At 38.3% G+C, this 1153433-nt stretch overlaps 1 protein-coding gene across 2 annotated transcripts; it reads right to left on the reverse strand.

The window, feature by feature from the left end:
- Positions 1 to 382208: 382208 nt before the first annotated feature.
- On the reverse strand, positions 382209 to 966440 carry UNC5D (unc-5 netrin receptor D). Of its 2 annotated transcripts, none has more exons than XM_010370595.2 (17): positions 644688 to 644888; positions 639938 to 640156; positions 613966 to 614109; positions 586847 to 586950; positions 503213 to 503393; positions 502191 to 502358; positions 500230 to 500394; positions 481228 to 481260; positions 464878 to 465063; positions 460723 to 461100; positions 452883 to 452967; positions 434740 to 434908; positions 432539 to 432766; positions 417346 to 417495; positions 409784 to 409948; positions 402367 to 402545; positions 382209 to 386516 (listed from the first exon to the last, which is right to left on the reverse strand). In XM_010370595.2, the coding sequence occupies exons 1-17, from the start codon at positions 644773 to 644775 to the stop codon at positions 386312 to 386314; spliced, it is 2847 nt and encodes a 948-aa protein (XP_010368897.1). In that variant the 5' UTR covers positions 644776 to 644888; the 3' UTR covers positions 382209 to 386311. The 2 variants fall into 2 exon arrangements, with proteins under 2 accessions (XP_010368897.1, XP_030793114.1); XM_030937254.1 differs by lacking the exon at positions 644688 to 644888 and adding an exon at positions 966012 to 966440 and having other exon boundaries at positions 385388 to 386516.
- Between the last annotated feature and the right edge of the window lie 186993 nt (positions 966441 to 1153433).

Raw genomic sequence — 1153433 nt, forward strand, 5'->3', positions numbered from 1 at the left:
CAAAGATAGTGACTCAGAACATTACTTTTTAATCACTTCATGCCTACTTCAGTGGTTTCCAAATGCCTTTGTGTAAATGGACTGCATCAGAATTGCCTGGGAAGTATATTAAAATTACAGATTCCCAGGCCCCAACCCAGTCATTCAGAAGAATCTCTAGAACTGACTCCCTTTAATCTGTGTTTTAAACAAGAACAAAGGCAATTCTTATTCCAGCCCCCAGTTTGGAAATTTATAAAAACACTATGACTAACATGCATCTACAGCCAGCAGTCACTATTTTCTGACTCAATGAATCAACGAATGGGTAACATTCTCAAACACGAAAAAGACAAAAAGGATACTTGTGAGCCTTCTAAAACCCTGACCCCAGACAGCTGAAAGACTACCACCTGTTTGAAAAACTAATGCAGCCTAGACTTCTGTACACAAGGAGAATGTGGTAGGTAATTACAAACCAATGTTTCTGCTGCAATAACCAGAAGAAGTCAGACAAATTATTAACAAAAAAAAAAAAAAAAACCAAAATATATTTTAGGCATCAAAGAGCTATGAAAGCAAGAAGAATTAGATGATCTACAGCTCGAGAGGAGAATATTTCCTAGCCTGACCTGATTATATCCAACCTTTTTGTTCATCTAGGAGCATTTGCCAATTCTGTGAATAAGCTAAGGATAGTGTTCACTGAGAAACTTTTGGAGAGAATGAGACATCAGTAAGCTTTTGTAGAGATTCTGTGGTGGTAGACTAACAGTTTAGAAATTTCAGGGAAGTGCAAATGCATTGCCAGTTTTCCCTATGAGAAACTTGATAAATTCCAGTGCTGAATAGATGACTAGGACAGTAGGCTGGAAGTTTCTCCAAGGCAGAGTAAAATTTCCTGCAGGTTCGTGGTGCTTAGGACCAAAGAAATTTGCAAGGGGGAGGCCTGTTTCAAACATATTGCCAATCTTTCCCTACAAATATTTGTCAAACTTTGAAGCTATATGGAAGTGGAGGTTGGGAAGCTGGGCTGGAAACTATGGAGAAAAAACTTTATCTCTGAACTCTTCCAGAGCTAAAATATGAATTGGGGGAGACTCTTAAAGAAAGCTTAGAATGGCCATACATTAAGTAAAGAGGTAAACCAGGCATAGCTTGATCTGATTAAAACTACAAACCAGTCCTGACTCAGATGTATTTCTGACCGGACTAAGATGTTTAGCTTCTCACACTGTCTTCCTAAGAGAAATGGGAGAAGGAAATAAAAGACTATTTGGAGTGTCCATAGTTTCATTACACACAATGGCTAGCATGTATTTATAAATTACTATACAGAGCCTGGACAACATGGCAAAACTCCATCTCTACAAAAAAATACAAAAATTAGTCGAGGTAGTGATGCACACCTATAGTCCCAGCTATTCGGGAGGCTGAGGTGGGAGGATAGCTTGAGCCTAGGAGGTTGAGGCTGCAGCAAGCTGTGATCGTGCCACTGCACTCCAGCCTGGGTGACAGAATGAGACCCTGTCTCAAAAAAAAAATTACTAAGCAGGTAAAGAGACAAGAAAATATGACAAATAATGAGAAAAGGGAAATCCACAGATGATCTAGATATTGAAATGAGAAGTCAGGTATCTTAAAGGAGCAATAACTAATATGTTGAAAAAATAGAGGACAATATGGACAAAATGTATAAAGACTGGATAATTTCAACAGAGAATGGTATCTGCTAAAGCAGAGTCAAAAGAATAGTCTGAAACTAAAAATGCAATATTTGTGATTCAATGCCTGGGTTTAGAACTAGAACATAGGATTAATGAACTAATCAGTAGTTAGTGAACAGGTCAATAAAAACACATAGATTGAAACAAAGATTTTAAAAGACTAGAAAAAAAGACAGAAATGAACGTAAGATACTTGAGAGATAGATTGAAAGAGGCTAATATATATAGTCTTGTAATTCTAGAAAGGAAATAGAATGAGACAGAACCATCTTCAAAGACCACAGTGTTGACAATTTTCTCAAAATGGATGAAAGATATCAACCTCAAAATTCAAGAGGATCAATGAACCCCAAGCAGAATGCACACACACACTCGTGTGCGCGCGCGCGCACACACACACACCTATCTATGTAAATTAAGGTAAATTTCCTGAAAATCACTGGCAAAGAGAAAATCGGGAAAGCAATGAGAGGACAGATAAAATCACACACTAGGCCGGGCGCGGTGGCTCAAGCCTGTAATCCCAGCACTTTGGGAGGCCGAGGCGGGTGGATCACGAGGTCAGGAGATCAAGACCATCCTGGCTAACATGGTGAAACCCCGTCTCTACTAAAAAAATACAAAAAACTAGCCGGGCGAGGTGGCGGGCGCCTGTAGTCCCAGCTACTCGGAGGCTGAGGCGGGAGAATGGCAAGAACCCAGGAGGCGGAGCTGCAGTGAGCCGAGATCGCGCCACTGCACTCCAGCCTGGGCGACACGGCGAGACTCCATCTCAAAAAAAAATAAAAAATAAATAAATAAATAAAATAAAATCACACACTACATTCAAAAGAACAATGAGTGACAGCTGATTTCTCAAAAGAAGTCATATAAACCAGAAGGCAATAAACTTTTATCAGACATTTTAAAAATCTGATCAAATATAGTCCAGCTAGAGTGTTATAACCAGTAAAAATCGTCTTTGAAAATGAGGGTAAAATTAAGAAGTTTTCAGACAAAGACTAAAATATTTGTGGCCAGAAAACCTGCCCCAACAGAAAAAGAACAAAGAGAATTCTTCAAGCAGAAGATCCCATCAGATTCCAGAGAAAAAAGTTAAAATGTAAGAAGAAATGAAGAGTATTTGGAATTATAAATATAAGTGAATATTGTTTTTATAAATAACAATTGTAATGTTTTGAGGAGTTAAAATTATATGTAGAACTAAAATAAATACATAGGAGCTGTTACATGGAATTTAAAGATTCTAAGGGTTTAATGGTATTAGTAATATGAGAAAAGTAATCACTTCTATTGGGCTGTAATAAGTAAAAGATACATGTTGTAAGCTCTAGAAAACTAGTAAAAGAACATATAACTAACACATTTATAAAAAAATATAATAAAAATATTTGATAATAAAAGAGAAAGCAGGAAACTATTTTTTAAAATAAAAGAAACATAAAAACAAATGGGCCCATAGAAAAATCACCAGTAAGAAGATAGCTATAAACCTAGTTTTATCAGTAGCTACATTAAATCTTAAAATCTCCAAATAGAAGACTAAATAAAATTGTCAGAGAAAAAGAAACTGCAACTGTGCAGTGTTTAAAAGTAAACAGTTTAACTGTAAGACAGATAAATCTTTGAAAAAATATATACCATAGTATCACATAAGCATTAACCAAAAGAAAGTTTCCAATGTCAGAAAAAACTAATTTTAAGTAAATAAATATTATTAACAAGAAAGAACCACAGAATATTCTGATAATCACTCAAAAGATTAAATATAGAGTGACCATATGACCCAGGAATTCTTAAGTATCGGGTCATGAGAAGTGAAAATGCATGTTCACTCAAAAACTTGTACAAGAAGGTTAAAAGTTGCGTTATTCGTGATAGCCAAAAAGTGAAAACAAGCCAAATGTCCACAACAGGCAAACAATATGCAATATGTTGTATACATATTAAATGGAATGCTATTTAGCAATAAAAAGGAATCAAGTACATACTAAAACACGGGTAGACTCAAAACATTTTGCAAAATGAAAAAAATGAGTTACAAAAGACAGCATATTATATGATCCTATTTATATAAAATCTTCAGTATAGGCAAACCTATAAAGACAAAAAGTATGTTAATGGTTGCCTCAGTCTATGAAGGTTAATGTGAAGTAATGGGGAGTGATAGCTATTAGATACAAGATGTCTTTGGGGATTGCTGAAAATATTCTAAGCATTTGTGGTGATAGTTACACAACTCTGTCAATATTCAAAGACACTGAATTGCATACTTTAAATGGATGAATTGTGTGGCATATGAATTAAATTTCTATACGGTTCTTAAAATAAATGAATAGGTACAGTTTCTAAAGTAAAAAATGTCAAACACAGAGCATCATAATCCTAATTTGTGTAAATCTTATGGTCCAGCTACAAACTTCATAAAACAGAAATTAACAAAACTATTATAGGAGGATAAATATACAAATCCTTAACTATTGTGAGAACTTTAGCACATGTCTTTCACTAACTGATAGGAAAAGCAGATAAAGAAAATGAAAGTCCATACAGAATGTCTGAATAGCATAATAAGCAAACAAACTAAACTGTCATATTTAGAATTCTGCACCCATAGACAACAGAAACATATGGAAACACATCCCATGCTCATAGATGGGTAGAATCAATGTTGTGAAAATGACCATATGGCCAAAACCAATCTACAAATTCAATGCAGTCCCCATCAAAATACCACCATCATTCCTCACAGAGTTAGAAAAAACAATTTAAAAATTCATATGGAACCAAAACAGAGAACACATAGCGAAAGCAAGACTAAGCAAAAAGAACAAATCTGGAGGTATCACACTACCTGATTTCAAACTATACTGTAAGGTCATAGTCACCAAAACAGTGTGGCACTGGTATATAAATAGGCACAAAGACCAATGGAACAGAATAGAGAACCCAGAAATAAACCCAATAATGATATTATTTTCAAGTATACTTAAAACACTTACTATTAGAACTGGGCTGTTTAAAAAAAAAAAAAAAAAAAGCCTCAACATAATTCAAAAGATTGTTATCCTTCACAGTGCATTCTTTGGCCAAAAAATATAACCCCTAAAACTCCACTTCGTGAAAATTAATGAACCCACATTATTTTTGAAAAACTGCAATGGCAAAATAAGAAATCAAAACATAAATTAGAAAATATTTTTAAATGAATGACAATGAAGATACAAAATATACAAACTTGCAAGTTGTAGCAAAAGCAATGATGAGAGAAAAATGTATAGCTTTAAAATGTGTATATTAAAAAATAATCCTTTCAGCTGGAGCTGAAGGAAAGATGAAAAAAAGTGAGATAAAAAGAAATGTTTAAAGAAAAAGATGAGAAAATAAAGTGAAATAGGCTCAAAATTGAATGATTTGAAGTTTCTGTTTAAGAATCTAGACCAAAAGGAAGATCAAATCAAACTAAAGAAAACTATGAAGAAAAGCATGACAAACATACTGGGAGAAATTAATGGCATAGAAAACAAGTGTACAATACAGAAAAACCAAAAAAGACAAAATTAAATTATTTAAAATAAATGTTACAATTGATAAACCTCTAAAATTACCTAATTAAGAAAAATGGGAGAAAACACAATTATCAATACTAGGAATTAAAGTGGATGTCACTTTAATAACAGATAGAAAATCAATAAACAGCTGACTTAGGCAACACTGCAGATCAAATTGGCCTAACAAACATATTCAGAATTTTCTACCCAAAAGCAGAATATATATATATATTTTTCAAGTGTTCACAGGGCATTCTCTAGGACTGATCATCAGTTAGGTCACAAAACAAATCAACAAATTTAAGAAGATTAAAATCATAGCATGTATCTTTTCTGAACACAATCAAATGCAATTAGAAATCAATAACAATAAGAAAATGAGATGCTGAGAGCAGCTCGGTCAGGGAGACCCTAACCAGCAGCACCAGAGGAATTAAAGACACACACAGAATTATAGAGGTGTGAAGTGGGAAATCAGGGGTCTCACAGCCTTTGGAGCTGGGAGCCCCGAACAGAGATTTACTCACATATTTATTAACAGCAAAATGTTCTGGAATGCAATCTTCCTAAACAAGTACACTCATTTTTTCTAACTGAGTCCAATCCTGTTTACAAATAAGATTTTGAGAGTGGTATGCCTCAATAATAGGAGAAGATTTATTATGGTAAATACTGAGATCAGAAAGCATGTGTAACTGTGTCAGAGTGATTACATGTAGGCATTATTGCCAGCCATGATTGATAAATATGCTCAATAAGTATAATTGTTCTCTGTGACAGCCCTTATTGAAGGAATACTCACGGCAGTAGTGGATATCTGCTATCATAGCCACCATTAAATTACTTGTTGTGACTGGTTGTCCTGCTTTCCTCAGATTTTCTTCTGTCATCTGTGACAGCTTCTTGATCTGTCCCCAGGTGGGTGGCTGTGTTCGATGGGTGTTGCTCGTGACAGTTGGGGTCCTTCTCAGTGTCAGTCTCAACATGGCTGTACCTGGGTGGTCCTTGGGATCTTCCCAGAGTCTCTTACTCAGCATCTGGCTCATGATAAAGTTTCAAGTGTCTTGATGGTATCAAAATTGGCTGTTGATTTTTGCCTGGAGAAATGCAAGCACAACCTCTACCCCAAGTTATTATTTTACCTATTTCCCAACCTTTTGTAATTGGATCTCTCCACCAAATCAGTTATTCTGCTTCTGCCTTTGCAGCTGGTTTCTGTAGATGCTGTTCAGCTGCTGATAACATCTGGCCTTTGGACAGGCTCAAAAAATTTAAAGTTAATAATGCTATATTCAGTTGCATTTGTGGGGTTCCCTATTCTCTTTCTCCCCCTTTCTGCTTCTGGAACTGCTGTTTTAGGGAGAGATTCATCCTTTCCACTATGGCTTGTCCTTGAGAATCGTATGGGATACCAGTAATGTGTTTAATATTTCACATAGAGAAAAATGTAGCTAGAGCTTGGCTAGTATAGCCTGGGGCATTATCTGTTTTAATAGAAGCTGGAATGCCCATCACCACAAAACACTGCAAAAGGTGATGTTTAACACAGGCAGAAGACTATCCTGATTGGCATGTAGCCCAGACAAAGTGAGGAAAGCTGTCCACACATACGTGTACATAAGCTAGTCTCCCAAACGAGGGAAGATGTGTGACATCCATTTGCCAAAGAGAGTTATGTTCCAATCCTCGAGGATTAATTTCTCCTGTAAAAGATGAGGAACGTACCATTTGGCAAGTTGGGCATTGCTGGATAATAGCTTTAGCTTCTTTCCAGGTAATGCTGTATCTGCATTTGAGACCAGAGGCATTAACATGGGTTAAATTGTGAAAGTGTCCAGCATTAGATATTGCAGTAGCAACTAGGTGATCAGCCATTTGATTCCCTTCAGTCAAAGGTCCTGGAGGAGGTGTATGAGCCCTAATGTAAGTGATGTAAAAAGGGTGCATTCTACTTCCAACTGCTATTTGCAGTTTGGTAAATAAAGTCATCAGTTGTTCATCTGCAGGAAATCGTAACTGAGAATTTTCAATTAACTGTGCAGAATGAACCACGTATGAAGAATCAGAAATCACATTAATAGGCATATCAAAAGCAGTCAATACCTCAATTACAGCTAAAAGCTCTGCTTTTTGAGTTGAAGTATAGGGCGTCTGGAAAACTTTACTTTTCGAACCAGAATAAGAAACTTTACCATTACTAGACCCATCTGTAAAAACATTCTCAGCACCTTCAACTGGTTTAAATTTAGTTATTTTAGGGAGAATCCAATTAGTTAATTTCAAAAACTGAAACAGCTTCATTTTAGGAAAATGATTATTGAGAATACCCAGAAAGTCAGCTAAATGGGTTTGCCAAGTAAAACTATTTACAAAAGCTTGCCTTATTTGTGCCTTCATGAGAGGGACAATACGTTTTCCAGGATCATATCCATGTAATTTAACAATCCGAGTTCTCCCAATTCCTATCATAGTAGCGATTTGATCTAAATAAGGAATTAGAGTCCGTGAATTAGTATGTGGAAGAAAAAGCCACTCTACTAAGTCCTGTTCTTGGACAGTAACACCAGTAGATGAATGCTGAGTTGAAAAAATTGTTAATTTAGAGTCTTCTCTGGAACTATTCTATTCATTTGAGCTTTATGGACTTGCTTCTCAATCATTTGTAACTCTGCCTCAGCCTCCTGCATTAACTGCCGAGGGCTAGTGAGACTAGGATTTCCTCTAAGGATAGAAAACAGATTACCCATGGCATAGTAGGAATGCCTAGAGCAGGTTGTATCCAATTAATGTCCTGTAGTAATTTTTGAAAGTCATTTAATGTTTTCAACTGATCCCTACATATGGTTACTTTCTGTGGCACAATGGTAGTGTCATTTACTAAGATCCCCAAGTAGCAGTAGGGAGTAGTAGTCTGAATTTTGTCAGGAGCTATAATTAAACCAGCACGAGAAATCGAATTTTGCAAGTGATCATAACATTGGAGTGGGGACAATGTTTCTCAAGTGGGGACAACACAAAGTATATCATCCATATAGCGAATAATATAACACTGTGAAAATTTTTTATGAGTAGGTTCAATTGCTTGCCCCACATACATCTGGCAAATCGTTGGACTGTTTAACATGCCCTGTGGCAACACTTTCCAAGGATAACGCTTAGCAGGCTGCAGGTTGTTTGCTGCAGGAATTGTAAATGTAAACTGTTCAGTCTTGCTCAGCTAAGGGGATAGTAAAGAAACAGTCTTTTAAATCTCTGACTATTAAAGGCCAATTTTTTGGAATTATAGCAGGAGAAGGCAATCCTGGCTGTGATGCTCCCACAGGTTGTATAACTGAATTGATGGCTCTTAAGTCAGTTAACATTCTTCATTTACTCGATCTTTTTCTTAATTATGAAAACTGGAGAATTCCAAGGGGAAAATGTTGGAGTTATGTGCTCATTTTCTAATTGTTCAGTAACTAATGTATCTAAAGCCTCCTGTTTCTCTTTACTTAGTGGCCACTGTTCTATCCAAAATGGCTTGTCTGTTAACCATTTTAAATGTGTAGGTTCTGGAGGCTTAACAGTGGCCGCCATCAAAAATTATTTCCTAATCTTTGGTGGGAACTTTGTTTTTCCACGTGAAGCAGTCCTTTCAAACCTTGCAAATTATTTTCTAATCCCGTACCAGGGACAGACCCCATTTCATGCATCATATGTTGATTTTGAGGGCTATAGAATTGTTCTGGAATTAGAACTTGTGCTCCCTATTGTTGTAACAAATCTCTCCCTCATAAATTTATAGGTACAGAAGTTATAATTGGTTGAACAGTGCCAGGTTGTCTGTCGGGCCCTTCACAATGCAAAATGTAACTACTTTGATATACTGCAGGGGCTTTACCAACTCCAACTATGTTAAATTGAGTGGGTTAAATTGGCCACACGGATGGCCAGTGCTGTAGAGAAATGATTGAAATGTCCGCTCCTGTATCTACCAAACCTTTAAATTTCTTTCCCTGAATAGTTATTTCACAGTTATGACATTTATCAGTAATTTGATTTACCCAACAAGCTGCTTTGCCTTCTTTATTTGTACTTTCAAATCCTCCTGTTTGTTTAATTTCACGTTTTCCCACTCCCAGATATGGCACAATCAGGAGCTGTGCTATGCGCCCTCCTGGCTCTGCTTTCCAGGGAACTGAAGTAGACATAACAATTTGAATTTCCCCATTGTAGTCTGAATCAATGACTCCTGTATGTATTTGTACCCCTTTTAAACTTAAACTAGGCCTTCTTAAAATTAATCCCATTGTCCCTGCTGGCAAGAGTCCACAGACTCCTGTTGGGACTTTTTGTGGGGCTTCCACAGGCAGAAGGCTCACAGCTTTTGTGCAGCATAAATCCACTGTGGCACTACCAGCTGTGGTGGGGGACAGACATTGTACAGGGGTGAGGGAATGGCCTGAGCTGGAAATGCCCCAGTTTAGAATGGGGCCTGCGACAGACCCCTCATAGCATTTCCCTAAATCAGGTTCCTTTCTTTATCAAACTTAGAATGACACTCGCTAGCCCAATGTTTTCCTTTTTCACATTTTGGACATATTTCAGGCTCAACAGTTTTCTTTTTCCCCTATCTGGCGGCCTGACTCACTTTTTCTACACTCTTTTTCAGTATGGCCATGCTTCCCACAGTTAAAACAAGTTCCAGGAAGTATTTCTTTTATTCACTCTCAGTCCTGCTATTGCCTGTGCCAACAAAGTAGCTTTATGCAGATTACCTCCAATATTATCACAGGCCTTGATATAATCAACTAAATGTGCTTTGCCCTCTGATAGGTTGCAGAGCAGCCTGGCAATCAGGATTAGCATTGTTGAAAGCTAATAGCTGCAACACTGTATCCTGAGCAGCCAAATTTGCAATCATCTTTTTAAGAGACTCCTGTAACCTAGCTATAAAATCAATGTATGGTTCTTTTGGTCTCTGTTTTATAGCACTAAAGGAAGGGTATTGTTCCCCACCTGAAGTGATTTTTTCCCAAGCTCTAATGCACACTGCTTTAAACTGTTCTATGGCATCACTCTGCATGACCAGTTGTGCATCTAAATCAGCCCAGCCATGAACCCCCAAAAGTTGGTCTGTAGTTATATTAATTTGAGGTTGGGCCTGGGCATTGTGAGCAGCCTGTATGGAAGCTTCATCTGCCCACCAAGTTTTAAATTGTAAGAACCAAGCAGGAGTCAGACAAGCTCGAGTAAGAGCATCCCAGTCAGTAGGTATCATTTGACTGGAAACAGCAGCATTCTTTAACAGTCCCATTACAAAAGGAGAACTTGGTCCATACTGATTTATAGCTTGTTTAAATTCTTTGAGTAATTTAAAAGGAAAAGGCTCAAATGTAGCTATAATGTTTCCTTGTTGATCTGGGGGGTGTATTCTAACAGGGAACTGCCAAGCCTGTAAATCACCCTCTCATCTAGTTTGCTGAATTCCTGCCTAATAGAACTAAGAGCGGTTGCTTGAGGCGCTGCTTGAACAGTCACTGGGGCAGCCACTTTTTGCCCGGTATCCTCCAGAAAAGAAAGATCTGAAAAGAATGATCTGGGGGGTCTTTTTCTTCAAAATAATAAGGAGGGGGTGCAGAAGGGTAGGGAAGAACCTCTCTCTCTTTTGCCACTTTAGCTTTAGCTGGCAAATAAACCTGGTCTCTAACCTCTTCTGTTACTTCATTATACTCTTGTTCCTCCTCATCATCAGTGTGAAAAAGTTCCAAGGTGAAATGAACCAGACCCCACACTTGTCCCATTGTTACCCTGATGCTTCCGAGCTCCCCTTCTTACTCACCATGGGGATTGCTTAAAGAGTACTCAGGTGTCCTCCAGCTAACTTTCCATTCCAACCATCTCTCCAGCAACCCTTCAACCTGGATTCGAGCCCCCACAAATAGGCACCACTTGCCGAGACCAGCTCAGTCAGGGAGACCCTAAACCAAAGGCACTAGAGAAATTAAAGACACACACAGAAATATAGAGGTGTGAAGTGAGAAATCAGGGGTCTCACAGCCTTCAGAGCTGAGAGGCCTGAACAGAAATTTACCCACATATTTATTAATAGCAAACCATTCATTAGCATTGTTTCTGTAGATATTATATTAACTAAAAGTATCCCTTATGGGAAACAAAGGCATGGGTCCGAATTAAAGGAATAGGTTGTGTTAGTTAACTGCAGCAGGAATATGCCCTTAAGACACAGATCACTCATGCTTTGTTTGTGGCTTAAGAATGCCTTTAAGCAGTTTTCCACCCTGGGTAGGTCAGGTGTTCCTTGCCCTCATTCCGGTAAACCCACAACCTTCCAGCATGGGCGTTAGGGCCATTATGAACATGTTACAGTGCTGCAGAGATTTTGTTTGTGGCCAGTTTTGGGGCCAGTTTATGGCCAGATTTTGGGGGGCCTGCTCCCAACGAGAAAATTCACAAATCATAAAAATTAAACAATCCACTCTTGCATAACCATTGTGTCAAAGAGGAAGCCAATGGCAATTTTAAAAAATATCTTGAGAGAAATGAAAATGGAAACACAACACACCAAATTTTATAAGATGCAGCAAAAATAATACTGAGAGAAGTTTACATTGATAACTGTCTACATTAGAAAAGAAAATACATGTCCAATAAACAAGGAACTATAAAAAAGATTAAAGTATAATATTAACAGAAGGAAGAAAATAAAAATTATAGTAGAAATAAGTGAAATAGAGAATATGAAAACAATATATGCTCTGCATGGGGGCTCATGCCTGCAATCAGAACTTTAGGAGACCAAAGCAGGAGGATCTCTTGTGCCCAGAAGTTCAAGGCCAGCCTGGGCAACATAGTAAAACCCCTGTCTCCACAAAAAAATATTTTTTAATGAGCTGGGCACTGTGGTGTGCACCTGTATTCTCAGCTACTTGGGAGGCTGAACTGGAAGGATTGCTTGAGCTTGGGAGCTCAAGGCTGTAGTGAGCCATGATTACTACTACTGCACTCCAGCCTGGGCAACAGAGTGAGACTATGTGTCAAATAATAACAATAATAAATAAAAACAGAAACAAAAGAAATATTAACAAATAGATAAAGATAATCCATATAGACAAGCCCTTAGCTTAACTAAGAAAAAAAGAGGAGACTTAAGTAAAATCCGAAATGAAAGATGAAACATGACAATCGAAGACTCAGAAATACAAAAGCTCTTAAGAGATGATTATGAACAATTACACACCAACAAATTAGATAACCAAAAAAAGGAATAAATTCCTAGACAAAGACTATCCACCATGACTGAATCTAAAATAAACAGAAAGCCCGAACAGACAGACAATGAGTAAGGAGATCAAATCAGTAATCCAAAACCTCTCAATAAGGAACAGCCCAGGACCAGATGCCTTCGCAGGTGAATTCTGCCAAACATTCAAAGAATAATACCAATCTTTTTAAAACTCTTCTTAAAAAATAGAAGAGGGAATACTTCAAAACTCATTTTATGAGAGAAGCATCACTGCGATACCAACTCCAGATAAACACACTAAAAGAAAAGAAAATGATAGACCAATATTCCTAATGAATGCAGATGAAGAAGCTTCAATAAAATATTACCAAACTGAATTCAACAGCATATTAAAAGTATCATGCACCATGAATAAGTGGGATTTTTCTCTAGAATACAACATACTAAAATCAATCAATGTGATGCACCATAGTAGCACAATGAAAGATAAGAACAATATAATTATCCCAAAAAATACAGAAAAAGTGTTTGACAAAATTCAATACCATTCGTGATTAAAAAAAAAAAAAAACTTTCAACAAAATAGGTATATAAGGAACTTACCTCAACACCATAAAGGCCATATATAAAAATGCTACAACTAATATCATAATCAATGGAGAAAAACTGAAACCTTTTTCTTTACTATCCACTAAAGAAACCTTCTCCCACCACTTATATTCAACATAGTACTGTAAGTTTCAGCTAGAGCAGTTAGACGAGAAGAAATAAAAGACATTTAAATTGGAAAGGAAGAAGTAAAATTATCTCTGTTTGCAAATGACACGATCATACATGTAGAAAACCTTAAATACTAAACAAAAAACTGTTAGAGGTAATAAATGAATTTAATAAAGTTGCAGGATACAAAATCAGCACACAAAAATCAGTAGAATTTTTATGCACTTACAAGAAACTATCTGAAAAAGAAATTAAGAACATTTCATTTACAATAACAACAAAAATAATTAAATACTTGGGAGTAAACTTATCCAGTGAAATAAAGTTTTATATACTGATGAACTATTTTTAAATTGATGAAACAAATAAGACAGACAGATACATGGAAAGATAGCCCATCTTTATGAATTGGAAGAATTAATACAATTAAAATATCTTTAATACCCAAAATTATCTATGAATTCTATGTAATAGCTATTAAAATCCCAATGATATTCTTTTCAGGAATAGAAAAAACAGTCCTAAAATTCACATGGAACACAAAAGACTCCAAATAGCCAAACAATCTTGAGCAAGAAGAACAAAGCTAAAGGCATAACATGCCCTGATTTCAAAATATACTACAAATCTACAGTAATCAAAAAAGTATGATGGTGGCATAAAATCAGACATATAGATCAATTAAACAGAATAGAGGGTCCAGAAATAAATCTGTACATTATAGGCAACTGATCTTTGACTAGGGTACCAAAAACACATAGTAGGGAAAGGATAGTCTCTTCAATAAACAGTGCTGGGAAAACTGGACATCCATATGCAAATGAGTGAAATCTGGACCTTTATCTCACATCGCATACAAATATCAACTCAAAATAAATTGAAGACTTAAACATAAGGCCTAAAGCCATAAAACCATTAGAAGAAAACATACAGAAAAAGCTTCTTGACATTGGTCTTAACAATGATTTTTGGGATATGTTGCTGAAAGCATAGGCAACAAAACTAAAAATAGACTAGTAGAATTGCTTCAAACTGAAAAACTTCTTCACAGCTAAGAAAACAACAGAGTGAAAGAAAACCTATAGAATGAAAAAAACTATTTGCAAATTATATATCTAATAAGGGGTTAATATTCAAAATATGCCTGTAGTCTCAGCATTTTGGGAGGCCGAGGCAGGCAGAACACTTGAACCCAGAAGCTTAAGACAACCCGAACGATATGGTGAAACCCATCTCTACAAAAAATACAAAAAAAAAAAAAAAAAAAAAAAGAAAATTAGCCAGGTATGGTGGTGCATGCCTGTGGTGCCAACTACTTAGAAGACTGAGGTGGGAGGATTGCTTGAGCCCAGTAAGTCAAGACTGCAGTGAGCCGAGATTTTGCCACTGCACTCAAGTCTGTGCTACAGAGCGAGACTCTGTTTCAAAAAAAGCAAAAACAAAAACAAAAAACTCAAAACATATAAAAAGGTCAAACAACTCAATAGTAAAACAGATAAGCCCCAAATAAAACCCAATTATAAAATGTGCAAAGTACCTGTATATACATTTATCCAAAGAAGGTATACAAATTGCCAAAGGTACATTAAAAGGTTGTCAACATCACTACTCATCAGGGAAATGCAAATCAAAGCCATAATGAGTCATCGCCTCACATCTGTTAGGATAGCTACTATCAAAAAAGACAAAAGATAACGTGTTGGCAAGGATGTGGAGAAAAGGGAACCCATATACACTGTTGGTAGGAATGTAAATTGGCACATTATGGAAGACAGTACAGAGGTTCCATAAAAACTCCAGCAATCCCTCTTCTATATCCAAAGGAACTGAAATCAGTATCTTTGAAGAGATAACCACACTTCCATGTTACCTGTAGCATGTTTCACAATAATGAAGATATAGGAACAACCTAAATGTCCATCAAAGTATCAATGGATATGAATAAAGAAAATCTGCTCTATCTATCTATCTATCTATCTATCTATCTATCTATCTATCTGTATAGTGACATATTATTCAGCTGTAAAAAGAAAAAAAGAACCATGTCAGATGTGACAACATGGATGAGCCTGAAGGGCATTATGCTGAGTGAAATAAGCCAGGCATGATCTCATTCATATGTGGGATCTGAAATAGTCAAATAAGTAGAAGCAGAGAGTAGAATGCTGGATTGCCAGGGTCTGAGGGATAAGGGAAGTAGGGAGATATTGGTCAATGAGGTGCAAATTTTAAGTTACGCAACATGAATAAGTTCTGGAACAACATGAATAAGTTCTGGAGCAACATGAATAAGTTCTGGAGATCTAATGTACAGCATGGTGACTATGCTTAACAATACTGTATTGCAAACTTGATGTGTGCTAAGAAAGTAAGTACATCTTAAGTCTTCTCACTACAAAGGAGGAGAATAAGAAGGGGGAGGAGGAGGAGGAGTGAAAGAGAAGAAGAAAATGATAATTTTGTGAGATGATGAATGTGTTAATTAGCTTAATTATGGCATTGTTATTCAGTTAATTAGCTCATACATTTGAAAATTTGAATGAAATGTGCAAATTCCTTGAGAAATACAAATTACAAAACCCGACAGAAGAAGAATTTAATATCTGAATAGTCTGGCATCTAATAATAAATTTGGAACACTTATTAAAACCTTCTCACAACAAAAACCCAGATGGCTGTCTTGGTGAAATCTTCTGAATATTTAAGGAATAAATTATACTACTTTTGTACAAATTCATCCAGAATAAATGAAAGAGTGAATATTCTGTCTGTATTTTTAGGCTAACATAAACTTGATTTTAAAACTTTTGAAAGAACACTCCAAGAAAGAAAAATTATTCACTAATCTCTCACATAATCATAGATGCAAAAATCCTTAACAAAAGATTAGCAAATCAAGTTCTATTTTATATATATATATATATAATAGATCATTATCATGTTAAGGTATTGCAGAGTATGTTGTATTAAAATTCAAAAATTAACCTACTGAATTTACTACATTAACAGAATAAAGAAAATAGTCATAGATAGGATCATCCAGATAAATGCAGAAAACATTAACAAGATTTAAATCCTGTCATGACTTTAAGGAATATTTTTAGCAAATTAAGACCAAAGAATATATTTTTAAAAACACTACAGGAAATATTATACTCAATAATGAAGCATGGAAAGCTTTCATCTACGATTGGAAATAAGACAAGGATCGCTTTAGATCACTCTGTTCAATGCTGTTGGTAAAGTCCTAAAAATACAATAAGGTAAGAAAAGAAACAAAAGGCAAATTGATTAGAAAGGAAAAGATAAAACTGTCACTGCTGGCAAGTTATATAATTATGTATACAAAATCTGCCAACACACAGAAACTCTTTCAAAAGAATATTACAATTAATAGGTGAAGTTAAGAAAAATTTAAGATGCTAGGTCAGTATTAAAAATTTATTCTATTTTTATATAGTAGTAAAAAATTAAAAATAGATTTTAAACATATCATTTATAATACCATCAAAAAATTGCCGGGTGTTGTGGCTCATGCCTGTAATCCCACTGCTTTTGGCAGCCTGAGGTGGGAAAATCCCTTGAGTCCAGGAGTTTGAGACCAGCTTGGTCACCATAGCAAGACCCTACCTGTACAAAAAATTTAAACAGTAGCTGAGCATGGTGCCATATGCCTGTGGTCGCAGCTACTGGAGAGGCTGAGGTGGGAGGATTGCTTGAGCCCATCACGTCAAAGCTGCAGTGAGCCAGGTTCACACCACTGTACTCCAGCCTGGGTGGCAGAGAAAGACCCTGTTTCAAGAGGGGAAAACAAAACAAAACAAAACAAAACATAAAATGCCTAGGAAAATATCTCATAAGAAAATATGAAGAAATTGTAAGCTGAGAGTTGCAAAATATTTTGGGGATAAATTTTAATGGACCCAATTAAATGGATGAATATATCACATTAATGGACAGGAAGACCCAGTATTGTAAACATATCCATTTTCCCCAAAATCAACCTCTAAAATCAATACAATTCCTCCTTTTTTTAAAAAAAGTATTTTTTTTGGTGGAACTTAAAAAGCGAATTTAAACATTCATATGGACATGCAAAGACTTGAGAATATCAAGACAATTCTAATAAAACCAAAATGCTGAATGACTTACTTTTGCCCGATATCAAGATTCATTATACATCTGTGCTGCAGGGATAGACAAACTGACCAATGGAAAAGAATAGGATCCAGTAATATAAGCACACCTGTATTCATCCATTCTCACACTTCTAATAAAGACAAACCTGAGACTGGGTAATTTATAAAGAAAAGAGGTTTACCTGACTCACAGTTCAGCAAGGCTGGGGAGGCCTCAGAAAACTTACAATCATGGCAAAAGGAGAAGCAAACACATCCGCCTTCAAATAGTGGCAGCAAGGAGAAGTGCCAAGCAAAGGGGGAAAAGCCCTTTATAAAAGCATCAGGTCATCTCATAAGAACTCACTCACTATCACAAGAACAGCATGAGGGTAACAAACCCCATGATTAAATCACCTCCCACCTGGCACTTCCCATGACACATGGGGATTATGGGAACTAACAATTCAAGATGACATTTGGGTGGGGACACAGCCAAACAATATCAATGTCCAATGACACAATTTACTTCTATCATACATCCCACAAAAATACAGATGCAGGCTAGGCACAGTGGCTCATGTCTGTAATCCCAGCACTTAGGGAGGCCAAGGTGGGCAGATCACTTGAGGTCGAGAGTTTGAGACCAGCTTGGCCAATGGGGCAAAACCCCGTCTCTACTAAAAATACACACAAAAAATTATCCTGATGTGGTGGAGTGCACCTGTAATCCCAACTACTCAGGAGACTGAGGCAGGAGAGTAACTCGAACCCAAGATGCAGAGGTTGCAGTGAGCCAAGATCAGGCCACTGCACTCAAGCCTGGGTGACAGAGCAAGACACTGTCTCAAAAAAAAATAAAAATAAAAAAAAATAAAAAAAGGTATATATATATATATACACACACACACACACACACATGTAGGTTCATATTTACTAGAATGTTCACAAGAGCGGTATTAGTAATTGTTCCAAACTGGAAATTACCAAAATTCTCATTAACAATTAAATCATTTAAAAAATTATTATAGTCACATGATTTAACACTATCTAGTATTGTGAATGCGAATGATTTACAGCAATAGCACCTACATGAAAAATTTTTAAAAACTTACTGTTGAACAAAAGAAGCCAATCAAACTAAATCTCTACTATAGAAGTCAGGACTGTGGCTATCCTTGGCAGGGACAAACAGGTAGTCTCTGGAAAAGAGAGAAAATAGCTTCTGTGGTGCTGGTAACACGGTATTTTAAATGTGTGCTCATCCTATAGTTGCACTCCGTTTGTGAAAAGTCATCAAGCTGAAAGCTGAATAATTGTAATATGAGCCTATCTCTGTAAATACATTTTATTTGAATAAAAACTTAAATTAATTAAATATCATATAAATAAATAATTCTAAAGCAGCCTAAATTATTAAAGAGTTCTAGAGTTAAAAGTTATTCAAAAGCACCATATATGTGCTTCCAGTGTGGGGATTAACTGTAAATGTTTAAATACTTACAGAAGAAATGAATGATGAACATATAATTCTATAGAAAATTAACCAAATTTATGGAAAACTTACTATACTAATGCTCTGATGGATGCCAAAATGAATTACCTACCACAATCCCTTTACTCAAGAAGTATACAATATATAAGCGATTACAAACCATAATAGTATTGTTGGAAGGTCTAATAAAATAAATGTCATAAGATAAATACAAATAAATCACTGAAAGACAACTTTGAATTGCAAGTGGGAAGAAAGAAAGTCTGTGGGAGAATGGTGTTGAAATTTACTCTGAAAGCCAGGTACAATCCCACCAGCCGAAGATGAAGCCAAGGCAGAGTGTATTCCCAGCCTGTTGTTTTCAATATCCATTTTTTATTTTCATTCAAAGAGATGATAGTTCATAAATTAACACAGTGCCTTTTAATTTAATTTTTCTGTTTGGTTAGGCAAATGCCACTCCCTTCCCCTATCTCATAGCATCTTTTTCTTTATAATACTTCCACTGTGGCTTCATACTTTTGTGGGTGCACAGTTCAGTGTTGTATTTTTCATGATCGAATTTCATCCTAGTATTTTCAACGTCGTTTTGAGTCTTTTTTTCCTCAGATTGTTAACACTTATCCACGTTTACATGAGGTCTATCCGATGGTATAAATTGACTATGGCATGATCAATTTCATATTTTTCACCCTCTTAGTGACTGGCTATGTAGCAATTGACTGAGTGGAAAGTATGAGGATTCAGCAAATTTTATCACTGTAATATCAAACTGGATCATATATCAAGGTTTATACATTTCGACTATCTAGCTCTAGTATCAGATTTTATTTTATCAACATAAAATAACTTAGAAAAACACATTTTGCTTTATCTGAGACAAAGTCCATTCTCTATGAATTTCTTATATAATGGGACTCCTCTTTATTAGATGACAGAGGACAGATATTTGTGCCAGTCTCTGGCCTGTTTGCCCTTAGATCCATTGTTCTGTCTGCTTGCTCTGCCCTGTACTGCAAATAATGTAGAAGGCTTGTTTCCAGCTGTATTTAGTCAGGAGGAGGTCCTGGTAGAAGACTGAAAGATGGAAAGAAGAGAATATCCAGTTATTTCTCTCCTTCCCTTTCTCTTCCAGAAAGCGTCTTTAGAGGCAACTGTATTTCCTTCATCATTCCAACTTCCAACTTACATCTCTATTATCGTTTTAAGCTTCTGCTGGGACCTCCTGATTCTTGGCTCTAATAATGCTGCCTCCTGTCTCTATTCTTTCTGACTTTCTTCCTTCTGAGTGACTTTACTTCCAGTTGTTGGTTTCTCAATTCCTCTATTCTATCATTCATATAACCCATTCCCTGCATTTAGGTCTTTCTGTTCTAAACACTCTGAATGCTGTTTGCTGAATAGATCCTGACTAATATAGCATTTCATGCTTAAAGTTATAAATTTCTAACCATCTTTTACGCATAGAAGCATGAGTTGATCATTTCATTCATGTTGCAGGGAATAGGAGCCCAGTACTTTTATTTGACACAATTGACAGATCATGACTAAAAATTACTCTTAAATTAGCCACAGAAGCTCAAGATTGCTTAGCATGCACTAGTATGTCACCACATATATCTACCAGATTCATAACAATATGGGGAAAAACATGCAGCATCACTTTCATTTTCATAGATGCAAAAATTGAGGGCAAGGTACCATATTCATAGACTGTTATGGTCTAAGAGATCTTAAAGAGATAATCTTGAACAGGCTTCTCAATTCATAGTAGTGTGTGGAGGATTTTTGTTGTTGTTTTTAATTTTTGTTTGTTTGTTTAGAGATGAGGTCTTGCTCTGTCACTAAGGCTGGAGTGAAGTGGTGTGATCATAGCTCATTGCAGCCTTAAACTCCACGCCTCAAGGAATCCTCCCACATCACCCTCCTGAGTAGCTAGGACTACAGGTGCACCCCACACCTGGATCATTTTTATATTTTTTGTGGAGACGTGGTTTCACCATGTTGCCCAGGCTAGTCTCGAACTCCTGGTCTCAAGCAATCTTCCTGCCTTGACCTGTCAAAGTGCTAGAATTCCAAGCATAAGCCACCACATCTGGCCAGGAGGCCGTTTTGGTATTTTCTTTTTAAAGAAACAAAAAAGTTGAGAATTCTCATCAAAATATTTTATAAGGGGATAAACTGAGACCCAAAAAGTGAGAAGGCTTGTCCATGGACAAAGTGTAAGCTCAAAACTTTATGTGTGATTCTTGGCTTCCAAAATGAAATTTCCATCAAAGTGAGAATTCAAAACTGCTCTTATAATTATAGTTCTTCAATATCCCTTTCTTATCCTGAGAACCAGATAGAATTAAGTAGCTGTTGTGATCATTCATACCAGATTTTAATTTACTAATGGCAAGAGCCATGTTTTATATGATTCATAATCTTTGCAAATCCTGGAAAAATGGTTTTAATTTCTATCAACACATGGTTATTAATTTTCTACTACATAAAAAAGACACCATGCTTTTTAATACTATGGCCAACCAGGCTTTAAATCAGATTTTCTGCTCTACACTGTATTCAGCTATATGAATGGATAAGTTGGACCAAAGATTAAACAGGTATAAGCATTTACTTCATCGTTTATTCATTTATTTAACAAATGTATTTTGAGCACCTTTAATGAAATACCAGTTTTGGATACTGAGGATATAGCAGTGCTAGAGTTTCTAAAATCATTGAAGAACAAGATATAAATGAGCAATAAATAATTTCAGCAGGCAATAAATGCTGTGGATGAAACAATGGACGCCGTGATAAAGGGTTAAGGGTTGCAGGAATGCTGTGTACAATCGTGCATGTTATGCACAACACAACCCTAGGAGGCGCCACTTATTTTATAGACATTGCAGATTTGTATATTTATTGCAAAAATATTCCGGCAGATGGCAGCAAAGTGTCTTGTTGAAACACATTGGTATACTAAAATTATTTTTTTCTGACAGATATAAGTAAAGACTCTTGAAGAAGCGCTGCTTTTTTTCCAATTTGCCGGAAGGCACCATGTGGGCTAATGAAAGTTCTGAAAAGGGGAGATAAACTTTAAAAAGAAAGTCAGATAAGACCGCTTTGATGAAGTGACATTTAAGCTACAGATAAATAAGAGTCAGTCATTTGGAGAACAGGAGTTAAGAACACTCCAGAAAGAGGGAAAAGTATATGCTTGACATTATCTACTCTTCTTTTGTTTTGCTTATTTTGACATGATATTCTTACAGTTAAAAATCATAAAGTTCTTTGTAGATGAATGCAATTTTCACCAGCAGAGTATCTGCTTTGGATAGTTTTTGTTTCCACTGGTGATGACCCAATCTCCTTTCTCCCTCATTTCCAGGAATTCTTGCTAAGGTTAAGGATTTAATATTTGGGCCCATAACCTAATGGAATGACCTCATTGGCAGGAGGTACTGAACAATTAACTTGACCTAATCAGTCCTCAAGGAAACTTTCGTTATTATATATTAGTCCTTTCCATCATCTTTCCTTTTTTTTTTTGAGACGGAGTCCTGCTCTGGCACCCAGGCTGGAGTACAGCGGCACAATCTTGGCCTCCTAGGTTCATGCCATTCTCCTGCCTCGGCCTCCCAAATAGATGGGTAGATGGGACTACAGGCACCCACCACCACACCCAGCTAATTTTTTTTTTTTTGTATTTTTAGTAGAGGCAGGGTTTCATTGTGTTAGCTAGGATGGTTTCGATCTCCTGACCTCGTGATCTGCCTGCCTCGGCCTCCCTAAGTGCTGGGATTACAGGTATGAACCACTGTGCCTAGCCCATCATCCTTCCTTCTACATAACAGGTACCATGCCTTTTAGCCATACAACAAAGTTAAAATATCTACATATTATATATCTTATTATGACAATAATAACTGCTAACACTTGCAGAGTATTTATTAAATGTCAAGTGCTATGCTAAAAATGTCACTAACTTAGCTCATGTAAAACTAACAACTATCTAGACATTTTATCTAATCTATAGAGGAATCTGAGACTTAGCACACCTAAGATGTGTTGTTTGAATTTGAACCCAAATATCCTGGTTCCAGATTCACGCTCTTAACTCGTAAGAAAGACTTCAATAAATATTAGTATTACTAGATGCCAAAAAGTGTAGTGATAATGAATACAAACTCAAAAAGTTGAGATGCTCAGCTCTTAGGTGACTTCTAATAACAACCCTAAGAGAAGGTATTACAACCTGTCTCAACTACCATGGGACTTCTCTTCACTTCGTGCTTTCCTATGGTTACTGGCTTTCTTGTTCTTAAAAAGAAATCATCTTCTTCAGTGTACTCCTTAGAGTGACGCACTCTTCATTCTCTCCTAGAAGTACCTGATTCCAAGGAGGAGCAGATATAGAGTATGCCTAAAATTTTCTCCATTCATCTAGGTTCTTCCTTCCAAGAGATTTCTACTAGAGTTCTCTAGCTGCCTGAAGCATACAGCAAAGAACTCCAATTAACAAGAAAAGACTTCTTGCCATGTCATATATTGCAAGAATACTGTTAAAATATTTAAAGTCTACATGGCAGACTTTTACAGAAGTTTGCAATTTTGAAGTACAAGGAAAACGTGCATGATGGTATTAATTTGATGAGAAGACAATTTGAAGCCAAGAGAGTGTTTAGACATATCATTTTATTAAACATCATAAACTCTGCTGTGTTATAGGCACAGTGGAACCAATAAACCATTAATGTGGCATCATGCAATAGCCAAGAGCAGAATACGAACCAGCTTTGATCAAGAGCAGGTGTGAGCACAAAGCAGAAAGTAAATTGTTCAATCAATTAATGGGAACGGAGTTAAATACTTTTGTTTATCGGTTGATTATAAATCATAGCATCCCAGTGGGAAGGGCTATAATAATTCCCTAACAAAGCTACATGATTCTAAAACACTACAGTAAATCTTTTATCAGCATCAGCCTGGCATTTCTGTTGGAAGAGCCAATCTGTACTTTGTGTGTTCAGCCCAAATGAGTGCCCAGAAAAGAAAATTTCAGTGGAAGGGACTCAGGAGCAAAACCCCAAATGTTCACGTTCCTTGTCTTGATAAATACCCACAAATTCAGTGGCTTATGTTAACTGTTAAAACATTCAAAGACAAACTAGAATATATGAGAATGGGCATTTGGAGTAGAACTAAGTAAGCACTCCAGAGAAGCCAGGGAAAATTAAGAGTCACTCAAGGAAATAGGCATCCAGACAACTTCAATTTTTTTAATTATTATTATTGGGAGATTTTTTCTTAGGCAAATATGTTCTCTAAGCCTCTAAAGAAGCCTCCCTAAAACTGGAAACTTCCCCCCTTATGTCAGCTAAACTCTGAAACAAGCAACCTGGAAGGCAGTAAGTCACACTTGAAAATCTGGAAATTAAAAAATAATAATCCAAACTGCAATCAACTTAGATCACTTAAGAACTTAGATCACTTAAGAAAGGGTTCCTTTCCCTTCCCTGGACTTTGTAATTTTCACCCGGCTCTTAATTATAACAATTATAACCTCAGTGTTGTTGCTGGTGCCCTGGGTTCTTGCAGTCTCCCATGATCAAAATCAAGAGAGCCTAACAAGTACAGCATCGAAGAGAAAGCTTATTTAGCTTATGCACAAGGGAGCCAGCACTGAAAAAGGAAAAGGAATGGGCTGCTCCCTGAGTATAATGTGTGGGTTAGTTTTATAGGGTCTTTCTGTGGGGAAGGGTTATGTCAGGGCATGTATAGAAGGGCTTTTTTAGTGCTTGCATAGTGGCTCAACATGCTTTTTCATATGTAGCATTAGCATTTTAAATCTCCAAGTGTAATTGTGCATGCAGGTCTCTGGCAAAGTCCATAGCCATCTGAAATAGAAATTGGCAGTTAAAAGCTCACTGGGTCTGTTTTTACTGATTGATTGAGAGTTAGACAAGATAGAGCTTGAGTAAGGGGCTTTTATCCTTTTCCTCCAGACCGCGCTAAAACAGGAAACCAACCAGCCTGCCTGTCTCAATATGATTACTTAAATCCTGCCAAAAGCGCCAGTTTCTAACCAGACTCTGAGATTAACCTTCACCCTAAATGAAGGACATATATGATGCTTAAGTGTGGCATTAACTCTCTAGTTCAACCTCAAGGGCAGTTTTTATATTGAGTCTTTTTGACCATAATAACAAGGTTCTCAATAACTGGATTCTTGACGTGCTTTCCAGTTATAATGATTAAGTTAGTACCTGGAACTAATGTACATCTGTGACTTGATTTTCTCTCTGAACCTGAATTTACTTGATACTTGTTCTAAGTCTCTACATATGCCCATATGCCTCCAACCTATTTGCTTGTATTCGTTTATTGTTCTGGATTACTTGATGTACATACATTTCCATTCTAACAGTAGCAAATTACTCAGCTTTAGTGTTAAGGATTTTTTGTTTTTGTTTTCGTTTGTTTGTTTTTGAAACAGGATCTCATTCCGTCACCCAACCTGGAGTGTAGTGGCACCATCTTGACTCACTGCAACCTCCGCCTCCTGGGCTCAAGCAATACTCCCACTTCAGCCTCCCAAGGAGCTGGAACTACAGGCATGTGTCACCAAGCCTGGTTAATTTTTTAATTTTTTTGGTGTGTGTGTAGAGATGGGGTTTCACCATGCTTCCCAGGCTGGTTTTGAACTCCTGTGCTCAAGCAATCTGCCTGTCTTGGCCTACTAAAGTGTTGGGACTACGGGCATGAACCACGATTCCCAGCCTACAGTTAAGTTCTTATTCTTTCCTTCCAAATATATGTTGAGTGCCGATTTGGAACTTGATCTAAAGAGAGAAAATGACAAAGTTCCTGACCTTAAGAGTAACTATGAGTGTCAACATTTGAATAAAATCAGGATTCAGTCCTGCTTAACCCTCAGAACTTTCTGACCTCCAGGCACTAGTCTACACCTATCTAGTCTAAGGAACTGAGGCTGAGATCTCAAAAGGACACTAAATAGATTTCTTTCTTTTTTTTTTTTTTTTTTTGAGACGGAGTCTCGCTCTGTCGCCCAGGCTGGAGTGCAGTGGCCAGATCTCAGCTCACTGCAAGCTCCGCCTCCCGGGTTTACGCCATTCTCCTGCCTCAGCCTCCCCAGTAGCTGGGACTACAGGCGCCCGCCACCTCGCCCGGCTAGTTTTTTGTATTTTTTAGTAGAGACGGGGTTTCACCGTGTTAGCCAGGATGGTCTCAATCTCCTGACCTCGTGATCCGCCCGTCTCGGCCTCCCAAAGTGCTGGGATTACAGGCTTGAGCCACCGCACCCGGCCATAGATTTCTTAAAGTTGATAAGCCTGAAGTATTCACTTATAGTCTTTCCCAAGTGATGTCCATATTGCTAACTGGTTTGGCTTGAATCAGTTTTCTTTTTGTCTATTTTGCCTAATTAAGTTGTACAATATTAGGGCTAACATTGATACTCCAGTTAATATCTGCATTAAGAAAAAATATTTAGTAATTTTTACATGTATAAACTTAATTCCTAGTAAGGATATTTTTAAAATTCCAATTAGAATATTTTGCCTTAGGTTGTGTCATGTTCACCATCAAATGAAAGTATAAAGTTTTCCACACAGGTATTTAAATGGTAGAGACCCACCCAGTAACTCACTCAACACCTTATAACTCTAGCACACATACATTTAAAGTTAAATTCAAAAAATGCATTTCTTCATAAACGAAAGATAAACATAATCCATTTCCTTATTTAAATTTTTTTTTTTTGGTGGGAATATTTGTCAACATTCCTCTAGGTGAGTGTAGAGTGTAGTCTAAAAGCCTAAGTTGTTGTGAGGAAAACTTTCCAACCAAAACTGATCCAGCATACTCATGATCTCTCATTTCACTCTCTCTTTACATACATACACACACACATACACACACACACGAATAAATGTGTTCTATTTTAAGCATAAGATGAAGTTGAAAAGCAGCAAAAATGAATAGGACAAGTCCTCTATTTTTGTACTTTTGGCATTGATGGAAGAGATACTCAGAATTGCAGATTTCAACACTGAGAACAAACATTATCAAGATACCAGAAAACTAAAAACACAGTTTAATGAGAAACAAATACTATGCATCAAATCGTTAACAGTTACCTTTGAGGATTATGGATTTTGCCAATTAGCAACTTCTTTACAAACACATTATTTATTCATGAAAATCGATCTGATTTTCTTTGTCTAACCATTAGCAGCCTCATTTAGTGACCTTAGAGATGATAAACCTGGGATTATTCTGAGCCCTGGGGTAGATTTATAAAATGTTTCGTATTTCTGGAAAGAAAAACTGATTTTTGATCAGAAGATATGGGCCTTACGCTTAGTCCCTCTACTCATTAATTTTATAATATTGGGCTAAATATTTAACCTCTCTGTGGCTTAGCATTTTCATCTATTTAGAAGTTAATGACAGTATTAATAAGAACTGCTCTTAATTTGACTAGGTTTTTGTAAATGTTTTTGATTCTTTTTCATTGTAGTTAAACACATATAACAAAATTCCCATTTTACACATTTTTAAGTGTACAGTACTGTGGCATTAAGTCTACTTATATTGCTGTGCAGCCATCATCACCATCTATCTCCAGAACTTTTTATCTTCCCAAACTGAAACTCTATATCCATTAAACACTAACTCCCCACTGCCCCTTCTTCCAGCCCTGAAAACCATCACTCTATTTTCTGTTTCTACAAATTTGGCTACTCTAGGAACCTGAGAAAAGAGGAAGTACACAAGATTTGCCCTTTTATGACTTCAAATATGTACTTTTATGTCCTTATTTCACTTAGTAGAATGTCGTCAAGATTCATCCATATTGTGGCATGTGTTGAAATTCCCTTCCTTAATTAAGACTGAAAAAATTCCATTGTAGGTGTGTACCACATTTTTTTTACTCATTCATCTGTCATGGTGATGGGTGCACAACAATGTGAATGTACTTAATGCCACTGAACTAAACATTTAAAAATGGTTACATGGTAAACTTTGATGAAGGCAGAGATGTATTTACTATAAACTCATGGAGCTTAAGCTGCATGGCCCTACACTTGTATAAGATCCTTCCAGGGTTCTGACAGGAGCCCAGGAAGTGTGTGCACAAGGTCATTTGTGTTTGAAAATTTGCAAAAGTTGACAAATGGCTCTTTCCATTGTGAGTTTCTCTCTGTCACACTTTCTGTTAGGATGGGTAGAATGAAGGAACTCTCTTACGATGATGGTGAACATTTTGTGGGGTGCTGCTAAGAAAAAGTTGAGTTGGGCATTCATTTAGTTTGGGTTGATTGGGATATACTGATGCTGTTTATAATCATTTCCCAGTGAAGTTAACTTACTGCCAGCCATTCTATTAAAAACAGCATCTGGGATTCTATCTCTGGATACTTTGCTAACTCAATCACTACAGTAGCACTATGATGCAAAAACATATAAATAATACAATACCTGGCACAGAAACTCTGTGATTCGTGGGGGAAAAACAAGGTTTACAAATATTAAGTCATAAACTTGTCTATGTAAAAATTCATTCAATCATTAGAAATGAAACGTTATAAGCAGATAACTCAGTTCTTATCAATGTCTAGTCGAAACAGAAATACACTCAATAACGCAACATACAAAATTATAAAACTACTATACATTTTTTGTATGGTAGTTATGTGAAATAGAATTTACTGAAATTCATATTACTGTAAAATACAAAACTATACGAATACTAAAAATAGCAATGAGTATGTTTGTAATGTCATAAATGAAAGAAACTTGATAGAGATTTATAAAAATTTGTCTATACTGCTAAAAAATTTATATTATATTACTGGTAATGAATTGTGAAGCAAAAAATAAAAAGAGAAACTTTCTAAACCCTTATTCATAAAAAGCAGATATTTACCAACCATGATAGATTTTAAAAATAATTTTTTGGTGGCTCATGCCCATAATCCCAGCACTTTGGGAGACCAAGACGGGCAGATCACTTGAGCTCGGGAGTTTGAGACCAGCCTGACCAACGTGGTGAAACCTTGTCTCTACTAAAACACAAAAAAATTAGCCAAGCATAGTGGCATGCGCCTGTAGTCCCAGCTACTCAGGAGGCTGAGGCAGGAGAATCTCTTGAACCCGAGAGGCAGAGGTTACAGTGAGCCAACATTGTGCCATTGTACTCCAGCCTGGCGACAGAGCAAGCAAGACTCTATCTCAAAAAAAAAAAAAAAAAAAAAAAAAAAAAATCTATTTTAAAATAAAAACATTTAGCAATTTTTTGCTTAAATATAAAAAGAAAACTTTACTTAAAAATTTACTTAAATTTCTGTATTTTTATATTTTATAATTTTATATTTACTTAACAATTAAAAATATATTTTTTTACCTCTCAGAGATACTCAAGACAACATCAGAAATTTGCTTAAAATGTCATCTTCACCAAATATTTGAAACTCTATTTAGACAAAGGTGCAGAAACACATGTTGTGAAGATATATTTCTACTTAGAATCTCTGATCTTGGCTTAAAAGTCTATGAGGTGAGGACTTCTGCATTGCGGTCTCCCGGCACACAGGCTCTCTGGTCTACTGACTTGGAAAGCAGAGAGAGAGAAGAAATGAGAGAGTGAGATTCAGGCATCCTCTGTAATTATTTCTCTGTCAGAATTACAGTATCTCAGAAAGCAATCTGTCATTTGTAAGAAACCCTGTGAATCAGCCAACATTTTCTATATTATCAAAGAAATGTGATGTGGTTTGGAAGAGAGGTGGAGAGAGTGAAAATGAAGATGCTATTATACTATGGCTTTCTATTCCAAGATAAACTTTCAGAGAAATTTGTCAAAATTAGCTACGATGTTCCTTCTAAGTAGTGCTCAGCTGTCACCTACTCTGGGAAAAGGAGAAGCATGAAGGATGGCTTTGTATTCTTCACCATGTCTCCTTGTGTCTGTTAATAAGGAGATGACTATGAATATGGAGGGTAGTCCCTATTGACATTTTTCAATCACGTCAAAAGAACTAGAGAACATTAATACTAATTATATCAGAAATTATAACAACTTTTTCTATTTAATTTTGCTATTGTGGCTTCCATCTCCATATTTCAAAGCTTATTATAATACTGTGACTCTTGCATTTATCCCCCACCCCAACCCCAATCAGTCAAGAGAGTTTTATGGATTTTCCTGAGTTTAATAGTGAAACGCCAAGAGCCATTGGATACAGTCATAAAGTGTTAGTTATGGCCAGGTGCGGTGGCTCATGCCTGTAATCCCAGCACTTTGGGAGGCTGAGGTGGGTGGATCACGAGGTCAGGAGATCGAGACCATCCTGGCTAACATGGTAAAACCCCATCTCTACCAAAAACACACAAAAAATAGCTGGGCATGGTGGCACACACCTGTAATCTCAGCTACTCTGGAGGCTGAGGCAGGAGAATGGTATGAACCGAGGAGGTGGAGCTTGCAGTGAGCCGAGATCACAGCACTGCACTCCAGCCTGGGCAACAGAGTGAGACTCCATCTCAAAAAAAAAAAAAAAGAGTGTTAGTTATTAGATGAATGTACTCCTCACTAAACACAGTTGTCTTAGGTAGGAAAGTTGTTTATGCCTGGGGGAAATAGAGTATGCTAAATAATTAATCTAATTGAATTAAAAGATAGTAATTTGATCAGCAAAAGTTTTTTATTAACGAAATTGGGAGAGGAGATGAAAAGGAGAAAGAGATAATAACCATACTCGTGGGAAGTTTTAGAGATATGTAAGATTATCATCACTTCCACTTCTCATAAGATAGAGTAGATGTAATTTCCCTATTCTTCCCACTAAGCACAATTTAAAAACTCTAGACATTATATATAAAACAAACATAAGAAGACTCTAAAAGATAGAGAGAAGAAGGCAGACTGGATAGGGATGTTAGCAAGGAACAACATGGTGGTGAGTTTCAGTAGGTTTTCTGTTTCCATCACATATCCCAAACTAACAGCTGAAAAGCCAGCCTCCCAGAAACAGTGTATGAGGACTGGAAAACCTCAACAAAAGCTTGTTCTCTCTAGCCAAAGGATCAGGAAGGGGCGACATAAAAATACAAAAAAAAAAACCCCAAAAAACTCTTAAACTATAAATTCTCTATTTCAACCAAACATCATAAAAATAAATACAGACAACTCCCCTCCCACATCATCAAAAACCAAGGACAAGCACAGAATCCCATGCTCATGACACTGTTGCAAGATGCCCCAGCAACTCTCCTAGCATGAGGCCCAAGAAAGCTAAGTAGGGATTTAGGACTTCCAGCACTGTTGGGCAATAACAAGATGTTCCCTGTGGTGTCACTGGAGACTACACAGGTTGCCTGGACTTCCACCCAACCGAAAATTAAAGAGAAGGCCCTTCTCCTACCTACTGATGTGGTATCAGAGGATATCTAGCAGAGAGTCAAGTTTTTCACAACTAGCCATTAGTATTAAGGTCATCCCTCTGTGATTTTAGTGGAGGCTACATGAGGAACAGTAATAAGTACTCCCCTCAGTCTGGGTGTTATCAGTAGAGGCCCAGAGGAAAGCCAGAACTCCTCCTCTACCTAACAGTTATGAGAAGCTCTCCCCTTCATTGGATTCAGTGGAGGCCAATGTAGAAACTGGGCTTCTCCTCCCACCTGACAGTAACAATTCAGCACTCCCAGGCTCTCACTCTTGAAGCAGTGTCCAAGGGAGCCAGTTAAAATAGAGGGTTTAAATAAGATTCAGAATTTCATAATATACTACCCCAAATTTACAGTTCTCAATTTTAAAAATCACTTATACCAAGAACCAGGAAAATATCAACTTACAAAAAAGGGACAATCAATAGATGCCACCACCTAGATAACAGAGATGTTAGAATTATCTGACAGAGATTTTAAATTAGTCATCATAAAAATGCTTCAACAAGCAACTACAAACATACTTGAAACAAAATAATAGAAAGTCTTGACAAGGAAATAGAAGATTACAACAAAGAAATATATATATAAATATATAAATTATATTACATATCATATATACATTATATTTATGTATATATACACATCATATATATATGAAAATTTTAGAACTGAAAAATACAACAAACAAAATTTTAAAAGCTCAATGGAAAGTGTCTTATTTAGCTCAAGCTGCCATAATAAAATACCACATGTCGAGTGACTTAAACAACAAAAAAGTATATTCTTATAATTCTGCAATCTGGAAGTTCAAGTTCTGGTGCCAGCATGGTTAGGTTTTGGTGAGTGCTGTCTTCCTGACTTGCAGATGGCCACCGCTCCCTGTGTGCTCACATGGCCTGTTCTCAGTTGCCTAACAGGGAGTGGGAAATCAATCTCACTTACTTTTCCTTTTCTTCTAAGGGTGTTAATCTCATCATGAAGGCCCCACCCCATGAAGTCATCCAAACTTAATTAACTCCCAAAGTCTTCAGCTGCAAATACTATAGCATTGGGGGTTAAAGCTGCAACGTATAAATTTGGGGTTGGAGGACACAATTCAGCCCATAGCAGAATGACTCCATAGCAGGATGGAGAGGACAGAAGAAAGAATTAGTAAACTTCAGTATAGAACAATAGAAATTACCCAGTTCAAACATCATAGAAAAATCACCCTGAAAGGAAAAAAAATGAATGGAACACCAGGAACGTGTACAACTATAACAAATATTTAATACTCATGTCATTAGAGTCTCAGAAGGAGAGGAAAATGAGGGCAAGGATGAAAAATTATGCAAATAAATACTAACTGAAAATTACCAAATTTGACAAAAGAGGTTGATCTAAGAGGCTGAGAAAACCCTGCACAGAATGTATCCCAAACAATCCTCAGGAAAACATCATAAGTACATTTCTGAAAACTAAAGACCAACAAAAAAAATTGCAAAAATAGCAAAGTAAAAAATAACACCTTATCCATATGGAGGGAAAAATTATCCAAATGACAAAAAATGTCTCACCAAAAATTATGAAGACAATGAGGAAGTGCCACAATGTTTTTCAAGTGCTTTAAGAATTGTAAATATAGAATTCTATATCCTGTGAAATATCCTTTATAAATGTAGGGGAAATTAAGCTTTCAAATGAAAGAAAAATTAAAATAATTTGTCACTAGCAGATGTGCCTTGAGAAATACCTGAAGATGATTCTCTAAACAGAATAATTTGATAAAACAAATCTTGTAATATCAGTAAGAAAGAACAATGAAAAGAGTAGTGCCATGCATAAAAAAACAGATTTTTTTTTCTCTTTTGAGTTTTCTAAGTTATGCTTCACAGCTGAAACAAAATTGTAACAGTATGTGATATGTATCTAAATGTCTGTGGAGGAAATATTTTTTCCAGCTTTATTGAGGGACAATTGACAAAAATTGTTTATATTTAAGGTGTACAAAATGCTTTGATATACGTATACACTGTAAAATGACTACTGTAATCAATGTAATTAACATATCCATCACTTCACAGTTACTTTTTTTTTAATGGTGAGAACAAAAGATTTATTCTCAGCCAATTTCAAGTGTGCAATACAGTATTGCTAATTATAGTCAGTATGTTTGTACATTAGAGCTCCAGAACTTATTCATCCTGCATAACAGAAATGTTGTACCCTTGGACTAGCAGGGTCTGATTCCTCCCATCCCCCAGAACCTGGAAACTATTAATACCATTTTACTCTCTGCCTTTACGAGTCTGACTTTTTAGATTCCACATATAAATAAGATTATGCACTATTTGTCTCTCTGTATCTGGCTTATTCTACTTAGCATACAATTTGCCAGGTTCATCTAAATTGTCACATATGGTATAAATTTCCTTCTTTATTAAGGCTGGATATTTTTTCATTGTGTGTGTGTGTATTCTTATTTTTAATCCATTTTTAATAATAAACTTCAAGCTGTTTTTAATAATGGCTGTACTAATTAATATCCCCACCAACAGTGTACCAGAATTTCCTTTTCTTCACATCCTCACTAATGCTTATCTTATTTTTTTTTTTAGTAATTGCCATTCCAGCAGGGCTGAGGTTGTATCTCATTGTTGTTTTAATGTGTTTCTCTGCTGATTAGTGATGTTGAGCAGTTCATCGTTTATCTGTTGGCCATTGTATGTCTTCTTTTAAGAAATGTCTACTCCGGTCCTCTGCCTATTTTTTTTTTTTTTTTTTTTTTTTTTCTGAGAGGGAGCCTTGCTCTGTCACCCAGGCTGAAGTGCAGTGGCATGATCTTGGCTCACTGCAACCTCCACCTCCCAGGTTCAAGCAATTCTCCTGCCTCAGTCTCCCAAGTAGCTGGGATTACAGACACCCACCACCATGCCCAGCTAATTTTTGTATTTTTAGTAGAGACAGGGTTTCACCATGTTGGTTAGGTTGGTTTCAAATTCCTGACTTCAGGTGATCCACCCACCTCAGCCTACCAAAATGCTGGGATTACACACGTGAGCCAACGCACCAGGACTCCATTTTTAAATCACATTATTTTTTTCTTGTTATTGAGTTGTCCTAGTTCCTTATATATTATGAATATTAACCTTTACCTGATGTTTGCTTTGCAGATATTTTCTCTCACTCTGTGGGTTGTCTCTCCACTCTGTTGATTGTTTCCTTTACTATTTAAAAGCTTTCTAGTTTGATGTAATCCTATTTGTCTATTTTTGCTTTTATTACCTATACTTTTTGTGTCAGAGCTAAAAAAATCAGTGTCCAGACCAATGTCACATGTTTACTTCTAGTAGTTTTATGGTTTGGGGTCTTATGTCATTACCTATTTTGGGTTGATTTTTTTTTTTGTATATGTTGTGAAATAAAAGTCCAGTTTCATTCATTTGCATATAGATACCCAGTTTTCCAAACACCATTTATTGAAGAGACTATCCTTTCCCTATTGTGTATTCTTGACACACTTTGTCCAAGATTAGTTGACCATAAAAGCATGGATTAATTTCTGGGTTCTTGATTCTGTTCCATTGATTTATATGTCTGTTTCTATGCAATTTTCGTTTTTTATTGTCTTGATTACTGTATCTGTGTAATACATTTGGAAATCAGAAGAGGCTGGGCCAAATGGCCGACTGGAAGCAGTGGCATTTGGAGGCTCCCATTGAAAAACAAACATAGTAAGCATGTGTATCCTTCACCGACAACCAAGATATCCAGGTTCTCTCATCAAAATTGACTAGAAGGCTGGCATGAGCCACAGAGAGAAGGAAGAGCAGTGTGGCGCTGCAGCCCACCTGAGCGCCACACGGGGAGGGGAACACCCTCCCCCCAGCCAAGGGAGGTGGTGAGTGAGCATGCAACCCAGCTGGGGAAACTGTGCTTTCCCCACAGAACCGTGCAACCCACGGATGGGAAGATTCCACTTGCAAACCCAAGCCAGCAGGGCCTAGCGACCCAACCATGGAACCTGCATTCTTATAGCCACTCAGTGGGAATCTGCTTAAGCCTACCAGGGGGACGGGTGAGAGTTGCCTGCTGTGTAAACCATTTGAGCTCCTTGGGGAGGGGCAGCAGCCAGCACTGGGACTGGCAACTGCCTAACATATTAAGCTCCCTGGCAGGGGAAGGGTGGCATCCATTTCTATTGCTCCAGGCTGCACTCCCTGCTGGAGCCAGGGAGGCTGGATGGCTTGGTCCCAAGACTTGTCTCCACAGCCCAACACACTCGTTGTGGCAGTCTGTGGCCAGAGGGCCTCTTCAGGTCTAAATCTGACCTATCCTTATTCAGTGGATGAGGCTTCCTTGCAGGATCTCCAATAACTCCAGCCAGAGGCTCAGGGACAGAATTTGGATCTCCCTGGGCCTGAGCCCCTAGGGGCAGGGGTGGCCGCAGTTACTGCAGACCAGCAGACTTAGCCTCTCCTCCTGGTAGTTCTGAGGAGTCTGGGCAACCCAGATGAGTGGGTTTCCCCCCAGCAAAACACGCCCTCTCCAAGGGACAAAGTGCTTCGTTAAATGGGTCCTGCTCCCCATGCCACCAAACTGGATAAGACCCTCCAACAGGGGTTGTCAGACACCCTATATAGAAGCAATCCTAGTGGCATCAAGTTGGTGCCCCTTGAGGTCAGACGTCCCAGAAGAAGGTGCAGGCACCCATCTTTGCCTCCTTGAGTGACATCTCCAGGTACAGGAAAGAATCAGATCAATAGAGCCTGAAGTGAACCCCCAGCAAACTGCAGCAGCCCTATAGAAGAGGGACCTGACTACTGAAAGAAAAACAAGCGGAAAGCAACAACAATGGCATCAACAACAACAATAACAACAAAAAGGTCCCCACAGAAACCCCATTCAAAAGTCAGCAGCCTGAAAGATCGAAACTAGACAACTAAGGGCCAGGTGCGGTGGCTCAAGCCTGTAATCCCAGCACTTTGGGAGGCCAAGACGGGCGGATCACAAGGTCAGGAGATCGAGACCATCCTGGCTAACACGGTGAAACCCCGTCTCTACTAAAAATACAAAAAATTAGCCAGGCGAGGTGGCAGGGCGCCTGTAGTCCCAGCTACTCGGGAGGCTGAGGCAGGAGAATGGCATGAACCCGGGAGGCGGAGGTTGCAGTGAGCTGAGATCCGGCCACTGCACTCCAGCCTGGGCGACAGAGCAAGACTCTGTATCAAAAAAAAAAAAAAAAAGAAACTAGACAACTACAAAAATGAGAAAGAATCATCAAAAAAATGCTGAAAACCCAAAAGGCCAGAGTACTTCTTGTCCTCCAAATGATTGTGACATCTCTCCATCAAGGGCACAGAACTGAACGGAAGATCAGATAGACGAATTGACAGAAGGAGGCTTCAGAAGATGGGTAACAAAAAACTACACTGAGCTAAAGGAACATGTTCTAACCCAATGCAAAGAAGCTAAGAACCTTGATAAAAGGTTAGAGGAATTGCTAACCAGAATAACCAATGTAGAGAGGAACATAAATGACCTGAAGGAGCTGAAAAACAAAGCACGAGAACTTCATGAAACATACACAAGTATCAACAGCCAAATGGACCAAGCGGAATAAAGGATATCATAGTTTGAAGACCACATTACTGAAATAAGACATGTAGGCAAGATTAGAGAAAAAGGAAAGAAAAGGAATGAATAAATCCTCCAAGAAATATGGGACTTCATAAACACACTGAACCTACAATTTATTGGAGTACCAGAAGGAGGTGGGGAGAATAAAAACAAGCTGGAAAACACACTTCAGGATATTATCCAGAAGAACTTTCCCAACATAACAACAGGGGCCAACATGCAAATTCAGGAAATACAGAGAACACCACTAAGACACTCCACGAGTAGATCAACTGCAAGACACATAATCATGAGTCTCCAAGGTTGAAATGAAGGAAAAACTGTTAAGGGCAGTCAGAGGGAAAGGTCAAGTTGCCTACAAACGGATGCCCATCAGACTAACAGTGGACCTCTCAGCAGAAACTCCACAAGCCAAAAGAGATTGAGAGGGAACAATATTCAACATTCTTAAAGAAAAGAATTTTCAACCCAGGATCTCATATCCAGCCAAACTAAGCTTCATAAGTGAAGGAGAAATAAAATCCTTTCCATACAAGCAAATGCTAAGGAATCTTGTTACCACCATGCCTGCCCTGCAAGAGCTCCTGAAAGGAGCACTAAATATAGAAAGGAAAAAATAGTACCAGTCAGTGCAAAAACACATGAAAATATATAGACCAATGACACTAGAAATAAACTGCATCAATTAGTGTGCAAAACAACCAAATAGCATCATGGTGATAGGATCAAATTCACACATAACCATACTAACCCTAAATGTAAATGGGCTAAATGCCCCAATTAAAAGATACAGAATGGCAAATTTGATAGGAAGTCAAGACCCATCAGTGTGCTGTATTCAGGAGACCCATCTTATGTGCAAAGAAGCATACAGGCTCAAAATAAAGGGATGGAGGAAAATTTACCAAGCAAATTAAAAGCAAAAAAAAAAAAAAAAAAAAAAAAAAAAAAAAAAAAAAAAAAAAAGCAGAGGTTGCAATCCTTGTCTGTGAGAAAACAGACATGAAACCAACAAAGATCAAAAAAGATAAAGAAGGGCATTACAAAATGGTAAAGGAAATAATTCAACAAAAGAGCTAACACTTCTAAATATATATGCACCCAATACAGGAGCACCCAGATTCATAAAACAAGTTCTTAGACACCTACAAAGAGACTTAGACTCCCACACAATAATAGTGGGAGACTTTAATACCCCGCTGTTAGTATTAGATCAACAAGTCAGAAAATTAAGAAGGATATTCAGGACCTGAACTCAGCTCTGAACCAAGCAGACCTAATAGACATCTACAGTTCTCTCTATCCCAAATCAACAGAATATACATTCTTCCAAGTGCCACAAGGCACTTATTCTAAAATCAACCACAGAACTGGAACTAAAACATACCTCAGTTCAAGGAACTGAAATCATAACAAACAATCTCTCAGACCATGGTGCAATCAAATTAGAACTCAGGATTAAGAAATTCACTCAAAACCACACACTTTCATGGAAATTGAACAACCTGCTCCCAAAAGACTCCTGGGTAAATGATAAAATTAAGGCAGAAATCAAGAAGTTCTTTGAAACCAGTGAGAACAAAGAGATAACGTACCAGAATCTCTGGGACACAGCTAATGCAGTGCTAAGAGGGAAATTTATAGCACTAAATGCTCAATCAGAAAGCTAGAAAGATCTCAAATTGACATCCTAATTTCACAATTAAAAGAGCTAGAGAGACAATACCAAACTAATCCAAAAGCTAGCAGAAGACAAGAAACAACTAAGATCAGAGAAGAATTGAAGGAGATACAGACACAACAAACCCTCCGAAAAAATCAACAAATCCAGGAGCAGTTTTTTGAAAAAAAATTAACAAAATTGATAGACCACCAGCTACACTACTAAAGAAAGAGAGCGAAGAATCAAATAGACACAATTAAAAATGATAAATGGGATATCACCACTGACCCCACAGAAATACAAACTACCATCAGAGAATACTATAAACACCTCTATGCAAATAAACCAGAAAATCTAGAAGAAATGGATAAATTCCTAGACACATACACCCTCCCAAGACTAAACCAGAAAGTTGAATCCCCAGATAGACCAATAACAAGCTCTGAAATTGAGGCAGTGATTAATAGCTTACCAACCAAAAAAAAAAAAAAAAAAAGAAAAGCCTAGGACCAGACAGATTCACAGCTGAATTCTACCAGAAATACAAAAAGGAGCTGGTACCATTCCTTCTAAAACTATTCCAAACAATTGAAAAGGAGGGACTCCTCCCTAACTCATTTTATGAAGCCAGCATCATCCTGATACCCAAACCGCAAAGAGACACAACAGAAAAATAAAACTTCAGGTCAATATCCCTGATGAACATCAGTGCTAAAATCTTCAATAAAATACTGGCAAACCTAATCCATCAGCACACCAAAAAACTTATCCACCACGATCAAGTCAGCTTTATCCGTGGGGTGCAAGGCTGGTTCAACATACACAAATCAATAAATGTAATCCATCACATAAACAGAAACAATGACAAAACCACATGATTATCTCAATAGATACAGAAAAGGCCTTTGATAAAATTCCACATCCCTTCATGTTAAAAACTCTCAATAAACTAGATATTGGTCAAAACATATCTCAAAATAATAAGAACTATTTATGAAAAACCCACAGCCAATAACACATTGAATGGGCAAAAGCTGGAAACATTCCCTTTGAAAACCAGCACAAGACAGGGATGCCCTCTCTCACCACTCCTATTCAAAATAGTATTGGAATTCTGTCCAGGGCAATCAGGCAAGAGAAAGAAATAAAGGGTATTCAAATAGGAAAAGAGGAAGTCAAGTTCTCTGTGTTTCCAGATGACATGATTTTGTATTTAGAAAACCCCATCATCTCAGCCCCCAAACTTCTTGAACTGATAAGCAACTTCAGGAAAGTCTCAGGATACAAAATTAATGTGCAAAAATCACAAGCATTTCTTTACACCAACAATAGGCAAGTGGAGAGCCAAACCATGAATGACCTCCCATTCACAATCACTGCAAAGAGAATAAAATACCAAGAAATACAGCTAGCAAGGTATGTGAAGGACCTCTTCAAGGAGAACTACAAACCACTGCTCAAAGAAGTAAGAGAAGGCACAAACAAATGGAAAAAAATCCATGTTCATGGATAGGAAGAATTAATATTGTGAAAAGGCCCATATTGCCCAAAGTAATTTATAAATTCAATGTTATTCTCATCAAACTACCATTGACATTCTTTACACAGTCAGAAAAAAAACTACTTTAAACTTCATACGGAATCAAAAAACAGTCCCTGTAGCCAAGATAATCCTAATCAAAAAGAATAAAGCTGGAGGCATCACACTACCTGACTTCAAACTATACTGCAAGGCTACATACAGTAACCAAAATATCATGGTACTGGTACTAAAACAGATATATAGATCAATGGGACAGAACAGAGGCCTCAGAAATACCACCACACATCTACAACCACCTGATCTTCGACAAACCTGAGAAAAACAAGCAATGGGGAAAGAATTCCCTGTTTAATAAATGGTGCTAGCCATATGCAGAAAACAGAAACTAGACCCCTACCTTACATCTTATACAAAAATTAACTCAAGATGGATTAAAGACTTAAATGTAAAACCTCAAATCATAAAAACCCTAGAAGAAAACCTAGGCAATCCCATTCAGGACACAGGAATGGGCTAAGACTTCATGACAAAAACTCCAAAAGTAGTTGCAACAAAAGCCAAAATTGACAAATGGCACCTAATTAAACTAAAGAGTTTCTGCACAGCAAAAGAAACTATCATCAGAGTGAACAGGCAACCTACAGAATGGGAGAAAATATTCACAATATCCCTATCTGATAAAGGTCTAATATCCAGAATTTACAAGAAACTTAAACACATTTACAAGAATAAAACAAACAACCCCATCAAAAAGTGGGCAAAGGATATGAACAGACAATTCTCAAAAGAAGACATTTATATGACCAACAAACACATTTATAAAGCTCCATATTACTGATCATCAGAGAATTGCAAATAAAAACCACAATGAGATAGCATCTCCCACCAGCCAGAATGACAATTATTAGAAAGTCAGGAAACAATTGAGGCTGTGGAGAAATAGGAAGGCTTTTACACTGTTGGTGGGAATGCAAATTAGTTCAACCATTGTGGAAGACAATGGAGATTCCTCAGGGATCTAGAACCAGAAACACCATTTGACCCAGCAATCCCATTACCAGGTATATACCCAAGAGAATGTAAATGATTCTACTAGAAAGAAACATGCATATACATGCTTGTTGCAGCACTATTTACAATAGTAAAGACATGGAACCAACCCAAATGCCCATCAGTGATAGACTGGATAAAGAGAATGTGGTACATATACACCATGGAATACTATGCTGCCTAAAAAGGAATAAGATAATGGCCTTTGCAGGCACATGGTTGAAGCTGGAAGCCATCATCCTCAGCAAACGATCACAGGAACAGAAAACCAAACACCACATGTTCTCACCCACAAGTGGGAGCTGAACATTGGGAAAACATAGACACAGAGAGGGGAAAAACACATACCAGGGCCTGCTGAGGGGTGGGGGGCTGAGGGGAGGGAACTTAGAAGACAGGTCAGTAGGTGCAGCAAACCACCATGGCACACACATACCTATGTAACAAACCTGCACGTTCTGCACATGTATCCCGTTTTGTTGTTACTGTTTTTGTTGTTGTTGTTTCTTAGAAATAAAGAAAATCAGGGCACGTGACACCTCCAACTTTGTTCTTCTTGTTCAAGATTGCCTTGGTTATTTGAGGTCTTTTGCAGTTTCACATGAATATCAATTGTTTTTTCTGGCCACTGACCTCGCAGGCTTAACTTCGGGAGGTTGCACTGCCCTGCCCGGACCTCGGATCCTATCACACAGGACAGTGTGCCCCTTAAGATCTTGAAGAAAAGACACAAAATATTCAAGCGATATTTAGAAATAATTTGTGAGGGTGCATCTGGGAAATCACGCAGCCGTTAGGACACAGTCTCCGGGAACCGAGCATCATCCTTTCCTGGCTGAAAATTGTAATTATGACTCCCTCATCCTCCTCCTCCGAGGTCGACTACGCCAACAGGGTCTGGCTCATCTGTGACGGCTGTGGCATGATCTGGGCCGTCATCAGGTGGCGTCTGGTCGTCCATGAAGACTTCCTGGTGACTTTGCAATGCTGCTGCCTTCCAAAGACTTCTGGTACTCTGTGATCAACCGGTCACCTTTAACTGCTTGACCGTGCTCGCCCTTTCCTCCCACCTGGGTTGCTCTCTGTGTCTGGTCTAGCGTGGCACACGGACCCGGTGGTGAATGGCCGTTCCTATAACCTCAGGGTTTCATTAACTCCTGGACACAAGCTTGTGGCATTTTCCTGTCCTAACTGGAGAAGAAACATTGCCTAAATAAGAGTGATATCATGATATATCAATGACAAATATTAACCCATGGGGCTGTTTATTCAAATGAAGAGATTATACTAGATACTTTCTAAAATCCCTTGTAGTTTAAATATTTTGTTTTTCCAAAGAAAGGACTGAAAGCTGGGAAGCCTGGGGTTCTAGATTTTACCACTTTACCAGTCTTTTGCTTGTTATTTGGCCATAAGCAACTAATTTAACTTATTTGGGCTAAAGGTTAGATGTTTTTCCTAAGTATTTTCTAGCTCTGTGGTTCCCTCATTATCATGTCTCAGCTAAGGTTTAAAGCAAAGGTTGTGTTCAACTAGCTGGTAAAAAGTAAAGGCTCAACCTGCCTGAAAAGCAGAGAGGAAGGATTCCATAAATAGCCATGTCATCAGGCAGGACTGATCCTTTGGAGGAAACAATGCAACCTGGGGCTTAGGTCCAGTGCACAGGACGTAGATTGATATAGGTGTGTGGAAACAAGAAAGGTGGATTTGGCCCATCTTTGGAGCAGATTTCCTTTAGACTGAGAATAAACACAGGCCAGACCTAGCACATGAACTGCTTTTAGTTCCTGATGTCTTGTAGGCCAGCAGATTCAGCTTGCACATTGGGTTTAAGGATGCTTCTGAGTTTTGAGACATCCTCCATTTAGGGAAAGGCATTAGGGCTGATGGTACAGAACCTCACAGATTAGCCATCCTTCACCTGCAGTTAGTGAGTTCCAGGCTCCCCACAGAGCTTGGAGGAGATGCCCAGTGGCTGCTGGTGGGCAAGGTCAGGCATTAGCTGTCAATAGATTTTAATTTGAAGAAAGTTCTTTCCACTGCTTTAAAACAATGTTTTTAAACCATAGTACAGGGACTCCTGATTTGTCAATTCAAAATCTACTGGGCTTCTGTTTATTTCTAAGCTATTTGTAGGGAAAGTACCCAGAAGTTAATGCTTTATTGCACACCTTTCTAATAAATAAGATTAGGATTTTTTTTAGAATAAGGTGACACTGATCAGCTCACAGGAAAAAAAAAAATTGTTTCTTCTATTTCTGAAAAAAATTGTTATTGGAATTTTAATCAATATTGCATAGAATCTGTGATTACCTTGGGTAATATGGACATTTTAACAATATTAGTTCTGTTATTACTTTGGGTAATATGGACATTTTAACAATATTAATTCTTAATATTTGACCTATAAAGAAAGGATACTTTTTAAATTTGTATCTTCAATTTCTTTCATCAATGTTTTATAGTTTTAGTGGTATCTATCTTTCACCTTGTTGGTTAAATTTATTACTAAGTATTCTATTCTTTTTATGCCATTGTAAATGGGATTATTGTCTTAATTTCTTTTGCAGGCCATTTGTTGTTAGTGTATAGAAACACAACTGATTTTTAATGCTGACTTTGTATCTTGTTACTTTACTAAATTCATTACTTAATTCTAACAATTTTTTGGTAGAATTTAGGGTGTACTATATATAAGATCGTGTTCTTTGCAACAAAGACAATTTATAATAACTTTTTCCTTTCCAATTTGGATGCTTTTTATTTATTTTTCCTGTCTAATTGCTCTGGCTAGGACTTCCAACATTATGTTAAATATCAGTGATGAAAGTCAGTGTTTCTGATCTTAGAAAAAAAGCTTTCACATTTTCACCATTGAGTGTGATGTTATGTGCTTGTCATATATGCACTTTATAATGAGGTACATTCCTTCTCTACCTAATTTGTTAAGGGTTTTTATAATGAAAGAATATTACATTTTATCAATTTATTTGCATTTATTGAGATTATCATATTTTTAACCTTTATTCTGTTAATGTGGTGTATCACATTTATTGATTTGCATATGTTAAGTCATCCTTGTGTCCCAAGGATAAATCTCATTTTTTCATGGTGTTTGATATTTTAGGCAATTATATTTAAATGGGGAAAGTCAAGGAACATAATAGAAGGTAAGATTTCTGCTTAGATTCAACCTGGTGAAACTTCAACCTGAGAAGATGGTGATAAGTCATGAATATATAATGTAATATCTAGAGCATCCTCTAAATATACAATACAAAAAGATACATTAAGACACTGTCAATTTTAAAATATATATATTTAATAAGCCCACAGGAAGCCACAAAAAAGGAAACACAGCAATGAAAAGCAGTGAGAAAAAAATTAGGTGGTTTGTTCTTTATCATGAAAGAATATTTTCACAAAAATGCAGGTGACTTAAACCTTAACATATCAATAATTGTATTAAATGTAAATTACCTAAATATACCAATTAAAAGACAGATTGTCACGTGGATTAAAATGTATGATTCAGCTATGTACTATCTAAGGAACTTACTTCATATATAATTATATAGGTAGGTTGTTAAGCATAAGGATGAATGTCATGCAAACATTAATCAATTAAAGCAGGAGTCGCAATATTAACATCATATGATGTATAGTTCTTAGCAAAGAAAGGTTTCTTGCCAGGAAGTGAGAAGGACATTATACAATGGTAAAAGACTTATTCCACCAAGAAAACATACCAATCCTAATGTGCATACACCAAACAACAGAGCTGCAAAATATGTGATGCAAAAACTCATAAAACTGAAAGAAAAAAACAAATTAACGATTATGTTTGGAGACCATCCTTCAGTAACTGACTAAAAAATTAGACAATGAACATATAGAAAAACTCAATAACCCCATCAACAATAGAATTTAGTCAAAATTTATGGAATACTCTGTCAAATAACTGCAGAATATACATTATTTTATGTACTCATCAAACATATAACAACATAGACCATATCCTGGAATATGAAATAAGCCTCAACCTCATAAAATAATTGAATTCATATAGAGTTTAATCTCTGAATACAGAGCTTAATCTCTGACCACAATGGACTCAAACTAAAATCAGTAACAGGTATATTACAGGAAAATATTAAAACACTTGGAAAGTAAACACACTTATAAGTAATCCATGGGTCAAAAGGAAAATTTCAAAGAAATTATTTCAATGCATTGAACTGAATGAAAACAAATATACAATATATCAAACTGTAGAACACAACTAAAGTAGTGCTAAAGGAGAAATTTATAGCACTAAATGCTGAAATTAGTAAAGAGGACCAGTCTCAAATCAATAATTTAAGTTTCTATCTCAATAACTTACAAAAATGATGTAAACATATATTAATATAAAAGTATAAAGATGAGGAAATAAGAAGTAGAAATTAATAAAATGAAAAACAGAAACATTTTAAAAATCAATGAAAGAAGCAGTTATTTATTTAAAAAAGAAAATAAAATTAAAGCAAGACTGGGGGGAAAAATAGAAAGACTACCCAAATAAGCAATATCAAGAATGAAACAGGAGTTATTACTACAACCCTACAGACATCAAAAGGATAACAGGTAGTAAATACAATCAATTTATATGCATAAATTTGACAACATAGACAAAATTGAATACTTCCTCCGAAAATGCAAACGACTTCATCCATTATGAAATGGACAATTTGAATTGTTCTATGATCATTAAGGAAAAAGTGGACTTTATTTTTTTAAATCCCCCCAAAAGAAGTATCTAGGCCCAAATAGCTTTACTGCAGAATTTTAGAAAAAGCTTTTCAGGCTTTCTACCCGTTCTAGTATTATAGATACTATGTATTTGTCTTCTAGAAAAGATAAAGGAAGAAAAAGTTTTCTACCTCAATTTATAAAGCTGGTATTATTCTGACAGTAAAATCAGACAAAAATTGTGTAGATAAATAAAACAGCAGACAAATATTCCATGTGAATATACATGCAAAGATTCATGACAAAATATTAGTAAATGGAAGTCAACAATATGTAAAAAGAATTATACACCATTACTACGTAGAGCTTATTCCAGAAATGCAAAGCTGGTTCAATATTTGAAAAGCTGTTAATGTAATTGACCATAGTAACACACTAAAGAAGAAAAATCATACTGCCATATAAACTGAATCATCTAATCATCTGACAAACTTAAATATCCATTAATGATCAATACACTTAGAAAAACAGCAGTAAAAGGAAACTTGTTCAACTTTGTAAAGAGTATGTACATGGGAGGTTGAGGTGGGAGGATCACTGGACTCCTGGAGTTCGAGGCTGCAGTGATCTATGATTGCATCATTGCACTTCAGCCTGCAGCCTGGGTGATCGAAGGAGACCCTGTTTCAAAAATAAAAAAAAAAAGAAAAAAGAAAAGAAAAGAAAAAAAAAAGAGGAGGACAAAATACTTACAGCTAACATATTAATGGTGAAACACTGAAGGCTTTCTCTTTTTTTTTTTTTTTTTTTTTTTTGAGACAGAGTCTCGCTCTGTCACCCAGGCTGGAGTGCTCTGCAAGCTCCGCCTCCCGGGTTCACGCCATTCTCCTGCCTCAGCCTCCCTGGTAACTGGGACTACAGGCGCCGCCACGTCGTCTGGCTAGTTTTTTGTAGTTTTTAGTACAGACAGGGTTTCACCGTGTTAGCCAGGATGGTCTCGATCTCCTGACCTCGTGATCCGCCTGTCTCGGCCTCCCAAAGTGCTGGGATTACAGGCTTGAGCCACCGCGCCCGGCCCTGAAGGCTTTCTCTTAAGATCAAAAACAAGACAACAATGTTCACTCTCACCACTGTTACTTAGCATAGCACTGTACTAGAAAGTTTTGCTACTTCAATAAGGAAAGAAAACAAAATAAAAGGCATACCTAGTGGAAATGAGGACATAAAATTGTCCCTACTTGCAAAACACATAACTGTCTACAAGGAAAATTTCAAGTAATCTACAACAATGTCCTAGAACAAATGAGTATGTTTAGCAACGTTGCAAAATACAAGATAAACATTTAAAAATCAATTGTATTTCTATACATTAGCAATGAACCTATGGAAACTAAAATTTAAAATATAACACTACTTATAATTGCTTTAAACAATGAAGTGCTTAGGTGTAAATCTGACAAAAGCAGGAGTTGTTATGTATGAAATTTTGCAATGCTAATGAAAGAAATCAAGGAAGAGCTAAATAAATATATATATATACACACACACTATTTATGGACTGGAAGATTTAATATAGTAAAATTTTACTTCTCCCCAAAATGATATACAATTTTATTGGAATTTTTATCAGAATGTTGGCACTTTTATTTGTAAACATAGGGATTATTGGCCGGGTGCGGTGGCTCAAGCCTGTAATCCCAGCACTTTGGGAGGCCGAGACGGGCGGATCACGAGGTCAGGAGATCGAGACCATCCTGGCTAACACGGTGAAACCCCGTCTCTACTAAAAATACAAAAACTAGCCGGGCGAGGTGGCAGGCGCCTGTAGTCCCAGCTACTCGGGAGGCTGAGGCAGGAGAATGGTGTAAACCCGGGAGGCGGAGCTTGCAGTGAGCTGAGATCTGGCCACTGCACTCCAGTCCAGGCGACAGAGCGAGACTCCACCTCAAAAAAAAAAAAAAAAAAAAAAAAAAAAACATAGGGATTATTGTAAATTGTACATGCAAAGATGTAAGAACCATAATAGGTGAACGAACTTTGTAAAAAAATAACAAAGTGGAAGTAACTGCCTATCTGATTTTAAGATTTCTTATATAACTAGAGTACCAAGACTGTGTTTTAATAGCAGAGGGATAGTCACATAGATAATGGAACACAATAAATAACCCAGAAATAGAGCCATACATATATGCCAAACTGATTTTTGATAAAAATGTCAAAGCAATTAAATGGAGCAAAAACAACCTTTCAACAAATTGTGCTGGACAAATTGGACATCCCAATACAAGAAAAAAGAAAGAACTTTAACCTAAGAATCACACCTCAAGCAAAAATTAAGTCAAAATGGGTCACCCCAGAATTAAATGTATAGCACTTTAAATTATAATTATATAATTTAAATATAAATTAAATGTATAACACTTTAAGTTATAATTTCACTTAAACTATAACACTTTAAATATACTTATATATGGAAGAAAGTCTCCAGGATTAAACATTAGGCAAAGAGTTCTTAGACTTTACATCAAAAAATTGAAATGAACAAATTTAGTTTTGTGAAAGAGTCTTTTAGGAAGATGAAACACCAAGCTACAGACTGGGAAAAAAATATTTTCCTACTGCTTCTCTGATAAAGAATTATTATCTAGAATATATAAAGAACAGTCAAAACTCAACAGTGAAAAAATAAATAATACATTTACAAAATGGGCAAAAGGCATGCATAGACATATTATTGAAGTGGATATATAGATGATAAACACATAAAAATATGTTCAACATTAAGAACATGTAAATTAAAGTGACAATTAAATATTACTAATATCTATTAGAATGAATAAAAAAACTAGTGATAATACGAAATGAAGATGCAGAGACAATGAATCGCACTCATATACTGCTGGTAGCAATAGAAAATGGCATGGCAACTCTGAAAAACAGTTTGGCAATTCCTTCTAAAAAACTAAATTTTCAACTACCATACAAATCAGTAATTGCAATTCTGGGCATTTATCCCAGAGAAATAAAAGTGTATCATCACACAAAAACTTGTACACAAATGTTTATAGCAGCTTTAATTGTAATAGTCTCAAATTGAAAAAAATGAAGATATCCTTCAATGAGTAAAGTTTAAACAAAGTGTGATATATCCATGCCAAGAAATACCATTTAGAAATAAAAAGAAACAAATTGTCATTACACACAACAACTTAGATGAATCTCCAGAGAATTATGCTGACTTTTAAAAAGACAATCTCAAAAGGTTATATACTATATGGCTCCATTACATAATCTTCCTAAAATGACAAAGGCAGAGAAATGGAGAACAGAGTAGCAGTTGGCAGTGCTCAAAAAAGGGGAGTAGGAATGGAAATGTTTTACATATTGATTGAATAAATGTTTGTATCTTGGTTGTAAGGTTGTAATATGGTTTTTAAATATGTTATTATTGGGGTGGGGGAACAAACTGAGTACACAATACATAAGAACTCTATTTCTTACAACTGCATGTGAATCTGTAATTATCTCAATATAACAAGTTAATAAAAACTACTAAAAAAATTCGCCATTCCTGTTATGTGTTAATTTCTAGGTATGAGGAATATCCAAGTGTTCATGGTTCAGGGAAATAAAAAATCACTGCCTAGGCTGTGGAATCAGAAACACGAATAGCAAGTTAGGAAAATAGAGATAAATCTGAGACAACACCAGCAAGTTTAGAACAAGGGGCACACTTGAGCCAAAGCAGTAAAGATACTAAGTGGTTATTTCAAATCAGTATGGTGGGTTTTCTCCTGCAAAAATTATTGCTATATTCACTTACTCAACAGATCTAAAGTAAAGTGGAAACAAAAAGCTATTTTTAATTTAATTTATCACTGAGATTTGAGAAATGAGATTTGGCATAGTTAAAAACATCCACAACCATCCTTTCCCTGTAAATGGAAAAACTTAATAAAGTGCTTTACTAAATCTTGAATCACAAGATTCAGCATGTGGTATAGCTAACAGTAAAAAATAAAGACTGACATAATTATAACTATTTTTTTCTGAAACTTCATTGAAAAATGGAACAAAAACTAAGTTTCTATTTTGGATTTCTGGAGTATGAATTTAGATCTCTGGTAGAAACCTCCACTTAAAGAGAAACAAACGAGACTGAAAAATGTACATCACAGCTTCATTTTTTTTTTTTTTTTTTTTTTCAGAAGGAAAGCAATTTGCTTCAAAATGCACATAAGTACTTCTCTGGAAACTCACACTACACATTTAAAACAGCTAATTTGTGCAACATATCTTTGCATTTACAACTATGACATGATAAGCAAAGTATTAAGTTCCACAGAGACATCTAAGGTATTCCATTGTGTCAACTTGGCTAGGCCATAGTACTCACATTATTAGTCATACATTATTCTAGAAGTTTCTTCAAAGGTATTTTTACATGAGATTAATATTTAAATCAGTAGACTTTTAGTAAATCAGATTACCCTCCATAACGTAGGTGGGACTCAACCAACCAGTTGAAGTCCTAAATAGGAAAAGATTCACCTCCCTCAAAAACGGGGAGAGCCTGCCAGCAGATTGCTTTTGGATTCAAGCAACACCCAGGAACTCTGGCTTGCTAGCCTACCCTGCAGATTTTAGAATTGTTAGCCTCCACAATGCTGTGCGTCAATTCTTTTTTTGAGACAGAGTTTTGCTCTTGTTGCCCAGGCTGGAGTGTAAAGGCACAATCTCGGCTCACTGCAACCTCCGCCTCCTGGGTTCAAGCGATTCTCCTGCCTCAGCCTCCCAAGTAGCTGGGATTACAGGCATGCACCACCATGCCAGGCTAATTTTGTATTTATTTATTTATTTATTTATTTATTTATTTATTTATTTATTAGTAGAGATGGGGTTTCTGCATGTTGGTCAGGCTGGTCTTGAACTCGCAACCTCAGGTAATCTGCCTGCCTCAGCCTCCCAAGAGTCAATTATTTAAAGTCTCTCTCTCTCTCTCTATCTCTCTGTCTCTCTCCCTCCCTCTTCTCTCTCTCTCTCACACACATACACACACCCTGTTTGTTCTGTTTCTCTGCAGAACCCTGATCAATACAGATTGGCCGAGAATGGTTCTAGAGGAAGTGAATCTGAAGAATGCATTTTCTGGGCCTGGCATGGTGGCTCACCCCTGTAATCCCAGCACTTTGGGAGGCTGAGGCAGGTGGATCACAAGGTCAGGATATCAAGACTATCCTGGCTAACACAGTGAAACCTCATCTCTACTAAAAATACAAAAAATTAGCCAGGTGTGGTGGCACATGCCTGTAGCCCCAGCTATTCAAGAGGCTGAAGCAGGAGAATCGCTTGAATCCAGGAGGCGGAGGTTGCAGTGAGCTGAGATTGCACCACTGCACTCCAGCTTGGGTGACAAGGTGAGACTCCATCTCAAAAAAAAAAAAAAAAAAAAAGAAAGAAAAGAAAAGAAGAATACATTTTCTGAATTGGTCCTGAAATTTCTAGAATCTGAATACAAATAGAATAAATTAGATTTAAAGGCACCAATGACTCTATTTCCATTAGTAAAGAAGGCACTGATAGTTCATGGCATGATGTAGCAATAGAGATACATAAAGTATCAACACTGGATACTCCTAATCAAATACTTATAAACAAGGTTTCGGGGTCTATGTATATGATAGCTTTGAATATTTTTGTTAGACTAATGTGTATAATGAGACTGGCTGGTTGCTCCTAATTTTACTAGAGAAAGTGAAGAAAAAAATGAGCTCTTGGTTTGAATTCTCAGCTCAAGAGGAGTGTGAATGACTTAAAATTCTAAGTCTAGTCCTTAAAAAGGCTCTTATCTTCTGTAGCCACAGACTTGAGACTAGTGAAAACTAAACCCAGAATCTCATCCTGCAAGTAGCTGAATTACAACACAAACTGAATTCCCAGCCTCTCAGTGTCTACTATTAAAGGCATTGGTTGGGAAGAAACAAGATTCTAAAAATTTGAATGGGGACATATAGGAAGATCCAGATGAGTCTGGAGACATTGAACTCCTAAATTCAGATATATCTTCTTTGTCAGTAGGAAGCAGATGCTCTACTCCTAAGGACATTAACCGTTCTTTGCCTGAGGAAAGTGTAATGGCCCCCACTGAGGTAGCTGCCTTCCAAAATTGCTGATTCTCTGTAGGAATCATCCCCATGTTTCTCCTCTTTTCTTCTAGACTTATAACTAAACTGAAGTCCCAACAAGGAAGCTCCTAAAGGTAAGGTACAAAGTGTGACTCACGAGAAATTGCATTACATTCCAAAAGAACTACATGATTTCTCCAATGTACACAAACAGAAGTACAAGGAATACGAAGTGGATATCAAGAATGTGGGATAACAGTAGAAGAAATGTAAAGTTAAGTAAGGGTGAATTTACTGATATGGCCCCATGAAGCAGAGATTATGGATTTAAGGCTGCAGCTCTAGGAGTTAGAAAGGGCTCTAACAATTTGGTTGGTTGGCTGAAATATGAAACAAAAGTAAATGCACTTAACATGTCATAACTGCCTTGGGATACTGTAGAGGAAGGAATTCAAAGGCTAAGGGAGATTAAAATGTTAGAATGCATTTGTCATTTAAGACGTGCTCACCCACATGAGGAGAGTTCAGAGAACATACCTTGCATTGTGACTGTGAGAAATTTGTGAAGGGAGCCCCAGCATCCTTGAAGGGCTCTGTGATACTCTGTGATAAATCGCTGTAGGTCAGAAATTATAGTAGAATCTGCAGTCACTGAATTGGGAAGCCTAAATGCAATGGAGGTGATTGAATTTTGAAGCTGCAGGAGTCAAGTGGCTTGACTCAATTGCCAAAGAGAAAGTGGGTGTTGTTACCATAATGGACAGCAGAATCAAAGAAGCAATCAGAATAGTGTGACACACAGAGACCTATGGAGTTGGCAAGTTGATCAAGGTATGTCCAGAAGTGAAATAGATGGGAAGCCTATTACATTCTTACTTAATCTACATACGCAGAAGGGTCATAGGTTAGTGAACAAAAGTATTACTTGAACCGTAAAAACAGGCAATCATATCCCCACGATTAATTCCCAGACTTGAGCTACTTTACAGACCCAGAACCCCTTAAATGAATGAGAGGACAGACCTCTTTAAGGAAGACCCCTGGTACATTACCAAAATTTAAACTCTTAATCTTTTCCTTAGCTTTTGCCAGAAAGACCTATGACTTTTGATAAGGGTAACTGTGCATTAGAAGAAAAGAAAATAAGCCTAGGCATGGTGGCTCACACTGTAATCCCAATACTTTGGGAGGCTGAGGCAGGGGGATCATTAGGTCAAGTGTTCGAGACCAGCCTGGGCAACATAGTGAAACCCCATCTCTACTAAAAATACAAAAAAATTGCTGGGCATGGTGGCGAGTGCCTGTAATCCCAGTTACTTGGGAGGCTGAGGCAGGAGAATCACTTGAACCTGGGAGGTGGAGGTTGCAGTGAGCTGAGATCGCAGCACTGCACTCCAGCCCAGGCAACAGTGCAAGACTCCATCTCAAAAAGAAAGAAAGAAAGGAGAACTACAAACCACTGCTCAGTGAAATAAAAGAGGACACAAACAAATGGAAGAACATACCATGCTCATGGATAGGAAGAATCAATATCGTGAAAATGGCCATACTGCCCAAGGTAATTTATAGATTCCATGCCATCCCCATCAAGCTATCAATGAGTTTCTTCATAGAATTGGAAAAAACTGCTTTAAAGTTCATATGGAACCAAAAAAGAGCCCGTATTGCCAAGACAATCCTAAGTCAAAAGAACAAAGCTGGAGGCATCATGCTACCTGACTTCAAACTATACAACAAGGCTACAGTAACCAAAATAGCATGGTACTGGTACCAAAACAGAGATATAAACCAATGGAACAGAACAGAGTACTCAGAAATAATACCACACATCTATAGCCATCTGATCTTTGACAAACCTGAGAAAAACAAGAAATGGGGAAAGGATTCCCTAATGAATAAAAGGTGCTGGGAAAATTGGCTAGCCATAAGTAGAAAGCTGAAACTGGATCCTTTCCTTACTCCTTATACGAAAATTAATTCAAGATGGATTAGAGACTTAAATGTTAGACCTAATACCATAAAAACCCTAGAAGAAAACCTAGGTAATACCATTCAGGACATAGGCATGGGCAAGGAATTCATGTCTAAAACACTAAAAGCAATGGCAACAAAAGCAAAAATTGACAAATGGGATCTAATTAAACTGAAGAGCTCCTGCACAGCAAAAGAAACTACCATCGGAGTGAACAGGCAACCTAAAGAATGGGAGAAAACTTTTGCAATCTACTCATCCGACAAAGGGCTAATACCAGAACCTACAAAGAACTCAAACAAATTTACAAGAAAAAACAACCCCATCAAAAAGTGGGCAAAGGATATGAACAGACATTTCTCAAAAGAAGACATTCATACAGCCAACAGACACATGAAAAAATGCTCATCATCACTGGCCATCAGAGAAATGCAAATCAAAACCACAACAAGATACCATCTCACACCAGTTAGAATGGCAATCATTAAAATGTCAGGAAACAACAGGTGCTGGAGAGGATGTGGAGAAATAGGAACACTTTTACACTCTTGGTGGGACTGTAAACTACTTCTACCATTATGGAAAACAGTATGGCGATTCCTCAAGGATCTAGAACCAGAAGTACCATATGACCCAGCCATCCCATTACTGGGTATATAGCCAAAGGATTATAAATCATGCTGCTATAAAGACACATGCACACATATGTTTATTGCGGCACTATTCACAATAGCAAAGACTTGGAATCAACCCAAATGTCCATCAGTGACAGACTGGATTAAGAAAATGTGGTACATATACACCATGGAATACTATGCAGCCATAAAAAAGGATGAGTTTGTATCCTTTGTAGGGATATGGATGCAGCTGGAAACCATCATTCTCAGCAAACTATCGCAAGAACAGAAGACCAAACACTGCATGTTCTCACTCATAGGTGGGAACTGAACAATGAGATCACTTGGACTCGGGAAGGGGAACATCACACACCGGGGCCTATCATGGGGAGGGGGGAGGGGGGAGGGATTGCATTGGGAGTTATACCTGATGTAAATGACAAGCTGATGGGTGCTGACAAGTTGATGGGTGCAGCACACCAACATGGCACAAGTATACATATGTAACAAACCTGCACGTTATGGACATGTACCCTAGAACTTAAAGTATAATAATAATAATAATAAAGAAACAAAGCAAGCAAATAATCAGAACTCTCAGGGACTACAAAACTCTGGCTCTACAGTGACACTAATTCAAAGAAACCTAAAACATCACTGTGTTCCATCTGTCAGAGCAGGGGCATAAGGAAGTCAATGTAATTTTACTATAAACCCATCTTGCAGTGGGCCCAGTGGGCCCCTGGACCCATGATGTGATGATTTTCTCAAATGTGGAAGGCATAATTGGATAGAGATACTCAGAAGTTGGCAGAATTGTCACATTGACTCCCTTGATCTATGGGTGAAAGCTGTTAAGTCTAGAAAGCCTCCAGAATTTTCTCTACCTAAGAAGAAAATAAAACAGAAGCAATACCACATTTCTGGAGTGATCACAGAAAATTAGCACTACCATTAAGAAGTTGTAGAATGTAGGGATGGTGACTCCCATCCCATCCCCATTCAACCCACCTATTTGGCCTGTGTAGAAGACATATGGATCTTGGAGAATGATAGTGAATTATTTTAAGCTTAACCAGGTGGTGACTCCAGTTGCAGCTTCTGTACTAGAATTGGTTTCATTGTTTGAGCAATTTACCACATCCCCTGGCACTTGGGATGCAGCTATTGGTCTGGCAAATGCATTTTTCTCTTTACCTGTTAGTAGAGAACACCAGAAGAAATTTGGTTTCAACTGGAAAAGCCGAAAGTACACCTTTACTACCCTTTCACAGGGGTGTATCAACTCTCCGGCTCTATTTCATAATTTAGGTAACTTGATCACCTTTCACTTCCACAAAACATCATACTGGTTCTTTACACTGCTGACATTTTGCTGATTGGACATAGTTAGCAAGAAGTAACAACTACTCTAAACTTATTGGTAAAATAACTGCATGTCGGAAGGTAGAAAATAAATCTGACAAAAATTCAGGGCTTCTAACTCAGTGAATTGTTTGAGGGTCAAGTGGGGTGGGACACATTGAGATATCCTTTCGAAGGTGAACAAGTTGTCACATACTCACCTCCTACAGCCAAAAAAGATGCACAATGCCTAGTGGGCCTCTTGGATTTTGGAGGCAATGTATTTTTAATTTGAGTATGCTGCTCCAACTCATTTACTGAGTAACTTGAAAAGCTGATAGTTTTGAGTGGAGCCTAAAACAACAGAAGGCTCTCTGACAGGTTCATGCTGCCATGCAAGCTGCCAGCCACTTGAATCACATGATCCATCAGCATCAATGAGTTTGAGTTGTCAATTGCAAGAACTGTTGTTTGGAGCCTTTTACAGCCTCTTACAAGTGAATCACAGTGCAATCCCTTAGAATTTTAAAGTGAAGCCCTGCTATCCTCTGTAGATAACTACTCTCTATTTGAGAAACAGCTTTATTCTACACCTGGGTCTTAGAGACTGAATGTTTAACATGGACCACCAAGTTGCAGCCTGAGCTGCCCAGCGTGAACAGGGCATTATCTGATCTATCAAGCCATGAAGTTTGGGCATTCGTAGTGGTACTTCCTTATCAAATGGAAGTTTTATGTATGAAATTGCCTCAAGTTGGCCCTGAAAGCAATATGTCTAAACCCTTATGGTTCACACTCCTGCTACACTACTTTCATTCTCCCAGCCTGCACCTATGGTTTCATGGGGAATTCCCTACAGCCAGTTCACAGAGGAAGAAGATAGGTTATCATGCAGCAGTGGAGAGCAAAATAAAAAGTATTTTCTGGCAAACAAACAAGATATTCACACACTTAGAAACCCCAAGTAAAATAACTTCTAAAAGGATCTATTTATTTAATAGGAAATAAAATGGAAACAGAAGAAAGCAAGGTGATACAAAAAATGGGTGTGAATAAAGAATTGGAAATATGTTGATAGAATTTAAATGAGGATTGGCTATTCACAATATTACTAATGATTTAGTTTGCTGTGTCTCAAAGTGAGAAAAATGTAAAATAGTAGAAGCAATAATATGGAAAATGAGAGTAAATCAGAGTTAAAATATTCAAAAATATCAACCATATGATAGAGACTGTGGCTAAATTTAGATTTTTACCTAAAGACTGTTAAACTTTTTTTTTCTTTTTGAGATAGAGTCTTGCTCTGTTGCCCAGGCTGGAGTGCAGTGGCACAATCTCAGCTCAGTGCAACCTCTACCTCCCAGGTTCAAGCAATAGCAATTCTCCTGACTCAGCCTCCTGAGCAGCTGAGATTACAGGTACCTGCCACCATGTCTAGCTAGTTTTTTTGTATTTTTAGTAGAGATGAGGTTTTGCCATGTTGGCCAGGCTGGTCTCAAACTCCTGACCTCAGGTGATCCACCCACATTGGCCTCCCAAAGTGCTGGGATTATAGGCATGAGCCACTGCACCTGGCCAAGATTATTAAACATTTTAAGAGTCAGCACTGAAAGAACAGAGACAAGTTATATCATTTCAAGAAGGACTCAGAAAAAAAGAGAAATAAGAATTTTAAAAGTTTATAAAGGCTGGGCACTGATGGCTTACTCTTGTAATCCCAGCACTTTGGGAGGCTGGGGCAGGCAGTTTACTTGAGACCAGGAGTTCAACAACAGCCTAGGTGACATAGATGAGACCCTCATCTCTAAAAAAAAAAAAAAAAAAAAAAATGCAAATATTAGCTAGGTGTGGTAGTGTGGCCCTGTAGTCCCAGCTACTCTGGAGGCTGAGGCAAGAGGATCACTTCAGCTCAGGAGGTTGAGGCTGCAGTGAGCTATGACTGTGCCAGTGCACTCCAGCCTGGGCAACAGAGTGAGACTCTGTCTTGGAAAGAAAAGAGAAAAAATGAACAGCATTAAAAGTTTAAAAAATAAAAAAATGATATGGCAGAGTTAAGTTTAAATATGATTGCAAGAAAGAGAAAAAGTAGGCTTTGAGATGCAGGAACTCATCTGACAATTGCAAGGCCACAGAGTGGACAGAAGTAGGCCTGGCACTAGAAGTCAGGCTATGTTTTTTTTCTTCTTGGACAGAAATAATCTCAAAGACCATCAATTTTAGACAAAGTCATTGTGAGGCCATCATAAAGTAAGACAAAACAAAACCACTGCAAAATATTACCTAAGCAGTCACTGTCACTTAGCAGACCACAAAATACCAAACACCTCCCTCTCCTAGCAAATATAAGTGAATGTTATTGTTTTCTAGACCAATCCTAGTTTTTGTATCACGCTAGCCCATATCCCTTTAGCTAAGATTTGTTAAGACGCCCAATTACAGAATTGTCTCCAGTTTCTAACAGCACTAAATCCAGCATAAACCTCTCTTTTCTTAGACTGTCCTCCAAATCACCCAACTAAAGCCCAAATTACCCAACTAAAGCCCAAAGTTGATCATCTGTCCTTTATAATATCCTCTTACCAAGGTGCCTTGTCAGTCTCCATCGTGTACAATCACCCACGATGTGATGAGTAATAAACTGAACTTGTTCAGCTCTAAGTGCACAGACAAGTGCACAGACATCTATAATCACAACAAAATTTAAATGGCATTTTAGTTCACTGCTCTCATCTATTTTTTCTTAGATAAATTTTTTAAAAGCCCTACTGATAGTCCCCAAACATCCCCAGAAAAAATCCGGTTGACATTTTTCATTCATTTATTTTTTATTTCTATTTATTTTTTGCTCTCTGAATTTCTACTTCTGTATTTTTCATTTATTTTAGGTACAGAATAGTGTAGTAAGAAATGATATCTTTCCAATACTGAGTTTTCCCTTCCAGAAATATGATTTATCTCTCCATTTATACACATCATGGCTTATGGGATTTTTTTGAAGTTTTATTCATATAGATAACGTATATGACTTGTCTGATTTATTTATAAGTAATATATAAGAACCTATTCCTTGATACATATGTAAGAAGATTTTTACATAGGCATCTATATATATACATATATATTTCTTTATGTAGTTTTTGTACTTTTACAAATCACTCCTATTTATTTATATATTTTGTGCTATTACATATCACTATTATACTTTTTGTTTTCTAATTCACTATTTTCTATTTTTAACTGTAAATTATCTGTTATATTTTCTTGATCTCTTTTGATAATTTAGAATAAAATGATTGGTTCATTTATTTTTAATAAGCATTTCTAAAATGCTTATTAAAAATGAATTTTCCTCTCAGCATAGATTTGACCATATGTCAATAAAGCTTTGTCACTTTAATTTTTTGTAATCAATCTACATTTTTAAAACAGTATGGTGAGAGAAACTTACTGTTAAAATAACTGAAAGTTTCTTTTTTCCCTCATCTCTTTTCATTTTAAATAATTTTCCATGAATGCTTAAAAGGCAATATATTGTCCAGAGATTATAAATATTTGTAGGTAAATCCTTTATACACATCCTTAATATACATGTATCTTTATGAATAAGCTTTTCCATATATATTACACTGTACAGTACACGTGCTATATTCATCCTTCTCACTATTGTGTCATTAGAGCCTGGCACAAGGCCAGGAGTACTCAAGAGATATTTACAGCTGAATAATTAGTCATTACTTCCATTTATTCTTTTCCCCTAAATGATCTGTCAAACAATAAGAGATGTCTTTAAAACTCCCCACTACTATTGTTCTGTCAAATTTTCCCTACATGTTTAAAAACATTCAGCTATATTTACATTCCATGTTACTTGTTACTTGGTGTATCAAGTTCATAACTGTTATATCATCATTGTGGATTTTTCTGTCAAAATAAAATAACCATTTCTGTCAATTTATTGGTTCCTGGAATTGATTTCTATTTTGATGCATGTGATAGCTCCAGTGTTCTTTTATATAGCCTGATACATATTTGTTCCATTTTTTACTTTTTTATTAAAATTCATTTACAGTTGTGTTTTTTGTAAAGGATATATAAATTCTGTTTGATAGTTTTAATTAATATGAGCCTATGCCCTCTAAATTGTGACATGTCATAAATATCTTTTATGCTTTCTTCTGTTTCTTTTACTATAGTGTTTTATAAATGTCCTCTATTTGTTTTTTTCCTATTTCCCATAATAAATTAAAATATATACATGGTGTCTTAATAGGATGCATTTGCAAATATTTAAAATCACAAATTTTCTCAATACATCAGTCTGTCAAAGGAAATAATACACTGCTTTCCACCTACATGAAATTAGCAAAAAAGCATGCCTTTCTTCTCTCTGCATCTTCAGTACCAATTCCCCATATACATTTTTTTTTATCTGAGACTATAGATCAGAATATAGGTACTAATATTGTACACATTATACATCTTCTTTGTTAGGAATTATTCTTGATGTTTCAATTGTATTTCATTTATATTTATAAGTCTCTAGTTTTACTTCCATATTTAACTAGTTTCATGGTTTACTTTAGCTTTTATACCAATAATTTTCCCATATTCTTTGGGAATATTTCTTTGTTTTCATTTATCTCTAAGTTATACAATAATACATATTTAAATATCTTTCTTTACAGGAAAATAAATATATTTAAGCAATGTACTGTCTGATCATGTTCTTATGACAGTTATTCCTCTTACTTTCAGGTGAACTGTAACTGATTTATCATCTGATGCTCAGGCTTTCAGAGTGATCATTGCTCCTTTATACTTACTCCCCCCGCCATGCCTGTATGAATGCAGAATTTTTATTTCTCTTGTCTAGAGAGAGGTCTAACTTGCTTTAGAACAGATTTGTCCAAAAGACTTTTCTACAATGACAGGAATGTCTTTTATCTGCACTGTCCAATACAGTAGTTATAGTAGCAACCAACCACATGTGGCAACTGAATGCTTGAAATGTGGCTACTATTAATTAATCTAATTTATTATTTAAATTACTACATATGGGTTACAAATTGGATAATACAGCTCTAGAATATTCCAGAATCGTGTGAGAGAAGTGGATTTCTGTTTTGTGTCTTCTTTCATTTCCAACCAACTCCTCCACTGCTTGAGAAATTGGATTTCCCTCCATTTCCTTTCTCTTGGAGTGCAGATCTGAAATCTTGTTGCTTTTGGTCTATAACTGCTTCCATCTCCTTGAATCACCAATGGAATTCCACTTTGGTTTCATTCTTTTATTTTTTTTATAGTATAGGACAATGTGATATATATTTTTCTTTTTTTCCTTTTTTTATTATACTTTTAAGTTCTGGGGCAAATGTGCTGAACATGCAGTTTTGTTACATAGGTATATTGTTACATAGGTATACACATGCCTTGGTGGTTTGCTGCACCCATTAACCCGTCGTCTACATTAGGTATTTCTCCTAATGTTATCCCTCCCCTAGACCCGCACCCTGCTGACAGGCTCCAGTGTGTGATGTTCCCTTCCCTGTGTCCATGTGTTCTCATTGTTCAGTTCCCACATATAAGTGAGAACATGTAGTGTTTGGTTTTCTGTTCTTGTGATAGTTTGCTGAGAATGATACCATCTCACACCAGTTAGAATGACGATCATTAAAAAGTCAGGAAACAACAGATGCTGAGAAATAGGAAAACTTTTACACTGTTGGTGGGAGTGTAAATTAGTTCAACCATTGTGAAAGACAGTGTGGCGATTCCTCAAAGATCTAGAACTAGAAATATCATTACTGGGTGTATACCCAAAGGATTATAAATCATTCCACTATAAAGACACATGCACATATATGTTTACTGTGGCACTATTCACAATAGCAAAGACTTGGAACCAACCCAAATATCCATCAATAATAAACTGGGTAAAGAAACTGTGGCACAGGCCTCATTCTTTTTTTGCTTCTCCTCTTTCCTAGCTGCCTCTCACACTGTAAGTCTAGAGCTATTATTTCCACCACCACTAGATTTCACTGCTGCCTGAGTGAAAGGAAAATATTTTAGTTTTGCTTCACTCAGGAGTTCTATTTGATGGAGGGATTGTCATATATATATATATATATAAATAAAATATATTTATTTATTTAAGACGAGATAAATTGGGCTTAGGAGGCTTACGTACAAAACTAGGAGAGAGTCTTCCTCTTTGTATGAGGATTCATTGGTTTATTTCCTAGGCTCTTCTCCTCTCTCCTGGGTGTTTTCAACCTTTCCAAAGAGACTGAGCTATGAGATCGCTGCAACTCACCTCCAGTGCTTGATTGTTCCGGTTCCTGCATTCTTCACTCTGCCAGCTTGAGTGTCTCACCATACCTTCTTCCCAATTTTGGCTACTCCAGCAGATGTTGCCATTTCTCTTGTTCCTTTTATAGCCACTTTTATACTTCCAGTGTTTCGAAGCCAAATCAGCACTTTCGCCCACAGCCTCAAGACAGTTTTCTTGTTTTTTGATTTTTGGTTTATTTTTGGCAAAATAGAGGCAGTTTGGCTGGACTGGGAGACACTAGAAAGTAAAGTCCTTTAGTTGTGTTCCAGACATCAGATTCACTTGAGTCAGGAGCGAGGTTGGAGGCCTTTATAGCAAGTCTAAAATTATCTAGAGGAATAATAGTTTGATGACTTCCAAGACCTATCTTTCCATCTATGATTCAGCTCTTCCTCTGCCTCTATATTTCCTAGCTTAATGGTACCTACTGATACAGGAGTTAATAAGAAATCACTTAGGCAGATAGTAAGGGTATGGGCGTCCTCAGCATGGTTTTTCTGGTTAATGAAAAGCAGCCCCAAATCATTTTCTAACAAAGAGGAGCCTGTAAAGTCAAGCTGCAGACAAGTAAGCAAGCTGGGAACTTGCACGGGTGAATGAAGCAGGAACTAGGGACTAGACATGTTCGAGATGGCATATCCATCTTCCCTTCTCTGCCAGCCATGTGTACAGTAAGGAGCAGACAATATGGCACTATCCAAGGAGCATTATTTGCATAATTAGATTATGGTGGGGCAATCAGCCTTCCCAGCGCTATGTAAAGCTGATTAAACCAATCTGTGAGCACTACGTAAATCAGACACCACCTCCTCAAGCTGGACTATAAAATCACGTGCATCTGCTGCCAGCCAGTCTTTGCTTCCGGGAAACCCCTCTCTCTACAGAGAGAGAACTGTTTCTCTTTCTCTTCTCTTCTGCATGTTAAACCTCTGCTCCTAAACTCGTGTGCATTTGTGTCCTGTATTTTCCTGGCGCAAGATTGCTAACCCCAGGTTATATACCCCAGACAAGGTAGCTGCTTCACTACTACCAAGTGAACTCTATCAAGGAATTCACTAATTCGAAGCTCCTTTCAGTTTCTGCTGCTCGGCTCATTGCAGAAACTGGGGCTAATGAATTGATCCGTAGGCCCTGGTGGGCCATCCCAATACTGGTTTGCATCGTGGGGAGCACAGTATCTGTGCTTGAAGCTTTCACCATGCCTGCAAGGTGGGAGGATCAATGCTGTCTGTGTTATCACCAGCACTCCCAGCTTTGTTTTATTATAATTCTGATTTGTCTCCGCCATAAACTCATCTTTCCTACATTTATTTCTGCTTAATTGACAACCAAACATTTTCAGTTACCTTTCTACTCTTTAAGGTTCAGGGCACTCAGTAGGGGCACCTAGGCCCTCAGATTCGCTGTGTGACTAAAGCCTTTCAGCCTCTCTGGATTCCTGGCTCAGAAGGTAAACACACCCCTCGGTGCAGAATCTTCTTCTTTCTTTGTTTTTTTGAGACAGAGTTTCACTCTTGTTGCCCAGGCTGGAGTGCAATGGCATAATCTTGGCTCACTGCAACCTCTGCCTCCCAGGTTCAAGTGATTCTCCTGCCTCAGCCTCCTAAGTAGCTGGGATTACAGGCACCTACCACCTTGTCCAGCTAATATTTTGTATTTTTAGTAGAGGTGGAGTTTCACCATGTTAGCCAGGCTGCTCTCAAACTCCTGACCTCAGATGATCCATCCGCCTCGGCCTCCCAAAGCACTGGGATTACAGGCCTGAGTCACCGGGCAGGTGCAGAGTCTTCTATGCTTTCTGAGGCGGTTGTCTCCCGTCCTCCAGCAGAGAACAGCAAGCAGTCAAGCACTTTGTAAATGACATCATCAAGTAAAGGACCTCATTGGCTCTGCACCTTCGCTGATTGGTTTACAAACCAAGAAGGGGAGGGAAACCAAGAAAAGGGAGGGGCTTTCAAATTCCAGGAAGTCTTTCCAAGTTAGGTCGTCCCCTTTGTTTCTCCTACTTTGCATCTTTCCTCTTCCTGTCTACCCCTTCCACCCTTCCTCCTCATTTCCTGAGTCCCCCTCAATACCTAAAGCTAAACCAGTATCCAGAAGGGTTCTTAGGGGTTAAAGACCGTGTTGATAGATTTAAAAAAAATGAAAAAAATGCGAAGGGGGAAAATGGGAGAATCTGGTGATAACAGCAGGCGAGCTTGTCTGGGAGGAAAAAAAAAAAAACTGGGAGTGGGGGTGGGAGGTGCTGATTGCCTTGGTCTTTTAAAGCTCAATACCTTTTACAAAGATACGTTTACCTGTGCATCTCATTTTGTTAATTTTGCTTGGTAGCGATTGTAGAGGATTTTACATTTTTTTCCCTGGAAAGGTTTGAGTAGAGTCTATAAAACAAACTCATAATGGATTAATAGGAAAAAAAAAAAGGCATTCAGATTTTATTAACATGCATACAGGCACAAGAGTCATGTAAACATGAAAAACTCAAAGAAATTGACAGATGGTTGATTTTTTTTTTTTTTTTCCTTCAGAGATGGAGTCTTGCTCTGTCATCCAGGCTGGAGTGCAGTGGCGTGATCTCGGCTCAGTGCAACCTCCGCCTCCCAGGTTCAAGTAATTCTTCTACCTCAGACTCCCGGGTACCTGGGATTACAGGCACATGCCACTGTGTCTGGCTAATTTTTGTATTTTTAGTAGAGACGAAGTTTCACCATGTTGGCCAGGCTGGTCTTGAGCTCCTGACCTCGTGATCCGCTCACCTTGGCCTCTCAAAGTGCTGGGATTACAGGTGTGAGCCACCGAGCCAGACCTGGTTGATGTTTTTATACCATCTTGAGATACAGAAAGAATGGGGACTTAGAGCTTGGCAAAAGAGGTTAAGGTGGCAAGACAGGTTATACGAGGCAGAGAAGATGAGAAAAGGCTTGCGGCAAAGGCTTCTGTGTTGGGCAGATAAAACCTCACAAGTAGTGCCCTCAGAAGAAATTGACTGTAGCCTGTGGTAAATGTTTCTCGGTCAGACCTTTAAAGGTGTCAGCCTCTCCGTTAATCTTTCCTAGATCCAGAGGTAGAGAAGCCTTGGAGAAAGCCTGTTTGCATCTGTTGTTGATTCCACTTTATTTCCTCTACAGATGCAAGTCTCCTGCACAAAAGACAGTTTTGCAGGGTTATTCTTGTTTTTTTTTCAGGCCCTTTGGCCACGTTGAAAGAAGTCAAAGAATTATATTTCGGGGTAAAATTTTGTTGGTTTCCTTAACTATTTTGATTTTCAGTTTTTTGTCTCTTTTGAACTTGAGAACATTGACTTTGATTATGCCTTTATTTTATTTCTTCTCTTTCATACATTCTGTTATCTCTTATTGAACGTCAGCTATCTTCATCTTTGATCTCCAATCTCTGTCTTCCATATATGCACTCTCTTACTATTTCTGTTCTCTCCGTATTCTGGAAAAATATCTTCAGTATGTCATTCACAATCTAATGTAACCCAGTGCTGATTCTGCTCTTTATTGCAATTAATATTAATTTAATTATCCTATTGTGTTTTTACTTAGGGTGCAGTCTTGCTTTATCTCTTTTAGTTCTTTTTTTATTTCTGCCTTTCACCTAGCATCTTTTAAATTTCAGTTTTCTGTTAAACTTTTTTTTTTTTAATCAATTCTCCTTTCTTATTTTAAAGTGTGGGTGCCATACAGGCTTTTGGCTTCCTAAGGTTTGCTGAAAAATTACTGACATGAGGCAGATTGATTAATAGGAGAAAAGGGCATACAAATTTATTTAATTTGTATACACTGGGGCCTTCAGAATGAAGACCCAACTCAAGAGTAAATTACAGAAGCTTATATACTACCTTGAGATTATAGAAAGAATGAGGACTCAGGGCATACCGGGAAGCAGGTTTTAGTGGCTAGACAAGTTATGGGAGGGAGAAAGGAAGGGACTTGGCTAGCAAAGGTGGCCTTCCTACATAGAGGAAGCCTCCTTTAAAGAGAATAGATGACAAATGTTTCTTTTTAGACTTTTAGAAATGTCAAACTCTCAAACTCTCCTGGATCCAGGAAACGTAGAGAAAGCCTGACTATACTAATGGAGATTCTCTACAAATGCAAATTTCTCCCTACAAAAGACAGCTTTGCAATGTCACTTCTCTGTTGGCTCTGTGGCAGTCATTTAAAAATATGTCAAATACGTATCTTTGGAGGTGAAATATTTTGATTTCCTTCAGAGATCTGTTTTTATGAATTTTCCAGAGAATATAAACCACATACTGTATGAAATTTACTTATGTATCCAGTTATAGATCGCATTTAGAAATACTTTAATCTTCTGCTGCTTTAGTTCTCATGTATATTCCAGAATATGTCTGTGGACTCCATCTGTTTTGCATTTCCTTCCTTCTTGCATTGTTTCTTTCCTTCTTTAGGAAAGCCATGCCCCTTCACCTAAATGAGGAAGTAGATTCTGGTTGATTCTCCTTATTGATTGCTTCCAGACTCCTCCTTTTATGATAGATCACTAGAAGGAGTGCTAAATAAGGTACTGTGAAAGGAAAAGAAATCTCAGGACCCCAAAACCACTAACCCAAGGGTAAAGTCAAGCTGGGAACTATGTCAGGCAAACCTGCCTCCCATTTTATTTCTAAATAAGATAGGTACAAAGATTAAAAAAGCAACATACCTCCCTGATAATTTTTCCACAAGGATGTTTCTTGTAAGCTTCAAGGCTTTTACCCTAAAGAAGTTCTGTTGAATTTCACCCTGGCAATGTAAACGGATCGTTTATCTTCACAGGTGCAAGACAGAAAGTCATCCCTCTGCTCACCTGAGACAAATGCATATCTGATTGCTTCATCTGCCCTATTGTTTATGTAAAAATGCAGAGTCACTGAGCCAAACTAAGTTGTGTATTCAGTGAAAGACAGACCAAGTACTCAAAAGAATGCATCCTCTTGTCTCTTATCTACCTATGACCTGGCAGCTGCCCCCCTCCTTTGAGTTATTCCACCTTTCTGGACGAACATCTTACAGAATATGTGTACATCTTACACATATTGATTGATGTCTCATATCTCCCTAAAATATATACAAGCAAACTGTACCCCAGCCACCTTGGGCACATGTCATCAGGACCTCCGGAGGCTGTCACAGGTGTGTCCTTAACCTTAGAAAAATAAACATTCTAAATTGACTGAGACCTGTCTCAGATATTTTGCGTTCATGGTACACACACTCAAACCCAATTTCCAGTGCATAATAGCCTTTTATTTAGAATGGCTGGCCTTTTCTGCTTCTTGGTTATCTTCCTATTAGAAGCAGAGTTTATTCTGTACAATTTGAAGCAGTCTGTGTTTCTCCCTTATCGCAATCAATAAGTGAAAAATATGACTCCCCAAGTGCAACTTTCCTGCAACCTTCAGCCCTTTCCCTTTAAAAACTTGTGACCTAACTTGCAAACCACTACCCTCTTTCCATTATAGCTGTCAATTATATTTCATATTTAAAAGTGTTTGATAGAATCATGTCAAAAGAGGGGAAAGAGGAGTGTTAAACTAACTGTTCAGTAGAAGTTAGTTTTCTTCCCTTTGAAAATTGAAGACCTCTCTCTCTGATCTTGTATATACAAGGATTTGAAGGATTCAACACCATATCAACTTTTCTCCATGTGGCCTTGTCATTCTGCCTCAGTACTTCGTGTGGGCTATGGCACATGGACATTCCTTATTAAATGTGGCACATCCTAGAGTCAAGAACTTAGACCATTATTTTATACTTCTGAAAATGTGCATATTTTGTTGTATTTTCTCAATAATAAGATGAGATTGGGTGGGAGGCAAATTAGACAATTATAACTTTGCCACACATAGTGGTCCAAGTCTGGTCAAGCAAATGCATATATTTGCACAGATTATCTTTGCGCTGTTAATACAGCTCTTCCCTCACAGGGAAGTGGGCCCATATTCACAATCATTAGTGATAATTGAGTGTTGCCTCAGCAACCCTCAGGAACTCAAAGAGGGTCTCATTGTTTAACTAAAGCCTTTTTTTTCTTCTAGGTGATTTATGTCATTTCATATCTTTTTTACCTCCCTAGTATTTCCCATGTCTGTTTGTAACATGACAGTGACAGAAATCTAACATGGTGGACTCCATCTTGCTGCTAACCTCACAAGCTAACTGCCTTTACTGTTTCCTGCACATAGGCCATGCTAACTCTGGAAGGAATTTAGTTTCTAGTTTCACTTAAAGCAAGGATGATAATAGTCCCTTCCCAAAACAAACCCCCAAAGAGATTAGGAGGGTGTATTCACAAATAACAATGTTATGCTAAAGATTTATGGAAGCATTGTGACCTGACCAAGGATAAAGAAATTCTGCCACCCAGTCCGACTCTTGGTAATGCCCAGAGATCTGTGGTCACCAGTTACTTCCTGACCGCTATCCCCTTTTTGTTCCCTCTTCCCCAAAATAAAAAGAAGTTTGAGATTCATGCCTTTAAGATGGTTCTTTAGAATGGTAGTCCCTTCTCAGTTTACTGGCTCTCTGAAATAAAGTCACTTTTCCTGCCACAACACAATAAGTCTGTCAACTCATTGGCTGTCATGCAGTGATCACTATGAGCTTAGGACTCAGCTATGGTAACAGCAATCATCCATTCATTTGGCCAGCAGATATTTTACTAGGCTCTGTGTTAGGCACTGGAGATATGATGATGAGTAATGCATAGTTTTTGTGCTCATAAAACAAAGTTTAATGAGAAGAAATCTAGTAAACAAGTAAACAAACACATAAATATTCATAAAAGTTGCATTACTCATTATGAAGAATAAACTGTGAGCTTTGGTAGCAAATACAGAGGGGATTAATTGAAATAAGGCAGCTACAGACTCTTCTGTTTTAATTGAGAAGCCAGTTTTACAACATGGTGTGAGGATGATAGTTGGTGTCCTAGGCAGAATTGCAAGTGGAAAGCCTCTGGGATAGGAATCAGGAGAGCAATTGGAGCACCGTTGGAAGGGAGTCTGAGCATGAGGCTTGGAGAGGTAGGCATAGAACAAAACATGCAGATTTTAAAGGTAAGGAAAATGGAATAAATTCTAAATATGGTGGGAAGCCATTGCAGAATTTTTAATAAGGAATAACAGGACATTTTAAATAGGGAATAATATATCTCAAATATGTGATTCTGCAATGGGGAATTAAGAAAAAGTGGAAACAGGAAGGCCATTAAGTTATTACACAATACCTACACCAAAACTGGACGCATTTGAAATGTATTTCACAGGTAGGATTGATAGAACTTTCACTGGTTTGGATGTAGGATATACAGTATAAGAAGCAATCAGGGGTACGTTTAGCATTCTTGCTGGAGCAACTGAGTGAGTGACAATACTTTGTACTAAACTGTGGAAGACTGAGAGAGCAACATTTTTGTTTGTTTTTGTGAGGTGAGGTTTCACTATGTCTCCCAGGCTGGAGTGCAGTGGCTATTCACAGGCACTAACTTAGCACACTGCAGCCTCAAACTCTTGGACTGAAGTGATTCCCCCACCTCAGCTTCATGAGTAGCTGGAACTACAGGCATATACCCAGCTAGAGAGGAACAGTTTTTCAGGAGAAAGAGAAATCAAGAGTTTGTGTTTGGACATGACGATATGGACAGGAGGCAGGGAAATACTGGGTAGAAGGGGGTGGGGTACCTGGCAATGACTCCACTCTCAGGCCAGGACCCACAGCCCTAAATGAGAACATGCATTCCTGTTTTCCCTCCCAAATGTTGCCTTTTCCAAAACCACACTGACCCAGCATGCACCCCACCCTGTACCCATAAAAATCCCAAGCTCCACTGGCAGAAGAGCAGAGTGGCATGGCAGAGAATAAGAGAAGAGAAGAAGTGTCTGAATGTCAAGAGGAGAAGAGATAGCTGGATATTGGAGACTATAGTCGGAGAGGAGTTCAGCCAGGAAAGGTCAGAGAGGAGTTTGGTCAGGGACAGCTGAACTCCAGGGGAAGATTATCTTGCCATTCCCTCCCCTTTCCAGCTCCCTATCACATTGAGAGCCACTTCTACCACTCAATAAAATATGCATTCGCTATCCTTGAAGTCCATGTGGCCTCATTGCTCTTGGACACTGGAAAAGAATTTGGGATGCATTGGGTGCGAGAACCCAAAGAGGCTGTCACACTGACTTTCAACTGTGCTGGTTAACACTTAGGCATCCATGGATGGCAAATAAAAGAGCATTGTTTGTAACACACACTCTAGGGATCCAGAGGTTGCAGGCAATGCCTAGACACTGCTGATATGGGGTTTGTTCCTGCTGGCACCCAAAGGCACTCACTTAGCTCCTGTACCCACTCACCTGCATGCTCCCCCTCCTGAAAGGGGTTTGAGTAAACAAGCCACACCCCTTTTGCAAGTCCCTTGAAGGGGTCAAGGAAACTCTCCCATCTCAGTGATGGTTTTAGTAAGTCTTTGAGTCAAACCTGTAGTTGAATATATGTGCCTGGAATTTTTCTAAACAGCTGAACTCCTAGAGATGAAACTTTTGCAGTCATAGCATATACATGAAGTTTAAAGACATATGAGTAAAACATATTATCTAAGAAGAGATGGCAAATAAAGCCCTTGACAACTCCAACATTTAGAAATTGGGTGGAAGAGGAGGACCCTGCAAGGGAGACTAAAAAGGAGAGGACAATGAGGTAAAAGGAAAACTAGTGCTCTGAGTTATATGAAAGCCAAGAGAAGAAAGGAAGAGAAAAGATTAAGGGAGACTTTTTTTTTAAAATTGGGAGATTCTGGAGCATGCTTATCTACTAATCATAGTGATCTAGGATAGGTAAAAGAGACTAATGCTGCAATACCAAGACAGGTTATCTGTAAGCATGATATTCCTGAGAAGTTTGAAACCAGACCAATTGTCCCATAGAACTGAAGTTTACAGGACTTTTTTTTTTTTTTTTTTTTTGTAAAATAAACATAGAAATTAACCCTCTCTGCTCTTCAAACTTGAAACTTACTTCTAAATTTCTTCCTCAGGAAACCAGCCCTTAGGCAAGGACCTGAAACTCATTAGATCACTCCATCCAAACAGTGAGCTACCAGCCCCCTCATTTGTCATGATCACTTTTTAAGCCCTTCCTAATTTCTATGTTGTATCCCTACCCCCATCTGGAAGCTACGTTCCTTCCCTGCTATATAAACCACTAATTTTAGTCAATTAGGAGAGAGGAATTTGAGATTTGGCTTCCATCTTTCTGGCTTATGTCACCTGAATAAAAATTCTTCTTCCCTGGCAATACTCATTGTTTCAGTGATTGGCTTTCTGTATGGTGAGCAACGGAACCTAGACCAAACCCTTGGTATTTTGGTAACAAGTTGAGAAAGAATGGGATCCAGAACACAAAGAAGGAATTGGGTTGTGATAACTGGAAGGAACCTTTAGCTACTGTAGTAGGAAGAACGAAGAGAAAGAGTAGATACAGGTGGCCAAGTGTTGTGGCTCATACTTGTAATCCCAACAGTTTGGGAGGCTGATGTGGGTGGATTGCTTGAGTCTAGGAGTTTGAGATCAGCCTAGGCAACATGGAAAAACCTTGTCTCCATTAAAACTACAAAAAATTAGTGGGTTGTCGTGGTATGTGCCTGGAGTTCCAGCTATTCCCGAGGCTGAGGTGGGAAGACTGCCTGAGCCTGGGAGGTGGAGGTTGCAGTGAGCTGAGATTGTACCACTGTACTCCAGCCTGGGCAACAGAGTGAGACCCTGCCTCAAAAAAAAAAAAAAATATATATGCAGGTAAGTTTATAGTCTTAGAGAACAATTTAGGATTTTACCAACCCCTCCTTATCTGTTAGCAATTAGAATAAAGACTCCGTCACGTACTCAGATCAGTCATCAGAAGGGCAACCATATCCTACTTAGGTAAAAATGAAATTAACAAAGTCAAACAAAGACTAAATCAGCCAGATTTCTCCTTGTTACCTGATTAGCCATAGATTCTAACTTCTAACTTGTTTTGCTGCTTTCTGGAAGTCAGCTGCCAGACTTTGGATAACAGTGCAGCTGTGGTAATAAAGGTAGCTTCAGTTCAGCATTTGAAATAGCCTTGCCTGTATTTATCCATATACGGTATGTCCGTTGCTTTGAATCTTTTCTTATCAGTGTTATAAAAACTCATTTAGTTTTAGTGATAAGAATTTAAAGTTGTCACTCTTGTTTCAAAACTCTAAAAACAGAGAAGTTCACATATAGACTGGGAGAGGAATACACAATGTCTTTTGAAAACTGAGCCACTGCACTGCAATGCTGAAGAATAAAACAAAAGCATTTTTCATATACTTAATTTATTTTTACATTATCTTCAATGCAAGGCCCTGGGATTTTGAGCCTGACTGGTCTAGCTCACTGACACTGACATATTCCCTTATAGATACATCTGACAACACACAGCCCACTAGTCACCAGCTTACAGTAATATTTATGGACACCTTTGAACACAATCACACAGACATACAGAAGAAGGAAAGGCAATGACAACTATTAAATAACGCTTGCCTTATTTTTTCATATTTCTTAGACATGAAGTCAAGGGTTAAATGAACACATTAAGAGGGAGAAGTGCCTATTCTTAGGAAAAAGTGAATTGTGTTATAAAGAAAATTTCAAGAAATATCACCTAGTGGAGGATTTTCTCTTCCCAAAATGAAGCGTCACTTTAGGTTTCCACCTACATATGTCAATTTAATTATAAAACAGATTTTATAAATCAGAAGTAATAATGGGGTGCTGGGTGAGAGGGTGTGGGTGTGTGTGTGCATGTGTGTGTAACTTTTAAATATTCGATGTGCACATTTTGCACTCCAGAGAATTAATCAAACTAAGTCCAGGACAAAAAACTGAAAAGCACACACAGTGGTATGTCATGGTAACTTAGCAACCAGAGCTGAAGAGGTTAAGACAGAAATTGCTGTCATTTCCTTATATTTAAGAATTTCTACCTTGTACTTTCCCTGTTCCCTTCACCTGTCACACACATTCTGATTCTTCCAGGTGGTAGTTTACTGAATCGTATCTTTTATATATTTTAATAATCTTGTGTATGACAATTTCTATTTGTGGAGGATAATAGGAATCACCTACTGAGTACTGAATTTCAGAACATCTGTGAATGTGTTATGGATTAAGACTCTAAGTCTTTTGTACATAGCACAGGTGTTACCAACTGGACTCAATTTCCCATCAGATCATGAAACACGTAGGTGATGAGCAACTGCTATTTATAAATCCAGCACCAGGGTGGCGTAACTGGTTCCGTGGAAGATCTGTTCTGGTACTAAAGGTCAGTTGCTTCTGTCACAATTACTACAGGGCCTATATGTGGCAAAGTTAGTCTTCTAAGTCAAATAAATTCTAGCTTAAAATATATAAAGGAAATCTATAAAGGAGCTCTTTATTTTGAGGCTTGAGCAAAGAGCAAAAATAAGGTATTTATTAAAAACAGTATTAGGGTACACAACATGCTGATATATTCAACAATGTGCATAATGCCCTCAAGGGCCTTGAACTAGTAAGAATCAGAAATGCGTATCCCATCCCCTCCAATCTCGTCAGTGTTGGCCTGTCACACTGCGCATTTTGCACTAGGTTTATTTGAGGGTAGCAATGGGCAAAGGTGAAGTGGCCCCAACTGCCTAATCTCCCTTATTCCATGCTGACCCTAGGACAGGTTGCTTATAAGATTATGTGTTTCCTTTAAGATACATGTGGCTGGTGACCCATTCAAGACTACAAATCCCTCGTAACGGTAATATGATTGAACCAGATTTTGTGTGAGACCTTTAACAACAACAACAACAAATAAAAGGTCAGAAACTCAAGGTACTATGTGAAAAAGAAAAATGTGATTTTGCCACCCACAAATAGCCTCATCTTTTGACTAAGTCTCAGTTATCTTCACATTCCTGGTCCAAAATAGTGCCAGCCTCACTGGCCCATCTTCTCTAAGACTGTTAAACTTGAAAGCAGACAAATGGTTCCACAAAACTGTTGTTTATGGTTTCTTTGAATAAACATAAAAGCTTACTTCCCTAGTCATAAAACTTAATATAATTTTCAATTGCCTTATCTGAGTTCCTTTCTCAGAAATCTGACCATCAGGCCTCCCAGATAGTATCAAAGAACTGAAACTTACCAGATCACCGTATCTGCACAATGAGAAGCAGACGCCTCACCCATCACAGTTGCCTAATGAACTACCTGCTTATTGTTGACCAGCTCCACTCCTTAGTTCCTATTTTCTAACATGTAATTACATTTCTTTCCTGCTATATAAATCTCTAAATCTAACCAGTTGAAAAGATGGATTTGAGACTGATCTCCTATCTCCTCAGCTGTAGCACCCAAAAGAGCCTTCTTCCCTGGCAATACTTGTTGTCTCCATGATTGGCTTTCTATGCTACAAGCAATGAGACCTAGATCTTATCTTCTATTATTGAATTACCTTCCATAATCCAGGAGCATGTACCTCCTGGATTATGGAAGAGAATCCTCTGGAGCATAGAAAAAAATATTAAAACTTCTCTTAATTTTTTTTTATTCAGGGAAAGGAACAAAATTGTATGTGGAATCCCATTAGCACATTCTCCTGTTTTTCCCACTTTCAGGGCATCACATGTCATGCATGGTAGTATGATGGTACTATGTGAGGTGCCTAGAAGAAAAAACACCAGTTTTGCCACACAGATAGATTAACAGTGGCATCCTTGTTTGCTTTTAGGGTGCTGCTATAGTGTGCAATTTATACTTGCTCAGTTAAGTGGATCAACTCTTTTGTCCAGATTTAACTAAACTGGCCCTCAAAGATGTACATATAGCTTCCTGAATAAAAATACCACTGATTGAAGATAATAATGCAAGTATAAGGGAACAAAAACAACTTGATAGGGATGACAATCTGCCTTTCCAGCATATTCTCTTGGTAAATTTTACTAGGGAAAAAAGGCAATGGAGTGAGACTTACAAGAAGTTATCAGAATTTAAAAAAATTATCAAGGAGGTCTTTTGGAATGTGGTTTTATATTCAGCATCAATGAATGTCACTTGGTTGCACTCCACAATGAACTCGAGCCTAAGTAAATGTTGTTCCTTGTTATATAATCTAATGCCAGTATTATATGTATATAAGTTGTAAATAAATATTTATGCATTTATTGGGGTACATGCTCAAGAAAATTTGATGACATAGATTAGATATGCTTAGCATTCTGTTTACTTCTTTTACCAGAACAAATTATGTATCAAATCCTGAGGAAAGTCTCTTGGTTTTAATGAGAAAAAATACCTCACTAATGTCTCATAAGTTGCTCTCTCCTGGTAAATTTTGAATATACATTTTCTGTATGGCCTTTTTTTATTTTCACTTCAAAAGACTGTCAGCCCTTTCTTCCCCACTGCTGTGACCACCAAAAATTTATCCAAATATTGCCAAATATATTGGAGGAGGCAAAATCACTCTAGGGGTAGAACCACTGTTTTAAGGACTAAACAGTAAAATAACAGGTTGCTATAATAGAGAATATTGGGCAAAGAGGAAGATTTAGATAGGGCTGTTTGAGAAAGCCACTCTAAAGAGCAGACATGTGAGCTGATGCGTGAGGAATGACAAGAAGCCAGCTCACCATTGTGGGTGGGGAAGAATCTTGTAGGTTGCAGGAATACTGTAGCAGGCTGGAAGGCCCTGGGTTTTGAGCTTGATGGACTCTGGGAATTGAAATAAGGCCAGAGTTGCTGGAGTACCATGGAAAGGTATAAGATACATGATATAGGCAAAGGCCATATTACACAGGACCTTGTAAAACACCAGGTGGATCAGTACAAATCCTAATCTTGTGTTGGAACTCAGGAAACAATAACAAAAATGAAGCCTTCAAAGCAGCCTCAGAAGAAAAAGTTTCTCTCTGACCTTCACCTTCTCTCCTGTCTCTCAGTCCCGTTCTTCTACCCAGAAGCTAGCCATAGAAACTAGAACCCTTTCTTATCCAAGATGGGACATAGAAGTCAGAATGCATTTTCCCCAATGCTAGTTATAAAAGCTAAAGCTATTACTTGAACTTCCTTTCACCCCTTGTCTTTCTGTGTAAAAACTGGCCATGAAGAAATGATCTTACCTACCTTGTTTGACTGTAGATCATAAGAACCCCCATTCCAGAGAGGGTCCTGCTTCAAACTCAGTAGGAAATAATGCTGTACATAGAGGCTAAGAACAATCTTGCTGGGAGTCCCCACTCAGTCTATTAGGATTGGGTCATACCCATTTGGTCCAATCATATTTCTACATGACTGACTATACTTTGTTGAACCTAAGCATAAAAATGGACAATTTCCCCTGTATCTTTAGTTCTTCATTCTGAAAGCTCCAGTGTGCATGAGAATAATTTTGTATGCCTTTTCTCCCATTGATCTGCCCTGTGTGAGTTGATTTTTCATTGCAACTTCAGAGACCAAAGGGGAAATTTTTCCTTGGCCCTGACACTTGTAACCATTCTGTGGATCTGGAAGAAAACTACAGTGTATAGTATTGTATAACTTTTTATGATAATATTAGAAGGTGAGTCCTATATAAGTTATTTCTACTACTAATTCAAGAATTTCAGCTTTGTAAGGGGAGGGACTAGTGAGAAACACCATATAATTATGTGTAAAATTGACTTCATGGGGCAGAGTATTGGTTTCTGCAGTAAACAGATTGTAGTTAATTTAGAATTAGTTGTTGATATCTCAAGGAATATTCAGGCATTGTTGCTAGAAAGGAAAAGCTGGTGAGGGGAAAATTTTTATTTATTCATTTATTTTTAAGTTTAATTTTAGGTTCAGGGTACATGTGTAGGTTTGTTAGATGGGTAAATTTCTCATGCGTGTTTGTTGCACAGATTATTTCATCACCTAGGTATTAAGTCTGGTACCCATTAGTTATTTTTACTAATCTCCCTCCTCTCACCCTCCCCCCTCCAATAGGCCCCAATTTTGTTGGTCCTCTTTATGTGTCCATGTGTTCACATCATTTAACACTCACTCATAAGTAAGAACATGCAGAATTTGTTTTTCTGTTCTTGTGTTAGTCTGCTAAGAATGATGGCCTCCAATTCCATCCATATTCCTGCAAAGGACATGATCTTTTTCTTTTTTAGCTGCATAGTGTTCCATGGTATATATGTATCACGTTTTATTTATTCATTCTACTATTGATGGGCATTTAGTTTTATTCTATGTCTTTGCTATTGTCAACAGTGTTGCAATGAACGTACAAGTGCATATGTCTTTGTAACAGAATGATTTATATTCCTTTGGGTATATATCTAGTAATGGGATTTCTGGGTCTAACAATATTTCTGTTTTAAGTCTTTGAGGAATTGTCACACTGCTTTCTACAATAGTTGAACAAATGTACACTCCTACCAACAGTGTATAAGTGTTCCTTTTTCTCTTCAACGTTGCTGGCATCTGCTATTTCTTGACTTTTTCATAACAGCTATTCTGGCTGGTATGAGATGGTATCACACTATGGTTTTAATTTGTAGTTCTGTAATGATCAATGATATAGATCTTTTTTTGTATGCTTATTGGCCGCATGTGTGTCTTCTTTTGAAAAGTGTCTGTTCATGTACTTTGCCCATTTTTAATGGGGTTATTTTTATCTTGTAAATTTCTTGAAGTCACTTATAGATGCTGGATATTAGATTTTTGTCTGATGCATAATTTGCAAATATTTTCTCCCTTTCTGTAGGTTGTCTGTTCACTCTTCTGAGTCTGCTTTGCTGCACAGAAGCTCTTTGGTCAGATCCCATTTGTCAATTTTTGTGCTTTTTTTTGCAATTGCTTTTGGCATCTTTGTCATGAAATCTTTGCTTATTCCTATATCCAGAATTTTATTGCCTCGTTTGTCTTCCAGGACTCTATAGGTTTGGGTTGTACATTTAAGTCTTTAATCCATGTTGAGTTAATTTTTGTATATGGTGTAAGGAAGGGGTCCAGTTTCAATCTTCTGCGTATGGCTAGCCAGTTATCCCAGTACCATTTATTAAAGAGAGAGTTCTTTTGCCATTGCTTGTTTTGTCAACTTTGTCAAAGTTCAGATAGTTGTAGGTATTCAGCCTTACTTCTGGGCTCTCTATTTTGTTCCATTTGTCTGTGTGTCTGTTTATGTACCAGTATTATGCTGTTTTGGTTAATGTAGCACTGTAGAATAGTTTGAAGTCGGGTAGCATGAGGCCTCCTGCTTTGTTCCTTTTACTTATGATTGCCTTGGCTATTCTGGATCTTTTTGGTTCCATGTGTATTTTTAAATAGTTTTTTCTAGATCTGTGAAGAATGTCATTGCTAGTTTAATAGGAGTAGCACTGGATCTATCAATTGCTTTGGGCAGTAAGGTCATTTTTACGATATTATTTCTAACTACCCATGATCATGGAATGTTTTTCCATTTGTGCGTGTCTTCTCTGACTTCTTTGAGCAGTGTTTTGTAGTTCTTCTTGTAGAGGTCTTTTCACCTCTCTGGTTAGCATATTCCTAGGTATTTTATTCTTTTTGTGGCAATTGTTAATGGGACTACATTGATGATTTGGCTGTAGGCTTGACTGTTTTTGGAGTATAGGAATGCTGGTAATTTTTGTATGTTGATTTTGTATCCTGAGACTTTGCTGAAGTTCTTTATCGGCTTAGGAAGCTTTTGGGTTGAGACTGTGGAGTTTTCTAGATATAGAATCATGTCATTTGCACAGAGGGGTAGTTTGACTTCCTCTCTTCCTATTTGGATGCCTTCTGTTTATTTTCCTTGCCTGATTGCTCTGCCCATGACTTCCGGTACTATGTTGAAGAGGGGTGGTGAAACAGGACATCCTTATCTTGTGCCAGTTTTCTAGTGGAGTGCTTCCAGCTTTTGCCCATTCAATATGATGTTGGCTGTGAGTTTGTTATAGACAGCTCTTGTTATTTTAAGTTATTTTCCTTCAATATCTAGTTTATTGGTAGTTTTTAACATGAAGGGTGTTGAAATTTTATTGAAAGCCTTTTTGGCATCTATTGAGATAATCATGTGGTTTTTGACTTTAGTTCCGTTTATGTGACGAATCACATTTATTGATTTGCGTATGTTAAACCAGTCTTGCATTTTAGGGATAAAGCCTACTTGATCATGGTGGATAAGCTTTTTGATCTACTGCTGGAATTGGTTTACCATGATTTTGTTAAGGATTTTTGCATTGGTGTTTATCCAGGATATTGGCCTGAAGTTTTCTTTTTTTGTTGTGTCTCTGCCAAGTTTGGTACCAAGATGATGCTGGCCTCATAGAATGAGGCCAATTTTTTGGAGTAGTTTCAGTAGTAATGGTACCTGATCTTCTTTGTATATGTGGTAGAATTTGGCTGTGAACTCATTTGGTCCTGAGCTTGTTTGGTTGGTAGCCTATTTATAACTGATTCAATTTCAGAGCTCATTATTGGCCTGTTTATGGATTCAATTTCTTCCTGGCTTGGTCTTGGGAGGGTTTATGTATCTAGGATTTTATCTGTTTATTCCAGATTTTCTGGGCTATGTGCATAGGGATGTTCATAATATTCCCTGATGGTTATTTGTATTTCTGTGGGATCAGTGGTAATATCCCTTTTGTTGTTTTTAATTGTGTTTATCTGTATCTTCTCCTTTTCATTAGTCTAGCTACTTGTCTATGTATTTTATTCATTTTTTCTAAAAAACAACTCCTGGAATCATTGACTTTTGAATGACTTTTCATGTCTTAATCTCCTTCAGTTCAACTCTGATTTGGGTTACTCTTTCTCTTTTGCTAGCTTTGGGGTTGGTTTTCTCTTGGTTCTCCAGTTCTTTTAGTTGTGATGTTGGGTTGTTACCTTGAGCTCTAACATTTTGACGTGGGCATTCAGTGCTGTGAATTTTCCTCTCAACACAGCCTTAGCTGTGTTCCCCAATATCTTCTGGCTTGTAGAGTTTCTGCTAAGAGATCCTCTATTTGTCTTATAGGTTTCCCTTTGTAGGTGACCTACAATTTTTCTCTAGATGCTTTTAACATTTTTTTCTTTTATTTCAACCTGGGTAATCAAATGATTATGTGTCTTGGGGATGAACTTCTTGTGAAGTATCTTAATGGGATTCTCTGCATTTCCTGAGCTTGACTGTTTGCCTCCCTATGTGGATTGGGAAAGTTCTCATGGATGATATCCTGAAATATGTTTTATAGGTTGCCTACACTCTCCATCTCTTTCAGGGACACCAATGAATTGTAGATTTCATCTCTCTACATAATCCCATATTTCTCAGAGGTTTTGTTTGCTTCTTTTTATTCCTTTTTCTCTATTCTTGTATGGCTGATTTATTTCAGAAAGCCAGTCTTCAGGCTGTGAGGTTCTTTCCTTCAGTTGGTCTATTCTGCTATTGACACTCATAATTGCATTATGAAATTCTTGTAGTATGTTTTTCAGCTCTATCGGGTCAGTTATATTCTTTTCTATACTGGCTATTTTATATTTCATCTCCTGTATTGTTTTATTGTTATTTTAACTTCCTTGGATTGGGTTTCAATATACTTCTACATCTCCATGATCTTTCTTTCTATCCTTATTCTGAATTCTATTTCTGTCATGTCAGCTGGTTCAGAACCAGCTGAGAGGTGGTGTGATTGTTAGGGAAAGAAGGTACACTGGCTTTCTGAGTGGCCAGGGTTCATGTGTTGGTTCTTCTTCACCTTTGTGGGTTGATGTTTCTTTGATCTTTGAAGTTGTTGACCTTTGGATGTTTTGTTTTTTTCTTTTATCCTTTATGATGACCTTGAGTGTCTGGTTGTGGTATCAAGTGGATTCAGCTGACTGGGTTTATTTCTGGAAAATTTTATGGGGCCACTCCTCAGCTCCGAACTCCTGGACTGTGTGCTGTAACTCTGGGGGTATCGTATTGCCCACCAACTTTGTTCTCTTACTCCTTGAAGTCCAGAATTCACTCTACTTGTGATGCTGATGTGCTCCTAGACTGCTGGTTACTACACTCCAATGGGTGGTGTCAGCTAAAGTGTTTCATAGTGCAATAGCAGCATAAACTGTCCTTTTTCACATATGCCAGCAGCAGCGAATGTGGCAGCCTGGTGGGGTGCATCCTTTTCAGCTATGGCAGGGTGCTAGTAGGTGCCAGGGTGCCTGCCTCAGTGCAGGAGTTCACCACAGTGGCAGAGGCAGCTGGCTTAGGAGGGTCTGGAGGACCCTTGGTGGCAACTGTGCACATACTCGTGTTGGCAGTGGTGTTGGCACAGGGGTGGGGTACAGGTCTCTGTGCACTCTTGTGTGACATGGACAGGCATGATTGCTCAAGGCAGACACTGTTCTCTGTGCCAAGTTTCACTCCCTTGGCAGTGTTGGCTCAAGGTCATGGTACTGGCAGGGGCGAGACTGGCTGGCTCTGTGCCTGCCAAGACTTCAACTGTAATGGTGGTCCCACGGGGGTGAGAGTGTACACTGTACTCCTGCCAGTGCTGGTAAGGCAGGGTTCACACACACACACACACATACACACACACACATACTGGTGGGCAAGGAAGGCAAAACCTGCCAATGCACACACATGCCAGCAAAGCAATGTAGCTGGTTGCCTTGGGCCTGGGGGAAGGTGCAGTGTGGGGAGGGAGCAAGCAAGCTGGTGCATTGCCATGTGGAGCCAGAGCTCTCCGCTGGTCAAGCATGGCCTGCCAGCATGAAGGGGAGAAAATTTAGATGCTATCGCTACAACTTAGAAAAGACATTTGCCAATTTCTCTAAGAAATAGTTGAGAAAGTAAGTTGCTGTGTTCCTGTTTGCATAGTGAACTTTGGCCAACTCCAGAGCTCTATATTTGTCTGCTTTTTTTGCTGTGTATTTGCTGTGCAGCTTCAATTATTAGAGCCTCAATTTCTTAATCTATAAAATGCTAGGGTCTTAAGATCTATTCATTATCTTAAATGGTGTAATTCTCTGTTTATATTTTCCTCCCTCAAAGTAAATATAATTTACTTTTTAGTGAAATCTTCATAACTATGTAAAATAATTGGGGGAAAATTTTTCTCATTCATCCCCTGTTGTGTGATTACTTGCATTTGCATCTGAGATAATACACCATACCACCTTTTCTTTCATAGCTCAATTTCTTTATCAAAACCTAACGGTAAAGCTGACTTTGGTCCAAAATCCAGCCAAAGATATATCCAGGAGCAATTTGCTGAAAAGAAAAAAAACCTTTCTTTTGCCAAACTTCCTTGTGCCTGCTGCTCTTGAAAGTTATTTTGGCAGGAAAAAAAAAATCTATAAACACAGATATAAAAAGCTACTGCTGCCTCTGTTCAAATTCCCATCACATATGACCTGATTTTCTTATCTTCTGTGATGTCTGGACCCTTATTTCCCAGAGAGAGCAAAGGCGAATTGCTTTCAGGAGTCTCTATCTCTGTCTGCAAACCAAACCCAGTTTGCCCATTAGGCAGACATCTGGTGTGGAGACCATGGCAAAACTTCCTCGTGGAGCCTCAATCTGAGTGGAAGGCCAAGCTGTACTTGGTCAGAATTCATCTGGAGATCAAGGGGTCAGTGTCAAGGTAGATAAATGGGGTTGTTTTTGACCCTAGGACTAAACAGAAAATATTTTGGAGACAATGAGTGGCCTGAGGCTGATGCTGTTTCCTGGAGAAGAGGGGCAAAGAGTACAGTTGTCTGATGACTGCCCTTAAAAAAGTTGTTGCAAGGAGAAAGCGTGACTCCGTGTGTGTATGTGTGCTTGTGTGTTTGTGTGTGTGTGTGAGAGAGAAAAAATATGAGTATGTTATTACTAAAATCTATAGACTATCACCAAATCATTCTACAGTAATTCCACTACTCCTTTAAATCCTTTCTAAAGTCCTTCTTAAGAGAGATATTTTTTTCCAAGATACAACCTGGACTTCCAGTCTTTTTTGTTATCATTTGTAAATTTTTTCCAAGATACAACCTAGACTTCCAGTCTTTTTTGTTATAATTTGTACCTACTCTTTGCTGTAGTGTTTATTGAAGGTACTTTCTGGCATTTTGGACAAAATCAATGCTTTCAGAGCCAAATTATAAAGTTTGAGTAAGGATGCTTCTGTCCTTGAGTAAGAAAAGAAAATTCTGCAAATATCTCTTGTGGATTTCAGGAAATTATGAAACCTAGGGTTGTTTAAGCTTAAGGCAAGATCCTTGAGAGTTTAAACACTGTAATATAAATACTATTTAAATCAGTTCATTATTGCCACATAATTGATGATCGCAGAACTTAGTGGTTAAGATAACATTCATTTATTTAGTTCCTATTTCTGTGGGTGGGCGGTTTAGGCTGGTTTTCTCTTGTAGTTCTTCTGGCGTTGGCCAGTCACCCAATGCAGTCAAATGTATGTAAGCAAGGCAAGTCAGCTACCAGGGGATGTCTGGCTATTGGATGGAGTGATGGTGAGACTGGGCTTCATTTCTCTCAGCTTCCAGCATCATAGCCCAAGTATAGTCACATGTGGTCAGAAGAGTTCAAGAAAGCAAGAAATGACCTTTACTGGAAACTGGTGTAATATCTATTAGCCCAAAGCAAGTAAAAGCCCAAAGCAAGTAAAAAGCCTCAATTCACCAACTGGAAGGTGAGAGAAAGCTCAATTTACGAGGTAAATTACGAGAATTACTGCCAGGGTTTGGTGGGAGAGGCTGCAAAGTGCCTTGCAAAGGCTGTGATACAAAGAAGGGCCATATTTGCAATCTACCTCACTACTCATTTGTACAAAGGATGCTAGGTAACTTTTGTATATTTTCATCAATGTTTAGAACAACTCAGAAAGTTTCCCTTTTAAAGGTGAAAAAAACAGAAAAGCGAAGTAACTTGTCCAGGATCATAAATAACAAGCAAATAATCTCTATCTTGGACCAGGATTTATGTGGCCCCAAATCTTTACTTTTTCTAAATAGTAATCTATACCATGGATTTATTACATATCAAAAACATTTCTTGACTATTATCCAATCTTCATCAATACACTAGATAGAGACTGGTGGGGGGTGGCGGGAAGGGAGGCATCCAAAACACAGGCAGATATAACTAGGAAATGATAACAAAGGGTGATGCATGTTCTAGAACAGACATGTAGTTTTAGTGGTCCCCTGTATCTTGACTCTCTACTGAGAGGGAAGATCCTCCAAGATGAGTGCTCTGCACATGGTAGAATGCAAAGAACCATGTCATAGAAGTCATAATATTTGCATCCCGAGGCCCCTTGCATGACTAACTAGTTGCTTGTGGTTGGTACGTCACCTGATTTATCTAGACCTCAGCTTTTCCACTTATGAACTGAGGATATTAGAGCTGTAAGCACCATGGATACAAAATAATCCAACCTTCTAATTCACTGTACAAGGACATCTGGAGGAGGGAGCGTATAAGACTGAAATTTAACCAGCCTGCTGTGCTGGGCTCTGCCTGCTAGAACAAAGTGCTATCTTGTTCAGTTTTCAAAGAGCCAGCTTTCAATAAGAATATGAACATCCCATGTGCCTACCAAAAGGAATACCTTTTAAAATTATCTTAAGTTGCCATGTAGCTACCCTCGGTATTGCCCTTAATGTTCTCTGCTCATTGTCTCTAGTAAATTGGGAGACCTGCACAAGTTTTATGTTCTCCTCTTGAGCTGTGGATTAACATAATTACCATTTTCTTCTAATTGAGTACAAGCACATGGTGACAGCAGCAATGCCTCATCCTCATAAAAACATCACCTAATGTTCACTAATTGTCAGTGACATTCTCCCACCTTATACCTGATGTCTGAGATAAACTTCTTCTTGGAAAGAACAAGTCAAAGGAAGGCTTGGGGAAACGTTTAAGGGAGCATCGGTCAGGCAAGCTCTTCTTTGGGTTTCTGGAGAAAGGTTATTTGCCTTGGTTTGTCTTTCCTTTCTTTTTCTTTTCTTCTTCTTTTTTTTTTTTTTTTTTTTTTTGTGAGACGGAGTCTCGCTCTGTCGCCCGGGCTGGAGTGCAGTGGCCGGATCTCAGCTCACTGCAAGCTCCGCCTTCCGGGTTTACGCCATTCTCCTGCCTCAGCCTCCCGAGTAGCTGGGACTACAGGCGCCCGCCACCTCGCCTGGCTAGTTTTTTGTATTTTTTAGTAGAGACGGGGTTTCACAGTGTTAGCCAGGATGGTCTCGATCTCCTGACCTCGTGATCCGCCCGTCTCGGCCTCCCAAAGTGCTGGGATTACAGGCTTGAGCCACCGCGCCCGGCCTTTTTTTTTTTTTTTTTTTTTTTGAGACAGAGTCTTGCTCTGTTGCCCAAGCTGGAGTGCAGCAGCATAATCTCAGCTTACCGCACCCTCCACCCATTGGGTTCAAGCAATTCTCCAGCCTCAGCCTCCTGAGGACCTGGGATTACAGGCACACACCACCACACCTGGCTAATTTTTGTATTTTTAGTAGAGACAGGGTTTCACCATGTTGACCAGGCTGGTCTTGAACTCCTGACCTCAGGTAATCCGCCCACCTTGGCCAACCAAACTGCTGGGATTACAGACATGAGTCACCACACCCAGCTGGTTTGTCTTTTCATGCTGCTCTCATTATCAGAGGAATAAGACATTAGTCTTTCAGATGCAGATATATGCTAGAGGTTAAGAGCATGAAGAGGTCTGTTTTTTCTGGGGCATCACAGAATAGCAAGACATAAAGAGCCTTTCCACCCAACAGATGTCCAGCGAGGTACTTCGGGATTGGCGTTTCCCCTGGTGCTTGGGACCAGAAAATTAGCTTTTAATCAGAATATTCATTTGCTGGCTTTGTGCCCCGTACAGTTCTCACTCAGGAATCTGACTTTAGCAGCCACCTAGATGTTCACAGTGTCAGATTCTGGTCAGTTTGGGCTAAAGTAATATAAATAAACTTTCAGAGTGCATTACCTGTGTAAATTCTGCTTGGATAATTTCTTACTATGCTGATCTCTACTAATGCTGAACTTTGCCACATCTGTGGCCTAAGCATTGCCTTTATAAATAAAAAAATTGCTTTTACCATCTCTACTTACTCTTTCACTAACGACTTTTGGCTGTGTTAAAAACCACAATTACTTTTGCACCAACCTAATAGAAAATCAATAAAGATTTAATATTTTGTTCTGAGTTTTGTAATAATGTTTTTCACGATCAAATGCTTTCTTTTTAATAATAATGATAATAATAGCAGTGATTCTATTAGTTTGTTAGCGTTGCCATTAGAGAAAACACAGGCTGGGTGGCTGAAACAAGAGAAATTTACCTCCTACAGTTCTGGAAGCAAGAAGTTCAGGATCAAGGTGTCAACAGGTTTGATTTTTTCTGAAGCCTGTCCTCATGGCTTGCTGTGTCCTCAGACAGGCTTTGTGCATAAGGACCCCGGTGTCTCTATCTGTGTCCTAGTCTCCTCTTATTAGGACACCACTCGTATGGGATTAGGGTTGATGCTAACGACCCCCTTTTAACTTAATTATCCCTTTAAAGACCTCATCGTCAAACACAGTTGCCTTGTAAAATTCTAGGGACCAGGGCTTCAATCTATGGATTTTGGGGGACACAATTCCACCCATAACACTTATTATTCTTATTTCTGTCAGGCATGATTCTAATCACTTTGTATAAATTAAGTTCAGAGTTTCTCAAACAACACTGTTGACATTTGAACCAGATAATTCTTTGTTGGGGTTGCGGAGCCTGTCCTGTGTATTATCGGATGTTTAGGGTCATCCCTGGCTTCTACCCGTTAGAGGCTTGTAACACTTCTTTCCCAGGCAGTGACAACCAAAATGTCTCTAGACATTGTCACGTGGCCCCGGGAGGCGAATTTTCCCCAAATGAGAACCAGAGACAGGGTCACACTCTGTTGCCCAGGATGTAGTAGAGGGGCATGATCATAGCTCACTGCAGCCTCTCTCAAATTCCTCAGCTCAAGCAATCCTCCCACCTCAGACTTCTGAGTAGCTGTAACTACAGTTGTACACCACTGCTCCTGGCTAATTTTTTATTTTACTTTTTGTAGAGACAGTCTTGCTATGTTGCCTAGGCTGGTCTGACTCCTCTGGCTTCAAGCAATCCTCCTGCCACAGCCTCCCAAATTGCTGGCATTACAGATGTGAGTCACTGTACCTGGCCAAGTCTAATCTTTAACTCAACATTGCAAGATAACTTTTAATATCCCTGCTTTGTAGAGGAAGACACTGAGATTAAGAGAGGTTGAATGACTGGCCAAGATCACATACAGATTGAGTGGCAGGGCCAGGATTTGAACCCTTGTGATATTTTCCATGACATTACACTGCTCATTTGTGGCTACGCTATACCTCTTCAACATTCACCACTGTCTCTAAACCAGGTAAAGCAAACTCTGAAATGTTGACCTAAAAATAACTAGTAATTACCATGTGATAATACTTTGTTTTATCTCTTTACGAAAATCAAACTATAAATTCATTGTCTTTCCGCAACCACTGACCAAAGGTTATTGCAGATTGTCAACCTGACATTACGCTAACTCTCCTCTTTAACAATGATCATTCATGATTGAAAACTAGACAGAAGGATACACTTTAAGAACAACAGATTATAAATCTTTGCTTAATCTAACCATCCATCTATCCCTAAAATGTACAACACCCCAATGTTAAAGATAAAGAAGTCAGAGCAGGTGAGTTGAAATACTGCTTTTGATTACACAAAGAATTAGGCATAAAATTAAGACATGCTCTGCCTTGTGAAACATTATTTAAAAATGAAAAATGCCTGAGACAATGCACCCCCCCCCCCCAAAATGTGACAACTTCAGAAAGCTTTTCATTTTTTCTTAGGAGCCCTCATGTTCATTAAATATTACCTGAACTTCTAATAACCTCCAGAGAGAAGAGAACACTAAATGATAAGACAAGTGTGTATTTTGCAGTGTTTGGAGGAAGATCTCTTCCCAACTCTTGAGAGGTAATCTTTGCTTCCCCACCATGAAGCTCAAGACTTGATTAACTTTATCTTAGCATACCAATAAATGTTGTATTGGCCATAAAAACTGTCAGCCCTAGCGTAAATCCAACTCCAGTATTTAATTCCTTGACCTTCCATGTCAGAGATTCCCAGAAGCAAACTACATGCCCTGTGAAGTGTCTCCTTTTTATTGGCTCTAAATTTACTGCCTGATCACTTCGTAGCCCCTACGCTCATCTTGCCATGAGACAACATAAAAAAGAACTGTTACAGAGACCTTCGTATTTTGGAACATCTTTATCTATTTATCTCAGACTATTCCCTCTGCCTCAACTCCTCCATATAGTAATGCATCTCCAGGGAGGGTACATTTTTTTTTTATTCAGAGTTGAAGCAAATGAGAGGAAATCATCATTTCAGTTGAGAATGATATCAAGCTAAATCCTCTAGAATACTGGTTCTGCTTTATCTATTACTTTATTAGAAATATAATAGCTTACCTTGAAAGCTTTCTAATACCAATTATTCATGCCACAATCCTTTAAGGGTGCTCTCCCAAAGAATGAATTTTGGAGGTAAATCTTTAAAAAAAATTCTGCATAGGAACTGCTAATAGAGACATTGTTTATTTTTAGGAGGACATATTTTAAACCATATGAGAAGACTACTTATCCTTGAGGAGACTTCTTTTATTGTTTTGAAATTTTTATTACTATTTTTATCACACTGGGGCTTTCTGTTTTTCTTTTTGTTTTTTGAGGTAAGTCTCCCTTTGTCACCCAGGCTGGAGTACAATGGTGCGATCATGGCTCACTGGGCCTCAACCTCCTGGGCTCAAGTCATCCTCCTGCCTTGGCCTCCCAAACTGCTGGGATTACAGGTGTCAGCCACCGCTCTCAGATATTTTTTAATTATAAGTTTAGCAGTGAAAGGTAAAACATAATGATCACCCTTTTGGGAGTGTCTGTGCCTATGATTCTTAACCACTGGTCACCAAAGTCACCCCTGAGGACTTTTCTAAACTATACTCCGTGATGCTTCCTCCTGCAGAGAAGCAGATACACTCTGATCTGATGCAGATCACAGAGCTACTGTTAACAGCTACAGCACATCTATCTCTCATGTGTATCTGGGCTATAAAGTAGTATTGAGAACCACTGGTCTGTATTAAATAAAATGTAATTTGTTAAGTGGGATTTGTTAGAAGACAGAGTTTTAGGTTTCCCTCCTGGGTACTTTATTCTAATAGATAACCCTACACATGCTCTTCCCTCTTCATGTATATTTTTTCTGCTTTTATATTATTATCATTTTTTGAGACAGGGTCTCTCTCTATTACCCAAGCTGGAGTACAACAGTGCAATCACAGCTCACTGCAGCATTGACCTCCTGGGCTCAAGTAATCCTCTCATCTCAGCCTGTGGAGTAGCTGGGACTACAGCTATGCACCACCATACCCAGCAAAAGTGTTTTGAGAGATGTGGGGGGTTCACTGTGTTTCCCAAGCTGGTCTCAAACCCCTGGGCTCGAGTGATTATCCTGCCTCAGCCTCCCAGTGTTGGGATTGCAGGTATGAGCCACTGCGCCCTGCCTGCTTTTCCTATTTATCATTAAATGCCTGGCTCAGCTGTTTCTACTCTGGGTTGCCTACACCCAGCTCACAGGGAGAGTTAGTTGTCCTGGCCTCTGTGCTTTCCGGCACCTTAATGTCTACTCTCGACCCTTTCATATAATTGTTTTGGAGTCTGCCCTTCCTCTTGCTAGACTTTCAGGTTTTCACAGGTAGGGATGATACTTGATCATCTTTATATCTCTAGGACAAAGAAACACATCTAACATATAGTGGAGGCTCAAAAACTGATTTAAATGAATGGAAATGGGCACTTTAGGGAGAGGATAGGCAGAATTTGAGGGAATTGAGAAATGGGTTGTAGGGAGAACTATGAACAACTCAAAGACAACTGTTGGCCTGTAACATGGCTGAGGAAGTGGCTTTAGGAAGAAATCCAAAGACAACTGTTGGCCTGTAACATGGCTGAGGAAGTGGCTTTAGGAAGAAATCCAAAGACAAATTTTGCCTGCTTCACGAATTTGTCTCTAGCCCATTAGAAAAGGACAATGGGCAAGAAAGAAATTTTCACTTTAAACTTTGGGTTAAAAACTGATTATTTAACCCTCAGTGCCCAGAAAGCTAGTGGGAAGGCTATTTTTTGCCGAGAGAGTTATGGGAAACTTGCACCCCACTTGGAAGTACTGACACTCTGTTTTTGTTCCAACCTCCCCATCACAATCTAGCAGCAACCCATTCAACATAATAGAGGTGTTCTGAAAATTTGATGAAAGCTTCACAGTAAATGTTATTTTAACATCAGAGGCTGCAGCAACAAGAAAACTAATTCCTAGAACTTATGAAAAAAATAACAAAAAGGATTTGAGATTGTTGTTTCTAGTAATAATAATAAAAGTAATAATATTGCCATTTCAATCTGTCAAAAGCAAAACAGCCTGACAGAGCCATAAAAAGCGAACTCCCAAGAGCAGACAGAGATTCTCTTTGCTTTGCATGGGGTGACAGAGGGAAATGTTCTCTCCCCTTTAACCTTTATAACAGGGAATAAATGCCAGAGCAAGACTCAGGACTCTGCAGCAGAAAAGAAAAGGCCAAGATCCTTAAACCTGGGATCTGACTCTGCGATAATCACTTGCCCAGGTGCCCAAGGCTAGTGAAAATTAAAATGGCCCTAGCCTGATAAGGACAAGATGTTTCATCCTAAAAATTATGTGTAATATATAGGTGAACTTCTCCCCTCTGGCTTGAAATTCTACTTCTCATCTGCATATTCTACTTTCATTCTTTGAATCCAAGAGCTCTTTAAAAGCCAGAGAAGGGAAACACGAAGTTGGCCAAGTCACAAATTAGGAAAGTTCTGTTTAGGAGCCTTGGGTAAAATTACACACACCTGCATGAGACCTGCTACTGGAAACCAGATGAGAAAGTCTGGGGAGGAAGCACTGCAGCTTTGGGGGCCATCAGGAAGTGTGGAAGCCCAGGAAAAGGGAGAAACATGGTAAGGAGATTTCTGGGACTGCATTTGTGGGTTCCCTGAACATCCCTAGCGGGAAGGGTTTACTGAACCCCCTGGAAGGGGTTGAAATGGCAAGAAGGGGGTTTTTGTTCTGTTCAACTGTAGACATCCTATCTACAAATCACAGGACTGGGCAAAATACCTGCTAGAATTTGTGTTAAATCATTATCACAAAACTTAACAGAGTAATGACAAACTCGTGGCATTGAAGTGTTCCTGTCAGCATTCAAATTCTCAGATATGGTCAAAACTCATTTTGCTTCTCTGTTGTCTGTTTCTTAAATCCTCTTGAGAGAAACTGTGACTTATAGAATGGCTTGGTGGATGGTGAAATAAATGGAATTTATGAATATGCCCTCTCTTCTAGGTATGTTTCCTTTGCTGAGGAATTGTAAAAAAATCTAAAATTGGAACTAGGAATGACTACCAGCAAAAGTAAAGTAGTCTGATGTAAATAACACAAACTAGGGGCATGTCCTGTGATCTGTTACTGATTATGGCAGAGATGGCTATATGCTTGACAAAACTGGTCTCATTTTCCTCCTGGGCACAAGCTAGACTGCATATGCCAACCTCCTATGCTGTTCAGCATGGCCAAGGTACTGAGGGCTGGCCAGTGAAATGTGGGTGGAAGTGACGTTTGCCATTGCCGTGCCTGGCCCATAAAAATAGCTGTATTTCTCCCTATATACTGATGGAATGAAGAAGGCATTGTGGAGATTACCTACAGGAGGAGGCAGCCACAAGATGGCAGGATGCTGGATCCCTGAATGTCCTAATAGAATGCCTCCCCTAGTTGCAAACATATACATTGGACTCTGCATGAGTGTGAAATTTTTATTTGTTAAGCTATTTGAATTTAGGAGCTTGTTAGACCAGGTCGCTTTACATACCCTAACCAATTTGAGTACCTGGGATAAGTTGAACCTCATAACTTCGGTTTTTTCATCTGTAAAATGGGGTACTATCTGCCTGTCTTTCTCTTTAGCACAATTTTGGAAGCTCTTAAATGAAGGAATATACATAATCAATATTGTGAAGCAAAGTATGATATAAGGCATGATTGCTCTTATATTTGATGCCCCTTAGCACAATCACCTAATATCCAAAACTATTACTATCTCATTTGCCATCCAACTGTGCCCCCGTCCAGACCTTTTCTTGGCAATGGGTGTGATTGATTCTCTAACACAGCTAGGAATTTCTCCCTAGCCTTTCTTTGGTAAGCATAGTAACACTTAGTAGTGAATTACCTTGCCAGATTCCTTCCTGATGGCTGGGTTTTGTTTGGTTTGATTTGGATTTTTTAGAAGGAGAAGGAAAGAAAGCACATTGGTCCTTATAGATAACATGGGCACGAATGTTGACCAAAAAAACATTTCTGAGACAGTTTCTCCAGGGATGAGAGTAGGCAGTCACCTCCTGGTAAGTGTCTGGCTGCTGCTAGGACTCTGAAATAGGTTAGACAAAGGCTCCCACCACCTGATCTTCACCAAGAGCAGCAGGAGTAGAGCCAGTGTCAGTAAGAGGACTAAGTGGAAACATCTTTGTTTCAATTTGAAGAAGGTAAACAAGTCTACCTGTCTTCTAAAATGTTTCTTTTGTTGGCACCAAAACCAATGCTTTGTCTAACACACATGGGGTTTTGGTTCCGTGAGTCTCTTGTTGAAATGGATAAGCTACCTTTGGGTATAATCAAACTCTAACCTATTCTTTTATTATTGAGGCTGGAGTATCTTAGAAGCTATCTAGTTCCCTATTCCTTCATTTTGAATATTTGGCTCAAGATGAAAAATAATTTACATGATGTGAGACAGTCAGCACCTGAATTTAGATCTCTTGATTTCTCATCCAGAATTATTTTCATCTTAGCACACTATCTTCTGTCCAGTGATAAGTATTATAATATTCTGAAAAGGATAAAACACAATTTTTTTTTTTTTATCATTAACCTTGAAGATGGCATTTCTGGGCCTACAAATAGCAACATCACGTATGTCCTTGAATGTAGCATATGACATTATATATAGTTGTTCCTCTCTTTGAGGATTGGGGTGGGATAGAGGTAAGGGACAAAAGCTGACAAATATTCTCTTCTATGTTCAGTACATATTAACATTATAGAGAATGCACTTACTGCTATGTTTGGATATAGTGTGACCAAAACTAGTGTTGAAATTTTATCCTCAATGTGGTGGTATTGGGAGGTGGAGGCTAATGGGAAGTATCTGGGTTGGAGTAGGGAATGAATCCCTCGTGAATGGCTTACAGCTGTTCTAGCAGTAGAGCATTCACCCTCTGGCAAGATGGGATTAGTGCTTGAGACAATGGAATTAGTTCCCTGAAGAGTGGGTTGTGGGCCAGGTGCAGTGGCTCACACCTGTAATCCCAGTACTTTGGGAGACCAAGGTGGGTAGATCATCTGAGGTCAGGAGTTCAAGACCAGCCTGGCCAGCATGGTGAACTCCAATGTCTACTAAAAATACAAAAATTAGCTGGATGTGGTGGTGAGTGCCTGTAATCACAGCTACTCAGGAGGCTGAGGCAAGAGAATCACTTGAACCCAGAGGCAGAGGGTGAAGTGAGCTGAGATTGTATCACTGCTCCAGCCTGGGCAACAGAGCAAAACTCTTTCTCAAAAAAAAAAAAAAAAAAGTGGGCTGTTATAAAGCCAGGATGCCCCTTGAGTTTTTTCTCTTCTCACGCTTCCCACTTTCACCTTCTCCACCATGTTGTGACACACAGTGTAAGCTCTCACCAGAAGTCAGAGCCCTGCTTTTGAACTTTCCAGCCTGCAGAACCATTAGCTAAATAAGTCTATTTTCTTTATAAATTTCCTGGCCTCAAGTATTCTATCGCAGCAACACAAAAGAGACTAAGACACTTACATATATGAAAAAAGTAAGAAGTTTACAAGTTCTTAGTAAGAATTACATCTTAAAAAATACCCAGGTATAAACATCAGATTTGACAACAATTAACCTTTTAAGTCATCCAGAGAGAAGCAGTTGGAATAAACTTTAAGTTATACCATTGGTGGGTAGATGGATCTTTGAGATATAATGACATACAACATAATAACTAATATTGTCACTTGGCATTGGTTACTGCATGCTATCTGAAGTTCCATAGAACTGGCTACCTCACTACAGGTGCGTTGTATTACAGAAGGCCATATGTATGCTCAAAGTTAAAAATGTACTATACTGAACATCTTATCTTCCTTCCCAACTTCCTCCACCTAGATCATCCTTATCTTGGTTAAAGGCAAAAAAAAAATGCTCAAAAAATCTTTTATTTATTTTTATTTTTATTTTTGAGACGGAGTCTCTCTCTGTCGCCCAGGCTGGAGTGCAGTGGCATGATCTCAGCTCACTGCAAGCTCCGCCTCCTGGGTTCACATCATTCTCCTGCCTCAGCCTCCTGAGTAGCTGAGACTACAGGCGCCTGCCACCATGTCCCAGCTATTTTTTTGTATTTTTAGTAGAGACAGGGTTTCACCATGTTAGCCAGGATGGTCTCGATCTCCTGACCTCGTGATCTGCCCACCTCGGCCTCCCAAAGTGCTGGGATTACAGGCGTGAGCCACTGTGCCCAGCCAAAAAATCTTAAAAAGCTTAGCACTGTCCTTGAGTCCTCTTCTTTTCTTATGCTACACAGAGTCTATTAACAAATCCTCTCAGCTCTACCCTCAAAATATGCTCCAATATGACTAGAGTTCTTATTATCGCCACCACAATCCAAACTAGTCATCTCTTGCTTGGATTATTTTAATAGCTTTCTTGTTAGTTTGTCTGCCACTACTCTTGTCCCCATCATTTTGCTATCCCATGCCAGCATAATCCTGTTTAAAACATAGGTCAGATCTCATCACCTCTACTCAAAACCTTCCATGGCTTCCCATCTCTCTTGAGCCAAAAGCCAAAGTACTGCCAACAACGCACAAAACCACACATGGTCTGGTCTCCTCCTCGCTCTCTAACTTGCTCTTTTGCTTCTCCACTCCTCAGTCAGCTTTTATTACACTAGACTTCATCCTACTGCTCAAACATGACACACTCCTGCCTTCAAACACTGTACACTGTCCATTCCCTTCACTGGTACACCTTTTCTGGAATAGTCTCATAGCTTTTCCTCACTTCTGGGCTTTTTTCCACAGACGTCTTCTCCATGTGGTCTTCTTTGATCACTATATTTAAGATGAAAAGCTCTCCTACATTACTTCCCTCACATTCCCTCTCAATCCTTCTGTGTTTTATTTTTCACCATCCTTCTAATCAACACCTAGTGTACTATATTATTTATGTTGTTAATTGTGTGTCTTGTATCTTTAACATGTAACTACTGTGAGGGCAAAAATTTCTGTCTGTTTTGTATATGGTAGTCTCTCCAGCAGTTTAGAATAGTGCTTGGCCTACAGTAGATGTTCAAAAAATATATTTATTGAATGAATAAGAAATTGTCGAACAGAGGGAGAAGTTAGTGTACTTTGGGTTGTTAGTAAGTCCTTATTTTCTGCTATTCTTAGAAATTCGCCTTAGGGTAATAAGTTATTCAGAGACAGCCTCCAGATAGAAAAGATCAGTACAACTACTTTCATTTCTCCAGTACTGTTTTTGTTATTTTCACTGGACTTGAATACTTTCAGGCAGATCATGGATGTTACTATTCACTACTCTTCTTATCCTCATGTCTTACACTTGGCTGAATGACACATTTACCTTATTTTCTTGACTTTAGAAGGCATTTGAGTTTGTGACCCTGATAATATCATTTTAAAGACTTCTCTGTAGAGCAGTTTTACAGAGGCCAAGAGTCATTGATTCATTCATTGATTTCATTTATTCATTGATTGTGAATTGAGCATTTTTTATAAACTATGCTAATGCCAGGGAATCAAAATGAAGGAGACCCTTTCTCAAAAATGAGAAATGTATTGAGGTTGTCACAGAAAGTCCAAATCCCATTTCTAGTAAATCAGTTTAATGCAAATAACTCTTATTTCTTCCCAAGAAAGGCACATCTCAGAGATGCCATCAGACTGTAATCATCTGCCACATTCTTCTTACCCACTGCACAGAAAGCCAATTCACTGAGACAGTGGTATTGCAGTAGAGAAAGAGTTTATGAAATGCAGATTTCAACTTAGCCTCTCCAAGAATTTGGAAGCTGAGGTTTTTCAAGGACACTTTGGTGGGCAGGGGACTAGGCAATGGAGAATGGTCATTGGTTGGGTTGGGGGTGAAATCGTTAGGGTGTTAGAGCTGTCTTCTTGTACTGAGTCAGTTTCTAGGTAGGGGGTTTACCATACCAGGTGGCACCAGTTGGCTCACATAGAATGCAAGGTCTGAAAACTATCTCAATTACCAGTCTTAGGTTTTACAATAGCAATATTATTCATAGGGGCAGTTGGGGAAGTTTTAAATTGTGTGGTCATTGGCTACATGACTCATGATTAGTAAGTGGTTTTAATAAAGCAAGTTACCAAACAATGACTGGTTAGAGTTTACGCCTACATCCTAGCAGAAGAGACAATGGCTGGATAGAGTTTAACTATGTCTACATCTTAGCAGAATTTAGGCCCCTATTACAATTTTAACCTTGTGACTTTTTTTTTTTTTTTTATTCTACAAAGACAGTTTCGGTCTGTAAACAAGAAGGAGGTTAGTTCAGGAAGGAACTTGTATTAGTCCATTCTCGCATTCCCTAGACTGGGTAATTTATACAAAGAAAACAGGTTTAGGTGGCTCATTGTTCCACAAGCTGTACCAGAAGCATGGCAGCATCTACTTGGCTTCTGGGGAGGCCTCAGAAAACTTACAATCACAGCAGAAGGCAAAGTGGGAGCCAACATGTCACATGGCTGGAGCAGGAGGAAGAGACAGAGAGGAGAGAGGTGCTACGCACTTTTAAACAACCACATCTCATGAGAACTTACTCATTATACAGTACCACGGGGAGATGGTGCTACCCCATTCATGAGAACTCTGCCCCCCATAATCCAGTCACTTTCCACCAGGCCCCTCCTCTAGCACTGGGGGTTACAATTCGACATGAGATTTGCCTGGGGACACAGATCCAAATGACAGCAGGGCTGTTATCATCTTTGTTTTAGAATTAAACTATAAACTAAATTCTTCCCATAGTTGGATTGGGATGAGCAAAGATGGTTAGCCTGTGAGGTTAGAAAAAAAGTGTAGTCAATTATGCCAGATTTCTCTTTCTATCATAATATTTGCAAAGGCAGTCTCAATGCCAACATATTATTAGATGTTTCCTTCCTTTCTTCATGCTCTCCTGTCTCAGGTTTTTCTCAGAATATTTCTCCTACTTTCCCATCTTAACTGAACAGTAGGTTTATCGTTAAGGATTTCTGCTCGAGGCCAAAATCTGTGATTTTTCAAACCCAACCAGGCTTTGTCTGTTAGCCTCATAGAGAGAAGCTGCACTCCCTAGTCCAGACTAGTTGCACAGTCAGTGTATTAAAGTTTTCTAGAGAGATTTATAGTCAAGGACATCATCCCCTGCCCACACACACAACCACCCCCTTCCCCTGCCCAGACATGCTCACGTGCAATATCTGCATTCCTAGTCCAGGGGCCTCCATTTTGAGGGATCTTTCTAGGGGACCTTGGGCTAAGGCACTTTTCTTCACTTTGACTCAGCATCCATCACTCCAAGACTTTCTACCTTTCTCTTGCCCAAACCCATGGGTCCGTAACATGGCAGACCTTTTGTTTGAGGATTCTCTGTGGTGAGATGATTTTCCTTATCTGTGCTGCGTCAACCTACCTCTTGGCCTGGTGCTGTTCTGTGGGAAAAAGGGAACATTGGGAAGCTGGTGGCTCTTGTTTCTACTTTTGCAGTAAATGAATCAGACTTCGTTGTGACTTTTAGTTTGGCTCATTGTCCTAATTAACCACTGTGATACCTAACTGATGGCTCAACACTTTATCAAAGATGGTTGTGGGGGAATAACACGGACTCTTAATTCTCCTATGTCTCCCCACCTCTTCCCATTTCGCCTCAATATCATGGAACAAGCAGAAGATACCACGTTCTGTTAGCTTTTCTCTGTCATTTTGAGACTATGACTTTTCACTTTTGTTTAATAATCCTTGCCATTTTGAAGTTAATTGCATCCACTGGAAGCTACTAATGGCTTCCAATTGTACCTAGGATGACATTTAAATTCCTTCTCATGGACAGTAATGCCTCAGATATCTGACCCTCCCTTTTTTTCTGACTTTATTCATTACATTTTGGCCACTCTGGCTTGCTTCTTTCTTAAATACTCAAACGTTGCCTGTCTTGGACATTTTGTACATATTTTACCTCTGCGTAGAATGTTTTCCCTCGATCTCAGCATGGCCAGCTTATTCTCATACCTAAGCTCGAATGTCACCTCCTTAAGGAGATGTTCCTTTTCCAGTGGGACCCTCATTCAGTCATTCTTTATTACTGTGCTTAAGTTTTATAGTAATTGTCACTGTCTTAAAATATGGTATTTGAATATTCACTTGTTTATGACTGCAATCAATGTAAGCTATCATTTATCATATTCCACTTATTAACATAGTACCGGAGATATATATATAAATAATAAATGTACTTTCTTCTTATCCCCCTAGCGGACATTCACCAACTTCCAGGTTACTATTTGTGTTCTTAATGCTCTAAATGCATGTCTAGGTCACATTAGTGGCCTATTCAATACCCTATTGTAGAGTTTTAAAAATTCTTCTTAAATATATTTCATCATTCTCTACCTCAATAAGCCATTCTCAGAGCCATAATTCGTCATCATCTTGAACTTCTAAAATCCACCTCCCTTAGACCACAATTACCTATCACACTCTTTTTTTTTGTTTTAATTTATTTTGTTTTTATTATACTTTAAGTTCTAGGGTACATGTGCATAATGTGCAGGTTTGTTACATATGTATACTTGTGCCATGTTGGTGTGCTGCACCCATCAACTCGTCAGCACCCATCAACTTGTCATTTACATCAGGTATAACTCCCAATGCAATCCCTCCCCCCTCCCCAATCCCCGTAATAGGCCCCAGTGTGTGATGTTCCCCTTCGTGAGTCCAAGTGATCTCCTTGTTCAGTTCCGACCTATGAGTGAGAACATGCGGTGTTTGGTTTTCTGTTCTTGCGATAGTTTGCTGAGAATGATGGTTTCCAGCTGCATCCATGTCCCTACAAAGGACACAAACTCATCCTTTTTTATGGCTGCATAGTATTCCATGGTGTATATGTGCCACATTTTCTTAATCCAGTCTGTCACAGATGGACATTTGGGTTGACTCCAAGTCTTTGCTATTGTGAATAGTGCTGCAATAAACATATGTGTGCATGTATCATTATAGCAGCATGACTTATAATCCTTTGGATATGTACCCAGTAATGGGATGGCTGGGTCATATGGTACTTCTAGTTCTAGATCCTTGAGGAATCGCCATACTGTTTTCCATAATGGTAGAACTAGTTTACAGTCCCACCAAGAGTGTAAAAGTGTTTCTATTTCTCCACATCCTCTCCAGCACCTGTTGTTTCCTGACATTTTAATGATTGCCATTCTAACTGGTGTGAGATGGTATCTTGTTGTGGTTTTGATTTGCATTTCTCTGATGGCCAGTGATGATGAGCATTTTTTCATGTGTCTGTTGGCTATATGAGTGTCTTCTTTTGAGAAATGTCTGTTCATATCCTTTGCCCACGTTTTGATGGGGTTGTTTGTTTTTTTCTTGTAAATTTGTTTGAGTTCACCTATCACACTCTTTTCTTAGTTTCTACTGAATCTTCCCTTGAAGCTCGTATTGATTTACAGATCCTTGAATCCCTTTTCTTCTATTTCATAATTAACCCCTAGATTTTATTTTCTCTTCCATCTTCTCCTGAACTAAATGGCTAACAGATGACTAAACAGTTCAGTGTACTCTCCCAAGCTCTTAAAACAATTCCTTAGGCACATGACTGTATATTGGACTTTGGCAACATATTTGGACTTACAATATCAACGGAACTTTGTAAGGACAATGTTCTTTTCCTCTTGTTTTGTTCCAGAGTTGGGAGCAGAGCAGAATCTTTGCTCTGTTTGGTCATCTTTAAGTCACCCCTGATGCCTAAGATGTTCTTTCTCATCTTCAAAACAGATTCTTCTATTTTTTTAAACCTTCAACTATATCCCATCACCCTCATTCTCAACATAAAACCACATATTTTCTATTAAACAAAACAATAAAATAGATTCTGTCATATATGGGTTCTTTTAATTTCCTACCTCTTAACACTTTTTGTCCTTGTTTCTTCTGATCTATCTCAGAGTATGTATAATGTACTTATTTATTTTCAGTATCTAGTACACTTTTCAATGGGCTTTGTTGTATGTTGATTGAATAAATGACACAGGCGATGGGCAGTTCAAAACTTTATTAGAAGAAATTGAGATGTTTTAATATTCTGAAGACTAATACAGATGTGCTCAGATAGAGGGCAAGTGGACATATAAACAAATAAGAACTTTACTTTTTGTTTTTCTCAAATATGATGCTGCATGTTCATGAGACTGTGTCCCTCCTTCCTGTGGGGATAATCTGTGATAACCCATTCTTGCCCACTTTTCCTTGTGGAGAGAAAGGCAGGTGACAGCACTCATATCTAGATGCTCAAAGCAGAATTTTATCCCACTAAAACTGGCTTTCCTAGATGGGAATGGAGCTTACCATCTTGATCTCACAAAATGCCCTGAATCAACAAATACAGTTAGGGTAGTGCCCTAACACACCTTTTTTCTTCCATCACCAAGGTGCCTGATATTCTTCATCTTATTATACAAAGAGATGATTAACTTGTATCTTTGAATAAAGAATGCATTGCACAACGTGCACACATGCATACACACATAAAGTAAATAATAATTTAAGGATAACTGCTTTCTCACTGACTTTGTCACTGAGTTCATTACCAGCCTTACAACTACACAGAAACACATAATATACTTGAGGTGAGGGGAAATATAGTTCTCTTTATTTGTATTTTCTTGGTCCCAGCAGAGCTTGTAATAGCATAGGCAGCACTCTACATATATTTCTCTTGGCTTAATATGAGGCATCAGAATAGTCTAAGTAACAGAAAGAAATATAAAATGTAACAAATGTTACAAATTATGAAAACCTTGGTTTTGAGTCTGATGGAGGAGAGTACCAATTAATACTCTCAGAGAATAGAGGACAAGGACTTGCCCTCTATCAAGTGGGCTGTGCCATTATTGGTTACTGAGAATGAAGAATTTCTTAGAAGCAGGTGGTATAAAGTAAATGACTCATACCACAGAGGAAAGTCAGGTGGATGCTAAATATATGGTTTTATTTTTTAATGATGGAAAGCCACTTTCAGTTGCATTGAGCTTTTATTTACTAGTGGACATGGAATGTATGGCATTCTGCAAATAATGCAGCTCCTATTTTTGCAATACAAATGGTCAAATTTAGACAGACATGAAGCCAGGTAGTTTCATGTACTTACAAAATTCACTTCAGTGAATACTATATGGATTGATCACAACTGTGGTCAACTTTGGATGGCTAAAAGTGGTAAAAAGCAAAACAGATGCTGATTTTCTTTTTAAAGGCAATTCAATCACCCTTTATCTTTCCCCTTAACATCACTAAAAAATGATATAGATTGGATTTATCCATTGTTTACTTGAAGGAAGTTTTGCATCACCGTATTCCTATCAAATATCCATGAGCCATGTATTTTTAAGCACCTGTAAAATTACCCAATCCAGCTCCTTCAGTCCCACGGTATATGAAGTACCAAATAAAAACAAAAACAACCTTCAGTTTCTTCTTTTGCCTAACAAGCAGGAAAACCTATTTTAATACCTGAATATTCAGTTGTAATATGTGTAATTTTGTAATCCTGCTGTAAAGAATATTTTTCCTGCTTGTACAAAGACATAACAGATGAAATTAGAGGATATTATATTATCATATGTATCAGAGGAATAGAGTTGATATTAAATCTTCCACATGGCACTCAGACACTAAGGCATCAGAAAAGGAAATGGCATTCCTCAAAATCTCTTTTCACCTTTCAACCCCAGGGGACCTCATTATATCTGAAGGAAGGTATTTGCAGAAGTCAAATGCAGAATGGGCTATAAATTGTCCTGGGGAGTTGTGGGAAAGGAGGGACTCTTACCTTGTCCAAAGCAGCGCCCTCTCAAGGAGCACATAAAGTGCTGATTTCATATGCTTGGTTGATCCTCGAGTACTGTGACCGTAGGAAGGGGAGGTTTGATTGATGAGAGACCATTTAAGATTGCAGACAATGGCAGGCGATGGTTCTGAATAACAATGGCTAGAGAAGAGCTCATATACCATCACTTGCAAATTCTGATTACAGACAAGACACCTGCAAATGATTCTGAGATTGGAGGTACCACAATCTATGTTTTATCAGCAACTCAGAGCAGTCTCTGTAGGGTCATCAACTGTCAGTCTTCATTGTATTAATATTCTAGGTTTTATATTCATTCAGATGAAAAAGTAATGAAACTTCGAAACAATGTAATCATATTACAATATGACTAAACTTACCTTCTAAGACACCCCCTGTGCTTTGGATGATGCTTGGTGTCATTCAATAAGACATGTTTATTTATGCTGGATTAGATTTATTTTTTAAGCCAGAGAGAAATACTCATGCCTATGGAATTTTCTCATGATGGTTTCTCAAGTCCTATACTCTTCTTGCATGCATTTTTAAAAAAAGTTATTATTAATTGGAAGAGAAACTGTTGTGGCTCAGAAGATAATACCCTAAAATAAAGGCCTCAGAAGCAAGTTTCTCCCTGACCTTCTCCTATCCTCCTGTCTCTCAGTCTCATTCTCCCATGAGGCTAGCCATGGAAACTAGAAGCCCTCTTCCTGGATCATAGAAACCGGAACCCCTTTCCTCCAAAGCCAGCTATAAAACATAAAAATATTACACTAACATTCCCTCTGCCTTTCTGTGTAAGAACTGTCCATCAAGAAATGATCTGACCTTCCTTGTTTGACTACAGGTCATAAGACCATCTTTACAGAGAAGGTCCTGCCCCGCATCCAGAAGGAAGGAATAAGTGCCGAGAATGTTGGCCAAGAAGAATCTACACAGTCAGGCCCTGCTGGATTTCCCTACTCAGCCTATTTGCATTAGTTCTCACCCCTTTGTCATGGGGAGTTGTGGGAAGGGAGGGACTGTCATTTTGTCTGAAGCAAGACTTTCTCGTCCAATCATATTTCCACATGCTGCCCATGCTTTATTAAACCTAAGCATAAAAATGGACAATTTCCTCTGTATCTTTTGGTCTTCATTCTGAAGGCTCCTGGGTATACACATTAAATAAATGTGTGTGCCTTTTCTCCTATTAATCTGCCTTTTGTGAGTTGATTTTTCAGCAAATCTTCAGAGGGCAAAGAAGAAGTTTTCCCTTGGGCCCTACAAAGCTGATTTGAAAGGAAATTCGCAGTTTTTCCTCACTTTGAACTTGTACATATTCCAAAATGTATTTTTAAATTTATGTAGCATGTATTACAACCCACATATTTTTATACATGTTATTTATTCGTTTAACAAATATCTGTTAAGTGCCAGACACTGTCCAAAGAACTAATGATATAGCAGTAAACAAAGCAGATAAGGTTACTTCTTCATGGAACTTGTCTTCTATTCATGGGTGGCCACAAATAAACATGTAAGCAAATAAGTAAATAAAGGTAAAAACAGATTGTAATACATGCTATAACAGAAACAAACGGAATATATCATGTGCAAAATAGGATAGTACTTACTTTCAGAACACTAAAATGAACACAAAACAAAGTTCTTGCCCTCAAGTAGCTTACAGAATTATAAGAAAACATTAATATTCAATCACTTTGTTCGTGTTAAAGTATTATGCATATTATTGATTATGTGGTTTTATCTCTGAATTCAATTCGCTAATAATCTCTTCCACAAAATGTTCCTACCTGACAGTGCCATAATAAATAATGGTTACATTTTAGGAGAGTTATGAGCAAATCTGAACTGAAATCCAGGAAGGGAATTAACTCTTTAAGGAAATTCATAGAAAATGTCATAAATAATAATTTTGTAATGCCATCCTACCTTGGGTGGGGCAATAATGTAAATTTCTCACTTTTTAAAAAGTTCGATATGTTGCTTAACATTCAAAACTAATAATTGGCCTGATGCATTGTTTGTTTGTTTCTGTTTTTGTTATTGTTTTAGACAGGGTCTTGCTCTGTGGCCTAGGCTGGAGTACAGTTGCATATCATGACTCACTGCAGCCTCAACCTCCTAGGTTCAGGTGATCTTCCTGCCTCAGCCTCCCAAGTAGCTGGGATCACAGGTACATGCCACCACACCAGGCTAATTTTAAAATTATTTTGTAGAAATGGGGTTTTGCCATGTTACCCAGGCTGATCTCAAACTCCTGGGCTCAAGTGATCCTCTCACCTCAGCCTCCCAAAGTGCTGAGATTACAGGCATTAGCTATCATGCCCAGCCTGGCCTGATTTTTTGAAAAAGGAACAGAGGTTAAGTAGGTCATGTGGAATGGGCGAGGGGACATTACAGACAGATGGAATACCATGTATTATGTAGGTATATCTCCTACTGGTTCTGCTTCTCTAGTTGAAACCTGACTGGTACAGTGTCTAGAACATAGCTACTATGAAGTTAACTTATCTGTTAACTTCACTTGAATATTTTAAAGGCAACACAAATGCATCATGGTCTGTACATTTTTATTATTCACTCATACTTAGTCATCTCAGTTAATGACACTACCATTCATCCTGTTACATAACCTAAAAAGCCAAAAGCCTTTCTTGAGAATTTCTTTTCCTCAATCCTTTATATGTAAACCATCACTGAATCTTATAAACTATACCTACTAATTATCTCTCAAATATCTAACACTCTCTGCCTCCACTATCAATAACTTGGCTTAAACTACTCTTATCCCTTGAGGGGATGACCCCAGAGCCACCTAACTCTTCTACCTGCATAATGTGTGCTTACTACTCAATCAGTTCTCCATTTTGCAACAGAGTCATGTTTTCTAAAAACAGCTATGATCATATTGACCTCCTGCTTCAAACACTTTGGTACCTTCCTGTTGGCCTTAAAAGAAAGACCAACATGTTTAACCCATTTAACAGAGCCCTATCTGGGCTTCCTCTTACACAGTCTCAAAACTACAGATTCATGTTGTTTTACTCTTTCCCTTTCTTTTCAATTTTTTGATTTTGAGTGTTACATACTTCCCAAACCACCCCAGGCCATTATATGTGTGTGTGTATATTTATAAATATATATACACACACATATGTATGTATTTGTTACATGGAATTGGCTTACAAAATAATTTGGGAAGCCTATTAAATCAAATCTCTATAAGAACCTTGTCTCTGAGTCTGATTCAGGAGCTTGGAGCCCAGGGTGCGGTGCCAGGTTCTCTGCCTGTGGATTTCATTTCTGTCTTTTATTCTTCTTTCTTTGGAGGCAGAAATTGGGCATAAGATGATTTGAGGGGAGGTCTCCTCCCTTAATAGGACAGACATTCAGGAAAGGAAGATCACAAGCAGGCTGGAACTGAAACCAGCCCAACTGTCCCATGGAACTGATGTTTATAGTTTCTTTTGAATAAATATAGAAATTGACCTGTCCAGTCTTAAAACTTGAGAAACTTAAATTTGTCTTATCTGAACTCCTTTGTCAGGAAACCAACCATCAAGTCTCCCAGAGAATAATGATACCCCAGACCTCTCACCTGGCACGATTGCGTAACTGACCACCTGATGCCTGCTGCTGACCAACTCCTCTTCCAGAGCCCTCTCTAATTACCGTTTGCCCACATGTAGTTGCAGTTTTTCCCTGGTATATTAGCCCCTAAATTTAGCCTATTGAGGAGATAGATTTGAGAATGACCTTGCATCTCCTTGGCTGTAGTACCTAAAAAAGGCTTCTTCTCTGGCAATACTACTGCCTCAGTGACTGGCTTTCTATGGAATGAGCAATGAGACTTAAACCAAACACCTAGTATTTTGGCAACAGAACCCCTTAAGAACAAAACGTAAACTTCTCTGTTTTGGGATCTCCGACTTTGGTAATGACGGTATCTTACAGAAGCTGGGACCCTTCATGAAGTGAATATTCTCCCCATCACTGCCCTCCCACCACACACCTGACCTAGCAGACAAAGAAACTGAAGGAGGGCAAGAGGAAGGCAGAACAACTGCAGGCCCAGCTGCTGCTTCATGATAGAGGTGAGTCAGCAGTTGAGTCACATTTATGAGCCACAAAATGGCAGCTGCCTGCCTTCCACCTTCCAAACTTCTCAAGGATCTCCTTGTTGCCCACCCTAACAGGACATATACACGAAAGAAAAATTCTGGAAAATGCAGGTCAGCCTAGAGAGGATGACACATCACAAGGCCAGCATAGAAACTGTGCCATTTTGGAGGAGTACTATAAAGATTAAGACCACATTCTCTGACTTTCCATAACTACTAATTTTAAAATCATATGGTAGGTTTAAATGGAAAAGCATATATAGGTGCCCTGGGAGCCTTGAGAGGCTTTTATCTTTGGGAGTTCAAAGAAAACTTTCTAAATGAGTTAAGTCTTAGACAATATGTGTGAAATAAAGAGACAAAGAATAATAGGAATGCAGTTGCAGACAAAGAAAGCATCAAAGCAAAGACGCAAAGAGGGTGTATAAATCAGCTTTCGCTAGATTATCCTGGAGCAAATTCCAGAATCTCAACATAGGTTTGTTCTCTGTTTGTTTGTTTTGCTTACATTACTGTCTGTTGCATTTGGCTGGATCTCCTTCCAATCTTCTTCATTGCAAGCCCCAGGCTGAAAAAGCAGTACCCACCTAAGACATACTTGTCTCAAGGGAGAGGTAAAGAGAAAATAGCCAAATGACCCAGTGGCTCCCTGAAGCTGCTCAGGAATTCATTTCCTGTCATATCTTGTTGGCCAAAGAAAGTCATATGTACAAGCCTGATTTCAATGAGGCAAGGAAGTATAGGCATCCTATAAGTTGTAATAGCAAATATTTCAAACAAATAAAATGCAGGTATCTAGGTCACAAATATTCTTATCCCTCCATTGTGCATGCTAAGTCTGCCCCCTCTCCCAGAAGTCTCATCCAGGCTCAAAATCTGGGATCTCTTGGTAGTTTTTGTATCGAATCTGGATGTGACTCTTTTCAATCCAGTGACCTGTGAACTAAAAAGATTAATTGTATTTCCTCATATATTCTGTATGTAATAGTGAAACAGGAAGATTACGCTCTCCCATTTGGAAAGGGGAAAACAGGAGACATTCATCAGCCACTGTCAATAGCATTCAGAAAATTCATGGGGCAGATGTTACAATAGGTCCCTATGCTGGAGATCTAAAAGGTTTCTTGATGGGGCCCGAGTTCTACAGCCTAAGAGTTGCTCTCCAGTTCATTATCCTCTGTGACCTTTGGCTTCACTCTTTGGGAGGCCCATTCTCTTTCTTTTATCATCACTGGCTACGTTGAAATATGGCACTGGAGAATGTGCCCTTCTTAAAGACTCAACAGCATTCTATATCTGCTTCCTTATTAAAAGCTTTGGGGCCCAAGATTAACTGCATTCTCCAAATCAATTCAGAAATGTAACAGGAACGTTGTTTGCCACACCCTTCATTCAGACCATATCATCAGGCTGAATTTTGGTTGGTCCTTGGCATTTACCAACCTAAATTTGTATCTCTCTAGTTGAAAATGGCAATGAAATGTATCTTCAAACTCTGCACATAACAGAATTTCTGGATTTTCTATACTCCTTTTAATTCTGTGCAAATTCTGGTCTTTTCTGAGCTCATCCGTTCTCTATGGTACTTTGACAAATGCAGACAATAATACCCATGTTACCAACAGTCTTTTTCCCTCTTCATTTTCCTAGAGCCACACATTCATTAGATATATTTCTTCGGACTTCCCAGTTATTATGGGTGACTGTTTTATAGAATGGAGTCTGGCAGTATAGTGACAAAACACATTTCCTCAGTTAGTCAACACCCACACATGACCCAGAATCCAAAGCCACATATTTTAGGTTTTCTCATGGAAGCATCAATTTTTGTATTAGATTTGCTAGACTGTGCTACAATAACCCTCAATCTTTAATGGATTACAACAACAAAAGTGTATTTCTCACATCAATGTTTGTTTTTTGGCTGCAGCTGTGCTCCACATCCTCTTTATTTTGGCACCCAAACTGAAAGAGCAGCCTCTAATTTGGGACACTCAGCCTCACAACAAAGGGGAAAAACAAAATGGTTAAATGGTTCAGTGGTACTTAATAGTCTGACATGTCAATAGACACTTTTGCCCACATTTTATTGGCTAAAGTCAGATAGCCAAGCTAACATAATGAATTAGGGAAGTATTTTGCTTTCACAAGTATGAGCCATAAATATTTTGCAAACATACTGCAAACTGCCACAGAATTAAAGCTGGAGGGTGAGGTTCACTAACAGAGATTATAGGACTGGTAGAGTACTAGAAGAGATGTATTTAGAGGGCCCTATATGCTCTCATGTACTTTTTGTTTTATAAGCAAAGGAGAATTATTGCAGATCTTTAAGAAGCAACACAGTGGTATTTTCAGTTTATATGCAGTGTTCTGGCAATGGCAAATAGTGGAGACCAGTTAAGAGTTAATTTCCTCAAACTCAGTGGGTGCTAATGAGGGTTAGAAGTAGAGCTATGGTAATAGATCAGGATGGGGCATGAGGTGTATTCTTATTTAGCAGATAAAATATTCATAGGAAGAAGGTAAAGATTAAGAAGGGAAGGAAGATTGTATTGAAGATAAAGAGGATAATTAATGATCTTAGAGGACATGGCAGTCAATGCATGGATGTAGTTAAGGACACATTTTGTAGATGGTAGAAGGATCAGGCTGTTTGTGAATGCTTCAACTTTCTGTGTAAAATAGAGGATGTTTGCTTACATTAAAGGATATGGGAGCTAGGTAGGAAATTTGAATAGAATGCCAACGATGTGGCATCCATGAGGGGAGTAAGAGAGACAACAAATAGAAGTTAAAGCTTTCAGGTAATTAAGAGGCTTGCCTACAATGAGTTTTTAATGACTCTAAGGGATACATTTAGTTGATTTCTCCACCAATGCTATGCAGTCTTAGAGGTAAAGTGGAAATTCTGGGGTTCAAAGTAATTGAGAATGTTGGTGAGAGAGTGACTGAAATAATGAACCAGGTGGTCTAGGCTGGTTAGGGAAGTGAGAGAGCCAAGAGGTGGCTGAGAATCTGGAAGACAATGGAGAAGCCATGGGGCCCTTGCCTCTCTGTATTTAGTCTGTACTGACTGTGTGGTTGGAGTGAGGACATGAAGAACATGATGGATAAGAGTTTGAGGTTATAAAGTGGGATATTTGCATTTAGCATTTCTGATTTGGTACAGTTGATGATGAGGATTAAGACAAGAAAAGGGTGCAGCTTGAATGATGTTCAAGGGAAGTCTTTAGAGTTGGATAAATAAAAGAAATGTGAAGATAATATGTTGAAGTCTTTGTGGAAATGGACATTGAAGTCATTCTTGATGATGTGGAGGGTAGAAATAATTGTTATATGTGCTTTGGGAAGAGGAAATTGTTGCAAGGATGGCTGGGAAAAAATAGGAGAATTATTGAATCTCTTGATTCCTCCCTGTGGTTGGCAGAATTCTCAAATGACCCCCTGTGGTCCACACCCTTGTAGAATTCATGCTTGTAGTTCAAGGTGTGTGGACCACAGGGGGTCATTTGAGAATTCCCTTGAATGTGGATAGTATTAGTAACTTGCTTCTTACCAATAGGATATACAGAAAAGACAGGATCATATTCCCATGATTATGTTATATTTCATGACGTAGATGAGGGATTTTGCATATATAATCAAGGCCCCTAATCAGTTAACTTTAAGTTAATAAGGAGATTATTCTGGGTAAACTTGACCTTGTCTGATGAGCCATGAAAAGAGGGTCTCAAGGTCAGAGATGGAAGAAAGTCAGAGAAATACTATCCTGTATCCTGCTCACCTTAAGAAACCAACAGCCATGTTGCAAATTTCCAAGAGACCAGGGTGGCATAGGAGCTGAGAGCTCCACTCCTCTAACCACATGAGCTTGGAAGAGAACCCCTAGACCACAATAAGACCCCATCCCTGGCTGACACCTTGGTTGCAGACTTGTGAGATCCTGAGAAGAGGACCCAGCTGAGCCACACCCAGACTCCTGACCCATGGAAACTGTGTGATAATAATGTAAATTTTTATGTAGCAAGGGAGCACTAATAGACTACATTAAATATACCACCTTGTGTTAAGACACTAAAGTGTTTTCAGATATCTTGTTTACCATTCTTTTTAAAATGTTTTCAAAAAAATGTTTGCCTTCAACTTTTATTCACAGAGACAAATATGAGATGGTTTCTAAATTAAGAATGTAGATTACAGCATGAGAAGCAAGCTGTGCAGTAGATGGATATAGAACAATGGGACGGATCTCAGTCATAATTCTCATCACTCCTACTTCTCTTTAGTCAACTTGTCTGCATGGAGCAGAAACAAAAGGAACAGGTGTGTCCAGTCTGGGGGACTGGATCTGCTGACAATCATACCTCAGGCAAGGATGCTGGGCTAGGAGAGAGGTAAAAGAAGATGTGAAGTTTGCTGAATTGCTAAGACTGAGAATGGAATAGAAGGTGGGAGGAAGGGAAACAGAGATAAAGGAAGGAGAAGAGAGAATCAACTGAGCAGCTGCTTTAATAGACACACATGATTTCTTGATGGCTACTGACATTTACCCTCCTTCCTAGAATAGTTGTCTTTCCAACTACTATGGGAGAACTTGCATAGCCAGTCAGTAATGGCAGTGCCATGTTCTTAATAGTCTGAATTCTACCCCCACAAGGTTATTAATGGGAACACTCAAACATTCGAGGATACCAGATAGGTTCATATACAAGTTTCTTCTATTTTCTTCTTTCGTATCTATAGACTTCATTATGAGTGAGCAGGAAGGCGCTTCGTATCTGTTGGCTGCCACAAAAATTAGTGGCCATGAGGAGGGAAGAAAGCCTTAACTATTAAATGGAAAGAAGTATAAAAACGTTTAGGTTTTTACATACATATCACTTCCACTTACAGAAAACACATTTTACATTTCAGTTTTGTTCTCAGTTCTCTTTGGAGCCAGAATGCAAAACTTTATGAAATTGCTAAATGTTTCAGACTAAATGATGAGTAATACTTTGGGACATGGTTAAAGATTTGTTAAACACACCACAGAAGAGTTTAAAGTGTGCAATGATTCAATAGGATACAGAAGATATAGCGGGAGCCTTTAATTCATTATTTGTGGAATCATACTTGAGCTACTGCTATTGAGTGATTTTTAATTGGTAGGCAAATATCCTTGACTATTTTGCCTCATGGTTATGGGAAGAGGGAAGGTGGAGTTGATTACCCATTCAAGGTGAAAACAAGTGTATTTATTGAACTCCGGTGACCCTCTGAGAAAAGGCAGAAATCGGCACAATAGCCAAAATGAACTTTTACCAGTATATGTGATTTGAGGGTAATTCATATTTCAAAAACACTATTTTCAAAAGAGTTCATTCACTCAACAAATATATATATCTGCCCCAGACAGGCAGATAGATAGATAGATGCCCTTTATTCAGAATAATCTTGACACATCTTTCATTCAAAGAGAAATTAATCTCTTCCCTTCCCAGTTTATAAAAGTTATTGGACTAATTACATTATATAATTGTGTTGTCAAAAGACCTTTACCTAGATGAGAATTCCATCATGTGGGGTAGGCAGAATTAATTACTAATACTTTTACAGTCTGTGTATCTATCTCCATGGAAAGAGAAGTCAGAAAGGAAATTCAGTGAACCAGCAAGTTAATGGTATTTCTTTTGCTAGTTTGCAGTAGGTAAAATGAAGGAGGATGGTGTTCCCAAATGTATGGTTTGACTGAACAAGGGTAGATATTCAGAATTTCACAGCATCATACTTCATAAAGCTATATCAAGTATTTTATACCTAATATATTAAGTAGATGAAAAATCAGAAGAAAAAAATATATATGCTTCCGCAGACAGGATTAGAAAAAAAAATTGTCACAGTCAGTAAGCCTCTGGTAGGAAACAGGAGTAAATATCTAGGGGAAATTGCACCAAGACTGAAATAAGACCAAAAGTTAATTGTGGAGATAACCCAGTGATTGTCAGTCCAGATTCTGAAACCAGTGATTTTTAAAGAACAATAAGGGGAAAAGGGAATCATTATCACCCTCAGTGGCTTTTTTCTGCATACGAAAACTTCAAACCAGAGAAAACATCTTCCTTGTGCCCTCTCTAAAATATATATACATAAATATGTTAATATCTATATATTAACATATACTATATATTATCTAATTTTATATGTTAGATTATATATATGTGTATATATAATGTACTACCTCTAAATATGACTTTTCAATCTAGCTTTATAATACTTGGTCATGGAAAAGCAGATAATTTTTAAAGAACTTTCCAGCTCCTATCTTCCTCAGAATTAAAAGTCCCAATCCTTTTATATTTTTCTGGGAACAATTACTTTTCCTACCCTTTACTTATTGCTCTTGTTTTCCTCTCTGGACTCCATCCAATCTCCCGACTCTTTTTTTGTTTGTTTGTTTTTAAACTGAAGTTAAAACTGTTACAATGTTATGTTAAGATCTTGGCCAAGTTTTAATAGCATCTATGTTTCTGCATCTTATTAAAACCCCAGAATCATTGGAAGTGGGTCTTTTTGTGCTCAAGGTCACTGTAGCCTGGCTGGGCCCTCTTAAAACTAGGATATTGCAAGAAAGAACTGTAATCTGTGTTCACTGACCAAAAGAAGTTGCTGTGGATTCTTAGCGTGGCTTTAGCTCTCTGTAGACATCACTGACATTGTTAGCTCATAGGCAAAACACTTTAAGCAGTGTTTATTTATAGGTGTTCCTTCAATGAAGTGACATGTGGCTCCCAAAAGCTGTTCAAATCACTACATGATGAACTGCACATTAGATGATCTTCTGGCACTTCTGATGTTAACTCCGAGGAATCACTTTAGACATGTGTATTTCTTTTCTCCAAACTGTGGATAAATCAAATAACAGTTGTTTGACTTCACAAGATTTAGAGCTGATCTACAATGTGATTTTGTGCCTTATAGATAATCAGCTGGAATTTTCTCAGGCAAAGTAATTAAGCTGCACAGAAATACTGCAGTTGCAGTCTACAGGGGAAAAGAGATCCCAGTTACTTAGGCCTTTTACATTTATTTTTACTAATCCCTAATGGTCATCTGCATGCATTGTGTATTGCTATATTAAAAAAAAAATCACAAATTGTTTACATTCCTTTAAGATGTTCTGATAATGGAATTGGAAAGTATCCCTGATTTAAATATTGCACAAGTATTAACTGTTTTAGAGCGGTGATTACAGATGGGATTTGTAGCCAAGCCATTTTCCCCAAACAAGTTCTCAGCTGCAGGCCATTTAAGTGCAGTTAATTCATTAGAACAAGAAGAACTTGAGTTAAATACATTAGCAATGAACTGTTCATCTGTAATAAGGCTGACTCATGCTGGTAATTTCTTGCATGGTTATTATTCAACATGTACTCTAGCGTCCTGGCTGAAGGAGAGGAAAACAATGGGAAATGCAGTGTGTCTTTTAGTACCAGGGTTTGAGAATATTTTTTCCATGGCACTGGCCCAGTTTGAGCATCCCAGTGTTGCACTTCAAAGACAGGTCACACTTAGAACAGGCCAAGCACATTTCTATGACACCTTCTACAATGGCAAAAACTGCAATTACTTTTTACCAACCTAATATCAGAGAAGGCTGGAGACCCAGGAAATGCAGGGAACAATATCAGAGGAGGAGTAGGGTTACTCCCAAAGGCTCATGTCTTCAGCTCTGGACCTTGAAATTACTTGTTTACAACAAAGCAAACCCTCCTTAGAACCAGTGACTCACCAGTGTCCCTCATTCCCTAAGCAAATGAATTAACTTGATAGTTGCTATTCCTCTTCCCAGAGCAGCCATGTGCTCTTATTGCCTAATTCCTCCTTCCCGGTTTGGAATGAAATAACTTCATATCACTTCCCATAGTAAGTCAAAGCATGTATCAGCACCCAGTGGCCTTTCACAGATGTTCTGACTTGTCCTTCTCACCTCCTTTGTCCCTACTCCCTGCCTGCCATGCTCATCACCAGATTCAAGTCCGTCTTCTCTCACCCCATGCCCTACCTAAAAATTTAGTGTTTCCAAGATCAGGCCTCATTATTTCTTCTTAGGTATTGTCCCTATAAAGTCAAAATTTCAAAGTAATAACAAGCCAGTAGAGATCCCTTTATGAAAACCTTGTGATTATTCCTTTAAAATTAGTGATTTCCTTGCTAGTAAGCGTATAAGGCTCTTTTAAGTCTCTCTCCAATACCAATCTGATGTTTAGAAATGTGTGCATTGCACTACCCAGGGTTAATCTGTAATTTTTTTTTTTTTTTTTTTTTTTTTTTTTTGTGAGACAGAGTCTCGCTCTGTTGCCCAGGCTGGAGTGCAGTGGCCGGATCTCAGCTCACTGCAAGCTCCGCCTCCCGGGTTCACGCCATTCTCCTGCCTCAGCCTCCCCAGTAGCTGGGACTACAGGCACCTGCCACCTCGCCCGGCTAGTTTTTTGTATTTTTTAGTAGAGACGGGGTTTCACCGGGTTAGCCAGGATAGTCTCGATCTCCTGACCTCGTGATCCGCCCGTCTCGGCCTCCCAAAGTGCTGGGATTACAGGCTTGAGCCACCGTGCGCGGCCTTAATCTGTAATTTTAAGAGAATCTTACCATTTCTCTTGAAATTTAATTTTAAGAAAACACTATGTAAGGAGTATTTAAGTATACTAGGACCTAAATGGCATACCTACATTGAATTTAAACATTTTCAGGTATCAGCTTTCTTAAGTGCAGGGGAGTCAAACCAAGACTAAGTATCAAAATGTCACCTGGAATTTCTTGTTAAAAATGTAGATTTTGTAGCCCAACCCCCTGACCCGCAAAAGCATCATCTTTGGGACTAACACCTAGGAATCTTTGTTTTTAGGGCCCTCAACTAACAATTTTATTTGTTGTCTCCACCTTTCAGGCTATAGGCTGCAAGAGGACAGGGATTTTTATCTGTTTTCTTCACTGCTGAATCCTTAGTGCCTAGATCAGTGACTGCTATTGGTTGTTCAATATTTACTAGTTGAATGAATAAACTCTCATCTGAAGTCAGGTTTGGAAAGTATTGGTTTAATGATGGATCATTAGAGCCAGATAGTTCTTAGTTTGAATCCCAGCTCTGGCATTTATTAACTCTATGACCATCGGCCATTCCAAGGTCTTTTTGAGCTTCTGTTTCCTCATTTTAAAACTGGGGATCCTAAATCCTAAAATAAATATGTGTTGATTCAGTAAGGAAACTATTGGGTCAATGTAAGGATTGGTGATGACATATGGTAGAAACGGTGCCCCACTCAATAAATGGCATCCACTGTTCCTATTTGGATATAGAAGTAGAAGACTGGCCAGCCAGGGATCATTTTTATGAGGACCGGGGGAAGTACATGGAAGACAAACTGGACATAATGAGGCTAATGGCTGGTCCTAAGAAAGAGCTGATTGGTGCTCAATTCACATCATCTAAAATAAACAAATGCCCAGGTTATTTCTAATGATAGAATTTTAAATGTAAAGCCATGTGAGAAGTAAGAAAAAGGGGAAATCAGTCTCATCCATAGTGCCATAAAACCTCATAAAGAATTGACACTTGCAGACAGGGTGAAGCCCATCTCCCCACAGAGCTCTCACTTTCCATTTTCCCCTTAACTCTACTCCCTGCTCTGCTTCTACTCTGCAGGTGCCAAAGGTTCTTCTGCATAATCCACTGTTCTTTTGACTGTTTCTTAATCTGTGCCTTTCTCTAGCATTCTTACCTTACTGTGTGTCAGAATTGACTGATAAAACTAGATCCTGCCTTAGAAAGTTTATACAATATAGACCATCCATGTGAGTAGGCTTTTCATGCCAAGCCAGCTCACAGACTCCTGGGCAGCCCCTATAGATGACTGTGACTGAATTTTGACCCATAACATAACCCTTGGCAGTAATGATGGCAAAGTCAAATGCCCCAAAATTTGGCAACATTTGTGTAAGAAGTAACTTTTGTTCATTTTTCTCAGGAAAATTAAAGGGTTGTCATTTTTATCATATTGCTTGGTTTGTACCACAGAGATATCCATGAAACGCTGAGTGACTATTTTCCCATTGGTCCCTTCAGGACATTTTATATGGAGAAACAGCATTTGATATCATTATAAATAAATGTATGACAATGCTAAACTTTACCCTATGAAGACGTTATGTGGTAAGATATTTTAGATCATATCAATCAAATAACATCTATGTCTTAAGTTCTTAAACTTTAAAAAACGATCTTTACCATTCTGGTTTTAACTACACAGGCATTAAGCTTGGAGATAAGATGGATTACATGGAAAGAGGGGATATGGAGGCCCCTGATATGAACAGTGGCTGGCAGGCAGAGGGCAGAGAGGATGCTGAGTGCTTCAGGGTGTGTTGTCTCTCAGATTGCCCTCCACCTGGCCTTGGCTTTCGGGAACTAAGTATGTCAGCTTCCTAGGAAAGAAGGGGCTTAAACCTAAAGCAGGCAAATAAAAAGGTGTCAATCTTAGAGGCCTGGCTGGAAAATAAATATGTAAAAAACAAAGTTCTCTTCTGTGGCTTTAATGACAGAATGCAGCACATTCTGGAGGAGGAGCAGCCTTTCTCCAGCTCGGCGGGATGAGTGTTGGCACAAGATAAAAGAATATCGCTATGCCAGTGGCAGATGATGGGAGAGAATGAAGCCTCCCATGACCAGAAGAGGAAAGCCAAATGGAAGCATGAGGGATAATGTCATTCACGAGCCCTGGATTCTGCCCCAGTCCCCTCCTACACAGGCACACACCCCTCCCACTAATCTCTTAAACCAGATAGGAGAATTTAGGGGCTAGGGTTCCAGTGGTTCTTATGGAGGGTGAGGAGCCTTGTATTGATTATGTCTTGCTGCACAATAATTTGCCCCAAAACTTTGTAACATAAAACAACAAACGTTTATTATCCCATTGTTTCTGCAGGTCATGAATTTTAATGGTTTCTGGCTCAGTGTTTCTCATCAAGTGGCAATAAAGTGTCAGTTGAGGCTTCAGCGGCCTGAAGCCTTGACTAGAGCTGGATGATCTGCTTCCAAACTCAGTGGTATTTGGCTGGAGGCCTCAGTCATCAGTACATCCTATGCCTCTCCATAGAACTGCTTGAGTGTTCCTATGACATGGCAGCCGGCTTTCCCCAGGCAAGCGATCCAAGCAAGAAAAAAGAGGAAGCTATGATGCCTTGCATGTTCTGGTCCCTGAAATCACATCCTGTCACTTCCACTATACTCTATTTATTAGAAATGAGTCACAAAGTTCAGCTCACATTCAAGGGAGGAGTATTAAGCTCTACTTCCTAAAGAGAGCAGTAGCAAAGAAAGCCATAGACATATTGAAAGTTCACAATTTATACTTTGGATGCATCTTATTTATATTTCTCCCACATGCAAAATATATTCACACCACTTCCCACAAGAATCTCAATACACTACTAGCTTGAAGTCCGGATGTGGTCACATAAACAAGATTGAGGTGCGAACAAAGCTTCTCAGATGTATTTTCTCTTGATCTGAAGACGAGTGAACTAAAGAGAAAAGCTCTTGCTCCCTCCTCATACCCTATTTTCAGTGGTGGGATAGGCACAAGATAACTGCTGTAGGCACTCCTGTTCAAATAAGTGAAAATGGAAAATAAACAGGAGTTGCTGGTTTATACCAATTCTGACATCAGATCTGGGATGAGTTGTCTCTTGAGTGGAATACAAAAGGACAGGGAATAATTATCTGTGGCTCCTGGTTCCACTCTTCTTTCTGCTTTCTGAGTCTTCCTTTCATTTTCATGAAAGGTATCATGTGTTTGTAGCTGAGTAGTTTTCTGAGCCTACTTCCTGTCAGTAGAATTTGGGAGAATCCGAAGGACTCTTTTTATTTAGTGCTGTTTCTATCCCCTTCCATTCAAGCTGGCAGTGTTTCTGCTGACAAAATTATTTTAAAAACATGTAGGTCTCCTGTGAATATTATTAGGCTCCAATTCATTACAGAAAGCTAATTCTACAAATCAAGATAAGCTCTTCTGTATCTAAGTCTTTTGCTGAGGGACAGTATCCTTAAGCTTCTTAGAAGCCATAATGTTTGATTGAGGGGAGTTCTGAGACATTCAAATCTTTTAAAGGCCTTTTTTCCCCTGACAAAATGACATTCTGAGACATTTCCATTGATCTTTCTGATGTCTTAATGAGAGATTTTATGGCTGCACCTTCATCATTGTTAGATCTGGTGGAGCCCTTGATTTAATATTTTCCCTGAAGGTGTTTCCTAATTTTAATATTTTTTGCCTCCTTTAGAGGCTGAGAATTTTTAAAACCAGAGATATTAGCTTCTTTTTACTTAGTGAACTTTCTATAATCTCTCTCTCCTCTCAAATTTTACTATAAGCAGAAAGAAGAAATTAGGCAGCAAAATCAGCATTCTATGTAGAAAATTCTTTAGCTAATCCATTTAGTTTATTAGATACATTTTATGCTTTCCATATTATTACAGGTGACAATGTTGCTAAAGTGTCTGCCACCATATAACAAGGACCCTTTTCCTCCAGGGTCCAAGAAGAAATTTCTCACTTTCCTTGGAGCCTTGTTGACAGTCTTCTTAAAAGTCCTGACTTCTACTAATAGTCTCGTCAGGGTACATTAGCTTTCACTCTCCTCAAATTCTTTCTAGCTCCTGCACATTAGTTAGTCTCATGCCAATCCACATTTTTAGATATTTGCTATGACAGTACCCCATTTCCAGGCACCAAAATCTGTATTAGTTATCTATTTCCACAATAACAAGTTATCCCAAAACTGGGTGTCTCAAAACAGTAAAGATTCATTCTCTGTTTCTGTAGGTCATAAATTTGGGAATGGCTTATCTAGGTGGTTCTGATGTCTTTCTCATGAGGTTGCAGTCAATTCTAGGAGAAAGTCACAATTTTTTTTATGTCCTGTTGGGCATCAGATGCTTTCACTTTGGTCACATGTGACAGGAGAAAGTTATGAAGGCCAGCTCCCACTCAAAAGGAAAATGTATTAATGTCCCCCTTCTGAAGGTGAGTGTACCAAAAAATTGGTCATCAGACTTTTAAATCACCAGAAGCCTGAAACTTTTATTATTGAAATTATTTTTTTTTTTTTTTTTTTTTTTTTTTTTTTTTTTTTTTTTTTTTAATTTTTTTTTATTTTTTATTTTTTTTTTTTTGGGTACAGCAACTTTCTTTTTTTTTTTTTTTTTTTTTTTTTTTTTTTTTTTTTATTATACTTTAAGTTCTAGGGTACATGTGCATAACGTGCAGGTTTGTTACATATGTATACTTATGCCATGTTGGTGTGCTGCACCCATCAACTCGTCAGCACCCATCAATTCATCATTTATATCATGTATAACTCCCCAATGCAATCCCTCCCTCCTCCCCCCTCCCCCCTCCCCATGATAGACCCCAGTGTGTGATGTTCCCCTTCCCGAGTCCAAGTGATCTCATTGTTCAGTTCCCACCTATGAGTGAGAACATGCGGTGTTTGGTTTTCTCTTCTTGTGATAGTTTGCTAAGAATGATGGTTTCCAGCTGCATCCATGTCCCTACAAAGGACGCAAACTCATCCTCTTTTATGGCTGCATAGTATTCCATGGTGTATATGTGCCACATTTTCTTAATCCAGTCTGTCACAGATGGACATTTGGGTTGATTCCAAGTCTTTGCTATTGTGAATAGTGCCGCAATAAACATACGTGTACATGTGTCTTTGTAGTAGAATAATTTATAATCCTTTGGGTATATACCCAGTAGTGGGATGGCTGGGTCATATGGTACATCTAGTTCTAGATCCTTGAGGAATTGCCATACTGTTTTCCATAATGGTTGAACTAGTTTACAATCCCACCAACAGTGTAAAAGTGTTCCTATTTCTCCACATCCTCTCCAACACCTGTTGTTTCCTGACTTCTTAATGATTGCCATTCTAACTGGTGTGAGATGGTATCTCATTGTGGTTTTGATTTGCATTTCTCTGATGGCCAGTGATGATGAGCATTTTTTCATGTGTCTGTTGGCTGTATGAATATCTTCTTTTGAGAAATGTCTGTTCATATCCTTTCCCCACTTTTTGATGGGGTTGTTTGTTTTTTTCTCGTATATTTGTTTGAGTTCTTTGTAGATTCTGGATATTAGCCCTTTGTCAGATGAGTAGGTTGCAAAAATTTTCTCCCATTCTGTAGGTTGCCTGTTCACTCTGATGGTAGTTTCTTTTTGCTGTGCAAAAGCTCTTTAGTTTAATTAGATCCCATTTGTCAATTATGGCTTTTGCTGCCGTTGCTTTTGGTGTTTTAGACATGAAGTCCTTGCCCATGCCTATGTCCTGAATGGTACTACCTAGATTTTCTTCTAGGGTTTTTATGGTATTAGGTCTAACATTTAAGTCTCTAATCCATCTTGAATTAATCTTCGTATAAGGGGTAAGGAAAGGATCCAGTTTCAGCTTTCTACTTATGGCTAGCCAATTTTCCCAGCACCATTTATTAAATAGGGAATCCTTTCCCCATTTCTTGTTTCTCTCAGGTTTGTCAAAGATCAGATGGCTGTAGATGTGCGGTATTATTTCTGAGGACTCTGTTCTGTTCCATTGGTCTATATCTCTGTTTTGGTACCAGTACCATGCTGTTTTGGTTACTGTAGCCTTGTAGTATAGTTTGAAGTCAGGTAGCGTGACGCCTCCAGCTTTGTCCTTTTGACTTAGGATTGTCTTGGCAATGCGGGCTCTTTTTTGGTTCCATATGAACTTTAAAGCAGTTTTTTCCAATTCCGTGAAGAAAGTCATTGGTAGCTTGATGGGGATGGCATTGAATCTATAAATAACCTTGGGGAGTATGGCCATTTTCACGATATTGATTCTTCCTATCCATGAGCATGGTATGTTCTTCCATTTGTTTGTGTCCTCTTTGATTTCACTGAGCAGTGGTTTGTAGTTCTCCTTGAAGAGGTCCTTTACATCCCTTGTAAGCTGGATTCCTAGGTATTTTATTCTCTTTGAAGCAATTGTGAATGGAAGTTCATTCCTGATTTGGCTCTCTGCTTGTCTGTTGCTGGTGTATAAGAATGCTTGTGATTTTTGCACATTAATTTTGTATCCTGAGACTTTGCTGAAGTTGCTTATCAGCTTAAGGAGATTTTGGGCTGAGACGATGGGGTTTTCTAAATATACAATCATGTCATCTGCAAACAGGGACAATTTGACTTCTTCTTTTCCTAACTGGATACCCTTGATTTCTTTCTCTTGCCTGATTGCCCTAGCCAGAACTTCCAACACTATGTTGAATAGGAGTGGTGAGAGAGGGCATCCCTGTCTTGTGCCAGTTTTCAAAGGGAATTTTTCCAGTTTTTGCCCATTCAGTATGATATTAGCTGTGGGTTTGTCATAAATAGCTCTTATTATTTTGAGGTACGTTCCATCAATACCGAATTTATTGAGCGTTTTTAGCATGAAGGGCTGTTGAATTTTGTCAAAAGCCTTTTCTGCATCTATTGAGACAATCATGTGGTTCTTGTCTTTGGTTCTGTTTATATGCTGGATTACGTTTATTGATTTGCGAATGTTGAACCAGCCTTGCATCCCAGGGATGAAGCCCACTTGATCATGGTGGATAAGCTTTTTGATGTGCTGCTGAATCCGGTTTGCCAGTATTTTATTGAGGATTTTTGCATCAATGTTCATCAGGGATATTGGTCTAAAATTCTCTTTTTTTGTTGTGTCTCTGCCAGGCTTTGGTATCAGGATGATGTTGGCCTCATAAAATGAGTTAGGGAGGATTCCCTCTTTTTCTATTGATTGGAATAGTTTCAGAAGGAATGGTACCAGCTCCTCCTTGTACCTCTGGTAGAATTCAGCTGTGAATCCATCTGGTCCTGGACTTTTTTTGGTGGGTAGGCTATTAATTGTTGCCTCAATTTCAGAGCCTGCTATTGGTCTATTCAGGGATTCAACTTCTTCCTGGTTTAGCCTTGGGAGAGTGTAAGTGTCCAGGAAATTATCCATTTCTTCTAGATTTTCTAGTTGATTTGCGTAGAGGCGTTTATAGTATTCTCTGATGGTAGTTTGTATTTCTGTGGGGTCAGTGGTGATATCCCCTTTATCATTTTTTATTGCATCTATTTGATTCCTCTCTCTTTTTTTCTTTATTAGCCTTGCTAGCGGTCTGTCAATTTTGTTGATCTTTTCAAAAAACCAACTCCTGGATTCATTGATTTTTTGGAGGGTTTTTTGTGTCTCTATCTCCTTCAGTTCTGCTCTGATCTTAGTTATTTCTTGCCTTCTGCTAGCTTTTGAATGTGATTGCTCTTGCCTCTCTAGTTCTTTTAATTGTGATGTTAGAGTGTCAATTTTAGATCTTTCCTGCTTTCTCTTGTGGGCATTTAGTGCTATAAATTTCCCTCTACACACTGCTTTAAATGTGTCCCAGAGATTCTGGTATGTTGTATCTTTGTTCTCATTGGTTTCAAAGAACATCTTTATTTCCGCTTTCATTTCGTTATGTACCCAGTAGTCATTCAGGAGCAGGTTGTTCAGTTTCCATGTAGTTGAGCGGTTTTGATTGAGTTTCTTAGTCCTGAGTTCTAGTTTGATTGCACTGTGGTCTGAGAGACAGTTTGTTATAATTTCTGTTCTTTTACATTTGCTGAGGAGTACTTTACTTCCAATTATGTGGTCAATTTTGGAATAAGTGCGATGTGGTGCTGAGAAGAATGTATATTCTGTTGATTTGGGGTGGAGAGTTCTATAGATGTCTATTAGGTCCGCTTGGTGCAGAGATGAGTTCAATTCCTGGATATCCTTGTTAACTTTCTGTCTTGTTGATCTGTCTAATGTTGACAGCGGAGTGTTGAAGTCCCCCATTATTATTGTATGGGAGTCTAAGTCTCTTTGTAAGTCTCTAAGGACTTGCTTGATGAATCTGGGTGCTCCTGTATTGGGTGCATATATATTTAGGAGAGTTAGCTCTTCCTGTTGAATTGATCCCTTTACCATTATGTAATGGCCTTCTTTGTCTCTTTTGATCTTTGATGGTTTAAAGTCTGTTTTATCAGAGACTAGGATTGCAACCCCTGCTTTTTTTTGTTCTCCATTTGCTTGGTAGATCTTCCTCCATCCCTTTATTTTGAGCCTATGTATGTCTCTGCATGTGAGATGGGTCTCCTGAATACAGCAGACTGATGGGTCTTGACTCTTTATCCAGTTTGCCAGTCTGTGTCTTTTAATTGGAGCATTTAGTCCATTAACATTTAAGGTTAATATTGTTATGTGTGAACTTGATCCTGCCATTATGATATTAACTGGTTATTTTGCTCGTTAGTTGATGCAGTTTCTTCCTAGCCTCGATGGTCTTTACATTTTGCCAAGTTTTTGCGATGGCTGGTACCGGTTGTTCCTTTCCATGTTTAGGGCTTCCTTCAGGGTCTCTTGTAAGGCAGGCCTGGTGGTGACAAAATCTCTAAGCATTTGCTTATCTGTAAAGGATTTTATTTCTCCTTCACTTATGAAACTTAGTTTGGCTGGATATGAAATTCTGGGTTGAAAATTCTTTTCTTTAAGAACGTTGAATATTGGCCCCCACTCTCTTCTGGCTTGTAGAGTTTCTGCCGAGAGATCTGCTGTTAGTCTGATGGGCTTCCCTTTGTGGGTGACCCGACCTTTCTCTCTGGCTGCCCTTAAGATTTTTTCCTTCATTTCAACTTTGGTGAATCTGGCAATTATGTGTCTTGGAGTTGCTCTTCTGGAGGAGTATCTTTGTGGCGTTCTCTGTATTTCCTGAATTTGAATGTTGGCCTGCCCTACTAGGTTGGGGAAGTTCTCCTGGATGATATCCTGAAGAGTGTTTTCCAACTTGGTTCCATTTTCCCCCTCACTTTCAGGCACCCCAATCAGACGTAGATTTGGTCTTTTTACGTAATCCCATACTTCTTGCAGGCTTTGCTCATTTCTTTTTCTTCTTTTTTCTTTTGGTTTCTCTTCTCGCTTCATTTCATTCATTTGATCTTCAATCGCTGATACTCTTTCTTCCAGTTGATCGAGTCGGTTACTGAAGCTTGTGCATTTGTCACGTATTTCTCGTGTCATGGTTTTCATCTCTGTCATTTCGTTTATGATCTTCTCTGCATTAATGAGTCTAGCTGTCAATTCTTCCACTCTTTTCTCAAGATTTTTAGTTTCTTTGCGCTGGGTACGTAATTCCTCCTTTAGCTCTGATAAGTTTGATGGACTGAAGCCTTCTTCTCTCCTCTCGTCCAAGTCATTCTCTGACCAGCTTTGATCCGTTGCTGGTGATGGGCTGCGCTCCTTTGCAGGGGGAGATGCGCTCTTATTTTTTGAATTTCCAGCTTTTCTGCCCTGCTTCTTCCCCATCTTTGTGGTTTTATCTGTCTCTGGTCTTTGATGGTGGTGACGAACTGATGGGGTTTTGGTATAGGTGTCCTTCCTGTTTGATAGTTTTCCTTCTGACAGTCAGAAGGACTCTCTGTTGGTCTGTTGGAGATTGCTTGAGGTCCACTCCAGACCCTGTTTGCCTGGGTATCAGCAGCAGAGGTTGCCGAAGATAGAATATTGCTGAACAGCGAGTGTACCTGTCTGATTCTTCCTTTGGAAGTGTCCTCTCAGGGGTGTACTCCACCCTGTGAGGTGTGGGGGTGTCAGACTGCCCCTAGTGGGGGATTTCTCCCAGCTAGGCTACTCAGGGGTCAGGGACACACCTGAGCAGGCAGTCTGTCCGTTCTCAGATCTCAACCTCCGCGTTGGGAGATCCGCGGCTCTCCCCAAAGCTGTCAGACAGAGTCGTTCGCGTCTGCACCGGCTCCCGCTACTTCCCCTGTTGGTCTTCAGCTGTGCGCTGTCCCCAGAGGTGGAGACTACAGAGACAGGCAGGCTTCCTTGAGCTGCTGTGAGCTCCACCCAGTTCGAGCTTCCCAGCGGCTTTGTTTACCTACTTAAGCCTCAGCAATGGCGGGCGCCCCTCCCCCAGCCTCGCTGCTGCCTTGCGGATAGATCGCGGCAGACTGCTGTGTTAGCAGTGAGGGAGGCTTCGTGGGCGTGGGACCCTCCCGGCCAGGTGTGGGATATATTCTCCTGGAATGCCTGTATGCTTACAGCGCAGTATTGGGGTGGGAGTTACCCGATTTTCCAGGTGTTGTGTGTCTCAGTTCCCCTGGCTAGGAAAACGGATCCCCTTCCCCCTTGCGCTTCCAGGTGAGGCGATGCCTCGCCCTGCTTCAGCTCTCGCTGGTCAGGCTGCAGCAGCTGACCAGCACCGATTGTCCGGCACTCCCTAGTGAGATGACCCCAGTACCTCAGTTGAAAATGCAGAAATCACCGGTCTTCTGTGTCGCTCGCGCTGGGAGTTGGAGACTGGAGTTGTTCCTATTCGGCCATCTTGCTCCGCCCCTCCTGAAATTATTAACAGAACCATATTCTACCCCCAGGCAGATATGGCATAGGAAAATGATGACTACATTTATGTAATCAGAACTTGCCAAGTCTTTCAGCTACCATAAGCTCAACATAACTAAATATAATGAAACATTCTCAAGTCCCAACTTAACCTTTCAGTAACATTGGACATAATGTCTTTTTTTCCTTGAAGTAATTTTTTCACTGGGCTTCCAGAGCACTGAATCCTCCTGGCTTTTCTCCTGCCTATAACTAGCTGCTTACTTTCAATCGCATATGCCATTTTCCCCTAACCTCTTTAACCCCAAAGCATTGGGGGGTCCTAGAGTTTGTGACTTGAACTTTTATTTTATCTATACTCAATCTTTGGTGATCTTATGTAATTCCAGGTCTTTAAATACAATGTGTACGTATAGCTGGCATATTTATATCTCCCTCATGTAACTTTCCTCAGTTGTAGACTCGTATCCAATCACATCTCCACTTGAATGTCTACAGGCATCACCAACTTAAGATGCCCCTAACTAGGTGTTTTATGTTCAATGCAAACTTGTTCTTCCTGCAGTCTTCCTCATTTTGGGTCATGGCAACTCCATCTTTCCAGTTGCTTGGAATTCATTTGTATTCATCTTCTCTCTTCTTCTCTCCTGTATTCTCTTTGTTTCTTTCTCTCCCTCTTCTCTCCCCACATTTTTAATCTATCAGCAAATTCTGTTAGTTTTACCTGCAAAATAATAGATTCATTGACCACTTTTCAGAAGCTCCACAACAACTACCACTGACATCAAAGCCACCAGCTTGTATCTCATGGGTTATTGCAGTAACTTTCTCATTTGCCACCTATGTTCCCCCTTCCAATTTCACCCCATGCAGTCTATTCTCAGCACATCATTCAGAGTGATCCTATTAAACATAAACCAGTTCATGTTACTCCTCTGTTTTACCTCTGCAATGCCTCCCTCTGTCATGCAGAGTAAACATATAAGTCCTTAAAATGACCCAGATAATCTAACACTGTCTGGCTTTTGTCATTTTTTGGTCTCATCTCCTGCAATTCTCCCTTTTACTCACCTTGCTTCAGCTCATTTTCCTGCCCATTCTTGTTCAAACATCGGGCATGATTACGCTGCAGGGCCTGATCGTTATGCCTGAACACTCTGCTCTTACATCTCCATGTGATCTTACACCAGTGTCATATTCTGAGTGAGTCTTACCCTAATTAGTTTATTTAAAGTTGCTCCCCCACCCGATGGTCCCAAATCATCTTTTCTGCTTTATTTTCTCCATAGCACTTATCATCATCTTAAAAAACTATTCATTTTGGTCAGGTGCAGTGGGTCATGCCCATAATACCAGCAAATTGGGAGGCCAAGGTAGGAAAACCACTTAAGACATGGAGACCAGCCTGGGCAACCTAGCAAGACCCTATGTCTACAATTCTTTTGTAATTAGCTGGGCATGCGGATGCATTTCTATATGCCAGCTTCTCAGGAGGCTGAGGCCGGAAAAACACTTGAGCCCAGGTGTTTTAAGTCAAGTGAATTATGATTGTGCCACTATACTCTAGCCTGGGCAACAGTGCAAGACCCCATCTCTAAAAAACAAAAAACAAAAAGACAAAAACAACAGCAACAAAAAACTATTCATTTTACTTATTTTCACAGAATGCAAACTATGAGGGAAGGAGATTTTGTTTGTTTTACTCAGCGATATTTTGTTAGCTCCTGGAAGATTTTTGACACAAAGGCATTATTCAATTCATGTCCATTCGTTTTTTCATTCTCATCTGCCTGGAAGGCTCTTCTTTCTCTCCTGTGAACGCCACAGCCTGACCACTCCAGACCTGCTCTTCAGCAGCCTTTCCTCACTAACTGAGCTTCCATTGATCTGCCCCACCTTCGCTTTCCTCAGCACTCAAGGCCACAGCCCAGGTTACATTGTTATATACTTGTTTGTGTGCTTCATTTTTCTCCATCCTGCTGTTATATTCGTGTCTTGCTTGTCTAAACAGGTCTTTGAGAAACCATATTCACTTCCATTTTTGGGGATCCCTCTTTTGCCCCTTGGCAATTATGCAATATGCACTTTATAAATTCATGTTTTATAAACAACTGTTAACCCCCTGAAGTGAACTTCCTAACCCCACACCTCTGAATGAAGATGCTACTTCGAGACAACACAATGTTTTTGTAAAATGCATACAGTCATTTTTGATTTGTACAGTAATAAGTTTCAGGAAAATCCAGCTGAGCTACACAAGCAACTCTGTTCTAATAGTCACACAGTTATTATATTCTTTTATCCACTTTTCCACATGGGCTAGAAATTCTAAGATGTTAAAAATATGTTTTTTAAGTTCCACTTAGATTTCGCTTCTTGCCATGATACTCTCTAAATGATTTCAGTAAGGCATTATAAAACACTGTAATTTATGTGATCCTGAGCAAGTACGTAAGTGTTTGCCAATTTGTTCATTTCTGAACCTGCTCCTGATATCCCTGAAGGTAAGTGAGAAAACTCCCTTCATATGCAACCTAAATATAAGACAATATCAAGATCAGTTATGTCAGCTAAGTATTGCTGTAAGAATGGCTCAATTTTTTCTGTTATTTTGCTCATCAAATGATTATACAAAGAATTATACACATAGATTTTTTTCCTTCTGTGAATATAGCATAATCCTCTGCTTTTTTGTAGATTAATCTCCTTATTATATCATGATTTAGACTTTGCTTAGTGATGTTATAGATTGAAACTGGCTCAATTAGCTCATCTTTTTCTTATCTCACCTTTGATACCATGCATGTCTGTTTTGGTTCCAATCAATCGTTTTAGGTTATTAAAGACACATTTGCACACACAAATCCTAAACACAGAAGCAGGACTATTAAAGCGCTAACACTTCTTGAAGCATTAGTATTAGAAAAAGAAAAAAAAAAAAAAACAACTCACAAGGTGTTCTCAAATATATTCACATTTTGAATTAAGACTGTCATCTAATAAGATCTGACTCCAGTCTAGAGATCTTTTAATTCATAAATAAATATAAATCGATGTACCTTCTTGTTTCTCATGAAGAAATCTCATTAACCTGTCTGTTTATGCTGATACCTTTATTAATTTAATGTTTTAAATAATTTTGCAGAATATATATGACTATATAAAAAATACTGACCCTGTATATCAATTTCACTTCATTAGACTGTAAGTTCCTGGTATTATCTCACAGATATAATTGGAATGTGTTGCTCTTGTTTTTGTTAGAGCCTTTCGTGAAGCCTCACCCCAAAGGCTAACTATGAAGATGGGAATTTATCACATGTGGCTACAAAATATACATCATGTATGTGTATATGATCTCAGAGCGAGAAGGACCTCAGAGCTTTTCTAATCATGGATTTTTGAGCTTGCTTTCATCCCAGCAAACCCGAGAAACAGACCAGTCGTTAAGAGATATTCACCATAGTAGTGGATTCCTATTTCCTATTGCCACTATAAAAATTATTGAAGATTTAGTGACTTAACACAAACCTATTATTGTACAGATCTATAGGTCAGAAGTCTGCAGTTAGTCTCATGAGGCTAAAATCAAGGTGTCCACAGTAGTCATTATTCTGCCAACCAGAGGTAATGTTCTCAAGTGATGGAGGAGAATATAGAAGCACATGTGATTTGAAAAATATGCAATACTGCATTATGATTTTGACCATGGACTCTGGTAACAGATAAACTCCCTGTGCCTTAGTTTTATAATCTGTAAAACTAGGAATGATAATATCAGTGATTACCTCATGTAGTTGTTTTAAAGACTTGATACATTTATACATGTAAAAGTACTTGGGATAATTTTTAACCCATAATGTTTGAGATGATTTAGATCTGTGTCACTACCCAAATCTCATGTGGAATTATAATCCTCAGTGTTGGAGGTGGGGTCTGATGGGAGGTGATTGGCTCATGGAGATGTAACCTTCATGAATAGTTTAGCAACATTCCTTTGGTGCACTTCTTGTGATAGTGAGTGAGTTCTCATGAGATCTTGGCATTTTGAAGTGTGTATCGCATCCCCCACTCACTCTCTTCCTCCTCCTCCTCTGGGTATGTGAGTAAGTACTGGCTCCCCCTTTGCCTTCTACCATGATTGTAAGTTCCTTGAGGCTCCACCAGATGCCAAGGAGATGACAGCATCCCTCCTGTACAAGCTGAAAAACGATGAGCTGATTAAATGTCTTTTCTTTATAAATTACCCACTATCAAATATTTCTTTTTATATTATTATTATACTTTAAGTTCTGGGGTACACGTACAGAGCGTGCAGGTTTTTTACATAGGTATATACATGCCTTGGTGGTTTGCTGCACCTATCAACTAACTGATCATCCATCATCTACATTAGGTGTCTATCTTAATGCTATCTCTCCCTGTGTCCATGTGTTCTTATTGTTCAAACCCCACTTACGAGAGAGAACATGTACTCGTTTGGTTTTCTGTTCTTGTGTTAATTTGCTGAGAATGATGGTTTCCAGCTTCATCCATGTCCCTGAAAAGGACATTAACTCATCCTTTTTATGGCTGCATAGTATTTCATGGTGTGTATGTACCACATTTTCTATATCCAGTCTGTCATTGATGGGCATTTGGGTTGGTTCCAAGTCTTTGCTATTGTGAACAGTGGTGCAATAAACATATGTGCGCATGTGTCTTTATAATAGAATGATTTATAAATCTTTGGGTATATACCCAGTAATGGGATTGCTGGGTCAAATGGTATTTCTAGTTCTAGATCCTTGAGGAATAGCCAAACTGTCTTCCACAATGGTTGAACTAATTTACATTCCCACCAACAGTGTAAAAGCATTCCTATTTCTCAGCATCCTCTCCATCATCTGTTGTTTCTTGACTTTAATGATTGCCATTCTAACTGATGTGAGATGATATTTAATTGTGGTTTTGATATACATTTCTCTAATGACCAGCAATGATGAGCTTTTTTTCATGTTTGTTGTCAACATAAATATCTTCTTTTGAGAAGTGTCTGTTCATATCCTTCACCCACTTTTTGATGAAGTTTTCTCTTTTCTTGTAAATTTGTTTAAGTTCTTTGTAGATTCTAGATATTAGCCCTTTGTCGGATGAATATATTTCAATTTTTTTTTTTTTTTTTTTACTGTGCAGAAACTCTTTAGTTTAATTAGATCCCATTTTTCTATTTTGGCTTTCATTGCCATTACTTTTGGTGTTTTAGTCATGAAGACTGTGCCCATGCCTATGTCCTGAGGTGTATTGCCTAGGTTTTTTTCTAGGGTTTTTATGGTTTTAGGTCTTATGTTTAAGACTTTAATCCATCTTGAGTTAATTTTTATACAAGGTGCAAGGAAGGGATCCAGTTTCAGCTTTCTGCATATGGCTAGCCAGTTTTCCCAACACCATTTATTAAATAGGTGTTTATTTCATTTTTTTTTTTTTTTTTTTGCTTTCCTTATTGCTTGTTTTTGTCAAAGATCAGATGGTTGTAGATGTGTGGTGTTATTTCTGAGGCCTCTGTCCTGTTGCACTGGTCTATATATATATTTTCTACCAGTACCATGCTGTTTTGGTTACTGTACCCTTGTAGTATAGTTTGAAGTTAGGTAGAATGATGCCTCAAACTTTGTTCTTTTCGCTTAGGATTGGCAATGCAGGCTCTTTTATGGTTCCATATGAAATTTAAAGTAGTCTTTTCCAATTCTGTGAAGAAAGTCAATGGTAGCTTGATGGGGATAGCATTGATTCTATAAATTACTTTGGGCAGTGTGACCCTTTTCACGATATTGATTCTTCCTACCTGTGAGCATGGAATGTTCTTCCATTTGTTTCTGTCCTCTTTTACTTCCTGTAATAGAGGTTTACAGTTCTCCTCGAAGAGGTCCTTCACATTCCTTGTAAGTTGGATTCCTAGGTATTTTATTCTCTTTGTAGCAATTGTGAAAGTGAGTTCACTCATGTTTGGCTCTCTGTCATTGATGTATAGGAATGCTTGTGATTTTTGCACATTCATTTTGTATCCTGAGACTTTGCTCAAGTTGCTTATCAGCTTAAGGAGATTTTGGGCTGAGACAATGGGGTTTTCTAAATATACGATCATGTCATCTGCAAACAGGGACAATTTGACTTCCTCTTTTCCTAATTGAATACCCTTTATTTCTTTCTCTTGCCTGAGTGTCCTGGCCAGAACTTCCAATACTATGTTGAATAGGACTGGTGAGAGAGGGCATCCTTGTGCTGGTTTTCAAAAGGAATTCTTCCAGTTTTTGTCCATTCAGGATGATATTGGCTGTGGCTTTGTCATAAATAGCTCTTATTATTTTGAGATATGTTCCATCAATACCTACTTTATTGGGAATTTTTAGCATGAAGGGGTGTTGAATTTTGTCAAAGGCCTTTTCTGTATGTATTGAGATAATCATGTGAGTTTTGTCATTGGTTCTGTTGATGTGATGGATTACATTTATTGATTTGTGTATTTTGAACCAGCCTTGCATCCCTGGTATGAAGTTGACTTGATCGTGATGAATAAACTTTTTAATGTGCTGCTGGATTTCATTTGCCAGTATTTTATTGAGGATTTTTGTATTTATGGTTATCAGTGATACTGTCCTGAAAATTGCTTTTATTTGTAGTGTCTCTGCCAGGTTTTAGTATCAGGATGATGCTGACCTCATAAAATGAATTACAGAATATTCCCTCTTTTTCTATTGTTTGGAATAGTTTCAGAAGGAGTGCTAACAGCTCCCCTTCGTAACTCTGGTAGAATTTGGCTGAGGATCTGTCTGGTCCAGGACTTTTTTTGGTTGGTAGGCTATTAATTACTGCCTCAATTTCAGAACGTGTTATTGGTCTACTCAGGGATTCTGTTTCTTCCATGTTTAGGCTTGGAAAGGTGTATGTGTCCAGGAATTTATCAATTTCTTCTAGATTTTCTAGTTTATTTGTGTAGAGGTGTTCATAGTATTTTCTGATAGTAGTTTGTATTTCTGTGGGATCAGTGGTGATATCCTCTTTATCACTTTTTATTGCATCTATTTGATTCTTTTCTCTTTTCTTCTTTATTAGTCTAGCTAGCAGTCTATCTATTTTGTTGATCTTTTCAAAAAACCAGCTCCTGGATTCACTGATTTTTTTGAGGGCTTTTTGTGTCTCTGTCTCCTTCAGTTCTGCTTTGGTCTTAGTTATTTCTTGTCTTCTGCTAGCTTTTGAATTTTCCTGCTCTTGATTCTCTAGTTCTTTTAATTGTGATGTTAAGTTGTCGATTTTAGATCTTTCCTGCTTCTTTTGTGAGCATTTAACGCTATACATTTCTCTGTACACACTGCTGTAAATGTGTCCCAGAGATTCTGGTACATTGTGTCTTTGTTTTCATTGGTTTCAAATAACCTATTCATTTGTGCCTTAATTTTGTTATTTACCCAGTAGTCTTTTAGGAGCAGGTTGTTCAGTTTTCATTTAGTTGTGTGACTTTGAGTGAGTTTCTTAGTTGTAAGTTTTAATTTGATTGCACTGTGGTCTGAGAGACTGTTTGTTATGATTTCCATTCTTTTGCGTTTGCTGAGGAGTGTTTTACTTCCAATTATGTGGTCAGTTTTAGAATCAGTGTGATGTAGTGCTGAGAAGAATGTATGCTCTGTTGATGTGGGGTGGAGAGTTATCTAGATGTCTGTTAGGTCGGCTTGGTCCAGAGCTGAGTTCAAGTCCTGGATATCCTTGTTAATTTTCTGTCTCATTGATCTGTCTAATTTTGACAGTGGAGTGACACTATTATTATGTGGGAGTCTAAGCCTCCTTGTAGATCTCTAAGAACTTGCTTTATGAATCTGGGTGCTCCTGTATTGGATGCATATATATTTAGGACAGTTAGCTCTTCCTGTTGCCTTGATCCTTTTACCATTATGTAATACCCTTCTTTGTCTCTTTTGATCTTTGTTGGTTTAAAGTCTGTTTTATTAGAGACTAGGATTGTAACCCCTGCTTTTTATTTTTTCTTTTTTTTCTTTCTTTCTTTCTTTCTTTCTTTCTTTCTTTCTTTCTTTTTTTTTTTTTTTTTTTTTTTTTTTTTTGCTTTCCATTTGCTTGGTAAATCTCCCCCCATCCCTTTATTTTGAGCCTATGTGCATCTTTGCATGTGAGATGGGTCTCCTGAATACAGCACACTGATGGGTCTTGACTCTATCCAGTTTGCCAGTCTGTGTCTTTTAATTGGGGCATTTAGCCCATAAGGTTAATACTGTTATGTGTGAATTTGATCCTGTCAATATGATGCTAGCTGGTTATTTTGCCCATTCGTTGATGCAGTTTCTTCATAGTGTCAATGGTCTTTACAATTTGGTATGTTTTTGCGGTGGCTGGTACTGGTTATTCCTTTCCACGTTTAGGAAGCTTCTTCCAGAAGCTCTGTAAGGCAGGCCTGGTGGTGACAAAATCTCTCAGCCTTTGCTTGTCTGTAAAGGATTTTATTTCTCCTTCACTTATGAAGCTTAATTTGGCTGGACATGAAATTCTGGGTTGAAAATTCTTCCCTTTAAGGATGTTGAATATTGGCTCCCACTGTCTTCTGGCTTGTAGGGTTTCTGCAGAGAGATCCACTGTTAGTCTAATGGGTTTCCCTTTGTGGGTAACCTGACCTTTCTCTCTGGCTGCCCTTGACATTTTTTTCCTTTATTTCAACCTTGGTGAATCTGATGATTATGTGTGTCTTGGGTTTGATACTTCTCAAGGAGTATCACTGTGGTGTTCTCTGTATTTCCTGAATTTGAATGTTGGCCTACTTTGCTAGGTTGGGGAAGTTCTACTGGATAATATCCTGAAGAGTGTTTTCAACTTGGTTCCATTCTCCCCGTCACTTTCAGGTACACCAATCAACTGTAGATTTGGTCTTTTCACAAGTCCCATATTTCTTGGAGGCTTTCTTTGTTTTTATTCACTGTTTTTTCTATAATCGTGTCTTCTCGCTTTATTTCATTGAGTTGATTTTCAATCTTTGATATCCTTTGTTAGGCTAGATCGATTCAGCTCTTGATACTTGTGTATGCTTCATGAAATTCTCATTCTGTGTTTTTCAGCTCCATCAGGTCATTTATGTTCTTCTCTAAACTGGCTATTCTAGTTAGCAATTCGTCTAACCTTTTTTCAAGGTTCTTAGCTTCCTTGCATTGGGTGAGAACATGCTCCTTTAGCTCAGAGGAATTTGTTTTTACCCACTTTCTGAAGCCTACTTCTGTCAATTCTTCAAACTTATTCTCTGTCCAGTTTTGTTCCATTGCTGGCAAGGAGTTTTGATCCTTTGGAGGAGAAGAGGCATTCTGGTTTTTACAATTTTCAGTCTTTTTGCACTGGTTTTTCCCCATCTTTGTGGGTTCATCTACCTTTGGTCTTTGATTTTGGTGACCTTTGGATGGGGTCTGTCAGTGGACACTCTTTTTGTTGATGTTGGTACTATTCCTTTCTGTTTGTTAGTTTTCCTTCTAACAGTCAGGACCCTCTGCTGCAGGTCTGCTGGAGTTTGCTGGAGGTCCACTCCAGACTCTGTTTGCCTGGGTAGCACTAGCAGAGGCTGTAGAACAGCAAAGATTGCTGCCTGTTCTTTCCTCTGGAAGCTTTGTCCCAGAGAGGCGTCCTCCAGGTGCCAGCCAGAGCTCTCCTGTATGAGGTGTCTGTCGGCCCCTACTGGGAGGTGTTTCCTAGTCAGAATACCTTGAGGTCAGGGACCCACTTAAGGAGGCAGTCTGTCCATTATCAGAGCTCAAACACTGTGCTGGGAGATCTGCTGCTCTCTTCAGAGGGTCAGGCAGGGACATTGAAGTCTGCTGAAGCTGCGCCCACAGTGGTCTTTCCCCCAGGTACTCTGTCCCAGGGATATGGGGGTTTTTATCTATAAGGCCCTGACTGGGGCTACTGCCTTTTTTTTTCAGAGATGCCCTACCCAGAGAGGAGGAATCTAGAGAGGCAGTCTAGCCACTGTGGCCTTGCTGAGCTGCAGTGGATTCCACCCAGTTTAAAATTTCCAGAGGCTTTGTTTACACCGTGAGGGTAAAACCACCTACTCAAGCCTCAGCAATGGCAGACGACCCTCCCCCTACCAAGCTCAAGCATCCCATGTCGACCTCAGACTGCTGTGCTTCCAGTGAGAATTTCAAACCAGTAGATATTAGCTTGCTGAGCTACATAGGGGTGGGACCTACCCAGTCAGACCACATGCTCCCTGGCTTCAGCCCCCTTTCCAGGGAAGTGAACGGTTCTGTCTCACTGGCATTCCAGGTGCCACTGGGGTATGAAAAAAACAAGTTCCTGCAGCTAGCTCTGTGTCTGCCCAAACAGCCACCCAGTTTTGAGCTTGAAACCCAGGGTCCTGGTGGCATAGGCACTAGCGGAAATCTCCTGGTCTGACAGTTGTGAAGACCATGGGAAAAGCATAGTATCTGGGTTGGAGTGCACTCTTCCTCCCGGTACAGTCTCACATGGCTTCCCTTGGCTAGGGGAGGGAAATCCTCTGATCTCTTGCACTTCCCGGTTGAAGCGATGCCCCACCCTGCTTTGGCTCTCCTTCTGTGGGCTTCATCCACTGTCCAACCAGTCCCAGTGAGATGAACCGGGTATCTCATTTGGAGATGCAGAAATCACCCGCTTCTGTGTTGATCTTGCTGGGAGCGGCAGACTGGAGCTGTTACTATTCTGCCATCTTGCCAGCCTGACCAACTGAAATATTTCTTTATAGCAATGTGAGAAGAGACTAATACAAAGGTATTTATAACTATTCAAAGGTATTTATAATTATTATGCGTCATTGTCTGAGAATGATCAATTCAGTCTAAACTTCTATTAAAGATGAAGAAATAGAGTCCCAGATAACTTAAATAATTTATACAAAACAATGTACTGGCATTAGATTATAAAATTTGTCACATTAAGATTATTTTGTATTGTTGAACCAGTGTGCAACAAATCTGTTTTCATTGGTGACAGAATTTTAAAAATACCTGTTTTCTTGTTACTAGTTATTCTTAATTAATTGATGATATCAGCAAAACACTTTACTCTTGCTTTAGTAATGAGAACTCTATGAACATATTTTATTTCTTTCTCAATTTCCTATAACTTGAAATTGAGAAATTGATACGGTTATATTGTATTTTGTAAAGGATGAGATATTTTGCCAGTGTGGCATGAATCTGAGAAGACCCAAGTCCTAGCACTTCACAGAATGAACTTATCCTTGACTTTTTTATCTAATAATAGTGTGTATTGCCATTAAAATAAGTAGATGACTTTAAGCCTCCATTCAAAATGTGCCCCAAATTTACTTACATTTATAGATTTGATTTAGTGTATTGATTAATTCTGTAACACAATCAACTGCTTCTCACACCAAACTGACCATTAGAATAACCAAATTAAACAGACCATTCAAGGTGGCAAATTTTGGTGATTTTGATTATACAGGAAATCTCATTGGTTCTTAATTTTTTAGTTTGCTTAAGAATCTTTCCAATCTAGGATTAGGATTCTGAGAGTGCTTGTTATAGTTTCTGTGCTTATGAACCTTCCATATCCATCTGGCCTGAAATGAATTTTTTGAAATCTTTTCTTGCTGATGTGTTAAGCATGAACTATAAAGAGAAAAAATAATCTTATATGAAGGTTTACTAAGTCAAGGACACATAACATTATGTTTCTGATGAAACAGAAATTTTCCACCAAAAGTTCAATTCCCTCCCTACCCTCCTTAACTAAAACATTTAATAGAATCCTGAAATTTAAGAACTGGAAAAGAGCATAGAGATTATTTGGTCCCAAGCCCTCATTTTGTAGCTGTCTTCGGATATAGGAGAAAAAAATAAAAATGAGCAAGTTAATTTTAGGGACCTGAAAATAATTTAATCACCAGATTTTTTTGGTTTGAATCTAGTCCCAAAACATTTCATTTGATTGTGACTAAGACACATTTTCTTTTCACTGCTCTATTCTTCAGGCAGAGGCAACTAAGTATTAATTATGATATAGTCCTTGATAGTTACTGTATCCTTTTTCCAAATGACTTTTACTGTTGTTTGACTGCCAGCTAAAGATGGCCTTGTGATCTTAACATATTTCCAATGACTATTCTACAAGATATATTTATATATTCCTAAACTACTGTGCTTATTCAGCTGTCAAACCTCAGCTTTGTATTCTTCTCCTTTTAATGTTATTCTCTTTTTAAAAAAAAAAAATCAGTTCTGAAAGACAAAAAAAGGAAGCCCTTCCTAGATACTGCAACTATTCCTGCTGGTTTTTTCCCTGTGTGTCCTTGATTAAGTCAGTTAAACACTTTGACTTTTGTCATCAGTAAAATGAGGACAATAGCATATACAAAATGGGATAATTATAAAATGGAGTCAGGCTTTCTAAATATCTGTTAGTTGTCATTACTATTATTTCTTATTGTCAATTAGAAATGTTTTCTTTGAGGCAGGGTACAGTGGCTCATGCCTGTAATCCCAATACTTTGGGAGGCCGGGGCGGGCAGATCACTGAGGTCAGGAGTTTGATATCAGCCGAGCCAACATGGTGAAATCTTGTCTCTACTAAAAATACAAAAATTAGCCTGGCATGGTGATGCATGCCTGTAATTCCAGCTACTCCAGAGGCTGAGGCATGAGAATCACTTGAACTTGGGACGTAGATGTTGCAGTAAGCTGAGATCACGCCACTGGACTCCAGCCTGGGTGACAGAGCTAGACTCTATCTCAAAAAAAAAAAAGTAAAATAAATGTTTCTTTTTGGGCTGGCACCCCTGCATGCCTAGACCCCATCCGGTTTTTCTCCCCTACTGACTACCTGAATGCTACATGCTCTGCCACCCTCCAGGAAGTGATTGCCCATGAAATCACAAATTCTCCCTTCACTTTTTCTGTCCCTCTCTTTCATTTGTAGGTCTCCTAATTTTGAGCTGGTTTACTTTATCATTTCTTCTTTCACACAAGCCCAACCAGACTGACTTCACCCAACACGTGTTCAACTTTGTTGAGTACCTGCTTTGTGCTAGGTGATTTCACATATAATATCTCCAATAACCCTCAAGGAAATCGGCAAAAGTGATGCTCTTGTATTTCATAAATGATGACCAAGCCTCAGAGATATTAACTGACTTGCCTGAGGTAACTCAGATGCAAGTGTCAGGGTCAGCATTTGAAGCTAGCTCACCACCAGGTCCCTCAGAGTTGTAAGGAAGTTGTTGGTTTGTTGGTCCAACAGGGTCAATGTGTTAAACAACCTTTGACCCTGGTGATATCCCCTTTATCATTTTTTATTGCGTCTATTTGATTCCTCTCTCTTTTCTTCTTTATTAGTCTTGCTAGCGGTCTGTCAATTTTGTTGATCTTTTCAAAAAACCAACTCCTGGATTCATTGATTTTTTGGAGGGTTTTTTGTGTCTCTAGCTCCTTCAGTTCTGCTCTGATCTTAGTTATTTCTTGCCTTCTGCTAGCTTTTGAATGTGTTTGCTCTTGCCTCTCTAGTTCTTTTAATTGTGATGTTAGAGTGTCAATTTTAGATCTTTCCTGCTTTCTCTTGTGGGCATTTAGTGCTATAAATTTCCCTCTACACACTGCTTTAAATGTATCCCAGAGATTCTGGTATGTTGTATCTTTGTTCTCATTGGTTTCAAAGAACATCTTTATTTCTGCCTTCATTTCGTTATGTACCCAGTAATCATTCAGGAGCAGGTTGTTCAGTTTCCATGTAGTTGAGCGGTTTTGATTGAGTTTCTTAGTCCTGAGTTCTAGTTTGATTGCACTGTGGTCTGAGTAGGGACATGGATGCAGCTGGAAACCATCATTCTTAGCAAACTATCACAAGAACAGAAAACCAAACACCGCATGTTCTCACTCATAGGTGGGAACTGAACAATGAGATCACTTGGACTCGGGAAGGGGAGCATCACACACTGGGGCCTATCATGGGGAGGGGGGAGGGGGGAGGGATTGCATTGGGAGTTATACATGATATAAATGATGAATTGATGGGTGCTGATGAGTTGATGGGTGCAGCACACCAACATGGCACAAGTATACATATGTAACAAACCTGCACGTTATGCACATGTACCCTAGAACTTAAAGTATAATAATAAAAAAAAAAAACAACCTTTGACCCTTTTTTAACAGCTGTAAGCTAACATACGCCTCTGTAATAAGCTGAAAATTTATCTTTAACCAAAGAAAAGTTAGTTCTTATACCTCCTTCTCACTTTAAGATAAAATCAGACAGATTACATGCTTTGTCTATGCAAGAAACATCTGAAAACATAATACCTGAAATTTATAGAAAAGTACATTAACACAGATGATGATCACACAAAGCAATTTAAGAAGAATTAGCTAGAATGAGAATTTAAGCCCGTTCCACTGTTGTGTGATGTCACCAGTCAGTACTGAGAGAAGTTTACATTTAGGACCCAATGTCCTCATAATGGCTTTCTTCATTCCTCAAACAAAAAGGTAATCTAATTTATAAAAGTGGTGTTTTCCAGTCAACACAGGGTAAACGGTATATGTTCAGTAATTCTCTGGAAAATCATTTTATTGTATTCATAGAAATACATATTTTATTTCGTATTAAGTAAAACCTCTTGGCTAGCTTCAATACCTTCATCCATAGAACTCAAAAGGGAGCAACCAGGGTGAGAGCTCAGCTGCTGATATCCCCAAGTCCATTGTTAGGAGTCAAGTGGGAATTTCATGGATTCAAGTGATGCCACTCCTCTTTCATCACTGAGGTTTCTATCAGCAGAAATCAAGAAGTAGCCTGTGCACTTGATGTGAGACTGTGTCATTGCCAACTGGCTAAGATGAAAGGAATCACATACATTCAAAATTAGACCAAAGTGTTGTCAGGACCTCCGGTCACTTCCCAAGCTTTTCTCTTACTTCTTTGGTTACTACTCAATCCTCTTTGCTGGTTTTCTTCTCTTCTCCCTGTTATTAAGATGTTCAGTTCTCTGTCCTTGCACCTTTTCACTTTTTAATGTTAGTCACTCTTTTGGGTACATCATCCTGTAAGATGGCTATACGTACAGTCTTTACACTAGTAACTCCCAAATTAATATCACCAGCCCCATTCTGTTTCCTGAACTTCATACTTAGTCTATTACTTACTCAATATTTTCACTTGGATTGATCTGAGGCATCTCAGACTTAACAAATCCTAATCTAGATTCCTGCCCTCCTTGCTCTGTGAAAGGATTGAATATACAAAATGACCCCCAAATGCCGAAGGAGTTGAAAAACCAAAGAACAAGACAGCCATGTCCAGTTTGTTGGTAATGGATGTTTTACTGGGGAACTTACAGAAGCATGATCTTGGGCAGCTGCAGGACAGATAGGGATCTGCACTCGTTATCCCCAGACCCAGGGCTTATGTACCATATGGAAAAAGTATATGTGCTCCAGGAAGATAATGAAAGGCAACTCTCCAGGATAGGCAAGACTGCTATTAATACATGTGTCATAGCCTGTAATGTGTGTGGTAACATTAAGGTTGACACGTTGTTACAGTAAAGACAGGAAATGAGTAATCAGGAATGGGGCTAATCAGAAGTCAACATGGCAGATTAGCATCCAAGATGGACTCACTTTTCTCTCCACACCCCTCTGCTCCAAACCTAGAGTTTCACGGTGTCCCTCCCACCCATCCTTCAGATAATGATGCCTTCATTCTGTAAGACATCAGGGCTACATTGGTGAGGAAAAAGAGAGACTTCTGTTTTCGTGGAAGTTATAAAACACAGAGATAGACATTAATCAGATAACCCTAAGAAAATTATATAATTACGATTGTGCTAAGTGTTTTGGAGGAAAGAAGGCAGCTTGAGAGAACACTTAAACCTGACATAGACTTGAAGTCAGCAAAACAATGAAAGAAATGTAATTTGAGCTGTGATCAGAAGGATGAATTGTGAGGAAGATTTTCAGATGCAGGAAACAGTACATCCAAAGGCTCTGTGGGAGGAAGAGGATGGAATTTAAGGGGACCTGCATAGCTCAAGTCGCATGCAGAAGGTGGGAGGAAGAACAGTGAAGTAATAGAGCAGAGAGGTTTGAAGGTGTCTTTTCCATGTTAAGGGTTTGGGCAATGGGCAAATTGATTCTGAGTAGTGTTACTGAGATTTGTAGGAGATCTGAAGTCATGTTATTCAAATACCTTCCAACAAACTATTCAAACACTGTTTTCTAGTGTTTGAATATTTGCCATGGGCTATAGTTCAATGTAAACACTTTAACCAAGGAAATGCAAAGAGAGGAAGATGTTTTTGTGGAGCACCAACATGAAATAAGAAACTGATTTGAAATCTGAATTAGCAAAAGCAATATGTATTTCATGGCAAAACCAAAATCAGGACAAGTAGACAGAATACTTTCATTGATGAAAAGGAAAATAAGCATATATGAAGCAATATGTACCTTAATGACAAGTTTGAAATGCTTCTGGATGAATTCTTAAAAATTTGACCACAAATGAACAAGGTAAGAAATTTTTTTACATGTACAATATTTGACATGAAAGAAAGGTCAAGACGGTTACAAGAAAGGACAATTAGTACTGTGTGTGTTTTTAAATTTCAGAATAACTCAACTATTAAATGCTTATGGTTTCATTTTTCCATTTTCAAATTATTTTTACTTGATATTTATTTTCTGTTGATGTTCCCCTTATTTAATGTTTTCTGCTCCCAAATGCCTTTTTCAGGCAGAGGTCACTTGTACACGCTATTAAAATATAGACTCTTCTCACAATATTTGATTCATGACAATAATAAAGTAACCATTTATTATTATACCTTTATATGATACCTCTGAAACAGTATATTCCTATCACAGAAAAATAATGCACTATTTATTATTATGGGTACTCATTATTATTAAATATATGTACATATTGTTACAAAGTATTATTACCACCTCTCCCTAAAAAAAACACATAAATAAACTGTTGTACAGAATAACTTATGATTTTAGGATTTCTAAAGAATTCTCCGGAATTCTGATTTCTCATTCTCAAATCATGAAAATTACTCTCTATGAGGAACTTGGAAACACTAACAGAAGTACAAGAAAGGAATGGTAGTATCCTGAACAATAGTGGTAGCAATGGAGATGGAGAGAAATAGACAAATTAAAGAAATATCCAGGAAATAAAATTCTTAGGAGTGGTAGAATAACTAGATATGGAGAATGAGCTACAGAAGAGTATCAAGAATAACTTCTGGTTGCTGTTATTGTGATGGTGAATGCCATTCATTAAGATAGAGACCATTGAAAGAGGAGCAATGTATCAGTGAGGATAGACTGAGCTGTGCCTAAAAAACAAGCATCCCCCAATTACTGCTGATGGAAACAATAGAGGTTCAGAGACAGAAAGTAGAGCAGTGGTTCCTAGAGCTGGAGCTGAGGTTAGGGGAAAGACAAAAGGGAAATGAATGCCGACGTATATAGTTTCTTTGTGGGGAGGGGGTCGGTATTTAAAATGTTCTAAAATTAAATTGTGGTGATAGTGGCATAACCTTGATTACTAAAAACCACTGAATTAATTTTATGGCATGTGAAATATATTTTAATAAAGCTTTGGTTCACTTCTCATTCATACTATATGTTGATTTCAGGCAAGACCGGGGCTCTGCTCAATGGTATATTCACTTGGGAACTAGGCTTATGGTTTTTGGATCATCTGAAATATTGATTTGTTTGGGGCAGAGTGCATGAAGAGAACATGACAAAATTCACAGAAGCTTTTAAACGCTTATACTTGGAAGTAATTAATGTCATTTCTGCTCATATCATATTGGCCAAAGCAAGTCATGTGACAAACTTCAAGGTCAAAGAGAAGCACAATCTTACCAAAAAGCAGAGATCCAGAAACACACTAATGGCTACTAGCACCAGGATTGGGTAGAGGGAGAGATCAAGAGTTCCACTGTAGACCTACTGAACTTGAGGTGACTTTAAAATACCCAAAGAAATATATAAACTAGGCAGCTGGTTTGTGAGACTAGGAGCTTAGAGGAGGGGTCTGGGCGAAAGAAATGGATGAGGTGGTCATTGATATATAGGTGGTTATTTAAAGTCATGCGCATGGAAGAAATTGCAAAAGTAAATGTCATCTATAGATATCCTATAAGGCACACATTTCTTTATACACAGATACACACACACATTACATTCTATCATGACTTCTCTCCTGAGCCATCTGGAATTATAACTGCTAAGAGCAATAGGGAGGATGTCATACTCTCTTTGGAATCTTAGAAATATTGAAAGTGACTAGAAGGCAATTGGTATTTTATGTCTGTCAATTTTTATTCAAAAGGCTACCTGTTCAATGAAACCCCTTACATGACATATGCTCTCTTTGCCTTTCAAATTCCGTAACACTTTATTTAGCTCTCTTTTATAATATACTTCATACTCTCCTTCATCATTCAATGTGTTTATATGCTTGTTTTATTCCTCGTACTAAACAATAGGTCTCTTGTTGAGGTCTGTGTTTTAATCTTTTTTATAGCCATCATAACACCTACCACCATACCTTCTACAGGGTAGTACAAAAGAAAGAGTATATTTTATAAAGATGTTTTCCCAAATAAACTATAAGCTCTGTAAGTACAGATGATGTGCCCTTTATATCTTTGTGTTTTGATTTCTGCCTAGCATAGTGGTTTCCATATGGTTGGTGTTTGATAAATGTATTGATTGATGGATTAATTCAGAGAGATATTAGAAGCCTTCGGCACATTGTTTTAAGAGATTATTTGGGTTGCTTCCAGGTGAAAATATATGTACAAAAATGTTTGGTATATGCCCTTCACTTCAGTGCAAACATACATAGTCAAAGCTATTAGCTACTACTAAGCACAGAACCAAAAATAAACCTGGGCACTATGGCTCATGCCAGTAATCCCAGCTATTCAAGGAGGCTAAGATGGGAGAATCATTTAAGGCCAGGAGTTCAAGACCAGTCTGGGCAATATAGTGAGATTTCATCTCTACAAAAAAATTTTCAAAATGAGTCAGGTGCAGTGGTGTGCACCTGCAGTCCCAGCTACTTGGGAGGCCAAGATGGGAGGATTCCTTGTGCCCAGGAGTCTGAGGCTGTGAGAAGATATGATCATGTCACTGCACTCCAGCCTGGGTTACAGAGTGAGACCCTGTCTCTAAAATAAATAAAAAATTTTAAAATAATTTTGCCTTCTCTGTCTACGATGTCTCAGACAAATAAGTTATTGTTTTGTAAGGTATTTTATTCTTTACAAGGTATTCTATGTCTATAGAATCCCACGTTCAAAATGTCATAGCAATTCTCAAATCACTTATTCTCACAGGTTAATTTTTTTCAAAGTAAATACTGAATATATTCATATATCTGTTATATGCACATGTACATATATGGTCCTCTGTATTTTATTTAAAGGATCACTAGGGACTTAATAATTTACTAACATTAAAAAAACTAAAATATTATGATCATACAGACCCCATATAACAATATATGTAATTTAATAATGTAGCACATGTATAATTATAATCGATAGTAATAATCAAGTCAAGAATACAGCAACATGAGAAGATGCATTTTAAGGTAAAACAACTTTCCTTATAAGCATTATTATAAAAATGGCATCAATTTAATCATGATACAAAAATGATATGAAACAATGGTATAAAAATAAAGACAACAAATCTCTTAGAAAAATAATAGATTAAGTAGTATCTAAGCCAAATGGTTAAGAAAACTAGGGGGGTCTAAGTTTTATTTGTATACTGTACAAAATTTACAGACCCAAAGTCTAGAGACCCAATGGTATGGTCTTAAAGACATAAAAATAATTCAGCTAGTTAGGAATTGTTGCATAATATTCCAGGCCAACTAATAAGTCAGAAATTAATTCCCACCACAAGTGATCCTTCCAGGACAGACTTTTTCTTTGATTTGTACTGCTTCCTTTATTGCTTTTTAAATCCCATATAAATTACTACATATGAATTAATATGTAAGTTTATATTTATATAAATAAAACGTATTTAAAATATGTGAATATGTAAATATATATAACATATAATACAAATAAATATGTATAAGTAACTATAGCTACCAAGACCAAGCTTACCATTGCAAATTCAGCAGCCTTGTAGATCCCAAATAGCAGGGAGGTGGGAATTGAAGTGGACAGTGTTTAAACAAATTCACGAAACACAATTCTTAACAATGTTGAATTTTGCTTTGGCTTTCTTTTTGAAATCATGCTTCAGTGAACTACTAAAAATCTTAATCAAGCACTTACTATGAAGCAGTTACTGGTCTATGTTACAAAAATGAAAACAATACAGCTCTTGCTTTCAAGGAATTTAGACCCTTAGTGTTGGGTCTTCACTTTCACTAAAACTTCAAAATTTTAGTTCTTACTTCCTTACAAAATACCAGCCCCACACCCCCAGAGACAGTGAGTTGACTTGGCAAAATGGATAAATGCTGACTCATTTGGGAAGAAGACAGTCTGAGGTGAGGTTGTCATCCTTGAACATGCAGTAATAACCAATGGCTATACCGATCCCAGCAACAGATTAGCTCTGCCACGTTTAATTACCACAGCTTTAACACAATGGAAAAAAAAAAAAGTGCCTTCCCTTTTTTCACACATAAGCCCATCCACGCTGATACGTCCTGAATGCCTTAGCAGGGCCCTCCAACCCCCACCAAGACATCCAGTCACATATGATAAACTATAATGAAACTAGTTGCTAAACTAAGCATGATAATCCCAGCCCTTGAAATTTATTTATGCGGGTGAGGCATGGACTAATTCCCAATCAGATTCTAGCTCAGCATTTGCTGCTGAAAAAAAATCATTTCCAATTACCAACAATGTCTAAAGAGAATCATACACCTCTTTACATCCACATATATACACAGAGTAGACAGAACATACATGTGCACAGATGTTATTCCTGAATTGAAGCAGAGATCTATTGACTGAACAGGTCAATAAATGCCATGAAAGTGAATCTTGACAATGGATGTTTACACAAAATTAGAAGGCAGAATTAAGGCTGACACCTTAAGGCTCAAATACATTCATTTTCTTTGGCAAATGCACCTTCCCAACGTCCCCTGTCTTGCCCTTTCTGAGACAAATGCTGGTCTTCTTTCTATCATGATAAATTTGTTTTCATTTTCTAGGATTTTATATAGATTCATAGTACGTATACTCTTTTTTCCCCAGCTTCTTTCACTCAGTATATTTTAAGATCCATCTATGTTGTTGTGTGTATCTGTAATTCATTTCTTGTTTTGTTGAGTAGTATTCCATTGTATGTAGATCTCACAGTATATTCACATGTTATTCACATGTTGGGCATTGGGTTGTTTCTAGTTTTTGTCTTTACAAATAAAGCTGCTATAAACATATAGGTCTCATTTTTGTAGGGAAAAAATCAAAGAATGGCTGGTAGTAATGCAGGTGTATGCTTCACTTTTTCAAGAAAATTCTTAACTTTTCCAAAGTAGTTATACTGTTTTACATTTCCACTGGCAGTGTATAAGTTCTATTACCTCCATGTCATTACTAACATTTAATATGATCAGTCCATAATTTTAGTCATTCTAATAGATAGCTAGTGCTATCTCATTGTGTTGTTAGTTTGCACTTCTCAAAAGACTAATGGCATTTCATGTGCTTATTTGCTAGCTCCGTATTAGCTTTGGGTGTGGATCTGTTCATATCTTTTACCTATCTTGTAATTGAGCTTATTGAGCTTTTGCTTATTATAAAGTATTAAAAGTTCTTTCTCTATTGTGAATGCAAATCCATCAAATATATGATTTTCAAATATTCATTAGACATTTTTTTCCCAATGTGTGGTTTGGCTTTCCATTCTGTTAACAGTGTCTTTTGCTGAGTAAAGTATTTAATTTTGATAAAATCTTATATGTAAACCTTTATTTTATATGTCATGCTTTTGGTATTATAGCTAAAAAAAAAAAAAAAAAAAAAAAAAATCTTTGCTAACCGAAGGTCACAAAAGTTCTCTTCTATGCTTTCCTTTAGAAATTTTATAGTTTTAGATCTTACATCTTAATTTAGGATCTTTTGTTTTGTTTTGTTTTGTTATGCTTTTTTTAAAGACAGAATCTTGCTCTGTCTCCCAGGCTGGAAGGCAATGTGCTATCTTGGCTAACTGCAACTTCCAGTTCCTGGGTTCCGACAATTCTCCTGCCTTAGCCTCCTGAGTAGCTGGGATTACAGGCAACTGCCACCATGCCCAGCTAATTTTTGTATTTTCAGTAGAGACAGGATTTTGCCATATTGGCCAGGCTGGTCTTGGACTCCTGACCTCAGGTGATCTGCCTGCCTCAGCCTCCCAAAGTGTTGGGATTACAGGCATGAGCTGCCACACCCAGCCTAGAATCCATTTTTAATTACTTTTTTGTATGTGGTGTGCAATATACATAGGCATTCTTTATTTTTACTTTTTAAAATATTTTACATTATTGTTTATACATGAATATCCAGCTCTTTCAACATTAAGTGTAGAAGATCTTTTCTTTATTGAATTATGTTTGTACCTTTATTGAAAATTAGTTATCAATATATGTGTGGGTCTATTTCTCAACTCTATATTCTGTTTTGTTGATGTATGTGTCTGTTGTTACACCAGTTCAACTTTGTTTTGATTACTGTAGCTTTATAATAACACTTAAAATCAGGCAGTGTTAGTCATCTGTCTTTGTTTTTCTTTCTCAAAACTGTCTTGGCAACTCTAAATCCTTTGCAGTTTCAAATTATTTTTACAGTGTAGACATTGCATCTGTGATTGATTTGTAATTTAATTTCATTGTGGTTAGAGAGCATACTTTGCATGGCCTCAGTTATTTTAAATTTGTTAGATTTGTTTTGTTAGATAGAGTTTTGTTTTAAGACTAGACAATGATCTACATTGATAAATGTTTTCTATCTACAGGAAAATATATGTGTTATTCTGAGTGAAGTGTTCTATAAATATCAATTAGATAAAGTTACATATGGGGCTGTCCAAATATACATTTGTAGTTAATTATTTGTCTACTTGTTTATAAATTATCAAGTAACAGGTACTAAAATCTCCCACTATAACTGTGATTTTTTTTTTACGTTTCTCCCTGTAGTTGTATCAGTTTTTGCTTCACTTGTTTTGTAGCTCAGCTTCTAGATTTATAAACATTTAGTAATATTATGTCATCTTAATGAATTGACTCTTTCAACATTATGAAATACATTCTTTGTTCCTGGTAATATTCTGGGATCCAATATCTGCTTTGCTTGATATTAATATGGCCACTCCACTTTAGTTAGTGTTAGGATAGTATATATTTCTGTATCCTTTACTTTTATGCTATTTATATTTTTATATTTAAATTGCATTTCTCCTAGACAGAAAATAATTCGGTCTTGCTTTTTTTTGTTTTTGTTTTTTTTTTTTTTTTTTCCATCCACACTAACATTCTTTGCCTTTTAATTTGGGTATTTAGACCATTTATATTTAATGTGATGTAGGCCATTTATATTTAATGTGATTAATTATATAGATGAGTTAAATCTGATATCTTGCTATTTGTTTTCTATTTATCTCATCTGTTTTTTGCTCCCTTTTCCTGCTTTTGTCTACTTTTAGATTAATTGGATTTAAAATTTTTATTTTATCTCTATTGTTGGCTTAGAAGCTATCTACATAATATTTATTATTTTAGTGGAATTTGTAGGGTTTCTACATTGTTAATGTGTTATGTTCCTCCTACAAGTGATATTACAACATTTTACCTACGGTATAAGAACCACACAGCTGCATACTTTCATTTCTCCTCTGTTGACTTTTGCAATATTATAGCTGTATATCTTAATTCTACATAAATTATAAACTACACATTATATCGTTATTTTGTTTAAATGGTTTAAGTTATCTTTTAAAGGTATTTAGATAATAATACAATATTTTATATTAATTCACATACTTAGCATTTCCACCATTCTTCATTCCTCTGTATAAATTTCATATTTCTGTTGCCTATCATTTTCCTTATGCCTACTATACACACACACACACACACACACACATAAAATATTGCAAAAGTCAAAAGGGAGAAATGGAAGTGTGTAGTTTTTAGATTCTTATACTATAGATAAAGTGTTGTAATATCACTTGAAAGAAGAGTAATACAGTAACAATCTAGAAATCCTATAAATTCCACTTTCAAAAAAAATTTCACAGTAGTAGTCTGCTTGTGGTGACTTCTTTCAGCTTCGGTATGTCTAAAAATATTTTTTCCCATTGTTTTTGAAAGAAAACAAAATTATTCTGGGCATAGAATTCTAGGTTGAAGAGTTTCTTTCTATACTTTAAAGAACATTGTTTCACTATCATCTCACACTATTTCCAATAAGAAATTTGCAATAACATTTATGTTTGTTACTCTGTATGTAACATCTTTTTCCCCACACTGAATCCTTTTAAATTTCTCTCGTTTTTTTTTCTTTGACATGGAGTCTCACTCTGTCGTCAAGGCTGGAGTGCAGTGGTGCAATCTCAGCTCACTGCAACCTCCGCCTCCCAGATTTAAGCAATTCTTGTGTCTCAGCCTCCTGAGTAGCTGGGATTACAGCTGCGCACCACCATGCCTGTCTAATTTTTTATTTTTTAATTTCTTTAGTAGAGACATGGTTTCACCATTTTGGCCAGGCTGGTCTCCAAGTTCTGACCTCAAGTGATCTACTCACCTTGGCCTCCCAAAGTGTTGGGGTTACAGGCGTGAGCCACCACACCCGGCCAATTTTCTTTTTGTCATTGGTTTTGTGTTACTTGAATATGATCTGTCTGGTGTGGTTTTATTCATATTTCTTGTGCTTGACATTCATTGTGCCTCTTGGATTTGTGGGTCTATAATCTTCAAAAGAATTTAAACACTTGCATTTTTTTTTTTTTTAATTTTTTGCTTGCCTATTTACCCACTTGTTCTCTCCTTGGGAGATTTCTGTTATAGTTATATTAGGCGACTTGAAATTGTCTTCAGCTAACTGATTCTCTGTGTTTTTTGTTTCTAATTATTATTCTCTTTTCCCTTCATGTTTCAATTTTGATAATTTCTATTTCTGTGTTTTTGTTTACTAATATTTTCTTCTCCAATGTCAAATCAGCTATGAATCCCATTTTGTCTATTTTTCATTTCATATATTAATATTTTCAATCTAGAAATTTGATATGGGTGTTTATTGTGACTTCCATAACTCTACTTAACTTTTTGTACATATGAGACACAATTATCATAACTGTTTTAATATTATTTTCTAAGTCTAACACTTGTGTCTGTTCTGGGTTGGTTTTGACTTTTTTTTCTCTCAACCTGGTTTATACTTTTCTGCTTCTTTTCAAGCCTGACAATTTAAAAAATATATGTATTTTAAGATGTGAGATTCATGTGCAGAACGTGCAGGTTTGTTACATAGGCATACACGTGCCATGTGGTTTGCTGCACACATCAACCCATCATCTACATTAGGTATTGCTACTAATGCTATCCCTTCCCCAGCTCCCCAACCCCCAACAGGCCCTGGCATGTGATGTTCCCCACCCTGTGTCCTTAAGTTCTCATCATTCAACTCCCACTTATGAGTGAGAACAGGCAGTGTTTGGTTTTCTGTTCTTGTGTTAGTTTGCTGAGAATGATGGTTTCCAGCTTCATCCATATCCCTGAAAAGGACATAAACTCCTCCTTTTTATGGCTGTGTAGTATTCCTGGCATATATGTGCCACATTTCTTTATCCAGTCTATCATTGGTGGGCATTCGGGTTGGTTCCAAGTCTTTGCTCTTGTGAACAGTGGCGCAATAAACATATGTGTGCATGTGTCTTTTTAACAGCATGATTTATAAATCTTTGGGTATATACCCAGTAATGGGATTGCTGGGTCAAATGGTAGTTCTGGTTCTAGATCCTTGAGGAATCGCCACACTGTCTTCTAAAATGGTTGAACTAATTTACACTCCCACCAACAGTGTAAAAGCATTCCTATTTCTCCAAATCCTCTCCAGCATCTGTTGCTTCCTAACTTTTTAATGATCGCCATTTTAACTGGTGTGAGATGGTATCTCATTGTGGTTCTGATTTGCAATTCTCTAATGGCCAGTGATGATGAGCTTTTTTTCATATGTTTGTTGGCTGCATAAATGTCTTCTTCTGAGAAGTGTCTGTTCATATCCTTCACCGACTTTTTGATGTTTTTTTCTTGTAAATTTGTTTAAGGTCCTTGTAGATTCTGGATATTAGCGCTTTGTCAGATGGATAGATTGCAAAAAATTTCTCCCATTCTGTAGGTTGCCTGTTCATTCTGATGATAGTTTCTTTTGCTGTGCAGAAGCTCTTTAGTTTAATTAGATCCCATGTGTCTTTTTTTTTTTTTTTTTTCCTCAGGATTGTCTTGGCTATGTGGGCTCTTTTTTGATTCCACCTGAAATTTAAAGTAGATTTTTTCTTATTCTGTGAAGAAAGTCAATGGTTGTTTGATGGGGATAGCATCGAGTCTATAAATTACTTTGGGCAGTATTACCATTTTCACAATATCGATTCTTCTTATCCATGAGCATGAAATTTTTTCCATTTGTTTATGTCCTCTTTTATTTCCTTGGGCAGTGATTTGTAGTTCTTCTTGAAGAGGTCCTTCACATCTCTTGTAAGTTGTATTCCTAAGTATTTTATTCACGTTGTAGCAATTGTGAATGGGGGTTCTCTCATGATTTGGCTCTCTGTTTGTCTGTTATTGGTGTATAGAAATGCTTGTGATTTTTGCACATTGATTTTGTATCCTGAGACTTTGCTGAAGTTGCTTATGGGCTTAAGAAGATTTTTGGCTGAGAAGATGGGGATTTATAAATATACAATCACGTTATCTGCAAACAGAGACAATTTGTCTTTCTCTCTTCCTATTTGAATACCCTTTATTTCTTTCTCTTGCCTGATTGCCCTGGCCAGAACTTCCAATACTATGTTGAATAGGAGTGGTAAGAGAGGGCATCCTTGTCTTGTGCTGGTTTTCGAAGGGAATGCCTCCAGTTTTTGCCCATTCAGTATGATATTGACTATGGGTTTGTCATAAACAGCTCTTATTATTTTGAGATACATTCCATCAATACCTACTTTATTGGGAGTTTTCTTAGCATGGAGGGCTGTTGAATTTTGTCGAAGACCTTTTCTACATCTATTGAGATAATCATATGGTTTTTGTCATTGGTTCTTTTTATGTGATGGATTACATTTATTTATTTGTATATGTTGTACCAGCCTTGCATCCCAGGGATGAAGCCAAATTGATTGTGGTAGATAAGCTTTTTGATGCGCTGCTGGATTCAGTTTGCCAGTATTTTATTGAGGATTTTCACATCAATGTTCATCACGGATATTGTCCCCCAATTTTTTTTTTTTTTTTTGTAGTGTCTGCCAGGTTTGGGTATGGAGGAGTCTCTCTTTTTCTATTGTTTGAAATCATTTCCGAAGGAATGGTACCAGCTCCTTTTTGTACCTCTGGTAGACTTTGGCTGTGAATTCCTATGGTCCTGGACTTTTTCTGGTTGGTAGGCTATTAATTACTGCCTCAATTTCAAAACTTGTTATCATCCTATTCGGGGATTCAACATCTTCCTGGTTTAGACTCGGTAGGGCGTTTTTGTCCAGGAATTAATCCATGTATTCTAGATTTTCTAGTTTATTTGCATTGAGGTGTTTATAGTATTCTCTGATGGTAGTTTGTATTTCTGTGGGATCAGTGGTGATATCCCCTTTATCACTTTGTGTTGAGTCTATTTTATTCTTCTCTCTTTTCTTCTTTATTAGTCTACTAGCAGTCTATCTATTTTGTTGACCTTTTCAAAAATCTGTCTCCTGGATTCATTGATTTTTTGAAATATTTTTCATATCTCTAACTCTTTCAGTTCAGCTCTGATCTTAGTTATTTCTTGTCTTCTGCTAGCTTTTGAATTTGTTTGCTCTTACTTCTCTAGTTCTTTTAATTGTGATGTTAGGATGTTGATTTTAGATTTTTCCTGCTTTCTCTTGTGGGCATTTAGTGCTATAAAGTTACCTATAATAACTGCTTTAGCTGTGTCCCAGAGATTCTGGTACATTGTTTCTTTGTTCTCATTGGTTTCAAATAACTTATTCATTCCTGCCTTAATTTTGTTATTTACCCAGTAGTCATTCAGGAGCAGATTGTTCAGTTTCCATGTAATTGTTTGGTTTTGAGTGAGTTTCTTAATTCTAAGTTTTAATTTGATTGCACTGTGGTCTGACAGACTGTTAGATTTCCATTCATTTGCATTTGTTGAGGAGTGTTTTACTTCCAATTATATGGTCAATTTTAGACTAAGTGTGATGTGATGCTGAGAAGCATGTATATTCTGTTGATTTGGGGTGGAGAGTTCTCTAGATGCCTATTAGGTCCGCTTGGTCCAGAGGTGAGTTTAAATCTCGAATATCCTTGTTAATTTTCTGTCTTGATCTGTCTAATATTGAGAGCAGGGTGTTTAAGTCTCCCACTATTATTGTGTGGTAGTCTAAGTCTCTTTATAGGTCTCTAAGAACTTGCTTTATGAATCTGGGTGCTCCTGTATTGGGTGCATATATATTTAGGATAGTTAGTTCTTCTTGTTGCCTTGATCCCTTTACCATTATGTAATGCCCTTGTCTCTTTTGATCTTTGTTGGTTTAAAGTCTGTTTTTGCAGAGACTAGGATTGCCATCACTGCTTTTTTTTTTTTTTTTTTTTTTTTTTTTTTGCCTTCTATTTGCTTGGTAAATATTCCTCCATCCCTTTATTTTGAGCTTTTGTGCGTCTTTGCACGTGAGATGGGGCTCCTGAATACAGCATGCTGATGGGTCTTTGCTCTTTATCCAGTTTACCAGTCTGTGTCTTTTAACTGGGGCATTTAGCCCATTTATATTAAAGGTTAATATTATTATGTGTGAATTTGATCCTGTCAATATGATGCGAGCTGTTTATTTTGCCCATTCATTGATGCAGTTTCTTCATAGTGTCAATGGTCTCTACATTTTGGTATGCTTTTGCAGTGGCTGGTACTGGTTGTTCCTTTCCACGTTTAGGAAGCTTCTTTCAGAAGCTCTTATAAGGTAGGCCTGGTGGTGACAAAATCTCTCAGCCTTTGCTTGTCTGTAAAGGATTTTTTTTCTCCTTCACTTATGAAGCTTAATTTGGCTGGACATGAAATTCTGGGTTGAAAATTCTTCTCTTTAAGGATGTTGAATATTGGCCCCCACTGTCTTCTGGCTTGTAGGGTTTCTGCAGAGAGATCCACTGTTAGTCTAATGGGTTTCCCTTTGTGGGTAACCTGACCTTTCTCTCTGGCTGCCCTTAACATTTTTTTCCTTCATTTCAACCTTGGTGAATCTGATGATTATGTGTCTTGGGTTTGCCCTTCTTGAAGGATGTTCTCTTGTGGCATTCTCTGTATTTCCTGAATTCGAATGTTGGTCTATCTTGCTAGGTTGGGGAAGTTCTACTGGATAATATCCTGAAGAGTGTTTTCCAACTTGGATCCATTCTCCCCATCACTTTCAGTTACACCAGCCAAATATAGGTTTGGTCTTTTCACAAGTCCCATATTTCTTGGAGGCTTTGTTCTTCCTTTTCATTCCTTTTTCTCTAATCTTGTCTTCATGCTTTATTTCATTAAGTTGATCTTCAATCTCTGATATCCTTTCTTCCACTTGATCAATTCGGCTATTGATACTTGTGTATGCTTCACGAAGTTCTCATGCTGTTTTTCAGCTCCATCAGTTCATTTATGCTCTTCCCTAAACTGGTTATTCTAGTTAGTAATTCATCTAACCTTTCTTCAAGGTTCTTAGCTTCCTTGCATTGGGTTAGAACATGCTCCTTTATTTCAGAGGAGTTTATTATTACCTTCTTTCCGAAGCCTACTTCTGTCAATTCATCAAACTCATTCTCCATCCAGTTTTGTTCTCTTGCTGGCAAGGAGTTGTGGTCCTTTGGAGGAGAAGAGATATTATAGTTTTTGCAATTTTCAACCCATTTGTGCTGGTCTCTCTCCATCTTCATGGATTTATCTACCTTTGGTCTTTGATGCTGGTGACCTTCAGATGGGGTTTTAGTGTGGACGTCCTTTTGTTTGATGTTGTTACTATTCCTTTCGGTTTGTTAGTTTTCCTTGTAACAGTCAGGCCCCTCTGCTGCAGGTCTGCTGGAGTTTGCTGGAGGTCCACTGCCTGGGTTTCACCAGTGGAGGCTGCAGAACAACAAAGATTGCTGCCTGTTCTTTCCTCTGGAAGCTTTGTCCCAGAAGGGCATCTGCCAATTGCCAGCCGGAGCTCTCCTGTATGAGGTATCTACTGACCCCTGCTGTGAGATGTCTCCCAGTCAGGAGGTACAGGGGTCAGGGACTCACTTAAGGAGGTAGTCTGTCCCTTAGCAGAGTTCGAGCACTGCGCTGGGAGATCCACTACTCTCTTAAGAGCTGGCAGGCAGGAACGCTTAAGTCTGTGGAAGCTGTGCCCACAGCTGCCCCTTCCCCCAGGTTCTCTGTCCCAGGGAGATGGGAGTTTTATCTATAATCCCCTGACTGGGGCTGCTGACTTTCTTTCAGAGATGCTCTGCCCAGAGAGGAGGAATCTAGAGAGGCAGTCTGGCTACAGCGGCTTTGCAAAGCTGTGTGGGCTCTGCCCAATTTGAACTTCCCGGTGGCTTTGTTTATGCTATGAGGGGAAAACACTTACTCAAGCCTCAGTAACAGTGAACACCCCTCACCACACCAAGCTGGAGCATCCCAGGTCAACTTCATATTGCCATGTTCACAGCAAGAATTTCAAGCCAGCGGATCTTAACTTGCTGGACTCCATGGGAGTGGTATCCACTGAGCTAGACCACTTGGCTCCCTGGCTTCAGCCCCCTTTCAGGGGAATGAATGGTTCTGTCTCACTGGTGTTCCAGGTGCCACTGGGGTATGACAAGAAACTGCTGCAGCTAGCTCAGTGTCTACCCAAATGGTCACCCAGTTTTGTGCCTAAAACCCAGGGTCCTGGTGGCATAGGCACCAGAGGGTATCTCCTGGTCTGTGGGTTGTGGAAACTATGGGAAAATCATAGTATCTGGGCTAGAATGCACCATTTCTCATGGCACAGTCCCTCACGGTTTCCCTTGGCTAGGGGAGGGAGTTCCTCAACCCCTTATGCTTCCTGGGTGAGGTGACACCCCACCCTGCTTCTGTTCAGCCTCGTGGGCTGCACCCACTGTCCAATCAGTCCCAGTAAGATGAGCCAGGTACCTCAGTTGGAAATGCAGAAATCACCCACCTTCTGTGTTGATCTTACTGGGAGCTGCAGACCAGAGTTGTTCCTTTTCGACCATCCTGCCGACTGCCTCCAGGCCTGTCAATTTCTTATTGGAATTCAGATATTGCATATTTAATGTCCTAAATATATTTGTATTCCTACAAATATTCTTACACTTCACTCTAAAATGCATTCACTTTACTTGGAATCAGTGTGATGCTTTCTTTGTTGATTTTAAAACTGATAAGACTAGATGACAGCAATGTTCGACTCTATTAGTCCATTTTCATACTGCTCTGAAGACATACCTGAGACTGGGTAACTTATAAAGAAAAAGAAGTTTAATGGATTCACAGTTCCACATGGCTGGGGAGGCTTCATAGTCATGGCAGACAGTGAAAGAGGAGCAAAGGCATGTCTTACATGGTGGCAGGCAAGAGAGCATGTGCAGGGGAACTGCCCTTTATAAAACCATCAGATTTCATGAGACTTAGTCACTATCACAAGAACAGCCCAAGAAAAACTGACCCCTATGATTCAATTACCTCCCACTGGGTCCCTCCCATGACACATGGGGATTATGGGGGCTACAATTCAAGATGAGATTTGGGTGGGGACACAGTCAAACTGTATCAACAACAGGTTAATCATGCTCCAGCGCTGAATGTAGACCCTTTTGTGTATTCTTAACACCTTGTGAATTATGAGGTTTTCCAATCTGGCTGTTGAAACAGGCAACAGGAACTACTGCAAGCTCTTTGTGAATGCCAGTAACTGTTATTTCTGATCATTTTATGTAGGTCTTTCCTCAGACTTCAGTAGTTAACTGTAAAACCTGTTTTTATTAGTACTATACTAATTATTACTATACCAAATACTTAGGAATCCTCTTTAGTTCTCTGGGATTTTGTGTCTATGTAATTTTCTCCTGCCCCGTCCTCTGTTCTTTGGACTCTAGTTTCTTTGGTTGTGCCAGACTTGCAGATCTGTCTTTGCAATTCAGGAATTCTCCCAGGCACTATCTGGATTTTCCCTCTAGTACCTTGGCCTGGAAACTTTTCCAGTGGGAAATTGTCGTTTCATATATTTTCGTTCTTTCTTTGTTGTTTAAGGCATGAGGGTAATCCTGGTTCTTATCACTTGTTCTTGACTAGAAACATAAATTTTTGGCATGTAACTGATTTAGTAATATTCATTTATTTTATTCATCATAGCCAAAAAACTGAGAGCAGACAGGGGAGCTGAGGGTTTCATCTACTGTGTACAGTAACTGAAATTTTTGTTCATGGCTTGACTTTCCCAGAGTTCTGACTTCCTATATTCTCTTACATACTAAGCCAATAATTTAGAAAATGTAGGCATTCTGCCTCAGTCAATCTTCAAGTAACTGTATCATAGTTACTGAGCATATTTATTTAGTCAGGCGTCACTGTGAAAATGTCATTAATTTTTAAGACGTTTTATTTTCTATTTCTTATACAGAAAGAATACATTTGGAATCAGCCTAGTTTTATGGAAAGGGAGCTAGGTCTTGGAGAGCACTTGGTAATCATTCTCCTGCCTCTTTTCAGTCACAGAAGCTTGTCCTGGCAAGAATCTTATCTGTAATCTCCACAGAACTAGCATTTCCTCAATTTCCATCTGCCCAGATGCTAACAGCAGAACACATCAAGTAGGTGGAACACACAGGGAACTGACCTTGACTTAAAGCAAGCATGGCAATCTAAGATCTCTGCCATGACATGACTATAGATTATGAACCATTTACAAAGGTAGTAATATCACATTATTCATTCTTTGTATACCATGTGCCCCAGATAGTAAAGCCAATTGATGCATGCATTCTTTCACTGAATCCTCATTTTGGCCATTCATTACTAATGTCCTTTTTCTTATTTTGTCCCCTGAAGGAGTCAATAGTCACAACCATTTTAGAAGATTTACATGTAATTATTTGGGTGGCTTTTGTCGAGTTATAATGTTATTCTTTGCAGCTAAAGAAAAGCTATTATTTATGAGAAATGTGTAAGTTGAAATTAGACAATTTGACTAATTTTATGAGGCAAGAATAAGTCATTATTTTGTTGAGAAAATTAATCCTGGGTATACTGAACATAGTAAGGTTTTCACAGAACCTACACAGAATCTTACCAGAACTTGATGTTAGCTGTTTTCCTGGGAATTGGTTATGGTCAATATGACACTATAGATTCAGGAAACGTTTATTAAGTGATTTCAATATTCATAGTACCTTTTCATATGTTCCTTTAACATTAAAAAGAATTCTGGTCCTATTTCCTCAATTTACATATGAAGAAAGTGAAACATAGAAAAGTCAAGCAACTACCACAATGGCATATAATTGGAGTGGCCGTATCAGGGTTTGATTCTCAAAGTTCAATCTGACTTCAAATTTCTTGATCTCTCCCTTGCAACATGCTGCCTCCAAGGATAATAGTCTCCACTCAGATCAGATCTTTTACTCTTTTATATATATCATTTGGGATAGGCATGAAAATTTCATCCAGCACCTATGTTTTATACTGAATAATGAAAAATTTTCTTACTATGATTGGTTAAAGCTCATAAATCACCTTGATAGTGATTTTTTAAAAATTTGCTTGACTGTTCATTGTGCCTAGTGAAAGTTATGAAAAAAGACTGTGATGATTTTAGTTTCAACCTATTATCTTAAAACATGCTGTTTAAGAAACCACTAGAATTGCAGTATTGATGTGCATAGAAATCCCAGCAATAGAAAAAGCAAAGTCCTGAGGGACTTCATTTGTATAATATCCATTTTGGTGCTAAGGAGAAGGATATATTCAGCAATCTCACAAGTTAATTAAGTGTCAAATCTGGGTAAAGTCAGAAAAAAGAAATTTTTAATATGACATCATAAGAGGATTTCATAAATAAACAGAGCATTATGTGGTGGGTTTTTTTTTTTTTTTTTTTTTTTTTTGAGACAGAATTTCACTCTTGTTGCCCAGGTTGGAGTTCAATTGTACAATCTTGGCTAGCTGAAACCTCTGCCTCCTGGATTCAAGTGATTCTCCTGCCTCAGCCTCCCGAGTAGCTGGGATTACAGGCATGTGCCACCACGCCCAGCTAATTTTGTATTTTTAGTAGAGATGGGGTTTCTCCATGTTGGTCAGGCTGGTCTGAAACTCCCGACCTCAGGTGATCCACCCACCTCAGCCTCCCAAAGTGCTGGGATTACAGGCGTGAGCCACCACCCTTGGCCTTATGTGTTTTTTTAAAGTCTGTTCTCTTTCTGAAAGCAGACCAGAAAATGTAGATGAAAAGAAAATCTAAAAATCCATAGTTAATTCTGACCCTGCTTTTAAGCAGATGTATGACTTTGGACAAATCACCTCATCTGGTTGAATTTCTTCCTATTAATGAGGAGGATAGGAATCAGAGGTTAAAAAAGTATCTTCCAACATTATTATTCTGGGCTTTTATGGTAAAATAAAAATCTCTTGATCCATAAGTTTAAGAAATCAAACTTGATGACATCACATTTTCAAATGAGTGCCAAAGTAAGTTGTAAGTCTTTTAAGTAGGTAACTTATTTGGTTGTAATATGAGGAAACTTTTCAATTGTCTTGCAATATGGAAATTTTTCTTTTTCTTTTTAGAGACAGGGTCTTCTGTTGTCCAGGATGAAGTGCAGTGGCATGATCATAGTTCACTGCAGCCTTGAACTCCTGGGATTAAGCAATCCTCCTGCCTCAGTCTCCCAAGTAGCTGTGACTACAGGCAGATGCCATTACACCCCAATTTTTTTTATTTTAATTCTTGTATAGATGGGATCTTGCTATGTTGCTCAGGCTGGTCTCAAACTCCTGGCTTCAAGCCATCCTCCCACCTTCACCTCCCAAAGTGCTGAGATTTCAGGCATGAGGCACCATACCTGACCTAGAAGTTTATTTACTTCACATTTTGTGGTCAGGTTATCTATTTGAGAGCATCTGCGCAACATAATCAGAAGATGCTTTGGTCAGTAACAACAAAACACAGAAACCAAGCAGGTCACTAACCATGTATGATTTAACTACTGAAAAAAAAAATCACTCTAGATTTATTCTACTCTAAGTCACTGGAGTATTCTGATACATTCCTACACCATTTCTTATCTTTCTTACCCCTTCCACTACACTGATGTTCTCAATTGCCATGGAAAAAAAGGATGCACATAAGTTGTATAATCTTTATTCTTAGACAAAATACACACTGTATAAACACCAGACATACATATGGCAGACACATGGTGAAATTCTCTATCTTCAAAAGTCTCTCTGCCAAACATTGACTAATCTCTCTAATCTCTGTTCTCACTCATTAAATTAGCAGGAAGCTAGAAAAACAAGCAAACAAACAAAGAGGGGGGGCTGTCTGGAAAAAAAAAAAAAACAGCAAGGAAACAAATTCCAAAAATAGTGTATTATTACTAAAAGCTAAAGTTTAAAAGTATGGCATCCATGTGATCTCTTCCAAGAAGGGCAAATCACTTCTAATTCTTGCTCATAGACATCCTTCTTTTGCCCTAATTAAGCCTGTATTGAGTAGCTACTGCAAAGAAGATACTATGCTGTTACAGGAAACAAACCATTGTTTGTGTTCCAAAGCAACTTACCATGTAAAAGAAAAGACACACATTTACATGTATTATAAGTAAAAACAGCACATGATGGGGGGAAATGACAAAAGGTACATCTAGTGTATGGTTATCTTATGGGGATGATAAAAAAAGTTGAGCCAGGTTTATGCAATATTTATTGAATAAATCAGTGGTTTGAAACTATAGCAATACAATAGAATTACCTGAAGAGCTCTTTAAAAATATCAGTGCCTAATAATTCAAGTTCTGATTCAGTTAGACTGGAGTGAGGCACTGGTATTTCATGCAGACTTTACTGAGCATGGTAACAGTCAGGCAGAGTTGAGGACAAAGGCATTAGGGGTGAGGACCAATGCATTAAACATTCTGTTGGTCCCTGCCAAAAATCAGATGCTCCTTATTCCCAAAACCTGGAAAAAATAAATAAGTTCTGATCTCTGATTTAAAGGTAATCAGTCTAATGGAGATTATTCTTCAGTTATTTGAATTTGTAACCAATTGAATGATTGGACCATTATGATCTTGAAGACAGAATTCTCAGGGAGTAACACAAAGCTCTGTCTTCTACAATGACTTTATTTAAAAAGTTCCCATTCATCACATCTGTGGATCATCTGTGACTGACAGGAAAATTGCATATTTGGAACAATTTGTGTCAAAATTCAAGTGTATTTGAATGTAAGAGAAAAAGTGATAAATCTAAAAAAGATTAACTAGGTCTAAGATCAACAGGGTAATAGTCTACCTATGGATCCTAGTAGTCAACTGGGTAATTGTAAGACTGATAAGTTGTATCTTAGCAAATACTAGAGAATCAATGGTGAATTTATTTTCAGTCAAATAAGGATTAAAAAAAAATTGAACTGAAAAAAACTGTAACAACATAATATGAATAGAACTATGAAATCTAAAATGAACAATGACATAATCTCACTCTCTCTGTGTTGTCAGTTTGGACTTGGATCAAGGCCATCTGTTCATGCCCTCATTCTTAAAAGAGTTTTAGATGACTTATAAAAACCAAATGTAAATTAACCAAGGCTGTGAAAAGTTTTGCACACAATTTATGTGTAGAATATTGAAGGAACTGTGGTAGAAATGTTAGGACTCTTTTGGCTGACTGTAAGAAAATCCCTAACTAAAAGTGGATTGAAGAGTCGTAATGGACTGAATGTTTCCCCCCAAATTTATATGTTGAAACTCTAACCCTGAATGTGATGGTATTTGGGGCTGGGGTCTTTGGCAGGTAATTAGGTCTAATGAGATCATAAAAGTAGGGTCTCCATGTTAGGATTACTGTCTTTTTGAGAAGAGAAAGAGACTAGAGCTCTATGTCTCTTCACCTGGTGGACACAGTTATTAATAGAGGGCTACAAGCCAGGAAAAGCATCCTTGCCAGAACCTGGCATGATGACATCCTGATCTTGGACTCCCAGCCTCCAGAACTGTGAGAAAATGAATAATAATAAATTAATTAGGCAACCTCATCTATGGCATTTTCTTATGGCCACCCAAACTTGTTCTATAAGGACTTGGGTTCTTATAGAACCCAAATTTGTTCTATTATTCTCTATATTATCCTAACTTTTCGCCTTTCGTGCTGTGGCTTGGTCACCCGTGGATGCAAGATGGCTGCTCTATTATTACTTCACACACCCATGACCAAATCAAGATGGTAACTTTCTCTTTCTGTGCCTTTATTATTTTTTTAATGGTGAGAAAAATGGCATAATATCCAATATGTGCCATTGTCTGATCTGACCACACACTTATCCTAGAATAATCTATGATGCAGGGAATAAAGCTACCATGACCAATTTGGAACAATCATAATACATTTTCAGGAACTGTGAAATTCTTGGATGCAATCACATATCTATGATACTATAGAGAGGAAGAACTTCTCAGTAGCAGTCTTCCAACATTTTGCTGAAATCTGATGTGAAATATGAGTGAGTGTATTCAAATATGAGTGGGCTTGCCCACTAAAAAATGGGCAAGGGACATGAACAGACACTTCTCAATAGAAGACATATGTGTGAGCACAAAGTATATTAAAAAAACACTTACTATCATTAATCATTAGGAAAACACTAATCAAAACCCAAGTTTTTTCAAATTTCTGGAAAGTCTTTCAAAGAAGAATGACTACAAATAAGCCCAGACAGTGAAGACTACAATTACTACCTAGCTCTTCAATGTCCAGACTCTAAAGAATATCTACTAGCATCAGCACTATCCAGGAAAACATGATCTAAACAAATGAACTAAATAAGGCACAAGGGACCAAATCTGGAGAAAAAGAGATATGTGACCTGTCAGATACAATTCAAAATAGCTGTGTTGAGGAAACTCAAATAAATTCAATATAACACAGAGAAAAAATCCAGAATTCTATCAGATCAATTTAACAAAGATATCGAAACAACTAAAAATCAAGCAGAAATTCTGGAGCTTAAAAATGCAATACACATTGGCTAGCTAGTTATCCCAACGCCATTTACTAAATAGAGAATCCTTTCCCCATTGTTTGTTTTTCTCAGGTTTGTCAAAGATCAGATGGTTGTAGATGTGTGGCATTATTTCTGAGGCCTCTGTTCAGTTCCATCGATCTATATATCTGTTTTGGTGCTATACTGTTTTGGTTACTGTAGCCTTGTAGTATAGTTTCAAGTCAGGTAGCATGATGCCTCCAGCTTTGTTCTTTTTGCTTAGGATTATCTTGGCTATACAGGCTCTTTTTTGGTTCCATATGAAATTTAAAGTAGTTTTTTTCTAATTCTGAGAAGAAAGTCAGTGGTAGCTTGATGGAGATAGCATTGAATCTATAAATCACTTTGGGCAGTATGGCCATTTTCACAATATTGATTCTTCCTATCCATGAGCATGGGATATTTTTCCATTTGTTTGCATCCTCTCTCATTTCCTTGAGGAGTGGTTAGTAGTTCTCCTTGAAGAGGTCCTTCACATCCCTTGTAAGTGGTATTCCTAAATATTTTATTCTCTTTGTAGCAATTGTGAATGAGGGTTCACTAATGATTTGGCTCTCTTTTTGTCTTTTATTGGTGTGTAGGAATGTTTGTGATTTTTGCACATTGATTTTGTATCCTGAGACTTTGCTCAAGTTGCTTATCAGCTTAAGGAGATTTTGAGCTGAGACAATGGGGTTTTCTAAATATATAATCATGTAATTTGCAAACAGAGACAATTTGACTTCCTCTTTTCTGAACTGAATACCCTTTATTTCTTTCTCTTGCCTGATTGCCCTGGCCAGAACTTCCAATACTATGTTGAATAAAGTGGTGAGAGAGGGCATCTCTGTCTTGTGCCAGTTTTCAAAGGGAATGCTTCCAGTTTTTGCCCATTCATTATAATATTGGCTGTGGGTTTGTCATAAATAGCTCTTATTATTTTCAGATACATTCCATCAATACCTAGTTCACTGAGAGTTTTTAGCATAAAGCAGTGTTGAATTTTATCAAAGGCCTTTTCTGCATCTATTGAGATAATCATGTGGTTTTTGTCATTGGTTCTGTTTATGTGATGGATTATGTTTATTGATTTGCATATGTTGAACCAGCCTTGCATCCCAGGGATGAAGCCAACTTGATTGTGGTGGATAAGCTTTTTGATATGCTGCTAGATTCGGTTTGCCAGTATTTTATTGAGGATTTTCACATCTAAGTTCATCAGGGTTATTGGCCTGAAAATTTATTTAGTTTTTGCAGTGTCTCTGCCAGGTTTTGGTGTCAGGATGATGCTGGCATCATAAAATGAGTAGGGAGGAATCCCTCTATTTCTGTCATTTGGAATAGTTTCTGAAGAAATGGTACCAGCTCCTCTTTGTACCTATGGTAGAATTCGGCTGGGCTTAGCTCAAGATGGATTACAAACTTAAATGTAAGGCCTGAAACCATAAAAATCCTAGAAGAAAACCTAGGCAATACCATTCAGGACATAGGCACAGGGTAAGACTTCATAACTAAAACACCAAAAGCAATGCAAACAAAAGTTAAAATTGACAAATGGTATCTAATTGAACTAAAGAGCTTCTGCACAGCAAAAGAAACTATCAACAGAGTGAACAGGCAGACTACAGAATGGGAGAAAAATTTTGCAATCTACCCATTTGTCAAGGACTAATATCCAGAATTTACAAGGAACTTAAACAAATTAAAAAAAAAAAAAAAAAAAAAAAAAAAAAAAAAAAAAAAAAACCTCAAAAAGTGGGCGAAGGATATGAACAGATACTTCTCAAAAAAAGGCATGGGGCCAAAAAAAAATCATGTAAAAAAAGCTCATCATCACTGATCATTAGAGAAATGCAAATCAAAACCACAGTGAGATACTATCTCATGCCAGTTAGAATGGCGATCATTACAAAGTCAGGAAACAACAGATGCTGGAGAGGATGTGGAGAAGTAGAAGGCTTTTATACTGTTGGTGAAAATGTAAATTAATTCAACCACTGTGGAAGACAGTGTGGCAATTCTTCAAGGATCTAGAACCAGAAATACCATTTGATCCAGCAATCCCATTACTGGATATATACTCAAAGGATTATAAATCATTCTACTATACAGACACACGCACACATATGTTTATTGCAGCACTGTTCACAATAACAAAGAGTTAAAATAAACCCAAATGCCCATCAATGATAGACTGGATAAAGAAAATGTAGCACATATACACCATGGAATACTGTGCAACCATAAAAAAGACGAGTTCATGTCCTTTGCAGGGACATGGAGGAATCTGGAAACCATCACTCTCAGCAAACTAACACAAGAACAGAAAACCAAACACCGCATGTTTTCACTCATAAGTGGGAGTTGAACAATGATAACACATGGATTCAGGGAAGGGAACATCACACACTGGGGCCTGTAAGGGGGTGGGAGGCTAGGGGAGGGATAGTATTAGGGGAAATACCTAATGTAGATGACGGGTTGATAGCTGCAGCAAACCACCATGGCTTGTGTATACCTATGTAACAAACGTGCACGTTCTGCACATGTATCCCAGAACTTAAAGCATAATTTTAAAAACATTCACTACACATACTGAAGAATGTATCAGAGTTCTTTAATAGCGGAATGGATCAAGCAGAGGAAAAAATTAGTGAGTTTGAAGACATGCTATTTGAAATAGAGGAGACAAAAGAAAAAAGAATAAAAAAAATGAAGCATGCTACAAGATCTAGAAAACAGCCTCAGAAGGGCAAATCTAAGAGCTAATGGCCTTAAAGAGGAGGTAGGGAAGGAAATAGGGTAGAAAGTTTATGCAAAGGGAAAATAACAGAGAACTTCACAAATCTAGAGAAAGGTATTAATATCCAAGCACAAGAAGGTTATAGAACACCAAGCAGATTTAACCCAAAGAAGACTACCTCATGAAATTTAATAATCAAACTCCCAAAGTCAGGAATAAAGAAAGGATCATGAAAGCCGCAAAATAAACAAATAACATTCAATGGGGTTCCAATACATCTGGAAACAGACTTTTCAGTGGAATCTTTATAGGCCAGGAGAGAATGGCATGACATATTTAAAGTGCTGAAACAACAACAACAACAACAACAACAAAACTTTTACACTAGAATAGTATATCTGACAAGAATATCCATCAAACACGAAAGAGAAATAAAGATTTTTCCCAGACAAACAAAGCTGAGGGATTTCATAAATACTAAAGGGAGTGCTTCAATCAGAAAGAAAAGAACATTAATGAGCAATAAATAATTACCTGAAGGTACAAAATGCACTGGTAATAGTAAGTAGACAGTAAAACACAAAATATTATTTTAACTCCATAACTGTAGTGTGTAAACTACTCTTACACTAAGAAAAAAGACTAAACAATGAACCAATCAAAAATACCTACAACTATTCATGACATAGTACAATAAGATACAAATTAAAACAACAAAAAATCAAAAAGTGGGGGGATAAAGTTAAGGTGAGTTTTTATAAGTTTTCTTTTGCTTGTTTGTTTATGAAAATAGTGTTAAGTTGTGGCCAGGTTAAAATAATGGGTTTTAAGGTAGTATTTGAAAGCCTCATGGTAACCTCAAACCAAAAAACATACAATCAATACCCAAAAAATAAAAAGCGAGAAACTAAATCATATCACCAGGGAAAATCACCTTCACTAGAGAAAGACAGAAACAAAGAAGGATGAGAAGGCCACGAAATAACAAGAAACAAAATGACAAAATGGCAGAAGTAAGTCCTTACTTATCAATAATAACATTGAATGTAAATACATTAAACTCTTCACTCAAAATACATAGTCTGGATGTATGGATGAAAAAAACAAGACTCATTGGTCTGTTGCCTACAAGAATTACACTTTACCTATAAAGAACACATAGACTTGAAATAAAGGGATGGAAAAAGATACTCCATGCCAATGGAAACCAATCAAGAGCAGAGTACTATACTTAACGTCAGACAAAATAGATTTCAAGGCAAAAACTATAAGAAGAAACAAAAAGGTCACTCTATAATGATAAAGAGATTAATTCAATAAAAGGATATAACAATTTAAAAAATATATGTACCCAACACTGGAATACCCAGATACTTAAAGAAAATATTATTAGAGTTAAAGAGAGATATAGGCCCCAATACAATAATAGTTGGAGACTTTAACACCCCACTTTCATCATTGGACAGGTCTTCCTGACAGAACATCAACAAAGAAACATCAGACTTAATCTACACTATTGACCAAATCAATCTAATAGATATTTCCAGAACATTTCATCCAAGAACTGTGGAATAAACCTTCTTTTCTTCAGCACATGGCTCATTCTTAAGTACATACCTTATGTTAGGCACAAAAAGTCTTAAAACATTTAAAAAATTAAAATAATATCAAGCATCTTCTCTGACCACAATGGGATAAAACTAGAAATTAATAACAAGAGAAATTTTGGAAACTATACAAACACATAGAAATTAAACAATATGTTCCTGAATGACCAGTGGACCAATGAAGAAATTAAGAAAGAAATTGAAAATTTTTTTGAAACAAATTTTATTGGAAACAGTATACCAAAACCTAGGATACAGCAGAAGAAGTGCCCAGAGGGAAGTGATTCAGATGAACAATCTAAGGATGCATCTTAAAGTGGAAAATCAAGAGCAAGCCAAACCCCAAATTAGTAGAAGAAAACAAATAATAAAGAGCAGAGCAAAAATGAGTGAAATTGACATGAAAAAACAATACAAAAAAATCACTGAAACAAAGGTGTTTTTTGAAAAGTTAAACAAAATTGACAACCTTTAGCCAGATTAAGAAAAGAGAAGATTCAAATAAAATCAGAAATGAAAAAGGAGATATTAAAAATGATATTTCAGAAATGCAAAAGAGCATGAGTGGCTACACTGAGAGACTATATGCCAATAAACTGGAAAATATAGAAAAAATGGACAAATTCCTAGATACATACAACCTACTAATATTGAACCCAAAAGAAATCCAAAACCTGAACAGGATCAATAACAATTAACAAGATCAAAGCTGTAATAAAAAGTCTTCCAGTAAAGAAAAACCTGGAACCTAATGGCTTCACTGCTGAATTCTACCAAATGTTTAAAGAAGAATCAATACCAATCCTACATAAACTATTTCAAAAAATAGAGGAGGAGAGAGTACTTCCAAACTCATTCTACAAGGCCGTTATTATCCTGATATCAAAACCATTAACACATCAAAGAAAGAAAACTGTAGGCCAATGTCTCTGATTAATATTGATGCAAAAATCCTCAATAAAATACTAGCAAACCAGATTCAACAATACATTAGAAAGATCATTCATCATGACCCAGTGGGATTTACCCCTGGGATGCAAGGATGGTTCAACATAAGCAAATCAATCAGATACATCATATCAACAGAATGAAGGATACAAACCATATGATTGTGTTTTTATTGATGCTGAAAAAGCATTTGATAAATTTAATACCCCTTCATGATAAAAACTCTCCAAAAACCAGGGATAGAAGGAACATACCTCAACATAATAAAAGCCATATATGACAGACTCACAGCTAGTATCATACTGAATGGGGAAAAACTCAAAGCCTTTCTTCTAAGATCTGAAATATGACAAGGATACTCAGTCATCACTGTTTTTCAACATAGTACTGACAGTCCTACCTAGAGCAATCAGACAAGAGAAAGATATAAAAGGGATCCAAATTGGAAAGAGGTCAGATTGTCCTTGTTTTCAGATTATATGATCTTATATTTGGATAAACCTAACGACTCCACAAGAAAATTATTAAAACAGATAAGCAAATTCAGTAAAGTTGCAGTATACAAAATCAACATGCAAAAATCAGTAGTATTTCTATATGCCAACAGTGAACAATGTAAAAAAGAAATAAAAAGGTAATCCAATTTACTATAGCAAACCTAAAATTCAATACCTAGGAATTAACCAAAGAAGTGAAACATCTCTGTAATGAAAACTGGAAAATAGTAATGAAAGAAATTGAAAGGAAATTCCAAGATGCCTGAATAGGAACAGCTCCAGTCTATAGCTTCCAGCGTGAGCAACGCAGAAGACAGGTGATTTCTGCATTTCCAACTGAGGTACCAGGTTCATGTCACTGGGGCTTGTTGGACAGTGCGTGCAGCCAAAGTAGTGTGAGCCAAAGTAGGGCGGGACATCACCTCACCCAGGAAGCGCAAGGGGTCGGGGAACTCCCTTTCCCAGTCAGGGGAAGCTGTTACAGATGGTACCTAGAAAATTGGGACACTCCCACCCTAATACTGCACTTTTCCAATGGTCTTAGCAAATGACACACCAGGAGATTATATCCCATGCCTGGCTCAGAGGTTCCCATGCCCATGGAGCTTTGCTCATTGCTAGCCCAGCAGTCTGAGATCAAGCTGCGAAGTGGCAGTGAGACTAGGGGAGGGGCGTCCACCATTGCTGAGGTTTGAGTAGGTAAGCAAAGCGTCCAGGAAACTCGAACTGGGTATAGCCCACAGCAGCTCAAGGAGGCCTGCCTGCCTCTGTAGACTCCACCTCTGGGGGCAGGACATAGTTAAACAAAAGGCAGCAGAAACTTCTGCAGACTTAAATGTCCCTGTCTGACAGCTTTGAAGAGAGTAGTGGTTCTCCCAGCAGAGAGTTTGAGATCTGAGAATGGACAGACTGCCTCCTCAAGTAGGCCCCTGACCCCTGAGTAGCCTAACTTGGAGACACCTCCCAGTAACGGCTGACTGACACCTCATACGGCCAGGTACCCCTCTGACATGAAGCTTCCAGAGGAAGAATCAGGCAGCAACATTTGCTGTTCTGAAATATTTGCTGTTCTGCAGCCTCTGCTGCTGACACCCAGGCAAACAGGGTATGGAGTGGACCTCCAGTAAACTCCAACAGACCTGTAGCTGAGGGTCCTGATTGTTAGAAGGAACACTAACAAACAGAAAGGACATCCACACCAAAACCCCATCTGTACGTCACCATCATCAAAGACCAAAGGCAGATAAAACCACAAAGATGGGGAAAACCCAGAGCAGAAAAGCTGAAAATTCTAAAAATCAGAGAGCCTCTTCTCCAAAAGAACGCAGCTCCTCGACAGCAATGGAACAAAGCTGGACAGAGAATGACTTTGACAAGTTGAGAGAAGAAGATTTTAGACAATCGGTAATAACAAAATTCTCCAAGCTAAAGGAGGATATTCGAACGCACAGCAAAGAAACTAAAAACCTTGAAAAAAGATTAGATGAATGGCTAAGTAGAAAAAACAGCATAGAGAAGACCTTAAATTACCTGATGGAGCTGAAAACCATGGTACAAGAACTACGTGATGCATGCACAAGCGTCAGTAGCTGATTCGATCAAGTGGAAGAAAGGATATCAGAAATTGAAGATCAAATTAATGAAATGAAGCAAGAAGAGAAGTTTAGAGAAAAAAGAATAAGAAGAAACAAACAAAGACTCAAAGAAATATGGGAATATGTGAAAAGACCAAATCTACATCTGATTGGTGTACCTGAGTGTGACAGGGAGAATGGAACCAAGTTGGAAAACACTCTTCAGGATATTATCCAGGAAAATTTCCCCAACCTAACAAGGCATGCCAACATTCAAATTCAGGAAATACAGAGAACACCATACAGATACTCCTTGAGAGAGAGCAACTCCAGGGCACATAATTGTCAGATTCACCAAAGTTGAAATGAAGGAAAAAATGTTAAGGGCAGCCAGAGAGAAATGTCGGGTTACCCACAAAGGGAAGCCCATCAGACTAACAGTGGATCTCTCAGTGGAAACTCTACAAGTCAGAAGAGAGTGGGGGCCAATATTCAACATTCTTAAAGAAGAGAATTTTCAACCCAGAATTTCATATCCAGCCAAACTAAGCTTCATAAGTGAAGGAGAAATAAAATCCTTTACAAACAAATGCTAAGAGATTTTGTCACCACCAGGCCTGCCTTACAAGAGCTTCTGAAGGAAGCACTAAACGTGGAAAGGAACAACCAGTACCAGCCACTGCAAAAACATGCCAAATCGTAAAGTTCATCAAGGCTAGGAAGAAACTGCATCAACTAATGAGCAAAATAAGCAGCTAATATCATAATGTCAGGATCAAATTCACATATAAGAATATTAACTTTAAATGTAAATGGGTCAAATGCTCCAATTAAAAGACACAGACTGGAAAATTAGATAGAGTCAGGACCCATCAGTGTGCTGTATTCAGGAGACACATCTCAAGTGCAGAGGAGACACACATGCACTCAAAATAAAGGGATGGAGGAAGATCTACCAAGCAAATGAAAAAAAAAAAAAAAAAAAGCAGGAGTTGCAATTCTAGTCTCTGATAAAACAGACTTTAAACCAACAAAGACCAAAAGAGACAAAGAAGGTCATTACTTAATGGTAAAGGGATCAATTCAACAAGAAGAGCTAACTATCCTAAATATATACACACCCAATACAGGAGCACTCAGAGTCATAAAGCAAGTCCTTAAAGACCTACAAAGAGACTTAGACTCCCACACAATAATAATGGGAGACTCTAACACCCCACTGTCAACATTAGACAGATCAATGAGACAGAAAGTTAACAGCGATATCCAGGAATTGAACTCAACTCTGCACCAAGCAGACCTAATAGACATCTACAGAACTCTTCACCCCAAAGCAACAGAATATACATTCTTTTCAGCACCACATCGCACTTATTCCAAAATTGACCACATAGTTGGAAGTAAAGCACTCCTCAGCAAATGTAAAAGAACAGAAATTATAACAAACTATCTCTCAGACCACAGTGCAATCAAACTAGAACTCAGGATCAAGAAACTTACTCAAAACCTCTCAACTACATGGAAACTGAACAACCTGCTCCTGAATGACTTCTGAGTACATAACAAAATGAAGGCAGAAATAAAGATGTTCTTTAAAATTAGTAAGAACAAAGACACAACATACCAGAATCTCTGGGACGCATTTAAAGCAGTATGTAGAGGGAAATTTATAGCACTAAATGCCCACAAGAGAAAGCAGGAAAGATCTAAAATTGACACCCTAACATCACAATTTAAAGAACTAGAGAAGCAAGAGGAAACACATTCAAAAGCTAGCAGAAGGCAAGAAATAACTAAGATCAGAGCAGAACTGAAGGAGATAGAGATACGAAAAACCCTTTAAAGAATCAATGAATCCAGGAGTCGGATTTTTGAGATCAACAAAATGGATAGACCACTAGCAAGACTAATGAAGAAGAAAAGAGAGAAGAATCTATTAGATGCAATAAAAAATGATAAAGGGATATCGCCACTGATCCCACAGAAATACAAACTATCATCAGAGAATACTATAAGCACGTCTATGCAAATAAACTAAAAAATCTAGAAGAAATGGATAAATTTCTGGACACATACACTCTCCCAAGACTAAACCAAGAAGTTTGATCCCTGAATAGACCAATAACAGGCTCTGAAATTGAGGCAATAATTAATAACCTACCAACCAAAAAAGTCCAGGACCAGACGGATTCATAGCCGTATTCTACCAGAGGTACAACGAGGAGTTGGTGCCATTCCTTCTGAAACTATTCCAATCAATAGAAAAAGAGGGAATCCTCTCTAACTCATTTTATGAGGCCAGCATTATCTTGATACCAAAGTCTGGCAGAGACACACACACAAAAAAGAGAATTTTAGACCAATATCCTTGATGAACATCGATGCAAAAATTCTCAATAAAATACTGGCAAACCAAATCCAGCAGCACATCAAAATCCTTATCCACCATAATCAAGTTGGCTTCATCCCTGGGATGCAAGGCTGGTACAACATACACAAATCAATAAACGTAATCTACCATATAAAAAGAACCAAAGACAAAAACCACATGATTATCTCAATAGCTACAGAAAAGGCCTTCAACAAAATTCAACAGCCCTTCATGCAAAATCTCTCAATGAACTAGGTATTGATGGGACATATCTCAAAATAATAAGAGCTCTTTATGATAAACCAACAGCCAATATCATAATGAATGGGCAAAAACTGGAAGCATTCCCTTTGAAAACTGGCACAAGACAGGGATGCCCTCTCTCACCCTTCCTGTTCAACATAGTGTTGGAAGTTCTGGCCAGGGCAATCAGGCAGGAGAAAGAAATAAAGGGTATTCAGTTTGGAAAAGAGGAAGTCAAATTGCCCCTGTTTGCAGATGACATGATTGTATATTTAGAAAACCCCATCATCTCAGCCCAAAATCTCCTTAAGCGGATAAGCAACTTCAGCAAAGTCTCAGGATACAAAATCAATGTGCAAAAATCACAAGCATTCCTATACACCAATAACAGACAAACAGAGAGCCAAATCAAGAGTGAACTCCCATTCACAATGGCTTCAAGGGAAAAAAAATATCTCGGAATCCAACTTACAAGGGATGTGAAGGACCTCTTCAAAGAGAACTACAAACAGCTGCTCAACAAAATAAAAGAGGACACAAACAAAGGGAAGAACATTCCATGCTCATGGATAGGAAGAATCAATATTGTGAAAATGGCCATACTGCCCAAGGTAATTTGTAGATTCAATGCTATCCCCATCAAGCTACCAATGACTTTCTTCACAGAATTGGAAAAAACTACTTTAAAGTTCATATGGAACCAAAAAAGAGCCTGCATTGCCAAGACAATCCTAAGCCAAAAGAGCAAAGCTGGAGGCATCATGCTACCTGACTTCAAGCTATACTACAAGGTTACAGTAAACAAAATAACATGGTACTGGTACCAAAACAGAGATATAGACCAATGGAACAGAACAGAGCCCTCAGAAATAATCACACATCTACAGCCATCTGATCTTTGACAAACCTGAGGAAAACAAGCAATGGGGAAAAGATTCCCTTTTCAATAAATGGTGCTGGGAAAACTGGCTAGCCATATGTAGAAAGCTGAAACTGGATCCCTTCCTTACACCTTATACAAAAATTCAAAAATTAATTCAAGATGGATCAAAGACTTAAATGTTAGACCTAAAACCATAAAAACCCTAGAAGAAAACCTAGGCAATACCATTCAAGACATAGGCATGGGCAAGGACTTCACGACTAAAACACCAAAATCAATGGCAACAGAAGACAAAATAGACAAATTGGATCTAATTAAACTAAAGAGCTTCTGCACAGCAAAAGAAACTACCATCAGAGTGAAAAGGCAACCTATAGAATGGGAGAACATTTTTACAATGTACCTATCTGACAAAGGACTAATATCCAGAATCTACAAAGAACCTAAACAAATTTACAAGAAAAAAACAAACAACCCCATCAAAAAGTGGGCAAAGGATATGAACAGACATTTCTCAAAAGAAGACATTCATACAGCCAACAGACACATGAAAAAATGCTCATCACTGGCCATCAGTGAAATTCAAATCAAGGATACCATCTCACACCAGTTAAAATGGTGATCATTAAAAAGTCAGGAAACAACAGGTGCTGGACAGGTTGTGGAGAAATAGGAACACTTTTACACTGTTGGTGGGACTGTAAACTAGTCCGATCATTGTGGAAGACAGTGTGATGATTCCTCAAGGATCTAGAACCAGAAATACCGTTCGACCCAGCCATCCCATTACTGGATATATACCCAAAGGATTATAAATCATGCTGTTATAAAGACACAGGCACACGTATGCTTAATGCAGCACTATTCACAATAGCAAAGACTTGGAACCAACCCAAGTGTCCATCAATGATAGACTGGATTAAGAAAATGTGGTACATATACATCATGGGATACTATGCAGCCATAAAAAAGGATGAGTTCATGTCCTTTATAGGGATATGGATGAAGCTGGAAACCATCATTCTGAGCAAACTACCGCAAGGACAGAAAGCCAAACACCGCATGTTCTCACTCATAGGTGGGAACTGAACAACGAGAACATTTGGACACAGGGTGGGGAACATTACACACCAGGGCCTGTCATTGGGTGAGGGGAAGGGGGAGATATACCTAATGTAAATGATGAGTTAATGGGTGCAGCACATCAACATGGCACATGTATACATATGTAACAAATCTGCATGTTGTGCACATGTACCCTACAACTTAAAATATAATTTTAAAAAATTAATAAAAGAAAGAAATTGAAGAAGACACAAAAAGCGGAAAAATATTGCATGGTCATTGATTGGAATAATCAATATTTTTAAAATGCCCCTACTATCCAAGCAATCTACAGATTTAATGCAATCCCTATCAAAATACCAGTGACATTCTTTACAGAGATAGAAAAAAAAATCCCAATGTTTTTTTGATTCCATGTGTGAAACCTCAAAAGACTCAAAATAGTCAAAGCTATTCTAAGCAAAATGAACAATACTGGAGGAATCACATTACCTGATTTCAAATTATATGACGGGACTATAGTAATAGTAGCCCAAACAGCATGGTACTGACATAAAAGCAGACACAGAGACCAATGGAACAGAATAAAGAATGCAGGAACAAATCCACACACGTATAGTGAACTCATTTTTGACAAAGGTGCCAAGAACATACACAGGGGAATAGACAGTCTCTTCAATAAACGGTGCTTGGAAAACTGGATATCTGTATGTAGAAGAGTGAAATTAGACCCCTATCTCTCACCATATACAAAAATCATATCAAAATGGATTAAAGACTTAAATCTAATACCTCAAACTATGAAACTACTACAAGAAAACAGTGGGAAAATTTCCAGGACATTGGTCTGGGCAAAGATTTCTTGAGCAATACCCCACAAGTAAAGGCAACCAAAACAAACATGGACAAACGGGATCACATCAAGTTAAAAAGCCTCTGCACAGTAAAGGATACAATGAACACAGTGAAAAGACAATCCAGAGATGAGAGAAAATATTTGCAAACTACCCATCTGACAAGGGATTAATAACCAGAATATATAAGGAGCTCAAACAACTTTATAGGAAATAATCTAATAATCTAATCAAAAAATGGGCAAGAGATTTGCATAGGCATTTCTCATAAGAAGACAAACAAATGGCAAACAGGCATATGAAAGGTGCTCAACATCACTGGTCGTCAGAGAAATCCAAATCGAAATTACAATGAGATACAATCTCACCCCAGTTAACATGGCTTTTATCCAAAAAACAGGCAATACCAATGATGTGAGGATGTGGAGAAAAGGGAAGTCCTGTACACTGTTAGTGGGAATGTAAATTAGTACAACCACTATGGAGAACAGTTTGAAAGTCCCTCAAAAAACTAAAAGTTTAGCTACCATGTGATCTAGCAATCCCATTGCTGAGTATATAACCCAAAAGAGGGGTTATCCATATAGGAAAAGGAAATCAGTATATTGGAGAGATATATTCACTCCTGTGTCTGTTGCAGCACTGTTTACAATAGCTAAGATTTGGAAGCAACTTATGTTTCTATTAACAGATGAATGGATAAGAAGAATGGTACGTATACATAATGGAGTATTATTCAGCCATGAATAAATGAAATCCAGTCATTTGCAACAATATAAATGGAACTGAAGACCATTATGTTAAGTGAAATAAGCCAGACATAGAAGGACAGACATCATATGTTCTCACTTATTTGTAGGATCTAAAAGTCAAAGCAATTTAATTCATGGACATAGAGAGTAGAAGGACAGTTACCAAATGCTGGGAATGGTAGTGGAGAGCTGGATAGCGGGGAGGTGGGGATGGTTAATGGGTATGAAACAGAAATAATGAATAAGACCTACTATTTGATAGCACAAGAGAGTGACTATAGTCAATAACTCAATTGTATGCTTTAAAATGATGTAAACAGTGTAATTGGACTGTTTGTAACTCAAAGGGTAAATGCTTGAGGGGATGGATACCACATTCTCCATGATGTGCCTATTTCACATTGCAAGCTTATATCAAAACATCTCATGTACCCTATAAATACACCTACTATGTACCCACAAGTTTTTTCATTTAAAACAATGAGCTGGGCTCGGTGGCTCACACCTGTAATCCCAGCACTTTGGGAGGCCAAGGCAGGCAGATCACGAGGTCAGGAGATTGAGACCATCCTGGCTAACACAGTGAAACCCCATCTCTACTAAAAATACAAAAATACCAAAAAAAAAAAAAAAAAAAAAAAATAGCCAGACGTGGTGGCAGGCACCTGTAGTCCCAGACAAGATCGTGCCACTGCACTCCAGCCTGGCTGACACAGCAAGAGTCCGTCTTAAAAAAAAAAAAAAAAAAGAAAGAAAGAAAGTAAAGTACTTTCAGATAAACAAAAAGCATTGCAAACATACAGAAACAGGAATATTATAATGAATATCCATCTAACCATCACCAACCTTTGTTAAATACTATATTATGTAATATATTTCCGTTTGGTATTTTTGAAATAACTAGAACAATACAATAGAAGCACATGTGTACTCTTCCCTCAATTCCAGCCTCATCTGGGGAACTGTAGAAAATATTCTTTATAGGCCGGACGCGGTGGCTCAAGCCTGTAATCCCAGCACTTTGGGAGGCCGAGACGGGCAGATCACGAGGTCAGGAGATAGAGACCATCCTGGCTAACACAGTGAAACCCCGTCTCTACTGAAAAATACAAAAAACTAGCCGGGCGAGGTGGCGGGCGCCTGTAGTCCCAGCTACTTGGGAGGCTGAGGCAGGAGAATGGCGTGAACCCGGGAGGCGGAGCTTGCAGTGAGCTGAGATCCGGCCACTGCACTCCAGCCTGGGCGACAGAGCGAGACTCTGTCTCACAAAAAAAAAGAAAAAGAAAAAGAAAATATTCTTTATAGGCCAGGCAAAGTGGCTTATGCCTATCATCCCAGCACTTTAGGAGGCTGAGGCAGGATGATCACTTCAGACCAGGAGTTCAAGGCTGCAGTGAGCTATCATCTAACCACTGCACTCCAGACTGTACAACAGAGCCAAATCCTGCCTCTAAAAAATTAAAATTAAAATTAAATATGATAAAGAAAATATTCTTGATAGATTTTAGTGCTCCCAAACTGTATATAAGTTTGTCTTTCTTAAATGACAACAAAATCAATGCATAGTTTCTTTTTATGTCTAGTGTGTCTCTCAATCTTTTTCATAAAAAAAAATTGTGCATGTTGGTTTAATCAGATTCCACTAAAAAAACTGAATATCCTTTGAACATTCTATCATATATGCTGAGGGGAAAGTGCAAAACTAATCTTGAAGGCCTCTCAGAAGTGATCTGATTGGCTACCTGCACTGATCTTTTAAAAATCTCTTTTACCACTTAATACTCAACATACATTGGTAAGATTGACAGCCCTTCTTGGTCATGCCACGTGAGTCTCTGTCCATGAAGTACACAATACTTGTTCAACACGCATAAAAAGATCAGCCATGAGTATTAAGGGAAAGCACTCACAAGGCTCTGAAAAAAGTAAAGAAGTTGGACTTTAACTGATTATATTCAGAATAGAGGTGTTTAAATACAAATGTGCTTGCACAAGTACAGTCATGTCACTTAATAACAGGGATATGTTCTGCAAAATGCATTGTTAGGAAATTTTTGTCTCGCAAACATCATAGAGTCCACTTACACAAACCAAGATGGTAGAGCCTACTTACACACTTACTTTCTGTAGCATAGCCTATTGATCTCAGGCTATAAACCTGTACAGCATGTTACAGTACTGAATGCTGTAGGTAAATGAGCAAATGGTAAATATCTGTGTATCTAAACCTATCTAAACATAGAAAAGGTATAGTACAAATATGTTATTATAATCTTATGGGACCACCTTCCTATAAGCAATCTATCCTTCACCAAAACACCATTATGCAGTGCATGACTGCAAAGCAGCAGAAGTAGAGGCAGAAGTTTTTTAAAAATAAAGGTTTATTGGAATGTCAGAAACATCTACCTCTAGGGAAGGAATATTTCAAATATTCTTTCCAGTCTCTAATTTTGATTAAAGTTCACATCATTGTCTTCTATCTCTGAGTAAGTAGCCATTTCATCCTAAATTATTCTGTCAGTCTTCAAAATTTAGTGAAGGATACAAAGTTTCTTCTAGTAATGAGTGAAAAATAGAAGTTCCTGGTGAAGGATATTCTACTTGGAGTTTTAAAGCCTGTAAACGTTTGCTTGGCATTTGAAGTTTACAAACTTCAATTTCTTTTTCAAAACTGTCCTTGTCAAGGAACCCCTGCATTTCAATTGTGATAAAAAGAATTTCAGAGGCCAGAGGTAAGAAAATTGGCTTTTGAAGAATAGAAAGACAAAGTGGAATATTTGATTACTTGTGTTTTAATATCCACTTTTTAACTAGATTTGGAAAAAATGGTGATAGCTGCTTCTGGTGCAAAACACCATTTATTTCCACTAATACAATTTGAAAACTGCTGAACTAGTTATCACCAAACTTTTCAGTGTAATTTGTCACCAGCCCTGGAGCAAAAATGATTGTAGCCTTCACACTCTTGTTATTGTAGATGTGGGTGTGTTTCAATGCATACAATTCTAATAGAATTATACACTGGCATATGTAGAAAAGCTTTCATTTGGCAAGTAATTTGATATATGTCCAGACTTCATGTTTGGGTGATTCAATCTTTAGAATAAATGGTCATAAGTAAGGACCTGAGAACGAAGTTTTGCAAAATCTCGAATATAATCATCCGACTCTCCAAATACCATATTTTACTTTTCCAGCTTATTACCTCTGGTTCGCTAACTCCAACAATCAATTGAAATCATTTGAATCTACAATTCACCACCCTCCTTGTCCTCGCATTCCCTTTTTCCATCTCACCTATCTAAATCTCATGCTCTCTCATAGCTGCCTCATTCTCTCCAGTGTCATCTTTTCGCTGCACTGCACCACCCAGATCCCCACTTCCGGACAGAGGCATTCATTGTATGATGCTAAGTCTATTGTTCCTGGCCCACAACTGAGTGTCATCCCCAGGAATTTCCCTCCACCAAAGACAGCTAACTTGCCCAAGCCTACCCCTCCTCTCCAGGAGAAGCTTACATCCAATGACTGGTTGATGTTGGCATACAAAGCCCAGTACTTTTTTGCCTCCATTAAGGACATTTCTGAAGGGCCATCTCAGCTCTCTTCTCCCAATATCAGCTAAGAGCTGTATTCTGTTGCAACCATGTGGCATCCAGCCTCTCCCTGTGCCTAATCCTACCCTCTTTACTCCCATGCCGATCTCTTGCCCCGATTGCTGCATACAAATCTCCACCTCCAAGCCTGTTCAACAGGGAATGAGACTTAAACAGTTAGTATGAAGAGTGGTGCTAGAGAGCAGATTCTAAAGCCCAGTTTTGGAAAGTGATCATCTGTCACCAAGCTGGCAAAAAGGACAACATCACTGGTGGGAAGTGGATTTATGACAACTCCTGGAATGCTGCAGTACTGTGATTATTAAAACTACCATTGGTGGCTAGCTGAGATGGGATATCCGTGGTAAAATACTCTGGGAGGTACTAAGTCTCAAGCATTTGAGAGATTTAGGAAATACTAATTATACAGAACTATATAGAATTGGATGGCTGTTGCTGGGGGTTATTAAAGCATGGTAGAAAGATAATGAAAGGCCAACAGTAGTTAATCTCCAATTTAAGGTGAACAGTGAAAGCTTCCTCAGCAACATGCAGAATCTTTCATCTTCTGCAACTGGAGAACAGACAAACCTGAAGGTGAGGCCCAGGGCTTACTTGGTGGTAGAGTGCTATATACAGTTGAATTCTAAAACCTGAAAAGTCTACTACACCAAGACTAGGACTCTGAGTGAGAAGTAATGTAACTCTGGGTCTTGAGATGGGAACATGTAGATATTTGAAATTTTTGAGTGACTAGATTTCTTGAACATAGATCTATAGAGCTATAGATCTGGTCCAGTCCTTTCTACTAAAAGCCAGTGTTCTCCCCTTGACTAAAGAAGAATCAGCTTCCAAGCTCACTAAGGTGGGTGGCAGAATTTATTTTCTTGTAAATGTGGGACTGAGAGCTTCAGATTGTTTTTGCTTATCAGCCAAAGGCTTCACTCAGCTACTACATGCCATCCACAGAGCTCCCTGGCATGTGTCCGTAGATGGCTCACAATATACAAGTTTGGATTATCAAGACTAGCAGAAGAGCAGTAGAGGTCTAATAGCAACACAGAGCCTTATATACTACAATGTAATCACGGGAGTGACATCCCATCACCTTTGCCATATCCTGCTAATTAAAAGTACCACATACGGCCGGGCACAATGGCTCATGTCTGTAATCCCAGCACTTGGGGAGGCCAAGGTGGCAGATCACTTGAGGCCAGTAGTCTGAGACCAGCCTGACCAACATGGCGAAACCCCATCTCTACTACAAACACAAAAATTAGCTGGATGTGGTGGCACATGTCTGTAATCCCAGCTACTTGGGAGGCTGAGGCACGAGAATCCCTTGAACCCAGTATGCGGAGGTTGCAGTAAGCCGACATTGCACTGCTGCACTCCAGCCTGGGTGACAGAGTGAGAATCTGTCTCCCAAATAAAAAAGTACATCATAGGTGCCACCCACATTGTGGGGGAGGAGATGTCACAAGGGCACAAACATCAGAAGGTAGCAATCATGGGGATCACCTTAGGGTCTGTTTTATTATTCTCTTAATAACTTTTCATACTATGTCAACAAATGGAGTAGTCATGGCTCATGAGGGGCATGGTGACCAGAGGTTCAGACTCCCAATGGATTAGGGTTTGAATACCTCCCAAGTTAGCTGTCTAGACTAACAGAAGTGCTAGTCAAGGATAGCACTAAAGGGTAGCACTCATAATCTATAATGGGTAGTAGGGAATGATGTATCAGTTGTGGCCCCAAGACCAACTAAATTTTAGCAACAGAGACTGTAGTTCACCCTACCAAACTCCCTCTTATACATTTCCCCAGGAAAATAGACCATCTGAAATCCTGGGGTAGCTGTCTTCAGATAGTGATAATTTATCATATGAGGCAAGTGGGTTTCAGTTGCACAAGGGGTGAGCTATAATGAATGCTGTGGTATGCCTCCCAGATCCTCTTTTTAGTACTAAAGCAATTATTTTCCCAGTTACCAGAAGTGCTGCCTGCTGATGACTCACAGCTGACTCCTTCCCAGCATTGTCCTCAGCCAGAGGGAACTACCCTATCCAAAGTGACCCTCCATCCCTAGGGGCAGCCCACATCTCATGACCGGTTAAAATTGGGATACAAAGGCACTCAGCCCCCCTTCCTCAATTGATGCCATCTTTCAAGGATCATTCCAGTTTCAGAGTCCTGACTATCTCTGAAGGCAATACCAGAAATCAGTTCTACTCTCTCCTCTGCAAATCTGCTACCCTTATTGTCTTAGAAATATTTTTCACAAGAATACTCCCTGCAAAACCACCTGCATGAAAATGTCTGCTTCTAAGTCTGTTTCCTAGGGAAGATAACCTGTGACGCTTGGCTAAATCACTGCCTGGTTAAACACATTTCCTTTCTCATTCCATGTTTACTTTCATGCAGTTGTTGACGGCTGAGGAAAACACACAGCAATGCTTACTGGCATCACTTCAAACTCAGGATCACTAACTTCAACGATTTGAAGTTGAACCCTTAATGCTTCTCAGAAATCTTACTAAATTTACTTTGGGCATATCTTCACTTCACACTCTTTTAGACTACTATTTCACTTCATTTTTTCTTTTCTCAAGTCTCCAACACCTCCTTTCTATTCTCACTTCCAACTGACATTTTTGCTTTTTACTTTAATGAGAACATACAAGCATCAGAATAGAACTTCCACATACTCCCACATCCTCATCTACTTACCTGCCTGCACTATGCCTGTTACTCTTTATAACATGCATGTTCCTGGCAAGGGTCACTTCCTACACAAGTAAAAATTTATTCCAGCACTTCTTTCCTCAAGGACATTGCTCCAGAAATTCCCAGTTCATTCCCATGCATAATACTGTTTTGCCTTTCTATTAGATATTACCCATCTGCACACAAACAGAATGCTGTGTTTTCCTCTTAACAACATTTTATTGTCCAATCTTCTTTTAAGCAAAGACCTTCAAAAGAGTAGTCTATATTATTTCTTTGACTCATCCTTTCGTGTTCCTTTTTGAACCTATTCCAGTATGGCTTTTACCATCTTCATTCCATAGAAACTATTGTTTGGAAGGTCACCAGTGGCCACCATGTTACTAAATCCACCTGACAATTCCTTTTTTTATGTTTTTTTGAGATGGAGTCTCGCTCTGTTGCCCAGGCCAGAGTGCAGTGGCGCAATCTCAGCTCACTGCAACCTCTGCCTCCAGGGTTCAAGAGATTTTCCTGCCTCAGCCTCCTGAGTTGCTGGGATTACAGGCGCATGCCACCACACACAGCTAATTTTTTGTATTTTTAGTAGAGATGGGGTTTCGCCATATTAGTTAGGATGGTCTCGATCTCCTGACCTTTTGATCTGCCCGCCTCAGCCTCCCAAAGTGCTGGCATTGCAGGCTTGAGCCACTGCACCTGGCAATCCACCAGACAATTCTAAATCCTCATCTTGTTCAGGATCATTTAATATAGTTAATCACCCCCTCTTTCGTGAAACACTGTATTCACTTAACTTCTAGGATTAAATACTGTCCTGGGTATCCTTCGACCTCATTGGACACTCTTTCTTGGTCTTCTCTACCAACACTCACCTCATCATCATGATGGCTTATTGTTGGAGCACCCTAGGATCAGTCCTCTGCTCTGTTGAGGCTTCCCTCCCTTGATAAATTCATGCAGGCTTATGCTCATAACAACAATGTAAAAGCTAATAGCTACCATGTTTACATTTTTTGCCCAGAGCTTTCCTCTGAACTCCAGACATATATATTTTTTGTGACATCTATACTGGAATGTCTAAAAGACATCTCAGACTTATTATGTTCAAACCTAAAATCCAGTCCTTCATCCCGAACATTCTCCTTCTAAGAAAGTCCTTCCTATCTCAGTTAGTGTCCACTTTATCTTTCCATTTTCTCAATCTATAAGCCCTGGAGTTATTCAAGAATGTAGTCATTCACATACTACATCCAATCCCTCAGTACATCTCTCAGGTGCTTTTTTCCAAGGTGTATCCAAAAGCTGGCCATGTGTCATCCCCTCTGCCACCTTCCTGCTCTAGGCCACCGTTTCTCTTCACTTGGTTATTGCAGTGGCCTACTAATAATTCTCCCTGAGATAGTTCCACTTTTTTACATTCTGTTCTTAATACAACATCCAGGGTAATCCTGCCAAAACAGAAGCTTCCTCATGTTACTCATCTGCTGGGTACCTTCCAATGTCTCCCTGACCCACTTAGGATAGAAGTCAAAGACCATATAATGGCCTATCTGTCCTATACATCCTATATCCCGTCAGCTCTCTGAACTCATTCCCCAGAACTCACCTCGTCTCATTTCATTCTAACCATACTGTCCTCAAGCATCCACACACTTCCCTGCCTTCAGGCCTTTGCAGTTGCTATTTCCTCAGCCTGTAGTGCTTCTTCTGGAGAGCTGCTTTTTGCTCTCATCTCCTACAGATTGTTATCCAAATGTCGCTTTCTCAGTGGGACCTTCCCTAACGACACTGTGCCCCTTCCTTCACTCATGCTTCCTGTCCCTCTTTCCCTCTTTCTTCTACCTTCACAGCACTTTCCTTCTTCTAACATACTATAGTGTAACTACTTGTTTTGTGTTATCTGTCTTCCCTAACTATACCTAAGTTCCATAAGGGCAGAGATTTCTTGTTTGTTCAGCGTTTGTATTCCTAAGGCCCAGAATAGCACATAGCACATAGTAGATTTCAACATTTTCTGAATAAATGAATCAATACAGGACTGAATGAATGAGTAAATGAATGAATGAATGAATAAAGCTGAAATCTTCTGAATCAATCAGGGCCTCAAGCAGGAATTAAATGGAAAAAATCAAATGGGGAAACAGGTAAGTTTGAAATAGGGGCTATTTATAAATATGTGTAGGATTGAATGTGCCAGTCAGGGTGGTGCAATACCCAGGGCCAGGCACAGTGGGAATTGTTATTCTTATACCTAAAAGAGCAAGGGAAGGAATCAGATGCCAGAATGTGAAAAGAGTCACTATAAAATCAAGCTGCCGAACAGAAGTTGTAGCCTTCAGTAGAAATGTGCAGTCAATCAAAGGTGACCAGTAGGGAAGTAGGGAAAGAGCCTGGTCCAGTGGGGAAGGAGCCAGACTTCAGCCTCCTCTTGACCCCATCTGTCCTGCAAATCCTTCCCTTTAGCCAAGCCCAACTGTAAGCTGGAAGATAAGAAACCTCCCAGTAGAGTCCCTAGTAGCCAGAGCTCAACTACAAATAGGGTAGGAAATGTTGGAGGGTGAGTTTGGAGAGGAAGAGGGAAAAAAATTGTATATTTGCATTTATTCTTTTTTTATTTATAATTTCTTACTTGGATGGGATAAAACAAAAGCATTATTTAAAAATTAGCATACATTTGTTGTAGAATATAAATTTCATTTATACTAAAAAGTATTTTCACATTGCTTATGTATCACTTATTTCTTTCTTTATAAAAGAAAAATATTTAATCCTTAGAAAGTTTGGATTTTTTTAACTTTAAATCATTACAGTTCAGATTGTTTTCTCAAAATCAAACACTAACCTTTAAGAGAATGTCTAAAGGCTACATTCTTTGGCCTGTTCTATTTGGGTGACTAGAAGAAATAGCACTGGAATTTGCTAAAGGCATCCTTGGAAATTTTTTGAAATAAGTCTTATTTTTTTAAACAAATGGAAGCAAAGTGTAATGAAAGGAACTGAAACAACAGCCATGCTGGAGAAAGATAAAACTCAGCCAAGGCTAAAAATAGCATCCATAACTGCTGATGAGAAAAAGGCACATCTGGTAGAAAGAATGCATTTATCAGGTGGCACTTTTGATAAGGTGCCTGCAGCATTCAGGACATTGTAACCACTATGATGATACCCTCAAGAAGCTGGAGTAGAAAATAAACCAAGAACATTATTCATAATGTTTAGGATATAATGTAATTGTGTTAGATTTCTGTCTTCTAGAAACAGGGCTATTTGTGAAAGAGGCTGCCCCTACCTTCATTGAGCCTTTACTTTTAAAAAGCTTTTTAAAAAGTAAAAAAAGAAAAACACGCATCTAAAAAAATGTGTAACTGATGACTCAACAAGGAGGTTAGGTAAGTGGTACTAGTTATTGGAAGGACTTTGGCTCAATTCTGAAGGCTCAAATGTGAGTTCTGCAGACCTAGAGGGTGATGGCATAATACAGGGTTGGGTCTTAATTCCAGATAATTTTATAGTGATTCACTTTGGAGAGTCCTCAATGTGGTGCTGTTGCTTGTGTGCCCTGATGAGCATTCATTTGCTATGGAAATGCTGAGGGGGTAGTGTGAAGATTAATACTGAGTATCAACTAGATTGTACTGAAGGATGCAAAGTATTGTTCCTGGTTGTGTCTATGAGGGTGTTGCCAAAGGAGATTAACATTTGAGTCAGTGGACTGGAAAAGGCAGACTCACCCTTAATCTGGGTGGGCATGATCAAATCATCTGCCAGCGTGGCCAGAATAAAAGCAGGCAGAAGAACTTGGAAACACTAGACTGGCTTAGCCTCCCAGCCTACACCGTTTTCCTATGCTGGATGCTTCCTGCCCTCAAACATTGGACTTCAAGTTCTTCAGCTTTGGGACTCAGACTGGCTTCCTTGCTCCTCAGCTTGCAGACAGCCTGTTGTGGCACCTTGTGACTGTGTGAGTAAAAACTCCTTAATAAACTGCCCTTTATATATACATCTATCCTATTAGTTCTGTCCGTCTAGAAAACCATGACTAATACAGGTAGTTCTGTTTTCCTTCTGAATTTTGCTGCTGAACAATGTATCTTTCTCTTCTTTAAACTTTTAGTTCTTGGAATTTGTGATCTATTTGTTTCCTTCCATTTCTCTTATAGACTCAAACATGCTACCTTTGGCCCTCTCTTTTTGTATCTTATTTCCTCTTTACCATAGTTTATTAGCAAAGAACTTGTGCTCAGGGTGATAGTTACTATTCATCCAGTCAATGTTTGCTGATTTCCAGTATATCCTATAGCCTAATAACTTGGTCACCTTTTATTCTTTCTATGAATTCCTGGCATCTCTGAATCAATTGTTCTTTTCCAGCTCAGTAAATCTTAACTGTAAGTTACAAATAAATGTGCCTTTTTCTGTTCTCTTTAGCCTCAAGACTGACTCAAAACTTTATTTTCTTCCTCCGCATGCAACTCAGATTCAGGCTTATGGTGGTCTAGGTTTTAATTCAGCCTCATCTAACTACCTCAAACTCTACTCCATCTACAGTCTCTAGACTGTACCAGATTATTTTCTTTGCATTCGCTACAGAATTGAGTAATAAATAACATAAGATAACCCTAGGGCAGCTTAGTTTGGGGAGCTATTAATTTGGACATCACTGCTTGTGTGCCCATATTGACATGCATTTGCTTATGGAAATAAGTATCTATGCCAGGGTCCCACTCCATTAATTATCACATCTGACCCTTATAACAACTCTGCAAAGTAGGCATAGTTCTTTCTATACCACAGAATAAAATTCTAAGACTTAAATAAGTAATTGGTCAGGAGCATCCTCTTGATAAGTGGAAGAGATATAAAATGAAACTACTTATCTAAATTAGTGCTTCTCAACCCTTATTGCTCATTGGAATCACCCATATCAGTGTTTGTTAATATTTCCTGCATACGGCACTATTCACAATAGCAAAGACTTGGAATCAACCCAAATGTCCATCAGTGACAGACTGGATTAAGAAAATGTGGCACATGTACACCATGGAATACTATGCAGCCATAAAAATGGATGAGTTTGTATCCTTTGTAGGGACATGGATGCAGCTAGAAACCATCATTATCAGCAAACTATCGCAAGAACAGAAAATCAAACACCGCATGTTCTCACTCAGGTGGGAACTGAACAATGAGATCACTTGGACTCGGGAAGGGGAACATCACACACCAGGGCCTATCATGGGGAGGGATTGCATTGGGAGTTATACCTGATGTAAATGATGAGTTGATGGGTGCTGACGAGTTGATGGGTGCAGCACACCAACATGGCACAAGTATACACATGTAACAAACCTGCACGTTATGCACATGTACCCTAGAACTTAAAGTATAATAATAATGATAATAATAATAAAATATTTCCTGCATACATATTTCACTGAGAATCTTGGTGAAATGCAGATTTATGATCTAGGGTAGGGCCCCAAATTCTGCATTTCTAAAAAAGTCATCGGTGATGCCAGTGCTGCTGGTGGTTACAGGACATATTTTGAGGAGCAAAGGCCTTGAGTACTTTTAAGAAAATATTTGTGCCTGACCCCACTAAACTATTTCAGTCTTTAAAGATGGGCACAAAGCACAGAGATTTGTTCATTGTTGCCTAGGAGACTAATACCTAGGCATAATTGAAAACTACTAGTCTGACTTCAAAGTTTGCATGTATTCCACTATAAACAATGTCTTCTAATAAGAATTTATTTTACTGAAGTCTATCTATCTAAGTAGTACCTTACATGCTACTTGTCAATGTATCGCATAGTTAAGAGAGGAAAGGGAGATACGTATTAGTTTTCTGTGGCTATTAATAAAACAATTTATAATCTAGGTGGCTTAAAACAACAGAAATTTCTTCTCTCAAAGTCCAGAGGACAGAGGTCCAAAATTAGTAGTACTGGGCTGAAACTAAGGTTTGACAGGGCTATACTCTCTTTCATAGGCAAGGAATAATCTGTTCTTTGCCTTTCCAGCTTTTGACAAATGCTGGCATTCCTTGGTTTGTGACCATATCACTCCTATCTCTGCCAGTGTCTTCATATGGCCTTCTCTGTATGTCAAATCCCCCTCTTCTTCCTTCTTATAAAAGTATGTGGCAGGGTGCAGTGGCTCACGCCTGTAATCCCAGCACTTTGGGAGGCCTAGGAGGGTGGATCGTGAGGTCAAGAGATCGAGACCAACCTGGTTAACATGGTGAAACCCCATCCCTAGTCAAAAATACAAAAAATTAGCTGAGCATGGTGGCACATGCCTGTAGTCCCAGCTACTCGGGAGGCTGAGGCAGGAGAATGGTGTGAACTCAGGAGGCAGAGCTTGCAGTGAGCCAAGACTGCACCACTGCACTCCAGCCTGGGTGACAGGGCAAGACTCCATCTCAAAAAAAAAAAAAAAAAAAGTAAGTGATCGAATTAGAATAAGTGATGGAATTAGAGTCCACCTGGGGACTCTGGAATCATCCTCCCATCTCAAAATCCCAAATTTAATCACAAAGACCCTTTTTCTAAATAAGGTAAAATTTACAGGCTCCAGATGTTAGGATGTGAATATCTTTGGGGGCTAACATTCGGCCTACAAAGGATGAAATGGGATTTATAATATCTCAATCAATCTTGAATAACAAAACAAAAACACAGGACTCACACCACTTGGCTTGAAGACTTATTATGAAACTACAATAGTCAAAATGGTATAATGGTGGCTTAAGAATCAACTGATAAGTCAGTGGAAGAGAACACAGCCCAGCAACAGATCCATCTATGAAGGACTATTTGATTTTTCACAGAGGAGCCAAAGCAATCTAACAGAAAAAGGAAAGCCTTTTCAACAAATGATGCTTCAAAAACTGGATAGTCACATGGAAAAAAGTGACTCACTATTCATACCATCCACTATAACCAATTTGAGAAAGATCCCAGACCTAAACATAAAGGCTAAAACTATAAAGCTTCTAGAAGAAAATATAGGCAAATATCTTTACAACTTGAAGAAATCAAAGGTTTCTTAGAACACAGAAAGCAATGACCATAAAAGAAAAAAATGACAAATAAGAGTTTATCAAAATGTAAAATCTTTTATTGATGGACATAATTTAGAAAATGAATAAGTACCCCACAGACTGGGAGAAGATAGTCACAAAACATATATCTGACAGATATTCAATATCCAGGACATATAAAGAACTCCTGCAATTCAATAACCAAAACATAAACCACATATTTAAAAATGGGTAAAATATTTGAATAAATACTTGACAAAGGATGCTATGAAAGTGGCCAAGAAGCACATGAACAAAGTCCTCAACATCGTTAGTCATCAGAGAAATGCAGATTGAAACCACAATGAGACAGCACTACACACCCACCAAAAAAGCTAAAATTAAAGAGACTGAAAACACCAAATGTTAGTAAAGATGCAGAAAGAAACAACTTTTATACATCATTGGTGATACTTTGAAATGGCAACACAATTACTTTGGGAAAAGATCTGGCAATTTCTTATAAAACTAAACATCCACCCACCCAATGACTCAATCATTTCACTCCTAGGTATTTACTCAAGAAAAATGAAAACATGTATTCACAAAAACACTTGAAGAAGAATGTTGAAAAGAGGTTAATTTATAGTAACCAGCAATGGAAAAGCCCAGTTGTCTGTGAATAGAAGAATGGATAAACTGTAGTATATTGATAGTGGAATGTGACAACTCTGCACGTAGACCAGGTACCCACTCCACATCATGTTCTCCCCACACTCCACATAAAATACTGACACATTCAAGCTAGTTATTTTTCAAGATTGCACCACTGAAAAGTAGAAGAAGCATAAAATAAATGCATTTATCTTATTTAGTGCTTATAAGCTTGCTCAGTAAAAAGAAACCATTGATACAAACACCAACATGGCTGCATTTCAAAAACATGAAAGTGTAAAAAGCCTGCAGATCAGAATACATACTGTGTGATCCATTTGTGTGAAGTTCTAGAGCTGGTGAAGTCAGTTTCCGGAGGGAAAATCAGAACAGATGTTGACTGGAGGGGATGTTGAGAGTGAGGACAGCCTGGGAAAGAGAAGGTGGAAATTTTCTGTGTGATGGTGATGTTCTTGTGAAGGGGCTGGGCTACAGAGGTTTATGCATTAGTGAAAACTTATCAAATAGGACACTTAAATTTGGGCATTTCACTTCATATATAGTTTTTCTAAATAAAACAAAGCAAATATGAAACTGTAGTTCATACTGAAAGGAAAGGACATGCTGAAAATAAAAGGTAGCAATACCTACAACTCACTTATAAATGCATCAAAAATAAGATGGATCAATAGATGAATATGTGGATATTAAAGCAAATATAGCAAAATATAAATTTTAGAATGTAAGTGCTGAATGTTTGACTTACAATCTAAAATACTGTACATTTAAAATTTTGTTCACAAAAAATTTGGAAAAAATGGATTGGAAGGCAATGTTTTTGGGGCTCTGAAACCCTTCTTCACCCTCAGAATGCACCAACCATCCCACTTCTCTTCTTTAATTTTTAAATAGGCAAATAATAATTGTACCTATTCATGGGGTACATAGTGATGTTTAAATATATACAACGTATAGTGATCAGATCAGGGAAATTGACATATTCATCATCTCATACATTTATTTATTTGTGTTGGAAGCATTCACAATCCTCCATCTTCTAGCAATTTGAAACTATATATCATATATTCTTTTTAATATAGTCATCCTATGATGCTATATAACAGGGGTCCCCAGCACCTGGGCCACAGACCGGTAGTGGCCTTTTAGGAACCAGGCTGCACAGCAGGTGAGCAGGGGACAAGCGAGGATTATCATCTGAGCTCTCCCTCCTGTCAGATCACTGGGGGCATTAGATTCTCATAGGAACATGAACTCTATTGTGAACTGTGCATGTGAGGGATCTAGGTTGTACACTTCTTATGGGAATCTAACTATTGCTTGATGATCTGAGATGGAACAATTTGATCACAAAACCATACCCCCTTCCCCGCCGTGGAAAAATTGTCTTCCCCTAACCAGCCCCTGGTGACAAAAAGGTTGAGGACTGCTGTTCTACAACACTAGAAACTTTTCCTCCTATCTAGCTGTAATTTTGTAGCCTTTAACAAATCTCTATCTCTCTCTTCACCCTACTCTTCCCAGCCTCCAGCATTCTCTGTCCTACTTTTTACTTCTAAGAGCAACTTTTTTTTTAACTTCCACATATAACTGAGAACATATAGTGGTTAACTTTCTGTTCCTGGCTTGTTTCACTTAACGTAATGTCTTCCAGTTCCATACATGTTACCATGAATGACAAGATTTTATTCTTTTTCATGGCTGAATAGTATTCTATTATTTATGTATACCACATTTTCCTTATGTATTCATTTGCTGTTGGACACTAAAGCTTCATCTGTATCTTAGTTACTGTGAAGAGTGCTGTAATAAACATGGGGATGGAGAAACTCCTCCCCTTCACAATAAAGAGCCTATCTGTGACATCTTCAAATAATTTTTATTTTATTTTCACTATGAAGTTACTCCTACTTTTTTTTTCTGATGGGGACAGTTCAAATCTCTGAGATGATTCAGTATATTGCAGAGAATGAAATATAGAGTCGGCTAAACATACCAAGACTTAAATTTTAAATTCACTCTATCTTATACTTATTAGCATGTAATTTCAGCCAAGTTATTTTGCTGATTTTGGCTTCAAAAATTTAATTTGGTAATAATTATGATGATATAATACTACTAATAATACTTCTTTCATAAAACCAGTGTGGCAAATTAACACACTTTAAGATACGTGTTCTGTCTATAAACTTTTTTAAGACACTGAATCCTATCACATAGTCTTTGCTGCCCCAAACAGCTATGTTTTATACTACGTGGCTTATTACTAAACTACTATCACCTTCCTCAGCACACTCGTACAGAGGCACAACTGATTTGGCAAACTGTAAACCAGTAACCAGTAACACTGACTAGCCAGTGACATGTAGTTTGTGACCTAGTTCTAAAGAGCTACTAGAATTATTAATATTTCTCTCAATAACATAAATCAAGAGACTCAGAGAGAAGTGGTAGTTGGTAAGGTTCAGAGCTGGAAGATCAAACCAAGGCTGGGATTGTCTCCATTGGGACATATGTATAATGACTCAGTATATAACATTTATTGAGGGAGAAAGAAAAAGTCATGAGTAAGCAGAGAGGTGCAGAGATGTGAGAGGCTATGCAGCTCCTAGGACATTAATAAAATAGCCCTAGTTTCTGATTGTTTACCTTCCTGTTCTAGGGAAACCTAACTGTTCCTGGTTCTAATTTAGGATGTGCCTAAGATTCCTTGTTGAATATTTTCATGACCCTCCCCTTACTTTAAACTAGGTTGCAAAATCTCTATAAGTCAGAGCTAGAGTATGCTGTGGTAACACACACAAGAAAATCTCAATGTTTTATAGTCACAAAAACTTCTATTTATCTCTCATGCTGCATGCCCAGCCCACATTGGTTGGGACTCTGTTTAACAGTGTCTGGGGTCAACAAAAGACCTTCTTGAAACCCATCAATCATCAGTTACATGGCAAACCACCATGAGCTAGTTTATGGATCTACTATGTAGAAGTCACACTTGTCACTTTTGCTCTCATTTCATTGGTAGAAGGAGCCCCATGACTGTATCTGACTTCAACAGAAGGGAATATATACCCTCAGGGAGGAGCATTAAATATTGGTGAATGCTAAGCCAATCCATCACAAGAGCTTTGTTTTTTAAAAGTTTTTCCATAAAAATAGGACTGAGTGAGAGATAATGTATAGAAAATAGCTGGTACCTAATAAATCATAAATCAGAATGGCATTTGTCCCTGTGAAGATCTTTGCCTATTGAAAGCCTTTCCCAAAGTTTTAGAATGTTCTTATTCCTTCATTCTTCGGATATGCAGAGTGCTCCTATATGCAAGGTAGGGTGCTAAATGCAGAACAAAATGAAGAACGAGATAGACAGGGATTCTACACACATTGTCCTTATAGAATAATGGATAACTAAAATCAACAAATAGACAATTACAATGCCTATTATGATGCCTATGATAAAACAAGTACTGGGTACCTGAAAACATAGGAGATGAATCTAATTTAGATCTGTGATACACACACACACTATATACATATACACACACACACATATATACACACATATATATATGTGTGTGTGTGTGTGTATGTATCTATAAACACATATAGTGCTAGAAACCACCCTGGGCAACATAGCAAGGCACTATATATATGTGTGTGTGTGTGTGTGTGTGTGTATATATATATATATATATATATAGTGATGGACTCAAGTGATCCTCCCACCTCGGCCTCTCAAGCAAACTACTTCTTAGAGGGAGTAGCAACAACTGAATCCATATGAATGAGAAGAAATTTGGGCAAAGGGCAAGAAGGAAGGAGAGTTTTATAGGTAGAGGGGGGATAGCATGCAGATCCAGTGATGAAGAAGGCATGAAATATTCAATGAACAATAAAAAGAGAAAAGAGGTGGGCAAGCGGTTGTGAGCTATACAACAGAAGTTGGACTTTATCCTAGGCAATGAGGAACCATTGAAGGGTTTTAAATAGAAAAGGAACTGTATCAAATTGGTGTCTTAGAGAGACCACTAACGACATAGATGGAGCAAGTTTCTAGGGACTTTGGTCTACTGGTAAAGCCGTGTTTCTATTGGCCAATCCTTACTTCCTGTCCACACACTCGTCTTATTAAACAGAAAAGAATGGACTCATGTTTCAACTAAACTATGTATTTTCTCCATTTCTCATTATAACTATTTTGTACGTGGTGTGCATTTGTACAGTGTGCTGAAGTAGGGGCAAAAGCAATAAAATGGAAACCAGACAACCAAGCACTAGTCTCAACTTTATTACTTCCTCAAAATGTGATTTTGGGCAAATTACTTAACTACTGTGAAACATGGTGATAACAGGTTAGGGGCTTTGAAAAAAAATAAATCTATTTAACATGTGTAGCATTACTGGGAGGTTTTGAATACCATTAATCTAAGCAAGGAAAAGAAAACATCTGTGAAATATTTTCATTGTGAAGCAAACTGTATTCGTGTAGCATAATTTGCTTGTGTCATGTGGATAGATCTTATCAGTAACCTCTGTCAAATAAGATATTCAAGTAGCACTCTTCAGATATTGCTCACATGAATTAATTGAAAGTTTTCTTTATTTTTGTGGGTGATAGTTTATAGTAAAACAAGAGCCTTTGGGAGATTTGATTGGCCTAACCTGTGAGACATTTCTGAATACTGAACTTAGTCAATCTACACGAATTGTCCTTTCCTAGTTTGGATTGGACTTTCCGATTTGCATTTGAAATTCAAAATGTCAGGCCTAATACTCCTGCTGCATCTCTGAGGGCATGACATGGCCTTTATAACTAAATGTTAAAACATAACTCGATGCCTGATACTTGCAATTCCATTTTCCAATCCTTGGTGCTGTCAAAGGCACTATGTAATGTGCTGTCAAGCTGGGTTGGTCAAGCTATGCAGAATACAGTCTCTTTCCTGAATGCTATTCTTAGAATAAGGAGTATCTTGTAACCACTTTCTTGTCTTACAGCATACCAGCAATATCTAGCATTCATTTTATCTCATTTCAAGTCACCAGAGAAACTCTCTCGAGGATCTAGAGAGGCAAACACCATAGAAATGGCTAAAATTGATTTTTTATTTTTCCTATTGAGCAATTTATTTGTTTTTCAGTTGTTTCAGCTGCACTATGGAAAACTGTTCTGCCAGTAGGCAAATTTAGGTATTTGTCAGAAATGGCCTTCCATCCTCTGCAATGATATGCTTGGGTGGGAACAAAATATAGCTAGAGTAGTCCAGGAGAAAGGTACCTTAGAGACAAGAGAAACAGAAATAGCTATCAAATGACTTTTCATAAGAGATATCCATGTAAAAGCTAGAATCAACATTATTATTCAGTTCAAGGAAATATTTCACTGTGGATATTATCAAAAAGCTGCCTACTAAGGGGCCTTATAAAGTCTGACAAACATTTTTTCCAACAGATTAATAAATGATAAATCCTGATGAAACAAACAAAGCACAGTAGAAATTCTGACTCCTCTTAAAGGAAATAACACAAAGTGGAAAATGAAAGGTAAGATAAAAATGCACATGATTCTGACCTGTCAGTGAAGCTTAAATAAATATGGAAATTTAGAAAAATGAAAATAAAGTAATGATGGATTTTTCCTTCTGGTAATGGAAGAGTTGGTTACAAACTCTTGAAGGTTTGAGACACCAGTGAGAAGACTATTGAGTGTTTTTCCCCTCAAGGCATTTGTCAAGTATCCAGGACAAAAGAGAACCCAAGGGGAAATCAGTGGATAAGAGGTTAGGAAACTTAGTAGACTTTTAGCAGTCTCATGGGAATGGAGTAACAAAAATATACTTCAGGACCCACAAGTTGGAGAGTTCTTGGTGAACACCTCAGACTACTAGTTTAGACCAAGGAGGACTATATTTTAGGAATAAGAACAATCAAAACTAGGTCTAGTGTCACAAAACTCTAAAATCCAAACTGGAATTCAGACCTAAACTCTAATTGCCTGTTCCCAGAAAAAAGTAAATCTTCTCTTGAGAATGGCAACAGATCCTAAAAATATCTATATGCTTCTTTATAATGATGTCTGGCATTCAGTCAAAAATTATTAGATATGCCAGGAGAAAGTACCAAACGACAGCAAACAAGCTCAGAAAATACCCAATACAGATTATTCAATTATCCAGATGTTATAGTTAGCAAGTACAAAATATAAAATAACTATTAATAATATGTTCAAGATAATAACAGACAAGATGGAAAATTTCATCAGAAACTGGTATCTATAAGAAGCCAAATGAAAGTTCTACCTCTGATAAAAAAAATAAAAAATTTACAACTTAATAGATGGATTTAAAATAGATTGGACGTAACAGGAGAAAAAATGAGTAAACTCAAGACAGAACAAGAGAAGCACCAGAGAAAAAAGCAAGGATATAAGAGACATAGAATACTGTGAAAAGCTATGATATACAGGTGATTGGAGGAAAAAGGAGGGAGAAAAGTAGTATATTGATCAAGATATTTATGAAACTGATATTTTAAAAAATCAGACCACCAAAGCACAAAGCTCTCTATATTCCCAAGCAGATCAATTACAAGGAAAGTCACAATAGCCAAAATTCAGGAAAGCCTGAATAGCCAAAGCAATCCTAACCAAAGAGAACAAAGCCAGAGGAATCATATTACCCAACTTCAAATTATACTACAAGGCTACAGTAACCAAAACAGCATGGTACTACTACAAAGATGGACAAAGACCAATAGAACAGAATAGAGAAGAACCCAGAAATAAGACTGCATACCTGCAACTATCTGATCTTTCATTAATTCAACAAAAATAAGAACTGGGGAAAGGATTATTTCCATAAATTTCCATAATGGTACTGGGATAGCTGGCTAGTCATATATAGAAGAAGGAAACTGGACCCCTACCTTTTACCATATGTAAAGATGAACTCAAGATAGATTAAAGATTTAATGTAAGACCTCAAACTATAAAAATCCTAGAAGAAAACCTAAGAAATATCCTTTTCAGCATTGTCTTTAGCAAAGAATTTATGGCTAAGTCCCCAAAAGCAATTGCAACAAAAACAAAAATTGACAAGTGGTACCCAATCAAACTAAAGAGCTTCTGCACAGCAAAAGAAATGATCAAAAGAGTAGAACAGGTCACCTGTAGAATGGGACAAAATATTCACAAACTATATCCAACAAAAGTCTAATATCCAGAATCTATGTGAAACTTAACTAGCAAAATATAAATAATTCAATTAAAAATGCCCAAAGAATATGAACAGATACTTCTCAAATGAAGGTGTACAAGTGTGAAGAAATGCTCAACATCACTATTGATCAGATAAATGCAAATCAAAACAATATGAGATACCATCTCATACCAGTCAGAATGGCTATTATTTAAAAGTCAAAAAATAACAGACACTGGAGAGGCTGTGGAAAAAAAGGAAGTGCTTATACACTGTTGGTGGGAATGTAAATTAGTTCAGCTACTGTGGAAATAAGTTTGGAGATTTCTCAAAAAACTTAAAAGAGAACTATTGTTCAACCCAGCAATCTTGTTCCTGGGTATATATTCAAAGGAAAATGTATTATTCCACCGTAAAGACACATGCACTCACATGTTCCTCACAACACTATTCACAACAGCAAAGACATGGACTCAACATAGATGCCCATCAATGGTGGACTGGATAAAGAAAATGTGGTACCATGGAATACTACACAGTCATAAAAAAGAACAAAATATTGTCCTTTGCAGCAACGTGGATGCAGATGGAGGCCATTATTCTAAGTGAATTAATGTAGGAGCAGAAAACCAAATACTTCATGTTCTCACTTATAAGTGGAAGGTAAAAACTGAATTCACATGGACATAAAGATGAGAACAAGAGACACTGAGGACTACTACAGAGAGAAGAGAGGGAGGGGGGGCATGGACTGAAAAACTACCTATTGGGTATTTTGCTCACTACCTAGGTGACAGGACTATCCATGCCCCAAACTTCAGCCTCACACAATATATCATGTAACAAATCTGCACATATACCTGCTGAATCCTAAATGAATGAATGAATGAATGGTGTATAACACAGAAAAAGAAGAAGTCATGAGGGAGGAATGTTTGAGTCAGTGCTCTCAGGAACACTTCTGAGCACTGGATTCCAGCGAATTCACCCACTGAGTCAAGTCAGAGTGGTTCAGTCAATAAATAATGTTCTTATACACATACAAAATCAGAAATACTGATTCCATTAAATTAGTTTTTTGAGTCAGAATAAAAGTGAAATACAAAATAACACAAAAGGTAAGCAGAGTAAAGGGAACTGTGTTCTTAGGTCCTTGGTGTGTCTGTAAAGTGGTGAACATTTCCATTTATAGCAGACTTCAACAAGCCATGGATTCATTTTATTATCTGTAGAATAACAAGAAATGAAAAATAAAAAAATGTATAACTTGCAAACTAATAGACTGGGAAATTTGAGTAATGATTAGAAAAATACCAACTGATTCAAAAATGGTGAGAAGGGGAAGAAAGAGAATACAATAGGTGAAATAAAAAGAAAATAAATATCAAGATAGTATGATTAAAACCAAATACATAAGTAATTACATTAAATTTAAATAGAATAAATATTCCAATTAAAAACTAGATTACCAGACTGATTTTAGAATATATTCAGTTATATGCTACTTATAAGAGATATACCTTAAATTATTCCTTTAAAAATACATACAGATTGTAGCACTCACAGAAAGATAACAGGAGCAGATCAGTAGCATAAAAAGTAGACTTTAAAGCAAGAACATTACTATATGTGATGAAATTAATGATAAAAGTGGCAATTCATCCAGAGGATGGATTCTTTATGGAGACAGAATAGACTAAGCTTTGAGCTCCCATCAAGTCATTCTAAAACCTATTCCCAAAGCTCTAATTTATTAAACATTTATTTCCATAATTATCAGTTTATGATTTGTTTCCCTGGTCATATTATAAATTCACTGTGTAGAAATCGTATTCATTATTATATACCAAAGATCTAGTACAGGACCAAGCACAGAGAAGGAAATCAATAAATAATTTTTAATTGAATAAATAGGTGGATTAATGGATGGGCAGATGGTAGGTCTGGGCTTCAGAAAAGCAGTCAGTTTTGTTTACATGGTAAATAAGATTATATTGTTTCTGAAAACAATTACATAACTTGTAGTTTTTAACAATAATAATTACAAGTGCTTTACTAATGAAAATGCCATGTTAGAAACTTTCTCAAACCTGATCACACTTTCTCCCTTTACTTTCATTGATCACATTTGCTGGTAGTTCTTTGCAGTGAATGAGATGTTTATGAGAAGAAGCCTTGTTATAGATGCAGGTGTGCACATTCCTGCATCCTTTAGCCAAATGTCATCAATTTTCCACAACTTCCTCTAACAATTACTTTAGCTAAACTCACTAGTTCTATGTTTTTAATTTTTTTCTCTTAAAGCTGCTTCCATCTTCCTTATTGTATTGTAGCAGGATGAGCCACAGACAAAACCCCTCAGATACTGGGTTAAAGAAGGAAGAGACTTTATTCAGCCAGGAGCATCAGCAGACTCATGTCTCAAGAACTGAGCTCCCCAAAGAGAGAGTTCCTGGCCCTTTGAAGGGCTTACAACCCTAAGGGATCCATGTGACAAGGTCATGATAGATTGAGCAAGCATGGGGTATGTGACTGTGTCCACATACATTAGTGGTAGGGGTAAGCAAGGCAAGTATTTCTCCGTACCATTGTCTGCGATCTATAGATAGCACAAGTGGTTAGGGTGGGGGTTAATCTTTAACCTACAGGCCTGGCCAGTGGCACCGATCAGTCTGTTGTTTTTCAACTTTTACTTCCTCCTTCTCTTTGGAGACAGGGGATAGTGAGAGAAATGGCCTCTTTCCTCATTCCCCCCTTTAAGAACCTCACTCACTAGTTGGTGTTCTCACTCTCATCCTCACTATCTGGATCTTACTCTGAGACAGATTGATCGTGATTCATGTAATACACTTGTGCTGAGGTCTTTTGATGAACCAAGGTAGTAACAAAACCCTTTAGCAACTGGAGAAATATGAGTAACATACAGGGGAGTAACATGCAGCTTCCTAACACTATTATTATTCCTATTATAAGAGTTTTAAATCCTTCTAGAGCCAGAAACCATTTTCCAAACAGGGATCCATGGTCAAACCCATGCCAAACCTGTATGGGCACATATGCCAGCTTTGTCATGTCTCTACATTTTTGACTACATGTCCTTAATCATCTATTTACAGACAGCAATTGGTCAAGTTGAATTTTTCACAGACTTCTCCTTCGGCTGCCAGGAAATAGTCTAAGGCCAATCTATTCTGATAGATGGCATTTCTCATTTGGGTTTCCTGCCAGGCCAAAAGAGTCAAAGCTCTGCCAGTTTCGCTAGTGATTATTTCTAAGATGGCCTGTAACCATCTGATCCAGTTGAGCATGTAGATGGGGGTTTTGTATCCCCTGAGCCGTCTTGTGCCCATGTGGCAGGCCTATAGTACTGTATGATCCTTTCAGGGGCCACTCATCATCTTTCCAATTTCCTATAGCTATGCTTCTCTTTTCTCAGGAGGCATAGACAGGGAAACCTAGGAGCTCACCTGTTTTCACAGGCAATAAGAAAAGGATGACTTAATGGTGCCAATGACACAGCTACCTGCCCATTGGTCAGGTAATTTGGTGTAGGCTCTATGCCCACATATCCAGTATAGTCCAGTGGGAGCTGTCCAGTCTCGATGAGATTCTGGATGGGCCCAAACAATCTGTATCTTGGGAAATTTACTGAATGGATTCTTTTCAGTGCAGTTGAGACCCCACCAGGTGACTGTCCGTGTCCTGCTGTTATGCAGCTTTTGTCCTAGGCAACTGAGCCTTCCTACAGGGATGGTGAAGTCCTTTCCCTCTTTACCTATACAGTATTGTCCAATAATCGAGGTTTTCAAGACCCAGAAGTTGCTAGTTTGGGCCTTCTGGACTGGAATTATGTCAGGAACTGGATCAGTAGGCACCTATTCTCGGGCTTCCCAAGGCCATCAGTCTCCTACAGTGGTTCCCCCACATACATAACAGGGAGTAACATTGAGGGAATGAGCTACATTTTCTGCTAACTGGAGAGTCAAGTTCTTTGTCTCTTTTTTCTTTTTGGAAGCTCTGGTGCTAGCAGATTCAACTCATCATAAAAGGTCTGAAACACTGTTTTGGGAGAGCACCTGTGAACATCCCCTTGGACTAAAATATTTATTTGGGGATCCAGCACAGTTCCATTGATTCCTAGAGTTATATATAGTCTCCTGTTTTCCAACGGGGATCAAGGGGATTGGTAATTAGTAGTTCTAATGGATTACAGTGACCACTAGTGCAGGAAGAGTTACTCTTTCCTTTTTGAAGGTGGACAGCATCCTTCTCATCTTTTTTTCAGGTGGTCTAAATGACACAGGACAAGTAACTACATTCATCACTACACAGTCCTTATTTATGACAAACATATTTATTTTCTACTATATAGCCCCTTTCCCCATCTAGACAGCCACATCTTATTCTATTTCCATGTGGGTAACTGTTGATTGCTGCACAAGTATCAAATTTTAAGACAATTTGTTTGGGGACTCCTTTTTCTTCTCTTCTAGTTATGACTTTACTCGTATTGACTTTTCCCCATTTGCCAGTCCTCAACCTTATTTCAAATGCTGTGGCCATGGGGGGCTCAGATGGGTTATAACAAACACTAAGTTGTCCATCTTCCGGACTGCATACCTTGTACTGGGTGTCATTGTATAAACAAGTTCCTTTTAGGGTTCCTGTGTATTCATAACTATAAAACAGAAAGACTGTTTTAACCTTTTGCCCTGCCTCAGTAACTTGATGTATACACTGGGAACAGTCCTCAGTCTGAGGAAGGTCAGTTGAAGTCCTTACTGTACAAGTCCAAAATTTAAGAAAAATGAGTCCCATGATGAGTTTCCTCATGCTTCGGCCATGCATGGACCAGTCAGCTTTTGGGTGTGACTGGAGCAAGGGCTTGTCGTCTTTCTTAAGGTCACTTTGCAGAGAGTTGTCTGGGCTTGGTCTCCCAGGTCTCAGGGTGCTGCAGGTTTTACCTGTCTGTGGTGGATCCAAGCTGGGATTCCCTCTACCTTTACAGCTGTGGGAGTGGTCGAGATGATGGTCTGGGGTCTTTCCCACTGTGGCCACAAGGGGGCTACGGTCCAATCCTTGATACACACCTGATCACCTGGGGAGAAGGGGTGAACAGGGGAGAATAAGCTGACAGGGAGAATAGGCTACCCAGGCTGAAATTGTGTAATTTTCCCTAAAGTCTGTGGCTGTCGCTGTAACTTAATTTCACCTAGCTCTCAAGGAGTGCCTGGGAGTCCCCATAGTATGGGAGGGGGCCTATGAAATAACATTTCATAAGGGGAATATCCTGTTTTTTTAGAAGGGGTACATCTAATGTTAAACAAGGGACAGCTTGTACCCACTTTAATCCTGTTTCTTGACACATTTTCCTTAAACTAATTTTGATAGTCTGATTCATCCACTCCACCTTTCCAGAACTTAGTAGTCGGTGGCGGTATGTAGTTTCCATGTGATTCCCCAATACCTTTGCTGTCTTCTGTACCAAGTCAGCCACAGATACTGGCCCGTTGTTTGAGCCAGTTCATAAGGGCAGTCGAAACCTAGGAATGAGATCTTGGAGAAGCACACGGGTTACTTCATGAGCTTTCTCGGTCTGTATTGGATAGGCCTCCGCCCACCCAGAGTATGTACACACTAGAACTAGCAAATACTTGTCACCTCCACATTTGGGCATCTCAGTGAAGTCTACTTGGAGATCTTCAAAGGGGGCTGCTCCGTAAGCTTGTATGCTGGACACGATAGTTGGACCTTGCCTAGCATTGTGCTGCCGGTAGGTAGGTGACATACTGCCGCGCCACTGTTTTGGCAGGGGCTGACTCCCTCTGTCTGGAGAAAGTCCTTCTCTTCTTTAGAATGAGTAGGCACAAGGTCAGGTGACTGAGGGAGCCAGGGGGCTGTGACTGACACCTGGTAGGGGGTAGATGCTGCTTTTCAAGCCTTTGCGTCAGCTCAGGAGTTTCCCAAGGCAAACGAGGGGGAAGCTCGCTGGCGTCCTCTTCAGTACATGACTGCCACCTTTTGGGGCTTCCACACTGCCTCTAATAATTGCAAGAACTCTTGCTGATACTTTATGTCTTTTCCCCCAGAGTTCAACAGGCCTTTTTCCTGGTGTAATGCCCCATGCGCTTGCAAGGTTAAAAAGGCATACTGAGAGTCAGCGTGAATGTTTACGACTGTCTTACCTTCACTTAGCTCATAAAGCAATGAGTTCAGCCTTCTGGGCTGAAGTGCCCTGGGGCAATACTTTGGCTTCAATGACAACGTCCAGGGTTACCACTGCATATCCTGCACACCTCTCTTCTTGTGGGCTGATGAAGCTGCTCCCATCCACGTACAGCTCCCAACTGTGTACCTCTACACAGTTATTTTCAACTGGGCTCTCTGATACCGGGAACGAGGTGGCGGGGTTCAGGGTGTTGCATACTTCAATGGTTATGTGGGGATTCTCACAGAGCAAACTTTGGTATCTAGTTATTGTAGCATTTGTTAGCCAATGATGTCCTTTCGTATTCATTAAAGTCACCACAGCATGGGGGGGGCCTTTATGTTTAGGTTTTTTTTTTTTTTTTTTTTATACTTTAAGTTCTAGGGTACATGTGCATAACGTGCAGGTTTGTTACATATGTATACTTATGCCATGTTGGTGTGCTGCACCCATCAACTCGTCAGCACCCATCAAGAGTTAGCTTATCCACTTCTTGTGCTAGCAGGGCTTTTGCTGCCAAGGCCCTCAAAATTGGGGGCCAATCTTTAGAAACCCTGTCTAGTTGTTTAGAAAGGTAGGCCACTGGCATCAGCCAGGGCCCCACAGTCTGGGTCAAAACTCCAACTGCCACTTTTTCTCTCTCTGACACATATAGCGTAAAAGGTTTTGTCAGGTCAGGTAGTCCCAGGACTGGGGCCGACATGAGTTTTCCTTTTAACTCATGAAAAGCTTGTTGCTGTTGGGACCCACATTTGAAAGGTTCCTTGTCTCCCCACTTTGTGACTCCATACAGGGACTTAGCTGATGCTACAAAGTTTGGGATCCACAACCTGCAGAACCCTACAGTTCCTAAGAGTTTTCTCACCTGCTTTCTGGTCTTAGGCTCTGGCAGGTCGCAGATGACTTGCTTTCTTTTTGATCCCAGGCTGCACTCTCCCTGGTCAGATAGTAAATCCCTGGTAACATACCTGCTATCTGAAGATCTGAACTTTCTTTTTGGACACTTTATACCCACAGTCCTCCAGGTGCCAGAGCAGGGTATCCATTTCCTTGGCACACCCGACTGCTGTGGGGTGTCCCAGCAGGAGGTCGTTGATGTACTGGAGCAGCACACAGCCTAGGTATCTGGCGGGAAACTTCTGGAGGTCTTGAGCCAGTGCCTCTCCAAAGATGGTGGGGGAGTTCTTTGTAGGGGGAGCCAGGTCCAAGTGTACTGAGTGGTGACACCTGACCCTGGATCCTCCCACTGAAAGGCAAACAGTTTTTGGCTCTCAGGAGCTAGTCTGATGCTAAAGAAAGCATCTTTTAGGTCCAATCAGGTGAACCAGCTGTCTTCAGCTGGCAGCAACCCCAACAATGTGTACAGGTTAGGTACCATTGGATGCAAAATCACTGCAGCTTAATTGACCATGCGCAAATCCTACACTGGCCTGTAGTCCTTGGTCCCCTGCTTGGGAACAGGTAGGAGGGGAGTGTTCCATGGAGACTGACAAGGGACTACAATTCCAAAGGCCCTCAGGTGCTTGAGATGGACCTGGATGCCCTCAAGAGCTTCTCTGGGGACCGGGTACTATTTTTGCCTAACTGGCTGGGCCCCAGGCTTCACTTCTATGAGTATGGGGCCTTGGTTGACTGCCAATCCTGGAGGGTTGTCTTCTGTCAACACTTTTGTCCACCACTTAGCCAGGGCTGGTCCTATCTCTTGGCCAGACTTCGTTAAGAAGAGTCTCCATTCCTCTTCCCGAGGAACCATAAGGGCATGATGACTCCCGTTCCAGGTAACTTTAGCTGTAAAGAGACATGCTTTGTAAAAGAGACAGTGGTTCTCAGCTTGCTAAGTAGGTCCCTTCCCAGTAAAGGAAAGGGGCAGTCAGACACGTACAGGAACTGGTGAATTACCTCATGCTCTCCACAGTGCAGGTCTGGGGCAAACAGAAAGCTTGCTTTGCTGAAACCCCTGTGGCTCTGATTATATAAATAATCTTTTTGGATAAGGGGATGATCAGGGTGGTTACTACTGAATGTTCAGCACCAGTATTGACAAGAAACTCAATGTCCTTGCCCCCGACTGTTATCCAGACCACGGGCTCTTTGGGGGCACATAAACCCGGTCCCCCTCAGTCCAGTAACCCATCTGCCAGATTGAACAAGGCCCCTTTTTCATTATCTGAGGCCTCCTGCTCAGAGTCACCTTGTTTTCCTTTCAACTGGGGGCACTTGTCCTTCCAATGTCCTGTTTACTTATAGTAAGCACACTGGTTATGCTGCAAGCATGGACGGCCAGACTGGGTATTTTTCCTGGACCCCCCTTCTCTTGCCCCTTTGGAGGGACCCCTCTAATAGCTGCAGCTAATAGGTCAGTGTTTCACTGGGCTTGGCATTCGCTCTCTCTGTGGTTCTCTCTGTGGCTTACCACATCCCTATTCACAAATACCTGGTTGGCTATCTCCAAAAACTGTGAAGTATTCATGCCTGCAAATGAGGCTGTTTCTGCAGTTTTCTTCTAATATCTTCTGTACTTTGACTAACTAAAGTCATGTTAATCATGCGCTGATTTTCAGGGCTTTCGGGATCAAAGGGGGTATACATATGATAGGCCTCACATAGTCTCTCGTAAAATTGTGCTGGACTCTCTTCCTCTCTTTGAATACCCTCAGAGACTTTATCAAAATTTGTGGCCTTCTAAACTCCCTTCTTTAACCCTTCCAGGAGGGTTTCCCTGTACCGGGTTAGCCTTTGCATATCCAGTCTTTCACTTGGGTCCCACTGGGGGTCTGTTCCTGGTAATTGGCTCCTCACATACTGTTAGGGATTTGATTTTGGTAATCAGCCAGAACATGTTCCTCTAGCTACTTAGTTGCTGCTTGGAGCACCCTTCGCCTTTCATCTGTGTTAAAGAGGTATATGAGGAGCAACTGGTGGCAATTAGCCCAAATAGGGTTGTGGGTCTGGATAATAGTTTGGAGAAAATCAGTTATAGCTTGAGGCTTTTTGGTATATGATGGGGTACTGTTTTTCCAATTGAGGAGATCAGCAGAGGTGAAGGGTTGGTACACAAAGGCATGCCTTACACCATATGCCCATCCTCATCTACCCCAGTATACTGTTGTTCTCTCAGGGGCATTTGTATCCCAGTTTTAGGACTTAAATGGGTTGCCAAGAGAGGGGTTTCTCCCAAGGTCTCGCATCCTTTCTTTTCTACTCTGGGTGGTCTAGGGGCATGTAGGCCTTGTGGAAGCTTGGGCGCAGTGGGATCAGGAGTGGGAGGGCTTCCTTCTTGGTGAAAGTGTTGGTGGGGGAGGAAGGGCACTGCTGGTACTGTTTCTTGCCATGAATCCTCTGATGTTGGGTCAGACAGGACTTAAGGAGCCAACTTCCCTCAGCAGGTAGAGTGGGATTCTTCCTTGGCTGTCTGTCCCTTTGCCACTACTACTGCTGCTGCCTGTCCTCTTAACCACTGTGGGGAGTCTAAAACCAGCAGTAACCAAGTATCTATGTATGGAAAGTGGTCTGGGTATCCTGGCTTACCAGTTACCTTGTGCCACACCTTTGAAACAAGGGACCTGTCTAGGCTTCCTTCTGACGGCCAAACCACTCCTAATGCTGGCCATTCTATTTCACACAAAGTTCTAAGTTTCCCTGGTGTCATAGTAACTCCATAGTCTCCGTTAAAACCTTTTTAGAAATTATTTAAAATAGTCTAATGGACTGGGCTTACTCTGCTTTTTACCTACCTCCTTCCCAAGACAAGAAAAGAAAGAAGGAAAGAACAACACTCACGCCACAAGAGGAGATTCATGTCAATCACAAGTATTCACTCATTTTCACTCTCATTTCTTCAAACAAGCCAAGCCAAATCAAAATAAAATCAAAACTGAGATGAAAGTGCCAATAAGGACACACCGTGGGTGATCAGGCCACACTTCCACTCAAATGGAGTGGGCAAGTTCCCAGGACCAGTCCTACCATATTCCAGATGTCTGCACTCCAAGTGCCATTTCCTTCTGGGTGTTCAGCCATGGAATTGATCCTCTGCAGGGGTCTGCTGTGTACTGCTCTGATGACGTGTTCCATTGGGGCCAATGCCTCCCCTGGAGTAGTCTTAGTATCCACATCACTCAAGCTAGCCAGAATCCCCCACAGGAATGCTCTGCAGGGCAGGCCTAAGCTCCTTAAGGGTTGCCTCGACCGTCCATCAGTCACCTCGCTTCCAGGTCAGGGAACCAAGAAATGTAGCAGGAGAAGCCTCAGATAAAACCCCTCAGACACAGGTTAAAGAAGGAAGAGGCTTTATTCGGCTAGGAGTGTCAGCAGACTTGCATCTCAAGAACAGAGCTCCTCAAAGAAAGAGTTTCTGGCCCTTTTAAAGGCTTACAACCCTAAGGGGTCCATATGACAGGGTCATGATAGATTGAGCAAGCATGGGGTACGTGACTATGTCCACATATGTTAGTGGTGGGGGTAAGCAATGCAAATATTTCTCCACACCATTATCTGTGATCTATAGATAGCACAAGTGGTTAAGATGGGGGTTAATCATTTTTTGTTTTGTTTTTTGTTTTTTTGAGATGGAGTCTCTCTCTGTCACCCAGGTTGGAGTGCACTGGCATGATCTCAGCTCACTGTAAGCTCTGCCTCCCAGGTTCATGCCATTCTCCTGCCTCAGCTTACTGAGTAGCTGGGATTACAGGCACCTGTCAGCACACCTGGCCATTTTTTTCTATTTTTAGGAGAGACAGGGTTTCACTGTGTTAGCCAAGATGGTCTCAATCTCCTGATCTTGTGATGGGTGGGGGTTAATCTCTAACCTACAGGCCTGGCCAGTGGTGCTGATCAGTCTGTTGTTTTGCAGTTTTTACTTCCTCCTTCTCCTTGGAGATGGGGGATGGTGAGAGAAATGGCCTCTCTTCTCAGTATTATTTAGTCCTTGGGTTTTAGATAAGGTAGCCAAACACAAATGGTATAGAATTATGGCTCTGTTTCAATGCAACCCACAGGCTCCTAATTCAGTCATTTCCTGTGGTTTTATTGCTGATCATGTTCCTCATTATCTCTTCTTAATCTATCACATTCACTGTCCATGTTCCCAAACCAAGTTGTTATGAAGAAAGAAAATCAAGAGATTCTTTAAGGAAAACTATGTAGATAACAGTGTGTTCTATAGAACATTTAAAATCTTTAAGCATCTGTTCAGTTTTAGTTTTTGCACAGAAAACTACCTGATTCACAGTCATAAATACACTGCACCTTCCTGCAGACCTATAATTGAGTTAGTTTGGTTTCCCTGGCAACCACCACGATTAATTAGAATACTTGAGCATGGTAAGTTTATAGATGCAAAAAATATTTCATGTATAAATAGTGCAATCTGTTTATGCTCAAAGGAATTTTTCCCCTCAGTTGAGAAATGGGTTTTTTTTTTTTCCTTTTTGTGTGGATTAATCACATTTTCTTCCTCATAAACTCTATAAGTAATATTTAAGGATTAATGTGGATTGAACCCCTTCAGCAAAATATGCCAGCACTGACATCCTCTGGGTGGTTTCTAGCCTGAGTCCTGGGCCCCTGCTGGGAGACATGATTGCACCCTCACTGTATTTAGTAACAAAGCTTATGAAAGCATCCTCTGGGTCTCATGAATCCCCATTCTTTTCCTAAATTACCTTGTAATAAAAACAGTTGTGAGTCAGGCGTGGTGACTCATGTCTGTAAGCCCAGCACTTTGGGAGGCAGAGGCAGGTAGATCACAAGGCCAAGAGATTGAGACCATCCTCGCCAACATGGTGGAACCCCATCTCTACTAAAAATACCAAAAAAAAAAAAAAAAAAAAAAATAGCCGGGTGTGGTGGTGCATGCACCGGTAATCTTAGCTACTCAGGAAGCCAATGTAGGAGAATCACTTGAATCTGGGAGCCAGAGGTTGCAGTGAGCCAAGATCATGCCACTGCACTCCAGCCTGGTGACAGAATGAGATGCTCCATCTCAAAAAAAAAAAAAAAAAAAAGGGTTGTGTGTAAGAACATTCATGTGAAAACTGGTGTCTCCCTAACATAAATTTTTCACAAAACCGAAGGAGCAGATTAACTATATATAAAAAAAAAAGAACTTGAAGCAACCAATAGTAATTATTAATTAACAATACTGTTTCATATTGAAAAAAGATATGAGAGCTATCATTTATTGAATGTCTACTCAATACATAATTTATTTCAGTGTTTCACATATGCTATTCCATCTTCACAACATTTCTGTAAGACTGGGACTATGACTCTCGTTTTAGAGATATCCAAGCTGAGACCTTGGTAACTTAAGCAAATTGCTCAGATTCACTAAGTTGGGAGTTGCAACATAGGAAAGTTTATCTATATCAAAAGCGTATACATTCATACATCTGCCTGAGCTGTCGTAATGTGTCTGGAATTGGTGGGTTCTTGGTCTCCCTGACTTCAAGAATGAAGCCGTGGACCCTCGCAGTGAGTGTTACATTTCTTAAAGATGGTGTGTCCAGAGTTTGTTCCTTCAGATGTTCATCCTTCAGATGTTCAGATGTGTCCGCAGTTTCTTCCTTCTGGTGGGTTCGTGGTCTTGCTGGCTTCAGGAGTGAAGTTGCAGACCTTCTCAGTGAATGTTACAGCTCATAAAGGCGGCATGGACACAAAGAGTGAGCAGCAGCAAGATTTATTGTAAAGAGCAAAAGAACAAAGCTTCCACACCATGAAAGGAGACCTGAGTGAGTTGCTTCTGGCTGGTTCAGGCAACCTGCTTTTATTCTCTTATGTGTCCCCACCCACATCCTGCTGATTGATCCATTTTACAGAGAGCTGATTGGTCCATTTTACAGAGCACTGATTGGTCCATTTTGACAGAGTGCTGATTGGTGCATTTACAATCCTTTAGCTAGACACATAGGGCTAGACAGAAAAGTTCTCCAAGTCCCCACTAGGTTAGCTAGATACAGAGTACTCATTGGTGTATTTACAAACCCTGAGCTAGACACAGGGTGCTGATTGGTATATTTACAATCCCTTAGCTAGACATAAAGTTTCTCAAAGTCCCTGCTAGACCCAGGAGCCCAGCTGGCTTCACCTAGTGGATCCCGCACCAGGGCTGCAGGCAGAGCTGCCTGCCAGTCCCGCTCCATTCACCTGCACTCCTCAGCCCTTGGGCAGTAAATGGGACCTAGAGCCGCAGGCAGGGCCCAGCGCTCCTCCAGGAGGCTAGGGCCATGCAGGAGCCCAAGGCCAGGCGGGGGAGGCTTGGGCATGGCAGGCTGCAGGTCCCGAGCCCTGCCCCTCGGGGAGGCAACTGAGGCCTGGTGAGAATTTGAGCATGGCCAGCGGGCACTGCTGGGGGACCCAGCGTACCCTCTACAGCTGCTGGCCTGGGTGTTAAGCCCCTCACTGCCTGGGCCAGTGGCGTGAGGCTGGGGGTGGGGCGGCAGCTCTGAGTGCGGTCCACTGAGCCCACACCCACCACCCAGAACTCACGCTGGCCTGCCCCCTCCATGTGCAGCCCCGGTTCCCGCCCCCGCCTCTCCCTCCACACCTTCCGGGCAAGCAGAGGGAGCTGGCTCTGGCCTCGGCCAGCCCAGAGAGGGGCTCCCACAGTGCTGTGGTGGGCTGAAGGGCTCCATAAGCACAGCCAGAGTGGACGCCAAGGCTGAGGAGGCTCCCAGAGTGAGGGCGCCAAGAGTGAGGAGGCCCCTAGAGTGAGGGCCATGGAAGAAGGAATGAGAGATTCTAACTTTATATCAAAACAGGACGCTTTTAATCTCTTGATCTGTAAAGAATCTATCTCCATTCTTCCTTGTGAAACAAATAAAATGGGATATATATGTGATATATCAAAACTTCCTTTTACTTAGACATACTTGGCCACCAAATGACTTTTGCAGCCAGCTATAATTGAATTTTAAGCTAATTCTCAAGAAGCAATTATGTATAAGTAAGTCTTGTGCACCCCGATTGGGAGTGGGAGGCAACAAAGTGAAATGCAAAAGGCATTGAACTGGTGCTAAGGAGTTTTTTCACTAAGAAGCTATGTATACTAGGGAAGTGAATTTCTTCAGTGCTAACATAGGTTAGTATCACATAGTACCACTTAGAGGTTTGGAGCTGGTAGAGGCTGTAGGAATTACTCATTGAAATAACAATATAAATTCCTCTCCATTCAGTCTTCTGGAAAATACTCTCTAGGATACTTATCCTTTCAAAGGATAAGTATAATTTAAACTACAGAAATTCACTTTCTTCCTGTATTGGACAAATTACTAGAGCCATGGGAAACAGTGGGAACTTTTAGCTATTGTCTTAAAAATTTGTATATTGGAACTAGTTCAAAGCTCTTAGAAATGGTTAATCAACTGTCCTAACTAAGACTACTTGCCAATTTCACCATTCTCCTCTTGTGTTAATAACAATTATTTCTATTTAATTCTATTTTATTTCTATTAAATATTGCTAATAATGATATTTTCTATTTTAAACACTAGGATATTTAGGGTTTAAAAATCTCTTTCAATTTTATTAAATTCTAATGTACATTGTCCTGAGACATCCTGGAAATCAAGCAGATTCGGCATATTTACTAGTTTTTTACCAAAAATTGGGCAGAAATTCCTTTTTGTATGCTATTCTGAGCTGTAAATATATATTTCCTGCTAGCATATTTTAAACTAGGAAATGCATTCATAACATTTTAGACACTAATTTAACTGTATCAATATTTTTGGTATTTCTTGGTCATGACATTAGATTACTTTTTTAATATAGACAGATACTCAATTTTAGAGTGTTCATATAAATTGACTTTTGCTTAAAAACCTAGAGCATTCTGAAGGTTATTCTCATTAAATATGACTAGCCAACACCCAGAATATGTACAGGGTATAGAATATCTAGCTTGTTTGCCTTTTTCTTGTCTCCTTCCCTCCCTCCTTCCATCTGTCCTTCCTTCCTTTTTTCTGTTTTGAAAGGAAACTACTTCTGTTATTCTCTTCCCTTCCCGGCATCTCAAACTCCCCCTACCCTGCCCTACTTGAGACAGGAAGCTCAAATGATACACTTTAAGCAGCATCTATAGCAATTCGGGCCCTATGACTAGAAAGTCCTCCTAAAATAATGGTGAAAACATTTCTCAAAGAGTAAATCAAAGTTGGAGGCAGGGCATTTAATAAATTTGTCTCTAGAATCTGTAATGTCAACTTCATATTTCTAGATCTCTTGAGAGAAAATTAGAAAACTCAATGAGGAAATAAAGACAGTTCTGAATATTTTCTTTCGATTCAAAGACTATAAGCAGGGTCTCATCCTATTCAGCTCTAAATTTTAGTACTAGCATAGGCCCGGAAGATATTAAGGAATCAATAAATGTTTGTTGGATTGAAGTTCAACATTTTTCAATATACTAAACATGTTTACTTCTGGAAAATGTAGAATCATATTTGAGGAATTAACCAGTTGAATTAATGTAGCCAATATGCTTTTGCCCAACTATAGGGCTTTAGTTTGTTGCAAGACTCATAAAAGTTCATTCTTTTGCCATTTGAAAGAGTATGATCAAGTTCATGAATTATTAAAATAGTGCTAAAAAAAAAAACTAAAACAATTGTAAACATTAACTCTGATTCTTTCTATGGTTTATGCAACCAAGATGTTTCTAAGGCAATGGCACCAGACACACAGACACAACGTGGAGAGAAAATGGTTGTTGTCCCTGGCATCAACTCATAAGTTGTGGATATCCCCAGATCATAACCCTCTGCACTAACTCCTTACCTCAAAACATTTAAAATATATTTATTTATTTATTTATTTATTTATTTATTTATTTATTTATTGAGTTGGAGTCTCACTCTGTCACCCAGGCTGGAGTACAGTGGTGCAATCTCTGCTCATTGCCAGCTCCGCCTCCCAGGTTCATGCCATTCTCCTGCCTCAGCCTCCCAAGTAGCTGGGACTATAGGCACCCACCCCAATGTCCGGCTAATTTTTTGCATTTTTAGTACAGAAGGGGTTTCACCATGTTAGCCAGGATGGTCTCAATCTGACCACGGAATCCGTCTGCCTCAGCCTCCCAAAGTGCTGGGATTAAAGGCGTGAGCCACCGCACCCAGCCTTGAAATATATTTTCAACACTCCAAATAATAATAATACTAATAATGGCTGAAGGCTCTATGAAAAGTTTAACAAGTTATGTATTACTTTCTATGTTGAGATACTAATGAAGTGCATACTATTTTCTGTTACATGTCTTTGTTTTAACTTTTCAATGAAGCTTCATAATTCTTTTAGCCTATGCTTTCATAAACACATCTAATTATACACTTTGCTTTTTTATAGATATGTTATTATATCACCTTTTGCTTTGTCTTTATATACTTGAGACTCTTCACCATTTATCTCCCTTCACATGGTAGCCCCTGAACCTATAATCTCTCAATCATTTCAGATTCTCTTACCAAATGTATTCCATATCATGAATCTATAGGCTTTCACCCCAGAAACGAAACAATGTTTGGCCTATGGTTCAAAGAATTAGTCTTGTCAAAGTGCTTATCAGCAGACCCAACCCAATTAATGTCCAAAGCAGGCTTGAGGTAGATGAAAATGGGTGCTGATAATCTAAATGCCTATCTAATGAGCAGCAGGATTCACCAGACAACAACAATCTGTCTTCATCAAATAGGTGGTAGAATTGTGGCTTTAGGTGCAAGTTAAGTTCTCTTGGCCCAGTGGCATCAAAATAGCATGACATTTACCCTCTTCAGTTTTCCCAGTGGTTTCCTAACTGGTACCACACACATGCCCAAAAACCAATCATTTCGCTGCAAACACCACATGGCATACATCCTCTTCTACATTGGTCTCACTTGTTATATTCCATGAAGTCTCCCCTGCCCCACTGCTCAAAGTGACCATCAGGAGACTGCAATATCTGAGACAAGGGTACAGTCTCGATTGGTCCATAAAGCTGCCATTTCTCAGGGAACCAAAGCAGAGTTGAGTCCTGCGTAGAAGCAGAGAGAGCAGCTTTCTTGCAAACGCTGTGTCATATTTTGTTGCCTGCCAAAAGAGCTTTGCTCAAGAATAGAGACCCACAAATTTTTCTCATAAAGAGTTTCACAATTAAGGGAACTCGTCACTCAATCACAGAGCTCCCTATCCAGTTCAGTGGACCAAAAAGAGAACTGGAGTTGTGTCCATTTTCCTTCTCGTCCTTCAGCTTACATTAATAAGCCTCTCCCAAAAGAACATGATCTCCCCCAGATACCAATTTTCTGCCTCTGCTTTGGGATCAGAATTCTTAATCATAACTATCTTAGCAAAGTCTTTGTTTGGGAGAACAGTTATGCAGAAAATAAAAATTCAAACCTCCACATTTGAAGAAGCAGAACATTCTCTACCAGCTTTTCAACAACACATTTTTCAGTGCTTACTCATTGTAAATCTAAGGGGAAAAAAAAGAATCCAAAACAAGACCATCTTATTAAATAGAGAAATTTTAAAATGAAGCTGGGCCCCAGTTGAGCTGAAGGCACTGTTAGCTGTGTCTATCCTCTGCAGAGAGGGAGAGGACTCAAGTCACAGAACTGGGCTAGGCTGCCACCCCTCAAAGGGGCCAGTGAACAGACCAGAAGCCAGGACAGAAATGAGGCATGGAGACTGGACTCTCTCCACAGGATTAGAGGGACGAGCCATTCCTGGGAAGACTTACCCAGGCAGCAGATTAATCAGACCCTATTGGAACAGGATGGCAGTCTCAGCAATTATTGACTCATGCTCAAGACAGCAGATTTTTGATCCTGCTGACAGCTGGTCCTCAGGCAAGGACTGACACTCCAGCTGTGTCATATCTTCCTTGACACATAGCAACCAGAATGGAGCTCCTTAATGCAGGTGCAGAAAAGCCCTCCCCACACCCAAATAGTTTGGTATAAAGACAGCAATATGTGTTTTTTGTTTTCAGCATCACTTGTGGTTGGATTGCACCTAGAGGCTTGTAAATCAATGCCTTTATTCTAAAGTCATTTGTTGTGTCACATCTTGGAGTGACCTCAGCTGGGGGTCTGATACTGCTTTTCAGAGATTACAAGGTCATGATTTGAATTTCAATGCTAATAATATGAAAAACAGTCATAAAAGTCAGCTTTTATTGGGTCCCAATTTTGTGCTGGTCAGGCTTGGTGCTTTGCAAGTAGGAGGAGCATGGGCCAGAGAACATCAAGGCCAAGCAGGCACTGTACATGCTCCCGACCAGGAAATGTTCCTCTTTAGCACTCTTTCTGCAAGCATCACTTACACCTGAGTCAACTTCCTATCTGTCATTTATCTGTACTCCTCACACCTAATGCATAATGACTACCTTGCAAAGCGTAATCCACTTTACAAAGTCCATAGTCACATATTCTCTTTCTTGATGCAATAACCCTGGAAAGTACATAAGAACATTTTTTCTAGTTTCCTCCCACTACACTCACTTTTTATCAATACTAACAGACCGTTACTTCTCTTTCCCTTTTAAAAATCACATCATTTGGGGTCAGAAATAAACTCTTTTGTGGCGCGTGTTTGTGTTTTATGCTTTGGTTTTTGATCCTGCACCCAGAGGGGGACAAGCAAAGGGTGCGCCTTATACATTTGCTTGACACACACTAGCAAGCTGTAGAGATGCAAAGTTTGTGAGATGGATCTAATTTCAAGGGAACATCCTTGGAGGAGCTGCCGGGTTCCTGTGTGCCAGCTTTCTGTGTTATTTGTTTGCATTATTTGGCTAAAATTACCCAAGTATCCCTGCACCCATTCCCATTTTTTTGTTACTATTGTTACATGTTTATTCATCATAGCTGTTATCAAAGCACAGAGCATAAATAAACTACTTAGTAAATACTTTCTGAACAAAACACGGCAAATTGTTCAGCAGTGCAGAAACAGATGCTCATTTACTCACTGAAAGCTTCTGAAAATAAGGTTTCCGTGTACCATCATAGAGAAATAGGGAGTGAAGTGGCAGTTACATGCTTATTTGGTATGAGTACCACCAACAGGTAATCAAGATATTCCCACCTTCCTGGCCACAGGACAGGTGATGGTTTTCTTATTCTCTCTGCAGATGCCTGGAATGATAGGAGACTGAATTGCTGCCCACACTCACAGCCACGCAGGTGGCGACTCAGCAGCTTCTCAGAGAGAAGCAGCAACTTGGAACCTCCCACACTATGAATAAGACACCTTTTCGCCAGGCCATTTGGGATCACCTGCACACATACAGACATCCCCAGTGCACACATGTTCCTATATGCATAATCACACACACACACACACACATGCACGCACGCTTGCAGAAACATCCTTGACAGAAATCTTCAACTTGTGGCTAACACAGTCCTAAAACAGATTAGAGAGAGAAATTTCATGCCTGAAATCCGACATATCTTCCTTCAGCTTACATCTTGAAAAGATGCCTTTAAAGGATTTTGTAAGCCACACAGAGTTGTTTGGTGTGGAACGGGTGGCAGAAGCAGGTCATGTTCAATGTTCCCTGTCCACTGACTCATCAGGCATGGAGCCTCTGAGCATCTGTCAAGAGAGAAAAAATCAAGATACAGCAACTATAAAGATTCTCCAGCACAAGCCAGTGAATAAGAGAGTTATATTTCCATAATCACTGATAAAGAGGAAATCTTATATTACAGTTCCTTCCCAGTGCTTAATGCTATTGCCTGTGAAATATTCTACAATTTGATTTAGCTATTTAATACCACCTCAGTATAAATTGAGCTGAATTCTTGACATTTGTTAGCATACAAAAATCCATTTATCTCTGTCTCTTTTTTTGCTTCAGGAACCAACCTTGCATTGCAAAAACAAAAACAAAAACAAAAATGTACACAGAGCCCATAAAGACCCACTGATAGAGTGATAGATCTTTTTTAAACACTGGGGCATTACAGGAGTTTATGGAGCAGTAAAATTTTCTCCAGGCATAAGAAGTGCAGACTGACAGAGACCATTTTATCTATAAGGCATTAAAGTATAAGTGCCACATTGGACAAGCATAATGGAAGAGAAAAAGAATAATAATTTCAGAAAAGGCGGTCAACTCCTCAAGCAAAAAGGATCAGACCAGGAGATACCTAACGATCATCAAAAAACCTAGAAGGGGCTAGTCTACGCGGCATCTGAGTTTTCATTCAGAGGAATATTGGCTGCTGCTCTGCCCTCCGTGTCATTGCAAAAGGCAGCAGAAATTTGAAGTAATTCCAATAAGACTTTTCTGAAGTAAAGAGAGAATCCTCTATTCTCATTCTATCTTACTTCATTTCCCTCATCATTTTAGCCAAGACATGTGTGGTGCTGTTTTCCATAAGTATTCAGTGAGCATCTACTATGTACAAAACAAGGCGTTATATGTTGGGGAGGTAATAGCCAGACCCCTGCACTCAGACTCATGCCTTCTTATTGGGGAAGAAGCACTATACTAGTGGGAAAACAAAACAAAACAAAAAAAAACTACAAATTATCTATAATAACAGTGAAAGAAGTGCATGAGGATGTTATGATACATCAGCCAGAGGAATAAGGGGGAGAAAATTTTAGATTATGTGATCTGATAAAAGGTTGTAAGAAATAACTATACTGTGGGCTTTACTGAATGCCTTTGTTCCTTAGTCTCCTAGGATTCCATTTCTTCAAGAAAGCTCCAAACAGTCATTCCTTCATTCATTCATTTTCTCTGTCTTTAGACAGCATGATTCATAAACTATTCCAGTTAGAGGAATATCTATCCTATTTTAAAGGAAGTAGATTTCTAATTTTTTTAAGAACATTCTAGGGTTCTAATCTACTGTAATGACACATCTACTTTGATCCAACTTCCTACATTATTTGATTTAAGCATCTATCCTCTTTTTCCAGTTTTAGTAGAGAACCTAAAAAACTATTATCTCATCAGCAAGCCTTTTCTTCTGATAGATATGTTTATTTTCTTTAGTTAACCTTTAAACATAGATACTATTTTTATACTTTGATTTTCCCAAAGTGACCTCTTCTGGGACATCTCAAATATTCTTGCTCTATAAAAGAGCCCTGTTTGGACAAAATAAAAACATACAGTTCTTGATTTAAACTCTTGGTTCATGGCTCAGCAACCTAGAGATGAACTCAAATGACTACCTCATGTAAGGATAAAATCATGTCCAAGACTGCCTCTAACAGAGTTATTCCCCATACTTCATTTAATCTGTGTGCTTCTTTTGATATGAAACTGACAGAGTTAAGCTTGAGTTGGGGAAGATTCCTTAAAATTGGTTTATCATTTTACTTAATTATTTAGAAATGTCCAGTGACCTCTCATTGTCTAAGCTATTATGTTCCCCAGACACCCAAAGAGCCATAAGGGGATTCTTCATTACAAAGGTTTCTTTAGGCTGTCTCCACGTAGACTATTCATTTCTCTCACTTTCTCTTATCCTCTCTATCATTTCTCTTCCACAAAGTCATTCTTGTTTGTTTTGGACCATATTAATCTCCTTTTTTTCCTGAACTATTATTGCAATCATTGTCCAAATGTCCCTTTCAGCATACTTCATACATAGCTGCACAGATTCTGCAATATAACTGAGGACTAGACACCTGGGCAATGCATAAACACCCTCCATACAGAATTTAAGTAGCTACATATGAAATACACCAGGTTCATATAATAACATAATTATATTGTATATATTATTTTATGCATTATATATTAGATGTTGCATAGTATGTGTTACGATATTGTCCTCAATACATTCCTTGGCATGTAGTAAATATTCACCAAATACCCATTGAATGACAAAGCTCTTCAGCATTATACCTTATTTTAAAACCTTTGTGGTGTTGGGTTTAAACAAATCGGGTACAAATGTCACAGATTTTTTCTGCTTGGAAATTGTAAATTAATCTGTACGGTTATTGAAGAAAAACATAATTGTTTACATGTTTATTGGAATGGGTATTACACGATATCTACACATTCTGAAAAATATCCAGGAACTATGGTACCGGAAGCACAGCCTACTCTGACCACAACACTCATTTGATAAGTGTCCATGGATGGTAGCCAGTGGTCACCATATTAAATAAATAACCTTCACCCGCCCTAGACTCTGCCTAAACATTTAAAAGTGACTCATTCTCTGAGCAGACCAGCACATGAGTTAGGATATTCCCAGTCAGTTTGAGTGTGACATTTGCCCCATCCCAACCAAAGGACTCTCACTTATCCTAGTACTGGTTGATGGAGAACAATGTTGCTGCCCTGCTCAAGCATAAACTTTTATTTTTTTCTAGGACTTTTGCTGCTCCTCATATGATTTAACTGTTGTGTTCATCATCCTATAGTCAAACACACCAGGGAATTCTAAATGGTGTGTAAAGTGAACATCTGTCCTCTGCAGGATGAGCACATCTGTACCCATTAATTTTTCATCATTTCCCCCAATCAGGGGTCAGATGTTCACAATGTGCTAATGTCCTGGCATCCCTCTCCCATGGATTTCATGCCTCTGAAGCAGATCTTGCAATTACAAGAAAACAGGGTAGCTTTGGCAGAGAACGTGGAGAATCTACCTCCCACTCTCAGAGGAAAAAAGGAAAACAACTATTTTAAAAGATCGCATCTTCAAAGAAAATGGAAACAAAAAACCAGCTTGCTGCTTATTAAACATGAGATAATCATCTTTGCTATTTCCTATATGCTTGTTTAGAATAAAATGGGAATGATTTACTTGCTGGAGAGCTCCCTCTTTTGTGTTCTGTTTCTACATGTAATGGCTCATAACATTATCTTATTTTTCTTTCACCTTTTATCAGCACAGCTTACCAACTATTATCTCGTTTTTGCTTATGTATTTCTCACTCTTTTATGCTCTTCATCTTTTTTTTTTTGTTCCACAAGAGAATATTTTCAAAAGTGCAATGATTTGGTGCTGCCTAACACCTGCTCTTAGCCAGTCCACTTGCTTAGGTTTTCCAGTCCTTTCTGTTTCATTTTGACACATTGGACTGGACACAAGGTAGGGATGCAATTTACAGCAAGACAAATAATGACAAACTTGGTACGTGGCTGGCTGGTATTAAAGTCTGCAATGATCTAACAAACATTTTCTTAGAGAAGGGAAGCACCTTCATGCAAATGTTACCATCATATTCTATAGAAACTAACTATTCTCAGAAGCATTGCCTTGGTTAATTACCAATCTCATGGTGTGTTGAATATCTAAAAATAACTATTGATTGTCCTTCTTTGCAGAGAGTTGAAATCACAGCAGGAGGGCCATGAAGAGAGATGTTTTTAAAACTTGGATGGTTTCCCAGGAATTTTTTTTTTTTTTCATTTCTTTCTTTTTTTTTATTTTTTATTTTTTCTTTTTCTTTGGCTTCCCACTTTCCAAAAATACAAGGTAACATCAGAGGTTTCCCAAGCTGTCATAAGGTTTGAAGAGAGCATGTTGGCATGTTCATTGCCCCTTAGGAAACAAGGCTATCTGTTTTTCTTCCCAGCTTTGCAGTCCCTGTGAGCATTTTGTTAACAGCAGGTCAGCTGTTTCAAATTCAGTCACTATCAACATAGACTTTGTTATCAAGGGAAAGAAAATGCTTTTTCTGCGAGCCTGGTTTTCTTCAAGTCTCCCTTTTGTTAGAATCTGTGGCCATTACTGCTTTTGTGAATATATTTCATCCAACAATCTTCCTTCCTTAAATAAAATTGCCTGGCTCCATTCCAGGTTTTTCACAATGACTCCAAACCACTGCAAACAGCAGGCACTAGCAAACACCGTAATTATCCAGTGGACATAGTTAGCCCAGGATTTTTCTTTTCTTTCTTTCTTTTTCTTTCTTTCTTTTTTTTTTTTTTTTTTTGGCAGTCTCACTCCATCACTCAGGCTGGAGTGCGGTGGTGCGATCTCGGCTCACAGCAACCTCCGCCTCCCAGGTTGTGATCTGCCTGCCCCAGCCTCCCAAAATGCTCATATTACAGGCATGAGATACCATGCCTGGGTGGCTTTTCTTTTTATAAAATATAGTAGTTTGGCATTCTGGCATTAAAGTTTTGAGAACTTCCTGTATTTACTCTTTATCGATCAACCACTACAGACTTTCTGCTTGTTTCTTGAGGAGATACTTTTTATCCAGGTGTTCCAGGGTGCGAAAGGAAAGATAACAATAGTGTTTTAGATATAGCTAGCACTCTACATTTTACAAAACGTTTGCAGAGATGTCAGATTTTCCTTCCAACTACAGATTGGGAAAGTATAAGATATAGTAACAATCTAGTTTTAGAAGACAAGACTTACACATGTTCACTTGATTTTTTAATCAGGAAGAGAGATATTTACCTAACATTGTACCAAGCATTGTGGAAAAATTTTACATATCTCATTTAATCCTCATAATTACTGTGTCTGGAGTTGGTTCCTTCCAGTGGGTTCTTGGTCTCACTGACTTCAAGAATGAAGCCACAGATCCATGCAGTGAGTGTTACAGCTCTTAAAGGCGTCACAGACCCAAAGAGTGAGGAGCAGCAAGATTTATTGCAAAGAGTAAAAGAACAAAGCTTCCACAGCATGGAAGGGGACGCAAGTGGGTTGCTGCTGCTGGCTGGGGTGGCCAGCTTTTATTCTCTTATTCATCCCCACCCATGTCCTGCTGACTGGTCCATTTTACAGAGTGCTTATTGGTTCATTTTACAGAGTGCTGATTGGTGCATTTACAATCCTTTAGCTAGACACAGAGTGCTGATTGGTGTGTTTTTACAGAGTGCTGATTGGTACATTTACAATCCTTTAGCTAGGCACAGAGCACTGATTGGTGCATTTTTACAGAGTGATGATTGGTACATTTACAATCCTTTAGCTAGACACAGAGTGCTGATTGGTGTGTTTAAAATCCTCTAGGTAGACAGAAAAGTTCTCCAGGTCCCCACTCGACCAGCTGGCTTCACCTCTCAATCCTCCCTCTAAACAGGACACCCCAACAGCTCTTGGGAATTGGGTGATGACCACTCTAGCTGCTTACTGCTGGATAGGGGTGAAGAAGGGGCCCTGCAGTGATACTGTCCTCCAGAGAGGAACTCTCTAGGGTTGGTCCAGGAGTCCTTGGTCGAAGTTGTTAGTTGACCTCATTCAGGGTTCCATTTGTAAGACCAACTGTAACTTGATGGCCTCAATCCTGGAGGAAACAAATTTGACAAGGAGGTGAAAAATACAGGGCCTGGGGGTGAGTAATAGCAAGATGGCTGTCACAGGACCTACAAGAGGGGAGAAGCCATGTCACTCAACTCCAGAGGTCATTGTAAGAGTTTGAAAGGTGTTGTCTGATTTCAGAAGCCTTTACCTGTAAACACTGAGTGGCGTCTCATACTATCCGTGACTGGTTAGTGTAAAAACAACACTCTTCCCCTAAGGTGTAGGGTGTAGAGTCCACCTTTCTCAGCAGCAAGGAGGTCTAGGCCTCGGTGGTTTTGGAGAGTCATTGTTGCCAAAGAGTCTATCTGGGATTGTAGAGTAAGGATAGATTTCGTTATTTCTTGCAAACTGTCTGAGAAATCATTTAAGAGTGTGTGGTAGTAGGATAATGAAGTAGATAAACCTGCTATTCCAGTTCCTGTAGCAGTGGCCATTCCTAACTCTATAAGTAGGGGTATTAGTTGTATGGCCTTCTGCTGACACACTTGAGCTTTGAGGGGCACTGATAGGGCCTGACTTCCACAAGACTAGAAGTTAGGATAATACATGTTACACTATTAACTTTTAGCAAACTTTATTTTTGTTGTAAACCTTGTAAGTTTGGGATTTTAATTATTCTTTGCTATTAATAAGACCTCGTTCAGCCCATATTAACTTAGAATTGGTATAGATGGCTCCTTCCTGATTCTGTAAGTACTTTAAGGTTTGGTTGAGTGCAAACAGCCCGCACTTTTGAGCAGACCAATTATTAGGTAATTTTAATACCCATTGTGTCTTATTCCCCTTAATCGGCTAGGAGGAACCATCTATCATCCTGTCCTGAAGGGAATTCCTCCTAGGTCTGGTTGGACCTTTGTATGGTAATTAATTAAGATTTAGATCCCCTGTTAGGAAACCTGCTGGGTGAAGGATTTTTGATAGGAGGGCTGTGGGTTGTCAGTGGCCTCAGTGCTTTTGGTCTATGCCCTTGTTTACACTGAGAACAAGGTGGTATTGGAGTATTATAGGGTCATGGAGAAAACCTTTGATTATCAATTATAGGTTTTAAATTTACCCTGGCTTTTAAAGGAATAGGGTACACTATTTTTTCTTTACCACTTCTCTCTCTCTTTCTTTGACTTTCTTTCTCTCTCTTTCTCTCTCTCTTTGACTCCCTTTTTGGTTCTCTGTCTCTTCCTCTCTCTCTCTCTTTCCTTCTCTCTTTGACTTTCTGTCTCTTTCTCTCTCTGCTGGTCTTTCCCTGCCTCTGCCAGCCACTTTTTTATGGCTTTGGCAGTATCTGCCACCTCCTTAGGTTTTTGCACTGTGTGCAATAACTCCATGATTTCTTTGTGGTAGTTAATGGGGATTTTCCCAGAGGTTAGGAACTCCCTTTCTTTCCATATTGCAGCATGGGCATGTAGGATTAGATAAGTATACTTACTATCTGTATACACATTTTTTCTTTTTCCCTATCCCAGTTCTAAGGCTCAGGTAAGAGCCACTAGTTCTGCTAACTGGGTGCTGGTTCCTGGGGGAAGATGATTACTTTTAAGTATTGTTAGATCACTATGGCATAACCTGCCTTTTGTATCCCCTTTTCCCCAAATGAACTTCCTTCAGTATATAGGTTAAGGTCAGGATTAGCTAAGGGGATTTTTAACTGATCCTCTTGGGTGGCATAAGTCTAGACTATAATTTGTTTGTAGTCATGCTCGATTGGTTCCCTATCCTCTGGGAGAAAAGTGGTGGGGTTGAAGGCTGCACATGTGCATATTCAAAGCACCAGTCCCTCAAGGAGTAGTGCCTGGTATCTAAGTAGGCAGTTGTCTGATAGTCATAAACTTCCTTTGACACCTAGTATGCCATTTACATCATGAGTAGTCCAGACAGTGAGATCCTTTCCTTGTATTATTTTGATAGCCTCTGATACTAAGATTGTCACTGTTGCAACTACCCATAAATAGTGAGGCCAGCCTTTTGCTACTATATCAATTTCCTTACTTAGGTATGCTACTGGTTGTGGGGTTGTCCCATGAGTCTGAGTAAGGACTCCAAGAGCTGTTCCTGCTCTGTCTGTGATGTATAAAGAGAAGTTTTGTCCTTAGGAAGGCTTAAGGCTGGAGCTTGTACTGGGGCCTACTTTAAGGTTTTGAAGGCTTTTTCTGCCTCTGGTTCACATTCTACTAGATGACTATTTTCCCTCTGGGTCTCCTTGATTAGAGTATAGAGGTGCCTGGCTATCTCACTGTATCTGGGGATCCATAGTTGGTAAAAGCTGCTGATTCCAAGGAACCCCTGCAACTGTTTTAATGTCTTAGGGCGAAGATAAGTCAGTATAGGCTGTTTTCGTTTCTTGCTGAAGGCCCTGGTTCTTCTGGCTAAGATTAGGCCTAGGTATTTGATTTGTTGTAGGCAGAGCTGGGCCTTCAATTTAGATGCCTTATACCCTTGATAAGCTAGAAAGTTCAAGAAATCTAGAGTATTTGGCATGAGGCTTCTGAACTGGTAGCCAAAAGTAAATCACCCACATATTGAAATACTAGAGTGCCTGGACTTGAGAAGTGACCTAGATCTTGGGCCACTGCCTGACCAAATGGATGAGGGCTATCCCTAAACCCTTGGGTCAAGATCGCCCATGTAAGTTGGGATGTGTCATCTGTGGGATCCTCAAAGGCAAAGAGAAATGGGAGTCAGAGTGCAGGGGAATACAGAAGAAGGCATCCTTGAGGTCCAGAACCATGAACCATTTGGTTTCCTCTGGTATTCGAGAGAGCAGGGTATAAGGGTTGGGTACAACTGGATATAGAGGAATTACTGCCTCATTGATGAGTCTAAGATCTTGCACTAGTCTCCACTGACCATTCAGTTTTTCTACTCCTAGAATTGGGGTGTTGCAGGGACTGCTGTATTTTCCTACTAAGCTTTGAGCTTTTAAATGTCTAACAATATCCTGTAATCCTTTATGAGCTTCAGGCCTTATGGGATATTGCCTTTGATAAGGAAAAGTGGTGGGGTCTTTTAGCCTGATTTGGACCAGGTGGACATTTTTTTGCCCTTCCAAATTGTCCTTCCAATGCCCAGACTGTCAGGGTTGATTCCCTCCTCAAGCAGGGGACAAGAAATGGGTAACTTGTTCCCCATGTTCATGTAGATAATGGCTCCAGCTTTGACTAATATATCCCTCCCTAATAAAGGTGTGGGACTTTCAGGCATAACACGAAAGGCATGTGAACAGAGCAAAGTCTCCCAATTACAACTGAGGAGGTGAAAGAAATACTTTGTTACAGGTTGTCCCAGGATTCCTCAGATGGTAACAGACCTTGAGGACAGCTCTCTGGGACAAGAGATTAACACTGAGAAGGCTGCGCCAGTGTCCAGGAGGAAGTCAATTTCCTGGCCTCAATGGTTAAATGTACCCGGGGCTCAGTGAGGGTGATGACATGAGCTGGTCCTTGCCCCAGGCACTTTCAGTCCTGTTGTTGGATCATCTGATTAGGGGCTTCTGGCCCAGAGAACCTTTGTCCTCTGGGGCAGTGCACCTTCCAGTGATTGCCTCTGCATTGTGTACATGGGCCAGGGGGCAGCTTGTTTCTCATTGGACAGTCTTTTTTAAAGTGTACTTGCAAACCACACTGATAAGCCCTACCAGGTGATTGGCCTGCTCCATTTTCTGTCCTCTCTGAACCACCAAGGTTGGTTTGTCTAAAGGCCATGACTAAGGCTGCAACCTTTCTCTGATCTCAGTTTTCCTTTTTGACCTGTTCCTCTGTGTCCCTATTATAGAACACTGAGGTTTCCAGGTTTAATAATGCCTCCAGATTTTGTACAAGGCCCAGGGCTCACTTTTGGAGCTTTCTCCTGATATCTGTGGCGGATTGGGTAATAAACTTATATTTTAGGATCAATCGACCCTCTAGTGAGTCAGGTGACAGGGGAGAATATTTTCTTAAGGCCTCCCATAGCTGCTCGAGGAAGGCAGAAGGATTTTCTTCCTTTCCCTGAGTTATAGTGGACATCATTGAATAATTCATGGGCTTTTTCCTAATTCTTATTAGTTCTTCTAGAACACAGGTCAACAGATGTTTGCAACTCCAGTCACCATGATCTGAGTCAAGGTCCCAGTGGGCATCCATGCTGAGGACGGCTTGCTGACTGGTAGGTAATTTGTCCCTTTCTTTCACTGTCATTCTATCATTTACTTAACTAAGATACCAGGTATCTTCAAACTCTTGTGATGCAGCTAAAGTTGCATTCTTGTCATTAAAGGTCAGGGTTTGATCTAACAGTAGCATGAATCTCTCCAAATGAGGTCAAAGCTGTGCCCTAGACCCTGTAGGACATCTATATACTCATCAGGATCATCTGAAAACTTCCCCAGGTCTACTTTGATCTGCTTTAAATCACAGAGGGAGAGGGGGACATGTACCTGGGTTGGGCCAAATTCCCCTCCCCCTACAGCTTGAAGGGGACACAACTGATAGCCCAGGGCTTTTTGTGGTCCCTTGGAGATTTCTTTGCTTGTATCCTTCTGGGTGGGAGTGATTAGAGGACACTTATCATTAATAGGAAGGGGAGCTATAGGGAGGCTGGGATATGGGGGTAAGCTGAGAGGTGCTCTTGTGGGATGTAAATTACAAGCTTTGCATAGCTGTGGATTATCCTTCAATGAAAAGAAAGCTGAGACATAAGGTATTACACTCCATTTGCCTTCCTTCTTACAGAAAAGGTCAAGCTGCAGGACAGTATTGCAATTTATACTTCCCTCAGGTGGCCATTTTTCCCCATTAGAGAGAGAATATTGGGGCCAGGCTATAGTGCAGAAAAAAAAAAAAAAAATGAGTCACCTCTTTTTCAGGGTTTGTGGGTTAAACTGGTCCCAATGGCTTAAGATGCATTTCAAGGGTGAGCCTGTTGATGCCTGAGTGTTTCCCATCTGAAAGAAAAAACAGCCCATGGTTTTGGTTTGCTTCCCCCACTGCCACCCAGGAACCCACAATGGTCCCTGGACCCTGCTGATAGGAATAGTTTTGCCCACCAATGCAGCAGCAGATCTCCCTCTTGCCCAAGAACCTGCAATGGTCCCTGGACCTTGCTGATCAGAATAGTTGCACTCACTGATGTAGCAGAAGAAACACTAGTTTTCCTCCTAGTTCACAAAGAGGACCAAGAATGGTCGGATTTAATGGCCTGTACCAATGCATTCCCAAAAACCTGCACCCTTGCCTTTCCTCTTAGACCACAAAGAGGATCAATAAAAATCGGATTTAGTTGTCCTTACTGACTCATTCTCAAAAACCTGTTAGAGTCCTAAATGTTTTCTCCTGTTGGTATTAGGAACTTACCCTTGTCCTAAAAAGATGATATGCCTCAAAAAAGGAGTGGAGGGCCATACCCTGAGGTGGGTAAGGGATCTCCAAGGTTGGAAGAATGACTCCTTTTGTCCTCACCTCTCATCATATGAATAGGAATGTATAACTTCTGAGGCTCTCCATATGCTAGCTTCAGGAATAGCCTTTGTTAGGCCTGCTAGTCTGAGGAGGGATCCTAAAATTCCAGATAGTACCCCCCAACAACAGGGCTTTGGGCAAAAATTATGTCTTTCTGATTGGTGAGCCAGGGTGCCTGAAGAAAGGAACAGAGTCTTGAAATTTATACTAGAAATCATTCTTACAGGAGAAACTAGAAAAGCACCAGAGACAGGGAGTGGTATTTAGAAGCAGGACTAGCTTCAGAGAAGAGAGGTGGGAGGAAGTTTGATAGGCATTAGGACCCAGGAGGCAAGGGTCAGAATAGATAAGATAGATGGGTGAGTCTCCCTTTGACCACATGACATTGAGAGTTCCACTCATGGCTACAGAGTCAACCAACTTTTTGTCAGGACCCTGGAACTGAATGGCTTTCCTCTCTGTTGACCCTCAGCTCAGCTCAGAAGTACAGGAAAAGCAGAAGCTGGTCCCAGGCAAACGAACGCTCCCAACTCCTAAGAACTGGGCTCTCTAGAGCCCTTTCCCAGAAAGCCTGACACTCGTGTCTTTAATCCAGTGGCTGCGCTAGTTGCTTTTAACTGGCTGACAGGTGCCCAATGTTTAGCCCCCAAATTCTAAGGAAAAATAGGACAGAATAGCAAGTGAAAGAGGTCTGATGGTACTCACCGCCTGGCATTAGTCCCTTTGTGGTCACCAAGATGTGTCTGGAGTTGGTTCTTTCCAGTGGGTACTTGGTCTTGCTGACTTCAAGAATGAAACCACAGACCTTTGCTATGAGTGTTACAGCTCTTAAAGGTGGCATGGACACAAAGAGTGAGCAGCAACAAGATTTATTATCAAGTGCAAAAGAACAAAGGTTCCACAGAGTGGAAGGGGACCGAAACGAGTTGCCTCTACTGGCTGAGGTGGTCAGCTTTTATTCCCTTATTTGTCCCTACCCATGTCCTGCTGATTGGTCCATTTTACAGAGCGCTGATTGGTCCATTTTACAGAGTGCTGATTGGTACATTTACAATACTTTAGTTCAATACAGAACGCTGATTGGTGAATATTTACAGAGTGCTGATTAGTGCATTTACAATCCTTTAGCTAGACACAGAGTGCTGATTGATGCATTTACAATCCTCTGGCTAGACACAAATGTTCTCTAGGTCCTCACTCGACCCAGGAAGTCCAACTGGCTTCACCACTCATCACCTTTCAAGATAAATGTTACTGCCCAAATCAGCCTCAGAGAAATGACTTGTACAAAGACACATATTTGAAACCAACTCCCATACCTAATGTTGGGAGAAAAGCTGAGGTTGGGAGGAGCTGAGGTAGGGTTTACATGTCTGACATAATGTAAAAGAGTCTTAGAATATGTCCGGGGTCCAGGGTCTAAAACCCCTTGTGACCTTTGGAACATCAAGCTCTGTGCTAAGGGTGGAAGGCTACACTGACGCACCATAATCTAAGCCCAGGGCATACAACCCCTCATGGCTTGGATAGAATCCAGGGCTCATGGCTCTGGAATGTGCCTAGACTTGCTGGCTCCTTGTTACTTGCTCTCCCAGGATCGATTGTATCTTGAGTTAAAAGAACCTGCTCTCCATTATCTCACGTAGCAGAGCTTTCTGTCACAGCTGTAACAGAATGCTAAACCATCACAGCTGTAAATCATGTGCTTAGTGCAATACTCCCTTTCCAACTCCACATTCTCACCACCTGTTTCTTTGTTTGATCACCAATAAATAGTCTGGGTTTCCAGAACTCAGGGACTTTGCAGCCTCCATACTTAGCGATGGCACCCTGGACCCATTTTCTCTCTCAAACTGTCTTTTTCTCATTCCTTTGACTCCACCAGACTTCGTTGCCCCCATGAACTGGTGTTGGGTCTGATCACCCCAACACCTAGGCTTCTTCCACTAAATTACACAGACTGCTATTTGCAACCCAGTATTTTCTACAGGAACAAAAACTCAGATGACTGCTGAAGAATCCCCAGGTATAAGGGTTTAAAGGTTAGTGAGGTCAGCAATAGGGATGGCCAGGTAGGATTTCATGGACTTTGGGCATCTGCTGGGCTGTTAACTCTGATTCTGATTCTTGGACTCATTATATGACTGAGTGCAAATGAAATTCCTGTCTTGATGTCTGTGACCAGCTTCCTGGGCTATGGGAATGCATTCAAGTTCCATGAGACTGGACAGTTTGAGTTCAATAACAACCTAGATAACTTGAAGAAGATTCTGTTTGGTATGTCTAGAACTATGTGTTGAATAACAGATAGTCCTGCACGTGAATCATTTATTTTGTCTTTGATTCACTAACACTAATTCCTGGAGCCAAATGCTGTCCAATTAGGAATGAATTGGTTCTGCTCTGCCTCCTAATTTATCCCAAAAGAAATTATAAAGGTTACAAAGTGAGTTTAACTCATCTAGGCATAAAATGATACACAAATACAATTAGCTTTCCAATTGCCAGAAAATAAGTATACACTTATATCTCTAGTGGGTTTCTAAATATTAAAATCTATTGAAGGCCAGCTTTACAATACATGCCCAAAGCCCTACCAAGTTCATACCATTTTCTCCAGGAATATTGTCTCTAAAAATATATTCAACAAAGCTGAGTGCTGTAAAAATAGATTTATGAATTCAGTTAATCATCACATATCAACACATTATTTCATTCCAAATTAAATGAATTTTAATTTATGTTTCTACCCATGAAACAATCAGAAAAATCAAGATACTGAGCATTTCCATTACTTTCAAAAGTTATCTCATGGTCCTTTGGAATCCACCCTTCCTTCCACCCTTGCCCAAAGGTAACCACTGCCACTGCATTTTGCATTCTATGGAATTATATGTCAATGAAATCATGTAGCACATGTTATTTTGTGTGTGGATTCTTTCAGTCTGTGATTTTGAGAGCATCTATGAAGTCTGTGTCTGTAGTTTGTTCCTTTTTATTGCTGAGTAATACTGCATTGTAAAATATAGTAAATTTTATTTGTTCACCTGCTGATAGACATTTGGGTCATTTGCAGCTTGGGGTATTACAAATAAATCTTCTATGAATATACAAGATTTTGTATGGGAAGATGTCTCCTTTTTTTTTTTTTGGTAAATATCTAAGCAGAAGAATGGCCATGCCATGTGGTAGGTATATGTTTAATTCATTAAATTAAAAATTTTAAACTACCTAAACAAATAACAATAAGTCAAATACGCTCCCTCCAAATGGAACCGCCATGCAGTAATTTCTAATTTAAAAAATATGATTCTGAGAGGAATTTTATGAACATGAGAAAATGTTCTTAATATATTGTTATGTAAAAATAGGAAAAAAAACAGGCTCTCAAACGATGTGTATGATCTTTAGAAAAAAGACTTGAAGAATATACAATAATTTCAATGATGGTTAGTTGCAAAGGTAATTTTCATTTTTTCTAGTTACAGAGACAGAAATGTGTTATCAAAAAAGTAGCAATATGTAGTTTATGTAGTTTATGGGCAAGGGTGGAAGGAAGAGTGGATTCCAAACGGCCATGAGATAACTTTTGAAAGTAATGGAAATGCTCAGTATCTGGATTTTTCTGATTGTTTCATGGGTAGAAACATAAATTAAAATTCATTTATTTTGGAATGAAATAATGTGTTGATATGTGATGATTAACTGAATTCATATATATATATATATATATATATATATATATAGTTCGTATATAGTTTTGTCTTTCTAAAGGCATATCTGCACTCCAAAGGCAGGAGTTTTCTGGTGTGGGAACTCTGAGGAGGGAAAGTATAGTCAGAACAAATGTTTAAAGATAGTATTTTGAGTTGTTTCACTCCCACCCAAAAGGCGATGACCAGCTACTAATAGAAGTATAAATAATAGGTCTTCACTTCTTTCTGGAGCAAGACTTAGGGTGCATAAGTAAATAAATTTTTTAATTTGTCTACCATTTTATTGTTAACCAAGTTATTTTCATGTATAACAACTCTGGTTAATCCTTACAGTCGCCCTATAAGTGGTCCCATAGGAGTTTATTGCTATAATAAAACTGTAAATTGTGAGTTTAAACGTTGCTAGCAGATGAAGCTCCCTCATCAAGTGCTTTATTCAAAAATATAAACCTTAAAAAAATTATTTTATTACCGGCTTACTTTGCACATCCCATGTGTACAAGTGCTTGAGGAGAAAGCCATCATGTCATATGCTAGTGAAAGAATTATTCTGAGATACCTTTGTGTTGCTATAAGCAACCACAGAGATGTAAGCAGCAATCTAATGTTTGGGTCTTTCTTAATTTTAAGCACAGAAGATCCAACATAAGAAAATAAAGAATGCTTTTCTTTTCTTTTCTTTTTCTTTTTCTTTTTCTTTTCTTTTTTCTTTTTTTTTTTTTTTTTTTGAGATGGAGTCTTGCTCTGTTGCCCAGGCTGGAGTGCAGTGGCATGGTCTTGGCTCACTGCAACCTCCGCCTCCCGGGTTCAAGCAATTCTCCTGCCTCAGCCTCCTAAGTAGCTGGAATTACAGGTGCACGCCACCATGCCCAGTGAATTTCTGTATTTTTAGTAGAGACTAGGTTTCATGTTGTCTGGTCTTGAACTTCTGATCTTGTGATCCACCTGCCGCCTCAGCCTCCCAAAGTGCTGGGATTACAGGCATGAGCCACTGCGCCCGACCAAAAATGGTTTTCTCTACATAGCTCCTCTTTTCCTTAAATCCACCATCGTGTGCTCTCTCCTTGTCTCCAGTAATATTTTCCTCAGTGAAAGATCAGTGATCCCAACTCTGAAACCTAAGGTGGGTAAATCTAGGTCAGTGGCACAAAGCCTTGGTGATGTCTGATAGATCCTGTAATTAATGTTCTGTCAGGTCCCTGCTCTGGTCTTCTTTAAGGAACAGTTCAGTCACTAAATTTCCATTAGAAACTTGCAGACTAACTAGAATATGGAACTCATTTATCTAAAGCTATGGTAAAACAAAGCAAATTCTCCTACCTTCCTTCCCCTTCCTCCAGGATTTCTAATCCCTGATTTTTTCACCCCTTAATATTGCATTTATACAATTTATTTCACTTACTTTATTCAAATAAGCATCATGATTTTATGCAATTTTTTCCAACCAAATTATCAGTTGTTCCATTTCTCATTTTATTCATCTCTGTATCACCTGCAGAACTCAATATAGTGGCTTTGTGCCTACTAGGTGTTCAATATGTTAGCTGACTTGAATTAATTTCATTGATTCATAGTCCATTTTATGAGACAGTATCAGATTAATGTACCTAACAAACTGCTTTCATCGCACTTTTTCTGACATAAGGATCTTCACAAGATCCCTATTGTCACCTAACGTTGGTCTTTTAGTGCCAGCCTGATATAGACAGTGGACTTCCTATTTTCCTTATGGATTTACTCTACATTGCCCCAAAAGCTTCTTTTACTCCAACTCCAGAAAGAGATAAGGTCTCAGCAGCTTACACAGTCTTTAGTGTGAGCAGTGTTATTTGTAGTATAGGCATGTAACTGCCCTGAACAATATCAAGAACTGTGAAATTTTTCTCTGCTTGCAACCTAACAAGTGAGACTGCCACAGTTTCATGGATGCTGATAAAAAAAACACAAGACTCCTATGTCAGACACACAAAAACTACTCACAGCAACAGCAAGTGTCAGAGTATTAGCATATGCGCTGATTCCCCAATCTAGCAACAGAGGACCATATCAAACCATCACATGCAGAACACATTACTCACAGGAATAGCGTGTGTCAGAGTATTAGCATTTATGCTGATTCCCCAATCTAGCAACACAAAGAGGGCCATATCAAACCATCACATGCAGTAGGTTCCATTCCAAGAAAGGAACCCTAAGCTTGTGGAACTGGAATCTTCTGTAACGGTCAGAAAGCATGCTTGCCCTTTGCTCCAGAGGAAGATAGTACCTCTACCTTTCCAGACTGTAGGCATATCTGCCCTTTGCTGTGGAGGGAAACACTATCTCTCCCTTCTAAGGATATTTGCTATGCAAATCTGGAACAAAAATGGTGGGCAATTTCTTGCTTCACAAGTTGTGCAGAAATGCAAGATACCACGGGAAACTGGCCCCCACCACTCATCTCTATGTCATTCTGTTTCTGGCAAGTTTTCCCACGAGTATGCCAATCCAATGCTTACTCTGATTAATCTGAGCAACAGAGGCTAGGACCAAATCCATTCAATTAGTCTCATGCAGCATTTAATAAAGGCTACACCAGTAGGACTCCAAGCCCCAGGAAGCAACTAACCTGCAGTAGTAACCTGATCATCCATCCCTGGTTCCCTGATCCAGCTGAACAAACCACATATATCATCAGGATCTACTTCAGAAAGCAGAAAGTCAAGTGTCTTTCTCTAGGTTTCTGTGTTGACTTCCCCACTTCACCTGAGACATTAATCCAGATACAATAGGATATATTAGCATTTACACAGACTCTGTGCCTTTTCCAATAAGGAGGATGTCTAGGGCAATATTTTCATCCACAACAACCCTTTCCAGTGAACTGGGGTTAAATAGATTGCCTTCTAGGGCAAAGTTGGTGTCAATGTCAGGGTCAAAATTTTTACCAACTTTTCTATTAAATGACACTGTCATTTAAAATTTATGGACACATCTGTCCATTATATCTGTAACCGTCTTTGGGGTGAGCATAAATAGTGAGTCAGTTATCTCTCCAGGAAGTTCCCACAAATATCCAAGGATGGCCTTATTTGGAATGATCCTCCAGCCATCTGAGGGCTACATGATATACTATTGCCTTTTCTTTAAGCACTTGAAGGTCTCTTACAATTACCTTCAAGATACAAGTCACCCTATTTTTGGAAAAACTACCATCCCCTTACCACAGCTCCCAGGTCCTAAAGTATTGCCTCCCCAGCTGCTGAGATGGTTGTTTTTATCCCATTGCACAAAATGTGGCCTGTCTCTTAAACACCCTCAGAACTTTTATCTAGGAGAGCCCAGTGCAAGAGGGAAAATAGAATTTGTATAAACCATTCAGAGATCCATTGTGGCTTCCAACTTTGTACCACAAGGGCCTCTACAGGAGGTCTGCAAGCAGTATATCCAACCAAGACATTATTTTTATGATCTTGGACTCTGTCGATCAAACAACAGAACTCAAGGGCCTGAACTTGAGCTTTGACTCTCTTATGTCCCCTTTTGGCTGAAATATCATTCAGAGGGAATGTCAGCTGGGTTGGTGTGGGGTTGTCTTCAGGGAAAGGAAAAAAACATCACATTCAAGCATGGTGGGGGAGGAATCCCAATATTTCAAAATACATTTTTATAAAACCCTACTCCTTTCATCCTGATCATTACTCAGAAAGCAGCTGAGAAAAGATGATTCCTCTCTGGGTAGAGCTGCATTTAATGACCAAACTGCCTTACTAGGGTATGGAGCAGGTAAGAGAGAGTCAGAAATCTTCTTGAGTTGGTTTTTGAAGAGGCCATTCCAAGCTCAATGATACCAGATGCCTGCAGATGATAAGGAACATGAAGGCTTATCAAATATGTTGACTCTCAGCCTGTTGTTGAATGATTGTTGTAGTAAAAAGTAAACCTCTGTATCACATTTTAAGTCTGAAAATGATCTGGAAAGCTGAAAACATCATTTGTTTCTAAGGCCATAATGGTGTAGCCAGCATCAACTAGCTGGGCTGGCATCAGCAACATAGAGTCCTTTATGCCCCGTCTATGATAGTTGATGTCTGGCCAAGTCCAGTGTGATGATGGACCCAGGCAGCCATGTGCCAGTCTCTGTAGTGCATGTTCCACTAACAGCTTCATTACAGTCAGTCTCATCACAGAACAGGCCCTTCCCATGAACATCTGCCTCAGTGACATGGATTGTTCAAACAGCAATCCTGAACACTATTTTAATATTCTCCAAAGAGTATCTTTAATCTGTCAGTCTCTGGTTTTCCAGGGAGCAGCCTGAACCACTGGAAATAGCTCAAAAGTCAATAAGAATATTACAAAGTTCATGAAGGTGGATATTGGCTAGAGCTGTAATCACAACCTTTTATTCTGCCCACTGAGTCGAGACAGTAGACATCATCAGGTTTCAGCATCACTAAATCATCAATTAATCAGGCTCAACCATTTAGGAGAACCTCTGTGAACTGAGGGCCCTATTGAGCCAGTGGTTTTCCTGTAGGCAGTGGAATAGGGGAAGGTGAAGTTTCCTCCAAATGAAACAACTGTCACTTTTCCATGTAAAAATGCTGGGGCTGATCCCTCTACATTCTTGAATATAATATTTTCAATGGAAAAGAAAATCTTGCACCCCTCTTACCTTGTCACTCAGTGAGTGGAAATTGATTCACCCCAAGTAGAAATATCAGTCTATAGAATATCAAAACCTCCATAAAAGTTAAGGGTTCAGTTTCTACAAGAGCCCCATAGCAAGCTCATAGCTGCTTTTCAAAAGGTAGTCAATGAGTCCAAACTCCCAAGACGCCCCCCCAGACTGAAGCTGGCTCCCTTTGCCAGAGGCTCCAATTGGCAAAATCATAAGTCACAGAGACTTATAGTTTAAGTAGACTTTAGAGTTAAGGGACCCCAAAGGCACCAGTACCTCTCTATACATGTAACTCTTCCTGATTGGAATAATCCCCTCTGGCTTTATAGGACAGAGAAGTAAGGGCACATAAGATATCAATTTCTCCCACATATCCAGGTGTAGAAACAATAACAGCATTACATTGAATTGGCTCAAAAGGCTTTACCAACGAGGTCATGTTAGTTTTTCTTTCCCACCAACCTTGCTCAAAACCTACAAGTTGAATTCAGGTCCCCTCTCCCTTCACAGGATTTGGTAAAGCGGTGACTTGCATGCTTGTATTCAACGGAACCATACAAGTTTAAGTCCTTCCCTGTCTGGAAGTTCCCCAGCATTCTCAGACTGGTGAGTATACAGCCTGTGGTACTCCCTGGGGACAGGGAGACCTCAGCCCTACTGCAAATCATCCTTTTTCTTAAAGAAGCTGAGGTTGGAAAAAAGGGGCAGGGAGGGATCCAGTGGCACCAACAGCAAGGATGTTTGGTTTCAGTTTTTAGCAATATGGTGGCTGGTTATCGCTCATCCAAATGAAATTCCAGTGTGTCTTCATCCATCCAAAGCCTATTTTAGCTGTGGGAACCCTTTGACTCAGCAGGAAATTGTACGTTTGGGGTCCCCCACAGTACTTTCTAGCTAGAACACTCAGAATTGTCATGTTTGGGTGACCTTGAACTTGACTTGCACATTAGCATGTTTTTATCATAGATAAGATATACAGATTTATTAAACAATGTTATTATCTATGAGTACCACATAACTCTCTACTTCTCACATAGATATAATTGTCCTTCTGTAAGTTTTATTGAGATATAATTAACACGCAATATAATTGATCTTCTAAAGTCTACAATCCTTTTTCATATATTCAGAGTTGTGCAACCATCACCACAATCAATTTTAAGACATTTTTTCACCCCTCAAACAAATCTTCATATACATTATCAGTCACTACCCATTCATCCACACCCCTTACCAATACCCAGCCCCTGGTAATCACTAATCTACTTTCTGTCTCTATGGATTTGCCTATGCTGGACATTTCATATAAACAGATGTACACTATATATGGCATTTTGAGTCTGGTTTCTTTCACTTAGCATAATGATTTCAAGGTTTATCCACGTATTTTTTGTAATTTTTATTGTCAAGCTATAATTCACACAACATAAAATCTGCCATTTCAAAGTGTACGACTCAGTGGTTTTTAGTGTGTTCACAATGTTGTACATTCATCACTACTATCAAATTCCAGAACATTTCCATCGCCCCAAAGAGAAACCATGTACTTGTTATCAGTAACTCCCAATTCTTCACTCCCTGCCATCCCCTGGCAAGATTCATGTATGTTGTATCACATTTCAGTACTTCATTCCTTTTTATGGCCAAATGTTCTGTTATATGAATACCATATTTTGTTTACCCATTCATCAGATGATGGACATTTTGGTTGTTCCTAGTTTTTAGCTATTAGGAATCACGCTGCTATAAACATTCAGGTATATGTTTTTGTGTGGACGTGTGTTTTCAGTTCTCTTGGGTATTGCTATAATCTGAATGTTCCATAAAATTCATATGTTGAGACTTAATTGCCAATGTGATAGTATTAAACAGTGAGGTCTTTAGGAGGTAATTAAATGATAGAAGTGGAACCTTTATAAGTGGGACTAAGGCCAAGAGACTTCACACAGCATCCAGCCCCTTTTTGCCCTTTTGTCTCTTCCACCAGGTGAGGACACAGCGTTTGGCCCTTTTTGCTCTTCTGTTTTTCCCACCATGTGAGGATACGCCCCGTCCCACTTGCCCCTTCTGGCTGTGTAAGAACACAGCAACAAAGTACCATCTTGGACGCGGAGAGAACAGCCCTCACCACACACCAAAACGCCGGTGCCTTAATCTTGGACTTCCCAGATTCCAGAACTGTGAGAAATAGATTTATATTCTTTATAAATTACTCACCCTGTAGCATTTCATTATAGCAGCATGAACAAACTAAGATAGGCATACAGCTAGGTGTGAAATTGCTATATCATATGATAACTTAATGCTTTGCTTTGCTCCTAAACTGTTTGCCAAATATGCTGCATGATTTTACATTCCTAGCAGCAATGTATGAAAGTTCTAATTTCTCCATGTCCTCATCAATCTTGTTATTATCTGTTATTTTTGTTACAGCAGTCCTAGAGGTTATGAAGTGGTATCTCATTGTGGTTTTGATTTGGATTTTTTGAGTATTAATATTGAGCATCATTTCATGTGCCTATTGTGCTTACATATCTTCTTTGGAGATATGTCTATCTATATCCTTTGCCCAATTTTTAATTGGAGTGTTGGTCTTTTATTATTATTTATGTATTCTAGGTACAATTTCTTTACCTGATATATGATTTGCAAATATTTTATCCCTTCATTTGAGTTATCTTTTCACTTTCTTGATGGTCTCCTTTGAAGCACAAAATATTTTAATTTTGATGAAATCCCATTTATCTTTTTTTCTGCTTTTGATTTAGATATCATTATCTAGGATGCCAAACCCAAAGTCACAAAGATTTACTACAATGATTTCTTTTTAAGAGTTTCAAAATTCTAGCTCTTACATTTCAATCGATAAACCATTTTGAGTTAATTTTTCTTAATGTGTAAGGAAAGAGCCCAACTCCATTTTTTTGCAGGTGGGTACCAGTTGTCCCAGGACCTGTCGAAAGGGCCATTCTTTCCTTCCGTGAATTGTCTTGGTATCTGTGTTGAATATCAACTGACCATAAATGTAAGGCTTTATTTCTGGGCTTCTGGTTCTGTTCTGTTGATCGATGGTGTCTGTTCTTTTGTTCAGTTGCACCTTGTTTTGAAGGAGTTCACCTTAATCCTAAGCATTTGCTCTCCATTGTCATGGTAAAACCTCATACATTCTTGCCTGCTTCCAAGATAAGGAATAAAAGAATTTTCCAGGAATTTATATATAAATTTGTTTGAGATAGTTTATCATTCTCCAGTGGGTCATTTCATCAGCACTGAAACTCATTCTGCATACTCAGTACATTATCTCTGGTTTCCCATGGGATTTTCTCTCTCTCAAGGAAATCTACCCAAAGAGACTAAACTACCTTATAGCTGCCAAATCCCACAGCCAAATACTCTGAGATCTTTAGTAATCTTCAAATGGATCTAAGGTTTGCATAAGGCTGCAGGAAGGGATAAGCGATAAGATGACCCAGCTGCCATCTTTGTTCCTTCACACACATAACATGCCCTGCCCTTTCTCTCTCAAGTAATCAGCTAATGTTCTGACAATTTGCCTGGATTCTGACCATAGTGGCTGTGAATTTCACTGCATTCATGATTGTGTGGATGCACATCTCTCTAACTGTGAAAGGTCTGAAATTTTGCTTTACTTATAAGCTAAAAAGGTAGCTTGCTGCATTTTCATGGATGCTGGCAAAAGGTATGGGACCACCAAATTAGAGACAAAAGACAGCATGTTACAGCAATAGCCCTAGTCAGGGTTCAGAGTAACAATATTTGTTCTAGTTCCCTTAGTAGCCTTAGTAGTCTTAATTGCTACCTGGTGATATGAAAAGAAACAGATGATATCTTCTCGTGCAATGGATTATCTTCCAGGACAGACACCTGGCGCTTTGGGAACCCAATCTTTTATAATGGTAATAAGTGTATTTACCCTTTGCTATGGAAGGACACACTCTTTACCTTCCAAGGCTTTGATCAAAACTGCCTTTTGCTCCAGAGGGAGATACTATATTTTCTTTTCTTTACTTTTCTTTTTTTTTTTTTTTTTTTTTTTGAGATGGAGTCTCACTCTGTTGCCTGGGCTGGAGTGCAGTGGCACAATCTCGGCTCACCGCAACCTCTGCCTCCCAGGTTCAAGCAATTCTCCTGCCTCAACCTCCCAAGTAGCTGGGATTACAGGTGCCCATCACTATGCCCAGCTAATTTTTTGTATTTCTAGTAGAGACAGGGTTTCACCATGTTGGCCAAGCTGGTCTTGAACTTCTGACCTTGTGATTTGCCCACCTCAGCCTCCCAAAATGCTGAGATTACAGGTGTGAGTCACCGCACCTAGCCAGGAGACACTATATTTTCTTTTTTTCTTTTTTCTTTCTTTTTTTTTTTTTTTTGAGACAGAGTCTTGCTCTATAGCCCACGTTGGAGTGCAGTGGCACGATCTGAGCTCACTGCAAGCTCTGCCTTCCGAGTTCATGCCATTCTCCTGCCTCAGCCTCCCAAGTAGCTGCAAGTATAGGTGTCCACCACCATGCCTGACTAATTTTTTGTATTTTTAGTAGAGAATGAGTTTCACTGTGTTAGCCAGGACAGTCTCAATCTCCTGTCCCTGTGATCCACCCGCCTCAGCCTCCCAAAGTGCTGAAATTACAGGCATGAGCCACGGTGCCCGGCCAGAGACACTATATTTTCTAAGGTGTTTGCTACATAAACATCCTTAAAAAGATAGTTTGAACAAAGGCCAGTCAATATGTCACTTTGTAAGATGTGCAGAAATGCAAGAGACACATGAAATATTGTCTCTCAACAATGAGCGACTACCCAAGTTCAGACTGTTTTTCTCCTGCTTGTGAAACCCTTCTTCACACTTACTATAAATACATCAATCGTAGCTCTCTGCCGAATGGCAATAAGATATGGGGCCATCACAGTACCAGATCCCTATTGACTTCAATAGGGATGGCAACATGCTTGAAAGGCCAAAGAGACCTGAAGGCAGTGAAGGAAACAGAATTTATTGAGGGAACTTCCATACAGAGAGGATCAGTGAATGCAGGCTGGATAGGAGAAGCACTACCATTTGTAAAAAGCATGCAGTTTATATAGCATTTTCACTTGGCACCTCACCCCTAGAAACCTTCACCTGACAAACTTAATTTAACCCCAAACAAATGACCTCAATCCCTTGTATGGCCTGCATTCCACAAGGTGGGCTAGGGGTTCCGCTGTTCCTCATAGAGAAGGAATGATTCTCCAGGTTGGCCACTGCCAGTTTCCTTAGCTCAGAACTCTAATCAGACATTCTTCTTAGACCACAGGGTCATTCTCAAGGTATGCTTACATTAATTGCTGTTAGGTGCATCTTCCATACAGCCATGCATCCTATTTTGTTGACATTTTTGCTCATGTAAGTTTCCCAACAAAGACTACTTCATGCCTAAACCATGTGATAAGAAAGGTTTGCCTTAGTCTACCAATCCCCATTTTGCTCACATTTTTCCTTCCTTTCTTCCCCAATAACCTTTCTTCCCCTCTCCCTCTATGGATTCTTTCTCTTCCAAAGCTTATAACTACTGATACTATCTATTTTAGCTATTTCAGCAATTTCAGATACCTTCACAAAGCCTTTTCAGATAATTTCAACTATATCATCTCTCACTTCTCAAATTCTTTGGCTCTTATTTTCTATACTGGACACCTGACCATTTTTTATAAATTATCTCACTGTGTTTTGTTGATTAATTTCTGCCTCCCAACCAGAAAACAAGATTGTAAAGACAATATGGGTAAGGTGTTAGTATTTTCTATCTCAGTAATGCTTAGTACAGCTCCAAGAATATAGTCACCATTTAATAAATAGCGAGCCTCTTACTATTGGTAAATAATGCAGGCCCAATTTTAGTTAGGAAAGGAGAAGAACCTCTGAAGCAAAACAAAGCCATCAAGTCAACATGACCTCACCCTTGAGCTATGTCAGACATGTGGCCCAAAGAAGCTGGACAGGAGGACAAATGTTCTGCAAAAGCTTTAATAGGTAAAGATAACGAACAGGAGGAAGAAAATTACTTATCCACAATGCTCTGCTCATACCATTTTCTAGTGTAATTGCTACTGGAAAATGGAAAGGTGAGATGCTAGCTCTTATGCTCAAAGATAAGCAGACAAGTCCAGCTTGACTGATCATCATAACCTACCTGATTCTAACCTTGATGGATATATAGATTAAGGAGCTGGCCAAGTAGAAAAAGCCAGGATTTTGAAGTTAGCCAACCCTGGATCCAACCACTATCTTCACTACTTTATTAGAAAGCAAGTTATTAGATGCAATTTGTACACTCTCTGACCTTGTCCTCTGATCTGTAAAAGAAGAGATAATAATAATGATCTTGTGATTTTTGTGAGGACTAAAGGAAAGGGAGACAACAGAACATTTGGTGGAGTTCCTGAGTTTGAATCTCTGACTTTGGGTAAGTTATTTGACCTCTCCTGCTTTAGCTCTTCATCTCTAAGATAGGGATGTTAATATTACTTACCTCAAAAGTGTTGGGAAGGTTAAATGGATTAATACATGTACAGCCACTTAGAGCAGTGCTAAGCACTTAACAAGACCTCAATAAGTTTTAGTTTCAACTGTGATGAGGTATCTAAAGCAGTGTCTAATACCTATAAGCACCCATTAAATGGCAGCTACCTGCTGGGCATGGTGGCTCAGGCCTATAATCCTAGCACCTTGGGAGGCCAAGGCATGTGGATCACTTGAGATTAGAAATTTGAGACCAGCCTGGCCAACATGGCGAAACCCCATCTCTACAAAAATACAAAAATTAGCCAGGCGTAGTGGCATGTGCCTGTAGTCCCAGCTACTCAGGGTGCTGAGGCAAGAGAATTTCTTGAACCTGGGAAGCAGAGATTGCAATGACCCGAATTTGTGCCACTGCACTCCAGCCTGGGTGACAGAGCAAGACTCCATCCAAAAAATGAAATAAAAAATTATTTATTAATAATCATTTGCTAATAAGATTATTGTCCTTGAATTATTTAGGGAGCAGCAATTCTTCCTTTCCCTTCTTCTAAGCATTGGAAAGGATTCAGAACTGGGGATCAGGGGGCTGTGATTCTAAAATCTGCACAGTGTTTAACCATGACCTTGTCAATTATTTCAACTCTCTGCGTCTCAGACTACTTTTGCTGTAAAATTAAGTGTTTAGAAGATGATCCCAAAAGGTTACTTGCAAGCTGAAGACCTCTATGTTTCTAAGTAGAATGTGTATATGCCCACTTGTACCTCATAGAACAGATCTGAGTTACTAAGGACTAGAACGGTGATTCTTAAAGAATCAGTAGGATCAACATCATCTGGAAACTTGTTAGATATGCAAATTGTGAGGCTGTGGCTCAACAACTGTATTTAACATATCTGCCTGGTGATTCTGATGTGCCCTAATGTCTGAGAAACACTGAGCTAAAAGATTAGAAGAGACTCAATGAAGAGGACTTTGGAGACCAACTAGATTCTATCTTGAACCATGATTCCCTACCTGGTCTGTACACCAGATTTACCTAGGAAAAGATATATTAAGTACCAAATTCTGGCTTTGGCTTTAGAAATTTAGATTTGTTTGAGATAGGATGGAGCCCAGGAATCAGCATCTTTAAAGAATTCTCATGTGATTCCCACTGAGCCCCACAGATTGTTAAATAATCTAATTATGCAAATGAAGGGTGCCCATAGAAATTAAATGGTTTATGAAGGTCACAGAGCTAATTTGGACTTTAACCCAGGTGTTCTAATACTTAAGCCAGTCTTAAATCATGTGTATTTCATGGTATTGTATTAGTCGTTTTTCAATCATCCCTTTTTGGAAAAAAAAATCACAGAATAAAAATGTTGCAACTATTTAGTTGTCTAATATGATTGCCCAAGGAGTATCCAAGTCCTTTGAGATCAGAAGGCTATTAATGTTTTCCTTTTCCATTCTATCAATGGTTGTTCAAATATTTCCTTACACACACCTACCACCCAGAGTTCCGGTTTTTCATATACACATGGATATGTGGGTTTATTCACAAAGATTATCAAATATATGCTCTTCTTAGTTAACATTAAACAGGACTACAGAGATGGACTATTGAAAACAGTAATGTCCATGCTGGCAAATTTCCAAGAAGCATGTCTCAAAGGGAAATATGATAGAACCTATGACTATTGTTTATTGGCATCTAGTAGAAACAATCATTGATGGCTTCTAGAGTCACTTACCTAAGTGGATAATATTTACAAGTGAGTTAATAGCTCTAAAACACTATACAATGAAAGGAACTATAGGAAGACAATTTTTTATATGACAAGGAAACTAAACCAGTACAACCTCTGCTTCACAGAAACTTACTAACTGAAATAGCCAGTGACTTTCAAACTATATGTATGCTTCAAAGGTGTTTTACAGGCTCCAAGAACTATTCTAATCTCATCTTTTACTTCATTTCAAACTATTTTAAAACCTGAATTCAAAATAAAATATGTACATTCAAATGTGTTATAGGAACGTCACATTGAAGATGACCAATATATTAACTTGACTGCTTACTGATTAGCTTTATGTTATGAATTTGAATTTATATAATATTTTAAATATGAAATAATGAATGAAATATGCTTTTATTCGCTTTGTATATATGGAGTTCATGTAGCATTTTATTATAAAATATGTCTAAAAATTTTAAAAATCACTGGACTAGAGAAAGATAAATAGGAGTACTTAAAAAGTGTTAGAATTACTGACCACTATCTAAATAAAATAGCTACATGGAAAGAAAATATTTTTAGGTGTCTGAGGCATGCTACTGATATCTACTTCTTTATTAGTATGGATTCCTGGATTAACTTTACATATATATGTCAGCTTCATGTTATATATGATTTATAAAACTTAGCCAAAAATAGATCTTTATTCATCCTTACCATAATCAAATTATGTAGATTCTTTTCTCTCTTCCTTTTCATAGAATCCTAAGTTGATGACATTTTTCCCCTTAGAATTATGAGTGAAAAATCAATTAAACTTGGTTAGGAGAAAAAGATTCCTTTACAAAACTTTTTTTAAAAGTTTCACCAGGTATAATCTATATCCAGACTGAAAAGAGAAAAAATGTTCATGAATAGTAAATCCATAATGGCTAAGTTATGAATATTTAAGAAATGATTCTATTCTCTTCTTTATTATATCACAGATTTCAACTGATATGATCTTCCAGACTATTAGCAGCATAGCTTATGCTTAGATGAATCAAGGTTTGCTTTCATAGGACTGGGCCCCATGACAGAGGTAAATTAATCATAGCTGATGTCTTCTCTCCATTCTTCTGTTTTCCACTGGCTCAGTCAGGACCACATTCTGAGGTCTGTAATTTTCACCTTTTTTTTTTCCAGCAAACCCTGGGTTTCCACAATTGTGCCAAAAGTACAGCGGAATGGTCCCTAATACAAAAGCCCGTTTGGTATCCTTTATTAGCCATAACAGATAATGGACAAAAGAAATTATTCCAAAGAACAAATTTTGGGGTGGCCAGGTTACCTCATCAAAGACTCTGCATTTTTCCTAGAAAGCAGGATGCTGTGATTTGAATGTAACGCCTCTAAAATTCAGGTGTTACCAATATGATGGGTGCCAATAATGATGGCCTTTAAGAAGTGATTAGGCCTAAATGAGGGTTTCTCCTTTGTGAATGGGATTAAGGCTCTTATGAAAGAGGCTTCTTGCAGCACAGCCCTTCTACCATGTGGGGATACAGGGTTCCTTCCCTCCAGAGTATGCAGCCCTCATCAGACAGTTGAATCTGCCAGGCCTTCATCTTGGACTCTCCAACCTCCGGAGCTGTGAGAAAGTAAATTTCTGTTTTTATAAATTATCTAGTCTCAGATATTCTATTGCAGCAGCACAAACAGACTAAACCACAGGATATGGTACTAGATGTTGCTTTCCACACTCCCTTTTTCTACACCGGAGTTCTTAATGTGACAATTCTACTTTTTCCATATCTTGTAAATTGGGAGGAGGAAAAGTTGTGCAATTTTAGCACAAAGGTTGCAAAATCATAAGGAATACACATAGATGGCTATCCGGCTCCCAACACATCCCTAGTGGCTGTTTCCATGACTCTTCTCTCTCCTTAAGTTTATAGACCATACCTCCTGACCACCATTGGTGTAATGATGAGCACATGAACCAAACCAATGCTTTAAGTGTCCTGCTCCCATATTTTTCAAGCAAGAACTGGTGGGAAAGAGGCATTTCAGGGTCTAGAGCTATGAAGATATGGACTCAAAACTACATTCTTATTATTTACATACTACTTTGGGGCATCTACACTTGGTATTCCCTCTGGAATTCTCTTCCCTTTTTGCATAGCTCACTGCAGCTCATCATTCAGTACTCAGCTCAGATATCACCTCCTCAGAGACTTTTTAAATTATGTAAATTTCATGCTGTCTGCCTTACTGCCCAACCCTATATCTTTACCACTCGTTTAATTATGTAACCTTCTTTTATTTTCTTCATGGCCTTTATCACTCTTTTGAAATATGTACTTGTCTCAGTCTCTACTTCTCTTCTTTGTCTCTGTATGTCTGATTTCTCAAACTTTTAGCTGTGATAGCACCTCATCACACTCATGGCCTTATAGCCATGACTCTACCTCTAGTTACTATTTTGGCTTCCTTTCTTCTTTTTATTTAATTAATTTATTATTATTATTATTATCATTATTATTTAAGTTCTGGGATACATGTGCAGAATGTGGAGGTTTGTTACACAGGTATACATGTGCCATGGTGGTTTGCTGCACCTATCAACCTGTCCTCTAGGTTTTAAGCCCTGCATGTATTAGGCATTTGCTCTCCTAATGCTCTCCCTCCCCTTGACCCCTGCCCACCGACAGGTCCTGGTGTGTGATGTTCCCCTCCCTGTGTCCATGTGTTCTCATTGTTCAACTCCCACTTATGAGTGAGAATATGTGGTGTTTGGTTTTCTGTTCCTGTGTTAGTTAGCTGAGAATGATGGCTTCCAGCTTTATTCATGGCCCTGCAAAGGACATGAACTCATTCTTTTTTATGGCTACAGCGTCATCTCTTCTTACCACAATGTCATAGTTTTAAGTTTCTAAGGTAATTTCATTAGACATATTTTTTTCTAAAGCCAGTTCAGAAGGAGGCAATCGGCTTAAGCCTCACCTATCTTTCTTAGGTCAGATGCAAAGCCCTGTGTAACAGGAAATAATCCTTTCCTCTTGTTTTACTTTTCCAAGTGGCTGGTTTTGTACCAAACAAGTGGTTTTCAATGTGTGGTTCCAAGAACGGCAGAATCAAATATCACCGAAGACCTTGTTAGAAGTGCAAATTCCTCAGGCCCAACCCAGACCTACTGACTCAGAAACTCTAGGAGTGTTTTAATAACCAGTATTTCAACCTGTTTGGACAAACCCTCTAGAACTTCCAGGTTCCTGAGAATGATGGGGATGCCTATCTTTCTATCTCCTAACATTTCCTCCAGAAAACAATACGAAATACTGAAAAACAAAAAAAGTCTCCACAAGTCATGCCCTCAGCATAACTTTAAAAGAATGCCCAAACTTCAAAATAACTGTAAATAAAAAATGAAAAATGACCAAATCTCAGTCCACTATTTCTCAGACTCCCGCTCCACCCCTGCTCCATGGCAGGGTTTTGGGCATGCAAAGAAAAACTAAGAAAGACTTCAGGGAAGGCAGAAAACGAAAACCAGAAAAGGAAACGTGGTTCAATCTAAATATACCATGAGACTGTCTACTTTCAGTACGAAATTACTAAGAAATTATCCAGGTAGATCAGAGCACAGACTACAGGGGGAAGAACTTAAAAGTATGTGCAATTTGAAGGTTCAGTCTTCAAACTTATAGATTACAGGTGAGAAAAAGAAGAAACAAGTATCCTTTGATATTAGAAAAAAGCAAAGAAGAAAAACTGAGTTCTGTAACTCAAAAGGTAAACACACAGACACTTCATAATCCCTCTTTTACCACAAAACATACAAAATCCATCAAAGTATCTGATAGAAGAGGAATTATTAAGCCAGGACTCTTATAAAACACCCAATACCACAACAAATTAATTAAAATTAACACTAACATTCATACAGAGATATTATGAAAAGTCAGACAAGAAATGTCAATGTACATACTAAGTGAAATTCCCCTTCCTCCTCATAAAAATTGACCACAAAACAGAAGAAAACTGTAAAACAATAGTCCAAATGGAGTTAAATATACTCAAACAAGTACTTAATGACATGAAACAGTTGATGACATAGAAGAACTTGAGGAATTCTGCATGAATGTAGTCTACAAAGGATGAGGTTTACCCAACCAGAAGATGACTAAGAAAACTTCAGCGAAAGGTCTGATGGTAAGCTTTTTACAAAATAGAATACAGGTTAGGGTTTCTTAACTTTGGGCCTATTGATATTTTAGGAGGATAATTCTGTTTTGTTTTTGGAGCTGTTTATAAATCATAAGATGTTTAGCAGTATTCCTAGCCTTTATTCACTAGATGCCTTTATTCACTAGATGTCAGTAATGCTACCCACATCCACCCCACTCCCATAAAAATAAAATCTCTCCCCTTCATAATAGAAATAATAGAAGGTAATTGATCGATATTTAGACAATAGGTAGGACTTAAAAATATCAATAAAAACTGATAAACCAGATAATAAAATGTTAAATAGTAAAACAATAGGCTAAGTGCATTAAAATATAAGACTAGGACAAAAATACAAGCATTACTAAACATATTTTTTTTAGAAAAATTAAAGGCAAAGGACACAAATATTGTGGAGGAAAAAATACTGGAAATACAATAAATATATACGACTTCAAAATCTAAAATCAAACTATGAGATCAATAAAAGTGAACAGGCTTAACCTACTTATTAACTTTAAAAGAGTCCCAAATTGGCTCATAAAAGAAATTCCAAATGTATTTTTGATACAAGAACCAAACCTAAAAAAATTAAGCTGAAAAATAAGAGGTAAACAAAGCTATAAAGGAAAATGGAAAGAAAAAGAAATGAGGAAAATAGTCCTGATGTCAAAATAGAATTCGAGCCAAAACGAATGACAAGGGCATTTTTTAATACTAAATTGACAATTTACAAACATCTCAAATTTGTGAATAATTGTGCACCAAATAACACAGCAACTGTTTTCATTAAGCAAAAAATACAGTAGATGCAAGGAGAAATAGATGGAAACCCACTAAAAATAGTAGACTCAAATATAGCATTCACAGGACAAGTCAAATCAAATGAACAAAAAGCACAAGACATAAGCAACATAACCAGCAAGGTATATCTTACAGGTCTGTGTCAATTTCTACAGGTGATAATAGAGAATGTACCTTATGAAGTGTTCATGGAACATTTATAAGAATTAACCACATATTAGATTTTTTAAAATCACTGTTTCGTACACTACAAATATTTCAAACAGCACTCTCTGATTACAGTATGAGAAAGTTAGAGATTACTGACAACATGACAGCCCTTAAGTCTAGAAATTTTAAACACTTCTATTAAATAACTCTTCAATCATGCAAACTAAAATTATAGAATTTTAATAATATAAAATGAAAACACTACTGATATGGTTTGGCTGTGTCCCCACCCAAACCTTGAATTGTAGCTCCCATAAATCCCATGTCACTGGGCGCGGTGGCTCACGCCTGTAATCCCAACACTTTGGGGGGCCGAGGCGGGTGAATCATGAGGTCAGGAGATCGAGACCATCCTGGCTAACACGGCGAAACCCCGTCTCTACTAAAAATACAAAAAAAATTAGCCAGGTGTGGTGGCACGCGCCTGTAGTCCAGCTACTCGGGAGGCTAAGGCAGGAGAATCACTTGAACCTGGGAGGCAGAGATTGCAGTGAGCCGAGGTTGTGCCACTGCACTCCAGCCCGGGTGACAGAGTGAGACTTTGTCTCAAAAAAAAAAAAAAAAAAAAAAAAAATCCCGCATGTCTTGGGAGGGACCCAGTGGGAGGTAACTGAATCATGAGGGTAGGCCTTTCCTGTGCTGTTCTTGTGATAGTAAGTCTCACAAGATCTGATGATCTTACAAAGGGGAGTTCCCCTGAACATGCTTTTTCTTCTTCCTTGTAGCCGTGTACAATGTGACTTTGCTTTTCCTTTGCCTTCTGCCATGATTGTGAGGCCTCCCCAGTCTGTGGAACTGTGAGTCCACTAAATCTCTTTCCTTTATAAATTACCCAGTCTCAGGTATGTCTTTATTAGCAGCGTGAGAACAGACTAATATAACTACATACCAAAAAATCTATGGAACACATTTAAAGCCATGATCAGAGTAAACTTTATAGCACTGAACATTTCTAACAAATGCTACAGTGAAGTAAAATAATGAAAATATTTAAATAAAGATGAAAAAAAATTTAAAAGATATAATAAAACAAAAGAAAGAACCAAGGAAGAAATAAAAGTATACATCAATGAGGTAGAAAATGATGAAACCATAGACCTAATCAACAAATCAAATCTATGCTTTAAAAAAATATAATAGACAAGCCACTAGTCTACCTGAGAAGAGAAAAGGGGGAGAAATCATAATATGTAAAATAAGAAATGGAGATACAACCACATAAATTTAAAAATAAAATAAGATACTACATTGCAGACAGCTATGCGAATACATTTCAAAACCTAGGTGAAATCGATTTTTTATTTTTTTAGGGAAGTACACATTGCCAAATTTGAACCTGTTGGACTTAGAAGGACTCCAGCCAAGATTTCTTGGGGAGATGCTGTCATCCCAACTGGGCCTAGAGGGCAGGGCATTAAGCCAAAGATGATTGTTTCTTGAGCTTTAAGATCTAATGGAATATGCTTTACTAAGTTTTGGATTTGCTTGGGATCTGTTATGTCTTTTTTTTTCCCCATTTCTCCCTTTTAGAATGTGAATGTTTTTTCTATGCCTGCTTATCACCATATTTTAGAACATAACTTGTCTAGTTTTACAGATTCACAGCTGGAGAAGAATTTTGCCTCTAGTCTAATTCATATCTGATTTAATGAAATTTTGGACTTTAGACATTAGAATTGATGCTGGAATTAGTTAAGACTCTGAGGGCTGTTAGGATGGAATAAAAGTATTGTATATGTGAGAAGGACATGAATTTGCAGGGAACTGGGGCAGAATGTTATGGACTGAATTATGTCACCACAAATGTATATGTTGAATGAAGTCTTAATTCTCAGTATGACTGTATTGAGAGACAGGCTTTTAGGAAGTTATTAGGTTAAATGAGGTCGTAAGATAGGGTCTCTGATAGGATTGGTACCCTCAAAGGACAAGCCAGAGATCAAAGCAGTCTCTCTCTCTGCCATGTAAAGACACAGTAATAAAGCAGCAACCACAAGACAGGAAGGGAAATGTTACCAGGAACTGAATCCGCCAGCACCTTGATCTTGGACTGCTCAGATTCCTGAATTGTGAGAAATAAATTTCTTTTGTTTAACCATCCACTCTATGATATTTTGTTATGGCAGCCTGAGCTGACTAATATATTGCATCGATGTTAGTTTTCTATTGTTGGTAACTGTACTCGGCTTAGGAAAAGCTGAATGCAGAGTATATGGGAAATATTTTTGCAACTTTTCTATGAATTTAAAATCCTTTCAAAATAAAAAGTTATAAAAATAAATTCTCAGAGCAATCTCTCCTGCTGATTCTGATGCATGCTAAAGTTAGAGAATGACTACACTGGACTAATAGTCCTTGCCTCTTCCCCTCTTGTTATTTTTCCCCATAGAGGTGACATTCATTTGTCTATATTTCTCAAGTGGGACAAGCACCAGATTACTGTTCCATTGGCTTCTCTCTTTACCCCATATCTGTGCTTTACAAAATCAAAGTGTCACTCAGGTTGGCTTTTACAAGGTCTTCACTTAGGGCAGGAGTGAGAGAAAAATGGTAGAAAGCTGCTTTGGCCAAAGTTCTAGAACTATATTTTCCAGTTCTTTATCAGTAATAAAGCTAACATCTGCCTTTTCCTGCTTCTGACTTTCCAGTAGTTTTAAGTGTATAAGGTGGAGTCCTCCCTAAAACCCCCACACCTTAGTCCAATCAGTTGTGATGGAGAAATATGAGGTCACACGATTTGTACAGGGCTTCTATTTCCATGCAGGTGGTGGGGAGGGCAGTTTTTCTTAAGTAATTCATGAGCGGGTAGGAAAGTACATCTACCGAGGGATTTTAACTCATTTAAAATAGGGAACTATATCTAAGACCATAGAGACATGTTCCTAAAATTTTATGCAAAAACATGACACAAAATTATATCCAACATGCCAAGACAAGTCAATGGGCAAAGAATAGTCTTCTTAATAAATGTTCTGGGACAACTGGATATCCACACACAAGAGAATAAAGCTTGGCCCTTTCCTTATATAATGCACAGAAATTAACTCAAAATGGATAACAGACCTAAAACATGTTAGAGCTAAAGGTGAAATTTTCAGAAGAAAACATAGGAATGATCTTGGGTTAGGCAAAGCTGTCTTAGATGCGACACCAAAAACACAAATGACCAAGAAAAGATAAACAGGACATCATCAGAATTTAAAAAAAACATTGTGCTTCAAAGGAAGTGAAGACAACTATCAAGAAAATGAAAACCCACAGAATGGGATAAAATGTTTTCAAATCATGTATCTGATAAGGGAATTGTATCCAGAATATATAAAGAATTTCTACAAATCAGTTATAAAAGGATAAGTAAACTAATTTGAAAAGGGGCAAAGGATCTGAATGGACATTTCTCCAAAGATGATAAATAGATCATCAAAAAGCACATGAAATGATGCTCAACATTATTAGCCACTTGGGAAATGCAAATCAAAATCACAGTGAGATACCACTTCACACCTACTAAGATGGCTATTATCAAAAGTCAGATAATAACAAGTGTTCACAAGGATGTAGAGAAATTAGAACCCTCATATTTTGCTGCTGGGAATGTAAAATGGTGCAGCTGCTTTAGAAAATATTCTGGCAGCTCCTCAAAAAGTGAAGCAAAGTAGCTATTTGCTGTAAGAATTCTACTCTTAGGTATATACTCCAGATAACAGAAAACACATTCTCACAAAAACTTGTACACAAATATTTAAAGTAGCATTATTCATAATAGTCAAGAAATAAAAGTCGATGGATGAATGGATAAATAATATGTGGTATATCCACACATCAGAGTATTTTTCATCAAAAAGTAATGAAGTATTGGCCAGGCGCAGTGGCTTATGCCTGTAATACCAGCACTTTGGGAGGCCGAGGATGGCAGATCGCGTGAGGCCAAGAGTTTGAAACCAACCTCGCCAACTTGGTGAAACTAAAAATACAAAAATTAACCAGGCATAGTGGTGTATGCCTGTAATCCCAGTTACTCAGGAGGCTGAGGTGGTAGAACTGCCTGAACCAGGGGAGTGGAGGTTGCAGTGAGCCAAGATCACACCACTACACTCCAGCCTGGGCAACACAGTGAGACTCTGTCTCAAAAAAAAAAAAGGTAATGAAGTACTGCTATATGTTAAAACATGGATGAACCTTGAGAATTATGCTAAGTAAAAGAAGCCAGCCACAAAAGAACATGTATGATTCTATTTTTTTTTTATATTTTTTGAGACAGCATCTCACTCTGTCACACAGGCTGGAGTGCAGTGGCGTGATCTCAGCTCACTGCAACCTCTGCCTCCCGGGTTCAACTGATTTGCCTCAGCCTCCTGAGTAGCTGGGATTATAGGTGCCCACCACCACACCCGGCTACTTTTTCTTCCTTTGGTAGAGATGAGGTTTTGCCATGTTGGCCAGGCTGGTCTGTCTCAAATGCCTGACCTCAGGTGATGGCCCCACCTCTGCCTCCCAAAATTCTGTGATTACAGGCATTAGCCACTGCACTCAGTCATATCATTCTATTTACACGAAACATCCAGAATAGGCAAATCCATAGAGACAGAAAGTAGTACATTAGCAGCTTCCCAGGGCTGGAGGAATGTTTGGGAGGTGTGGAGTAGAGTGACTGCTAAGGTTATGTGTAAGGAACATGGCTGTGCTTCAGTCAAGGATAGGCTGAGGTAGGATGTTTACATTTTCATGACTCAGCGAGTTCAGAGTGCAGCCTGTATAACTCCACTTGTTATCACAGCCATGTAGCCATAACATGGGAAGGCCATCCCTTGGCTCTACGCCACTATTGTCTGTAAAAGGTATAATTGCCCTCACACATAGCCTTAGCAGTCATTCCCCTCCACACCTCCCAAACATTCTTCCAGCCCTGGGAAGTTGCTAATGTACTACTTTCTGTCTCTGTGGATTTGCCTATTCTGGATGTTTCATGTATATAGAATCATATGCCTGGGTGTGGTGGCTAATGCCTGACACTGTGCAGGCACAGGCACCCTGAGAAAGAGAGAGAGAGTCAGAGCTGTCCGTCTTTGCAGGTGGACAGAGGGGAGCTAGGACACAGCTCAGCTGGCTCATGCTCAAAGAGAGAAAGAGTTAAGCTGCTGACCCTGAAGCTAAGGGAGAGCCAGCCATACAGCTGCAGGAGTGGGGGTGGCAGGAGCCACAGAGCCAGAGCAGGCGCCAAGATAAAGGCGAGCAGTGTAGAGAACTAGTGTAAGAAAGCTGTTGATGAGAGCTGCTGCTGAATAAAATCATCTTTCACCTGCCTACAGCCCCTCAGTGTTCTTCCTGCTCATCTACCCACTCCTTTCGGACCTCAACATGATATTTGGTGTCGTTGTGAACCTGACAGTATGTGGCTTGTTTTGGCTAACAAAAATATTTTAATTGGTTGTGGTAATGCTTTCACAATTCTGTGAGTACATGAGAAGTCACTGAATTGTACACGTTAGATGGGTGAATTGTATGGTATATGAATTATATATTCAGTGAATCTATGCATCAATACCTGCTTTTTTTTAAAGAGTACTGAGGGAAAAAAATAAAAACCCTATACAACTATATTAAACAAAAACTTAACCACAAAATCTTTAAAATATTCACTGTGATTATTTCTAGGTGATAAAATTAAAGGTTATTACTTTCCCCTTACACTGCTACTATATTTTCAACATGCGCAAATACTATTTTTAAAGAGAAAAAAATAAACTTTCATTTTAAGTGATTAAAATGGAGAAAACAGTGGTTAATATAACAAACTTCTCAGCATGCCAAATAGAGCTATTTGCAGTGAAAAACATCAATATAAAAGACATATTTATCAAATTCTGGGATGGCAATGTCTGGGGGCTGGAGTACATCTGACCCACGTGTTGGTTAGCCATGAATGATTGACACACCTGCTGGGCCACTGTTGAGAAAGGTCTTCTTTCTAAATACCACTTTGATTGGCATCAAGAAGCCTGGAATTGGAGTCAAAGCATATGGAGCCCCTTACTATGCTGAGACTTCAGTTTCCTCATCTGTAAAATGTGGAGAGAAAATAAATAAGGTGCAATTGGATCCAACTGAACTACATCAGTAGTTCTCAGCCCTGCAGAATCAGCCTCCTCTGTGAACTTAATAGAAATGTAAATTCTCAGACTCCACCTGAAACCTACTGAATCAGAAACTCTAGGAATGGAGGGCAGCAACTGGTGTTTAAGCAAACCCTCCTTGTGACTCTGATGCATGATAGATTTGAAAACTACTAATCACTATTTCTTAAGGGGTTGATGACAAAAGTCACCATTCAGTACATTCAGTACACCATTCTTAAGGGGTTGATGACAAAAATCACCATTCAGTACACCATTCAGGTACATTCAGTACCTGGGGAATATTTTCAAATTACATATCTCCAAATCACAGGCATTTTGAAATGCCCCTTTAAGGTCTTCTATATTCTCTTCCAAACATATACACACATGCACACAGATACACACACACACACACACACACACACACACACTTCAATTGCTGCCATAATTAGCCACCATCATGCATAACCATGTCTCTCTCTCAGGTGTCAAGGAATAGTCAAAACCATTTAAAACCTTCATACAGATTTCCTGTAATTTCTTTCAATTCCAAAATCCTGTGGTCTAGCAGAGTGAAAGGAACCACCCCACCGAGCTGGCATAGCTAACACTGTAATTTCTGGCAAAAGCCAGTAGACATCTTTTCAGTTGGGAAGGCATTTTAACACTTTGGAATTTATACCCCCTTCTTTTTGGAGATGCCTCCTGTTGCAAATGCTTATTCCTACCTTTACTGTATCTATGTCTTGTTCATAACACTTTTCATCTCTTACATTTAACTCCAGACATCTTCAAAAACTTCCTGCTGACAGATTAAAAGATTCCTACCTCCTGTCTTCTTCCTCACCCAGTTCTACTTTTCTTAATGTCTGTTGTAGCATTTTAGGGCAAAAAGCTAGCTGTGATTTTGAGGAAGTGGGATGTCATTTAAAATTAACTGTACACCTCAGCTGCAGGGGGTAAGGTAGGAGTTAATTCCTTCACGTAACATTCAATTAAAATACACAATGTACACACACTTAAAGAGAAAGGTGATATAAAAGCAGAAATTCTAAACATTACTTTGCCTATCTGAAGGAATCTAAATTTATGTTTTGTCTGCTAATTTGTTTGCTTGTCACCACTGATCTTTTCTAAGAGACCCAATTTCTTTGCCCAGCACTTTTTTTTTTTTTTTTTGCAATGCCCAGGAATTTTCATAAGTGCCCTGATCTGAAAACTACACAGAAAATGTTTGCAGGCTGAGCAAGGAAGGAAGAGAAGATGGACCTCAAGTAGAATATCTTTTCTCACCTTTAGAATACAGCAAAAATAAGGAGACGCAATTTGTTATACTCACATTGTTGAAAAGATTACCAGGAGTAATCTCCCTTAGCTACAGGCAAAGACACCAACAAAGAGCTTGCTTCATCTGCCAACTGTTCTATGTCTTAAGGGAATGTGTTGATTCACTGAATGACTGAACTAAGCCATTTTGCAGGATATATGAATATTGCCTCTAATCCACGTGCTAAATGTGTATGTTGCGGGACTGTGTTCTCTGTCAAACGCGATCTGTAACATGATAACAGCACTATCTCTTTTCCTCCCTTCTCTACTTATTTTTCTGTAGCTGAAGAGAAAGATTCTGTCACCTATCAGTAATATTTGGACCTTTTACGTAGTTTTTGCAATTCAGCCTACAATACATTGGTGGACCTCATGATTTTGTCAGTTTGGGTTATAATTTCTCATGCCCAAAGAATTTTAACATCATAATAAGATGATATTTTTGTATTTATTCATTCCTGTCAAACCAGAGATCTGGAAGATTGTGTCCATAACACATATTAAATCAACTGGGAAAGGCAGACCATTCAAACACACTTGTTTTGCTTTCTAAAATAATCTGGTAGCCCATTTTACCAAGGACAAATGTGAAGTTAATTTGTCTTTGAAGTCCTTTTGTTTCCACTTCCTCCTTAGCTCTTCTTCTACTAAAAATATTTGGTGCCTCAACTCTATTCTAATTCTTTGCTTTCTTCTGAACAGATTTAATATACCCCAGGGATATTTTTAATTCCTCTCTGTCCCCAAAACTTTATCAAACTAAAGGACTGTATTAGTCGGATTTATGTTGCTATAAAGGAATACCTGACACTGGGTCATTTATAAAGAAGAGGTGTATTTTGTCTTATGGTTCTGCAGACTGTACCACAAGCATGACACCCACATCTGCTCGGTTTCTGGCGAGGCCTCAGGAGGCTTTTACTCATGGTGGAAGGCAAACAAGAAGCAGGCAGTCACATGGTGAGAGAGGGAGCTAAAGAAATGCCAATATCTTTTAAACAACCAGCTCTCACATGAACCAATAAGGCAAAAACTTACTACCACGCAGAAAGCACTGAGGCATCTTGAGGAATCCTCCCCCATGACCCTAATAGATCCCACCAGGTCCCACCTCCAGCATTGGGAATCACATTTCAACATGCTATTTGGAAGGGACAAATATCTAAACTATATAAAGGACTAAAAAAATAATAGTAGAACCATACTGGGTTTGAAATCCTACCTTATGCCTACAACTTACCCAATAGTAATCTGTTGCCTCAAAAGATGGGTCTAAGCACCTCTTCCCTTCAATTATTTAGTCATCTTTTTGTCTGTCTTGTAGAATCCTGAACAGATGCACTGTAGCTTTGGTGGTTTCATAGGATGTCAAGGAATGTTTATCCCCTAGGTCTCTTCCTATCCTCCTCATATTTGCTACAGAACATATCCTTACTTTTCACTCCATCCTCGATTACAGTAGCAATGGAGATGCTGAGATGGGTATTACCAAAGGGGTGCTGGGCGATCAGATGCTCACCTACTACAGTGTAATGGATGACACCTTGGCTTCACGTCTTAGCTCTGCCACACATAGGCTACATGAGCCTGTCTAAGCCTTAGTTTCTTCTTATCTGTCAGATACTGTGTTAGTCCATTCTTAAAGAACTGCTCAAGGCTAGGTAATTTATAAAAGAAAAAGATTTCATTGACTCACAGTTCAGCATAGCTGGGGAGGCCTCAGAAAACAATCATGGCAGAAGGTGAAGGGGAAGCAAGGCACCTTTTTCACAAGGTGGCAGGAAAGAGAATGAATGCAGGAGGAACTACCAAATGCCTACAAAAGCATCAGATCTCATGAGAACTCACTATCATGAGAACAGCATGGAGGAACTGCGCCCATGATTCAATTACCTCCACCTGGCCTCTCCCTGGACACATGAGGATTATGGGGATTACAGTTCAAGTTGATATTTTGGGTGGGGACACAGCCAAATCATATCACATACTAATAACAATTCTAAGATAATGCTATGAGAATTCACTTGTTTTCAAAGTGCCAGGAAGCATATTCAGTATTAGTTCTTTCCTTTTTTGTCCTCCCCCAATTTCTATCATTGGTAAATATAGTTAAGAATTGGCATATTAACCATCATAACAGAATCCCTGACCTCAAGGACACTACCAATGGCATAAAACTAAGCTTCTTCTAGTGGTAGAATTTTTTTTAAAAAAATATAGCTTAAGAAAAAAAAATTATTTCCCTTTCCTTACCTATGTTTCCCAGAAAGAACAACTAATTGCTAAAATAATGACTTCTACTCATTGCCACTCTCTGTTACCTGGCTTAAGCTTTTCAATATCACTAAACTTGTTTTTCCTTTATCTGGGAAAGTACTAACTAGAATACTGAAAACCTTCAGAAACCGTATTTTGCATTTTCACTATTAGTGTGGAAATCAAAATACTTGTGCTATAAATGTGAATGCTATTAAAACTGCAAATAAATTTTAAAACCCATAAAATGCAAAGATTGGACTCCATAAGCATAGATATTCCCTAGATTTTTACATATTACAGGCTGAAATATTTTTCACTATTTAATCTGAAGACCAGACATTTTCTCTATCTGCTTGGCTACATTTATATATATACAGCCAATCAAGATAAACATAATCTTGAGGACATGGTGCAATTGTCAGAGTTAATGACCTTCAACATTACCAACTCACATATCTTTGGCATTTATTTACCTGGAATAAGTATAATGCAGAAGACCAATTAAGAATGTATTTCTCTAGATCCCGGAGCAGCTACTATTTGCTGCGTTAAAAAATGAAACTGGAGCTCTCAGAGGTTATCAAACCTACTGATTTGGTGTTTTCAAATTATTGTCATATTGCACTATCTTTTTGTCTCACACTTAAATTAGTGAGGTCATATGAAACTAAAACTCTGGCAGTTCTCTTGGGGCCCTGGGAATGATTGGAGAAACTTCCACTTCTAAATAATTACCTTCTGTATATAACAGAGAAAAGGTATAAAAAGGGGACACAGGGTACCATTTCTAACTTGTACCAATTATCCTCCTTCACAACCATTAGCCACAACAGACATAATTTGTTGATTTTCAGGAATCCTGAAAAGCAATATAAAACACAAAGCAACATACACTGTTGACTTGGTTCAATTCTCATTTCTCAAATGTTGAAAATGTCAACTCACATCCATAGAGTTGAGGCTTATTTTCAAGTCTATGAGTCCAATAGATTGATTTTCTCAGTGATTTCTTTTTCTAAAATATGACTTTTTATATATAGCATCAGAACAATGTCAAGATAGATACAATTATATTTGTGATTAAAATCCAAACAATGGCCAGTTCTTCTAAGTAGCCATTTCTGATCACCGTGCAAGTCCCCTATCTGTCACCTTCCTTCAAAAGGAAGCTGTATACATGAGAAATAGGAAGCATGAAATTGTTTACCTGATAGGAAAGCCTAGTGTGTAATGAAAAGTTACAACTTGTCATTGGAAGGAAGGAAGAAAGGTAGGACACAAAGAAAGAGGGGAAGAAAAGGAAAGATGGACAGACAGAAAGAAGGAAGAAAGGAAAGGAGGAAGGAAGTAAGGGAGGAAAAAGAGGAAAGAATAAGAATAGAATAGAATAGAATAGAATAGAATAGAATAGAATAGAATAGAATAATTTCATTCTGTTTATATTTCACTAGGTTTTCCAGTGTCATAACTGACAAACCCTGTGCAACATTGAACTCAACGTTCTTAAAGTGTTAGACTTGGCCGGGCGCAGCAGCTCACGCCCGTAATCCCAGCACTTTGCGAGGCTGAGGCAAATGGATCACAAGGTCAGGAGTTCAAGACCAGTCTGGCCAATATGGGGAAACCCCATCCCTACTAATAATATAAAAATTAGCTGGGCATGGTGGCATGCACCTGTAGTCCCAGCTACTCAGGAGGCTGAGGCAGGGGAATTGTTTGGACCCGGGAGGCGGAGGTTTCAGTGAGCCGAGATCCTGCCACTGCACTCCAGCCTGGGTGACAGAGTGAGACTCCATCAGAAAAAAAAAAAAAAAAAAGTGTTAGAGTTACACTGATGAGACAAAAGCTCTATAATCCATCCTAGGAATATATGAATCTCTAGTGCCAAGTTCACCAGCATTATTAAGAAGAACATTAAGGTCTTAGAAGCTACACCTATGAGCATTTCTTTAATTAGTGACTGAAAGATGACAATTTTTCTTTTGTTACCCAAGTTGAAAGAATTACTCAAATTATAAATGCAGAAATATAACTTAGATTTTAACTAAATGCTAATGTTTTGTCTATAAGGTGGTTCCAAAGTGGTAATGTTAATGAGCATTCTATTTCCTAATATGATCAAGGAATGGCTCTCTAAATCTCTCCAGAGACCTGGTAACATTTTATACCTGCTTCACCACCTTTCATCAATATTCATAGACACATTTATAATTTTCAAAACATGAATAGAGCCCTATTGGTGATACAGAGAAAAACACCAAAACTAGTTCTTGTAAGGGCAGTATTATGAAGGAAATATGCCCTTAGGGACCCTCTGTTCCTGCTCCATCCCATCCCTGATCAGTGTCTCTTCCCCCAGATGAATAGTGCCTTCCTCCTGCCCACTGTTACCCAGAGCCCTCAATAACTCTTGATGTTCTGCTTCCCTTCCTCTCTATTTCCAAAACATCTTGCTACAATGCTAAAATGATTGTAATAATCTAATTTGCGTGCACACATTAATGGTTTATATGAGTTGCATGTGTTCTCCCTCCCAGGCAACATGTTTACATACTTGCATTTTTGCTTGAGTTTCCAGGGCTTTCATCTAAAGGAGCAACTTCACAATTTCAAAATGGTATTTGCTGACTTTAATAGAGCTCGGGGCTAATTCACAGACAATCTCATACGCAATCACTGGCAGGAAGAGCAACTTCACTCCACCTCTTTTTGCCTGAAAGATGAAAAATAAATAACCAGTTTCTCAAAATGATTCTGCAATGGTGAGTCCACCCTGAACAGCAGAAGCACTCTGTTTGGGTGACAGCCTTTGGAAAAACACGCCAGCCCCTGGTAGCACATGTGGCAAAAGTCTAGATGTATTTGTCACTCTGACAGCACTGCCAAGCAAGTGTCCCTCTGTCACTACACAGGATGAAAGGTGTGGACAGCCAGTCCAAACATGGAAGAACACCTTCAGTAGTTATTGATTCCAGGAGAGAAGGTCTCAGAAGAGGGTGCACCCTCCCAGTGCCCTAAACTGAACATTGCTAGGGCCGGGGATAGAAATACCTCTGGGGGTCCATTTGCCACTCCCCACTCTGCAAACCTTTGGGCATCCTCCATTTTACTCCTCATTGTCTATCCTGTTAAACAGCAGTGTGAAAGTAGGACTCATTTCAAAGGGATCTAAGAAAATTATCCTCTTGTCATGCAGAGCTTAAGGTTAAAGAATAAGACTTTGCAGTGCTAATTGTTTTTCAAAGAAATAATCTGTAACTACTTGCAAGATTTTTTTTTTCTCTAAGTCCCTTCACTTCAGACATCTATTATATAGAATTGTTTGGTGGCACAGTTTTGTACAGAAGACACTGTTTTATCAATATTTTTCCCTTCTTAAGTAACTGTGGAACCATCTGGCATACAGTACACAGGCTTATGCATTAACTGACTGCACTCAGGAAACCTTGCAGTTAGCAATTAATTTTATTCCTGAATAATGCAGTAGAAATGATAATCGATGGGACAAAAATGGACAGTATTGGAAAAGAGCTTGGAAAACATCATATGTCCACAGATGTAGGGGTTCCTAGGCATTCGCTCAGATCAGAAATCAAATCAATGATAGAGTATCTTGTATTTTATGGATCCTTGTTGGTTGCATAAATGGCAGCCCACCGATCATAAATTCCATGCAGTCTTCCTTTAATGACCTTAATGGGTTGCCATTATTTTACTGTGCTATCATTCAAAAAAAGCCCATCTGGTATTCATAAATAGATGCAGGGGAGTGTGGACTTTGACAGATATAAATGCAACTGAAGAATATCTTCAGATCAGGTAGAATCAGGAGCTTCTCTGACAAAACACCCTCAATGGGTTTCCATGATTCTTTTGGTAAATGAATCAACCTAAATGTCCACCATTAGGGACTGGTTAAGCAAATCATGGTTCTTTTACATGATGGATTATTATTTTTAAATATTTATTTAAATTCAAGTATTTTGAAAAATATTTAAATGGCAAAAGCATGATACAAACTGCATGTGTACTATAATCTCTACCACATAACCAAATCGCACAGAATTATCAGCAAATGACTTTCACTCTTCCAGTCTCAGTTTCTTCTCCTCTCTAATGAGAAGTGTCCCAGTTGGAGTTCCCCCAGAGTATACCCACCCTGATCAAGTGTTTGAGTGCAGGTTGTTTATTAGGGCAATGACTGAGGAGCCCGGTGAAGAGTGAGTGGGGAAGTGAAATCGAGAAAAGAAAAAAGGGTGCTGATCAATGTGTTAATTCTGAAACACTAAAGACAAATCCTGCAGGAGCTCCTCTGAGATGATCACTACTCAGAATTTCCCACTGTAGTATTCGTTCATTAGCACTCATTCCTTATTCCTTGCCATTTGTTCCTTGGGCACTTAGGCCTGTACCATTTGGACCAGGCAGCTTCCGCAGCCAGAGGACACCCACAGGCAGAGAGCTGCAGGAAATCTTCCAAGCATGGAACTATCTCCAGGTTGGGCCACCAGGATGTAGGCAGAGTCAGACAGAATCTGCTGGAAGGTGATTGGATTAGATGACTTCTAACATGCCTTCAATCCCTGAAAGCTTATTTAACAGAGAGGGGTGGGGTTGAACGCTATAGTACTACATCTTTAGAATTTTTGGCAAAAAGCTTTAGAAGCCTGTGACCACAGTTGTAAACTAGCCCTCAATCCCATCAGGAAGTCTGAAAGACAGTGTAGGTTATACCCCTGGAATATGCTGAATAAACAGAATTGAGGTTTTTATCCACTAATGACCATCAGTTATGTCTTGAAGACTCTTCCAAGTAGAGCATCAGCTCCCCAGCATTTGTGGCTGATGCCACAGGTAGGCAGAGCTGACTTGGGTGGCCAGAAAGTACCCTTAAGCAAAGAGCTGTGGTGCTTGGTGTTCAAAGTCAGCCAGCTTGCATGGAAGTTGTGCTGACAAAGGTATATATGGTGCACTGAGAACATCTGCTCTAAAGGAGATCAATTTGTTAGGCCCCAATGGTTTATGCAGATTTGAGAACTCTGTGATGTATTGTGTACATAGTCTGTAGATTATTCTAGATTGTTCTACCTACAGAGGCCACTGGGGGAAAAAACCCAAATGTGAACACTTGCAAACAAATTCAAGCTTATTGCCTCCATCAAGCATCTCCTAATCAGCACAGCCAAGCTTATTCATTTTCTTCAAACTGTTTTTTATGAAGTTTTTGTCTCTACCACCCATTCAGAACTTACTGCATTCTTTTTTTGTTTTACAAGAAAATGGATGACTTATCTTCCTAACTATATTGTAAGTTTCTGCAGAAAAGAGTCTCTGTCTTACTATTCTATGCCACTCTCAGTGCCTAGCACACAGCAATGGTCTACAAATACTTGTTGCCTTGAATAAACTGTAAAAAGTAAGTTTAGAAAATACTAAAAAGAAATATGTTTGAAAATGGTATCTATGGCTAGTGGAATTATTTTCTGTCTTTTCCTTTGCTTTCTTTTATTTTTAACTTTTTTTCGGAAAAGCAATATGTGCTCTTGTAGAGAATTTGGAAAGTATGGAAAGAGTAATGAAAATAACTGCTTGTCTAATAATGAAAAAAGCAAAGAAACTGGCTACTTCTTAAAATCAAATTTAGTCCCATATTCAGCACTACATCTATCTAATATCAGAAGCTTCAATATTCAAATAACTTAGAAATTGGTTACAGAAGTGATCATTATTTTTATCTGCCCATCTAAAATAATAGTGCCATATTTCATCATAGAAAAGAAATGGTAAGATTAAATAAATGACATAAATAACCTATCCATGTTCATTTCCATCCTGTCCAACTTTCTTTACTCATTGCTTTTGGTCCTCTCTATATCATATAGAATACTTCTAGGTACAAAGCTTGCCTTATTTAATTTAGAAACCAAAATATACTTTAGTGTAGTGCTAAGTTTGAGAATGAGCTTCTTTGAACTGTGATGATCCTTCTTAATTTCAATGTATCATTATAACTACTAATTTAATTTTTCATGTTTTAGTGACACCTGGGTTTCAATATGCACATTATTAACAATTAATGGTCAGATTTAGGATGGGATACTCTAATTTTAATAAAAGGCTTCACAGGAAAGGTCAGTGAACTCTACAGAATCAATCATTTATAAGCAGCCTTTGGTTTTCACTGAAATATTTATGAATGATAAAATTATTTTGACAAGGCAAAGTTCAACATGGAGGCCATTTCTGACAACATGACATGGTTTCATAAAAATTCCCAGGAATAATTAAAATAAGGCAAAAAACTACCAGAGGAAATAGATTTTTCCATTTTAAATTCTCCAAGCAATGACAGACATTGATGTGAACATACAGATGATTATATATGTAACATCTTTTCGGGGTAAGTCCAAAAGAGGCAGCCAAGAATAAAGTCTGAGATAAATACACATATAAGAAAATAAAACTATTCTCCAATGTCTTAGCAAGCAGATGTTTGTGTGTTTCTACATTATAAGAATAATAGTCAAAAAGCTGGCTATACACATTAAGAATCAGGTCAACTTTTTTTTTTTTTTTTAAGATAGTATTACCTACCCCTCCTGCAACCAAATTGACATAACAGAAACTTACTGTGTCATGTTATTTAACACAACTCTAGCAGAAATATAGATGGTTACATTAAGAATATTCACACGATGGGCATAGTGAATTAGGGCCACCGTCTTGGGGATCACAGGAAGAAAGAGCTGCCTATCAAACTCTTTTCTACAACATATGTATAAAATTAGCCCTTATACCTTGGCAATACTGCCAAGCATAAAGGTGGGCTTCTTTTTCCATATAGTCTCAGTCAGACAGCTTTTGATGTTTGTTTTAACATAATTTCACATGCATGCAAACGGGAACCAGGAGGAAGCCATTCATAAATGGAGTGGGCTCAGTCTGATTTGCTGCTGATCTTAAACAGCCCAAACCTGCTTAGGCCCCACCATGGTATGTCAAATTGACAAGGCCTTAGTGTTCTACAGGAACTACATTCTGTTTGGAGAGTAGAAATAGGCATGGTGAAATGAATTTAACAACCTGAAAGATCAACAGCTTGGTATACTTTCTTTGCATATCCTCCCGTAATAGAAAACATGTTTCGGTCTCTTCAATAAATGGTGCTGGGAAAACTGGATATCCATATGCAGAAGAATGAAACTAGACCCCTACCTCTCACCATACACAAAAATCAATTCAAAATGAATGAAAATCTTAAATATAAGACCTGAGGCCAGGCACGGTGGCTCGCGCCTGTAATCTCAGCACTTTGGGAGGCAGAGGCGGGTGGATCAAGAGGTCAGGAGATCGAGACTATCCTGGTTAACATGGTGAAACCCCGTCTCTACTAAAAATACAAAAAATTAGCCGGGCGCGGTGGCAGGCGCCTGTAGTCCCAGATACTCGGCAGGCTGAAGCAGGAGAATGGCGTGAACTCGGGAGGCGGAGCTTGCAGTGAGCCGAGATTGCGCCACTGCACTCCAACCTGGGCGACAGAGCAAGACTCTTACTCAAACAAACAAACACAACATGGGCAAATGAGTTGAATACACATTGCTCAAAAAGAAAAAAATACAAATGGCTGATAGGTATATGAAAAGATTCTCAACATCACCAACCATCAGGGAAATGCAAATCAAAACCACAATGAGATAGCATCTTATTCCAGTTAGAATGGCTCTTATCAAAATGACAAAGATAATAAATGCTGACAAGGATGAGGATAAAAGGGAACTCTCACATACTCGTGGTAGGAAAGTAAATTAGTACAGCCGACAGGGAAAATAATATGAAAGTTCCAAAAACAACAACAACAAACAAACAAACCTAAAAAGAGAGCTACCATATGACCCAGCAATCCTACTGCTGGATATTTACCCAAAGGAAAGAGAATCAGTAAGCCAAGGATGTATCTGTATTCCCATGCTTATTGCAGCACAGGTCATAATAGCCAAGATATAGATTCACCCTAAATGCCTACCAACAGATGAATGGATAAAGAAAATGTGGTGTATATAAACAATAGAATATTATTCAGCAATTAAAATGAATGAAATCCTGTCATTTGTGGTGACACGGATGAGCTTGGAGGACATTATGTTAAGTGAAATAAGGCAGGCAAAGAAAGACAAGTAGTGCACATTCTCACTCATATGGGGAGCTAAGAAAGTTGATCTCACAGAACCAGAATAGAATAGTGTATACTAAGGGCTGGCAGAGGGGAGAGAACCAGAGTTTGGTTAATGAATACAAAATTATGGCTAGAAGGAGAGATAAGTTCTATTGTTCTGTAGCTCTGTAAGGTGATTATAATTAACAATAATTTATTGCATATTTTCAAATATCTGGTGGAGTGGATTTTAAATGTTCCCAACACAAAAAAAATGGTTAATGTTTGAGGTGATGGCTATGCTAATTACCCTGATTTGATCATTGCACATTGTATACATGTGTGGAAATATCACACTGTATTCCATAAACATATATAATTTTGTGTCAATTAAAATTTTTTAAATTAAAAATAATCAAATTCTAAAACTAAAATGGCTATAAAATTTGGAGTATTTCAAAACTTTCTGGAGCTAGTCTGAAGTTCTTTCAATTTGTTTATTTTGTTTAAACACATGACTCCTGAGTTTGGAAAAATAAAAATATGGATTTGATATATCGATTTGCAGGGTCAGTAATCTCACATTAAGTTAGAATAATTAGGCAAAAGTAAAATATTCAGAATATAGAAATGTTAACATTATTTTGAGCACATATATAATGTGTTATATAATTAAACTATTTTCAACAGAAGGCTGTGAAATGCTCTATTTGTAATATTAATGAGACCTTTATATTTTTAACATTAATCATATGCTAGCGACTGTTGTTCAAGTAGTTTCAGAATACATGAAAACAATTAATTTCCTTGCGATTTTGAGGACAATGTCTGGTCTGCCCAAGGAATAATTATTTTCTACAGATGGTTTAGAATTTCTAACTAATAGATTCTATTCAAGTGATCACAGCTTTCAAATTCGTGAAACTAGCATTTATTATTTATTCCATCTCAAAGATTTGTTTCTGGAGGATTAGTGTTCAAATTCCATCAAGGACATAATGAATATAAGAGTTAACTTCTGTGTTTGAAAATGTGGGTACTCACAATGCCAGTGGTGGCTGGGCACAGTGACTCACACCTATAATCCCAGCACTTTGGGAGGCCGAGGCAGGCAGATCACTTGAAGTCAGGAGTTTGAGACCAGCCCAGCCAACATAGTGAAACCTCACCCCTACTCAAAAAAAAAAAATAGAAAAATTAGCCAGGCACGGTGGCAGGCGCTTGTAATCCTAGCTACTTGGGAGGCTGAGGCAGGAGAGTCACTTGAACTCTGTAGGTGGAGGTTGCAGTTAGCTGAGATCGCACCACTGCACTCCAGCCTGGGCGACAGAGTGAGACTCTCTCAACAAACAACAACACAATGCCCATGGTGTTTTTAGTAACCTGGAATGAGCTCTGCCCACATTTCCAATCTGTGTCCCTCCTTCTCCCAAGTGTTGTTCCTATCTTCTCATCTCTAGCACATTCGAGAGTTCTCATTCAGAGTCTTTTCAAAAGCATCTGTTTCTGTTTTGTTTTGTTTTGTTTTGTTTTGGAGACAAAGTCTCAGTCTGTGACCCAGGCTGGAGTGCAATGGCACAATCATAGCTTACTGTGGTCTCAAACTCCTGAGCTCAACCAAACATCCTGAGTATCTAGGACTACAAGTATACACAACCACGCCAAGCTAATTTTTTAATTTCTTTGTAGATATGGGGTCTCGCTATGTTACCCAGGGTGGTCTTGAACTCCTGGCCTCCAGGGATCTTCCTTCCTCAGCCTCCCAAAGCTCTGGTACTACAGGCTTGATCCATTGTGCCTGGCCTCATCCTTTATTTTTCAACCAGTACCCCTTTCTAGTGCAGTCTCTTCTTCCTCTCAGGGATCACGCTCAACTCCTTCAAATCATTCTGGGTATCCCCTGCCAAACACAGCTCTGATCCTGATATTTCTCTATTCAGACATCTTCTGTGTTTCCCCATTGCCTGAGGTATAAAGTTCAAATTCCTGAACAGAAAGTGAATGCAGGCTGAGTTACACAGTTACGCATTTGTATTAGTCAAGTGGGGAAAAAAATTACTCTTGTTTCTGTGAGGCTTCTCTACGTTAATATTTTCATCTGTTGAAATGGGCGACCTGGCCGGGCGTGGTGGCTCATGCCTGTAATTCCAGCACTTTGGGAGGCCAAGGCAGGTGGATCACGAGGTCAGGAGTTCGAGACCATCCTAGCTAATGCAGTGAAACCCCGTCTCTGCTAAAAATACAAAAAATTAGTTGGACGTGGTGGCACACGGCTGTAGCCCCAGCTACTTGGGAGACGGAGGCAGGAGAATCGCTTGAACCCAGCAGGCAGAGGCAGAGGTTGCAGTGAGCCACGTTTGCACCACTGCACTCCTGCCTGGAGACAGATCAAGATGCCATCTCAAAAGAAAAAAAAAAGAGAGAAAAGAAAGAAAGAAATGGGACATTACCCATGTTTCAAAATAATTGGGAATATTAATTTAAAATGTAAAAGTGAAAATGCTATGAAAGTTATAATTATTTCTGTTGGCTTCTTTGCTCAGCAAAGTTCTGGTAGCACCAGCATATTTTAGGCTTTCAGATATAACATAGGGTGATACACTTCCTTCATTGGCCCTTAATTTCTGCCCTGCCACAGAGGTAAATAAGCTAAAGTCAGACACACTTAGCTCCTTGCTGTGAAAACCATTATTATTCTTTTGTATAATTATTGCACTTACAGATTTTGTAATTCTTCCTTTGCATTTGACATTTAACTTGGTACTCCATATCCAATTTTTGTATAAATCAATTCAATTTAATCTCACCATCAGCCTCTTGAAACAACAGTTTCAAAATACCAGGCTTCAAAGTCTCTTTCTCTCACTGCCTTCTCTGACTCTTCACTTGGTATTTCCAACATTCATATGGTTTCTTTGGAGATCGCCGCATGAAAGAAAAGATGCAAAAGGCCATAAGGAAACATTTCAAGATGCTTGTAAACCTAATTTTCTGGGTCCTTACTGAGAGTCACATTTATAAAATGCATACTGGCAAAAGCTCAGTTACCTATTATAGTGCATTAAACTTAATCCTCTGTGAACTTTTCTATTAGACCCAACTCCTATTGGATTAGGCATAGGCCATCCTGAGACACTAACGCTGTCTAAAATGGACACACACACACACACACACACACATTTAGCTGTTTCAAAACCTTGTAGGGGGAATTCTGCCAAAGATTTCTTAAGGTTTGAACTTGGCAGTTTTCACCTCCTGAATTGATACAGATTCCCATGCAGATAATTTTGTTATGTTTTATTTTTTTCCATCCAAGGAAAAAGATGGGAGGAAAGTAGAGAGGAAAAGAGAGAGAAAAGAAGACCAAATGAAACAAGAAACAATAAAGGAAAGAAAATGGCCCATGTGTAATTGCCAACTCCAAAGCATCTCTTTCCACATGCAGAAAAAAAAAAAAAAAAAAAAAAAATGGCTTATGTTGTCATTCATTTCCTGAGTTCACTCCAGTTTTCATCTTCAATGAGAAAGAGGTTCTGTCTTCACAGCTGAGCAAAAAGTAAAATAGTCATGAGATAGTGTTGTTAATACTTGTATATGCGAATTAGCATGGGCCAATTCTGCTTTTTGCATTAAGGCTCAGCATAGCTCAACCAGGTTTAAAACTTACTGAAAGGCAAATACTTAACCTTTGCTTCCTTCCATTTCCTATGTACAGTTGTTTGGTAATTAGGTCAGGAACATCAACTTAATATATAACTGGAGTCTCTAATGCTCACTTTCTCTGGTTGCTGTTGGCATTTTACATTACATTATAAAGTAATGACAAAATATGAGTTTCATTAAGAGCCTTGACAGAGGACATGAAGTATAATTTTCAAAGGAAAAAAAGAAGACCTTCTTTACTCTTTCAAAACTGCCTTGGTAAGTCTATTTAAAAATATATATTAATTAATTTTATATACTAAATTTTTGTGTGTCTTTGCATTTGGATGAAGCATTTAAAGGAAGATGCAATGGTAAACAGTTATCATTAAGTTAAATTATAGTTTCTTCCATAAAAGAGTATTGAAAGATATTCTAGTTTATTACTCACCTGAATGACATGATGAACAAAGAAACTGGAATCAGCAAACAAAGAAAGGAAAGAGAAAGCTGACTGCGTTGCATTATAAAACATAATCTACATCACAACAGGAGAACGTTAATTTTGAAGAAAATTAGCAAGTTTCTGTTAACAGAATAATGAATAGTTTCAAAGGTTTACCATATCAAAAAGCTCTAATTGTGTTCATTAATTCCCAGTCCAACATTATTGTGGGAAAACTAAGTGTGAACAAAGCAATAATCTACCTCATATTCTCAGAAACCTGTGCAAACGCTTTCTATTCATTACGTTTACTTCGGAAGGCCCCACCTTAATTACTGTGGCAATATAATGAATACAACAGCCTCTGAAGATGAGGAAATGCATTGATTTCAAATATGACTTTCAAGGGTCGTATGAGGAGAAGTTGAGAAGAACACACGTGACCTTGCAGGTCACGATAGAGTGACAGAGGAAACACACAAGATAGTGTAATTGAAGAATTTACACTACATAGTATAGATTTAAATCTGTCATACCCCAAATATGAACAAGAATCTAGGTTCTCAGAGAAGAACTAAATTTATAAAATTCAGTGGGAAAACAAAGTCAGTCAAATTGGTAATGTGAGATCATGTAGACAAAATGTCCACATGAGTGACTGGTTATTTAGGCAACATTAGACTCAAAATTGATGCCTGTGTTCTAGGGGAAATAAGTTTCTCTGTTGCAATTTTTCATTTTTAATAATATTAGTTCAAATTTCTCCAGTGCCTTTTATTCCATTAGCTCAAAGCACTTTTCAAACCACTAATGAATTACACTTCCTAACATCCCAGCAAGGCAGAAAGCCTCCCATCCATTTTCATAGCAAAATGCTTTACCTCTAGCAGCACAAGCCATTAGAGAGTAGCCATGATTTTTTAAAAAATATTTTATCATTTTTTTGCTTCCCATTTTATCTGCTGCTTCATAGGTAAATCTGAGGCACTAAGAGGCTTAATGAGATCATTTTAAAAGGGAACAGGCAGACCCTCAAACCCCACTAATTTTGTCTGTCCTATATCTGAAATTAGTTGCAGGAAATTGATCCACCCAGAATTTTCAAAACTCTCTCAGTGGAAGGACAAAGAACCAAAGGGAGATGCCCGCAAATTCAGTGTCTTCTCAGTAGGCATCTCCATTATTCATGTGTGTTCCAGCCCGAAAGCACTGAAAAGGACAGGTTAGGTGACACAAGTTATTTCCCAAAGCTGAGTGAATCATTGACAACATCATCCATTATACTGTGAAAAAGAAAGCAATTGTCAAAGAGAACAACATTAATTTCAGGTCCATTTAAGTAACAAGTCACTTCTTTATAAAATTTTATCCTGAGTGAGTCCTTTAGGATTTATAATTACTTCTTTATAAAAATCTACCCTGAGTGAATCCTTTTGGGTTTATGAACAAAGATGAGATGGAGAGCCACTGAATGAGTCCATTCATTCCCACTTTAAACAATTGAATATAACTTCTACAGTTAACATTTCTGAAGTTTTTATTTTGAAAACTTTTCGCCAAAGATAAAGGAAGACTTTTATCTGTTCTATGCCTATTGAATTGAATATATTAAATTCTGTAAAAAATCATTATATTGTCACTTGTAATTGACCTTCTACATTACTGCATTTAGGTCATTAATTGCATGTTTTCATCACTAGAATTAGAGACTTCTTTTTTGTTGAGTCCATAGTCCTTCCTTTTTCCCTTAAGGCCAAAAAGAGTCATCAGGATGGGCCTGTGTCTCACGTGACATGATTATAGCTCCATGAACATGAGAGGGGTGGGGTTCCATGGGCGAGAATGTGGTAGAAGGACTTTGTATTAATCTCAGAGGTCATGCTGTTTCTGCTTGGTATGAACTGAAGCAGAAGACAAGAGCTGAGCGAGAGGACTCGGTAGGGAACTGGAACAACTTAGTAGAGTCTTCTGAGCCAGAACTTTGTACCGCATTGTAGAAATATGTTATAAAATCTTAACTTATCAGACATATCCACTGTCAAATGATACTTCAAACATATTCTGAAGTATAAATCCTATAAAAATTACACATGACGTAATAACACCGCCACCAAAAATGTACCATAACCACTCCCAGTCTGCGGAGATGAAGAAGAGTTGTCATGTAGCCTGTCTGGAGGTGTCTAGTGAGTGTTTTGAAACAAACACTGGAGAGCAGAATGAAGGAGAAACACGTTTCCTAAACTTCCACATAAACACGTAGTTACTCTCCACCGACACCAGATGGCCTTCCACAGCCAATTGTTCACTTCTCCACCTTAAGAAACAGTGATGAATATTCAGAGTGTTGCAAAAAATACTAGGTACAAGTGTGTCATAAGCATTTCTAGATGAGCACATTAGCCAAACTTACAGCTATGGAAAGTAGAGACCACCTGTATATGCTTTTTCTAAGGAATTCAGCATATTCGTTTATCGATGTAATTCTCTTACAACATTGATAATCAGAACAACTTCCTTTGAAAATAGATATATGAATATTACTCTTTCTACTTAATAATGGAGATCAATGAGACACATAGAAATTAAGTTTGTGGCTAGAAAATGTCGGTGAAAGGATAGCAAGGATAGCATTTGAAGGAATAAGAATTACTTGGACCTTGTAAACCTAAGCAAAAATTGGATAACATGATGAAAAAATGCGTATAAAAATAAAGTCACCAATATGTCATTTCTTATCTTCTTTGTGAAATAACCTTTCAAAGAAAGATCAATGTCAGCCCCCAAGCAAAGTATGTTAAGATCCCAGAATAAAACACACCTTATACTTTTGATTCTTATACTCTTCTGTCTTCCCTTTGCTTTTTGTTCTTTAGATGTTACTAACTCCAGAGAATATGCACTTATAACACTTCACTCAAGAGTTGGGGAGCACAGGTGCCGGGCGCGGTGGCTCATGCCTGTAATTCCAGCACTTTGGGAGGCCGAGGTGGGTGGATCATGAGGTCAGGAGATCGAGGCCATCCTGGCTAACACGGTGAAACCCCATCTCTACTAAAAATACAAAAAATTAGCCAGGCATGGTGGTGGGTGCCTGTAGTCTCAGCTACTCGGGAGGGTGAGGCAGAAGAATGAGGTGAACCTATGAAGCGGAGCTTGCAGTAAGCAAAGATCCCGCCACTGTACTCCAGCCTGGACGACAGAGCAAGACTCTGTCTCAAAAAATAAATAAATAAATAAATAAATAAATAAATAAATAAATAAATAAATAAATAAAGAGTTGGGGAGCACAAGTAACAGACATTTCTGTAGATGTGTCACTCAGTGTCAACATGCATAATTAGAGCGTGTTACGATGGGAACTAGATGAATTTCCCTTGAGGTTTCCATCTATGCTACCAAAGAAGTAAAATGCTTCCCAAATATCCCACTCCTTGTTAAAAGGAGATACGTTAGACTTCCTTGGTACATTCTCTGAATATCAAACAGTTAAAATGATGTTGCTAACAGCTTTCTGTCACTGACAATGGTTATTGCTTTTAGTTTGGTTGTTGTATGTTATTTGAAAGATAAATCAATTGCCCAAGAGAAAAAAAAGAACTTGATAGCATGTGTACATTTTGTATCTTCACTAAAGTTGCCTTTCAGCTTACAAAGATCTTCATTTCTGGCCGGGCGCGGTGGCTCAAGCCTGTAATCCCAGCGCTTTGGGAGGCCGAGACGGGCGGATCACGAGGTCAGAAGATCGAGACCATCCTGGCTAACATGGTGAAACCCCGTCTCTACTAAAAAATACAAAAAACTAGCCGGGTGAGGTGGCGGGCGCCTGTAGTCCCAGCTACTCGGGAGGCTGAGGCAGGAGAATGGCGTAAACCCGGGAGGCGGAGCTTGCAGTGAGCTGAGATCCGGCCACTGCACTCCAGCCCGGGCGACAGAGCAAGACTCCGTCTCAAAAAAAAAAAAAAAAAAAAAGATCTTCATTTCCTGTGTTCATCTGCTAATGTAGGACCACAATGCCATAGTCGCCTTCTCCTCTGAGTGCCTCTGAGGGTCAGGGACCATATCATTCCCATCTCTATATTGCCCACAAGACCTAGACAGTGTTTTGAAACAGTTGGGACCTGCCAATGAACAAATTTGGTGTGTTAGATAAACATGTTGACTTTTTGCATTTAACCAAGAAAAAAAGTTGTGTGTGTGTGTTTTTTTTCCTCCCAGGTATTTGAAACAATTGTGGATAAGATTTAACCAATTGACAAAGACAGAAACCACCCCCTTTCTCTGGAACCCAGGGGCCCTGGGTTCCAGCCTAAAGTTAGAGTACAATGGCCAAATCAAAGCTTTGCTGTGATCACACAACATGTCAAGTGCATATAGGACCTAGAAGAAGCTAACAGACCTGGTAGAAAACAACCCAAAAGTCACAGACACACAGGCATAAGTGAAGAAGATTATATGTATTTGTACATGTATATCTTTATATATACCTATCTTTAAACTCAGGAAGCTCTTCATGGACCTATCTTTTCCACCTCAGTAAATATTCCCACTTTCTGAAGATAAGCTACTCAGCTTAACAATGATGAATTCTTCCTGTGTTTCTGCTCTACCTGGAGAAGCACAGAAGGTGATGGAATGAAAGCAGGAATCAGAGAAAGGGGTGGTAGTACTGAACCATCTGCTCTGTTATTTTCCTTATTTTTACAGGCAAAAATAGTGCCTTAAAGGAGGAGTAGGACTGGTAATGTCTAAGAACTATTACTTTGGCAAACAACAAACAGGAATCTTTTTGCTTTTTGGGGAGGGAAAGGGGGCTAGGTTTTAATGGGTTATGGCTAATTTTCTCTTTAACATATGCTTTTGGCCTATAGCTCAAAAGAAGAGAGGCTGCATAGACTTGTCTGTTTTACTTGGGAACCATGGACCTACATTTGAGTTCTAGCTGTATCATTTATAAATTCTGTAATCCTAGGTTTTACTTTTTCTAAGTGTCAGTTTTTGTAAAATGAGGATAATTTTTTACAGAGTTTAGTTTTAGTGTGATATTTGGGGTTATCTTATGTGGTGATTACCTGAGATTTTTATATGACAAGTGTTTTATATCATGCATAGAACATAGTAAATACTAAATAATGCTGTGGTTTTTTTTTTTTTTTTTTTTTTTCATTAAAATCCAAGATGAATGAATGTGGCTCCATCTATTCTTTCCCACATTTGGACAATGTTGGTTTATCAGGCCACAGCATCTAATAGATTGGTGCAAAAATAGTTGCATTTTTTTCCCATTAAAAGTAACGTAATAATTTCAGAAACAAGCTTCTTTATCCCAGTTAGTATCTCATAAAAAGTAAATGGAATTATCTGACTTGCAGAGTTTCAAAATCCAAACATTTTTCAGTTTCTTCAAGAAGAAACTCATTTTCTTCTTTCTCTTTCTCTTTCTAGAAAAGGCTCCATTTACTCATTCCCTAATTCTCTATCACCCTGCAGCTGCTCCAGCTGTTCCAGTGTCTTTTTCATTAAAACAATAACAACAAAACTCTCTTTTACATTCTTTAAAGTGAAACTTTCTTTAAAGTGAATGTATGTGCATAAATTTGTCAATTTCGAGTGGAAATACCAAGTCACTGAATATATATGTATCTTCAACTTTTCTAGTTAATGCCAAATTGTTTCTCAACTGGGTTTTGACAGTTTTTACTCCAACCAGCAGTGTAGCAGAGTTCCTGTTTTTCTTGGTTCAGGGAACCCAGGAAGGCATTTTTGGATTTGTTAATTTTTGCATGTCTGGTGGGTGTATAATGGTATATATCTACTGGTGGGTGTATAATGGTACATATCTAATAGTTTAATTTGCATTTCCTTGATCATAAAGGAATTTGAACTCCTTTTTGAATATTCATTAACATTGGATTCCCTCTTTCTTAAAGTGCTAATTCAAGTCTCTTGGCCATTTTTCTACAGGACTATAGGAGTTCTGTTATTATTCTTGCTGTAAGTCTCGTAGAAGTCATGTATGTGGCAAATATCTTTTCCTATTCAGTGACAGTGACTTGTCTTTCTATTCTGCTTGTGAAGTCTTTTTTATGAGTAGGAGTTCTTAATCTTAACATAGTCATTTTATTAATCATTTCCATTATGGTTAGTGATTTTCACTTCTTTTAAAAGAAATTCTACCCTACTCTGATTTTATCAGTTCCATTCTCCTTCCCCACTGTTTTCTGAGAAGATTGAGTTTACCAGGCTCTTGAAAGCTGCTGATTCAGCCTTGATTGAACAATGCTAAACCATACTTAGAACAATAGTTTTCTATTAAATGGAAACTGCTTCAGTGACAGAAATCATATTTTGTCCTTTTATTGATATGACAGCGTTGTAAAATGTTCTCATTGCTTGTAGACCTGTGGATTTGCTGGTTTAAAGCAAAACCCTTCCTAGGAGATCATCAGTAAAAGATACATTACTACTGGCAGCTTGATGCTCAAGAAAAGGCTACCAAAATATTGATTCTTCACTGGATGAAGTGGTAAAAGGCAGGAGAAATGGTAAGATCATTAAAATATCATTAAGCATGCATCAGTTTTACTCAGGAAGTGAAATTTTCCTTTTTGGTAACAAATAAATTTTAAAAACAATTGGTACAATCTCACCTCTAAAGAGGTTTAAAAAATAAAAAAGAATAGGATAGCAAAATGTCATAATATTAATTAGCCTGCACCTACCTGGTCTATATCACCAAAGAAGAATAGTATTTGTGGGCCAAGCACGGTGGCTCACGCCTATAATCCCAGCACTTTGGGAGGCTGAGGTGGGTAGACCACGAGTTCAGAAGATCAAGACCATCCTGGCTGACATGGTGAAATCCTGTCTCACCAAAATTAGCCAGGAATGGTGGCGGGTGCCTGTAGTCCCATCTACTCAGGAGGCTGAGGTAGGAGAATGGCATGAACCCAGGAGGTGGAGCTTGCAGTGAGCCAAGATTGTGCACTGCACCCCAGCCTGGGCAACAGAGCGAGACTCTGTCTCAAAAAAAAAAAAAAAAAAAGTATTTGTGTTCATTGGTTTTGCATTGCTGTAAAGGAACACCTGAGACTAGGTAATTTATAAAGAAAAGAGGTTTATTTGGCTAACAGTTCTGCAGGCTGTATAGGAAGCAAGGCACCAATACTTTCTTGGGTTCTGGTGAAGCCTCAGGAAGCTTCCACTTATGGCAGAAGGTGAAGTTGGAACATGTCATATAGCATGTCACATGGTAAGAGAAAGAGCAAGAGAGAGTCCAGGCTCTTTTCAATAAGCAGGTCTTACAGTAACTAATAAAGTGAGAACTCACTCATTACAGTGGGTAGGGCACCAACCCATTCATGAGGGATCCACACTCCTGACCCAAACACCTTCTACTAGGCAACGCTTCCAACTCTGGGGATCACATTTCGACATGAAATTTGGAGGGGACAAACATCCAAACTATATCTGTATTGTTTATTCTATGGCTTTCAGTTTTAATAAACATGGTGAAGACATTCCTGTTAAAGAAAAATACCCTCCACTTACTTACTGAGGGGAATGTTCTATGCCCCCCTTACAAGAACACCATCCTTGTACCATGATTAATGTTTACCCCTGGGCTCAAAATGCCCATTCAAACTGCCAAGGCTTATAGGCACAAATCAAGAAAATATAGCTACAAATCATTCTCCTCAAATAAAAAGGTCAACTGGTATTAAATTAGTTCATTTACAGAACTCATTGAAATTAGCAGCATGTTCTTAAATTGCTTCTTGATTGAGGACATTTGCCTCATTAATTTTAAACAACCTGAGAAGACTATTAAAGTCTTACAGAAAAAAAAAAATGACCAAAGGACATGATACACAATACACATTACTATCGGGGTGAATGTAAAATCCTAGAAAATATATACCCAGAGTGAGAAATCCAAGATGAGAGGGTTTAACTTTCACATTCTCCCATGGAAGTCCCTGTCTTTTTTTTTTTTTTTTTTTGGTTTTGGCCATTTTTTGTGTTGCCATTTTTCCAGTGAAAAACTTTCTATACCACTAACCCACAGTCATATAGTTCTCTGCTTTAGTGATTCCTCTTTCCTTTTGAATAAAACTAGAATACTTTTGAGGATCTAGCTCTGGCTCCTCCTCCACATGTCCATTTAGTCCCCACCATACCTGACCCTTTCTGTTCCCTGAGTTTGCCATGTTCTTTTAACCATAATAGGTTTGTTCCTGATGCATGTGGCAAGTCAACATGCTAAGACACCAAGTTGCATCAGAGAAAGAGATTTAATTTGAGGTCTGCCAAATGAGGAGATGAGAGGAAATCTCAAATCCATGTCCCCAAGGAGTTTGGGCCTAGGGTTTTAAAGGATTTTGGAGTGGGCTGAAGTGTGGAGATTGTTAATTGGTCAAAGAATTCAGGGCAAAGTCATGGGACAGGGAGATGAAGACACTGCATTCTCATGCTGATTTGGTTCCTTTGGGGGTGGGGAGGGTCAAACTGGTTGGTGTCACCTGCTTTACTGGAATTCAGGATCCAGGATCTGCTTAAGCGTGTCTTAAACAAAAGCCTTATGATTCTAATGTCAAAGATCCTATCTATAGAAACCATAAAGATGCATATGCTCTGTATCTAGTGTTACATGACTTCCAGTTACAAGGAAGTGGGTTAAAGTACAGCCTAATTAGTGCTTAGTTATAATGATTTCTGGCTAGAATTCTTGTTAACTTTCTGGGATGGCTTCACTCTGACACACCTTTGGAGATTTTTATGTGCTTTCTTTCCTCTTCTTTAGCCTAGGCCGATTTCTACCCATCTTTTAGAACTCAACTCAAGTATCCCTTCTTCTGGGAAGCCTTCTATAGACACAACACTATCCTAGGTGCTCCTTGTTCAGGAGTTATATTTACCATAATATTTACCACACTAACATAATTGCCTGTTAATTTTTCTGTATCAGCTATGAAAAGTCCTGTGAAGACAGACACTGTGCGTTATATACCATTTTATTTCTAGCTCTGGCCTTAGTAGGTGCTTGGTGGGTATTCTTGAGTGAATGAACAGATGAATGAATCAATTAGCTCAACATTTATTGAGCATTTTTTCTGCACAATGCCATGTTCTTGTGGAGGACACAATCACGTCCTTGTACTCAGTATGAGCACTCAGTATTTCACTGCAGAAAATTCGTGCACACCAATTTCTACAGTGTGAGTTACCAAAAGATTCTAATAATAAGAGTTCTGAGGAAGGAGTAACTATTTTTCCTTGGAAACATCAGGGAATTCTTCTGGTGTGGGAGAAGGTGGACAACATAGTACATTTTATTTCGATATCAACAGTTGATATGTAAGATTTGTATTAAAAAAAGATAAGGCAGGGAAGAGGATTCTGATTATAGGGAAGGAACAATATGAGCAAAGATCCAAAGAAAGAACGTTATTCATAAATTTATTTATTCATTCATTCATTTACGTATTAATCAGTGATCAAAAATTTATTGATCACCTTCCTACTATGTGTCAGGAACTGTAGTAGACACTAGATATTCAGTAGTGAGGTAAACAACTTCAGTACCTGATCCATAACACTTTTATTAAGAGGAAAGAAAAACATTCAATAACTAGTTCATAATTATCTACTTATTGTAAAAGTACTATATTAATTATATTTAAGAAGAAGGTCATACTTATCAGGAGAATGAGATTGAGGAAGTGTATTTTTTATTATAACTTTTATTCTAGGTTCAGGGGTAGAGAAGGTTTGTTTTCTAGGTAAACTGTATGTCATGGGGGTTTGGTGTACAAATTATTTTGTCACTCAGGTACTAAGCCTAGTATTCACTAGTGTTTGGTTTTCTATTCCTGAGTTAGTATGCTAAGGAAATTGGCCTCCAGCTCTATCCATGTTGCTGCAAAGGAATGATCTCATTCCTTTTTATGGCTGTGTAATGTTCCATGGTGTATATGTACCACATTTTCTTTATCCAGTCTAACACTAATAGGGTTTTATAATGAGTGAAATTTGAACACGTTCTAATCCTGATAGCAGTAATATGGAAGATAAGGTTAAGATAAAACTGAAAGAGCAGATATCCAAGGAATGATATTTCATAAAATGCAAAAAGGATAGCCTCCGGACAACATGACCTTAGATTTTAAAAATCAGAAGCAAGAGGAAATGGGTCTGTGTATAGGGTTAGGTGATTTAGAAGTGGTAAGTTGAGGTTGCACCTGTGGTTCTCTTTCTCTGAGAAATTGGAGGCCAGATAATTTCCTTATGGTTTAAAAAATGTAGAGAAACAAAATGCTGTTAGAGGTTGAAGCAAATGAAAATGGGCATTTATAAAAAGAAAAATCCAGTTCAGTTTGATTTAGGGTTTGAGTGGTGGAAATTTTCAGAAATGAGGTTGGGAGTGGAAATTGGGGGCAAATTGTAGGCAGTTTTGGCTCACAAAGCTCAGCGTGCCTGTCCTTACACTTCTGGCTGACTTATTGGAGAAGTGGGAAAAAAGGAACCTGTAGCTTAAAGTTACTTTATTTTTCAACTTAAATAGAAGAGACTCTTTTTTTATAAAACATCTTTGTTCTTCCCGGTTGTGCTAGGGGAGAGGAAGAGGTCTTCCAGTTTTTGTGGCTGCTTGTGGACTGATGTGAATAAATTCTTGGAAGAAAGGAAGTCATGGAACAACTGTTTCTTAAAAAGAACATACACCACCTAACAACCTGTGCGTTATCAGTAGACAAAATTGGCTCTTATCAACGTTCCCTCACAGATAATGAGATGGCACAATCAACAATAGACAGCCGGAACAGAGCTTCGAGATCATTTCTTTCATCTATCTCATCTCACAGTTCATGAGAGCACTGCTGGGTAGTGAAAAAGCCCTGCAGCGTGCATCACAAGACCAGAGCTCTAGTTCAGCTTCTGTCTGACATTCAAAAGATCACTTAAATCCTGTCTTCTTCCATTTGTACAAAGAAATCCTTTGATTTGTCCAATGTATGAGTATTTTAAATTGCAAATATTGCTAGATCATTACTTCTATCCCCAGTGTAGCCTCTGATCAATTGTGTTTTAACCATGGCTTCCCATACTATATAGGTTAAGGAATTTTAGTTGGCCATTTTATGCCAACCTCTTAATCCTTCTAATCAATTTTGTGTCCTTCTGTTGATCTTATCAAGAGGTTATAACTAATTTGAGGCATAATCAAGCACAGCATACTGGAAGGGCAAACATGGTTTAGGAGAAAGGTAGGATTATATTTTCTATTTTCATTCTCATCTATCTCTAATGCCAAGGACTGTGATAACCTTTCAGTCTACAGAATAGCTGTAGGCTAGTGTCTTCAGAGACCAATCTATACTGTCTCCCAGGTATCTGTTTTTACTTATTTGCTGTTGTTCTTTGACATTTTTCCCCTCTGGGAGTGCTGCCTTAAACATGCCCACCCAGAAAATACAAATAAATAGTCCACTGTATTTTTAAGTAGACTTTGGGAAATTATCTCAATGTCCCTGGCCCTGAAATGCAAAGAAATAAAGGAAGAGCACAGGCATGGTCCCAGTCAGCATCTTGCTCTGCTCCTGAGCTTTTCCAAGACACTAGCTGATATTGACCCTGGACAGGTCATGAGGAGGGTAACTGTAGGTATCTGTCTGCACATATAATTATGTGCAAGATCACTATTGATCCCTAAGACTATATACAGAAACACACATTCTATAGATCAAAATCTGAAAGCATATTCTATGGAAAGTTTGAATAATGGATGCACCACAACCTCTTTCTATTTGCCTTGCCCAAAAGGTGATACTTTGCAATGGAACAGTCTTGAACTTTGTTTTTCCTGTCATATCTAGAGATTCTTTTATGTAAAACTACATAGTTTCAACCCTTGAGGAGTCTTACTGTGAAATTGCTTGTGCTCAGGTTGAGTTATTAATTTAGCCCCAAATTTCAATTTCAGACAGCCTGAGGCTGGCCTCCCTAGTTACCAATGTTCTCATCATCCTAAAGCCCTTTGCCCCTCCCTGCATAACCTTTGGCTACCTCGTTACCTCTTTTGCATAAATCTGAGCATCAAGTAATGAGTTTGAGAGAAAAATGGAGTAAAGCAATGCATGAGACAGCATGAAGGAAGCTCTCTATTCTGCTACCCCCAACTTGGTAACAAACCGGTCAGCCTAACGTGAGTGCCAAGATAATTAGTGGGAATGCTCTTTATGGCTGCATAATTTCAAGCACATCTTAACAAAATATCTCCACCTGACACTGTGTTCCAGGGTTACTTTTTTTTTTAATGAGCTGGTATGTGTCAAATATTAATCCTGACATAAAAATGGAACCACAATCCACAGGAAAGCCTAGTGTGGATTTTCAGATCTCATTTTTATTATTTTTAACTCTTGGTTTTATGTGCTTATTATGTGGACTGGGGACATAAAGAATGCCAGCCGACTCCAAAATTACAAATTCAAAATGTTCAGACCAATTGACTGAGTTGCATTTCACGGTTTCATCACAGCAGGATTTTATGCAGCCACTGATTGAGAATCTAAAAATCCCATTCTTTTTAGAGAACAACATCTTTTGCTACACCTAATTTATACACTTATCTTCTCAAATAAGTAGGGATATGTTTTTGTTAATATGAAAGAGTCCTCTCTGCAACTGATGAATTTTCTTCTTTGCATGACCCAAGCATGATATTCCATCAAAGTGCTAATTGTCAAAGACAATTGAAAGGGAATGCAGAAGAAAAAAGAGACTATTAAGCACTCTTTGAAATTTATTGATCTAATTTTAGCTTATGAGGATATGTCAGTTAGGAATGCTTCTTGCTGTACATCATAGACTGTATGTCTAAGAGTGGAATAAATGATACATGTACGTGTATTGTCTCCCTTAAGTGGACCAGTGGCAGATATTCCTGGGCTGATCAGTAGTGCAGAAACGTCACTGGGACCGTTTTCCCCATTTTGGCTGCTCATCCTCATGCTTGTTGGTCTCTTGATTGTAATATGGCTGCCAAACTCCTTCCACAATGAAGTCAAGGAAGTAGGAATTGGGAACAAGTAGGAATGAAAGGAAAGACAGAGTGCATCTTTTTTTTTTTTTTTTTTTTTTTTTAAACGGAGTCTCGCTCTATCACCCAGGCTGGAGTACAGCGGCACAAGCTCGGCTCGCTGCAAGCTCTGCCTCCCAGGTTCATGTCATTCTCCTGCCTCAGCCTCCCAAGTGGCTAGGACTACAGGCACCCATCACCACGCCTGGCTATTTTTCTGTATTTTTTAGTAGAGACGGGGTTTCCCACCGTGTTAGCCAGGATGGTCTCGATCTCCTAACCTCGTGATCCACCTTCCTCCGCCTCCCAAAGTGCTGGGATTACAGGCGTGAGCCACCGAGCCCGGCCCAGAGTGCATCTTTTAAATCTCCAAGTCATGTCCCTCACCCCCCACCCCGCTCCATCTCCCACACCTGGATTTATGTCTTATGGCCAGAATGGGAGCAGGACCCCACTTCTAGGATGATCACTGGCAGAGGAAAATGGGATCACCATTTTTGGCTAGAACCATGTATGGAATCATTGCCCGGCCTGGATGCAGGGCCAGCTTCCACTGAGATGGAGGGTCTCTTTCTACCTAAAAGTCAGGGGTCTGTTACCAGAAAATGAGAGAAGGTGGCTCCTGGGTAAGCAATTAATCATGTCAGCCACACAGAGTGGACAGTGTACCTTCAACACCTTCGATTGTTAGAGTTCTTTCTTCCATTGACAACCAGTTTGCTTCTATATGTCTCCACTCATTAACTTCAGTTCCCAGTTCACTGCTTGCAGACCTTGGGTTTTCAAGACCAGGGCCATGATTTCTGAGTTGAGTGTACCTCCCAGCTTAGACTGCAGTATCAACCATGATTTCACAGTGTGCAGGAATACTCCAAAACAGCATTGGTAGAACATCCAGAAAATGATACTTTAAGGCCATATAAACTTTACTGAGTTCTTCATAAGTATTATTTTGCCAGTAAAAGACATTACAATCATATCTTAGTACACCTGGAAGACTGGTTCCAGGACTCCATGTGTACACCAAAATCCATGCATACTCAAGTCCCAAAGTTGGCCCTGCTCAGCCCTGCTTGGCCCTGCCCAGCCCTCCACATACTAGGGTTTCCCATCCGGTGAATGTTGTATTTTTGATCAACATTCAGTTGAAAACAATCTGAATAAGTGGACTCATGCAGTTCAAACCCATGTTGTTCAAGGATTAATTGTAATTGCAATTTTGGCACAGCCTAGATGAAACTCAGGGGAGGAAATTGGCTTGCTTGTTCTGTGTATTTTGCTGCAGAGCAATAGCTTAACCAGAGATCTGTGACCCAAATTTCATGCCTTTTTCTCTGCTACTATGGAGGCTGAGCGGCCTGTGATTATTACCACTATGGTGGCTGTATCTACTGCTAGAGCTCTTGCTGACTGTTCTAGCTGCCACTTCTAGCCACTGTGGTGGGTTCCATACCTACATTATCTTGATATAATCCTTTCAACTGCCTTTTAGGATAATTATAATTACCTTCATTTTTCAGATGAAGGCAATGAGGAAAAGGAAGAGCTTAATCGACTTGACCAAGGTTAGAGTCAATGTCATCACGGGGGATTAAAACCCAAGCCTGTAGCACTTCAAATTTCACACTCTTCCTAACACACCGCCTCTCAATCACTTTTTCCCCAAGTGAAGGGACAAAGGTTATAGAGAGAAAATGAGGCTTAAAATGATATTTTCCTCTTGTAATATTAATGTAAATTCTCAAAAAGCAACTGATCCAATCTGCCTGTCATCTTTAGGTTGGAAGATGGGACAAATGATGATCTGAGAGTTAATAGCAAATAGGCTGACCTTATAAAGTGTATTATCCTAATTGGAAAATTCCTGCAAGTGGAAGAAGACTCTATTTAAAATTACGTCATGACAACAGGTATAAACAAGGGTTATCCTAGAAAAATTAGGGCATATGGTTGACTAAACTATAAACCATAAAATAAGAGCTTACAAAAAACAAAACCTAGGGGGAATAAAATCAAGCAACATCCAATTTAAGGTTCTGGCATGGATGTTCACTTCCTGTGCTCCAATTTTATCTCTAGGAAACTATTTCCACTCTGTTCCATGGACAAAGTGCATCTGAATTGCTTTTATAAAGTGTAACTCCCCTTATAAGATTTAAGTCAGGGATATTTTGGCTTTTTTTGTTACAGCAAATCTTGTTTATCTGCCTTTCTCGTCTCCCCAACCTCATTCTCCAGGCCAAGCTTTTAGGGAGGGGAGGTTCCAAGAGAGCCATATGATGAAAAGAGCTTTAGCAGCTAAAACTGCAGGGAGCAGAGCATCATGGATCTGCAAGAGATTTGAAGAGTTGTGTTTGTGCTGGTTTTCCTTCAATGCCCTCTAGGGAAAACTCTCTGGGAAGAAAATTGGTACTTGAGCCTGACAGGATAGTAGGAAGATCTTTGTTCAACTTTACAGACTGTATTGAACTATTCTGGGGACTTTAAGGAAATTCAGCTGGAAGAGAGTGGGCCAGAAGCCCCTATCAGTAGATGCAGGTGTGATTCTGAGGAGGAAGATAAAACTTTTTTTTTTTTTTTTTTTTTTTTCATTTCTTGCTGATTGTGTGAACAAAGTGAGTTTTCAACCATCTGGTTCCTAGGAAAATGAGGAGGGGTGAAAGAGAACGCTGTCCCACTTAGTCTAACCTCCTGGGAATATTGGAGGAAATCAAAGCTTGCGGTGCCACAGGCAACCCTGAATTAGAATTTCTAGGCTGGAAATTGCCTATGGAGACAACCCACAGAATGGGATTAAATATTTGCAAATTATGCATCTGACGAAGTACTAATATCCAGAATCTACAAGGAACTCAAACAAATTAGCAAGAAAAAAAAAAAAAAAGCCCATTAAAAAGTGGGCAAAAGATACACATAGCTATTTCTCAAAAGAAAATATACAAATGGCCACCAAACATATGAAAACATGCTCCACATCTCTAATCATCAGGGAAAGGCAAATTAAAACCATAAAATGATACCACCTTGCCCCAGCTGGAATGGCCATTACTAAAAAGTTAAAAAACAATGGATGTTGGTGTGAATGTGGTGCAAAGGGGATGCATAGACACTGCTGGTGGGAATGTAGGTGAGTACAACCTCTATGGAAAACAGGCTGGAGATTTCTCAAAGAATTAAATCTACCATTTGATCCAGGAATCACATACTGGGCTTCTACCCAAAGAAAAATAAATTGCTCTATCCAAAAGATACCTGCACACATGTGTTTATCGCAGCACAATTCACAATTGCAACAATTTTATATGGAGTCAACCTAAGTGCCCATCAACTGATGAGTGGGTAAGGAAAATGTGGTGTATATATCGTGGGATAGTACTCAGCCATAAAAAAAGAATGAGATAATGTCTTTTGCAGCAACTTGGATGGGCCTGGAGGCCATTATTCTGAAGGAAGTAACTCAGGAAAATAAACAGATACTTAGTTCATACTTACAAGTGGGAGCTAAGCTATGCGCACACAAAGGCATACAAAGTGGTATAATAGACATTGGAGACTCAGAAAGGGGAGGATGGAAGGGCGATGAGGGCTGAAAATTTACCTATTGGGTACAATGTACACTACTTGGGTGGTGGGTACACTAAAATCCTAGACTTCACCACTGTACAATACATCCATGTAACCACTTGCCCCCTAAAGCTGCTGAAATTTTTAAAAAAATGAAATACATAAAAAAGATTTAAAAGAAAAGAAAAGAAAAGAAATTGCCTATTGAGGGAAGGTAGATGCCCCAAAGGTGGAGGAATGACTAGTTTCCCCAGTCATTTTCGCCCTTGCAACTGCAGTGGCATCTTGCGTTCACACTAGCCCTGACCACAGAGATAGGATGTGTTGATTGGAACGGTCTGAGTCGTTCGGTGATTCGGCAGGGATGGAAAAACAAACTTCAGGGCTCTGATCAAGCCTGCCTGACTCTCCATATGCTGCTTCCCTGCTACTCAGCTCCTGATTGATGAGAAAAGGTGGTTAGACGGGAGAGGGAGGTGGCGGGGAGCGCTTCAGGTGCTCCAAATTAGGGATAATTCAGCCTATTAGCCTAATGAAGTCAAAAAGTTAATTTGTAGCTGCCAGCTGTTGAAAGAAAAGTTATAAAGCTCCACAGACCTACACAGCCCAGTGGGGGGAACCCTGATGCAGAGCGATACACGCGGAGGACTTTGAATAAACACAATCAATAGTGTCAGCTGAGAAAAGCTTGGCAGTGGCCAGGTGGCCTCATGGAAGAAGAGATAATGGAAATAATGACGGTAGGTGTCCAGGGCGCCAGTGGGGAGAGAAAGGAATATTTCTTTGCTCTGGCACTGGATCTAATCCCTGCTTACAGCACGCTGCCGTCAGCTGGTGCCAAGCTTAGAGGCCTCCCTCACTACATGAATATAACGCAGTTAGCGTCAGTTCTTTCTTTCCAGCCTCCCCTGGCAATTTATATTCAGCTCCTCATTCTTCCTCTACCTTTTTTTTTTTTTTTTTTTTTAAACCACCAAGTAGACACTTTTTTTAACCAGTTCATCTCCTGCACTGACTCAGGAAGCGTACATTCAAAGACAAAAGCAAACTTGCCATTGTCACGCTGAAAGGAGAGTGAGTCCTTTCCTAGCTTAGCGTTAGGTCCAGGGTACTATGCACTCTTGAACTTATCACTGCTCCTTCAAATGTAAACCTTCCTGGGAATCAGCTTGGATTCCACCTTGAGGTAATTATCTAACTTTTGACTCTACAGAAAATGCAAGTGAACTGAGAAAGCAGTAAGTCCACTATGCTTCCAAAAGTGTACCGGTGAAAAAATTGAAAAAGCAAAAGAAAGCCTGCTTGATCTGCAAAGACTTATTTTAAATCCATCGATAGAACTCTCAACCCCTCCGCAGCATTTGGCAGATGTCAGGAATACATCATGTCTTATATTGCCTTGTGTCCATGTATCGATGCATGATTTTCTCTAGTATGTTACCATCTACTCTTCAAGAGAAGTGCTTAGAAGAAAAAAAATAGGTCTGGATAAATATCTATTGAATGAAATAAAAGCTGCTCTTTAAATAGGAGCCATGTCAATCAGCCCTAGTTCTTTTATTACTGTCATCAGATATGGAAAGCTGTCCACAGCATGTTTGAACATTTAATCATCCACAAAAGTTTCTTAATTACCTCATATCCTCCTCTGCCTTGAACACCATTCCTTAAGAGTGTTGCACGTAATTTGAATGCATATTAAAGTAGCCTGCTGTCTCTGGACTGAGTTTGGGTCTTAACCTTGAAAAAGAAAAATGCTTCTGTTAGATCAGGGACTGTTCATATGCAAAAAAGATTATCCCCTTGTTTGCTGAAAAGTTATGCAAGGTTGTGGTTGTAAAATTAGGTCTTAATATCTAGCTGGTGATTAAGTCTATAATCACCCACTCTGCGGAGTGATTTAGGAACTCAGTAAACGAACTGTTGATGCTATTGAGGCTTTTTCCCTGGGGCTAGAGGCTCCACCAGCTGTACTGTTTATATTGGAACTGAAAGGTAACACTTGGACCTGTCCAGACACTTGGCGTGGATTCATTAAGTCCTCCCCACAACTCTGCAATGTTGATCTTCACATGAGAGGCATGAGGATAATAATCATTTTACAAATAAGAAAAATGAGGTTCAGAAAGGTTAGGTAAACTGCCCGTTTGCATAGCTTATCGAGTTGTGAAACTACCATTTGAGCTCAAGACTACCTAGATTCTAAAACCCATCATGTCTGTGTTTTCCCATCTGGGACACAGAACTCCCATTCCTCAAGCCAGTGAGGTCTCCAGCAAAGTTAGATAATCTGCCTAGTTATAGCAGTAATCTACCAGTAAAAGATAAGCACCTTCATCAGCACTGTGGCCAACTTCCAATGAAATGTAACCATGTAATAATTACATAACTTGAAAGTCCAAGTTTATATTTATGAGCAGATTCCTTCTGAGTCATAACAAAATAATGCCACAGGACACCTGACAAACTGGTGTTTTACTTTGCTTTAAATAGGGAAAAGGAGTAAGAAGTGGAGCCATCCCATGTCCTGCAATATCATACAACTAAAGCTGCACCAGAGTTGCCAGGGCCTTTGGCAGATTGCCAGGCAATATCCTGCAAAGATGCCCATCTCTGTGTATGCTGGCGAAGTGACAGTAAGGTAGTGATAACAATGAAATGCCAATTATTTCTATTTGTAATCCTGGTAAAAATTGACCATTTGAAAGTAGACTTCAATAATGCCACAATGCTAAGATTGCTAGTATCTTTAATTGAATGAGACAATTTTATAGAATGAAGCTTCGTTAAAATTTGTAATCATGAATTGATTGGTGAAAGTTTTGATTAAGCATGTGGTCTAACTTGAACTAGCTGACAATGCCTTAAAAGTATTAATTTTAATTGGTAAAACACAATTACAAATTCACATTTTCTGTATTAATACTGAGAGAGATTAACTATAGGACCAAAGTTGAGGCTATTTCATTTAATCATTAAACTAAACATTATAAACGTAGTTTTATCAAAATAGCATCATGCATTATATTATGTTAATATTAATTTGAATCTTACTGATTTTTGCAGTGTTGCTTTTATATTTAATTTATAAACTTGCTTTGAGTTTACATAAGAGCTATAAACAAAAAAATGTTGAGTTACATGTTGATATACACTAAGTAATATTCCAACAAAATAACTACAATCAGTGCTCAGGATTTAGAATAATTTTATTTTTACTTTAAAATGGTCCATAGATGATATTCAAGTTTGAAAGAGATTACACAAACTGCTTCCTTTAGGTAAAAACAAATATTGGAATTTCAACCTAAAAATAAAGAGAACTACAGAAAATTATGGATAAAATGTTATATACCAGGTTAATATTCTGTTTAGAAAAGCTGTATTCATATGTATTTTTTAAATAGATCCAATGACCTGTCATAAATATATTTTACAGTTCTTTTTCTGTTTAAAAAAATAGACATATATACAAATACAGATGCCTAAAGGGAAGCAAATACAGATGATAATCAAAATGCTAATGGTGGTCTTTCAGGTGGTAAAATTTTAATTTTGCTCATTTTCTTTTTCTTATGTTATTCACCATTCAGTTGTTTTATAATAAATGTGTATGTGTAATCAGGGAGAAAAGCCATTTTCATTGTGGAAAAAATAAGCCAAAAGTACAAAAGTACAAAGTACTTTTGTACAAAGTACTCTTTGTACAAGGGTACAAAGAGTACCCTTGTTATGTTTATAAGATTGTATCTGCATACGAACAATCATTGGAAAGGAATACTGAATATTGACATCAGTTTGAGAGGTTGAAAAGGTGAGAATAACTTTTTAAAAAAATTTAGATTTCTATTAATTTCCCTGTGCAATTATAAAATCACTTATTTCAAGGGCTGTTGGAAGAAGAAAGGGAACCACATTGGAGGGAAGAAAGGAATAATGGAAAACACGAAGCAGAACCTTGATTTCAGACCAGGTTTCCCAATTCGAAGTCTAGCACTTTTCATAAATAACCAGTGTCCATTCAGTAAGCGTGTACTTTGTGCCTGTGCTTGTCACAGGGATTGGACACTAAAAGTTCATCAATGTACAAATGAGATTAAAATCCCTGCCCTAGTGAAGTGTAACATGTAGTAGGGAAAGAGACAAAAAGCAGGAAGTAAATTATATAGCCCGTTAGAGTATAGTAAGCATTATATCAAACAAAACTAAGCTAAGAAAGTAGACTTAGAAATGAAAGAGGAGTGAGGACATAAAATGTTAAATGGGTTGCTGCAAATGCCATCAATTCGTTCATTTTTATGGTCAAGTAGTATTCCATCACATACATATATACCACAGTCTCTTTATCCACTCATTGATTGATGGGCATTCGGGCTGGGTCCACATTTTTGTGATTGTGAATTGTGCTGATGTAAACATGAGTGTGCAAGTATCTTTTTCCTATAACGACTTCTTTTCTTCTGGGTAGAGGGGATTGGAGACTATTCTAAGTGAAGTAACTCAGGAATGGAAAACCAAACATTGTATGCTCTCACTCATAAGTGAGAGCTAAACTATGAGGTTGCAAAGGCATAAGGATGATACAATGGACTTTGGGGATTGGGGTGTGGGGGGGAAGAGTGGGAAGGGGGTGAGGGATAAAAGACTACAAATTGAGTGCAGTGTATACTGCTGGGGTAATGGGTGCACTAAAATCTCACAAATCACCACTAAAGAACGTATGTAACCAAATACCACCTGCTCCCCAAAAACCTATGGAAATAAAAAAATTTAAAAATAAAAAATGTTAAATGGGGCAGCCAGAGGAAGACTCATTTGACTTTCGGACCAAGTTGAGGGAAGAAGCAAAGTGGTGTGAGGAAGCCCTCTGGCTATTGAGAGACCCTGTCCAGGAGGAAGAACAGCTAGTGCCAGGCCCCTGAGGCAGGAACAAGCCCGAGGCACTCCCATGACTGAGGGATGGCATAAGGGAAGAATCGAAAATCAAGAAATGCAGACACCCTGGGCTGTGGGGGGCAGAAAGTGCAGAGCCCTCCTGTTACCAGAAGGAAGGCCCTGAGAATGAGCTGTCCAGGTCCTTGGCGTTTTGAACCAAAAATTAAACAAAATGCGCCAACAACACAGGAATGAAACACAGGAAGGAAGCAGAGAAAGCAGGGATTTATTAAAGCAAGAAAGCACTCCGCAGGGCAGGAGTGGGCCCCAGCAAGTGGCTCAAAGGCCCAGTTATAACGTTTTCTGGCTTTTAAGTACTCATTTTGAGGTTCCTATCGGCTACCCCCTTACCTGGATGAAGGATTTGCCCTGTGGCTAATTAAAGGCTGAGGTGAATTGGTGCCATCTGCAGATGAAGGGATGGCCCGTGCTTGGCCCAAGGCCAATCCGAGGCACTCTTCCTTCCATCTGAGACGTGGTGGAAGCGGGAGGGTGGTAGGGAGAGTAGCCTTGGATCCTTTGTTTCTCAGTATGGGGAGATGGGGTTTTTCCTTTTGGTTTCACTTTAGAAAGTTTGTGTTAATTGGCTTTAGGGTCCCTGCACCCCCGGAACCCAGGTGTTTTTTATTTAACTTTAGGAAATTATCACAAATTGGCCTCAGATTCCTTAACCCCAGAACTTGGTGTTTTCCTTTGATTCAGCTTTAGGAAATCAATATGAATTGTCCTTAAGTTCTCTTCCTCTAGACTCTATTCTCTTGCCTCACTTCCAGGCCATGTCAGAACTTTGCCCTTCGCTCTGAGGGAAACTGAGGGGCCACTGAAGTATGGAGCAGATGAAGGACATGACCTGGAGTTACTGGTTTTAGCAGGATCATTCTATCTGTTAGAGTGGTGCCAAAACAGGCTGGGCATGGTGGTTCACACCTATAACCCCAGCATTTTGGGAGGCTGAGGCAGACAGATCACTTGAGGTCAGGAGTTCGGGATCAGCCTGCCCAATATAGTGAAACCCTGTTGCTACTAAAAATGCAAAAATTATCTGGGTGTGGGTGTGTACACCTGTAGTCCCAGCTACTCAGGAGGCTGAGGCAGGAGAATTGCTTGAACCCAGAAGGTGGAGGTTGCAGTGAGCTGAGATAGCATCACTGCACTCCAGCCAGGGCAACAGAGTGAGACTGTCTCAAAAATAAATAAATAAAAAGAAGATAAATGCTTGAGGGATGAGTAACACAATTACCTGGATTTGATCATTATACACTGTATACATTAAAATATCACATTACCTCCAAAATTTGTACAACTGTGATATATCAATAAAAATACACACACACACACACACACAGACTGGGTGAGAGAGAGAGAGATTAGGTTTAGGACTATTACTACGTGTATTAGTCAGAATTCCAGAACCAGCACTGATACACTGCACTGGGTAATCTGAAGAACAGTTTAGTAAAGGGTCTATTGCATCATAAAGCTGTGACCAGGATGTCAGGAAACCAATGGAACAGAGCAGGTACTATAACCACCTTTAGGCCTGAATGAAGGAGCAAGAAGGAACCAGGGACAGAGAGTGCTGGGTGGAGAGGGCCCCCTGATGGGAGCTGAGAACTTTGGTTGAGGTGTGGTACAACCAAGCTGTGACACCTGCCCAATTGTCCCAGAGAACTGATATATATGGTCTCTTTTATATAAAGATAGAAATTAGCCCTCCCAGTCTTACAACTTGAGGAAGTTACACTTGTCCTGTTTGAGTTCCTTTCTCAGGAAACCAACCATCAAGCCCCCCAGATAGTATTAAGAAAAGGAATTGAAACTTACCAGATCTCTTGTGTCTGGACAATGAGATCCCAGACCCCTCACCAACTGTGACTGCCTAACCAACCACCTGCTGCCTGTTGACCAACTCCTCTTCACTACCCCTCCCTAATTCCTGTTTTTCTGTAAGTTACATTTATTCCCTGCTATATTAACCTCTAATTGTAGTTGGTCAAGGAGATTGATTTAGACTGATCTCCCATTTCCTCAGGTGCAGCACCTGATTAAAACCTTCTTTCCTGGAAATACTCATTGTCTCAGTGATTGGATTTCTGTGCAGAGAACAGCAGGACCTACATCAAATCCCTGGTGTTTCAGTAACAGCTGCAGGAACCCTGCAAGTGCCTGTGAAATAAACACACCAACATTCTCTTCTCTCCTCCTTTTATATCTTGCTAATATACCCTATTGACCAGACCAGTGGAATCCCAGTGGAATGCAAGGGAAATCCTTGATGTCATCTAACTGTAGGTACATGATGTCATCTAACTGTAGGTACATGACCTACTGCCTGATTCAGTAAAGAGAGCTTTACTGGAATATAGTCTTGCTCTTCATTTTCTTTTCATCTACAGCTGTTTTAACACCACAATGGCTGGGCTGAATTGCTACAATAGAGACCATTTGACCAGCAAAACCTTAAATATTTACTATCTAGCCCTCTACAGAAATTTTTTTGACCCCTGAGGTAGCTCCCACCAGTTTGCCTCCAGGACACAAGATAAAAAGTATGGTGGGCAGTGAGCAGCTAAGGAGGGGCAAATGGCAGCTATCTATCACACCAGAAAAGAGATAACAGGGGTTGGGATATGTTTTATGTCTCTGTCTATGGCCTATCTTGGTAAATGTTCCAGGAGCAATTGAAAAGCTTGTGTACTCTTCTGTTGTTTGATGAAGTATTCTATAAATGTCAACTATGTCAAGCTGATTTTTAGCGGAGGAGATGGAAGTGACAGGATTCTGGAATTCTTTTGAAGTTAGACCCCAAAGGATTACAAATGACTTGGATTTGGAGCTTGAGAGAAAAAGAGGAGTCAAGGATGTCTCCAGAGATTCTGGCCTGAGGAATGAGGAGGGTACGTTCGCCTAGGAGGACGGCTATAAGAGAAGGTTGATGAGGGAGTGGAGATAAATAACTCAGTTTGGGATATGTTAAACTTTAGATGCATGTTAGACATCACAGAGGAGATTTCTAGTACACAGTTTGGTATACAAGTCTGGAGTTGAGGGAGGAATTTAGCTCGATATATAAATTGGGGGTCATCAGTGTACAGATGGTATTTGAAGTCCGGAGATCATATAAGACCACCAAGGGAGTGCATATTATTAGAGGAGAGGACTAAATTCTGTATCCTTAGCTATCTTAAATAGTTCACACATAATTAAGCCACACAACAATCCCATGACATAACAAAACTATTGTCCCTACTTTGTAGATGAGACAAACAGTGCTCAGAAGTCAACTTCGTTATCAAATGCCACACCTCTGTAATTACTTAAATCAGGATTTGAACTGAACTCTGGACTTCAGAGCACATCTTTTTAATATTCCAAAATTAAGGCTCCATGCCACTGCCCCATAAGCATCCCCCTGTGTTGCAGCTTCAGGCAGGACTCTCAGAGCTGCCACTGCAGAGCTCTATTCCCAAGGTTCTTCTCGGGTCACTTGGCTTTCATTCTACTTCAGTCCACACCTTTTGAGAAACTATTAAGCTATTGGCTGAAGAACTAAAAGGAAGAAGAATTTGCTAAAAGAAGCAAGGAGAGGGGGCGAAATATAATACAAATATTTGGTTAATATAGGATGCTGCTGTAGTTTGTATATTTGATCTTGCCAGATCTCATGTTGAAATTTGATCCTCTATGTTAGAATGGAGCCTGGTAGGAAGCATTTGAGTCATGAAGGCAGATGCCTCATGAATGTCATGGTGCCCTCCTCTAGGTAATGAGTGAGTTCTTACTCTATTAGTTCTTTTTTTTTTTTTTTTTTTTTGGGAGACAGATTCTTACTTCATCACCCAGGCTGGAGTGCAGTGGCATGATCTCGGATCACTGCAACCTTGATCTCCTGGGCTTAAGCAAAAAGAAGCAAAAATTTTTGCATTTTTGGTAGAGACAGGGTTTTACCATGTTTTCCAGACTAGTCTTGAACTCCTGAGCTCAACCAGTCCACCTGCCTTGGCCTCCCAAAGTGCTGAGATTATAGGCATAAGCCACAGTGCCCAGCCCTTACTCTATTAATTCTTATGAGAGCTAGTTGTTCGAAAAAGAGCCTGGTGCCTGTTCCCTCTTTCTCTTGCTTTCTCTCTTGCTATGTGGTCTGCCCACGCCAGCTCTCCTTCACCTTCTGCCTTGAGTGGAAGTAGCCAGAGGTCCTCACCAGAAGCAGAGGATGGGCCATGCTTCTTGTACAGCCTGCAGAACTGTGAACCAAAGAAACACCTCTTTCCTTCATAAAGGAATACCAGCCTCAAGGATTCCTTTATAGCATCACAAATGGACTAAGACAGATTCTGTCTGTCTTATACTAATAATGCTGATGTTTATAATATTACTATTAAAACATCTGTGAAGAGCAGTTTGAAATGTATTGGCATGATTATTGGATGGGTGGGTAAACTTTAAAATTAAGCTATTTCAAAAGCAAAATGTATTTGCTTGTATATGCATATATGTGTATGTACATGTTATACACACATATATATATACTGATACCACACCCCAAAAAGCACTGAAAGATGATAAAAGTCCTCCATTATACATCAATATGTAGAATTGCTGTGGCCCAATTGGTAAATTTTTAAACATGTGGCATTATAATCCATTTGAACACTTTGGAGTTGCTCTACTGTTCAAATTAAAAGTATAAGGCCACACCATGACACTAGGAAGTGAGGCCAAGTGTCTAGCATTAATAAGAAGACAAGTCAAGAAAAGCAAAAGACTTACTGTTCAAAAGCAGTAGTACCACATGGTGTTTGTAAGATACTATGATGGGAAGAAAACAGATTGTCAAAACACAATCTTGAGGCTCAGGCACTTGTAAAGCCATGATGTAGCTCTGAACGTGCTTTAAACTTCCTCAAAGATACCTGTGAAAATATCTAAGGAAGCCATTGTATATTTATCAATTCTGATGAGCTTTTCATTCGGCCTCTTATTAACAAAAAGTTTAAAGCTATTGTAATGGAATATCAATAAAAGCAAACAGCAAGCACAAAAGAACAGTGATGATTTTATAGTGGTTCAAATGATCCTTTGTCATATACAAAATTCTATGATTGTTTATGATGCATCCTTATCTAATCAATTTACACAAAAGGTTTATTATACATATTTATGGGTGTATGTGTATATATATGTGGTTTGATAACAGTGCTTAGAAATTTGGCCCCCAGCCCCTTAGCTAGAGTGAATAAATTCAAGGCTAGTCTCACACTATATTAGAGTTTCCACGGGAAAAACAAGTTGACTGATCACCCCTCTGCCAGGAATGTAAATTACTGTGTGTGTAGGGTCTCCCCTCATGTTGTTTTGCACCAGGATTCTCAATAAACATAGGCCTGTTGCCATAAAGGAAAGTCAGCCAGTCAAATCCTGCCACCTCCGCTACAAAGATATATGAAGACTTCGTCTTCCCGATCATCAATTCACACTCACCAAGCATGTAAGACAATGTCCAAGGCTCTCACTCCGGAGTCTGGGTAGGAGAAAATGATTGTTGTGCATTCATCTGTGCCCCACCAGCCCAACTGCATGGGGAGAAGTCAGCAGAATAGCTCTGGGTCCAGCTGCTTGGGCTCGTATTGAAAAATGTTGAATAATCAAATAGCCCATTTCTGCTCAATTGCTCTAATTTATTATCCCAGGCATTCTGAATGCTAATGAAAACCACCTATCATACCAGTCCATGTCACTCTACTTTATGATCTTATTAAAATCTCTGCATTTCTTAGCCCTGTGACAACAAATAGAGAGTGGGACAGCTGTCCTCCTGCCTCTAGTGTGGTTCAGACACCCGCCCTACCACTGCTAACAGCTGAATGATTTAGGCCAAATGAGCAGTCTTGGAGTGATATTTTTATACCCCTGACAGGATTATATAACTTAGAAAAAGGCCATTAGTGAATACAAAGGAATAAGCAGGATGGGGAAGCAGGTGAAAAACGGGCAAGTAAATCTCTGGGTCTGACTCTTCATAATAAAATGCCCTTCACATTTAGATTTAATGAGCTGGTTATCTCACCAAAAGGCAAGGGGGAAGCTGTCACCCAAGCTTCCCAGCTTTTCTCAAGATGCACTCAGTTACAAAGGGAGACCAGGCAGATGTGGCAGGCGATGGACTCCCGGCTCTTAGGGGTGCTCGGTGGCAGAGGAGCCAGAAAGCTGTCCAGTGGGAGCAATTAGCAGCCCTCAGATCTCCAAGGCTATGGCTGGGAAGGGAACCACGGAGTTCAAATTTGTGGCCCAGATATGAGTAAAGCTAATGAATCTACAGCAATTTAGGCTTTTAGCATATTTATCAGTTTTTGTACCCTCTTCCTTGAAATGGAAATAACACAATTTTGCTAGCATCATGGTGAGAACTATTTGACAGAGAAGCCTAAAGCCATGTCCCCTGGGGCAGGGAGGGGTGGAACATCACTATTCTTCATTGCAATGTTGTTATTTAGTAATAACTATGAAACCCATATGATATGAAAGCCTCCAGAGAAAAAGTATTACTACCATTCTTCATTCAAGAAATACATGCATTTAGTTCCCTTTTGGACATGATTCATTTGAAAAAGAAAAAATATATTTGATATTTATGTGCATATAGTAATTACCATTTCTCAAATTTCTATGCTTTTTAGTTTCAGAACAAATGTTAGCTTTTGTTATCGATTAGGCTCATATAAATTTATGTAGTTATAAGTTACATATATGCAGTATATATTTGTATATATAAACACATGTACATATAAATATACATATAAATATACAAAACCCTTAATGCTCTCTCACCTTATCCACTTATAGATGCTAAGTTGAATTCCTATAGGTCAGACCCTGTATTTGCGGTATTGATAACTTCCTTTTGCTGAATGGCAGGAGCTCATTGTCTTGCTCCAGGTACTCCCAAGAGAGTTGTAAACAGGAGATGGAATTTGTTTTACATTTATTTTGGGCTCTGAACTACCCCTGTGCTTCCCTGCCAGCCCACTAGGCATTAATGCTTGACTCAGTTGATGGAATTTACATCTGCTCAAAAAGAGTGCTGCCAACTCTCTTTTAACTTCCAACCTTCTCACCTCCATCCCCACCCCACCCGCCCCCACAAACACACACAAGTCACAGACTTCTGTGCTCACTTCTTTCATGTTTAGAATTCTCAGCTTTTCTCTCCAGATGTCTGATGTTCATCTCTCTCTGGCTTGTAAAGAAATTCCTGCCTCTCTCTTCTCTGGGATGATTATTTTTTACTGAGGGCATGGGGAGCTGGTTATAGCAGTAGGGTATCTTCCAGCACTGGTATTTGCACCACCCCCAAAAATACAGTTATTGAATGTTTAATACACCTCTCCTCCCAAGGAAGCTGAGTCACTCTCAGTGAGCTAAGATGGGATGCATTTAAACACTGCCTCAGCATACTTAGAAATACTCTTCCCTCTGATTTAGCCACTATTATTAAGCCAGCTCCTTCCTTCCTTCTGGTGATGTTTTTCATCAAAGCCATATCATTCCTTCCTGCAATCTGGTTTCTATCAGGGTCTATTCAATTCCTCATAAATATCTGTACTTCTCTGAAGCCCAGTTGTGGTCAGCTTTTATATTCTTATCCACTGGCTTCTTGCTCCCAGGCAAATTATGGAATGTGGTTATTCTTAGTAGTGGGAGTTAAAAAAAAATGTTTGTTTTCTTAAATGCACATTCTTGCAGATCTTTGATTGAGCTATACTCATTTGGAAGCATAACCAGATGGGCAGAGGGATTCGAGGAATAGCAAATAAAAGAGAGCAAGTGAGTCTGGAACTAGCTAGCCCTGAGATTAATTTATCTGTGCATTCACTAAATAGTATGTTAAGATCCAAGCCAAACAAGGAGAAACATTGTAAACAATAGCCTTGTGATGTTAAACCTTAGCCTAATGATCATGTCAATATTGACCATGGAGATATTGCATTGTCAAATTTGTTAAACGATTAACCAAAAACTGAGACCAAGGGATATCAGGTTGTCTATTCTATGCATCGCTTGCCATTCAGACTTTGTTTTGTATGTCTGAAGGTGTGCAGTTGAATGCCAGGAAAGCAAAATTGTTTTAATATTAGTTTCTCTCAGCTTTGTTCTACTCACTACTGGAAATAGCAGAAAGAGAAAGACAGGATACTGCATTACTCAGCAGGCCAAAAGCAAGCCCCTCTTGGCCTATTTCAACTCTCCTTTAGCTGCATCTCTGTGTATAGATATACGTTTGCATGTTCATAGAAGAGAGAGAGAGAGAGTGTGTGTGTGTGTGTGATCATTGCCATTCACCTGTGGTCGGGGGAAGTCTTCAAAGACAAACTAGACTGATAGTAGTAGCCTTTAAGGCAAGACTCATTTATTGTGCATTCCAGGGGATGAAAAGCTATAAATGTTACCTGTCTCAAATCTGACTAATGCTGTCTCCTTTGCTTGGTGCTTCAAAAAGTATATAGAGAACACACTGGTTGAGCTATGCAGAGTGAATCTGTAAAATAAGAGCTGGCTTCATCACTGTTACTGCCTACCCATTCTCTTTTCTTCACCACTCCCTCCCTTAGCCACAGAAGAAGAGATGTGTGAGACCCACACACATGACCAGGTGGGTGACTCAACATGTTCTTCCTGTTAAGTATGCACACATTTTCAGAGATGGTCGTCAGGAGAACCTCATGACTAATACAAGGAAATGAAGTGTCGAAAGTAAAAATCCAAGGCTGAGCATGGTGGCCCACACCTGTAATCCTAACACTTCTGGAGGTCACGATGAGAGGATCTCTTGAGCCCAGAAATCCAAGACCAGCCTGGGCAACATAGCAAGACCCCATCTCCACAAAAAGCAAAATTAAAATGAGCAGACATAGTTGTATATGCCCATAGTCCTAGCTACTTGGTAGGCTGAGGCAGGAGGAGCCCAGGAGTTCAAGGCTAGAAATAGCAGAAGAAGAAAGACAGGATGCTGCATGAGATCTTACTCAGCAGGCCAAAATTAAGCCTCTCTTGGCCTATTTCAACTCTCCTTGAGCCCAAGAGTTCAAGGCTGCAGTGAACTTTGATTGTACCACTACTCCAGCCTGGGTGACAATGAGACCCTGTCTCTAAAAACAAAAAAAGTCAAGAAAGAAAAACACAAAATATCAATATAGACAATGGCATAGATGTTTAAAGAATAGGGAGAAGAGACACATTGCCATTCTTCTGACAGCATTGAGACACTACATAGAAAAAATGGAGCTGATAGACGCTGAGTTTGACCATATTGAGATCCGTTTTCCAGTACTGTTAAATAATTTAGAAATAAATTGGTGACATATATTTTAAAACCAAAACTACACAAAGGAAAATGTTGAGGCAACTATTAACTCTAGAGAAGACCAAAAGTGATAAAAGAAGACAATGTGATCTGCCCTGCTTGGCTCAGCTGTAAAACTGAATATTTAATGAATGAATATATTGGAAGGATAGAGGTGTTGGTAGAAGTTATGTGGAAGTTGTAACAGTTAAATCATCTTTCATCAAAGAAAGTTTAAAAATGTCTAAAACTTAAAACTTAAGAAATAGCAATGTTGTTATATTTAGAAACATGGAGGCAAACAGAAGAAAACTAAGACTTCAAAACAGCTCCCTCTGCTGAATAAATTGAATGGAAATGGGTGAGTCAAAGAGTTGTTTATCATTAGAATAAGTCCTGTAGATCACTTGATTCTGTTCAAGTATGCACATGTATTTTGATAAAAATAAAAACTAAATTCAAAGTTTTCTAAAAGTCTCAAGACGGGAAAAGTGAAGGTTCTCTAGCTTGCAAGATATGCTATAGTTCAGGAATCCAGACTAGGGGAAGGAATAAAAGGGATTCTTCTTCCCCTTACATCTCTCTTAGGAGTAAAGAGCCCTCTCTGAGAAAGCCTTAAGCAGGTCTCTTCTCATACCCTACTGTCTAGAAATGGGTCAGATTACCCACGTTTAAACCAATTGCTGGAAAGGAAATGGAACACTATGATTAACTTAGACTAATCAGAATGTAATTCCAAGTCATGGAGGATGGTGAAACAATACCCAAACACAATAGAAATAGGAAGAACAAAATCAGTTGAATAGTCAACCAAAAGTGTCTCCCACCACATAAAATAATTATTCTAAGACCCACCCTTTATTGTCTTTTGTTTTAAATCAGTGGAGGAATGCAGAAAATCTATAGGAGTAAGACCCACTTGGGACCTTATTGTGAGCACATTCAGGATTTGTTGTTTATGAGCTTTAGGCCTGTACTCATGATAAAGGAAGTGTCATGTACTTCATGCCAATGGAACAATGTGTTATTGCCTTGCATTTAGTTTGTACAAAGGGCATCTGTTCTTTTGTTGTATGTTCATTGTCAGCATGCATAGGTTACAGTCCTATGGTTCTGACAACTAATATTATTTCACCAACTGCCTGAGATGTTTAAAGAATTTGTAAACTACACATCTGTGATATCTACCAAGAAAGGACATGGACTCTTGGAAACCACATACTTCTTGTGAATGCCTTCCAGAAGCCATACTTCACAAAAGACTGGGTCTACTTAGGGGAATTGTGCGTGTAGTAGTAAATTGCATGACTTTGGAGCATCATACACTGCCTGATCCATGCACTAGACAACCTATGTGACTGTGTTCAGCAGCCTGTGTTAAGGCCATCTTTTAGAAACTCAAGCATAGCCAGTGAATGCTAACTTGAAGACATGTCTGACAGCTAACTGATGCAAGGAAGAATTTTGATAACAGGCTCAAGGTTGGGTAGTTACAATCTTGGGCAATCAATACATATTCCCGTATCTTAGCCCCATCACTCAATAGCTATTGAATAAGTCATTTAGATACTCTAAAACCCAGTTTCTCATTTGTAAAATGAGAGAAGAAATATTAGTCATCCAACATTTATAGAACTGTTAATACATTTGCATCACAATTTCTAGCATATAATTATCATCCAATAAATGCTTACCATTTATTATTCGTATGTCAGTATTGCTTTCAATACTGTGCATGAAATAATGCATGCACAGTGTTGAACAAACTGCCTGGAAAAGAGTAGCAGTGCCGCTGCTGAATTATCCAGGAAAGCTTTATTGGCAACTAAAGTGATGTGAAAGGTGCTGTTTGGAATTAGGCACCTGGAACCCCACACAGGAATATTTAATAACTGCTAGATATTATTATTGCTATTGATAATGTCCCATCCATCTTCTCAAAGATCAGTTGTACGATCTGCTCCTACTCCTTATGCAGATACTTCTTGGGCTACATATTACTACTAAGTCTTTCAAGGAGTCTTTGGTGCTTTATTTTAAATCAAGTTCATGGTAGAATAGAGAAGAAGACCCCTGATAGAATTTACTGTTGAGACTCCTATCCTAGGGAAAATTATAAATTTCAGTTTCACAAAGGACAGATTGATAGGCTGAATTGTCCTCAAATATAAAACTTTAAGTGGAAGAGAACCAATGAATTCAACTCATTGTAGCTCTCATTTAATATCATTTGATGCCAATATTATTAATCTGGAAGATCCCTGACTAGATGCACTACAGAACACAGCTGCAAACAGGAGGATAAACAAAGCAGCCACACAGCTGAGAGCTATATACTGCCCATTTTTCTCAAGTGCCATCTGCTGAATTGCAGTCCAAACTACAACACCAAAAAACACTTTGCTGTTCTCCCCGCTGTAAAACCAAGGGAAGGATTCAACAAAAAATCCTGTACAGAACCTTAGCCCTCTGAAAACTTCCAGAAATGAAGTTAAATGAATATACTCAATTTACACCAACCGTCCCAGATGAGAAAGAATCAGTGCAAGATGACTCCTTTACCTCCAGATGAGCCCAACAGCTCATCAGGAATAGTTCTTAACCAGTCTGAAATGTCTGAAATGATAGACATGAAATTAAGAGTCCTGATGGCAAGGAAGCTCATCAAGTTTGAAAAGAAAGTTGAAATTCAATCTAAGGAAACCCAGAGGCCAGTAAAATGATTCAGGAGCTGAAAGAAGAAATAACCATTTTAAGAAAGACCCAAAATGAACTTCTTGAGCTGAAAAATTTACTATAGGAATCTCATAATACAATTGAAAATATTAACAGCAGAATAGACCAAGCTGAGGAAAGAATCTTGAAGTTTGAAGAGTGATTCTTTTAATCAATTCAGTCATATAAAAATAAAGAAAAATGAATTAAGAGAAATGAACAAAACCTCTGAGAATTGTGGGATTATGTAAAGAGACCAAATCTGCAACTCATTGGCATTCCTAAGCAGGAGAAAGAATGAGCAACTCAGAAAATATATTTGAGGATATAGGCCACAAAAATTTTTCTAATCTTCATAGAGAGGGTGACATACAAATCCAAGAATTACAAAGAATCTCAGCCAGAAACAATTCAAAATGACCATCCACAATACACATAGTCATCAGATCCACCAAGATTAATGCAAAACAAAAATCCTTAAGGCAACTAGAGAGAAGGGACAGGTCACTTACAGAGGGAACCTGAAGAGGTTAGCAGCAGACCTCTCAGCATAAACCTTACAAACCAGAAAAAATTAGAGGCCTATTTTTAGCATATTTAAAGAAAAGAAATTATAACCAAGAATTTCATATTCTGTCAAACTAAGCTTCAAAAGTGAAAGATAAATTCTTCTCAGACAAGCAAATGCTGAGGGAATACATTTTAACTAGATCAGCCTTACAAGAGATTCTTAAGGGAGTGATAAACATGGAATTGAAAGAATGACAGCTGCTACCACAAAAATACACTTAAGCACATAGCCCATGACACTATAAGGCAACTATTCAATCAAGTCTACATAAAAACCAGTTAACAACACAATGACAGGATCAAAATAAGTTGTATCAATACTAACCTTGAGTGTACGTGTGCTAAACATCCCACTTGAAAGATGGAGTGGATAAAAAGGCAAGATATAACTAGTCTGGATAAAAAGACAAGACTTAATCAACTGATGTCTTCAAGAGACCCATCTCACATGTAATGACACCCATGAGCTCAAAGTAAAAGGATGGAGAAAAATCTCCCATGCAAATGAAAAAAAGATCAGGAGTCACTATCCTTTCATCAGACCATATATATATATATATATATATATATTCTTTTTCACACACACACACACGTCTTTGAATTCTGGCCTGTATTTTTTTACTTACAGCATGTCTTAATTTGGATCAGTTACATTTTTATTTTATTTTACTTCATTCCATAAGTTATTGGGGTACAGGTGGTATTTGATTACATGAGTAAGTTCTTTAGTGGTGATTTGTGAGATCCTGGTGCACCCATCACCCAAGAGGTATACACTGCACCATATTTATAGTCTTTTATCCCTTGCCTCCCTCCCACTCTTCTCCCTAAGTCCCCAAATACCATTGTATCATTCTTGTGCCTTTGTGTTCTCATAGCTTAGCTCCCACATATCAGTGAGAACACATGATGTTTCGTATTCCGTTCCTGAGTTACATCACTCAGAAAAATAGTCTCCAATCTCATCAGGTCACTGCAAATGCAGTTAATTCATTCATTTTTATGACTGTGTTGTATTCCATTGTATGTATATACCACAGTTTCTTTATCCACTCATTGATTGATGGGAATTTGGGTTGGTTCCACGATTTTGCAATTGTGAATTGTGCTGCTTTAAACGTGTGTGCAAGTATCTTTTTTGAATAATGAATTCTTTTCCTCTGGGTAGATACCAAGTAGTGGAATTGCTGGATCAAATGGTAGTTCTACTTCTAGTTCTTTAAGGAATCTCCACACTGTTTTCCATAGTGGCTGTACTAGTTTACATTCCCACCAGCAGTGTAGAAGTGTTCCCTGTTTGCCACATTCATGCCAAAGTCTAACCGTTTTTTGATTTTTTTTTTATTATGGCCATTCTTGCGAGAGTAAGGTAGTATTGCATTGTGGTTTTGATTTGCATTTCTCTGATCGTTAGTGATATTGGGCATTTTTTCATACATTTGTTGGCCATTTGTATATCTTCTTTTGAGAATTGTATATTTGTGTCCTTAGCCCACTTTTTGATGGTGTGGTTTGTTTTTTTCTTACTGATTTGTTTGAGTTCGTTGTAGATTATGGATATCAGTCTTTGTCAGATGTATAGATAGTGAAGATTATCTCCCACTCTGTGGGTTTCCTGTTTACTCTGCTGACTGTTCCTTTTGCCATGCAAAACTCTTTAGTTTAATTAGGTCCCAGCTATTTATCTTTGTTTTTATTGCATTTGCTTTTGGGTTCTTGGTCATGAAATTCTTGTCTATGCCAATGTATAGAAGGGTTTATCCAATGTTCTCTTCTAGAATTGTTATAGTTTCAGGTCTTAGGTTTAAGTTCTTAATCCATCTTGAGTTGATTTTTGTATAAGGTAAGAGATGAAGATCGTTTCATTCTCCTACATGTGGCTATCCCAGCACCATTTGCTGGAAAGGGTGCCCTTTCCCCACTTTATGTTTTGTTTGCTTTGTCAAAGATCAATTGGGTATAAGTATTTGGGTTTATTTCTGGGTTTTCTATTCTGTTCCATTGGTCTATGTGCCTATTTTTGTACCAGTACTATGCTATTTTGGTGACTACAGCCTTATAGTATAGTTTGAAATCAAGGTGGTATGATGCCTCTAGATTTGTTCCTTTTGCTTAGTCTTGCTTTAGCTATGTGGGCTCTTTTTTATTTCCATATGAATTTTATAGAATTGTTTTTTCTAATTCTGTGAAGAATGATCGTGGTATTCTGATAGGCATTGCATTGAATTTGTAGATTGTTTTTGGCGGTATAGTCATTTTCACAATATTGATTCTGCCATTCCATGAGCATGGGATGTGTTTCCATTTGTTTCATCTATGATTTCTTTCAGCAGTGTTTTGTAGTTTTTCTCGGAGAGACTTTTTTACTCCTTTGTTAGGTATATTCCTAAGTTTGTTTTTTTGTTTGTTTTTTGGCAGGTATTATGAAAGGGGTTGAGTTCTTGATTTCATTCTCTTCTTGGTCCCTGTTGGTGTATAGAAAAGCTACTGATTTGTGTACAGTAATCTTATATCTGGAAACTTTACTGAATTCTTTTATCCACTCTAGGAGCTTTTTGGAGGTGTCCTTAGGGTTTTCAAAAAAACAGTTATATCATCAGCAAACAGTGACAGTTTAACTTCCTCTTAACTGATTTGGATGCCCTTTATTTTTTTTCTTTTGTCTGATTGCTCTGGCTAGGACTTCCAGTACTCTGTTGAAGAGGAGTGGTGAGAGTGGACATCCTTGTCTTGTTCCAGTTCTCAGAGGAATGCTTTTATCTTTTCCCCATTCAGTATTATGTTGGCTATGGGTTTGTCATAGATGGCTTTTATTACATTAAGGTATGTCCCCTGTATGCCGATTTTGCTGAGAGTTTTAATCATAAAAGGATGCTGGATTTTGTCAAGTGCTTTTTCTGCATCTATTGAGATGATCATGTGATTTTTGTTTTTAATTATATTTATGTGGTATATCACATTTATTGACTTGCATATGTTAAACCATCCCTGCATCCCTGGTATGAAACCCTTGATCATGGTGGCTTATATTATTGATATGTTTTTTAGATTCAGTTAGCTAGTATTTTGTTAAGGATTTTAGCATCAATCTTCATTAAGGGTGTCAGTCTAGTTTTCTTTTCTGGTTATGTCCTTTCCTGGTTTAGGTATTAGGGTGATGCTGGCTTCGTAGAATGAATTAGGGAGAGTTTCTTCTTTCTCTCTAGTAGACTAGTGTCAAAATAATTGATACCTATTCTTCTTTGAATGTCTGGTAGAATTCTGCTGTGAATCCTTATGGCCCTGGATGTTTTTGTTGGTAATTTTCTAATTACCATTTCAATCTCATTGCTTGTTATTGGTCTGTTCAGGGTATCTAATTCTCCCTGATTTAAGCTAGGAAGGCTGTATTTTTCCAGGAATTTATCAGTCTCTTTTAGGTTTCCTAGTTTATATGTGTAAAGGTGTTCATAGTAGCCTTGAATGATCTTTTGTATTTCAGTGGAGTCAGTTGTTTCATTTCTTAATTAGGTTGTTTGGATTTTCTCTCTTCTTTTCTTGTACAATTTTGCTAATGGTATATAAATTTTATTTTTCTTTTCAAAGAAACAGCTTTTTGTTTATCTTTTATAGTGTTTTGGTTTCAATTTCATTTAGTTCTATTCTGAGCTTGGTTATATCCTTTCCTCTGCTGGGTTTGGGTATGGTTTGTTTTTATTTCTCTAGTTCCTTGAGGTGTGACCTTAGACTGTGCTTTTTCAGACTTTTTGATATAGGCATTCAGGGCTATGAACTTTCCTCTTAGCTCTGCCTTTGCTATATCCCAGAGGTTTTGATAGGTTGTGTCATTATTGTCATTCAGTTAGAAGAATTTTTAAATTTCTATCTTGATTTCATTTTTGACCCAATGCTCATTTAGGAGCAGGTTATTTAATTTCCATGTATTTGCATGGTTTTGAAGGTTCCTTTTGGAGTTGATTTCCAGTTATACTCCACTGTGGTCTAAGAAAGTGCTTGATATAATTTCAATGTTCTTAATTTCATTGAGGCTCGTTTTATGGCATATCATATGGTCTATCTTGGAGAAAGTTCCATGCACTGTTGAATAGAATGTGTGTTATGAGTTTGTTGGATGAAATGCTCTGTCTATATCTGTTAAGTCCGTTTATTCCAACGTATAGTTTAAATCCATTGTTTGTTTGTTGACTTTCTGTCTTGATGACCTGTCTGGTGCTGTCAGTGGAGTATTGAAGTCCCCTACTATTATTGTGTTGCTGTCTATCTCATTTTTTAGGTCTATTAGTAATTGTTTTATAAATTTGGGAGCTCCAGTGTTAGGTGCATATATGTTTAGGATTGTGATATTTTCCTGTTGGACAAGGCCTTTTACCATTATATCCTGTCTCTCTTTGTCTCTTTTAACCACTGATGCTTTAGGGTTTTTCTTTTGTCTGATATGAGAATAGCTACCCCTGCTCACTTTTGGTGTTCATTTGCATGAAATGCCTTTTTCCACCCCTTTAACTTTATGTGAGTCTCTATGTGTTAAGTGAGTCTCCTGAAAGCAGCAGATAGATGGCTGGTGAGTTCTTATCCATTGTGAGGTTCTGTATTTTTTAAGTGGAGCATTTAGGCCATTTATATTTGATGTTAGTATTGAAATATGAGATACCATTGCTTTCGTCGTGCTCTTTGTTGCTTGTGTACTTTGGTTTTTTGTTTCTGGTTTTTAACTTGTATTTTTGTTTATAAGTCCTATGTGATTTGGCTTTAAAGAGGTTCTGTTTTGATGTGTTTCCAGGATTTGTTTCCAGATTTAGAGCTCCTTTTAGCAGTTCTTGTAGAGGTGGTTTGGTAATGGTGAGATCTCTCAGCATTTGTTTGTCTGAAAATGACTGTATCTTTCCTTCATATATGATGCTTAGTTTCACTGGATACAAAATTCTTGGCTGATAATTGTTTTGTTTGAGATGGCTGAAGATAGGTCCCCAATACCTTCTACCTTGTAGGGTTTCTGCTGAGAAATCTTCTGTTAATCTAATAGGTTTTCCTTCATAGGTTACCTGTGCTTCTGTCTCACAGCTCTCAAGATTCTTTCCTTCATCTTAACTTTGGATAACCTGATGACAATGTGCCCAGGCAAAGATCTTTTTGCAATGAATTTCCCAAGCGTACTTTGTACTTCTTGTATTTGAATGTTTAGGTCTCTCACAAGAACAGGGAAGTTTTCCTCAATTATTTCCCCAAATATGTTTTCCAGGCTTTTACAATTCTCTTCTTCAGGAACACCGAGTATTCTTAGGTTTGGTGGTTTAACATAATCCCAGACTTACTGGAGCCTTTGTTCATATTTTCTTATTTTTTTTTTTCTTTGTCTTTGTTGGATTGTGTTAATTCAGAGACCTTGTCTTCAAGCTCTGAATTTCTTTCTTCTATGTGTTCAATTCCATTGCTGAGAATTTCCAGAGCATTTTGCAATTCTAAAAGTGTGTCCAAAGTTTCCTGAAATTTTTATTGTTTTTTATTTAAGCTATCTATTTCCATGAGTATTTCTCCCTTCACTTCTTGTATCATTTTTTGGATTTCCTTGCATTGGGCTTTGCCTTTCTCTGGTCCCTCCCTGATTAACTTAGTAACTAACCTCCTGAATTCTTTTTAAGGTAAATCAGGGATTTCTTCTTGTTTTGGATCCATTGCTGGTGAATTTGGGGGTGTCAAAGAGACTTGTTTTGTTATATTACCAGGGTTGTTTTTCTGGTTCCTTCTCATTTGGGTAGGCTCTGTCAGAGGAAAGTCTATGGCTGAAGGCTGCTATTCAGATTCTTTTGTCCCATGGGGCATTCCCTTAATGTAGCACATACCCCCCTTTCCTTTGGATGTGGCTTCCTGTGAGCCAAACTGCCATGATTGTTGTCTCTCGTCTGGGTTTAGCCCCCAAACAAGTCCACCTAGTTCTGGGCTGATACTGGGGGTTGTCTCCACAGAGTCCTGTGATGTAAATTCTCTATGAGTCTCTCAGCTGTGGATACCAGCACCTGTTCTGGTAGAGGTGGCAGAGGGTACAGTGGACTCCATGAGGGTCCTTAGCTTGGGTGGTTTATTGCTCTATTTTTGTGCTAATTGGCCTCCTGCCAGAAGGTGGCATTTTCCAGAAAGCATCAGTGTGGAGAGGGACTGGTGGTGGGTGGGGTCATAGAACTCTCAAGATTATATGCCCTTTGTCTTCTACTACCAGGGTGGATAGGGAAGGACTATCAGGTGGGGGCAGAGTTAGGCATGTCTGAGGTCAGACTCTCCTTGGGCAGGTCTCGCTGTGGCTGCTGTCGGGGTAGGGGTGGGATTCCCAGTTCACTGGAATTGTGTACCTAGGAGGATTATGACTGCCTCTATGGAGTCATGCAGGTTATCAGGAAAGAGGGGAAAACCAGCAATCACAGGCCTCACCCAGCTCCCATGCAAACTGAAGGGCTGGTCTCACTCCCACCATGCCCACTCCCAGCCTCGCTAACAGCCCTGAGCCTGCCAGCTGGAGGGTGACATGGGCTTGAAAATTTGCCTAAGGCTATCTGCCTCCCAGCTGCAAAAGAAAAGGCTTTAGTTCTTCCACTGCCTGTGAATTCTGGATGTCTAATTCGCACACTTTCCAGAGTTCTGGCTAGGAGGCTTCTCACCCTCTTCAAATTGTTACAAAGATCAGCTAGAGATTGCCTTCTTCCTGTGGAGTTTTGCCCCTGTTCCTCTGGCCACTCTTCCAATGGATCCCTGTGGTGCCAGGCAGGAATGGGTTGCTGGGGGCCCAGCGAGCTCCTAGGGCCTGTTTGCTACTTCTCCAGCCCTGTATTTCGCTCAGCTCTCTAATTTGACTCAGCTCCAGGTAAAGTTGGAAACTTCTCCCGCACACAAACCTTCATCTTGTCCAATGGGGGTGCATATTTGGGAGAGGAGAGTCTCCCTTTCCCAGTTCCCCAGTTTGGGCATTCACAGTATTTGGGGTGTCTCCTGGGTGCTGCAGGAGCAGACGGCTTCCTTCTTTCCTTCTCGGGAGCTAGTTTGTTCTTGCAGTTGATCTGGAGATAAAATTCACAATGCAAGCCTCCACATGCTTCTCTGTCTGGAGCTGCAATCTAGTCCCGCCTCCCATCTGCCATGATTCCCCTAATCCACATTCTGGATCATTTACATTTCAAATGCTAAATTGCCATATGAAAGTAGTGGCTACTGAATTAAACAGTGCCGGTCTAGAGGCCACAAAATGTATTTTAAATCAATAAAATTAAGAAGGACAATGAAGGGTAATAATAAAGGGTACAATCCAACAAGAAGCCTTAACTATTCTAAATATATGTGTACCTAAAGTTGGAGCACCCAGATTCATAAAACAAGTTTTTCTTAGCCTATGAAAATACTTAACCACACAATGACGGTGGGAGACTTCAACACTCCACTGATAGTGTTAAATCATCAAGGCAGAAAACTAGCAAAGAGGCTGGGCACAGTGGCTCACGCCTGTAATCCCAGCACTTTGGGAGGCTGAGGCGGGCGGATCACAAGGTTAGGAGATCAAGACCATCCTGGCTAACACGGTGAAACCCCGTCTCTACTAAAAATACAAAAATTAGCTGGGCTTGGTGGTGGGTGCCTGTAGTCTCAGCTACTTGGGAGGCTGAGGCAGGAGAATGGCGTGAACCCGGGAGGCAGAGCTTGCAATGAACTGAGATGCGCCACTGCACTCCAGCCTGGGGAACAGAACAAGACTGTCTCAAAAAAAAAAAAAAAAAAAACAACTAGAAAAGAAATTCTGGACTTAAACGCGATACTCGACAAATTAAACTTAATAAACATCTACAGAATGCTCAACCCCAAAAGCAAAGAATATATGTTATTTTCATCTGCACATACAATGTAAGATTGACCACATTCTTAGTCATAAAGCAAATATCAATAAATTTTTTAAAAAGTGAAGCCATACCAAGCACATACTCAGACCACGGTGCAATAAAAATAGATATTGATATCAAGAAGATCTCAACTATACAAATACATAGAAATTAAACAATTTACTCCTGAATAACTCCTGGGTGAACATCAAAATTAAGTCAGAAACCAAAAAAGTTTTTGAAAGCAGTGAAAATAGGAACACAGTTTACCAAAAATATCTCAGATGCAGCCAAAACAGTGTTAAAAGGAGAGTTTATATCCCCAAACACCTTCATCAAGAAATTAGAAAGATCTCAAATTAGCAATCTAATTTTTTACCTTAAAGGAACTAAAAAAAAAGAAATCCCAAAGCTAACAAAAGAAAAAACAGTAACTGAAATTAGAGAAGAATGTATTGAAATTGAGATGCAAAAATTCATACAGAAGATCAATAAAACCAAGAGTTTGTTTTGTTAAAAAACAAGTAAGACTGATAGACTGCTGGCAAGATTAACAAAGAAAAAGGAAAAGAAGATCCAAATAAGCATGATCAGAAATGACAAAGGCAATATTACAACTGATCCCACAAAAATACAAAAGATTCTCAGACTAGTATGAACAACTCTATGCAAACAAGTTAGAAAATCTAGAGGAAATGGATAAATTCTGGATGCATACCATCTCCCAAGATTAAATCAGGAAGAGATTGAAACTCTGACTAGACCAATATAAATTTCTGAAATTGAATAAATAATAAAGAACCAACCAACTGAAATAAGCCCTGAATCATGTAGATTCACCACTGAATTTTACCAGACATACAAAGAAGAATTGATACCAGTCCTACTGAAATTATTCCAAAAAAAAAAAAAAAAAAAAAAAAAAAAAAACAGTGAGGAGAACCTCCCCCCTAACTCATTCTATGAAGCAACATCAGCCTGATACCAAAATCTGTAGAGACACAACAATAAAAGAAGACATCAGACCACTCCCCCTGGTAAACATAGATGTAAAAATCTTCAACGAAATACTAGCAAACTGAATCCAGCAGTACATCAAAAAGTTAATACATTACAATAAAGTAGAATTTATTTCTGGGATGCAAGGCTGGTTCAACATACACAAAACAATAAATGTGATTCACCATGTAAACATAATTGAAATAAAAAACTACATGATATTCTCAATAGAGAAAAGGCTTTGGATAAAATCCAATATTGCTTCATAATAAAAACTCTCAACAAACTAGGTATCAAAGGATTGTACCTCAAAATAATGAGAGCCATCTATGACAAATCCCCACCCAACATCATACTGAATAGGCAAAAGCTGGAACAGTTCCACTTGAGAACTGGAATAAGACAAAGATGTCCACTCTGACTACTATTCAGCATAATACTGGATGTTTTAGTCAGAGCAATCAGGCAAGAGAAAGAAAGAAGAGGCATCCAAATAAAAAAAGCCAAACGATCTCTCTTCATTACTAATATAATTCTATACTTAGAAAACTCTAGCAACTCCACCAGAAGATTACTTAGAACTGATAAACAATTTTAGTAAGGTTTATACATTAATGCAAAATCAGTACAAAGCTCAGGAGCATTTCCATATGCCAATAATATCCAGGCTGTGAGAATCAAATCAAGAACACAATTCTATTTATAATAACCTCAAAAAATAAAATACCTAGCACTATAACTAACCAAGGAGGTAAAATATATCTACAGGAGAAACTATAAAACACTGCTGAAATAAATCAGAGATGGCATTAATAAGTGGAAAAACATTCCACATTCATGGATAGGAAGAATCAATATCAATGAAATAGCCATACTTCCCAAAGCAATTTACAGATTCAACACTATTCTCATTAAAATACCAACATCATTCTTTACAAAATAGGAAAATACTATTCTAAAATTCATATGGTATCCAAAAGAGCCCAAATCACCAAAGCAATCCTAAGCAAAAAGATCAAAGCTTTGGGCATCACACTACCAGATTTCAAATCATACTACAAAACAACAATAAACCAAACAGTATGGTAATGGTACGAAAATAGACACATAGGCAAACTGAACAGAATAGAAAACTCTGAAATAAAGCCTCACATCTACAACCACCTGATCCTCAACAAGGCTGACAAAAGCAATGGGCAAAGGACAAAGGACTCTCTATTCAATAAATGGTTCTGGGATTACTGGCTAGCCATATACAAAAGACGGAATCTGGACCCTTACCTTTAAATTAACCCAAAATGGATCAAAGATTTAAAGGTAAGACCTCAAACTATAAAATTTTCTTAGAAGACAACCTAGGAAATACTCTTCTCAACACTGACTTTGGCAAATGATTTTTGGCTGACACCTCAAAAGCAACAAAACAGATATAAACAAGTAAGACCTAAATAGAGAGCTTTTGAACAGCAAGGGAAACCATCAACAGAGTAAACAGACAACCTATATGTTAGAGAAGATATTTGCAAACTATGCACCCAACAAAATCCTAATATCCAGAATCTGTAATTTAAAAATGAACAAGCAAAAAGCAACCCCATTAAAACACAGGCAAAGGATATGAACAGACACTTCTTGAAAAAGAAGACATACATGCAGTTGACGAACATGAAAAAATACTCAGCATTATGAATTGTCAGATAAATGCAAATCAAAATCACAGTGAGATATCATCTCACACCACTCAGAATGGTTATTATTAAAAAGTCAAAAAATAACAGATGCTGGCCAGGCTGCAGGGCTGCAGAGAATAGGACACGTTTATACACTGGTGGTAGGCATGTAAATTAGTTCAGCCAGCCACTGTGGAAAGCAGTCTGGAAATTTCTCAAGGAACTTGAAATAAAACTATCATTTGACCCAGCAATCCCATTACTGAGTATACAATCAAAGGAAAATAAATCATTCCATCAAAAAGACACATGCACTCATATTTTCATCGTTGTACTATTCACAATAGCAAAAACATGGAATCAACTCAGGTGTCCATCAGTGGTAGATTGGATAAAGAAAATGTGGTATGTACATACCATTGGATACTATGCAGTCATAAAAAATAATGAAATTGTATCCTTTGCAACAACACAAATGGAGCTGGAGGCCATAATCCTAAGGAAATTAACACAGGAAAAAAAAATACTGTATGTTCTCACTTGTAAGTGAAAGCTAAACATTTAGCCCATGTGGACATAAATATGGAAACAGTAAGCAGCATAGACCATTGAGGGGATGGAAGGGAGGGAGGGAGAATTGGGTTGAAAAACTACCTACTGGGTCCTATGCTCACTACCTGGATGATGGGATTCATACCTCAAACCTCAGCATCACACAATATTCTGATGTAGCAAATCTACATGTGTACTCCATGTATCTGACATGAAAGTTGAAATTAAATAATAATCTGGATAATGTCCTACTTAGGAAATCAGATTTTAGGCAACATCAACTATGTATAACAGAATAACATTTTTTGGTTTTGATTGGAGAAGAATCCAAAAAAACTCTAAAATCAACGTGCTGTGTAAATGTTCTGTTATAAGAGGTCAGTTGGATTTCTCTTTCTATTATCAGTTATTACATATAATGCATTCTTTTTAAAAAAATCTTACATATTTTACTTTCTGGTATTGGCAGTTTTCTTATTTGTTGAGAAGCTGTAATTTCTTACAGAACAGTAATGATAAAAGGGGATCTGCGTAGCTTGCTACAGTTTAAAACACCACATACAGGCTTAGACAATTTAGACTCTAAAGAGCTGTGCAGGGTGTCATTGCTAAGAAACTGTGTTTGAATTCTGAAGCCCAATTGACTTGAAATCCTGAAAACTGAATCATCTACTCTACCTATTTGCACCATTATTCTGAGAGTCATGTGAGCTCAATGATTTTAGTGCCCCTTATTGAATAAAAGCAATGCCATACATTTGCACAGCACTTTATGATTTATAGGAGGCTTTGCCTCACTTTTGGGTGTACTGATTTGGAAGAGATGATATTTCATCTTAGAGGTGCTGTTCGCAGGATTTTTTGTTCTTTTTGAACATAAACAAACATGAATGGTTGCTTAGAAGTAAAAATGTAAGAATGTAAGAATAAAATGATTACTGTACTATTTATCCATTAAACTCTGTAGGTCACATTTACTCATCACATTCTTTTAATTATCTTTTAAGATGGAAAAATAATGTAGGACATCATTCATGTTAAACATACCAAATCATAAGAAAAAGTATGTACTAAAAAATAAAATACTCTATCATGTTTGAATACTCAATTTGCCTCCACAGAAACAACTATAATTAAAAGTTCCTTAGCACGTATTTTTCCTTTATTAACTTATTTGTAATTGACAAATCATAACTGTATATTTATGGTGTACAATTTGATACATTGAAATATGTATACATTGTGGAACGGTTAAATCAGGTTGATTAACATATGCATAATCCCACATATTTACCATTCTTTTGTGTTGAAAACATTTAAAATCTACTCTCTTAGCATTTTCAAGTATACAATACATTGCTACTAACTATACCCACTTTGGTGTACAGTGGGTCATTGAACATATACTTTCTGCCTAATTGAAATGTTTTGTCTTTTGACCAACATCTCCCTAAGCCAGGTCTCTCTCCAACCCCCTCCCCCAGCTCCTGTTACCACCATTCTACTGTCTGCTTCTTTGAGTTTGACTTTCTTAGATTCCACATCTAAGTGAGACTGTGCATATTTCTTTCCGTTCCTGGCTTATTTCACTTAACATCCTGCAGGTTCGTCCATAGTGTCACAAACACCAAGATTTCTATCATTTTTTAAGGCTGATTGGTATTCTATTGTATATATATTACATACCACAGTTTTTTTTTTTTTCCATTCATCTGCTGATAGGCACTCAGATATTCCAATCTCAGATATTGTGAATAATCTTGCAGTGAACATGGGAGTGTAGATAGCTCTACAATAACCCCTTCATTTCACTTAGATATATACTCAGTAATAGGATTGCTAGATTATATAGTAGTTCTATTTTTAGCTTCTTGAGAAAACTCAGTACTGTTTTCTGTAACAGCTATACTAATTCACATCCACACCAATGTTTTGCAGGTGTTCCCTCCTCTCCAAATCCTCACTAACACTTGCTATCTTTCATCTTTTTGATAATATCCTTTCTAACAGGTGTGAGGTGACATTTTGTTGTGGTTTTAATTTGTATTTTCCTGATGATTTGTTGTATTGGCATTTTTTTTCATTTACATTTTGGCCATTTGTATATCTTCTTTTGAGAAATGTGTGTTCCAGCCCTTTGCCTAGTTTTAAAATCAGGTTATTTGTTTTATTGCTGTTAAATTGAGTTCCTCATATGTTTGGGATATTAATCACTTTTCAGATGTATAGTCTGCAAATCTTTTCTCTCATTGTGTGGTTCTCAGAGTGAAGTCAGTTGCTTCCTTTGCTGTGCAGAATCTTAACAATGAGACAAGCTCATTTGTCAATTTTTCCTTCTGTTTCCTATGATTTTGAAGTCATATCCCCCCAAAAAAATCATTGCCTAGACCTCTGTCATGTAGCTTTCCCTCTGTTTTCTTCTAGTGATGTTACAGTGGCAGGTCTTAATAAGCCTTTAATCTATTTTGAATTGATTTTCATATGTGGTGTGAGAAAAGGGTCCAATTTCATTCTTCTAGATGTAGATATCATTGTCTCAACACCATTTATTAAAGAGGTTGTCCTGTCCCAATTGTGTGTTGTCAGCGTCTTTGTAAAAAATCAATTGACTCTAAATGTATATATGTATTTCTGATGTCTCTATTCCATTCCATTCATCTGTGTCTATCTTTATGCCAGTACCAATCTGTTTTGATTACTGTAACTTTATAGTATATTCTAAAACCAGGTCATGTGATGCCTCCACTTTTTAAAAATATTTTTAATTTTTATGGGTATATAGTAGGTATTTATGGACTACGTGAGGTATTTTGATACAGGCATACAATGTATAACAATCACATCACGGTAAATGGGATGTCCATCACCTCAAGCATTTATGCTTTCTTTGTGTTACAAACAATTCAATTATACTCTTTTAATTATTTTAAAATGTACAACAAATTATCATTAACTCTAGTCACTCTTTTGTGAGTAGAGTCGTATTGACCAAATCTTATTCATTTCATCTAACTATAGTTTTGTATACTTTAACCATCCCCGCACCCCTCCACCAACCTCTTACTACCCTTTCTAGATTCTAGTAATCATCATTCTACTCTATATCTCTATGGGTTCAGTCATATCTTTGTTCTATTGTTCAAGATTGCTTTAGCTATTTCAGGTTTTTTGTGATTCCATACTACATTTTGAATCATTTTTCCTATTTCTGTGAACAATGTCATTGGAATTTTAATAGAGACCACAATGAATCTGTATATAGTTCTGGGTAGTATAGATATTTTAATAATATTAATTCTTCCAATTCATGAGCACAGTATATGTTTCCCTGTATTTGTGTTTTCTTCTATTTTTTTAATCAGTATGTTTTAGTTTTCAGTATACAGATCTTTCATCTCCTTGGTTAAATGCATTCCTAAGTATTTTTTGGTAGATACTGTAAATAAAATTTTTTTCATGATTTCTTTTTCAGAGAGTTTATTATTACTATATAGAAATGCTACTGATTTTTGTATGTTGATTTTGAATCAGCAACTTTACTGAATGTATTTGTTTAAATACTTTTTTTGGTGGAGTCTCTAGAGTTTTCTATACTATGTAAAGTTATGTAATCTGCAAACAGAGACGGTTTAACGTCTTGCTTTCTGACTAGATGCCTTTTATTTATTTCTCTTACCTAATTGTTGTGGCAAGGACTTCCAGTACTATGGTGCATGTAAGTGGCAAAAATGAGCATTTTTGTCTTGTACCTGATCTTAACAGAAAAGCTTTTAACTTTTCACCATGGAATATAATGTTAGCTATGGGTTTGTCATATATGGTCTTTATCGTATAGAGGTAATCCTTTAATACTTAAGTTGTTGAGTTTTTTAATCATAAAAGGACATTAAATGTTGTCAAATGCTTTTTCGGTGTCTGTTGAAATTTTCATTTTCTTCATTCTGTTAGTGCAGTATAACACATTTATTGATTTGCATAGGCTAAATAATCCTTGCATCCCCCAAATAAATCCCACTTGCTTATGGTGAATAATCCTTTTACGATTATCCCACTTGCCTGTGGCTACTGATCCTTTAAATGTTGAATTTGGTTTGCTAGTATTTTGTTGAGGTTTTTTACATCTGCGTACATCAGAATATTGGTTTAAAATTTTCTTATTATGTTCTTGTCTCACTTTGATGTCAGGGTAATGCTGGCTTTGTAAAATGAGTTTAGAAGGATTCCTTCCTTTTCAACATTTTGGAAGAGTTTGAGAAAAACAGACATTAGTTCTTTAAATGTTTATAGAATTCAACAGTGAAGACATAAGATCCTGGGCTTTCTTTTTTTGATGGTACTCTGTATTACTGAGTCAATTTGTTTACTTATGCTGGTCTGTTCAGATTTTCTATTTTTTCAGGATTCAGTCTTGGTAGATTATATGTTTCTAGCGATTTATTTCTTCTAGATTATTCAATTTGTTGGCATATGACTGTTCATAGTAATTTCTTATGATCTGTTATGTTTTCACACTATTATTTGTAATGTTTCCTCTTTCGTTTCTTATTTGATTTTTATAAGTCTTATCTCTTTTTTCGTTTGTTAGCCTAGCTAAAGTTTTGTCAATTTTGTTTATCTTTTCAAAAATCTAACTAGTTTCATTGAAGTTTAGTGCATTGAAACTAATTTCATTGAAATTTTCTATTATTTTTCTAGTCTCTATGTTATGTATTTCTTCTCTGACCTTTATTATTTCCTTTCCTCTACTAATATTGGGCTTAGCTCGTTCTTTTTCAGAATCCTATGGTTGTAATGTTACATTGTTTATTTGAGATTTTTTTTTTTTTTTGACATAGGCATTTCTTGCTATAAACTTTCCTCTTGAACCGCTTTTGCTGCATTCTATATGCTTTGGTATGGTGTATTTCCATTTTCATTCATCTCAAAATATTTTTTAATTTTCCTTTTAACTTTTTTTTGACTTGTATGTTTGGAAGCATGCTCTTTAATTTCCATATATTTGTGAATTTTCTGATTTTTCTCTTGTTGTTGATTTTTAGTCTCATATCATTTTGGTCAGAATACATACTTGATATGAATCTAGTCTTCTTAAATTTGTTAAGACATGATATGATCTATCATGGAGAATATCCCATGTGTGCTTGAAAAAAATGTGTATTTTTCTACTGTTGGATGGAATGTTTTTTATGTGTCGATTAGGCCATTTTGTCCATAATGTAGTGCAAATTCAAAGTTTCCTTATTAATTTTCTTTCTAGATTATATATCCATTACTGGAAGTTTTGTGGTGATGCTACCTGTTATTAATGTATTGCAGTCTCTCAAATGTATTAATATTTGTCTTGTATATTCAGATGGCCTGATGTTTGTGTATATATATTTATAATTGTTATATCTTCTCAACGAATTTACCCTTTATCATTAGATAATGACCTTCTTTATCTGTTTTACAGTTTTAAAGTCTCTTTTCATCCAATATAAGCATATAAGAGACCTGTGCTCTCTTTTGGTTACCATTAGCATGGAATATCTTTTTCATCCCTTTACTTTCAGCCTATAATGTCCTTAAAGTGAGTCACTTATAGGCAATAGATAGTGGGAATTTTTTTTTAGCCACTCTGTGTTTTGATTGTATAATTTAATCCATTTACATTGAAAGTAATTATTGATAACCAAAGAATTACTACTACCATTTTGTTGATTGCATTTTGGTTATTTTAAATAACAAAAATTTTCCATTTGCTGTTTTCTGACTGTTCTGTAGTTCCTTTGTTCTATTTTTCCATTCTTGCTATCTTTCTTTGTGGTATGATAATTTTTTGAATAAATAATTTCCTTTGTTCCATTTTTCATTCTTGCTGTCTTTGTGATATGATAATTGTATTAGTTTGTTGTCACACTAATATAAAGACATACCTGAGATTAGGTAATTTATAAAGAAAAGAGGATTAATCGGCTCATAGTTCTGTGGGTTGCACAGGCTTCTGATTCTGGGGAGGCCTCAGGAAAATTACAATAATGGCAGAAGGGGAAGCAGGCACATCTTCACATGGCCAGCAGGAGAGAGAGTGAGCAAAGAGATAAGTACTACACACTTTCTTTTTTTTTTTTTTTTTTTTTTTTTGAGACAGACTCTTGCTCTGTCACCCAGGCTGGAGTGCAGTGGCCAGATCTCAGCTCACTGCAAGCTCTACCTCCCAGGTTTACGCCATTCTCCTGCCTCAGCCTCCTGAGTAGCTGGGACTACAGGTGCCCGCCACCTTGCTCGGCTAGTTTTTTTGTATTTTTTTTTTTTAGTAGAGACAGGGTTTCACTGTGTTAGCCAGGATGGTCTCGATCTCCTGACCTCGTGATCCACCCGTCTCAGCCTCCCAAAGTGCTGGGATTACAGGCTTGAGCCACCGTGCCCAGCAGTACTACACACTCTCAAAAAACCAGATCTTGTGAGAACTCACTCAGTATCATGGGAACAGCAAGGGGGAAATCTGTCCCCATGATCCAATCACCTCCCACCAGGCTCCTCCTCCAACACTGGGGATTACAGTTCAATATGAGATTTGAGTGGGGACACAGAGCCAAACCATATTAGGCATACTTTGATTCCTGTGTCTTTATTTTTTGTGTATCTATTATAGGTATCTTTTTTTTGGGGGGGGGGGTTAATGTGAGGGTCATATATCCTATGGTTATAACAAACCACTTTAAACTTATAGCAGCTTAACTTTGATTGCATAAAAAAACTCCACAGTTTTACTCCATATACCTCCATATTTTATATTTTTGATGTCATAGTTTATATCTTTTCATATTGTATAGTCTTTAACGATTATTATAGTCATTAATATTTTCAATAGTTTTGTCTTTTAACCTTCATACTAAAGATATGCATGATTGCTCTCACTCATAAGTGGGAGTAGAACAATGAGAACATGTGGACACAGAGAGAGGAACAACACACTCGGCCCTTTGGGGGAATAGGGAGCAAGGTGAAGGGAGTGCATTAGGACAAATACCTAAGGCATATGGGGCTTAAAACCTAGATGATGAGTTGATAGGTTCAGCAAACTACAATGGCACATAAATGCCTATGTAACAAACTTGCACACTCTGCACGTGTATCCTGGAACTTAAAATTTTTAAAAACTTCAAAAAAGATGTACATGATTTACACACCACCATAATAATATTATAGTGTTCTGAATTTCACTAGATAATAATCTTTACCAGTGAGTTTTATACTTTTATATGTTTTCATGTTATTAAGTAGTGTCCTTTTATTTCAGCTTTAGGAATGTCCTTCAGCATTTCTTATACTGCAGGTCTTGTAATCCATGTAATGGTTATGACCTCCCACAGCTTTTGTCTGTGAAAGCCCTTATCTTTCCTTCATTTCTGAAGGACAATCTTTCCAGGCATAGTATTATTATTATTATTATTATTATTATTATTATTAGCACTTTAAGTGTATTATCCCATCTCCTGGACTGCAAAGTTTCTGCTGAGAAACCTGCTAATAGTAATAGAGATTTCCTTGTACATAATGAGTTGCTTTTCTCTTGATGGTTTCAATAGTCTCTCTTTGTCCTTGATTTTTGATAATTGAATTATAATGTGCATCATTGAAGATCTCTTTATATTTATTCTATTTGGGGTTCTTTGAGATTCATGGATCTGGGTATTTATGTCCCTCTCCAGATTTGGAAAGTTTTCTCTCATCATTTCTTTGAATAAGTTTTTTTGCCCTTTCTCTGCTTCTTCTGGAATTTCTATATTACATACATTAGTTCACTTTATGGTGTCCCATAGTTTCTGTAGACTTTCTTCACTTTTTTCATTCTCATTTATTTTTTTTTTAAGGGACAAGGTCTTGACCTATCACCCAGGCTGGAGTATAGTGTCATGATCCTAGCTAGCTTACTGTAGCCTCAAACTCCTGGGCTCAAGCAATCCTCCCACCATAGCTTTTAGTAGTGACAGAGTTTCTCTTTGTTCCCCCAGCTGGTCTCGAAGTCCTGACATCAAGTGATCCTCCTGCCTTGACCTTCCAAAGTGATGAGATTAGAGGTGTGAGCCACTACACTCAGCCTCTTTTTCCTTTTTGTTCATCTGATGGGGCAATTTCAAATGATCTGTCTTTGAGACCATTGAGATTTCTGCTTGACGGATTCTTCTCTTAAAGCTTTCTATGGGAATTGGTTCAGTAATTGTGTTCTTCAATTCCAGAATATTCATTTAGCTCATTTTTATACTTTTTAACTTTTTGTTAAACTTCTCCTTTTGTTGATATATTATTTTCCTGATATCAGTTGTCTGCTTTTCTTCTAGCTCACAGAGCTTCTTTAAGACAATTATTTTTAATTCTTTGTCAGTCAGTTCATAAATCTCTCTTTAGGTTCAGCTACTTGTGATTTATTTTGTTCTTTTGGTGGTGTCTTGCATCCCTAATTATTTGTGATCCTGTGCCTATGCATTAGTGTTTGCATATTTGAAAACATAGGCATTTATTTCAGTCTTTACAGATTGGCTGTGGCAGGAAAAGCCCTTCATCAGACAGCCTTTTCAGACATTCTAGGAAGGCCATATAGCATGTGCCACAGGTAGACTTGCTGCTGGTGTCCTTGTGTAGCCTAAAATGAAGCCTCAGTCAACAGTTGGGCACATCTGGTGCCTGGGTTTGCGGGCTTGGGCCTTCAGCCTGGGTCCACTGGAGCAGTGTTGAAGCATGCATCTGCTGTGGTGGTCTCTATCCTGGGTCCACGAGGGCCAGTCAGGTGCTGGGATGGGCCTGACACCCAGGTTAATGGGTTTAACTCTGGAGTGTGAGTCTGTGGGGGTTAGTCTGGCACTGAGGTGGGCCTAGATCCTGAATCTGCAGAGGTGGGCCAGGGTTCTGGACTTGCTGGAGCACCGCACTATGAGAACCTGCCTGGAACTTGAGGCTAGTCTGGTTCTGGAGCAGGCTTGGAGCCTGGGTCCATGGGGGCCAGTCTGAAGGTTTGGTGTATACATGCTGGCCTGAAGCCTGGGGCTGTATCAGCTGGTTTGGCTCAGGAGTGGGCCTGGAGGTGGGTCTGTTGCTATGGGAGCTGCCTGAAACCTTGGTCTGCAGGGGTAGTCCTGGAGTCTGCAGTCATATTTACCAACCTGGCACTGAAGTCAACTGGGATAGACCTGGACCCTGGGGCCATGGGGTCTCACTTGGAGTAGACATTTCTTTTAATAAAGAGGAATTAACTTACTTGTATATGTTACATGGCTGTGTATGTAAGTTAAATATATTTCTTAAACCAGTTTCATTTTTTTTCTTTGGCCAGAAATATTAAATAGTTTTTATCCAAAGACTAAATTCTAGTGAGTAGAGGTGGCTCCCCAAGACATTGTATTGAAAAGACTTCTAAGGCCCATTATAAATGTTCTGATTGGTACCCAATGGATAGGGCTCTTTGTTTGCTAAATATGGTACAATGATTACTCTCCATTGAAGAACTAGATCAAGGTGTGATAGGTTGTTAGTATTAACATCCTTATTTAGACTACATTTTGCTGTTTAAAAATATTTAATTACATATAAAATAACATTATATAAAAACATTACCAAATTCTTCATTGTGTTTGGACTCCTTGTATCAGTCCCTTTCTAGGCAAATTGATGGGAATATATAAGTCCCTCACCAAATACTTTAATAATAACAATTGCTTCTTAATAGAAAAGCCTGTCCTCTAAATATCCAAATATAATATGGAACTAAGCAGTTAAATGTGTGTTATAATAGAGAACTAGGATATCAAACATTGTTTAGGAAATTTAAAATAAAATAGTGTGAGGAAAGCTAGTGTAGACAGGAACTGAAATCGTTGATGGAGTAAGAAAAGTATCTGGATTTTCTGTCTTTATATTTGTTAGAGTGTAAAGATGCCAGGCCGGCTGTTGAGAGGGCTGACTTCTAAGTTTGATAGAAATAGTATTTGCAGGCCATGTGCAGTGGCTCACGTCTGTAATCACAGCGCTTTGGGAGGCCAAGTGGGAGGATTGCCTAAACCCAGGAATTTGAGAGCAGCCTGGTCAACATAGTGAGATCCCTGTCTCTACAAAAAGTAAAAAATAAAACAATTAGCTGGGTGTAGTCATGCAAGCTTATAATCCTAGCTACTTGGAAGGTCAAGGCAGGAGAATCGCTTGAGCGTAGGTGTTTGATGCTGCAGGGAGCCATAATTGCACCACAGCACTCCATCCTGGGTAATAGAATGAGATCCTGTCTCTAAAAAGAAAAGAAAGAAAGGAAAAAAAAAAATAACATCTGCTGCAAATTCCATAGGCTTTTCCAGAAAGATGGGTCATGTAGAAATTCATTTATTCACTTATTTATTGATTGAGTCTGTAAATATTTGTTAAGTAAATACAACATCTAGGACAAAACTGCAGGATGGACACTTAAAACATTGATTCCTTTGGTGCTTTATGTCGTTGTTGTCAGTTATCTTCTGCTGGAAGCGATTCATAATGACTTCAATTTGTAGCTCTACCTCAATGATAACAGTAATAGTAATAATAATATTAACAACACTAATATGACAGGCACCAGGATGTTTCATATACATGTAATCTAAATACTATGTCTGTCTTCTTCTATACCTTTAAAATGGTAACTGTGCCAATTTTCCCACTAAATTATCTTTGGAAGGCGGTGATGTCATATAGTCATTATTACGATACCTTTCTGGCCTATATCTGTATCAGGAACTGTTTTAAGCACTTTTACATGTATTAACTGAACCCCAGAAAGCCTTGGATTATTACTATCTTCATTTAAAATATGATAAATTCAAGGCATAGTGAGGTTAAGAAACTAGTCCAAGGTTCCAGAGCTAGTAAGCGTTAGTGCAAAGTTGTTAATCCATGTAGGCTGGCTTCAGAGTTCATACTTATATATTCTAGACCAGGCACCGTGGCTAATGCCTGTAATCCCAGCACTTTGGGAGGCTGAGACAGGTGGATCACGAGGTCACGGGATCGAGACCATCCTGGCCAATATGGTGAAACCCTGTCTCTACTAAAAATATACAAAATTAGCTGGGTGTGGTGGCACATGTTTGTAGTCCCAGCTACTTGGGAGACTGAGACAGGAGAATTGCTTAAATCCAGGAGGCAGAGTTTTCAGTGAGCCGAGATTACACCACTGCACTCCAGCCTGGTGACAGAGTGAGACTCTGTCTCAAAAAAAAAACACAAAAAAGAAAAACTGTATTTTATTTATTGGGGCCCTTCTTAAATCCTCTTTTAGTTTTCTAAAAGGGAAAGAACATTCATCATTGTTCCATCAATGATGATCATCATACCAATGATGTATCTATTTAAAAATGTTTTAAGACTGTCTAATATATAGTAGATGTTCCATAAAGGTTAATATTTTTTGTGTAACCGTCATAGTACTTGCTGTTCTCTGGCCATTTAGAGATACATTGTTGATGTTAAATCCTTCAAACCGCCCATAGGCAGTGTAGAATTCTTGATACTCACATTATGATGATGCAACCGTTGAGGTACCAGGACAATAAGCTGATTTCACTGGATTGTGTGGATGATAGGGTTCATGGGTTGATAAGAATCCAGGCTCTTTGTCCTTTAGCCACAAAACTGTGCTGGGAACAATTAAGTTTGCATACGACAAAAGTCTTAGTATTGGCCGGGCACGGTGGCTCAAGCCTGTAATCCCAGCACTTCGGGAGGCCGAGACGGGCGGATCACGACGTCAGGAGATCAAGACCAATCTGGCTAACACGGTGAAACCCCGTCTCTACTAAAAAAAATACAAAAATCTAGCCGGGTGAGGTGGCGGGTGCCTGTAGTCCCAGCTACTTGGGAGGCTGAGGCGGGAGAATGGTGTAAACCCGGGAGGCGGAGCTTGCAGTGAGCTCAGATCCATCCGGCCACTGCACTCCAGCCTGGGCGACAGAGCCAGACTCCGTCTCAAAAAAAAAAAAAAAAAAAAAAAAAAAAAAAAAAAAAAAAAGTCTTAGTATTAGTTCCCAGTGTTAGTCCTTCCTTCACCCCAAAATGATACCTTCTTCTACATCATTAGAAATATAATTGTTAGGAAGCTCTGCCTGTACTTCCTAGATATAAAAATTTCTTTGAATTTTACTTAGGAAGCCACTAAGAAGCACAAAGACATCTGTGATGTAATTCCTGGGTATATTCTAGGCCTACTAATAACAAGTATAACAACAGCTAACATTTATTGAACATTTGTTATATGCCACTAATTGTGTTAGGCACCTTTTATACATTTGCTTATTTAGTCTTTAAACAAAACAAACTTTCAAGGAGGTGTGTACTTTTATTTTGCCCAAATTACAGAAGAGAATTATGAGTTTTAGATATGTTAAGTAACGTGCTTAAGCTCATACATCTTAATAAGTGGGATGGAATGGAACTTAGATCCAATGCCAAATTCTATAATTTTTCCAATTCCAAAACCCAGGGTCTTGTAACAAATAATTCTAGTTACCCCTACCCATTTCCATGAGCAACCTCCCCACTAGAAATGCTGTTTAGGCCTAAAAATCTCCACTGAACTTTCTGAGTTAGTCTTGATTCCCTAGTTTGTTCATTCCTTCCTGTAATGTTCATGGGACTTCTCATCAGACTTGCTCTACAAAACCAAAAAAACACAATTTAGGTGTGCTCAGTTGATCATCTACCTCCAAACCCACGCTCTAGAATCTCAATACTATTTTCTGTTCTTTAACTGACTAAACCGTATGTGTGTGTGTGTGTGTGTGTGTGTGTATACACATATATGTGTATATATATTAAAAATGTGTGTATAATATATATTATATATAATGTAATATACATGTATATATTAAAAATTACATATACACATATATATACACACACACGTGTATATATATATAATTTTTTTTTTTAGATGGAGTCTCCCTCTGTCGCCCAGGCTGGAGGGCAGTGGGACAATCGGGTCACGGCAACCTCCACCTCCCGGGTTCAAGTGATTCTCCTGCCTCAGCCTCACAAGTAACTGGAATTACAGGCATGTGCCACCATGCCCAGTTAATTTTTGTATTTTTAGTAGAGACAGGGTTTCACCATGTTGGCCAGGCTGGTCTTGAACTCCTGACGTAAAGTGATCCACCCACCTCGGCCTCCCAAAGTGTTGGGATTACAGACGTGAGTCACCGCACCCAGCCAATGTTTTAATATACATTGTGGAAGGGATAAGTCAAGCTAATATATACACTGCCCCACATACCTAAACTTTTGTTTTTGTGGTGAAAACTCTTAAAATCTACTCTTAGCAATTTTCAAGAATACAATACATTGTTATTAATTATAGTCACCATGGGATACAATAAATCTCCTAAACTTATTCCCTCTGTCTAAATGAAATTTTGTATCCTTTGACTGACTAATATCTCCCCATCTCTCCCTTTTCTTAGACCCCATTAACTACCATTCTACTCTCTGCTTCTATGAATTCCTCATTTTTAGATTCCACATATAAGTGAAATCATGTAGTATTTGTCTTTTTGTGCCTGGCTTATTTCACTTAACATAATGTCCTCTATGTTAATCAGTGTCACAAGTGAAAGTATTTCCTTCTTTTTAAGGCTGAAGAGTATGCTATTGTGTATTTATACCACATTTTGTTTATCCATTCATCAATTTGATGGACACTTAGGCTGATTGTTTATCTTGGTTATTCTGAATAATGCTGCAATGAAAGTAGAAGTATAGTTACAACTTCCACACAGTGCTTTCATTTCATTTGGATGTATACCCAGTAATAGTATTGCTGGATCATATGGTAAATTATGATCAAATGGTAACTTTTTGAAAAACCGCTCCCTCTTTTCCTTTCTCCGCCATCGTGGTGTGTTCTTGCCTCCACTTCTCGCCATGTCTTCTCACAAGACTTTCAGGATTAAGCGATTCCTGGCCAAGAAACAAAAGCAAAATCGTCCCATTCCCCAGTGGATTCGGATGAAAACTGGAAATAAAATAAGGAACGTCGAGTTTCTCTGTGTCCTGCCTGATGGTGGGACCTGCTTGTGAAGAATGAAAGAAGTATATATAAGCCAGGCACAGTGCCTCATACCTATAATCCGAGCACTTTGGGAGAGGCCAAGGCAGGAGGATTGCTTGAGGCCAGGAATTTGAGACCAGCCTGGGCAACATAGGGAGACACCCCCCACCCCCATCTCTACCAAAAAAAAATAATTAGCTGGACTTGGTGGCACATGCTTGTAATCCTAACTATTTGGGAGGCTGAAGTGAGAGGATCACTTGAGCTCAGGAGTTCACAGGCTGCAGTGAGCTGTGATCCGGCCACTGCATTGCAGCCTGGACAACAGTGTGACCCTGTCTCAAAAAAAGAAAAATGTATGTAAAACTCAATGCCTAGTTCAATAAATAACTTGCTATTAAAAAAAAAAAAAAAAAAAAAGAAAAACCTCCGTACTGTTTCCCGTAATTGTTGTACTAATTTACATTCCCACCAACAGTATACCAGTGTTATCTTCTTTCCACACTTGCACCAACACTTTTTATCTCTTGTTTTTTTTGTTTTTTTGTTTTTTTCTCCATAGTAGCCATCCTAATAGACATACAACAATATCTCATTCTGGTTTTAATTTGTGTTTCTCTCGTGATTAGTGATGTTGAACATGTTTTTTAAATACCTATTGGCCGTTCATAGAAATGTCTGTTCAGGTTCTTTGCCCATTTTTTAATCAGGTTGTTTTCTTGATCTTGAATTGTTTGAGATTCTTGTATAGTCAGCATACTAGTTTTTTTGTCAGATATATGGTTTGCAAATATTTTCTCCCAATCCATAGTTTCTCTCTTCATTCTGAGTATTTTTATTGTTGTTCAGAAACTTTTCATTTTCATATGATCCCATTTATCTGTTTTCATTTTTGTTGCCCGTGGTTTTGGGGTCTTATGAAAATATCATTGCCCAGACCAATATTATGAGGCTCTTTCTGTATGTTTTCTTCTAGTGGTGTTACAGTATCAGTTCTTAACATATGTCTTTAATTTATACTTACTTGATTTTTGTATATGGGGTAAAATAAGGGACCAATTTCGTTTTTCTGCAGGAGGATATCCAGTTTTGCTAACAATTTATTGAAGAGACTGTCCTTTGCCCATTTTGTATTTTTGGCATCTTTGTCCAAATGAGTTAACTACAGCGTAGATTTATTTCTGGGATCTTTATTCTGCTGATTGATCTTAGTGTCTGTCTTATGCCAGTACCCATTTGTTTTGATTACTATAGCTTTGTAGTATATTCTGAAATCAGGTAATGTGATGCCTCTACTTTTGTTCTTTTTGCTCCAGATTGATTTGGCTATCTGGGGCCTTTGTATTTCCAAACAAATTTTAGGATTTTTTTCTATTTCTGTGAAAATGCCATTGGAATTTTGATTGGGATTACATTGAATCTGTAGTTTTTTTGAGTATGGTATAGTATAGAATCTTATACTATAGTACAGACATGTAATAATATTTTTCCAGTCAATGAACACAGAATATCTTTCCATATATTTATATTTTCTTCAATTTCCTTGATCAATGTTTTGTAGTTTTCAGTGCACAGACCTTTCACTTCCTTGATTAAATTTATTCCTACTTTTTTTGAAACTTTAAAAAAAATTCTTTTGTTTTTGGGGTGGAGCAAGATGGCCGAATAGGAACAGCTCCAGTCTCCAACTCCCAGCGCGAGTGACACAGAAGACCGGTGATTTCTGCATTTTCAACTGAGGTACTGGGGTCATCTCACTAGGGAGTGCCGGACAATCGGTGCTGGTCAGCTGCTGCAGCCTGACCAGCGAGAGCTGAAGCAGGGCGAGGCATCGCCTCACCTGGAAGCCAAGGGGGAAGGGAATCCGTTTTCCTAGCCAGGGGAACTGAGAAACACAACACCTGGAAAATCGGGTAACTCCCACCCCAATACTGCACTTTAAGCAGACAGGCACACCAGGAGCAGACTCCCACACCTGGCCGGGAGGGTCCCACGCCCACGGAGCCTCCCTCACTGCTAACACAGCAGTCTGCGGGGATCTATCCGCAAGGCAGCAGCGAGGCTGGGGGAGGGGCGCCCGCCATTGCTGAGGCTTAAGTAGGTAAACAAAGCCGCTGGGAAGCTCGAACTGGGTGGAGCTCACAGCAGCTCAAGGAAGCCTGCCTGTCTCTGTAGTCTCCACCTCTGGGGACAGCACACAGCTGAAGACCAACAGGGGAAGCAGCGGGGGCTGGTGCAGACACGAACGACTCTGTCTGACAGCTTTGGGGAGAGCCCTGGATCTCCCAACGCGGAGGTGGAGATCTGAGAACAGACAGACTGCCTGCTCAGGTGGGTCCCTGACCCCTGAGTAGCCTAGCTGGGAGACATCCCCCACTAGGGGCAGTCTGACACCCCACACCTCACAGGGTGGAGTACACCCCTGAGAGGAAACTTCCAAAGGAAGAATCAGACAGGTACACTCGCTGTTCAGCAATATTCTATCTTCGGCAACCTCTGCTGCTGATACCCAGGCAAACAGGGTCTGGAGTGGACCTCAAGCAATCTCCAACAGACCAACAGACAGTCCTTCTGACAGTCAGAAGGAAAACTATCAAACAGGAAGGACACCTATACCAAAACCCCATCAGTACGTCACCATCATCAAAGACCAGAGACAGATAAAACCACAAAGATGGGGAAGAAGCAGGGCAGAAAAGCTGGAAATTCAAAAAATAAGAGCGCATCTCCCCCTGCAAAGGAGCGCAGCCCATCGCCAGCAACGGATCAAAGCTGGTCAGAGAATGACTTTGACGAGATGAGAGAAGAAGGCTTCAGTCCATCAAACTTCTCAGAGCTAAAGGAGGAATTACGTACCCAGCGCAAAGAAACTAAAAATCTTGAAAAAAGAGTGGAAGAATTGACAGCTAGACTAATTAATGCAGAGAAGATCATAAACGAAATGACAGAGATGAAAACCATGACACGAGAAATACGTGACAAATGCACAAGCTTCAGTAACCGACTCGATCAACTGGAAGAAAGAGTATCAGCGATTGAGGATCAAATGAATGAAATGAAGCGAGAAGAGAAACCAAAAGAAAAAAGAAGAAAAAGAAATGAACAAAGCCTACAAGAAGTATGGGATTATGTAAAAAGACCAAATCTACGTCTGATTGGGGTGCCTGAAAGTGAGGGGGAAAATGGAACCAAGTTGGAAAACACTCTTCAGGATATCATCCAGGAGAACTTCCCTAACCTAGTAGGGCAGGACAACATTCAAATTCAGGAAATACAGAGAATGCCACAAAGATACTCCTCCAGAAGAGCAACTCCAAGACACATAATTGCCAGATTCACCAAAGTTGAAATGAAGGAAAAAATCTTAAGGGCAGCCAGAGAGAAAGGTCGGGTTACCCACAAAGGGAAGCCCATCAGACTAACAGCAGATCTCTCGGCAGAAACTCTACAAGCCAGAAGAGAGTGGGGGCCAATATTCAACGTTCTTAAAGAAAAGAATTTTCAACCCAGAATTTCATATCCAGCCAAACTAAGTTTCATCAGTGAAGGAGAAATAAAATCCTTTACAGATCAGCAAATGCTTAGAGATTTTGTCACCACCAGGCCTGCCTTACAAGAGACCCTGAAGGAAGCCCTAAACATGGAAAGGAACAACCGGTACCAGCCATTGCAAAAACATGCCAAAATGTAAAGACCATTCAGGCTAGGAAGAAACTGCATCAACTAACGAGCAAAATAACCAGTTAATATCATAATGACAGGATCAAGTTCACACATAACAATATTAACCTTAAATGTAAATGGACTAAATGCTCCAATTAAAAGACACAGACTGGCAAACTGGATAAAGAGTCAAGACCCATCAGTCTGCTGTATTCAGGAGACCCATCTCACATGCAGAGACATACATAGGCTCAAAATAAAGGGATGGAGGAAGATCTACCAAGCAAATGGAGAACAAAAAAAAGCAGGGGTTGCAATCCTAGTCTCTGATAAAACAGACTTTAAACCATCAAAGATCAAAAGAGACAAAGAAGGCCATTACATAATGGTAAAGGGATCAATTCAACAGGAAGAGCTAACCCTCCTAAATATATATGCACCCAATACGGGAGCACCCAGATTCATAAAGCAAGTCCTTAGAGACTTACAAAGAGACATAGACTCCCATACAATAATAATGGGAGACTTCAACACTCCACTGTCAACATTAGACAGATCAATGAGACAGAAAGTTAACAAGGATATCCAGGAATTGAACTCATCTCTGCACCAAGCGGACCTAATAGACATCTATAGAACTCTCCACCCCAAATCAACAGAATATACATTCTTCTCAGCACCACATCGCACTTATTCCAAAATTGACCACATAATTGGAAGTAAAGCACTCCTCAGCAAATGTAAAAGAACAGAAATTATAACAAACTATTTCTCAGACCACAGTGCAATCAAACTAGAACTCAGGACTAAGAAACTCAATCAAAACCGCTCAACTACATGGAAACTGAACAACCTGCTTCTGAATGACTACTGTGTACATAACGAAATGAAAGCAGAAATAAAGATGTTCTTTGAAACCAATGAGAACAAAGATACAACATACCAGAATCTCTGGGACACATTTAAAGCAGTGTGTAGAGGGAAATTTATAGCACTAAATGCCCACAAGAGAAAGCAGGAAAGATCTAAAATTGACACTCTAACATCACAATTAAAAGAACTAGAGAGGCAAGAGAAAACACATTCAAAAGCTAGCAGAAGGCAAGAAATAACTAAGATCAGAGCAGAACTGAAGGAGATAGAGACACAAAAAACCCTCCAAAAAATCAATGAATCCAGGAGTTGGTTTTTTGAAAAGATCAACAAAATTGACAGACCGCTAGCAAGACTAATAAAGAAGAAAAGAGAGAGGAATCAAATAGACGCAATAAAAAATGATAAAGGGTATATCACCACCGACCCCACAGAAATACAAACAACCATCAGAGAATACTATAAACGCCTCTACGCAAATCAACTAGAAAATCTAGAAGAAATGGATAATTTCCTGGACACTTACACTCTCCCAAGACTAAACCAGGAAGAAGTGGAATCCCTGAATAGACCAATAGCAGGCTCTGAAATTGAGGCAACAATTAATAGCCTACCCACCAAAAAAAGTCCAGGACCAGATGGATTCACAGCTGAATTCTACCAGAGGTACAAGGAGGAGCTGGTACCATTCCTTCTGAAACTATTCCAATCAATAGAAAAAGAGGGAATCCTCCCTAACTCATTTTATGAGGCCAACATCATCCTGATACCAAAGCCTGGCAGAGACACAACAAAAAAAGAGAATTTTAGACCAATATCCCTGATGAACATCGATGCAAAAATCCTCAATAAAATACTGGCAAACCGGATTCAGCAGCACATCAAAAAGCTTATCCACCATGATCAAGTGGGCTTCATCCCTGGGATGCAAGGCTGGTTCAATATTCGCAAATCAATAAACGTAATCCAGCATATAAACAGAACCAAAGACAAGAACCACATGATTATCTCAATAGATGGAGAAAAGGCTTTTGACAAAATTCAACGGCCCTTCATGCTAAAAACGCTCAATAAATTCGGTATTGATGGAACGTACCTCAAAATAATAAGAGCTATTTATGACAAACCCACAGCTAATATCATTCCGAATGGGAAAAACTGGAAAAATTCCCTTTGAAAACTGGCACAAGACAGGGATGCCCTCTCTCACCACTCCTATTCAACATAGTGTTGGAAGTTCTGGCTAGGGCAATCAGGCAAGAGAAAGAAATCAAGGGTATCCAGTTAGGAAAAGAAGAAGTCAAATTGTCCCTGTTTGCAGATGACATGATTGTATATTTAGAAAACCCCATTGTCTCAGCCCAAAATCTCCTTAAGCTGATAAGCAACTTCAGCAAAGTCTCAGGATACAAAATTAATGTGCAAAAATCACAAGCATTCTTATACACCAGTAACAGACAAGCAGAGAGCCAAATCAGGAATGAACTTCCATTCACAATTGCTTCAAAGAGAATAAAATACCTAGGAATCCAGCTTACAAGGGATGTAAAGGACCTCTTCAAGGAGAACTACAAACCACTGCTCAGTGAAATCAAAGAGGACACAAACAAATGGAAGAACATACCATGCTCATGGATAGGAAGAATCAATATCGTGAAAATGGCCATACTGCCCAAGGTTATTTATAGATTCAATGCCATCCCCATCAAGCTACCAATGAGTTTCTTCACAGAATTGGAAAAAACGGCTTTAAAGTTCATATGGAACCAAAAAAGGGCCCGCATTGCCAAGACAATCCTAAGTCAAAAGGACAAAGCTGGAGGTGTCACACTACCTGACTTCAAACTATACTACAAGGCTACAGTAACCAAAACAGCATGGTACTGGTACCAAAACAGAGATATAGACCAATGGAACAGAACAGAGTCCTCAGAAATAATACCACACATCTACAGCCATCTGATCTTTGACAAACCTGAGAGAAACAAGAAATGGGGAAAGGATTCCCTATTTAATAAATGGTGCTGGGAAAATTGGCTAGCCATAAGTAGAAAGCTGAAACTGGATCCTTTCCTTACTCCTTATACGAAGATTGATTCAAGATGGATTAGAGACTTAAATGTTAGACCTAATACCATAAAAACCCTAGAAGAAAATCTAGGTAGTACCATTCAGGACATAGGCATGGGCAAGGACTTCATGTCTAAAACACCAAAAGCAACGGCAACACAAGCCCAAATTGACAAATGGGATCTAATTAAACTAAAGAGCTTTTGCACAGCAAAAGAAACTACCATCAGAGTGAACAGGCAACCTACAGAATGGGAGAAAATTTTTGCAACCTACTCATCTGACAAAGGGCTAATATCCAGAATCTACAAAGAACTCAAACAAATATACAAGAAAAAAACAAACAACCCCATCAAAAAGTGGGCAAAGGATATGAACAGACATTTCTCAAAAGAAGACATTCATACAGCCAACAGACACATGAAAAAATGCTCATCATCACTCGCCATCAGAGAAATGCAAATCAAAACCACAATGAGATACCATCTCACACCAGTTCGAATGGCAATCATTAAAAAGCAGGAAACAACAGTTGTTGGAGAGGATGTGGAGAAATAGGAACACTTTTACACTGTTGGTGGGATTGTAAACTAGTTCAACCATTATGGAAAACAGTATGGCAATTCCTCAAGGATCTGGAACTAGATGTACCATATGACCCAGCCATCCCACTACTGGGTATATACCCAAAGGATTATAAATTATTCTACTACAAAGACACATGCACACATATGTTTATTGCGGCACTATTCACAATAGCAAAGACTTGGAATCAACCCAAATGTCCATCTGTGACAGACTGGATTAAGAAAATGTGGCACATATACACCATGGAATACTATGCAGACATAAAAAAGGATGAGTTTGCGTCCTTTGTAGGGACATGGATGCAGCTGGAAACCATCATTCTTAGCAAACTATCACAAGAACAGAAAACCAAACACCGCATGTTCTCACTCATAGGTGGGAACTGAACAATGAGATCACATGGACTCGGGAAGGGGAACATCACGCACTGGGGCCTATCATGGGGAGGGGGGAGGAGGGAGGGATTGCACTGGGGAGTTATACATGATATAAATTATGAATTGATGGGTGCTGACGAGTTGATGGGTGCAGCACACCAACATGGCATAAGTATACATATGTAACAAACCTGCACGTTATGCACATGTACCCTAGAACTTAAAGTATAATAAAAAAATAAAATTAAATTAAAAAAAATTCTTTTGTTTTTATGGATAGTAGGTGAATATATTTATAGGTAAATGAAATATTTTGATACAGGCATGCAGTGAGTAATAATCACATGGAGAATGGGCTATCCATCCTCTCAGGCATTTATCCTTTGTGTTACAAACAATCCAATAATACTTTTTTAGTTATTTTTAAATGTATGATTAAGGTATTATCAACTGTAGTTATCCTGTTGTAATATCAAATAGTAGGTCTTATTCTATTTTTGTACCCCTATTTTTTTCTGTAGCTATCATATATGAGATTTTTTTTGTTAATTTCTATTTCAGAGAGTTAATTGTTAGAGTATAGAAATGCTCCTGGGTTTTGTATGTTGGTTTTGTATCCTGCAATTTTACTGAATGCATTTATTAGCTCTAATCCTGCAACTTTGCTGAATTCATTTTTCAGGTACACCTTGGAGATATTTCAGATTTGGTTCCAAGGCACCACTAAAACACAAATAACACAATGAAGTGAGTCACACAAATAGCTTTATTTCCTGATACATAGAAAAATTATGTTTATACTATACAGTAGTCTATTCAGTGAGCAATAGCATGGTGTTTTTAAAAGCCACATATGCCATCATTTAAAAATACATTTTTTTTAAATGTTAATGATTATCTGATCCTTCAGTGAGTCACAATCTTTTGCTGGTGGAGGCTCTTGCCACAATGTTGATGGCTGCTGACTGAGCAGAGTGGTGGTCATTGAAAGTTGTGGTGGCTGTGGAAATTTCTTTTCTTTCTTTCTTTCTTTTTTTTTTTTTCCCAGATGGACTCTCACTCTTTTGCCCAGACTGGAGTGCAATGGTGTGATCTCGGGTCACTGCAACCTCCACTTCCTGGATTCAAGTGATTCCCCTATCTCAGCCTCCTGTGCAGTTGGGATTACAGGCAAGCGCCACCACACTCGGCTAATTTTTGTGTTTTTAGTAGAGACGAGGGTTTCACCATATTGGTCAGGCTGGTCTCAAACACCTGACCTTGTGATCCACCCGCCTCAACCTCCCAAAGTGCTGGGATTACAGGCATGAGCCACCACACCTGGGTGGAAATTTCTTGAAATAAGATAATAGTGAAGTTTTTCACGTTGATTGAGTCATCTTTTCATGAAAGATATCTTTGTAGCATATGAAGCTATTTGATAGCATTTTACCCAGAGTAGAACTTTATTAAAAATTGGAGTCAGTCCTTTAAAACTCTGCAGCCACTTCATCAAATAAGTTTATGCAATATTCTAAATCATTTGTTGTCTTTTTAACAATGTTCACAGGAATAGATTCCAGCTTAAGAAACCACTGTTTTTGCTCATCCATAAAAAGCATTTCTTCAGTTATTCAAATTTTATGATGCGATTGCAGTGATTCAGTCACCTCTTCAGGCTTCACTTGTAGTTCCAGTTCTCTTGCTATTTTACCACATCTGCAGCTACTTCCTCCACTGAAGTCTTGAAGCCCTCTGAGTCACCACCAGGATTAGAATCAACTTCTTCCAAACCTCTGTTACTTTTGATATTTTGAGCTCCTCCCAAGAATCACAAATGTTCTTTATGGCATCTAGAATGGTGAATCCTTTCCAGATGTCTTCAATTTACTTTGGCCAGATCCACCAGAGGAATCACTATCTATGGCAGCTATAGCACTACAAAAAATATATATTTTTTAAATAAGAAGACTTGAAAATCAAAATTACTCCTTTATCCATGGGCTACAAATGGATGTTTTGTTAGCTGGCATAAAAACTATCAGAGTTCTTGGTGCATTGTCAATGATTAGTAATGTTTTGAAAGGAATCTATTTTTTCTGAACAGTAGTTCTCAACAGTGGGCTTTAAATATTCAGTTAACTACACTGTAAACAGATGTGCTATCAGTGAGGCATTGCTGTTCCATTTATAAGGTACAAACCAGTGAGTCAACCTATCCTATGAAACTTTGAAACCAGACATTGACTTCTCTCTAGTTTGAAAGTTATAGATGACATCTTCTTCCAAAAGAAGACTTTTTGATCTGCACTAAAAATCTGTTGTTAGTGTAGCCCCTTCCATTAATGATCTCTGCTAATCTTCTGGATAATTTGCTGCAGCTTCTACATCAGTACTTGCTGCTTCACCTTGCATTTTTTTAATGTTATGAAGATGGCTTCTCTTCTTAAACTTCATGAATCAACCTCTTCTAGCTTTAAACTTGTATTCTGTGCTTACTGACCTCTCTCAGCCTTCACAGAATTGAAGAGAGTTAGGACTTTGCTTTCAGGTTGGGCTTTGGCTCAAGGGAATGTTGTGGCTGGTTTTATCTCCTATGCAGATCACTAAGATTTTCTCCATATCAGCAATAAAGACTTTTGTGTTTTTAGCTTTTGTGGGTTTACTGGAGTAGTACTTTTAATCTCCTTTAAGAACTTTTCTTTTGCATTCACAACTTGGCTAATTGTCTAGCAAAAGAGGTCTCTCTTGGTTTTCAACATGGCTTCCTCAGTAAGCTTAATCATCTCTACCTTTTGATTTAAAGTGAGAGATGTACAACTCTTACTGTCACTTGAAACTTAGACGCTACTGTATGGTTATTAATTGGCCTGATTTCAATATTGTATTTCACGAAATACGGAGTCCCAAAGAGAGGGACGGAGGTGAGGAAATGACTGATTAGTGGAAAATTCAGAACACACACCTTTATCAAATAAGCTCACCATCTTGTATTAGTATGGTTCATGATGCCCCAAGCAATAATAGTAAAATCAAAGATCACAGATCACTATAACAGACACAGTAATAATGAAAAGGTTTGAAATATTGTGAAAATTACCAAAATGGGACACAGAGATATGAAGTGAGCACATGCTGTTGGAAAAAAATGGTACCATTATACGCTCAATATAGGGTTGCCACAAACCTTCAATTTGTCAACAAACAAAAACAGCAGCAACAACAAAAATTATTTGTGACATTTGATAAAGTGAAGTACAGTAAAATGAAGTAGATCTGTATTAGTTCTAATACTTCTTCATTTACATTGACTTTACCCTGCTCTGGTCTAGTCCTGTTAAGCTGTCATTAAGGTGGAAATGAGGATCTGTTTACTTTATCCTTCCTGTTGGGAATTTTGTCAGTAAATTATCTTCCTTGGCTTAATGCTGCCCTCCTCTGATGGTCACTCTTGCTCAGATAGTTTGTATTGCTGAATTTTGCCTACTATGGATCAGACACTGCTAACATCTATAGAAATACCTTGTTTCCATGCTGTTTCATCATCATTTTGGAACCTCAAAATTTAATGATTAAAACAATAATCATCTAATCATAAGAATTCCAGTAATAGAAGGTTCACATTTAAAGAAACTGCTTGTCTGCAATCTCCCCTCTTCAGTAGGAGTTCTAACCTGAATCTTACTAATATCTAATGCCCCTGCATGTACCTTATACTGGTCAGTAAACCTAAATAGGCCTTGAAGGGTTATGTGTAGACTATGTGTACTAACTTTGCCTCAGCAAGGGTACAGGAAAAAGTCCACCCCCTGAAAGACAGTTTGAGGGGGTCAAAATAAAAGAACAACAACAAATTCTAGGCAAGTGCTCCAAATATCCAAGATATGTTTATCCAGTTGAATAAGGAAGAGAGAATGTGGATGCCTCACTCCAGTGGTAATTCTTTCTAGCCAATAGAAGAGCTACATGAATCCATTCTGTTTGTCACTTGACTAATTGTCACTTGACTAATCTTTGCAAATATCTTATAAAAGTGGGCATGACTGGGCAGAAATGTGAGTCTACATTTAGTGGGAACCTCTTTTTAACTAAGATAGATGGTTTAAACTGCAGCATATAGATCAAAGAACATGTGGACTGAAATGGGCTAAGGAAAGGATAAATCCTTCTTTATTCACATTCTTTGATTAACTTGAGGTAAAAACTACCCATTATTTACGTCTGTGGATATCCATGATTTCTTCCAGCTATCCCCAAAGGTGAGCAGTGGGAATCTGGGGAATTCCGTAATGGCCCTTTGGCACCTACCACTGTCTTGAAGATCTAGCTTCTACGGAATAGTTTCCAGAAGGCCATGGAGGAAGTAGCCGTGCAGGCTAATGAAAATACCTAGGACTTGAAGAATAGAAATTCCCAACTCATGGTTGTTTCCCCCTATTTTGTTTAAAAGTATTGATCAGGCTCTTTCAAATGTGTTCTTCTCTTTTGGACCCTCAACTTTTTGCTAGATGAGCCATTCAACAGTGTATTCAAGGGTATATTTACAAAGGGCAATAATTGTACTAGGCAGATGACTTTGACAATTTTTTGAAACTCACTTTTACAACAATAAATGTACAAGTAAGAAAATATTGACAAATATTTTTACTATGTGACAGCTGGTGGATATTAGGTAATTAATATGGACATTGCCTCCCATGGGGAAAAAAAAAAAAAAAAAACTCAAAGAAAGGAAATACACCCAGAATCTATAGTAACTTGATAAGAAATATGACATACTCAATTCTGCCCACTTCCTTGATTTTCGCACCTCCTAGCCCAAATACAATGTGATTGCTTTCAACTCAAGAGTCTAAAGTACAAATAGTTCACAGTTCTTCCAGTAACCTGCCCAAATTCCTACCATTCCTCAGGGCCTCATTAAAGGCCACTTTCTGAATAAATCCTTGTATTCCTAATTCCTTTGTTCTGAGCTTGGTGTCTTACAAGTTTGCGCTTTCTTTTTTTAAAGATGCGGTCTTGCTCTGTTGCCCAGGCTGGAGTATAATGGCGTGGTCATGGCTCACTGCAGCCTCAAACACCTGGGCATAAGTGATCCTCCCACCTCAGCCTCCCAAGTAACTGGGACTTCAGGCATGTGCCACCATGTCTTGCTAATTTTTTTTTATTTTTAGAGACAGGATCTTGCTATGTTGCCCACGGTGCTCTCAAACCCTCCTGGTCTCAGATGATCCTACTGCCTCAAGTTTTCCTTTAATTTTGGATATCCATTATTCATTATAAGAGTGTCCAAATCCTGTAAGTTTATTCTATGCTAATTATGTCTCCGAAACTAGATTGCATGCTCCTTGAAATCAGAAACCATATCTTCTATTCTCTTTGTGTTTCATACAGAACCTAGCACAGTGCAAAAACATAGGTGATTTTGTTGAATTATCTAATTCTTTGCATAGCTTCTGTCTCTTAATCAGGCCATCCTGAACATTCACCTTCTGGCGCCTGAAACACATTTTTTTAAAGATTCAGAACAGAGAAATGTTTGATATATGATGAGAGGCTTGGTTGTTTGTGTTTCTGCTTTACAGCTTCTTGTGATTTGGGGTAATTTATCTTTCTTACTGCTATTCCATTTCTGACCTGTCTCAACTCCCATAGACTGAAGTAATGTCACATCATTGATCTGACTTGGATTGTATCTTCCATGTGTCAGAAAAAGTCATCTACTCATAGTTGTTTTTCAATCAGGCTTAATACATCCAACAATCCCTAAGTCCACCATGTAGGTTAAGGAGAATTATAATTTTAATTGCATCTGTAACAGCATTCAACTTGGTGGGAGAACCATGTAAAACCTCAGAGCAAAGATAATCATGCACTTAACCTTTGGCCTCCTGCTGGTTTTTGCTTCAGGCAGTTGGGATTGTTAAATGTATTGACATTTATGATTGGTGAAGTTTCTCTTTTTTCCATTCTCCAGTTTTAGTGAACAAATAGGTGGTGGGGGCATTCTACTTCAATTAGGTACTTATTCTTTCCTGTACTATGAATTGCCCTTGCCAAATAAATCCTTTTCTTTTTATGAATAGGTCTCATTGTCTACTTGTAGATTAGCTCCTTTTCTTTTTTCTTCCTTTCTTTATTGCTGTAAAGTACAAATACAAATTTTAAAAAGTTAAATGGTACTTCCAAACTTATACTGAAAAATAGCAATTTTCTTCTCCATCCTATTCACTCTCAATTCTTCTCCCCCTGAGGAAATGCCTTTCAACTTTTTTAGCTATTCTTTTATTTTTACTTCTGTATTTGTAGATACTGTTTTTATACTTTTTCTTGAAAATTTTTAGCTTTACATATTTCCCATTGAATGCCTACTAGAGAGGTTAAGATTTCAGTTCTTTTGAGTACTTAACAACACACCCACCCAACCACCCACACATAAACAAATGCAGGCATGCATGCATAACACAACCTCATTCACTCATAATACACTATTTTTTCAATATAATTATTCTTTTCTTTCCATATAGTTATATCACATCTTTTGTTAGTTCAATATTACGTGTTTATATTACTAATGTCAGGTCTCTGAACCCAAGCCTGCACATATACATCCAGATGGCCTGAGGCAACTGAAGAACCACAAAAGAAGTGAAAATGGCCAGTTCCTGCCTAAACTGATGGCAGTACCTTGTGACATTCCTTTTCCTGGACAATAAGTCTCCAGAGCTCCCCACTCAGCACCTTGTGACCCCCGCCCCTGCCCGCAAGAGAACAACTCCCTTTAACAGAAATTTTCCACTACCTACCCAAATCCTATAAAACTGCCCTACCCCTAACTCCCTTTGCTGACTCCTTTTTCAGTCTCAGCCCGCTTGCACCCAGATGATTAAAAAGCTTTATTGCTCACACAAAGCCTGTTTGGTGGGCTCTCTTCACATGGATGTGCATGACAACTAGGATTTTGAACAATCATACTCAGCTGAGCCATGTAATATAACATAATCACATCTTATTTCCGGTACAATATTAAGTCCTGAGGTCTCTTATTACCTCATTTTAATTTTGCTTAGTTATCTCTATATTAATCACAAATATGTCTCCAGATTCTCTAATAGTTTTGATGATACCCCCTGAATATATTCAAATACACTGGGTATTATATCTGTTTTATTTTCTTGGCAGAAATACAATTTCTGGAATCCAGAGACTTCTGGCTCCAATTTTGATTCATTGCTCTCTAAATTTGAAAGTGCACCAGACATCCTGAAACTATCTTTCTCTAAAATCCTGGAAATCCCTTTTGCTTCTCATTTGTTTTGGATTCTTATTTTTAGTATTCTATTTTTCCATTTCTGGTTTTCTCTTTTGTTTTCGTAAGCATATCTTCCAGGAGTTTCCTAGGAAAATAAAATTTTGAGACATTTCCTGTCTGAAAATATTTTTATTCTATCCTCCCAACTTAGTGATAGCTTGGTCAGGTATGGAATTCCAGGTTCTAAATCATTCTCCTTCGAACAGAGAATTTCAGTGATGTCCTTTCTCTGAAACCATATAGTAACTTCCATTTTAGGGGTTTGAAATTCTGAAATTTCAAAGTATAGGTTTAATTGTAGATCTTTAATATTTTTTATTCAGGATTTCAGAAGTGTTGTCTTTAATTTATGTCATCCCTGACATTGTAGATTAAAAACAATTTTTTTGGCAATTTCTTCTATCCCTCACATCCTTCACTTTATCTGTTCTATCTGGGAGTATACATTTCCAAGCTTGATTCCTTAATTTTCTTATATTTCCTCACCAATTTTTGTATCTTTTGTTCTACTTTTTGGGAGTTTTTCTCAACCATTAAGTTGATTGTATAAATATATCTATGGAATTACCTTAAATTTTTATGTAGTATTTTTAGTTTCTTAGAGCACTTGTTTGTTCTCTGACACTTTTATATGGAATCATTTTCTTGTTTTAGGGACATATTTCTTACAGCATCTTTCAATGGATATTAATTATAGATTCTTTTATTTTCTTGTTTTTGCATTTTAATTTTAGTCTTAACTTTCTTCATCCTCTTGTATCTTTTTCCTCACTTTTTTTGTATTCTCTTTTTCAATTTTGGTATCCTCTTTTTACATTAGAAGTTTTTATCAAATGTCTGATCACCATTGACTTTCCTTTCATACTTAAAAATGAGGCACCAAGAAAACAACAAACAAACAAAAAGCCCTATTCAAACGCTCTCTGAAGACAAGTAGTGCCTGGTCTCATTCATACGTAAGAGCTGCAAAAGCGCATCTCATGAACGTAAAAGAATTGTGGTTACCAGAGGCCAGGAAGGGGCAGAAGAGAGTGGAGTGGGGGATGAAGGCAAAAAAACTTTAATGTAAAAGCACAATCAGGTTGATAATTTCATTAATTTATTCTAGCAAGAAAAATTGTCCTTCTCTTTTGTAATAAGCCCATAATGATTTTTTTTAATTGAACCTGAAGAAATTGTTGTTAACCAAGTGTGATTACAGCTTTGAGAAAAGGACCTGTAAAAGTCTTATAACAATAAACTTTACATGTTGGCCATTAAAATATGCAAGGAATTTCATCAGACAGCTGAATTACTAGTATTTGTTTCAAAAAAGATTTCAGCTACAAATATGTTCTAAAATATAGACAACCTGTCTCTTTGGGCTTTTCTCCTAACACCTGAGTATTCAAATAATTAGCTTTAGAAAAAAAAAAATGGGTATTTTATCTATCAAAAAAGAAAAAAGAAAAACTCTCTGAATGGTTGGGACTTGTCAACTGGTGAGCTTCATGGTTGGGCAATAAAGTTGACTCTGCCTGCCTGGTTTAAGGATCTCTAAATGTCAATATCCAAACTTGTTTTCTCTGGGGCTTGTCCATTTCCTCAGGTAAGAATGTAGCAATTTTCTGGGAGGGGGATAGAAACCTGACAGGTAGCACTGCAGGAGATAAGCCTGGAGTAGGGGTGGAGGGGTTGTACTGCACTCTCACTATTCAGCATATTCATCATCACTCTCCCTGCTCTAAGTATGGGACACACTCTTCTATAACTGTATCTCTATTCTTTCTGGAGTTCTGCTGCTATCATGGAAAGGAGACAGGACTTGGAAACAATGCTGTGGGTCTATTTCTCTCTGTATTAAATACACCATAGGGTTTTTCTTTTTTAAATTATTAATCAGGCAATCAAACCAAAAGGAAGCAGACAATTTAAGTAAGTAACCTAGGTGTGGGGGACACAAAGCAGCCACCCGGTGTGATGAAGAACGTGCCTGGGAGTCTCCCTGCAACTCTTAAAGCCTTTCAGCCAGTCCTGGGAGCTCACCGACTGACTCTGTTCCCCACGTTCACTGTGTGTTCACTGAATAATCCCACTTTTAGAACAGTGCTTGGCACCTATTAGGTGCTCAATAAATATTTGTCGAACTAATGAATACATGACTTCATAACTTTCTCCTTTGACGGCTGAGCATTTTTAATTCCCTTGCAGACCGCTGCCCTGTAGGTCTGGCATTCAGCGTTCTCAGGTGTCCTACTTCAGCTGCCGCTCTTCTACTCGGATCAATTTCTCTTCACTACACTTGGATCCTTTCCTGTTCTGGATATCTATGTGGCTCATGGACTGTTTATTTTTTTCTGTCATTTTTGTGGACATTGGCAATGGGAGAGATACAGGTTAATGTATATTTAGTCTGCCACATAACGACATGAGATTTTCTGCCTTAATTTTGTTATATATATAAAATACTTCAAGTAGCAAACTATAGAAGATAAAAAATATATATTTCCATATCTTTTAGAAAAATCTTATTTTAGTCAATTTTATCAGATCTCTCTCTCTTTCATTTTTAAGGAACCCAAATGTCACAGATGGATAGTTAAAGCCTCTTTTAACTTACTTCAATTACATTCCTTTCCCTCATTCCTCAGAGGTAATTACTATAAGTTCATTTGGTATGTTTCATATCCATCCATGTTTATTTCTCTTTCTTTCTTTTTTTGAGGGGCTGAGACAGAGTCTCACTCTGTTACCCAGGCTGGAGTTCAGTGGCACGATCTCGGCTCACTGCAGCCTCCGCCTCCCGGGTTCAAGCCATTCTCCTGCCTCAGCTCCAGAGTAGCTGGGACTACAGGTGCACACCGCCATGCCCGGCTAATTTTGTTTTGTATTTTTTAGTAGAGACAGGGTTTCACCATGTTGCCCAGGCTAATCTCAAACTCCTGAGCTCAGAAGATCTGCCCGCCTCAGCCTCCCAAATTGCTAGGATTACAGGCGTGAGCTACCATGCCCAGCCCCTTGTTTATTTCTTAATGTACATGTATGTAGCCCCATATAATTTATTTTGTTTCTATTGTTAAAATTCTATGTAAATAGCGTCAAATTGTACATATTATTCTGCCACTTTTTTCACTCAGCACATTTTTGTTACGTACACGACACGTTGATGCATTCATTTTACAGCTTAAGGCGTTCTATGCATATATTCTTTGTCCTTGACTTTTGTCTATCTTAGATTAAAAGCTATCATGGAACACAAATGGGGTCCTTAAAGCTCATTACATATCACCATTACAAAGAAGCAGCATAGTTTTAAGAGTCTGGACCCTTGTGTCAGGTAGGTCTGAATTCAAACCTAGACTCTTTCATTTACTAGTTATATAATTTAGGGTGAGTTACTTCATTTCTTAGCCCTTGATATCATTATTTATGAAATTTGTATACTAATTATATAAACCTTATTGATGTTGTGTGGATTAATTAAGTATGTAGACCTTAGTGCAGTATTTGACAATAGTAAATAGTCAAATAATGGAGCTGCTATCATTATGCTGTTATATAATGGCCAACAATTCAAGACTCACAGAATCTTGTAACTGGTAGTTTAACTATTGTAGAATGTTTGAATTCTCTTTGGAAATTTCCCTTCAAATAGTAATCTGGGGTCTGCCTGAATACCTTAAGTGACTTGAAATTCTAAGAGAGTCATCCCAGTTTTGGACAACTCTGTGAAAAATATGTTCACTATAAGGGGAAAAAAAATGTTTCCCTATAGTTTCTGCAGAATTGGTCTTAGTTCTACCACTTGGGACCAGGCAGAAAAGTCTAATCCCTCTTCCATGTGACAGACTTTCAAATATTTGAAGACAAATATCAAGTCCCCCTGAGTCTAATTATATTGAAAACAGAAAGAAGAAGAAGGGAATTGGTGCATGTCAGTGATGGATAAAGCCTCACGTATTGAAACAAATAGGTAAAAGCAGAAATAAGTACCTTAGAACTTCCACTTTTACCAGTTCCTCCAAAATGAAAAGCTGTCACCAGAACCTCCCTTTGAAGAAATCTTGTAAGTGCCATTGAAATTTTTTCTTACTACCTTTTGGGGACCTGCTTTGATGGTATTAACATAAGTGCTACCAAATGGACTGGGAAATAATCTTTAAACATATTTTATAAAGAGAGTCTTTATTATAATCTGTTACACGTTAAGCCTGAAATGGATAATAATAGAAGGGGATGCTCTGGTTTTACAAGGCAATAATGTGGTATCTGAGCAGTCAAACTTTATGGAGAGGCAGGCTGCAGAGTAGATTTTCCCCAGAGAAACTCTGACTACTGTAGAACTGCTACCAATTCAGAGGTGTGACCAGTCTCAGGAAGACTTTGATTAACAAAAATAGTTCTTCTTCCTTATTTTAATATTTAACTAACTTTTACTCTAGGTACTGTGTTCAAAACTTAGGCAATATGCACTTATCGTATCTTCCACTGAAGGTCTTATTTTTTTTTTTCCTTGAGACGGAGTCTCACTCTGTCGCCCAGGCTGGAGTGCAATGGTGCCATCTCAGCTCACTGCAGGTTCTGCCTCCCGGGTTCACACCATTCTCCTGCCTCAGCCTCCAGAGTAGCTGGGACTAGAGACACCTGTCACCACGCCTGGCTCATTTTTTTTTTTGTGTGTGTGTATATATATATATATATATTTTGTTTGTTTGTTTGTTTGTTTGTTTTTTAGTAGAGCTGGGATTTCAGCATGTTATCCAGGATGGTCTCGATCTCCTGACCTTACGTGCCTTGGCCTCCCAAAGTGCTGGGATTACAGGCGTCCTTTCAAAAATTGCCTACTTAGATAAAAGCATTAAAATGTAAAGACATCTGATTGAACACCTTTCCCCTGAAATCACAGCAGATTCTCAGCCTGCAGAGTTTCCTTTGAGACGTCAACAAATCTTATAGTATCATTTTTTTAATTTAATTTAATTAATTTATTTTTTGAGACAGACTCTCATTCTGTTGCCCAGACTGGAGTGCAATGACACAATCTCGGCTCACTGAAACCTCTGCCTTCAGGGTTCAAGCGATTCTCCTGCCTCAACCTCCCAAGTAGTGGGATTACAGTTGCAAACCACCATGCTCAACTAATTTGTTTGTATTTTTTAGTAAAGATGGGTTTTCACCATGTTGGCCAGGCTGGTCTCATCTCCTGGCCTCAAGTGATCTGCCCACCTCGGCCCCTCAAAGTGCTGGGACTACAGGTGTGAGCCACCATGCCCAGCCAACAAATCTTACAGTATAGTTTGGACAGGTTGTTCCTCCTTACAGTCTATAATGAGTGGCTAGGGCAGAGCTGGGAAAACTGTAGCGCTCATGCCAAATCTAGCCAACTACCTGTTTAGGTATGACTCATGAGCTAAGAATAATTTTTACATTTTTTTTTTTTTAGTGACTTGAAAAATTTTTAATTATTTTTCATGATTCTTTTGGTCAGGAATTCAGACACGACACAGTGGGGAATCTTTTCTCTGCTCCCCACACGCTGTCCATTGGGCTGGAATGGGCAGCATGACTTCTTCACGTATACATCTGGTTCTACAACCAGGCATTGGTGCCTGCAGCCCTGTTTGGTTGTGGTTTGTCTAAGTGGACAGACTGAGGAGAGGAATAAAGGAAGCAAAGAGTCACATATCTGGCTCTGCTGAGGCCCTTCCAATGTTTCTTGCTGTGCTCAGGAGTCCATGTGCAGGCTTATTATATAGGTAAACGTGTCATGGGGGTTTGTTGTACAGGTAATTTCATCACCCAGGTACTAAGTTTAGTACCTGATAGCTATTTTTCCTGATCCTCTCCCTCCTGTCACCCTCCATCCTCAAATAGGACTCAGTGTCTGTTGTTTCCTTCTATGTGTCCATGTGTTCTCATCATTTCGCTCCCACTTATAAGGGAGAAAACACAGTATTTAGTTTCCTATTTCTATGTTAATTTCCTAAGAATAATAGTCTCCAGCTCTATCTATGTTTCTACAAAGGACATGATCTAGTTGTTTTTAATGGCTGCATAGTATTCCATGGAGGATACGTATTACATTTTCTTTATCCAGTCTACTATTGATGGGCGTTTAGGTTGATTTCATGTCTTTGCTATCGTGAATAGTGCTGTAATGAACATGCACATGTGTGTGTCTTTATAATAGAATGATTTATATTCCTTTGGGTATATGCTCAGTAATGGGATTGCTGGGTTGAATGGTATTTCTGTCTTTAGATATTTGAGGAACCACCACACTGTCTTCCACAATGGAAACTACTTTACACTCCCACAACACCACAACAGTGTATCAGCATTCCTTTTTCTTCACAGTCTCACCAGCATCTGTTATTTGTTGACTTTTTAGTAATAGCCATTCTGACTGATGTGAGATGATATCTCATTGTGGTTTTGATTTGCATTTCTCTAATGATCAGTGATGTTGAGCTTTTTTTTTTTTATTTTTTAATTTTAATTTTACTTTAAGTTCTGGGATACATGTGGAGAATGTGAACGTTTGTTAAATAGGTTTATGCGTACCATCGTGGTTTGCTGCACCTATCAACCAGTGGTCTAGGTTTTCAGCCCTCCATGCATTAGCTACTTGTCCTAATGCTCTCTCTCCCCTACCCCCATCAGGCCCCAGTGTGTGTGGTTCCCCTCCCTGTGCCCATGTGTCCTCATTGTTCAACTCCTACTTATGAGGAGTGAGAACATTTGGTGTTTGGTTTTCTGTTCCTGTGTTGGTTCGCTGATGATGATGGCTTCCAGCTTCATCCATGTCCCTGCAAAGGACATGATCTCATTCATTTTAATGGCTACATAGTATTCCATGGTGTATGTGCCACATTTTCTTTATCCTGTCTATTATTGATGGGCATTTGGGTTGGTTCCATGTCTTTGCTATTGTAAATAGTGCTGCAATAAACATACATGTGCATGTATCTTTATAATAGAATTATTTATATCCCTTTGGATATATATCCAGTAATGGGATTGCTGGGTCAAATGGTATTATTGGTTCTAGACCCTTGTGGAATCACCACACTGTCTTCCACAATGGTTAAACTAATTTGCATTCCTACCAACAGTGTAAAAGTGTCCCTATCTCTCCACAGCCTCACCAGCATCGTTGTTTCCTGACTTTTTAATAATCATCATTGTGACTGGTGCGAGATGGTATCTCATTGTGGTTTTGATTTGAATTTCTCTAATGATCAGTATTGTTGAGATTTTTTTCATATGTTTGTTGGCCACACAAATGTCTTCTTTTGAGAAGTGTCTGTCATATCCTTTGCCTCCTTTTTGATGGGGTTCTTTGCTTTTTCTTGTAAATTTGTTTAAATTCTTTGTAGATTCTGGAAGTTAGACTTTTGTCACATGGGTAGATTGCAAAAATATTCTAGCATTCTGTAGGTTGCCTGTTCACTCTGATGCTAGTTTCTTTGGCTGTGCAGGAAGCTCTTTAGTTTAATTAGATCCTGTTTGTAAATTTTGGCTTTTCGGGTAATTGCTTTTGGCATTTTCATCATGAAATTTTTGCTCATGCCTATCTCGTGAATAGTATTGCCTAGGTTTTATTCTGGGGTTTTTATGATTTTGAGTTTTACATTTAAGTCTTTAATCAATCTTGAGTTAATTTTTGTATAAGGTATAAAGTAGTGGTCCAGCTTCAGTTTTCTGCATATGGCTAGCCAGTTTACCCAACACCATTTATGAAACAGAGAATCCTTTCCCCATTGCTTGTTTTTGTCAGGTTTGTCAAAGATAAGATGGTTGTAGATGTGTGCTATTATTTCTGAGGTCTCTGTTCTGTTCCATTGGTCTATATGTTGTGGTTACTGTAGCCTTATAGTATAGTTTGAAGTTAGGTAGCGTGATGTCTCCAGCTTTATTCTTTTTGCTTAGGATTGTCTTAGCTATATGGGCTGTCTTTTGACTCCATATGAAATTTAAAGTAGTTTTTTCTAATTCTGTGAAGAAAGTCAATGGTAGCTTGATAGGAACAGCATTAAATCTATAAATTATTTTGGGGGCAGTATGGCCGTTTTCATGATACTGATTCTTTCTATCCATGAGGATAAAATATTTTTCCATTTGTCTGTGTCCTCTCTTGTTTCCTTGAGCAGTGGTTTGTAGTTTTCCTTGAAGAGGTCCTTCACATGTCTTGTAAGTTGTATTCCTTAGTATTTTATTCTCTTTGTAACAATTGCTAATGGGAGTTCACTTATGATTTGGCTCTCTGCTTGTCTATTGTTGGTGTATAGAAATGCTTGTGATTTTTGCACACACATGTTGTATCCTGAGACTTTGCTGAAGTTGCTTATCGGCTTAAGGGGTTTTGGGGCTGAAACAATGGCGTTTTCTAAATACAGAATCTTGTTGTATGCAGAGACAATTTGAGATCCTCTTTTCCTATTCAAATTCCCTTTATGTCTTTCTCTTGATTGATTGCCAGAATTTCCAATACTATGTTGAAGAGGAGTGGTGAAAGAGAGCATTCTTGTCTTGTGCTGGTTTTCAAAAGTAATGCTTCCAGCTTTTGCCCATTCAGTTTGATATTGACTATCGGTTTCTCATAAATAGCTCTTATTATTTTGAGATAGGTTCCATCAATACCTAGCTTATTGAGAGTTTTTAATAGGAAGGGATGTTGAATTTTATTGAAGGCTTTTTCTGCATCTATTGAGATAATCATGTAGTTTTTGTCATTGGTTCTATGTATGTGATGGATTACGTTTATCGATTTGCTATTTTGAAGCAGCCTTGCATCCCAGGAAAGAAGCTGACTTGATCATGGTGAATAAGCTTTTTGATATGTTGCTGGATTTTGTTTGTCAGTATTTTATTGAAGATTTTTGCTTTAATATGCATTAGGGATATTGGCCTGAAGTTCTCTTTTTTTTTGTTGTGCCTTTGCCAGGTTTTGGTATCAGGATGATGCCAGCTTCATAAAATGAGTTAGGGAGTAGTCCCTCCTTTTCAATTGTTTGGAACTGTTTCAGAAAGAATGGTACCAGCTCCTTTAGTACTTCTGGTAGAATTTGGCTGTGAATCTGTCTGTCATGGGCTTTTTTTTGGTTGGTAGGCTATTACTGCCACAATTTCAGAATTTGTTATTGTTCTATTCAGGGATTCGACTTCTTCCTGGGTTAGCCTTGGGATGGTGTATGTGTCCATGAAATTATCCATTTCTTCTAAAGTTTTTAGTTTATTTGTTTAGAGGTGTTGATGGTATTATCTGATGGTAGTTTATATTTCTGTGAGGTCGTGGTGCTATCCCTTTATTATTTTTTATTGTGTCTGTTTGACTTCTTTCTTTTCTTTATTAGTCTAGCTAGTGGTCTATCTATTTTGTTAATTTTTTTTTTTTTAAACAGCTGAATTCATTGACTTTATGAAGAGTTTTCTTGTGTCTCTGTCTCCTTCAGTTCTGCTCTGATCTTAGTTATTTGTTGTCTTCTGCTGGCTTTTGGATTTGTTTGCTCTTGTTTCTCTAGTTCTTTTAACTGTGATATTAGAGTGTCGATTTGAGATCTTTCTAGCTTTCTGATGTGAGCATTTAGTGCTATAAATTTCTGTTTTAACACTGCTTTAGCTGTGTCTCATACATTCTGGTATGTTGTCTCTTTGTTCTCATTGGTTTCAAATAACTTTTTGATTTCTGCCTTAATTTCCTTATTTACCCAGGAGTCTTTCAGGAGCAGATTGTTCAATTTATGTTTATATAATGTGGTTTTGAATGTCTCAATCCTGCGTTCTAATTTGATTGCACTGTGGTCTGAGAGATAGAGGGGTGTTTTACTTCCAATTATGTGGTCAATTTTAGAATAAGTGCCATGTTGGCACTGAGAAGAATGTTTATTCTGTTTATTTGAGAGTTCTGTGGGTATCTATTAGGTCCACTTGATCCAGACCTGAGTTCGAGTCCTGAATATCCTTGTTAATTTTCTGTCTCGTTGATCTGTCTAATATTGACAGTGGAATGTTAAAGTCTCTCACTATTATTATGTAGGAGTCTAAGTCTCTTCGTAAGTCTCTAAGAACTTGTTTTATGAATCTGGGGGCTCCTGTATTGGAAGTATATAGATTTGAGATAGTTAGCTCCTCTTGTTGAATTGATCCCTTTACTATTGTGCAATGTTCTCCTTTGTTTTTTTTGATCTTTGTTGGTTTAAAGTCTGTTTTGCCAGAGACTAGGATAGCAACCCCTGTTTTTTTTTGTTTAGTTTTGTTTGCTTTCCCTTTGGTTGGTAAATTTTCCTTCATCCCTTTATTTTGAGTCTATGTGTGTCTTTGCACATGAGAAGGGTTTCTTGAATATAGCACACTGATGGGTCTTGACTGTATCCAATTTGCCAGTCTGTGTCTTTTAATTGGGGCATTTAACCCACTTACATTTAAGGTTAATATTGTTCTGTGTGAGTTTGGTCCTGTCATTATGATGCTAGCTGGTTATTTTGCACATAGTTGATACACTTTCTTCATGGTGTCATTGCTCTTTATATTTCAGTGGGTTTTTGCAATGGCTGGTACCAGTTTTTCCTTTCCATATTTAGGGTTTCCTTTAGGAGCTCTTGCAAGGCAGGCCTGGTGGTGACAAAATCCATCAGCGTTCGCTTGTCTGAAAAAAAATATTTTATTTCTCCTTTGTTTATGAAACTTAGTTTGGCTGAATATGAAATTCTGGGTTGAAAATTCTTCAATAATGTTGAATGAATATTGGCTGCCAATCTCTTCTGGCTTCTAGGGTTTCTGCTGAGGAGTCTGCTGTTAGTCTGATGGGCTTCCCTTTGTAGGTGAACTGCCTTTCTCTTTGGCTTCCCTTAACATTTTTCCTTCATTTTGACCTTGGAGAATCTGATGATTTTGTGTCTTGGGGTTGATCTTCTCATGGAGTATCTTAGTGGTGGTCTCCTGTATTTCCTGAATTTGAATGTTAGCCGGTCTTGCTAGGTTGGAGAAGTTCTCCTGGATAATATTCTGAAGTGCGTTTTCCAACTTGGTTCCATTCTCCCTCTTTCAGGTACTCCAATCAATCATAGGTTTGGTCTTCTTACATAGGCCCATATTTCTTGGAGGTTTTGTTCATTCCTTTTCGTTCCTTTTTTCTCTAATCTTGTCTGCCTGCCTTATTTCAGCAAGATGGTCTTCAATCTCTGATATTCTTTCTTCTGTTTGACCAATTCAGCTATTGACACTTGAGTATGATTCACCAAGTTCTCATGCTGTGTTTTTCAGCTCTAGCAGATCATTTATATTCCTCTCTAAACTGCTTATTCTAGTTAGCAGCTCCTGTAACCTTTTATCAAGGTTCTTAGCTTCTTTGCATTAGGTTAGAACATGTTCCTTTACCTCAGCCGAGTTTGTTATTACCCACTTTCTGAAGCCTACTTCTGTCAGTTCGTCCATCTCATTCTCCATCCAGTTCTGCGCCCTTGCTGGAGAGATGTTGCAATCATCTGGAGAAGAGGCACTCTGGCCTTTTGGGTTTTCAGCTTTTTTTCATTGATTCTTTCTCGTCTTCATGAGTTTGTCTAGTTTCGATCTTTGAGGCTGCTGACCCTCGGATAAGGTTTTTTGGGGGGCTTTTCTGTTGATGCTTCTGCTGTTGTTTTCTGTTTGTTTTTCTTTCAATGATTACGTCCTTTTTGTGTAGTGCTGCTGCAGTTTGCTGGGGGTTCACTTCCAACACTACTCTTCTGGTTCACTCCTGTGCCTGGAGATGTCACTCCAGAAGTTTGAAGAATAGCTAAGATGGGTGCCTGCTCTTTCCTCTGGGATCTCTGACCTTGAGGGGCACTGACCTGATGCCAGTAGGAAAGCTCCTGTATAGGGTGTCTGACAACCCCTGTTGGAGGGTCTTATCCAGTTAGGTGGCATGGGACATAGGATCCATTTAACAAAGAACTTTGGCTGTCCCTTGGTGGTGGGGGTGTGCCTCACTGGGGGGAAATCAACTTGTCTGGACTGCCCAGATTCCTCAGAATTAGCAGGAGGAAAGACTAAGTCTACTGGTCCGTGGAGACTATGGCCACCCTTCCCCTAGGGGCTCAGGCCCAAGGAGATCAGAGTTCTGTCCCCAAGCCCATAGCTGGAGTTGTTGGAGTTCCTGCAGGGAGGCCCTGCCCAGTGAGGAGGGATGGGTTAGGGTCAGGCCTGAAGAGGCACCCTGGCTGAAGGCTGCCGCAACCTGTGTGTTAGGCTGTGCAGAATACCTCTTGGGACCAAGCGGTCCAGCCTGTCTGGCTCCAGCAGGGTAAAAGTGTCTGTTCACGCCCTTGTCCACTTTATAATGGTTTTTATTTTCTTGTAAATTTAAGGTTTTTTTTGTTTTGTTTTGTTTTTGTTTTTTTGTTTGTTTGTTTGTTTAAATAGATGCTGGACATTAGACCTTTGCCTGGAGTTGTAGAGATGGCTGCTGCCCTTCCTCCAGCCTTAGAGTTTAGTGTGTTAGGCAGCTAGCAGTCTCAGTGCGGGATGCCACCCCTCCCCCAAGGAGCTCAGACAGCTTAGACAGCAGACAGCTGCAGTTGTGCTGATGCCACCTCCCCCTGTGCCTCCCCTGTCCCCCCGGAACTTCACAGGCTTAGACAGATTCTAGCTGAGTGTCTGTTGAGAATCTGTGTGGCTCCATGGTTGGGACCCTAGGCCCCAGTGGCATGAGCTCATGAGTGGGATCTTCTGATCCATAGGTTGCACAGTTCCTTGGAAAAAGCAGTTTCCCAGGCTGGGTAGCAGGCTCACTCACCACCTCCATTGGCTGGGGGGTAGGTGCCCCCCTGCCCTGTGAGGCTCTCAGGGAGACCACTGCACCACAGTGCTCCCCCTTCCTCTCCATGGGTCACACTACCCACCTAGTTAGTCCTGATGATAGAACCTGGATACCTCAGTTGCTGTTGGGGGATTCGCATGCTGTTCTGGTTCTGTTCAATGGGAGTGTCCTATTGCCACAGCTTCTAGTCAGCCATCTTGGCCCTGCCCCTATCATCATTATTCAAGCTTTTCTTAAAATATGCTTGCTGGCCACATGAGCATCTTTTTTTGAAAATTTTCTGTTCATATCCTTGCCCACTTTTTAATGAGGTTCTTTTTTCTTGTAAATTTAAGTTCCTTATAGATGCTGAATATTACACCTTTGTTGGATGCATAGTTTGCAAAAATTTTCTCCTACAGACACTATAGGTTGTCTCTTCACTCAGTTGATAGTTTCTTTTGCTGTGCAGAAACTTTTTAGTTTAATTAGATCCCAGTTGTCAATATTTGCTTTTGATGCAATTGCTTTTTGTGTCTTCATCATGGAATCTTTACTCATTCCTATGTCCACAATGGTATTGCCTATGTTATCTTCCAGGGTTTCTATAGTTTTGGGTTTTCCATTTAAACCTTTAATCTATCTTGAGTTAACTTTTTTATATTGTAGAAGGAAGGGATTCAGTTTCAATCTTCTGCACATGGCTGGCTAGTTATTTCAGTTATTAAATATGGAATCCTTCCTCCATTTGTATTAGTCAGGGTTCTCTAGAGGGACAGGACTAATAGGGTAGATGTATATATGAAAGGAAGCTTATTAAGGAGTATTGACTCACAGGATCACAAGGTCAAGTCCCACAATAGGCCATCTGCAAACTGAGGAGCAAGGAAGCCAGTCCGAGTCCCAAAACCTCAAATTTAAGAAAGCCAACCGTGCAGCCTTCAGTCTATGGCCAAAGGCCCGAGAGCCCCTGGAAAACCACTGGTGTAAGTTCAAGAATCCAAAAGCTGAAGAACTTGGAGTCTGATGTTCAATGACAGGAAGCATCCAGCATGGGAGAAAGATGAAGGCCAGAAGACTCAGTCAATTTAGTCTTTCCACGTTTCTCTGCTTGTGTTTATCCTAGCCACACTGGCAGCTGATTAGATGGTGTCCACCCAGATTGAGGGTGGGTCCACCTCTCCCAGTCCACTGACTCAAATGTTAATCTCCTTTGGCAACACCCTCACAGACACAGCCAGGAATAATATTTTACATTCTTTAATCCAATCAATTTGACACTCAATATTAACTGTGGCACCCATTGCACCCATTGTTTGTATCTGTCAGGTTTGTCAAAAATCAGATAGTTGTAGTTGTGTGGCCTTATTTCTGAGTTCTCTACTCTGTTACATTGGTCTATTTTTCTGTTTTTGTACTAGTACCATGCTGTTTGGGTTACTGTAGCACTGTATTATACTTTGAAGTGAGATGGCGTAATGCCTCCAGCTTTTCACCTTTTGCTTAGGATTGCCTTGGCTATTTGGGCTGTTTTTTGGTTCTATATGAATGTAAAACTAGTTTTTTCTAGTTCTGTAAAGACTCTCAATTGTATTAGTTTTTGTTTTTTGAGATGGAATTTTGCTCTGTCACCCAGACTGGAGCGCAGTGCAATTTCTGCTCACTGCAGCCTCTGCCTCCCATGTTTAAGTGATTCTCCTCCTCAGATTCTTGAGTAGCTGGATTGTAGGTGCCTGTCACCAGGCCTAGCTAGTTTTTGTATTTTTTAGTAGAGACAGGGTTTCACCATGTTGGCCAGGCCAGTCTCAAGCTCCTGACCTCAGGTGATCCACCCTCCCTGGCCTCCTAAGGTGCTGGTTATTACAGGCATGAGCCACTTTGCCTAGCCTCTCAATTGTATTTTAATAGGAATAGCATTGAATTAAATTGCTTTGGGCAATATGGCCGTTTTAATCATATTGATTTTTCCCATCCATGAGCATGAAATGTTTTTCCGTTTGTGTCATCTCTGATTTCTTTGAGCAGTGTTTTGTAGTTCTCTTTGTAGAGATCTTTCATGTTCCTGGTTAGCTGTATTCCTAGGAGTGTGTGTGTGTGTGGCAATTGTGAATGGGATTGCATTGCTGATTTGGCTCTTGGCTTGACTGTTGTATACGAATGTTAGTGATTTTCGTACATTGATGTTACATACTGAAACTTTGCTGAAGTTATTTATCAGCTTAAGGAGCTTTTGGGCTGAGACTATGAAGTTTTCTAGATAAAGGATTATGTCATCAGCAGACAGGGATAGTTTGACTTCCTCTCTTCTTATTTGGATGCCTTTTATTTATTTCTCTTGCCTGATAGCCCTTGCCAGGGCTTTCAATACTGTGTTGAATAGGAGTGGTGAGAGAGGGCACTCTTGTCTTTTGCCAGTTTTCAAGGTGAATGCTTCTAACTTTTGACCATTCAGTATGATGTTGGTTGTCGGTTTGCCATAAATGGCTCTTATTATTTTGAGGTATGTTCTTTCAACACCAATTTATTGAGAGTTTTTAATGTGAAGGGATGTTGAATTGTATTGAAAGCCCTTTCTGTATCTATTGAGATAATTATGTGGTGTTTTGTCTTTAGTTCTGTTTATGTGATGAATCACATTTTTTGATTAGGGTATGTCGAACCAGCCTTGCATCCTGAGGATAAAGCCTACTTGATCATGGTAGATAAGATTTTTAATGTGCTGCTGAATTTGGTTTGTTAGCATTTTGTTGAGGATTTTTGCATCAATGTTCGTCAAGGATGTTGGCCTGAAGTTTTCTAGTGTCTCTGTCAGGTTTTGGTATCAGGATGATGCTGGCCTCATAGGATGAGTTAGGGAGGAGTCCCTCCTTCTCAATTTTTGGAATAGTTTCAGCAGGAATGGTACCAACTCTTTATACATCTGGTAGAACTCAGCTTTGAATCCATCTGGTACTGGGCTTTTTTGGTTGTTAAACTATTTATTACTGACTCAATTTCAGAGCTTGTTACTTATCTGTTCAGGGATTCAGTTTCTGCCTGGTTGAGTCTTGGAAGGGTGTATTTGTCCATGAAATTATCAATTTCTTCTACATTTTCTAGTTTATATGCACAGAAGTGTTCATAATATTCTCTGATGGTTATTTGTATTTCTGTGGGGTCAGTGGTAATATCTCACTTGTCATTTTTGATTGTTTATTTGAATCTTCTCTCTTTTCTTCTTTATTAGTCTAGCTAGCAATCTATCTAATTTTTTCAAAAAGTAGCTCCTGAATTTGTTGATGTTTTGAATTTTTTTGGGTGTTTCAGTCTCCTTCAGTTCAGCTCTGTTTTGGTTATTTATTGTCTTTTGCTAGCTTTTTGATTGTTTGCTCCTGGTTCCCTAGTTCTTTTAGTTGTGATGTTAGGTTGTTAACTTGAGATCTTTCTAACTTTTTGATGTGAACATTTGGTGCTATAAATTTCCCTATTAACACTGCCATAGCTGTGTCCCAGATATTCTGGTGTGTTGTATTTTCATTCTCATTAGTTTCTAAGAACTTCTTGATTTCTGCCTTTATTTCATTATTTACCCAAAAGTCATTTGGAAACAGGTTATTCAATCTCCATGTAATTGTATGGTTTTGAGTGAATTTCTTAGTTGTGATTCCTAATTTAATTGCACTATGGTCTGAGAGATTGTTATGATTTCAGTTCTTTTGCATTTGCCAAGGAATGTTTTACTTCCTATTATGTGATTGATTTTAGAGTACATGCCATGTGGTGATGAGAAGAATGTATACGCTGTTGTTTGTGGAGAGTTCCGTAGATGTCAATCAGCTCCATTTGATCCAGGGCTGAATATCTTTAATTTTCTGTCTTCGTGCTCTAACATTGTCAGTGAGGTGCTGAAGTCTCCCACTACTATTGTGCGGGAGTCTAAGTCTCTTGGAAGGGCTCTAAGAACTTGCTTTATGAATCTGGGTACTCCTGTGTTTGGTACATGTATATTCAGGATAGTTAGATCTTTTTGTTGAATTGAACCCTTTGCCATGATGTAAATGTCTTTGTCTTTTTTGATTTTTGTTGGTTTAAAGTCTGTTTTGTCTGAAACTAGGATTGCAACCCCTGCTTTTTTCTGTTTTCCATTTGCTTGGTAGATTTTTTCCATCCTTTTATTTTGAACCTTTGAGTGTCATTATGTGTGAGATGGGTCCCTCGAAGACAACATATTAATGGGCTCTTTCTCCTTCTCCTTCTCCTTCTCTTTCTCTTTCTCTTTCTCTTTCTCTTTCTCCTTCTCCTCCTCCTCCTCCTTTTCTTCCTCCTTCTTTTTTTCTTCTTTCTTCTTTCTTCCTTCTTCTTTCTTTCTTTTCTTTCTTCTTTTTTCTTCTTCTTCCTTCTTCCTTCTTCCTTCTTTCTTCTTTCTTCTTCTTTTCTTCGAAATAAGGTCTCACTCTAGTTGCCCAGGCTGGAGTGCAGTGGCATGATCTCAGCTCACTGCAAACTCGACCTCCTAAACTCAGGTGATTCTCCAAACTAAGCCTCCCAAGTACCTGGGACTACAGGCATGAGCCACCACATCTGGCAAGTTTTTTTTTTGTTTTTTTTTTTGTTTTTTTTTTTTTTTGTAATTTTAGTAGGGTTGGGCTTTCACTATGTTGCCCAGGCTAGTCTTGAACTCCTGTTCTCAAGCAATCCATTTGCCTCCACCTCCCAAAGTATTGGGATTACAGGAATGAACCATTGCTCCTAGACAGGTCTTGGTTCTTTATCCAGCTAACCACTCTGTGTCTTTTAATTAGGGCATTTAGCCCATTTATACTCAAGGTTAGTATTGACATGTATAGATTTGATCCTGTCATCATGATGTTAGCTGTTCATTTTGTAGATTTGTTTATGTGATTGCTTTACAGTGTCACTGGTCTGTGTACTTAGGTCTGTTTTTATAGTGGCTGGTAATGGTCTTCCCATATTTAGTGCTTCCTTTAGGAGCTTTTGTAAGGCATGTCTGGTAGTAACAAATTTCCTCAGCTTTTGTCTTCTCTGAAAAGTATCTTATTCCTGTCTTTGCTTACAAAGCTTACTTTGGCTGGATATAAAATTCTTGGTTGCAATTTCTTTTCTTTAATAATGTTGAATATTATCCCCCAGTCTCTTCTGTCTCATAGGGTTTCTCCTGAGAGATCTGCTGTTTGTCTGATGGGCTTCCCTTTGTAGATGACCTGACCTTTCTCTTTAGCTGCCTTGAACTTATTTATTTATTTATTTATTTTTTTCCTGACCTGGGAGAATGTGATGATTGTATGTTTTCAGGAGGACTTCTTGTGAAGTGTCTTACTGGGGTTCTCTGCATTTCCTGAATTTGAATGTTGGCCTCTCTAGCTAGGTTGGGGAAGTTCTCAGGAATGTTATCCTGAAATATGTTTTCCAAGTTGCTTATATTCTCCTAATCTCTTTTAGGGACACCAATGAGTCATAGATTTCATCTCTTTACATAATAACATATTTCTTGTCAGTTTTGTTCATTCCTTTTCTTTTTCGCTTTCTTTTTTTTTTTCTCTATTCTTGTCTGACTGGTCTATTTCAGAAAGCCATTCTTCGTGCTCTGAGATTCTTTCCTCTGCTTGGTCTATTCTATTAACACTTGGGATTGCAATATGAGATTATAGTGTATTTTTTTAGCTCCATCAGGTCGTTTACATTCTTTTCCATACTGGCTATTTTGTCTGTCTGCTCCTGCAATGTTTTGTCTTGATTTCTAGCTTCCTTGGATTGGGTTTTGATGATCCTCATTCCTATCCATATTCTGATTGCTATTTCTGTTATTTCAGCTATCTCAGCCTGGTTCAGAACCCTTGCTAGAGAGGTGCTGTGGTTGTTTGGAGGAAAGAAGGCACTATGGCTTTTTGAGTTGTCAGAGTTCTTGCGCTGATTCTTTCTGATCTTTGTGTGCTTTTCTACCTTCAATCTTTGAGGTTTCTGATCTTTGGAGTTTTGTTTTTTGTTTGTTTGTTTTGTTTTCTTTTGTTTTATCCTATTTGATGACCTTGTGGGTTTGATTGTAGTATAAGGTAGATTCGGCTGACTTGGCTTTGTTTTTGGAAGATTTCAGGGAGAAATACTCAGCTTCAAACTCCTGGACTCTGTGCTCTAACTCTGGGGGACTTGTTTTTGGCCCTGACTTTGTTGTCTGTCTCCTTAAGGTTAGAAATTCACTGTGTCGGGAGGCCAGGTTGCAGCAGCTACAGCAGAGTGCTAACAGGTGCCAGGATGCCTGCCTCCTTGTGGATATTCACCATGGTGGCAGAGGGAACACAGCTAGAGGGTGTGGGGGGCCCTGCTGATGACTATGTGCATGGTCATGCTGAAGGTGGAGTTGGCTTGGGGGCAGGGTGCTGTGGGTACAGATTTGGTAGCATTCTCTGCACCCTGAAAGTAGGAGTGGCCACTCAGAACATGGGAGGATCTGCTGTTCTCTGCACAGTGTTAGCACAAGGGTGGGACACTGGCAGGAGTAGGTCTGGCTGGCTCTGTGCCTACTGAGGCTCCATCTGCAATGGCAGTTGTTGGGGATAGGAGATGTGGACTGCACTCCCACCCACTGGTGGGGCAAGGAAAGCAAAACCTGCCAGTGCAGACACATGCCAGCAAAGTGATGTGGGGCAGTAGCCATGGGTCCTAGGGTAGCTGCAGTATGGGAAGGGAGCATGTGGGCTGGTTGGTGGCTATAGGGGACACCCTGCTGGAACTCTCTACCAGTCAGACATGGTTCACTAGTGCAGAAGCTCTGGTTCAGGGCCCCCAATTCTGCCATGTTAGCAGTTGTGTCCAGGCTGGAGCCCTGGGATATGCCAGCAGACCAAGCGGTGCTCAGATTGGACCAGTCCTTTCTAATGGGCAAGACTGCCCTGCAGATTTTGGGTCTGACAGTTTCCCTAGGGTTAAAGTCTCCTATGGAAGCAAGTCAAGCCTAGGGGGATAGCCATTCCAGGCCATGGTCCACTGCAGACAATCTTGCAGTAAACTGTCTGGGCTGCACCTTAGTTGGCTTGCTGCCCCTACCACTTCTTTCAGCAGCTTTCCCTGCCAGTGGAGTGTCCCTGGTGGTGGTTAAGGGGCACCCCTGCTGGGGTTTCAGAGGTCTGTGGCAAGAGTGGGTTGCTACTTGCCAGTTCAACTCATGTGTTCCCCCTGAGTTTCAGGGACCCAAGAATGAGTCCTAGTTCATGGTAGCCTTGTGCTGGGTACCCAGCTTTCTCTCCCTTCAGTCCAGCTTCTGTGTCTTCCCTCCATCCCCTCTTAGTGCTTTACTTCCAAAGATCTGTTAGGAGCATGCAAGTTATCTTGGTCCCTCCCTGGGAGCTGTTGCCCCAGGCTGTGTCTAGTCAGCCGTCTTGCCCTCCCTCCTTACATTTTTAAATGGTTGAAAAAAAACCAAAAGAAGGGTGATATTACAAATTCATAACATTATAAGAAAATCAAATTTCAATGTCCATAAAGTTTTTCTGCAACACAGCCACACTTACTTACATATGCTCTACGACTACTTTTATGTTATAATAGTAGAGTTTAAAGTTTCAGCAAGGACCTTGTGGTCTGTAAGGCACCTAATATGTTTACTCTCTGGCCTTCCAAAACAGTTTGCTCAATCTTGGGTTAGGGAATGAAAATCTATTAAGTGGGAGGGACCAAAGTCTCATTTTGAAGGAAAAGAGGAAAACTGATGAGGGTTTGGGAAGAAAGGATTAATCAAAAACTGGAAAGAATGTCAACAAAGAGAGCTTGGAACTATTTGCATTTCAATGAATGCCATGGATCATAACTATGAGAAGCTTTTAAGATTCCTTAAAAGCTCATCCTAGTTTTGGACAGCTCTGTAAAAATTATACTCACTATAAAAGAAATAAAAGACTCTTGTAGTTTCTGCAGAATTGGTCTTAGTTCTATTAGTTGGGACTAGACAGAACAGGTTTAATTTGTCTTTCATGTGACAGACTTTCAAATATTTGAAGACAAATATCAAGTCCTCCTGAGTTTAATTATATGAAAAGAAAAAAATATATAGGAAAGAAAGAAAAATAGGGTAATTGGTACATGTCAGTGATGAATGAAGCCTCACGCATTGAACAGACTTCTTTTATACCCCTACAGGCTAACCTCATTACAAAGACTGTGAAAAACAATTCTCAAACAAGTTCAGGATTGGCAATTGCTTAGATTTAGAGACAAGGATGGAGAGCAAGAGAGGCCATATGACCTCTATCTTCCCTTAGTCATTACAGATGTTAAGTTACTGATGTTGGTAGCAAATGAAAACCAAAAATAAAATTATAAGCCCTTCAACCATCTGAATGGACCCATCCTCTCAGCAAAAGCATTCCAAAGTTAACCTGAAAAATTAGTTCAGGCTATGATGGGAAGGGGGAGCTGGACATGCCTCATTATACTCCCCTCTCTTTTGAAATTACTGATTAAACAGACTCTCTAAGTCTGATAAGAAACATTTACAATCTACTCTCTCTAAAGCCTGCTACCTGGAGGCTTCATCTGCATGATAAAACTTTGGTCTTCACAACCTGTTATCTTAACCCAGATATTCTTTTCTATTGATGATAACTCTTTCACCCAATTGCCAATCAGAAAACCTTTAAATCTACCTATAACCTAGTAGCCCTGCTCTGAGTTATCCTGACTTTCTGAACTGAACCAGTGTACATCTTACATGTATTTGTTAAATTATTATGTCTCCCTAAAATGTGTAAAGTCAAGCTATACACCAGCCATCTTGGGTACATGTCGTCACAACCTCCTGAGGCTGTACCACGGGCAAGTCCTTAACCTTAGCAAAATACACTCTCTCAATCTGATTGGAACCTGTCTCAGATACTTTTTGTTTACACACAAAAAAAGAAAAGGCCTGCCAATTCTTGGGGTAAAAGAAGGGGGGAAAAACCCATAGAAGTTACTTGGAAAGTTATTGAGAGATGATACACAAATAAAAGACTCCCAGCAAATTTCCAAGACACACAACATTGTCAAGAAAAAGTTGCTGAAGACTTGAACATGCACAAAAAAAAGTGGAGTATTGGGTGTGCCTAGCTGACCTTTTAGGATTATCTAGTTCCATGGGGTATACTTCTTTGACCTCTATTGACTTGGTTACATTATTAGTTCTGCAGGGGTAGAAGTTAAATGATGAAAATCTGAAGTCTTGCAAATGTCTCTTCTCCATAGAAATGCAAAGGAATTTTGTTCAGATACAATTAATTTCCACTCTGGTAGGAAAGATAACCCGATCTTTATTGCCCTATTAGGTATTCACATGTAGATTGATATTCCCTGTAGACAATTTTGTATTTATTATTACTGTATACGATACAAGATCTTAAACAGTTTTGCCTGTATTAACAAATTCACTTCAGAATTCTCATTTACATATACATGTATGTACATAGTGTGTATGCACACATGTATCTGTTCAAATTCTTCTTTGAACTGATTTTTAACATCAACTTCTTCATAGTGAATGAGGTAAATAAATTTTTGTCATTTGTTTATATTTGCATGTGTGCCATGTTTTTAACCATTTGAAAACATTTATTTTAGTATAAAGATTTATATAAATGTATTCACTACAAAAATATTTTAGACATAAGGGTAGTTTTCTTTGCAAAGTGTTGTGAACCCATAAGTATCTGAGACAGGTCTCAATTTATTTTGCCAACTTTAAGAACATGCTGGTTACACAGCCTCAGGAGGTCCTGACTAAAGGATTTTGTGTTGATGTTAATGCTGGAGGGTATAATGAGGCGTGCCTGATCCCCTCCACCGCCACTGCCTGAACTAGATTTTCAGGTTGACTCTGGAATGCCTTTGGCTGAGAGGAGGGGTCCAATGAAATCATCAGGTCATTTTATTTTTGGTTTACACACTCTTTTTTATGCATTCATTTCTTCTGATTGCATCAGGAAGGAAGTCTGGAGAAGACGCTGATGTGTCTCAACCAACTGTAGTGTCTTCTAATGGTTCCCTGGTGAGTTGCACAGCTTAGACTTGCATAGCGCCGAAAAGCTACAGCATGTATAACTCTTTCATTGTATACCTTGGTTGTCTATCCTTTAGTAGTCCTAAATGCTGCTTCTGAATTAGGAAGACTTTCTGAACTACATACCTTATGGCTGAAGAGACATCCAGGCAATGTATTTTTAAGAACAGTAGCACTCCGTAAGTAGACCTAATTTAAACCCTGCCACTAACTAGTTTTGTAATCTTTGCCTAAGCCCTTCATTTCTCTATTTTATTTTGTTAAATAAGCTCATTACTACCTACATCACTATGATTTAAGGAAAATTTATAGGCATAAACCAAGTAAATGTTGAAATGTATAAATAAGCGCATAAACCAAGTGAAATTTTATTCAATTCATTCGTTAATTTATTCCATTTTAGTGCCTACTATTATAGTGTTCTTTATCCCTGCCAAGGTACATCTCTAAAGGATGCCCTTTTTTCCAGGACATCCTTATCTCTTGTACTATACTCCTCGCAAGTGTCTGTGCATCTGACCCATCTCCCAGTCTTCCCAAATTTCGAAGTCCTTTTCCAGTACCTTCAGTCATCAGCAAAATTCTTTATATCCTCATAAATTTCCGTTGCCTTCTTTTTTGCTCTTACCGAAACCCAGCTCTTCCTTAAAACTACTGTAGCCTTTTTAGGGGTTGCTATTTTCGCTCCTATATTTTCTCTACCCCTGGAGGTGGGGTAGGAGTTCTTTCTCCTTCTCGTTGCCATTTCCAGATCACTTTCCCACTTCTCTCCCTAATATTTTCCATTTTTGATGCTCCTATTTTGAGGTAATGCTACCCACTATCTCTCCTGGTTGCGATCATCTGATGCCTAAGTCAGTTCCCCTTGTTCACAGAAGAATTAACTCTGGCTCAGTGTCATTCTATTCAGCATGCTTCTTTTCTAATTTTTGGAGATTTTGATAAACATATAGATGATTTTTCTACCTCCTTATTCTTTCAATCACTTGAATTTTGATTCTCCAATGACTTTATTTTTTACCTTGTCTCAGCTATTTACCATCATTGTTATAGACCAGTGGTTCTCAACTGCAGGCAATTTTGCTTCCAAGGGAACATATGGGAATGTCTGGAGATGTTTTTGATTGTCCTAGCCAGTAGGTGCTACTGGAATTTAGTGGGTACAGGATAGGGAAGCTGCTAAATAGCCTATAAAGCACATAACAGTCCCTTACAACAAAGAATTTTCCAGCCCCAGATGTCAATGGGGCCAAGATTGAAAACCCTCCTTTACAGACCTTGTTTACAATGAATACTCACCTCCACAATCACAGTTTCAAGAATCGCACTTTGACTTCCTTTACAAAAGAAACAAAAGATCTCTCTTCCCATTACAGCAAAGCTCCTCAAAAGGATGGATTATATGTGCTTGCTCCTTTTTTCTCTTCTCATTTTTTTTTTGCTTGAATCTACTTTAAAATAGGCTTTCCAACACCATACTCCACCTAAACTGATCTTGCCATGATCATAAAGAATGTCCACATTGCTAAATCCAAAGGCCACTTACTAATCCCCATCATACTTGACCTATCAGCAGCATCTGAGACAGCCGATTATGCCCACTGTTTTTTTGTTTTTGTTTTTGTTTTTGGGACGGAGTCTCTCTCTGTCACCCAGGCTGGAGTGGTGCAATCTTAGCTTCGCTGCAACCTCCTCCACCTCTTGGGTTCAAGCGATTCTCCTGCCTCGAGCCTTTTGAGTAGCTGAGATTACAGGTGTGCACCAACATGCCTGGCTAATTTTTGTATTTTAATAGAGATGGGGTTTCGTCATGTTGGCCAGGCTGGTCTCAAACTCCTGACCTCAGGTGATCTGCCCATCTTGGCCTCCCAAAGTGCTGGGATTACAGGCATGAACCACCATGCCCAGCCCATGCCCATTTCTTGGTTGCCCATTCTTCCCTTCCTCTGACATCACTCTCCTGATTTCCCTTTTACCTCACATGCTGCTCTTTCCCAGTCTCTACAGATTTCTTCTCATCTCCTGAAGGTCTTAATTTTTGAGTGTCTCAAGGCTTGGTGGAGTCTCATGATTTAAAATACATGTATATGGACATGTGTATCATTCTTCAATTCTTCTTTGAACTGATTTATAACATCTTATCAACTTCTTCATTAGTGAATGAAGTAAATAAAACTCTTGTCCTATCTTTTTTATATTTCCCTGCATGTGAGGTTTTAAAGTCTTTGAAAACATTTTTCTGTTAATAATATAAAGACTTGTATCAATGTATTATCACTACAAAATTCTTTTAGACATAAGAGTTGGTTTCTTTTCAAAGCACTTGTGAATTCACAAGTAACTAAGACAGGTCTCAATCAATTTAGATAGTTTATTTTGCCAAGGTTAAGAAGGCACCTATGATACAGCCTCAGGGGGTCCTGACAACATGTGCCCAAGGTGGTCACAGTACAGCTTGCTTGTATATGTTTTAGGGAGACATGAGAATTGTTTGTATTTTGGCAACTACCAAGCGTATACCTCTCCCTTGAGCTTCAAACTGATAAGCACAGATGTATAATCCAAATGTTCACTTGTGTATCTCATAGGTGCTGTGAACCTCAAACACACAAAATAGAGCTTCTGGTCTCCACTTTCCTCAAAACCTGTCTCCATAAGACTCCATCCCAGTTAGTGGCATCTCCATGTTTTTGGTTGCTTAGACCAAAACCCTGGAGTCATCATGGATTTCTTCCTTTCACAAGATGCATCTGTTACATCAGCAAATTCTGCCAGCTCTGCCTTGAGAATATATCTATGATTCAGACATCTCTGATCAACTTTACTGCAATTGCCCTACACCAACTCACAGTCGTCTCCTGTGAATTACTACAGCAGTAATCTCCCTGCTTCCCTCCTTCTTCCCCAACATGTTCTCTAGTTGCTAGTGTGATTCTGCTGACACGGCTCAAATTCCTCTGATAGCTCCCCATTTCACATGGAGTATAAGCTAGAGCCTGGTAAGTCATCTATGATCTACCCCTTCGCTTCTCTGAACTCACCTCCTCCTATTCTCTCGCTCACACTGACCACCTTGCTGCTCCCTGAATAGGTGCAGCACGCTTCCAACTCAAAGCCTTTACAGCTGCTGGTTCCTTGATTTTGAATCCTCTCCTTCCAAGGATCTTCCTGATTCACTCTCTCATCTCCTTCAGGTATTTAGTCAAAAGTCACTTTCTCAATGAGGCCTTGTCTGACAATTCTATTTAAAAATACAAACCAATGGCCGAGTGCAGTAGCTCCTGCCTGTATTCCCAACTATTTGGGAGGCCAAGGCAGGAAGATGGCTTGAGGCCAGAAGTTTGAGACCAGCCTAGCATCATAGCAAGATTCTCTCTCTACCAAAAAATTTTTAAAATTTAGTTGGATGTGGTGGCATGTGTCTGTAGTGCTAGCTACTCAGGAGGCTGAGGCAGGAGGATCACTTGAGCTCAGAATTTGGAGAGTTGGATGCTGCCCTGAACTATGATGGTGCCACTGCACTCCAGCCTGGGCAACAGAGTGACACCCTGTTTCTAAAAACGACAACAACAAAACACGAACCAAATCACACCCCCAGATACCCTATTCCTCTTTTCTGCATCTAACTTACTCTGTATTTCACTTATTTAGCCTTTACCCTGTCTTTCCCCACAAGAGTGAAATCTCTGTGAGAATGGGATATTTTTTGTTTACTACTGAATTTCCATTGTGTACTACAGTGCTTCCTTTATAGTTACACACAGTAAATGTTATTTTAAAAAATAAGCTCACTGTAAAGCAGTGAGACAATAGAAGGCACAATTAAATGTGAATTGTGTTTTCTTGTTTGCCTAGATTTTAAAGGACAGTAAAAAGAAATGATAGTTTGGGCCCATAAAAGCCTAGAGTAAGAAGTGTTAACTTTTATCTCTTTCAGTGATAAAAACAAATATGTAGTTGACTTTAGGATTTTGTATAATTTTTCACTTAGGACATGGCTAACCACAAACACATACTGATAATCTTTTTCAGTCTTTGAATTTTTAAAGATATGATACTAGAAGAAGAGACTACTTGTTTCTCTGGCTATTCTAGCTAAATTATTCAGCCTAGGAATTGGAGATGAAGGAACAAGTCATGGTCATTTAAAATTTTTATGTGTATTTCTAACAAATTGCTCTAAAATAATTAATTTCTAGTCTTTTGTTTAGTCTTTGACAGTCAGTAGACGATTCCCATTCTGTTAAAACACGTACCTGCATAGCACTTACTAGAATACAAAGCTTTTTTCCCCTTTACATGTGGTATTTCATTTAACCCCTGCTGTAGCCAAATATGGGAAATGTGGCAGGATATTCATAATGCTGATTTTACAGAGGTGAAAACCGAGATTCAAAAAATGAAATGAATTGTCTGTGACTCCACTGGTAGGCATGAGAGCTGAGATTAGAACACATGCCTTCTCATCCTATTTCAGGATTTTCTCACTTAGCTGCAGAGCATCTTACCACTGGCTGGACACCGAACATTCCTTTGAAAGAAATGACACATTGAATTTTACTCTGAGCTTACAGCAAAATTGCAATGACTTGACACAAGTTACTTAATTGATTATAAACATGCCTCCAACTTTTTAAAGAAGTAGTTGTTATAAGTTTTAGCAAAAATATAACTAATTCTTACAGTTTTAAGGATGTATTTCTTATGAGTTATAGAGAAACATGGTTAAATCAAGCATTCACAGGCAAGAATTATAATGTTAAAAAGGTTGCTATGGGCTTATATGTTTAAAACTATGAAATTTTATTAATTGCAGAGAGATGGGTGGATAGATGAGAAAACAGAAATGTAAGAAAATCTGGACTAAATTAATTCAGCATGGAGCACACACTTTATCTCATATATCTTTAGAGAAAATATATACCAAAATGTGAACTTTGAGATGTTACTACAGCTCATTAAGTAAGAGTTAGGCAATGATAAATACTTGGAAAATGCTACAAATATTTGCTCTGAGGCTTAGAGCAAAATTGCAATGACTGCAGTGGAGTGATTAAAATATGCTGATTTCAAAATATTAAATTAAAATCGTGATTAAAATAGCTGCAGTGGAGTGATTAAAAATGCACATTAACTTCTCTTTTCCTCAGTTTCTCCATTTACAAAATATGAGCAATAATTGTACTGCCTTCATATGATTGCTAGGGGATTAAAATAAGTGAATGCATATAAAGTGTCTAGCATATTGACTGCACTGAAAATAACTACCATTATTGTGTTAAAACCTTTGAGAGATTGCACAATAAATAAACCTCTGTAAAAGAAATTAACTCATCCTTTTCTAAGTATGGCTAATCATGGGATCAGAATCCAATAACATAGAAGAGAAGTTTGGGGAGTGCTACTGTAGAAGACTCAGGGTTTTAAGGACTAGAGACATAACAATAGTCTGGCTGCCTCTCTTAAATAAAACCCTTATTAATTGCCATTGCTAATCTTTCTCTTTGAATGTTCTTCCTTTTTTATTTTTTGTCTGACAAATTCCTACTCATCTCTGATGGAGAAATTGAAACCATGGTCCCAGATCTCCATCCCTTCATGTATCCACACCCTTTACAGTGTGATTTTGCAGCAATTCTCATCTAGAAGTGGATTATATTTCCTTATCCCTTGAGTGGGCAGGTCTTGTGGGTTATGTTAGCCATTAGAATATTGCAAAAAAGAAATGATGATATTCCAAGTGTAGGCTTCACAAGAGACTTCACACATCTCTTTTTCTGCCTTTACCATGAGAACACATCCAGCCTAACCTATTGGACCATGAGGCACAAGGAGCAGAGTGTAGTCCATCCTATTGTCCTAAGCAAGGCCCCAAATGTGGAAGGAGGCTAAACTGGAAGAACTAGGCCAGCTCAATCTTTCAATTAATTGTAGATACATGCCTGAATCCAGCTGAGGTCAACCGTGCCAGGTTTAGCTCCCCGCTGAGCCATACATTTATGTGAATAATATATGGGTGTCATTTTAAGCCACAAATTCTAGGGTTTGTTATACACTGTTATTCTAGAAGTCACTTTATTAATAGACCACCTTTAGGTCTTAGCTCAATGGCAGCTTCCCCATGGAACTTGCCCTCACACAACACAATCGTGTTTCAGTGTTCCTCCTTTGTTTTATCTTAACAGTGGTGCTTTCCTTTTTCCTAACACTTTCTGTTGGATGGTATAATAGTCTCTTGAGTTGGAGATAGTGAGCTTCTTAAAAGCTGGGTTAATGCCCTAATTGTGAATGTCTGATAGTAGCAGAGAGATCTAGCACACAGCAGATGATAGTGCTTGCATAACTCTTTAGTGTTTAATTTGTGCAAAAACTCATGGTTTTAAGGCCCTGGTGTTATCTGAAAACCAGAGAATGGATCGCCTCATTGGTGGAGCACTTACTTTATTCAGGAACACTAACATTTAGACAAAAGGCGATTTGTCTTAGATATCCCTTAAACATGCATTTGCCTCATGATCAACTCTAAGTTCTTTCCTAAAATCATCCTATGTGGTATGAAAATACGGGACTTTACTAGGGTATTTTTAACTCACTTTATGAAGCATTAACCTTTATATCAGAAAATAAGTTGCATTTCACTTAATTCAGGGTCAGTAAGACATGTTTTTTTCTTTCTTAAGTAAATTTTAGGTATCAGAAAGATACTAACATTGAGTACACTATTGGTCCTGCTGTAACCTCACTATGTGTATATAACGAATACTCCAGGATGTATTGTTGTTCAGAAGCAAAACTAGCCAGAAACAGTTGTAGATGTGTTTATGGTTAAAACAGTTCTTGAACATTTACTTTATGCCCTGTGAGCTGGATATGATTGTCATTTTTCAGAGATAGTCTCTTGGCCAAGGTCACAAATCCAAAGTGGGGACTCAGGATTCCCATCCAAGCCTATCTGCTTGCAAGCTCATTCTGCTAACTACTATGCATACCACCTCTCTAAAATAAGATGAAAGGAAACCCTCACTGACTGTTTACTAAGGACCATGGAGTATGCTAATGGCTTTACATGAACCCTTTCACGTAATGTTTAGACTTTGGGGAAAATATACAATTCTCTTCTTATCCGTATATTATAAATGAAGCAGAAATCATTTTGCCTGACATCAAGTGCAAAATGATTGAGTCAAGACTTGAACCCAGACTCTGCTATCATGGAGAAAATGCTAAATAACTATTTTTTGAGTGAATGAGTTAACCCCTGTCAGAATAAAATCAAATTCTAACAAATGTTCACTATATAAAAAAAGCATAAATTCATCCAAACTAACTTAATCCATTCAGAATTAGTTCCTAACTCAATAACGCAGCTTTTAAATGAAGATACAATTTTTTTGAATAGTTTATTACAGGTTCAAGCCAATCTGTTACATTTTCATCCAGATGAACTAGTTACATCCAGATCTTTATGCTTGTCACATCATTCTTCTAGTTAAAATCTATTTTGAGGAACTCAAATTGGGTTTACTTGCTCTAACTATTCAAATAATTCTGAGATTTGGGGTCTGGTTTTGCATAACTATAACTGAGTTACCTCGTTTAAGTTAATTTCAACTAATTTTCATTAGGCCAGTAGATTAAATATATTTTAATTAGCATGAAAGCTCTGCCTAAAGTGGTCAGAAAGAACTGCTGGAACCAAACGCAGCCTCTTTGTAAATATTCTTATCTGTCCCTAGCAGTCCCATAAGAAAAAGAATTACATGGTCAACAGGGCTTAGGAAGTGCTGCATAGACTCCCCTCCTTCAGATCTATCATATACATAAATGTTTTCTTTTCTGAGACGGAGTCTCACTCTGTCACTCAGGCTGCAGTGCAGTGGCGTGATCTTGCCTCACTGCAACCTCTGCCTCCTGGGTCGGGCAATTCTCCTGCTTCAGCCTCCCAAGTAGCTGGGATTATAGGCATGTGCCACCACAGCCAGCTAATTTTTGTGTTTTTTTTTAGTAGAGATGAGGCTTCACCATATTGGCCAGGTTGGTCTTGAACTCTTGACCTCAAGTGATCTACCCATCTTGGCCTCCCAAAGTGCTGGGATTACAGGCATGCGCCATGGCACCTGGCTATCATATACATAAAGATTTTCAAAAACCTAGTGTAGAGAATATTTCATTTTACTTCATAGTTTTTAAAACTTAATTTGAAAAAAGAAATGTTGTCTTTATATGGAAATGGTATTTTTTAAAAAGCTGGTTTAAGTCAACTATTGACCTTTTTAAAAAATTATAACCAACGAAACAGACCAGAAGCCATCGTTGGGTGGATCATTCTGGTTCAACTGGCTCTGATCTGTTCTCTAAGTTTGAAAAAATTATAACCAACTAGTTTAAATAGACCAGAAGCCATCTTTGGGTGGAACATTCTGGTTCAACTGGCTCTGGCCTAAATAGTTATGAGTAAATTTGGGGGAGCTCTCAGCATTTTAAAACCACTTAAAACAGGTTTAATCAGCCACATGTATTTGCAATGTACAACAATGTACCTATTAACATCTTCCCACAGAAGGGCAGAAAATGTTCTATACAGTCTGAAAAAACAGCCCAAGCATTTTGAGGAACAAAGTGATTGGTATTCCAGTATTCCAGTTATGGTATGCCTATGATGACCTTGGATTCTATAAAACTATATCCTAAGGAAGTGTGTGTGTATGTATATGTACTGGGGTGGGGATGTTAGAAGACAATTTTCTTGCTTCCAGTAGTCTCACAACACTGCCTCGCTCTCAAGGCTTGAGGAAGAAATTTTGTTCCATATGTTAACAGGTATTTGGAAATTGTCCTTTCAGAGAGCATTCCAACTCCTGCTAGGACATTGGCAGGAGGTATACAAATCTCATCCTCATCGAGATTTCAAAGTGCCACTCATGTAGTATCCTAAAATGTCAATAAAAGACTTTTTATTCATAAATAACTGATATGCAGTAATTTACGTCTGTACATTTATCTTGAAAAGTCTGTAACCATCCAGTTTTTTTTTTTTTTTTTTTTTTGCAAACTCTACATAAAACATCCAAACCATCCATTTTGTTCAATACAATATAACACAGCTGTTTGGCATTACCAAATATATATGTATATATATTTATAGATATGTACATGTGCTGAAAAAGAAGCCAGTGCAGCCTTTTCTAAGAAGTCCATCCAAGTATTTACTGTACAACATTCAGAATTTACATTGATAATACAAGGCACAAAAAGTGTGGTATGAAGCCAAGGCTATGCTTCATTCAACCTCTCTCCTCTGGCTTGCTCACTCCTTCAGCTTCATGTCAAATTAAGTGTTCAGCCCTGCTTTATTTTATTTTATTTTTTGGCTTTGAACACATCAAATAAAAGTTGAGAGTGGTATGGGTTTGAGATGTGAATCACTTGAAAGAACACCCCCACGCACCTTCCCAAAATAAACGGAACAAAATGAAATCTGTTTTAACATCTTCCATGCAGAAATGGAGGTATGCAAGTACTCATATGTTTTGAGTTTGGGTCAGAAGATGAGCCAGTTTTCCTCTAAATGCTTAGGTTGGCAGCGTTTCTAGGTTGAGACTTCCTGGGTTGCATGTACCAATCAGATATCATTATGAAGAATGGGTAATTCTGAGTCTTTATTCCAATTTGGAAAAGGAGAACATTGTTTTTCCAACCAGAAAATTCACAGATTCTGAGTGCTTTCCCACCTTTGTATAGAAAAGTTTTGAATGGGAGTGACCTACATAATCTAGCATAAACCTCCGAGGGTGTTTCTGATTGAAAGTTTTCAGTTACCCTCTGCTGAGGCTTATATTCCTGACACCTGGCACAGGGTGCTCTGTCTCTCAGCATCATTGGAACTAGCTAATGGAGGGATATTGGAATTATTAGGTCTATTTCTGATTGTAATGTCTGTGTTTCAGTAATGGGGTCATAAGGCATGATATTCTGCTGACAAACTCCCCTCAAATATTGTCTCTCCTTTCTTTTTCTTTTTTTCTTTCTTTCTTTTTTTTTTTTTTTTTTTTTTTTTGAGACGGAGTCTCGCTCTGTCGCCCAGGCTGGAGTGCAGTGGCCAGATCTCAGCTCACTGCAAGCTCCGCCTCCCGGGTTTACGCCATTCTCCTGCCTCAGCCTCCCAAGTAGCTGGGACTACAGGCGCCCGCTAACTCGCCCGGCTAGTTTTTTGTATTTTTTAGTACAGACGGGGTTTCGCCGTGTTAGCTAGGTTGGTCTCGATCTCCTGACCTCGCGATCCACCCGTCTCGGCCTCCCAAAGTGCTGGGATTACAGGCTTGAGCCACCGCGCCCGGCCTGTCTCTCCTTTCTATGATTCACCAGAACCATAGTTAAATCTCCACCTACATATATGAAAATTTAAGAGAATTACATAATTTGGCCAATGTTGGGATTTGAGTGTAAATAATGCTTGAAATTAGTTAAATACTTTTTAGGGTTAGCAAAACTGGAGGCAAAAGGGCATTTCCATTGTAATCATGCCTTTTGTGAAAGTATTTTGACACACATTCCCATTCATGCAAAGAACTACCTTACCAAATTTAGTAATATAGTCTATAATTCAAAGCTATAACTTTTTTGAAAAATAAATAAGATGGAGCCCTGCTAAACTCAATATTAGTAGTGGGGAAGGGAATTTTTAAGCTTAGGCGTAACCATGAAGCTTTCTGCCTTTTTTATCTTTGGGTCGGATGGAGGGCGGGTGCTAGGACATGAAGTTTAAATGTTACTGCCTTAGGTCCACCCAATGAGGACATTCCCAATCCATGATCTTCACAGCAAAAGGAAAAAACAATGAGTAGCTGCTTCAAAAACCACAATTATTCTATGTGAGTTAAATTTCCTACTTCAGATCACGGTACTACACACTAGTGACTAACGGCCAGGTCTGATTTCCATCCCCTGTTACTTTTCGAAGAATTACAGTGTACAAGTTGCCATTTTGATGTCGTGAATGACCCTGGAGTGGGGATGTGAGGAGTTCATGGTAGACACTGGCTCTCCTAGAATTGCTTTTGCAAAAACACCACATGCTGTCAATACAGCCAAACAGCTTTGTAACGGCAGCTTTTGAAAGAGTTTGGAACGTAAAAACACAAAATATGCAACACGTCTAAGATTAGTAACATTTTCACTTCTGTGACATTGGACAAAATACATTTTTGCTTGTAGTTCAGGAAAATTCTATGTAGACAAAACAGTGGAAACTACGGAAACGGTGGCCATTCAGCTTTTGGCTAAAGCATCGATTTTCAAATACAGCGCTATGGCAACTAACACCAAAGGCGAATACAATTGTGTCATTCTCTGTAGGCCAACATTTTGCTCTCCCATTTGCTGTGGCCATCACCTCTAGTCCAGTCAATGAGAGTTACTGAGGATTCAAACTCTGCAATGTTTCATGAGGAAACAATGACAATGGGCCAGACAGTGGGCCGGAGAGGAAGATTTCTCAGCTCCTTCAGGATTCCTGTAACCTTTACAGAGCTGGACAAAGACCTCTGCTAGAACTTTGCCTTCAACACGTCTGATAGCTATATCACTCAACACATGTACAGAGGGCAGAGGGACTAAGAAATTGAAGAGAAAATGGCTCAAAGGAAAAACAAAAGCATATCAAGAGATTTTAAAACATTTTGAAATTCACAGGTAAATTTGCCAGAAGTTTGGCAAGTAGAAAATACTATCTAAAACCAATTATCCTATTTTAATCATCTACATTTGTTTATCAATTCTGATGCCTTGAGAAAGTTCTGATACCTTGAGAATGTTTCTCAAGGTAAATAGTTGCAATAAATCCGGAACTTTTAATCCAAAGAGAACCCTGTTTTAGTGATTTGACTTAATATGCCCTCCCAAAGACAATTGAAAGAAAAATATAGAGACCTCGGCAAAAGACACCACCTGCAGTTGGAGATAAAACTAATAATAAAAAAGTTCTTCTCTTTAAAGAGAACTGTGTCAATTCTTTTTCATCTCTTACAAAAAGGCCAATACAATTTTTGTGGGCGTACATCTGAGTTTTATGAGACTTCCTGCACTAGTAAATGAAGTCTGCATTTAAATCTATAGAGCAAGCTTCCTTTTGGCTTAAAGGATTTTAATGTAAACCAGTAAGAATGTACAAGCAATGTTGTAAAAACTGTAAATTAACTTTATGATGCTACAGTCTGGTGAAGTTGTGAAGTGCACCATTTTGGTGGCATAATTTAAAGCCATATTTAAAGCATGACTATTAGACTTAAATATCTTTGAGGACAGAAAGACTTGGCATTGAGTGCAATATTTTTGTAAAAATTTTAAGTAACTCACCAAGTACTCAAGGCCACTTTTAATTTTGTTTCATTTTGCAATAGGACAGTAAAATTTCCAAATTAAGTCCTTGGATAGATGAGTAAATCTCTTTTAAGAGGGGCATTTGTGTTGTGATGGGCACATATTATAATAGGACTAAATTTAGGTCACAGTGAATAACTGAGTTCAAGTGTAAGCTAACTTTTTATCTGATCTGCAATTCCACCTCCTCCCCCACACCTTGGTCTGTAAATCTCACAAACATGGGTTCTCTTTGAAATTGTATTGTAACATACTGTGCAATCCTGGCATGCAGTGACCACAGAATTTCATACATTTTTATAGAAATCCTATGTAGGATCCTAGCAGAAATAAGTAAAAGAGAAACATAAAGAAGAAACAAAATGGGCTGAAGGATGAATTTGATTGAACTGTAGGGTGAAGTCTGAGGTGAATTGTGTTAACTTCTTCCTTTGTTATACTATATGATATGATGTTCAAGTGTGTTTATAAAACCTAGGCCAAAGGAAAAAAAAAAAATCCATGGGAGGGAACTCCAGACTTTCAGGGATTGACAACAATCTCGTCTCATCCTAAAGTAATCTAGATAGATTTGAGGGAAAATCATTTAGAATTTTCATCTATTTAAAAATACTTAAAATGTATTAAACATCTTAAAAAAAAAAAAAAAAAAGACCTGTGTAGATTCACAGAATAGATGAAACAATTATAACTCCAATTAGAAGGGAAGAGGGAAAATGCTTAGGATGGTTTAAAACAAAAATCCTCCAAGATGGATTCTAACATAAGCTCTATAATGTGTTTTCTACAAGTTTTTACTCAACAGTGAATGCAGATTTCCTCTGCAAACCACCCCATGCCAACCAACTTGTGACTGGTTGACCATCTACTCTCTCTTTCAGATATTCTATCAGTGATGTCAGATGATTTACATTTTCATGCTGTTTATCTATTGTTTCCTACAAGAAATAAATGAGTTAAGCACACTAGCAAAAGGGTGTTTTCCTGATCTTGACATGGTATTGTGAAAAATATGCTTGACAGTTCTAAGATGATTTCTTTGTTCTATATCATAAGCCTTTGGTTCCTGAGAAAAGCGAGATGCTTTTGAATTACATGTAGCAAAGTCTTCTATCTAATATAGGGGACCATATATACCACACATTCAAGAGTTCTTCCATACCTTACTCATGGTACCATAAGTTCAACTCATCTTTAGGCCTTTTTCACGTGGCATGGAGATTCACAACATTATTATCATTTTTTTACAAGGGATCTACAAAAAAGTTGTTTAAAAAAAATGGATCATATCCCAACTGCCAAGTACTCCCCACCTCCCCCATTCCCTGATTACTTTTTATTTGAATGTAACCAACCTCTAAGTAGCTGACTAGCTGCCTTGTGGTTTGTCTGGGTCCTTGACTTTGGTTGTCCTGATTGTGAACAACAAAGTAAAATATCCACCAGAAGATGAGCAAGAGCAAATCTGTTCATCTTTAGTCTACCAGGACATCTTGTCAAAAATGATTTAATAGGATAAAAAGATGGAGCAAAGTGATAAGATGAGGGTCATGAATTATCTGTGGATTTCCATCCTCCACAATATCACTGCCCCCTAATATAAAAAAAAAAAATCATAGAGCAATAGACATAGGTTAATGGTTCTATAGAGAAAGCATATTCAAGGAGACTGAATAGTCATAGCGTGAAGGCTCCCTGAACAATGCATGTGGTTTCAGGGACACTGTATACAGGTATTCCTCAAGTCTATTTACTCAGATATCATTTAGAGGAAAGACTATCTGCTAATTTCCCAGGAGGCAAAATGAGGATCACATATAGCCTTACTGAGAGATTCTGTGATGACATAGTACCAACATGTTAGACAATTTCAAGAATCTGGATTGAAAAATATAGTCGAACTCATTTTCTTGTAACAACAATGTTAGAGAACTAGATCAACACATGCCTCCTGGAATTGTAGCTGATTTGAGGCCTATGACATCTGTAGTTCATGTGTTTTTGAATCTGCTTTAATCTCTCCTGTCTCCATATCCATGTAATAAGCTGTGTTCTAATAGCACTCAGCAATTTGAGTGGCTTAGATGGGAATAGAGATGGTCCCGCTTTGTTGCATTAGAAAAAACAACTTTCCATATTGACAAGTTTAATTATGCTCCTTGATACCTCTCTACTGCAAGAGGTAAGGAAGAGGAAGAAAGAATAAGGGTAGATTTGTCTCAGGAAAAAAGTAAAAGGTGGCGTACACTATAAGAACTAGTTTGTGGTCTGTCTTGCCTCTCCATTTTGTCTCCATTAAGTGGCTAGAAGAGACAGGGAGCTGGTGCTGGTGTGATGTGCTCAGATTCTAAATTCAATGCCCTCTTTGACATTGTTGAAGTCATACAAATGGGTTGGCAACCCTGTTTCACATCTATAAGCCAGTTTTACAATGATTTCTGATATCACAGATGCCAGTTGGTAGAAAACTCTGACAATCTAGTACCAAAATCAGCTGGCCTTTTGGGGCACATCATTAAAAACCTGTTTCAAAACATGCACTTAATCAATCTCTGCCTTCCCAGCATTATTGTAGCTCATCTTTTCCCACAGCTACTTCTGCTCTCACTTTCATCCTTGCCACTACAAATCTGAGGAGTTAACCCAAACGTGGATTCCAAGGAGATCATAGAGCCCTCTTATATGTAAGAGAGCTTGTACTTTTCCCTATTAACATGTTTTAACTATATAAAATTTAGTTTCTTCCACAGGGGAATCTCACTGATTGTAAATGAAGGCTGAATTCCCCCAATGCCATTGGGCAGAAAGCGGCCTCTTTCTTTCCCATTTAAAGCAAATGTCCCCAAGCTGGCCATCACTCTGTCTCATGGGAGGAAGTGGACTAGAGTCCATTTTGCCTGCTGTAGTTGAAGTCGGCTTCATCAAGCTGGGATTCTGAAATGTTTGAGAGTTTCGTGTGTGTCCTCCCAATCTCTTCAAGGGCACAGGCCAGGGAGTCAAGATCACCATCATGCTGATGACGAGCTTCCCACAGGTTCAAAATGACAGCAGATGGGCTACTTTGTGTAGCGAAATAAGATAAATTCCTAGATGGAGAGAGTTAAACAAAAAAGAACAAAACAAAACATGAAAATAAAGGAATAAACACCAATCATCATAAGAGAATTAAAAATGAATTTTAATAGATATTTTTACAGAAGGGATAAAAAGCTTATAGTAAGGCAGGTCTGGGGCAGTCTAATTTGTATCTCAACACTCAATTGAAACTGTGTTGTGGAATGTTACCAATAACCTTATCATCTCCCGAGTCTTGTTTTGCCTTCCTTGTTTGTTTTGTCTTCCTTGTTTTGTCTTCCTTGTTTGTTTTACAGACAGGGTCTTGCTCTGTCACCCAGGCTGGAGTGCAATGACACAATCATAGCTCACTGCAGCCTTGACCTCCTGAGCTTAAGTGATCCTCCTGCCTCAGCCTCCCAAAATGTTGGGATTATAAGCATGAGGCACCACATTTGGACCCAAGTCTTTTGGGTCCTCACTTTCCTTGAACTGTGTGTGTGTGTGTGTTTTCCTCTTGACCATCCCCTTGACATGCTGTATTTCATTAATTTATGTCATACTTTCACTCATTCCTATTTTTTCAAAATATTTGACCCCTGTCTACGCTGGCAAACATAAGGGCTTTCAAGGTTTCATCTTTGATTACTTCTTGTTCTTTGTCAGTGGGCTTATATACTAAATGGAGTAGCTATCAACGTAGATAGTATTCTAAATCTATACCTCCAATCTTTAAGTTAACGTGAGCTAATTACAGATCTCTAAATGGCCTTGGGATTGTTCCAATTATAGATGCCTCTACCTCCACAAACGCAATGCATCAGAAACTGGTATCTCCGTGCCTCCAAGGTTGTCCTCCTTCTAACTAGAACAAGTATCCCAGTATTTATAACCATCTTTCTAATCTCTCACACTAGACCATTTGTTTTTGATTCTTCCTTTTATATTTTTTTCTTTTTAACATGCTTATCAGCTTCTCCATGTTTACTACCTATACCTAATTTATACTCTTTCACTTTATGGTCTAAATCACAGCAAAATCTTTAGTTTTTCCAAACTCAAATATACCCTGCATTCTATTTCCTCAGTCATGAAATATCTACTCTAGTTGTTTTCAATGACTTCTTTGGTCTGGCCTTATATGGATATATAAATATCCATAGCTAGACATGGATATCCCTAATATATATATATACACACACACATATCTATGTATATGTGTGTATATATGTGTATCTATACATATATTTATGTATATGTGTGTGTGTGTGTGTATATATATATATATATATATATATATATAGTCTTTTCTCCCACTCAGTCTTATTTTGCTCTTTGAACCACTGACCATGACTTAGGTAACACTTTGCTTCTTGCTTTAATTTAATCCATTCTGTTCACTAGGAAGGTCCACTTCCTCCCTTTATCCTGTTTATCAAGATCATACGCACCCACAAATGGACAAGTTTAATTATGCTCATTGATACCTCTCTACTGCAAGGGGCAATGAAGAGGAAGAAAGAACAAGGGTACATTTTTCTCAGCAAAAAATGGTTCCGTTTTTTGTGTGTGTCTCAATGGTTCGAAATCCCAGTGGTGTTTGGCTGTGTCCAATGGTTCAATGCTCATCTCCTCTTTTCCCAAAATGATTTATGTCTTCTCTGAACTCTTTTTATGCTTGTACTTAACTTTCATGTGAAAAAAATGCTTATATATTTCGTGTGTGTGTGTGTGTGTGTGTGTGTGTGTGTGTGTTTGTATATGTGTTTTAGTTCTGCCTTCCCAATTTGACCACAAACACCTGAAGGGTAAGGATGATATCTATTGATTTTCTGAATCTGCTACAGCACTTATGATAATACTACGACAGGTGTTTATTCCACATTCTTCAGCCAAGTAATTGATTCCTACAATGCTTTTTAAGATGACATGGTATCTTCAGTAAAAGCATGGTAATCTTTAGGACAATAACTTTTCTATGATGAAGAAAAAACACAAAAGATTAAAGGTCGCTGTTTTTCACAGGGACTTTTACAGTAAGGATAGAAATGTCATCTCTGGTAAATTCTGATGAGTTGAAAAGATTTTCCAGAGCCAGCCAAGTATTTCCTATTTTGAGGATGGTATTACTTTCCCTCACCACACCCAGCTTATGGTCACAAAGAGGACTGATGTAGAGTGGAGCACTCGGACGACAGATAAGCTTTTAAGGACGAGTTGCCATTTACAAGAGCCACAGATGCATACACACACACACAGCAATTCTGAGTGAATAAAGTGCTATTTTATTCAAAGGTCTTAAGATCCTGTTTACAGTCAGTTGGTTGCCAAATAGCACTATAAGTATGTTCCACTAATAGACATCTTTAATTGTGAAATAGAAAAGGCCAGCTTAAAAATATTCTCTTTAGTTTTTCTTTCGTCTTTTCTTTCCTTCCTCCTTTTCTTTTTTCTTTAATCGTTATTCATTTCTATACTAATAGAAATGGCAAAGCAAATCTTGGTCAAGTAGTTGAAGGGATCTGAGTTCCTCTTCTTTAAGAAATTTGTTTTGGCTGAGTGTGGTGGCTCAAGCCTATAATGTCAGCATTTGGGGAGACCCAGGTGGGAGAATCACTTGAGGCCAGGAGTTCAAGACCAGACTGGAAAATATAGCAAGACCTCTGTCTCCACAAAAATAAAATAAATTAGCCAGGGTGCAGTGGTGCACACCTGTAGTCCCAGCTACTCAGAAAGCTCCGGTAGGAGGATCACGTAAGCCCATGAGTTCAAAGCTGCAGTGGGCTATGATTGTACCACTGCATTCCAGGCTGGGCAGCAGTGAGACCCTGTCTCAAAAAAAAGACAAACAAAACCGAACAACTTTGAGTATAGGCACTTGTTCCTTGTCATGTAGAGATGTTTGTAAGAAAAGTTGCAATATACTCCTACAAACACTGTCACCAAAACCCAGGTAGAAGGCAAACTGAAGGAATAGCTAGGAGAGAGGCAAACTGGGAGACAAGGCCTGAGTGGGCTCTGGGTCGCCTGTGTGACAATCTTCTTTTATATTCATCATGAGAATGATGACCATGGACATTCTTTTGTTTCTAGCATGGGTAAATGATTCTTTATGATCTCTATTGTTGTTTCAAAAACAACAGCTACAACGACAGAACAGCAGTACTTTCTCCTTATTAAGGATTTATATTTACATTTTGTATTTGCTATTGAACAACAATGAACTTTTGCCCTATGGGAATTACTAGAATCTTTGTGATCTTACTACCTTAAAAGTTAACACTTTATTCTATACCGGGGTTGACAAACTTTCTCTGTAAATGACCAGATAGTCAATGTTTTTGGTTTTGGGGACCACATATGCTCAGTGTTGCTGCTACTCTACTCTGCCTTGGTATTGCAAAGACAGACAGAAACAATATGTTAAGTGAATGAGCGTGGCTGTGTGCCAATAAAACTTCATGTGGCACACTGATACTTGATTGTCACACAGATTTCATGTGTGGCACAATATTACTCTTTTGACTTTTTTTCAGACCATTTAAAAATGCGAAAACCATCCTTAGCTCATGGGCCGTATACAAGCAGGTGGTAGGCCAGATGTGGCCTGCAGGCCACCATGCTGACCTCGCTCCTCTGCTGTCTTATAACCTAAAGTAGGTTTCCATAGCTAGTAGTGATTTGAAAGAATATCAGGCTGAACTTCCTGCATTTGAAATAAGCAAGTAGATGGCCAAACTTGCTGAATCTCTAGCTCTATGTCCTGCCTCAGGCACTCTGAGAACTTTATCCTAGGTAAATGTTTGGGGATCTTTGACATTTCAAGACATGACAGGAACACCAGGGCATAAAAATGCAATAACAGAACTGTTAGAGAGGCATAAAAAGTAGGTTTTGAGGCTTCTAATGAATCACTGTCTCAACACAATATTAAAAATATTGGTGAGTACACCTGCCTCAAGGAAGAGAAGGACCGGAGAATGACTCCTGCCAGTCACATGGTTCTGAAAAGTCCCACAAATGTCCTGATTTGTGGAATAGGCACCCACAGCTAAAGGAAGCTAAATGATCAAAAGAGGCAGAAATATAACTCTCTTGGCGCAGGTCTCTGAACATATTGTAGCAAGTGAAATGTGCTCCCCAAAGCAAATTTTAAATTTATACTTTGAATTTACACAAGCACATTCAGCACAACATAAATCTCAAATTCCACTAAATTTTAATACATACACAGAAGAATGTATTGGTCTTATTAAAAATAGTAGAATCAACTTTGCAGTTAACAGATATCCTATTGTGAGAAAACATTTAAATGGCATTTTAAATGCCATTTTCAAGACATTATAAATCTAAGCACTATGAATGTAACAAACCACACAGCTCATGTACCTAGAAGGTCGCCATAAGTGAACAGAATGTAGAGGAGGGATCAGTCCATAAGAGGGAAGAAAGTTTCATTATTGGGAAATCAAAACTTAAGCGGGGAATGTGACAGGGTATAACCTTATAAGGAGGATAATGAAACTTAGGTGACATCCAGGAAGATTGTTCCCATAGTACTCGAGCAATGAGGAACTGGAGGAGGGACTTGTGTGCTAGGAGATAAATTACCTTCTGTAGCTGCCCCAGGTATGCCTGTCTACCAGACACCTGATCTTGCAAGACCGCTATTAAAAAGTCTCACTTTCTCTGTTCTTTGTGCCTCTGAGTCTATTCTTTGGATGTGGACGGGTAAGTGTGTTTCTCTCGCTATTAAACTACATCTATCTGTTTACAATAGAATAATATATAGGCTTAGCGTGGTGTCTCATGCCTGTAATCCCAGCACTTTGGGAGGCCAAGGTGGGCAGATCACCTGAGGTCAGGAGTCCGAGACCAGCCTGACCAAAGCCCCGTCTCTACTAAAAATATAAAAATTAGCTGGGATGGTGGCAGTTGCCTGTAGTCCCAGCTACTTGGGAGGCTGAAGCACAAGAATTGCTTTTTAACCCAGGAGCAGAGGTTGCAGTGAGCCAAGATTGCACCACTGCATTCCAACCTGGGCGACAGAGCAAGACTTCGTCTCAAAAATATATACATACACATATACCTAAAATCTCAATGCAACAGGCTACTTCTCAAAGATAGTTGAATTATTTTGCAGCTTACATGTGTGCAAATGCATTATGATTTTATGAAATTGGTATGCAATGTATCTATCTCATCTCCTTGTGAAATTATTTGGATCCTAATCTATGTGACCTATTTCTCCTCATAATGCTGGTGCATGTGGGCACCAGCAGGTAAATGTACACACCATTCAGGGAACATTGTTAATACAGTACTACAAAACAGAATTCACAGCAATAGTTGATTTTAAGCAATTTCCTGAGTGCTTGATTTTTTTTTTTTTTTTTGAAATGGAACCAGAACATCAGCAAAAATAGTAATCCTGAATATTCAGATAGATGCCTGAAAATGAAACTTTATTTTTTTCTTTGACAAATTTTTAATGAAGTGAACTACCCTCATCTTAGATGCTTCAGATTGTTAACTTTTTTATGCATTGATTCCAGGGAATCTTTTGATATAGCTTTTTCAAATTCTGATCAATGGAGGTAATTCTGAAAACTAAGATTTATTTTTTGCAGTGTTATTAAGATGTTATATAACATGCAGATGTAAATGAGCTACTCTCTATTTTTTTATTAATTATTTTAGTTTTGAGACAGAGTCTCATTCTGTCTCCCAGGCTGGAGTGCAGTGGTGTGATCTCAGTTCACTGTAACCTCCACCTCCCAGGTTTCAGCAATTCTTATGCTTCAGCCTCCCGAATAGCTGGGATTACAGGCATGTGCCACCATGTCCAGCTAATTTTTGTATTTTTAGTAGATATGGGGGTTTGCCATGTTGCACAGGCTGGTCTTGAACTCCTGGCCTCCAGTAATCAGCCCATCTTTGCCTCACAAAGTGCTGAGATTACAGGTCTCAGCTGTTGCGCCTGGCCTAAACAATCTAATCTCTAAATTTTAGGAATTTACTTTCGCATCATTTTGTCTTCAATTCATTTCCCTAAGCCCTATAGACTCAATGACTTTATCTTTTCCTTTGGAACTCTGAGTGAGCACAGATAAACTGTAAAATACAGAGACAAGCAGATTAAAGCTTAGGCGAAGACAGCTGAATACATTCATCTATGTAAGTTCATTGAGTACTAATGGTTTATTAAATTTAATTTTGTTTTCTTGAGCTGAATGCTTTCTATACACCTGAGTTCCAGGGGATTTGTTTTATTACCATGATTAATTTTATCTTTCAGATACTTCTCCATCTCCATCCCTTGGCTTCAATTAAAAGCCCATGGTTTATGTAGAAGCCAGGACAGAACTGGAAACTTCTGAATCTTGACCTTACCAATTTCACCTGCTAGACATAGACCAACTTACAATGGTGGATATGAGTTAAAACCCAAATTTTTACATAGAATCTTAATTTTCAGAATATATCTTTAAACTAATAACCTTGTTAAAATAATAAAATCTTAGATTTGAGGATTTTTGGAAATAGTTATTGAGCCTTCTGTTTTCTTTTTTGGAGATATAAAGGTGGGGTAGAGAATTGAGGAACCATGATAGAATTCTGCCTTATAGGTCTGTATAAATTATTGCAACACAGGGCTAATTTTATGAAAAGGAAAAGTGGCTAGAGATACCACCCTTTCTTTAGGACTGTGAAAGCTTTCAGATCTTCCCAAATCCCTGAGTATTCAAATGCAAATGTTTTAGGGACTAGCACATCTAAATCCTCCACCATCAGTTAACAAAGAGATTAGATAACAGGAATGGAGAGGAAGGCACAGGCTCAGGCTCTGTCTTAGCCCTGGGGAGGTACACTGAAGAGCTACCAAGGGCACCTTGTACTTTCAGCTGGAGTCAGCCCAGCTCAGCGTTCTGAGTCTGTAAGGGCCTCGCTTTCATTCAAAATTCCAGATAGCAAAGCTTTTATTTCAGTTATTCAGAACCATGGTACCAGGAAGAAAATCTACCTATTTGCAAGCTGTAAGCTCTTCCCATGACTGCTTGTGAGAATGAATTTCATATTGAAATATACCAGTTGTATATTTGAGTTGTAGCCCTACATCCTTAGCAGAGAAGTCACCTCAACCCAGGTACATGAAATAATTTCCTTCAGAATTTGGGCTTTTGCCCAACACTGTCAAATATAAGGGAGCAGTTGTATCTGTGACATGAGGGCAGCAAGTTTAACTGTTTAGAAATTGTTGCTACTTACGTATGACTCTTTTTTTTTTTTTTTTCCCAAGATAGGGTCTCACTCTATCGCCCAGGCTGGAGTGCAGTGGTGCGATCATAGCTCACTGCAGCTGTGACCTCTCAGGTTCAAGTGATCCTCCCGTCTCAGCCTCTCAAGTAGCTAGGACCACAGGTGAGCATCACCATGCCCAGCTAAATTTTTTTTTTAAATTATTTTTGGTAGAGATGGGGTCTTACTATGTTGCCAGGGCTCACCTTGAGCTCCCTGAGATCAAGTGATTGTCCCATCTTGGCTTCTCAAAGCGCCAGGACTATAGATGTGAACCACCAAGCCTGGCCACTGTTTTTAATTTAGCTATTAAAAAGCATATTTTTAAAAGATCTTCTGGGCCAGGCACAGTGGCTCACGCTTGTAATCCCAGCACTTTGGGAAGCTAAGGAAGGCAGATCACGAGGTCAGGAGTTCAAGACCAGCCTGGCCAACATGGTGAAACCCCATCTCTACTAAAAATACAAAAAATTAGTCGGCCGTGGTGGCAGGGGCCTGTAATCCCAGCTACTTGGGAGGCTGAGGCAGGAGAATCGCTTGAACCCGGGAGGTGGGGGTTTCAGTGAGCCTAGATGGCATCATTGCACTCCAGCCTGGGTGGCAGGGTGAGGCTCCGTCTCAAAAAAAAAAAAAAAAAAAAAAAAAAAAAAAATCTTTTTGAGTAGTCTGTCAGTACAAAAAGTAAAAACAAAGTTAAACTGCCTGTAATAAATTGGAAAACATCATTACAAAAACAGTTTATAATCCTACTATATACCTCCAGATAGGGAATTGAAACACAGTCATAATGGAAAAATATTAATATCTCTGCTATCGTTTTGTCTAATTTAATGAAAGCCTCTTATGTGACCAAAACCAACCCTCCATATGCTTCTTTAAATGCAAATAGAAGAGAAAAGCCATTTATCCTCAAGAGCAGTAGTTGAATACACCATAAGCATTTGCCCCATTCATCAAGCTTTCATCCCCAAACTTCAACTTCACTGGGTAGTCAACAAGCAGCAAAGCAGCCTGCAGGATAAAGCCAGCCAGTGTTGCAGTTTTAAAGACTAAGCAAGAGATGAGCGCTGTATAGTTCCTGCTGTCCCCCCGGGATCTTCCAGTGAGAGGAAGCTGGCATGGAAAACCCGAAAGGGAAGGACATGGGCACCTGAAAACATGCTGAGTTCCAGTCTGCCTTGTTCTAAAAGTGGTGCATTAATTATTTCAGGCCAATTAATTTGGCAATAAAATTTCCCTCATCATTATCCTTTTACTTATTTCATTATCTGGTTCTTGGAAAAAAGCAAGAATTCTTTTTTTGGAAATGTATGAGAGCCCTGGATCCTTGAGGACTGTCTGTTGCCAAATGAGAACAGAGTCGGTTGTAGTCCCTGTTTTCAATTCTCCAGTTTCATTCCTGACAGGATAAGCCTATGACAGTTTCTCAATTTGGGAATTGAAAAGACGATAAAACCTCACAAATAATTGAAAAGAAACAGTTAATCACTTAAAGGACACTAATAAATTAGATACAATCATTCCTAGGATTTTACAGTCTCAAATTATGTAAACATCCTTATTCAGATGTACTGACATTGTTAACTTTTTTCAGTACTATTTGAAACAGCATTTGTGAAGGGGACTATTGAGGCTATAAAGGGATTTTGGCATGCCTGTCTTTTCTGAAAACATTAGTTTATAGGAAGGAAACCTTTTCCTTCAAAGCCTAGCATGCGCACACACACACACACACACACCCACACTGCCTAGAAGAAATGTGACACTCCTTGTCAGCATTCCCTGGAGCGCACAGTGGGAGCATAACTTTAGTTCTCTTGGAGAAACATAAAAAGTTTATTTTCCACATTGTCTTTAGGATGGGCACCTGCCACTTAGAAACCATATACAGCTTGTTCATGGCTAAATGTGTCCCAGAGCTGTCTGTGTTCAGCTTCATATTAGTGGGCAGTTTCATGAGTCATTGGCTTTGACAAAATGAAGCCCAAATCTCTACCACTTTGCTGTGTTGGGTCCCTCTGGCTTCACTGCAAGGGCTTTTTAAATTTTGGGCCCTGCATAAGTCCACACTGGACCAGAACCAAAAAAATCTGATTTGGGCTTCATTGTATTTTTGACTACAAGGACCTATGTATAATAAAACTTGACAAGTAAATAAAAGGAAATAGTTAATCACTTAAAATATTTTCTCATAAATTTGATAAATCATTCATAGGATTTTACTTTCTCAAATGATAAAACATCCTTACTCAGACATACTGACATTGTCAGCTTTCTCAGTACTACTTAAGACATGAAGGCTGATGTTTTTGGGAATGGCAGCCTCACACCCATTATTTGAAGGTTAGAATGTGTTTTCTAACCTGCAGAACCAAGAAAGCTTAGTTTAGTGTGATCATAGTAAATCCCCAAACACAAGAATGAAAATACCTAGAGCCCACGGTCACCAAGTAACCACACTTAGTGATCTGCCTGTGAAGCCGGTGCTCTGTCTGCATCTTGTACTCATCTTCTTCTCTTTTTTCCTCCCTTCTTCCTTCACTTTAAAGAAACCTGGCTCTAGGATTCTCCTACCTCAGGTGAGTTCTCAACAGTTATTCAGAAACAGATTGCTAAGCTGCCTTGGGGCCTTCCTCCATCCTTTCCCTCGACCTTCTGGCCATCTCACTGTTCCTTTGCATTCAGTGAATAGAATGGACAGAGGAAATGAAAAGATAGCACCTCAATGAGAGAAGATTCTGTTTCTCATTAAAGGCCCTGTTAAAATATTTCATGGGAAACAAATTATAGCACAGCATGTCAGCCATGAGATATGAGGAATTTCACGTATACAGTTTTTACACCATAACCCATTAACTCTCAAATCGGAAGTGTGTTTGAAACATTTTAACTAGCAGACCAATAAGAAATATGTTTTCCCAGGGAAGTGCTTATACATGTTCAAACAAATATACTATTGAGGAGGGCACTGGGAAAACTGTTAATAAGATATCATTTATCTGCTGCTTTCCATTTCGGAATCCTTTTTTCCAATGTGGCAGCCTCCCCTCTACTCATCTGCCCATATCTCATGGATCTCTTCCCATCTCATGAATCTGTTCCCATAGCAACTTGGTCAAGCTGGCTGTGTTTTCACAAGGGTTTCTGGAATATGAAAATTAGGAGGCATCACAGAAGAATGATCTAATAGTAGAATTTCAGGTACTGTTAAGATCTGAGGGAAAAGACACGAATCTTCCAAAATATCAGCCAGGTAGCCTGTTTTAAGACTCACTTTCAAGATCCCTTGATGCTTGTTCATATCAATTCTGTTTATTAGGAAGCAGGTTTTTAGGGTCAAGAACACTCTCCTGGCTAGGCGTGGTGGCACATACCTGTAATGTTAGCACTTTTGGGAGGCCGAGGCAGGCAGATTACTTGAGACCAGGAGTTCGAGAGGAGCCTGGCCCACATGGTGAAACCCTATCTCTGCAAAAATACAAAAATTAGCCAGGCGTGCTGGCTCGTGCTTGGAATCCCAGCTACTCTGGAGGCTGAGGCAGGAGAATCGCTTGAACCCAGGAAGTGGGGGTTGCAGTAAGCTGAGATTGTGGCACTGCACTCCAGTGTGGACAACAGAGAAAGACTCCATCTCAAAACAAAGAAAAGCCACTCTCCTGTGAAAGAGTTCATATCATTCATTAGAAAAAATATTTATTGAATAACCCCCAAGTAGATAGTCCTCTCTCCGTATGTTTAACTGTAATTAAAAAATAAAAAGTATCTAAAAAATACAAAGCACTGTGGAAGTTTAGATATGGTGGAACACTTCTATGTAAAGTAGTTAGTTTCCAACATTTAATTTGTTAAGTCCTCTGCATTGCTCCCTACCACCTACTCCGTACATGACCAATTCCTTATTTCACATCTACCAATCACAGGTGGCCGAGTGTTGAAATGGAGTTATTACAGCTGAATTTTCAGAATAAATGTGCAATCTCAGCTTTGAAATGCAGCAAGTATGAACTCTGAGTAATAGTCAAAGTTTGCTCACAGAATCTATAACTGCAACTGTTATCTATGACATTCTTTGCTAGGCTGTGTAGCTTATTTAGTGTGATCCATATGCCAGGCGAGCGGCAAGGCCACCTGTGTTGCCAGCCGTACAGCACACACTCCTGACATTTCTTGCGTTCTCATCGACTGCTAAGCTTTTCACTTTACATTCCCAGTCTTTTCCTTCCTATTCAGATCTAAGTAGCAACATGATTGGCAAAAAGGCATATTATCATCGGCGACATTTGCATTTACCAACTAGGGTAAGAAAACATTTTCACTGGCAATAAAGTAAAAGCAAATGTTTTCTTCCACTTGTTTTAAAGTCTTCCTTAATGATTTGAGGGCAGTAATTTTACTAGCTTTTAAACGCTTTTTGGAATTGAATGGAGGGGAAGAGTCAGGCGAAAGTGTTGTCACAAGATTAAGGTAGGTGAACTGCCTGAAGAGAATGACTATGTACTCTGTGATCACCTTTTTGTGATCTCAGGGTTGATGAAATCCTAAGCCAATCATAGCTTTCTTACTCAATAATATTGGCAGAGAGACAATTTTAGATTTCTATGTATTAAAACATATACTATTAGTTCTAGATTATATTATTTGGAATCATAAGAGAGCAAAGACAATGGTTTGGGGTTTTTACAATGGGAAGTTGTGACAGATTACATCCAAAAAAATCACTGTTGTCTTTGGGACAGTACTAAAAACAGAAAGGGAACTTAACAACTTCTGCAAAATAGAATTAGCTAACAGAGTGCAAGATGGCTGTGAGTAATTTTCTCCTATTCTTCTCCAAGTATTTTGGTGGCCAGCTCTGCTGTAACCACACCAGCCTGAAGACAGAGCTGAATGAGAAGGCCCTGTTAAAAGATTTCATTTTACTTTCTCAAATGATAAAAACATCCTTACTCAGACATACTGACATTGTCAGCTTTCTCAGTACTACTTAAGACATGAAGGCTGATGTTTTTGGAAATGGCAGCCTCACACCCATTATTTGAAGGCTAAAATGTGTTTTCTAATCTGCAGAACGAAGGAAGCTAGTTTAGTGTAATCATAGTAAATCTCCAAACACAAGAATGAAAATGCCTAGAGCCCATGGTCACCAAGTAACCACAGTTAGTGGTCTGCCTGTGAAGCTGGTGCTCTGTCTGCATCGTGTACACATCTTCCCTCTTTCTTTTCCTCCCTTCTTCTTTCACTTGAAGAGAGACCCAATAACATCCTATGGAAGTTTTACTAAATCAAGGCAAATTCACTTAAATCAGGGGTCAGCAAACTACGGACTGTAGGCCAAATATGGGTCGTTGTCTATTTTTGTGAATACAGCATACTGGCCCACAGTCATGTCTATTTGTTTACAGACTCTCTCTGGCTGCTTTCCTGTTACAGCATCAGAGTTGAATAGTTGCCGAGTAGTTGCGACAGATCCCATATGGCCTAAACTCTTTCCTGTCTGGTCCTTAACAGAAAAAATAAGTTTGCTGGCTCTTAGTTTAAATCATTTTTACTCCATAATTCAACTACTTTTTGAGAGTAAAGCTAGAAATTAAAGAAAAATGTAGGGAATGACACTCAGTGAAATTGACATGTTAACTGTATAATGTTTTCATTTATTTAATATTGCTTTGAATCAGGGTCTTGCTCTGTCACCTAGGCTGGAGTGCAGTGGCACAATCATAGCTCACTGTAGCCTCAAACTCCTGGGCTCAAGCAATCCTCCTGCCTCAGCCTTCCAAATAGCTGGGGCAAGAGGCATACACCACCATGCCTGGCTAATTTGTTGAGATGGAGTCTCTCTCTGTTGTCCCGGCTAGAGTGCAGTGGCACGATCTTGGCTCACTGCAACCTCTGCCTCCTGGGTTCAAGCTATTCTCCTGCCACAGCCTCCAGAGTAGACAGGATTACAGGTGCCTGCCACCATGCCCGGCTAATTTTTGTATTTTTAGTAGAGACAGGGTTTCACCATGTTGGTCAGGCTGGTCTCGAACTCCTGACCTTGTGATCCGCCCACCTTGGCCTCCCAAAGTGCTGGGATTACAGGCATGAGTCACTGCACCTGGCTAATTTGTTAATTCTTTGTAGATACAGGGTTCTCCCTAAGTGCAGGCTGGCCTTGGACTTGTGGCCTCAAGCGACACTTCCACCTTGGATTACAGGTGTGAGGCAGGCTATATAAGATTTAAAGATAGAAGAAGATTCCATATATTCATGCTATTCTAATTTGCTATGGATTGTGAAAATGTCAAGGGGGAAAAACTAGCATTTATTAAGAATCTATATATTCTGGGTACTGTGTTAGAAATTTTCCATGAAATAGGTTATATGAATTATGTCAACAAAATTTTCCTGGAGATGGGATCTTAGAGAAAAACAAGTAAACCAACAGGCATATGGGCACTCAGGTTTTATGGATGGCCCCAGACACAGAAGGGGGCAGTTGGCTCCAGGGTAGTCACTGACTGCTCATAAGTGCCCAGATATAAAAGGTTGTTAAACTTAAGTCTCCCAGTTTGAAATGCATTTTCCCTACTGTGCAAGGTCAGAAACTGATGATTTTGGAGGTACGCCCTGTAGCTCTCTTATGTGTACTATAAATGGAGAATAAAATGTAATAAGGTAGGAACATGTACATGCTCATTCGGCAAATTAATGATAGCATCTATGGGCACACAGGTATTTTGAGACAATTATTTTTTCTAAATGGTGACTTAAAAAATCATAAACTTTTATAGCCAGCATGAATTAGACTTAACATAGTTCAGATTCAATTGCATTTCTAGAAAAAGAAACACAGGGATAGTAAGTGACTCATTTAGGCAGACTGGTATTGGTAACAGAACTAAGGCTCTCATGCAGATCTTCTGAGTCCCTGTTCACTGTTCTTTTTTAACCATGTTATGTTTTCTGGGTTCATTTTTCATTTTTGGATCCATGTTGATCAGAAAGGGAAATTGACACAGTCATGGTGTTCACTGATTATAGACAAGACATCTCATCTTTTGTCAGAGTTGCTGGGAAATAGTCAATCTAATTTTTTCCCCTGTACACTCATACATTTTTGTTTCTTTCATTTTCAATATATGCCTTTTCAAACATGTGTCTATTCTTTTCGGGCTTGCCTGTCTCTTGCAGTTTTCTCTTGCAGCAATGCCTCCGTCTTGACTTTCCTCTCTGAGCCTGACTGATTTCTAGTTGCGCCCTTCATTCTTGGCTTCTGGATCCCTTTTGAAACAGAGAGCAGCACTCCATCCCTTCTTGGCAGACATCTACCCTCCCTTTCAGAGAAGAAAGAGTCAGGTAGGATGTCTGTGAAAATAAAGAACAAAAAGTGAAAATGACAGAGCAAACCAAACAGTAAGAAAATAAGGCTTTGCCTCAAAGGAAAAAAAAAAAAAAAATAGTACCAAAGGAAAGAGAAATAAAATGGTTCTGGCAAAATATGTTCTCTTTTCTATTCATTTTGGGGCATTCAGAGGACTTATAGGGAGAGGAGATGTCATTTTTCAATGCAGGGATGCTGCGTATCCCTCAAGCTGAGCCCAGACCTGCCTGGCCATCAGTGTTGCCCTGGAGAGCATCACCCCTGCCTGTCTCATCTAAAGTAATAAAGCCCATTATGGATCTCTCTATTCTACTCTCAACTAGAAATGTTAGTGCAGTAATGAGCAGTGTCAGTTTTAGCAGCATGTTCATTCATGGTGCCTAGGCAAGCTTTTGCTTATTTTACATCCTCTAGCTTCAGACCCAAAAGTTATCCTCAAACTTCTTTTATTCCTATTTAGGCAATTGATTTTGTAGGTTGAGTGTGTCCTCATTTAAGGGTTAAAGAATGCTTAGGGTTACCCGATAGTAGAGGGGAGATGTGAGAAATTTGCTTGTTTGTTTCTGCATCACTGGCTTAAGAAAGTGCTCTGTTCGCTCACAATCTCCAAGATAACATAGTCTAAGTGCCCATTTGGGTGACCCAATTAGCAAACCTAGAGATGGTACCAAGAACCAAAGTAGGGATTTTCTATAATGTTGCAAAAGGCAGAATGGGGTAGCAGGAAATGTCACACAGGGTGTCTTTCTTTTTTTTTTTTTTTTTTTGGAGACGGAGTCTTACTCTGGTGCCCATGCTGGAGTGCAGTGGTGCAATCTTGGCTCTCTGCAGCCTTGACCTCCCAGGTTCAAGTGATCCTCCCACCTCAGCCTCCCAGGCAGCTGGGATTACTGTCATGCACCACCACGCCCAGCTATTTATTTATATTTTTTTGTGGAGATGGGGTCTCGCCATGTTGCCCAGGCTGGTCTCAAACTTCTAGGCTCAAGTCATTTGCCTGCCTCAGTCTCCCAAAGTGTTGGGATTTCAGGCGTGAGCCACCACGTTTGGCCTACTGTTACATTCTTGCTCTTTCTCCGCTTAGTGGGAACACACATGAAATATGGCCGGAGGAACTCATAAAAATATTGGGGCTCAGAAACTACATGGTTTCACTTAGCCCACTTTATATTTCCAAGTTCTCTTGGTAACATCTTCTTCCAGAAGGTGTCCCCAATTACCTGTTGATGCTGTTTTTCTGTGCTAACATCTGCCAGTCCTTGCCTTTGGCATTGGGGGTATCAAATGTAGCACAAATCCGCTGTCTGATGGAGTAGGGAATTTTGAAGGCTTTGGGACCAGTCTGTGCAGGGAAACTGCTATCCTCTTGTGCGAAGAAAGTGATGGTTTCTCGTTCACTCTATAAACAAAATAAGGAATGCATGATCAGATCCATCTGAAAGCAGTCCTGATCAACACTTTTAGTTTTTTAAGAAAACCTGGGTTAACACACATGCACAAAATGCTTGCCTGTTGTGATGGACTCTATAAAATACATTGATAAGTTCCCCTTTCTTCTAAGATAGTAAAGAACTTCTCTAGTAGCCTAATAAATTGTGTACTGGAAATTTACAACAGCCTCTTCCACTCAGGGGAGTCACAATCACCAGCTTCAAGCATTAAAAGAGCTGTCAGAGGCTGGGCACAGTGGCTCATGCTTGTAATCCAGCACCTTGGGAAGACAAGGTGGGTGGATCACCTGAGGTCATGAGTTCGAGACCAGACTCGCCAACATGGTGAAACCCCATCTGTACTAAAAATACAAAGAATTAGCTGGGCGTAGTGGTAGGCGCCTGTAATCGCAGCTACTTGAGAGGCTGAGGCAGGAGAATCTCTTAAAACTGGGAGGTGGAAGTTGCAGTAAGTTGAGATCCCACCATTGCACTCCAACCTGGGCAATAAGAGCAAAACTTCGCCTCAAACAAAAAACAAAACAAAACAAAACAACAAAAAACTGTCAGGTGAGAGCAGAATTAGACTCTTTTTCTGTTTGTTTTGGCTCTCAGGCATAGCTCTAGAATCAGCAGGAAGAAGCTACCAAATGACAGATTTCAGTTCAGAGTGAAGAATGACCCTCTGCTAGTCATAACTGACTAATGGTGAAGGGGTCGATCAAAGGAGCTGACTAGGAAATGCTTTGTAGGAAAGCTACAAGGAAATGATTGCATGTTGATTACCTTTAATTTTGTTTTTTTTCCCAAGTCCTAAAGTTGTATGATTTTATATTGTCTTTATTATAAAACTGTTTCACAATTAAATTGCTTTAGTATAACAGCGCCAGCCTTGAGTCAGAGTAACATATAGACCAGCCTGTATAGTGGTACAATCAGGAAGGCTCCTGCCTACCTGCTTCTGGTTTCAAACTGTCCAATAAGAATTTGTCATTTCAGTATTAATCCTTATATCCAACATGAAATCCCACAGAAATGTGCCAGACTGCAGTGGCTGCTAATAAATTAAGTGGACTAATAGAATTCTAAGGGCTGAAAACTATCTGATTGAATTCCTTTGGTGATTATAAGACAAAAGAGACTCTGCTGATGTAATTAATATCCCTAATCAGTTGACTCAATCAATTAAGAGATTTTTCTGGGTGGGCCTGACCTAATCAGGTGGTCCTCAAATGAGAGGAGATAGCTCTTGTCTGGAGGCACCTTTTCTCCTGGCCTAGAGGAAAGCAAACAGCCAGTCTATGAGCTTCCTATAGAGGGGGTCATGTATCTGGGACCTGTGGATGGCTTCTGGGAGCTGAGAGTGACCTCTGGCCAACAGCTAGCAAGAAAATTGAGACCTTAGTCCTAAAGCAATAAGGAACCAAATGGTGTCAACAACCCGAATAAACTTAGGAAAGGACTCTGAGCTCCAGAGAACACGCCCTGGCCAACACTTTGGTTTCAGTCTTGTGACATAATAAATAAGTGTTGTTTTATGCTTTTAAATTAGTGGTAGTTTGTTATGTAGTAGAAGAAAACTAATCCAAGGGATAAGTAAAGCATCAGATCTGGGATTGAGTTAAGGTACTAGTTAGAACTGTTTAAACTCCAAGAAGCTGTCCTTTGCCTTAGAAACTTACCTGTTGTGCCCTCCAAGTTCACATATGCCCTTCCTTCCCTCCCTGAAATCCTGCCCTGATGCCTCTTCCAACTGTTAAATGTCTTCCTAATGTGGGCACACAACCATGATGGTCTTTTTCAGCTAGCAGCTGGGCTCACATAAGTATAAACTATCAGGCTTGGTAGGTTGAAAATAGAGTTCTTAAATCTGTTAATTGAGAAAACTGGTTGATACAGAAATTTCATTAATGATTGATAATGATTTTTGTCTTTCTGTAACTATTTAACACAGTTGCATTTTGAGGGCTCTGCTTTTGGAAACACGATGCCTTAATCCACCAGTTCTAAAAGGATATCTCAGAAGAGATTCCAAGAAATGGCAGTTTCATGGTCACACACATATGAGAAATGCTGCATATCACACGCTCTTCTTGGAACCTCAAAGTACATGTTATTAGATTAAACAGATTCTACTTGCTGGTTTTAGTTATGTTCCTGGACTATTACAAAACAGTACTCATCAAAATTATTCTAGTATTTGAGGTTATCATAGTATAACAGAAAAGAGCATGGTTTTTAGAAGCAGAAAGACCTCACTTTGGAGTAAAACTCAACACTTCCTAGTTCAGTGACCTTGGATGCTACCTTATCTATCTCAGCCCCAACTTCCTAATCAGTTATTTTGCATTTGTATAGACTCCACAGAGGTTATGAAACCTGGAAAAATTCACCCAGGTAGTTTATGACATAGGTGAAACTAGAATTCTGACATCCTAACAACTATACAAGTACTTATTTCACTATAGCACCCGGTTTCGAGACAAGTGCCAAGAAATCTACAGTGCTGGGTGGCTAAGGAAAACGTTCTCTGAGTACCGTGGGAAAGACTTCATGGAGGAAGCATTTGAGTTGGCCTGTGAGATAGGTAGGCATTGACAGAGTAGAAATTAGGTGGGTGGATAGGTGGTTATTCCAGGCAGAGTGGACAATTCTGTTCTGATATATTGAATGGTTACAAAATGAACCTACTCAGCTTCTTTCTGCTTAAACTAGGTTACAAGATACATCATTTTTATCATGGTTTGTAAAATTTGTTGTAGTCTCTAAAAATGCAAATCAAGTAGGAATAGTATCCTTGCATATTTTCTGACTGATAGGAACTAGAAGCAGATTTTTAAAAAATTCTATACAAGTTAACATGGTAGCTGTCATTGTCAATGCCAAAGACGTGGCTTATCAATGAAACTGAAAACACTGGATGTGTCTGTGCTAAAGGATCCCAAGGGACAGAATTGGCTTCTGAAAGGCATCTATAAATTGTTGACCGAGCTCTCTTTTCACTGGGGGCAGAAGAAAAACCATCTTGATGCATGATATCTTCAGAGAAAGCTAAACAAGGTGGTCTTATTTGAAGGGGAATAAAGTATTATATGAGATAGAGTCTAAAAATAAGTAATTTTCCAATTTATTACACATTAATAAGTGGGTCCCCATTTTCCTCTTAAAGTTCTCAAATTTAAATATTTTCCAGGCATAAGGATTACACTTTATGTAACATTTATGACGCATTCTAAAAGACATCTGGGCCAAGTAATAAGAATCCTGTAGATACATCACATTTTCTGATTGTTTAAATTAAATATGCAGAGGAACAGTAGATTTTCATGCTCTGCACATCTGAGATAAGCAGCTGCTACCTGGTAAGCTAAGGGAGTTGTAAATCAATGAGAAATTCCAACTATTCTGTCTGTTGTAACAGACAAATTATCCCCCAACTTCCAACACTTTTGGAGGAAAGATAAGAGAACTGCTTGAATAGAAAATTGTAACATGCAAGATTCCTTTAAGTTGTTTATATTGAAGAAAAGATTCTTTAATAACGTTACATTAATAAGGAATGATGAAATAAATTACTTGGGAATTTTTCCTTTCTTTTCAATATTTGCAAAATTGTTTTATTCCAGTCTACAATTATAGACTGTTGATACTGTTGCTCTATAGAGTATTGATTGGCAATAATCATTAGGTAATTCAATAGGGTTAAATTTAAAGGTAACAACTTGTTTCCAAAGACTGATACAATAATGACCTCTCTAAAGAGTAAAAAAGATATATTATCTTGGTCACAAAAATAACTCTTAAGTGTGAAGGTGATATATGAAGGACTGGGTTTATTTGAAAAATCACTTAGAGGCATGAAGGGATACGTCAGGGATGAGGCTGAACATGAAGGATCAAATGCCTTCAATGAGGATAATTACTGCATTGACTTAAACATTTAAAGCAGTATTTAAGATAGATATCTTATTAATATTTAAAAATCAATATTTAGATAAAGTATTTTACATATCTTAAATCTTGATCCTATATATAAAAATGTTAATTATATAAATATAACTTACTAACGCATTAAACCACCTAAATGTAGTCTTTTTCTGCTTAGGGAACATGAAGCATGATGCACTTTAAAAATCGATCTAGTACTCCTAATTCACCGATAGAGACCTGGGTCTAGAATGTATCCTACACTTCCCCAGGTCATCCCAATTTCTTATCCCAATTTCTTAGCACTTTCTGTGTCTTCACTTTTGCTGGAACCATTTACCAAAAAATTAAGCCATTTTAGGGAAAAGAGGACAGTTTTCTTTTTTTGTGAAGAGTCTCTCTCTGTCACCCAGGCTGGACTGCAGTGGCGTGATCTTGGCTCACTGCAACCTCTGCCTCCTGGGTTCAAGCAATTCTCCTGCTTCAGCCTCCCGAGTAGCTGGGACTACAGGCATGTGCCACCACACCCATCTAATTTTTTGTATTTTTAGTAGAGACAGGGTTTCACTGTGTTAGCCAGGATGGTCTCGATCTCCTGACCTTGTGATTCGCCTGCCTTGGCCTCCCAAAGTGCTGGGATTACAGGCATGAGCCACCACGCCCAGTCAAGAGGACAGTTTTTATTCATTATATGTATCACCAGATGCGTATCTTTCCTGGGACTCAGATAATCCCAGGATTAAATGGGTTTGAGCAATCATTCAACAAAGACATCCATTTGTAGGCAGAGCTACATGTAGGATCTCCATTATAGAATGAACAATTCTAGTCCATCACACAGATGGTTACATCCCATCCTTTCTTCTTTTGAAGAAAGAACTTCTCAATTTTCATATACTTTCAGGTACTTGAAGACAAAATTTCTGGTGCTATGATGTTTGCCACTAGTACCTGAGCCCCTGAAGAGAAGCCATACTATGAAGAAGGCCCACAGTTAAGGCTAATCCATTAGATGGCCTTGACTGGGATCCAGAAATAGTGTAGTGGAGTAGTCAGACTTTGATCTTGAAGTCAGGTCTCTGAGTTGGGTACTGTGGTTCCACTCCCTTAAGAGTTCCATGATCTTTGATCTTAGACAAGAAAGTTGATGCCTTTGAGACTTTTATAGCATGTAAAATTGTGATAGTAGTACTAATACTTAATCCACAGAGTTTTGATGGTTGTATGACAAATATGAAAGCAAATGAAATGATACCTGAAATATAGTGGCTTACAAAAGTTATTAGTCGTCTTCTGACACAGAAAATGAGAGCAAATTAGACTTGTCCAAAAAAATACAGTTTATCACAAAGTGAAGATGACAACCTGGGCCAAATTCTGCAGGAATGCTTGAAGCAATTAATAAAGTGATCCTTGAAAGGATCAAAGGGTTAATAAAGCCTCTAAAATGCAGCAGCCCTCAAATTAGATGACTATAGCCTAACAATAAATATTGAAATATTATTCTGATACTTGCCTCTCATTATCAAGAGATATTCAATGTTATCTTCTACAAGGCATTTCTAAGTGACTGTAAACTTGTGAAACATTAGAAAAGAAATTGGGGAGTAAACAACAAGGTTGTGTTTATTATTAGCTAACTTTCCTTTCAAGCACTTTAAGAATTTGAGGCAAGGAGCAAAAATACCTATCACATTCCTCTTACATAAATATCCTGTAATAGCACAAGTCGATCACCAATATCTGGATGCCTTTACAAACAATAACCTTTAAACCTGAATTCTTTCATTGGCCTGTTAATGGACATCTAGGGCAATTTGGATGAGAGGGATGTTTTATGTTATGCCTTTTCATGCTTCCTTCTGAATACCAGCTCTTCTTAGATTTTTTGTTTTTATTTTTAAACCCTTCCTATAATTTTTATTTTACTTTGCAATGCATCATATGAAATATAGTATCACTGTTCAAGAAAGAGCCCCTAAAAATATCCTACCCCAGGTTTCCAGATCTACTTTCTCCGTGAAAACTACTTGAGCACATAATGCTAATTGGCAATAATGAATGCAAATACCGCATAAACATGTCAGTTAAGACAGCTATCAATTTTAAGGCACAATCCTTTGGAAAGCCATCCACTCTTCAGAAAAACTATTTGGGGAATTAGCAATGCTCATTTTGCATAAACAATGATTTCAAATGAGAATAGAAGGAATAATGCTATACAGCTATAAATTTTCCAGGAAAAAACCCTGAAATTGAATTGTATGTATATAAATGTGTTCAATCTTCTGCCAAGCTTAAATTTATAAATATATATTTATATATTAATAAATGCATATATAGGTATATATTTATTTTATAAGTGAAAAGCAAAATACGTATTTCTTTTACACTAATCTCTAATGACCTGGAAACTGCCAAACAAAAGCATCACAATCCCTCTGCTAATCTCCCCCTCTATCCCATTCAGGAAGGATGGCTATTGTCTACTTTATAAGCTCATGTTCAAAGTCATGAAGTCACTTGGTTTAGGACAAATAGGAGCCATGACGGAAATCAGATGCCTTTTTGCAAAAGTTCTCAAGTGAATCCTCCCTTGACTGCTACTTTAACTCTACCTTCCAATACTGATTTGACCTGGACCAAGTCCTTTCTCACTTTGCACTTCCATTTCCTTACCTTATAGAATGAGGTCCTTCTTATATTATTGTATTGTCCTGTCCTCCTTATATTATTGTATTGGAAGGGAATAACGGAAATGTGGATGTACAGAATTCTGAGCCTGGGGAGCATGAGAAACAGTAAGACAGGGAGTCTCATCCCTGGAGATAAAATAACACATATAGGGCAACTGACTTCTGGAAAACTAGTCAAAACCAGCAGAAAAACAGTCTGAGGGTGGCTTTGTGCCTCTTTGTGGCATGTGTCTAAACTGTACCATCTGGCTTCAGTCTATAAAGAATCTCAGCTGGTAATCCAAGTCTACTGTGGAATGAGACTTCTTGTGATTTTGTGTATCAAAAGCTTGGTACCAGTTCCTTCCCCAGAGGGACCTTCACAGTCTAAGCTCTCTGATGGGCTGAGCTTCCTTGCCCAGGGGGAAGTTTAGTTCAATCCTTGGTGTGAGACAATGTTTATTTTCCCTTATCAGTAATGAAGATGAAGAGTTTGTGCATTCTGAAACTCTTTCAGAACCTGAATAGCACGGCTGGTAGGTATAGCTTTATTATTCTTATTGTCCTTCAGAAAGGGTCAAATGACCTGTAGATCAAGGACTCACCTCTAGGATTGATGTCTGCACTTGGAGGATCTGTTCATGGCCTTTGAGCTGCCGAATGCAGATTTTGCAGGACAGCTGGGTGGTGGTGGGCGTGTAACGCTCCAGGGAGAAGGCACAGTGCAGGGGCTGCCGGTTACTGCACCACACGCGGGAGAACGGGACTTCCTGTAGGGGAGATGGAGAGAAGGGATGGTTTGCAGAGCCCAGCTGAGATGAACTAGAACAGGAGAGACTTAATAGCGATGATGATGATGATGACGACGACGAAGACAATCACAGCAGAGATAATTGCCTAGGCAGCTTTAGTGGAATTGTTGTAAAAATAATGTTCCAGCAAATGCCAAGCAGCACAAAAGTAATTAATGTCAATTCCAATTGATAACATTTGTATTCCAAAACCACACTGCAAGAGCTCAGATTTCACTTGGTGACACACAATTAGGAAGAATACCATCAAAAATTATCATTTTCATTCCCTGCTTATAAAATATTTTCCTTTGGAAGACTCCTGTGAGCCGTGCTTCTACTTTGGTCTGGGATAGGACGTTATCTTTTTACCTACGTAAAAATTATGCTAAGGAACTGATTGGCCAGAACTTAACTCCATACCACAAATTCATGCAGAATTGTGAGAACACAATATTGCTAATGTATCCAACATAAAAATACCTAGTGCAAAATCACACACATATACACACAGACAGGGAGAAAAAGAGGGAGGAAGGAGGGGAGAGAGACAGACACACATACAGGGCCACCCCAGAGTGATCTAGTTTGTCAATTCTTCATTTGCTCAATTTGTCCATTCAACTATAATGTATAAAGTGCCTGCTAATGACCAGATACTGTACTAGGTAAACAATAAGAAACAATAACAGATTCAGTCCCCCACTCTCAGGGGACATATGGACAACTGAGAGGCAAAAATACCTTTTAGTAAATGAGGAGGGAGATTATAAAATCTATAGATTACTCATTTTTCCTAGTATTAGCCATTGCTTGCTACCAGACTGTGTCTAACAATGTGAAGTAGAAGTTAGTCATTGAAATTTTTTCATGTACTAAAAAGTCTCTCTCCTTTCTAATCAAATGTGGCTTGGCCCTTGGCAATGACCTTATATGCCTCTAGTAATCCTCACGCTCACTTTTTTCTCTATTTCTCACTTTATTAGTTTGCTCCTTTACCTATTGCTAAAAATACAATTTTCTGCAATACTAGAACAGAAAGGTGGCAAGACATGTATCAAATCTGGAAGTTTGGAACCCTGAACTATGACTGGTGATGAAGCCAGGATGTGTCATGAGACTAAAGAGCATGACTGAAATGATCTTTTCCCTTTGAGAAGCTATGCATTACCTAGTTATTCCCAAGCCCTTATGTGCACACTTGTTTGGATACCTTGCTTCCTAATTTTCTCTATAGAAAGCCCCACAGATTTTTATTTTGGATGTTTACTGGTAGACTCAGGAAGAAGGGATGGATGGACTTTAGATTGTTGTGAACTTGAAGAGAGGAGAGCCAGCTTTATGGGAGTATGAAATAACAAAATCAAATATTCTACCATGCATCTTAGCAATAAATTCTGGGTCATTTTGTTTGTTATTAATCCAGAACCAAAAGAAAAGTGGAGTTTCAAGAAGGATGTAGAGAAAGTCTACAGATGGGAAACTATCTGGCATTTCACAGACTTCATTCCTGTGCAAGAAGTGGGCTGTTAGAATGGAACTCCATCTTTGCCATTCTCTGTTCTTCTCCATGTGGAAGGGGCTTGAAGCCTAAAAACTACATTTTAAAACTCCCCCGCTGGCAGTTTACATTTCCATTCTGCCCACAAGAGGCACTCATGCTAGATTTGGAAGGGAGAGGAAGTGCAGAAGCCATCACTGCCCGTCTAACATCAGCAGGCAGACCTGAAGGCTTCAACTGACAGCCCAAGAAAGGTGTGCAGGGGCTTCTGGACATCCCCTGGAGAATCCGCTGCTTTAGTGCTGGTGCACTTTCCTGAAATTCCTGACCTGGCTGGTTTTCTAATACTACTAGTAGCTTTCTCTGACCTTGGCTCTCCACAGAGGTTTCATAATCATATAAATCCCTTGATTAAATTTCCCCTCGGTTGAAATGTCTTGAGTGCCTTCTATTTTCTTGACTAAAACAATTCTTGATTTGAAGAAGTTATCTTAGAAACTGATGTGAGTTGGGCAACCCTGAAAGGGGCTACTACTGAGTTCCAGAGGGAGGCTATTGTCTGGGGAAAATGCTGGAAGAGGCACCAAGCTAATGATCACTAAGGAAGCTTTTCGCTGGAGGACAACTTGCTTGTACCATCAGCTGACAACACATGTCCATTTAATGGTATCGCTTTCCCACTTTCTTCTAATACAAAAAATTTTGCTTATGATCTCTTCTCTTTTCTTCCTGTGGTAGATCCTGCAGCAGAGGGCATTTCTGGTTGGTGGGGCCTCCTGGCAATGCCTACAGGAAGTGATTTTCTCTAAAATACTCCAAATGACTTTTCACTTGTATCATCATGTGCACTTACAAGTTCTGCCATTTCTCCTTGTTATCTAATGTGATTCTTTTCCTAATTCTCCTGAGTTTTGTTCCACTTTGTAAACCATGGGCAGCCCTTCCTCCACATCTCAGCCTCCTACATTTCTCTCTCTGCCTTCTGTACTGTTCAAGATTCCATTTGTTCACACATGCCCCAACTGCCATCTCTCTGAGGAGGACTACAAAAACATCATCTCTGGCATTTATCTCTTTATCTTCAATCCCTGGTATTATACCCCTAAGCGCTACAATAATCTTGTTTGGTCTTTACTTCTCTGGTAAATTCAACTTTTGGAAACTGATTGCTATCATATCTCTCCCATTGTTCTTCTCCTCTAATATTCTGGTTTCCATTATGCTTCTATTATGGCTAACTCTGGTCACCTACTCCCAGTCTTCCTGCCTTCAAGCTCTACTACATAGAGCAAATGAGGGGGTTAGGGCTTAATGGGAGAGGCAAATAGCTCAGGAAAGCAGAAAGCAGTTGATTGGGATTATTCAGGGAATAGCATTATGGTCTCTTTTTTACCTCTAATGACTGGGCAGGCATTGATGTGACCAGGCCACCTAGGAACTCTAAATTTATTACATGAGTCCTTGGCTTGGGGGGGGCCACAATGGAGCTTTGATGCCTGCTGTCTCCTGCCTGGCCTTCAAAGGCTTCCACCATCTCTTGCCCTATACTTGTTCTCTCCGTTCTTATTTTTATTAGCCCTCAAATAAACTCTCTTCCCCAAACCAGTGAATTTTTGTAGAGTTGCTTTGCACCATGCACTTCAATGAAAGTAACCATAACACAGCACTCTGGAGTTCACAGGTACTTTTGCCTAAGGTGGTTTTGCCCAGCTAAGCTAAGTAGGAGATGCTTCCTAAAATTGAAATTTGAGTTATTACAGTGTAATGCAAGCACTTGGACTTCAGGGCTAGACAAAGAACTGTGCTCAAGGTCCAGCTCTTAAGCAAATGTACGCTTTCTGCAATTTGATTTGAATCGTTGGTAATGCTTGCCTTTCAAAAAAAAAAAAAAAAAAAAAGGCCCTGACCACTCATTTAAAAATGTCTTCTCTGGTACCATTTGCTAAATTCCCTGTATTTTCTCCTAAAAACACTGGAAGAAATATAAAAGAGTAATGCCTACTGCAGAGATAATTTTTCCTTGCAGAAAGACATGAGAATTAGCACCAAAAAACAATAAAACAAAAACCCTCTTTTTTCTTTTCCATTCCATTGAACACAATCCAAACATTTTAAAAATCTGATTTTAAGATAGTATCAAGGGAATGCTTTTTATTGTTGACTTGAGTAGCAGCTGCCAATAGCATTCAACAAAACATTTAAAAATAATAGAATTAGAAGCGCCATGATTAGTGTGTTTTCACGGCAATCATCCTCACTTTCATTTATTCAAAAAACAAAAACAAAAAACACCAACAAGCTCGCTGGGCTGAGAGGAATTATGTGGAAAGTAATATGGGAGGAGAAAGTATAGCAAAGTTATGGGTGTTTAAAGAATTCCGGAAATGTTTTCATTTTGACTCCTATTATAATTAGGTTCTTAGCAGATGGAGAGAATGTAAATCATATCTTAGCAGGAGACAGACACTGGGTTCTCCAAAATACATAGCATGCTGGAAAGACAGCTGCTTTTACCCTAGGGAGGTGACAACTTGACTTTGTGTTTTGTTGGCTTTTAAAAATAATAATTTATTGTATTATGTTTATTACAGCTCCCCTACCCCACAGCCAGCAAGTAATAAAGGAAAGTGATTTAGGAGCTCCCAGGTCCCAGCAAGGAATAAAAGAAACTGATTTAGATGCTCTCAGGTCCCAGTAACCTATTGAAAGTAGAATTATTTACCTCCCAGAGGAGGTTTGCTAATTCTGCAGAGGGGGACAATCATATATTCCTAATTGTGGTAGAGTCTTAGGGACTGACGGAAAATGGGAAATAATGAATTGTTTACTTGGGGAGACTAGCATCGTGGACCTCAGGTTTTCTTTGAACCAATGTCAGTGGCTGCTACCATGAGATCTCAGAAGAGCTGACATAGCCTTTCCAACTTCTCATTCAATATACCTGGCTTCATAAGCAATGACATCTATAAAGTGTAATCCTCCAGAACCTAAACCAACAAGATTTAAGATCTAGTTGGTCCTTCAATATACAGGCTCTCATCGCATATTTCTGGGCCCAACCTTGAACTCACACCATTCTAAAAACATTTCTCATGCAGTTTGTTGGTGTCTGATAGGAAAAACATTGTATGTACTGGGTACCTCCCCAGCCTGTACCTTTCTGGGAAATTTCTACCTTTCCCAGAAGAAAACAGGAAAGTTTCCTAGTAGAGTAAGGTTTGGGTACCAATTGTAATATGTCGGCCCCCAGACTCCTGATTTGAAGTTAGAGAAAGGGAGATTCACCAATTGAAGGAGAGACCTATAAATGATGTCAGGAATAGTGTGATTTTCTCTCTCCACAATAGCTCTCTGGGATAACAAGAAATAGGCCCTGTTAGTTCCTAACCACTAAGCCCTAATGAAAAGCCATTCTCTATTATCCACGCCAAGTTTGTCAGTGCACATGATGTTCTACATGAGGTTCAAGCAGGCTGAACACAAACCCTCCCCTAAGTGCTTACATCTAATGCCCAGAGCAAACACAGCATGGTCATTAAGCCAAGCACAATATGCATTCACACAAGCTGAGGATATCAGTGATGAGAGGGGCAAGGAAATTGGTGGTAGGGGTGATGAAGAGAAAGGAGGAATAGAGCGGAAAGCCATTTGGGGTAAGAAAAATGAAGTGGAAATGAAAACTCAGTGGCAAGCCTCCTGATGCAGAGAAAATTAAATTGTTTCTCAGCCTTCCAAGACTCTTTCAAATTATGCTCAATTACAAAAGGCAAATATTTATACATGTTCACAACTTCCATGTAATCCAGCTCATCCCAGCAGTAAAGCTTGCTGGGTTTCCTTGAAAGTCAATGTCCTCTGGCTTTGGCTGGTCCTGTTGTACCCTCTGGGGTCAGTAAACACTTAGCCCCCTAAGTCTCTTCTTCCTGGGGCTCTCTTGTTTATTGTTTAAGTGATGCTGCAAGGTAATGGTTCTTTCATCTGATTTTTTATCTCCAAGCATTAAACTTAATAGTTCACTTTGGACTGAGTCACTTGCATCAGATCCAGTGAAATGAGGCCCTTATAACCTATAAAGATTAATACGGAGGAATTTGCATGACTATCAGGACTTGTTTTAACAATACTCCGAAGTTCAATTTGGATTAGAAACTTTGAATACTGCTTACCGGAAAGCAAAGAGACCTACACCTTGAATGTCATAAACTATTTATTCATAGAAAACTTCTCTCCATGGAAAAAAATGTGGTGAATGTGTCCCTGGCCCTCCCAGAAAAAAAAAAAAAAATGTTCAGGGCAATGAGAGATGGTTGTGCCGCTTTGAATGCACTAAAACTGTACAGACAGGCAATTCCTCAGGTAGTGAGTCTGAAAAGTCAATAGAAAAATGCAGCCCTGTCCAGTTTAAAAATCCTGAATTTTAGAAGTTGGATGGCTGGTGGTACAACGTTTTTCTAACCATCATGATGCAGTCAAGGTTTTTTCTTTGTGACTAGGCTTGTTCCCATTCTGACAAGCTGGTATACCTGTGTATAGTTTAAAAAAAAAAAAAAATGCTGCAAGGATGGAAGGTTACAAAACCCAGAGGACTCTACACATTACGCTGATGGGCAAAACAAAGAAGTCTGAAAGTATTCTGTGATTCCAGGTCAATGTGAGTCCACCAGAAGCTTTTCCAGAGTGAAGGAAATATCCTGTCCTTAGGCACTTGAAGTAAGACGACTGGCTTTAGAAACTATGGAGGCTAGCGAGCTGCTTACTGTAATATGTAATATGTATCACTGGGAATTTTCGTAGACTTGTTTGTAAGAGATCTTTTAAGGCTAAACATGTACTTGAAATAACTAAATAGTATCCAAAGAGATTCTGAGTCTCCCTGAAACGTTTTCTTTGTTTGTTTGCTTTTTGTTTTTGAAATCTCTAATAGAAGACATGTGGACAATAAGTACCTTTAGATATTTATAAAAGGACTCTTAAGAAGTGTTCTGACCAGGCGCAGTGGCTCACGCCTGTAATACTAGCACTTTGGGAGGCCGAGGTGGGCAGATCACCTGAGGTCCGGAGTTCAAGATCAGTCTGGCCAACATGGTGAAACCCCATCTCTACTAAAAAATACAAAAATTAGCTGGGCATGGTGGCGGGCACCTGTAATCCCCAGTTGCTCAGGAGGCTGAGGCAGGAGAAGCGCTTGGACTCGGAAGGCAGAGGTTGCAGTGAGGCAAGATCACGCCACTGTACTACAGCCTGGGCAACAGAGAGACAGACTCCATCTCAAAAAAAAAAAAAAAAAAAAAAAAAAAAAAAAAAAAAAAAGGAAAAGGAAAAAGAAAAGAGAAAGAAAGGCATGTTCTCTCTCCTTCCCATCTTGCCTGATTCATTTGGCAGCAAGTGCACTTCATATATGAAAGAAAAAAATCTCTTGGTTTTCCCCTGGCTAGCCAGAGCTCTCTACAACTCAAAATCATCACCCTTAAGAAGTTCCTCACTGACATTGAGTTTATTCACTGCTGAATATGATAAAGATGTTGTCTCATAATGAGCTGATTTTTAATAAAAACAAACCAACCCACAAACCTGGCTCTATGTTGTTAAATTGGCATCTTCAACCTATATTGAGCAATGATTCCAACAGGAGAGAAGAGAAATGCCATCTCACCTAACGTGCAAGCACCTTTCTTCCTACCCGTTAGAATGCTGTGAATTTATGACAATATATTTCACTCCCTGTGTGTAGCCCAAACTGTTACATTTCTGTGACAGTTTTGAGGCAAAATCCATCCTTTAAAGGAGGAAAATCAAGCGGACGCTCGCCAGGATCTGTGACATACTTGCTGGTTAAAGCAAAGCCATTTCTGTTAGAAACCCATTTGGCCAGTACCTGGCAGGCAGTGAATGGTTTAATTCTCCAGAGGAATGGGGGAATATCAAGGACAGAGATCTGAAGACTAAAGGTATTCCCTTTGAAATGCAGCAACTTTGGTTCTTCCAGGAGCTGTCCACCTTGATGCCTTTCATCTGAAACCACTTCCTATAGGAGAAGAAAAAGAAAAGGGGATCAATAATGAAATATCCTGCTTATATATTTCCTATCTATGGATATGCACGCTCACTACCATGTATCTTCCACAAACGGACAGACAGCATAGGAGAAACATACTTCTTTACATCCCCATAGCCCATAAAGTTCAAGACTAAGGATTAACAACTGCTGAGTGACAAGTATTTGGTTAGAAAGAGACAATATTTTTGTTATTTGTGTTGCTTAGGGCTTTAAACTACACTGTGCCTTTATTTAAACCTCAAAGACCTCCCCTGCCCCTAAGCAAATCATAATACTTCTGGGTTTCCACAACTGTAGAAATTTCACTCTGTAACCATAATCAAGGGATGCATTCATGCTCAACCTGACACATCATCATATTTCACACTAACTAGAAACAGCCCCCTCCACTCTGGTTCAATTTTTCTTCACTAATGCAGGCATTACATGATATTTATTGTTTTGGCCTAAAACAAATGTTCCAGTGTGCATGTATCATGTTTATTTGTAGTAATGTTTGTAAAAAAGTTATTATACCAAAAGGCCAAGAAAAAATAAGTTGTTTATCAAAGTAGCTGTAGCTCAGGAAAACAGAAATCAAATTCCTGAAGAAACACTCCTGTAGCTTTCACTGAAAAATCTTTATGTAATACAATCTAATACAAACTCAATTCACATATATTCTGTTGAGTAAACCATTTCATTGGTTCCAAATTTGTGGTGTTAGAATCATATTGGAGAGATTATATAACAAATGGAGTAACAAAACAAATACATATCCAGTGAAGTGCTAAATGATTGTGCGGGATTTAGGCTTTCAGTGTTACTGAAGATAAAGAGATCTCCCTAAGTCCATTTTAAAAATCATCATTAATTGACATATTATTTCCTTGCAGAGCTAGGAGAAATTAAAAACTGAAATCCTTTATGTCCTATAATCTCAGATTCTAAAAAAAAAGACTGTTAGAAAACAAATAGGTTTATAAACACAATCAAACTTACATTTCAATTATCAATGAGTAAAAACACCTTTACTTGTTATCTTATATCCATCTCTTGTCCATAAGTAGAATGACAGTAACAAAAATATTTTTGACTAAAAAGTCATCCAAGTTTTATCCTTCACATACACATAAACTGTTAATAGGTTGCTAGTATCTTTTTCCAGGACTGAATCAGTGGCATTTTCTCCAGCTCTTTAGTGTTGCTTGTGGGAAGAGTGTTTCTTGGGGCCCAAGGGTCAGTGATAAACTAGATGTGATGATAGAAATATTCTATCTCTGTGTGGTCCATTATGGTACCCACTAGCTACAGTGGCTATTAAGCACCTGAAATGTGGCTACAGTGATGAAGGAGCTGAATTTTTAATTAAAGTTAAATATCCACATGTGATTAGCAATGACCATACTGGACAGTACAGTGCTAGGTAATTCACAATCTTGTGGATTTCAGAGTTGAACATGATAACATGGTAGCCAATGTCTGGTGGGGGCTACAAGAAATGGAAGAAAAGAGGCACTATGGGGAGGATAGGAAATTAATTCTAAATGCCTGCTTGGTTGAGACATTATGCGGTCTCTGGTCACTGATTCCGTCTTTTGAGATTTACTAAATTTCCATGAGAGCTATGTTAGAGCTGGACACTGGGTGTGCAGAAATGAAACAGTCTCTGCCACCAAGAAACTTACAATATTGTGGAAAGGGTCAGGACACTAGGCATTGATTCTAATATAGTATATATTACCATACATGTATTCCTAGGAGGTTAAGGAAAACAGAAGGTGCCCCTGACCCAGATGGGAGGACAGACCAGGAAAGGAGTCTGGGCATTACTAGGTGAGGTAGCATTTGAGCTAAACTTTGAAATAAAGGGAGGAGCTGGCCACTTGACAAGGAAGGAGAGGACATTCCAGATGCTGAGCAGGGCATTCACAAGCATGGTGGCTAGACAGAGCTGGGATGGAAGGTTGAGGTGCAAAGTGTGTGATTGGAGATGATGAAAATGTGGGCAGAAACCAAATAACAAATTCTTGCTTGCTACGCTGGGGACTTTGTATTTTATTTTTGAGTACTGTTGCTCTGGTTTTAAGGTGCATTAAAACTCTTTTGGTGTCTTCATGTACTCAAACGAATACTAGTCTTGTAAATTGAAGATAGCTGCATAAAATTCTAATCACATTTCTGTGTGGTTTTGGGCAAATTATTTTCTTTAGACCTCAGTTCCCTACCTGGGTTTATTTATAGCCAAGCAAAATAATTAATATATTAACCTCTTTTTGCAATTCTGGTGCAAGATTAGAAACAAGTACAAATAAGAAATGTGCTTATTAAGACCATATTAAAGCCATAGTATAACAGCAACTCTTCTAAGTGTACTTGAACTAGGCTTTCTCAAGTATACCCTTTTCTTTAAATTTAACTTTCCTTAATGGACATGAAGTAGTCGACACCAGGAAATGAAGTGACTTCTTCAAGGTCATGTGTTACTTATTGTAGTGCTAGACTATTTTGTTATTTAGACACTACACACAATAGTTGTATTAGAAGGGAACTTAAGATTTAGAGCACCAAGTGCCTTATTTACACATGAAAACATGGAAGTCCCCTGAAGAAAGTTATTTGCCTAAAACCACATGGCTAATGGGAGAGCTGAGACTAGACCAGGGCAACTTGATCATGGTCCAGTGTTTTTTCTCTTAGATTTCTCTGCCTTTTCTTACTACTATTTTTTTTTTTAAGAGTCATGTGAAGGTCATTCTATGATTAACTCTATCTCATAAATAATTTTTCATTGGTGCAGGATATATGTATAAGATGACGTAAGTCAATCTGTATTTGCCCTAGAGTTATATGTACTGTCTACACAGTCCATGAAACTCAGAATGGATAATATTACAAATTTCAAAAATAGATATCTGCTTATAATTATCATGGAAGAAAATAGTACCTTTTTAAAAGTTCTGCTCTAGGGCCTCAAATTTAAATACATGATTAATTTTTTGCTCTTTTCACTTACTCCTTAAATCTGCACATATTGAGCCAACATAGAAGTAACAGTGTCTTGTAATCTTGTACAAAATATTAAGCAATTACAGTTATTCTATAATAAAACAATTATTAAAATGAAAAAGCCCAGTAATGAACTAATAACTGTATTTACAAATTTGTAAAGGCACAATTGGCTTCAAAGTTAAATAAATAGACTCCTAAGTATGAACTTTAAAATACTCTCCAAATACAGTGGATTGCATTTAACACAGGGTTCCCTGAGCCTACTGTATTACTCTAGGAGGCTAGGTCTGGGTATTTATAAACATTTCTTGGATGCTTCTGATGACCAGTCAGGCTTGGACAACTCTGCTTAGCTAGTTCTAAATCACTCATGGATGAATTATACCAAAAGTGAGGCTTGATAGTAATTTGATTTTTCCAATCTGCCTTCTATGTGACAAGGACCTCCTGTTAAATACCTCATTCCATTGTTAAACTCATAATCTGAGTAAATGGAACTAGGAAATAGGGTCTGGCCAGTTTTTTATATATAAAATGCACCTGAAGGCTCTATATGGTGGTTTTTCTCAGCATTCTGTTTCATCATTTTACATTGGGGTTGCAAGTCATCCAGTTCTAGGAGCTGCGGCCAGGAAAAACTTGTGCTTTGTGCCTCACTGAGCTCTGTATGTTGATTTAATCAGACAGGCAGCAATATTCAGGTGTGCTTCAGGGATAGTAAAACAGGCAGGCTGAATTTACATATTTATGAGACAAAACTGTTTGAACTTAAACACACACACATACACACAAATTATGTCACTATGGTGTTTTCCTTTAAATGCTTTACGTGAACAATATTCCCAAGATTGCATTATTGAGAAACACAAGAACTACATCTAGAGGAAATCCTTTGAAATTAGATTCTAAATCCACCTTAATGCCAAGTAAGTAATGAGTACCAAGAGTACTGTATAGGAGTGCTGGGAGCAATGGCAACAACAAAACAAAACAAAACAAAACAAAAAACCCTAGTTGTTTTTTTTCTATTTTCTTTCTTAGATAAGATAGGGAACTGCTTAATTCCTTGCTTTCCTATGTCCTATGTCAAGGTTTGTTTGAGCTGTGCATGCGTGTGTGTTTTTGTGTGTAATAAAAGACAATAATCAAAAAACCAGGTCTTAAAATGTTACTGCTTCGAAGATATATCACCATTTCTCAACCTTTGGTTTGAATTTATCAGAGGAAGCGATATCAAACATACAAGCATAAAATGGCAGCCCTAATTATTACAAAAGCACAAAAGCAAGGACAAGAAGTCATTTACTCATTGTCTTCTTATTCTTTTCTCACCTACCTACAGGCAGATGACATTGTTATTTTTTAAAAATATAGCAGATTTAATTTTTCATAGAGACAAATTTAGGTGTGTTTATCAGAACAGATCTTCAGAAATCTGAAACTAAATTATGTCTTAGCCAGGGACACAAAGTATTCTGTTTTTGTCAAGGAAATTGCTACTATTACTCAGATAAGCTACCCCCAGAGCAAATGAGACTCAAATAGAGTAGACCTGTAGGGGGTACAGGGAAAGGAAGATAGGACTAAAAATAGAGAATGTCCCTATTTAGATACTGAAATTCTCTCAAGGAATATTCTACAGTGGGCCCATTATATTGCCTGGTCCCCATCTAGTTCTGAGAGGACAGGTGGAGTTGAGTCTCTACACGTTCGTTCTTACAAGGTCTTCCGGGGAGAAGGTAGGCATTTCAGTGTTTTATGGGATACAATCTCCGAGTGAGACATGAATGAAATGAAAGATGCAACCATGCACTTAACCTCAGCTTCCTTTTGGTTAAGAGCACAGAATTGGGCCCTTATCTGTTATCATTCTTTGAGATATGAAAGATGCACTGCAATAAATACAGCAGCTGTCACAACCATGCTCACATTGATTTCCTAATCACAACAAACGTATCATCATAAGGATAGTTGAAGCACATTCCAGGGTGGGCAATTTCTGCAGAAATGCTCCATGAAAAATTGCTTACTGATTTTTTTTTTTTTTTTTTTATGTATGTATTTATTTATTTATTTATTTATTTTTATTTTTTTTTTTTTTTTTTTTATCAATTCATCATTTATATCATGTATAACTCCCCAATGCAATCCCTCCCTCCTCCCCCCTCCCCCCTCCCCATGATAGGCCCCAGTGCGTGACGTTCCCCTTCCCGAGTTTATTTATTTTTATTTTTATTTTTTTGAGACGGAGTCTTGCTCTGTCACTCAGGCTAGAGTGCGGTGGCCGGATCTCAGCTCACTGCAAGCTCCGCCTCCCGGGTTCACGCCATTCTCCTGCCTCAGCCTCCCGAGAAGCTGGGACCACAGGCGCCCGCCACCTCGCCCGGCTAGTTTTTTTTTTTTTTTTTTTTTTTTTTTTTTTTAATTATACTTTAAGTTCTAGGGTACATGTGCATAACGTGCAGGTTTGTTACATATGTATACTTATGCCATGTTGGTGTGCTGCACCCATCAACTCGTCAGCACCCATCAATTCATCATTTATATCATGTATAACTCCCCAATGCAATCCCTCCCTCCTCCCCCCTCCCCATGATAGACCCCAGTGTGTGATGTTCCCCTTCCCGAGTCCAAGTGATCTCATTGTTCAGTTCCCACCTATGAGTGAGAACATGCGGTGTTTGGTTTTCTCTTCTTGTGATAGTTTGCTAAGAATGATGGTTTCCAGCTGCATCCATGTCCCTACAAAGGACGCAAACTCATCCTTTTTTATGGCTGCATAGTATTCCATGGTGTATATGTGCCACATTTTCTTAATCCAGTCTGTCACAGATGGACATTTGGGTTGATTCCAAGTCTTTGCTATTGTGAATAGTGCCGCAATAAACATACGTGTGCATGTGTCTTTGTAGTAGACTAATTTATAATCCTTTGGGTATATACCCAGTAGTGGGATGGCTGGGTCATATGGTACATCTAGTTCTAGATCCTTGAGGAATTGCCATACTGTTTTCCATAATGGTTGAACTAGTTTACAATCCCACCAACAGTGTAAAAGTGTTCCTATTTCTCCACATCCTCTCCAACACCTGTTGTTTCCTGACTTCTTAATGATTGCCATTCTAACTGGTGTGAGATGGTATCTCATTGTGGTTTTGATTTGCATTTCTCTGATGGCCAGTGATGATGAGCATTTTTTCATGTGTCTGTTGGCTGTATGAATGTCTTCTTTTGAGAAATGTCTGTTCATATCCTTTCCCCACTTTTTGATGGGGTTGTTTGTTTTTTTCTCGTATATTTGTTTGAGTTCTTTGTAGATTCTGGATATTAGCCCTTTGTCAGATGAGTAGGTTGCAAAAATTTTCTCCCATTCTGTAGGTTGCCTGTTCACTCTGATGGTAGTTTCTTTTGCTGTGCAAAAGCTCTTTAGTTTAATTAGATCCCATTTGTCAATTTTGGCTTTTGCTGCCGTTGCTTTTGGTGTTTTAGACATGAAGTCCTTGCCCATGCCTATGTCCTGAATGGTACTACCTAGATTTTCTTCTAGGGTTTTTATGGTATTAGGTCTAACATTTAAGTCTCTAATCCATCTTGAATTAATCTTCGTATAAGGGGTAAGGAAAGGATCCAGTTTCAGCTTTCTACTTATGGCTAGCCAATTTTCCCAGCACCATTTATTAAATAGGGAATCCTTTCCCCATTTCTTGTTTCTCTCAGGTTTGTCAAAGATCAGATGGCTGTAGATGTGTGGTATTATTTCTGAGGACTCTGTTCTGTTCCATTGGTCTATATCTCTGTTTTGGTACCAGTACCATGCTGTTTTGGTTACTGTAGCCTTGTAGTATAGTTTGAAGTCAGGTAGTGTGACACCTCCAGCTTTGTCCTTTTGACTTAGGATTGTCTTGGCAATGCGGGCTCTTTTTTGGTTCCATATGAACTTTAAAGCAGTTTTTTCCAATTCTGTGAAGAAAGTCATTGGTAGCTTGATGGGGATGGCATTGAATCTATAAATAACCTTGGGGAGTATGGCCATTTTCACGATATTGATTCTTCCTATCCATGAGCATGGTATGTTCTTCCATTTGTTTGTGTCCTCTTTGATTTCACTGAGCAGTGGTTTGTAGTTCTCCTTGAAGAGGTCCTTTACATCCCTTGTAAGCTGGATTCCTAGGTATTTTATTCTCTTTGAGGCAATTGTGAATGGAAGTTCATTCCTGATTTGGCTCTCTGCTTGTCTGTTGCTGGTGTATAAGAATGCTTGTGATTTTTGCACATTAATTTTGTATCCTGAGACTTTGCTGAAGTTGCTTATCAGCTTAAGGAGATTTTGGGCTGAGACGATGGGGTTTTCTAAATATACAATCATGTCATCTGCAAACAGGGACAATTTGACTTCTTCTTTTCCTAACTGGATACCCTTGATTTCTTTCTCTTGCCTGATTGCCCTAGCCAGAACTTCCAACACTATGTTGAATAGGAGTGGTGAGAGAGGGCATCCCTGTCTTGTGCCAGTTTTCAAAGGGAATTTTTCCAGTTTTTGCCCATTCAGTATGATATTAGCTGTGGGTTTGTCATAAATAGCTCTTATTATTTTGAGGTACGTTCCATCAATACCGAATTTATTGAGCGTTTTTAGCATGAAGGGCTGTTGAATTTTGTCAAAAGCCTTTTCTGCATCTATTGAGACAATCATGTGGTTCTTGTCTTTGGTTCTGTTTATATGCTGGATTACGTTTATTGATTTGCGAATGTTGAACCAGCCTTGCATCCCAGGGATGAAGCCCACTTGATCATGGTGGATAAGCTTTTTGATGTGCTGCTGAATCCGGTTTGCCAATATTTTATTGAGGATTTTTGCATCAATGTTCATCAGGGATATTGGTCTAAAATTCTCTTTTTTTGTTGTGTCTCTGCCAGGCTTTGGTATCAGGATGATGTTGGCCTCATAAAATGAGTTAGGGAGGATTCCCTCTTTTTCTATTGATTGGAATAGTTTCAGAAGGAATGGTACCAGCTCCTCCTTGTACCTCTGGTAGAATTCAGCTGTGAATCCATCTGGTCCTGGACTTTTTTTGGTGGGTAGGCTATTAATTGTTGCCTCAATTTCAGAGCCTGCTATTGGTCTATTCAGGGATTCAACTTCTTCCTGGTTTAGCCTTGGGAGAGTGTAAGTGTCCAGGAAATTATCCATTTCTTCTAGATTTTCTAGTTGATTTGCGTAGAGGCGTTTATAGTATTCTCTGATGGTAGTTTGTATTTCTGTGGGGTCAGTGGTGATATCCCCTTTATCATTTTTTATTGCATCTATTTGATTCCTCTCTCTTTTTTTCTTTATTAGCCTTGCTAGCGGTCTGTCAATTTTGTTGATCTTTTCAAAAAACCAACTCCTGGATTCATTGATTTTTTGGAGGGTTTTTTGTGTCTCTATCTCCTTCAGTTCTGCTCTGATCTTAGTTATTTCTTGCCTTCTGCTAGCTTTTGAATGTGATTGCTCTTGCCTCTCTAGTTCTTTTAATTGTGATGTTAGAGTGTCAATTTTAGATCTTTCCTGCTTTCTCTTGTGGGCATTTAGTGCTATAAATTTCCCTCTACACACTGCTTTAAATGTGTCCCAGAGATTCTGGTATGTTGTATCTTTGTTCTCATTGGTTTCAAAGAACATCTTTATTTCCGCTTTCATTTCGTTATGTACCCAGTAGTCATTCAGGAGCAGGTTGTTCAGTTTCCAAGTAGTTGAGCGGTTTTGATTGAGTTTCTTAGTCCTGAGTTCTAGTTTGATTGCACTGTGGTCTGAGAGACAGTTTGTTATAATTTCTGTTCTTTTACATTTGCTGAGGAGTACTTTACTTCCAATTATGTGGTCAATTTTGGAATAAGTGCGATGTGGTGCTGAGAAGAATGTATATTCTGTTGATTTGGGGTGGAGAGTTCTATAGATGTCTATTAGGTCCGCTTGGTGCAGAGATGAGTTCAATTCCTGGATATCCTTGTTAACTTTCTGTCTCGTTGATCTGTCTAATGTTGACAGCGGAGTGTTGAAGTCTCCCATTATTATTGTATGGGAGTCTAAGTCTCTTTGTAAGTCTCTAAGGACTTGCTTTATGAATCTGGGTGCTCCTGTATTGGGTGCATATATATTTAGGAGAGTTAGCTCTTCCTGTTGAATTGATCCCTTTACCATTATGTAATGGCCTTCTTTGTCTCTTTTGATCTTTGATGGTTTAAAGTCTGTTTTATCAGAGACTAGGATTGCAACCCCTGCTTTTTTTTGTTCTCCATTTGCTTGGTAGATCTTCCTCCATCCCTTTATTTTGAGCCTATGTATGTCTCTGCATGTGAGATGGGTCTCCTGAATACAGCAGACTGATGGGTCTTGACTCTTTATCCAGTTTGCCAGTCTGTGTCTTTTAATTGGAGCATTTAGTCCATTAACATTTAAGGTTAATATTGTTATGTGTGAACTTGATCCTGCCATTATGATATTAACTGGTTATTTTGCTCGTTAGTTGATGCAGTTTCTTCCTAGCCTCGATGGTCTTTACATTTTGCCAAGTTTTTGCGATGGCTGGTACCGGTTGTTCCTTTCCATGTTTAGGGCTTCCTTCAGGGTCTCTTGTAAGGCAGGCCTGGTGGTGACAAAATCTCTAAGCATTTGCTTATCTGTAAAGGATTTTATTTCTCCTTCACTTATGAAACTTAGTTTGGCTGGATATGAAATTCTGGGTTGAAAATTCTTTTCTTTAAGAACGTTGAATATTGGCCCCCACTCTCTTCTGGCTTGTAGAGTTTCTGCCGAGAGATCTGCTGTTAGTCTGATGGGCTTCCCTTTGTGGGTGACCCGACCTTTCTCTCTGGCTGCCCTTAAGATTTTTTCCTTCATTTCAACTTTGGTGAATCTGGCAATTATGTGTCTTGGAGTTGCTCTTCTGGAGGAGTATCTTTGTGGCGTTCTCTGTATTTCCTGAATTTGAATGTTGGCCTGCCCTACTAGGTTGGGGAAGTTCTCCTGGATGATATCCTGAAGAGTGTTTTCCAACTTGGTTCCATTTTCCCCCTCACTTTCAGGCACCCCAATCAGACGTAGATTTGGTCTTTTTACGTAATCCCATACTTCTTGCAGGCTTTGCTCATTTCTTTTTCTTCTTTTTTCTTTTGGTTTCTCTTCTCGCTTCATTTCATTCATTTGATCTTCAATCGCTGATACTCTTTCTTCCAGTTGATCGAGTCGGTTACTGAAGCTTGTGCATTTGTCACGTATTTCTCGTGTCATGGTTTTCATCTCTGTCATTTCGTTTATGATCTTCTCTGCATTAATGAGTCTAGCTGTCAATTCTTCCACTCTTTTTTCAAGATTTTTAGTTTCTTTGCGCTGGGTACGTAATTCCTCCTTTAGCTCTGATAAGTTTGATGGACTGAAGCCTTCTTCTCTCCTCTCGTCCAAGTCATTCTCTGACCAGCTTTGATCCGTTGCTGGTGATGGGCTGCGCTCCTTTGCAGGGGGAGATGCGCTCTTATTTTTTGAATTTCCAGCTTTTCTGCCCTGCTTCTTCCCCATCTTTGTGGTTTTATCTGTCTCTGGTCTTTGATGGTGGTGACGAACTGATGGGGTTTTGGTATAGGTGTCCTTCCTGTTTGATAGTTTTCCTTCTGACAGTCAGAAGGACTCTCTGTTGGTCTGTTGGAGATTGCTTAAGGTCCACTCCAGACCCTGTTTGCCTGGGTATCAGCAGCAGAGGTTGCCGAAGATAGAATATTGCTGAACAGCGAGTGTACCTGTCTGATTCTTCCTTTGGAAGTGTCCTCTCAGGGGTGTACTCCACCCTGTGAGGTGTGGGGTGTCAGACTGCCCCTAGTGGGGGATTTCTCCCAGCTAGGCTACTCAGGGGTCAGGGACACACCTGAGCAGGCAGTCTGTCCGTTCTCAGATCTCAACCTCCGCGTTGGGAGATCCACGGCTCTCCCCAAAGCTGTCAGACAGAGTCGTTCGCGTCTGCACCGGCTCCCGCTACTTCCCCTGTTGGTCTTCAGCTGTGCGCTGTCCCCAGAGGTGGAGACTACAGAGACAGGCAGGCTTCCTTGAGCTGCTGTGAGCTCCACCCAGTTCGAGCTTCCCAGCGGCTTTGTTTACCTACTTAAGCCTCAGCAATGGCGGGCGCCCCTCCCCCAGCCTCGCTGCTGCCTTGCGGATAGATCGCGGCAGACTGCTGTGTTAGCAATGAGGGAGGCTCCGTGGGCGTGGGACCCTCCCGGCCAGGTGTGGGATATATTCTCCTGGAATGCCTGTATGCTTACAGCGCAGTATTGGGGTGGGAGTTACCCGATTTTCCAGGTGTTGTGTGTCTCAGTTCCCCTGGCTAGGAAAACGGATCCCCTTCCCCCTTGCGCTTCCAGGTGAGGCGATGCCTCGCCCTGCTTCAGCTCTCGCTGGTCAGGCTGCAGCAGCTGACCAGCACCGATTGTCCGGCACTCCCTAGTGAGATGACCCCAGTACCTCAGTTGAAAATGCAGAAATCACCGGTCTTCTGTGTCGCTCGCGCTGGGAGTTGGAGACTGGAGTTGTTCCTATTCGGCCATCTTGCTCTGCCCCCTCGCTTACTGATTTTGATTAAGAAGTCAGGGTTCTTTGAGGGTTGCAGAAAATATTATCACTGTATACTATATTTTCAGCTTATGCCACAGAAATTGGGAGAGCTAAATACCAATTTATGAGGTCATTTAGGGGTTCAAAAAGGGAACTGTCGTTAAGGCTTTCCTAAAATAGAACTGTTTTAATGGGTGAGTAACTAATTTCCTCCTCCAATGCAATATCATATATGAAGCCATCACAATATGAAATGATTTGGGATATGCAGGTGATCCAAATAAATCTCTGTAAAAGGCCCTGAACACATTCACTCAGCAAAGTAAAAATCCAGAAAGCAAGACAGTTTCAGAAACAAAACCCAGAAACTAAGACTGAGGAGTAAATGGCTGTTTCCTGTACTAGAAGTCTCAGTTCAGAAAAGCTACAAGTTTCATTTTAATCCATATGTGGGCCAGAAAAGTTATTCAAGCAAGGTTGATGATCTTTCAAAACCCCAAGGGGGACACATGGCCTTTCTGCTCATGACAGCTGTCACATACATCCTGTCAATAACAAGTACAACCAAATGGAGCTTTATTTGCCATTATAGGAGAGAGAAAGAATCACTGGAGGTAAAAAGATTAGGACAAATGGGGTCAAAGGTATTTCTACCAAAAAATATTACTCTAAAGCAAAATTAAAGAAATACCTCTCAGTTGAGCGCAGTGGCTCATGCCTGTAATGCCAGCACTTTGGGAGGCTGAGGCGGGTGGATCGAGACCATCCTGGCTAACATGGTGAAACATCGTCTCTACTAAAAATAAAAAAAAAATTAAAAAAAAAAAAAAAAAAAAAAAAAAAAAGCCAGGCGTGGTGGCGGGTGCCTGTAGTCCCAGCTACTCAGGAGGCAGAGGCAGGAGAATCGTGTGAACCTGGTAGGCGGAGGTTGCAGTGAGCTGAGATCATACCACTGCACTCCAGCCTGGGGGACAGAGCAAGATTCCATCTCAAAAAACAAACAAACAAAAAGAAATACCTCTCAATGATGAAATACACTTGAATTCAATTAGAGGGAGAATAACATTCTCCCTAGTACTGTCTAAAAAGATTCTATTACCAACCAAAAATGGATAGTGGTTTGAAAACGATGGTTAGGGTGTTTTCATGATGTCCACAATAATTTGTATTCATCTGTGAACACTGGAGCCATGGTAGAATATGGTAGAGATGAAAATAGATGATCTGAAAGTCACTGAGAACAAGCCTTTTAAGTATATGTCTATGTCACTGCTATATACATCAGCTGGGAGGGCCTTATTCAAAGAAAACTCCAAACTGGTTATGAGGGCTGACTTCCAAGACAATTGTGTGAACAGCTCCACACAGTCACAGTAGTCAGCAGTGGGTTATCTACAACAGCCAGGAGATTGGAAATCTTCCATGATGCTCCATGGTTACTCCAGTTTACTCAGCCTTTAAAATCTGGCTGAGTTACTAAACATCCAACTTGAGTCATGGTGCATTTTACAACTGGTTAGTAGTAGTAGTGACCCCAAGATGAACCCTCTATTTAAGACATTTATTCTTTATTTTTGCTTCCTGAATATCTGTTATATATTTTCTCTTGGAGCAATCCTCTTATTGTGGGGTGGGGAGTGCAGAGGAAGAGTATTAAATGACAATGGTGGGAGGAGGTTTAACTATTTACACTGAAGTTTCTTATTCCACAAAATGGCACACCTCTGAAGGAAGCCCCTTTTGTGAGCAGCCAAAGAAAAAGTGTGCCCTTCACAATGACCTGTGCTACTTAAGAGATACTCAGGGGCAGTTCGGGAACACAGGCTGGCACTGTGTCACCTTTACTGGCTTATGTTCAGGAGTGAGGTCATGATATTGTTTTCTACTGGTAAACACGAGTTTTCCAGCTCAGTGTCTTAAAATCTAGTTACTGAGAAAATTCTCTGCATAATGGACTTAATGGCCCAAAACTGGAATAGCAGGGATCTGGAATGAGGTGTGTCAGGAGAGCTATGCTATTTATATATGGGCAGAGCTTACACAGGCAGTTCTGCATCATCCTTGCTGCTATTAATAAACTTGCAGTCTTCCTGAGTAGCTAAATTAAAATGAATCTTACATGATTAAAAGTACCAAAAATGGAAAGAAACCTTGAACCATCTCTGCCCTAGTAGCCCTGATAATTAATAGACTATATGCCCAGGATAGAAAATGACTACCTCGTGATAGGTATGATTTATAATTGTGGCTCCCTAACTACAACCTTCAGTTGATTCAAGCAATTTTCTCACTGCCCTCTACACATCAAATAACTCTTTTTGTTCCTGTGGTTCATGCTATTTTTTTTTCTCTTGATGTGGTGTTCCTTTCTGTTTTGTTCCTAAATCTCATCCATCTATGGAAATTTGTAAAAGAGTTCTCAAAAACTCTTCTCCATTTGTGTCTATGCTGAATTCTGACTACACTTCTGGTCAGTTGCATAATTTAGTACACAATGTTCTGCACATGCGTTAGTTTAGCCCTTCTCTCTTCTTGAATTTCAAGTACCCCAACCCCTCTTACATTGCTGACCACACAGTAACACAGCTCTTGCTTCAAGGTAGGTATCCCAGTCAAACCAGTGGTGAAACTACCATTGCAAAATTATAACAGTGAAAGCCATCTGACCTAACCAACTTCCTCTTGCTGCCAACCTCCAAGCTGTCCTTGTTCCTTCTTGTGTATAGGCCAAACTAACTTTGCCAGGAACTAAGCTTATATTATAGTTTAACTTTGAAACAAAGTAACAGCGCTTTCCCAAAACAAATCCCCTTCCTGCCTGGAGACTAGATTGCCTTTGTAGGACTAACAAATCAGCCACAAGATTAGAAATGATGGTTTGTGAGTCATGCAGCTGGAGGCTACAAGATTCTGACACTCTCCAAATTGCTCCTGGGGATAACATTGCTATTGTAAATCCTAAAATCAGTGCTTGAGATATTTTGCAGACCCTGCACATGGATCAGTAGGCACCACCTGATGAATAAACTGGCTCATCTATCTTGTGGCCCTGACCCAGGAACTGACTCAGTGCAAGAAGACAGCTTAGATTCCCCATGACTTCATCTCTGAAGCAAATAGCACTCCCAACTCACTAGCCCCTACCCACCAAATTATCCTTCAAAACAATGATTCTTGAATTCTTGGGGAGAATGATTTGAGTAATAATAAAACTCTGGTATCCCGCTCAGCCGGCTATGCCTAAATAACTCTTGCAATTCCTCTGTCTTAATAAATCGGCTTTGTCTAGGGAGTGGGCAAGGTGAACCCATTGGGCAGTTACAGTGGCGTGGGTTCATTTTCCAGACCCTCAATAATAAAATTTTCAATTGATACTGATCTTTTGGAAAACCCACACTTTCATGACAACAAAAGAAAATTATTAAAACAAAGGCTGACCTGAAATGCACAAGGGGTATTGTCCACACAGTAAACTCTCAAGTTGTAATCCAGTGAGTTACAGGACATGCAGCCAAAAACTGCCACCTTCAGTTGCTTCACGGCACAGTCTGTGATTGGCTCTCCAGTGAGTGCATAGGTCCCAAAGCTGTCTAGGAGCACATGACATGCAAAGGGGTCCAAAAGGCAGTAACAGGATGTGGATTCATCTTCCACTGACATCACTTCCTGTTGGGAAAGGTGTGTTTATTCTCTCACTTGGAAATAAGATGTGATCTAACCATTATATTGCCAGGACACAAATAAATGAACACACAAATATAATTTTTTTTTTTTTCAGAATAGTCCTATGACCAGTTATCCTGATGTTAACTGTTCCTCTTCTATCAAAATAACTGCTGACATCAAGAACTCAAGAAATGGGCTGGGTGTCGTGGCTCATGCCTGTAATCCCAGCACTTTGGGAGGCTGAGGCAGGCAGATCACCTGAGGTCAGGAGTTCAAGACTAGCCTGGTCAACATGATGAAACCCCATCTCTACTAACAAAAATTAGCCAGGTGTGGTGGCACACGCCTGTAATCCCAGCTACTCGGGGGGGTCTGAGGCAGAAGAATCACTTCAAACTGTGAGGCAGAGTTTGCGGTAGGCTGAGATCGCTCCACTGCACTCCAGCCTGGGCAATAAAGCAAGACTCTGTTTCAAAAGAAAAAAAAAAAAAAAAAAACTCAAGAAATGGTTATGTTCAGTGTGCTAGAATTTCTACTTCATTGGTTATAATAACAAAAATCACTTTGAAAATTCTATTTCTGGCTAATTTGTTCAATGTTGAGTTTTAGAAATCTTAAACCTTATCAATAAGCAACATTTTTTTTTTTTTTTTTTACAAACACCTGTTTCTGACAACTCTTTAAATATCCTTAAGGTAATGTTTATTTTCTCTCAAACATTTTATCCTCTTTCATCCCACTGAAATAATTTACAAGGGACCACTAAATAAATGAATTAGATAACATGTCCTAGAATATTTCACCCTCCCTGTTAAGAACTTTAGTATATGTGACTGGTTTGATAGAGCATAAATATAACACCATCTGTGTATAAGAGATTGTGAGGAAGTGCTGGGAAGAAAAATTAAAGTGACAAAAATCAAAGCAAAGCCAAACATAATGGGAAGAGGACGAAAACATGGCCCTTTAGGAAACCCATGGAACTTCATGCCCCAGGAAATCTGTTGATGGTTGCACTAAAACACACTAAATAGCAGAATGCATTCCAGAATCAAGAAAATAGTTTCAAGACACTAGTGGGCAGGGTAAAGGTAATCCATTGCAGCAACTGGGAATTTTCTTCTCCTAAAGAAACATGATTTTCCTTTTACTTCTTTGGCCTTAAGTGCCTTCTGGGAGGAAGACCCTAGGGCTGGCTGGAACATGTCATTGTGTTCCAACAAAGATAATTCTCCCAGTTTCATGCAAGCTGACTGTAGATGGACATAAAGGAAGCCCTATCAGGCAGATAAATCAGAGCTTTCACTTAAAATAGTAATTCAGCTGCAATCTGTCTTTGCTGTGACTGTCTCCCCTGTTGTTAATGTCTTATTGTGTATCCTCATTCTCTTTCCTTGTCTCCTACTGTATCCCTTTTGTATGCACTCATACACACAGGAAACAGACACTGATAATAATTCTCAATGCATTCGTTAACTAAAAAACATATATTAAGCAGCAAACGTGTTCCTGATTAAACATAGTTACCTTAGAATCCCCAGGATGGAAAAAAAATAGACATAGTTATTTTCCTTCTGAACACAGACTGCCTGCCCTGAACCTCCTCCCTAACTCCACAGAGGCCACAGAATAATATCCATGAAGACAGGGACGAGGCCAAGGAGGAAGTGAAGGGGATCAATGAGCAGGTATGTAGGTGTAGATGAATATGTGGGTAATTACAACTGTATTCTAAAACCAAACAAGAAAGCTCTGGATTATCCCTTGCTTCTCTTTTCTATTATAATGGGAAAAAGAAAAAAAAAAAAAAAAACAAAAAACTAGCCAATATGTTTAGGCTTTTATAAAATACTTGACACCAACCCTTTGCTAACAAAGAAATGCTGATTTGTGGTGTTAGATGTTAAGGTTAAATCTATCCCATAGGTGGAACCCAAATTCCATTGTTTAAAAAAGGAAGTAAACGGTCTCACCTCCCATTTGCCCTGCTGTGTCCTCTTCTTTAAATGGATATTCCAGTGCTCAGAACTGACATCTGCACAGTGTGGGATGGTCAATGCAAAGGGAGTGGTGACGATCATGTCTGGAGGACCACAGGTGACTTCAGGACTCAGGAGCACCTCAGAGCCATCTGACTGGAGGCTTCACAGTTGAAAAAAGGATAAAAGAGAGGAGTATGTAGAGGAGGGGCCATATTTGAATGAGAATTTGGTTAACAGACTGGGGCTTTCTTCAGGCTTATGAATATTCCTTTCCAGGATTTTCTTTTACAAAGGACTGGTCTGGAGAACAAGCATTTTTCATGAAGTTCTCAGACACACGGAGGGAGTTTAAGCCTAGATTTCAAATCTAGGTTTTGATAAACCCACCAACAAAATGACAAATGCTTCTTTAGAAATACAGGGCAGAATTGGAGAATGCAAAGACCCGGCTGGTGGGTCATGCACCAGTTATTGAATCCTTATTATTGTTGATGCCATTATCAATGAGCAAATAAAAGCTTCATAGAAATGACTGATCTCGTCATCTCGTTACCATCAAATTCCTTTCTCACGAAAACAATCTAAAATATTCTTAATGCTGGAAAATGAAAAAGCAAATTATTATGAAGCAAGATAGTATTTTGAAGATACAGACTGAGTGTGTTTATTCTGGCTTTGAAAACATTTATTTTTTGCCAATGAACAAATACACAGCTTATATAGCAATAGCACAGTAGACAGCTACAAATGTGCATAATATCATACATAAATGTATATCTTTCAACTCTTTTCTATTTTAGATCTAAATTTAAAATCATTCAATCCAAACCTGGTGTTCAGCTTTTCTGAATTGTGAATTATTTACAGTAAGAATGCAGAGTCATGGAACAGATCAAGGAAAGTGAAAGTTAGCTAAAATGGAATCATACCTCATTGAATGCCTCCCTCTTTCATGTCTTTGGCTTTTGTTTTTAATCTGCACCCCCAAACAGTAAGGAGGAGTAGTTTACAGAACAGTAATCAGTGAGAAGAACCCAGATGTCTGCTTATTTTTCCTCTAATGGCATATGTGTCCTTTAACAACCTGTTTGATCCTTTGTTTGCTGGATTTTCACTTGTAAGAAAAATAATAATATTGAATACAGAGCAATGCTATGGGAGAGCTGGAATTGGTATTATTACCAAAGCTTTTACTTATACTACCTAGGAAGGACATTGAAATATGTCATCCTTGACTAAAAAAGCAATTCCTTGGGCAAAATAAAGATAAAATTTAGTGCTAAAAGATACCATCTTTCCCATGATCTTCTATAAACAAAGAGTTTTTCTCTGAGTTCATCCAATGTGCTATTCATTTCTGAATTGCTTATGTTGACATCTATTCTCTCAAGTTAGTAATGGTTATACTTGAGTTCCTTGTCTATCACTTGCTGCTGCAATAAAGCCAGGCCATATAATTGAGGCGCATTTTATGTCTACTCCGTCTAAAACCGTACATGTAACATTATCACATTGTCTCCTCCCCTCTCCAAGAAGCCCTGGAGATGCCTTTAAAAAGTTGAGTCTCCCACAAAGGTAACCACAGTCCAAAATAGACAATTCTTCCCATACGAGCAAAACACAGGTTAAGATGGTCATGTCTTCATTTACCCTTAAGTAGGGGAGGCGAGGAGAGGGGACTGGAAAGCAGTGTATTAGCAACATCAAATGCTCTGTGGAAAGCCTAGAATAATATACTCAAGGTTTGAAAAAAAAAAAAAAAAACATAAAATTCAAATGTGCAGCCTGTATGTGGGTGCCTGCCAGCGGCCATCAGAGAGGGTGAAGCTCTTTCCATGTAATTACTGCCTGCATTCATCATGGACAGGAATAGCAGGGATGCTTATGAGTGACCGATGACAAGCTCTCCTAAAAGAACTATTTAATTGCTTTCAGAGAATTATCCTCCTTGTTGAACATATTGTTCAAACATATGGGAATTTGGGGAATTATTTAATGCCAAATGAACTGAAATCAGCTAATTAGATGAACTCTCACACTCGTGAATAGCAAGACTCCTTTCACAGTGAACAGCTTTAGGAGTCAGAGGCAGTGCGTATTGAATACGAGCCAGGGCATGGAATAGGAGTTTTGTATTAAATAGGCATTAGGCATTTCCTTAAGTGCAAAGTAAGTAAATCAAGATTTATATTTAATCCTCCCACTGTGAAAACAGTGTCCATGGGTATAGGTCTCTCTCTGGCGAAGGAACAAAACTTCACCAGAAGTTAACCAGAACTTCACAAAAATCTCCCAATATTTTTTCTCCCCACGATTAATAACAATTTGTCCTTTTCTGCTACCTTCTATCTGTAACAATCAGGGAGATTTACAAATATTAATTAAAGCTCTTCGCACACCTATAGAGGCAGGTGTTAACAGCATAAGGTCACAGAGGAGTCAATCAAGGTGATGGCAGAAAAATAACCCAAAATTTCTCACTCACAGGCTCTCGCTCTCTGTGACCAGATTGTACTTTTCTACTCTGTTACCATTAGGAGATTTCTGGCCAAATTGCTGGATCTTATGACATCTCAAGGAAAGATCAGGGAAGGGGGTTGCAATATAGTCCAAGGGTAATCATGGATACAGATTCAGGACATTTGAGGACAGAGGGCTGGGGAGGGAAGCCGTTAATTGGATGTGGACAAAAAAATGAGCCTTCTTAAGGAAATCATAGATGGCGTTTAAGCTTTCCAGCATTGCATAATCCACAACAAGGCAGTATACATGTCCCTGCTGGGGTGGGGGGTGGGGGGGTCGCATAAAAAGGTAACACATTTTTCTAAAATTGCTGTGAGCTAATAATAACTGTGAACTAATAAAAGCAGTGATTTCAGGATAAAGATATGAACCACCTCAATGTATCACATACCCTAGTGTGGTCTGTAGACTGAAAACCCTTTTTGGGTAGAACTTTTGCTACTTAATGTTTTTCATTGTTCTCTATCTATACATACATATGCACATATACATACATGCATATATATTTGTAATTTAAATGCTGTGTATAGATAGAAAAAGTTTAACAATTTTAGCCCGGTCTTATTTCTATAGGAACTCTGCTTTCTGAGATGATTAATTCATGCAATTTTCATACATTGTCATTGCATCAATGTACGCTTTGACTTAAATTCTCAATGCCTTAGGAATGTGCATGATGGACATTTAAGGCTCCTTGGAAATGATGCTGGTCTCCTTGCTTTTATTCTTGCCTTTCACAGTCTGTCCTCCATGCAGCCACCTCAGTCATCCTACCAAAAATGCCAGTGTTTTCTCACCTCATGGAATTGCTACAATTCGTACTCCTCTGGAGTGCTGGGTGCTGCCCGGAAGAGCTTTCCCCTAGACATCCACATGATTTGCCCCCCTTGTGCCTGTCAGGTTCTTGCTTAACTGACATACTAATGAGGTTTTCTCTGACCAGGCCTTGGTAATTGCAGCATTCCCAATACTAAAAGTGGATCTTTGTTTGGCTTTTTCTCTTCAACACTTAATTCCCTCTAGTGTACCATACCATTTGCCTATTTATTGTTATTTTTTCTGTCCCACTAACTAGAATGTAGGCTCCTTGAGGCCAGGGAATTTTTTTTTTTTTTTTTTTTAGACACAGTTTTGCTCTTGTCGCCCAGGCTGAAGTGCAGTGGCACCATCTTGGGCTCACTACGACCTCCGTCTCCTAGGTTCAAGTGATTCTACAGCCTCAGCCTCCCGAGTAGCAGGGATTACAGGCACGTACTACCATGCCCAGCTAATTTTTGTATTTTTAGTAGAGATGGGGCTTCACCATGTTGGTGAGGCTGGTCTCAAACTCCTGACCTCAGGTGATCCAGCCACCTCGGCCTCTCAATGTGCTGGGATTACAGACGTAAGCTACCACGCCTAGCCCAGGGATTATTTTTTTTTCTGCTTAGCTCATCATTGCATCCCCAGTGCTTCATATATGCCAGCTGTAAGCACTCAAAAATACTTGTTGAAAAGGACATAGAAGTCAGCTTGAAGAGATTCTCACTGATCAAATCTGGAACCTTTTGAGCATCAGAGTAAATCATGGCAGTAAAGAATTATAACCCATTGAGTCATACTATAAGAATCCACAAAATAAAAATCCACATAAGAATGAATCAATGAGAAGGGAAAACTCTTCCACATAAGAGAAAACCAACAAATAAATGTAGAAAACCATCAATTAGCAATCAGCTACATTAACACTTGGTTGAGAATCATAAATGGATGTTAACCTATTGGGTGAAAGTTTAAACAATAATAAATAACTATTTACACATTCCCAAAGTATCTTCCCACCAGGTACTTAACTGTTTACCAAAGGTAAAAGAATACTTCACAGCAGACAACACCTAACATGAATGACCAAGTTAACATTCCCTGGAATGGATGGATCCACAGAATATACCTCTTGACAGGACACAGTGAAGAGAACCTAGCATCACTTCTGTGACATTCCGGCTAAAATTCCACAGCCTGAATCTCCTCATAAGGAACCATTAGACAAGCTCAGAGGAAAGCATATTCTGCAAAATAACTTATCTGCACTCTTCAAAGCTGTCAATGTCATGAAATACAAAGATTCAGGAATGGTTCCAGATGAAAGCAGACCAAAGGCACAGTACAACAGCATGCAATGAAGTGACTTGGACTTTAATTTGCTCTCAAGGACATTATTCAGACAAGTGAAATATAAATAAAGTGTGTAGTGTACTAAGAGTATTTTTTCAATGTTAATTTCCTGATTTTGTTAATTGTGCCATGTTTATAGAAGATAATTTCTTGGTTGGGGGATATATACATGAAAGTATCTAGGGATAAAGGGTCATCTTGTTCACAGTGGTTAGAAAGTATATATATGCACATAAATATATATTTTATTCATTTTTATATGTATATGAAGGAGAGAGGAAAGAGACAAATACAGAAAATTTAGTAAAATATTAACATTTGTGAATCTGAGTGTAGGACACACAGGAATTCTTGATATTATCGTTGCAACTTTCCCTTGAGTTTGCGATTTTGTCAAGATTATTATTATTACTTTTTTTAAATGAATGCGGCTGGGCATGGTGGCTCACGTCTGTAATCCCAGCACTTTGGGAGGCTGAGGTGGGGGGATCACTTGAGGTCAGGAGTTCAAGACCAGCCTGGCCAACATGGTGAGACCCCCGTCTCTACTGAAAAAAAAAAAAAAAAAAAAAATTAGCCAGGCGTGGTGGTGCATGCCTGTAGTCCCAGCTACTCAGGAAGCTGAGGCAAGAGAATTGGTTGAACCTGGGAGGCGGATGTTGCAGTGAGCCGAGATCGCCCCACTGTGCTCCAGTCTGGGCAAAAGAGTGAGACTGTCTCAAAAAAATAAATAATAAAAAATGAATGCATGAAAATAGAAGGCCTAGGGAGAATTTTTCCAGAATTCTTACAAAGAAATCAGCAGGTAGACTGCTCTGTAAATATCCATTAAGTCCATTTTGTTCTAGGCTATAATTTAAGTCCATTCTTTGTTGACACTCTTGATGACCTGACTAGTCCTGTCAGTGACTGGGTACAGTATACACCGCTCAGGTGATGGGTGCACCAAAATCTCAGAAATCACCACTAAATAACGTATTCATGTAACCAAACACTACCTGTTTCCTAAAAACTATTAAAATAATAATTTTAAAAAATCAGTGGGGCCATTGATTAACATATGAAACACACAGTGGAGGATGATGAAGGTGCTGTAGTTGGTGGTGACAGGGTGATGGTCCAGACCTCACCACGTAGTACCTAACATCCTACAGCATCCATCTGCACATGAGTGCCAACCAGAGGTCATGCTGAAGGTCAGCTACAAGGCAGCAACTGCTAATAACCATGGTAGGATGGGAGGTACATCCTGGACATTTTGCCTCTGTGCTCAATACTCCTTGACCTGCTGCTAGACTTGTAACACTTCACTTTCTTTAAGGAAAACGACCAGTTCCAAGTTCCAATATGAGATTTTTACTGTAGCTGTTGTCTTCCATGCTGTGCTTGGTAATTATCGTTCCCTCCTTTCCTCCTTATGGTCTATATTCTAGATTAATGTAGGTTTGATCACCTTTACCCAGAGTATCACTCAGGAATCCAGGAAGGAGAGTAATGATAGTTTTACTATGTCAGACCCTGGGTCGATACATAATTAAATCATATTTGAATGGAAAAGACATCAAGGCTGATAGATGGAAGCTGTACTCAGTCTTAAAAGCTCAGAAAGCAAGGTAACTCCAGCCTCCTAGAGTTTTCTACCCACAAGACATACAGTTTTAATTATTATTATTCATTTTTCATTAAGATCCTCAGATTTTGACCTGGGGTGCTAAAATTGCTGTGGATAAAAACAAGGTTTTAAGGTTTATTATTTTTCTCTCTCTCTTTTTTTGGAGTCAGCTCTCTCTCTCTCACTCAATTGATCTGACCAGAGATTTCAGATCGGCCCTAGGGAAATGACATCACTGAATCTCCTAGAGAGATGGACCCTTTAAAGCCAGCTTTTCCCATCAGTCAACCCCAACACTGTGGCTATGTCCTCTACCTCTTGTAATCACTATGTGTGATTTAAGAAAACAGATTCCTGGAGAGGGGAACAGGAAGTGAGAAGCAGAATGGAGGACAAAAGTGGGCAGCAACATTTTCTCTTTATTATAGCAGACTCCTGTTTTCATCGTCAAGTGGTTCTAAAACTGTAATGTTTTTCAAAATTGCTTAGGAAGCTTGTTTAAAATTATACTCCTGGATGCCACCAAGGAAGCTTTTGATTTGGTGTTTCTGGGATAGGGCCCACGAACCTGCATTTTCTACATGCAAGGTGGTGCTGGCACTAACATTTGAGAAAAGTTGTGTAGTTCTTAAAAAAAAAAATCCAAAGCAACATCTCATGCACTGGGGCCTTGGTGCTCCATCAAATATAGGACGGTCCATTCTGAAGTGGAATTTAGATGATGGTCAAGTTTAAATGCTCAGTATTAAGGCCCTGGCTGATACTACAATGATGGAAAATCCAACTACACAGGAACTGTTCCTACATCCCACTTCTCTAAGTAACATGTGTATTAATAAGCAAAGATGTCAGGTTGGGGCGCTGATTAGCAGTAACTGGAAATAATGTTATAGGTCATCAAGCCATTATAGTCCATCCATTGGGGCAGGAAAAGGAGCACTTAGAACAGTGGATTAGTACAAGCAACAAGTTCAATTCACTGAGGATAGAAACATATGGATGTTCTATTAAAGGGCTTAAAGATCTGGGTCACCCACACGCTATTATCTGAAATAGGATCACAGAAAGAGAGATGGCATATGGGGTTGGGGTGGGAGAGGAATTATATACACACTGGAATGAGTATCTGAATTTGCTGAAATTTGAGCAACACCACACAGAGAGATTACCCTGTTTGCATATGTTAAACGGCTTTAGTTTACACACACTTTCATAGGGTGTTTACCAATTAATATACGAAAGGAATCACAAATCGTGTAAATCACCAGTTCCTAGACACAATTTAAGCCTAGTCTTTCATGCAGTGTCAGGCTTGCATTTAGCTTGTCTTTTTAGAAGAAGTGAGATAGTGAGATGATGGCTCATTGAAAGTGCCTTAAAAATGAATGAGAGTGAGGAGGATGGGAGAAGAGTGGGACTATGTATCACGCTGCTGGGGCATTTTTTATATCCACTATGTTGTTTATCCACTTACATTTTGAACAGAGAAAACAGCCTTTCTGGGGTAATCTGAAACCTATTTCACAGAATCCTTTTATTTTAGGCTGGGGAGGGGTTCAGGAGTTATGAGGCCAACACTTTCTTTGTTCAGATGCATGGCATGGGGTCAGTGACCCAACCAAAGTCATATCTCAACTTTGTGGCAGAGCTGGAACCACAGTCTACTGCTCTGTTAGTCGTGGTTGGGATAGGTAGGCAGTGGAAGGAAGAAGGAATGTGTTCCCTGGGATATATTCTCCAAACCCGGAGTTTAAATTAAAATGTTGGCATGGGAATGAAGACCGGACTCACAGACACTAAACAAAACCTGAGGAATGCAGGGCCCTGAGGTACAGAGCGGGGTCAAAATAGAAGCTTGTATTAGTTTCCCATTACTGTCACAGCACAGACTTACTGGCTTAAAACACAAATTATCCCACAGTTCTCTAGGTCAGAAGTCTAACTGAGCTAATATGAAGGCTGTCAGGAGGCTTGTGCTCCTTCTGAAGGTTCCAGGAGAATCTAGTTTCTAGAGGCTGTCTGCATTCCTTGGCTCAAGGTCCCTTCTTCCATCTTCAAGCGATACCTTCAAATCTGTCTTTCCCTCTGATATTCCTACCTTCCTCTCCTAAGGACCCTTATGTTAGGTCTATTTGGAGAGTCCAGGATAATTTCTCCTTCTCAAGGTCTTTGATCTTAATTACATCTGCAAATTCCCCTTTGTATGCTTGTAAATTCACAGGTTCTAGGAACTAGGACATCTCTAGGGAGCCAGCTTTCTGCCTTCTGCCAGAATTTTCATCCCTTGAGATCCCCCTGGGGCTGTCTCCTGATCCGCCGTTGTCTCTCAGACACCACACAATCCAACAAAGGTATCTGTTCACTTTAGGGCTATCTTCATTGTTTCAGTTTCCAGAACCCCACTGTAATTTGCAGAGCGAAGCTCCATATTTGTATATAACTTTATGGAGTCCTGGGAAGTTGTTATGGTTTAAAGATTATAACTGCAGGGAATAGGAGGTTGATTGTCCAGGTTTTCAGAGGGCTCTGTGGATTGTCTTAGAAAGTGTGGGGGCTGTCTCCATGTGGGCTGGTGTCTTTGGGTATTTTTATTAGGCTGTAACAAAGTGAAGTGGAAAGGATGATATATATTAAATATCTTAATAGGACAGGTTATTTCTACTTCCAGCATGGGCAATAAAAGAGATGGCACATACAAATAAAAATAATTACAGTATGTGGTGCTCCTTTACAATGTGCAATCAAACTCATGGACCAATGACTTTCCTCTTATTGAATTAAGGTACACCTTCCATTCAGATCTATTAACAACATTCACAAACCATTGTTATCTTGTCAATGGCATCTTTAATTAAAGACTCCTCTGGGCCACTCTAATCATTTCACATTGTGAGTGTCCATGGTCTTCAAATGCACTCTGATTAAGATGATGGCAATTTTTATTTACATGTGTTTACTTGTGGACCAAGGGGTTGTGAGGTCAGGAGGAATAGCACGGAGAAATGCTTCCTTCCAAAAAGAGCAGGTCTTGAAATGACAATGCCATTTTTAAAAATTTTGTTCCGCTCCCTCTTTTTCTATCTCTTCTTCTGCTCATTTTTTTTTTTTTTTTTTTTTTTTGGTGGGGGGGTGGTGGTGGGTTAATGGCATTATATTCTAACCTCAATGACTCTGTGAAGAAATCATCATGATTTCACTGGGGAACAGAGTACAATCTTCAGTTAAAGGTGCATTATCCCTTCTAGGCCACTAAGATACCATTTGATAAACTGCCCTTTTTGTTACACTGCATGGCACTGGTAGCCTGAAAGAATTAACGTATTTCCCAAATGGCAGCAATTTACTCCCCCTTGCACTAACACAAAAAGCCCCCTTTGTTACCTGGGAAGCATCTTTCCTCAGTGATTCTCTCTATGCCTGGTATAGAGTTCATTAATGCCAAATCTCTTGGAAAAAATAGGTATATACTGTCAACTGGATTCTTCCAAGACAAAAGACAGATTTCTAAGTCTCACAGCAACAAAACATATTCAAATCCCTAATTGACCATTTAATGCAAATGATGACAGGGACGATTTATGCATTTTCATCCATCACTAGCAAGAAAAGCCTGACAAAATGGACAGGGAGAAAACTTGTTTAAGGCAGCATAAGGTTGACTGACCTGCCCTGCTTGACTGGTCACTGATTTCCTAATCTTAACACCAGCCCACGTCGAGTCTACTGTTTAGACTCATACGATATACCTTTAAAGTATAAATCACATGCCAGAGCGTTGTGAGAAATAGAGATAGACTCAAAGGAATTGATGCAGGGAGTTATTTGTATCTTCATGAGGCCCTTGGTTTTAAAGCCAACTATTAATATGTTTGCTGTAATTGAATTAATCTTTCCTCTGAAAGTCTAGGACTGTGTTAGCAACAAAAAGAGTCTAGGACTGTGTTAGCAACAAAAGGAGATGAACTCTACATCACTGGGACAGAGCTAAAGCAAATTCCATGCACTTCAGAGAATTTCTGTCTTCTGTGTAATAAAAAAAAAGTAAGACCAGGTATAAGAGGATGATTTCCAAATGTAGCTTTTAAACAGTACTTCATAGTTTGCACCAGACTTCTCAGCTATCAGGTCTATAGGTCTATAGGTCTATGTCTATCAGACATTTATCATCCTCACCAAAATCTGAAAGCAAAGTTACTAATATATAAAATTGGTAGATGATAAAACTGAGGCCTAGAGAAAGAGAATGATTTGTTCAAGGTTATACACACAGGCTGTTGCTGAGGGGAGACTGGAACCCAAGACTTCTGAATTCCTGTGTCCTCTCCACTCAACCATGCTATATCATTTCTGATAATTTTTTTTTCTTTTTGAGATAGAGTTTCACTCTTGTTGCCCAGGCTGGAGTGCAATGGCTTGATCTTGGCTCACTACAACTTCCGCCTCCCAGGTTCAAGCGATTCTTCTGCTTCAGTCTCCCTAGTAGTTGGGATTACAGGCACGCACCACCACGCCCGGTTAATTTTGTATTTTTAGTAGAGATGGGGTTTCTCCACATTGGTCAGGCTGGTCTTGAACTCCCAACCTCAGGTGATCCACCCACCTCAGCCTCCCAAAGTGCTGGGATTACAGACATGAGCCACCAAGCCCAGCTGAGATTTTTTATCTCTTATGCGGTGTCAATGCTGAAGCCTGCATTATTTTCCTGACAAATTATTTCTGTCATCAGTTCACTTCAATGAGTTCCAGGACCAGCATATTCTTACTTCGGAAGGCAAAGAAAACAAAGAAACGCAGATTTTGCCTTGAATGAAGCAGGTAGGCATAATTATGCCAAATATCATGACATCTTACTAGTTAAATGAGATTATGGCCACATGCTCTGGCAAAAGCTGATGTGGGATTTCGATTCAACAGTCATTTTTTTGTTCAGATTATAAATATTCTTTTTTCCTTCTTTATTAATTCTTCAGTCATTCTTTTTCCCTACCCTTTTTCTTGTAAGTCAAAGAGCTATGTTTATTCCCTGGAAAGAAATCCAAAGTTGCTCCCAGAGCAACTATTATCACAAACTCTCAAGTGACCTTCAGTCAGCAAATCTCTCTCTTCTAATTAATCATCAGTTTCCGAGCCAGAATTCTGGGAATTATCTTCAATTCCTTCATCGCACATTAAAACACACACACACAGACACACACACAGAGCAGATCTTGCCAAGTTTCTCCCCAAGTCTATCTCAAAACTCCCTGCTGAGAGCAAAGTGGGGATTAGAGAATAGATGTAGCAACATTAAAAACTAGAGACAAGGGCACTCAAAAGTAGAGTGACTATAAATTATTGACCAAATTGAGATACTTTTGAAGAGGAAAAGAAACACTATTAATAATTGTGCCAAGGAAAATAAAACATAGTTTCACTGTGCTCTCAAGGAGGGTGCTTATCTGGTAAAGATTTGAAATTGGGCAGTATCAGTGGAGATGAAACAGCATCTATCTAAAATATAAGCATGACCAAAATGTAAGCCTCATTCACCCCTACCCACCAGATAAATTGGATATTCTCTGGATGGCAAACTTGCTACATGATCTAGTCCTTATTTTATCAGCCTCATTTCCTGTCACTCTTCCTTCCTTTTTTCTTTTTCTTTTCTTTCTTTTTTTTTTTTTTTTTTGAGACGGAGTTTTGCTCTTGTTGGCCAGGCTGGAGTGCAATGGCACCATCTCAGCTCACTGCAACCTCCGCCTCCCAGGTTCAAGGGATTCTCCTGCTTCAGCCTCCCTAGTAGCTCGGATTACAGGCATGTGCCACCACGCCCAGCTAATTTTGTATTTTTAGTAGAGATGGGGTTTTTCCATGTTGGTCAGACTGGTCTCAAACTCCCCACCTCAGGTAATCTGCCCACCTTGGCCTCCCAAAGTGCTGGGATTACAGGCGTGAGCCACTGCGCCCGGCCCTACACTCTTCCTTTCACATTTTGCTCTGCTTTGCTTAGTTTCCAAAATATGTGATGCTATTTATACCTCTGTGCCTTTGAACACACCACTCCCTTGGAAAGGAACCCCTTTAACTCTTTTAGTTTATAAGACAACTGTTACTTCTCTGAAACTTTCCCTGAGGCTTTAAACAGGGTCCATCCTTTCGCTCTGGTCACCGTATATACCATACTGCAATATGATCATTCATTTAAATAACTGGGTTTGCTGATGGGGCTTAACCTATTATGGTATGAAATATATCAGCTATGGTTTTGGTTTTCCTAGTAATTGTTAACAAATATGCTTGGTGAAACCATCCATAGTAGCAGGGTCCCTTGAAGACATTTCATTTTTCTTATATAACTGTTCAGTAACGTCTAGTTATTAAAATAGTGTAATTTGGTTTTTAAGACTCCTTTTTCTTTCATTGTCGTTTGAGACGGGGTCTCGCTCTATAGCCCAGGCTGGAGTGAAATGGTGCAATCTTGGCTCATGGCAGCCTTCATCTCCCATTCTCAAGCCATCCTCCCACCCCAGCCTCCTGAGTAGCTGAGACTACATGCCCGACTAATTTTGTTTCATTTTATTTTTATTTTCTATACAGACAAGGTCTCACTTGTTGCCCAGGCTGGTCTCAAACTCCTGGGCTTGGCAGCAGGAGAGGGTGTGTTACCTTCTGAAAAATCAAGGCCCTCAAAGGTGCCAGGAAAAGCATACACAGTCTCATATTTTACTGAGATGGGCAGTTTAGAATGGCCATGAATGTCTGCTATAACATAAAGAATAGTTCACTATGAACAGATTAATATCATAAAAACTCCATTCTTATTAAGAGAATGACCAGCTGGCCCATCTTTTAATCTCATTAATAAAAGATATATACCTGCTTTCTTTTTACTCTTTTGGAGATGAGGTCCTCTCAAATAGTCCAAGGACATTTCTGAATGCTTAGGTCCGCATGATATATGAGGAGGTGTGTGTATGTGTGTTTACAATTTTGTTTTTGTGTGTGTGGTTTTTGCTACTGGGGAAGAAAAATCACAGTGATCTCCACAGTAATGGCTTATACTGCAGTGTTTGTGAGCCCATTACTGGGAATGAAATTCTATCCTTTCTTCTCCATTTTCCAGAGCTAGATTCTTTTTGCCTTTCTAGCCTTGTATTTGCTCTTATTTCAAGGCTTGCTATTAAAGCCATGGTACCATCTAAGTACCGTAAAAAAGATAATGTTTTCTATTACCACCATCTCTACCTTCTCAATCCTTACCCCAAAATGTGTCTACTGGGCAGATCATACCATCTAACAGAAGTGGTTGAAATGTCCCATCTGGGCTGAGCCCAAATTTAAAAATATGTGTTCTTTTGTAAATTCTTCAATAAGATGACTTACAACATTTCCAATTTTAGTCTAAGCATTTGGTCAGGAGTATCCACATGACAGTGTAATTGGAAAAATAAATGAATGTTTGCCTTTGGTTTCATTTTATTGCTTTTCAGAAGAAAGCCCCATATAATAATTTTCAGGTCCAGTTCTCTCCTCTCCAACCATGGGGTCAGGGGTGGGGTGCAAAAGGAGAGCGGGGAGGGGAGAGGAGAGGGGAGTGGAGAGGAGAGGGGTAGTGGGAACTCCCTGCTTTGTCTGTATCATTCTCTTATTGTAATGTCAGTGAAAAGAACCTCTGAAATGAGATTGATTTTTTAATCCCGTTTGAATGCCTTAATTTTATAAAAATGATCTAAAGGCTGGGCACACGGTGGTTTATGCCTGTAATCCCAGCACTTTGGGAGGCCAAGGCGGGTGGATCACCCGAGGTCAGGAGTTTGAGACCAGCCTGGCCAATATGCCCTCTACTAAAAATACAAAAATCAGCTGGGTGTGATGGCGGGTGCCTGTAATCCCAGCTACTCGGGAGGCTGAGGCAGAGAGAATCACTTGAACCTGGGAGGCAGAGGTTGCAGTGAGCCGAGATGGCACCACTGCACTCCAACCTGGGCAACAGAGACTCTATCTCAAAAAAAAAAAACAAAACAAAAAAGATCTAAAGTGCGTAGAATAAAATTTCCCCTCCCTCAAAAACATTCCCAATAAAATGTAAAAAAAGAAAAAAGAAATACCCCGACTGGGCCGGTGGCTCACGCCTATAATCCCAGCACCTGGGGAGGCTGAGGCAGGTGGATCACCTGAGGTCAGGAGTTTGAGACCAGCTTGACCAACATGGAGAAACCCCATCTCTACTAAAAATGTAAAATTAGCCAGGCATGGTAGCACATGCCTTTAATCCCAGCTACTAGGTAGGCTGAGGCAGGAGAACCGCTTGGACCCAGAAGGTGGAGGTTGTGGTGAGCTGAGATCACGCCATTGCACTCTAGCCTGGACAACAAGAGCAAAACTGTCGAAAGAAAGAAAGAAAAGAAAGAAAAAAAAGAAAGAAAAGAAAGAAAGGAAAGGAAGGAAGGAAGGAAAGGAAGGAAGGAAGGAAAGGAAGGAAAGGAAGGAAGTAAAGGAAGGAAAGGAAGGAAGGAAAGAAGGAAGGAAGGACAAGAAGGAAGGAAGGAAGGGAAGAAAGGAAGGAAGGAAAGGAAGGAAAGAAAGACAAGAAGGAGGGAGGGAAATGCCCCAAATCTTTCAAATTAAAGTTTTTTTTGAGAGTCCTTACTGCTGTTTTCCTCCCCTGCAGAGGGAGTAAAGCCCTGTGGAGGGGAGGAGGCCACATCTAGCATGGATGGCTTACATACCCTTGATCCAGGAGGAGCCCCAGGGCTTCTCACCAGTAGGCTAATTCTGACAGCTCCAATTTCATGCCATGGCCTTTGTGTCAGGCCACTCCAGTACCTGTTCCTACAATGTAGCTAAATATCCTCTATGTTATAAATGGGATAATGCATTAAACCAACTCTTTGCCTGTGGCAAGGCCTGGGCTACCATTGGAAGGATGGTATTGAATGCAATGTTCTGGCATCAGGGTGACTTTAAAGGAGGAAAAAAATCACTGGGTTTAGACCCCTCTACCCTTCAAACCTCTATAGAAAACTATGGGAAAATGCATTGTGGAGGAAGGGAATCATTGAGTTATAGACCTTACTGCTTTGTCTGGCTAATTCCTATTCATCTTTTAAGACTCAGTTCAATGACATCTCCAGGAAGCCATCCTCACCCCTCTACACCTCTTTAACCCAATTTTTAGAATGGATTAAAGGCCCTGATTAAACATACCAGTCCCACTTCAATTACATCACTACCCTGCTATATTGGGGCTGTAACTCAGACATGGGCAACAGAAATGTATAGTCAATAGGAAAAATGGAGCAGAATTTAATTTCAATACAGCATAAAGATGTGGTTTGGAAGATCCTACTGTGCTCTGTGTGTGTGGAGGTGATGGAGAGTTCATAAATCCAGTTCTCAGGATGAACTAAGAGGGAGGGAACCACGGTGGCTCTAGAGATAAAGATGAAAGGAACTGAGCAGTGCATTCCAGCTCCACAAACTTTGAGGAAAATGGGCCTTGTTCTCAGCACAAGTTCAGGATGGCAGACATACAGCCCGAAATGAAAATGGATTTTCAAGTGATATTACAAAGAAAAGATGACACACTGGCCTTTTCCTGATTAATCACAAGATTAAAAGCTGAAAAACCAGACCCAAGCAGCCTCCTTACATAGATGAAATAATACACTCCAGCTTAAAAAGAAGTAGTAGAAGGGTATTTGCTATTTTCAGTGTTTTTCTAAGTAGTTGTGAGCTATCAAAAGGGAGTGAGGCTTGTCAAGGAAGGTAAATGGCCTTTAGCCCAGTGACAGGTCATTTCCTTAGAGATAACATCTGGGAAGGTTTCAGCTCCCTGAAAAGGAATATGCAGCTTCCTCTAATTTTGTTTTTTTCATAGTTTAGTAGAGAGAAAAATTCATACCTTACAGATCTAAAGTGTTAGATAAGGTTCTTCTGTTTCTGTCCACCTTCCTCGACAGCAGTAGACACAGAAGGATAAACCAAACTGGTTACCATGGAGCTTACAAAGCTTTCAAGGGGTGACCACAGGAGGCCAACCTGTATTTTGAGATCTTTGGGCTCTTGCGAGTTCTAGGTATTCCTCACTCTTACTTTAAAATTGCAGGTAAGTTGTAAATGAGGTGCCTTGGAAAATGCGAAATTGCTGTAAGTTGGTTCTCATGTAATGAAGTGGATGACGCTGGGGATGGATTTGAGAGGAATAAGCTCAACACAGGCTCAGTGGATCAATTACAACCAAGGGATGGGGATGCAGAGCTAGGAGTGTATAGGAAGCTGTGATTCAGGGAAGGCGGACTGGATTATACCTCACGCTTAATTTTTGCAGCATGATATGTTTTAAAGCATATGTGTAATGGGCCATAACCACAAATTCAAACAAATATGGTTTCTTAAGTAAATCAACCCAATGGGTAAAAAAGGGGTGACTTCCATCCAGGGAACTCCATTTTTAGGTCTGCTTAAGTGACTAACCTAAGATTTTGGGTAAACTCTTCAAACTTTCTGAGCCTCTTTACCCCCCCAAGTGCCAAGTGGAGATACTTAGACATCAGCACTTTTTCAGATATACAAGTGAAGAATCTAGCTTTAGACAGCAGGGGAAATAATGTGGGATCCCAACATAGCACAACCTGCACACAAATCCCCTAAGAGCCAGCCTCACAACCAAATGGCAGAACCTTTTCTTCCATGCCTCTCGAGCCCTGTACAGCAAGAAGTTAAAACTACTGGGCACCAATAAATCCTTTAATAGAAATAGCTATCAAAATCTGTTTAAACCATCTGTTTCTCTGGCTATTTTTCCTCCCAGTGTTTTTCTTTCATGTGTTCTTTGCTAACAACAACCAAAAGATCTATTCTAAAATAACCAAGATGTTATGACTAAAAATGCTAGAGGTATATATCTAGTTTGTGAGAGAAATTGCTTTCTGAAGAGGAGTTAGGTTTATCTTGTATGGAGGAAGACAACATTTCCAAAAATACTATACTTGCACTAAGAAAATAACCAACTACTTTCATTAAAAGGGAATGCAACAAGATTTGTATTTGTTCCTGTAATTGAATTTAATGCCGCTGAAATTTGTCAGGCCTGAAAGCAGTTGAAGTTTCAGATCATATTTTTACATTGGCGAAAATTGCCTAAGAAATTGTCTCTCAGGCAGTACAGAGTAGGTCTTCTGCTAAACTTAAAAGGATCACGAATCAATCATTGTATGTACTTGCCTAAGGCTTAGCACCTGTGAGTGCCTCTGGGGATATTTTCTTTGGAGAGGAAGACTCTGTGAGACGCTCACTGTTTATGGAGTAGCCCTACTTCTGACCTGTCTAACAATTCACTCTTTTCCATTTGGTGTCTCTTGTGTAGAGACTGGTGACCATAAAAATGTGGAGTCATGTATAGTTTCATTTCAGCCAATAGTTTTGCAACTGTTTTTTCCTTTCTAGAGTCAAGGAGTTTATGATCTCATCTATACACCTCTAAGTCTCATTCTCTTAATAGTTTCAGATTTTCTACAGAAGTTCCATTCCATATTTAAAATGTCTTTTTTGTTGTTGTTGTTGAGATGGAATCTCACTGTCGCCTAGGCTGAAGTGCAGTGGCACGATCTTGGCTCACCGCATCCTCTGCCTTCCAGGTTCAAGTGATTCTTTAGCCTCAGCCTCCTGAGTAGCTGGGATTACAGGCATGCATCACCATGCCTGGCTACTTTTTTTGTAACCTAAGTAGAGACAGGCTTTCGCCATGTTGGCCAGGCTGGTCTCGAACTCCTGACCTCAAGTGATCTGCCTGCCTCAGCCTCCCAAAGTACTGGGATTAGAGGCATGAGCCACTGTCTTTAATATGCCATTCTCTGTCTCTCACCTGGGTTCACCTTGGTTGATGGACATATAAATCTCCCAAGAATTCTCCTCTGGGATGGCACCGTGTGGTATGAGTAAGCTCACCCCTAAAATGGAAAAAGCCAACAGGTTATTCATAGAGTTTTCCAATTATCTTGAAGTTCCTCACTCAAGCATCTTACAGATACCTGGAAAACAAGCTACTTTCTCATGGCAATTTATGAAATCTCAATCCTTGGAAAGTTTAAGGTTCAAGATTATAACAGGAAAAACATTGTTTTATAACAGTGACATAAAAAAGGGCATATTATTCAACTGAGTACTCAAATTACTTTTTTTAAATTTTAAGTCATCCCAGCATTAATTATTTTAAAAGATTGAGTGTTCTAAGACCAGGCAGTATTAAACATATCTGAGAATGTAAGAGTTTATCCACGCGTCAATTAATCTGCTCCAAAATTTAAAAAAGATATTTCTCTATTTCCTGCAAACCTACATGAAATGATGGGGAGGAAGCTGTCTTACCAATGGTGCATCTGGAAGCAAGTTGAAGGTGGTACTCAGTGGGGTGTGGCATTTTGTCAAGAAAAACAGAAAGTGAAAGTATCTGATGTGCTCACGAGCCTTATAGGTTATTGCGCAACCAGTATGACCCTTTCTAGCATATTTGCTAGAAAGGTTACTTAACCAGAGTCATGTCAATGTCAGATTGAAAAAACTAGCAGCCTTCCTTACATAAAATCATACAATGCAGGAAGGGAAGGCACAGGAAGCCACATCTCACTGCCTCTTAAACGTCCTCTCTTTCCTCTTAAACGCTATGAAGAAAATACTGCACCTTGGCCAAGAGAGAAGAGTCTAAGGAGGGCAGGGATTCTCTTTAATGTAGCTTTACATTAAATGAAGAACAGAAATTATAACAAACTGTCTCTCAGACCACAGTGCAATCAAACTAGAACTCAAAACTAAGAAACTCAATCAAAACCGCTCAACTACATGGAAACTGAACAACCTGCTCCTAAACAACTACTGGGTACATAACAAAATGAAGGCAGAAATAAAGATGTTCTTTGAAACCAATGAGAACCAACATACAATATACCAGAATCTCTGGGACACATTTAAAGCAGTGTGTAGAGGGGAATTTATAGCACTAAATGCCCACAAGAGAAAGCTGGAAAGATCTAAAATTGACACCCTAACATCACAATTAAAAGAACTAGAGAAGCAAGAGCAAACACATTCAAAAGGTAGCAGAAGGCAAGAAACAACTAAGATCAGAGCAGAACTGAAGGAGATAGAGACACAAAAAACATTCCAAAAAATCAATGAATCCAGTTGCTGGTTTATTGAAAAGATCAACAAAATTGATAGACCGTTAGCAAGACTAATAAAGAAGAAAAGAGAGAAGAATCAAATAGACACAATAAAAAATGATAAAGGGGATATCACCACCGACCCCACAGAAATACAAACTGCCATCAGAGAATACTATAAACACCTCTACACAAATAAACTAGAAAATCTAGAAGAAATGGATAATTTCCTGGACACTTACACTCTCCCAAGACTAAACCAGGAAGAAGTTGAATCCCTGAATAGACCAATAGCAGGCTCTGAAATTGAGGCAATAATTAATTGCCTACCAAAAAAAAGTCCAGGACCAGATGGATTCACAGCCGAATTCTATCAGAGGTAAAAGGAGGAGTTGGCACCATTCCTTCTGAAATTATTCCAATCAATAGAAAAAGAGGGAATCCTCCCTAACTCATTTTAAGAGGCCAACATCATCCTGACACCAAAGCCTGACAGAGATTCAGCAAAAAAAAAGAGAATTTTAGACCAATATCCTTGATGAACATCGACTGCAAAAATCCTCAATAAAATACTGGCAAACAGAATCCAGCAGCACATCAAAAAGCTTATCCACCATGAACAAGTGGGCCTCATCCCTGGGATGCAAGGCTGGTTCAACATACGCAAATCAATAAACGTAATCCAGCATATAAACAGAACCAAAGACAAAAACCACGATTATCTCAATAGATGCAGAAAAGGCCTTTGACAAAATTCAATAGCGCTTTATGCTACAAACTCTCAATAAATTCGGTATTGATGGAATGTATCTCAAAATACTAAGACCTTTTTTATGACAAACCCACAGCCAATATCATACTGAATGGGCAAAAACTGGAAGCATTCCCTTTGAAAACTGGCACAAGACAGGGATGCCCTCTCTCACCACTCCTATTCAACATAATGTTGGAAGTTCTGGCTAGGGAAATCAGGCAAGAGAAAGAAATAAAGGGTATTCAGTTAGGAAAAGAAGAAGTCAAATTGTCCCTGCTTGCAGATGACATGATTGTATATTTAGAAAACCCCATTGTCTCAGCCCAAAATCTCCTTAAGCTGATAAGCAACTTCAGCAGTCTCAGGATACAAAATCAATGTGCAAAAATCACAAGGATTCTTATACACCAGTAAGAGACAAACAGAGAGCCAAATCATGAATGAACTCCTGTTCACAATAGCTTCAAAGAGAATAAAATACCTAGGAATCCAACTTACAAGGGATGTAAAGGACCTCTTCAAGGAGAACTACAAACCACTGCTCAGTGAAATAAAAGAGGACATAAACAAATGGAAGAACATACCATGCTCTTGCATAGGAAGAATCAATATTGTGAAAATGTCCATACTGCCCAAGGTAATTTATAGATTCAATGCCATCCCCATTAAGCTACCAATGACTTTCCTCACAGAATTGGAAAAAACTGCTTTAAAGTTCATATGGAAACAAAAAAGACCCTGCATTGCCAAGACAATCCTAAGCCAAAAGAACAAAGCTGGAGGCATCACGCTACCTGACTTCAAACTATACTACAAGGCTACAGTAACCAAAACAGCATAGTACTGGTACCAAAACAGAGATATAGACCAATGAAACAGAACAGAGCCCTCAGAAATAATACCGCACATCTACAGCCATCTGATCTTTGACAAACCTGACAAAAACAAGAAATGGGGAAAGGATTCCCTATTTAATAAATGGTGCTGGGAAAATTGGCTAGCCATAAGTAGAAAGCTGAAACTGGATCCTTTCCTTACTCTTCATACAAAAATTAATTCAAGATGGATTAGAGACTTAAATGTTAGACCTAAAGCCATAAAAACCCTAGAAGAAAACCTAGGTAATACCATTCAGGACATAGGCATGGGCAAGGACTTCATGTCTAAAACACCAAAAGCAACGGCAATAAAAGCCAAAATTGACAAATGGGATCTAATTAAACTAAAGAGCTTCTGCACAGCAAAAGAAACTACCATCAGAGTGAATAGGCAACCTTCAGAATGGGAAAAAATTTTTGCAATCTACTCATCTGACAAAGGGCTGATATCCAGAACCTATAAAGAACTCAATCAAATTTACAAGAAAAAAACAACCCTATCAAAAAGTGGGCAAAGGACATGAACAGACACTTTTCAAAGGAAGACATTCATATAGCCAACAGACACATGAGAAAATGCTCATCATCACTCACCATCAGAGAAATGCAAATCAAAACCATAATGAGATACCATCTCACACCAGTTAGAATGGCAATCATTAAAAAATCAGGAAACAACAGGTGCTGGAGAGGATGTGGAGAAATAGGAACACTTTTACACTGTTGGTGGGACTGTAAATTAGTTCAACCATTGTGGAAAACAGTGTGGCAATTCCTCAAGGATCTAGAACTAGAAATATCATTTGACCCAGTCATCCCATTACTGGGGATATCCCCAAAGGATTATAAGTCATGCTGCTATAAAGACACACGCACACGTATGTTTATTGCGGCACTATTCACAATCGCAAAGACTTGGAATCAACCCAAATGTCCACCGATGATAGACTGGATTAAGAAAATGTGGCACATATACACCATGGAATATTATGCAGCCATAAAAACAGATGAGTTCATGTCCTTTGTAGTGACACAGATGCAGCTGGAAACCATCATTCCCAGCAAACTATCGCAGGAACAGAAAACCAAATACCACATGTTCTCACTCATAGGTGGGAATTGAACAATGAGATCACTTGGATACAGGAAGGGGAACATCACACACTGGGTCCTATTGTGGGGAGGGAGGAGGGATAGCATTAGGAGATATACCTAACGTAAATGACGAGTTAATGGGTGCAGCACACCAACATGGCACATGTATACATATGTAACAAACCTGCACATTGTGAACATGTACCCTAGAACATAAAGTATTAAAACAAAAAAAAGAAATGAAATAGAGAAACAGTAAGATCCTTACAAAATAAAATCTTAAGGCACCCTCCTATTCTTTGAGTAAGGCAGCTCTCGCCTTCTTTTCCTTTCATTAGAGCTAATGCAATCGCTCAGAAAACTTTCAGGTTGCTTATGATAATTTAAATCTAGAGATGGCAGGCTTTCCTGATCTCCTTCTATGTGCCTGTTAGCAGCTATAAAAACAAAAAATGTAAACCTCATTACAAAACAAGTTATTTATGATTCACATTATAAGCATTATTCAGTAATATGCTAGTTATCAGTATCTTTCACCAGCACTAAGAATAAGGCACATTTGAATCTTGGTTACAGCTTTGTAGCATGGAGATCCATTTATGTTCTGGACCTTAATGTCAACAGAACTATAAATGCCACACTTAGAGAGGCTCTTCCCTCTATTGTCTATTCTTCCTTAAATGTAGTTGCCAAATGAAGGGGCCTCCATTATAACCCTCCCTGCTGCTAACCACAAGTTGCAATACACAGGACATCCAGTGTGCTTGGAAGTCAACCCGAATACATGCCCTCGACATTCTGTCTTCTTTTAGTTTGACTTAAAACTTCCTCTCTGCTGCTGCTCTTTCAGGCTGTCTAGGTCATTATGATGACAGAGACATGCAATCAGAATTCTTCCAAATTAGAAGTACAGGAAACTATCATCAAGCAATAATAATAATATTAAATCAATTACACTTATCACAATGCCACTCATGGAGCAGGAAGCCAATAAACACATCATGAAGATATAAATGAAACAGGATTCAAAATTCTTAGTAAAAATGCCAGGTTTCGAGACATGTTAGCTTCTGTAGATCATCATAGCCTGATGGCCAACTCTCAACAAAACAGAAGATGTATGTGTGAGGACCATTGAGGAAGAGCTGTCTGTGCAGATCACACCTTATTCCTTTCAAGTCAGCTTAATTCTCTGTCTTTAGATTGAGACATTATTCAGAATACTCCTAAATTCAACCTGAATCTATAGGATCACTGGAGCTTTAAATGATTTTTCTCTCTTCAATCAGAAATGGTGTTATCTTTCAAACATACTTCTCCTGCTCCTCCTGCCCGAACATGCAAATACTACGTGGAGTCTGAAATAGTCATACACAAAGGCACATGGGGAGTGGCAAATTACAGATCATGAAGAATGAGAGATACTCTGGGACAGCTTTATGCCTATGATCCCCTAAAGTAGAATTCATTTCAATATGTCATTCTCCAGTTATCTCTGATTAAAGAAAAATATAATACCCCCATACTCCACCTGCTACCCTGACAGCCTTTTATTTGATATGACCACAGAAGCACCAGTCTGAGCTTCCTGTTTTATATTTGGAATAATAAATAATTTCTAGAGTGTGGAGACCACCCTAACCTTTTGGAGAAATCACTGCCAGGCACCATACAACAATTTAGGATGGATGGCATTAGAGCAATCTAATCTCAGTGCCTTGCTTTCTTTATACTTTTGCTCCCTAGGGCGTATTTTGTATTTATTTCCTGCAAATAACGTAGCATATGTTTTATTTCTCCACAGTTATTTTACATCAAACTCATTCCTAGTGAACAGCTTCAATCTTGTCCAACACTTCTTGTCAGGAGCTTTGAAAATGCCCCATTTCAGGGAGAAACTGTTTGGGAATCACTGACAATGCTGTCAGAACTTTTAGTTTTCAGTATGAGTGCTGCTCAAGTCAGAGGTGAAGATAAATCTCTGGTTCATCATGATTTCATCTCGCTGTCTTTGATAAACAACAAACACCACCAATGAACAGGTTGGTCATGGCACTCCCTCTACACATGGATAAACAGATGTGCGCACACACACACATACACTAAGAAAGGAGGATGCAAAGAGAGAGAAGGAGTAATGGGCAGTTTATCAACTAATAACCACTGAGAGCCTTGTAAGTGCCAAGCACGAGCTAGAAAGAGATAAGATAAATGCACAACTTAATGCACGGCTTTATATGATTCTGTATTTTTGTTTTTATGTCATTTTTTTTAGAGACAGCAACTTGCTATGTTGCCCTCGCTGGTCTCGAATTCCTAGACTCAAGTGATTTCCCCACTTCAGCCTCCTGAGTAGCTGGGACTACAGGTGTGTGCCACCACACCCTGCCAAACTTTGTATAATTCTGATACGTCCTATTCTTTTTGAGAGGGCAAGGGTGGTATTCTTTTTCTTTCCTCAGGACTCACATGTCTAGTTTATAGATTCTTACAGAAAAGTTAATTGGTAAACATGGCTGATTGACTCATTATCCATCAAGTCTCCTATTTGCCAGTTACCAACTGGAAGAATTAAATCATGCATAGGCATTCACACATTGACACGCATACACATTTGAACCAAGATCCTTACCACGTCCTAAAACACTGACCAAAGAAGATTTAGAGAATTAGAAATTTAAAAAACAAAACCTTTCAATTATGGCTGCCATTGAAGGCTATTTTGATGAAGTAAAACACGTTTTGAAATGAAGATTTTAAGGAAGTAATTGCTCTAGGGGAGAACAAGACAACATTCCTCAACTAGAAATGAATTTCAGTCTCCAGTCTCTAAGCTACTAGAGGGGTCAGTTAGCTAGAATGGTAGAATCAGACTAGTCCTATTACAGATTTTATTTATGGGATGAAATGCTTGATTTGAGAGGTTGGTTAGTTCCACCCTCCACAGATATAGAGACATCTGTCTAAACTATAATGTCCCTGACTCAATGCTGACCTGTTGTTTGATAAACACAGATCCAACAGATTCTCTTCCTTCTTAGCAGCCAACAGATCACTACCTGCTTCAGTGCACTACGTAATTCTCATTGCTTAGAAATCCGAGCAGAAATTGACCTTGTCTACTATCCACTTAGGTCTTAGGCAGCAACTCTGAAAACTAATCCATAGAAAGGATATCATTTGGGCTGGATACCTTAAGTATCATGTCAAAACATCATGAAAATCTCCTCTCTTCCAGCCAAAAGGAGGAAAAAACATGTGAGAATTCATTATACTGACACAGCCCTGGAACTGAAGTTTGAATTCAAAAGAGCAACTCCACAATGACCCCACATGATTGCTCATCAGAGAGTAACACTATAGCAAGGGCTATGGAGTGTTCATTAGGTCAGTCACTGATGAGATGCCATTTCACTAAATTATCAAACTCATACATAAACCATGCTTACATGTAAATATGGGGCCTTGGTCTGTCATGCCAGAGAATTTTTTCAGTGCTTTCTGATCATGCCTAGGAAATACACTCCAAAGGGGCTTAAAGCCTGGGGACTACCCAAACCTTTCAGGCAAATATAGTTGTCAGCTCTAATAGGGAATCAAAGGGAGCATTCAGTCCATGCTGAGATGAAGACTGCAAAATCTAATCTCAGCGCTGGTTCTGGTTTGCTGTGTAAATCAAGTGGACTAGTGGAGCTGCAGTGTTTGCAGGTCTGATGAGGGGATGGTAAACATCATAAAATGAATCTGATGGGAAGTAACATGTGTAAAAATGAAACATTTATACGTTGGAAAACACACAAACACACACTGACCACCCACCTGTATTTGGCATTACTAAGCGCCCCCCTAAATGGCCAAAGACACCAGTTGTCCTCAGTTCTGTCCTTGTGGGGAGTGATGACAGATTTTGGATGTAGGGTGTTTTGTTTCTGGGATGCATTGTACTAAAGCTGTGGTTGTTTCCATGGGGAAAAGTCCTGGAATGATTCTTGCCATGGTACTCAGCTCTCTCAGACACTCCCAGGGAAACCATGAATGAGCTCTGGACTTTGACTTTGATGTCCGACAAAGGGTTAAAGAGTGAGGACTCTGTCATGAGCTCCTTGTCCAGAGGGTCCTGCAGACAGATGGGTCCACTGTATGTCCGGCTCACTGTCAGATCTGGCTGCATGGCAGAATTCAGGAGCAGGGAGTTACCTGGTAAAAGAAAATTGATCTGTCACTCAGAAACTAACAGGCTTCTCAGTTACCCCTGTACTTCTGCCTCTACAAACTGTACAACAGCCTGCATGGGTGCCAGCAGTTCCAATCCAAGCTAGCTCTTCAGGCCCACCCTGCCAGGTTGGATGCTAGTGACCAGAACTTTTGAATCAAGAGCCCTGGCTTCCACAGTCCATTCTCTAAATGGCACTGACCCAAAACTTTCACTTTCCAGAGATCTTTCCTTGCTCTTTTCAAAACAAGTATTTCTGGCATTCTCTCTGGCAACGAACTCAGGTATTATTGTTTATGTGATTATTTCAACTGGCAAAGAGAAGCTAAAATAACAACAACAAAAAAAAAAAAAGTGGGGGGAGGGTGGAGAAAGATGTTTTGCAGTTGAGTTTTGAGCAAAAATAACATCTGTTCATTTTAAATGGCAAGAGATGACACAGCGCGGTGACTAGGTAGTGCTGTTTATAACAGAAGCTACTTTGGTTCCAGTGCATTTCCTATGGAATTCTGCAGAGATTCTGGAGCTGGGAGGAAATGATTTGTCCTCAGAGCAAAAGGGTCAGGGCACCTCATGAATCGCACCACATCTGAGTAGCCAATTTGCTCTAATAACCCATATGTCACTCTGTGAGGGAAAGAATGCACCAACCAGAGACAGTGAGAAGCTTAGATTCCACATAGGGAGCAGCTTAGCATGGTTTCCTTTCTGGCTCAAAGGGAAAAAAATATATATAGCATCTTTGCAAAAACATGAGAAATTGGGCTTTGTCATCTGCTGGGGCTCACCAATTTTTTCCAAGCCAAATATTAAAAAGAAATGCTGTGATATTTTCTTGTGATGAAGTAATCTCATTTATTAGTAAATAACAAAATAACCCTCAGTCCCAAGCTTCCCACCCATATCAGTCTGTCAATGTGACATCTCAAATTGAAAGCCAAACCATATTAAACAATTTTCCTTTGGGGCCTGACAAAAATGTTTAAAGTATGATCTTTTTGAAAATGCTGCAATTCTGAGCCATATTGTATTAGCCTCTATTGTTTTTCCATTTTCATAATTTGCAGCAACGCCAGCAGGGAATCTATCACCCTGACTTTTCCCACCCCTTGTTCTGATGCTCTAAGAATCCAGAGTAATAGAGGAAAATACACAAATTGGATGAAGTAAATAATGCTATAAAGCTAAAGGATCCTTGATGATGCGTTTTTGTTTGTTTGTTTTTCATGCATGGGCATGTTGTATCAAGACCCAGGCACCATCAGGGAGCAGGGAGTTGTGCTTTCTAGCAGGTCTGCACTGAGTTCTACAGGTGACCACTTTGCTCCTGTTTATGGTCTTCCCAGGCAAGAAGCAGGACCAAAACCCATCTTAGATTAGAAAAGAGTTTAGAACAAGAGATTCCACGGAGACTTCAAAAGCCCATATGCCTCAGTCACCTGGCTCTTTTATCTCAAGCCCTGGCCTCTGAAGTTTAATTTTTGACTACGCTTAGAAGATCTGCCTAGCCTAAGTGACACACGGAAGCAAAAATATTTCCTAGAGTGAGATAGCACTTGAGTGGGAAATGCCTGATTTTGGATATATGTACATATGATAGCATCCAGGGTCAGAGAAAATCGGCTGCCAGCTTGACTGAAGTCTGACCAGCGCCAGTTACCCACCTCTGGTCATCCCAATCTTCTCTTTGGAAATCCTTTTACAAGTCCCTGGTCTGTTCTGTGTATGGCATTCTATTTAAAAGGCCCAGTATTCAACTTGCTGGGGCACTTGATGTATTGCTCAAAAACGGATCTCTCTAAGACAGTGGAGGTGAAAACCACATGATATCAGCATGAGGCAGATCACCATAATAAATACACAGAGAGTGACGTTTGTCAAAATACTTTGCTTGTATCATTAGTTCTGTGATATTCTTGGGCAAAAACAAAAATAAAACAAAATGGCCAGATAAGTTTGGTAAGACTAATATAGTCTTAGAGATTCACAATACACATAAGTTGTGTTTAAGTGTAGGCAAGTCAGCACTCCCCAGACATGTGTAGGCCAGGGATCCACCCCTCTCACCTGCTGCCTAGTGCTCCATGGAAGACGCTGGCATCCTGTGCTAGGGTAAGAGGAAACAACCAGCTTCTAGAACTCTATTCACCGCATTTGTGAGCACCCATATGCCAAGGGCTTACCCATGTTGTTCCAGGTAATCTATCATCCTCACAAAACACTTTGAGGTCAATGTTACTAACCCCATTTTATAGCTCTAAAACTTGAGACTAAGAGGATAACAGACTAACTGATAGCAGTTTTAGACTAAAATCTAACTTCAAAGCCTATGGTCTTATGCACAAAACTGTCTCTCACACTAATATTGCTCCCTCTATTTTCAAGTGTTATGGTCTAAGATGTTTTATTATTTGATGAAAATATGTTTCTAGTTTTTTTTATGTAGCATAAAAATCAATTCCTGACCCAGTATCTCATTCTTATAATCCCAGCACTTTCAGAGGCTAAGGTGGGAGGATCGTTGAGGTCACAAGTTCAAGACCAGCCTGAGCAACACAGTGAGACCCTGTCTCTAGAAAAAATGGAAATAAAACAAAAACTTAGCTTGGTGCAGCGACATGTGCCTGCAGTCCCAGCTGCTGAGGTGGAAGGATCACTTAAGCCCATGGGTAGGAGGCTACAGTGAGCTACGATTACACCACTGCACTCCAGCTTGGGTAATACCACTTAAAAAATCAGTTCTATATTTGGATTTATTTCCAATTCTCTACATATACTAAACTATATGTCCAGATGTAGGGGATGCGTCCCTTTTGAGGCCTAACTCTGAGGTGCCCAGAAGTGAATGGCAAGAGGGAAGGTACTCATCTCTCTGGCCATCTCTCAATTTTTTCCAGCATGGCTGTGTTTCCACTTCAGAAGCCTGTCTAGTCAATCACTGCCTTGCACTGAGACTTCCGGTTCCACGCTGTAGGCATCACTGATGCACAATAAACAGAAATAAAGGTGACGATATTGATGATGAGGGTCAAGGTAGAAAACTTCATCCTCTGAAAAGAGACAGTTTCATTTTTTTCTAAAATGAAAGCCGTGTATGTTTCATCCCCACCTTGCAATAAGGAATAGATTTGGTTCCTATAAGAGAATTAAATGACTCTGTTTTGAAAATGAGTATTGCTACATGATAGATTTTCCTTCCCCCACAACTAAAGATTGCTTGGACTTGGCAACAGCTGAGAGTCATTTAGGCTGGAATTTCATTTTTTTCCCCCTGGCTAGCTGACCCATCATCTATTCTCTAAAATTTGTTTACTTATTTAAAATAGAAATAACAAAATTACTCCACTTCATAAATAGGGTAATAAATATACCTGGGAGGTTGTGATATAGGTGTTAGTCCTTGGTCTTGAATAATCAATACTCGGGTTAACTAAATTAAATATACATTCTCAAAAGGACATTTTTAAAAATAAGTATAATTGGAAATAAAATAACTCATTAGGCTGACTGTACATCAAAAATGGAAATGCCTCATTGAAAATGTTGCTGATAATAAACCAAGATCCTCTTGTCCTTGTGGCAGACAAGGAGATAAGCAGACCACTTCACTCAGCCTGGTCTGTTCATGTGTGAAGACAATTTGGCAGCGGCTCCCAGTGCCAAGAGCTACCTTCACACGGGGCCCAGGAGAAGGCTGGGGTCCAGTGTGAGCGTAGTCTATGGTACTGAGGACGAGGTGTGGAGGGACCTACGCCGCTGACCTTGACGGACTGTTTTGAAGTTGAAGGTCTGGAAGCCACCTGTCAATGCAGAAGAGTCAATGACGTCCACGCCATAGTCACTCTGGCTCCGTCTATAAAGGGTGACACCAATGACCAGGACTGCAACAGCCACGACGGCAGCACCCAAGCCCGAGTACAAAGCAATGTCGCTGGCATTCTCTATGCCTGAAAGACACAAGAGAAATCGTAAGTGACCAGCATGAGCACAAAACCAAAGAACCACTCAGGGATACAAAAGGAAATGCTATTGGATTTTTGGAGCTACTGCTCAGAGAAAATGACAGATGTACAGTGAACACAAGTTGTACTCATTTTCACACAATAATCGTGTTTCTAAAATGCCTTGTATAAATCAAAGGGATGCTAGGTAAACATCTTAACTGCATTAAGGTAGCTTAGCATGTAATAGACTCTTGAAGATAATCAATTTTGCAAAGAAAATAGTATTTTTTTCTAGTAAGAGCAGACACCTCCTTAGTTTAGGATGTCATGTTTACCTACAAAACACTTTTTAAATTTTCCTTTTACCAGAGCGAGGGCAGACCCACACACAGTGATAAAATATGGGTGATCTGCTCTGCTTATGTGAAACCTGGGGCACATGCATTTGCAGAGAGCGGTCTAGGGCAAGGAGATAACACAAAGTCTATGAGTCGAGAAAAAGACCAGAGTTCACAAACATGAATTTTAGCGTTGGCACAAATCATTAAGAGTACACTGACAACATCAGTTTAGGGCATATAGTCATTATGAGAGAATTTTATTGTGGGATATGAAGGTCGTGGTCCCAGGTGCTGTTATGTCCATGGTAGATGTTTTCTGACACCAATTAAATGCTAGACTCTAATAATTTATTGTGGAAGAGGACGGGTCGCTAAGACGGCACATGCTGTTTCTCCCATACCTCTCCTACTCCATCCTATTGGATGCATGGGCAAAGCAAAAATAAAAGCGTTAGTTTGGATTTAGAATGTGGGTGCCTCCCCACCCCACGAGATGTGCTGTAGCTGCTTTTCACCCTTTTTCTAGAGGTGCGTTGGGTGTGGTTATTCCTGTAGCAGATCCATGATGGTTCCTGCAATACAGCACACGAGATTTATCTGAGATAACATAAGCCTCAAAGAGGTGTAATCTTAGAAGGTGTGTGAAAATGGAAGATGGCAAATGCTAACTACATAGTTAATCTTCCTACAGATTATGTGGTAAGTACACTTAATGGGTCCAAAAGTAATTACTCTGTCACCCCTGTGTTGGGCTTAGAGGATAAAATAAACCTATCATATGTTTACCTTGTAATTGTGCAGCACTTACTATGCATTCACCACACCCTAATATGGTACTTATGTTATCAAATGAGTAATACTAACCACACAAGGAAAGTGAATTTATTTTCAACAAAGTTAGTGGAGTGTAAAATAAGGTGCTACCAAATTAAAGAGTGAATGAGGAAATCAAGCAGAACTGGTTCAGTAATAGGGCAATAAACACATAAAAATAATTCTCAAGTGAGAACACAACCATCAAAAACAAAACACACAAACAAAAAAACAAAAACAAAAACAGCATCTGAAAGGTCAGAGGTTTATCAAATACCTTTAATCGCCAGAACAGCATTATGGCTGCTCAGAAACAGGGTGTGATTTAGACTTCCATTCCAGCTTCATGATGATTCAAAGGTGAGAGAGACAGGAATGGAGCCTGCTTCTCCAACCACTCATAACCATGGCTGAGATGATAAACGTCGACCTCAGTTTCCACATGTGCCTCTGTCATGTGGGGGAAGAAGGAGGGCAGCTATCGTTCTTAAGCTCCCACCTTCCCTCTACTCAATTAAGTGCCTTGGAGGGAATAATTATTCCCAGAGCAGACAGAGAACACGGAACACAGCAGAGGCATCATGCCAGTGTATGGGAAGCTGTGAGGGAACTTTGGGAACTTTGGATTGAAACCAACTAGCATTTTCCCTCCCTTTCCTCCAGTTCCTTGGGCACTGCTGACTGATGACACTCTCACCTTAAAAAGTGTATCTGGGGAGAACACACCTGGTCAGCAAATGAGCACATACAGAGAAGCAACCTGGCAGTGTGCAGAATGCAACTCCTTTGCTGCTGAGTTGACAAAGTAGAGACAAAGGCATCCTCAGTTTTCCAGGTACTAAAATAGGAAGGACCAGAAGCCAGGAGGATGACCAGGGCAAGACGCCTGGGCTGGAAATGGATTTTGGTGGCAGTGAACATCCTAAGACAAAACCAAGCAGCAGGAACAAGTTTTCTTTGTTCCTCTGGATCGACGTTTTGTCTTTTATGTTTCTACTCCCTCCCTACCAGGTAACCAGAATTCTCATCCTCCCTCCAGATATAGATCTTGCTTTTAGGAATAACCCTATGTATGCCTGCAGACCAAAGTATCAATGTTTGATACGGCTCAGTGTGTTTCCTCTCCCAGGAACATCTGTAGAATCCATTTGACTTAATTCAAAGGAATAAAATACTAAATTACAGAATTTTAAAAATGAGTAGAGGAACTTCAGGGACAGGGTAGGGAAAGAAAGGACAGAGACCTGCATGGCGAGTACTGGCTCCCCTAAGGCTCACCCTGACACTGGGACAGCTTGATCTACAAGCTAAGCGGCAGAGGAAAGGGATGCCTATAGAGAGATAAGCAAAGCAGTAATTATTTTACAGAACAGTTTATCCTGGGAATTACAAAACTCAGCTTACAATAATTTCACTAACTCAACAAATATTTATTGAGGGGCAGCAATGAAGATGCATGGATGAATTAACATGTGGCTCATATTCTGTCATTTCTTGTCTAAAGTTGGTAAGGACAAGGTAGTGATGAGATCTGGGTATTTCAAGTGCAGTCACAGAGGTATACACAAGTCCTCAAAGTCACATTTTACACCTCAGGAGACAGAACCAGACTTTACCCACAGCTCACATTCTTCTACAGGTGAGTCACTGTGCTTCTTTCTTCTTCCTTTTCTTTTTACCCTTCTCTTTTTGATCTACCTGGTTGTACTTCATCTCATTCTTTTTCCTCTTCCCACCCACACCCCCATCCTGCTGTTTTCTGATCTTTCTTTCCAAGAGCACACAGTGGCTTTCTTTGTAAAGATTTCTGTGTGTTTACAAAAGTTGAAGTGATTCTCTTTCATGTGTTCAATATTGGCCCAAAGGTTTAGTTCTAGATTTTTTATTCTGGCTTCATGAGAGAAGGGAGAAAGTCTTGTGTGTGTGTGTATAAGTACATGTGCACTTAAGCATTGCTCCTGAAGAATCATCACATACACACATGTGCATACATGCACACAAGCACATGACTCTCCTAAAGAACCTTGGAGGCCTCTGCCCCTCATTCCTGGGAGAATTACTGTAGCAACAGGACCACAAGGTGCAGTCACTTCCCAGGGACTGGCAACTTTTCCCATAACCATTCCTGTGCTCAGCCTTTCAGCCCTTTATTGCATTGTCATTCATCCCAAGTGCAACTGTAATTGATATCTCTGCTAGATGGACACCTGCTAACAAAAGGCCATATGTAGTGGTCAGTGTAATATATACGCCCCCCCCACCCCAACTCCACTAGGCATCTAGACCCTAGCCCTCTCCATCTACCCATCAGTCAGGGTACCCAGTGCAAGGTCCTCCTCTCCCATGAAGGTGATTCTGTCTTGGCCAATCCAGTCAGCGCTGCCGCCCTGTGGTCTTCTGAACAACTTGTATCACTTGTACTTCCTAGATTTCAATTTGGGTTGTACTTTTTATTGTTAATTTTCCAAATGCCAGTGAGTTGCTTTGTTTTCCCTAACTGCTTTAAACTCTTCAAAAGCTACAATATCTCTATAACTTCCCAGGGAAACTTGCCAATCATCACCAACAGCTCTTTATTGATTGCTTGCCTGGCCTCCAACTGTGAGAAGAGAAATATCAAAGAAACCACAGTCTTAGGTTGATTTTAGAACCCCTGCTGCCAGGACTCTCTTTTCATTTACATTTACACATATGTTTATACCTATCCGGTCTCTCAAGTACAGTGTGGCTGGTTTGTTTGCTCAAAGTGATTTTGAACAAAAGCCCTGACTGAGCAGGCTATTCTATCTCCTTGTGGGCACAGGATACTTTCCGCTGACTTTCCGTTTCATAAACGAAGCTTTACATACCAATGTGTTACAAACGTCTTTCCTGTTTTCTTCATCCCTATTTTCCTCTTTCCTAGAGTCACAAAAGCTTCAGGCAAAGCTTGGGAGGACTCACCAGGTGGTAGAGAAAATTACTGTCTACAATCTACAGGTATTAAAAAAGCCCCAAACCCCACAAACAATGTAGAGCACTGGCTGCGAAATCTCTTGTATTCCAAATTAGTCAGAAACTACTGAGGAATGTACTCATGGCTGGAACAGACACAAAGCATCTGCAGAGAAGGCTGAAAAGATTAATCGAGATCTGGAAACTAGGACCCTGGAGAGGAAATGTTTATGGGTTCATTTGTCCTGAAGAAAAGGGTGCTGGTAAAGTGACTTCCTGGTGATCTTGAATACATAAAGTGTTGTTATAAGAAGAGAAGAGGCCTACCATCTGGGTAGGTGCTCAGTGACCATTCATTTATGATGAAGCTAGTAACCAACTCTTCACCATCTTTAACAAGAACTGCAAAAGAGGACTTGACCTTTTATTATAGCAATTGGGACTCTGGTTAGATATTACAATGACCTTTTCTACAATGAGGGTTGTTAAAAACCTGAATTGTATTTCTGTGAGAGATTGTGAAATCTCCTTTCAGAAAGTCTCTAAAAAACCGCACGACTTTACAGTACTCTCCAGTTTTTTATTTTAGTTTTGTGGCCAAAGCTGGGGAGAAGGACTAAATGACCTTTCAAAGACCCTTTGAACTTCACAGTTCAGGGAATGGGTATTAACAAGGTTGATGGCTTTATGCATGATAATCATATCCAGTCATTTACTGTCACCAATGTGCCCAAAGGACTCTATAGAAGGGCTTTTTAGTTGGTTTTCCTCCTTCTCTTTACATAACTCCCCTCTAAAAGATGTATTAATGTCAGCCACTTACTAATGGAAATTTAACTCAGTGCTCATGTTACGACCTTAACTATATACCAGATTAGAATCTATTTTGCAGGATTCAGATAAGTGACTGAGAATTAACATAGGAACATAGCGAGTACCTTTCCAAACATACGATATTCTGTTTTATCTCCTATTGGATATTGCAGAATGCCATTGCTCCCATTTCAGAAAAACAAACATACTTGAATTGGTATACATAAGAAGAAGTGAATTACTAAGGAATCCATATGATAAGTATAGCACATCCTGAGAAGGGTAAGACAAGCAGAAAACGAGGCAGCCAGCCATGGAGATGGAATCCCATAGAAGGCCAGGTAACAGGCGCCCCAGGAAGCACCCTCAGCACAGGAGGTGGTGTTGATACAAAGTTCCCTGCCAAAATATTTAATTGCATGCTGAAATATGATGAAACAGAAATTATTGTTAAAGTTCTTTATATGTGCTGTCAACAAGAAGGAAACTTTTTTTTTCCTTAATTTAATGCATCAGAAAATAGCTTTTAAATGGTTAGCCATGGCCAACCATGCTAAGCAATTTCAATTATATTTGCAATTTTTAGAATCTTGTAACATTTCTGCCTTTCCAATTTCCCAAACTCAAAAATCTCATTTTGCTATTGTAGTTGTTGTTTTACTGTTGTAATGACAATAGCAGCTATATCTTAAAAAGCACTTAGAAGGCACTGCTCTAGGACTTTACATTTATTAACTCATTTTAATCTTCCAACAACGTTCTAAAAATATCTTCACTGTAATATCTTCAGTGAAAATATTCAATCACAAAAAAAAATCACAAAAAGATATCTTCAGTGTAAACTGAGGCGAGAGAATTACTTGCCTTTCTCAAAGCCTCATGATTGATAAGTAGCAGAAGTGGGACTCAATCCCATGCAATCTGGCTCCAGAATCAATGCTTTTGATCACTCTCTATCCAGTTGTTGACCTCTGTCTTCCAGATCACACTGTGTGACTATCTCTCAGGAACCACAGTAACTCAGTAACTGAGCACTAACCTTATGCTGACTTCTCTTTCTCTAAGAACTACCCAGATGATCACATTTTCATCCTCATAAATAAAATCTATGAGGTAGGTATTATATATTAACATCTTATTTTACTGATGATGACACAGTGTCAAGCAAGTTAATAACTTGGAAAATGGCAAAGTGAAGCTTTGAACACATGTCCATCTTCACTCCCAAACTGCTTAACCATGATGCAGTGTCTCTTTCTTGTGTCTCCTCTCTGCTCTCTCCATACCGGCACCCGAGTTAACTTGCCCTGCTGGAGGAAGTCACTATAGCACTGGCATCATCGAAAGGATGCTATGCAACCTCACCCAGGCTTTTCTTGCAACTCAATAATTATTTTATTCACATTCTATGGCCAAATAGTGCTTTCCTCACAACAGCTGCTCTGAACTTTGTCCCTTTCCTTCCCTACTCCTTACTTGCCCTCTTTCTTGTTGAAAACATGGAGACTATCCTATGTGAGTTCACTCCCTTGCAACTCAAAATTCCTCTATTCCTTCATCCAATTTTCTGTTTTTTCTGTTCCCTGAAGAGCTGCCCCATGAGGACCTGGCCTCATGCATTATTCTCTTTTGGTCTTGCATCTTCAAATTTTTCCTCCACAGCTGGGCCTTGCCCCCTGCCTACAAACACAGTCCAGTCTCTCTAATCACCTCTCCCCAAATCCTTCCCTCAACTTATTCCCTCACAAACTTCTCAAACATGTCACCTTTTTACATCTACTGATTTCTTAGCCCTTTGTCTATAAGAACATTAAGCATTTTTTAACATTAAATATTTCTTAATGCTTATTCCATGATCTTCCCAGTTAACACCTTACTGTTAACATAAAAATGAACAAATAGAAGTAATACATATATAAGATTAGAAAATGTTCTAGGAAGTATAAAAAGGTACATATACTATGCAAAAAGCAAGCTTGCCTTCTTCCAAGTACCACTTCTCCAAAAGTAATCACTCTTGATAGTATCTAGTGTGCCATTTAAGAAAAAAAAATATGTAAATGTCCTCCATTTGTTTTTATTTTCCTTTCTCTACCCTAAAGGTTCTATATTATACTTCCTTTACTATACTTTCCTTTAAGAAAATGTATGCTCTCTTGTCAATGACTTGTCAGAATATAATATGCCTACTTCATTCCTTTTTTTTTTTTTTTTTTTTTTTTGGTTTTTTTGAGGCAGAGTTTTGCTCTTGTTGCCCAGAGTAGAGTGCAATGGCACGATCTCGGCTGCCTCCCGGGTTCAAGTGATTCTCCTGCCTCAGCCTCCAGAGTAGCTGGAATTACAGGCATGTGCTACCACTCTCAGCTAATTTTGTATTTTTAGTAGAGACTGGGTTTCTCCATGTTGGTCAGGCTGGTCTCAAACTCCCAACCTCAGGTGATCTGCTGGCCTCAGCCTCCCAAAGTGCTGGGATTATGGGTGTGAGCCACTGCGCCAGGCCGGCTTCATTCCTTTTTAATTTGCCTAGTCCATGCTCAGGCTGCATGATCATTTATTTAACTACTCCCCTACTGCTACATCATTTGATTGTTTCCATACCCTGTAAAGTCTGTGTTTGCCCAAACCACGGTTCTCTTGAAGGTCGTTTGCAACTGCATCAACTGTAACGTTCTTCGTCTTTACCACTGCTCTGCAGCAATAGACAAGAATAGCAAACTTCCTTTTGGAAAAAAACTGCCCCGTAAATTTGATTCTCTTGAAGTTTGACTTGTTCTTTACTGATTGTTTAGTAACTACCCTTCATTCTCCTAGTTCTAAATAGGCAGGCTTTAAAGTTCAGTTCTTGGCCCTTTTTCCTTTCTCTGTTCTCATCTAATTGGATAATCACTCACATACAGACAGTGCCAATGATTTCCTTGATCCTGAACAGTCTCAAATTAACATCTCCTGCCTCATCTTCTCTCTGAAGATCTGATGACATATTTCCTTCCTGCTCGCTGGGCAAAACCACCAGCATCTTGTGCTCATATCTCACATTTGTCATCTGATTTACAGATTCATCATCATCATTCATTCTTACCTCTTCAAATATGTTCTTCTCTTGAATTCTCCTATTTCTGGTAATGACACCACCAGGGACATAGCTTGAGATCAAAGACTCATCTCTGAATCTGTTTCCATTCACTCCCTCCTCAAACCACTCACATATCTGAGTGATTGCATCTCTAGTGCCTCTCCCATCTCAATTTCTAAAGAAGACATCCCAGTGGACACCCACATGGGACAGTCCCCTCTACCCATACCCCCAGTCTTTGATTACTTGGAACCATTTTACCTGTGGATGACTTCCCAAACCCTGTTCTAGTATGGCCACCCCCACACGACACCTTTCATGACTCTGCAGGATGGACTGGGTCCACTCCTGGTGGACTTCTTTCACTGCTCAAGACATTTCATGCTCTGCTCACACTACAGTTCAATGCCCACTTCTCATCTACATGAACCCTATTCTCTGGTCAAACCTGACTACTCATTTCTTCAAGTAGACCGTGTACTTTCGCAGACTTACTTTTGGCTCCAAATTTTCACCCTCAATGAGAGGCTCTCTCCTCCAATATCTGCTTCAATTCTAACCATCCTTACAAGGTTGGCAACAAAGGTCATCTATTTCATAAAATATTTTTGATAGTTCCCATTCAGACATGTTTACAGCTCCTTTTAGTAAGCTTGCCAGATTGAACAAATAAAAGTTTGACACACAGTGAACTCTAAATTTCAGATAAAAAATGAGTAGCTTTACCACAAGTATTTCCCATGTAATATTTGGGGCATATTTATCCTAAACATTTATTTGATGTTTCTTTGAAATTTGAATGTAATGGAGGGTCCTGTATTGTATCTGGTAATTTCATCTTTGAACTATAAAAGAACTGTGCTTTTGCCCATCAGATGGGGAGACAAAATTGAAACAGAAGACAGAGTCAAAAAGAGCAGAATTTGAACTCCAGCTCTTGAAAAAACGACTTCACTTTATGTCTTATTTTGAAAACTGAAGATATAAACTCTACAAATGTTTAGTTACTGAGAGGTAGAGAGATTTGGCTTGTAAATTCACATTTTTAATGAGCACCCAAGTTATTGTAGTGCTAAAGAACATACTATTAATAGTTCATCACTTACTTGTGTCTGTGCTTAGGTCTGAGGTATTTAATTAACAAAATCCCATCATGTCCATTAAGGGCAGAGTCAGCAAAATCATTGAAAATGGTAGTAAGAAAAGACATATACTTATGCTGGAATAAACATTAGATCATAAAAAATAGAAACTAGTTTAAAAAAAATTACAAATGTTGCACATATATATGGGTTGAATTGGTTCACAGTAGGAATGATTCTGAAGGATGAAGCAAGTCAGGCAATTTTCAGAAAGTGCTATATTTATGTAATTGAAAATAATCAGCAGCAGATGAGGAAAAATGGACAAAATTGGAAAAAAAAAAAAAAAACAGTTTGAGAGAGTGGTTAGAGCATCAGCATCAATGCCAGTAGCCTAATGCTAGCTTAGGAGAGCCTAGAAATCTTTTGAGAACTGAAAGGTATGGCCAAAGGCACAGATGGTTCTGTGGGTTCAAGATCCTAATTAAGTCTCCATAGCCTAAAAGGACATGCCAAGTTGCCAGTGCAGCCCCCACATTCTCTGAGGAATTCTGTACCCGGTGAAGATCATAAAGAATATGGATCAACATGATCTCACTCTGAATGAACCTAGTGCACTTTGGGGAAAGGTGCAGAATGGAATTTTCTTCAGTGAGAAGAGCACACCTACTTTTCAGACTTTAAGGATGCATTCAGGCCATTGTTTGGTGGAAATAATTTCAAGATGCATGCATTTTGGGCTTTAACCTAGTGTCTGGCACAGAGTAGATGATTATTACAAATAGTTTCCTTACTTTTCCCAAATCACTTATCTTCTTTCTGTTTTGTATTAAAATTGTAGGGAAGATATATTTCTTGTTTCAAGAAGCCAAGATTATTTGTATATGACAATTGTACAATAAATGTCCTCTACATGAATGAATAAAATTGACTATATTGAAGCAAAATCTTGATTTTCTCTTTCTTTTTGAAATGGAGTCTCACTCTATCATCCAGGCTGGAGTGCAGTGGTGCAATCTTGACTCACTGTAACCTCTGCCTCCCGGGTTCAAGCGATTCTTCTGCCTCAGCCTCCTGAGTAGCTGGGACGGCAGGCACCTGCCACCACACCCGGCTAATTTTTGTACTTATAGTAGAGATGGGGTTTCACCATATTGGCCAGGTTGGTCTCAAACTCCTGACCTCGTGATCCACCCACCCTGGCCTCCCAAAGTGCTAGTATTACAGGCATGGCCAATTTTCCTTTACTTTAACACTAAAAGGTCCAGTGAGGAGTTAGCAGGAAAAATGAAAACCACAGCACAACAAATATTTATTGAATATCTACATGCTAGACTCTGTGGTAAATTCAACAGATGTAATGATGAATAAAACTCTATACTGTATGTCAGATGGCAGGGACTATGTCTATCAGATGGGGAATCCAGACCAGAACAAAGGCAATGAAAATATAGAACAAAAATAGGAGACATTTTGATACTGAGGCAACTTATAAGAGCAACTAACTCAAACTTAGGGTGGCAAGGTGAAGGCCTTGCAGACATGAAATCTAAGCTGAAAACCGAAGGAAGAATAAGTTAAGCAGGTTAAGTGTTAGGTTGAGGGAAAGAGACTTAGTCAGAAGTAACAGAACACACAAGGGAAACTATAGGCCAAGACGGGCACCAGGCATTCAAACTGACCGGCTTTGTTTTGCTGAGGAATACAGCAGTGGTGAGAGGATAGGAAGGAAAATACCTAACGGTGATGAAGAAAAGAAGCTGGGGCTCAGCGCGGTGGCTCATGCCTGTAATCCCAGTACTTTGGGAGGTCGAGGCAGGCGGATCACCTGAGGTCAGGAGTTTGAGACGGGCCTGGCCAATGTGGTGAAACTCTATCTTTACTAAAAATAAAAAATTAGCCAGGCATGGTGGCAGGCACCTGTAATCTCAGCTACTTGGGAGGTTAAGGCAGGAGAATCGCTTGAACCCAGGAGGCAGAGGTTACCGTGAGCCAAGATCGCACCACTGCACTTCAGCCCGGGTGACAGGGCAAGACTTGGTCTCAAAAAAAAAAAAAAAAAAAAAAAAAATAGAAAGCTGAGACCAGATCATATATATGTTAAGTGCTCTAGACTTCCTCTTAAGAATAACACTGAGCTACTGAAGAGGCTTAAACAGGAGTGTAATGTGATCAGGATTTGTTTTAGATAGATCAGATAAACTGATGCAGGACAAGACTGGCTACAAAGAGGCAACTCTAGAAATCCTGGTATGGGAATGAAGATGGCATGAATTTTTAGACTTTTCTTCTGGACACCATTTTCCTTTCATTTGGTTTTTCTCTTACTCTTTGGGCTGTTACTTTTCTTTCTTCCTTGTAGTGACTCCTGACCTCCTCTGCATCTAAATGTTAATGTGCGTCAGGGTTCCATCCTCAGGTCTTTTCTCTTCTCTCTTCAACCATTATCTAGTGATCTCATCCAACCTAAGGGCTTTAAATATCATCCAGACACTGACAAGCCCCAAATTTATGGTACCAGCCCACACAGTTCTCTGACATCTAGACTCTCTGGCCAACGTCAACTGTCTACTGAACCTCTCCATTTAGATATTTAATAGGTATCTCAAACTTAGCATTTACAACACTGAACTCCTGATTCTCCCTCTAGTTTTGCTATGCCAAGTTTTCCTCATACCAGTAATGGCCAACTCCATTCTTCCAGTTGCATAGCCAAAATTTTGGAATTATCCATAATGTTTTTCTTTCTCTTGTACTCTACACCCAAAACATCAGAAAATCCTTTTGACTCTGCTGTCAAAAGACATCCAGAATGTGACCCGTTTTTACAATTCCTCTTGCTACATAGCTGGCTCAAGCCACAATCATCTTAAAGCTAGGTTAAGAGCCTAGGTATTGTAACAGATTATTGTTACAATAGGTCATTGTGACAGATCTCCTTGCTTCTGCCCTGGTTCCCTATAGGTTTACACCAACATAGCAGTTAAGAGTTTATCCTTGGATATATTAGGTCATGTCACTCTGAATAAAAACCCAAATGGTTTCCCAACTTCCTCAGAGTGAAAGTCAAAGTCCTTACAGTAGCCTATAACAAACTCAAACTATAACAAAACAAAGTTTTCTTCCCTCATCTCGCTTCTCTGACCTTAGCTATTACTGTTCTCCACTTCTCATTCTGTTGCCGACATCCTGGTCTCCTTGCTGGCCCTTAGAGACTCCAAACAAACTCCCACCTCATAGCATTTGTGTCCTGCTGTTTCCTTTGCCTTGATTGCTCCTACCCCATCTACCCAGGGTGTTTGTTTCCTTGTTTTTCTCCCCTCAGGTCTATTCTCAAACATTTTTTATTTTGTTTTGTTTTATTTTTGAGACAGAGTCTTGCTCTGTCGCCCAAGCTGGAGTGCAGTGGCACAATCTCAGCTCACTGCAACCTCCACCTCCCGGGTTCAAGTGATTCTCTTGCCTCAGCCTCCCGAGTAGTTGGGATTACAGGTGCACACCATCACACCTGGCTAAATTGTGTATTTTGAGTAGAGATGAGGTTTCATCACGTTGACCAGGCTGGTCTCCAACTCCTCACCTCAAGTGACCTACCTGTCGAAGCCTCCCAAAATGCTGGGATTACAGGAGTGAATCACCATGTCCGGCTACATAACTTGATTATAGAAACCCCTGAACACTTAACATCAAAAAGCATCACTCACTCTAACCCTGTCAGTGCCCCCGACCCTGCTCTGCTTCTCTTCATAACACTTACCACCACTCAGCACTATGCGTTTTCTGGTTTGTTTATTCCTGTCTTTCCTCACTAACATGTGAGCTTGATAGAAGGAGAAACTGTATGTGTTCTGCTCAGTGTTGATTCTCCAACACCCAGAACACCTCCTAGCACAAGGTCAGCGCTCAGTAAGTTGCTGAAGGAAGGAAGGGATGGGTTTGAGCAGAGTGAAGATAGAGATCAGCAGATGAACTTGAGATCTAGTAGGTGGCAGAATAGTCAGATTGTGATGAATTGTTGGGTATTAAGCAGGAAAAGGGAGATGAAGGAAATAAGAGGACTCTAGGAGGCTCTTCAAGTTTCTGCCCTACATACAGAGTTGATGGTATACTGTTCACTGAAATAGAGAAGATGGGAAAAGGATTTGATTAAGGACGGGGACAGAAAAGGATAATTTCAACTTTGAGGAAGTTGAGATTAAGGTTATTAGGACATATTCAACTGAAGATATCCTGGAGGCAGCTGGCTCTAGAACTATTAACTGAGTTTGTGCTGAGCACTCATCTCTGTTAGGTACAAAACTGCATGGAAAGGAGATGAAGAGAGACTGCATAGTATAGAGTTATCTTCCAGGGAAAAGCTAAATCCTTTTCACTCCTTCAGGTGAACTTACCAAACCAGCTGCTACTCAGAAGCTCACAGCCTTTCAGAAAAAGGCATTCTCTAAGACTCCAAAGAGTCTTATTGTCTCAATGCAACCATTTTTCAGTTTGACTCTGGGGGTGCATGTTTGCCATTCAGAACCTACCATATTTTACTGCACCTCCTGACATTGTTACACAACATTTATTGAAAGCACATTTGATGGTAATGAAGTTTCTATTAACTATGATTAAATCTCATAAAGCACCTGAAGATAATTTAAGATGTGCAGAAGCAGAAAATGAAACATTCAGTTTAGTACATTAGGAAACGTAATTGATTAAATTATCTCATTTACAATAAGTGCTTTCATGAGCTATGCAGTGCACATATTTTCCCCAGTTTGTCATTATGATTTGCCAACAGATATCTTAAGACTCCACTTTCTTTTTACACCTCCCTGCAACTCTGAGCTTGTGCCTCTGCCCGTCTGCTCATGGAGCACTCTGTGCAGAGCTCTGAGTGATGTTTCCTATCTGCCAGGCCTTATGGAAGATCATGTGTATGGCTATATATAGGCACAGGTTGTTTCTCAATTAGCTTCATAATTGACTTTGATTTTGCATCAGTGATGATTCATGTAGTCTCACACTAAGCCTCTCTTTCACTGAACAACTGCAGCCTGAATTTCTATAATGTACTCCTAACCATGCAGCTTACAGAACCCTGATCAGATTCCTCTGGGAGCCTTTTGCAATCACATTGATTCTCTAAGGTCTTATTTGTAGAGAAATCACAAATTAAAACAGTTTAAGCGATTCCATTGCAGTATCCAGCAATTAAGCATGGTGCTCAGGAGCGAGAACCCCAAGCAAAAACTAATTCTGAAGTCCCTAAGGACTGGAAATAGCTTCTGTGGGGTTTATGGCTGGAAGTACAGATGTAACCAAATTAGAATGGCACAGTACTCACAAACTAAGCGTGAAATTAATTTTAAAAATACATACATGCATTTCTAAGTAACTCTCACATTGGCCACCCCATGGATACCTATGATCTTTTTTGTACTATACAACAGAAACGGTGAACAGCATGCATCATGTGGCCGGGAGGAAGGTAACAGTCCATTTACTCCACCTGTCATCCTGAGGGTCCTGACACAAGCACAGGCCAAATATTCAGTGATCTGTTTCTTTCTCTTTTCCTCAATTCCCATACACATGAACACACATATGCACAGCCAGGTGCCCCCAAACTCAGTCTTCCCATAAATTCAAAATCAAACATGCATGATGTCAGAGGACCAATACTTAAGTAGTAATGATTTTTTTTTTAATGGGCAGCAGACAGCAGGGAAATAAGTGTAAATGTTTATTTTTGCTGTTTTCCCAAATTCTCAGACTTTGCAAGTAATGATATCTTTGTATTTCCAGTCTTCCTGAAGCAACATAAGGAAATAGGAAAAGAATGGCTTTACTGGATTTTTCCCTCATGTCTTGTGACCCCTGTCCCAAGGTACCTATTTCTGTCTATCCTCACAGGGTCTTAATTCTCTCAAAGAAGTTAGCTCATAATAGCTATTAACTCTTCGAAGCTCTTTGAATTTTAATACCCTGGGATTTAAAAGATCAAGAGTCATTCAGTTGATACTAGAATGAGAGATGCTAGACAGGGACATCTTTCACAAGCTTTACAAACCAAACCAGCCAGGCAGTTGTCTAATCTCCTATTAATGACAGCTGTATTAATGTTGCCCCAGTATCTTGAAGTTTCCCTAGTGTCCTTTACATATTTCTGATGTATGAGAATGACTTGGGGAACATATTAACACATAGATTCTCAGGAGCTCCTCAACCGGGAATTCAAATTTATTTGTTCTGTTCTGAGGTGGTGCATATTTAATTTAACAAGCTCCGGCCACACTCTGAGATTCTGATGCATGTGGATTCTGATCTACCTTTTGAGAAACATTTTTCTAAGACCATGGTTCTCAGCCCCACCTGCACCTTGGAGTCACTTGAGGAGTTTTGAAAAATAGAGATTCCTGGGTCCTGAAAACTCTCCACCTTAAATTCTGATAGCCTTGATACAGCCTGGAAACTGGGAATTTTAAAAGGTGTCCAGATGATACTAAAGAGCATAAGGTCAAATGCCATACTGCTAGCCATTCCAGCCATCTCCTCTCTCCAACTCTACAGGAAGCATAAAGTGAAGACAATGCAAAGGCCTCTCCCATAAGCAAGCCTGGGTACAAGGAGCCTAAGCCAGTACCAACACCCCAGTCCTCAGATCATAATTATTTCACCATGGAGTTCTGGGTCCTAACCTGCCCAGCTGCCTTGGATTCCACAGGAGGTAAGATGCTAGGTGGAGAGACTTGTATGTAGTCAGGCTTTTGCCTGCTCTCTCAAGGCTGCTCTCAAGAAAGCATGTACTGACAAATATTTATTAATTTTAATGTGATAAATCTCTTCAGAAATAAGAATCCTAGATGACATTTGCAGAGAAATGGACTTATAGGCAGAAAGAATCAAGAGGAGAGATTTACTTTTACTGGGGGGGAGGAGAGGGGTGTGCATATTTCTTTTGGATTTAAACCGCTGATACGTGACTCTGAACTCAATGAGGAGAGGCCTTGAAAGCCCTGGATCTTTCATAGGAACTTCAATTCTGCTGAGCTCCTAAACAAATACAACAGCAAGGCAGCAAATGTGAAAATAAATTATATTCACAAGAGGAAAAATAACTTACTTTGGGGTTTTATTTCATGAAGAGGTTTTTTATCTAAAAGAAAGAAAGAGAAAAAGAAAGTTGCATTTAATAAATTTACATGGAGCAGATATATTTCCTGTATCACTTTATATCTACCTCTATAAATAAAACATTTTCTCCATTTTTACGGACAACAGGAATGGCATTGTCCATAGTTTTCTTTTCCATTCTATTTTTTAAAATTTTTTCTCTTTTGAAATATAAAAAATAATTGTAGAATGATTATCATTTCATCATTTCAAAATTTATTTTGTTGTGGGTTTACTAGCATTTCTCTCTGTTGAGTTTACTAGATTCTTATCAGGATGAGAAGAGCAGTGAGCTTTCAGCCTGTCGCTCTATTATATACAGCCAGAAGCCTGCTCAGGTAAAGGATGCGGTTTCACTGTAGATGACAGAAAAATGAACCAGCGAATAAATATTTAAAGGGATCCTGCCCTGGTATGCAGTGACCACAGCCTGGATAAAAAGTCCCCAACTCTGCCTGTTTATCCACTCTTATCAGGTATGGGTGTGGCACGGTGAACATGTTAGTTTTGTTTTTACAAAACTACTCTTTTTTTTGTTTCGCATCTCCACTATCTGCTAAAATCTGTTCCATCTCTCTTGATGGAAAAGTTGCCATTTTATAATCACAGTATTTAGCAGTGCACCCATCAGATAAGGTGGATTAAGAGAAAGGCATTCAGCATGGCCACAGGAGTCAGAACTCAGCTGAGGAATTTTCTCAATGCCCCCAGTGTCCCCCATCCATTGTCTCCTGTCCTGAGACTGGGCCTCTGTGGCTTATTTTGTGTCATACCACAGTCCCTCTTCTCCCCATTCTGCCTGCCCTGGTCCATCTCAGGCTCACGCAACTCCTCCACAATGCAGGAACCCAAGGTGACTACCCTTCAGAGTCTATGCCAAGATTCTAGAAGATCTGCATGGTGCTTCCTCCTTCTCATTAGTCCTTTCTTAGGGTTTAGATGAGGCATTGTCTGACTACAGGGATCCAGGCTGTTGCTAATCGTTCACAGAATCACACAATGGTAGGGGAACCCTACGCAGTCCCCTTCTCTGTTTGCCCGAAGGCGAGCCACATGGGGTGAAACTGTCATTTTGGATTATGTTTTTAACTGAAGCAAATCTGGTACAGTACACATTTCAGAACTTAAATATTATCTGACTGACTGTACCATCACCCTTCCCAGGCAGATCAACACAGCTCTATTCTGAGTTCTCCATAGAGTCTGTCTCACCCTAACACGCTCCTGCATTTAACATGGTTTCTACGGAATGCTCTTGCATCACGTGAATGCAGTGTGCTATAAATGCAGCTCTAGTGTGTTTTGCCATCTGATTTGTTGTGGAAGTAACTTTCACAAGGTGTGTGTAAATCACACTCTTGCAAATGGGCCACTCTTTTTTAAAATAGAAAGGCAAAGTGAGATGGTAAAGAGTAATTTCTGGCAAATCTTTCTTTAAAAAGAAAAATCCTTATAAAAGATAATAATTTGTTGATGTTGATAAGATCATAGTCAGATTTTTTTTTTACATAGTCAGGTTTCTTAAAACAGAGAACAATTGCATTTCCCTTACTGAACAGATGTGACGGTACTAATTTTCCTGAGAGCAGGTGGTCCCTACCGAAGTCCAGATGCTAATGCATTCAAGAATCAGAATAAAATGACTTTGGTAGTTTTAAGCTAACCTCAGTTTTTGCTTATTGCATGGTATCTGAAAGCATTTGGCATGGGGCACAGCGAGGCTGGCAGGCCAAGGCTGGGATGTCTGAAAGTGATACATTGCTACAACTACACAAGGAGACATGTAGAACATCTGTTTAGAACTCTGACTGAGCTTAACAGTATTTTCTTCCTTCTAAACCACAGGAACGAAGATTACACTGGGTGGCAAAATGAAACTCCATTAAAAATACGTGAGATATATAACTGTGCTCCAGAAAAATAAATCTAATACAGCCAGGCTACGAAAAAATGGGAGTAGTAGAGTTCTATCAGGTATAGCTCTGAAAGAATGAATGAACGAATGTGGCTGAAAAACCCAGGCCCGTGGACTTGAGACAGAGAAATCAGGCAATAAGAGCACGCAGGGCATGAGTGCGGCACTTCCCCCTCTCACCTAGCTCTACAGCCACTTTTATTGGCATTGTGGCTTTAGTAGACCAGGATCAGACTGGATTTAAACCTTCAGTTGTCTGCATTCTGTGTGACCTCAGTATTCTCACAGTAAAATGGGAATAAAAATTTCCATTAAAGGTTGCCACTGATGATTCAGCATGATAACTGGCATAGAGCTAGCACGTTTGGTATCAATAAATGTAACAATCGACAGCTAATGACACAATTTCAACTTGTTATGATTATCATGATCATCGTCAGTAAAAAAAAAAAAAAAAAAAAAAAAAAAAAAAAAAAAAAAATGCCTATTTGTGCTGCTGCTAAGGGAGAAGTCACAACTCCAAATCAGAAATTCTAGTGGATTTTGGGGATTCCTGAATGCACATTAAAACTTGTATCTAATTCTGGCCTCTGCTGTTATGAGACCAATGCAAATCAAAACTTCAGTTTCCTGATATGTTAAAAATTAGGGCAGGGGCCAGAATGCAGGCTCCCTTGCCTTCACCCACTGTAAATCTGCAGACCAGCAACCAAAGACATTATACAGAGTAAAAATTATTCAAACGGCCGCTTCTCTACAGTGGGACTTGTTATGCTAGGGTCCAGCATGTCTTGTGCATCAGTGTGTATCCTCCTATGGAAATGACTGGAAATCTGTGGTGCCCAAGAGGGTTTTAGTCCCCTGGCATCAGAATCAAAATTGGATTCTGCTATGTTTTGTGAAATAACGGTACCTTGACAGGAATCTGCTAACATAGAGCATTTTCCCAAAAAGAAATACCTGTTTGAGATTGTTCTACAATGAGCACAAGAGAGGGCTACCCACTGACTTCACTAACTTTGCAAGAAGTACCCACTCTATGATCTTTTATTCTGTTTGCATAATTATTTTCTCACAAGGCTCAGGGCCATGGAACAACTTGGCCTTGATCAACTACGTTCTCTGCTTTAATTTTACCTCTCTCCAAAGGCCAAGTTCAAATGACCCTTAGTAAATTAATCCATTAGAGCCATGGTTCTTGGTGGTAGTGTTGGCTTAGTGGTGTTGGCTGCATATTAGAATCACCTAGGGAGCTTCTTAAACAAATACTCATACCTGGGCCCCACTCCAAGAGATCTTGATTATTTGAGGTTTGGGTTTTTGTGATCACGATCACTTTTGGGCAACACATCTGGGATCTGTGTGGTCAATTTTAGTTAGTCTCTGCCTCCCTAAGAGGTCTTGAGGTAGCTATGGTAAATAAATGGTCCCAGAAGGGTCTCTCCTATATCTTGCAGGTGAGAGATGTTGCAATTTTGAGCCAATGGAAGCTGAGCTGTAGTTTAGGAGAAAATCATAGCAGTTTTCCCAGGGTCTAACATATACTGATTGGTACCTTCTGAGTAAATTGGAAATTGATGATAAATTATTATAACTCAGTCTTATAATCTTTTTGTGTATTTATAAGTTAAAAATGCAAACATTTTTAAGTGTTTTAAATTGTCACATTTTATTTCACTTTTTTCATTTATTTCATTTTTATACTTACGCAGTTACTTAGTTGTGCATCCAAAATAATGTATATATAAATAATATATATATATATGTGTGTGTGTATATATAGAGATAGATAATCACAAAGGGAAGAAAGCATAATTCCAGCACCAAAGGATAACCACTGTTAAGTTATATATACAAGCCTAGGTCTTTATCCCCTATGATTTTATAGATATGAAACCATATAAAATTGCCAGTGATTTATCATTTTTACCTATACAAATGCAGAATTGTCTTTTATGTATTGTTCTGCAATCTGCTTTTGCCACTTAGTACTGTAAGGCAGCTATTGCTTGTGTCTGCCTGTGTGTGTATGAGGGGGGAGGTACATATCTATATGATGGAGAAAGAGAACAATCTACCTTTTATTTTTGGTGATGATTCATTTCTTTTTCTCCTTTAATTTCTTGCTTCCTTTTTTATATTCCATGCTCCTGAACCATTTCCATGGTATCCATTGTTCTTAGCAGCTATTTATAACATCATCCCTACACATCCAGCCTCTACTAGAGAACAAATGTGGTCAGCTGCATGCAGCCCACCTCTCTGGGACTACAGACAGCAGGCCCTGGGGGGAGATGGCACATGTGGACAGAAGGGTTCATCTCCAACCATAGAGTGAGGGCTGCAGACAGAGGGCTGCTCCTCAAAAGCTGTAGCTGGTGATTACTTGAAATCTGCTCCCAATGGTTTTGAATACTGCATAGATATGTTCGATACCAGGGCATATGTCATTTTAAGATTCAGTTAGTAGGGTTGCTTAAATGTAGACTAAACACCCAATGGGGCAGCAACTCCCTTCCCAGCAGCAATTCAAATACATCATTAGAGTCAATGTTTACCATTCTTTCATTTCACTAGATTAGTCGTATCCTGTATTTTTACCTCCAAAGACCACTTTAATTATTTTGTTTGTCATGAATCATATGCTTTGAAACCTTTTCCACCCCCAAACAGGTATGTGTTAACTGTTTTGTATTTGAATTTACCCTCACATTCTTTGTAATCTTAAATGATTTAGGAGTTGATTCTGAAGTCTGTGGAATAGTCTGCCTTCTCTCTCTATTCTCTGGCTTATTTCCTTATTTGTTGCAATAATTCTCAGCATTAGTGTGAAAGAATCTGCCATGACTCCACATTGCCTCGGAGTCATGGTCAACTGCTCTGCCTACCTTTGTGGTCTTGCATTACTGGTCCCACCGTGCCAGATACGAATTGGTTTCTGGAGCACCTCAGTACAAATCCATGTACTAGTCTGATATATCTATTAACTCTCTCCAAGGTCAACTCAAAGCTTTAGTCCAGGCTGTTGCCTCACCTTGGGAAGACCTTCCCTCTTCAAGGCTCTCACAGAAAAGTTTCCTGACTCCATGGCACAGATGGATTTCTGATTATTTCCTGAAATCTCTGGTGATTACTCCATTTGCAGGGATTGCTTCCTTCTCTCGACAATTTGTCTAACTTATAGTCACTAAAACACAATGTACTCTTTTCCAAAAAGTAATAACATCACAAATGTTCATTTGATATATTTTATACTTTAAAAATCACTGTCAGTTATGGGTCTCTAACATGTAAATCATATTTAAATGCTTATATGTATGACACTGCAACCACAGAGTCACAGCAAGAAAAAGATGGGGGGAATGAAATTAAGAGCTATTTGCTTGATTATTTGCTGACTGGTGGAAAAGAGATTGAGGTTATTGATTATCAGTGTATTGCATGTATTCACGCTTTCCCTCTTCCCCCCCATAACGAGAAATAATTAAGAGCTGGTGTTATGCCCTCTGAATGCTATCCAAGGCTGCAGGAAATCCCAGGGCCTGGCAGATAGGCCTTGTATTAGCAGTGAAGGATAATTAGACAAACATGAGGTCTGCTTTGCATTGGCAACAACACTATGCTGGAATATGTCAGGGAGACAATGACAAGTGGGGATTCTGTTCTCCTCCGAGGTTGTAGAACATGCAAGAAAACAACCTCCAGCTCTTGTATACATCCTAAAACTATTTCAGTGATTAAAAATGCAGAAATAGTAAAAGAGATTAAAATATAACCCATCTCTAGATTTGACTCTTTTTAGTTTCCTTATTGCATTTTTCTTTTCAGTTCATTTTTAAAGATCTTGGTCAGCAGTGACCCTTCAGAGACCATATTTATCCCACTTAGTACTGGGTTAGTTCAGTTCTTGCTTTCTCACTCCAACTCTACTCCCCCCAGCTTCCCAGGCTGTATAGACATCACAAGATCTATTACCCCTTTTAAAATGCAATCTGAGCATCCTCATGGAGGACAAGCACAGAGAATAGGAAGTTTTTAGAGATTCCTCCTGGAGTTTTCCAATTGGTGATGTCGGTGAGAGAAATCACTGGTTTCCCCAGAGAAATCTGAGAATTGGTGGAATTCCACGGCTGAATGGCAAAAACACCCACCTAAATAACAACTTCTATGAGTTGAGATGCACATTAGTAAATGAGAAACAGTTCTATTGAGATCTTCTAACTATGCATTGTTCAAGATCCCATCATGTTAATTAGATGAAGTCAGAAGGGTACCTAAACAGATGGCTCAAGGATGTCACTTCTGATGACAATGACCTTCCTGAATTGCCCTTAGTCAAAGCACATAATTAGTGTGCATTCAGGATATGCAGTCTTCCCCCTTTTTTCTTTCAAACTGGGGGGCCTGGACAAATAAGTATCCTTAATGACCGTGCTTACAGGTGGCATTTACATATTTTTGAGCTCAATCGTTGAAACATCTAGATTGATACCAACTTCATTGTAATGTCTATCCATTCCTACTGATTCCATGTGTATTAGTTTTTGTGATGAATATGCAGAGTAAAATATGCTCTTGGGCCACTGCAAACACTTTTTTTTTTTTTTTTTTTTTGAGACGGAGTCTTGCTCTGCCGCCCAGGCTGGAGTGCAGTGGCCGGATCTCAGCTCACTGCAAGCTCCGCCTCCCGGGTTCACGCCATTCTCCTGCCTCAGCCTCCCGAGTAGCTGGGACCACAGGTGCCTGCCTTGTCGCCCGGCTGGTTTTTTGTATTGTTTAGTAGAGACGGGGTTTCACCGTATTAGCCAGGATGGTCTCGATCTCCTGACCTCGTGATCCGCCCGTCTCGGCCTCCCAAAGTGCTGGGATTACAGGCTTGAGCCACCGCGCCCGGCCGGGCCACTGCAAACACTTTTAAGCCCATATCTATAAGACTTTCTTATCAGTAATTAGCCTTTGTGATAAAATGCAATGTCTCCAACTCTGCTCCAAGGGAAGATGCATAATAAAGTCCTTTTTCTAACCTATGAATTCTTTTGCTTTGATTCCCTACCTTCCAGTCACAATAGAAATATATACTATATATATTCAAAATGGAACAAAAAGTTCAGATTCTATAATTCAAGCTTAAGATAATCATGGATTGGTTAATGTCATGATAATCACTGACTTTGAGGCAAGAGTGATATTCAAATATTTAAAAATCATTTAAAAATATCTTATCAAAATGAAATTAATATATTGAAGAGATATCCACTTTCCCATGTTTATTGTCACTGTGATTTACAATAGTAAAGATATGAAAACAACCTAAATTCCTGTTGACAAATGAATGCATAAAGAAAATGTAGTATATACAAACAATGAAGTATTATTCACCCTTAAAAGAGAAGGACATCCTGCTACTTTCAATAACATAGATGAACCTGGAGAATATACTAAGTAAAGCAAGCCAGATGCAGAAAGATAAATCTGTTTGATCTCACTTATATGAGAAATGTAAAAATACCAAATTCATAGAGACAGAGTAGAATGGTGGTTGCCGAGGGCATGGGCTGGGATGGAGGACATGGAGAGATAATGGTCAAGGGGTATAAAGTTTAATTAGGCAAGATAAAGAAGTCCTAGAAATCTAATGTGAAATAATGTGACTACTGTTAACAATATTGTACTGTATACTTGAAATCTGCTAAAAGGGCAAGGCTTAAATGTTCTCACCACACATGCACTGAAAAAAAAAAAAAAGGAGCTATGTGAGGTGATGGATATGCTAATTAGCTTGATGTGGCAACTATTGCACAAGTGCACACATATCAAATCATCAAGCTGTGCAACTGAAATATATACAATTTTTAACTGTCAGGTATACCTCAACAAAGTTGTAAAAAAGGAATCCTATTTGTAAGTGCCAGCCTTGCCATAGGGTCACAGTGGCTTCCTGCTGTGTTAAGGGATGTTCCTTAAATTGCTCAGGAGGGAGGTAGGGAGGTTTGGGGAGGGAAGATGGTGGGGGTTGAGATTTGGGAGGTGTTTGTTATGACGACTAAGAAAATACTTCACTGATATGAGGCTATCAGTCCTGACTCATTAGAAAATGCTTAAAGGGAAATTGTAAATTGAGGACCCTTGACTTACAAATTGTTTTTCAGCTTCATTAGTTCTCATGCTAGTCCAAACATTTATCTAACATTACAGACCAAATTACCTGTACATAGGGTCTACATCGGTCTTGTTTACCTATTTCCAGTACCTAGAACAGTAAATAGAATATAGTAGGTACTCAGTAAATATCTGTCAAATGAATCGGTGCTGCTAAGTCTTATACAGTGTACATAATTTCAATCACAAATATTACAAAGTCAAGGTTCATCAATTTCCTATGTTCTACATGAATTCATAGGATGTTGTGGCTTCTTGATGAGGAGTTTGGAGTACAATGCTAAAGAGTTTGAATTTGATAAGTCAGTCCCTAAGTGAGGCCAGCAACTTGTTTTGTTGGGTTAGGGCAATTTGTTTTTGTTTCATATCTAAAAGATGCCCAAGTCACTTTATGTAACCATCACTCAAATGGCTGATTTTAGGTGTGAATGAGAATAAACTTCTCTTCAAAACTCATTAAAAAACACATAATCTGAAGTCACTGACATGTCAGTGGTGTTATTTTCATACTATATAATGTATTTTATATATATGTGTATATATGTTTAATATGTGTGTGCATATATATCTGGAAGCTGGTAAATATATAGCTGCAATGTATGTTCATATTTTACATGTATATATATGTATATCTATTTTAATGTGCTTATGTTGTGTGTGTATGTGTGTGTATATATATGTATAGGTGTGTGTATCTATCTCATTTTTAAGCTAAAATGAAACTTAACGATCTTCTTGCTCAATTTCCTCATTTTACAGTTACAGGCGCAAGATTGTGAGGTTTGCCCAAGGTAACGCACTAGCTAATGAAAGATCTGAACTGGGACCTAGGACTCCTGACTCTTTGTTTAGAGCTCTTTTTACTACCCTATGATATGTTTCTAAATGATCATGGCAATTTTCCATTCCACCGAACACTAACACTGTCCTGTACTAAACACACATAAGAAGGCCAGGTCTTTTCTTATTCACAGTACTGACACTCTGGCGAATGAGGAAGGACAGCGTTCATGGAATTAATGATAACGTCTATTGATGATGTTAGTATCATCTTTATTTTATTTATCACCTTTCGTAATGATTTTGAAGAGATGTGTATTTAATTTGTAATTTAAAGAGAATAGGTAGAATCAAAACAAAGAGGTTTCCTTTATCTCTATTAATTTGCTTTGTTCAGCACACCCCAGAGGCCACTGAGTTTTTCACAATAGTAGATCACTCAGTTTTAAATCACTGCCCTGATTGGGTTCTTGCCACTTCTTTTATAGCCAAACCACGCTATGATCTCAGACATTAAATCTTTCTCTAGTCCAGACTAATATTTTCTTACCCAGGGTTTTGTGCTATTGAATCCTGATTAATTACACTGCAAATGTAAAATTTGTAATTTACAGAACTAATAAAATAAGGATAGTTTTGTTTATATGACAGAAAGCCTAAACTTTGGAAACATCCTGACTAGAAGAGACCTTGGATATCCATCATTACTGACAGCAAAAAATATTTTAAATATTGAAAATAAATATGGCAAGATTGGTAATTTTGGAATCTGGGAATGTGGAATAAGAGAAGTACCAGGCATGCATCATTGTTCTAGAACTGGTTCACAACAGAACGGTAATCCTGGAATCTATAAATTGCTATACAGTCTAGTACAGTCTAGTAATGCATACGTTGTTGGATTTTGTTTCTCCCCGCTCTACTGAGAAAGAATTTTTGAATTTGTGTTGACAAATTAGGATTTGCTTTATAAAAAATATTTTCTACCACCTGTAATCCCAGCACTTTGGGAAGCCAAGGTGGGTGGATCACGTGAGGTCGGGAGTTTGAGACAAGCTTGGCCAACACGGCGAAACCCCATCTCTACTAAAAATACAAACATTAGCCGGGCATGGTGGCACATGCCTGTAATCCCAGCTACTAGGGAGACTGAGACAGGATAATCGCTTGAACCCGGGAGGCAGAGGTTGCAGTGAGCCGAAATTGTGTCACTGCATTCCAATCTGGGCGACAGAGTAAGACTCCATCTCAAATAAATAAATAAATAAATAAATAAATAAGTAAGTAAGTAAGTAAGTAAGTAAGTAATATAAAAAATATTTTCTGCCCAGCTTGTCAGAATACATGTATTTCTTATGAATGAAAGACGCTTGTATATCCTACTCACTATGGTGAGGACTGATTTTCTCACCTGTGGTTCAAGTGTTCTTCCTTCCCTCTCCTGAGCCTTTCTCTTGAGGGTTTATTTTATTTTATTTTATTTTATTTTATTTTATTTTATTTTATTTAAGAGACAGAGTCTTGCTATGTTGCCCAGGTTGAAGTGCAGTGGCTATTTACAAGCACAGTCATGGTGCTCTATAGCCTTGAACTTGATCCTCCTGCCTCAGCCTCCAGAATAGGTGGGACTATATAGGTGTGAACAACCATGTATGACTTTGAGTTGTTTTTAACTGTTGGTTAGAATCATAAAATTTTAGAACTTCTTGGGACCTTATAGATCCCCTGGTCTGTCACCTTCTCAGGATCAAATCCTACCAGCTAAGCAGAGGAAGGACAGAAAATGGAGAGTAGTTCATTCAGCTACTTATCAGAAGTTCTAGGAAAGGATATTGATTCTTTTGTCTGACAGAAAGTTTAAGAGTCCTTGTGAACTGTTAGGGTTCCCCCAAACTCTTTTTGATAACTGACAGTATTTCTCAAATTACTGCTCAAAACTAGTTTGTATAAAGGATGTAATGAATGTATAAATAATGTCTTCTACAGATTTTAATGACAAGTACATTTTATTTTATTAGACACTATCTTAACTAGATATATTAGGAAAAGTTTTAATGAAATATATAAAGTATTGCACTGTTGATACTCCTGCAGAACATGGAAAACTTTTTTTTCTGCTGCAAGAATTCCTTTATTAGAAAACTGGGCATGGTGGCTTATACCTGTAATCCTAGCACTTTGGGACCCTGAGGTGGGAGTATCACTTGAACCCAGGAGTTTGAGGCTGCAGTAAGCTATGATTGTGCCATTGAACTCCAGTTTGGGCAACAGAGTGAGATACTGTCTCAAACAAAACAAAACACCACACACATACACACACACACACACACTATCGTTATTGCTATTTTGTATAATAGAGTGCTTACTATGGAGGGAAAATGCTTTACTCAGATTAGTTTATCTTCTCACAAAGAACCCTTTGTAATTGATACTGTTATAATTTTTGTTTTATAGATGAGCAAATTTAAGCTTAGAGAAATTAAGACACTTGTTCAAAGTGTTCCTGCCCATAGTATTATAATCGGAATTCAAACTCAAACTGTCTCACTACAGAGCCCTGAGGCTCAACCTATCCTTCATTTAAGGGATGAATATTCACACCCAACAGGCTCAATTCATTCTTTTCTTCCAATTGTAGTTTCCTGTCTGTCCATTTTGAGTGGAGAACAGCTGGTTTCAACTCAGTCACAAAGGAGCTTTGAAGGCTATTTAGCCTGTGTTCTTAATGCCAGATAAATCCATGCCCAACATGGGCCAGTCTCACTGAAGCTCAACCTCTGTACCTTCCAACAGTCCCCAGTTCAGTGTTTCTCGGGAATATCATCTATAAAATTGTCTTTGTTATGGATTTGCACTCTCACTGATGATCGGGTTCTAAGGTTATAATTTAAGAAATGTTTTTAAGCTTTCTAATGGGTTTGTCTCCAGTTTACATCATCACAGGGACTCATACTTATGTGTTTGTTTAGTTTTCTTGGGGTTGTGTTATGTTTTACTTTGTTTTGCTTTCGTTTTTTCCCTCGCTAAGTAATATGATCTGGAGGTACATGCATCCTGCTCTCCAGCTGCCCAAATTCAGTTTTAGCACCCTTATTTACAGTGGAGGTGTTTTATTTTGATTTCTCTCATAAAATGAACAAAGTTAACAAGATGTGCTTGAGAGAAATCAACTTCCAGAGACTATGTTTCTGAAGTGCTACATAGGACTTCCTGTCTAATTTTGCCAAAAGAATGCAAGCATAGTGGAAAAATACATATTGAAATATGTTGTAGGAAAAAGTGGGTAGCAATGGGAAAATGTAGGTAGAAGGAGAGTTAAAGAGAGACAAGCAGAATAACTTCCTTCATTTCTATTAGCTGAGAAAGCAGTTCTTACCTAGGCTCTTCTGTCCTGGCTCTGTACCTGTGGCACAGATCCATGAGGAAATAGAAGATGATGGCAATAGAAAAAGTTTCCTGGATGACAAAAGGCATCTTAAGTATTTCAGACCTGGTTGGTAAGAAAGGTCACAGATTTTTAATAGCTTATGAAATACGCATCCATCATAAACCAATGGATGAATGCCAGTCTTCAATGAGAAGGGAGATCATGTTCAAAAAAAAAAAAAAAAAACAATAAATGTCTTTTTCTTTTCATTAACACAGCATGAAAATAGAAAAGTCAATAGTGGGTGGGTAACAAAGGGAGAAGTGTTATGGTAATTTGTTGCGTGCATTTTATTCTTGATCTTGTTTATGTCCAATCCACTCAGGATATGGCACTTGAGTGCAAGTGCCCATCAAGAGGCACAGAAATGACGGTTTTAGCTTTGTAAAAAAATTGTTTTTAAAGCCTTCACCAAGACACATGAATATTGCACTATCTCTGCTTTATTTTCTTTTTAATTAAGCGCAACGGAAACGTCAGTCTGAGCCACTCCACTTGGTCTTGTTAAAGCTTGTTCCTCACTGGTCTTCATATTGGTGCCCATAATGGGAAAGTGTTTATTGGGGCATGGGGGAGAGATTGTTGCTAAGCTGCTAATGACACCATATGTGCCCAAATCTACATTCTAAGGACTCCTGTGGGTCTGCGATATTATGTTCACATTTGCTACGCAGTATATATGAAGGCAAATTCTGAATTAATCAATTGTTATGCAGAAAGCCAAGCTATTGAGTATCTCTAGGAAAAAGTCTTTATGTGAAAAGGAGCACCTACTATGTCCTATAAATTAAAAGTACTTGGGAGAATTAGCAAGCAGTAGGTTGCTTTGTGGCCACATAAAAATATACTGTGTTGGTATGTTATCTTGCTAATGCCATTTTCATTTCTTGACTTTAGAGAGTTTATGCTATAATTAAGCAATTGTGCTGTGTGGCTGGTTCAGCTGATTCTGAAATATGAACTTGTCTAACAAAAAGTCTAGATTGAATCAAGTATGATTTCTGACTCTGACCAAAGAAAGGAATTGATAGGTTTTGTTTTGGTAAAGGGACACTCATCCGTTATAATCCTATAAACAAAAGAGGTATTCCATAAAACCACTAGTACAGAAATAAGTTGTTTTAGATGCTAAGAGCTATCTCCAGGATGAAATTTCTCTGATTCAGTGCCCTAGGAAATACAGGGAAGGAACTCAGGTAATTACTGTAATGGATAACAATGAGGTTTAGAATGGTCCAAGAGAAAATGCTTAACAAAGCAAACATGTCTTTCCTGTGATTACAGGTTCACCTTTTCAGGTGCTTCCTCTAGGTCATTTAAGTAGATCATTCAACAGACAATGTGGTTAGATTATTAGATGTAGCTCCGGGATGTTTATTTGAACCTGCTATTGTGTAGATGTCTTTATCCTTGTTGGGGTTTCCTAACCATCAACTCAAACTTTTCTTATCACTGCAGCCATGAGAAGTGAAAACAAACCACTGTTTTACTGATATTTCCGTTTTTGAACTGCCAGTGTTGAACTGACCTATGTTATACCTTGACAAGAGGAATGGCTTAGCTATCAGGTAGCTAAGCCTTGGAGACTTCCTCTGTCTTTCAGGCCCGTGTGGCATTTCTCTAGCTTTGGTCTCACTACACATCTAGGTGCTAATCCCTTCTGAAGCAAACCCATTTAATTTTCTCAAGCCAATGCCCTTAGTTTTATATCTCCTGGGGTAAAGAGAGAGGAAGCTGACTTCTGCTATTCCTCAGGATCAAACTAAACACCCTGTTATTTTCACCTTTCTCTTCCTGTCAATGAGGCACGCACAGCTTTTTTCTCTCTGGCTGTGATCTGAGAGCACAAAAGCAGCTATGTACATTAAGGAGAAAGACCAATGGTCAGGAAACCACCTGATTCTGGTGTTCTGATGGAACTACAAGTTCTTGTTTCTTGACAGTCATACCACATCATTACCTTTTTCCTCTAGAAAAGCAATACTCTAGTATAAAGGCACTGCATGTTTATGCTTGTAATTTAGATTTGTGGATTCACTGTTATTGCCAAAAAATTCTTAATCTGCTTTTTACCAGTCTTGGGGGATTTACTTACTTTTTGATTTTTAAGCGACAGGGTCTCCCTTTGTCACCCAGGATGGAGTGCAGTAGAGCAATCATAGCTCACTGCAGCCTCGATCTCCTGGGCTCAAGTGATCCTTCTGCCTCAGCCTCCCGAATAGCTGGGACTACAGGTATGTACCACCACACTTGGCTCGTTTTTCATTTTTCTTTTGTAGAGACCAGGGTCTTGCTATGTTACCCAGGATAGTCTTGAACTCCTAGCCTCAAGTGATCTTCCCGGTCCCCCAAATGCTAGGATAACAGGCATAAGCCACTGTGCCAGCCGTATTTATTTTCTTGTTGAGAGCATCTAGGTATGGCCATCTGGGACAGGTAACATTAAGGTTCTGTGTTCTAGTCACAACTGACCAAGCAACAATAATACCCAAATATTAAAGTGATCATTCAGAGCTGGCAGCTTCATCTCTAGGAGAAATGCAACCCTCAGATACAACAAAGAAAAACCAGGTGTTTTGCTGAAGGCTAAATAAAATCAAAGACATGTAGGTCATCTAAGAGCCAAGAAATGCCATTGTGAATCCTCCACGAGAAGGCGGAAATTGAGGAATTGCTTTAGGGTCATGTTGAGTATCAAGGAAGAAAATCAGGATGAAGAAAATTCCCAAATTGTAATATGACCTAGATTCTTCAATAAAGCTACTGCTCCATAAAGCTGTTGCCAAAATGTATTTTAATCAAAGCCAGCCTTCATTGGAGCTCTATCCTCAGAGCACAGCTATTTTCACCAAGAGCACTCTAACAGAGTACCAGTGAGAACCTCAGAGTGATGTTGGCATCATTTAATTGGATTACTGTTCATTGCTTCCTAAAGAGATAGTGAAGTGTTATTTTTATTTATTTATTCTTTGAGACAGGATCTAACTGTGTTGCCTCAGCTGGGCTGCAATTGCACGATCATGGCTCACGGCAGCTTCATCCTCACACCTCAGCTTCCAGAGAAGCTGGGACTACAGGCATAAGCCACCATGTCTGGCTTATATTTTTTTAATTTTTATTTTTTGTAGAGACGGGGTCTCACTATGTTGCCCAGGCTGATCTTGAACTCTTGGACTCAAGTGATCCTCCTGCCCTGGCCTCCCAAAATGTTGGGATTACAGGTGTGAGCCACCATGTCTGGTGTTACTCATTTTTGTTATATAGGTAGCCATTTTCTACTTAAAAGGACAGAAAACATCCTGGTGTTGTGCTCTTATGAACATACCCGTTTCCCACTGATATGAAAATATATCTCAATTACATCAATAATCTCATAGACTTCACGCTTTCTCCTTCAAAAATCTTCATCACTATAGCCATCAAAAGCCTCTGATCATATTTGACAAATACACTAATATGCATACAATGAAGGCTAGAAAAAACATGCTGAAGTGAAAAAGGAAATGGAAGAATTTAATAGATTACATAGAAAGAAAAGGCTTATGTAGCATTTTCAACTCATGGGGGTATTTAACAGAGATCTTTTTACACATCCCAAGCCTATCTTCCTAGCTATGTTATTTCCACTATAGGAAAGGATTGAGCTGTTTTAATTCCATAAAAGTACGTATGCATCCGTGATGCATTTAATTTTATGTGCCAACTTGACTGGGCCATGGGTTGCCCAGATATCAAGTCATATATTATTCTAGATGGTTCTGTGAGGGTGTTTTTGGATGAGATTAACATTTAGATTCACAGACTGAAAAAAAGCAGATGGCCCTCCATAATGTGGGTGAGCTTCATCCAATCAGTTGAAGACCTAAATAGAACAAAAGACTGACCCTCCCGTGGGTAAGAGAGAATGCTCCTTCCTGATAGCCTTCCAACTAAAACACTGGCTCTTCCTACCTGACAGCCTTCTAACTGGGCCATCAGATGTTCCTGGTTCCACAGCAGCCTACCAACTTTTGGGCCTGAACTGGGACATGGGCTTTGCAGATTTTGGACTTGCCGGGCTTCAGAATCACATGAACCAATTTTCACAGTAAATATATTTAAATATCTCTGCATTGCACTCTTTCTCTATGTGTGTGCATATCCTATTGGTTCTGTTTCTCTGGAGAACCCTGTCTAACATAGCATCTCAGATTTCAGAGTTAGGATCGAGGCTTGCCAGTACACTCTCAGTGCTGATAAGTCTTTCAGCCTTAAACAGAACTCTTATTCAATTGATAAATGACAAGCTATTACAATGCAAATGCAAAAAAAATAATATTTGTGTGTTGGATAACAATTCTTTCTTCTATTAAGAGCTAACCATTATCTGTCTCCCATCAGTAATTCTCAGATTAAGTCTTAGTCAATTAAGATTGAAGCCTGATACCCACTGCTTTACCCCAAGTGCAAGTACAACCTGTGGTTGTTAGTGAAGGTTATTATTATGAATATAAAAATGTCAACCAGTAGCCAAATAGTTATATTGTCATGGTTCTTTAGAAGACATGAAATTCACCACCTAACTGTACTAATTTATAATCCTGGCCAAATATCTGGACATCCCATGGTTCAGTCCGGTTGACACATAAAATTGACCAGGTGTATATGTGCTTGTAAAATTCAAAAAACTTAGTTCTGTCCTTGAAGCCACTCATGGCCGTAGTTCAGGTAGTTGCTTTAAGCAGTTTATTGGCTTACTAAATGAACTCTTCCTATGGACATTGGCCATGTGTAGTTTTAGTGACACATGAGTGGTTTTCTAAGTGTTCTCCTTGTTCTCCTGTAGTGGAAATAAAAACAGTCACACCTCAAATGTGTGTATTAGAAAAACCTGGTGGTATTCAAAGAGAGGTGATAAGCACATTTCTTTAAATATCCTTCTACTGAGCTTGTGTTCAGATTCCTTACATTTAGGAAGGGGGAAGACTTTTTGAAGGTAGCAAATAGTTGGTATGCATTTATTACAGCGCATACTCAAACTACAACTGGTGGGTAGGTGGTCTTCCATTACAGCCCCCTGCATTGTATCTGATGCATGCAGGGTAATCAGTGCTTGTACTAACAAATAAAGGCTATCAGGAAGTGCTCAATGTACTAATCATTTTAACCGATGTATGAACCATACAGAATTAGTCTGAAAATACAACAGGTAGCAGGTGCCTGCCTTCAAGGGTATTCAGTCATACTACGGCAGAAAAATAAAACCAACTTAGATATTTCCTCCATACTGTCATTTTCCCAAAGAAAATGTGATGCATCTCTCCGAGAAGATCACAAACTAGTAAGCTATGTGTGTGTATATACACACATACACACACACACACACACACACACACACACACACACATATATATATATATATATATATATTTTGCTAGATACTTTCCAAAGATATTTCCAAGAAGGCAACCAGTTCTAGAGAAATAAGTGCTGAGTCTTGTGTTTTTTAAATACCCCAGCAAAATCAATACACTTTGGTTCATCTGAGTGGGTGACTGGAGAAGAGATTCATACCAAGTGTGTACCTACTCTGTGCCATACAACATTCAAATATGTTATTTTATCATTTAGCCTTGACAATACTAAAAAAGTGGGTATCATATTTGGTAATTATAGTCAGAGAAGTTAAGAGATTAAGCAACTTGCCCAAAGAACACGAAGTAAATAAGGAAGAGCACCAAATGAAAACCTATTTCTCTTGAACTCTAGTTGACCCTCCCATGTCTTCTAACCCAGGCAGACAGTCCCTTGGTGATGGTAATAATGTAATCTCAGGAGTAAAGCAAAGACTTGGGAATTTTGAAACAAATGTTCTACTTGCTACTCCACCAGACCACTGTGATACAAAGCCACCCATTTCCTCAGGTATCACTCTCCTTTCCCCGTAATTTTTTTTTTTTTTTTTTTTTTTTTTTTGAGACGGAGTCTCACTCTGTTGCCCAGGCTGGAGTGCAGTGGTGCAATCTCGGCTTGCTGCAAGCTCTGTCTCCCGGGTTCATGCCATTCTCCCGCCTCAGCCTCCCGAGTAGCTGGGACTACAGGTGCCCACCACCAAGCCCGGCTAATTTTTTATAGTTTTAATAGAGACGGGGTTTCACCACCAGGATGGTCTCGATCTCCTGACCTTGCGATCCGCCCACCTTGGCCTCCCAAAGTGCTGGGATTACAGGCGTGAGCCACCGCGCCCAGTCTATTTTTAAGATAACAGTCACAACACATGTTCCTTGCCACAGAATCCATGGTCTCTAAAGATGATTAAATGCTTTACTGTGCTTGCAAAATTCCTGGGGGGAAATATAACCACAGTGATCAGTATCCAAATTTCACCAAAATTAAAAATGGAAGCCTCTAAAAGTCTAAAATATTTTAACTTTTTTTCTACTCTTAAAATGTTATCAATTTAATAAATATACACCTAAACAGAATGCACAGTGATACAATATATGCATTTATACCATCTCTATTAAAAATGCATTTGTCTGCTTTTCTGCACTTTTTACCTAATTTATTTTTGCCGTTAGCAACTTGGCTTTCTGCTAACTTATTTAACCACATTAATGGCTGTAGCTTACTTTGAGTTGCATAAATAGTATTATGAACAAACACTGAAGATGTTAAACTGAAGGTGTTACCTAGGATGCAGAGACCATCTGTGCAGTTTTCAGATTCCTGGCTTAGACCTTCACAGAATTTGCCCCCATTTCTCGGGGGTGGTGCTGTGCACTCCCGGATCCGCAAATGTTCACACTCTGGGCTGCAGACGGACCATTCGCTCCACACTTCCCAGCTCCCATCCACTTCAAAGGCAAACAAAAGAAACCATTGTTAGAATGAATCAAGTAGCTGTCAGGAGACTCACCCCAGGACTGCTGTTGTTCTAGAGCTGGATTTTAAGGAAATAACCACCAAACAGAAACAAAAGAGCATACATATCCACTTATCTTCTCTCCATGGTTTCTTTCCTGAAGAGACAGGCTCACAAAAGCAGTGGTATAATACTCTTGCTATTTCAGGATGAGACCAATTACCAAATTGAGGCAAGCATTCATATTTCTAGCACCATTGGGTTGGCTAAAAATTTGTCATGACCTATTCTTTCCCAGTCTTTCATACCCAAGTGCATCTTAGGTGGACAGATAAACTGTGTGCAGTAACCACTGATAATCAGCCACTTTCTTAGGGGTTGACAGTTTAGAACAGAGTAGAATGAACTATCTTTAAGCCCTAGAAGCCCCTAAACAATATAAAGTTAAACCCAAATATATTGATAGTATTAAACTAAAACGGGTCAGTCAAACCCCAAGACACCAGGACTTATATAAATAGAATTTCTTGGGTCATGGACTGCTGCTGTATGTAGAAATGAACAAACTGAATTTAATTCCACTAAAAAGCAACCCTAGAGATCATGGCAGATGTCTGAGGCAATTGCCCTTTACCTCCTAGGAATAGTTCAACCATGCTTATGTAGGTTATTTAAGATACTGCAATTTTAAATCTAAAGCAATTAGTCAAGAATAGGGTAATATAAACAAATACTGAACTTGAAGCAAAATGTCTGAGCCCTTGTCTTGGATCTGCCAACTTATCTGCTGAGCAACCCTGGGCAAGTTACTTAGCCTCATTTTACCATGTCTGCCAACTGGGGATAGTAAAACTCACAACACAGGAGTAAATGACATTATGTATGTAAAAGCATCCTGCACAGTACCTGGCACATAGTAAGCACTCAATAAATGCTTATTGAACATAAGTCCAAAATGAAACTCCAAGAATATGCTTCTGGGAAGAGCCCTACCTTAAATTCGATTGCAACTAAATTTGCAATTTTATTATAAAGACATGAGGCTCTAGTTCAGTGTCCTTGGAGTTAATGTTCTGTAGTGCATGTGAGACCCAGGTCAATTTATTTCTCAGTGGGAGGATATGCGTTTCCTAAAGAAAGTCATCTTCCATCTCATCTATTTCTTGTTGTATAAATTGGGTTACAGCCAGTAAGAGACAAAGGAATTTATGAAAGCCATACTTGGTAAATGAAGTATCTCTTTTTACAGAAAGAAAGGCAAGCATAGACAAAATGTAAAATATAGACTGCTGTGACAGTGTACAGTCTCTATCAATTGTCTTATAAATAAATACAAAGCTAGAACTGATAAAGTTATTTGACTGATAACTAATGATAAAGAGTTAAACATCTGGTACCGTTCTTTTGTGCTTTAAGACAATTTATCTAATCCCTGCTAACTATTATACAAATACAGGCCACAAGATGGGAGAACCCAAGGAGAGAAGGGGATGGCTTAGCCCAACCAAACGCTGGCAGTATAACCAGACTTCATAGCAATTGGCTTATTGATGACAAATGTTCAGTATCATCTGAGTATTAAAAAATATGCCCCAAAACATCGCACCGTGGCATTTTACCCACGTTGCTGCCATGACAATGAGCTCTACATTAGCACCTTGGATAAAGGTTCTATTCTAAGAACTTGGGAGAGGGTGACTTTGGAAAAGAAGGTAACATTGATTGCTTCACACCAGCTTAATAGTGTTGGTGGATCAGAAGGGAAAAGGGAATCTGCATATATCTCACCAGGACAAAGAGAAGTGCAGGTTATTTTCTGCACTGACATTCCCTCACAAAAGGCCCCACCATTGAGAGGAGCTGGGTTGGTGCAGGTCCGGGAACGTTTCTGCCATCCTCTACCACAGCGAACATTGCAGGCTGACCACTCTGTCCAGGAAGACCAGCCTCCATTCACTGAGAGAGAAAAATGGGGAGGGGAGAAAAAAAGGAGAGAGGTTTTTACTGATTGCCTACTATGTGCAAGCCACTGTGCCAGGTGCTGTGAGTCAGGCATCCAGGGACCGAGAGACTGTGCAGCCCCCACTGGCTGCTCCATCATGAGACAACAGTGGGGTCACCTCATCCAGTCCTCAGCCTATTCATCTGAAATAGGAGGGACACAGAATTTGCCTTGCAAGGAAATTATAAGAAATAGAAAGAACTCATCAATAAATCTCTAAAGCACTTGAAAATCCAGAGTATAAGAAGAAAATATCAGCATTTGAATTTCTGACTTTAAGTGCTTCAAAAATCAATCCCAGGGCTCTTCTATTGTGGAAGGGAATGCCTTTACTTATATAGCTGGGAACTTCTTTTATATAATACCTGAGATATTCAGCAAATAGTATTGTTTGTTTTTGGAGAATTTTACATACCAGGGGAGAGATTACTTGACAGCAGGTCTAGGAAAAACTGGGGTGAGTGTTGGGTTTGAGAGGCATGGGAAGCAGAAGTTGCCCATCTCAATTCTTTTCAAATATAAACATAATGGAATAAAATAAACAGCTTTTTATTATTTTTAAAAGAGAGATTGGAAATGTCACTGACTATCACATGGAAGTGCAATATTGGAAGGAACAGCAAACACATTAATAGAAATAGTGATGTTTTTCGCCTGCCAGGTGGGGGAGGCAGGCTAGAGTGCTTCAGTGAATGAACCCCAAGGTCTTTGCAGCTCTCGACATTAAAAGTTTTAATAAAACATACATCCCTCTGCCTCTCTGCTTTCTGCCCTCCCTATCCATTTCTGGCCTTTGGGCTGGTCTTACCATAAACTACCACAGTGGCTGACAGGCTTCTCCTCTTAGCCACGATGTTGGCTGCCATGCAGGTGTAATTTCCTGAGTCCGAAAGCCGTGCCTGCCTGATGATCAGGTTATGGTCAGCCCTGGTGTCAATGTTCTCATCTTGTTCAGAGTCAATGGGCTCCTCATTTTTCAGCCATTCCACCTACAGGAAGAAAGGAATGTTTACGAGTCACTAAAAAAATCAGAACTCTTTTCTGGAATTGAAAGGTGAGCAGATTCGGGTGTGGGAGAGAGATGTATCTAAAATATAGAGCAACAGCAATGATTGGTTTCTTTATTCCATATCCTGTCCCTTTTGTTTGGTAAATTTGGTTATATTCAGGAAATGGATACTCAAGCTAATAAGCTGGGAGCAGGAAAAGAACACAAATATCCTACATTGACTTTGACCCATTTTCTAAAAATGCACTGGAGGAGAGAAAAGAGGTGACTGCAATTAGGCCATTTCATTTCATTACAACGTTCATGATGATGATGATATTTCAATAACTGGTCCAAAGTGGAGCTCAGAAAATCAACATATAAATGTAGAACTTGTATTTTGTGTTGAGAGGATATTACATTATTAGACAAGGTTTTAAGTCAAGATGCCTGAATTTAAACAAGTTTTGATAAAGGTTTGAGACTGTACTAAGGCTAAAGTAATACAGTTTTGAGCAATAATAAGCAGATTTAAATTTAAAGCTCAGTGTTCTGTAGATTTTGAGATAAGTTTCTTTGGTGATCATTTATGTTACTCCTCCAGTGATTGAACAGACATTTAGCACTTGGGTTAGGTAGCTGACACAGTTGAGGCCCAGCCCCTCTTCTGGAGAAGCTCACCTTCCCCATCCTCTGAACACAGACTACTCCCATTTCTGATGTGTTTTATCCTAGATGCTAAAGAACCTATTTTCTTCTTCCCAGTTTTATCTTGGTCCTGTCCTTGGTCTAAACTTCTCTTTCCTTGAACACAAAAGGAAGACACAGATGGAAGCCTTCTGCTCCCGGGATCCTCAATTTACTTCAAATGAAGATACACCACCCTGAGCACCTCTATTTCATCACATGCCACTTTCCTCTGATCTGTTATTTCCTTATTCACTCTCTACTTCCATATCTAAGCAACATCTCTACTCTCTAGTGCCCCTTGGTAGCACTAGACACATCTCTTGTTTGACAACCACCATTCAGTTCTAGTTATCAGCATAGGTAAAACACAGTAATTTAATGGACACATAAAAACTGACATTTATTACAGAAAGCAATGGCCATGATGACATCAAAGAGAAGTCACACAGGAGCATACACATCAGGGGCATTTCATCATACTCTGCGCAGCTAATTGAAAGCTGGTTTTAAAATAAGATATCTCATTTCATTTCTTAAGTCTAAAGAATTTTAATTTATCAACAATAAAGTGTCATCTGGGCCGGGCGTGGCAGCTCATGCCTGTAATCCCAGAACTTTGGGAGGCCGAGGTGGGCAGATCACGAGGTCAGGAGTTGTAGACCAGCTGACCAACACAGTGAAACGCTGTCTTTACTAAAATTATTAAAATTAGCCAGGTTGGTGGCATGTGCCTGTAATCCCAGATACTCAGGAGGCTGAGGCAGGAGAATCGCTTGAAACAGGGAGGCAGAGGTTGCAGTGAGCTGAGAATGCACCACTGCACACCAGCCTGGGCAACAGAGCAAGACTCCTTCTCAAAACAAACGAACTAAAAAAAGTGTCATCTCTTCTATAATCATTTGGTTTAATAACGATTTGTCTTTGTAAAAAGGGATTTACCAGGGGAAGACATATAAGGATCCTTCCATACTTACCCCAAGTACCACCCCATGAATGAGAGCTTAAATACCCCAAATCATCACCATCCAAAACTTACTTTAGAAGAGGTTAATTTGAAGGAAAATGATACCAACTAGCACAAAGAAGAGATCTGAGAATTACAGTAAACGTAAAGAAAAGCTGTAGAGCCGAGTGGTAACAGACAATGAAGTAAAAATGCAAACCTCACTACCAAGTCCTGGGGTTTCTGATGGCACCAGCCTGGAAGGTACTAATGATGATCAGAGACAAAAAGTGTTGCTCTGTTTAACAAAGTAGGGCAATGGAACCAATTTTATAACACAGCTGTGTTATGACTACCAGCCTGTGACAAAATGTCTTCCATTCACTACTACCATTGCCTATTTCAGAGCCATCCATTTGTTCCTCTGACAAATATCTAAACATTTCTTGAGTATCAGAGATTGTACTGAGAGCTAGGTAAAACTAGGTGAACAAAACCAAGATGGTCTCTTCTTTCACTGGATCTTACAATGAGTGGGTAAAATAGAAATAAGTAAACGGGTAAGTAAATCTACATTCTCACCAAAATATAAAAGTTGAGAGTCATATTGTCTCAATACAATGACTATAATAAATAAATTCCTTTTCCTTGAAAATTACCCAGGCTTGGGTATTTTGTTATGAGCAACAAGAAATGGATTAAGACCTCACCCTGCCATGATCTTCTTTCTGGGATTTTTGCAGTGGCTTCTTAACTAACTGGTCTGTCTGTGGCTTCTATTCTTGCCTTTACAGTTGATGTTAGGATGTAACCCTTACTGTAACGCCAACAGAATTAGGTCTTTTAAATTGCCATCAGTCCTGTATCACTGCAAGGAAGAAGTTGACCAGCTTAAAGCAGGTCTGGGAACTTTTTTGCTCTACCTCCACTCTCCTCCTAGGTCAGAAATTCAGGGGCAAATTGCCTGCTTTCTGATTAATTCCTTACATTTGCTATTTGTAGCATCTAGCAAGCACTTCTCCTATGTCCTCAGCTCAGCTGTCCTCTTCTTTCATACCTCTCCTCAAACAGTTGGTCAGGAAGTAGAGAAAGTATGGCATTGACCCATAAATAAATTATTCATAGAGAGTAGATAGCCAGAGAGAGCCCTGTGGGCAGTGCTCCTGAAGACTGTAACTAAAGGAGTCCTAGCACCTGGAAATCAAGAAAAGCTATCCTAAAGGAATCTTGGCTCAGAGGAAAATTAAAGGTACAACCGTCAAGTAGAAACTTGCTTCAAATTGAAAACTTAAAGAAAAATAAAATCATGCACAAAAGAACGAGGCCAACAAACTAGGAAATTTTTTGCCATAAATTTGATAGATAAAGGTTAATAATATGAATGGTATGAGTACAAATAATATGAATGCTCAAACTTTCATTTAAGTTGATGACAAAAACCTATTCCAGTAAATCTGGCATCAAGATGAGTATGTAATACATGAAAAAAATATCCACAAAACACATAACAATTAAACAATTGAATATTATGTAGCACTAAGAATAAAGTCTAATAATTAATAAGTTAGAAGTTAGAGCAGTATGTTTCCTATCAAAGTAGTCAAGATTAAAATCTCTCTCTCAAACACACATGGAGTTTTTATTTTAGTGATTTGTTTGTTTTTTGTTGAGAGTGCAGACCAGAGAACATTTCACCTACTGTTTCATACCATGCTATGGACAACATATTGAATATTTGTCTCCTCCAAACAGCTTCAATATTTGTCTCCTCCAAAATTTATGTTGACATTTACTTCCAATGTGACAGGATTGAAAGGTGGGGCCTTTCAGAGGTGATTAGATCATGAGGACTCTCCCCTCATGAATGAATTAATGAATTAATTAATGAATTAATGGTTTATCATGGAAGGGAAACTGGTGGCTTCACAACAAGATGAGAGACCTGACCTGGAACATTTACCTGCTCAGCCCCTTTGCCAAGTGATGCCATATCTTGTGCCACCTCTGGACTCTGCAGAGTCCCCACCAGCAAGAAGGCTCTCACCAGACATAGCTCCTCAACCTTGGATTTCTCAGCCTCCAGAACCGTAAGAAATAAATTTCTTTCCCTTGAAAATTACCCAGTTTCAGGTATTTTGTTATGAGCAACAAGGAATGAACTAAGACACTGTACTACCATGATCTTCTTTCTGGGACTTTGGCAGTGGTTTCTTCACAAACTGGTCTGTCAGTGGCTTCTCTTCTGACCTCTACAGTTGATGTTCTACAAAGGGATGAGACCATGCCACTTTCTAGCTTGAGATCCTTCGGTGGCTTTGAATCTTAGAATGAAACCTCTAGGCTAACAAAATATCCTTATGTGGGGTCTAGCACCCTCTGTGAGTTAGCCATCTCAGAGCCTCAAGCTCACTCCACTTTAGCCCTGCTGTACTCCTTCCTGCCCTTTGAACTTTCTAAAGTTCAAAGCAAGTTGTAACCTCTCAGAGCCTTCATACCTACTGATTCCTCTGCCCGGAAGAACTCTCCCATAGGTGGTACCATGGCTCAATCCCACTTTGCATTTAAATCTTTCAGGTCAAATGCTATTTCCTCACAGAGGCCTTACTTAACAACCCTTTCAAAACCCCTTTCTGCTTTGATTTTCTTCCTAACGCTTACCTCCATTTGCTAGTCTTTTCTCCTTTTTTATTTTATTTTATTTTTTGAGACAATGTCTCAAAAGACTACTGCTGGAGCACAGTAGTGTGATCATAACTCACTGACCTTCCAGGCTCAAGCAATCCTCCCACCTCAGCCTCCTGACTAGCTGGGACTACAGGCACACCACCACACCGGGTTATTTTTATTTTTATTTTTTGTAGAGACAGGGTTTCACTATGTCGCTCAGGCTGGTCCCGAACTTCTGGGCTCAAGCAATCCACCTCGGCCTCTTAAAGTGCTGGGATTACTGGCATGAATCACAGTGCCTGGTTCTATCTGATAGTCTTAAAGATAATTATATCATTTGCACTTGTCATTACGGGCTTAAGAATTTACCGAAAGAAAATATTAAGGGTGTAAGTTTAACAACAATAAATTATGTTTGACAGAAGAAAGAGAGAAAGAGAGAAAAAAGAGAGAGAAAAGAACAAAAAAGAGGAAAAAAGAAAGGATGCAAGGAGGAAAGAGAAAAAGCATGCCAAAGCTACATGACAAATAATGAAGCTTTAAAAAAATAAATTGGGACTCAACAATTGATTTAGTATTGAGTAGACGTTAAAAGTCTGGTATCAACTAGTAAAAACATAAAAAAGGGTCATAATACATGAAAGAGTGAATATATAAAATTATGTTTAGTGTTATCATAAATTTATAAAACAAAAACAATGATAAACATATGTATGCTTAACATAAACATTGGAAGAGAATACAGTGTTTAGAGAAGTCTTAACTGGGGTAATTATTCTTTTTTTCTGGTAGTTAATTATGGCAAATTCAAGGTAAAATCTTTCATAATCTAAAAACAAATTACTTTAGCTTAAAAAATCTCTTTTACTTATCATGTAGCACAGTGATTTTCAAATTTATATTTAGCTGCAGAATATTTCTTTAATTCAAAGCTTATCTGAAACCCAAAATGAAAAAGAGGATTAAAAAAGGGAAGATATTATGACTGATGCAGAAGCGAGGTATCTGAACTGCAGATGTGAGGGACCCTAACATGCATAAACTTGGTCATGCCAGGCCCACTGCACAACTCCAGAAGAGATGATTCACATCCTCCCTTGTCAATGTAAATGATGTGTGCTCAAGATGCTTGGTGCACAACCTGTGCTATCATACGAGCTGGTCCTGCTGTACGGTCTACCCCCAATCACTCACAGGCACTATGGACATATACTGTGGTCTGCTTCTAGGCCTTCCGAAATTATAGTTTGAAAAATATCGATAAGGTAAATAAAGTGTCCTAGGTATGAGTGTGTATCTGTCTATACACACACACACACATATGCACACACATATACATACACACACACACACATATATATATATATATATACATACACACACACCCCCTATGAAAACCTGCTCTCATGGCTTTCTCATGGAAATGATAGGTAAGCATCAAATAACTTTTTACATATGTACAGATCCCAGCATATTAGCGCATATATATATATATATATATATATATATATATATATATACACACACACACATATATATATACTGGTATACTTGATGTTTATGGTGTTATGACTGGGGTCCCTCAATCCAATTATGTCTATAAACAGTCAACATGGTAGACACTTAACTGTGGAACTGGTTTTTTATTCGTAACCTAATAGTTTATCCATTTAACTGATGGCAGGATCTTTATGAGGAAATCAGTTTGGTATTTTCTGGGCTTATAAAAGTGACAAATTGCGCTTTAATTTATGCTTTTGTCACTTAGAGAAACTTTAAAACATTTGTGATGAGCTAAGTGCTCCTAATGTAGAACAGTTTAATAAATAAAATAGGAAAAAAAATTCTCTACACCAGCAGTTGCAAACTGTAATGTTCCTGGGGGCCAGGGAGGTAACATAAATCAGTGAAGTGGTGCTGGGTACGAGACCTCCACGTGCACTGCTTACATATTAAAGACAAGGGACTGTTCTTCGTTTCCACAGAGGAATGAGCTCACACTCATTTTTAAAAATGTGGCATTTTCTGTCTTTTTAGACAAAGGCATGGGTATTTTTAAAAAATGATAGTGCAATGAAAAATGACAATGAACTCATTTTTGCTTAATAATCTCTTTTGCTTTTCATGTGTCACGGTGGTCTTTAATTTACAGAGTATGTATCTTTAGCATCAGAAATTATAGGAAAGTGATGACCGTGGCAAAATGTAGACTGCAAGACCCGTGTAAATGTGTGGCCACTAGTTAGGGTCAGACTATCATTACCATGAGAGAATACAGGCACAGTGTGGCCAGATCTCACATTTTTCATGAAAAGCCAGAGATGCTTATTTCAATGTAATATTTTTTGATTCTTATATGATGACCCATATATTATAAAATATATTATGAGGACCAAAAAAAGAAACATATTCATAAGCGAAATGCAGATTTGTCCCCCCTTCTCCACAAAAACCATGATACACCAGACTTCCGAACCCTGGTGAATGTTATCACAAGGAGGAGCTCAATACTCTACACTGGATTTAATTTCCTTTCACTAAATCATTTTCCCCAACCATCCATGAATGTTATGGTGCATGTGTTACTGCCCACTCTCATGGCTTTCTCATGGAAATGACTGGCAAGCACATAACTTTTGAACCTATATCCAATATTCTGCTGGTATGATAAGGGTTTGCATGTATGCTGAGTTCAGATATTATTTAACAATAAATTGCCTACACTGTAAATCCCTAATTAAGCTCTTAACAAAAACAATACAGATTTTCAAATTAGCATTATGGGATCAATAAATTGACCACCTTGTGGCTAACAGACATTTGTATCACTTATACATGTGACCTGCTGCCAAGAGTTGATCTTTTTGACAGAGAGGCTTAACATGCCTGAAGGTTGTTGGAGGCATTCACCCCTCGGATGAACCATTCTTTATCTGGTTTCTACTTATTTGGTTCAGATAGATAATCCCAGTTCAGAACATGCAAAGAAACTAGTTACTTAGAGGTAATGAGCTTATGGATTTTCAGAATGCCAGCATTCATTAGCATAGTGTTATGTACAGATGGTCTGCGATTTGTGGATTTTTTTCCAGTTTATAAACAAATCTGGAAAAGCAGAACATCAAAGACAATTAGATTTCATGCCAGACAGCAGGTTCCTGATCAGTCATTCTGGTTAGCTGGGGACAGAAGGTATGCAACTGATGAGCTTCTAGTTTTCTCACCAATAGGCAGCATGATGTAATCAGATTGGAGAGGGAGCCTTCACTGGAAGGGGAACAGAATGATGCATTGTGGGAAATTATCTTACCTGAGACCTGGCTTACATATGAATATGTCTGCATGAGTCATAATATGTCACTTACTCTGACCTTTTATTAAGAACATCTAGTGTGTATATACATAGACCTTACACCTAAATGTTTATTTCCACCAGACAATGTGAGAATTTTCATGCTCCTATTCTTGTTCTTAATGTTCTATAAAAGAATGAGGAGAGTGGTGGTGTTAATCCTTTAGAAATGGAAAAAAAAAAAAAAAAAAAAAAAAAAAAACCCAAAGACTAGTCTAGAAAGAAGAGAAAGCTGCTTTAAAATACAACTTTCCTCACATGCAGGACCTGAAGCCCCTTGACCTTTGAATTCTAGACTGGACCAACCCAAAAATCTACCCTCATATCCCATGGAAAATGCAAATCAGGCCCATTAATTGGTATGATCTACCATGTGCTCCTACACTTCATTCCCAGCCCTCTCTCTTGGGATTTGGTAGACTCAGTATCAAATGGAGTTGTTCATACATATTATAGATGCAACCTCAGCTTTATGACTTCTAAAGTGTCTCAATTCATCTCATTGCCTGTGATCATTTTCTTTCTGCTCTACTTGTCAGCAAGCTCCTTAAGAACATGAACAATATCTCAAATATCTCCCATCTAAGGTTGTTCAATGATACCCGCTGAATAAATGTGCTAACCCAAATTGCTGTCCATGCAGATTTAGAGGTTGGTGCAGTATACATACATGTACACATAGGAGAAAATTTCAAACTGTATTTTATGGATGGGGTAAGTGAGGGGTCCATTATTCTTTGCTTTAGTTCCCAGAGTTGAGCACATAGAAATGACCTAGAAGAGTGTGACTGCTCAGAGAGCTGTCCTTCAATATATTCTGGGAGCCACTAATATTTCATAATGGCTACACATTTTTCATACTGAATTTCACATATTCACTTAAGATTTATGAATTATATTAGAGTAATAAATATGTTTTCACACTATAATAAAAAATGTCTTGGGAAGACAACCATATCTAGGGGACAGGGTAGAGAGACAGGTCTATTAGAGATGTATAAGTGGTAGAGCCAGGAAAAAGCTGGAAGGCCACAGAAGTTCACAAGGTGATCACTCCCTACATAAGCTCAAAGCTTTTGTCAAGTTAGCATCTTACAAAAAGCAAGACTGATTGTGTTTTTGTGAGAAAATGGGGAGAAGGATGAGGTCTGCATTCCAGCTGCTGAGTAGCTGAACTGAGACGGCACCCGAGGACATGAGGTGGGGACAGGCTCCACCAGGCAGAGGTGAAGATGGGATTCCAGGAACCACGAGGAAGCCTCTGGATTCGCACATGCCAGGACGCTGGTCTAATCAATACATTTCTCATTTGCTTTAGGTTATAGTGCAAGTTTTGATCAAATGGATTATTTCCCAGCCTAATAATGATATCTAGCATTTCATGAACACTTACCATGTGCCAAATACTCTTTTAGGCACTATACATGTGTTAGTTAATTTAATCCTAAAAGAATCTCTGTGAGGAAAATACCATTTTTATCACCCCCATTTTACAGACAAACACAGATGTTAAGTACCTTGCCTAAACCACATATACACACACATATACAAAACACACACACTCACACACATATATACACATAAACACACATAGAGAGACATAATTTCATTCCAAGTTTAAGTCTTGCTTTTATCCATTAAGCTCAGTTATCCTATCATTTGCTAGATTTGGGTGGAACGACCATTGGATCTTTGCAAAATTACACTGAAATACAGAAACTCATCACTATTAAAGAAAATTTGGAAAACATATTTTGGATTTTTATGATCATTCCTAAGGAAGAATTGAAAACAATTTTCTTGGGAATGGCAACATCGTTAGAATAAGGGTATTGTCTCCCAGGTGGGTGATTTAAAGGACAGCTCTCAGTTGAATCCACACACTCCAGTTATATCATTACTGTCAAATGTTCAGAATGTGACCTGAATTATTTTGACATCAAAAACATACTCAAGCTCAGTATCTGTCCGCGGATAGGTCATGAGAAGTCAAGCTAGCCCCCTGAACATTATCTGGGGTCTCATTTTGCTTTTGGTGCTGCATAGATATGAGTGCAGCATGTACCCATGAAGTCCTGCTGTGGCGATACATCCCTAATGTGCTAAAATTGTTTAAGAAGCTGACTGGATCTAAGTCAACTGGGGAACTTATAGGAAAGCATTTGCTTTTCTGAGAAAAGGGACTGGTATTTCTGTTCTTGTGACTTTATTGGACATGAATGTTATTCTAACAATATGGCAGCCATCTTGTGATCATGAGGAAAAGGCAAAGAAAACCACAGTGCTGTCGACTATTGTCTTTATACTTGCATGTGAACATGTTGTCATTCAATACATCATCTTATTTGATCCTCACAGCAACCCCAAGAAAGGCAAAGAAAATCTTATGCTTCCCATTTTATCCATTATATGATTTGCCTAAGGCTATATGCTTGGGAAATGGTAGAACTAGAACTAGTAGCCCTCAATTTTTTTTTTTTCTACCACAAGGCATTGGTCATGTTCTTAGGCTTCTTACTGACTACATTAAAGGATGCTACTTAATATTTGCCTAATTTGACTTGACATTGTCTAATAAGTCTCCACTGGGACTGAACCGTTACAGAGTGATGCTTCTCTGCTCACAATGGGGCATATTCTTGCCTAATGTTAGTTTAGGCCATTACTTGCTTTGCCACTTTCAGATTAGATGTCACCTGTCCTCTCCTCTCTCCTTGATAATACTTCTTTCAAGTTATTTATAACAGTACTATCATGTTTCCCCTTTTGTCTTGCTTTTCTTTCCAGGCTCTACAGATTGATTTTAAAGCCACCTACACTGCAGTTTCTTCAATTTAGCTCCAGTTATCTGATTATGCATCACAAAAGGAAGCAGAAATTCGGCTTAATTGTGAAGCCATTGCAGCAGAACCAAGCACATGACAGAAAACCTCATGATCACAGACAGAATCACACTCACTGCTGCTGAATGAAATGACAGACATCCGTACCTTTACAGAAGCCTGAATACTGATTATGGAACTTTATGTTCTGACATTGTGTGTCTCTTGTCAGACAGTGTTGTCTTTACTTTCCCCGCTTCAGTTGTGAAAGTCAGGTGCAGTCTCATACTATTTTTTTTTTATTCATTATGACAAGTAAATGGTCTCTGGGAAAGTGAACACCCTCATCCACTGTTTACTGAAACTGTAACACTGTCATGAGTAAAGAATGAAACATATTTACTTTAATGTAAAGAGTTTGCAGAATGATGATCAGTGGAAAAGAACATTAAACAGAAGAAACATAAATATAAGCATGGGGAGAGAGATGTAATCCAAAGACGGCTTGTAAGGGAGATTACATGCTGCCATTTGCTTTTCAGCTGTGTTTTCCATAGTGGGACAGATCTTGCTCTTTGTTACTTCTACTTTTGCTTTTTCCACCTGCAAAGGGGGAAACAATCTGCTTTTGAATCTCTGGTGAAGCACCACCTAGAAGATGCTGCCAAAGCTTGATATCTGAAACATAGTGTGATGTGCCCTTTCATCTTAAAGGATTATTTTTGGCTGGGCAGACCTCTCTAAGATAGATTATAAGGAGCTGGCTTTTAGAGGCACTGAAAACTGCTTCTGTATTCACATTTACCCCCTCCCTCCATTATCTGAGGTATGTAAATAATGTTTTAAAGTGATGATGTGAGAATATTAAGTTTTCATTTCCTGTTCTTGTTACCATGTAATATATCTTCAAGTGCTGAGGAAATATCTTACTAAACCATTAAAGATTCCAAATGTTGATATATAAACAGGTGTTAAAAGCTGATGCCTGAGTTACATACAATTAATGATACACAGACATATATCACACATACATGTACATGTACCACTGGAGAAATCAAATCTACAAAGAATAAAAATATTTCTGTCAGTGAGTAAAAGGCTAATAATGTAATGATCTCCAAAGGAAATGCAGGGACACATATGGATGAGCTTGGATTCCATATATTGGGTGGCTAAGAATGAATTAGCATAATTATAAATTTGTTCCAATTACAGAAGGTAATTATCGGAGACCCGCTTACAGGATTATCAAAATTAAAACAGCACAGTGCATCTATATTCCAGGTAGATGCCATTGAGTTAATCGTCCTGAAAAAAACCCAAAAAGACTCTATACCTATTCATCTTCTGTTCCTTTGATTACCAGACACTCTATCTAAATTTCCCCTCAGCTGAGGGACACAAAGTCACCATGAAGGAAGAAAAACATTTTGAAAATCATGCTTAATATAATAAAACAAGTGCAAAACAACCAAATTCAAACTCTAAAGTCTTGTATGGATTATTTATCCAGATCAGTGGTTCCGATAGTGCTTTTAAATTTTAGACAGGAATTCACATTGCCTCTTGTGCTCTCTCCAAAATACTAATTAGTAATAAAGTTGTGACTAAACTTGTCATTACCTGCTCCAAACAAAAGTTCTTTATGCAGAAATCAAGGGCTATTTTATTACAATACAAAGTAGACACACTGCTGTTCATATTATTTGTTTTCTTTTGGCTTCCCATTATAAATGTAACCTGTTGCTTTGTTAACCATGGCCAACCTGGAAAGAATAAAGTCAAGTCAACATATTTTGAAAAGGAGTCAACAGATTTGGTCTTCAAATTGTAGAACTGAAAATGCAATTCCATTTAATGAGCTGAGATGATACATTTATGTTAGAATATGCCTAGCAATTAAGGAAACAAATATAACAGCGACACTCAGGAGATCACAGATTAATAAGACAGACAAAAATGCATTTCCACTGTAACTAAGCACAATGGTTTTACTATTATGAAGGATGGCCAACTCAGTGGATGTGGGGCAAGGAAAAGGGGAGGAGAAGAAAAGGGACAGAAGCGAGACTCACATTTTATACATATTGATGGTCCAATATGTATTAGATGTGTTACAGAATATTCTAGGTTTTTTCTCATCTTGAACCACTTGGTGAGGTAGACATCAGTAACTATGTTTTTATCATCTAAAAATAACTGAACATCAAAGAACTTAAATATGCCAACATATTCAAAATTCTGCCATCTATTATTTTATTTTAAGTTCCGGGATACATATGCAGAATGTGCAGCTTTGTCACATAGGTATACATGTGCCATGGTGATTTGCTACACCTATCAACCTGTCATCAAGGTTTTAAGCCCTGCATGCATTAGGTATTTGTCCTAATGCTCTCCCTCCCCTTGCCCTCACATCCCCCAACAAGCCCCAGTATGTGTTGATCCCCTCCCTGTGTCCATGTGTTCTCATTGTTCAACTCCGACTTGTAAGTGAGAACAGCGGTGTTTGGTTTTCTGTTCCTGTGTTAGTTTGCTGAGGATAATGTCTTCCAGCTCCATCCACATCCCTGCAAAGGACATGATCTCATTCCTTTTTATGGCTGCATATTCCATGGTATATATGCCCTACATTCCCTTTATGCAGTCTATCACTGATGGGCATTTGGGTTCCCTTCATGGCCAATCTATGTTAAATTATTTACCAAATATTCACCCCTTATCATCATATCCATTCTATCAAATCACTGCAATGGGTCTTGCTAAGGTCATTAAGGATTTTCAAGCTATTACATTCAGTGCGCATTGATCTGTATTCTTATTTGACTGTTAACGGTAACAATGGCTATTCTTGAATTCGTTCTTTCACCTGTTTTTATAATACCATATATTCTTTCCTCCTCCCACTCTGGCCACTCTTTCTCTATTGAAACATTCAGTGTTGTATTTCTTCAAGTCTCAGGTTTAGGCCCTGTTCCACATCTCACTGTAAAACACCTCCCCACATGATCATATCCAGACTCCTGTCATTCATGGTCATACACTGAACATTTCCAGATTGACATCTTCAGTTCATTCACCCACTTGGGCTGCAGACTCTGGTATTCAGAGACTTACTACTCAGTGTCTACTTCTGTGTGCCTCAAACGTACTTTCAGCTCAACATGTCAAACTGGACTTGGATTTTTTTTTTCTGCATAAATAAGAGAGGGAGAGATGATTTCCTTACCTGTTTGACATTAAAATATTTGAAACTTATCATATGAGAAATAGAGATTCACTGAAAACATTTAAAGAGCTGGTGATAATATTACATTTAAAAGATCACTTTTGACGTAATGTATAGAACACATGGAATGGGGAGGGGTAGGCACAGCTCGCAAAAGAGAGGTCATTGCGACACTGTAACAATGGCAGGGAGAAATTATAGTGGCTTGAATGGAAGGTTTATAATGTGTATAAATAATCTTGTTAAGGAATTAGGGGGAAAAATAGGATGGATAGAAATTTGCAATCTACTTGCTATTAGATTTAAGGAGACGGGCATCAAAATTTGGCAACCATATTTCCAACTTAGACAAGTGATATAGGGAACACCAGGTAAAAATATCATTATTGCATGCTGTACTGGTAGGTACTGACTATCAGCTTGGTCCCTAATACACAAAGAGCACCCTGAAAATCAATAGAGTGAAATGAAGAAAGAGAAAAGGAGAGAACAAGAGAGATTAAAGTAAACATGGCCATAGAAAAATAGGCTAAGGATGTGAATAATTAATTCAATGAAGGATATAGTTAAGTTTAAAATGCACATAAGGCATTGAAATAAATCTCTTCAACACAGATAAGTCATGAGCTCCAGACCTACTCAACTATTTTTTCAACATATTTATTCAAGCCTTCAGCATACATTCTATCAGAAACTGTAGACAGATTGAAATCATGCAGAAAGTGTAAAATGGAAAGAAGTGGGAGTGGAGAGGGTGTGGGTTAGGACACAACCCTGAAGAAAAGAAGCACCTTAAGATCAAGAAAGGGAAGAGAAGGATGCAGAAATATGCTGATCGTAAGGTAAGAGACAAATCAGAAATTCATGAATCATGAAAACCAAGAAAAAAATAAAACAAGCAACATTTTAAGTACTGAAAATTAGCACTGGAGTTAAAAGTGAGAAGTGAGTCTGGGTAAGGTGCCAGGCTCCATTTCAACAAGAAGCTCCTTCCACAGTATGTTAATTAAAATCAGTTTAAAGGATTCCACTCATCTTCGTTATTTTTAATGCAAATAATTATAACAATAAACTACACTTTCCCACTCTAAGTTTTCTCAGTATTCACTAAAACTTCTCCAGAGTCAACTGTCCTCTTGAAAAATAAAGTGGCATCTCTAACTCACTCACAACTGCAAAATAAACCCCAGACACATAAAATATTAAAATGTAATAAGTGCAACCACAAAAGTACCATAAGAAAGCATTGATAAATATTCTCGTAATATTAGGATGAGGAAGGATTTACTGCATGATATAAAAACGAGAAGCCATAAAGACTGACTATTACAATTTAAAAGTTCTGTATAGAAAAAACTGTAAATATGGAAAAAAAGTTTAAAAAATGTTTTCAGCATGACAAAGTGTTGTTATAACAACATAAAGGATGATATTAAAGATATTTTGCATTCAACAAGAACAATAATGGTCAGTATGTTGAACCAGTATGTACTGCCTGGTCTGTAATATATAAAAAGCACCCAAAAATCAATAGGAAATAAAATTCCAACAAAGATGATCTAAGTACTTGAATAGATTATGTAAAGGAGGAAAAATACAAATGAAGATCTTACCTATGAAAAGTCATTCATCCTTACCTATGAAAATGAGATATTACTCTCATGGCAAATTTTGAATCTAAGGTTTGCCAAAGTGTAGAAACAGAAGTTTCTATTCACTTTTGTTGAATCTAAATTAGTACATTCCTTGTGTAGGACAATCTTATAACTTTTATCAAAACTGAAAATGTTTCTATCATTTAATGTAAAATTCCACTGACTCCAGTGGAATAATCGTTAGTAAAAGATCCAGAAATATGTGCTAAGAATAACTTTAATCATAACTTTGTTTATAGTAGTGAAGAAATTAGAAACAAACCAAATGTTCTTCACTCGATTAAATCAATTATGGCACATTTACTCAAAGGAAATACTATGCAACCACCAAAAAAATATGCCTTTCTATCATAATAGAATTGGAAATATCTCCATGGAACATTCTTGAGCACAAAAAGCAGATCAACAAACTATCCTGTTATTATTTCTACATTCAAAGATACAGATTAGTACCTGGAAGGTAGGTCAACAAATGTTATTTAAAATTTTTGGTGATTGATATTTTCTTCTTATAGGTTCCTAGATTGCTATAATTTTCTGTACGAGCTATTTATCAAGTATTTCTGGCTCTCTGTTTTACAGGTAGATTGCATTTGCTGGCCCCTTTGTAGTTTGGCAGGATTACGTGTCTAGTTCTGGCCAGTTAGTAGTCAGTAGAAGAAACTTGTTAGTTCCAGGACAAATAAGTCAGTTTCCTGTATTGAGATCCTCCAGACTTTTCTCTTTCTCTCTCTGCCACAACAGCTAGCTAACAATGTTTTAGAAAATGGCTACTCCATCAGCCTTGAAACTATAGTAAGAGTGTCATGAAACACACAGCATCCAGCTGACTGTGATGGCCCTATAGCATGAGAGAAAAATAAATCTTTCTTGTGTTAAGCCGCTGAGATTTTTAAGTTGTTTGCTACTTTATCATAATTTAGACCATCCTATTTTCTGCAATCTATATCATGTTTATAAGCACGGGAAAAAAGCTATTTTCATTAAACAAATACATGTTCGAAGTTTGAAAAAAAAAAAAAAAAAGTCTAAAGCTCTGGGTCTCTAAGAAGTAAACAAATTCCCTTATATTGTTTTTGTTTTTTAGTTATATAAACTAATGCATTAACTAGAAACCAATCTATTTCTAGATGCCTAGCAGGCTAAGTCTCATACTACATTTTGCCTTCCCAGCTGTCTTCCCCTAGTTGTTTTAGACAACAACTTTATTTTTGCATCATCTTACACAGGGTGGATCATGGATAACGAACCACTGTGTCAAAACTCTAGGCTCTAAATCCACAGAGGGAAATTTAAATGAAATTACATTGGCTTTACATGTCATGGGTACTTCAGTTGACCATGCAATTTCACTAACCAAATTGAGTTTTCATTTCTGTTTCTATTTTTTAAATAACACAGGTAGTTTCATGAGTTACAGACATTCCAAGAAGAATCCAAAAACAAGTCGCTTTGCATATCTAACATTTTCTCCTTTGGGGAGGGTGTTTACGTTTCTCATCTTAATCAGCCTGGTCAATTAAATTGGATGGTTTTCTATTTGTTTCTATCCAGTTTATCCTCCTCCTCTTTGCATTCTGGTTTTTATGAACTAGCTCAGAGCTGTGGTTTAGGCTTCACAACACTACAGGGAATGTTTAAAAAATAAACTAAATTGCCTTTGTGACTTTTTTTTATTAAACTTGCTGAAAATGAGATTTTTAACAGCTTCCATTCCACAGCCCCCTCCTTCGTTTTTAATTTAAATTTTGGTACTAAAATGAGTTTACAATATTCTATTAATATCGCTAGGGAAGACACTTCTTTCCAATGCAGTGTACGGATTAGTCCACAATTCTCCTCACTCCGATCCTTCATTGTTATTTGACTTTAGTGTTGCCTACATAGATAAAATATTTAGCAATTTATTTGCCTTTAAAAATCCACCTTTCCGTATTACTTATTTCTTTGTAGACACACATTTACAAAAAAAAGTTAAATTCCCATGCAACCCTCATTCCACCATAAAATATTGCTTGAAAGAGGAAGTGGTCATAGATTTATAAGTAGGGGAAAAAAGCTATTTTCATTAAACAAATACACTGAAACTTTGAAAAAGTTCCAACTTTGAAAAACTTGGAACACCCTGAGATGAGGGCACTTTCACAGTCAATCCCTAGTAATCCATTCAAGAAGGAAAACCATGATCAAAATTGTCAAAAAATATATATAAACAAGTTTGGAATTAAGTATTTGATTATTTTGTGAAAAATAAATGCATAAATGTACATATGAAAGGGATATACAGTTCATAATTAACCAAATACAGGGTAAAAAGCAGTAATATGCTAGAACATAAATGTATACATTATATATCCTCACAGATAATTCATAAATCCAATAATTTACATCAACATTATTTAGAGTTACTTCTGTTTAATACTTACGTATTCAGTCCCTGTGAGATCAAAGCCCTATTCTTCCTCTGCAAAATGAAAAAAAAAAAAAAAATATATATATATATATATATATGGCACCTTCTCTCCCCTACCTCATGGGCTTTTGGGAGGTTGAAAGTGAAACTGGAGGATGAAATGAAACTGGACAATGAAACGGGAGGATGAAAAGCTTTTTGTAAAAGTAGAAAGCAATAAGTTAAAATAATCTGGTAGCAGATATCCAAAACCCATGGTCTCATTTGGGTGTAACATCAACAGTTCAAAGAGATTGAGACCAGAACAGCAGGAGCTCGTACAGGATCCTGCATGCCACTCAAGGGGCTTACATTCAACCTTGAAGGCATTCATGAGCCATTCAAAGGAGGAACCAAAGGAGTTCTGCTTAAGAAAACTCATTCTGACAGCAAGGCAGACAGTCACAGGTGACACTGGGGGTCTGAGATGCCAGAAAGGAAGTGGTAACTCCTTTAAGGGGAATAAAGGATGAGAGCTTGAATAGTACAATGTGGTTAAGTTGGAGAAGATAGAACACATAAAATAGCATTGATAACTAGTGATAATTTAGAATGAGAGAAAAGGCTGGACACAGTGGCTCACATCTGTAATCCCAGTACTTTGGGAGGCCAAGGCGGGAGGATGGTTTGAGGTCTGGAGTTTAAGACCAGCTGGGGCAACAAAGCAAGACTCTGTCTCTATGAAAACTTAACAAATTAGCTGGGCATGGCGGTGAACATCTGTAGTCCTGCCTATTTGGGAAGCTGCAGTGGGAGGATCACTTCAGCCCAGGAGTTTGAGTTATGATCAAACCACTGCACTCCAGCCTGGATGACAGAGGAAAACCCATCTCTAAATAAATAAAAAATAAAATAAAATAAATTGAGAGAAGAGATGAAAGAACCCTAAAAATGACTCAAAAGTTTCTAGCTTTGGCAACTTGATTAATGGGTCCAGATCTTCAAGGTCAAATGCCTTTTCGTACATGTCATTGTTGAGGTAGTATGGGACACTTTTAAGAACCAATCATTGGGCCAGGTGTGGTGGCTCACGTCTGTAATCTCAGCACTTTAGGAGGCTGAGGCAGGTGGATCCCCTGAGGTTAGGAGTTCAAGACCAGCCTGGCCAACTTGGTGAAACCCCGTCTCTACGAAAAATACAAAAATTAACTGGGTGTGGTGGCATGTGGCTGTAATCCCAGCTACTTGGGAGGCTGAGGCAGGATAATTGCTTGAATCCAGAAGCTGGAGGTTGCAGTAAGCTGTGATTGCGCCACTGCATTCTAGCCTGTGCAACAGAGTGAGAAAGGCTCCATCTCAAACAAACAAACAAGAACCAATCATTGACTTAGGCAATTGGACTCAACCCAATTAAAACAAACATCCAAGCAACATGAGGCAAACTGTTTCTGATTTGAGAATAAAGCCCATTTTACCCCAGCATCTGTAGAATCATCATCAATGAAAACAGTGCTTCTTTGTGGGCTTTTGGTTGGTGGTGACAATTTTACAGGTAAAACTACAAAATAACTGCAGTTCTTGAGTTAAGATGAAACTATTCTCTCCTTTAAATATATCTGACTTTCGACTGTGTTCAGTAAGTGGAGTACACAAACATCAGCAAGTATCACATCCGGAATGTCAGCACCCCTTGAAGAGGGCAATCAATGATTTTCTGGATGCAAGACAGGAGTGTAACCAGTTTTTAATAAACAAAAGTTCAACATCTGGCTGGTGGTCACAACTCATTTGCTAATAGCCTATTCTTTTCAGTTTATAAACCACACTTTTTAAAAATAAAAGTTTGTAGGAGACTCTTTACCTCATATTTTCAAATCAACCATCTCTCATCTGCAACTTTCTACTACTGTGCGTAGGGCATATCAAAATAAACAACCATTCCATACTTCCTTTAATCATTTTACAAAGTGCACAGGACCTAGCATAGATATGGTGGCATTTTGTGGGGAATAATTGCCATCAAAATCTTTCTCCCATTTTATAAATCATTCTCTCTTTTTCTGTCTTTATCTCTTTCTCTCCCACATTTACATGTATACACCGTAACCACTACATACAGACATCACTGCTGCATTTGCTACATACATATGTCACCATTGCTTACACCTCTTACCACCACCAGCACCAGAGCATGCCAGACAGACTTTCAGACATGGTTACCGAAAAAGAATACCTTCTTTATTTTCCTGCAGAGTTTTAGCTGGACATGAACACTCACATGCCACCTTTAAGCCAGAAGGCTCAAACTGTCAAATCCCACAGTTGCTATTGCAATCAATGGTGTCACTCTGCTCAGTGTTTAAGACCAGCAGAAATGTGAGCTGTTAGAATGATTTTCTAGAGTACCCTGAATTGGAATAAGGACAGAAAGGAAACTTAGCCAAGAAGGACTAAAAAGATCAGCTAATCATTTTCTACTAGACTTTTAGCCACTTAAAGAACAGGAATGTGTTGACTGTTTGTCCTCTGCTCTCAGCAGTACATCTGGTGTGCATCAGTAACTTCTCAAGTGAATCCATTCATTGGTGTATCTGTACACACTAGCTGGTAATAAGGAACCCCCTTTCATGATGCTCTAAAGCAGCGGTCCTCAACGTTTTTGGCACCATGGACTGGTTTTGTGGAAGAGAATTTTTCCACGGACCTGGGGTGGGGGAGGTGGGGGATGGTTTCAGGATGAAACTGTTCTACCTCAGATCATCAGGCATTAGACAGATTCTCATAAGGAGTGTGCTACCCAGATCCCTCACATACGCAGTTCACAAGAGTTTGCGCTCCCCTGAGAATCTAATGTTGCTTCTGATCTCACAGGAGGCGGAACTCAGGTGGTAATGCTCCCTCGCCTGCTGCTCACCTCCTGCTGTGGGGCCCAGTTCCTAACTGGCCACCTACTGATACTGGCCCATGTAGGGACTGGGGACCCCTGTTCTAAAGCAGCTAAGTGGTAAAAGTCTCACCTCTCTAACAAACTTGTGACTGCAGAGTGCCCATTTATAACTTTCCATTTTAGAGCTGTGAGCTACTCATTTTTAGCCCAGATTTGCTCACGGAAAAATGTTAGTGGGGTGCAATACATTTATGCAGGGAGGACTTAGTGTTACCTGCTCCAGGCTGTGCATCTTCCTGTCCCCATCATGACCCTGCAACTATGCAACCCTTTCCCTGACAGTGTTTATTTTGCTTTAAACCAAGGCTCATCTCTTAAAGCTCATGTATATATATATATATATACACACAAATCACAGCTAAACACAGTTGTTCACTTTTTCATCCACACATTTGCAGTCTCTATCAACCTTGGCAGTAAAGCAATATCACCTGAGGGCATCATCTGCTTTACAAACTACTGCAACTTCAATAAAGCACAGGTCTGGCTTTACGATACTGGTCTAGGCTGTGAGTATAACCACAGATGGGGCTGCCAGACCACCTCTTATCATAGAACCAGATTTCACTTAAATCAGTCTAAACCACTATGCACAGTTCTTTTCATTTTTTTTTTTCTTTTTTTTTTTTTTTTGAAAGCTTTTGTTTAGCTCTTTTTGGACTCTACTAAATATAGGAGATACAAAGGAGTTTACTCCCTAGGCATTTCATAGAGAAAATGCTGGAATGGATACACATTTATGAGAGTAATCAGTCCTGGCATCAGAAAACGTATTTTGCAACCCATTGCTATTTTTTCCTGTGAGAAGATAATGTTGGCAAAATGATGCTAGTTCTTTAGCCCCAGCATGTGGAGTGGCAGGAGGATAAGCACCGTGAATCAGCCAATAAGTGGAATGTACCCTCTTGGTCAGGACAGTCCCAGGTTTCATTGATGGAGCCCACCAGGAATCCCAGAAAGGAAGTCTGTGGAGTGAGAACATCTTTAACTAAATAGATACATTTCTTAGTTTGATTATTTATCAAATGACACATAGTTCACCTGTAACTGAGGAGGGTTACCAAAAGTGGTAAAATGCTATAAGGCAGGAAAGATAACTAGATAGAAGCTTTTCTCCAAGTTGACAGGAAGTCCCGTGTGCTGTGCATGATGAACAGGCTGGCCCAGGGTTCTTTAGCTTTCCCAGTAATGCAGGGGGTTGGCTCTAGAATCTGGCATAAGGATCAACATAGAAAAGGTGGCTAAGGAAACTGGCATTAAGCCTAAAGCAGGATAAGGCCAGGAAGAAAAGCGAATCATTGCAGATATCAATCTTAAAGTAGTAGATTTCTCTTGTGTCATGGTTTCTTTCTACGGAACCCTCCTGACTGGGGCGATTCCCCACAAATCTCTCTCAAGGATACCAACCTAAAAGGAAACCAGGAACAAAGAGGACATTAGAACCAACCTGCCTACTCCAAGACATGGAGCCAAGATCATGCTATTTTCTCTCTTCTCAGCAAAGCATGTCTCATTATTTCAACCATTAGAAATGGGCAATGCATCCAGTATAACAGTCCCTTTCCAATAAACGCCTCTCTACATCTGCATCAATGAATCCCATAGACATTTCTTGTTTGAGGCAACTCTGTGTATACACTGTTCTTGCAGCATTTAATCTGAAATAATTGCCAGAGGAATTTACAAGTCTTTATTATTATTATAATTATTATTATTATTTTTTATTTTTATTTATTTTTTTTAACCTTATAGGGTCTCACTTATAGGTAGCATGATCATAGCTCACTGCAGGCTTTAACTCCTGGGCTCAAGCTATCCTCCCACTTCAGCCTCCCAAGTAGCTGGAACTCTAGGCACAAGCCACCATGCCCGGCTAGTTTTTTAAATAAATTTTTTTGTAGAGAAGGGGTCTCACTATGTTACCCAGGCTGGTCTCAATCTCCTGACTCCTGGCAATCCTCCCAGCTAGGCCTCCCAAAGTGCTGTGATTATAGGTGCGAGCCACCATGACTGGCATAGAAGTCATTTTTAAATTGTCCACATTTATCTAGGGCCCTCAGCTAGTGATTGAAACTTCTAAAGACACATCTTAGGTCTGGGGATTTGCAGGGAGATGGAGTACAGCGGCTTGTTCTAAGCTGGTTTTATGGAATAAAAGCAATTAGAATCCAGTAGAGTTGGGCATCGGGCAGCAGGTGGTTGTCAGCCAGACTTTGCTGTAAATAGCCCCAAGGGGAAGGACTCTACTTATTTCCACTCCTCCTCCCTAGTGGACCAGTCCCATAGCATTATTTTATCTAGATGGATTACATATAGGTGCAACTCTGCTCCTCTCTGGTTCTCTTCTTTCCCGTTTCCCTTGTTTTACAACATAAGCTAACTCCCAGCGGAATCAGAGTGATGAAGGGGTGCCTTTGGTTCTGCATACATTACAGGGATCAAAACTAAATGCTGGGTGATAAACACCACCAGAGAGCACAGAATGCTCCAGGAGAAAATGATCTTTAATGGAGTCGTTCTTAAAAGTATCTGCATGTGGCAACATTAAATACCATGAAGTCATGGTTACAGATCACAGACCTCAAATGCATGAATATTAAAGAAGAAAATAGCTGTGAAGCAACTAACAGTGAGAGGAAGAAGTTACTAACAGAAAACCACATTCATCCAGTTTACTTCCTTTTATACGACCAGCTCTAGGCAAAACCATAATAGATAAAACCTTTTCTCCTAGATTCATGTTTCACCCTTTCCCTGTTCTCCCTGTGCTCCTTAATCTTTCCATTTCTATCATGTTCTGCCTACAGAGGTAGGATCCGAAAATAATTAGGAGAGTACATAAATGACACAGTCCCCGGGTATTTGCATTTTAATTGGGACAAAATGTTTAATGTAAGGAATAACTTTCCAATAGTGAAATTTCAAGCAAAAATGGGAAAATGAAGGCTAGGTGGAAATGGATGGAAGTTTTGGGAAGTGAACTCTTCCTTAAATCATATCCCTTAAATGGTTTTCTTCATTCAGGCCAGTTCTTGTCCTTGGAGCTGACTGCTGCTCTATTCTTTTCCTTCCCAAGAATGGGTAGTGGTGGCCTGGGGAAGGGGGTTCCTTATAGCTTGGGTATATCAAGCTTTTCAGGGCTTGACTCCGCAAAAGTGTGATTACTATTCATGCTTTTCATAACACTTTCTCCATTGTTCCAGCAATTACATCAGCAATACAGAGGCACCAATTAGAAGCCATTCTCATGGAACCCGCACTTGCTGTGGAGACAAGACCCATTTAAATCACCATCACCTTCAAGATGCCACATAAGCTCATATCTCCACATAGATGGACGTGTGTGGGTGTGCATGTGCACATACATATGTGTGCTTGCACAAATGAACCTTAAAGATTCAAGTCAAACAATAAGTAGAGGAACAGAACTGAATTGCTGTGAGAAGACAGCAGTCATCATAAAATGTAACAACAGGTGATTAACGTAAACAAACCTCTACCATACCCACAACACATCACTTGGTTTACTAGTTCTACTTTGTTCATATTTGTTTCCATGATCATATTGTTATGTCATGGTAATAACCAAAGACATAAGTCTTCATTTCACAGAATTGATCTCAAACCTAAGAGAAGAGGAGGTCACTTTACCTGCTATATTGTCTAAACAAATCCAGAGAGGGATCTTGAGACGTTTAATCACGGGGCTGTCATTTGGTTTGAGTAAGCATATTTTCCCTTCATTAGATTTAATATATGATCTCATTATAGAAATCTGACACTCCATATTGACTCTCAACTCATAAATCAGCTTCTACTTCTGTTCCTACAGCCCAAGAAGGGGGAAAAAACTATAGCAAAGTGTGATAAAAATGCATAGCACTACATTGTCTCAGCCACTCAGAAATGCCACTCCACTTCCCATTCTCATTGTTGATGTATCCTACTTCCACTGCCACGTGAACTATCACACCGACTTCCATTTTTCTATGCAATCACACATTTAAAAACTAAGTCACCCATGAATTCTTCCCTTTAAGGTCACTTCCTAACTTTTCTCCACCTGATCACATCAGCTATTCTTTATTTTTTATCATCATGCAACATCTATCATTTATTATGTGTAACATCATTATGCAGCATCTGGGTACTTGCAGACTACCAGCCTATTTGTAGAGCACCTGCCCTACAACATGTCTTGTACTTTGTCCAGTCTTAAGTGGGATGGAAGAGACTAGCAGACATATCCCCTGGCTTCAAAGATGGTGCAATATACGTAGGAAATAAATACCATAATTTTTTTTTTTTTTTTTTTTTTTTTTTTTTTTTTTTTTGAGACGGAGTCTTGCTCTATCACCCAGGCTGGAGTGCAGTGGCTTGATCTCGGCTCACTGCAAGCTCCGCCTCCAGGTTCACACCATTCTCCTGCCTCAGCCTCCCGAGTAGCTGGGACTACAGGCGCCTGCCACCACGTCTGGCTAATTTTTTTTTATATTTTTAGTAGAAACGGGGTTTCACCATGTTAGCTGGGATAGTCTCGATCTCCTGACCTCGTGATCCACCCATTTTGGCTTCCCAAAGTGCTGGGATTACAGGCGTGAGCCACCGCACCCAACCAAAAATACCATAATTTTAATCCCAACTGAAGAGGTTTTCTTAATGTTGGATGTACATGTTGACATATCTATAATAAATAGACATCACTCATGAAATATCTGTTTACTGACACAATATATTTCCACTTAAAATTTTAAAAGATTGTAAATGAAAAATTTCTTACATAGACAAAAATAAGCTGTTTCTCTGTTTCGGAACATTTTTATCTTTCCAGGATCATTAGTCTATTGAGGTCATATAATAAGAGTTTCAATCTTAAAGAGGCACAAAACTTAGGAAAATATGAATTATATTAGGGATTAGATATTAAAAATACATGTTAGCTTACTGGTAATATTATTAGCTTCCTGTGTAACATGTATGTAGTCATTATGTTTTTGGTGGTAATATGTATAGAGCACATTCTTTAAAAACTTTCTATTCCTACTTGTCTTTTTCCAAGCTTCATTTAAATTTAAATCTTACTTAGGAAGTTATAATAGTGTACATGGTTAGTCCAATAATTCTGTAGACTAAAAATTCCCCTCTCTAAATGTCAAATTTATAGATATTTGCTAGTATTACATTGCTATGAAAATAATCACAATATTGACTAGGCATGGTGACTCATGCCTACAGTCCCAGCACTTTGGGAGCCCAAGGTAGGAGGATCACTTAAGGCCATAAGTTTGAGGCCAGCTTGGGCAATATAACAAGATTTTGTTTCTACAACCCAAATTTAAAAATTAGCCAGGCATGGTGGCACATGTTTGCACTCTCAGCTACTCAGGAAGCTGAGGTGGGAGAATCATTTGAGCCCAGGTGTTCGAGGTTACAGTGAGCTATGATCCTGCCACTGTACTCCAGCTGAGAGACAGAGCAAGACCCTACCTCTAAAAAAATAAAAAATAATGATCACAATATTATATCAGGCAAAATACTGGTAATACCTAAGAATCATAATTTATAGCTGGAAATTAGCCCTTCAAATTTCTTGGCCATAAGGATCATAAAGCTTCATATTACCCCCTTTCTGCAAATGGAAATTAGTGTAAATATACACTGTACCTAAGAACATGATTTGGCCCAAAGTGCAACAAACAAATAAACAACAATAGCAACAAGAAAATCTCTAGCAATTTCAAACTTTTAACCAGGACTCTGTGTAGACAGAATGGTCATCAAAAAACAACTGGTTCATTCATGTATATACACATATATATATATGTATGTGTATGTATGTGTGTGTGTATATATATACACAATATATATAATTCAAGTGTTTGCTTTCTATGCTAGAATTCTCTTTTCATTAACTGTCAACTTCTCAGAAACCTGATATACCATATGGCATTGTCTGGTTACAGTGGGATGGAATAAAGGTTGGAGGCAAACAAAGTATGTCCTATTGAACACACACCCTTTGCACTGAAGTTGCTTGGAGGCAATAAAGTAAAGTGTGTTTTGTTGAACACACTTTACATACACATACATATATATAAGCTCGATGCGGTGCATCATTAATCCTAGCACTTTGGGAGGCCGATGTTTGAGGCTAGGAATTTAAGACCAGCCTGGGTAACAAAGCAAGATCTCGTCTCTACAAAAAAATTAAGAAATTAGCTGGGTATGGTGTCATATGCCTGTAGTCTCAGCTACTCAGGAAGCTGAGGCAGGAAAATTGCTTCAGCCCAGAAGTTGGAGGCTGCAATGAGCTATGATCTTACCACTGCACTCCAGCCTGGGCAGCATAGCAAGAACACATCTCTAAAAACAAATAAACAAACAGGCAATTTATTATGGCAAAGTGCTAAATATTGCTCTAGACTACTTTATGTGAAAATTAACACTTGTTTTGGGAGAGGTGTGTGTATGTGTATACATATGTACATTATTAAAAATCTGCTGAGAGACAAAAAGACTAAGAAGGCATATGTGAACTTTACACTTTTATAAAGATTGACACACTATAGCGCCAAATTCTTCCTGAACTGTGCTGCTAAAGCTCCCTGTGTGTGGTGTAGATACTTTACACATTGAGAAACGTCCTGCTATTGGTATTTATGTCCCTGGGATTGAAAGAATAAGGGGAGAGACACAGATTCTAGATCAGATCCAAATGCTACGGTGACAGGTGCAGCTTCCCAAAGAGGGTTAAGGTTTGCATGATGGAGGTTCAATGGAAATGACTCTCTCTATGTGCTGATTTGAGAATTAGGGAGGAAGAAGAACAGGAAAGACAGAAAGTGCAGCATGTTCATTAGGAGAGATACTGTGAAGTGTTTAACTCTTAATGCTTTTCCCTTGGATGATGGGGAAAATAATATTTAATCTACAGAATTCAAGTGTTTGCTTTCTATGCTAGAAATCTCTTTTCATTAACTGTCAAATTCTCAGAAAAACCTGATATACCATATGGCATTGTCTGGTTATACTGTGATGGAATAAAGGTTGGAGTCAATAAACAAAGTGTGTCCTATTGAACACACGCCCTTTGAACTTAAGTTGCTTGGAGGTTATAAAATAAAGTGTGTTTTGTTGAACACATACCCTTGCACTAAAGTTATTGTGGAAATCTCAGGAGGCCAGGAGCCAAGTAAGCAGTGATTTGTGCAAGAGATGCCTGGTACTTCCCTATCAGCAGAGAGGCAGATGACTCAGGAGTGGATGTGAGACAGATCCTATCTCTCCCAAATAAAGAAGAAAAGGGTGACTCTTGAGGGAGGGAAGCTCAAGCTTGGATTACATAAGCATTATTAAAAACGACCATGTTCCTTCTGCTGAACAAAGAAAGATTTAATATTAATAGTGCCCAAGTTAAGTATTATTCCCATGCAAGTTCAGATAGGTTTTTACATAAGTATGTGACTAACATTTGGCCCAGCTTTGCACTGCTTAAATTTAGACTATAAAGTTACATCTAGCACAACTGGCCAATTCTAGACAAAACCCTACACATTGTGGCTGTTTATTATAATTTGGCTGTGGGCATCTCTCTCTCTCTTGCCCACACCATGCTGTCTGAAAGGACTGCCCTTTTTATAATGATTCCTCTCCATCTGGCTATTCTACCATCCTCCTCAAAATTTCTAAAACATTTACTGTCTATACCACACATCTAGGACTTAGTATCTTCAATCTTATATTAGTAACTACTTTTTCATAAGTCCTGTCTCCTGAATTAAATTGGAAAGTTATTGAAGGAATGAAATCTATCTTTGGGAATCTCTGATATCTAACTAGGTTTATTATGAAACATTTATTATTAAGATGATGACCAGATTGCTTTTCCTTATGAATAAATGCAGAAAGGATCAATATCATTCTAATAGAGCAGCTGAAATACAAAAAGAGTTAGAGAGCTGGTTATAAAGCCCATTATCCCTATGTATGACTCCTTAGATACCAATTAAATACCCTAAAGCAATGGGCATCCACCTAGCAACACCAGTTGAGAAGACCATGTGTGTAAATACTCGTTATGCAACTAGAAGACTTTCATATCAATAAGAGAAGATGACAATATTTTTTTTACTAATAGCCATGCGGTAATTGCCTAAAACCAGATGACTATGAAAAACTTAATTACAGAGAGAATGATAGCTTGGGCATGTTTAGGATGCATGTAAAACAATTTATAATCCAATAAACCCATAAAATTCTCCTACACAAAGCAGGTTGGAAGAAAATTCTATAACATTATTACTTTTTTTTCATATTAGAGAAAAGAAACACTGAACGGCTGAATTTCATGAACAAATGTATTGTCCAAGGTCACTTATTTCTGTTCAATGTCCTAGTACGTTCTGTAGTTTCATCTGTCTTCCACTTTACAAACTAGATTCGGTGTATCATTTTTACCACCCTCAAGTCACACGACTTCAGAGAAGGGACTCCATATAGCTCAGTCCCCTTGCTTTAGATCTGAGAAAACCAGGGGCAGAAGAATGATACAAGTTACTTGAAATTAATTTGTAATTTCTGACCTAGTGTATTATCTGAAGTTAGCCACTCAAATCGTGGAAAGTATGTCAAAATCCCCCCATCCCTCCCAAAAGAAAGAAAGAAATTGCTAAGAATTTTGGTTCTGAAAACATGATATAATAGATGTGCAAAGAAATCTTAGTAGTACAGAATAACTAAAAATGTTAGATAAAGCATGTCATAAAACAAACAAACAAAAAAAACTTTGAAAAGCATCGCCAGGCTGGTGATAAAATAGACAATTTAAAGCCAGTCTTCTCTGGGAGTGATCTGGGTGAGAGAGTCTGAGAACTGGTGCTTTCCACTGCCATGCGCTCCAAACCCCAGGGTAGTGAGTCATGCATATAGACAGGGAACAAAGCCTGATACTCAGGTAGAGTGGAAGATCAGATCAGAGAGCCCTGCATGAAGCAGGTATCAACAAAGAGCAATAACTCACAGAGCATGAAGTAGAAAAAACCCTGTCCACAAAAAACTTAGCTTTTCTTGGTGTTGAAAGTGGAGCCGGGAAAACCAAATGTCTCTCTCAAGAGTTCTTCACCCAAAGTCTATTTTCCAAAAAGTAAAGTCAGAATTCATTGATAGGTGCACTAAAATCTCAGAATTTAGCATTACAGAATTTATCCATGTAACCAATACTCACTTATACCCCCAAAGCTATTAACATAAAAAAAAAGAAAAAAATTCATATAAGAAAAGTATCAGGGAAAATTTAAAGTGGTTATCAAATAAGGAGTATCCATAAGTACCTGGCAGAAACAATTTACAAATTCTCTCCAGAAAAACACATTCTAAGCATAGGCCACAAATAACTCCTGCAGATGAATTTCAGTTAAGCCTGAGCTTATTATTAAAAAAAAACAAGTACACGAGGAAACAAGTCTTATGAATAAAAATGTGCAGAGACAACAAAGCATCATATTTGCAAAGACTGATATTATAATTAGCAAATGCAGAGTATAAAAGTTTCAGTATATTTAAATAAAAGAATGAAGGTATAACACATTAAAAGTAGTCTATTAAAAATGGCTGGGAAAGACTGAAATAGAATTTACAGAAATGAAAAGCAATGAAATTTAGAACTCAAATGTACATTCAGTAGTTTAATCTACCTCCCACTTTAGAACTACAATATTTGACACAGTTTGTGAACTGACACATAAATATCAAGAAATTACATGCAAAGTAGTGCTGAGAGAGAAAGAAACAAAAGATCATGCACAGGAGCAACTGGCTAGGAGGCATATGAAAATAGAATGAGAAGGTCTAACAGTATGGTGATCCACAAATTAACAGCATTAGCATCAGCATTTTCTCAGGACTGAAACATGAACCTACTATGCTGTAGAAATTTGTGCTATAGGAAGCCCTTTAGATGACTTTTTGGTAGCCCAGGGTTTGAGAAGCATGGCTCAAATAGATCTCTAATCTGAGTTTTCATACAGGACATATAAAATATTGGAGTAGTATCATTGAAAAATAGTTGAAATGTACTGTAATTCATGACACCAATCTTCAGAATGAAGAAGGTCAATGAATCCCAAGTGGATAAATAAAAAGATATCCTCAGCCATGCACGGTGGCTCATGCCTGTAATCCCAGAACTTTGGGAGGCCGAGGAGGGAGGATCATGAGGTCAAGAGATCAAGACCATCCTGGCCAACATGGTGAAACCCCATCTTTACTGAAAATACAAAAACTAGCCAGGCATGGTGGCATGTGCCTGTAGTCCCAGCTACTCAGGAGACTGAGTCAGGAGAATTGCTTGAAACCGGGAGGTGGAAGTTGCAGTGAGCCAAGATCACGCCACTGCACTCCAGCCTGCCTGGCAACAGAGTGAAACTCTGTCTCCAAAAAAAAAAAAAAAAAAAAAAAAAATTCTCACTTGTAATGAAAATGAAGAATACCAAAGACAACAAGAGGATCTTAAAAGTTGGAGAAGTAGTAGCTCAGGTCACAGTCATATGAGATCAAGAGAATACAGGCTCCCCAGAGAGAGAGAGAGAAGTCCACATAATAGCAGATGAGAAAGCCAGAGGCAAGATTTCTTCAAGATGACAACATGCACTCAATACTTAATATCTAATATGCTTAAATGTATAAAGAGAAGATTTTCACACCTGGCAAAAATTTTAGGGGTTGAGTGATAACCACTCAACCCCTAAAGAAAATTAAAAAGAAACACATAATAATTACTCTCTGAGGAAAACAAAATATTATGTAATAAAAGTAATCATGCTATGCTTTACTAATCTGTGAACAGCTTTCATATACTCATGCTAATATAAACTATCATATAATGACCTAACAGAAATTCCCTATAACTGTATTGGGAACACGGGAGGCTAGGAAGTACATGCATATGAAATGAGAGTAGGTAAATCCTCATTTTCTATGAGTAATATGGTAAGTAATGTCTCAGTTTGCAAAATCAAGACATAGCACTTGAGGCATGGATGGAAATATTTTAAAAATTCCTAAAATAAGTAGATGACTTTGAAAAGCAATTAATGTTTTTATCTTTTTTTCTTAAGCCAGTTTCCTTGAACTAGTCGACTCTTTAAATTCAAGTTTAACCATCATAAAATAACATTTTGCCCTCTGGCTCACTGTCAAAAAGTCGGAAGTTTGAAAATAAACACATTGCTGTGTGTGCAAGGCTATAAGGATCAGTCACAGCTGGTGAGCTCTCATATAACCACTTCTATAAGAGCAACTTGGCATGGCAAGGCAAGGAAGGGTATGCCCGAACTCTGAGATTTGGCTTATTCTTTAGTGTGTAACCTAGAGAATCACCTATACATTGGCACCAGGATGGGTGCACAAGAAAGGAAAGATCAGCACCATTTGTACATCTCTGAAATCTGGATACAAACCAAAGTTTCTTAAGTAGCAGAATGACTTCATATGCTGTGATCTAGTCACAGAGCAAAACAGTAAACAGCAGTGAGCATGAATGAACTAGAATTATACACATTAACTTAAATGAATCTCAAACATACAAAATTGCATGAAATAAGCAAGACACAGAAGAGTGCAGTTTCACCTATACAAAATTCAAAACAAGACAAAACTAAATGGGGATATATTATACACAGTGAAAGGTTAAAAACGTACTACAGAGAAGTGAAGGAATCATTTAAAAACTGAGGTTCTATTGGGGGAAGAGAGAGGTTGCAGGAGCAGGAATTCACACAGCAGGGTTTTATTTCTTAAACTGGTGAATTTTCTTATTCTTTTTAAAGCTGAAAATATAAATTACATATACTCTTTTGTATTTGCGATTAAAGTACAATCTGGCTCAGGCCACCCGTTCAGAATCTATGATGTTCCAAACTGTCTGATCTCGGCCTCTCTCACTTTGCTCCTAGCTCTGTTCTCTCAACTGTGTTCACCTCTTTTTAAAATTCATTTACTCCTTATGCCATTCCCTTCATCCTTTTATCTTTTATAGTGACTCTTAGCTTCTCACCTTGGTTCCCTTGAACCACTCTTTTTCTTCTTTTCCTTTAGTTCCCTATATTTACATACAACCTTTCAGTCTGGACTGGCCCCAGGGAATTCCCGCTGTATTCACACATACTGCTTTCAAGGAACATGTCCCATCCTGATTGGTCTAGTTAATAATATACAGATACCAGAAAAATAAATGCTGCCTGTCTTTATTCTCCACCCAGGGCTGTTTCCTTTAAACAACACCAACTCAGTTATGTCATGCAATACAATGGGTGGCCAGACCCCATGAATATCCCATCATCCCTGATAGAAAAGGAACATTCTATAAGCTGAGCCTGTTACACGACCACAGATCCAAACATCTGTCAGGTTAAGGAGAGACTATCAGACTTTGAAAAGACATAATGGGACAGATAAGACATGCCTATTTCTTAACAACGTATCTCATTCTCATTGAAAACCATTAGGATTTGCAAAGATGCTCCTGAGTAACAGTAATGTAAATTCTCAGTCCCTGCCTTCTCTGTTGTAACCGCTGACCTGGTTCTGTATCAAAAAGACAGCAGTTCTTGGCTGGGCATGGTGACTCACGCCTATAATCCCAGCATTTTGGGAGGCTGAGGTCAGAAGTTTGAGACCAGCCTGGCCAACGTAGCGAAACCCCGTCTCTATTAAAAATACAAAAAAAAAAAAAAAAAAAAAAAAAAAAAATTAGCTGGGGATGGCGGCGCATGCCTGTAATCCCAGCTACTCAGGAGGCTGAAGCAGGGGAAACGCTTGAACTCAGGAGGCAAAGGTTGCACTGAGCCAAGATTGCACCATTGCACTCCAGTCTGGGTGACAAGAGTGAAACTCAAAAAACAAAAATAAAAACAAAAACAAAAAGACAGTAGTTCCTTTCTGCAATGTTTCCCCACTTTGTAGTCCACGGTAGTGATCATTAAGAAAGAGTAAAATACTCCCACTCGGTGCAGTCTGTCATATTACAAACTGCTTATCAGGGCTATGGGAGGCTCCTGACACCCACAGTATATGACCTCAGAGAGGAAGAAATAAGAATAGGAGGAAGACGACATCCACAAGGCTCACAACAAGTCAATGACGGAGCAGGCCAGAGCCTCGGTCGTCACCCATTCTCTATTCTATATTCCTGGAGCTGTGGAATTATTTTTCTGATACAGGTTAAGTGGCTGCAGGGTGTTGTTTGTTTGTTTTATTTTGTTTTTGCAGTTTCAATACACGTTTTTATTTTGGAATAAAATTGGATTTCCTGAAGAGTTTCAAAGGCAATACACTACCCTCATATACCAATCCAGTTTCCACTGATGTTAATATATTACATTAATATCTGACCCATGATTATTAAACAAACTGCAGGCTTCATTCATATTTCACCATTTGTAACACCAATGTCTTTTTTCTGTTCCAGGATGGACACCAGAATACTATGGTAGATTCAGTCATCGGGTTTCCCCAGGCTCTTCTGCTTTATGTCTGTTTCTAAGTATTTCCTAGTTTTTTCATAACCTTGGCAGGCTTGAGGAGCATTGGTCAGGTACTTTCTAGAAAATCTCTAAAGTTGAATTTGTCTGATGTTTCTCCATGGCTAGACTAAGTTTATAAATATGTAGAAGAATGTCTCATATCATCATGTCCTATTGTATGAGGGAGTTCATGTAATTAACATGATACCAGTGGTGATGTTAACCTTGGTCACTTGGTTCAGGTGATATTTTCCATGTTCTTCCACTGTCAAGTTATGTTTCCATCTTCATGGTGTTTTCTTTCTTTTTTTTTTTTTTTTGAGACGGAGTCTCACTCTGTTGCCCAGGCTGGAGTGCGGTGGTGCAATCTCGGCTCACTGCAAGCTCCACCTCCTGGGTTCACGCCATTCTCCTGCCTCAGTCTCCCCAGTAGCAGGGACTACAGGTGCCCACCACCATGCCCAGCTAATGTTTTTGTATTTTTAGTAGAGACGGGGTTTCACTGTTAGCCAGGATGATCTCGATGTCCTGACCTCGTGATCCACCCACCTCAGCCTCCCAAAGTGCCGGGATTACAGGTGTGAGCCACCGTGCCCAGCCCCATCTTCATAGTGTTGATTGGAAAGGAGCTAGTAAGTTCAGCCCAATCACAGGCAATCATTCAAATTAATCTTTAGAGTCCAGACTTCTATAGAAGGTCCAGTAAAATTCTCACTGGATAATCTTCAAGGTCTTCAATATGAACATACTCTCTGTCCAGTGCTGGCTGCAGCCAGGCCACCTCACAGTCCAGTGTACTGGCCAGAGTCCAAGCTTTATTCAGGACTCGGGATCAAGTCCATCAGGACAGGGCAACTGAGTAGGACTCCAGATGCCAACTGATGCCATCTCTTAGTGCCACTCCTACTTTTCTTAATCTCAGTCTTCACGGTCTGAGTTGCAGATATTCAATTTCCCTTGCCTAGTCCATATAATTGTTCCTATATATTGAAAAATTTCCTCCATTTCAGAAATATTCTCCTTCAATGATTCTAGAAATCTGATGTTACAAATGTGATCAGGGAAATGAGACAGTAATCTTCTATTTTTTTTTTCTTTTTCTAAGAACATAATCTCAAAGATCAGCTAAATCTTAGTATGTAACAAAAGTGAAGTACCATCTCCTTCTAATTATTTTTGTTCTTGACATTGTATTGCCTTACTGGACCCTATATAGGTGCTTATACTTTTTGAGGATGCCTAAATCACTGTTAGGTATTTCAGATTATAATCTATTAGCTCTACAGTATTTACCTTGTCCAAGAACTTCCTTGACACAATATCATACCCTGGTGTAATGAATGCCATTTGTCAATCATATGACTGCATTATCAGATCCCCAACTTGTACATTGCTAAGAGTAGCCACTTTAAATTTTGTTCCTTGAAAACTCTCTATTGACTTCTTTAGAAAGGGATCTTTAATTTCTTTTTTTTTTTTCAAGATGGAGTCTCACTCTGTTGCCCAGGCTGGAGTTCAGTGGCACGCTCTGAGCTCACTGCAACCTCTGCTTTCCAAGTTCAAGCCATTCTTCAGCCTCAGCCTCTCGAGTAGCTGGGATTGTAGGTGCCCACAACCACACCAGGCTAATTTTTGTATTTTTAGTAGAGACAGTGTTTTACCATGTTGGCCAGGCTGGTCACAAACTCCTGACCTCAGGTGATCTGCCCACCTCGGCCACCTCTGGCCAGTACACTGTGCTGGGATTACAGGCATGAACCACCACGTACTGCCAGAGATAGTGCTTTAATTTCTTTAAGCATTCAGGCCTGTGAGGATATTGTGGGAGCAGGTACCCCGTCCCACGTTTTAATGATGTTAACAATCATAAAACGAACACTATTGCAAGGTAAACGGTTGTTTCTAGATTCAGGCCACATAATTACATAGTAATTTTGTACTTGAAAGATGAGTATAATGGGACATGAAAGATCACGTTCTGTAGAGATGAACTGCGTATTTGGCTTTTTTATTTCCGGTTTTATTTGGAACACCCACTCACGTTTTCCTTCCTGCAGGTGCTGCATTATGATTCACTGTTTGTAGAGGACTCCAGATTGTTCTACAGGTATATGTGGTGCACTGTTAAGTGATGTGCAGCATAGCCATCAGTTGACTTCAATTGTTTTCTAGGAAGAAATAAATGACCTGACTATTGCCGAAACTCTAGATCCCTTGACTATAGTTCATGGGAATGAGAACAGCAAATTATCTGAGTTGTCTTTGGAATACTACTTTATCTTGCTAACCTGGGGAGTAAAAATGTAGAGGAATACCCAGGCTTGCTTTCTACCATGCTTCTGTAAGCAAATTTCTTGAATCTAGATTAAAAGATAAAAAAAGCCCAAAACCACTCCGTATAATTATTTCTAGTTTGTCTTCATTTATAATTAACCAGGAAGTGCCTTCACATTGCCAATAGATAAACTGTACAAAGGACCATTGTAGACAAGAATACTGGTGATTGTGTTTTTGTGTACTATGCTAAGAGAGCATTTGTCTCTATAGCAATCATTTCAGAGATTAGAATCTACGCAATATTCATAGAAAACTAATGCTATAAACCAGTAAACTCCTCCTTGCATAGCTCCTATTCCCTAAGATGAAGACTATGAATTAAAAAGACTGAGTGAAGAAATAAACGTAATGCTGGTATAATTCTGGGTGTTCCTAAAGACACATAATTGTACACAACCACATAAGCATCATAAACACACACACACACACACACACAGATACACAGGAGCTCAAAATCAGAATTTTTTAAATAACAAAGCATCTTGATAAATGTACCATCGCCTAAAGAAATAAATTGTTTTCCACTGCTGGTTTGTGTGGTCCTTATTCTTGATTACAGCAGCAAGTTGAATAGCTCTGCACTATGTGTAAAAGTAATGGAGACTAGATGTGATCATGTTCAGAGTTACAGCTAACCAGGAAGGCTCAGACATAAGACATTTTCTCTTGATAAACAGTTTCTTTCAAAGAATACATTTGTTTTGTTTTGTTTATAAGATGCAGGTGAAGTCAAACAGATAGAAACATCATTAATGTCTGCTAATGAATCATCCTCCTATTTGCACTGGGAATAAGTGTTTGAAGTCAATGCTGTATCTGTGTTTGAGGAAATACAATTGCTGGTTAACAAATGTGTTACATTTAGGTGGTAAGGCTCGGTGAATACTAACCACAAGCAAGTAATCATTGAGTCTGTTAGGCTAGAAAAATACAGTACATCAATGGCGACATCCCATTTTCACCTAAGCAAATGCACATTAAATATATTCAGTCAGTTATTCTTTTACAATTCTTTAAAAAATTAATACTGCTCTTTTTCACTGGAAACACATTTATGATTAAAAGGCACAAAATAAAGACAAATAATAATCATCAATGATCCCACTGTTTAGGGATAATCACTGTTATAATTTTGGAATCTATTTTTTATTACAGATACACGTTTATATATACCTATGTCTGGAGCACAGGGAGAGGTATTACGAAGTATTAAGCTTTAACTATTATAAATCATCTGTCATTTAAATTGTTTTTTATTTCCTAGACCATTGCAGACAAATATCAAACATGACACAGGAGCCCATGTTTCTATAATCCTAGGTATTTCAGGACTGGGTTGAGGCGGTGTACTGGTAATGATGTCCAAACTAAAGATGAAATCAGAAAGAAATAGGGACAGGCAAAAATGAGCTGATTTTAATCAGCTCCTGACTGCCTTCCAATGTTCTTGAATGTTCTCCCTGTGCTTTACTCCATAAACATCTTTCTTGAGTTAAACAACTTCTGACATCTCACCGCTTTCATGAAGAATGTTTTAATGTCATAGAAAAAAAGTGTAGTGTGTTTCTCCTTTGATTCCACCTCATCTATCACGTAATAATCTGCAAGCTGAAAGCAGAGATTATGTTTTCTCTGGCTTTCCCCAACCTAGCAAACTGACAACACAATAAGTGCTCAGAAAGTGTTAAATCTACTAAATTGCATGCCAATGAGCTACATTATATAAAAACATTGCTTAATTGATACTATTCTGATCCTTTTTTTTTGGTTGATTATTTTCGCATCATTTACATCACTTCCTGGGTTGACAGTCTCTGCTGAACTCAACAGATAGAAGTATTAGTTCAATGTGGGAATCCTTTGCATAATCTTTTGAGTAAAAGGGTGTGTGTGTGTGTGTGTGTGTAATTTAAGGAACACACGGAAACTTCACTCTTACCAAGGACCAGAGGACTCAAGAGAAAGGGTGCAAGTTTAGGTCTTACCATTCTTTGGCATATATGTCTCATCCATCTGGACCTTGACCAACAAGTGTCTAGAATGGCAGGAAAGAGAATACCCTCAAGATAATAGCATAATTCCTTTGCCCCGCAATTTTGTATTCTCTGAAAAACACCTATATCTACTTGAAAGCAGCCTAGTTCAAAGACCTTTGCATAATGCTACAGCAGGGAAGTGAGGCTCCGAATTTTCCACCCAGGAAAAACACTTCCCTTAGATTACATATGCTGGGAAGAAGGGTGGGAGTACTAGAAACAAGCGAGAATTCACATATATACACACACATACACACACGTACATATGTATATATACACACACATATGTATATATTTCATATATGTATATATACACAGGTATATATTTCGTATATATGTATATATACACATATATGTATATATATTTATCTATGTGTATATATACACACATATATGTATATATATTTCATCTGTATGTACATATATACTTATATGTATATACACACACATATACATACATACATATAGAGAAATGCTGCAAGTGGGTTCAAGTAATCGTATTATTTGTATGCATTTTTTTCTTTAGCTTTCTTGCATTATTTTGCTAAAAGATTTTCCAGAGGCTAAAACTGCAAGATGGGCAGTTTGCCTGTATCTTTCTAATAGGACACAATGCATGCCCAATGGATTCAATACTTAATTAATTAGAGCAACCAGGCTGCTGCTTCAGCTTCCTCCGAAACAGTAAATAATGCCCAAATTAGGGTTCTGTCACCCATTTGAAGGTAATTTCCCTGTGCATCTAGTTCAGGGAAGCTTGTCTGAGGTTTTCAAGGTACCTGAAAGAGACACATATGAAGACAGTTAAATCAGACCACTGCAGAAAGATGAAGTGGGTAGATGGACACATTGCAGTCTGTGTTTGTGAACTCTCATTGTGCCAGAAGTAGGAAGCATTAAGCACAGCTAGGGGACATTGCAACTGCCCTGCCCAAAAGTCACTATGATTGTCTGGATTGTTAGATTGCTCAAATCAGATCAGTGGTATACAAAGACGAAGACCTTTATTTAGAGTCGCTAGACATGATTATATCAGCTATATTGTAAAAGAATCAGTATCAGAATTCTACCATTGTCTGAGTACTCCAAGTCTCACTTTTTGATATGTGTCTAAGTCAATGAAAATCCTAGACATAAACATCTAACTCTTTTAGTGATTTCATGTGGTCTCCCTACTCACTGGGCAAAAAGGTGATGAGCTAAAACCCTTTAAGATGACCAGAAAATAACTTTCACATGAAAGGAGAAAATGTTATACATTTTAAAACTATAATCCGAGAGGTTCTTTATCAATGAAAGCAAGACAGGCTTGTGAGCTGCAGACAACCTGCATGAGGGTTACAGAGTGAGCATTCTGAGTGTCCCCTCAGTTGTTTTCAGTCTGATGTAATCAGCCCAGATATCTTTAAAACTGCTCAAAATGGTGCTAGATTGTGGATCCAGGAACTGAGGGTGATGAGAAGCTTTTCATTCTGGGACTATGATGAACTTTAATTCTCAGGGTCTTTTAAATAACTGGAGGAAAGGAGGACAGGGAAAATGTTGAATCAGCAGAAATCAACTAAGCTACAGCAAAGTCAAACATCTTGGTCCCCTGTGTATAGACTTGTGACATCAGCTGTGTTAATAAGAAATAAGGGCTTTCTTTAAATGCTAAAAGCATGGCCACCAACAGGTATACAGTTGTCCTATAGGATTCCTGCTACCCATTTCTCTGTTAACCACCTCTGTCTCAACCCTCCCTTCCCACTCTTAGTGAAAAAGGATCAGGAGATCAAAAACAGTAACTCTAAATAAGCCTTAATTTTAACCCAGTGGAGCCTGGACTTTTGACTATTAATATTTGTTAGCAATTACAAATGTCCACAATACATGATGATTTAGAATGTTGTAGAAGGACAAATGTGAAATACGCATAGTGAAGCTGTGGGCAGGAGTGAAGAATTCAGCTGGTGAGAAACACAGCCGATGGCTGAATATCTCCAACAGCTTTATTCTCTACTCGTTTTGTGTAGGTATAAATATTATGGGGAAAATGGGGGACTTATCTCAGCTTGGAGGATAATGAAGCTCTCAGGCCCTGAGACTGATGAAGAGCAGGGATTTATTTTTAAATCATACCTCTAGTTTTGTTGATAGAGCTTAATTAAAATGGTAAAACAATGTCTCCAGATTTCATTCCCTACTCCATTCTCCTTTCTCAACCATTAGCATCCTAAAACATTTTTAGACATTTAGAAGTCACTAAGTGACTCTGAAGTCATGCAAGGACTGATTTGATTCTTAAATCTCAACTGCAGCCCAGGCCACTGGCTCATGCCTGTAATCCCAGCACTTTGGGAGGCCGAGGTGGATCATTTAAGGTCAAGAGTTTGAGATCAGCCTAACTAATACGGTGAAACCCTGTCTCTGCTAAAAATACAATATAAACCCTGTCTCTACTAAAAATACTAATATGGCGAAACCCCATCTCTACTAAAAACACAAAAACTAGCCAGGCGTGGTGGTATGCGCATGTAGTCCCAGCTACTCAGGAGGCTAAAACAGGAGAAATGCTTGAACCCAGGAGGCAGAGGTTGCAGTGAACAGAGATCGCAAAAAAAAAATAAAAAACTCAATTGCAGAGCTTTTAAAACAGAGATGCGCTGCAAAAAGAGGCGAGATGAGGACAGAATTAGGGTGGCGGTTCTCAGCCAAGGGCGATTTTTTCCTCCAGGGCACATCTGGCAAGTCTGAAGACATATTTGGCTGTCACAGTTGGAAAGCAGTACTAAGTGGCACCTATTGGGTAGAGGCCAGGGATCCCACTAAACATCTACCATGCACAGGACAGTCCCCTACAACAAAGACTTCTCTGGACCAAAATGCCAACAGTGCCGAGGCTGAGAAGCCATGAATCAGGAAGAATAACTCTGACTTCTCCTGTAGACAAGAAACAGTAGTGTGACCAGAGGCTGGCCTGTCCCATTTGCTAAGGATGTCTTCCTAGCATGTTTCTAAGCCTGCTCCGTGGGCATATACACTGTCCAACAAAAGACCTGTGTGCTTTACTCCACCTGGGGTGGGTTGGGGAGAAGGGAAAAACAATCTTGTAACTAAAAAGAGGGGAAAATATATTTTGTAATTATCACAAAATTGCATCTTACTGTGTGCTTAGGACATCATTAAAATGTCTTCTAGGAGCTTAAAGTCTCATCAAAATCAAATCTGTACTGAGCCACAAAACAATACTTCCTAGTAATCTTTGCAGTATGTGCTAATTAAATTTCGCAAAAGCCTTAAGATTAGCCAGGAACCCAGCTAGGAAAGCAATCTGCTGATCTGCCCCCTCTCCAGATTGATTTGATGGGTAGGCTGCACTGATTTGGATTTCATAGGCTTCAGAAGAACACCCATGGGCAGTGCAACTCGTTTTATCAGAGAAAAAATAAACCTCCTACTTAAAGCTTGAGTGTAAACCTAGATATATGACTATGGTTTGTCTAAGTGTTCAGACTTGGATAAAAGAGAGGACAGAAAAACCTCTAAAAAAAATTGTATCATGTTGTTACTATTTGTTTGTAATCAGAGTCCTGAAAAATTCAAGAATATGATACCAGATACACTGTTAGTAATATATGGGCAAAGAAAAAAGGGACTGTAAAAGAGGAAAAATCTCTTCTTGATCCCAGGGCCTAGGACTGAGCCACTGCTTTCATTAACACCCATGTCCCACAGATAATGTGGCTAATTTCACAGCTATAAAATGAGGTGACAGGCAGCAGCACCCCAGTTAATTTTGATCATATGAATGTGAGAATACTGGATTAAGATTTGCTGCTTTCACAGATCAGCAAGTGTAAGATAAACTCTAGGCGGAGGTGCAGAATCTTATGCAGGGGAGAGGCAGGGGGAGGTTCTAAGTCTCACACTAGAAGTATCAACTGACTAATGGCAATGCACTTTAAGAGAGATTTTAGCTCCCTGTTCTTAACCACATATCCTGGAGTGTTTAAGAGAATTTTCAGGGTAATCAATAGTGAGATGATACCACCATCCATACCTAAGCAAGAACCTGGAGAAATAAGGAACTATAATTACGCCAGCCCTTTTTATTTAGGATGATAAAAATCTTAAGACAGCACTTGCAATTGGGATCTTTGAACCTGGAGTCTGAAATAGATATATTGTTTTCAAGGTCAATCTATTAACATATTCTACACTCCTATTTTCCCAAGCTACTTGGAAATAGCAGTATTTTTGCCCAGGTGCTGAGAATACAGCCCAATAATTTGAGGCTCAGTTTGCCCTTTACTTTCTGTCCATGAGATGATACAGAACATTTATTATATCATATTTTATGACGATGGCTAACATAGTCATATTTGATGACTTTCATAAAATATTACAAATTGTAGAATATGACTCAGTCTCTAATGAAGGCTAAATGAAGGCTATATGTGTTCTCACCAAGAAAAAGATAATTATGTCCCTGCAGGCCATCCACTTAAACAGTTGGCAAAGATCTGATCAGACACTCCATCCCAGTGACCTACAAGTTCTCAAATGTTGTAGATGCTATTTTATTGTTTTGTTTTGTTTGGTTTGGTTTTTGTTTTGGTCTTTTCTTTTTTTTTCTTGTTTGGCAGTGAGATATATCACAGAGCAACAATCCTGCTACCCTAAAATTGAAAAGAGATTGAATGATCAGAAGCTTTTGGCAACTGTAAAATACTGCTTAGTAGACTTTGCCTTTGTATCAAATGAGGAGATAAAAATCAACACAGGAAAAAATTCTGCTCATTAGTCATATTCATATATACACAGCTTCCAGAAATGTGCGATCCTTGTGCCTTTGAGAAATTTCTTAACCCTAATCTATGTTTTGTGAATGTCTCTATTAAACAACTTACAGTTCTAGGCTTTGATTGGGCCCAAATCTAATTGAATTTCTTATCTCAAAGCTGTCTTATAAACAGAAAGAAAAGAAGAGAAGGGATGTGCTCTAATGGGCTAACGTTACATTTCAGAGAACTATTAGAAAGACAGAGAGAAGAGGAGGAAGAAAAGGACAAAGTTATGTGTAAATGACTGAAGAAAACTAACAAAAATTTTCTAAAAAATCAATTTCAAAGAAAACGTTATTTCCTTTAGTATAGCTGGACTTGGCCATATTTTAAAAATCATTGACACTGTAAATAGATCAGAATTTAAAAGACGACACTTAAAATTGCAACTGTGAAAAACATCTCTGCGTTTTCAGGGAATTTAGATTTTGAAAAATATAATTATGATTTGAAATCAGAGCATAATTTTTATCTTAATCTTCCGCTGCATCATCCTGCTAGATTACCTTTCTCAAGGCACGACTGTAATAATGGGAGATGTCTGTGATTCTTAGCATCAGATCTTCTTGCTCGTGTGGAGTTACTCCAGACAGCTTTATATCATCCCTTCAAACTCCAGAATCTGACTGTAAGATACCCGGTCTATGTAACATCATATCAAGAAAGCAAAAAGTAGGCCGGGCGCGGTGGCTCACGCCTATAATCCCAGCACTTTGGGAGGTCGAGGCGGGCGGATCACGAGGTCAGGAGATCGAGAGACCATCCTGGCTAACACAGTGAAACCCCGTCTGTACTTAAAAAAAAAAAAAAAAAAAAAAAAAAAAAAAAAAAAATTAGCCGGGTTTGGTGGCGGGCGCCTGTAGACCCAGCTACTCATGAGACTGAGGCAGGAGAATGGCACGAACCCGGGAGGCAGAGCTTGCAGTGAGCCGAGATCGTGCCACTGCATGCCAGCCTGGGCGACAGAGCAAGACTCTGTCTCAAAAAAAAAAAAAAAAAAAAAAAAGGAAAGCAAAAAGTAGTTTTGACCACAAGCTACATTATTTTGGGTTACATTATTCTGAGTTCATTATTATGGGTACATGATTTCTTGAAGGGCTGTTTACTTTCACGCCACAATCTTGAGTGGATGAATCACAATCTGATCAGGATACAAAAAGTTCAAGGACAGGGCATGAACGAACCCTTCATTTTGTGCAACCAAGAACCTCTGAGAAAAGGAAAATATTTGGCCTCGCTTGGGTTTAACCTTATTACATACAAAGTAGGAATTAAAGTGTGAGCAGAAACTGGGGTTTTGCAATTAGTAGAAATCACTCTTTTTTCTTTCATTAAAAAAATTAAAATTTTATGAAGACCAATAGGAAGCATCTTAAATATTTTTCAAACAAACAGAATGGACCATGTGCTTGTACATTATTTAAAAAGTGAAATAGGCCAGGCACAGTGGTTCATGGCTGTAATCCCAATACTTTGCGGGGGCCAAGGCAGGACAATTGCTTGAGGGCAGGAGTTTAAGACCAGACTGGGCAATAAAGTGAGACCTCATCACTACAAAAATTTAGATAGCCAGGCATGGGGGTGCATGCCTGTAGTCCCAGCTACTCAGGAGGCTGAGGTAGAAGGAAGCTTGAGCCCAAAAGGCAGAGGTTGCAATGAGCTGAGATTACACCACTGCTCTTTAGCCTGGGTGATACAGAAAGACCTTGTCTTAAAAAAAGCAAAAAGAAGTCAAAATATTTTATGTCACCTCTAATGAAAATAAGTAGTTCTTTTCTCCCACTGTTCCCTACTCTTGAGTTTTATCTTCCAGAATTTACATCAATATTTTAAAATAAAGGTAATATGTGTTTATAGTTATTAATTGGTTTTCAGATATTAGTAACTATGTTTCCCATATTAAGGATTGAGATTTAATATTACAACACCCCTCAGAAACATATTTTCTATAATCATCCTGCCAATGTAATAAATATATTACATGTTTGATTAAATTCACCATATTATGACTATTTGCCATTGTTTGCTTTCAAATGTTGAAAACAATATGCTATGATTACTATTCTAGCTTGACAACTTTTTTCCTTATAGTTAATAATTGAATTAATTTTTGGTGAAGGCAATTTTTATACTAAATCTCCCAAAGAACTTTATGAGAAAATGAATCAGGTAACCTGTCAGTTCCACTCTCTTTTTGAGATGTCCTTTCCTGGTCTCCCTGCCCCTTAGTTCCGTAGATGGCTACCTGCCTCTTGTGCCGTTGCACAGACCTTTGAGTGGACATGGTTCTGGGATCTCATTCACTATCATTCTTGGGTTTCCATTTATTTCTCTCCTACGTGGAATCCAATAATATCTGAACAATATTAATTTTCCCTTACTGTTGAGGTTTACTTTGGGTACAGAATTCAGTGTGGGAAAGAAATACTTAACTATGGTATCTGTAGCATCTTTCCTGAATCTGGCTTACAGAAGACTTAACAAATGTCAAAAGAATGAAATGAACCAACGTAGGTATAACTTATTTGGCGTCAGTTGCTTTTACCAAAGTCTTAACTAAGTTTCAATATGAATAAAGAGTTTATTTTAGTTCTTTTCATCTACTCTTCATACTGAGACTAGTCTCAGGATAATTTATGTTACTTTTTTTTTTTTTTTTTTTTTAAAGAGACAAGGTGTTACTTTATCACCCAGGCTAGAGTGCAGTGTCAGGCAGGATCACGACTCACTGTCACCTCCAACATCTGGGCTTGAACAATCCTCCCAGCTCAGCTCAGCTTCCTGAGTAGCCAGGACTGTAGGTGCAGGCCATCATGCCCCCTAATTTTTTAAATGTTTTTATAGAAACTAGGTCTCAGTATGTTGCCCAGGCTGGCTCAAATTCCTGGCCTCAAGCATTCCTCCCTCCCTAGCCTCCTAAGGCACTAGGATTACAGGTGTGAGCCACCAAGCCTTGCCAAATTATGTTAAACCTTAATCCTTATCTTGTTAGAGGACAAACAGCTACACATAAAAAAAGTAATAATAAAAATTGAAAAATATAGATGATACAGTCCACTCTTCTAGTTGTCTTTCATTTAGGAAAGTGAATATTCATTTGTGCCAGATACTTTTGTAGGCATTAAGTTCTCATTCAGGAAATTCCTACTGTATTTAAACAAGTCTTCACCTGCCAAACACAGCTCCAATTTTAGTTGATTCCCATTACTATCCTTCTGAAAGCATAGTATTTAGGTTACTATGGATAATGATTTCATCACTATGAGACAAGTGTTTGTTCTCAAAAAAATATGTACAGGAAGCATAGGTGACATGTCTTCTTTCACTATTATGAATTTACAAAGCAAATAATTGTCTTTACTTAAGGATGAAAAAAATATGAAAATCTCTAATCGGCACATATGTATCTTTTGAAATAAAATGTACGAAGAAAAGGTTCCATAAAAGAACACACCACAGGCTTTTTCAGTTTTCCCTTGTCATCCTTCTTAAGATACACAGGGCCAAGAGTGACAGCTGGTCCAGAATCAGAAACATAATAGACTGACCTGGTCTATCATGTTGTACTTTGGCCGGCACATAGGGACCGAAGAGCAAGGTCAGCAAAACTCACAGTTCAAAAAACAGCTGTTGAATAATATCAGAGGCTGAGTGTCTCTTGAAAGCATCCTCACTATCATTCAAGAATGGAGAAGTCCTCTCTTTGGAAATGGAGCACCCCATTTTATTTTTCCTTTTGATTTAAACATGTGGAAAATTCCCATTACTACCAAGAGATGGCAATGCAAACAGAGCAGGCTGAATCCTCCTGTTACGATATGATGCCCTGTGTTTAATTCTCCAGTTAATATGATGGCCATGTGCTCATTTCACCAATTTACTATATGGATACCTCCCTGCTCAAGACTACACTCATACCCGTTAGAGAGGCCTCATGAAAACGTGAACTCTAATCCCATCTTTCACATCCATCCCTAAAATGGGCTCATTATCACTGGCTTTCTCTCCATTTTACAGGTGTATTATAAAGATAAAAGGGCTACTCCACAAGTACTTTGGAGATTTTAGATGAGAGGTGAAGTAAAACTACATATAAATGAATGTAACCTATGCACCTGAGAAGCTTAGCTTCCACATAAAACATAAATTAATATTTTTGATCGGTATGGCAATTGATCCTAGTTGTGCTAGAGTCTCTTTGTGACCCTATCACAAAGGAAAAGTGTGATTAGTTTTTTAAAAAGACAAAAACAGAAAAACAAGAAGAAAAAGGTAAATTCCTCAGAGTACAAACCTGTTTATGGGCTTTACACAGAAACAATGTGTGCTAATAATTAGGAACCACTTTAGGAAACTAATGATTGCACCTCTACTTGGAAAACTAATAGCAATGAATTGTACTATGTGCTTGGGCATGGTCATAAAGAAATTCAGCTTTCTATGCTGCAAACATTTCATCTTCATTGGAAGTGAGAAATGAGAAAGGGTTTATTAGAGTTATTTGACAGGCAGTCAGAATGTCTGCAGGAACCGACTTCAGGCAGACCCGAAGGCCTGGTCTCACTAGGCAACAGCCTGTAAAACTGACTTTTGACTTACCCACTGCCAGAGCAAACACACAGGAACATTGCTGGGATTATTTTGAATGTTACTGGGGTTACTCGTATCCGCTGAGTTAGCAGAAATGCATCCAGATTCTTGAAAATGTTTGGATGGGCAGGATATACAACCACCTTGTGAGAACAGAAAGGAAGGATATTCCTCTGGAGGCCTGATGGGGGAGTCTCCCCTACCCCACCCTCCAGCACTTTTTGTGAGTAATGGATCCCTCACTGGGGAAGACAGAGCCAGGAGGGATCTCTGGAGCTTCCTGCTCTGTGAGGCAGTCTGTGTACAGCCAAGTTCTTAGACTCTTTACCTAAATCAGTAATTATACTGGGGGCAATGGTGTCCCTATGTTGGGGGAACGTTTGGCAATGTCTGGAGAGACTTCAGTTTGGCACAACTAAAGGGGCATCAGGGAGTTCTACTGGCACCCAGTGGGTACAGCTCAGGGATGCTGCCAAACACCCACAATTCACAGGATAACCTCCGGGACAAAGGATTACCAGGCCCCAAATGCCAAGGTTGAGAAAACCTGACCTAAGTTAAAAGAAAATATCCTTTCCTTGTTTAATTTTAGGCCACTGACCATCTCCTTTATGACAGATGCTTAGTTACTAGAAACTATTACCGGTAGGTACAAAACCCATCATTTGACCCCGTTTGCTTTTTTTCCTTGTTCTATGAAATTGATTTATACAAATGAATGCAGAAGAAAATCAATACCTCCTGCATAATCACAAGCATGTGCAATATAGAATTCGGCAGCAGGTAGTCAGAACTCTTAGTGATGAGCAAAAATAATCACTCTGAGGTTGTGCTATTGTATGGCCTTCCTTCTATACTGCCTCTCAGCCAAAAATAAGATCTCCTAAGATTTCTGCTTCCTTCTTCCTAGAGTTTCCTTCCCTGTGTCCACCATAATTTTACTTATTTGGCTTCCGTGAGGGATGAAGTTCATGCTCCTTTTCAGTACACCTCAGTGAGTCTGAGAGAGGGAAGGCTGAAAACAATCTTCTCCTATTGCCTTGATGAGGAAGGAAAATCTACACACATAACTCTTTTCCCTTTTCCTTTCCATACAATTTTTGATCTTTAGTTTCTACATACATAACAACCTTATTGTATATGTGTCTTTTATTGTTAGCCTGCTCAAGTCCTTTTGTGAAAGCCGGCAGGGAATAAATTACAAATAAATAAATGCCACACCGAAGAACGCTTTACTACATGCAGCATGTGCTATTTATAGCAGGTTTCACATAGCCTTCATCAATGAACTGCCAGCAGTCAGCGTTGTTAAAATGATTTCTTACAACGAAGGAACATTATCATGTTTTCCAAGCAGGCAAGGCAATGAGTTATTATAACTTCTGCTCAACTTCTTATTAAGAGCTGAATTGCTTCAAAGCCAGAGCTGGTTTCCTGGGTAGGTGTGTAGACCTTGGACAAGTGACAGGAAAAGCAGATGACAAACACTTAATGGGTTAAGACAAAACGTGCATCCCTTTCAAAGTCAAAAGATTGTGTCATCTATGAATATACTGGGTGATATTGAGTGAGAGCAAGAGAGGTATCAATACATAGGAGTGTCCTTGTATCCCAAAGAAGATGCTTTGGTGCAAATACTCAGAATGAGATACCTGACATGGAGGAGGAAAGGAAAAGTCAGGGAAAGAAGAGAATAGGGGAGACAGTCTCCCCAAAACATGATGTATATTATGGTCCTGAAGGATAGAGAGAGAGAAAAAATAGTGCACTCTTCTAAGAAGTCAGTGTCTAATTTGTGTAACTTTTTAGAAAAATCCAAGCTAGGCACAGTGGCTCACACCTGTAACCCCGGCACTTTGGGAGGCTGAGGCAGGTGGATCGCCTGAGGTCAGGAGTTTGAGACCAGCCTGACCAACATGGAGAAACCCCATCTCTACTAAAAATACAAAAAAAAAAAAAAAAAAAAAATTACTAGCTGGGCATGGTGGCGCATGCCTGTAATCCCAGCTACTCGGGAGGCTGAGGCAGGAGAATCACTTGAACCTGGGAGGCAGAGGTTGCCGTGAGCCAAGATCCCACCATTGTACTCCAGCCCGGGGAACAAGAATGAAACTCCATCTCAAAAAAAAATAGAAAGAAAAGAAAAATCCAGAGATCCAGAGGGAGAAAAACAACTATAAGAACTGTTTCCTTATTTACCTTATAATTGCACAAAAAGCACTTGAAAATCAATATGTGCCACCCCATCATCTTTTTCCCCTGCATCAGTATTTGTAACCTTTCAAAACTAAATAACTTGTCTCTCTGTACCCTGGAATTCAGTATGCTTCTTCTAAATGCTCCTAATTCTATCAAATAGATCCATTTAGGTCACTGTCAGCCCAGGAAATGAATTCACAAAGCTCTAACAGGAGCTATCTAGTTGGAACCAGAGGACCTTGGGATGCAAATGGTTCTCATTTTAGCACTCCCATTAGTATGGATGTGTTTTGCTATAGTGTTTCTATTCTGCAACCTTTGCTACTCCTTTGTGCATTGCCTTGTTTAGTTTACAGTTTAACACAGAAGTAAAAATGTGCAAGCCACCTGGTTCTCAGGGAAAATGCGTGCACCCTGCTTACTTGCCTTGATTGAATGGAAATTCTGTGTGATTCTGGAAAAATGCTTAAGAGTGCAATGCAAACAAAATGCCTAAGGTTTTCATCTCACTTTGGAGTTTACAAACCATTTTCCAAATAATCCTGATTTTAAATGTTAACAACACCCCAGGGAGATAGATATTATCTGGACTAACATATGGAAACCTAAATATCACACAGGTTAATGGGTGATAAAGTTAAAATCAAATGCCAGTGTTTTATATTTGGTTTGGTTTTACAAAGCTTGTGTTCTCTGAAAATTCTAATGGATGATTGGTTTCGACTAATGACTGGGCTTTGATTCGGCTTCTTGTCAAGATTATATCTTTTGCATTCCTTTCTTAGCTCTACAGATCATGACTCTTGGGTAAGTGACTTTCCACCTTATTCCTGGCGCAGGCTCTGTGATACCACATCCCTGCCTGGGCCCACTCCCTCAGTCTCCATGATTCTGGAAGTTCGTATTGGGTCCTAGAAACTGCAGACCTGGTCATTCTGACCAGGAATATTATAAGCTGTATCTGCGATCTAAGCTGGTGTACAGTCACAGCTCACTGTACCCTCATACTCCCAGACTCAAGCAATCATCTTGCCTCAGCCTCTTAAATAGCTAGGATTATAGGCATGTGCCACCATGTATCACTCTGTTGCCCAGGTTGGTCTTGAACTTCTGGTCTCGAGAGATCCTCCTGCCTTGACCTCCTAAAGTGTTGGAATTACAGGTGTGAGCCACCCTGCCCTGTACAAAAAAAAAAAAAAAAAAAAAGATTTTGTTTTTAATCTCACATACAAAAAGAGGCTAAAAGAAATTGCTCAACATTAGACTGGAAGCTATATGTGGTTATAAAATTATTGGCTGTGGTTTAGAAAAGGTCATTGTAAATTAGAAAAAGATGAGGCACAGGGGAACACCTCCAAGGGAGTATTTAAACTGTAACCTGGCAGCAAGTGAACAAGCACGTAGAGGTACGCTACTGATTTACTTAAGCCTTGTAGAGTTGTGTTTCCAACCTTTTACTCAAGAAGTCCTATCCTAAGGGAACACAGGATGTCAAGGAGCCCTGAAATATTACAGGTGGCAAGACTGCAGGCTATACACTGTCAGGGGTGCTACTGGGGAAGCAGAGAGCCTTACAGAAGGGACTCTATGCACCTGACATGGAGGAAATTACCTGGGACATAGACTATTGGAGCTGCAAGTTGGTCCCTGACAACCAACTTCTCTTCTGTAGAAGGGAGCTGATTGCTAAACCTAAAACCCAAAGGAGGTGATAACCTGTGGGCAGGTTATTTGCAGAAACAAGGGAGGTGAAGAGTAGTTTCGGACCAGGAAAGGGGCTCCAAAGAAACTGTAGTCAATAGCTGAGAAGCTGAGAAAAAGAGACGGCTGACTGGAACAGATTAGACCACACACCCTCGTGGGCCAGCCTAGACTCCTCTCCTTGTCTGAGTCCCTCTGGCCTGTAAAGTGGTAACATCTGAGAAGAGTATAATGTCCGCAAGTGTGGGCACACGGGAGGTGGAAGTATGCCATTGGACTGACCATGTGCACTATTCTGCAGTGGACAAGACAGAGAAAAGAAAGGTAAGCCCTGGTTTTAGGGATGTACTCTTCAGAGGAAAATCCAATTTCTCCTCTTACCTCTGCATGCAGCAGCAACAGCACAGGGATGAGGCCCCAGCTGGTTGAATGTTCTTTTATTCCTTTGGAAAAGAAGTGACCTGTATCAGAGAACAATCAGGTAGGCTTGAGGTCAAATGACACTCAAGCTCCAGAAGTGCCCAGGCCCTCTTGCTCAGCCTCCATAACTATAGTGATCATTGTGATTACAAATAAGAGATTTCCATTTCATCCCACTGGACACACAAAATAAATAGCTAGACTTGCAGTTCCAGGTTATGCAGGGCATCAATGCTGTGTTAAAAGATGCATATTCTAAGTAATGCAGGCTTTCCTCATTCATGTCTCAACAAGTAAGCATGAGTTGCAAAGATGCCTAAATTTCACTCCAAATAGAAGAAATAGAAACTTTTCTTCCCAAAATGAATGCATATCCAGTGACAGCAGAGCTACAGATTTGACACTGGTTTTGTCTCTTCTTGGTCTTAGGTGCAAGAAGGCTCGGATTGCTCCATTGAAATGCAATAGATTTCTGTGCTTGAGCTGGGGGAGAACAGCAAGGCTTTGTGATGAAGCTGTCGGACAATGGACAATGTCAGATGCATGCAGGGGGCGAATGCTTTCATGTGCCCCAGTGAGAAACCCATCTGATCATTTGGGTATTGGATAAATGATGCATAACACTTAATTGTTCGGGCTAATATAAAACCATACTAAATAATAAGACAAGTAAGTCAAGGTAATGTTAAAACAGGCTTTGAAGAAAGGGAAAAAACAAATCTCTTCAGATTCCAAATCTCTCTAACTACTCTCAGTAATCCCTGTATTGTAATCCTATAAAACAGACCACCTAAGGATTCTCATGGTCAATATTCTTATATTACGGGTGAAGAAACTGAGTCCCAGGGAGCAAAATATATGATAGAAGAGTTGGCAGTAAGATCAGAATAAGTTCCTTACTCATCTACTCTGTTCGGACTACTTGCTGGAGAAGTGAGCAACTTCGGCCCTTTTCTGCTTCAATAAACTCTGATTTCCCAAGTCCATACATAGACTGCAGTGACAAAGACAAATGAGGCTTGACAGCCACTGATTTGAGAGAATTGGGTCAACAGCTTCCTAACAAAGGACAACTGATGCTGCCCAGCAGTGCATGGTACAGTTGAAGGGACATTTGACCAGGAGTCTGAAGAGCTATGTCAAGCTGTGTGACTCTGGGTGAATCATCAGGCCTCTCTGAGTCTCATTTCATACCTTCTATAAAACAAAGCAGTCAAGTCAAATGACTTTTCTTTTCTTTTTTTTTTTGAGACAGGTTCTCACTCTGTTGCCCAGGCTAGAGTGCAGTGGCATGATCTCGGCTCACTGCAACCTCCACCTCCTGGGTTGAAGCGATTCTCCTGCCTCAGTCTCCCTAGTAGCTGGGACTGCAAGGCACACGCGACTACGCCTGGCTAATTATTTGCATTTTGGTAGAAATGGGGTTTCACCACGTTGCCCAGGCTGGACTCGAACTCCTGAGCTCAGGCAATCTGCCTGATTTGGCCTCCCAAAGTGCTAGGATTACAGGTGCGAACCACTGTGCCCAGCACAGGCCAAGTGATCTTTAAGACTCCTTTCAGCTCAAACCTTCTGTGTTTCCACAAAGGAGAAACCCTAGTCCCAATGTCTAGAGAAACTACTTTCATATCCAAATGATGATCACTGTGCCCAGAGACATCCAAGTGCTATCTTGAATCCTTGGGGTCCCAAAATTGTGCCCTTGGGAGAAGCATGGCTTAAATTAGGGATGAAGTTTGCAAACTTCTGGCCTATTTCCCCCTCACCCCCGTACATTTTTCTGACTCTGAATTAATAACTTTGGTAGCATTGTAACCAGTTAACCGAAGTAGATGTGGGGAGATTTAAGTAGCCTTTCCCCCCGCACCCCACTTAGGAATCACTAAATGAGCAAGGTAAATTTGATAAGAGGGTATGTATGGTCCTAAAATTCTTGAGAAAATCATGGGAATTTACCCAAGGCAAGAATTTGCAATGTGGCCCCTAGTGAAAGCCAGAACAAGGTCAAACACACTTCATTGTCACAATATCTTTCCCTTGAAATCACGGAGAGAGAGAAAAGGACACCACTACTTCTGAGGTGTCAACCAGCTTTAGCTTTGCATTTTCCTCTACAGCAGGTATAGCCAGTCTGGACAACTCAGGCAATGTTAGAGGAACAGTAAGCTATCCATGAATTAAGACTTATTTTCTGAGATCAGGGCTGCTTAGAATTCAAATGAGTGGCGAATAATCCTTGATAATACACTAATCATAAAAAGCAATTGAAAGCAGGAAAAAAAGTTGTAGTTCATTGGATAAAAGAGTATTTGTATATGGTCCAAGTTGCTGAAATATAACCTTTGCCAACAAAATTCCACTACCATCATAACATTTCTTAAAAGAAGTAGATAAAGTTCAGTATAACAAAAGCCAGAGTTCATCTATTGTGGAAGAAGCAATTTATTGAACTTATTTCACTGTATTAAGCAATTTCAGTTCAGACAATAAAAGACTTGCAAAACAAAGTCTTTTTCACATGTAAATATCAATGAAATAATTATTTTATTAAGGTAAAATAAGATTGGCAGGTAAGAAATAATACTAAATGAATAATTCAATATAAAGGGGAAATGCAAAAGCAGGGGAAACAAAATCTTAGGGTTACACCTAAGTTACAATACAACTTTGGGTCTAGGCCTCATGCTATTAACTCATTTATAATGATCTCAATACTTTTATGACCTGGGGTGAGGGGATAACTTAAGATTGTGATAAATAGACAATACATTATAATACAGAGGCTATAGATGTGTTTTAGAAATTGTATTTGTGAAACTAAGAGATATTTCTGATTAGAGAATGACTTAGGAATTCATCTGTGTTTTTTAAATTACAGATTTGGGGGATCCATGTACATGCTTATTACATGGGTATATTGTGTAATGGTGGGGACTGGGCTTTTAATCTACCCATCACTCAAACATTGAACACTGTACTGAATTGAGCATTTTTCAACACTCCCTCTTCTCCTCTACCCCCATTTTGGAGTCCTAGTGTCTATTACTTCCATCTTTATGTCCATGAATACCCTATGTTTAACTCCTACTTATAAGGGACCACAGTGAGAAAATTCAGTAGTTGATTTTCTTTTGCTGAATTTGTTCACTTAAGATGCGACTCAACAAGAAAACAAACAAACAAACAAAAAAACATTAAAATCTGGGCAAAGGATACGAACAGATATTTCTCAAAAGAAGAAATACAGTCAACAAAGACATGAAAAAATGCTCAACATCACTACTCATCAGAGAAATGCAAATTAAAACCACACTGAGATATCATCTTATTCCAGTCAGGATGGCTATTGTGAACAATTTAAAATATAATAAAGTGTCTGTGTTTAAGTAGCTTTCTACTCTTAGACTTCAAGCACAAAACATTGCTGCCATTATTTAGGTGGGGAGAAACACGTTTGCTACGGAAACAGTACTGGGAGTTTGAGAGAATAATGGCAAACCAGAAAGGCAAAGAATTAGAAACTCTGCATATAAAACTGTTCCATGAGCCCCTCCCCTCCTCTGCATCAAAGATACCCACAGAGAAAAGAGCACAAGAGAGGAATTTGACTGTTTTCATTTTGAGATTGATTTTGCTCATCTATATAATCAGGGGGTTGGATAAGCCTATATAATTATTATAATTTTATCCAGATTTGACAATCACTAATTCTATGAGATAACACAGAAATTTTCTAGAAGGGGCCACACTGTTGGAAATCTCTAATTAGTGTATCACTGAGAGTAAGTCTCATACCATGATAGGCATTAAGCTAACTCCTCAGAGTGTCTATGCCAACAAGCTTTTCTTTATACCCTTCAGAAGTCTGCCTTCTTTCTGAACCTATAAAGCTTATCTTGTGTTTTGTGGTACCTAGTAATTTAATACCTAACTCATTTCTGAAAACACTTATTTCAGACTAGTTGCAAAGTTTTAAGGTCCAATACTAAGCAAAGGAAGGAAGAAGAGCCAGTGAAGAAGAGTAGAAACAATACGTGTTTCTCTGGTTCTGAAAAATCCTTGCACACTTTGCATATGAACATCTTTAAAACGAGGATGTGTTTTTAGTTGATGACATCTCAACATTAAAAAGGCCTTTCTAGGCCAGGCACGGTGGCTCACACCTGTAATCCCAGCACTTTCGGAGGCCAAGGTGGGGTGGATCAAGAGGTCAGGAGATGAAGACCATCCTGGTCAATATGGTGAAACCCTGTCTCTACTAAAAATACAAAAATTAGCTGCGCGTGGTAGTGCACACCTGTAATCCCACTTACTCGAGACGCTGAGGCAGAAGAATCATTTGAACTCAGGAGATAGAGGTTTCAGTGAGCCGAGATCATGCCACTGCATTCCAGCCTGGCAACAGAGCGAGACTCCATCTTAAAACAAACAAACAAAAACAAAAACAAAAACAAAAAACGGTGAGGGGGCTTTCTGGCCAGGCATGGTGGCTCACACCTATAATCCCAGCACTTTGGGAGGGAGGCCAAGGTGGGTAGATCGCCTGAGGTAAGGAGGTCAAGACAAGCCTGGCCAACATGGTGAAACCTCATCTTCAATAAAAATACAAAACTTAGCTGGGTGTGGTGGCAGGCACCTGTAACCCAGCTACTTGGGAAGCAGAGACATGAGAACTGCTTGAACCTGGGAGGTGGAGGTTACAGTGAGCTGACATCATGCACCGCACTCCAGCCCGGGCAACAGAGTGTGACTCAGTCTCAAAAAAAAAAAAAAAAACAACAACAACAAACAAACAAAAGTAAATAAATGTGTATATAAAATAACAGTTATTTTTACAATTGATTAAATATATTAAACATGTATTCTCTATCACATACAGACTAATGCTTCCTTCCCCAAACCACCCCGACAACAAAACAAACAAACAAACAAACAAACAAAAACACCCAACAGATGAATAAATACAACAGAAGAATTTTCTTCTTCTTTGAGACAGTCTCACTTTGACACCCAGGTGGTACTGCAGTGGCACAACCACAGCTCAATGCAGCGTCAACGTCCTGGGCTCAAGAGATCCTCCTGCCTCAGCCTTCCAAGTAGCTGGGACCATAGGTGTGTGTCACCATGCCTGGCTAATTTTTCTATTTTTTTTTTTTTGAGAGACAGTGGTTTACTATGTTGCTCAGGCTGGTCTCAAGCCCCCGGTCTCAAGTGAATCTTCCTCCTCAGCCTCCCAAAGTGCTTGGATTACAGATGTGAGCCACTGCACCCAGCCAAGTTTTATTCTTTTAAAATACACTACTATCAATTGGGGAATGGCATTTGAAATTTCTTTTAATGATGAATATTTAAAAGTCTAGGGTCATTTTCTGTGGAAACCGAAAGACTGGATTTTGTTAAGTAAAGATGGCTGCATTCTCAGACAGAAGAAGACCAACATACTATAAATTATTTACCAGGGCAAAAGGCTGCATGACTGCTATGAGAGGAATGGTGACAAATTAATATAATAAAGATGCCCTGAGTGTGCTAAGAATCTGCAGCTCCCCTGCTCCTCTGTCATTGCAGGCTGATGAATCAAATTAGGTCAGAAATTACGAGATTAATTAAGTCAGGTGATTATGTCTGAACGTTATTGTTCGGAACTTGGAACTCTACCTTAAAGGTCATTGGATTTTACTCTAGAGGGTGTGTCTCAAGCTGATAAGAAGAATTAGGGAAGAAGAGGCTAATGTAATGGCAACTATGAAAAGCTTCTTCTTACTTGTCCCTTTTTTAAGTTTAAAATCCCTGAATACATTTTGTTCACATTTGTGCTTAATTTAGCAAAATTAATGAAATTATTGCTTCTTTAACCATTTCTTAGTAGATGGGTGTTGGTGGAATTGGTTTCTATGAATAAAGAGTCAGCATTTACTAGGTTATCCGTACTGAATATTCACCAAAGTGCTAGTTAAAGAAACTATTCTGCTTTGGGGCAGCAGCTACTTCTCACATTGACAATAGTATTAGCCATTCTACAGATTTTTAGTAAGTGAGTATATCTCTAGTACCAACAAAGCCAGCTATCTGGGAGGAAGCAAAAACAATATCAGCAAAGTGTTTTCATATATAGACTAGGCCCTACATGTACATGTAGGTTTGCTTGATAGTATTATCCAGAAAATGTTTGAACTCATACAAAGACATAATGAAATATCTCTTTTACAAGAGCACGCGGATGCCTGGATGATACACATTCCCAGCCTGTGCTCTAGGGAAAGTAATAGCGACACGGAAAGTGGAAATTGTACCTTGCTAGCTCTGCTTTAATCATTTTCAAGCACTCATATCTTGCAGACAGCTTTGAACCCAAATGAGCTGAAGGCTACATGTGCCCTGCTATAAACGCAACACCTTACAGAATCTAATTAATCATTTTCATTCATTTCTAGCCTAGGAGCATGGTTTCCGTGGTTTACCCAGCACCATAATCTCATATATGCATATAGCTAATCAGAGAGTTAAATTCCAAAGGGAGGCTATATTTTAATCTTTTGGTTATAATTACAATTTGAAACTAAGTCATATACAAAATACATATGGATATTTTTATGGGTTTCCAGGATATTTTGACTATGATTTTAGCATTCGTAAGATACACTAAGAATAATATATAGGGTTTACATATTGAGGTTTCCCTAGATGCTGATTTCCTTTCCTTACATTTAAAAACAGGAAAAAAAAAAAAAAGTCTGAGTGGCCCCAGGGAGAGAAATCCACGTGGTATTTTGCAGACACAATGGAACATGAGGTCAGCTGCCCCTTTACAGCATACAGCTCCCATTAGCATTAATGAGAATGCTACACATACATCAAGAGGGAAAAAAGACCCCACGGGTTCTAAACCAAAGCTGAAAGACAGCCCTGCTATCTGCCAAGGAGCAATTTAATTAAACTCTTATTTATTGCTTCTTACTCCAGCTTCATGGGTTTCAGTGAGCAGCAGCAGCAGCAGCAGAATGTTTGCTTATTGCAAAACCAGACTTGCTGACTTTCAACAGGGTTTTTAGATCAATAATCATTGAGACATATATTGCACACTCTGACTTGAGAACTGAAGCCAGTAAGTCTTCAATGAAAAATGAAGCACACTTATTGTATTTGTAAGTAATGTTCCGTAAAAGTAAAGCAAATATTGATATTCTAGGCACACATAAAAACCAAGATCTATAACTAAGTGTGTAAAATGCACACTGCACGCATTTAATAATCATACTCCATTTTCAGTAACGGGAAACAAGGTACAATGACTGCAATAATTCACCATCCTCTTTTTTTCTTCAGCAAGCAGCACATTGTTTTATTACAATATAGCTATCCTGCCACATTACATTTTACAGTATGTGTACAAAAACCATAAATACACTAGTCCATCTAAAATATGCAGCAATGGCTCTCCCAGCTTTAGTGATACTTGCAACTTTGCGTTTTATGTGAATTTCACATTTTGTTGATGTGTTTGCAATGAAATCAGTACTGCCCAGAAGAGAAATTATTTTACATTTCCATTAAAAGCTACAGTAGTAAATAAACCATCAGAGTTTATGTAGATATCCACCAGAACATCGAGGGGGAACCCATTAAAGTGCCAAACCCTGTGTTAAACATTTGATAAAAGAGCACCTATAAGGCACATTTCTAACCTTTTTTTTTCAAGTGATAGAGTTTTAAAGATATTTTATAATACTGTGCCAACCTCTGCAGAACACTCAAAAATCAAGGGAAGTTTATGTTTGTCAATAAAGCAGCTGTACAGCTCATCACAATGGAATGTCCTGTCAGGGCTGAAAATGAAATGGTGATATCAGAAAACAGATGAAAGACTACCAGGTCACTGAAGTTCATAGACCACTGGGCTCCGATTCATACACACATATGAACACGCATATGCACATTCAAAATAAGTATGAAGTAAATTGCAATAATTAAGGGGTGATTAATAATAATTAACATTCCCGTAATTGAAAAGGCCCTTTTTAAAAGAATTAACAAGGAGGTTTATGTAGTCACATATACACGTGAAATGTGACTCACTGCAGCTGGCTGACTGTGGAGAGGCAAGAAGCACTGCAATTTGTTAATTTAGAGAGATGCTGTGGATGGTTGTAAGACACCCCCGGTTAAGTTTCCCCTTAAAAAATGAAACTCTAGTTAAGTGGAAAGGAGTATGAAAAGGTGTCTGTATCCCTTAATATGATATGTCAAGTAGTATGCCAGTCATTCTTAAAGACCTATCATTTAAATCTTAGGACAAGCCAGAGGTATGGACATTATTATTTAATTTCTGTAAATGAGTATATCAGCTTGTAAGGCAGAACTTGTAAGGATTGTCAGAAGTAGAGCTTATATTCTTTTCTGTTGATTCCAAAGCTCAAGACTTTTGTGCATGAATGTGCAAGATGAATACAGGACTATTATAAAATAATCATCAGAGGTCATGCATGTTGGGAATGAAGGATAAACAACATCAATTTTAAACACCGATCATCTTTACCTGTGCAACACTAGTGTTTATCACTGCAAACACACTAACTGTGCAGAAAGGTATTCCTAAAAATTAGAAGATTGCATAGGTATTGATTAAAGAACGAAAGAGATTGTGGCTTTCACTATACACACCATACAGCACTCTTCTTATCTGCAATCCATTAGTGTTACCTGAGTGAAGATGACTAATCTTTAAAATCAATGCCATACATCATTCATTCACAACATGAGTGATCTGTGATGACTTTTTTTTTTAGCTTTATAGCGAAATAGGAAAAACAAGACTAATTTTTTTTTTTTTTTTTTTTTTTTTTTTGAGACCGAGTCTTGCTGGTCTTGCTGTGTCGCCCAGGCTGGAGTGCAGTGGTGCGATCTTGGCTCACTGCAAGCTCCGCCTCCCGGGTTCATGCCATTCTCCTGCCTCATCCCCCCGAGTAGCTGGGACTATAGGCGCCCGGCACCACGCCTGGCTAATTTTTGTACTTTTAGTAGAGACGGGGTTTCACCGTGTTAGCCAGGCTGGTCTCTATCTCCTGACCTCATGATCCGCCCACCTCGGCCTCCCAAACTGCTGGGATTACAGGCCTGAGCCACCGCGCCCAGCCATGAAATTTTTATGAAATTAAATTTATGTAAAAACGTGTAAATCAGATGCCATGTTGTTAAATGTTTGCTTCTAAATGAAATAATGGTTATAAAAAATAGCTGTTATTCTATATTAAAATGCTTCCCTGAAAAAAATATTAAAAGTTGGCAACACTTGTCTAAACCTTTCTCTTAGGGAAGGGGAAGAGGGGACTTTTTACTGGCTCGTGAAACCCAGGAATCTGGGAGCCACTCGAGGCTCCGAGGAAGAGAGGCCATGCAATGGCAAGGCCGGCTTCTGTGCGGCTGCAATAAATAAGCAGAGATGCCAGAAAAGAGGATGCCGAAGAGAGAGGAAGGGAGAAAAACAATTTTGGCAAAAACTTTGGCAACAGGGAATAATGAAGTCATCACAAAAAATAATAAAAATAAAATAAAATGTATGCCTCGGGTGTTCATAGCACATTCTCCGTTCCTGAGCCCAAAGTAATAGAGATTTTACTCAGCCAAAGAAAGTAATAAGGAGAACAAACAAACATAAAAATGACTCAAAGCTTGACACACCGGATGTATTGACCAGGCTTGGCATGGGAATGGTCTGATAGCCGTGTCAGAGAATGCCAAGATGGCTATCAGATCGGACAGGGAGAAGAAATTACCATCCGAGAGACAGAGAGGCAGTGATAATTTATCCTTTTTGCTGACTCTATCACTAGAAGCTGGGATCCATTAGTCATATTGATTCTAGACGTTCCACCTTGACTGGTACAGAGCACTTCCAATGACAAAATCAAGTTGTTCACATTCTTCATTGTTTTACAATGAAAGTAAATGGCTTTGTCACTGAGAAAACATGAGTCCAACAGTGGTACATCCCTAAAACTGAGAGAGATCATGATCATTCAGAAAGAATGCATTATCCCTGACTGGAATAGGATAAGCTATTACAGGCTAAGTAGGGCAGGTATAAAGTTCAACCAAATTATTGTAGAAAGAGAGAAGAATAAGTGAAAATTTCACGAGTTGATGGTTGCTGACGAGTTGATGGGTGCAGCACACCAACATGGCACAAGTATACATATGTAACAAACCAGCACGTTATGCACATGTACCCTAGAACTTAAAGTATAATAATAAAAAAAAAAAAGAATAAGTGAAAATTTCAACATGACCTCACTTCAACAACATATTACAAGGTAAGAATAAACACAGAAGCAGAACTATTTTTCCACACATGTGAGTGGAATGCTGTGGACAAAACAATAACATAAAAAAAAACAGTCTTATTAGATTTTATTGTCTAGCTAATAGTACTAACAGCAAACATTTAATGTGCCAAGAACCAAAGTATATGTTAAAAATACATTATCTTATTTAATCTCCAAAGCATCCTTAAAGGCATTTTATTCCATTTTTCCATATGAAGACCCTTATGTTCAGAGAAGTTACAGAATTAGCCTAACACACAGCTAATAAGAGGAGGAGCTTAGATTGCACCCCTCCCCTTCCTGACTCATGGTTTCAAGATCCATGCTCTTGAACAATACACTTATAATAAATAATGCCTCCCTCTCAGGATTTTTTTTTTTTTTTTTTTTTTGAGACAGTTTCCCTCTCTGTTGCCAGGCTGGAGTGCAGTGGTGCGATCTTGGCTCACTGCAACCTCCGCCTTCCGGGTTCACGCCATTCTCCTGCCTCAGCCTCCCGAGTAGCTGGGACTACAGGTGCCCACCATCACGCCCAGCTAATTTTTGTATTTTTAGTAGAGATGGGGTTTCACCATGTTGGCCAAGATGGTCTCGGTCTCTTGACTTCATGATCTACCCGCCTTGGCCTCCCAAAGTGCTGGGATTTCAGGTGTGAGCCACCAGGCCTGGCCCCCTCTCAGGATTTTAAGCAGCCCTCACACAACTACCCTGTTGCCTTTCAGGTAGGAACAATAATATCTCCAGTTAAGAAAACAAGAGATTTAAGCTTTCCTTGCTCTGAGATAAAGGAGGGAGTCTAGAACACAGGTCTCTTGTCTTTGACATTTCCTCTTCAGCCACATTAAGTGGAGCCAAGGGTGTGTTCATATTGAGTTTTGAAGAAACCACCCTACTGAAGGCTCAGGCACATGCTCCAGGAATATGCTTACCTTCTGGGATCTGATATGCTTCAGCAGGCTCTCTACTGAGGTGAGTTCCTTTGCAGGGTAGTGGCCTGATGGTATTCACCTATGGTGTGAATTTTTGACCAACCAGTTCAAAGCTCTGCAATTATTTTTATTTTTATTTTTATTTTTTTAATGAGAAGCCAATGGCAGAGTGTAGACAATGACCACGGTGCAGGTTCTACAACTTAAGCCTTCATCATGCTTCCTTCACTGACTTCCTCTTTATTTATCTCTTCTTATATGGATCCACTTCATCCCTTGAATTCTAGCTCGCAATGACCCAATACATGCAACTCCTTGACTAACCAGCAAACCTAACATAATCATTCCATTTAAGTTTTTTGGCTAGTCTTTTCAATTAGGCATTCCTTCAACATATATTTTCTGAGTGCCTATTACATGCTAGGTACTCTGCTATGGAATGGTTATAGAGAGAGATGAGGCATGATACTCACTCCTTACACTGTGATCTCAGGCTAACAGGCACACGTTAACAACTACCTGTTGATGCTGGACTCAATTCAAACAAAACTTATTAAGCACCTGCTATATGACAGCCAGTGTATGAGGCACTGTGGAGAGCATCTTAAGGAGATTCTAAGCTCCCTGAGAGGAAGACAGAGTCTCAGAGATTCTCAGCCAGGAATAACATTTGGCAATGCCTGATGACATTTTTGGTTGTCACAACTGGACGTGGCCAGTGGGGGAAGGGAGGGTCTACTAGCGTCAAATGGGTAGAGGCCAAGGATGTTGGTAAACATCATACTATGAACAGGAAAGCTCCCCACAATAAAGGAGCATCTGACCCCAAACGTCAACAGTGTTAAGGCTGAGAATCCTTGCTCTATCTTATACTTCTCCAAGTCTGAGTGAGTCTTCAGTGTATAATGACTGGTGACTGGAATGTAGAAAGAAGACTGTCTTTGATAGAAGCTGCCCTTAATTGCCTTAGGAATCCACAATTGCTTTTGGGAGCCAGGAAGACAACAGAAACTAGGAAACTCAGGGATGAAAGCCCAATAACATAATTAGGCTTAAGTACATAAGTAAATTAGAGCTAACTTTGAGATTTTAAAGCAGGCAAATGAAAGAAATAATGGTCTCAGCACTTAAAATGGTCCCAGCACTTTAAATGCAGGAGATAAGGTAAACCATAATTGCCTGAGTGAGACTTGGCTGAATAAGCCCAACTGCACAGAGGGTAAAAGCAGATGTAAAGGGTAATCGGAACAGTGGGGGTAAGGGTCTGATGTGAGGAGAAACTCACTTCACATGATGAGTCGCAGAGGTGATCCAAGAGAACGCAAAAGCCCCTTCTACTACAGGACCAAAGAACCTTTGATAGGCTATCTACAGTCTATGGATGAAAAGATCCTGGTCCTGCCTCATGGAGACAATGATGACAACACTCCACTGTCCTTTGTCTGCCCTTAACACAGGCTTTAGTGAAATACCGTAACAACTCGGTACAGCCCGAGAAGCCGGAGTTTCCTATCTGCCTCCAATGGGATCAAAGTCACTGGTAAATGGAAGGATCTCAGCATGTTTCAGGGAGAATGTGGATCAAGTACAAAGGAGGTAAAGGAAATCTTCAAAGACTTTGTCAAATCATTCTGGAAGTCCATGTTGAATACAGAGGTGAAGGGATGGTGCAGGGACATCTAATGACATGAAGATCTTTGACCCCCTCTTTAGTTGCTTCTTTTATTCTGAATGAGGGAAGGGCAAAGACACCCATTAGAGGAGCTGTGCTGAGTGAATGGAGCTGAGTTGAGGCAGTCATGCTTACAGGCTGCAGAGCAAGGCTGGGGCTGGGCCACACTGCTCCACAACAGGAATACAAAGCATCTATTCCCTCTACACTGCCTCTCATAAGCTCCATGCAACAGGTGCAGTAGAAAGAACAAGAGAGCTTGAAAAGACAGACTTGGACTTGCTGAAGATAAGGAATCCAGGGACAGTGGTCACAGCACCTGATAGAGCAATTCTAAAAAGAGGTGTCTGCTAAGAGTTACTGATTCTTAAGATTGTATACACGTCTGAAATCATTTACAAACAGTTTGTAAAAAGTTAGTTCCAACAATGATGTAAAGACAAATCACACCTATTTGCAACTTCCAACCAGCTTCCCAGTTGTAATTGGATTATCAGGTCCTTGAAATAACAAACAATATGGACACTGAAACAGACAGACACATAAAGCTTGAGAAGCAAGTCCCTCAATGGCTCCCCACCACCTGTGAGTGAAAAGTCCTGTTTTTTTTCAGGATGGAAGACAAGACACTCTGTGATCCAATGCCTATTTTCTAGAGTCTCTGCTTCAGTGATTCCCCCACTTCTGCCTTAGACGCTCTCAAAATGAAACTAACTGTACTTCCTGGGCAACCATGCCATTTTACACCTGTGTGCTTTTGACCATACCGATCTTGCTTCTTGAGTGTTCTGTATAAACTCTCACCACAATGAGCTCATTCATACTTCAGAACCCTATATGGGAATTATATTCTGCAATGTTTTGTTTGACCACTCTGGCCAACAGAAGTTATCACGTCCCTTCTATTTTTATTGCTGTTATTATTATTACAGGTAACACACTCTATTTTAGATGCTTATTTACATATTTATTTCATTTGTTGGATGCTTGAGCTTGTCAGGAACAGAGACCATGTCTCGTTTATTACCGTATCCTCTGAAGCAAAGAAACCATTTATTAAATAAATTGAAATCTGTAGTAAGAGATTAAAGCTGTAGCAGACCAAGCAAGATGCTGTCCATGAATTGTCTTTGAACCATGCTCTGATTTCAAGTACAATAAAGTTGACCCAGCACCGATGTGGGTGTGGAGGGGCAGGGAGTAATGTGATACAATAGACAGGAAAGACACAGCTCAGCTATAATATCTATTTCCTTACTCAGTAACTTCATAACATGCAGTAATTAACAAAAAGTGTCAGGTAGTGGCAAGATTTAGGCTTTGAAACCAAAGAGAACTGGACTCTTACCATCTGACAAACTTTGGGGAAGTTACTTAACCTAAGCTTCAATAACCACATCTGTACAATGAAAAACAATAAAGTACCTAACTGAGCTGAAAGAATACAATAGAATCACATAGTTAAATACCTAGAAGAGAGCCTGGCATGTGGGTCCTCAATGTATGGTAACTAACAATGATCATCAGTAATGAGGATTCTGTCATTTTGGTAGTTCACACAATTCAATGAAATGTCATACAAATAAAATCTAGTATTTGTCAGCTTCCATCTCTACTTTGAAGTCTTTTCTCTCTCCATTTAGCTTTTATTTATTCCTTTTTAAAAATCTATCATTACCATCACCAATCTACAGCACCAATTCACATTGCCTATTAGTCTAATGAGTTAATTAAAACTGAGAATAGAAGCTCTAAGAAGCCAGACTTTCCAAGACCAATGTACCATGTGCATTATCATTTAGTAATCCTTCCAAAAATATCCCGATACTGTAACTATGGCATTTCCAGTGGTACCTAGATGAGAGTGTTGAAAAAAAAGATTAAACTGATCGCTTAAGCCCACAGATGACTGATGCACTAGAGTGACTGCTCTTGTCAAGTTCTGGTGGTATTATGCAGATCTGTTTTTTGTTTCCACGCAGCAGCATGCCAGAGCCGCCTCTAGAAGGTGATCTCCAAATGATGCTGTTGAGCCAGTATATGAATCGTCAGCCTGACACTTCCTGCACACAGAAATTAAGGTCTAAGCCATCACTTGTAACTCACAAGGGTCAGTGCTGGCAGCCCATGGAGGATGAGAAATATTGCACATGATTAATAAATACATCTATAGAGAGAATCTGTTGAGAGGATTGACAGCCAGATCTGGAAGCCAATACTGAATCAACAATTAAAAGAACAGTTCCAAATCAGTTAAGCCAGAGCCAAGAGAGACTCAGTTATATTTAAATCAAAATTCACCACAGCAGGGGATTCTCAGCTGTTCAGTTCTGAATGTTGGATGTTTTTCTTGGAAGCTTAGCTGATAGAACCAAGTGAATCCGAGTTACACGCGACGGGAACAGTGCAGCTGCTAAGCTGGGGCGGTGTGCCTGTAATCTGTGCCGTGGAAGCCACTGCAATTTGCACAAATCAAAGCTCTGGGAGTTTCAATAAGTCACTCATTCACTCTATGTACTCACTGTGCTGAATCTAAGGTAGCTCTGAGGGAAAAATCACAGCTCCTTATGATTTTACAGGGTGGAGAGGCTTAAGAGCTGGGCAATGCAATGAAAGAGGCCATCTAGGATTCTTTTAGCAGTCACAGATTCTAGAACTAAAGCTTGGCTGCAGTAAGATCAGCTGGGTGTATCTCAATAGTACCTGTAGGCAGGTGCTTATTCTGCAGGTCTCTAAACTACCTGTGACGAAAAAATGAGAATGCTCTATTTTACTAGCAGTTATGCAGAAAACTCTCCAGGATGGGGGCAAGTGCACCTTCTAGTCACCCAAATTAGCTAAAAATGAAAGGCATCACAGAAGGTGGCATTTCTTCCTAAACAGATGATATACAGAGCAGTTAGGATGTGGGGATCATGGCAAAGGATCACCAGCAGAAGCTGTGGCTGTAGTGGTTGTGGCAGTTGTTTATCTGTTTTAATAAGCTCAGCCTAAGAAACAAAGTCAGTCTACATTTGCTAAGTGAATCAGGGTGGTGTGTGGTGCGCTTCATGGAAACACTAAAATCCGTGCTGCCTCAGCAGGATTGGGATGAGTTCTTGATTCATGCCCATGGAACATTACTGCTGAATTACAGATCTGCAGCTCCTTATGTGGCGGCATCCCAGACTGCTTTTACTTCTGCATAATTCAAGATATAAAGACTGTTTATTGCCGCTAAACTGTATAAGAAGGCATAGGACAGAGAAATAGCTCTAAGCCTTCATTATGTTAATTTAGAAATCATACATTTCCTTTTCTTATATGAGGTTTCTTTAAAAATGCTTACTACCAACTGACTGCTGGTCTTCGGATCTTTCCTCCAAATCGCCTTCCCCCTGATCCATTTGCTGCTTCTCTCAATCCAAGAAACTTTAAGCACAACGTGCAAATTTGATATTTTTGAAAAACCCTATGTTGGTACAGGATGAAGGATGTAGTTTCCTGCAAGGGGAAAAAATTGGAGAGGAGACGGAGGAGAATAAAGACAGGTTTTGTCAACAGTGTTTCTCCCATCCCATCAAAGCCTGCTCAAAGTTGTCACCAGCACTAAGCAACCCTGCCAAACCATCTCTAGAAGCTGAAAGTAGTGCACAGTCTAATGCCATCAAACTGGGTGAGTTAACTGCAATTGGCGAGCAGTCAAGCTCAGGTCTGGAATCACAGACATGCCCAGCAAAATGGAGGAGAAGCAGGAGGCTTGTATGTGCTTATGCACACACACACATTCATAAGTGCCATTCTCTTCCCTTCTGCTTAGCTTTGTATGCAAGGAAATCAGATGGTGAACTAAAGACAGGCATGCTATCTGACTCTGCTGGTGCTCAGCACACAATATCTGACACATAAAGCAGCTTTATCAGGTAAAGTTTAACAGAACAGGCTCTGGAATCAGGCTGTTTGGTGCAAATATTGGCACAGATCACCCATTATCTATCTATGCACTTGAGTAAGCCGCTTGACCTCTCTGAGCCTCAGTTTGCTTATTTATAAAACTGGCATCTAGGTGCTTCAGAGGGTTGGGAAGATTCAGTGAACAGTGGCTGCCACTGAGTGCACATGTACTAATGTTAGCGAGATAGCAGTTTCTCAATGAATGTATGTATTAAATGAGTCTATCAAGGATAGCAATATTAGGGATATTGGTATATTTATCAACAAATGGTAGCTTTAAGGATCAGATAAGTCCATGTATGTGAGAATCTGTAAAGTGATATTCAACTTTAAGAGTTTACTACTACGTACAGCCCACAGTGGTTGTGCAAATATTCATCCTCTAAGTCATGTATGCTCCCCAGATATCTACTATAGTTTTAGATGCCTTTATGTTATCTACTGAGGGTGATGGGAGATGATACTGAAAAGTACACTGTGCATTTCCTATCCTGAAGGGAATTAGAAAGTATGACACACAAGCATGAAACATTAAATATAAGAGAAAAATTTTAAAAAGCAATATGCTATAAAAGCTTTTAGGAAGGGAAAAATATGCTGTCCTTACTTGAGCAGTTCACGCCAGTTAAATTAGGATTTACAGAAAAGAGCCGAGACCATGCCACTGCACTCCAGCCTGGGCAACAGAGCAAGACTCTGTCTCAAAAAATAAATGTAAAAAATAAAATAAAATAAAGAAAAGAGAGATCAGTATCACCTGGGATGCGCAGGGAAGAACTCAGAGACTGGCTGGGTTACAGCAGATCCTCCTAGGCTGTGTAAAACACAGACGGATGGATGAGGGCAAGGACATTCCAAGGAAGGAGAAATAACGAGGACAGAGGGATAGGTCTGGAAATAACATTGTCAGAGAGTCATTCTTAGAAAGAAAGAAGGCTGGTTACGTAGAGCTGACAGGCACAAAGAAAGAGGAGGCAAAGTCAAGCACCTAGGAAAGCTTTATAATGTATCTCTGGCCCCAGGCTGGAGTGCAGTGGAATAATCACGCCTCAGGGCAGCCTCAACCTCCTGGGTTCAAGCAGTCCTCTTGCCTCAGCCTCCCAAGTAGCTGGGACTACATATGTGTGCCACTATGCCAGTTAATTTTATTTTTTTTAGTTTTGGGGAGATGGGGGGGGGGGTCTCACTATGTTGACCAGGCTGGTCTTGAACTCCTAGACTCAAAGAATCCTCTTGCTTTGGCCTCTCAAAGCACTGGGATTACAGGCATGAGCCATCACACCCAGCTGAAAAGTGTAATTCTAACTTCCAGAATACAGAACAAGAGGGAAAAGGAAAATAAACACCAATTAGGAGCTTTAGATATCTTCTTTACTTTTCTTCTTCAGTAAGGAACTACAGCTTCCCAGCTAAAGATGTGGCAAAAGTCAGTCCATCAACAGGACTTATTTCATGATCAGTATTAATGATGAGGGTATTTGGGCTGTAGACATGCACTTTTTAAATAACTTATATTAACCTCATTTTCTTATCTCTTTTACCATAGCAAATTTTTTTTATGGAAATGTTTTCAGAGAAGTCATTTACTGGTCCTTAATTACTAGTGTGTAACCAGTAATACTTACTTTTTTTTTTTTTTAGAGTATATTAGTTTTCTGTTATAATATACATTCTAATCAAATGTAGCTTTCTGCAAAGGTCCTCATTGTCAGTCTCCTCAAAGCAAAGTTTATCTGGACTATTAGACATTCTCTCTGCTTTGGCTGCACCAAATTAGATTAATTATTTATACATGAGGCCCACTGCTTCAGAACATGGGCACCCCACTTAACATTTCTCTAGTGAATTATTAAGAGTCTTACTTTTAAAATAAAATCCTCATTTCATAGTCTGTTTGATTGAGGTTAAACACAATAGTCTAGTGATTCCTGTATTAAACAGTCCAATGTCATAAGACTGTCTCCTGGGTTTTATGCCAATGAGCACATTTGAAACAAATGAACCTTTCATTAAAAACACCCTCACAGGGGAGAAGGGTAAAGAGCTTCTTGCTTGAAAACTGTCTGGCACCAGTCTGGGCAGAATTATTAAAACAGCAGGCAAGTCAAAGACAGTGTGCAGATTCTACTGTTAATACATCAGAAATAATTAGAAATAAGAGATATAAAAGGAACTTTGGGGTCCTCCCTCTTCATTCTACAAAGAAAGATGAACACCCCACACCTAGTCTTTAGCTCACAGTGTCTTGCTTTGTTCCAATGGACACTTTCAAATATTTGTCAAAGACATTCTGAAAGTAATAAGAGATGGCATAGGAACTAAAATGTGCAGTTTTTTTTTTTTTTTGTTTGTTTGTTTTTGTTTTTGAGACAGTTTTGCTCTGTTGCCCAGACTGGAGTGCAGTGGCACCATCTTGGCTCACTGCAACCTTCACCTCCAAGGTTCAAGGGATTCTCGTGCCTCAGCCACTCAGGTAGCTGGGATTACCAGCATGTACCACCATGCCCGGCTAATATTTGTATTTTTAGTACAGATGAGGTTCTGCCATTTTGCCCAGGCTGGTCTTGAACTCCTGGCCTCAAGTGACCCACCCACCCAAAGTGCTGAGATTACAGGCGTGAGCCACCATGCCTGCCCAGGTTTCTTCATTGCAAACAACAAACTCTGCTCTGGCTTATTTATGTGACAAAGAAATTTATTAAAGAGTATTAGTAGTGCTCCAAACCTCCAAGTGGGCCAAAGAGCCAGGTGAGGCTGCTAATTGGCGAGAAATAATGTTGAGACACGCCACGGGGAAAGGTACACTCAACAACACTCCTGCAGTGCAAAAAATATGGGGCCAGGAGCAGTAGCTCAGGTCTGTAATCCCAGCACTTGGGGAGGCCAGGGTGGGCAGATCACTTAAGACCAGATGTTTGAGACCAGCCTGGGCAACATGACAAAACCTCACCTCTATAAAAAGTACAAAAATTAGCTGGGCGTGATGGCATGTAGTAGTCCTAGCCACCCAGGGGGTTGAAGCAGGAAAATTGCTTAAGCCTGGCAGGCAGAGGTTGCAGTGAACTGTGATCGTGCCATTGCATTCCAGCCTGGGAGACAGAGTGAGATTCTGTCTTAAGAAAATACAGAGCTCACAACCGTGAGACATGGGCAAGATGCTGGTTCTTCTACCTGCCCTGGAGAGTGGGGTACCTCTGCCACCATCCTCTGCAGAGGGTTTCCACAAACTCACAGCATTTACCTCCCTATCCCATCTTGTACGAGACCACCTGACTGCAGGGATCTAACTGCAAAGATAACTAGAAAAGGTATTTGTTGGGCTTCTGTTTTAGGTAAGTGAAACTTAAAAAGAAATTCCCCAAACATTGGAAAACATGACAGATATCCACGTGTCCCAAGATTAACAGGCCTTCTCAAAACATCCTTCATTTCCAGACAGGCATCTGGAAGTGAAAGAAGGAAAATGGTCTCCTTTCCCTAATTGCCCACTCCACCCTGTCACCCCCAAATTTTGTTCCTAACACTTGTATGACTTTAGCACTCTTTATCAAACAAAAAATACATTCTTTCATTCTGCTCCTAGTGATCAGCCAATGACAAAGCTGATTTGGGGCTGAGCAAGAAGCAGAGAACCTTCTCCTTATCTGTACTGAACTGACAAAAGCCCTTGACCTTCCCAAGTTTTCTAATTCCAGTATTATCTTGACTCCTTGGTGAGATTAAAAACAAGAACAGTGCCTGGCATGCAATGCCTCAAGGCTAGAATCTGTCTGTTTCTTAGGCCTGAATTCTCAAAGACATTGAATTATTTTGAGTAGGCTGTTTACCTTGATGTGAGCAGAATTAGCCTTAGACACTAAGCCTTTATGGCAAATTTTATCGTCCAAGGCAAATATAACCTGTTAAGATTTACAGGCTTTATTAACAGCAATAACCATTTTACAGCCAACATCAGTAAATCAGGGTTTATTGAGAACTCTACAATTTTAATCTGTGGAAAACCATTAAAATGTCAGATTTTCATTGGACATAATTTCTAACTTTTATGAAAGATAGATTTTCCATTTAATTAGGGAGTATAAAAAAGTGCAGTGTGGGATAATGAATTGTTTTGAAAAGAGCAAATTGGTTTTAGCTAAACAACAAGGGTCAAACATTAGAGTTGCTATCTTTAGTTAGAACTGCCCCCAAAGTTAAGGCTAAAAATAATTGCAGTGATAAATATGTTCTAATACATCCAGCTATTAGGATGGGCTCATGAAGTTTAGAAACATTTGAGTTGTCATTAATTCACATTTCAGGTATTTTGTAAAACAATGTGTGTGACCTATTTTGTAAAAAATTCATGTGACCTATTACATATTATCTAAACCAGTGTCTAAGTAAGTGTAATGAGAACCTTCCAGTTCATGTAACATTTTCATAAAGTGTTTTAATAACAATAATATCATTCATAAGATACTTCAATGGTGGTAAGGTGAACAAACATTGGTGGTCACCTGCCTTCATCAGTAATTATTTAATTCCTCCATGTGATGGATTACAAGAGAGGGGGCCAGGAAGCTTTTTGATAAGTGGCTTTGTCTTTGATGACCCTGAAGGACAAGAAGAGAGGGCAATGTTTGGGAGAGCTGGAGCTCGAGGGAGCGGGCTGGTCTTAGCAGCTCACTACTTCTTCAAAGGGTTAAAAACATGTTAGACATTATACGAATTTTCTGTTTTAATCTGGTTCCCCAAACATAATAGGGCTTCACATCTTTTGGGGGGAATCAAAAGTTCTTAAAGCTTTAAGAATGAAAGAAGAAAGAACAACAGAAATCAAAATAATATTTACCATTTATTTAATATTAGAAACTGCTAAATGTTTTGCACATTTGTTGTTGTTGTTGTTTTGTTTGTCTCACAGAAATTCCACAAAGAAAACATTTTTCTCATTTCCAGAGGAGGAAACTGAGGGTCAGAGTGGCTAATTGCATTACAAAGTTAGTAGCCAGAGTCTGTTGGTTTCAAAGTTCATACTTTTCCCATTGTGCAAACCTGACAATCTTTGGTTCTGTTTCTATTATTTCCCTACCCCACTGATGTATACTAGGTGAAATGACACTGCTGTGATACAGACACAAGTATGTATTTATCAGCGTAAATTTGGGTCCTGTTTTGACAATGTGATCTGTCAGGGCCATGGCCAAATGTAGAGAAAGTTGTAATGAGGGTAGAGATTGCACTTGGTTCCCTCACTTTTCTTTTTATATGTTCCTTTTTCTTCTACGTGGCCTCTTCTATATAACTCTAGGCATCCTATCTCCTAGGATAGCATCAAACCTGGGCTCCTTGCCCTTCAAAGGACAGAGTGATGTCCTGTCCCAGGCTCCTTGTCCCCCTCGGCCTCCAAAACTTCCACATTCTCAGTGCTCTTAGTTTTATTATCTGATGACATATTTCAAATAAAGAGGCACAGAATATATAGCAAATTTGAGATTAGAATATTCACTAGAAGATAATTTAATCCAAAAACCTTTCATTCTAAGGGTGGGATGATGGCAATACAGTGGGCAGATAGACTATCATTGGCCTGGCGGCTCCCAACCTTCAAGAAGCTTGGTCCAATTAAAAACAAACAAAACCAAAAACGATTAGAGAAAGGAGAGATCGAGCTTTAAAGTTGGCTCTTGGTGCTTCCTAGTGACTTGAGAGCTTAGACAAGTTGCTGTAGAATAGACATGAAAACTCATATACCTTTTCAGCATCTCATAGCACATTTTTTTTTGTTTTTGCAAATTAATTGAAATAACAGAAGATAAACCACCTACCATAGTACCTGGTACACAAGAACATTTCAAAAATGGCAGCTCTTTCTATTTGTATTATTCATAACACTTTTCTTGTTGGATAAATGAGTTAGTGGCCAAGAAAGTTCTGTCTTGCAGAGAAAAGTCTATTGTATATGTCTTGTGATAACAGAATTTGGACATGCCCCCCAAGGTGACTTTCAATGAATGTGTCAAGTAGGAAACCACCTATTCCACTGACAGACAAAGCCAGCTGATGTACTGGGGGTCCCGCCAGCTACATCCCTTTCCAGTGGTGATCCCATGGGCCCCACAGGAGGTGAGCAGAAAGGGAACCAAGTGGTGGCATGGAGAGGGTGGAACATGGCCTGCACAATGAAGATGACTTTGACTGATAGCATTTCACAGTAACGATTACATGACTGACCAATTTCTAAACACAGTTACCAATTTCTGCCATACTGGAGAGTCATTACCTTAGTATACTCAAATCACTATTAAGTTAATAGGCAGAATGATACACGCTCAATGATCTGACCACATAACAGACATTGGTAGACATCTCCACACTAAGGGACACCATGACTGTGGAAAGGTATGAACATTTTCATTTTCCTTCTCCATCTTTATCATTTCTCAGCTTTCTTCTTTCATTTTGCCTTGTTTTCAGCAAAAACACAGATGTTGATAGCAATGACTTACTGCATAAGCTACTGCTGAAAGTAAAAGAGCTATAGATATTGGTGCACAGATAATGGTAGTATCCAAATCATGGAGAAAAGAAATTCCAAAATAATGCAAGTGTTTGAGACTAGGATACTGTCCCACATTAAGATGATGTTATACATATACAACCTCATTAAAGAGTTGGGCAAAGGATATGAATATACATATTTCAAAAGAAGACATAGAAATGGCCAAGAAACATGAAAAAAAATGTTCAACATCACTAATCATCAACGAATATAAATTAAAGCTACTATAAGATACCACAGTGTTATACCAGTCATAATGGCTATTACTGAAAAGTCAAAAAAAAAAAAAAAAAAAAAAAAAAAAAAAAAACAGAAAAACAAACCCAAAAACTGGATGTTGACAAGGATGTGGAGAAAAGGCAACTTTTATTCACTGTTGGTGGGAATGTATATTAGTACAAACTCTATGAAAAATAGGTTGGATATTTCTTGAATAACTAAAAACAGAATTATCATTAGATCCTGCAATCTCACTACTATCTACCTGCCAAAAAAGAAATGAAATAAATACATGTACTCACATATTTACTGCACTACTATGTACAATAGCAAACATATGAAACAAATATAAGTGTCCGTCAATGAATGTGGGTAAAGAAAATGTATATATATACAATGAAATACCAGTCAGCTATAAAAAGAATGAAATGTCTTTTGAAACAACATGAATGGAACCAGAGACGTTATATTAATGAAATGACTCAGACAAAGAAAGACAAATACCATGTGTTCTCGCATGTAAGTTGGAGCTAAACATGAACTTAGAGTTTGAAATGACAGACAGTGGAGATGAGGCAGGGTGAGGGGGACATAGAGTGTAGAATAATAGACAGTGAAAACCAGGAAGAGGAGGCGATGGATGATGAGAAATTACTTGTTATTTGGGTGATGGATACATTAAAAGCCCCGTCTTTACCATTATGCAACCTATGCGTGTAACAAAATTACACTTGTACTCCATACATTTATACAGATCAGATTTTAAAAAACAAATGTTTGCTACGGCATCGATAGTCTATTTAACCCTTAATGTAGCTGAAATACTTTCCATATTCATCTATAATACAACATTTATAAAACAAAGTTTTTGCCCCTTCTCAGCTGAGAATTTCTGTTTTAAACTACCCTAAAGCCCCAGCTGCTCCTTGGAATTAGTTTATATTTAATTTCAGCTGGTCTGGGTCTGAAATTTATTCCTAAAAGATACACATTATTAAAATAAAAAAGTGATCTGATGCCAGAGGTAGAATGGGAAGTGTACTGGGCTGAATAGCAGTCCCCCAACATTCACATTGATTTAGAACATGAGAACCTGACCTTATTTGGAAATTGGGTCTTTGTAGATGTTTTGTGATGCAGAATATAAAGTATGAGGCCACATGGGATTACAGTCAGTCATAATCTAATGGCTGGTGTCCTTATAAAAAGAAATTCAGAGACACAGGGGAATGCCATGTGAAGCTGCAATCGATGGAGGCAGAGACTGAGTGATGTATCTATTTATTAATCCATTTTCATACTGCTAGGGTTAGGGTTAGGGGTTAGGGGTTAGGGTTAGGGTTAATTTATAAAGGAAAGAAGTTTAACTGACTCACAGTTCCGCATGGCTGGGAACGGAAGAAGGGGAAGCAAGGTACCTCTTCACAAGACGGCAGGAAGGAGAAGTGCCCATTAAAGAGGAAAAAAGCTCCTTATAAAACCATTAAATCTCATGAGAACTCACTCGCTATCATGGGACCAGCATGGGGGAAACTGTCCACATGATTCAATGATCTCCACCTGGGCTCTCCCTTGACGTATGGGGATTATAGGTGATTACAATTCAAGATGAGATTTGGATGAGGACACAAAGCATAATCATATCAGTGTGCAAGCCAAGGGACACCAAAGATTGCCAGTAACTACCAGCATCTAGGAGAGAAGCATGGAACGGTTTCTTTCAGAGCCCTCAGAAGGAATTAATGCTGTTGGATTTCAGCTCCTGCCCCAGAACTGTTGGAAAATAAACTTCTGCTGTTTCAAGCCTCCTCAGTGGTGGTAATTTATAACAGCAGCCCTAGGAAACCAATACAGGAAGTGAATAACTACAATTTGGAAATGTGTCAGAAAGGTACATACCAGAAAAGAAAGCGTACTTTCTGATGCATCTATATTGTGTTCCCTTGTTCCACAGCTCTCCCAAATATTTTTTTCACTGACATTGGACTGTGCTGCCACTGAAAGTTTTTCATATCTTGCTCTCCTCCTTGTGGTTACAGCTGAAAAGCACCCTCAGAAGCAAATGAAGAAAGGGGCTGAGCCAGTCTACAAAGCTCACTTGCCTTCAAGTGTAGGGCGCTGGGGCAAGAAAGAGGGAGGGATGTGGAAAGAGCTGCTTCCAAGCATTCACCAGAGTTCAGCCTCTAAATAACTGAACATATGGGCACGCTGCTCACCTCCTAGAAGCCACTCTGTCCTCTCATAGGAATCCTCTACCAATCTCAGTCCTGAACAGTCACAGAGTTCTTATAATTCATAAGTCCCCTACATTCTCTCAAAAGATGCTTCAGTGTGGGTGAGTGGGTATGCACGCTCATGTGTGCATTTATGAACCAAAATGTATTTTTGCTTTTGGCTGCTGTCTTACCAGACTGCACATCTTTTATTCTTCTTTTGTTCTTTCTTTTTTAAATTTATGTCTTCAACAAGCAGTGGGGGCGGTAAGTGGGAGCTAAACACTGAGAACACATGGACACAAAGAAAGGAACAACAGACATTGGGGTCTACTTGAGGGGAGAGGGTGGGAGGAGGAAGAGGATCAAGAAGTTACCCGTGGAGTACTATGTTTATCACCTGAGTGATGAATTAATCTGTACACCAAACTCTCGTGACATGCAATTTACCTATATAATAAACCTGCACATGTACTCCTGAACCTGAAATGAAATTTTAAAAAAGCCATAGACAACAGCACAGAGTGAACCTTAATGCAAACTCTAGACTCTCCTTAATAAGAATGTATCAATATTGGTTCGGTCATTGTACGGGAGGTAGCACACTCATGTAAGATGTAAATTACAAAAAAGAAAACTGGGTCGGGTGTGGTGGCTCATGCCTGTAATTCCGGCACTTTGGGAGGCCAGTGTGGGCAGATCACGAGGTCAGGAGTTAGAGACCAGTCTGGCCAACATGGTGAAACTCTATCTCTACTAAAAATGCAAAAATCAGCAGGGCATGGTGGCGGGTGCCTGTAATTCCAGCTACTCAGGAGGCTGAGGCAAGAGAATCATCTGAACCCAGGAGGCAGAGGGTGCAGTGAACCGAGTGCAGCATTGCACTCCAGCCTGGGTGGCAGAATGAGACTCTGTCTCAAAAAAAAAATAAAAATAAAAATAAAAAAAACAAGAAACTGAGGGGGAAGGTACATGAGAACTTTCTGTAGTACTTCAAATTTATATAAATTCAAAATAGTTTCACCTAATGTCTAGTAATTTAAAAATGTGGCAACACTCTTAGGAAAAGCTCCATTTTAGTTAATGTTTAACAATCAGCCAAAATGTCTAAATATTGCATTGAGGTGTTCTTTACTGTCAAAAGTGAATCAAACTTGAAGTGAAAATATATCTTTATTTCTTTAGTTGTAGGACTAGCGATTGAGTTAATAAATTTATATTTACATATATGAAAAAAAGTAGGTAGGAATGTTTTCTTCACCTGTTAGTACCCAATCATGAGAGAAAGACAAAACAAAACAAAGCCAAAATGTTGTCTAATGCATTTTACATTTTGTCTAGGGCTAATCCTGGGATAACCTTAAATATTCATCAACATCATTAGCAGACTAATTTCCCTTCATATTCAACAAGTACTTATTGAACACCTGGATATAAGAAGCATGTTTTTTAAATTTATTTTTTGTGCTAACAAATTGCATATATTTTTCATGTATAACATGTTTTGAAATATGTATATACTGTGGAATGGCTAAATAAGGCTAAATAATGTATGTATTACATCACAAACTTATTGTTCTTTTTGTGATGCAAGCACTTAAAATCTACTCTTAGCATTTTTAAAGAATACAATACACTGTTATTAACTATAGTCACCATATTGTACCACAGACCAATAAACATATTCCTCTCTAACCGAAATATTGTACCCTTTGACCAATGTCTCCCCAACCTCTCCCCATCTCCTCAACATGTGGTGACCACCATTCTACTCTAGTTCTGTGACTTCAGCTTTTTTTTTTTTTTTTTTTTTTTTTTTGAGACAGAGTCTTGCTCACTTGCCTAGGCTGGAGTGTAGTGGCACGATCCTGGCTCACTGCAACCTCCACCTCCCAGGTTCAAACTGTTCTCCTGCTTTAGCTTCCCAAGTAGCTGGGACTACAGATGCGTGCCACCACACCCGGCTAATTATTGTATTTTTAGTAGAGATGGGGTTTCATAATGTTAGGCAGGCTGGTCTCGAACTCCTGACCTCAGGTGATCTGCCTGCCTTGGCCTCCCAATGTGCTGGGATTACAGGCATGAGCCACCACACCCGGTTGACTTCAGCTTTTTTAGGTTCTGCATAGAGGTGAGATCCTGTGGTATTTTTCTTACTGTACCTGGCTTACTGCACTTGACATACAGCCTGCTTGGTTAATCCATGATGTCACAAATGACAACATTTCCTTCTTAAAGGCTGAGTAGTATTCCATTGTGTATGCATACCACATTTTTAAAATTCATTTGTCCATTGATGGACACTTAGGTTGATGCCCTATCTTACCCATGCAGCTATTGTGAACAGTGCTGCAATAAACATGGGAGTGCAAGTATCTCTTCTACATCCTGATTTCATTTGCTTTGGATATATACTTAGTATATACCTATCTGAAGAATTGCTGGATCAAATGGTAGCTCTACTTTTAACATTCTGAAAGAATGTCCATACTGTTTTCCATAATAGCTATACTAATTTCCATACCCACCAACAGTGTGCAGGGGTTTCCTTTTCTCCACATCCTCGCCAACACTTGTGAAAAATCTTTCACCTTTCTGAATATAGCCATGAGTAGCACTGTTTCATGTTCTGAGGACACAGCAATGAAGAGGAGAAAGCACAAATTTCCCTCATTAAACTTAAGTTTCAGTGGGGTAGAGAGGAATAAGCAAAGTAAATACAGTATGCTTGTGATAACAGGTAAAAAGAAAGTATATACCTAGTAGGATAAATTGCTGGGATAAAGCAGGGAAAAGGTGAAGTGGGGGAAGCAAATATTTGCAACATTTGCAGAGTGTACAGAGCAGGCCTTACTGAGCAAGTGATATCTGAGTAAACCCTGAAGAAAGATGGGACGAAGCAGTGTGACAGCTGGGGAAGAGCCCTCCAGCAGAGAGGGCAGCACATGCAAAGGCCCTAATGTAGGAGCATGGCTGGTGCATCCGAGAGAGATTGAGGGGGCCAGGGTGGCTGTAGCGCGGTCAAATGCAGAGTCAAATAAAATATATAAGGTCACACCAGGCCAGATTATGTTTAATCTTGTAAAGCACTAAAAGAACATAGACTTTTACCTGGAGTGCTTTGGAGTACCTTTGCAGGATTTTGAACAGAGCCCTTAAATGGCTGCATGACCTTTGGTTGGTCACTGATATAAGCATCAGTTTTCCTGCTTTTAAAATGCAAAGGTTATGCCAGGTAAATATCTAAGTTATCTTCCATCTGAAAAAAAAGTAGGTTAATAGAGATCTAGAGTATGCTAAGTTCCTATAGGCTGATGGCTAATAAAAACATTAGCATCCCTCTCTGCTGCTGCCAAAGTCAATGGCAGTGACCTGGCACAGAACCAGAAGGAAACATGGGTGTACCAGGGGACACTCACACTGCTGGCACTACAGAGCCTAGACATTTTTATGCATAAAATAGTTGTAAACTGGGGTTTTTTGAAAGATGGGCGTTGAATGTAGAGAACTGCTGATACCTCTGTTAGGCTCCCAGGAACACACGTGATGTCCTAAATGGGAGGGACACAGTCCCTTGCCTGACACTTAACGCCCTGCTCAGGAAAGGAGGGTGTGCTGTTGGTAGAAAACAATAGGGCAGCAAAAGGAGATCAATATCTTTTTTGTTCTACATTCAATAAAATTTTTAAATAAGCATTTTCCTTTCTGATCATTTTACATCATGCATGGAGTGTTCAGTTTAATTTTCAAGTCCGTTTACTTCATTTCTGTGAGCCATTTGAGCCCTGAATAGTGTCCACCTAGCACGCTTTCTAAATATGCAAGTATGTGTGTTTTTTCATTCCCCTTTATTTTATCTCCTTTTTTGTCCTTCCAATTACAAACTCCCAATTTTACTAAAATATGAGGCATAGGCTCCTGGTTTTTTCTTTTTCTTTGTATATCTGCTTCTCAGTGAATAAACAATAGCTGCAAACACCGTTTCCTAGCTTCTCAAAGAAGAGTCAAACCTGGACCACGTGCTGCTGAACTCAGGCCTGTGAAAGGAAAATAAATCTTGGGGCCCCCAAATCACTAAGCTAAAGGAAAAAGTCAAGCTGGGAACTCCTTAGGGCAAACCTGCCTCCCATTCAATTCAAAGTCACCCCTCTGCTCACTGAGATAAATGCATATCTGATTGCCTCCTTTGAGAGGCTAATCAGAAACTCAAAAGAATGCAACCATTTGTCCTTTATCTACCTGTGACCTGGAAGCCCCATCCCTGCTTCCAGGGGAGTTATCCCACCTTTGCTTCCAGTTGTCCAGCTTTTCCGGGACCTGAACCAATGTTCATCTTACATATGTTGATTGACGTCTCACGTCTCCCTAAAATGTATAAAATGAAACTGTGCTCTGATTGGGCACATGTCGTCAGGACCTCCTGAGGCTGTGTCATGGGCGCACGTCCTCAACCTTGGCAAAATAAACTTTTTAAGTTAACTGAGACCTCTCTCAGATTTTTGGGGTTCATGGGCCTATGTTTATAAACTTTTCATTATATTAAGCATATCTTATACTTCTTAGTGTTTTTCCTCCAATAATAGCTATATTACTAGTCTATCAGGGGCCATCTTCTCATTGTGAATAAAAGATTTAGAAAGTCTTTCCTATGACCAGAGTGCATTACCAGGGACAAGTAGAACTTCTAGAAAACATTCAAGAAGCAAAAAACATTGTGACTCTGAATTCTAGGCACCTCGCTGTGAAGGAAGGATAACATATCAGAGGCCAGTGGCTTCATGATGTTTTATATCCCTAAGGCCTGCACAGTGCAGAAAACATAACAAACACTCAATAAATGAATGCTTGTTCCACAAAAAAGTGAAGGATGAACACACACCAGTGACACTGGGACTGGGTCTTCTGACCTTTCCTATGGGCTTTTTCATGCGTGTTTGCCTGTTAACAGCTCAGATTTGCTCCATAAGCCAATATGCATATCAGAAGAAGATCTTGACAGAGGACAAAAAGAATAACATCTTTATGATTCAAGGTCCCCAGAACCAAGAAGACAGATCAAATCCTACCCAGGCTGCCTACCAAGGGCCTTGTGCAAACACAGAAGTAGATGGGAGACAAGTTCCTTTCTAGCTTATTTCCTAGACAATTTCTTCATCATCTATAGCAATTGAGCCCAGGCAACGAGAATCCCAGACATGGGCTCCTTGACTTCCCTTCCAGCCACACAGGACTCTGCCCTCCCTCTTGGGAACAGGCCTGGTTCCTCCCGGTGACTGGTCCCAGGATCCTGTCTTACCTCGGCAGCAGGGACTCCCTCTGGTGGGCGGCAGTGCAGCACAATCATGCCTTCAATGGGAACCTCCCTTCCTTGTGGGTCTTGTTCAAAGTTTTTCCGTAAATCTGCAGAGAAGCATGAGATAGATGACACTTTGCTCCAAGTCTAGTGTTAATCAATTTTGGTTCAAGTACAAAAAAAGTGAGCTTAATGTCACAACCTAGACACACACACACACACACAAATAAGTCACTTGCTCCAGGAATTCTAGAACAAGAGAATCATTTTTCCAAATATTCATAAATGCATGTGAAATAACCTGGACAAAACAGTTTCTGATGTCCTATATTGATGTGAAGGACGAAATAAATAACTAGGAAAGTAGAAAAAAAACACACAGAATACCCCATTGTTTCATGAGTATTTGCCAGCATTATCTGCTGAGCATCTGATAAAACACTTGGCCTAATAAATTGCCATCCACAGCTATTATGCAGTTGAGATGTACATGATTTTTTTCTATCAACTGAAGAATGCATTATTAATCTGTAACCTCTGCCATTCCCTTAACCCTCTAGGGGGCTCTAGAAGATGCTAATAGAGTGAGATTACCTATTAGTCTTTTTATTTGTAACCAGGGAGAAGGGGCAACATTCAACCACAACAAAATCTATAACCTATCCAACCAAACATGTAATTATAAAACACAACGCCCTCCAGTCAAACAGCAATGCTGGATATTTGGGTAGTGCCCTTCATGGAAGGCTCCAGGCACTTTGCAAACAAGCTGTACTATTAACCTTTTACACATGGAAGGATGACACTTGCAGAGGTTAATTGGCTTGCCAGTGGTCACAGAGAGCATCAGTGCCAGTGATGGGGAACAATGCACTAAGCTTCCTGACACCCAGGCTGAGTGCTAACCAGCAAAGCCTTCTCAGGGAAAAGGACATAGATGGACAGTGCAGAAGAGTTTCATTTGCATTGCTTTCCACTTGAGCACACGCTTCATTAAAAAAAGGTGGGGAGTTGGCCTTTACTTCTCTGGAGGTGTCATGACAACTCTTTGATAATCTTGCAGCAGGAGGGTAATTCCTGCTGCCACTTGAAAGCACAGGATAGTAGGGTAAAGACAGGTCGCTTACAAGTCTTCCACAATGTAAAAGATTTTGCCCTCCCTCCTTGACAATGCATTTTTCTTCAAATTGAGTGTCTCAAATTACAGGCTGTTAATTTATTGATTTAATTTTCTTCAGTGCTTACAATAACATGAAATATGTTCCCTGTAAAGAGGAGAGCTCCAGAATCAGTTACATCTTTATAAATTGTATAAATACATTAAACTTGCTTTTAGCAAGTCAAAAACACTCAATGAATAATAAGCACAGCAAGCCATGTATTCACTTTCCTCTGAATTTTACTCTTAATGCTTTCCCTCCCAGAGGCAACCAATGTCTTTTGTTAGTAGCAGTGCTACATATTTGGAGGTCTTCATGAGTATATATAAGGCAAAAGATCTTAAAACAACTCGAACTGCAGGTGGGTGACAAGATCCATTCTCTCATTTCTCTGCTGTCCCCTGAGTTTCAAAGCCAGCTTCCCTCTATCTGGTAACTGTAAATTGCCACAGCCCGTTTGACTCAGGACTTCTGACTCCAAGTATGATGAAGGTCACATATCTGACAACAAAACTGTGAAGGTACTGTGAATAAACCCAGAATAAAAAGTCTCACGTTTCCCACACAATTCTCCTCTGCTGTCTCACAAGAGATCTTTGGGTCAAAAATACCTCCTCCATATGAATTGGTTATTTATCAGAACTATATAAAAATTAGTCTATCATAGAGTGAGAGTGACTTTAACATATGAGATGTCAGTTTGCTGATGAAGGAGCTGTTTTTGTTTTGTTTTGGAGATAAGGTCTCGCTCCATCGCCCAGGCTGGAGTGCAATGGTGTAAACATAGCTCACTGCAACCTCAACATTCCCAGGCTCAAGCTATCCTCCCACCTCAGCTTCCCAAGTAGCTAGGGCTACAGGTGTGTGACTTCACACAGGGATAAGTTTTAAAACATTTTCTGTAGAAATGGGCAGAGTGTCACTTCTTGCTCTGTTGCCCAGTCTGGTCTCCAACGCCTGGGCTCAAGTGAACCTCCAACCTTGACCTCCCAAAGTGCTTGGATTACAGGCATGAGCCACTGTGTCTGGCTTTTGTTTGGTTTGTTTGCTATGGTTTTTGTTTTTGTTTTTTTTTAATTTTCCTTTTCCTTCATTGCTTTGTTTTCTAAAGGAAGCTTTGCTCAGTGCTGCTAAATGATCATCCCAATTTTGACACCACCAATTAATTTGTTTTCAGCCAGATAAAGTATAGAAAACCAATAGCGTAAATTTCTATTTACATTCTACTTTTGTGTCCTTTCTTAGATCAACAGAAATAGAAAAGGTAAAAATTACTTAGTTTATGGCTATCTACACACTACTACATTAATACGTTATCAGGTGAAAAGACAACTGGTGAAATGTCATTTTTTTCTCCCTATTCCAGCCTCTCAGTAAAATAGGTAAGTAAATACATACATACATATTTACACACGTTTATATAATTTACATATTTATATGTGTGTATGTATGTGTGTAAACTGTATTGACAGTGGGACCTAGGAAACGGTATTACTAGAAACTTCGAGGAACTTCTAACAGATCTCACATAGGCAAGATTAGGTAGAAGAAAAGGCCAATCTAACCTGCTGCTCTTTCCAAATGACATTTGAAATGACTGGAAGAGTCCTAGCAAGACGCATATTTCCCTCCCAAAGGTGTACATAAAAAGAACGAAGATTAAAGGCAATGACTGGGGGCCAGGGAAAAACTAGGGCACTATATATATCTGGATCCAACACTGGTAACAGCCCGTCGACCTGTTAGGGAGCTTTAATGATCAGACATCATTACACCAAGTGAGAAACACAAGTATCACAGAGTCCTAGTTCTGGCTTGTATCTGATACTGGTGCCAGGACACTGACTACTAAGGAGGGCAAACTTTTGAATCCTAAGGAAGGTAAACTTACCAACAAATTCCAGTCAGCTACTAAATATAGTAGACGTGATGGAAATAAACTCTTTAGATACAGAGGTATAGCTGTGATTCTCACCATAGGGCACCCAGTCTAATTTGTTTCTGAATAGGCAATCTGAACACTTTAATCGCCTATATGAGCTCCAAGGCTTGAAAGAAACAGACAGGAACCAATCCAATTTTTAATAGTGGGGAAAACATCCTTAGCCATAGAACAAGAATTATACTATAAGATAAGGAAACAAACCATAGAACTGAAAATAGATTTCTTCCTCTAAAAAGACATGAAGCAAGAGGCATATTTTTAGATAATTTCTAATTTTAGTTCTTTAAAGTCAAAAGGAAATAGCAACTGAGAATCTAGAGTAGAGAGTTATAAATAGGATAACATCTGAGATCAAGAAATCGCCACTATGAAAAAAGAAAAAACATAACTGCTGATTTAGAAATATATAAATAAATATGGAGACAGTAAATAGCATATTGAATATTATAGAAAACTGAACCAGAAGACAGGCAGTATCAGTCAGGATGCATCAGAAAAACAGCAAGTATACCAGTTGGTTTAACAGAAAATATTAATATAATGAAATTGAAGGACTAAGTAGGCAAAGGGGAAACCGCAGGAACATTACAAGGAGCCTGGGCTTGGCAAAGGAGCTCCATATCCTTCTGCTCAATTTATAGATAGACCAGTTGGTATAGACATGTAAGACTGCTGTGTTGGCAATAGTGTAAGGAATGTCCTCTAGTAGGGTGCTTATGGTGACTTGTTCTACATCTGTTTTCCTTGCTCGATCATCGGTTCTATGAAAGCAGGCTCTATGTCCTAGACTTTCATTCCTCTATCACCAGTACCTATTGTAATATCTGACACAGGGCAGGTTCTTAATAAATACCTGGTGAGTAAATGAGGTAAGGGGAAAGTGATAAAGTGACAATGAGATTGTCAGAAGAAGGATGAAATGAATGACAAAGTGGAGAAAGAGGAATACAACATTACATATAACAGGAATTTCAAAAGGACAAAACAAGCTGAAAAAAAAGAAACAAAAATCAATTTAATAATAATAACAATAGTTCTCTAAGCTAAAAAGGTACTTGAGTTTGCAAAATGGCTCATTGGATATGAGGCAAACTAGCTTTAAAAAGAAACAACCCTAGATAGATCTTAGTTGAAACTGTTAATTTTAACAAAATTAATAAAATGCAAAAATAAATTTACAAGTATTTTTGCAGAAAACAAGCAACAAGAATAATGGAATAAGAATATGGAATTTATTTCCTATATAGTTTGTATATCAGAGTATACTTAATCAAATTCTTTATTTTTGCTTTTTTTTTTTTTTTGAAAAAGCATTGATGCTAATTTATTATTTGCAAACAAGTTAGTATCCATGAGTAACCTAACAACAATGTAGTGTCAGACATGATAAGACCATGAGATTGTAAGCAGCCACATACTATTCCTGAAAACATTACCTTGTAAAATAAACTAACCAATGAAAAACACCTCAATGCAATAATTTCAGTATTTAGAAGTTGTGATTTTTAAAAACGTGGCAATGGGCAATGAAAACACTTAAAAGTTTTAAACCTAAATACTTTTTATAATATAACTAAAAATATTCACATAAATATCCAAGGATCAGGGAAGAAAGATGCATAATGTATCATAAATATGCATAACTAATGGTATGAACTTAAAACTGCTGGATCACAGATCTCAGGACCCCACCAGGCAGGAGTGGTCACTGGTGAGGAAGGTGGGGGCTAGAGCCTATATTTTTGTTTGAATTTTGGGACCACCACTTACTCGCACCTTGACTCAGTAAGTCCTCAATCTCTCTGCTCAGCTTCCTCACTGGTGATATGAGGATAATAATTCACACACATTTTGTTAAGACTAAATGCTAATATATGTAAAGTCCATTTAAGAGCACTGGTTGCTTCATAGAGGTCATGTATGTTACTGGATCCTATTTTAAAGCTTTGATGATTAAAATGGGGTAGCTTTGTCATAAATCAGACAAATTAACTATAAACCAGAGAATTTTTCAGAGACACTCAAATAAAAAGAATAATAGAGTATATGATAAAAGTGATACATAAATTAATTGGGCAAAGGTATTAAGATGACTAATTGCCCTTTTGGAGAAAAAAATAAAACTAGATTGATGTCTTTTAATACCAAAATAAATCCTATATTAATAAGAAATGTTTTTACAGGAAACTATAGCAGTAATAAAATAAAATATTCCTTGGATCTTAGGAAGAGGAAGGCTTTTCCAGACTTGAAATTCAAGACCCCTTAAGGGATTGATTGATAGATAGTGTTTTGCCAAAATTGAAAAATTTTTTAATCTAAAACATTATAAGCAACATCAAGGGCAGAGGGTTAACAACCTTAACATATAAGAGCTCTTATGAAACAAAATAAAAACAGTATCCTCAAATAAAATGGCAAAGTGACATGAAACAAAATTTACACAAGAAGAGATACAAGTGGCTAACAAAAATATCTAAAAAGACCAAATCACTAATTATTAAAGAAATGTCAATTTTGAAACCATCACTATATCTCCCCTTCCTCTCTCAAGAGGCTCAGTTTTGTGTAAGGAATAGTGCCCAAGGTTAGCAAGCATATAAGAAATAGTAATATTAAACATTGCTACTAGTGAAAATGGGCATACATGAAGAGTGAGCTGTAATGTGTGCCAAAGTTACTTCAAAAGTTCCTATACGAACAGTATGGCATTCTTTTTATCAATAAAAAGGAAAGAAGTATTGATGCATGTTACAACATGGATGAATCTTAAAAATGCTATGCTAGGTGAAAGAAGCCATTCACAAAAGGCCATATATTGTATGATTCATTTACATGAAACATACAGAAGAGGTAAATCCATAGAGACAAAAAAATAGATGAGTGGTTACCTAGGGCTGGAGTTGAGCAAGGAGTATGGGGAAGGACAGCAAAGAGAAATAGTTTTGGTGGGTTTTTACGGTGTGATAGAAATACTCTATAATTGACCCTGGTGATGGTTACACAACTCTGTGAGTATACTAAAAACTACCAAATTGTGCAATTTACCTATTTAAAGTGTATGGTATGTGGATTATATCTCAATACAGTTGTTATTAAAAAGAATTCATTCATATGATTCAATAATTCCACTTCTAAAGTTTTCTAAAAAAATGACTAGAGAGTTCCACAGAAAAATGGATGCATAGTGGTATTGCTCAAATAATTATTTATAATGAACACTTGCTAATAACCTAAATATTAATATAGGGTTGGTTAATTTTTTGGTGCATTCATACAATGAAACATTATGCAACCATTAAAAATCATAAGCTCAAAATATTTAAGATTATAGGTAAATATTCAGATTAAGTGCTAAATAAAATAGAGTGGAGTACATGATCTCTATCATGTGCATGTTTGTAACAAAAATCATTCTCTCCCAAACGTAGTAACTGTATTATTATTAAATACATCTACTTCCAAATAAAAGTAAGTATACCTGCATTAAACACCTGTTTTGTTGGTTAATCCTTTTTGTTTTTTTCTTTGAGACAGAGTCTCACTCTTGTTGCCTAGGCTGGAGTGCAATGGCACAATCTCAGCTCACTACAACCTCTGCCTCCCAGATTCAAGTGATTCTCCTGCCTCAACCTCCTGAGTAGCTGGGATTACAGGCATGTGTCACCACGTCTGGATAAATTTTTTGTATTTTTAGTAGAGATGGGGTTTTGCCTTGTTGGCCATGCTGGTCTTGAACTCCTGACCTTATGTGAGCCACCTGCCTCGGCCTCCCAAAGTGCTGGGATTACAGTCGTGAGCCACTGCACCCAGCTGGTAGGTAATCCTTCTTAATTTGCCTGCAGGTGTTGTATAGAAGTGCAATAGCCTTCTTCACTCACTCCCACTGTTGACCGTGGGCTGGACACTGTGCTGGGCAGTGGGATACCTGACTGAACATGCCAGACTGCCTTGGACTTCCCAGAGCATATGCTCTAGCACGGTGACTAGCTATTAAACAAGCAGTTAAGAGGTATACGTCTGAGTGACGAGACGGAGAAGTAGGAAGTACCCTGTAAATGTAGCACAGTGGGGCCCACCCAAATCTAGTGATTGCAGAAAAGTTTCTCGGAGAGTTATATCTAAACTGAGGCAGAGAATCTCACAGGCCTAAAAACACACACCAGACGCCATTTATAGTCTCAATCCAACTTGTACTGGCTTAAAGCGTAACCACCATATCCCTTTCCTTTTAAACATATATACATATGCTCTCTCACTTTTTTCTTGCAAGTCTCTGCAAAATACTTGCCTAGCTACCTCTCTTTCCTAAGTTTTCATATCACATGAGGACACTCTTTTATTAGACTTGTCTTCTATTCATGTATATTGAGAGGGTGGAGCATAAATAGATTTCCACCCTCTGATCTCACTCATAATCGTGTGCACATGGTCTATGGGAAGAAGAAAAGCAGTCATTGTCACATTGTTCTGTATATGGGAACTGAACCAAATTGCATACATAACGCATAAAGATAGATTTTTAAATGTGGTTTAAAAATACAAAACCTTACCATCTGAAAATAGCAACTGGTATGGGATTAGTATATCTATATTATTATAGTTATAGGAAAAACCCTAAAAAGAAATTACTAAACATTTTGAAGGTTTTCCACTGGATGAAATTTGGTATATTAATTATCTCCTTTATCTGTTTCTGCATTTTCCAAAATTTCTGTAATGAATATGGATTACTTTCATAGCCACCAAAAATCACGTCCAAAAAAAGATCCCTTTCTTCTAAGAGTTGTCAAGTATCTCTGTACTAGACCAAACTGTATCAGAAGCCAGGAGAGAAGTACATCTTGTTTCATTTTATTGTACCAAGTTTCACTCCTACGATGTCTATCAAAGAAGGAAGCAAGGAAGATCATATCCTTCAAACTTTTCAGAATTGCAAATTCTGAAATACCCTTTTCTAATTTTATTTTAAGTCATGGGAATCTGCACACGATGGCAAAACTTTTCATTGCTTCTGTTTATTGCCATATCTCTGGCAGCTGGACGATAGTGACTTAATACATATTTGTTGAATGAATGAGTGAATGAATGAATGAATGAATGAATGAGCAAATGTGATTTCCCACTTCAACTCATCTGAATGATGACTATGAACTAATATACAACGAAGTCTCTGGCTGTTAAGATGACTAGGGAAAGCAAAATCATGAACGGATATGTGCAATAGGCACTGCAATGATGCTAAAATAACACACTCATTCAGTGTCATCTTTACACACACATTGTGTGTGTGTGTGTGTGTTGGAATGGTACAATCATCAACACAGATCAATTTGGAGCAACACTCTGTCTAGTTCTGTTCCTTCTTCACCCCGTCACCCTGTTTAGTTCCACAGCAGAATGCCAACAAGGCCCACAATGCCTGGAATCAGACAGCAGAAGCGAAGAGGAGGGAGAGATGATGAAGCCAGGTACTTGGCTAACCTGTAAATCATATAACCAGCAACAGGATCATCCAGAGTCGGCAGTACCTGCCAATAAGTAGTACATCTGGGGCTAGACCTTGGGAAGCAGCAGCCTCCCCTTCCTCACCCCATGCCCTATTTGGCCTTTTTCTCATTTTCCTTTCATGCTACTATGTTAGAAAAGTCATTGTAGCACAAGAAAATCAATAAAAATTCAATTCCAAATAATAGTTCTTTGCAGCTCAGCAACACCAGGGAGTTATCGGCTCATTCAATGTTCTGGCAGTTAATGCAATGAAATAAAAATAATTTACTCATTCAAACCAAATCAGCCAGTGAAAAATCATAGTCATTTTTTTTAATAGTCATAGTCAAAGCCATTTGTTAAGATTCCGGGAGGATGGTCTGATGTCCCATTAGTTGTTCAACTACACTGGTATTCAAATCAGCTTTGAATCTTTCCCACCCATATTTCTCTGAAGGAACAACAAACCTCATTTGTCATACATAAAAGAAAATTGTAACTTACCCAAAGAGAGATAATTTATTGTAATAAAAGGGCTGGTTCACATGCAGGACGGATGCATGCTAGCAAGCCAGAAGTCAAGGCCTGGTGCTTCCATGTGGTTCTGCCTCAGTTCTCCAGTCCTGAGTTCTTATAACCTAAGAAGTTAGTTACTGACTCCAGTTCCCGAGGGAAGACACACAAAAGACTTTGTTAGGTCAGTTTCTTCCTTATTGTGATACTCTTTGGTATTTGGCACGTTATCTGCACTCCTCCTGCAAGCCTGGCTTAAACTCTCTACCTTGCTTAGATCTATGGATTATGCACATTTCTTTCTTTTTTTTTTTTTTTTGGAGTCTCACTTTGTCACCTAGGCTGGAGTGCAGTGGTGCAATATCGGCTCACTGCAACCTCTGTTTCCCAGGTTCAAGTGATTGTCCTGTCTCAGTCTCTGGAGTAGCTGGGATTACAGGCATGTGCCACCATGCCTGGCTAATTTTTGTATTTTTAGTAGAGATGGGGGTTTTGCCATGTTGGCCAGGGTGGTCTCAAACTCCTGACCTCAAATGATCCACCCGCCTCGACCTCCCAAAGTGCTGGGATTACAGGTGTGAGCCACTGTGCCCAACTGATTCTGCACATTTCTTGACCGGCAGACCCATATTGATATTAGGCTGTTCCCTCCTTTCATTTCATGTCTTTGTGTTGGATCTTCCAGTTCTTATTTCAGCTGTGCTTCCTTGAGTGATAACTGGCATTAAAGGACAATGCCACATGTAGATTCCTATACATCTGGAACATATATATATATATATATATGAATATAATATATATACTCCCCTTAACATTATATATTATATTCATTTTATTGTACCAAGTTTCACTGCTACAATGTCCATCAAAGAAGGAAGCAACAAAGATCATATCCTTCAAAGTTTAGTGAATGATAAATTCTAAAATATTCTTCTTTAATTGTATTTTAGTCATAGGAATCTGCACATAGCACAAAACTTTTCATTGGTTCTGTTTACTGCCATATTTCTGGAATGAATATATATATATACACACACACATACACACACGCACATGTTATGGTTGCAATAATATACTACATCTCCCTGAAATTCCTGAATATTGCAACCATAACTCCTGATCAGTAAATCTTTCAACAATAATGAAGAAGGGCCACCTTTGGATGCCATTGAATCACCCTACAACTCTCCATGCACTCTCTTCTCTTGATGCCAGGCACTGAGCATACTCTGCTTACTGGGAAAGCAGGATGTTTGGCTGATGCAAAAGGTCCTGTCATGCTGACGCTCCTCAAGGCTGTTTCTAGGACCATAAAATAACTTCGGGCCTTTGTGAGATCCCTTGTGCTCTGTAATCCCCCTGCTGGTAAATTGCTATTATCAATAAAGCATTTTATAACTAGCACTGTGCATCATTATCCTGTGTTCACAAGTAGTGTAGCTTGTCAGGTAACAGTGGGGTTGCCAAGGGAATAGATATAGTTGTGCCTGCAGTAGGGACATATGCTGAGTAGAGACAGTTGTAGTTTTCCAAAATGCTTTAAGAACTAATTTAACCTATTCTCTATTGAGCTACTCCCAACACAATAAGATCTATCATGTTCAGCCTCTTTTGTTTATAAAAATAAAAAGCATTCATATTTCAACTAGAAATTGAGAATTTATTGAAAATTAAGAAGATAAAAATCTTAACGATGAGTTTAGGACTGACTGGAAACCAAGACAGACCAGGCTTGAAGAATAAGAAACACAATACAACTGTGACTTTAAGAGGCTATAACATAGCCAAACGAGGAGATAAAGAGATCCAGTTAGGGTCACGCACAGTGTCTCTTGCCTGTAATTCCAGGATTTTGGGAGGCCAAAGTGGGAGGATCTCTTCAGGCCAGGAGTTTGATACCAGCTTGGGCAAGACAGAGACCCTCGTCTCTCAAAACAAACAAACCAACAAACAAAAAACAAACAAAACAAAACAAACAAAAAGGAAAACAACAACAACAAGAAAATAGGCTTGGTGGTGCATGCCTGTAGTCCCAGCTACTTGGGAGGCTGAGGCAGGAGTCAGAAGCCACAGTGAGCTATAATCGTGACACTTCACTACAGTCTGAAAGATGGAGTGACATTCTGTCTCTTAAAAAAAAAAAAAAAAAAAAGGCCGGCCCAGTATAATTCTATCCTCTGAGTTATTTCATGATCCTCTTAGCACACACATGGCCATGTCATTTCTACCCTTCCTAACCACCAATTCCCTCTCGCTATTGCCCTAATGGTCTTAACTTTTCAGTCAATTGCATTCACTCATGGGTGCTGATGTCTCAGGGCCACTGCCACCTGTTTCTGTTTTTGTGCCTTCTACCTTCAGTTGTCACTACTAACTGCTGATTCTCTTTCAGGATGAGGTTATACTCAGAAGAGCAAAAATCTACAAGACCATAATCACTTAAATTCTTCTCAAGTGAATCTATCATACTGAGTCAATTCATGTCTCTCTCTTGCCTGGGGGTAGATTCTTGGCCCGAAGGACACAACAGTGGGCACATGTGGCATCAGAATGATCACCCTTGCCTACGAAGCCACTCAGCACCACTTCTCTTGGCAAGAAGTTCTACATAAGGGTAGAACTTCCTTATGTTCTACCCCACATAAGGAAACCATGCCTGTAGAAAGAAGGATTGCTGTTTGCTTTGTCTCCAAGTTCCATAGAAGGCACTTTCTGCATATTGACTGCATTTATTTGGTTGTGTTAATACATAAAGGACAGTTGAAGTTTAACCTAAATAGGAGATATTAACAATCTTCAACAGGAAAAGCCATTAACTGAAAATATAGAAATTCTCTGCTGCCTTGTTTTTAAGGCATTAAACCAAGGGAAAATACTCTGATAACTCACATTTTGTATGTTTACATCATGTTCCACCAAAAGCTATAGGGACCAAATATCTGCAAGTTCCACTTTCTGTACATTTGAGAGTACTGTTGTTCTACTTGCTGGGCTAATGAGAAAATTGAGTCCTAGGTAAGTACAGAAATAGCCACCAAATCAAAGTGTTTTTGATGGAAAACAAAACCAAAAAGAACAGTGCCTGGAAGCACTGACTATACCTAGGCTGCTCAGTTCCCAAGCAGGATATGAAAAGACTATGCTGCTCACACACACACACACACACACACACATTTTAGAGACTGGGTCTCACTCTGTCACCCAGGTTGGAGTGCAGTGGTGCGATCATAGCTAACTGCAGCTTAACATTTCTGAGCTCAGGCAACCCCACTGCCTCGGCCTCCCAAGTAGCTAGAACTACAGGCACATGCCATCAAGCCTGGCTAATTTTTAAATTTTTTTGTAGAGATGGGGTCTCACTATGTTGCCCAGGCTGGTCTCCAACTCCTGACCTCAAGTGATCTTCTTGCCTTAGCCTCCCAAAATGGTGAGATCATAGGCATGAGCCACTGCACCCAGCCTGTGCTGTTCATCCTGTTATCAAGTATCCCTTTTCTGAGACAGCTTAATTTCTACATCTCCTACAAGCATTAATAGAGCTTATCTGTAGCTGAGCATCCAGCTGGGCACTTGAATGCAAAATGAACTCCATGGTTGAAGAGACAAAGTTTTAAAAACCACATGGATGTAGAGAATCATTCCTGACTTTCCTGAGTGACCTTTGAGTCTTCTACAGGAAATTAGGGGATTAGGGGGATGTGAACTAGCAACAAGTTTAAGAAGAAATGACCTAAAAATAACCTTAAGCTTTCAATACTCACCACCTCATTATAATTCACTACCAGTCCTGGAGAGGGATGAAAGGAAAACAAAGGGATAGAAACGAGTCAAAAAGAAGAGCCAACCCAGCAGCAACAAAGAACAATTTAACCACATTATTAGTTTTTTGGTTCTTCCCTCATTCCACATCTCCATGAGGCCATGTCCCTCATTGGGACAAGATGTGGTCAGTGTCATGAGCATATAAACACTGGATATGCCACCAAACATCTAGCACCTCCTTCTGCCAGCATGGCCCCACAGAATAACTGAGTGAAAGGAAGAAGGCTGCATTTTGTTTTCCTTAGGCCAATCTTGCCAGAACCGGGAAGATGTAAGGAACCACTTTGGCTCAAAGTTGTTCACTTTTTGGGTAGCCAAATCCGTATTTTTTTTTAAATAAAATGACCCAGCAGAATGCAGATGAAACTATGCAGAACCGACAAGAAAGAGGCAACCACTGCATGAGGAGGATGCTTTCCAGGAAAAGTGAATGATCAACGACTGTGAAATAGGAACTATCATGGGGATCTGAGAAAGAAAATAAATCACTGTGACTGCAACAGCCACAATGATTGGTGACCAGAAGCACTGTGTAGTCAGGGAAGGAAGAAAGACATGGGGGTTCATGCCTATGGGGCCAAAAGTTCAAAGTTTGGGAAGTCATGCTGTTCAACCATGGGAATAGCATGATCTGATTTGCATTTTTCTTCAAGAGTAATCATTCTTGTTTCTGTGTGGAGAATGCATTTCAAGGCAGCAAGAGCAGAAGCAGCAAAGAGATTATCACAGGAGATAAATAATGTTTGTATCAGGTGGAGAGAAGAGGACAAAATCAGTATATAGTTTGGAGGCAGAGGTGGCTGGACTTTCTGGTGAATAGGATGTGACTGAAGGAAAGAGAAGTCCAGGATGATCCCTGGGTCTTGTCAGGAGCCCCTATGGTCCCTTTACTGAAACAGAAAACACTGGGAAATAAACACAAATTTATAGCAATTATTTTTTCTTTTGTTTTTGAATTGTTTTTGTTTTTAATTATTATGGGTATATAAGAGGTACACATGTTTATGGAGTACATGTGATGTTTTGATACATGCTTACAATGTGTAATAATCCCATCAGCTAATTGGGATACCCATCACCTCAAGCATTTATTATTTCTTTGTGTTAAGAACATTCCAATTCCATTCTTTTAGTTCTTTTAAAATATACAATAAAGTCGTGTTCACCATAGTTCACCTTGTTATGCTATCGAATACTAGATCTTATTCATTCTTTAACTACATTTTTGTACCCATTAACTATCCCCACTTCCTCCACCATCACCCTGCAGCAGTACTGATGGAGTGAAAACCAGAAAAGTACTTTTTGGGACATGGCCAGTTTCAGACACCTACTAGATATCCAAGTGAATGTGTCAGGTAGGCAGTAGATGAAGAATTTGGGAGACAAGGTGCCATGTTAAGGTTGAGCATGATCAGAATATAGCCAGCGAACAAAGCCCTGGAGTGAAAGACTCCACCGAAAGAGAGACTCTGGATTATGGAGGGAAGAGGCCTCAAGATGGAGATCTAGAATACCACAATACTTAGAGGTGGGAAGAGAAGGAATCTAGACAGAAAATTCAACTGTGGTCAGTGAGAAGAAGGAAAACCAGAAGACAGTAAAATCAAGCCCTCCTTCCAGAGATTAGGATTCTAAAGGTCTTGAGTGAGACCCAGGAATCTTAATTTTTAGAAGTTCCCCATGTGATTCTCATGTGTAGCTGGTATCAGGAGTCACTCTGAAGGTGCACAAAACTGGATAGTTGGTCCCAGAACTCAAACCCAGCTCTTCTGACCTCTATTTCCTCCCTCGGTAACTCCTATTCTCCCTGTACACTTTTTAAAAATACAAGCCATTTCATCTTCATGCTGATATTAAATTCCCATCTATGCCTCAAATCATTAACTCTAGCTATAGATCCCACTGTTCTCCCGTTAGTCAAATTTTGGGAAGGAGTTGTCTACATCATCTCTGCTTTCTCCTCTCCTACAGATTCCTACATCCACACTAATCTCCTATCACCCTGGCTCATTACATTGTTTTGTCCAACTCAATGGAACCCTTCACATCAAACGTAACAAAACTTCTCACTTCTTACTCCAATTGGCAGATCACATTGACACCACTGACCATTTCTTCCTTCATAAATCTTTCCCTACTCCCTTCGTGGGTCTCCTAGTGCCTATTCTACCTTTTATTTTTATTTTTTTACTTTTCTCTCAGTCCTATTCATGGGATCCTTCTGTGTTCACCCCTTGATCATTTACAGATTTTCACTCATGTTCTGCTGTGTTTTTTTTTTTTTTTTTTTTTTCCTTTCCTCATCAGCAATTTGAGAGCTGAGGACTAAGGTGGAGATTGTGTAGTACAGAAAAAAATGCAGCTAGTTCTCATAACAGCCTGCTCCTTCTATCTTCCTGACAGAGTTCTACTCACCTAACTACCACTTACTTGCCAGTGACTCTCAATCCTGTATTTTTGATTCTGCTCTTACATCCTTGAGGTTCAGTTCATAAATACAACAGCATGATGAAAGCAGTCCATTGAATACTCCATGGGTAGATCACGCATGACATGATCAAAAACTAAAACCAGTATCTCATTCTTCAAGCTGGTTTATTTTACTCTATTCATAACCTACTTAATGGAATCATTTGAGCCAGAAACCTAGCAAGTTCAAAACTTGGAGGAGTCCCCAAACTCCTCTCTTACTTCTCCTTAGTTCCACTTCTAAGCAGCCATAAACTCTAGCTAATTTTTCGTTTCTGAATCCTCACACTTCTACCTTCCTCTTCAACCTGTGCTATGCCTGCAGAAGTTCAGACCCCATCAACACTCTCAAAGATTGGTGCGAAGCTTCCTTGCCTTGACTCTTGCTCCCCTTAAATCTCTGACAGCAGTGAATGGGAGGGTTGAGAGTTTGGAACATATGATTGCATCACTGCCTTGCCTATGACATTTCAATGGCCCCAAACTACATTCTGGACAAATCTAAACACTTGGCAGAGAATTTGAACACCCTCCATAATGTGGCCTGTCCACTTCTCTTTGGTAGCCCCATCTTCTGCCATCTTGCGATTGACTCACTACAAGTACTGTGTTACTTGCTTTCCCACATAGGTCATGTGATATTCCACCCTGTGCTTGGACTCAAACGCTTTCCTTTACTTGGAATGCACACTCTCTAAATTGTTACTCCTCCTTCTTCCTCAGGATTTAGCTCAGACATTGACTCAGGAAGTGTATTTTAGGCCTCAAGGATCAGTAAATTGTCACTGTTGGTGGCTTCTAAAATATACTGTGCCTACCACCAACCAGGTCCCATGAAAACATTTGTTTATATCTCCCTTATTAGATTATAAACTCTTCAAAGAAAGGGACAATATTTTATTAATTGTCATGCTGCCTAGAACATGCTAGATAATTATTCATGGATGCCTGATACTGTTACACCTTAGTTAGTATTCTTTTACCACTTGGCAAGTTTCTAGAATGCACCTTCTCATCCTTACTTAGCTGGTGGAAGGATGTGAAATAATCTAAGATGACATTCTCAGGCTCAAAGAATCCCTAAAGATTAACTAAGGTAAGATTTTTGTTTGTTTTGCTTATCAGCTCTTTGTATTATCTGTCAGAAGATTCCTTTAGTGGAGAAAATGAGAGTTGAATTGAAATAAAATCTATATCCTCTCCCCTGATAAACTTTTACTGAGGTTTTTATGGAAATGGCCATCTTCCAGGAACTTTTATGGTGAATTTCACAATCAGAATAGCAGACTGAATTAAGCTGCGATTTCCTTCAAAGGTGGTAGCTTTATTTCTGCAAATTCTTCTTGGTAAAATAATGGTTGGCAATAAATAGCATGAAGGAATACTATTTGGGGAAACTGTCTTTTTCACTATCCACAGTAAGATGTGGTGGAATACGCTTCTGCCTTCGTGGTTCCCGTCTTGGTGCTCTTCACTGTGCATGTGTTAATTAAGCAAAAGTAGCACAACTTATATTAATTACACACAAGTCATTCTCTGTTCCTAGAACCAGAGTCTCTTACAATTCAGTGTTGCTCACACTGCCTATTAAAATGCTTCTACTAAAAAAGGAGAAAATTGATTAACCCCATGCCATCTACGGATGGAACCTAAAAAGATGTGGCAGGCACAAAGTAACTTTGAAGTTTCAAATTAAATCTTCAAAATTCATGCAAGTTTTTGCATTTCACTCCATACTGTATCCATGTTCTGTTTTCACAGATCTAAAGGGGAATATAATTGATGCTTCAGAAAGATGTGCCATGTCTATCTGGTGGCTTCTTATATTCCCGGAACACCAAGCAGTATCCCACATGTAGACAGCATTTTGAGAAACACAGTTAAATGAACCATTACTTTAAAAGTTCCTCAACACAGGTTTGTGTAATGCCTTCCTATGGTTAAACACAGATTAGACATTTTTCTTTTTTCTTTTCGTTTTTTGTTTGTTTTGTTGTTTTTTTTTTTTTTTTTGAGACAGAGTTTCACTCTTGTGCCACAGGCTGTAGTGCAATGGCACAATTTCTGCTCACTGCAACCTGAACCTTCCAGGTTCAAGTGATTCTCCTGCCTCAGCCTCCTGAGTAGCTGGGATTACAGGCAGGTACCACCACACCTGGCTAATTTTTGTATGTTTAGTAGAGATGGGGTTTCACCATGTTGGCTAGGCTGGTCTCCAACTCCTGACCTCAAGTGATCCATCCACCTCAGCCTCCCAAAGTGCTGGGATTACAGGCATGAGCTACTGCGCCAGGTCACATTTTTCTAAGGATATCATTGAAGTGATATAGTCTCCTGGGCGTATCACATCAGGAGACACACACTGTTGATTTGACCCATTTTTGGTGATGTTAACATTGATTATTTGATCAAAGTGGTGTATTATAGGATTTTCCTTTGCAATGCTATTATCTAGTTGCCCCTTTATAATTAGTAAGTATCTTGTGAAGTGATACATCCAGATTATATAAATATCCAGTTTTCCTGAAACTTTCACCCATTAGTTTTAGCCTCCACACTGATGCTTGTGTGCATCAATTCATATTTTACAGATGTCTTTACAATAAGAAAGAGCTCTCCCTTGCGCCATTTACTTATATGTTCATTCATTCATTCATTCATTCATTCATCTTTTAAAATGTCAGTGTAGATCCACAGATTCTTATTTCATGAGCTACAATCTTTGTTATCAATTATTTTGATGCTCAAGTTGTCCCAGATTTGGCGAGGGGGAGCCCCTTCAGGGGTGCTGTTTCCTTTTCACATGTTCAAATTGAGGGGCAGTAAATAGAACAATGAACCTTCACTTTCCAAAAACTCAGCATCATCAAAGACAAAGGAAGACCAGGGACCCATCCGGATTAAAGAATGCTAAACTGACTTCACAACTGAATGTAACACATGATCTAGGAATTTGTTATTAAAGGACATTATTGCACAACTGATAAACTACGATAAGCTCCCTAGAATAGATAATAGTATTTTGTCAAATTATTGGTAATGATACTAGTTATGTCAGAAAATGTCCTTGATTTAAAAACATACACCATGAAGTATTTACAAACAAGGGGTATACTACCTGCACCTTAATCTAAAACAGTTCTGAAAAAAATTTAATTTTCTCTATATAAATAAACATATAGATAATAAACATAGAAAGAGATCACACTAATGTAGTAAAATGTTAACGTTTGAAGATTCTCAGTGAAGGGCTTAAGGGAATTCTTTGTATATATTGTAACTTTTCTGAAAGTCTGAAATTATGTTAAACGTTTTAAAACTCTGTTAGTCACCGGGTGCGGTGGCTCACGCCTGTAATCCCAGCACTTTAGAAGGCTGAGGCAGGCGGATCAGGAGGTCAGGAGATCGAGACCATCCTGGCTAACACAGTGAAAGCCCGTCTCTACTAAAAATACAAAAAAATTAGCCGGACATGGTGGTGGGCACCTGTAGTCCCAGCTACTCAGGAGGCTGAGGCAAGAGAATGGCATGAACCTGGGAGGCGGAGCGTGCAGTGAGCTGAGATTGCACAACTGCACTCCAGCCTGGGCGAAACAGCGAGACTCCATCTCAAAAAAAAAAAAAAAAAAAAAAAAAAAAAAAAAAAAAAAAAAAAACTCTGTTAGTCCATACATCACCTCCTTATTGAATGCAGGATTCCTTCCCCAGTATCACTGTTAGACATGTATTCCTTGCCTGTCAATGTACAGTTTATAGGGAGCTGTGGCCATAGGAAGACTCTCTCATCAACGGGCATTTCTAGTTGTTAGCTCAACCCCAAATGTGCCACCTTAAAACTCAGTTCATGTGATGCTGCCTCTGGCATTCAATCAAACAGAATAATCCTGTCCCAATTCTACCTCAGACAGTTTGAATTCATACCTACCTTTCCTAGGCCAATTATTTGCTTTTAATGTAACGACTGCATATTTGAAATGATTTCTTGAACCATCACCATTACTGTCACTCAGAGCCAACTTCATGGGTGTGTGACCCATGCAGTTGCACAGAGTTCTACGCTTGATTTAATGCTCTTGCTGTTGATTGCTCAAAACTCTTAATAATGTTTGAACAAAGGGCTCCATATTTTCATTTTGCACTGGGTCCCGCAAATTATGTACATGGTACTGCTGCAAAAAGTCTATGTGGTAACTTTGTGTAAATTGGACACCCATAGGCACAAGGCCTGGTGAGAAAACAGTACCTATGTGCCCGGAAAAACTAGCCTCCCTTCCTTCAGGTGGATGAAATCATATTCTAGAGTGATTGGCATCTTGGCTAGTGAATGCATAGTCCGGAATGTGATTGCATCCACCTGAAGGAGAGGAGCTGTATTTCAACATTCATCTTTTTACTTGGCTAGATGCTATTACTTGGCTAGATGTACAACTTTATTTGGAGGTCCAGACTTTTTCATCCCCTGCAATAGTATTCCTATACATTAATTTCAGTCCAAAGAAAAGGACTGAGCATTCACAAAGTAGAATAATATTGTCTCTTGGCTTTGGACACTTTTTTTCCATGGGAGAGGAAGGAGAGTTTCAAGCTTCTGTCTGATTTATACCAAGTGTTGAGCATTGGTCTTAATATTGTGTTCCATGCCATGCGAATATATCCACATTCTGAACAGAAAGGAAGGGAGTAGTGAAGGTATTATTGGCAGTTTAGGACTCTTCCAGAGCTGTATACTGAACAACACAGAGTTACTGATTCTCATGCTTCCTAACTTCCATTCTCATTTTAGGATGGCTTCATTGTAGTACTGTTAGTAGTGCACAAACAAGAAAGGACAAGATGACCCTTCTCTGTCAATGTAAGCTATGAATTCACTAAGAAGCCAGATGCCATGTTAGCTCCATGGTGCAATCATGACCTACAGCTAACAAACCTCTTTTCCTAGAGCCATATCCTACACTGGTAGGGTTGCTTTTCAAGCCAAACATATTTACAAAACACAGGTAATATGTAAGATTGTGTACTAGGCTAGGGAGTCAAGAAAAAGAGGGTAATGCAGGTTGAATCCTCAAGCAGTTTATGAACTAACTAGGGACGTAAATCCACAAATACCTTCAAAATAACTATCATTCGGGGTATTTTAAGTAGTGTGGTAGAAGTACTAAATAGATGCTTTGAAAACTCAGGGTTAGACCCTTAGAATTTATGAAATTTTGAAGCTGGGGATGCTAGAGAGCATTCCTTTTAATGACTTAGTTGGTATGTGAAGCTGCTGAGATCAACAAGTGATAGGGGATTTGCTAAAGTAGGTTTTGTGAAGGAAACAGCATGCAAGATGGCCCTTGGATTTAGGGAGAGATAGGAGTATGAGATGGGCCACAGAATATGTTCCAAGGAGGAAAAAATAGATAAGCAAGTCAAAGAGGGGGAAAGTGAGTCCCGCATCCCAGACTCTAAGCATCAAGGTCATGCCATTCAAGGGGACAAAGAACACTTGTAGGGATATCTTTGGAGATAAGAATGGAAATGTACAGGAAGGCTGCATCTGTAAGCCAGGAAGATGTGCCTAGATGTATTTATTTACATATTTAAATTTGTGGGTAGCAGAGGGCTATTAACAGTTATTAGTAAGTAAAATTATTTATCAGCCATGAAGCCAAGATCCATAATTGAGGTTTCATTTGATGTCTCTGTTCCATCATTTTCAAAAAATGTTTACCCTTCAAAAAGCAAATGAAAATAATACTGCTTTGACTATGGGAGTTTCAAAGCTTTTGAATGAAATTCTCTTTAATTTCTTTACTCCTTCTTGGCACAATTGCATAGATATTTTAGGGGTGTCTTAAATCAGCAGCATATTTAAATTATATTCAGGATGTATCACATTTTATACATTAAAAAACAAACAAACAAAATAGTGGTTTTCTGCTGTGTTTTCTTTCAAGTGGCTAACTTGCTATAACAGGCTTGACTAAAACAGGCAAACATTCCCTTTCTTCTCCAATCCCAACAATCATATGGGAGAAAAGGCCCAAGTGTTAAGAAAAGTTTGCCCGGCCATGGGTTAGTGGTACAGGTCCAACATTTTATAAGGAGATGGAGAAGAAGGAGAAAAACAGGGAAGAAAATAAAGGGCTAGGCAGCCAAATGTTCACACATGAAATAAACAACTACAAATAATTGAATATTCCTAGTTTTGACAACCGTCCAGCAGCAGAAGTAACAGATGCCATGGCGTGCCCGTCTATCTCTGGCTCTATTGAACCACACAAATGAGAGGAGGCCCGTGGGAGTCATTCCCTAGAGACAGACTTCTGCCAATTTTGTGGGGTAAATGTAGGTTGGTTTTATTTATTTATTTTTACCTTTATAAAATCACTTTTGAAATTAGACCTCCGCAATTTCCAGCCCCAGGCAGTTGGACAGCAGCCAACATCTTCCTGACACAGTGTGGAATTATTAAGGAAAAAAACAATAGTTTAAGATAACAGGCACTTTGGCTCCTTAAACAAAATGTGTGTGTGCATGCATGTGTACACACACACACACAACTGGACCATGAGGAGGAATACAATTTACTCTTAAACAGAGTAAGAAAGGAAAGCTATTACAGCTTTCCTCAAGGAAACACTCAAATGTACATGAACTTTTTTCATTATGTTTTTTAAACTCCCATTTAACAGAAAAGGATCAACATACCTTAGTGCCAACAGCACTCAGGGTGAGAGTTTAAAAGATTCAGGACCTGGTTCCATGTTTGCTATCAGCTGGGTGACCTTTGGTCATCTAACTTTTTTTTCTTTTCTTTTTCTTTCCTAAGAGATGGGTTCTTGCTGTGTGCCCCAGGCTGGAGGGCAGGGGCTATTCACAGGTGTGATCATAGCACACAACAGCCCCAAGCTCCTGGGCTCAACTGATCCTCCTGCCTCAGCCTCCTGAGTAGCCATGACTACAGGGATACACCAACATATCCAGCTCACCTAACCTTTTGCCTTTTGAAACATCACTTTCCCAGCTGTTAAATGAGGAATTTGGGGGAATGGTTAAATCAACACTCTCCAAATCGTGCTTCAGAAACATATTCTAGGGTCTTGTTACTAAAACTATGGTCCACAGACCAACTGGCAGCATCCGTACGTATCCAGGGAGTTCATTAGAAATATAAAATTGCAGGCCTCATACCACCATACTGAATCATTTTAACTGAATCATCAGCATTTTAATAGGATCCTAGTTGATTTGCATGCATATTAAGGTTTGAGAAACACTGCTTCTGGGCAAGACATCTCAAAGGTGATCATAGAATCACTTGGATACAACTTGATACAAACACACCTTTCTAGGTCCTTTCTCCAGTCTCAACCTGAAAGCCTGGGGTGAAAGCTAGGACTCTGTATATTTAACTTAATATCCCATGGAAACCCACTTCAGTGAATATATGCATTATTTAAATTATATTTTGTTTATATTATTTCCCTTTAAAATCAAATGATCTCTAAGTGGTATAATTCCAATGAGCTTCCTAGTGTTTTTGTAAACAATAGCTAAGGTGATCATGTCAAGACCCTATGGGTCAACGGATCCCTCAGGGGAACTGTCCCAGATGCCATAGAGGTTTAGCCCATGCAGTTTTTCACAGTTTTTTGTTTGTGGGGTGTGTGTTTTTTTTTTTTTTTTTTTTTTATAGACAGAGTCTCACTCAGGCTGGAGTGCAGTGGCACGACCTCAGCTCACTACAACCTCCACCTCCCAGGCTCAAATGATCCTCTCACCTCAGCCTCCCAAGTAGCTGGGACCACAGGCACATGCCACTGCGCCTGCCTAATTTTTGTAACTTTTTGTAAAGACGGGGTTTCAACATGTTGACTAGGCTGGTCTCGAACTCCTAGGCTCAAGCAATCCACCTGCCTCGGCCTCCTAAAGTGTTGGGATTATAGGCGTGAGCCACTGCACCCGGCCCATGGCAGTTTTAAAATTGGTAATTCTTGCTGGATAATTGGTTAAATGCAGGAAACATAAGGAGCTCTGATGGTGAACTCGAACAATTTAATGAACAATATTAAAATGATACTAATTTTGCAAAGCCCCCTCAAGATGATTGTCATCAGATTCACAAGCTATATTCATCTATCAAATCCTCATTTAGCACATTAAGATGTCTCTAGTACTTCAAAAACCAATCTTAAAAAAAAGAAACATAGTGAATTATATCCAATTTAGCTTTTCATTTATTGGGAATAAAGACTATCCTCATGCACAGTGTGTCACTTGCAGGAAAGTGCTTACAAATAGCAGCCAGAAATCTCTCTCATCCCCGTATAACATGAAAGACATTTTTTTCTAAAGTGCATTTTTTCTTTTCCCTGCAAGCAAATCAAAAAAATTCTAAGCAAGATCCTAAAGGCAATTCCCCCACCCCCCTGACTTTTGATGCCATTACACTAGCTAAATTTCAATTTACATTTTAATGTACACTGGTCCCCAAGTCAAATGCAATATTTAATGACAAATCATGTCTTGACTTGCATAAATAATTTTAAATAAATTAAAAAGCCTCTCACTTGCTACATGAGAAGAAACTAAATATGTGTTGCAAATATTAGAGATTATATTAAGTACACTGGATAATATAGGCTCCAATAATATTCAGACATATTTTTATTCAACTTGGGAGCTTATTACCACAAAAATATTTTATGATTCTAAAAAGGTGGGAAGTGATAGAAAAGTGTTTTCTGGGGCCAGGCTCAGTGGTTCATGCCTGTAATCCTAGCACTTTGGGAGGCTGAGGAGAAAAAACTACTTGAGGCCAGGAATTCAAGCAACCTGGACAACATAGCAAATCCTCTCTCTCTCTGTATATATATACACACACACATATATATATATATATATATATATATATATATTTTTTTTTTTTAAGTGTGGTTTTTTTTTTTTTTTTTTGAGATGGAGTTTTGCTCTTGTTGCCCAGGCTGGACTGCAATGGCGTGATCTCAGCTCACTGCAACCTCTGCCTCCTGGGTTCAAGTGATTCTCCTACCTCAGCCTCCCATGTAGCTGGGATTACAGGCATACGCCACCATATCCAGCTAATTTTTTTATTTGTATTTTTAAATTTTTAATTTTTTTTTTTTTTTTTTTTTTTTTTTTTTAGTAGAGATGGGGTTTCTCCATGTTGGTCAGGTTGATCTTGAACTCCCAACCTCAGGTGATCCACCCACCTCAGCATCCCAAAGTGCTTGGATTACAGGCATGAGCCACCACACCCAGCCTGTGTTTTCTATTTTTACCATTGTTTATTCTCTCATACCTGAGAGAGTTGGGGACGTAGGACTGACCCAGAATAAATTTTTATAGAATCCATATATCTATAATCTATAGAAAAATTACCAGGTTACTAAAATTTTAATTCGATTTGTTTCAGTCAGGATTAACACACCTGCAAGTGAGAGATGGTGGTGGAGAATCAAATATAAAGTAATAGCTGATGATTGATAAATGCTCATATGTGCCAGGCACATTTTTAGATATAGTTTACCTCTAACTATCAAAATAATTCTATGAACTAGGCACCCTTTTATCAATGAAAACATTAAGACACATAAATGAAATAATTTTCCTACCATCACTAAACTAAGTACTGGAACAGACTTAGTCCTGTTGGAAACCAACAGGACTCTAGAGTCTGGGTTCCTCCCCATGCGACGCATGTATGAAAGTAGAAACTGTAGGAGCAAAGGCACACGTCAAATATGTGAGGGTGACATGCAGAAGAGCAAAGTGTTTAGAAGGACAGAAAATACTGTACACCACGAATGGCAACGGGAAACTAACAAACGTGTATTTGAGCCATTCTTTGCAACATTTTGAAAGCAAAAACAAGGTTTTTCCCTGGACAAAACTCCTGCAAGTTTCTAGCGGGCCACTGGTAATGAAGAATTAAGTGAGCAAGAAGGATGGAGATGGGAAGGACGGGCATGTGCAGAGAACAGGGAGATGCTATTTACAGTAGTTCAGAGTATAGGTCATGTGGGCCTCAGAGAAGTAAAGAACAAGAAAGGAAAAAGTGAGGGTGAGCAGAAAAAAATTGAGGGGACGTATGTTGAAATCCCCTCTGCTGTTTTGCAGATAGAGCCTTGAAATTACCTATTTTATCTTGACTCAAGTCAGATGCCCTGGCAGGTCTGACTGACACCATGCTGGGAGCATAGACATGAACTTGTTAAGAGGAGATTAAATGCAAACATATTCCCTCTCTCAGCTGGCCTGCTACTTTAAAGTCATAAAATAATTGTTGGCTAAAATTAATTAACTAAATAACTATGGGAAAATATTTCCCATGGCTCTCACATCAAGAGCCTGGCTTATGAGGTGACCTCTTCTCCCTGGCCTATCAGAACTCAGTCAACACCCAGGAGAGGGCCTCCCCAAATCGCCAGAATGAAGGTGACATGCGTATTTTAAGAGGAAGATTTCATTTCCCAGGAAACATAAATGTCTCTGCAAATAGCAATTCACTTCTATTCTTAATCCCTAAACCATCAACATCTGCTATGAAGAATTACTTGAGTCCTCAAGTAAATCTTTCTCGCCCTGTATTCTTCATGATGCTCTTAAAAGGCGGTATTTGAATAAAACAACAATAACCATCTCTTTCCCCATCTCCCAATTTCTTTCTGGAGGTGATTTTGCAGTCCCAGGCACACAAAAGAGGTTTTATGGGGATCCATAGAGGTGGAATAATGTAAGTGGGGAGAGTTGAGGATATTTTCAAGGAGGAGACAAAAAGTTTGTGTATTTATGAAACTTTTTTAAAATTATAAAAACACTGATGCTGAAATATGATAAAGAAATCTTGGACTCTTCTGAGAAGCAATTTTCTTTCTTTCATACTTTTTTCCAAGTGTGTATTTTTTTTTTCTTTTTTTAGTCCTACTTGAGTCAAACTAATGCAGTTTTTAAACCCATTTCTGTGTTTTAAGATTCAGAGAGAAGAGATTCAACAGTAGGCTATAAAAATGCCATAATATCTTTAATGTAGTACTTTTGCAGATTTGCTGGAAAGTAAACAGTCATTGCTCAACTTTTCCCATAAGTGTCCCTTGAACTTTGTCATTGATGGTGAACAGCAGAATCCATTTGGGTGAATTTCATTCTCTCAGGAACAGGTTTTCCCTGGCTTTGTTGAGCCACCTGCACTCTGACCATCTAGGCAGACTCTCTTAGCCAAACTGATTTGCTGAATGTACTCTGAAGGAAATTATCAAACTTATTTATTTTTTTGAGATACAGTCTCTCTCATTCTGTCACCCAGGTGGGAGTACAGTGGCATGATCTCAGTTCCCTGCAACCTCCACCTCCTGGGTTCAAGCGATTCTCCTGCCCCAGGCTCTCAAGTAGCTGGGATGACAGACACACACCACCACACCTGGCTAATTTTGTATTATTAGTAGAGACGGGGTTTTGCCATGTTGTCCAGGCTCGTCTCGAACTCCTGATCTCAAGTGATCCTCCCACCTTGGCCTCCCAAAGTGCTGGGATTACAGGTGTGAGCCACTGTGCCACACCTGGTTGGAAATTATCAAACATTTTAAAACACCATTTTAAAAGAGTAAATTTAAGTCCTCTCATTGACATTCTGTAGAAGCATCTGACATCTGTAAAGCCTCTCTTCAGCTCTATTTAACTCTTATTTGTGACAAGGTCACTCAGAATGTACTTACAGGCTATGCGCACAGAGGCCTTCCTGCTCTTGGAGGTACCCAGGTGGCTCCATGCCACACACTGGCACCAATAGTCCTCCGGCCCGTGGAAGTCCTCCACCTGTTGCCTGGTAACATTGATGAACACTTCGCGGACCTTCAAGCCTGACGGTGGGAGAGATAAGAGACAAATCAGCTGAGGCTGTTGTATTTCTCAAACAGAAAGTTAAGGTTAGCCAAACCTTTTCTTTTTAATTAAACAATCCTGTTTTTAATCAAGGCAAGGTTTTAATTACTTTGAGAATAATATATTACTGCTAATTAAATTTCCAGAGCTGAGTCGGTTGGAAAGCACACGTGTAAAGTATCATCAACCAACTGTGGCTCCCATGCAATAGAATAGTTCTCACAGTACCTTGACTTAGCGCTGTTTGTCTTTCTTTGGTACTACATTCCTCATAGATGTTACGCAATGTTAATTGCTGAGATTCTAGAAGCCAAAGAGGCCTCCACAAACCAATGTCAGGGACACAGTTCCAAGTTGTTCTAAGCGCCCCTATGTCTGGGTGTGGCAGCTGGGTTGGGTCATTGTAACAGTCTGTCTTAGAAGAAAAAGGAGTCAGTGAACATTTGCAGATGGGGTGACCAGGCTGAAAATCTGAGGAAGGACCAAGGCATCGGCATCAAAGGCTCAGGACAATGAAGCCAATGGGACCGAAAGAAGGAATGAGCACAAAGAGAAGACAAGGTGAAATAAGTTTTGTTTTTTTTTTTTTTTTTTTTTTTTTTTAGCAATGGGGGTCTCACTATGTTGACCAGGCTGGTCTCAAATTTCTGGCCTCAAGTAATCCTTACATCTTGGCCTCCCCAAATGCTGGGATTAGAGGTGTGAGTCACTTTGCCCAGCCACATGTGGTATTTTGATACATGTACACAATGATATTTTGATACATGTACACAGTATGTAATGATCAGATCAGAGTAACTGGGATATCCATCACTTAAAATATTTTTGCTTTTCTGTATTTTTTAATTGATATATCATAGCAGTACACATAAACCAAGTTAGTCTTAAAGCCCTGAGAAGAGAACCCAGGGAGGTCCCCATAGCAAAGGTATGAGGAGGTGAAGAAAGAGGGGTTTTTATAGACAGAGTGGCTAAGGGCACAGCAGTGAACTGAGATGCAGCTATAAGACCACAACCTTTTAATGGTTTTTTGTTGTTGTTGTTGTTGTTACTTTACATCCTCCTTCGAAAATTAAACAAATTGTTTTGTGCTTCTAACTGGAGAGCGTGAGCTTCTTCTCCACCTTTGACCAAGGACTATCAACCTTTCTTTCTTTGGGATGAACAGTCGCCCTGTACCAACGATGCAAGGGGCACCTCACTTGCCTCACCAGTTAACTCATCACAAACAGGGAAGCAGCCTTCACAGCCAGCCATGTCCTCTCCATCCAACACACATTCTCTGAGGTTGTGCCTTTCTCTAGGGTAGGCAGGTTGGGAGAAAAGAAGGGGATGCTTATTGAATTCCACCTAACTGCCTCGTGTCATGATAAGCCTTGAACCTATGTGCTCTTTCCATTTTCACGGTACTCTGTGGTGGTGCATGCTATGGTGTCCCTACATTGCAGAGGAAAGAACTATGACTCAGAGAGGCTACGTCATTTGTCCACAGTCAGAGTTTGTAAATGAAGGGTCCGGTGTGTGAGCCTGGTGGTCTTACACTAAAACCAGCACTATGTTCAGGTGCCTTTGAATAATTCAATTCTGTCCCTTTATTTTAGTACTTACACTTAATTGTGGCAATAAGGTTAATACACGGAACTATTTTTTAAATTAAGTAACTAACTATGCTTTTTTCTCTAAGTCCAGAAGAAATTCAGGGGATAGAAGCATCACTATAATCAAAATGAGTCCAGAAGTCCCGATGGAGGAGGTAGATCATGATTATATCTTGGTTTCAGGATTTAAAAAACAAGAATGGAGGTGTAGGATTAGTCAGGTTGGGGAAATGTTCCCTTCCACCCAATCAATAGCGTGTTATTTATAGTGCCTGATGAGAGGTGGTCATGGCCACATAAGTCACCATGTGCAGTTTGAGGTATACTTTCTAAATTTGTAGGAGGAACCCACATAACAGAAAATCATCTTGATGATAGTTGGTAACTCACGTTTCCCCTGTTTGTGAAAGTACAAAAGCACTGAGTTTTCCCTGTCAGAGACTATTAGTCCAGAAAGCCAACTCCTAAATCAAATAGGAGAAAAGAAGCCTTAAAGGTGATGATGATGTTGTTCCTGCTGCTTTGTTTTTTCTTTCTTCACACTTTAATGAAAGAGGAAATATGAATGGGTGGACAAAGACCAGGAAAAGGCAGAGTTGGCAGGCAAAGGCAAGAGGGAAGAATGTCACAGAAAGTGGAAATAAAGGTTTTAAAAAAGTTTCTTAGAAGCAGACAAAAACATATACTGGGGAAAGGACACCCTAATTCAATAAATGGTGCTGGGTAACTGGATCGCCAAATGCAGACGAATGAAATTGGATACCTCTCACCACATACAACTATTAACTCAAAATGGATTAGAGACTTGAATGTAGGACCTTAACTTGTAAAAATTCTAGAAGAAAACCTAGAAAAATTCTTCTAGACATTGGCCTAGGCAAAGAATTTATGACTAAGAACCAAAAGCAAATACAATAAAAACAAAAATAAACGAGACAAACTGAAAAGCTTTGCACAACAAAAGAAATAACAGAGTAAATAGCCAACCTATAGAATAGGAGAAAATATTTGCAAACTATACATCTCACAAAGAATAATATCCAGAATCTACAAGGGACTCCAGCAAATCAGCAAGAAAAGACAAATAATCCCAGTAAAAAGCAGGCAAACAACACGAACAGATGGTTTTCAGAAGAAGATATGTAAATATCCAACAAAAATAGAAAAAAGTGCTCAACATTACTAATTATAAAGAAATGCAAATTAAAACCACCATAAGCTACTACCTTACACTAATCAAAATGACCGTTATTAAAAAGTCAAAAAATAATAGATGTTGGCATGGATGTGGTGAAAAGGGAATACTTACACACTGTTGATGGAAGCGTAAATCAGTAAAACCTCTGTTGAAAACAGTATGGAGATTTCTCAAAGGACTAAAAGTAGATCTACCACTTGATCCAGTAATCCCACTACTGGGTATCTACCCAAAGAAGAAGAAGTCATTATATCAAGAAGATACCTGAATTCGTATGTTTATCACACCACAATTCATAATTGCAAAGATATGGAATCAAGCTAAGGGCCCATCAACCAATAAATGCACAAAGAAAATGTATTATATCTATATCATGGAGTGCCACTCAACCATAAAAAAAGAATGAAATCATGTATTTTGCAGTATATTGGATGGAACTGGAGACCATTTTCCTAAATGAAGTAACTCAGGAATGGGAAACCAAACACTGCATGTTTTCACATATAATTGGGAGCCAAGCCATGGGTATACAGGGCATACAGGGTGGTATAATGGACACTGGATTCTCAGAAGTGGGGAGGACTGGATAGGATGAAGGATATAAAACTACTTATAGGCTACAATGTACACTATTTGAGTGACAGGTACATTAAAAGCCCAGACTTCACACTATACAATTCATCCTTGTAACCAAAAACCACTTGTACCTCTAAAGCCATTAATTTATTTTGTTTGTTAGGACAGAAAGCAGGCTGGAGTGGAGCATGTATATTATAAAGTAAAGTTGAGCAGGTTAAAGGGAGGCATTAGACTCTGGAGAAGAAGACTTGCTTTATGTTTTCCTCTCTGGGCAAATGGTTGATGAGCTCCTTTAAAGAGGAAAAGGCGGGAGAGAGAACATCCATCAAGTGCACACAGGTAGGAGCAGGTAGAGTGACTTTAATATTTCAGAGCTCCTATACTGCAGAACAGGGAGACCTATTAAAGCAGAATACACCTACACTCTGAGAAGTGGAGTCTCACCAAAGAAGCATTCAATAACCTTTAAGGTCAGAAATGTGTTTAAGCATTTTACCCAACTGCTACAAGAAGACACATTCATCTCTTCAGCACACAAATTATTCTCCAGAATGGACCATAAGGTAGGCCACAAAATGAGTCTCAAAAAATTCAAAAATATAAATTGAAGAGGAGAGAATACTTCCAAACTCATTCCATGACAGCAGCATTACCCTGATACCAAAACCAGACAAAGACACAACAACAACAAAAACAAAACTACACGCCCATATACTTGATGAACACAGATGCAAAGATCCTCAATGAAATACTAGCAAACCAAATTCAATAACACATTCAAAGGATCATTCACCATAATCAACCAGGATTGATTTCAGAGAGGTGAGGAAATTTCGACATATGCAAATCAATAAACATGACACATTAACAGAACCAAAAATAACAAGAAAACATGATCATTTAAATAGATGCTGAAAAAGCATTTGACAAAATTCAACATCCCTTCATGATAAAAACCTCAAAAAACTATACATAGAAGGAACATACCTCAAACAATAAAGGCCATATATGACAAACCTACAGCCAACAACCTACTGAATGAGAAACACTGAAAGTCTTTCCCCTTAATCTGAAACACAACAAGGATGTTCACTTTTATATTTTTATTCATCGTAGTATTCGAAGTCCTAACTAGAGCAATCAGGGAAGAGAAACAAATAAAAAGCATCCATTTGGAGAGGAAGAAGTCAAATTAGCCTTGTTTGTAGATAACTTGATCTTATATTTAGAAAAATGTAAAGATTCCACCAAGAAACATTGGAACTGATAACTGAATTCTGTATAGTTGCAGAATACAGAATCTATGTACAAATATCAGTAGCAATTAAATATGTTAGTGGTGAGTAATCTGAAAAAGAAATCAAGAAAGCAATCTCATTTACAATAGCCCCTGACCGCACCCCGCCCCTCCAAAAAAAAATAAAAATAAAAAAAATACCTGGGAATAAACTTAACCAAAGACATGGAAGATCTCTACAAAGAAAATGATAAAACTCTGGTGAAGGAAATTGAAGAGGACATACACAAAAGTAAAGATATTCCATGTTCATGGATTGCAAGAATTAATGTTATTAAAATGTCAATACTACACAAAGCAATGTACAGATTCAAGACACTCCCTATTAAAATACCAATGACATCTTTCCCAAACATAGGAAAAGCAATCCTAAAATTTGTATGGACCCATAAAAAACTCTGAATAGCCAAGGCCAAAGGTATCAAGAACACTGAGGAAAGGATAATATCTTCAATAAATGGTTCTGGGAAAACTTGACATCCATATACAGAACATTGAAATTAGACCCTTATCTCTCACCATATACAAAAGTCAGATCAAAATAAAAACAAATCTAAGATATGAAACTATGAAATCACTCAAAGAAAACACTGAAGAAACTCTCCAGGACACTGGTTGAGGCAAAAATGTATTTAATAAGTCCTTAAAAGCACAGGTAACCAATGTCAAAATAGACAAATAGGATTACATCAAGCTAAAAAGCTTATGCACTACAAAGGAAATAAACAACTAAGAGACAACCCACAGAAAATGAGAAAACATTTGCCAACTATCTATCTGACAAGGGATTAATAACCAGAATATATGAGAAGTTCAAACAACGCAATAGCAAAAAACAGAACAAAAGATTTAAAAATGGGCAAAAGATCAAGACCTGAATAGACATTTATCAAAAGAGGATATACAAATGGCCAAAAAATATATTCTAAAATAGCCAACATCACTAATCATCAGGGAAATGCAAATCAAAACCACAACTCACCCCAGTTAAAATGCTTTTTGTCAAAAAGACAAAAAAAGATAGGTGCTAGAGAGGATGCAGAGACAGAGAACCCTCATACACCATTTTTGGGGATGTAAATTAATACAGTCACTATAGAAGACAGTATAAAGGTTCCTTGAAAAACTAAAAATATATCTTCCATACGATTCAGCCATCCCACTACTAGGCATATATATCCTCTCAAAAAGGAAATCAATATATCAAAGAGATATCTGCAACCCCATGTTTATTAGACTATCCACAACAGTCAAAATATGGAATCAACCAAGTATCCGTCAATAAAGGAATGAAGAAAATGCTATATGTATATATATTTATATATACACACACACATACACACACACACACACACACCCCATGAAATATTATTCAACCATATAAAGGAATAAAATCTTGTCATTTGTAGCAACATGAATGAAACTGGAGGTCATAAGTGCAATAAGCCAAGCACAGACGCAAATATCACACGTTCTTACTCATATGTGGGAACCGAAAATGTAGATGTCATGAAAATAGAGAGTAGACTGGTGGTTACTAAAGGTCAAGAAGGGGAATGAGGAGAGAAGACAGGTTGAAGAATGGGTAATAAAACACAGTTAAGTAGAAGGACTAAAATCCAGTGTTTGACAGTCTAGTAGAGTGACAATAGTTAACAATAATCTATTGCATATTTCAAAATTTCTAGAAAAGAAGAATTTGAACATTCCCAGCAGAAACATAAATGCTTGAGATGATGGATATTCCTATTATCCTGATTTGATGATTAGCCATTATATGAAGGTATCAAAATATCACTTGTGCCCAAAAATATGTTAATTATGTATTAATCAAAAAGAAGAAATAGGTTCAAGCTAATGGGAAGAACTTTCATTTTTTCACTTTCCTCATCTTATAAGAATATCAAAGCTATAGATTTTTTTCAGCTTGAAGACAAGGACCAGCACCATCTCAAAATGATTCCAGGTTATCATGTTTATAAAGTAGGGAATGTCCAAATCCAAACCACAAAACTTGCTGTGATTTAATCTCGGCACCATGGTATTTTAAGAATACCCAGGATTTTTTTCAATAAAGTGTTTTAACAGATTTATACATGGAAGTGACTTTTATGAAGGAAGAAGTTGACACTCACAGGTCCCGAGAGACAGGAGGCACAGCAAGCCATGTAGAGCCACATAGGTAAGCCTGAGGGTCTTTCAGGAGGCAGAAGGGGTGGGGGAACATGTGGCCAAGGGCTTTTCCATTGTGGTTTGCATGGGAAGAAACAATATACTGGGATTGGCTAGCTTGCATAATATCAGTGGCTCTGGGGCATCCTGGGGCTATCCTAGTCCTGGGGTTAGGGCAGGGGAACAGCAGGGGAACAGTGGTCTGGAGTGTAAGAGCTCCATAGAAATGGTAGTTAGGGGTGTGGCCTCTGGATCCCTTGGTTTGTGTATGAAAGGCAAACTCACAGGCAAGTTGTTTGATCTCTTTAAAAATTAGCCAGCCCTGGGCAGAGCGGTCCCTACAGGGTCAGCAAGGTCCCAACTAGAAAACGTGGTCACATAGACAAAGAACAGCACACTGTGCTTTGGAAAGCATAAACAAGGGACCAGAGCACCCCACTATGAAGATTGTATCTGGTCTTACCCCATTCTTGTCAGGAGGTTTTGCAACCCCTCATTCAGGCTAACCACACAGTTGGAAGGAAAATGCTGAAGTGAAGGTTTCAACATTAGGATGGCTCAGTTACCAGCAGAGGTTCCCCATGTGATCAGCAGAGCAAAGTGCACATAAAACAACTGCTCCCAAACACAGTATTTTCTCAACCGGTGGCATCAGAGTGGCAGGCTTCTTTACAAGGCCACAAGTGACATGACCATCCCACAAAAGGTATATTATCTCTCTAGATTAGGCCTTCTTCTAACATGAGGTCTTCAGTTTTATCAAACCATCCCCTCTAAAAGAAGCCTTGGCAAATCATGAATTCTTTGTATCTATTAAATGTTCCCCCTACCATAACAAGAAATAACTGTTGAATAAGATGTTTTAAATACATACTTTCTCAAATCCTCACTGATCAAATGATACACATACAAATACACATTTACATATGCAGTTTACATGTACACATACCCATATACACACATGTAATAGTATATGTGTATATATATATACACACATACATATACATGATATATTCACACATGAGAAATATCCAAGGAATGCGACTTCAAGAAAAATGCTCTTCCCTACCTCTTCCTCCACTGAATTTCATCTAACAGTGTTCATGCAGAAATGGCTATCTACTTCTATATCTCCAGAGATGGCAGCTAACTTGTTCACAGGAAATGCTACAAGGGAGTGGAAGTTCCAGGCAAATAAAACATAGCATGTCATAAATAAGAGTAGCATTGTACCTGATAACTGGAGTAACTCTAATAAGCATAGAAAAGTCCAACCCTTTAAATTATTGTGCAAATTATAACCATCAGCCTTTGTTATGGAGAGTCTTAGAGAATATACAAATATGACTATGATACTGATATGCTAATAAGCCTTCTAGACCGTTGGATGGTTTAGTTGTAGATAGACTAATGCTGGCAGCCGATGAATAATTGCTCTGCATGTACTAAACATAACAGAGCAGCACAGAACTTCATCATTTGTCAGCTTTATTTGTTTAACTGAGAAAAATGCTGACAGCAGTTATTGCTATAATCCCCTTATTTATCAGACAGAAAACACTAGTTACTCTTAGCAGGTCTAATTCTGTTGGGAGACTAAAAGTTAAAGGATTTTCAAACTAATTGAAGGTATATACTTCACTGTGCAAGGAAGAGAAATGTAAAAGAGAGGAGGGAAGAAATGGAGAGGGGAAAATAAAACGCTCTATTTCTGGTCAACTTTTAATAAAAGGGTGACAGTCATAGTCTAAGATCCTAACTTGTTCTGAACAAAATAGAGAATTCTGGAATAGTATTTAACATTCAGCACCATGCCAACCCCAGCCCGGTGCCTACCAACAGCTGGCCCTGAGCTTTTTATCCACTGCTCGTTATTGCACTGACAAAGCCTGTCAGCAGCATCCTGCTGTGGTTACCCTTTCCAGCCAGTTCTCAAACACACCTGGTGATGGGTACTTGGGGAGGAATTTGATACAGTTCTCAAATGCTTGCCTCCCCATTCAGCCTTACTGCTTCAATCATTTGGAAGTTCTCTGTAGTAGGATGCTCGGCTTACCAACTGGAATCAATAGATTCAAGAAGGAAGTGAGAATCCCTCCCTCTAAGATGTTTATCATATCCCCAACCATAACGAAGCAGTAAATGACCAGCTAACTAGGTTTTGGTAGAATCATTTTCTCATCCCAGTCTCGGTGCCTGCTTTCTGGGACTTTTTCAGTTCAATGTTTCACTTTCTTTGTACCTCATTGTTCACATTATAGCACTTCATGATCGGGGCTGAGAAAATGAGTATTCTATTCTTTGTAGACAAAGTGCCAAAGAATTATTCCAATACAACTTCATGAGTAATGCAAGGCCTTGCTCAGTTCTCTGGGAGAGAAACAAAGCAATCCAACTCCCTTGAAAAGCAATAGACCTTTTTTTTTTTTTTTTTTTTTTTTTTTTTTCCCCTAGAGACAGAGTCTTGCTCTGTCGCCCAAACTGGAGTTCTACTCTGTGATCTCGGCTCACTGCAAACTCCACCTTTCAGTTCAAGCAATACTTGTGCCTCAGCCTCCCAGGTAGCTGGGATCACAGGAATGCACCATCACACCCACCTAATTTTTGTGTTTTTAGTAGAGATGGGGTTTTGCCTTGTTGACCAGGCTGGTCTGGAACTCCAGGCCTCAAGTGACCCACCCACGTCGGCCTCCAAAACTGCTTGGATTACAGGCATGAGCCACTGTGCCTGGCCTGAAAAGCAATATTCTCCTATATTCAAGAGTTTTCTTGAAAGAACCACGAACTTCCAAAGTTTCTCAACCCCTCTGATGCCTGGATTTGGCTGAGGTATCCTCTCTTACTCTGATGTCTCCTGAGCAGACAGAAAGCCATTTCAATTGGAAAAAGTGAGTCTTCCACTTACATAAGGGAATGTTTGCCACTTGTCTATTACTGCTTCAGGATCAGAGCATCGAAAACTATACTTCAATAATGAGATACTCCCTCATATTTTGAATAACACATTGTTATTATCATTATTAGTTATATAGTATTTGCATGGCCCTTTACTTTTATTAATACCATCACAGGCATTTTGGTCTTTCATCTTAACATTGTGTTACTATTATTTCTATTTTTTAGTATTATTATTTTGCCACGGGTCCCCTACCATAAGCAACAGATCAAAGATTTCATAAGGTTTATGACATATTTCGCTGGAAAGACAATTATTGAGCACCCTGTATGTGCCTGTCACTGTTTCTCTCTTGTCACCCAGGCTGGAGTGCAGTGGCACGATCTTGGCTCACTGCAACTCCCACCTCCCAGGTTCAGGTGACTCTCCTGACTCAGCCTCACAAGTAGGTGGGATTACAGGGGCCCACCACCATGCCTGGCTAATTTATATATACATATATATATATTTTTTTAAATAGATTTTATTCTTAAATCTACAGGAGGCAAAGTGAAAAGATCACTCACTATTTAAATATTATTTGTAAAATAAAGCCACTCTAAAAGTTAAATTTTGTGATGAAGGTAAAAAAATACATTTTTTTTTATTATACTTTAAGTTCTAGGGTACATGTGCATAACGTACAGGTTTGTTACATATGTATATTTGTGCCATGTTGGTGTGCTGCACCCATCAACTCGTCAGCACCCATCAATTCATCATTTATATCATGTATAACTCCCAATGCAATCCCTTCCCCCTCCCCCCTCCCCATGATAGGCCCCGGTGTGTGATGTTCCCCTTCCCGAGTCCAAGTGATCTCATTGTTCAGTTCCCACCTATGAGTGAGAACATGCGGTGTTTGGTTTTCTGTTCTTGTGATAGTTTGCTAAGAATGATGGTTTCCAGCTGCATCCATGTCCCTACAAAGGACGCAAACTCATCCTTTTTTATGGCTGCATAGTATTCCACGGTGTATATGTGCCACATTTTCTTAATCCAGTCTGTCACAGATGGACATTTGGGTTGATTCCAAGTCTTTGCTATTGTGAATAGTGCTGCAATAAACATACGTGTGCATGTGTCTTTGTAGTAGAATAATTTATAATCCTTTGGGTATATACCCAGTAGTGGGATGGCTGGGTCATATAGTACATCTAGTTCTAGATCCTTGAGGAATTGCCATACTGTTTTCCATAATGGTTGAACTAGTTTACAATCCCACCAACAGTGTAAAAGTGCTCCTATTTCTCCACATCCTCTCCAACAACTGTTGTTTCCTGATTTTTTAATGATTGCCATTCTAGCTGGGGTGAGATGGTATCTCATTGTGGTTTTGATTTGCATTTCTCTGATGGCGAGTGATGATGAGCATTTTTTCATGTGTCTGTTGGCTGTATGAATGTCTTCTTTTGAGTAATGTCTGTTCATATCCTTTCCCCACTTTTTGATGGGGTTGTTTGTTTTTTTCTTGTATATTTGTTTGAGTTCTTTGTAGATTCTGGATATTAGCCCTTTGTCAGATGAGAAGATTGCAAAAATTTTCTCCCATTCTGTAGGTGGCCTGTTCACTCTGATGGTAGTTTCTTTTGGTGTGCAGAAGCTCTTTAGTTTAATTAGATCCCATTTGTCAATTTTGGCTTTTGCTGCCGTTGCTTTTGGTGTTTTAGACATGAAGTCCTTGCCCATGCCTATGTCCTGAATGGTACTATCTAGATTTTCTTCTAGGGTTTTTATGGTATTAGGTCTAACATTTAAGTCTCTAATCCATCTTGAATTAATCTTCGTATAAGGAGTAAGGAAAGGATCCAGTTTCAGCTTTCTACTTATGGCTAGCCAATTTTCCCAGCACCATTTATTAAATAGGGAATCCTTTCCCCATTTCTTGTTTCTCTCAGGTTTGTCAAAGATCAGATGGCTGTAGATGTGTGGTATTATTTCTGAGGACTCTGTTCTGTTCCATTGGTCTATAGCTCTGTTTTGGTACCAGTACCATGCTGTTTTGGTTACTGTAGCCTTGTAGTATAGGTTGAAGTCAGGTAGCGTGACGCCTCCAGCTTTGTCCTTTTGACTTAGGATTGTCTTGGCAATGCGGGCTCTTTTTTGGTTCCATATGAACTTTAAAGCAGTTTTTTCCAATTCTGTGAAGAAACTCATTGGTAGCTTCATGGGGATGGCATTGAATCTATAAATAACCTTGGGCAGTATGGCCATTTTCACGATATTGATTCTTCCTATCCATGAGCATGGTATGTTCTTCCATTTGTTTGTGTCCTCTTTGATTTCACTGAGCAGTGCTTTGTAGTTCTTCTTGAAGAGGTCCTTTACATCCCTTGTAAGTTGGATTCCTAGGTATTTTATTCTCTTTGAAGCAATTGTGAATGGAAGTTCATTCCTGACTTGGCTCTCTGCTTGTATGTTACTGGTGTATAAAAATGCTTGTGATTTTTGCACATTAATTTTGTATCCTGAGACTTTGCTGAAGTTGCTTATCAGCTTAAGGAGATTTCAGATTCATAAAGCAAGTCCTTAGAGACTTACAAAGAGACTTAGACTCCCATACAATAATAATGGGAGACTTCAACACTCCACTGTCAACATTAGACAGATCAACGAGACAGAAAGTTAACAAGGATATCCAGGAATTGAACTCATTTCTGCACCAAGCGGACCTAATAGACATCTATAGAACTCTCCACCCCAAATCAACAGAGTATACATTCTTCTCAGCACCACATCGCACTTATTCCAAAATTGACCACATAATTGGAAGTAAAGCACTCCTCAGCAAATGTACAAGAACAGAAATGATAACAAACTGTCTCTCAGACCACAGTGCAATCAAACTAGAACTCAGGACTAAGAAACTCAATCAAAACCGCTCAACTACATGGAAACTGAACAACCTGCTCCTGAATGACTACTGGGTACATAACAAAATGAAGGCAGAAATAAAGATGTTCTTTGAAACCAATGAGAACAAAGATACAACATACCAGAATCTCTGGGACACATTTAAAGCAGTGTGTAGAGGGAAATTTCTAGCACTAAATGCCCACAAGAGAAAGCAGGAAAGATCTAAAATTGACACTCTAACATCACAATTAAAAGAACTAGAGAGGCAAGAGCAAACACATTCAAAAGCTAGCAGAAGGCAAGAAATAACTAAGATCAGAGCAGAACTGAAGGAGATAGAGACACAAAAAACCCTCCAAAAAATCAATGAGTCCAGGAGTTGGTTTTTTGAAAAGATCAACAAAATTGACAGACTGCTAGCAAGACTAATAAAGAAGAAAAGAGAGAGGAATCAAATAGATGCAATAAAAAATGATAAAGGGGATATCACCACCGACCCCACAGAAATACAAACTACCATCAGAGAATACTATAAACACCTCTACGCAAATCAACTAGAAAATCTAGAAGAAATGGATAATTTCCTGGACACTTACACTCTCCCAAGACTAAACCAGGAAGAAGTTGAATCCCTGAATAGACCAATAGCAGGCTCTGAAATTGAGGCAACAATTAATAGCCTACCCACCAAAAAAAGTCCAGGACCAGATGGATTCACAGCTGAATTCTACCAGAGGTACAAGGAGGAGCTGGTACCATTCCTTCTGAAACTATTCCAATCAATAGAAAAACAGGGAATCCTCCCATACTCATTTTATGAGGCCAACATCATCCTGATACCAAAGCCTGGCAGAGACACAACAAAAAAAGAGAATTTTAGACCAATATCCCTGATGAACATCAATGCAAAAATCCTCAATAAAATACTGGCAAACCGGATTCAGCAGCACATCAAAAAGCTTATCCACCATGATCAAGTGGGCTTCATCCCTGGGATGCAAGGCTGGTTCAACATTCACAAATCAATAAACATAATCGAGCATATAAACAGATCCAAAGTCAAGAACCACATGATTATCTCAATAGACGCAGAAAAGGCTTTTGACAAAATTCAACAGCCCTTCATGCTAAAAATGCTCAATAAATTCGGTATTGATGGAACGTACCTCACAATAATAAGAGCTATTTATGACAAACCCACAGCTAATATCATACTGAATGGGCAAAAACTGGAAAAATTCCCTTTGAAAACTGGTACAAGACAGGGATGCCCTCTCTCACCACTCCTATTCAACATAGTGTTGGAAGTTCTGGCTAGGGCAATCAGGCAAGAGAAAGAAATCAAGGGTATTCAGTTAGGAAAAGAAGAAGTCAAATTGTCCCTGTTTGCAGATGACATGATTGTATATTTAGAAAACCCCATCGTCTCAGCCCAAAATTTTTATATATTTAGTAGAGACAGGGTTTCACCATGTTGACCAGGCTGGTCTTGAACTTCTGACCTCAGGTGATCCACCCACCTTGGCCTCCCAAAGTGCTGGGATTACAGGGGTGAGCCACTGTGCCCAGCCCTGGAGGGGGAGACATTTTAACATGCTCCAACAATGCCCAATGTGACAACAATCATGACAGCAGAGGCACAGGCTGCTACGAGATCACACAGGAGACTGAGTGCCATTCTACCTACGACTTGAAGACGCTGTCCTTATTCAATATATAGCCTGGCTTCTAGACCACAGCTCTGGGGACTCTGGTAAGGACACATATATCTCACACACATTTGAAGTTTCAAAACTGACAGATAGGAAGAAATGTCATGGAACTGTACCTCCATATCTTGAGAGAGCTTAGATGTCTTTAGGCCAACATAGTACTGAAAGTAGTAAATTAAATACAAAAATGAAAAGGCAGAATAATGTTTCATTTTACTGGCAGATAATTAATTAGGGCTAAATGTCTTTTATCACTTCATCCTAGCAACAAGAAAAAAATGTATTTTGACCAAAAATAAAATAGTTATCCTTTGAATGTGCATGTGTGCTATGCCTAATGAATAGTCTTTTGTTTTCCCAGGATAATAACCACTCCACGTATTCCTCAGAAGCACCGCGAGTTCAGTCTTAAGTACAGAAACAAAGAATACACCCAAGCTCTCCAGTTTCTTCCACACCAGAGATTAGAATTAATCAGCTCAGAGGTGTCTGGTAAAGGAAAGCAAATTAACTTGATAGCATTGTCTAACAACAGCAAGAAGAGAAACTTAAGAGGCAGAAGTGGACACGGAAGGGCTGTTTAGAAAACGCATCCCATGAATGACTCACTCCCATATCATACTCACAACATTGTGGGCAACACGGTCATGATTTCCAATCCTGTTGCTTCAATCAATGACTTTCCATTCCTGCAGTCACTGAAATCATCTCCTGCTAGTAGCTTATGACCTGAAGTCAGGACATATATTGTACCTCTTGTATCAACCACAGTCCTACTGTCAGAGGCATTCCAACCAGAACAACTCCATTTTAAGTGATGGCTAGGAAAATGAGGCTGGAACTTGCCAGGCTGCGTTCCCACAGAGTTATGCATTCCTTTTCTCTAGATGTTGATGGTTTGGGGAACAAATTAATAATGTTTACTAAACAAATCCAGATTGGGAGTGTCCAGATATCCTGATATCTGGAGAACAAAGGCATTCCTAATTTTGCTTTAAAGATAGAAATATAGATTCTTGCAAAATATAGTAATTAAGAAAATTAATCGGAATCCAGCTTACAAGGGATGTAAAGGACCTCTTCAAGGAGAACTACAAACCACTGCTCAGTGAAATCAAAGAGGACACAAACAAATGGAAGAACATACCATGCTCATGGATAGGAAGAATCAATATCGTGAAAATGGCCATACTCCCCAAGGTTATTTATAGATTCAATGCCATCCCCATCAAGCTACCAATGAGTTTCTTCACAGAATTGGAAAAAAATGCTTTAAAGTTCATATGGAACCAAAAAAGAGCCCGCATTGCCAAGACAATCCTAAGTCAAAAGGACAAAGCTGGAGGCGTCACGCTACCTGACTTCAAACTATACTACAAGGCTACAGTCACCAAAACAGCATGGTACTGGTACCAAAACAGAGATATAGATCAATGGAACAGAACAGAGTCCTCAGAAATAATACCACACATCTACAGCCATCTGATCTTTGACAAACCTGAGAAAAACAAGAAATGGGGAAAGGATTCCCTATTTAATAAATGGTGCTGGGAAAATTGGCTAGCCATAAGTAGAAAGCTGAAACTGGATCCTTTCCTTACCCCTTATACGAAGATTAATTCAAGATGGATTAGAGACTTAAATGTTAGACCTAATACCATAAAAACCCTAGAAGAAAATATAGGTAGTACCATTCAGGACATAGGCATGGGTAAGGACTTCATGTCTAAAACACCAAAAGCAACGGCAGCAAAAGCAAAAATTGACAAATGGGATCTAATTAAACTAAAGAGCTTTTGCACAGCAAAAGAAACTACCATCGGAGTGAACAGGCAACCTACAGAATGGGAGAAAATTTTTGCAACCTACTCATCTGACAAAGGGCTAATATCCAGAATCTACAAAGAACTCAAACAAATATACGAGAAAAAAACAAACAACCCCATCAAAAAGTGGGGAAAGGATATGAACAGACATTTCTCAAAAGAAGATATTCATACAGCCAACAGACACATGAAAAAATGCTCATCATCACTCGCCATCAGAGAAATGCAAATCAAAACCACAATGAGATACCATCTCACACCAGTTAGAATGGCAATCATTAAGAAGTCAGGAAACAACAGGTGTTGGAGAGGATGTGGAGAAATAGGAACACTTTTACACTGTTGGTGGGATTGTAAACTAGTTCAACCATTATGGAAAACAGTATGGCAATTCCTCAAGGATCTAGAACTAGATGTACCATATGACCCAGCCATCCCACTACTGGGTATATACCCAAAGGATTATAAATTATTCTACTACAAAGACACATGTACACGTATGTTTATTGCGGCACTATTCACAATAGCAAAGACTTGGAATCAACCCAAATGTCCATCTGTGACAGACTGGATTAAGAAAATGTGGCACATATACACCGTGGAATACTATGCAGCCATAAAAAAGGATGAGTTTGCGTCCTTTGTAGGGACATGGATGCAGCTGGAAACCATCATTCTTAGCAAACTATCACAAGAACAGAAAACCAAACACCGCATGTTCTCACTCATAGGTGGGAACTGAACAATGAGATCACTTGGACTCGGGAAGGGGAACATCACGCACAGGGGCCTATCATGGGGACGGGGGAGGGGGGAGGGGGGAGGGCTTGCATTGGGGAGTTATACAAGATATAAATGATGAATTGATGGGTGCTGACGAGTTGATGGGTGCAGCACACCAACATGGCATAAGTATACATATGTAACAAACCTGCACGTTATGCACATGTACCCTAGAACTTAAAGTATAATAAAAAATAAAATAAAAAATAAAAAATAAAAAAAAAAAAAAGAAAATTAATCATTTATCACAAACCCTTATAGCAGAACACATCTACCCACATATACAAGCATTGTACCTAGAGTGGATACATTCCTCCTCTTACTTTCAGGAAGGTCCTATTCTGTCTATGGAGTAGCTGTACTTTCAGCACTTTACTTTCTTAATAAACTTGCTTTTACTTTGCACTGCACACTTTCCCTGAATTCTTTCTTGCGCAAGATCCAATAATCCTCTCTTGGGGTCTGGATCTGGAGCCCTTTTCTGTAACACTGCCATGGACTCTGAGGGTAACATACAGACACAATGTGACCTGAATGATTGAATCACATGCAAGTAAGGCAATGTTACTCTAGGAAGGGCAAATATTTACCTGCCAATAATATTAGCCCTGTTATCTTCTTGGAATGCAAAATTCTACAATTATATATTTGTTTTTTGAATCTTAATCGCCAGACACTTGTCTCATTCAAAAAGAAGAATAAAATAGCTACTTTATATTCATCATTTTGAAGGCTAGTCTTGACTGAGCATTTGCTGTACACTAGCCCCTGGGCTAAGCATGTCACGTGTATTAGGTGCTATGTGACGGTGGATACAATTATCACTGCCATTTAATACACGCAGGAACCAAGGAGAAAGGAAGCTCAATTCCACATCTATCTGAAAAAGTAGGTAAATGGAGAGCCTGATTTCAAACATTGCTTCCTCTACACCAAAACCCATGTTCTTAACCATTAGGCTAACCTCAGGTTTCGTTCTCTCTCTCTCTCCGTGTGTGTATGTTTTGTTTTTTATAGATCTTTATAATTATTCATTTTTGTTTTTCATATTTTTTTGAGGCAGAGTCTTGCTCTGTTTCCAGGCTGGAGTGCAGCGGCATGATCTCAACTCACTGCAACTCTACCTTTCGGGTTCAAGTGATTCTCCTACCTCAGCCTCCCAAGTAGCTGGGACTACAGGTGTGCATCACCACAGCCAGCTTATTTTTGTATTTTTAGTAGAGATGGGGTTTCACCATGTTGGCCAGGCTGGTCTCGATCTCTTGACCTTGTGATCTGCCCACCTTGGCCTCCCAAAGTGCTGGGATTACAGGCATGAGCAACCGTGCCCAGCCTGTCATTCATATTTTAAATCAATGTACACACTTCTTAATGTGTGAACTGAAGAGACTGGTCAAGAATTTAGACTTTGAGACAAATGTGTGGTTGATATCAGAAATTATTAAATTATGTAAAGTGATTAGCTGATTTCTATCACTGCTAAGGATGGATGAAAGTAAATAATCTCCTTATTTCTGTTTTGTAGGAAAAGTTAAATTAGCTATAGGAAACAAGGCCGTCATACTCTGCCAGTTTATGTAGGGAATGTATAATATTTTCCTGAAAACCTTTTACGAATATGTCAGTCTTCTCTGAGAAGTAGAGTGATGAGCACTATGAAATCTAAGGTGGGGAGGGAGAAGGCTTCCGTAAAAGTGAGTTTTAAACCCACAAACTGTCAATGAAACACTTGAGAGATTATTTCTGTGTTATGTGGCCTAAAATATATGCTTCCCAAATGTACTTTAGTAACTTGTGAATCATTGAAGATACTTTCAAATTAATGGTTTTCAGGAAGATACTATATTCAAATCCCCATCACCAGCATAGCAACATTCTAAGATATAAACTTTTAAGATTTAATACAGTTTTATTTCTATTTTTCTCCCTTTTCTCAATACAATCCATTAACCTTTTTTCCCCAGAGAGTGACTCCAGTTGTTTAAAAAGGAAATCACACACAATGAGGTCCCTGAAATGAAATTCTTTAAAAGAAAAATATTAGTTTACTGGAGTTGAGACTTTTCCCATAACACATTGGAATACACATTATTTCACTCATTAGAATTCGATATCTCTGAGGTGGAATAAGATAAGAGCCACGGCGTGTTGTTAAGAGAATTCCTATTTTTATTGAACAGTAAAGAAGTGGTTTAGCTTATTGATAATTCCAGCTCCCCACAGCCCACATAATCTTGATTGCCAAGATATGTTTGGTTTGTGGTTGTTTACTATTGTGTGTATGATATACATGTGCCTGCCTGTTTAGATTAAAGCTCTAATTTCTGCATTACTGCATACTCCATCGTTTTCACAGGGGCATGATTCCTGGGTTGAGATTACTTCTCAACTCTGAGCTTCCAGATGTTAACAGAAGAACAACACAAGGAAGACGAGTTCCCATATTTCCAAATGAAATGAGGCAGAACAAATGAAAGAGGATCCTTTGGCTAGTGCAGAGAACTGCAAGTGTACGTTACTAAGAGGTATAGCTTTGTCTGTGCAAACACAGTAACTCATGTCAAATAAATTGTACTTTTTGCAGGAAAGAACTCTAGCTCGGGTTTTCCAAGCTAAATTGCATGAAAACATACAATCCTTTTTCTTCTTATTTGAACTGTTAGATGACAGGGCCAAATTACCAGAAAGACCAAAGGCAGTTTGCAGCCTTTAACAACTGAAAGGACTTATTGCTTCCAATTTAGGAACACAAAAGATTCTGTGTCTACTCCAAACACTCCCAGGTCCTATGCATTTCCCATTAGTTCTGTAAAGACAGAATGCCTGTAAGTAAAAAGAATTACCGCAAATTTCTCTAGAATTTCAGAAATGGAGAATATGTTGTGCAAACAGACATAAGGAGTCACTTTCGACAGGACTTAAAACAACAGGGACAGTTCTCTCTGTCTCTCTGGTCAAATGTGGTCCCATTGTCTTTGACTTCTCAGTGTCATTCACTCCTATTAGGCTGGCAGGAATTATTTTACAGATCCAGTCAAAAGCCATTAAGTCTATAAAGGTAGTCAAGTCCTGTTTCCCATCTCTGCCTTGGAGAACCCAAGGGAGGTAATGCATCTATTTTTCCATACCTGAGGCCATTTTGTTTCCAACCTAAACTGCACTTAGGTATTGTTTTGGGGTATAATATCTCCACTCATCTTGTTCTTGTTTCCACAATTCTACTATTAATACAGAGCTTAGGAAACGTAATTGCAGTGTGTGGTGGTAGATAGTGATTTTCATCAACTACACTGAAGAAAACTGTTTAGGGAGAGACATTTCTTTTGCATTGATTCAATCAAAATGACTTGGAAGAAAAGGTTGTGCTTATTAAGTTCTTTACAAAAAGGTAACTGCTAAAATTTAAATTCTTTCTTTACAGCATATTTTTAAAAATCGGTATATAATCTCCTCAGATTTTGTCATTTATGAATATTTTTGTTCTGCTCAGTTTCTTTGAAATATGTCTATTGGCTTTTTTTTTTTTTTTTTTTTTTTTTTTTTAATGAAATAGGAGGAAATTTCTACGCGGAGGTAGAGAATGTAATCAAGAAAGCTATCCACATGACATGGAGTTGCCTAGCAATGCTAGGGGAATTAAAAGGGGAAAGCAATAACAAAATAGAATGTAGTGAAATTAGAAGAGGGTGCACTGTTGAATTGGCTTGCAATACTTAAAGAGGTCTTTATATGAGAAGGGATATAAGATTTTTCTAGCAGTGGTAAAAGAAATGGCTGATCATTTTACAATGTTCTTTCTCTCTTTCATTTGGAAGAGTTTGCCCAATGGGATTCAGCTATTTTGAGTTCATTGCTGGGCAAAATCTAGGACAGAGACATCTGATGATAAAACATACAGCCCCAGTGAGCCACTGGTATTTGAGTCCTTTTTAATTGTACTAATTGAGCAAAAGACACATAAACCTGTCATATTCTGCTATTGTTTTGTAGGCTTTTGCTTATATGGTAGATGTCATTCCCTTGGTTGCCCTCTCCCAAACACCAGTGTCTTCTTTTGAATTTTTAACGTCAACATAAGTGAGACTGCTGTTGTCTCTGACTCAACCTCTCCCAGCACCAGGCCTATCCATCTAGGTCTCTCCTGGGTCCCCGTCTTGGGAGCACAAGATCAGAGACATTTCTGAAACCAAGATTCAATTTGTTCTTTACTTTCCCCATCAAAATGCCAAATCCTTCCTTCATAATGAAAACTACCAACAATCCTGGAAATGTCTGTCATTGCTTGCTATAAACTTTTGTCTAACAGTGCCAGAAACATGACCCAAATTAAGGGGTTGGATTTTATGAAGATAGAAGAAATGGTCAAGAATAAAGAAATTCTAATGATATTTGCATAGGATGATACACATGGGTGATGGAAACCCTAAACAGATTCATAATGGAAAGTGATGAGCCATGTACTTCAATCCATCCTTATGCTAGCAAGAAAACCTGTCAATATTTTGATCTGGGAAAAAAGTATAGAAATCTATAGGCAAAGGTGGCTTATGATGTTGAAGAAATTCATCTGAAGGAGAAATCAGGAAATCTGGGTTCTTGAAACTGCTATGCCATGAACTCATTGTATCTCTTGAATCTTAACATTTTTAATGTGCAAAATAGGGCTGTTAGATGATCATTTAAGCTCTCTCCCAGTTCTTACATTTAGATTCTAGGATTCTAAGCATGCTTTGGTCTGAAGAACAACATCTCTAAAAGGGGCACTTTTTTTTTCTTCCTCCTACTAATTCTAATTTGGAATGAATAGGGAATTATCATAGGATTTTAGGTGTTTCTCTACTTTTTGGAGTTTTGAATTTACACTGCAATCCTATAGTAGTTCAGAACTGTGTAAGGATTAGCACTCTTCCTTTACATGTAAATAAAATGTTTAGTTCTTGGCCCTTTTCTTTATTGATAGAGTTTTACCTACAGATCTTTTTGAGATAATGTTTTCGTTTTGCTTTGAAACACAGCATCCCCTGGTTACTTCTATTTTTGTCTTTTCTTTTCTTTTCTTTTCTTTTTTTTTTTTTTTGAGACAGAGTCTTGCTCTGTTGCCCAGCTGGAGTGCAATGGCATGATCTTGGCTCTCTGCAACCTCCGCAGTTGAAGCGATTTTCCTGCCTTAGCCTCCTGAGTAGCTGGGACTACAGGCACCCACCACCACCCCTGGCTAATTTTTGTATTATTGTTAGTGACGGGGGTTTCACCATATTGGCCAGGCTGGTCTCGAACCCCTGATCTTGTGGTCCACCCACTTCAGCCTCCCAAAGTGCTGGGATTACAGGAGTCACCGTGCCTGGCTCCCCTGGTTACTTCTTTGCTGAAGGCTGATACGCCTGTCTGTGTCTTCTGAAGAGGCATATCTCTAGGTCTACTTCCTTTTCACATTGACCCTTCCCCTCTAACAACTCTTCCACCCACATGGCTTCATTCTTTCCTAATGATTCTCAAATCTATTCTTCTACCACCTAATTCTATGAAGTTCCAAATCTAAATCTCTTCATTATATACCATAAGCACTTCAAATTTAGATTGTCAAACTATGATCTCAGATTTTTCTCCTTGTTAATGCAATTACTTATATTCTGGTTGTTATTTCTGTGCCCTCCCCACTCTCAAACCAGTTCTTACCTTCTCCCACCTGAATTATCCATGTCTCCTAGCTCCCTTGTTCTGGTTTCTGCTTACCAACGTTTCTTCCAGATTCATTCTTTAAAGCAGAGCTCCAGCCACTGCATACCCATCTATCAATATGATCGATCACCACAACCAAAATACCCATAAAACTAAGTAAAGGACTCCACACTCTTATTTGAGGCCTTTCATACCATTGATTAAACTGAATTTTCTAGCCACTGGCTGCTATTCTTGTACATAAATTTTATATTTCAACAAAACCAACCATTTTGCTGAACATAATACTAAGCTTTCTTCATTTACTAATGTCTGTGACCTTCAGGCCACTAAAACTCCTCTCCCCCCTAAAGAGTGTGACAGCAATTATGTCCATCTTAGTTACATATTCATCAATGTCCCTTTCTACTGCTATCAAGTTTACAATGCCTTTCCTGATAGTCCTCGTTAGATGTTATTTAAGAAACAAATCTTCCGTAGAAACATATTCTTCTCTTCAGATATTTATCCTAACTTCATCTGCACTGCATTTATGGGTATATTTGTCTTATCCCTGTCATTACCTGTAAAACCTACCTATATGGGCTATTATCTTATCTATCTCTGAATACTCTGTAATACTCTGAATACCTTGTTATATAGAATATCATTGCTATATAGTTAATAAATTAGGCTGATTTGAAACTTCAGAGTTATACTGATGTTTTCTGACTTATTCAAAAATCTGATATCTAGTGAATTGACCAAGTCAAGTAGTTGATCATCTAAAAAATTCAACAATCTAATGTGTGACCTGTTATGGGAAGTCAGGGACCCCGAATGAGGAACTGGCTGGAGCCGTGGCAGAGGAACATAAAATGTGAAGATTTCATCGTAATATGGACATTTATCAGTTCTCAAATAATACTTTTATAATTTCTTATGCCTGTCTTTAATCTCTTAATCCTGTTATATTCGTAAGCTGAAGATGTACGTCACCACAGGACCACAGTGATAATTGTATTAACTGTAAAACTTGATTGTAAAACGTGTGTTTGAACACTATGAAATCAGTGCACCTTGAAAAAGAACAGAATAACAGTGATTTTTAGGGAACAAGGGAAGACAACCATAAGGTCTGACTGCCTGTGGGGTTGGGCAAAAAGAGTCATATTTCTCTTCTTGCAGAGATCCTATAAATGGACATGCAAGTAGGAAACATATCACTAAATTCTTTTCCTAGCAAGACATATTAATATTAATACCCTAAGAAAAGATTGTGTTCCTGTGGGGAGGTCTATAAATGGCCACTATGGGAATGTTTGTCTTATGCAGTTGAGATAAGGACTGAGATATGCTCTGGTCTCCTGCAGAACCCTCAGGCTTAATGAGTTCCTGCAGAAAACTCAGGGTTTGGAAAACTCAGCCATGGTAAATTTGTGGTCAGACTGGTTCTCTGCTCTCAAATCCTGTTTTCTGAAGTTTAAGATGTTTATCAAGACAATACATGCACCACTGAATGTAGACCCTTATCAGTGGTTCTGCTTTTGCCCTTTGCCCTGTGATCTTTGTTGGACCCTTATCAGTGGTCCTGCTTTTGCCCTTTGCCCTGTTCCTGCAGAAGCACATGATCTTTGTTAGACCCTTATCAGTAGTTCTGCTTTTTACTCTTTGAAGTATGCGATCTTTGTACCTACTCTCTGTTCTTACACTGCCTCCCCTTTCGAAACCCTTAATAAAAACTTGCAGGTCTGAGACTTGGGCAGGCATCATGGTCCTACCGATATGTGATGTCACCCCTGGTGGGCCAGCTGTAAAATTCCTCTCTTTATACTGTCTTTATTTCTCAGCCAGCCGACACTTATGGAAAATAGAAAGAACCTACGTTGAAATATTGGGGGTAGATTCTCCCAATAGTGACCAGATTGGATCTTGTCTGAGAAAGCGAAGTTCAAAAGCATATATTGTTTCTGTCAACATTAAAATATAAAAAGGTATACATTTTGAAGGCTTTGAGTCAAATTATCTCACTTTGACATCCAGGGCAAGCACTTTACTTAATCTCTTTGAGCCTTAGTTTCCTTGTCTGTAAGAAGGTAATAATAGCATTATCTACTGCAGGGGACTGTTGAAGAAAACTGAACAAGATAATAATGCCTGTCAAATGCTTAAAGTCTGATATATAGTGAGTACTCAATATGCATTGGCTAGTATAATCATAATTTCCATCATCACCACTTATCAGCCAAATTCACGAATAATTTACTAATAATATAAAGATGGTCCCACAATTCTTTCATATTGGAGATCCTGCAAGAATATGGTAACCTAATTTGGGATCTGCCACTACACCATAGTCAAAAAAAAAAAAAAAAAAAAAAAAAAGAGGACTCAGAAACCAACTGTGGAGAATAAAGTGCAAAGAATAAAATCTAGGAAAGATTAAAGAAACTCAAATCATGCTGCTTAACAAGGGGTTTGATGCAAGATTTAATATTTGTCCTAAAAAATATTCAGAATTCTGCAAACAAAAACAGTGACTCCTTGGTTTTATTTCCAGTGATATTAACTTCTATTAACTTCCCAATTTTTTTATTTTTTATTTTTTATTTTATTTATTTATTTATTTATTTTTGAGACGGAGTCTCGCTCTGTCACCCAGGCTGGAGTGCTGTGGCCGGATCTCAGCTCACTACAAGCTCCGCCTCCCGGGTTCACGCCATTCTCCTGCCTCAGCCTCCCGGGTAGCTGGGACTACAGGTGCCACCACCTCGCCCGGCTAGTTTTTTGTAGTTTTTTTTAGTAGAGACGGGGTTTCACCATGTTAGCCAGGATGGTCTCGATCTCCTGACCTCGTGATCCGCCCGTCTTGGCCTCCCAAAGTGCTGGGATTACAGGCTTGAGCCACCGCGCCCGGCCAACTTCCAAATTTTTAAACACGAAAATTTGGTGTTTAAAGTTATATACAGCAAGAAAAAAAAAATGCCTCTGCATCATATTAGAAGAGACTACCAAGGCAGCTGTGGGGTCATTTGAAGAAAATAATTGTATCTTATATGCTGGGAGTGATGTAACTATGACCTCATTCACACGAGGCGATGGCGGGGGTGATTTCCAGTCTTTCCCAGATACATAACCACAGGAGAACCTGAAGAGTCACCATGGCTGCTTCTGACTGCTGCACGTTCCTACCTGAGCTCTCATCCAGACTCTCTTCAGAGACATGCTCGTTCTGATGGACCCACTCGCCGTTGCATTTGAAGAATATCTGCATGGCTGGCCTCGCTTTGCACCTGAGTGCAATAGGGTTGCTCTTGATAATATAAGCATCATCTGGCTCCTCTATGAAATGAGGCAGTGTCCCGGGAGCTGATGGGATGGACTCAGGAAGGGCTTCGCCATTGTCAGTTCCTGTGAAATCAAAGAAGACATCAGAACACAGCCTACACTGATAGCACATACAACAGGACACAAGGCAAACCCACACCAGCTCTAAGATTCTGTGCTGGAGAAGTTTCCCCTGTATTAATAAAGCATGCTTTTAGAACTGGTGTAGATGAATTATCTTCTAGAAGGTGAACTAAGAGGATACGGTGCCTCCAGCTAGCCATGGCTTCAGTGTTATTGGATGAAGCATAAAAATGAATAGGACACCCCTCAAATTTCTGTTTTTAATCTGAGCATCTTTTCAGAAACAACTGAGATAAACATCTGTGAGGTGAGAGGCTCTGGTGAATGGTTACCTGAAAGGGCTAAGCACAACCTCAAGCTGCTTCAAAACTGAAAAAATGGTGAGAATAGATGTTGTTCTCCCACACATGTATGTGGATGACAGGAATGATGACAGAGGATACTCAGCCATAAAATATAGTCAAAAGATTCCAAATAGTCTGCTTTCTTTACCTATGTAACTGTGGAGATTGTCTGGCAATCTGTCTTGGATCTTGGATAACTCACCAGCTCACCGCCCCTTCAAAGGGAATGTGATTCCATTCTGCTTGCCTTTGGCCCACCCTCTGCCCCCAGCAACCTTCCACCATATATGATGGACTGAACTACCGAGGGTGAGAACTAACAGAACTAACAGAAATCACTAATAGTTCTGAGCTTATAGCCAGTAGCTATAATTACATTTGTTCAAGTGAAAGGAATAAACTGGACTCTCCCCAACCTTAGGAAATGAAGGAAGCATATAAAAAGGTAAGTGCAGGAGGGAAAACTATACTTCCCTGTTTCTTCATAGAGTGAGCAAAGACTTAAGTCCCAGGAAACTGCCACAAAATCAAAGGCAGGAGGATGTGATTGCTGAGCACAGTGAATAGGACAAGGAAGAGTGGCATCTTGTACCCTCAAAAGGCCCACCCTCAATCTGGGTGGGTAGCATCTAATCAGCTGCCAGTGTGGCCAGAATAACAGCAGGTAGAAGAACGTGAAAAGACTAGACTGGTTGAATCTTCTGGCCTATATCTTTCTCCCATGTTGGATGCTTCCTGCCTTTGAACATCAGACTCCAAGTTCTTCAATTTTGGGACCTGAACTGGCTTCCTTGCTCCTCAGCTTGCAGATGGCCTAGTGTGGGACCTCACCTTGTGATCCTTAGTCAATACTCCTTAAGCAACTCCCCTTTATATATACATCTATCCTATTAGTTCTGTCCCTCTCGAGAACCCTGCCTAATGCACTCACCCATCAGATCCAACTCTCTGAAAAGACTCTGGGAAAGGGGTGCATCTTGTGGCCTCACCTGGTTTTCTGCATGCCATCCCTGCGGTTGTGACCAGAGCCTCTTACTATTCATGCTTAAGTTAAGAACCCAAATCAGAAAGCGCTGTCAATGGTAAACCTAATTCATTAAAAACAGGAGTATTGCTCTGACTGGGCATGGTGGCTCACGCCTGTAATCCCAACACTTTGAGAAGCCTAGGCAGGCAGATCACTTGAGGTCAGGAGTTTGAGACCAGCCTGGCCAACATGGCAAAACCCTGTCTCTACTGAAAATAAAAATAGTATCCAGGCATGGTGGCATGTGTCTGTAATCTCAGCTACTTGAGAGACTGAGGCAGGAGAATCACTTGAACCTGGGAGGCAGAGGTTGAAGTGAGCCAAGATCCTGCCACTGCACTCCAGCCTGGGCGACAGAGTGAGACTCTGTCTAAATTAAAAAAAAAAAAAAAAAAAAAAAAAAGAGTAATGTTCTGTTTCAGAACTACAGGAGGATTTCTTAAAAGTAAAAACAGGTACAAAGGCTCAGACTTCAAGAGGTATTTTGTATAAGCAAGAAAATAAAAGACACTGAGGCAGTAAATGGCTCCTAATGACTGGGAACACACATGCACAGTTTGCCACTGGAAAAAATTAAACATAACTGTAACTTGATTTTTCCAAATAAGATTTTTTTTCCCATTAAATACATCAGCTTAAGAGGAGGAAAAACAGCCGCACATAACAAAGAGTTTAAGAGACTATAAGCCTTGAAATGTATTTGCAATGGAAAAGCTAACTCACATTCAAGTAATTGTCAGCATCAAAAAATCGTGAAGCAAATACTCTAAAAAGTAAGGGCAAACAGTTTATGTCAAAAGTATAACAAAGTCAGAAAATAAAATGTGTATATGTCACAGGTAGTAAGAGGGGTTTCGGGGTAGAATCTCAGATGTAGTTTTTTAAAAAGTATTTTAATTGTATTTAAAATGGATTTCATAAAATAAATCACATATTGTTTTGTTACTGAATGCTTATGCAAATTTCTGTCTTCAACAAATACCAAGTCCCCGCAGGCTTTTGTAAATCCATACGTTAGAGGAAATGACAAAAGTATTAAAAGATTTTATATGAACATCAACTGCTTACACTCCCATTAGAGGCTTTAGTTCTGTCCAATTCATTGTTCAATTCATAAAAGGGCCACTTGATAAACAATACATACCCAAACCTACAGTGGTAGGCTGAGTAGACAGGCACAGACGTGCAATCTGAATGAAGCATTTTTGCTTTACTAGTAACGATGCATAAATATGTCTATTTATCTGGCATAAATAAATGCCGAATAAGTAAAGGCACTAGATCATGTAATAGATCAAGTTTTAACCATTCAACTCACAAAACACAGAGAGATCTAAAGGCAATTAGGTTCCCCTTCTCCCATTTTAATATATGTCCTTTAGATAAAGCAGCATGTTCAGCCTGCATCTGAAAGACAGAGCAGGACAGTGGAATGGACAAGCCTGAGGGTAACTGTCCTAGCTACCCAAGGATCCCCCTTAAGGATCAATCTTAAGCCAGGCACAACTCATGCCTGTAATCCCAGCACTTTGGGAAGCAAAGGTGAGAGGACCACTTGAGCCCAGCAGTTTGAGAACTGCCTGGACAACATAGTGAGACCCTCTTCTCTACACAAAAATTTAAAAATAAAAAAATTAGCTGGGTGCATGCCCGTAGTCCCAGCTACTCGGGAGGCTGAAGTTGGGGGCGGGGGAGCGCTCACTTGACCTCAGAAGGTCGAGGCTGCAGTGAGTCAAGATCACACCATTGGCATTCCAGCCTGGGGGACAGAGACAGAGAGAGACCCTGTTTCAGAAATAAATAGAATAAAAAAAAAAAGAATCAGTTAGCATTCAGAGGATGACAAAAAGGTAGAATGTAACATTACATTTTTATTCTTAAATACAAAAAGGGCTGAGATCCATGAAAATAAGAAACAAAGGAAAAGGATTTATTAGAGTGGCAGTGGGAAGGTGAGGGATTGTAGGTATATATTTATATAGGTAAATATCACTATTTATTTGTATCCGTCTAACAAATGAGGTAGGTGAAAAGAAGAATCTTTTTTTTTTTTTTTTGCTTTGTACAGTGAAGTGCTGGGAGTGGTTACTACCTATCCCTGTACCTTGCCCCGCCTTCTCACACCCCAAGTTCCACACTGGGTCAGGCTTTCATTCCTGGTGCAGCAAAGCCCTGCCCAGCAGGGGGCTTCCCTCCAGCAAGAGGGCTTAATCCCCTCAGCAGGCCGCCTCTCCAGGAGGACACCCCTTCTTCATCCCACAGGGCAATGAGTCACCTCTCTCTCCCCTTCTTCAACCCACACTTGCCAACCATGCTCAGCCCTGCCCAGTAGTTTTGAACTGAATTCTTCAGGAAATCGTCAATTCTTTCAGTAAAAGGGAAGGCTAGGAAAGAAAGAAGAACAGGAACTGAAGTGGAAACTTTTAAGGGGCTTATAAATTGCTGACAGATTCTATTCTTTGGGACAGGGTGACAAGAGGTCACTTACTTTAATAGTTTTATGCAAGACTGCATGAATGCTTTTTTTCCTTCAAGATAAATTTATTCATAATCTCAACACATATGCCACAACTCCACTTTATAATTCAGAGAAAAGTTTTAAATTCTGGTAGGACAAATGGCTGGTGACTGATCCAGCCATCTGCCTCCTTCCACACCACATTCACAGCAGAGGCTGGAAAAATAACAGACACAGATGACCTACTTGCAGGTCAGCATGGTCAGGTGACACTGGTTTAGCACATGAGTCATAAATAGAAGCTTCTGTGAAAGCTTGTATTTCCCTGATATCAAGAATAGGTTTGACCAGGTGTGGTGGCTCATGCCTGCAATCCCAGCACTTTGGGAGGAGGAGGTGGGGGGGATCACCTGAGGTCAGGAGTTTCAGACCAGCCTGGCCAACATAGTGAAACCCTGTCTCTACTAAAAATACAAAAATAAGCCAGGTGTGGTGGCGCATGCCTGTAATCCCAGCTACTCAGGAGGCTGAGGAAGGAGAATCACTTGAACTCTGAAGGCGGAGGTTGCAGTTAGCCGAGATCACACCGTTGCATACTAGCCTGAGTGAAAGAGAGAGACTCTGTCTTAAAAAAGAAAAAAAAAAAAAAAAAAGAATAGGTGTGGTTGGTATTGTCCTTTCTCCTGTTTGTTCCTGACTTACCTGGGGAAGTTTGGGAGGAAAAGTCCAACAGGAACCCAGAAGTCCCAGCACAGACATCACTGAGAGCTGTAACTAACAGCAGGATCATCCACCCTTAGATAATATATTGCAGCTTTTTTTTTTTTTTTTTTTTTTTTTTACAATCCCTACTTATTTAAAGCTACTGATAGATTGTCTGTTGTGACAGAAAACGTTCCTCACTGATCCAGCTGCATCTTCCTTCTTACACAAAGCCAGCACTCCAAGCTTCACTTAATTAAATCCTAATGCCGTCAGCTGTTCAGGAAAGAACCTTGGTAGGCTAAGGAATGTGGAAACTCTGTTAGCAGAAAGACAAAATAAGAGCTGCCATTTACCAAGTGACTACAGATTGTGGTAATAAGTCTTCTACATGGATTTGATCATTTAAGAGACACAGAAACTCTCCGAGGTGGGTGTCATCGTGCAACTGAGAAGATGCTTTAATTATATGCCTTGTCTAAGGCTGCACTGACAGTAATTGCTGGGCTCAGAACTTGAATGCAGGTCTCTGACTCCAGCCACCTCAGAATTCCATTTTGTTTCAGAGGAATAGACTCTTACAAGTCTGATACTCTAATTTAGTGAATGCCTGTCGTAGGGTAATAGGGTGCAGTTCATAAAACCGAAAGATGATACAAAAACACACATTATCTGTGAGTCACTGCTTCACTTACAATAAGTGTGATATTTACCTTAAAGATCATTTGGTTAATCTGTCAGCTGGACTGTGATTCCAGGTCAGGATGGGTGTGTTAGGAACCCCTCCCAGAGAAGGCCTTGAGAAAATAAATATTTTTGAGAACTAGCGTTCTACTAACTATATTTAACTGACTAGACATGCTCACCAATGTCAGGAATAAAGAAGTCAAAGAATAATTGTTTGAGAATAAAATAATAAGAATTTTTCTGTGTTTCATTTAGAAACAAATGTTTCTTTTAAAGCAGGAATATTTAACAACTAAAATTCCAATTAAAATATAAGGATGTGGTGAACATTAGCAAGAAAAACAACTCGGCCAAAGGCAGTGCCATTCTATTAGGGTTAACCATAATAAACTGCCAATATTTGATCATTTAGATGTGTTGTATTTGTAATGCAATTGGGCACAACGGGGCCCACAGTCATCCAAAATTGGGATTCATAAAATCCTGATCCATTGGATTATTAAGTGAAGTTGAGCATCAAGAGGTTTTGAGACATTCTAAATTATTTGTATACTTTTTTCTTAAGAGGATATTACTTTGAAATACATATCACTTTTTTTCTCCCTTTCTGTCTCCAAAGTGTGCTTGTTTTTTCACTATACAGGTGTTTGTTTCAAAGTGTAAACAGGGACCACACCAAAAAGCAAAGACTGAATCTGCTAAAACTAAAGAAGTTTACATGAGAATCAAATAACCTGATAAAGTGTGCGTTAACTCTGTGACCTTGGGTAAGTAACTTAACCCTGATGTTCCATTTTTCTCATCCACAAAAATGGATGACTAAAATCTGTTGATGTTTTGTGATGTTAAAATATATGTAAAAATAGAGTAAGTGGTTAAACATTACATACATATTATGCGGCACCATGACCACCACCTTCAGCATCATCACTGTGTGGACAAAGAATAGCATAAAAAGGAAACAATTACAATTATCATCCCTATGATTTCCATCCCCAAATTTATCCTAACATTTATATTTTGATTTTCTGATTGCTATTGTCATTTTCATCTCAGAGTCTTAGTGATATGGACCCTTGCTTATAACACTTCTTTATCATTTGCTCCCTGTAGCTACATTAGTAAAATTCTGTTAGGTAAAAAGTTCTGAACACATGCTGTGAAGCACTTATTCAATAAACATACAGTGAAATGGTTACACTGTACACCAGGCACATGGCTATCTTACAAAGCAGGCTAATACACAGTGGGTTTCCTGTTGGCCAGGTCCCAAAACTATTGGCTTTAATATACGAGTAGTTAATAAGCATAGGAGATTTCATAATATTCCAGAGTCCCTCTCACTGCAATATGTAAATAGAGTAAGGCTCCTTAGAATTAGCTCTTTAACTTCCATTCATTTACTGTGAGTGTATTGGTCCACGGCAATGTGCAAGTCAGAGCAGAAAGCCATGGCAGGAAAACCAAGTTACATAATCTAAAAGAGAATACAATAGAGCCAGGCTCTCTGCCTTTGTTTATGTAAATGTGACTTGTCTCCATATGGTTACTTAATTAGATAGGGGATGCATTTCGCCCATTTAATGCAGAACAGCACCCGGAATTTTACATACCAAATATTTAACGCAATTTATGAAATACAGACTCTTTCCCTAGGCCCCAGTAAAAGTTTTTTATTTTTAACTTAAAAACTATTCTTTCTTCCTAACCTGTAATCAAAATGGAAATGTTTTATATCATTGCGTTTGCATCATTTACCTCACCTGTGCAAATCTTGTATATGACTAAGATATTATTTTATTGAGCAGATCTTAAACCCTGCAGAATGAAAGATGGGAAACAGCACTTAAGACACATTCAAAGAAATCAAACAGCCATTCTTAGTTCCTTAAAGAACTTCAAATTTCAGTATACCCTACAAAAGCACATTCATTATTCTCCAATTTATCAGTTTAATACGTTCAATGTATTTAACACGTTTTTTTTTTTTTCAATAGATGTGTATGCATGCCTGCTAAGATTATACAATGTTCCAGGTACTAGGGATTCAAAGATGACTAAGACATAGTTACTTTCTGCCAGGAGCTCACAAACTAAAAATAGAGATAAATAGTAACAAATCTATGACAAGAATGCCTACAGTAAATTGGAAGTATATGCAAAGTGTCATCAGGTACAGAGGAGAGAGCCTAACTGTCCCTGGGAAGGTTTATGGCAGGCATCACAGGGAAGATTACCCCTCATCACAGCCTGGATCAACGTGCTGACCAAGTGAGCAAGTTGGAGAAGGTATTCCAATAGTGCAGACATTAAAAGGTAAGAGAGAAATTTTAGGGAGTGTGGGATGGCTGAAATATTACATGCCACGAGTACATGGAAAGGAACTTGAAAAGTTAGGTAGAGCTAAATATCATCTTCATTAGAATGCACATTTTAAAGAGTTTGAGATTTTATTAAACCATTGGTCTTATGTGGGTCTGTTAAATTCAGTTGAGACTAAAGCTGCCTCCTGACATATTTTAAATTATGCCTAAAGTCAACGGTTCACATCGTGTTCACATAAGATAAACACTGAGCTGTAACTGATCTGGCTGTTTCTGAACTTCACTTCCGTTTTCTAAACATCACTTTCCTTTTCTGTCCATAAATCTTCTTTGACCACGTGGCAGCGTGGAGTCTCTCTAAACCTATTTTGGTTCAAGGACTGCTTGATTCGTGAACAGTTCTTTGTTCAATTCAACTCGGTTAAATTTAATTTGTTTAAAGTTTTTCTGTTAGCAATTCTAACATCTCTCCTTTCTGCGTGCCTTGAACTAGGAACTTTCAGAGATGCAGACACAGAGTAACCACCAGATTATAGAAAGAAAGCTGTCTTGGTTTACAGCACGGGCCCTAAGACCAGTTCAGCTGTGCATACTTTGAATGCCGGAAAACCCATGCTGGTCCTAATATACAGGACAGTTATTCTTTCAGCCACATTAACACAGGTGACTTATTTCCCAAGAGGGCCACAAGGGAAAGTTTTGTTTTTCTTTGATTGTTAACTTGTAACCATCATTTTAGCTTTTACTTCAGTCATCACCAAAACTGGCCTCTCAAATTAGATCTAAGCCAGAGATTCTACACCAGTTATGATGGCAGGTACAGTTTTGTCCCCTAATGGAAACATACAGTGATTTAACCGGAGACACCTGTTCCCATAACAGTTTATTCAAAGAGACTGAAGTAAGATGTCAAATTGAGTCCAGGTGTTTTTCTCTGGGTCTTGCAATGTTAGTAATTTAAGTTTGTGTTAAGTTTTTTGTTTTTTCTCTATTTTTAGGTTTCTAGAATAAACACATAACCAGGAAACACACACACACACACACCTGCTTTAGTGAAAGAATATAAAAGGCTTCATAAATTATGGCAATTCTAGCTTTCACTTCATGGTCTCTAACTTTAGTGTATTAAAATCCACGTATCAGGGAAAAACAAAATATAAATGTATTTAGGAAAAAATGAAAAAGAATAAGATTATAAGATTTATAACAATTATTCATTTTAAGATGTAGAAAGGAATATTTTGCTGAGAATATGGAGACGGAGTTTGTAAATTGTTTAATTCCTCCCCCAACAATGGATACATTTGTGTATGAATATGTACCACTGACAAATTTTCAAATTCATCTGAAAACCTAGTGGGATCTGGGAAAGGTTTTGCTTTCAAAATGTTACTGCTTTTCATTTGTAACTGACAGTTTTCAAGAGTGAGGCCATTCATAGTTATGGGAAAATGGTTGTTTTAATGCAACATTGAATGGCAGAAAACCAAACAATCAAACACCATTCTCATATTTTTCACTCCTGGAAAATTACCTTTCAGGAAGAGCTTTATGTTTTATGTTCTGCACACTAATACAGCAAGGATTTTCAATCTTTTTATGACAAAAAGAAGAAACAAAAGAGGGAAAACAAAACTGTTAAGGAACAAACATTAAATTCTCTTTGAAAGAAGTACACTCCTATTAGATGTCAGGTCACATAAAATCTCAGACTGTGGCCATTTAGCTGCATATCTCATTTAGCAGTTTTGACTGGAACATGGTTTGATGTAAACTTTGGTATGTGATGTGAACACAGGCAAAGTAGGGTGGAAGATCACCTTAGAGAAAATTCAAACCAACTCTCCTATCTTAGAAGCCATCCAGGCTCTCAGAGGCTAAACAACTTGTCAACAAGTTCTAAGTCACAGGCACAGGATAAAAACCTCTTTGCACTGACATCCAGAACAGCATTTTTTGTCATGATGCCGATTTAGTTTTGGTGGAACACGAAATATTAAATTGACAACTAAATTTTGATTTATTATCTGTTGAGAAATTTTACCCTCCAAAATCTTGGAAAGTATCTTTTATGGTGATCTTGTAACTTGTAAACATTCTATAGTCCAATATAGTAAAATTGAAAACATAGTTAACATTTTATGATATATTATAGAAAATTATGGTTTATACTAAATTATAGAAAAATACAAATACATGTTAAAAATATTCTTACCCATTGTCACCAAATTCCCAAAGACCAATACTATTAATAATTCGATATGATTCATTCTAGTATCTGTTTCAGATGTATACTTAATAGGTTGGTTTTGTATACATAGAACACACATATATTTGTAATATGTTATCTCATTTTTTTTCATGGTATTACCTCCTCATAAAACTGATTCTAATGACTGCAGGTGTGTCAGTGTTGATCTATTTCTTTACTATTTAATATTTAGTTATATCTAAATTTTAGTATTATATTGATACTATAATCCTCCACATATCTATATCATACCCAAATTTATGTCTTCAGTAGAGTTGTCTCTCTGAAGCTTCAATTCTACACACAAAATTGCCTCTAAATATATTTACTTAAATGTCCTGAAGACCCCTCAAACTTTTATGCCTCAAACAGACTTATTGCTTGGCCCCAATACTATTTTTTGGCCTACATCCCATAAAGCTCGTAATGGCTCTAGGATTCACTGGGTTCCCTAAGCTAGATCTTGGGTATCACCTACTTTTCTCCCATTCATCCCCTATATCGAATTCATCACTAAACCCCATTGATTCCCTCTCCTAAATATCCTTCAAATTCAGCAATTGCTCTTCATCTTCATTCTTCCTATGCTTGTCTGAGTCACCACCATCATTCCCCTACATGACTACAATGGATCCTTTCTGTCTTCTGCCTCCCCTCCTTCAATCCCTCCTACATACTGCAAAGCAGAATGCTCTTTCCAAAATGCAAATTCAAATATGTCATTCTGTCTTGAAGTTCTTAATCCTTTGGATAAAATTCCTGTCTTTTGAATAAAATTCTTATACATATACGTGTGTGTGTGTGTGTGTGTATATATATATGTATGTATTTATCATGACTGATGAGGCCTTTCATGATGCGGTCCCTGTATTTATCACCAGCTTCGATTTCTAATCACTTCACCATCTGGAAGCTATAGGGACTGCTACTCATTTCTTTTAGGTATCTAAGTGCTCTTCACCTGGAGCTCACACGCATGCTTTTCCTTCTCCCCCATGATACAAATGTCCCCCCTCTTTTGCTTATAGCTGATTCTCCTCCTTTGGATTCAGCTTAGTTGACACATCTTATGTAAGGCTAACAGAGTTCCCCAAATCCTAGGTTGGTTACATTCCTCTTCTTTGCCCTTCCATAATACTTCATATGACTAAGCAACTATTCATGTATACCAATGCCCAATTATTCATGTATGTAACTATTCATGTATATTATGTATATCTAGACTATAGTTTCCATGAAAGCAAAGGATGTGTGACCCTTCATTATTTATATCACCAATGGTTAAATAGCTCTGAGACTCTACTTATGTTGAATAAACTTTTTTGAAAATAAATATATATAAATAAATCTGTGAAAAAACACTATGGACCATGATCTTTGCAATAAAATATACTGAGTGCAAATGATGCACTAGTAGATATCTTTTTAAATTTTTATTATTTTAATTTTTATTTATTTACTTATTTTGAGACAAGATCTTCTCCAGGCTGGAGTGCAGTAGTGCCATCATAGTTCACTGCAGCCTCGAATTCCAGGGTCAAGTGGGCCTCCCATCCCAGCCTCCTTAGTACCTGGTACTACAGATGTGTGACACCACGCCCAGCTAATTATTTTCACTTTTTATGGAGACATGTTTTCTCTCTGTTGCCCAGGATGGTCTTGAACTCCTGGTGTCAAGTGATCCTCTCACCTCGGTCTCCCAAAATGTTAAAATTATAGGCATGAGTCACCGTATCCTGCCCTAAATTTATTTTCAAAAGGAGTATTCAAATTGATATGGGCACCAGCATTATAGCAGCTTACCAGTTTTCCTCATCTTCACCAGCTTTGAACATAATCTTTGAGATATTTGTTAGTTAAATAAAAATAATATTAATGGATAAAAATAATATTAATTGCTCAATATATACTTTCTGATTACTAGCAAAATATTAAACCATATTTTTCCACTATTTTTGTTTACCTTCTTAATTCTTTCTTTATATTTTTGTCATTTAAATTTTATGTTTTATACAGTTTTAAGGAGAATGTGGCTCTATAATATCTAAAAAGAAGTAAAACATAATTTGAATATATATATTTCATTGTCTTAGCATCAAGATCTTAAATGATATCAATAACACCTTGTTTTTGTTTGTTTGTTTTGTTTTTGAGACAGAGTCTCACTCTGTTGCCCAGCCTGGACTACAGTGGCATGATCTCAGCTCACTGCAACCTTCGCCTCCCAGGTTCAAGCGATTCTCCTGCCTCAGCCTCCCAAGTAGCTGAGACTACAGGTGAACGCCACCACACCTGGCTAATTTTTGTATTTTTATTAGAGACAGGGTTTCACCATAGTGGCCAGACTGATCTCTAACTCCTCACTTCATGATCAGCCCACCTTGGCCTCCCAAAGTGCTAGAATTACAGGCAGGAGCCACCGTGCCCAGTCACACCTTGCTTTTTATGTTATTTCTTCCAATTCATTAATTCATTCGTGATCATATTTTTAAAATAATTTTGGATTGCAGCAATCAAGAGATGAGTTTAACTATTCCAAATGCAACAGAATTTTGACCAGAATGGGTATCTCTAGACAAAAGCAGGTCTTGTGCAGGGAAGAACATACATCTTTAAAAAATAAAAATAGAAATTAATGCTTTATGTGGAGGATTCATAAAGAAAAGGAAAAGAAATGGGATTTGTTTTCAGTTTCTTAATGAGATGACCTTCTTTTCACAACAAATTCCTTCTTCTGGAAATCACCTAAGACATTGATATGAGGATGAAGTTTTGAAGCTCATATGAAATCCTTTAATTCCTTTGTAATTTTTCCTTATACACAGATTTAGTTGAGCCTGCTGGGATGTGGTATTTAGTCAAGATTGACAATACACCACATGGTACCAGTGTCCAGTAATAGAAGCTGTGCCCTGATTTGATTTGACAGTTATCTGATTGGGATGTGAAACTTGTACAACAGAGGGGGCTTAATTTCCTTATCCTCCTTGGAGAAAATGCTAGACACAGTCAGAAACAGATTTATACCAAGTTGTATTTGAAGCACAAAATATTGTTCCTCCTGATATTTTTTATCAAGAGGCAACCTGCTGCACGGAAACAAATGTGGGCTTTGGAGTTAAGACAGAGCTAGATTCAAATCCAAGCTTTCTTATTATTTAGCTGTGTGATCTTAGACAAGATATCTAATTTACCTTACCTTCTATATTCTTCCAGGTAGAAAGAGAATATCAAACCACAAGGTTATTGTGTGCATTCAATAGCTACATGAAAATAAACTTGGATAATGTATGGCATATAATAGGCACTCAGTCTATAATATGATATTGTATAGCATATTATTATTAAGGAAAAATTAAGGGATGGGTGGAGAAGGATGAAGCAGAGCTAGAGTCGCATCCTGTAGATTATTATGACTTTTTTATTTGTGAGGGAGAAACTGCTAGAGCAAGAGCCCAGTCTACTCAATGGTACTCCAGGAAAAGCCTGAATATTTTACATATTTTTTCCTTACAAAGCAATATCTAACATTACAACCCAGTAGCCAATTCTAGAGACCTGGATGCTCTTGAAGGGTGAAGGCTACTTGCCTTTGCCATAATGTGTTTGGTAAAGAGCTTTATGTACATCACTGGAAGACCTGCTGTTGTACCTCAAGATTTTGGCATTTGACTTACGGAGCTTAAAAACAAAACAAAAGCAAACAAACAAAAAAACAAAACCAATAAAAGAAAAACACAAAAAACAGCAACAGCAACAACAAAATGTCTATTACATATCTGAGCTGCTTAGTATTACCTAATCAGCTTAGTTGCACTGTGGTGAAGCCTGGTATGCATACTGTCAGCAAGAAGAATGGGGGGAGAAGAGCACTCTAACAGAGTAAGTTTAATTGCATTATGTGATTTAATTATGTAGTTATCTCAGCACCCTACCTCCATGTACAAATAAATAGGAATCAGACAATCACGTGCATATTGCTAGGCCATTATAGTTTGCTATTTATCATCAATAGGTTGATAGCTTGCAGGTATCCATGGCTTATAGCAAGCACTTAATTTTGTTGGCACCCAGGGTCTGGGTCAGGAGATCGTTAATGGCCTGTATTACTACTGTACAGGTTTTGAAATTAAAAGAAACAACCAACATTACTTGGTACTTTGGGGGAAGATATTAAACCATCAATCAAATGGGTCAGTGTGCCCTAAGAGGAATGAGGCATTCGGTAACATTTAGAGGTAACTTCCAGAGCAAATATGTGGGAGTTCAGAGAGTTTCAAAATTTTTGTGTTAGGTAAGTAGGCATAGAAAGGGAAAGAAAAAAATGGATGTTGATATCATTGCACTATATATGTATATATTTTCTTCTATCTCTCAATCTTTTTTTGTAGCCCAAATATATATTAAAACACATTTGACTACAGGGGCTTTCCTGATCAAATGTAGTATCTTTGAGCATTTCAAAAATTAGCGAAAGGACACTGTATATCCCAGGAAGGACCTATTTTGTGGTACCTTTACTCAAAAATGGCCCTGAATACTTTTTGGATGCTATTTTATATAAATGAGTAAACATAGTTATTTTGAATTGATCTTGAAGTAAATCTAGAATCATCAACCCAAAATTTCTCCAGCAGAAGACCAGAGTAAACGTAACTTATTTTGAATTGATCTTTAAGTACATCTAGAACTATCAACACAAGGTTTCTCAAACAGGATACCAGTGATGGTGTTTATAGTTGATGTCACATTAGTGTTAGAATTTAACATCATAACTGAATATTAGAAATAAGCACACTTAGTACTCACATATGAAGACAATGTCATTAAAAGACATTAAAATCCGTGTTTAGACAGTGTTTAAAGTTGACAGTATGATGGAAACAATGGCATAACAGTGTCAGAGAAAGCTGACAAACACCATTATGAGTTGCTCATCAAAAAAACTCTAGATATATGCTACATTACCATTTCCTCCTTATAATATTATATAATTCCTGTGATATAAAACCACAAAAGAAAACTGAGGCCTACAAATTACTTTTTTGCATTGACAAATGATTAATATTAAATCAACTATAAAAATAACCAGTTGTTTCTAGAATTCATGATAAACTTAACTGGGCATTGTCAATGATTAAATATTGTATCCTCCCCCTTCCCACTGCCAAATTAAAATGTTGAAAATCTGATGCCCCGGGGGCGGAGCAAGATGGCCTAATAGGAACAGCTCCAGTCTCCAACTCCCAGCGCGAGCGACACAGAAGACCGGTGATTTCTGCGTTTTCAACTGAGGTACTGGGGACATCTCACTAGGCAGTGCCAGACAATTGGTGCTGGTCAGCTGCTGCAGCCTGACCAGCGAGAGCTGAAGCAGGGCGAGGCATCGCCTCACCTGGGAAGTGCAAGGGGGAAGGGAATCCCTTTTCCTAGCCAGGGGAACTGAGACACACAACACCTGGAAAATCGGGTAACTCCCACCCCAATACTGCGCTTTAAGCAACGGGCACACCAGAAGAATATATCCCTCACCTGGCCGGGAGGGTCCCACGCCCACAGAGCCTCCCTCATTGTTAACACAGCAGTCTGCGGCGATCTAACCTCAAGGCAGCAGCGAGGCTGGGGGAGGGGTGCCCGCCATTGCTGAGCCTTAAGTAGGTAAACAAAGCCGCTGGGAAGCTCGACCTGGGTGGAGCTCACAGCAGCTCAAGGAAACCTGCCTGTCTCTATAGACTCCACCTCTGGGGGCAGGGCTCAGCTAAAAAACAACAGGGGAAACAGCAGAGGCCTGAGCAGACGCGAACGACTCTGTTTGACAGCTTGAAGAGAGCAGTGGATCTCCCAACACGGAGGCTGAGATCTGAGAACGGACAGACTGCCTGCTCAAGTGGGTCACTGACCACTGAGTAGCCTAACTGGGAGACATCCCCCACTAGGGGCAGTCTGACACCCCACACCTCACAGGGTGGAGTACACCCCTGAGAGGAAGCTTCCAAAGGAAGAATCAGACAGGTACACTCGCTGTTCAGCAATATTCTATCTTCTGCAACCTCTGCTGCTGATACCCAGGCAAACAGGGTCTGGAGTGGACCTCAAGCAATCTCCAACAGACCTATAGCTGAGGGTCCTGACTGTCAGAAGGAAAACTATCAAACAGGAAGGACACCTATACCAAATCCCCATCAGTACGTCACCATCATCAAAGACCAGAGACAGATAAAACCACAAAGATGGAGAAGAAGCAGGGCAGAAAAGCTGGAAATTCAAAAAATAAGAGCACATCTCCCCCTGCGAAGGAGCGCAGCCCATCACCAGCAATGGATCGAAGCTGGTCAGAGAATGACTTGGACGAGATGAGAGAAGAAGGCTTCAGTCCATCAAACTTCTCAGAGCTGAAGGAGGAATTACGTACCCAGCGCAAAGAAACTAAAAATCTTGAAAAAAGAGTGGAAGAATTGACAGCTAGACTAATTAATGCAGAGAAGGTCTTAAACGAAATGACAGAGATGAAAACCATGACACAAGAAATACGTGACAAATGCACAAGCTTCAGTAACCGACTCGATCAACTGGAAGAAAGAGTATCAGCGATTGAGGATCAAGTGAATGAAATGAAGCAAGAAGAGAAACCAAAAGAAAAAAGAAGAAAAAGAAATGAACAAAGGCTACAAGAAGTATGGGATTATGTAAAAAGACCAAATCTACATCTGATTGGGGTGCCTGAAAGTGAGGGGGAAAATGGAACCAAGTTGGAAAACACTCTTCAGGATATCATCCAGGAGAACTTCCCCAACCTAGTAGGGCAGGCCAACATTCAAAGTCAGGAAATACAGAGAACACCACAAAGATACTCCTCGAGAAGAGCAACTCCAAGACACATAATTGCCAGATTCACCAAAGTTGAAATGAAGGAAAAAATCTTAAGGGCAGCCAGAGAGAAAGGTCGGGTTACCCACAAAGGGAAGCCCATCAGACTAACAGCAGATCTCTCGGCAGAAACTCTACAAGCCAGAAGAGAGTGGGGGCCAATATTCAACGTTCTTAAAGAAAAGAATTTTAAACCCAGAATTTCATATCCAGCCAAACTAAGTTTCATCAGTGAAGGAGAAATAAAATCCTTTACAGATAAGCAAATGCTTAGAGATTTTGTCACCACCAGGCCTGCCTTACAAGAGACCCTGAAGGAAGCCCTAAACATGGAAAGGAACAACCGGTATCAGCCATTGCAAAAACATGCCAAAATTTAAAGACCATCGAGGCTAGGAAGAAACTGCATCAACTAACGAGCAAAATAACCAGTTAATATCATAATGGCAGGATCAAGTTCACACATAACAATATTAACCTTAAATGTTAATGGACTAAATGCTCCAATTAAAAGACACAGACTGGCAAACTGGATAAAGAGGCAAGACCCATCAGTCTGCTGTATTCAGGAGACCCATCTCACATGCAGAGACATACATAGACTCAAAATAAAGGGATGGAGGAAGATCTACCAAGCAAATGGAGAACAAAAAAAAAGCAGGGGTTGCAATCCTAGTCTCTGATAAAACAGACTTTAAACCATCAAAGATCAAAAGAGACAAAGAAGGCCATTACATAATGGTAAAGGGATCAATTCAACAGGAAGAGCTAACTCTCCTAAATGTATATGCACCCAATACAGGAGCACCCAGATTCATAAAGCAAGTCCTTAGAGACTTACAAAGAGACTTAGACTCCCATACAATAATAATGGGAGACTTCAACACTCCACTGTCAACATTAGACAGATCAACGAGACAGAAAGTTAACAAGGATATCCAGGAATTGAACTCATCTCTGCACCAAGCGGACCTAATAGACACCTACAGAACTCTCCACCCCAAATCAACAGAATATACATTCTTCTCAGCACCACATCGCACTTATTCCAAAATTGACCACATAATTGGAAGTAAAGCACTCCTCAGCAAATGTACAAGAACAGAAATTATAACAAACTGTCTCTCAGACCACAGTGCAATCAAACTAGAACTCAGGACTAAGAAACACAATCAAAACCACTCAACTACATGGAAACTGAACAACCTGCTCCTGAATGACTACTGGGTACATAACGAAATGAAGGCAGAAATAAAGATGTTCTTTGAAACCAATAAGAACAAAGATACTACATACCAGAATCTCTGGGACACATTTAAAGCAGTGTGTAGAGGGAAATTTCTAGCACTAAATGCCCACAAGAGAAAGCAGGAAAGATCTAAAATTGACACTCTAACATCACAATTAAAAGAACTAGAGAGGCAAGAGCAAACACATTCAAAGGCTAGCAGAAGGCAAGAAATAACTAAGATCAGTGCAGAACTGAAAGAGATAGAGACACAAAAAACCCTCCAATAAATCAATGAATCTAGGAGTTAGTTTTTTGAAAAGATCAACAAAATTGACAGACCGCTAGCAAGACTAATAAAGAAGAAAAGAGAGAGGAATCAAATAGATGCAATAAAAAATGATAAAGGGGATATCACCACCGACCCCACAGAAATACAAACTACCATCAGAGAATACTATAAACACCTCTACACAAATCAACTAGAAAATCTAGAAGAAATGGATAATTTCCTGGACACTTACACTCTCCCAAGACTAAACCAGGAAGAAGTTGAATCCCTGAATAGACCAATAGCAGGCTCTGAAATTGAGGCAACAATTAATAGCCTACCAACCAAAAAAAGTCCAGGACCAGATGGATTCACAGCTGAATTCTACCAGAGGTACAAGGAGGAGCTGGTACCATTCCTTCTGAAACAATTCCAATCAATAGAAAAAGAGGGAATCCTCCCGTACTCATTTTATGAGGCCAACATCATCCTGATACCAAAGCCTGGCAGAGACACAACAAAAAAAGAAAATTTTAGACCAATATCCCTGATGAACATCGATGCAAAAATCCTCAGTAAAATACTGGCAAACCGGATTCAGCAGCACATCAAAAAGCTTATCCACTATGATCAAGTGGGCTTCATCCCTGGGATGCAAGGCTGGTTCAACATTCGCAAATCAATAAACATAATCCAGCATATAAACAGAACCAAAGTCAAGAACCACATGATTATCTCAATAGACGCAGAAAAGGCCTTTGAAAAAATTCAACAGCCTTCATGCTAAAAACGCTCAATAAATTCGGTATTGATGGAACGTACCTCACAATAATAAGAGCTATTTATGACAAACCCACAGCTAATATCATACAGAATGGGCAAAAACTGGAAAAATTCCCTTTGAAAACTGGTACAAGACAGGGATGCCCTCTCTCACCACTCCTATTCAACATAGTGTTGGAAGTTCTGGCTAGGGCAATCAGGCAAGAGAAAGAAATCAAGGGTATTCAGTTAGGAAAAGAAGAAGTCAAATTGTCCCTGTTTGCAGATGACATGATTGTATATTTAGAAAACCCCATCATCTCAGCCCAAAATCTCCTTAAGCTGATAAGCAACTTCAGCAAAGTCTCAGGATACAAAATTAATGTGCAAAAATCACAAGCATTCTTATACACCAGTAACAGACAAGCAGAGAGCCAAATCAGGAATGAACTTCCATTCACAATTACTTCAAAGAGAGTCAAATACCTAGGAATCCAACTTACAAGGAATGTAAAGGACCTCTTCAAGGAGAACTACAAACCACTGCTCAGTGAAATCAAAGAGGACACAAACAAATGGAAGAACATACCATGCTCATGGATAGGAAGAATCAATATCGTGAAAATGGCCATACTGCCCAAGGTTATTTATAGATTCAATGCCATCCCCATCAAGCTACCAATGAGTTTCTTCACAGAATTGGAAAAAACTGCTTTAAAGATCATATGGAACCAAAAAAGAGCCTGCATTGCCAAGACAATCCTAAGTCAAAAGGACAAAGCTGGAGGCATCACACTACCTGACTTCAAACTATACTACAAGGCTACAGTAACCAAAACAGCATGGTACTGGTACCAAAACAGAGCTATAGACCAATGGAACAGAACAGAGTCCTCAGAAATAATACCACACATCTACAGCCATCTGATCTTTGACAACCCTGAGAGAAACAAGAAATGGGGAAATGATTCCCTATTTAATAAATGGTGCTGGGAAAATTGGCTAGCCATAAGTAGAAAGCTGAAACTGGATCCTTTCCTTACCCCTTATACGAAGATTAATTCAAGATGGATTAGAGACTTAAATGTTAGACCTAATACCATAAAAACCCTAGAAGAAAATCTAGGTAGTACCATTCAGGACATAGGCATGGGCAAGGACTTCATGTCTAAAACACCAAAAGCAATGGCAACAAAAGCCAAAATTGACAAATGGGATCTAATTAAACTAAAGAGCTTCTGCACAGCAAAAGAAACTACCATCAGAGTGAACAGGCAACCCACAGAATGGGAGAAAATTTTTGCAATCTACTCATCTCACAAAGGGCTAATATCCAGAATCTACAAAGAACTCAAACAAATATACAAGAAAAAAACAAACAACCCCATCAAAAAGTGGGGAAAGGATATGAACAGACATTTCTCAAAAGAAGACATTCATACAGCCAACAGACACATGAAAAAATGCTCATCATCACTCGCCATCAGAGAAATGCAAATCAAAACCACAATGAGATACCATCTCACACCAGTTAGAATGGCAATCATTAAAAAATCAGGAAACAACAGTTGTTGGAGAGGATGTGGAGAAATAGGAACACTTTTACACTGTTGGTGGGATTGTAAACTAGTTCAACCATTATGGAAAACAGTATGGCAATTCCTCAAGGATCTAGAACTAGATGTACCATATGACCCAGCCATCCCACTACTGGATATATACCCAAAGGATTATAAATTATTCTACTACAAAGACACATGCACACGTATGTTTATTGCAGCACTATTCACAATAGCAAAGACTTGGAATCAACCCAAATGTCCATCTGTGACAGACTGGATGAAGAAAATGTGGCACATATACACCATGGAATACTATGCAGCCATAAAAAAGGATGAGTTTGTGTCTCTTGTAGGGACATGGATGCAGCTGGAAACCATCATTCTTAGCAAACTATCACAAGAAGAGAAAACCAAACACCGTATGTTCTCACTCATAGGTGGGAACTGAACAATGAGATCACTTGGACTCAGGAAGGGGAACATCACACACTGGGGCCTATCATGGGGAGGGGGGAGGGGGGAGGGATTGCATTGGGGAGTTATACATGATATACATGATGAATTGATGGGTGCTGACGAGTTGATGGGTGCAGCACACCAACATGGCACAAATATACATATGTAACAAACCTGCACGTTATGCACATGTACCCTAGAACTTAAAGTATAAAAAAAAAAAAAAAAATCTGATGCCCAATTCACTGGTGTTAGGAGGTGGGGCCCTTATTAATTAATTAGGTCATGAGAGTAGTGACCATATGAACAGGATTATAGTACCCTTAGAAGAAACAGGAAAGGCCAGGAGTGGAGGCTCATGCCTGTATTCCCAGCACATTTAGAGGCTGAGGTGAGCAGATCACCTGAGGTCAGCACTTTGAGACCAGTCTGGCCAATATGGTGAAACCTTGTCTCTACTAACAATATAAAAATTAGCTCGGTGTGGTGGCATGTGCCTGTGGTCCCAGATATTCAGGAGGCTGAGGCAGGAGAATCGCTTGAACCCAGCAAGCAGAGGTTGCAGTGAGTCGAGATCATGCCACTGCACTCCAGCCTGGGTGACAGAGTGAGAGTCAAAAAGAAAAAAAAAAAAAAAAAAAAAAAAAAAAAAGAAAACAGGAGAAACAGGAGAGCTTTTCATTCTGCTCTCCCTTATGTGAGAGCACAAAGAAGAAACAGCCATCTGCTAACAAGGAAGTTGGCCCTCACCAGACAGGGAATCTTCCAGTACCTTTATCTTAGACTTAGCCCCAAGAACTTCGAGCAATGAGTTTCTCTTGTTTAAGCCACCCAGTCTACAGAATTGTTGTTATAGTGGTCTGAACTGACTGTAACAGATGCCCATCTTTCAGGAAGGAGCTCTGGAATACGATGATTATCACACACAAATAATTCAGATAAAAACAATCCCTACTGGATCACCTGCTATATACAGCACTGGCCAGAAAAGGAAATCAATCTGGAAGTACTTGAAGGTAAAGGGATTAGGGAAAATCATAAACGTCTCAATTTGGAACAAGGAGAAGAAAACAAAAACAAAAATAAAAACAAAAACAAACAAACAAACAAAAAACGTAACCAAAAAGCCAGCCTACAATTTTTACCATTTGATGTATCGGAGTACAAGCGATAGGTGTCATTTTTTAAAAATCTTTTTTTCTAAGTGACATTCCATTACGTAGAGAACCCCATTATAAAATGTGACGAGAGCAGAAATAAAGGCACAGAAACTTTTGACCCATGATGGATACAAATAGTCATTTACGCTTTCATTATAGACAGGGTCAAGGAGGAAGACTGTGTGCCTGCAGCAGATGGAGTCAGGAGGGTACCCAAAGATCAGATATATCAAAGGATGCAATTACTGAAGCACACTGGGCATTTATATGCCATTTTCTTAAATCGGGGGAGGTATTTGAATACTCAGGGGAAACTAGTGTATATGAGGTAAGCATGTATCCCTCCTGGTTAATTAATCTCTTTTCTTAGATGGCAGAAAATAGAAAGATTTTCTTCAGATGGGGAAAACAATGAACTATTTATCTCTCAATATTTAAAGTGCTTGGAAATAATTCTGGAGAGATTAAAATGTTAGCATTGCAAAAACAAAACAAAAAAGAAAAACAGAAAAAAAAGAAACAATTTACTGGTCTACCATTTTACCCTGTGAATGTAGTCCCTACCTCTACTCCACACAAATCCCAGCTCAAACGATTATGACAACTACAGCTCAGGTGGAAGAGGCCAGTGATCTAGGAATCTGCTTGGCTTTTAAGGTACTAAATGCTTTTGAGGCAGTGACTATATGCAGAACAGGCAAGATGGATGAGGTCAGTTCCCACTATTATTACAGCTGCAGTGTCCAAGGACTCAGGGAGCCACTTTCTGCAAGCCTTCAAAATAAATGTGGACCCTGGGTTTGGTGGACAGTCTGGGTTTGGTGGACAGTCTAGGTTTGGTGGACAGTCTGGGCCTGTCGCAAATGCAGATTACTAGTTTTCTATGAGAAAGTAGAAAACAGCAGACTTCAGTGAGATTAATTATACATCAAGGCAACGTTCTCAATTGGTAACCATAGACTTAAAGGTAAAACTACTAGAACAAAATCGTGCTTTTTCCCTTTGTATCACAGAGAGTGATTTCACTGCTGGGCCAGTGTCACACTGCAGTGAATCACAGAAAAATGTAATGCTTAATGAGCCAAATATGAAGATAGTTATGCCGGTTATATTTGGGACACACACAAAATAAGGGACCATATTTGTAGACTCTTCATGAACACTCCAGGGCAGGGAGAGAAAAGAAGATTTTCTTTTTAAATAGCTAAACTGGATTTTACTATGACTAAATACCTTTGAAGTAACACATTGCTTTTCTGCACAATTAAAACAAAAAAGTTAGTTAAAAGAGCACATACCTAATTTCAGAGACTACAAATGGACTTTTAGGTTGCTCTGACACTTTAACTCGATTTTATCCTCATGACCTTCAAGGGAATAATCAGGTCTGTCATTTCTTGAAAATTATCTACTTATACCAGGATGTCTTTGCATAGTTGCTTTTTAAAATTGTGAATTAATGTTGCAGATTAACTAATACAACAAGCCAGTCATGGTGGCTCATGCCTGTAATTCCAGCACTTTGGGAGGCTGAGGTAGGAAGATTGTTTGTGTCCAGGAATTCGAGATCAGCCTGGCCAACATAGTAAGACCCCCGTCCCTGCAAAATATAAAAAGTTAGGTAGATGTTGTGGTGTGTGCCCCTAGTTCTAGCCATTTGGGAGGCTGAGTTAAGAGGATTGCTTCGGTCCTGGATATTGAGGCTGCAGTGAGCCATGAGTGCACCACTGCACTCAGCCTAAGCCACAGAACAAGACTCAGTCTCAAAAAAACAAAAAACAAAACACAAAAATCTATATATAATACAATGGTACCATTGCAATTATTAAAAAAAAAAAAAAAAAAAAAAAGGAGTTCCAGGGCCGGGCGCGGTGGCTCATGCCTATAATCCCAGCACTTTGGAAGGCCGAGGCGGGTGGCTCACGAGCTTAGGAAATCCAGACCATCCTGGCTAACACGGTTAAACCCCGTCTCTACTAAAATTATAAAAAATTAGCCGGGCGTGGTGGCAGGTGCCTGTGGTCCCAGCTACTCCTGCGGCTGAGGCAGGAGAATGGCGTGAACCCGGGAGGCGGAAGTTGCAGTGAGCCGAGATCACACCACTGCACACCAGCTTGGGCGACATAGCGAGACTCCGTCTCAAAAAAAAAAAAGTGGTTCCTAAATCACAAAAACAGTTGAAGAAAGAAATACATCTAGATCCACGTAATAGGCTTTATTGTATTATTGGATATCAAAGATAATCATTGATTGGCAAATGCTGTTAATCAGGCTTATTCAAGCAAGTTTTCAGAGCAAGGGTACAAATCATATTATGTTGTGGGTTGAAGAAAACAGTACTTAAGAAAAAATCTCTAGATGAATGTTAGGGATGTCTTCATTACAGAGAAAGAAGAAAGGAAGAGAGTGGTCCAAATCTACTTTTGGAATTATTATATATTCAGGCTTAGAAGAGACAGTAGAGGTCATCCAGTTTCACGTTTTATAAACAAGATGAGTATCTTCTTAGATACAGTAATTTGTCTAGGTTCACTGAAGTAGTTAATAGTACAATTGAGGTTAGGGTTCTAGAAACACAGCTCTTAAGAGTTCTTTCTACCATACAGCAGAGATTCCAGTGAAAAATATCTGACATTTAAACCCAAAGTTGCCTTAAATGATTTCTTTTCTTCTAGACGAGACTTCCTCTCTTTGCAAAAACAGTTCACAGGGTAAAAATATCCCCAAGGCATTTCAGCAATTGATTGAAATCACAAGCTCATTGTAATCATCTTCATAAACCCTTGGAGTTCTGTGAGGGCTCCTCTGATCAGAAAAAGGGCAAATGAAATATTTATCTTTGAGGGAATTTAGATTTTGGCTTCACATGAGAGCTCATCAAAGACTAGAACTGACTTTAGATCAGATTACTGCTAAGTGGGTGCACAACTGATTAGAAAAGTGATTCCCCAAATCAGATTTTAGACATCCAAGGATGACACCAGTTATCTAAAGCATTGAAACAGAATTTATCCCCGAAATACTCCCAGAGTAAAATTTTTTTAAAAAATGTTAATTTTAGAATCACTAGATATTTTATGAAGATAGTAGGATGAGCAGGGGGTGTTGTGCATCATGTTTGCTGATGGGGAGCATGGTGTTATGAAATCTAAGACTTTAGATGCACAAACAACCATGTGGTTTGGGCTGTTCCTCCAGGGATCTTAAGTTCAGTATCTGAGGGAGGCACATAAAGCCTGATAGCTGATCATTGCTCTAATTTATAAAAACGTTCTGATTACGGCTGGGCTATAGAGAATGTGTTCATTAAGGTGCTAATGCTGATGAGAACCAATTTAGCTAAGCCCATAACAACCTTAGAGCAGATACTTAAAATATCATGTAACCTTTTAACAATTTTGAAAAGTGGGTATCTAAAAACAGAAATGCAAATAAAAGAGGTCACTAGGAACACTTTGGATGGGAGAATAATCTTCTAACCCAGGGTCATATGATCTTTTAAGATTCAGTTGAAATTCTCACCAAACAATCCATCATAGGGCTGGAAATTCCAGCATTAGAATCAACTAACTGCTTGTAACTTCAACAGGGTGCTTACGAGGCAGAAGCCTAGAGGTCTCAGAATTTTGGGGACTCCGTTTTGTTTTTGTTTAATTTATGCACTTCTACATTAGTTAATCAGTTATCTTTTTCTGTTATTTGAGACACTGTTTCTCTGTCACACGTCAACCACTCTTAAAACATGGTCCTTTTCATGATTTCCTAAAAATAAAAAAAAAAAATGTCCTGACTTACTTATTACACAAAGTGTTTGTTGAATAGCAGGATTAATTTAACATCCTTAGTACTGGAAGCCATTTAAGTGGTAGGAAAACATCTTTTACATTGAATATCAGATATTAATTTTCATAAAAGTAATATGCCCACTCGTTTTCTTCTTTGTTATTTTCTCTCACATCTCGTGCTCATCTATTCCTCCTCTGCCTCCTCCCTTTCAAAAAAGTTTTCTAAAACTTTACATTTTTTGAAAAGAAAATGCATTCCCTCTTTTTTCTAATCCAAAATATTTCATATGTGTACAACAAAGACTCATTAATGTACTAGTCTAAGAAAGCAATGAGCAATCTCTTCATGATGTCACCCTTTGTCTCTCCCTAGCAGTCTCTTGAGTGAAAAAGGAACAATATAAACATACACTGTTCCACTAATGTCAATTGCTCTATCTCCTTCAAAAAAAGAGAAGGCTGTATTGAATTTCATTATGAAGTATTTTATACAAACAAATCTTTTGGTAGTAAGCATTTATTAAAATTAGATATGAATTGTAAATATCAGAAACAAAGCAGGACAACAAATCCATCACTCAGTCTAAGAAAATGGGATTTTCTTTCCCAGCATGATAACTCTGTAACAAACCTCATGTGAAACTCAATGGTAATGACCATCACTTTGAGTTGGATTTTTTTTTCTTTCTTTTTCAGGTCTCTCCCTCATTTATATGTTCATGGTTTTATCACATGGGTATACATACTATCCTAGACAACATACTGTTTAGCCTATTGGTTTTGAACTTTATAAAACCTGCAGCAGAATACATACATTCTTCTGATTGCATCTTATAAAAACATCTGATATATAACCCACATACCATATAATTCACCAATTTAAAGTGTACAATTCAATGGCTATAATCTAGTCACAGAGCTGTACAACTATCACCACAATCTAAATTTAGAACATTTTCATTGCCCCCAAAAGAAATCCTGAACCCATTAACAGTTGTTCCCCACTCTTCCTTATTCCATAGCCCTTGGCAACCGTCCATCTATTTTCTGTCTTAACGGATTTGCCCACTTTGGGTATTTCATATAAATGGAATCATATAAAATGTGACCATTTGTGACTGGTCTCTTTCACTTAGCACAGTATTTTCAAGGTTCATCCATGTTGTAGCATATGTTGATGCTTCATTTCTTTACATTGATAAATAATATTCCTTGTCTGGCTATATACTGTTTTTCCATTCATCAGGTGATAGGCATTTGGGACATTTTTATCTATTAGGGATAATTCTGCTATGATTCTTCATGAATGAGATTTTATGTGAACATGTGTTTTCATTTTTCTTGGGTAGAGTATAACCCAGGTGTAAAATCTTGTGGGGAGTCATATGGCAGCTCTACGCTTAACTTTGAAGAAGAACCAAAGTCTCTTCCAAAGGGCCTGTACCATTCTACGTTTCTGTCAGCAATGTATGAGGGTTTAATTTTCTCCACATCCCTGCAAACACTTGTTATTATCTTTCTTTTTGATTACAGCCATCCTGGTGGGTGTGAAGTAGTATCTCAGTACAGTTTTGATTTTTCTGAAGGCTAAGGATGTTGAACTTTTTTTTCCCCATGTTTCTTAGCCATTCATATTCTTCTGATTGCTTTTTTGAACTCAATGTTGGTTTTACAGTTCACCTTTGTCAATGCATGTATTTTGAGTTTTTGCATTTTCATTACAGTATTCTATTATGTGAAAATATCACGATTTACGTATTCAATCTGTCAATGAACATTTAGGTTGTTTACTTTGTTTTGCTATTTGAAATAATTCTGCTATAACATATTTTAGATACTTTTTTTATACTTTAAATAATCCCCCACCCTGTGCTCTTTATCATTCTACTAAATAAATACCTATATAGCCAAATATGCCTTTGTACAACATATCAAGAGGCATATCTGGCCAAACTAGTGGGCCACGTACTAAATATAAATCAGCCACTCGGTACTGCTTGTGCGCATGTGGGTATGTTATAAATGTATGAGGCCTGCTAAACAGATGGGACACAATATATATTTCCTGAATAAAGGGATAGATATATACACATGCATGCATCAGCATAAGTACAGAAAGTCATATATAAGAACTGAGAGGTAATCATGCCAGCCCCATATGAGAAAGACCATTATAAGATCATATTATTTTAGTTTTAAGTCCTAGAAACTAAACAAGATATGGATAAATCTGAAAAAGAATTGATTAGAACTATACAAATGACTTAAGGGAGGAAACCCCAGAAAAAAGGCTAAAGAGACTAGACTCATGCAGGCTAAAGGAAAAAAGAAAGTACTTTAAATCAGCGTATGGGATTAGAAGAAGTTATTTTAAGAGTAGAAGCAAGTTTGTAGCTGTTCTTCATTACTTCTGGAGAAAGCAAGAGGGAATGAGGCTTCAATTATAGAAGTAGGATTTTAGGTCAAATGTTGTTAAAAATTCCCCACCTCTTGTGTTCTGAGACACAAATATGTAACCAAAGGGATCTGTGGACTCCTACTCTAGTATTCTTTCTAAAGGTAGAGTAGAGAGGATTTCTAAGATGAGTTAAATTTAGCCCTGTTCAGAGGCAGAGAGGTGCACTACTACATCAATGACATCCAATTCCTTTGACCACGTCTTCCTAGGGAGTCCATGTTGTAAAGGATTCTGCCTGCCAAACAGCATTATTTAAAAATTGTTCTTCCTAAAGCTTTTAATAATTGGAGACATATAGAAATTTCTACTAGAACATGAGCCAAAAAATGCATAAATATGTTCTACATGTTTTCCAGAGAAAAATTAAAATCAATATACCTGTCTACCAATAGTAGATCTAATAAATCAAAGATGACATATTCACAGAATAGAATACTATACTGCAGTAAGAAGGGACCATCGATCTATCTACCAACATATGTAAATTCAATTTATGTTGCATAAAAAATGTTGCAGAAGGATATATTCTGTAGGGTTCTATTTTCGTAAATTTTTATAAATCATAGTCATAAAGCAATGCAATATGTATTACAAGTACATACAAGTATGCGAAAATATAAAAATAAAATGGAAGGATATTAAATCACTGAGAGGAGCTGCTTTTAAGAAAATGGGGAAGGGAAAGAAGGTGGAAAGAGATGTGAAAGAAAAGGCACTTTAATGTTATCAATAACGCTTATTTCTCTTGTTAAAAACACATTAGTGGATATGAAAAACAGTGCTACTTGATAGTAAATAATTGTTGTCAAGGTTAAAGATACACAAGTGCTTTTTTTTTTTTCCCCCAGTATTTTAAAAAGTTCTCAGGCAAAACGTTTTCCACATCTCTGATTATTCCATTGCAACAATGCTTATGCCCCCCAAATATTCATGTTGAAATCTTAACCCCAATGGTGATAATAAGATGGGATGGGGGCCTTCGGGAAGTGCTCTGCCTTCATGAATGAGATAGTGCCCTTATGAAAGGGGCACCTGTGAGATCCCTTGTTCTTTCCACCATGTGATGTTATGGTTAGAGGACAGCTGTCTATGAGGAAGTGGTCCTGCACCAGACACTGAAACTGCTAGCACTTTGAGCTTGGACTTCCCAAGCTCCAGAACTACAGGAAATAAATTTCTGTTGTTTGTAAGCTACCCAGTCAGTGGTACTTTGTTATGGCAGCCCTGAACAAACTCAGACATCCATCATTACCAGTATAATCCTGCTGAATTTAAAAAGCTCCAGCCAAGTCAAAGAAATGCATTGCGAGTAATTCATACTTTGCATTATGCTGTATGAAACTCTGAAAATTGGGCACTCACCTCAACTGCTTTGCAAGCCCATGGCATTGAGGACTCCACACTAACATCAAGAGGACAGTGGTCTTTTAAATCTTTTCTGGCTCCAGAACAGCACTGGTCTACATACTAATAGGTAAACTATACCCTCCTAATTATGGGTCCATCCCCCGGTCTCACTTTCCTCCCTTTAAGAGCAAAAGGAAACCATGACAAAAATATTGCCTATTTTTAGTTGTTCCTCATATTAAAATTTGCTTTGTTTCAGGCCATCCCACCAGCAAAGATAATTGGTTCCTACCATTTCTAGTTTTTCCACCCATATGCCTGGTTCCCAAATCCTTTGAACACAATGGAATGACAGTCCAGGTACTCTATACACATTCCAGTTGTCTCAGAAAAGTTAAAGAGAGGCATGTGTCTGAAAATGGGGCAGCATATGTGGCTTTGGGGAGAGAAGGTCTAAAGGGAGGATCTTTGAAAGGGTGAAAGAGAGGGAAGAAACTCTCAACTACCAAAAGGCTGGACAACATCAAAATCTTCAATTAGTGCTTTAAAAACTCTTGTACCAAAATGATTGTAACAGCAGAAATGAATGAATGCAGGTTTTTAAGAATGTCAGTGAAGAGAACAGCATGAACTCAAATAAGACACTTGTCTTATCATCCATTTCAACTTAAAGTTCAGGCAAATTTAGATTACTGCTTTATGATATATCTAGTTAACAAAAACAAAGCCTCTATATTTTCAAGTAAAAATAACACTGAAGTGAAATAAGACATGGCAAGTTCAACCTGGGATTCCTCATACACTTGGACACTGCCAATTACCCAAAATGGTAAAGCTCTTCTTGGGAAGCACAAAATAAGCAAATAAAGATATCTGTAGGGGCTTGTGCTGGATACAGGAAGGAAGAAGAACCCGGAGACTGAGGTTGAAGGGGGAAATATGGGTAGATGAATTTGGGAGAGATAACAGAGAAAGTGCTGGGAGGAAAGTTGAGGAACTTACTATCAGCTTTTTCATTCTACATCTTGAGCCAATCCTGTACAAAGGCTGTTTGGCTTCCATCTATTGATGGCATGATGCAGGAAAGATTATGATCAACACAGTGGCTTCTAGCAGATTGTCGAAGCCCTCAACATACTGCCGTGGCTGTGCTAGTGGTGGACCACCACCAAATGACAAGCCAGGTGACACTTATGAGCTGTGAGAAGTACAAACGTCTGGTGCAAACCAGAACAGATTTTCAGGAGAAAAATAGGCAATTCCGTTTGGAGCAAGGCTGTTATTTCCACATTAACAACAATACAACAAAATGCTCTTCATGATCAAATCTGTCTTATTCCAGATTTGCATTCAACTGATGGGAATCAAAAATATAACATGAAAAATTCTATAAACAATGTCTATAAAGTGGTCCAAGACCAGAAAATAAGACATAATTTCTTGCTGCATATATCATGAAAGGCTTTTTCAAGAAAGTGGAATTTGTGCTGGCTCATAACGGGTAGGCAATATTTAAGTTTGATAAATAAGTAGGATGATAAATGACATGAAAAATAAAAAGCATGGGAATTAGGTATTTAGACAGGAACCAGCAGGAGACAATAGTTCAGTTTGATGGGCTTGAACCGTTGATGGGGTAGGCGAAACTAAGAAAAACTAAGTCAGGGTGTCATTATCCAGGGACATGAATGCCAGTCCAAGAATTTTAGCCCCTTCTCTGAGTCAGCTGAAGGGGTCTTATTACGGCATGGTAAAGTCTACACTTCAAAAAATTTCTTTTGATAGCAGAAATATTATTAATACTTATTATATTCACAAAGCAGTCAAAGAAACAAGGAAAAATAGTTTTATATTTATTCTGACAGTTTAAAAGGTTGCCACCCCTACATATGGACTTTAAAAATCTGTTTTTCTTTGTTTTTTGAGACAGAGTCTCATTTTGTTGCCCAGACTGGGGTGCAGTGGCACGATCTTGGTTCACTGCAACCTCCACCTCCCAGGTTCAAGTGATTCTCCCGCCTCAGCCTCCCAAGTAGCTGGGATTACAGGCACCTGTCACCACATCCAGCTAAATTTTGTATTTTTAGTACAGATGAGGTTTTGCCATATTGTCCAGGCTGGTCTCGAACTCCTGACTTCAAGTGATCTGCCCGCCTCAGTCTTCCAAAATGCTGGGATTATAGGCATAAGCCACCCTACCCAGCCCCAATCTGTATTTTGTTGATTGTACTTACTATGCCATCTATATACCTAAACGAACTAGAGAGAAATATTAAACTCAATGGAGACAGTAAATCACTTGAACCTGAAATCAAATGCCAATTTCATTTATACCCATGCATCAGTGCTGTTTTTTGGTTACATTTACCAAGAAGATGAACAATAATAATTTCAGGCAATTAATTCAGATCTTTGGCAAGGCCACAAGAGTTTTGCTGAATACAAGAAAACAGTTACAACACAAAGGATGAAAAACATCATTTGCCATGCTGCAGGTTCAGAACTATGTGAGTGTGTTTGTGTCATTGAAGCTAGTCTTTCAGAAATTGCCCTAACCACCGGAAATCAATCCACAACTTCATAGACACTTTAGCAAGCTGGACTCTGATATTAGGTAGTAGTTTCATTAGACCCTTTCACTTTCAAAGGATCCACAGTATAAACTTTCAGAGCCGGCAACATAATCCTTCTCATCAAATATTTGGGCGACAGGTGGAAAATTGTTCTGCCAGCTGAAGAAGACAAAATCCATTCCTTCTGGCAATTTTCTGCAATGAAAACTCCAGAAATGAATGTGCAATAACTTGTGGAAATAAATTTCAAATATTATCACACAAAAGCAGTGTGCTCAAAATCTCTAACTGTAAACTAACTCCTGCTTATTTGAATTTTAAAATGTTGATTTCTCTTTATGTTTGAATTGCCACTAAGGAAAGAGAAAATACTTTCAGACACAAAAAGCCAGAGAAATGCTAAATTCAAACAACATAAAGCAATGATGAAAGGTATATTTGGTTAATAGCATCTCTTGGGTCAGGATGCAAAGACCAAAGGGCCATTTTCTATCATAACCCAATTTCTAGCAACTGCAAGACTATCCGCTTTGACTGAAATGTTGTACACAAGCCAGCCTAGAAATGTGTCGGGCTTTGACTCTTCCTGGTTGGTTGCAGTGACTTCCATCTGCTCTCCCATGCAGAGACAGATCACTTGGCATTCCTAATAATGGTTCTTTTAAAGGTTTCTCTCAAAAGCCATCGTTTGCTCACTCCCTAGCTGTGTAAGAGTCTGGCAGATGGGTATGTGATGGCATGGGAGGCTGACAGCATTTGCAGCAAGTTAATGAGGGAGAGAAGGTTGCAGACTAGCAATCTGGATCTGCAGTGTTGCACATGAACTGCTCAACTATGCTTTCCTGCATAGGGAGTCTGCATGTCAAGTGTTCATGTGGCTGCAGAGATGCAAAATGGATTCAGCTGAGGGTCATGCCAGGTAGAAGCGTTCTGCCTTGAAATGCCATAGTCAACAACTTCATTAAATCTTTTTTTCACTTGGAGGACTTTTCCATCCTTTTCACCAATGGTTTTCTTAGATGGCTTGTATGTATAATGATCACCAATTGATTCCAATTTAGTCAGCTGGAATTCTAGAAAATCTATTGGTGAAGTGTATGTTTGCAGTAGCTTAAAAATGTTAAACAAATGGGGGATGTAAACAAAATGGCCAGTTTACTGCATCATTTGGTTTTAGAAAGCAAACTCTTCACGGATTTTAAAAGAACTTGTTTAACAAGTAAACAACCATTATACACACACCATTCTCATTCAACAATATCTTTGGTACTTTCTCTGTACAAGGCTCTGTAATCGGAGTTTGGAATACTTGGCAAAAAAAGGAGATAAAATCCTTGCCCCTCAAGTAGCTCACATTCTTGGAAGGAACAAGGCACTCACTGTTAACAAGTATATAGTGTGTTAGATGACGAGTAAGTGCTGTAGGAAAAAATAAAGCAGGGGAGAAGAACTAGGAATGCTGGATGAGAGAGACTTACAACTTAGAATAGCTTGGTTAAGAAGGGCCTGGCCAGGCATGGTGGCTCACACCTGTAATCCCAGCACTTTGGGAGGCCAAGGCAGGTGGATCACCTGAGGTCAGGAGTTTGAGACCAGCCTGACCAACATGGTGAAACCCCACCCTCTACTAAATACAAACAAATCAACTGGGCATGGTGGCACATCCCTGTAATCCCATCCCAGCTACTTGGGAGGCTGAGGCAGGAGAATCACTTGAACCTGGGAGGTGGAGGTTGCAGTGAGCTAAGATTGTGCCATTGCACTCCACCCTGGGCGACAGAGCGAGACTGTCTCAGTTTAAAAAAAAGAAAAAAGGAGGGCCCAAGAGGGCAAAAGGCAAAGGAGATGAGGAAGAATGCACATGAATATTTTGGGAAGAACATGTCAAGATCAGGAAATAGCAAGTGCGAAGTCCCAGAGGTGGGAGCCTGTCTGGAATACTAGAAAAACCAAAGAAAGCAAATGTGCTGCAAGGTGTACGTGGGAGCCTGGAGGGAAGGCGTGAGAAGGCAGGTAGGAAGCTACAGAGAAGAGGAAGAGATGAGAATAAAGGAGTGAGGCCAGGCATGGTGGCTCACATCTGTAATCCCAGCACATTGGGAGGCTGAGGTAGGCAGATTGCTTGAGGTCAGGAGGTCAAGGCCAGTCTGGGTAATATAGCAACACCCCGTTTGTGGGGTCCTATATCCCACAAACACATCTGCAACCATATCTCCATAATTTAATAGATTCATAAATTTTTATAGCAAAACCTCTTTAATGTATAGTTACTAATTCGATATTATAATACCTTAGAATGATACATCTCTGTATTTCCTAAAATGGGTAAGTTCACCAAGCAAATTTAAAATGCACACAAGACCAGAGGAGGAGCAGATTGTTGAAGCTAGATAAAGACCTCTGTTTTCAAAGGATGTCAGATACCTGCATTCTACGTGATAGCCAAGGATCTCCACTGAGTAATATATATACACATATATGTATATATATATGTATATGTGTGTGTGTGTGTGTGTATGTGTGTGTGTATATATATATATATGGCTCACTGTTAGCCTTGAACTCCCAGGCTCAAGTGATCCTCTTGCCTCAGCCTCCTGAGTAGTTAAGACTATATAAGCACATGCCTGGCTAATTTCATAATGTCTTATAGAGACGTATGGGGTCTCACCATGATGCTGAGGCTGGTCTTGAACTCTTGACCTCAAGCAATCTTTTTGCCCCTGCCCACCAAAGTGCTGGCATCACAGGCATGAGCCACTGCATCCAGCTCAGATAACCCTTAACCTTACTTACATGAGTATATGAAAGGGAAACGTAAACTTTTGAACTTATACTTTATAGTTTTAACGTGTTTTACTGTAGTATAACCTCCATTAGTTGATAGTCTAACAAAATGAGGTGTTTTGATTGGGGGTGTATTCTAGTTAGAATCACAGTATCTCAGTATCTTAGAGGTGGAATACAATTTAAATGTCTCAACATCATTTCAATTTTTGAATCCTACCGACATATCACCTATCTTCTGCTAGACCAGATCTGATGTGGAGGCAACCATTGCCTGTCAAGACCATCTCCTCCTTTGAATAGCCAGGCACTCAGAAGGTCCTGGTCAAGGTTAAGTGTATCAGTTTCAGAGTCAGACAGCTTGAGTTTACATCAAGCACATCCAACCTATGTCATGTGGCTACATGCAGCCCAGGACAACTTTGAATGTAGCCCAACCCAAATTCATCAACTTTCTTAAAATTGAGTTTGTTGTGATTTTTTTTCTTTTTTAGCTCATTAGCTATTGTTAATGTATTTTATGTGTGGCCCAAGACAATTCTTCTTCTTTCAATGTGGCCCAGAAAAGCCAAAAGACTGTATACTCCTGGATTAGATCCTTCCTACCACTTATTACTGTGAGGTCGTCAGCAATTTACTTAACTCCTCTAAACCTTTGTTTTCTTCTATTTAACATAGGAATAGACATACAACTTCCTCCTGGAAGGGGATTGTGAAAATTAAGACCTATTTTTTTTTTTTTTTTTTTTTAAATCTTAGAGCAGGGAACTCGCTATATTGTTCAGGCTGGCCTTGAATTCCTGGGCTCAAGGGATCCTCCCACCTGAGCCTCCCAAGTGGCTGGGACTATAGAAACACACCACTGCACCAGCTATAAAAATTAAGACTTAAATCACATAAAATGCTTATTTTAGTATTCCATGCAAACAGAATTATTATTATTAACATGATTTTATATACTGGTCCTAAACTACCACAGGTTAGCCAAAAATCATGTTCATTGTATTTATACAAGGCCTCATTTCAGTATTTTCTTGGCATCTCAGGATTTCACAGTCCATCATGGTGCTACGTATGGAAAGAATCAGCAAAAGAAGAGCTGCTCTTATATAGGCCTTAAGGTATAATCTAGAAATCTCTTTTGAAGAGGAAAGTCCCTGAAAACTTGGTTTTCCTAGGAGACGCAAATCTCTTATACTCAAGGGAAGGCCAACAACGAAAAAATGATTAATTGAAGTCCTCTTAGTTGGAGGCCAGTTAATGGAGGCTTTGCATATATTAATTGGCCTTTCCCTCAATTAGTCCAAATTAGTAAATCTTACTGTACATTTGTTCCTGTCAAGAGTGAATTAATAATTTAGGTGTGACATTAAATAAATACCAGACATTGATTTATATGTGTCATCTCTGAAAACATCCATTTTCCTGGCAAGTGAAGGCAGAAGGCAGCAGGGAGCTTTTGCTTCACTTGTGTATACCATCCAGGACAAAAAAATGTGGAAAGCTTCCTCCTTAGAAAATCAAGTCGATTGATTCGAAAAATATAGCCTGACTTGTCTGGCCAAGCTGAGATGTTGAACAAGGCTGTTTGTCTCTACCGAGCTTCCCAGTGCATCCTGAGCTAACTGGTGAGGATATGGTGGAATCAAACGTTTCTTGGTCTCATGGTCACCTCACGAGGCAGAGGTTGTAAGAGGCTATTTATTACAACCTCAGCAATGAAATCTTATTGTCGCTAAAAAAAAGTCAGAGGCAGCAGGTGGTAACAGATCACAGGTGCAAAAACATGCAACAACTGATAGTATCTATTTCAACATAGGCAACGATGCGTATGATACTGTGAAATATGTATTTGGTCTTTGTTCCCTTTTCCTGGCAAATAACTCCTAGTATCCTGGGAATCTCCAAAGTGTTTTTTTCTTTCTTTCTTTCTTTCTTTTTTTTTAATAAAAAAGATGACTAGTAACTGCTACCCCCTAGGTAGCTCCAGGGTGGGGACTGGCCACTGGAAAGACAAAGATCAAGGCTTCAACAGAATGTTGTGATTTTCAGCTCCACCTCCTTAACTTCAGGTAGAGGGGAGGGGAGAGGGGATGAAGGTTGAGTGAATCACCATTAACCAAGAATGTAATGAAAAATGCCTAGTAATGAAGTTTCCATTAAAATCCAAAAGGATTGGATTCTAGTAGCCTCCAGGTTGCTGGACACTGGAGATGCTTGAATGATGGTGCATCCAAAGAGGGCACGAAAGCTCTGCACCCCCTCTCCTGTATCATGGCCATCTGGCATTCACCTGTATAATTTCTAATAGCCTTTATAATAACCAGCAAACCTAAGGGTTTCCTTAAGCTCTGTGATTCATTCTAGCAAATCAATCCAACTTGAGGAGGGGTTGTGAGAACCCCAGTTTACAGTCAGGCTTTCAGTTGGCATCTGAAGTGGAGACAATTGTGTGGAACTAAGCCCTCAACCTGTGGGATCTGAATTACAGGACACATGTGTCTGCTGGAGAATCTGCCAGAAAATTGCTTGGTGTAGGGGAAAAACCCACAAGTATCTGAGGTCACAGAAGTATTCTGTGTTGTGGTAAGAAGAGAATAGGAAGGCCCCACTTTTTGTTATTTGTTTTGTTTCCTATATGCTCACAGTGAGAAAGGATGGGAAAAGTATCCAATGCAGGGGAAGAAGTTCAGCATGTAGTATGGTTCAGGGTCTCAGAAAGAAAAGAAGGAGAGAAGAAGAGAAGAGAGGAGAGGAGGAGAGGGGAGGGAAGGGGGAGGGGAAGGGGGAGGGGAAGGAAGGAAAGAGGAAGGAAAGAGGAAGGAAAGAAGAAGGGGAGACGAAGGGGAAAGGAAGGGGAGAGGAAGTAAAGGGGAGGGAAGGGGAGGGGAGAGGGGGAGAGGGGGAAGGGGAGGGGAGAAGGGGAGAGGGAGAAAGGGGGAGGGGGAGAGGGGAAGAGGGGAGAGGGGGAGTGGGGAGAGGGGAGAGGGGGAGTAGGGGGAGTGGGGAGAGGGGAGACGGGGAGTGGGGAGAGGGGGACAGGGGAGAGGGGGAGAGGGGGAGAGGGGAGAGGGGAGAGGGGGACAGGGGAGAGGGGAGAGGGGAGAGGGGGACAGGGGAGAGGGGAGAGGGGGAGGGGGAGAGGGGAGAGGGGAGGGGGGAGAGGGGAGGGGGAGAGGGGAGAGGGGAGAGGGGAGGGGGGAGGGGGGAGGGGGGAGAGGGGAGAGGGGGAGAGGGGATGGGAAGGGAGGGGAAGGGGGAGATGGGAGGAGAGGGCAGGGGATTCTTGTTCTCCCATCAAGATAATCTAAAAATTTTTACAGGGATCTATATTTGACCCTGTGCTCTCTTCCTGACTACAGGGCTCTAGCAATTTGTACCCTTTCCTCCCTTGCTGCTTCTTGGTCCTGGCACATACCCCTACATCCCATGGAGAGCTGAAGTCAGACCTCTTGCCCTTACCTCTAGTACTTTGCTGCAATAATAAACCCATTTTCTTTGATTGGTGCACAGGAAATGAATAACTCATGCTATTCCTGTGATTCTGATACTCCCTCTGGCCCTGTACCCCACCATATACTATTTCTCCATGTCTACACAATTTCTGAGTGAGAAATACTACTCTATGACATAGTAGAAAATACTGGGGAAAGGGAACACTTGGCCCGCCAGGCACACAATTAAAGTTCCTTAGCCTCCTCAAGCCTCCCTCTCCTCCTTATCTATTAAGATGAAGTTTCCAATATCAACCTTAAAGAGTCATAGCAAGAATCAAAGAAAATAAGTAATTTTTCATTTACATTAGACCTTAGCTATTAACAAGAAATTCAAACTATTTAAGTTTTGACAAAATGCTCACTAAATCAAACCTGAGGCATGCACACTGCTACATTTCATTTTCTAAAGATGCTAGAATTCTGCCAAATACCTCCAGTTCATTTTCTAAAGATGCTAGAATTCTGCCAAATACCTCCAGTTCATTTCTAGACTGCAAATGAAGCTCTACATCTTTATTTTCCAGTGCTCTCTGTCTCAGCTCTGCCGAATTTATCACCAGTGTGTGTAATTAAGGGGCTTAGTGCTTAGCTGGCATTCCAAGAGGCATAGTCCCTGCCCTGGTGCCACCTGCCAATCTATCCAAATTTGTTTTCTGCCTCCTTGCCACTTCCCTCTCTGAAATCTTCTTTTTGAAGAGAAAGCTGGAAGAGACATGGAGGCCACTTTCTACCTCCCAGCAGTGCTTCAAAAAATGTACAATTTGTCTTTTTAGAGGGCGCACCCTGGACTTGGCCATTTAGCAATTATGAGAGAAGATTCAAAGGCGGTAGCTTGGTGCAAGTGATCCCTGCCTTTGTCTCTCACTAGTCTCTGGAGAGAAATACAGTCTTTCTCCTTAGGAAACTCCCAGTGATCTCTGATAAAGACAAAATGTCAGGCCCTCAGCAGATGAGGATAATTTAAGACATTAAAATAATCTAGATCTAGGTCAGGATTTTAACTTTTCTTCCCAGCTCTATCTGAAAACAATCATAGACTTTAAACAAAACAAACAAAAGACTCCCCAAGGTCACTGTCTGAAGAATGCACTGAAATCCAAATAGTGAAGTAACAGAATATCAGAGTGCCAAGAAGTTCCTAGAGGGAGCTTTTGGACTTTCAAAGCACTTCCACATATATTCACCCCTTCATTTCTTGCAACAGCCTAGGGATTGTCGTTATTAATTTTCCTGAACAAGAAAACTTAAGTGCCATGACTGTCATGATAGGACCAATGAGTGATAGTGGGAGGGCTTCCAACTCCAGGCCCAGCATGGTCCCGACTAAACCACAGTCCTTGCAACCTACTCAGCTCCGAAAGCAAGGTTTCTTGGTATGCTTTTTTTCCTCATGTTTTTAAAAAAATAATTTTTAATTTTTGTGGTATATAGTAGATATGTATACTTACAGGGAACATGACATGTTTTGATCCAGGAATGCACTGTGTAATAATCACATCATAGAAAATGGGGTATCCATCCCCTCAAGCGTTTATCCTTAGGGTACAAACAATCCAATTATACTCTTAGTGATTTTAAAATGTACAATTAAATTATTAACTATAGTCACTGTTGTGCTATCAAATACTAAGCCTTATTAGTACATTCTATTTTTTGTACCCATTAACCATCCCCACCTCCCCCTCGTCTCCCCCATCACCCCACTACTCTTTCCAGCCTTTGGTAACCATCCTTCTACTCTCTATCTCCATGAGTTCACCTATTTACTCGCCTTTTGTCAATAACCAAGAACCATGAAAATTTCTCTATCCACCAGGCTGTGTTGTCATTGCCTCTAGGACTTTTGCCATGAAGTGATTCTTACTTACAGGGTAAAGACAAACTGCCTCTAATGGCACCAATAACCACAGTATTTCAGCCATAGCATGGGTCTGTGTACAGAAATTGATAAGAAGAAAAGCCCTGATGGAGGCCTGCACAAAGAACTTACCTCTAAGAAAACACCTCTGATGAAAGTAGATTTGTTTGTCAAACATAATTTTTAAAAGCCAGAAAATTATTAAATAAATCATTAACGCAATGTGGCTGCTATTATTTGCTCCTGGAGGTTGACAGCCCTTCAGCCCTTTTCCAAAAGTCTTGACCCACCGAGCCACATCTGCCCCACTTGAGATTCACAGGGCTCTTCCATGCACAGTCCTTAGATGCCTACACAATCACTGGCGAATGCTGGACACGGCTGTCCTGTTCTGAATCCTTTCTTCTATTATATTCCCTAAAATTATTCAATCAGTGCTCTCAGACTCCTAGATATATGTCCTAACCCAAAGCAAAAAGTCCATTAATCATGTTGCAAGGTACAGTCTTTAAATTATGACTTCAGAGTCCAAAACACTTCAGTTCAAACACTGCCTAATCATTTCCTAACTCTGTGACCTCAGGCTAACTGTTTAAATCTTCAATCCTCAGATTCTTTGTCTCTGACACTGAATGATTATACCTGGTCCTCTAGTGAATACTACTATTGCTGAACTTCTTCCTCTTTTTAAAGGGAGCCACTCTATCTAGTACATTCTTTATCAAGGACCTGCAATTTCATATGCCAATCAGGATAGTTCCATTTGCTATACAAGTAATAGGCAGAAGAAACCATTGTGACTATTGAAATATGAATGACAGTATGTTGGGGGACTTGGGGACTTAAAAAGACGTATCCAAGAAGAAAAGCCTTTCTTTTCCTCTTCTGAACACTGCTGTGGCTGAATGTGATGGCAGAAGCTACTGCAGCTATCTTACCTCCATGAGTGGAGCCAGCTTGTACATATAGTCAACACACTGAGGATCACAGAATATTAAGGTCAAAAGTACCTGGGTTTCTAATATCCTCACTGAGCCACAAAATGTATAACCTACTTTCCATCAAATAATAAATATTATCTAGGTCATCTGAATCAGGGCTTTTCCCCACCACTTGAAGCTTAAAAGCAAGAAAAATACTTGAAAATAATGACAATAGCTAAACACTCATCAAGGAATTTCTCAGTGTCAAGTACAATGCGAAATATTTCGGTGTATTATTTCATTATCACAACAGCCCTCTGGGATTATTAGGCAACAGCACAGAGAGGTTAAGCAACCTGCTTAATTCACCCAGTAGGGAGCAGGAAAGCTAGAGTCTGATTAAAGGCAGTCCGGCTCCAGAGCCAACCACTGTGCAAAATCACTTTCCTTACATACTGTATCTCAAAGTGGGGAAACAGGCTTTGGTTTAAAAATAAAACCATCTCGACAGCCCCTAATGAAAAGTTAGAGGAACTCAAACATACTGGTAATTTTGCAGTAATGCTGATGTTTTCCATCTGCTTCCTGCCATCTCAGGCATCTCTGCACTCAGTGCAATTGCTTTTGCTCACCCTCCTAGTATCTACATCTTTGAATTTATTATTTACATTAACCCTTGCCACAAACCTCCCAATCCTATCTTGATCGTCTACCATAGACCTGGCCTCAAATTAATTCCTTTCACAACTGATGTTCAACGCTAGCCTTTCTACTGTGAGGAGCTTCAAAAGTTGCATGAGCCCCAAGCTACTTTTGAAAGAACTGATTTAGTTTTTTCAAGCCAGCCAAGCAGAGTGGCCATTCAATTGTACTAAGACCTGTTTTCTTTTTCGTATCTCCAAAGTAATGCCATAATTTGGGGGATCATTTATCTCGGGATAATTTGGGGGATTATTACATTAACCCTTGCCACATTTATCTGAAAATAAGTTTATCCTGAAATTACAAAAATGTACAAAATTTAGAAAACAGGTCATCATCATTTATAAGTATTTCTCTTTAATTTTTAATTTTTGTGGGTATAGAGTAGGTGTATATATTTCTTGATTACCTGAGATATTTTGATACAGGCACGTGATGTATGATCATCACATCAGGGTATGGGGTATACATCACCCATCACCTCTCATACTTACCCTTTTTGTTACAAACAATCCAATTATACTCTTTTAGTGTTTGCAAGTAATTTGATTCAAGTCATCCAGTTTCCATGACTACTTTACCTTGTCTAGAACAATGGCTGTTTTGGGGGGCTACACATGGGTGTTCGGCATAGTTGTCTCTTCATCTGCAGAGGAAACTTGAAGGTGGACACAGGGAGCCATGTGGTAAGAGGGGAGGGTGGATTCTGTTTCACCATGAGAGAAGAGGAGTCATCTAGAACCACCATTAGCAGATGAGGAACTCAACAGAATTCAGATGCCTGAATCCTACACCAGACTTCACACATCAAACATTTTAGAAAAAGGCTCAGGAAGATGCACTGTACACTGTTCCCCAGATAATGCTGATGCGTACAAAAATCTGGGACTCTATTATAGTTGCCAGAAAGAACAAAGGAGCCAACAAAGTAGAGGCTTTGAGTGGAATCTAAGCACCTCCATAAGGTGATTAAGCCTCGTGGTAAAACCACAGCCTTCCTTATTGTCTCTTCCTTTGCTCTTTTACAAGGCATTCCTCACATTCCACTTCAGGACCTCTCCACCATTCACAAGCAGGTTACTAGCTTGAAGGTTTTAAGAAGCCTGTATCGGCCGGGCGCGGTGGCTCAAGCCTGTAATCCCAGCACTCTGGGAGGCCGAGACGGGTGGATCACGAGGTCAGGAGATCGAGACCATCCTGGCTAACACGGTGAAACCCCGTCTCTACTAAAAATACAAAAAACTAGCCGGGCGAGGTGGCGGGCGCCTGTAGTCCCAGCTACTCAGGAGGCTGAGGCAGGAGAATGGCGTGAACCCGGGAGGCGGAGCTTGCAGTGAGCTGAGATCTGGCCACTGTACTCCAGCCTGGGCGGCAGAGCGAGACTCCCTCTCAAAAAAAAAAAAAAAAAAAAAAAAAAAAAAAAAAAAAAAAAGAAAGAAAAGAAGCCTGTATCTAATACTTCTGGGTATTCCCAATGAGGATTGAAAACTAAGAGCTAACAACTGCATAGCACCAGTGAGAGGCAATGACTAAGCACTGAAAGATATTAACTCTTTTAATCAGCCTCACAAAGCTATGGGGCTGTCATTTTTTCAAATTATATAGATCAAAACAGAGAGCCCAAACAGCTTGCTCAAGGTCATGTGGCAGGTCAGGGCTGATCCAGGATTTGACCCAGGTATCCAGCTGGTGCCAGAATTAAGTGAGAAGTCATTAATGGTTTTTGCTTCACTCTCATCACACCCCCGTGAGTATGTCGCACTCTGTCCTTCTGAGCATTTTCCTCATACTTTTTCCTGCATGGGATACCTCACATCTTCATAATCTTTTTGCTTCTTACCCATCCTTCCAGGCTTATAGCTAATTAAGGTCAGCCAAACCTGGCAACCATTTCAAGGGTTAAAAGCATGAGTGATGATACTTTCTGCTTTATAGGGTTGTTTCTGGAAGTTTAAGTCATATATTTTAAATGCTAATAAGCACTGTGCTGGGCACTCAGCTAGCATGTTGAGCAGGTAGCTATATTTAACGTTCTTTTGACTGTGCAACTCTCTTTCTTTAGGTGTTAAGACAGCACCAGACACAGGGAGGCTCTTTTAATACACACTCTTCAATGATGATGATTCAGAGGGAGCAACACCAGGACTGGGAATTAAAATTCTAACTCCCTTTCTATTAAGGAAGCCACCAGCAGAGTGTTTAACCATTTTAATTAACAAAAACCCACACTACTAATTACCCTCCATTTCTTCATCAGAGAATGCGAATATCACAGAGTGAAATATTCACAGTCCTGAGCACAAGGTCAAACTCTATCCCTGACACTTGCCAACTGATACGGTTTGGCTGTGTCCCCACCCAAATCTCATCTTGAATTGTAGCTCCCATAAATCCCACATGCTGTGGGAGGGACCTGGTGGTAGGTAATTGAATCATGGGGGAGGTTTCCCCTATACTGCTCTTATGGTAAGGGAGGAGACCACCCCTCACATTGTCTTATGCCCAATTTCTGCCTCCAGAGAAAGAAAAAGTAAAAACTAAAAGGTGGAAATGAAATCCACAAGCAGACAGCCCAGTGCCACACCAGAGGCCTGGTAGTTAAAGATTGAGCCCTGACCTAATCGGTTATGTTACCTATAGATTATAAACATTGTATAGAAAAGCACTGGGAAAATCCCTATCCTGTTTTGTTCCAATCTAATTACCGGTGGATGCAGCCCCCAGTCACGTACTGCCTGCCTGCTCAATTGATCCCGACCCTCTTAGAGTTGTGAGCCCTTAAAAGGGACCGGAATTGCTCACTCTGGGAGCTCAAGTCTTGAGACAGGAGTCTTGCTGATGCCCCCGGGCGAATAAACCCCTTCCTTCTTTAACTCGATGTCTGAGCAGTTTTGTCTGTGGCTCGTCCTGCTACAGTGGTATTGAATATGTCTCAGATCTGATGGCTTTTATAGGGGGTTTTCCCTTTTGCTTGGCTCTCGTTCTCTCTTGCCTGCCACCACGATTGTGAGGCCTCCCCAGTCATGTGGAACTGTGAGTTCTTTTTCTTTATAAATTATAATTTCTTTATAAATTATCCAGTCTCAGGCATCTCTTTACCAGCAGCATTAAAACAGACTAATACACCAACTATGTGATCTCCGGGAGCTCACTGTCCCAAGTCAGATTTTTGGTGCCAGCCACACACTTTGAGTCCCTGCTCTGCCATGTTCTTAGCTGAGAGAATTTAGGCAAGGCTACAAGTCACCCAGGTATCTTGTAAAAATTCAGGTTTTGAATCAGTTGTTCTGGGGATAACTGATTTGTACTTCTACAACTGATTTTGTATTTTTAACAAATTCCAAAGTGATCTTCATGTTCCTGGTCTATGGACCACACTTTGAGTAGCAAGAAGCTTGAGCACAGTTTCTTTGTCTATTAAGAAAAACGAAAATAACAGGATCATCCTTTTTGTGAGGATGAAATAAGAGAGTCCATATAGACCCGGCATGGTGGCTCACGCCTGTAATCCCAGCACTTTAGGAGGCCGAGGCGGGCATATCACAAGGTCAGGAGATCGAGACCATCCTGGCCAACATGGTGAAACCTTGTCTCTACTAAAAATACAAAACAAAACAAAACAAAAAATTAGCCAGGCATGGTGACGTGCACCTGTAGTCCCAGCTACTCAGGAGGCTGAGGCAGAGGAATCGCTTGAACCCGGGAGGAAGAGGTTACAGTGACCCAAGATCACACCACTGCACTCCAGCCTGGGCGACAGAGTGAGACGCCATCTAACAACAACAACAAAAAAGACAGAGAGACTCCATATAAAATCCTTAGTACACAGCCTTAGAAAGCACTCAAATCCATTTGAGATATTTTATTTGAAATAATTTTAGTTAGGAAGAATTAGCAGGACTGAAGGCCAGAGAGTTTCCACGGTCATCTGGAATAACCAGGATGGTAATGGCAGTCCTGAAATTTGATCCTGCCACACGCATGCATGACAACTCTGCTTAGATTTGAATAGCACCTACTCTTTACAGGAAAAGAGCTTTGGCTTATAAGAAGGATAAAAGTTATAGGCATCTCTCATCTCTAAGTTCACCCACCCTCAGACTGTTTATTTATCCAGTCCTCTGAGTGCTTTCGGTAGCCTCTGCCATGATATGCTTACCGTAGTGAGACTCTGCAGAAATTGAGGGATAACTTCCCATAAAACATGTTGATAATTGGCTATGGGAGACCAACACATTATATGTACCAATGAGGATTAATATGCTCGTAAAACACTGGTAGTAGCAGTCTCTCTTGTCAGCTGAAAATAATGCATCATCCCTTTTGTAGTCTCGTCTTATAAATTCATATTTTATTTATGTACAATTTAAAAATACTCAAATTTTAAATATTAAGTGGAGGGCAAGTTATCACAAATAATCATCTCTCCCACATTTGTTTAATGCCGAAGTTAGGGGAAAACATATTCAATTAACACAGATCACTTTCTTCAACACACAGTTTTATTTGTTAACACATCAAACAAAGCACAAAATAGTATTTGCTCAGAGGTAAACTACCAGAGCAGGAAGTTTGTAAGGCTCATGAGAATTATATATTTATGAAGTACATTCTAATGATGGTAAGAATGGGGTAACTGAATGCAAATCCTTTATATTAATTCTGAATGGTAACAGTCATGATTTTAAATTTTTATTCCCCAAAACAGCATGGTACTGGTACCAAAATAGATATCTAGACCAATGGAACAGAACAGAGTCCTCAGAAATAATACTACACATCTACAGCCATCTGATTTTTTTTTTTTTTAATATATATACTTTAAGTTCTAGGGTACATGTGCATAACGTGCAGGTTTGTTACATATGTATACTTGTGCCATGTTGGTGTGCTGCACCCATCAACTCGTCAGCACCCATCAATTCATCATTTATATCAGGTATAACTCCCAATGCAATCCCTCCCCCCTCCCCATGATAGGCCCCAGTGTGTGATGTTCCCCTTCCCGAGTCCAAGTGATCTCATTGTTCAGTTCCCACCTATGAGTGAGAACATGTGGTGTTTGGTTTTCTGTTCTTGTGATAGTTTGCTAAGAATGATGGTTTCCAGCTGCATCCATGTCCCTACAAAGGACACAAACTCATCCTTTTTTATGGCTGCATAGTATTCCATGGTGTATATGTGCCACATTTTCTTAATCCAGTCTGTCACAGATGGACATTTGGGTTGATTCCAAGTCTTTGCTATTGTGAATAGTGCCGCAATAAACATACGTGTGCATGTGTCTTTATAGCAGCATGATTTATAATCCTTTGGGTATATACCCAGTAGTGGGATGGCTGGACAAAAAACCCTCCAAAAAATCAATGAATCCAGGAGTTGGTTTTTTGAAAAGATCAACAAAATTGACAGACCGCTAGCAAGACTAATAAAGAAGAAAAGAGAGAGGAATCAAATAGACGCAATAAAAAATGATAAAGGGGATATCACCACCGACCCCACAGAAATACAAACTACCATCAGAGAATACTATAAACACCTCTACGCAAATCAACTAGAAAATCTAGAAGAAATGGATAATTTCCTGTACACTTACACTCTTCCAAGACTAAACCAGGAAGAAGTTGAAGCCATCTGATCTTTGACAAACCTGAGAGAAACAAGAAATGGGGAAAGGATTCCCTATTTAATAAATGGTGCTGGGAAAACTGGCTAGCCTAAGTAGAAAGCTGAAACTGGATCCTTTCCTTACTCCTTATACGAAGATTAATTCAAGATGGATTAGAGACTTAAATGTTAGACCTAATACCATAAAAACCCTAGAAGAAAACCTAGGTAATACCATTCAGGACATAGGCATGGGCAAGGACTTCATGTCTAAAACACCAAAAGCAACGGCAACACAAGCCAAAATTGACAAATGGGGTCTAATTAAACTAAAGAGCTTCTGTACAGCAAAAGAAACTACCATCAGAGTGAACAGGCAACCTACAGAATGGGAGAACATTTTTGCAATCTACTCATCTGACAAAGGGCTCATATCCAGAATCTACAAAGAACTCAAACAAATTTACAAGAAAAAAACAAATAACCCTATCAAAAAGTGGGCAAAGGATATGAACAGACATTTCTCAAAAGAAGACATTCATACAGCCAACAGACACATGAAACAGTGCTCATCATCACTGGCCATCAGAGAAATGCAAATCAAAACCACAGTGAGATACCATCTCACACCAGTTAGAATGGCAATCATTCAAAAGTCAAGAAACAACAGGTGCTAGAGAGGATGTGGAGAAATAGGAACACTTTTACATGGTTGGTGGGATTGTAAACTAGTTCAACCATTGTGGAAAACAGTATGGCGATTCCTCAAGAATGTAGAACTAGCAATACCATATGACCCAGCCATCCCATTACTGGATATATACCCAAAGGATTATAAATCATGCTGCTATAAAGACACATGCACACGCATGTTTACTGTGGCACTATTCACAATAACAAAGACTTGGAATCAACCCAAATGTCCGTCAGTGACAGACTGGATTAAGAAAATGTGGCATATATACACCATGGAATACTATGCAGCCATTAAAATGGATGAGTTCATGTCCTTTGTAGGGACATGGATGCAGCTGGAAACTGTCATTCTCAGCAAACTATCGGAAGAACAGAAAACCAAACACTGCAGGTTCTCACTCATAGGTGGGAACTGAAGAATGAGATCACTTGGACATGGGAAGGGGAATATCATACACTGGGGCCTATTGTGGGGAGGGGGAAGGGGGACAGAGGGGGGAGGCGGGGGGAGGGATGGCATTGGGAGTTATACCTGATGTAAACGACGAGTTGATGGGTGTTGACGAGTTGATGGGTGCAGCACACCAACATGGCCCATATATACATATGTAACAAACCTGCACGTTGTGCACATGTACCCTAGAACTTAAAGTATTAAAAAAAAAAAAAAGATACAAACTACTCAGAACTTAGGAGGCTTTCTGACAAATTTGTTTTATAACATCTGCCTTCTGCCCTAGCACGGAGATTTCAAAAATCAAGACATCTTCAGCTAAGCTTTGGCCGTGGGTGACTTGAGAGGCATTTCCCTCCAAGAGGAGCTTATAGCTATCTTCCTCACAGAGTGCCGCTGCTCCACTCAGGGGCTCTGCCCATAGTGATCTGAATTTGAAAGCTTTCTTCCCCAGGTCTTATGCCTTCCAGCATAGAAACATAAAGGAAAGCCACCATCAGCACAAAAGCTACAACTAGGGGACAAACATGTGGGAGGCCAACTGGTGGGGACTCTCTTTGCATTTAAGCTTGGTCAGGCAGCAACTGGAAGTGACAGAGTTCTCAGGAAAAGTTTTTTCTGACATTAAGTCTGTCTAGATAGATGGCGTTATTTCAAATGCCTTGGTAATCACATTTTCTGAACTGTGTCAATGTTTCCAGAGTAGTTTCATGACTGACTCTCTGGGCAGACAGCCTTTGGTCAGTCAGACATGAGATATTTACTGAGCAACTACTATATAACAAGTGCTGTGCTAACTGCTGGCAAACAAGTCAGACATGTCCCCTGACCTCACAGAGCTCATGGGAAAGCACCCAGAGATGCAGTACCAAGAATCATGGTACTCTAAATACTACTTTCCCCCTATTTCCTTTGAATTTTAATAATTTCCGAATCCCTATTAGAAAGGTTTTGGATTCTATTTTTAAGTAACACATTTTAAAATGTCATACTTGTCATTGTCCCTTGCCCCTAAATGTGGAAAATATCCAATGCATTCAGCCTGATCTTTTGCTTTAAGTCATTCATTCATACACATGCATTCAATCAATCACCAATCATTTATCAGGCAGCCATGATATACAAGGCTCTGTGCTAAGTATGAGGATAATAACCAGCCCAAGATGCCCACAGCCTAGTAGGCAAGGTTAAAAACCTCAGTGGGTTAAAATATAATGTAATGAGTAGCATAAATATGGTTTACAGACAGTGTTGTGAGAAGTTCAGAAAAAAAAAAGATGTCAAGGATGACTTCCACAAAGAATAAAATATTTAATTCATTGGGTCACATAAATATACAGTTGAATAGGAACATAAATGGTTTAATAGAAGTACTTAACATCTTATAAGCCTAATAGAGTCAATAAAAGACATTACGGGTTAAACGCAGCCCCCAAAAGTTAATGTGTTAAAAAACATCGTCTCTCTGACCTCATGAATGGATTAGTGTCACTATCAGGACAGTGGGCTCCTTATCATGGGAGTGGCTTTGCTATAAAAGCAAGCTCTCTCTTGCTCTCTCCCTCTCGCCATATAATGCTCTCCACCATGTTATGATGCAGTAGGAAGGCCCTCACCAGATGCTAGCACTATGCTCTTGGACTTCCCAGTTTCCAGAACTGTAATAAATAAATTTATTTTCTCATTCAGAAAACAGACTAAGACAAGAGGCAAAGACATATTTCCTTGAAAACTAATTAATACTATCAGAATACATGGCTTAATGTCATTCAAATTTGAAATCAATTATTTAAAATGAAAGGTGAGGGTGACAATTTGTTTTTGTTGTTGTTCAATACTGTTTAGGGTTTGAGTGGTGCAAGATGTTTACTATTCCCAATTTGATATTTTCACTTGCACAGAATCCAATTAGAGTATCAGATAGTTTGCATTTCCAGTATAAGCATTAATAAAACATTGCAAGGGTGGGGGATGAGAAAATGAAACGTTTGTGTCTGCATGATTCACGGATGTTTTTCAATATCATGCAATGCTCCAACTAATGAGCAATAGCTGAGAAGCAATATAAGGCATTAACTGTTCCATGTTATTAATACCCTGCTTGAGAATGAAGACAGGCCTGTTCCATGCTGCTTATAAACAGCTTGTAGTGCTCCTGGAGCTTGTCCTGGGCCCCATTCCTCCCTCCAAGCTACTCTTCTCATAAAGCTTTTCTATATTAAAACCAAAACTTTCAAAGGGAGATTAAATGACTCTTCAAAAGAATGTTTCCTCTGGCTAAATGATGCCAGCACAGACATAATTAAAATATATTTACCACATTTGTTTAAAAGTGTTCACTCCAGAGAACAAAGTTTCTCCAACAAATGATCTTCGTATGCTCAGTACAGTCACTGAATCACACGTGGTTTGTTGGGTGGGGAAATTTCTGTCATTCGGTCAGTTATGATGAATCAGAGATAAACAACCAAGAGGGAGAACTGAATGATAGCAAGGCTAATACTCAATCTTCCACAAACGATGACTAAAGTTCAGTTTTCTCTTAAGTGCAATTATCAACTTAATGTAGGCCCCCACCAGCCCTTAGGTCTGAAATGTTTGCTAATGCATGGACTTGCAAACTGGCAGGAGGATAGTAAAAAATAAAACTGAATCTTGCCCTGATCATAATTGCCCCTGTGGTGTGGTGTTTATTCTTAGCTAGAGAAACATTTCATTTATTGAAACTATTTATCTGAACCAATCCCCAAGCTCTTCCCTCAACTTGATTTGCAGATCAATTGTCATGATTAAAGTTAAGGGGTGTGAAGGAGGCAAGTGCTGATTCAAATGGTAGAGGTGCTTACTGTAGTGTTATTCACATTCTGCTTTATACTGAATTGGTTGGGTTCCTGTTTTCAAGCAAGAAAAGTTTCAAAGCTGAATGCTTGGAAGCAAGTGTTAAGGAACAGAATCTAACAGGGAAAGAAGAACATAGAAGTAAAAAGTAATAAAAGTACACAGGGTAATTTCTGAAAAATAAAAATGTTGCCAACTACGGTGTAAATCACACACTTCCTTTAGCGATTATGAGTTTTGAGCCAAGAAATCCGGGTTTGTGGATCTTCTATACACAATCACCATGGCTCTGTGCTGATGTCTGATGACTAAATTCAGCCAACCTCCCGTCATATCCATGCAAATGCATCAATATAGCTAACAGTAATTCCTAAAACCAACATAAATCTACCCATATCTCCACCTAGTCCTGCATTTTCCTTCCCAGTACACTGGAGGAGCATCCAGCTTCCTATTCCTCCAAGTATGCCTTTGATCTCACTCCTCCACTATGCTCACCCATCATGTTTGTCATCTCTTTCCTATATATAACTTTGCATGATTCCTGTATTGATCCTTCTAATCAATATTCGGCTATGGTCAAATTGCTACCATGTTTTTAAAAACATCATTCAGATTTACATTCCACATATCTCTCTTCTTCACAGAAGGATGGTTTTGCATCTTTTCACTCGATTTGTCACCCAGTCTTTAACATACTCCAATCTGCTCCAACCAACCTACTCCAAGCAACACAGCTCCCACCCAGATCAAAAATGGCATCCAAGATAATAATACCAATGGAAATTTTCAGCCTCTGACTTAGTAGACATGTCAGTATCATTTGACAGATATGACCTTTAACAATTCCTTTTTACTTGAAATGTTCTCTTCACTTTGCTCCTGATTTTCCTTTTTTTTTTTTTTTTTTTTTTTTTCATTTTGAGATGAAGTTTTGCTCTTGTTGCCCAGGCTGGACAGAAATGGTGCAATCTCATCCCATTGCAACCTCTGCCTCCTGGGTTCAAACGATTCTCCTGCCTTAGCCTTACGAGTAGCTGGGATTACAGACATGTGCCACCACGCCTGGCTAATTTTGTATTTTTAGTAGAGATGGGGTTTCTTCATGTTGGTTAGACTGGTCTCAAACTCCTGACCTCAGGTGATCCACCCGCCTCGGCCTCCCAAAGTGCCGGGATTACAGGCATGAGCTACTGCGTCCAGCCGGTTTTCCTCTTATCTCAATGGACACCCCTTTTCTTGGTTTCCTTCCAATTTATCCTTTATACAACCATTAAAATGTTGTGAGTTCTACAAGGCACAGTCCTAGGCCATAATTTCCCCCCATCCTTTTTTTTTTTTTTTCATCCATGCTCCTTGCTTCCATTACCATCTGTAAAAATTAGATATTTCCACTGACTGTCCAAAAGACATCTCACACACGACATGTCCAAAATCTAACTAATCATCTCTCCCTTGCTGTTGCCAGCACTGCTTCTCTGCTGGTGCTACCCCTCTAAAATAAAGGAACCACCAGGTTTCAAACTGGAGAGAGGGCCACAGAATAAATGTGATGGGGTTCACACATGCTGCCCTGGCATTTGAGAAAACAGCAGTAGGAAGGTCACCCTCACTTTTTCCCAGTCTTGTCCCCTGAAGCAGGTCTAACAACCTAGGAAAGCTTTTCTGACTTTCTGAGGGTCATAAGACCCTTATTCCAGAGGTACCTCCCTATACCCAGAAGGAACACAGGGAGAGACCCAGAGAAAATCCTGAACAAATGGACCTTGCTAAGTATCCCCTAGTGTATGACCATTAGATCATCCTCTTTTGTTCAATTCTATTTCTCCATGACTATCTACTTCTCCATCAAACCTAGCATAAAAATACACAAATTTAATCATTTATTGGGGTCTTCCTTCCCTATGAGGGCTTCCGGGTCATATAAAAGGTATATTAAATAAATGTGTATGCTTTTCTTTTGTTAATCTATCTTTATTATAGGGGCCTCAGTCATGAATGTAGGATGGGTGAGGAAAAGACTTTTTTCTCCCCTACACGTGTGCCTCAAACATCATGCTGCATGAAAGAAACCAGATTTTTTGAAAAACCACTTATGATTCCATTTATATGAAATGTCCAGAAAAGGCAAATCTGTAGAATAGCTGTTTTGTAGGGCTAGGGATGGTAATGGGGAGTGGCTGCAAATGAGCATAGAATCTCTTTCTAGGGTGTTGAAAATGTTTTAAAATTAGACTTTGGTGATGGCAGTACAGTTCTAAAAATATACTAAAATTTATTGAGTTGTACACTTAAAAGTGGGAAATCTTATGGCATGTAAGCGGTATCTTAATAGAACTGTTTTTAAAAATTACATAAGTAGGAGTGACGCGTGACTCCCTCCCTTCTCTCCTAACCCTCCATTACTGCCCCATCCCTGAGTTCCACCATTAGCCTATAAAACTATTTCTTGAGTTATTCATCTCTTTCCATCTTGCTCTACTTTAATGTAAATTAGCATTCTCTTTTCCCTGGCTACTGCGATAGATTTTTCAACGGTCTGTCCCATCAGCTCTGACACCCACAGCAAACTGTTCTCTATACTACAGCCAGAAAGATCTTTTCTGCTTACAAATGCTTTACTGGCTTCCAAAAGTCCTTAGTTGAAGACCACATTCCTTCAATTGACCTCAGCGATTCAGCATGACTCTAGCTCCTCTCTTTCCAGTCTTCCCCCATCCCCTACCTCACAGATACTTACGTATCTGTGTGTGCAACCTCTTCTACCCCAACCTCACCTGCTCAGTTTCTACTCCTCCTGTAGACTGCAGCTGAAGAATTATCTTGGGGAAAGCTAACCAAAGCAGTTTAGACTCAACCCTCAGTCTAAGTCAGACCTATTGGTTATTGTTCTCAAAGAATTACAATTATTTTCTTTAAAACCTAATTCCAGTTTGCAATTAAACATTCCCCACTGTGATGAGGTGGGTTAATTTCTGCCCCTTTTGCCACCATGTAAAGTTGCCTGAAAGAAGGAAATACATTTGCTTTGGTTCCTTTTTTCAGCATTGTATCTTTAGAACTTACACTGGTACTCAACCTTAAATAGTTGTTGAAAGGATAACTTCCATTAGTAGTGGTTAAACATTAACACCTTTTATTAATGAGTAAGAAATCTCTTCTTTGACAGGAGGGTCAAAAAATAGGGTTTTTACTCCTGTTACTTAGTATTTCAATGAAATTTTTGCACACACTTGTGAAATTAGATTTCTACTGTCTTTATCCCTGTTGAACCCAGGTAAACTGAGAACTAGTCTCTGAGAGGCACAGACAGGGGCACCAGAATGGAAATATGGTAAACCTTCACCTTCCTGTAAGTCAGGCAGAAATTACCCTTAAGGCTGATCTCTACATCAAGCTTGTACAACCCACAACCTGCAGGACAGCTGTGAATGTGACCCAACACAAATTTGTCAACTTTCTTATCACATTATGAGATTTTTTTTTGCTGTTTTTTTGTTGTTGTTGTTGTTTATCAGCTTTCACTAGTGTATTTTATGTGTGGCCCAAGACAATCCTTATTCTTCCAATGTGGCCCAGGGAAGCCAAAAGGTTGGACACCCCTGCTCTAAATCAAGGCTCTCCTCCTATTTGGTATAGAAAGACCTCTTCCCACCAAATACAAATACTTACACTCCAAAATTTTGCTAGGAAAAAGATATTTTGACGTATTTTCCTTATCTCATTCCCGTGTTGCTGTACTGAAGTATGACAGCACCTATGGCAAGTACAGAGTCCTCGGTCTCTCTCTCTGCCCCGTGATGAAAAATATACTTTAAACCATTGCTTGGCAACACCGTGGCTGTCAAGTTCCCAGTCTCAACTCAGTCACTACTTTTCTCTCCCTGGGCAGAATCCTAACCCTCACTGGATCGGTCCCCTGGGAGAGAACTTGTCTATCTCCTGAGTACCATTCCTTTATTCAAAATCCAAAGCCCTTAGAGGCCACCCTGTGGAGAAAGAAATCTAAAATATAGGCTAGAACAAATATCAGAGACATGTTCTAAAGGGTCTCTTTTAGAGACTCTTAGAATGAAACAGTTAAAAAACAACAGTATAATTAAAGCAGAGCAAATAAAAATCCCTTTTCACACAATAGAATTAAAATACCCTTGGAAAGATAAAGAACTTAAATCACACACAAAAAATATAACGAACACATTTTCATGTTATAGATGGGGACTGTCAGAATTATTCTGGACAATTGTATCCGAATAAATATTCCAAACACTGACTCAACTTATGCAAGGCACAGCTTTCAGAATTAGAATCCTGCCAGGGTATACGAATGATTTGAATAGCAAGCAGTTGAATGGGGAGTGCTGCTTTTCATCATGGTCACTATTTGTAATTCTTAGGAAATCAATTCTTTCTAGAGATTATTGATTTTCTGTCTGTAAAATGAATATAATACTACTTGGCATTCTTATAGGATTTTTTGAAGAGTAACAAAAATATTGTAGTAGAAGTAAAGTTTCTAGAAGTTCTAGGAACAAGCTATTATATCATACCTCTATTATCAAGGGAAATAACCCTAATATGTAAATAACAATTCATTATAATGTAAAATATTATTAGAGAACAGTGTGTTTAATAAATTATTTCATGTTCTTTGGAAACATTTTGGATTAAAGTCTGAGGAGCATTTCTAAAGAGACCAAATAACTTAATCAGATACTTTATTATCAGAAATAGCATCATTTTATTTTTAACTTTATAATACTAAGTGCTAATAATTTCACAGAAGAGGTAGTTTGTATATTTGTTTAGAGTTTAAGAGAGAAAGAGACAGCTGAAGTGAAACAACAAAAATTCAGAATAGGCAAAAAAGATAGGGAGGATAAGAAAGGTCACTCTGAGAGCTTGACTTTTCAGTTGGGATCTACTGTATTAAATAGAACGATCTACTGCTGGAAGGTTGCTTAAGTCCTCTCTCAGTGTATCCAAATATTGGTTATTTTAAAACGAAATAACTAAAAATCACTTCGGAATGTTTTCATATATGTTTCCTTTGCTTAAAAAAATTTACCTATCAATTTTAGTAACTTTCCACATGGTATATTCTAGTATAACCTATAAATGCAGAGTCTTATTCATGGAAATATGGAGAATAAAGTGTTAAAGAAAATCTCCACTGAAGCTCATTTTAAAGCATCCTACAAAACAAACTTCACATAGAAAAACACAATATTATTCTGTTTAAAAAGTCCCAAATATTCTATATTCAATATTATTTCATATTTGTAACACCAACAACTCTTTTTTGTTAAATTCCATTTGGGAGCATGAGTTTTTTGGTTTGCTTGTTTGTTTTGCTTTGAGAAAGAAACAACCTAAAGCCACCTTTAAATTAATTGCCAGCTAGAAAGGCAAATTTATTCATTACAAAGACGGGACCAACAACATAAGAAAATGCTATCAAGTTTTAAAGCAACTGGCTTCCAGACCCACTTTGACACAACATTTCATAACACACACAACCCAGATACTTCCTCACAGTGGGATGGATAACACATTTCCTATTTTCAAGACTAGGAACAGATGCTTGACTAAAAGGCAAACTGTTGAAGATTTTTGTTTTTGTTTTTTTGTGGTGTTTTTTTTTTTTTTTTTTTTTTTTTTTTTTGGTCACAGACTTTATTGAAGCAAATCTTAATTGTTAGTGAAATTGAAGTATGAAGAAGAACAAATTTAAATTGTTGTTGGGGTACACAGAATGCTGCCCCAAAGTAAAGTGCTTAGGCATGCTGAGAATGATTGAATTAAAGAAAACTGGAGGGTCTTAGAAGCTATCTCAAATCAAGGACTTTTTAACCTATTGTTTCTCCTCCCAAAGCACAGAGAAGAGCTCTCTCTGCAAGTTCCCTTGCCAGACTGAGGAAAACTTCCTCCAAAAGAAATGCAATTGTCTTAGGATCGCCACCCTAAGAATTTCATGGGATAACCAAGATTAAACAGAGAAGAGATAAAGCCTTCACCACACCCAGACTTTTCATCTATTGTTTCAGCACCCCTCTGAAAGATGACCTAGGAGAGCTTGCTTGCACAACAAGACAATCTTTGTTTGCAGTACCATTCTGCCCCTCACCTTCCCATAACTTGCCAGTCGTGGCCAGTTCTCTAAGAGAATCATTTACAGACTAGTATCTTCTCCTTGGGCCCATTTATTTCTCCTGAAAATCATTTACTACCCTTCACCAATTGCTTACATTCTTAATTTCCTTCTCCCCATGAATAGGCCATTTAAGCCTCAACCATCTGGCCCTTCTTTGAGTCTCATATTTTGTGGCTCCTGTGCTTATGTACTTTAATAAATTTACATGTTTTTATCCTGTTAATCTGTCTACTGTCAGTTAATAATAGCAGACTAAAAACTTCAGAGGAACAGGAAAAATCCTTCTCGCCCTTACATGTTTGTCATACGTACAACAGCTTGGGAGAACCCAAGTTCTCAATCACTGACGGCCAACTTTAGTTTTTCCTCAGTAAGGATGAAAATGCAAGTAGCAACTTTATATTTCCCTCTTTATATATTTTCCTTCTCAAAATGCTCTGACAGATGCAGCATACCCCACTGACAAAATTATTCTTCTAACTTACATCATGTCACAGTTAAAATAAAAAGAAAACAGATGAAAGATAAGAGAAAGAAATCATTAAGCTCTCAGGGCAGAGTAATAACATAGCTATCTGCTGCATTTGACCTAAACTTGGAGCTCATTCTTTGCTTAAGGAAATAATGGCACTGAAATACAGACTCACATTTGGACCCTAGGAAAGGCAGAAAAAAAAAAAAAAAAAAAAAAAGGAAAAGTGATGTTCTGGAAACAATGGAAGGTAAATAAAATTAGTAAGTGAAACATTTCAGACTATCACTTACGGAGAACTACTCCACGCAAAGCCACCTTTCAAAAGCGAGTCAAATCATACTCCTTTGCTTTTATGTGGTTACACAGGGGATGAGAAGTAAATGGGCAAAAGGAAAAGCTAAGGAAGAAGGGACTCAATTATTCTCACATAAGCTAATTACATAATATTTAATATATGTGTTTGATAGCTGGTCAGTTTCTGGCAACTAAAGGTCTAAGAGTAGAATAAACAAGAAAATGCAGTTTAAAATACAAGATGCAGGACATGGCATACTAGCAGGAAAATTAATCAAACTAAAGGATACATGTACAACAAAGTACCACTTTGTCAATAAGAGCACTCCTCCTAGATGCTGCAAACCAGTAACAGGTATTTCTAGTTGTGGATCTCTACACACACACACACACACACACACACACACACTTTACAGTGTTGCCTACTCCCTGGAGTATATTTTTGAGTATGTTACAATACTACCAAGGATAATGATGTTGGAGTCTCTCATCTTATGTAAATGGCCATATAACAATTTAAGTTTAAAAAATTAGTTAATATGAAAGAAAATGGTGATGTAATAATCTAGCATTGGAATTTCTTTAAATAATGGCATTTCTTGTGTAAGCCAGGTATAATCTAATTTATCACCCATGGGCCTATTGTTTAAAGCCAAGTCTATCATGTAAATCATTATGTTAATTGCCAGTATCTCCCTAGCTCAGTTTATGCTTATTTAAAAAAATACATGGCAAATAAATAATCACACATCCTCTAAAACAGGGCATTTTTATTTCACATTCACAAAGTCATCAAAGATCATGAAGAGAGACCCCCTGGAAAGATGTCCTTTTTGATACCTATTCCACTTTTACAATTCACTCAGCAGCAGCAACTATCTGAATATAAACAAGCAAATAAAAAACAATGGTAAACCCTTAATAAGTAATATTAAAGCAGCAAAGTTCAGGTAGTAAAAATCAGGCATATAAACCAAGACTATTCATGCTTACATTGCAACCAGTTTTTACCAATTCAATTATTTTAAGTACACAGTGAAGAAAAAATAAATAAAATTAGGAATGACGAAAAGGAATTCCATAGGTGAGTGGATGAAAATGAAGAAAAAGAAAAGACCAGAAATAGAGAAAATTTTGGTAGAAAATTAAAAATAAAAATTATAAAACTATTCCTGACAGGTCCAATCAGATGACAACCTGAAGCCACTTGATGACATAACAAACAGCTCAAAACCCTCTAGTAGCTTCTCACAGTACTGGTTCTTCCAGAGGCCTGTAAAATAATAATGTTCAAGATGAAGCCTCTGAAACACCACAAATGCTTAATCCATGTCTACTCTACCTGACAGACCAATCTAAGGCATTACATAGTACGCTTAAAGACATTACCATCAAAGATTCTTCAGGTGTTTATTTCGAGTTTGATATATAAAAGCTATTAAAGAAAGTTATCTTCCCTGAAGACCCAAAATTCTTTTTTAATTTATTTTTTTTTTTATAAGAGATAGGGTCTTGCTCTGTCACCCAGGCTGGGGTGCAGTGGCTTAATCACAGTTCACTGTAGTCTTGAACTTCTGGGCTCCAGTGATCAGCCTGTGAAGTAGCTGAGACTACAGGCATGCACCACTACATCTAGCTAATTTTTTAAAAAAACGTTTTTGTAGAGATGGATAATTAAAAAAAAAAAAAGTGTACAGATGGGGTTTCGCTATGTTGCCCAGACCGGTCTCGAATTCCTGACCTCAAGTGATCCTCCCACCTCAGCCTCCCAAAGTGCTGGGATAATGGGCATGAGCCATAATGCCCTGCTCCAAAATTATTAATAAACCAAAACAAGACATTTCTGTACTTTTGTTTCTAGTGACTACCAAAAGAGAGGAAAGGGAATTACTAAATAACAAAATCCCTGGTTACAAAAAACAACCAACAATCATATTCATAAAGTATTATAACAAACATAATATCTTCATAATGTATCCTTTCCTCTGGGTTATGTTTAAATAAAAATCAAGGTTTGTGTATGAATAGTGATCTCTCCCTTTTTAGTGGATGATATTTACTAAGTATAGAATCTAAAACATCATCTTCAACCAAAAAATAAATAACATGAAATCTACCAAAGTTGAATGTTATTATAACTGAACATAAATCTTTGATGGGCTTGTCTCAGATCATGTCTCATTATTTCAAAATAGATGGAATACCCTAGGCTATAACGTTTAAACGTTTGCAATAAACCAAAGCTACCTGTTTGTAGAAGTAGAGAACACCAATACAACGGGCTCCTTAATAAGTTAACATTTCAGAATAATATCATTGGAAAATTGTGCCAAGTGTATTAGTTTGCTAGGGCTGACATAACATGATACCACAGACTGGGTGGCTTAAACAACAGATGCTTAGTTTCTCACAGTTCTGGAGGCTGAAAGTCCAAGATCAAGGTATTGGCAAATTTGTTTTTCCTGCATGTCCTCACACAGTGTTTCCTCTGTGTGTCCAAATTTGTGTTCGTATAAGGACACCAGTCAGATTAGACTAAGGAGAGATTAAGGAAAATCACCCTGATGGACTCATGTTAACTTAATCACCTTCTTAAATGCCCTATCTGAAAACATAATCACATTCTGAGACACTGGGTGTTAGAACTTCAACATATGAATTTGGGGGTGGCTGGGTGTTAGGGTGTTAGAACTTTGGGGGTGGCCGGGCATAGCAGCTCATACTTGTAATCCCAGCACTTTGGGAGGCCGAGGCAGGTGGATCACCTGAGGTCAGGAGTTCAAGACCAGTCTAGCCAAAATAGTGAAACCCCATCTCTACCAAAAATACAAAAATTAGCTGGGATGTGGCAGCACAGACTTGTAGTCCCTGCTACTTGGGAGACTGAAGCAGGAGAATTGCTTGAACCTGGGAGGCAGAGGCTGCAGTGAGCAGAGATCATGCCTCTGCACTCCAGCCTAGATGACAACAGAGTGAGATTCCCTCTCAAAATAAAATAAAATAAAAAGTAAAACATAAATTAGGGGTAGATAATTCAGCCCATAATACTCTTGCCTTATACAGTCCGCCCCCAAACTCAAGTTCCTGTCACATGCAAAATCCATTTATCTCCAACTTAGTAACCCAAACCCATTCCATCATCAACTCCAAATGTCAAATCTCTAAATATCATCTAAATCAAGTGTGGTTGAGAATTGAAGTGTGATTCATCCTAAGGCAAAATCCTCGTGCCATCGCAAATCTGTGAAACCAGGTAAGTTATCTGCTTCCAAAATACAATGGTAGGATAGGCATAAGACAGACATTCTTATTTCATGAGAGCCCTAAAAGGAAAGCAGAATATGATCATATAAAGCAAGTCTGAAACAGAGCAGAGAAAATACAATTCAATGTTAAGGGTCATCCTCTTTGATTTAATGCTATATCCTCAGGGCCACCAGGTAGCAACCCTGCCTTCCAGTACCTTGGGTTAGAAGCATTACCCTTGCCATCCTGGAAAGCAGCCCAGTCCCCAAGGCCCTCAGAGGCAACCTGGCCTGCTAAAGTCCAGGAGGAGACAGTCTCCACCTCCAAACTTGTGACCTCCAGGCTCATGGTGGCACTGGCACCCCTGCTGATTTCTGAATCATCTTTTGGGTCATTCTATCCTTTTCTTGAAAGATAATGCATGTTCACAGCTGGATATCTCTATTGTCTCATCCTTTAGAATCCAAGAACTCTACCAGTCTTCCTTCATTTTGTCCCATCTCTGTAACCTTTAGTCCCAGGTAGCAGTGTTTCTGCTGGCATAGCGCATCTCTACTGTCCTCTGCTGAGGTGGCTGATTGTATCCATGGGTTATACCCACAATCTCTTTAGCAAATGGTTGCTCAGTACCACCTTTGGTATGCTCTCCAGTATGCATTTCCTCAATTTTTTGCAATATAGACAGGCTGAGAATTTTCCAAATCTTCATGTTCTGATTTTTGCTTATCAATTTCTCATTTATCTCTCTCTTTTCATATTTTACTTATAAGCAGTAAGGAGAAACCAGAACACACCTTAAATATTTTGCTTGGACATCTTTTCAAACCAATATCTAAGTTTATGTCACTTACAAATTGTGCCTTCCACAAACCACTAGGAAACAAGTCAGTCAAGTCCTTTGCCGTTTAATAACAAGGATCAGCTGTCCTCCCATGTCCACTATGATGTTCTTCATTTCCATCTGAGTTGTCACCAGAAGTTCCTTTTATGTTCACGTTGCTACCAACAGTCCTCTTCAAGGCAATGCAGGTTTTATCTAGCATGTAGTTCAAAACTCTTTCTGCCTATATCCCCCACTCAGTTCCAAAGCCACTCCACATTTTTAGATATTTGTTACAGCAGCATTCCACTTGTTAGTACCCAAATCTGTATGAGCAGGGTTCTCCAGAGAACTAGAACTAACAGGCTGTGGGATGTGGGGGATGTGTGGGTGTGTGTGGGGAGAGAGAGAGAGAGAGACAGAGAGACAGAGAGAGAGAGACAGAGAGAGAGAGAGAGAGAGAGAGAGAGAGAGAGAGAGAGAGAGAGAGAGAGACAGAGAGACAGACAGACTGACTTTAAGGAATTGGCTCATGTACTTGTGAAGGGCTAGATGTGTCTAAAATCTGCAAGGAAGATAGGCAGGCTGGGGACCCAGGGAAGAGCTTTGCTCTGAGTCCAGAGGAAGTCAGCTGTCAGAATTCCTGCTTGCTTAGATGAGGTGAGTTTTTGTTCCAACTGATTGGTTGAGGTCCATTCATATTATGAGGGGTAATCTCAACTCAAGAGTCCACTGATTTAAATGTTAATCTCACCCAAAACCACACCTTCACAGAAACACCTAGAATAATGTCAGACCAAATAGCTGGGCACTGTGTCCCAGCCGTATTGACACAAAGAATTAACCATCATGCAATATCATCTCAATTTCATGAGGCATTCATCAGAAGTGCTGTGACCCATTACCAGATCAGCAGCCAGGGTGAGATTCCAAAGACTGAGAATTTTTGCCTTGTAAGAAGAGTAACTAGACCAAAACTACTTAGGCTTTGAGCACAGTAAAAATTATCTAGCAAATCTTAGTTATGCCTTAGTGACCTGGGGGGTTGGGTAGTGTGGCCTCGGATTCTGTCACTGTCTAGTCTGAGTCCTGTCCTGGTAGCCTTAAAACTGAGAATCTCACCTCACATGTCATTTGTATGACCCTGGGAAAGTCAGTTCTCATCTCCTAGCCTGGGTTTCCTTAATGGTTCAGAGGATACATTAGGAGAAAAGGTTTCTTCTATTTCAAAATACGAATATACAGAGTAGCAATTCCAAATAACTTTTCCTTAAGATGAAAATAGAAATGTGTGATACTTTTCATATGGGAAATAATGATAACTAATCTATGGGAAGCATGTTCTCACTTGGCATTTTTTCCTAGTTAAGATAGACATATTATTTAATCATATTTCCTGACCTGGTTCCCTCATGACAAATCATAGACAGTCTGGCTAGCACAAGCTTTGATCTCATGGACCAAACCAGTCAGATATAAGGATGAAAATAAAATCTAGTTAATAATAATTTAAAAAATTATGACTTGACTCTAAGTTTCAATTTTTAAAGGTTCGAATCTTCCTAAGTGTCCTATGGAGTAGAAAAGATCAAAGATCATTTTAACATTTTTCAGAAGAAAAGGCTCAGACTGAACACTTCCTTGGGGCCCCTCTCCATCAGCATCAGTATTAGTATTGAACTTCATTCAGCTTAATGCCATCACTCTAGGCAACTTATTGTGTGTTTAGGGGATGGATCCCATTAGACAGCACGTATTGGATGAGTTGCTATTGCATAGGGAATTTAGCCATACGTCTGCATAACAGAAATTAGAACGTGCTCCTCACAAAGCCCAAAAAATGGCTTTTATATCTATTCATGCTAATTAGGAAATTACTGAAAATATTTCCCATATTTAAAACAGCAGCACTCCTCATTGATATGCCACTCTCTCCTTATATGGGAACCCTGATGTGAATCAAAGCGGAATAATAATCCATCACTGTCAAAGGTAAATTATTGCCTTGAAAAAAAAGCAGTGTGACATTTAAAGCATTAGGAAATAGTCAGCTAGTCCCCCATGCAATCCTCAAGCTGCAGAAAAGCAAAAGGTGAGATCTGCAGGAGGGGCCAGAACCTGGGAGGTCCTGTTCCACTCATACCTGCCATCCTAGTGCAAACAATGGGGATCATCTGGAAGAAACATTCTTCGATCATCTCCCCTAGGTCTACCATGGCTTTACATATGTTATTTCATTCAATTCTTATGAGAGATATTAGGTTCCAATCATCTCCATTTCACAGATCAAGAAACTAAACCTCAGGAAAATTAACACTTTTCTCAGGGTCTCACTGCTAGCAAAAGGGAGAACCAGGATTGACAAGCAAAGTCTGACTTCAAAACCTATGTTATTTTCACTGCCTCACATTGCTTGTGCTACTGGGATACTGCAGGTAGTTTGCCAAGTTGTACCACGAAGCAGCAAGGTATATTAACACACTGGATATTCATAAAGCCTCTGGTATTTAAAATTACATAAAGCTTGTCTATGCTCCAGTTTGTACCACCACATCATAATAATCACCCATCTAAAAATGTTATGGAGATTAAATGAGATACTCTTTATGTAGCACATACTAAGAAAACAATAAGCCAGGATCCTTCCTAACATTCTGGAATCTGAAAATATGAATACCTTTAAGGGATATATATGCCAGTCATCTTGTCCGTCTCACAGAAATGTTATACTGTCAGTATTCTAGAAACAAATATTAGCTTAGTCCTGCAGATGTAGGAACAATTATTATTGGTATGATCTTCAGCAGCAGAATGAACTTGAGGCCAAATGCTGAAGTAGATAGCATGGTCTTTAATTATGCCACCAACTACTCTCTTGCCTGTCCTGCTTTCTTTGTGTCCTGTTTCTAAGGGTTTGCTTCTCCTGAGCTCTTGGGTTCCTCCTGCTGTAGGGGAGAGTGATCCAGTGAAATTATATAAAGTATTATGTTAGTGACTTCGAGTGTTGCTACCATACATCTCTGTCTCAGTAAAACTAAAACAATTTTTAAAAGAAAGCTATTTATTTAAGGCAACTGTATTTATTAGTATTGTTAAAATATTGAGAACTGGAGTTAGACTTCCTGGGTTAGAATCTCGGCACTGCTTGCTATATCAATATTGAATAAGTTGTCTAGACTTTGTCATTCATTCTAAGCTCCTCCACTGAAGATGGTGATAACAATAGCATCTCCAAAGGGTTGTTATAAGCATCAAGCAAGAGATATGAAGTGCTTGGTGTAGTGACTGCAGATAGTATGCATTATTTTTAGATTTTATTGTTGGAATAAGATCCATGACATTAAGTCAAAGAGACTGTTAAAGAGCACCAGGATCCTTTGCCCAAGTCATGCTATGTCTCAGTCTGTAAAATACCTATTTTACTTGATATTTTATCCTGGTATCTGCAATTTTCCTAACATGTCAGTGGGAAGCCATAGAAGGGTCTTAGCCGAGGAGTGGTGTGACACTATTTACCTTCTAAGAAGATCACTTTTACATGAGGCAAATAATGGCCTTCAATGGTGCCATGAGGGAGTGAGGAGACGGGTTAGGCAGCTGTGGCAGTGCAGGAATGATGAACCGGTACCTTGCATAAGGGACTGATAATGGGAATGGGGATATTAAAGGAAATAGAGCTATATTAGAGGATAAGTAATAAGACATGCTGATAGATTGGTGTGGGGTGAGAAAAAAAAAGAAAATGAGAATAACTAAAGATTCTGGCATGAGTAGCTGCCCAGCTGGTTCCAGTGGAAACCTAGACAGTGAGCACAGCCAACACCAACCTTTGGCTGCTCAGTGAAAGTTCTGACAAAAATACAGTAGAGAGGTTACGTGGGGTTGCTGTTGTTGTTTTTATTTTCCCTTCTTGTTTTCTTTGCTTTTCCCCCCTTAACGGGCTTTGGACAAGGAGCTTGGCATTGATGTCTTGGTGATTGAATATAAATATGCTTAATTCACTACAGGCAGAGATAAGGGACCTCAGCCTTCCCTTAAGGGTCATCATCCAGATATGATTATATTGTCAATTGAAACTAAGTCTCTAGAGGCAGCCAATTGATCTGCCAGTTCAGAAGCCCCTCATTTCCTCACATTTGGATGCAGCACAAATTTGCTGCTTAGAATCTTCATTCCAGCAGCCCTGCGTTAACCACATTCTGAGCTTCTAATGTCATAAAAGCAGTCTAAGTAACTGCCTAAAGAAAAAAAATAATTAAAACATTTTTATCTGTTATTGAGACTCATCCTAAGTTAATATATTGATTCAACCATTGCTCTCATAAATGGTATTTTAAAATCAATACCCTCTTGGCCCCATGGAGATTGGGGGTGGGTAGAGAAAAGCCCTCCATTTCCTTTGTGCTTTGACACTTACCTGTTATAATAAATTGAGAGATACAAATTCTTGGGTTGCTCTGTTAGTAAAGAGTCCAGTTTTGGAGAAAGTCATATTGCTATGTAGAAGTGGCCAAAGACGTTAAAATGTTCTATGTCCTGAGATCAGTCTCTGCCTTTCAAGCTAAATTTCCTTAACAAAAGCCGCCATAATGAATGACCTAATCTAAGGTATGCTTCAGGAAGACTTGCTTGCTAGCAATGTATGAAATACAGAGAATATGACTGATCTCTCCCACACACACCTCCTGCTGGTGACTGCAAACGTGAAAAGATAAACTATTCTGAACTATTTATGGCAAGTTAACTTAGACAGGCAAATTCATAAAATTTGGTCACCATCAGTAGTATGGTAGCACTAGTTCATTTCAGATGTCACCTGTGAACTAGGAAGGAAGAGTTTTTCAGAACCAGATTTGTTCACAATGCTTAGAGTAGATTCTGTATCATTCTGTGCTGTAACCATATAAATCTGAGATTTGGAGGCCTGCCCACCAAGATTCAAAACTCCCAATGCCCAGAGTCTCTCTAATTCATGTGAGAATGAACAACAGCACCTCTAAAAAAATAAATAAATAAATAATAACGGGGCCGGGTGCAGTGGCTCATGCCTGTAATCCCAGCACTTTGGGAGACCTAAGCAGGTGGATCACCTGAAGTCAGGAGTTCTAGACCAGCCTGGCCAACATGGTGAAACTTCATCTCTACTAAAAATACAAAAATTAGCCAGGTATGGTGGCAGGTGACTGTAATTCCTGCTACTCGGGGGGCCAAGGCTGGAGAATCACTTGAATCCAGGAGGTGGAGGTTGCAGTGAGTCGAGATCGTGCCATCACTCTCCAGCCTGGGGGACAAGAGCAAGACTCCATCTCAAAAAAAAAAAAGAAGAAGAATCTCTTTAATGACACACTGATATAAGTAATTGTAGTTACCTTGCAAATTATTCATTGTTAGATTTCTTAATGTTTGATTTGATTTGTAGTCTCTGAGTTTCATGAGGTCAGCATCTGTGTCTGTTTCCTAGCACCTATTATTGAATCTAGACCAAAGTAAATACTTAAATATTGGTCAAATTAATAAAATATTATTAACAGACCTCATTTAGACAATAGATTTCAATTTACAGGTCCATATAAGAGGATTTTCAGTGGTTCATCAACTGTGGCAAAGTGACTAGAAAGTGTGGCAAGGTGACTTAAACTGTTAGAAAAAGAGGAGTAGAAAAAAAAAAAGAAAAAGAAAAAGAGGAGTAGGAAGAGAGGGAGCTGGCAGAGCAGAGGAAGGAGGAGAGTTAGAACAACAATTTCAGCGCGTAGGCTTCGGAGATAGACAGAAATGTGCCCAAATTTTGGCTCTAGTGCTTTTCAACTTAGTCAAGTTTATCAATAGTAATACCTAGCATTTTTTGTGTGCTTCCTTTGTGGCAGAAAATGCATAAAATGCTTTATGAGCACTACAGTCAGAAGAAAAAGGACAAATTCATCGATAAGGGAACAATTTAGAAAATCATAGTAAATTAATAACAGGAAATATGATGTGGGTATTAAAAGCAAGGATTACATCTGATCTATAGACCTGGAGAGATGTTCACTATTCAGTCTAGCTACAAGAAATTTATATAGTTTGACCCTACTTCAAGAAAGTTCAAAGAGGAATATAAATTAAATATCCAGGTACGCACTATCTATCATCTATCTATATATTTCTCTCACATTTCACATGCAATTTTTCAGGGAATCTTTTTGACTCTCTAATATATATCCACCACCATACATAAATGTCTGGATAACTAAATCATCAGGGTGTTAGTGATCTTGAAAAGCAGAGGGCATTGGAGAGTAGGATATTAAACACTGAAACAAATAAACAAACAAAATACCCACCCAGTGAAAACTCCAGCATATTATAAAGTTAAATAAAAAGAGAGAATATAAAACTCAATCCACATTGCAAAATCCAGTTATAAATATGTATGTGGATACTAATAAAGTAACTTTTTAATGGAAACCATTGATTAACAAGATGATAGGATTTAGTCTTTAATGTCTTTTGTTTTAACCTTTTTTTCAATTTTATACCTTTTAAGAGTAATCTCTACTTTATACCTGAACTCAAAGGTTGACAAAGATGTAACAGCTAGGGAAGCAATTAGTAAATTTATTCTCAAGTTCACTATTACAAAATATAGAAAGTCAATGGAAATGTTGTGCTAAGCATGTAGGGGCTGAAGACTTGGCACAAGTCTCCTCTATAAGGTGGGGTTTTTGTTTTGATTGTTCTGATTTTAGTTTTTTGTGATCATTTTCTGTTTTCTTTTCTTTCTTTTCTGAGACAGGGTCTTACTCCACCACCAGGCTGGAGTGCAGTGGCATAATCATGGCTCACTGCGACCTCCGCCTTTGTCATGTTATATTGCACTAATACACACTGCCTCAGCTCTGATAAAAACAGGATGACATTACAACTCTGCCTTCTGCTCTCCAAATTCTCTGCCTCATCAGATGGGCAGTCAGCACTTTATTCAATGTTAAAGGTCAATCCCCTCTCCTGGTAGGATATGTTTGTCCGATAAAATATGTGCTCCGCTTTATGTGTTAGAAAGCAAATAAAGTCAATTGGCTTCAACCAAGATTATATCATCTTGCCGCAGATTTTGCCACAGAGACACTTTGCTGGAACCTATTAACATCTCAGGTTCTCAGTTCACAAACTGCAGATGTTTAGACACTCCTCTGCATCTTCACTTGGCATTTCTCCACTTGGAGATCTAATTGTCATCTTAAACCATCCACATCCAAAAACAAACTTCTTATCCTCCACCTCCACCCAAACAAACTCTACCAAATTCTTCCTCATCTCAGTGAAGGGAAACTATCATTGTAGGTAGTCAGACCAAGGGTCTGGAGTTATTATTCCATATGAACGGTAACCATTCCTGATCTCCTTTATCTTACCCTATTTGTTTGTCCCTTATCACCTCTATAATTTGCTTAGTTATGTTTTTTCTACTCCATACTTGCTAGAATGTAAGCCTCAAAAACATAAACCTTTGTAAATTCCTATCATAGTCATATCCTAAAAACACAGACTGTCACATATAGCAATTAAAAAAAGTTGTTCAATAATGATTATTTTGTTTTGCAATAACAAGTAGGAATGAACAATGAAAAAACATATCATCTTCTCTTTCTGCCAGGAAAACTCACAAGGACTCCTCAGGAGCTCCACCAAGGAAAAAGGATCGAGTCACTATAACACCAAGACAATCCTCAAAATCCAGTGTGAATTCTTAGTCTCACTGACAACTCTTACAACAAAACAAAGCCTTGCTTCTACAAGATAGTCCAGATTGTATTAGGGTTGTTTTGTTTAGTTTAGAATTTAACTTAGTAGACTTTTCATTTATCTTAAAAGTGGCAATACATATATTACTGTTTTTGACTGTAGCTTTTCTTTTCATTGGAAGTATAGTGTTTGGCAGTGGAACCACATACTGTTAAGAATATATATAGGGAATTCGTGTTCTAGAAAGGTGATATGTTCAACATTATGTATCTAAATTACTAGTTTGCTACTGAAATACAACACAATAAAATACTGGAGACTAAAATTGTCTTGAATATATTTATGACACTTCACTGATAACTCCGAGTGATTTGTTAGGGATGGCCATTGGAAACACACAGTAGAAGTAAGTCCATTAATGGTGCATTCCAGAGAACAGAGTGCACGATCACCACATTTTAAAGTACTTTTCTTTTACTATTTTCATTTTAGGTTCAGGAGCTATGTGTTCAGGCTTCTTATATGGTTAAATTGTGTGTCACTGAGGCTTGGTGTACAAATGATGCCGTCACCAAGGCAGTGAACATGGTACCTGATAGGTAGCCTTCCAACCCATGTTCTCTCCCTTCCCTGACAAAGCAGTACCTTATGTCTATTGTTCCCATATGCATTCAATGTTTAGCTCTCACTTATAAATGAGGAAAAATGGTATTTTGTTTTCTGTTCCTATTAATGGCCTCCAGCTACATCCATGTCGTTGCACACAACATGATTTCATTCTTTTATATGGCTGTATACTATTCCATGGTGTATATGCACCACATTTTCTTTATCCAGTCTACTGTTGATGGGCATCTTGGTTGATCTCATGCTGCTGCTATTGTGAACAGTGCTGCAATGAATACATGTGTGCATGTCTTTTGGTAAAACAATCTATTTTCCTTTGGGTATATACACGATAGTGGGATTGCTGGAACAAATCTATTTTTAAGTTGAGAAACATTTATATACAGTACATTTTGTTAATAGAGGGCTCCAGAGTCATGGGATTGACACTTTTGTCTCACTAATCAGATATGGAGATCAGGAATCTTGATTTCTGATTCGTTTGTTGCCCTTCTCTACTAGAAGAAAATTGCCTTCATAAGGAATCAAAGACTCCTAATGGCTAACGATTTATTAGAAATTCCATGTAACTTTCTGCCTCAGGCTTGTAGGCTCACTTGTTCTATGTGTTTCCACACCACCAAATGGCAGGGATAAAGCTCTCCAAAGCCTGTATGAGCAAACTTTTAACAGTTAGAAAAGAAAAATGCTGCAATCCAGTACTGAAGATGTTTCTGTAAACTACATTGATATTTCTGAGCTCCAAAGATAAAATTTCTCTAAGTCTCTCATTCCAAAAAGACATCATGCTCTCCAAAGACTTGCCCTTTATTTCACTCAGAAAATTTTCTAAAACCCCCTTCTACAATGCCTCGTTTGAAATGTAATTTAAATAAACTCAATAGCTAAGAATGAGGAGCTGCAGTGTAATTCAACCAATAGAGCTTAAAATCTCTAATGATCTAATTAAAACAGGTTAAAGAATGTTGTGCTTGACTTTTTGCTTCCTCAGATATCTCACACTTGATCAAAAAGCATAGAATGTTTAATGTTATTAACACATTTCAATACCATCACTTTCAGATCTGATATTGAAAAGCATTTAAAATAAAACCCAAATTAAAGATCAGGACTCAATGCTGATTTCTCCTTATGAGACAGCTACATTTCTGTAAGTAAAGCATGGTCTTATGCTTGAAATTTTGTTCTTATAGGAATAAATAACTTTAGCAACAAGTCAGCAAGGGCTGGGGGAGCACAGCATTTTGAAATAAGAATCCTCGTGAGAATAGATACGTAAAGCTAAATTTGCTTATATGTTTTCATCTAGGATATTAATGTACAACGTCACAACTTTTTTATGAAGAAAAGTCATTTTTTCTATAAGCTGCTGAAGGAAAAAGGGTTTTCATATGTGTGCTTCTAACCTATGCAACTTCTGACATCAAGTTAAAAGGTTGCTTAGTTACCAACCTGAAAGAACAATGCCAATCATCAATATTTAAAACCACTGTGTCAACTTTCTCATGTGGGCTCATATATATATATACACACACACACACACACACATATATATTTCAAATTGTGTAATACTCTAAATAAAAATTCAAAAATTTTTGAAGCGGTACACCCATCTGTGTTTATTAATCTGAATTTTTTATCTAATTTTGGAATAGAGATTCTGAATATTGACTAAGATCTGTCAATATCTAATGACAATGGAAAGGAAGAGAATTGGTCAGTGCATGAATTATGAATCTGCACACAATTCTTTGCTTAAAATGAAATTATTGATTAATATAAGGCCTTTTCTTCATCTCTATTAGTGATATCAGCTCCCTAGCATGGGATTCAAAATCTATCCTGAACATTTACTTTTATTTACCAATAATAATGCCCTAAGATTATCTTCCTATTTAACCAGTAGCTTTGAGAAAAAAAATATAAATAGAAACTCAGTAAGAGTGGTCATTGCTTTTGTTTGTTGTGATCACCAGCAAGCATTCAAGACTTTCTACATATTTTTTCTAAGTTGCACTATGTAGTGAATATTACCACTGAGTGTTATCTAGTGGTTATTTGGTAAAAATTACATAATAAAAATGCAATCTTAAGTTTAGGGGCCATGAGACTTTAGATGAATTTTTACTTTTCAGTTAATTTTTATAAACAATTTTTTTTCCTTTCCATGTTACTTAGTAGCCACACATGATTGTCTTCGATTGGGTGTCAGAATAGCCTGCGCATGGATTCATCCAAATTTTCTCCACATACCAATTCAAGAATAATTCTTTCTGTACAAACATTAGCATAATCAGCAGTTGCATCTTCAAATAGTGAGCATCATAAAAATCATTCTGTGAAAAAAAGAAACCAGAGGTTGATTTTCAATGATGTGATGCAGATTTTAAAACTATGCCAGTAAATATCCAAATGACACGTAATGAATAAGAAAGACCAAAAAAAAAAAAAAAAAAAAGAAAGAAAAAGAAAAAAAAAAGACAAAAGAGAAAAATAAAATACTATGAGTCTCAGCCTTATGGAAGCAATATTCAAACTAGAAGTTATTAGGAGAAATGAAAAGGACATTCTTAAACTAATCAAAGAGAAAAGGGCTACATTCTAAGGCTTGAACACATTAAAATTCGGCCATGGAATAATTTCAAAATTAAATGAAATGACTCACAGAAAGCAGGCAAATGACTTTTAAAGCACAAAGAAAATTACCTAAGAAGATGAGAAGGAGTATCTTTTCAAGTACAGGACATCAGATAGACCAGAAGGACCCACAAGGAGGCTGCCTGGTAAATGTAATGGACAGACGATGCTAAAGATTCAAATGAATGCCCCGTTATAATGATCACAGAAGGAATAAGATGCAAAGATTGCAGAGAAGGACCTAAGTCTAGGAGCAAAGCAGGCTGGGGAAAGCAGAATGGAAATCAATATTAATGCCAGAATGGGTGATCAAAGCATCACAACACAACGTCCAAGCTCTGGGCTATGAAGCTTGAAAGAAATGGAAAAATATATATATATGCAAAATCCTTCATTTATTTTCCAGCCTGAGCTTTGAGAAGAAAAATAAACAGGACTGAACTGCCATAGATGGTAAGCTGCCTTAATTTTCAGGAGAGGTCTGAAATGTCACTGGAGGCTAATCTAGGACAGTAGCCTTTCAGAAGGCAGGGTACAAGATAAAGGAGGAAAACTTGGCTCTGAAATAAATGAAGGGAAGACACTTCTCATTGGCAGTGGTGAGAACAGCAGACGCTACTGCTCTGACCCTGGAGGTAGGGTTCAGAGTGTTGGCCAGAGAGTGTTCACGTTCTAAACCACAGAAGATACACATCTCCTTTCTCCTTATTGGCATATCATATACAACACCATAAAATACTTCCCTGAGAAAATACTGTGAAAGAGAGTCATCAAATATTAAAGTCAAAAGAAAACTTTTTAAGCGTTTTCATACATATTTATAGCTAGATGAACGGACTAATACCCCAAGAGGGGAAGTGTCTAGTTGACCTCACAGCATAGCCAAAATTAGAACTTGGTGTCGGGAGTGGTATTTTGCCTATTCCACTGTGCTTGTGAAGGTCCTTTGCCCAACTCAATTCCCAGACTTTTGTTTGCAGTAGAGTCATCTGAAGGCTCACTTGTTAAAAGGGAACTGCAGAAATAATGGCCCTAACCCAACAGCAGAAGACAGCAAACAATCCTGAGCCAAAGAGAATTATTCCAGCTTTCACGTAGCACAACTGACTTAAATCCAGAGCGAGAGATGTTGTTAATTGCGGTCTTTTTGTGTGCAAGATACTACCAGATGATAGAGTCACTGATGACAAAAGCACTGTCCTCAAAAGGCTTTCAATATAGTAACTTCACTGCTTATTTCAGACCAAGAGCCTAGTGGGTACTCAGTAAGCATTAGTTGAAAATGACGGCGCTAGCCCCTGCCAGCTGGTGATTCACAGATGTTCCATAGTAGAAAAAAATGATTCTACTCCAAGTTTAACACTGGTTGCAAACTTCCCACAGATGCACAGAACAGAAAAGGAGATGGGTCATTATGGTCATAAGTAAAGTCTTGAGAGGACGCATCTATGCTGTAATTTTTTCTTAACTCAAAACAAAAAATTTGGATCCAAACCAATTTGTCCCCACCCCCTTGTTAAAACACAATGCAAAGTAGTCAGATGGTTTTCAGGATGGGTAATTCTGGAAAAAGGTGTTGACATGTACCTCCAACCCCCTTCTCTTCCCACAAGCCCATTGAGAGAAGCCAGTACTGGCAAAAGCAGTTATAGTTCGGTTCCTTTGGGAAATCACTGGGAAAGGCTACAGGCACAAGATAAGCCTGAGGGTTGTAGAAGGTGGGGGTTCACCTCTGGGTGGTCATGGTGGCTGTTATTAGGTCCCCCTCTGGGCCTCCACTTGACTGCTGTGTAGACATGCCTAACAAAAAAGGGCAGAATGTGGAGAAAAATGGATATTCAGCAGACACAGATTTGGCTCTCCTTCTGCCTTTATCCCTCTGTCTCACTGAGGTCCCCCCAGTTTGACTGATACTGATAGTATGAAGTCTGGACTCCCAAATTCACCTGCTACTCCTTTAATATTTTTCTTCAAGTTCAAGGAAAAATAAAAGCAAAACAAAACAGAGATGCTCCTTCGCTTATCCCAGAGTATTTACTGCTATTCACGTAAATACTGAAGGTCCAGCTAAAGCCTCTGAGACTCATCCAGAGAGAACCACTGAAATCAACCCCCATTTCCTTTTTACAATGTACCCTCCGGGGATTTAAGTGATTTACATAATGAATGACCTCACCCACCTACTGACACTCAGATTATGAATGCCCCACCTAAGGGGATGTGCATGATTCACTCCTCTGCTGAGCCGCTTTTCCACTATTGTGAAGTGGATCAGTTCACTAAAGCCTTATAGAAAGTTTTATTAGTCAAGGGAATTTATTATCTTAGTTACTGCAACAAGCAATGTAATCGCAGTGACCTCATGCAATGAGAGGTTATTTTCTGCTCAAATACAGTTCTAAGCAGGTCAGAGGGGCCCCTCCTCCATCCAGAACTCAGGAATCCCCAGTCCTGCCAGGCTGTGATGGTGCCAGTCACCACAGGGGGCCTCCAAGGTTGCTGACACAGAGAAAGTCCCACAGCTTCACCCTTATTGGAGGATAGGCCAGTAAAAATAGAGAAGTTTATGGAATATTGAAAATGTACAAACTCAACTACCATAGTAATTATAACTTACATATAATAATTATATGTATATCATATACATCATATCGGAAATGGTCTTTTTCTCATATTTATACAGTCCACCTCTCAACAGTTGCTATCTCTATTTTGGGTGGTAGAAAGTATTATCTTCTGATGTTCTGCTGAGGTAGCTATATAAATGGAAAAATCATTAAAAACAATAAAAACAATATCAAACAAAAGGGAACAATTCTTTTGTCTTTGCATATATGAAGGATCAGAAAATAGACATGGTTAAGAACTGTGGTAAACAACTAGGAAAGGGTGAGTAGAATATAAAGCAGAAAATTACAGTTGGTAATCTCTCTTGTGAACACATTGCATGGATGTACATGGATGGATGTACATCTGGATATAACATCCTATAGTGCATGTGCACACTGCTATGGTGTGAATGTGTCCTCCAAAGGTCCTGTACTGGAAACTTGATCTCCAATTCAGCGGTATTGGGAGGTGAACTTAATGGGAGGTGTTGGGTCATGAGGGCACTGTCCTCATGAACAGAATAATGCTGTTATTCCAGGAGTGGGTTTCTTATCAGTTCAGCCTCCTCTTGTTCTCTTGCTTTTTTTGCCCTTCTGCCATGGGAGGACACAGCAAGAAAGCCCTCACAAGATGCCAACTCCTTGAACTCAGAGCCAATAAGTTTCTGCTAATAAATTAATACATTTCTGTCAATAAATTACCCAGTCTCACATATTCTGTTGCAGCAACACAGACACACACATCTATCCACACCCTGTAAATAGCCAAAAATATCACTGTTATATTGTTAATTGTTTGCACATGTTAGATTTTTACTTAATGCCTCAAAACAAATGGAATATAATAATGTAATCATCATGGTGGTTTCAACCTTCTACCATTCAGTGCCCTCAGTTGAGAACACTGACTTAATAAGGTGAATGATTAGATGTGCTTCACATAATTCTTAGAGCTGCAGGGGACTCTTCAGCTTGTAAAGGGAATTATTTTAACATAAAAATATATTAAGAATGTATCTTTTAATAATAGGTGAGTGTCAATGTGCAGTGCATGCAAAAAAATTATGTGAGGGATTTTCTCACCATTCCGCCTACCAAATACTTATTGGATGCATACCATGTGCCAGTCACTATTCTTAAAGCTGTGGATATGGCAGTGAATAAAGCTTACAAAAAATCCTGTCCTCATGGAACTTACCTTCTAGAGTAAATCCGGGTTCACTAATTTGCAATAGCCTTTTCTAACTGGCTCTTTTTCTTCAGTGCTGTTATTCTTCTCCCCTCCCCATCCTCTAGGTCATCCCCAGGTGACTTTCCTAGACCTGTTTCCAAATACTATATCATCTCTCATTTCTCCTGCATTGTCAGCTGAAGTTAGCATCTTCCCTTGTAATCAAGGTCATTGGTTCACTTGCTTCTTGGAAGTTCTCTCATCTATTATCAGTGTAATCACATTTAAAGAAACATTACATTCTACAATTGGCAACTTGAATATTATTTTCACATTCTATTTTACTTAGCTTACTGTTCAGGCAGCCCGATAAGACCAACTCTGGTGTGCCTCTACGACTTGCTTTTGTTACTCCCACCTGGTGTCATTGACCACCTGTGGAAAATCCAAAATTTGGATGAAACGCTTTCATCCTGGGATCTTTATTTTCCATCTATCATTCTTTCCCACTCTCTACTCACTACCCTTCATGTCAGGCCAAGTAACATATGGTAATGTCCAAGGTGAGAAGCAGCCTGCATTCTCTATTCATCCTGGCAACTAAATACTTCTATGGCTTTAACTAAGTCACTTTTCCTCTTTTGAGCTTCAAGCGAATTCTCTGTTCAGGGTGTCTGAACAAAGAGTATTTCTCACTTTAATTTATCTTGGGGCTTTATGGTGATAGAAACGGCATGCCCTATTTTATTTATTTATTTTGCCCCCAGAATGGTCTCTATTTCCCATATCCCTTCCCATAAGTGTGCTATCATTTTTGTCAGTCTTGATTTCCCCTAAAAACACAAGGTTATAGTTCATCTGGTTGCTTACCAGGGCACTCAGCGTCAAGATCCAAAGCCTCACATTTTTCTCACTGTTTTTCTGAATAGGCTTTATTTTTTGTACCTTCCTCCCACTCCAACATTCATCCCAGGTTAAGACCACTTACCAGTTTTCTACTCATTCTGCCAACCCACTCATGTCTCCAGAAATCACTCATCACACCATTATTGTGGGCTATTCTCCTAAACTGATGCTCACCAAACTTTCTCCTCTTGTGAGTGGAGGTTAACCACCTATGCCCACACTCGCTACACAACTGCTTCACCATGAGAGTTTGCCTACCTATGGGAATAATAAGTGTTCTTCTGATGAGATCTCCTAAATATACAAATCAAGATTATTTTGCCTTCTTACAACAGATTTGATCTTTCGTTTCTACATGAGTAGCAACTTAATTTAAACATTATATACTTATAGACTGTGTTTCCCTTCAGTTTGTTCTTGTTATCTTAACTTCTTAAAGATAGGAACTAAGAAAATGTAACAGCTTTACCTGTCTAGTACTGATTCACAAAGAAAACACTGATATGTCTGCTTATTTTGTTTTGTTTAATTTATTTAGTCATTACATGGTTGGCAATAAACCACAATAAGGCATCAATATATCTCAATGTAATGGCAGCTTCCTCTTTTAATAACTCAATGGGTCTTTAAACACTCACCAAACATCACATTTTATAATAGCCACCAGGCAAAAGATGTCTTTACCAGTATGTGTTTGTGTAATTCATTAAGGGAAACGAAGAAGTGGTTGTGGTCTACCGCATCACAATAGCTTTGCTAGATCTTAGAATATTAATTTTCTTAACCATGAAGGAGGAAAAACAAAAAGAAAAAACACAAGGAAAAGCTAACAAGAGAAAGGTGTAAAGTAATAGCATATGCTATAGCAAAATTTAGATGTTTTTGCTATTTTTCTTTTGGTATTCATTTCTTAAGGTCCACTGGGGAACTTGAGTTGATACAGATAAAAATCTTTCATTTATTTTCCCCAATATTATACATTGGTTTACAAGGTGTTATAATTCATTTTAATTATTTAAAAAACCTCACTGAATGCTTTGTTAAAGTATTACTAGCTTCATGCAGTGTCTTCTATTTGCTGAGAGGAGAATGCACACTGCCTAATTCCTCAATTCCCTATTCCTGTGAAATCTTTTAATCAAACCTTCTGTGACATAAATAAGTCAATAGCAATATTCATTTGCTCAAGGAATCTCCTGGTATAGTTATTACTTGGATCTTAGGACTTGAAATAAATGTGAGATGAAAAAGTTGTTAGCAACTAAACAGTTTGTTACCTTTAGCTGCAGAACAAGGTTGCAGAATATTTCTTCTCAAGCAACAACTCAGTATTATGGGGGAAGGGTTGAACAGACAGCAGTGATGGAGGAATTGGCCCTGTGGTACTAGAATTGAGAAGTCAGGTTCAAGTGCTAAGATCTCTAATAACTTGCCATGTGAAGTCAAGACTAATCTTTAAATCTCTTTGAGTTAGTTTTTATAGTTACAAAATGGGAACTCAATCCCAAACAGTTGATTCAATGCCTAAGTGATACACACACAATACAAATGCAAGGCCTTGGAGGTGGCGTTCTCACCCAGTGCTGCTAAGTTTTGCTTCATAAGTCAGTGCCATACCAACTCTGCTCATTCTTTTTATTTTATTTATTTATTTATTCTTTTTTTTTTTTGAGAAAGTCTTGCTCTGTTGCCCAGGCTGGAGTGCAGTGGTGTGATTTCAGCTCACTGCAGCCTCAATCTCCTCGGCTCAAGTGATCCTCCCACCCCAAGCTCCCAATTATGGGCCTAAAGGCATGCACCACCATGCCTAGGTAATTTTTTTGCATTTTTTTTGTAGAGATAGGGTTTCACCATGTTACCCAAGCTGATCTCGATCTTAGACTCAGATGATCATCCCACCTCAGCCTCCCAAAGTTCTGGGATTACAGGCATGAGCCAGCACACCTGGCCTATGTTCATTCTTTACACTAAGTACACATATGTACATATTCCTCCCCCCGCTAGACCATTATCTCAATATCAGGATCCATGGCCAAGGCCCCAGGTCAACAGGGTTTCATGACCTGCAGAAGAGATGCCCAATAAATGTTTGTTATGTTAATGAATAAATTACCTAAGATTTTATGTTATAGCCTCAAAACTATATTTCAAAGAGTTTTTCTCTAATGTCCCCAACACCATCCTGAGGTGCTTACAAGCCATTTCACACAGACCGACATTAGTACCTGCCTCATTGAACTATAATTATTTAAATATATGTTTGTCTCCTCAATTACTAGTTATATTTATGTACTTTTTGTTCTTAGCTCCTGGATGAATGTTTGTTCATAATTCTACTTAATATTCAGGTGGAAAGTCATTCAAAATCAAAATTAAAAAGTATGTACTGAGACCAGTGATTTGTCCAGCACTGTGTTTACAACATCCTTCATCAATTGTACTCGAAAGATGAGGAGTGGCTTAATAATTATGTGACATGCATCGAAGAAGGGCAAGAAGTTCCAGTGTCCTTTCCATTATTCCCATACAACCAAGAGAGGGCCTCTCACATATACCTAAAGCTGTATCACACTTTGATATTTGTTCCTCTCATAAGATACAAAAATTATGATCTATGTTAGGCACAAATCCAATAATGAAGTCATGAGATCTGATTTTGAGCTGAAAACCTCATATTTGTCTTTCAGATCTTTCTGGGGAAATGCATTGTAGTTTTCCTTAAATGCCCTGCTTTAGTCAAATGGAAATATTACATAGATTTATAATCTCTACTTTTTTACTTCTCTACAAGGTAATTGAGGAGTTGGTATTATCGTGCTCTGGAAAGGTAAATAAATTAAGGCACAGACAGTACATTAAGTGAGTATTCCAAAGCAAAGAAAGTTATTAAATCAAGACTACACAGTCCCTTTCCCCGCAAACATAGACACTCGATATGGGCTGTCCCAGTAAATGAAGACAATGTTTTTGGTAATCTGTGGACTCTTTAGCTTTGGTTCTGAAGATACTATTTACTTCTATTTACTGATTACTTCCCATATGAAGAATACTAGGCTAAGAGCTTTCATGCATTATTCCATTTACTTTAACTTGCAAGGCAATGCTATTAGGCAAATATTACCCCCACTTTAAAATGAAAAAAATGAGACTCATAGAACATGAATGGGCTGTCCGAGCTTAAATCAATGTATTTGATTTCAAGTATTAACTAACAAGTATAATTCCTGCTGATAAGGAGAAGTTTTTACCTACATAGTTCTGTTAAATGAATGTTGTTCATAAAACTTGCATTCTCTTTGAAGAGAATAGGTTGATGCCTCCTGTTATATCACAGGAGCCCTGTTAACTTAGTGAGGAAGGTGCAATAATAGATTATTTCATATCAGCTACCACCCTCTCTAACTCCCACCTCCACACGGCACGAATATTTATTTTCTCTCTGCAGAGGCTTTGCTGGCCACTTTTCTCCTATTTCTAACTCCAATTAGCAAGGGCTCTCCTGTTTCCCAAGCACTCCCACACTGTCAGTTTTCTTCTAACTCACCTGGTAAGGCAGCAGGCTGAAGACAAGAATCTTAATTAAAAAGTCATCAGCACTGTCCTGTGGAAATCACACCTTCTTTGCCAGGAGGTGTCTTCAATGATACCATGTCTTGCTATTCAGGAATGATGGCAAAATGTGACTCCAATCACTTTGCAAGATTAAATGTCCCAGAGCAATTTGCTGCTGCTGGCCAGGTGATAAAGCAGTTAGTGCTGCAAACCATTCCAAGTGGTGACATAACTTTAAAAAATAGAAAATTCTGTCCTCCATGTTTACACATGAATGTAATAACTCAAGGAGACAGAGGACACGGACAATAACACTCCCAACATGGGGAAATCACAGCTGTCTATATTTGAGATAGCTAGGGACTGAATATTCAAATTTGACAACTCATTTCAACTCATACAATAGATAGCTGGGAACTGAATGTCCACATTTGACAACTAATTTCTCCTTTATAGGAACACTCAGCACTGAAATCCAACTTTTACAACAATACATTATTTTACCCAATGTGAAGGATGATTTTGATTTTCTCAAGGAGTGCAGGCAAACAAAGAGAACCCTAAAAGTGGTAAAAGAGAGCTAGTGATCTCTGTCTTTGGGAATGGTCAAAAGTACTTGCCTATCCCCGTCTATCTGCGTCTTCACATGCTCTCAATAGTTATTCATTACTCTAATATACGGCAATCCCTATGCAACCAACACATTCCTGGGCTAAGTTAGTCTCAACTATTACATTCTGAATGCCATCTTGGTTTTGATGTTGAGAAATTTATCTAATTCATGGTAAAAGCAGGTAAATATCTGCTTTAATAATTTTAAACTTTGTGTTATCCTTAAGGAAAAAGTTGACACATTTCTGAATTTGAGAGAAACTTAAAGAATTCGTAAAGGGATTGTTTATATATCCTTTTGATAAGATCACAGAATTTTAGATTTGGTAAAAAAAAATATAACATTGGTTACCTAATACTACTTCCCAAACAATCTCCCACTAAAAAGTAATCATCTGGCCATTTGACGAAAGCTTTTTGTTATCAGAAACACACTCCATGATTTCACAGTTCTTGTTGGGATACAGTGCTTGGTAATCTTGAATGAGCTCTATTCCCTCCATCCTACCCCAACATCTGCCCAAAGGTCCTAGTTTTGCTCTAAAATAGACGCTGGATGAGAACATCTTCTGCCTTCACTATCTGAAAGTTCTTTAAATATTTGGAGACAGTTATTGATAGGTTACTCAAACAAGTCTGATTTATTTATTATTTATTTTTTTCCTGTCATAGTTTCATTATGGCATGGAAGATTTCAAATATAAAATAATGGTTCTGGATTAGTTTGAAGATTAATGCTGCATACCTAAGAGGATGAATCCAACAACCTCATGTACTGCAGCTGAATTTAAATTATCTTCCACCCTGCCTTTATAGCTTAATTTGCGCTTTCCAACTGTCAATCCACTCCCACTTTGAAACCAGCTAATTTGGTGTGTCCACACACTTCCCACTTCCTGATCTTCCCAGAACACAGATCCATGATGAATTCAGCATTGAGAAGAGAACAGGTAACCTTGGCTGAGTTCTCAGGAAAGGACATTAGAAATTACAAACTATCCATCCAGTGCTTAAAGACAATTGGCACTTCAGTTACGGGCATGTTTTAAGGAATTCGTCTTAAGAAAAAACTATGAGGGAATACAAATTTCTGAACTTACACACTCAAAACCTGCTTGCCTGAGAAAACCTCACAAGGTATCATGAATGCTTTCACCCGCTAATTTTATAGTTATTTGAATGACCTGGAATTTCACCCTTGTCAAAGAGTTTCTAGGAGACAGCATCCTTGACTTTAATAATTTTTATTCCAAGAAAAAGTAAAATTAAGTTGCAGCAAGTGGTACAGTTTCCCCATTTTCTCCTCACTTCTTCCAGAAAGAAATTCCAAAAATATACTGCATAATACAACCATGCTCAAAGAAACGCAATCCACCATTGACCTATACTGCACTTGGGAGCATGCAGCTGTGCTGTCTAGATAAGTCCTATGAGGCAAAGAGATTGTTTTTATTTCAATATATGTGCATACCAACCTTTCTTTTTATATGATCAATGAAATTCTCATTACATAAAATATGAAAAAACCGTAAATTATGATGGCAAATACAGGATTGTTGAAATCCAAACTTTTCATTTTCAACTAAAAATTTAATTTCCATTTTTGAATGGTGTCCATGAGAAATCATCTCATGGGAAAATATAAATGACTTTTTAAAGGAAATATCACCCTCTTGTGGGCATTTAGGACTCTAATGCTTAGTACCATTTCCAATGTGTTGCATTTTTACAATCTGATTCCAAAAGCACTGGCTTGAGTGTAAAGCTTTATGAATTAGATAAGGCAGAGGGATGCAAAGACAAATTATATATAAATCCTACTTCCTGGAAACTCAAATCCAAGGTTAGGCACACACCTGCATACACAGATATCTAATAAGAAAGAAAGTGCTGATACAGAGCATAATGTTTTACTTATGTTCAGGGAGACAGTGAGAGATGAATTCTGACTGTAAGAATCTGGGCAGTTTTAGAGCAGGTGAGATTAGTACTGGACCTTGACATCTTTATTAGACTTCGGTAACTCCTTGTGAAGAGGAAGATTATTCCCAACATTATGATCAGCATGAGTAAAAAGCATGAAGGTAGGAGTATAAGTTTCCTCCTGCTGCTATAACAAATCATCTACTACAAGCTTGGTGCCTTACAACACAAATTCATCATCTTACAGTTCTGAAGGTTAAAAGTCTAATACAGGCATCACTGGGCAAAATTAGGTGTCAGCAGGCTGTGTTCCTTTTTGGATACTGTAGGAAAATAACCCTATTTCCTTGCCTTTTCCAGCTTCTAGAAGCTGTCCACATTCCTTGGCTCATGATCCCTTCCTCCACCTTCAAAATGAACAAGGTGGATGGAGTTTTCTGCATCGTCTTCTGCAATAACATCCCCCTCTAACTCCTCTCCTCTGCTTTCCTCTTTCACTTTTAAGGACCCCTGGGATTGCATTGGGCCCACTTGAGAAATCCAGATCCTCCTCCTATTTTAAGGTCAGCTGAGTAGCATCTTCAAGTCCATCTAACCTAACATATTCACGGGTTTCAGGGATTAGGACATCTCTGGGAGACCATTATTCTACTTATAATAGTGGAAGAAGACAATATTAAGAGAATGATGAGTAGATTGAGTTTCACATAAAGAAACAAAGACTCACGAAAAGGATGTAAGGAGAAATACAACTGAAAATAAAAGGATCGAGACTCTTATGTGACTTTTGAGCATACAATTTTTTTTTTTTTTTTTTTTTTTTTTTTTTTTTTTTAGGTTGGGTCTTGCTCTGTTGCCTGGGCTGGAGTGCAGTGGCATAATCTTGGCTGACTATGCCTTGCCCTCCCAGGCGCAGGTGGTCTTCCCACCTCAGCCTCCCAAGTAGCTGGGACTACAGGTGCATGCCACCACACACAGCTAATTTTTTGTACTTTTTCAAGAGACAGGATTTCGCCATGTTGCCCATGCTGGTCTGGAACTCCTGGACTCAAGCAATCTGCCCACCTGTGCCTCCTGAAGTACCAGAATTAGAGGCATGAGCCACCGCGCCCAACCAAGAAATATTATTTGACCTTGTCATAAAGAATATAATCCTGGCAGTGATATATATGGTAGACTGGAGGAGGTATCTACCCAAATTGAAAAACCAAATAGAAAACCATCACTATCCAGGTGGCGATGTATAAGTGCCAGAACTCATATGGGGATTGCATGAAGGAAGTGGCAGACATGAAAATCATTGTAAAGACAGAACAGACAAGGCTCTGTTATCAGGGTTCTGGAGGGGGATGAAGAGGATTTCAAAACCACTCATATTTCAAATGTGTGAAAAAAATGTTATACTATTATGTGTGGGAACACAGTAGCCTATGACTTGGGAGATGCCCAGGGGTAGGGATAAAAGTAGATTTTACTGAAAGCTACATGAGTCAATAAAATGGGCCAGAAAGGCTAGACGAAATATAAAACTAAGCAGGTTAAGAGTGACCTTCAAAGACTGCCTCCATTTAAAAGTTGAAGAACAAAAGGAAACAGAGGAAAAAGTCTAACAGAGAATCAAGATTAGGAATAAGAAAGCTTAAGGAAAGAAAAAAGAAAAACCAGTGAAAAATGAAAGCTGCAGATAGGCTGAGCAGTACAGCAAAGATGACTTACAATCCCAGAAAATTACAAATAACCTGGGCACCCAAGTGTTGGTATAATTCAGCTTTCCCAAGGTTCTTCTCCAGGTAATGATAATAACACATATCACAAATAAGTATACAGGTTTGTAACTATTGGCAAGAGAATCATTAGTCAACTGTTTTCTTTTTTTTTTTCTTTTTTGAGATGGAGTCTCACTCTTGTCGCCGAGACTGGAGTGCAGTAGCACAATCTCCGCCCACTGCAACCTCTGCCTCCCAGGTCCAAGCTATTCTCCTGTTTCAGCCTCCTGAGTAGCTAGGATTATAGGCACCCACCACCACACCCAGCTAATTTTTGTACTTTTAGTAGAGATGGGGTTTCACCATGTTGGCCAGGCTGGTCTTGAGCTCCTCACCTCAGGCGATCCACTCACCTTGGTCTCCCAAAGTGCTGGGATTACAGGTGTGAGCCACCATGCCCAGCCAACTGTTTTCTAATAAATAAGTACCTGTATAAGATTAGAAATCTGCAAGTGACTATGGGCAGGTTGTCACCAAAGCATAATAGAAAACCAACTTTTATGGCACATTTTCTACCGCCCACTTTTTAAGCACTTTACATTTAGCTAAATAAGCAAATGGTTTCAGAGTATATATAATATCCAGGCACTACTCTACATGCTATGAATGTAGCAATAACCAAACAGACAAAACTGTTGTCATTTTTTTTTTTTCTGAAACAGGTTATTGCTCTGTCGCCCAGGCTGGAGTGCAGTGCAGTGGCACAATCAGAGCACACTGCAGCTTCCAACTCCTAGGCTCAAATGATCCCCACACCTCAGCCTCTCAAGTAGCTGGGACTGCAGGTGTGCACCACCACACCTGGCTAGTCTTTTGTTCAAAATTGTCTTTATGAAGCTTCCATTCTAGTGGATTTAATTCAAACAGCAGCATTATAAAGCAAATCTTATCATTTTACAGATGAAACAGGTATCACTGACTTCTGTAAGATCACACAGCACTAAGAAGTGGAGCGGAAGGGGCAAACTCAGGTATCCTGGCTTCAGAAAAACCTTGGCAGGTACCACCTTTCACAACATAACCCCTACCCAGTTTGAAAAAGTGGTCATTAACAGACTGTTTAAACTGTTGTATTTCCATACTAGCTTTAGAGACTTCAAATTTGCATAAATGCTTGTTTGTCTTATATCTCTTGTAACTAATTTTTCAGAAGTCTGATAGCTACACCAGTAAAGGGAACAGATACTGGGATGCAGCACTTGGCAGAGAGGAGAGGGTGTCCTCTGTGGGTAGGAATGGGACATGACTTTAGTTTGTGGGAACTCATCCAAGGCTGCAACAGACACAAATCCAATTGGAAATGCTTTTAATAACTATGCATGTTTTAGTCCTGCCAGAAAGGAAACACTTGTCAAGATTACAGACTCAACCTCTATCCAATCCAAAGAGGGATGGGAAGGATTACATAAGAGTGTGGTGTTCCAGAGAAGATCCCATGTCTTAAGAAAGCACCATGAAAAACAATCTACTTTTAGCTATGTGCCCGAGATGGTTATACCTTTGTAAGGAGAGATCAAGAAACTCAGTTGCTGTCTTACTTAAATCGGGGGATGGAGATATGAGACCAACCCCCCTTATAAATTCTGGAGTCTTTGATTACACCAATCAACAGGGCAGTGACTTTGGCAAGAATGAAGTAGTTTGCTCTTACTCCTTTGGGTCCATAACTCACCCATGCTAGGAAAGAGATGTAATTTTCCTTGATATGCCTTTCTTTTTCCTCCTATCAGGTGAAAATGTTATTTAATCCCAGGGAAATTTAGAATAAAGTACAGAAATAATGAAGTAAATTAGTCCCATAATATTATTAGTTTTTGTTAGTGTTAAGAATATTTTGATCATTGGTATTTTAATTATACCATTAGAGCTGTTTAAAGAGAATTCAACATAGAGTACACAGAGTATCTATCATCTCTATGATTCAAGTTTAAAATGATGCATAATAAGCTGTAAAACTAATTTCAAGTTGGCAGCAGTGAGAATTTTTCTAAATTCTTAAATAATATTGTAACATACAGAAGAATTAAGATCTACCATATTTATAAATTTAATTTATGAGATTGATGAGTGTTATTTAAGCACGTGGGTAAGTCTATTTGTTAGACAATTTAAGTAGTTAAAAAGAAAATAGAATATATTAAATTCATAAGTGCAGTTTAAAATATTTGAGCAAATTAATTAACTAGGTTGTTTAAAAAAACCCTTTAAAAGGGATTGCTAAATTTGCTAGATTTAGTAAAAGAATAATTAGATTTGTAAATGGAATATAAGGGTTTAAGAGAAAACTGGGTTTTTGAATTTGTAATTTTAATAAATTGAATATTAATATTCAAAAAGAAAGTAACCCTTTAAATAATCTTTTCTAAGCACGAGAGCAAGTTTTAAGGACACCAAAAAGCTCACAGATACCATGAAACTTTCCAGGGTATCGGTTTCCTCATCTATTAGGAAAGGCTTGAATTGAAGAACCTCTAAAACCCCTTCCAATTCTAAACATCTGAAGGTTATGCCTTACCTGCTAAGCAGTTTGTTATTATAGTTTATTCAATGTTGGTCATATTTTCATTCTTTTACATAGGGCAACCAGGTCTAATTTCAATTCTGATGACAGATCCACAGTTATGATCTTAAGCAAGTTATTTCCCAAGCACTGTTATCTGCCCTCTCCTTACTGTCACCTGCCCTGTCCTGGAGAAGCAGAGTCCCCAGCAGTGACTCATCGGGGTGCTGTGAGTGCAAATGAAGTGGTGTTTATAAACTGCATTCCCACAAGATGTGCTTTTAACAATTTTCTATTATTATTCACTACTACAATGCTAAAAGATATGTATGAACAATATTCAAAGGGTGGGATGGATGTATATATTCTCCAGCTGGAATGGAATTGCTATTATTATGTGTTATGGGATCCATTAATGATCCTGTATATTGGATTTTTTTCACCTTCTCCACGTGAAGAATGGGTTCTCCACCACCAAACACAGCTCCACTTTACTTCTGATCATGGGCCCTTTCCAGATGCAACCAGAGTATTCCTTTTTTCACATGAGTATAGCATAGAAGTAGGAGATTCCGAACATAAGCAATGTAGACACGTAAGATATAAAGCCAGATAGGGAGCTCAAGCATAAAAAGGCCCCCAGCTCATCGACAGAAACAATGGATATGAACTTTTCAACAAATAAACTTCATCAAATGTCCATTACCTAACCAACTCACCCATCACCACTCCTGGGAAAGACAATGAGCCCTGTAACTTTCTGCTAACTACCCAGGTAGCTAACATCCCGCATCAGCAATACTGGAGCCTTCTTTAGGAGTTTATGTCCACAGAGCCACCAGATTTTACACTCAAAACATAGTGTCAAGTACAACAATCCCTAGAACAATGAAATCTTCTTCATTTGCCTAGATGCAAATATGAAATAACAAAAAGGTAAAGCTTTGTTCAATAAGGAAAACCACCCTGAACATATGTCCTGTTTTGCTTTCCAGATAGACCAGTGGATGGAGGAAGTCAGAAAAACATAAATAGAGTGATTCACTGTTGCTGATGGTAAGGAAAAATGAGCTTTCTAAATGTGCTGAAGTAAAGGGCAGGATGATTGAAATTAGCCTGAAGGACATATGCCCAGAACACAGCAAGGAAAAAAAAAAAAAAAAAACAGCCAGATAGAGATAGATAAGGAAAATTGTCTCCAATATGTGTGCAAAGGCTTCAAGCAGCTTGCATATCTTTAAAGAACTCTGCATCATGCTCGAAACAAAGGAGTAAAAGATGTAGGAGTGATAAATAAAACATGCTCTCAAAGATCAATGAATAAAAATTAATTGGCATTGTGGTTTAGCACTGTAGCTATTGCATTTCCTTGGTTTAAATTTTACCTTAGCCATGAGATTTTGAATAATTTGATGAAGCCATGTGTATTTCAGAGGTTTTGTGGTCCTGGTGTAATTTCCAGTTAACAAGTTCGGGTTTTACATTTTATGTTGCAGCATCTGGAATATTTCCTGATGTGCAGTTTGTTCTAACCTACATTTCCATGAGGATTCCTGAGTTGGCTCCACTCTGGTGTCTCTCAAGCTGTCAAGAAAGCCTCCCTGGGGAGATTATAAGGTCTTCTAGGGAAAGCAAGCCTCAGGAATGTTTTGAACACTCAATGCTGCCCCTGCTACCGCCGCCCCCCCCACCCCCGCCCCACCCATTCTCAGCGAGCAAGTAGCAGAGCTAATATTTGGCATCACACTGCCCAGTTAAGAGAACTTTAATTTTTCTGGGAGTAAATGGGAAGTGATAATTCAAGTCGGTACATTTGGAGTTTGTGTATGTAAAAGTAAGTTTATTGTTTCTCTTCACTCCAAACTTCCAAATCATTTAGAGACTGGCTCTTTTGCTCAGGTGGGCTGGCTGACACTCACTAGTTGCTCTAGTCACTTTCAATGATGATGAATCGTGGAGCTAAATCCTGCGTAGTTAGGCTCCTCCAGTTTAGTTACACTTGTCTAAAGGCCCCAGCAGATCTAAAAATATCTAATAAGCCATGTTCATGCAAATGTTTTTCAGTTATAGGATTGTCCGATGGCATAAAATCAAGCTAAAAATACATGCAACAATATGTTAGAAATCAAAACACAAGGCTCATTAGTGAAACAGAAAGGGCCCAAGTTTGAAATAAGATGCTTTCCCATTTGACAATACAAGTTGACTCCACCATCCTCCATAATGAAGTATGATTTAAAAACAAACAAACAAACATTTCCTTCACCTAATCTGATGAATAATGCATTGGTGATGGTGACAGGTTTATACAGACTGTGCTAGAAATTGTGGAGGCTATGAATCTTCTTAATTCTTCCCTGTCTAATACATGCCATGACCTTCAGCTTTGTGATTTGAACATTTGGCCTCAAATGTCAAAAGGCTTTTGCAGTCAGCCCAGCAAATTCAGCTATGTGTGATTGGATTCAACACCAATTTCAGGATTAATGTGTGTTCAACAAGCAGTTATACTTCAATAACATTTCACCATGAAAGAAAAATGTGGCCAAAAATTTAAAAATTGAAATGTTATTAGCCTGCTTTTCCTTGTTATTGGCAACAAAATCATTTCCGGTTACAGGTTTGGGATGGCTGCTTGAAATTCTTCACCCTCACCTAACTGACCAAGACACCCCAAATCAGTAAATGCAGAAGTCTTTTAGCTGCACTAAGGAAAAAAAGGGTGTTGATCCTTAAGGAGCCGAATTATTTATGCAGTCAGATCAACTAGCCTGTCCAGTAATCCCCTTCTTCCCCTCATACCACAAAAGATCCAGGAAAAAGAAAAACAAGTTATTAATAAATCAATCAATGACTTAAATGGAGATAACCTACCAGCTCATGGACATTCTGAAATGTCTTCCCCATACATGTGTGGGAGTGGAGGTCAAGGAAGAAATAAAGGAGGCACAAAAAATAGGGAGGAAAAAAGTCATTTTTATATTTAGATAATTAAAATGCTACTACATCCACTACAGAGCTGATCAACTCATAAACTCCACAAGGTCTTGGTCTTTATAGGATGCTCCATGTTTTATTGCCAATTTCAAGAGGTCTTCGAAGAAAATTGTTTACCAGCCTTTCACGAGATTCTTGGATCATTCTGGATTATGTAGAAATTTTGATAATAAGAAACAACAGGAAAATCCAGTGAAATCTGAGGCTTGCATAAGGCACAATGGCCTTAAAAAGGTTACTTGTATGGTTTTGCTTCATTGATGTCCACTTGGAGCACCTCTCTGGCCCTGAATGTGTTCTAACCACTTCCAGTATCCCTGGGCTCTGCTCTTGGCACATCTCTTTTCATCCAACTAGAAGTGTCTCATTATTTTAAATCAGCTTCTTGGTTTTCCTTAGTGGCAAGAGGGCTTTCCTTTCTCTTGCTTCCCTTTAGATGCTATTAATTAAAGATTTCATGTTGAAGGGAAAAGGGACAGAATCCCACGGCCAAAAGGTCAGTGGAAGTGGCCTCAGGAAATGGGAGCACTATTCCAAATACCAATCATGGTGAGCCTCAGCAGCAAGCAACTGTCAGGGTAAAGAACCACCATTAATAGTTCCCTCTGTAGAGCCTGTCCTAACAATTATTTGTACTAAATTAGAGAACTCATGATTGGGTTCATTACAAGGTAGGGAAAGGGACTGGGAGGCATTTCTGTGCCAGAAAACAGTCTGCCTATGAGGGAAGTGAGTTTCCTCCTCTGTACAATGAGGAGATTGCCCTGGGCAACCTCTAAGGTCCTGCTCTAACATTCTGTTCTGAAAGAGTGAGGATTCTTCAGCAGCCGTATTACTATGGTGCAGAGCAGGCAGCAGTGCTCTCCAGTAATCACCATAAGGATAGACTCTCAGTTCACTGCAGAGCTGATCAACTAATAAACTCCACAAGGCCTTGGTCTTTTTATAGGATGTTCTATGCTTTACTGCAAATTTGAAGAGGTCTTTGAAAAAATTGTTTGCCAGCCTGTCATGAGATTCTTAGATGATTTGGGATTGTGTAGAAATTCCAAGACCACTGTGCTATTTTAATAAGCTCTTTTATTAAAAAATAACCATTGAGCCCTTTCTGTGTGGACACTGGGCTAACCACTGGGAACATGACGGTAAGTAAGATCTAGTGTCATGCTTCCCATTGGGTTCCCAAGGGACTCAGTAAATAAATGTCTTGGAAAATTACAAAGCAGCAGAGAACTTCCCTCAGTCATATCCCTTTCTTATAGATTTGGGGCATTAGGGCACAATTCAAATACTTCCCCAACTCACCCAGTAAGAACCAGTCTCCATATTCCTGTCTCCAGGTAGCACCCACACCAAAGACAAGGACATATTCCAAACAGCTTGAATGATTCATGACAAAGTAAACACTTGGTTTTATCACAACGGAACTTGGTAAGTTATCAGTACCTATCAGAACCATAAGGCACTTTCAAACTTGCTACCTTGAGAATGATAAATGGTATCAGAATTTGTGGTAGTTGTAGACACTTAGACGCTAGCCATTGTCATTCTGTTGAGATGGAGCAGAAAGCATGATACAGAATAAGGAATCAGAATTTAAAGTTTACATCTTTAAACTAGGAGAGCCTCTAGTCTGACACTTGAAAACAACGTTGAAACATCATGACATGAAAGAATCTTTCCAATTATGTTGAAATCAGGAAATGTCAATTAAATTTTATTTTGTTTAAAAGAGAAAGGGAAGAATTAAGTATCTATTATATACCAGTCATTTTACAGGCTATCTGATTTCATTTTCAAATCAACTCTAAGTAACGGCAGGTATTATCCCTTTAACAGAGAAGGAAAATGAAGCCCAGGTGGAGGCAATAAGAAACTTGCTCAAGGACATACAATAAATTTCTGAGTGAAGACTGAAAACCTCGAGAAAATGCACAAGTAACATAGGTAGAGGCATTTCATGCATCACATAGATTACAGCTGCTAAGAAAGTTAAGAGGGAGATGCATGTTTAGTGCATGTGATCTTGTAACTCCTCCAAAAACAGTCCAATATGCATCGTATAACTCATGTTTACTATTGCCTTTTCCTAACAAGCCAAAGAACTTCACTAAGGAATGCAGCATTAAGGCCCAGATTCCCATATAATGCAGTGAGGCACTATTAGATTTAACAACTCTTGACTTCTAACAAATATGCTGACAGATAAGGTCAATTACATCAATAACTTCTCCCATTGTCCATTATGGTCAAGTGGATCTTGACTCACCTAATACGTTTGTACTTTTAGGCCAAGTGATGCTCTGACAAGTCACACTGAAATAAAATATTTCTGGGAGATCACTACCCCTCAGTTCTCGCCATGCTTTAAGGTCATGGAGCCCAATGTTAGGTAGAAGTGAAAATCTGCAAATGAATGCTAAACTGCTCAGGAATCCACAAACAGGAGCTAATTGTATCCAGACTTATCCTTGTTGGGGCTTGTTGTGACCTTCAGCAGTGGATCTCAAAGTGTGGTCCCTCAATCAGCAGCATTAGCATCACCCAGAAATGTAAAATCTTAGCTCCATTCCTAACCTATCAGAAATTCTGGGGGTAGGAGCCAGCAATCTGTGTTTTAACAAGCCCTCCAGGTGGTTTTAACACACATTCAAATTAGACAACCATTGGCCAAAAGAGAACAATGGTTTAGTAATATGGATTGGAAATATTAGGGGAAGAATCAGAACCTCCATTAAATTATAATGCCAGGTAATGTTCTAATGAAACTCTTTCCAGAGAATCAGAAATACATTTGCCTTTTTAAATAAATGGATTCTCCTCCTTAAGAATTATCTGAGTTAGGCAGGCCAAGTAGGTCTAACTTAATTGTTAGGAAGTAGAATCTCTATATATCTGCTTGTTTTGTATATTTGTTTCAAAACTGCCATCCTCCACTTTTTACAAGTGATATAGTTTGGCTTTGTTCCCACCCAAATCTTATCTTGAATTGTAGCTCCCACAATTCTCATGTGTTGTGGGAAGAAGCCAGCAGGAGATAATTGAATCACAGAGGCAATTTCCCCCATCCTGTTCTTGTGGTAGTGAATAAGTTTCACAAGATGTGATGGTTTTATAAGGGGTTTTGCCTTTTACTTGGTTCTCATTTTCTCTTGCCTGCCACCATGTAAGATGTGCCTTTTGCCTTCTGCCATGATTGTGAGGCCTCCCCAGCCATGTGGAACTGTGAGTCCATTAAAGCTCTTTTTCTTTATAAATTACCCAGTCTCAGGTATGTCTTTATCAGCAGCATGAAAACAGATGAATACAACAAGATATTAGAATATCCATTCCTATCTTTGGCCAGGTGTGGTGGTTCCTGCTTGTAATCCCAGCACTTTGGGAGGCAAAGGTGGGTGGATCACCTGAGGTCAGGAGTTCAAGACCAACCTGGTCAATACAGTGAAACCCCATCTCTACTAAACATACAAAAAATTAGCCGGGAGTAGTGTTGTGTGCCTGTAATCCCAGCTACTTGGGAGGCTGAGGCATGAGAATCACTTGAACCGAGGCAGAGGCTGCAGTGAGCCGAGATTTCGCCACTGTGCTCCAACCTGGGTGAAACAGTGAGACTCTGCCTCACAAAAAAAAAAAAAAAAAAAAAAAAAAGAAGACTATCCATTCCTAGCTATAAGACTTTATTTTATAGAAGAACATTATGATCAGGAAGGTCAAACATTTATTAGTACTTTATAAAATTGGGTCACTTTATGTCCAAACACTGCATTCTACAAACGGATAGAAAGACAGATAACAGAGGGGTTGATGGATGGCACGATATCTTCTGTTTGTATGGTAATTTTTACTGGAGAAAATCTAAAATCTCTATAGACCCTAAGAATTTCCATCTACTAGATTGTCAACTACATAAGTAAAAGAAGTAAGCCTTATTATGAAGGTGCTCAACAAATGTGTGTTGATTAAAAGAATAAAATCCATAACAAAGGGTAAATTTCATTTGAGACCCAGACATCTAAAAGACTTCTAGAGAATTGTGCCTGAGTCAGGAAAGGGAAGTTGCCAAATGACAATTCTTCACCAGTGTATGGTAGATAGGAAAATTTTTTCCTTTACCCTCAGGTTCTGTGAATAAAACTGACAGATTAACAGGAGAAAGACATACAAATTTCATTGGTGTTTTCAATTTTTATGTGCATGGTGGTTACACAGAAAAGAAATATACCATTTTAACAAAGGGCAGTACATTGTGGGAAAGGAATTAAAGGAAAAGGAGTGTGGGCTTGTATGGATAAGTAAACTGTGGGAAGGTATATATATGGGAAAATTAATAGAAGATAAGAATTTTTTAATATTGTTTCTTTGTGCAGACTCATCTCAGAACCCACTTTCTTGTCTCTGCTGATGAGGGCTGTTCTCCTCCTGATACAGGAAAGAGGAGGAGGAAACCTTCACAAAGAGAAATTTATGCCCTGTTTTTAGGCAAGTGGGAAGGGGTGAGCAGCTCTTCCTGTGTTGCTTTTCATCTATTCCCTTCAGCTCAAAATAATCCTTATATCAAAATGACATTTTGTAGATGGCATATTCATTCTGATTCCCTTCACTAGTAACTCCTGCATCTCTGCATGAGGTGAAAAAAAATACCTCTATTGGATGGTTCTCTTCTGGTATGTTCTGGTGTGTCATGCCTTCTAAGACCTGGAACTTCCCCTCCCCCAGCTAATGAGAACTTTATTGCAACCATCATGAGTGGTATCTTTCCCATTCCACTCCTGTTCCATATAACATGAAGTCACTGAGGCAAAAGAGGGAAAGTCTGTCAGATTGGTAGATTACATGTTAGATCACAAAACCAGGACTCCAAGATCCAAGTAAAATGGGTAACTGAATTTGCCATGCAATTAAAAGGAAACAGGCCTTGTCTTAATATTTTTCTTTTATACCTTCATCTATCTCTGATTCTATATTTTTTCTACCATTAGGAGAAATGGCAGGGGTTGGGGGGAGGAAAGAAAAAGGCAGCTTAGAAAAAGTAAATCCAGCCCCTTGCACTGAGTGTGGGCAGGAGGTTAATTTTATACTCCAGCTAAAGGAAGATGAGGAATGTCCTGGTAGGCAGGAGAGTGGGTGGGTGGCAGATGTCTTACTCTGCCTTTTAGAAACACATGTTTGAAAGTAGAGTCCTGAATATGCTACCCCCTTGAGATGCAAAAGCAGCCAAGAGGCCTGCAAGGAGTGAACACAGACAAAAAAAGAACTAGGCCAAACAGCAATTAGAGAAGAAATTAACTGAGAAAATGCCAGAGGACTTTCTCTTCTCTTTTCCCTGTTCCCCGATACAAATTTAACACCAAATGTGAAAGAAACAAAATTATTCTATTATTGGATTTGCTGATCTCTTACTGCTTTTAAGACTCTGTGGTCAATGTAGACCTAGCACATGCCTCAAATAATAACCATTTAGATTGATGTGACCAGGAATTGCCAGAAATTTGAACTTTCAGACACAATGCTACCAACTTCCAAGTTAATTTTGTCCTTGAATTTCCTTTTTAGCACACCCATTTTTCAAGACCCTCACAGTACAACACCTTTACTTCATATATCTTAAATCTCCATTTTGATGGAGATAGTGCACAGATGGTCACATTGGTCATGGCTAAAAAATAACTCTGGAATTCTGGGATGATCATTCACTATTCTCACTCCTAGAGAATGCTACTGGAGACAGGAACAGAAATTCAAATATGAAAATGTAAATTAATCCTTATGCCATTCATTTGAAGTCAGTAATTAAACAGATTTCCCTACTTTCCAATGAAGATATTGGGCATTCAAAAAAGAGGCTGTGGGTATTCTACTGATTTTGCATAACTGTAAAAGCCAGAAGCCTGCAGGACAAATGTATTAGTTAATTTTCCACTATCACACACTAAACAGCTTTTTTTGGACTCTAGACATCAATTTGTTCCAATACTGAAGGCCCCAGTAGTAAAAAGATATAAAAATATTCAAAGTAAACTAATGCCTCCTGAAGCTCTTGGATCAGAATACTAATGCCTCTATCTGAAGAGGCCGTAAGTCTGTTATCTTTCCATTAGAAACCTTTCACATAAGTCCATTTGGACAATAAATACCTATGGCTCACAGAACACTACGTAATACCCATTTATTTTTCTATGTAATGTCCTTCTTTCTCAGCATGTCTTGTGCAAATTCATCAGCAACACTGTTTTTGTGCTTTAAATCATAAGGAATTTTTTTTAAAAAGCTACTACTATGTCTTTTTACCTAACTTTGGGTTGTAACTAGGATATTACCATGCATGCTCGGGTGCTTGGTAAAATTTGTTAATAATAGATATTAGGCCAGGCACGGTGGCTCATGCCTGTAATCCCAGCACTTTGAGAGGCCGAGGTGGGTGGGTCACAAGGTCAGGAGATTGAGACCAACCTGGCTAACACGGTGAAACCCTGTCCCTACTAAAAATACAAAAAATTAGCCAGGCATGGTGGCATGTGCCTCCAGTCCTAGCTACTCAGAAGGCTGAGGCAGGAGAATCGCTTGAACCCAGGAGGCAGAGGTTGCAGTGAGCTAAGATTGCGCCACTGTATTCCAGCCTGGGTGACAGGGCAAGACTCTGTCTCAAAAAAATAAAAATAAATATATATTAGAATTTTTTCTGCACACATACACATATGTACAAACTCATTGAGATTCTAAGGAATTAACAAATCATATGCTTCACTTGTGATTCACAATATTGATTCATATACTAATTCATCAAATTAAGTGGTTACTGTGTGTCAGGCACTGAGCACTGCATTGTGAAGTGGATATGTATGGTACTACCTTATTCATACAAAGCTTCCCCTATAGAAAGAAGTAACACATACAAGCTTTTAATTAAACAAAGGTGCTAAACTATTGCTTATTGCCTAGGCATGGGAATGAAGGAAGGGACTTCAGAGGAAGTGTTAGGGGCTTCAGAAAAGAAAGACCTACTTTAAGTTTGCCTCCCTCCTTTCAAGGCTTTCCCTTGAAAGGAACTTGAAATTTCTTCTCCCAATATCACACTGTGCAGAATAACGTGAATTTGAGAAATCAACCACCAGGAAGACTGAAAGCACATAACCATAACATGATAAAGCTAGAAAGATTCAGCAATAAGTTCAAACTAAAAATGCCCTGTCTGCAATAATCAGAGGAAAGCATCATATAGGACCAAGACCCTTTGGGACACACAGACGGGAATACAGAAGAACAAGAGATAAAGGCAGCATATTGCTTAAGAGTATAAAGGGAGTAAAACTGTAGAGCAATTCTTCTAAGGTTGGAATCTTAGCTCAACCACCTACTGCTCTGTGACCTTGGGCAGGTCATCTAACTTCTCTGTGCCTCTGTTTCCTCATTTATAAAACTGGGATAACAATGCCCACCACTTTGGACTATTGTAAAGATTCAATGTCTCTCTCTCTCTCTCTCTCTCTCTCTATATATAGCATAAAATCATGCCTAGTACATAGTGTTTTATGAGGATGTGCTAATTAAATGAAGTGTTCACTTGCCACCCAGTCAACTCTTTTTTTTTTTTTTTGAGACGGAGTCTCGCTCTGTCGCCCGGGCTGGAGTGCAGTGGCCGGATCTCGGCTCACTGCAAGCTCCGCCTCCCAGGTTTACGCCATTCTCCTGCCTCAGCCTCCCAAGTAGCTGGGACTACAGGCGCCCGCCACCTCGCCCGGCTAGTTTTTTGTATTTTTTTTTTTTTAGTAGAGACGGGGTTTCACTGTGTTAGCCAGGATGGTCTCGATCTCCTGACCTCGTGATCCGCCCGTCTCGGCCTCCCAAAGTGCTGGGATTACAGGCTTGAGCCACCGCGCCCGGCCCCAGTCAACTCTTATAAATGGTTTTTACTATTGGGCCAGGCGCGGTGGCTCATGCCTATAATTCCAGCACTTTGGGAGGCCGAGGCAGGTGGATCACCTGAGGTTGGAAGTTCAAGACCAGCCTGACCAACGTGGAGAAACCTCATCTCTACTAAAAATACAAAATTAGCCAGGCATGGTGGTGCATGCCTGTAATCCCAGTTACTCAGGAGGCTAAGGCAGGAGAATCACTTGAAATCGAGAGGCGGAGGTTGCAGTGAACTGAGATTGCGCCATTTCATTCTAGCCTGGGCAACAAGAGCAAAACTCTGTCTCAAAAGAAAAAAAAAAAGGTTATTATTATAGATGCTCCTTGATTTATGATAGGGTTATATCCCAGTAAACTCATCTTAAATAAAAAATATCATAAGTTGAAAATTATACCTAACCTACCAAATATAACTTAACCTAACCTACTTTAAAGGTGCTCAGAGCACTTACTTTAGCCTATCATTGGACAAAATCATCCAACAAAAATTCTGTTTTATAAGTATCAAATATCTTATCTAATTTCTTGAATACTGCACTGCAAGTGAAAAACAGAATAGGTGTATGGGTATTCAAATTATGGTTTCTATGGAAGGCACATCATTTTCACATCATTGTGAAGTTAAAAATTGTAAGTTAAACCACTGTAATTCAGAGATAATCTGTTTTTTTTTACTGAGGAAAATGCAGATTACCTTCAGAAACAATACTTAAGTTTATCTTCATTTGCTTGAAGTATATTTTTTAATCAATATATAATATATAGCTTTATCTGAAGAATACAAGCAGCAATAATACCTATGTCATAGATGCAAGAAAATAATTATTTTGTTCATTAGACATAGTCAAAAAGCATTTTTGGTTTCCTAAAATTCTAATAAAAAAAAACCAATCCTGATATTATAAATAGATATCAATATTATGAATAGATAAAAAGTAAAGGTTCTGGGTGCCCAGAATAGAAAACCTTGGTGAGCATACAGTGGCCTATCTTTTCGAGGATTATTCTCCGTATTGGTAGAAGACCAGTAACTCACTCTGAGCAAGGGACAGGACATGTGAACCATGGTCTCTAAAAGTGTCAAAGATGGAGTTTTAGTGAGTCACTACTGTGTGCATTATTGTGCATTTCTTCATCCAGATTTATTCAGCACTTATAGACAAGACATGTTACTAAGTACTAAACAAGTTCCATTTTCATTTTTTGTCCTCAGGCAGCTTAAAACTCAGCAGAGGGATGATGCCTAGTATAATATGAACCTAACAAACATGTGTCACTGAATAGTTCTAGAATAATACAAAGAAATATTCAGACTAGAGTGTGGGAAGAGATCAGCATGTGTCAAAATAATCTGAAAAGGCTTTGTGGATTAAGAAGATAAATGGGAATGGATTCTTGAAGGATAGGAATGCCTACAACAGCTGCAAAAGAGGGGTAGGTCATGCTGAATAGATCACCATGGAAGCCCAAAGACCAAAGACTAGAAGGCAGCACATAGTAATCAATGTCAGAGGTCAGTTTAATTAGAATGTAGAGGAGCCTCTGCGGGTCTAAAATATATTACACAACTACCATGTGCAAACAGTAGACCAGGTGCCAGAGATAGGAGGCTGGAGGAGAGAGTACAATGATCTCATGGAGCTTTTGATATGGTGGAAGACATAAAACAGGCAAGAATAATGACAACAGGGTGACATAGAGTGAGTTAAGTTACATAAGTGAAATTCAATTTCCCAAGCACATAAAATAAAAGCTCCATGGCGGCAAGAACCAAATTTGTTGTGCTTATTGTTTTGACTTATTGTATTGAACAGCAGATGCTAGATAAATATTTGTTTAATGAATGAACCCCAAAGCACTATGAAAGATGCTAAATGCATGGGGCAGGACAGGTCAGTAGAGTGGAGGGGAAGACTGAGACCCAAGAAATGCTTCATGAATGAGCTGACATCTTCATTAAGTCAGAGACCATGAGCTCAATAACAGAGAGGACATGGAAGATGCCACAGGAAAGGTCTCATGGTGAGGGAGCAAAAGAAGGGAAGAGAACAACAGGGTTAGGTAGAGGAATGGCGAGCAGTTCAACTCAGCAGGCACCAACCTAGAAAGTAGAAAGCTTTCTGAGTCTTCGTCTTATTGCAAACTAATCATTAAGAAATGATATCAAAGAGCTACGTGTACTTGTATGTTTATCAAAACACTTCACAATATCAAAGATACGTCATCGGTTTAAGTGTCCATCAACAAAGGACTGGATTTTATAAAATGCTGCTTTGCTGTTCATTCATTAAACAAGTATTTACTGAACATCTACTCTGCCAAAAACAATAAGCACAACAGATTTGGTTCTTCCCTCACACACCATGGAATACTACTCAGTGATAAAAAAATAAAATAAAATCTTACCTTTTGCAGCAACATGGATGGAACTGGAGGCCATTATCGTAATTGAAACAATTAAAAAACAAAGTCAAATACTGCATGTTCTCACTTACAAGCGGGAGCTAAACAATGTGTACACACGGACATAGAGTATAGAATAACAGATATTAAGCTTTGGAAGGGTTAAAGGGTGGGAGAGGGGTGAGAGATGAGAAAATACTTAATGGGTACAATGAACATTATTCCGGGATGGTTATAGTACAAGCTCAGATTTCAACACTACACAATAAATCCATGTAACAGAACTGCATTTGTGTTTTCTAAATTATACAAATAAAAAGAAATATGAGGGTTTATTAAGTCACTGATTCCTGAGCCCCACCTCTGCTGGGCAGGTGCAGATAAGGGCCAAGAATTTGAATTTCTAATCACTCCCAGGTGCTGCTGATGCTGCCTGGCTTTTAAATAGCACTTACCTAAAGAACACAAACTTAAAGACCAAAGAGTTTGAGTCAAGTAATGTCTATACTGGAAATTAATTAAAGCAGGAAAAAAAATTTACTAAAAAATAAGGAATTATTTTTCAGCCTCCCAATCAGCATCATCATCTTTAAAGCAATTTTGAAATAACCCCTCAGGAAACTTCTTTCCTCAAGTCTGTCTTAAAAATACTCTTTAAAAGTCTTAAAAATGTAACTAGCAGACTGGAGCCCCCAAATCCCACTGGTCAAAACGATATGGAACAACCATTAGCCTGAAACCTTCCAGGGATAGGCATAGGGTAAACGGAATACTTTTTTAAAACTCCAGTTCAGCCAGTTCATTTAGAAAGATTAATTTCAAACTGGTGACAAAATGTGTCGCTGCTACAGCTAGAAAATTCTGCAACAGACCAAAAGGGAGGTGGTGGTAGGATGGGAGGTTTTGGAGAATACTGGAAAAGAGATATAAAAATAAGATGACTTTTTAGGAACAAATTTGGAAACTTTCAGACAGAGGAGTATTATTTCCTGGTAGAATAATGCTTGATTTCCATACCTTCAGAAGTTCTGTTACTGGTTTTGGACTGTAATTATAGCAGAAGACTCCAGAAGAAAAGAATAGGAGGAAACATTTGGAACTAGATTTTCTACAAATCTCTATCACTCGATGGGGGTAGAGGATGAATAATAAATGCATTAAAGTAATTTTTTTCTTTGCTATGTCAGTACCCGTATGAGATCCACAAGTCAGCTCACCCAAACTACCTATTTTTTTAATAGAATATGTTGATTCATTGGGATATGCGAGGACACTACTGTCTGCCAGGCAGATTTTTAGGCACTTTAAATGTTAGTTTAGCCTCACAATTTCTCCTAGAAATACATTAATATTCTCTCCATTTTATACTTGCAGAAACAGGCTTAGAAAATTTGAAAGAATTGAAGGACAAAAAGGTAATGTATGTCAGTAGAAGGACTGAAACCTAGTTTCAGATGTGGACTCTCTGGGCTATTCTCCCGTAGGCCACTTCCTTTTTGCAGTTGATAAAAATTTTATAATCAGAACCTCTGAGTTTAGCTGCAGCTCTCTTACAAAACAGCTAGCCATTTGTCCTTGGACATATTAACCCCCGAATGCCATATGCCTTATAAAGTTAAATTACATCAATTCAATAAGCATTTTAGTACATATTTAGTAGAGTTAGTGATAAGCATTTACTAGATTGTACATCTACAAAATATTGATCTTTTCTCCTTCCTTGCTGTGAGTTTAGCCAACTTCCTCCTCTTCTGTGCCACCATGAAAACTTGAGTTTTTATACAAATTAGATAAGCTATTACAGGGAGAGCACGTAAAACCCCATGACATTAAAAATTGTTGCACCAAAATGCTCACTCTTAATTCTGAGGATAATGGCAATGATGGTGGTGGTGGCACGGTGATGGGAGTCACTTTGCTAAGTGGTATTAATTAATACCTGCTTCAATACCTCTGGATTTCCCTGTGAAGATGAGATCCATGCTTGTGAAAGTACAAACTGTAGAACACCACACGGGTATTAGTTTCCATCTTCCCTTAAGGTGAAGTTCACATGCAACTGAGATTCTGTTAGGGAAGAAGTAATCCTTGCTGAACAGGCCATCAGAGTCACTGTGTTAGGCAAGAAGGTGTGGGTGTGGGAAACAAACTGGGTTTCCTCTATGAGGTAAAAGATCTATAGACCCAAGGGCAACTAATTAATGCTCCACGTCAGAATTTGCAAAATTAGAAAAGGGGGTAAGGAAACTGAAACCTTCATTAAAACAACAGGGAATTTGTGATATTCAGAGATGTCTAATGAAACTCATTTATTTAACAAATATTTACTAAACCATACCCAGTTATTTTGCTAGGCTTTTTAAAAGAATTAAAAGGAATGGGCCGGGCGCAGTGGCTCAAGCCTGTAATCCCAGCACTTTGGGAGGCCGAGACCGGCGGATCACGAGGTCAGGAGATCGAGACCATCCTGGCTAACACAGTGAAACCCCGTCTCTACTAAAAAAAAATTACAAAAAACTAGCCGGGCGAGGTGGCGGGCGCCTGTAGTCCCAGCTACTTGGGAGGCTGAGGCAGGAGAATGGCGTAAACTCGGGAGGCAGAGCTTGCAGTGAGCTGAGATCCGGCCACTGCACTCCAGCCTGGGCGACAGAGCAAGACTCTGTCTCAACCAAAAAAAAAAAAGAATTAAAAGGAATGAATTAGCTAATTACACTTGGGTAATTACTTTTTTTTTAGTTTTTAAAAATTAGATCTACATTTAATATCACAATAAAACAAATGCTATGGAGGTTAAAGAATTAAATGTAAAGATCAAATGCATGAAGTAATTACGAGAAAATGTAAGTGAATTTTCTTCTGATCTCCAGGTGCAGATTCTTTTGGGCATAGAGACAATGTAATATGGTATGTGAGTTACATCGCAATTAAACAAAATCTCAAAAACATTTTAAAAAAACAGTAAATCCCACATACAAATAAAACATCTGCATGTTGGAAATGCAGGGAATCATTTACAATAATATTTTAAAATTGTCATTGCCTTTGGGGACTCGGGGGGAAAGGGTGGAAATGGGGTGAGAAGTAAAAGGCTACAAATTGAGTTCAGTGTATACTGCTTGGGTAATGGGTGCACCAAAATCTCACAAATCACCACTGAAGAATTTACTCAGTTAACCAAATACTACCTGTTCCCCAAAAACCTATAGAAATAAAAAATTTAAGAAAAAAAGTCAATGCCTAAAAAGGTTTTCACAATACATTAAGCAAATACAAGCAGATTATAAAATTATAATAATCATAATGGCCACCAATTCAATTTTCAGTTTTAAACTTTTATATATTTTTCCAAATTTTCTAAAGTAACTTTTGATTACTCATAAATAAATACTATTAATCACTTTTTAATACAAAAATTATTGAAAGATGTGCATTTCTCAAACATGAATGAGCACCACCTATAGTTTGCTGATGGATCCCTTCCGAAGAGTTTCTGATGCAACAGATTCCCATGTGATGTTGATGTTCCCCTACTGGAGGGACCACACCTTAAACTACTGGGTTACAGATAGGATCATAGACTTCTGAGTCAGATTATCAAGTTTAAAGCTCACCTTCAGCACTTGTTTTTAGTGGGTAAATTAACCTCTGAGCTTTAGTTTCTTCATTTGTCAAGTGAAAATTAAAATGGCACATAATAGTACCAATCCCTTAAGACAGTGACATAATTTAAATAAATTAACATTTACAGGGAACTCAGAAGCGCACTTATGACATAGCAAATGTTAAACGTATTATTTTAGTGAGAATGAAAATCTAGCATTGTTCGTATTTCACTAAAAAAATCAATTAACAGGTTTAAAGATTTCTACATTTTGAAACTTATTCATAGTTTTTGTTTTGTTAACTCCTTTCTAATTCCTTTGTATTTGCTTGTTACAAAGTCTTTCAGAATCTTGAAAAGAATTTTGTGCTTACTGAATGACAAGGAGTGGACAGAGTGGAAGGAGAGGCCAGTTAAGCACTGAACCCTGAACCCAGGAGGTACTGGGGGCTAGCATGAGAGACAGGGAGACAGGAGGTTGGGGATTACACTCTGATACCAACAGAAGAATGGATAAGGGCTGATGTGCACAATCACTTGGTCAAGAAAGATCATCTACATTTAAATAATAAAAATATGACTCCAGGAGAGAAACATCATAATCCACCACTAGGGTGATGCTATAGTCTATCATCTAAACTAAGACACTTTAAAAGTGAACAGAAGGTGATTTCTTAACAACTACAATTAGTTAAAATGCAAAAATGATACTATCTGTAGCTTCCACCTTTTAAAAGATCAAAATTACTAAATAAAAATTTGTTATTCTTCTGCTTTATCAACAAGGATAATTCTTATGAGGTTTGTGTTACTATGGAGTCTTGGAATTCTAGTAGTCTTCAGAAGAAGCATAAGTGTAGTTGAAATAATAGAAACCTAGGAGTCAAAGAGTCTTCAATTCAGGGTGACCAGTGGACCAGGCCAGAAATTTCCCTCCTGGGTCCACATATTCTTTCATTTCTGTTGCCATTGATCTTCCTAAGGCAAGGATCAATTAAGGCACGAGTTTTTCCTCTTCTAATGTGATTTCAGAAGATGAATGAATTTGGGAATAGAAAGAGAGAGAAAGTGTGTGTTTGTATATGTATGGTATATGCAATCATGCATATGCATGCACACTTACACACACACACACACACACACACACTCATTCTATGTGTTACTTGAAAGGGAAAAATAAAATTAATCAGGCCCTTCCATAAAGACTGAAAAAAGAAAGAAAAGAAATCTGCAATAGGCTGATTACTTTCCAGGAGATAAACATTCTCTAAATGTTTAGCGTAATCTCAGATTGAACGTGTCTACAAACTGAAATTAGCCAAGTCTCCCCAAAGAGCTTATCACTCGGTTCAGTAAGAAGAGCTAGCAGAATGTTTAAAGAGTATGAAATCAAGTACTGTAACACATCCACACGTTGGTGGGGCAGAATAGAGAATGGGAAATTTGATTTTTCTCTCAGTAATGACCGCCAATTCAGTCACCTTCTGTATGGAGGATGAACATTCAGAGACGGGTGAAAAAATGGCTCCCCCAAATACTTTGAACATTAGATAAGAAAGACTACCAAATCAAATTATTGTGTTATAATCTGTCAAATAATTTGTTTTCAACAAAAATATGTGTTTAAAGAATGAGTAAGAACACTTACAATAAATATAAATTTCTATATTAAAAGCACTGAAGAAAGTGACCCTTTCATATATCTTCTAAGAGGATTTACAAATAGCATACAATTTCTGATTCTATTCTCATTAAAAAAACATGATCAGCTAATATATATAACCTTTTGATACACTTTCATGGAGAGCTGTATATGCAAATATAATTCTATATCATATCCTAAGTATTTACTTTATGACAACAATCAGACCTCAAGAAAATAAGTTGGGAAAGATCATTTACAAAATTGTCTTATACTTGTAACCATAATAAAAAAAATTCTTTCCAGTGTGAAGCTATTACCATTGGCAGGCAACGATCTGAAATAGAAATGATGCAGTGCCCTCCTTCTGAACTAGAACTAAATATTCCACAGATTCCCATTGAGATTGTAAGCTTTCTTTTGCAAGTCACCAAAGAGCTAAACCCACCAGCACTTAAACCAAGCAGCAGAAGATGACGCTATACCATGCCTCTTCTGTTCAAGGTCCAGCTGTGTGCTTTAGGCTCTTATCTCCTCTCACTGTTTCACAATTTTTCCTAGCCTAAGCATGCTGGCTGCCCCCTGATTCAGCATTCTGTTGAGTCTGTGACTCCCACAGAATCATCTCCATGCCCTTCCCCTAGATCCTTCCCCATTTCCACAAACAGCAAACCGACTCATGAGCAGAGAAGTCTCTGTATGCCCCAAGACAGCACACACAGTAGGTACATATTTTACAGAAGTTCTCAGAATATCCTTCTTGGTAAAGCATAGTACAGTTTTCTTAGTAAATTAAATACAGTTACTTGGGTTTTAGCACCCTGAGATAGAATAAGCTCCAAATAAATAACATGATATAAAGAACATATGAGAATATGTCCAAAGCCATGAGGTCATTCCTGTCCTCTCTCAATTACTGGTTGTAAACCCAGAGGAAGCTCCCTGAGCCTAATGGTCCTCACCTATAAAATAGTATTTTGATGTAATTTGCTGTCAAATACTTAGACACAGTGGTGTGTGTGTGTGTGTGTGAGAGAGAGAGAGATAGAAACAAAAACAGAGAGACAAGGTGTAAGAAATAAGTTTTAATTTACAACCAACCCAAGGTAATTACTTGTCTGAGTTGGGTTTGCTCTCATATAATCTAAGCTTCATTATACTAGCTATGACAAACACTTCAGCTATCCTTATCTCTACTCTGGAAAGAGGTTTTATTAATTAACATAAAACAAGTTTTTCATATGAATTTTCATTGGTGAATTTTGTGGTGCTCAAATTCCTTGGATTGGCTGGAAATATTATTCAAACTACTAAACATACTATTCTATTAACAAGTTATACAAAGACTGGACCTTTGAGGTGGGACTTGAGCTTTGTTTTTGAAAGTCTCTAATTCAACCACTGTTTCAGAAGATTCTCATTACCAATGTTGATTATAAATTACATACACCTCATGCCTCTAGAGTAACTGTTGTGTTTGTCACAATCAATCTTTCATGCATGCTGGGGGCAGAACCCTTAAAGAAGGGGATGGTGGATGTCACTGTTCACTCAGCATGGTGTATAACTAATTTTGTAGTTTCCTTCTAATAAATATATTTATGTGTAGTAGAATTTGGTCCAAAATATACTTGTTAATGGCAGCAATGTTATGAAGGAAGACACATATAACTCTCACCTAACTTCAATAACTGTAGGTCCCTGCTATTAAAAAAACAGAATGAAAACCACCAATTAAAAAAATCTAATAACCTTGAATAGCCAAATATGTTTATGTCAATTTATAATAGTAATAAAAATAAAATGAAAATAATTTTATGTTTTGCAAGGAAACAGGCTATGCAGGATGTACAGGGTTTTCTGAGGACAACATGTGCTATGATGCACTTGGAACATAGATAATGCTAAAAAATTACTTTGTTATCACTCTACAAATCAAACAGGTCCTGGAATCAGAATTCTATCGGCACAAGACAGGGCCCTTCATCAAACCCCTTAAAGAATTTCTGCTTCTTGTTGGTTGCCCCCTTATTAGATGAACAATGGTCAGATGATGGATTCTATTGCATATGGCACTGATTCTCCTTCGTTCTTCCCAAGTAAGATCTAGTATAGACTCTTCAGCCAGCATATTCTCATTAACCTACTCTATGACGCATCATAGCCTAAATGGGCAACCTATTTTATACCTCAGTTTCATTATACCAAAATCAAAGAGATGTCAATTGTTAGGAATCACTTTGAAAGCCAATGACCCATGTCTAACATAATCTGTTTCTTAACTAACATTTTGACCTACTTCTGTTCTAGGATATTAAAAAGTTCACAATTCAAGGCACCACTGGGGAAAGGAAGTACAGGAGACTAAATTACAGTAGTCACCCGTATCTGCAGGGGGTACATTCCAAGGCCCTCTGTGAATGCCTGAAACCGGATAATAGCAAACCCTATCTATACTACATTTTTTCCTATACATACATACCTATAATAAAGTTTGATTTATAAATTAGACATAGTAAGAGATTAACAATAACAAAATAGAATAATTATAACAATACTGTAATAAAAGTTATTTCTCTCTCAAAATCTTACTGTGTTGTACTCACCTATTTTTGGACTGAAGTTGAATGCAGGTAATTGAAAGCTAGGAAAGAGAAACCATGGATAGTCGAGGAGTATGTTCTGAGTTTCTCCTCTTTCTGGCTACATTTGAAACTGCTGTAGTGAAGAGAAACTATAATCCCTGGATCCAGCCTTATGAAATTTTAGGTTAAGGTCTACTGGTATAAGGGAACCAAATGTTCATGGCCAAGAGGAGAGTCACATCAACAGATTGCCTGCCTCAAAGACCTGCAATCTTTCAGCAGCCAAAGTTTTAGAAAACATATAAAATGCAGATTCTTACTAAATCTTTCTCAAAAGAGTAGATACAGTCTGGTCCCTACCCTCCTCTCAGAACATGTATAGTTTTTCTTGGAGATAAGATCACCATGTATGAATCACTAATCGGTATATATGAAAATACATGAATCAAGAACAATATTAGGAAGACAAAAATAGCACTCATCAATCAATGAACATATACTAATTCACTTGTGACAAATGTTTTATGTGGCAGAGTTGTCTAGGGAAGATAAAAATTGGCAACAGCCACTCATATTTGCATAGCACTTCCACATGAATTAATATTCGTGTCTAAAATAAAGAGCAAGGGTAGCCCAGGAAGGCTTTGGGGAGGAGGTGAGATGCAAAGGGTTTGCTTCTAGGTTAGTTACTTAATTTAGCATGCTAGTTAGGTACTTAACTTGCTAAATGGTGCTAGTTTAACAAATGGACCAAATATATTCATCAGGAAGATGCCAACAGAAGCCAACACTGAACTATTTGTCTGGCTGAATATAAGCTCAAAGTTTCAAAAAAATCACAACAGAGAACAAAAAAAGCTTAAAATTCATGTTTTAATAGTTTTTCTCATAAAACAGGCTTCATGAGGAGCAGCTAAAAGTGGCTGAATTTTCCAAGAGACCTGGACTGAGTTTGGAAGAATGCACTCGCTAACAGTGATTTGTGTTCCTGTGATGTGCCCCCATGATACAACGGGGACTTGAAAATGAGATCATCAACATGTACTCAGAGGGCTTTTAGGATCTAAACTAAGCCCAGATGGACATGCTTAGTTTCTTACCTATGAAGAAACATTTCTCCACAAAAAAGAATGGAGTCAGGTAGAGCCCGCAGGGGCCTATTGCTACTGTCTGGCAATACAGGTCACCAGCATGATAGAGTTGAACTTGAGGACAGTGTGGTAAACAAAACATTGAGGATTAGAGGGTGGGTTATTGGGGGGAAACACTGATTCTGAATATACTTGCTTTGTGACCTTTACGTCTCTATATAGTGCTACTGGACATACTTTCTTACAACTGAAAATAATTTTGCTACCTCCTTCAGTTTACCTTTAAAAGTGAAATACACCAGCCTGAAAGATTTTTGACACATTGGTGGAGTCAGGAATTCAGTAAAGGTATAGACACATAGCACAGGAACTGTGTTTTTCATATTTAGAAGGAAAACAACTTTCCATATTTAGAAGATGACTTTCCATATTTAGGAAAACGACTTTCCATATTTAGAAGATGATACCCTTCTTGGGAATGACAGGGAACTCAGATATACCTTAGTCTATCCCATGGCTTTGGCAGGTAAAGAAAATGAAGCCTGAAGAATTAGGGTGTAACTTTTCCATAGGTTCAAGAGACTTCTGCTAAAAGAAGAATTCATGATGTCACAAACACAATGTTCTAAATCAGACACTGGTTTTAAAACTTGCCCAAATAGTTACCACTTGGAATGGGTTGATTTGGGAAGAAAGGCACAAAATATTTATGCGGCTTGTGCACTTGTTTTGTTATCTGTTGCCCCCCACTGGCCAAGAAGTAGCAGCAGACACCAAAGGGGAAAACATGGATCTCAGAGAAACTGTCAATGGAGAATATCCCAAACAAATTTAGGTTTCCTGCAAATTAAGAAGCAGTTACTCTCATGTTATTTTTCCTAACAGTGGCACACACTGAATCAGCTTGCAGAATGCAGACATCATACACAGACATCATGATGATGATGATGATGATGATGATGATGATGATGATGATGACGCTGATTTATTGACAGCCTACTGGGGACCAGGCACTATTTTAAGTACTTTTCAGTCTGTAAGGCAATCTCTGGCATAGGCATTATTATCTGTATTTCAAGATCTAGAACTAGGGGCTGAGAGAGTTTAAATAATTTGCCCAAGGTCACACTCAGCTTAGAAAAAAATCAATATATGAACCAGGTCAAAATATATAATTCGTCAGGCCAGATTTCTGGCCCCTGCATCCATCTCTCCCAGAACAGGGTCCCTTTTATCTCCACTTATATGCTTAGCCTTACTGTCCCTTAAGCCAGATCTGACTTCAGAATTATCTGACATTGGACTACAACCTCATGTCCTAATTTTGCTAAATAGGCCTCTGATAAATGTTCCCTGCTCTTGGATAAGTTGATATCCTAAATTCTCTAGCTCTCGGTCTCTGCTTTACCCATTCTTGATCACTCACTAGAGTTTTCCCTTAACTGCAACCGCAAACTCGGAGCCTTGCTTCCTGTTGCAAACTTTGCCAAAGCAAATTTATGCAAAGGCCAGAATCAATATAAAGCTCCCACTAAAGGTAGTTTGTCTTATGTTATTCTCTGCAGGAAAAAAAAAAAAAATGTATACACACACACACACAAATAAGGTGATCCTTGATAGTGAATGTGAGTGTAAAGACATTTATACTTTTCTATATACAGGATGCCCACATATCTTTGCTTAGAACAGACCTGATTTTAAGCTGGTTGTTCCAGCATGATTAGTAATAGTGCCCCATTAAACTCTCCAAACCATCTGAGTTTAAATGATACATTTTAAAGTTATTCTAATCCTGTGCACCACTGAGGTACCATGAAGACACTCTACAATGTCACTTAATCTTTTTAAAATTTTCACATTCATTTAAAAATGTTGCTAACCTTATTCCTATTATACAAATGAGTTAGGTGAAAATCAGAAAGGTCAAAATATATAATTCAAAATCCCATTATTACTAACTGGAGACAAAATTCAAAGCCATGTCTGCCTGGAGTTTGTCTCCTTACTTTATCATATTGCCTTCTGCAAGGTTTTCTCAACTATTTTTTTTTTTTTTTTGCCTTTTCCAAAATGGATGAAGAAAATAAGAATACTGAAAAACAAAGTACAGAGTTAAAACTGAGCCAGATGTAACAGTAATATCAGATTACTTACCATAAGATTCAATATTCTGACTTCTCATGAGAAAGCCAATCAGTTTACAAGCCAAGTATCAATACGAGAAAAAAAAAATCAACTACTCAGAAGAAATCCAACTGCTCCTGTTACTGTGTTCACAAAGCAGCAAACCATTTCTCACAGAAAAGCTACTCACAAAAGGGACACTGTAATCCAATGACAAAGATCATAACAACATCTTTACGGAAGACCCCACAAGTTTTTACAGGTCTCTTTTCCATAGCTTTCTTAGATATTGACTAATGGCACCACTCCAAATCATAATTCAAAAAACTCCGTGGGTGGGTGTTGGAGGATGGAGGAAAAAGATGGATTTTATAGGAAGCCAATAAAATATCATTCATGTATATAAATATTGTTTGGCCTTGATACTGAGATGGATATTAGCATATTTAATGGTTTAGAATATTTAATAGGTATTCATCAGATACTCATCCATAGATGATATTTCCTTCAGCTGAACAATGATATGGGGAAGACTTGTTTATCTGCTGCCAGAAAAGAACTTTGTTGAGCATTCTACATGGATCAAAAGGATTACTTTTTTTTCATTGCAGTTTTATCTTACAGATGTGCCATCTACTCATTCCATGCTGCAGAGGAAATGTAACACATTGAAAAATCAAGAAGTCAGTAAAATAAACATAATGTGATGGTTTTCAGGAAAACACCTATAGACAATGGCATACGTTTAAATTTTTATAATGAGCATGATAAATGCAATACCCATTCTAAGAACATGAGAGCATACTTTGTCCCTTATAATTGCAAAGTATGAGCTAGGCACATGGCACAAACTTGTAATCCCAACTGCTCATGATGTTGAGGCAGGAAATTTCTTATGCCCAGCGGTTCGAGACTAGCCTCAGCAACAAACATGGTGGGACACTGTCTCAAAGGAAAAAAAAAATGACTATGGGCAACAAACATGGTGAAACACTGTCTCAAAGAAAAAAGAATGACTAAATATGAAAATGAGATTTTTAAAATGAAGTTCCTGTGTAGTAAATGACAGTAATAAATTGAATAAGATTCAAGTATTGCTATTAAACATATTTAAAATAATTTCTAGATACTTCCCCCCCAATATAGAATCATATAGCAATTGGTACTAAATATTTCATCAAAAAAACTCTAGGCTTTTTATGTGTGTGTATGTATGTCTATTTGTTTTCTTAACTGAAACACAGTAGGAGTTATGAATCTCAATAGTCATCATTTTAGGGTATACAGTCCCTTAAGAATTTGTGGATTATAAAAAATTTTTGTTTTCCAGTCTCCACATTCCCAATCTCTCCTATTGTGACAGAATACAGTTTTTGATTAGTATTTATATGCAGATATACAATACTAAAAATTTCTGTATGACACCATCAATTGACCCAACTGAATGCCAACTTTTGAAAATATCAGAAAGTTTCTCAGCTAAATAGTTTTTGATATCCTCAAGAGCAGTTTTTGAGTGCAGAAAAGGATTCAGTTCAGAGCTTTTGTTTAGCTTCTATTATACTAATTCTAAAGGCGTTATAAGCCCCAAAATATAGCTTTCTTAAATTAAGTAGCTAAATGAATCCTATGCCAAGTGTAATAAACATTATTTTAAGGGTGCTTTGATTAATGCTTGTTTTTATTATAAATTTAAACATCTTCAAACATTTAAAACAGCTTTTATATATTTAATATTTCTGAAGACTTCAGCAGTCTCACTGATAGACCCCAGTGTATAATCAAATCATTGTTAGAATCAAATACATTAAAACTATAATGTGAAGAAATGCAAAATTTACAAATTATGCATTCTAATGTTTACAAGCTTACTAAGATCCCACTTACAATCAGTTATAATTTAATTATTCAAATTACAAATTTCAAATTGAAGTCACAGAATAATTGATTTTTCTGACACTCCAAATATTCATAAACATTGCAAGTACAAATATTTAAGAATCCCTTTTAATATAAATATTAATAAAATCCATATCTTCTATACTTCACAGCTAAAACTTTCTAAGAGTTTGATACATGCTTATTTCCAAGAAAATAATCATTTCAAGTGCATAATGTAACCCCGCAACATAATTTTGGTGTGATGTCTCCGTATTCTGCAGTTCAGAAAATGACCAGAATTCAAAGAGGTTGACTGCCTTTGACAGCTACCCTTAGAGGAAACTTTGAACACTATTTATAGCTGCCATGTCAATGATTCCATAACCCAGAGGAGATAGTGTCCAACACTTGAAATTCAAGTTTTACAGTTCATCTCCCCACCCACAGCTAATTTAGATATATCAGTTGATTACATTTGTTTTCTTCTTTGACCCTTCTGACTTATTTTCATTTTATCCCCAAAAAAGCTTTACATTTTTTTGAATGAATTCTTACATTGTTTCATATGCTTAGAAATATTATAATGATGTAGCCAACTGGATTATTGTTATTGCACATGGCTATACTGTACTATCTGCATACAACTTCCAATGTCATTCTACCTGTAATTTCCAGTTTTTAGAAATTCTAGTACTTCTGTATTACCAAGTTAGTACATTTTAGCCAGCATATTTCTTTTGCCAGTTTTCCCCAGAAATGAATGAAAGAAATGTAGGAGTGAAGACAGAGAACATTTTGCTACTGTTGGAAAGTTATAACCTATCCTCTGTTACTACAAAAGTGAAATGCAACCTTTAATGTCTACATTAGGACGTGAATCATATTTAATCTTTCAAGTGTTCTTGGATTAATCTGTTTATAGTGTTTAAGGTATTTGAAAACAAAATGAAGAATTACCATATTGGTAGTTATATATAAAATAGAGATAGCAATTTTGATAAACCCCACATAGAAAACAAAAAAGATTTTTAAAAATTCCAAATTATCAGTGAACCCTCTTCAGAAAAAAACTGTACTCCACAGTCTTTCCAAGTTTAAGATCACTAACATTTTTTTTTAGGTTCAGTACCAGTTAATGTAGAAGGATTCATTAAGTGCACAGGTAAAGATATGGCCAGACTAAAACTTACACACACACACACACACACACACACACACACACACACACACACACACCACATACAATTTGAATAGCAGACCAAGGACCAATTCATATCTTTTCATTAATAACTGACTGCACATCATTGCTTTAGGTCTAGCATTTGCCAGAGAAAATATTTTATGCTTACTACATAAACTGTACACTTTTTGTTTGCTTTTAACGCAATTTGATCTAGGAAAGAACTATCATGTAAGTTTTCACTCTCCTAACTTGCTTTTAAATTTTGGTATATCATGAAAAATATATGCCTCCTAATGAATGGTATATGAAAACCACTTCTAATTAAATTGTAGAACTGTATTAGTGTTACAAGATTTGTATCTTGATTTATAATAAGAGCATGACAATTATTTATGAAAGAGAAGAGAAAGATGGAGTGAAAGAAGGAAAGATAACTTTAATTTATTCTAGGGAATAATTTCTTACAAAAAAAGCCAATAGGATGTAAAAAGAATGAAAGCAAATATTGTACATTTCCAGATGAGAAGTTTTAAAACAGATTATTTCTGTTACATTGTTATTACTTAAAATAAAAAAATTAAAATTGCTTCCTTTAATTTTCAATACCCCCTCCCTCAAATAAAAATATTCTCAAGCTCCAGCCTCCAGCTCCCAGCGTGAGTGACATAGAAGACGGGTGATTTCTGCATTTTCAACTGAGGTACCAGGTTCATCTCACTGGGGCGTGTCTGACAGTTTGTGCTGGTCCACGGGTGCAGCCTGACCAGCAAGAGCTGAAGCAGGGCGAGGCATCGCCTCACCTGGGAAGCACAAGGGGGAAGGGAATTCCTTTTCCCAGCCAAAGGAAATTGAGACACACAATACCTGGAAAATCTGGTAACTGCCACCCTAATACTGGGCTTTACCAAGGGTCTTAGCAAACAGCACACCAGGAGATTATATCCCACACCTGGTCCAGAGGGTCACACGCCGACAGAGCCTCCCTCACTGCTAGCACAGCAGTCTGAGATCTAACTGCAAGGCAGCAGCGAGGTTGGGGGAGGGGCGCCCACCATTGCTGAGGCTTAAGTAGTTAAACAAAGCCACTGGGAAGCTTGAATTGGGTGGAGCCCACTACAGCTCAAGGAGGCCTGCCTGCCTCTATAGATTCCATCTCTGGGGACAGGGCATAGCTAAACAAAAAGCAGCAGAAGCCTCAGCAGAGGTAAATGTCCCTGTCTGACAGTTTTGAAAAGAGCAGTGGATCTCCCAGCATGGATGCTGAGATCTGAGAACGGACAGAGTGCCTGCTCAAGTGGGCTCCTGACCCCTGAGTAGCCTAACTGCGAGACATCCCCCACTAGATGCAGACCGACACCTCACATGGCTGGGTAAACCCCTGAGACGAAGCTTCCAGAGCAAGAATCAGACAGCAACACTCGCTGTGCAGCAATATTCTCTCTTCTGCAGCCTTTGCTGCTGATACCCAGGCAAATAGGAGTGGACCTCGAGCAAACTCCAACAGACCTGCAGCTGAGGGTCCTGACTGTTAGAAGGAAAACTAACAAACAGAAAGGACACCCACACCAAAACCCCATCAGTATGTCACCATCATCAAAGACTAAAGGCAGAGAAAACCACAAAGATGGGAAAAAGCAGTGCAGAAAAGCTGGAAATTCAAAAAATAAGAGTGCATCTCTCCTTCCAAAGGCAGGCAGCTCATTGCCAGCAACAGAACAAAGCTGGATGGAGAATGACTTTGACGAGTTGAGAGAAGGAGGCTTCAGTCGATCAAACTTCTCACAGCTACAGGAGGAAATACATAACCAGTGCGAAGAAACTAAAAACCTTGAAAAAAGATGTGACAAATGGCTAACTAGAATAAACAATGTAGAGAAGTCCTTAAAAGAACTGATAGAGATGAAAACCGTAACAGGAGAACTACGTGACAAATGAACAAGCTTCAGTAATTGACTTGATCAACTGGAAGAAAGAGTATCAGCAATTGAAGATCAAATGTATGCAATGAAGTGAGAAGAGAAGTGTAGAGAAAAAAGAGAAAAAAGAAATGAACAAAGCCTCCAAGAAATATGGGATTATGTGAAAAGACCAAATCTACATCTGAGTGGTGTGCCTGAAAGTGATGGGGAAAATGGAACCAAATTGGAAAACACTCTGCAGGATATCATCCAGGAGAACTTCCCCAACCTAGTAAGGCAGGCCAACATTCAAATTCAGGAAATACAGAGAACGCCACAAAGATACTCCTCGAGAAGAGCAACTCCAAGACACATAATTGTCAGATTCACCAAAGTGGAAATAAAGGAAAAAATGTTAAGGGAAGCCAGAGAGAAAGGTCGGGTTACACACAAAGGGAAGCCCATCAGACTAACAGTAAATCTCTCAGCAGAAACTCCAAGCCAGGAGAGAGTGGGGTCCAATATTCAACATTCTTAAAGAATTTTCAACCCAGAATTTCATATCCAGCCAAACTAAGTTTCATAAGTGAAGGAGAAATAAAATCCTTTACAGATAAGCAAATGCTTAGAGATTTGGTCACCACCAGGCCTGCCCTACAAGAGATCCTGAGGGAAGTACTAAACATAGAAAGGAAAACAGGTACCAGCTATTGCAAAAACATGCCAAAATGTAAAGACCATTGATGCTAGGAAGAAAACTGCATCAACTAACGAGCAAAATAATCAGCTAATATCATAATGACAGGATCAAGTTCACACATAACAATATTAACCTTAAATGTAAATGGACTAAATGGACCAATTAAAAGACACAGACTAGCAAATTGGATAAAGAGTCAAGACTCATCAGTTTGCTGTATTCAGGAGACCCATCTCACATGCAGAGACACACATAGGCTCAAAATAAAGGGATGGAGGAAGATCTACCAAGCAAATGGAAAACAAAAAAGGCAGGGGTTGTGATCCTAGTCTCTAATAAAACAAACTTTAAACCATCAAAGATCAAAAGAGACAAAGAAGGCCATTGCATAATGATAAAGGGATCAATTCATCAGGACGAGCTAACTATCCTAAATGTAAATGTATCCAATACAGGAGCACCCAGATTCATAAAGTAAGTCCTTAGATACTTACAAAGAGACTTAGACTCCCATATAATAATAATGGGAGACTTTAACACCCCACTGTCAACATTAGACAGATCAACGAGACAGAAAGTTAACAATGATATCCAGTAATTGAACTCAACTCTGCACCAACCAGACCTAATAGACATCTACAGAACTCTCCACCCCAAATCAACAGAATATACATTCTTCTCAGCACCACATCGCACTGATTCCAAAATTGACCACGTAGTTGGAAGTAAAGCACTCCTCAGCAAATGTAAAAGAATACAAATTATAACAAACTGTCTCTTAGACCACAGTGCAATCAAACTACAACTCAACACTAAGAAACTCAATCAAAACTGCTCAACTACCTGGAAACTGAAAAACCTGCTCCTGAATGACTACTGGGTACATAACGAAATGAAGGCAGAAATAAAGATGTTCTTTGAAACCAATGAGAACAAACATACTACATACCAGAATCCCTGGGACACATTTAAAGCAGTGTGTAGAGGGAAATTTATAGCACTAAATGCCCACAAGACAAAGCATGAAAGATCTAAAATTGACACTCTAACATCACAATTAAAAGAACTAGGGAAGCAAGAGCAAACACATTCAAAAGCTAGCAGAAGGCAAGAAATAACTAAGATCAGAGCAGAACTGAAGGAGATAGAGACACAAAAATACCTCCAAAAAGAATCAATGAATCCAGGAGCTGGTTTTTTGAAAAGATCAACCAAACTGATAGACTGCTAGCAAGACTAATAAAGAAGAAAAGAGAGAAGAATCAAACAGATGCAACAAAAAATGATAAAGGGGATATCATTACCGACCCCACAGAAATACAAACTACCTTCAGAGAATACTATAAACACCTCTATGCAAATAAACTAGAAAACCTAGAAGAAATGGATAATTTCCTGGATACTTACACACTCCCAAGTCTAAACCAGGAAGAAGTTGAATCCCTAAATAGACCAATAGCAGGGTCTGAAATTGAGGCAATAATTAATAGCCTACCAACCAAAAAACATCCAGGACCAAATGGATTCACAGCCGAATTCTACCAGAGGTACAAGTTGGAGTTGGTACCATTCCTTCTGAAACTATTCCAATCAATAGAAAAGGAAGGAATCCTCCCTAACTCATTTTACAAGGGCAACATCATCCTGATACCAAAGCCTGGGAGAGATACAACAAAAAAAGAGAATTTTAGATCAATATCCCTGATGAACATCGATGCTAAAAATCCTCAATAAAATACTGGCAAACTGAATCCAGCAGCACATCAAAAAGCTTATCCGCCATGATCAAGTGGGCTTCATCCCTGAGATGCAAGGCTGGTTCAACATATGCAAATCAATAATGGTAATTCAGCATATAAACAGAACCAAAGACAAAAACCACGATTATCTCAATAGATGCAGAAAAGGGCTTTGACAAAATTCAACAGCCCTTCATGCTAAAATCTCTCAATAAATTCAATATTGATGGAACATATCTCAAAATAAAAAGAGCTATTTATGACAAACCCACAACCAATATCATACTGAATGGGCAAAAACTGGAAGCATTCCCTTTGAAAACTGGCACAAGTCAGGGATGCCTTCTCTCACCACTCCTATTCAACATAGTGTTGGAAGTTCTGGCTAGGGCAATCAGGCAAGAGAAAGAAATCAAGGGTATTCAGTTAGAAAAAGAAGAAGTCAAATTGTCCCTCTTTGCAGATGACATGATTGTATATTTAGAAAACCCCATTCTCTCAACCCAAAATCTCCTTAAGCTGATAAGCAACTTCAGCAAAGTCTCAGGATACAAAATTAATGTGCAAAAATCACAAGCATTTTTATACACCAGTAACAGACAAACAGAGAGCCAAATCATGAATGAACTCCCATTCACAATAGCTTCAAAGAGAATAAAATACCTAGGAACTCAACTTACAAGGGATATAAAGGACCTCTTCAAGGAGAACTACAAACCACTGCTCAGTGAAGTAAAAGAGGACACAAACAAATGGAATAACATACCATGCTCATGGATAGGAAGAATCAATATTGTGAAAATGGTCATACTGCCCAAGGTAATTTATAGATTCAATGCCATCCCCATAAGCTACCAATGACTTTCTTCACAGAATTGGAAAAAACTGCTTTAAAGTTCATATGGGACCAAAAAAGAGCCCACATTGCCAAGACAATCCTAAGCCAAAAGAATAAAGCTGGAGGCATCACGCTACCTGACTTCAAACTATACTACAAGGCTACAGTAACCAAAGCAGCATGGTACTGGTACCAAAACAGAGATACAGACCAATGGAACAGAAAAGAGCCCTCAGAAATAATACCACACATTTACAGCCATCTGATCTTTGACAAATCTGACAAAAAAACAAGAAATGGGGAAAGGATTCCCTATTTAATAAATGGTGCTGGGAAAATTGGCTAGCCATAAGTAGAAAGCTGAAACTGGATCCTTTCCTTACTCCTTACATGAAAATTAATTCAAGATGGATTAGAGACTTAAATGTTAGACCTAAAACCATAAAAACCCTAGAAGAAAACCTAGGGAATACCATTCAGGACACAGGCATGGGGAAGGACTTCATGTCTAAAACACCAAAAGCAACGGCAACAGAAGCCAAAATTGACAAATGGGATCTAATTAAACTAAAGAGCTTCTGCACCTGCAAAAGAAACTATCATCAGAGTGAACAGGCAACCTACAGAATGGGAGAAAATTTTTGCAATCTACTCATCTGACAAAGGGCTCATATCCAGAACCTATAAAGAACTCAATCAAATTTACAAGAAAAAAACAAACAACCCCATCAAAAAGTGGGCAAAGGATATGAACAGACACTTCTCAAAATACATTCATACAGCCAACAGACACATGAAAAAATGCTCATCACTGGCCATCAGAGAAATGCAAATCAAAACCACAATGAGATACCATCTCACACCAGTTAGAATGGCAATCATTAAAAAACCAGGAAACAACAGGTGCTGGAGAGGATGTGGAGAAATAGGAACACTTTCACACTGTTGGTGGGATTGTAAACTAGTTCAACCATTGTGGAAAACAGTGTGGCAATTCCTCAAGGATCTAGAACTAGAAATACCATTTGACCCAGCCATCCCATTACTGGGTATATACCCAAAGGATTATAAATCATGCTGCTATAAAGACACATGAACACATATGTTTATTGTGGCACTATTCTCAATAGCAAAGACTTGGAATCAACCCAAATGTCCATCAGTGACAGACTAGGTTAAGAAAATGTGGCGCATATACATCATGGAATACTATGCAGCCATAAAAATGGATGAGTTCACGTCCTTTGTAGGGACATGAATGCAACTGGAAACCATCATTCTCAGGAAACTATTGCAAGAATAGTAAACTAAACACCGCATGTTCTCACTCATAGGTGGGAATTGAACAATTAGGTCACTTGGACACAGGAAGGGAACATCACACACCGGGTCCTATTGTGGGAAGGGGGTAGGGGGAAGGGAGAGCATTAGGAGATATACCTAATGTAAATGATGAGTGAATGGGTGCAGCCCACCAGCATGGCACATGTATACATATGTAACAAACCTGCACGTTGTGCACATGTACCCTAGAACTTAAAGTATAATTTTAAAAAAATATTCTCACTTTGGAGCAACTCTGAGATAACAATTGATACTTTTAAATCTAAAATGGAATCACTGACTATCATTAGTGGAACTTGCTACATTTTCATTAAAGTGTTACCAAATTGATTTCCATATTTCAATTTTATACATGAGCTAATACATAAAATCCACATGAAATTGAGTAGATTTAATTTAGTGTCAATTTTGCCCCAAGATTTCATAAATTTCACCAAGATTTTCAGTTAAGCTTAAAATTCATACTTTCTCAAATCAATAGATTTTAGTGCTTTATACCAAGGCTTATCATTATGTTACATATTCTGACTTTTTTTTTTTTTTTTGAGACAGAGTCTAGCTCTGTCGCCCAGGCCGGAGTGCCGTGGCCGGATCTCAGCTCACTGTAAGCTCCGCCTCCCGGGTTCCCGCCATTCTCCTGCCTCAGCCTCCCGAGTAGCTGGGAATACAGGCGCCCGCCACCTCGCCCAGCTAGTTTTTTGTATTTTTTAGTAGAGACGGGGTTTCACCGTGTTAGCCAGGATGGTCTCGATTTCCTGAACTCGTGATCTGCCCGTCTCGGCCTCCCAAAGTGCTGAGATTACAGGCTTGAGCCACCGCGCCCGGCCTATTCTGACTTTTTAATATCTAAAACAATGCTAGTTTTAAAATATTGTATAAATAAGGTGAGAATCATAGAATACACTACAAGCCTATGTCACAAAATAGAGTAGGACTCAGAAAAGATAATTGATAAAAATCATATTTTAATTAATAAAGTTCCACTGGTACAAATTAGAATACAGTATTTTCTTTATTTATTTTATTTATTTGTTTTTTTTTTTTGTTTGTTTTGTTTTTTTTTTTTTTGAGACAGAGGCTGTTGCCAGACTGGAGTGCAGTGGTGCAATCTCAGCTCGCTATAACCTCCGCCTTCCAGGTTCAAGTGATTCTCCTGTCTCAGCCTCCCAAGTAGCTGGGATTATAGGCATGCAGCACCAGGCCTGGCCAATAGTATTTTCTTTATTCTTATGGCCTTTGAGTACTGATGGTTTATAAATCAATTAAACAGATATAAGAATTAAATGTAAATTTAGCATTTATGAATATTCAATTCATTTACGTTCATGTTCTAGTCTAATAAAATAAGCGACTATTTTTATAAGGAGTCTTCATAACCGAATTGAATAAATTTTTATTTTTTTATTTTTGTAGGGAAGAGCTGATAGAAATTAATACATGTAAACTTGTGTAAGTTAACATTTCTTTCTTTCATCTGTTAGTTTTTCCTCTCATATAGTAGCATAAAGCAAGAAGGAAATTTTAGAAAATCAGAAAAAGAACATTCTAAATGCTTTGAGACTCAATATTACATCGTTAACAAATGGACCAAGGACATAAACATTTTGAGCTGAAAGAAGAGATTCCAAGGTATTTGTAAGTGCCAGGTAGACCTAGCTCTTCTTGAGACCTCACTATTTCATTAGGTCATCCAACTACAATCTGATTCTTCTTCTTTTTAGACAAATTTGGCATGCCAATAGAAATTCATCATCCAAGTCTTCATGCAAAGATAGTCAATGAAAATATATACATTAACTTTCACATCAAACATCAGAAATCAGTTAAGTATTCAATTCAAATTCATAAAAAATTAAGTGCCAACACTTTTTTAGTTATTAAGGATATAATTACGTTTACGACATGGTCCCTCACCTCCCAAAATTTCACAGTTAATCAGTAAATATATTTTGTATTTGTTTGTTCTTTGCTATTTACCTGTGAAACAGAATGAAATGCTCTTTATAAGAGTTTCAAGGAAATTAATTGTTCTTGGCACCAGACAAAGCTGCCTTGGCCTTGAAAGTGATAGCAGATCAAAGTACTCAGGCAGGACAGCCAACTATTTGGTGAACTGAATTGGGAAACTGAAACCTTTATTCTCATGCAAAGATGAAAGACACATAAATATTATATCCGTGCAAGTAAGATAAGATGGTTTATTATTTAACTGATGAGGGACCCGTTTTTCCAGCTCATTCCACCATGAAATATTATCTTCTTGCTTTTCTACTACCAAGCATAAAACATTATGAGCTAACCCCAAGTTGTTCAACACAAGTGATTCCAGTTGGAGTTAAAATATTTACTATAAAGCTTATTGGTAAGAGTAAAGTGTATAAAGTTGATTGGTAGGAGTGAAGTGGGTGTGGGGCTTTTCTGCACCTTGGACAGCACCTCAAGCCAGCCTGGGAAGCGGTACTTTGTAAAACAAGAGAAAGAAAATTAAAAATCTTCCAGTTGAGTACTTCCCATAATTTTCTGATTTATAAAACTATGTCATAATAATGTTGTCTCATTAAAACTGTGAGAAGTAAAAAACTATTTCAGGATGGGGTAATAATAATAACAACAACAGAGGTTTTTCTATATGCCTAATGTTATTTTAAATATTTTCCCCAGATAAAGTTGTTTGATCTTCACGATAATATTATGATGTAGGTAGGCATTACTTTCCCTATTGTATAGATAAATAAACTGAGATTAAATAACTTGCCTAAGGTCACACAGCTAGTATAGTATAGATCCAGAATTCTAACCCAGGTATACTGACTCCAGAGGCCATGCCGTTAACCATTCCTCTGTGACTTAATAAAAAAGTTTAAATTAAAATCAATATGCTTTTAAGGATGTTATAAAATTCATTTTAATACTCTGTTCAAAGTTAACTGTAACTTACATAGAAAATTATTTACTTTCTGCCATTTAACAAATGGCTCATTCTGCTTAATTTATTTCAAGAATGTATTATTACTATTATTTGAGTCAAAGCACAATTTATAAATTACTTTTAAATATTACACTGTATTAGGTTTGGAAAGCAAACACATATTATCAAAATATAGACTAAAAACTATGTACTGTGATATCAAAAATAATATCAAATTAATTTCATTATCTTATGTTTAAAATTGTTGTACTTTTTTCATAAAATATATGCTGGTATATATAATATTTGTGTTTTACTTCTAAATAAAATAAGTGTTAGGGTGTTTTTTCCAAGCTCTTCTCCATAAATAACCTATTGTACTTGCAGAGTTTTTATACTTTCCTCAGTGAAAAGCCAGATGGAATATAACTGCATTTTTCTTTCTAGCATTGGTTTCTTGGAGTCCTAGAAACATTCTTTTTTGTTTACTTAAAGAGCCTCGAAAATATGATAAAGATCATCTTGAGATAAATGTTTAAGTTATAATCTGTTATAATTTCTTATTCTAGGCACATAAGCATAAATAATACATGATTAAGGATAAATTCCATGTAAAATTATTCATTCTTCAAAATGACCAATGCAGGTGGCGGTGTTCAGATGAGTAATAAACTTAATGAATAATTGAGTCATGGACATCCTCAAATGAACTTCATTAACCGTTATGATAACTACCCTTTTTACACTTATGGTCTTTTATGGGAAATATTTAAACAAGTATTTACCCATTTTTGAAAATGGAAACTGAAGCAGATGTCAATAATGATTCCTGTTTTATCTTATTAACAGTTTATTACAATTGGTTAATAATTATTTATCGTCATTTAATATTCAAGTATACAAACAACTGAGGAAGTGAAATGACTGGCCCAAGATCACAGAGGTAATTAGTAACAATAATATACTTTCTCAAACTTTTCCATACCATGTGTCTATCACAATGTTCAACATTCTATGACAGCACTTAAATGGTGTGTTTGTGCATGCATATATGTGTGTGTGTGATTCAGTATTTGTCACCAAGGTGCTTCTTCCATCATCTGCCACTCTGCACTCTTACTCTGGGCTTTGAGGTAGATCTTAAACCTCTGGGAAGAACAAAGCTGAAGGGGGTTATTTGTTCTCAGTAGCAAAAATGTTTTTCCTGTGTTCTCACACAACACAGAATACTTCTGTGACCATATACATGTGGAGGTTTTTCCCCGCCCACCAGCTGGGTGCCCTCTAATTGAATTCAATTCCAACACTATCTACCTGGAGATAGCATCAGATCCCCAAGGTAAGGGCTCAGTCCCATAAGACTGCCCTCCACTTCAGATGCCAATTGCAATTCCCAGGTTGTTTCATTTCTGCTTCCGATCAACTGTAGAGTTTCTAGTAACCCCTTTCTTGGGTTTAATTGATATGCTAGAGTGGCTCACAGAACTCACAAAAAGACTTATGTTTATCAGTTTATTATAAAAGATACTACAAACGATACAGATAAAGAGATGCACACGGCAACTCCTGGGAAAAGGATGTGAAGCTTCCATGCCCTCTTAGGGGTACGTCAGCCTCCAGAAACATTCAGATGTTTGGCTATCTGGAAGCTCTCTGAACTCAATAGTTTTGGGTTTTATGGAAGCTTTATTAAGGAAACATGACTGATTAAACCACTGGCCACTGGTGGTCAACATAACCTTCAGCTTCTTTCTCCTCCTTGGAGATTGAGGAGGCTGAAATTCCCAACCCTCTACTCAAGCCTTATTCCTTTTAGTGACCAGTCACCATCCTGGAGCTATTTAGGAGCTATCAGACCTCCGTCAACTTATTAGCACACAAAAGACATCACCTTGGGGATTCCAAGGATATTAGCAGTTGTACTTCATAACACTGGGGCAAAGACCAAATATGTATTTTACAATATCAGATTAGTCAAAATCTATAGAACTACTAAGGGTACAGAGAGGAAATATAGTTGTCTGTCAAATGCAAAAGCAGTCTTGAAATTCGAGAAAATGGTTTTGGATCAAATGAAAACAAAATATTAGGCTCTACAGTGACAAAAAAAGATCAGTGATTGTCATGGGCTAGGGACTAGGGTAGGAAGACATCACAAAGGTTCATAAGAAACCTTTAGAGGTGATGGACATGTTCTCTATCTTGAATGTGGCTGAATCAAACCTCAAAGAATACTCTTTAAATTGATGTAGTTTATCATGCATAAATTGATAAAATGGAAAAAAAGTGTTATTTTATATCTTATAGAGAAAGCTTAAATAACTAATTTCCTCTGGTAATATTTTTAACCTTAATTGCTAAATAATGAAATTAATGATGACATAATAAAATACAAAACAAGTTTGTATACTTATGCTCTGACATCAGTCTAACATCTTAACGATGACACTATAAGTAACAATTTGAGCTGAACAAACCCATATAAGTCACAAATATAGAGAAAACAGAAAGTTAGTGGTGGTCTGACTATTCACTGAAATGTCCATACAGGAAAAAGAAAAAAAAAAAGTTTTCATGGAGAAAATCTAATTAATTCATAATCTCATTTCATTGCTATCTCTATGAAAAACACATAGCTCAGAATCTCTAGCACAACACTTTCTGACCTCTTAAAGAGACTAAACCACACGGCTCCTCAGTTCTTCATTATCAAAGAAGAAAGGGATAAAACGAAGATTATTGCAGCTTTTGAAAAACAGTCCATTTTCATGCTGACAATTAACCATGATGTGTTCTATACAATGTAAATGAAGCATAAAATAGCAAACAGATCTCACTTTTATGGATATAGCTACCATATTTTCCATTTAACCAGCAAACTGGGGCAAAGGCTTTTAAGAGATGGATTTACTCCAGCTTAGCCACATCTCCCATTTTCTCAATGACGAATCAATTAACATATTAGATTTCTTTGTGAATTGTCTACTTATTTTTCAATGACTGTCTTCTGTTTATTTGAAGTCAATAAAGCCTTTCACAAATAGTGAAAATAGGAAGGTAGTCACTCTCTTTTCAGTGAGGGATGGTTGGTTGGTGGTGTTTTCATATCTGAGCTGTCACTAACATAGACTTTTTTTTTTTTCTTTTGATCTGGCTTCAGTTAAGTGATGTTAGAAAACCAAGTCCTTGCTGGTCAAGGGTTTAACACCAACTTCATAATCTCAGGTACCCATTGTGAAACATGAATATCCAACAAAAGTTTATGGGGAAGTGGGGGTGTGCATGTGTATCGTAGCCACCAAACATCAGCGTAGGGTTCTTATGCCACACAGGAGAAAAATGTGTCTTTAGTGGGACAGAAAAGAGCCAAGGAGGAGCACAATCCATTTATTCTGCAAGAAAGTAGAGTTGGCTGAGGGACAGTGGTTCACAACTATAATCCCAGCACTTTGGGAGGCTGAGGCAGGAGGATCGCTCGAGCCCAGGAATTCGAGACCAGCATGGGCCACATGGTGAAACCCTGTCTCAAAAAAAAAAATAGGCAGGCATGGTGACATGCACCTGTAATCTCAGCTACTTAGAAAGCTGAGGTGGAAGGATTGCTTAAGCCCTTGGAGGTAGAGGTTGCCTTGAGCTGAGATGGCACCACTGTGCAGTCCAGCCTGGGTGACAGAGTGAAACCATGTGTCAAAAAGAGAAAGTAGAGTTAAAAACATGACCTGACATACCCTCGGGTGTCAGATTTGTTTCCATCAATGTGGGAAACGCTACCTGAGCAAGGTTCTTAACCTTGCTCTTAACTTTGAGACTCTAACTATCCATCTACAGTTCAGGCTGGGTGGCACTTCCTTTATCTTTATCAAATATTGAGCTTCCACAAAGTATTTCTTTCGAGACAAAAAACTTTGTTATTGAGAAGTGTTTGTAAACCAAGACTCTATGATACAGTCACCATTCCTACTGCATCAGTGAGTTTTACATGCACTGTTCTGATATGGTGGCTTACAGTTTTATCAGTAGGAAAGAAATATAACCCAGAAGCTTGTAATTTATAATGAGCTTTCCAGAGTAAACTTTCTTTTGATTGCACTGATTTCACATTCAGAATTTTGAGTGAGGACAAAATTGTTAAAGAGGACCAAGGACAAATTATTCTAGTCTGATCAGTGCATTAATATACGAAAGGACAGGGATTACAGTAGACTCCTATCAGGATCACAGAACAGGAAAGATCCTAACTGAAATAGTCTGTGATAAACAACTTCTTCCTACTTTATCAATGTTTCATCATCTCTATCTAATATCCCTACTCATTCTTCAAAGAACCGTGTCAATCCCTTTGTCTCTCAGGCCTGATGATGGACAAAGCTATCTGACTATGTTTGGCATCCATCCTGCTAAAACACCTGGGGAATTCACTGATAATAAAAGCAATTCAGCAAGTAGAATTTCATACAGCAGCAGTCTGAAAATCCCTGGACTCATTGTTCTGTTTTCCCATATAGCAAGATGCCACCCAAGGCAGCCCCAGGTGGGTTTGTGAGGACCAGCACTCACTTGTCCATGCACATGTGTGTCTACTCACCTATGCACACGTGAACATTCAGTAGAAGCAGAGAAGGGAAGAAATTAGGTGAGCAGAGGTAAAAGCTGGACTTGAACACCATGCATGTCAGCATCTCCTTATGAAGAAATTTCACCTGTCAGACCTAACAGAATAATTCAAAGGGGTGATTACAGGAAACCCTGAATTCTACATATTATATCGAGCTAAAGCTGAATATTCTCTACTTCTACCAAAAGCTGTTTGGTCAATTCAGGTGAATAAATCAAAGAAGATGTATTTTACCTTTAGTAGAGCCAAGTGATTGCAAAAATCAACTCATTCATCATCTTCCATCACCAAGAAATTTAGTAAATAGTAGCAGAATGGGAGTCAATAAATGTGCTTAAATAATACCTTGGCTTTTACTCACTGTGCTTTTAATTTGCTAAATGAATGCCCTCCACTGGGTGACTATGCTAGAGTCCAAGCAATGATGTGGATTAAATACTGTTAGCTCTCCAAAGCTGAATGCATCTCAGAGGTCTAGCTAGCAATAATGGTCCTGGAACATTCAGCGTAAATCCCCCTGCTGTTTAATTTCTAACATTAAAAAGGGGCATGTGGGTGCAACAAAACTCTGAAATTAAAAATATCACCTTTTTAATAGTTTTAAGTCTGGTAACTATACAAATAAAAGATAGATGGCTTTAAGAAATACAAAAGGATGTCTCCATAAAACAACCGAAGGATATTTTACTGATTACATTAAGTTAACCTCAAAATAACTCTCCTAGTGTAATACTAGAATAGTATGTGTAGCAGAGCAACGATACCTACTTTCGTCTGACTTCATCTTCATAATACAAAAGGTGTCATGATGGTGATTTTCTAAATCACAAATGCCAAGATTATTCAGAAGAGAGAAGAAAGCTTTTACAGGTTTTTTTTACATCTTTATTTTCCCTAGTTCTCTAATTTTGTTATGAATATGCACTGATCAAATTATATTTAAAGTAGTATATTTAACAAATACTCTATGAATTCCAGTCAAAGGACAGTAAGGCTACTTTGAACCATGTTTTATGAGGAACAGTTGAAAGAACTCAGAATTACTCAGGCTAAGGAAGAAAAGGCAGTGGAATATTTTGATGGTGGTGGGAAGAATTCACCTCTTATTGTCAAACGCTTGAAGAGTTCTTATGTCTAGGTATCCTATATAGTTTGAAAGGATAGAATTTATAGGAATACACATTTTGGTTACATTAAAGGAGAAAATTAACTGTTTAAACATGAAATGGGCTGCCTTAGGTTTTGGTTAAATTTCTGTCATTCATGGTGTTACATGGAGGGTTATGTGTCAGGCTATTAAAAAGGATGTTCAAAAATCATGTTTGTGCCTAAACCACATGGATTTTAGGTTTCTTCTGACCCTGTGATGGTTAAACTCCAGTCTGATCACTACATATTACATATATTTCAAAGCATAACTATGTATCCTATAAATATGTGCAATTATGATATGTCCAGTTAAAAAAGGAGAGGTCACTGTTACTTAACCAGAAAACAAACCCTCACAAATTCAAAGCCTGCCAATATAATCCTTCTGAAGGGCAGAGCAGGGTAGAACTGGCAGAAAAGGTGCCAGAGGATGACAGAGATGTGAATAGGAGAAAGACAATTGGTTCTGAGGGAGGAGAATCAGGGCCCTTGAGAAATGCATTGTCCTTGAGCAAGTCAATTTGACCTTCTAAAGTACAGCTTTGTTCATATTTCTATAAACACTTACTTAACTCACGGGCATGCTGCCGGGCTTACCATAATCCTAAGGTGACACGGTATATTGAGCACAGCAGTGTTTTAACCTCGGGGTCTCAGAGGGTGTACACATCAGCATTTACCACATTTTATGGCTGGATAAACAGAAGCTCTAAGAAGCTGAAAGGATAGCTAAGAGAACAATGTCTTTAGCCAGGGACTGAAGCAGAACCTTCCCAGATCTCTGCCTTTTTACTGACTTGGTTTCTACGCTGAGATTTCTTAAGTAATGTGTATTTGGGCGAGGCAAAAAACCAAGGGTGAAGATAAATTCTCTAACATTCACCTTTATTAGAAGAGGAGCAACAATTTCAGCCCAATACATGATCACCCACATTCTAGCAAACATCTCCATCACTATCCCACAACCATAGCTTAAATGGAGAGAACAAGTCAGCAGCCCTGTAGAACACACCACCTAGGGGTCAACTTCTAAAGTCCAATTCCTCACTTCTATAAATATGTTACATACTGAATTACCTCCTGAAAAGCAGGGCAACTTGAACTGGAGAAGATAAGAATAAGAGAATGCCCCCAGATTTCCTGATGCTTCTTCCCAGGTTGCAGGGGCGTAAGTCCTAAGCCCAAACTATAGAGACGAGTGTGGAGCTGAATCTCAGAGAAATCTCCAGATCACCTGAAGAGCTTCTGAAGAGCTTCATAAACAGATGTGAAAGCCTCCCACCCAGATTTACCAAGCCAGAACCTCAAGGAATGGGGTCTCGGGAATCTTGTTTTTTAAAGCTGTGTAGAAGATTCTGTAGCTCACATAAGAAACACACACTTCTTAGATCATTTCTAGATTGACAGCCTGGATCTGCCTTATCAATACAGTAGGTACCAGCCACATGGGTGACCGAGCACTTGAAATGAGACTAGTCCAAACTGAAATGTGTTGTAAGTGTAAAATACACAATGGGTTTCCAAGACTACTACTAATGAGAGAATGTAAAATAGTGATTACATGGTGAAATGATATTTTGCCTATATCATGTTAAATCTGTCATTAAAATTTCTCTCATTCCTTTTTATTATGTGATAACTAAAACATTTAAAAGTATATATGTGGCTCATAGCTATCATATGAATTGCCTGTTGCCTTTCTATAGATTTTTTTTTTTTTAGACGGAGTCTCGCTCTGTCACCCAGGCTGGCGTGCAGTGGTGCGATCTCGGCTCACTGCAAGCTCCCCCTCCCAGGTTCACGCCATTCTCCCACCTCAGCCTACCAAGTAGCTGGGACTACAGGTGTGTGCCACCATAGCCAGCTAATTTTTTTGTGTTTTTAGTAGAGACAGGGTTTCACCATGTTAGTCAGGATGGTCTCGATCTCCTAACCTCATCATCTGCCCGCCTCAGCTTCCCAAAGTGCTGGAATTACAGGCGTGAGCCACTGCGTCCAGCTGCCTTTCTAGAGACTTTCTAATTTTCTTTCCCATATATTGTCTCATTACCCATAGAACAACTCAGCAGAAGAAAATCCCTCAAACTCCCTCAGAATTAAGTACTCCTGACTGGGTGCAGTGGCTAATGTATACAATCCTGGCACTTTGGGAAGCCAAGGTGGGAGGATAGCTTGAAGCCAGTAGTCCTAGATGAGACGGGGCAACATAGCAAGACCCCATCTCTATAGCAACTTTTTTTTTAATTAGCCAGACGTGGTGGCATGTGCCTGCAGTTGCAGTGAACTATAACACTGAACTCCTGCCAGACGGGAAGAGTGAGAATCTGTCTCAAAAAAAAAAAAAAAAAGAAAAAAAAGTACTCCTTACTAACATCTTCCAGTTTATAAACTCTTTACTCTTATATTATTTCTTATGTCACTTCAGCTTCATTTCAAACCCTTTAGTTTCAATTTAAGGGCTGTCATTCTTCATACTTCTGTAGAAATAATGCTGCCCCTACTTTTCCATTCTTCAGGACATAATTTCCAATTGCTTTATCTCCAAAACATGACACTTGTTAAAAATTGTCACAACAAATTTAATAACCAGGCAGTACTTGCCAAAATAGTATTAGTTCAAGTTTTTGCCATTTTCCTGTTTATTACACCCAAACATTGGAAATATGAGGAAATTTCTATGCACAAGTGTCTACAAATCAACTGAGAAAAATAATATTAGCTATATGGTTTCTAACCTCAAAATAGTTTCATCAGGGAAAAGACCAGGGCTTATATGTAAAAGACACAATCTATTATAACTGGAGGTAGGAGCAGCTGACTTGGCAGGAAGGAGGACATTTCAGAGAGGGAAGATGTCATGAACAATGCTGGAGCTGCAGTGAGCACAGCATCTGTAAGGCACCTACCTGTAAGGCACAGCCTGGCCCCTGAGCTTCTCTGTGAAAATGCTCAAGGACATGTGTGGTGACAGGGACTAAGGTAGCAGGTGTGTAAGTTTCACTCACAAGGAGGAGTCCTGCTCAACACAACCATGTTCTCTGTTCTCTCCTCACCAATTGAACTATAAGAACTGTTCTCCATGCACATGTCATAAAATTGACCACTAAACCACAGGTTAAGTTGCATTGCAGCTGCTTCTCAAAAGCAAAAGGGTCATTTTCATTTGGTGGGGGTCAGTACTGGAGGACAAGTACAAAACCTGGATTCCAGCAACTGCTCTTCACATAGTAAACGCATACCCTGAGGCAAGTCACTGAAACTTGTGGAGGCTTTGTTTCTTCATCTGTGGGGCATTTGAGAGCCTCCAATAAAACATCTGCCCATGTGGTGACTTTCATTACTATAACTACACATAGACTAGGAGGAGCAAGGGCTTTGAGGACAGATTATGTACACATTTTTCCATCCCCTTTTTTCCAAAAGGGAGAAAATACCACATACCTCACATGGCTGTTGTGTAAATTAAATTGAATTATTTCCCTACTACCTGGCACATAGAAGGTATTCAATAAAAGATAATGGTCATTTTCTCCATTACTATGATTTCAAGTGATGCCAAACCATGTCCAAATTTTCATGTAAACAAAATCAGCATTGTTTTTGGTCACATGAAAAAATAATTATGTGTGCGTAGATATTGAAATTTGTAGAGAAATGGAATTTTAGCATAGATTGCAAGACATCTTTTGTCATTGTGTATTTCAGAGGCAATTCTCCTGCTTATTAGTGATTGAATCCAATGAGTGGTCTCCTACTAGATATGACAGCTAAGTTTCCAGATCTTGACTGACAATGAAAGAATATTGTCCCTTTAGAGAACAGTCAAACTCTCTTGCCAGGATTGATTCAAATGTACTTGGCTCAGCAAAACATAGAATAACTGAGAAAATGGTTTCCTAATGAAACCCAGTCTTCTCCAACCTCTTTCTAAGCATGACATGTTTTTATCAGCACATTCTTCAGTGTTGCTGTTTCCAGAGAGTCCCACTAACAAGCAGTCCAACTGTGGCCATTACTGTGTGCCCTAAGCTCGCAGAAAAGGGGCCATATTACAACCAGTGACAACTGGTGGCAACTTGGAGAGTGCGAGATGGGGCTCTCTAGGCATCTAATCACTACAACAATCCCAGCGTGAGGCTACACAGTTCATGGTTTACCACATACAAAACATCATTTCAGAGTTTAAAAAGCCAAAAGTAACAATTGTTGAAAAAAATTTCTCTTAATGGACATTAAGTAGAAGGCATATTATTCTATCCCAAATTTGGTTTTTATCTTGAGTCTTTCAGAAGAGCTTCAGTGAATATATATTCAGAAAAGCCCACTGTAGAATATGTCAGTAGATATGCTGAGTTTAAGTTTTCTTTTTCACGATTTTTAAAAGGTACATGATGATATAAAGAAAAGTTTAGACTAGCCAAGAGTAATCTAAACCTGAAGGGTTGGGTTGTTTGGGTTTACCATTCCTATTTTTTCATAAATGTTGTATTTATCTATGTGTGTGAGTACATATACATATGTACATAAATATATGATATGTATACATATATGTAGATATCTGATATATAACTATTTTATGATTTTACAAATGTATGCTCAATAAAAGGATGCAATCAATAAAAAATTGTTTACATTATAAAACTAGTTTTTATACAAAACTGAATTATCAACAATTCCTATTATTAAAATTTAAAAGTCTCTAAAAACAGGAACTGTACTTATTGCCTGAATATCTTCAAGTAAGAATCTAGTATGTTTGTTAATAACATAATGGCCTTTTAATTTGTGTTTATATAAATCACGTTTATTCCCCAATACTAATAATTCTCTTCTCCTTTTCCCAATACAGGCGTTAGGTGAGGTCTTCAGGCAGATGGCACCACTGGCTCTCTAGGTACAGTTGCCAAGCAGGGGAAAGTTACCGAGCACAAAGTCTGTACCCTCAGTCTGTGTCATTTCAGAGATGCCAAGAAGCCATGTTTGGCTTCCAAATTGCACAGTTCCCTTACTTACTCCTCCTGTGCTCTTGAGATAATAAACCGCTGAGGCACGTTTAGATAAAAGTTAATGTCATAACCTTTCCTGAGAGCAAACTTTGATACAGGCACAGAAGAGGCCGTCCTTTGTGGCAAGAGTCCCTAAATGGAGGGAGGGAATGGAGAGGGATTCAATAGAAGCTACAAATAGGGGACACTTTCTATCTTCACCATTTAGCCTGGAGTCAGTCTTGCAAAGAATGATAGCAGCAACCGACCTATAACTTGAGTCAAAGTCTCTGGTAATGCCAGAACAAAGTAATCACACATCATTTCTGACCTGTATCCTACTTGACTTGTCAGATACTTCAGGTAATGATGATTTTTTATAGCTCTCCTGGGCCTACCCTTTCTATACTAAGGCATGAGAGAAATATATATATATACTTTTTTCCAACACACTGAAATGGCAGTCTCTCTAGAAAATAGAAAAGCCCATGGTATTAATACCATTTAATTAATAAGGCATCAGTATTTTTCCAGCCACTCACATCTTAAACTATAGATTACTAAGGGATGAAGGGGAGGGTAGGAGGCACATCTGGCTCCCTAGAGGGAACTGGCATCTTTGCAGATGTACCTGCTTGTCTGTTCCTGAGTTGTGGCTTCCACAGACTTCAGACTAATTGTATTCCAATTAATAGAGGTAACAAGCACTTCATCCTGAATTCTGTTTTCAGATCTTACTTCAAGACACACAAAAGACAGTTCAGAGTGCCACATTGGCCATCACCTTTATGAACCACCAGGAAGGCACCAGTGGAGGGGAAAGAAATAGGAAGAGAAAATGCTGTGTTCATTGATTCTAATGAGAAGTTTCCTAAGCAGGCAGATCTGGTTCTTAAATCTCTCACCAAGAGGGTATGTATGAACTATATTCCAGGTTTGTGAATGCTTTAAATTATATGTATATTAATAAAAACTCTGTAGCTTCTTCAATTTCATGTTCTTTTATTGTAAAAAAGAAAAAAAATATTTGCTCAAATGATTCTTCATTATGATAGACAAATTCCTAGGCAGGCAGGCGCAGGTCCCTGGTGAAACCTGTGGGTTTAAGGGCTGAAAATCAAGCAGCCAGTTCCAGGTGGAGTCCACAACTGGAGTGAAAACTTCTTCAATGCCTTTTAGTCAGTCAAATAACACTTTTTCCAGGCCTACCCATGGACCAATCAGCATGCACTCCCCCATTCTGAGCCCATAAAAACCCCCAGACTCAGCCACACCTGGGGCTGTTTTCGCCTCTCCGCCACCCCCACACAGAGGGCTGCCCAATTTGGGTCTTCTCTTGTGTCAAGAGCTGTTTTGTCACTCAATAAACCCTTATCTGCCTTGCTTACTCTCCGTTGTACGTGCAACCTCATTCTTCTTGGACATAGGACAAGAACCTGGAGCCTGCTGAATGGTGGGTATGAAAGGAGCAGTAACACTGTGATCTTCCCTCTCACTTGTCAAGCAACAGGAGAGAGGAAGCTGCTGGGTACCACATACCTCACTCCGTTTGCCTTACTGCAGGTGGCATGAACAAACCATAACATGAAAGAGCTGTAACATACCTCCCTCCAATTCACTGCACTGTGGGTGGTGGAAAGGAGAGAGAGCTGTAACAGTCCTTGGGGGCTCAGACCTTGGGACTTTCCAGGCAAGAGCCATAACACCCTTTGGGGCTCCATGATTGCTGGAATCTCCAAGTTTTCTGGTGGCACCACGTTCCTCTCATCCAGAAGCTGGTGCCCCGGGTGAAAGACAGTCACAGCATGCTGGGACCAGCCATGGACTGAGAACAGAACTGCAGAAGGCACAGAATCTGGGCTGGTAGTGTGAGCTGAGTGCAGCCTGCTTGGCCAAGTGGGAAGAACTAGCCCAATAGTGAGCCTGGAGCTGAGTGAGGCCTGGGCAGCGGCATCATTGGCTGCAGAGGTTTCCGGCTGGTGAAGCAGCACCAAAAGAATCCTGTGTCATTTAGCTGGTCACAGAGATTAAAAAGATTCCCCACATGTGATTGGCATCATACTTACTGGAAGGCAGTCATACAACTTAAGGAGTGGAGTAATTTAAAAGTGGTGTTAATAAGCCAGTTTGTTGTGATGCTTGGGGCTGTATTTTGGGAACCACATAGAGCTGTGAATTTCTCTGCTAATAAGTGTTTCTGGAAGATTTCTGGTTGTTTCTGCTATTGCACCTTAACAGTTTGTTCGAATTCTCAGGTCCCAGTGTGCAGCAGAATTGAGGGACCATCCTATGAATTCTTAGGCTGTTTTCACAAATACCTAAGCATTAAAATATCCACTTCTACCACTTCCTTCAAACCTTGAACACAGTTTACTGACTCAAAAATAAACCTCCTAGGAATTTGTACTAAACAATTTTTGACACACCTTTAAGTCACTGGTGAAACAGAGGAAGGAGTTGAATGCACTAACGTCTGTAGGTGAGAACATTCCATCATGTTAGTTTTGTGCAGAACATGATATTACTGATGAGATATGAAGTGGCCATGGGGTGAAACTTTCCTTAATGTGGTTCTCCCAATTAATTCTCACCTTTTCTTGTTTTTAATGTAACAATCAGGAACTGAGACCAGATCTTGAATACCATTTGGACACACATTTTGAAGACTAAACAGCAAAGTGCTAAAGTCCAATTCATCAGAGATGCTTCCTGGTTCCATCAGCCTGCAACAGGGGTCTATATTACACGGAAAAGAGGGGTTGCAACCTGGGCTATAAAATCATCATTAATGTGCACTTGGATTAACAACAATATGCTGAAAATGCCTTTACATGTCAAGTATGAAGCAAGCTTTTGGCACTCGCAGATGGAACTAAAACAAAATGAAATGCTGGCAGCAACTCTCTAGATCCACAAGGGAACAGGTTGAGTCTCTGATAACAATTGCTCCCTGGAGGCTCTGGGATTGCTGTGAGCAAACCCAGGGAAGCAGGGGTTACCAAAATAAATAACTGAGACTGTTTCTGAATACTACTGACCTGAGCCCTGGGCAGTAAGAGACAACAAGGAACAGGACAGATTTTTTTTTAATAACGTAAAAAATATATATTTAAAATCAATCCCCTATCTCTATTTTCAAAGCTCACTCTCTCTGCAGGGTCTGCAAAAAGGAAAGCTCATGGCATTCAATGAGAAACAAATGGACTCAACCTGATTTAAACTAGCTCACCTAAGCACTGTTCAGCAGAGTTGAAAATTAGCATAGTTTAAGTCTGGAAATCCGAGTCAGAAGTCCCATCATCTCCCCTCCACTGATTTACAATGTGACACAAGTACTGTGCCTTTAATACTGTTACATCTGTGAATCTGGCATAATGATTCTTTTGTTGATTTGCTTAGAAATATGGAAGCAGAAATATCACATGCCCAGGGTGGCTCTTTGGCAATTAGTTTTAAAATGAAGAGACAGTTTCCATTTCAAGAGGGAAATTTAATAACAAAAAGGTGAAGACTTCATAATAAATAAGCAAATGAAAAGAGATTAGCATGTTTAAAAGAGAAAATTTATTGGTGTAACACCTAGACTTGTGTCATTAAAAAAAAAAAAAATCTATATATTTGACCTGTTACTTCAAGCAAAATAAGAATAGAGCACTGTACTGGCTGATTCATTCCATGTTATATTGCTTTTCTGCACACTAACTTTTTTCAACTGGCTCTGTTGGAGAAAATAAATCATCTGTACAGCCCACTTCTTAGCCACACCAATCCTATTTAAAATGTATATCCAAGCCTAATCTAAGTACCCAAACTCACACCGCCCAGTGAATCTGAGAGGAAGATAAGTCTGCACATACCTCCTTGACTATGAATTCTGGAGGTAATCTCATCATTGCAGACCCCACATCCACAGGGATCATTTTAAGGAACCCCCAAAACTCATGGAGATAGAAAGTAAAAGGATGGCTACAAGAAGGTGAGAAGGGTAAGTGGGGCGGGGATGAGGTGGGAGATAAGTGGGCATGGTTAATAGGCATGAAAACGATAGTTAAAATGAATAAATAAGACCTAGTATGTGATAGTACAACAGAATGACTATAGTCAATAATAATTTACTTGTATCTTTTAAAATAAATAAGATTGTAGTTGGATTGTTTGTAATACAAATAATAAATGTTTCAGGGGGATGAATACTCCATTCCCCATGATGTGATTAATATGTATTGCATGCCTGTATCAAAACAGCTCACGTACTTGATAAATATATACATCTACTATATACCCACAACAATTAAAAGTAAAAATAAAAAATAAACAGAATTCCCTTCTTTCTCTGCAATAAATAAAGAACCCTCAAATAGCCAAGTATCATCTCAATGACAGCTGAGCTTGCCATTGAATCATGGGTGCTAAAAATAAAATTATTGTTACATACTGGTTTCCTTTCAGATTAAGTTTGTCTGCAACTGATGCAAAATTGTATGTGGAATACGATCATAAGGAAACCAAGGTCATGTGCATTTTTTTTCTCTTCCAGTTGGAAAATCTCCTGATTTTCCAGTTACTCCTGATTCTACTCTTATTGTAAGAAAAGAAATATCACAAAGTCAAACACTTGTTAAAACACAACAAAAGTAAAAACAGGAAGGTCACCTGTATTTTCTTTACACATTTAACCAATTAGATATTTTTAGAGCCATTCTCAACTTTATCTTTTGTAAGGGACTAACCAGTTTTTGATATTTACATTGTCCAGACATTTAAAGATCAACTTGTTTATGAAATACTGATTAAACCAAATGCCACATTTAAATGTGTTCTCAATTAGTCATTTTTTAAGTATAAAGAAAAAAATTGGTGCAGTACAACGTGAACCTTTCTTTTGCTGGGCTCTGTACATCTCTTTAGAGTGTTTTTTACAATTCCTTTGTATTTCTGAAATCTGGTTCTCCTTTTCTAGTTAACAGTCAATCAAAAAAATGTAGCCAGCAGGTGCCATCCCTGGACCAAGTCAGTCTTCCTATGGTTATGCTTCTTCACCTTTTTTAACATTTTTAATTTCTGTGGTATATAGATGTATAGACTTAGAGACTACATGAGATATTTTGATATAGGCATACAATGCATAATAATCACATCAGGATAAATGGGGTGTCCATGACCTCAAACATTTATCCCTTGTGTTACAAACAATCCAATTATGACCCTTCTTGGTACCTCGGAATGTTTCATCATATAAGTGTAACACTAACAGCAATAGCAGCAATAACAAAACTTCACTTTGCTCAGCACTTTACAGTTTGCAAGGTAAATTTCCAGCACAAATCAAACTCAGTTCTTTCAGCTACAAGCTCAGTTATCTTCCTACTCTACTGTAGTTTACTTTTATGATCCATAAAATAATTACAAATTTTATGTAGTACACATGATTGAGGGTGTAGGAGAATAGGGAGCAGAGAGGGGAAAACGCCATGGTCTTCATAACTGCTATATATTTGGAAATACTTAGTGCTCAAAGTGGCGTAACTAAAAATGAACACAAAAGTCAGGAAAGTAGTAGGAACAGCTGGTGACTAGAAATTCAAAGTAGCTGCCTGGACAATTCCCCACTAGCAAGTCACAGGGTACTTCCTGCATCCCATGGTCAATATTTAAGAGAAGTATAGAGCTACCTTGATGGAAGGGAGTCAGTGGGAGACCATTCAAGAAACCAAAGAGTGGTTGGTTTAGGAGACAGAGTAAAACCAAATGGCCATGGAAAAGCAGTGAGATCGAGACTTTCCCTTCCTTGTGTAACTCTGAATAGATTTAATATATGATATACATTTATTGCTTGTTCAATCCCTAAAAGAAGTGAAAATAAGTAACAGGTAGATTGCATTGTCAAAGGGGGTCTGGAAATTTAATATTGAATGCTAACATCACATCAGAATCACCCATTCATATGGGGTTACTTGAGTATCCAGACAACAATAAAGCAAAATCCTGAGGTTTGGTCAGTCCATCAACACACAATTATGTCTTGATCAATTACAGACCTAGAAACAAACTATAAAACATTAGAAGAAACATCATAATTTCTGTAATAATGTTGGGAGAGGCAAAATACTCTCTTCGCAATTCCTACATAATTTTATTTTCATATAGTTACATAGACACCCAATCTGCCTTTCTCTGAACAAAATTCTGATTTAGACCTAAGGTGAGGTCTACCCACAGGTACCTGAAAATTCCCTGGATAATTTGGCACACTCCTAGTTGAGTTCCATTAAGCATTGCGACAGTCATTGGAAAGTATTTTTTATTAAGTGACAAGAAATAGAGAAAAATAATGAGTCTTCTTGTTCAGGGCCGAGTGCGTAATTCCAACTTCACTACTGGGACCGAAAATGAAATTAAGTTTATTATGACTTGGAAAACTGACCCTCCAAGAGTTGAAGGAAAGCTAGGCATGAATAAGACAAGCAGTTGACTGATGAGTGAATTTCTTCAAAGGTAAATTTTAAAACCTCAGCCCAGGTCAGACTTTTCCCAGCCTGTGGTAAATGTGACAAATAAGACAATGAATTATTTTTCAAGAAGCTTAGCTTCCTCATAAATTTTCCTCAAATTCCCCTAAATTTATGGCCTGTGCAATTTTTTGGTTTTGAAAAAAAAATCCCTTTTAAAAAAAGAAATGATCATTATAGTAGATCCTAGTTTTGGGGTTTAATTCTAGCATTATAGGTTAGTAAATAAAAAGTTGGAACACCTACATTGGACTAACAACGGGTAGACTCTTTTCTAAATAAGGCAAGAGCAGCTGTAAGAAAAGTATAACAAAGGTAGAAGAAGCAAGCTACAGTCTGAGGATGGATGGAGGTAAGATAATGTGTTATAACTACATGGCAAAGTAATCACCATAATTTTTAAACTTTAGGACAACTAAAATCCTGCACTAAGATACAGCATAAATATTCAAGAGCACACAAAGAAGACATAAAGACAGTGCTCCTGCCTTTGAGGAACTTTGAAATCACAATTTGGTCATAGGCTCTTGGGTCTATTTTAGATGTTATTGGTACCTATCTTGACTCCAGTATATAGAGCCAGGGAAAAAAATTAGGCTAGTAGAATTAATTAATACTAAAACAGGTGGTTATCAACCTTAGCAGCACTTTCAAACAACCTAGAGAGCTTCAGAAACAAAAACAAACAGAACAAAGACATCAGGATTTGGGTCCCATTCCAATCAAGAATCTGAGGCCAGCCTTAGTGAACCTAGAACAAGTCTTTTTTAAAAGCCCTCAAGATAGTTCTAATATATGACCAGCATTAAGACCCATTGATGTAGCATCCATACTCTATAATATTCTAAAGGACAGAAAACTTAAAGACTTATCCTACTAGAAAAACTAACAACCCTTTCTGCTCCCCACTTAAGAGATGGATTACGGTAGCTCTTTTTCCTCCACTTTCTGTGATTTCTTAAGCCAGTCTTAACACTTGAACATGGCAATTATGAAGATCATAATCATTAAGTTAAATGGGTGACATAAGGAATTTGGAGTGAGTAGCCAAGGCTTTGTACACTATGACAAGTTCCCTGGGTAGAGAGATCCTTTCATCAAGATCAAATTATCTACTTTTAAATGTTGTCATGTGACTTAGATAGTAGCAGAAAGTCAAAGGGCATTCATCATCATCATCATCCCCTTTAATAAATGCCTGTCAGCAGCACAGCAACAGCTGCTATTTTTACATGTAGAATGCTGCAGTTTAAAAAAAAAAAGCCCACTGTGGCTTCAGGCTTCTGGCTATATTCTTAATGAGTTTAAGAAGGGAGTTAACAAACAGCTGAATACCTTTTTTTTTTTTTTTCAAAGTCTGTAAAAACCCTAATCTCCAGATATCCATCTCCAATTTGCCCACAACAGTGAAGAAGAGAGAAAACACACACACACACACAAACATACACACACGCACAGACACACACCCACCTGATTAGGAATTCTGAGAGGGGTACCTGCAGAAATCTAAGATGCAGAAGCATGGAACATAGCTAATGTAGATTCGTTTTGCATAGACTGGACAGTGAAATTCATGGATGCTCCTTGAAGTAAACAGTTACTGGCAAACTTTGCATGCAGCTCCTAGCATGAATCCAACTACATAGCACATTTGCAGTCTGTCATCGTAAACAAGAAACTGCCTTGACAGTGAAATTCAATAGAACCAGGTCATTTCATATGCTCAAAAAGAATCCAGTGAGACCCACACGTGTGTTATGAAGCACTCCCTCTGTAGACTTGCATGCATACCTGCCTTTCTCTCCAAAGAATTTCCTGCAGCCCTCCATGGAATCAGAGCTCCTTTCAGTTTCTAGATTACTAGTCCTGGGAGTTGGAAAAAATATATAACTCTTATGCCTAATAAATAGGAGAACACTGGAGCCGTCTCCCACACCTGATAACAAGTAGTCTACTCAGTAGAAAAGTCTCATCAGAACACAGCAGAAAGGCCAATCTACTGGTGTCTTATCTCATGTTAAGAACTTCCTTCCTAAACGCTTTATAGTGCTTTATTTACATGTGTTGATTCATCTTTCTAAGATTTCCATTTGTAAAAGGAAGATGACACTTTTATCATATTAAAGATAATAACACCATGGGAGGGAGAGGTTAAGAATTCTGCCTGAGGTCATAAAGAACCTGTGGTATTAGGAATAGAAGTCAGATCTTTCTGATTGTGGATCAGTGCTTTTTTTGTCATTACATACAAAAAGCAAGGGGGCCAAGGCAACAGTATCCTTAGCCCAAGGGAACACCTCTGAAGTCTCTGTCAAATCATTTGTTTCTGCTCAGTGCAATAGTGCTTATATTTTTAGCATAAGATCAGATCGGAAGAGCTAATACCACCAATCTAAGCAGAACATTTGCTCCCCATTACTGTCAGTGAGGACAATTTAAGTATAATCCTAACTGGTGCCCAATGGAGGGTTCTAAAAATAGAATAAAAGGCAGGAGCTCAGGGAACCTGACAGCCAACCTACATTCAAGATGTACCAGAAGCATTTCTACTGAAGATGATGTAAAGCAGACCACCCAACACTGACCAGAGGCAGTTTAGATACCAATAAAATAACAGTATGATTTTTTAAAAGTCAGGTAAACAACAGCACATAAACCTTTTTTCAATTAAAGATGTTGTGTTCATTTTGAAATACCTACTCCCCTCTCCTTAATAATTTCCCTGTATCACAGGGACAGGTGAGGCCATGTGGTGACATAGATCTCGTCTTTCATTTTGAGTAGAATAGTGCCAAGCAGATATGAAGCATTTTACTCATTCAAGGAATACATATTGAACACTTTTAAAAATATAATACAGCAAGGACCATTCTGGGTACTTCGGATACACATTGATATAAAAAAATTAAACAGTCCTTGCTCTCCTGGAGATTCTATTCTAGGGGTAAGAGAGAAAATGAATAAATATACATGTAATGCAATGTCAGTGCTATTTATAAGATTTAAAGAAAATAAAGTTAGTTAAAGGAATTAAGAACGATGAGGTTGTGGTTTACAGGTAAGATGGCCAGGGTGGACATCTCTTTAAAGAGGTGATATTCAAGCTAAGATCTAAATGAGAACTATTTTATTTCATCTTTCATTCAATTCATAAAAAAATTAATAAGTGTCTACTACATGTCAGCACCATTCTGGGCATTCAGCATACATTAGTAAGTGGCCTTCATAAAATCCCTGCTCCATACAAAATATTTAGGGTTAGGAAAGAGCACTGCTACTCTCAAATTAGGAATGGTGACTGTCATCTTAGGTAGGACTCATGCAATTTCTGTTTGGAGTTTTCTTGTTTATTCACATGTTTAATGCACATGTTTAAGGAATTTTACTTGCAACAGGTTTAAAAACTTAATTTGCAAATCTCAGGAGAGTTTTCCATCTTCTCTCAGATTCAGGAAGTATTTTACACCAAGGTAAAAACACACTTTTAAGTTCAGAAGCACCTCCATGGTGCTCATGGAGCCATGGGTAATCGCTAGAATAGCAGTGTCCTATACTAGGTGCTCCTCTCAAACTATCCTGCTATCTAATTTTCAGTGATCTCTATCTCCCAGGTCTACCAGTATTTTCCATCTGGATGCAGGAATAACATAAAATAAAATATCATCAGGGGAGGCTTAGCATTAATGAGAGCTTCTTCCTATGGTGAAGGGACTTCAAGGTGTCCACCCTCAAATCAAATATTTCAGCTAAGAAAAAGTCCAGGCACATTTCTCACAATAGCGTGCAAAGGAAATATAAAACACAGTTCCCATAGAAACATGTAATACAACCTGAGAAAAATCTGAAAAGACAGTCATACATACGGAGCTTTGTCCTAAGAATCGGAAGATGGGGGCTCCATGCTTCCACATCAGTTTCGTGTGCAACATTGGGCAAGTTACATAATCTCTTTGAAGCTCTGTTTTCTCATCACTGCAGTAATGATATGAGGCTTTCAAATATCTCTGCAGAGCTCAGTTCAACCTGAGTAGCTCTGCTTTTATCTGTTCTGTGTTTCTGGGTAAGATTTCTTTTGAAAAACAGGTGCTCTGATGAAAAATAAATTTTTATAATCACTGAAAGAGATATTCTTTGCATTCTCTCTCTATTCCACAATACCAAGACTCTTAATGAGATACAAAAATCTCACTCAAACTTAAATGAGGAAGGAGGAGGGAGAGGACCTTTTTTAAAACAAACTGTATCCTGTCTTACAAAGCCACCTGCTACTTTCCCCTACACAAAGAAGAAACAAACCCTTCCATGGTACTGCTAGAACTTCATTTTGACAACTGAACTCAGTAACCATTATGGCAAATCCCATAGAGACTTGTTTTTTCCTTTTTTTTTTTTTTAAGGTAATGTGTAAATTCCTTTACTTCTGAAGTTTTCCCTAGCTGACAGCATATGGGGAGAAAAAGCAAAATTAATAGTATCTTTGTTAAGCTGCTACTTTATCCAATAAGTATTTATTGAATGCTTACTACATACCAGACAATAGTTGCTCATGTGAGTTACTAGATTTTCTCAAATTAGAGCATAATATCCAATTAAACATAAATCCAAGACCTAAAGTGGAGAGTTCCCATGGTGGTAGGTTGGAAAATTCATTACTGTTCAAGTGTCAATTCTCCCCAATTTTAAGGAGGTCATGGCTGGGTGATGCAAAAAAATTCAATGGAGAAAGGACAGTTTTTCAACAAATGTTGCTTTACAACTAGGTATGCTATGTTTAAAAAAAAAAAAAGAGCTAAAGTCCTTAAATCATGGTTTATACAAAACTGACTCAAAATGGACAGCAGACTTAAATGTAAAATGTAAAACTATAATATTTCTTTAAAAATAGGAGGAAACATGCATGGTATTAAATTTGGTGATGATGGGTTTAGATGTGACATCAAGGCATGATCATAAGGGAAAAACTTGGTAAATCAAAATTAAGAACTTTTGCTCTGCAAAACATAAGGCTAAGAGAATGAAAAGACAAGCCAGAGACTGGGGAAAAAATGTATGCAAATCACATATTCAATAACAAATTTATATTCAGAATATATAAAGAACTCCCAAACTCAAAAAGAAAGCAAAAGTCCCAATTTAAAAATGAGCAAAAGATTTAAAAAGACATCTCCACAGAAAATAGGTAGATGACAAATAAGCATATTAATTCCCAATCTCATGAGTTATTATGAAAAAATAAGTTTAAACCATGAGAAACCAGTATTCACCTATTAGGAAGATAAAATGAAAACAAACAAATAACAAAAGCAAAAGCTGACAACACCGGGGCTGTAGAGGCACTGGAGCTCTCATCCACTGCTGATGGAAATGCAGAATGAAATATGGTACAGCCTCTTTGGGAAAGAGTTGCTAAATTTCTTGTTACAAGTTCCCATATACTTACCACACTCCTAGATATTTACCCCAGAAATAGGAAGACGTATGTCCATAGAGAAACCTGTGAGAATTTTTAAAACAGCGTTATTCACAATTGCCCAAAACTAGAACCAACTCAAATATTTTTCAGTTGTACATCCAGACAATGGAATACAACTCAGAAATAAAAGCAAATTATTGACTCATACAACAAGGATGAAACACATAGGCATTAAGTGAAAGAAGCCTGACTTAAAAGGAAATATACAGTGTGATTTTATTTATGAGATACTTTAGAAAATGCAAAGCTATACGAGCTTTCAAGTTTGTTGCCAGTAGCTAGGAATGAAGTGTTTTCCAAATCACGAGGGAGATTTGGGTGGAATAAAATAACTACTCTGTATCTTGAATGTGATGGCGATTACACAACTCTATGCATTTATCAAAATTCATAGAGCTATATGCTTTACTGTGTGTAAATTAAAATATTTAATAAGTCCATGGACATTTGTGATAGGTAGTAGTTTTTTTTGTTGTTTTTTTTTTTTTTTTCTTTTTAATCTCTATGTACCTACATAAGGTTACACTGTGGGATTTAAGTTTTATGGGTGAATGTGGGTTTTAAATTGTGGTAGCATTAAAGCATTCAACAATTAACCACACTCTTTAATATAGGAAATACCCCTTCTGGTTCCCACATACACACAAAATAACCGTACAATGGGTTATTTATATATAGCCACGCTCTGACAGCCATATAAATACGCAAGCAGCGAAACGTCAGCAGAAAACAGTTTCATAGGGGCCAATTGCCCAGGTATGGCTCACCATGTAATTTTCATTTAACATAATATGACAAAATGATACATACAGAAAGGTGGTTCCTCCAATGGACTTTTACATTCTGTTGTTTGCATTTTGCCTGATGTGCGTTAAGACTCTATCATTGTTAAAATTTGAGTGTTTATTCCTAGGTTGTCATATCTACATCATCATATTAAACCAAAAATAAAAATAAAAAAGGAAGAAAAGAACTTTCAGGAGCATAATTATAAAAAAAGGAGATGATAAACTAGTTCCTTAATGTTTAGCTGCTGAGTACACTAAAAGTAAACATTGAAAACAAATCATTACACATAAGCATGTGTAAAATAGATCTTACTGCATTTATTCAAACATTAATAATTTAATATTTTCATGAAAGTACCTATCTGAAACTGACATGAATGACCAGAAACATTCCTAGACAGAGAGCTAATATTGAATGATCTAATGGTTAAGGAATAATTGCAGTTTAGTCTTTCATTTTAAAACAAGCATGTGTATGTTCATTGCAGCACTACTAACAATAGCAAAGACTTGAAATCAACCTAAATGCTCTGGATAAAGAAAATGTGGTACATATATACCATGGAATACTATGCAGCCATAAAAAAGAAAGAGATCATGTCATTGCAGGGAAATGGATGGAGTTGGAGGCCATTATCCTTAGCAAACTAACACAGAAACAGAAAACCAAACACTGCATGTTCTCAATTATAAGTGGGAGCTAAAGGGGACCAACATAGAGGGGACCAACACACACTGGGGCCTTTCAGAGGGTGGAAGGTGGGAGGTGGGAGAGGATCAGAAAAAAATAACTAATGGGTACTAGGGTTAAGATCTGGGTGATGAAATAATCTGTACAACAAACCCCCATGACACAAGTTTACCTATGTAACAAAACTGAACTTCTACTCTGAACTTAAAAGGTGATAAATAAATACATACATACATACAAATAAAACTGTATTTCTATAGTGCAACTTCCAGGACTCTTCTGATAAAGTGATCAGATCCAGTGTAGTGGTGTCTGTCTAGTTTTGCAAAATATATGACCAGAAAAATCAAAAATAGTTAACACTCAAAAATATTACTATCAAGTGTTTCTTTACTTATAGCAATATGTATATACAGTCAGTGTCACTTAACAAACAGGGATATGTTCTGAGAAATGCATCATTAGGCAATTTCATTATTGTGCAAATATCACAGAGTACACTTACACAAACTTAGATATTGTTGCCTATTTCACACCTAGGCTGCATGGTATAGCCTATTGCTGCTATGCTACAGACCTGTACAGCATGTTTCTATATTGAATACCTTAAGCAGTTGTAACACAATGGTAAGTATTTGTGTATATAAACATATGTAAACATAGAAAAGGTACAGTAAAAATACAGTATTACAATCTTGCAGGACCATGGCCATATATGCAGTCTGTTGTTAACTAAAATGTCATGCAGGGCATGTCTGTACATGATAGTTCATATATGTATACATATATATGTATGTATACACATATATACACACACCATATATACCATCTATACATGCACCATACACACATTATGTAATTCTTCTGTATGTGCAAATTTGTGGTGTAATGAACATAAAACTGGAAAACAAAACTGCTAAACTAGGAGATTATAATCCTAATTCTGTCACCACCTAGTTACAGGATCTTGAACAAGACACTAGCATTCTTTAGACTTCAGCTTCCTCAATCCAGAGCATCACTTCAAGTCCTAAAATTGTATCAGAGCCCCGGGGAAGCCCTTAAAAGGAAAGGGAGCACTTCCTGTTTATTTTCCCTCCCTGGCCTTCCCACACTTCACTCAGTTACAGATTCTCTCTGGGAAACATACTTTTTGAAGCTGAGGCTGGTACTGTCTTTTGCTCTTTGAACTTCTTTAGACCAAATAACCCTACAGCAATTTTTCAGGACCAGCCCAATATGACTGAGATAAAGTACCATCTTGGAAAATTAAGGTAGCTAAGTTTAATCACGCTGAAAAAAAGTGGCAGTATTTGCTACCACTGAAACACGGTGAGTCATAGAAAAATTCATTTTCATAAAAAAAATAACTTGCAGGAAAAAGGCTCCTTGCAAAGTAACATTACTTGTGATTTCTAAAAATATGTGCAATTTGTCAATACCTCAGAATGCAAATAGTGGAAACATTAAATAGTTAAGAGTTTACCGAGCATTGTCACCTTTTGGTTTGGCATTCAATATATATTATTAAAGAGAATTCAGTTATTTTTAAAGGCCTTTTGAAAAAGTAATTATAATCAAAAGGATCAAAGTTTGTTATCTCTAGTCTATCCTGTTTCAGGCACTATTTTACTATCAAGTCTGGAATATGATAAAATAGAAGGAAAAATCAAAGAATCTCATTAAACACATTTAATTATTTGTAGTCCATAACTAGCTTAATGCTACATTAACAAATTTAGCATACTCAGAAATATTTAATTTTTGCATTTTCCTTCCCTTTAGTCCATTTAAGTCTGCAAACCTAGAATACAGCTAAATCCTTGAGTTACATATGTCAGGATTCTAAATTCAGTGAATGATATTTATATGCACAGATATTATTTTTACATACTGCAGTGTAGCACAATAAAAGGAAATCGTTACTTGTAATAATATTTTCCTACAAGAAAGAAGTGCTAAAAGCTGGTCAGAGTTGTAACTAGAAATGAAGATGAAAATTAGAAAATGAATCTACTGTGATAATGTGATTTCAGAGCCCGTAAAAAAAAAGTTGTGAATAGAGAATGTCAACTCCAGGAAACAGTTTAATATTAGGGGGACCGTCACTACCAAATGAACACTTATTCTGACAGAAATAGAAAAAAAAAAAAGGTGGAGGGAATTTTTTCTTATACTTCTTTCACATTTATCATTGGCTAAATATTTCCAATTATTATTAAATCTATATTGCTATCCAGGTCACATTGCTATACAATTTAAAGCCATTTGGTCAAATCTGACACAATGTAATAAGTGCATCATAGATTCAGCTTAAATCCAGAAGTAACTCTTTGATGTTATCTATTCAATCTATGGAATTTCAGAAAAATGCAACATGTTAACTAGGATAGAAGGTTCATTTTCTTTGGGAGCCAATATGATCTTATTACGCACCCCCTGATTTCTATCATACACACGACCACTAGCCTCTGCACACACCCAACCTTGAGTTTCTAGTTGTTCCTCCTTTCCCCATTATCTGGGTGCATGCAGCTACCATTATTTGGGCATGGAGTGCTGCTGGTATGAGAAATGTGATTGCTTGCAGGAAGTCTCTGAATTCTTGGCTTTAACAGCTTTTTGCTCACATACTGTTTTTAAAAAGCTTTATGTTTCATAAATGCATCCAAATATATTACTTTTAAAATATGTGCACTAATAGTGAGGTAGCTCTAAAACTCATTTTTTAGTTAAGAATAGAATATTGAAGTACAGAGTCTAACTTAAAAAGTCTTTTTAGCCATTCGTAATAGAGACTGATGCTTCTAAAACTTGAATGTGCATAAGAATCACATGGGACCCAGGCGCGGTGGCTCACTCCTGTAATCCCAGCACTTTGGGAGGCTGAGGCAGGGGGATCACCTGAGATCAGGAATTCGAGTCTGGCCAATGTGGTGAAACCCCATCTCTACTAAAAATACAAAAAAATAAAAAAATAAAAAATAGCCGGTTGTGGTGGCAGGAGCCTGTAATCCCAGTTACTCAAGAGGCTGAGGCAGGAGAATCCCTTGAATCGGGGAGGCAGAGGTTGCAGTGAGCCAAGATTGTGCCACTGTACTCCAGCCTGGGACAGAGTGAGACTCCATCTCAAGAAAAAAAAAAAAAAAATCACATGGGAAATCTTGAAGTGCAAATTCTAATTTGGCATAGTTCAGGGTGAGACCTGAATATATCCCTTTCTATTAATCTAATCATCTCCTAGGTGACATCAACTCTGCTGTTTTAAGATCATACTTTGAACAGAAAGTATAGACAGCATTTGAACCCAAATCTTCTAAGTCCAAGCACCACAAAACCTAGCTGTCTTTATAACTAGTATCTATTCCTTCTCTTCCTTCTCAAACCCTGCTGCTGGGTGTCAGGATGGTACAGTGTATCTCAAATACGTGACTCAACCTTCAACGGCTTTCTTGGTCTCTTGCCAAACCATTAAGAGGCTTCTTCCTTCTGAAGTTTCTAACCATGCTGGGCAAATTCCTCTTCCAGCCCATCTCCACATACTGTTATTATTCCTAATAGATCTACCAACAGTTACCATTTATTAGAAGGGTTGTCTTTGTTTTCAATATAAGAGAGGCTCTAGCGACTTCATGTCCTATAACAAGCTGTCTCAGGCTGTTAGGGAGTAGCTGCTGGAGAAGGGAATACCATCTGCAGGACCTCAGGCTGGGAGAACAAGTGCAGGCAGTACATGTTAACACCCACACTGTCATCTCACACAGCAAACCAGAGAGTTGACATGAGATATGACTTGGTGTGGGGAATGGAAAGAATGTCAGTGGAGGGAAAAGAGGGGAAGATGGACAGAAGGAATGCAGTCCAAGAGACAGCAGATTTTGTCCCTCCAGGAGTGATTATCTGAATTTAGCTTGATCTAATTATTCAGTTGAAGACAATGATGATGACCCTCTTGGTAATTCTCTACATTAGGATAATGTTCTTACTGTGAGTGAAAGAATGGCATTCAGGTATGGGTTGAGCATCCCTAATCGAAAAACCCAAAAGTCCAAAATGCTCCCAAATTTGAAACTTGTTCAGTGCCAACATGATACTCAAAGAAAATGGTCACTGGAGTATTTCAGATCTTGGATTTTTATGTTTTGATGCTCAATTATTATGTGTTCTGCAAATATTCCAAAATCTAAAGAAATCCAAAGTACTTCTGGTCACAAGCATTTTAGTAAGGGACACAGAATCTATACTTGCACTTTCTTCCATTTGAGGTACTTCCAGAGATTCTATGTCCCCAGTGCCTAGGTCAGTGTCTTACACACAGCCGATGCAATGGATTTGGGGATGATGAAAAGGACTGCAACTCTAAGGAGCAGGCTTTAGGCTAGATACAGAAGCGTCTTCTTTTAGCTGCCCAGACTGCCACAGTAGGTAGCAACGCAAAGGTGTTAACACACAACAGTTTTGCTAAGGAGGTGCCCTGAATGCAGCTTTTATAAATGTGACACAGTGACATAGGGTTGCTGGCCAACAAGCTTTAGCAAAAGGTGAGAACATTACAAATAGCTATGTTTTCATTTCAGTGATTTACACGTTATAATGTGATGGCCTGGCCTGATTAGTAAATACAGATGACATGGAGTAGAAACAGCAAAAGCTACTAAATGTTAGCTCACGTATTCCCTGACTCCCAGAACCTGATAGTGTCTGTCTTGTAATGACCTAGCAGGATTTGGCCATGATACTGGAGAGAAAGAACAGGTCTATGAGGCAAAATGAACATTGACACAGGTGTGGCTAAGAGTGGTGCAGCACCAGATCCAAGGCGGGCACAACTATGTAGACCCCCTAGGGAAATTAGGAACAGAGTGATCTGAGGTACATCAAACTCTCCCCAATCCCTTAAGGGTTACAGTACTCAACCTCTCACAATTCTTTTGGGGCTAAAAAGTAAGAATTGGTGAGGCTAGTAAGGATGGTCAGAAGAGGAAGCAGTAGCAGGAAACTAAGCATCCTACTGCAGAATCCTAATGCCTCCAATACTTGGAGGCCAGGCCAGGAAGAGAAGCCATTATCAGTCAGCTAAGTTGGTCATCGAGTTGCTGAACAGCCCAAGAAAACCAGTCTCCTAATGTGTCATGAGAACATGGATTATGTGAATATTTCAAATTCTCACTTAGGTGATGATATGATTTGGCTGTGTCCCCACCCAAATCTCTTGAATTGTAGATCCCGTAATTCCTGCGTGTTGCTGGAGAAACCTGGTGGGAGATAATTTAATCACAGTTGTGGTTTTCCGCATACTGTTCCAGTGGTAGTGAATAAGTCTCATGGATAAGATGGTTTTATAAATAAGGGAAAACCCCTTTCATTTGGCTCTCATTCTATCTCGCCTGCCGCCAATGTAAGATGTGCCTTTCACCTTCTACCATGACTGTGAGGCCTTCCCAGCCACGTTGAACTGTGAGTCCATTAAACCTCTTTTTCTTTGTAAATTACCCAGTCTCAGGTATGTCTTTATCAGCAGTGTAAAAACAGACTAATATAGTTGGAGAGGGGATAATGACAGACAAATGAAATAATGATTACGTCTTCTATAAGCCACTCCACGTAGTGTGAAAAGACCAAACTCCTTGCATATCAGTTTTTTAATACTGAGAAGTACAGGGCCTTTCAGGGATCCACACAGAGCAGAAAAACAATCATGCACTGAATGATTAGAGTGTTCGCAGGTATGCATGTGAAAAAAAGCTTTCCAGGCTCAATCCATTATTTACAATGCAAAATTAAGATGAATATTTCTCACATCTCACTAAGAGCACAGTCAAGGAGTTGAAAGTAAGCAGGAAAGATGGCAGTATTTTCACAGGATAATGCCGACTTTGCTAGTTTCTTTTGAAGGCTTCAGAAAGGTCTTTGCAGTATTATCTTCATCCAAGACAGTCTTCTAGGAAACGTGTACACATTAGAGATGTTTTCTCTTTAATTTATTCTGGAATATGAACCTGGTGCACAGGGATTTAGTAAGACGTCTCTTTATTCTAGTCTGGTGTCTACTGCACCAACTTTCAGTTTAGGGAAAGAGGATAAGGTTGGAACAAGCAGTGTACCCTTTTCTCTTAAAATTTCTTTGAAATAGATGATGTTATGAAGTCTTAAATAGAAGATAGGCAAGAAGAAATGAGGTTTCCTCATCTCAGAACTGTCTTGTTCATCTGTCAAGTATTTCTCTCCCGGCTTCCTTCCCTTTTTGAATGGAGTCTTGTTCTGTTGCCCAGGCTGGAGTGCAGTGGCCCGATCTCGGCTCATTGCAACCTCTGCCACCCAGATTCAAGTGATTCTCATGCCTCAGCCTCCTGTGTAGCTGGGATTACAGGCATATACCACTACACCTGGCTAAGTTTTATATTTTTAGTAGAGACAGGATTTCACTATGTTGGCCAAGCTGGTCTCAAACTCCTGAACTCAGGTGATCCTCCCGCCTCAGTCTCCCAAAGTGCTGGAATTACAGGTCTGAACCACCATACCTGGCCCCTCATTTTGAGCCACCACACCTGGCCCATTGTTTTTTATAGCAATATCTTTATCATGGTTAAATGGACTGTTTCCTTTTTAATTACGAGTATTTTTACCTTCTTTTGTAAGAGGGCTATAGTTACTCTAGGCTGTCATTGCTATAATTATATAATGCTGATGTTTATTTCTGGTAATTTTAGTAATAGTATGAATGCATGTTATATTACTGGTGCCAAGAAATCAGCAGGACTGACAGCTTCCTGGGGACACGTCCAGTGCTAATAAACAGGCATTATATATCAGTTAAATACATGCCCCCTCCACTGTACATGTGCACAAAACTCAATAAGATGCAAAAACAAGTAACTGAAATAACAACAAAAGTGGCAATTACAAATTTTCTCATCCCACTTCTCTTACTGTTCCTCACCAGTGGAGCTGAATGAGAGGGGTGACAAAGGATTATAAATGGTCAATTTTGAATGTGGTGGGAGATGAGGACAGCAGTGGAATGCCTATGAAATTCTGTCAAGATTTATTTAATCAACTACCAGATGATGTCTCCGGGTGGAACCTGGCAAAAACCAACAAAACATGGTGGTATCATTGCTATCCTAATGACCGAAGGAAAATACAGCTAGGAGAGGTGAGTGCAGGATTTTGTTTTACTAACCAAAAAAAAAAAAAAATGAAGTCTACATCTGTTTTTAGACCTATGAGGAAGGAAAAGGCCAGCAAAGAAGAAAGTGTCCCTGCCTGACAAAATTTTGCTTCAATTGTTGTTAGCGTAATCCAGGATAATGAGGAGCTTGATGGTTAAGCACAATGGGAAAATATCTATCTTCCCATTTCAGATACTGAATTAATAATATATCACCAGAATATACACACAACTACACACTCACAATAGGCATCTTAAAGGTAAATTTATTAAAATGCATTTGGATTTTTAAAATTAATTTTCCAAGTATATTGGCATTTTTTTCTGTTAAAAAAAAGGATCTCAACTAAAAGTAGCTTATACTACAAAGATACATATTATCTCCCAAGCACAAGTGTTGGGGAATAAGATGCTTCCAAGGCTTGTGCAGGTACCTAATAATGTCATGAATGCCCCAGCTCTTCCCATCCTTCCACTCAGCCATCACCAGGGTTGACTTTTCATGATCACAATGGGGCTGCCATTGCTCCAGGCAACATATCCTTAATAATCTTATAAAAAGGCAGAAGAAGTGGTAGTTTCTCCTCATACAGCTGTTTTTTATCATGAGGGAAACATTGCCGGAAGTCACCAAGTTGACTGCAGTCAGACCCTATTCTCACATTTCCCTTCAGGTCCCGTTGTGTCAAATGTCCATTATTCGTTGGCTACAGGGGCTTCAGAAAATACTTAGTATTGCATCTTTCATCCTTATAGTTGAGAATAGCTCTGCTGGCAGAGAGGAACCTTCCTGGTGGGCAATCAACTGCATCCACACCCAGTTTTCACAATTAAAATTTAAATTGTTATACTGAATTAAGAGCAATGGAAAGCCTTTATCCTGTAATTAAAACAAACTTGATTCCAATTCTCAATTTTTTTCTTATCCTTTAAAGAGACACAGCTGTTAAGTATACTAACTTTTGACATATGTATGTATGCAAATTTGTGATGCCCAGATGTAGAAACTGGCTTATAAACAAGTTTCTAAAGATAGCAGAAAATACGTGGCTTGAAAGTTGACAAACTCTTCACTTTGAGTTGAATCTAGAACAAAATAAAAGCTTTCTATCTCAAGACAATATAATATCAAAATAGCAAAATTACAGCAGTTGGGGCAAATTTTAATTCTACCTACAACTTGTAGACCTATTTGACTTATTTAGGCCTTAAAAGAAAAAACAGGCAGCAATGTCTGGATTACCACTCAAAGGACTGGGAAATGGCAGAAATTCTGCCTACCATGAAAAGTCTATTGGTTTGCTCCTAGAAATCTATTTTGTGTTTACCATTTCCAGGAGGTCAGAGCAAAATTATTCCTCCAATGGTGAGATGAATTAATGGTTATGTAGAGGACTTTTTTTTTTTTTTTTTTTTTTTTTTTTTTTTTTTTTTTTTGAGATGGAGTCCCACCCAGGCTAGAGTGCAGCCACCTGATCTCGGCCCACTGCAACCTCTGCCTCCCAGGTTCAAGCAATTCTCTTGCTTCAGCCTCCCTAGAAGCTGGGACTACAGGTGCACGCCACCATGCCCAGCTAAATTTTTGTATTTTAGTAGAGATGGGTTTCACCGTGTTGCCCAGGCTGGTCTCGAACTCCTGAGCTCAGGCAATGTGCCCTTCATCCTCTCAAAGTGTTAGGATTACAGGTGTGTGCCACCGTGCTCAGCCACTATTTTTTTATTGAAAACTACTTAAACTGTTTTAAACTCCTGTTTAAAAATTTAAAGAATTAAATGAAATTTGAAGTACGCCCATTTTATTTAAAATGTGCCCAAATCACTAGACAAAACCACAAGACTGAGACTTTTTTGCAGAGGTAAAACATTCCACCACTAAATAGTACACCACTCCATTTTTCTAAGACAACCAAATTAATTCCTTATGTTTTCAGTAAGATACCTGAAAGATAAACCCAGGAATTTAAGGAAGAGCCTCTCAAATACAACTTCAATGTTGGGGGAGATGAAAGGAGAATACAGCAAGTGGAATAAAGAAGAGATGCTTTTTTTTTTTTTTTTTTTTTTTTTTACTGTCTGTTTAAGAAGCACTGTTAGTATCTAATTACAAATTAAGGGGCTATTTATAAAGTATCTACTAGCTCTGTAGGATGCTGGCTATAAAGCCCATGAACTCCTGAAACTTCACAGCCTAGTGGAGGTAAAAGATGTTAAACAATAATCACATAAATTGTGATATAATTAGTGATTATGAGATGAATAGTATGATGGAAAATGATAGGTTTTATATATACAGAGAGACAGTGATTCAATGTAAAAGAAGGAGGTCAAGAAAGGACCCAGCAAGGGAAGGACCTATTAGTAGGGTGACTGAAATTCTCAGGTTACCATTGTTGAATGGAACAATTATAAATAACATCCCCTTTTCCTCCAAATAGTGTCCTGGTTTGGATGATAAATTAGGTGATTCTCTACTTCTAAAATAAGCTCTAAAAAATTAATAGGCATTCACTAACAACAAGAAATAACAGTGTTCCTATGTATGAATTAGTTTGTTCAAAACCTGAAGGTTCAGAGAGCCTGGTGAATTTGGAGAAATGACAGAAGACCAGGATAGATGCAAAGTAACAAAAAGAATGGTTCTAGACAGGGCTGGGCAGGTCAGGTCCACCTAACATCATATTGTGGACACTGGGCTTCAATCTTAAGAGCAAGGTGAAGTCTTGGAAGAAATGTAAGTAAAGGAGTAGCATTATGCAATTTTAAATCAAGAAAAAGTCTCAGACTCTTGGTGGAGTGTGGATTAAATTAGGAAGGCAAATGTTGAACAGAGAAGCCAGTTTGGATGCTATTGCAGCAATCCAGACTACAAACAAGAGTGGCTTAAATCAGGAGGCGGAAGAAGAGAGAACAAATGGGACAGACTCAACATATTTTAAATCTAGATGAAATAGAACTTGGCAGACAACTGTACACTGGGATGAGGGAGCAGGGCAAAGACCAGCTGAGAAACACCTACTCAATGCATGATGTTAAGCACAACTTGAGTTTTCAAGAAGCATCTGCTGTGTGTGTAATTACAGCTCTGGTAAACAAGTTGAGAAGGTTGTAAATTGGTATGATTGTGCAAATAAAAAGTTAACATAGTCCAGACTGTTGTTCCTTAAAAGGAATGTTGACCAGACTGGCCCTTGCCCAGCATCTAGGAACTTGTATTTTGTGAAGGTTTACACCATTCCCAGATCTGCTAAGAGTGGCTCACTCTTCCTGAACTGTTTGTACTAACACTAAGGCTTGTGCTAGACCCCTGCTTCCTTAAGAAAGCCTAGAATGTTGGTATGTGCCCAGCAGAGGGTATCTGCAGGATCAGCCTCCAATAAAATACCCTGGGCTTGGGCCGGGTGTGGCGGCTCACACCTGTAATCGCAGCACTTTGGGAGACCGAGGCCAGATTACTTGAGGTCAGGAGTTCAAGACCAGCCTGGCCAACATAGTGAAACCCTGTCTCTATTAAAAATACAAAAATTAGCTAGGTGTGGTGGCACATGCCTGTAATCCCAGCTACTTGGGAGGCTAAGGCAGGAGAATCGCTTGATCCTGGAAGGCGGAGGTTGCAGTGAGCCAAGATCGCGCCATAGCCTGGGTGACAGAGCTAGACTCCGTCTCAAAATTACAGAAAAACAAAAAACAAAACAAAAAACTCTTGGGCTCGAAAGAGACACATAATACACACAAAAAAATTTCACATGTATCCTATAAATTTATACAAAAAATAAAAATAAAAAAGCCACCTTGGGACTAGGTACGGTGGCTCACACCTGTAATCTAGCACTTGGGAGGCCAAGGTGGGCTGATCACTTGAGGTCAGGAGTCCAAGACCAGCCTGACCAACATGGTGAAACCCGGTCTCTACTGAAAACACAAAATTAGCTGGGCATGATGGCCCACACCTGTAATCTCAGCTACTTGAGAGGCTGAGGCACAAGAATCACTTGAACCCAGGAGGCACAGGTTGCAGTGAGCTGAGATCGCACCACTGCACTCCAGTCTGGGAGACTGAGGGAGATTTTGTCTCCTGGGAAAAAGAAGAAGATAAAAGCCACCTTGGGTTCCAAGTCTCTAAGGAGCTTCCCTAGCTGGGAACATCCACATGTGTTGTCGCAGATCGCTGCTGGAGGAACGAGGTGCACCCGGTGTGACTCTACTAGAAGAGGCCCTTTGACTGCTTGTGCCTGCTTCCCCCGACTCAGCCCCATGAGCTTTTTCCCTTTGCTCATTTTGCTGTGTAAACTTTCGCTGTAATGCATCATAGCCTCTGAATACAACCATATGCTGAGTCCTACAAGTACTCCTAGTGACTCATCAACTCTGAAAGTAGTTACAGGGACACTTGACACAATGATCAAATTCCTAAATGTAGATTTCAGAGCTAAAATAGAGAGGTTAAACAAGAGGGGCTGAGCAATATGAGATAAATACCTCAGGGTTATGCCTTGAGGGGCTAGTCTAATACTTACTAAATTATTGATATTAAATGCTCTAAAAATTGGTATTCCCATGGCTCAAGTTCTGGGGCTTTTTCTTAATCCCAGAGAGATAAAGTCACCATATCAGGAAAAGTCATTGCTGATACAAGTATTTTCTTGACATTCAGGTCATATTTCCTGTGTCCCAGTGTCCCAGCTCTATCCTGTGCTGAAGAATCGAGTTTGAATCCTGCAGCTGTGGGTCACACAGGACATGTGAGGACTGTAGAGAATCAGAGATTGAGACCTGCTGACATCTCAGGAAAATAATGTGAGAGGCTGAGGAAGTGCTTGAAGATTTTTGTGCTGAATGAAAGGTGCTTTCTTGTCTTGTGAAAATCTAGTAGTTAGCCATTGTCTATGTATTCTGGATGGAAATGAGCCAGCACTAAACACAGAGAAGTGAGTGCTGAGCAGTTTGGAGTGGTGGTGTATGTTGATTATTCATGACCCCTCCAGCTTTCAAATGATTTAATCTCTACTGCTAAATCTAAAAGTAAGTGCTTCAGAGAAATTCTTCTTTAACTAAAAAAAGACCACTTGAGCAATATAGACAAAAGAAAATCCAAATGTTAGGATAATTTTAACATTGACTCCACCCCACTATCTCCTGTTTTCTTTTCTTTTTGATATTGCAAAGGTTGCTCAAATGATGTTGTCTTTTACCCTATCAGATCTGCAGTAGCTTTTTGGTTAAGTCTTCTTTTCTGATAGCCACATCTTCAGGGAAAAGCAGTACTTATCTCATCCTCATTTTGATGATCAACTAGCATTATAAACTGTCCAAATAGTCAAGTTATAGTGCTAGATATTAGCAGAAAATAATAAAAATAGAAACAGCCCTTGTTCTTTAAGATGTGAACATTGGGAAAAAACACTGTTTTGAATAAAAGGTCTTTCTTCCAACCCGATGTTCCCAAAGCACTTAACACACATTATCCACATAATTTCCCACTAGTTCTACGCAGAAGAATAGCCTTACATTTCTTATTTTTGCAAAAGTAACTAGGCAAAGCACATTCCAGGAAAAACAAAATAAATATATGCCAAAGAAAGCTGAGGGAAGCTGAGGTCTTCCCATTGCTCCATCCATCTCTTTATCCAACAAATGTATTAGGTGTCAAGCACTGGGCACTCTGCTTGTTTCTGGGGATACAAAGAGTATGAAACACAATTTTCATTACCCTTTATCTAAAGATTGTCCCTCGTGCCTTTCTCACTATTAACACGATCTGACAATTATAATGGCAAGATTTCTTGCAATAAGAGAAATAATACCTCTCCATATTTACATAGAAGCTCTTCTCCTTTTTCCTTAAGCTTCCTGCTATTGAGATGATATTGAAGCTGGAATTAGGTTACTCCCTTTTTGGTGGTGTCTCATTGTGGTTTTTGCTTTCATATTTGCTTTAAACAGCTTTATTGAGGTCTATTTTCTATACCATAAATTCACCAGGCTTCCTAATTTTTTTTACAAAATGAAAATAAATGCTCATCATAAATTTCAAATTATCTAGATTTAGGTAAAGTAGGAAGCAAAGGCCCCAACAATATGCCAATCCTAGCATTATTTTAAAAAATACATCCTTCCACATTCTTCTCACTATAAATATGGACATGGTTTTTTGAATATTTAAAATAAAATATAGACACACAAAAGAGTAAATCATTAGTGTACAACTCTTTTGTATTTTCACAACATTGTAACTTGTTCCCAGATCAAGAAACATGAGAAATATACCACAAATAGAATTTTACTGTTCTGTAACTTCCCATGTCAGTATATATTCATCAACATTGCATTGCTTTCATAAATTATTTACTTAATAAGCATTTAGGTAATTTCCAATTTTCCATCACATAAAGAATTATATGACAAACATCTTTGTACATATTGTTTTCTTCTGCTTTTGAAGAACTACCCCTAAGACACAGACATGATTGGTTTCATAGAAAAGGTTAAGTGGTTTGCCTGAAATACACGTCATGTAAACTCCTAAGCCCAAGAAGAGAAAAAAAAAAGGAAAAAGAAAAACCAAAACGAGATGAGAGAGAGGAAAAGGAGAAAGAGGTAGAAGGATGAAGGAGAAGAAGAAGGGAAGAGAAGAAAGACAAAAGCAAAAAAATTCCTTTACCAGGTATATATTTATTTCTTTTTTTCTTTCAGTCACACAAAAATGTAAAACTAAAATGATTTTTAAGATCTGTAGTGAGTTCTTTCAATTTCCCTTTCCTTAAAACAGGCCTTCACATAGGAGCCACATATCTTCTATGGCTGGAAGAACTTATGGTAATGAAAAAGGGAGAAGGAGAGAGTTTCCTCTGAATCACAGGTGCTTTTCATTTTCAATACCTAAAGTAGGACACTCCAATCTATGCACGTCACTGGTGCTTTTCAAATGACGCAAAAACTGTCCTGCTGACTTCCATAATTTGGTGAGTACTATCTGCAGTGTGCCTGAGAGCAGGGTGGAATCCTAATTCACATAAAGCTTTACTGAGAATGATCTACATGACAGTGAGATATAAAAATCCAAATGCAAGTCATTTCTCACTGAAGATAATTTGAAATAGTATTGTGACAAGTGAAAAGGGAGACATTAGGATTCCAGAGGATAAAAAGTAGGAATAGGTATTTAGATATTTAGTTACATTTGCATAATTATCTAAAGTAGGTTTCCCAGGTCCTCATGGGACTAACTAGCATATGATGAAAAGAATAGTAGTTTCCTAAAATCACCCCAGAAAAGATTTTTTAAAAAAGAACAAAACATATGAATGCTATCAAATAGATCCCAGTGAGATCCAACCTTATTCCAAGAAGAAATGCTATAATTCTTGGTTTTTATGAATATAAATAAATGCTAAGTAATAAATACCAAAGAATTATCTGTACCATGAAATAGCCATTCTAGTGGCTGAAGGCTGCAATGAACAAGGTTCTTCTAATTTCTGTGGAACCCATCTTCTATATGGTGGGCCAAATGACACCATCCTCTACTCCTTTACCCCCACCAAGATGTCTTTATCCTAATCACTAGAACCTGTGAGTATTACTTTATATGGCAAAAGGGACTTTGCAGATGTGACTTTGTAATGGGTAGAGTATCTTAGCTAATATAATCACAAGATTCCTCAAACATGAAAGACAGAGGTGTAACTTTTCTAAGAATGAATAGAGAGACACAATTCTATTGGCTTTAAAGATAGAGGGAGGGGCCAGGGATGGTGGCTCATGCCAGTAATGTCAGTGCTTTTGAAAGGCAAGGTGGGAGGCTAACTTGAGGCCAGGCGTTTGTGATCAGCCTGGACAACACAATACAATCTTGTCTCTACAAAATGATGAAAATTTTAGTTGGCTGGATATAATGGCACAAGCCCATAGTTCCAGCTACTGGAGAGACTGAGGTGGGAGGGTCAGTTGCCTAGGGCCCAGGAATTTGAGGTTGTGGTGTGCTAAGGATGGTGCCACTGCACTCCAGCCTGGGTGACAGAGATACTGACTCTGAAACAAAACAAAAATGGAGAGAGAGATCTACTAGTCAAGAAACATGGGCAACCTCTAAAAACTGAGAAATTCAAGGAAATAAATTCTCCCCTACAGAACCTTTGAAAGAAATGTAGCCCTACAGACAACTTGGATTTAGAGTAGTGAAATCCATTTCAGATTTCTCACTTATAGAACTCTGAAAGAAATCTGTGTTATTAAGTCTTAAGATTGTGGTAATTTGCTATGGCAACAATAGGACACACACCATTTCTCCATCAAGATTGAGAATTGAGTCCACTATAGTCTCCAGTCCCTGTGCTAAAGAACACGAGACTAAGCAAAAAGAAAATGTTTTGTAAACTAAGTACAATAGGTTACCAATGGCTTCCCCACAATATTCACATCCAGACACTCATCTCACTTTGCCCGCCAGACCAAAGTTTTTATGCCAAGAACTGCCAGTTCTAATCATCCTCACTTTGGGAGATTTGCCCCAAATCACTCACCCCAGGCTTTTAAAATTATAAATACACTTCCTATTTTCCTATTTTTGAGAGGCTATGAAAACTCAAGTTGGGATTATCCCCTGCGACAGTAAGTGTAATAAACTTAGCTTTGCTGGACCAATAATTTTTCCTATTTAGCGTGTTGGTCACACACAACATGGGGTATCTCTTCCACTGGTATAACTGAAAATGTCTTCATATAGCTGTGAAGACTGGGGGGCATAGACCCAGAATAGACTACTACTATGCTGAAGAGAAGAAATACAAAAAATGGAGTTATAGAAATAAAAATACACATTAAGTAAATACCATGTTGTTTCACATTTTTCTTAATTAGACACTTAAATTTTGCATGTATGTTTGTGATGCTGGGATAAGACTAACTCCAAAAAATACTTTGCTTGGCTTATGCTGCACAGAACTGAAGAATTTCAATCTGGAGCTGAGAAATGATGACGGAGAAGAAGGAATCCCAGGAATCTTTTTTAGGAAAGTACACGGTGTGGCTTTTTCCACACTTTACAACCTTGTATTTCATAACATTAAAGCTGAACAAATATGTTGCCTCAGCAGAACTAGGTGTAGTTTCTTTGCAAGCGTTTTTGTCAAGACCGTTCCTCCTATGCCTATAGCATATAACATCCTTTATGCCTCTCTCCCAGATTTTACTCCCTCCTGTACTTCCTGGTTAGCAGTCACAGATGAAAGCACAGAAGCTCAACCCAACACAAGCCCCAACTTCATACAAAACAAGAAAGCTCCCAGTGTGCCTTAAAGCATTTGGACATTGCCCACTAAAAGCCAATTGCTTTTCTGCATGTGGAATTTAGATTTTGTTCCTGTGTTTACTGTTTTTTTTAACTCTTAGAACAATATGGAGAATACACAGTATATTCTTTTAACAAGCTCAGAAGACAATGAAGAAGAGTTATAATCCATTATATCCAAATTACATGTCAGTTGGAACTGGGTTTTCACTAGTGAACATGAACATTTAATCCATAAAGAGAAACTAATGAAATATTTGAAGATGAAATATATGCATTTGTAAATTTAGAGAGATTTAGCTAGGATTAATGAAATGCCAGAGAGTTACAAATAAGAAAAGTATTTCTTTTGGATGTGTTTATTTAACACAAAGATCAATTTTACTTTTTTGGAAACACGTTTTAAAAATTTTTCTTTCAATTCTGTTCCTTAAAGACTTTGCTTCTCTCTTGGAATTTTTCTGCAGTATATTTTTTTCTGATATTGTAACCAACATTGAGAACACACCCTTAAAAGAATCTTAGAAAAAAATGAGCATTGACATCCTTTATGTAATACTAACAATAATCAGGATGACAACTATTATTTATTGATAACCTACTATATATCCAGAGTCTATTTTAAGTTAACTCTTGATATAGTTTGGATATATATCCCATCCAAATCTCATATTGAAATGTAATCCCCAACGCTGGAGGTTGGTTCTCGTGGGAGGTGATTGGATTATAGGGCTGGTTTTCTCAGCATCCCTCTTGGTGTTATTCTCCTGATAGTGAGTGAGGTCTCGTGAGATCTGGTCATTTAAAAGTCTGTAGCACCTCCCTCTTCCTTGCTTCTCCTCTGGCCATGTGACATGCCTACTCCCCCTTTGCCTTCTGCCATGATTGGAAGTTTCCTGAGGCCTCCCCAGAAGCCGAACTGATGCCAGCATCAGGTTTCCTGTACAGCACGCAGAACCATGAGCGAATTAAAGCTCTTTTCTTTATGAATTACTCTGTCTCAGGTATTTCCTTATAGCAATGCAAGAATGGACTAATACAATTCTCTTAACAGGTGGGATTAACAGGTGGATATCTTCTGTTGCCTATTCTGTTAATAGGAAATGATTATGACTATGTAGATATAACTGTATCTGGATAGTCACGCACATATTCTCTCTCAATCCCTTTAACTTCCCATTGCTTGTACATATTGCCCCAGGAGACTTTTTTTTTTTTAATCAGCCAGAACATTAACTTCCAGAATTCCATTAAGGAGGTGAACCATAGTTGCAAAATCCTTTCTATACTGCAAAGTAGTTTTCAGCCTTGGTATTATATATTTAATCATGCAAAGAACGAAAGGGCAAGTTATTTAGCAAGTCATAATGTTCTTTCTTGTTTTTTTATAAAAGAGGCAGGGGAAGGATGTAGGGAGATCTACGTTCAACAGGCGGCATCAGGACTTTCACACTTACAGTCATGTTACGGTATTGTTTTCCAAACAAAAGCCGAATGATAATCTAGTTCTCTGTTGCTCAAAGTGTGCTCCAAAAACCTGCAGCAGCATCTGCATTACCTCGAACTTCAAAGAAATGTGGAACCCCAAGCCCTACCCAGAGTTTAACGAGGTGCTCAGGAGATTTGCACACACATTAAAATGTGAGTGCAATGACCTAGTTTTAGTTTTAGAAGGCCACAAATAACAGATAAAGAATAATGCAGGATTTCTCAATCCTAGATATCCATTAGACATCAGAGCAGAACATGACCAACAAAGTCTCCAGAAATGGACCCCAAGGTTTTGAATGTTTTAAAATTCCACAAGTGGTTGTGATACACATGTAGTGTAGAAAACCACAGGAAAATGTGTGAAGAATCTTGCTTCCATTCAGGTAAGAAATAACTATACACACAAACCCTAAATGATTCCAGGTTCACTGGTCAACTCTGAAATTAGTGAAAGAAACAAAGAACAATGACAATGAACTCATAATGGATTCAGTGAGAAGAACGTTGAAAAAAAATGCCTTACTTATTTTCACTAGGAAACTTTAGGCTTTCAACATGAGAGCTCTATTTTTTCATCCCTAAAAGTTAACTCCCTTATCAATGCCAAAATTTCACCTCAAAAGATAGTTTATTCAAACACATTCGGGAACAAATCAGTCCCTCTTAATTCAATAATCAGACAAATAAGCCAAAGATAACAACTATTTAGGAAAATGACATGTTAGAATCTTGACAACATAGACTATCTTTCATCGTCTTTATAGCCACAACACCGTGCATGGGGATTATACACAGAACTTATGTTTGAATTTAACTGAATTGGCTGAAAATATGTCTATAGATGTGTATTACCACTAACCCCTCCAAAAATCTACAATCATACTATGCACTTACCTGTGATCTATTTGACCATATAACCCTTTCATTTGGATTACTGTTGAAAGACGGTAGGACATTTTAATCTAAACATTTGTGTCTATTAAAACAAGGAAACACACTGCCTTTATAGCTACATGTTGAACATGCTCCAAGTATGGTAGACTGAAGATTCAGTGCTAGGCAGCTTAGGGAAAAGGGGCCATTAGTTAAGAGACTTCCTTTTTTTTAGTTTTCTTTTCTTTTTTTCTTTTTCTTTTTTTTTTTTTTTTTTTTTTTGAGATGGAGTTTCGTTCTTGTCACCCAGGCTGGAGTTGCAACAGCGTGATCTTGGCTCATTGCAACCTCCGTCTCCCTGGTTCAAGTGATTCTCCAGCCTTAGCCTCCTGAGTAGCTGCTGGGATTACAGGCATGCGCCACCATGCCTGGCTAATTTTTGTATTTTTAGTAGAAACGGGGTTTTACCACGTTGATCTCGAACTCCTGAGCTCAGGTGATCCACCCACCTCGGCCTCCCAAAGTGCTGGGATTACAGGTGTGAACCACCGCGCCGAGCCAAGACTTCCTTATTAATAAAAATCTGATTCCTGAGCAGGTCTTAAGGAAATTCCTCCTTGGTACTATTTCTTATCCCATTCTTGGCCGTTTCCTAACACTTTAGTGTGCTGCTCTTTGGGAAACCTGGCATTATTTTTCTTCTTAATCACTTACCCAATCAATTTTCCCTTTCAGAAAAGAAGCAGATAGTATTCATTTACACACCATGATAATACTAAATACATAGACTCTTCCCAAATCATTTTTATTGCTAATTATAGTTACAATAATAGCTAATTCTCCTTGCATACTTACTGGGTCCCAGGGACTGTCTCTCTAAACACATGTACTCCTAAATCCTACTGAGATGGATGATATGAAGATCATGACATCCTCCTAATCCTACACATGAACTGAAATTCAAAGATGTTAAGGAACTTGTTCAACGTTGCACAGCCATCAAGTGGCCTAGCTGAGCATCAAATACAGGTAGTCAGCTCAGGTATTTCCATTCTGAATCTCATCTCTGTATGTCTCTGCTATCTCTTATTTACTGAAATTATTAGATGTTAAAGAAGGTTCCAGCACTAGCAAAGGAGAAGCATTTTGAGCAGGTGAAGACAGCAATTTGGAAACAAAGGAGGGAAGTTTATCTATGAAAACCGCTTAAGCCAGCGGTTCTCATACTTGGGAATGCATCAGATGAACACAGGGGACCTGAGAATCTGCATTTCTAACAAGCACCTAGGTGATGCTCATGCTGCCACTATAGCAGAGTGGGGGGTGGGGGGCGGAATTCCTTCTCACCATCCATCATTTGCAAACTGCAAAAATCACATTTCACTATTCATGAACATAAGTCACTTCTCATTTTCAATCTTTAACTCTCATCATCACCTTCAGAAAAAATTCAGAGTGAAAAATAAAAAATAAAAAAGTAAAGTAAGCCCTATCTATATCATTTTCTACCACAGCTTTCAAAGGAAAGGTAAGCTCAAAGTGTCCCTTTCCCACAGTCAGATATTTAGCCATTTCCTATATTTAAATTTAATGTGAAAAGCCTCCCGCATGCCACTTTTGATAACAAATAACTCAGGATGCTTTTCAATGCCATTTCTTCAATTATATTTTCTTTACTGCTCAAACAAGATAAATGGGGGTAACCCAAACAATTTTTCATAGGTCAGAGATTCTGTGCACCCAGTGCAGGCGGAGTTTGGTTAACAATACAGCAACAGCTCTTCTAAAATTACAAGCTAGACTTTTTTTTCCCTCCTCAGGCTTTTAGTCGATTTCTCTTTCACAGCACTGAGCCTCCCTTTAGTAAAAAATAATTAACAGAAGAAATCACTGCATCTTCCAGTTAAAAAAACAATGAGGTACTTTTAGAAAGGCAAGCGATTGATTTGCAGGCTCTCAGGACTGAGTGATTTCCCTATTTAAATTGAGTGGGGTGTGTATATATCTATAGAAAGAAGTATCATATTTCTCTTTGCTAACAATTTTAATTCCTTGTTGGAAAGTTCATTTTTAAATTGAAGCGAATGATGCTCTGATAGGATTTGGTTTAAGTGGCTTAAAAAATCAGTGATAGGAGACTTTATGAATACTTCTTACTCCTAGAAACTTTTACTGAAAAGAGAAAAACTTGGGAGAGAGATGTAAAAATAAAAAATAAAAGATTAAATTAAGCATGAATGTTGATATTTCAAAGGCAGTATGGTCTCCTTTAAATTTTGAGTATGAATAACAATTATTCAATGCTATGGACACATCTGAGATGTACATTAAGAAGATAAATCAATTATAGGTAGTATGGAATCATATCTAGATGTGCAAGTGAAGCAATCTACTACAACAAAATATAATATTGTTAGCTGGATATGGTTTAAGATGTCAGAAATTATTGTGAACCATGACAAACAATTTCAACTAGAAAGAAGACAATCACCCATCTCTTTATTAGCTAAATTTCTGCATAAATCTGAAGACAGTGCCTAACTGTTGTCTTTGTTAAAAAGAGGTAGGTAGAGGGGTGTGAAGACAAAGCAACAGGTGTGACACTGTCTAATACAGTAACCATCCCCATTATGAGATTGGTGGCATGTAGGATTCATTTATAACAAGGCACTACCAGAGTTTGTGTGGGAATGGCAGCTTTAACAGGTCCAAAGAAATTCAGCCCTAGGGAAGATCCATACATTATCACTCACATCATTAAGAAGTGGACTGGAGAAAGCACTAGAGAGTCAAGCAAAAGGAGTAATCCCCATGCTGCCAGAGAGTAAAGGGATGGGTGAGATCATCAGATGAAACAGACCTTTCCCACCCTAATTTCTATGATTTCATAGCACTAGCAAAGCCAAGAAAACTTCACTAAGGAAAGAGTGAGGTTACACAGTGGCCTGCCAAGGTCTCCTGTGACTTCACACTGGCATTCTCAAAATAACAAGTGGGTACAATTTCAACACACGGTATGGAGGACCTAGACTTGGTGTTCTCCCACCTCAACTTTAGTGTCTCTCCTACAGAGAGCTCCCATGTAACTGACTCCCCTTTTGTGCAGATTCCAAAGCTCAGTCCCACACCTTCTGGGGTGCCTAAACACTCCCACATTGCTGCCAGACTTCTGTCAACTCACAGATATAAAAGTGTAAACCTTTAGTCATAAATAAGACTAGAGATACACTTACGGTAGGTAGATCAACCATCCTTTTGGAGAGCAAATATCTTCACTAGGCTTGTCAAGTTAAAAAATGAGAAAGAAATACACTGAAACTTTTACCTGCTAATTAATTGGCACAATCTATAAATGTGGGTCAGTGGCTCAGCTTTTTCTTCCCTTTGTCCCACTTTGGGTTTCTGCAATTGCCACCACATGTAACTTTGATTAAGGGTTCTGCATTTCATTAGGAGGCCATAAGGGTTTAGGGGAATGAGCAGTGAAGTTTCACAGCACAAACAAGCATTAACAACAGTAGGCTCTTTTACAAGGTTGGTTCTGTCAGCAAAGACTTCAAAGATACAAACCCCTTCCAATTTAAAGGAGGAAGGAGAGGAGAGATACTGCACCACTGGACCAGGCATGTTTGAATGCATACATGTGAGTGCACCCGTATTTATAGTACATATCATGTGTCAAATCCCATATACATTGAGTCCATAGGTGCACAGTCTGTTCTAAATACTGTGGAAAACATAGTTAATTTTATAAGTACATCTATAAGACCATATTATTTTAATATTATTTTAAATGTTGGGTTTTTTCTTTTTTTTTTTCTTTCTTTTTTTAGATGGAGTCCTACTCTGTCACCCAGGCTGGAGTACAGTGGCATGATCTCGGCTCACTGCAAGCTCCACCTCCCAGGTTCATGCCATTCTCCTGCCTCAGCCTAGCCAACAGCTGGGACTACAGGCACACCCCGCCACACACGGCTAATTTTTTCGTATTTTTAGTAGAGATGGGGTTTCGCTGTATTAGCCAGGATGGTCTTGATCTCCTGACCTTGTGATCCACCCACATCGGCCTCTCAAAGTGCTGGGATTACAGGCGTGAGCCACCGTGCCCAGCCTCTTATTTTTATTTTTTTTAGTAGAGACAGGGTCTTGTTATGTCACCCAGGCTGGTCTCAAATTCTGGGGCTGAAGCAATTCTCCTGCTTCTTCCTCCCAAAGCCCTGAGATTGCAGGTGTGAGTCTCCACAGCAGGCCTTAAATGTTGATGTTTTACCACCATGACACACATGAACTTAGATTTATGTTAAAAATTAAGGATATTTCAACAATAAAACAAGGTCATACACTGGAAACAAAGCTTTGGTCTGCAACTGATCGTAAAGCCCACCTGTTCTGCTTCATTTGCTACCACTTCTTCCTGTGGTCAACCACAGACCACACTCACTCGGCCACTATGTGTTTGCCTATGTTCCCTTGCCTACCTTGGAGGCTCTTTATCTGCATATTTATTCATCGGGCCCCTGTTGAAAGGTCGTTTTACCTGGAAAACTCTCAGATAACAGCAGTTTTTCCTCTATAGGTTCAAAGGAATGGGTATACAACTATCTAATTCTAATAACACTTTTTGCATTGCCTAGTCATCTTCATTCCTTCCACATGACTATGGCTCCTCAAGGGCATGATCTAATTACCATATTATGTATAGAGATTTCCTCTTCATGAAGAATTTTTTTTACTCAAATTTTTGTCTGTGATGGGTGTGGAGGAAATGGCACAGATTAATGAAAGCAACACCGGTCCTGGAATAAAAAGGCATGGGTTCTACCCTGGGTTCCGGTTTTACGAATGGTAAGCTGCTGGACAAACTATTTAATGTCATTGTGATGAAGTTTCCTTGTCTATAAAATCAGGGTGATAGTACATTACCCTCTTATTGAATTGCTTTAATGTGATCATTGATATCAAAGTGTTCTTTAAACTGTAAAGGGCTGTCAAACCACCACTAAATGCACTTCCTTTTCTCGTACTTTGCACTAGGGAGTATTTGAAGCAAGGTTTAATCCAACATCTGAAGTTTATTGAGCCTGTGCTGTGTTATGCCATAGATTTCCTGGGACTTGTAGAGAAGTAATTACCACCAAGGATGTAGAAGTGAAACACACTTGCACAGAAACATCAAAGCCATGGTCACCGTCCAGGGGCATGCAGAATCTCACCAGCATTCCGGGATCCAAGCAACGTGTAAGCTGGCAAGTGTTAATGCCCTTCCTGAGATATGACAGCAGGAGCCAAGTCCAGACAGAGTCACTATAAATCCACAAAGCAAAAACCTCCTTTGCAATTCTTATTCATCCTTTGGAATTTATTACCAATGAAATATTAAAGCCCCGTCTCAAGACAACACAAAAGATAAAGTACTTTAGCCAGTAAACTTTAAGGTGAATGAAAAACTGTACTTTTTATAAATAATACATCTTTAAAATCCAAAACCAGCAAAAGTAAGTGTTAAATTTTTTCAAATAAAAAATAAGGTGCATCTCTGTTCACAGAGGTGGAAGTTAAAGACCATGAACAAGTTCAGTTTTAGAAAAAGTGAATTGAGGCAATTCTGAAAGTCTCTCCAATGTTCTTTTCTTTTTTGGCTACGGACATCACAGACACCGAAAGCAGGATAAGAAATAGTTGTCTGGCCTGACTTACATATCAAAAAATGTCATCAACTGCTTTAGGGGAAAATACAGAATCTCAAACTCCAGCTGTCTAGATGCCTTTCAATTCACCTTGACAGATTTTATCTTACTCTGTGCAGAACTGTGAACTCCTCAAGGTTATTCCAGACTGCTTTTTGCTGGGTCTACTAAGATTTTCAGGCACTTGTTACTTAAAAATGTATCTGTGTTGAAACAATCCATAATTACAAAGTTATTTTTAAATCCCAAAAGGCAAATGTGTTCTTTCAAAATGCTGCAATGCTCACTTTTGAAATCACGTCCACTTTCAAATAGGTTCTCCTGGCAGTGTTTCTGTACTACATCTACTCACTTTTTAAGTTAATGAAGATTTAATATGAAGTGAAATCGCTGGCACAAAACAAAAGCAACAGAAATCTGTGACAAGAACTCATGAAAAGGAGAGGTGGCACTGGCTCTGCTAAGTCAAGCCTACACAGGTGTGCAAAACACAGGGTGACTATATGCTTTGTGATAAAGACTTTATGCTTAGAATCAAAGGAGCAAAACTTCAATATTTCATATTACCATGGTGGCTTGGCAGGCTAAAATTTTAATAAGTGCTGTCTAAACTAATGGCAGTGCTTCAGACTAGGGGAAAGAAAAGATGCACGAGATTAAGCATTCTAATGACTACTAATGAAACTTAAAAGAATATAGATCATCTTCTCTTGAATTAAATGACTCACTCTAAATAAGAATAGTTAAGACACATAATCACGGCCCACAGCTGAGTCTGCGGAAGATTCTGCTGCAGAGCTGACGATTATGTCAGGCTCTCAGGAAAGCAGAATCACTGAGTAAGGGACTTGTGTGAGGCAGTAGCTGGAAGGGGTTTGTTAACACAGCCAGTGTGGCTGGCCCAACTCCTTTCCAGTGTGAGAGTCTATGGTTATAAATCACCTAGTATTCAGGGCCCTGGAAGAAGTAGAGGTAAAAAGAACAAGATAAATTATTTGGACTCTAAAGGCAAAATTTAAGTGTCATTTGCTCCATAAAATCTTTCACGATCATCCCAGTCGACCTACACATATCTCATTCAAATTCCTAGGCATTTTCTCTTCCATTCATTTGGAACGTTTAGGAAGCTGGTTTTTAATGCCGGCTATCATACTGATTTGACTGCCTTATATATTTAACTAGATCAATAATTCTTCCTGGAAGAATATTTTTCACATGCACACACACACACACACACACACACACGCACACACACACTCTCCCTTCCTCCCTCCCTCCCTCCTTCCTTTGTAGCCATCCACAGAATCTAACACAATACCATCCTTTTACTCATTATTCAGTGATTAGAAGATAATACTTAGAGCCTTAAGCAAGAGGTTGGCAAGCACGGTCTTGGGAGGTGTGATGTTAAATAAGTTACTTTTTCTTCAAGGCTTCTTCATTTCTCTTAAAGTGGACATAAAAAATGCTATAGGTTTAAGAACGATGATTTCAATGCATAGTTATCAGCTTCTGCACAATATATATAGATTGACATATTGCTTTAATTGTCAATGCGTGTTATTCCTAATTGTATAACATTAAGAATCACCCTGTATCATCTAAATTCTAATTTTATCTGCTTGAAGAGACCAGGTTCAAATAAGCTTTGCTTTCGACTTTCTAACCTGGAAGCCAGAATCCTAACAGCATGAAATTATAATAAAAAGAATAATCAATATTAATAAAAATCATACTTTAAATGGAATCTCTTGGGAAAATATTTCAGCATTTCCCTAAATAAAACATGATGCCTTAGAGAGCACATCATTCTTTCAAATATGAGGAAAAGTTTACGTGTGTCATATTATGATGTTTATCTGTTTACATGTGCACACTGTGTACTGAATGCTGTATGCCCCACCAAGTTCATATATTAAGGCTCTAACTTCCAATATGATAGTATTAGCAGACAAGGTATTAGGGAAATAATTAGGTTTAAATGCAGAGTGAGGTCCTCATAGCGGGACTAGTGTCCTTACATGAAGAGACCAGAGGTCTCAGTGTCTCAGTCTCTCTCACTCGCAGTTTCTCTCTCTCACTCTCAGTTTCTCTCTCTTGGTCTCAGTTTCTCTCTGTCTCTCTGTGTGTCTCTCTCTCCGCCCCCACCCCCCAACAGGTTAAGGGTTTTCTACAAGCCAAGAGAGGAGATCTCAGAATAAAACCTACCTTGCTGGGGCCTTTATCATGGGTGTCCCAGCCTGCAGAACTGTGGGAGATAAATTTCTATTGTTTAAGCCACCTACTCTACAGTACTTCATTATGGAGGCAGGAGCTGCCTAAGACGATATATAAAAATGTACATGAGTATATAATATAAACATACAAAACACTGGCAGCTTTATATATCATAGTGTACATTGTTTATGCTACTAGGAAAGGCAAAGCTAGACTTTATGATGTCTTAGTACTCCCTTTGTCTCTCCTCATACACACCTTTGTGTAACTATGAACCATAATTTTGGCTTTCCCCTCGTTAAGTCACAGGTTTTCTTAACCTGGGTTCTCAGGTAGATACTCTAGTGCCACAGACAGTCCAGGGAGACTTAAAGATAGGGATAGGTCCACAGGAACACAGAGATGCACTGGTGGAATTTAGTGCAGGATGGTCCAGGCAAGTCAGAGAAGGCTGTGGGGAATGCCCCTACAGTTGTTCTAGAAAAGAGTCACACAGATATAAGATAATGGAAGAAAGGGAACAGACAACAGCATCACTAGATATGGTAGAATCAATGCAGCTCAGTCGCTCAGTCTCTTAGGGTAGAAAGAGAAGAGTGAAGATGATGTTCAGATCTCCAACTTGCGGGGCTCAGGAGCAACTGCTGTGGCACTTAGTAAACCAGGAGGGGAAAGGTGACTGTGGACTGTTTCATCAAGATGGCGGGAATTGGGCTAAAATGTAACGAAGCAACATGCAGAGTGTCCTAGAAGACTGGAGAGGAAGTCAGGGATCCTCACTGGGTAGCTGTGTGACTATAAGTTACTAGGCTTTGGTGATCTCCTGTCAAAGGAGCAGGTGAAAGCAGATGACTTTTATTCATTCCTCAGCTCAGGAGACCACCACTCTAATGTTAGCAGTCCTATTTCCCCAGTCAGCAATGGAGGAAATCCAAAGAATTATCTATTCTTCTCAACACGGGAGGTAGGTGTAAATATAAGGCCAGAGAATTTGCTTCTATCCTTTCTAGAGTTTTCCCAATCATCAAGGACACTTGCTGAATCACATCCACTCCTGCACCGGAGACAACCAGAGACACTGCCTTTTGCTTTTTAGTGTAAGGTGTAGATGAAACATAGTGAGAAAGCAACTTAACTGAGGCCACTACAGGAGTTCCCCAGCCCACCCTTTCCCTTCTAGACCACACCTGTTCCATTCCTCATCTGTCCTAAACCCTGTGAGGCCACAGGACCTTTACAATCCAGATGTAAAACAGAAATGCTCAAATTTTTCAGCTCTCTCTAGAGCTTCCACTGGGCAATATAGTAAAATGAGTTCTATAACTAATGGATTGAGGGTGTAGGCACCATGTCTGCGTGGCCACATGACTTCCAAAAGGGAAGAGAAACAGATTCCAAGCCAGGATCAGGCAGGTGCAGTCAAAAGTACGAATGCTGGATGATTCACACCTCTGGCAGGAGACACCACAACGTAGCAAACCCACAGGGTAGGGCAGGGTCTCTTCAAGCAAGGATGGTTGAAGCATCCTTTATGTCCTGAGAGATATCATGGAAGGCTTGTATTACCTGCTCTTCAAGTCCTTTGGCTGTGCCCAGAACCCACATGGGAGAGCAGACACTCCAGGGAAGTACTGCAAGACAACTAGGGGGTTGACACTAAGTGAAAAATGAGTCATAAGAGAAAATTTTCTGTTTTAGCAGAAGATAACACTTATAAGGTACTTTGTATTAGAAAGAGGAGGTATTCAAAAACCATGTGTACATCACATTTGTTAACAAGGACTTCCACAAGGCAAGGAGATAGGGGATCACAGTCAGGAAGCCAGCATGCTTATCCTCTTAGAAGAGTTTTTAAAAACAGTAAAGGTTTGGTGGCATAAAGTGACAGGATGTGAGTGACCAGATAGCAGAAGTCAGAGTGATTTGTAATCACCTAATCCCTTGGAATCAAACATTATACATAGAGTTAGGGGGAGGACAACACAAAACAGGAAAAGTTCTGAGTGACACTGCAATGCTTGCAATATGGTGAGAGAATGAAGGATGAGCCTCCTAAGAGAGGAAAACAGAAATAAAGGACACAGAACACAGACTGATGACTTATCTCCAGAGGAAAACTAAGTGCAAGCATAAAGCAAATCAAATGACGCATATGAGGCACCCATTTTAAAAAGTCCAGATGTGATCTTTTGCCTAAATCCTTCAGAAAAGTGACCTGAGATGTCACAGGGATCCAGTAGTACCCACAGATATGAATGTCTTCCCCTTGCCTCACCTGGGGCACCTCTGATATACATTGTCACCTTTCTGTGTAAACACAGACAAACTAGGGAACAAGGGCAGATGAATCAAAGGAACTCAAGCTGTCCCTGCAGTCCTAGCTTGGTTTACAGATACATTCCCAGCCTGCTCAGCAGGAAGCTGAGGTCAACACGCTGGAAGATGGCACAGGGAGCTTTCCCACTGTGCTGCAATTACAAAAACACTCCGCTTTAATAACCCCAAGCCTGGGCCCTACAGAGACACACTGAGCACACTATGCCCTGGTGCTGCCTGCTGTGCTTTCCAGGAGAGCTGTGCTCGGCAGGAGCTGGGTTCACAGGTTCCTGGAAGATTTAAAATGCAGATAGGACACCTGCACTTCCACAGCACAACAGTCACTCCAGAACTGAGCCAGGAAAGGATCCTAAAAGAAAGCCTCACCTTGTTACACAGGTGAAAGGACCACTGCATCGCCACTCAGGTTGGAGTTTCCCCAGATAGTTTTGTGATGGAGGTCTGCCATCATCCATATAGCACGCAAAGAGTATTTGCTAGGCAACAAGGCTCTATGCAGAGAATGACCTGAGAAGCAGACAAAATGATACACCACCTGGTGCACTTGTGAAAAAGTCTCGTATCCAACTGAAGATGACAACACACACATAAAATAAATATGCAAGGAGAGATAAGTAGTCAATCAATAACAAATCAAGTTTACCAAAGGAAAGCAGAAAAGAGGAGTGCACTATGAGATGAGGGGCTGAAGGACGCTGTTATGAAAAAGATGACTTTTGCTGGTCCTTAGAGGATGGTAAGTCGTGGACTGATGGTGACATAGCAGTGATCATTCCTGGCTGATGAAAACTATGAACAAGGGTGCAGAGAAGAGGGTTGCTACCTAGAGTTCAGAGCGCTGTGGAGAGCAACTGGATGTTGCAGAGGAAGGTGAGGACCAAATGCAGAAGGCTTTGAATAGATTCCATTATCTAGGCAGGAGGGATCACTAAAGTCTGAAGTTGGGGAGTGACTTCCAAGGAGTATGAAAGGAATCATGGGTTTTTAGGACATGTCTTCCCACAAATTTTCATCAACCTTTTTATCAATGGCATAAACTTCCAAAAAGCATCTGCTCTCCCATTCTCGCTCTAAATAGCCATGGTTCCTCACATATATATCATCTACGTTTTTGAACCCAGTGTTCTTTCCAACCAAGCTAGGCACCCCAACCCCCGCCCCATTTACACGGTTTTACTCACTCACCCCTAGGTCTGGCATTTAGTCCCACCACATGGGACTTTTCAGAAACAGGATCACTTGTTCTTCACCAAATACATCATTCTGTAAAAATTCTTTCTGGCCTATGGTCAGAAGGTACTATAATCTCTTCTTTTAGGTAAAAGACTTTCAGGAAAGACTTAGAATTCAAACATACCCCTCTTTTTTCCTGTTGCTGTTGCTAACTAGTGCAAAAAGAAAATGCATGGAACAAATGATTGCCCCAAATCAAAGGGTTCCCCCAAGCAAGTGATACTCAGCATGCCACGTATTCTTTAGATAGCACCACTACAGCACATTTCAATTCGTTTTGATAACTCCAATTTTACTCGAGACAGAAAGCGGCAAGATTTTGTATGTATGTGATCAAAAAACACATAATACAAGAATGTTTTCAGCACCATAAGATATAGACTGCAGTTTGCCCAAACCAACTTCTGGAAATATCTCAATTTTTTCTGAGATTCAGGAGGTGGGAGAGTATAAAGAGGTAGAATACCTGGAATTCTCATATTGAAAATCATATTATATTGAAAATCTAAAATTCATCAGCACTTGGGATTCCAAGCACTGGCCTGGGCTCTAACATGAAAGGGATTAAAAATATAATTCCTCATTTCAAAAATGCATTTGAACTAAGGGGACAAATTCAATTGCCAGGCAATTCCTTTATAGCTTTAGGAACTGCCAACTCCATGAAATGCAGCTAAATTAATAGTTTGGATAAGAGAAAAAATTCTCAATGACTTTTATTTCTTCTATTGCTTTCTCTCAAATGTTGATGATTTGTAACAAATGAAATTCCACTGTTAAAATTAAATATAGATTGTAAAGCCAACACCATTAATCTCATTTGTTTCTATTATTATGGTATGAGCATTGGTTTGCCATCACTGTGCATGGTCTGAACTGTAACTCACGTTCCTTTTTCGTGTGTATGTTGTCTTTTTTATTAGATAAAGGCTCAACTGTAGGAGGAGGGTTTCTTAACCATTTCTGATTTCCCCATGTGGAATTTGTTGAACATTCTTTTTCTTCTCTCTCCTTCCCCAGGACCCGTAAGTGTAGTAATGATCAAGGTGTGGAACATTAAGAACCTATACTTCAGTGATTCATGCTAATTATCTTGGTGCCTTTAACAAAGTGTTGGCAACAGACATTTTTTAGTTCAATTACTTTGCGATTCCACTGCAGACAGAGTCTCACAGAGACAGCAAATTCATAGAAGTTTCTTTCTTCACCTTTCAATGCAAGAGAGATGGAATGAACCTACATGTAAATATTTTTCCCACTCTGGATTGTACTTAAAATATTTTTCCCTATAAAACAACCTCACTAATTTCAACTGTTTATCACAGGCGTTAATAATTTGGATACAAGCCTTAGCTGAAGTCCACTTTTCTATTATACAGGATTTAAAAAGTCAACTATTAAAATGAATAATATAGAAAAGGTTGTAAAAAGAACATTTAGCTCCTTATAATAAAACTAATTTTCTCATTCTTCTTAGAACGTTCATTTATGTATGAAAATTTGATCTGCTAATTAAAAGTAGTCTTACCTCATTAGAATCCCAAAGAATCTCAGACAAAACTGTCAGCATTTAGTTCTCAATGCATTATGCAACTATAAAATGTATTTTTAAAAAATTCTATAACCCCACATCGTCACCAGTTCTGCTTCCCTCACAAAAGGTCTGAACCAGTGAAGATCCTGGCTATACATTTGCAATCTCTGCTAAAAGGCAGAGGAAGATTGAAGAAAAATGAAACGAGAGTTTAGTGTGTCCTTTTGAGACTGTAACAAATAAGCATTTGGGAGCTCACTGGTGCCTGACATGAGATGTGAACATGGATGTGAGGAAGAAGCCAGTTCCTAATAGTCTCCTTTTGGTTTGCTCTCATTTCTGTGAGCAACTTAACTTACCATACTAGGTCCATTCTTCATCAACAAAAGCTTTGCACATGCTTTAATCTGTACATGCTTATCTTGTAGCCCTTAAGGAGACTGCTTTCATAGTAACTTTTCATGCTCAATGGAAATGGCTCACTACCCTTTGAAAACTCATTCTCATTAACATTTCTTTCCTCCGACTTCTTTTCACCAGTTCAAGTTTAAAACTCGAACATCACATCATCATCTTTGGACACCCGGCTGGGAACACCAGACAAACTATTTAAACATACACTTTCTGTCATCACTTAAGTGAATTACATCTTGTGCTAAACGGCAAAGGAAACAGTTTATGGTAAAAGCAAAGTGAAGGTACAGTGGTAATTTCTCCAACTGAAATGCAGTATCATCAATACACATTTAGGATGTCCATTAAACTACCAGTATGTCACCACCAGCCACAGGATCTCTCTGCAAAGTTCATATTATTTTTTGAACCAAATCCCTCACATAAAAAAATAGCCTTTTAAATCTACATCATTCACTCCCTTGCTCTCCCCTTCCCTGAAGGTGAAATAATTCCCATCCCGTTTTGGAAAATAAAGCATGCCTGAGAAAGAAAGATCAGTTTGATCTTTGGAACCCTGGTGCTCAAATGAGATAAGAGATTGTCTGTGGTGACGTGTCTATCAACACAATTTTTCTGTAATAACAAAAAAAGTGAATATGAATTTAGACTCATGAACTGTGAGTTAACTCTGGGATTTAAACTTTCAAATTGTGTACAACTGCAGATAGTTGACTCTAATCTCTTCTCTCAGCTCTCAATCCCCTTCCAGTGTAAGCAATCCTAAACGCATTGCTGATACGTTCTCAAGACAGGGTATATTCAAAATAACATCATCATCTTCCTTATCAGGGAGTCCCTCAGCTGCATGAATTGTCAGCTTTATCGCACCAGAGATAGTAATTAAACCTTCACCAGCGCCAGCACATGTCCCAGCACAAGAACAAGCACATAGACTCATAGTATGTGATGCTTATTAACTAGAAAATAAAAGCTCTGTTAAAAGAATATGGCTGACAGGAGAAAAGAAGGCTAAATAAGTCCATGCTTTATTGCTACATGTGTTTTTAAAGAAATGCCTATTGTACTGTGGAGTAGGTAACATTTCCCAGTATGTTTGAAATCATTCACTGAGCACCATATGGTGCAGTAATGTCACTGAACGGTGGGACACAAATCACTCACAATCCATTTCACTGTACACTCTTATTTGTTTAAAAAAGCAAAACTATTCTGGAATGCAACACTGCCATTTGTTACCCTTCAGAAAGAATCAAGATAGGCTGAGCATTAGTGATGCTGTTTATTTTTACATAGGAAGCTGCAGAAGAAGCACATGTGAAAAGGATGCCCTTCAGGAAAAGATATCAAAGTTAGTCAATGCATGGGAATGGGGCAGACCATGGAGGGGGAACTGAGATTCCATTTGCATGGCCCCCAAACTAAAGCAAACCACTGGCTCCAAGACAATAGAGTTTGACACTCATTGAAGTGGGCAAAGAGACCATTTGCTCAAAAGAAATATGAATGGATTGAGTGTATAAAAATATTAAGGCAGGGCACAGTGGCTCACAGTTGTAATCCCAGCACTTTGGGAGGCCAAGGCAGGGGGATCCATTGAGGCCAGAAATTTGACACCAGCCTGGGTAAAATAGTGAGAGTGCATCTCTACAATGTGTTTTAAATTAGCTGTGTGTGGTCACAATTGCCTACAGTCCCAGCTACTTGGGAGGCTGAGGTAAAAGAATTCCTTCAGCTCATGAGTTCAAGGCTGCAGTAAGCTAGGATTGTGCCACTGTATTCCAGCCTGGGTGACAGAGCAAGACTCTGTCTCTTGAAAAGAAAAAATATAATAAAATATTAGAGCATTTGGCCTATTATGAAATTGAGTGCTTATTCATTTCCTTTCTGAAGCTTCAGGTTCAGATATCAAACAATGGCTATGTAGGATAAGCCCAGCTGCTTCTCTGTAAAAGTATCATAACCACCCAAAATATACAAGGTTGATTCAACATTAGAGTCAAAAACTAGATCCAGGCATGATGGCTCATGCCTGTAATCCCCACACTTTGGGAGGCCAAGGTGGGTGGATTGCTTGAACTCAGGAATTCAAGACCAGCCTGGGCACATGGCAAAACCCTGTCTCTACCAAAAATACAAAAACATAACCAGATATGGTAGTGCATGTCTGTGGTCCCAGCTACTTGGGAGGCTGAGGTGGGAGGATCGCTTGACCCCAGTGGGTGAAGGTTGCAGTGAGCTGAGATCACACCACTGCACTCCAGCCTAGGTGACAGAGTGAGACTCCATCTCACAGAAAACGAAAACTAAACCAAACCAAAACAAAACCTAGAGATGAGCCAAATCAAATAATATATCTTCCCAAGTCCTTATCAAATGGTCAGGGTGAGGGAGAAAAGTACAGGGAGTAGCTAGACACAGATCAGAGGCTAAGATCAAAGACCTAAAGAGCAGATGCCTCCATGTCATGATGATTCCCCTGTAATCCACCCAATTAGACAACAATTCAATGCTTACCCTTGTTTGGTTTTATTCAAAGGGACAATAAATCCACAGGTCCTAATTAAGAGGATGGATTATAAAACTGTCTTTAAACAGATACAGCTAATGGGACATTATGTGGAAATACCAGTAATACGCAGAAAGGCAAATAAAACTAAAAGCACACCAACAAACAAGAAAACCTCTAGGACCCAGAATTGTATGATGGTGCACAGGCAATGTCCAGAGAAACAGACTATGAGAGTTATGACCTGGACATTTTTTTTTTTCCTGTGAGTCTTCTGAAGTCTTGATAGCTACAAATGCATAACAAACCATAACTTGGTACAAGTTCTTCTTATCAAATCAGGAAAAAATAGATCCTCAGCCATGTCCTTCCCTCCTCTTCTATAGCAGGTGTTTACTAGACAAAGGCTTGATATCTAGTCATAATTCTCTATGAGCTTTGCATATCTCTAACATCCTCTTTCCCATTATATTTTTTTAAATGATAATCTCAGCCCAACACAAACCAAAATACAGAATATCATCAAATGCAAGAGAAGGCACTGTTATAAGTCATCTTGGCCTAGAAGTAGGAACACTGTTATTTTTCTTTTCTATATTAATGGGACCCAGGTGTTATAATTACGATTAAGAGGTGGCAATCCAATGAAGCATATGAAGTATGAAGCATAAATCAGAACATATCTAAAATGCTATGTTCTCCATCTTTGCTATCTGAAAAACTTTTTTTTCTTTTTTCTGTTTTTTTTTTTTTTTTTTTTTTTTTTTTTGCAGTGGCACAATCATAGCTCACTGCAACCTTGAGGTCCTGGGTTCAAATAATCGTCCTGCCTCAGCCTCCCAAGTAGCTATGACTAAAGCACACACTACTATGCCCAGTAAATAATTTGCTTTATTTTTTGGTAGACATAAGGTCTTGCTATATTGCCCAGGATGGTCTTGAATTACTGGCTTCAAGAAATCCTCCCACCTTAGCCCTACAAAGTGCTCAGATTACAGGTGTAAGTCACCATACCCAGCTTTAAACTACTTTTTTAAAGAAATTAAAAATAAATTTTGTATGAAATGTCTTAAGTACACTGTAAGTAATTGTATATAAATTATCCATGGCTATCTTCAGATGTGGTTGACTAAGTTGTTTTACCACTTACTTAGTGACTACATTTATTCAGCCCATTTCCATGAAGGATAGAAACTATGATTAAGCTACAGCCATTGTTGTAACCAACTATTGTTAGAAAACTATTGTGGCATTTGACTCCATACCAACAAACAGAATAGATTCAATGGCCTCAGCATCGTTTTCATGTTTATTTCATTTCCATGCCTAAAAGTTACTTTCATTATTTGATTCCTTTTTTTTTTCTTTTTTTAGCTAACAGGAAATAAAGAAGAAGCTGACAGACTGTTAAGAAATATATACAACATTCAAACAGCACAAATATAAGTGAACCATAAAAATCTCAAGAAAATTACCATTTTCTCAACAACAGCTTTAATTTTAAATACTTAATATTCATAGGAAATCTCCTAGACACAATTACATTGACAAGGCTTTATACATTTCAAAGGAATATGACAGAACACTTAGTTAAATGTTATATTAAAGATTCATTGTAAATTAAATATTAAAAAGTATTCAACAGATCCAAGTGTGGTTCAAATCCATCTGTTACTACAAACTATATTTTTTCTTTATTTTAGCATTGCCATATGCCATGGCAGAGCACCCAAGCTTTTCTTGATTTTCCGTTTGAAAACCCTCCTTCAAAATGAGTAGCCATGGTTAATCCATGGTATTTATTCTTCACTGTAGATGATCAGAGTCCTATTTCACTAGGTTCACGTTTGAAAGACCACAGATACAATTTAGAGAAAGCCTTTACCCCAAAAGTATTAGCTTCTTAGAAATTCTTCATAAAATGTCTATCACCAAATTGGCCTCAAGTTATAAGAAACATGAAGAAAAGAAAGAAATGGAAGATCATATATAATACTTCCAAGAGTGGGAAAGAAAAAAATGCAGGAAGGAGAGAGGATCCAAAGGTACAGGAAGAAGAGAAAATTGCGACACAGAAAATAAGTGAGTGGGTTTAATTCTCCATTCCTTACATCATGGACAATCTGGTTACTGAACAGATGCAGAAAGCCTGACATGGGAGGAGCTAATGAAATCCCTACCAAAGCAAAGCTCAGGAGACATAGGTCTGCTCAGTATAGCCTGTTCTGAGGGGAAATAAAGACAAAAAGCGAGACAAACTACAATTATCTATAGATCATTCCACAGTCACCATCATGCCTACTCCCAGAGAGGTTGTACACAAAGAAAACAAACTAGAAGAGAAAAAAGAGCTCCACAGGACACATCTATGCATGGACAAGGCCAACTAGACTAAGTCCCAGCACTCTCGGGCCAAGTCAAGAGGTGAAAACCGTGGGCACATGAGATTCACAAACTTAATATGGATTCAGGCCTTCTCTGACAGAGGCAAGAAGCATTTCAGGAAATAAGAACTCTTGTTCAACCTTTCTTCATAAATCTTCCATATTAGTGTTTTCCACTTAATTATAAAACCACTATCTCTGAAATGTGTATATACTTGAATTCTGCTCCAAAAGGTCCTAACATCTGATTTAAAAGAATATCATTCTATCTGTTAATGTCAATAAAATTAATTCAAAGTATGGCTCAACTCTAGATGCTGAGAATGCAAGGACAAATGGTATAGGAGGCCTGGACTCCATGTGATTTTTGATCTTAAAGAACTCATCCTCTAGGGAGAGAGACTACCTGAGAGATAGGTGATTTAACTACAGTATACTCACCACCAACACTGTTTCTCTCCACTTTAAAATTGTACATCATTAGTACAATGTGTTTGAAGGTAAAGAAATATTACCTATAATACATATAATTATATAATATGATATAGTCTTAGGTCAGACTGCCATATTTAATATGATAAAGTCTTAGGTCAGACTGCCATAACAACATACCATAGCATGGGCTGCTTAAACCATAGAAATTAGTTTTCTCATGGTTCTGGAGGCTGGAAGTCCATGATTAGGGTGCTAGGATGGTCAGGGTTGGTGAAGGCTCTGTTCCTGGCTTGCAAACAGACACCCTCTCACTGTGTCCTTACATGGTCTTTCCTCCATGGGTAAGCATGGAGAGAGAGGAAGCTTTCTACTGTCTCTTGTTCTAAGGGACCCAATACCATGAGGGTACCACTGCAGGACCTCATCTAGACCTAATTACCTCCCAATGGCACCACCTTCAAATAAATCCCATGGTGGGTGAGGGCTTGAACATGAATTTTAGAGAGACACAAATATTCAGACCATAACAAATATATAAGAGACATAATACATATTATTTATATATATTTAACATAATATACAATTGAATTATAATGATCTATATTATCTTAAATTTACATTTCTTAGGTAATATTAAAATTTTAATTTATATTAAATTTCCTGAGTATGATACGATAGGGTGGTTACATAATAGAATGACTGTTTTTTGCAGGGAATATAGGCTGAAGTATAACTGTAAAGATATCTGAAACTATCTTTAAAATGGCTTAAAAGTATCAGAGAGAGTGTGTGTGTGTGTATGTGGGTGGGTGTGTGCACATGCGCACATGTGTGCACGTGTGTTGGGGGGTGGAAAATACTGCAAAATGTCAGTAATTGGTGAACCTGGACAAGGAGCTCTAAAACCAGTTTGTTATTCTATTGTTTCAGCCTCTCTACAGGTTTGAAATTTTTCAAAGTAAAATTGAGAAAAACAGCAAATTAACCAAAATAATGTTTTCAATCTAAATAAAACTCATTATAGTTGTACAAGGTTTAAGTTCTTTCTTTTGCCAGGCATTTGGAAATATGTCACTTAATGGACATAATTTGACCTGTTTTGTTTCACCATGAGCTTTCCCACATTATTAAAGCACTTCTAATTAAAAACAAAGGTAGGCATGGGCATACTTTACAAGAAACCTGCTTGCTAATAAATTAAAAATAGAGCGACATATAGAGAAGACGCATAGAGAAACAAACGAGGGAAAGAGAAAGCAAGGAGCAAAGGGCCTTGTAAATGACTTATGTCTGTCCAGCCTTTTTGTTCTGTCCCACACCGCATGACAAGATGATTAACTGGTTTGACTCATTTGGTAGAAAAAGCTAAGGAGACCAATCAGAGCCAGTGGAAGCAAACTCCAAGGCTCCAGCAGCCCAAAGAACTGTCATTATAAACTCACTCTTCTTGCCTACTCTGTTTTATGTATGTCTCTGACTAATGCCATATTAAAGTTTTGACTTCACTATTTTTATATTTGCCTTATTATACCATTACAGAAACAGAAGTGAAGTATTTGAGAGTTTACACAGTTGAGATATACATGTTCAATAGTTCTATTATGTTCCCAATAATTACAAATGCTCTTCCTCCTCTGGAAAATTGTAGGGGCACATTCCCACATCTGCCATCAACACACTAGTCCCCAACATGATTCATTTGTGCTTATGTTTTCATCTGGGGAAGACCTGGGTTCCTTTCAATACAAAAAAAAAAAAAAAAAAAGCATATCTGAAATCAATCTTTCTTTCTTCCTGTAGAGAGGAAATAATAAATTGAAAAAAATAGAAGTTTAATGGCAGACGGGAATTGTGGAAGGGCATGAAAGCATGGGAAAAGGGAAGAGAAGGTAAAAATTCACATATCACTCTTTCAATAAACAGGCAGTTAGGTGGGTGGGTAGAAAGCAACATGTACTAATTCTAGATGATGCTCTAGAAGTTGTGAAGAGAAGCAGAAAAGTACCCCATGATCATTTTGGAAATGCTCTATATCCCCTGAGAGATTCATAATGAACAGCAGTATATGAGAGGTTCTATGAAGTTCTTCTGTAACAAATTGCTTGTATGATTTTAAGAGATCTGCAGCCTGTTGTTACTTCCATTAACTAAATTAGAACCACTAGAGTCATGTCAAATTGTTACACATTTCAAATTATTAATCGTATCCCACTTGGAGTTGTAGAAAAGATTATACAATAGAATGATCTCTATTATGACATGAGCTAAGAAAATAATTTCCATTAATATTAGGTGATTAGGGTTTGATCAGGCTGTCTACCATACAACGAAGAATATGTAATATATCTTAGACGATGGTAATCATGCCACAATAGCCCTGTTTTTGTTTTTCAACTGTTTTTCAATACATTCCCAATTATATCCATAGCCTCTTAATTATGCAGGGGAAGAAGGATCTAGAATGCACATTATCCAGCATCCTAAATTGTTGGACCATTGATGAATCATTCACTTAGTAAATAGGTTGTGGGCGTTTAACACTGCTGTAGCTGAATCTAATGATATACATGATAGACACAGCCTTTGCACACAAAGACTTTACAGGAAGGGTAAGTGGACAATTATGTAAGCAAATGGAGGACATTTTGATAGATGAGCTGACAAAACAAATAGAAAACAGAAAACTCTCACCAGTTCTGGAGAGTCAAGAAAAATACTGCCTGAGAAGTTACATCTAACCTGAGACCTGAAGATCAAGTGTAATTAGCCAAAATAAAGTGGCTTATGTTTGGAGTGGAGTGCGAGCAGGTATGCATGTAAAGTGCATGCACAAGCCCATGTGACAAGAGAGAAATGGGATGCTGGGGCACACGGAAGAAGGTCCTTGGCATCTTGAAGGAAGGGTAAGGAACAAGGAAAACCAGTGAAAAAATAGGAACCTATGTGCCCTCAAACACTCCAAGATGCCTGGTTTAGGAAAAAAAAAAAATGCAATTAGTTCACTTAAATGGGGTTTAATTCCAAGAATGCCTACATTTTGGCCAAGCATCCCAGGAATCCATATGGGATCACCTCTTTCCTCTCTCTCTTTCCCACTCTGCCCAAATCCATAATATTTTGGGAATAGTGAATAGGTTGTTAAATGTCTTATAATTTGTTTCAGTGACTTACTATGGCTAGGGATTTACTGTGTCTTACTTATTCTTCTGTTTCTTTCCTCCCCCCAAAATGTGGGCAGTTCTTTCACTGCCCAGTTAATATAAACCACAGGTGAAACCATTCAGGTCAGGGCTTCTGCCATGTTATTTTTTCATTCAACTCTCAATATTTTTCTTAATAAAATGCACTCAAAGCATTAACTAGAGCTAAGCCTAGCTTTCCTATAGAAGGAAAAACTATTTTATTTAATACCAGGATTCTATTCCCATTCAGTGATACCCTTCCCCATTTCTCCTGGTACCTGGTATCTACAGGAATTATACCTACCATCTTTAGCTTACATTTCCTCTGCCTGCAAGTGACCACTTAACTGTGTTATCCTTCACAGTTGCATTTTTTTTTTTTTTTTTTTTTTTTTTTTTGCAGGGGCTGGTGTGAAGGCCTAAAAAGATAATCCTCCAGTGGCAGAATTTTGGACAAAAACAGTGGTAGGAAAAGAACCGTGTGACGGTACATGTTGTAGGGGCTTCCAGTTGGAATCTTTTCTTAAAACTGTTTTTCATGTATTGGTTTTCTTCAGATACCAATATATTTTGGAATTATTGCTATATTAGTTCGCAGAGATCTTCATCCTCTGAGACAGTTACATAGCCCTCCATTGTGAGAATGTACAAAAGTTAACCCAACCTCTCTCCTACTGAAGATAGAAGACTGTGTAAAAAATATCTATGTATCTGCTCAGTTGTGCAAAATGAAACACAGGAGGGATATACCAGACACTAATGAGATGGGCTACACCTAGGAGATAATGGGAATGGAATGGTAAGAATGAGCAATCGGGATTGAGGCAGAAAGGATGGGAAAGAGGTATTCTCTGAGTATAACTTCTCATGTATTTCTGACTTCAGAACTATGATCATATTTCACACATTATATAATAATTACAGATGAGAAGATGACATACCACCCACAAATGAAACTAACTCTATTATAAATGCCTAGCATGATCCACACTGAAATGCTGAGATAATCTATATGACCTTGGAAATACTAAATTGACTCTATGAAGACAAAAAGAACTTCACACAAATAGATTTTCTTTCACAGGGGTATGGGTTAGAAATTTCAACACTACTTTTCTGTATTCCTCAATTAACAAATAAGCAAGCATATCATTTATAATGGTAGCCAACTTCCACAATGGAAAAGAGTTAGAAATAAAGAAATACGGAAGGGGTAGGTTTTTATTATGTTAAACTGAAATTAGAGGTACTGGGATAAATTTGTGGATTTTAATAAATATACTGATAGGTATGGAAATATATACAAATGTGTGTATATATGTGTATGTGTGTGCACATATATGCATGTACATTTTCTAGTTCTGTTCACTGAGAAGGCCTGAAACCAATGTTACTCCAATAACAATAACATGCCTTACTGCCCCCCGACCATGGTTTCCAAATACTCTTCTGTAATAAAAGAAACCAGGAATCACTGGTAAAACACCCTCATTCCAGGGTCAGAGCAAGCAAAGCACAAGATGAGCCTGGAATAGCCTGTGGTATTATAAAATAGGAAAAGTGCTTTAGAAAATGATGGGGACATCAAAAGAAGACAGCAGCTAATTCCAGGGGCCTCATAGCAGGCAAATATGGGATAATTTTGACCAACAGAATACATAATGACAGCAATGAAAACTTAACCAAAAGCATAATAATCCATGAGTTCATGCTAATATAAAGAAATAAAGTATAAGAGAAAGCATGTCTTTACCATAGAGTAACAAGTGACAAATGCAGAAAGAATAACGAAAATTTATGTATTTTTCTCATCATTTTATTTTTGAGACAAAGTCTCGCTCTGTCACCCAGGCTGAAGTGCAGTGGCATACTTAAGCTCATTGCAGCCTCTGCCTCCTGGGTTCAAGCGATTCTCCCAAGCTTAGCTACTTGGGGGCTGAGATGCCTGGCTAATTTTTATGTTTTTTATTAGAGGCAGAGTTTTGCCATGTTGGCCAGGCTGGTCTCAAACTCCTGACCTCAAGTGATTCTCCCGCCTCAGCCTCCCAAAGTGCTGGGACTACAGCCATAAGTCACGAGGCCCAGCCTAGAATAATAAAATTTAAATGTCACCATTTGGCAAAAAACACAGTATTAACTATTTAAGGAAAGAATCATCACTAGATGCTAAAGTTAATGGGAAAAAGAATAAAGAGAAACAATATTTTATGTATTCTTAAAGTATAACCATATGATAATTACAAAGGGAAAATTGTAACTTCTAAATTACAAATGGAAAAATAAGCTTACAGGGGAGAAACCTGGCAGATAACATATTAACCAAATGACTTGGTTTAGCATCACCAGTAACGGGACAAATTAAGATTGTGCCTCCTAATATAATGCAGAGAAGACCACAATATATCTGTGCTATGCATAGTGAAAATGCACAATCTAAATACAACTCTGAAGAAATACCAGAGATGCCCCAGTGGACATATAGTTTATAATATGGTTTGGCTCTGTGTCCCCATTCAAATCTCATCTTGAATTGTACTCCCATAATTCCCATGTGTTATGGGAGGGACCCAGTGGGAGATAACTGAATCATGGGGGCAGTTTCCCCCATATTGTTCTTGTGGTAGTGAATAAGTCTCACAAGATCTGATGGCTTTATCGGAGTTTCCACTTTTACGTCCTCATTCTCTGTCTGCTGCCAGCCATGTAAGATGTGACTTGCTCCTCCTTGCCTTCCACCATGATTGTGAGGCTTCCCCAGGCACATGGAACTGTAAGTCCAAATAAACCTCTTTTCTAAACTGCCCAGTCTTGGATATGTCTTTATCAGCAGTGTGAAAATGGACTTATACGGCCTGTAAAATAACAGGCTAATATGCTTCCAAAGTTTTGACGTCATTAAATATAAAAACAGATGAAGGAACTGTTCCAAATTAGAGACTAAGACGACAACAACATGCAACACATGATCTGGGACTGGACTCTGGACCAGAGAAAGGATATTAGTAGGAAAATTGCCAAATTAGAAATACAATTTGTGGATTTACGGGTTGGTGAACCAAGACTGGCTGGTCACCTATTTTTATAATTAAGGTTTTGGAAACACAGCCATTACTATTCTTTTAAGTATCTTTCATAGCTACTACAACAACAGAAATGAGAGATGAGATGAAGAACTTACAGCCAACAAAGCCAAAAATATTTATTCTCTGGCCCTTTACTGAAAAGGCATACTCATCTCTGAATTAGAAAAGAGTATTGCATCATGTTAATTTCATGATGTTGATAACTGCATGTGGTTCTTGAAAATGTCAGTTTGGGAAATCTGAGAGACAGATTTACAGGAATTCTGTTTTTGTAACTGTTTTGTAAGTCTGAGAATAATTCAAAATGAAGAATTTAAAAATCATCTATACCTTAGAGCCTAATTATTTCCATTGTCAGAATGGTCCAGTAATTTGGCTCACTGCATTAAAGTTCAGGTCTTCATTGCCCCTGGTGAGACACAGCTACCCTCACAGAAAGCTAAATACGGAAATGCAAAACCTATGCACTTAGCTAGAAAGTGTTCCACCCAGAAGGCACTTTATGGTTACCATTTATTCTGTGTCAGGCTCTGGGCTAAGTGCTTTACACCTATTTTCTTGTAAGGAAGTACATTTGCAAAAAGGAAAATCCATTTACTTAAAGAGTACTAATTCCATAAAAACACTTTTTACGAGCTAGTAAAGTGAACAGGCAAGGGCTACAGAGGAGTGGCATGAGACAGTTGACTCACTTGTGAAATGCAACTTGTGAAAGAGTTATTTTTAGCAAAATTCCTCCACATCCAACATCCCAACCATATTAATGGAGGTTTTCTGTCTCTATTATATTTTCCTATAAAGAAACTTAGATCATGTCTGATACTCCAGATTAATACTATAACCCATCAAATCAAAGATATTACTGAATGTAAGATGCATCAAGATTTTATTTACCACTAATTGCAAAAGGTTTACCAATTTTAATTGGAAGATGCCACCAATAACAAATAATTGCAAATTCAAAACTTAAAATGAAAAGTTGTGTACCCTCGAATAAAATGCAATATAGCACATAATTGATATATGGTCAATATGCATTTTTTGAAGCATCTCTTACTCATTTGGGTTGTTCTAGGTAGAATTATATTCGAGGCCTAATAACTGAAGCAGATGGCCAGTTAAAGCTGTTGCTAAACTTCACACTATTGAAAATGGTGGACAAGGCTGGAAAATTTCATCTGTGAGGAACGAAAGACAAATTGCATAAGTGATTCTGAGAACCCAAACTGCCTCCTCCAGACTCGGGTGGCTGCAAGCTAATCACCTCCTCATGCATCTGTGCATTTCCATTAGTGCTTTACTACTGGTGTCAATGATAGTCAATACCCCACCAAAAAGAAATCACTCCATTAGTGAGGGAATTCTTAGCATTCAGAGTTGACTTCCTGAAGGTCTCTGAGATAAGACACTTAGATGATGGCTACATTTTTGTGACTTTTGTCCTGAATGTGTGTTGTCTCATAGAGGTTACACAGCCTTAACATAAGGTCACATTGCTCAATTTATTTTATTTACTGTTCACTTTAAAATCAAGGACAGCCATGAGATTCCATAGTTAGGTCTTCTTAGACATCATACAGTCCATCCTTTTTTTCCTATAAATGAGTTGACAGAGCAGAGAAAGGTGACAGTATTTGCATGAAGAAAGTGGATAAGGTAGACTGGAACAGAGTCCAGACCAGAACCCAGGTCCCCTAACTCCCAGTCCAAAGCTCTTCCCATTTCATTATGCAGATGATTGAACCTTGTTTAATATTTGCAACTGCCCTGAAACTCCCTCATCACCCATATCCCATTATCACAATCCTGGCAAGCATGCTGGTTTTCAGACATTTTGGCATCCATTAAATTTATTTTCCTTCTTCAAAAATGAGCCCAAATGTGCTTTTGATGTTTGAGAGTATATATATTTTAAAAATCTTTTTAAAAGCAACTTGAATAAAAATAAAGCTATCTTAAGCAAGAGTAATTTTGCAATAGTGTTCCAATCACAGTTCTCCCATCTGTGGAAACCAAGCAGAAAACACAGTAGGAGTTTTAAACTACACATTGTCAGTAGCTGCAATGTGCATTTTTAAAAAAATATATTGCCAATTTCACATCAGTTCTTGGAACATACATTCGTATGGATATAGCCACAATTTGCATCTGCCACCATGCCCATATAGTTTCCCAGACTCCTAAAATACTTACTCACACAGCAGAAATTAATAGATTGAATTCAAAGATGCACATACTTGACTTACAACACAGCTGTAGTTGACATGCAGACACACGGAACACAGAAGACAATTTTCCTTCCAAGTAATGACTGGTAACCTATAGACAATGCACTAAACAAGACAGATTATAGAATTCTGGAACACACTCAGCATTCCAGAGAATATGCCGAGCTGTGCATCGAGCCAATCAGCAGCTCAGCAAAGCCCAAGACCAGAGCCCACATCTTCCATAACTCTGATTTCATGAAGTTCACAAAAGCTGCCTTAAAGGAAGAAAGCATTTGACAAAATGTAGGATAGATTATCTAATGAAAGCCCTCCCTACAAAAGTGAAAGATTCTAGTATGAATTACAGGAATTCAATATGTTACAACCTTCTGGAAAGGTGATTCACATTTGCATGTAAAAGGAAATCAGAGACAATACTGATGTTGGGACATGGTGAGATACACACAGCATCTAAACAAGACAGATTATAAAATTCTGGAACACACAGATTATAGAATTCTGACCAGAGTTTGATAAATGAGCTGCAGACAGAACTCTCAATGACAGGGAAAGAAACTATTAAATGGCATAGGAACGTGAAAAAATCCTCTAGAAGAAACCAGATTTCTAGTGCATTATTATTTGTGTTTGCAAACTAGAATAATTGCAAGTAATTCAGAAAAAAAGGAAACTCTGAAACTCTATTCCGTTTCTGCAACTGTTTTGTAAGTCTGAGAATAATTCAAAATGAAGAAATTAAAAAGCATCTATACCTGAGAGGCTAATTATTTCCATTGTCAGAATGGTCCAGTAATTTGGCTCACTGCATTAAAGATCAGGTCCGCATTATCTAAAAATCTAGATAGTAAGCAAAGATCTGGGGGCAGGGGCCCCACTTCCAGGCTTTCATGGTACAATAATAATCAGTATTCATACTTTTAGACCCTAAAATTTTGAATCCTCATATAAAAATACATCTTTTTAATGAACGTGATGTAGAATACAGTTTGAATAAACTACTGTACTCAATGCTGAGGGGCTAAAAAAATATATGGGACATAAAACAGATATTCAAAGAAAAGAGAAACTTTATTTCACCGTATTTTGCAAAATTAAGTAATTCATGTATGGTGTAAGTGGAAACTTTAGTAATCAGATTATTCGATTAATCAGAATGTCCCATGTCAAAGAACATTGGTGTTCACATACGTGATTGTCACAACACCCACAATCCCCTTACACAGAACCTTTGATAACATTCTGATGGTCCACGAATAAAGATACATTCAAAGAGACTTGTATTCTAAAGGGGTGATGAAGTCATTGCATCTCATGGTTTGGCAATCACATAGAAGCTGGTAGATGGGTGAAGAATTTGTTTTGAGAGACTTCACAGTCTGAGGAAGAAAAGCAGCCACAAGGTCACACTGGCCCGATCTTTGCTAAGTGTTAAAACAAAAATATTTGCATTCAAAAAGAAATATACTACTTTTTTATTTTTTTATTGTACTTTATGTTCTAGGGTACATGTGTACCACATGCAGGTTTGTTACATATGTATACATGTGCCATGTTGGTGTGCTGCACCCATTAACTCATCATTTACATTAGGTATATCTCCTAATGCTATCCTTCCCCCCACCTCACAACGGGCCAAGGTGTGTGATGTTCCCCTTCCTGTGTCCAAGTGTTCTCATTGTTCAATTCCCACCTATGAGTGAGAACATGCGGTGTTTGGTTTTCTGTTCTTGTGATAGTTTGCTGAGAATGATGGTTTCTAGCTGCATCCATGTCCCTACAAAGAACATGAACTCATCCTTTTTGTGGTTGCATAGTATCCCTTGGTGTATATTTTCTTAATCCAGTCTGTCATTGATGAACATTTGGGTTGATTCCAAGTCTTTGCTGTTGTGAATAGTGCCACAATAAACATACGTGTGCATGTGTCTTTATAGTCACATGATTTATAATCCTTTGGGTATATACCCAGTAATGGGATGGCTGGGTCAAATGGTATTTCTAGTTCTAGATCCCTGAGGAATCACCACACTGTCTTCCACAATGGTTGAACTAGTTTACAGTCCCACCAACAGTGTAAAAGTGTTCCTATTTCTCCACATCCTCTCCAGCACCTGTTGTTTCCTGACTTTTTAGTGATTGCCATTCTAACTGGTGTGAGATGGTATCTCACTGTAGTTTTGATTTGCATTTCTCTGATAGCAAGTGATGATGAGCATTTTTTCATGTGTCTGTTGACTGCACAAATGTCTTATTTTGAGAAATGTCTGTTCACATCCTTTGCCCACTTTTTGATGGGGTTGTTTTTTTCTTGTAAATTTGTTTGAGTTCTATGTAGGTTCTGGATATTAGCCCTTTGTCAGATGAGTAGATTGCAAAAATGGTCTCCAATTCTGTAGGTTGCCTGTTCACTCTGATGGTAGTTTCTTCTGCTGTGCAGAAGTCTAGTTTAATTAGATCCCATTTGTCAATTTTGGCTTTTGTTGCCGTTGCTTTTGGTGTTTTAAATATGAAGTCCTTGCCCATGCCAATGTCCTGAATGGTATTACCTAGGTTTTCTTCTAGGGTTTTTATGGTTTTAGGTCTAACATTTAAGTCTCTAATCCATCTTGAATTAATTTTTGTATAAGGAGTAAGGAATGCATCCAGTTTCAGCTTTCTACTTATGGCTAGCCAGTTTTCCCAGCACCATTTATTAAATAGGGAATCCTTTCCCCATTTCTTGTTTTTGTCAGGTTTGTCAAAGATCAGATGGTGATAGATGTGTGGCATTATTTCTGAGGGCTCTGTTCTGTTCCATTGGTCTATATGTCTGTAATCTGTTTTTGTCTGTTTTTTTTTTTTTTTTTTTTTTTTTTTTTAAGACAGGGTCTTGCTTGGCCATCCAGGTGGAGTGCAGTGGTGCAATCACAGCTCATTGCACCGTCGAACTCCTGGGCTCAAGTGATCTTCCTGCCTTAGCCTCCTGAGTGCATGGGACTACAGGTATGAGTCACCAGGCCTGGCCCAAGACTTATAGTCTCTATGGCCATTTTTCTGTCTGTACCTTATCTACTCATGGCAATCATAACTGTTAAATACACCAATCCTTAACTCATTCATATAAAAACCCAGTGCCAACAAAAGCTTACGTGATATTGGCTCCACACAAATACCAAATAATACAGTACTAGTTTCAATAATTTTATAAATAGGAAAACATAAATTACAGTCAATGGATATAATTCTGTGTCTCAGAAATATAAGAATGTCTCATAAGAATTGGAATGACTGGAACATTCCTTGAAGGAGGCATGAATATTGGACTATGATTTAAATACATGATACAGCAGACAGGAATGGGAAACATTTTTTACGTTCCAGGGTACATGTGCAGGATACGTAGATTTGTTAAATAGGTAAACATGTGCCATGGTGGTTTGCTGTACCTATCAACCCATCACCTAGGTATGAAGCCCAGCATGCATTAGCTATTTTTCCTGATGTTCTCCTTCCCTCTGTCCACCACCACTAAACAGGCCTCAGTATGTGTTATTCCTCTTCCTGTGTTCTCATTGTTCAGCTCCCACTTTTAAGTGAGAACATGCGGTGTTTGGTTTTGTGTTTCTGTTAGTTTGCTGAGGATAATGGCTTCCAGCTCCATCCATGTCCCTGAAAAGAACATGATCTCATTCTTTTTTATGGCTGCATAGTATCACATGTTGTATATGTACATTTTCTTTATCCAGTCTATCATTGATGGGCATTTGGGTTGATTCCATGTCTTTGCTATTGAGAATAGTGCTGCAATGAACATATGCGTGCATGTATCTTTATAATAGAATGATTTACATTACTTTGGGTATATACCCAGTAATGGGATTGCTGGGTCAAATGGTATTTCTGGAAACAGGGAGCTTGTTCTAAAAGTCTAGATAGTAAGCAAAGATCTGAGGGCAGGAGAAATTTTTCCCAGTGCTCTAAATTTGATATAAATATGGGAAGATGTTGTTATAAATGGCAGTAACTTCCCATTGATGTGGAAGTCACTCACATGGGAATCTTACTTGCTTTTTGTTTTTCACTACCAAGAAGGTAATAAGCGAAAAACAAGAGAGAAGGAAGGGAGGATGAAAGGATGGAGGGAAGTTAGATAGCTTCTAGTCAGCAAAAGCATGTTTTCAATGAAAACAGGTGAAAATTTGACTCAGAGGATCATGCCATCAGCCAAACCTTATATACAATTGGCTTTACTTATTCACACAACTGATTCTTGGTGGTAGGGGCTGGAGGGTTGAATTTACCAGGCACCATTCTAGGTTTCAGCAATAGAGCATTCAAATAACTCAAGTTTCTACTCCCTCAAACTTGTAACCTAAGAGGAGATATAGACTAGGAAATAAGGAAAGTCAACACAGTAATATTCAATAATATCCATTATGGGGGAAATAAGAGGGTAAAATGAGACTTCACAAAATTAGAATTAACTGGCTTTGGTAGGTCAGCAAAGGCCCCATCATCCAATCTGAGACCTAAGACGTGGTATAGGCAAGAGAGAAGCAAAGGGAAGGGAAAAGTGTTGCAATCCAATATTCATCATGCCCAGTAGTCTGGGGTTAATGAGCAAAGCTTGTTAGCGGGACAAATGTAATCCAGACTGTTGTGACATCAAGTGAGAAAACGAAACAGGTCAGAATAAAGCCAGAGGAAAGCAGCAGCTGTCATTCAGACACTTGTCAGGTATTTGACTTTTTTCTGGTGGTAACAAAGCCATTAATTAAAGGAATTTAAGCTGGGAAATCACATCATTAGATTTTTTACATTAGGATGATCCTTTCAGATGCAGTGCAGAGAGGAGGGAAATGAAACTGGTTACCTGGAAAATCAATTAAGAGACTAGATGAACAAGAGATGATGGCAGCCAAAAGAGAAACACAGTAGTCCTCCCTCATCTGTGGTTTCTTTTTCCACAGTTCATTTACTCGTGGTCAATCTTGGTCTGAAAGTGTTAAATGAAAACTTCCAGAAATAAAAAAAATATATATTTTAAAGCAGTATCGTACTCTGGGCAGATGGTGAAATCACATGCAATACCAATCTGTCCCACCCAGGACACGAATCATCTCTTTGTCCAGTGGATCTATGCTGTTAGTGCTCACCACCCATTAGTCACTTAGGAACCATCTCAGTTCTCAGACCGACTGTCACAGTATCACAGAGCTTATGTTCAAGTCACCCTTACTTTACTTCATAATGGCCTGAAAGTGCAAAAATAGTCATGCAGGCAATTTGGATTGGCTACAGAAAAGCTGTGAATTTCTTCCTTTAAGTGAAAGGGTTAAAGTTCTCAGTTGAATAAGGAGAAGAAAAAAAACCCCACATCTTTGTTGATGTTGTTATGGTAAGATCTATGATAAGAATACACCTTCCATCCACGAAATTGTCAAGGAAAAAGAAATTCATACTACTTTTGCTGTCATGCCTCAAACTGAAATATGAATGGCCACAGACCATGATAAGTGCTCAGTTAAGATAGAAAAGGTATTAAATTTGTGGGTGGACGTCGTGAACAAAAATGTGTTGCAACTGGTGACAACAGGGCTCAGGACTATCCACAGTTGGATGCCTAAAGGCATCCAATGGGGGTTGCAGAATATATCCCCCAAAGATAAGGAGGGAGTACTGTAGCAGTAAAGGGAGTAGAAAAAAATGTGACTAAGCTCGTAAGTGTTTAAAGAGAGAATTTTATCACAATTTATTATGTAGCTATATACTGAGCGCTGATCACATTTCTGGAGTAGCTTCGTATGGGGGAAACAGGCAGACGAGGCAAAGTAGGCTCCCCTACACTGACAGAATAAGGGTCTTAGTCCATTTGTGCCACTATAACAAAATACCCGGGACTGGGTAATTATAAAGGAAAGATAGCTGGGCATGGTGGCCCACCCCTATAAACCCAGCTACTTGGGAGTCTGAGGCAGGAGAATTGTTTGTATCAGAGAGGCAGAGGTTACAATGAGCTAAGGTCATGCCACTGCACTCCAGCCTGAAGTCTGGGGAGTCCAAGATCAAGACTCCCCAGGTTCAGTGTCTGGCGAGGGCCCCATCTCTGCTTTCAAGACAACACCTTGTAAGCCAACCCTCAAGAGGGGAAAACTGTTTTCTCACTTGATGGAAGGGATGAAAGAGCAAAAGGGGTCTAGCTAGCTCCATCCAGCCCTTTTATAAGGTCACTAATCTCATTCATGAAGGCTCCATCCTTATGACTTAATCACTTCCTAAGAGCCCTGCCTGTAAATATGACCACATTGGTGACTATGTTTCAACATATGAATGTCAGAATGACACATTCAGACCATGTCAGTAAGAGAGTCAAAGAATTGGAAATAAGACCCAGTGTTAATAGTGGCACTGCATAACAATGTTCTTGGAGGATACTTCAAGTCTGCTTGACATACCAAGATGGAAGACTAAGAAAGCTACTTTCAAAAGGATTTTATAGAAGAGAGGATAAGCAGAACTTTGGGGAATGATGATTTGATTATAATAGGCTGCTAGGACGAAAATGAAGAACAGAGGCTTCACTGGATATTCAGAGAGTTCCCTCCTGGGCAGGTATTTCCTAACAAAGTAAAGAAAATTAAGTTTTGGGCTTAGCACAGAAGCACAGGTTAACTGCTAACAAGGAAGGAAGGGACACTTTGAGGTCTGAGTTGATCGATGACTTTTGAAAACTTCTCAATACAGTCTTTAGGATCTTGCTCAAGTTGTTCAACCAAAAAGGGGGGAGTTTGGATGAATTAAAATTGAATTGGTCATCAGTTCTTTGGTACTCTTCCTATTAAGAGGTAAAGTCTGTGCCCTGCCACATTGAACATGAGTCGACTCTAACTGCACTAACCAATAGAATATGGAGGAAGGGACTCCATGCCAGTTCCCCAGTCAAGTCCTAAAGAGACAGGCAGTTCACATTTTCATGTCTCTTAAAACACTGATTCTTGGAAATCAGCTGCCATAAAAAAGCATGACTACCCTGATAGCACTGTGCTGTGAAAAGTCCAAGCCACATGGAAAGACGATCTAGGATAATATGCCATGTGGAGGGACTGGTCACAGAGAATTGAGGTGCTGCACATGTGAGTGAAGAAGACGTCCTTAAAAGTGAGTCTTCCAGCCCCAGTATAGATGGAAAACAAACCGTCCAGATGAGCCCTTCCCAACATCCTGACACAGAAAATCCTGAGCTACATAAAATAGTCATTCAAGGCCACTAGGTTTTGAGGTTTTTATGCAGCAAAGGATATATTGAACAAAATCACAAGTAAACTAAGAAAACAAGGACTCTTTTTTAGAGTTTTAAGTAAAAAATTGCTTTTCTGGCATTAAGAGAACTTTTCCCTCACCTTATTAAGGGCACATTAACAACAAGAAAGAGGCCAGGTCAATGATGGTGAGTACTATATAAACTAAGCAAAATAAAACAAATTATGCATAACAAAAAGGAAAAGCTCAGTTACCTTGAAAACACATGCATATGAAACAGTTCAAGTTGCCCTGGAGTTCACAGCATTTCTCTGTTAACATCTTGTAAGATGTTAATTTTAAGTGCTTATTAACAAAGACGTCATAAACTCATAAAAATTCTCACATGAGGTTTCTCAATAACAGTCTCACTCACATTTGTCTCTGCTTCACTTAATGTATCAAAAGAACAAAGCAAGAGCGGGTGAATAAGAGAGAATAAACATGGTATTGAGAGAAATTACCTGTTTATTTCATCTTATTTGTACTGGAACCCCAGATAAAAACTTGAGGACAGGCAAAAATAATAGCAATACTCTGTGACTCCAATGAATTTTCCTGTGTTCAATACAATCTCCCTTGCACGAAATTACTAAACATACCTAAAACAAATGGCTGTAGGCAGTCACATTGTTATTCATATCATATTTTAAGTGTATGTTTCATTCATTTTCAAGCTAAGTAATTTACTTAAACTATCCAAACTCCAAGCTTTGTAAAAAGCATAGAGTGAAAGTCAGCCAGGCGCGGTGGTTCAAGCCTGTAATCCCAGCACTTTGGGATTCCGAGGCGGGCAGATCACGAGGTCAGGAGATCGAGACCATCCTGGCAAATACGGTGAAACCCCGTCCCTATTAAAAATACAAAAAATTAGCCGGGGGTGGTGGCGGCGCCTGTAGTCCCAACTACTCAGGAGGCTGAGACGGGAGAATGGCGGCAACCCGGGAGGAGGAGCTTGCAGTGAGCGGAGATGGTGCCACTGACCTCCAACCTGGGCGACAAAGCGAGACTGTCTCAAAAAAAAAAAAAAAAAAAGTCAACCTCTCCACAACGTCTCTAGCCAGTCAGGACTCTTCCCTGGAAGCAACAAATATGATTAGTTTTTTGCGTTTATGTAATTACCATATATGTTTATGTAATTATATGCTCATTTTACAAATTTTATACACGTGTGTAGGTGTAGACATGTGCAACTCTCCCCTTTTCCACACACACATTATCCAGTGTTCCAAACTTTCTTTTTCCCATTATATTTTTTGGATTTTTTTCAATATTAATGCACGTAGAGGTATCTTATTCTTTTTAAGAATAATATATAGCATACTGCTCTGCATTTAACTGGAACCCTATCAATGAACTTTAAGATGCCTGTCTTTGCTTTTTACCAACAATGCTGTGACGAATTACCTCTTCCATACATAGTATGCTAGTATGCAATATATCTAACGTCTAAAAATGTGAGTTGTAAATCAAAGGATATGTGGGTTCATAGTTTAAATAATCACTGTCAATATTATATACATGGAGATTCTATAAAGTTACAATCCCAAAGACAACAGTAGATTTTATCCACAGACATGACAACAGTGTTATGAAATGTTTGGGCTTTTGCCAATTTGATAGGTGACAAATTGACATTTCAGAGTGTTTTCTTTGTAATTCTCAAATTCTAACTGTTACAATTGTGTTATTTATGTGTAGGAGCCATTCGTGCTTTCTACTCTGTGAATGCTTGGCTCATATTCTTAGGCTATTTTTGTATTGAGTTGTTGGTCTTTTCCCTGTTGATTTCTAGAAGTTCTTTATTTTAAAGAAATTAGCCCTTTGACTGTAATTGGACCTTGAAAAATTATTTTCCTAAGTTCCACTGGTCTTTTGAATTTGCTTAGGGTAGTTTTTGTTATGAGTATGTTTTTTATGTAGTTGAATTTATCAAACTTTACTTCAATGGCTTCTACATTTAGGGCCATATTTGTAAAGGCTACTTTACATTTATTTTGTTTTAAGGTGTCCACTATTTTTCGCCACAAAAAGCAAAAGTATATTGGTCAGATGCCATTATTAGGAAACACTAGCATTGGCCAGGCTCAGTGGCTCACGCCTGTAATCCCAGCACTTTGGGAGGACAAGGAGGGTGGATCACTGGATGTCAGGAGTCTGAGACCAACCTGGCCAACGTGGTGAAACCACATCTCTGATAAAAATACAAAAATTAACCAGGCGTGGTGGCATGCACCTGTAGTCTCAGCTACTCAGGAGGCTGAGGCAGGAGAATCACTTGAACCCAGGAGGCAGAGGTTGCAATGAGCCGAGATTGTGCCACTGTACTCCAGCCTGGGCGACAGAGTGAGACTCCATCTCAAAAACAAAAGCAAACAAACAAAAAAGAAATACTAGCATCGAGAAAATCTTTACAGAACAAAAATGTCTTCTAAGACCTTATTAATGAATAACTTATTTTTAGCAACATTTGAATCAATACAATTATAGTGCAATAAAAAGGGAAATAACTTCTTTTCACTAAAGAACAGAATTTTACTTATAATTTATGTTGGTAGCTTTTTCCTTACTCTTCAAATCACATGTGCAATAAATGATTGTTATGAAAGTCTTGTAAACAGAATAAGGACAAATCAAACCAACAAAAAAATCATTGCAAATTCCTCCATACAGGATCATAACTATTACTTATGTGTATGTCTTTCCTGTTTTGTTTCTATGAACATGTATATGTAACTTTTAATTATAATTTGAACCTGATTATTTAACATTAACCATCTTATGTGCCAATAAATATAGAACCATACCTTTGTGTTAATGATTAGTTATCTAATACCGTCTTTACTTACATATTTTTCTTATCTCTTAATGGAATATCAGGTTGTTGATTTAATTTTTGTAGATACCAAAAATCACTTCAATGTGTCTTTATATAAATGCTTATATGTGTACTTGCATGATTATCTTCTGTTTCTTTGAACGTTTTTTAAAAATTGAAATATGCGAATCACTTTCAAGAGATTTTGCTGTTTACTGATAAATTTGCCTTCCAAGAAAACTGGTACCACCAGTTAACCAATGTATGCATGTTTCTACCTTCTATACCCATGCCAATGTCAGCACTAGTCATTTTCAAACTTTTAACCCTTTGTTAATATTAAAGGGGAAAAATATTCCCTCCATTTTTTACCTTGCATTTATTATCAATAATTTTAACAATAAAATTAAACCCTTATTTGCAATTCCACTAAAGCAAACAATTTCTCATAGTAGGCTGTTGGCCTAATGACTATCCCTAAGGCTAGGGAGACGGAAATTTAGAAGATTTCTTTTTTAAGGTGGCAAATATTTAATGCTATACACTTCCTCCTTCCTAGGGGACAATAATCCTCAGTCTTTACGTACAGAAGAACAGTTGTTCGGGTCTATGCTCTTCAAGAACACCATCAGTAGGATGGCACTGGATACAATTCAGAGGCATGGAAGACACAACCATGATGGTTCACCTTTCGGTAATACTTGAGACTTCAAATTATTTAAACTGCATTGTTCTACCAGCTGGCCTTTATAAAATACAATCTAAATGTATAGATATATTTTATATTCTTAGTTGCTTTAAATACCACTGTCAGGGATGTAAAAATCCCTGGATAAGATCACCTCCGACTTTTAAGACACATAATAGTTTGAAAGGACCATGAGTCATGTGGGGGATATGTGGGTAGGAGAAAGGAAAAGGATTTTCAATGGTATTTTGGGGGGAAAAAAAGTGAGTCTCAAGGCTGTGAAAATGAAAGGGGCATCTGTTAAAAGTATTTGCACACGTGGATTCCTGCAGCTACTTTTCAGCTGCCTCAGGCTTAAGTATATTTATGCTACTGTTTTAAGCTTGGCTGCTTATAAAGTTTAATTACAAACTCTCTCTCTCACACACACACTCGACTGTTTGAAGTCAGCAGAAAGAAATATTCTCACTAGAATGACATGCAGTCTCAAGACACAGTCTGTTTGAAATAACTTTTTAGATATTTTCAGAATCTTTCCTTTCCCATTAAATGAAATATAAACATTATCTACTTAATGAATTTAAGGGATTGTGCTGAAAACAACAAAAACTGCAACAGTCTGCAAGCACTTGATGGCCATGAAAGAGAGTGCACAGATTGGAAATCAAAACAAACTCAAAAACATTAAGACAGTATGTTCTTACACATTTTGCTAAACACAACGTTTCCCATTCCCCTGGTTTATTAAACAAACTATAAACACCACTTCCACTGAGACTTAAAAAAAAAAAAAAAAAGGATGGAAGATAGGAAATTTAACTGTTTCTAAATTATTATGCCAAAAATAATCATTTGGACCAGTATGAAATCACTTTTGGAGTCCACTTGAAAGCCAGAGGTTTTGAAATCAAAAGTGAGGAGAGTTGAGGGAATTACTGATTCCCGCAGTGTTCTCTAAATATATCGTTAAATAGTACATGTTTTTGAGTTTTAATCTTGAAAATTATTCAAACATTAAACAAATACTTATTGTATGCCTACCACATGCTAGACATTTTTATTTACTTAAGACATCAACCTGAATGAAATAGACAAAGATACCTACGCTAATGGAGACCCACTTCAGGAGGTGAGTCAGATTGCTGTAATCGCCTGCACTTCTTTTTTCAGGTAACATTATGTTTTTGAGATAGGACCTCATTAAATGACTATGCTACAATTTGTTTGTCCATGCTCAAGTTAATGGACACTTAAATTATTTCCAAATATTTTTCTGTTAAATGGAGCTGTAAACATTCTTGTACAGAAAATTTGTTGCACCTGTCCAAGTTTTGAAGGCAATTATTCTCAAAACATGGTTTCCAGAACTCTGGGGGTTCCCAAGACTCTTTTAGGAGATCTAGGCAGTAAAAACTAATTTAGTAATAACACAAGAATATTATGTGCTGTTTTCACTACACTGATATTGCACAGATGATGGACAATTCAATGTGAACACAACCGCTGGTGCTGTTAGCACAATGGAAACTGTGGCACCAACCTTTATTAATCACTGTATCCTTTACTGCCACTTACTCACAGCAGAAAAAGTGCCAGTTTCAAGTCCTTGATGACATTAAAATTCACTATTTTATTAGGTCTCTACCCTTGAGTATGTGCCTTTTTAATAACAAAAATTATGCATAAAGCCATTCTGCAGCATACTGAAGTACACTGGTAATCTTAAGAAAAAGCTCTCATGTGACTGAGTTATAAACTAAACTGGCTTTTCATTTCATGGAGTACCATGTGTTACTTGAAAGAATGTCTGAAAAAGTTATAATTATTCAGACTTGAGCAGACATTTTCTCCAAAATAAATAGAGACTATAATTGTTTTAAGAAACTGACAGTATTCATTGCCAGAGACAAAATTTGTGCTTTTGATTGAAAATTAGACATTTGGAAAAGTGCTACTCTGAACTTTAAAGCTTTCTAATATACAAAGGCTTTTCTGATGAAATCAGTGGTAATATTAATGAAAATGGTTTTGATATTGCATTGTGAAATGGTTCAACCTTTGGAAGATAAAAATAACTCAGAGGACCAACATTTTCTAATTGATCACTGTTTGAAGTGACAAAATTATTATGGGTAAAGATATGCAGGCTAATAGAACAGAGTATAAAAATTCTTTGATATAGTTTCAGATTCCTACATTGTCACTTAACTTCAAAAAACTACCACTTGTGAAGTTTTAGTGTAGCATCAAAAAGAATGCCATCAATATCTGAAAGGGCTGTGAAAAAAACTCCTTCCTTTGTCAAGTATATTTGTTGGGCCAGATTTTCTTCACATACTGGAACCAAACAATATATCACATGGTAAATGCAGAACCAAATATGAGAATCAGTTTTCCATGAAGCTAATTATTTGAAAAGACATTTGCAAAACTTTTAAATAATGTCATGTAAATTTACTTTTTTAAAAAGTTGTTTTTGATAATATGCTGTTTGTGTGAACATAATAGGTTTATTTTTACTGTTTCTAAATGTAATAAAGTTTACTAAAATATTATGTCGAATATTGTTAATAGATGAAAACTTATATAAGAAAGAAGTCTTTAGCGTTCTTGATAATTTTTAATACTCTAAAGGGGTCCTGAGATAGTACTATTTGAGAACCTTGGTTCAAAGGTCGATTCTCAGTATGGAAGCATACAAGTCCAGGATATATACATCTTCAACTTTATTAGATAATGAAAACGTGTTTTCAAATTTACTTGTCATAGTAGGAAAAATCATTCTGCTTTTTTATATCCACTCCATTTGGGGAACTATCAGAATTTTTTATGTTTGCCATTCTCATTGTCATTTTTGAAGTATCAAAAAAATGATACTTCATTGTAGTCTTAAAGTTCCTTTTCTCATGACTAGATGAAGAGAGCTTGGTGTATTCTACATTAATTTTCCTAGGTGAATCTAAAGCTCCAAATAGCATTTCTACATATTTGATTACAAGAAATAAAGAAGTAAATTTCTACCTAATTAATATTCAGAATATCCATCTATCCTGTACTACCCAACAGACTTTGTAATTATTGAAGGTTTATTTCCCAACTGTGCCTAAGAACTTTCCAGATACCCCTGTTACTCTTGCTCCTCTGCTTCTGTGTCTTGCATTCATAACTTGTTAATTCTATGACATATATTTAAGTGAAAAGGCAAATTACAGACTAATATAGATTTTTTTTTCCATAAGACACGACCACTAATGACATCAGAACTTAAATATACTTTAATATATTTTTATAGGCAATAGAAAAAGTGGAAGAGTGGACACTAAGTCACCAATATTAGCTACATTAGATGGAGAGGTGGGGATAAGGTCAGGAGAAAAGGCAGATAACTGACTTTGCCTTTATACATCTTTGTACTGCCTTGTTTCACTTGATAAATCAAAGAGGTATTACTTCTGCAGTTTAAAGAATTTCCATTAAGGAAATATGAAATAAAATTGAATATTTCTCTTTCGCACTTAGTTCCCAATCACAGGATATTCTCAGCTGTGTTTCTGTTAGACTTTCATTCATCTTTTGTAAACTTCCCTGGTCTTTCTTCAGGTGACCTCTTGGACTATGCAGCATAAATTTCAAGTGGTATTTCAACTGAATTCTAGAGTTCAACAGACTTAAAAATCTCATACAAAAATCACAAATGAGGAAGACACTCATGAAGTACAAAGAGCACTGATCTTGAGACCTGGTCTCTTTCCCTTTGCTGCCTCTGATTAGATTATGTTTCACAGAAGTGAATTTAGCAATGAGAGAAGGGCTGGAGTTTGAGCAGTAAAGTATGATGACACTCAAATATCTTCCAACCAAATCATAAAGGAATCTATCACCAAGAACCAATGCAAGGAAGAAACTGCATCAACTAGTGAGCAAAATAACCAGCTAATATCATAATGACATGATCAAATTCACACATAACAATATTAACCTTAAATGTAAATTGACTAAATGGACCAATTAAAAGACACAGACTGGCAAACCGGATAAAGAGTCAAGACCCATCAGTTTGCTGTATTCAGGAGACCTATCTCACATGCAGACACACACATAGGCTCAAAACAAAGGGAGGGAGGAAGATCTACAAAGCAAATGGAAAACAAAAAAGGCAGGGGTTGCAATCCTAGTCTCTGATAAAATAGACTTTAAACCATCAAAGATCAAAAGAGACAAAGAAGGCCATTACATAATGGTAAAGGGATCAATTCATCAGGAAGAGTTAACTATCTTAAATATAAATGCACCCAATACAGGAGCACCCAGATTCATAAAGCAAGTCCTTAGAGACTTACAAAGAGACTTAGACTCCCATACAATAAAAATGGGAGACTTTAACACTCCACTGTCAACATTAGACAGATCAATGAGACAGAAAGTTAACAAGGATATCCAGTAATTGAAGTCAACTCTGCACCAACCAGACCTAATAGACATCTACAGAACTCTCCACCCCAAATCAACAGAATATACATTCTTCTCAGCACCACATAACACTTATTCCAAAATTGACCACATAGTTGGAAGTAAAGCACTCCTCAGCAAATGTAAATGAACAGAAATTATAACAAACTATCTCTCAGACCACAGTGCAATTAAACTAGAACTCAGGACTAAGAAACTCAATCAAAACCTCTCAACTACATGGAAACTGAACAACCTGCTCCTGAATGACTACTGGGTACACAACGAAATGAAGGCAGAAATAAAGATGTTCTTTGAAACCAATGAGAACAAAGATACAACATACCTGAAACTCTGGGACACATTTAAAACAGTGTATAGGGGGAAATTTACAGCACTAAATGCCCACAAGAGAAAGCTGGAAAGATCTAAAATTGACATCTAGCATCACAATTAAAAGAACTAGAGTAGCAAGAGCAAACACATTCAAAAGCTAGCAGAAGGCAAGAAATAACCAAGATCAGAGCAGAACTGAAGGAGACAGAGACACAAAAAACCCTCCAAAAAGTCAATGAATCCAGGAGCTTGTTTTTTGAAAAGATCAACAAAATTGATAGACCGCTAGCAAGACTAATAAAGAAGAAAAGAGAGAAGAATCAAATAGATGCAATAAAAAAAGATAAAGAGGATATCACCACCAACCCCAAAGGAATACAAACTACCATCAGAGAATACTATAAACACCTCTATGCAGATAAACTAGAAAACCTAGAAGAAATGGATAATTTCCTGGAAACTTACACTCTCCCAAGACTAAACCAGGAAGAAATTGAATCCCTGAATAGACCAATAGCAGGCTCTGAAATTGAGGCAATAATTAATAGCCTACCAACCAAAAAGAGTCCAGGACCAGATGGATTCACAGCTGAATTCTACCAGAGGTACAAGGAGGAGTTGGTATCATTCCTTCTGAAACTATTCCAATCAATAGAAAAAGAGGGACTCGTCTCTAACGCATTTTACAAGGCCAACATCATCCTGATACCAAAGCCTGACAGAGATACAACAAAAAAATAATTTTAGACCAATATCCCTGATGAACATCAATGCAAAAATCCTCAATGAAATAAAATAGTGGCAAACCGAATCCAGCAGCACATCAAAAAGCTTATCCAACATGATCAAGTGGGCTTCATCCCTGGGATGCAAGGCTGGTTCAACATACACAAATCAATCAATGTAATACAGCATATAAACAGAACCAAAGACAAGAACCACCTGATTATCTCAATAGATGCAGAAAAGGCTTTTGACAAAATTCAACAGCCCTTCATGCTAAAAACGCTCAATAAATTCGGTATTGATGGAACATAATCTCAAAATAAAAAGAGCTATTTATGACAAACCCACAGTCAATATCATACTGAATAGGCAAAAACTGGAAGCATTCCCTTTGAAAACTGGCACAAGACAGGGATGCCCTCTCTCACCACTCCTATTCAACATAGTGTTGGAAGTTCTGGCTAGTGCAATCAGGCAAGAGAAAGAAACAAAAGGTATTCAGTTAGGAAAAGAAGAAGTCAAATTGTCCCTGTTTGCAGATGACATGATTGTATATTTAGAAAACCCTATTCTGTCAGCCCAAATCTCCTTAAGCTGATAAACAACTTCAGCGAAGTCTCAGGATACAAAATCAATGTTCAAAAATCACAAGCATTCTTATACACCAGTAACAGAAAAAGAGAGCCAAATCATGAATGAACTCCCATTCACAATAGCTTCAAAGAGAATAAAATACCTAGGAATCCAACTTACAAGGGATGTAAAGGACCTCTTCAAGGGGAACTACAAACCACTGCTCAGTGAAATAAAAGACGACACAAACAACTGGAAGAACATACCATGTTCATGGATAGGAAGAATCAATATTGTGAAAATGGCCATACTGCCCAAGGTAATTTATAGATTCAATGCCATCTCCATAAGCTACCAATGATTTTCTTCACAGAATTGGAAAAAACTGCTTTAAAGTTCACATGGAACCAAAAAAGAGACCACTTTGCCAAGACAATCCTAAGCCAAAAGAACAAAGCTGGAGGCATCACGCTACCTGCCTTCAAACTATACTACAAGGCTACAGTAACCAAAACACCATGGTACTAGTACCAAAACAGAGATGTAGACCAATGGAACAGAACAGAGCCCTCAGAAATAATACCACACATCTATAGCCATCTGATCTTTGACAAACCTGACAAAAAACAAGAAATGGGGAAAGGATTCACTATTTAATAAATGGTGCTGGGAAAATTGGCTAGCCATAAGTAGAAAGCTGAAGCTGGATCCTTTACTTACTCCTTATACGAAAATTAATTCAAGATGGATTAGAGACTTAAATGGTAGACCTAAAACCATAAAAACCCTAGAAGAAAACCTAAGTAATACCATTCAGGACATAGGCATGGGCAAGGACTTCATGTCTAAAACACCAAAAGCAACGGCAGCAAAAGCCAAAATTGACAAATGGGATCTAATTAAACTAAAGAGCTTCTGCACAGCAAAAGAAACTACCATCAGAGTGAACAGGCAACCTACAGAATGGGAGACCATTTTTGCAATCTACTCATCTGACAAAGGGCTCATATCCAGAACCTATAAAGAACTCAATCAAATTTACAAGGAAAAAACAAACAACCCCATCAAAAACTGGGCAAAGGATATGAACAGACACTTCTCAAAAGAAGACTTTCATACAGCCAACAGACACATGAAAAAATGCTCATCATCACTTGCCATCAGAGAAATGCAAATCAAAACTACAATAAGATACCATCTCACACCTGTTAGAATGGCAATCATTAAAAAATCAGGAAACAACAGGTGCTGGAGAAGATGTGAAGAAATAGGAACACTTTTACACTGTTGGTGGGACTGTAAACTAGTTCAACCATTGTGGAAAACAGTGTGGCGATTCCTCAATGATCTAGAACTAGAAATACCATTTGACCCAGCAATCCAATTACTGGGGATATTCCCAAAGGATTATACATCATGCTGCTATAGAGACACATGCACACATGTTTATTGCGGCACTATTCACAATAGCAATGACTTGGAATCAACCCAAATTTCCATCAGTGACAGACTGGGTTAAGAAAATGTGGCATATATACATCATGGACTACTATGCAGCCATACAAAAGGATGATATCGTGTCCTGTGTAGGGACACGGATGCAGCTGGAAACCATCATTCTCAGCAAACTATCACAAGAACAGAAAACCAAATACCACATATTCTCACTCATAGGTGGGAGTTGAACATTGAGATCACTTGGACACAGGAAGGGGAGCATCACACACTGGGTCCTATTATGGGGAGGGGGGGAGGGGGGAGGGATAGCATTAGGAGATATACCTAATGTAAATGATGAGTTAATGGGTGCAGCACACCAACATGGCACATGTATACATATGTAACAAACCTGCACGTTGTGCATATGTACCCTAGAACTTAAAGTATCAAAAAAAAAAAAAGAAAAAAGAAAAAAAAAAAGAGAACTACATTAAAAAAAAAAAAAGAATCAGCTCAAAGTATACTGGGGGAAAAGATATGGTTTTGTAATTATGGTTAACAAAATATTTATCTTGATATTCCGAGGGGAACCCTCACCTCATCCCAGAGAATCCATGCTGGCTGCAATGAAAGTAACCACACACATTTTTCAGATTGAGTATGGACTAAAGATAAGGGTGAATGTCCTGTGTTCATCCACATTTAAGCAAAATCCTCAAAATATGACAAAGAAAGTTTGGTTGGGCTACGAAGCCTCTTAACATGAATGACTAAATACACACCCTACAAAGCCCACTGACCTCTTGGGTAGATTATTGGCTCATGAACTATCTCGACTGCTGCTCATGGAGCCAGAGTCTCTTCCAGCACACTGCCAAAAACAATCTATTTCTGCTCCAAACCTACCAATTATTCTAACTGGTCAATCAATGTGTCCTGTTGACCACATTCTCATTACAAGACTCAAAGGCCATTTTCCAAAAGATTAAGCTGTTCTTTGCTCTCCTTTTAATGGTGGTGAGCACTCCTCCCTTATATTTTAGTTCAACTTCTGCCAAGTTTCAATTAACCTAAACTAAAGAATAATGGTTATTGTGCTTTAATGTATAAACTGTCTTGTCTGCACTGATGTATTGTGTTGCTCTGAAGAGGCCCGATGTGGCTTCTCAGAAACAAACACAAAGAAAAAGGGAAAATCTTTACTGTGAATGCCAACATCTTAAATACAGAATCATTAGAAGAAAAAAAGAGATGTATATGTTAAGGAGCAGTGAACACTTACTGCCTTATCAGAATGATCATAGTAATAATTCTAATAATGAGATTAATATTTGGAATAGTGACATACACACTACTATCTACAGTCAAAATAAGCAACTCATTCCATTGCATACTGAAGGCCATGGTACCAATTTTTCTGATGTTTGATTATACCAAATATTGTATAGCTGAACATAAAAATTTTGGTTATATGGAGATGTAATACAATATTTAATACATATCATAACATATTAACAGTGCATAAGTATAATTTCATTTTATATTTCCCAAAAAGTAAAATGTTCAAAGAAAATTCCTCTCTTCTAATATTACCCCTCCATTTTCTTTTGACAATTACCCCTGTTCCATCTATAGTTCACATATAGACTGTGCAACCATGTATTGAAACAAGAAAATAGCCCATATATCTAAAGATGAAAATAGACTCCGAAGTTCCATATATCACTAATATTTTTACATTGACTCTTCAAACATATTCAAGGAAAAAGCCTTTAGAATCTTAATCAGTTTTAATTACTTTCTACATAAATATATACTAGTCATTATCACGTAAACAGTCTAATCAGACACGCATTTCCACACAGAAAAGTCAATTGTTTCCACAGACTTCCTCCATCCAATCCTACTGTTTAAATAATCATGATACCATGGCTTTCACTTACAGTTCTTGCCTATGCTGTCCCAAAAGCTAGAGTTCATTTTCCTTTTACCCCAGGGATTCCCTGGGGTACAGACTGGAAACACATCATCGGTAAAGCAAAGCATTTTTGAACTCAGAGAATTCTTTTCCCTAAGAATTTCAGCATGTTAAAAATGACTTGAGATTCCTCCAAAGAAAACACATGCCATGACCTGAGAGGTCAGGATAGACTATCCACAGACACAAAAGGGCACCAGAATTAAGTGTGCAAATCTTCTTCCTTTCAGTTGGTGATGCTCTTTACAAAGAGATGACTCTGCTTTACCTTAATTTTTTTTTTTTTTCTTCTGTCAGGTCTGTATTGGAATAATAAAATCTCTGTTCCTTACTTTGGGCACTTTCCATTTTATTAGGCACTTTCATGCATGAGTTTTTATTCAGTGTTTGAGGTTAAAAAAAAAAAGACTAATATGTGTTTCATATCCTCTAAATTTTTGTGAGCACACAGAACATTTAAAATAAAAGTTTATAGCAAAGTCCCAGAGATATAAAGTTGGCATATTGTGTTTCTGAGCACACAGCTACATTTACTCTTCTTCCCATGCCCAACACTCTCAAAGATGAAAATTACTTTAGTGAATAAAATAAATCCCTCTTTCTGAATTAAAATGAAAATGGAATCAGAAATTTACTAACAGAAATGTGTTATTCAAATGTATTTGAAGCAGAGTATAGCAAGATTTTTATTTCTAGAAATGCCCCATATGACAAAACCAAACCACACAGTAGGACACTTTTTTCTCTCCAGGCTCCCTTGGAAAGGCTCAAGTATTTTCTAGCAGGCACTTTTCTTTCACATTTCTGCTATTTTTTGTGTTATTTTCCCTGCCGATGCAAGCAAAAAGGGTCATGGAAAATTCCAGAAGAAAATCATTAAATGAAGACACAGCAGGTCAGGAATAAATATAGGCTTTATAAAATGTAAACAGCATTGGCTACAATCAAATATAATTAGATTACAAGCATTCTTTTCAGTTCACACATGGAGAACAGTGTATTTTTAGGTAAATGCCTATGATTTAGCAAACACAAAAGTTAATATATAGATTAAACTTTGCCACATTTGAAACATTAAATGTAATGAAATTGCATTGTATAATCCTTTCGGCATTTACTACAACAAACCCATTAACCAATAGGCTAAAGGTATGTGTAGATTACCAATATATTTTTTCTATATACAAGCGCACAAACCCACTTATGTAAGTATTGGTACTTTTCTAGGGTAATTAAACACCATTATGACAAGAAAGTCTTCTCACGATTTTGTAAACATGTGCTTCTTAGAGAAATTTTGTGTCTATCAATAATACTATGTTTTGGCAAAAATGATGTTCCCCTCATCCCCCATGTAGCATTTCTATGCTTTTGAAAGATAAAATGTAAATGATCTGAAGCATCAGGGTGCTAAGATAATCATTCAAAAAGGCAAAATATTCAGTGTAGTAAACCTCTCTATGAGACTGTAGTAGTTGGAGATGAAATTGTAAATGGGGAAGTGTAGATTGCTTTGATTTAGAAAATTGTTGCCATTAAACAGTTTACAAAGAGCCTACTGTTTCTGCATCATTATCCTGGATGTGTCAAAGTCAGCATTTTCACAATATTTAAAGCACTCCCAACTTCCTCATAAATATCATTTATACTCCTGCACAGTCATTCAGCCTATCTAAGGATATCATTTACAGTCTTCTGTAGTTACACAGTAGGATCACCTGAGCCAATGCAGGTGAACATGAAATAAAGATATAGAGGGGGGCAAAATTCTCTCCCAGCAGAATCATGGAGATCATGGAATTATACCGCCAAGTTTGATCCAGGACTAAGCACATTGTGTTCCTTTGTGTGTGGAAAGTAGCCCAGAAGGTCAGTCGGGCCTGATGTGTACAGTCGCATGTTACTCCACAGCAAATCAGTTTCAGATAGGCCCACATTCCAGCACTGCCATTTATTTTTTATATACTTTGTGTTGCAAGAGGTCTCTCTTGCTTATAAGAAAACAGAAACCAACCCAGAATTGTCTTTTCCTATCTTTCTGTCCATTCAAATCCCAACAGAACCATTTCAAGCCACTACCTCCCATAAGCAGCAGCAGCTCCAGGTGACACTGCTCATAGCATTCTCTGAAATTCTCTAGCATTGATCAGTATAGGAAACACCAATTTTGATAGGTAGTCTTATGTAACCTTCAGATGACTCTTTCAAGACATTCTTGCATAGGTTAACAACTTAAAGCTGCAAGAATGATAAAGCCAGTCTTTAAATAGAATTTTAAAACAAATTCATTCATGTTCAAAACAGCAAGAATTGTATAAAGTATCTTTTTGTTTCTGAGGCTCTGAAAACCAAATGATAGCTAACATAGAAGAGAGAATACCACAAGCCCTGGGGCTGGAAGAACAGAAGCCTGTAGTAGCCACAAAGTGAAAGGGAATCACTTAGCAAAGATGATTTTTAGTTTCTTCATTAAAGCTAGATTTCTTCAAGTAGCAAATGCAAAAGCTGAATGGGTTACAAAGAAAATACCAAACTGGGAAACATTTCCCAGATAAATGGATGACTTATTTTACTTATTAAGCCCTCTTACAAAACATCAAGAAAAAAAACCAACACCTCATAAAAAAGATAAGCTATAAACCAAATTAAAAGAGGACTGTGTGGCATACAATGAAGGTATTCAATATTAAGTGATCGATGAAATCAGATGTTTTACAAGATATTTATTATTTGCCCATCAGGTTAACAAGGATTAAAATAGAATGATGACCTCTAATGTTTCTCTCAAGCAACAAGAATAAGACATAAAAATACACAGGTGGTACAATTTAAAGTATGATTCCTTTCATTCTATTATACAAATTTGAGTCAAGAAAGAACAAAGAGAGGAGAGTTCGATAGATTAGAGGAGAAACAGTCGAGTCCTCACCAAAAATAATTTGTATCTTAATACACTACAACATTGATTCTCCAAGTTCGGTCCCCAGACCAGCAGAGTCACTATCACCCAGGAGCTTGTTAGAACCACAGATCCTTAGGGCTCATCTCAGAACTACTGAATCAAACTCCAGGAGTAGGGCCAGAATTTGTGCTCTAATAAGACCTCCCCATGATTCTGATGCACACTAAACTTAAGAAACCACTGCTTAGAAGACTATAGCTTGTATAAAATGTAGCAGAGGTATTTGTTTAAAATGCTCTGCACTCTAGCAGTCAGAGACGAGATGTCATAATATCTGCAGCATACTTTGAAATAGCACAATAACAATATCTCCCTCTATGTTAGATATATATAGAGATGGGAATGTTCACCAAATTGTTAACTAGCATAGAATCTAAATGGAGGTTATAGAACAGTGTCTCCCCTGAGCTAGTAAGGTAGTAGGTCTGTACCCAGGAATCTGACCAGGATAGGTTCGTGCCCAGGAATCTGGGTTTTTATCAAGTATCCCAGGTTTTCTTTAGGCTGGTGGTTTATACCACTTTACCAAATGTTATTTAAGAAACACCACTCTAGATATCTTGAGTATTTCTTAGTAAATGATGTGGCCTAGCAGACATCTGTCCCAAAATGTGCAAGCAACTTCTAAGATTTGACAGACCAAACCTGTGGATGGTTCTATCTGTACTCCCACTATCTGCCAAAGGTGGATTCCCAACAACTGACCTGATGACTCCTGTTTTCCCACACATATTACAGAAGACCATGGCCAACATCTTTTAAATCAGAAGGTGACATGACAAGCAATTCTATAATATTATGTGATCACTCAGTAGAGGATCAAATCCCACATGATGAATAGGAATTAGCACTGGAGGCAGGAAAGCATTCTTCTCTTTCGATCTGTCCCCAATGCAAATTCTGACATACCTCAGATTCTGGGGAATGGGAAAGGTCCAAACTCATAGACCTGGATCACTGAGTTTTATATTATTTACAAGATCCTGCATGTGAGTTACACTGGGCCCTATGAATTCTACAAAGGGCTTTGTTCAGACAACAAATAACCAGGGGGAGAAATCACTTAAATGCATCCATGGTAAGTATTTTTCAGATGTTATAAGATTGTTACCAAGGCATCTTAAAAAAAGGGAGAAAAAAAGACAACCTATATTCTACAGTATTGGTATTGAAATACTGTGAAGCATGCCATTTGGACTACTGTGAAATTGAGTATTTGAAATTTTGCCCTATTCTTCCCAAATATAAAAATGTTGCAAAAAGAACTGCGTGGTTATTGCATAAACCACCTAAAAACATCTTTTCCTTAGTGTGTCTCAAAGCAGAATTAACTATGACCACCTCATTTTTGAAAAAAATTAGCTGGTTGCTGCATGTTTCACTATTAATTCCATTTGCATAAAATATGTGACACACCTCTGGTCACTTGTTAATAAGATGTTTTGCTAGTAGTTATTTCTCCCATCAAAGATGTACCTTTCCTGCCTAATTTACATAATTATTAAGCATCTCCACTTTCTTATAAGTACTTGCATAAAGGTTATATCAAGATGGCAGGCTAAAAAGTGTTTTAAAATGGTAAAAGAGAAGAGGGAGAAGATTCGATCACTGCAAGTATATCCAATGATCAGTTCAATCAACTTTAAATTGTCGCCACTGAAAAACAAAACAAAACAAAACAAAAAACAAACTCCTTCCTACTCCCATTCTGGTTTCGGCTGTTCTGATCACTACTGTAAATGTGAAAGGATATCTGAGTGATAGGTCAGCCAAGAATTAAAATCCATGTTGCATGGAACTCTACTCGAAAATAATTTTTAAGTAGGTCATGCCTTTTTTTCCCCATAGATATCAAAAATGAGTGACAAGTGTCCTAAATTGCATATAATTAGTTTTGAGGATTTATAAAAATTTCTAGATTATAATGGAAAAATTCTAAGTTATTCCAGTATGAATAGAAGAGTTCAGAGATTTTGCTCTGAGTATTAGATCTCACCAAAATTGAATGATATCTTTGTGATTTAGCTGTGTCAACATCAGCTATTGGAACAGATGAATATCATAGATAACTGCTATTACAATAGTCACAGGGCAGGGCATGTTCCTACTTCTTAAAACTAACCACTTTTAAAGTAGGGAAAATTATATTCAGTTTAGATTCCTTAAAATTAACCACTTTTAAAGTATGAAAGATTAAATTCAGATTAGATTTCTGAAAATATCTTTTACTGTCAGGTAAGTGAATGTCATAAGAATAGATTTTTGACCAAAATATGTTTCACCCATCTAACATTAGATTTTAAAGTTTGGGCCCCTGAGCTTCAAGGCTGGAAATAAACCAACAAATCCTTATATCCTCGTTTCTGTGACTATTATGAAAATCTCAACTTTAAGGTCGTCAAGTAAGAGTGCTCCTTGTTCTCCATGTTTTGCACACAATGGGTACATGTTCAGCTTCTTCTCCCAGTCATATATGCCCAAGTGACCAAATAAATTGCAAAGAGGTGAACAATGAATTCTGGACTGGGTGCCAGAGACAAACGAGAGATGATTTTTCTGTAATTTGCAAATGGAAGATTCCAAACCCTCTCCTTTAACCAGATATACTTTCTCCAATGTTTTCATCCATACTCTATAACTTCCCTTTGAACCCTCAAGCACATGAAACTAGTGACCATATTCCAAGTAAGGTAATTAGTTCCCAAATAAAGACCTATGGAGTAATAACAACTCTGATCCACACAGAGCCATGTGCTATGTTGCTGGATCTGCCCCTCAATAGCTTACAGTGTTCCTCCATGAGTCTGTACTGGATGTCCAACATCAAGACATTCCCAGGAATATGTCTGTTTATAGTCGTGTATTCCTGCTATCAGACAGAGAAGTTTTCTAGACTATTGTGACCAAGTAATTTTGTGTATTTTCATGGGAATGGGGGCAGACAAGGGTTCATGAGAAAATCCTCTTCTCATTATCTGGTCCTGTAACAGTGAAGCAGGAAAAGAACATAACTAACTCCATTTTTGTTTAAGGGGACTTTACCCATTCCTGAACATAGACTAGGATAATTTTAGAGCAGTGAGATAATATGCAAAAATAGCAATCATGTAGTTTTTAAAACTAGCTCTGAATTAAAGGAGACGTGTGTAAACCAACATGTTTTGTTAAAGATTTGTAGAGTCACTGTAACCTGACCAAGGACAAAGAAGTTCTCAGGTTCCTGGGACCCTCACTGGCACCCAGTTAGTTTTTGATCTCAACCGCTTCCTCTTCCTACTGACCTTAAGTTAAAAAGATCCTAAAATTATACTGACTCAAGATGGTGCTTTGGAACAATAGTCCACCATCTTCTCAGTGTGCTGGTTCCCCAGATAAACCTGCTTTTCCTCTGAACAACTCTGTGTCTGGAGTTCTTGCTTTTGAGAGGTGAGCACTGGAAGCTGGATTTGGTTACAGTACCTGTCTTCCAAGCTAGACATGTTCTTCTACTCTGACACACTATCCATGCAGCAGCAGCACACAAGGACTTCAGGTCTCCTAAATGCTCAACACACATCCATGTTTCCATGCATCCGTATATTCTATTTTTTCTTCCTGAAATTCCCTTGCACCTTTTGATGCCCTGGATAACTAGTCTTTCTTCAAATCCCAAATCATACATCATTTTCTCTATAAAGACTTCCCTTTGATCATAAATGGACAGATGGAGAGGAAATAAGGAGTCCTACTACATTTTATATTTTACTGGATATGCCACCATGTTCACGACCTCAAAGTATTAAAATTAATCATATCATATAGGACTTATTTGCTTATTTCTCTATCTTTTCCATCATTTTATTAACAAGTAGGATTGGTTGTTATGGGGAAAATAAACGTTTTCTTTTATTTTTATTCCCGGATCTTATATACCATTAATGACTCGATTAGCTCTCAATAGGGAAGGAAGAAGGAATGGATAGATTCCTTTATATATTTGTACTGGACTTTGTATTCAAAGGTAGAGTTAGGTCCTGAAGCCAATATACTTTGGACTACATCAAACTATTAGATGGACCTTCTCTCTAAGTCCTCTTTTCTTTTCCAACTAAGTTATCAGAAAGTCATTTTAGGCATAAAAGTATATTATAGAAAGTAGATTCAGATATCTCCTATGAGGTGATATTCACTACAATGCCCTATATGAGTGAAAACAGCATTCCCAAGGTACATACAGGCTTACATCAAGGGAACCTAGAGTGGAATTAAATATCTAGTAGCTTTCAAGGGCCTGATCCTGAGAAGCTGAGGAATGTAATTCAGGGCAGAAGTTGGTCAGGGTGCATTTAACAAGGCAAGTCAGGGCTGGTGCATGGAAAACAGACTGAGGCAGAAGCCAGAAGGCCAGGAAGAAGGAAACTGGCAGGGGTGAAAGCTGTGAGCAAACTGGAATGTGTCTAAAAGTGAGCCAGGAAGAAAAGCGCAGTGAAGTCAGAGATGGGAGCAGAATCTCTTCCCCTCTACAAGCCTTCCTCTGTGCCACTGGCCAGATGCCAGTCCTACAATGGGCATTCAGTACTCTGGTCTCTAACAGAAAATCTCCATGGTCACTGAAAAATCTCAGTATAAGTATACACCTACTTCTCCTTGGATCAGAAGAGCTGGTTCTCAAATCTCTCTCAGTGAATCAAATGAATCAAGCATGATGGCAAACATACTCACTGGCTTCTCTTGCTTTACACACACATACCACCCCCCACCCCCAGAAAAACCAAAACTGGCTTAAATGAACATTGCTGAAAATATCACTGAGTTTTAAGCACATAGTCACACTTGTCAATTGTTATTAGTTGTTCAACATAAAAGAAAAAAAGAAAAAAAAAAAAACCTGAATAGCAGCAAATTTGACGATTTGAACAAATTTCCCTGTAGAGAGACTGGCATTTGACAGCCTATTCTGTTAGAATTTCTGGTGCAATTTCTACATCCTAACTGGTCACTTACTTCTCCAGAAATTAGGTTGAAAAAAACCACAGACATTAAAGACGGCCAAGGAATGAAAGTTGCAAGGCTTCATTTTGAGTTTCCTTTTCAAACCTTGAAGTAGGACTCTGATTAGGAATACTGTGCAATAATTTCAATATAATCATTTACATTCTGAAAACATTTTAAAGCAATGAGAAAGCAAAAGGAAAATTAAATTTTTTCTGTATGCTAACCAATTTGGATAATGCAGAAGTGAAATAATGTCCCCAACACAAACCTTTAATAATTTATAACTTTGATGGTAATAACTAAAAATATGATTACCACTTTAGAAATGTTGAAATTAAACCAACAATTTACTTTTTTGGCTATCTGATTCTTTTTTTTCTTGAAACGAGAAAGAAATAGAGTCAGTCTATAGTTGCATAGAAAGAGACTTTTATGGTTTTTCTAACAAAGATAATAAGTTGAGTTTGCTTGAGAGAAAACATTCCAGCTACTTACTGAAAGGAGCAAAATTCAATGTGTGCTTCATACCACAGGAGAATGCTAAGAAGAACTGCCCACAAATTGGTGCATATTCTCTTAACTCGGTAGGAAAAGCTGACTGCTTTCTTGATAACTGCAAGCTGAAGTCAACATATGTACCACCTGGGCAGAACCACTGAATAGCATAAATGCATAAGTAAAATGTCACTAGGGATCCAACATTACTTTTTTTATGTCAGAATGGAGAAAAAAAAAAAAAAAAAAAAAAAAAAAACACTTTGTTTAAAGGCAAGATCTAAATAAGACACTGCCAAGTAAGTTTCCTCGGTCTCTAAGAATCCTCAAACAAAATAATAAATTTTTAATAGGAAAGATTAGAAACAATCTTAGAAACTCCTACCCAAAAAAGGTCTTGCATACTAGTAAGGAGTGATATTGGGATGGAGGTTGGGGGAGGGATAAAAATATATTGAAGATGTCAGTGTCTCCTCAAGTGTATATCTGAAAAAGACAACATTAAGATCATTCAGTAGTTGAAGTCTATGATGTATTATATCAGAATTTATAACCACTGCAGGATTTCTAAATCATTACTCTCCTATGATGGGGTCAGCATTTTGAATATTACTCAGGGAAAATAAGAGGTATAAATAAATATGAAAAATACAAATGATAGTCCTTACAAAACTATTTCAGGGTTATAAAATAGCAACTGCTTGCTGGTATCTGTTCACCCAGCATCCAGCTGTTAGTGGAAAAGACTGAAATCAGGTGACAATTTAAGTGCCACATTACAGTTAATTTCATATAAGACGGTGCTGAGCAGAAAATAAAATCCAAAACAACAGTAAAACTAAAAATAAAGAAAAAAAATATTTCCTTTGGTCTGTCTGGGCTTTGTGTTTGAAAAATCACCTCCTCCAGGGAGGATTCTTTAAGTACTATTCCACAGTTGAAAGGGAAAAAAAAAAATTCTCTCTATCTATATGTCTGCATACTATCCTTACGCAGGTTACTTTCAAGCAGATTTGGAGAGAGAGAGCAGCTCAGCTCTGACCCTGCGTCACTGGTGATGGCCTGGGTGACATAGCTCACCTATGTCTCCTGTGATGCCCAGCTGATTCAGTATTCAGACCAAAAGAGTAGCAGCATTGAATCCAGTCACACGCTGAAGACTTCTGCACAAACGCACTTTTCAAAAATCACACCTCTCCTTGAGCAATCATAAAATTCTCCATGGGCATAATTAACAATGATTTCTACTCAATATTTCGGTTGTAGGGAGTGCCAGAATGGTTAAGGAAGCATCTTGTCATGTAATCTGTCACAAAATCATAAAACTTTTCAGCCAGAGGCCAATTGTCTTAGTGGCAGAGAGGTTAAATGATGTCCCCAAAGCAACAGAGCTAATAAAGCGGTTTTAGCTTTCAATCTAGAGATTAACATGCACCAACTAAAGAAGCAGCTTCAAAATTGCATTTTCTTTATATTACCTCTTCCATCATTGACTATATATACACAGATATTTACTAACTCTTACTAAATTGATTATACATCCTGTGCATTTTAATATGTGAATAGAGTTTTTTAGAATTGAAATCTCTCATTTCATTCTATCCTTTCAAAGGTTGTCTGCTTAACATTCTATGTATTTCATTAACTAATTATTATTCACATCTCACCTTACAAGTAAATATATCTTCTAAATACAGAGTATTTATTTATATCCACTATCATGCAGTGCATTGAAATAATCATTTATCAAATGAACAGATTTTCCTGAGATATAAGCTTAAACATTTTAACACTAAAATTTTCTAGTTTTCAAATTGTTAAATTTAAAAAAAATCATAGTTCCCCTTCCTGAGTCCAAGTGATCTCATTGTTCAGTTCCCACCTATGAGTGAGAACATGCAGGGTTTGGTTTTCTGTTCTTGCGATAGCTTGCTGAGGGAACATCACACACCGGGTCCTATTATGGGGAGGGGGGAAGGGGGAGAGATGGCATTGGGAGTTACACCGGATGTAAATGACAAGTTGATGGGTGCAGCACACCAACATGGCACATGTATACATATTTAACAAACCTGCACGTTGTGCACATGTACCCTAGAACTTAAAAGTATAATAATAAAAATTTTTTAAAAATCCTAATTCTAAAAAAAAAAAAAACATAGTTAAGATTTTAAAAGCTAACTATAAGCTAGACAGTGTGCTAAGTGTTTGACATGAGTCATATGATTCAATCCTTCTAAAAAATGTGTGCTTTAGGTATTACCTAAGAGGCTAAAGGACCAATACACTGTCATAAGCTAGTAGATAGAATAGAGATTTAAAGTCAGGCAGTCAACACCCATCTAGCACATGAGACAGCCATTCTATTTCTAGTTATTTAGCCCAGAGATTGAAAGTATGGCCACACAAAGGTTTGCATATGAAGAATCAGAGCAGTTTTATTTGTAATAGTCAGAAAGATGGAAACAATCCCAGTGCCCATCAATGGGGAATGGATAAACATTGTTGCATACACATACAATACAATACTATTCAGCAATATAAAGCAACAAACTGGCCCAGCACGGTAGCTCATGCCTGTAGTCCCAGTACTTTAGGAGGCCAAGGCGGGTAGATCACAAGGTCAGGAGATCAAGACCATCCTGGCTAACATGGTGAAACCTCGTCTCTACTAAAAATACAAAAAATTAGCTGGGCATGGTGGTGGGAGCATGTAGTCCCAGCTACTCGGGAGGCTGAGGCAGATGATGGCGTGAACCCGGGAGGCAGAGCTTGCAGTGAGCCTAGATTGCGCCACTGCACTCCAGCCTGGGCCACAGAGCGAGACTCTTGTCTCAAAAAAAAAAAAAAAAAAAAAAAAACCAAAAACAAAAACAGAAACAAAAAAGGCAACAAATCACTGATACACACACAGCATGGAAGAACTTCAAATAAACTGAAAAATTTTGACCAAAAAAGAGCACACACATTATCATTCTATTTACATGAATTTCCAGAAAATGCAAACTAATCCATAGCAATACAACTCAGATAAATGATTGTCAGGAAGAAGTAAAGACTAGGGAAGGATGGAACTCAGGGGTTTGAGGAAACTTCTGGGGTGAGGCATATGTTCATTATCTTAATTATGGTGATGGTTTCACACCTGACCATATCAGTCAAAATTCATCAAACCAGGCACTTTTAAAAATGTACAGTTTAGGCCAGACACAGTGGCTTACACCTATAATCCCAACACTTTGGGAGGCCAAGGTAGGTGGATCATCTGAGGTCAGGAGTTCAAGACCATCCTGGCCAACATGGTGAAATCCTGTCTCTATTAAAAATACAAAAAATTAGCCAGGCATAGTGGCAGGTACTTATAATCCCAGCTACTCGGAAGGCAGAGTCAGCAGAATCACTTGAACCTGGGAGATGAAGGTTGCAGTGAGCCAGATGGTGCCATTGCACTCCAGCCTGGGCGACAAGGGCGAAACTCCATCTCAAGAAAGGAAAAAGGAATAAAAAAAAGGTTTGTTGTATGTTAATTATACAAAAAAAAAAAAAAAAAAAAATCTAAGCAGTCCAATTCCAAAACTTACACCCTTAACTATCAGAGTCTATGGCCTCAGATAAAATTTCTACTTAGAAAAGGAAGTATATTGACTTTAATTCCATATCATCACTTATTTTACTCTCCAAGATATAAAGGGCCAATTGATGCTGTTCTAATTAGTGATTTTATTACCTTCTTGCTAGTAAAATCCTTAGGGATAATTTTAGTTTTGATCATTTTGTCCCTACTCAGAATGTTTTCGTTGATGCTACTTCTGCCTTTTCTCAGCTGTCTCTGATCACTGAGTTACTTTTTCCTTGTCTAGGTGGGTCTTTTTCTCATCTATTCTTTTAATCTGTTTTCTTCACGGTGTTTCAATCCCTTGGGTTGTGAAGTTATATAAAAATGAGCATACACTGCATATAAAGTTAAAAAACTATCAAGAAGATTCTGTGTGGAAGGAGGTTTTCTGCCATATTTCCTACAGAGTAAAATGCTCTGTTGGAGTCACTTTTATTGATGTTGATAGTTTATTCACTTAGAGTACTTACAGTTCAATCTGAAGCTCTCCCAAAGTTTCTAAAATCTGAACACTGAGTAACATAGGTAATTTACTGATATGAGCTACAATATTAATTTAACATCTTAAAATACTGCAGCAAAGTACCCTGTATTCTAAACTTGTAGTAACAGATTTACAGTCAAATCATGATTAAAAAACAGTGGCCGGGTGCAGTGGCTCACGCCTGTAATCCCAACACTTTGGGAGGCCGAGGCTAGTGGATCACCCGAAGTCAGGGGTTTGAGACCAGCCTGGTTAACGTGGTGAAACCCCATCTCTAATAAAAGCACAAAAATTAGCTGGGCATGGTGGCAAGTGCCTGTAATCCTAGCTACTTGGGAAGCTGAGGCAGGAGAATCACTTGAACCCAGGAGGTGCATGTTGCAGTGAGCCAAAATTGCACCACTGTACTCCAGCCTGGGCACCGAAGCTAAACTCCCTCTCAAACAAACAAACAAACAAACACTAATTATCCAACTTCTGAGAAACCTGAAGTACAATTTGAAGGGGTCACTTTAAGGAAAAGACTACAAAATAACAAATGCAAAATTAAATCAGGATTTGGAAGGGGCCTATAAATTAAGGAGTTTAAAGGGTTAAACATTATGTCTCATTTCTTTTCCTTTATTTTTTTAGAGACAGGGTCTCACTGTGTCACCCAGGGTGGCCTGCAGTGGCACAATCAGAACTCACTGTAGCCTCCAACTCTTGGACTCAAGCAATCCTCCTGCCTCAACCTCGTGAGTAGCTGGGACTCAGCCAGCTAATTTTTAAAAAAATTTTTGTAAAGATGGGGTCTTGCTATGTTGCTCAGGCTGGCCTCAGGCAGTCCTCTCACCTCACCCTTCCAAAGTGCTGGGACTGCAGACGTGAACCACCACATCTGGCCTAAAGCTTAAATATCTTTAGCTATATGCAAAATCCACCTGTGATTTTGGAGCAGCTTATTCATAAGGGCAGAGATCTGAGATGTGTTATTCCCCAAAATTACATAAGTACTTGATTAGAACTGTATGTTCACCCCACTCAGAAGATCAATCAAGATTTAGAGCTCCTAGAGGCAGCTATGTTTACACAGTTAAAGCTGGAGTGGAGACCAAGGCTTTATCTTCTTGGTCCCCAGTACTCAGTTTACCATACCTCAAAGCAGGCCTCCATCTTCTCTAAGCCCATTGAAGTTCATGTAAGAGTGGGGACGGGAAAGCATTTAGCACTAATCAGCTGTGGTTCAATTACCAAATTTCTTGGCCCAGAAAGGAAGTGCCTAGAACTTTGCTCTGTCATAAGTGTGACTGGTCTGACCCTATATCAGTGATAGTTGGTTGCATACAATTAAAATGCTCAATTACCTATGTTTTATGTCTTAAAAACCACATGAAACTCTATCAGAACTCAACATATTTAACTATAGCATCAGAACTGACCATCAGAACTCAACATATTTAACTATAGCAACTAAAGCAAAAGAGCTGTATAAATCCAACAAGAGTTCACATGAAATCTTTTCATTTTCAACAATATTCACAAGACATTACTGCAGAATAAGGAAAAGATATTTGCTTCTTGTTGTTGTTGCTGCCTCTGCTTATTGCCACTATCCTCACTGGAGCCTGGAATATTTCTATTCGAGAATATTAGACCAAGAACTTTGAAAGTGAGCTTTTAATAAATCCATTCTGCTACATCACAGTACAATAGTAAAAGCCTCAAAAATATTTGCAGACTGAATACATTGAAAGCTCAACCTATATCAAACATGATTTTTAAAAACCTGCTAGGTACGTATACTCCTAGCATCATGTCAACCCTAATTTTAGCATGTTTATGCCTTAATCAGAAAGTTTATGGTTGTATCCTTCAAGAGAATGCCCTTGGTGAGTCATTCTGACATGTGACCACATATTAGAAGATTCAACGTAAGGCATCCTTGTATTTGAAGATGAGTTTACTACCTTCCAGCAAGAGAAAACTACAAATCAAAATCATAACAATGCCTACCAAATATTGAACACGTGCTATCTGTCTGGAACTATGCTTTATATGTATTGTTGTCACCTCTCCCAAGATCTGGGCAAAGAAAATGTGTTTTCCCATCTTCACATGCAGCACAGAGAGAAGTAGAAGCACTTGGCAGATGTCCTACAGTCAGTAGTGACAGAGGCAGGATGTAAGGCTGACTCCAAAGATCATTCTTATTTTATGCTATCAGGAGGTTTGATGTGATTCTCTTCAATTCACCTTCAATTCTTCTTCATGAAAACTGGTTCATGATGAAAAAGAAACATTAAAAAGATTTCTGTGAGTCAGAGCATCCCCTCCAAGGATGGTCCATATTCAAAGACAAGCAAGACGGACTGCTGACGCAGGCTGAAGTTGTTTTCTCATTGGTTAACCACTAAGCCAGTGGACAAGCGGTGCAAGTGATACAGGTGAGGAGGCTAAGATGAGTGGACACAGCTCTGGCCTCCTCCTTTCAGAGTGTGCTCTTGAAGCTCCGTGGTTACTGCTGTCTGCAGGGTTTGAGCAATTCACCATATTCAGGGAGCAAAGAAATCTGTATCAAATATTAATTTCACTAAGCCCGGGAGAGAAATGACATCAGTGCTCAGGGGTCTATAAACAACGAGACAAGGCGGCTACCATACTAATCAACTCATGTGTTTTCATTTTTATCGAACCACTGGACTTCAAGCAAGCCCAATGACCCTCCAATATAACTCTCCTGTTCTTTTACACTGTTTCAAACATCTGTACAGGGTTGTGAATTAATCTCTCATCTCTCACTGATATTCCTCTTTTTCCTGTCTTTTTCTTAATCCCTCTGCCTTTATTTCTGCATCTCAAAAATTCCCCTTTGGATAACAATTTTTCAAAAAAAAAAAAAATCAAGACTTAATATGATCTTAGCTTAGCAAACAACAAACCAACCAACCCACCCAAAGCAACCCTAAGCAGTGCACTTAAAAGAAAGGAAATGAGGCTGCATCACATTTTTGGTCTCCCTGGGGCCAAATACTTTACAGTGCGATGGTGCACTTCACTTGTACAATCATTTTTAAACCCACTTATCACTTTATCCACATTTTGTATAATACAGTGAAAGGATACACTCGAAAGCCAAAGCATCCGTGCATTAAGGAGGCCTGTCATGGTTCATCTCGAGTTAAATTTTATAGGTTTTCTCATTGCAGCCCCCAGCTATGCTGCTCTACGGTAATCAAAGTCAGGCTCATTCATATCATCTTATGTATATTTCAGGTTTCCAAACTCAGGGTTAGAAGCCTAAATGTACTTTGTTTTTCAAACATTCTGAAAAATGATAGAGGCCCTGCAAAAAACATATCTAGATTGGATCTAAATGGAATTATACCACGACGGCAGAACTGAAGATCACCTGGAATAATGCAATAGCTATTTGCCCCATAACTGTAGTGCATCAGCTAGCAGTTTTGAATTATTTTTCTAGTCCCCACTTCTGGTTTTATTAGCCAGCATTTAAAAGAGACCTTAGACTTCATTGAACCCTTTCCCCTTTATTTTACAGACGAAGAAAATGGAGTCTGGAAAGGTGATATGAACAAAAGGTAACGAGAGCTAAAAGAGGCATAAATGTAAGTCAAACCTTTATCTTCCAATTATAAATCTGTTTCGATAAATACAGTCTCTTATTTTTCCACCTAAGAGGCATTTATTGAGCAGTTAATATGTGATAAATACTGTATCAGACAAGAAAACTATAATATGTACTAAGGTTAAGGACCTAGACTCTGAAGTCAGAGAAATTAACAGTTTGAATTCAGCTTTACTACTCACTATCTCTGTGCCTTTGAACAAATTACTTAGCTGCTGTGAAACATCAGAAAAGTTACTGCCTTTCCAAATATTTAGTTTTCTCTTTTGGAATTGTGAACAATCAGCACACCTACCTCACCGGGTCTTTGTGAGGATTAAATGAGACATTGCCACTGAAGAACTCAGCAGGGGGCTTGTATCGGGGGTTCATTCAATGTTAGCTATTATTATTACAAGTTGAATAAAGCATTGCCCATACTTGCTCAAGTGCTAGAAGGTCCAAGTTCAGAGACAAGCAGAGAAACAATGAATAATAATAGAATTAGTTCAGTACAATAAGAGCCCCGTGCATAGAGGTAAGGGCAAGGAAGCAGGTGAAGCCATAAACTCTGGTTAGGGTGAGGGCCTCCTGGGGCAATTGCACTAGGCCCCAGTTACCAACTTTTTAAAAAATATTTCTTAATTTTTTAAAACTGGTTTAGCTCTATAGCATACTCGATCATGGCCTAATACATGGAAAGGAGTCAGAGGAGGAAATGTGTAAACAAAATGATGAGTGAGACTTTAGCTAGGAACAGAAGCTAATTAACAGCACTCGGCATTTTTCTGGTGCTTGTCTATTCTCCGGTCTCATTAGAACCTCAATCTAATGTGTTGCTTTCAAGATTGATGTCGAATTTTTCTATCCTTTCTTCCCCAGATATATATCAACCCAATAAAAAACAGAAAATTGGGAATATTCTCTACCTACATTAGTTTTATATGCTGAAAGCTATCTTTTTTTAAATCAGAAATATGTAATCTTCCTAGAGGACAAAAATAGAGCTGAAGCTCTGGAGACGATAGCATGGCAGTAAAAAATAGGACTTGGGAAGTGGACAATTCCAAAATCAAATTTTGGCTCTGACTTTGAGCATGTTATTTAACCTCTCTGAGCACAATTTCCTGTCCCAGAGAGAAGTAATAACATCTATTTTATGAGTACCAGTGATTAGAGGAAGTTAGATATATAAGAGATACAGTGGCTAAAATCATTGTTTTAAATTGGAGAAAAAATGGCTTTATGAGTGAAAGAACTCTACAAACTCACTCATCAGTATCTCAGAAAATACAGCTGTGAGCGGAGATTGATGCGGGAGTGTGTGTTTTAAAGCAGGGAATTGGGGCAAGGAGATGAGAAGGAGAAAGAGACACATCACAAGAGTAATAAATATATGTGTGCAATTGGGGAAGAAACAAAAATAGAATACTTCCAAAATGCATCACGAAAGAAACAGTTCACCTCAACGGTAACATGTGGAACGATACTCCTGTGGCCTCCAAGAGTAAATGCAGCTCCTGATGTGGACTGACTGCCTTGGAAGAAGTTTACACCTTGGGCCAATCTAACTTTATTAAGTTTATATGTGATGACTGAGCTGGTGTATTAAAATTTTCTCTCAGATTCAAGCCTTCTCTGCCTTAGAGACTGCTCTGTTACCTCAGGACACCCAATACCAACAAAAGTTTATAAGAAGGGAGATACACAGAGACATGATTGAAGCACAAATTGGATAATTATTATAGTGAGAAGACAAAAAGAGTTTCAGCCTACGCCGTGACCGGAACTATTAGTTCATAAAGGAAAAATTGAATCTAAGGCCTTTCCAGGAAGTGAATGTCCAAAGTCTTCTCAAAGCCAATCTTTAGACTAGAAAACAAAAATACAAATAGAACCACAAATGGTTTGATTTTACTTCCCATGGAGGAAAGAAACTGTCACTGGATAAACAGTCTGTGATTAAAAGGATTTTAGCAACACCACCTGTGAGTGTTTGAAGGGATTATTAAACATCACTAATACAGCATTAGGAAAAAAATGAAGTAAATCTTTCTTAAAAGCATTTCTAGGGTATCTTTTCTTCATAGTTTTACTTTTTTTTTCTGGAACAAATACACATATATACATTATATAAGGGTTGCATCAACTGAGTTTTGGAGGTGGAGGAGTCACCCAGGTCTTTGCCAGTGTTAGCCTGGTAAGAAAAAAAAAAAAAAAAAAAAAAACCTGGCATTTAAATAGTGGAAATGTCCACAAAAACCTTTCCATACCACAATTTCCCAATTATACAGGCCAAAAATTAACAAATGAACCCACTGACTGTCATCTATCAAAGATCCTCTTATCCTAATCTTCTGTGACTTATTTCTCTAAGTAGTGTATCTAACAGCTGTCACCTCAAACATCCAAATCTCGGGGTTCACGCTTCTGATAAATGACTCTTGCAACATTGTACTTGTGAAATCAACTGACCAGCTGGGAGCTTAGAACTTTAACTCAGGCTGTCACCTTCAATCCATCATCGTGGATTGGAAGAGAGTCACGGCTCTACAACTGCAGACCATGCCAGGGTCAGAAAGAACAGTTGCAGTCAATTAAGCAGTTTAGGGATCAACTTTCCAGATCCCCCCCCCCCCCCACAACAGATAAGTATCTTGTTGAAAGGGGACATTTGTAAAATAAATGCAGAAGAGAGAGGTCAAACAAGCCCCTGGCAGAGGAGCCCACCCAAGCACCTCGGGCACTCACAGAAATCTGGACTCTGGGAAACAGTCTTCCTGTCAAATATGGACTATGTGATATTTTCCGTAAGTTGAGAATTCTCTTAAACCTTGAAATGTCAGAGTAAATTGACACCAGTGGTAAGCACGGGTCATCGGCATGAGATGTATCAGCAAACATGCAATGTGGGAAGCAGGCATGCAGAAAATGCATTCCAGAGCAAATGGCATATCTATAATCATTTGGAAAGGCCATTTAGTCCATGTAAAAATTAACTGATATAATTTACATAGTTGCAAGCGAGTGAGCTGTATGCTCATCACTGAAATATCCTTTGGGAAACATGTCTTAGAAAATATCATTACAGCTATATGTTGCAGAACTCAGTGGGCATCTAATTTTAACAGGAGATTCCTGCTGTTCATCTTTCCGCCAAGGCACTAAGGCAATGTACCCTCAGTGCTTTGCACTTCTTAGAAATACATATCAGACCATTTCCACTAACTCAGACAAATTTTTCTCCAACAGGTCAGTCCAGTGGGGGCAACGTTCATGACAACTCCCCCACCGCTAAACCTTAAAATAAATTAAATATGATGTTACCTCAGGGGTTGACCTTTCTCTGTGTCCAACACACATATATATTTGCCAACATCCAGAGGCCCTGAACGCACCAGTGCGGAAGCTCCCCCAGTGGTGATTGCTGCAGGACTTTCCTCTGTATCGGTTTTCTCATGGTGCTGATGCCTTATGTGGTCCTTTTTTTCTTTTTCTTTTTTTATTTAGTGAAAGAGTCTTGCTCTGTCACCAGGTTGGCGTGCATGGCACAATCATAGCTCACTGCAGCCCCTGACTCCTGGGTTCAAGTGACCCTCCTGCCTCAGCTTCCCGAGTAAATGGCACTACAGGTGCGTGCCTACATGCTTGCCTTTTATTTTGATTTTGGTACAGACCAGGCTAGTCTCTAATTCCCAGCCTCAGTTTTCCTACCTCAGTCTCCCAAGGCACTGTGATGACAGGTGTGAGCCACCATGCCCAACCTATTATTTCTTTTCCATTTGAAAAGCTGCTCTTGGGGTTCTGGTGGATCCTCTGCTTTACTGCCAGCTGGACCCTCCCCTTCCTTCCTTTCTAAAAGGTGTCCTGGTTTCCAACCACGTGCTTTGACCTCTCCCTTCTCTGCCTGTTTTCAATTTCCCTGTGCGGCTTCTGACGCTACTGCAGCATGGTGCTCACTACAGGCTTATTCACAGGATCGGGTAACATTTCCAGGGTTAGGAGGGAACTTGAACATCTGCTGCACCTGGCCCTGAATGTTCTAGTCAAGGGGACAGCCTGCTTAGGCATGAATAACTCCATAATGAGAAACTCCCTTCCCCATACAAAAACCTACCCTATATTAAAATAATTTGGTAGAAAAGTATTCATTACATGGAGTCTAAATCATCATTAAAGTTTCTACTCACTGATCCCATTTCTAATCTCTTAGGACAGAACAAAGTAAACAATTTAAAGAATATGGACCTTGAGGACTGGAAGATGCCAGTTAGGATGATGGTAACACTTTGGTATTTGCTGTGTAACCTTGTGCGAAATACCCAGCCTCCATCATCATCATTCTCCAAGCTGAGGACCATGATAGGATGATGTTTTGGTGAATATCAATTATGGTATTTTAGTACCTAGCACAGAGAACAAGTCTCAGATGTGCGAGGGCTTGTCATGCCTTCCTTGAAGTCTTTCGATTTCAAATTTCTTAAAGCAACTGGCAACTCTCCATTGAGCATGCTCTAGTTGATGATATTTTTAACATGGTACCAAGAACAGAATGCATTGCATGTGTGTTCAGGTGAGTGTATAGCAGAACTATCACTTCCTTTGCTACTAAATACTATATGTATAATAATGCACTCCAAGTTTCCTTCGACTCACACTGCCAACAGCTGATCATTAACACAGCCTCCTGATAAACCCCTCTTTTTTTTTAACCTCCACCTCACTGCCATGTCATTCTTAGGTTTTTCAATCTTACTTTCTGCCTGTCTTGCCTATGCACTGACATCTATCTTCCTTTGTTACAAAAACCATTGATGAGCTTAAGTTGTCACTGGTAGTCTTGAGATTTTCTACCTAGAAGCACTTAAGCATTATCAAGTTAAGTGTTTTTAAAAATAATTACTAGCATGTTTTATTCATCCCTAATGCCTAGTGTCTTGATATATGTGCTTTACAATTTGCTTTTAAAAGTTAGCTGGTTAACCATTAACCCCAAAGCCCCAAATTCTTTATTGATATAGAATGCTTTGTCATTTCCCTCTGAATTCTGCCTACCTGCTTAGCCTTGATTCCAAGGGTCTCCCATTTCTGAGGCCATTTCCAATTTCAGTTGTTTGTTGGCTGAGAGCAACCCATTTTATTCGGAACTTTCAGTCTTTACAAGGTTGCTTCTACTTTGAGAAATATGACTATCCCAGATTCTGTTGTGCTGAGTGATATCATTCAGCACCATTCCTGGCACACACCATTGTTGCCAGTCTCTCCTCACGCCTTTTTCCATGTCAATGCCAGAAAAAGGGGACCAAGAATAGACCTTAGAGAAATAAGCCTGCCTCACAAAATCCTGTCCTAGGACAGGTGCAGGCTGCCTTTTTCAGCACAGAGAACTAATTAGCATTCATTTTCTGTAACAAGCAAGTTGCTAATTTGATCAAAAAATCCAAGTACATTTGCAGCTTCTCTTCATCATATAATATTCATTTTTATTTAGTAACATGGTCATCTCACGCTGAATATTAGTTTTGAAATTTTACTTGACTATATGTCTTTTATTCAGGAACTGCAAACACCAAGTTTAACCACTAAGATGGAATTAACAAATGGCTGCAGTTACCTATGAGAAATGAACATAAGAGTTGTTCAATAAAACACAATATAAAATCTACATTTGCACATTTTATAGTTTATGAAATGCTTTTAATACCTACAGTACCTAATACTCAAAAACAGCACAAAAACAAAAGATGGAAATGACATAATGAACAACATAAACTGGAAAGAAAATGGGAAAGGATTTTTATTTCTTTTTGTCTCCAAATGTCTTGCATGATACTTGGCACATAGGAAGTACTCAATAAATGCCCACTTACTAAACTATGAATAGATAAGGGGATGACTCAATGACTCGTCACTTTTTTTTTTTGGCGGGGGCAGGGGCAGGGGAGACAGGGTCTTGCTCTGTTGCCTAGGCTGGAGTGCTGTGGTATGATCATCGCTCACTGCAACCTCAGCCTCCTGGGCTCCAGTGATACTCCTGCCTCACCTCTATAGTAGGTATTGGGACTTATAGGTGGATGCCACCGTGCCTGGCTAAATTTTTAACTTTTTGGTATAGATGGGGTCTCACTATGTTTCCCAGGCTGGTCTCAAACTCCTGAGCACAAACCATCTTCCTGCCTTGGCTTCCCAAAGTGCTGGGATCACAAGAATGAGCCATCATACCCGGTCGAACATCATTCTTATGTTTGTCCTGAAGCTATATACACAGGGAACGCTCTTCAGTGCTGACCAGGGATTTTCCTAACAAAAATGAATAACCAACCTGAAAGCCCAACAAGGATAATGACTTTGCTGGAATAGATTAATCACTCCACTGATTATGAAGGAATGCTGCCTGGGTACAGATTCATCTCCACCACTTAGTAGCACCTTGAGCAATTAACTTTCTGTGCTTTGCTTTATTGCTAAAATGGAGACAAGAAGAGTGCCTGCCCCATATGGTTGTTCTAAAGAAAACTGGATTAAAGTATGTAAAAATATTAATCCACACACTATAAATGACATATGTATTTGGAGTTAGGAGAAGCAATGTTTCTATTGACTATCACAATGCTTGGTGCAAATAGCAGCTACTTGAAAGAAATGTATATTTTTCATAGTTTATATTCTCTAGAATTAAATTCAAAATGGTGAAGGGCAGACTAAAGGCGGGTGGGGCAGCCAGGCAATTTGCAACTCATTAAAAATGGTACAGTGCATTTCCTTAGAAGCCAAGTGACTCAGAGTAAAGGTTATGTCAATTAGACTCCACAAAAACATCTAAAACATAAAGACACCAATTAGGTAGCCACTCCTTTTTAGAGAACACATTTTCTCCCAAAGCTTAATCCTGATTATATTTATATGGTCCCAGGTATCACAATGGCTGAATAAAGGCCTTTTTCAAGTTCCATTCATGAAAAAAAGAAAAGGGGGGGGGGGGGAACAGTAAAAAAGGCTTTTTTTTCCATGTCAGAGATGCAATAAATGAATATTTATCTTTTCTGATAGGTGTACTAGTTTACCTTTTTGCCTAAATATTGCCTGATTCCATTCTGATATATGTGAAGGTCATATTAGTCCTACTGCTAAGACTGGATTGCGGAAGCAGAAATGCCTGGGCTAAAATAAAAAAGCCTGTAAGATATATCATCAGGAAATATAGCTGCTCTAACTAGATATTATGTGGCAAAAAAAGTACTGTGTGATTTGTCTCTTTAAACCTGTCAATCCAACCTCTTCGGAGAGTAGTAAACTCATCAAATCATTATAATGATTTAGAAAGATCATTTAAGAAATCGTAGGTACTGAGCCAAAACCTTGTGCCACGATTAGGAAAAATTAGAAGCATTAAGTTACCTATAAATAGGAAATCAACATATTAACCTTTACTTTCTTTAAAGAGGCAGACACAACATGCATTGCAAATGAGGAACTTTCACATACACGTATCCTCTATCCACATCATTAAATCCTCTTGAGAGGAGAGGGTCAGGGCGGGGCTGAAAGCACGCTGCTTCATTCAGGCCCCCAAGGGAAGCAAAAAATGTATTACGCGAAAACAACAGATTGACACAGGGAACACGAGACCATGGGTAGAAAAGATGGACTCAAAGCACATGCTAATTCCAATGAAACTAAAAAGGTGAGTTTGTAAAATGAAGACTTACAAGTGTTTTGTTTTTGTCAACTTAGGAGATAACTCTAGTAAACACTACTTTCTAAAGGGAACCAAAAAGGAAAAAAAAAAATAAGGGGAAAAAACATTGTTTTCATTTATTTATATAAGGAAGGAATAAGAACCATGAAATGTTCATAATTGAGAATGCCTGAGAAATGCAGGCAATAAATATGTGCACCTTTAAAAAGAGAAATCCTTGACCAAGGAAATAGATATCCCTTTCAATAAGACAACCTCTTAACACTAGAATCTGGTTACATCATGATAATGTAGACTTATTTCACAATACTCATTAAAAACACTTTTCCTTCTAATGACCAATTCTTGATTATGTAGGCAATAATAAAAGTGAACATCTACTACGTTCAAGTCACTGGGCTGAGCATTTGACATACAAATTCATAATGCATTTCTCACAGCAAACCATGAAATGGGTACTGCGGGTTTTGGTTTCCTGCCTACAACATAGGAATGAGGATATCCACTTCACAGTTCAAAAGACCTTCTTAAAATTTGTACCACAGGGTTTGTTAATCAGCATAAGGGAAGGTGAAATAAGAAGTGATGGAGACCGAGAAAGCAAGCCAGGGGCCTCCTAATACCTCAGACAGTGCTTGCAACACAAAACCCTAGTGACCCAGGAACCCCCAACTTCAAGGAAGACTGGCCCCTAATCTGCCTACACAGTTTGTTTGTCCTGTTTTCAGCATGTCATTGTATCTCCTCCAATTATCTGCCATGTCCAATGCTGGTTGCACTCATGAAGACTGTATTAGTACATTCTCACACTGCTGTAAAGAAATGCTCATGACTGGGTGATTTAGAAAGGAAAGAGGTTTAATGGACTCACAGTTCCACATGGCTGGGGAAGGCCTCAGGAAACTTACAATCAGCATGGAAGGCGAAGGGGAAAGCAAGAAACATAAACACAGGAGGCACTACCAAACATTTATAAAACCATCAGATCTCGTGAGACTCAGTCACTATCACGAGAACAGCAGGGGGAATACAGCCCCCAGGATTCAATTACTTCCACCTGGTCTCTCCCTTAACAGATGGGAATTATGGGGATTACAATTCAAGATAAGATTTTGGGTGGGGACGCAGCCAAACAATATCAAGGAGAGAATCAGGTCCTAAATGAGCTTACAGAACAGGTTGTATGATAGTTTTTGTCTGTTTGCCGACAAATGTGTGTGTGTAAAACCTACTGTCGTTATAGCCTGTGGCCAAAAAGCAAATTGTGGTCCAAGGGTTATAAAGTCCTATCAACCTAGAACAATAAAGCTGATACAAAATTAATATAGAGAGATTATTTGGGCCAAGGTTGAGGACTCCTACAAGAACACACTTCTAAGCTGCCTTGGGGAATGCTCCAGAGAGCAAAGGAGATACCCAAGTTTTTGAAGAAAAAAAAGGGCAACTCAGGAGAGAGAGTGATTACAAAACTTGTTTATCAAGAATTCTCATTGGTTTATAGAAATACCATTGGTTAGTCATTGGCTATACATTTGTAAGTCAAAAATAAAATTCCAAGCCCCCCAATCAACTGAATGGACCCTTCCTGTCAGTCAAGGGCATTCGAAAGCTAACAGGAAAACCTAATTCAGGCAATGATTGGAAGTGGGTGTCAGACATGCCTCATTATATCCTCCTCCCTTTGGATTTCCAGGCACAGCTGATTAGCATTAATAATAAAACACAGCTCTTAAGACCGACAAAACAGAGTCTTTGCAGCAATAATGCACCAAATTCCAACCTGACACTAGTACAGCATCACATAACAGCAGGCCCTGAAGGAAATGAAAGTATTTTAGCCCAAAATACATTTCTTTGACCTATTTTGAAATGGCCCTGAAAACCCATTTCTTGTGGAGAAAATCCACATTCTGTAGAGATCTCCTTCCTTTCTTAGGTCTTTTCCCTAATCCAGGAGAAAATTAACTAAGAGTGTGGCATCTTTTTATGTCTGATAAGAGCTTGGAAGCCTCCTGGAGGCTCCTTGGAAGAACCTGGAGCCTTCATCTGCATGATTAAAACCTTGACCTCCACAACTCCATATATTAACCCAGACACTCCCTTCTACTGATCCCGAGTCTTTAGATAATAACTTACCTCTTTCAACCAAATGCCATCCAAAAATCTTTGAACCACCTATGACCTGGAACTGTCCCCCACCCCACTTCGAATTGTCCTGCGTTTCAGGACCAAAACCACCATAAGTCTTGCATATACTGATTGATGTCTTATGTCTCCTTAAAGTGTGTAAAACCAAGCTCTACCCCAACCACCTTGGGCACATGTCCTCAGGATCTCCTAGGACTGTTTCATGGGCCACTCGTCACTCATATTTGTCTTAGAATAAATCTCTTCAAATATTTTACAGAATTTGACTCTTTTTGTCAACACATTGCTGCTACTTGGGGTCAGTTAGTCTAGAGACTACATGGCAAGAGGCTTCAAGAGGTGACTCTTTGGCTCGATGGGGAGTAAAACATGACTGTTACATTTTAAATGTCTCTCTGCACCTGATAATTTAAAGGGGCTCACATTCTCAAATAAAAGCTTGTTTTTTTTTTCCTCCATTTCTACTTCCCTGTGGTCCCCGAATACTACTGATAGTTCCCAAAAGAATATGACAGCTCTGGAGGACCACATTGTATTTGATTACTTTTCAAAGTTTCAACCACATCAGAAGCTAATGGCCAAAATACAGTCTTTTTCCTTTCTGGCTTCCTCAGTATATAAGCTGAAATCAATTTATCCCAGTCTAGTGATTCTCTTTGCTAACCACCAATTTAAAAGAGGGAAAGGTGGAAGTTCATGGAAAGTAAGTGATGGAGAAGTCCTAACTGAAACACACATCCAGGGAGACAAGAACGTATTATATCATAGGAAACAGACCATCTTATTAAGGAATACAGATTAATCTGAACTTTACCCAAATGTACATCGGATCAAGGATTCACACAGCCTTCTACACAGCCCTTAAAGAATCTTGGCCGTTCTTCATTAAACAGCAAAAGCAAAATGTGGTCTATTTCTAACAAGTAAAGGCATACATTTAAAATGCGGTCTGAAAACTGTAGCAAGCCAATAGTGTGGAGGCCTGTGTGGAGGCAGAAGCAAGATAGGCTCGGGTTTCTGTAAATGAGATTAAGTTTGCCTGAAGGGTATATTTTAATAGGAAATTAGAATGTAGTTTTATAAATCATACAAAGGGGGAAAATTCAGACTTCATCGCCATACTTACAGAGCTGAGTTCAAAGATGCCTTGTCAGCTTCATGCACTTCACACAGACAACATGTGGGTATGAATGCTACTGCGGGGAATCATGGAAACCTTTCTTTTTTCTAAAGACTGAGGGAAGAAGAGATAACTGTTGTTTGTGGAACACGGGTGAGGTCCTTCTCTAAGATTTCATGCATTCTGACAGATTTTCTGTTTTATGAGACTCCTAAGTTAATATTACTTTTTGTGTATTTTTAGGATATACACTTAAAGATACTCAAAATGGATAGGTTACAGCTAATTCCAGAAACCACATATTTTTTTGCTTCATTATCAAAGGTCTCTGGTCAAAATTTGTATTCTTACTGAGTATATGCCATATACTCAGTGAAACACAGGCTTAGGTGTGTTCAAGCTGTTTTGACTGTGCTTTGGATAATAAAGAAAGTGTAATACAATGGGAAGGTACTTTATCCATCTTAAAATGTCATCTATCTATAGATCTATCTATAGTTCTTAGCAGAAAAGACATGATTATTAAAGACCTATTATGTGGTAGTCACATTGATAATAAATAGGCAATAAATAGATAGAACTGTTTTTATTCCTTAAACAACCCTAAAAAAATATGTATCATTAAAATGTTATGGATGATAAAACAGAATCAGATGCAAAGATATCTGACCCAGGTCACATAGTAAAAAGTGAGGCCTGCTTCAAACCCAGCTGTGTCTGACTTCCAAGATGATCCTCATTGTATGTGTCTTAGGAATTCATGTATTTATCATGTACTCACTTTTTTACGCTGCTTACAAGAGACATAATCTGTCAGCTTCATTATTATTAATGGTGGGTGAATGAGAACTAGTATTGTGGAGCTTAACAGAGCACCAGGAAGACAACTGCCCTTATATATCGGTTCCTCTAAATCCCTGACAAAGTGTGATATTTTTTACATATATGTAGAATTTGAAGTCCAACCTAGGGAGAGTTTGAGGCAGCACATGAAAATGACAGCAAAGTGATACAGCATCTTCCAAGAACTGGGAAATAAAGGCAATCAGGTTGTCTGCTGAGAGTTACATAGTAAAAACATGTAAAGTCCCCTCTCAGAGACAGAGTATCTCTTATGCAATAAGACTTGAAAAATAATTGATACATGGGGTGGGAGCGAATTATCAATCAGAAGAAAGGAGAGTCAGAACTGAAGAAAAGATAGTCACTAGAACAAGGATTGTCAGTGCCTGTCCTCATACTGACTGAAAGACACAACCAAGAACTAAGTTGTCTTGTCTAAGTAGAAGGCAACTAAGTTGTCTTGTCTAAGCACAAGGTAGTCCTACAGTGAAAATGGTATAAAAGGCAATATTAGCCTGGAATATGATAATTATATAATTATGTAAATTATACATATAATTATATAATGTTAATTATATACACATATAATTTATGTCACGTAAAATATGTGACAATTCTCAATACCTACTCTCAATCTTACTCTGAGTTCGCCAGTCTGGCTTCCCAGGTCCATGGAGGCAAGAGAGAGTGTACACAGTAGATAGGAATGTTTACTTTGACTGATTGTCCATTTCTCATTGTAAAATTGATGGGTATTCTGCTTTCTGTTAGTGTCTTTCAAGTTTAGTTAATGTGACTCACCATCCTTAGTTGAGCACATCCTGATAAACTGTTATAATTAAATTTTGGGGCTGGTCAGCTAAAAATTATACCTTTGACAATGACAAACTTACCAAAGTATTTTCATAACAGCCACTGTGACCAGTGAAGTCAGTTGGTTATTAGCTGGTGACCAGATGACCCAAACTACCTTCTTTCAAACATTTACAGAACCAATTTAACTCTTCGAGAAGAGGTGTTATCTATCAGCAAACAGACAGACTTCTTCATTTTAGCAGGAACAGGTATACCAATCTATTTATTACATATAATATTTGGAAAAGCATTAATCACAATGGTTATGGGGCATTGAAATAGAAAATGTCGATGGAGGATTCACTGGACAAGAACTAGAAAGTCTTTTCTAAACTCTGCTGCTAATTAGCTATGGGACCTTGGAAAAATCCTTTAACAGTTTTGATCCTCAATATCTTTATCTATAAAATGGAGAAATTGAAATACATGCTGTCTATGTTCCTTCCAAAATGCTAGCATTTGCTCACTTTAAGTTGAGATGTTAGCTTATCTTCTAAAAGTCAGAACATTTATTTTGTGCTGAAATGACTTCATTTCTTTCAAATATCAGCTTGCTACTGTCATGGTTGCTCTTGATGGTTAAATAAATGTCCTCTAGTGATCCCTAATATTGCTAACCCATCGGACGGTATATTTCCTGAAAATGCAAAGTAATATAAGCAATGAGGAAAACCGAACTCCACGGTCTGTGAATTATCTGGGACTTTACTTACTCATCACAGAGAAATGCAGTCTCGATAAAAATTTAGCCTAAATAATTACACTCCCAATTAAATCTGTAATCATTTTCATTCAGGCTCATGTGAAACATTTCAAAAATCAGGAGGCCAGGAATTGCAAAGTCAAATAAGATAACAAAATCCCTCTTCCATTTCTGAATAGTTAGACGAATGTATGTGATTTTTCTAAGATGCTGCATAACTCGGTCTTCTGTAAAAATATATGTTCACACCTTGCAAGTTAGTTTGGCAGATGGACAATCACAAAGGAGTTTTGTGTTCACTGAATAAATATCATCTATACATTTAGCTCATAGAGACAGAATGAGGACTGGCATCTTTACAGGACCAATTAGCAAATATATTCATTAAGCCCCTTTCTCACCTCCATTGTCAAATCCAATCATTTATTTATACCAACTAAAATCTTCTACCTTCATTATTCATTATTGACTAACAAGTAATGAGGTGATTGTGCTTTCCTAAATGTGTTATTTATATATCCACACTATTTTAATTTTTCCAAGCAACTCACACCTAGTCAATACTGTCACATTAATATTAATGCTTTTTCACATATTTTCTTAATTTAAATAAAACAATATAGCTATTCAACTGCCATTACCTTAGATCAGGCTTCCTTCAATATACTATTCAATTAATGTACTGCCTAGTTGGTTGGTCAGTCTATTTCCAATCATGCCCCCCTATAATTCATTTTCCATCCTGTAGCTCCACTGATCTTTTGAAGCTGTAAAGCTGATCATGTCAGCCTTCTGATCATCATTTTTCAATGATGGCTATCCAAAGCCCTCAGGATAAAATCCCAACTTCTTACAATAGTATACGACATTCTTCATGGTCTATATCTATTTGACCTCTCTCCTAAAAGGCCCACAGAGCAGAACCTAACTCTAGAGTCACATTGCCTGGTTGCAAAATGCCGGTCCTGCCACTTACTGGCTATGTGACTTTGAACAAGCTCACAAATCTGTCTGTACAATGGAGGTAACTGGGGTTGACAACAATAGCACGTACCTCACTGAGATGTTTTAAGTTGCAATAGACTACAAAATTGGCCGCACACACTTTCGCACCCCTTAAAACGGAAGTCATTTCTCACATACTTCAATCTGGGTTAACTAAGTGACTTGATCTGGCTAAAGAGGAGTTAGCAGAGACTTGGAATGTGCTTGAGAACTGAGATGTGTCCTCTTGCTGATCTTAGCGCCTCTGGCTGTCTTGTGAAACAGCCTGGGCTTATTCACTTAATGACCAGACACGTGTCCCAGTCATCTCCACTGCCCCAGCCAAAAGGAAAACAATTGCTGAACAGGTGAGTGAGGCCATCCCAGATGAACAGGGGACCACAGATGAATGAGCAAATCCAGTCAAGATGACCCAAGCCTGCCCCGTAGGGGAAGAATCAAGCTGCAGATTCCTAGACTCAAGAGCAATAGTAAATGATTGTCTTAAGTTACTAAGTTATGGGTTTGTTTGTGTTTTTAATGCAGGAAAGGCCAACAGATACAATACAAGTGAAGGAGTTAATATATGTAAATCACTTTTAAAAGTATGAGGCATATATATGAATATAAGCTGTTATAATTATAACTCAGTTGCCTCTAAAACATTCTGTTCTTACTGAGACTGCTAGTACTTATGATCCTAGAACCTAGTATGTGCTGACATCTCCAGGCCTTTCTAAAGTTTATCAACCTGGAATACTGCTGTCCTTACCCTCACCTACCTGGTAAACTCCTAATCCTCTTAGCTTAACTATACCTTATTTTGTGGATCATTTCCTTACACCATTACATGGTGTTTAATATCCCTTCTGTGAATTCTCAAGAATTCTATGCTTACCTCACCATAGTGTTTCCATATTGTACTGTTATTATATATAGATTTGCCACCCATACCATTTTACAAGCTCCTGAGTGTTAGCAGCTATGTCACTATTGGGTATTAGAAGCTGTTTTATTTTGAACAACTCTTTATTACAGTGCTGTAGTCAACCACACAGAATCAACAATAGTTGACTGTCCAAAACAAAATTATTTATGTTTGAAGGTTCAAAATGTCTTTAAATAAACTTCTGTTATGCCAATACTGCTTCACTATTGTAAGATTTTTTAAATAAAGTAGATGATTTTACATATAGTCCTATTAAATTTTACTTCAGTTATTTCAACCACTATTCCTACTAATTGCTTTTCTTTTTAAAATAGAGCTGTTGTCAATATTAGCTTTCTCTCTAAAATGTGTGTCTCTTACATGATATGTATGTTTTCTAGGTCTTCATGCAGAAACCCATGATATAAAAATTGAATGAAAGTAGGCAAAATAATAATACTTTCTTAGGGTATAAAAGCCCCCCCCCCCCATATTTGAGAATAACAGTATTTTTTTGTGGTGTTCTACCCGTGAAACAGTAACTCCACTTGATCAAACTCATGTTCATTTCGATCAAAATATGTAAGGAAAGGACCCACATACTCAGATAAAGCATCTCTTATACAAACAATCCAGTAACACTTTCCAAAAACAAGATTAGGCTAGTTTGAAATAATTTGCTTTTAATTAACACATTAAGATGGTTAGTGACCACTGCATTTTTTTCTGAGTCCTCAAAAGCCATCTGTTTAGTAATTTCAACTAGAATTTTTTGAAAGAGAAATTGTAACAATCTATTATTTTCAGAATCCAAATGTTCCATCAATTTAGAGAATTAGAACATTTCCATTCTCCTGACACCTTTCTTGTGCTCAATGAAGTATAAAAATTTTAACAGTATGTAAGTAACTTCAATACATCAATTCATATTAACAAAAGTTAAAATAATAATAATGGGCTACATTTATGGAGCACTTACCATGTGTCACACACCGCTCTAAGCTTATTAGGTAAATAAACTCATTCAATCTTCAAAATAATCCTATGAGGGTTGTACTGTTATTATGTCCATGTAACAAACGAAGAAGCTGGGGTATGGTATTAAAGGGCTGTAACTTACCAACATCACATACCTCCCACGTGGCAAAGCCAGGATTTGCACCTGGGCAGCCCTATTCTGAATCCATCCTTTTAACTACTCAGGATTAACAAAAAGAGACAATTCAAATATTGCTTTGATAACTAGTATAATCAATCAGGTCTCCCACATGCATTATCCCATTTGGAAGAAATGTCAGTGGATGACCATCAAGAGTCTGTCTATCTCTGGCTTGAAAGGTTGTTGGTTGTTCTTTTTGCAAGTAATCACGAACTTCCATATGGAATGGGATAACTATAGTCATTTTCTCTCACCTGGGATATGGTTCTATCCCATTTCATGGACGAGAAAACTTCAGTAGTCTATGATACATTCAAATGCTTTCTGTAGCACAGTTCGACCATCAAATACAGTATCAGAGGAACAAAGCATCATGATATTAAAGGACATTATTACCCACTCCACCAAATGACTAAAGAAAAGGTTTCCAGGAACTATCTCCTTCAAAATAAATATTTGGATAGATGCATCCTATTTACAGTTTACGTAAGCTTGCACTCCCTGTATTTTAAGAAAAGCACAGTTCACCTTAATGATCTATCGTGTGTGAACTCTAATAAAATAAATATGGCTAATATCTACTCCACTGCTGACTTGTACTTCTTGTAAGTAAAAATTTTCATTAATTTGAACTGATTGTTCTTTTCAAACAACTTGTTGAGTTATTTTAATGTGGTTACTCAGTTGTCTGACAGAACTACCTCACCATCTGATACAAAATGCTCAAGCGAGCACATCCTAATGCAGCTAAGCTATCTGCTGATAGTGGAGGAAGTTGGCAAGGATAGACTAATTTGACAATTTAGGTTATAAAGCAAAAGATTAAATAAATGTTACACAACAGTGACAAGTTAGTGAGAGTTTATATTATGGAATACTATCCTACATTGAAACATGAAGTTCTGAAACAGAGGAGAAAATTCAACATAAATTCAACACTTCCTTTGATTTCAGTGCATCTGTGCTATGATCTGACGGCCCTTATAAGACAGCTGATGTCACTGGGGTTCATAAGTATTCTGAGATGTTAATCAGTTGTTATGAAGCCTATTGAATATGTCAAAATTCATTTTAAAATATTATCCTGTGTGACAAGCCCATCCTTACTGCCTTCAAAAGATCCTTGTATCCAATTTCCCCACCTAATAACTCTTAGTCGCATCGACAGATGAAGTGAAACTACCTTTCATTCTTCTCCAACTTGAAATGTAGTATGAACATACGAGAAGACACTTACTGATACACAGAGCATTAAAGTCACCAAGGAGAAGTAATGCTGTTTTATCTCAGCAGAGAATGTATTCTGGACATATATTTAAATGTTTGACTTGCCTACAGTAGTAATTTCTGACATTTTCAAATGGTAGTGAGCAGTAAAAAGCACAATTACATATTTGACAATTATGTCATCCTGGTTAGACATTTTGGATATTATTGTAAGCTATGTCGGATCTTGCCACAAGATGTGTTTTCAGAAGCTGGGTGATGACAGGGAGGCATCACAATGATTTATGGTGCTTGTGACAGCATTCAATTAATTGTACTTAACTGATTTTAATTAATTGAAAAACAATGTTAGTTTGGGAAACATGACTTTACCTCCGAGGTTGAAATACTGATTGAATGGAGTACAGCACTTGCATAAAAGCCCTGATTTCAAATGAATGAGAGAATTTTTAAAAAACAGTGGGAGGTGTTCTTTTTTTCCCATTATTCTAGGAAACAGATGGAAATATATTATGCTGATATGGAGTCCAGGAACGTTCATACAAGGACTGTAAATACGACAGGTTAAAACTTATCCCAGTAATTCTCATGGAGGTCCTAATAGAAGGTTATCTTCTTTGTACTTTTAAAATAACTTTGATCTGTTCTCTTTGTCTCTAAGGTCCTCCTTCTCTATTCTTTCTCCATCTGACTCATCAAACTACTTCCCTTGCAAGTTACTGCTGAGGATGTGATTTAGTGCATTTTAAAGTCTGTACAGTTTTATTCATTTTAATATCATCAAACCATAGCTCGTGCACCATGTCCAGCATGTATATTTTCTGAGTATTTGCCGAATGAAACACATGATCTCCACCCTGACATATACTGGGTGTTTGCTTCATAGCAAGCTCTTTACACAGATTATCTCATTCAGCCCTCACAGCAGACCTAAGAAGAAGAGGTTATTGTTGTCCCTATTTTAGAGATAAGCAAAAAAAAAAAAAAAAAAAAAGAAGTTTTCTGAGGTTAATTTCCTCAACCAACCAAGATCATACAAAACCCAGGCCTGTCCAGCACCTGAGTCTGAACTTTTAACTTTTGACTACTATTTCACAATGGGCAATCCAGAGATCACATCACTCCTCTGTAAAAAACAGCGACCATCCTCCATGGTCTAAACTTTTAGGCAGAGTGTCCAATGCCTTTCTAAATATTCTCTGAAACAATCTTTTCAGCTTCTTAACCCACCATTTCCCTCCATACATTCCCACTTCCACTGCTTGTATTTGTAGACACTCAAATACGCAACTCTTATGCCAAGCATCCTATCTCCAATCCCTCTTTCTCTCCTCTCCTTTTATGAAATTGTATTCAGCTTCAAGACCTGTTTTAGTTACAGTCTCCTCCATGAGGCCTCCTGCACTGAGTCCTAGGATGACTTTACTCTCTAGGCTTTCCCAGGCTTTGTGATTTAGGCAATTATTTGTCAAATTAGGATGGACACTGTATCTGGTCCTGCTTGCCCATTAAACTGTGTTTCTGAAAACTAACTACGTCTTACTTTTACCTATTTATCCATCATTATGGACCCAACTGTGTTCCCCAGATATTCATATGTTGAACCCCTAACTCTCAGCATAAGCATATTTGGAGACAGGACCTCTACGGAGGTATTTAAAGTTAAATAAAATCATAAGAGTGAAGAACTAATCCACTGGCAGTAGTATCCTAAAAAGAAGGTGAAGAGATAAGGGTGCACACACACAGAGATGAAAGGTCAGGAGAAGATAGAAAACGCATCTAGAATGTATCCTGCCTTACAGAGCTTTGTAGGTTACCTGTAATTTTTTTTATTTTTATTTTTATTTATTTATTTATTTTCTTGAGACAGGGTCTCAGTCACCCAGGCTGGAGCACAGTGGTGCAATCTCAACTCACTGTAACCTCAGCCTCCTGGGTTCAAGCAATTCTCCTGCCTCAGCCACCCCAGTAGGTGGGATTACAGGGATGCGTTACCATGCTAGGCAGATTTTTGAATTTTTAGTAGAGATGAGGTTTTGCCATGTTGGCCAGGCTGATCTCAAACTCCTGACCTCAAGTGACTGGCCTACCTCAGCCTCCCGAAGTGCTGGGATTACAGGCATGAGCAACGCTCCCAGCCTAAATTACTTGTAAATTCTTGAAAGCCTAACAATTTCAGGTAATTTATGCATAGCCTACTCTCTATCTCTTGTATTTCATTTATGCATTTATTGGGAGATCTGCAAAAAAGATTTTAAAGCAAACAGAATGTCAGTTCCACACTGGATTGTATACTAAAACATAAACAAAATTAGAAAATTAGGTATTAATTTATATGGCATTGCAGTCTTTTTAAAGAGATACTAGAAACTTTCAAGGGTATTTTAATAATGTGTCTAAATATAACAATAAAAGCATCAGAACAGAGGTGCAGATATGAAGAATCTTGAATAGCCTCAAACCCGCAGAAACACTTCTGTATATTTCATTGAAAAACAATATTGTAATTCATAATTTATCAGTAAAACTAACACTAAATTTAAAATTAATCAAAATTCAAAGTTGGCATACTAGGTTGAAGATTCTCACAATTCTTTTGATTATCTGTAACAGGACTGCCTGGAATGCTTGCTTAACATGCAATTATTTGGGCCCTACCCCAGAACTAGTGAAGAATAATTTCTGGGAGATAGAACCTTGGAGTCTGCATTTTAAATAAGATCCCTATGAGAGGCTTACATCTTTTAAAGGTTGAGAACATTCTACATTATTAGGTAATAAGCAGTAACTTGCAATGAAAAAAAAATATGAGAGAAATGGTTCATACGAATTCTGGTATTTCAGCCTAGAACAAATAATGTTTGAAAGCCAATAACAACAACTATCCACAACTAAACTTTGGGATTAATGTTTATTTTTAGTGTTATTGGCTTGTTTCAAAGGAGACTCACACTTAACTAATATTCATATTGACCAAGGACAGTTATTTTTCCAGACACATATTTCCCAGTTAACATAGTCAGAGACCCACAAGCTGAGAAGAACTTGCATGAGCCATGAGGGAGACACAGGATACACAATGATTCTGGGCATTATCCCTGAGCAAATGATGCTGTGACTATGGCAACTAATGCTAGGCTTAACTCCCCTGTACCTCAGTGTTGCACCTGCAACAGGGGAAAGTAGGGCTAGAAATCACTGCAGTTCCTTCTGTTTTGCAAATACGGGACTTTTGGTAGCACTGTCACTAATCTGAGTCACGCTTCAGTTTCTCAGTCTATAGATTGAAATAGGCATCATCATTGCTTGGTGATAACAAAAAAATGTGGGGGGATTTCATAAGCATTTGAAGATCCCAGAATTGTTCACGAGGAAGAATGAGGAACCAGCTGATTAGGGATCGGCCCTCAGCCAGTGTTTTTATGGGAAACAGTTTTTCTGGAAGGCACCAGGTAAAAAGCAAGTGGTAAGCAGTGGTCTTAAAATCACCACCCCTATCTAGCCAGCCTGGCTCTCTCCTCCCTTTAACCAGTGATGACACAAGTTTCATGTCCTCTAAGTTTCATAGCTTAATGATTCTTCCCTGTTAAAGACTAAAACATCCATGGCAGGGAATAATCATTATTGATTCACAAATCATGGCTGTGTTTGTAATTCTAGTTTAAACATGAACCATGCAAGGGATGAAACCATCCCTTCTCAGGAAGTGTCATTTTGTATGTATAAATATTGATTGAGCTTTGGTTCCTACTACCAGATGGCAGACCTGTGAAATTCTAATATAAAGCTGAAGAGATTCAAACAGATTATCATTCACTGAATGGCACTGGAGACCACTGTGAAGGCCAAAGTTTTCATTTCAAAAATAAGCAATTAGAGTTGACAGGAGAAGTGTAATAGGGCCCAAATGAATAAATTTGTTAATTGGACTTCCCTGTGGTAGTTGTTAACCCAGGACTGTTTGGTCATGAAAGCTGTTCGCATCTGTAGTTTCAGTGTAAGAGTGTCCTTGGATTCCAGGCACAAAATGGAATCCCAGATGAGATTGTAGCATTGTAGTAACCAATGCGAATTTGGTCATACCTACTCAATGTAAGACCTTGTTAATTACTTGCTGAAAGAATACCTTCTTGACAGAAACCCATGGTACACCAATATCATGTGTTAAAATAAAGGCTGCCACCTCTAAGATTATATTTACAGACATACATACACACACACACACATACACACATACACACACATACATACATTGTGACACAGAAAAGGTTTAAAATAGGAATCACTATTGGTTATATAGCAAGCATTTCCTTCTTTTTAGTAAGAAATATATAAACGATAATCAAACTGGTATGAAAAAGTTGCCTCCATGGCAAATGAGAAGTCAATTATCACAGGCCTGAGTGCATATCCTCAATATCGCCACATATGCCAATAATTAGGGCTTGCACTTTCACACCTTCCAAATGAAAATTTCAGTAGGTTCTCCCCAACAGTCTTTTCCATGACAATCAATGTTGTGCTTCTGACATTGAATCAATATTAATTTTAAAGTTCCTGTATGGCATTTCCATATGCATGTGTAGGAAGGCAAGGTCAATTCTATCCCACAGCATTTTCTCCTCACCTACCCAAAAGACTACACTAGTGGAAATGCAAGGTTAATTAAGCCAGGTTCACTGCAAATGATGATGCATTGCCTGCCTTTCCTTTCTATTGCAAATTCTATCAATTAAATATAAGGCAATTTAAATTATTTTCCACTAACTCAGGCTTCCCTTTTCCCCTACCCATCCCTGCTAACTCTTTCTTGAGCCTTTCCTCACTTAACCAAAGAAAAACGTTTAGGTCTTCTCACCATCCCATTAGTAACTAGTACCAGTCAAACAGCAGTTATCAGAACCATGTTGCATAATACTTAAGAATATCTGCTGCTTAGACTAATAATGCCTCCTCACCTAGGCCCCTCGACAAAGTGTAAAATCTAGATCAGAAAACATCAGGCAGATAAGGACTCCTGTCTAGATGACCTGTAATCAGTAAAATGTAGTAATGAGTCACTACAAAGACATTATTGACCTCAGAGTAAGTTCTGTTCTTGAATTCTATGTTATCTTATGGGATAGACCAAGCTTGTCCAACCTTCAGCCCATGGGCCACATGCAGCTCAGGACAGCTTTGAACACAGCCCAACAAAAATTCATAAACTTTCTTAAAACATGAGATTTTCTGCAATTTTTTTTAGCTCATCAGCGATGAGTAGTGTTAGTGTATTTCATGTGTGGCCCAAGGCAATTCTTCTCCTAATGTAGCCCAGGGAAGCCAAAAGATTGGATACCGTGGGATAGACCATCATTTTTACTTTCACAATTGTGCATACATTTGTACTGATGAAATTTGAGATTTGACAAATAGCTCAAACTGGAAATCTCAAATGACAAACTAAATACAACAAAAATAACAATGAAACAACATGAATCTGATCTATCAATGATGGATGAAATTTTTAATTAAAGTATTTTGAACGATTCCAAACAGAAATGGAAATGTAAGCATAGAAAAATGTCTAGCCATCCAAGAAGTGTATTCCAACTTAAGCAGATACTCCATGTGAACATCTTCAATGTAAAATTTTGGAGATAATTCATGATGGTGATGATTTTATTACAGAAGACCTTTATTCTCTAATTCCCAATGTAAATCTAAAGTAATCTCCTTCCTGAAATAGCTAACACATGAAATGGTTAGTGACAAACAGTTACTAATATTTCACTAAAGATTTCGAAACAAAATAAAGTTCACTCAAAGTAATCACTTTTAGACAGTATAGACTGCTCTCTCGTTCACTCTCTCTTTCGGTAAATAGTCTTCATATTTTTACCTAAAAGTATAATTGATAATCTTGAGAAACTGTTAAAAAAAAAAAAAAACCTCAGTGGATATTTTTAAGCAAATTCCATTAGGTGAGAACATATTGAAGCCATTTCATCAGAGGACACACACACACACACACACACACACACACACACACACAAACATCGCCCATTCCAACGTTCCTAATTTTACATTTTTTCATTTACATCAATTGATTTATTCACTCTTCTGTATAGTTTAAGACAAGTTCCTCTCATTCTTTCCACATTTGAGGTGAAGAACAAAACACTTAGCTATCCTTCTATTGAAGTGTTGTTTATTTACCTAAAGTTTAGCAAACGGATTAATTTATCTCACAGAAAGCCATATTATCCTAATTATATTTCTGCATGGTAAGCAGAAAAAGTATCATTTATACATTGGTAAGGAGAAAAAACATGACAGAGAGAGAAAAAAAAGAGAAAGAAAAAGAAAGATGAGAAAGAGAAAGAAGAAAGAGAAAAGAAAGAAAGAAAGAAGAGGAAAGAAAGAAGAAAGAAAGAAAAGAAAGAAAGAAAGAAAGAAAGAAGAAAGAAGAACGAAGGAAGGAAGAAGGAAGGAAGGAAGGAGGAAGGAAGAAGAAGTAGGAGGAAGGAAGAAGGAGGAAGGGGAACGAAGGAAAGACAAAAGCCACCAAAAAAGAAAAAAAGCCGCAGAAAAAAAGACAGAGACCCAGAGAGGGAGGAAGAAAGAACAGAAAAAGAAAAAGAGAGAAAAAAAAAGTAGGAGGCAGGCAGGGAGAAGAAAGAAATAAGAGCAAAAGAAACTAGAAGAAAAGAAAGAAAAAGACAAGAAAAAAGCAAACCGAAAAAGAAAGCCAATAGAACAGAAAAGAAAGGAAGAAAACCCCCAAGAAAGCCCTAAAAGAACAGGATGAAAGAAAAGAAGCAGCCTAAATAGAAACCCAGAGAAAACAGAAAGAAGAGAGAGACGAAGGGAAGGGGAAGAGGAAGGGAAGGAATTTCCCCCTAGAGTCTTGGTATCTAAGTGGCTCACACACAATTCTATGGTATTATGCTAAAAACCCAGGCTCCCTCCAGAGGTTTGATTTCCTGGGTGTCTCGGTTGGAATATAAAGGACTTTAGATGTTCTCTCTGTTTTTTGAACCCCATCTATTTAATTTTAGAGAATCTCTGGACTTAAAGGGAAAGGATCTACAGGTGGGACATAAGCCACTGAGAACTTACCAGCTCTCAAGGAATTCCATGCTATTTTAAGATAGTTCTGACCATGGTTATTTCTTCATTTATATTCAATTAAAATCTGTCTTGTCACTTACTTCCGTCCATCCTACTTCTCACTTAGAGTCATACAAAACAAATATAACCCCTCTTTCATATGTTTTCAAATATTTGATGACAGCTGTCATAATTTGCTTATTTCTTAAAATGATAAGGCTGAAATTATTGCCATTTCATGAGGATGACCTTCAAAGTAAAGCTGGATGATCATGGAAAAAATCGTCAATGGTGCTGCTTCAATTATTCAGCCTAAAATAATATAATATATTTCTGAGGCTTTCAAACTAATATAAATGAATATAATAACTTCCTTTTGTTCATGGCTGATTACATTATATTACAACAGCACAACTTCCAGAGCTAGCATGCAAAAGTAATTTATTTTTCTCCCACATCTGTAACTATTTGGGAGAGCAGCTAAGTCTTAATAATTATGCTGCAGACACAGTAAATAGAGCAAACCCAATAGGTCACACTGTGACTATAGTTCAGAGAGAGAACAATTATTTTATCCCATATAATTTGCATCCAATATTTCATATAGAAAACGAAAGAGAAAAACATAATTCTGGCTTACAAAATTACTACAGTCTTTTAATATTCACTCTTCTTTTTTTTTCTGTTTAGCAGCTTTTCTGTCTGGAGTAGGAAAACACACACATGCTCGCACACACATGCTCGTGCACTTACGGCATAAATGACATGCTTGAACAATTTTCATTAAAAAGTCATTTCCTTTTAGGTTTTGATTCATTTTACTTTGACATATATTAAGTTATTATGAAATTAACTAAAATTGCTGACATGTCATTCAATTTTTTTTCTCTTTTCCTCCCCCCATACAAAAACAATATGCCACCATCTAAAGAATGGTCAAAGTCAAGAAATGGGTTTTCTTCTTTCATCAACAGATATTGCCCGACACGTTTTTCTCCTAAGTAGAGGAAAACGTGCTGTCAAAAATGCAAATCAACAGCAAGTAAATATCTTCCCTGAGAACCATGTCTGTATCAGAGAGGCCACCATTGAGAAATCAAACCAGTGTGTTTGTGGGGTTTAGAATATTATTATTAGTGAAATATGTGAAATATCAAAGTGATTCTCTTGTGACACTTAAGGAAAAACAAAATCAAGTCCAGGGCAAGTTTTCCTGCCAATCAAGGGATTCTGTCATGACTTTCTTTGTTTTAGAAGTCGAATCTCACAGAGAGATCAATGTGAGTCCCTTTGAGAAATGCAGTCTAATAGCCTGTTTTTTTTGTTTTGTTTTGTTTTTGTTTTTTTTTTAACATGGAGGAGCTCCAAAATGTACACAACAAAATTAAAAGCACCATGACACAAACAACTTAGACTCTTAATAAAATACAACTAGAGAACCTGAGTAAACTGCACAAGCCTCTTGAATAAAATAGCTTCAGCTGACCACTTGCATGTCCTTATTTTGTTGCGGTAATGACTAAGATTAACTAAGAACTACATTAACATTGGTGACTGTGAAGTGTGCCTGCTTGCTACTCTCAGAAGGCCTGCCTCCTCAGAACCCATAAACAAGCTGCCTCATAATGGACAATTGATTTTAGGCATTGAAGCCCATTAACTTCGGTACAATTATCAAAAAGCAGAGGAGAGAATATATCCAAGTAAGTAAACTTTCATTACTACACAAGTGCTAAGCAACAGAATTTGTATACCAGAAGTAGAGCTAAAATCATGAAATTCTGAGTTGTGTTAACTCAGATTTAAATGTTGGTTTCAGCACTTATGTGCTCTGAGGCTTTGAGTAATTAATTCTAATTATCTAAACTTACACTGTTTAGCTATGTAGTCTACTGAATATTAGCCATTATTAGCCATTTATTCTACTGAACACTTCAAATGTGGCTACTGTGACTGGGAAGCTGAATTATAAATTTTATTGTTTCAATTAATTAAAATTTAAATTTAAAAGTAGATCCTTTATCTAATTATTAGAAAAACTTTTAGACATGTTGGAATATTTTGGGTCTGTAAACCTATTATTTTAACTAAATATTTTATAAAATTGTAATACAGATCAAATAAGTATTTCCAGTGAAAATTTAGCATCCAAATTGAGATGTGCTCTATGTAGAAATAGGCATTGATTTCAAAGACTTAGTATATAAAAACTGAATGAAAAATACCTCATTAATAATGTTTGATATTGGTTATATGTTGACATAATAATATATTGGACGAATTAAGTTTAATAACATATATATTCAAAATTAATTTATGGTTTTTTTTTCTCTTTTTTAATGTGGCTGCAAAAAACTTAAATTTTATACATAACTGAAATTTGTGACTTGCATGTTTCTATCAGATAATGCTTCTCCAAACGTTTGATTCCTATTTATAAAATGTAAGGATATTAACTACATTGTAGGGTTTTATAAACATTAAAATATATACATATAAAGCATAAATGGTCACTTTTATTACGACTGTATTATCTAACAGAGGATGGCATACTTATCTTGTACAATATTTAATACCTTAAATTCCAAATGTGTATCAAATATCTATTACCTACACTGTAAGTTTTTCTTTTCTCTTTAATACTTTGCAATACAAGATCTTCACAAATGCTTTAATGTGTTCTCCAAAAAATTAAAAGATTTTTTTAAAAGAAATTTAACTCATTTTCTATTGTGCCTTCAGATAGTGTCCAGTCAAAATCCCTACTCTCTTTGGTCTGTCATGTGCACTTTTGTGCACAATCCAACCCTTATTACATCTGGTCACAGAAAGAAGGCTCTTTAAAACAGCTTTCTAAAATCGTCTAAAAGCCCTGGTGTAGCACAGCATCTGAGGAAAAGAAAGCATGGAGTGAGTGCCCTGCAATTCTCTCATTTGGTGATAAGGTCATTTTGTTGCATCATTTTTCAGTTGTATTTGGTTGAGCCCTCTCCTTTTATAACAAGGGAGACATCCAGAATCCTAAGAAAAGGAAATAGTGGAGAGATTGAATTTCTCCCATGAAAGGATTTTCCAGATTTGGCTCTCAGCCCATCTCCATTTGGAGATTCAGAGCTTCTCTCATTCCTTCAAACCCGCTGGCACTACTGAGCTGCTCAATGCTCAATAAATATTTCAAATATAAGAGTAAGCTGTTGAATTTATCCAAAGTGGATTAACAAGAGTCCAATTCTATCCCTTCTTCCTCCCTCCTTCCACCAGCATCTCTAATCCCATTTAATCAGGCATACAATTTTATTTCACTCTAACTCATGGCCTCGCCATTGCCAGATTTCACAATTCATCTCCCACGTTTGTTCTCTCTTTCTCTCTCTGTCTCTGTCGAATAATTTTAGACTTACATTGCATCCAGAGTTCCTGTACATCCTGCCTGCATCAATAATTACTGTATTATTTACTCAAGAGAGAGTTTCCATTTCCCTCATTCTTTTTACATTTTTAAATCAAATTCCACGAAAAAAAAATAGTTCCCTCTCCCCATTCTTCTATTCAAGTATTTATTTATAGTAAATTATATAAGAAGGAGGCCATTTGTTTAAGACTCCCTCTGTACTTAAAGTTCCTATGTAACAAACTGCAACCTAAGAATGCAAACAAACCAAAACATAATTTGGTAGTATAGTTTTTGTAACAGCCATATTTCAGCCAATCAGAGGCAGCCAACTCAATACACCATGCTAAATAACAGAAATGCCTCAGTCTACCATGCTGAAGTAAGACAAATGCCTAGCTGTAACTAATCAGATAATTTCTCTACCTTGCTTCCATGTTCAGCTTGCTACTCAGGTTACTGGATGGAGCTCTCTAAACCTCTTCTGGTTCTGAGTGCTGCCTGATTTATGAATTGGTTTTGCTCAGATAACCTCTGTGAAGTTGGTCTAAAGCTCTTAACATTTGTATCAATAAGGACTCCTCTAGATATTAATTTACCCCGTAGGTATAATAGAATACCATTGTTATTTATTGACGTATTTGCTCAAGCTGTGTCATCTTTGACCATTGGGAACTCTTGTACAAGGTTGACTTGTACAAGGTTGTCCTTATCCTTTTTGAACACTTTCTTACTTTCTGGCACCACAAGACATCTCAAGGTCATCTTACATTCTCCCTGCTCCATCTCTGGAATCAGTAATTTCTTGAAGGAGACAATTTCTTTCATTAAAAAATTGTATTTAGAAACCGAGATCTAAGAGCAAGGTGTGCTTGTTGCTACTAGAGCTTCAGTGCTTCTAGTCCCTCTCAATAGGCAGAGCTAGGAAATACATGGATGTATACACATAAACGTACACACATCTATATTCTTGTTGGTGTCTATCTGCATATACATTAAAACCGATGCCTTCATATTAATACTACTGATTCCAATCCAACACCACAGGGTTTATTCTATATTCCTCTCTCTCCTTATTTGTAACTTGATTTTTTCATTACAAAGAAATCCATTTCTCATTATCTACAGAATACCATTTCTTCAATCCCAGAACATCCAAAGTAACTTCACAATTACTAACCCACACCCCGTGGGAAACAAAGTTACTAACTGAAGTATCGTGTTTGCTATTTGTTTATCCTTCTTCTAAGCTTTAGTTTCATAATATCTAGTCAGAATATTGTTTTCCAAAGTTACTTAGGTTAGTTTTTCTTCTTCCTCCAGGTGGAGTCATTTATAAAATACAGTTAGATTCATTTATCAGTGCTTGTATTCCCTTTAATTTTATTTATTTTTAAATAGATGAAACATTACTCTGCTTTTTTTTTTTTTTTTTTGAGGGGGAGTCTCTCTCTGTTGCCCAGGCTGCAGTGCAGTGGCATAGTCTTGGCTCACTGCAGCCTCTGCCTCCTGGGTTCAAGTGATTTCTCCTACCTCAGCCTCCCGAGTAGCTGGAATTACAGGCATGTGCCACCACAACCAGCTAATTTTTGTATTTTTAGTACAGACGGGGTTTTGCCATGTTAGCCAGGCTCATCTCAGACTCCTGACCTCAGGTGATCTGCCCACCTTGGCTTCTCAAAGTGCTGGGATTACAGGTATGAGCCACCATGGTTCCTAAAGGCCAAGCTAAACTAACATATAAGAGAAGTGTTGTTCTTCGTCATCTCTACTACCTCAGTCCTCTTCCTTCTACTCCTTCCTCATCCACTTCCTATAGGTAATTTATCTCACTGGTTTCTGATTTATCTTTCCAGTATTTCTCTTGTACAAATTAGCAGGTGTATGCTTATTTTTCGTATATACTTTTTATTGTATTAAGTAAGGAATATCTCAGAGTAACTCTTTTGCACTTTGCCTTTCCACTTAACAGTATATCCTGGAAATTATTCAAAAGCAATCAATTCACAGTAATTTTCCTCCCTCTGTTTTACAGTTGCATTGCACTCCATTGTGTAGATGAACTATCATTTATTCAACTATTCTCTTAGGTGTGAATATTTAGTTTCTAATATTTTGCTATTACAAAGAATACTACAGTAAATAATCTTATCCACTTGTCTTTTCATATTCTTGCAGGTAGATCTTTTGCATAAATTCCTGAAAGTGAGATCTTGAGTTAAAAGGTGGTCTTGTTATGTATTGCCAACTTTTCCTCCTGAAGAGCTGTGCCAGTTTGCATCTCCACCAGCAGAGAATGACAGTGCCACGCTTTATGTATTTTTTTATTTTTACTCTAACACATCCTCCACAAAGCATGGAATTCATCAAGAGGGAAGAAAGGAAGGAGAGAACGAAGGAAGAATAGACCCAGCAGTCTGAACACATTACTGTCCAGCTTAAGGATGACTAACAGTTCCTCACTCCCTGTGAAATGAAGCCCTTATGCCTTTGAATACTCCTGCAAGACTCTTTCCAGGTTTAGCAACTCTCTCCTGGCACTGCTTTTATCAGGGCACCCGCATTCCTCAAACAGTCTATGATCAGTTTCCAATGTTACCAGTTTGATCACATTTTTCCCTTTGCTTGCAATTCCACACTCCCACCCATCATAACTTATTTCAGAAACCTTATTCCAATTGGTCCTTCAAGCTCAAATGTCAACTCTACTTCCTCAGCAGAAGCATATATCTTACATACTCCTTAGTGTTCTAGAAGTTCTTCATTCACACCGTCCTGACTGCACTGAACCCACCGTGATATTATTGGCACCAGGCATATCTGGCTCCTTTGCACAAGTATTTAATCATTGACAGTGGAGACATTGTCTTTGAAGTGCCTGTACTGCAGGTGTACCAATTTTGAAATAAACAAAAAATGAATAAACAATACATAAAAATAACATTATCCTTTATTCAAAAGCATGCTTCTGTTTCACATATGTCTTCTAACCTAATCATTTTGTTAATGTTCAAGTACCACTTCTCTTAATAAGCACATTTTGAAAGGGCAAATGCCAATACTTAAATTCAGTATTGCCAAGTATATATCCTTCTAACACTCTTCCTTTTGATATTATGTGGAATTTTGCTCTATTTTCCTTGCTTTACTTTCTTAGGATATTGTGCAACCCTTACTGCTATTGAACACATATATTTGGGCCCTACTCAACATACACATACTTTATCAGCCCTCCTCTCCTCCTTGTAGTATCCAAAAAAAAAGGAAAAACAATCAAAAATATTAAAAGCCTAAGTAATCAATCTTTATTCTAACAAAGTCAGGTGGTGACAGTACAATATACTGAGATATTAAATTGTGTTTTGTTCAGGTGCCAAAGGAACCTTGCCCATCCCCCATCTCCAACACACACATTCAAGAGAGTAACTAAGCCTCTGAATCCAAGAAAAATGGACCTTCTCCTTTCTGAAGTAGAACTAACATGCAGTAGTTTATAAAAATACACAGTCAAAGAGGCTCAGAGACAAAATTTAGGGGTGAAGTGGATAGGGAATGCTTAAGAGTGGGAGAAAACCGGAGTGGGTAAATTGAGGAGAAAAAGTTGCCTTCCCTTCAACTTGGAAAGAGCCAGGGACTATGGGGGTGTTTCTGTGAATAACAGAGTCCTGGATCCTGCTGGTGTGCAGAGTACAGATCATTGGGACAGGGTTCTACACATTCAGCTGCTGCTCCCAGGACTTGCACACTCAGAGCAGCAGAGGAAGTCCCTGTGCGTGAGCAGGGAGAGCTCGTAGTCTGCAGACAGGACTCCTGCAAGAGGGAGCCCTGTCAGCAGTATGAGACTGAACAGAAAGATCACCAGCACTGACTGTGAAGACAGAGAGGAATGCTACTGACTAAAGGCCAGGTCCTGTCCTCTGTTCCAGACACCAAAGAAACCTCCCAATTTGTGGCCCTACTCAATGGAAGTTGTGGAACGCTGTCAAACTGGTGAGTTTGGGGTTTCAGTATTTTTAACATCCTGCTGACTGTAGATATGGAGCCTTATTAAACTTGCCAAAATTAAAAAAAAAAATCATAACATCTTACATCTGAGTGTTAGGGAACACAATTCACACTTGTCACATTTATAATGTATTAAATCCCAAAGCAGCAAACACTAGAACTTTATCTACATACCCTCACCAACGAGTCCTCTAACATAGTTAGGAAGGGATTCAGATTAGAGGTAGCAGAGGAAAGACTGGGCCTATGTCCTAGTGTCAAGACCAGAGAGCTGCTGAAGTGAATTCTGGGTTTCTTTGGCTCCTTAACTTCCTGATGTAGCTTTAGTCAGCCTACAAAGGGAACAATATCCTCAATAGATGTGATTCCATCATTTAAATACTTCTATCCTCTGCTATTCAAATCATGGGAAATAAAGGTCTAAGCAGTTGGTCATGACATCATTTCAGAGGCCTCTTCACGCTTCTATTCAATTTTTTTCTGATATGTAGATGCCCACAATTTATTGAAAAAATAGGAAAGTCTTTTTCAGGCTACAATTCAGAACAGTTGTCTTTAAAAATTAATCCAGTAACCAGTAATTCTTTGTGTGACTAGCTATGAGGATTTTTTTCTAAGCAGAAAAGGGAAGTGAGATATATAAAACACTTATGATTCAGGAAGGCATCAAGAAAAAAGTGTCCAAATAGAAGTGATTATAAACACACTTCACCACGTTAGCTGAGGTGAACCCTGTGGTACTCAGTGAAGGCAAACATAAGTTTTCTACTGAAGAGCTTCATCTAGACATCTGTTTCTTCCATGACTTATGAAATTTGTTTTGTGTAAATATTCTGAGCTGAAATTATTTTATATTTAGGATTTTCAACTTTAAGAAATCTGTTACTATCATTATTATTATGTGGCTGACTTTAAATATTGTAAATTGGCATGGCATTATTTGTTGACTGCCCTTAGAATGTAGGATAAAAATGTGGGTATCACAGTACAATGAGCAGTGCTGTGTATAAGGGAGAGGGGTGATATATTTATTTTGGCCATAGAATGTAATCAACCAATATATTTTAAAATAAATTCAAAGAAGATATACAAATGGCCAAAAGACACATGAAAAGGTACTTAACACAGCCAGGCGTGGTGACTCATGCCTGTAATCCCAGCCCTTTGGGAGGCCAAGGCAGGTGGACCACTTGAGGTCAGGAGTTCAAGACCAGCCTGACCAACATGGTGAGACCCTGTCTCTACTAAAAATACAAATATTAGCTGGGCATGGGGACAGGCACCTGTAATTGCAGCTACGTGGGAGGCTGAGGTAGGAGAATTGCTTGAACCTGGGAGGCAGAGCTTGCAGTGAGCTAAGATCGCACCACTGCACTCCAGCCTGGGCAACAAGAGCGAAACTCCATCTCAACCAAAAAAAGGATACTTAACACAACTACTCATGGGAGAAGTGTAAATCAAAACCACAATGAGATAACACCTCACACCTATTAGGATGGCTACTATCAAGAGGACAAAAGATAACAAGTGTTGTCAAAGGATGGAGAGAAAAGGGAACCTTGTACACTATTGGTGGGAATGTGAATTGGTAGAGCCATTATGGAAAACAGTATAGAAGCTCCTCAAAGAACTAAATCTAAAACTATCATGTAACCAGCAATTCCTGTTCTGTTTATCCGAAGGAAACAAAATGAGTATCTCAAAGAGGTATCTGCACTTCCAAGATCACGGCAGCATTATTCACAATAGCCAATACGTGGAAAAAACTCTGTTCATCAACTGATGAATGGATTAACAATTGTGTAAATTCACAATGAAAAATATGATTCAGTCACAAAAAAGAAAGAAATCCTGCCATTTGTGACAGCATAGATGAACCTGGAGGGCATTATGCTAAGTGAAATAAGCCTGACAGAGAAACACAAATACTGTATGATCCCACTTACATGTAGAATCTAAAGGAGTCAAACTCAGAAACAGAGAAGAATGGTGATTGTCAGAGGCTGAGGAGTGGAGGAAATGAGGAGATAATGGTGAAAGGCTGCAAACTTTCAGTTATAAGATGAATAAGTTCTGGAGAGCTGGAGCTAATGTACATCATGGTGATGACAGTTAATAATACTATACTATATACTTGAAAAATGTTAAAAGAGTAGATCTTAAGTGTTCTTACCACACCTACAAAAAAAGTTGACTATGCGAGGTGATGGATATATTAACTGACTTGACTGTAAGACAGTTACCACTTCACAATGTGTATGTATGGCAAATCACTCTGTGCTCCTGAAATATATATTATTTTATTAGCCAATTATCTCAATAAAGCTGGGGAAACATTTTTTAAAAAGCAAAAATAAAATAAAACACAGTTGGCCCTTGAACAACACAGATCTGAACTGAGTCCACTTATATGCAGATGTTTTTCAATAATATGTTGGAAATTTTTTTTGAAGATTTGCAACAATTTAAAAAAACTTGCAGATGAACCATGCATTTTAAAAATTAAGAAATATTTTACAAATTAAGAAAAAGGTGTCATTAATACACAAAATATATACAGATACTAATCCATTTCAGCAATTATTACCATAAAACCTATTGTAAAAATTAACATTTATCAAAATTTATGCACACAAACATAGATAACACATGGAGCCATCTGCAGTTGAGAGAAATGTAAACCAACTTAAAAGGTGCAGTATTAAATCATAACTGCATAAATTTAACTGTAGTCCACACTGTATTACTGTAATAACTTTGTAGCCACCTCCTGTTGCTATCCTAGTGAGCTGAAGTGTTGCAAGCATACACTTAAAATATCATGTGAAACTAATCATCTTTGTGTAAGCAGTCCATCTCTCCAGTAAATTGAGTATCACAGTACAAAGTGACCTCCCATGGTTCTTGCATGTTTTTCATTGTGTTTAGTACAATGCCATAAATCTCGAATAACACAACAAGATACACAAACTTTCAAAGCACCACTAGTGATGCTGAGTGTTCCCAAGAATCAGAGAAAAGTCATGCCATTACAAGAAAAAGTTGAGTTGCTTAATACATACTGTAGATTGAGGTCTGTAGCTGTGGTTGCTAGCCATTTCAAAATAAATGAATTCAGTGTAAGGATCATTGTAAAAAAAAATGAAGAAAAGAAAATTTGTGAGGTCATCTCTGCAGCTACACCAATAGGTGCAACAACATTGCAGTTTTTGTGAAATACCTTTTTATTTCATGTTGAAAATGCAGCTTTTATGTGGTACAGAATTGTTATAAGAAAGGCATGACTATAGATTCAAGATTCAAGAGAAAGCAAAGCAAATTCATTATATGATACTTTGAGCAAAAAGAATTAAATGCCAGCAAAGGATGGTTTGATAATTTTAGAAAGTGATTTGTCTTTAAACATGTCAAGATGACAGGTGAAATAACTTCTGCCAACTAACAGGCAGCAGACAAGTATATAGATGCCATTAAGAAAATTATTGAGAAAGGATATCTACCTGAACATATTTTTAATGCAAATGTAAATGCTCTAGACTGGAGGAGAAAGTGCCACAGAGGACATTCATTAGTAAAGAAGAGAAGAAAGTACCAGGACTTAAGGCAGGAGGGATAGGCTAACTGTGCTGTTTTATGCAAATGCAGTTGAGTTTATAATTTGCACTGCCCTTAGTTTTAAAGCTGCTAGCTCCTGAGCCTGCATAGGAAAAGAGAAACACCAGCTGCCAGTCTTTGGGTTGCACAACAAGAAGGCCTAGACAAGAAAAATCCTCTTCTTGGATTTATTTCATTGGCGCTTTATCCCTGAAGTCAGGAAGTACCCTGCCAGTAAGGGACTGTCTTTTAAAGTTCTTTCAATATTGGACAATGCTGCTGAACACCCAGAACCCCATGTACTCCACACAAAGGTACCTAAGTGGTCTACATCCTCTCAAATACTATGTCTCTAATTCAGTCTCTAGATCAGGAATCATTAGGATACTTAAGGATCATTACACATGGTACCCTAAACTGTCCACACTACTGAGAGAGCCCCACTAGAGAGGACACCATTTAAGTGTGAACAAATCACACTATTGAAGATGCCATAACTGTTACAGAAAAAGCTATGAAAGCCATCAAATCCTGACACAATAAATTCCTGTTGGACAAAATTGTGTCCAGATGTTATACATGACTTTACAGGATTTACCACAGAGCCAATCATGGAAATCATGAAAGAGATTGTGGACATGGCAAAAAGGTTGGGGGAAAGGGTTTCAAGATATGGTCCTTGGAGAAATTCAAGAGCTAGTAGACACCACACCACAGAAGTTACTGGAAGATGACTTGATAGAGATGAGTGCTTCCAAACCAGCACCAGATGATGAGGAAGACATAAAAGAAGTAGTGCCAGAAAACAAATTGACATTAGACAAGCTGAAAGAAGGGTTCCCATTATTCAGGACTGCTTTTGTCTTGTTTTACGCTATAAACCCTTCCATGGTAAGAGCACTGAAACTAAATCAAATGGTGGAAGAAGGATCAGTAGCCTATGGAGACATTTTTAGAGGAAATAAAAAAGCAAAAATTCAGATAAATTATAATTTATTCCCATTAAAGCTACATCAAATGTGCTTACCTCTTCTGCCTCCCCTTCTAACTCGGCCACCTCTTTCACTTTGCTATCTCTGAGACCAAACCCTTATCTTCCTCTTCTACCTCAGCCTAGTTGCAGTGAAGACAACAAGGATGAAGATTTTTATGATGATCCACTTCTATTTAACGAATAGTAAATATATTTTATTTTCCTTATGATTTTCTTAATAATATTTTTCTTTCTCTATCTCACTGTGTTGTAGGAATACAGCAGCCGGGCATGGTGGCTTACGTCTGCAATCCCAGCACTTTGGAAGGCCGAGGTGGGTAGATGACTTGAGGTTAGGAGTTCAAGACGACCCTGGCCATCATCAAAAATTAGCCTGTGTGGTGGCACATGCCTGTAATCCCAGCTACTCAGGGAGCTGAGGCAGGAGAATTGCTTGAACCTAGGAGGCAGAGGTTGCAGTGAGCTGAGATTGTGCCACTGCACACCAACCTGGGCAACAGAATGAGAAAAGTGAAACTTCGTCTCAAAAAAAAAAAAAAGAAAAAAAAAAAAAATTAGCCGGGCGCGGTGGCGGGTTCCTGTAGTCCCAGCTGCTCGGGAGGCTGAGGCAGGAGAATGGCGGGAACCCGGGAGGCAGAGCTTGCAGTGAGCAGAGATCGCGCCACTGCACTCCAGCCTGGGCCACAGAGCGAGACTCCATCTCAAAAAAAAAAAAAAAAAAAAAAAGGAGGGAATATAGCATATAATAAAATAGCATACAAAATATGTATAAATCATTTATGTTCATTTATGTTATTGTTAAGGCTTTTTATCAACAGTAGGCTATTAGTAGTTAAGTTTTGAGGGATTCAAAATTACATGAAGATATTTGATTCCACTGGTGGGTCAGTATTCCTAAGCCCTGTATTTTTCAAAGGTTAACTGTAAATTCAAGTTTTTTTTTAACATTTTTGAAAGCTTTGACCAATGTCCAACATTGCAATGCTACAATAATTAGAACAAAATTTTTCCACTAGAAATGAATTAATAACTGAAGTTCTGAATATGCAGTATGCACTAATCCTGGTTTTAAAAATCCCTAATGGGCTTTATAGCAATGCAATTTGGCAAAGTGAGTAAAATCCTCACATAATAGATAAAGGTAATTAGAGATGCAGAACAAATTCTTTTTAAATGCCCTGAATTCAATTCGGACACTTTACTTCCTTCTTCAGAAATGGGAAACTAGTGAAGGGAAGAAATGAGACAAATCAAGAAAAGAATATGGGAAAATCAAACTGTATCAACCACAAAGGGATTTGGGGCTTGAGAGCTGTTAGAATTCCTTTTAGCTATTTTGACTTTCCAAAATCTCCCAAGAAACTGGCCAACTTGCAATTAGTGAATCTCTCTATTTAGAAATAGCCTAACTTCAATTAGCTTGCCAAAATGGGGGAAGGAAACTAGAAGAAAATCAGTGAGTGAATGCTTATGGATAATGAATACTTTTTCCATAGCTGTACAATCTCTTTTCATAACTAACAGAAATCATTCCAAAGAAGTACACATTTGTCTTCAGTATATGAAGAATAAATTGGTTTTATATCAAAAATAATCACCTGGTTAGACTTCAAACTGAAACTTATCTTTACAAAAAATGTGTCACTCTGAGCTACATCTATAGCTGGTTACTTGAAATTCAACAACAAAAGAGGGAATTGAAAGAATAGAACAGAATAAATGGAATTTAGAATCAAGGAGTATCAGAAGTGGAATGCCCTTGAAGGCCACACAATCCACCACCCAAACCAATGTCACCATAAAGAAACAGAGCCCCAAGAAGCTACCGAAGTGTCTGAAAGCCAATCATTATATACAGGGAAAGCTGAGTCCAGAATGAAATCTTCAGTCTTCCAGCTGTTTTTTTTTTTTTTTTGTTTGTTTGTTTTGTTTTGTTTTGTTTTGTTTTTTTCTACTGCAAAATCAGGCCCATTTTCCCACAAGCAGCTCCAGAGACCCATGGAAGTGCTGAATTACTAAGCAAGTGATGATCAGATCACCAAGGATGTCATGGGAACTTGATGGAGACATATCCTTTACAGTACTCAGAATATCCCATTGCTGCTTATACAACAATAAATAAGTGATTTCAAATTCCTCGTCTCTTTTTATTGGCTTTTACTTAAATTCTATTTTGTCTGATGTAAGTTAATTATCCCTGCTCTCTTTCAGTTCCATTTGCATGGGAAATCTTTCTCCATCCCTTCTCTTTCAGTTTGTTCCCTTACTAGTAATGTGAGTCTCTTGTAGGTACCATGTGGTTAGATCTTGTGTGTGTGTGTGTTTCTTTTTTTTTTTTTTAATCCATTCAGCCACTCTGTATCACACAATTTGCTCCAGCTTATAAAAGGCAATTCTGAGCAACTCAGTTTCCACTTGGTTTACTGGGCATTGGTCTGAGGTTTAATTCTAAAAGCCCTCTCCCACAAGGATAACCAAAAGTAGCTGATTTCTGGTTACCTCTTCCAATTTCTCTGACACTCTTTCTAGTCATACCTTATTTATTTATTTATTTATTTATTTATTTATTTATTTATTTATTTTTTGAGATAGAGTCTCACTCTTGTCACCCAGGCTGGACTGCAATGGTGCGATCTCAGCTCTGCCTCCCAGGTTCAAGCGATTCTCCTGCCTCAGCCTCCTGAGTAGCTGGGATTACAGGCATGCACCACTACGCCCAGCTAATTTTGTATTTTTAGTAGAGATTGGGGTTTCTCCATGTTGGTCAGGCTGGTCTCCAACTCCTGATCTCAGGTGATTCACCCGTCTCGGCCTCCCAAAGTGCTGGGATTACAGGCATGAGCCACCGCGCCTGGCCTCCACACTTCTTTTTTAAAAAATTAATATTTAAACATTTATTATTGCTATTATATTTGATAGACAAATCATAACTGTATACATTTATGGAGTATAATGTGATGTTTTGGTATATTTTACACAATGTGTCATGATTAAATCAAGCTAACTAACATATCCATCACCTTGCTTACCTATCAATTTTTATGGTAAGACACTTAAAATTTATTCTCTTAGTTACTTTGAAATATATAATACATTATTATTGACTATAGATGCCCTGTTGTGCAACAAATATTAAAACCTACTCTTCCTGCCTATTTGAAACTTGGTAACCTTTGATTAACAACTTCCCACTCCCTCCCTCCCCAACCCCTTACCCTTACCCCAGCCTCTGGTAACCACTGTTCTACTCTCTACTTCTATGAGTTCAAAGTACAGTCATACAGTATTTGTCTTTCTGTGCCTACCTTATCTCACTTAGCATAATGTCCTCCAGATTCATCCATGTTGTCACAAGTGACAGGATTTTCCTCTTTTTTAAAGTTGAAGAGTATTTTATCATGTATATACACCACCTTTCCTTTATCCATTCATCCATTGATGGACACTTAGGTTGCTTCCATATCTCAGCTATCGTGAATAATGCCACAATGAACATCCCATCGACATTGATTTCAGTTCCTTTGAATATATACCCAGAAGTGGAATTACTGAGTCATATGATATTTCTATGTTTAGTTTTTTGATGAACCTCCACAATATTTACATTCCCACCAATAATATACAGAAGTTCCTTTTTCTCCATATCCTCTCCCAACACTTGCCTTTCATCATTTTGATAAAGACATTCTAACAAATATGAGGTGATACCCATTATATGATTCATGTTTATTTTTATTTTTCATTTTTTGTTTCAGAGCCAGAGCCTCACTATATTGCTCTGGCTGGTCTCAAATGATCCTCTGGTCTCACCCCTCCAAGTGGCTGAAATTACAGGCACATGCCACCATGCCTGGCTCTTTCATTGTGGTTTCAATTTTTCTAACGATTTCCGATGCTAAGCATTTGTTCATGTACCTATTGGCCATTTATATTCTTCTTTTCAGAAATGACTGTCCAAGTACTTTGCCAACATATAGTTTGAGTTGTTTTCTTGCTATTGAATTGTTTGAGTTCATTATATATTTTGGTTGTTAAACTCTTATCACCATGTATTATTTTCATTCTCTTAAATTCGTTAAGATTTGTTTTATGGCCTAATGCGTGATCTATCTAGAGAATGTTCCACATGCACTTGAGAAGAATGTGTATTTTACCATTGTTGGATGGAATGTTACGTACACATCTGTTAGGTCTATTTGATCTAAAGTATAATTCAATTCCAATGCTTCTTTTCTGTCTAGATGATCTGTCCACTGTTTAAAGTGTGGTTTTGAGAATTTTATTGAAGAATTTAATAAAGTAAAATTTTTGAGAATTTTATTGAAGAATAAAACATGTATATTCAAGGTAATTATTGATAGGTAAGAACCTGCTACTGTATTTTCGTAATTTGTTTCCTGATTGTTTTTTGGATCCCTTCTTTTTTTCTTCCTCTCCTGCTGTCTTCCTTTGTGGTTTGATGGTTTTCTGTGGTGATATGCTTTGAATCCTTTCTTCTTACATTTAGTGAAACTACTATAGGTTTCCACTTTTGTGGTGGTCACAAGGCTTACATAAAATATCTCATCCTTATGAAAGGCTACTTTAAGCTGATAACAACTTGCCTTTAGTTGCATATAAAAACTACACTTTCACCCTCCCAACAACATTTTATGATTTTGAAGTCCAAATTTACATTTGTTTTTGTAATTTCTATCTCAACAATTTATTCTAGCTATAGTTCTTTTCAATTGTTTTTTTTTTTTTTTTCTGTTACCCCTCTTAGTAGGAATACAATTGTTTTACATACTACCCTTACAGTATTAGAGAATTCAGAGTATGACCAGGTATTACTTATGCCAAAGAGTTTTTTTACATTCACGTATCTTTTGTTATTAAAAGCCTTTTCTTTCAGCTTAAAGAAACCATTTAGCAATTCCTGTAAAGCAGGCCTAGTGGTGATAAACTCCCTTAGCTTTTGTTTGTCTGGGAAAGTTTTAATTTGTCCCTCATTTATGAAGAACAGCTTTACCAGGTAAAGTATTTTTGGTTGATAGTCTTTCTTTTCCCCAGTACTTTGAGTATATCATCCCACTCTCTTATGGCCGGTGGGATTTCTGTTGAGAAGTAAGCTGAAAGATGTACTGGGGCTGCCTTGAATGTGATATGCTTATTTTCTCTAGCTACTTTCTGTATTCTTTGTCTTCATTTTTAATAATTTGATTATTATGTGTACTAGTAAACTTCTCTTTGGGTTGAATTTGATTGGCAACCTCTGAGCTTCCTGTACCTAGGTGATATCATCTTTCTCCAGATTTGGGAATTTTTCAGCCATTATTTTCTTAAATATGCTGTCTAAGACTTTTACACACCCTCATCCTTCAGGAATTTGTATTATGCAAAGGTTAGTCCACTTACTGGTGTTCTATAATTTTCACAGGCCTTCTTCACTCTTTTATATTTTTGATTTTTACTGCTTTGATTGGATAATTTCACATGTCCTACATTTGAACTCACTGATTCTTTCTGAGGCTTAAGTCTGCTTTAAAGTATATTTATTTATTTATTTATTTATTTATTTATTCATTCATTCATTCATTTATTTTGAGACAGGGTCTCACTCTGTCACCCAGGCTGGATTTCAATGGTGAAATCATAGCTCACTGCAGCCTCAACCTTCCAGGTTCAAGCAATCCTCTAGCCTCAGCCTCTGAATATCTGGGACTACAGGCACATATCATCATTCCTGACTAAATTTTGCTTTTTTTTTTTTTTTTTTTTTTTTTTCGTAGAGACAGGTTTTCTCCATATTGCTTAGTCTGGTCTTGAACTCCTGGACTCAAATGATCCTCACTCCCTCAAAGTACTTGGATTTCAGGCATGTGCCACCATATCCAATCTTCTTTAAAGCTTTCTATTGACTTTTTGGGTTCAGTTATTATATCCTTTATCACTATGACTTCCATTTGATTTTTTATTTGTTTCTTCCATGTCTTTGTCAAACTTATCATTTTGTTTATAAACTATTTTCCAAATTTCATTTAATTCTCAATCTGTATATTCTTGTAGTTTCCTGAACTTCTTTTAGAGGATTATTCTAAATTCTTCATCAGTCATTTCATAGATCTCCATTTATTCTGGGTCTATTACACAAGCTTTATTGGTTTCTTTTGGTAGTGTCATGTTGCCTGATTTTTCATTATCTTTGTGTCCTTATGCCTGTGCATCTAAGGAGAAGGCCACATTTTCCAGCCTTTGCAGGTGTTTTTTGTTGGTTTTAGATCTTTACTATTTAGTCTAGTCTGCGATTCTGGATGGGTGGCTGGCAGCCTTTGCTTGGTGTCAGGTTCTATAATTGAGCTGGGTTGCTTCCTGTGCTCTGAGATCAAATAGTATTTCTGCTGTGCTCTGTGATCATTGAAACCACTAGCTGAAATTTGCCATCAGGTGAGGCTGCTGATTGTGCTCTGCAGCCATCTCTGATTAGGTAGAGTTGCAAGTTGTCTTCCCTGGCTCTGTTGTTTGGAAACTGTAGTTGGGCAGGGCTGTATGACAGTCTCCCATGCTAGGTGAGATTTTTGTGGTTGTTGATCAGCCACACAAGGTGGACAAGGCCAGAGGATATGCCCTACAGACATGTGTGGACTTGGGCTTACCTACTGATCTAGGGTAGAGTAGAACACCAAGGTTTCGTGGTGGCCAGATGCTCTTTCCATGGGTAATCACTGACCTGCAATTGCCTCCTGGTTTGGGGAAGACATAATGAGAGCATCAGGGCTGAGCTGGATCATCTCTCCACTGCTAGGTTTGGGCAGGACCAGATACTGTGTCCATGAGTAAACACTGACATGCAGTTGCTTCCCCCCAAATCTGGGGAAGATTTCATGTGAGTGCCAGAACTTAGTTGGATTACCTCTTCACTGCTAGGGTCAGGCAGGGCCAGATGCTCCCTCCATAGATAATCATTGACTTAGGAGCATCTAGCCTATGTGGGGAAGCTTGCTAGGAATTCAAGCCTAGAAGACTTGTGGATGGTGTTTCCTACAGTATGACACTGTTGACTAGTTTCTCTGGTGTGGCACTTCTGTCAGCGGGAATGTAGAACCACCATCAAGATCTGTGTGCTGATAGCTGTGAGCACCACTACCATTCTTTGTTTCTAACTGACCCCAGGTGGTCTAGCCTTGCCAATACTCCCAACATCTCCTGTGGGATTGATGCTCCTGTGAAGGGTCCCAGAATGGTGAGGAACCTGAATACCCACCTCAAACTCACTTTTCCCAATGTAGAAATCATGGATCCAAGTGAATTCTCTGTATGTAGTCTTGTGCCAGCTTAGGAGAGGTGCAGCACTGTCAAAAGGAATAGTTCCTCTTACCATTCTATTGTGGTTTTTCTCAGTTCTGCATTCCAAGGGGTTGTCTCAGCTTCACTCCCAAGTTCTTGAATATTTGGGATGATATTCTTGCCTGTAGATAGTCACTAGTTGGATTTCTGTGAGGGGACTAAAGTTAAAAAAAATTCCTATTCCACCATCTTGTTGGTGTCACTCTGGTACAATGGTCACGCTTGCTTAAAGTCATACATGTTGATTGTATTTGACACACAGAGTGAAATGCAGCCCTATTTGTGATGATAATGTCTTTTAACAGTTGTCAAGACTGATTTGACAGAAGGCTACAGTCATTCCTAACTGCCAAACAGCTTTTTCATTTTTATATAAAACTTTGGGGCCTCATAAATCGTTACTATTTTTTATTTTTCCCTAAAAAATGACACACTCACTAAATTGTGACTTATGTTTCTAATGTTTCTGTTTCTATGTTATTTTTTAAGAATATACTGTCATATAAAATTTGCTAACTGTACAATCACAGGATTTTTGCCTCAGTGGACTACAAAGTCCAAACTGTAGCTAGATAGAAAACTGCTTATAATGTTGATAGCCTCATTGTCAGATGCATGCATAAGGGAATGAAGCTGTGGATTCCCCTGGCTATCTCTTGGGGTAAGGCTGACTTCTTACACCAAAGGACAGGTAAAATACCTTCGCTGGGGCTCACCCAGAAAGACCTCTTCAATAAGAAGCTTAACCTCTATACAGCAGTGATTACAATTCTTTGCTCTGGATTAAGAAAACAAATTGTTTTTTCTAGATCCCTGAATAAATATAATTGAGCAATTAGCTTGATTTTTACCCTTTATCTCATATAATAGCAAATTAAATGCTATCCAGAAAGCTTACTTGGATTCATCTATCATCTCCTTGAAGAAAATTTAACATTACTTGCATATTCATAGAACACTAGAAATTGAACTTATGCAAAGCTTCATCTGAAACCAATTACTACTTCTAAACAAAACTATAGCCAAACATTCGGGACAATGGTTATCTTCCAAATGCTACAGAATGTCCTAGCATGAATGGCATAATTCTCCTAGGGAGACCCAGGGAAAGGTGTTTGCCTGAAGATAAGTTAGCCTCGTACTGCAGAGAATAGGTTGGAAAATACGCAGGCCTTTTCCTCATCCATGAGTCTAATAAGGACACTACCACACTGTCAAGCAGTTTCATATCTGCCTAGCTGCAGTTTGGATTTGATAGGCCACAGAGGTCAAAGTCTTATGATTATACAATTTATGGTATTGTATAACAGCATAAACTCAAAAAGTCACCAAAACATGAGTGTTACTATTTACTGAGTGTATCATTTAGGTGTTGGGATCTATCTCAAAGCCAACTAGAATGAGTCTATTCTAAAATCACCAGTGATAAAGGTATCAAATAGGAAAAAAAGAATCCCAGGTCAAAAGAGGCAAATTGATTAAAAGAACTTTACTATATGGTATAGAGCTCAGAGAGAGAACTGTTTTGTTTCTAGAAAATAAACATTATAGTCCAGATGCTGTGGCTCACGTCTATAATCCCAGCACTTTGGGAAGCTGAGGCGGGCAGATCACGGGGTCAGGAGATCCAGACGATCCTGGCTAATACAGTGAAACCCCATCTCTACCAAAAATACAAAAAAAAAAAATTAGCCAGGCGTGGTGGTGGCTGCCTGTATTACCAGCTACTCGAGAGGCTGAGGCAGGAGAATGGCATGAACCTGGGAGGCAGAGCTTGTAGGGAGCTGAGATCATGCCACTGCTCTCCTGCCTGGGTAACAGAGCGAAACTTTGTCTCAAAAAGAAAAAAAATAAAATAAACATTTTATTTTAAATTAATTTCCCCCAGATTTTTCCTACTGCTAAATCAGAAAAAAGATGTGGTTTATATGCCAGTGATAATGGATAAAGGTAACTGTGATATTGTCAGGAGGTAATGTATCTCCAACTCATTGCATAAAGTCTGAGATTTAGATGGACAGTGCTAGGAGTAGTGAAAGAAGGTAATATTTTTTTCATTCTTGCGCAAAAAAAATCTCTGTCACCAAAAGGAGTAAATTTTTTAAACATTTAATTAAAAGATTTTTAAACCTGTATGTTTTAAAGAAATAAACACTTGCTATTAGTTAATAAAAGTTGCTTATGCCCCCCATGAGTCCATAATTATTTCATATGCATAATTTTTAAACTCAGTATGATTTTTTCAGAGAAAAGCATACACTAGCATAATATAGTTTAATATAGTCTCATGCAGTCTTTATCTTTTTTTAATTATTCATAAAACTGGCCAAGACCAAGAATTTCTGTTGATATTCTCACTAAATCTTTCTGCAATTTAAAATGAATCCATTCCAAAAAAGACTTCCTAGAGAAATTACTCTTATTAAAACTTTCAAGATTTATATTGAAGACTGTATGTAATTGAATGAATCTAGATATAAACAGATCTCAACGTTGGCCATGCTACAATTATGTGGGGAATTTTTGAGAAATGCTGATGCCTGGGCCCCATTCTAAAACAATTTAGGAATCTCTGAAGTTAGAACGTGGGTATGAACTTTTTTTTTTTTTTTTTTTTTTTTTTTTTTTTTTTTTTTTTTTTTTTTTTTTTTTCCCGACAGAGTCTCACTCCGTCGCCAGGCTGGAGAATAGTGGTGCAATCTTAGCTCACTACAACCTCCGCCTTCTGGGTTCAAGAGATTCTCCTGCCTCAGCCTCCCAAGTAGCTGGGACTATAGGTCCTCGCCACCACACCCAGCTAATTTTTGTATTTTTAGTAGAGACAAGGTTTCACCATGTTGACCAGGATGGTCTCAATCTCTTGACCTCGTGATCCACCCGCCTTGGCCCCCCAAAGTGCTGGGATTACAGGCGTGAGCCACCATGCCTGGCCAAGTATGAGCATTTTTAAAGCTCCACGGGTGATTCCAATCCACATTTGAGGACTTCTGCTAATTTGTAATGTGACATGACACACTTCATTAATAGGGTTCTTTAATGTTTCACCTTCCATCACAGATATAATTAGAGGAAGTGGCCTGCTAAATATTGACGCTGCAGGCACAGACTTGACCGTGAACAATTAGAAATCAACCCTTATATTTGTATGCTGGGGACAAAAGTGACCAGAAATATTCTGACAGAGAATGATCTATTAAAAAAAAGAAGATTACATGAGCAAATTTTCTCAAATTAAAAATTGTTCTCCTTTGTATATGATGTAGTTTCACTTTAATTTTCTTTTTCTCTACCATTGACAACCTCAAGAATGAAAACTACCCCAAATAGCCTCCCAAGAGCATTAAATTACCAAATAAATAATGTTTGTGTCGATCACATGTCAACTGGTATTATTACTTTTAGCCAACCTGGGAGTTATAAAACATTGAAAGTGTTAGTCAAGGTTGAAAGTCTATTAAGAGAAACATACGCACGCTTCCATACAGTAAAAGAGTTGCCCCAAAAAAGAGAGAATCCTTTATAAAGTACTTCACAATAAATTTTAAAAAGTAAAAAGCCCTAATCAGTATATTTAGCAAGTTCCATTAGTAGTATTTGAAGTAGCTGACTTTCCGTTAGCTGATGAATATTATTATTTCAGGATAGAATAACAAGAAGGAAAGGAAAGAAGGATATGTTGCTTCGGGTTGCTTTTTTTTTTTTTTTTTTTTTGTCTTTTAATAACTTGTTAGCTAAGCAAAATAAGTTCAGTTTAGAAATAACACATTTTAAAGAACACGGGAAGCATTTATATCTCAGATATTATGGTGCCGAATCAAGTTTTATGAACTCTCTTCTATATTAATTTTGGTATCATAGAGTTGTTTATGCAAAGTCATATATGTGAGACAAAAATATACAAATCCTACTCTCTCCCTGACAACCCCTATGCCCTGTTGAAGACGTCACATGTGACAATAATTTCTGATAATCCAATTATGGAAGTAATTACACAAGGGTATTAAGAAGGGTCATGAGATTGTTTAGTATAAGTTTGGCTTATTGTTCCTCACAAGAGGAATGTAGGCTACTATATTACATTTACACGATTTGCAACCAAATTTTAGCAGGAAACAGGTACAAAGAAAGGAAAATGAGGACTAGAAATTGTTCAAAAGGGCTGGCAGTCATCAAGCTGACAGCATGCTGTCCTCCTTTGATGCTATGGTGGCATCAACAGCAGTATTCAGAGAGTGGCCATTGTTTCATGAGGCATTTTAAAAAGAGACAAACTATGACTAGGTTCCTTATCTTAAGAAAAACAATTTGTTAGACCAAATTCCTGCTTCTGCAAATTGCTCTGAGTCTTTGGAGATTTAGAACTGCTCTTTACAGCTGAATCTGGCTTAGTTGGCTATTAAGCAATGGAAAATAATACAATATTTTAGTGCCTAAAAGAATAACTGAGTACATGTGCAGGGATAGGTCATTAAATGTGGATATTCAAAAGGTGATATAAAAGTAACCCATACACAGAAAATGTAAAAGCAAAAAGGATATCTAGGTTTAGGCTACATCATAACTGTATTCACCAAACCCAATGAAGTAAGCAGGCTAGGGTTGGAGAGAAGAATATCTGCTTAGAAGTATCAAAGGAATGGCAGCATTTATTTCATATCCTAATGAAGATGCAAGAACAGTGCAATGGGGCTGTCCTAGACTTCAGCTATAAGGCATGCTCACAGGGCAACATTCTGCAGGAATCCGTCACATAGCCCATAAGAGGCTCTTCAGGTAAGGTGGCATAGCAACATTAATCTTTTAAAAAGAAGAAGGCTGGGCGTGGTGGTCCACGCCTGCAGTCCCAGCTACTCAAGAGGCTGAGGCAGGAGAATTGCTTGAATCCGGGAGACGGAGGTTGCAATGAGCCAAGATAGCACCACTGCACTCCAGCCTGGGCGACAGTGAGACTCCATCTCAAAAAAAGAAGAGGAGTTTGACAAAAATAAAAAATAAATAAAATAAAGGAGAAAGAGCTGTAATTACTCATTTGGTGCAGAAAACACTTGCACTCAGTAACACAGGTATAGTTCTTTGATAAATGGTGCCCCTCATATAGCCCACATAGTATGGAGACAGCCATCAAAATGTCTCCCTTTCCTTGGACCAGGGCAGGGAATGGCAAGGAGAAAATGAGAAAATATAGCATTATCAGTAAAAAGAGGTGAATTTTCATCAGGGTAAAGAGTTAGAAGATTTGAAAAAAAGGTTTCAGTGTAGAGAGGAGTTTGCCCATGGGGAGACGGATACATGGAAATGTGATCACAGAACTGAGATCTGAGGCACAGTGAAGGCCTGGTGAGGTGTTGAAGAGCTGAGTGAGTTCCGGCAAGGGGAACAGAAAGAGAAGGCTTTGTGCCCAGAGTGACAGGGAAAAGGCATCAAGCTGAGAGATGTAATGAGTTGGGAGACAGGCACACATATGTTTGAAATAAATATCATTTTGGAACTCTATTTTTGTTAGGCAATGGAAAAGACAGAAAATTTGGGAATGAGAGAGATATCATTAGAGTTGAACATTAGAAAGATTAATCTGGTAACTGAGGATAGAATGAATCTATGGGGAAGGCAACCAGTGATAGAGAAGTCCACTGAAATACATCCTTTCAGGCAAGAGAAAAATAAGGTTAAACTGTTGGCAATAGAAATGAAAAGAGGCAGCAGTAGTAAACTAGAGTGTGCATACATCTAAAGATATAATTTGTTTTAAGAGGTATCAGAGTGTTGCAAATATTGCCAAGACTATATGAATATTGCCAAGACTACCTGAACTCTATTTCAGCTGACAATGGGTTAAGAGAATCACCAAAGAGAGGATGTGTTCCCTTTATTAATGACCCCACCAACAATAACTACAATACTCACACAAATGCACAAGCACAACAATGCCCACACAGAACCTCACAATCAATGATAATGCAGAAATAAATATTTGTAAACTTAACTCTGGATCTAATGCATAACATGAGACACAACGGACTCTCTCATTAAATATCGAAGGATTAAATACGAGGATCTCACTATTGTCTTCTCCAAAAGACCCTTCATCACAGGTATTTTGCAGAGTGAGTGGAGAAATTACAGATCCACTTCAATGAGGAAAAGGTAGGACATGCCTGCAATCCCAGCACTTTGGGAAGCTGAAGCAGGCAGATCACTTGAGTTCAGGAGTTCAAGACCAGCCTGGCCAACATGGTAAAACCTCATCTCTACTAAAAATACAAAAATTAGTGAGGTGTGGTGGTGGGCACCTGTAATCCCAGCTATTTGGGAGGCTGGGGCAGGAGAACTGTTTGAACTGAGGAGGTGGAGTTTTCAGTGAGCCAAGGTCATGCCATTGCATTCCAGCCTATGTGACAAAGTGAGACTCCGTCCCCAAAAAAAAAAAAAAAAAAGAATGAAAAGGTAGTTCTTTATAAGGTTCATATGCTTGAACCTTTAACTGCATGACTGATGAGAGTGTGTTCTATTTCCACCATAAGAGTAGCTAGAATTCTGAATTTTTCTTGATTATACACAGCCAAGTCTATAGATTCCATTTTCTACTTTGGTTCGAATTTGCTCTCGCTAATTGAAAGCTGGGGATCTTTTGCCAACGGAAGAGCCAACAGCAACTGCAGCCTGAGCCTGTCTCTACCTCAATGTCTTTCTGAAGCAAAGCAAGTTCATTGCATATCTGTTCATCTTCAGAGCATTATACGTATGTGGAGGTAGTCAGGTTAAAGGTAGAAGGGAAGAGTCACCAACATGACTTGAAGTTTATGGTAGTAATAGATCTGGTTATTAACCAGCCGTGGAAACTGATTCCACTACATTTTACATTTGGGATCTGTGTTCATTAATCACCATGGTGACCTACAACAAAAATACAATGCTGACAAGTTTTCTCTTCATTGCAAAGGGTCAGTCCACTTGGAAGCAATTTGCCACCTGCATGGAATTTATATTATTTTTATGTTCTCTGGATATTGTACAAGTTCATCACTGTATCTCAGAAACAGCTGGTTCTTATTCCTAATGCCATCTCTCCCCACTATAAATAAAAACTCACCAAGGTACAGGTGGACCACTGAGTGAAGTACCAAATATTCCTTTTGAGTTTGTTTTATTTACCTTTTTCCTTCAGAAACACCCAAGGAAGGATGCCTTAACTCAACTCTGTAAGCATCAGACACTATTTACATAACAACTGAGTAGACAGGCACTGAGTACACACAGCATCATTAGAATTCAGCATACTCCGTGGCCTCCTCTGAGTAGCTCAGCAGGGTGAGAGTTTCTGCTGGAGCTCCACAGAGCCTCCTAGGCTGGCAATCATAGCAAGGAGCCTGGGACAGGGGAGAAATTGGATTTCTTCAAGGCTGTAAATCTTGGCTCTTTCTTAGGGTAGATAATCACTCACTACCAGTGACAATAACTGGTACCATACTAAACAAAACTTAATATTTAGTGGTGGGTTATTTTAAAAAGATATCTGATAGCCACGGGCAGAGAGGTGGGAAAATGAGGAAATGTTCATCAAAGGTTACCAAGTTTTGTAAGATGAATATAGGATGAATAAGTGTAGAGATTTCAGGCACAGCATGATGACTATAGTTAATAATACTGTATTGGGTACTGGAAATTTGCTAAGAAAGTAGATTTCAGGTGTTGTCATCACCAGAAAAACAAGGTTACTATGTGAGGAGATGAATATGTTAATTTGTTTGACTGCAAATAATCTTTCACCATGCATACATATATCAAAACGTGTATACCATATATATAGATATATAAAATTTTTATTTTAAAAATAATAAATAATAAATTTCCATCCCTAAAAACAACAGAAAAATGAAATTTGGTTCTCTAGGTAATGTATAGCTATAAACACAATTATTTCCATCCCCCGATTCAAATATCCACTGAAATGACCAACTATTTTTTTTATAAGAAATAATCTGCTTTTATTTTTCACAACAAAAAGAACAAGGATTTTTTGCTAGATATAAAGCAGATAGAGTCAGACTGAGGAAAACCACCCTAACGAAGACATTTTAAATGTGAAGAAAGCGTGCACCTGGGAAGGTTGTGGAAGTGATCCCGGCTTGCTACTGGCCATTAGGTAACAGTGTCAGGGCTGGTGATGAGTGTGGCCAAGGGGCAGCCGGAAGCACATGTGACTTTCCCAGTGCATCTGGGAGGCACAGCAGGAGCTGGAGGGCACTGTGAGCAGGGACCAGACATCAGAACTCAGTGCTAGATGAAGGCTGGCTTTCACCGGGGATGAAGGATGGAGCACAGTCCTGGCTGGCTGTTAAATCAGAAGCCCCAGACCAGGAAAGGAAGGGCAAGTTAGTCAGGCTAACTAACCCCTGCACACTAACTATAGAAAGAAACAGGCAACAAATAGGTCAGGCACTCTCGGGTACTGAGTTTGCTTCTGGCCACCCCTGCCCAAGCAGCTGACTCTCAAATTTTCTCTCCTCCCTTCATTAAAGCCTGAACAATTTGAAGAGCATTCAACACCGTCTCTGAAAGAACCCACTGTAATTGCTACTCTTTGAAAAACAAAGGTATCCCCCCTACATAAGCAAAATTTTGAAGAAGCAAAGTGACTGTCTTCTTAAGAAAAACAACAAGAGATGGAAGTACCTATTTTAAATTTATTCTTTCAGCAGAACTCAATAGCACACTGCATCTCTGACATGAGAGTAGAAGGTCATGAAAAGAAACAGTCAAGAGCAGGAAAAATAGAAAACCCAGCTCACATAACGAGAGACAACAATGAAGGCCATGAGCGGCAGTCAGGATTTTGGAAAAAATCAAATCAGTAAAGTAAAAGCTTGAGAAAAGTCACCCGAGACTCAGGGGTAAGAATAAAGAGATGAAGATTAAAAAAGAAAAGCTAAATGACAATGAAGGTAGGTTCAAAACATTCAATATGCATTATAGGAGCACCAAGCAGACAACAGAGAGGACACAGAAAAAGAATTATCAAAGAAATGTAATCAAAAATTCTCCACAATTGAGAAAATGTTCCAAAAATGCACAATCCATGTACTATCCTTTAAGAAACTGCCCTAAGGATATATTCGTGCCAGCAGACACAGCAACAGTTTCAATGCTAATTTATTATTTTACAGCAATAGATAACTGTCCCAAGCACTGTTGTTCCCAGATCAAACTGAGGGTTGCACTGCTATTTCTCATGGCCCAATAACGAGATGCAGATGAACTGGAGAGGAAAAGAGTTTTTATTTCTGTAACCGGTTACAGGGAGAAGGCCTGGAAATTATCACCAGACCAACTCAAAATTACAAAGTTTTCCAGAGCTTATATAACTTCTAAGCTATATGTCTACGTGTAAGTGTGCATTTATCTAAAGACATTAGTGATTAACTTCTTTTAGTCTATAACTAAGTTCTGAGTTCTGAAGACCTTCTTCTAGAGCCTCAGTAAGTTTACTTAATGCAAATGGGTCCAGGTGCTAGGGTGATAACCCTTATCTTGTCTCCTGGTAAATCATAAAGGTTTGGGGAGTTCCTTCAGACTCCCAATAAACCTGTTTAATTATGTCTTAAGGTTTAGGAATGGCCTAGGCAAAACTCTTTGTGGGCTTTTGTTATATTACGGCCTTTGTATAAGTGCACGGCTTTTCATATTTAACCTAACCACTCAGTCAGTACTGAAACAGTTGCTATGAAGGCTAGTGAGACCTGGTCTGCCACACTGCATGCCAAAATTCCCCTGATTTCTTCTTGTATACAGACCTACATGGGAAATTATATCATAACTCAGAAAATTGCTTGGTGAATGTGGAATCAAAACAAGTGAAAAGAGATGGTCAAATCAAAAATTTAATGATATCAGCTTAAGGTAGCTGCATCCAACTATCTCAAAATATGTACAGCCATGCTGATGACTCAACAGTGCCTGAAGTACACTGACAAATGGTCAGCCTACGTTGGAAAGTGCTGGCACCGGTCACACAGGACTCCTTGACATCCGTTGTCTACGCATCTGAGTCTGACACTCTGATGGGTTATTTATTAGCTGTGCTAATTCAACCAATTAACTTCCAGGCAACTCTTGCTGGCCCAGAAGCAATTCTGATGTTGGGGGGAGAAAAAAAACAACTTCCACATATCTAAGCTTTGATCTATTATATGTCAATATTCAATTTAACACTCAGAGGGCAAGCTTACCGCTATTATCATGTTATTATGGGACAAATCAGTATAAACCTCTGTACTGACAATTTATTCAGAGGATTTGAGAAATTTATTAAGAAGAGTGATTAAATAGATGTACACTGAAATCTTCACAACCTGCCAATAAAAAAAAAGTTGTATCTTCAATTTCCATGAATCAGTAACAAAAAAATTGATCCTATATTAAACCACAAACGAAATCTTCTATCTCTACCCACCCCATCTTCCAAACAATGGACTCAGAACATGGTCATATCCCATTTATCTGGCCATACGTCCCTAATCCCTTAGAAATGTTAAACTATTTTGTTTCCAAAAGGTCTTGGTGTGATGAGAAAAAAAAATTGTAATTATAAATAAAAACTACTTACAATATAGATGTATAAAAGTTAAGGCACACAAACAAAACTGCAGTTAAAGGCAAATCAATGGCACTTTACATATGTTACTTCAAGCCCCAGGAGATAAACTTGACTGCCCATTTTACAGATGAGGAAACTGCCACAGTGATTTCCTCCAGGTCACACAGACAGTAAATGGTGAAGACGAGATTAGATTCCACGTATGCCAGATGGCAAGTCATGCTTGTCAAAATACACCGGGCTTCCACAAATAATGAAAACAATTAAAATAAGCATAATTTCATGGAGCTGAAATGTGCACAAACAAAACAAAAAATAACTAAGAAAATGAATACGAATTTTCAATGATATTGCCCCAGAGAAAAGAAAAGCAGGTCATGTTCTTCTGTATGAAAGACACATTTTGCCACACTGACTTGTCACAATGATACTGATCTATATTTATGGATTTTTTTTCAATACTCTTTGCCTGACATTAGGACACACTAGTTTATTTATAACAGATGGTGACATCTGTTACGAAATTTTGATTCAAAATATTAGATTTCTTCTACCAAAGGTCTTTGGGAGGAAGGGTAGTACGAAAGATAGGAAATAGGTGGGAGTGGTCAAAATAGGTATCACAAAATGAGGAAGCAAGTGAAAGGGGAAGAGTGCAGCTTTGTCTTCTTATTTCATTATGTGTATATATATATATTTTCATTATATATATATTTTTTCATTATATATGTATCTTTCATTATGTGTGTGTATATATATATATATTGTTTTTTTTTTTAGACGGAGTCTTGCTCTGTCATCCAGCCTGGATCTTCGCTCACTGCAACCTCTGCCTCCCAGGTTCAAGCAATTCTCCTGCCTCAGCCTCCCAAGTAGCTGGGATTACAGGCACCCACCACTACGCCTGGCCAATTTTTTGTATTTTTAGGAGACATGGGGTTTCACCATTTTGGCCAGGCTGGTCTCGAACTCCCAACCTCAGGTGATCCATCTGCCTTGGTTTCCCAAAGAAAAATATATTTTTTAGAATTGATATAATTTTTAAATATTTTATTCATATATTAAATAATTTTGCCAACAAAAATGTTCTCGGGCTGTGGTTGCTTATGATTCAAATACATTTTCAATATTTCAAATACAAACACAAACTTTTACATTATAAAGCTGCATGTCAGCCCACCTGTGTTAGGAGACAAATAAAGTGATGAATTGATGTTCTTACCCAAGTCTGCCACCAAAGGACAAAATGTGGCATATCACCCAGCAATGAGATTTGGAGGTTCTCTTCAGGCTGGTATAAACGCTTGTCATCAATCCACAGTCGTTGTCTTCTAGGCTGGACACATGCGCACACTCACAACCACACTCACAGGCCACACACCAGAGGTGCTGAACTTCATCCAATATCTGCTGGATAAACAGGTTACAAATATAATCTGGCTAGACAATCATTTTCTCTCCCTTTTGAGGCAGTTTAGTTTCTTAGGATGTGATTGCCGCTATGCTGAACTTAAGCAATGAGTTAAGACAAATCCTTCTCTAGAGATTTGCTAAATCATCTGAAGAAACCATTTCACTCTCGACTTTTCACCCTGGCAGTCCTTTGGACTGTGGTGTCTTTAAAAACTCGCCTTTACACCGTAGTAGGAGGAACTTATATATTCTGATGACTAAGAAAAGATTTTACTCTCTAAATGCCACCTAGTACCAGCAAGCTCTTTTGAACTTTACAGAGACAAGATTTGAGATTCTTAAAGGTTAAAATGAGCTGCATTCAAACCATAATTATGCTCAGTCAGTTGAGGTAGACAAATGAATCCTCATTCCTGAGAAAGTTTAAAAAAAAAAAAAAAAACACGATAAATTGACATTAATATAAAAACTCCATAAAAGGCATAAAAATGATACTAGGAAGCCTATGAGAAAATGAAACGCTTTGGGTTGTTAAGTCTGTATTTCTCCCAGGGTTATAAATAAAATTTATGGAGGAGGATGTTAAATTTATATTTAACAAACTTTTCCAGGCTTTGTGGACACTTAAGAGTTTTCTGACCCAAGCTTACTGGAAAAGCAATGGGTTTTATACAAGCCAAAAAACACCCATCAGTCAAGTGGCAAGAATTTTCAAATATTACCATCCTAGAGTGGTTATGACATGAGAGTAAAACACTGACATTAAAATGAGTATGTTTTTCCTGAATTTCAGCTATTAATTTTCCCTAATTTCCTTGGGGAAAAATACTTCTGAAATCCACCTTTTGGGGAGCTTTCTAAACATTAAGAAAACTCTTTAACACTGTGTTTCCCAGCATAATTTAGATTGACTCACATAGAGGGAAGTTCTGATTCCTTAAGTCTGAAAGAGGCCTCGCTGTAAGCTTTTTCATCCTAATAAGATCCACTGTGGCAGTTCAAAATGAAAAGCTGGGGCAAGGACCTTCAGTACTTAAATCACGCTGACTGACTCCATCTTGAAACACCTATCCATTTCTTCACAAATTATTTATGTGTGTGTTAACATGTTGTGTAGCAACAGAATGATAAGATACATGCATTGCCAAACTCCCATAACTGTTTTAATTGACTCTAGTTGATTAATTCAGGAAGTGCTGTTTTATTTGGTGTTGTGTCTGGGGACTCCAAAAACTTGTATCTGAAAAGACTGTTGAGACTCTCCATATTTAGCCAACTGAATGAATGCTGTGGGTTAAGTCCAGATTCCGTCTTTAGGACAAAAGCACTCATTCTCCTGCCTACTGGGAGTATTGGTGGCTGACAACTTTCAGCTGTCCTCCCCATTCATGAGCCCTCCTCATCCACAATTGCTCTAGACCAGAGTTCCTCAAACTATATCAGTCCTTGGAGCCTCTCATGGCATTCCTTAAATTAAAAGTGATGCCTAACCTACTGTTTAATAAGTAGCTCAAACAACTTAATAAGTATTCAAGTCCCACTGGGCACTACACAACTTTTCAAACTCTGGAACACTGGACATCACCACTCTCGTTTGCTGCTTTACATTGAGTTTCACATGTTACTTGCTTTTTAATCACAGTGACTACTGAAAACCTGGTTTTGGAAGGAAAACTGCAATCTTAAGTAGAAGTGGCAAACTGTCTTGAGCTAGTAGGTCCTACTGTGTCCTACAGCACCCCTGAGTCCACTAAGGAGCACTGGGGCAGCTGGTGCACAGTTTAGAAAGCAGTCCTGTGCTGTAAAGAGTTGGCTTACTCTAAGTCACCCTCTCCCCAGGGTCAGGCCATGTTAGGTGACATTGGAGATGAAAGCAGGGCAGAGCAGTGTTCAAGTCCCAGGCAATTGCCTGAGTTTGGAACACTCTAAAGAGCCACTGTAGTTCCAGAGCTCCCTGTGGAGTCCACTGAGGCCTCTGCTGCAAAGACATTGACGTTGGAGTTCTCCCTCTACTAGCCCTGAGTCTTCTCTTCCTCTCACAGATGATTCCCAGGGCGTGACCAGTGAACTTCCCACAAGCTGGTCTGCACCTCAGAACCCACATCCCAAGGAACCCAACCAAGGATGGTCATTTAAAATGAAAAATTTTTAAAAAGGAAGAAATCATTACATTCTCCAGCTAGTCAACTGAAAATACACTTCAAGCAATAGTTATTTTTTAAACATCATTTTTCAGTTTTGTTTGGGGCTCCATAAACACTTAGCAATTCAACCTCATTTTTTTTTCTTCTTTTCATGAAAATCCAACAGTTTCAAAAACAGCATAGCATTAATTCCATTCCACAGCTGCTGTGTTCTCCCAGTTTTATTTTAGTGGTGGGTAGAATGACCATATGCTACACCTAACCAAGGCTCTACAGCACGTGCAGCTAAAAAGAGCTCCCATCCGTACTGCATTTGCCATGATATTCTTATCTATGGCTGTGACATGAAGGCTTCTCAAAAGCTAACCTCAGGACTTCAATTTATTTCAAATGTATCTATTCAAATGGAAGCGCCATGAGGAGAAAAACTTTGTCTTATCCCCTGCCTATAGCAATGGCCAACAAATTATAGGCACTTATATAAATAGAGTGCCTATATAAAAATATGTATAAATGTATACATGTATAAATATATGTATAAATACATATGTATACCTGTATAAATATAGGTATACATATGTATACATATGTAGACATATTTAATATAATATCTAAACATATATGTCATATTATATGTGCATGTATACATGTAATATACACATAATATACACATGTAACATATATATACACATATATATGCATATGTTACATGTATATATGCATGCATATATAATACATGTTACATGTAATATAATACATAATACATATATAATATAAATATATGTATGCCTGTAAAACTATAGTTATACATATGTATACATATATAAAAATATATCCCTGTATACATATATGTATAGGTATACATATGTATACATATATAAAAAGATATACCTGTATACATATATGTATAGGTATACATACGTATACCTAAATATAGATACCTGTATAAATATAGGTATACCTATATGTATAGGTACACATGTATGTATACATACATGTGTGTATGTGTACCTATACACACACACATGTGTATATGTGTATACCTATACACACACATGTGTGTATGTGTATACATATATACCTATACATATAGGTATACCTATATTTATACAGGCATACTTTTTTAGATTTATATTTAGATATATTTTAATTTATATATACATATATATATTTGTTGAATGACAAAAATCTCCAAAATCCAATTTTTGCATTCCCGTTAAGGATGCTTATTTTCCTGCAATGTAACTATAGGACAGAATTCGTTGTTCTCTCTTAAAATATCAGTTATGATTACTGTGACATATATATATTTTTTAATTGTAGCTCACCCAAACAGATGGGCTCTGCTTATGAGAAATGGCAGGAGACCAACCCCAGTAATGTAGTAATACATCCGTAATATACCATAGGAGCACATTTCAATGTTAAAAGTTAAAGAAATAAATAGTGATTTGTTTTTATTGCAGCCACAAGTACAGTGACATAAGTTGACAACTGGAAGAAATGACTGCCTATAAATTTACTGTATGTTATGAGCCACTGTTTTAAATGGCCATGAAGCAGGTATCTGCTAGACACTTGTACAAAGCTAAGAGGTTCATAAAAATATAAATGAGCAGTGATGTTGTGTCTTAGATCTTATCATTTAAGATCTGACAGGACACAAGATTTTAATTTTAATTTGAAGAATATACTAAACTGCTCCAAACACAGCTGCAAAGATAATGACACATACAGTCTATCAATTTGTCATAATCACTAATTAAGAAGGCCTATGTATTATCATTATTTTTTTAAGACTATTCAAATGAAAAAGGCAGAAACTGGGTGAACAGGGTGAAAAATTAGCTCAATAGAATCAGAGTCAGAAAATGGTTTCTCATAAAGCTTGTCTCCTGAGACAATCAGAAGAGAATGATTCCACTGAAAGGTAGATAGACATTGGTTGAATTAAATCAGCTACATGAGTGTAGTAGGTGCAGCAATATTTCGAACCAAACTCTACAAACAGCTATAACCACATGCAATCTTCTATTGAAAGCCCAAGAAATCGACTGCTTACCACATAATGAGTTTACCTGGTCATACTCAAGCATCCACTAGGTGACTGTCTAAAAATGAAACACAAACAGTACAGGAGGAAAATTGGGAGAATTTCTTATGGATCGATACTGAGCTACATTTCATGGCTGGTGGAAAGAAAAGTTCATCTCTCTGGTTGCCTCAGTTTCATTTCTTGTCCTTACCTCTCAATTTTCTTCTGTTATCCACAAGAGAAACATTCAAAAGGAAGCAGTAGAATAAATACCTTCTCCCATTCTACTCCAAACAGTAAAGCCCTACTCTGTGCCACTAAAGACTTCTCATACTTCAGAGGCTGGGGGATGCCATCAAAGCTGTACTGAGCACAGGATTTTATGTAGCAGAATGGATATGGATGTGCCCTTCAGAGACACTGACCTGAGTTTGAATCTCTACACCCATTTGTGTGACTTTGGACTCACTGCTTAATCTCTGTAAACACAGTCTCCTAAAGGACCTGCCTCACTGCGTCATTGTTCAGATGAAATGAAATAGACTACTAAAGTACTGATGACAGTGTCTCATACCCAAACTGGCGATGGGAGGCTGAATATCACCACAGCAGTAGGAGAAACTGGAAGAGAATATGTCTGGCATTGTGCCAAACAGAGGAAATTTTTTAATAAGTTGAACTCAATATGGTTAATGGTTTTTGCAGGCTTATATATTATTGGGAAAGATAAATGAGAAAACTTAAAAATCTAATCAACTAATACAGGAAAACACTGACACTATCATAAAGTAAGTGGAAATGGTGACAGTGGGAGCTATGAGTTCTGCAGACATATGTCAATGAGGGCAGCATGAAGAAGGGAGCATTTGAGCTGGATCTCAAAGAATGAGTAAGCACTGGGAAGATAGATAAGACTAGAAAGGCCAGTATAAGAAGAGGAGAGTGTACACTCCAGACATAGAGACAGGAAGGAAGATGGACGTTCAGGGCCACCTGGGGTCTGACTAGAGCACGCATGGCAAATGGGATGACTGTGGACTAGGGCTAGGCTGAGAATAGTCCAGATATCATTTTTTGTTTTGTCTTGTCATTTTTATTGGTACATAATAAATGTGCCAATTTTCAGGGTACATGTGATAATTTACTACATTCATATAATTTGTAAAGATCAAATCAGTGTAACTTGGATATCCATCACCTTAAATATGTGTTTTCTTTATGCCAGAAACATTTAAATATTCTCTTCCAGTTATTTTGTAATAGACAATAGATTACTGTAAACTATGGTCACCCACCCACATACTGTTTCATGAATTTGTGGTTCATCCTCTAGGTTAATGATAGCCAAACTTTTGTCACTGCATAATTTGTTCAGTTATAATTTTTATTGGATCCCCTATAAATGTACATTTAGTTAGAAAACACATACAGTGATGTCTCATTATCTATGTAGCTTAGTTGTGGGACCCTGCATAAGTTACTTCTTTCTCTGATTGTATTCCTCACCCATAAGGCAGAGATAAACAGTATCATTTTCATAGGGTTGTTTGAGCACTGAAGGAGTTAATAAGCAATATATTTAGAACAGTGCCCAGAGTCTAATAAGTTCTAACTAAGTCATCTTTTATTATTATATTGTAAAATATATCCCAAACAGAAAATTTTAATTAATGAGAAAATATGAAGTAAATATTTTTTAAATGTGTGATGTTATTAAGGGCACAAAAGTTTTGAGATCACTGAAACATTAGTTATTAATAACCATAGCCAGAGAAATGTGATTTAATATGAAATAGTACTTTTGATTATTTTGGTTTACTTGGTGATAAAAGAATTCAAGGCTCTGTTTTTAAATTATGTTTATCACTACAGTACTAGGTCATAATGGCTTTTAGAGCAGAAAAAGACATCGTAAGGAATCTACAAGACCAAAAAAACTACATTTCTGGATGCAATTATCAAGTAATTTAATCACTGTTCAGTTCTATCCATGTTTTTCAGTAATTTTTTTGTTAGTTTCATTTAATAAATGTTCCTGTTCACGGATGTCACTAAGTTGTTCTAAAAAAGAATCAGAAGATACTGAAATTTATATTTTTAACAAATAGGTTGAAAACCACTGAAAATTTTGTTATTTGGAAAACATTAAAGTACATTTATAATGTTAAGTTTCTAAGTTTTCTAAGGGAATATGGGAATTTATAGGAAACAAAGAGCATTTGGCACAAAAAAATCATAAATTAATGCAGTCACTTCCAAACTCTAACTTTTAAATATTGTCTACATTCTAGAAGTTTATTTTTACAATCATTTATGTTTTCATTCATTTTTATAATGATGAGAAACATCAAATGTAGTTTTGTTTTTCTTTTTTCAAAATCTTTGCAAGTTAGAAATCTAGTGATACCCACTTGCCACCATAGAAAAGGTCAGCAAACCTGGAACAATTTTCTTTTTTGAAAACAAAAAAAAAACATGTATTCATTTTGATGTCTGACAATTCTTTAGGTTCTTTTGTCTAGGACAGCCAGAGGACATCTATATGGTTCAAAAAATATTCATGGTCAGGCCGGGTGGGCAGATCACAAGATCAGGAATTCAAGACCAGCCTGGCCAACATGGTGAAACCCCGTCTCTACTGAAAATACAAAAATTAACTGGGTGTGGTGGTGGGTGCCTGTAATCCCAGCTACTTGGGAGCCTGAGTCAGGAGAATTGCTCGAACCCGGGAGGCAGAGTTTGCAGTTAGCCAAGATCACACCATTGCACTCCAGCCTGGGTGACAGAGTGAGATTCCATCTCAAAACAACAACAACAACAAATATTCATGGTCACTTCCCAACTCAGCACAAAATATTGTCAAGATTCCAGACTAATTTAAAAGACTTGTTCTTTTATGAAATTAGCTATATCAATACAACATGCTACCCTTTGTGCCTGTGTGGTTTAAGGTTTTTAATGTTTAAAGAGCTCAATCATATATGATGGAGAAATAAATAAACTTCATGTGGGGTGGTTTCTTATTAAACTTACCCTGGAAAAATTCTTTTTCCCCCATTTAAATGACTACTCAATCAGTTATTACACTTGCAAATTTTCTTGCTTACAGTGGGTATATATTTTCTCTGGTTTAACTTTCCCTTAATGGCTCATCAAAAAAAAAAAAAAGAAAAAAGAAAAATCAGTCCCTGTGGCAGTGATATATGGTCCCCAAAATGTTGACATTATTTCCAACTAGAGGAAAGTTCTATGTCTCCAACCTTTCAATCTGGCGGCTTCATGATAGCTTCCATCTATATAGTATGGCAGAAGTGACTTCCAAGGCTGCATCTTAAAATTCTGTCTTCTGTCTACTTGTCTTGTAATAGGCATTCTCCAGAGGCTCTATTTTGGAATGCTTCTTCCCAGTTGCCATGCCATGAGAAGCTAAACTATACAAAGAGGCCATGTGTAGGTGCTCTGTTAACCATCCCAGCTGAGCCCAGCCTTCACCAACGTATTAGATATATGACCGAAGAAACTTTCACTTGATTCCAGCCCCAACCATTCTGGTCACTTCCAGGCATTCAGTTCTTCCCTACTGAGGCCCCAGAGTTCATGGAGTGGACACAAGCCATCTGCATTGCACTCTGCTGAATTCCTGACCCATAGAATCCAAGAACATAATAAAATGGATGTCTTATGCCACTAAATTTGGGGTGGTTTCCCATACAATAGTTACTGGAATAGACCTTTATGTACTTCACAACTGAAATATAATCTAACAAACCACATAGGCTCTGAGATGTTGGAACATCTGCACTTTTAGCTAACCATTTGGCAAACCTCCCATGAATGGTTTGTTCTAATACTTGTTCCTTCAAATCTTCAACAGTATTTACTATATATGGTACAACAGTATTTGTCAGCAAAGGAATACATTTCAATTGAATGCTATAATGTTGGCTACATATTATTTCAGGCACCTTTACAAAGGAAAGAAAAACACACTTTTCTTCCAGTGGTATGTGGATAATTATCTTTTGTTATAAAGAAACCTCAAATAAGCTACCAAGCATGTATCAACAAATTTAGTGAAAGGTGGTCAACTTACTAAACTGAAAGCTAATTTTAAAGATTTTGAAGAAAAAAATAGGAGGTTTGCCCTAATGTTCTGCAGACTTATTTTTATTATCGAAAAATTAAACATATACAGTCAGAAATATGTAATATACCGTCATATACCCATCACCTTACTTCAACAATAATCAATACGTAGCCCATCTGTTCTCATTTATATCTCTACCCTCTCTCTCTAACATTTCTAACATATTTTGATGCTACTCCCAGATATCATATTATTATTATTATCATTATTATTATTGAGACAGAGTCTCACTCTGTTGCCCAGGCTGGAGTGCGGTGGCAGGATCTCGACTTACTGCAAGCTCCACCTCCTGGTTTCACGCCATTCTCCTGCCTCAGCTTCCCGAGTAGCTGGGACTACAGGCACCTGCCACCAGGCCTGGCTAATTTTTTTTTTATTTTTAGTGGAGACGGATTTTCACCATGTTAGCCAGGATGGTCTCAATCTCCTGACCTCGTGATCTGCCCGCCTCGGCCTCCCAAAGTGCTGGGATTACAGGCGTAAGCCACCCTGCCCGGCCATCATATTATTTTTATAAGCATTTCTATATGTGTCTCTAATGCAAGGGGTCAGCAAACTATAGCCTGCAGGTCAAATCTAGCCTGCTTTCTTCCTGCTTTTATAAATGAAATTTTATTGGAACCTACTGACACTCATCTGTTAAGGGATTGTCTATAGCTGCTTTCCCCAGCAGAATTGAGATGCTGGTAATAGAGAACTTATCAGCTGAAAAGCTTAGTATTTTTACTATTTATCTTTTTTAAAGAAAAAGCTTGTCAACTCCTACTCTAAAGATAAAGAATCTTTTTGGGGTGGGGGAGAAAGACCTAGTATAACACGCCTTGCTAATCATTATAGCTCCATACTTAGAGATTATGATTAAGTAATAGCATCAGACTATGATAAGGTCACAGTCTTAATATAACTTAAGAGTAGAATTTATTGTTAACTGTAGTCTAAATAAGGTCACTTTAAAGTGATTTGCCTAACTTCTTGTTAAACCTGCTTTGACTGTTACTATTTTTCCTCACAAAATGGAAGATAGAGAGTATGCACTGAGACCTGGAGAAGCACATCTCTTCCATTTTCTTTGGTTTCATTTGTGGTTTGCATTATTATGACTGTTTTCAATGTACTACTTGTTTGCAGGAATATTTATGAACCATTTGCCCATTTTATGCAGATCAGTGAAGACCAGAGGATCCCTCAACTGTCCTCCGTAAGACTTCTGGGCTGTGCAAACTCCACTCTACTCTTAACACATCTCAGGTACCACAGGATGGCCCTGCCAATAGCCTGAGTGGGCACAAGAGGCAATTTGTACTATATATATACACACACACATATATAAAAGGTTAACACCTTTTACTATTTTCTTTTTCTTTCTTTTTTTTGTGGGGGGGGTGGTGGACAGAGTCTCGCTCCATCACCCAGGCTGGAGTACAGTGGCGTGATCTCGGCTCACTGCAACCTCCGCCTCCCGGGTTCAAGGAATTCTCCTGTCTCAGCCTCCCACGTAGCTGGGATTGCAGGTGCCTGCCACCATGCCTGGCTATAATTTTTTTGTATTTTTAGTAGAGACGGGGTTTCACCTTGTTGGTCAGGCTGGTCTTGAACTCCTGGCCTCAGGTCATCCACCCATCTCGGCCTTCCGAAGTGCTAGAATGACAGGTGTGAGCCACTGCACCCGGTCCACTATTTTCTAGATTAAAAGATGTTGGCCAAAGCTTGGTGCAGGCACATGAATAATCATTATGAAGTATTCTCTATGTCCTACTATATACTTGAAACATTTCACATGAAAAGGCGTTTTGCTCCTGCACCCCAAGAGGCTGTATTGCAAATCCCACTTTGAAAGCTTGCAGAAGAATTTAACCACTCTATTCATTTGCACATAGAATATCTGCAGTGCCTGAGCAAATAGATTAATGAATTGATAAGCTACAATTTTTGCTGTAAATTTAGTCTTTATATGCAATAGCTAGATATAGATGAGCCCATGCTTTCACTCTCCAACATGCTCATTTATCTTATAAATCACATAACCTTATTGATTACGTTTTTTGCTTGGACCAAACAAACGATAACCCATTTGTAAGTTTAGTCTCAAAACATGAAAGTGGTTTCTTTTCTGAGAAATTTATTAAATAAATACTGGTATTAATTATAGCAAAAAATCATGAGTGCATTATTTTCTGATAAACTTGTGACAATTTTATACTATTGGAGTCTGCAGCCAGTACAGGAGGGGTAGACAATATTATTTACTCTCACTTGTCAAATGAAAGTGATAGGCTAGAAGTTTGCTTTATTGCCACAAGGCAAGTCAGTGGTCACTTGAGGATCATCCAGGAGGATTTGAAAAATTGCAAAAATCAGCCACCTAATTCTAATTCCTAAGGTCAGGTCATTTACGGAGTTTGTATTCTGTCATCTACTCTACTATTATCAAGGCTTACTATTCAAATCATCTTTTAAATACTAAAGTCTTATTGTTCAGATACAAAGCTACAGATGTGTGGCTTCATTATTAGGTGGCTGGAAAAACTCCATAATGACTTAGAAACAAAAATTATTTAGTCAGGTGCAGTGGCATGAGCCTGTAGTCCTAGCTACACAGCAGGCTGAGGTGTGAGGCTCACATGAGCCCAGGAGTTCAAGACTGCAGTTAGCTGGACTGCACTCCAGCCTGGGTAACAGAGCAAGGTCCTGTCTCTAAAAAAAATTTGCTTTTAATTAAGAAAAATAATGATTTATTAAGTATGATGTGCTACACACAGATGAATAACACACAGTCTCTCAAAATTTAGTGCAAATGGACAGAAATAAGTAATTCATTAATTGTAATTTAATAAATTAAATGCCATATTTTAAGAAACTGGTGTCAGAAGGGAGTGATTCATTCTATTCAGAGGAATTATTAGAGGGATTTACAGTGGTGTTCACCTTTAAAATGGGCTTAGAGGGTTAAGTAGGGGTTTGTCAGCCTGATTGAGAGGTAAAGCAACTTCGTCTCTTAGAAAAGAATATGTGAAGGTGCAGAGCTATGAAAAGTTCATGACATGTTTCATGGTTGGAGTATAAAGTACTGGGTGGGCAGTGGTGATAGATGAAACCGGAATGGTAGACTGAGGACAAATCACATTACCAAGTCTGTACTTTATCTTAATGGCAATAAGGAACTACTGTTGCTTTTTGGGGGAGTGATAAAACAACAAGAGGCTTTTAGAAATAGATTTCTGGTGTTGAAGATTAATTGTATTATGGGATATGAGAAGGTAGACAAATCTTGCTCTAGTACTTAGTATCACAGGATTCCATCTTGAACTTAGGAAGGGATTGTTTATCTGTCTATAAATCACTTTAACAAGCAGCACGATTATTTTAAGCATCTTGCTGAGAAATGAAGTCTCCAAAAGAAGAAACCTCCCTGGAAACAGGACATTTTGGTTGTAATGGAGCTGGGATCCAAGTTATTGTAATTCTCACTCCCAGAAACTAGCTCCCTCTGGCTCTCCAATGAAGCCCTTCTAAATTCTTTCACTACAATCAGGGCTCTTCAGGTTTGGGTGAAAGTCTGTTTCCTACTGAATACAATGCCTTACATTGAATTGTGCCTGGAAAGACTTGTTTGTTTGTTTTTTTAAAGCTGGTTTCGCTGTGTTCAATACTTAAGTAAGCTTTTAAATCATTTGAAATTGAACCTAATATGAAAGGCCAAATATTTAAGAAACCAGGGCTACCTATTGGGCAAATATTTACGCAATCTTTAAAATGTTCAATATTTATTCAGCCGACCATAACTGTAGTTTCCAAGACATTAGTCAATGTAAATACATGCTAACTGGAAACAGAGGGAGAAATGACTCTAGAGGAGAAGAAGCTCTTATTGGAGAAGCTGTTTTCGTTTTTAATTCCCTGAAGTTTAATATACTACAACTGAAGTATCTACTAATAAAAAAGTTTCATTATAAGCTCTTACTCATTGCACCAGAGGCAAGGAACCCCACATGACTGTTAAAATTTAGTGAGCATGTACACAAATTTAACATTGTCCCAGTGCCCAGAATCATCCTCTTAATCTGGAGAATTTTCAGTGCTGTACCACGGAGGTACTATTTGCATAGGTCAATAAAAAGAGATCAAGAAACCCAGACAACTACAATAACCCACTTTTATTTTTTGCCAGCACTGACTTTATTTAGTAGCATCAGACATATTCTTGCTAGAGATATATATCTGGCTTCAAACAGTGGAAAAAGCAGCTGAGGAGCTTAATTAAAAACAACCTCCTTCCCAAACCTACTAACACAACGAAATTTCTAAACGGTCCCTGTTATAAAACTCAAGAAAACAGTGACATAGTGCACTTAAGATTGTTCTCATCAGAGTTAAGAACATATGCCTGAAAACCATTTTTTCCTTTCAGTATAAGGGCAACAGTCCATATTCTGAATCGGTAATGAGCCTCTGTGAAATACACACACACACACACACACACACACACACACACACACACACACACAAATCATTCTGAAGCCAGGTTGTATTTCCCTTAAAAGGAAGAGCACAAAAGATGAGCACTGAGAGTCTCCCATTAAGAAATAGCTCTGGCTGGCTCTAGCATAATAAACTGCTGTTTACCTTTTGGATTCTATTTATGCCACATGCACATTGTTCATCATTATTAAATGATCCTTTTTTATCTTTCTATGACAGTTACATATTTTAACAGGTGACAGTTTGTCTTTATAAGCAGCAAAACCCTGGTTTATTAGTATGCTTGTGTGACATAAAATAGAGTTCATTTTTTACTGAAATAACTGGAGGAAAGAAACATCAATTGTAGAGGGTTCTGAATAGCTCAATGGGTATAGAAGGTACTGGCAATAAATTAAGATAGGTTTGTCTTATTTATGAGTCTTAGGTATTCCTTCACAGTTGCTACTGTGCATGAATTTTAAGTGGCCCTTTGATGGGCAAGTCCATCTGAAGCAGCACCAAAAAACTCACATAGTTTCACAATTAATTGCTTCTCTGCAGTAAACCCAGGGCAGAATGTAACTCTACCACTCAGAATATTCTTTCTGACTGTGACCATAGCAGTGAAGGCTGCTAAAAAAAAAAAAAAAAAAAAAGAGAGAGAGAGAGAGAGAGGGAAATTATGATACTGCCAAGTCACTGAAATGGCAAAGTGTGTTCTTTATCAGATTATACTGCAAATCCCAACCCAGATCATTCTGGAAACAGCCATCAGTGTCCTGAGTGCCTTCTTGGAACCAGGGTCTGGAGCTAATCTTCAGCCTGTAGATTAATGCTGCAACTACTGGGATACCCCAGCACTGGTCATTTTTGGCAAATGGCATTTAAGAGTCACAGCTGCTACAAACTCCCTATGTCATTGTTCAAGTTTATATTTAATAATAAGCATAACTAGCACTTTGCGAGGTCGATGTGGGCGGATTCCCTGACCTCAGGAGTTCCAGACCAGTCTGGGCAACACGGCGAAACCCCATCTCTACTAAAATACAAACAATTAGCTGGGCCTGGTGGCATGCACTTGTAGTTCCAGAGACTTGGGAGGCTGAGGCTAGAGAATTGCTTGAACCCGGAGGTTTCAGTGAGCAGATATCATGCCACTGCACTCCAGCCTGGGTGATAGAGCGAGACTCCACATCAAGCAACAACAACAATAATAATAAGCATAACTAAAACCCAACAACAATAATAATAAGCATAACTAAAACTAAAATAAAATATTATTATTATTATAAGCATAATAATATATAATATATAATTATATATTATATAATAATAAGATATATAATATTATATAATATATTATATATTATATATATATTATACAATAATCTTATATAATAATAAGATAACACTTTGTCATATGAACTTTGCAGAGGAGGCAAACGGCCCATCCACCTCGGAATGCCACCATTAAGCATTGCCAATGAAGCCTGAGTGAGTAGATATTTTCTATAACTGCTTGTAGTAAGCACCTCACTGGGTAAAACATGGTGCTTTGGAATGATGGACCACTCCAGAGGTGTCTGCTCTATGGCAGGTGTGGTGCAAGGTTGAGATAATGGAGATGGCTGGTGGCTAAGTTATTTGTTTCTCACCTGTCAGGTGAACCGTTCCCTCTGCATTTTTGAAAAGACATAACTACCTGTCACTCTGAAGGCAAAATTCACCCAGGAATAACACTGGCAAGTTCCTGATGGTGCGTTGATTTCGTTCTCAGCAGTCAGAAATTTGGCAAATCATTGCCAAAGAAGCAGGCAGTCATTTTCTCAATTAAAATATTGAGAGACACTTTTTTATTTGCACCCTAGCGTGAACCTGGGGGCCGGGAGGGGATGATAAGGACTATTTCTCCTCCAGTGACTTTAAAAGGAAAAAATAAAAATCAAATTCCAGCCACAGCGGAACAGTTTCACTTTCCAAATGTGTACCCTTCCCTGCCCTCTCACCCCTCCCCACTTCCTCCACCTTTTTACCAGCATACACATACACTGGCCCGCAGGATATGTCTTCTACATGTTTTCATTACAGCACTTAAACAAACAAAAAAAAAAGATCAGTCAGCTTTTTGCACTCTTCTCTCTCACTAAAGTTGCTTCTGCCCTTTGAAAATATGAAAGCCCTTGAGTGATTTTATATTTTCAAAGGGTAAAAGTGCTAAAGAGCACTCCTCTATTTCAGAGAGGAGGAAAAAAAGTAAATCAGTCTGCCTAAAGTGTTCACTTGGAAAAAGTAAAAATGAACTACCAACGTGATGGGGAGTAGTTACTGCATTTAGAGTAATAATATATAGCACCCTGGAGTCCGCGGCTGGAAAACAAAACACGAGGCATCAGTCTCAGCTCAAATCTGTGTGGCGTCTGCTTCTGATGGAACCAATTCTTTTTCAAACAACTATCATGGTAGTGCACGTCCAGCCAGCATTCACTTTTGCCCTGGAAAGTACTGTAATGTGGGTAAAATCTGTGTCCACTCCCCAATCCCCTTCCATCCTAACCACCGGCCAGCTACTGCCAACCACCTCCTCTCCCTTCTCTGAGGATTCTTCCTTGGTGTGTGAATTCTCATTCCTTTCAGAAATCCACAGCCTTTTCTTTAATGCACTGGCTTTTCTTCTGTCTGCCTTCTCCACTCCATTGTTAGGAATTACCTTATCGAAAGGACTGGAGTTTAGAACTCAACACCACAGAACAAACCAACACTTACCGCTCCCAAGGACGTTTATCTGCTTCCATTTTCCATGGAATATAAGGTTTTGTTTTCTGGTAAATGCACACTCCCAGACCTAATCAGCCAGGGAGAAGAGTACTTCTCTGGATGATGGGCTTTGGTCTTCTTGGTGCTGCCCTGAATCACCTGTCTCTCAAAACTTCTCTGCATAATTCCTACTCAAAATTCACCACACAGATCAGTGATCACTTCCTCTGGGTAAACTCCTACTTCAAAGATTCGGGAGACTCTTGGCTGTGATGCCATAGCACTCTGAGATGTTTCACTCCCTGCATTTCCCACTTTTCCTTATAGAGTTTATTCTGGCATCTCCCTTGCTAAATTGAAAGATCTTTGATGGCAGCTATAGTTGCTTTTATTTCTAGACCTCAGTTTCCAGCACAGTGCCTCAAACACAGCAGCAGCAGTAGTAATAATAAATGTAGATAAAAGATTATCTATGATAAATATTGTAAATACTTTGCATATATTAATTTGCTTAATCCTCACAATGGCCTGATGTGGTAGGTACTACTATTTATCTGCATTTTACAGATGAGGAGACAGAAAAACAGAAAGGTTCAATTATTTTTCCTAAGGACGCACAGCTCATAAGTACTAAAAAGTGAATTCTAACTCAAGTAGTCTGATCCCCCACACTGTGTGCTCTGCCACTAGTCTGCACTGTCTCTTTTAAAAATAACATATTACTATTGTTTGAATGTTTGTGTCTCTCTAAAATTCACATTGAAATTTAATCCCCAAAGCAATCGTATGAAGAGGTGGAGCCTTTGGGAGGTAATTAAGCCATGAGGGCTCTGCCCTGATGAAAGGGATTCGTGCCCTTATGAAATGAGTTGAGGGAGCAAGCGTGTCCCCCTTTTTTTTTTTTTTTTTGCCCTTCCTCCATGTGAGAACATTGTTCCTCCCTTCCATCATGTGAGAGCACTGTTCCTCCCTTCCACCATGTGAGAGCACTGCTCCTCCCTTCCACCATGTGAGAGCACTGCTCCTCCCTTCCACCATGTGAGAGCACTGCTCCTCCCTTCCACCATGTGAGAGCACTGCTCCTCCCTTCCACCATGTGAGAGCACTGCTCCTCCCTTCCACCATGTGAGAGCACTGTTCCTCCCTTCCACCATGTGAGAGCACTATTCCTCCCTTCCACCACGTGAGAGCACTGTTCCTCCTTTCCTCCATGTGACGATGCAGCAAGAAAGTGTCATCTTGGAAGCAGAGAGTAGCCCTCCTAGACATCGAATCTCAGGCACATTGATATCTTGGACTTGCCAGCCTCCAAAACCATAAGCAAGAAATGTCTACTATGTATAAACTACCAAGTCTAGGGCATTTTGTTATAGTAGCATGAATGGATTAAGACACATATGTATACAATAAATGTAGTCAATAAATGGTTTTGGGATGAATTCGAAATGAATAGATTTAGATCCATTGTTCACAATCTGTTATGACCCAGGAAAGCTACTTAGGCACTTCTACTTTTATTTTCCTCTCTGCAATGTCACTTTCCTCCCTTTGAGAACTTAATAAAATAGGATCTGCAATCTGGCTAGCAAGGTGCATGGGTGTGTAAAATACATATTAATTCCCCTGCTGTAATACTGACCAATGGGGTTAATAGTCTTAATGAGTCTCTGGCAATAAAAGCTCAGTTAGAAATGCAGGTTACTAATTTTACCTGAGGTGGCCATTTGGTGTATAATCCATACCACCAACTATTATTAGTTTGTATATCAATGCATGATAATCTTTGCCCAAAGCAAAGTCACGTCATACTTAACACTGACTCCATGGAAAAGTATTACTATTGCAATTTTAAACCTAGTCCTCTGGATGTACAGAAAGCATCAGGCCCTGAAACAGCAAGCACCATGAGAGTTAGGGTCCAGTCATCAGCAAGCATAATACTAGTAGGGTGCCTGCCAGCAGACCAGTACCCCAGAGAGCCAGACTCTGTAATTTCTGTACCATTTAGGCACCAAATAAGGAAACAGAATCTGTGCTCAAGGACAGTTACACAGTAGGAAAAATTGTGATCTATAAACTGGTAATACAAGAGATAGCCAGGCTGAGTGTGGTGGCTGATGCCTGTAATCCTAACACTTTGGGAGGCTGAGGCAGGTGGATCACAAAGTCAGGAGATCGTGATCAGCTGACCTACATGGTGAAACCCCGTCTATACTAAAAATAAAAAAAATTAGCTGGGCGAGGTGGCGCATGCCTGTAATCCCAGCTACTCTGGAGGCTGAGGCAAGATAATTGCTTGAACCAGGGAGTCGGAGGATGCAGTGAGCCAAGAACTTGCCACAGCACTCCAGCCTGGCAACAGAGTGAGACTCAGTCTAAAAAAAAAAAAAAAAAAAAAAAAAAAAAAAGAGAGAGAAAGAGAGAGCCAAAAACAAAACCAAAAAGATGGATTTTTAGTATGTATTCAATCAGGGAACTCCCTACCATATCCATCTAGTGGCTAAGAAGTAGCTGGGAATAGCTACTTTGGAAAACAAACTACAGCTGGGTCTAAAGGGCATATTATATCCAAAGAATCCTGGACATTTCTATGTCCATCCTCTTCATTATGAAGTTAGAAATACCTTGATATGATACTAGGAAAGAATATATGTGTTGGAGTTATGCTGCTCTGTGTTCAAATTCTTCTTGCTCCACTTCTTATAAGTATGGATTTAGGAAAGTATATCTGAGTTTTAATTTCTTTCTTTGTTTTTGTAAAGCACATATAATGTTCATTTTATAAGGTTACTGTACAAATGAAGACATTTTTATGGTAAGCGTCTAGCACAATGAATGGCCCATAGCAGACACTCATATTATCACATAAAAGTTCCCTGTTGGGGCGTGGGGGGCTAAGGGAGGGATAGCATTAGGAGAAATACCTAATGTAGATGATGGGTTAATGGGTACAGTAAACCACCATGACACATGTATACTTACGTAAAACACCTGTACGTTCTGTACAGGTACCCCAGAATTTAAAGTATATTTTAAAAAAGGTACGAAGTCAGACCTCAATTAACCCACAAATATTCATTGTAGTTGGTACCTATTCATCCATTCATCTATTATTCCTTCAGTGACCAAAATGTCCCAAACAAGTATACAAAGATTTAGAAAACAACAAGTCCCTGTCAACGAGGTGCTTTATGAAGAAATATAAACACACATTCAATGTGCTACATAGGGGACCATTAGCTACAAAACTCTAACACCATGCATGTGTGTATACACATAGGAGAAAGCCCTTCTGTAGATTAGGAATTTTAGAAACCTTCCATTTAGAGATGAGTACTTTGGCTATGAGAGATGGTGGTTATGGAGGAATGAATAAATCGAGACCTTCATATAAAATTGAAGTCTGCTATGAAATACGGTCTTCAGATTTTTATTTTCTACCTCTTAATTACTTCAGATGCATTTTATTAATAAATCACTTTAAAAAGAAGGTGGGAAGGAGACTAGGCAAAGACTGATAGCTCTCATCTTAATTAATTTGCCTATGAAAATTCCATGTAATTTTTTCTATCTAAGACAAAAAAAAGCAGAATATAATTTGAATATATGTCATGATGTCATTGCTCAGAGGTGAGGTTATACCACAACTGAGATAGTCTTAACACACATAAGAATAGTAAATATTATAACTAAACACATCCCAATTTCTCTGTGTCTACAGTTGTCAGAAGAGCTCATATTAGCTAAGATCTGATGCTGAGACAAATCTAGTATATGGTAACATACCCGGAGTGAAAAAACCAGCCTTCACAGTTGTTTTGGGAGATTAAATAAATAAAATTCTTAAACAAGCAAACCTCTATTCTAAATATCAGAGTAGTAATCTATCCACACAACATCCTCATCCTGAGAGATTAAAAAAAATGATGTTGGTTTGTGTCTCTTAATTAGCTCATTTAACAAAAAGTACTACTCCATAACTTTTCTGAAGAGCTTGCTACTGGTGGCCTTGAGTCACTGTGATGGATGGGTGTGTCCACTCGGGATGACCAGTTGTTAAAAATAACAAGTATGCGATATTTTGACATTATCCAAAGCATTGAAGATGTGTAACAGAACATACAAGATACTTAGCGCCAGTTACTAGGAAGCAAACACTCTGAGATGATAAGAAGAGCAATACTAGAGTGTTAGTTTAGCACTTGAGTGACTGGATGTTCCTCTTCCAAAATGGTGGCGACTCAGAGAAACCAGCAGAGACCTGCAGACCAACAGGGGTACCGTGAGGGATGTGGCTTCTAACTTAAGAACTCTCCTGAGGTGGTTATTTTGGGATTATTAGAGATTTCTGTTATCTTACTTTCCTCCACTTTCAAACTTCTTACAATAAGCACATAATAGGGCTTATTTATAAGCTCATTTGAAGTTTCAAAAATTTTTGCTTCTTTAGTTTTTGCATTTAGTACTTCTTGGATACCTGATTTTTACCAAACATAGCCCTGTGCTGGGTGTTGAGAAGACACAGACAAAAAAATTGTCTTTGACTTAAGGGGTGACAATAAAACGTGAGAGAGACCATAAAAAAGAACTAAAATATGGTCTGAATGGTGCAGAAGGAATGTCAAAGTATGGAAATATAGCATTCAACAGGAAGAAATTAATCTGTAAGGATGGAGAAGATCCATGGACAGTAGCACATGAAAACAGTTCTCCTGAACAAGGGGCATGAACAAAGGCAGAGGTGCAAGTCAGTATATTGTGCTTGGGTAATGCTGAGTGTTTTGATGTTAAGTGAACATCATTTTTAGTAATGGACTCAATAAGTATAAGGGACTTGGACCTACCATATATGTGTCTCTTCACCTGTTTTCTAGCATCTTCATATTGCCTCACACTTCTGGACAGCATTTTAATAATTCAGCCATTTGATCATGGAATGGATAATAAAAGACAATCTGGAATAAGCTCAAGAAAAAAAAGAGACAGTGATGCAAAAACATGTGTGAAACTGGGCATTGCATTTAAACTCTATAAATCTCAGTGATCATGGATGGGCAAATATAATGGGAGTGGTCAGGTAATTTCTAAGACCTTCAATTCCAAACCCCAATTGAGTTCAATGACTTACCAAATACCTATTAAGTAAAAAACACTGTATTTTTCATTTAATGCTACCAAAGATGAACAAAATATCCTTCCTGCTTCCAAAAGTTTACAACATAATTGGGAGGAAAAGGGAAATAAATATACCTAAAACAATGGCACAAGGCAAAATGTGAGAGGCATATGAAAGCATTAAACACTTAAGATAAGAAAAATTGTGGGACACTTTCGAGGCACATCACAGAGTTTAGTTCAATAGAGAGTACATGAAGGGAACAGTAGGAAATAAAACCAAAAACGTTTGCGGGAACTGTTTGGAAGAACATTTAATGACAGACGAAAAAATTCCCATGTATATGTGAAACCTTCATAAATGATGAAGGTGACATTCCAGATCATTAGAGAAAGAAGAAGCTCCTCATTATATACTTCTAGAACAATTGCCTATCTACATGAAAGAAAGAAATGAGGCCATGCGGTGGCTCACGATTGCAATCCCAGAACTTTGGGAGGCCAAGGCGGGCAGATCACAAGGTCAGGAGATCAAAACCATCCTAGATAACATGGTTGAACCCCATCTCTACTAAAAAAAAAAAAATACAAAAAATTAGCCTGGCGTGGTGGCACATGCCTGTAGTCCCAGCTACTCGGGAGGCTGAGGCAGTAGAATTGCTTGAACCCAGGAGGTGGAGGTTGCAGTGAGCTGAGATAGTGCCACTGCAATCCAGCCTGGGTGACAGAGCAAGACTGTCTCAAAAACAAAAAAGAAAGAAAGTAAAAGAAAAGAAAAGATAAAAGGAAATAAAATCCTTGCAAACTCTACAGAGGGGGAAAAAAAAATCTATTCCAGGTGGCTTAAAAGAATAAATATGAAAGGTCAAAATATAAGACTTTAGAAGAAAGTATGGAAGACTGTTATCAATGAAATTTAAAAAGAATTTCCTAAACATGACCCAAAAGAGCTAAACATAAGATAATTAAAAAACACTGATTACATTAAAATTAAAAATTGTAGCTCCTGAGAACATATCATAAATAATTCCACTTCATCAGAAGATACCTAAAACAAGTGGGGAAGAAAGGAAGCATCAAACTGGGAGAAGAAATTCCAATCACATATAACACATTAAGGAGATACACACACACACACACACACACACACACACACACAGACTAGCTCGCTCACTCTCTCAAAATTCCTATAATTCAACGATCACCAGCAAAAAATGAGAAAAAGTCATGAGTAGGTACTTTACAGAAGAAATAAAAATGGCAATAAAACATATGAAAAGATTTTTGACTTTATTAGTAATTGAGGAGATGGAAATGAACTCCCTAAAGACATAATCATATTATATCCAGTAAATGAATAGAAATCACTAGGCCTGGAAATATCAAATGTTGACAAATATAAAATGATGGAAACTCATACCTTGCTGAAAAATAATTGGCAGGATCTGGAAAAGATAATATGTTCATCTTCAAGATCCAAGTAATCTACTCTCACATATATAAGAAACACTTGAAAGTGTATACCATTTGACACATACATGAATGTTCCTAGCAGCATTTTTCATACTAGAAAAAAATCTGATAATCACCCAAATTTCACCGACAACAAAATGAATAAGTAAATTATGGTATAGTCACGCAACTGAATATCATACTTCAGGGAAGTGAATCAACTAGGGATAGTAAATGTAATAATATAGATGAAACATAATACTGGGTAAAAAAACTAAACTGCTGAAGAATATGTAGACCACAATAAAATTTAAATATATCTCAAAAAGCAGCAAAAGTAGCCTATGTTTAGGAGTACAAACATATTTGTTTAAATTTTATTTTTAATAACAGAATAAGCACAAAAATTAAGATGACTACTTTTGAGAAGAACCAGAAAAATGGGTTAAAGGAGAAATCTGTAGAGGATTGAAAGGTGTTGATAACTTTACTTCTAAGTATAGTGGTAAGTTCATAGATATACATTTTCATCTGATACATTTTAAAAACTATATTTATTCATATGCAACCATTAATAAAACACAAAATGTTTTACAGAGTTTGATTTCATAAATAAAGAACCATTGGTAGTTAGGAACAGGGTAGTAATATTAGGAAAGCTTGCTTTAGGAGTAATGCCTATGCTATGTTTCCTATGATGGCAGAGGTGTGTGGGCCAGGGGTTCCTGTCCACCTCTTTTGGTTAACAGCAGATGGTGACTAGCACCTCACCCTACACCGTATGAGGAACTACCAGGCCTACATCCTTCAGACACTAAGATCAGTACAAAAATATTAGTCCTTTCATAAATATGGCCACTTATCATTCATATCCTGAGATGTAATATCTAAGACACATTAGATGAAGGTTAAAGGAAAACAAGGAAACTCCATTTATTGGCCCCTATGTTCTTGTCCACAAGAGAAACATGGCACAATCTCTAACTTCATGTTCTTAAAACGCTTCTCCCTTACTTGATAATTTTTTGATATAATCACATTCCATTTATCAATACCTCAATTCTTTTACCCTAGCAAGAAAAGTCTAGCTCCCAAAGGGTGAAACTTTGTGTGCCAGCATTCAATTTCACTCATCCAAGGGGTTTAGGATCTGATCTGATATAGTTCGGCTGTGTCCCCACCCAAATCTCACCTTGAATTGTAGTTCCCATAATTCTCAGGTATTGTGGGAGGGACCCAGTGGGAGGTAATTGAATCATAGGGGTGATTCTCATGAAAGTTCTCACGAGATCTGATGGTTTTACAAAGGGCCCTTCCCCCTTTTGCTCAGCACTTCTTACCGCCACCATGTGAATTAGGACAAGTTTTCTTCCCCTTCTGCCATAATTGTAAGTTTCCTGGGGCCTACCCAGTCATGTTGAACTGTGAGTCAATTAAACATCTTTCCTTTATAAATTCCCCAGTCTCAGGTATGTTCTTATAGCAACGTGAGAATGGACGAGTATAGGATGCAAGGTGGAAAGATAAGGCCTAATAGGGAACAAGAGGTGAATCATTGGTGGTCATCTTCATACCTTATGCTTTTGTCATGATAAAGATCTTCAAATATCTTCTTGGATTCTCAAGAAAGAACAGTATCTACGTTTATACACAATCAATGCACCATTAAATCCATGGCTCTCATTATCCTAAGGAAATTAATTCAGAAACAGAAAACCAAATACTGCATGTTCTCACTTATAAATGGGATCTGCACACTGGGTGCACACGGACATAAAGATGGCGGCAACAGACATCGGGGACTACTAGAGTGAGGGAGGGAGGGTATATTGGGGACTACTAGAGTGGGGAGGGAGGGTAGGCGGGGAGGGATGAAAAACCAACTATTGGGGCCGGGCACAGTGGCTCATGCCTGTAATCCCAGCACTTTGGGAGGCTGAGGCAGGCCGATTGCCTAAGGTCAGGATTTCGAGACCAGTCTGGCCAACGTGGTGAAACCCTGTCTCAATTAAAAATAGAAAAAAATTAGCCAGATATGGTGGCATGCGCCTGCAATCACAGCTACTTGGGAGTCTGAAGCAGGCAGAAGATTTGCTTGAACCAGAGAGGCGGAGGTTGCATTGAGCCGAGATCATGCCACCGCATTCCAGCCTAGGTGACAGAGTGAGACTCCATATCAAAAAAGAAAAAATAACTAACTATTGGGTAGTATGATCACTATCTGAGTGACAGGATCAATCATTCCTCAAACCTCAGCATCACGCAGTATACTGAGGTAACCAACCTGCACATATACCTCCTGAATCTAAAATATAAGTTGAAATTATTTGGGAATAGATAAATAAATCCATGGCTCTCAGTCTTTAGTTTCCAAATTGGGAGTCACTTGAGGAACTTAAAACAAACAAACAAACAACAACAACAAACAAAACCCTGGGTCCTTCCCAGTGAGATTCTGACTTAAGTGCTCTGAGATCAAGGCCTTGGCATCAGCTGACTGAGAACTTCAGAACTAAACTCTTTCTCTTCAGAATTTCAATTACACACATGGATATTTCTATAAACAAGGGTTACATTAAACATTTGGTGCTCATCTTTTAATCTAACGTGTTCCAGTAAAACCATTTCAACTTTCAAATACTAGTTTTAAACTTTAAAAAAAAAAAAAAAAAAAAAAGGCAAATGCCCACACATATTCAAAGCACCTCTCTATGATGTTCTCACCCGACCCTAGGTGACAATACTACAGATGTTTTCCTTTCTGCAATTTTGGAAAAAAAAAAAAAAAAATGGCTTTCAGTGAAGACAAGGGATATGTAGATTCAAAGCCTGACCAGCATTTCCAGCAGCAATAAGCTTCACTGATAAATTGCTAAACATAGCCAAACCTTGAATATTTTGACACCTAATCTCCAAGAATCAGGAGTTTTCAACACCCCATGTGTCTAACACTTCTCCAGTAAGGTGGCTTCAACATGAATAATCATAATAGAGGCACCGGAGTTTCATAAGCTCTATATAGGGATTGCTTTCTGCACATTACTATGGCCACAAGAGATGCAGAATTCACTTTAAAAGAAACTCAGAACTGCATGAGAAGAAGTAACCAAAGTTTGTTGGTTTCTTTGTGTGTGTGTGTGTGTGTGTGTGTGTGTGTTTTGTTCTTTTGGAGATGGAATCTCGCTCTGTCACCCAGGCTGGAGTGCAGTGATGTGATCTCCGTTCACTGCAACCTCCATCTCCTGGGTTCAAGCAATTCTCCTGCCTCAGTCTCCCAAGTAGCCGGGATTACAGGCACTTGCCACCACGCCTGGATAGTTTTTGTATTTTTAGTAGAGACAGGGTTTTGCCATGTTGGTCAGGCTGGTCTCAAACTCTTGACCTCAGGTGATCATCCATCTCAGCCTCTCCCAAAGTGCTGGGATTACAGGTATGAGCCACCACACCTAGCCACCAAAGCTTTTAAAAGTATATCCAGTCACTCTTTTTGGATGAAGATTTATGGCTTTTCAAGGATATCATGGCCATATTACTACCAACACGGAAAGCTTTCTTCAAAATATACATATTATATATATGTGTATATATATATATATATATATATATATATATATATATATATATATTTAGAAGGTATTTAGGATTTCCTAGTAGATTCATACTGAACAAATTTATTATCAAGGATCCAGATGTTAAGTAACTGGAACAAAAGATTAACACTAAGACTTAAGACACCCTAACTTTCACCGAAACACAAAACAAATCTATAATGCAAACCTCTTACAATATTAGTTCTGCTACACCAAACTGCATCCCTCATATCATGACCTCAGCATTCTGTGAGCCAAAGGAAAAAAAATTCTCTATTGGAAAAAAAAAAAAAAAAAAAAAAAAACTCTATAATTTCAAAGATATTTTAGAAAAATATAAACATTTTAAATAAAAGGAAAACATCCTTTAACAGAAAGGTAAAATGATCAATAGTATTTAGTCTTCTGGTATCATTCTTTTGAATTCCTTTGTGCCTCTATTGATTACTTTTGTTATTATAAGCCTGCAAGGGAATGAGGCAAGGACAACACTGAGAAAATGAAGACCTGGATTCATGGGCAGGGACGGACTGAAATGACCTCTAAAAGCCAAGCAAGCAAGTGCACTCTTCGATACCTTGTTTTCTCATGTACAAATTTGGGCTTTGGCCTGGAAATTTTAGGGCCCTTTTTAACAATGTCATTTTATGATTGTTTCTCATTGCAAGTGGGAAACAGAGAGCCATAGAAACTCAGTGATCAAATCAGTGTTTAATAAAGGGCCAAGACATAACACTATTCTACAAATCTAGAAAAAGTGTTGCATGCCCATGGCTCAAGTAAAGATAATTACTGAAAATGAGGACCAACTGGCTCCCTGATTCTTTAACTCTCTTAACAAAACCTGACCAAGTCATTGATTTGAGACAAACTGGAGGGCTGATTGCCATATCCTGAGTTTTGCTGGAGTCACGGTGCTTCATGCAAACAATGTGATAAGACTTCAGCTCTGCAAGTTTAACATGAAATTTCATATATCTGGTATCTACTAAAAAAAGAAAGAAGTCAGTCTATCAAGAGGGGTCCCATACACCCAACTGAGCAACGGTGAGCTATGGCAGAGGGTGCCTAACTCCTCCAGGTCTTCTGCCAACCTACTTCTGCATTAGTTATACATGTATGCATTAACCTACAGCCACTGATCTAAGAGAAATCAAAACAAAAAAAAATAGATTTCTCTTATGATTGGTACATTCTTGAAAATGCTTAAGCCAAGGATTACCAATGTCATTATGAAGCCCCATTAACTTGTCCTGCAATTTCTATTTCCAGAGTATTATCCCTTTACTGAAGGTTTGATGCATATTTAAAATGCAAGAAAAGCTTCCTGAAATGATAAAAAATAATGTGAATAAACGGTACAGAAAACAAAGGGTGGCATCACTGAAGGTCAGAGCAGGAAGGAGGCTTAATGATAATTTAGTCATTGCTTCTCCTACAAATAAAAAGAAGTAGAGAAAAAAGTGATGTTTCAAGGACACATAATTGTGAACTTTCCAGCCCCTCACATTGCTTACATGGAAAGGAAGTTTTGACTTGAAGAGGAGAAAAGAAGCAAGAAAAGACCGAGCATAGGGGTTAGATGGGAGGCACCATGGAGAGTGAAGTTATGGTTAGCAGAATTAAGCAGCTGAGTTTTGAGTCAAAACTGTGATTACATCCCAAGTTTAAGTGTTACTAATGCCAGTTAAATTAATGGCATATAACTTTAATGATATGTTTGATATGATGATATATGACATTCTACTAATATATAATACACACAGATATCCATGAATTACAGTCCTTGTCACCTTGACAATTATTAATAATTGATTGTACAATGGTCTTCTCTGCTGCAGGATGTGGTAGGTTAGAGCTGTCTTTTCACGTTGATATCTTGGAGACTGATGTGCATTGCAAGTTAGTTGATAGACTTTAGAAAACATCAGATGGATATTTTTATTTTTTGCTCTAAGGTGAAAAATAAAATAATAACAAACCTGTTATTTCTTTACAGCAAACCCCCAAACCCTTACATCCCTCCCACACACCTCACACTGACAAAACCTGTGAACATCCTGACTGCTTTTTTTAAGAGAAACAACTTTGGAAACCTCCTGATACAAGCTGCTAGTAATCACTGCAGCTTCTGGTCCCAAGACTGAGAGAGAAAGAAGCGCTGTCTATTCAGAGGAAGGACAGATTCTTTCTTTTTCCAGTTCCTTTCAAAAGGCTTACAACACAGTTATATTTCTCTGGCAAAGAATTATATTCTGTGCTCTCTATTTTTTTCCATCTGTCTTAAAAAGACAGGCTAGACACTTCTTAATGACATGTTGATGGAAATTATTATTATAAGTTCAATTGTATTGTGCCACTAAACTACTTTCGAACACAAATCAGAAGAATTTAGCTTTACAACTGGTCACAGAAAGTAAAAATAAAGCACATATGCTCAAAAGTAATAATAAAGACAAGGTATTCAGAAAACTATGCAGATTGGGGAGCTAGTATACTTCTAAAAACTTGGTGTCTCTAATGGCATATTTATTTATTTAATTTTTTTTTTTTTGGAGGGACAGGGCCTTGCTCTGTCTCTAGGAATGGAATGCAGTGATTATGGCTCACTGTCACCTCAAATTCCTGGGCTCAAGCAGTCCTCTGACTTCAGCCTCCCGAGTAACTGGGACTATAGGCACAAACAACCAGGTCCAGCTAATTAAAAAAAAAAAAAAAAAAAAAATTGTAGAGAAGAGAGTTTGGCTATGTTGTCCAGGCTGGTCTCAAACTCCAGGTCTCAAGCCACCCTCCCACCTTGGCCTGGTGGGATTATAGGCATGAGTCACTGTGACCAGCCTGTAATAGCATCTTTAAAAACAAAACCTGAGAAAAACTACTGTAATTTGTTATTTTACTTACTTTAATAAACTACTTTAAATCCCTTGATTTTTCAAAAGTTCCTCTGAATATTCTACACATCAGTTACTCCATAATACAGCATGTTATTTTTAATATATTCATAATGTTACTATCCTCCAATCATTCCTGACACATTTGTGACAGCCCTTTGTCTCAGACAGGGCCATTTCTGTTTACAACCATGAGAAACATACCACCCTACAGACCAAGAAGTCACAATAGGCAGTGGAATGAATTTTTATCCATGTATTTCTCTTTCTGTGTCCCATGCTTATACATCCACACCCCTGTCAAATGCAATATGAGTGAAGTGCTGTATAATCCCACCTTAGTATAATCAATCTATGTATTAATAAAATAGAATTACATGGTAACATCATCAAAAAGGCCCTAAAACCATGAAGATTTGGCTTCTAGTCCTAGCACTGTTTATCACTACCTGTTTGGATTTGGTCAAAAAATCTCTAAAGTCAACCAGTCAACCTAATCTAATCATCGGTTCAATATCAGGGTGGGTGCAAAGATACAATGCAATCAAAATTATGAGAGTCCCCCACAAATGTTAAGTTACATGCACATGAATTAAACAGCCACTCTTATATAATAGGACCACATGATAGATGTCACTTAATCATCTTTCTAGAAGAGTCTATCTAGGAATATAAGCTTTAGTATCTGTCTAAAACAAATGTAAAACCTTCTTACAATTATTTTATTCTTCCTCTGGCAAATAAAGTTTCCTGGGGGTTTTTATCACAGTGTAGAGTAGATTTTTGAAATGTTATTCTAAATATTTATGCCTTAATAAAGTTCGAGTAACACACATTATTCAACATGTGCTATGAGACAAGCCCTATCAGCTACTGGGTAAGTAACAGTGAATGAGATGGAATTTGCATAAAAGGCAGAGGGGCCTGATGCAACCTCCACACCATGTTGGGACAAGGATCCAACCGCTTGGGAAACATCACTACCCCATATGGACTCACTGCTCTGTTATTTTTTTTTTTAAACAACTGTTCTCATTCTAGCTCTTGCTTAACTACAGCCTCATCCCCTCATTATCCTGAACTCCAGATCATTCTTAAGCATATGTAGCTCCTGCCAAGAGAATAAAGTGAAGAAATGCTAAAGAAAGTCAGAAAAGCCTCTTATTTAACAAAAATCTGACTTTGAGCAAACTGGTAAAATTCTGGGTTAGTCAATTTCCTCTTTATGACCAGAAATAAATTAGATGCAGATATAAGACCCCAGTTAGCTCCAAAGGAAAATTCAAGACTTTTAAAACATTGTGGAACTGGAGCAGATACTACATCTGTAAATGCTTTACACTGCATCAGGACGGCGCCCTCAGAATGCCTATTTTTTTTTTATAAGTAGCTGTGTGTTTCTCTGAGTTAAAATTGACATTTGTGTTTTCTTATTCTTCAACTGGCATTTTAAAAATATTCTTACATGGAATTCCACTTCGTACTGGCTTGCAAAAGAAAAAAATATTGAAAATAGAAAACATGAATTACTATCATCTATGGCCCATAGATGGTGTCATCTGTGAGTTTATCAGAACTGCAGAACCTCAGGCCCCTCCCCAGGTTTATTAAATCAGAATGTACATTTTAACAAGATCTGCAGTAATTCACATGCACATTAACATCTGAAAAGCACTGATTTGTGAGTTTCAAATATTACCAGCTTAGCTTCCATAACCTATGATCATTTGACTTCCCCTTCTCTCCCAGTAGGTTTATTACATTAAATTCAAATACAGATGTTAACTACTAAATAAGTACTGTTGCTAACAGAAGCCACCAATGACTTCTAAGCAACCCTAAACTACCACATATCTATTTAGAGGTAAATCTTCCCCAATATTGAGTAAATACGTTCTCTTTAGTAATAAGTTGCTGGCCAGGTGCAGTGGCTCACGCCTGTAATCCTAGCACTTTGGGAGACTGAGGCAGGCAGATCACGAGGTCAGGAGTTTGAGACCAGCCTGACCAATATGGTGAAACCTTGTCTCTACTAAAAATACAAATATTAGCCAGGTGTAATGGTGCATGCCTGTAATCCCAGCTACTTGGGAGGCTGAGGCAGGAGAATTGCTTGAACTTGGGAGGCAGAGTTTGCAGTGAGCCAAGATCCTGCCACTGCACTCCAGCCTGGCGACAGAGCAAGATTCCATCTCAAAAATAAATAAAATATAATAATAAGTTGCCAACATCTGTGAATTGTATCACACAAAGCATAGTCATCCCAGTGGTGGTGAATCCCTTGAAGTAGTTCAGACAGTTTCTTCACTGTGGCCTCTTGCATCTTCTCCTTCCTATGCCTGCCTACCAGTTACTTACCTTCCCAAATGTCTGCGATGTCATTTCCCCTCTGACTAACCCGACTGGGAAACCATAGTATTCAATTTAGGTAACAACAAAACATCTGTAAAGCTTCTTATTCAAATCCCACATGGTTACAATGATATTTTCCCACCTGTGGAAAAAATACCTTTACAATGTGGGCTGGAGTGGTGGGGGTACCTGTACCAATCTTTCTGGGAAAGAGGGTTCTTTTGCATCTTATGAACCCAGTAATTTGGGGGCAGAAAGTCAATATTTGCATTAAATAAAGCCAACATTGACCTCTCTTGAAAGGCAGTTTTCAGCTTTTTCCGTGACTTCATTTATAAAATAAACTATCAAAATAAAAGAAGTTGATAAATGAGTACAAATATATCACTTAATAGAATAAGACCCAGTGTCTGATAGATCAGTAGGGTGACTATAGTTTACAACAATCTATTCATATTCCAAAATAGCTGGAAAAGAATAATTCAAATATTTCTAGCATAAAGAAAAGACAAATATCAAAAGGTGATAGATAACCCAAGTACACTGATTTTATCTTTACAAATTATATTAAGGTATTAAATTATCACTTGTACCCCAAAACTATGTACATGTACTATGCATCAATTTTAAAAAGTGTTAAAACTTAAAAATAAAAAATAAAAGCTACTCTGAAGTCTGAAAAAAAAAAAAAGGGCGAGGGGGAATGGTCATATAAGAAGAATACCGACCTCATTTTATCCTTGTCCTGATAGAAACAATATTCAGAAATATTGTATGCTCTATAGTGGCCTGATGTTATCTGAGAAACATTACTACTTGATTATTGTTTCTACTTTAGCCCCATAAACACAACCCTCATATTTCTATCTCTTAATTCAGTGAAGTGGTACAGGGGGAGTGGTGATAGGGTGAGCACAAAATACTTAATACACAGCAAAAACATACTCACTTTCAAGAGAAAATTCCAAAAGCACAGGATTTAGCAGTGGATTTCAGATAATACAATCCAAAATGAATACATTAACATCCGCTTAATTCTGAAAATTATCTACGCACAGCGTGTGTATGCACACAATAAGGCCATATGATCCAATGTGGCACAAACAATTAAAAGTTCTTTTCAAAGTGGAAATGCAAAATAGAACGAATATCTATTTTCTATAAATGAATCTAGCCATCTGCCTCACAAGAGCAGCAGCAGGAGTACCCAAAACAGCAGAAACAGCAGCCTCTGGTGTTAACAATCTATTCTCAAATCTCATGCTCCACATTTCCCTGGCAAACAAGGCTAAAAATACAAGGCATGCAACAAATAGTCTCGTGGGATCTGCCGTTCCATGGATGGCGTATTCAATCAGAGTCATATTTTCTGTCGAAATTCAAAATTGAAAACAAAAGCAAGCTATCATATTGGAAACTGGCACTCAGAATTTTAAGTGTGAATCCAATCCCAAAGTATAGTAAGCTGAATGGGGAGAGCGTGGTTATTTTCATACAACATAAATCTTTTAGATTTATCTGAACATATTTATAGATTTATTTAAGCTACTCTAAATTCCTCTATGCCTCTTGATGGTAATAAAGATACGATTTGAGTACTTTTGTCATCAAAATACAAGGGCCATTTTCTTTTCTACATAGTTCAGAAAATTGTCTTTGTTGTGGGCCCTGGAATCAGATGGAGTAGGTACAAATCTAGACCCTACTATGTCCTAACTCCATGACCTTGGGCAAGCTTTCAATCTATGTCCCTCTTTTCCTATCTTACAAATGGGGGTAATCATAGTACTTACCTCAAAGAGTTATCTTCAGGATTACATCAGTTAATGTTTGTAGAGCATTTAGAATTATGATTCTCACACATGAAGTAAGTACTATTATTATATTATTTCATACTCAAATAAGTATGAAAGTATTACTAATAAGTATTACTATTATTTCATATAAGTATTATTTCATATTCAAACAAAGTTGCAGAAATGTATTAAGGAACAGGTACAATACAAAAAGAGTGCTAACAACATGATAATAGGTCTTATGCTGGCAGTGGCCATTTAAAGTAAAGGGGTGGGGCCGGATGTGGTGGCTCACACCTGTAATCCTAGCACTTTAGGAGGCCAAGGCAGGAGGATCATTGAGTCCAGGAGTTCAAGACCAACCTGGCCAAAATAGTTAGAGCTAATCTCTACAAACAAACACACACAAAAAAATTAATGAGATGGTGCATGCCTACAGTCCCAGCTACTCAGGAGGCTGGGGTGGGAGGATCACTTGAGCCTAGGAGTTTGCTACTGCAGTGAGCTATGATGGCACCACTGCACTCCAACCTGGATGATAGAGTGAGAACCTGTCTCAAAAAAGAAGTGAAAAAACAAGAAAAGACAAGAAAAGAGAAAGGAAAGAGAAAGGAAAGGGAAAGGAAAGGAAAGGAAAGGAAAGGAAAGGAAAGGAAAGGAAAGGAAAGGAAAGGAAAGGAAAGGAAAGGAAAGGAAAGGAGAAAGGAGAAAGGAGAAAGGAGAAAGGAGAAAGGAGAAAGGAGAAAGGAGAAAGGAGAAAGGAGAAAGGAGAAAGGAGAAAGGAGAAAGGAGAAAGGGGAAGGGGAAGGAAAGGAAAAAGAAAAGGGAAAGAAAGAAGGAGGGAGCAAATAAGTGTCTCTATATAGAGTATGTGACTAAGAATGAAATAGAAATAGGGAAAGTTTCCATTGATTATTCTGTTGAGCTGTTAGTTCATGAAGGTTTCAGAAGGAGGAGGAAGGAAGACAAGACAGTGATGTTGCTGGTCAAGTGACAGCCTGGACGAAGGGACAATCAGCATTAATGGCAAAGGTGTAATCAAGAAGGAGGGCACATCTGGGTTACCTGTGAACACATGTGCCTTCCCATTATGAGGGCATCACACACCAACACCAGCCCCTTCCTTAAGAGGATGCTATGGAATAAATCACTTGTCTTTGGGATTAGATTTTAATACATGTCTGAGTCTCTAGCCTAGATATTAAAAAAAAAAAAAAAAAAAAAAAAAGCAGACGGGAAGGATGTCAAACATGCACTATCTCTTAATATACCAATTCCCTGATAAACACTGGCAGTGTTTTAAGTTGGGAACTACATTTGGTAGGAAGAGGACAATAAAAACAAATTTATGGAGCATTGAGACAATAAAGAGAAAAGCGACTTCCTAATCAATAAGAAAACACAGTGTAGAACTACCTGACGGATTCAGTCATCCAGTCCTGAGAGCGCTCAGAAAGGATCCACAGCTCCAAATGTTTCCCTCCCCTATGAGGTACTACTTAAAGAACCACAGACCCACAGATAGGTCATCTGGAGAGCAAAAAAGTATGTAAAGGGTGACAAGTGCTAGGGCCAGGTCAGAATAATTCATCCTTTCTTAAAAACTGAGATGCTTAAAAGATCTCTTAAGAAGGTGCCACTGGGCTGCTCAAAATAAGAGCACAACCCAAGAATCAGAAAAAAATAAGTCTGGCAGGAAATGGGGAAAAATACTCTTTCTCATAGTCCTAGGAAGAGAAACATTTGTGAGGAAAAGGAACAGAAGGAGAAAAGTGGGAAGCAAGAGGGTGGCCTTATAACATTCATTAAGGAAGAAATGACTATAGATTTTAAACTGTATGAGCTAGACAGATAAATGGATTTAAGTATGTGTAAATCATAAGACTATTATTATGCCTATGTAATAAGTATGTACTTCTCTTGCCATTAATGCATTACTCTAGTTATTGTAATCAACATTTCATTGTCCAGGAAATGTTTTCAAGCAAGAAATTGTATGAAAGCTCAGCCTATCTAAGATTATCTTCCTCTCTGCCTTTAATGACTACAGTATCTAATGCACAGTATCTAAGGCAAAGATAACAAGCAGATGAACAGCAGTCCCCCCCGCTTTTTTTTAAAGAACAAAAACAAATCAGTATGACAACATGATGTGGATTCAATTAGCACTTGACAGGTCATGAATAACTTTTAAACAACCTCCTTTTAAGTTGGAAAGTGTAAAAACATACAGTGATCATGGCACCAGAGTGCCTTCCTTACAATATGCGGACAGGGAGAGATGTTCATCTGAAGAGCTAAGTCTTGCTTACAAAGCAGGGAAACAGAACATTGCTTCTTGGGCCACTACTGGGCTCTACAACAGTCTCTTGTCCCAAGGGTCTTCCTCTTATAGTATATTCAAAGCCAATTTGAAATCTCCCTCTGATTTTCAGAGGTTTCTACAAAAGTATGGAGGGAAAGAAAAGAAAAAAAAAGTTGGTACAATCATTTTGGAAAAAGATAAATGATAAATATGGTAAAGAAAATGCTACTGAATTGTTAAATATTCTCGTAACATCAAGGCAAATGGCATAATTCTATACCCTGTTGGTTAGGGCAAGTAAATTATATTGTTTCAAATCAACAAGAAAAGTCCTAAAGAACAAAAACTATTAATTGGATAGGTAAGAACAACCTAGGGCTAATCCTAGAGAGTATGGTGAAACTAGTGGTCAGGCAAGCATGCCACACCAGTGCACCTTATCTTGGTTTTAATGAATAGACCCCTTTCTGGGATGGGAGAACTTCATAAGCACTGGAACACACCCTCTGTTCTGAAACTCCAATTACGCCCAACCCAACTGTGCAAAGCCAGGTGCTTGTGGCTTCACCGGTTTCACAGCCTGACTAGTGCTCATTTCTTGAGGACTCTCTGACAGTTGCTAAGGGGAATGGGCTTCATGCCCCAGAATGTAAAATATGACGTGGGAAATATCAGTCAGATTTACTGCTCCACTCCATGTGTCTTGCATATTACTATGATCTGTGCAAGACATTTGTTGTAAATAAGCCTGCAGAGTGTACAGCATGTTTTCCAGGAGACCTTTAAAGAACAGCTTGCAGACAAGAGGTGCTAGCCTTAGTTTCACAGCCAGCAAAACTCCATCCAAGAGGCTGCTGGCATGTCCCTACCTCTTGTTTCGAGCTGGCTTCAAGACAACGTCACCAACCCAATTGCAAGGGTGAGTACCTGGAGTTAGTGACTGTGAGGTATTCCACACGAATAGTAAGTGGAAACTCAGCCATTTAGATCAACATTTAGAAAAGACCCAGTTTTCCCATAAAAGTGTATTAAAAACAACTGAGAGCTGACTTTGCAATGAGGCATTTGCCGTACGTAGTAAATTAAATGGCTGAAGCGTGTGCTTCTTCCAGCATGAGAAAGAACTGTGGTTCATCATAACTCAGGGTGTATAATCACCGAGGCTCATTTTTAAACCTCCCCTTCTTCTTAAAAAGACTGCTCCATTAAAAAAAATAAATAAATAAATAAATAAAACTTTTCAGGAAATGATATGCAAATAGGCACAGAACAGGATCATACAATGGAGAGCCTCTATCAACCTCTTTAAAAAAAAAGAATCTTTCTAGGCACCCGGACTGCTTTTAACACACCACAAGCTTTTATAAAAATGAGATAACATTGGTTCTTTTGTGATCGTCCTCAACCCTTTCCACCCTTTCACTCTGCAGGCTGTTCGGAGTATGTTCAGGAGACTGAATAGAGCAGAAAGTGAAGTGGTCAGCTCAGCTCCACCTCTCCCCCAGCAAGTGTAAGGCAAATCATTTAACGGTATCATGTATTCTAAGCCTACTGGATGGCTTAGAAGGAAAAAGGGAAAGAAGGGCGGGAAGGCAAAGCTTCCGATTTTTTCAAAGGTAAAGCTCCGGCACTTGAGCTGTGTCTGAAACTGCCTCTGATCATCTTCAAAACAAGTCCTTGGGATTTATCTTTAACTTGATGCTTCCTGTCCTCGCTCAAGGTGGAGCTGAAACCAGTTGCGAAATTTCCCTCTGCTGGAGTTCAGAGGATCCAAGAAAATGGGTTTCTAAGTCGGAAAGAAGCAAAGGTTTCCCTGCGGCTCTGTGGGGCCCGCGCTCCCAAGCCAGAGTAGGCGCCGGGGAGGGAGAGGAGGCGCCTGGTGAGCAGCTTCGGGCCGAGTGCTCATCCCGGCTGATCACTGCAGGCGCGGTTAAATCGGGATGGTGCATGCTCTACCAAGCTTCCGCACACACGCGGCCTCCGCCAAGCCAAGCCCAGGGCTGGCTAGGACTTCGGGCTAAGGTCGCCCGATGGGTGCCAAGCTTGGCGCAGAGCGAAGGGACTTCAGCATGGGTGTTCCTCCCCTAAGGGAAAAGACGCCCTCTCTGTTCAAGCCCACCCTACAGACACTCCCATCACCTGGCCCCTCTCCCCAGGAACTCTCCGACATCGCTATGGGAGCCAACCCATGACCAAGCTCGTCTTGAGAGGAAGTGGAGAGGAGAGGGGAGAGCGAGATTGGAGTGAAGACCGGGCTACTCCAGTCTGCAGCAACTGGGGAGGGCTTGGAAAATGGAGCAGGCAAGGAGGGTCAAGGAAAATGGTAGGGGCCCGGGTCGCAGCCACCTGTAGGATTGCGGCAGATCGCAAACTTGGGTTGGAAGGCTGTGGTCCCCACGGAGTCCTCCACTCGACTCCCACCCAGTTGGGCTTGGCGCGCCGAGGTGCAGGGCGCAACTTGGGAAGCCAACGCCACTGGTGCGGGTCCCGCTCCGTCAGGCTGGCGTCCCTGAGCCCTCGACCCCAGCTGCCCGCTCCGCCCAGCGCTTACCTCGGGCAGCCGCAGCCCCTGCCGCCCAGAAGCACAGCCCCAGCCACGGGAGCCAGCGGCGCGCCCCTCTGCCGCCGCCTCCGGTGGCCGCCGCTCTCCCCATGCTCCTCGCCGCGCTCCAGAGGACGGCTCTTCTTCACGCTACGGGGGCCCGGGAAAGGGTCGGCGATGAGACGCCCGAGTCGAATGGGTCCCGGGAGTCTTTAGAGAGTGACTCTGCTGCACGATCGCTTCCTAAAGCAGCGGGGCAGGACGCTCCGAGCCGCCGCTAAATGGGCACCCCGAGAAAGGGCGCGTCCCCATAGCTTCCCACGGCGCGGCGAACGCTGCCGCCAGCGCCGATGCCGGAGTCGCCCGCAGTCCCCGCCGCAGTTCCCAGCCCTCGCGCCGCTGCCGGGCCCCGAACTACCGAGCGGAGGCGCGAGTCCGCATAGCTAATGAGACCCCCGCGGCCGCCCCTTCCCCTCCCCTCCGAGCGGCAGCCAATGAGCCGGGCTGGGGCGGGGCCGCGGGAGGGGTGGTGGCTCGGCCGCGCTGGGCGGGGGCCTGGAGGCGCAGGTGAGCCCGAGGCCGCTCCACGTGCACCCGGGGCGCTTGGTGCTCCGCCTGCAGGCCTGGCTCGCGGAGAGAGGAAGCGGGCTGGGAGTCGGGCGGCGGGGATGCGGCCACACCGCGGTGAGCTGAGCGGAGCCGGCTGGCCTCTTGGGGCGAACGCCGAGCAGATATGTGGGCGTCTCGGTTGCCTAACTCAGAGTCACCTGCTTCCAGGAGACCTCGTTTTGTTCATCTACTTTGAGCCTTTCCAAAGTCTTGCCTCTGCTACTTCCACTTTTTCCCATTAGATCAGACATCACTCAGGAAAACATCCTGAGAAAAAGAAAGACTTAAAATAAATGCGTAGTGGGAAGAAAAAATAATAATAGAGTTACTCCATTGCTGCAGCTATGCTAACTGCATTCGTATAAATAAAGAAGTGGGAAATTACAATCATGGGTGCATTAAGGCTTATATGATCGATTTTTATTTTTGCTTTCTTTTTTTTCGATTTCCCTATTCTGTTGTCCTGAACACTCCGGAATCACCAGACTTTTCAGAAAGCTCCCTCATTTCAAATGACTCCTATTTTTGTCAGTTTTAATCTGTGCCCAAGGAATTGCCTTCTGGTAAGTGTCAGGGAAAGGAGTGTCTACTTAAAAAGAAAGAAGTTGAGGCGAAATTAGTATAAGTAAGAGTTTATTTGGGCCAAGTGTGAGGATTTTAACTCAGGAGTATAGATTTAAGTTGTTTTGAACATATATTTTGACTACTAGTAGTTATAAGTGGAATCTTAAAAGCAAAAAAAGGGGGATGGGGTGTGGACTGATGTCAAGTTGTTTGTTAGGAATTTGTACTGGTTTATTGAAATAATGTCAATTAGTGATTAGTTATATATAGTTAAGTTATAGGACGTGGGTTATACTGTTTGATGTGGTATTATTAGGTTAATTTATAGTTATTTGTAGTAATGATATGTAGTTTTAAGAAATGAATATATAGTTTAAAGGAAGGAGTAGGGCGTGATTGTGGTCTCATTCTAGTGTCTCTCTGGGCCTGACAATTGAAAGGACTTTGAAACGTGCTGAACCTTTATAAGAAGAAGGAAAGAAGACTCTTTTGTTGTTGTTGTTAAGTGTGGCTTGTTTTAAATAGATTATCAAATTTTTGTTTAACTGCTTTTGAAAATACCTCATGGTTGCCTCTTTCCTCTGCTGGAGGAGCAACTTTAGAGAGCTTGTCCTAGGTTAATCAATTTCAGAGCACACTCAGGAAGTTGGTGGGGAGTCCCAGGCTCCCCAGTTGGGCCACCTCATTATCCATTATTGCTCCCAGGATGGAGCCCTCAAAATAGCAGCAGAGCGCACCTTTTGCCTGGTAATCCCCCATAGAAAAGGGAGCCTTGGTTTGAAAGGCAACCTTCCCAGTAGTTCCTCACTGCCCATGCTCAATATCAAGTACTTTTCAAAAATCCATGTCTCCCACCAAAGTGCTACCTGCTCCCAAACGCCTTTCTCTGAAGAATAAACAGATTAAGGTGAGGTAATTGTTCTGGATGAGGTAGTTGCACTAACTCACTTTCTTCTGAGGAAAAGGAGGATAATAGGCAAGAAAAATTGATTCCTTGATAAGCACATGTGCCAGCCCTCTCCTGAGTGTCGCCAGACACGTAAATGTCTGTGCAAGAAGCCAATTGTTTCCTCTGGTCGCCTTGCAGATCAATAAAAGGTTTGGGACCTAGTCAAGAAAACCAAGCTCTGGGGAGTGGCTGCTTCAAAGCAAAGACTGATGTGGGGCTGGCTAGGGACTTGCCTGGAAATCTCTTTAGAATCTTGGTAAATGAGGGTTTTGTCCTTTTCTGCTCAGAAGGTGAATTGAGAATTAATCTACCAAATATGCTTTACCTGTCTTCTGGAAAATAGTCATTCATCGCCTGACTTTCCGTATTCTTCAGGACCATGTGGCAGTTCTGTCACAAATGAGAATTTTCTTAAAAAAAAAAAAAAAAAAAAAAAAAAAAAAAAAAAAAAGGAGAAAAGAATTACTATGTGTCCAAGAGACTACTTAAGTCTTTCTACGGACCCACTGGGGGCAAAAATAAAATCAATTTTATTTTGAAATGGGATATAAGTAATAGATAAGCTAATTTTAGGTTAATAATTCAAGTAAAATTGCAATGACAAATGAGTGAAAAGGGAAATTAATAACCATTGAGTGCATACCACGCTCAAGGATTAGGTTTTTCATGCAGATTATTATTTTAAAGCAGAATCAAATCCTGCAAAGTGGGCATTATTATTCCTGTTTAGTGAGTGAGGAAAGTCAGACTGAGTTTATAGGTGATTTGCCCAAGATCACATTATTAAATGGCTGAACATCATGAATGATACACTAGTTTGTGTAATTCTACACCCAAGATGAAGGCTGAGGTAGCATCCATTCAATCAGGTTTTCCAGAGATAGACTTTCCACCTCATCCTTCTCAGAACTGTTTAGATACTGGGTTGACAGAAGTTGGATCTTCAGTATTATACACACTGTATTAATTGCACATCATATATTATGCTCCAGATAGTAATATACCCTATATTAATCCAATCCTGGCTATTTTTAAACATGTGTGAATAGTACTCTGTTCCATTATGGAGAAATATTTATATCTATTTGGAGAAATAAGCTGAGTAGTTGCTACCCAGGATCACTATCTCTGGTCAACAAACAGCAAGATGTAATAGAAGAACTGTCCTGAGATTCAAGACATACAGAGGCTAGGCCCTGACACTATCAGGGACTGGTTAAATAGCCTGGGCCAAGTCAAGATCTCCTATTTCCTCTCCTATAAAATGAGAATGTTTAACTAGATGATTTTAAGATCAATCCTATTTTAGGAGCCATCAGTTTTAACTCTACCATGTTATAATTTTGAATACCCAAAATATTCAACTCATGATGATTCTGCCCCCATGACCTAATCATCTTCCAAAGGCCTCGCCTCCTAATATCATCACATTGATGATTAGGTTTCAACATGTGAATTTTGGGGAGAGGCAAACATTTCAACCATAGCACCAGGTAATATTGATTCAATTAATAGGCTTTATGAAATGTTTCTCTCAATTATTTGTAGTTTTAAATGACTACACCCATTTTCTAACACTCTACCCATAAAGATAAAGAGGTAGAAAGCTTTTACTTCCATTGCCATTTGATCATCTCTAGCCCAGCAAGTTCCAAAAAATAGAAAATGTTTAAGTTAAGCTTGGAGGAGGGGACATAGAGATTGAGCACGGATAGATGAGCCCTTCCACATATAATGAGTATTTTTTAAGTGACTTATTATAATTCCTTAGGAAGAGCTCTATGTTATTCTGGAACACATTGTTTTACCAACATATATAGTATAAGAGCATAAAACTTCAAGAGACATTAAAGAATGTAGAAATATTCTCTGTGATTAAGGGGGAAGAATTTGTAGTTCTAGGAGATGGGGAAGGCAGAGGGGAGCCAAGTAATTGGTGAAAATCCAAGCCTGCTAAGATATGGCCTTTCTCCTTGCAGCTGTGAATCATCATTAAGGTTATGGAGGTGATAGAAATCCTTGTGAGAAATGGTGAACAGATTGAACAGGCACACCTCATTTCATGGGGCTTCACTTTATGGCACTTTGCAGATTCTGTGTTTTTTACAAATTGAAGGTTTACAGCAAGGCTGCATTGAGAAAGTCTATCAGTGTCAGTTTTTTCCAGGCACATGTGCTCACTTCATTTCTCTGTGTCACCTTTTAGCAATTCTCCCAATAATTCAATCTTTTTCATTATTATTACATCTTTTCTGGTGATCTGTGATCAGTGATCTTTGCTGTTGTTGCACTCATTTTGAGACTCCATGAACCATGCTCATATAAGACAGCAAACTTGATTTATCAATGCTGTGTGTTTTGTGACTGCTTCACTGACTAGTCATTCCCCTGTGCCTCTCTCCCTCTCTCACTTCTCTCTCTCTCTCTTTCTCTCTCTCTCTCTGTCTCTTTTTCTCTCTTTCTCCTTAGGCCTCCCAATTCCTTGTGACTCAAAGACACTGAAATAGGTAAATTTTTTTTTTCCTATTGTTTTCTTTTATTTATTTATTTATTTATTTATTTATTTATTATTATTATTATACTTTAAGTTATAGGGTACATGTGCATAACGTGCAGGTTTGTTACATATGTATACTTGTGCCATGTTGGTGTGCTGCACCCATCAGCTCGTCAGCACCCATCAACTCATCATTTACATCAGGTATAACTCCCAATGCAATCCCTCCCCCCTCCCCCCTCCCCCCTCCCAATAATAGGCCCCGGTGTGTGATGTTCCCTTGGTAAATTAATAAAATCAAATGTTAGACACAATTTAGATCAGTGATTAATGCATGTTGAAGCCAAGATAAGCCAAAAGCTAGACTTCTTGTGCCAAACAGCCAACTTGTCAATGCAAAGGAAAAATTATTGAAGGAAATTAAAAGTTCTACTCCAGTGAACCCGCAAATGACAAGAAAGCAAAACAGCCTTATTACTGATATGGAGAAAGTTTGAGTAGACTAAATAGAAGATCAAACAAACCATGACATTCTCTTAAGCTAAAGCCTAATCCAGAGGAAAGCACTAACTCTCTTCAATTCCATGAGGTCTGAGAGAGATGAGGAAGCTGCAGAAGAAAAGTTGGAAGACAGCAGAAGTTGATTAATGAGGCTTAATGAAATAAGCCATCTCCATAACATAAAAATGCAAGGTGAAGCCACAAGTGCTGATATAGAAGGTGCAGCAAGTTATCCAGAGGATGAGCTAAGACTCATTGATGAAGGTGACTACACTATATAATAGATTTTCAATGTAGGTGAAACAGCCTTCTATTAGAAGAAGATGCTACCTAGGACATTCATAGCTGGAGAGGAGAAGTCAATACCTGACTTCAAAGCTTCAAAGGACAGGCTGGCTCTCTTGTTAGGGGCTAATACAGCTGGTGACTTGAAGTGGAAGCCCATGTTCATTGACCATCCAAAAATCTTAGGGCCCTTAAGAATTATGCTAATTTTTCTCTACCTGTGCTCTATAAATGGAACAACAAAAGCTGGATGGCAGCACATCTGTTTACAGCATGTTTTCTGTGTGTGTGTTTTAATTTTTTTTATTATTATTATACTTTTAGTTCTAGGGTACATGTGCACAACGTGCAGGTTTGTTACATGTGTATAGATGTGCCATGTTGGTGTGCTGCACCCATTAACTCGTCATTTACATTAGGTATATCTCCTAATGCTATTCCTCCCCCGTCCCTCCCCACAATAGGACCTGGTATGTGATGTTCCCCTTCCTGTGTCCAAGTGATCTCATTGTTCAATTCCCACCTATGAGTGAGAACATGCGGTATTTGGTTTTCTGTTCTTGCGATAGTTTGCTGAGAATGATGGTTTCCAGCTGCATCCATGTCCCTACAAAGTACACGAACTCATCATTTTTTATGGCTGCATAGTATTCCATGGTGTACATGTGCCACATTTTCTTAATCCAGTCTGTCACTGATGGACATTTGGGTTGATTCCAAGTCTTTGCTATTGTGAATAGTGCCACAATAAACATACATGTGCATGTGTCTTTATAGCAGAATGACTTATAATCCTTTGCATATATCCCCAGTAATTGGATGGCTGGGTCAAATGGTATTTTTAGTTCTAGATCCTTGAGGAATTGCCACACTGTTTTAATTTTTATTTCTTTTTTTGAGACAGAGTCTCACTCTGTCACCCAGGCTGCAGTGCAGAGGTGCAGTCTTGGCTCTGCAAGCTCCAGCTCCCTGGCTCAAGGGATTCCCATGCCTCAGCCTCTGGAGGAGCTGGGATTACAGGCATGCACAACACCACCCAGCTAATGTTCTGTAGTTTTAGTAGAGATGGGGTCTTGCTATGTTGGCTAGGCTGGCCTCTAACTCCTGTCCTCAAGTGATCCACCTGCCTTGGCCTCCCATACAGCATGGTTTGCTAAATATTTTAAGCCCACTTTTGAGACCTACTGCTCAGATAGAAGATACCTTTCAAAATATTACTGCTAATTGGCAACACAACTGATCGTCCAAGAGCTCTGATAGAGATGTACAAGGAGAATAATGCCTGTTAACACAGTATCTTCAGCTCACAGATCAAGGCTAATTTTAACTTTTAAATCTTATCATTCAAGAAATACATTTCCTAAGACTATGACTGCCAAAAACAATGATTCTTCTATTGGATCTAGGCAAAGCAAATTAAAAACCCTCTGGAAAGGATTCACCATTCTAGATATCATTAAGAATATTCGTGATTCATGTGAGAGGATTAAAATATCAACATTAACTGGAGTTTGGAGGAAATTGATTCCAACCCTCATGGGTGACTTTGAAGGGTTCATGATTTCTGTGAAGGAGGTCACTGCAATGTGGTGAAAATAGCAAGAGAACTAGAATTAGAAGTGGAGCCTGAAGACATGACTGAATTGCAATCTTGTGATAAAACTTGAACTGATGAGGAGTTGCTTCTTATGTAAGAACAAAGAAGGTGGTTTCTGGAGATGGACTCTAGTCTTCTTGATGATCATGTGAACACTGTTGAAATGACTACAAAGGATTTAGAATATTCCATAAACTTAGTTGATAAAGCACCAGCAGGGTTTGAGAGGACTGACTACAGTTCTGAGGGAAGTTCTACTGTCAGAAAAATGCCATCAAACAGCTGAGGAGAAATCTTTCATGAGAACATGTCAACCAATGTGGAAGACTTCATTGCTGTCTTATTTTAAGAAATTGCCACAGCCACCCCAACCTTCAGCACCACCACCCTGATAAGTCAGCTGCTATCAACACTGAGGTAAGACCCTCCACCAGCAAAACGATCATGACTCAGTGACAGCTTGGATGATCCTTAACATTTTTTAGCAATAAAATTTAAAATTAAAGTATGTTAGACATAATGCTATTTTATACTTAATAGACTACAATATAGTGTAAACATAACTTTATGTGCACTGGGAAACAAAAAAAAATAGTGTCCCTTGCTTTATTGCAGTCATCTAGAACTGAGCTTGCAATATCTTTGAGGTATGCCTGTATTTTGAGAATAGATCACTGAAGATAAAACAGACACTCAGAAAAGATAAAAAATAACTTAGACATAAAAACATTCAAAAAGTATGGGGAAACCTTTTGATTACTCTAAATCATAGACTAGATTCTTTTAGAAGCAGAAAGCCCTTCATTTAAAATATGTACCAAAGCAAGAGGTCAGAAGTCAGTGAGATTGAGTCCTTTGGGAATAAAACACATTTACTGGTCATTAGAAATACAAATAAAAACCACAATGAGATACCATCTCACGACAGTTACAATGGCGATCATTAAAAAGTCAGGAAACAACAGATGCTGGAGAGGATGTGGAGAAATAGGAAAGCTTTTACACTGTTGGTGGGAGCGTAAATTAGTTCAACCATTGTGGAAGACAGGGTGGTGATTCCTCAAGGATCTAGAACCAGAAATACCGTTTGACCCAGCAATCCCATTACTGAGTGTATGCCCAAAAGATTATAAGTCATTCCACTATAAAGACACATGTACATGTATGTTTATTGTGGTACTATTCACAATAGCAAAGACTTGGAACCAACCCAAATGCCCATCAGTGATAGACTAGATAAAGAAAAAGTTGCACATATACACTAAGCAATACTATGCAACCATAAAAAAGGATAAGTTCATGTCCTTTACAGGGACATGGCTGAAGCTGGAAACCATTATTTTCAGCAAACTAACACAAGAACAGAAAACCAAACACCCATGTTCTCACTCATAAGTGGGAGTTGAACAATGAGAACACATGGACACGGGGAGGGGAACATCACACACTGGGACCTGTCAGGGGGTGGGGGCTAAGGGAGGGATAGCATTAGGAGAAATACCTAATGTAGATGATGGGTTGATGGGTGCAGCAAACCACCATGGCGTGTGCATACCTATGTAACAAACCTGCACGTTCTGCACATGTATCCCAGAACTTAAAGTATAATAAAAAATAAAAAACATAAAAGATATACCTGTAAGGGAGAGAAGATGAACATGTGAACATTGAGAAAAGACTTGGGGGAAGAAGAATTGAAAATAACTCCACAATCCATTTGTACATCATAATTTATCTAACCTTCTGGACTGAATGGGGAGTTTTCATTATGAGTAATGTAAAAATCTTTCTTAATGTTGCTGGGGTCTTTTAAAGTTGCACACAGTTCCTCTCCTGAGCATGGGCAACAGAGGCAATCTTCCCATACTTGGAATGCTAACATTGTAGCTTTCCTTTCCTTGAAACTAATGACTATATCTGAAGACCCAACTAACTATTTCTGGCTCTGTGACCTCCAGATGTTTCTGATAAAAGCCCCTGTCTCTATTAATCATATAATTATGACAATAAAGAAAACAAAAGATCAACTGTACAAAAGGGCAACAGCTGGCAACTTCAATTGGTGAACTTGGCAATGCAATTAAAAATATATTCCACAAATGATATTTCCATTGGGAATACTCCATTCCAGTCATTTTCCCAGAATGGTCTTGTTTAAAAGTGGCACGTTTTAGAAGTGCATGTGGCTTACAGAGAGCATGCTGAATTTTATTCACCACTGTGTGTGCTCACAGTCCAGCTCAAGATTCATGAACCTGCTGGAAACGGGAGAAAAATGATGTTAAAAGCCAGGGAGCTGCAAGTGCTTCACATGTGATGTTCTATCTGTGTACAATAATCCAGGTTAACAACCTTCCCTGTTAAAGGCAATATGGGATCGTTTGTTAAGTAAACTCTCTCTCGCACACAAAATTAGAGAAGTCTATTTTAGAGATTGGGCTATGAAGCAGCAATAAAGCGCAAAAATCCAATACATTTGTTTAAAAGGGCAGCAGGGCACCAAGATACGACTTTAAGTGAAAAGGTTTTCCTGACACTGCAAGTGTGCCTTGACCATTTTGTACGCTGGGAATTCTTCCTAGAAGCAGGCATCTTGGAGTTCAGCTGCAGCTACTGACAGAGACGAATGAAAGAACGTAAAAATAATAACAAATAACACAATTCTTTGGCAGTAAAATTAATGTGTTAGTACTTTTAAAAATAATAAACTGCAGTGAGAAAAGATGAGATGTGTTAACTCATAAAAGATATAGCCTCTGATGACAGCAGGACATGCAACCCCTGAGTTACCTTACCTTGGCATTTAGCATCAGAAATGTGACAATTACATATCCCAACACTTGTAGGTCTTTATGGTAACCCAGCAATAGTCTGATATCCTTCCACATTGAGAGGAAATAGTAGGATTCTTATTGTCAAATACAGATGCTGCCATATCTTTATGGGGTGTGTATTTGTGTCAAATTTTTACAGCCTAGTTTTGTCTTTATTTGCTCTTTCCACATTGCACCTTTGAATATCATTCATTCATTCATTCATTCATTTGTTCATTTGCCTCTCTTTATCTACTCTGGTAAGCTCTATGCCTCTTGGTGCACAGAGAGAATGAAGGAAGAGACAGACAAAGATAACTAAAGTGAATTTGTAGTTCTTGAAGGGTTCAAAGTCGTATGAGTGCCATGTAGCATCCACTAGACCACACAGATAAGCCAAAAAGCTCTCCAAATGGAACAAGGCCGAAGGAGGCCTGAGAAGATGATTGCCCTGCAGGTTCTGGTCAGGAACAGAATCAAAATCAAAAATGTGACAAGTGAAACAAACTCATGTTCAAATGTCTGTATCCTCTCATTAATATGAGATCCAGGGATGTTTGATTTCTCTGTAACTGGCAAATCCATGCAGAATAAATTGTTAGGGGAAAGTGAGTTTGATGCAGAGTTTTTAGAATGCAGACATGAGTAGGGTCAGCCGATATATTTTTACACGATAACTATCCATCTTACCTTAGACTAAGGACTAAGGAATGATGGGTGAAGTTGGGGAATAGCTGCATGTCATAGTTGGAGACCAGTAAAAAAGACATTGTCTGTCTGGAGTACCAGAACCAAAGCAAAAAAGAGCTATCCAGTCTCTTGAACAAAATATTACAAATGGAGTATGTATTCATGAAGTTGACTATATAATTATGAATTAATCTAACAGACTTTATAACAACCCACTTGTAAAAATGACATCTAGAAATCACTAAGCAAAGAAAAATATGATTTCTCTGCAAGGTGGAATAAAAGAAGGCATATAAGTTGTCTTTCTACTTATTTTTTATTTTCTGCTTGTCTTCTTTTTCCTCCTTTTTTCTTCTTTTCAGTTGAATTCTCTTCTGGAATAAGATATTATAAATTAATCCCTGTAACTAAAATAAGGATGACATCTTTAGCAGACCCTTTAAAGCAGGACTTAGTAGCTATTACATGATTCCAATTGACTATGTGCGAAGAAAAGATGCTAGCTTAACAAACAGACTCTTCTTTAATTTTTAAATAAAGTTTTGACTTTTCTGGCCCAAATCTTATACCTGCTTCCTTTTCTCCATCTTACAGCAAAAATATTGAATTTATAATTTGTTATATCTTAAGGCTCAGCCAGTAGATTTAAAAGCATTCATTAGTAAATGACTGTCATACATTCTGAAGGAGAAAAGATCTGCTTTACATGTTAAGTAGTATTTTACTGAAAATAAAATTTAAGAGAGTACCATTTGCAATTTAATTCAACCAAATATTCCACTTATATTCTCAGGTATAAGGACAACCTTATCCCAATTCAAGTACCTGCTTTCCTAGAGACCAACAATCTAGGTCTAGAGATGGTGGCGACCACTGGAGGGTCATGATCATTATTAGTGATTTAGTAAGAAACTATCCAAGCAGAAAATCACAGTAAAGCTCCTTAGATTCTCTTGTGCTCAAACAACTGACAATAAATTTCCCACTGAGAAGAGAAAGCAGATTACACACATACACATACACATACACATATACACATTCTGGGTAGATGCACCAGTTCACCCATAGAGCTATAGATACATATATGTTTATATGCATATAGTATTGTGTGTGCATGTATATGAGTATACATGAACTGGTGCATCTACCTAAAGAGAGAGAGAGAGGAGAGGGAGAGAAGGAGAGTGAGAGAAACAATAGAAGTAAGAAATTTGAAGGTATTCTTTAAGACTCTGAGAATAAAGAAATGACTTCTGACCAGGGTGACCTAGTAATTTTATACATTAGCTAATCTGTATACACTATCATACATAGGAGCAACAGATAATATATAAAAAAGGAAACTCAACACACACAGAGCCTGGCTCAAATTGAAGATAAATATCTGCATGGATCATCAACAGAACAGAACTGCTAAATGCTGAGTTGGGATAAATCCAGGGACTTTCTGGGATCTGGCTTTTGAAGCAGGCAGTAGGGTAGGGGTTCTGAATAATGCAGTGCAATAGGGAATTAACAGTTCTACCTCATATGTGATACCACAGCCAGTTGCACAGCCAGAAGCAGAGATTGGGATGGAATGACTCAACTCAAGAGGACAGCCTGAAAGAAATGCAGTCAATCTATGGCTGCTATTTAGGGAAGCAGGAACTACAAAGGCACAACTTCCTTACTGGGAACTGAAACTAATCATACAATGGTTCAAGGAGTATGATTTCTCACAATAATACTACTGCTTAGAAGTTGTGAATAACTTTTATAAGACCTATTTTTAGACTTGGGTTTAGATGGGAGGTAATCACAGAAGGAAAGAGATGATATGGTGGGGAGAGAGAGGCAGAAAAGTAATTATCTACCTTCAAATGACCATACTAAACAATATCCTGAACACCTGAATATAATATAATGCTTAAAAATGCAGAAAAATAAAATCAACATTTGAATATCCACTCTTCATTTAAAAAATCATAGACCTTAAAATACATTTATTTGGGATGCTCTAAGTATCAATAGAAGAAACATTTATTATATAAATATAAGAAGTAAATTAAAAATCTAAGCCAATCAAACTGAAATGAAACAAGTATTGGTGGATTTTTAAAAAGTAGAAATCTTGGAAGTAGATAATATGGTCACTGAAAAGTAATAAACACAAGGCTCAAGGCTGACAAAAATGAAGGGAGAATTAGTTAATACTGAGGAAATATAACACTGAAAATACTACCCAGGGAAATGTCAGAATACAAAAATATTCCTAGTACAACTTCAAACCTTTAAAAGAAGTTAAGAGACTTTGAGACTATATTGAGATACTCTGATAAACATCTAGTAAGAGTTAAAGTATCATGAGAATGGTGGAGAAGTAGGTTTTTAATAAATAGAAGATAAAAAATTCAAGATTAAAGACAGAAATAACTACTCACTGAAAAGCACACTCCGATTATTAAGTACAGTATATAAAAATAAATCCAGGCTGGGCACGGTTATCCCAGGACTTCGGGAGGCCGAGGCAGGCAGATCACTTAAGGTCAGGAGTTGACCAGCCTGGCCAACATGGTGAAACATCATCTGTACTAAACATTTATAAATTAGCTGGGCATGGTGGTGCATGCTTTTAATCCCAGCTACTTGAGATACTGAAGTGGGAGGATTGCTTGAACTTGGGTGGTGGAGGTTGCAGTGAGCTGAGGTCACACCACTGCACTCCAGCCTGTGTGACAGAGAGAGACTCCATCTCAAAAAAAACTATTAAATAAATAAATAAACAAATAAATACACAGAGCTACACATCATAGTGATGTCACAGAAAATCAAGGATTAAATACTCTTAAAATTTATCAGCTATTTTTAAAAAATGGATATAACCTAGAAAGAAACAGATGACAACAGATTTTACAACTTTCACTGTGGATGGCTAAAGACTGTGGAATACTATCACCAGCATCTTCAAGTGAAGTCACATATCGATGTAAAACATAGTAAATTAAATCTGTAGTAAAAACAGTTAAAACAATGTTTCACACATAAAGGATTGGTATACTTTACCAAGTACAGATAGATATGTTTTTAAATGATTAATATTTTAATAAATTACACAAAAATATAAGAATTGCAGCAATTAACTAGAAAATCAAAATCCTAGTTCTACTTTCTAGAACTAAATAATAAAATAATTGAAATTATGGGTTAAAATTGTAACATATAGATGAACAGATAATTGCTGATATTGGTAATAGCCCAGAAGAAATATCCAGAAATGAAGCACTGAGAAATGAACAAACAAAACGAAAGAGAAAAAGAAGCACAAGTGATATATTACATATTGGAAAGGTCTAAATTTGGAATTTTAATATCAGAAGAAAAGAGAGAGAGCTGGTGCAATATTTGAAGAAATAATATCTGATTTTTTTCTAAAGTCAATGGAACTCATTAAGACAAAGGTTTAAGAACTACTACAAAGCTGAAGCAGAATACAAAAGAATACCTTACCTAGGCACCTCAAGTAAAATTCATAAAATAAGTTGGAAAAGAAAAATTAAAAGAAAGCAGTAAAAACAAAGGAATGATAAATTCATGATGATAAACTGCTGACACCTCAACAAAATGATGGAAGTTATATGGCAATGGAACATTGTCATCAAGAGTGAAAGAAATGCCAATTAAAATTCCACATGTAATGAAAATACCTTTCAAAATGAAGTCAAAGTAAACATTTTCAGATTAACAAACTATGATAGAATCTATCCTCAGAGGATCCAACTTAATCGAAGTACTTAAGAGGAGATCTTCAGGCAGCAGGAGAATGATATCATGTGAAAAGACATGTACAAAATTTTTTTAAAAAGCAATGAAAAGATGACATCTACCAAAACAAACACTGATTGTATAAAACAATGAATATCATAATATATTCAAAATATTAATAGATATATGACATTTTAAAATGGACAAAACTAACCCATGGTGTTATAAGTGAGCCTACCATAGGGATGAGGGAGAGCACAGAGAATAAAGGAAGTAAATAGGAGAACTTTGTGACTGCTGGTGCTGTCCTATTTTTTTGTTGTTGTTTGAGTGATGTCTTCATGGTTATGTTCATTTTATGACAAATCTTCAAGCTGTAAAATTAGGATTGTTTTACTTTTCATTATGTAAGTTGTATTTCAATGAAATAATTATTGTTTTAGAAAACTATATTGAGATATCAAAACATCAAGAAACAAATGATAGAATGGGAATTTTTTGCAACTGTGTGATCAAAGCTAGATAGTGTTTCTAATAGTGATATGTTTCTACGTACTGATAACTAAAAGTAAAATAATTTGATAAAATTATAGTAAAAAGAATTATCAAAAAAAGAAATTGAAATAGAAAATAAACACAAAAATAATGAACACATAAACACATAAAAAATGGAAAATAAACAAGTGATCAATTTCATTAATAGTTTGGGAAATTCCAATTAACTGTATGTTATACCATTGTTCACCCATAATTAGATATAACATACACATGGTGATAATATAAAGAAATGGTCACTATCATATTTTACTGATTGGAGCATTAATTAATATAACCCTCTTGGAAACTTTTTTGGCAGTGTATATTGTACTATAGTCTCATATTGATAAATTTATTCTAGAAGTCTGAAAATTGTTATATATAATTTACATATACTAAGCTGTTTACTATTTGTAGGGGCAAGCAAAAGCAAAACTAAACTAAAATCTTTGTAAATCTCATATGAATATTCATCTACTCAAGGAAAACTTGAATAAATTGCAGTTCATTTATATGGTGAAATATTATGTAACTATTAAAAAGCATGTGATAAATTCATACACATAGACCTAAAGGAATATCCATGTTATATTATTAATGCAAAAAAATAAGTCATGGTAATGTGGAGTGATCACATTTTATTAAAAACCACCACCAAAACAAAACATTTAAATAAATAAAATATTTTTATATCTTTATAAGCATAGAAAAATGTGGAAACAAGATAGGAAAAGTTTGTGTGTGGGAAGAGATGACTAACTCCATTTTATGCGTCTTCACATTATTCCGCTAGATAAAATGAGCATGTATTTCTTTTTAGGTTCAAAATTTCACAATGGAAATTTAACCAAAAATTATTTCCAGTTGTAAAACTAGCATAATTCAAATATGTAAATGTACAATACACTTACCAAATAAATCCTATATGAATATTGCTACAAAGCTCTCAATGAAAACAAATCCATTGTGTATGTGTATGTGTATATATATATGTATGTATATATGTGTGTTTGTGTGTGTGTGTCTTACTTCATTCAGGCTACTCTAACAAAATACCACAGACTGGATAGCTTATAAAAAACAGCAATTCATTTTTCACAATTCTGGAGACTGGGAAATCCAAGATCAAGTCACCAGTAGATTCAGGGTCTGGTGGGGGCCCATTTCCTCGTTTATAGATGGCACCTTCTTGTTGCATCCTCACATGGTAGAAAGAGAAGCAGATTGTCTCAGCATTCTTATAAGGACAATTATTCCATTTATGAGGGATCCATCCTCATGTACTCATTTTATCTAGTTACCTCTCAAAGATCCCACCCCCTAATACTATCACATTGGAGGCTAGGATTTCAACATATGAATTTGTGTATGGGGGAGACACAAACATTCAGTCCATAACACTGTATAACGTGTCTATATTGTGACCAAGTTAGAATATTCAGAAAATCCCTTTAATTTCATTAAAAGAGTTTAAGAATAGAAAACTGTTGGGAATGGCAGTTTTGTGTGTGCAGTATTTTGACCCCTACATGGCTACCCAAGAGTAGACTTGGGCTTGCAACATTTCCTTACAAAGAGAGAGAGAGCGCTCGCAACCAGTGCTGAGCATACTGCTTTGTTTGGGAGTATCTTTCCCTGTTACAGACTTGATGTATGTTTCTTTGTTCTGCTTAAAGATATGCATTTGGCCTGGACAGTGGCTCATTCCTGTAATCCCAGCACTTTGGGAGGCCAAGGCAAGAGAACTGGTTGAGGCCAGGAGTTTGAGATCATACTGGGTAAAATAGGAAGACCCTATTTCTACAGAAAAAAAAAAAAATTAAAAATAAAATTAGCCAGGCATGGTGATATGCACCTATAATTTCAGGTACTTGGGAGGCTGAAGCTGAAGGATCACTTGAGCCCTGGAGTCTGAGGGTGCAGCGAGCTAGGATCATATCACTGCACCCCAGCGTGAGCAATAGAACAAGATCCTGTCTGAAAAAAAAAAAAAAAAAGTGCATTATATGGCCCTCAGACACACTCCAGCTTTCTGTATTTCGACCCCAGAGTGAGGGATCAGGATTCTTTGCCTGCAATAGGAGACAGATACGTGTAGACGATCACCCTGCATCAGCTGCAGGCCATGGGTGACTGGCGCTCACCCTGAAGCTAATCTTGCTCTGTTTCTTCTGTATGTGAGTAAAGCCTTATTCCACTCAGTGTCTATGTAAATCTTATCTTCCTTGTTGTCCCGAAATCATGGAGTGTGTTGTCATCCTGGCAATGCTACTCCTGGATTAGCTACTCCTGTAGTGGTTTCTCCCTTAGGGTAATTACAAGTGTCACTTGCTTAACAAAAACACTATAGCTCTTGAATAGCTGAAACCTTGCAGTAATCTCAATAAGTGCTAAAAGGGCAGTTGCAGAGACCAAGGTGGGAGGGTTGCTTGAGCTCAGGCATTCGAGACTAGCATGGGCAAAATACCAACACCTTGTGTCTACTAAAAAAAAAAAAAAAAAAAAAAAAATTAGCCAGGCATGGTGGCATGTGCCTGTAGTCCCACATACTTGGTAGGCTCAAGTAGGAGGACTGCTTGAGCCTGGGAGATCAAGGCTGTAGGGAGTGATGATCACACCACTGCACTCCAGCCTGGAGTCTCAAAAAATGAAAATTTAAAAAGAAGACAGTCACTACATTTTGCATTTATTTGTGACTAAAAATTACTAAGCTATAAAAAGTAAGACATTCTTATGATTGATAACTATTCCAAACCCAGAGCCAAAGTTATAAAGCAAAATGCATGTCATTCTCATTAAAACTGTGAATAAGCTAGAATGTGATCACTCTAATTATTTGACAATATTCTAGATGATTCAGCCATGACAATACATTATTTTAAAAATTATGCTTATCAGAGACCAGTGAACAAACGTTATTTATACATATATAATTTTTTACTTAGAAAACTCCAGAACTGAACTCTAAAAATTACTAAATTCAATATGAACACTTCATTTTATAGCACATGAAGAAAAAATATATATAAATGCTAGATAAAATATTACCAACTTGTTTTTAGTGCATAGTCAAGTTCCCATCTGTCTTAGTCTGTTTTCTGCTGCTATAACAGAACACCACAGACTGGGTAATTTATAAAGAACCCAAGTTTATTTGGCTCACAGTTCTAGAGGCTGGAAAGCCAAGAACATGGAGCCATCATCTGGCAAGAGTCATCCCATGTCAGAAGGGCAAGTGAACTTGTAAGAAGAAGAGGAAATGGAGGCCTAATTTACCTTTTACTAGGAACCCACTGCTGCCATCACTAACCCACTCCTGAGATAAAGGCATTAATCTGTTCATGAGGGTAGAGCCCTCACAATCTGATCATCTCTTAAAGGCTGCAACTTTTTAATATTATTACAATGGCAATTAAATCTCCAATGCTTGTGAACTTTTGGAAGAAATACTTACACCACAGCAACTTCAAATTGAGAGAAAAATGCTGAAGCCAAAAGTAAAGATATGGACACCAGAATGATAAGTTTACTTTGAAACTGGTTGTCCTAAGGAATTTAGCAAAGTTTTAAACCAACAGACTTGCGCTTGGTTGCTAACTCTGAGAATCTGAGGCAAATGTGTCTTCAGAAGGAAGGGAATTGGACTTCAGATCTGCATAGAAACCAGGGACCCATAACGTAATACAACGTGACTGAAATTGGAGACCAGAAATGTCCACTTATCAACAGAGGGACAACATCAGAAGATTCGTCGTTCTTATCCTGATATCTAGGTTTTAGAAAACAGTTTCTAAGTATTTTGAAAGCAACCTTCCTATATATAGATTTAGAGGTCAAAATGATACTACCTACTTGGTTACAGAAAAACCCAAGCCTTGAAATTACCTCGTGCTAGATGTGCAGTGTCCCAGGATATAGAGCAGTAGGAAAACGATATCCTCTTTGGAGTGCTAATGATTGAACTCTAGGATTTTACACGTAAAACCTCAGACAAACATGAATTTATAATTAAGTATGACAAATACTAGCAACTAACCCACAATAAGCATCAACAGAATCAACAAGCTAAAGAATGACATTACTGAGAACTTCAGATATTGTAATATTTGTTTATAAAGTTTAAATAAGTCTTTGCATAATATTTTAAAATTGAAATAATGAAAAACAGGACAAGAAACAAGAAGCTAAATAGACACAAAGTACTAAATGGATCTTTTCCTTCAGGAATTTTACAGGATATTCTGCATTAGGGTGTTCTATAACACAGCATGTCATATTCTTTCCCATGCATCTATAATTCAGAACAAAATTGGTAGACAGGAGTTATTTCATGAGTGTTTGTAGTTGATAGAGTTGCCCCAAAACAGAGAGAATAGAAGCTGCATGGCAGAATTTCTAAAAATAGAAATAAAAACAAAACAGAATTTAGTCCATAGAAATATTGTTTTATCTAACTTACTTTGGTGGGCCGTAAAATCCAACAGGTGTTTCAGAGTATTCAACAACCGATATAGAAGACAAACCTCTGCCTATGGAAGCATGGAGTGTCTATGAATCCTAAACAAAAGCATAAAACTAGATAAAAAGAGGAATTGCAGACTCTGAAAATGAGAAAAAGTTAGGCAACGCAAGAAGACAAAATGAGAAGTTTAGAGGCAAGCACAGTGGGAGCCTGTGGACTTTCTGTCTAAAAATGCTTCTATTCCTCCTCCCCAGCTTGATTGGTGAGACTGGTAGCTTTACCAGCAAAATAATGAACAAAAACTCTGACACCAAAGCCACCAGAGTGGCAAAGTTAATTTGGGGCAGGTGTGAAGTCTTACAGCTTTATCAGCTTTCTGTGGTAAACTCAGTAGGGAAACTCCTGCAACTTTGATATTCTGAGATTGAGGTGGCCATTGCGGTGACGAAACAACCAGCCAGAAATTAATGGGAGATCATGGAATGGCAAGAACCATAACAGTGTTGAGGTAAGTTTTCTACGTATAACTGGATGACTAGGAATCTACATACAGGAGCAGAAAAAGACTTGCAAGAACCCAGTAAAAAAAAAAACAAACAAAACAAAACAAAACAAACAAACAAACAAACAAAAAAAACAAAAAAACCAAGGGAGAGAGGCAAACTGCCACCAAATTTGAATGTGCAACCTAAACCACAAATAGGTCTATTTGTATTGGATGACTTATGGGCTTCAAGGTATTTGAGTATAACCTTTTCCCAGATCATTGACTAACAGCTATGCAGACATAAAGGCAAACTCTAGGGAACCAGACTGAAAAAAAGACTGAACAGAAACATCCTTGGTGGACAGATTTCACAGTTTAATTCGAGGCAAGATATTAAAAACAAAACACAGTAACAAAAAAAAAATAGTCAAAGAAAACCCGGTGATATTGCTAAAATATGTTATTTTAAACATCAAATTCTTAGCCAAAAATTATGAAACATGCAAAGAAACAGGAAAGTGTGACCTATATTCAGAAAAAAGACAGTCAATAGTAACTTACTCTGATTGAGCTCAGAGGTTGGAATTTAAAGTCGTTCACAAACTTAATCAAAGAAGTAAGGTAAGTATGTTTACAAGTTTAAATGAAAATATGGTAAATTGACTCAAGAAAGAGAAAATTGAGTGCCAGTTGAGAAGTAGAAACTACTAATTAAAAAAGAACTCACTGGAAATAAAGTTGGGGCAATACAGTTATAAGATGCACAAAAAACAAATAACACAATGGCAAAAACAAGTCCTTGTCAGTAATTACTGTAAATGTAAATGAATTAAAATTCTCAGCCAAAAGATATAGATTGGCAGAATGGATAGAAAAATCGACTATAACATTATGTGGTATACAGAGACTCGCTTTAGATCTAAGGCCACATATAACTTGAAAGTGCTAAAATAGAAAAAGATATTTCATGAAAATAGTAACTAAAAGAGTGCAGAGGTGATTATATCAATATAGACAAAATAGACATTATGTCCAAAACTGTTAAGAGACAAAGGACATTATGTGTTGATAAAAGGATGATCTCACCAAGAATATATAGCAATTATATGTATCAAACATCAGAGTTCCAAAATATATGAAGCCAGATTGACAGAACTGAAGGAAGAAACAGCACTAGAACAATTGTAAGAGACTTCTAAGATGCAACTTGCAAAATTGTTAGTGTCCAGCTCTCAGCAGAGAAGGTAGCATCTTTTTTATTTGTTTGTTTGTTTGTTTGTCTGAGACCGAGTCTAGCTCCGTCGCCCAGGCTAGAGTGCAGTGGCGCCAACTCTGCTCACTGCAAGCTCCGCCTCCCAGGTTCACACCATCCTCCTGCCTCAGCCTCCGGAGTAGCCAGAACTACAGGCACCCGCCACCACGCCCGGCTAAGTTTTTGTATTTTTAGTAGAGACGGGGTTTCACCGTGTTAGCCAGCGTGGTCTCAATCTCCTGACCTCGTGATCCACCCGACTCGGCTCCCAAAGTGCTGGGATTACAGGCGTGAGCCACCGCGCCGGGCCGGTAGCGCCTCTTTGCAGAGAGAGGAACTACCTTCTCTGCTGAAAACCTAACATTTGTTGAGACGACCTGCCTGCAGAGAGGAGCTACCCTCTCTGCTAGGAGTTGAACACTGGTGGGGACACCCCTGGCTGCAGGAAGGTGCTACCTTATGTTGGTTTCCTCCGAGCTGTTATATTGCTTAATAAAGCTCCTCTTCATCTTGCTCACCCTCCACTTGTCTACATACCTCATTCTTCCTGGTCACAGGATTAGAACTAAGGACTGCAGGAATGGCAAGGCTAAAAGCTGTAACACAAACAGGGCTGAGACATGCTCCTTGCTCACCGAGTTGCAGGCAAAGGGAAGGAAAGAAGACCTGTGGCGCTCTGGGGAGCCCAGACCTGGGAGCTCCCCGAGCCAGGGCTGTGACCCATTCTTTTTTTTTTTTTTTTTGAGACGGAGTCTCCCTCTGTCGCCCAGGCTGGAGTGCAGTGGCCGAATCTCAGCTCACTGCAAGCTCCGCCTCCCAGGTTCACACCATTCTCCTGCCTCAGCCTCCCGAGTAGCTGGGACTACAGGCGCCCGCCACCTCGCCTGGCTACTTTTTTGTATTTTTTAGTAGAGACGGGGTTTCACCGTGTTAGCCAGGATGGTCTCGATCTCCTGACCTCGTGATCCGCCCGTCTCGGCCTCCCAAAGTGCTGGGATTACAGGTTTGAGCCACCGCGCCCGGCCATTCTTTGGGGCCCTGTGGTTCCTGGCGTCTCCAAGCTTGTGGGGTCCATTGTGTTTCCCAGTGCCAACTGTGGAAGCGCTTGCAGTGCACCTGATCCAGCTACAGCCTTGCACAGAGCCTGTGCCCAGGTGGGACCTGGAGCTTCCTACACCGCTGCAGCAACAGGCATGTCTGACTGCACAGTGGCCAGACCCCAGGCTCACTCACACACCCCTTGCCACTCCATGCAATCTGCCTTGGCAGGAGTGGGATCCAGTCCGGTGGCCTGAGTTGAGCACAGCTTGCCAGGCTGAGTGGGTGGAATGAGCCTAGCCCACCTGAGCAAGACTCAGGCAAACGTGCCAATGGCCACAGAGTTTTCTGACCAGATAAGCGACACCCCAAAGATCCCGTAACAATGGGACAACCAGATAGAGGATGAATTAAAAAATAGACGCCTTATACAATACTATAGATGTAAAAGACATACAGAACTCTCCACTCAGCAACAGCAGAGTACACATTTTTCACAAGTGAACAGGGAACATTCTCCAGGAAAAGTGATATGCTAAGCCACAAAACAAGTTTAGTAAATGTAAAAATATTGAAATCATAAAAACTATTTTAAATTACAATAGAATAAAATGAAAAATTAATAGTGGAAGTAAAACTAAAACATTAGGAATGTGTGGAAATTGAACAACTCACTCTTAAACAAACAATAGATCAAGGGAAAAAAAATCACAAGTAAAATTGGAAAATATCTTGAGATAAATAAAAACACAGTGTACCAAAACTTAGGAGATGAAGCAAAAACACTGCTGAAAGGGAAATTTATAATTGTATCACTAATAATGATAGATAACCAACATAAACAATAGACAAACAATGGAGAAAATACCAGTAAAACCAAGAACTGGTTATTTCGAAAGATCAACAAAATGGACAAACCTTTAGCTGTATTGACTAAGGAAAAAAAGGGAAGACTCAACTAAAAACAGAAATAAAGGTGAAAACATTATTACCAATGTCACAGAAATTTAAAAAAAAATACAAGAGAATACTATGAACAATTGTATGGTAACGAACAACCTAGATGAAATGGACAAACTCTTAGAAACACAACTTACTGTAACTCAATTATATAGAAATAGAAAATCTGAATAGACCTGTAACTAGCAAGAATATTGACTCCAAAATCTAAAAATTCCCAGCAAAGAAAAGCCTATGACTGTGTATCTTCACTGATACATTTTATGAAATGTTTAAAGAATTAGGACCAATCCTTCTCAAACACCACCAAACAAAGTAAAGAGGAGGAAGTACTTCCTAACCCAGTCCCTGAGCCCAACATTAACTTGATACGAAAGCCAAAGATCCTACAAGAAAACAACAGACCAATATACCTTAAGAATATTGATGCAAGAATCCTCAACAAGATACTAGCAACCTGAATTCAATGGTATGTTAAATAGATCATGTAACTTAACCAAGTGGGATTTATTGCCGTTATGCAAGGATGGTTCATCATATACAAAATGTGATTAACAGAATAAAGGGGCAAAAGGTGATCATCTCGATTGATGCAGAAAAGTCATTTGACAAAATTTAACATCCGTTTGTGGTAAAAACACTCAACAAATTGGTAATAGAAGGAACCACCTTATTATACTGAAACACAGCTAACATCACATACAATGAATGGTGAAAAACTGAAAGCTTTTCCTACAAAATCACAAACAACACGAGGATGCTAATTTTCGTTACTTCAATTCAACATAGTATCAGAATTTCTAAGCAATTAGGCATGAAAAATTAAAAATGTAGTCAAATTGGAAAGGAAGAAGTAAATTATCAGTTTTCACAGATAACATGATCTTATATGTGGAAAATCCTAAAGACTTCCAAAAACCCTTTAGAACTAACAAACAAATTCAGTAAATTTGCAAGATAAAAAACCAACACACAAAAATCAGTGATGTTTCTATACACTAAAAGTGAGAAGTAAAAAGGGAAATTAATAAAACAATTTAGAATAGCATCAGAAAGAATAAAATACCCAGGAATAATGTTAACTAAGGAAGTGAAAGACTTGTGCACTCAAAATTACAAAACATTGCTAAAAAAATTAAAGACACCAATAAAGAAAAGAGGCTTGGTGGTGGCTCACACCTGCAGTCCCAGCACTTTGGGAGGTTGAGGTAGGCAGATTGCTTGAGCCCAGGATTTCAAGACTAGCCTGGACAACGTGGTGAAACCCCATCTTGACAAAAAATACAAAAATTAGCTGGGCATGGTGGTGCGTGTCTGTGGTCCTGGCTACTCAGAAGGCTGAGGTGGGAAGGTCATCTGAGTCCAAGAGGTTGAGGGTACAGTGAGCTGTGATCATGCCAATGTAGTCCAGCCTGGATGACAGAGTGAGTTCCTGTCTCAAAATAATAAAATAAAAAGGACTAATTTGAATTTCTAGAAATTTAAATTTAGTACTGAAAGTTGAAATAATGGTTTCATTAGTGGTTTGAATAATAGTAAGTTATTTCTTTGACTTCAGAACTCATATTCTTAATCATCATCCTATATAAAAGTTTTAATTTTACACATCTTTAAATTTCTGCATTTTTTACTTTGAATAAAAATTTCCTCTTAGATTTTAAATAAAAGATGCAGAACTATTTGTGGATGTCTCTTGAATTCTTGTTTTCATAGATGACTCAACTAGTTTTGCTTGCATGATTTTGCTCCCAAATTAGTTCACAATTTTTCCCACAGTCTCTCCCTGCTCTCCTCTGTGCTACTCTTTGCGGGGTAGATACTTCCAGGTCTCAATTACAATTTTGCTTTCTGGTTTCAGATTTTACAATGGTTTCTTGCATCTTATCCAGTGAAAATAATTCAAGTTGGTATTTTAATAATATATACAATGTTCCAGGTTCTCAAAGATGAGTGATATTACTGTATGCCAAATAATATTTAAAAATTATTAAATTTTAGCTCCATAAACATATGAATTTATGAATTTGAATAATAGACACATTTCTTCTTTTAAATGATCACTTTTTCTAAATGGTTTTCCCATGGCTCAGTACATTGAGGCAAAACCTTTCTGATTTTTTAAAATATTTAATACAACTAGTATAATCCTAACAAGGCCTAAGAAGCAACTATCATCTTTCCTGATAGGGCAAAGGGGGTACTTCAGGCTTTGATGTAGCCAGTTATTTAGGTGTTTAAAAAGTATGAATATTCACAGGACATATCACATCACAAAAGTTTGCTGACAAAGAAACCTGAACTGTGGAAGTGATCCCCCTATGCAAAATAATAAATAATATGTCTGATGCATGATTTGAGCTTTGACTAGAACTCATTTGCAAAATAGTATTTTATTTCTTTTTATGTAAATAACATTAATTAATTACTACTCAAAAATAAAATAAAATAAAGTTTGAAGCTGTTTAATTGGGTAAATTATCTTAGTCATTGGATAAATGGTCACTCTTTTAGTGATAAGTGTCCTGATTCCATTGCTGTAATGGGAGTTACTCTTTTGCAGACATGCCGTCTCTTTTCCTGTGTGATCATGAGATGATTGCATTATCTGTAAAAATATGATGATGGTAATTTTGATAATGATCATGATCATAAAGAAATATATGGTAATAGAGAAATTTCTGAATATTAACTCAAGTTTAGAACAAATGAATTGAGGACACAGAAACTAAAATTTGCTTTAGGTTTGTAAAAACCATATTATTTATAAACATTTATATTAGCTCCTTACTAAGTGACATGTGACAATAATGATTTCACTAAATTAGACAGAAAGAAGTTGGCATTCAATTTAAGGCATGGCTACAAGGAAAATCTGTATATGATTTTTGTCACTGCTAATCAAACTCTTGTCTTTTTGCTTGGTGTGTGCAAGAATTTATTCTTACTGGTTTGACTGAATAGAATTGGCTGCTTTGTAATACCAATCCCATATGAAACTCACAGACAAGAATACTCAATTATTACAATGAAATAATAGGAATAGCTAAATAAATAATCTTACTTGCTACTGCGACATTGTGGTATGTTTTGTATCTGTTAGAGTTCTGATTTCTGGACCTCATTCTGTAGGCAGTGGTTGTTTTGAATTCATAGAATTAAAGATGAGGAAGACCTTGAGGAGTAAATCTCATACATTATCATAACATAATACATTTCCATTCCTCATTTTAGGATGTTTCTTCTACATAAACAGGGCTTGTCAACAGGGTCATCTTCTACCCAGAATATTTTGGAACATGAAAACATATCGGCAAATCCTTTAATTCAGAGATTTCCTTTCTTTGTTGTGTCTGAGTCATCAAAAACTCCTAGTATTTGACACTACCACATAAAGTGTATATAAAATGGTTTTGAAGATGCCCAAAGCTCATCAATCATAGTTAAACTACTTTCTTTTTAAGGATTTATTATAATGGCTAATCAAAAATATATGTGGACTCTTGTGATAACATGTTAGGGTAGAATGTTTTTCAATTTTATCCCTAAATTTCTAAGTGGGAGTGGGGATTCCTTTTCTACAATCTTAAGATAACTTATTACTTTTATAAAAATATGCCTGTATCAATGGATACTTATTAAAGTAAAATGTAATTTGGTTTATACCAAAAAGCTCTATAATACAATGATATGCTTAACCTTTTATTTCAACAATGAATTACTTGTGTGTTTTTAAGTGAAACTTTTTAAGTGTTACGTGAATGTGTTTATCACCTCACAACTTAAAGCATTTAGATTGGTAATTGCCCGAGTATTTTGTCAAAGATAAAGTACAATTGTGCGTCGCACCATTTAACTTGGCCCAGTCATTCCTGCATATCAACATTGCTTAATACAAAAAATCACTTTTGAAAATTTAACCAATTAAAGAAAAAAATTTTAATGTAAGGTAAGCAGTGTTGCTATCATCTAAGCGTTATGATAACCATGACACAAATAAGGCACACTCTCAAACATAAACATAAACAAGGCAGAATTTCAAGTACTGAGAAGCAAGTCAAAGCAAAGCCACCTATTAAAAATAATTCAAAGGTTTTATAGTCAAAAGTTTTGTATTATGAGTATTTGTGTAAGAGGATTCTGTTTTTTGAGAAGTGTGAACTGCAAATCACAAACTAAGAGAGGGTAAGGTGGTTGGGTGGTGATTGTGAAAGATACCTGTTCATTTCAGAGCTTCAGTTACCATGCCATCTTAAGGAAAAAGGTGATTATTTATCGACAACTTCAAAGAAGCTTTTAGGATTGAAATAGGAAAGCACGCTGTGCATACAGAATATAGTGTTTGAAAAAAAAAAAGATGGGAAAGATTGTGCTAAACATACATCTTCTACTTTAAATGAATACAGTTGTTTTTATCTGTAGAGCAAATATGACATTCCTTGAGTATACGACATCTGCTTGGTGGCATTTTTTCCTCCCTGAGTGTAGTTATTTAATTACCAGCATGTAATTAAATGATGCAAAACATTCCAAGGTGCTCAGTTACAGAATTGAACAATCCAACAAAAATGCAAGTCTTCTGACTTTGGCTATCTGAAATTCATTATATGTAAGTATATTAAAAGAAAGAGCTTTCATGAGCATCTGTATTATACCATCAAGGGCTTTTCATATATATATGAAGTATATATGCATATATATATTTGAGAAATATCTATTTAATAAATATTTAGTTTTCACATCTGAGAGAAAGAGAAAACTAAATCTAGACTCTTAAACTAAATCTATACTCCCTACACCTTTTAGACACAGAGAAAAGAGACAAGCTTTGCCTTACTGGAGTGACACCTTGAGTTAAGACCTCAGAGTAACAAAAGTTATAAAAATGTCCACACTGAACCAAACCACTGTTTAGCCCTGGCTGTCTGCATTTGTGCCAACTGATATGTTTGGCATATTTCCCTTCATGATCTCATTATTACGATCTAAATAAGACATGAGGGCAAAGCTCTGATAAAATACTGTAATTCACGTGTGTGCATGACTCTCTGGTGAACAGTCACAATTGCTGGTGAAAAACTTGTCAAAATGACAAAAGATCCACATGTGGTGGAGACTTGTACTGAACTGAACAGTAACATCACTGCTAAAAAGATGTGCCTTTTGGCTATTGTGGGTATATTCTCCAGCTAGTATTCGTAGTGATGTGGGAGTGACTGGGCTTTGTTTTTATTCAGTTAACAGCTTCCCATGAATGCTTTGGTTACGGGTTATACCCACAGAAAATATCTCCCGTATATGTGGGTGGTGTAATTTTGAAGAGTCTAAAATATGGCAACAGCAATGCTGACTCTATTGTAAAATGGAGGTGAATAGAATTCAATTAACAACAGACACTGTGCAACTCTTAATTTTCAAACACCAATCTCACATCACTGTTGCTTCCTGAACAACGAAGCAAAAGACAAGGAGTTAAACCACACATAATTTGACACCCTGTAACCCAAGCAAGCATGGTTTAATCTTAGCAGAAACTTGAAGAATTGAAGAACTTGAAACTTGAAGAACATTTGGTAACTTGAAGGCTATATAATTTTTAAAAGCCTACATTTTAAGCATAAGAATAAGATTCTTATTTGAATAAATAAGTAAAAGTAGATGACTATAGAAGTCAAGACATTAGTGAAACCATAAACATAGGTTCTGGGGTTAGGTACTTTGAAGATACATTGTAAAATGGTGGACAACTTCCTGCATCACTTATAGTCTCTTAAAGTGGAGTTCAGCTTGATGAATCAACTGATTTTGGTAGCTGAGTCAGGTATGTGGTTTAGTGCCATAGGAAAATGAGAAGGAATGATTCTGTGAATCATTGCAACTAGCTAAGAAGGGAATTAACATATTCTGTCTCATCAGAAAGGTTTTTTCTTTTTTAAAACAAAATGCAGCTGGTAAATGGGAATCAATTTGCACCTGCTATACTGCAAAATTTATATTAAATCCATATTAAAAGAAATAGCTTTCATGAGCATATATCTTGTACCATCAAGAACTTTTCACAAAGACTTCGTCTGGAAGGTAAAATACTTTTCCCTCCGGTGTAAATAGTATCACAGACAATGATCAAAATGCTCATGCTTCTTCTACGATTTTTATGACAATTTTGCTTCTGTAAAGGGATAAAATTTTTATCTGAAACTCCTAGGTAATCAAGAGCTGCCTCTTTTGCAACACCAACAGGAAAAAGAGTGACAAGCTCCCAGTGTAAAGCACCCATTTACCTTGCTGACCCTAAGCTGCAAGTCATTATACCGCCTACTTTGAATTAATGGTGAAACATTTATCTTGTTTCACACAATGCATGCCTTTTTCCATGCTCCATCTTTCACCTCACCAGTCTGTATTATAAAATACTTCTAACTATCTGAAGGTAGGACAGTCTTATTTTCTGACTGATCTTCCTGCTAGCAGCACGTAACAGGTTTCTCTTTATTATTCTATGTTGGTATGCTTTATTTGAAGATCTTCCTTTATTTCTGAGCACATGGCTCTTTTTTTTTTTTTCCATATAGAAGTGATGGTTATTTCATGGCCAGACAAATAAGCATATTTAAAGAAGTGTTTTAAAAGTATTTTTTAGAGACAGGATCTCATCCTGTATCCAGGCTAGAGTACAGTGCTATGATCATAGCCCACTGTAACCTCAAACTCCTGGGCTGAAGCAATCCTCCTACCTCAGCCTCTCAAGTAGATAGGACTACAGACACATGCCACGATGACTGGCTAATTTAATTTTTTTTTTCAGAGACAGGGCCTTGCTATGTTGCCCGGGTTGGTCTTGAACTTACCTTCTCAAGAGATCTTCCCTCCTTGGCCTCCCAAAGCATCAAGATTACAGGCGTGAGTCACTGTGCCCAGCTGTATATTTTTAAACTGAGAAAAGATGGCCTTGAGTTATAAAAGCCTGAGAAAAACTAGAGAATTATCAGTTACCTATCTCTTGGAAAAGCCTGGGAAGAGTCTGATTATATATTTTCCAATCAATTTGCATTTTTCATTTAACTGATAGTGTGAGCAGGCCCACTTTTGAGTTTATGTGCTTGATCTTCCTGGTAATTTATAGTGAATTTGAACAGGTGTATTAATGTTGCTTCATGTGACACAAGAAGCCAGATTATTTAAAAATAACCCTGGAGGCTTCTTTCAGGTAGTCTGGACAAGGACCTAGCTTGGGCAGGAAGGGATGGACAGTTTATTTCCAAGCCAGAGAGGTTATATCTGAAGTCAGCTTCCTGTGATGTTCATGGAATCCTTTCAGGAGCACTGCAACTTCACAGGAGTCCAAGATTCTGGGCAGCATACATTTCCAAGCAATCCCTACAAACTGCTGGCACAAAAATCTGTCCTGCCTGGAGTTCAAGATGATTGTGTGTCTTCTCAGTAATAATGTTGCTTGCTCCCTAAGAAGAAAGTGACAGAAGAGGGAGACCCTCCTCAGGAATGCCAAACCTCTTAATTGTCTATGCCCAGCATGCTTTATTGTGGAATAATGAGGGTGGGGAGCATGTCACTTTTCTTCTCTTAATTAACCCTGCCTGGTGAGATGGGCCTGATCTTGCATGACAATTTAAAAAAGAAATGATGCACATATGCAGTGTGGGTGTCTATGATCACACACAAAACATACAGATCTGAAGCCTCTACCTACCTATTTTTATTTGTTCTAAAATTGCCTCCTTCCAGGTACAAGATTTCAGAGAAAATCTATGTGCCTACAATCTTTCCCTTGTTTGAACACATATTTCCTCTGAAAGCTAGGTTAGTTCAAATAAGCTACCCGGATTGCCTGAGTTCTTGGCAATATGATACGGTGTTGAATGAGTACAGAATTAATGCACTAACAACATGAAGCAGGAGAGGAATTAAATGATGATCTCCTCTTTGACTCAGAGAAGGGAATGTTTCCAGAGGCTGGCTGATCCTGAAGATATGTTATGCAATGAATCAGAAGAACTAATTTGCTCGATGAAATCCACTGAAAAACCACAATCAGCATGGCCCTTTTCTGTATATTCCATAGTCTGCGTTTTGCCTTTTGTGACAAATTTTCCTGTCCAAGAATGACTTTAACTTTTATTTTATTTAGCTTTTCTACAACATTTATTTTAACTTTATCCTGAATTTAAAGTACAGACTAACTTAGATTTTAAATGCCCTTGATATTTATAAGCCACTTAGACATATGTTATTACTTACTGGCGCTCATATTAAGAAACTTGAACATTCCTCTATTGTCATGGAGGAGATAGAATCTCTTCCACAGTGCCTACTGTATTGAGATGTTCAGCAGGAGCATCAGTGACTTTTATTAAGATACTTGGGAATGGGTGGCTTCAGTTTGCATTGTCTGCTTCAGTTTCAGTATTCCTCCTTTCCCCTTATGAATACAGTAAAACTAAGGCTTTCATTTGGTTTATAAAAATCAAATACAAAGATCTGGTTTACATTAAATCAAATCATTGGGTGGGTAACAAAAGTGATCATCAGAATTTGAAGGGTTCTGTTCATCCATTCATTTACTTGTTTATTATTCAATAGTTCCATCAGTCTATCCATCCATCCATCCATCCATCCATCCATCCATCCCTCCATCCAACCAGTGACAACTGTGGCCCATCTGCAGCAGCTGCTGCGAGGACACCAGCTATGGCAGGGGAGACACAGCTGCGGCTGAACACTCCCAGGAGCTGGCAGGGGCTGGGAAGAGGTGGGAGCCCCACCCCCTACCAAGTTGGCTGGGCAGGAGCCCTGCACTGCTGGGCACAGCTGCAGCCTCCCAGTCAAAGCTACAGACCTGTGCATCCCTATATTATTGGGGTCCTAGGAAGCCCCCCTCTACCCACAGGCTTGAAAGTGTCTCCTCCCACTCGCTGGCCTCTCTCGGCTCCCGGTGTCCAATCCAATTTTTCAGCAAAGTTGAAGCTAAGCCCTGGTGCTGTCACAACCCAGCCAGCCATGTGCATGCTTGGGGTGGTGCTGACATGCCAATCCCTGCCCCCACCACTGCTTTGGCCCCCTCCGGAACTTTGGGCACTGATGAGTTGGGGGAAGGAGGTGGGTCCGCCAAGTGGAATGAGAACTAATGATGCTTTTTCCAGGCCCGCCCATGGCTGGCCATGGACCAATCAACACAGGCTTCCTGCCTTCTGAGCCCATAAAAACTCTAGACTCAGTCAGACTCCCACACTCTTCCAGATAAACCTGCCTGTGGAAAGGAGCTACCCACTTTGAGTCTCCTGAGAGCTGTTCTGTTGCTCAGTGAAGCTCTTCTCTGCTTTGCTCATCCTCCAGTTGTGCGCATACCTCATTCTTTCTGGATGTGGGACAAGAACTCAGGACCCACCAAACGGTGGGACTGAAAGAGCTGTAACACAAACAGGATCGAAACACACGCCTATCCTGTTGTCATGTTGCAGGCGACAAGAAGGACAGAAGAGCTGTGGCCCTTCAGGGAGCCCAGACCTAGAAGCTTCTGGATCCAGGGCTGTGACACCCTCTTTGGGGCTCTGTAGTTCCTGGTGTCTCCATGCTTCCAGGTGCCACTGCATTCCCCTTGTCTAGATGCAGGTGCTCACTGTGGAAGCTGCTTGTGGTACATCTGATCGAGCTGCAGCCTTGGACAGAGCTGTTGCCTGTGCAGTTCCTGGAGCTGCCTGCTCCACTACAGCAGCCCATGTGCCTGGCTGTGTGCAGTGGCTGGACCCCACGCTCGCTCATTCACACACCCCTCACTGCTCCACACATGGCTCACCCATGGCAGGTGTGGGATCAGAACCAGTAGTGAGAGCCAAGTACTGCCTACCAGACTGAGTGGATAGAACAAACCCAGTGGGCATGAAAAAAACTCAAGCAGAGGTGCTGCTGGCCACAGAGGTTTCTGGCTGGTGAAGCAACACCCTAAATATCCCATGATACATCCATTATTTTCCATCTCATAAATGTGGAGTGAGTAACTACCACATGTTGGAATTTCCAAAGTGAACAGCACAGACAGAGTACCTATTATTAAGATAAAGTTCTAGCAAGAAAGAAAGGGATATTACATAAAGATATGTTTCTTTCTCTCTCTCTCTCTTATTCTCTCTCTCTTTCTCTTTCTTTCTTTTTCTTTTAGAACTAGAATCTTGTTCTGTTGCCCAGGTTGGAGTACACTGGCTCAGTCATGGCTTACTGCAGCCTCAAACTCCAGGGCGAGGCAATTCTCCCACCTTAGCCTCCTAAGTAGCTGGGAGAACAGGTGCACACCACTATTCCTGGCTACTATTTTTTTTTTTTTCCATTTTTTAGAGCCAGGATCTCATTACATTGCCCAGGTTGGTCTGAACCTCCTGGGCTTAAGCAATCTTCCTGCCTCAGCTTCCCATGTAGAAAAATATGTTTCTTATACAGCTATGTTTGTGGGCTAAGATTATAGCCACTATGCATATTATTATATAAAAATAATGAATTCACAGCTATGACAATCAGTGAAATTGGGTACTGTGATTGTATATAAAATGAGAACTTAGTATGAGATTAGAGAATACCTTCCTAAGGAATGGGAATTCTAACTCCCTAAGGAAGAGGGAATTGTTTGTGCAAAGGCTTTGAGGAGGAAAAGCTGGACCACAAAACAAAAGAAAACACAGCACAACAAAACAAACACATTGGGTTTGGAGCATACTGAGCCAAGTTACAAAGAAGCAAGGCTTGAGAGGTGAATGTGAACCAGATCCTGAAGGGAATTTTAGAATGTTTTAAAAGTTTTGATCTTTATCCTTAGAACAACAGGCAATTTTTTTTGTTGTTGTTTTTTGTTGTTTTTTGTTTTTTTTTTTTTTTTTTTGAGACGGAGTCTCGCTCTGTCGCCCAGGCTGGAGTGCAGTGGCCGGATCTCAGCTCACTGCAAGCTCCGCCTCCTGGGTTTATGCCATTTCTTCTGCCTCAGCCTCCTGGGTATCTGGGACTACAGGCGCCCGCCACCTCGCCCGGCTAGTTTTTTGTATTTTTTAGTAGAGACGGGGTTTCACCGTGTTAGCCAGGATGGTCTCGATCTTCTGACCTCGTGATCCGCCCGTCTTGGCCTCCCAAAGTGCTGGGATTACAGGCTTGAGCCACCGCGCCGGGCACAACAGGCTATATTTAAAGAATTCTAAGCAGGCAACTGACGTGATCAATTATACTGCTTTTCACGTTCCCTTCCAAACCCTGTAAATTTATTATTATTATTACATAAATTCCTTTCTATTTTTTAAAACTGTAGCACTTTCTCTTAGTTAAAGTTGAAAAGGTTTTAAAAAATAGTACACTACAAATTTCCCTTCCACCATGTCTTGTGACCTTCTAGTTCCCCTTGTAAGAAGCAACCAGTATTACTAATATCTTGGCATCCTTCCAGAGATACTATCATTGTGGACTTCATTTTGTAAAACATTTTTCTTACTGACAATATTGACATACATAAAGTAGAGATAATAGTATAATGAACATCCATGTACCCACCACATAACTTCACCAATTGTCAAATTAGAGCTAATTTTGCACCTCTATAACTCCACTTACTTTTTCAGCAAAGCTGTAGTGTCATTGAAATAAATTTCAGATATCATAAATTTTATCTGTAAATGTTTTAGAAATCATTTCTCAAAGGAGTCCCTTTTAAAACATAACATCAACATTATGATCACGCTCCAGAAAACTCAAGTTCATTATTATAAAATTCCCAGTGTTTTACCCTTGGATCCCCATAAAAGCAGACTACAATGAAGGTTTGAATGCCACTGTACCTTACCTTGGGAGGTGATACAAAGAAGCACTTTAAGAGTGGAAGAAAGTGACTAAATAGAGAAATGAAAGTCAACAAACAGGTGTGCGAAGGGAGAGGTTCTGTTGTGCAGAAGTGGGACTGAATTCCACTGGAGATCATTGGAGACATTGTGTAGAATACGTATTAAAAGTTCAAGGAAACCGGAAATATCCTCTGATTGTTGCACCTCATAGGTTGCAGTGAGGTTGAGAGCTACTTCACTGGGTCTTCTACTCTGTTTCTAGGGCCAGAAAATGCCCTCAGACAGAAAGACTCAGGAGACTCTGGCAGACCCAAGAACTGTTTGCCTCTGACCTCTGGTATAGACTGAGGAATTTTCAGTGGGCATAGTCAGTATCTTACACATCACTCACTTTTCCCATAGTCTGTATTATTTTCACCTTTGTTTATTGAATTGGGGTCCAAAGAAGGTCCATGAACTGGAGTTGTGCTGGTTAATAAGTCTAATTAAGTGTCTCCTGTAGGTTTACCTACCATTCTTTTATTCTTGCATTTTTGGTTATTGTTATAGAATCTAGTCTTTTTTTTTCTGTAGAATTTGTCAGACTGTATGGTGGAGTTTCTCTCCATAATATGTTTACCATGTTTTGTTGGTTTCTGTGTTTCATGCACATTGCTAATTATCATATTTAAGTTTATTTTCTTGCCAGATGACTTTGTAGGTAGTCATATGTTATTCCAGTAGGACACATATAATTTCCAGTTTCCATTTTCTCATTGTGATAGTAGTTGTGACTGAAAATCACTGAGCAGATGCATTAATTCATTAGAGGTTACAGAAGGGTAATAGCCTAATTCTATCATTCTTTTTTCCATTATTAGTGTGAATACTTCTGTAAAGAGAAACTTGCCTTCATCAAGTATCTGGTTGCCCCAAGGTGTAGTTCTTAGAGGTTAAATGCTTGGTTATTTTCTTTTATATTTGAGTTTTCAAAATAATGAGTTAGTCTTAATATATTCTAAAGGTGATGACTGATTTTGTGTGTGTGTATCATGAACTCCTAGACTTAAATAGTTCAATATTTTTCAATGCACACAGTTCTTATCCTTATTCGTGCTCACATTGTCTCATCTTCAACCTATTTTGCGATCTGAACTGAGTAACTAAGTACCTGTTCAAGTTGATGCCCACATTCTATTTTTTTTTTTTTTTTAGACAGAGTCTCACTCTATTTCCCAGGCTGGAGTGCAGTGGTATGATCTCAGCTCACTGCAACCTCCACCTCCTGAGTTCAAATGATTCTCCTGCCTCAGCCTCCTGAGTAGCTGAGATAAAAGGTGCATGCCACCACACCTGGCTAATTTTTGTATTTTCAGTAGAGATGGGATTTCGCCATATTGACCAGGCTGGTCTTGAACTCCTGACCTCAAGTGATCCACCTGCCTCGGCCTCCCAAAGTGTTAGGATTATAGGCATGAGCCATCAAGCCCGGCCAGCGCCCAGGTTCTTTTGACACAGGATAGTCATCCTAGAGTGTTTCCTTATTTTCTGGTATAGAAATGCTTGTCTCGTTTCCTTATGACCCCACCCACTTTCCTAGATATGCTCTCTTTGGTTATTTTGGAAATCATCCAAGACATATTTTCTAGACTGGTAACAGCTGCTTTCTCAAGGAACCCTGGTTCTTTTTTTGTTCATGTTGTCATGCCAAGACTAAAGTGGGCACTAGGGAAGTTGTCTACTACTTGGTCACTCATTGTCATTAGGCCTTTCTCGGTCATTAGGACTTTCTGACAGAGCCAGAAGATATACAATTTTTAAAAATAAAATGAATTATGAATTTATACTGACACTTTCCATTAGAAATCAGAACTACAAAGATATTACTTAACATCATAGATCTTACATCAGTATTTCTTTTATTCCATGCCCCAAATGTTAGTTCTAAATAACACCAACGTGATTCCTCATTTGCTTTGTTTCATACTATACACACAACAGCCTCATAATAATAATACATTACCAACAATGGTATGATTACTGAGCTCAGCTACAGTTTTTTGTTTTACAGTTTTTTGTTCCCCTTTGGATCTATTCTGCTGTGGATGTGCAGTCGAGTTACTAGGTTTTAAAGTCCCTTGAAATATTTACTGTCTGAGGGTTATGTTAAAAATTGAATTATACAATTATCACTATTTAATTCTTTTTTTTATTTCTAGGAACATTTTTAAAATTTTAGTTTTGTTTTATAATTATATATGTACATGATTTGAAAATCAGATTTATAAAACAAGATATATTCAAATAATTTTGGGTTAAAATGTTGTTCATTTTACTTTATTCTGATCTAGGCAACCTTACCAATATAAGTAGATACATAAAAATGTATGTATGAACAGATATGTGTGTGTATGAATGTGTGTGTGTATATATATATATATGTATATCTATATATATAATCTGTATTTATATTTCCTTCCTCCTTAGATAGGTGATAGTACTTTTGAGAATGTTTTTCTCATTGATATTTGGTACAATACCTAGGAAGACAACCTGTCATGCCAGAAGCTACTGTAGGGTAAGAGTCAGGAATATATGGATGTGTGGTATCTGATAACAGAAACCTGAACTTCAACAGAGAATAGTGGATGTTTGTGTTTTCTCATGCCTTTTTCCAATGAAATTCTTAATTGCTGTTTACTTGCTCTTCTTTGTTTGTGGATAGTTTTGCCAGATAAAAATGATTCTTTGATGTGCCTGAGTTAAAGATTACTCTTTTGAATTCTGATAGCATTTCATACAAGTTGTTATAAGAATAGGCTACAAAATTTCCATTTGCACACACATCCTTTGTGCTACATGCACACTTCATGAAAGAAGACCTTGGCTTCCCAATGTGTTAGCAATTTAGAAGTACACTTGGTTCTTTTGTTATTTTCAATTTAAGGTATTACTTTTTGCATTTAACAGAGTCTGGAATAAGTGTAACTGGATTAGTCAATTTTACTATAGATTATTGTTCAATTTAAGTCAGTTTTCTTTTGCCTGTGCTCTGGAATTAACATAATGAAGTAAGATCTGGTGGTGAAAGGAAAACAAAGGCCATTTTCCAGGTTACATATGTACTTTTTTATTTTTGAAACACACAATGTTTCAATTCTGTCCTGAAAATGAGTGCTTTCTTATCACCTGAAACAAAATAGAATTTTGGGTTCTTTTTTATCACACAGTCTGGGAAATGAAGTTGGCTTTAACCAGAGGAAGCTAGTACATGCCAATGAACTTTACTTGATTCAACAATAAACATTTTAAAAACAGGTGGGTTTTTTAATGGTGAGGATATAAGAAGAGAATCTTGGATGGAGGTTTAAGCAGCTTCCATGAGTGGACACTCTGTGGTATTTAATTGGGGTGGCTATATTGCAATGTGTGTGTGTAAATTGCCACACTTGAATTGAAGCATGGATACTTTATGAAGCCTTGGATAAACACACACCTAATTACATACATAAGCCTTTTAGAAATAATAGAATACAAAATAATTTTGTTGTTAAAATACCATTTCAAAAAACAAAATCATTTAATTCAACATTACCTTAACAAACTACCAACAATTGAAACATAAGAAATTAAAAAATTAGGAGGCAAATACTACTTACTAAAAAGATTCATTTCTGGCTTCCTTTAATACAGTCATGCATCAGTTAATGACAGGGATATGTTCTGAGAAATGCATCATTGTATGAACATCACAGAGTGTACTTCTACTAACCTAGATGGTATGGTCTACTGCACACCCAGGCCACATGGATTAGCCTATTGCTCCTAGGCTACAAATCTGTCCTATATGGTACTGTACTAAATGAACACTCTAGGCAGCTGGAACACAATGGTAAGCATTTGTGTTTCTAGACATATATAAACACAGGAAAGGTAATGCGTTGTGCTTTGATGGTTATGACGTCACAGTGATAGGAATTTTTCAGGTCCATTGTAATTTTATGGACCCATCATAGTATATGTGATCAGTCTTTGACCAAAATGTTGTTATGCAGAACAAAATGTGTCAAGCTTCCCTAATATTGTCCAAATTTAGTCAATTCACCAATATTTTCTTTAGCTGCAGCATTACACATGGCTGTTAAGTAAAAGTGGATATATTAATGATGATACGTTTTACAGCTTTTTCCACATGAAATCACTGATGACCTTGGGAAATCAACTGCAAATATTTCTGTGATAAGTAGAAGATGGCGAAGAAGTGGAGAAATCTGATGTAATTTACTCATGCTTTTATTAAAATAATATTTATTACTCCTTTAAGAAGTCTGTACGTGGAACAGAAGTAGCATGGTAATGTGAAGATACAAGATAAAATGGCAGTTTTCTGGTAAATTTTTTGTAACTGGAATGGAAATTATTTTAGTTTTAAGAATTAAAATTTAGTTTTTTAAAAATTTAAAACATAAATGTAATTTTTTATGGGTAATATTTTCATTTTAGAACAAAAAAGATAAAGGTGGAATGTTATCCTTTAAGGCAAGCCCTATTTCCCCTAGTTTTTGCTGTTGGCTTCCAACAGGAAACCATGTATATCAATTTTTTGTATACTTTTCCTGGCTTTTCTTTATGCAAATATAAGGAAATATGAATATATGCCATCCACTATGTTTACTATTTACCTTAGAAGAATTGTTTATGCCTGCAATTTTTAAAGTTTGTATTTTCTGATTATTTCCACTATAATCATACTTCTATCTATTTGTTTCCCACTATGAGCATTCAAAAACTAATTTATATCTTCTTACATTCTTTATCCATTTCCCTCTCAACCCAGTATACCTCCCTCTCAAATGTACTCAATGGTATTTTTCCTTAGGGGTTACCATTGTACTCTTAAATATGCTTATATTTCTATACAATTTGATTTGCCAGCTTTAACTGCTCTTTTGGCTTCTAGCTACTTAAGAGGAGACATAAGTATATTAGTCTGCTCTCGTGGTGCTAATAAAGACATATCCAAGACTGGGTAATTTATAAAGGAAAGAGGTTTAATTGACTTACAGTTCCACGTGGCTCGGGAGGCCTCACAATCATGACTGAAGGCCAACGAGGAGTAAAGTCATGTCTTACATGGTGGCAGGCAAGAGGGTTTGTGCAGGGAACTCCCATTTATAAAATAGTCAGATCTCATGAGGCTTATTCACTACTACAAGAACAGTGTGGGGAAAACTGCCCCCATGATTCAATTATCTCTACCTGGCCTAGCTCTTGACAAACGAGGATTATTGCAATTCAAGGTGAGATTTGGGTGGGGACACAACCAATCCATATTGATAAACATATTTACTTTACATGTAGCCTCCCATGTCTTCTCCCAGTTTTCATTTTGTTAGTTGTTTTATTTCCATGTCATCAAGCCAACTTGTATTTCCATATCTTCTGGTACCCATTGCTTACCATCATTTTTTTTTTCTTTTTTTTTTTTTGCCAAACTTTCCCCAGTTATTTCTTAGTTGGGCAGAATTCTGACAACCCTTTCTTCAAGTAGAGAAGAAGTTTTCTCTGACTTTTTCCATTTTAAACTATTTCTCTGTAGTTTTACTAAACGGCTTTGTATATGTTATATGCTTAAAGGATAGCTTGGCTAGATAGAAAATCCTTGACTCAGATTCTTTTTACCTATAGTATTTCTTAGGTGCTGCTTCACTGTCTTCTGGCATTGGATATTGTGGTAGAGAGAGGAGTCTGATGTTAGCTGGATCATATGGAATTTTGTTTTCATAGAAGTGATTTATTTTTTTAATCCCATATCTGGAGAGTCTTCCATTATATTTAACATCCAGCAACTTTATTAGAATGCATCATGAAGTTGACTGCTCCAGTCAAGTTTCCTGGGACAAAATGTAGACCTAAAGCTTCTCTATTTCCAGAAAAAAAAAATCTTGAATTATATTTTAAAATATTTGTCTTTGTTGTGGGATTTTAAGAAATCCAAATAAGAGCCATGTGTGGTGATGCATACCTGTAACCCCAGTTACTCAGGAGGCTAAGGCATGAAGGTTACTTGAGTCCAGGAGTTCAAGGATGTAGTGTTCTATGATGGCACTACCAGTAGCCACAGCATCTATTCTCCTAGTACTCTTTCCAATAATCTTCATTTCTGCAATCCTTTCACCCTCTTTCTCTTTTCCTGAGTTTGGGCAGCTCATGTTTCACATTTCTGTATTGTGCCACCATTTTCCCTCTGAGCTCTTATTTTTCTGCTTTGATGTCTTCTTTCTTGCAGTGATTGCTTCATAACTCATTTTAATGGTGCGATCTTTGGCTAAATCTTCAGTAACAACTTGGCAATATTTTTCTGCTTTTTTCCTACTGTTGGAAAGTTTTATTGCTTTTGTACACATTTTAATGGTACTTTTGTGTGGACTCAGTGCCACTGTTCTTTTATGACTCAAAGTTAAATAGATTAGATTTTTCCTGACCAGCTATTTGCAGGATTTTTCCATGGTAGTTGGGATAGGGGATGTATGGCACATGAAAAAGGAGTTACAGCTTCAAGGGTTCTATCTTCTGTGGCCAGAGAAATAGACTATTCACTGAAAGTATGACACTTCTGTGTGCTTCTCCACATGGCTTCTCAACAGGCATCCTCCTTTTTTCAAAATTAACTTGGCCCAGGAGGGTTTCTGCCACCAGTTCTGGTCTCATGGTGGCTATTTCTATGAAGCTTATTTCACGACTATTTTACAAAACACTTTTTAACATCAGCTGTGCTCCCCAGCCCCTCTTGTCACTTTTCTTGGCATCTCTATTCACTGAGGTTTCTGGATAATCTCAGTTCTGTTCTCAGTAGCTCCCATTTTGGTTTTTGTACCTTAGGATTGTCCTCTGTCATCAGGAAATACATTTTTGTCAGTGCTTCCTGGGATCTCCCACACTGAGATCCCTATGCATTTTGCCTACTGCTCACTGCTGCTCTGGCCAGCGCCCTTACAGCTCTGCCCCATGCCTGTCAGCTCTCTGTTTTCTTGTTCCATTTTAAGTGTTTGTGCCTTTTTGAAAGCACCTACACCCACCTCATTGTTTATTTCTAATGTTTCCTGCAGGAAGAGGGGAGATTCTGATTTAAATTCTTGCTATTATATACTAGGATGATTTTTGTTAGTTTTTTTAAAAAATTATTATTTCATAAAGTGAAAATTGAACAAAGTGAAAAAACAGAAGGGAAAAAGGTAATGAAAAGCCAGGAAAAAATATTAAGAAGAAATATAAAGAAGTGAGTTCTTAATTATACATCAACAAATTGGATAAACTAGAAAAAATGGATAAATTCCTAAAAACACATAACCTACCATGACTGAAACATAGAGAAAAAGAAAATCTGAACAGACCAAAAACAGGTAAGGAGACTAAATAAAATGTCGTTCATCAACGAAAAGCCAGGGACTTCATGGCTTCACTGATGAGTTCTACCAAACATTTGAAGAATTAACACCAATCCTTGAATGGGGGAAATACTTCGAAACTCATTCTATTAAGCCAGAATTACTCTGATACCAAAGCCATTCAACCACTCTATAAGAAAAAAAAAAAAATTACAGGCCAATATCCCTGAAGAACATTGATAAAAAATCCTCGAGAAAATACTAGCAAACTAAATTTAACAGCACATTAAAAGCACATTATTTTCAAGTGGAATTTATTCCTGGGATGCAAGGATAGTTCAACACACACAAACCAATAAATGTGATATATTATATGAACAAAATGAAGAAAAAAATTACATAATCATCTCAACAGATGCAGAAAAAACATTTGACAAAATTCAGTCAAATAGATACAAACTGAATGAACCTTAACATAATAAAGGCCATATAAAACAAGCCCACAGGTAATATCACAATCAATGGCTTTTCCTCTGAGATTAGGAACACAACAAAGATGTTACTCTCACCACTCATTCAACATAGTACTGAAGTCCTAACTATAGCAATTAATCAAGAGAAAGAAATAGAAGGCACCAAACTGAAAAGGAAGGAGTAAAATTGTCTCTGTTTTCAAAGGACATGATCTTATATATAGAAAATCCTAAAGACTCCACCAAAAAGCCATTAGAACTAATAAATGAGTCCAGTAAAATTGCAGTTTACAAAATTAATATAAAAAGATTGTCGTATTTCTATAAAATAACAAAAAAAACTATCCCCCAAATTAAGAAAACAATGTTATTTACAATAGCATCAGAAACAATAAAATTCTTAGGAATATGTTTAACCAAAGAAGTGAAAGATCTATATACTAAAAATTACAACACACTTATAAAATAAATTGTATACGATTCAAATAAATGGAGAGATATCCCAGGTTCATTGATTGGAATAATTAATAGTGTGAAAATGTCCATACTACCCAAAGCAATTTATAGATTCAGTATGATCCCTACCAAAAGTTCTAATGGTGTTTTCCACAAAAATAGAAAAAACAATTCTAACATTTGTATAGAACCATGAAAGACTCTGAATAACCAAAGCAGTCTTGAGCAAAAAGAATAAAGCATAAGTTATCACACTAATTGTTTTCAAAATATACTCCAAGACTAGCAATCATGACAACATGGCACTAGCATAAAAGTAGAAATACAGGCTAATGGAAAAGAATAACAGAGTCCAGAAATAAATCCATGTATTAATAGTCAATTGATCTTTGATAAGAGTGCCAAGAATACACAATGGGAAAAAGCAGTCTCTTCAATAAATGCCATTGGAAAAACTGGGTATTCATATGCAGGAGAATGAAACTGAATCCCTATCATATGTTATATACTACAATAAACTTAAAATGTATTGAAGACTTAAAAGTAAGACCTGAAACTGTAAAAATACTAGAATAAAATATAGAAAAAATATTCTTGACATTGGTCTGGGTCATGATTTATTTTGATATGACCCCAAAACTGCAGGCAATGAAAGCAGAAATATACAAATGGGATTGCATCACACTGAATATTTCTGCATATCAAAGGAAACCAGAGTAAAGAGACAACCTATGGGATGGGTGAAAACATTTGCAAACCATAATCTGATAAGGGATTCATATTCAAAATATATTGTGAACTAAGACAACTCAATAACAAGAAAATATATTTCTGATTGAAAAAATAGGTAAATGATCTGAATAGGCATTTCTTCAAAGAAAACCAATGCCAATTGGTAGACGAAAAGATATTCAGCACCACCAGTCATCAGGAAAATGCAAATTGATCCACAAGGAGATATAACTTCATTTCTGTTACAATGGCTATTATCAGAAAGACAAAAGATAAGAGTTGAAAGAATGTCAAGAAAAGGAAGCCCTTCTACATTGTTAGTGGGAATGTAAATTAGTACAGTTATTATGGAAAACATTATGTAGCTTCCTCAAATAATGAAAATAGAGCTACCATATGATTCAGCAATCCCATTTCTAAGTATATATGTGAAGAAAATTAGATCAATACCTCGAAGAGATATATGTATGCCCATGTTAATCGCAGCATTATTCACAATAGCCAAGACATGGGATCAATCTCAACACCCATTGATGAATAAATGAATAACGAAAATGTCACACAAACACACACACACACACACACACACACACACACACACACACACACACAATGGAATATTACTCAGCCTTTAAAAAAGAAGGAAATCAAGTTGTTTGCAGCAACATGGATAAACCTTGAAAGAACTATGCTAAGTGCAATAAGCCAGGCACAGAAAGATAAACACTGCATAATCTCATCTATATGTGGAATCTAATATAGTCAAACTTATGGAAGCAGAGAGTAGAATAGTGTCTGCCAGGGACTGGGAGCTGGGGGTGATGGAGGGATGTTGGTCAAAGGGTATAAAGTTTCAGTTAGGCAGGGTGAATATGTTCATTTAAACTACAGCATAGTGATTATAGTTAATAAGACTGTATTGCATAGTTGATATTTGCTAAAACAGTGAGTCTTATATGTTCTCACCAAACATATGCACACAAAGATAATTATGTGAAGTAATAGTTTCAAACAATAGTAAATAGTATAAGTAATCAAAAAATAGTAAAAGTAATCAAACAATAGTTTGTGCTAAACATTTCTCTCTCTATATATATATATATGTGTGTGTGTGTGTGTGTGTATGTATACACACACATCAGAACACCATGTCATGTGTGATAAATATATCCACTTTTTATTTGTCAACTATGCCTCAATAAAAAGAAGCAAGGAAAAGAAGCAAGTTCTTGCAAGATGCATAAGACTGTTGTGTCAATAATACACACCCTCCAAGATAGAAAGGAAAAGAGAATAGGGTACCACACAAAGGAATGTTAAGATGATAAGAAACATTTGTTTTCAGATGAAGGGTAAATGAGATTAGGAATTAATGCTAGATGAACTGGAATTTCTCTAAACGGTGAAGATAAAAATCACTCCTTGAAAGTTAGAGATCTGGAGGTAGCAGTGAACACTGCAAAGGAAATTTGGAATCACCTGCTATGGGATATTAAAGAAGGAGTTAGAAAATGATTTTAAAAAAAGTTTTCTAGGAAGTCTAATTGAGTTTGGATAGATAATTTAGGAGATAACAGGAAACTAATGTCTTAGGCCGAGTGGGGTGGCTCACACCTGTAATCCCAGAACTTTGAGAGACCAAGGCGGGAGGATTCCTTGAGCCCAGGAGTTTGAGACCAGCCTAGGCAACATGGTGAAACCTTATCTCTACAAAAAATTTAAAAAATTAAATCAGCCTGGTGGTACACGCTTCTGCTTCCAGCTACTTGGAGGCTGAGAAAAGAGGATTACTTGAACCTGGGAAATTGAGGCTGCAGTGAGCTATAATTGCATCAATGCACTGCACCCTGGGTGACAGAGTGAGACCCTGTCTCCAAAATAAATAAATAAATAGAAATGAAAAGAAAACAAATTTTCTTGACTTTTCTCCCCATGCGCAGCACCTGGGAGTTAACACATCTGGGTAATAGGAAGGACGAAAGGGTCAGGATTAGAATTTGTATAATGGAAATTGCAGAAGTTCATGGGGTGGAAAGTTTCTACAATACTCATAAAGATTATGCTGAAATGGTAACCATGCGGTCTGTCAGTGTCTTAGAGTATGAGCTTTAACCTAAAGCATTCTCTATTAATCACAAGACATTCATGGTTCTGTTCAAACATACCCACAGAATTATAAAGAAAGCTTTATACAATGTAAAGAGAGATGAATTTCCCTGGTTATTTTTCATAGTTGTAACCATCCACTTAGGTATTATCTAAAGTCTAAAATTCTTCATAAACTATCATGCCCACAATATTCAATTCATTATTTAGTCAAGCACTCTGATTTATCTCAATATGAAAATATTTTCAGGTATGTAAAACCCAGTGAAAACATCTTAGATAAAAAACCCACTTCATTTGCAAAGCATATTTTTCAGTCCTTTATAATTTAAGCAATTCAATCTCATTTAATATGAATAAGACCAAAGTTTTCTATGTCACTGAATTTTGTTTGTAATTCAAGTTTGGGTTGTGTTGGGAGTGTGTGAGCTCTATATGAATGTGCATGTATGTTTACATCAGAAATTTCTAAAGTAGCCTTTTTGTTCATTCACAAAAGTGCACAAGGCTTCATTCAATAATATATATCTCACATAAACTGGAATGAATGCTTTAGCTTTGTGGTCCTAAAATACCCCCAACAAAACAAAGCTATGTCAACATATGCCTAAATCATAAACTAACTCTGGGCATGTATAAGTAGAATATTTTAAAAAGAACCAGAACAGACATTGAAAAACAGACAAAATCCCAGAGAAAAACTTCTGACCAAAGCAGAAAATAATAGCAGGTGATGCATTTTCAGTAGGTACAAAGCTGGAATTCTGGTCATAAGGGTATAATCAAACTCAAGCTCTTGAATCATTAGAGTTGGTTATTTAAAGAAGTGGTATAATTCCTTATAATACTTTACTTGTTCTGAAAGAGAGAAATTATCCCTATTTGATACTCCCTTGACTTAATTGTGTCACGATCCAGGTTCAGGGGAAGAAGCTCTAATCATTAACTACTTGTTCACTTCTAATTTTAAGTAACTCTGACATATGGAAAGCAAGAGTTCAAATCCATCTTTTCCCAAATAAGTGTCACTTCTATGACAAATTTTCATAACACAAGGTCTGCCCTTACTCATATTGACTTATTAGTGCACAGAAAAGTTTTCAAAAAACATCAGCCTTTGGTTCTTAAGGGAAACTTTTTTTAAAAAATTATTATTATTATTATTATTATACTTTAAGTTCTAGGGTACATGTGCATAACGTGCAGGTTTGTTACATATGTTAACTTGTGCCACATGCACACGTATGTTTATTGCGGCACTATTCACAATAGCAAAGACTTGGAATCAACCCAAATTTCCATCCGTGACACACTGGATTAAGAAAATGTGGCACATATACACCATGGAATACTATGCAGTCATAAAAAAGGATGAGTTTGTGTCCTTTGTAGGGACATGGATGCAGCTGGAAACCATCATTCTCAGCAAACTATCACAAGAACAGAAAACCAAACACCGCATGTTCTCACTCTTAAGGGAAACTTTAAAGAAACCCTTATAATAGATGCTTGACAAGTAATAGACACATAAGCACACACAAAAAAGACAAGCTATTGACTCCTGGCTGTTTTGATTTTTGTTTGTTATTGTTGTCTTCTCTTAAACCTGGCTAGAAAACTCTTAAAGAAGGTAAGGATACTGACTTAAATTTTGGAGCACGTAACTTTTTCCTATTCTATACAAGTTAATAGTTCTGCAAGTACTTATTGTGGAAGATTGTCTAGCACGTTTGAAATGAGGAGGGATATGTAACAAAAGTGGTAGGATTAAAAATAAATCAGTAATATTTTATAGTTGCTTAAGAAAACAAAGAAAATCAAATCAACAGTAATTTCTGCCTCTCAGAGAGGCAATTTAGCAGCTTGACAGTATGGGAAATTGTGGGTTTAGGGGACAATATTTCAGATTCAAACATTACAGAAAAGTTATCCAAGGTGGTCTTTAAAACATCTTATATACTATTTTACACAGCACTGCATAGTTTAAAACAGAGATTGTTAAGTACAAAAAGCTACAAAGCCTCTATAGGAGAAAGTGGGGTAGAGAAATCATACTTAAACACATAAGATGTGGAGAAAGAAAGAATCTAGGAACGTTTATAAAATAATTATTTATGTACCCACTTTCTTCTTTCTTTTTACTTCTCATCCAGTTTAGATTGCTTTTACACACTCATGAGCCATAGTAAATGTTTGGATGAACGGAGGCAAGATGGTGCACTTCCAGGTTCTTCATCCCCCAACTTTTCCCGCACGCACGAAAATGCAGCCGGCAACCCGGGAAGGTGCAGACCAACTAGGCATGCGCCAGGTGATGTCAATCTGAAGAGACCAAGATTTACCTGGTCGCACCTGCGGAACGCCCCCCGACATGCCCGTGCCCCGCCTATTGCCCTCCCACTCCTAGAAAAGCGGTTCTGGACGAACGCCACGCACGGACTTCCCAGCTTCCCCACTGCGGTCGGGACTGTTGGAACTCCATCCGAGAGCTGCACGGGTGACTCTGTTGGCCTCATTTGCCGGAGGCCAACAGACCTCTCCCTACCCACCTTCTTCCCCTGAAGCTAGGTGACCAAAATAAACTTGCAGTTTTGCTCCTACACTTGCCTAGTCGCTGTGCCCGCTCTGGTGGTCTTAGAAAAACAAATCAGTTGGTGCCGAACCCGGGAGGAGACCCCTCCTCAGGGCCCCCAGGGTCTGGGGAGCCTCCTCCTCCTCCTCATTCCACACCGCAGACGGACCAGGACCTGAGACCCGCTTCCCTCACTCTCACGGCCTCTCTGGGGTAAGTGCCCTTATCTCCTCTTTACCTCCCTCGGCCAAAATCCTGCGCAGGTCCGCGGTCCATTTGGAGCCACCAAGTGGCTCGGGAGACCCGTTCAGGACGGAGACGTCTGCCTGAAGGTAATCTCCACTTTGGCTCCATGAGCCTCCAGTCTGTCTCTGCTGGTTCCAAAGGATGCTTTGAAGCCAGGCAGGGATCCATTTCCATTTCCATTGTGTCCATTGTGTCGGTAAAGAGGAAACAAATGGGAAACCCCCAGTCCAAATTTCCAAAGAGCACCCCCTTGGGGTGCCTCCTAGCCAATTTAAAAACCTTACAGCTCAAACAAGACCTTAGGAGGAAGCGGTTAATTTTCCTTTCCACTGTGGCGTGGCCCTGATACAAACTAGACAATCAGTCTCAGTGGCCACCAGAGGGCACCCTAGATCGCAATGTTCTGACCGACCTCAGCAATTTCTGCCAGCGGTTAGGCAAGTGGTCTGAAATTACGTACATACAAGGCTTTTGGGCCTTACGCTCTCGTCCCGACCTGTGTAGCCGATGCTCTTTGGCCCAAGTTATGCTAGCCAAGGACGCCGGCTCACAGGAACCCGAAAAAGAGGAGTCTTCATTCCTTGCTGTTCAGCCGGAGGATCTAGGGTTTCCCTCACTTCCGCCCTATACTTCTCCTCCCTCCGCCCGGACTCCTCCTTCCTCTTCCTTACCTACTAGTAATCCACTCAGTCCCGTGCATCCTTCAGGGCCCCCAGCTGGCTGTCTTGAGTCTCCTATCTCTGCACACACCCGCTCTAAGTGCCCTGCTGATGCCTCCACTCCTGCCTCACACCCTCCCGCAGTGTTAACGCCTTTGCGAGAGGTGGCTGGGGTGGAGGGGGTAGTCAGAGTACATGTCCCTTTTTCATTGGCCGATCTTTCCAAAATTGAGAAGCGTTGAGGTGATTTCTCAGCTAATCCCACCATCTACATAAAGGAATTTAGATACCTTTGTCAGGCCTATGACTTAACTTGGCATGACCTCCAGGTTATCCTAACCTCCACCCTAAACCCTGAGGAGCAAGAGCGCATCCTAGCGGCCACCAGGCAGCACGCCAACCAACTACATTTAACTGATGCCGCCATCCCACTAGGGGAGCAAGCAGTCCCCTCGGCAGACCCAGACTGGAACTACCAAGCAAACCAGCCTGGGCGCCGTAGGCAAGACATAATTGTTCAGTGTTTGTTGGCTGGTATGCAAGCAGCCTCAAACAAAACTGTAAATTTTAACAAATTAAAAGAAATTATTCAAAATCCAGAAGAAAATCCAGCCGCATTCTTAAATAGGTTGACTGAGGTTCTAACCCAATATACCCGGTTAGATCCGGCCTCCCCCACAGGGGCCACCATTTTGGCATCTTATTTCATTTCTCAATCAGCTCCTGACATTCGTAAGAAACTTCAAAAGGTAGAGGATGGTCCTCAGGCACCAATACAAGACCTGGTTAAATTAGCCTTTAAGGTCTATAACTCCAGAGAGGAGACGGCTGAGGCAGTGCGACAGGCACGCCTCAAACAGAAGGCCCAGCTCCTAGCAGCGGCTTTAAAGCCCAGTTGTAACCCCAGACCAGAGAGCACACACCCCACAGACTCCAAGGCCACGAAAGGAGCCTGCTATAAGTGCGGCAAGGCAGGACACTATGCCAACAGGTGTCCGCAAGGTCCCCGAGTCCCAACGCAGCCTTGCCATAAGTGCAAGGCGTCAGGACATTGGGCCAATGAATGTCCTAAGCCTTGTCCACCAGCAACCCCCTGCCCTGCTTGCCAGCAGGGAGGACACTGGAAGTCTGATTGCCCCACCCTGAGAACAGGTGCTGCGTCTCCACGTGACCCCCTTTCCCAGGATCCTGGGAGCTCCTTCCAGCTCCTACATCTGGATGACAACTACAACTGAAGGTGCCGAGACTCGCGGACCCCCATCACCCTCGCCGAGCCGCGGGTAACTCTCCTGGTAGCGGGTAAGACAATTTTTTTAATAGATAGCGGGGCTACCTATTCTGTTTCACCGTCCTTCTCTGGACCTAGCCTTCCATCCAATATCTCTGCAGTAGGAGTAGACGGAAAGCCATCCACCCCATGAAAAACTCCACTCCTCAGTTGCTGCCTGGCCAACAACTACTTGGCACACTCATTCCTCATTATACCCTCATGGCCTACCTCCTTACTAGGCCGAGACATCCTGAGCACCTTAAAGGCCTCCATATACATTCCCACCAACCCATCCACTCCCCTTCAACCCCCTCATGACCTGTTGCTCATGCTTTGTGCAAGCACACATGCTCCTCCTATGTCGCCCCCACCCCCCATCTTCCCTATTTCTGTACACCCTCAAGTGTGGGACACTTCCACCCCGGTCATAGCTGCCCACCACCCCTCAGTTCTTGTCAAGCTCAAAGATCCCACTCGTTTCCCAAACCGCCCCCGATTCTCTCTCTCTCCGACACATCTACAAGGTTTAAAGCCAATTATCACGCGACTACTTAGCCAACATATTCTTGTCTGCACACATTCCCCCTGTAACACTCCAATACTTCCAGTTAAAAAGGCAGATGGAACGTATAGGTTAGTACAGGATCTTCGGCTAGTCAATGAAGCCACCCGTCCCACGCACCCTGTAATTCCCAACCCTTACACCCTTCTGTCCCATATCCCCACCAATTCTACTTATTTTACTGTGCTGGACCTTAAGGACCTTAAGGTATGCTTTCTTTACCATACCTCTACACACAGACTGCCAGTTCCTTTTTGCTTTCACATGGGAGGACCCAGACACACATACCTCCACTCAACTGACGTGGACAGTCCTCCCACAAGGGTTCCGGGACAGCCCCCATTTCTTTGGTCAGGCCTTAGCAAAAGACCTTGCCTCCTGCCCTCTCACTAATAGCAAAGTTCTGCAGTATGTAGATGATCTCCTAATCTGTAGCCCTACCAAACAAGACTCTCTTCTAGACACTGCAACTCTCCTCAACCATTTAGGCTCATTAGGTTATAGAGTATCTAAACACAAGGCCCAAATTTCTTGCCAAACCATCATATACTTAGGAATTGAAATCACCCCAACAACCCGGTCACTAACTACCGACCGCATGGCCCTAATACGTAACCTTCTTCCCCCTCAAGATGCAAAAGAAATTCAATCCTTCCTAGGTCTAATAGGTTTCTTCAGACATTGGATCCCCAATTTTGGAATCCTAGCCAAACCTTTATACGCCGCAGTTAAAGAAACCCCACATGGGCCTTTGTCCAACCCCAAGTTAATCTCGACTCATTTCACCCGCTTAAAAGCTTGCCTTCTCTCACAACCCACTCTCTCACTGCCTGATTTCCAGCGTCCCTTCCAACTCTTTACAGATGAAAGGCAGAAAGTGGCAGTTGGTCTCTTAGCCCAGCCTGTCAGTAACACCCACTGTCCTGTGGCCTATCTATCCAAACAGCTAGACCCAACTGTACAAGGCTGGCAACCCTGTCTGCGTGCGCTAGCAGCGGCAGCCTGCCTGACCCAGGAAGCAAAAAAGCTCATTAGAGGCAGTAATCTAACAGTCCTCTCCACACACCGTCTTCAGGATCTCATCTCTCATAAAAGTATTAGCCACTTAACTCCATCCCGGCTCCAACTTTTCCATCTCTTATTCATAGAAGACCCCACTGTTACTTTAGAAGTTTGCTCCTCTCTAAATCCAGCCACTTTACTACCAGACTCTCTTAAACCACCCCATACTAAACATTCTTGTCCTGAGGTTCTGGAGGCTCAACCCCCCAGCCACCTACACTTGCATGACCAGCCCCTTCAGAATGCACAACTAACCCTATTTGTGGATGGCAGCTCCTTTATCAACCCTCAAGGAAACAGACAGGCAGGATATGCAGTAGTTACCTCTTCCACAGTTTGAGAGGCAAAACCCCTACCACAAGGGACCACATCACAGCAGGCAGAACTCACTGCACTAACCAAGGCACTCCTACTATCAAAAGGAAAAACAGTAAACATATACACAGATTCTAAATATGCTTTTCTAATCGCACACACCCATTCAGTCATCTGGAAAGAGAGAGGGTTTTTAACCACCGGCGGTACCCCTATTATTAACAAAAACCAAATACTCAAACTACTAGATGCACTGTCGGCACTTTCCAAGGTAGCCATTATACATTGTAAAGGGCACCAAACTTTATCTAACCCGGTAGCAGATGGCAACAATTTCGCTGATGTCACTGCCAAGTCAGCCGCTGGATTTTCCAGCCCTAAGCCTCCTTCTGCCTGTTTTCTCTCCCCCAAGTATGCCACTAATTACACTCAGGAAGAAAAGGCTAAGCTATTACAAAATCCAACAGCCAAACTAACTACAGGTGACTGGATATATATTGATAACAAACTAGTTATTCCTGAAACACAAATCCATACCATTCTAACAGACATACATAATTCTTTACATATAGGACCCAAAGCCTTATACAATTTCCTAAATCCCCTCCTCCACTGTCCAACACTACAAAAACACTTACTTACAATCAACCAGCAGTGCTCTACCTGCCTAAAGGCAAATCCTCAAGGCGCATTGCGTAATCCCCATCCCAGCCATCAACTCAGAGGACACCAACCAGGTGAAGATTGGCAAATTGATTTCACACATATGCCAAGACATAAAAAATTCAAATACCTCTTAACCCTGGTGGACACCTTTTCAGGGTGGATCGAGGCCTATCCTACCACAGGAGAAACCGCTAACATTGTTGCCTCTATACTCACTGAACATATTATTTCTAGGTTTGGCCTCCCGGTCACTCTTCAATCCGACAATGGTCCAGCATTCATCTCTAAGGTAGTCCAACAGGTGGCAGCCCTCCTACACATCACCTGGAAACTCCACATCCCTTATAAGCCTCAGTCTTCTGGTAAGGTAGAAAAGGCTAATGGACTCATCAAACAGAAGCTCACCAAACTCTCAATCGAAACCCGGCAGTCGTGGGTAACTCTCCTTCCCTTGGCCCTGACCCGGCTGCGGGCAGCACCTCGAAGCCCAACAGGCCTCAGTCCGTTTGAATTAGTCTATGGATGGCCCCTAACCCTCCAACAGATACCTTCCCTGCTAGCCCCTTTGGCGAACTACCTCCCATATCTCACTCTTCTCAGACAACTCCTAAGACAACACGCTGAGTTAGCAAACCCTCCTCCAACAGACGCCTACAACCCACATCTCTCCCTCAGTCCCGGAGACCAAGTATACATAAAAGATATCCAAGCCAAAGACTTACAGCCCAGGTGGAAAGGCCCATACATTGTCCTCCTGTCTACACATACAGCAGCAAAACTCCTAGGACACACGCATTGGATTCATATTTCCCAGCTAAAAAGGGCCCCCACCGGGAACAATCAGTGGACATCAGTTCAACTTTCCCCCACTCGCCTCAAACTTACAAAACTTTCTTAACTGGTTCATGCTCCCTGACCCCTGGCGCTTAGCTCACTTTCTCACCATCCTCTACATAAACCTATCAGACGTTCAATACATAACCCCAGACCCATATCTACCTCCAGACAATAGTCCAGAGCAGTGGTTCTCCCATCTCCTAACCTTCATTGAACATCTCCAGTGGCAAGGGACACTCCGTGACTACACTGAAAATGAAGTCTCATTTTATACTTATATTGCCATTTCACTCATACACTCAGACCTTTGCTAGTCCGCCTACTGTATGGCAATTTTTTTCTCATCACTGAAACTTGGCCACAAGACAGCCGAACACACTCAGTAGCACATAGTTCTGCCAGTTGTCTTCCTTAAGGCTATCAAACTTCTCTCCGCACAATAGAGACCCCTTTCTCATGGCTCACACTTATCCGCCAAAGGCTAAACTTAACCTACACTGTGAATATAACCAATCTCTCCCACTGCTTCCTCTGTGAGGCTTTAGAAGGCCCCCGCCTAGTGGCAGCCCCCTGCCCAGGGCCTTCAACACAACTGGTCAAACATCCCACAATTCACTCACACTCCAGGCGCCACTATACCAAAATCCAAATAGCCCAATCCTTCCTTTCCATTATTCAACTCCAAATTCATCCTGAGGTAATCATACTCAGGCACCCAGTGGAGGCTAAACAGCCCCCATTGGAGGCTATTTCTGGTGCAACTGGTCGCTCTCTCTAAAACTCTTAACCATACAGCCATTAACTGATCCCTCTATGTCCCCATGTCCTTGGTCCCCAGTCTAACTTTATACAGCCAGGCAGAAGTAGCAGAGCTTTTCCAGCAACTTTCCATGCCACTACGCCACTTCCGTCAAAAACGGGCTGTTTTCCTCCCTCTAGTTATTGGAATCAGCTGAAAGCCTGGCCTCCCTGCAGCGCCGAACTACCTCAATAGCCCAAGTAGCTGCCCAAAACAGGTGAGCCCTAGGCTTGTTTACAGCTGAAAAAAGAGGCACTTGTCTCTTCCTTGGAGAAGAGTGCTGCTATTATGTTAGCAAGTCAGGCCTAGTAGACACTAACATTCAAACCCTCAATAAAATAAAAAACTGAGATACAGAACCTTAATACCCCAACCTTGCCAGGACCTTCCTTCTGGGTTTTGCCCATATTCCAACAAATGCTTCCATACCTCGTTCCTATACTAATACTGTGCCTTATTTTATTCTTCATCCGTACGTCCAAACGCCAACCATGGGCCCCGACCTTAACAGCGCCCCTTAACAGCAGGAAGTAGCCAGACAGACCACGGTGCTCCTTTATCACTATTATCAATAAAAGGTTGGACTGTTTGGATGAACGGAGGCAAGATGGTGCACTTCCAGGTTCTTCATCCCCCAACTTTTCCCGCGCGCGCGAAAATGCAGCCGGCAACCCGGGAAGGTGCAGACCAACTAGGCATGTGCCAGGTGATGTCAATCTGAAGAGACCAAGATTTACCTGGTCGCACCTGCGGAACGTCCCCCGACATGCCCGTGCCCCGCCTATTGCCCTCCCACTCCTAGAAAAGCGGTTCTGGACGAACGCCACGCACGGACTTTCCAGCTTCCCCACTGCGGTCGGGACTGTTGGAACTCCGTCCGAGAGCTGCACGGGTGACTCTGTTGGCCTCATTTGCTGGAGGCCAACAGACCTCTCCCTACCCACCTTCTTCCCCTGAAGCTAGGTGACCAAAATAAACTTGCAGTTTTGCTCCTACACTTGCCTAGTCGCTGGTTCTTTTGTGCCCGCTCTGGTGGTCTTAGAAAAACAAATCAGTAAATATCTGTTCAATAAAAGAATGCCTTAATCAAAACCACCAGCCCTTCTACAATGTAAAGAAATAATTTTTAAAAATAGAAGAAGAGGCCCGGTGTGGTGGCTCACACCTGTAATCCCAGGATTTTGGGAGGCCGAGGCAGGCGGATCACGAGGTCAGGAGTTTGAGACCAGCCTGATCAACATGGTGAAACCCCGCTTCTACTAAAAATACAAAAATTGTGGTGGTCCACACCTGTAATCCCAGCTACTCAGGAGGCTGGGGCAGGAGAATTGCTTGAACCTGAGAGGCGGCGACTGCAGTGAGCCAAGATTGCACCATTGCACTCCAGCCTGGGTGACAGGGTGAGACTCTGTCTCAAAAGAAAGAAGAAAGAAAGAAAGAAAGAAAGAAAGAAAGAAAGAAAGAAAGAAAGAAAGAAAGAAAGAAAGAAAGAAAGAAAGAAAGAAAGAAAGAAAGAAGGGAGGGAGGGAGGGAGGGAGGGAGGGAGGGAGGGAGGGAGGGAGGGAGGGAGGGAGGGAGGGAGGAATAAGACAGGCATGACAAGGCAGATGTGGGAGGGAGGAATAAGACAGGCATGACAAGGCAGATGTTAGATCAGTGTATCACCTGAACATGGTGGTTACAAGTATAGACTCTGGAGTTAGGACCCACCTAGGTTCAAATCCTGATTTTACCACCTCTTGCTCTCTGTCACTAGGCAAGTCATGAAAGCTCTTTTAACCTTGGTTTCCTCATCTGCATAATGGAGCTAACAATACCATCTACTTTATCCAGTCATTATAAAGATTTAAAGTTATAAGTCATGTTTTAAGTACTTAGCAAAATATTGACATATAATAAAGACAAAAATAAATATCAACTTTCATGATTACATTATTAACAAAACTTTATGGTGAAATAAGCCATCTTACATTAGATGCAGCAACTCATACCTCATTAATTCAAAATCATGTAAATCCTAAACTACCTCATCAATTTTTACCTCTTCCAGGAGATAAATAATAAAAATATGTGAGCAAAATAAATAATAAAGATAGAAGTACATTTACATGCTCTATATTTTTAAGAAGTTGGTGAAAATAGAGATTATTTGGGGATCCCCTTGACCACTTAGAGTAAAACAACCATGGGAAAAGGAGTTGGGCTGATGATCATCTGGGAATTCACTGAAGGAGGCACCATGGTTCTGATAAAAGTGGCCCATAGAACTTAGGCAGGGAAACTCTTGAGTGTTAATGATGGCTGAGATTACATGTCAGGGGACATTAAGTAAAAAGAGAAAAGGAAAACAATGTCTTCTTTTCCTTAGGCAACTGAAACCTAGTTAGGTGAATGAAGGTGGAAGGGTAGGTATAAAATGATAGGTTTGGGTCCAGCTTCTTCCACCTACTGCTCTGATTTAGCTTGTTCTTATTCCAATCAAAAGTTACTTTAAAGTTCTATAAGCACAGACTCTCAACCACTAGCCTGTGAAAGCTCGTCATCCCAGTGGGAATAGAAACACAAGACTTCACTTGTCCTATCAGACCTAGATATTGCAACTCCTGTAGGATATTGATATTGACATAAGATTAGTGGTATGTGAGAAGATCCATTCTACGGAAACCACATGCTAACAGAATGCGAGGAAATCACTCTTGCGGGTCCAGAAAATGTCACTAACTTAGCATGGGGTATCTTTCTATGGGAAATCAGCCATTTGAGCTTGCAAAAATTACCCAGACAAAATGCCTCTCAGCAGTTGAACAACATAAAAAATGTACAAACTTGGATATGATGCTGCAACGAGAGACCCAATTATTTCTATCTCACTACCTTCCTCTAGATGCAGAATGGTGCATATTATGGACTGAAGATTTGAGTCACCCCAAAAATCATATGTTGAAGCCTCAACCCCTGTGTGACTGTATTTGTAGAGATAGGGCCTTTGAGCGGGTGATAGGTTAAATGAGGTCATTAGTGAAGTGCCCTGATCCAGTAAGGCTGGTATTCTTATAAAAAGAGAGACACCAGAGTTAGGTGTCTCTCTGCAGCATGTGAGGACACTGCAAGAAGGTGACAGTTTGCAAGCCAGGAAGAGAGCCCTCACCAGGAACCCAATCAGTCGGCACTTTGATCTTGAATTTTTACTCTCTAGAACTATAGGAAATACATTCCTGTAGTTTTAGCCACCCAGTCTGTGGTATTTTGTTATGGCAACCCACACTGACTAAGAAACTAAAGGAATGAGAACATAGACCTGGGTTCAAATTCTGAGTTTATAATTTAAAACCCCTGTGACATTGGAAAATACACATAATCCTTCTATATCTATTTCTTCATCTGTAAAATGGAGCTAATAATCTCTTTTGTATAAGGTGTTGAAAAGATCAGCTAAGTTAATGTTTGTAAAACACATGGCCAGAGGAGACATTTGTTTATTTTTTTACGTTTCTACCAAAAACCACCTCTCACACATCTATCTGACAGTGGGGGCAGCACAATGAACAAGCAAGACCCAGTCCATGTACACAGGGAGCTCATTCTGTACTTTGTGGAGAAATGTTCATTCCTTGCATTAATCCTAAAATAATTTTATGAATGGGTCTCATGTAATGGGCAAACTCCCAGAAATTATATGCAACATTTTGCATGTATGAGAACTTTGCTTGGAAAGAGACCAGCCCTTTCATTCAAGTCTCAAAAATGAGTGTGACCCCAAAAAGGTGAGGAATCAATCACTGTCTAACCTATTAAATGTGGATAATAATGTTATCTAGCTCAGAGTGTGATGATGATAATCAGCTAAGACAGCTTAGCTTATGTAGCTCATCCTTTCTGTCCTTAATATCCAAAAAGGACTGCATTGCTTCATTGCCTAAAGAATCTGCTCTTCCTGGAAGCCAATTAGGAATAGACTCTGTGCCCAGGAAATGGTGTAAATGTCATATTTTATCATTTCCCTTGGGTCTCCATTCAATCAGTGACAAGTTAAACTCCCACAGGCTCATAGTAAGGTAGCTCTGTGCACCTGACTCCTCTTCCTTCTGCCCCCAATTGAGACTGCCCTTATCCTTTTCTACTCCTTTTCACAAAGTTTTCACTTCATCTCTCTCTTTTTCACCTGCAATGGGAACTCTCATCTCTTACACTGGATATTCATTCTCCCTAGAGTGGAGCTTATTTAAACATTTTTTAATTTTAATTTTTTTGTGGGTATATAATAGGTGTACATATTTATGTGGTTCCTGAGATGTTTTGAAATAGGTATTGATATGGTTTGGCTCTGCGTCCCCATGCAAATCTCACCTTGAGTTGTAATAATCCCCATGTATCAAGGGCAGGACCATGGGGGAAACCATCCCCCACCCTCATGATTTGATTATTTTCAGCTGAAGATAATTGAGTAATAGGCGTTGCCTGTGATTCAGTTATTTTCAGGTGGAGATAATAGAATCATGGGGGTGATTTCCCCCATGCTGTTCTCATGATAGTGAATGAGTTCTCACATGATCTGATGGTTTTATAAGGGGCTTTCCCCTTCGCTGAGTACTCACTTCTTCCTGCTGTCATCTGCCATGTGAGGAAGGACATATTTGCTTCCCCTTCTGCCATGATTGCAAGTTTCCTGAGGCCTCCCCATTTAAGCTGAACTGTTAGTCAATTAAGCCTCTTTCCTTTATAAATTACCCAGTCTTGGGTTTGTCTTTATTAGCATAGTCAGAACAGACTAATACAGGCATGTAATGTGAAATAATCACATCATAGAGAATGGGGTATCCATCCCACAAGCATTTATCTTTTGCATTACAAACAAATTACATACTTTTGGTTATTTAAAAATGTACAATTAAGTTATTATTGACTGTGGTCACCATGTTGTGCTATCAAATGGTAGGTCTTATTAATTCTTTCTAACTATGTTTTGTATTCATTAACCATCCTTACCAGCCCCCCACTACCCTTCCCAGCCTCTGGTAACCATTGTTCTACTCTCTATCTACATGAGTTCAATTCTTTTGATTTCTGGATCCCACAGATAAGTGAGAACATGTGATGTTTGCCTTTGTGAGCCTGATTTCTTTCAGTTAACGTTAAATTATCGAGTGGAGCATTTTTGAGGCAATGGAAAGTTGCTCTTGCCACTATTGTTTCATCTTAGACACTCCTCTTCTTTTAGAGATGAGGAAAAAGAAAAGTGAAATGGGAAAGAAAATCCAGTGTTTTTACAAAGATTGAAAAACTTAATAAAATGCAAAGTAAAATATTAAACATCAACATCATCATGGATAATTCTCACTAAGGGCTTATTGCATTGTAGGCATTGGGATAAGTGTCATCTGTGGATCAGTTCATTTAATCATTATGAAAATTCTATGAGATGAAAATATTATTCTCATTTTAGAAATGAGAAATACAGGCTTACAGAGGACAGGTAATTTGAGGGATAGGTGGAAGTGCTCAGCTGAGCACAGGCAGACAGAACAGAGTATGGAAATTGATCTCTTACTAGCAAACCAACACTATCCACTCATCTAAGTCTCAGTTATTATTTTCAGGCCTTTAAAAATTTACCTTTAGACTTATTTAGAACATATGTAATATATATAATATATTATTGATGTATCAGGCAGATTATTAAGAAATTGGGTTTGTGCATGTTAACGGCTTTAGTGGCAAACAGAAAGATCTAATTTGAAAATTTTATGGCTTGTGTATGATTCAGAAACATTTACCATTGGTCCAATATTTCTTGCAAAAATGATAAGGATATGAGGAAAACCATATGAGTGTCAGTGTAGTGATGGTCACCAAGTTCCACCAACTAGAGGCAGGGGGTTGACACCTACCATTTACAATGTGAAGTGTGTTTGTCTTGACTGAAGACATTTCAGTTGACTTGGACTTGCTCATTTCTTTGGAGTAATCAGGCATGGAAATTTGTTTCCTCTGAGCTAATCAGGATATTGAGACCTGCTAAGGAATCATGAGGAATAAAAGGCTCCATGTTGTCTTGACCTTTGTCAAATTCTGAAGGGTTTGGTAACCTGACCCCTTCTGCCATTAACCTGCTTCTTTCTGTGTAGAAATAGCCTGCACTATGATATGTCCTTAAATCCATGAGAAAACTGAAATCAACTGTACATGTTTTACGAACCACAGTCCCAGGAACACTGTATACCCCTGATCACCAAGAAGCTAAATTATTTAAGACTCATGGGATGTGTGTGACAGGAGGGGCTCAATGCCACCACTGAAGGAGGAAAGGCTGGGCTGGTCATATTTCTCGCAGTTGGAACTTCCTCTTGAAGGTTGCAGAGTCCTTTTTAGTAGAAGAGACACATTAATCAACCATCCAAACAAAAAATAAATGCCACTGAATCTAGATTACACTAAGGTACAGGTGAAATTCTGACTAATGAAGTGCAGTTAAACACAAGAAAAATAACTTGAAGTGGATGTATCAGTTCTTTCTCTATGTTTGACAACACACCCACAGAGATCAGGGGCAGGGGTGTTTGTTAATATTAGTGGACTTCCTTAATACAGCGTGAGCAAGATATCCTCCTTATTAGCTATGGAGTGAAGAGCTTTGTCAGGTTTTCCACAGCAGGGAGTAATATCAGAATTTGTCTCAGTGATGATAATGGTGACAGATGTCCCTTACTGAGTAGTGTTTCTGGGTGAAGAGGGGTTATTACTGTCATTATTACTTTCTCATAGAGGGATTATCACAAACTTGGTGCCATATGGGGTGGTAACTTAGTCCCGGTCCTGCCAGGGCCAAGCACGATTTTGCACGGATTGAACTGAATGGGAATTCTCTCTAGGTTAGTTCAAGCCAGCAAATAGCTTTGATGCATTTCGAGCCGACAATGTGATTTTCAACTGTTCTCCATGATGCCTCAGAGCCTCTTCAGATATTTGTCATATGCCAACCCCGGTGGAGACAGGCTGACTTTGGTCTCTTTATTTCTTCCTCTGGGAAGCTCAAAATTCAATCCCCCTGGAATATTTTCTAGGAATTCAAATCTACGTTGGCATGAGGGGGAGGGCAACAGATAAGGAGCAGACATTACCATGGGTCCCCTAAATTAAATGAAGCATCTGGCCTTTCAATGTTAGAAACTTAAAACATTGGGCATAAGATAATAACAGATAACATATATTAGATGCTCGTGTTGCAGACATTATTATAAGAATGTTACAGATGTTATTTCATTTAACCTACAATCCCATATAGAAAGCACTAGTATTGCTTCCATCACACATACAAAGTTTTGAGAGGTGGTTGGTGAAATAACCCACCTATACTGCCACCGCTGGTAATCTGCAGAGACAGTGTTCGAATTGAGGCATTCTGGTTGTTTCCAGAGCCTACCAGACAATATGCAGTTTCTGGAAGCTTCAAAAATTTTGGAGACTATATTTCACTGAATTAATAGGGGCTAAATTTCTTACAGAGTTTCCAATTAAATAATGATTCATCATCATGCTCTTTTCAATAAATTTCTTGCCATGCAAGAAAATGCAGGGATCTTCCTGTTGAAATACTGGATCCAGCCTTATTACGAAGCTACTGCTCATATTCATTTTAAAAGCCATTCTATTGCTCCACAGACATCACTATCTGTATTTGAGAGGCTGTCTGAAAGAGCCTTATTATTGCAGCATGTTGCTGACAAGTAATGCACTATTGCCATCTATTGTAATGGAGAGTTAAGTTGATTTACTGCAAAGGATAGTGAGCTAATAGGAAACATTCACTATGCAGTTGGGAACCACAATTCATTGTTCTCCTCTGTTCAGGAGCATCTCTCAATTGCTCAGGGCAAACAAGCCACAAGCCTTGCTCTCATGGACAGGATTTGACCAGAAGAATTCTAAAGCCCCTTAGTCCAAGATCGTGAATCCTATTTACTGATGATGAAACTAAGGAAGATGATGCAATTCTTTGACTGTTTTTCTTTAAGCTCAACGGGAAACATCTGTACCATCATTTGCAGAAGGCACACATTGCAGAAGACCTCATTCTAATATCTTTAGAGCAGTGAAGCTGGGTCTAAGCTCCTAGGGGCTTCACAGTATGACGGTGAAACAGATGCCTGCCTGTCCTTCCATGTTGGCACCATCTCCTATTCCCCAGTGAGATGTAAATAACGGTTCACTCATTTTGGAGGACTATCTACTGCATCCCATTGCCTCCCTGCCTTCTGAGCTGATCAGACAATATTAGGGGGGCCTTGATGCATACTTCGTTTCCTGCTGTCCTTAAATAAATTTGTGATCTGCTGATCAGTGCTTGGATTATTCACAGGAGCAGTCGGCGTTTTGGGCTTCCTCATTTCTGACCTGCCATGGAGCAGGCCTGGATGTGCTGCCTATCTCTGGAAAGCATGCAAAGCAACCAGCATCACTACACATTCATCCTGTAGCTGCTTCAAGTCTGGCACGCTCAAACAAGTCTCAAATAGTGTCAGTTCTACTAGGAAATTAACCTGGATTCTGTTGCATTTATGCTTATACTTTTTGGCTTGTTCTCTTTTCTCCTGGGCCAGGACAACACACCCTTCAGTTTTGTATCACACCATTCTTTCAGCTTTCCTGTATTTGTTGCGTCTCTCTTTTAAAATTGATTTTCATTTTGAAATTTTTTAAAGAAATTGAATGTCAATAGCTTTAGGGGTCCCAGTGGTTTTTGGTTATATGGATGAAGTGTATTATGGTGAAGACTAGGATTTAATGCACTCATCACCTACTGCACTCAATAGGTAGTTTTTCATCCCTCACACCCCTTCCATCCTCCCCCATTCTGAGTCTATAATGTCCATTATACAACTCTGTATGCCTTTGTGTCCCCATATGCTTAGCTCCTGCTTATTAGTGAGAACATGTAGTATCTGGTTTTTGATTCTCAACTTACTTCACATACAATAATGGCCTCCAGTTCCACCTAAGTTGCTATGAAAGAGATTAATTCACTTATTAATGTCCAAGCAGTATTTCATAGTGTATACACACCATATTTTCTTTATCCACTCATTGGCTGATTGATAGACAGACACTTAAGTTGTTCCATATCTTTGCAATTGTGAATTGCATTACAGTAAACATATGTGTGCATGTGTGCAACTGTCTTTTGGATCTAGTGATTTATTTTTCTTTGGGTAGATACCCAGCAGTGGGGTTGTTGGATCTAATGGTAGATCTACTTTCAGTTCTTTGAGAAATCCTCATACTGTTTTTCATGGAGGTTGTACTAATCTACATTCCCAACAACAGTATATATGCATTCATTTTTTGCCACATCCACACCAATATCTATTTTATGTTTTGGCATTTTAATAATGGTCATTCTGGATGGAGTAAGGTGGTATCTCATTGTGGTATTAATTTGCATTTCCCTGATGATTAGATATGGAGATTTTTTTCATGTTTCTTGGACATTTGTATATCTTCTTTTGAGAAATGTATGTTCATATCCTTTGCCCTCTTTTTAATGGGGTTATTTGTCTTTTATTCTGGCTGATTTTGTTTGAGTTATTTTCAGATTCTGGATATTAGTCTTTTGTCAAATGCATAATTTGCAAATATTTTCTCTCATTCTGTAGGTTGTTTTATTAGTCTGATGACTATCTCTTTTGTTTTGGGGAGATTTTTAATTTACTTAGGTTCTATTTATTTGTTTTTAGGTTTGTTGTATTTACTTTTGGAGCCTTAGTGATAATTTTTTTGCCTAAGCCAATGCCAGAAGATTTCTTCTACATTTTTTACAGTTTCCGGTCTCAGATTTAAGTCTTTAATACATCTTGAGTTAATTTTTGTACATAGTAAGAAATAGGTATCCAGTTTCATTGTTCCGTGTGTGACTATCCAATTTTCCCAGCACTGTTTATTGAATAGGGCGTTTTTTCCCCAGTTTATGTTTTTGCATGCCTTGTCAAAGATCAATTGCTTGTAAGTGTTTGGATTTATTTCTGGGCTCTCTATTCTATTGCATTGGAATATATGTCTACTTTTATGCCAGCACCATGCTCTTTTGGTTACTATATCTTAGTAGTATACTTTGAATTCGGGTAATGTGAAGGTTCCAGATTTGTTCCTTTTGCTTAGGATTGCTTTGGCAATTCTGGCTCTTTTTTGGTTCCATATGAATTTTAGAATTTTTTGTTTTAATTCTATGAGAAATGATGTTGGTATTTTGATGGGAATTGCCCTGAATCTGTAGAGTGCTTTGGGCAGTATGGCCATTTTCACAATATTCATTCTTCCAATCCATGAACATGGGAGGTATGTCCATTTGTTTGTGTCACTTATTATTTATTTCAGCACTGTTTTGTAGTTCTCCTTGTAGAGATCTTCCCCCTCCTTGATTAAGTATATTCCTAAGTATCTTTTGTGTTGCTATTGTAAAAGGGATTGAGTTCTTGATTTGATTCTCAGCATGATTATTGTTGGTTTATAGCAGTGCTACTGATTTGTATACATTGATTTTATAATCTGATACTTTACTGAATTTATTTATCAGCTCTAGGAGTCTTCTGGAGGAGCCTTTAGGGTTTCCTAGGATTAAGTTCATATCATCAGCAAACGGAGTTAGTTTGTCTTCCTTTTTTCCAGTTTGGATGCCTTTTATTTTTTCTTTTTCCTGATTGCTCTGACTAGGATTTCCAGTACTATGTTGGACTGGTGAAAGTGGGTATCCTTGTATTTTTCAAATTCTTAGGGGAAATGTTTTGAACTTTTCCCTGGTCATTATAAGGTTGACTGTGAGTTTTTCACATATGGCTTGTATTATTTTGAGTTGTGTATGTTTGTTCTATGCCTAGTTTGTTGAGTAACTTTATCACAAAGGGATGCTGGATTTTATTAAATGCCTTTTCTGCATCCATTGAGATGATCATATGGTTTTTGTCTTTCATTCTGTTTATGTGATGAATTACATTTATTGACTTGCTTATGTTGAACCATTCCTGCATCCCTGGTGTAAAATCCAGTTGATCACACTAAATTATTTTTTGATGTACTGTTGGATTCAAGTTGCTAGTATTTTGTTGAGGATTTTTTATCTATATTAATCAGAGATACTGATTTGTAGTTTTCTTTTTTTTCTATGTTCTTTCCTCGCTTTGGTATCAGGGTGTAATGGCTTTGTAGAAGGAATTAGGGAGGAGTCCATTCTTCATAATCTTTTGGAATAGTTTCAGTAGAATTGATACCAATCCTCCTTTGAATATCTGGTAGAATTGGGGTGTAAATCCATCTATCCCTGGGCTTTTTTGTTGTTGTTGGCAAATTTATCTTATTATTGGTTCAATCTTACTGCTTGTTATTGTTCTGTTCAGGATCTCTATTTCTTCCTGATTCAAGCTAGGGAGTGATATATTTCCAGGAATTCATCCATTTCCTCTAGATTTCCTAGTTTGTGTTTATAGAGTTGTTCAAAGCAGTCTCAAATGATCTTTTGTATTTCTGTAGTATCAACTATAATGTCTCCATTATTTTTCTAATTCAGTTTATTTGAAACTTCTCTCTTTTCTTGGTTAATCTAGGTAGTGGTAGGTCAATTTTATTTATTTATTTTAAAGAACCAGCATCTTGCTTTTTGTTTCATTGACTTTTTCTTTTCTTTTTTTTTCTTTTTGTTACAGTTGCATTTACTTCTGCTCTGATCTTTGTTATTTCTTTTCTTCTGCTAGTTTGTGGTTTGGTCTGTTCTTGTTTCTCTAGTTCTTTGAGGTGTAACTTTAGGTACTCAATTTGTGAACTTTCAGACTTTATGATGTAGGCATTTAACACTATAAACTTTCCTCTTAGCTAAGTTATTCAGCAGCAGATTCTTTAGTTTCCATGTATTTGTATAGTTTTGAAGACTCTTTTTGGAATTGGTTTCTAGTTTTATTCCATTGTTGTCTGAGAAGAAACTTGATATAATTTCAATTTCTGAGACTTGTTTTGTGGCCTATCATATGGTCTAAATTGACAAATGTTCCATGTGCTGATGAAAATAATGTATATTCTTAAGTTCTTGGGGTGAATGTTCTGTAGGTATCTTACATCCACTTTTAGTAAAGCACAGTTTTCATCCAATGTTTCTGTGTTGATGGTCTGCCTTGATGATCTGTCTAGTGTTCTCAGTTGGAAAGTTGCTGTATATCTCTTTTCTTCTTATTAATTGATTTATGAATCTAGAGGCTCTTAAATAAGGTACATACATATTTAGGACTGTTATGTGTGTGTTGATACTTTTATCATGATATAATGACATTCTTTGTCTATTTTACTGTTGTTGACTTAAAGTCTTTTTTATATGATGTAAGAACAGCTAGTCCTGCTTGCTTTTGGTTTCCATTTGCATGAAATATGTTTTTCCACTGCTTTACTTTGAGTCTATAAGAATATGTGTTAAGTGTGTCTCCTGAAGACAGTAGATATTTGGTTTGTGATTTTTTAAATTCAAGCTGCCAATTTGTACTTTTAAGTAGAGAATTTAGACGAATCTACATTTAACTTTAATATTGAGATGTGGGGTTCTGTTTCAGTCATTCAGTTGATTATTACCTAGTGAGTTTATTTTCTTTGTTGTGTTATTGTTTTACAAGCTCTTTGGATTTTATGCTCTCAGGAGTTTCCAATCTGGTGAGTATCAACCTTTTGTTTTAATATTTAGAACTCTTTTTAGTATTTCTTTTAAAGCTGGTCTAGCATTGACAAGTTCTCTCAGCATTTGCTTGTCTGAGAAAGATTTTATTTCTCCATTCTAAATTTTATATATAGAAACTTAGTTTTTCTGAATAGAAAATTATTGGCTGACAATTATTCTATTTAAAGAGACTAAAGAAAAGACCTCAATTCCTTCTGATTTGGAAGGTTTCTCCTGAGAAGTCTACTGTTAGTCTGATAGGTTTTCATTTGTAGGTTACCTGATGTTTTTGTCTCACTGCTTTTAGGAATTTTTTCCTTTAGGTTGACTTTAGTTGGTCTAATGACCATAGGTCTTGTTGATGTCCTTTTTGCAATGAGTCTCCAGGAGTTCTTTGTGCTTCTTGTATTTGGATGTCTAAATCTCTAGCAAGGCCAGTGAAGTTTTCCCCAATTATTCCCTCAAATAGGTTTCCCAAACATGTTTTTTCTTCTCCATCAAGAACACCTATAATTCTTAAGTTTGGCCATTTTACATAATCTTATATTTCTTGGATACTTTATTCATTTCTTTTAATTATTTTTCTTTTTTTATTTCTGATTATGGTAATATAAAAGTTTGGTCTGAAATTCTTTCTTTTGCTTGGTCTACTTTATTGTCAAAATTTTCCACTGCATTTTGTAGTTTTCTAAATGTGTCTTTCATTTCCAGAAGTTTGAATTGGTTTTTCTTTAAAATAACTCTCTCTTTAGAAAGTTTTTCATTCATACCCTGAATTGCTTTTAAAATATCTTTATGTTGATTTTCACCTTTCTTTTGCTTCTCCTTGAATAATTTAATAATCAAACTTTAAAATTATTTATCTGGTATTTCAAAGATTTCATCTTGGTTTGTACCCACTGTTGGAGAGTTTGTGGATCTTTGGGGGGTGTTATAGAGCCCCATTTTTTCATGTTGCCAATATTGATTTTCCAGTTCCTTTTCATTTGGGTAGACTATGTTTTCTAATTAGTTTGTATGAAATTGAGTTTTTACATTTCTTGTTTTATCCCTTGAGGTTGTAACTTTAAAGTTAATTGTTTATTGTCACCTAGCTTCAGCTCTGTGTGCTTTCAGTGGTGATGACTCTGTATGAGTTCCTTGGTTATAGAGAATCTGTGTGCTATGACTTTCTCAGATGCTAATTGTAGTACCAATGTGCCAAGCATGTGAACAAATTCACTGTCTCCTGTGGGGCCTGTGATCACCACCTGAGTTAGCTAGCAGACTTTGTGAGATCTCCTCTGAGATAGGATCAGGAATCTCAGATTTGGTGCTTTTCTGGTGATAATAAGAAATTCCCATTTCAGCCCTGAGGCCCTTGGGACCCCTCTGATTACATGACTTGTATCTGTTTCCTTATGACTCCTAAGGAAAGTAAGACAGATTCAATTATTTATTAGAACCCTCCAATTGTGTTTTCTATAACAATTTTGAACTTTAGAAAGTTAAAAAAATATATTAATAGTATTCTTCTGTGATACAATATAAAGATAATTTGAACAAAATTTCCATACAAGGAAGCTTTCCTAAGAGATGCAAAAGACACTAGTGGCTCCTGGAATGTTCAACCCCCTTATTTTCCTAACGATTTTTCTGTCTCCATTCCCACTCTTCAGATCAGTTCAACATATGCTAGTGAGCTTAAACTACCAGTCGGGCACTAGGTGAGGGGCTGAAATTCAAAGAAAAATAAGAAATTATGTTTAATCTCAATGACTTCATGGAGGCAAATATATAGATGCCTCCAAAAGACTATTTCAGTGACATGACAGAAGTGTGCGTGGAATGAAAGGGAAATTTAGGAAAGTTTCCTGGAGAAGAAAACACCTGAGCTGAACCTTGAAGGAAGGACTAGGATGAGTGAAAAATAATGGAGGAAATAATATAAGCAAGGGATAGATTAGTGACTGGGTGTGAAGTCAGCTGCACAAGTTCAATATTAGTAGAGAACGAAGTGTACAGAAGGAAGTCATTCAAAATGTATTGTTTATGAAGCAACCACAATGTAAGCAAGCACCACCTTAGAAAGCTGGAAGGATTTCACTGTCATGACTACATCCCTGCCCCCAGGAACTTACAGTCTAGGTGCCTGAGAGAATCATTGAATTAATTTATATGCCAAGCCAAAAGACTCTGGTTGGTGCCAAAGAAATATTAAGAAAATTGTAATCCTACTGGTAGAAAGCACAATAAGAAAAAAATGTTTGAACATTTGTATGCACACTTTACCAAGGCAACTTTATTATTCAAGGCTCTGGCAAAGGATGTTAGCTCTAGCTTTAGAAACAATAGATGGTTTATGAAATACCAGCTTGCAAACCTATTGCATGGCTCTACTGCCTAACTTGTCACTGGCCCACCTTGCTGGATTTGGGTTAAATTGCCAGCATAAAGATGAATCTGCTGCATACCTTCTACCTTATTGGAACTCTCATCAGGGATGTGGTTGCAGTGAAAAGCAATGTAAGAATAGAGCTCTAAACTCAGTGATAACACATCCAGCAGGAATAAGACAAAGTTGGAAGTGTATTTTAGGGTTGCACAAGGCCCATCTCTCTGTCTGCAACCAGCAGAGAAAATACTCAGTCAATTTAGCATTATGATCATTACTCTCCCCATAAAGCAAAGGACAACTGCCTCTTCTAATGAAATAGTCTCTTCTTCCTGCTTTAATCAGCTGATTGTACTCTCTTTTAGGATTATATCATAATGGTCATATAATCTAATACAGTAAAAAGGAAATCAGCAAAAATATCTTGATGAACAAGAGTTATCACCCAAACCACTTAAAGAAAATTGTATCTACTCTGTCTTTCACAGATCTGGAATTTTAATATCTATATAAAGGAAGGGGAAATATAGCTACAGAATTTTTAAGTAAGCAAAAGTTTCTGATAAACAAACAATAAAATGTATGCTTTGATAAATTATCTTCAATTTTTGTGCACAAAATTTTGTACCACTTAGATCACTTACCCTCTTCTAAGAAGGCTCCTCAGAAATACCAGTTCATAGGGAATTTTTCCTCTACTCTATTTCTAGAGTAATTTTCTACATTTTAATTTAGCTGTTAATCACATGGGATTTATAACATCGCTTGTATTATGTATTGAATTTTATTTATCTATTGTACTGCCATTCCACATTTTGTAGTTTTATAAGAGGGGGCTCTGATAGAAGAAAATATGAGGGCTTTAGGGAAAAAAAACCTGGATTGCTCATTTTATAGTGAGGTGGACTGGCACAATCACATAAAAATTCTGAGTCTCAGTTTCCTTATCATTAAAATAGGAAAAGTGGTACCCATTTTGCAGGGTTATTATGAGAATGGAGTAAGATATATTCATAGTATGTAACATGGGAATAAGTGCTCATTAACTATTACTACCATTTTTTTAAAAAATCTCTTAAAATGCTTTTAAGCTCTTGTTATTTTTGGTTAAAGAAAGCCATTTGCCATGTGACAAGTTCAACTACTCTGAGATTGCCATGCTGTGAAGTAGCTCACGTGGAAAGGCTGCACAGAGAGAGTGGGAGGAAGAGACAAGCCCAATCAATAATACTCAACTATTGCAGACATCTCAGCCCAGGCACCACACACAAGGGAAAACCCTCTCACTACAAGTTGGGAAAGGCCCCAAGCAAAACCAGCTAGGTGGGCCCAGCCAAATCCCAGAACCTTGAGAAATAATAATGAGTTGTTTTAAGCAACAAAAAAGATTGTGATTTCCTTTAAGCAAGCATTATTCATTGCGTATTTTGTCTTTCCCAAGATCTAGATTCCTACATTATGCAGCGATCACTGCTAACAGGTAGACTGACTACTTTCTCACTTTATGTCTTCACTACACTAAAATAGCAATATACCATGTCAGTAAGTCTCTGTAAAAATACAAGAATCTTGAAGCACTTGATTGTTTCTCTATGCATTTTCAGAAATGGGCTCTCTTTTTCCAAATGTGTATAGAGCAGTAATCATAAACCTATACAGATAGTGAATATTTATTGAGAGCATATGATAGGTCAACACTATGTCCAATTTATCCATAAATCATAAGAACAAAAATACCAGCAAAATATCACAATAAAGTAGACAGTACTTGGTTGTTTTCATATTTATTTTAGGTCCCAAACAGAGATCTGTGATTTCACAGAAAGTGGGAGTAAAAATTCTCATAGAAATTTGGCCTCAGCAGTAGCTACACTTAAATGTGTAGTCTTGACTTCCCAGATATTAAAGCGAAAACAAACAAATAAATAAGAAAGATTCTCTTTACTCATGATGTGAAAAAAGCATGCATGTAGGTTGTTATGAAGAGACAAACAGTTTTTGGCACTAAATTCTGCAAGCACAACCTAACACAAATTATTTTGTTATGGTTACTGATTAATAATGAACATTCCTTCAAAAGCAAGTTTTCAAGAAGATTCAAAAACTTCCTTCGTGAGGACATTTCTTATAGTGATCCTAAAGAAAAATAAGGACGTAATGTTAAATTTTAATTCAGTGCAAGTATTTAACTATGTCTGATGTGACACTGGCAAAAGGGTTATGATCAGCCGGAGCTGGGGATGAGCTGCTTTTCTGGAGAAGCAGAGAGAATTAATCTTTTCCAGTCCCTATAGTGAAGTAAAAAAAAAAAAAAAAAAAAAAAAAAAAGAGTTGAACACCGAGACAATGAAATATAGAGAAGATGACAAAACCTGTATGAGAGAAACTAGAGCTGGAGCCAAGAAATGATCACCTGAGATCAGTAATTAGAAAACCATGTTGGGCTGATGACAGAAAGAGGTACAAGAGAGAAGCAGACTCCAAATGTCATTGAGTGTACAAAACCCCCAATCTAAAGCAATTTTCTATAGGACTGGACTAGTATTTCTGACACTCTAAAGGTGTTCTCTGGCTCCTGATAGATTGATGGGAAGAGAAATAAACACCACCTAGATTTTTTCTTCTCTTTCTGTGCAAATTGGTGCAATATAAACCAGAGAAATCCGGAAAGAATAGTGATTAGCACTCTTTGTACTAGATGCTAATTATTTTGAGTTTTTTTTTTTTTTTTTCACATGAGTCGAAGACAAGGTATTCTAGACTAAGCTCTGACAGGAATCTTCAGTTCAAATTATTGGTACATCGCTAAGGTAGCCTCCATTTACTTTACATATTGGTGGTACAGATGATGAAACTAATATTCTGAGTCTTAGTTCTCCCTGTATAAAAAATAATCATGACTTCCCTCAGAGCTGGAAACAGGTATATAAGATTTATATATAGGTATGTAGGCTGAGCATAGTGGCTCAACCCTGAAATCTTAGCACTTTGGAAGGCTGAGGTGGAACAATTGCTTGAGGCACATTTGAGACCAGCTTGGACAACATAGTCCCATTTTTATAAAAACTAAAAAAATTAGTTGGGTGTAGTATTAGGCACCTGTAAGTCCCACCTACTGGGGAGGCTGAGGTGGAAAAACACTTGAGCCCAGGAGTTCGAGGTTGCAGTGAACTATGATCATGCCACTGCCCTCAAGCCTGGGAAAGAAAGCAAAACCATATTTCTAATGTATCTATCTATCTATGTATCTATCTATCTATGTATCTATCTATCTATCTATCCATCCATCTATCTATCTATTTTTCTATCTATCATCTATTATCTATCTATTTATCTATCTAATCTATGTATATATACCCATATAGAGATATATCGGTATTTACTAATTTCTCAGTTGTGTTATATTGAACAGAAATGCCATTACAGAGTTTATTCAACTATATAAATTTTTCCTCCCATTAATTTACAGAAATAATTTCAGAATTTGTTGCTGCAGTAAATCCAGGAAAGATCCTTAATGAAACTCAGTCCTACAAAAACTGATAGTATTGTGTCATATATAGATCTGACGTTGGCAAGCATTTTCTGTAAAGGGTCAGATAATGAATATTTTAGGCTTTGTAGGCCAGAAGGTATCTGTTGCAATTATTTGACTCCACCATTGTGTGTGTACGAAAACAGCCATAAATAATACATAAACAGAAGAATGTGGCTTTGTTCCAAAAAAACTTTATTTATAAAAACAGGCAGTGGGCAGTATTTGGCCCTGAGCGTAGTTGGCCAACCCCTGGCGAAGAAGAACTACATAAACACAAATATGTTTATATTATACCTCGAAACCAGATATATGCAATATATAATTATATACTTTCTACCTTTTATATAACTTATTGACAACATTGGTATAACATTCAGCTGGTCTTTGTAATAGTACTCTAATACTTACCAATAAAAATATTGTAATAAAAAATAAATAAATGAGAATTTAGTTAGATGTTATGTATTAATTACTGTATCCGTGTTATTGCATATGATTTCTAAATTTCCTCCTTTGTAGACACACGTTTAATTCACACCATAAATAAATTGAGTTGCATGAGTTAGATTTTTAAGGGTAAGATACTGAGATTATATTTTAAGAGGAAGATGTGAAGATAAGTTGAATTTTAAAAAGTAAAATGCAGAGATTATACTTTTGCATGCAGGTTGTAAATTATTCTTTGCCTTTTGATCTATGTATATTCGTAGATGCCATTCACAAAGATAGAATTAAGACTTCAAAAAATGTTTCTTGCTCTTGTTACCAATAGAAAACAGGCTTCTTTTCCTAACAGGAAAAGATTTTTCATCATTCATAGTGTGCTTTTGAAATTCTATTCAGTATAGGTATTAAAGGGCCAGATACATGTTTCGTTTGGTAAATTTCTGGCTTTTAGCACTGCCATTTTTCTTATGTTGGCATTTTAAAATTAAAGATCCAGATGATGCTTAAAGAGGGGTAAAATTCTTTTTATTTTTCTTGGAATTAAAAACACATTTATTAGTTTCTAAAAGTTATTTTATAGTAACTGATTTCCACTAGTGTTCATTCAAAAAACTTATAACACCAATATTAATACTGAAGTTTGAACGATACAAATGCCATTTTTAATGATTTCATATTTCATTTAAAAGGAAGGCAAACAAAAATATCCCCAGTTTCAGTTTTCCTAGATTTTGTCTGGTAGTTCTTCCTCACCCATTTTTGACCTGTGAAAGTAGCACAGTGCAGCAGAGGGAAGACAGGCTTGACAGTAACAGAAGCTTGAATTGATATCCCATCTCTCAGCTCAGTTGTGTATAAGTTACATAAACTCTGTGCACCTCAGTTTTCTTAAGCACTGGAGATCAATGATGCCTGCCACACACTTATGAGGAAAAATAAAATAACATATATATTTGTTCGTTCTCACACTGCTATAAAGATACTACTCAAAACTGGGTAATATATAAAGGAAAGAGGTTGAATTGATTCACAGTTTTGCATGACTGGGGAGGACTCAGGAAACTTACAATTATGGCAGAAAGCGAAGGAGGAACAAGTACCTTCTTCACAGGGCAGCAGGAAAGGGAAAGAGCAGGAGGAAATACAAATACCTATAAAATCATAAGACTCATAAGAATACACTCACTATCACGAGAACAGCGTAGGGGAACCACCCACATGTTCCAGTCACCTCCCACCAGGTCACTCCCTCCACATGTAGGGATTACAATTTGAGATGAGATTTGTGTGGGGACACAGAGCCAAACCATATCTATGTATTACAGAGTATAAGTACAGTTCATATCTCTTCTCTTGCTTTTAAGAGGTAATGTCCACTGGGCATGTTATCTCAGCCTGTAATCATCTGTAATCCCAGCACTTTGGGAGGTCGAGATGGGTAGATCACTTGTGGTCAGGAGTTTGAGACCAGCCTGGCCAACATGGAGAAACCCCATCTCTACTAAAAATACAAAAATTAGCCAGGCATGGTGGTAGGCACTATAATCCCAGCTACAGGGGAGGCTGAGGCAGGAGAATCACTTGAACCTAGTAGGTGGAGGTTGTAGTGAGCTGAGATCATGCTACTGCACTATAGTCTGGGTGACAGAGTGAGGCTCCATCTCAAAAAGAAAAAAAAAAAAGAGGTAGTATCTATCAGATTCTGGAAATTACTTTTTTATTTAGGACAAATACAATTCTTCATACATATGGGTGGTAGTGAAGAGAAAGCCACCCAAGTAAAGGAAACAAAGTGGGAATGATGAAAGGATGAGAAAGAAAGCTTTAAACCGGATTGCTGGAGAGGAAGAGCACCCATTCCTCTGACGTTTTTGAATACTTCAGTCACAGCCAAGGAAAGAACTAAACATTAGAAGGGGATGATTACTGATTATTTAAAGGGTAATTGTAATGAGCTGAGATAGAATGATCATATTTCAAAGCTTGATAAACTTTTTTCTTTTAAACAAAGAAAACATTTTCATTAAGTAGTATACAAATTTTTCAGGTTGGAGTTGGCAATGATGTCTAGGATGAGCTAGGTGAAAAATTCTGCTTAAACACAGTGTATTGCTTGTATTTGCTGAAGCATAGAGGAGGAGAAATTGAAAGTTGTATGCATAAGAAAGGAAAAGATCATCTTATTAAAAAAAAATTTGGCATGATATATCCTCAACAGGTGGAGTTTTCTAGAACATCAGCTGAGCTGCTTCTCAAATTTAACGCAGAAATTGAAGTCAAAGAAGGGAAATTTTCATCTGCAGAGTTCTTAATTCACAGGAATAGCAAGATTTTCTTTGTAAATTGATTTTGGAGCTCTTCATCTGAAGTGTGAAAGAACCCACAGTATTGTTTTCCTAGTAAACATTTTTTGTTTGACTGCTCTGTTTCCTTTTTCCTCAGGGATAATAAAACCGCTTAACATTACCAGACTTTAATGATGAGGCTTTTTGATAGCAAAGAGTGATTTCTTACAAAGAGTTTGGAGGATCCAGAAATGTTGCACTATCCCTTTCTGTCAGGTGCAATTATGTTCCCCAGTGATTTTTCATCCTGGTTATCTATTTATCTAATGTCAAGCTATCATGTAAGGACACCCTGTGGCAGGTTCAGCTGGTGAAGTGACTGTGTGAGTTCTACCCCGTACTGGCCAGTGCTCACTCACTTTCTCTCCAGGTGACTAAAATAAGGTTTCATGCTGATCACCCTGCTGATTTTTCTTGGAAAACTTTGCCAGAGTTTCTATTGCCTGCTAGATTCATGAAGTCCACTCAACAAGTTTCCTAAGGAGTATAGCCTCCTATTGATCATGTGCTGAAAGTAAGAACATTTCTGTGAGTAGATGTATGTGAGTATGTGCAAGACAGAGATGGAGAAAGAGCATGCTTTCTTGTTGAAATACAACAGAATTTATTAATAGGAGCAGGCAGTTTTTGCTCCTGGTTGGCACTGTGCATATAAAAGGGCCTTGTGTCTCAGTTTTCTTAGGGACTTAGTTCCGGTGATTTGTGTGTGTGTGTGTGTGTGTGTGTGTGTGTGTGTGTGCATGCATGCATGCATGTGTGTATCAAGGGGAAAGGATTTGGGAACATGGGGAGATCTAAGAGAATTCCTGCAGGCAGATTGACCAGCACAGCAAAACAATAAAAAATGGGGATTAAACATAATTCTTTCCCCTTCAAAATATGAGGCATTCATAGGACAAAAACCACTTCCATAAGCAAGCCTTTGTTTGACTTTTCATAGTAATGCAAAAGTCTGAATGGGGCTTCATGTACTCTATATAAAGGACGGAGCGGCTCTGGGACAGGGCTGTGGTTCCAGGCAGGAGCTGGGAGGAGATGGTAAGAGTTATTGGTTACAATTACCTGGGCTTTCTCTTGGTCTCCGGGTTTCTGGCTGGAATCCCTCATTGGCACCAAACTCACATTCTTACACAACATTAATTTCTGTATGGATTAAAAGGCTTTTTAGTTTTTTTTTTGTTGTTGTTGTTGTTGTTTTTTCTGCTGGATCAAATCATACTAGGAGTCTAAGGCTTGAACTTTAACATTCCATAATTTCAGTTTAATTAGGTCCATATTCTAGGAAATGTTTTCTGCCAACTTCTACAATAAGACACTCTTGTCAGACAGGAGCTAATCTTCAGTGCTCTCTGGACTGGTCCATAATTAATTTTAAGAACAAAAGTAGGTTTATTAAAGTTACTCATGTTAGATCCTGTTGTTGGGACTAGGGGACAAAATAAATAATTTCCAGGATTACTTTGCCACCTACTGTCCAGATGTTAGCATGGAGTGTGATGAAGATAACTTTTTGGCCCACCTCAAGCTGTTTAAAATACCCGCCAGGTCCCCTCCTCAGTAATTTGTTACCAGCAGAAATTCTGGCTTTAGCAGCCGTGAATTCCAGGGAGATAGAGGTTTCATGGGCACATTTTTACACATTTCATTACCTTCAGGAAAGAAATAATTTTCCTCTCCAAAAGGAGACAATCATTTCTAGGCTTGATTCTCCAATAATAAAGGTGCAGTGTATCTGTGTGTGTGTGTGTGTGTGTGTGTGTGTGTGTGTGTGTGTGTGTGTGTGCGTGTGTAGGACTGACAGCAATGAGGAGGCTTAATGTGTGTTTGCATTTGGATGGAGGGATTGCTACTTGGAAACACTTTACCAGGAGCATTTTAATGATTGTCAATGAAATAAAGATAGTGAAGGGAATTAGCCTCCATGCTTCATGTGCAGTTCCTATCATTAGTCTAACTTCAACTAAGTAGCATGCTAGGCCCCTAGAGGACTAGCTTTGTGTTTCTCCCATAAAACATTGATGTGGAAAAGATGCTGCACAGTAAAGAACACCACAGAGGGCTCTTGAGTGCCATAGGAAGCGTTCTAGATGGGAATAAAAGGGGATGTGAAAATGCACAATGCCACAGTCATTCCAAGCAGTCTCCTTAACTAACATAAATGTTAAATCATATAGAAACAACCAGGAGTGTTTTCAGTAAAGATGGCCTCACTGAAGCCATGCACAAGGATGACAAGAGAGGAGAAACCTTTGGGTAGGTACCCTCTTGTGAGGAGAAATAATCAATAACTGAGGGCATTGCCTCTGGAGTGCTTGCTTGGGTCTTTGACTAAAATTATAAGCAACCACCACAACTACAAAACAAACATACTGATTCAGGGAAGCTCACATCATTTATTCTAACCCATCAACTTAAACTTCTCCACCTAATGTGCCTCTAAGACACTGACTTAAATACATGTTTTATCAACCATTTGGGTCAGTAATGGTCATTGATAGCAAGGAACAAAAGCCTCAAATTCAATCAAAACAAATCCTGTATCTTTATTAGTCACACAATTTGATGACATAAAGTCTGGATTGTCATAAGGAACTCACCCTTTCATCTAGGAATAAGGGTAAAGATATTTTCATTTAGAAAAAGAAATATTGCAAGTAATTAAATCAAATGCCTACATTACAATGCCATGAAAGAGCCCTAACTCTGTCCTTCACTTATTTCCCAGCCTGACTCAGTGACTGGTTCACTCACTGCGCTCTTAACCCACTTCGTGCACTTCTGTTGCTGTAACTCTTCATGTTGCACCTTTCTGTTACTTTCCAGGTCTCCAAATCTCAACCACCCTTCAGCATTCAATTTCTAACCTGGTCCCTTGATAATGTCCAGCTTTACAGCAGTATCTGTGGTCAGTTTTGGTTCTTACTATTCATTTGGCATGTATTATTAATTTGCTTTTCTTTTAAAAGTTTTTATTTTAAAATGATTTTAGATTTACAGAAGTATTACAAAGATAGCATATAGAATTCCTGTATATCTTTTATCTAGCTGTCCCTAAGGTTAATATCTTACATCACTGTGGTATAGTTATCCAAACTAAGAAATTAACATTGGTACAACTACACTACAGAGTTTATTTGGTTTTCTCTAGTTTTTCAAATGTGACTTTTTCTACTCCAGAATTCAATACAGAATACCACTTTGCCACCTTAGTCTTCACCAATATCTGACAGTTTTTTACGTGTATGTGTGTGTGTGATTTTGACACTTTGAGGAGTACTGGACAAATATTCTGTACAATGTCCCTCAGTTTGAATTTACCTTAGGTTTTCTTATGACTAGATGAAGGTTAAGAATTTTTTGGAAAAATAATGGGAAGATGAAATGCCCCCATCATAACATCTGACATAATTAGACTCTGTGTCCCCACCCAAATCTGCTCTTGAATTATAATCCCTGTAATCTCTCCATAATCCCCACCTGTCAAGGGAGAGACCAGGTGGAGGTAACTGGATCATAGGGGCAATTTCCCTCAATGCTGTTCTCATGATAGTGAGTAAGTTCTTATGAGATCTGATGGTCTGGTAATTCCTTGGCTTGTTTCCCTCTCCTGCCACCATGTGAAGAAGGTACGTATTTATCCTCCACTTTCCACCATGGAAACACCATGACTGTAAGTTTCCCGAGGCTTCCCTAGCCATGTGGAACTGTGACTCAATTAAACCTCTTTCCTTTATAGATTACCCAGTCTCAGGAAGTTATTTATAGCAGTGTGTAAACAGACTAATACATCATACTAGAAGGTACATGATGTCATCATGGCTTATTACTGATGATGCCAACATTAAGCACTTGTTACGTTAGCATCTACCAGGTTTCTCTACTAAGTTACTACTTTTTCCTTTTCATATTTTATTCATTAGAAATTAGTCACTAAGTCCAGCCTACACTACAGAGGAGAGGAATTAAGGTGTGCTTCCTGCAGAAAGATGTACCAAGGAATTTGTGTACATATGTTAAGAATCATGATGGCAATTAATTAATATGTGTTGTGGGAGAGATTACTTTGAGGCTATTCAAACTTTCTGTTTCTCCTTAACATTTTGCTCATTAATTTTAACATCTATCTGTGAATCTTGCAAGAAGTAATTATTTCTATGGTGGTCTAATAATGGTTTTTTATTTCCTTCATTTCTCCTATGTTTATCATTGTACCCTAAAGATTTTTCCATTAAAATATTTGTCAATTTTTCTATTTATTTATTTATATCAGAATGTCATGAACCTTTATTTCATTATCAGTGTTATAATTCAATATTTCCTTTATTTATTTTGTTCCAGTATTGTGCTTTGGGAGCTCTTATGTCTTTTTGATATGCACCCATTATTTTTAGCACTTCTTTAATTTCTGGTACTTGAAGATGCTGCAGAATTATCTCATATTTTCCTGGACACTACCCCAGAGTTAGCTATTTCTTCAAGGATCCTTGGTTCCTATTAATGGAGAATGGCATTTAGAGGTTCAGATGATGTTTATTAAAGGATGAGGGAAGGGAGGAGCAAAATGCCACAGTTTTTCCTTCCTACTTTTATTTTAGGTTCCGGGATACATGTGCACATTTGTTACATGAGTCGATTGTGTGTCACTGATGCTTCATGTAAAATTAATCCCGTTACCAAGGTAGTGAGCATAGTGCCCCATATGTAGCCTTCCAAACCATGTTCCCTCCCCACCCTCCCACCTCAAGCAGTCCCCAGTGTCTATTTTTCCCATCTTTGTGTTCATGTGTATTCAGTGTTTAGCTCCCACTTATAAGTGAGAACATGTGATATTTGGCTTTCTGTTTCTGTATTAGTTCTACAATGAGGCCAATGATAACTGCCTTCAGCTCCATCCAGGTTGCTGCAAAGGACAGGATTTTATTCATTTTTATGACTGCATAATATTCTATGGTGTGATTCTATGGTGTGATATGGTGATCACATAGAATTTTATGTGATACCACAATTTCTTATCTAGTCTATCTTGATAGGCATCTTGGTTAATTCCATATGTTTGCTATTGTATATAGTGCTACCATGAATGTATGTGTGCATGTGTCTTTTTGGTAGAATGATTTATTTTCTTTGGATAGGTACCCAATATTGGGATTGCTGCATCAAATGTAGTTTTGTTTTAAGTTCTTTGAGAATTCTCCACACTGCTTTCCACAGTGATTAATTTACATTCCCACTAACAGTGTAAGTGTCCCCTTTTCTCCACAGATTTGTTAGCATTTGTTGTTTTTTGACTTTTTAATAGTAGCCATTCTGACTAGCTTAAGATAGTTATCTCATTGTGGTTTTGATTTGTATTTATCTAATGATTCACGATGATGAGCATTTTTTCGTGAATTTGTTGTCTGCATATATGTCTTCTTTTGAGAAGTGCCTGTTCATGTCCTTTGCTCATTTGTAATGGGGTAATTTGTTTTATGCTTGCTAGTTGTTTAAGGTCCTTTTAGATTCTGGATATTAGACCTTTGTTGGATGCATAGTTTGTAAATATTTCCCCCATCTAAACATAGGTTGTCTGTTTATTTTGATGATAGTTTCTTTTGCTGTACAGAAGCTCTTTCATTGGTCAACTCATCAATTTTTGTTTTTGTTGCAGTTGCTTTTGATGACTTACACAGTCATATATTCTTTATCAAGGCTAATGTCCAGAATGATTATTTGCTAGGTTTTCTTCTAGGATTCTTATTGCTTTAAGTCTTTCATTTAAGTCTCTATTCCATCTTGAGTTAATTATTGTATATGGTGAAAGAAAGGGGTCCACCTTTCAATCTTCTGCATATGGCTAGCCAGTTATCCCAGCACCACTGATTGAATAGGGAATCCTTTCCTCATTGTTAATTATTATTGACTTTGTTGAAGATAAGATGATTTGTAGGCATGTGGCTTTATTTCTGGGTTCTCTATCTTGTTCCATTGGTCTGTGTATCTGTTTTTATAGCAGTACCATGCTGTTTTGGTTACTGTAGCCTTATAGGATAGTTTGAAATTTGGGTAGTATGATGCCTCTGGCTTCGTTCTTTTTACTTAGGATTGCTTTAGTAATTCAGGCTCTTTTTCAGTTCCATATAAATTTTAGAATAGCTTTTGGTAGGTACATAAAAATGACTTTGGTAGTTCAATAGTAATGATATTGAATCTATAAATTGCTTTGGGCAGTATAGCCATTTTAACAATATTGATTCTTCCTATCCATGAGCATAGAATCTTTTTTTGTTTGTGTCATCTCTGAATTCTTTCAACAGTGTTTTGTAATTCTTATTGTAGAGATCTTTCATCTCCTTGGTGAGCTCTATTCCTAGGTATTTTATTCTTTTTGTGGCTATTGTAAATGAGATTGCCATTTTGATTTGGCTCTGAGCTTGGATGTTATTGGTGTACAGAAATACTACTAATTTTGTACATTGATTTTGTATCCCAAAACTTTACTGAAATCATTTATCAGTTCTAGAAGCCTTTTGATGGAGTCTATGGGATTTTCTAGATGCAGAATTATATCATCTGTGAAGAGAGATAGTACAACTTATATTTATAAATCAAGATTTGGTGTTAGTGGTACTTGCTGCTACTGCACTGTCACTGCTTTTAGGCCCTCTCAGTGCACAGAACTGTGAAATATATCTGTATGAATACTACCCCATGTATACAAACATCTATCTATCTCTACCTAAATAAATAAATAAAATGAATTTATACTACATCTCTTACTCTAATCCACCTTCCACTTGATTACTTATAGCTTCTTTTGAAAAGTTGGCTCCCCCATTACTTACAATTCATTTACTTATTTGTTAAACTCTAACCCCGTGTAATTTTGGAATTGCTAGGCTGTACCCCTGAGAGACACACATTCCCACTACAGTGTAGTGCTTGTGTACAGATCTTTTTTCTTGTCTTTAAGTCCTGTATTTTCCAGTCAATACACTGTTTACTAGTTACTTAAGGCAGCTCATTTTTTGTTCCACTCCCTTCAGTGAGGTTTTCTCATCTAATCCTAATATAGTTTATTTCATTTATCAGAGTCTGCATTCCATCTGGCATCGCCCTGATGGTTTTTATTTATTCATTTGTTTTAATTTGCTTGTAGTGACTTTCAGTTTTTACAGCGTATAGTTCTATGGGTTTTGATGAGTGCATGGAGTCATGTATATGCCTCTGCATTACATACAGATTGTTCTATCACCCTGTAAGTTCCCTGTGTGCTTCCTTATGGTCAGCCTCTACCCTCCTCAAATCCCTCTAACAAATGCTCATTTGTTTTCTGTTTCCAAGGTTTTGCTTCCTCAAGACTGTTACTTAAGTGAACTATACCATGTATAGTTTTGTGGGTCTAAATTTCCTTTGTTAGAAAAATGAATTCATGTTTCATCAATAGCTCAATCCTTTTTATTGCTAAGTAACATTCCATTGAATGGATGTACCGGAATTTGCTTATCTGTTCATCCATTGGAAGACATCTTGGTTGTTTCCAATTTTGGGTAATTATGAATAAAGCTTGTGTACAGGTTCTTTTGTGAACATAAATTTTCACTTCACCTGGGCAAATACCCAGAAGTGAGGTAGCTGAGCTTCACTATGCTGAGTAATGCAGTAAGTGTTTGTTTTATTTCATAGGAAACTGGTAAACTAGTTTCAAAACTGTCTGTACCACTTTGCATTCCCACCACCAGTGAATAAGGATTAATTAACTTTTTATATGACATCTATATGTAATGCCACAATGTGTGGGACAGTGTTTAATATATTTATTTATCATAATTTCTTATTGAGTCCCTATGATGTGTCAAGTACTATTCTAATGTTCTTAGTAAAATTTCATTCCATTGGGTGATAAATAAAATGAACATGATAAATTTGATACTTTTAGAAGGTGATGAGTGCTATTTAGAATATTCTTCTGTGGTTGAGATGAATCACTTTGAAGAATTATAGCCTTTATAACCACTACCTTAAAATTTAATTTGCCCCACTGACTAAGAACTTAATAAAAATTCATGAGACCAATGAACGTGTCATAGGTTTTCTGAAATGATGCTTTGACAATGTGTTGTTCAGAGAAAATTCAATAAACTATACTCTTTCACCGGATCTCTGATTCTAAAATCTGTTGCCTGCACAGCAAGTGAACAAGAACCTCTTGGAGTGAGCCCAAGCATCTTTGTGTTTTATTTTGCTTTAAATCTAATGTGAAGAATAAGGAGTAGGGAAACAAGGGAAGAGAAATAGAGATCAGAAATAGAATTTGTCAATGGCTATCTAAGGTAGACCCTGCACTGACTGAAAGGTGACTTTTAGAAAATGTCTGCATTATCAAGAAAAAACAATTTAATTGGGGTTCAAATATTCCTTGTCTTTGGAAATGGAAGACAATCATTTTTTAAAAAAGAAAACTATGAGTTAGTTTAAAATACATTATTTGGAGAAACATACAGTAGCATGCATGGAGACAGGACTGAACTGAATAAACATTCAGCTGTAGGAGGTTTAGGAATTGATTTTCACAATATTGAATTTATGGTTCAATAATTTTCCATTGGAATGGAGGTCATGCGTTTGGAGCAATTTCCCTGATACTATCACATTTCTCCTATGTGAAAATGCATTATTTACCTAACATAGGAAAAGGCAGACTTCCTGAAACTAGATATTTTTAAATATTAATCATGGAACCTTGAAACAAGGTTGGCAAACTCAGCTGTTCACTGCAACTAAAACCTAAGCTGGGAACCATCATAGGTTTCTGGGCATTCTTAGGGTATTCCATTAACCAAGGTTGCATAATTGTTTTAAAATTCTAGTTTCAGGAAGTCTGCCTTTTCCTATGTTAGGTTTCTGAGGAGATGGCCCTTTTTAGAAAGGCTGAGCTTGGCAGGAATAAACAAGCTCCACTGGTAATGAAACTAGAGTTGAGGCCAACTGAATTCTAATAACTTTCATGTAGGCCATTGCTCTTGGTATCTGCTCGGCACTCTGCTTACTATTGGCCTGCCCAGGCCTTCCATGCTTGTGAGGCTAACATTTGCCCGATCCCATTAAATTATGGAGAAAGTATATGGCTGGCTTTTGGATAGTTAAGTTTAGTTTATCTATCTAAACTTAGATAGTTCATTAGCTTCTTGAGGAAGTGAATGATTTCAGGAAAAGTTACATTGGGTGTCACTGGAAATTTATGGCTTGCCAGAATTATAAGCAAAAATATTCAGGACCAATTTTGGAAGGCTTTGGGTCATTTTTGTATGGCCGAAACAATTCAGAGATGTCTTGTGGGTTTGGAAGTTTGTACAGGTCCATGTTATTTTCCCCATGGAATCATAATTACATGAAGCTGAGCTCCAGTATCACTCACTGGCTAATGAACCCCATAATTGGAGAAGAGAAATAGGCAACTATAGGTAAGGTAGGACAGTTGGCTTTATTTAGCATTTCTTTCCTCACAGCTTCTTTTTAGCTGATCAACAACTCGTTTCAGATGAATTGGAGTAATGCTCAACTCCTCGCTGTTCTTTTAATGTGGCTTTATCTTTATGCACACAATTTCAATAAAATGACTACATTTCTCCTGTCAAGATATGAAAAGGTATATAATAAAACACATGGACACATTTTTGTAGGAAAGATATATACATTCATATACATGTATGTGTCTATGTATGTATGTGTGTGTGTACATGCTTTGATCTGGTTTTGATTTTTTTCCTTCTCTCTGTTGGACAGATTACTGAAGTCAGACCTTCTGTTCTGGCCTAGGGTCCATGGCATCATTAAATAGCTTTGTTCTCAAAGCCCAGAAGAACCATGACAGGTAAGCAGGGAAAATAGATGAAGTTTTGTTTGTCATATATTAAAACAGACCACAACAATGCTCTAACAGTAGGACTTGCTGAGGAAATTGTACTGTAAAGAATATTTTTAAAATGTTTTAATGACATCAATTATAGTTAAGTTCATTTAAGGAAAAGAACTCAAAAATGATTAAAGAAAAGTCTAGGTTTGTTTAAGTTAAGGTCAAGATTTGGATCTCAGGCAAATACATACTCTTTTAATTTGTGGATGAATCCCCTGCTTAGTGAATAAATATCATTTTTGGTGACAGAATTAAGGCTGGTTTCTCTGATAGCTGTTAGGATATGCCAGAGTGCATGCATGTCTCAGTGGCTATCTGTTGAACACAGTCCTGTAGGCGCTGTACATGTATATACATTGATCTGCTTTGCAGCAGCTCCACCTGTCGGTAACAAGCGGCAGGGGAAGGACCAATGCAAATTGGCTTCAAGGCAGATTTCAAAAAGTTTCTCAGTATTGTTTATCACTGCTGGAAAACAGTAGGACTGGTGATCATCGTCTCTTGAACCTCACACTGCAAACTCCCCAGGTCCAGCTAAGGAAGTTGTCATCGTGTGTTAGTTTAGTGCTGACTCTGGGAATTAACTCCATTATATACAAAAGGACAATGAGAGGCTTTTGCAGGCTAAATGAACAGAAATGCTGCCTGGAGATTCCCTGTTTCATGTTGCTAACAAATATTAACAAAGATTTTCACCCTTGGGAAACCCTATCAGTAGCCTTCTCTTTTTTCCACCTGTCAGATGTTTGTAGGGAAGGAAGTTTGGACCTCCTTAAAGGCACTGAGCTTTGAGTATTCAAATAAAGAGTTCTATTCTGCAGCAGTCTTTCTGGCTTAGGGATTTCAGAGGGCTTGATGAGCAGGTTGCATACTGACATTCCACAGCAGAAAACTGTCCACCCACCACGTCTTGGGCAGGGTGATACAGTTGGATAGATAGTTTCTTTAGTGGATGCTTGGCAAGGCATTATGGCAGTGTTGACATTGGAATGGAGCTGCTTTGCAGAAAATTCAGAAAAACACATTGACTACCAGTCTTTCCTTAACTTTTCATTCCAAATGTAACTGGAGTCACTTGTGATTTTTTTTCTGTTTCTTTCTTTCTTTTCTTTCTTTCTTTCTTTCTTTCTTTCTTTTTTTTTTTTTTTGTGGTGGTGGTGGTGGTGTTGTCAAGGGAGCAGGGGAGAAGAGAAAGAGGGATACTTAGCAACATTTGTGTTCTAATTTTCTTATGGATAGTTTTAATTCTACCTGCTCATTCCGATTACCTGCCTACTTCCCCTGCAGTCCTGCCCAAATTCAAAGTAAGTGAGGAAGGAAAGGTTATGGGTCATTTTGGTGTTCTAAGCAGGCTACAGTCAGGGTTGATGGTGAGAAGCAGAGAGACTGCTTTTGCTTCTCCTTAACATGCTCTCCCACCCCAGGCTGGTACAGGCTTACTGCCACTATTTAAACATGATTCTCACCATAATTTATTTATTCATAATTAAACAGCCTCAGAGATCCCACAGAAGCCCCTCATTTGCTTTCAGTTCTTCTTGATATGAATCTGAAAACCTGAGACAAATAGACAGACATGAAGGAAGCAACTTTCTTCCTTCCAGTATGTATAGTAAATACAAACAGCAAAATGGGTAAAATAATAGCAGACTAGACCAGGGCATGGAGTAGCAAAAATTGTGAGTTAAAAATCAGACTTGACATTTAAACTCCATTATTACTAACGCAGCATGAATCATTTCTTTTCTTTCTTGTTATTTCTCAAAACTAATTCTAGAACCATGTATGCTTAATCATTCAAATCCTGAGCAAAATAATATGAATCACAGGATTATTTCCCTTAGTATCGTCCCACCAAATAATTCCTGTTCAGTCAAAATACATATAGTATAGCTTGCTGGAATTAAGTGCTTTGATCACCACTGCAAAAGTAAAACAAATAAACAAACAAACAAAAAACAGCAAAAGCTGAACATATAACAGAGAGTGAAATTAGCCAAACTAAGCAATAGAAATGACACCCCTCCCCCAAATAAAGCAAACATGAATATTTCATTGTATGTTCTAAAGTTTAAAACAAAGCAAAAATGAATTATTATTTGAACAGTATATGAAGCAGACCACTAATTTCTGAAGGAGATTTTGTACTTAAAGAGTTTAAACTCTAGTGGGAAAATAATGTATCTGTAATATGGAAACTAAATGAAAAAGAATGCATAGCAGTAGTAGGTGGTAATACAGAATGTATATGAGGCAGTGATTAGCAAATGAGTGGTACACCATGCTTTGTGAGTTTATAAGAAGGAATGGATGATGATTGTCTGGAAACGCAAAGAAAGATTCTTTTGGCTTTGAAAGATACAATAGAAATGATTATATGGTAAAATGACTACCTTTCGTAATTCTTAAGTGAACTCTCCAGAGGTATTTTACTTTGATCTCATGCATTTTCTAGGGTAAGTGGTTTTATGCATCTTAATTCAAGAACAGCCTAAAATATATCATAAAATATGAAAAAAGGTAAAAGGTAGCTTTGAACTCCAACCTCTTCAAAGAGTTGAGATAAATGAACAACCGTACAAAAAACAGCAACAAATCTTTGATGAGTTGGAATATTCAGAGAGAAACCATTAGACTCTGTTTTGAAAGCACAGACTATATCATGATCCATTTTCATAAACACCAGTGCCTAGCAATGTGTTTCATATGGAAAACATGTTTGACATTGCTTTTGTATATTCATTCATTTCCTCAATCATTTGCTGAATTTTTATTGGGTCCTTCTTTTAAGGATAAAACCTGGTCTAAAGAACTAGAGAATAAACACTGGAAAAAGACATTGCTACTTGGCTTAAGAATCTCTCAAAATAATGGGAAGACAAGCATGTTCAAAACTAAGGTTAACAATGTGGCCAGACTGTTACATGTACAATGGATAGAAGAATCAATCCTGACCTTGGAATTACAGAATGTACTGTAGCGGACATCTATGACTCTGGGGCTTGAAATATAAGTAGATTTTTTACAGCAGAGAAAAAAATCATAATTCTTTATATTATAAATAGAAAAAATAAAGTGATGGAGAAATAAAAGTGAATAGCTTGAGTAAAATGCTAATTGTTTTAGAGTACCAAAAGTATGGAGAAGACAATTGCCATAGAACCTTGAATGCTGTGTTAGAGAATTTTGACTTTACCCTTACATTATTGACTTTACCCTCAGAGAATTTTAACTTTATCCTTCCAGATACACATATACACATATATGTATGTGTATCTTATAAGTATGTTACATATATATGTCATATATGAGAGTTATATATAATACAAATATCTATCATATATATAAATATATATACACACATATCAGCTTGGATCATTCAATTGTTGCTTGAGTCTTACTGATAATACAAAAAGAACATAGCTAGGCATAAGCCATTTAGAAAGCAAAAATATAACGTTATGTATTTATTTACTAAACAGTCATAGAACTATTGCCAATCAGACGCTGTTCTTGATGCAGGGAGTATTTAACGGCAAAAGATTTACTGAAATTGAGAGGGAAAATAAAACAGGAAAAAAAGTTGTGTTCCTTTTATCTGCGGCCTGAAGTGAATGCCATGTAAAAGACCAGCAGGAAGTACTTGAAACTTCCAATTTTTAGTCTCCATGGTAAGTTTTCAAACAAACAAAAAAAGTCACTCTTGTTTATTTGAGTAGAAGAACTGTTTTCTGTTTCTGTTTTGTTTTGTTGTCAGAGTTTTGCTCTTGTCGTTCAGGCCGGAGTGCGGTGGCCTGTTCTCGACTCTGCAACCTCTGCCTCCTGGGTTCAAGGGATTCTCCTGCCTGTCTCCCGAGTATCTGGGACTACAGGCGCTTGCCACCATACCCAGCTAATTTTTGCATTTTTAGTAGAGATGGGGTTTCACTATGTTGGCCAGGCTGGTCTCAAACTCCTGACCTTGTGATCAGCCAGCTTGGCCTCCCAAAGTGCTGGGATTACAGGCGTGAGTCACCGCATCCGGCCTTTCTCTCTTAATTTGAGGAGAAAAATACCCTTGAAAAATATATGCACTAGAAGCAAGATAATGAATCAACATCTTTGCGACAGAAGAATCAGTTGGCTGCAGACAGTGTTTTATGTTCTGTGCCACTACAACTTAACTTAACTTCAAACAAGGAACTCATTCTAGCTTTGCACTCATTTTCAAGAATGTGACTCTATATTCTGTATGTGCAATGATTTACCATTGAATTCTATCCTTTGGGAAATCAACATGACATTGCTCTGAATTGTCCATTGAGTATACAAGACATTCAAGTTCTTAAAATTGTAGAGGAAGGCATGAAGAGAGCTTTGCCTGCTATGTCCTGATTGGTTGCTACCTTATTCCTTCAAGCCAATAGCATTAACAAGTTCAACTAAGAGAGCTGACATCAGAGTCAGTGATGAGGGCTGATCAGATTGAAGAGAAATAAATAGGACTAGGAATGTGACCTTATAGCTATATTTATTATTGCTAACATGATTGCAGTTTTTCAGGAGGACTTTACAAAAAGAATTAGAGTTGTGACATTCTTTTGTTAGAGGATTTTTTTTCTTCTGTTCTTTCTTTTTTAAGTGTGTGAGGTTTATTCAACTTTCTTTATGTCATACATACACTCCTATGCTATCTGTGGAGTTATGATTTATTAAGCACTTGTTATGTGCTAGGCAATGTGCTAGGTGCTTTACAAATATTACTCTCGTAATCTTAACTGTCATCCTAAAAGTGAGTTATCATTATCCCCATTAACAGATGGAAAAAATGTGGTTAATAAGTAGTAGGGATGCTATTTAAATAAAAACTCTTAATATTCCAAGTGAAGACACTTAATAATCACAAGGCTACATAGCTTAACAGGGACCATACATTAGGATACTTAAAGAAAAGGCAAAACAACAACAACAACAATAAACAACTATTAAACTTGAGTCAGACGACCTCATGGAGTGCCTTTCTCCCTTACTACCATCTGAGTCTAGGGTCAGCTTGTGAAAAGATAAAGGAAGGATGTGCCCAGTCAGGTTTGGCTGCAGCTGGACACTTACTTACCTAGGAAAGGAACAAATTTCTCCCTGGGTACTTCACCTTCAAAGCCAGCTTTTTGTAACTCTGAAATATTGCATCACTAGAACAATGCATGAGGAGCTCAGAACTAGTAACAGCCTGCCAGGTCCCTGCTCCAAAGTCAAAGTCTCTCCAGCCCTCCTACTGTGAAGAAATCTGCTATTAATTCTCATTGTGATTTTCTAAGGTGAAACACAGATGCATGCAGTTCGACACTGCAAGTGGCTTTAGAAAAGGTCAGTAATTGTCCCACCTGGCAAAGATCACTCACAAATATAAATTGTTTTGGCTCTTTGTTGTTTTTTTTTTTTTTCCAATGGTTGTTTGTTAGCAAAAATTCATCACTTCCTTCATTCTCCATGGATACAAGAGACAAACAATAGTCACATGGCCAGGCTACTGTCTTTGGAGACATCCACCCTCCTGCCCGTCCTCCCAGATTAGGCATCCAGCATCTTGGATTTGTGAACATAACAGAGTGTGGGGGTGAGTCCATGTTACATTATTCTGAAAGAGGGTTTGTGATACTGAGTAAGAAATGTCAGCTTGTTCAGCCCTGATCCTTTCTGACCTTTCACTGTTTTTGTGAACCACCTCCTTTACCCTGGAGAATAGGGAAAGAACTGCTCTAACTTGAGATTTGAAGACTCAAGTTAGAATTACAGCTCCCTCACCAAATGTGTATTCCTGGGGTGGTCACTTGGCTATGCTGAGTCTTAGTTCCCGTGGCTATGAAGTCAGTGTTATATAAGTCAATGCTTACCTTACAGGTTTGTTGTGAGGATGAAAATGAGAGAATGCAAGGAAAACAACATTGTGATCGCGTAAAGCAGAACCATTGTGATATTAACAGCGGTGTCTTCAGGGAGGCATGCACAGTCCTGCTTTTCCCTTGCCCTGGTAGGCTTACCTGGTCAGGGATTCAGATGCAAGTAATGGGCAAGGAAAGGAGGAAGGAGGTTGATTTGAGGCTGGTCTGCTAACTGCTGCTACAAGAAGTCAGGGCTCTAAAATGTGCAAATATCGCCTCAGTTTTCCATAACCCCAAGGTCAATCTTTAACATAGCCCATTTATCTTTTTCCCTTTAGACTTCTAAGGCTAAAAATGTTTTCTAGCTTATAATTATAACTCTAATGCTCTTTTAGGTTTACTTAAAGCATAACATATGTAACTATTAGGCATGGGATGTGCTTTGAAGCAAGATTGAAAAAATTAAATTTTCTTCATAGTTCCTAAGGATAACTTGGCGCCCTACGTTGATTTGAGACATCCTCAGGAATAAATAAATCAAATATTATGATCCTTCCTTCCTTCTTCCCTCCCTTCCTTCCTTCCTTCTTCCCTTCCTTCCTTCCTTCCTTCCTTCCTCCCTCCCTCCCTCCCTCCCTCCCTTCCTTCCTTCCTTCCTTCCTTCCTTCCTTCCTTCCTTCCTTCCTTCCTTCCCTCCTTTGTTTCTCTCCCCAGCACTTTTTCTCTTTTATATCAAGGGTATAAGGTTAAGTTTGTTGGAGCATTTAAAAAAATAATTCTGCCTGGATATCACTAAAGATATTTTAGTTATGAATCACTCACTGAGAATTTGGCATTACTGCTGGTAGGTAAATTTACATATTGACATTTTACTTGGACAAGACAAGGATTGGTAAGAAACTGAGTTATAACATAGGTGAAGAGCTGTGCTTTACAAGTACTTTTTATTTTGTTGTGTCACTGAAACTCCAAATATGCTCTTTTAATATAAAACTGGAATTGATGTCACAAATGGCTCAGATTTATTAACCCAAAGAAGACACAGATTGCGTATGTTCAACTCCCGTAGACCAGTGCACAAATCTAAAGAAACTCATCATTTGTTTGTGCTTTTTATAATTTATTTTGCTCCTCTTCCTTCAGCAATGAGAACAGTTCCTTGCAAAAAAAAACCCCAAACCCAAACCAAAACAAAACCAAAACTAAATCCCAAAGAGTTCTCTATTTGTCCCTAACCAGCAGGGAAAGAGTTTTCTTCAGTCAGTGAGACCAGAGAGAACATCTGGCTGATTAGCAGATGTTAATGCCAGAATAGCTTTGGTTTGATCAACGATGTAATCAATCACGAAAGTTATAATTTTAGCAAGGTTTAGACTGTTCCATTAAATAAAGATGGAACATGTCTAATGTTTCAGATTTTCAGAAAAAAAATATATTTCTCTAAAAACAGTATTTTCAGAACATCTGCCTGCATATAATTTTAGATGTGATTTTTAACATGTCCATATGGCAACTACCTTACCTAAAAATGAAATTGGGGGAAGGTAAAGATTTATTTTTTCCTTGTGCTTGGGGGAGTACACAAGTTTTATGCATTATTAATTTTATGCATTGAAGAGACAGTAGGGAAAATAGAGACTGAAATATTGAGATTCAATTAGTTTATTTAGGAAGAAATTGTTTAATGGATATTTATGTTTTATACTTTATGCATTCATATTACAGTATTTGAACATGGATTTTACTTTTGTCTTCTTTAACTGGACAAAATAAAGAACAAGAAAATAGCACAACAGAATGAAAAATTAAAGAGAAGCCAAAGCAAAATGACAGTAAAACAGTCAATGCCAATTATTCTACAAGGGGAAATTATGATGCCAGAGTATTAGTTAAAAAAAAAAAAAAAAAAAGATGTAATCTGAAAGCAAGGAAAGAATAAAACCCATCAGAAATATGCCAAGGGAGAAGGAATAGAAGATGGAAGAAAAAAGAAAAATAGGCAAGGATTATGTGGAACATTTTTACAAAATGAATTTTCAGAAGAGATAAATCAATTGCTTACAAGTTGGTGCTAAAAAGGCAGGAAAGGGCCAGGCATGGTGGTTCATGCCTGTAATCCCAGCACTTTGGGAGGCCAAGGCGGGCAGATCATCTGAGTTCAGGAGTTCGAGACCAGCCTCACCAATATTATGAAACCCCATCTCTACTAAAAATACAAAAATTAGCCAGACATGGTGGCATGCACCTGTAGTCCCAGCTACTGGGGAGGAGCAATACAGGAGAATTGCTTGAACCCAGGAGGCAGAGGTTACAGCAAGCTGAGATCATGCCATTGCACTCCAGACTGGGCAACAAGAGTAAAACTCTCTTTAAAAAAAAAAAAAAAAAAAAAAAAAAAAAAAACAGAAAGACAAGAAAGGAGACTAAAGTCCAAGGACATGTTTTTCAGAAAATTTCTCCGATGGATAATCTAGCAGAACTGATTACTTCCCATCATAATAAAAAATCTGAGGTCTACTAGGTGGATCCACAGAGGTCATATTTCAATTAGTCAAAATGCTCAAATTAATGTGATAACAAAACTTTGGAATCATATATGTAGTAACCACTTTCTGTTTGTTACAATAAACTCAGATATGTCTCTTAGTCTAAACTAGTTTTATTGTATCTACAAACAGAAATACAAATGAAAACCTCTCTAATATTATGGTTACATCAAATGGATTGTTTCTTACATTTTAAGAATTTTATACACACTAAATTCATTTAAGCAGCACAATAAAATGAGGAAAAGTACAATTATTTTCCCTCTTTATGGACAGGAAATAGAGGCCCAAAGACCCACTTCACATTCCACGGCTAGTACATGGAAGAATTAGGATTCAAACTCAAATACCCTCGCAACCACTGTGCTATGGTGATGGTTTGTAGATTTATGTTAAACTATGACTGAAAAAGAAATTTAGAAGCATTTTATGCATAATTTTTCTCATAGTTTTAATGAAAGCAAAGGAAGAGATGGCCAAATTTTATTCTCCCATGGTAAGAAATAAAATGCGTCGAAACCAAATAAATAATTCACTTCTCCCTCATCCCTAAAGATCAAGTAGATTAAACATACTCTGAAATAAGACTGTTTTTGCTACTTCTCTTATTAAAAAAAAAGAAAAGAAAACTCTTTGAGAATAAACCTTAAGCCTAACATTTCAAACATTTTGATTAAAAAACATTTTTCTAATGTCAACCAAGGGTGGTTCTCTCTATAGCCATTCTGAAAAGGATACTTAATAATCTATACTAGCAAAGGGAACCTTTTAAATCTGTGAAATATAATAACATGAACTGTGTCATATCTTGTCCTTTTATAAGTTCAAAATTAAGAACTATTTTCTTTCCTAGAAGTATTGATTATTAAAAATAAACCAATAAATAAGGTTCTTAGTTCATTGGTACCAAATTTGCTTCCTTTTGAGAAAAAAAGGAAGTAAAAAAATAACAGTAAAATTTAATTTTTCTTCATATTAATTTGAATTTTTTTAATTAGTGGTATCACATGCATTAGTCGGAGTTCTCCAAAGAAACAGAACCAACAGGATATATATGTCCAAGACAGGGAGAGAGAGAGAGAGAGATTGATTTGGTTCAGGATTGGCTCACACCATGATAGACACTGGCAAGTCCAGTAAATCCAAAATTGACAGGATAGTCCGGCAGGCTAGAGACCCAGGGAAGAGTTCACGTTGCAGTTCAAGTCCAAAGGCAGACTGTGGGCAGAATTGTCTATTTCTGGAGAGCAGCATTTTTGTTTTCTTTTAAGATCTTCAACTAATTGGATAAGGCCCACTCACAATTTAGAGGGTAATCTGTTTACTGCACATCTGCTGATTTAAATGTTAATCTCATCTAAAAATTACCTTCACTACAACATCAACAGCGGCGCTTAACAAAATATCTGAGTACCACAGCATAGCCAAATGGCCACATAACATTTTCTATCAAATCAAAAAAAAAAAAAAATTCTAAGCATTTTTTTTCTGCAAAGAGATGCTGACCTTTGATATCAAAATCTAGAGCCAGTAGATAACCACTTAATATGCAATATTAGAGTTTACAATTTATTTCTATTACACATAGAAAAGTATGTCTGTCAGTTACGTATTTCTCATTTTGTGGGTCTAGAGAGAATGTTGGTACTCAAAGTAGAAGAGAAAAAGAGTTACTGGTCATACTTGAATGGTACATTCTATGCCAGCCTTGAGATCTGTGTGTGTCATTGCTGACTATATGAGATCACTTTACAATAAATATTTTTTGGTTACTCTAGGAACAGAACCTGGAAGAGGCCCAGGATGAGGAAACCATATTCTGAATATCATTGTAGAGTGATGTGTGCTATTTCGAGGGATGGGTAGGGAGCACTTCCTGTTAAGGAGCGGCTTTTATTGCTCGTGGTGTTTTAGAAAGTTAGCATGCAACCTGCAATCTTTTATTATTTTTATGTGACTTTAAGAAGCAGCATTTCTGTGGAGCCGCAGGGCTTTTGAAAATGAATTCAGCTGGCACATTGAATTGGGATGTAGCAAGATGGATGGCAAATTCATATTCCACTGAATCATGTGACTTGCATCAATTTAGTGTGTCAGCTAAAAAGTTTAAGGAGAGGGGGATAAATCAGTTAAAGAAATTTTATCTCTGTCAAAACTGAGTTTAGGGAACCTGTGGTTATTAAAGAAACTTTATATTGTGAATTTTCATAGAGGTTTTAAAGCCTGTTAATGTGGTGATATTTCAGTTTAAATTTGGATGTCAACACACTTGGTGGTTCAGATTTTGGACTACCATTTTGAAGTTTAAAACAAAAAACAAGGAAGTGTGAATGAAAAGAGATGCATATGTTAGGATTGCCCATAGTTTAAGATAAGAATATCCTGAGGGCTATCAATTGAATAAACAAAATTGCAACAATTTTCTATGAAAGGTAGTTCTGTTCAAGCAATACAGAAAGTAAGACTGCATGGATTTTTCTGATATTTGGGTAATACTTTAAATGAAAGAATAAATATATTTATTGCATTAATATTACCTACTACATGCCAGATACCATTCTAGGTATTCAGAATAGAATCAATAAATAAATCAGAAAATCTTGGAGCTTGCCTTTTTGCAGAGGTAAATAAGAAAAGAACCATGAATATAAGAAAGATGGCAATTGTATAGTGTGTCAGAAGGTACTTAGCAGGATTAAATAATGAAAAAAATTCAGCAGGATTGCAGAGATTGACAGTGCCTTGGTGGAACTGGAAGGGAGGTTTGGTTGCTTACATAGGTCTCACTGATAAGGTGACATTTGAGAAGGGATTTAAAGTAGGTGCTGGAGTTTGCCACTTGCTTAACCAGAGGAAGAATACTCCAGGCAGAAGGAAAAGCAAGCCTGAAGCCTCATGAGGGAGGGGGAATAGAGTGAGATGAAGTCAGAGGGAGCTATATTAGGAAGGCCCTGAAGGCCAATGCATTGAATTTGGTTTTGACTCTGAGTGAGAAGAGGAGCCATCAGTGGGTTGGAGAAAGGAAGTGAAATAATTGAACTTATCTACTAAAGAGATGACCCTGACTGATGTGTTGAGAATAAACTGTAGAGGGTAAGGTGGAAGCAGGGAGATAAAGTAGGGAACTGCAGTAACACAAGACAGAGATGCTGGAGACCTACCCCAGGGTGACAGCCATGGAGCAGGTGAGAAGTTGATTAGATTCTGGACATAGTTTGAATTTAGAACCAATAGGCTCTTCTGGCAGCCTGGATATGGGAAGCAAGAGAAAGAGACCAGTCAGAGATGACTCACAGGTTTTTGATTTGGGTAGTGGAAAGGATGGAATTGCCAGGAATTTACTTGGACTAAGCTGCAGAATGAGTGGTTTGGTGAAAATGAGCAGTTCAGTCATAGATGACTGAAGCTGAGTTATCTATCATTTGATTATATAGGTTGTGATCTAGAGGATGCTTCTGAGCTGCGAGTTGGTATCATGTAGATGGGAGATAGGTCAGATAACATACAATCAACAATACTTGATGATTTTGGACTGAAAGTAATAACAATTTCATATGATTCAATCTTATAAAAAGCTTTAGAATTGAAACAGATTAACAAGATTTGGAGATAGAAATATAGATACATAGGATGGAAGCTTGAGAGAGCCCTACATTAGGAAGCTGGAAGAAAAATGAGGAGAAAACAGCAAAGGAAAGAAAACTGTGTTGTCCAGGAAGCCAACTTGCAAAATTGAATCAAAAGGGAGGATGTAATCCTTGATTCACATGCCAGTGATAGATTGTGTAAGATGAAAATTGATTATTAAATTTAACAATATGGAGATCATTGGTAACCTTGATAAGATTTTGTGCTGGTGGAGTATGTGGGATAAAGCATAATTTGAGTAGTTCCAAATAATACAGATGGGAGGAAAATTGACAATCACACATATGAACAGATCTTTTAAGAAATTTGTCATACAAGTTGAATTCCTAGGTATTTTATTCTCTTTGAAGCAACTGTGAAAGGGAGTTCACTCATGATTTGGCTCTCTGTTTCTGTAATATTGGTGTATATGAATGCTTGTGATTTTTGCACCTTGATTTTGTATCCTGAGACTTTGTTGAAGTTGCTTATCAGCTTAAGGAGATTTTGGACTGAGAAGATGGGGTTTTCTAAATATACAATCATATCATCTGCAAACAGGGACAATTTGACTTCCTCTTTTTGTGAAGGACCTCTTCAAGAAGAACTACAAACCACTGATCAACGAAATAAAAGAGGACACAAACAAATGGAAGAACATACCATGCTCATGGATAGGAAGAATCAATGTGAAAATGGCCATACTGCCCAAGGTTATCTATAGATTCAATGCCATCCCCATCAAGCTACCAATGACTTTCTTCACAGAATTGGAAAAATCTATTTTAAAGGGCATATGGAACCAAAAAAAAAAAAAAAAAAAAAAAAAAAAAAAGCCTGCATTTCCAAGACAATCCTAAGCCAAAAGAACAAATCTGGAGGCATCATGCTACCTGACTTCAAACTATACTACAAGGCTACAGTAACCGAAACAGCATGGTACTGGTACCAAAACAGAGATATAGACAATGCAACAGAACAGAGCCCTCAAAAATAATATCACACATCTACAACCATCTGATATTTGACAAACCTGACAAAAACAAGAAATGGGGAAAGGATTTCCTGTTTAATAAATGGTGCTGGGAAAATTAGCTAGCTATATGTAGAAAGCTGAAATGGGATCCCTTCCTTATACCTTATACAAAAATTAATTCAAGATGGATTAAATACTTAAATGTTAGACCTAAAACCATAAAAACCCTAAAAGAAAACCTAGGCAATACCATTCAGGACATAGGCATGTGCAAGGACTTCATGTCTAAAACACCAAAAGCAATGGCAACACAAGCCAAAATTGACAAATGGGATCTAATTAAACTAAAGAGCTTCTGCACAGCAAAAGAAACTACCATCAGAGTGAACAGGCAACCTACAGAATGGGAAAAAAATTTTTACAATCTACCCATCTGACAAAGGGATAATATCCAGAATCTACAAAGAACTTAAAAAAAATTTACAAGAAAAAATCAACTCCATCAAAAAGTGGGTAAAGGATATGAACAGACACTTCTCAAAAGCAGACATTTATGCAGCCTACAGACACATGAAAAAATGCTCATCATCACTTACCATCAAAGAAATGCAAATCAAAACCACAATGAGATACCATCTCACACCAGTTAGAATGGTGATCACTAAAAAGACAGGAAACAACAGGTGCTGGAGAGGATGTAGAGAAATAGGAACACTTTTACACTGTTGGTGGGACTGTAAACTAGTTCAACCAATGTGGAAGACAGTGTGGCAATTCCTCAAGGATCTAGAACTAGAAATACCATTTGAACCAGCCATCCCATTACTGAGGATATACCCAAAGGATCGTAAATCATGCTGCTATAAAGACACATGCACACGTATGTTTATTGCGGTACTATTCACACTAGCAAAGACTTGGAATCAACCCAAATGTCCATCAATGATAGACTGGATTAAGAAAATGTGGCACATATACACCATGGAATACTATGAAGCCATAAAAAAGGATAAGTTCATGTCCTTTGTAGGGAAATGGATGAAACTGGAAACCATAATTCTCAGCAAACTATTGCAAGGACAGAAAGCCAAATACGGCATGTTCTCACTCATAGGTGGGAATTGAACAATGAGAACACTTGGACACAGGAAGGGGAACATTACACAGGGGGCCTGTCGTGGGATAGGGGGAGGGGGAAGGGATAGCATTAGGAAATATATGTAATGTAAATGGTGTGTTAATGGGTGCTGCACACGAACATGGCACATGTATATGTATGTAACAAACCTGCACGTTGTGTACATGTACCTGAGAACTTAAAGTACAATAATAAAATAAAATAAATTTAAAAAAGGAAATTTGTCATACAGAAGACTGGATGAATGAGGTGTTTTGTGAAAGAGGACCTGAGGCTTATATGGTTTGGCTGTGTCCCCACCCAAATCTCATCTTGAATTGTAGTTCCCATAATCCCCACATGTCATTGAAAGGACCTGGTGGAAAGTAATTGAATCATGAGGGCAGTTATCTCCATGCTGTTCTTGTGATAGTGAGGGAGTTCCCAGGAGACTGGTGGTTTTATAAGGGGTTTTTCCCCTTTTGCTCAGCACTTCTCCTTGCTGCCACCATGTGAAGAAGGCCATGTTTACTTCCCCTTCTGCCACGATTCTAAGTTTCCTGAGGCCTCCCCAGCCCTGTAGAACTGAGAGGCAATTAAAGCTTTTTTCTTTGTAAATTACCCAGTCACAAGTATGTCCTTATAGCAACGTGAAAATGAACAAATACAGATGTCAACCTAAATTTTTTTTTTAATACGGGAGAAAAGTTTACATGATGATTGGAATGAACCTAGAGATGAAAAATTTCATGACACTGGAAAAAGAGGAGAATGGAAGGCAGAATTTATGGGCACAGATGCAGGTGGATTGGAAGTTATACTGATATGAGCATGCAAAAGTTCTTTTTTTAATTATTACTATTTTCTTACTGAAAAAGAAAGGAAAATTATCAGTCAAAAGTGAAAATCGGGAAGATGTATTGCAGACTGTAGGAGTGTATGATATAGTTACTAGATGATTTGGAGATTGAATAGGCTGGGGAAATGTAGTAGGATTCCCATGTTGTACTATGGGTCCTTGGAAGATGGTGGCCATCAATTTAAAGTGAAGATAATGATTTTCCTACAAACATATTCTGCTTCATGGGTGCTGGTATAAGGAGGAAGAGAAATGAAATTATTAGGGCTAAGGTTTTTCAGGTGAATAGAAAGAATGTACAGAGGAGCAACTGAGTTGAGTTTATCTATACAGGAGACTAATCATTAATATAATGGGAACATAGTATCCAAGCTGTGTAAGGAAAACAGTGACAATGAAAGCGGGTAGGAGGAATAAGAAAAGATGACAGAATTAAGGATCTAAGGATCACTAGAGTTGGGATACTAGTCAGTGAACTGAAAAGTTGGAAATTGAAGATATAGAAGAAATGTAATTATTGGTATGTGAGACCTGGGATTATGACTATGAGAGTAAATGACTGAGGTAGGAAGGAAGATAAGGTCATTGGAGGAGAAAACATCAAGAAACTGAGACCCACTCTTTTGGAAGTATCAGCAGGGTAGATACTGAAATGATCAGAAGTTAATCCAGTAGGCTTATTTAATTCCAAAATAAGATGATTGAATATTTTAAGCATTACAACTTATTTTTTATGATTAAATACAAACACATTGAAAATCCCAAAAGGTCTTGTTTTGGAATGAATAAATAATTCTTCTATAAAGATAAAATGGCTGAGAATCCTGCAAAAATTTATATTCAATATTCAAAAATGAATATTGAAAATTTTAGATATTAAAATATTTAAAGGAGGATTTATATTATCAGGTACTGCAATACACTATAAATTATGATAAAAGTAAAACAACAATAAAATAATGTAACAATGAACCACAAATTAACAGAGAGGCTAATTTAACACAGTAAATAATTCAGAAATAGATAATGGTATGTTGGATTTATTGTATGATAGAACTAGCATCACAGATAAATACATTGAGAAAGTCTTCTTTAATAACTAAATTTAGTATAAACAGTCTACTGTTGGAAGAAAAATAGACTCCCATAACTTACATCAAAATGAAATTTAAAAAAGAAATTACTTGAAAAAAAAATTACAGAATAATAGAAAAAAAACAAAGAGAATTACTTTGCATATTTTAATATAGGAAAGGGACCCTTTCAGCAACCTGATAGGATTGACATTTTAAAAAGGTTACTCTGGCTATTGTATGAAGAATGATTGGGAAGCATAAGATGGAATCAGAGAGATGAGTTGGAAGGCTATTGCAAAGTGCAGATGAGAAATCATGGTGTTGTACATGAAGCTACCAGTTTCTGGTGGAGAGAAAATGCAAAGATTTGAAACGTGAGTTAGTGATATTCCAGATTCAATGACCAATCTCTTCCAAAAGAATCACTTCCTTAAGATTGAGAAAAACCACTCTTAAATTTGAGATTTTTCTGAAATATCAGGAAATAGCAGGAAATAGCAAAAATAGTACAGTCCTGTGTATTCTTCACCCAGCTTTCTCCAATGGTAGCATTACGAAAAATAACTGCAGTAAAATATCAAAACCAGAAAACTGGTATTATTTCAATACAGTAGCTGGGCTGGAGATTACTCAGATTTTTATGGTTTTATATGCACTAGTGTGTGTGTGTGTGTGTGTGTGTGTGTGTGTGTGTGTTGCTCAGAACAATTTTATTCCATAAATCATTATCACAGTCAAGACAGAATTGTTCCAGCACTGGAACTTCTTGTTCCACTTTTTTTTTTTTTTTATAGTCACCCTCCCCATTACTATCCCTTGGATATCATTAAACTGTTCCCATCTATAAAATTCTATCATTTTGATTTTTTGACGGCTTTATTAAGATGTAATTTACTTACCACATAGTTCATCTATTTAAGGTGTACAATTCAAAGGTTTTTGATACTGCAAGATCATTATAACATAGATCTCATAAACTTTGCTCTTTTAACTATTTTTAAGTGTACAACTCGGTGGCATGAATTATATTCACAATATTGTGCCTCCATCATCACTGTTAATTTCCAAAACTTTTTAATCACCCAAACAGAAACTACTCATTAGGCAGTGACTCCACCATTTTTTCGTTCCCCCAACCCATAGCAATCTCTACTCTTTCTCTGTCTCTATGAATTTTCCAATTCTAGGTCCTCATAGAAGTGGAAACATACAATATGTATCCTATTTTGTTGGTTTATTTCACTTAGCATAATGTTTTCAAGCTTCCTCCATGTTGTAGCATTTATCAGAACATTATTCCTTTTTATAAATGAATAATATTCTATTGAATGTGTATACCACATTTTGTGTAATGCTATATAAGTGAAATCATATAATACATAGCCCCCAGAAATTGGCTTTTTATATACAATGTCTTTAAGATTGTTTTATCTGTCTCTCAACCCCCAAAATGACTCCTGTGTTGATTTATTAATGCTACCAATTATTTCCCTCCCAATTTTGACAACTAATATTTGTGATTTTAAATTTAAACCATGATTTTTAAAAATAACTATTTGAGTCATATCCCATATGATCTTATGTGTAATATTATTTTTGGGTGTTCTAAAATGTCCTCTTTATTTTCCTCTTTAAGAAAAAAATTTTAAAGGAAGAAGTGATAGAGTTTCCTGTTTTCTGTCTCTCTTAGGAAAGCCTAATTTTATTGCAATATACTCAGAAAATATAGTTGGTATTTCTTCTATTCTCGATCTTGTATCACAGTTTTCTTTATAGCCTAGTATATGGTCAATTTTGTGAAAGTTTTATGAACATTCTCTGTTTTCATGACAGAATTCAATTAGTATCCACTGTATCCAACTTAGTATTTATGTTATTTTGAGCTTTATATTGTCTTCATTTTATTTTTTCCCAATTGATCTGGAATGATAGAGAGAATGAAACACTTCTTTTTATACCAATGTTATCTGTCTGTTTTACCTTGTTTCACTGTCTTCTAACTTTCAATATTTCTTCAGTGAAGTCTCATGCTGGATTTTCCCCCCTGATAGCCAATTAAACCTTTTGACTGGCTATCCTAGGGATTTTTCTTATTAACGTTATGTAGCTTTCAGAATATAAATTATGCCCATGTTTTGTAAGATTTAGATTTAGTGTTTTTGGTGCTATGATACAAGTCGTATTAGTATCTATTTTTGGTCATTTATTTATTTATTTTTATTGTTATACTTTAAGTTCTAGTGTACATGTGCACAACGTGCAGGTTTGTTACATATGTATACATTTGACATGTTGGTGTGCTGCACCCATTAAATTGTAATTTACATTAGGTATTTCTCCTAATTCTATCCGTCCCACCCCTCCCCGCAATAGGACCTGGTGTGTGATATTCCCCTTCCTGTGTCCAAGTGATCTCATTATTCAGTTCCCACCTATGAGTGAGAACATGCAGTATTTGGTTTTCTGTTCTTGTGATAGTTTGCTGAGAATGATGGTTTCCAGCTGCATCCATGTCCATACAAAGGACACGAACTCATCCTTTTTTATGGCTGCATAGTATTCCATGGTGTATATGTGCCACATTTTCTTAATCCAGTCTGTCACTGATGGACATTTGGGTTGATTCCAAGTCTTTGCTGTTGTGAATAGTGCCACAATAAACATATGTGTGCATGTGTCTTTATAGCAACATGACTTATAATCCTTTGGGTATATCCCCAGTAGTGGGATGGCTGGGTCAAATGGTATTTCTAGTTCTAGATCCTTGAGGAATCGCCACACTGTTTTCCACAATGATTGAACTAGTTTACAGTCCCACCAACAGTGTAAAAGTGTTCCTATTTCTCTGCATCCACTCCAGTACCTGTTGTTTCCTGATTTTTTAAGATTGCCATTCTAACTGGTGTGAGATGGTTTCTTATTGTGGTTTTGATTTGCATTTATTTGATGGCGAGTGATGATGAGCATTTCTTCATGTGTCTGTTGGCTGTATGAATGTCTTCTTTTGAGAAATGTCTGTTCATATCCTTTGCCCACTTTTTGATGGGGTTGTTTGTTTTTTTCTTGTAAATTTGATTGAGTTCTTTATAGGTTCTGGATATTAGCCCTTTGTTAGATGAGTACATTGCAAAAATTTTTTTCCCATTCTGTAGGTTGCCTGTTCACTCTGATGGTAGTTTCTTTTGCTGTGCAGAAGCTCTTTAGTTGAATTAGATCCCATTTGTCAATTTTGGCTTGTGTTGCCATTGCTTTTGGTGTTTTAGACATGAAGTCCTTGCACATGCCTATGTCCTGAATGGTATTGCCTGGGTTTTCTTTTAGGATTTTTATGGTTTTAGGTCTAACATTTAAGTATTTAATCCATCTTGAATTAATTTTCGTATAAGGAGTAAGGAAAAGATCCAGTTTCAGCTTTCTACTTATGGCTAGCCAATTTTCCCAGCACCATTTATTAAACAGGGGATCCTTTCCCCATTTCTTGTTTTTGTCAGGTTTGTCAAATATCAGATGGCTGTAGATGTGTGGTATTATTTCTGAGGGCTCTGTTCTGTTCCATTGGTCTATATCTCTGTTTTGGCACCAGTACCATGCTGTTTTGGTTACTGTAGCCTTGTAGTATAGTTTGAAGTCAGGTAGCGTGACGCCTCCAGCTTTGTCCTTTTGACTTAGGATTGTCTTGGCAATGCGGGCCCTTTTTTGGTTCCATATGAACTTTAAAGCAGTTTTTTCCAATTCTGTGAAGAAACTCATTGGTAGCTTGATGGGGATGGCATTGGATCTATAAATAACCTTGGGGAGTATGGCCATTTTCACGATATTGATTCTTCCTATCCATGAGCATGGTATGTTCTTCCATTTGTTTGTGTCCTCTTTTATTTCGTTGATCAGTGGTTTGTAGTTCTTCTTGAAGAGGTCCTTCACAAAAAGAGGAAGTCAAATTGTCCCTGTTCACTGAACAGTGGTTTGTAGTTTTCCTTGAAGATGTGCTTTACATCCCTTGTAAGTTGGATTCCTGGGTATTTTATTCTCTTTGAAACTATTGTGAATGGGAGTTCATTCATGATTTGGCTCTCTGTTTGTCTGTTACTGTTGTATTAGAATGCTTGTGATTTTTACACATTGATTTTGTATCCTGAGACTTTGTTGAAGTTGCTTATCTGCTTAAGGATATTTTGGGCTGAGACAATGGGATTTTCTAAATATACAATCATGTCATCTGCAAGCAGGGACAATTTGACTTCTTCTTTTCCTAACTGAATACCCTTTATTTCTTTCTCTTGCCTGAATGCCCTAGCCAGAACTTCCAACACTATGTTGAATAGCAGTGGTGAGAGAGGGCATCCCTCCCTTGTGCCAGTTTTCAAAGGGAATGCTTCCAGTTTTTTCTCATTGTGTATGATATTGGGTGTGGTTTTGTCATAAATAGCTGTTATTATTTTGAGATATGTTCCATCAATATTGAATTTATTGAGAGTTTTTATTATGAAGGGCCGTTGAATTTTGTCAAAGGCCTTTTCTGCATCCATTGAGATAATCATGTGGTTTTTGTCTTTGGTTCTGTTTATATGCTGGATTAGATTTATTGATTTGCGTATGTTGAACCAGCCTTGCATCCCAGGGATGAAGCCCACTTGATCATGGTGGATAAGCTTTTTGATGTACTGCTGGATTCGATTTGCCAGTATTTTGTTGAGGATTTTTGCACTGATGTTCATCAGGGATATTGGTCTAAAATTCTCTTTTTTTGTTGTGTCTCTGCCAGGCTTTGGTATCAGGATGATGTTGGCCTCATAGAATGAGTTAGGGAGGATTCCTTCTTTTTCTATTGATTGGAATAATCTCAGAAGGAATGGTACCAACTTCTCCTTGCACCATCAGTCCTGTGAATCCATCTGGTCCTGGACTTTTTTTGGTTGGTAGGGTATTAATTATTGCCTCAATTTCAGAACCTACTATTGGTCTATTCAGGGATTCAACTTCTTCTTGTTTTAGGCTTGGGAGAGTGTAAGCGTCCAGGAAATTATCCATTTCTTTTAGGTTTTCTAGTTTATTTGCATAGAGGTGTTTATAGTATTCTCTGATGGTAGATTGTATTTCTGTGGGGTCGGTGGTGATATCCCCTTTATCATTTTTTATTGCATCTATTTGATTGTTCTCTCTTTTCTTCTTTATTAGTCTTGCTAGCAGTCTATCAATTTTGTTGATCTTTTCAAAAAACTAGCTCCTGGATTCATTGATTTATTGGAGGGTTTTTTGTGTCTCTATCTCCTTCAGTTCTGCTCTGATCTAGTTATGTCGTGCCTTCTGTTAGCTTTTGAATGTGTTTGCTCTTGCTTCTCTATTTCTTTTCATTGCGATGTTAGAGTGTCCATTTTAGATCTTTCCTGCTTTCTCTTGTGGGTATTTAGTGCTATAAATTTCCCTCTACACACTGCTTTAAATGTGTCCCAGAGATTCGGGTATGTTGTATCTTTGTTCTCATTGGTTTCAAAGAACATCTTTATTTCTGCCTTCATTTTGTTATGTACCCAGTAGTCATTCAGGAGCAAGTTGTTCAGTTTCCATGTAGTTAAGTGGTTTTGATTATGAGTTTCTTAGTCCTGAGTTCTAGTTTGATTGCACTGTGGTCTGAGAGACAGTTTGTTATAATTTGTGTTCTTTTACATTTGCTGAGGATTGCTTTACTTCCAACTATGTGGTCAATTTTGGAATAAGTGCAATGTGGTGCTGAGAAGAATGTATATTCTTGTATAGTCTGTTGCTTTGGGGTGGAGAGTGCTGTAGATGTCTATTAGGTCTGCTTGGTGCAGAGTTGAGTTCAATTCCTGTATATCTTTGTTAACTTTCTGTTTCATTGATCTGTCTAGTGTTGACAGTGGGGTGTTAAAGTCCCCCGTTATTATTGTATGGGAGTCTAAGTCTCTTTGTACGTATCTAAGGACTTACTTTATGAATCTATGTGTTCCTGTATTGGGTGCATATATATTTAGGATAGTTAGCTTTTCCTGGTGAATTGATCCCTTTACCATTATGTAATGGCTTTCTTTGTCTCTTTTGATCTTTGATGGTTTAAAGTCTGTTTTATCAGAGACTAGGATTGTAATCACTGCTTTTTTTTGTTTTGTTTTCCATTTGCTTGGTAGATCTTCCTCTATCCCTTTATTTTGAGCCTATGTGTGTCTCTGCATGTGAGATGGGTCTCCTGAATACAGTAAACTGATGGGTCTTGACTCTTTATCCAGTTTGCCAGTCTGTGTCTTTTAATTGGACCATTTAGTCCATTTACATTTAAGGTTAATATTGTTATGTGTGAACTTGATCCTGTCATTATGATATTAGCTGATTATTTTGCTCATTAGTTGATGCAGTTTCTTCCTATCATTGATGGACTTTACATTTTGACATGTTTTTGCAATGACTGGTACCTCTTTTTCCTTTCCATGTTTTGTGTTTCCTTCAGGATCCCTTGTAGGGCAGGCCTGGTGGAGACAAAATCTCTAAGCATCTGCTTGTCTGTAAAGGATTTTATTTCTCCTTCACTTATGAAACTTAGTTTGCCTGGATATGAAATTCTGGGTTGAAAATTCTTTTCTTTAAGAATGTTGAATATTGGTCCCCACTCTCTTCAGGCTTGGAGAGTTTCTGCTGAGAGATCTGCTGTTAGTCTGATGGGCTTCCCTTTGTGTGTAACCCGCCCTGTCTCTCTGGCTGCCCTTAACATTTTTTCCTTCATTTCAGCTTTGGTGAATCCGACAATTCTGTGTCTTGGAGTTGCTCTTCTCGAGGAGTATCTTTGTGGCATTCTCTGTATTTCCTGAATTTGGATGTTGGCCTGCCTTACTAGGTTGGGGAAGTTCTCCTGGATTATATCCTGCAGAGTGTTTACCAAATTGGTTCCATTTTCCCCATCACTTTCAGCCACACCAATCAGACATAGATTTGGTCTTCTCACATAATCCCATGTTTCTTGGAGGCTTTGTTCATTTATTTTTACTCTTTTTTTCTCCACACTTCTCTTCATGCTTCATTCCATTCATTTGATCTTCAATTGCTGATCCTCTTTCTTCCAGTTGATCAAGTCAGTTACTGAAGCTTGTGCATTTGTCACGTAGTTCTTGTGTTACGGTTTTCATCTCTATCAGTTCTTTTAAGGTCTTCTCTGCATTGATTATTCTAGTTATCCATTCATCCATTCTTTTTTCAAGTTTTTTAGTTTCTTTGAGCTGGTTACATAGTTCCTCCTTCAGCTCTGAGAAGTTTGATCAGCTGAAGCCTTCTTCTCTCAACTCGTCAAAGTCATTCTCCATCCAGCTTTTTTCCATTGCTGGCGATGAGGTGTGTTCCTTTGGAGGGGGAGATGCACTCTAATTTTTTGAATTTCCAACTTTTCTGCACTGCTTTTTCCCCATCTTTGTGGTTTTATCTGCCTTTGGTCTTTGATTTTGGTGACGTATTGATGGGGTTTTGGTGTGGGTGTCCTTTCTGTTTGTAGTTTTCCTTCTAACAGTCAGGACCCTGAGCTGTAGGTCTGCTGGAGTTTGCTTGAGGTCCACTCCAGACCCTGTTTGCCTGGGTATCAGCAGCAGAGGCTGCTGAAGATAGAATATTGCTGAAGAGCAAGTGTTGCTGTCTGATTCTTGCTCTGGAAGTTTTGTTTCAGGGGTGTACCCTACCATGTGAGGTGTGTGGTGTTGGTCTGCACCTAGTAGGGGATGTCTCCCAGTTAGGCTACTCAGGGGTCAGGGACCCACTTGAATAGGCAGTCTGTCCATTCTCAGATCTCAACCTCCATGCTGGGAGATCCACTGCTCTCTTCAAATGTCAGACAGGGGAATTTACCTCTGCCGAGGTTTCTGCTGCTTATTGGTTAGCTATGCCCTGTCCCCAGAGGAAGAGTCTACAAAGGCAGGGCAGCCTCCTTGAGCTGTGGTGGGCTCCACCCAGTTCGAGCTTCCCTGCAGCTTTGTTTGCCTACTTAAGCCTCAGCAATGGCGGGTGCCCCTCCCCCAGCCTTGCTGCCGCCTTGCAGTTAGATCTCAGACTGCTGTGCTTGCAATGAGGGAGGCTCCGTGGGCATGGGTCCCTCTGGGCCAGGTGCGGGACATAATCTCCTGGTGTGCCATTTGCTAAGACCCTTGGTAAAGTGCAGTATTAGGGTGGGAGTTACCTGATTTTCCAGGTGTTGTGTGTCTCAATTTCCTTTGACTAGGAAAAAGAATTCCCTTCCCCCTTGGAATTCCCAGGTGAGTCGATGCCTCACCCTGCTTCAGCTCTCGCTGGTTGGGCTGCACCCATGGACCAGCGCCAATTGTCTGACACACCCCAGTGAGATGAACCCAGTACCTCAGTTGAAAATGCAGAAATCAACCATCTTCTGTGTTGCTCATGCTGGGAGCTGGAGGCTGGAGCTGTTCCTATTCAGCCATCTTGGGTGTGCCCCCATTTTTGTCATTTATTATTAGTTTATAAAAATAAAAAGAATTATAAAAAATAGTTTATAAAAAGTAATTTTTGTGTGGTGGTCCTACATCCAGGAGCCCTGCTAAACTCATTTACTAGTTCTAAAAGATTTCTTTTTTAAATAGTTTTTAAGCCTGGGCAAAATAGTGAGAACCTGTCTTCACAAAAAATTAAAACAATTAGCTAGATGTGGTGGTGCATGCCTGTAGTCCCAGCTGTTCAGGAGTCTGAGACAGAGAAGTGCTTGAGCCCAGCAGTCTGAGGCAGCAATGACCCGTGACTGTACCACTGTTCTCCAGCTCAGGCAACAGGGCAAGACCCTGACTCAAAGAAAAGAAAGTGTCTTTAATTATTTTCTATGTAAAGATTTATGCCTTCTGTGAGTAGAAGCAGTTTTATTTCTTTTCTTGAACTGCATAATTTCTATTTTTTTTTTTCTCATTTCACCAGTTAGGCCATCCAGTGATGTTGAATAGGATTGGTACATGTGAATATCCTTATCTTTTCCCAGTCTTGGAGATAACAATATTTAGTTTTCCTCTGTTAATTTTGATGTTTCTGATGTGTGTTCAATTGGTGCTTGAAAGCAGTATAAATTATATTGTTTGGTGGAGATTTTTATTCATGTACATTAGGTCAAAGTGGTTAATTAGGTTGTTCAACTCTTCTGTTTACTCAACTGATGTTTTTGTTCTATTGACTCCAGAGAGGAATGCCAACATTTCCAAATACATCTGTGGATTTTTCTATTTATCCTTTAAGTTCTATTTATCTTTGCTGTGTCTGTGTAGAAAAGCTTTATATTGATGAATACACATTTAGAATTATTAGGTGCTCTAATTACCCAGTTTATCCACTGTCTCTTGATCATTATAATATTAAAAATATTCCTAGATATTCTTGGTGTATTAACCCACTTATCTGAGTAAATGTTCATTGTTCTAAAGTCTACTTTGACTGAATTTCATGTAGACTCTCTAGCTTTCGAGTAGTGTTTGCATAGCATATATGTATATATAGCCATCCATTAAATGTTAACCTATCCATGTTTCTATAGTTTGAATATTTTTCCCTCTAAAACTCATATTGAAATTTAATTTTCAGTGTGGCAGTATTGAGAGGTGGGGCCTTTAAGAGGTGATTGAATCATGAGGTCTCTGCCTTCATGAATGGATTAATACATTTATGACTTAATGGAGTAATGGTTTAAAGAGTTGTTATGGGAAGGTAACTAGTTACTTTATAAGAGGAAGAGTGACCTGAGCTAATGTGCTAACACCCTTAGCCCCCTACCATGTAATGCCCTGTGCTGCCCCAGTACTCTGCAGAGAGTCATCACCAGCAAGAAGGCTCTCACATGATGTGGTCCCTTGACCTTGAGCTTCTTGGCCTCCACAACTGTGAGAAATAAATTGTTTTTCTGTATAAATTATCCAGGTTCGGGTATTCTGTTATAATAAACAGAAAGCAGACTAACACACATGTTTTTCTATTTAAAGCAAATTTCTAGTGAACAGTATATAGTTAGGTCTTCTTTTCTTAACCAATATGACAATCTCTGTCTTTTTGTTGTGGAATTTAGACCATTTACACTTAAAACAATCATTGATGAGGCTGGATTTAAATCCACCATCTTGCTAGTTTTTCTCTATTTGTTCTATGTGTTCATTCTTCCATTTTAACTTTTTTGTCTGATTGTGGCTTATGTGTATTTTATGATTTGACTTTCTACCCTTATGTTATTAATAATCCTTGAAAAATATTTTTAGTGCTATTCTAGCATTTGCATTATACTTCTTCAATTTATTACAGTGTGTGGAAAAGATCAATCTTGCCTAAATAAAGGTTTTACCCTTTCCCCCTGGCTTCTGGAAGGTAACCTCAAAATCCCTGGAATGTCTTGCTTGATAAGAGTGTCTTTATTTACATGAGGTCCTTGGTTCATTCTAGGTAGCCTATTCTAACCACGTGATCTATGGTGGGGGCCTTGGGCCAGAGAGTTATCAGTTTAACCTCTGGAGAAGCTGGAAACTAAGGTCAGCTACATGGTTGATCAGCCATATCTCTGAAATCAACCCCCAATAAAAACACTAGACACTGAGTGTTTAGATGAGCTCTTTCATCTCTATATATTGCCACACATCATTGCTGGGAGAGATAGGCACTATCTGCACAACTACATAGGGAAAAGACAACTGGTATCTCATACTTGTTGAGTCCTGGACCGTCTCTGGTATGCCTCTTTCGTTACCTGCTATGAATCAGTATTCTTTTACTCTAATAAACTGTAACTGGGAGTATAATTGTTTTTGTGAATTCTGTGAGTTTTAGCAAATTATTGAACCTGAAGGTGATCTAGGAGACCCTCAAACTTTGGCACACTCTACCTTCAAATAATATAATATTTCACATGATGTGTAAGAATCTTACAATTTCCTAACAATTTTCCTCTTAAATCGAATGTGATATTATCACACATTTTACTTTTATGTATGTCATAACTCCCAATATGCATTGTTATTACTTTTTAAAATCCAAAATATATAAGACAATTTTAAAAACAATTTAAGTATTATATATTTATCTCTGATATTGCCATTTTTGGAAAACTTTTTTTTTTATAGATTAACATTTCTGTCTGATATAATATTCTATTGGTTGAAGTACTTCAACTATTATTTCTTATGTCATATGTCTCTGGTCATGCATTCTCTCATCATTTGTTTGTAAAAAAGCCTTTTAAAATATTTTTTACAGGGTATATAATGATTGATTGACAGTTAATTTTTTTTAATAATACTTTAGGAATGTCAATTCATTGTTTCCTGGTTTTCACAGTTTCTGGTGAAAAGTATACTGAAATTCTTATCTTTCTTCTTCTGTATGTAATGTATCTTTTAAAAAATATTTAGATTTAAAAAAAACTCTTAAGTTGCAGTAGTTTAATAAAATATTTCTATGTGTTTTATTTTCTTCTTTAAAAATTTATTCATGTGTTTAGAGTTTTCCGATCTTCTTAGGACTGAGTTTTAGTAACTATCGTTAATATTTTTTTAAAATGCTTGGCTCTTGTATTTTAAAATACTATTTCTTCAACATTACTTTTGAGGTCTCCAATTACATAGATATTAGAATCTTTGTCATTAATTAACAGTTCATAGAGATTCTGTCCTGGCTCTCAAACTCAACTAATTTTTCTCTTTGTGTTTTAGTTTTGAAAATGTATATTGGTCTATTTTCAAATCCAGTGATAATTCACTTGACTGTGTTCATCAATGGCATTCATTATCTCTTGTAATATTATTTTCTTTTTGATTTATAGTATTTTCATCTTACTCTTTCTTACAATTTTCCTCTCTCATCTGAAATTCACCCTCTACTTAGGTATGTTTCATATTATTAAGTGTTATCCTTTACGTATTTTTTATAGTTTTATTGGAAGTCACTGTCTGATAGTTACAATCTCTGGGGTATCTCTGGATCTGGTTCTTTTGTTTGCTTTTTCTCTTGACAATGGGTTGTATTTTTGCAATTTTTTTTCAGCTTATAGTTTTGGATTGAACAGTAGAGAACAGTAGAGATTCAGTTCAATAATATTTACATCTGGTAATAGGCAAACCTCTATATCATTTTAAAAATACTCAGGCATTAAGCTCCTGAATTTGGGTTTATGTATGTTATGACTATCTTTAGTCCATTAAAGAGATGAAAAATTTTCTAGAGTTGTGTCAATCACTTAAAGAAGAATTAACAGTATTTCTTCACAAACTGTTAACAAAAAATAGAAAAGGAAGGATACTTGCAATCCATTCCCCAATAATAAAACAGTGTCAAGGTAGGAAAGAAAGTACAGACCAATATCTCTTATGGATATAGATGCAAAGATTCTCAACAATGTAGTAGCAAATCGAATCAAGCAACAGATAAAACTTATATACCATGACTGAGATTTATCCAAGAAATGCAAGGTTGATTTAATATTTGAAAATTGATAAATGTAATATACCATAGTAATAGAATAAAAAACAAAACCCACATTCTGATCTCAATAATTCAGAGATGAATTTGCTAAAATTCAGTGACCTTTTGTTATAAAAACACTCAACACACTATTCCTTAACCTGATAAAAGGCATCTATGAAAAACTCACAGCTAGACTTATAGTTAATGATAAAAGACTAGATGTTTTACCCCTAACATCAGAAACAAGACAAAGATGTCTATTCTCATCACATATATTTAACACTGTAATGGAGATTTTATACAGGGCAATACATAATAAACACCAATAAAAGACATTCATATTGGAAATAAATATAAAGCTATCTCTATTCACAGACAACATGTCTTGTATATAGAATATTCTGAGGAATCCACCACAAATCTTTTAGAACTAATAAACAAACTCAGAAATGTTGCAAGACACAAGATTAATATACAAAATTCAGTTCTGTATCTATACACATGCAATGAACAAAATGAAAATAAAATGAGCAAAATAATTATAATAGTATAAAAGGAATAAAAATACTCAGGAATAACTTTTACAAAATTAGTGTAAAACATATAACTGAAGTAAAAAACTTTGTTGAAAGAAATGAAATAATATCTAAATAAATAAATAAATTACGTGCTCTCAGATGGGGAGACAGTATTGTTAAGACAGCAAGAATACCCAAAGTGATCTAGAGATTTAACACAGTATCTTTTACAATTTCAGATGGCAGCCAGCGCTGTGACTCATGCCTGTAATCCCAGCACTTTGGGAGGCCAAGGTGGCCAGATCACCTGAGGTCGGGAGTTTGAGACCAGCCTGACCAACATGGAGAAACCTCGTCTCTACTAAAAATACAAAATTAGCCAGGCGTGGTGGCACATGCCTGTAATCCCAGCTACACAGGAGACTGAGGCAGGAAAATCACTTGAACCCAGGAGGCAGAAGTTGTGGTGAGTGGAGATCATGCCACTGCATTCCAGCCTGGGTGACAGAGTGAGACTCCATCTCAAGAAAAAGAAAAAAAAAAAAAAAAAGGAAAGGAAAAGAAAAAGAATTCCAGATGGCTTCTTTGTAGAAATTGACAGGTTGATCCTAAAACCTGTAGGGAAATGCAAGGACCCAGCATAGCTAAGACAATTTTGAAAAGAAAATCAAACAACAAAAAACAAATTTTCAGGACTCAAACTTCTACATTTTATAACTTACTAGAAAGCTATCTATCTGTCTATCTATCTATTGGGGGAACCTGCCCCCAATATTTCAATGTAGGTTCTTTCTATTTTCTGTAAGTGTTTTGGCTGGCTGAGAAATAAAGAGATAGAGTACAAAGAAAGGAATTTTACAGCTGGGTCACTGGGAGTGACGTCACATATTGGTAGGACCGTGATGCCCACCTGAGGCTCAAACCAGCAAGTTTTTTATTAAGGGTTTCAAAAGGGGAGGGGTGTAAAACAGGGAGTAGGTACAAAGAGCACATGCTTCAAAGGGCAAAAAGCAGAACAAAGATCACATGCTTCTGAGGCAACAGGACAAAGGCAAAGCAGACCTACTGATAAGGGTCTATGTTCAGCTGTGCATGTATTGTCTTGATAAACATCTTAAACAACAGAAAACAGGGTTTGAGAGCAGAGAACCAGTCTGACCACAGATTTACCAGGGTGGAGTTTTTCCCCACCCTAATAAGCCTGAAGGTACTGCAGGAGACCAGGGGGTATCTCAGTTCTTATCTTAACTGAATAAGACCGACATTCTCAGAGCGGCTGATTATAGACCTCCCCTCAGGAATGCATTCCTTTCCCAGGGTATTAATATTAATATTCCTTGCTAGGAAAAGAATTTAGCGATATCTTTCCTACTTGCACATCCATTTATAGGCTCTCTGCAAAAAGAAAAATATGGCTTTTTCTGCCCAATCCTGCGGGCAGTCAGATCTTATGGTTGTCTTCCCTTGTTCCCTAAAAATCACTATTATTCTGTTCTTTTTCAAGGTGCACTGATTTCATATTGTTTAAACACCCATGTTTTACAATAAATTTTACAGTTAACACAGTTATCACAGTGGTCCTGAGATGACATATATCCTCAGTTTATGAAGATAACAGGATTAAGAGATTAAAGTAAAGACAGGCATAAGAAATTATAAAAGTATTATTTGGTAACTGATACATGTCCATGAAATCTTCGCAATTTATGTTCCTCTGCCACAGCTCCAGCCAGTCCTTCCGTTTGGGGTCCCTGACTTCCCGCAACAGCTATTATGTAGCTTTAGACAGTGCTATCATTTAGCTCTAGACAGTGTGATACCAGTATATGAGTAAATTTTAAACTATGATTGAGGGAATAAAATTGACAGCTCAGAAATAAACCTATCAATTTATGGTCAATTGATTTTTTAAAATTGATGGTAAATAATTTAATGTGGAGAAGAAAACTTTTTCTTTTTTTTTAGACATATTTATTTAATTTTTAATGTTTGACCATAAGGTAAGATTTTTAAACTTTTTTTTTTATACTTTAAGTTCTAGGGTACATGTGCACAATGTCCAGGTTTGTTACATATGTATACATGTGCCATGTTGGTGTGCTGCACCCATTAACTCATCATTTACATTAGGTATATCTCCTAATGCTATCCCTCCCCCCACCCCCTCCCCACTATAGGCCCCGGTGTGTGATATTCCCCTTCCTTTGTCCAAGTGATCTCATTATTCAATTCCCACCTATGAGTAAGAACATGCAGTGTTTGGTTTTCTGTTCTTGTGATAGTTTGCTGAGAATGATGGTTTCCAGCTGCATCCATGTCCCTACAAAGGACATGAACTCATCCTTTTTTGTGGCTGCATAGTATTCCATGGTGTATATGTGCCACAATTTGTTAATCCAGTCTGTCACTGATGGACATTTGGGTTGATTCCAAGTCTTTGCTATTGTGAATGGAGCTGCAATAAACATATGTGTGCATGTGTCTTTATAGCAGCATGATTTATAATCTTTTGGGTATATACCCAGTAATGGGATGGCTGGGTCAAATGGTATTTCTAGTTCTAGATCCTTGAGGAATCACCACAGTGTTTTCCACGATGGGAAATTTATAGCACTAAATACCCACAAAAGAAAGCAGGAAAGATCTAAAATGGACACCCTAACATCACAATTAAAAGAACTAGAGAAGCAAGAGCAAACACATTCAAAAGCTATCAGAAGGCAAGAAATAAGTAAGATCAGAGCAGAATTGAAGGAGATAGAGACACAAAAAACCCTCCAAAAAATCAATGAATCCAGGAGCTGCTTTTTGAAAAGGTCAAGAAAATTGATAGACCGCTAGAAAGACTAATAAAGAAGAAAAGAGAGAAGAATCAAATAGATGCAATGAAAAAAGAAAACTTTTTCAAAAAATGGAGCCAGGAAAGCTGGATATTCAAATGCTAAATAAAGAGCAAGGGGAATTGGAGCTCTTCCTCACACCACACAGAAGATTTAACTCAAATGAATCAAAGAGCTAAATCTAAGAGCAAAACTATAACATATAGAAGAAAATATACAAAAAATCTTTATGACATTGGATAGTTCATATATATCATCTTGGATATAACATGACATTGGACATTGGTTTCATAGATATGTTATCAAAAGCACAATCACCAAAAGAAAAAAATGTATGCATTGGTCTTCATCATAATAAAAACTGAGCCTCAGAGTGTACCATTAGTAAAATAAAAAGATGACTCACAGAATGGGAGAAGGCATATGCAAATTGTATATCTACCATGGGTCTTGTATAAATAATATATAAAATACTCTTATGACTCAATAATAAAAAGACAGCCCAATTTAAAATGGGCATAGTATCGATAGAGACATTTTCCCATTAAAGATAAATAAATGGACAATAAATGTATGAAATGATGTCAACATCATTAATCATTAGGGAAATGCAAATGAAAAACACAATGAATAGCCATTTCTCATCCCCTATGATGGCTGTAATAAAAAATATAGATAACCAAGTGTTGTCAAGGTTGTGGATAAATCTGAATGGTCATACACTGCTGGTGGAAATGACAATAATGTAGCCACTTTGGAAAACCATGTGGCAGTTCTTCAAAAAGTTAATCATCAAGTTACCATTTGATCTAGCAATTTCAATCCTAAATATACCCCCCAATGAAAGAAAACATGTCCACACAAAGGGTTTTACATGAATATTCATAGCATCTTATTCATAATAGCCTAACAGTGGAAACAACTCTCCTGTCCACTAACAAATGAATAAATAAACAAAATGTGGTATATTATTGGCTGTAAATAGTAATGTAATATTTATACATTCTACAATAGGTATGAACCTTGAAACAATATCTTAAGTGAAATAATTCAGTCATAAAAGGCCATATAATGTATAATTCTATTTATATGAAATGTCCAGTATATGCAAATCCGTACAGACAGAAAGTAAATTAATGGTTGTGAAGAGATGGGTGGGAGAGGGAAAGAGAAGTAAAAGGATTGGAGGTAATAGCTAAATGGTACACAGGTTCTTTGTGGGGGTGGATAAAAAGATTTTAAAATTGGTTGTGATGATGGTTAATGCAATTCTGTGAATGGATTACAATCATTGGATGGTGAACTTTAAATTGGTGAATTATATGTTGTGTGAATTGTTACCAGCTGATTAAAGCTGTTACCCACCCCCAACTACAACAACAAAAATCCTCCAGTGTTAATCACCTGTTGCCTTGTGCTTAGGGAGGGTGCTATGGTACCAGAGGGGTTTTCTTTTATTTATTTATTTATTTATTTATTTATTTATTTATTTATTTATTATTTTAAGGCAGGGCTCATTCTGTTGGCCAGGCTTCAGTGCAATGGTGCAATCTTGGCTCACTGCAACCTCCACCTCCTGGGCTCAAGAAATTCTCACACATCAGCCTCCCGAGTAGGAGTAGCTGGGACCACCAGTATGTACCACCATGCCTGGTTCATTTTGCATTTTTTCTAGAGACAAGGTTTCCCCATGTTGCCCAGGCTGGTCTCAAACTTCTGGCCTCAAGCAATCTGCCCTCTTCAGCTTCCCAAAGTGCTGGGATTATAGCCCTGAGCCACTGCACCCGGCCCAGAGGGCTTTTCTTAGTGCCTGTGCTCCATTTGTCCCTGTCTACATGTGCACAGAGCTTGTAGATCTTCAAGCTCTTTCCTTTTTCCCATGGTAACTATTGTCCTTCTTATTCAGTACCTTGCCAGGGTGGTGGTGGTGACTTTGGTCCAGTCTCAGTATGAGTCAGGCCCTGTGTGTCTGAGCATTGAGGGTAAGGCTCTCTTAGCCTTCCTGTCTCTTCTCTCCACGGCAGCCAAGTTCTTTGTATTTGTAGAAAAATCTCCTGTAGAGAGATTTGCTGGTACATCACTTAGTGGTAAGTAACCTTGAATGGCATTGATATAGGGTTTAAGACACTGTTTCTGCTTTTGTTTTTGACTTCTCCACCAGTATCAAAGTGTTATTTTCTTTTGTTTTTCCTTTTATCCTCCCACCAGCCATCATGGGTCCTTGCATGTGCTCTTAAGGTAGTGGCATTTGTTGCCCCTCGTTACAGCCTTAAAGATTTAGTTTCAAATGAGATAGTATCTAGGGGATTGAGGGCAGTGAGGCTCTGAGCCTTTTCCACAGGAGCACCGCATCCCCTCTAACCCATCTGCACTAATTAGCAGATATATATGTGTGTGGGATCCCTCTGCTCCCCTGTCCTTACACTAATATTTCTTTTGACCACCTGAAGAGATTCCATGGAAAAGAGCCTGCAAATGAATGCAGTCACCTCTTGTGTCAGTGGCCTTCATTTGTTCTATATTGTTGTGTTATCCTACGACACTGTCTTCAGCAATCTATTACAATTTTGGTTGATGTCTTCTCACCTGTTTATATGGTCACCCTTGTCCTGTGCTCTGCCACAAAAGTCAGTCTATTTGTTTCATCTCTCTTGGGAGGGGCCTGCCCATCTTTGATTATTCAAACTATTCTGATGAGTTCAAGAGAAGTTATGATTTATTTAGTTGATCCAGATTTTTCTTATTGTTAGTGTGGGAAAAATGCTTTTTCAAGCTTCATAATTCCTACTGGAAGTAAACTCATTTCCATTATTTTGCCATTATAAATAATGCTGCAGCAGTCATCTATGTACATACATTCACATTCACTGAAGATTTTTTCAATAGGAAATGCTATTAAAAGTAGAAATTTTGTGTTTTTAATTTTTGATTTTAAGTATTTTTAATTTAATTGCTCTTGCCATATTTCTTCCCATATTCTACAAAGATGATAACAATTGACATTTCCATTGCATATCTCTGCCAACAATAAAAACCATGCTTTTAAACATTTTTGCTAATTTTAGTGGTAAAAAGTTATACTTTATGGTTACTTTGAGGTAAATTCCATAATTACTATTAATTTTGTCACTAGAATTTCCTATTCAGTGAATTGTTTTTTGCTATTTTTTATAGAGTTGTTTGTATTTTTCCTGTGTCTTTTAAGAATCCTTGTGTCTTTACAAATATAAGCATTTATAATAGTTTGTCATCTACATTACTTTTCCAAAGCCAATATTTTGCCTATTGATTTTTTATTTTAGATTTTCACACATAAAATTACATATTTATGTATTCAAATATTTATTTATATATTTATTTGATTATATAAATATGTACATTTTATGTAGGTTTCTTCTCTTGGTTAGAATTCTCTCCCCTTCCTTAGATTCTAAACATGAAATCTCCTAGTTTTTCTGTTAAAGGTTTCAATTGTTTCATTTAAAAAATTAAGAGTATAATCCATTTGTAATTAATTTTTGTGTATGGTGTGATAAAGGGGTATAATTTTTGTTTTCCCTTAATGCACAGCTATTTTCCTTGCATCCTTTATTAAATAATCTTTCCTCACTAAATCCAAATGTTATTGTTATGTATTAAATTATTGGTTTTTCTTGGATCTATTTTGGGATTTTCTATCTGGTTTCAATAATCTATATGTCCATTCTTAAGTACTATCACACTGATTATATCATAGTGGAGTTTTAGCTATTCTGATATCTGTTAATGCAAATCCTAGATCACTTTTATTCATGTTCTTCTCTTTCATGATTGTCTTGATTATCATTAAGCATTTATTACTTAACATAAACTTTCTGATAATTTTATACAATATCAAGTTAGATGATTTTAATTTACATATTAGGTTTTGATAAATTTTCTACAATGAATATGACTTTGTTATCTAAACTAGGAAGAGCTACATTATATTTTTTAAAAAAGAAAAATAAGGAGAAGAATATTGAGGATGAGGTTTCTCACATCTACTCTAAGCTATGCAAAAGCTAGATTAGATGTTGTAGGATACAAGCTTTGAGGCACACAAAGAGAAAAATGAATAAGTGGTGCTGGCTTCTGAAAGTTATGAGCACCAAGCTGTGCACCCTAGGTGGCAGACAATATCACACTCACACCCTGTGGAACATTTTTCCAATATGAAAGGAGAAATGAAATATGAAAGGAGAAATCCATGCAAAGTTTTCATGAATGTGGCTAAATATTGAAGCTTGACTTGTGTGCCTAGGGCTTTGGTTTCCCCAGTTAAGTTTTAAGGAACACTAGTATAATTCTTGACACCTTCAGGTGTTCCTTGCTCAAGTGTGTCTGTTTTGGGGGTGGGGTGGAAAAGGAGATGCAGCTTTTAAATTTTGTTAAAAGCTCAGAAGAAAGATGGACTTGTAGTTTTATTTCACTCAAAATTTCTCAAATTTAACTTAATGTGGAATCTGAGCCATATATTTAACTTTTAATGGAATCCACACAATATACTATGAAAAGATACTGTGAAATACGTTAGTCTAGAGAGAGAGTAAGAGAGAGAGAGAGGTATCAAATGGGCTCACAAGGCAATTAAGATGCTAAGAAAGTGGAGTGTGTCACTGGAGTGAATTTATGTTTATTTAAATTACTCTGGCCAAAGTAGAAAAATTTTTACAAAAATCTTGGAAACATAAAATCTATATGAATTCTTGCTGGATACACATGTTTGTCTGGCCATAGATTATGCCTTGATTCTGGAAAGAAGGAGGAAAAATTTACGAGTCGTGTAGTTAAAATTCTCAGTGCCCTTTCTAATAATGTCCTGATTAAGTCATCATTCTTTTTTTTATGTCTTGCATATTATTTGGCTTTGAGGCTGAAAGTTGGAGTTTGGATCACTTAAAAACAAATCCTTTCCCTGCTTTTCCCTCTTGTCAAGTCTTATTCTTTGCAGGAAAGGTGAGCCGCAGCCTCTGAAAAAAGAAAATGTTCTGCCTCATTTTCCTGAAGCAATTCCTAGTTAACTCTCTGCCTTTAGCAGAGGTAGGAGTATACTTGAGGTGAAAAACTGTAACCATAACTACCCAGCTTCATCTTATGTAACATTGCCATTTCCATAGGTATGTATAGCAGTTTTGAGAAATGAAAGCACTTGTACAACTACTTTATACTTGCATTTTTAAAAAGTGCATAGATTATGTTTACAAATACTATATACGTACACACATATAAACTGATTACTTAGCATTTATTCTAGTTTGAATTCTGGGGAGCTAAAACAGGCAGGTATTACGTGTAACAGCTGTGATGTGCGGTAACTCATTGGGTTTGGGAGGTAGAAACTGGGGTAAATTAGGTTGTGCTGAGGAGCTACACTACTGAATCTCTAAGGTTTTGTCAGCCTCAAAGATTTTTATGTTCTACAGAAGGAAAAGAAAATGATTTCTTAAGGAAAGACAATAGCTTCTACATATAAGAAGTAGAGGCATAGCAGAATTAGGACTGGAACTCTGGAATTCTATTCTTATTATGTGGTTGCTTCATTAAAGCACACTTTTTCATTTAATTTCTTACTTTGTGCGCTGTGTTTTGAAGACTCGGTAAACAAGAGAATTTATTGTTTTAAGATATCTGAATTCAGATGGAATGAGTAGTTTGCTAGTGACCAAAGGCTTCTGCACCAGCAGAGACACTGACACTGCCAAGTAAACATTAAGTATGGATGGTCAGACACCATTCTAGGTGTTTGATGACATAGCACATAACATGATTTGGGTACAGAGCAAAGGGCACAGTGATAAAGTATTACATGCCCATAAGAAGTATAATATGGAAAATGATCACATCTTTTCATTGGAGTTTATTATAAAAAATACTTTCAAGTCTCGGGCAAATAACTGACCCTGTTCTTTTAGAGATGATGATAAATATAGATGTTCTGTTCCTATCACTGATGATCCAATCCCTAGACACTTTTCAAAAGTACTGTGTGACAAACAGGATGTTATAGGCCACTGTGTCTTCTAGTGATGTGTGGAAAATTTGATAAAATGCACCAAATGTTTTGAAGACAAAAAGTACCATGTACCATAACTGATGAGTGATGATCCTAATGGTATGGAATGGCCACAGGAACAAGCTGCTTCCTCCTTTCGAAAAGGGTAATATTGCTATTTCTTTATAAAGGACTTTAAATTGCCTCACATAAACCTGGTTCTCATAAGGTTGAAGATTTTCTAGACTCAATGCACCATCCACAGAGCATTTAGTCCACTCCCTTCCTCTTTTAAGTTAAAGGAAGCATGTTTTTGTTGTAAGCTGTGCCAGGAAAATGTCTCATCTCACCCAGATATTATTTTAGTGTATTAGGAAACTTAACTTCGTCCTTTGCTCACCTTCAGATTCATGGGTGTTGGTTAACTACTTTCATGAAAGAACAATATAGGCACAAAATGAGATGGAATAGAATAATCAACATTTTAATGTTACATTTGCCAGTGATCCTACTGGTTAAATGACCATGTATTTTGTCTGTGTGGGGTTTGAAGGGTTATACAAGTAGGAGTTAATTTGGTTAATCTAGTTATGTATTGTGCCTATGTATGTAAATGCTTTTCTGTTCTGCTTGATAATGTAAGCAGTTGGCCATTCAGTGCGACTCATCAGGCTTTTAAAATTCGGGGTGAGAAGCATTAGTAAAATTGCTATGAAAAATGATTCAGCTTGCACAGCTGGATCACCTTCCAAAATGCTGTTCTCAAGCACATTTGTTCAGTAGGACACTGTTGTGATCTGGTGCCTAACTTACCTCCCACCTCCTTAGGTTTAGGGACCCAAGGCAATATTCACTTCCCTTGGAAAAATCCTGTGTTATGCTGGGTAAAGAGTAGATCAGAGAAGATGCTGCAGGTGTTCACAGCTAACAGAGTCAATGCCCATTAGGCTTTAAAAATTCCAGAAGAGAGGAAGAATGCCATTAAAAATAAATTTTGCCTGGGTGTGATGGCTCATGCCTACAATCCCAGCACTTCGGGAAGCCAAGGATCACTTGAGTCCAGGAATTTAAGACTAACCTGGGCAACATAGTGATACCCCCATCTCTACAAAATTTAAGAGAAAATTAGCCAGGCATGGTAGGGCACACCTGTAGTCCTAGCTACTCGGGAGGCTGTGGTGAGAGGATCGCTTGAACCTGTGAGGTCAAGGCTGCAGTAAGCCATGATCATGCCACTGCACTTCAGCCTGAGTGACAGAGTGAGACCGTGTCTCAATAAAATAAAAATAAGTGCAAAAATAATAAATTTCATGTATTATAATAAAGTTTGATCAACAAAATTAGCAAACCTACAATGAATATAAAATATTTTATTTGATTATAAATCTTCTGCACACAAGATTGGGGTACTATGAAAAAATTAGTTCTACCTCTTAATTTAAACAAGTTTCTCTCTCTTGATGCTCACTAGCTCACTTTGATTTACTGCTCCAGTTGGCAATATTCTAAAAAGACAGAAAATGCCCACTTTTTTTTTTTTTTTTTTTTTCCAGATTCTTACTCTGTCGCCGAGGCTGGAGTGCAATGGCATGATCACGGCTCACTGCAACCCTGCTTCCTGGGTTTAAGTGATTTTCCTGCCTCAGTATCCCCAAGTAGCTGGGACTAGCAGACACACCATTATGCCTGGCTAATTTTTGTATTTTTAGTAGAGATGGGATCTCACCATTTTGGCCAGGCTGGTCTCAAACTCCTGACCTCAAATGATCCGCCCACCTCGACCTCCCAAAGTGCTGGGGTTACATAGGCTTGAGCCATCACAGCTGCCAACACCTTTTTTTTTTTAAGTCTAATTTTTGGATCTGAAAGCATCTTCAAACAGGAAACACGGTTAGGCCAAATGGCCACATTTAAACTCCATTCAGAGGCCCTAAAATGAAAAAGATAAAATATTTTAGAAGTACATACTGGATGCTTCATTATTTTTTTCTGCTGCCTCATTTCAAAATAGTTCCATGTGTTGGCAAGTCCAGAGAAGAGAAACTGAAGTGTGCTCAGTTCAATCTCACATCTAGAAAATACTGAATCATGTTTGCAGATTTTAAGTTTTCTATTTTCTGGAAAACTTGTACAGAAAATGTTTTAAGGTTGTGTTTGAACATAGCCAAATAACAATGTGGTATTTAATAATTGTTCATAAAAACAAACTTTATTGCATATTTAGGATCACTAAATTGCCCAAATTCTCCATCCTTTAAGACGAGACACTTTCAGAGCTTGATGTCAACGAACAACACTTGTTGCCTTATAATTTGAATCTTCACCACATTTCACATTCCCCTTCCCTAATTTTTTCTGGGCCCTGAGAAAATACATAAATATAAAGAGAAGATTTAGAAAAAGTGAGAAAAAGATTTGGAGAAAAGGAGATGAAAAGTTGACAAGAAGAGAGAGAGACTGAATGTAGAAATGGATAATGACCAGGTCCTGTATAAAAATGCCCTGAAGCAACCTGATCAGGAAGTGAAACCTCCTTATCTTCAGTGAACGGCCCAACAAGCCAGCATGCTGTGAGTCAGATTTGCAGGAAGCCAGATTGCTCTCTCTAGTAACAATCCAGGAAGCTGCACAGTAACTTCGGTAATAATTGACTCATGATGGCCAGGGTTTGATTAATAACTGACAGCTTCCCTATCTCTTGTCTCCACTTCCAACCTAGGGCCAACCAGGGAAAGCCAAATATGCATCCTTAACCAATGACATAGGACGCCCTGTTTCTTATAAGGCCATCCACAGCTCTCCCATGCCAACAGCCTCCAATCAGGGCACATCTGAAACCTTCCTACCCTCACCCATCATGAAGCTTCACCACTGCTTCATCTGCTTTGAGTGTCTTCTTAAACACAAGTGATGGTGGTTGACTCCTTTGATATAGTAAGCTCTGAAAAAATAGACTTTGCTTTTTTCATTGGGACTTCATTTATTCCTATGGGAGAAAAAAAGAAAGTAAAAGAAAGAGAAAAAGAAAAGCAGGCTTATAAAATAATGAAAAAGGAAATTATCATGTCTTGTCATTCCTCATATCACAATTGCCACAGACACACACTCAACCTCTCAGAAATGAGGGTTTATAGTGAGGCTACCAAGTTCAGCTTCCTTTTGTTATATCGTCTACCTAAGCTTCCCACTAATTTATGTAACAAAATCTTAAGAATTCATCATTTTTGGGGGGGCAGACAGGGTCCCACTGTATTGCCCAGGTTGAAGTGCAGTGGTACAATAGTAGCTCACTGCAGCCTACCTCCTAGGCTCAAGTGATCCTACTGCCTCAGCTCCAGAACAGCTGTGACTACAGGTACGTGCTATCACACATGGCTAATTTTTAAATGTTTTTGTAGAGTTGGGGTTTCACTATATTGCCCAGGCTAGTCTTGAACTAGGCCCAAACAATCCTCAAGCCTTGGCCTCCCAAAGTGCTGGAATTACAGGCATAAACCATCATACCCAGCCTCATCATTCTTTTCTAAATGAATATTTACTCAGTATCTGCACAATGCTAGGATCTAGGGCTATGATGATATGGACCCTGCCCTTAAGAAACTTAAATTCCAATGGAGAGACCAACATTTAAATCAACAGTAAGTTGGCCAAGTGTGGTGGCATGCATATGTGGTCCAAACTATTCTGGAGGCTGAGGCAAGAGGATTGCTTGAGCCCAGGAGGTAGGCTGCAGTGAGCTATAATGGGAGAAAATACTTGCAAACTATGAATTTGGTAAAGGATCAATATCCAGAATCCATAAAAACTTAATTCAACAAGCAAAAAACAACCCTATTAAAGACTGGGCAAATGACATGAACAGACACTTCTCAGAGAAGACATGCCAGTGGGCAAAAAACATACAAAAAATGTTCAACATCATTAATCATCAGAGACATGCAAATCAAAGCCACAATGACACACCATCTCACATCAGTCAAAATTACTATTATTAAAAAGTAAAAAAAGAAAAACAAAAAACAACAGATGCTAGCTAGGCTTAGGAGAAAAGGGAAAACTTATACACTGTTGGGGGGAATTTAAATTAGTACAGTCGTTGTGGAAAGTAGTGTGGAGACTTCTCAAAGAACTTAAAACAGAACTACCATTCAACCCAGCAATCCCATTTCTGGGTATATATATAAAATAAAGTAGATAATTCTACCAAAAAGACACATTCACTCGTATGTTTATCGCAGCACTATTTATCATAGCAAAGACATGGAATCAATCCCAGTGTTTATATATAAACATGGATTGGATAAAGAAAATGTGGTACCTATATACCATGGAGCTGCAGTTATAAAATAGAATGGAATAACGTTCTTTGCAGCAACATGGATGCAGTGAAAGGTTATTATCCTAAGCAAATTAAAACAGGAAAAACAAAACCAAACACTGTATGTTCTCACTTACAAATGGAAGTGGGTCCTCATGGACATAAAGATGGGAGCAATAGACACTGAGGGCTACTAGAGGGCAGAGTGAAGGGGGCAAAGGATGAAAAACTAACTATTGGATATTGTGTTCACTTTCTGTGTGCTGGGATCCTTCATATCCCAAACCTCAGCATCATGTGGTACACCCATATAACAAACCTGCACAAGTACCCCTTGAGTGTAAAATAAAAGTTAAAATTATGAAAGCAAACAAAGAGCAGAGTTTCCTACAACCTGTCTGCTGCTTCTGTGCTTTTATTTCTGGAGTCTCAGTGCAAGTTTTCATGTGACAAGCGGAAGCTGCTCTGTGGTGGGCTCAACCATTGGCAGTTGCTACAGAACCTTACAAAGACAGTTCCTTTTGAGTTCCCTGTTACTCATCAGACTTTTGCCTTCCCTTTAATGGTGACTTGGAATATCACCCATAGGCCTGTGCCTCCTCTATTTATAGCTCCAGTTACAAATTCTCACTGGATTATCCACTGCCTTTTAAGAGAAATAATAAACTTGGAGTAAACAAATCAGAGCTCTTGATAACCCCGCAAGCCTGTCCCATCCTGTGCTTTTTCTATTTTCCTGTTTCATAGGCAATGAAATCTAAGGATGTTGACATGTCCAAATTAGCTCTGCTGGTCATGGACCTAGTATTGGGAAAGGTAGGGTATGAACCAAACTATTTCAAGGCTAGATTCTTAACCACAGTGATCTACTACCCTTTTTTTCACTTTAAATTATATTAATTTGATTTTCTAAATAACTACATGAAGCAAAATTTTTTCAAAATATTTTTAATCTGAGAAAGATGGAGTGACTTGGCCAGTGTCACAAGGCTATTAGTTTGTGGATCTGGAATTTGGGTTTGGGGTTGCCTGTATCTTGCTTGCATGAAGGTTATTTATGTGAGATTCCTTCTCTCCCAGAGATGCAAGTTCCTTGACGGTGATATCAATACTTCATTTGATTTATATATCCTCAGTCCCAGCATAATTTTTTATGCATAGTAGATGTTTAATAAATATTTATTTTTAAAATACCTATTTTTAAAATAATGTTTACGGAAAACTTTCTTGTAAACTATGAGACATGGCTAAAGCTGAAAAACTTAGGACAACGAAATAACAGCATTGTGTCATATTCCAATACCTCATAAATATTCATGACATTTCATACTGCTATACAGAAATGAGCAAATAAATAAATTAATGGGGCACAAAATTTCATATAGTCCATACATATATTTTGCTCTCAAGGCAAAGGAACAAAACTCCTCATTCCATAAGTATGGGCTGCACGAACGCAGTGACTTCCTTCCAAAGATTTTAGTATGGAAAGGGTGACAAAGAATTATTTTACAATAGAAAACCTGACAAACACTGCCACAGTCAGGTGATCGAGCTTGCAGTCAATAACAATAAGTCATGTTGCTAGTATTACCCTTGATATGATGTGATCGAAATGTCAATGCAAGTCTTTGGTCTTCTCCCAAGCCCATAATTCCATCAGAAAAATGTGAGACAAATTCCAACTGAAAGACATTCTACAAAATACCTGGCCAATGCTCCTCAAAGTGGTTAACATAATCAAAAACAACAACAAATCTAAAAATATGTGCCAGCCAAAAGAAGCTTCAGGAGACACAACTACTATATCCAGTGTGCTATCCTAGAAGGAATACTGGAACAGAAAAGAGATATTAGAAAAAACTGAGGAAATGTGAGTGAAATATAGACTTGAGAATGTTCATTTAAATTAATATCAATTATTGATTTAGTATAATTTATATTAATATTTGTTTACTAATATACATCAGTTTATTAATTGTGACAAATATAACCTACTAATGTAAGCTGTTAAAAATAGGGAAAACTGGGTGTGAGGTACATGAGAACTCATTATCCTATCTTTATAATTTTTCTGTAAATCTAAAACTACTATGTTTATGTTTTTAAAAAATGGCCTGAGGTTGTCATGCATCTAAATTGATTTATTTTCATGATCAGTTTTTAATACCGGATGTCTTGCTTCCCAAGACCAGAAGCCCCCTGTATTCTAATGCTGTCCTACCCACCACTCCTTGATTCTAGATGTCCAAAATATTCCGGTGTAGGAGGAGTGACAATGAAAGAAAAATGGTTGGCTTCTATGAAACTTAGCACTTGAGAAGACTTGAATGTTATCATGTCTTTCCAACTCTAAGTCTAAATATATTCTTTAATTTCTTTTTTTTTTTTTTGAGACGGAGTCTCGCTCTGTCGCCCGGACTGGAGTGCAGTGGCCAGATCTCAGCTCACTGCAAGCTCCGCCTCCCGGGTTTACGCCATTCTCCTGCCTCAGCCTCCCGAGTAGCTGGGACTACGGGCGCCCACCACCTCGCCCGGCTAGTTTTTGTATTTTTAGTAGAGACGGGGTTTCACCGTGTTAGCCAGGGTGGTCTCGATCTCCTGACCTCGTGATCCACCCGTCTCGGCCTCCCAAAGTGCTGGGATTACAGGCTTGAGCCACCGCGCCCGGCCATATTCTTTAATTTCAATTGCATTTTATTACAGGGCTTGGAAAGGAGAATTGTAGGATATTGACCAAAGCATGGTAAAGTTAAGGAGTAGAAATGGTAACTAGAAATTAAAAGAGAAACCGTATGTATGTCTTTAAAGGTGAACATAAATTCTACCAGGCCCCCTTTTCTATTGGCGGTGCCCAGGTAAAGTCAGAGTTAGCACATCCTCAGATAGAATGGGAAGTCCGAAACATCATAAAATACTTCGCTTCACTGAGAGGGTGCTACCATTATTGGTCAGCCTGAAAATCATCTTCATGTGTTTACTGATCACACTTAGGTGAAATAAGAATGTCTGAAAACTGGGGCTGCACACAGTGACAGCTATGAAAAAAGGGCTTCACCCACATCCACTCAGCAGCAGCCTACCACTTCTACGTGAGCGTCATATAAAGGCATAGCAACTGGTTCACGCAACTGTGGTCACTGCCCTGTCTCAGCTTTAGCTAAGCACATATTTATTCACATTCCTTTTCTACAACAGTTCAATTAAAGATCAGTGGTCACTTACTAGCTTTGTGTCTTGTTTAAAGAAGAATATAAATCCTTCCCTACTACCACACTTGCTTAAAAGAATTGCAGTAACATTGCACCTCAGCAATCTGACTTCCTTCCTGGGGGTATCAGGTACCCGCATGTGTTTGAGACCATTGGTTAAGATTGGGACTATAAATGAATGGACTGACCCACTCAGAGAAAATATTGGCCATTTGTAACCTGGGGTGTCTCAGTGGTATGTACAAAGATCTTGTATATTTCACTTATAAATTAGTAACAATAACCTCCCTGTTTGATTTATGTTAATCTGTTGCATTTCATTATAATTCTTTCACATTGATAGTACACCTGACTCAAACTAGTCCTTGTCCAGCTGGATGGTGGTTACCTCTGAGACCTCCTCCACACTTCACCTTAGATTCCCTTGAAATTTGCAAGGGAAGTTCTGGTATCAATGGAAGAGGGAGCTTGTGTTTATCCTGTACTTTAGACATGGAAACAGCTAGCTTCGATTCTTGCCACTGGATGGGTACTCTGTTAATAGAAGTATAAAATGTCTGATTTTATTTTCTCAGAACCAGATCTCAAGCATGTCATTTTCTTTGTCTGTAATTAGAGGATAATACCTCTCCTGCCCATCTCACAGGACTGTAATAAGACCCAAATAAGATAATGTGTGTTAAAAAACTGGAAATTATAAAGTGTCAAATTATAGAAGATAGGGGAGAAGCAACCTTTACAAAACACCCACTGTCTGCTCATGCTGTACAAATATAATCTCATTTAATTTTTACAATAACCCTTTTAGGAAAGGAGATTCAGATAACCTGAGTAATTTCTCAAGTAGACAGTGACCAGCACATTACTCCTATGCTGTTTAAATCCCAATGCCCTGTTATCTTTTACATAAAGATGAAATGCAGTGTCATTAAAAAAAAAAAAAAAGGAATGCATCTGGCTCTTTTCAACACTTTATACCTTTTCCAGATGCATCTTGATAAAAAGAGAAGAGTAAGAGACAATGCCAATTCTTTTACCATCTCTGAGTCAACATAGTGAAGTCTAAATAGTGCTAGCAGGAGAGAGTTGAAAAAAAATTGTGTGGTTCTCTTGGCTACTTATATGTCACTGATCAAGTCACTCAGAGTTTCGTAACTTTTATCTTCCAATTGTAGTTAGAACTGAAAATGGAAAGATAATTAAGGGACTGCTTTTGCCTACCATTAGAGAAATGAACACGCAACCAATCGTTTAACAAAATCATGATGCTGTTCTATAGAGGTGCACTATCTGAACAAAGTGCTATGGACCTGCAGTCTATGAATTAATGCTTTGGAGTAGATAGAGGCTGCTCAAGTGGAAAAAAAGGAGCTGAAAGTCCAGGTAAAGGTAGGAAAAACAGAGTCATTAAAAAGTGTATATTTAGAAAGCAGTGATACTTCTCTCAGGAATCCATTTTCTTCATTTGTAAAATGAAGAGATGAAACGCCATCATCTCTAAATACCCATTATGCTTTCATATTTCAGGATTTCATTGTTGTCTCTTTTGACTTTTGTTTCTAATATTCTACATTCGCTGTTAGAGAAAGTCAACTGCATGAAGTAGTCCACTATTCTGCAAAAATAATACAATTAAATTTTAATATGGACAATTTACTGACAGGCTTATCCACTCTGACCAGTGAGCTTTTGAAAAACATTAAAAACCAGGCTACATGAAGGCTAAGACTTTCCTTAACAAGGAGCAATTGCCTCCCTGAGCACATTTGGTTCTCCTATAGACATTAACACAACAGGAGCCTGTATTTCTACTGAGTTTTAAAAGGGTTAAGTGTCAGACATGATCTATTACTGTGGAATGTCATTTAAAATGAATGAGGCTACTGCCCTTAGAGAAAGGATCATTGTTGGCCATCAAAGAAATAGCACTGACATTCAGTCTTCTCACTACGATTTAAGGTGAAGGATCACTTTAGGCAAATAGCAGGCAACTTGTAAGTACTTATTTTAAGAAATTGCTCCCATAGGTACTAACAAATACCTCCTATAAATGTTGGCAAAACAGTTAATCAACTCAAAAGCTAAAAATATTTCCTGATTTGATTTATTTTAGATTCCAAAGGAAGGAAATATATAGGGCTAATGGTTAATGAGGAGATTAAAAATCTCTCTTAATTCACAGAAGCAGTCATGGATTGCAAGCTTAACTAAACGCAAGGCCCAATTTTTAAAAGGAATTTTTCTCACTTTGCTGAGGTAGTTGTGAGTTTCATACATGGTTTGGCTCCCCTAAATACTATATTGGGGGGCTTTGTTTAGTAGATTGTGTAAAGTGAGGGTTTTATTAAACTGTTTTGGAAAATAGATACATTAAGTGAAATGCTGTATATAATGTAATAGTTCCCATCATCCATTTTACCATGAACCATAAAAGACCAATTTTATATTTGATTTTTTGCAGTATGTCCATTTTTTTTCATGTGCACTAAGGTTCAAATTTTGATCGCAAATAGAGTATGACTGGTAGGAAGCAAATTCAGCCACATTATATACAGTTGCTTGGCAATTGATTGAACTATCACAAGGTTCTTCTTGGGACTTATATCATGCGTTCCTTAAAAGTGGGATTGTAGAGGACTTGATAGGAATAATAACAAAAATATACAAATGGTTTTGGCATGTCTAACAACAAATAAAGAATAGCATCAATCAAAGGCACTCTAGGATTTCCAAACCATAACAGAGAGAGATTAAACCTACTCTTTTGAGATTGCAGATCCCAATTAGGATATTAATCACCTTATCTCTCTTAATTATATTCAATAGCTCATTGGAAATGAATGATATTCTGATCATTAGAATGGACATATCTAAGAGGTTAGGAAACTTCACTTTCCTATAAACTTGTTCTTAACTTTCTCTCTACTCATGCAAATGAGCCTTGCTTCCCAGTGTAGGGACAACCAGTCCAGGCATGGAGATGAATGCATTAAGGGCCTGTGGTGGACTCTCCTGGCCTTCATCTCCACCCTTTGTTCTGCAGTTCTTCTTTGAACCTAAGTCCAAATTGGTAATTAAGCAGAATCTGGGTCAGGGTTATTCCTAAGTAATAGGACCTGCAAACGTAGTGACTCCAGGGAAACGTTTCCCAAAGTGTGGTCTTTGGAACAGCTACATAGGGATCAACTGAGTCAAATTTGCTCAAAAATTAAATATCTAGACCCCACCCAGAACTACCAGAACAATCTCAGGAATTTGTATACAAGTTTTATCTTTCCAAGTCATCATTATATTCACTGAACGTAGGTTGATGACAAAATAAACTAATAGATAAGAAAATTGTAGATTATAAAATTGCTCGGTATAAGCCAAGTTGATGAATGAATAGGGACCATTACTACACTAAAGTTTCACAACAGGGCCCACAGCACTTAGAAAATCCCTAAATACAGAGTACAAAATACATGGATCCTGGAGCTAGACTTCAGAGGTACAAAGAAAGTGACACATTATTGCACAAGTAGCTTGTTCATAATTCCAGTGTCTAATTTTTTAAAAAAGCATTTTGACTTCATTGGTAAAAGGAAAAATGAGTCCTATTTCTTTGTAGCCCCCATCTGTGAAGATTTTTTATAAACATATTCTTTAACATTATACCCTTTATCCCAACCTGGATGCCAGACTTTATGTTCACCTGTTAATAGTAAGGTACTCTCAAAAACCTGCAATGATTTTGACTCATCCACCTATCACTTCTAGACCTAAGTGCCAGAGCAATCGCAATCCTTTCTCCCTGCAGGGTTGCTGATTTGTTTCCTGCTGCCCAGAATGTAGGACATTTTGTTTTACCCTTATGAGAAATGGGGTCCCAGAAGCACTACCAAGCCTCAACATGTAGCTACCAGACATTTGCTATGTCCTTGTGTAACCATTTATTCCAGTTCATTTTCTTTCTACCTCCTTATTACTTTTGGCCCTTTAAGTCCAGCCATTTTTATTTTACCTCTTACATAGCCCAAGGTAATAGACACCAGCAGGTACCGTGAGTCATGCTAAGTGTTTCCCATAAAGGAACAGAGTATGATGGAGATAACAAAAGGTGCCTTGTTTAGCACAGTGGACAAAAATCAGCCATACTTCACAATATCTCCAGTGCCTCTTGTCAAGGGGGAGGAAATTAGAAGCATGACTAGTGATGTATCTTTATAGAAATCTGTTCAGGTAGCAGAAAGCTTAATCTGTGCCATTTCTGGTAATGAAGTGCTAGAGACTAATTCAATTGTTGGATACAGCTGATTATAAAATTATAATAACTCATCCATTTATTTATTATTTAATCTTTGCCAGTCACTATGGCACTCAGAGTTTATTAACAGTAGGAAAATATTATAGTTTAAAACATCTAAATCTATTATCTCCCAGAGAAAATGGAAACTTGCTGAACCTAGTCACTGAACAAATGATGAATGCACATAAGCAGTTGTCTTAATTTATAAACTCTCACTTAAGGGGCCAAAAGACAAAAGCAAAAGCACCTCTCTCTTCCACCATATTTACTTTTCATGTTCCTCTCCACAGCATTTCTTTGAGTAAGAATTTCAGCAAACTTCTCAGACAATTAGTGCAAGATTCTGATCTCTGTACTCTAGTCCCTGGTATCCCTGATACTCCCTCATATTCCCAGTGCTTTCTCAGACTTCCGTCTCTGGGTGTGTTTGGCTTTGAAACTCCTTATGGTCCGCTTTCAAGAGCACTTGCTCTAGAGCTAACCTTCATAGGTTTGAATGCTGGCTGTGCCACTTAATAGCTGTGTGATTTTGGGCAGATGATTTATCCTTTATGTGCCTTGGTTTATTTATTTGTAAATTGGGGATAATATCTTAAGCAATTGTGACAATTGAAAAATGTACACATATATGTATATATAAATACTTTCAAGCACTATATATAGAGACATAAAAAGAGAGAACTGAAAATAGTGTCTGAAACATAGTAAGTGCTCAAAACTGTTACTTTGTATTGTAATTACAATCATACAGATATGTTCCTAAGGTCTCTATCAGGAATATTTGGTTATAAAAGGATATAAAGCCATAGAAAATCCCTTTAGCAAAGCAAACACATAAAAATTACATTTTTCTAAAGTTAAAGCACTATTCTATGGACCTTAGAGAGGGAAGTGCAGCTAGTTTCCTGGATATATCTGTGTCAGAGCTCAGTAAGCCCTGATAATTTTTAAGGCAGATACTGCCTCTTCCTTTGAGGTCACATGGTCCCTGCCTTTGGTCCAGTAAACTGTGGCCAGAGGTCCAGAATCATGAATCCTGCTTGTTTACTTAGTAATTGTTGTGGGAACATACTATATGAGAAAAATGTGAACGGGCCTAGAGAGAATATATAGATCGATTATTTTGTCTGCTAACCATAGCATGAAGCCATGCTGGAAAAATTCCCATGATGTCTTGGCAGGCTACTAGGTGAAAATCTCCTTCTATCCACAGATAAAGTTCAAATAAAGAAAACCGAAAACATCAGTAGTAAGACGAATCTTCAGGAACATCCTAAAGCAGGGACCCAAACAACTATCTCAGACTTACTAATTTTGAGTAAATTTGGGGTACTTTTGTCACATAGATGGATGAGAAATCCAAGCTTTTTGCATGTGAATTTAATTTTTGCAGTCTTTTCCTAATTCTCTTTTAGAAATAACACTGCTAGAAGCCTTTTCTTACATATAGCATGGAGCAACAGGCTGGATAAGAATTACATTTTAATGTTTTGTAATATATAATTTAATACAACAGAGTTCCATAATGGATAACTGACTTTTAGACTCTACATATGCTTCCAGACCAGAATAAAAGAAAAAAAAACAAAACAAAGCAACAGAAAAACTCAGCTCCACAAAGAATAAAACCCCCAGAATTTGAAATTATATAAAGAGAATTACATCTATGGATAATCTGATTAAAGTTCATGACTCTTAAATATTCTTTGTTTATAACCATTTAAAAAGCAACAAATTCCCCTTAGTTAAAATTTAAGCCAAAACAAGAACAACTGTTTGTTATTGCAAACATTGTAGTATTGTGTTAATACAATAATGCCTAGCTAATTGAATTATTACTGGCTACTACTGGCTATTAATAGCCAGTTATGATTTTCCACTTAAAGTGGGAAAAAAATGGAATTTATATGCCATGTTTCCATCTGCAGTATTTCATCTATTTATTATTAACAAGTTTTTGCATCAGTGGACGTAGAAGGGTTCCACTTATCTCATCCCCTGAAATTCTGCAGGGCTATAGGACTTGTTTAGCCTACCTAACAAGCAGTAATATTGCATGCCATTTTTTTGTGAAGCATTTTATTTTCAGCGCTTGATTCTAGTCCACCCAAAGATCTTGACAGAGTCTGCTGATGTGGACACACCATGAGATCAGAGAAGCCTGTAATCTGAAGCTTCACCTGGAAGAAGGTATGCTGAGATTCATTCAGGCTTACAGTGGACTTTGTGAGAATGAGTAACTTTTATTCGATATAAATTGCAATCTTGATTTCATCTGCCACACGTTTCAGAACCAAATAGACTTCCGAACCCATGGAGGTTAGGGAAGTCCTGACACTTTGAAGTTTTGTGGGGAAAGGAGAGGCTAGGAAAGATGAATTTCATAGCAAACTCATATCTTCTTTCATGACTTGAGGAATAAGTGTAGCATGATATCTTCATTTCACATACAAGTGACTTATGACCCACAAAAAGGGACTGACTTGATCAATTTCAAATATTTTGTCAGCAGCAAAGTCTGTTAATGTTTTATAGACAATTCCATCGGGACAGAATATGACAAATGCATGGGGGAAAAAACAGGGTACAAAGAAAACTCCATAGCTGTTTGCAATTTTAATAAAATAACATTTCAATTAAAATTGCCAATGGAAATGTAAGTATCCTGAATTCAGATTCAAAGGTTCACTCTGTTATTCTCCTTGAGAAAAGAAATGAGTCTAATGCAGTATTACTAGCACACAGTCCCAGCTTAGGTTTACCCTACCACCCACCCTACCACCCACCCTACCACCAAGAGACACAGGGAAATTAAGCTCTCTGCCTTCTTGTGTGACTTACACCAAAAAATAATGATAATAATAATACTAGAAGGAAAGAAGTAAAGCGATAAAGAATAAAGAGAAGAAAGCTAGTCAATAATAGAACTGTGGCTAAAATATGAGTCTTTTGATTGACAGTTAATTAGGGGCAGTATGGTTAAAAGACATACATTTTATTCCCAAACCGAGTAAGATAGGATGTTATTTAACTTCATTAGACTCAAGTTTTCTTACTGTAAGGACTGAATGAATTCTAAATTTCTTTCTCACTGTACTTTTAACCTTTTTTAATATTAAAATCTTATCTGTACGTAGTAATGCCAAAATGTAAGAATTTAGCAAAGATGAGTTGAGTAGAGCTAAGCTATCTAATTCTTAAATGTCTCTAGCATACATTTTCCAAGGTGCTTTTGGTTTCCTTCCTTGATGCCAATTGCCAACACTTACCGTGTTAGGAGCAAATCCTTTCTTTCCTGACTTCTTCACTCCCACTTTTTTCAGGTTAATCTCTTCCTGCTTTAAGAGCTTCCCACATTTTCTCTCACTTCTGCTACTGCTGTAATTGTCTTATATGGAAACTTTGTGGTACTTTAAGCAAGGAAATTTCCTTATAATTTGAAAGTATTCTATTAATGCTGTTTCCCTCTCTCGCTTTAATTGAAAACTGGCTTTCCCCAGTGACATTACTTTTCCTGAATTATTTACCACTAAAGGCTTCTTTATTACCTCTCCTTGATAACTCTTGAGATGAGCTGATGAAATCAGAGTTTTTAAAAACCTCTCTTGGCTGGGTGCGGTGGCTCACACCTGTAATCCCAGCACTTTGGGAGGCTGAGGTGGGTGGATCATGAGGTCAGGAGTTCGAGACCAGCCTGGCCAACATGGCGAAACCCAGTCTCTATTAAAAATACAAAAATTAGCTTGGTGTGGCAGTGTGTGCCTGTAATCCCAGCTACTCAGGAAGCTGAGGCAGGAGAATTGCTTGAACTCAGGAGGCAGAGGTTGCAGTGAGCCAAGATTGTGCCACTGCACTCAAGCCTGGCGACAGAGCTAGACTCCGTCTCAAACACACACACACACACACACACACACACACAAAAACAACAAAAAACAAGCAACCAAACAAACAAAACCTCTCTCATGCTGTGGCTACTTCTAGAGTGTGTTTCACTCAATAACTTGTTTAGCTTTGAAGTTCATGTCATTTGCTTTAGCATCCTTTAATGACACTGTTCACCACATTTATCTCTCTACATCCAGGGCATTCCTGTTTTCCTCAATGAATATAGCACTTTTCTTACAACTTTGCTTTGTATTCTGTTTTTGCCATTTTCTTCATCTTTACATTCCTTCCTTTTCAGCCATATAGTGGTGAAGATGCCCGAAAGACCTCATTGTCATTCAGTTTGGAATCTCTGTAATGCTTTTTCTTTTTTTCTTCTTAAAAAAAATTACCTTTTACCAAGTCCTTCTTCTAATATCTTATTCTTGCCCACGTGCTTTCACTGTTTTCACAGCCTCTAATCCCTGAAGCTTTCCCCGTTCTATAGCCCACCAACTGTGTCTCGATCACTTGCCTTCCTGCAAAGTTTGGGACTCCTGCTCAGACAAGGCATTGATGCCTCATCAGCATCCTAGAATCTGCCACTACCACTCCCAATCTTCTGCCAAGCCTACTTTATAGATCCCTAACCCAGGATAACCCTGTCAAGCCCTGTCACTGACCTTCTTACCGTACAATTAGCATGAGCTGAAGAAAGTCACAAAGCTAAGATAATTGGGCCCACTGCCATTTCATGCTAGGTAAATTCAGAACTTCCCCGCTGCTCAGCAATCCTTTGATTTATCTACTTCTATATCCATGGGGGATGCAGGAAAGTCTCCTACACAGCAGCCGTTCTACATTACTCCACATTATTAACATCCTCACATCCCTGCCCCTACGTATATCATCTGAAGGTCCTAACCACACCTATTATGCTGGGCAGGATTAAAATGAAAAACTTCTGATTTGAGTTTCTCTACCTTCTTCAATATTTCAAAATTTATCAGAGGTCTTCCTGTCCCCCTCTTTGCCTGTCTTAGCATCCCATAAAATTGCATCCCTCATCTTTGCCGTTTTCTCCTTTGCACCTGTTTATAACCTCTTCTCTTTCTGTAGGACCAGCTCCCATAGATTAACGCTGTCCTTTTGCATTTTAAAAATCTTCCTATGTACAATTTTTCTTCTTTCCCTATGTCGATGAGCAAATTTCTATTCTACAATTCTAGAAAAACTATTTTTTCCTAGTGATTGTCTTCCTAGAATGACCAAATCATTTCTTTCTAATTTTACATTTGAGTAAAATTATAGTCTTTTTTTTTTTTTTTTTTTTTTTTTTTTTTTTTTGTAACCTCTGTCTGGCATTCAACCTCTTGGTCCTTGATATTTACACTTACTTTGGATGTCCTTCTTGAATTTATAGTAAGACAGGGAAAATATTTGAATACCAAAGTGGTCCATAATGATATTTGGAGCTAATATTGACCAGAGTGTCATAGCCTGTAGATAATTGGGTGTAAAAAATTTATGGAACATTTAAGGGAAGATAAATAAGGCAAGAATGGGCAGGGCTAACAATTAATGAAAGGGATGACCCCAAGATGGGTCACCAAGCAGCCAACCCACAGCGTTCAAATGTTTGGAAAACACATAAATTGTGGATCAGCGCCCAAGGAAATCCCAAATGGTCTCTGGTGTGGTAGCAAGAATATTTTGGGCAGTAACAGAAATTGGCCCTGGAACCAAACAATAACTAGGTGTGTGACCAGCATTAGTAAGAAGGCTGGTAGTTATTCTGCCATTTTACATATAAATTATTGAAGGTCTATGTGTTTTTTAGATTTCTATTTTCATGAACTTGTAAAATTTTGGTCAGTATTTATCCATGTAGTTCTTTGATTTAAGGTATAGAGCAGGGTTCAGTGAATATTCACTGAAGTGAATTGAAATATTATTAATTAATCCAAAAATCAAACCTTAGGACTCAACAACTCAGTGAATATGCAAGTGCTCAAAGTTGACACCAACTTTAATGGTGGAAAGAGAAATTGCAGGTATTGCGTCTATTTGGTAGATGGTATGTCCTGATACATACCCGACTCATGGTCAGGACTGACTCACAGCTAAGGCTTTGAGTGATGCTGTTAGTGCATGAGGCTGAGAATGTCTGGTGAAGGCAAGAAGCCAGTGCTCATTCCCATTTGGTAAGCTCCTTTTTCTTCCACAGAAGACTTGGTTTCTTTGTTCTTGGACGTATATGTATAGCAATTCTATGTTCAGCTGAAGTCATCTGATATTGCTTATTACTTACACAACTCAGATTGTCTTTTAATTTACAATCATAACTCTTATTGTGGTCTATATGATACCTCCCTATAATCTATTGATGCACCTAGAAACACGCACATATCATAAAATGAACTTGCGAATGGCAGAAAAGGGTTCAAGATTCACTTTGTAAAGAGGGTGATAAAAGTGTTTCATAGAAGTCCTTTGGTGAAGGATGATTTCTAATATATGGCAGTAAAAGCCTGATCCCAAACACAAGGAATTTGTCAGTGAAAGGACATCATCATTACTGACAGAAAAGCTTTCTGCTTTACTGACATAGCAAAACTCCTGGGTCCTCACCCAAACACAGGGCTACATTGTGTTGAGCAGTGTTTGATGCTGAAGAGATGAATTCATGCACTGACTGGTCTCTAGATACATTATTGAGTTTCCTCCTCCACTGATCAGATACAATATGGCTCATGAATGTGAGACTTTGGGAGGCTCAGTAAAAGAAACATAAAGAAAAGTGGGTGGTTTGGTGGACATAGAAGTTCAGCTGGTGATTTTTCATTTCTCAAGAACATATACCAATCGGCATTGTGTTTTATGTTTGAGGTGGACATTTAGTCTATAGTATATTTTTATAGCTTTATTGAGGTATAATTGACATTTGATAAACTGCCTGTACCTAAAGTGTACAATGTGATGAGTTTTGACATATGTATACACATTGCAATCAAGATGATGGACATATCTATAACCCTTTAAAATTTTCTTATGCCTCTTGTCACCCCTTTCTTTCTCTTCCTAATCCTACCCCCATTCCCCTGATCCCAGGCAACAACTGATCTGCTTTCTGTCCCCATAGATTAGTTTTCTTTTTTTTAGAATCTTACATAAAGGGAAACATGCACTATGAGCTCTTTGCTATCCAGTTTCTCTTACTCAGCCCAATCATTTTCAGAGAAATTCCTGTTGTTGTGCAGGTCAATATTTTGTTCCTTTTTATTGCTTTCTAGTGTTACATTGTGTGGGTATATTATAAATTGTTTATTCATTCACATATTGGTGGACATACTGATGGTTTTCAGACTTTTCCTATTACAAATAAAACTTCTGTAGACGTGTGTACAAATCTCTCACTGGACATACAGTTATTCATTTCTTTTGGGTAAATATATAAGAATGAGATGTCTAAGTTGTACATTATATCTATATTTAATTTTTGAAGAAACTATGAAACATTTTTTCCAAAGGGGCTGTGCCATTTTACATTCTCATCAGCAAAGAACGTGAGATCCAATTGACATTCTCAACAGCAATTTGTAAGGTTATTTTTATTTAATTTTGGTCATTATAGTGGGTGTGAAGAAATATTTCATCGTGATTAAAATTTGTATTTTCTTAATGACTAATGATATTGAACATCTTTTCCTGGACTTATTTGATATCCGTATATCTTTGTGAAGCATATATTCAATGTTTTGCTTGTTTTTAGATAAAATTGTTTGTCTTCTAAATATTGCACTGTAAGTATTCTTTATCTGTTTAGAGTCAAGACCGTTGTCAGGCATATGTTTTGCAGATATTTTCTTTAGGTTTGTGATTTGTCATTTGATAGCAGTGCCTTTTGAAGACTGTGTTTTATAAAAACGTTGACGTCGTTTTTATTTTTTATTTTTGCATTTATTGGTCATGTTTTTTGTGTCCTATTTAAAAATTTGTTGCCAAACCCAAGATCGCTAAGATTTTCTTCTCTATTTTCTTTTAGAAATTTTACGATATATATACATCATGGAATACTACTCAGCCATTAAAAGGAATGAAAGAATGTCTTTTGCAGCAACTTAGATGGAACTAGAGGCCATTACTCTAAGTGCAGTAACACAGGAGTGGAAATCCAAAAACCATGTGTCTTGCTTATAAGTGGGGAATAAGCTGTGAGTACACAAAGGCATAGAGAGTGATATAATGGACTTTAGAGCCTCAGAAGGAGGAGGGTGAGAGGGAGGCCAAGGATAAAAACTACACATTAGGTACAATGTACACTACTTGGATGATGGGTGCACTCAAATCTCAGAATTCACCACTCTATAATTCATCCCTGTAACAAAAAACACTTGTATCTCAAAAGCTATTGAAATAAAAACTTTTGAAAATTTTCAGATTTTTGGTTTTTACATTTAAGACTTTTATCAACTTTAAGTTAAATTTTGTATAAACTCTGAGGTAAAGATTAAAATTCATTTCTTAGAAATGGTATCCAATCGCTGCAACACCGTTCGTTGATCCTTTGTAACAAATTGTTTTGGTATCTTCATCACAGTGCAGTTTACCCTATGAGTATGAGCAGAGTTTAGGATGGTCTATTCAGTTCCATTGGTTTAATTTTTTTGTCATGGTGCCACTGTCTTCATTACTAACATTTTGCAATTAAGTTTAGAGTTCAGGTAGTGTAAGCTTCCAACTTTCTTCCTATTTTTCAAAGTTGGTTTCCATGGTCATTTTTGCTTTCTAAAGAATGTTTACAAGTGGACATCATTTTTTAAAACGTAATTCTAAGGAAGTAAAAGAAGAAAAGAGTTGACATGACATTCTTCAGAATGGCTATAATTCTAAAATTGTTTTTCTTCTCTTTGTTTTTTTAGTTCAGAATACAAACGTTTCTGTCACTTCTTAAAATAGGGGTCCTGCTCTTAAAGGCCAACAGTGTAAGCCTCTGAAGCAGTGTTATCCAAGGTCTGGTCTGTAATGTTACGTTAGAGGACCTAAAATATCTTACAATCACTGATTGGACATAGTGGATATGATTGTTCTCATACACTTATCATTTACTTGATATTGTAATATTTCTTAAATTTATAAAATGTTTTATAATTATAATATGCTTTTAATAAATTATTTCATTTAAACCTTACATTTTTAAAGAGACCTTGCCAGCATTATTAATATTGTAATTATTGCAATATTTCTATTACAAAGCTGGCAGAAAATATTTGTTGCATGCCTATTTTATATGTGGCATAGTATATGCAATCTTGTAGGGTATAATTCATTACCTTTAAATACAAGAAAATTGAAAACAGTAAATTACACAAATATTATAAACATGTAAACTAAAATTACACATTAACATAAATTAGTATAAAATTATAAATTAACACTAAGAGATAAGTAAGTAATGGTTGAGATTGACAGTTATATCCTATAGGGATTTAAAAGCAGTAGCAATAAGTATTGGTATGATTGACCTAACCATGAAAGAGTTCCCAAACTGAAAGGAATCATAGACTTATTTTAAAGAAAAAATAGCATGTTGAGAGTCAAAATGAAGGAAGAGGAAGGAGTCACAGTATGAACAAGGGCATGAGGATAAAAATGCATGACATTTGTGTTGATTTGGTGAAAAGAATATGCTCTCTGTAGGAAATAAATTGATTAGAAAAATAATTATAGATGATGCTAGAATTGTAAGTTGAAGCAGTTTGGTAGGGACCTTGAAAGCTTTCTTGTATAAAGACATAGCTTCCATTAGCACCTGTGTGCTGTGGTGTCCGACATTCAAGTTTCCATCTTAGAACTCTTTCCTGAATTACAAGCATATATATTTAAGTGTCTGCTAGGCATCGATGCCTGAGAGATTCCACAAGTAACTCAAACATGCTTAAATCTGAACAGTATCTTATTTGCTCAACTTATTTTTCCTTCTATATTCTCAGTTTCATTAAGGGCACTATAAGCCATCCACAAGCCTGAGTCAGAAAGCAAGGAGCTTCTCCAGTCTCCTTGCTTATCTTCCAGTAACACTCAATTCTGTAAATTTTAACTACTGTATATCTTCAATCTTTTTCCTCTTCTCCATCTCCATGGCCATTGCCTTGGCACAGGCTATGTTATCTTTTTTTGGACATATTGACGACTTTCTAGTTGGTTTCCTTGACTCGAGTTTTAACTGCCTATAAGGATAAATGATCATATTATTTTCTTCAAAAAATTCTTCTCTGGGAGCTTCCCATTAGTGATGTAATCTTCTATCATGGTCTGTGCCCAGTCCACATTTTTTAGCTTCATTTGTTGTAATCTCTGTTTTCCCTCAATGTATGCTGCATGACTGCCACTTCAACAAATGCATTTCCTTGGATGTAGTACTGTCTTTTAAGCCACTGTGTTCTTGTCCCTGCTGTCCTCTCTAATGGGTCGTCTTCCCTACGGCTTACTTTTTATGTCAAAGCTCAAGCTCTGTGCACCTGTGATGCTTTTGCTGATGTACCCAGATATTGTTGGTTACTCTTTCTTCTATGCTCTATTGCACTTGGTGGAAGTTTTTGTGAAAGACTTTGTGGTTCTTTTCCAAAAAGCACCATATGCTATTTTATTTCCCTACCCCTTTTCTGTAACATGATAACTGGCTCAGAGGAGGTACTAAGTAAACATATACAAATATAATATGTATTTATATGTTTATAAAATATATATTATATATTTTCATTTATATTATAAATATATATTTATATATTATATTAATAAATATATTATATGAATTATATACTAATTAGTACATTACATATTATATATTAATATATTATACCTAAATATATTATATGTTGTATTTATACATTATAAAATATAGAATATTTTAAGTATTTTATAACATATAAATATGTCATATATTTATATATACATATATTTATTATATAGACTATACATATATATATTTGAATGATCAACTGAATAGATAATAAAATCAAAGTCTTAAAAGCAGTAACCTGGAGAGGGCGAATTGGAACAGAGTAGACGTGGGTGATGGGTGATTCTGGGGAGCTTGATATCAGAGGAGCTTCTTCATAGTGAGGGATGCCATGATGAGCATCTGCTCTTTGGATCTCAGATTTAATCTCTCCACTTTTTACCTTACCCTATTATAGTTTCAATACTTTTGAGTCATTTCTATCCCGTTTACCCAACTACCCATACCATTTTTTGTTTGTTTGTTGGTTTGTTTTTTTCTCTTGTAAGTTGGAGGCAGATAATAACTATGGCTGAAAGTCCTAAGGCAGCAATTCCTTTTAGAAAGATAAACCACAACAGAAAAAGTAAGCTCTTGGTTGTCAAATAATAATATAATTTTTGAAGGCTTACCTCTGCTTCAATAGTAAGAAACTATTTTGGAAACCATACTGGAGACCTCACCAGCCCACAAAGAAACATGATGGTGCAGATAAGAGACACAATAAACTGCTTGAAGAAGTCTATTAGTGCATTTTTGGGGGAAGGTAATTGACCATTGGCAGGACTGACATTTTAATCACATTTTCTCTTCTATTCACTTATATTCTTTAAATCCAGGCTTCTGCTCATTGAATTGGAACTGTACTGCCTAATCTCGCTACTTTACTAAATTCACCTGGCAGTTATATATTCTTAGTGCCTTTAATATTCTTCAAAAAGTGTAATTAAATGATGCTTAGCTTTTAGCATAATTAAAATTTTCTTTGCCTTTTAAGAATGGAGATAGCCCATGGCACTAAATATAGTTGCTGTCATAGAACAGAATAACAAAAGCAAGAGGAAAAGGCTCAAAAGTGGTGGTGTTAGTGGTGGAAGAAAAAGACATGTTAAGATGTCAAGTGAAGTTTTTCTGCAAACTGCCTTTTTTTGGTCTTTGCATAAACTTTAAATTTTTACAGACTTGACATTTTCCACAAAAAAGCAACAGAAAAAAAAATGTCTCCAGAGTTTTTTGGTAGGGGCCAAAGAGAGCCAATGTAAAGGCAATGAAATATCAATAGTAGAGTAGTACGTGGTGGAGGCTGATGTGAAATCCATGTCAAATAAGTAAAGCAACAGGAAAATCGTGATTAGCACTGCAGGGGTATTGGAAATTGCATCTGTGACAAAGAGTTTTCTTCACTCCTAGGTTCACTACCTACTATGAAAAGTATTTCCACAAGTCACTAACCCATCAATCATACATCTGCTCACTGTACTGGTTGTTACGGAGAAGCAAACATCAAGCATAAGATAGTAACTACTACTAAAAGCTTATGGCTTTTCTAGGAAAGCAAGCCATGCTGGCAACTTCTCCAAAGAGGGAATAAAAGTATTCAGTTGCTTTTTTTTTTTTTTTTTTCTTTTTTTTTTTTTTCCTATCTGTGAAGTGTGCTGCAAACCAAACAGGGTAGAAGTGTTAACTGAAAATCAAAGAGAATTTGGTTTCAGTAGTTTGGTCCTAGTCGGCTGACTGAGATAAAGAGCTTCAGAGAAATGGGAAATTTGACACAGAGAGAAACTGGACAAGAGAGAAACAGTGGGCCATTCTGTTTCTCTGTTGACATGACTCTATGAAGATGTCACTTAATAATGAGTGTCATATTAGGAACATTCATCTAATTCTTATGACCTAATTCACTGGCTAATATCAAATAAGGTTACATCTTAGTTCAATTTTTTTTTTTTTTTCTTTTGGAGTCAGAGTCTCGCTTTATACCCAGGCTGGAGTGCAGTGGTGCGATCTCGGGTCACTGCAACCTCCGCCTCCTGGGTTCAAGCAATTCTCCCACCTCAGCCTGCCGAGTAGCTAGGATTACAGGCATCTGCCATCATGCCTGGCTAGTTTTTGTATTTTTAGTAGAGACGGGGTTTCACCATGTTGACTAAGCTGGTCTTGAAATCCCGACCTCAAGTGATCCACCCACCTTGGCCTCCCAATGTGCTTGGATTAAAGGCGTGAGCCACCGCACCTGGCCTCAATTTTCAAATTAAAACTGACTTGAGTCTCCACTTGACAGTTTGGCAGAATTATTCATGAAACCAAGGAGGGTCATCTGCTCAAATGCATTTGGTAAGAGAATAGAGTAATTTTATTCTCTTTCATGTATCCACTAGAGGACTTCCTTTACTGATGTTGCTTGTACTCTTGCCAATCAGTAAAATACTGGCCCAACTAGTGTAAAGTTATCTTGTTCACTGAAATGATGATGTTCTTTCTGATCCAAACACTTGCAGAAGCCTCTGTGGTTTTTCAATGGGAAAGATACATTCTCTCATTGACGTTCTTTAGTTTGCCTCTTTGTCCAAATGTCACCTGTTGAATATGATTGACTTTCTTCAGGCTATGAAAATAAGTTTGATTATAATATTTTCCCCTAGGTCATTGGATACCTAGGAGTCTTACATTTATGTAACAATGGGCTTCCACTCATATGATTTTTTCTTCATCAAAATATAGTCAAAGGTAACGTGTGCTCTCCAATTGGATAATTTTCAATGACAACTTTTCTTAAAGATAAAAATATTATGGCGATTCCTCAAGGATCTAGAACTAGAAGTACCATATGACCCAGCCATCCCATTACTGGGTATATTCCCAAAGGATTATAAATCATGCTGCTATAAAGACACATGCACACGTATGTTTATTGCGGCACTATTCACAATAGCAAAGACTTAGAATCAACCCAAATGTCCATCTGTGACAGACTGGATTAAGAAAATGTGGCACATATACACCATGGAATACTACGCAGCCATAAAAAAGGATGAGTTTGTGTCCTTTGTAGGGACATGGATGCAGCTGGAAACCATCATTCTCAGCAAACTATCGCAAGAACAGAAAACCAAACACCGCATGTTCTCACTCATAGGTGGGAACTGAAGAATGAGATCGCTTGGACTCGGGAAGGGGAATATCACACACCGGGGCCTATCATGGAGAGGGGGAGTGGGGAGGGATTGCACTGGGAGTTATACCTGATGCAAATGACGAGTTGATGGGTGCTGACGAGTTGATGGGTGCAGCACACCAACATGGCACAAGTATACATATGATATGTAACAAACCTGCACATTATGCACACGTACCCTAGAACTTAAAGTATAAAAAAAAAAAAAAAAAAAAAAAAAAAAAAAAAAAAAAAAAAAAAAAAAAAAAAAAAAAAAAACTCCTCTCTGGACAGACACTTTGGGCTTACCAAATGTCCCATGGACTCTTCTGCATTTCCAGCTCACTGTCGCAGTTAGATTGGAGCACATCACTTATTATGGTCAATAGATTTGAGTGAAAGTGAGGTGTGTTCTTTCTCGGCTCCCTGACAAAGTTAAAAATGAGGGTATGAATTCTCTACGCACTCCCTCTTGTTTGTGTTGAGACAGGGAAAGGACTCCAAAATGTCAGCATGGCAAGATGAATGCCCCCAGGATTTCTGGTCACAATAGAGATGAGATGCTAAGAAGAGAATGCTCATAATCGTCAAGGCAACAACAACAACAATAAAACACTTTTCTGTGTTAGGAGTCTGAGATAGCAGACTTTATCAGTTACATCACAAGAAAGCCTATCCAGATCTTTCAACAATGGTATACCTACAAATGGTTACCTTCATGTTTCTCCTTCTTGAAGTTTCTTTATTTTAACTAATTTTGAAATTTTTATTCTTCCTAAAGAAACTGCGGTATGTATGTATGTATGTATATATATATACACACACAAACTAGAATATTATTCAACTATAACATAATAAGATCTTGTCATCTGTAACAACATAGATGAGGCTGGGGAACATTTTGTTAAGTAAAGCTAGGTACAAAAAGATGAAAATTGCATGTTCTTACTCATATGTGGGAGCTAAAATTGTTGATCTCATGGAGGTAGAGAATAGAATGGTGGCTACCACAGGTTGAGAATGATGATGAGGGGGATGAAGAGAGGTTGGTTAATTGGTGCAAAACTACAGTTAGGTAGAAGGAATAAGTTCTAATGCTCAACAACACAGTAGGGTGATTATAGCTAAAATATTTATTATATATTTCAAAATAGCTACAAGAGAAGTTTTGGAATATTCCTAATACAAGGAAATAATAAATATTTGAGGTGATGGATATCCCACTGACCTAAATGTGATCATTACATGTTGTACACATCTATCAAAATATTGTATGTACTATATGTATAATTATTACCTAACAATAAAAAATGTATATATTTTACAAAAATAAATAAAAATATTGCTGGGTGCAGTGGCTCACGCCTGTAATCCCAGCACTTTGGGAGGCCAAGGTGGGTGAAACACCTGAGGTCAGGAGTTCGAGACTGGCCTGGTCAACATGGTGAAACCCCGTCTCTACTAAGAATACAAAAACTTAGCCCTGGCAAGGTGGTGGGTGCCTGTGATCCCAGCTACTCTGGAGGCTGAGGCAGGAGAATTGCTTGAACCCATGAGGCAGAGGTTTCAGTGAGCCGAGATTGTGCCATTGCACTCTAGCCTGGGCGACAAGAGCAAGACTCCATCTCAAAAAGAAATATAAAATAAATAATTTAAAATAGAAATATTATATCCAAGAACTATGTCACTTAGTTATAATTTATTGAATGCCCACTATGTACTAACCTTGATCTGGTCCATAATATCTCATTTAATATGCAACCCCATATGTAGGCACAGGACATGTGAGTGGTAAAATAACCTACCAAATAAGACTGTAATTTCTAATTACAGTCACTCTGGCTTCAAACAACATGGTCTTTCTTCCATGTCAGAATTCTTCATGCTGATAGTGCACTAGAAACAGTTGGAATCTCTGGCATAGGGTACAGATTGGCGAAAAGACTATTTCTAAATCTGAAAATCCACAGAGTCTGGACTGTTAAAATATTCTGTTAAAGGCAGCATACTTCTTTTTTAATTTCAAGAGAAAGACTGAGTATTCTGTACATAGCTGGATAATTAGTACTGGGAGGGGTTCAGGGACTAACATAACACACATACCCATAACACCTATATACATACAAAATCAGCAATATATAACAATATAATATGGCTGTAAAATATTTACGAATTTTGTAAACATTGAATAAATGACCATTGTGTGCTAGACACTGAGATTTGTACCAGGGATATAAAGACATGATCTTTGTTCTCAGTACACAGTACAGTAGCAAAACTGACTTTTTGAACCATCTCAGTAAAAAGAGAAAAAGTGAACTTGAAACATCCAGATCACAAGCTTGCTGGACAGGTAGTCCCCACATACTAGACAGCCTGTTATCATTGCTTATAGGATTAGGCAAAATAATCCTCCTCCTAGAAAATGTTTCAAAACTTTTCCTCTTTTTAAACACTCTTCATTTATGGTTTGTTTCCTAATTCTTTGAGAAAATAGAAATAATCAGAACAAAAGTTTCACAATGTCCTTCTACCTCATTTACCATCCTATGTGCTCCTAGGATTAGAATTCACCCCATCAGCCAGGTGCAGTGACTCATGCTTGTAATCCCAACACTTTGGGAGACCGAGGCTGGTGGATCACCTGATGTCAGGAGTTTGAGACCAGCCTGACAAATATGGTGAAGCCCTCTCTCTATTAAAAATACAAAACTTAGTCAGGCGTGGTGGCAGGCACCTGTAATCCTAGCTACTCAGGAGGCTGAGGTAGGAAAATCGCTTGAAGCCGGGGGGCAGAGATTGCAGTGAGCCGAGATTGCACCACTGCACTCCAGCCTGAGCGACAGAGACTCCATCTAAAAAAAAAAAAAGAAAAAGAAAAAGAAAAAGGAAAGAATTCACCCCATCTACCCCAGGACATTACTAAAGTAGTTTACCCTCGCCGTACATCATTAATAATTTTATTTTTAATGCATTGTTTCTAGTTATATATACACATGGTATCCTTCTCTTAATATCCCTTTCAGCTATCAATTCTCTGTTCCCCTTTACAAGAAAACCTGTCAAAAGAAGTTTATACTCTGCCTTCAATTAGGCTCCTCCGATTTCCCCTTGGATCTACTCCAATAGGGCTTTTGCCTGTAACACTTAACTGAAATTGTTCTTATCAAATTTATGGAAGTCCTCCATGTTGCTAGATCTAATGATTAATTATTAACTGTCTTCCTTGATATGATAGTCTTCCTTGATGTGATATTTAGCTGTCTTTCTTGATAGGATATTTGACATGACTCATCCCTCCTTGCTCTTGGAAATATATCCTTTGCTTGACTTCCGGGGTTTCCCCCTCTCTTCTTGTCTATCCGTTTCCTCATCTAGTTCTTCCTCATCTCCTTTCCTTCTAGGTGGTCTGTGACTCAGATTTTGGAACTGTAATCTTTTGTATCTACTCTTATTGTTTAGTGATCTTATCCAGTAACCTGGCTTTAAATAGCATCTATATGTTGATGTCTCCCAAATTTCTATGTCAAGATTGGTCCTCTTCTATGAATTTCAGACCCATATATTCAAACCTCCCAACTCTTTTATATCCAGAATCTCCAGGCAGAAACAGACATTTCAAATTTACATCTGCCCCAAAACCAAGTGTATGACCTCCTCCCCTAAACATGCTCCACTCACGGTTTTCTCCACCTCAGTTAGTGGCAACTGCATGCATTCAGTTGCTTGGGGAAATCCGACAGGGAATCTTTTAGCAAAACCTATTGCTTCTGCTACAAAATATATTAAGAGTCCTCCATTATCATAATCTCCACTAGAAGGTCACTGCCCAAACCATCATTTTCTCTTCCCTGAATTATTGCCATTTTGTCATGATTTGTCTTTCTATTTCTATCTTTGCCAAATCTAAATCGATTCTGACATGCAACCAGAGTGACCGTGCTGCAGCATAAGTCTGATCTTGTCAATTCTTGGCTGCAAACTCTGGAATGACTTCCCATTCTATTCAAAGAAAAAAATGGAAGACCTTTCAAGAGCCTAGAAAGTCATACTCTATCAGCTTCATCCATTGCCTCTCAAATCTCATCTCTTACTACCTCTCATCACCAATTCTGCTGCAGCCATACTTACCTTCTTGCTGGTTTTCTTCAACATTTTAAACATACTTAGGGCAATTATATGTGCTCTTTCCACCTTGGAGAGCCATCTAATCTGTTTTCTGTCTCCCTCTCACTAAATTCCATTCATGAAGAGATTTTTACTTGTTCTATTCACACATTTAGAATGAATATACCTTATAGCCACCTATTAATTTTTCTAACTAATGGAAGATGGATCTGAAGTGTGAGTAATGAGACAATTTTAGGTGTTTAATAATTAAAATAGACATGATTTACTGAAGATTTAGAACATGCCAGGCTCTAGATGAAGAGTTTTACATTTACCATCTCCTTTAATCCTCACACCAGTCCATTGAGGTAAAACTATTCTTCCCAAATTTTATAGGTAAGGAAACTAAGGTAGGAGAAGGTAAATAGTTTCCCCAAAGTCAAACAACATGTTGGCAGAGTTAATATTTGAACGCAGGCATTTTCACTCTAGAGCTCATATTCTTAGCCTTAACGTTAACAGTTGTCTTTCTAGCAGGAAATTTGTGAGTTTTGCAATTTGCCTGTGTCACATTTTATTCCATGGGACACTATAGGTATTTGTCAACAAATGTAATTTATCTCCTGTACACATTACGAGCTCTCTGAGAGAGAGAGAGAGAGAGAGAGAGAGAGAGAGAGAGAGAGAGAGAGAGAGAGACGATCTTAGTTATCTTTGAATATACCTTATGTCCAGAGAAGGATCTTACACATAGGAGGTGCTCCTTAAATGTTGGATTAAAAAATAAGAAGAATAATGTGGCACAATTTGATAACTGATTTGACTTAAAACAATGGTTTTGCATTTGATTCTAGAAAAGCAGGGAAGCTGTCCAATATCCATCCTGTAACTTTCAGGTTACCCATAGAATCCACTGCAGGCTCAGAGTTAGAGAAAATACTTTCTCAGAATGATGCCAGGTTTTTCTTCTTCCAAATGTTGTTTAGTATACACCTTTCTGCACTATTCTAAAAACTAGAAGGTACTGATGTCAACAAAGCTGTAATTATGTAGATTTAAAACTTCATAATTAATTAACTTATGGCAAAGCACTCTTCTAGGTTTATAAGTTATAAAAAAATACTAACTTGTCTTTCATTAACTTGAAAAAAATTCCAATTTTCAATAATAAGATGGTCATCTTGATACACAAACCTTCTTTAAATATTAAGAACCAGGAAAATAAAAGTTTCTAAATATTTTTAATTAAAAATATAGAACCATCATACTTCTGTTTGTAAGTTTCCCACTCTGAGTTACACAATAGTTAAAGTTACCTCTTTTTCTGTTTTGGGCAGCTTTGAATTTATAGCTCTTAAAAACTCCTAAAAGGACACAACTAAAATTTTAATGGGCATTTCAGCTAAGTCTTTTTGAATTTTGTATTAGATTTCCCTTTAGTCTTGGGTAAAGCCATAAAAAAAATTGTCTGCTTAAAAATGTAATCATCACACAGGAACTTCCCAAAGTCAGCATCAAATAGAATAAAATATATTTTATTAATGATACAATTCACAAAATTACCAACCCTGCCACTCTCTGCCCTCCAGGGACACCTCTTCCTCCTACTATTTGTACACCAGTCACTGGTGTTTGTTCTGTGTAACTTAACCTTCTGATTGCCTTGAATGCTTAATGAACTAGATTAAGTGAAATGCTGTTTAGAGGGCTGTTGACTTCTGTTGGGACAGTGGCCCAATGAAATCCCAGTCATGAGCCAGAGCCCGAGGAAGGTCCACTCCTGATGGATGAACTAGAATCAAGAAAAGACCTGCCAGCCTTTTGTGTTTTCACTTCTAAAGCGATGCTTAGTAAATACACAGAGTTGGTGTTCAAAGATCCAGTTAGGAGGGAGCATCTGGGCCCATTTCCAGGTGAAATAGCCTCATTTCTCCTTAAATGTCTTATTTCTTCCTCAACATATAATTTTAGGACTCATATTTAGTTACCATTAGTCTTTTACCTCCTACCTCAAATTGGTTGGTTTATCCTTTTACTAAAACCAGATAAGGTTCTTTCTCAAATTTGTCTTAAAGAAGGAAGCATATCTCCATCATGAACCTAGTACTTCACCTTTACAAAAAATCCCAGCAAGGAGTTGTGCTCTTTTACAAAGAGATATAGAGAGGCCGGGGCCAGTCGCGGTGGCTCAGGCGAGTAATGCCAGCACATTGGGAGGCCGAGGTGGGGGGATAACTTGAGGCAAGGTGTTTGAGACAGCCTGGCCAACATGGTGAAATCCTGTTTGTGCTAAAAATACAAAAATTAGCTGGGCATGGTGGTGTACACCTGTAATCCCAGCTACCCTGGAGGCTGAGGCAGGAGAATTGCTTGAATCTGGGAGGCGAAGGTTGCAGTGAACTGAGATCGTGTCATTGCACTCCAGCCTGGACAACAGAGCAACTCTGTCTCCAAAAGAAAAAAAAAGACAGATAGAGAAAAATGCTACTGGTGAATGCTTATCATTTTGCTGGCAATAATATTTGATAGTAGTTTTCTATTCTGGGATTAAACAATGACTTTTTTTGAGCATTTGTTAGATGTTAAAATTTGATGAGACTTTGGGGTGAACCCCAACAAAAGCCCCAGATTTTTATAAGCAGTTCACAACTTTGTTAAAATCTGGTAAACAATGACATAATGTCTAAGAAATACCAAGTAAAAGTTTAAAGGGCTTATTTTTTGACCTTGAAGTTTGAGAAGTTATCTTTGAATAAACTTAGTGTCCAGAGATAAAACAGATAAAACAGGAGTGACTTCTAATAATAATTTGCAGTATTTAAAAGGGGTTTTTCCATAGAAATAGGAAGAAGAGAACAATCCATACGTATTGTTCTGAAAATAAATTTCTACCAGCTAACTAGATTAATCTGAAAAAATAATTTGATATATTAAACTTATTTAATCCTTAGTGAAATTAATCTCCACTTCAGAGGACAGAAACCAGGGAGTCTGGTTTTTTAGGTGTCTTAGAGGGGAGGAATAAGCTGACCCTGTTTTAACAGACAGGCACTTGATGAATACATGTGTGTGGAGGCTTCTAAGGGGCATATACAGCAGTGCAGCCATCATTATTCACTGGAGCTTGTGTGAGTATTATTAATTCCACCCTACACAGAAGCTTCCCTGAAAACCCAACTCTGCCTGTGGCCGAACCATGTAAAATTCAGGAGTTTTATCAAGCATCATATCTTCTCTAAGATACATACTTCACAAGAGCAGAATGTGCATACCATGAGATTATTCTACTCTTGGTACAGGAGTAGAAAATTAGGGGATGATTAGCTTGACTTTCAACCATTCCTTTATTCTAATGCCTCTAACAAGGTGGTGTTTTTTTTTTTTTTTTTTTTCTTTTACTTATTTGTTTTAAAAGTCTCATGTTAAGAGTACTTAATTGGGCTGATGCATGTACTTTTGCTCTACAAGAATTACATAGGCTATTTATGTAAATAGCTATGCTCAGCTAGCCCCCAAATCATTCTGAAACACTTTATTAGACAAGACACAAATTAAATAGATGTTATAAGGCAAAATACAACCAGAAAAAGAATGGTCTTTCTCTTCTGCTACATTATGACCTCTGACAGAATTTTTTTAAAAAATGCTTAATCTCCAGTACCTAAATATATATGTGCAGCAAAACTTTGTTGAATAATTTACAGAAGGGAGAAAAATATGAAAAAATGCACAAGGCAAGATATTGTCTATTGTCCCGTGTTTTAATATTTGTGTCAATAATATTTAATTAATAGATGCAAAACTCCTTTATATAGTCCTAAAACCAGAGGATATAACTGTTCATGTTTCATAAACATGTTTATTTTAGAGTTATGCTCAGTCTGTGAGAATAAAGAGATACGAAGTCCTATTCAATCACACGTTTGATTCATATTTGCTCAATTTATTATCTTAACCTATTTCTCTTCATTGATACAGAAAAGGTCCAGTTTTAAACTTGCAAAGAAAGCTGCAAATTATTTGTTATAATGACAAAGTTGAAATGTTTTCTGAAGAGATGAAGAAAAACCGAGTGATAGGATAGGTCAGACAAGTAGAGGGAGAACTCAAACAAAACAAAACAAACAAAAAACTCTCACCCAATTCCAGTTTCAGAAAGTGTGGAGCAGTTTATAACAATTAAAAACTATATGTAACTACATATACATGTATACACACACACACGTGTGCTTGCACAGTTACATACAGTTATTTGATCACCCTGAGAAATGACCAAAAGCAAGCAGAACTTGAGAAGATTCAGCCCTTGAAAGAAGACAAAAATGGCGGGGCGCGGTGTTTCACACCTGTAATCCCAGCACTTTGGGAGGCCAAGGTGGGTGAAACACCTGAGGTCAGAAGTTCAAGACCAACCTGGTCAACATGGTGAAATCCCCTCTCTACTAAAAATACAAAAAGTAGCTGGACGTGGTGGCACGCATCTGTAATCTCAGTTACTTGGGAGGCTGAGGCAGGAGAATCACTTGAACCCATGAGGCGGAGGTTGCAATGAGCCAAAATTGTACCACTGCACCCCAGCCTGGACGACAGAGCAAGACTCTGAGAAAAAAGAAGAAGAAGAAGGAGAAGGAGAAGGAGAAGGAGAAGGAGAAGGAGAAGAGAAAGAAAGAGAAAGGAAAGGAAAGGAAAGGAAAGGAAAGGAAAGGAAAGGAAAGGAAAGGAAAGGAAAGGAAAGGAAAGGAAAGGAAAGGAAAGGAAAGGAAAGGAAAGGAAAGGAAAGGAAAGGAAAGGAAAGGAAAGGAAAGGAAAGGAAAAAAGAAAGAAAAGAGGGAAAAAGAAAAAAGAAAGACAGAAAAAGAGAAAAAAAAAGAAAGAGGAACACAGTGAGCAATCTCTGTGTTCACATTGTTTCTAACCTGAGGTTCCTGTTCATTCTGCAATAGGGCTGGTGCAGGACAATTAGAACCTAAGCTGAGAGCTTCAGGATTGTCACCTTGAGGAGTGAGAAGACTGAGTTCAAAGCTGTCAGAGTAACCAAAAATTAGGGGTGAGGATTCTGGAAAAGATAAATTGATTAGGAGATGAGTCTAAACTCTCCTCAAGTATTTGACACACAAACTGTGAATGTATGTGTGAGGCTCCAAATCTCCCACCAGTAAGCAACAAACTGGCGGTCTAAAAAGAGATTTTAGTTAAAGACCTCTGCATGAGAGACAGAGTTTGATGTTGGGATCCTATCAATTCAGAGGATTTGATTTGTAAAGGACACTTTAGTTTTTAGTTTTTTAAATGGAAGCCCAGGAGGGTCATACCTTAAAAGTAATCACTACATCCCAGGACTAAGGATATGGCTAACATGAAAGACAAAGCTGAAATAGGTTCCCCCACCCAAAATACAGAGCAAGATGCCAAAACCAAGTGATTAGTCAGTAATTTCAGTCACTGCTTGAATAAAAACCACTGCTGTTCGCAGGAGATTAACTGAATTCAGACTCTCTACAATGTGTTGTCAACAAAGTGAAGTATGCAATAAAAAGTAACACTCTTTGGCCATAAAGAAGAATGAAATATCATTTGCAGCAACATGGATTGAACTGAAGATCATTGAGTAAAGTAAGCCAGGCACGGAAAGACAAATATTGCATGTTCTCACTCATATGTGCAAGCTAAAAAGTTTATCTCATGGAGATAGAGAATAGAATGATAGTTACTAGAGTCAGGGAAGGGTGTGTGTGTGTGTGTGTGCACGCGCTTGTGTGTGTGTGCGCGCGCGCACATTCACGGTGAGGGGTAAATGGTACAAACATACAGTTAGAGAGAAGGAATAAGTTCTAGTGTTCTAAAGCACAGGAGAGTTAGCAACAATATAGTTTATATTTCAAAACAGCTAGAAGAGAAGATTTGAAATGTTCCAAACACAAAGAAATGATAAATTATTGAGATGATGGATTCCTAAATACCTCGACTTGATTACTACACATTTTATGCATGTATCAAAATATCATATGTATCCAATAAATATGTACAAATATCATGTATCAATAAAAATTTTTAAGAAATGTAGACATATTAAGAAACTAGTGTAGTTGAACCATAGTCAAGAGGAAAAACAATCAATTGAAAACTCTCTAGAGGTGTTGGTAACCTTGTATTGGAATTAGCAATGTAAGTGTTTTAGAGCAGCTATTATAACTATATTAAATTATGAAAGAAATACATGCTTAAAATGAAGGAACACATAATAAAATATCCATAGAAAAATAAATATTGTAAACAAGTACCAAATGAATATCTTAAAACTGAAAACTAAAATGTTTAAAATAAAGAATATTTTATTGAATGGCTTCAACAGAAGACTAGAGATGAGGGAAGAAATAACCAAAAAACTTTAAAAGTGATTAACATAATATGCATTATGAAGAAGAGAAAGAAAAAAAAACATCGAAGACAGAATTACATGGGGCAATACCAATTGACTTACAAAAAATGCAATTTAAAAAATGGAATAATTTTAAAATATAATAACTAGAAGGAGAGAAGAAAGAGAACAGGCAAAGAATATATCTGAAGAAGTCCTGTCTGAAAAATCCACAAATAAATGAAAGGTATAATCTTACAGATTTAAGAAGCACAAATAGCTCCACACAGAATAAATACAAAGGAACCACACCTAGGTGTATCATAGTACAACTGCTGAGGACAAAAGAAAAAGAAAAAAATCTAGAAAGCAAAAAAATGGCACATTATATTAAATGAATAATACTGACTTCTGATCAGAACAAGGGAATCCAGAAACTAGGCAAACATGATATATAAAGTGTTGAAAGGGGAAAACCCAGACCTGCCAATTCTGAGTTGTATATCTTGAAAGTATATGTCAAGAATGAAGGCCAAAAAAAGATATTTTTAGATAAATAAAAAATGAAAAGATGTGTTTCTAAACTGACGTGTACTAAAAGGAATGCAAAAGCAGTTATTTAAACTGAGGAAAATAATTCTAGATGGAAATTTGAATCTTCAGAAAGAGATGAGGGATATGGCAATGATAAATATGCATGTAAATAAGAGCTTAATTTTTCTCTTATTTCCTGTATGATTATATAAAAAATTTATGTACAATTTTATAAGACATATTTCTCTATATTATTTTTATATAATTTAAATGGCTACTTAAAGCAAAATGTGTAAGTTTTATTTAGGAGCTTGTAATATATGTTGAGGTAAATCATGAAAAATTATGTTAAAAAGAAAAAAGCACAATTGCAAGATTCTTTTATATGAAGTTGTATAATTGTAACTCTAAGTAGTTTGAAAAGTTAATAATTTGGATTTTAATCTCGAAATCAAGCTCACTAAAAGCAATAGAAAAAAATTATAAATTAAAAGTCATTAGATAAATTAAAGTAGAATTCTAAAATATATTGAATTAAAAAAAGGGCAAGAAATAGAAATGGGGAACAAAAAAATTGGAAACACAGAAAACAAATAGAAACTTGTAGCTATATCTCAATTGTTATCAGTAATTACACTGCATGGAGATGGACTAAACATCGTAATTAAAGGAAGATGTTATTAGAGTTGAAAAAGAATCATGACTCAATTATAATCCACCAGCAGCACACAACACACTTAAATGTGAAGAAAATGAAAATTTAAAATAAAGAATGGAAGATACATGCTATGTTAGCAATAACCATAAGAAAGCTGGAGGGGCTATCTTAATATAAGATAGACTTAAGACAAAGACTATTACAAGAGATTTAAAAAAGGACTCCTCATAATGATGAAATGTTCAGTCCTTCAGGAATCTATACTAATCAAAATATGTATATGGCTAATAATAGAGTTTCAAATAGTGCTGTGAATATTGATTAAACTGATAAAAGAAATAGAAAAATCCATATATTTCATCGGAAATTTTAACATTCATCTCTCAGTAACTGATAGAACTGGACACAGAATCAGTAAGGCCATAAGTGCTCTGAACAACACTAGGCACCTCTTTTAACTAATTATTACTCACAGAACATTATACTAGAATACATGTTCTACTTGAGTGTACTTAGTATGCTTACCAAAATAGACCATGTGCTAGGTTATAAAAGAAGTTTCAATATGGCAAAAAGATTTGAATGTTTCAATATGCTAACGGAGTGAAATTTTGCAGACTATATATTCTGATTGCAATGAAATTAAATGACAAATTAGTAACAATAAGATATCTGTAAGTCCTCAATAGACCAAATAATAAATTACAAGGGACATTAAAATTAATTTTATCAAATTATAATGAAAAGATGAAAATCAAAATGAATAAAATAAAATCTAGAGGAAATTTTATAGTATTACATGCTTATTATATTTGAAAACTGAAAATGTCTAACATCAAAGATCCATGGGTATACTTGATGAACTAAGAAGAAGATCAAAGTAAAACCAAAGTTATCAGAAATAAGGAAGTAATAAAGATTGGAGTCGATATCCATGAAATAAAAAACAAAAAACTGCTGGTACAGTGGCTGACACCTGTAATTCAAGCACTTTGGGGGGCTGAGACAGGAAGATGGGTGAGGCCAGGCATTCAAGACCATCCCGGGCAACATAGTGAGACCCCCATCTCTACAAAAAATAAAAAAATTAGCCAGGCGTGGTGGTGCACACCTGTAGTCCCAGCTACTTGGGAGGCTGAGATGGGAGGATAGCCTGAAGCCAGGAGGTCAAGTCTGCAGCGAGCCATGCTTGCACCACTGCCCCATCTTAGGTGACAGAGTGAGACCCTGTCACAGTGAACAAATAATAAATAAATAATAGAGAAAATAACAGAATGTTGTCCTTTATTGTCATGACAGCATAGATGCGCAGATATTAAAATGTACTAAGGGAACGTTATCAACAATTATATGCCACTAAATTTGGCAACTCAGACAAAATGGCTAAATTCCATGAAATTAAAAACTTATCAAAAACTGAAAAAAGATTAACAAAATATAAAGACTCATATGTTCATTAAAATAATTGAATTATTTATCAAAAATTTTCCCATAAACAAAATTCCAGGTTGCTTTAGTGGTGATTTTTACTACATATTTAAGAAAGTTATATGACCAATCTTACATAAATACTGAGAAAGTAGAGTAGAAAACACCAAGTTGTTTTATTGGATCATCACAATACTAATATCAAAGCTGGACAAAGATATTTCCAAAATAAATATATTGCACACAAATATCCCTCATGAACATAGTCGCCAAAATTTTTAAAATTGCAAGTTAAATCCAGCAATATACATATAAAAGATGATAACATATTATGGGTCATGGGACATATTTTATAAAAGCAAAGTTGGTTTAGCAATGAAAAGACAATGTAATTTGACATATTAACAGAAAAGAAAAACCATAAGGTCATCTCATTAGATGCAGATTAAAGGTTGGCACAATTCAACACTATTGCAGGAAAAACTCCTAGCAAAACTAGGAATCGAAGAAAACTTTTATACTGGCTATTTAGCCAAGGCAGTAAGACAAGGTAGGGGGGAAACAGGCATATGTATTAAAAACGAAAAAAAAATGCCTTTATTTTCAGATGACATAATCATCTACATAGAAAATCCCAAAGGGAGATGCATTGATGTTACAAAAATCACCTATATATTTTCATAAGAAGAGTTTGCAAATAGGAGAAAACCAGAATTGTCTGTAAGGGGACAAAAAGAATGAGGAGAGTAGAACAGAAGAAAGTCAACAGAAGGGAGATATAGACCAACAAGAAAAAAGCTGGATCCTAAAGATGAACTTGACAGCTTTGAATTTTCACTTATTTTTAGACCTAATTTTTTTTCTTTATCCCTGTTTCTTCCAGTCCTGTCTAACTTAAGGGAAAGTTAATGTCTTTATTCGAAGCATTCTATGTTTCCAGTGAAATTCTAAATCTCACAAAGGCAGAGGTTATGCCTATTTTATGCACTTTTCTATGACCCCATAGCAGCCACAGTAGCTGCATGGTAGATACTTAACTCATTTCTTCATTGCTTAATGCATTTGTTCCTCACATATTGAATGAGTGTTCACCATGTGTCAGGTACTGTTTTAGATACTGGGAGCTTAGCAGCGAGCAAAAGAAAGCCTCAGCTTTTACAGAGCTTAAAAAAGTAAAATAAGGAAAGAGAAGAAAACAGCTAATAATTCAAATAAAATGTATATTATTACATATATTTATTTTTAATTGTTTAAATTTCCATTTTTATTATAAATTCAGTGGGTACACGTGCAGGTTTGTCACAGGGTATACTGTGTGATATGGAGGTTCAGGCCTCTCTGTTGATCCCATCACCCAGATAGTGGACTTAGTACCCAATAGAAAGTTTTCAGCCCTTGCCCCCCTTCTTTTTATATTTTTATACATATTATTTCCACAGGGTCTCAGAGTAATGATGTAGTATAGGCAGAGTGAAGTGATATCTCAATTTTATACATAAGGAAACTGAAGAACGGAAAGACAGTGGGTTGCTAAGAGTCCTACAATGATCAGCAAAGTCATGCATCTAGGTCTTCAGGGAGGAAATCTCATTACCATTCTTCTTCCTTTAAAGAGGCCAGAGGAAGGATGAAATAGACAAGCCCTACAATGCAGGATTTGTGAAGGTTGCCACCCTCTTTTTCCAAGCATAGAAAAAATAGGTGCTCTGAGCACACGCTCATTGTTCCACAGCGGCAGCTGTGACTGCTAAAGGACGATGACTTGTTAAAAGGAGAAAGAAGCATGGCTCCTTTGACAGAAGTTTTCTCTTGTGGCTTGCAGAGGATCAGACATCCATCACGCACTGTTATTTATTTATCATATCTTAGTCATTGCCCTCAGTAGTACAAATGCGAAATAGCAGTTTCCCTTTCCCCTGGGAAGGCCAAGCCTGATGAGTCAATAATTAAAAACCGCCTTGACAGCTGACACTTGTGACTCCCTGGAAAGTCGCAAAAGGGCAAGGGAAACAAAGAAAAGGTTCTTCTTATAAAGTCAAACCTAACTTTGTCAATTGATAGAAGGAGTTACATGCAAGTGAGAGGGAGAAGGACCAGAGGGCAGGCGTGGTAGACCATGAGCTTGATGTGAGTCAGGGGTACAGTCATTTCCTGAGATGGTAAGTATGACATGAGAATATATTATCACCGCAGTGCTGCAAGAGGACCTCATCAGAGTATTGGGCACTAGGAGAGGATATATAGTTCTAGACTCTACAGTTTGAGTTAGGAGTAAAACTCTTAGGGAAGTTTCTGATGATCCACCTGAAATATAACAAAGAAGATAAATGGAGCAAAAAGGTGTACTATTTATATTGAAAAACCAGAGTAAACAACATCAAAACCCAGGAAAAACTGATAGGCATTCATTTCCACAGGACATTAGAGGAAGAATGGGGCCTATGTTGAAGCAAAGGAATACCAAGGTAGACCAAAGCTAGCTAAAGATTACACTTGCAGTTTGGTTAAACAGCAGCAGATTACCACGAGTGAACGTACCATTTTCATCCAAAGAATGATTTGATAATTGTTAATGAGAGTAATTACCATAATTACTAGATTTGGACAGAGTGGGTGGCAGTAAATGGCAGGGCATTGGAAGGCTCTTTCAAAGCCTAAGAGTCCACTCTCATTTCTTCAGCTCCCAAGGAGGCAAGACTTCCCTTCTTGGCTGATGCTCACTATAAGATGTCATCCATATTTACTTCATTTCCACAAACTTCCAGAAACCAGAAAGTGGTGCCAATTTAATGTAACAATATCTTCATATTTCTTTTTTCCAGAAGAATACTGGTAACCTTCTCAAAAAGCATGCTTTCTCCAGTTGTATTTTTCTTATTTTTTCCCCTAAGGCTTCAGAAATGTCTTGTCTGAAATTTTAAGTATTTTTAGCATTCTTTTAGACAAAGAGAAGAAAAATGCCAAAATTTATTGAAAGTCTCAATAATGTAATATAAATGAAAAGGAAACCAGCTGTGGTGGCTCACACTTGTAATCCCAGCACTTCGGGAGGCCAAGGTGGGCAGATCACTTGAGATCAGGAGTTCCAGACAGCCTGATCAACACGGTGAAATCCTGTCTCTACTAAAAATACAAAAATTAGCTGGGCATGGTGGTGTTCACCTGTAATCCCAGCTACTCAACCAGTTGAGGCAGGAGAATTACTTGAACCCAGGAGGCAGAGGTTGCAGTGATCTGAGATGGCACCACTGCACTCCAGCCCAGGTGACAGAGCCAGAACCCAGAACCCAGCATTTAATTCTTGTTAACCCTATGAGGGTGGTTTCATTTACATTTACATTTCATTTACATTCTATTAGGTATTTAATCTAGAAATGATTTAAAATATAAAGAGAATGTGTGTAGATTGTAAATGCTACACCACTGTATATCAGGACTTGAGCATTCCTGGGTTTGGGTATCTGCAGGAGATTCTGGAATGAATCCCACTCAGATACTGTATTTGAGCTTATTACTTTCTTCAAAGCACTGGCCTTAAACATCTTCCATCTATAATTTGTAGGGGAGAGGCCCAGGAAGGAGAGGATAAAAACCAAACTAAATACAAAGGTGCCATTTAGTCACCCAAGTTAGGGAAGAGGAGCTCCTTGGAGAAATACCAGCCTTAATGGTCCCCAGAAGTTTAATGCAGACAGTGGAAGTACTCAAGAGCCAGTATGAACAGGAGGCATGACTGGTAGCCGCACCCGTGCCCTGATTTCAGGATCCTCGATAATCTCTTTGTATTCCCAAATGTCTTTTCCAATTTTTTCTGTTGCCCTAAATTCCACTGCTTGGCCAATTGTGATGGAGTTCTGTGGAATGGGATGTTTTCTAGGGTCACAGGATGGGTCCTTACACAAAAGCATGAATTAATTGGCCAGATCTGATCCATTCTTTACAGTTTATTTGGCTAATCAGTTGAAAGTGTAAGGAGAGCATAACATGAGACAGTAGAGATACAGATAAAAGCAAAGTAGAAATAAGAATAAATATTGGGAATGATTTTTAAATCTATATTATTATATCAAGCCAAGTCAGAGTGAAATGTGTATTGATGCTGTGATTTGTATATAGTTTATACGTGGAGTCTGAAACTCTGGTGAAGAGAAGAGTTGCCAAAAGCTTGGAGATGAATGAGCAAAATGATGTCTCTGGTTTTGGGCAGATAAATTTCAGCAAATTGACTCTTGAACAGTAAAATAATAAGCTGATTCTTTTTTACAGCTATGTAAAAAGATATGATTCACAAACCATACAATTCACTCATTTAAAGCGAAGAGTTCAATGGCTTTTGGTGTTTTTACAGATTTGTGCAGCCATTACCACAATGTATTTTGCAATATTTTCATTATTTCCCATGGAAACCCCACACCATATCCTGTGGCATCACCCCTCATCATCTCAGTCCTGCAGCCCCAAGCAGCTCATAATCTAATTTATGTCCCTGTAGATTTACCTATTCTGTACATTTGCATATCAAAGGAATTTAAACTGATTCTTAATAATTATTTCATTTTTCAAGAATAAATTTTGTCAAAACATACTGACTTCTTTTTTGATTGAATTACAGTAATTGCCCTTTAGAATATTATACAAACAATATATTTAAATATCAACAAAGATACTACTTTCCTAGAAAAAATATTTTAAAACACTCCAGCCGACCAAAAAAGGAGTTGACATAAAAAACTTGAAAATGAACAAGTTGTGGTATAAAATGACTGAGGTTATGAACAATAGCAGATGCATATAGAATTAATAGTCATTACAACGTTCATAAAATATGGCAAATGTTTAAAATAATTCTTGAAAGATGATATGTGGTGAATAATACATGTTACACATAAAATATGAATCTAACATTCCAGTTCATAACAACAAAACTGATAATGGTGGGAGAACAGAAGAGGAAACAAGAAAAGTTAATGTTGTATATTAAGAGTTAAGAGACCATTACTATCACTGCCATTTATAGATAAAGAAAAAAATAGGTTCAACATGTTTTATATAAACTTTAAATTTTGTAGAATGAAAAAGTGAATGTATATATATTCCCAATTATGGAGAAAGAAAAATGTCAAGGAGAAATGATACTTTTAGAAACGAATTTAAAAGAGACCTTCAGGAAGTATAATTGAATGGTCTTCATCTCCTGTTCCCAGGTGCAGTTCACATCATTACTTGTTTAAATTTCTTCCTAGATGGTCAGAGGATAATTCTGTCCTGCTCATAGATGTATCATGTACAACATGCGACATCTTATAAAGGCATGTTAAGTAAATAAAGAAATGAATACACTCTTGATTATAAAACACAATAAGCCAGTAAGATTTTAGAACAATTATGTCAATTCATCCATTATATGGAATATACAAGAATCTATTAAAAGTCATGTTTTAGTGTACTTTTGATGGCACGGACAATGCTCATGACAAAATATTAAATGACAATACAATTCAACAATTCAAGTTTATAGTAATAATACACATGAAGAGAAAGAATGGATGAGAGAAAGAGAAAGAAAAAGGGTTGGAAGAGAGAGGGAGATATTGAAAATAATTCTAGTTAACTGTTTCTGGGAAGTTAAAATGAGTGTTATATAAATTTCTTTGCACTTTAAAACAATTTCTTTTACTATATTGAAAATGCTATGTCTTATTTGTTCTAGTGATTATCTTTTTATTTTTACCTTTTATGGCACCTTTAATTCCTCTTTTTCTTATTTATTACAGTCATGGATAGTTTAATAAGGGGGATACAGTCTGATAAAAGTGTTGTCAGGCAACTAAGTTGTTGCGTGAACATCATAGAGTGGATTCACACAAGCCTACACAGTGTGGCTTCCTACACACCTAAGCTATTTGGTATAGCTTATTTCTCCTAGGTCAAAAACCTGTACAACATGTGAGTGTACTGAATAATGTAGGTGATTGAAACACAATAGAAAGTATTTGTCAATCTAAACATAGACAAGATACTTTAAAAATGCAGTAATACAATCTAGAGGACCACTGTTACATATGAGATATGTTGTTGACTGAAATGTCATCATGTCGTGTGTGTCTACGGTTGGTTTGTCAGCGTTAAATGATTATCTCTTGATTTCCACTCCAACAATCAATGAACTTAGTTTTAAATTTTCACTCCTTTTTTGATTTTTTAAGTTGAATTCTTTATTCTTTGTGAAATCATATCTATACAATATTTTCCCATCATTTTAATCATCCTTCTTTTCATGTTACATTTATAATTACATATATTAAATGCCCACTCTCAGTCCTTTCACCCCAGATTTCACAGTATCTTTTGGTTGAGTAAAGATCATTCTCTCGTAGTTTCCTCTAGAAAGACTATTGTGAACAGGAGTATAAATAAATTTATACTCCTTTCAGGTAGAAATTCATTCTCTGTGGTCTTGACATTCGAACAGAAGCTTAGTTGAGTAAAACATCTTTGGATCATTCTTTCCATGAGTTCCTTAAAAATGCTGCTACAGGCCGGGCACAGTGGCTCACACCTGTAATACCAGTACGTTGGGAGGCCGAGGTGGGCAGATCACCTGAGGTTTAGAGTTTGAGACCAGCCTGATCAACATGGAGTAACCCCATCTCGACTGAAAATGTAACATTAGCTGAGCGTGGTAGTGCATGCCTGTAATCCCAGTCACTCGGGAGGCTAAGGCAGGAGAATCGCTTCAACCTGGGAGGCAGAGGTTGTGGTGAGCCAAGATTACACCATTGCACTCCAGCCTGGGCAACAAGAACGAAACTCTGTCTCAAAAAAAAAAAAGAAAAAAAAAAAGCTGCTACAAAATTGCCATGTTTGTTGATTTTGACAGATCTGATCCCATTATTATTTTCTTACTTTGGTCTTTCAGCGAGCAAGACTGGAGAATTTTTTTTTCTTTGTCTCTAAATTATAATAGCTTTACTAGGGTATGTCACAAAATTCAGGAAATTCCAATTCAATTATTCCAAGAACCCAGTGAACCTTTTAGTATGTAGATGTAAGTCTTTTAGTTCAATAAACTTTTCTTTGATGACAGGTTTTTTTTTTTTTTTTTCTTAACTCAATTGTATTTAGGGGTAATTTACATACATTAAGATTCAACTGTTTAAAATAACAGTTTGATGACTTTTGATAAGTATATATGCTTTGTAACCCATGTAAACACCACCACATCAAGATATAGGACTTTCTTATCCCTCAAGGAGATGCCCTTCCACTCCATTTCAGTTAATCCCTTTCCCCCAGCATCTTTCTTACCACCCGTGTGCTAGCCCCAAGCAATCACTGGTTTGATTTCTATCACTACAGGTTAGACTTTTCTGGAATTTCATATAAATTAACCATACAATATAAACATATTATGTGTGATATCATACAGGGTTCACGTTGTGTGCCTAGTTTGTTTTATCTTGCTGCTCTTTCTCAGCATAGTTTTGGAATTTATCCATACTGTTTTATGTGTTCGTAGTTTATACCTTTTTTACTGACATGTAGTATTCCATTGTATGTATATACCACAAATTTAAGAATTTAGCCATTGATATATACTTGTGTTGTTTTACATATTAGCTACTGGAAACAAGCCTTCTGTAAACATTTGTGAAGAAGTTTTTTGGTGAACACATGTTTTTGTTTCTCTTGGACAAATAAGAGAGGTATTGCTGGATCATGGGGTAAATGTGCATTTAATTTTATGAGAAACTGCCAAACTGTTTTGCAAAGTTCTTGAACCATTTTATATTACCAACAATAGCATATGAGTATTTTGTGTGCTCTACTTCCATGCAACACTGTATATTCATTTTTTTGTTTGTGTTTTTTACTTTAGCCATTATACTAGTTGTGTAGTAGTAGCTAATTGTTACTTTGATTTTCCTTAATGATAAATTATGTCGAACACCTTTTTATGTGATGATTGACTATTCATATAGCTTCTTTGGCAAAGCTACTGTTTAAATCTGTTGCCAGTTTTTGGGAAAACCTGTTTGTTTGTCTTAATATAATTAATCTATAAAAGTTTTAAAATAATATTTTCTGAAAACAACTTCTTTATCAGATATATATATATATATATATATTTATATATAGTGAATATTTTTATCCTCATCTGTGATAGCCTGTCAATTTTCCTAGGAGTAAAACTTCGAAAGGCAGGCATTACATTTGATAAAATTCACCTTATTAATTTTTTATTTTATCCTTCTTGTTTTGTAGGTTGTGTCTACAGAATGTGAGTCTTACCTAACCCATGGTCAAGAAGATTGTCTCCTACATTATCTTCTAAAATTTTTATAGTTTGAATGTTTACAATAGATCTATGCATTATTTTGAATTAATTTTGTCTATGATGTGAAATTCATTGAACATTTTTGTAGATGGATGTCCAGTTGTTCAAGCACTACTGGCTGAAAATTTAATACTTTCTTCATGGAATTACCTTCGTGTCTTTATTAAAAATCAATTGCTTGTAGATGTGTGAGTCTACTTCTGGACTCTCTTTTCTGTTTCACTAATGTAAATATTTTTTCCTCAGGCTAAAATTCACTCTATTACTCTTGCTTTAATATGTCTGAAAATCAAGTAGTCTAAGTCTATCAATTAACTGTTCTTCCCTATCTAGCGAATTATTACTTAATTTCCATTACAGGATTTTCAGTTATATAATAGCATTTTGTTAAAAGCTTTTATTCGTCTACTGATGGTCCTCATTTGTTGACTCACTTTTATCATTTTTCCCCTAATTTTTTGAATATTTATCCTTTAATTCTTTGAACATATTTGCAATATAAGCTTTGAAGGCTTCATCTACCATATCCCACAGTGGCTCCTGTTCAGAATGTTTTCACTGACTGCTCTTTCTCCTCTGTATAGGTCATACTTACTTTTTTATTTTTATTTTTTTCACATGTCTCATAATTTCTCATTGTTAAGTAAATATTGAAGATAATATAATATAGCAATTATGAATTCTGTTGTGTTCTTTTGGGAAGTGTTGGCTTTTTATTCCAGTAGTTAATTTGCATGGACTCAAACTGAAAAGTTATCTCCCTCACAAAATGAAGAAGTTGATATCTCAGTTTTGCTCTTAAGATTTCCATCTAATGCTTTTGAGCTAGGTCCACTCAGTGGTCTTGTGTGTGTTTTTATAATTGGTCATCAGATAAGGAATTAAGGAAGGTCTAATCTCTGCCTCCTCAACTCAGTTTAGCCCACAGGACTCTGCTACCCCAAATGGGAGTAATTATAAAGCTCACCTCATGTATTCTCTTTACCTCATAGGTCACAGTCCTTCACTACCTGATCTCCAGTGTTGGAAAACAATTCTTTATATTTTCTTTAGTGTTGTTGAGGCAGGATTGCTAGTTTGAGCCTTGTTTATTCATAGTGGCCAAAAGTAGAACTCTGGATTACAATTCCATGTACAGTCTTTGTTACATTGTTTAATAATCTTCTTCAGGTACTCCAGTTACTGTTGTGTTAGATCTTCTTTGCCTATATACCACTTTAATCCCTTTCTTTCTGACTCTTTTTTTGTCCTTTATCTCCTCTTTTTTTTTCATTACTTTTGTTAACCCATCCCTATTTAATTCTCCCTATCAGTTTTAAGTCTATTCTTGATTAATTGGCTTTCACCTTAATTTTCATGTATGTCTTTTTCTTTAACTTTCAGTAACTGCAGTCAGTTCATTTCCTTTTTTGCTGTTTTATCTATTTTTGTTTTTGATTTTTGAATTAATTATATAAGCATGATCTTGAAATGATTTTTGTGGGATATTTTATTTAGTTTCAGTATTGTGATATAATTTTTTCTACTTTAAGGTTGTTTTTTGAGGGAGATTTTTATCAGATACATTGTTTAACATTGTCTGTTTTTCTTATATAGTATCATTATATGGAAATGGGATAATTTTATTCTATCCTTTTGATAAATTGTGTTTGTATTTCTTTATTATTATTATACTTTAAGTTCTAGGGTACATGTGCATAATGTGCAGGTTTGTTACATATGTATACTTGTGCCATGTTGCTGTGCTGTACCCATCAACTCATCAGCACCCATCAACTCGTTATTTACATCAGGTATAACTCTCAATGCAATCCCTCCCCGCTCCCCCCTCCCCATGATAGGCCCCGGTGTGTGATGTTCCCCTTCCCGACTCCAAGTGATCTCATTGTTCAGTTCCCACCTATGAGTGAGAACATGCGGTGTTTGGTTTTCTGTTCTTGTGATAGTTTGCTAAGAATGATGGTTTCCAGCTGCATCCATGTCCCTACAAAGGACACAAACTCATCCTTTTTTATGGCTGCATAGTATTCCATGGTGTATATGTGCCACATTTTCTTAATCCAGTCTGTCACTGATGGACATTTGGGTATTTGGGTTGATTCCAAGTCTTTGCTATTGTGAATAGTGCCACAATAAACATACTTGTGCATGTGTCTTTATAGCAGCATGATTTATAATCCTTTGGGAATATACCCAGTAATGGGATGGCTGGGTCATATGGTACATCTAGTTCTAGATCCTTGAGGAATCTGCCATACTGTTTTCCATAATGGTTGAACTAGTTTACAATCCCACCAGCAGTAAAAGTGTTCCTATTTCTCCACATCCTCTCCAGCACCTATTGTTTCCTGACTTTTTAATGATTGCCATTCTAACTGGTGTGAGATGGTATCTCATTGTGGTTTTGATTTGCATTTCTCTGATGGCCAGTGATGATGAGCATTTTTTCATGTGTCTGTTGGCTGTATGAATGTCTTCTGTTGAGAAATGTCTGTTCATATGCTTTGCCCATTTTTTGATGTGGTTGTTTGTTTTTTCTTGTAAATTTGTTTGAGTTCTTTGTAGGTTCTGGATATTAGCCCTTTGTCAGATGAGTAGATTGCAAAAATGTTCTCCCATTCTGTAGGCTGCCTGTTCACTCTGATGGTAGTTTCTTTTGCTGTGCAGAAGCTCTTTAGTTGAATTAGATCCCATTTGTCAATTTTGGCTTTTGCTGCCGTTGCTTTTGGTGTTTTAGACATGAAGTCCTTACCCATGCCTATGTCCTGAATGGTACTACCTAGATTTTCTTCTAGGGTTTTTATGGTATTAGGTCTAACATTTAAGTCTCTAATCCATCTTGAATTAATTTTTGTATAAGGAGTAAGGAAAGGATCCAGCTTCAGCTTTCTACTTATGGCTAGCCAATTTTCCCAGCATCATTTATTAAATAGGGAATCCTTTCCCCATTTCTTGTTTCTCTCAGGTTTACAAAGATCAGATGGCTGTAGATGTGTGGTATTATTTCTGAGGACTCTGTTCTGTTCCATTGGTCTATATCTCTGTTTTGGTACCAGTGCCATGCTGTTTTGGTTACTGTAGCCTTGTAGTATAGTTTGAAGTCAGGTAGCGTGATGCCTCCAGCTTTGTTCTCTTGACTTAGGATTGTCTTGGCAATGCGGGCTCTTTTTTGGTTCCATATGAACTTTAAAGCAGTTTTTTCCAATTCTGTGAAGAAACTCATTGGTAGCTTGATGGGGATGGCATTGAATCTATAAATAACCTTGGGCTGTATGGCCATTTTCACGATATTGATTCTTCCTATCCATGATCATGGTATGTTCTTCCATTTGTTTGTGTCCTCTTTGATTTCACTGAGCAGTGGTTTGTAGTTCTCCTTGAAGAGGTCCTTTACATCCCCTGTAAGTTGGATTCCTAGGTATATTATTCTCTTTGAAGCAATTGTGAATGGAATTTCATTCCTGATTTGGCTCTCTGTTTGTCTGTTACTGATGTATAAGAATGCTTGTGATTTTTGCACATAAATTTTGTATCCTGAGACTTTGCTGAAGTTGCTTATCAGCTTAAGGAGATTTTGGGCTGAGACAATGGGGTTTTTTTTTTTTTTTTTTTTTTTTTTTTTTAGATGGAGTCTCGCTCTGTCGCCCAGGCTGGAGTGCAGTGGCCGGATCTCAGCTCACTGCAAGCTCCGCCTCCCGGGTTCACGCCATTCTCCTGCCTCAGCCTCCCGAGTAGCTGGGACTACAGGCGCCCACCACCTCGCCCGGCTAGATTTTTGTAGTTTTTGGTAGAGACGGGGTTTCACCGTGTTAGCCAGGATGGTCTCGATCTCCTGACCTCATGATCCGCCCGTCTCGGCCTCCCAAAGTGCTGGGATTACAGGCTTGAGCCACCGCGCCCGGCCGACAATGGGGTTTTCTAAATATACAATCATGTCATCTGCAAAGAGGGATAATTTGACTTCTTCTTTTCCTAACTGAATACCCTTGATTTCTTTCTCTTGCCTGATTGCCCTAGCCAGAACTTCCAACACTATGTTGAATAGGAGTGGTGAGAGAGGGCATCCCTGTCTTGTGCCAGATTTCAAAGGGAATTTTTCCAGTTTTTGCCCATTCAGTATGATATTGGCTGTGGGTTTGTCATAAATAGCTCTTATTATTTTGAGGTACGTTCCATCAATACTGAATTTATTGAGCGTTTTTAGCATAAAGGGCTGTTGAATTTTGTCAAAGGCCTTTTCTGCATCTATTGAGATAATCATGTGGTTCTTGTCTTTGGTTCTGTTTATATGCTGGATAACATTTATTGATTTGCGAATGTTGAACCAGCCTTGCATCCCAGGGATGAAGCCCACTTGATCATGGTGGATAAGCTTTTTGATGTGCTGCTGAATCCGGTTTGCCAGTATTTTATTCAGGATTTTTGCATCGATGTTCATCAGGGATATTGGTCTAAAATTCTCTCTTTTTGTTGTGTCTCTGCCAGGCTTTGGTATCAGGATGATGTTGGCCTCATAAAATGAGTTCGGGAGTATTCCCTCTTTTTCTATTGATTGGAATAGTTTCACAAGGAATGGTACCAGCTCCTCCTTGTACCTCTGGTAGAATTCAGCTGTGAATTCATCTGGTCCTGGACTTTTTTTGGTTGGTAGGCTATTAATTATTGCCTCAATTTCAGAACCTGCTATTGGTCTATTCAGGGATTCAACTTCTTCCTGGTTTAGTCTTGGAAGAGTGTAAGTGTCCAGAAAATTATCCATTTCTTCTAGATTTTCTAGTTGATTTGCGTAGAGGTGTTTATAGTATTCTCTGATGGTAGTTTGTATTTCTGTGGGGTCAGTGGTGATATCCCCTTTATCATTTTTTATTGCGTCTATTTGATTCTTGTCTCTTTTCTTTTTTTTTTTCTTTTTTTCTTTTTCCTTTTTTTTTTTTTTTTTTTTGAGACGGAGTCTCGCTCTGTTGCCCAGGCTGGAGTGCAGTGGCCGGATCTCAGCTCACTGCAAGCTCCACCTCCCGGGTTCACACCATTCTCCTGCCTCAGCCTCCCGAGTAGCTGGGACTACAGGTGCCTGCCACCTCGCCTGGCTAGTTTTTTTTTTTTTTTTTGTATTTTTAGTAGAGACGGGGTTTCACCATGTTAGCCAGGATGGTCTGGATCTCCTGACCTCGTGATCCGCCCGTCTCGGCCTCCCAAAGTGCTGGGATTACAGGCTTGAGCCACCGCGCCCGGCCCCTTCTCTCTTTTCTTCTTTATTAGCCTTGCTAGCGGTCTGTCAATTTTGTTGATCTTTTCAAAAAACCAACTCCTGGATTCATTGATTTTTTGGAGGGTTTTTTGTGTCTCTATCTCCTTCAGTTCTGCTCTGACCTTAGTTATTTCTTGCCTTCTGCTAGCTTTTGAATGTGTTTGCTCTTGCTTCTCTAGTTCTTTTAATTGTGATGTGAGAGTGTCAATTTTAGATCTTTCCAGCTTTCTCTTGTGGGCATTTAGTGCTATAAATTTCCCTCTACACACTGCTTTAAATGTGTCCCAGAGATTCTGGTATGTTGTATCTTTGTTCTCATTGATTTCAAAGAACATCTTTATTTCTGCCTTCATTTCGTTATGTACCCAGTAGTCATTCAGGAGCACGTTGTTCAGTTTCCATGTAGTTGAGTGGTTTTGATTGAGCTTCTTAGTCCTGAGTTCTAGTTTGATTGCATTGTGGTCTGAGAGACAGTTTGTTATAATTTCTGTTCTTTTACATTTGCTGAGGAGTGCTTTACTTTCAATTATGTGGTCAATTTTGGAATAAGTGTGATGTGGTGCTGAGAAGAATGTATATTCTGTTGATTTGGGGTGGAGAGTTCTGTAGATGTCTATTAGGTCCGCTTGGTGCAGAGCTGAGTTCAATTCCTGGATATCCTTGTTAACTTTCTGTCTCGTTGATCTGTCTAATGTTGACAGTGGAGTGTTGAAGTCTCCCATTATTATTGTATGGGAGTCTAAGTCTCTTTGTAAGTCTCTAAGGACTTGCTTTATGAATCTGGGTGCTCCTGTATTGGGTGCATATATATTTAGGATAGTTAGCTCTTCCTGTTGAATTGATCCCTTTACCATTATGTAATGGCCTTCTTTGTCTCTTTTGATCTTTGATGGTTTAAAGTCTGTTTTATCAGAGACTAGGATTGCAACTCCTGCTTTTTTTTGTTCTCCATTTGCTTGGTAGATTTTTCTCCATCCCTTTATTTTGAGCCTATGTATGTCTCTGCATGTGAGATGGGTCTCCTGAATACAGCAGACTGATGGGTCTTGACTCTCTATCCAGTTTGCCAGTCTGTGTCTTTTAATTGGACCATTTAGTCCAATTACATTTAAGGTTAATTGTTGGGGTCCACATGTTTCCTAAACAAAGGAATGAACACACAAGACAAGACAAACATGGCGGCCTCCCCAAATGGCGTGCTTTGCTTTATTTTATACAGTCGTTTGTGGAATGTTGCCAAGTCACAAGACATATTGTTGTTTTTCTGAACTTTCTCTGACTTTCTGGATTTTCAAGATGTTTACACATAAACAAGCCCCCAGGGTCTGCTGTTTGCAGCTGGCTTCTATTGGGAATGCCCTGCTTTGTTTGCAAAAGCAGGACTTATCAGGAACACCCTGCTTTGTTTTCAAGAGCAGGACTTATCGGGAACTTCTCGTTTGCGAGCAGGTAGTCCTCTACATTGTTATGTGTGAACTTGATCCTGCCATTATGATATAGTCCTCTATATTGTTATGTGTGAACTTGATCCTGCCATTATGATATTTTTTTTTTTTCAAGTTCTTTTTTTTTTTTTTTTTTTTATTATACTTTAAGTTCTAGGGTACATGTGCATAACGTGCAGGTTTGTTACATATGTATACTTATGCCATGTTGGTGTGCTGCACCCATCAACTCGTCAGCACCCATCAATTCATCATTTATATCTTGTATAACTCCCCAATGCAAGCCCTCCCTCCTCCCCCCTCCCCCCTCCCCATGATAGGCCCCAGTGCGTGATGTTCCCCTTCCCGAGTCCAAGTGATCTCATTGTTCAGTTCCCACCTATGAGTGAGAACATGCGGTGTTTGGTTTTCTGTTCTTGTGATAGTTTGCTAAGAATGATGGTTTCCAGCTGCATCCATGTCCCTACAAAGGACGCAAACTCATCCTTTTTTATGGCTGCATAGTATTCCATGGTGTATATGTGCCACATTTTCTTAATCCAGTCCATTATGATATTAACTGGTTATTTTTCTCGTTAGTTAATGCAGTTTCTTACTAGCTTCGATGGTCTTTACATGTTTGTATTTCAAAACCACTTTTTGTTCTGTTAGTTTCATATACTTTTTTGACTAATAACTTTTATATTGGTGGTGATCGTGAGCAAAAATAATTTACGTGTCTTGTTTCTTTCTTTCATTTTTTCAATAGCCTTATTTTTTTTCTCTTAATTCCTGATTTGGCTTCACTACTACAGCTTAAAAGGATGTCTCCCCATTCCTACTCACCTTCTTCTCCCCTAGATGTAATGTTTTCCCATGACTGCCATCTCAGATACATATATTTTCAAATCTTTTAACTATAGCTCGTACCTTCAACCATCAGGTTTCTGACCTGTGTTCAGTGTTGGATTTTTCTTTGTGTGGTGATTTGGTGTTTGCTGTGTATATTTTTCTTTTCCTCTGTTCCACTTTTCCATGCAGTCTCTTTAGACTCAGCACCTTTCCCTACATCCAATGTTTTGAAGTGACAGCGAGAAGTCTAATGATATCTCTGTTGGCATTTAATGTTGATTTGTCTATGTACAAGTGATTTAAAGCTTGTGTTCTCTAACTTGTAATAATGTTGAAGCTATGTGTTTTATATGAATTTTATTTGTACTTCTTTGTTCATCTGTATGTTATTATGCAGGCTCTTGGGACCATTTCTAATTTAGACAGCCACCTTTATAATAGGGTTAACTGGCATTATCTATATTTTTCGTGTTTTCAAAGTTTTGACCAGGCTGGAGTGCAATGGCATAAACATAGCTCACTGCTGCCTTGAACTGGGGTCAAAGGAGCCTCCCTCCTCAGTCTCCTGAGTAAATGGGACTACAGGTGCACACCACCACACCTGGCTAATTTTTATAGATTTTTTTTTTTTTTTTTGGTAGAGACTGGGTCTCACCATATTGCCCAGCCTGGTCTTGAACTCCTGAGCTCAAGTGATACTCCAACCTTGGCCTCCCAAAGTGCTGGGATTATAGGTGTGAGCCACGATGCCCTCCAATACTATAAACTTTATAATACGTTTAGTTGAGTAGTTTATCAAATTTTAGCAAGATACTTATTAAATTATCTCAAGTCATTGCAACATTGTGAATAAGATAAATAAATGAATCCTAGCTGACAAAAACAAGGTAAATTTGAAGCATTTTAAATAGTCACACATATAATTATAGAGCTTAAGATCATGTCAACCATGAAAGAAGTTTAAAGTTGAAGATTAAAGGCTTTTTTTAAATTTCTGGCTCTGTTCTATCTGATGTTTTAATCAATAACTTGAGTAAAGGTTTAAAAGACATTGTTTCAGATTTTTAAATGATAAAATTTGGAAAAGGTACCAATAGTTTGATTATAGCAATAACATTCAAAAATAATTTTAAGAGGATGGAAAATGGATTAAAACCCACCAAACTAACTTTGCACAATGCATTTAGATTTAAAAAAATCAATTGCATGAATTTAAAATGTGATGAACCTGGCTGTTAGAAATTCATGTGTAAAAGATCTGATGCTTCTAGTTAACTGTGAACACAATAAAAATCAACAATATGATACATCTGCACAAAAAGGCTAATATAGTATTACGTTTTGCTAGTAGGGTATTGTGGGCTCAGCATATATGAAGGGCATTTGAGTATGGATTTTGCTAAATACCAAAGATTTTTGAAGACACATCATTAAAAACTCTTTGTAGTTTGTTAAGTTTAGTTTGGGAGTAGATAGCTTATGATATTTGAGAAGGAGTAAATTAATTCAGTGGTGGCTCTTGAGGACAGGCATAGGACTAACAACTGGAGATGATTATGATAACTGATTTATGCTTAGTATAAGTAAGTGCTATTAAATTATTAAATTAACTCAATCACAATAAGAATGTTATGTGAATTCCATAAGTTTCCATCACTGTAGATTACTAAACAATGGCTGCTTATAGTTAGTGGAGCACATGCCTGCTTAATGTGGGAGGTTGCACATCGGTGGCTTCTAAGATCCTTTTCAACTTTAAAATTATTCAAGTTGATGAGGCTGTATATTTACATAAAATAGAGAATAAAATAAAAAGAGTGCTTGGTAGTCTATACATAAACCCAGAAATGAAACTGGTAAGAAATTGCTACCTTCCTACTTCCTTTCTAGTTGCATAGGCAGCTATGGTCAGACTTCTTAGACATTCAGAAAGTCACTCATAAAATTAATGGAAGAAGATATTTCAGTTTAGCTTCAACTTGGAAGTTGCTGCACATGCAGAGGCCAGTAGGGATAAAATGAATTCCTAACAGGGATAAAATGCCAGTTTTTTCCTCTGGAAAAACACGTATCAGAACTTTCAAGAGAGATAATGTATGACAGTGTACACCTGGCTAAAGGAGAGATGCCATGTTTGGGATTGTAATTACCTGTAAAAGAGATTTTCAGATGTTTCTTTCTTTCTTCTTTCTTTCTTTCTATTTTTTTTTTTTTTTTTTTTTTTTTTGTAGAGACAGGGTTTTGCTCTGTCACCCAGACTGACATGGAGTGGCATGATCATAGTTCACGGCAACCTTGAACTCATGGGCTCAAGGAATCCTCTGCCTCAACCTTCTGAGCTGAGCTAGAACTACAGGTACATGCCACTGCAACTGGCTAATTTATTGTATTTTATTTTTTGTAGAGATGGGGTCTCACTTTCTGGCCAAGGCTGATCTTGAACTCCTGGCTTTAAGTGATTCTCCTGCCTTGGTCTCCCAGAGTGCTGGGATTACAGGTGTGAGTCACCAGGCCTAGCCTAGAGTGTTTGTTTCTTTGAAACAGCAAGAGCTTCTTGGAATTTTATAGATTACTAACTAGATAATTAGAATTATAAAATAAAGTTGCCAAGGGCTTATTGCTTCCTCTGAACTTTGAGAAAGTAGAGATAAATTGAAAATGTTATGCAATTGCCTGTCAAAAACTGAAAACTCTGATATTTTACCTTACTTTTAAGCAAGTAAATCACCTTGCCACAGATTCATGAATTCTGCCAAAGACACATGACATCTGGGTTAGAGACAAAGGATAGTGAATTACTCACAGCACTAGCAGTAGCTAAAGAACCAGTCTTTTCTTGCACTAGTACCCTAATCCTCAATTCTCACCAGGTGACGTGAAGAGGGCCAGGTGACACCTGTACATGGAATGGGTTGCATCACAGAAGATAAAACCCTGAACACAGAAAACCTGAATCTTTTACACTGAGTATTAAGAAAACCTGGTCTTTGCCCTGGAGGAAGACATTATCTCTATTTTCCAAAGATGTTTGTTATAGAAATATTCTTGAAAATGTAGCTCAGAACAAAAGCAGTTAGTGCCTCTGTTGCAAGGCATGCAGAATAAAAGAGACTTATAGAGAATTGTCTCTCAACATTGGAATCTCATACCTGATTTTTAAAAAAATTTACTTTAAGTTCTGGGATACATGTGCAGAACATACAAGTTTGTTACATAGGTAGTATACATGTGCCATAGTGGTTTGCTGCACCTATCAACCCATCATCTAAGTTTTAAGCCCTGCATGCATTAGGTATTTGTCCTAATGCTCTCCCTCCCCTTGTCCCTCACCCCCCACCAACAGTATGTCCCCCACCCCCCACCCTGGTATGTGATGCTCTCTCCCTGTGTCCATATGTTCTCATTGTTCAACTCTCACTTGGTGTTTGGTTTTCTGTTCCTGTGTTAGTTTGTCATAGCTGATATTATAAACCCAGTATTCCACTGCAAATCAGAGATAGAAAAACAGAGTGACCCAGGACGACAAAGAAAGAAAAACTAAAGATCCTGGCCAAACAAAGATATGTCCTTAGCCTCATTTAGTAAGTATTGTTACTAATTTCTAGGAAAAAAGAATTAGGCCTTACAACCAGAATCATGTAGGTATTACTGTACCTCAAATTCCACTCCTCTCTTTTTCTCTTTTCCATATACACATACACTGGAAAAGCCGTCCTGTTATGGATACTAATGTATTTTTAATTAATCCTTTTGTCTTCTTTTGGTTCCAGTGTTCAAATGTTCCTCACGTGTTGTGGATTGTTGGTTGTCTCAACCAGCTAGACCTCAGATAACAATTGCCAACAACATTCTCAGGCCAAGAATTGGTAGAACTAGTAAGAAAAATGTGATTTTTAAACTTTACTGATTGAAAGGATCACTTAAAAAGAGATAGATAGATACATAGATAGATAGATAGATGTACACATATACAGATAGATTAGATAGACAGATATAGATATCTAGATATCTAGATACTTATATAGATAGACAGAAAGAAAGAAGATTCTGGATGCCCTCTTACAAAATTCTGTTTGAGTAGTTGAGGGGTAGGTCTTAGAAACCTACTTTTGAAATAAGCAACCTAAGTGACCTTCATGCAGTTGCATTTGAACAACAGTTGAAAGCTAGTGCTGTAGGCAGCATCACTTTATCAAGTCTTAGTGAGCTGGATAGTTCCAAAGCACATTAAAATGGCAAAGGGCTATGTGAGTGAAAGGGCATTGATGCATTATTATTGGAAACTACTTTTTCAACATTATCAAACTCTGTCTGAATGGATTACTGTGTGGTATTACCCTAAGGACACTGGAAGTGGGGTAACAGAGAAGTAAAAGTGGCAAGAGGATCCAGAAGACTTCCCATTGAGCCTTTGTTTAATTATAATAGAGTGCCTATAGTGAAGTTCACTATCATTTATGCAGTTATTGACATAATGTAAGTTATCTGACATAAGTAATATTTTATTTCATATCTGAAATTGTCATTGGTAAGTTAGAAGAAATTTCTTTTATCCAAGATTTACTTTGCCTAATCACTGACTAGTTTGTACAAGTTGGAATCAAATATGTGATACAAGTTCATCCTTCATTTTGCAATCTGGAATCAGACTAAAGTGTTGACTAATGTCACTCCCTTTCTACCTGAAGAACTCAGAGATCTCAACTAGAGAATTCTAGTGATGTAAATGATGTTTTGTTTGCAACATTTCAATATAAAATGTCGTGGCTGTAGGTCTAGAGTTCTAACAGTTTACAAAAACAACGAGATTACATTTTGGGCAATGACATTAGATCCTTTTGAACCCTTCTTTGAGATTCTCACTTTCATGCCCTATTAAAGGGAATAATCATGTGGATTTTTTCACAAGTAGTGCTATAGTCTTTGGTGCGGTTTGCATCTACTCTCTAGCAAGAAATGGAATTGAAAATGGTACATGAAATTTTTATTGCAGTTTTTCCTTGTAAATGTTGTATATTTGAATGTAAAATAATTAGGAAAATGGATTTCTAATTTAGCCAAAGAGGGCCAATTATGCTGAATGCATAGAGGGAGATACGTGTAAAATTAATTTTTAAATGTACGTTTTCTTTTTGTCTTAACATTGTATTTTAAAAAGCTTCAAACATGGAGAAATACAAATGTGTTCAATGAATACCCATATATCCACCATATAGATCCCATAGTTAACTTTACCATATTTACTTTCTCACATAACTGTTCATCTATCTGTCCAATTGTTTATCCATAAATCCATCTAAATGAATTAATGCATCTTAAAGTAGGTTGTATACAATAAACAAATATTAAATTCTGGTTAATATCCATGTTGAAATGTAACTACCTATAAATACTTAAGCATGCATATCATTAACTAGTGCTCAATATTTATTTTTAGTTTTTCAGGTAAAATTTTTACATAATGAAATGCACATTTTTTAGCATACCATTCAATGGGTGTGACAATTGCATACAACTCAGGAAAGCAAATTCTTTTCCAGATATAGAACATTTCCATCACTCTGGAATGTTGCTCTATGCCGCTTCCTTATCAATACCTAAACAGGTGCAACCACTGATCTGATTTTTTTTCCACCATAGATTAGATTTTTCTGTTCTAGAACTTCATATAAGTGAAATCATACCTTCTGTGCTCTCTTATGAAAGGCATCTTTCTTTCAGCTTAATATATTGGAGATTAATCTGTGCTTTTTTAACCTAGTGATTCTGGGTGAAATTTACATTTAAATTGGTGAAATTTGAGGAAGCAGATTGTCCTTCATAATGTGGGTAGACCTCACCCAATCAAGTGATGGTCTGAATTGTACCAAAGATTGGCCTTCTCCTTCTGAGCGACAGAGAATTTTCCATCATGCTGTCTTCAGAGTACATCTTTACCATCAGGTCTTCTGGGTTTCCAGCCTGTTAGTCCACAGTGTAGATTTGGACTGTGCAGCCCCCAATTCCTTAAAATAAAGGTTTTTCTATATACATAAGCTTTTTGTTCTGTTGCTCTGAGGAACTCAGATGAATACATCCATAAATGAAATTACTGCATTTTATTTATTTTTATTTATTATAAATGCCTATGATTTTAAAAATCAACAGGTACAAAGTGTGTTCAGTGAAAAATAAGTCTCTATATCACCCTAAACCTCATTGGTGCCCTATGGTCCCCTTCATAGACAACTACTTTTTCTTCATCTGTTTATGTCACTCTGATGGAATGTTACTCTTTTCTCTGAATTTTCCAAGATAACTACACATTTTACATACTTTTCATTCTCAAGAAAAAAAGAAAAAAGAAAACCTTAGTCTAAGTGAGCAGAGTCTAATTATCAATTATTATCAGGAATACATTCAGAAATCTCTTTTTACTTCATTCGTAGGAATGTAGGAAATTGAGGGTAAATATATTTACATTTTACATGGATTCATGGCCATTCCTTTCTGCAGTTTTAATTAGAAGGCTAATCTCCACTTCTACCTTGAAAATGGGCTTGCCTTAGATCCAAGTTTTATGTACATAGAAAATTAGTATTAGTATGATTTTATGTCTATAGAGAAAAACTCTATTCATACTTAACCCCCCCACACACACAACAATGTTAAAATGTGCATTGTTTTTTACTACCTTAGCCTTCTCATATGAGGATATAATTTAAAAATATGTACTTACTCATTATTTCCACTTATAACAGAGACATTAAAACTTAAAAGCTTAAAATATATACCAGTTTATTATAATATATTTATAATATGTGTCTACCACTGCTTCTTGTACACACCAAAGTGTTTAGTGAGGTCACATTAAATGTCAGGTGTTTTACATATGTTAATGTAATTCATGAAGTCGACCACAAATTAGCATTTCATTCAATAAATATTTAGTGATTGTCTACTATTTGCCAGACACTATTCTAAGTGCAGCAGTGAAAAAAAGAGACATAAATTATTATTTTCTATTTTAGTGGAAGGAAACAGGTAAATATGAGTAAATAAGTAAGTAATATACTATGATAAAAGGTGGTAATCTTAGAAGGGAATGTTAAGCAAAGTAAGAAGAAAAAAGAATGCTTTTACTAGGTGGGTGTGATATTGTTTTGAAAAGATCATATTTGAGTTAATATTTGAAGGAGTTGAAGGAATATGCTGCATAGATATCTGGGGGAAGAATTTCAGTAAGAGGGAATGTCCAGAGGAAAGGGCATGAGGTGGGAATATGCCTGGCATTTTTGAAAAAGTGTGAAGAGTCAAATACAGTTGTAATTAATTTTATTTTCTCTCAGTAGACTAAATTTGCTATTTATTTCAGGGAGTGTGGGGCATAGCAGTAGCAGATGATGTTGAGAAAGAAAAATATGTCCAGAGAAAGAACCTCATTGTATAATGAAAGTAAATAAAAACTTTATCAGAAAAAAATCTGAGACAACTTCTTGCCAACAGATGTATACTGTAAGAAATATTAAAGGAAGATTTTCAGGTAGAAGAAAAATATCATAGACAAAATTGTTGAACTAGAAAAGAAATAAAGAACTCTGGAAATGGCAAAAAAGAATTAATTTCCTTTTCATTTAGGCTGTTATTAGTGTAGAAAAAGGTAGCTGAGTTTTCCATGTTAATTTTGTATCGTGCAACTGTACTAAATTCATTTATTAATTCTAACAGGTTTTCTTCAAAATCCCTAGAGTTTTTCACATACAGGATCATGTCATTTGCAAATAGAGATAGTTTAATCATTGCATTCTGATTTGAATGCCTTTTATTTTTCTTGTCTGATTGCTCTTGATAGTACTTCCAGTACTATGTTGAATAGAAGCAAAGAGAGGAGGCATCCTTGTCTTGTACTGGATCTTAATGGAAAAACTCAGTTGTTTCTTGTTGATTATGCTGAGTTTTTCCATAAATGGCCTTTTTTATGTTGAAAAGCTTTTCTTCTATATCTAAACTGTTGAGAGTTTTTGTAATGAAAACAATAGTAGATTTTGACTAATACTTTTTCTGATCCACTAAGATAATCATGTTGTTTTTATTTTTCATTTTCTTAATGTGATGTGTCACATTGATTAATGTGCATATGTTAACCCTGGCTTTCATGTCAGGGTTAAATCCTTTTTGCCATGATATATAATCTTCTTGATGTGTTTTTAAATTTGGTTTGGTAAACTTTTCTTGAGAATTTTTGCATCAATATTCAGAGAAAATGGCCTGTAGTTTGCTTTCCTTGCATTATTCTTGTCTGTCTTACGTATGAAGGTGATGCTGGCCTCATAAAATGCATCTGGAATTATTTCTTTTAACTGTATATTTAGAAAGAGTTTAAGAAGCATTGGTATTATTCTTATTTGAATGTTTGGTAGAATTCAGCTGTGAAACCATCTTGTCCTGAGATTTTCTTTGTCAGGAGGTTTTTTAATACTTCTTCAATCTTTTTGTTTGTTCTTGGTCTGTTCAGGCTTCCTATTTCCTCCTCAGTCAATGTTGGTATGTTGTATTTTTCTAGGGATTTATCCATTCACTCTAGGTTATCCAATTTGTTAGTATGCATTTGTTCAAAATATTGCCTTCTGATTCCTTTATTTTTTATTTTATTTATTTGAGTTTTCTCTTTTTTTTTTTCTTGGACTAGCTGTTTGTCAATTTTCGTTAATTTTTTTCAGAACTCAATGTTATTGATTTTTTTCTCTTCTCCATTTTATTCTATTTCTATTCTGACTTTTATTTTTTACCGTTTTCTCTGCTAATTTTGGGTTTAG

The sequence above is a fragment of the Rhinopithecus roxellana genome, chromosome 9 (genome assembly GCF_007565055.1).
Source record: "Rhinopithecus roxellana isolate Shanxi Qingling chromosome 9, ASM756505v1, whole genome shotgun sequence".
Classification (NCBI taxonomy): domain Eukaryota; kingdom Metazoa; phylum Chordata; class Mammalia; order Primates; family Cercopithecidae; genus Rhinopithecus; species Rhinopithecus roxellana.

Coding starts and splice junctions, on each gene's coding strand:
- UNC5D (XM_030937254.1), bottom strand. CDS start 966,114: ATGGGGAGAGCGGCGGCCACCGGAGGCGGCGGCAGAGGGGCGCGCCGC. Junction 640,157..966,011: donor AGGGGCTGCGGCTGCCCGAG/GTAAGCGCTGGG, acceptor TTGATTTCACAG/GAACTGACAATGGCGAAGCC. Junction 465,064..481,227: donor TCATGAAATAAAACCCCAAA/GTAAGTTATTTT, acceptor TGTGTCTTTCAG/GCATAGAGAATGCCAGCGAC.